Source organism: Odocoileus virginianus, chromosome 31 (genome assembly GCF_023699985.2).
Source record: "Odocoileus virginianus isolate 20LAN1187 ecotype Illinois chromosome 31, Ovbor_1.2, whole genome shotgun sequence".
NCBI lineage: Eukaryota > Metazoa > Chordata > Mammalia > Artiodactyla > Cervidae > Odocoileus > Odocoileus virginianus.
This window is the reverse complement of record NC_069704.1, coordinates 28,973,302-30,007,220: the sequence shown is the minus strand read 5'-3', so window position 1 is coordinate 30,007,220 and position 1,033,919 is coordinate 28,973,302. Positions and strand designations below refer to the sequence as shown.

Here is a 1,033,919-nt window from a genome sequence, read left to right as displayed (position 1 = left end):
CTTATTTAGTAACTTATTTTATATGTTCATTTAACTGTACACAGTCACCAACCAGTCACAGTGGATGTCCTTCTCCATCTGATTGAGTGTGCTGAGTTTCTGTGCAGACTTCCCTCACTGGGGAGGCAGCCTTCCTGGTAGTGTGGTCTCTTCTACCTATGTGGTTCCCCAGCCATCCTGCCCAAGAGTCCCAGTTCTCCAGTAGACACACATTGCTGACCCTGGGAGCCAGCTGTACCATTGGGTCCCTATCCAGCATACTGGGAACCTACAGGATGAACATCTCAGTCAAAACAAGCTGTAGGTAGTGAAGATCCCCACTCAAGACTACATAGAGGGCACTCCACCCCAGTGCAAAAATGTGAAGCTGGTTATTTTGTAGAAGGTTCTAATTTGTGGATTTAGCTGACTACTTCCTCCTCATGACGTTTGACTTATCTCTCCATGACAAAGGAAGACTAAAGCTTAGATTTGACTCTCATCCATCATTTAGCAAGAATGTGCATCCTGAAAATAAAAAATAAAAGTGAATTCTGCTTCTCTCTGGTCCCAAAAGCTATAGCCTGAAGCTTTTCCCCCAAAAAGTAGTTTTTTGTTTTGCCTGCTCTTGAACTCTGAGACATACTACTGTGTCAGTGGCTCCATGCTTTGGGAAATGCATGGACTACTAAAATGTCATAAAGGACATGGGCACCGGACACTTTGTTTTGCAAAGTAAGACCACTTAGGTACAATGACTACCAAATATTGTCACCAGTCTTTGACAAAAAATAAAAAATTTAATGTTATAATGTAAAAAAAAAAAATAGGTAAGTTAGAGTCTTAGAATAAGGGACATTTCTTTCCGTTGAATTTCCATTGAATCTAAGTGTAAGGGAAAAAACCATCCAGTGGTCCTCATTTTCTTCATGTCATGAGACTAGTGACCAGTTAGTCATGGGCAGTGTGGCTTTAAAATTCATTGTTTTGTTGGTCCAGAAGGCTTTGCTCTTTGCTACATAGAGAAGTACATCTAGAGCCCCACAGACTCCTCCCATGAAGTATTTTATAGCCATGTTGATTTTATCCCCTGAAAACTATAAAACTCACCTACTGTTCTCTAGGCAAGGCCAGGTTTTAGGAGACACAGAAATTCTGGCTGCTCTGGAAAGAAGGTCACAGGATCTCAGCGTTGGGGGAAACCTGGAAGTCAGGAGGTTTGGCTAGGACATGAGGCTGCCAGGAATGGCAAAGGTCAGTCAGTTTCTGCTCCAACAAGCCCCCGGGCTGAGGAGCTGCGAAAGCTGGTGTTAATTCCTAAGTGTGCTAATACTTGTCATTTTTGTTCTCTTTTGCTGATGTATACAAATCTTGATTCATTGACCAAAATAGCCATTTAAACATATTTTTTTTTAAGTTATCACGCTGCTTGCTGACTTTCTATGTATCACGGGAGACCAGAGGACTGGAGCCAGGTCATCCTACATGCCTACCTCACTTCTCAGGAGCCTTTGGGGTTTGGAAGGACATTTTGTCTCTCTCTATAATAAAAAACCTCTAGATTTCTACTGAATGTCATGAGCTTAAAATCCTAATTTGGAAGTTAGAGCCTGAACAGTTGACTTTTCCCTTACATTTCTCTTTTTTAAAAAAAATTATTATTTTTATTGAAGGATAATTGCTTTACAGAATTTTACTGTTTTCTGCCACACCTCAACATGAATCAGCTATAGGTATACATCTATCCCCTCCCTTTAGAACCTCCCTCCCATCCCCTCCCCATCCCACCACTCTAGGTTGATACAGAGCCCCTGTTTGAGTTTCCTGAGCCACACAGCAAATTCCCACTGGCGCTCTATTTTACACATGGTGATGTAAGTTTCCATGTTACCCTTTTCCATACATCTCACCCTCTCCTCCCCTCTCCCCGTGTCCTTAAGTCTATTCTCTATGTCTGTTTCTCCACTGCTGCCCTGTAAATAAATTCTTCAGTACCATTTTTCTAGATTCTGTATATGTACATTAGAATACAGTATTTATCTTTCCTTTTCTGACATATTTCACTCTGTATAATAGGCTCTAGGTTCATCCACCTCATCAGAACTAACTCAAATGTGTTCCTTTTTATGGCTGAGTCTCATTCCATCGTGTGTATGTATCACAAGTTCTTTATCCATTCATCTGTCAATGGATATGGTTGCTTCCATGTTCTAGCTATTGTAAATAGTGCTGCAATGAACAATGGGATACATGTGTCTTTTTCAATTTTGGTTTCTTCAGGGTATATGCCTAGGAGTGGAATTGCTGGGTCATATGGTGATTTTATTCCTAGTTTTTTAAGGAATCTCTATACCATCTTCCATAGTGACTGTATCAATTTACATTCCCACCAACAGTGCAAGAGTGTTCCCTTTTCTCCACACCCTCTCCAGCATTTATTGCTTGTAGAATTTTTGATGATAGCCATTCTGACTGGTGTGAGGTGATATCTCATTGTGGTTTTGATTTGCATTTCTCTAATAATGAGGAATGTTGAGCATCTTTTCATGTGTTTGTTAGCCATCTGTATGTCTTTTTGGAGAAATGTCTGTTTAGGTCTTTTTCCCACTTTCTGATTGGGTTGTTTGTTTTCCTGGCATTGAGTTGAACGAGCTGCTTGTATATTTTGGAAATTAATCTTTTGTCAGTTGTTTCATTTGCTATTATTTTCTCCCATTCTGAGGGTTGTCTTTTCCCCTGCTTATAGTTTCCTTTGCTGTACAAAAGCTTTAAGTTTAATCAGATCCCACTTGTTTACTTTTGTTTTTATTTCCATTACTCTAGGAGGTGGGTCATAGAGGATCTTGATTTGATTTATGTCATCTAGTGTTCTGCCTATGTTTTCCTCTAAGAATTTTAAAGTTTCTGGTCTTACATTTAGGTATTTAATCCATTTTGAATTTATCTTTGTGTATGGTGTTAGGAAGTGTTCTAATCTCATTCTTTTAATTGTAGCTGTCCAGTTTTCCCAGCACCATTTATTGAAGAGGCTCTCTTTGCCCTATTGTATATTCTTGCCTCCATTGTCAAAAATAAGGTACCTGTAGGTGAATGGGTTTGTTTCTGGGCTTTCTATCTTGTTCCATCTGTCTATATATCTGTTTTTGTGTCTTGATGACTGGAGCTTTGTAGTATAATCTGAAGTCAGGAAGGCTGATCCCTCCAGCTCCTTTCTTCTTTCTCAAGACTGCTTTGGGAGGAACAAGATGGCAGAAGAGTAGGTGGACATGGGGATACATCAGGAATACACTTTCAGACACAGAAATGCATGCAGAACAGCAGATGAAATCAGGCAAGAGTACCTGACCAGCAGAAAAGAATATATAGTCCCATGCAAAACTCGGTAGGATGAAGGAACTAGTTATTCCTAGATATTTAATTCTTTTTGTTCCAATGGTGAATAGGATTGATTCCTTAATTTCTCTTTCTAATTTTTCATTGTTAGTATATAGAAATGCAAGTGATTTCTGTGTATTGATTTTGTATCCTGCAACTTTGCTAAATTCACTGGTTAGTTCTAATAATTTTCTGATATTGTCTTTAGGGTTTTCTATGCACAGTATCATGTCATCTGCAAACAGTGAGAGATTTACTTCTTCTTTTCCAGTCTGGATTCCTTTTATTTCTTTTTCTTCTCTGATTGCTATAGCTAAGACTGCCAGAACTATGTTGAATAATAGTGGTGAAAGTGGACACCCCTGTCTTGCTCCTGATCTTAGAGCGAATGCTTTCAGTTTCTCATCATTGAGAATAATGTTTGCTGTAGGCTTATCAGATCTGGCCTTTACTATGTTGAGGTAGATTCCTTCTATGCCCACTTTTTGAAGAGTTTTAATCATAAATGGGTGCTGAATTTTGTCAAAGGCTTTTTCTGCATCTATTGAGATTATCATATGGTTTTATCTTTCAATTTGTTAATGTGGTATATCACATTGATTGATTTGCATACATTGAAGAATCCTTGCATTCCTGGAATAAACCCAACTTGATCATGGTGTATGAGCTTTTTGATGTGTTGCTGAATTCTGTTTGTTAAAATTTTGTTGAGGATTTTTGCATCTGTGTTCATCAGTGATATTAGCTCATAGTTTTCTTTTTTTGTGCTCTCTTTGGTTTTGGTATCAGGCTGATGGTGGCCTCATAGAATGAGTTTGGAAGTGTTCCTTCCTCTGCAATTTCTTGAGAGTTTTAAAAGGATAGACATTAGCTCTTCTCTAAATGTTTGATAGAATTCTCCTGCAAAGCCATCTAGTCCTGGGTTTTTGTTTTTTGGGAGATTTTTCATCACAGCTTCAATTTCAGCGCTTGTAATTGGGTTGCTCATAATTTCTATTTCTTCCTGGTTCAGTCTTGGAAGATTGAACTTTTCTAAGAATCTGTCCATTTCTCCCAGATTATCCATTTTATTGCCATATAGTTGTTCGTAGTAGTCTCTTATGATCCTTTGTATTTCTGCATTGTCTGCTGTAACCTCTCCTTTTTCATTTCTAATTTTGCTGATTTGATTCTTCTCTCTTTTTTTCTTGATGAGTCTGGCTAAAGGCTTGTCAATTTTGTTTATCTTCTGAAAGAATCAGCTTTTAGTTTTATTAATCTCTACTATTATTTCTTTCATTTCTTTTTCATTTATTTCTGCTTGGATCTTTATGATTTCTTCCCTTCTACTAATTTTGGGATGTTTTTGTTCTTCTTTTTCCAGTTATCTTAGGTGTCTATTTAATGTTTTTCTTGTTTCTTGAGATAGGATTGTATTGCTATAAGCTTCCCTCTTAGGACTGCTTTTGCTGCATCCCATAGGTTTTGAGTTGTGTTTTCATTGTCTGTTTTTTTATTTCCCTTTTGATTTCTTCAGTAACCTGTCAGTTATTTAGAAGACTATTGTTTAATCTCCATAAGTTTGTAGTTTTTACATTTTTTTCTTGTAACTGATATCTAGTCTCATAGTGTTGTGGTCAGAGAAGATGCTTGATATGATTTTAATTTTCTTAAATTTACTTAGGTTTGATTTGTGACCCAAGATGTGGTCTATCCTGGAGAATGTTCCATGTGCACTTAAGAAGAAAGTGTATTCTTCTGCATTTGGATGGAATATCCTGAAGATATCAGTGAGATCCATCTCATCTAATGTATCATTTAAGACATGTTTCCTTATTAATTTTCTGTTTTGATGATCTGCCCATTGGTGTGAGCAGGGTGTTAAAGTCTCCCACTATTATTGTGTTACTGTCAATTTCTCCTTTTATGTCTGTTAGTGTTTGTCCTATGTATTGAGGTGCTTCTATGTTGGGTGCATAGATATTTACAATTGTTATATCTTCCTCTTGGATTGATCCCTTGATCATTATGTAATGTCCATCCTTATCTCTCGTAACCTTCTTTATTTTAAGGTCTATTTTGTCTGATATGGGGATTGTTACTCCAGCTTTCTTTTGCTTCCCATTTGCATGGAATATATTTTTCCATCCTCTCACTTTCAGTCTATATGTGTCTTTAGGTCTGAAGTGGGTTTCTTGTAGACAGCATACATCTAGGTCTTGTTTTTGTATCCATTCAGCCAGTCTCTGTCTTTTGGCTGGAGCATTTAATTCATTTACATTTAAAATAATTATTGATATATGTGTTCCTATTGCCATTTTATTAATTGTTTGGGTTTGATTTTGTAGATCTTTTTCTTCTCTTGTATTTGTTGACTATATAAGTCCCTTTCACATTTGTTGTAAAGCTGATTTGGTTGTACTGAATTCTCTAACTTTTGCTTGTCTGAAAGCTTTTTATTTCTCCATCAATTTTGAATGAGATCCTTGCTGGGTACAGTAATCTTGGTTGTAGATTTTTCCGTTTCGGTACTTTATATATAGCCTTCCATTCCCTTCTGGACTGCAGAGTTTCTGCTGAAAGATCAGCTGCTAAGCGTATGGGGTTTCCCTAGTATGTTACTTGTCGCTTGTCCCTTGCTGCTTTTAATATTCTTTCTTTGTGTTTAGTCTTTGTTAGTTTGGTTAGCATGTGTCTTGGTGTGTTTCTTCTTGGGTTTATCCTGTATGAGACTCTCTGTGCCTCTTAAACTTGACAGACTATTTCCTTTTCCATGTTGGGGAAATTGTCAACTATAGTCTCTTCAAACATTTTCTCATACCCTTTCTTTTTCTCTTCTTCTTCTGGGACGCATATAATTCTAATGTTGGTGCGCTCAATATTGCCCCAGAAGTCTCTGAGACTATCCTCAATTCTTTTCATTCTTTTTACTTTATTCTGCTCTTCAAAAGTTATTTCCACCATTTTGTCTTCTAGCTCACTGATTCATTCTTCTGCTTCAGATATTCTGCTGTTGATTCCTTCTAGAGTATTTTTAATTTCAGTAATTGTGTTGTTTGTCTCTGCATGTTTATTCTTTAATTCTTCTCGGTCTTTGTTAATTGATTCTTGCATTTTCTTCACTTTGCTTTCAAAGTTTTTGATCATCTTTACTATCATTATTCTGAATTCTTTTTCAGGTAGTTTGCCTATTTCCTCTTCTTTTATTTGGACTTCTGTGTTTCTAGTTTGTCACTTCATTTGTGTAGTATTTCTCTGCCTTTTCATTATTTTTTTTTAACTTATTGTGTTTGAGGTCTCCTTTTCCCAAACTTCAAGGTTGAATTCTTTTTTTTCTTTTGGTTTCTGCCCTCCTAAGGTTGGTCCAGTGATTTGTGTAAGCTTGTATAGGGTGAGATTTGTGCTGAGTTTTTGTTTGTTTGTTTTCCTCTGATGGGCAAGGGTGAGTGAGGTGTAATCCTGTCTGCTGATGATTGGGTTTGTATTTTTGTTTTGTTTGTTGTTTAGATGAGGCGTCCTGCACAGGTGCTACTGGTGGTTGGGTGATGTCTAGTCTTGTATTCAGGTGGTTTCCTTTGTGTGAGTTCTCACTATTTGACACTCCCTAGGGTTAGTTCTCTGGTAGTCTAGGGTCTTGGAGTCACTGCTCCCACTCCAAAGGCTCAGGGCTTGATCTCTGGTCAGGAACAAAGATTTCACAAATGGTTTGTCATGGCATTAAGTGAGATTAAAACAAATATCCAAAAACGAGCAACCAAAAATGAACCCCAGACAAATGACAGTTATAAAATCAGACAAATTAAAAAAAAATCAGATAAATAATAATTAAAATATTGGAAAATATACATATATGTATACACCCATGAGCAAAGTCAAAACAGTTCAACAAAAATAAAGTACAATAGATTGACCTGGCAAACAAAGGAAATAAAAAATTATATTTACCAGTTAAGAGCAAAACTAACTAAAGCACAAACTGAAGAACAAAACAAAAGCAAGGTGCCAAGTGGGGAATAAAGCAATGAAAACAAAACTAACAAATATGTTCAGAGGAAAGGAAAGAAAGAGTAGATGTGCAAAGTTAAATAGGGGTAGATAAAGAAGATTTATATGCATTAAAGATTAACTGCAAGGGGAAAAGAGCAGTAGGAAAGGCAAACAAAGGAATAAATGTGGGAAAATGTAATAGGTTGAAAAAATTAAAAGTTAAAATTATATAAAAGAGAAAAAAGAAACAGAAGAAGAAAGAAAAAAGGAAAAAAAAAAAAAGAGGAGAACTCCACAGAACTGCAAAAGCCCAACATAGAGGCAGAGGTTTATAAAAACAATAAAAAGTGTGACTGAATATACACACATACATAAACACCCAAAAGCAAAATGAAAACAGTCCAACAAAAATAAAGTACAATAGATTGACCCAGCAAAAAAAGGGAACCAAAAATTATGTCTACCAGAACAAAACTAACTAAAGTACAAACTGAAAAACAAAATTAAAACAAGGTGCCAATTGGGGGATAAAGCAAGGAAAATAAAACTAACAAATACGTTGAGAGGAAAGGAAAGAAAGAAAAGAAAGAAAGAATAGATATACAAAGTTAAATAGAGGTAGATAAAGAAGATGTATACATATTAAAGATTAAGTGCAAGGGAGAAAGAGCAGTAAGAAAAGCAAACTAAGAAATAAATGTAGAAAAAGTAATAATAGGTTTAAATTTTTTTAAAGGGAAAAAAAAAAGAAAGGAGGAAAACTCCCCGCAACAGCAAAAGCCCAATGTAGAGGCAGAGGTTTATAACAATAGTAAAAAAATGTGACTGAGAAAAAAAAGAAAAAAAGTTTAATTAGATTTCATAGTGCCAATAAAATTGACAACTATAACAGAGAGTGGAAAAAAGAAAAAAAAATCAAAAATAAGCTACAGAACAAGTCAAAACATAAGAATAATAAATGTTTTTCTTGAGTCCCTGCTGTCAGAGTCTTTTCCCTCTCTGGGAGGCAGAGTCCACCTCACCTCCCTAAGTGAATGTCAAGTCCCTCAGTTGTGTCTGACTGTTTGCGACCCCTTAGACTGTAGCCCACCAGGCTCCTCCATCCATGGGATTCTCCAGGCAAGAATACTGGAGTGGGTTGCCATTTCCTTCTCCAGGGGATCTTCCCGACCCAGGGATCAAACCCGGGTCTTGGGCACTGCAGGCAGACACTTTACCCTCTGAGCCACCAGGGAAGCCCTCATCTCCCTCGGATGCCTTCTAATACTGTGCTGATCTCTGGGCCTGCTATAGGGGCAGCTGAGATTCTAATCTGGCCCTGCTCCTCTGTTTTCTTGCCTCCAGTGTCCACAGCTATGAGGACTAGTGTGTTTTCTTTTGCGGGAGCTCTCAATGGCCTTTTATATATTCCATAGACACAGAGTCTGCCTATTGGATTGTGTGGATTTAATCTGCAGCTTGTACAGGTGGTGGGAAGGTTTTGGGTCTTCTTCCTTAGCCACACTGCCCCTGGGTTTCAATTGTGGTTTTACTTCCACCTCGGCATGTGGGTGGTTCACCAGGGTTTGCTCCTGAGGCTGCCCTGGAGGACTTGGATCTGCCCCAGTGAGGGCCAGGTGTGGAGGTGGCGCTGCTGCTTAGGTCACAAGGGTTCTGGCAGCACCAGGTACTCGGGGGAGTTGGCGGCTAGGACAGCGGGAAATACAGTGCTCTAGCCGGGTTGATGCTGGGAGGGATTGGGGGCAGGAGGAGAAGGGGACGACAGAGAATGAGATGGCTGGATGGCATCACCGACTCGATGGGCATGAGTTTGAGTAAACTCTGGGAGTTGGTGATGGACAGGGAGGCCTGGCGTGCTGTGATTCATGGGGTCGCAAGGAGTCGGACACGACTGAGCGACTGAACTGAACTGAACTGAGCCGAGTATAGCAACCAGTATTGGCCAATACACTCCAGTATTCTTGCCTGGAGAAGCCCCCTCCCTGACAGAGAAGCCTGACAGGCTGCAGTCTACAGGGTCGCAAAGAGTTGGACACAACCGAAGTGACCCTGCATGCATAGGTGCAAGACTTTTTTTGACTCGGCAGCTCTGCCCCAGTGAGAGTTGGGCATGAAGGTGGTGCAGCTGCTTGGCTTTCAGGGACCCTGGCGGCGCCAAGTGTGCGGGGACACAGATTGCCTCCACCACAGGGGTTATGGCCCTAGCAGAGTCTTTTTTCAAGCCTCTTATAGCTAGCAATCAGAAGGCCTGTTTGGCCAGACTTTCTCCATAGCTCCGCCTGTTCCAGCACTTAGAGGGCTTCCTTGCCGCGGGTCCTTCCTTCTCTGCTGTTCGGTGCATCAGACACATAGAGGGGCCCCCTTGTCTGGGGTCCTACTCTGTAGATTGGCGCGTCAGGCATTTAATGGGCCAGCCTCTTTATTGTTCAGCTGCCAATGCTGGCTGGAGAGAGGGGAGAGGGGCTATGGTGGTGGCTCCACCCCCGCTATGTGTGACTCAGCACTATTGCCTTGCTTCCACGGCTGCCGGTTTACCCCCAAAGGCATTTCCCACCACAGTCTCCTTCCTCACATCCCCTCGAGCCATCTCTTCGCAGTCAACATCAGCCCTCGCCCTGAGATTGCTCCACAATCTAAACTCCAGCTCCCAGCCACTGTGTCATCTGGGGTATGGATGGCTGCGGCAAGGACCGTCTGATTCTCATTCCATTTAGGCTGCCTCAGATCAGCTGTTTCACTCTAGCTGTAAATGTTTCTCCTCTGACTCAGACAATTGCCCTGATGTGGGGATCGAACCCCTGCTTCAGTTAACCCACCCGCCGAGGCCAGGTCCAATCCTACTAACACTCCTGTTTTTCCCCTTAGTTCCTTCACCCTACCGAGTTTTGCATGGTTCTCAATATTCTTTTCCTCTGGTCAGGCACTCCTGTCTGCCCTCAGCTGGTGTTCAGCATGCACTTCTGTGTCTGAAGGTGTATTCCTGATGTATCCGTGGAGAGAGAAGCACTCCACGTCCACCTACCCCTCTGCCATCTTGTTCTCTCCTCATTTCTTCTTTAATAATCCTAACACTTTCCAATGAATGGCAACCTCTGGCTGAATCAAGGGAGGGTTGCATATAAGAAAGTCAGTAAGAAATGAGCTTTATCATTTCAAAATACTATTCTCATCACAGCTGAAATTAAGGGACCAAGAGGAAAGAGGAATGAGAAGTTAGTGTTTAATGAGCACAGAGATTCAGTTTGAGACGATGAAAAAGTTCCGGTAATGAATGTTAGTGATGGTTACACAATGAGGTGAATGTACTAAACCAAAACTGGTTCATATGGTAAATTTCATTAGGTACGTTTTACCACAATAAAAAATACAAAAAGGTTGCTTCCCAGTGAGCAGGTGAGTAAAGGAAGCTCTCTTGCTCCATATCTCCAGGAGGACAAGAAAGAAGTTGGAAACAATGGTGGTGGGTGCTCTTAGGAGGGCATTGGGGACCCCCTGGGAGAGAGGAGGAAGCGACAAGACTCATCTACTGGTGCTATAGTTTGTGTGACAGACCAGCCTTGACTTTCTGCCTGCCAGATTATCCTCGATTGTGAGTTCTTAGCAAGCAGGGGTAGAGCATTCTGTGTATTTTACACACAGCAGCCTACTTCCCATCCAACTTGTGCAAACAGTAATGCACTTTGGGAACTGCTCAAAGGTGCCTGTAAGAGGGGGCTGTGGGGGGGGGGGGGCACATTTCACTACATTCAACTCAAGCTATGTGCTCACAGCCCGTGGTTCCCATGTGTATAGGTAATCGTTGGCACCAAGCCCTGACCATTCTAAAGATAGTATTTGGCATAGCCTGGACTGGATTTGTGCCTAGACTATTTAGATCCCTCTGAATTCAGTGACTATTCCACAATACAAATTGTGGGGCATCCACCAAGAACAGCTCCATTTTGCAACAGAAATGTACAAAATTCAGGGTGGAAGAGAGTGGGGCGTGGGAAGGGAGTTCACCATCCAGGAAGCACAAACCCAAAGCAGAACACACGTGCCTGATATACATCAAGTGTCCTAACTCACTAGAGAGACTGGCATGCTCTTCTTTATATTTGTCAGTTCACCTTGTTAGTGTCTGAGTATTTGCTGGAATCATAAGACTAGCTTTAGAAGAAATTGAAAACTTGAACTCTCCAGATTTCATGCACCCTCTACACTTCCTTCCTTTTTCTAGGAACTACTTACCCCCTTTCAGATTCATCCATGACTGTGACCCTGCCATTGGAGCTAGTTATTCTCCCACACTGTTGAGAACCATCATATTCCTTAATTCTTAAAATATATCTTATTTGGACCCCCCACTCATGCAAAACCTAGCCTCTTTCATTTTTCATGAAACCACTCTTCCCTGAGGTTGTGCAAAGGGCCTGGGGTCTCATGGGAAGTCTGTTTTGCCACCCTTGGTCATCCCAACATGCAGGACCTGCCCCCTCCAAGCCAAGTCAGTGCATGGGAATCTTCTAGAGTCCACCATCTCTAAGATCAGCCTCGGTAGGATTTCCCCTTAAGTCAGAGGAGAATCACAGTACAGGAAGCCCCTTCAGGAAATGTTTCGGTGGGGACAGTGACAGAGGGTTGGGGTCTCTAAGTACCTAGAATGACCTTGTATAGGGCACTGAGAAGGATGTCGGCTCTTGGTTGTTGTTCCACTGCACTGTGAGAAAGGTCCTATTAGCATAATTGTCTTGAATGATTTTTAACAACCACCAACCTTCAATCCAAGACTGAGACAGCCCTGTGGCGCTGCATGCTGACTTGTCTGGAGTTACACTGACTGTCAGCTGAGGAAGTCCCCAGACTTCTCCAAGCCTCAGTTTATTCTTCTGTAAAATGGAGACAAGAGTTATTATGGTGAGCAAATGCCATAACTGAAAGCAGCGTGTGCATGACTGAGCGATATATTTTGAGTTGTCTACCGATGTCAAGAGGTCAGTGGGATTTTGTGTACTTTTCTTCCCCACTTTGCTTATCTGTATTTTCTAAGTTTTTCATAATGATTACTTGTGTTTTAACCAAAAAAAAAAAAAAAAAAGAAGAAGAAGGAAAGGAAGAAACTGCTGGGAGGATAATGGCCAATGTCCCTCTGAAAACCCTTGTAAGTAGTCACTACCAGCTTCCTAATGAAAGGATTCATGGGAGGAAAGCAAGCTATGCCAGGCTCACTGTCCCTCCGCCAGGACGCACTCTAGGGAAATCATGACATTACTGCTCCTAAGCCAGACAACTGGTTTGGTTCATTGATCCACTTGGTAGTGAAACATTCACATACTTCATATTTTTACAACAAACCAATGCTTTTTTATTGGATTATGAGTAGGTCAGGACCTAGAGGCTAAAACTTTAATGCAGTGATTTGCTCATGTCAGCTCATAGGTCCAGTTTACCAGGATAATTTGGATCAGCCCACTAGAAGTCAAGAAAGTCATTTTGGACTTTATCTTTCTCAGGCTGTGCAAAAGAGGGGGAAGAACAGTAGCTTCCCCCATGGAGCACAAGTCAGCCAGTTTCACGAGGCAAGGGCTGGATTCAACGCTGCGTTTTGCCAGAGATCTGCCCACAATTGGCCTATGTCAGTGCTTCCTGCGTATATGGGGATCAACAACCAAAGAAAAGCTGGGGGGAAGGCAGTGATGATGGAAGTGGCTTTGACTGAGAAACCCCAGGGGCATAGTAGTTCTTTAGTTCCAAATTGAACCACGAGAACAGAGCACATCTGAATCAATGTCTGGAGATGGCGCCAGGAGAGAATTTGTGGCTCCGGGTGAATGTTTGTGTATCCCTAATCTTCTGTTCATCTCTGCTATGTCCTAAGGCCTCAGGTATGTGGCAGGCCTCAAGGGCTTGTCACATGTCCGATTATTTTTCTGTATTGTCTGGGAACTCACAAATCTTCAGTGATATATCTTGAGGTATGTCCCCCACAAGGGCATTTTGATGGTATGAGGGCACTCTTAAATTCCAAAACATCATTAAGAATAGCAGTAGCTATATGCTAAGCACTATGTCAATTATCCTCTATAGTCCTTACAATACCCCCAGAGATGGGCATGTTTCATCTTCCCCCTTTGGCAGATGAGAAAATGGAGGTTCTACAAAGTGAAGTGTGTTGCCCAAAGTTATAGAACTGTTAAGTGACAGAACCAAGACCTGAACCCAGACCTATTTGATTCCAAAATCTGGGGCCTTAATTACTGCATTATTTGTTTATTTGATGATCATCTCTCTTTGCCCACCAAGTATTGTGTTCAACCATCACCTGATATATGTGTCTGTGTCTGTTAGTTGTTCAGTCATGTCTGACTCTTTGTGACCCCATGGACTATAGCCTGCCAGGCTCCTCCGTCCATGGGATTTTCCAGGCAAGAAAACTGGAGTTGGTTGCCATTTCCTTCTCCAGGGGATCTGATATGTAATAGAGCCTAAATAAATACTTGTTGAATGAGATAATGCTGTGCACGTGTGCATGCGTACTCAAGTCACTTCAGTTGTGTCAAACTCTTTGCAACTCTATGGACTGTAGCCCACCAGGCTCTCTGTCTATGGGTTTCTTGAGGCATAAATACCAGAGTGGGTTGCCGTTTGCTACTTTAGGGAATCTTTCTGACCTGAGGACTGAACCCACATCTCCTGCATTGCAGGTGAGTTCTTTACCACTGAGTCACTGGGGAAGTGAGAGAACTCTGTCTCCCCTCAAAATCACAGGAGCAGAGATAAAATGGTGGTATGGCAGGTCACTGGTTATTCAGAGTTCATGAAACTCTCAGGGCCAGTTGCTATGGCTCCTAAGAAGTCCCGTCAACCCTGGGGTTCCCTGACACAGAAGCAAGAATATTTTGTTGCATTGCAAAAACACTTCATGTCAAGACTTTTGTAGAATTTCTTTCCTTTTTTTAATATTCTACATGCTAGATCAATCAGCTCAGGCTGTTAGAAAGCTGGAAAATCTGAATTAAGTAGCAGACATGAACAAAACATTTTCCAGGAAGGGAAAACTAAATCTAGCCTCAAATGGGAAATTCTTTGCCCTAAACATTAAAGTCTCTAAAAAACATGGCTAGCATTTTCCCCCCACCAAAAACTAATGTCAGTTCTGCAGACTCATTTTCAATGAGATAAAATGCCTTTTTTCTGATACACCTCACTAACCAGTCTTACCTCCCCTCTTTCTCTTTAGTCTGGAAAGGTGATCGAACACTGTGCTTTCCATCTGCACTCCTTCCTTTTCCACCCACCCACTTGCCTTTGCTCCTCTGGCCATCCAGTCTCTTTTCCCCTGGACACTCTGGCCCACACTCAGCAAATGTCTCTACCTCTGCCCCTCTCTTTCTCCCGAATGCCTTCCTTGTGTTTCTTGAAACTATAGACTTCTTTTTTTGTTTTTAATTTTTTAAAAATTGGGGTATAATTGCTTTACAATGTTGTGTTGGTTTCTGCACAACAACATGAATCAGCCATATGTGTGCATATATCCCCCTCCTCTTGAGCCCCGCTCCAACCCCTCCACCATCCCACCCCTCTAGGTCTTCAGAGAGCACTGAGGTGAGCTCTTTTTGTTATAGAGCAGTTTCCCATTAGCTGTCTATTTTACACACGGTAGTGTATATGTATAAAATAGATTCGTCAGTGTTACTCTCTCAGTTCATATGGACTTCTTTTGAATGCTACCAATAAATATTAAGCTTCTTCTCAAGACTCAGGTTTCCAGGGAAGGCAAGTTGCTTCCCACCTCCCAGGAACACTGTGCTATGGAAGATGATGTTTATGGTGCATAAGGCCACTAGGGGTCTTTTAAGAACAATTAGGAGGAGGAGTTATTAAGTCTGACTTTAAAGGATTCCATGCTATCCACCGATTGTTGATGAATATTTAGAAAGCCTTCTGAAGGTTTCTTTTCGGTCGCTCAGGATGAAACAGCTGAATCCCTCGGAGGCATAGATGAGAGGAGCCAGGCAAGAACGCGGCTGGAAGTGGGAGACCCTGCAGCGGCCCTGCACATGCTCGAGGAGGCCCAGCTTAATGAGTGAGGCAGCACGAGCAGCAGCGGCTGGCCCCACGGACCTCTGTCAGAAGAAAAAGAACCTGATCATCCTCCGCAGGTCAGTGTTGTTGCTGATCTTAAGTTAGAATTACAAGGTAGGGACTTCCTTGGTGGTCTAGTAGCTAAGGCTCAGCACGCCAAATGCAGGGGTACTGGGTTCCATCCTTGGTCCAGGAACTAGATCCAACATGTCACAGCTAAGACCCAGTGCAGCCAAATAAATAAAAATAAATATTTTTTAAAAATTGCAAGATGCATTCCTACTCCTTACTCCAATCAATTGCCCACAAATAGAAACTTTGAGTGGTGTTAGCTTGTCCTGAAGCATGTCAAATGGGTTCTCTGATTTCAAAGTTTGTTGAAAATGCTACCACATTCCCCCAACTAATGAGTTATTCAATTCACTCTAGGGCATCAGTACTGCTTCCTCCATAAGAGAGAGCAGATCCTCTGTCAATGAGACCACATTCAAAGGTAACTAAAAGGATGATGTGGTGAGTGTCCCAGTGATTGTTGCTGTTCAGTCACTTGTTATTATTATTATCTTTTTATTATTAACCATAGCAATATAATAATAACCATAATAATATCTAACGTTTGTTGCTGTTATTCAGTCACTCAGTCGTGTCCAACTCTGCAACCCCACGGACTGCAGCATGCCAGGCTTCCCTGTCCTTCACCATCCCCCAGAGTTTGCTCAAACTAATGTTCATTTAGTTGGTGATGATGCCATCCAACCATCTCATCCTCTGTCATCCCCTTCTCCTCCTGCCTTCAATCTTTCCCAGCATCAGGGTCTTTTCCAATGAGTCGGCTCTTTGCATCAGGTGGCCAAAGTATTGGAGCTTCAGCTTCAGCATCAGTCCTTCCAATGAATATTCAGGGTTGATCTTTAGGATTGACTAGTTTGATCTCCTTGCAGTCCAAGGGACTCTCAAAAGTCTTCTCCATCACCACAATTCAAAAGCATCAGTTCTTTGGTACTCAGCCTTCTTTATTGGTCCCAGTGATAATTTTAGGCAAATTGGGACTAGCCATGTGGGTTTCAGTTTCTCTGTCTAAACAAGAAGTGTCCTGACAAAATTGGGAAGGGGTACTCCTCCTGGGCCTCCTGGCAAGGCTCTCCTGTGAGTAGGATGGTTCGAGGTGAAGGTGTTGTCATTAACTGGCATCCCAGTGAAGAGGAGTTTGCTGCTGCTGCACTGTGTTCTTGCTGGCAGTCCCTGTTACAGCAACCCCTCCACATGCCAGACATTGCATCCAAAGCTAACAAAAGTTATGGTTATAAGAAATGAAGAATGCCACTTTTATTTCATAAGAGCACAAATCCACATATCATAGTTAAACTGTATTCTATGTTCTGACTGGTTCTCCAGGATAGGAACTCATAAAAATCAGCTATTTTAGATTTCAAAAACTACTCTCTGATAAACTAGTGTTTTCCTACTCATTGCTCATATCTCAAAGAGATGTAGATACACATTATCCAGTCCATTTTTTCCCCAACACGTGTGAAAGAGAGAGGGGGACTGTCAATTGATCTTTTTTTTTTTTTTTTGGTATTTTTAAAATTAATTTATTTATTTTAATTGGAGGCTAATTACTTGACAATGTTGTGGTGGTTTTTGCCATACATTGACATGATCAGCCATGGGTGTACATGTGTTCCCCATCCTGAACCCCCCTCCCACTCGCCTCCTCATCCCATCCCTCAGGGTCATCCCAGTGCACCAGCCCTGAGCACCCTGTCTCATGCATTGAACTTGGACTGGCGATCTGTTTCACACTTGATAATATACATGTTTTGATGCTGTTCTCTCATATCATCCCACCCTCGTCTTCTCCCACAGAGTCCAAAAGTTTGTTCTTTATATATGTGTCTCTTTTGCTATCTTGCATAAAGGGTCATCATTGCCATCTTTCTAAAGTCCATATATATGTGTTAATATACTGTATTGGTGTTTTTCTTTCTGACTTACTTCACTCTGTACTCAATTGCATCTTAAAGAGCAAAAAATTGAGGCATGAAAATGGTTCCCATGTATTTCCTATGTGGGAGAATCCAGTTCTCATTTTCTTTTAATTAAGGTATACTTTTAATTGAGGTAAAATGTCTTCACCTCACAGATAGATGAGATTTGATAAATGTATTCACTTGTGTGAACAACAGCAAACTCAAGATATGGAACATTTCAATCCACCAATCAAGGTCCACTGTGCTCCTGTTCTAGTCAGTACCCTACCCTCTATACCATCTGAGGCAATCTCTATTCTGATTTCTTTCACCAGATTGTTGTGGTTTAGTTGACAAGTCACATCTGACTCTTTTTCGACCCCATGGACTATATCCCTCCAGCCTCCTCTGTCCATGGGATTTCCAAGGCAAGACCACTGGAGTGGATTGCCATTTCCTTCTCCAGGATATCTTCCCAACCCAGGCATTGAATCCATGGCTCCTTCATTGGAAGGTGGATTCTTTAAAACTGAGTCACCAGGGAAGCCCTTCACCAGATTAGTTTGCAGTTTTTGAATTAAATAAATGCAACTACACAGAATGCATTCCTGTATGTCTTGCTTTCTTTCACTCAGCATAACGTCTGTGACATTCAGGTGTGACCACTAGACCACTCAGGTATGACCTAAATCAAATCCCTTATGATTATACAGTGCAAGTGACAAATAGATTCAAGGGATTATATCTGATAGACAGAGGCCTGAAGAACTGTGGACAGAGGTTCATGACTTTGTACAGAAGGCAGTGATGAAGACCATCCCCAAAGGAAAGAAATGCAAAAAGACAATATGGTTGCCTGAGGAGGCCTTACAAATAGCTGAGAAAAGAAGAGAAGCTAAAGGCAAAGGAGAAAAGGAAAGATATACTCATTTGAATGCAGAGTTCCAAAAAATAGCAAGGAGAGATAAGAAAGCCTTCCTCAGTGATCAGTGCAAAGAAATAAAGGAAAACAATAGAATGGGAAGACTAGAGATCTCTTCAAGAAAATTAGAGATACTAAGGGAAAATTTCAGGCAAAGATGGGCTCAATAAAAGACAGAAACAGCATGGACCTAACAGAAGCAGAAGATATTAAGAAGAGGTGGCAAGAATACACAGAAAAAATATACAAAAAAGAACTTCACGACCCAGATAACCACAAAGGTGTGATCACTCACCTCGAGCCAGACATCCTGGAATGTGAATTCAAGTGGGCCTTAGAAGGCATCACTACGAGCAAAGCTAGTGGAGGTGATGGAATTCCATTTGAGGCATTTCAAATCCGAAAAGATGATGCTGTGAAAGTGCTGCACTCAATATGCCAGCAAACTTGGAAAACTCAGCAATGGCCATAGGACTAGAAAAGGTCCGTTTTCATTTCGATCCCAAAGAAAGGCAATACCAAAGAGTGTTCAAACTACTGCACAATTGCACTCATCTCACACACTAGCAAAGTAATGCTCAAAATATTTCAAGCAAGGCTTCAACAGTACTTAAACCTTGAACTTCCAGATGTTCAAGCTGGATTTAGAAAAGGCAGAGGAACCAGAGATCAAATTGCCAGCATCTGTTGGATCGTAAAAAGCAAGAGAGTTCCAGAGAAACATCTACTTCTGCTTTATTGACTACACCAAAGCCTTTGACTGTGTGAATCACAATTGTGGAAAATTCTGAGAGATGGGAATACCAGACCACCTTACCTTCCTGCTGAGAAATCTGTATGCAGGTCAGGAAGCAACAGTTAGAACTGCACATAAAACAGCAGACTGGTTCCAAACCGGGAAATAAGTACATCAAGGCTGTATATTGTCACCCTGCTTATTTAACTTTTATGCAGAGTACATCATGAGAAATGCCAGACTGGAGGAAGAACAGTTTCAGTTTCAGTTCAGTCGCTCATATCATGTCCGACTCTTTGCAACCCCATGAACAGCAAAACGCCAGGCCTCCCTGTCCATCACCAACTCCCAGAGTCCACCCAAACCCATGTCCATTGAGTCGGTGATGCCATCCAACCATCTCATCCTCTGTCGTCCCCTTCTCCTCCTGCCCTCAATCTTTCCTAGCATCAGGGTCTTTTCAAATGAGTCAGCTCTTCACATCAGGTGGCCAAAGTATTGGAGTTTCAGCTTCAACATCAGTCCTTCCAACTGAACACCCAGGACTGATCTCCTTTAGGATGAACTGGTTGGATCTCCTTGCAGTCTAAGGGACTCTCAAGAGTCTTCTCCAACACCACAGTTCAAAGCATTAATTCTTTGGCACTCAGCTTTCTTTATAGTCCAACTCTCACATCCATACATGACCACTGAAAAAACCATAGCCTTGACTAGACAGACCTTTGTTGACAAAGTAATGTCTCTGCTTTTTAACATGCTGTCTAGGTTGGTCATAACTTTCCTTCCAAGGAGTAAGTGTCTTTTAATTTCATAGCTGCAATCACCATCTGCAGTGATTTTGGAGCCCAAAAAAATAAAGTCTGACACTGTTTCTACAGTCTCCCCATCTATTTCCCATGAGGTGATGGGACCAGATGCCATGATCTTAGTTTTCTGAATGTTAGGCTTTAAGTCAACTTTTTCACTCTCTTCTTTCACTTTCATCAAGAGGCTTTTCAGTTCCTCTTCACTTTCTGCCATAAGGGTTGTGTCATCTGTATATCTGAGGTTATTGCTATTTTTCCTGGCAATCTTGATTCCAGCTTATGCTTCTTCCAGCCCAGCGTTTCTCATGATGTACTCTGCATATAAGTTAAATAAGCAGGGTGACAATATACAGCCTTGACATATCCCTTTTCCTATATGGAACCAGTCTGTTGTTCCATGTCCAGTTCTGTTACTTCCTGACCTGCATACAGGTTTCTCAAGAAGCAGGTCAGGTGGTATGGTATTCCCATCTCTTTCAGAATTTTCCACAGTTTATTGTGATCCACACAAAGTCTTTGGCATAGTCAATAAAGCAGAAATAGATATTTTTCTGTAACTCTCTTGCTTTTTACGATCCAACAGATGCTGGCAATTTGATCTCTGGTTCCTCTGCCTTTTCTAAAACCAGCTTGAATATTTGGAAGGTCATGGTTCACGTATTGCTGAAGTCTGGCTTGGAGAATTTTGAGCATTACTTTACTAGCATGTGAGATAAGTGGAAGTGTGCGGTAGTTTGAGCATTCTTTGGGATTGCCTTTCTTTGGGATTGGAATGAAAACTGACCTTTTCCAGTCAGACAGAGGGTGAGATGGTTGGATGGTATCACCAACTTGATGAACATGAGTTTGAGTAAGCTCCAGGAGTTGGTGATGGACATGGAAGCCTGGCGTGCTGCAGTCCTTGGGCTCACAAAGAGTCAGACATGACTGAGAAACTGAACTGAACTGAAATGAATGTCTGCGAGAGTCATCCATGTTGTTGCCTATATCAGAAGTTCACTTCTCTTCATTGCTGAATACTATTCCACTGTATGGATACGACACAACCATTTATCCATTCTCCTGTTGATAGCCATTTGGACTGTTTTTACCTTTTGGTTATTATAAATTCAGCTATTGTTAACATTTTGGTAGTTGTTAGGTGTCACAGGCTTTCGTTTCTTACAGGTGAATACCTGAGAAGAATTGCCAGGTCTGGAGGAAAATGTATAATTGGATTTTATAAGAAAATGCCTATTTTCCAAAGTAGATATACCAATTTTTAATCCTACTAGCAATGCAAAATAGTTCCTGTTTCTTTGTATCCTCACCAACATTTGGCAATTTTGGTGATTTTAATTTTAGCTATCTTAGTGGGTTTAAACTTGTATCTCTCTGTGGTTTTAATTTTTATTTCCCTCATGACTAATGATTTTGGATAACTTTGCATGCGCTTATTAGTCACTTTTTAATCTTCTGAAAGTGTTCAGAAGGGGAAAAAGTTTAACCTTTAATAAACAACCCAGAAAGTAATCACTTATCTATTGTAGAGCAAGCTTCTGCTAATGTTAGACAAGGGCAAGAGAATACCATGAGTGATTTCATGAGAAAAAGTAAGTTGATAATAATTCTATCTGCAACCTGGTCATTTTTACCCTTTAGTCAAGACTTCAATACTCCTTGATATAGTACCAGAGTTCCTGACTATGATTCTGATGTACCGGCAGTGCAAGCACAACGCTCCGCAAGGTTTGTATTGGGAGGCCTTGGTCACTTAACTCCTTTCTTGCCAATGGGACCTTATGGTTTAAATATTAGCTCGACTTTTCACACTTCACTTCTAAGGCATCCCTGGTGGTCCTGACAGTTTTTACCCAGTGGAGCACACCCACAGTTCAACAGATTTCCTTACAGTAGGAGCTTTCAGCCTGACCTCTTGCAATCTAGTAATACCTCTGGGTCCTGTCTCAAAATAATGCTTTCAAATGTCTGCAATAAAATTACAAGGTGATTGGATATTGTAATATACCTATCAAAATATAAAAATAGAAGTGGTAATAGGATCATATTCATACCTCCAGTGGGGTATCTCTTAAATGCTGTAATTTTGAAATCAGTTCAGTTCAGTCACTCACTCATGTCTGACTCTTTGCAATCCCATGAACTGCAGCATGCCAGGCCTCCCTGTCCATCACCAACTCCCGGAATCCACCCAAACCCATGTCCATTGAGTCAGTGATGCCATCCAACCATCTCATCCTCTGTCGTCCCCTTCTCCTCCTGCCCTCAATCTTTCCCAGCATCAGGGTCTTTTCAAATGAGTCAGCTCTTCACATCAGGCGGCCAAAATATTGGAGTTTCAGCTTCAACATCTGTCCTTCCAATCAACACCCAGGACTGATCTCCTTTAGAATGGACTGGTTGGATCTCCTTTCAGTGTAAGGGACTCTCAAGAGTCTTCTCCAACACCACAGTTTAAAAGCATCAATTCTTCAGTGCTCAGCATTCTTTATAGCCCAACTCTCACATCCATACGTGACCAATGGAAAAACCATAGCCTTGATTAGACACACCTTTGTTGACAAAGTAATGTCTCTGCTTTTTAACATGCTGTCTAGGTTGGTCATAACTTTCCTTCCAAGGAGTAAGCGTCTTTTAATTTCATGGCTGCAATCACCATCTGCAGTGATTTTGGAGCCCAAAAAAATAAAGTCAGCCACTGTTTCCTCTGTTTCCCCATATTTCACTATTTTGAAATAGTGACAGGCATAAACAACTTTATAAGATATCTAGACCAACTGTACTGTAATGTGAAATATCTGATGTCTCAAGATGAACCAGTCATGAGTATGGTGACATACAGAGTTGAAAGGGAGATAACCTTTTGGTCAAATGTTAGTGAAAATACAGATGAACTCTCTTTCCCCCTATAAATTCATGGCATCTGCTTTGAATTGTGTCCCACCCAAATTCTGTTTAAGGTCTAACCCTTAACATGGCTATTTGGATAAATGACTTTTAAGAGGTGATGGCATGCTAAGTCACTTCAGTTGTGTCCGACTCTTTAAATAAGTTCCTAAATTCTAATCCAATAGAATTAGTGACCTTTTAAGAAGAAGAGAAACAGACCTTTCTCTCTCTCTCTCTCTCCCCATGCACCCAAATCAAGGAAGGGCCATGTGAGGACACAACAAGAAGGCAGTCATCCACAAGCCAGGAAGAACACTCACGCCAGAAATCTAATCAACAAGCGCTTTGAATTTGGACTTTCCAGCCCTCCCAAACTGTGAGAAATGAACTTCTGTTGTTTCAGCCCCCAGACTATGGTGTTTTACTATGGCATCCTCAGCAGATTAGGATGGATAAGATGACTAAGGCAGTTTAAGGCAACCCCATCCCACCAGCACTTTGTCTCTAGGTCTATAACTAGACTCAATTGCCAGCACACTTCTAATGGTGAGGTACAGAGCACAACCCATGAGACAGTCTGCTACGCTCCAGGAGAGTCACTTGATCTTTCTAACTGATGCACACAGAAATCTGGGGAACACGTGTGGAAATGGAGACTAAAACTGGGGGTAATGGTGGAAGGAACACAGAGTTGGATCAGGATGAGTTTATTGACATGGACTCACTAAGCAGAGATCCTGCATTTAATGTTGCAGCTCAGGAATATAACAATTTAATTACTTGCTTGACTGAATCATCAACCAAAAAGTGGCCTATTATGAAACTTGGAAATGCCAGACCTGCCTTGGTTTAATGTAGGTGGAGGGATTCAGAGGCTTAGGGAGACTGGAAGATTACCTACAAACACTGGGAAGGGTCTGGAAGACACACTTTTACCAAAACTATGAGAAATAAATTTGTGAGAGGCCAAGTGACAGCACTCAACCACCAAAGGCAAGGTAGGCGTGGTTACCATAATGGACCTCCAAGTCAAAGCAGTAATCAAAATAGACAGACTCATGCAAGCCTATGTCATTGACTGGTTGATCATGGTGTTCCTAGAAGGGAAATAAATAGGAAGCCTACCAAGTTCTTACTAAGCAGACAATTTCCATGTCAAGTGAACAAAAGTTTAATTGGAATCATTAAGCAGATTTAACCAATCAATCAGTCCCCAGACTGGAGCCAGTTTGTAGACCCAGCACTCCTTGAATGAAGAGGAAGCCAGGTTCCCTTGAAGAAGGACCCTCGTACACTATCAGAAATTTATACTGTTAACCTCTCCCAGCATTCTCCAAAGCAACTGATGGCCTTTGACCAATGGAACTATATATTGGAAATAATCAGATCTCTCAGGGGCTACTGGATACTTGCTCTGAACTGACACTAATTCCAGGAGAGCTAAAACGTCACTATGGAGCACCAGTCTGAGTATAGGCTTATGGAAGACAGGTGTTCAGTGGAGATTAACTCAGGTGCCTCTCACAGAGGTCCTGGCGGTTCCCTAAACCCATTCTGTGGCTATTTCCCCAGCTCTGGAATACATAACTGGAATAGATATGGTCAGCCATATATCTCCTGGAGGAAGGCATGGCAATCCACTCCAGTGTTCTTCCTGGAGAACCCCCTTGGACAGAGGAGCCTGGTGGGCTACAGTCCATGGGGTCACAAAGAGTCGGACACGACTAAGCAACACAGCACAGCCGTATATCTGGCAGAATTCGCATATTGATTCCCTACCTCTATGATGTGAGAAAGCCAAATGGAAGCCACAAGAGTTGACTCTACCTAGGAAAATAGAAGACCAAAAGCAGTACTGTCTCTCTAGAGACACTGTAGAAGTTAGGGCCACCATCAAGATCTTGAAAAATGCAAGGGTGATTATTCTCACCACACTCCCATTCAGCTCTCCTATTTGACCCATGCAGAAGACAGATGGATCCTGGAGAATGAATGGGGATTATCACACGCTTAAACCAGGTGGTGACTTCAACTGCAGTGCTGGAGCAGATGAGATTTTATTGCTTGAGTACATTAACTCATTCCCTGGTACTGGTATGCAGCTATTGATCTAGTCAAATGTGCTTTTCTCCATCTCTGTCAGTAAGACCAACCAGAAGCATTCTGCTTTCAGCTAGCAAGGCCAGCAACATTCCTTCACTGTCTGTCTCAGGGGTATATCAAATCTCTAATTCTATATCATAATTCAGTCTGCATGGATTATTATTACCGTTCCCTTCCACAGTATATCATAGTGGTCCACTGCATTGCTGTCATTATGCTAATTGGACCTAATGAGTGAGAAGTAGCAACCATTCTAGGACTTATTGGTAAGACATTTATACGTTCAGTCAGTCAGTTCAGTCACTCAGTCATGTCCGACTCTTTTCGACCCCATGAATCGTGGCATGCCAGGCCTCCCTGTCCATCACCAACTCCCCAAGTATACCCAAACCCATGCCCATTGAGTCAGTGATGCCATCCAGCCATCTCATCCTCTGTCGTCCCCTTCTCCTCCTGCCCCCAATCCCTCCCAGCATCAGGGTCTTTTCCAGTGAGTCAACTCTTCTCATGAGGTGGCCAAAGTACTGGAGTTTCAGCTTCAGCATCAGTCCTTCCAATGAACACCCAGGACTGATCTCCTTTATGATGGACTGGTTGGATCTCCTTGCAGTCCAAGGGACTCTCAAGAGTCTTCTCCAACACCATAGTTCAAAAGCATCAATTTTTTGGCACTCAGCTTTCTTCACAGTCCAACTCTCACATCCATACATGGCCACTGGAAAAACCATAGCCTTAACCAGACGTTAGAGGGTGGGAAATAAATCAGACCAAAATTCACTGAGGCCTTCACCCTCAGTGACCTTTCTAGGGACCCAATATGGGGCAGGTCGAGATATCCCCTCTAAGGTCAAGAATAATTTGTTGCATCTACCCCTTCCTATATCCAAAAAAGAGATAAAATGCTTCTTGAGTATCTTTTAATTTAGGAGGCAACCTATTCCTCACTTGGATGTGTTACTCCAGTCTATTTGCTGAGTGATCCAAAACACTTCTAGCTTTTTTTTAAAATTAATATATTGATTTATTTACTAATTTTTGGTTGCGCTGGGTCTTTGTTGCTGTGCAAAGGTTTTTTCTGGTTGTAACGACTGGGAGCTACTCTTCATTGTGACACACAGTCTTCTAACTGTTGTCGCTTCTTTGTTGTGGAGCACAGGTTCAAGGCACCTGTGCGTCAGTAGTTGCAGTGCAAGGGCTTAGTAGCTGTGATGCACAGGCTTAGTTGCTCCCACGACATGTGGGATCTTCTCCAACCAAGGATCGAACCCATGTCCCCTACATTGGGAAGTGGATTCTTATCCACTGTACCCCCAGGGAAGTTGAGAGGGTAACAGGCAGGAAGCTAGAGGCCCCCAAATGGAGGAAATAGGCTACAAGTGTCAGATGTTTTTTATCTCTCTCTTAAACAGCAGGAGGAAACAAACTACAGGTGTCAGATTTTTTTTCCCTTCTCTATACAAAATTAAAAGCAGGTTTCTTTTAAAATTTGGTGTTGCCAAGACAACACCTGGGTCCACCTGAACTTAACTTTACTCAAGCCTTGAGCTAATCAATGCATTTTTCTTATGGGACTATTTTTCTTAAGCTATGGTAGTTCAGTTCAGTCACTCAGTCATGACCGAGTCTTTGTGACCCCCATGGACTGCAACATGCCAGGCTTCCCTATCTATCACCAACTCCTGGAGCTTGGTCAAACTCATGTCCATCAAGTTAGTGATGCCATCCAACCATCTCATCCTCTGTCATCCCCTTATCCTCCTGCCTTCAATCTTTCCCAGCATTAGGGTCTTCTCTAATGTGTAAGTTATTTGCATAGGTGGCCAAAGTACTGGAGTTTCAGCTTCAACATCAGATCTTCCAATGAATATTCAGGACTGATATCCTTTAGGATGATCTGGTTGGATCTCCTTGCAGTCCAAGGGAATCTCAAGAGTCTTCTTCAACAACACAGTTCAAAAGCATCAATTCTTTGGTGCTCAGCTTTCTTCACAGTCCAACTCTCACATCCATACATGACCACTGGAAAAATCATAGCTCTGACTAGATGGATCTCTGGCAGCAAAGTAATGTCTCTGCTTTTTAATATGCTGTCTAGGTTGGTCATAGCTTTTCTTTCAAGGAGCAAGCGTCTTTTAATTTCATGGCTGCAGTGATTTTGGAGCCCAAAAATACAAAGTCTCTCACTGCTTCCATTGTTTCCCCATCTATTTGCCATGAAGTGATGGGACTGGATACCATGATCTTAGTTTTCTGAATGTTGAACTTTAAGCCAACTTTTTCACTCTGCTCTTTCACTTTCATCAAGAGGTTCTTTAGTTCTTCTTTACTTTCTGACATATGGGTGGTGTCATCTGCATTTCTGAGGTTATTGCTATTTCCCCTAGCAATCCTGATTCCAGCTTGTGTTTCATCCAGCCTGGCATTTCACATGATGTACTCTGCATATAAGTTAAATAAGCAGGGTGACAATATACAGCCTTGACATATTCCTTTTCCTATTTGGAACCAGTCTGTTGTTCCATGTCCAGTTCTAACTATTGCTTCTTGACCTGTATACAGATTTCTCAGGAGGCAGGTAAGCAGGTCTGGTATTCCCATCTCTTTCAGAATTTTCCACAATTTGTTGTGATCCACAGAGTCAAAGGCTTTGGCGTAGTCAATAAAGCAGAAGTAGATATTTTTCTGGAACTCTCTTGCTTTTTTGACAATCCAATGGATGTTGGCAATTTGATCTCTGGTTCCTCTGCCTTTTCTAAATCCAGCTTGACCATCTGGAATTTCACGGTTCAAGTACTATTGAAGACTTACTTGAAGAATTTTGAGCATTACTTTGCTAGTGTGTGAGATGAGTGCAATTTTGTGGTAGCTTGAATACTCTTTGGCATTGCCTTTCTTTGGGATTGAAATGAAAACTGACCTTTTCCAGTCCTGTGGCCACTGCTGAGTTTTCCAAATTTGTTGGCATGTAGAGTGCAGCACTTTCACAGCGTCATCTTTTAGGATTTGAAATAGCTCAAATAGTAGGAAGTAGTAGGAAGTCAAGAGACACCTGGAGTAGCAGGCAAATTTGGTCTTGGAGTACAGAATGAAGCAGGGCAAAGGCTAACAGAGCTTTGCCAAGAGAACACACTGGTCATAGCAAACACCCTCTTCCAACAACACAAGAGAAGACTCTACACATGGACATCACCAGATGGTCAATACCAAAATCAGATTGACTATATTCTTTGCAGCCAAAGATGGAGAAGCTCTATACAGCCATCAAAAACAAGACTGGGAACTGACTATGGCTCAAATCATGAACTCCTTATTGCAAAATTCAACTTAAATTGAAGAAAGTAGGGAAAAGCACTAGACCATTCAGGTATAACCTAAATCAAATCCCTTATAAGTTTACAAGATTAGATTCAAGGGATTAGATCTGATAGAGAGAGTGCCTCAAGAACTTTGGACAGAGTTTCGTGACATTGTACAGGAGGCAGTGATTAAGACCATCCCCAAGGAAAAGACACGCAAAAAGGCAAAATGGTTGTCTGATGAGGCCTTACAAATAGCTGAGAAAAGAAGAGAAGCTAAAGGCAAAGGAGGAAAGGAAAAATATACCCATTTGAATGCAAAGTTCCAAAGAATAGCACAGAGAGATAAGAAAGCCTTCCTCAGTGATCAATGCAAGGGAATAGAGGAAAACAGTAGAATGGGAAAGACTAGAGATCTCTTCATGAAAATTAGAGATACCAATGGAATATTTCATGCAAATATGGGCACAATAAAGGACAGAAATGGTATGGACCTAAGAGAAGCAAAAGATATTAAAAAGAGGTGGCAAGAATACACAGAAGAACTATACAAAAAAGATCTTCATGACCCAGATAATCATGATGGCGTGGTCACTCACCTAGAGCCAGACATCCTGGAATGTGAAGTCAAGTGGACCTTAGGAAGCATCACTAAGAACAAAGCTAGTGGAGGTGATGGAATACCAGCTGAGCTATTTCAAATCTTAAAAGATGAAGCTATGTTAGTAAACTGTGTATTTACCTTAGACTCTGTCTTTCTTTAAGTCAGTTCTGCCTAAGACTCAGAAGGGATAATGGCTCAACAAACCAGTATGATTTACTCTTATAATTGTTCTCCTAATTTATATTAATGAGACTATGTATTTTCTTGGAAACCTGCCTTTCTCAAGATTCATGTCAATCATTTTATGGCCCAGGATGACTCACCTTGTGCCAATGCTATTTCAAAATGCATGTTGTGTATGAGGGGCCTGGTGTCACTCTCTGAGTTTTGAGACATTTCCTTCCTGTACTTAGCAGCCTGCTAGTACGTATATAACTTCCTGTTAAAGACTAGTAGGAGGGCACTCTTTCTGCCCCCTTCTGATGTCTATGTCAGAAGCTTTCTTGGTCTCTTTTATACTTTAATAAAACTTTATCACACAAAAGCTCTGAGCAATCAAGCCTCGTCACTGTCCCTGGATTGAATTCCTCTCCTCCAGAGGCCAAGAATCCTGGTGTCTTTCATAGCTCAGCAACATTTCAAAGTCCACACTGTTAATTTAAAGTGAAGCTCAGAATAAAGTGCTCTCCCACCCGGGTCATATATAGTGGTGCTTGATGTGGAAGCAGCAAGTCAGGATGCTGTTTGAAGGCTTTGTCAGGCTCCTGGAGGTGAATCACAGCACAGACCCTAAGGATTTAGGAGTAAAGCCCTTCTCTCCTTTTGGAAAACAGATCCTGGCCTACTACTGAGCCTTCGTAGAGACTGAAGGTCTAACCATGGGTCATCAACGAGACCTGAGCTGCCCATTGTGTACAGATGTTATCTGACACGCTAAACCATAAAATTGGACATGCACAGCAATCCTCCACCATCAAATGGAAGTGGTCTGTACGTGATCTGGGCCCTTAAGGCACAAGTCAGTTACATTAGGAAGTGGCTCCAAAACTCCTGCTTTCTCTCCCCTGGTCTACACCCATGGCCTCATGGGGAATTCCCTACAACCAATCAACAGAGAAAGAGAAGACTTGGTCCTGGTTTACTGATGAGTCTGTACACTATGTGAGCACTATTTGAAAGAGGCCAGCTGTAGCACTGAAGCCCCTTTCTGGAACATGCCTGAAGTAGAGTGGTAAGGGGGAATTCTGGGGGGCAGACCTTAGCCTCTAGTTTGTTCACTTTTCTTGGAAGGAGAAATGGCTAGACAGGTAATTATAGTTTGATTCATGAGCTGTGGCCCAAGGCCAACCTGCCTGTATGCCTAATATGCCAGCAGCAGACACCACCACTAAAGTCCCTGATGTGACACCATTCTCCAGGGTGATCAGCCAGCTACCTGGTGGTACTCAGATGGTGCTTCCATCCCCCAGGGGCAGAATTTTCTTCCCACTGGAATAGACACTTACTATGGATAAGATTTGCCTTCCCTGCATGCAATGTTTCTGCCAAAACTACCATCCATGGAGCTACAGAATTCCTGTCCACCACTGTAATATTCCACACAACATTGCCTCTGTTCAAGGACCTCAGCTGTCAGCCAATGAAGTGCATCACTGGGCCCATCCTCATAGAATTCACTGGTCTTACCATGTTCCCTACCATGAACAGTGGAATGGACTTTTGAAGACTCAGTTTCAGCACCAGCTAGGTAATGATCCATATATAGTCTGAATCAGTATCCAGTATATGATGCTGTTTCTCCAATAGCCAAGATTCAAGGATCCAAGAATCAAGGGATGGAAATGGGAGCAGAACCACCCAGTATTATCCCTCATGACCCACTAGTAAAACTTGCTTCCTTTTACCACAACATTGTGTTTTGCCAGCCTCGTAGTCATTGTTCCAGAGGAGGAATTCTTCCAGCAGGAGATACCATGATTCCAGTGGACTGGAAGTTAAGAATGCTGCCAGTCTCTTTGGGTTACTCACACCTGAGCTAACAGACAAAGAAGGGAATTACGGTGCCAGCTGGGGTGACTGATCCTCACTGCCAAGGAGAAATTGGACTGCTACTCCACAGTGGAGGGAAGGAAGAGCATGTCTGCAGTACCAATGAGATCTTAGGGTGTCCTGTGGTTAAGGTCAATAGAGAATTAGCAACCCAATCCAGGCAGGACTAGTAAGAGCCTAGATCTTTCAGGAATGAAGATTTGGGTCACCACACAAGACAAAAAAACCTGCTGATGTCTTGCTGAAGACAAAGGGAATATGAATGGATATTAGAAGAAAGGAGTTACAAATACCAGCCATGGGTGAACATGTGAGCAGTTATAGAAATGAAAATTGTAATTATTGTGAGCATTTTGTCCCTTTTGTTATGTATATGTATGTGTACCTGAAACATCTTTAATTTTTTCCTTCTCTTTTCTCTTGTGCAACATAAGACAATTGACTTTATATTTTAGTATTTAAGTTGCAGGATATCAAGAAGAGTAGCACTAAGGAACCTTATCTCCTCTTCTGGGGAAGGAATTTAGTGCATTTTTGGTTGTATCACCATAGTTGCATCATATTGGACAGAACTATGATCTTGTTATGTCTATATTTGGAGATGAAGTGTGGTTTGAGGAGATATATGTGGATGCCCAAGTTAACAAGGGATGGACTTGTGATGGCTAATTATATGTGTCAACTTAACGAGGCTACAGAGTACCAAGACATTTAGTCAAACTCAGGTATATCTGTGGTGAAGGTGCTTTGGGATGAAATGAACATGTGAATTGGTGCATGGAATAAAGTAGATTAGCCTCCCTAATATGGGCAGCATGCATTCAATCAGTTGAAGGCCTGAAGAGAATAAAAAGGCTAACCTAACCACTCAAGAATAGGAACTTTACCTGCCTGAACACCTTCCATCAGGCACATTGGCCTTTTCCTGTGTTTGGTCTCCAACTGAAACACTGGTTCCTCTTGAGCCCGGAACCTGCAGGCTTTTGCACTGGTTCCCAGTCCTATTTTTCTGGCCTTCTGAGTTGGACTGAACTTTCCTGGGTTACTGACTGCAGATCTTGGGATTTCTATGCTATGCTGTGCTTAATTTCTCAGTCATTCCAACTCTTTGGGACCCCATGGACTGTAGCCTGCTAGGCTCTGTCCATGGGGATTCTCCAGGCAAGAATACTGGAGTGGATTTTCATGCCCTCCTCCAGAGGGTCTTCCCAACTCAGGGATCAAGCCCAGGTCTCCCACATTGCAGGCAAATTCTTTGCCATCTGAGCCACAAGGGAAGCCCAAGAATAATGGAGCGGTAGCCTATCCCTTCTCCAGTGGATCTTTCTGACCCAGGAATCAAACCAGGGTCTCCTGCATTGCAGCCAGATTCTTTACCAGCTGAGTTAACAAGGAAGCCCTTTGGGACATCTAAGTCTCCATGATCACATGAGTCAATTCCTTATAAATCTTTTTCTATATATATACATCCTGTTGCTTCTGTTTCTCTGGAGAACTCTAATAAAGGCTTCCTGAAATTTATCCATGAACCCAAGAGGTCTGTGGAATTCACATATAGAAGCTCTACCCTAGAGGGGTTTTTGTGCTCCACCCAAGAGGCACAGAATTTTCATAATAAGTCAGGACCCAATACCATTTGTAGTTGTCTTATTCAACTACATAGCACTCATAAACTTTTCTCTCTTGCCTCATTTTCCAGAGAACACTCCTGCCTCAGTACACATTTTTGGGGTCAGGATTCATGATCTCATTTTCTTCATGGTCACCTGTGGTAGACAGATGCTTATCTGCAAATCTGCAAGAGAGACTGGTCTTAGGGACTATTAGTCCCTGGGCTGCTGCCACTGAAGCCCTCTGCTTGACCTGCTGAGTGCCTTCCAGGCCCCTCTGTTCACTGCAGCCTCTGGGGAGAGGGAATGGTGTCTTGTGTAACAGGTATTTGGCTATAATGCATTTTCCTCATAACTCTACTTTCTACCCATAATCTGATCCCTGGATTGCAACACTAGTATCTTTAAAAGAAATCATGTGATTGGGATGTGAGGGAAGATGATGCCTGTTAACATTTTCTTGAGACTTCAAAGAATTGTTCTTCACTGAATCTGTACACATAGTAAAATAGAAATAAGGCAAGAGAGGTGGCTGAAAGTTTGCTTTCTATTTACTTAACTGACTTGTACTTGACCACCCATGGGAAAAAGAGAACTGCCACATCATTCTATCTGTGTGAATTCAGTACCCACTACAGATCATTATAGATGGTGCTCAACTATTTTTTAATATTAAAGACAAAAGCAACAACTCTCATTACAAATTCACTTCTATCATAGAGAATTCCCCAAAACAACTGGATCTATAAATTCTCAACCAATAGATTCATTGTTGGCTAAGATGGGTAAGGAAGGGAGGACCCACACAGTCTGTGAGAGTATCAACTGGCTCCATTTTCAGAGGGCAATTTGTAAATATCCACTAAATTTTTAATGATCCACTGATAGATGTAATAAATTCCCCAAGAATCTCAGGAAATAACCACACAAATATACAAGAATATTTGTACAACATTGTCCCAATGTATAACAGGAAAAAGAAACAGCCCAAAGACAGTCCAAATGTCTACCAAGAGAGATGTCCATATGTAGAATTCCATGTTACCTTTAAAAAGAATGACATAGATCTGTATATACTGACATAAAAAGATGAAATATTATTTCCTGAAATATTATTGAGTGAAAATAAGTGGCATATAAGTTTTTATTTGAGATGCATTAAAAAAGAAAATTACAGTTTAATTTATCTTTTCCTTAGGCAATTAAATTTCATAGAAAATAAGTTGAGCAACTCACACTTCCAGTTCAGGGGGTTCAGGTTCCATTCCTGGTTGAGTAACTATTAAGAAGATTCCACATGCCACACAGTGTGGCTGAATTTTAAAAATAAAAAAGGAGAAAGAAGGTTGATAAGCACTGTATAGAGTATTCATTTTTTATTTCTAACAAGTCCTCTGCTACTCCAAAATCTGGTGTCCAAAGTCACTTAAACTTCAACTTCTCTCCTGGTGGGTAGAGGAGAAGAGTCATCCTCACCCCTCAAACAAAATAATTCCTCTCTTTGGTTCTTACTTTAAAAAGAAAATCCAAAACAGAAGTGCTGTTTGCCCACCCAGACTTACAGACATTTGCAACCATGTGGAAAAATTGGGACCCTGTTAGCCATATGTCAACACTATCCATTCTGCTATAGACAGAAATTTATTTCTCACAGTTCTGGAGGCTGGAAGTCCAAGATCAAGGTGCCAGTCAATTCAGAGTCTGATGAGGGCCCACTTCCTGGTTCACAGATGACCATATTTTCGATGTGTCCTCAAATAGCAGAAGAAGCAAGGGAACTGTCTGTGATCTCTTTTATAAGGGCACTAATCTATTCATTAGGGGCCCACTCTTATGACCTAATTGCCTCCCAAAGATCCACTTCTGAATACCATCACCTGGGGGTTAAGGCTTCAACAGTTGGTTTGGTGGAGACACATTCAATCTGCAGCAAACACCCAGTGTTCTTCAGCTCCTTTTCCTTCCCAGTGTAGCATCAGTCACCACCATCTTTATACTGGTGTGTATTTTTTGAGAACTTCCCAAGTGCCAGTGCTAATGTTTTATATGCACAGTCATATCTTACCACTCAGAACAAATTTCTTCTCATTTTTATTTTTTAGAATGAAAACACTGGAGCTCAGAGAGGCTAAGTGGCATGCCCAAGGTTCATAGACTGGAAAGGAAGCAGTGTGCCCCTAGATCTGCACACTCGTGTCCACTTGGCCTCTCTCACCTACCTGGGAAAACCCAGAGGTATAAGTTGATCTTGTGATGATCTCTGAGAGGCCCTGCATTATACATGTTAGTCAGCTAGTCAGAAGCTCCCAGAAAGAAATTTAGTAACTTAAAGCCACTATAGACCCCAGTGTCCAGGGGGAAACCTACAATCTGGAAGACTGGTGCTCATTTCTTTTCTGAGGAAATAATTTCTTCAGGATACCAAATGGTACCCCATCCACTGTCCAGGATTCTAAGATTGTGTTTCAGCTCCCAACACCCTGACTACTAAGAAGCTTGTGCCTTGGAAATACTATTGTATTGCTCCCATGGCAGATTGCATTTTCCAGAGATCTGTATCAATATCTCCAACTCTATGTGGTTTTTTTACAAAATGATCTTGGCAGTCCTTCCATTTAACTATGAGATCTGTGTCCTCCTGTCTTGAACCTTGGAGAATCTGGTGACTGCCCCACATGGCAAGGAAAATGCCATGAGATGTGACTTCTGAGGCTGGAGCATAAAAATGCCACATGTTTCCATCTGGCTGTGTGGGGACACATGCTCTTGGAACCCAGCTGCTAGATGGATTTTATTCAGAAACATTCATTGTCTCCACCTTCCTTGCATGTGTAGAGTATTCTTTTCTGCTCAGTTGGTGTTGAGCCTGACTGTGTCACTTGCTTTGACCAGTGGAATCGTGTAGAAGGGACAGTGTATCAGTTCTGAGCCTGGGCGATAGGAAGCCATGTGTGTTTTTGCTCACCCTCTTCTATCTCTGTCTTGCCACAGGAATAGGACTAGCCCAGGGAGGATGAGAGATGTTTGGAGCTGAGCCTGCTGAACCAGCCTAGACCAGAACCTCCAGCTGAATCACAGACCTGAGAGAAACAGTGAATAACTGTCATTTTGAGGCAGAGTTTTGTATGTTGTATTATACCACCATAATTAACAAAAACGGGGACTTGAGATGCTCTAGTCCTGCTGTCATGACAAGCCCAAGAAAAAGGCACTGGTCTCATAGCTAGAACTTGTCTGAACTCTGTCTGTGGCCTTCCTTTAGAATTGAGGCGGAAACCTGAAAGATCTCACTTTACACCTCACTATATTAAGTTATAATTGTATATTTAAATAGTGAAAAGGGCTCAGGTATTTTTATAGGATGTGAACTTACATGTACAGAGATAACCCAGTAAGTCTGTGAGGTTAGTGACTTTGTATGAGAAGCCAAAAATAAATGAATAAAGTATAAACGAAACACTTGACAAGGAAACCTGAAAATGGGACTTTATTGGAACAGTAGTCCACAGGCTCCAATAGCCTCACAGCTTCTATTAGAAAATTTTGTTAAAAGTTGGTACAAAGCCCTTCAAATAAAGCAAAGTGACTTGCTAGTGTCAACTAAAAGAAAAAGGCACAACATACGAGCTGTGAGTTAAGTTTTATTCCAGAAACATTACTGAGGACTATAGCCCTAGAAATAATCTCACAGTAACTCTAAGAGGACAGCTCCATGAGATAAGAGAGAAGCCAGTAATACATTTTTTGGCTAAGAAATACATGTAGTCACCAGGCATCTTGGCAGAAGATTACTACTAATCACAAAGAACAGATACCTCAAGTTAATGATTTTAGTGCTTTTCTATGTATGGGAAGTAAGAATAGGGGGTCATTGCAATTTTTTCTGAGATATGCATCTTAACTATCTAGGGACCCACCTATCCAAAGCACAGAATGCCTCATCCTGTATTTTTCCTCCTGGATTCCCTTCAGGATGCACTGTGAGTGGGAGATGGAGGAATTGGATTATGCCATCCATTGCTAGTGGGAATGTAAAATGGTACAGCTGCTTGGGAACATAGATCAACAGCTTCTTTTTTCAGTCATGATTGACACTCTATGCTTTTTATTGTTCACAGTGGTAAAGCTGCAGGGTATACATATTAAAACAACTCCTAATGCATTGCCATGCAACCCTAGTCCTATCACTAAACACGAAGAGCCTAAAACTGCAGAGTGACAGAGACAGCCTCCCTACAGCAGAAACAGCTATATTCTGAGAAGTTCTTCTATGAAGCCACAACTCTGATGCTAAGAGAGAAAGAAAATGCTCTGCTACATTTCTCTATTGGATGGCATTGCTGAGCATCAAGTATCCATTGGAATATACTATAATGAGCCATTTTCCACATGAGTTCCTATGGGTAAGCACTCCACAGAACATGTGCAACCACAGCAGATATCTTGTTTGACACTGAGTTAGCTCCTGATGTCTATGCGTTATGTTTGAAGGAGGAGCACTTCTTATCTTCACCAAGGAAGATATGCAGACGGCAAATAAGCACATGAAAAGATGCTCAACACCATTAGCCATTAGGGACATGCAAACTAAAGACACAATAATACATCAGTACACACCTATTAGATTGGTTGAAATAAAAAGTAGTGGCAACCCCAAATGCCAGTAAGGATATGGAGGAACTGAATCATTTACCCATTGCTGGCAGGAATGTGAGATGGTACAGTTGTTCTGGAATATAGTTTAGCAGTTTCTTTTTTCCCCAGTTTTACTGATATAATTGACATATGACATTGTATTGTTTAAGGTGTACAACATATTGACTTGATAGGAGTGTTTATTGCAAAATGATTGCCACAGTAAATTCAGTTAACATCCATCACCTCTTACAGGTAAAGTTTTCTTTCCTTATGATGAGAACTTAAGGTTTACTCTCTTAGCAAATTTTAAATATAGAGTACAGTAAAAAAAACTTGTGTTCACACAGTATGTGCACAGATGTTCATAGCATCTTTATCCAAATAGTCAAGAACTGGAAGCAATCCAACTGTTTTTTAACAGGTGAATGGTTAAGCAAACTATGGTATATCCATACCAAAGAATGCTACTCAGTAATAAATAAAAGCTATTAATACACTTAACAATTTGGATAGGTTGCAAGAGAATTTTGATAAATGGGAAAAACGCAAATCCCAAAAGGATACATACTGCATGGTTTCATTTCTATAACATTCTTGAAGTGATAAAGCTATAGAAATGCAGGACAAAATGAGTGGTGTCTGGAGACTAAAAGGGGCAAGGAGGGAGGGGAAGAGACGTGGGAGGGATGTGGTGTGGTTACAAAAAGGAAGTGTGAAGGCTCTTCGTGGTGACAAAACTGTTCTGTATCTTGACTGTGGGCATTATTAGATGAACATACCCATGTGATAAAACTGTGTAGAACTAAATACACACACACATACAATTGAATGCATGTAGCAAATATGAATAAGGTCAGTGGTTTGTCAGTGTCCTGGTAGCAATATTGTACTATGGTTATACAAGATGTCACCACCGAGGAAATTTGAGTAAAAGGTACGTGGAATTTCTCTGTACTATTTCTTATAACCTCATGTGAATCTATAATCGTCTCAAAATGAAAATTTCAATTAAGAAGAAAGCTCATCTGAGGACTTCTCTGGTGGTTCACTGGCTAAAACTCTGCTCTCAATGCAGGGGGCCCAGGTTCAATTCCTGATCAAGGAACTAGATCCCACATGCTACAACTAAGTTTGGCACAGCCAAATAAATAAATTAATTTGAAAAAAAGAAAAAGCCCATCTGTATGTTGGGAAGCTAAAGAGCAGCTGCCATGGTTTATAGTGGTTTATTTCTTATCCACCAGCACCCATTTCTTCTTATCTTGGTAGGAGCAATCTGATTTCTTCTTCCCTACTGTGTGCAGTCATGGTGGGGGCTATAATCATGGTCTCTTGCCCTCCTCTAGACAAGGGATGAGATATTGTCTTCCAGAATTTTGAATCTTCAGCAGAGGGATGCTAGAAACAATTTGAATCTATTCATTCTGGCAGCTGAGCCCTGACAATACCGCTGAGTAGTTCCTGCTACTTTGATGCCAGAACTGCCCTGAATTCTGGTTGTTTCAATCCTGATATTTGTTTCTCCAGCCTTGCCATCAACTCTGTGAACACCCCAATTTCTTGCCCCAAATTCACTTTTAAAAAACTAATTCAATAGATTCTGTTGCCAAAATCTTGGCTCCCTATCCACTGATGCCAAATAGAAATATGGAGACAGGGTTTAGAGGAAATAGAAAAGAGTAGCTTTATTATTTTTGCCAGGCCAAAGGGAAACACAGCTGGCTAGCGCCTCAAGAATTGTGTCCCCCTCCTTTGGGAATAGAGAGAGCTTTTATATCCTCATGAAGATCTTGCTTTTTTAAAATTTTTCTTGTGCAAAGTTTCAAAATGACCACAGCTGGCACAGGCAAATCAGCAACCAGGTCTGGTGTCCCTGAAGTTATTGGCCTGTGACCTTCTTTCTGAAATGCAGAATGCTACATGAGAGTGTAGGGGGAGAAGACAGCCAGGTGCAAAGTATAATCTATATGGAATCAAAGAGTAATTAGCCTTGTGAAGCTTTGTGAAGGACAAGTCCAGCTACAAGTGTTTGTCAGCCATAACAGCTAAAGAATAACCAAGATCGGTTAACTCTTGCGGGCCTGTTTGGCTGGTTTATGCCAAAGGCCATTCACTCATTTCTGTTTTCACTGCAACAATCTGGGTAATCTGTCATTTGCTACTCAGAGATCTTACAACCACTTGAGCTACCATTACTCAGGTTTCTAGTCTGTTTCTTATTCTTTATATAGACTAAATTAGAATCCCTCAACTCTGATTTTAGATCATTGGGAAGGGCAGTAAGTACCCAGAGACTCTCTCAAGTAGTGGTTACTATCAAAAGTAAGTGTAGTGAATCTTATAATAACCTATAATGGAAAAGAATCAGAAAAAAATACGTATACAGACATACGTACAACTGAATCATTTTGCTGTACACTTGAAGCTAATAGAACATTATAAACGAACTATCCTAGTTTTTAAAAATTAAGAGAGAAAAAAAGTAAATGCAATGGTATGTCTAAATGATTAACAATATCTAACAAGTACTTAAGTTGTTGGTACCAAGGTAATGATGGTGATGATAGTTTTCTGAATTGTATACTATCTGAATTGACAGTTTTGTAAACAAAAAGAACAGACTGTTACTCATCACTCAGCTATACTCAGTTTTTGTTTGGTTTTGTTTATTTGTTTGTTTTTGGCCGTGCTGGGTTTTTGCTGCTGAGGGCTTTCCTCTAGTTGCAGCAAGCAAGGGCTACCCTCTAGTTGCGGTGCAAGGCCTTCTCATTGCAGTGGCCTCTCTTGTTACAGAGCACGGGCTCTAAGGTGTGCGGGTTTCAGTAGTTGCGGCTCCCAGGTTCTAGAGCACAGGCTCAATAGCTGTGCAGGGGCTTAGTTGCTCCAGAGCATGTGGGATCTTCCCAGGTCAGGGATCAAAACTGTGTCTCCTGCATTAGCAGGCAGACTTTTCATCACTGAACCACAAGAGAAAGTGTTGTCTTAAATCGCAGCAGTTACCTAGTTACGGTGCGCTCTCTGAAGGAAAATCAGGATGGAAAAACAAGATGAAGCAGTCTGCATATTGCATATCTGGCCTCTAAATAGATAAGACGTATACCTAGGGAAGAATTTCATAGATCTCAGATTCTTTCCATACACAGAAAAAGCACTAAGATCATTAACTTGAGGCATCTATTCTGGTAAAAGCAGTAACATGTTATCAAGATGGATGCTAGACAGCCTGACTTTCCCAGTCAAAAAGGTTATCTGAGAGACTGTCTTCTGGGCTAGAGTCTTCAGTGGATTTGTGTATTCATGCTCAGTCGTATCTGACTCTCCGTAACCCCATGGACTGTATCTCGCCAGGCTCCTCTATCCATGGAATTTTCCAGGCAAGATTCTGGAGCGGGTTGCCATGCCCTCCTCCAGGGGATCTTCCCAACCCAGGGCTTGGGAATCTTGGCATCTCCTGCATTGGCAGGAGGATTCTTTACCTCTAGTCTTCAGTAAGGTCCCTGAATAAAACTGAAACTCACTGCTCTTACACCGTTTTTTTCAGTTGACAGTTTGAAGTAACTTGTTCTTGCTCTTCTCATTGCTGATAAAGAGAAATCAAATAGGGGGATTAATTACTAGATGATATACTTGTAATTTTCTGGTCATTTGAATGCAGATAATAATAATGCTAACATAAGTGTTATTGCTTCTCAAGAATTCAAAGGTATTTCCTGCAACTATTTGACTATTAATTTGTGAAGTTCTTTTGTCATATATAGTATAGAAAAAAACTTCACCTGCCCTGGTTGAATTATCACAGATTATTAGTTGGAGGGGAAAGAAAAAAAAACAAAAACAGAGAAAAGTAAATATAAATGTGAATATTTCAACCTCATTTTCTCATTTTTAAAATGACCAGAATGACAGCAGCTTATGAATGGATGTACTTTTCAAATCAGGAAAGCATTAACATCTAAGGCAATTGGAAGTCACAATTTAGTTCTTTTCCCCTTCATGGATCACAGCCTTATAGTGGCAAAGGTGCTCAATGAAGCTATGAGCCATGACGTGTAAGGCCACCCAAGGTAGAAGGGTCATGATGGAGACTTCTGACAAAACATGGTCCACTGGAGAAGGAAATGGCAAACCACTGATAGCTTAGTTGATAAACAACCCGCCTGCAATGCAGGAAACCCTAGTTCGATTCCTGGGTTGGGAAGATTCGCTGGAGAAGGGATAGACTACTCACTCCAATATTCTTGGGCTTCCCTTGTGGCTCAGCTGGTGAAGACTGCCTGCAATGCAGGAGACCTGGATTTGATCCCTAGGTTGGGAAGATCCCTTGGAGAAGGGAACGGCTACCCACTCCAGTATTCTGGCCTGGAAAATTCCAAGGACTGTATAGTCCATGGGGTCACAAAGAGTTGGACATGACTGAGCGACTTTCACTTTCACCAGTATTCTTGCCTTGAGAACCCCATGAACAGTATGGAAAGGCAAAAAGATAAGGCACCGAAGGATGAGCCCCTCAAGTTGGAAGGTGTCTAATATGCTACTGGGAAAGAGCAGAAAATTAGCTCCAGAAAGAATGAAGGGGCTGTGGTCACTCACCTAGAGCCAGACATCCTGGAGTGTGAAGTCAAGTGGGCCTTAGGAAGCATTACTATAAACAAAGCTAATGGAGGTGATGGATTTCTAGCTTAGCTATTTAAAATCCTAAAAGATGATGCTGTCAAAGTGCTGCAGTCAATATGTCAACAAATTTGGAAAACTCAGCAGTGATCTCAAGACTGGAAAATGTCAATTTTCATTCCAATTCCAAAGAAGAGCAATGCCAAACAATGTTCAAACTACCAAACAATTACACTCGTGGATGAATCACAAGCTAGAATCAAAATTGGGAGAAATATAAACAACCTCAGATGCACAGAGGATAACACTCTAATGGCAGAAAGTGAACAGGAACTAAACAGCCTCTTGATGATGGTGAAAGAGGAGAGTGAAAAAGCTGACGTAAAATTCAACATTCAAAAAACTAAAATCACGGCAACTGGTCCCATCATTTCATGGCAAATAGATGGGGAAAAGTGGAAACAGTGACAGATATTATTTTCTTGGACTCCAAAATTGCTGCAGATGGTGACTGCAGCCATGAAATTAAAAGACACTTGCTCCCTAGAAGAAAAGCCATGACAAACCTAGACAGCATATTAAAAAGCAGAGACAACAGTTTGCCAACAGAAGTCTATATAGTCAAATGGTTTTCCAGTATTCATGTACTGGAAAACCATGTCATGTACTGGTTTTCCAGTCAAATGGTTTTTCCAGTAGTCATGTACTGATGTGAGAATTTGACCATAAAGAATTGATGCCAAAGAATTGATGCTTTTGAACTGTAGTGTTGGAGAAGACTCTTGAGTGTCCCTTGGACAGCAAGGAGATCAAACCAGTCAATCCTAAAGGAAATCAGTCCTCTATATTCATTGGAAGGACTGATGCTGAAGCTGGAGCTTCAGTACTTTGGTCACCTGATACAGAACTGACTCATTGGAAAAGACCCTGATGCTGGGAAGATTGAAGGCAGGAGGAGAAGGGGATGGCAGAGGATGAGATGGTTGGATGGCATCACCAACTCAATGGACATGAGTTTGAGCTTTGAGAGTTGGTGATGAACAGAGAAGCGTGGCATGCTACGTCCATGGAGTGGCAAAAAGTCAACACAACTGAGCAACTGAACTGGACTGATGTTTATATAGATACATTCTAAGTAAAAGAATTCAATTTTTAAAAATATAATTTGAATATTATTTTGCACATTGTTTTTATCTATATTTAATAGATTATTCATACAGTTATAAAAATTAATCCATTTACTTTATAACTTCATAATGTAAGTAATAGACACAAAGAAAATATCAATAATATGTGTGATAAGTGCATGTAGTAGAAGCTTGTATTATGACCTATGGGAAAGAAAAAAAAAACCTGCCCTCTAAGAGTGGTAACATATCAGCTGGGTATTAAAGAATAAATACAAGTGTATTAGCTAGAGAAAAGGGGGAAAGAGAGACATCACATAGAAGGAAAAAACATTTTAAAAGTCTTAGAGTTTTAAATCAAGAATTCTTATATAGTTGAAACACTTGAAACTGCTATTTTGAAAGTCAAAAATCATCAAATATCAGCAATCTCATATAGATAAATTAAAAGCCTTTCTGTATATTTGTCTATAGTACAGCCAATTTGTTTTAAAAGGTCTAGATCTTTCGACAGGGGGTTAGGAACAATACCACTGAAGTGTTAATACTTACATGAATTAGTTTATTTGTTTTTATTAGTTGAATCAAACTTCTTGCTTCATCTTTTTGTTTATTCAATTCCCAATTCATGAGGGAGCCAGGTTTTGATAGTAACCTGAACCAAAGGAAACAGCTATATCTCTTACATGAAGAGTCTCCCTTTAGGATCAATATGTTTGAAAGTTTTACTCTACAAAGAAGCCCTTTTGGCTTTGACTGGAAATAGTGAGCAGGCACTGACAGGCAAAATGCTCTGTGTTGCTCTGAGGTATGAAACATTTCTTTTTGGGTGAAGCAATGTTACAGAACTGCTGTACTTGGCTTCTTCCACCAGATGATTCATCAATTTCATGGAGTCATTGGTCAATATCATTATCCTGATCATCACTAATTAATGTTTGCAGAGCACCCACACAGAGATAGATGGGCTCTGTACCTGATGCTTCATAGAATGCAAGGTAGACAAAGAGTACAACTTATAAACTGTTGGAACTGCGCACTTGAATATAAAACACAGCACAAACATACCTGGAAATCCAAGGCTACGCGGTAAGATAAATTCAGTGAAGCTAACCATTGAGCTTCATGGTGGTTGCTTGTATTGCAGCAGAGGATGGAGCAGGTGGTCTTTCCACGGAAAGATGCTGAGAAGGGCTTCCAGTCTCTTTGTGGACTGCAGAGTCAGAAAAATGTTTGGGAGGGCCTTTGTTGACTACTGAGTCAAAATCTTCAGAATCCAGTGGTTAGGACTCCAGGTCAGAGAACTAAGATCCCACAAGCTTCATAGCCAAAACCAGAAGAAAAATTAAAAAAAAAAAAAAGAAATCTCCAGAAACCTTTTACAAGGACCTTCAAATCTAAAGATGGGGAATTTGAAGATATAGGGAAGATTCAGTTGGTTAAGAGCTGGGAATTTCAGAGAGTAACATAAAGAAATTCTGGAACAAAAACACACAAAATCATCATAGGAGGACAGTTATGCACATATTTGCCAGTTAATAGTTTTTAATAAAAGAACTTTCAGGTGTGCATTGGAATTGAACCAAGATTATTTGTTCACCATCATCACCATTCTCATTTTGAATTACTCCATGCTGCTATGTGTCCTCTTCAATGCAATCTTGAACTAGGTAGACACAGAATAAAAAGGAAAACTGAGCAAAATCCACCTGTACCTGACTGAGAAGCACTCCTAAGCTTTCTATGAATTTTAAACAGAGTAACCCAAGTTTATAAGCAGCGTGTGTGCACTTAATGTATGCCTGGTGGGCTGATTGGAAAACAAGATGTATTTTCTCGCAGGTGCCAAGTGCTTGGTGGTTAGGCACTGAGGCTGGTACAGGATAGCTGACTAACGGGGTGCACCTGAGGTGGGGCCCTGCTGATGGCACCCAACAGAGCCTCACCTCTGTGGGCAGTAAGATCTCCCAGGAAGCCAGGCACACACCAGTCCCAGCTCAAGGGATCCAGGCCTTTGGAGCCGAAGAGATGGCAGGCTCTTCCAGCATCACGACATGACAGAGCAGCCTGGGAGAGAGGAGGCATGGGGGTGGCACCCAGGCAGCCTCGGGCTGTAGGGGGGCCGATGGGACCCTGTCTGTCCCAGGAGGTTTCCCACCACCCTTTGTTCCCCAGCCCCGTACACCTGCCCAGACTTCCCTTTTCGCTAAAAGGAAGTGGCCGCTGCAAAGACTACCCATCCCTATGGAGGTTTTCTGAGTCTTTATGGGGGAAACAAGGCAGAACGAGGGCGACAGTCCCTCTTCCACCCCTTGGTTCGTCCCATCGCACAGGACGAAAAGGAGGCTTGCTGCAGGTCAGAGCAAATCCGGGTTTTGGCCAAGCAGGATCTCTGGTCCCAGGACCAGGCGCACAGGCTCAGGAACGGCAAGCAGGGTCTGGAGACAGAAGCGTGCATCAGGGACATCACCCTAGATGGGCGCCAAGGAGCAGGGCAGGAGCAGCGGCTCTGTCCTCCGCTGTCCCCTTCCAGGGCCCCTCAGCCCCGCCCGGGCGGTGTGAGCAGCGGGCCAGCGTGTGCTCCTCTGCGGCGAGCTGGGAAGTGGGAGGGAAGAAGCACCTCCAAGGTGACAGAAGAGAGGATGAAGGTGACATCTATGGCTATCGCTGCTCAAGGAGGCCCTTGGGTGGAAAAAGAAACTCAGGAAGCTTTAGAAAAATAAAGTCAACTTCCATGCTATTCACTGACTTTTAAAAAACGTGCTTCTATAAATTTACAATGAAAGGAGCAAGAAACCAACAGAAAATGGGGAAACTACATCAACAGTCTATTGTAGAACAAAGAACCAATATGAAATGATAATAAAATGCACTAAGAATCAAAGATATGAATCGCAAAAGCATAGTGCTAAGTGAAAGAAGCGAGACATGAGAGAAAGCTTACTGTATGAGTCCATTTATGTGGACTTTAAAAAAGGACAATTTTATTTATTTGTGGCTGTGCTGGGTCTCTTTTGCTGTTTGGACTTTTCTCTAGTTGTGGCAAGTGGGGGCTGCTTTCTAGTTGCGGCGCGACTCACTGCAGTGGCTTCTCTTGCTGCAGAGCAGGGACTCTAGGGCGTGAGGGCCTCAGTAGGTGTGACTGCCCGGCTCTAGGGCACAGGCTCAGTATTTGTGACACAGGGGCTCAATTCCGAACCAGGGATTGAATCCACGTTTCCTGCATTGGCAGGTAGATTCTTTACCACTGAGCCACCAGGGAAGCCCTATATAAACTTCTAATAAAGGCATCCAGGTGGTGCTAGTGGTAAAGAACCTGCCTGCCAATGCAGGAGTTAAGAGACATGGGCTCAATCTCTGCATCAGGAAGATCCCTGGAGGAGGAAATGGCAACGCACTCCAGTATTTTTGCCTGGGAAATCTCAAGGGCAGAGGACCCTGGCAGGCTACAATCCATAACATCGCAGAGTCGGACACAACTGAAGTGACTTAGCATGCACACAAAGGCAAAGTTACAGCGACAGAAAGCAGATCAGTGATTGCCAGGGGCTGGGCTTGGGGGAGAGGCTGTTGTTATCTTTTTGGATTCTTTTCCCTTTTAGGTCATTACAAAATATTGAGTAGAGTTCCGTGTGCTCTACAGTGAGTCCTTGTTGGTTATCTATTTTATATACAGTAGTGCATATATCGGAGAAGGCAATGGCACCCCACTCCAGTACTCTTGCCTGGAAAATCCCATGGATGGAGGAGCCTGGTAGCTGCGGTCCACGGGGTCACAAAGAGTCAGACATGATTAAGTGACTAACTTTCTTTTCTTTTTCTTTCCAAGAAGATATGCAAATTAGGTCACATCCTGCCTATTAAAAGAGCTAGTGTATGAGTTGTGAGGAAATTCACTACAGATGGTATTACACACCGAAATAACTTTTTTTAAGTAAGTAGTGCCATTTCCAGGAATTAATTTTTTAATGTATTTATTTTTTATTGAAGGATGAAATATAGACCAATGGAACAACATAGAAAGCCCAGAAATAAACCCATGCACCTATGAGTACTTTATGTTTGACAAAGGAGGCAAGAATATACAATGGAGCAAAGATAGCCTCTTCAATAAATGCTGCTGAGAAAACTGGACAGCTATATGTAAAAGAATGAAATTAGAACACTTCCTAACACCATACACAAAGATAAACTCAAAATGGAGAGAGAACAGGGAATAATTTTATAATACTATTTATACATATATGCAAAGATATATGTGCAAAGATACTCGGTGCTATGTTACAAAGGAAAAAATTAAAGCCTAATCTGAATGATCATCAGTACATGAAAAGGAGATTAAGGGAATGACAACTGAACAATGCAAGCCTACATGTATTGTCAAGGAAAAATATCCATGGTATAGTATTAGATCTAAAACAGAAGAATTTGTGTTATTGGTGCCATTTATGATCCTAGACGTTTTGGTAATACCTTTGGTGGTAGACAGCGGATGGATTCTGTACCCATTCTGTTAAAATAAACATTTTGCCCTCTGATAAAGAACTTCAAGGTGGTGATGAAACTGTTTTCGTTAAAACCTCAACGGCTGCACCATTCCTCCACTACCTGTCCTCTCTGATTGGAATACTGGCCCTTGTTTGCTCTGTTAATACAGGGGGACCTCCAGAAGGTAATGGTGAGGTCACCAAGGGACATGATAAGGACAGCCTTGGGGCCAATGGTGCAGTCAGACTCCCTGAAGACAGAGACCAGACATCAGGCCACAGTCAGGTGAGCTGGGGCAGAGCCACGAGGGCCCTGTGATTACGGCTGAAACGTCTGAATCAACCAGGCACATCTGAGCTGTAACGAAGAGCACTAGGTCAGAAGGCCTTTTATTTGATGCAGTTCAGGACTTCTCTCTTTCCTGATGAAATCCAGAGAAGAGGAAGTGGCCACACTTTCTAAGCCTCCCTCTACCAGGGGCATGGGGTGGCTACATGAAAACTGCATTACCTGTGGACCCACAAAATGAGAAAGTGCCAAGATTGTTAGGTGAACAGGAGAAGAAAGCAAGCGCAAGTCTATATATTATCCAAAGGGAATATTTGATTCATGTTTACTGCTCCTCCAGCACAGCAAGTTTCGGTGTTTGTTCATCACTGATTCCTCAGCACAGGGCTTAACATAAAAGCGACTTACCTTCTGCAGGTCCCTCTGTGTTAACAGAGGAAATAAGGGCCAATATTCCAATCAGAGAGGACAGGTAGGGGTAGAATGGTGCAGCCTTCGAGGTTTTAAACAAAACACTAGAATGAATTGCAAAACATCACCTCCTGAATCCAGTCACTGTGCAGAAGGTAATGGTGATTTATAATCACTTATAAGTAAATAGTCACTTATCCCAAGGCTCCATCCTTTCATTCCAACCTTTTCATACAGTATCCCCTGGAGGTAGAGAGTGGAGAAGAGATGGATGTAACACCCAGGCCTACAGATCTGGCTAAAGAGCTGGCAGTAAAGGCAAGGCATAGTCATTCATGTCACTCTGGATGCAGCCCTGGCCCCTGAGGCCAAAATGCCTCAAGATCCTTTGTCTCCTGCCTACCACTCAAAATCCTTAAATGAAATTGGAAGCATATTTTAGAATTCCATCACCCTCTTAGAGGATTTAAAATCCTCTCATAGGTTCACGTGAATTCCTGGAGGGGAGACCTTCCTAGGACAAAAATGTGAAAAAAGGGAAGAAATTTGGCAGAGGATCATCCTGAATGGGAAGGATGCCAGCTCCCATGGTTTTGTGGTTATTGAGGGTTGTTTCCCTGAATTAAGTTACAACTCTCTCTACTGCCTTACAGTAGGATTCTAAGTGAATGCTAAAAGCAATAACATGACCAACAGATCATATCTCAGCAGCAACAGAGGTCACTGTAATGTTAGTATGCCTTTGGAATGAATGTCATTCAAGGATATGTCCATTTTAGAGAGAGAAATTCTTAATGTGGCTGCTTGTATCAGTATTCATGTTATCTCATTTAATTTTTTATACCATCTTATGAGGTCATTAGCATAGTCCACATCTTAGATTGGATGAAACCGAAGCTTGAAGAGGATAAGCTATTTGTGCAAAGTTTATGATTGCCGAGGATGAGACAGGAATTATCTACATTTCAAAGCCAGTGCAATTGGGTGGTAAAACCATGAAGTCAAGGAATATAAAAATTGTTGTTTCTGTTGGTTTGTCTTTTTTCCATGACTGTTTTAATGCAGACATGGCAGTAACAGAAAAGTTTTTAAACAGAAACCTTGGGATGTTCTGTAATTTTGGTTATCGAAGTTTACTATTTCCAGTCAAACATGATTATTTATCAGTGCTTTCTTCCACCTCAATCAAAATGATAAACAACAAGAAGAGAAAGTATAAGTGATTTTCACTGCTTCTTCAATCCAAAAGGGAAACCAAAAAATAGAACAGAAATAACAGTTCAAGCAAGTCCCGACATTGGCCTTTTCATCTACTGGGCAAATGATCAAACTATACATTCTGAGGTGACAACTCCCCATTGTGTTTGCAGGAAGTTTCACTGACTGGGGAATTCAGTGCCTAGATCTGCAGAATGCTCAATAAGGGTCAAAGCCAAATGATTTTACTGTGCTGGTACACTTGTAAGTCACTAGATGAACCATTTGGTTAAAATGAGTCTTACCTCCATGCTCATCTTTACCATTTTCCCATGAACTGTTTCCTTCTCCTGGGTACCACTGAAGGGCTCTATCGGGAGAAGGGCAGACAATTCAAGTCAATCCCAGTAGATGACAGCAACATTAAGAGACACCATAAAATGTCCAATGATTTCAATCAATTCCTCTCTCTTGCTTTTTTAAAAATTGAGATATAATTCACATATCAGAAAATTCATGATATGAAAGTGGACAATTCAGTAGCTTTTAGTATTTTCACAGCAAGTACAATGGTGGCTGCTGGTGGTTGGGGGAATAGAGGAATGGGGAGTTATTATTTAGTGGGACAAAGATTCAATTTTATAAGTGGAAAAGAATTCCAGAGATAGATGGTGGCCATGGGTACACAAAACGTGAATGTACTTATTATCACTGAACTGTATACTTAAAATGGTTAAAGTGGTAAATTTTATGTTATGGCTATTTTAACCACAATTTTTAAAAACAACACTATCAAGAGAGTGAAAATCCAAACAACAGAATGGGAAAAATATTTGCAAACCACATAGCTCATAAATGTATAATATCCAAAGTATATAAAGAACACTTACAACTCAACAACAAAAGGATAAATAACCCAATTTAAAAATGGGTAAATGATTTGAATAGACCTTTCTCCAAAGAATATATAAACACAGCCAACAAGCACATGAAAAGATATTCAACACCATCATTCATTAGGGAAATGCAAATCAAAACCACAAGCTAGCACGTCTACCTACAAGCCTGGATATCATTTCAAAATGGACAAATGAGATGTCTTGGGGTGTGGAGAAATCAAAACCTTCATATGATGCAGGTAGGAAAATAAGATGATGTAGCCACTGTGAAAAATAGTCTGGAATTTCCTCAGAAAGTTACACATGCCAGTTCCTATGCATATACCCAAGAGAAATAGAAACACATCTTCATGAAAAAACCTGTACACAAATGTTTTTAGCGACATTACTCATAATAGCTAAAAAAGTGAAAAAAACACAAACGCCATCAACTGATGAATACATTTTTAAAATATGGTATATTCATACATTAAACTATTACTCAGCCACAAAGAGGAGTGAAATACTGATATGTGCTATAGTATGCAAAAAACCTGAAGACCTTATGCTAAATGAAAGAAGCCAGGTACAAAAGGTAACATATTTCATGATTCCATTTCCGTGACATGTCTGAAACAGACAAATCTCCATAATATGGAGATTATGGGAACTGGGGTTGGAGGGAATTGGGACTAACTGAGAAGGACTGATGCTGAAGCTGAACCTCCAATACTTTGGCCACCTGATGTGAAGAACTGACTCACTGGAAAAGACCCTGAGGCTGGGAAAGATTGAAAGCAGGAGGAGAAGGGAACGACAGAGGATGAGATGGTTGGGTGGTATCACTGACTCGATGGACATGAGTTTGAGCAAGCTTCAGGAACTGGTGATGGACAGGGAAGCCAAGGCATGCTATACTTAAACTAACAAGTACATGGCTTCTTTTTGGAGTACTGTGAATGTTCTGGGCTTTTCAGGTGGTGCTAGTGGTAAAGAACCCACCTGCCAACGCAGGTTAGATGTAAGAGATGCAGGTTCAAACCCTGGGTTGGGAAGATCCCTTGGAGGAGGCCATGGCAACCCACTCCAGTATTCTTGCCTGGAGAATCCCATGGACAGTGGAGCCTGGCAGGCTGCAGTCCATAGGGTGGCACAGAGTCGGACACAATTAAAGCGACTTAGCACAGCACAGCAATGGTTGCATAACACAGTGAATATACTAAAACCCACATAATATTCACTTTAAAATGGTGGGTTATATGTTAAAAGAATGCTATATATTAAAAAAGAAATGAAACATAAGTAAAGATCAATTTCTGTATCATTAAGGTAAGTAGTTGAGACAGAGAAAAATCTTTGTGCTGTTGAGAGAGCTTGCCTATATACGTGCCTTTGGCTTTGTTCCACAGGAAGAGCATCTCCACCTGTGAATACTACTCCTAGAAATGAAAATATGATTAGAAAAGATTCCTGCCATGATAATGATGATTCTGTTAGGTAGTTATAAGAAGGAAAAAGAGTCCAAAATGGCGGTGGCTAAAAGACTTGGAAGGGGAAAGCCTGCGAAAATAGAACAAAGGAAGGTCCTAGGACTGGAGTGAGAACCTCAGGTAAAACAAACAATGCTCCTGCCTAGGCCCAATTTACATAAGACAGGCCCAGGGACAGAGATACACATAAAAAGAGACGCCAAAGCCCTCTTCCCTCTTCTGTCTCTCTCTCTCCCACACGATGGGGCGATCTTCTCTTCGCGTCTTTGGATCGACATGCCCTCAAGCCTCAAAGATGGATTTTCCTGCTATTATCTAAATAAATAAGAGCTGTAACACTGAGCTGTAACACTGGTTTATTTAAGAGCTATAACATGGTCTGTTCTCCGAGAGCTGTGACCCGCCAAGGGGCTTTAATGTCCGTCACTCCAAATTTTTGTTGTGACAAGACAAAGAACCGAGGAGCATACACTCGCGTGACAATTCTAATAGCCAAACAACACAAGAACCAGGCAATGTTCTGAGCTTCTGACAAATGCTCCTTCATTGACTTCCCAACAACCCTGTGACTGTGATTCTCCAAACTGAAGGTGCATCAGAACCACCTGGGGTCAGACTGCAGACCTCTATCCGCTAGTGTCTGAGTCACTGGATCTAGCATGGGGTTCCAGAATTTGCTCTTCTAGTAAGTTCCCAAGTAATGTAGATATTTCGGGTAAGGGGACCCATGTGGCGAATGACTGCCCCAAGGGATGGGTGCTACTGCATGCCCCATTTTACAGACGGAGATGGTCACGGCAGTGGGGTATACAAAATCAAGGATGGTGCCAGATTCCTCTCTAGAGTGAGGAAATAAATGTGCTTCAGGCGGGCAGAGCTTAAAAAAGGAAGCTGAACTTCAGAGACTTTGCTTTTGTCCCGCACCCGCAGCCCCCATCAGTCACTCGGTAAATTGGACTCTGGTTGCCAGAGAGCATGAGGAAAATGTGAGATAAGGATCCACAGCTCCCCAGGGCCAGGCTCTGGAATTTAGCGCTGATGCTGGCTTACCTGGTGTCATGTGAAAGGAGGAAAAGACAGGTAAGCCACACAGAAGGCATGCTGCCTGAAATGGGCTGGACCTCTTCCCACCCCAGTCAGCTTCCAGGAGGGTGTTTTGCCTTGAACAGGCTACACCTGAGAAAACTGTTACAATTTTATGCTCAAGCTACACCAAGCAAAGGACAGTGAGCACAAGGGCAGAGCTTAACTAATTCTTGTTGACTGATTTAATGAATTGGCTCACTGTTTAATCCTACAGGAAAAGCAATGTTAGAGTAGTTCAGAAAAGTAACTTGTTTCATAAATGGCTTCATACGAATATCAACAGCCTGTGATTATAAACAGTTCTTGTCCATAAAATTATAAGTGATAATAAATTGTTGTTGTTGCTGTTGTTTAGTCGCTAAGTCACATCCGACTCTTTTGCGACCCCATGGACTATAGCCCGCCAGGCTCCTCTGTCCATGGGATTTCCCAGGCAAGTATACTGGATGGGTTGCCATTTCCTTCTCCAGGGGATCTTTCCAGCTCAGGCACTGAACCTGCATCTCCTGTATCGGCAGGTGGATTCTTTACCACTGAGCCACCAGGGAAACCCAAGTGATAATAAACTACTTTACAAATGGACAGTTGCCTGGATAATGTTTCTTAAGAGTAATTCTTGGCTCATTAAATTTAATCAACTTGGAGTGGGTTGTTATATTGGGGATAGTTGTTAAGTGGCCTCAGGGTTTTGAACACTACCATACAAGATTTTTTCATCGCCCTAGGATTTAAAACTTTCAGACACAGGGTAAAGAATCATATCCTGTTTCCCCAGCAAGCAAAAGAAATCTAGACAGATGCACACAAAAATATGTTCTCAGAGATACTGCATTTTAAGTAGGAATCTACCAACTGCATTTTATCAAAGGCAGAGCAAAGGATTGATCACTTAGCTAAAATATGACTATTTTAATAATTAGCACTTCTCTAAGTCCATCTAGTTAAGGCTATGGTTTTTCCAGTAGTTATGTATGGATGTGAGAGTTGGACTATAAAGAGGGCTGAGTGCAAAAGAATTGATGCTTTTGAACTGTGGTGTTGGAGAAGACTCTTGAGAGTCCCTTGGACAGCAAGAAGATCCAACAAGTCCATCCTAAAGGAGATCAGTCCTGGGTGTTCATTGGAAGGACTGATGCTGAAGCTGAAACTCCAATACTTTGGGCCACCTGATGTGAAGAACTGACTCATTTGAAAAGACCCTGATGCTGGGAAAGATTGAAGGCGGGAGGAGAAGGGGACGACAGAGGATGAGATGGTCAGATGGCATCACCGACTCAATGGACATGAGTTTGGGTAAACTCCGGGAGTTGGTGTTGGACAGGGAGGCCTGGCATGCTGCAGCTCATGGAGTCGCAAAGAGTTGGACACGACTGAGCGACTGAACTGAACTGAAGTTATTTGGCAAAGAAATGGCAGAGAAGAGCAGGAATAAGAACAAAATGGCTAGCACCTTTCTGTAAAACATTACTTAACAGATTTTGTATAAATAGATGTTACAGTTTCTTGCTTAAATGACCTTCTCCCATATTTCTCTGGCATTTAGATATTTCTTAGCCTAATTTTAGATTTGGGGCACATTTGGAATTTTTAAAGTCCAGCTTTCTCCAGGGCATTTATATCACATTCCAAGAAACAAAGGAGCTGCCATTCCTTGGAGCAGCCTCCAGGCAGGCTAGGCAGGCAGTCTTTAGGCTGCCCCAGGTATAGGCATCATGCAGTGGTAGGGTTTTTCCACTCTGTGACCCAAGGGCAAATGTAAAACCCATATATTAGAAGATGCACTTAGATTTCTTAAATGAATGACTGTTGAACTCCATGGTATATTTTTAAAAAATTTTAACCTCCGGTCATTTCCAATACTTTGTAACCACCTTTGGCCTCTAGCTATGTCTGAGAGAGGAAAGCTTCTATTTCCTCAAAGATCTTAAAACTTTAAAAGAATTGATTTTTCTAAATTGTATGGGGTTGCCAGGACCATTCAATAGGGAGAGGATAGTCTTAAACAAATAATGCTGAGAAAGTCAGGTATCCACATGCAAAAGAATGAAATTGGATCCTTAACTATACCATATGCAAAAGTTAACACAAAATGGATAAAGACCCAAACATAAGAACTAAAACTACAAAACTTTAGACGAAAACACAAGTAAACAGTCTCACGATACTGGGCTTAGTAATAATTTTTTTTGATATGATACCAAAGGAATAAGCAACCAAAGAAAAAATAGGTAAACTGGATTTCATAAAAATTTAAAACTTTGGTGCACCAAAGGACAGTACTGATTTTATGAAAAGGCAACTCACAGAATTTAAGAAAATATTTGCAAATCACAATCAGATTGGAACCTGTGCAACGCTGGTAAAATGATGCAGACACAGTGGAAAACAGAGAAAAAAATTAAACATAGAATTACCATATCCAGCAATTCCACTTCTGGGTAGATCCCCTAAAAAACTGAAAACAGAAACATGAACATTTGTACAACAACATTGACAGTAGCATCATTTAACATAGTCAAATCTGGAAATAACCCATATAGTCATCTGGGGATGCCTGGAGAAACAAAACATTTGTCCAAGGGTATTTTAGTCACCTTCAGAAAAAAGAGAAATTCTGACACACACTACAACATGAATAAACCTCTAAGACATTATTTTAAGTGAAATAAGCGTAAGATGACAAATATTACATGATTCCATAGTGGTTGCCAAAGGCTTCTGGGGTGAGGGCTGGGCAGCAGGCAGGGAGAAATGCAGTGTTATTGTTTCATGGTACAGAGTTTCTGTTTCGGAAGATGAAAATGTTCCAAAGATGGGTGATGGTTATGGTTGCACAACAATGTGAATGTACTTAATGCCACAGAACTGTACACTTAAATAAACATTTTTATGTTATGTACATATCAATGTATTAAAATTACATGTCTGATTGTGCTTCTAAAATGCTTATCAATTTAATCTTAAGTACAAATTAGTTTAGAAGTCCAGTGAAGAAGTCCAGAAAAAAAGTAATGTGGGACCGGACGTGAGGTTAATGATCATTTGTTTCTAAAAGGGATTTTCTATAATGAATATGTTTTTATGTAGTAAAGGACAAACATGCAAAAAGTTTGACTTGTGTTCCCTAAGTTCTTAGTTATGTAAATTTGTATTTAACATATAAACCTATTTTCCTCCATTTAAAACGTTTCGCTGTCACTTAAATCCTGACAGTCAATGTAAATTAAAGTAGAAATCACTGAAGTAAAAGTCACAGTTCTTAAATCTCCAGAAAAGTACCTTTTCTTAAATCTTAAATTTCTTTCCTTAAATCTTAAATTTCTTAAATCTCGAGAAAAGGACCTAGATACTAAGGAAGAAGAGCGGGAAAGTAAAACCAGTTTTTACCTGCCATTTTTCCTTTTTTCTTAATTAAACTAAAATTTTCTGTAAACAACTCGTTTCTGTTGGTTTTGAGGAAAACTTGAGAGACAAGAAGAACCCCTAAATGGGGAAGACAGGAGAAGGGTATTACAAAATACCACCTCTTCTCTGGAAGAGAGAAGTGGGGTCCACTGAGGCTGGCATCTGGACAATTTGGGACCACCCTTGTCACGCGCCGGGAGTCCCAGCACAGGCCCCGCCTATATGAAGCTCAGCCAATCGCGGGGCGTGCTAGCGGGGGCGGGGCCTGCCGAGCGCGGTCTCGGAGCCTTAAATAGGAGGTCTTGGTGCCCACAACCCGACTTCAGACGCCCCAGGATCTGGAGTCACCGGCTGAGTCTGTGCGGCAGACCTCGCCACAGGTGAGAGCCACGGGCTGGGACATGGCGCGGTGGGGTCACCCCGGCTAGCAGCGCGACTGCAGCCTTGGGAGTTGAGGGCTTGAGGAGGGCTTCCAGGAGGCGCCGGTCTGACACGGCAGCATGACCCCCGCTAGCTGGACTGCAGAACGTTTGTCGGCACCGCGTCTACATACTCTGTCAGCGGAGGGATTTCGCTGGGTCCGCCCCGGGCTGGGCCCGCCTGCAGCGCGGAGGATGGCTCGTCCTGGCCGCTGTTTGAGTCCAGAAGAGCCTGACCCTGTCCCGCGCGGAAACTGGGTCTCAGAGCTCTTTTTCTCCACCCACATCCATAGACTTCCCCTACTGTCCTTGTATAAATATTTGGGGATATAAGTGTTTTTACTCCAGCATAGTGGCTCCGAAAAAAAAGATGGACTTTTAGAAAGATTGGTTTAATCAGATACTCATTTCTTCTCCCTTCCTAGGTTTTTGAACATGAATCCTTCACTCTTCCTGACAGCCCTTTGCTTGGGAATAGCTTCAGCTGCTCCAGAATTTGACCACAGTATAAATACACAATGGAAATTGTGGAAGGCAGAACACAGTAGACTGTATGACTTGGTTGGTAACATCTGAAACTGTCCATCTGAAACTCTGCAGAGAATGGTCCATGCTGTTGGGAGTTTATAGCAGATAGTAGTCTCTTGAGGCTGGCTCCTATCAGGGCAGTAACTTCATGGCACCTGTCACTGAATACACTATGGGCATCTGCCCTGTCATGTGTCAAGAGTATAGAGCCATCTCTGGCCATGGTCTCCCTTCCTCTTTATATACAATCCACTTGGTGACGGTGTGTGCTGTTGCTTCTGTCGTGTCCAACTCTGTGACCAGGCTTCTCTGTCCATGGGATTCTCCAGGCAAGAACACTGGAGTGGGGTGCCATACCCTCCTCCAGGGGACCTTCCCAATGCAGGGATTGAATCTGTGTTTCTTGCATCTCCTGCCTTAGCACGGGAGTTCTTTACCACTTAACACCACCTGGTGAAGCCCTTGGTGAGTTGGTTTTAAATAGAAAAAAGGAGTATAGGTTACCTGTTTGCCTCTAGAATGAAGAAGGATGGAGAAAAACGGTGTGGAAGAAGAATATGAAAATGATTGAACTGCATAATCAGGAATACAGCCAAGGGAAATATAGCTTCAGCATGGCGATGAATGCCTTTGGTGACATGGTGAGTGTGGCATGAATTTTTTGTGCCTTCTCCTTAACAGTTTAGCAAAATAACCTTTTGCTTTTCAACATTCTATTTCCTTTTCCTTGAAGACCAGTGAAGAATTCAGGCAGATGATGAATGGCTTTCAAAGGCAGAAGAACAAGAAGGGGAAAGTGTTGCAAGAAACTATCTTTGCTTCGATTCCCCCGTCCGTGGATTGGAGAGAGAAAGGCTATGTAACTCCTGTGAAGAATCAGGTATGATGGTATTCAGCAGATCTCTCTCCAAGAGTAAAGCCGAATAGGAGTTGCCATCCTTGCTCTGATACACTGTGCAACAACATGCAATTCACTAGGTTTTAAAAGCATTTCCAAATATATGGGCTACTGTCAAAGTCTTGTTATTTGTTTTGTAAATTATGCTTTTAAATTTTGTTTTCAGGGTAAGTGTGGTTCTTGTTGGGCTTTTAGTGCCACGGGTGCCCTTGAAGGACAGATGTTCCGAAAAACTGGCAAACTTGTTTCACTGAGTGAGCAGAACCTGGTGGACTGCTCTCAGCCTGAAGGTAATCACGGTTGTCAAGGGGGCCTCACAGATAATGCCTTCCAGTATGTTTTGGACGTTGGAGGCCTGGACTCAGAGGAATCCTACCCATACACTGGATTGGTAAGAGGAGCTCCTTGTTATCAAAGTTGAACAAAGGGGAAAACAGATATCATGTTTAGAATCCACATTTTAGATTGTAGAATCTTTATCTGCAGACTGTCAGAACTGTCATTAAAATAGTTAGCTTTGCACAGTTCTCTGTTTAGCTACTTACCATGTGTTCATGCTGTCGCTTCAATCATATCCAACTCTGTGCAACCTTCTGGACTGTAGCCCACCAGGCTTCTCTGTCCATGGAATTCTCCAGGCAAGATTACTGAAGTGGGTTGCCATGTCCTCCTCCAGAGGATCTTCCTGACCCAGGGATCAAACCCGCATCTTTTATGTCACCTGTATTGGCAGTCAGGTTCTTTACCACTAGTGCCACTTGGGAACCTTAGAGAGTTACCATAAAGCTGTTAATATTTCTATGGTATGTGGAAATAATACATTTGTGTTGTTGTTTAGTCACTCAGTTGTATCTGACTCTTTTGCAACCCCATATACTGTAGCCTGCCGGGCTCCTTTGTCTGTGGGATTTACTGGGCAAGATTACTGGAGTGGGTTGCCATTTCCTCCTCCAGGGGATCTTCCCGACCCAGGGATCAAACCCCCGTCTCCATGTCTCCTGCCTTGTAGGAGTAAAGGTGGATTATTTACTGCTGAGGCACCGGGGAAATATACATGTCATCCTCTATAAGTACAAATTTCTCCTGAGTAAAAGTTTCTTATGGGCATGTAGATTGAGAGAGTCTGATTGAATAGACACAAGCTAATTTTTCCATTTCAAAACAGCCAATAGCATTTCATTTCCTGGGATGCTGTGTAACAAACTTGACTTGGAAATCATTAAGCTGCAGATTGTCTTGAACTCATGTACCCCAGGAGGAGGATGGTATTAATCAAGTCTCTTCCCCATTACCTTTGAAAGGTTGGCACCTGCCATTACAATCCCAACAATTCTGCTGCTAATGAAACTGGTTTCGTGGACCTCCCTAAGCAGGAGAAGGCTCTTATGAAGGCAGTGGCAACTTTGGGCCCCATCTCTGCTGCTATAGATGCAGGCAATCCATCTTTCCAGTTCTATAAATCAGGTAAGTATTTGTCTATGTTGAAATTTAGGCAGAAAAATTGGAAAATCACCATGACAGACAGCAAAACTGACTCTTTGGTATGTAGAATTCAATGTAAAATTTGAAGGTGTATAGATTTAATATAGTTGTTAATATTAGTATTTGTGCCTGATGTGTCCATCTGACACTACTTGAACCATATCCCCATGATTTTAAGCATATATTCATATATATATATAATGTATTCATAAATATATTTAAATGGCTACTTAATTTGATTAATATAGCTTAGTTCACTTTTTTCCACTTGTGTGTGCTCAGTTGTGTCCATAACTCTTTGTAGCCCCATGGACTGCAGTCCACCAGGCTTCTTTGCCTGTAGAATTTTCCAGGCAAGAATGCTGGAGTGGGTTGCCATTTCCTCCTCAAGGGGATCTTCCCAAGCCAGGGATTGAACCCAGGTCTCGTGAGTCTCCTGCATTGGCAGGCGGATTCTTTACCACTAGCACCACCTGGAAAGCCCTATTTATGACTGTAGCCACCCAGGGTTTCAACTGTTAGACCTTTGAAATTTTCCAAAGAATTTTGCTACTATAATTAAAACTAGAAAGAATTTGGCTGAGGTAATTTTGTGTTGTGTGCTATTTCCCTAGACTGAATGTCCTGAAAGTAAAATGATAAGATTTTAGGGAGTGTTCTTTTATGTCTCTTGACATGCTGTTTACAAAAGAGAGTATGCTGTTTGTATATCTGCTAGTGTTAGATGAGGGCCTGGATCCCTGGCCTAGAATGAAAAAAAAAATCTTGTTTTTAAATCTTATCTAGATTTATATCATTTAGCTAAATTTTGAGATGTCTCCTTACCCTAATTAATAGAGTAGGTCACTTGGAGGTCTTCACCCCAACATTGTATTTTATTTTCCCAGGCATTTATTATGAGCCAAAATGCAGCAGTGAATCCGTGGATCATGCTGTTCTGGTAGTTGGCTATGGCTTTGAAGGAGCACACTCAGATGACAATAAATATTGGCTTGTCAAAAACAGGTATAACATGTCCCAAATACTTATATTTGAGGATGAAAGGGGGAGTCCTTTTTGGAATCAGCATTTGAATTCAGGTCCTCCAATCCTTAAGTACACTTCTGAAGTCTTATGCCACTTAGGGTGATCACAGACATATTAATGTTTGATTATAACATTAAGATACTGTCTGAAGTTGCCTAAGGTATGATGTAGTTTTGGTATCATCTCATTTCTAAATCCAAACATTTTTTTAATTCTAAAACACATCTGGCCCCAAGAGTTTCTTTTTCACATCTCTAATTTCATAGTTCTGTGAAAGGTTTGGGGATAGAAGTTATTTGTACATTTAGAACTCAACCATGAACAGGAACAACTGCATTTCTTGCTTCTTTCTGAATCTGTCTTGACTTCTGGTGCACTGTTTAAGTATTAATAAATATAAATGTGTTTGATTCTTTGTATAAAATGAAAACCTTCTCTTCTTTCAGCTGGGGTGAACATTGGGGCATGAATGGCTACATAATGATGGCCAAAGACCGGGACAACCACTGTGGAATCGCCACCATGGCCAGTTATCCTTCTGTCTAAATCTCAAAGGCTGGATTAAGAACAATATCCAGAGGAAGGATATTCTCTTAAAACAGACCAGACTTTATTGTGTGGGAATGAAAGAATTGAATCATTGAAAATCCAAGTTGTGATCTGAATTTTATCACCTCTTTACTCTGGTGAAATGTTACCACTTCTTTCACTACTGTTGTAAATATGTTTGTATGATCAACTTGCCGAATGAATTTTGAACTTTCATGTTTTAAAAGGATGTATAAAGTTTTACCTTTTAAAATAAAACTTTATTTCAGAATAGAGGTGGTGCTTCTTTCTGTTTTTAATACATTAAATTTTTGTAGAGTAAAAAACATAATTGGGCTCTTAAGACATAACTGATTATTTGTTGTTGTTTTAGTTGCTAAGCCATGTCTGACTCTCTTGTGACCCCCGTGGACTATAGCCCACAAGGCTCCACTGTCCATGGAATTCCCCAGGCAAGAATACCAGAGTGGGTTGCTATTTCCTTTTCCAGGGGATCTTCCCAACCCAGGGATCAAACCCACGTCTTCTGCATTGCAGGTGGGTTCTTTACCTCTGAGCCACCAGGGAAGCCCCTAACTGAATGTGCCAGTGGTCTATTAGGAGAATGGCTGTGTGGCCTTCTGGTTCTTATAGTTACAAATATGCAGATCTTATGTTAGTTGCCCATTGACTGTGTCTGACATCCCTTGAATAGAGCAAAATTTGACAATCTAAAGGACAAGGGTAAGTTGTCTTGCACAAGAGTTGTTAAAAAATCAAAACAAAGCTAGCTTGGATTCTCTTTTGAGCCTCCTAGGTTACTGAATGTGTCTCACACTCCGGCCACCTATTTATCCCCCAGACACTGTTGTGGCTCTCCTAGGAGCCTCGAGGCTCACTTGCTGTGACCACCACCAGCTGGGACCACGGGCTCATCACTTCCAGGAAGGAAGCCACATGGGGCCTCTTACCTACAAAATCCCGAGGGGATGTTTGTCTATTACCACCTCCAGAATGAAGTCAGGAGGTGTTCCAGGTGGACCATGGGCCTCAGGACCCCACCAAAGGGTGAATGAGTAACACCAGGATCTTCCCCTTCACCTGGCTTGGCCGATTCTGGGACACATGACCACCGGATCCTTGGGGCGGGGAACGCGGTAATGGGGTAGGGTGGGGGCGGGGAGGGGGGGAGGGGGTGGAGTCCCAAGTGGCGCAAGAGGATGCAGAGGGGGCATGGAAGGGGCGGCTCAGAAAGACACCCACGACGAGTCATCTTTCTGATGACTCAGAAAGCCCAGCAGAACAGGGAGCTGGGGGACAGATGTGGGCAGCCCACTGGGGCCCACGTGAGCTGGGAGTGGTACCGACGGCTTTGCGAAGGTTGCCAGCAGGGCGGAGACAAGTGGTGCTACAGTGGGGTCCTCTGAGACCAGGCGGGAAGGGGATGAAGAACTGAGGAACTAGGGAGAAGGGAGGGAGGAATAAGGAAGGGGGAGGGGCAGGGGGAAGCAGGGCATGGTCTGCTGCGCAGGCGTGCTAGGGCACTGCCCTGGGGAAAGATGGTAAATTGTTTTCATAAGGAAATAATTCACATTTTAGAAAAGTGAACGCACACGCATATGATTTCCAATCGAGAAAAGGGCCTTAGAGATCATGATCGTTTGACCCACGATGTTATAGGATATAACTCTGAAAATCAATGTCCCAGAGTCTGTTTCTGGTGCAACTTGCTGGACTTCTAGTGAAGACAACGTGGCTACTTTGCAACAGACCCAAAGCGTTGCCAAGAATGTTTGTCTTCACATCCATTAGCAATGAAGGACAAGCACCCACTTTTGAGACTGGGCTTCAAAAGTAGTCTGGTGGCCTCAGAGGTGGACAATAGGCGAATATCAGAAGTGATTGTCTGAAGCCTAATTTACACCTAGGTCCCTAATTCCTGAATTTGATTTTAAAAAGAAAAACTCCCTACATTCTGCAGGCTAAGGAAACACATAGTACTTACTGTCTTTGGGTTTAAAATTCTCATATTCCTACTCAGGGAAATAAAAAGCACGTGGAAGCATTCAGTTAATAGAATGCTGTAATTCCTTATGACGACATGAAGTGGAGCACAATTAGGGTCAGCCCACAAAACTTCCAGCAGCCTCTGGTCAAGTCTGTCTGCAATGGACTGTGTGTCATGCTGGAGCCTCAGTGCGGCCACAGCTGCTTATATTTCCAACTTCCTGACCCAAGATGACAGATGTGTTTGGAGTAAAAGTCTGTGTGTTTTGAGATAGCACAACCCAGTGTAGCCACGGGAAAATTTGGGAGGTTCCCAATCAGCCCCTTTCACTGGTTGGGACCAGATTGAGACACCAGATGGTAGCATCTTCAGTGTCCTGGTGATGCTGTGGAAGAGATATTCCCAACCCTGAGGAGGAGATGGTGCTATTCGAGGGAGCTGGTTGAAACATCAGAAGGGAGAGAAACCTGATGTGGACCCAGAGGATCCAGTCAATGTTATTGTTGTTGTGTTGTTTAGAGACTAAGTCATGTCCAACTCTTGCAACCCCCTGGACTTTAGCCCACCAGCCTGTTCTGTTCATGGAATTCTCCAGACAAGAATACTGGAGTGGGTTGCCATTTCCTTCTCCAGGGGATCTTCCCAACCCAGGGATCAAACCTGGGTCTCCTGCAATTCAGGCAGATTCTTGGTACACCAGGGATGCCTCGGTCAATCAATAATAATACAGGATAAAAGGGTGGGTGTTTGAGCATAGAATTCCCAGGTCAGAATCCTTAGAAAAGAGAAATGACATTTAGAGAAAGTGGGAAGTGATCAGATTAAGCTGCGGGAGATGGGGCTTTTTACGTTTTTAGGACACACACAGGTTTTTAGGACACAGGGGAACCAGTGGGGCATGCAGTGAAAAGACTATTCTGATTATTTGTTACTGTAAAAACAAACTATAAGGAAACATAGCAGTTTGGAAAAAAAAAACCCTATCTTTCCAATTTCCTGACTGAGCTTAACTACACCGTTTTCCATTGGAAATCTTTCATGCATGCGGGGATCACTAGCAGTTCTGGCAGGCTGACATCCAAGCAGGCTCACTCACATGGCCGTCCTAGATGCCGTTGCAGTCTGGGCATTCAGCCCTGGCTGCCAACCTGAGTACCTACATGGACCTCCCCATGACTTGAACTCCCATGGCATGAAGGCTGGCTCGGAGAGGAACATCCCGAGAGAACAGGCCTGAATGCCTAACGAAGAACTGCAAGGCTTCTCTCGACCTGATCTTAGTCCCAAGTGCTACCTCTGCTGCTTTACTGTATTCAGAACATATTGCCCAGGTTCCAGGGGAAGGGGTTGGCAGTCCGCCTCCTGGTGGGGCAAGGCAAGGTCACTTAGTAGAAGAGCATGTGGGATGGAAGATGTGGTTGTGGCCATCTTTGGAAAATGCAATCTGCCACCTTCAGTCTCTGAAAGTCCACTGGAGAGGACTCCTTAGTATCTGTCACCTTGCTTCACTATGACAGGCTAGTTCATACTGCTTTCATGTAATCTTGGAAGTACAGCCCAAGACTCTAAGAAAATGCCTAGCTGCTGATATGAATGAAAATGTGAAGACCTCTCAGATGTCAAATGATTAAACAGATATTAGAATCTTCTGGAACTTTCAAAGACATTTATATTTATGTAAACTGTGAAAAGTTTGGAAAAGTATCTGTCGTAAAAGCTTTTGAAAATAAGCCAATTGACATAAATCAAATAAAGCTGAAAACAAATTTTGATTTTAGACAAATGTTGCCATATCAGTAAACCAAGGATGTTGCAGCCATCAACCCCTCAGCCACTAAAAGCTGCCACCAACTGTCAACCTGAGGGGATTTAGGATGGAGAAAAACAGGATACCAGACCTAGATAATTAAGGTGCAAATCAAAGAAATGATTACAGTGAATCCAGATTCTGGCATCTCCCTAAACATAGAAAAGCACTAAAGTAATTAACTGACTTCCCTCATGACTCAGAGGGTAAAGAATCTGCCCAAAATTTGAGAGACCTTGGTTCGATCCTCAGGTTGGGAAGATCCCCTGGAGGAGGGGCACGGCAACCCACTCCAGTATTCTTGCCTGGAGAATTCCCATGGTCAGAGGAGCCTGGTAGGTTATAGTCCATGGGGTCTCAAAGAATGAGGTACAACTGATTTGACTAAGCACACAAAGTAATTAACAGTTATCTTTTGATGTTCTGACTGTAGGTTAGTCACTCAGTCGTGTCCAACTCTTTGCGACCCCATGGACTATAGCCCGCTAGGCTCCTCTGTCCATGGAATTTTCCAGGCAAGGATACTGGAGTGGGTTGCTATTTCCTTCTCCAGGGGATCTTCCTGACCCAAGGATCAAACCTGGGTCTCCTGCCTTGCAGGCAGTTGCTTTACTGTTTGATCTACTAGGAAAGCTACCTGGGGTATTTTTTTATTTGTTTTGTTTTGCTTTGTTGCAAAAACTCCTATATATCCTGGCTTCTCCCTTACCTCCTCAGAACAGTCCTTCAGAGTTATCCGAGAGGCTGTCTCTCCTGCTTAAATCTGTGGATGAAAGTGAAAGTGAAGTCGCCCAGTCGTGTCCAACTCTTTGGAACCCCTTGGACTGTAGCCTACCAGGCTCCTCAGTCCATGGAATTTTCCAGGCAAGAGTACTGGAGTGGGTTGTCATTTCCTTCTCCAGGGGATCTTCCCAACCCAGGGATCGAACCCGGGTCTCCCGCACTGCAGACAGATGCTTTATCCTCTGAGCCACCAGGGAAGCCCCTAAGTAAAGCATAATTCCCAACTTTTAGGTTGTGCTTTTTTCTTTTCTTCTTCAGTTGACACAATAAACTGGTCTGAAAAATAAACTTACCATCAGAAGCTGAAAAGTCAACAGAGGGTTCCTCCCTAGAGCCCTCATGGGGATATAGCCCTGCAGACACTTTGGTTTGGAATTCTGGCCTCCGGGAGTGAGAGAATAAATTCCTATGACTTTAAGCCATAGTGTGTGGTGTATGTCAGCCCCAGGAAACGACTGCCCTGGCCTGCAGCTCGCCTGTTCTCTCCTCCGCAGCCCAGACAGCCCAAGAGGACTCATTGGCTCAGGACCACCCAAGATGAGCCAGACCTGCTGAACACAGAGGGATAACATCAGGAATCCCTCAGCTCATAGTGGTTCTCAGCCTTTCCTCACAATTCTTCAAATGGTACCGTCCATAACGCAATAGTTGGCTAAGACAGGAGAAGCTGAAGAAACCCTACATGACTCCGCAGTGGATTTAAAGATCAGCAAGTGGAAAAAACGGCACAAGAAGTTTGGGTATCTTTTCCCTTCTTCACAAGTCCTCTCTCATCTAAATCAAGCACTGGTCAGTGTTTCAAACTAGAGATAGTCGATACCTCATAGGCATTCTCACACATTAAAATGCACTGAAAACAAGCTTTGCTTCCTTCTCTTTGTATTTAACTTGAGAATTAAAGTTATTAACTTAACTTGAAAATTAATGTCTTCTTTACTCACTGGCACCACTTTTACCTGATGACATGAAATGTTTCCTGTTTTTCTCTGTGAGGGAGGAAAGATGATAAGATATGAAGGAAACATGGGGGTTGATGCAACAGGACAATATTAACAATATAAATGCTGCTAAAAAAAAAGTAGTCGTGACACAAAATGGCCTAACTCATGCTGGGGAATACTTTTATGGTCTTTTTTGACACTGAATTCCTGCCCTCTAGTAATAGGAGTCTTTCTCTGACTCCTGGGTTGACTTCTGTTTTCCTTTGGTAGGAGGTAGTCCCGGCCTGCACTTACTGGCCCACCACCCTCATTCTCCCTGGATGTCTTGGGAGCCTTTTGTCACATGGCTTTTGTCACAGACTGTCATACTGTCCTGAGTGTCATTCTAACTTCCAAGAAGAGAGCTCCCTGGACATGAGCTGCGTTTCCAAACAAAAAACACTTGTGTGCCTGAGAAACTCTTTTGTTAATGAACAGGCTAGAGAATATAGTCTCAGGTGGAGTTAACTATTCACCTGGTGAGAACCAGAACTTACCTCTTACCTACTCACTTTTCCAGCTATCAAATGTGCACCAGTAAATCAAAACGACAGCGAGGTATCACCTCACACCAGTCAGAATGGTCATCATTAAAAGTCCACAAATAACAATTGCTAGAGAGGGTGTGGCGAAAAAAGAACCCTTCTACACTGTTGGTGGTAATGAATTTGGTATAGCTACTATGAGAACAGTATGGAGGTTCCTCAAAAAAATAGAGTTACCACATGATCCAAAAATCCCATTCCTAGGCATATATACAGGCAAAAGTATAATTCTGTCCTTACCCAGAACTAAAATTAAAATAACTCCTGGTAGTTCTGTTCTCCCCTCCCCTGATTTATTTTTCCCATAGCATTTACCACCGTCTATGATGCTATTCAGGTGTGACCTAAATCAAATCCCTTATGACTATACAGTGGAAGTGAGAAATAGATTTAAGGGACTAGATCTGATTGAGAGAGAGCCTGATGAACTATGGACAGAGGTTCATTGTACATTGTTCCTGTAACATTGTACAGGAGACAGGGATCAAGACTATCCCCATGGAAAAGAAATGCAAAAAAGTGAAATAGTTGTCTGAGGAGGTCTTACAAATAGCTGTGAAACGAAGAGAAGCTAAAAGCAAAGGAGAAAAGGAAAGACATTCCCATTTGAATGCAGAGTTCCAAAGAATAGCCAGGAGAGATAAGAAAACCTTCCTCAGTGATCAATGCAAAGAAATAGAGGAAAATAAGAGAATGGGAAAGACTAGAGATCTCTTCAAGAAAATCAGAGATACCCAGGGAACATTTCATGCAAAAATGGGCTCAATAAAGGACAGAAATGGTATGAACCTAATAGAAGCAGAAGATATTAAGAAGAGGTGGCAAGAATACACAGAAAAACTGTACAAAAAAGATCTTCATGACCCAGATGATCATGATGGTATGATCACTCAGCTAGAGCCAGACATTCTGGAATGTGAAGTCAAGTGGGCCTTAGAAATCATCACTACGAACAAAGCTAGTGGATGTGATGGAATTCCAGTTGAGCTATTTCAAATCCTACAAGATGATGCTGTGAAAGTGCTGCACTTAATATGCCAGCAAATTTGGAAAACTCAGCAGTGGCCACAGGACTGGAAAAGGTCAGTTTTCATTCCATCCCTAAGAAAAGCAATCCCAAAGAATGCTCAAACTACCGCACAATTGCACTCATCTCACACACTAGTAAAGTAATGCTCAAAATTCTCCAAGCCAGGCTTCAGCAATACATGAACCGTGAACTTCCAGATGTTCAAGCTGGTTTTAGAAAAGGCAGAGGAACCAGAGATCAAATTGCCAATATCCGCTGGATCATTGAAAAAGCAAGAGAGTTCCAGAAAAACATCTATTTTTGCTTTATTGACTATGCCAAAGCCTTCGACTGTGTGGATCACAACAAACTGTGGAAAATCCTGAAGGAGATGGGAATACCAGACCACCTGACCTACCTCTTGAGAAACCTGTATGTAGGTCAGGAAGCAACAGTTAGAACTGGACATGGAACAACAGACTGTTCCAAATAGGAAAAGGAGTACATCAAGGCTGTACATTGTCACCCTGCTTATTTAACTTATATGCAGAGTACATCATGAGAAACGCTGGGCTGGATGAAGCACAAGCTGGAATCAAGATTGCCGGGAGAAATATCAATAACCTCAGATATGCAGATGACACCACCCTTATGGCAGAAAGTGAAGAGTGTCGGGAGCCATTATGGGAGGTCCCGCCTGTGACGAGGTCATGAAGAAAATACCGGGCAGGCAAGGCCGTCCGGGACCCCATCCATGACGAGGTCATGAGGAAAATACCTAACCGGCAAGGCCGTCTAGGATAAGGGACCCTCCAGGTTGGCCTCGGCCTCTACCCCATCCTGTATCCTCCCCCCTTTCCTGCTGTTGTTCTTGTTCGCCCTGCTGCGGATTCTTGTGTTGCCTGCCGAGAGCTACCCTGCTCTGCTTTCACTGAATAAAGACCAACTTAAAAGCTAATTAATAAATCTCCTGGATGCTGGTACCCTATGAAGGGGCCAGGGATGAAGGAAATGCTTCAGTTCAAACCCTTTAGCTGGCATTCTGGCTTGTTTGATAAATGCGTGCTCTCATTGCACAAAATGCTCATGATTGTTCTAAACATCCTAAGTACAGTACGCTAACAAAATAAACTATTAAGCATAGGCCCCTTCGCGGGGTGAGAAAAGCTCCACAAATATTATAGCCACAAATGTGCCTAATAGAAAATAGTTTAGATAGAGATTAGCTGGCGACTTCTTGCAGGTAATTAACTTTAAGACTAAGAGCCTGTTTTGTGCCATATCTGGTGTTTTTGCAATCCTTTGCATTTCTGTTCTGTAAAAAATGTAATCCTATCTAGTTCCCTTGGAGATGACACCTAATAGAAAGAAAATAGATTAACCACAAATAAGACAGGGTGGGCTACTGAAGTGGCTTAAAGTTGCACCAGGTGCAAGCCATAAATTGTCAACAGGCCTAAAAGCCAAAAGATATTATACATAGAGATTAACCATAAAAAAGGCCCTAATAGGCAGAGAGCCCTTTTTGGAGTGAGGAAGCCCTATTAGAGAATACAAAAAATATTGTTTTAAAAGTTGTTATTAGATCAACGTTTGATTGATGTTAATGTGCTGAGGTTGTGCAGTGGAAACTATTGTTAATATAGTTAAAGATATAGTAAAATAAAGAGTTTAGCCCTAGTGTAAAAACAATAAGATAATTGTTAATTTTAACCAAGAGTGCTAAACAGGGGCTGCCTCACCAGAGCCACAGAGTCTTTGTGTGTTAAACTTTTTAGATAAATTTAGCTGAGAATTTCTGCATAAAGACTGACTTTACGTTAACAGGATTGTATTTCTATTATGTTGCAACTTGCTGTACCATGAGACTGCCAATTTTCTGTTTTCTGCCAACCTCAAGGCCAGAAGATAATGTACAAAAAATCTATAGGAAAAGACTCTCGTAAACAAAAAATATACAGAGCACACCTGGTTTTGTGAAGGACAAGCTAATGTAATGTTAAACTAAGTCTGTGTGCTTATCTGCCCCTTAGAAATGTACCAACTTAGGGTATAAAGGCTACGGTCAAAAATAAAGCAACTGCCAGACTCTGCTGCATATTCCTGGTCTGGTCTCTTTCTTTCTCTCTCTCTCTCTCCCTAGCAGACTTGGCCCTATCAAGGCCAGTCCTACATGTCTCTCTCTTGCCGACGCCGTTTATCCTGAGGGTTCCCCCTGATCCTGCCGGGGCTGGACCCCGGCAGAAGAGGAACTAAAAAGCCTCTTGATGAAAGTGAAAGAGGAGAGTGAAAAAGTTGGTTTAAAGCTCAACATTCAGAAAACTAAGATCATGGCATCTGGTCCCATCACCTCATGAGAAATAGATGGAGAGACAGTGGAAACAGTGTCAGACTTTATTTTTTGGGGCTCCAAAATCACTGCAGATGGTGACTGCACCCATGGAATTAAAAGACACCTGCTCCTTGGAAGGAAAGTTATGACCAACCTAGATAGCATGTTAAAAAGCAGAGACATTACTTTGCCAACAAAGGTCCATCTGTTCAAGGCTGTAGTTTTTCCAGTGGTCATGTATGGATGTGAGAGTTGGAGTGTGAAGAAAACTGAGTGCCGAAAAATTGATGCTTTTGAACTGTGGCGTTGGAGAAGACTCTTGAGAGTCCCTTGGACTGCAAGGAGATCCAACCAGTCCATCCTGAGGGAGATAAGTCCTGGGTGTTCATTGGAAGGACTGATGCTGAAGCTGAAACTCCAATACTTTGGCCACCTCATGCAAAGAGTTCACTCACTGGAAAAAGACCCTGATGCTGGGAGGGATTGGGGGCAGGAGGAGAAGGGGATGACAGAGGATGAGATGGCTGGATGGCATCACCGACTCGATGGGCATGAGTTTGAGTAAACTCCGGGAGTTTGTGATGGACAGGGAGGCCTGGCGTGCTGCGATTCACGGTGTCGCAAAGAGTCATACAGGACTGAGCGACTGGACTGAACTGAACTGATGATGCTATTACATTTTATTTATTAGTGTTGTTTACTGTGTCTCTTCCACACATCAGCATTTATTCTATACAGAGATCCACACAGAGACAAGGGGTTCTGTTTTGTTCACCTCTCTATCCTCAGCACTGAAGACAAGACCTGGCACAGAGTAGGCACACAATATGATCTGCTATCTGGACAAATGAATAACCGATGTACTCACATTATATGAATACCTTTTCAGAGTTTCCAAAGTCTAGCAGTGAAGATAATGCAAAAGCCCCTTTTGAAACTATACCCCTTTAAATATTCCCCTTCCTCGGGGGAACAACCACAATTATTAATTCAGGGATGTGAATAGTCCTTTTGCTTTGTCTTCACCCAAACACATGTGGAGTTTTGTTTTTCACTGTTTTTGTTTCTTCTTCTTCTTTTTTTATTTAAAGGTGTAAATGTGTCTTGTCCATCATAAAACAAGCAAGCAAACCTCCTCTTAGCCCCAGGTTACTACTGTAGTTACTACCTTATATTCTTCTCCCTGTTTCCAGCTGAATCTCTTGAACAGCTTGTTTAAACTTGCTATACTCCACTTCCTCACCTTCTATTAACTTGAGTCCATCCCTAAAGTCCAGACCCTCCCAAATGACCTCGTTTATTCTAGTTACTACAGGTACCACCTGAAATTTCTGATGACTTTCAGTCCCTCTCCTGAGCTCGACACCCCCCATGTACCCAACTGCCTGTAAGATGTCCTAACCCAGCTAACCCACAGAAAAGTCAAACTCCAATGTACAGAGCTGAATTTTCCCTAGGACAGGTCATCTGCAAGTGTTCCCTGGCTTTGCAATGGCACAAACATCCATTTCATTCATTCCCTCCCTCTCCTTTTCTCTGACATACATAATCAACCCCTGATACCTCAACCCTCATGACCTATGCTTTCTCCATACTTACGGCTTTTTTGCTTGTCACAGTCACATTACCATCAACTTTCATGGAGATGATGACATTAACTTTCTTAATGGTGGTGACCTAACAAACCTCTCATTTGACTACACTGAATCCGTTTTCTATAGTATAAGTTGTTGTTCATTTGCCCAGTCACGTCTGATTCTTTGCTACCAAATGGGCTGTAGCATGCCAGGCCTCCCTGTGCCTCACCATCCCCCAAAGTTTGCCCAAGTTCATGTCTGTTACATCAGTGATGCCATCCAGTCATCTCATCCTCTGATGCCCTTTTCTCCTTCTGCCCTCAATCTTTCCCAGCATCAGGGAATTTTCCAATGAGTCAGCTGTTCACATCAGATGACCAAAATACTGGAGCTTCAGCTTCAGCATCAGTCCTTCTAGTGAGTATTCAGGGTTGATTTTCCTTAAGATTGACTAGTTTGATCTCCTTGCTGTCCAAGGGACTCTCAGGAGTCTTCACTAGCATCACAGTTCAAAGGCATCAATTCTTTGGTGTCTTTGCCTTCTTTATGATCCAGCTCTCACAACCATATGTGGCCACTGGGAAGACTATAGCCTTGACTATATGGACCTTTGTTAACAGAGTAATGTCTCTGCTTTTCAACATACCATCTAAGTTTGTCATCACTTTCTTTCCAGGAAACAATCATCCTCTGATTTCATGGCAGCAGTCACTGTCCACAGTGATTTTAGAGCCCAAGAAGAGGAAATCTGTTGCTAATTCCACCTTTTCCTCTTATATTTGCCATAAAATAACAGGACTGGATGCCATGGTCTTAGGTTTAAATATTTTAGTTTTAAGCCAGCTCTTTCACTCTCCTCCTTCACCCTCATCAAGAGGCTCTTTAGTTCCTCTTCACTTTCTGCCATTAGAGTGGTATCATCCACATATCTGAGGTGGTTGATGTTTTTCCCATCTATCTTGATAGTATAAGTAATATTTGCTAAAATGCATATTGATTATGTTCCTCCATTGCTTAAAACTCATCAGTGGCTCCCCATTGCCCTCAGGACAAATTCCAAACTCCTTAACCAACTCAGAACACCCTGTATGAGTTAGGCCTTGCTTACCCCTGCAGCCTCACCTCTCACTCCCCCTCCTCACATTCTACTCCCAACTGAATTACCAGCTGTGCCCCCAGTAAATCATACTCTGAGTGAGTGAGTGAGTGACATCGCTCAGTTGTTTCCGACTCTTTGTGACCCCATGGACTGTACCCTACCAGGCTTCTCCGTCCATGGGATTTTCCAGGCAAGAATACTGGAGTGGGTTGCTATTTCCTTCTCCAGGAGATCTTCCCGACCCAGGGATTGAACCCAGGTCTCCTGCATTGCAAGAAGATGCTTAACAATTCATACTCTACCTATTCTCAAATCTTTGCCCATAGGTTCTGTCACCTGCTCGTGCATATCCCTCTCACTCGCCTTCTCCACTAACTTTCTCCTGACTAGTTTCTGGCCTCACTTTCAAGTCTCAGTTTAAATGTCATTTCCGCTGGAAAGCCTTGCCTGACTCCTCACTTTCAGAACGGCAGCTCCTTTAAATGGCTCCAGAGCAAACATACGGTACTTTACTCCTAGAGCCCTCATCACAGTGAGTGGCAATTAAACACGTGTCTCTCCCACCAGGCCTGAGCTCTTTGAGGGCAGGGAGTTTGTCTACTGCACAGATAAATCACTAGCATGGGTTCATGGTGTGTGTGTGTGTGTGTCCATTTCCCCGATCAGTTGTGTTTCTCTGGAGAACCCTGACTGAAATACAGACCCACCTTATAGACCCACCCTCCCTCTCCCACCTTCCCTCCATATCTTTCTCATTTGTATTCTCTTCCTTACCCCCAAAAAAAGTGAACAGCTTTCATTTTACAAATGTGAAGCCAGAGAGTAAAGAACATGTTAATTCTATTCAGGTTAAAAGGAAACAAAAGGCCAAAGCGTGCTAGCAGACATATTTTCTTTCTGCACTTATCTATTTTAATGTTAAGAATGCCTTTGTATAAATCTATTTAATATATTTATTTCTAGTGTGTTTGTAAGTCCCAACTTATGTAAACTACTACATAGCAAATCTGTTATCTCCCTGCATGTGGACATTTAAATTGTTCTCATCCTGGGTATTTTGTTTGTTTTGTTTTATTGCTTGTCCATTTTTTCTGGTCAACTAGGTATATATGAAGTTCACAAAGCCTAAATATACTAGCAACTATAGTTTGGAATAAATCTACAAGAATCAAAAGTCAACACATAGCTCAGATTGCTAAACAGAGGAAGCAATTGTAATTCAGTATTCCATATTAACCTAGAAAAAAATAGAGTATGAATTTCTGTGAATAAGGTAAAAAAAATTATTCTCATCCTTTTGCTATCACAAATAATACTTAATTTTTAAAAGACTAATATAGGCTTTTGTAGATACCAAAACGGGACTATTGGGCCAGGGGGGCTTTCCAATTAGAAAGAACTTTCAGGGCTTTCCTGGTGGCTCAATGCTAAAGAATCTGCTTTGCCATGCAGGAGACATAGATTTGATTCCAGATTTGGGAAGATTCCACCTGCTGCGGGGCTACTAAGCCTGTGCACCACAACTACTGAGCCTGTTGCTCTAGAGCCCAGGAGCTGCAGCTATGGAGGCCATGAGCTACAACTGCTGAAGCCTGAGTGCCCTAGCCCTGTGCTCCACAACACGAGAAGCTACTGCAGTGAGAAGCCAGTGCACTGCAAGGAAGAGTAGCGCCACCCCCACCCCGACTCCCACTCACAACTAGAGACAGCCCGCACAACAGCAAAGACCCAGCACAGTCAAAATTACAGTCAATAAACAAACATTAAAGAAAAAAGAACTGTCAAATTGCCCTCCCAGAAGAACGTGCCCACTGTCTGTCTCACCAGCGGGGATAAGGGGATCATTTCCCAGCCTTGTTAGCAATGTAATGTTTGCAGACTTCATTGTTCCTTGTTAATCAAAATCACTGCAGATGGTGATTGCAGCCATGAAATTAAAAGACGCTTACTCCTTGGAAGGAAAGTTATGACCAACCTAGACAGCATGTTAAAAAGCAGAGACATTACTTTGTCAACAAAGGTCCGTCTAGTCAAGGCTATGGTTTTTCCAGTAGTCATGTATGGATGTGAGAGTTGGACTATAAAGAAGCTGAGTGCAGAAGAATTGATACTTTTAAACTGTGGTGTTGAAGAAGACTCTTGAGAGTCCCTTGGACTGCAAGGAGATCCAACCAGTCCATCCTAAGGGAGATCAGTCCTGGGTGTTCATTGGAAGGACTGATGTTGAAGCTGAAACTCCAATCACTTTAGCCACCTGATGTGAAGAGCTGACTCATTTGAAAAGACCCTGATGCTGGGAAAGATTGAGGGCAGGAAGAGAAGGGGACGACAGAGGATGAGATGGTTGGATGGCATCACCGACTCAATGGACATGGGTTTGGGTGAACTCTGGGAGTTGGTGATGGACAGGGAGGCCTGGCGTGCTGTGGTTCATGGGGTCACAAAGTATTGGACACAACTGAGCGACTGAACTGAACTGAACTGAATCTGATGTTATTTTACTTATATTTCCCTGATCATCAGGGAGTCTAACCACCTTTTCACATGTGTATTGACTATTTGTGTTTTCTCTTCTGCAAATTGCAGTTTTTTATCGTTAATTTATTTCTCTAGGATAGCTTCTTTTTTCTCTCAATATGTATGATTCTTGGTGTTAATTTTTTGTTATATATTATAAATATTTTCTCCTAAGCTATCAATTGTCTTTTTAAATTAGTGGTGTATTGTTTTTATTTCGATGTAATCACATCGGTCTTTCCTTTATATCTTGGGCTTTGTGTCTTTTCGTCCTGTTTAAGGTCATAAATATATGCTTTATTTTTTGGAATGCCTTTACAGATGCCTTTTTATGTTTAATTTTTGAATCCATCTGCAACACGTTTGCGGATCCAGGTTTTGGGTTTTTCCCCCCTTAAATGACGAGCTAATTATTCAAACACCAGTCATTTCTTTACCCACTGATTTGAAACAGTATGTTTTCTTTTTATTTTTAAAGAGCACCTATTAAAATGTCTTTTCTCTTTTTGATGTGTTAATGGGTCTGCTCCTGCGAAATTCATTTGTATAAATTACAAAGGAAACCAGTGAATGGTCCCACTTTCCTCAAGTAGGGCCACACCTGGAGAGTGTATTTTGGAGGCTGCTAGAAAATGGAAAGAACAACTGGGCTTCTCCTGAATTGGACACAAGCATCTAAACTGTGAAGGTATTCAGGAGGGAATGAGAAACCAAGAGAAAAGGGATTCTCAGATCACTTAGGCCAGAAGGCACAACCTCTTTCTGATGGTCTTTCCAGACCCTGCTTATGAAAGCACTGGCTACCCAGGCACCGTTGACTGATACCCTCAAATCTTTGATATGTAGCCACTAAGAATTGAATGAGAGTCCCATGCTCTTTGCTAGATTCCTGTTTTTAGATTTGATGTGCAGGGACAAACAGTCTCAGCTTAAAGAAGGATAGTGAATGAATCTTTCCCTGAGCACCTACCATATTCATCAGAGCAATAGGAATCATGATTGAAGGTGCTATCATTCAGCTTTGCTTCCAGAAAAACTTTCCTCCTGGCTGGGAGGTTTTGAAATCATGTGTTATAAATGCACCATATCAATTTATTCCTAAGAAGTGAAGACTTCAGTTTGAATCGTTCAGATATAAGTTTCAGATGAACTGTATAATAAAGCATTAATAGCCCATTGCTTATCATCAGAATTTTTCCTAGAGAAAGAAAATTTCTGTGTTTTGTGGGGGGAGATGAAAACTTTTTGATTATGCTTAAATTTTACTGCTTCTCTTACTGCTGCCAAGCAGAGGTGGACTGAGGAACACTGTTGAGTCCTGAATTATATCCAAATTGAAATCCACCTCTAGGCTGTATGAACCACCTTGTCCAAAGCGAAGTGAAGGAATTTTCCTCTCATGGTTTCTCCAAGCCCCCACTTCCCCACTATTGCCTTTTGCCTTAATCTAATGCATTCTTTAATGGGTTTTCTAATATTGAATCATTCTTGAATTTTGGAGTTAAGCTTGACTTTGTCCTGATGTATCTTTGATTTATATTTCTGGATTTGTTTGTGAATATTTCACTAGGCATTTTTGGCCTCCAGGTCTATATACATATATAGCAACTCTTGGAAAAGTAAACAGATTTCTGATGCATTCCACCCATTCCAATCATAACACAGTTTGGACAAATGAAGTCATTAACCAATGTACTCTGGTTAGGATCTAGAATGGATTATTTTCCCAAAAAATTAAAAAGGAAAAGTCACAAGGCTGAGAAAACTAGGTATTAATTTTTAAATATTAACTCCAGTTAGTATGTGACTTTGTCAACAGGTGACCACATTTTTCCATTCAAGTAGTTATTGGTCATCCAAATCTTCGCTCCTAAAAATAAGTTGAATTTTTCCTGATGTATCTTTGTTTGCTTGATCCAAAATTTTACAATTTAATAGCCATGAGATTTATAATTCAAAGCCTATCCACAATAAGACAAAAACTTTTAAGAAATTAAGTCAGCCATTTAAATATCTATAATGGATACACTTATATACATTAAATATAAGTATATATAAAATGAGTATATATAGTAAATATATGTATCTACTTTATAAGAAAGGAAATTAATCACTATAGGATTAAGACATTAGGTTCAGATTTTCAGCCAAGACAAATTCTTAATTCACCTCTGTACTTTCTGCCCACAAGGGATAGCTGCTGATTACTTGGGCAGATAAATAACAACCCTATTTACCACTGTTCATGACAGAAGACAAATCACAGTTGCTGTTTTCACGTGTGAGTTTTATTTTCAGCCCTTTACACTGGGCACAGACTCGCCTCTGGCTTCTAGATCTGTCGTGAGCAGTGGGCTGCTACCCTTCTGCACATGATTCGGCGGATTTACCTTCTGTTTCTCATCACCGGCATTCACTTCATCTAGGGTCCCTAACAAAGCACATACAAAGAGAAGAGGGCTTGTGGGTCAGACCCACTACCTGCCTGCCTGATTTTTCTGTACACAGGTGAGATATTCCTGTACATCTTCCGGGGACCCTAGAATGAGGGGGACTCGTTGGTGAATGGCTTCAGGCTTCACGTCCAGCACGGGTTGGGTGCCGGTGGTCGCCAGGCCTCCTGCCTGCTCGATGATGTAGGCCACGGGATTGCACTCATACAGAAGCCGGAGCTGCAGAGAAACAGAGTCAGGTGGACAAGTGTTCCAAGTTGCCAAGATCCCCAAACCATGCGCCTGAAGCTCCAGGAGGAATTCCAACTGCTGAACCTCTGTCTCAATAGTGCGAGTACATTTGCACAACTCAGGGGAGCCGGCTGCCAGAGACCCACACTCTCCACAAGGCTGGGTGCCCCAGCTGATGCTGATCACATATGCCTCTGGGGACACCTCTGATCGATAGCTACCTGTCTCCTAACCTTTGTGCTTATGAGAGACTTGGGAGTATGAGATCTTAATATTCACTTCTCACTGGTTCGTCAATGAGGCAAAGTGATTCTGAGTCCAGGTTAGGAGCCTCTACATTAAGGAGACCTTAAGGCCAATAGAGTCAAGCTTGGATGGGGTCGGAGGGTCACCTAGAGAGTGCTGGGTGGTCTCTCAGGACAACCACAGTGTCTGGGATCATGGGAAGGAACAGCTCAAGTGTCAACTTGGCTGAAGAGTTTGCTGGTGTTTAGATGACCTTTTCTTTTGACCCCTTAGACTGAGTTGCCTAGTCTCTTGTTGCTTGCTCTCCCACAGCATCCTGTACTTTCCCTTTCGTGATAATCCTGACTCTGAGCTTTGTTTACCATCTGCCTTACTCCTTGGACGCCCTCCCTTGAGGGCAGGGGAGGCATCTCTTAAGGTTGGTCTTTGTGGCATCTTCATTCCTAGTACTGCCTGACATGTAGGCAGTGTCCAACAAGGCTACGGTGTACGCCGCACAAGGGCTCCCAGGGGAGGGCAGAAATGGGGGGAAATCAGCTGTATCATTTTTTGCCAAGCTGAGCACATGGATCCAGTGCCTGTTCTGAGAAAGAAATGTCCTTCTAAAAGGCACTATGGGGCGACTAGGTGTCAATCCTGTGTCCAGTTAGTATATGGTGAGTTGCATTGAAATGGGCTGATTGAATGTCCTTTCTGGGTCTTTTTCTGTCATTCTGTTTTGACTTCTTCCTAATCCTCTGACCCACAGCAGACACACACACACACACACACACACACACACACACACACACACACGTCACTTAGATTCAGGTGACACTCTTGCTGCATGCTCTGACTCTGTATCACACTATCCTCTCCTTCCTTCCCTCGTAGGTATGAAATCTGTAACTTAAACTTCCTTTTCTATAATCAGCTTTCAGTGTGATTGATCCAGCTCTGCACAACTTCTTCCCATTCTTTTCTTCATAGTTACATCTTGTGCTGATTTTTAGATTACTGTTATTTCAAAGAGAGGAACAAACTATTTCCAATCTGAATTGGAGAGCTAGGCACTGGCAGAAAGTAAGTTAAAACTGTAGGGGATATTTATTTCCATTTTGGGGAAACAGAATAGGATGCTTTTATTTGTACCATGTTAATTCAGATACTATAAACAAAAACTTAGATAGATAGATAAGGACATGGATACCTACATAAAACTTACCTTGGAACCAAGTTTTGTTCTGACCTTAAGATATTGTTGTAGTAAACTGATTTTAATAAACTTATTTTAACACACAGTGTCCAGATCTTCATGGTGCCTTTACCTACAGGCTATGTGATCTACTTTCTTCCCCACAATTAAAATCTACATTGCTCTACAGAGACAATAGGAGGAGAAGCAGTCACACCCCACCACCCACCCACTCACAGAAACATGGTCACAGAGACCATGAGAGCTAAAACATGGACATCAGAAATCAGTGGTACCTGGAGCTTGTTATAGAGACTGAAGTAAGTCAGAAAGAGAAAAACAAATATCATATATTAGCACATATATATGGAACCTAGAAAACTGGTACTGATGAACCTATTTGCAGGGCAGGAATAGAGACACAGACACAGAAAACAGACTTGTGGACACGGCAGGGGAAGGAGAGGGTGGGATAAATTGAGAAAGTAGCATTGAAACATATATATCACCATATGTAAAATAGATAATGCTAAGTTTCTCTGTAACACAGAGAGCTCAAACTGGTGCTATGTTGGGATGGGATGAGGTGGGGAGTGGGAGGGAGATCCAAGAGAGAGGGGATATATGTATACTTAAGACTGATTCACGTTGTCATATGGCAGAAACCAACACAACACTGTAAAGCAATTATCCTCGAAATAAAATTTTAAAAAAGAAATCAATGGTACTTTGAATATGATACTGTGAATGTAGATCTATATATGCAATTATATATCTTATGGAAATATTTTTGTAATTATATGTAGATATTTTCTGACTAATTTTAAATCATCTTAATATTAATGCTAAGTCACTTCAGATAGCTAGTAGTAATTAGTCTTAATGTTCTCCTTGTTAGAACTGAGTAGATGGCAAATGTGGTTCTATTTAAGAATTTCCACATCTTCTACTTGATTGCATGTAATACTTCTTAACACTGTTCTGCTCCCTAGATTTATCTGTCCAACAAGCTAATATACAAGAGCTAAACTGTCACAGGAAGAGAAATGCTTGATACACCAACCAGCATGTTAAAAATCTTCTCTCTGGTTTCACTTGCTGTGTTAGACTTTATCATGGCTTTGAATCTGGCATTCCAATAATTCAGATTGGATCACCCACACTGAGAGATGCATATACGTGTGGCTAATTGTTAGCGTGTCAGAGAATATGCAGACATTTATTTGAATTTGTCTTCTTACCTATGATTCTGTGACTGGCTAAAAATCAGACATCTTTCCATAGCAGGGTCTATTCAAGATAGACGCATTGGATCATAGGACTCCCACTTGATAACACAAGTATTTTAGGTTTGGTTTCACAAAGTTGCAGTGAGATCTTCCCAGAGCTACCTTTACAGGTAGTTCAGAAAATCTTAGCCTGAACTTCTGGGAACTCTCTAGGAAATTCTTGGGTCGACCTCAAGTTATTGTGAACCCCTTGACAACATATGTAATGTGTATGTTTACATGTAATAAGTTTCATGTAAGTTTCATAAGTTTCATTAAGTTGTCAAAAGGATCTATGATCCAAAATCAGCTGGTAATGAAGCAAAAAGACAGACACAGCATGTGGAAAGTGGGGGATGAACACAGCTGATTCACAGCGAATTGAGAAGCGTGAGATCCGCAGAAGTGAAGGCCAGTGACAGTCACCAACAACTTCAGCCTCCTTCTCCAGACCTTCTACCACAACCTTAGAACTCTATTAATGGGACATATACTTCGTTTCTCCTCCACCTGCCCGCTCACAGACAGATGGTAGCCAAAAGCAGGCATGACGAGAAAGGGAATTGTGACCGGCTTCCCTGAGCAGATTCAGCCAGTGGACAGAGGAGAGTTACCTTGCCCTTTGGACTTTTCTGGTTCGCTGGGTACAGAAAGATCCCTCCATAGACAAGGGTGCGGTGCACATCAGCCACCATGGAGCCCACGTACCTGGCCCCATAGGGAGCGCTGCCGTCCTGGAGGATGGAGAGGGGAGAGGCAAGATGCAATGGGTTTAGCAATCAGTCAGCACTTGCTTCAGGTGACACACCCAGTGGGTGTGAGCTCTGCATTCCAGGTCCTCTTTCCTCTACCCACTAGCTTAGGAATTGAAATTATTATGTAGCTGACCACTCCATTCATTAGGAGTCCCCAAACTTCAACTAGTAATTGGACTCATTAAATGTTGGACTGCTTAAAGTGAGAGACAATATGTGTCCTAAGACAGAAGCTAATGAGAAAAAAAAAAAAAAACAACACTGAAAAAAGAAGTATAGACAAACACCAACTGTTGGGCTCCTCTTTGAATCTTCTCCTTGGCCCCCACAGTTCAGAACACTTTTTAGCTTCTTGAAAACCAGATCCCCTTGAAGCATGACAACTTTTACACTTAGTGTAAGCAGTGCTTACCCACTGGTAAAATTATTTTAAATACCTTTAGAAATTATTCAAAGAAATAAAACAGCTTCCATGTAAATGTCAATTTCATTAGTCTTGTAATGAAAAGAAGATCTGCTCTGAAAGAAATAAATCGAAGTTCATGAGTTCCCTTAAGTAAGGGCATATCAGTAAGGCATGACTATCTGATGAAAGGGCTCCTTCAAGCAGGTTTGCTTTTCCCTTATTCAGTGACCCATGTGAGATTTCTGTGTCTAATCTAATAATTCTCTAACAGTACAAGGAAACACTAAAAATTTTCAGAGCAAATATCCAATGCTTTGTGTGGCATCGGCCACTATAAAATGCATTGATTTTATAAGCATTTATATGCCAAACCCCTCCATCAGTGTGTGACACCCTTGGGGAAAACACACTCTGCTTGATCTTGGCATCATTCCCTGAGTTCAGCCTGGTGTGGGGCAAAAAGTAGCTGCTGGGGAAATACTTTCTGAAGTGCATACACATGAGATGTCTTGAAAGCACTATTCAGGTTGTATGTTAAAAGTTACATGGAAGATTTTGCCTCCTCCATTTTATTTACATAATGATATTAAGTATACAAAACATCTTCAGATGCCAATTAAGAGACTTCTCAATAGGTAAAAGAATGCAGCTCTGAAATGGAGATGAAGAAAATGGACTAACTTGAGTAGCTCAGAGGTTAAAGAATCTGCCTGCAATTCAGGAGACCCAGGTTCAATCCCTGGGTTGGAAAGATCCCCTGGAGAAGGAAATGGAAACTCACTCCAGTATTCTTGCCTGGAGATCCCCATAGACAGCAGCTACAGTCCATGGGGTCGCAAAGAGTCAGACACAACTGAGTGACTTCTTTCACTTTTTGAGGAATATTTAGGAAATAGAGTTGGTAACGCCCAGTAAATGATTAGTCATGGGCACGAGGAAGAGGTAATTCTCTGGATTCCCCAAAATTTGTTGGGAATGAATATGATGGTAGAGGCAGTATAGGTCCAGAGAAGAAAACCAGAGAGTAGTAAACTTGGAAGATGGGGTGTGTGTGTGTGTGTGAGTGTGTGTGTGTGTGTGTGTGTGTGTGTGTGTGTGTGTAGAGTGGTGGGGGCTAGGGAATAGGAGGGTCAGAGTTGGATATGTGGAGTTCTCAGTGTCTGGAGGAGCAAGCAGATCTGAATCCTATCAGAAGAGACTGGATGAGATCACCCTGGGGGGACAAGTGTGAGCCAAAAGGTTTGTTGGGAATAGAGTCCTATATGTACCAAGACCAAAGCATAGGCAGAGGTATGGGAACTAATAAAATAAGAAGATGGTTAGGAAGATGGATGGAAAACCAGACACAGGCTAAAGAAGACGAGTTTCATGAAGGATGGGGTTGCTGTTGTTGTTGTTTAGCCACCAAATTGTGTCCAACTCTTTTGCAATCCCATGGACTATAGCCTGCCAGGCTCCTCTGTCCACGGGATTTCCCAGGCAAGAATACTGGAGTGGGTTGCCATTTCTTTCTCTTGGGGATCTTCCAGACCCAGGGATTGAACCTGTTTCTCCTGCATTAACAGATAGATTCTTTACCACTGAGCCACCAGAGAAGCTGAAAGGGAAAAGTAAACAACCCTAAATGCCACAGAGAAGTCAAGTAACATAAGGTGGAAACATGATGCTGGATTTTGTAAAAGAGGATTACAAAGGGCTGATATTGGAGCAAAGAGGGTTAAAGAGGGAATGAAAGGAAAGAAAAACTTTCAAAAAATGAAAACTTTCTTTCCACTTCTGGGTATTTATCCAAAAGAATTGGAAATAGAATCTCAAAGAGATATCTGCAAATCCATGTTCACTGAAGCATTATTCACAATAGCCAAGAAGTGGAAGCAGCCTAAGTGTCCATTGATGGATGGATGGATAAGGAAAATGTAGTGTATACACACAGTAGGATATTATTTGGACTTTGAAAAAAAAAAAATCTTGTCACTTGCTCAACTGATATCAAGCAGGGCCCTTTGGGGTACCTGGGCACAAAGACTTTCTGTGTCCCCCATTTCTTTGATTATAGGAAGCAGCTTTCATTCAGCCTTCATAACCTTCCCTGAGTTACAAGGGGCAGATTCAAGCAGCTGTTAATCAGAAAAGGGATGGGAGATTAAGGAGAAACAGTCAAGAGCAGCCTTGGGACAAGGTCCTGTTTTCCCCATCAAAGGATACACACAACAATATCTGTGAACTATTTTGCAGATACTGAAACCCCCTCCAGGTGGGAGAAGATAACAATTAATGACGGTATGCCGCCCACAAGCACATAGACCCCAGACCAGTTGGACCTGAAGGTTGATGATGCTGATTCCAGCTCAGCTCACCAGCAACCCATCAGAAGAAAGTCCGCATGCTGATCACGTCCTCTTTGGACAATTGCTAAAAAACTTCTCACTATCTTTCCCAAGAGGGGACACATGATTTTGAGGGTATAAGCCTTCTGTGTCCCCCTTTGCTGGAAAGGCAATAAAACTATTCTTTTCTACTTCACCCCAAATTCTGTCTCCAAGGTTCAAGTCGGCACTAGTGTACAGAGAAGCTGAGCTTTAAGCATCACAACATGGGTGAAACTTGAGGACATTGTGCTAAGTGAAATAAGCCAGTCAAAAAAAGGCAAATACATTATTTCCCTTATATGAGGTATCTAAAGTAGTCAAATATATAGAAACACAAAGTAGAATATGGTTCCTAGGGATGGGGGCGGGGGGAAGGAGAAAATGGTGAATTGTTGTTCAATGGCTATAGAATTTCAGTTTTGCAAGATGAAAACTATTCTAAAGCTCTGTTGCACAACAGAAGGCCTAGATTTTAATCTTGGCCTTCTCAGTTAAAGGTTACCTTAGACAAGTTACTGAATAGGGAAGAACAACTCTGATTCCATACTGCCTCTGTTTTTTGTTGTTGTTGTTTGTTTTTACTTCAACTTTTGTATTCTATTGCTTTTAACACAAGAATGCTGCATCTTGGGGATTTCCCTGGTGGTCCAGTGGTTAAAAATTTGCCTTGCAATGCAGAGGACACGGGTTCAATCCCTGGTCAGGAAACTAAGATCCCACATGCAGAGGTACAATCAAGCCTGCACACCACAACTAGAGAGTCCATGCACCACAACTAAAGATCTCATTTAATGCAATGAAGACCCTGAGTGCTGCAACTAATACCCAATGCAGCTAAGTGAATAATTAACAAAGAATGTATTTGTGATTGATGGACATTAAAAAAAAATGTTGCCTCTAACTTGAAATATACAGGATAGCCCATTCTCATGGCTCTTAGCTTTAGAAGTAATCCTTGGGTCGGGAAGATTCCCTGGAGAATGGAATGGCAACCTACTTGAGTATTCTTGCCTGGAGAACTCCATGAACAGAGGAGTTTGGGGGGGCTATAGCTCATGGGGTTGCAGAGTCAGACACGACTGAGCAACTAACACACAGAGAGAGAAATAAAAAGTTACAGAACAGAGAATAACATTTGTCTTGTTGGAGGTTTACAGGAGCATCACATCCTGACCTACCTGGGCAACTGCAAGGACAAAGGATTCTGACACCAAAAAGTTTGCAACAACCAACCACATCCTCTCCCTTTTTAGTATAAAAGAGGCCTGAATTCTAACTCAGGCAAGATGGTTCTTTGGGACACTAGTCCGCTATCTTCTTGATCTGCTGACTTTCCTAATAAAGTTCCTATTCTTTGCCCCAACAACTCATCTCTTGATTTATTGGCTTGTCATGTGGCAAGCAGTAAGAGCTCGCACTCCTTAACATTACTTGACTGTTCTGGGCCTCAGTTCCCTTATTTGTAAAATGAAGGTTGTGGTATTAATACTTATCTTGTAATCTGTTGGAGAATTGAATGCGTTAGTACATGATAAGCCCTTGGAACAGACACAGTACACACTAGCTATGATTATCATGGCTAATAGGAGAAACTGCCACTGGTAAGAGACAGAAATAGCAAAGAAGGACTGCTCTTTCCACAATGGTGGATGGTGTAGAAAAGTGCTGGTCCACTTCCCACCTCCTTGGGGTGCAGCATGTGGAAGTGGAGCAGCCAGAACACAAAGACCCTGCCAGAAAGCACTGGCCTCTGGAAGAATGAGGAGTGGAAGGGACACTGCCTGCACACCCTGGAGATGGGCTTCCCGGGGCAAAACCACAGGACAGCAAAGGGACTTCTTTTCAAAACAGAATAGTCTATTTTCTTTCCTTTTTTAAGTGTAAGAGTAAACACTTATTATTTAAAATAAGGAAGAAGAAATCACAACATATTACACATCTTTAAAAGCTGACTCTTACTATACTAAACACCATAAAATCCAGAAAAAGAATATAGTATTTTTATTAATTAACTACTTGATATGCTTTTTCCCCTTCAATTTTCTTGGTTGTATACTCTTTGATTGCCTCTGCAAATGACAATGGTTTTTGTAATAATTTCTAGAAAGAGTTACAATGATCTCTTTTCAGTGACATGTTGCACATATTCCTACATTAGAGAAAGTCATGAACTCCATAATATTAACTTCTAGAAACCACTATTAACAAGATGGCACATTTTGAAGACATTTTATGCATACACACATCCTATATATACATATGTGTGTGCAGAAATATATTCACATGTATTTAATGGTGTAATCCATTTTGTTGACTGCGTATCTTGTGGACATGTCTCACTACCAATATATAAAGCAGGACTTAAATTTCTAATAGATGAATAGCTGTGTGGCACAACACTTTACTAGAATATTGTGAATGCCACAACCAACCATTCCTATTGGATACTTCAGTTGTTCCTTCGTTGTTGTTACAAAACAATGCTGCAGTGACATATCCTTGTTTATTTATCTCTGTTTTTATTTGATCAATTGTTTTTTTAGGATCAGTTTCTGGGGAAAATTTAGGATTAACTGAGTCCAAAGATATGAATATTTAATATTGGAAATCATACTGTCAGATTGCCCCACCCAGAAAGGTTGGGAGGTGAGGGGGGACATTTAAGTTTCCTTTAATATTTATAAGAGTACTTATTTTCCCACACCACTGAGCACTATACATCTGTTGAATCTGTGCAAATCTCAAATGTGAAAATGATGTTGTATTTTAATTTGCATTTCTTTTTTATTAGCATCTTCCAATTTGTTAACTGGACATGCCTGTTTCTCTCATGACTTGCATGAGTGTGCCCTTTGACTGGTTTTCTGTTTGGGTGTTCATCCTTGGATTTGGGTCCTCGTGTAGTCAGACTCTTCACCTGTGGTTGGTCAAACATGGATGACTCCTTTGGTTCTCAGTTTGAAACTTCTCCTTCAAACGGATTTGTGGTTTTGTTTTTTGTTTTGTGTGTGTGTGTGTGCCTAAGAGTTTGGTTTTCCAGTGGTAAAATAAGTATCTTCCTTTATGGGTTCTAGAAGAGGTACGTTTTACCTTAGAATGGGAACCATTGTGAAATTATCGCCAAGACTGGGAAGTTGTAAATAAATAATTTTGACTTTATCAACCTCACAATCCATATCCTATTACTTCTGCCCTTAAGACACCTAAGGGGCTTTCCTGGTGGTTCAGACGATAAAGCGGATGGGTTTGTGTGTGATGACAAAGGAGAGATACTGGAAACCGCACTTCTAGGATTTTTGCTCCAAGAACAAACAAGAGAGAAAGAAGAAAACTCTCTACAGCTTCAGTCTGAGGCAGCAGAGTTATGTCCAGCACCCTGCTGACCGAGTGCTCTGGACTCCATGGAATCCTGAGCACTTTCTGCCTAGAGCTTGTGAAGCGCTTCCAGGGACAGCCAGGCTAGCACCTCACACCACTGTCCTTCCAGTCCCTTCCAGTGTGGGTCAGACTTCACACTCTTGACCTGGAAACACTGTGACTCCCTCCCACATTTGTCTTAATAGGGCTTTTTGTATGGCAGGCATACTTATTGGATTGTTTGGGCTGTATTAATAGCCACATGAAGTCCAGGACTCGGTGTTCACCCTTAGAGCCAAAGACCTTTCTAAAACTTGGAGTAAACACCATGTCCTGATGTTAGACCACATGAAAGGGACCTTCACTTAAATATAACCGAGTGACCAGAATCTATAAACATGGTAGCTCAGCAAAAGATGAGAGATGCTCTGACCTAAAACTCTGGATTTTGAAAAATTGGTCTCTGCCTTCTTCATAGACAATTTCTCCTGATAAACTAATCTAGAGAGTAATACCTTTAGTAGGTAAATCTTAGCTGTCAAAGAAAGATACTGATTGCTAATGAAGAAAGTCAGAGTCCGCCATGCTCACACTGGCCAAAGCCACAAACAGGGGCAACAACCTCTTTCAGCCAGCCCCCCACAGCCATTTCCCAAACAGGAACCCACTGAGACAGTCTTCTCCCTGCTTCCGCTTCCGGCTTTCTTCACTCACCTCAGGAAACTTCTTTTTCTGCACATACTCTGTGGTGGCAGCATCAAAATACTTGGCATAGCCCTCGTTGAGGCTATAAATCTTTCCTTTCTTTTTAATCTTGACATCTTTTTCCACCAAGACAAATTCACCAAGAGCCTAGAAAGGTGAAGGGAAATACCAGGAAGAAGAGAGATATCAGGAAACAGAAGTCAATAGCACACACTCCAATAACCAGAGAATAACTGAGGTGGACCTGCTGGAAAGACCCAGGGGGTAGCGAGGTCCTCTTGTAGCCTGTCCAGCGATGTTTTTATGAGACTTACAAAGAACAGGGACAATGTGGAGCCTGCACAGGTAGCACAAGCTGTAATATAACAAAAAATAAAATAATTCAAAGGAATAAGAAGGAAAATTTCCCTTGTAACTCTCACTGTAGCTAGACTACTCATTTGTAAAGAACCTAGCTGTATTTATCCCCTCAAGTTCTCATCCTCAGTTAATCCTTAACGTTTTCAGGAAGATTTGGGCCATCAACAATAAGAGGAAGAAGTTACACAGATGGGATTTGTCATGAAAGTGGGGATGTAATTAGACCACTAGTTTGTGGTCCAGTTATTTTATCTTAATGATCAATCTTGGAAGCCATTCAAATTTCCTTGCATCCCTAGGGACTTCCCTAGTGGTCCAGTGGTTAAGACTCCATGTTTCCAATGCAGGGGGCATGGGTTTGATCCCTGGTGGGGATCCTGAAAGCTGCACTTCACAGCAAAAAAAAAGAACAAAAAAGAGCAAAGTTCCTTGTACCACAAGTATTCTTATACAGGGTAAAGAGGAAATCCCTTCAATCAGAAACTGTATTCACTTGGCATGAAGAATCATTGATAAAATTTATTTTCATCCTCAGAATTACTAAGGAAAGTGCCCAGTCTCCCTATAGCCACCTGGTCCCTTTCTGCAGGGCATCCCTCTGGTATCTCTTTACCTGAGAACTGGTGGTCTCATCTCTAGGATGGCAATTAGCTAGCTGCAAATTCACTTTGAAAGGCTCGATGTCTCACTAAATCACTAGGAAGGAAATCAAGACCTGAAAATCTAATCAGTTCTGATTAAACCTTGAAGACTGAGAAAGGAAAAATCCCCTAAGATGACAGCTCACAGCTAGAAGATTCCTAATGAACATTGACAACACTCTGAGAGAGAGACAAGGCTACGCTGACCGTGTCTGAATTAAGACAATGACAAGGATACTCAACCGCAAAAATAACCAAACACGCTTCTCTTCCGTGAAATGTGAGTACTGACTACTTTTTTACCAATGAATCTTCACCCTCACTTTAACCTTCTCACCTCCTAGATAAAAACTGAGATACAAAATCATTAATTGCACCTACATCTAGACAATACCCAATCCAGAATTGACCCTCTCTTTTTCAAACCTTCCTTAGAATCATCAAGCAAAAGCCCATGTTCTATATATAATAAGACCATGCCAACCTCCTCTCTCAGCTGAATGAGACAGTTGAATGGCATCACCAACTCAATGGACATGAGTTTGAGCAAGCTCTTGGAGTTGGTGATGGACAGGAGGCTTGGCATGCTGCAGTCCATGGGGTCACAAAGAGCTGGACACAATTGAGCAACTGAACTGAACAACACCCTCTCAACACAAGGCCTCACGATTCTTCTAGAATGCCTTCTCCCAAGCTTAGTAAACCCAGCTTCTTAGGGAAGTTCTTGACAGTCTCTGGATCATGAATTTTAATAACCTGCTCTAAACATTTGTTGCTTTGGAGTAGCCCAGCGTGGAGTTTCACTTTTTAAAAGCACCTGAACTTCCTTTGAATAATTAACTCTTCCTAATGGACGCCAGTCTAGAAAGACTCTAAGCTGGACCTCCCCTAGCCCAAGGTCAAGTATCTGACTTAGCTTGGCAAAATAATTACTCCTCCCTGGCATTTGAAACCTGAGTGAGAGATACAGCATCATGGGTGGTGTCCAGACCAGGGGCAGTGCTGTGGGACTGGTCCTGGGAATCCTGTCTCCTAGACCTGCCTATCTCTAACCTGGGGCCTCAGCTTTCCCGGTAATGCAATAACACCCTTTACTTAGTTAAGCCAAGATCCTTGACTCTTTTAGTTCAGTCACTCAGTCGTGTTTGACGCTTTGCGACCCCATGGACTGCAGCACACCAGGTTTCCCTGTCCATCACCATCTCCCGGAGCCTGCTTAAACTCATGTCCATTGAGTCGTTGATGCCATCCAACCATCTCATCCTCTGTCATCCCCTTCTCTTCCTGCCATCTGTCTTTCTCAGCATCAGGGTCTTTTTCAATGAGTCAGCTCTTCGCATCAGGGGGCCAAAGTATTGAAGCTTCAGCTTCAGCATCAGTCCTTCCAATGAATATTTATAGTTGATTTCTTTAGGATTGACTGGTTTGGTCTCTTTGCTGTCCAAGGGACTCTCAACGGTATTCTCGAGCACCACAAAGATCAAGACAGATACATAACTGTTGTCTAAATAATGTCTTCACTTGTTTATCCACCCCAGGGCTGGGAATGTGGACACTCAGGCCCCTGGCGAGTTGTTCTCTATTGTGGGATGAAGATGGTTGTGGAGTCTTACTCCAACCTGGAAAATATATACCTTTGTTCTGACTGTGATCACTAGCACCCACCATGCATACAAATAGCCTTCCACAACTTGGACAAGAGGGCACCTGATGATCAGGCACCATATCCCTGCCATTCGGAAATTATATCTGTCATATGTAAACAAATACCTCTCATTGTGGCTTAGACCACAGTTGAGGGTTTGGTTAAGTGAGGTAATCCCTCTGTACATGAACAAAATTTGTGCTCTGACAAAATCAAATTACCAGCCCTGCAAACTCACAGATTAGGGAGGCTCTGGTTGCCCCATCAAGGAACTCTGTCTTGTGAGGCCCTGCCTGAATAACGTGCAGGCCACCCTCCACGGTTTTCTACCTGTAACAAGTGCCATATGCTGTTTCAACCTCTCAGACAGGTCCTAAGCTTCATACAGAGGGTCCTTGTTCAAGTATCCTTTGTAGGTTTTCAGGCTAATAAACAGAGCTCAGCAGGGAGCATGTGACAATTGATACAGTAGGTAAGTGGACAGGGCACAGTCTTTAAAAGAATGACATAATACGAGGACACAGAATAAACTGACTAGAACCAAATAGGTCCAAGATGGCAGACAGAGTTGACATTCACTAGACCTTGAGCCTCAGTGCACATTAGCGAACTATGTGATACACCCACAGGCACCATCACCAGAGCTGTGTGCTCTCGCATGCATCAGCATGTAAACTCCTGACAGACAATTTCTGTTTGACCAGTGTGTTATCTCCCTCCACTGCCTAGAATGGTATCTGAGGACTCACTGGATGCTCAATCAGTTCAGTTGCTCAGTCATGTCCAACTCTTTGTGACCCCACAGACTGCAGCATGTCAGGCCTCCCTGTCCATCATCAACTCCTGGGATCCACTCAAACTCATGTCCATTGAGTCAGTGATGCCATCCAACCATCTCATCCTCTGTTGTCCCCTTCTCCTCTTGCTTTCAATCTTTCCCAACATCAGGGTCTCTTCCAATGACTTAGCTCTTCACATGAGGTGGCCAAAGTATTGGAGTTTCAGCTTCAACATCAGTCCTTCCAATGAACACTCAGGACTGATCTCCTTTAGGATGGACTGGTTGGATCTCCTTACAGTCCAAGTGACTCTCAAGAGTCTTCTCCAACACCACAGTTCAAAAGCATCAATTCTTCAGTGCTCAGCTTTCTTTATAGTCCAACTCTCACATCCATACGTGACTACTGGAAGAACCATAGGCTTGACTAGATGGACCTTTTGTTGGCAAAGTAATGGCTCTACTTTTTAACATGCTGTCTAGGTTGGTCATAACTTTTCTTCCAAGGAGTAAGCGTCTTTTAATTTCATGGCTGCAGTCAACATCTGCAATGATTTTGGAGCCCCCAAAAATAAAGTTAGCCACTGTTTCCACTGTTTCCCCATCTATTTGCCATGAAGTGATGGGACCAGATGCCATGATCTTAGTTTTTTAAGCCACCTTTTTCACTCTCCTCTTTCACTTTCATCAAGAAGCTCTTTAGTTCCCCTTGGCTTTCTGCCATGAGGGTGGTGTCTTCTGCATATCTGAGGTTATTGATATTTCTCCCAACAACCTTGATTCCAGCTTGTGCTTCATCCAGCCCCACATTTTGCATGATGTACTTGCATATAAGTTAAATAAGCAGGGTGACAATATACAGTCTTGATGTACTCCTTTTCCTATTTGGTACCAGTCTGTTGTTCCATGTCCAGTTCTAACTGTTCCTTCCTAACCTACATACAGATTTCTCAAGAGGCAGGTCAGGTGGTCTGGTCTTTCCATCTCTTTCAGAATTCTCCACAGTTTATTGTGATCTACACAGTCAAAGGCTTTGACATAGTCAATAAAGCAAAAATAGATGTTTTTCTGGAACTCTCTTGCTTTTTCGATGATCCAGCAGGGTGTTGGCAATTTGATCTCTGGTTCCTCTACCTTTCCTAAAACCAGCTTGAACATCTGGAAGTTCTCAATAAACATCTGTAATTTCAAATTAAATTGAAATACTGAACACCTGCTTTTGATTCATGGAATACTGGAAACTTTGAAATGGGCTTTGACAAAAATTATCTGAGTTTTCACAAGACCTGATTATATTTGTCAAAGGAGTTCACAAGTGATAGGCAAAGTCTCCAGCATTTAAAAGAGAAATTCTTTAAGTTACACGTATTGTCAAAAATTTCTCCTGAACATGTTTTTTTTTTTAGATTTTACACGTTTATTAAAATTAATCTTTCATTCTTTCATCAAGAGGCTCTTTAGTTCTTCTTCACTTTCTGCCATAAGGATGGTGTCATCTTCATATCTGAGGTTATTGATATTTCTCCCAGCAATCTTGATTCCAGCTTGTGCTTCATCCAGCCAAGCATTTCTCATGCTGTACTCTGCATATAAGTTAAATAAGCAGTGTGAACTAAAGAGCCTCTTAATGAAAGTGAAAGAGGAGAGTGAAACAGTTGGCTTAAAACTCAACATTCAGAAAACTAAGATCATGGCATCTGGTCCCATCACTTCATGGCAAATAGATGGGGAAACAATGGAATCAGTGAGATTTTACTTTGGGGGGGCTCCAAAATCACTGCAGATGCTGACTGCAGCCATGAAATTAAAAGATGCTTGCTCATTGGATGAAAAGCTATGACCAACCTAGACAGCATATTACAAAGCAGAGACATTACTTTGCCAACAAAGGTCCATCTAGTCAAAACTATGGTTTTTCCAGTAGTCACGTATGGATATGAGAGTTGGACTATAAAGAAAGCTGAGCACCTAAGAATTGATGCTTTTGAACTGTGGTGTTGGAGAAGACTCTTGAGAGTCCCTTGGACTGCAAGGAGATCCAACCAGTCCATCCTAAAGGAGATCAGTCCTAGGTGTTCATTGGAGGGACTGATGCTGAAGCTGTACTCCAATACTTTGGCCAGCTGATGTGAAGACCTGACTCTTTGGAAAAGACCCTGATGCTGGGAAAGATTGAGGGCGGGAGAGAAGGGGACAACAGAGAATGAGGTAGTTGGATAGCATCACCAACTATCACCAACTATATGGACATGAGCTTGAGTAAGCTCCAGGAGTTGTTGATGGACAGGGAGGCCTGGCATGCTGCAGTTCATGGGTCGCAAAGAGTCAGACACGACTGAGAGACTGAACTGAACTGAAATGAATCTTTCATTCTAGCTGCTGCTGCTGCTGCTGCTAAGTCGCTTCAGTCGTGTCCGACTCTGTGTGACCCCATAGACGGCAGACCACCAGGCTCCCCCGTCTCTGGGATTTTCCAGGCAAGAATACTGGAGTGGGTTGCCATTTCATTCTAGAGGCCCCCCAAAATCATTTATTTTCAGAATAGACACCTCGCTTCTGTGAAATGATGAATTAGCTTGATCATAGCATTACAAAAGAGTTTCATAGTTAGCAAGTAAACGTATATGTAGTAAATTTATTTATTGTTTTTAGTATTTTCCATTGACATGAAAAATTTTAAGAACAGTTGATCCCCTAAACATTTTTAGTGTACATTTGCCATGAAGGCTCAATCTTTGTTTTTGAACTCTGTGTCTTTATTCAATTACTTCTTCCAATCAGCACTGTGTTATATTTTTCATCTACCCAGAGGTTGTGCTTCTTCCTCTTCTGCTACTGCTATTTTATCATTGTGGAAAGTGTGGAGAATAACACAGTTTCTGATAAAACAGCTTTCTACCAGTGACGACTCCTTTCGGGAAGAACATGTATATTAGAGGACATCCTCCAAACTGGTGTCCAATGGGGTACCAGTAGTCCAGTAGTCACGTGTAGCTATTTTTTTTTTCTTTCTATTTTTTTTTTATTTTTTATTTTTTTCTTTTTTTTCCATTTATTTTTATTAGTTGGAGGCTAATTACTTTACATCATTGCAGTGGTTTTGTCATACACTGAAATGAATTAGCCATGGAGTTACATGTATTCCCCATCCCGGTCCCCCCTCCCACCTCCCTCTCCACCCGATCCCTCTGGGTCTTCCCAGTGCACCAGGCCCGAGCACTTGTCTCATGCACCCAACCTGGGCTGGTGATCTGTTTCACCCTAGATAATATACATGTTTCGATGCTGTTCTCTTGAAACATCCCACCCTCGCCTTCTCCCAGAGTCCACAAGTCTATTCTATACATCTATACGTATACATATATGTGTAGCTATTTAAATTAATTAAAATTAAATAAAATGTAAAAACCCAGTTTCTCAGTCACACTAACTCACTGCAAATGTTCAGTGGTCACAAAAGGCTAGTGGCCACCATACCAGACAGCACAGATTACAGAGCATAACCATTATCACAGAAAACCCTACCAGATGGTCCTACTGTAAAGAATCCATGTTTGGGACTTCCTTGGTGGTTCAGAGGTTAAGATTCTACCTTTCCAATGTAGGGTCACCATTTGGATCCCTGGTCAGGGAACTAAGACCCTGCATGTTGCACAAAGCGGCCAAAAACAAACAAACAAATAAAAAGAAGCTGTTTCTGTCTGGAAATTGGCAGCATTGAGATTCTTAAGTCACTGTAGTTCCACAAACCACAGAAGCTGAATATATTTTTTTGATAATAAATTCTTTACAAACAGGTCCTAAGTGATACATTTGACCACGTAGAACCCCTCAAGTACCCTCCCATGAACAGAGATCTTAATGTTTTTAGATGATGCTGTTGGTCCCCCAAACTAGACTCTCTGGCCCCCAAAGCAAGTATTAGGAATAACCAGTAAATTATCCCAGGGGACAGGAATGAAAGCACAAAGACTCATTTCATCACCAGGTACCTACTGGGTCCAGCATGAAGAGGTCCACTCCTTGCCCCGTGGACAGAGCCACTAAAGTTGCACTTCCGTAGAGCGCATAGCCAGCGGCCACAATGTTGCGGCCTGGCTGCAGGGCATCCTTTTCAGAAGGCTCATCCTCTGAGGTCTGCAAAAAAGAGGAGAAACATTACTGTCTCTGGAGAGAGCCCTTTGCCAGAGGCGGCATAACCGACTCGATGGACATGAGTCTGAGCAAGCTCTGGGAGTTGGTGATGGACAGGGGTGCTTGGTGTGCTGCAGTCCATGGGGCTGCGAAGAGTCAGGCACAACTGAGCGACTGAACTGAACCGAACTGCACATCAGATCTACTTGAACCATGGAAGGAAGTGCGGTTCCCAGATTTCCAAGCTGCAGTAGAGGGAGCTGGAGAAAACGAGTTGGCATGTTATTGCCTGGGTCTAGCTGAGCCATTGCAAAGGCCATTCTTGGACTTCTCCATTTCCTGAACGTAGTTGTCTCTATCCTGCCAAGAACAGCATGCCAAGGTGCTAAAATCACAGCCTCTCTTAAAAATCATCAGCCATGCTCCTTAACGATCATAATGACCAAGGTCATTGAGCTCTGATTTTGTGCAATATCTCATTTTACATACACAACAGCACTCCGAGATAGGTATCTTTATGGTCTCCATCATCCAGATGAAAAACTTCAGAGCTTGAGTGATTAGATAATTCACCCAACATCAAGCAGAACTGGAATCAACCCAGGCAGCTGCCCCTTCAAGGCCCTGCCCCTCCCTGTTCACACCCCCAGGGCCCAAGTCTACAAATCTGGACATTTTCATGAGGAAGCCTCTCTTGTTAGCTAACAGTGATAACAGTGTGCATGGAAGTGGGAATTCAGTGAGACAAGATGAGGCAGGCATCCAAGAAAGAAGCAGCAAATGTTCTTGATGGAAGGGGAGAGCTGCAGATGAGACTGGATTTCACAACCTGCTTTTCCAAGGATCCCTTGAAGGGCTTGTCCTCCCCTACTTTCTTATGCTCAAAAAAGCAAGGAATCAAATCTTATGAATTTGGAAAAAAGGAGAGTGAACTTCCTGCCCTCACTGTAAGGAGCTGATTCGATGGCGGAAGGAGAGGCGGGCACATGGCCCCTGGGCTTGCTCAGTTCTTTTTCCACTGTTGTCTAAGATTCTGACCATACTGCATACACTTTAGAAGCAGTGGGAAGGGGGGAATGTTTGCAGCAACACTAGGGCTCTGGTTCTACACCTTAGCATCATTATGGATGGCAAATGTGAAAGGAGCTTTGAAGGAAAAGTGAGTGGGCAGATCTGAATGAACTATTTTCAGAGCAACAGATCCAGCTAGCTTCAGTTTCACACACTGAGCAAATAAGTATGACATATGTGACAAGCTGAGGCTCCAAACTTGCTTCCCAAAGATCACCATACCCAGAGACTGTGGTGCTTCCTATGCAAGGATCAAATGAAAAATTGTTGGCCTTACTGCTTCTGTCATTCGATTTTCTCCCATCTGTTTACCAGAGTAGCTGCCACAGATATTCAGCTAGAGGCTGTGCTCTCTCTAGACACCACTGAGTTTTGGCTAAAATGTTAGGGGAAACACTGACTGAAACCACCCAGGTTGGTCAGGCACGATAGTAACCTCTTCATGAGTTACTTAAGCCAGGAAGTTAGGAACACAGAACTAACAAGCCACCACCAACTGGAAGAGTTGGGAAAAGGTCAAAAGGAGATACCACATGTCCGTCACCCTCTCAAAATCTTCCTTGATGGAATACATCTTGACTGAGCCATGTGTGCACCAGTAGGAAGGACCCAAAGTCAGAATGATCGGCCAGAGACGACCAGGAAATTAATCCCATCCCCATAAAACCCAAGACTGAGACTGGGAGCCATGTGGCAGAGCCGTCCTGGGTTCCCTCACTCTCTTGCTCATCACCGGGGCAGCCCTTCCCATAAAGTCTCTTGCTCTGTCAGCATTTGTGTCTCCTCAGACAATTCACTTCTGAGTGTTAGACAAGAACCCACTCTTGGACCATGCAAGGGATCTCCCTTCCTGCAACAAAAAGACAGGTCCAGAAATACTACATAGAGATTTCCTCCTGAGCAGAAAATTCCAGAGAACTGGAAATTGATGGAAGTGAAAGATAACACATTTAAAGTTAGGAAGACCGATTTGCTGATTATGTTCATAGGAAAGAGAATGATATTGAGCTTGAATATTATACACACATTGGAAGCATGTCCATTATGATGAGTAACTCTTGAAAAAAAAAAGGAGGGGGCCAAGCCATATGCCAGCAAATCTGGAAAACTCAGCAGTGGCCACAGGACTGGAAAAGGTCAGTTTTCATTCCAATCCCTAAGAAAGGCAATCCCAAAGAATGCTCAAACTACCGCACAATTGCACTCATCTCACACACTAGTAAAGTAATGCTCAAAATTCTCCAAGCCAGGCTTCAGCAATACGTGAACTGAGAAGTTCCAGATGTTCAAGCTGGTTTTAGAAAAGGCAGAGGAACCAGAGATCAAATTGCCAATATCCGCTGGATGATCGAAAAAGCAAGAGAGTTCCAGAAAAACATCTATTTCTGCTTTATTGACTATGCCAAAGCCTTTGACTGTGTGGATCACAATAAACTGTGGGAAATTCTGAAAGAGATGGGAATACCAGACCACCTGACCTGCTTCTTGAGAAACCTGTATGCAGGTCAGGAAGCAACAGTTAGAACTGGACATGGAACAACAGGCTGGATCCAAATAGGAAAAGGAGTACGTTAAGGCTGTATATTGTCACCCTGCTTATTTAACTGATATGCAGAGTACATCATGAGAAACGCTGGGCTGGAAGAAGAACAAGCTGGAATCAAGATTGCCGGGAGAAATATCAATAACCTCAGAAATGCAGATGACAGAACCCTTATGGCAGAAAGTGAAGAGGAACTGAAAAGCCTCTTGATGAAAGTGAAAGAGGAGAGTGAAAAAGTTGACTTAAAGCTCAACATTCAGAAAACGAAGATCATGGCATCTGGTCCCATCACCTCATGAGAAATAGATGGGGAGACAGTAGAAACAGTGTTAGACTTTATTTTGGGGGGCTCAAAAATCACTGCAGATGTTGACTGCAGCCATGAAATTAAAAGACGCTTACTCCTTGGAAGGAAAGTTATGACCAACCTAGATAGCATATTAAAAAGCAGAGACATTACTTTGCCAACAAAGGTCCATCTGTTCAAGGCTATAGTTTTTCCAGTGGTCATGTATGGATGTGAGAGTTGGACTGTGACGAAAGCTGAGCGCCGAAGAATTGATCCTTTTGAACTGTGTTGGAGAAGACTCTTAAGAGTCCCTTGGACTGCAAGGAGGTCCAACCAGTTCATCCTAAAGGAGATCAGTCCTGGGTGTTCATTGGAAGGACTGATGCTGAAGCTGAAACTCCAGTACTTTGGCCACCTCATGCGAAGAGTTGACTCATTGGAAAAGACCCTGATGCTGGGAGGGATTGGGGGCAGGAGAAGGGGACGACACTGGAGGAGATGGCTGGATGGCATCACCGACTCGATGGGCATGAGTTTGAGTAAACTTCAGGAGTTTGTGATGGACAGGGAGGCCTGGCGTGCTGCAATTCATGGGGTTGCAAAGAATCGGACACGACTGAGCAACTGAACTGAACTGAAATGAACTGAAGCCATGTGGCTTGTAGGATCTTAGTTCACCAACCAGGGATTTTAACCTGGGTCTCCAGGAATGAAATCATGGAGCCCTAACTACTGGACCATCAAGAAGTTCCTGAAAAAAAAAAAATTTTCAAGGTAAAAAATAAGTTGTAATTATATGAGATTTTATATCTTTTAAAGTACTGTCAGGGAGAAAGAAATTTTCCTCTACCCTTTTAAGTTCTTCAGGCTCTTCTAATAATTAGATTGATATGAGACAAATTAACAGGATTAAAAAAAAAAAGGTTTAGTAATATGTTTACATGGGAGAGACCCAGGAAAATTGTAACTTGCCAAAATGTCTAAAGCCCTCATCATCAGCTAAAGACAAAAGAGGATGTTGGACTTGGCTTGGGACTGACTTCAAAGGTGAGGAAGGCAATTCACATGGAGATGGAAAAGCAAATGTTTGGTAAATAAATGTTCCCTGGACCCTGTGGATATAGAGTGCAATTCTAACAGACTCTGCTAAGTTCCTGCCAGTCTACAAGCCTAGTTTCATACTATAATATTGATAGTAATAGCTCCCTTCTGGAAACAAGGTCTCACTATCCACATTGTTTTAGGCAACTGGGGGGTAGATTAAAGGTTCTTCCTGAGTCTTTTGAGCCTTAAAAATAATCAGCCTAAATGAATTTTCATGCCATGGAGACACTTTTGGGGGTGGAAAATTTTGCTTCCTTATGGCACAGCACTTTCACATTATGTTTTATGAAACAATGAAGAGGCTCTATAAAATTTTTTTGAAAGAGAATTTTTCTTTTTTTTTTTTTTTGCAGATTCTTTTTTTTTTTTTTAGTTTTTTATTTATTTTTTTTTTTATTTTTATTAGTTGGAGGCTAATTACTTTACATCATTACAGTAGTTTTTGTTATACATTGAAATGAATTAGCCATGGATTTACATGTATTCCCCATCCCAGTCCCCCCTCCCACCTCCCTCTCCACCCCATCCCTCTGGGTCTTCTCAGTGCACCAGGCCCGAGCACTTGTCTCATGTACCCAACCTGAGCTGGTTATCTGTTTCACCCTAGATAATATACATGTTTCAATGCTGTTCTTTTGAAACATCCCACCCTCGCCTTCTCCCAGAGTCCACAAGTCTGTTCTATACATCTGAGTCTCTTTTTCTGTTTTGCATATAGGGTTATCATTATCATCTTTCTAAAGTCCATATATATGTGTTAGTATACTGTAATGGTCTTTATCTTTCTGGCTTACTTCGCTCTGTATAATGGGCTCCAGTTTCATCCATCTCATTAGAACTGATTCAAATGAATTCTTTTTAATGGCTGAGTAATATTCCATGGTGTATATGTACCACAGCTTCCTCATCCATTCGTCTGCTGATGGGCATCTGGGTTGCTTCCATGTCCTGGCTATTATAAACAGTGCTGCGATGAACATTGGGGTGCACGTGTCTCTTTCAGATCTGGTTTCCTTGGTGTGTATGCCTAGAAGTGGGATTGCTGGGTCATATGGCAGTTCTATTTCCAGCTTTTTAAGAAATCTCCACACTGTTTTCCATAGTGGCTGTACTAGTTTGCATTCCCACCAACAGTGTAAGAGGGTTCCCTTTTCTCCACACCCTCTCCAGCATTTATTGCTTGTAGACTTTTGGATAGCAGCCATCCTGACTGGCGTATAATGGTACCTCATTGTGGTTTTGATTTGCATTTCTCTGATAATGAGTGATGTTGAGCATCTTTTCATGTGTTTGTTAGCCATCTGTATGTCTTCCTTGGAGAAATGTCTGTTGAGTTCTTTGGCCCATTTTTTGATTGGGTCATTTATTTTTCTGGAGTTGAGCTGGAGGAGTTGCTTGTATATTTTTGAGATTAATCCTTTGTCTGTTGCTTCGTTTGCTATTATTTTCTCCCAATCTGAGGGCTGTCTTTTCACCTTGCTTATAGTTTCCTTTGTTGTGCAAAAGCTTTTAAGTTTCATTAGGTCCCATTTGTTTATTTTTGCTTTTATTTCTGAAATTCTGGGATGTGGGTCATAGAGGATCCTGCTGTGATTTATGTCGGAGAGTGTTTTGCCTATGTTCTCCTCTAGGAGTTTGATAGTTTCTGGTCTTACATTTAGATCTTTAATCCATTTTGAGTTTATTTTTGTGTATGGTGTTAGAAAGTGTTCTAGTTTCATTCTTTTACAGGTGGTTGACCAGTTTTCCCAGCACCACTTGTTAAAGAGGTTATCTTTTTTCCATTGTATATCCTTGCCTCCTTTGTCGAAGATAAGGTGACCATAGGTTCGTGGATTTATCTCTGGGCTTTCTATTCTGTTCCATTGATCTATATTTCTGTCTTTGTGCCAGTACCATACTGTCTTGATGACTGTGGCTTTGTAGTAGAGTCTGAAGTCAGGCAGATTGATTCCTCCAGTTCCATTCTTCTTTCTCAGGATTACTTTGGCTATTCGAGGTTTTTTGTATTTCCATACAAATTGTGAAATTATTTGTTCTAGTTCTGTGAAAAATACTGTTGGTAGTTTGATAGGGATTGCATTGAATCTATAGATTACTTTGGGTATTATAGCCATTTTGACGATATTGATTCTTCCAATCCATGAACACGGTATATTTCTCCATCTGCTTGTGTCCTCTTTGATTTCTTTCATCAGTGTTTTATAGTTTTCTATGTATAGGTCTTTTGTTTCTTTAGGTAGATATACTCCTAAGTATTTTATTCTTTTTGTTGCAATGGTGAATGGTATTGTTTCCTTAATTTCTCTTTCTGTTTTCTCATTGTGAAAGAGAATTTTTCAAAGAGAACTTTTATCTTCTTCTGAAAGAGGAGAGATGGAGGTCAGAAAGGTACACAGCATCTTGAAACCAGCCAGTGATAAAGCTGGGGCTTGACCCAAGTCTCTTGGTGGTAAGCCAGCATTCTTTTCAACACCACATGGAATATGGGGCCAAGTTTGCTGTCTACTAGTAATATCACAGTGACTTTTCTTTTTTTGGCCATGCTGTGCAGCTTCTGATTGAACCCCCACGCTTGGCAGTGAAAGCATAGAGTCCTAACCACTGGACTGTCAGGGATTCCCCTAAGGCCTTTATCTTTACACCAAATTTTATCCTTCTTTAAAGATGCCACATTCCTTTTAATATTTTTGTTATTTTCATATTTCCTCAGGACTACAAAAACCATTAATTAAAAAATTAAAACAGTATATTCCCTTTAATATTTTTCCTTACTTTCACAATCCTGTATTCTTAATACTCTTTTTTTCTTGCAGCTAGATACATTTCATCCAACTTGCACATGTACTCAATAAATTCACTTTACTTCCAGATTCCTAGGCCACATACAGATTCTGAGAACCAGGCTCTAGAGAAATGATTCTCAATGTGGCCAGGCAGCAGCATTATCACCTGGGATCTTTGAAATGCAAATTCTTCAACCTCACCCCACGCCTACAGAATCAGAAACCCGGGGCCCCCAGAATCAACCTTCCACACTAAAGTGTGAGGCTACTGCTCTACAGCATGATCTCCTAAGGACTTTCAGCAAAGTGGAAGTCAAATGCAGAACTGGATTTTTTATTAAAAATCTTCAGTCTTCCCCATTGGAGTTTCTGAAATATCTTCATTTAGTCATCAGAAGGATTACATTTTCTGTGTATGAAACCAAACTTTTATTCTCTGATTTCTCCCAAACTAGAGCCTATTCTTTCTCGGAGCTGTGATCCTACAGCCTCCACTTGGCAGCACACCTTGTCCTTGGTCCTCTAGACTCTGCACTGGGGCTTGAAAAGAACCACTCCTCCCCCTTTGGCTCCTCTGGCTTTGAATTACAAATAGACCTCACTGGCCTTCAGTTCAGTTCAGTCTCTCAGTCATGTCCAACTCTTTGTGACCCCATGGACTGCAGCACACCAGGCCTCCGCAGGCCTCCGTGTCCATCACCAACTCCCAGAGCTTGCTCAAACTCATGTCCATCGAGTCAGTGATGCCATCCAACCATCTCATCCTCTGTCGTCCTCTTCTCCTACTGCCTTCAGTCTTTCCCAGCATCAGAGTCTTTTCCAATGAATCAGTTCTTCACATCAGGTGGCCAAAGTATTTGAGTACAGCTTCAGCATCAGTCCTTCCAATGAATATTCAGGACTGATCTCCTTTAGGATCGACTGGTTGGATCTCCTTGCTGTCCAAGGGACTCTCAAGAGTCTTCTCCAACACCGCAGTTCAAAAGCATCGATTCTTTGTTGCTCAGCTTTCTTTATAGTCCAACTCTCACATCCATACATGACTACTGGAAAAACCATAGCTTTGACTAGATGGACCTTTGTTGGCAATGTAATATCTCTGCTTTTTAATATGCTGTCTAGGTTGGTCATAGCTTTTCTTCCAGTGAGAAAGTATCTTTTAATTTCATGGCTGTAGTCACCATCCTCAGTGATTTTGGAGCCCCCCAAAGTAAAATCTCATACTGTTTCCATTGTTTCCTCATCTATTTGCCATGAAGGGATGGGACCTGATGCCAGGATCTTAGTTTTCTGAAAGTTGAGTTTTAAGTCAACTTTTTCACTCTCCTCTTTCATTTTCATCAAGGGCTCTTTAGTTCACTGGCCTTAGAAAAATTTAAATACCTTCTAGACCCAGGGCTTCCCTTCAGCTATTGCCCCATCTCTGTCTTCATCTAGGTTCTGGAATGGAGAACATCTGCCTACACTGGTTATCTCCCTTCTCCTGTCCTCACTGCAGGCTGCAACTAAATTGGGCATACCTCTTCCTCTTACCAGTCTTCCTCTTACCCTGCCTCTTGGTAGCACTGGATCCAGTAATTGCTGTCTCATTCATGAGATGTGTCTCTCCTGAGCTTCTGTCCACTTCCCTCTTTTCTGAATTTCTTTCTAAGACTCTCCATATGCCTTCTCTTTGCTTTTGCCAACTCCCCTTTATCTGACCTTTTAAACATCAGTGCTGCTCCTGGTTCTTCCCAGAACTCAGAATATCCAACCAGAACATCTAAAAACTTTCTTCATTGCCACCTTGTGGAATGTGGTGACTCCAACTGGCCCACTCTATGCTCCAAAAGTCTGTTTGGGGCTACAGCATTCTGATGAATATCCACATAGAAGTTATGGGGTGACCATCTTTCCTCTGCCACTGGCTAAAGAACAAGAGAAAACTGGGAAGGTGAGATGAGAGACTTCAAGGGAAAAAGCTCTCCTGGCCTGACCTTCTCTGGTCCAGTCCCTCTCTGAAGCTTTGGGGTTTCTTGACTCATCCCTGACATCTATAACAGAGTCCTAACTAATAAAACTCTCTTCTCTTTATATTCTACACAATTTTTGGCTATCTCACCTGCAGTCAAAATTCTAAGCCCCACACAGATGCTGCCTCCCAGACCTACAGTTCCATCTCCCCTGAGAGTCCAGCCTTGGAGCCACCTGCCCACCAGACATTCTTGCTCAGGTATTCCACAGATGCCTCAAACTTAACACGCCTGAGATGGACTTATCTGCCCCTTCTCACTCACTCTTCCCCAAATCCCTGATCTTCTCCCACTGCTGCCCATCTTGACAAATGGCTCCTGGAGCAACTTGAGTGTCACCCACCCCACCATCTCCTGACCATCCTCCTCACCCTCATCCATAGCCTTTCAATCATTCAGTCCAGTCAGTCCTGCTAGCTCTCTCCCTAGGACCATGCCTTCTTCTCTATCCACCCCCACCACTACTTGGTCTGAACAAACCTCCACCTTCTGCCTGGTCCCCTGACTTCATCCTCACCCTGCCCTCACCTATGGCCCTTTTCTTCTCGAAACAGTTCACTGACTTCCCACTGCCTTGGGGTCCAATATTCCTAACTCCTTTAACCAGGTCTTCCAAGACCTGGCCCCTGCTGGCTGACCAGCCTTGTGCAACACCATCCTCTCCCCCTCTAAACCCAGGCCCTGGCTCACCAAGCCTATTTTCTCTTCTTGAACATTCCATCCTGCATGTGAGCTCCAGGACTCTGCCTGTGCATTTGTTTCTAGTCAGAATGGCTCTCTCCTTTCTCCCTTACCCTTTGCCTGAGGAACTCATAGTCAGCCTTCAAGTCTCAGGTAAAACATCAGCTTCCCCATAGAAGCCTTCCCAGACTTCAAGGTTTGGTCTTCTGGGTACTCAATGCTTTTCCTCTGACGCTCCCAATATAACTCATTAGCGTGATTGATGTCCGGCTTCCTAAATAGACTGTAAGCTCCATGCTGGCAGTGCTGACTGTCTTGTTTACATCTGCTTTCCTACGTCAATGCAATCAGGCCTGTGGTTGTTGCATTCAGTTCATACACACAGAAACATATGCAAATTTATTCACACTCATATATACTTTTTCACCAGTATGCTGAATAGTCTATTGTATGGACACCCCAAATTTAACCAATCTCTGGCACTTAAAGTTTAGGTTTTTCCTAAATTTAAAAAACATTTTTGGACTTTCTGGTGATCCAGTGGTTAAGTCTGCCTGCCAATCCTGGGGACACAGGCTGCACGGGAAGATTCCACATGCCACCAGGCAACTAAACCCATGCATCACAACTACTGAGCCCACATTTTAGAGCTGGCAAGCCGCAACTACTGAAGCCTGCATACCCTAGGCCCTGTGCGCTGCAACACGAGAAGCCACAACAAGAAGCCTGCACACTGCAACTGGTGAGTAGCTCCCTCTTGCAGCAACTAGACAAAGCCTTCACACAACAATGAAGACCCAGCACAACCAAAAATAAAATAAATTTTTAAAAAAAATTTCTTTTAAGTTTTTACTTAAAAATAATTATAGATCCACAGGATGTTGCACAGGTAATACAGAGAGATCTTGTGTACCTTTCACCCAATTTCCTCAAATAGTTACATTTTATATATTTTATGACAGTACAATATTAAAACCAGGAACTGACATTGATATTAAGTGCATGTATAGCTCTATGGCATTTTAACATGAGTAGATTATGTGCACACCACCACATAAAGATACAGCACTTAATTTGCATTTTCTAATTTGCATTTTCTTAACAACCAGTCCATCCTGAAGGAGATAAGTCCTGGGTGTTCATTGGAAGGACTGATGCTGAAGCTGAAACTCCAATACTTTGGCCACCTCATGAGAAGAGCTGACTCATTGGAAAAGACCCTGATGCTGGGAGGGATTGGGGGCAGGAGGAGAAGGGGATGACAGAGGATGAGATGGCTGGATGGCATCACCGACTCGATGGGCATGAGTTGAGTAAACTCCAGGAGTTTCTGATCAACAGGGAGGCCTGGCATGCTGCGATTCATGGGGTCACAAAGAGTCGGACACGACTGAGCGACTGAACTGAACTGAGCTGAATGACTTGTGATGTTGGACATTTTTCACGTGCTTATTTGCCAAAAAACTTACCTTACCTGTTCTGTGACATGTCTCTTCACATTCCATGTTCTAAGTGACTTGTCTGGCATTTTTACAGTTGAGTTTTGAAAGTTCTTTTATATTCTAGGTATGAGTCCTTGTCAGTTTTTATACTCATCCCCTTAAAAGAGCTCTTTGCAAAGCAAAAGTTTTTAATTTTAATGAAATCCAACTATCATTTTTAAAAGTTTTATGGATGATTTTGGAATTAGGTCTAAGAACTTAAGCCCTAATTCCTAGAGATTTTTGTCTTATGTTTTATTATAATTTTTTTTAAAGTTTTATGTTTAGGGAGTTCCCTGGTGGCTTAGTGGTTAGGATTCCAGGCTTTCACTGTAACGGCCCAGGTTCACTCTCTGGTCAGGGAACTGCGATTCCACAAGTGGTGTGGCGGGGCCAAAAAAAAACAATAAAAGATAAAGTTTTAGGACTTCCCTGGTAGTGTAAATGCAAATCTGCCTGTCAGTGCAGAGGACACCAGTTCGATCCCTGTTCCAAAAAGATCCCACATGCCTCGGTAGAACTAAGCCCATGTGCCACAAGCACTAGACCCGTGTTCTATAGCTCAGGGCTGCAACTACTGAGCCACTCGTCTAGACACCACGCTGCACAACAGGAGAAACCACTACTTTGTAAATAAATTTATTTGTGCTCTTTTTTTTAATGTGTGTTAGTCGCTCAGTCATGTCCAAATTGTTGCGACCCCATGGATGGTAGCCTGCCAGGCTCCTCTGTCCATGGGATTTTCCAGGCAAGAATACTGTAGTGGGTGGCCATTTCCTTCTCCAAGGCAAATTCCTGACCCAGGGATTGAACCCAGGTCTCCTGAATTGCAGGCAGATTCTTTACCATCTGAGCCACCAGGGAAGCCCATTCTTTTTTTTTCTTTCTTTTTTTTGGGGGGGGAGATTTCACATATAAGCAGAAATAGAGTTACAGACATGAAAAATAAACTTATGGTTTGTTGGTGGTGGTGGTCAGTCACTAAGTCGTATCCCACTCTTTGAGACTCCACGGCCTGCAGCATGCCAGGCCCCTCCATCCTCCACTATCTCCCCGAGTTTGCTTATATTCATGTCCATTGAGTTGGTGATGCTTTCTTACCATCTCATCCTTTGCCACCCTCTTCTCCTTTTGCCCTCAATCTTTCTCAATCATCAGGGTCTTTTCCAATGAGTCTGCTCTTACCATCAGGTGGCCAAAGTATTAGAGTTTCAGCTTCAGCATCAGTCCTCCCAACGAATATTCAGGGTTGATTTCCTTTAGAATTGACTGATTTGATCTCCTTGTAGTCCAAGGAACTCTCAAGAGTCTCTTTCAGGACAATGCAAAAGCATCAATTATTCAGCACTCAACATCCTTTAGGGTCCAACTCTCACATCCATACATGACTACTGGAAAAATCATAGCTTTGACTATACAGACCTTTGTTGGCAAAGTGATGTCTGTGCTTTGTAATATGCTGTGTAAGTTTGTCATAACTTTCCTTCCAAGGAGCAAGTGTCTTTTAATTTCATGGCTGTAGTCACCATCCTCAGTGATTCTGGAGCCCAAGAAAATAAAATCTGCCACTGCTTCCACTTTTTCCCCTTCTACTTGCATGAAGTGATGGTATTGAATACCAAGATCTTAGTTTTTTGAATGTTGATTTTCAAGCCAGCTTTTTCACTCTCTTCTTTCACCTTCATCAAGAAGCTCTTTAGTTCCTCTTCACTTTCTGTAATGAATGATATCATCTGAATATCTGAGGTGGTTGTTGTTTCTCCTGGCAATCTCGATTCCAGCTTGTGATTCATCCAGCCTGGCATTTTGCATGATGTACTCTGCATATAAGTTAAACAAGCAGGGTGACAATATACAGCCTTGTCATACTCCTTTTCCAATTTGGAAACAGTCAGTTGTTCCACTTCCAGTTCTAACTGTTACTTCTTTACCCACATACAGGTTTCTCAGGAGACAGATAAGGTGGTCTAGTACTCCTATCTCTTAAATAATTTCCCACAGTTTATTGTGATTCACACAGTCTAAGTTTTCAGCATAGTCAATGAAGCAAAAGTAAGATTTTTCTGGTACTCCATTGCTTTCTCCATGATCCAACAAGGGTTGGCAATTTCATCTCTAATTACTCTGCCTTTTCTTTTTTTTTTTTTTACTCTGCCTTTTCTAAATCCAACTTGTACATGTGGAAGTTCTTGGTTCACATACTGTTGAAGCCAAGCTTGAAGGATTTTGAGCATTACCTTGCTAGCATGTGAAATGAGTGCAATTGTATGGCAATTTGAACATTTTCTGCCATTATCCTTCTTTGGGATTGGAATGAAAACTGACCAGCAGTCCTGTGGCCACTGCTGAGTCTTTCAAATTTGCTGATATATTGAGTGCAGCAGTTTAATAGCATCATCATTTAGGGTTTTAAATAGCTCAGCTGGAATTCCATCACCTCCACTAGGTTTGTTCATAGTAATACTTCCTTAAGCCCACTTGACTTCACATTCCAGGATGTCTGGCTCTAGGTGAGTGACCACACTATTGTGGTTATCTGCATTATTAAGGCCTTTTCTAATATAGTTCTATGTATTCTGGCCAACTCTTCTTAATCTCTTCTGCTTCTGTTAGGTCCTTATCTTCTCTGTGCTTTATCATGCCTATCCTTGCATGAAATGTTTCCTTGATATCTCCAATTTTCTTGAAGAAATCTCTAGTTTTTCCCATTCTATCATTTTTCTCCTTCTCTTTGCATTGTTCATTTAAGAAGGCCTTCTTATCTCTCTTTTTTCTATGAACTCTGAATTCAGTTGGATATATCTTTCTCTTTCTCCCTTGCCTTTTGCTTCTCTCCTTTCCTCAGTTAAAGCTACCCCAGACAACCACTGTGCCTTGTTGCATTTCTTTTTCTTTGGGATAGTTTTGGTCATAGCCTCCTGTACAGTGTTACAAACCTCCATCTATAGTTCTTCAGGCACTCTGTCTACCAGACTTAATACCTTTAATCCATTTGTCACATCCACTGTATAATCATAAAGGATCTGATTTAGGTCATACCTGAACGGCAGACTGGTTCCAAATCAGGAAAGGAGTGTATCAAGGCTGTATATTGTCACCCTGCTTATTTAACTTATATGCAGAGTACATCATGAGAAATGCTGGACTGGATGAAGCACAAGCTGGCATCAAGATTGCCGGGAGAAATATCAGTAACCTCAGATATGCAGATGACACCACCCTTATGGCAGAAAGTGAAGAAGAACTAAAGAGCCTCTTGATGAAAGTGAAAGAAGAGAGCGAAAAAAAAGCTCAACATTCAGAAAACTAAGATCATGGCATCCGGTCCTATCACTTCATGGCAGATAGATGGGGAAACAGTGGCAGACTTTATTTCTTTGGGGCTCCAAAATCACTGCAGATGCTGACTGCAGCCATGCAATAAAAAGATGCTTGCTCCTTGCAAGAAAAACTATGACCAACCTAGACAGCATATTAAAAAGCAGAGACATTACTTTGCCAACAAATGTCTGTCTAGTTAAAGATATGGTTTTTCCAGTAGTCATGTATGGATGCGAGAGTTGGAATATAAAGAGAGCTGAGCATAGAAGAATTGATGCTTTTGAACTGTGGTGTTGGAGAAGACTCTTGAGAGTCCCTTGAACTGCAAGGAGGTCCAACCAGTCCATCCTAAAGAAAATCAGTTCAGTTCAGTTCAGTCACTCAGTCGTGTCCGACTCCCTGCGATACCATGAACCACAGCAGGCCAGGCCTCCGTGTCCATAACCAACTCCCGGAGTTTACTCAAACTCATGTCCATTGAGTCGGTGATGCCACCTAACCATCTCATCCTCTGTCATCCCCTTCTCCTCCTGCTTTCAATCTTTCCCAACATCAGGGTATTTTCCAATAAATCAGTTCTTCCCATCAGGTGACCAAAATATTGGAGTTTTAGCTTCAACATCAGTCCTTCCAATGAACACCCAGGACTGATTTCTTCACTTTCTGAAGAAAGTTCTTCTTCACTTTCTGCCATAAGGGTGGTGTCATCTGCATTTCTGAGGTTATTGATATTTCTCCAGGCAATCATGATTCCAGCCTGTGCTTCATCCAGCCCAGCATTTCTCATGATGTACTCTGCATATAAGTTAAATAAGCAGGGTGACAATATACAGCCTTGATGTACTCCTTTTCCTATTTGGAACCAGTCTGTTGCTCCATGTCCAGTTCTAACTACTGCTTCCTGACCTGCTTACAGGTTCTCAAGAAGCAGGTCAGGTGGACTGGTATTCCCATCTCTTTCAGAATTTTTCACAGTTTATTTTGATCCACACAATCAAAGGCTTTGGCATAGTCAATAAAGCAAAAATAGATGTTTTTCTGGAATTCTCTTGCTTTTTCGATGATCTAGTGGATGTTGGCAATTTGATCTCTGGTTCCTCTGCCTTTTCTAAATCCAGCTTGAATATCTGGAAGTTCACGGTTCACGTATTGCTGAAGCCTGGCTTGGAGAATTTTTGCATTACTTTGCTAGCGTGTGAGATGAGTGCAATTGTGTGGTAGTTTGAGCACTCTTTAACATTGCCTTTCTTTGGGATTGGAATGAAAACTGACCTTTTCCAGTCCTGTGGCCACTGCTGAATTTTCCAAATTTGCTGACATATTGAGTGCAGCACTTTCACAGCATCATCTTTTAGGATTTGAAATAGCTCAACTGGAATTTCGTCACCTCCACTAGTTTTGTTCGTAGTGATACTTCCTAAGGCCCACTTGACTTCACATTCCAGAATGTCTGGCTCTAGGTGAGTGATCATACCATCATACTTATCTGGGTCATGGAGATCTTTTTTGTATAGTTCTTCTGTGTAGTCTTGCCACCTCTTCTTAATCTCTTCTACTTCTGTTAGGTCCATACCATTTCTGTCCTTTATTGAGCCCATCTTTGCATGAAATGTTCCCTTGGTATCTCTAATTTTCTTGAAGAGATCTCTAGTCTTTCCTTTTCTGTTGTTTCCTCTATTTCTTTGCATTGGTTGCTGAGGAAGACTTTCTTATCTCTCCTTGCTATTCTTTGGAAATCAGTCAGTCCTGAATGTTCATTGGAAGGACTGACGTTAAAGTTGAAATTCCAATATTTTGGCCACCTGATGTGAAGAACTGACTCATTTGAAAAGACTCTAATGCTGGGAAAGATTGGAGGCAGGAGGAGAAGGACACGACTGAGCGACTGAACTGAAGTTATTTGGCAAAGAAATGGATATGTGTTTGAGGAAGCTCCGGGAGTTGGTGATGGACAGGGAGGCCTGGAGTGCTGCAGTCCCTGGGGTTGCAAAGAGTTGGACATGAGTGGTTGGGGCATAGACTTAGATTACTGTCATGCTGAATGGTTTGCCTTGGAAATGAACTAAGATCATTCTGCCAGTTTTGAGGTTGCTCCAAAGTATTGCCTTTCAGACACTTTTGTTGACTATGAGGGCTACTCCATTTCTTCTAATGGATTCTTACTCATAGTAGTAGATACAATGATCACCTGAATTAAATTCACCGATTCCCATCCATTTTAGTTCACTAATTCCTAACAGGTAATGTTCACTAACATCTACTAAAAAGCAGATGTTCAGTCTTCCCATCTCCTCCTTGATCAGCGGCTTCATTCTTTCTGAACCTGTTAGTAACTGCCCTTCATCCTTCCCCAGTATCATATTGTACACCTTCCAACCTGGGGAACTCATCCTTTAATGTCATATGCTCTTGTCTTTTTGTACCATTCATGGAGTTCTCCCGGCAAAAATACTGGAGTGTGCTGCCATTGCTTCCCCCAGTGGACCACATTTTGCCGCAACTCTTCACTATGACTCATCTGTCCTGAGTGGCCCTGCACAGTATGGCTCATAACTTCACAGAGTTATGCAAGTCCATTCGCCATGAGAAGGCTGGTACCACTGACAAGAGCATTCATTTTAATTTAATCTAATAAACATAAGATAGTGTTGTTTTTTTCAACTTGGTCAACTTGATGGGTGAAAAAAAAAGAAACTTGCTTTAGTTTCCATTTTGTATAATTAATAAAGTAAATTTTTATATATTAATTGACCATTTTATTTATTTTGTAAGTTGCCTGTTTCATGTCACTGGTTACTTTTCTATCTGGATATTCATCTTCTTATTATTGATTTTGGGCTTCCCAGGTGATGCTAGTGGTAAAGAACCTGCCTGCCAATTCAGGAGACATAAGAGACTTAGGTTCAATCCCTGGATCAGGAAGATCCCCTGAAGGAGGGCTCGGCAACCTCCAATATTCTTGCCTGGAGAATCCCACAGACAGAGGAGCCTGGTGGGCTACAGTCCATAGGGTAGCAGAGTCGGACATGACTGGGGCAACTTGGCATGCAGGCAGTGTTGATTTGCTTTTTATATGTGAAAAATATAAATTCCTTATATGTTGCAAACATTTTCCTTAGTTGTCATCTGCCTGTTCATTTTATTTACAGTGTCTTTTCTTTTGCAGTTTTTTTGGTAATTAGAGCTCTGAAGTGACCTGCTCTCTCACTAGACCATTAAGCAACATTGTCCCCCTTCTTTAGCAACACAATCAGAGAGGATCTATGGTTATTTGGACTAGCCTTCAAAGCCTGTGCTTTACTTAAATTTTAAGACAAAAATCTCTGTGTTTGAAAATCACCAAAATCCATATGTGAATAGCCCATATTATATATAATAATATCCCTCTGTTTTTTGTTTTGGACTCCATTTTTTTTTAGGACAGTTTTAGAATCACAGAAAAATTGTGGGAAAGAAATAGAGATTTCCAACATATCCCCTGTCTGCACACATGCACAGCCTCCTTCATTATTCCTTTTCATTTTTAAATCAGTTGGTTTTAAGACGCTATTAAGACCATCGTAAAAAAGGAAAAGGCAAAAACGTTTGCAGATTATACATAGAATAAGGGATGAATATCCAGAATATATAAAGAACTCACACAGCTTAATGGCAAAAAACACAAACAATCTGACCAAATAGACATTTTTCCAAAGAAGACATACAAAGGGTCAACAGGTACATGAAAAGGTGTCCAACATCACTAACCATCAGGGAAAGGCAGATCAAAACCACAATGAGATATCACCTCACACCCGCCAGGACTAAATAAAAAGATGAGAGAGGACACATGTTGGTGAGGATGTGGAGAAAACGGAACCCTTATGCACTGCCCATAGGAATGTAAACTGATACCACCACTACAGAAAACAGTGTGGTGGTTCTTCAGAAAACTAAAAATAGAGCTATATAATTTCCAGGAATTATATTTTTTGGTATACACATGAAGGAAATTAAATTACTATTTCAAATATGCACATATATATATGTATACATATGTATACATATTTCCAGGCAAGAATGCTGGAGTGGGTTGCCATTTCCTTCTCTAGGAGATCTTCCCAACCCAGGGATAGAACCTGGGTCTCCTGCATTGTAGGCAGATGCTTTACCATCTGAGCCACCAGGGAAGTCATATATATATATATATATATATATGCACATTTATATATATACACATATAAAATTCAGCCATGAAAAAGAGGGAAATCCTGCAATTTGTGATGATATGAATGAACTTTGACAGTGTTATGCTAAATGAAATAAGTCAGAGAAAGATAAGTACTATATGATCTCATCTATATGTGGACTCAAAGAAAAAAAAACAGCTCATAGAACAGATTGGTGGTTGTCAGAATCAGGGGATGGAGGAGGTAGGTGAAGTGAGCGAAGGTGGTCAAAGGTACAAACGTCCAGTTATAAAATAAATAAGTCCTTGGGATGTAATGGATGACATGGTGACTACAGTTAACAATACCACACTGTATATTTGAAAGCTGCTATGAAATTTCCCTGGTGACTCAGATGATAAAGAATCTGCCTGCAATGCGGGAGACCCAGGTTCGATTCCTGGGTCGGGAAGATCTGAAGAAGAGGATAGCAACCCTCTCCAGTATTCTTGCCTAGAGAACTCCATGGACAGAGGAGCCTGGTGGGCTACACTCTATGGGGTGGCAAAGAGTCAGACATGACTGAGCAACTAATGTGAGAGTAGATCTTGAAAGTTCTCATCATAAGAACAAAAATCTGTAACTATTGAGGGGATGGATATTGACTATTTCATTGAATTTTGCCAACAACCTCAATGAGCCTAGAAGCGAGCTCTTCTCAATAGGAGACCAGGCCAGCTGACACACAGATTTGGGCCTTATCACATAGAGCTGCCATGCCATCAGACTTCTGACCCAAGAACTGGGACACAATAAATGGGTGTTGTTTTAAACCTCTAAATGCGTGTGAATTGTCACAGCAGCAACAGAAAATGAATGCATTAAGATTTGAGATACATAAGGAAGGAACACAGGGGCCTTCAGATGTCACTTGGAACCTAACTCCATGTCTGGCATTTGTATCTCATCCAGATTTTCAAAACAAGGTCCCATGTATCCTCTCACCCTATCTCCCCATGAACACTGAGAAGAAGGCTGAGGGAAAAGACCAACTCAGGTCTTCAGTGAGGATCCTGAGGCAGAGGGAGGTCTGTAGCTTGCCTGCCATGGTATGTCTGCTGAGTGGGAGGACAAAGGTTAGAACTCCAGACTCGTGGCTCTGAGCCCAGGAACCTTCGTGAAACCACCAGAGGAAGGAGGTGTTAAAGAGCAGACTGTTTGCTCACCTTTCTGTAGATGGCAAATATGGTTCCAATGGAAGCCAGGCAGTCGATGTTGGAAGATCCGTCCAGTGGGTCAAAGCAGACCACGTATTTCCCCTACATGCACAGAGGGCAGAACACCTGATCAACAGAGGTCAACACACTCTGTGGAAGTCAACACCCTGTTCCAGTCAACACAGTCTGTAAGTGGATGAGTCTGGCAGGGAACACCCCATCAAAAGCGATTTAGAGCAAAGGGATATCCTTATCAAAAACTACAATTACTTAAGGAATGCATAGCATATCCACATATATTAATTGTGCAGCTCAGAGCTCATTTGCCCATAAATAGATTAGCTGACGCTAATGGAGGTCCCACCTACCCCCAAATATCTTTGCTCCCACCTACCCTGGCTTCATCCTCCCCTCCTACCTGGGACCACTGGGAACTTGGAATTGCTGAAGGTGCGAGAGGAAACCAGGTCTGAACTGGGCACCATGCTGGAAGGAGTTGGAGAAGCTGAAGATAAACTTGGGCAAGTTCTACCTAAGTTCATAGTGAGGTCGTTATTGAGTTGTTGATACATCCAGCTTCTCAGGAGACAGGCTTTCTTCATTTTGGCACATTGTTACCAATAGAAAACTTCAGAACAAGGTCCCTGGGCCTCTGGGCCTCTCTTATTAAGATAGTAGCTGTATGTAAGTACATCAGCAGAATAAAAGTATTCCTTTGGGTTTTGCTGCATCCACCTTTCCTTTCTGATGTGAAGACCAGAAGACAGACCAGGTGGGGTCCTGAGATACCAGGTCCCTCGTGTCTACACACACTGCTGTCACAGACAACTCGTTAGAAAGAAGTCACCAGATACTTCTTATGGACCTCCTAGGTACAAGGTTCTGTGAGAGCCTTAATGATGGGGACTGGGGTCTCCTGGCTGGTTAAATACTGCCAGTACAACATCAAGTAAAGTGGGAATCATTTCTCCCACTGCTTAGCTACTTTACCCCTGACTTTCCAGTGAGTATTGCCCTAGCTTAGTTTGGCTTTCCTTTCTTTCCTTCCTTTCTTTCTCAATAGGAGGTAGGGGAGGGGGAGTGGAATCCGTAAACTTGGAAATCTTTCATTCTCCCTGTAGATAATCCAAATCAGCCCATTCATTCATGCATGCATTCAGCAGTTATTTGTTCAACGTCAAGCACACACTGGAGAATGTTCAGGAGCTGCTGTGACAGTTGAGTTGAAAATAACAGGTGTAACTTAGCCTGAATTAGGTGAAACAACAAATACAAAGGGCTTTTGCACAGTCCCCAGTATACAGTAAGTGTTTAATAAATTTGGCTTTACTTTTTCCATCCTTTCAGCTAATCATAAAGAAATGGCATCTTGTCCCCAAGACCCAGTGCATAAAACAAGAGCCAAAAGTGCTGACATTTATTTGGTATTACTGTATCGCAACTGAACATGGGTTGAATTTTTGGCCACGAATTTTTAAAAAAGTAAACTGTGGAACCATACTGATTATAGACCCTCCTCAGGCATGCCATCAACTAAACAAGTTTACCATTGTATTAAGGCAAGAGTAACAATCTTTACAATTTCTTTTCTGTTTTAGTCTAACAGATTGTCAGAAAGAAGAAATTGTCAGATTGAAGAAATCTCTGCTAGAACCAAGCCCCCTTGGGGAAGGGGCAAGGATTGTGGGGATGAGAAGAGTAAAAGACCAAAAATATCGCTCTTCCCAGGAACTCTGCTTTTTACTGGACCTGATTATCAAGCTCCAAAACTTTGGGATTTGTTACTAGTACATTAGGTGAAAACCCAAGATGAACCCTGTCCACTGATAAGTTTCGGTAAAGCACTGATTTATTTCCTGAATGAATCATTTGCTTATTATGGAGTCTTTTTGACCAGACAACATAAAACTTCAAAGTGAAGAAATATGCAAGCCATCGTTTCTGGAAAACAAAAATTAAGCAATAGAAGAAAATCCCAGAAACTAAAATAAAGCAAGGCAAGCAAAGATTCTTTCCAGTTCGGTTGCGCCCTCTAATGGTGACTAGAAGAACCTCAGCCCGGCGGCCACACGTACCCTCTTCTCCTTGGAGGTGATAATGGCCTCTTTATTCTCTTCCGACACCAGGACGCAGGTGCTGTAGGAGGACTGAAGCATGTTGATCACCAGGGCGTTGGATAACACGTCCAGTTTCTTCACCTCATCCCCCGTCACGTTCACGCTTCCCGCGATTCCGTACCTAAGACGGCAAAAAGCTGGAGGAAATCAGGAAGGGAGCCCAGACTCCAGCGAAGATGTCAGGACGCCAAGACACCTCCCCTGTATCCCTCTTTTCCCTTCATGGCTCCAGGGTCTCCAGATTATAAATATGACCGAGTGCGTCCTGTCTCACAGCGCTGGTTCTTACCCTGACTCGGAGCCGCTATTGCAAGTCCCTAGTCACCCCAGTAACACTACAGAATTCAATCTTACTAATGTACAACTCTGCCCCACCCCCGCCTCCCTCGGGGCCCTGGAAGATGGAGGGGTAGTTCATAAAGGCAGACACATCGCCATAATTAAAAACTTCAAAAAGTAAAGGACTGTGGGTTTCCAGCTTTGGAATTTCTAGTATTTGATTATCCTCAAATAGTGGCCTGTTGGGCTGAATTAAAAACTGTGCTGCTGGTAGCCTGCCATTACTTGAATAAAGAAGGAAATTAGGGATAAAATTTAATTTGGTTCTTTATTACCATTACCAAGCAATATAAGAAACAGTGCCAGTGTAAAAATTCTATTTGGGTGCTTTGGGTTATAGGATTGCTATCTAAAGTCTCCAGCTCCCGTCCTCGTGGGTAGGAACCTTCTAACAAGCCAGTGAGATCACCCCCATCTCTCCCAGAGTCCCCAAGTTCCCCATACTTGGCTTCAGACCCCATCAAGGAAGCCCTGGCCCCACCCTTGGCCTGGCCTCTTAACCTTTCTCCCTCGGCCTCTGGAAGCCTGCGTGGGCACGCGCCTGCCTTCCACGGACTCCTGGTTCACTGTCCCCGGGCTGCATGCTCGTCTCTCACTCCCCTCCAGCCTTCCACATTCCAACAGCTGCAAAGGTCCTGAGGCCACCGGCACCCCGCAAGCTGCTACTCTCCTTCCCACCTTCAGTCATGGGGTGTCCCCCCACCCCATGGGACTGCTTTCTGCCCACCGACAGCTTAGCCCTCCTAACCCCTTCTAGAAGCTTCCATGGTCCCACCACATACCAGGCCTTCCACAGCAGCTCACAGTCTGTTCACGGGAATGCCCTCCCTGCTGGACTGTCTGCTCACTGCAGACAAGGGCTATGACTCACTGTGCCTATTTCCACAGTGCTCAGAGGCTCAGTACACCTTCTCTAAATTACAAAGAATGGATGGCAGGAAAGTAATTCCTACCTCTCCTTTTTGTTAACACCGTTTATTTATTGAAAGATTCTTTAAGTGTTTCCAACAAGTAGCCAGGGTTGAGAGCCACTGATTTACCCTGAACCTGGAGACAACTCATTTCCCACCCCTTTATCCAGCTGACAACATCTCCCCTCTCCCCAACAGGTGTCCCCCATCACTTGATGTCTGATGTGATGAGCTCTGTCTTGGAAAATGATACTGGTAGACTGATCTCAAAGACTGTACCTCCTGCTTCAAAATAAAAGCAAACAAGCACACAACAGTGACAAAACTAGACTGTTCTGCGTCAGCGTTCACAGAGTTCACAAACCCTGGGAACTCAGTTTTCCTGTTTAATGCAGCTTCTACTGGAGAATGAAAAGCTGGGGTGCCTGGGGCCTGTGGGTGGTGGGGAAGAGAAACAGGCTCTCTGTTCTGTGTTTTGCAAACACCTCTCCCCACCACCACACTAACCCTGCCCTTACTTTACCCCTCAGGCCACCCTGTGCACCCTCTGTGCAGGAACTGGGCATATTGCTCTATCTCCCTCCCTCCCCACAATCCCTCCATCAACACCTCTCCTTTCAGAAAGAATGGAAGCTCATTCACAAGAGATCTAATTGCCTGACAACTGCTCCAAGTTAGATCATGGACAGGAAAATGCTTTATAACCCACAGTATCTTCTTAACTGCTTTTACCAACATTAAAATTTTACTGACAAATTTTAAATGAATTTTTCTGCATTTTGACATTAGGAAACTGTGGAGAGGATTCTGGGGTCAGCATTCCCTTCTTCCTACAGCAGGAAGCAGAGAAAAAAAGAAAAATATGAGACTTTCTGATTAGTTTTGCATTTATGGAGCATGTGCCTAGAAATATCTTCCAAAAAAGAGTAAGCAGAGGAATGAGGGGCTTGAAGCCCCCTAAATGGGAAAGCGACAGAAATATCTGAATTCGCAGAACACATGGTCTCTGCCTAACTGAAGAATCCTGCCTCTACCCTCTGATCAAGTGTGAAATTCTGACATTTTGTTTCCACGGGCTGAGCCCGCCACCTAGCGGTCAGTTGGCAATATCAACCTGTTAGCCCGCAAATTTCCCCAGGTTTGGACCTGAGTTTGAGCAATCTCCAGGAGTTGGTGATGGACAGGGAAGTCTGGCATGCTGCAGTCCATGGGGTCGCAAAGAGCCAGATACGACTGAGCGACTGAACTGAACTGGACTTGGAACCCAACAACCTCAGATATGCAGGTGATACCATTCTAATGGCAGAAAGGGAAGCAGAACTAAAGAGCCTCTTGGTGAGGATGAAAGTCGCTCATCCCCCTCCTTTCAGAATATGGAAGCTCATCACAAGAGACTAATTGCCTCGACAATGTCCAATTGATCAGGCAGGAAAAAGCTTTATAACAAGTATCTCTACTGCTTTTACCACATTAAAAATCTGACAAATTTTAAATGAATTTCTGCTTTACATTGAATGTGAAACTGGAGCTCACATTTTACAGCAGGAAGAAAGAGAAAAAAAGAAAAATATAACTCTATTATTTTGATTTAGAAGATGGTAAGAAATCTTCAAAAACAGAAAAGAGACTCAGATGAATGAGGACTTGTGGCCCTACATGGGAAAGCGACGAAGTATTATTGCAGAACATGGCATGCTCGAAGAACTGCTTACTTGATCAGGTGAAATATCTAACATTTGTTTCCACGGGACTAGCCCCCCACTAGCGGTCGTTGGCAATATCAACCTGTTAGCCCGCAAATTTCAGGGTTTGGACTGAGTTGAGCAATCTCCAGGAGTTGGATGGACGGGAGAGTGAAAAGCTGGCTTGAAACTCAACATCCAAAAAACTAAGATTATGCATTCTGTCCCATCACTTCATGGCAAAGAGTTGAGGAAAAAAGTGGAAACAGTAGCAGAATTTATTTTCCTGGGCTCCAGAATCACTGCAGCCACAAAATCAAAAGACACTTGCTCCTTGGAAGAAAAGTTATGGCAAATCTAAACAGCATATTCAAAAGCAGAGACATCACTTTGCCAACCACGATCTGTATATTCAAAGCTATGGTTTTTCCAGTAGTCATGTATCGATGTGAGAGTTGGACTATAGAGAAAGCTGAGCGCTGAAGAATTGATGCTTTTGAACTGTGGTGTTGGAGAAAACTCGAGAGTCCCTTGGACAGAAAGGAAATCAAACCAGTCAATAAGGAAATCAATCAATCTTAAGGAAATCAATACTGAATATTCATTGGAAGGACTGATGCTGAAGCTGAAGCTCCAGTACTTTGGCCATCTGATGTGAAAAGCCGACTTATTGGAAAAGACCCTGATGCTGGGAAAGATTGAGGGCAGGGGGAGAAAGGGATGACAGAGGATAAGATGGTCAGATGGCATCATCAGCTCAAGGGACAAGACTTTGAGCAAACTCCAGGAGATGGTGAAGGACAGGGAAGCCTAGCATGCTGCAGTCCATGGAGTCTAAGAGTCGGACATGACTGAGCGACTGAACAACAACAAATAATGAGCACTTACTGAGCATTTATTATGGGGCTGGCAATGTCAAAATCATCATCACAGGGACTTACTAAGCCTTATAACAGCCCCACAGGTTAGTTAGAGGATATTAGTATCCAAGCCATTTTACATTTTTACAGGCCCTAGCAAGAGTGGGCCATTGATTTTAATCAGATGGCATGAAAAACCAAGTCAGAGGAACACGTGAATTATCCAGTCCCTAAATCCACTTCCTCTGGACACTACATGACCACGAAGTCAGAGTTCTGCAGCAATTAGCCACAACCCCTGCCCTGGCCAGCCCCCTGCACAGGGGAGCCCATTCAGGTGAGTAACCCTCAGCAGGCAGCCCAGGGAACTGCTCTACACACAGCCTGGCTCACCATCAGGCAGGCGCAGAACAGAGGCAAGTGGCTGTGGCTCACACTCACGAAGGTCCTTAAAGGTGGAGTCGGTCATTACCGCCAAGCGAGGTACTAAGACAGTTAAAGCAATACACAGAGAGGGGGGAAGCCAGTCACAACCTCCTCTGACTTGGAGCTCATTGCTGGGTTACTGGGTTATGAAAGTTCACATTAATATAAATAAATTCTGTAATTATCACATTGTTTTTGGTGTTAAAAGTGCTAGGTTGTTAAGAATAAATATTTTTTACTTTTTTTTTTGGTCCCTTGGCTGCCAGGATCTTAATTCCCTGACCAGGGATTGAACCCATGCACCCTGCAATGGGAGCACAGAGTCTTAATCACTGAACCATCAGGGAATGCCCAAGAATAAATATTTTAAATTATTGGACTGATTATTTCTTCATTTTGGAATAATAATAATAATGAATAATGGGGTCTCTTCATCTTCTGAGAGGACCTCCATTGGAATTGCTACCAGGAAAGTGGAAACCCGAAGACTGCTCCTTTTCACCACAGACTGGAACCGGACCCTTGGCTGTGAGGATCAGCAGCACAGCCTGAACTTGGCCTCCTGGGCTTGGGTGAAGCTCCAAGAAAGCAAAGTGGAAGAAGGCCCTTCATTTCCCACTCCCAGGCCAGCACCTCCCAGCATCCTGCATACCAAGTGGACAGAAGCTTGAGTCATACAGAAGAAATAACAACTGGTTTTAAAAGCAAGACGCTTCTTTCAATGATGAACAGGAGATGGACGACGGGCCTTAAGATTTGGTAAATGAGAGAAAGAAAGATTCGGTAAATGATTTCTAGCTCCTGACAGCTATGGGCAAAGGCCGTGACAATAAAACCGCTCCTATCTGCCCAGGGCGTCAGGAGTCATCTCAAGTCTCCAGGTGGTTGCTTTGTACCAGTGAGAATGCAAATAAGAGTCACCTTGTCAGAGGTGGGCTTCCCTGTTGGCTCAGAGGGTGAAGAATCTGCCTGCCGTGCAGGACACCCAGGTTCAATCCCTGGGTCGGGAAGATCTCCTGGTGAAAGAAAGGGCAACCCACTCCAGTATTCTTGCCTAGAAAATTCTGTGGACAGTGGAGACTGGTGGGCTACAGTCAGTGGGGTTGCAAAGAGTCGGACATGACCAAACAACTAACAGATTTCAGATTTAATATGTTTTCATGGAACAAGCCCCTGAGCTTGTTGTCATTAGAATACACAGCGATTGGGAAAATGATGCTTTTCTTCTCCATAGAATGTCTCCAAGAATTTTGTGCCTTTCCTGCAACAAGTCAAAGGCCCTCTTATCAAAGCACACCTGGCAGAAACTTGAAAGACCATTTCCCTGTAGGGCGCACGGGTTAATACTTTTGACCCAGTTTCCGGCCCAGACTCCTGCAGCTCTACCCACCCGCACCGGGCCGGGGTCGCAACGTGTCGTCGGGGATCTCACTCACAGGTTGGCCAGGCCCGCCTTGCGCACGGCTGAGGAAATGGCTTTGATGGCCGTCAGCATGGAGTTGAGCAGCTGCGTGAGCTCCCCGGTGCCTTTGGCCTGACGCCCCTTTTCCATAACGTAGCGGGTCAGGGTAAGCATGTCCGTCTCGAAGGGGCTTCTATCCCCCATGGCGGCGGGTAAATTTTCAGATTCTTTTCTCACGGCAGAAGAAAGCCTTATCTTTAAAGGCTGATCAGTGCCTCTGCAGTTTCAGAGCTGATTAGAAATCTGTACGGTGGTGCCAGGACCTTTAAGGGAAACTGCCTCAGACCACGTGGTTGAGATAACTGGGCGAGCCCTCAAGGAAATCTCTCTGGCTGGCTGACCTGAAGGCTGCCAAGGCCCATAAGTCAGCTGTAAATAGAACCTGGAACACAGACCTGCTTTTTCTTGATGAACTTTTTTTCTTTAAAGACCCTAAGAAGCAATCATTTGGTAACAGGTAGGAGATGAGAAATCCAGCAACTAGAAAAATGATTCGTAAAAGTCTTATTCAAAGACTCAAAAGCATTCTTCACATGTATTTCCTGCAGGGTTTCATTCCTTCATGGGGCAGGAGTCAGACTGGCAGATAACTTATCTGGGGTATAGGTCACATAACAAAATATTGGCAATCCACTTAGCCAGGTTCCTTTCATATGTTTGAAAAGGATGCTTTTTAATTCCAAAAGGCCTATATGACTGAATGGATATTTATAGTTGATATTCAAATCTGGAAGAAAAAAATATTCCCAGCACAGTGCCTAACACCAGAGCTACTTTATTAATTCTTTATTTTTTCAATTTTTCTACATTTGTATTTTCAAAACAAAAATAATACTTGCTTATTGGAAAGGAAACACTATGGAAACGGACCATCCCCTAAACCACCCCCTAGAAATAGCTGCATTAGAGCTGGTGGGGTCTGTACTGGTAATGGGCTTCCTTGTGGCTCAGAAAGTAAAAAACTCACCTGCAGTGAGGGAGACCTGGGTTCAGTCCCTGGTCTGGGAAGATCCCCTGGAGGAGAGCATGGTAGCCCACTCCAGTATTCTGGCCTGGAGAATCCCCATGGACAGAGGAGCCCGGAAGGCTACAGTCCATGGGGTGGCAAAGAGTCAGACACGGCTGAGCGACTAAACACACACAGTAGTAGTAATAGGCACCTCGGGCAGGGGTGTGGGTGGGGTCTGCATGGAGTGGTCCAAGCACTGTCTCTAGGAGCAGAGAGAACCTGGCGCCAGGTTCCAGGCTGACCATCTGCTAGTTGTACAATTTGGAAAAGCTCCTGAAGCCTCAGTTTCCTCACTTATAAGTGGTGAAAACAATAAAACATCTACCTTTACAGATTGTGAGGCTTAACAGTGATAAGGTATGCTTGTCACACAGTAGGTGCCCAATACTGGTTAATTACTATTACCCTTCCAATTTTTTGATGTCTGTATCACTATTATGTATACATATACAATTTCATTTTACAAAATAGGACACTATGCACATTGCTGGGTGGGCAATTTGATTTTTTCCTTTGACAGTTACTTCAATTGGAATGTGTTTAGATGCAAGTAATAGAAAATGTAGAGTGGTTTAAATATGTGGGAAGTCTCACATATTTCTCTCATATTTTCTCCGAGGCAGCAGCTGGCACTCATATACCTGGTCAAAAGTTCCATTAAGAACCTCTCTGTCTCCTCTCTGTAATCCTCGGCCAGTGGGCTTTTGCCTCCATGCTTACCATCTCATGGGCACAAAATGGGTACTGCAGCTCCAAACATCTAGCACACATTGAAGATTCAGAAAGGAGAAGGCAGCTTCAACCATATTAGTTCTCTTTTATTAGGAAATAAGTAATTCCCCAGAAACATCCATTACCACCCCTCACCGCTGTCCCGAATAACCTTCCACTTATGTAGCATTGGCCAGATGGATGATGCTTTGCTGCAAGAGTTGGACACTGGTATTGAATCAACCAGTCTTAAGTGTCTACCACAGCAAAACATCTTTGTGTCAATGCACAGAGACATACCACATTCCCATGTGTGGACAGTTGCATTTTTTTTAAATGTTTGTTCTTCCAACAGTGCTGCACCAAGCTTCCTTACCTATGTGCCAGTACTTCAGTAAGATACAGCTGGAGAAAACGAACTGCTGTGTCAGAGCATTTTAATTTTGACATCACCAGGATCTAAATTTCTTTAAGAACATAAGAAAACTTTCTTTTACTTCCCCAACAGTTTCTGGGAATTGTGAGGACTGTAGAATGGAACTTTCTTTGGTCCTCATGTATCATGTTGCCATCCATAAGTAATTCAGTTTTGTCCTTCACACGGGAGATCAACCATAACTCTTCAGACATAATTATAGAAAGGGCAGTGGCTGGATATTAGGCTATCTGGGTCAGTAATTGGCTGTAACTGAAGAGACTGGCCTGGTTGCTTGGTTTCCAGGTTTCCTTTGAAGTTGAATGTTATCATCTGATTAAGAGTGTTTCCCCCACGGTTGTACAAAACAATTCCACTCAGAGTGGACCGTCACATCTCTTCTAGAGAAATGAATGCGTATGTTCATGCCAAAACCCATTCATAAATATTTATGACAGCTCTATTTATAATTGTCAGAAACTGCTAACACCCAAATGCTCCTCAATAGTGGTAAAGAAACTGTGGTATTAATAGATGCACAAAATAGAACAATATTCAGCAATGAAAAGGAACAAACTACTGGTACAAACTGCATGTGGCACTGGGATGAACCTCAGAGACATTATGCAGGTGAAGGAAGCAAGCTTAAATGACTATATGCTGTATGATTCCATTTATATGATATTCTCAAAAAAACAAAACTATAGTCAGAAACCAACTTCATTGTTGCCAGGTTAGTTGGTGTGGGCAGGGAGGATGGAACAGGGAATTCTTTGCTGATGAAACTGTTTTATATCCTGATTATGGTGATGGCAACTTGAACCTATACATGTGTTAAAATTCATAAAACTATTCATTTAAAAAACATTATTTTATTGTCAAGTGAAACTCTATGCCTGTTAAACAATAATTCTCTCTTCCCCACAATCCCTAGTCCCTGGCAACCAGTATTCTACTTTCGGTCTCTATAGATTTGATTATTCTAGGTGCTTTATATAAGTGGAGTCATATAATATTTCTCATTTTGTGACTGATTTATTACACTCAGCATCATATTTTCAAGGTTCATCCATGTTGTAGCATGTGTATGAATCTTCCTTTTTAAGGCTGAATGATATTCCACTGGTGGATATATCACATTTTGTTTACCCATTAATCCATTGAGGGGCAGTTTGATTGTTTCCACCTTTTCCTATGAATAATGCTACCATGTCCATTGTAGGACAAATGCATGTTCAAGTCCCTGCTTTCAGTTTTTTGAGAGTACATACTCAGAAGTAGAATTGCTGGGTCATATGATAACTCAGTATTTAACTTCTTGAAGAATCACTGTACCATTTTCCACAGAAGCTGCACCTTCCCACCAGAGGTGCACAAGAGTTCCAGTGTGTAGACATCTTTGCCAAGAATTTTTTTTTTAACTTCTTTGTTTTTATTTTTGGCTGTGCTGGGTCTTTGTGCTGCAAGCAGGCTTTCTCTGGTCGTGGTGAGTGGGGACCACTCTCTAGTTGCGATGTGCAGCCTTCTTATTGCAGAGGGTTCTCTTTTTGCAGAGCACGGCTCTGTAGCACGTGGGCTTTAGTAGTCTTGCTGCGTGGGCTTTGTTGCCCTATGGCATGTGAAATCTTCCCAGACCAGGGGTTGAACCTGTGTCCTGCATCAGCAGATGGATTCTTAACCACTGGACCACCAGGGATGTCCATGTGTGTTTGTTGGTTTATTTTTAACTAACAGCCATCCTCATGGGTATGAAATGGTATCTTATTGTGTCTTTAACTGGCATTTCCCTAATGATTTGTGATGCTCAGCATCTTTTCATGTACTTATTAGCCTTTCTAGTTTCATTTTATTGTGTTTTCTGAAAGTATTTGTTCACAAGAGATTGGAAATGAAAGTGACAAACAGACTAGTGCTTTATCACAGGCACCCAAGGTAGATAATTTGAGGATAGGAGGGAGAGTATTGGCTGGTGTCACCTCTAAGCAGTCAACCACTCACTTATAAAGGGATCCAATGACAAAAACCACTACAATATTGTAAAGTAATTAGCCTCCAACTAATAAAAATAAATGGGAAAAAAATAAATAAACTTAACAAAGAAAAATAATAATAAAGGGATCCAAGACAGGGGCTGCCAACTTCCAGCCTGGGCCAGGCTGGAGCAGCAATCCCACCCCTTTGCAGCTGCATTTAAATGTCAGAAGTCTGAGTTACCCAGTGGTCTAAGATTGCAGCTGATGACCTTTCAGCAAATGCCAAAGTTCTTTCAGGGCACATGGCAGGGTGGAAACACATTAGGAGCTATGGTGAAAGCCTGGAGGAAGGGAGAAGAGCATCAAGATCACATTTATTTCAGTGCTAAGGATACACTGGTGACCACAAAGCTATCTCTGGCCTTGCTCTGTTTAGTGAAAAATGCTCACAGACCTAAGTCTAATAAAGACAAGCAGACCCTTCTAATAGCTGGGATGATCTCATTTCTGCCTCAGGGCCCTTCACCCAAAGGCAGGGATCCAGAATGTGACTCTAGACTGTCAACTGAGGGACTATTCTTTGTTAGCAAAACTCTGCTAAGATGCTTTATGTATACTGTCTCATGTAATCCCAACATAGTTTCTTATTTTACTTTGTTTTTGAAATTTTCAATCAGAGAAGATTTTATTATAACAAAACATGTGTTTAATTGCTCAGTTGGGTCTGACTCTTTGCAACCCCATGGACTACATACCAGGCTCCTTTGTCCATGGAATTTTTCAGGCAAGAATATGAGAGTGGATTGCCATTTCCTGCTGGAGGGAATCTTCCTGACCCAGGGGTTGAGCCCACGTCCCATCGCCTGCATTGGCAGGTGGATTCTTTACCACTGTGCCGCCTGGGAAGCCCTATCACAATGCCATCAGGTAAAAATGGAAAAAAAAATTGTAATGCAAAAAATTATGCAATTATGGCAAAATGTGTCAGAATATCTACACACTTGTCCCCATAGGACTCTAGTACTTACTATATACCTGAGCACTGACCGTTGAATGCTGTGCTAAACTGCTTCACATAGGGACTGTTTCTTTGCGAGATCACATCTTCCTTTTCTCATGCCTCAGTGAAATCAGCTTGATGCTTAAGCATCAGCTTTGTAGGTTAACAGAAAACAAAGATAAAAAGTAAAGAATACAATTTGTACTTTACTATAACATAGTAATATCAAGTCTAGCTTTCAATGTATAAAAATATGAAGAAAGTGCTGTATACATTCTTCACATGCAAAAATGAAGTTAAAGTGGGACTGGCATATGTTGGACCTATATTTTCTTTTCTTTTTTAAAATATTTACTTATATATCTGTATCAGGTCTTAGTTGCAGTTTGCAGATTTTTCTAGTTGCAGCACACCGGCTTTACAGCGTGTGTGAACTCCCTGGCCAGGGATCAAACCAGAGTCCCCTGCATTGGAAGGCAGATTCTTAACCACTGACATGCATGTATGCTAAGTCGCTTCAGTCATTTCCAACTCTCTGTGACCCTGTGGACTGTAGCCCTCCAGGCTCCTCTGTCCATGGGATTTTTCAGGCCAGAATACAGAGTGGGTTGCCATGCCCTTCTCCAGGGGATCCTCCCAACACAGGGATGGAATCCACATCTCTTACATCTCCTGCATTGGCAAGTGGATTCTTTACCTCTGGCGCCACCTGGGAAGCCCCCTTAATCACTGGAACACCAGAGAAATCCCTGGACTTATATTTTAATTCTTTGGTACCCACTGCACCATTTACCTATATTCTCATGATACTATGCTTTTTAAAAAAAAAATTCTAAGACTTTACTTTTTAGGGTAGCTTAGGTTAACAGCAAAATTGAGAGGCAGCACTCAGATTCCTCATTTCCCACTGTAACCACACATGCATAGTCTCCTATGTTATCAACATCACTTATCAGAATAGTATGATATTTTGTTCACTTTTTTTCTTTATATACAAAGAATGAACCTACATTAGCACAGCGTTATCACTCAAAGACCATAATCTACCTTAAGGTTCACTCTTGGCGTAGATTCTGTGAGTCTGAACAAATGTATAATGACATATGCCTATTATTATAATATATGTGATATATTATAGTATGTGATATATGTCACACAGAATAGTTTCACTGCCCTAAAAACCCTATGTGCTCTCCCTTTCATCTCTCCTTGCCACCTTACCCTTAGCAACCACTGATATTCTTATTGCCTCCATAGTTTTGCTTTCTCCAGAATGTCAAATAATTAGAAGCATACAGAAGGTAGCCTTTTCAGATTGGCTGCTTTCATTTGGAAATCAGCGTTTAAGATCCCTTCCTGTCTTTTCATTGCTTGAGAATTCATTTCTTTCAGCAATGAATAATTTCTTATTTTCTAGATGTACCACAGTTTAGTTATTCACTCACCTACAGAAGGACATCCTGGTTGCTATTGCCTGTTCACCTTTATCACAGATCAGTTGACTGTGTTGATGGGGTTCTATTTCTGATCTCTCTGTTCTGTTTCATTGTCTACTCTTTTGCCAATACCACATTGTCTTAATTACTATAGTTTTATCTTAAGTCTTCAAGTCAGGTAGCATCAGTCCTCCAGCTTTTTCTTCTCACTTAATATTGTGTCTCTTCATATAAATTTTAGAACCAATTTGACAATATTTATAAAATAACTTGTTTGGATTTTGATTGGAATTGCATTGAATGTATGGAATAAGTTGGAAAGACATGACATCTTGATAATATTGAGGCTTTCTATCCATTGATTTAGTTCTTTGATATCATTCATCAGAGTTTTAAGGTTTTGTTTGTTAGACTTACACTATTTCATTTTTCAAGGTGTCAATATCAATAGAAATATTTCTGATTTCAAATTCTACCTGTTCAAAAAAAAAATTCTACCTGTTCATTATTGGTATGTAGGAAAATGGTTTACCTTTGTATAATATCCTTGAAGCCTGCAACCTTGCTATAATTGTTCAATAGTCCCAAGAGGGGGTTTGTGTGTCTGTGTGTGTGTGTGTGTGTGTGTGTGTGTGTGTGTGTGTGTATCAATTCTTTTGGATTTTCTACATAGACTACCATGTCATCTGTGAACAAAAGCACTTTTCTATCTTCCTTCCCAATCTGTGTATCTTTTATTTTCTTGCCATATTGCATTATCAAGAAATTCCAGTATGACACTGAAAAAGAGAGATGAGAGGGAACATCCTTGCCTTGTACCTGATCTTAACAGGAAAGCTTTGAGCTTCTCATCATTAAATATGATATTATCTGTAGGGTTTTTGTAGATAATCTCTATCAATTGAGAAAATTCCCTTCTATCCCTGGTTTACTGAGAATTTCTATCTTAAATGGGTTTTGTCAAGTGCTTTTTGTGCATCTATTGATATGATTATGTGACTTTTCTTTCTTAGTCTGTTATGTGATGGATTACATTACTTAATTTTCAAATGTTGAGCCAGGCTTGTGTACCTGTGTAAGTCCCATTTGGTCATGGTGTATAATTATTTTTACAGTTTTTTAATTTGATTTGCCAATATTTTGTTAAGAATTTTTGCATTGGGGTGGCCCTAAGATGGCAGAGGAATAGGACAGGGAGACCACTTTCTCCCTGACAAATTCATTGAAAGAACATTTGAACGCTGAGCAAATTCCACAAAACAACTTCTGAATGCTGGCAGAGGACATTAGGCACCCAGAAAGGCAGCCCATTGTCTTCGAAGGGAGGTAGGACAAAATATAAAAGATAAAAAGAGAGACAAAAGAGTTAGGTATGGAGACCTGTCCCAGGAAGGGAATCTTAAAAGAGGAGAAGTTTCCAAACACCAGGAAACCCTCTCACTGGCAGGTCTGTGGGGAGTTTTGGAAACTCAGAGGGCAACATAACTGGGAGGAAAAATAAATAAATGAAACCCACAGATTACATGCCTACAACAACTCCCAGCAGAGAAGTAGCCCAGATGCTCACATCCGCCACCAGCAAGCGGGGGCTGAACAGGGAGGCATGGGCTGCATTGCTCAGGGTAAGGACCGGGCCTGAATGCCCTGAAGGCAATCTGAGGGAGCTAATGTGAGATAGAAACCCAAACTGTGGGATAGCCAGAGAGAGGGGGAAAAAAGAGAGAGAGAGAGAACTATCCTGCAAAAAGCCCTAACCTAAGGCACTGCCGGGCCTGCTCACAGAACAAAGGACTGAGCGAATACCAGAAGAGAGCTAGCTGGATGCAGACTGGCCCATCCCCTGCCAGAGGCAGGGAGGCAGGTGGGCGGCAGCCAGAGCCGGAAAGGGGCAATCTTGGCCTCAGAGACAGCATCCTCTACCAAATCGCAAGCAGGCTCCCAGTTGCTAACCAAGACTTCCTGGGATTCTGGACCGTTGACATCAGCCAGGAGGGTCACAGCCAGAGATCAGCTGCCCAGAAGAGACACAAGGCACACCCGAGATGACACACCCGCTGCACAGCCAGGAAACTTAGCAGCTGGGACAGGGGAGGTGATAAGACCCACCGCCCACCTGGGGAGAGTGCGCTCACCAAGCACCTGGTCACCTGAGCTGCTCGGACCTGGGAAGGGCACAAAACGCAGGCCCAACTGAGTCTGTGCCTTTGTGGAGTACCCGAGAACCTGAACCTGAGCGGCTTAGACCTGGGAAGTGCATGCAACTCAGACCCACCTTAGACAGTTCCCCTTCAGAGCAACCTGGAGCCTGAGCAGTCTAGAGTGGGAAAGCACACGCACTGTGAGCAGGGCAAACCCAATGTGGCCCAGACACTGCGAGCGCTCCCCACACACGCCAGTGATATTTGCTTGCAGTGTTCCCCCCTCCCACTGCACTGAACAAGTGAGCCTAAATAAGTGACCGCCTTCGCCCCCTTGTGTCAGGGCAGAAATTAGACACTGAAGAGACCTGCGAACAGAAGAAGCCAAAATAAACAGAGGGAACTGCTTTGGAAGTGACAGGTGCAACAGATTAAAACCCTGTAGTTAGCACCGACTACATTGGAAGGGGCCTATAGATCTTGAGAAGTATAAGCTGGAACAAGGAACTATCTGAAACTGAACTGACCCCACACTGCCCACAACAGCTCCAGAGAAATTCCTAGATATAGTTTTTACTATTATCATTTTTAAATTTTTTTAGTTTTAAGTCCTCTATTACTCCTTTAATTTTCATTTTTATAACCTACTATTACCTTGCAAAAAAAGACCCTATTTTTAAAGCAAACTTCATATATATTTTTATAATTTTCATGATTTTGTTTTTTTAATATTGTATTTTTGAGAGTTTAACCTCTACTCTAGATTTTTAATCTTTCCTTTCTGGTATTTGTTATCAATTTTGTACCTTTTAGAATCCAATCTTCAGGGGGAGGAGCCAAGATGGCGGAGGAATAGGACGGGGAGACCACTTTCTCTCTTACAAATTCATCAAAAGAACATTTGAACGCTGAGCAAATTTCACAAAACAACTTCTGATCGCTAGCAGAGGACATCAGGCACCCAGAAAAGCAGCCCATTGTCTCTGAAGGGAGGTAGGACAAAATATAAAAGATAAAAAGGGAGTCAAAAGAGCTACGGACGGAGACCCGTCCCGGGAAGGGAGTCTTAATAGAGGAAGTTTCCAATCACCAGGAAACCCTCGCACTGGCGGGACTAGGAGAAGTTTTCGGCAATCTAACTGGGAGGAAAAATTAAACAAGGCCCACAGATTACGTGCCTAAAAGCAACTCCCAGCGGAAAAGTACCCGAGACGCCCGTACCTGCCAGCAACAAGCAGGGGCGGAACGGAGAGGAGTGGGCGGCATTGCTTAGGGTAAGGACCGGCCCGAAGACCCTGAGAGCAATCGGAGGGAGCTTTTTTTAAACGGTGGGACAAAATTAACCGGCCGAAACACACTGCCTGCGGTTCGCAAAACAAAGGGACTGAGAAAGTCCAGAGAAGAGCCGGCCCATCCCCGCTGGAGGTAGGAGGCAGAGGGGAGGGGAAAAGGGCAAACTCAGCCCCTGAGAAGCCACCCCCTCCCACACTGCAAACAGGCCCCCGGTTCCCATCTAAAGACTTCCTGAGACCCGACTGGCGGCGCGCGCTGGGGCCGCGGAGGGAAAAAGTGCACCGTACCCGGGGAGATTGCGCCCAAGCCTCTGGCTGCCTGGGCCGCTCTCCGCGGAGGGAAAAGGCGTGCTGCATCCGGGAGAGTACGCCCAAGCCCCTGGCTGCTTAAACCGCTCAGGCCGGGGAAGGCACAAAACGCAGGCGCAACCAAATCCGCGCCTTTGTGGAATACCCGAAAACAGGAACCGCACTCAACGCAGGGCCCGCTCCATATAGAGCAGCCGGGAGCCTGAACGGTGTAGACGGGGAAAGCACTGACACCCGTGAGCAGGGCAAACCCAGTGTGGCCGGAACACGGTGAGTGCTAGTCACACAGAGCGGTGTCTGTCTGCAGCGCCCGCCCTCCCCGTAGCAGGACTGAACTGAAGAGATCACCTCCGCCCACCTGTGTCAGGGCAGAAATTAGACACCGAAGAGACGGCAAACAGAAGCCAAATAAACAAAGGGAACCGCTTCAGAAAGGACCGGTGCAACAGATTAAAATCCCTGAAGGTAACACCGACTACACCGGAAGGGGCCTATAGATATCGAGAAGTGTAAGGTGGAAAGAGGAACTATCTGAAATTGAACTGAACCTACGCTGACCGCAACAACTCCAGAGAAATTCCTAGATATATATGTATATATATTTTTTAATTAAAAATTTTTTTTTCTTTTTCTTTTTTCTTTTTTCTTTTCTTTTCTTTTAAAAACCCCTATTACTCCCCCATTACTCCTCAACTTTCATTTTCATATATTTTTACGATTTTTTTAATTAGGGGAAAAAAATTTTTTTTTCTTTTTCTTGTTTTTCTCTCCTATTTACTTTTAAAGTCCTCTAATACTCCTCTATTATTCCTTAATTTTAATTTTCATTTCACTATAACCTTGCCAAAAAAAAAAGAGAGAGAGAGAGAGAAACCCTATTTTTAAACCGAACTTCATATACATTTCTAAATTTTTTTTGTGTTTTTGTTTTTGTTTTTAAATATTGTATTTCAAAGAGTCTAACCTCTACACTAGATTTTTAATCTGTTTTTCAGTATGTGATATAAATTTTGGACATTTAAGAATCCAATATTCAGTTCCCATTTCTATTTAGGAGTGTGGTGATTACTCTCCCACTTTTGACTCTCTGTTTTCTACCTCAGAACACCTCTATTTCCTCCATTCCCCTTCTCTTCCTAATCCAACTCTGTGAATCTTTGTGGGTGTCTGGGCTACGGAGAACACTTTGGGAACAGATAACTGTGTAGATCTGTCTCTCTCCTCTTGAGTCCCCTTTTTCTCCTCCTGCTCATCTCTATCTCCTTCCTCCCTCTCCTATTCTTCATGTAACTCTGTGAACCTCTCTGGTTGTCTCTCACGGTGGAGAATCTTTCCACCATTAACCTAGAAGTTTTATTATCAGTGCTGTATAGTTGGAGAAGTCTTGAGACTATTGGAAGAATAAAACTGAAATCCAGAAGCAGGAGACTTAAGCCCAAAACCTGAGAAAACCAGAAAACTGACTACACGGAACATTAAGGAATAAGAGACCATCCAAAAGCCTCCATATCTACACCAAAACCAACCACCACCCAAGAGCCAATAAGCTCCAGTACAAGACATACCACCCAAATTCTTTAGCAACGCAGGAACATCGACCTGAGTGTGAACATACAGGCTGTCCAAAGTCACACCTAACACATAGACCCATCACAAAACTCATTACTGGACACTCCATTGCACTCCAGAGAGAAGAAATCCAATTCCACGCACCAGAATGCTGACACAAGCTTCCCTAACCAGGAAACCTTGACAAACCAATCGTCCAACCCCACCCACTGGATGAAACCTCCACAATAAAAAGGAACGACAGACCACAAGAATACAGAAAGCCCACTCCAGACACAGCAATCTAAACACAATGAAAAGGCAGAGAAATACCCAACAGGTAAACGAACATGAAAAAAGCCCACCAAGTCAAACAAAAGAGGAGGAAATAGAGAATCTACCTGAAAAAGAATTTAGAATAATGATAATAAAAATGATCCAAAATCTTGAAAACAAAATGGAGTTACAAATAAATAGCCTGGAGACAAAGATTGAGAAGATGCAAGAAATGTTTAACAAGGACCTAGAAGAAATAAAAAAAAAGTCAATTAAAAATTAATAATGAAATAAATGAGGTCAAAAACACTCTGGAGGGAACCATGAGTAGAATAACAGAGACAGAAGATACGATAAGTGAGTTAGAAGATAAAATGGTGGAAATAAATGAAGCAGAGAGGAAAAAAGAAAAAAGAATCAAAAGAAATGAGGACAACCTCAGGGACCTCTGGGACAATGTGAAACACCCCAACATTCGAATCATAGGAGTCCCAGAAGAAGAAGACAAAAAGAAAGGCCATGAGAAGTTACTTGAGGAGATAATAGCTGAAAACTTCCCTAAAATGGGGAAGGAAATAGCCACCCAAGTCCAAGAAACCCAGAGAGTCCCAAACAGGATAAACCCAAGGCGAAACACCCCAAGACACATATTAATCAAATTAACAAAGATCAAACACAAAGAACAAATATTAAAAGCAGCAAGGGAGAAACAACAACAAAAAAAGGGATTCCCATAAGGATAACAGCTGATCTATCAATAGAAACCCTTCAGGCCAGAAGGGAATGGCAGGACATACTAAGTAATGAAAGAGAATAACCTACAACCCAGATTACTCTACCCAGCAAGGATCTCATTCAGATATGAAGGAGAACTCAAAAGCTTTACAGACAAGCAAAAGCTGAGAGAATTCAGCACCACCAAACCAGCTCTTCAACAAATACTAAAGGATCTTCTCTAGACAGGAAACATAAAAGGTGGTATAAACGTGAACCCTAAACAACAAAATAAATGGCAGCGGGACCATACCTATCAATAATTACCTTAAATGTAAATGGGTTGAATGCCCCAACCAAAAGACAAAGGCTGGCTGAATGGATACAAAAGCAAGACCCCTATATATGCTGCCTACAAGAGACCCACCTCAAAACAAGGGACACATACAGACTAAAAGTGAAGGGCTGGAAAACAATATTCCATGCAAACGGAGACCAAAAGAAAGCAGGAGTCGCAATACTCATATCAGATAAAATAGACTTTCAAATAAAGGCTGTGAAAAGAGACAAAGATGGACACTACATAATGATCAAAGGATCAATCCAAGAAGAAGATATAACAATTATAAATATATATATCCACCCAACATAGGAACACCGCAATATGTAAGGCAAACGCTAACGAGTATGAAAGAGGAAATTAATAGTAACACAATAATAGTGGGAGACTTTAATACCCCACTCACAACTATGGATAGATCAACTAAACAGAAAATGAACAAGGAAACACAAACTTTAAAGGACACAATGGACCAGCTAGACCTAATTGACATCTATAGGACATTTCACCCCAAATCAACTTCACCTTTTTCTCAAGTGCACACGGAACCTTCTCCAGAATAGATCACATCCTGGGCCATAAATCTAGTCTTGGTAAATTCAAAAAAATTGAAATCATTCCAGTCATCTTTTCTGACCACAGTGCAGTAAGATTAGATCTCAATTACAGGAAAAAAAATTATTAAAAATTCAAACAGATGGAGGCTAAATAACACACTTCTGAATAACCAACAAATCATAGAAGAAATCAGAAAAGAAATCAAAATATGCATAGAAATGAATGAAAATGAAAACACAACAACCCAAAACCTATGGGACACTGTAAAAGCAGTGCTAAGGGGAAGATTCATAGCATTACAGGCCTACCTCAAGAAACAATAAAAAAGTCAAATAAATAACCTAACTCTACACCTAAAGCAACTAGAGAAGGAAGAAATGAAGAACCCTAGGGTTAGTAGAAGGAAAGAAATCTTAAAAATTAGGGCAGAAATAAATGCAAAAGAAACTGAAGAGACCATAGCAAAAATCAACAAAGCTAAAAGCTGGTTTTTTAAAAAAATAAACAAAATTGATAAACCATTAGCAAGACTCATTAAGAAACAAAGGGAGAAGAACCAAATTAACAAAATTAGAAATGAAAATGGAGAGATCACAACAGACAACACTGAAATACAAAGGATCATAAGAGACTACTACCAGCAGCTCTATGCCAATAAAATGGACAACTTGGAAGAAATGGACAAGTTCTTAGAGAAGTATAACTTTCCAAAACTGAATCAGGAAGAAATAGAAGATCTTAACAAACCCATCACAAGCAAGGAAATCGAAACTGTAATCAGAAATCTTCCAGCAAACAAAAGCCCAGGACCAGATGGCTTCACAGCTGAATTCTACCAAAAATTTAGAGAAGAGCTAACACCTATCTTACTCAAACTCTTCCAGAAAATTGCAGAAGGTAAACTTCCAAACTCATTCTATGAGGCCACCATCACCCTAATTCCAAAACCAGACAAAGATGCCACAAAAAAAGAAAACTACAGGCCAATATCACTGATGAACATAGATGCAAAAATCCTTAACAAAATTCTAGCAAACAGAATCCAACAACATTTAAAAAAATCATACACCATGACCAAGTGGGCTTTATCCCAGGAATGCAAGAATTCTTTAATATCTGCAAATCAATCAATGTAATACACAACATTAACAAATTGAAAGATAAAAACCATATGATTATCTCAATAGATGCAGAAAAAGCTTTTGACAAAATTCAACATCCATTTATGATTAAAACTCTCTAGAAAGCAGGAATAGAAGGAACATACCTCAACATAATAAAAGCTGTATATGACAAACCCACAGCAAGAATCACCCTCAATGGTGAAAAATTGAAAGCATTTCCCCTGAAATCAGGAACAAGACAAGGGTGCCCACTCTCACCACTACTATTCAGCATAGTTTTGGAAGTTTTGGCCACAGCAATCAGGGCAGAAAAAGAAGTAAAAGGAATCCAGATAGGAAAAGAAGAAGTGAAACTCTCTCTGTTTGCAGATGACATGATCCTCTACATAGAAAACCCTAAAGACTCTACCAGAAAATCACTAGAGCTAATCAACGAATATAGTAAAGTTGCAGGATATAAAATTAACACACAGAAATCTCTTGCATTCCCATACACTAACAATGAGAAAACAGAAAGAGAAATTAAGGAAACAATACCATTCACCATTGCAACAAAAAGAATAAAATACTTAGGAGTATATCTACCTAAAGAAACAAAACACCTATACATAGAAAACTATAAAACACTGATGAAAGAAATCAAAGAGGACACAAACAGATGGAGAAATATACCGTGTTCATGGATTGGAAGAATCAATATTGTTAAAATGGCTATACTACCCAAAGCAATCTATAGATTCAATGCAATCCCCATCAAACTACCAACGGTATTTTTCACAGAACTAGAACAAATAGTTTCACAATTTTATGGAAATACAAAAAACCTCGAATAGCCAAAGTAACCTTGAGAAAGAAGAATGGAACTGGAGGAATCAACCTGCCTGACTTCAGACTATACTACAAAGCCACAGTCATCAAGACAGTATGGTACTGGCATGAAGACAGAAATAAAGATCAATGGAACAGAATAGAAAGCCCAGAGATAAATCCACGAACCTATGGTCACCTTATCTTCGACAAAGGAGGCAAGGATATACAATGGAAAAAAGACAACCTCTTTAACAAGTGGTGCTGGGAAAAGTAGTCAACCACCTGTAAAAGAATGAAACTAGAACACTTTCTAACACCATACACAAAAATAAACTCAAAATGGATTAAAGATCTAAATGTAAGACCAGAAACTATCAAACTCCTAGAGGAGAACATAGGCAAAACACTCTCTGGCATAAATCACAGCAGGATCCTCTATGACCCACATCCCAGAATTTTAGAAACAAAAGCAAAAATAAACAAATGGGACCTAATGAAACTTAAAAGCTTTTGCACAACAAAGGAAACTATAAGCAAGGTGAAAAGACAGCCCTCAGATTGGGAGAAAGTAATAGCAAATGAAGCAACAGACAAAGGATTAATCTCAAAAATATACAAGCAACTCCAGAAAAATAAATGACCCAATCAAAAAATGGGCCAAAGAACTAAACAGACATTTCTCCAAGGAAGACATACAGATGGCAAAAAAACACATGAAAAGACGCTCAACATCACTCATTATCAGAGAAATGCAAATCAAAACCACAATGAGGTACCATTACACGCCAGTCAGGATGGCTGCTATCCAAAAGTCTACAAGCAATAAATGCTGGAGAGGGTGTGGAGAAAAGGGAACCCTCTTACACTGTTGGTGGGAATGCAAACTAGTACAGCCACTATGGAAAACAGTGTGGAGATTTCTTAAAAAGCTGGAAATAGAACTGCCATATGACCCAGCAATACCACTTCTGGGCATACACACCAAGGAAACCAGATCTGAAAGAGACACATGCACCCCAATGTTCATCGCAGCACTGTTTATAATAGCCAGGACATGGAAGCAACCTAGATGCCCATCAGCAGATGAATGGATAAGGAAGCTGTGGTACATATACACCATGTAATATTACTCAACCATTAAAAAGAATTCATTTGAATCAGTTCTAATGAGATGGATGAAACTGGAGCCCATTATACAGAGCGAAGTAAGCCAGAAAGATAAAGAACATTACAGTATACTAATACATATATATGGAATTTAGAAAGATGGTAACGAGAACCCTATATGCAAAACAGAAAAAGAGACTCAGATGTATAGAACAGACTTGTGGACTCTGTGGGAGAAGGCGAGGGTGGGATGTTTCAAGAGAACAGCATCGAAACATGTATATTATCTAGGGTGAAACAGATCACCAGCCCAGGTTGGATGCATGAGACAAGTGCTCGGGCCTGGTGCACTGGGAAGACCCAGAGGGATCGGGTGGAGAGGGAGGTGGGAGGGGTGTTTGGGATGGGGAATATATGTAACTCCACGGCTAATTCATTTCAATGTATGACAAAAACCAAACAACAACAACAAAAAAAAGTAAAAAAAAAAAATAGAATCCGATCTTCAGTACCCATTTTTACTTAGGAGTGTGATTACTGGCTTGATTACTCTCTCCCCCTTCTGACTGTCCTTTTTCTCCCCCAGGTCACCTCTATCTCCTCCCTCCCCCTTCTCTTCTCTACCCAACTCTGTGAATCTCATTGTGTGTTCTGGGCTGTGGAGAACACTTAGGGAACTGATTACTGGCTAGATCTGTCTCTCTCCTTTTGATTCCCCCTTTTCTCCTCCTGGTCACCTCTATCTCCTTCCTCCCTCTTCTCTTCTCTATGTAACTCTGTGAACCTCTCTGAGAGTTCCAGACTGTGTAGAGCACATAGGGAAGTGATTACTGGCTAGATTGCTCTCTCCCCTTTTGATTCCCCCTCTTCTCCTCCTGGTTACCTCTATCTCCCTCCTCCCTCTTCTCTTCTCCATGTAACTCTGTGAACCTCTCTGGGTGACCCTCACTGTGGAGAATCTTTTCACCATTAACCTAGATGTTTTATCATTGGTGCTGTATGGATGGAGAAGTCTTGAGGCTACTGTAAAATAAGACTGAAAACCAAAGGCAGGAGGCTTAAGTTCAAAGCCTGAGAATGCCAGAGAACTCCTGACTTCAGGGAACATTAATCAATAAGAGCTCATCTAAAAGCCTCCATACCTACACTGAAACCAACCACCACCCAAGAGCCAATAAGTTCCACAGCAAGACATACCATGCAAATTCTCCAGCAACACAGGAACATAGCCCTGAGCTTCAATATACAGGCTGCCCAAAATCACACCAAACCCACAGATATCTCAAAACTCACTACTGGATGCTTCATTGCACTCCAGAGAGAAGAAATCCAGCTCCACCCACCAGAACACCAACACAAGCTTCCCTATCCAGGAAACCTTGACAAGCCACTCATCCAACCCCACCCACAGGGAGGAACCTCCATAATAATGCGTAACCACAAACTGCCAGAATACAGAAAGGCCATCCCAAACACAGCAATCTAAACAAGATGAAAAGGCAGAGAAATACTCAGCAGGTAAAGGAACATGATCAATGCCCACCAAACCAAACAAAAGAGGGGGAAATAGGGAATCTACCTGGGAAAGAATTAAGAATAATGATAATAAAAATGATCCAAAACCTTGAAAACAAAATGGAGTTACAGATAAATAGCCTGGACACAATGATTGAGAAAATGCAAGAAATGTTTAACAAGGACGTAGAAGAAATAAAAAAGAGTCAAACAATAATGAATAATGCAATAAATGAGATCAAAAACATTCTGGAGGGAACCAACAGTAAAATAATGGAAGCAGAAAATAGGATAAGTGAGGTAGAAGATAGAATGGTAGAAATAAATGAAGCAGAGAGGAAAAAAGAAAAGAAACGAGGACAACCTCAGAGACCTCTGGGACAATGTTAAAGAACCCAACATTCGAATCATAGGAGTCCCAGAAGAAGACAAAAAGAAAGGCCATGAGAAAATACTTGAGGCGATAATAGTTGAAAACTTACCTAAAATGGGGAAGGAAATAGTCACCCAAGTCCAAGAAACCCAGAGAGTCCCAAACAGGATAAACCCAAGGAGAAACACCCCCAAGACACATATTAATCAAATAACAAAGATCAAACACAAAGAACAAATATTAAAAGCAGCAAGGGAAAAACAATAAATAACACACAAGGGGATTCCCATGAGGATAACAGCTGATCTTTCAATAGAAACTCTTCAGGCCAGAAGGGAATGGCAAGACATACTTAAAGTAATGAAAGAGAATAACCTACAACTCAGATTACTGTACCCAGCAAGGATCTCATTCAAATATGAAGGAGAAATCAAAAGTTTTACAGACAAGCAAAAGCTGAGAGAATTCAGCACCACCAAACCAGCTCTCCAACAAATGCTAAAGGATCTTCTCTAGACAGGAAACACAGAAAGGGTGTATAAACTCGAACCCCAAACAACAAAGTAAATGGCAATGGGATCATACTTATCAATAATTACCTTAAATGTAATGCCCCAACCAAAAGAAAAAGGCTGGCTTAATGGATACAAAAACAGGACCCCTATATAGGCTGTTTACAAGAGACCCACCTCAAAACAAGGGACACATACAGACTGAAAGTGAAGGGCTAGAAAAAGATATTTCACGCAAATGGAGACCAAAAGAAAGGAGGAGTAGCAATACTCATATCAGGTAAAATAGACTTTAAAATAAAGGCTCTGAAAAGAGACAAAGAAGGACACTATATAATGATCAAAGGATCAATCCAAGAAGAAGATATAGCAATTATAAATATATATGCACCCAACATAGGAGCACTGCAACATGCAAGGCAAATGCTAACAAGTATGAAAGGGGAAATTAACAATGGGAGTTAATAATAATGGGAGTCTTTAATACCCCCACTCACACCTATTGATATATCAACTAAACAGAAAATTAAAAGCAACACAACCTTTAAATGATACAATGGACCAGTTAGACCTAATTTATATCTATAGGACATTTCACCCCAAAACAATGAATTTCACATTTTTCTCAAGTGCACCTGGAAACTTCTCCAGGATAGATCACATCCTGAGCCATAAATCTAGCCTTGGTAAATTAAAAAAAAAAAATTGAAATCATTTCAAGCATCTTTTCTGACCACAATACAGTAAAATTAGATGTCAATTACAGGGGAAAAAATATTAAAAATTCCAACATATGGAGGGTAAACAATACACTTCTGAATAACCAGCAAATCACAGAAGAAATCAAAAAAGAAATCAAAATATCCATAGAAATGAATGAAAATTAAGACACACCGACCCAAAACCTATGGAACACTATAAAAGCAGTGCTAAGGGGAAGATTCATAGCAATACAGGCTTACCTCAAGAAACAAGAAAAAGGTCAAATAAATAACCTAACTCTACACCTAAAGCAACTAGAAAAGGAAGAAATGAAGAACCCCAGGGTTAGTAGAAGGAAAGAAATCTTAAAAATTAGGGCAGAAATAAATGTAAAAGAAACAAAAGAGACCATACCAAAAATCAATAAAGCTAAAAGCTGGTTCTTCAAGAAGATAAATAAAATAGACAAACCATTAGCCAGACTCATCAAGAAACAAAGGGAGAAGAATCAAATCAATGAAATTAGAAATGAAAATGGAGAAATCACAATAGACAACACAGAAATACAAAGGATCATAAGAGACTATCAGCAACTATATGCCAATAAAATGGACAACTTGGAGGAAATGGACAAATTCTTAGAAAAGTATAACTTTCCAAAACTGAACCAGGAGGAAATAGAAAATCTTAACAGACCCATCACAATCACAGACATCGAAACTGTAATCAGAAATTTTCCAGCAAACAAAAGCCCAGGACCAGACGGCTTCACAGCTGAATTCTACCAAAAATTTAGAGAAGAGCTAACACCTATCCTACTCAAACTCTACCAGAAAATTGAAGAAGGTAAACTTCCAAACTCATTCTATGAGACCACCATCACCCTAACACCAAAACCAGACAAAGATGCCACACACAAAAAAAGAAAAATACAGGCCAATATCACTGATGAACATAGATGCAAATATCCTTAACAAAATTCTAACAAACAGAATCCAACAACATATTAAAAAGATCATACATCATGACCAAGTGGGCTTTATCCCAGGAATGCAAGGATTCTTTAATATCCACGAATCAATCAATGTAATACACCACATTAACAAATTGAAAGATAAAAACCATATGATTATCTCAATAGATGCAGAAAAAGCCTTTGACAAAATTCAACATCCATTTATGATTAAAAAAAAAACTGTCCAGAAAGCAGGAATAGAAGGAACATACCTCAACATAATAAAAGCTATATATGACAAACCCACAGTAAACATTATCATCAATGATGAAAAATTGAAAGCCTTTCCCCTAAAGTCAGGAACAAGACAAGGGTGCCCACTCTCACCACTACTATTCAACACAGTTTTGGAAGTTTTAGCCACAACAATCAGAGAAGAAAAAGAAATAAAAGGAATCCAGATTGGAAACAAAGAAGTAAAACTCTCACTGTTTGCAGATGACATGATCCTCTACATAGAATACCCTAAAGACTCTACCAGAAAATTACTACAGCTAATCAATGAATATAGTAAAGTTGGAGGATATAAAATTAACACAGAGAAATCACTTGCATTCCTATACACTAACAATGAGAAAACAGAAAGAGAAATTAAGGAAACAATTCCATACACCATTGCAGCGAAAAGAATAAGATACTTAGGAATATATCTACCTAAAGAAACAAAAGACTTATATATAGAAAACTATAAAACACTGATGAAAGAAATCAAAGAGGACACAAACAGATGGAGAAATATACCATGTTCATGGATTGGAAGAATCAATATTGTCAAAATGACTATACTACCCAAAGCAATCTATAGATTCAATGCAATCCCTATCAAGCTACCAATGGTATTTTTCACAGAACTAGAACAAATAATTTCACAATTTGTATGGAAATACAAAAAACCTTGAATAGCCAAAGCAATCTTGAGAAAGAAGAATGGAAGTGGAGGAATCAACCTGCCTGACTTCAGGCTACACTACAAAGCTACAGTCAACAAGACAGTGTGGTACTGGCACAAAGACAGAAATATAGATCGATGGAACAAAATAGAGAGCCCAGAGATAAATCCACACACCTATGGACACCTTATCTTCAACAAAGGAGGCAAGAATATACAATGCAGAAAAGACAATCTCTTTAACAAGTGGTGCTGGGAAAACTTGTCAACCACTTGTAAAAATATGAAACTGGAACACTTTCTAACACCATACACAAAAATAAACTCAGGATGGATTAAAGATATAAACGTAAGACCAGAAACTATAAAACTCTTAGAGGAAAACATAGGCAAAACACTCTCCAACATAAATCACAGCAGGATCCTCTATGACTCACCTCCCAGAGTAATGGAAATAAAAGCAAAAATAAACAAATGGGGCCTAATTAAACTTAAAAGCTTTTGCACAATGAAAGAAACTATAAGCAAGGTGAAAAGACAACCTTCAGAATGGGAGAAAATAATGGCAAACGAAGCAACTGACAAAGAATTAATCTCAAAAAATATGCAAGCAACACTTGAAGCTCAATTCCGGAAAAATAAGTGACCCAATTTAAAAATGGGCCAAAGAACTAAGCACATTTCTCCAAAGGAGACATACAGATGGCTAACAAACACATGAAAAGATGCTCAACATCACTCATTATCAGAGAAATGCAAATCAAAACCACAATGAGGTACCATCTCACGCCAGTCAGAATGGCTGCTACTCAAAGGTCTACAAACAATAAATGCTGGAGAGGATGTGGAGAAAAGGGAACCCTCTTACACTGTTTGTGGGAATGCAAAATAGTACTGCCACTATGGAGAACAATGTGGAGATTCCTTAAAAAACTGGAAATAGAACTGCCATATGACCCAGCAGTCCCACTGCTGAGCATACACACTAAGGAAACCAGAATTGAAAGAGACACGTGTACCCCAGTGTTCATCACAGCACTGTTTATAATAGCCAGGACATGGAAGCAGCCTAGATGTCCGTCAGCAGACAGATGGATAAGAAAGCTGTGGTACATATACACAATGGAATAATACTCAGCCATTAAAAAGAATACATTTGAATCAGTTCTAATGAGGTGGATGAAACTGGAGTCTATTGTTCAGTGAAATAAGCAAGAAAAAACCCCAATACAGTATACTAATGCATATATATGGAACTTAAAAAGATGGTAACGATGACCCTATATGCAAGACAGCAAAAGAGACACAGATGTATAGAACAGTCTTGTGGACTCTGTGACAGAAAGCGAGAGTGGGATGATTTGAGAGAATAGCATTGAAACATGTATATTATATGTGAAACAGACCACCACTCCAGGTTCAGTGCATGAGACAGGGTGCTCAGGGCTGGCGCACTGGGATGACTCAGAGGGATGGGATGGGGAGGGAGGTGTGAGAGGGGTTCAGGATGAGGAACACATGTACACCCATGGCTGATTTATGTCAATGTATGGCAAAAACCACTACAATATTGTAAAGTAATTTGCCTCCAATTAAAATAAATAATTTTTTTAAAAAATAAAAAATTAAGAAAAATAAAAATGGGAATTCTGCAAATATAAAACTAAAAAGAATTTTTGCATCTTTATTTACAGGAGGTGTGGGTATATAGTTTTCTTTTCTTGTAATGTCTTTGCCTGATTTTAGTACTAGAGGAATGCTGTCCTCATTGAATGAGTTAGGAAGTGTTTCCTCGTCTTCTATTCTCTGAAAGAGATTGCAAAGACTTGCTACAATTTCTTCCTTAAATGTTTGGTAGAATTTACCAGTAAATTTTACATGCCTCCTGAGAAATCTGTATGCAGGTCAAGAAGCAACAGTTAGAACTTGTTCCAAATTGGGAAAGGGGTACATCAAAACTGTATATTGTCACCTTGCTTATTTAACTTCTATGCAGAGTACATCATGCAAAATGCTGGACTAGATGAAGCACCAGCTGGAATCAAGATTGCCGGGAGAAATATCAATAACCTCTGGTATGCAGATGACACCATCCTTATGGCAGAAAGCAAAGAAGAACTAAAGAGCCTCTTGATGAAAGTGAAAGAGGAGAGTGAAAAAGCTAGCTTAAAACTCAACATTCAAAAAACTAAGATGATGGCATCTGGTCCCATCACTTCATGGCAAATAGAAATGGAAAGTGGCAAACTTTATTTTCTTGAGCTCCAAAATCACTGCAGATGGTGATTGCAGCCATGAAATTAAAAGATGCTTCTCCTTGGAAGAAAAATTATGACCAACCTAGACAGCATATTAAAAAACAGAGACATTACTTTGCCAACAAAGGTTCATCTAGTCAAAGGTTCATCTAGTCAAAGCTATGGTTTTTCCAGGAGTCATGTATGGATGTGAAAGTTGGACTATAAAGAAAGCTGAGCACTGAAGAATTGATGCTTTTGAACTGTGGTGTTGGAGAAGACTCTTGAGAGTCCCTTGGACTGCAAGGAGATCCAACCAGTCAATCCTAAAGGAAATCAGTCCTGAATATCCATTGGAAGGACTGATGCTGAAGCTGAAACTCCAATACTTTGGCCACCTGATGCGAAGAACTGACTCATTTGAAAAGACACTGTTCTGACAGTGGCTCAGGCACTGAGGCTTTTGTCCTGTTGTTGTCATACTGTCATTGAAACACACAACGTTTAATGTATGGAAGGTAAAAGAGTGGATGAAGAACTATTCATTGGATTTTCAAACTAGAATTTATATACATTATTTCCACCTACATTCCATGGCAAAATCTTAATAAATATGGAGCTTAAGAAAGTCCAGATATTTAACATGTGGTATAATGTGCTATAATCTTGGAATTCTAGTCTAGAAAGAACCAGGGTCTGCTAAGGGAGGAACTATTTTTCTGGAAAGCCTAGCAGAAACATACTTGTTTGCAACAAATTGTATTTCTTTAAATCTTTTTATGATGAATCCTTTTGTTTACAGAATTAAACCTTAGGAATTATTGCATATGTTAATTCAATGAAGTGTTATGTTTTTATAGAAAACTTATCACTGAGTAATAACATAAACCTTCATTTGTGACTTGGATGGTTGGTTACACCAGATTCAGGAGGCCAAGAGGCCCTAGATCTCATTAGGTACCACCACTAACTTATCAATTCTCCAGTTCCAAGGAGGGCTTAAACAACCTTACTCAGGTTTGTTCTGCACACCCAGAAAAGAACACATAGGAGAGCTGATGTGGTAACTCCGAGTTCAGTGTCCAGATTCCTTGTTCGTAACCCAGCGCAGTTGCTCATTGGCTAGAGACCTTGGGCAGATGACCTCATCTCTCAGCCCGCTGGGCTTCCCTGATAGCTCAGTTAGTAAAGAATCCACCTGCAATGCAGAAGACACCAGTTTGATTCCTGGGTCGGGAAGATCCACTGGAGAAGGAATGGGCTACCCACTCCAGTATTCTTGGGCTTTCCTTGTGGCTCAGCTCTTAAAGAATCTACCTGCAATCCAGGAGACCTGGGTCGATCCCTTGATTGGGAAGATCCCCTGGAGGTGGGAAAGGCTACCCACTCCAGTATTCTGGCCTGGAGATTTCCATGGACTGTATAGTCCACAGGGTCACAAAGAATCAGACATGACTGAGCAAATTTCACTTCACTTTACTCGGTCCTCTATCTCATAATCTGTGAAATGGGTTATTCATAGTACCTAATTCATAAAGTCATTGTGAAGATTAAATGAGTTATCTAATGTTATAGGCATTAGCTGTTATTATTACTATTATTTAGCACAAAACAAGACTTCTTTTTAAGAAAAAGGAAGAATATCTTTATATCGTCTCTATCCACTCAGAATATATCTTGACCATCTGTAGCATTATTGATTTAGCATTTTGGTTAGGTAGTGCATTACAGAGCATTTGATGGTGAAAACAGCCATACTTTTTACTTCTATGACTAGGAACGTATGGTGAACAGTCGGAATGTGGTAACACTATGTGAGATAAAAGGTCCAGATAAAAGGCAATTCCATTTGGTGTGGGCAAGGCCCGCTCTTCATTTGGCAGCGTGCTTCTTATTTATCTCCAGGAACTCAGTCACATCTTCAGGAGACCCCAAGATGATGGGCGCCCTCTGATGGATGTCAGTGGGAACGATGTCCAGCACAGCTTCCTTCCCGGTGGTAGCCATTCCTCCTGCCTTCTCTATGACATAGGCCATGGGGTTACACTCATACAGTAGTCTCAGCTGGAAAACAAGAGCAGCATCCTCACACCAGAACATATTACACAGAAAAGAAATTTGCTCCTTAGCAAAGTAGTACAGAGGCGATCCAAGGTAACTGATACTTTCCCTTACCTTCCGTGAGGTTGTAAAAGCTCCCCCATGAGGTTGTGTCTAAGACTGAATGGTTAATTTAATCATTTGGTTAAGTTAAGCCATCCATCAAGAGCCAGCAATAGATTGCCTGATGCATGTGAGGCAGACCACCTGGACTCAGGACTGAATGACATTTTGGCAGAAACGATGGTTCCCTTCTCTTTATAGCCCAGAGACTGGACCTAATGAGTGATTCTGTGTGTGTTTTGGATGGACCTTTGCCTATTCTAAAAGCATTTAAAGTCCATGGCAGTGTCTGGCTGCAGACATCTGGAAAGCAGACAGGCTCCTCCAAACAGTATAATATTGTTTGCAACTCTGTACACATTCCTTTTACAATTCTCCTAAGGCTCGAGGGTTGGGATTTAGTATGCTATACATCTTGGCATTTACTTTTAAATATTAACTTTTTTATTGTATGCATTTTCATGCAGTCTGCCTACTGAGTAGACAGCTTTTTGCAGGTGTTTCCTGACTCTATTTCCATACAGGTGTCAGGGTCAGATCTGCAAAACTGAAAATAAAAAGGGGCGGGGGAGGAACCTCAATATTTACATTAAGGAACAATTTTTTGAAGCATTAGAGAAAAGTGCTATAAAGCAGGCTAATCACATAGGTTGGGATTTCAGAGGGGGCTATGACAAGAGTGGTGTTTTAAGTAGATAAGAACATCCTTAGTGAACTGGACGCCACATGCCATAAACAGAGATCTGATCATATCTGAAGTACATCAATTTATAGCTATCTTATGGGGATTGTTGTTCCTTCTTTCATATTAACAAAAGCCCAAGGGTGTGGGTAACAAAAGGACACTACTTGAAAAGCAAACACACTGACCCTCTGTGTAGGAGAAAAGTGGGACATCCTCTCACTAGCATGAGCAAGCACAGCCCATCCCATGGCTTCCAGAAAGCCTGTGGGCATGAGAGTAATGCATCAGTAACAGCTCACCTGAAAGCTCTAGGTGTCCCCAGAGATTCTTTCCTTCTATAGAAAGGTATCATTTTCCAAGCAGCAAATGTCAGCTCACTAAGTTATTTCAATTTTCTGCCTTTTGAAAAAGCAATCAAAGAAAACCTCTGTGTGGGATACATATGTGATTTGCTGCCTTGGTAATGAGGTTGGACTGTTTCATTTCACTTTATGAATGGAATTCATTTTGTCCAAGCCAAACCACACACCCACTGGAAGCACTAACAGCTTCAGTCCCCTCTGACCATAACCTCTTTACTTATCTTTAGCAACAGAAGGGCTCTCGAGAGATCGTTTTTGCCTGATACCACCTGACATTATCCAGGACAGCCTTTAATCTAGAAAAGAATATGCCATAGACATCCTTTGCACCCTACTGCAGAGCATAACAGCTTCCATGACCCTTCTTTCTTCCTCAGTCAAATACCCTAGGCTGCAAATGAAATCTACCGCTGCTCCACCACTCTTAGGGGATTTATTTACCTTTCCATTGGGGCTTTTCTTGTTAGCTGGATACATAAAGATCCCTCCGTAGACTAGGGTGCGGTGTACATCGGCTACCATGGAGCCCACGTACCTGGCGCCATAGGGGGCTGAGTTGTCCTATAAGGTGAAGACCAGCAATAATTAGGGTTATAGAAAAGAGAGTTTTCTTTCTGTCCTCTATGCTTATTCGATTCAGCAATCAAACAGAGCACCTTTTTTGAGGTGTGTATTTAGTGATGAAAATCTGTTCCCAAGAAGCAGAAAATGGGAATAATGGAGACAGCCTCTTACATCTCATAGTAGCTCAGCTTACCCAAGGAGGCCCCAAGGAGAATGGGGCTGATTCGGGTAGCAGGATCTAGCGGGAAGAAGGATTCTGTGGAGCTGAGCAGCAGGGACAAGGGTGAGGTTTGCATCTCACAGGAGCAGGAACTTCTCAGGCAAAGGAGAAGCTGTCTGCCTTGGGCCTGGGGAGGAGCCTGGTGCCACTGGGGCAGAGGGCATCTCTAGGGAGAGGTGGAAGGAGAGAAGATAAAGCAGGAGAGAGAGCCCGGGAGTCAGCTCTGACGGCCCCACGTGCCATACTAATAGCATCTGAGCCTCCTCCTCAGAACACAGCAGCCTCTAGTGGTGTCAAGCTAGAATAGGACAAAATTGGATTTTCCCACATAGGACCAGCCATTTCTTCTCTTTGTTTTCAGTGATTTGTAACCTCTTTAGAGAGCTACCACAATGGATGCTTAATCTAGAGACGACTGACAGAAATCCATCCAGTGCCATGGGGCTGGGGCCTGGGGTGCAAGAATCATGTTTGTACCAACTGACATCACGGACCCCAGAAGTGAACATGTTTTATTGCCATGACATCATTCACCTGGCTGACATGATTGTCCTGATTTTCTTCGGTCAAGAGGAAGTGACAAAGGGGTGATGTCCCAGGATGGGGTTTCCAGTCCCCAGTACCTGAGTAGGAGCTTAACCATAGGGGTCAGTGCACAGTGGAGTTCACTTACTTCTGCCCCATCCCCCACCTTTCCTCTCTAGGGTAAATCATGAATCAACACATTTCTGCAAAGTTCAGGGGCCATCCCCACCACCACCACCCCCAGCCCCCACTTACTGGGGGGAACTTCTTCCTCTGGACATACTCAGTGAGGGCAGGATCGAAGTCCTTTGCATAGCCCTCATTGAGGCTGTAGATGCTCCCTTTCTTTTTGATCTTCACATCCCTGTCCACCAAAATGAACTCTCCAATGGCCTGTGAAACAGAAAGGAAAGTGGAGAGGTGAGGACGTCTCCTCCAGGCCTACAGGAAAGAGTCGCAGATCGGGTTGGGGAGATGGGGCACTCGAGGACTGAGATCACACCTGTGCTTCAGCACATGCTCCAGTACAAAGAGCTTGGATTTTGTTTTTTCAACTGAGGTGTAATTGACATAACATTATGTTAGTCTCAGGTATATGACATAACACTTCCATATTTGTGTATGTTGTGAAATGATTACCAGCAAGGGAAATCCTTGGCCTAGGACAGGTGTGCCTTTGGGGGGATAAAAATGGTGCAGGCTAGAGCTAGGATATCAGGAGAGGAGATGGGCACCCAGTGTTCATGGCTGCTCTTATCTTAGCTTTCTGGTTTTTGTTTCTGTCTTGATGTCATTTTCCCCGAGTACCCTGAGTTCACCGCATGTATAACTTCCGATGCCTTTGCTCACTGATCTGAAGACTGTTTCTCAGAACTCAAGCTTCTGCAAAGTCCCAGCACTAAGCTGATGCCTTTAGGGCTTAGATTTCTCAATGTTAATGTTAAGTCACTTCAGTCATGTCTGACTCTTTGAGACTCTACGGACTGTAGCCTGCCAGGCTCCTCTGTCCATAGGATTCTCCAAGCAAGAATACTGGAGTGGGTTGCCATTTTGGAGATTTGAATTTGGGAAGACAGTGTTACATCACTACTGGAGCTCTGGACTGTTTGGGGCTTCTACATGTCCCTGATAAGAGAGTGATTGAGGCTCTACCCATCTGAGAAGGAAGTTGCTCCAGAGAGAGGAGAATTAAGAAGGGAGGCCCTGCCATGGACACATCTCTCCCCAGCCACTTACTCCCACAGCAAAGCTTGGTTCCTGCCAATATGGAGCACACTGGAACTAGAGATGAAGGGAGGGAGGGAGAGAGGAGTGTAGGGAGAGAAAAGAGATGAGAATTAACAGTGGTCACTGAAAGGTATCGTTGTGAGTGATTCTTCTGTTTTTTCTTTATAAGTTTTTGGTGAAAGTCTAGAAAATGAAGCCACTGCAGAAATGCTTATGAAGCCATGCTTTGCAGACACCTCACCCCGGTACCTGGCCAGAGCATCCTACCCATGGAGGCGGTGAGTCTCTTGTACATGAAAAGAGACTGAAAAGCCTTTCATACTTTAAAGCTTGCTAGAGAGGCACATAAAGCTGTTGCAGTCTTCAGCAGAAACTGTCAGCCAAAATGAAATGAAAGCGCTATGCTGATCAGAGGCTCGCCCCCCCCATCCCCCACTCCTCAGGCATGGGGAGCAGAGGCTTTGTCAGTGATGGGGAGGGCAGCCAGCAGGAAGGAGGGTAGCCAGCCTGCATGGTTCTTCCAAACACTAAGTGGCCATTAGGTGTGAGGACAGCAAGAGACGATGAAACACGCAGAAACTTACTCCCGGACATAACATCTGCAATCTTGAAACAAGAAGAGGTTTAATGTTTCCATCAGTTCAAAGGTAATAGAGAAGTCACCAGAAGAATGTCTGGGGAAGAGGTAAATGCCCAGCAGGAGGACAAATTCACAAACATCGGTGATTTCGGAAACCGATCCCTGGGGTCAATGTGAACTTTGCTCTGGGTCTGCCACTGTTTCCCCCTGAAATAACAGCCTTTGGAGGCTTGAACTAGTGCTGTTTCCCTACCCTTGTTTATTTGTTAAGTACCAGTATGCCAAGGAGCCAAAGTCCAGTTGTGCAGCAACGCAGGGGACAAAGGCAGCCTGCGTGCCAGTTTCTGCGATCTGCCACCCACGAACCCTGAACCCCACCAGCAGCCTGCTCCTCACAGGATTCCAGTGGGCAAAGGTACCTAGTGCTGTTTGTCAGCAAAATGCACCAAATAAATAAAGCGCTTCATTAAATGTTATCTGAGGACATTTCTAAAACTGAAAGGTTTATAAACTCAATTCTTTTTCCCTTGGGACACTGGACCAAAGGCATACCTACTGAAGATGATTCTATAGAGTCCATATAAAAGGTGGGTTTAATTCGGCAAAGTATTTAAAGAGAATTCTATGCCTGGTTTATCTGCTCTGTTAAAACTGTCATCTAACAGAGTAAATAAATAACCCCAATTAACAGACATATGGAAGAAATTATCCTCAAATTAAAATTGCTAATGAATATTTTTCATGGCACCTTGGGCTCCTCTTCATGAGGGAGTTTCCTCTATAAGGTAGACTAAGAAATTATCTTCATTTCCTTATTTTCACTTCCTCGAACTCGTCAGAGTCTTTCAAAACCACAAGGGTTCACTGAGAGTTTGCATGCACTGAAGCTTGCATTTCATTTGATGTTGCCATGCATCAAATGAATCTGGGAGCTAATTTTGAAGAAATGAGGCGGTCTACTGCTTCAGCTGGGACACCCATTCACCACAGGAAAATAAACTGGTAATGGAGAGAGTGGGTGGCAAACAGACCATCTATGGGCCCCATCTGGTCTATAAACATGCTTTAGTTGGCTAGCACAGTGTTTTACACATCCAGAAACCTAACATTTTCTAAAAATCCAGTGTTTCTTGAAACACTGGAAGCCATGGAAGAATGAGCCGCTATTCCCAAGGAGTAACAACCACTGGACCTCCCCAGTTCCCTGCTGCCCCCCACTGCCCGTCACAGCACCCGCCATCCTGCCCCAGCACACTCCACTCATCTGTGTGGCCTGCCCAGCCCAGCAGGCATCTGAGTCAGCTCAGTAATGTCCGCCCTAACGAATTCATTGTGAAACAAAGGCTTCCTCTTGTGCTCTGGACAGACACCATTTGTCACCTCAGTAATCTTCTTATGAGGTACACATATGGTCCATCCATCTCTCTACCCCGCTTCCCCACCCCATCATCTCTGTCCCTCCATGGGCCTCATCTTCCACCTTTAGGAATTGACTCCCACCGCCACACACACAACAGACACTCACAGTCGCCAGCCAAGCACCCAACTCCGCCCCCGACTCCGGGATCTCTCACCGGGTCCAGCATGAAGCAGTTGACTCCATTCGCCATGGCCAGGACCAACATGGTGGCACTGCCATAGAGTGCGTAGCCCGCAGCCACCAGGTTCCGGCCTGGCTGCAGAGCGTCCTTCTCAGAAGGGTCATCTTTCGAAATCTAGGACGAGAAAGAAAGCAAAACACATTTTTGTTTTGTTCTGTTTTGTGGTTCTTTTTGCAGTTCCTCCCTTAGCAAGATGCATTATCAAGGTGCTCTCCTAATGAAATAGGGCATCTTCCTGGATGGGGGGGGGGGGTGGGCACAGGGGCAGGGAGGAGGGCTTCCTCCACACACCAGTCATATCCTGATTATATTACCACAGCGACCTTCCCACCAAAACCCAAATTTCCTGCATCTGGATCCATCTTTCCAATCTGAGTCCTCCTTCAATCTTACTAATTTGATATTCCTTCATTTCTCCATTATCACTCTCAAAAAAAGAGCATGCCTCCATGCCAGCGCCCGCTAATTTAATCTTATTACAGGCATCAATGTCTTTCCCTTGCCTACTCTATCTTTATTTAAGCAAATTAAAACTGGGCTGCACGGCTACCAGTCTGGCGAGGAGATCAATTTCCTGAGCTCCTGCCAGTTGTGGCACATACTCCAGTGAGCAACATGCTCCATAGTCACACAAAGAAATTCTCAGAAATACAGACACTGAGACTCTCTCTCCAGGGTCATTACCATGCAGGACAATGCTCTCCATGTTTTTAACCATGACCCACAGTAAAAAATACATTTTATATCACAAACCAGCACCAATACAACTACAAAAATTTAACAAAACAATACCTACACTTAGAACATGACATCTACTCTAATCTTTGTTTTTCATTAAAAACACAGCCCACTGGGACGGTGCCTCAGTTTGTTACCTAATACTAAGGAAAGGAACAACTTAAGGGAATGGCTCCTAAGCAGTGGTCACTAATAATTATCTTCTTAACAACTGGCTTCTATGGTCCTCAAAGCAGCCTCAAACAAATTCTTTCTGCTTGAAAATTCTCTACTTGAATTTAAACAGAAATGAAAATGAGCAGTTTCTGCAAATTTCATTTATCCCTTCCCCAACCACAGATTCTAGGGCCTGAGAATAAATAAGGGAATTCACATCATGATACTGGAGATGGAGGTCACCTCAGCAAACACATTCCTGGTAATTTTTCCTATAACTTTTGAAAGTGTGGCCCAGAGACCATGTCCCTCAGAATCACTTGAGATGTTTACTTAAAAGGCAATTCTGGGCCTGCAACCTAAACTTACTAAGTCAGATTTTCTAAGGTGGGCCCTGGGAATCCTCATTTTACCATGCACCTTAGGTGACTCTCCCACTGAAGCTTAATATCTACTCATGTAAAAGGAAGAGTCACAAAAAAACCACCTCTTTCATTTTATTCTCGTATCTCCAAGCTTTGTGTTTAATACATCTAGATCGTTGGTTGGTTGCTTGGCTGGCTGGGTTGGGCCAAGTTATTTGATTTAGTTTGGTTTGTATTCACAGGGTAGTACAGTACAGCTAAACACGGACTAAACACAGTATCAAATATTTGAGTTGTTTTCTCAAACTCCAAATTTTGCCAGTGTACAACCCTGAAAGGAGAATCGACTTCCTTCAAAACCGGTGATACAGTGGGAAGAAAACAGGCAGGCTCTAAACATCTCCTCTATCATAACTACTTAGCCCTGCAAGTGTAGCGCAAAGTAGAACAAAGTCAGTATGTAAACAGATAAGCTGACTGGAAGCCCCTAGAGGCTTGGAGTAGTCAGTTCTCTACCAAGAAAAGTCCCTCAGAGAGACACCTCATCCAGAATCATCCATGTCTGCCTGTGGCACAAGGAAGAACAAACCTGGATTTCCCAGATGGTCCATTGGTTAAGAATCTGTCTGCCAATGAAGGGGCTATGTGTTCAATTCCTGGTTCGGGAAGAGTCCATATGCCTCAGAGCAACTAAGCCCATGTGCCACAACAAGAGAAATCACTACAATGAGAAGCAAAAGCACCACAACTAGAGAGTAGCCTCTACTTGTTGCAACTAGAGAAAGCCCTCTTGCAACAATGAAGACCCAGCACAGCCAAAAATTAAAAAAAAAAAAATTTTTTTTAAAGAATGAACCACTTTTCCCTGAAATATTGTCACCAAATAATCTCAACCCTTCAACTTCCTTGTGTGGAATTAGAAATGGTAACATTATTTATGATCCATATATGCAAAAGAAAGACAAAGTAATTCCATCTAGTCATGGAGTTGGAGGAATTCTTTTCTAGCCCAAACCCCCTTCTAATGCCCAACCTCCTCCAAACCCCCACCAATGAATGCCTTTGTTCAAAAAGAACCTATTACAGTCTCATGTGGATGTTCACAGACCAATGTGCATGAAGCTTGGCAAACATTAGAAAGCCTCTGGACCCTACCTTTTTTACTTATCACAGGCCACCACCTGCTGCAGGTATTGCTTTGTTTTAACCCATGCCACTCCATATAAAGCATGACAGACACCATGGATTCTGGAGACTTGAGGTGGTGGAGGAGAAAGTCAGGCGAAGTGCTGTGGGGCTGTCATGTCATCAGACAGCCTTCCCACAGAGGGACAACCCAAACCTCCCTAGAAGTTCTCACAGGGCATTTGGCAGCATCTCCAGTAACTCAGCCAATATTACTCACCACTGTACCAACCTAGTGCACAAAAAATATATATAAAATGAGGTCACTGCTCTTAAGAAGGGGTATAATCTGAGGTGAACATCAGCTGATTTTGCCTGGCCAGAATGCTTCACTCTTCTGCTGACAACTGAACTTTAATCTTCTGTAAGATACTGTCACCCTCACTCTTAGCTCCAATGGTGACATGACCCTGACTTGACCAGTCAGATCACTGCATGCCTTAGGCCACAGTGACTGGTTGAGAGATGGACTCATGACTTAAGTCAAGCCAAGCAGGGCTGATGAGGTGAAATCCCTGTTGAAATTGTTGGAAAAGAGGTTTCCATCTTCTTTTACTTATTTATCTATTTATTTTTGGCTGTGATGGGTCTTCATTGCTGCATGCGGGCTTTCTCTAGTTGAAACAAGTGGAGGCTACTCTTCCTTTGTGGTGCATGGGCTGCTCATTGCAGTGGCTCCTCTCATTGATGAGCACAGGAGGTAGGTGCACAGGCTTCAATAGTTGCAGCACGTGGGCTCTGTGCAGTGGGCTCTAGGGCGTCTGGGCTCTAGGGCATCCGGGCTCTAGGGCATCCGGGCTCTAGGGTATCCAGGCTCTAGGGCATCCAGGCTCTAGGGCGTCCGGGCTCTAGGGCATCTGGGCTCTAGAGTACAGGCTAAGTAGTTGTGATACGTGGGCTTAGTTGCCCTGTGCACGTGGAATCTTCTGGGACCAGGGATAGAACCCATGTCCCCTGTACTGGCAGGTGAATTCTTAACCACTGGACCATCAGGGAAGTCTAAGCTTTGCATCTTCTGTTTGAGACACTGAAAGGATTGAATGTGAACCCAGACCTACTGGGAGCCATTCTTCTACCAGAATGGAGGGAGCTACAGAGATAGAGAGAAAGTGTCCTGTTATATGAGTGTCTGAGTCCTTGAAAACAGTTATACTACCCAGTGGACTTTCTAGTTACATACACCAATCATTTTCCTTTCCCTTCCCTCCTTCCTTTCCTTCCTTAAGTTGGTTTGAGTTGTGAAACTGTGTGTTGAATATTAATAGACAAAACAAGCAATATTAATGGCTACCATTTATTGAGCACTTTTTATGTGTCAGGCACTATTTTCATTGCTATTATGCTTAATTTTCAGTATCTTCCCCTTATAGATAAGGAAACAAGAGATTATATTGCCCAAGGTCCCACAAACCTAGTAAATGTCAATGTCAGGAAGCCATATTCCATATGGCTATGAAGTCTCTCTGTGTCCAGGTAAGGGAAGTGAATTGGATTCTGAAGCTGCTAGAGCACTTTTAAACTCTGCTTTTAGTTGTGGGGACTGGATATTTTTTAACAGATATTGAAAATTAGAATGTATCCAACAGAGGGTAAACGCACAAGAGAGAGGTCAAAAAATCATCCTTCACATGGAAGATATTTAACTTAAGATTTAAAGGAAAGGGCTTTCCAGGTAGTGCTAGTGGTAAAGAACCCTCCTGCCAATACAGGAGACTTAAAGAGACTTGGGTTTGATCCCTGGGTCAGGAAGATCCCCTGGAAAAGGAAATGGCAACCCACTCCAGTATTCTTGCCTGGAGATTCCATGGGCAGAGGAGCCTGATGGGCTACAGTCCACAGGGTCGCAAAGAGTTGAACACAACTAAAGTGACTTCACAAGCTTCAAAAGAAAGAGAGAGGAGGGCAAAAAAGCCATTTCCAAGCATGTAAAAGAGTCTTATTTTCTAATGATACAAAAGGCCATTATGAGCAACAGGGAGGCAGATTTTGATTCAATATTTGGACAAACACTGATTCAACACCTCAGGAAAATTCTACCCCTTCTGGATGTCTCCAGCCAGAGGCAGGGTGACACTTCTGGAGGTGCCATGGCAGGAACTTCATAGAAACACTGGACCACAGGCCCTAGGAGATCCCTTTGGAGCCTGTTTCCAGGCATCTTGTGGGCAAGACCAGCTCACTGTTGCCAGATTCTTGTTACCAACTGATGTTATGCCACTGAGTGGGTGCACCAGGGAACTGAATTCCAGGCCAGAACCAGCTCTGCAGAAAGCAGGAGAGGTCTCCTTTAAAACATCAGACATTTCAGTATTTATGCCCTGTAAACTTTCAAATGGCTTCAAACAATCAATAAGGCTTTTGAAAACTGAAATGACTTAAAGGCAATGTGACACTCATCACCTCTCTCAGTCTTTAAGAGAGTCACTTCGGGTTTATTGAGAAGAGTGTGAGACGCATTGTTGAGTTGTTCTAGCATTTGTAATTCAAGCTGCTGTTGTAGGCTGTTTTTATTTTTTTTAGTTGATAGTGTCAGTTTCCCAATTTTTTTCCCCTTAAAAGGGTCTTTATTGGGGGAGGGGAGTTGAGACAGAAACTGGGGCTGGCAAATGTTAATGCTGCTTTAGCTTTGGTTGAGTCATTAACCAAAAGTCTACCTCTATATGAGGAATTTTGCTACAAAGGTCTCTTGCTGTACTATAATATTTAGATCTGAAACCTTGCAGGTAAAATTATATGCCTGCATATCTATACCAAGAATGGAATATTTCATGGTTTGACTTGAAAGATAGATTAATTCCTGCCTTTGTCTTTCTGGTATGAGTATTAGAACCTTCAATTACTTACACTGCCTCCCAGCTAAGACAAATGCAAAATTTATTTCAGTAACGAAAGAAAACTGTCCCATGGTGGTCCTACTATCCATGTTTGAAAGGAGATTATGTGCAATACTAGACAACAAGTCACTTTGAAAAGTAAAGCACAAATTGCGGTCTCAGTTTTTAAGTTATGGCCTCTATATCCCCGAATGGGGGAGTTGGAGGAACCTTGGAGGTCAGCTGAATTGGCTGCCTCATCCATTAAGATGAAGAAAAGGGCTCAGCCTCAAAGGCATCTGTGAGGTTTTATTTCTAAAATAAACAAGAGGGCTGAAGACAGGATGACACATTTTAGATTTCATTGTGTTTTATGATGAACCATGGGTATTCATCTATTTATCACTTGTCTGTATATTTGAACTCTCTTCCACCAACATCCAACCCCCAGCCCCCCACACACAGACTTAAAATAAAAGAAGGAAAGAGAGGCTTTAGAGGTAGAGTTCCTGCACAGGTCACGTGGGTAGAAGAGACACAGGGCAGAAATCTGGATCCCCATGCTGTACCAGTGTGCTTTCGATAATTTATGGCAAAGGAGTTTAGGGTCAGCAAAATCCTCCCATAAACCAACAAATAGTAAATATTCTAGGCTTTACTGTCACAGTCCTTATCACAACCACTTAACCCTGCCTGTCTAGTGCAAAATCAGCCAAAGGCAACATGTAAACAAGAAAGCTGACCATATGCCATTAAAACTATATTTATGGAGACTGAAAATTAAGTTTCATATAAATGTCATGGGTCATGAAATATTATTCTTTAGATTTTCTTTTTAGCCATTCAAAAATGCCAAAGAGTTATTTTTTGTTCACAGGCCATATCAATCAGGCAATGGGCTGGATTTGGCCAGGGAGACCATAGTTTGCAGACTTGATTTAGAAAATTTAAAGGACAGTTTTGATATAATACCTATTGTTGTCACATTCTCACAATTCTCAATTCACACGGTTATCAGTACTACAGCTATGCACCATCTCTTCCTACCTACCTCTTACTACATTTTCTTCTAACAACTTAATAGGTTTTCACTATGCAGTTAATGCTGGGAAAAATCATAACTTGAGAAATACGGGTTGTTTTTTTTTCCTGGTGGCTCAGGTGCTAAAGAATCTGTCTGTGCTGTGGGAGACCTGTGTTTGATTCCTGGGTTGGGAAGATCCCCTGGAGAAAGAAATGGCTACTTACTCCAGTATTCTTGCCTAGAGAATTCCATGGACAGAGGAGTCTGGCAGGCTGCAGTCCATGGGGTCACAAAGAGTTGGACACAACTGAGTGACTAACACTTTCACTTTGGGGCTTCCCTGGTTACTCAGCTGGTAAAGAATCTGCCTGCAATGCAGGAGACCTCAGTTCGATTCCTGAATCAGAAAGATCCACTGAAAAAGGGATAGGCTACCCCCCAACTTCAAGCCTCATGGGGTTTCATGACGTACAGTCTGGTTGTGCCACCAACAGTGAAACAGGACTGGATGTTCAACCTTAACTCTACTTTTGATCCCAAACCAGGTGCTCGATCCATTACATTTTACCTTTTTGTAGATGCCAAAGATGGTTCCGATGGACACAAGGCAGTCAATGTTGGATGATCCATCAAGGGGATCAAAACAGACCACATATTTACCCTGAACAAAACAGAAAGAAAATATTAATACAACTTTGCTTTAAAAGTGAATACATTGCAACAAAACAGATAATATACACTAAGAGGTTAAAAGAAGGAATCTAAGGGAAAATTCAAGAAATGTGTTTATTTATACTCTGTCAGAGAAAGTATGAGATGGTACACAGAGTGAAAACAATAACAAATATATATCAAAAGATCATTAGGCAGAGAAACACAGAATAGGAGGCCTAGATTAAGGTGAGAAATACAAATATTAAATAATAATTTACTATATCATTGATTTGAATGAATCATCATTTTGGTTAGAGTTTCCTCTAACCAGTCAAGGAAGAAGAGAAACAAGATTAGTCACTTCATTCTCTTTATTCATAAGGGAAATGTTAGTTGCTCAGTCATGTCTGACTCTTTGTGACCCCATGGACTGTAGCTTGCCAGGTTACGCTATTCATCCTTGGAATTCTCCAAGCAAGAATACTGGAGTGGGTACCCATTCCTTTCTCCAAGGGATCTTCCCGACCCAGGGATCAAAACCATGTCTCCGGCACTGCAGGCAGATTTTTTACTGTCTGAGCCACAAATGTAATACTTATGTGAAATAAAGTCAACATTAAGGTCTATAAGAAAATTTTCATGGGGTTACAGTGCACAGAGTTCTCACCCATATTCCTATTATAATTCCCAAAGGAAATAACCCTCAACTGTAGTGGAACTACCAAAGACTTATTCTATGGACAGGATTTTCAGTGGTACTCTGGAGCTGATTGGCATTGGTTCTCAAGAGCCAATTATGCACATCTCTTCCCAACTCTATTTTCAGTGATGTCATGTTGATAACTTAAAATCAATTATGGGACACTATTTCAGTTTCAATTGACAAGTGCTACAAATAAAAGATTTTTTTTTTCTAATAGAGAGCCAGTTTACCAGCATACCACTGGAAATTTTCCCTCTCCAAGTTAGTCACTTTAATATGTGTTTTTAAATTTTTGCATCAAATTAAGGCAATTCTCTGATTCCCTGGCTTCTTGCTCTTAACAAATCCTCCTGGCCAATGCAGGAGAAACTGTCATCAGGAAACCAGGAATACACTTATCACTACAGTACATTGTAATCAGAGAAGTTGGGCTGACAGAGAATATTAAACAGCAAATTCAATTCTAAAATGAACATGCTGAAAACTGACAAGTACCTTTAGAAATGCAGCAGAGAACAATATGAACTTTAGTAGTATTTTAGGAATGGCATAAAGCAATCAAATCGGATGTGACTCTCCACTCTTCTTATAAAGGTCAGATTGGATATCAGGCAGTATCTTTAAATTGACCTCCTGTTGCTTTTTTCTCATCATACTCTTTCATCTCATTCTCATAATAATACTCAAAGGTATTATTAGTATTATATGATTGTTGTTCAATAAAACCTGAATATACCCTTTCATTCACTTTTTCAACAATAATCTATTGTTGATCCCCCACAATGCACCAGGTCTTGTGCCAGATGCTGGGATACACAGAAGAATAGAAACTGCTCTCTGCCCTCAAGAAGCAATCACATTGGAATGGAGTGGGACCCTGTAGGGCTTTCTTAGGAGAGATCCTCTCCCCAACCCCATGTCCTCTGCCTGCCTTTTGTCTGTAGAAAAACACTTTGGCCAAAGAATAAATTTAATCATAGAAGTGAGAAAATGCTAAAACAAAGGAAAGCAATCAAGGAAGACCAACTAAACAAAGTCAAGAACCTTCAGTTCTCTCTTCTGAGCCATATCCTTTGAGCTGTTTTGCAGCTACTGAATCCCCCACCAGGTGGAAGAAGTTAACTACATGAAAACCAGACTCACCATTAAGCTTACACAATTATTTTTAAGAACTAGCTTCAGGGAGATGGGAACAAACTGACCCTGGAGTTGAAGATTAGCTGTACTTAAAACAATCAAGATGACACTGATCAGACCACTACATGACCGATTTCAAGATGACTGTCAAACCCAACTGTGCTGTTCTGCATACAGCCCCTTCCCTCTGCCTATAACCCCCCGAAACTCCCCTCTAAAAACTCTTGCCCCTAGATCAGCAGCAGGGAGTTTGTTCTTTGGGACATGAGTCCACCTTCTCCCCAAGATTACTGGTTTCCTCAATAAAGCTATCTTTCCTTCTAGCCAACACTTGTCTCTCAGTGGGCTTCCCTTGTGGCTCAGCTGGGAAAGAATCTGCCTGCAAGGCAGGAGACCTGGGTTCTATCCCTGGGTTGGGAAGATCTCCTGGAGAAGGGAAGGACTACCCACTCCAGTATTCTAGCCTAGAGAATTCAGGCCTAGTTCTCTGGCCCAGAAGACTACACAGTCCATGGGGTTGCAAAGAGTCAGACACGACTGAGCAACTTTCACTTTCACTTTTTGTCTCTCAGTATTAGATTCTTGAGCAACCTAAGTTCGGTAACAAGATTAATAAGATTCCAATGGATTCCAATGCATGAATCACTGATAGGAACTGCTAGCAGCTTAGATTGGCAGGAAGATTGGTTGTGAGGATTGGAAACTAGGTGAATGGAGATGAAGCAAAGGATGTAGTTAACAGAAGAGAGACTTTGTAGAGCTTTGAACATGACAATTAAAAGAAGTGGAGATAAATATGAGTATATTTGAGTCTCTCCTATGTATGAGCACATAGGAGAGATGATAACAGAATAGACTGATGAAAGTATGGACAGGAGAGGACAGTTTGAGATAACAGCAGTGAGGAGGAATCTGTGAAATGATGACTGGTGGTTCAGGGGGGATCTAGGGTGAGTCTTAAGAATTCAGCTTGGTTGAACAAGTGGAATCATTTATGAAGCCAGAAAGAAAAGTGATTACATTAAAACCCTCAGCAGCATAGGAGCAGACCCACCCTTTTCTCAGGTTCTACTATTATGGCGTGTTTATCTTCTTCTGACACAAGAACACAGGTAGCAAAAGATGATTTTAACACATTAACAACCAGGTCATTGGAGAGGACATCCAGCTTCTTCACTTGATCTCCCGTCACATTGGTAGAGCCAGCAATTCCATAGCTAGAGGGAAAAAAAAGCCATGATATAAGCCATGAACACCAGAATGTTAGTGCATCTATGAAGTCACTAAAAGAGAGCATTTGGTAAGATTTAGAAGAAATGAAAGGAGACACATGGTTTGGGAGAAACAGAATGAGAAGGATGACCATCTATCTGGAGTGGCTTCTGGAAGGAAGGCAATATTGTCATTCACCTGTCCAATGCCTAGCATAATAACCAGCACAGCTTTGTGGCTAAATTCATGTTTCTCAGCCTTTTTCTCATTATAGCCCTAAGGAGGCTTTTTTTTTCTCTAACACACTCCCCCATGAAAATTTAATATTACAGATAGAGTGTATCTGTTTATGCACTATATGTCCATATGTTTCATACCTAAAATGACTGTTTTTTTCACCACCACCAATAACCAATTTCTATCCCTGAATGCATGAGTTAATGTACAATGAGTTAGGTGAGAGACAAAGCCAGCAAAGAAACCTTCTGTGTGGGAGGGAGACTGAGATGGGAACTAAGCCAAGGGATCTATGGTTTTATAGCTGACAAGATCCTAAAAGAAAATAAATATTGACAGATCCCACCACCTCATTTTATAGAGGAAGCTCACTCTAAGACACCCTCTGTAAACTGGAGCAGCAGAGGTGAGCAGCTCACTTTGACTTCCAGCCCAGGCCCCTCCTGGTGGTACCTCACAACCTCCAGCAGGAGTCCTAGGGGCTGGAGCAAGCAGGAATTATGGAGTCCTTACTTTATCTTCAAGGTACCTGCAAATCAGTAATTGTGGAATTCCCAGAAACCAAATAGTTGGTCCAAAGTAGAGCTCAGTTTGTTAGAATGAGGGGAGAAAAGGGTTGTCATAGCCTGGGGTTGAATAGGAACACTGAAAGGACGGGAAATGTTTTTGAGGAAGGATGCACAGAACATGAGAAGAGGCTGGATGTGGAGAGGGAAAGAGTAAGAGCATGAAGATAATGCCAAACAGCTGGGAGTGGGTGTTAATGGGCACGTTGGCTGAGATTGCTGGGAGCACTTGTCTGGGGACTGACTGTCATGGTATTCACTGCTTCAACTCCTGAAGATGCATTTTCTCTACACATAACTTGGAAGTCTCTGGCTGGCCAAAACTGAGCCAGCACCCAAATGGATCATCTGGCCTGACTCTACAGGAAGTAACTCCAGTTATCACTGAGCCCATTCTCCAGTGTTGTCTCTTTCAGCCTCATTCTCCCGCCCACCTGGAAACATCATCTCATCCCTCCAGCCCTCCTCTGAGCCCTTTTCTTTTCATTATGTCACTCCTATTTCATGAATGAAAGACCAAGGGATCTATCAGAGTTGCAGCTGAGGTTTTGCTTCTCCTTCCACACAATCTCTTTCTCACTTCAACTGTGAGGCTGATGTTGATGAAGAAGGAAGGCAGTCAAATTCTGGACTGAACTAGGGCCTGGCTGGACCCAACCACTCAGTGGTCTCCATCTCCCTCAACGGCCCTACCGGCACCAACTGGCTCTCCTTCCTAGCCTGACATTTCCCCCATTAAAATCATCACTAATTCAAAAGGGCAAACAGCATTGATGGAAAAGAATATGGGCTTCCTGACAGAGACCTGGCTCAGCCCTCAGCTCTACAAGCCCCTTGCTTTCTCTGAGCTCTCCTTTTCATTCATGAACATGGACGGCAATGACGCCTCATGGGGCTGTTGGAGAATTACACACATCGCATATACACAAAGGGTTTTAGCACAGCCCTTGACTCTCAATGTTAAATCCCTTGTTTGCCCACTAAAGGCAGCACTCATTAAGAATCTACAGTACTAAGGGAGAGTTCTCAAGATCCCCCTTGCTTCATCCATCATCGTGTTGCCATGATTATTTAACTCTTAATTTCATGAGGATGAGGACAGAGGGGTATGTTTTCCACCACTGTGTCCCAGCTTGCATTACATAGTAGGCCCTCAAGCAATACTTGCTAAAAAGTATCCACTGAAGAGGACAGAAACTCCAGCCTGAAAAATGAGTATAGGAATCAGTAGACTTCAAGGTCACTCCACACCCTGGAGTGTGGAGGAAGCCTCTGGCACAGTCCCCAGAAGGACTAGCCTATGGGGACAGCTCCAGGGAGGCCTGGGGGGGCTGGGACAGGTGGATGAGCCACCGAGGCAAGTGTGGGCAATACCTACTTCCCACGTTCCACCTGCTCAGGCACGTGGCTCAGTGTGATGGGTGAAGAGCAGTCAGGCCTCAGCCCTCTCACCCAAAATCTTCCCAGAGGCCTGGGTGAGTGATTATTTACTCTGCAAATATTTTTTGTCCCCACTGTACTGAGAGGTGGGGTTACAGTGCTAAACAAGGTGCCATTCAGCATCTAACCCTCACGGAGCTTAGTGAGTGAGGAAAACAGGAAATCAATACGTACTTCTGAATGAATAAGATAATGTCAGAAAATGACAGATGCTTTCATTTTAATAAAAGGAAACAAGGTGCTGGGGGACGGCTGGGCAAGGGTCAAGATGGTCAGGGAAGATCTCACTGCAAGGGAGCAATTCCAGCTGAAGGATACTTTGGATGTTTTACAAACAAAAATGAAGCTATGACAAAGCCCTAAGAGTCCAAATAAGCCAGCCAGTAATGATTCCAAAGAACAGCTCTGGGTTAGTAATTTATCCAAAGGGACAAAGACTTTGTTTTTCACATATTTCCAAATGGGAGGGGTTGCTCTGTGCACATTTATACAAGTCATTTTTTAAACCTCAAAGTCTTTCCCATGCTGTGGGTTACAAGAGGCTGTAGTCAGCCTCAGGGCAGCTGGCTCATCTAGCCGGGACCACCAGCCAGGTTCCACATTGCTATTCTAGGGTCATAAGGTGGCTCCTGCCCTGGGGTCACACCTCCTTTCATGGGGAGTCAGGTGGGGCCATATAACAGCTGCAGGATGAACACTGTGGGGGACACTCACCACACCAGAACCAGAACCCAAATGGCCATCTTCATGGCCAAACCATGCAGACCTCTGTGATGGCCCTGCCTCCCTGCCTGGACAGGTGGTCACCTGTCCGTCCTCCTCTTTACCCCTGTGGAGGCTCCCTCCTCTGTTCTAACCAGAAAGATCCTTCCCCATCTTTCCTCCAGTTGCCTGTGAAACATAAAAAAATGAAAAGAGATTATTCTGGGCCCCTTAAAGTCAAGATTCAGGCACTTTCTAGGACATCTTGTAGGAGGGTTTCCCTTAGTGAGACCTTGTGTTAGAAAGGTCTTCAAGAAGCATCAGGAAAGTGACTCTAAGGTAGAAACAAGCTTCAGAATGAAGAATTCCAATGAATGAAGAATTTCTGCCATCTCAGTAGTGACAATATCTGAGTCAATACCCCCATCACCTTAGTTTCTGTATGGTGCACCTTAGCGCGTGAAGTTAGGAGAAGGCAATGGCAACCCACTCCAGTACTCTTGCCTGGAAAATCCCATGGGCAGAGGAGACTGGTGGGCTGCAGTCCATGGGGTCGTGAAGAGTTGGACACGACTGAGTGACTTAACTTTCACTTTTCACTTTCATGCATTGGATAAGGAAATGGCAACCCACTCCAGTGTTCTTGCGTGGAGAATCCCAGGAACAGCAGAGCCTGGTAGGCTGCCGTCTATGGGGTCACACAGAGTCGGACACAACTGAAGTGACTTAGCAGCAGCAGCAGCAGCAGCAAGTGAAGTTAGCTTTATCTCACACGGCCCTGCATCATCCTGCCCAGGAATGACGAGCCAGGACTAAGCAAATGCTCAGTCAGGCTTCCCCCAAGACACCTCACAAGGGTTCCCCAGAAGGGAAGCAAGATCTGGACAGTACATATTCTATGGATCAATGAAAAGTCAGAAGCAGGAAAGGCTTCTGCAACTTTTTTTTTCTTTTTTTACTTTTTGGCCACACCCCCCTGGCATATGGGATCTTAGTTCCCCAACAGGCATGGAACTCAAATCCCTTGCATTAGAAGTGCAGAGTCTTCCCTGGACCGCCAGGGAAGTCCCAAGGCTTCTGCAACTTTGACAGAAGAAAAAGGCCCTAAGAAAATCCTCAAGGAACTAATAAGCTGAAGAACAGAGTTTATTTTCTTCATAAGTTTTCAGAAAATCCTTTAGAAACATGCTGCTGCTGTTTAGTTGCTAAGTGGTGTCTTTGCGACCCCATGGACTATAGCCCACCAGGCTCCTCTGTCCATGGGGCTTCTCCAAGCAAGGATACTAGAGTGGGTTGCCATTTCCTTCTCCAAGGGGATCTTCCCTATCTAGGGATCAAACCTGGGTCTCCTGCTTGGCAGGTGGATTCTTTACCACTGAGCCACCTGGGAAGCTCCTTAAAAGCAATACTCTTCTGCATTTTGATCAGTCATCATTCCATCAAAGGTCCCAAAGGATAGAGCCTTCACTATATAACCTGATGGCCACAGGCAGCAGCAGCAGGGAAAAGCAGCAGCATCATGGACTTTCCTCCACGAGCTGGGACTCTAGACCATGAGGGTTCAAATTCCAGCTCTGCCACATGCTGAACAATTCTGTGTCAATCTCTTAGCATCTCTGATCTTTGGTAAAATCGGAATTTAGTCTATCTATGGCACAGTATGTGGAGAAGGAGTGTAAATGGGTTGACCTCAGTAAAGGACTTAGAACAGAGACTGGCACCGAGGAAGTCAGCAGAAAACAGAATCCCACCCGTAATACCTCTCAGCAGGAATACAACCCTGCTGAGAAGCACCAGAGGGACCTGGGCTCAAATTCTGCCTTTTCCTCTTGCTGCTCACATGACTTCCATCAGGTTGTCTCAGCTCCCTGATTGTTCATTTCTAGGTTTTGTCAGGATGAGGACTAACCCACGTGATGCACCTGGTTCATAGAGGCCAATGGCAGCCATCACCATTCTTAATGGAGCCCCATGTGTGGTGCTGTGTATGCCTGTTCCACAGGAATCAACTAAAGTACCCGTTGGCTGATGAGGGGGAGGGGAAACTACTTCTGAACCAGTTTTGCAGGCAGCTTCTGGGAAGACAGCCAATGCAGAACAGTGTCACAGATAACTAAGCAAAAGAAAGTGCTCAAAGTTCACATTTGACTAACCGGGAATATTATTTCATTTGAGACGCTGATGACATGTCACCTCAATTTTATTCATATTAGTTGGCCCTGCAGCCCAAGTTGTTCAGGGCGGCACAGCATTCTGTCAAGGTTTATGTCCCTGTGACTGTTCATTTTTAAATCCCTGGAGACACAAAAGTTCTCTGAGTTTGAGAAGAAAAAACTCTCTGGAGTTTGGGAAGAAAAATCTAACTTGAGAAGCTGCTGTCTGTAATATCTCTCTCTTTTTTTTGGCTACACCATGCAGCAGGTAATATCTCTTCCTTTACGCTTACTATATAAACCTCACTGAAAATGTGAAACAGCTATAAGTCACTTTAATTCACATGGTTCTTTAGAAGGATAGGATCATTTGACCAGTGTTTTTAAATCCTTAGAAATTTGCACTAAGTATTAGTATGTTTTTCTTTTTTCAAATTTGCAGACAAGTTTCTAGAGCTGTTTTGCAGCCATAAAGTCTATGATTACTGATGGTCTGGGAAAGTCTCCTTTAACATTCCTGAAGCACCTCCCTAGATACAAGGACCAGAGTCAGGGCCACACTTACAGAACTTGCGATGAGTTCCTTGATTTGCTAACTAACTAGACCTTTGCCTTCTGAGGTCAGCATGACCATGTAAAGTTCTTGAGTTAACATGCACCAGAACCAAGAGGGAAGAGCTCATCTTCACAAGAAAAAGGGAGGCAGATTATTATTTAATCCTTATCGCTAAAGCTGAAGGTAACCAGACTTGTTGATTGATTCTGAAGTAAATGACCAACCATTCATCCAATCCAGAACGTCCAAAGGTCAGATCAGAAATACAGTCCACCCTGGGTATCCTGGGGTTTGCATCCATGAATTTCCACCTGTGGTTAATTGAACCCAAGATTACCTAGGGCAGACTGTACTCAGACATTTTATCTAAGGGACTTGAGCATCCGTGGATTTTGGTAGCTGTGGGGTGTCATGGAACCAATCCCCCGTGGACAGCTAGGGACAACTGTACTTTGAAGAAGAGGTGCAAACCAGAGCAGCTTCAAAGGCTGCAAACCCCAGTGTTGGCTTAAGTTCATGCCAGCCCAAAATGTGCTCATAGGATGGCATCAAATCCTCACAGAAATTAAACAGCAGAGCCACCAATCTGAGCCCAGCTCCATCTATCTCCAAAATATGCTCTTAAAGCCCCCCATGTTTCTGTTCTGCTAAATCAGGTCCTGGTTTTCTTCTCTGCCTATCTCAGGGTGAATGTGTCAAAACCCAGAGGCCTAATCTTAAGTCACTTCTTCATACCCAAATTCCAGACTGTCGCCACTAACTGCAGGCTGGACATCTCCAATAGGATGCCCCTCTCACACCTCAAGTTCAGCATCTCCATAATGTTGGAATCATCTTCCTAGCCTTCTCTAGCCTCTAAAACTCAGCCCCTCCCTTGGAATTCTGGTTTTATTTTCGCTGTTTTGTTTTTTAACATCACAGCCCTGATCTCAGTTACTGGGATCTGCTCTTTGAGAACCTCCTTCGTTGTCCTTCTCCTCCAGTCCCCACCCAGACTTCTCCCAGGTCCCCCCATCTCCTCTGATCCTCTAGCTCTGAATCCTGCTGGTTTCCCATATCTTTACTTTCTCTCTTCTAACTCTGTACTTCCACTCATAGCTGCCCCAGATGAATCTCCAGTCGTGTCACTGCCCCACTCAAAAACCTATACCTCTCCCCTTTGGTCACCCCCTCAAAAATAAAGTATTCACCCTTGCCACATAATGTTCCCCCAACGCACCCACAATTTAACATCCACAAATGCTCCATTACGTGAAGGGCTCCAGGTTTCAGTCAAACCAAATAAGCACCTTTTCCAGAAATATCTTCCTAGCTTGTCCCTCTCCTCACATGGCAGCCCAGCCATCAGGCCCTATGACAGCTTTGCCTGCCCACTACAAATGCCCATCTTGATAGGCCACCATTTTTCGCATCCACATATTTTTGCCAACTATATAAAATTTATCTTTCAGAATCTCTATTGCTGGGACTTTCCTGGTGGTTCAGGGGTTAAGACTCCGTGCTCCCAATGCAAAGGGCCCAGGTTGGACCCCTGGTCAGGGAACTAGATCCCTCATTCTGAAAAGAGCCCCGCAGGTAGGAACCAAGATCCCAGTGCTGCAGCTAAGCCTGGAATCATCTTCCTACCTTTCTCCAGCCTCTAAAACTCAGCTTATGTGGCCAAATAAATCTCTTTTGAAAAGATTCTCTATTGTATTATAACTGTATACATGTAATATTTTCCCTAAAGCATAAGCTCTGTATCTTTCTCATCTCTCAGTAACTTCTAGAATTTAAGAGAGAGAGAGAGAGAGAGCTCCAGGCTCTATGTTTAAACTCCTGATCTGTTCCTGATGAGGAGTCAGGGCTGACCTCCATTAACTGGTCCCACAAGGTTCCTGCAAGTCTGCAATCATCTTGTCCCTCTGGCTAGATGCCCTACTAGGGCAAGTCGGCAGCACTAACAAGTTATTTGCAGGTACGCTAGCCTTTTCATCCAGGATATCAAAGCCTATAATAAGCATAATTGGGAGCCCAAATTGAGGTCTTATCTTATTGCCCCCTCCCCAACTACATATGATACAGAGACAGTCAAACTTACTTTCCCACGGGAGTATTGAATGTTCAGGTTCTACTCTTTCTCTGTCAGCCATCCACATGACCATGTGAAATGCCCATTTCATGGGTACAATGCTCTCTGAAATAGTGAAAGACCAGTGACATGTCCAAATGTATGGGAAATGTCAAATAGCTCATGATATGGCTGTATAGAGGAACACTGTGTGTTCTAAGTCACTTCAGTTGTGTCCAGCTCTTTTCAAACTTATGAACTATAGCCTGCTGGGCTCCTCTGTCCATGGGATCCTTCAGGCAAAAATACTGAAGTGGGTTGCCATGCCCTCCTCCAGGAGGTCTTCCTGACCGAGGGATTGAACTTGGTTTTCTAAAGTCTCCTGCACTGACAGGCAAGTTCTTTACCACTAGTGCCACCTGGGAAGCCCTAGTGAACACTATGCAGCAGTTAAAAGGGAGGAGGCGAATTTACATGTCCTGACATTGGAGGATGCTCATTATATAGAGTTGAATAAAGAAAGCAAACTGCAGAAAGGCATGTCAAGTGTGATCCCATTTTGTTTGCTGTTTAAAAATAGTCACATGGAAATGCTTATCCATGTATAAATTTATATGAATATAGAGAAGTAGCTAGTTAAAAAAAAAAGGAACCCCGTAAATTATGAATAGTGGATACCCCAGGGAATGGATAAAGGTGGGTCTCACTTTTCCCTTTGTGTTCTTCTGAGTGGTTTGAATTTTTGTTGAGTAACATATAAAGGGTTTCCCTGGTGACTCAGATGGAAAGGATCTGCCTGCAATGCAAGAGACCCAAGTTCAATATCTGGGTCAGGAAGATCCCCTGTAGGAAGGCACAGCAACCCACTCCAGTATTCTTGCCTTGGAAATTTCATGGACAGTACAGTCCATGGGGTTGCAAAGAGCTGGACACAACTGAATGACTAACACACACACACATACACACACACACAACATATAAAGGAATTTTAACTATAGCAAAAACTATTTTTTAACTAGTGCTTACAGGTGTCTAGTTTTAAAAATATACACAATTCATACAGCCAAAATTGGCACCTTTTGCCCAGGTTCTACTAATATCCCACTACCTATGGTCCCACTATCTGAGGTTACTTATAAGGTGGGAAAAAAAGAAGTGAAGTCACTTGGTTGTGTCCGACCCTTTGCGACCCCATGGACTGTAGCCTGCCAGGCTCCTCCATCCATGGAATTTCCCAGGCAAGAGTACTGGAGTGGGTTGCCAATTCCTTCTCCAGAGGATCTTCCTGACCCAGGGATCGATCCCAGGTCTCCCTCATTACAGGCAGACGCTTTACCATCTGAGCCACCAGGGAAGCCCTAAGGGGGGAAAGATGCACCCCAGAGCAGATCTTGTGTTTCTGAGTCTCTTTGGGGAAAGAATGCTGACACATTTTAAAATAATACAAAAGTGACAAGCACTCTTTTTTAAAAGAGTAGGAAGTCCTATGGATAGAGGAGCCTGGTGGGCTACAGTGCATGGGGTTGCAAAGAATCGGACATGACTGAGTTACTTTCATTTCCCTTTACTTTTTAAATAAGCCCCCCTGGTTTTCAAAGTCAGATAAAGCTGTGAGGACACTTTTACTTATTGTACGTTATGTTTAAAGTAAGAATTTAATTGAATGTGTTTCCTAAAGCAAAGTGTCCTTAGACATGTATTAAGAAGGTCCATAGGTGAAATAGTAATGGAGACACCACCTTCCTAACATACTTCCCAATCCCTTTCCCATCAGGGCCCAACTTTGCTTGACATCTGCAAATAAATGATGATAATCTCTTTCCTTAAGAGTCAGCTTGGATAGATTGGGAGATTGGGATTGACATGTACACACTGTTATATTTAAAACAGATAACCAATAAGGACCTACTGTATAGCACAGGGGACTCTGCCAATACTCTGTAATAACCTAAATGGGAAAATTTTTTGAAAAAGATACATGTATATATACAACTGAATCACTTTACTGTACAACTGAAACTAGCAGAACATTGTTAACCAACTATACTTCAATATAAGATAAAAAAAAAAACTTTTAAAAGTTAGCTCTATCAAGCCATACCATAAAACCAAAGGTGAAGAACTGACAAGAGAAGGAATCCAGGTTTCAGGGGTTGGGCTTTTTCAGATCAGCAATGAGCACTGTGTACAATGCTTATGAAGTGCTCCTAAGTATAAGAAATACTAGGAAGGAATATGAGCAATCTGAAAACCCAAGTATCCTTCAGCTAAAGTGAGGACCAGTCTACACATAAGATACTTGTGCACACCAGAATAAACCAAAGGGTATTTGTCTTAGTAACATAAAAGCCTCACAAGAAGGCACCCTCTGAATCCCTGTGTCCTGTCATTCCTTTGCTACGTACAATGTGATCTGCAGACCAGCAGCCCTGCCACCACAGAACTTAGAAATCCAGCATCTCAAGCCCCACCCCAGACCTTCTGCAGCCCCATGTACACCGGCACTGAAGCTCTGAAGACACTAAATCCTGCAGGCTTCCTCCCAGCCTCCTCCCAACCCGGCTTCCCTGCTGCTGCTTAACAAGACTTGTTCAGCGTCAAGGACATACTCAATTAGAAACCTGACTTGGGACCCCAATTTCAAAGGGAGTGAAAGCAAAAGGTTAGAAAAATGGACAGGGAGGCGTGGGGACCAGGACTTTCCCATTTGAGGCTAGGGTTGGGTATGGTGGGCAGGCCAGGTGCCCATGGGGCCAGTCAGTTTCACCAGGAGGCCGAGAGAGGTGCCAAGGCTGCTCAGCCCAGGGGCGCCGGTTGCAGGGTGGAGGCAAGTGTGGACTGTGCGACAGATCCCCCAGGTGGGCGCCCACAAGCTTAAGGGAGGGGGGAACCAGGGCTTGAGTGTGGTTTGAGCTTCTGCAGAGGAGCTACCAGAGAGACAGTGTGGGTATCCCAGCTATCAGAGAGAAGACTGACCGCAGGGGCAGAGGACCAGACACCATACTGCCTGGTAGATCCCCAGCCAGAGAGAAAGGGAACTCGGCCAGGGTGGTGGCTGGGGGGTACAGAGGCCTGACTCACAGGTGCGCGATGCCCGCCTTGCGCACGGCCGTGGAGATGGCTTTGACCGCGGTGCACAGCGAGTTGAGCAGTTGGGTCATCTCGCCCGTGCCGCGGGCCTTCCTGCCCTCTTCCATGACGAAGCGGGTCAGGGTGACGATATTGGTGTCGAAAGCCGCCTGGTCCGTCATGCTGGGGCCCGGTTGCGGCTCGCTGGGCGACAGGTGCGGGCGGCGGGACGCGGTGGGACGCGAGCACTGCAGAGTCTCAGCGCGGCGGCTCCGGAGCGGGCCGGGTTCCAGTCCCGGGGGCCGGGTAGGCTTTAGGCGCGGGTCACCGCCCTCCGCCCCCGGGAACACCTCCGCGCCCCGGGCCCCGCCCCTCCGGCTGCGGCCCCGCCCTCTCCGACCCCCCGTGACGTCCGGGATCCTCGTTCCTTCTCCGCTCCCCAACCCAGGGGGTGTCCCCCCGCCTCGTGCCCCGCCCCCACCGCACCTCCGCTCCCTCGCCGTCGCCGCGCCACGCCTCTGCCCAGCTGCCTCCAGCGTGGTAGAGCGCTGCTCTGGGCCATGGTCGTTTTCAGTCCGCACAACGCCCTTGCCACGGAGGTGCAATCCTGGTTCCCGCCCTCCCTCGCTAAGATAGAAGGTTGGGGAAGTCAAGCGCGGATCTCAGTGCAGCGTGGCTAGTGAGTGAGAAGCCCGCGCTGCAGCCCAGCTGCTCCGGGGTTCAGGCTCTAACCGCTGTGCTTCCCACCCCCACCGTCGTCATCTGCCATCTGCTCCCTGACCTCTGTCCACCCCTGCTTGTCCTGTCGTCTGATTCTTCTGACCAACTTCAAGAGACTGGATTCCTCTGTTCCTCGCTGTCCGATGGCTTGGTTTCCGACCCTTAATTCAGATCTGTTCTCAAGATTCCTGTAGTCTGAGAGCTATTAAAGGGACCTGATTCATGTCAATGTATGACAAAAACCACTACAATATTGTAAAGTAATTAGCCTCCAACTAATAAAAAAAAAATGAAGAAAAAAAAAAATAAATAAAGGGACCTGTTAATGCGAGTTTCTGTGCCAAACCCACAGTAAGGCCAAACAGTGAAACAGTCTGAGTTTGGAGCAGAGAAAGGTTTGTTGCAAGGCCATGCAAGGAAACAAGTTGGCTCATACCCTGAAAAGTCTCCAGCCCCTCAAAGGATTTTGGCAAAGCATTTTTAAAGGGCAGATTTGGGGGTGAGGGGTGGGCGCAGGGGGCAGAAGGCAGTTTCTTCATTTGGTGGAGGGGTGGAGGGAGCCGGGTTCATGTCTACAAAACAACTCAGGAAACTTGCATCAAATACTGTTATCTATATTATCTAGGTACTTCAAAGAGGAGCTGATATGGGGGAGGGCCTCAGAAAGTCCTGCTGGTGCTGGAGACCTTCCTTTCTAATAACTGCACTTTGCAGAGAAAATGTTCACAGACCCGGAAAGGGTGTCCTGGATACCACACTGAGGTCAGAGGTTCTGAGGCCACATCCTGAGGGTTTTGTAGGCACATTGCTCCTCTCCTAAGGCACTTATTCATTGAACAACATTTACTGAGCATCTGCTATTAGTGAGACCGTGCTTTGAGAGCCAGCCCTTGTCTCCTTACAAGCATCCCAAACGATCGACCCGTTGAGTTCTGTACAATTTCTGGCAATTCTGGTCGGACATGTGCCCCGGCCAGGGACAAGGAGAGCTGGCCACACTGGAGTGAAGTGGACTAATTTGCTTCTGGTTTTGGTCAGATTGTCCAGGTCCTCTTGGTCAGACATTGTTCTGTTGGGTGTCTACTGGTTCAGACTGCTCCCTGGCTCATTCTCTGTGAGCCAAGTGGCCACCTGCACAGCTCTGTTCAATGCCAGTAGACTTCAGAGGGTGAGTAGAATTCAGAATCAGTGCTACAGTGGGTGGGGATGTCAGGATAGCCTCACTTTTTAGAGCAGAATATGAGAAGAACTCAGTTGGGCTTGGGTTTCTGATTTCACCCTGGGTTCCAGACCAGGTTCTGATTTCTATCACTGGGAGGTTGCATTCCTGCCACTAAGGGACCGGAGGTCTCTGTGAATGAGAACTCCCTTCCTACTACTGTAGGAGGTTGCATTCCTTCCAGGGGGAAACTGCAGACCTCTGGTTTAGAAGCCACCTTTTCTGTGATGGGGGTGGGGGGCAATTTGAGTCCCTTTTTAATAAGAAACAAGAGACTTTTGGGTGCAGGGAACACATAGGTGGATAGGGTTCTTGAGCTCACCCTTCCAGGTGGCAGAAGCTGACTACTAAACTAAGGTTTGACTTCTGGGGCTTTGGCTGTTGGTCTAGGTTCACCCTGGTTTTGAGTCATAGGGTTCTAGTTTATGTTTTTGCCTTGTTTGTCTCATCTTCAATATCTGACTGTCTTATCTGTTAATAAATTAATTGAAATTGAGTTCCTTAGCAACCATAGGAAAAGCTACCTTCGGGCCCAGGACAAGCAAACTCTGGTATCTATAATTCACATTAGTCAGCCCTTGAGAATGGCTGCCTCCCTGTGGTACATCAGAATGGAAAACAACTTTTCTGTTCCCAACTGTTGCTCATTGGAATGTATTGTAAATTGGAAATCTTTTGGGTATTGACCCATGCAAAATACCAGATGGCGTTTCTTAGGAATGTTGCCTGGCCCCAATACTCAATAGAAAATCAAGAAAAGTAGCCAGAAGATAGGTCTCTAAATTGTAACACTATCCTGCAGTTGGATCTTTATTGCAAAAGGTTCGAAAAGTGGATACAAGAGCCCATTAGTACAGTACCTTATGGGGCTACAGCAACACCAAACTCAGCCCAATCACCAGATCTGGAGACCAGCTACAGGAGTGGTGCCCACCACTGACCCACATGGGATCCCATAGAGTCTGGGCAGGGCCCAACTTGAGCATTATCGAAGTCTCCTACTTAAAGGGACGAAGGCTGCTGGCTGGAGACCTATAAATGGGAAAAGTCAGAAACACTCAACAGGAGGCAATGAAAATCCGTCAACATTCTTAGAGAAGGTAGAGAATGCCTCTGACAGTATACATCTCTTAATAGAGATGCCCCTGAGAGTGACCCAGCAGTTATACTTTATACCTCAGAGTGGCCCCCAACATCTAAGGAAAGTTGCAGAAAGTAGCAGTGGGTCCAAATGCCCCCAAACTCTCACTTGGTGAGTATTTCTGTTGGGAGTGTTCAATAACCCAGATATTGGCTGAGGAAGAAAAGGAGGACAAGTCACTAAAGAGACAAGCCACTCTCCTGGCTGTTGCCCCCTAGGCCACACTGAGTAACCCATGGCACGGATGGATGAGTGCAGGTGAAGATGCTGAGGGACCAAGGTGCAGGCCCAGTCAATGTGCTTCAGCAAGAAGGAAGACAGTAAGTAGAAGGGAGTGCCCCGATCGTCCTCTGTGAAGGAGGGCCATGGAGAGTGCAAGGGGCCACAAGCAGAGGAGCACTGACAGGGCCCAGGGGCTCCCTAGTTGGCTCCTTGGGATATAATCCCGATCTCCCCAGAGGAGCCCTGGGTTGTCTAAGAAGTGGAAGAAGAAAAAGTAGAATTTTTAATAGTTCTTGAAGCCATTTCTGTTCAGTCTTGACCACCTTGGAAGAATGTTCCAACAGGGGTGTGCTGTTAAAGGGGCATCAGGCAGATCTAACAGGAAAACCATTGGTATGTGAAATGGGACCCTTCAAGTAAAAGTTTCTATAAGTTCTGACCTAACTGAAACCATGCAACATTGATTGGGACTTGAACCCATGTGCCAGGACTCAAACCCAGCTGGAAGCCAGATTGGGACTTCAACCTGCGGGTTGAGACTCGAACCTGGCTTCTTTTAAATTGCTATCACACACTTGATCTCAGGACTTAATGAAGCTCAGGTTCTTGATGTCTACTGCAGAAAGAATTCAGTAAGAGACAAAGTGAGAAGTAAGAAGTGGATTTATTTAGAGAAGAAAAACACTCCACAGACAGGGTGTGGGCCATCTCAGAAGGCAAAACATGCCAGAATATGGCATGGTTAATTTTTATGGGCTGGGTAATTTCAAAGGCTAATGAGTGGGAGAATTATTCTAACTAATTCTGGGGAAGGAGTTGGGGATTTCCAGGAATTGGGCCACTATACACTTTTTGGTCTTTTGTGCTTAGCCTCTGAACAGTCATGGCACTGGTTAGTATGTCATTTAGCATGCTAATGTATTACAATAAGCATATAATGAGTCGCAAGCTCTACTGGAAGTCAAATCTTCCACCATCTTGGACCTGGTTGGTTATAACTAGTTTTGTTTTGTTTTGTTTTGTTTTGTTTCATGTCCTGTGGCTATGTCAGGCTTTTAAAAGATGTGCCTTGCCCCCTTCCCTCTTGTTTCATTATGAATGGGCATATATCTCAGGAAGGAGGAACACAGCTTTCACCAGCCCTGGAAGAGCATATAATAGAACCTGAAAACTTGGTGGCCCATATCTTGAGAGTCCTTTGGACAGCAAGGAGATCAAACCAGTCATTCCTAAAGGAAATCAACCCTGAATATTCACTGGAAGGACTGATGCTAAAGTTGAAGCCCCAATACTTTGGCCACCTGATGTGAAGAGCCGACTCATTGGAAAAGATCCTGATATTGGGAAAGATTGAGGGCAAGAGGAGAAGGGTGCAACAGAGGATGAGATGGTTGGGTGGCATCACTGACTAATGGACATGAATCTGAACAAACTCCAGGAGATAGTGAAGGACAGGGAAGCAAGTGTGCTGTGCTGCAGTTCATGGGGTCACAAAGCATCAGGCATGATTTAGTGATGGAACAACAAAAATCTTAGAGAAAGTAAACCCAGCTCTATGGGCTCTAGGTCCAGTAGAAAGAGCTTTAAAAAAAAATGGCTTTAGGAGTCCTACTTAAGACTGTGGGGCCCCTTAAGAGACTATTCAACTATTTCCAAACAATTGGATTCTGAGGGGGGGAAAAAATGGCCTCCATGTCTTAGAGCTGAGGTTAAGGAATTTCTTAAACCTAAGGAGGATGCTTAAAAGTTTTTGTAGATAGATTATCAAGATGGGAGGCCACCTCCCTGTTGCACTAGCTGCCTTGAGGTGTGGGGGAACAAGCAGAAGTACCTTCATTTCAGCGGGTGGGTGGCAGGGGTGGTGAGTGATCCCTCAGATTGTTACTTCTCAACTTCCTACCTCTGACACAAAGCTGAGTGAGGAGATCGGTGATCACTACTTGTTCACAGGACAAAAAACTGTAACAAAGTTGGTAATGCCACACACATGCCATTTACATCCAGTGTTGTGTGAGGTCAGTGTGTTTTGTGATGATCGAGGAGGAGAAAGCATTGCAGCCAGCAAGGAGCAGCTCTGCCGGGCACAGATGGAGGCAGGAGGGAGGAATCCTGTTTGTGGAGGTGCCTACTGTCCTCCGGTCATGCACCTTCCTGACTCTGGCTGACACCCAGGTGATGAGTTTTATGTGCCCTGACTCAGAAAAGAACTAGTCACAGTCAGTAACATGATGGATGGGACATAACTGTGCAACAGGCAAATACAGTCTGAATCTCCATTTCCATGTCCTTTTAGCCCCTTACTGATAACAAGGGAAATTTCTTCTGCTTTTGTATAAAAGCAACAGCTGTTGAAACAGAACAGGGCCCTGTAGGGCCCTTCTGGGTACACGTCCTTTCCATGTCCTCCATTTCTTGTTGGTAGGAAGAAAGCTTCAGTCAGTCTCCTTGACCTTCCTTGAATTCCAAAGGGCAGATTCAAATAGTTGTTAATCAAATAAGGGAGGGAATGCAGAAACAAAGGAGGAGCAGTCAAGAAACAATAGCTTTGACAAACCTAGACAGTGTATTAAAAAGCAGAGGCACTATTTTGCTGACAAAGGTCTGTACAGTCAAAGTTATGTTTTTTCCAGAAGTCATGGATGTGAGAGTTGGACTATAAAGAAGGCTGAGCACTGAAGAATTGATGCTTTTGAACTGTGGGGCTAGAGAAGACTCTTGAGAGTCCCTTGGACAGCAAGGAGATCAAACCAGTCAATCCAAGAGGAAATTAACCCTGGATAGTAATTGAGAGGACTGATGCTGAAGTTGAAGCTCCAGTACTTTGGCCACCTGATGTAAAGTGCCAACTCATTGGAAAAGCCCCTGGTGCTAGGAAAGATTGAGGGCAAGAGGAGAAGGGGGCGACAGAGGATGAGATGGTTGAACAGCATCACAGATTCAGTGGACATGAATCTGGGCAAACTCCAGGAGATAGTGAAGGATAGAGAAGCCTGACGTGCTGCAGTTCATGGGGTCGCAAAGAGTTGGACACAACTGAGTGACTGAACAACAACAAAGGGAGGGAACACAGAAACGAAGGAGGAGCAGTCAAGAAACAATAGTGCAGCCATGGGGTAAGTTTCTGGATCCTCCTCAAGTAAAATACACAAGAATATCTTGGTGTTCTTCTGTAGGAATTAAGACCCCTACCTAGGTGGAGGATGGTAACCGGCTAAGTCCAAGATTCCGGAAATACCACCCTGTTAGCTCACCACCAACCAACCAGAAGGGAGCCTGCACACAGTGGAGGATAATGAAGGCTCTGGTCACCTCCCTAAATGATTCTTCCTTTAAAAACTTTCATGGTAGAGCAGAATCTTTGGAGTTGTTCCTTGGATATGAGTTTGCCTTTTCCCCAGGTTGCTGGCCCCCTGAATAAATCAAACTCTCCTTTCCAACCAACACTGTCTTGAGTATTGTCTTCCTCAGGTCAGCAGTGCTATGACTATTCACGTAACAAAGCTTACATAGCACGTATTGATACTTACTGTAGGGTGAACATGGTGGCTCTTAAACACTGCACCAGCATCACTGTACAATCTTATAAGGTGGCTACAATCATTAGCCCCAATTAACAGATGAACAAAATATTGCTCAGTGAGGTAAGTAACCTATATAGGCCTCTAGACCCAGGCCATCTAGCTCCAGAGTCTGTGTACCTGACCACCATGCAAAGTGGCCTATATCTAAGGTGATGGTTACCTTTGTCAGGGGTGGGCTTCCCTTCACCGTGGGTGACAGGAAGCAACAGATGAGCTTTCATGTACTTGGTGTATCCTCTCTGCCCAGCTGGGAGTTGAGCACTCTGCCATCATGACACCCCTCTGAACTGAAACAACCATCCTACTTTACAGGCAAATAATATGTGTTTAGTGAGATAGGGTAACTGGTTAAGGTCTCCAGGCTGGGGAGAGCTGGCACTCAGAATCCAGCAGGCCTGCCCCATCCCAGTCCTGAGCATTTCACCTCTTATTAGAGACGGTTTCCAAGGGAATAAACCTCAGGAGGGCTGGGCTGAGCTGGACTAGATGCCTTTTACGTCCCAGCAAATCTGAGATCCCAAGGGACTAAATGTCTGGCACATAAGGGGACAAACACTTAAATAGAGCTGCTATTACCCATTGCTAGGCCCAAAATATTAGTCTTTATACTTCAAGTTTTATATTTAAGGAAATATTTCTTTTCCAAGGCCCTTCCCCCTGCTTTTAGCATTCTGCAGTATTTCTCCTGAAAAGTTGCCCAAGGAGCAAAGAGTTAACTGGTGTTTGTCCTTTTATATGAAATGCTCTTCTCCAGACTTGCTGACTATTCTCCTATCAAAACCCTCCACCTTCGGGACTTTCCTGGTGGTCCAGTGGTTAAGAATCTGCCTTGTGATGCAAGGGACACAGGTTCAATCCCTGGTGTAGGAGCTAAGATCCCACATACTGCAGAGCAACTAAGCCCACATACCACAGCTAGAAAAGCCTGTATGCCACAACTAAGACCTGATGCAGCCAAATGAACAAATATTATTTTTTTAAAAATCATCCACCTTGGGAACGTGATTGACTCACTGCCCCTCAAATTCAACTCAGCTTTCTTATGCTATTTCTTGTTCCTTTTGGCTCCAGAATGTTCAATCCTGGATACCAACCCTTGATAACTATCTAAATCCTAACAATAGCAGTAGATTGACCATCTATTAATGTTCATGTGCTTTGCTTTTATTGCTGTATTTCGTTCGACCTGTAAACAGGCAAAGTGCTAATGTTCATAATTATTTGCATTTTCAAAATAAATTAGAGGGCTTCCCAGATGGCCCAGTGGTTCAGAATCTGCCTGCCAATGAAGGAGACATGGATTTGATCCCTGGTCTGGGAAGAGTCCACAGGCCACACAGCAACTAAGCCGGTGTGCCACAACTAGTGACCCTGTTCTCTAGGTCTCAGAAGCTGTAACTACTGAGCCCGTGCACCCTAGAACCTGTGCTCTGCAACGAGAGAAGCCACGACCATGAGAAGCCTGTGTACCACAATGAGGAGTAGTCCCCGCTCACAACTAGGGAAAGCCCACACGCAGCAATGAAGACCCAGCACAATCAAAGATAAAAAATAAATAGAAGTATTAAAGTAAATAAATAAATTAGAGCAGATCCAGTGTTATCCCTGTAATGACGATCATTGGCTGAGGAGTGATCACTTATCTGGACCAGTAAGAGTTAAACATTGGATTTTTGTTGGAACCAGTGGGTAAATCTAAGCTGATAGAACATAAGTCTGGAAATACCGTTGGTCATACACTTTCCTCCAAGGGAAGAGAGGGTCTGCGTGATGATACAGAGAGGAAAGGGAAGCTGAGAGATACAGAGAGACCCTTGCCTCACCTCAGTTCCTAGTCTTCTTGGTTAGGATAGTGGATGCTACAGTATGTCACCAGTTCCTCACCAAGGATAAAGAACTTGTTCTCCAGCTCCTGGAACTACTTCCTGGACACAAGAGAGCCACTTCTCCTGTGCCATGACCTTTCCCATAGCAGCCTAGAGCCAATGACAGGTTGACAGGGGGATAGAAGTTCTGGCCCCCCTGCCCCACCTTCAGACTACTCTGATGGGTCAACCCAGCTTCAGAGGTCCCCACAGGGCTGGCTGAGCCGTCTCCTCCACTTTGAGCTCCATCCTGCTGTTGCAATCATTAACCTATTTACTATCAGCGGGGGTAAGAAAAGTAGGCTAATTTCTAAGTAGGAGAATGGATCCCTAGGGCATCGGATGAACAGGAGAGGAGAAGCAATTGTAGAATGGAGCATGGTATAGGACGAGTTTCATGGAGCCAGAAGGTCAGAGAAGGACATAAAGAGCTATAGGGCCTTGCCATATAGGAGCCGTTGGAGGAACTGAAAACATAATATGAGGAACAATAGAAGGAGCTAAAAATATGTGGTGGAAAAGTAAAGATTTCTGAGGAATATGATAGAATCTTCACACGTTTGACAGGCAATCAAGCAGAGGTTGAATCAACCTCCTTCAGCTTTCGACTTGACCCTCTACAGTTTACTCTCAGGCCTTTCATCATCTGGCTGTTGCTTCTCTTTCTAACCTTCCCATCCCTCCCCCCCCCACCCCTTCTAGCCACCCTGGCCTTCTTACTGTTCCCTGAATGTGTGAGTGTATCTGCTCTGTCGCTTCAGTTGTGTCTGACTCCTTGAGATCCTATGGACTGTAGCCTGCCAGGCTCCTCTGTCTTTGGAATTCTCCAAGCAAGAATACTGGAGTGGGTTGCCATGCTTTCCTCCAGGGGACCTTCTCTACCCAGGGATTGAACTCATTTCTCCTACATCTCCTGCATTGGCAGGTGGGTTCTTTACGACTATTGCCATCTAGGAAGTCCTGTTGCTTGAATACTCCAGCCCATTTCTACCTTGACCTTTACACCTGCTACCCTCTTTGCTTATTCTTCTATACATTCTTCTATAAGCTCTTCATTTGCCCCATTCCTTTTGTTGTTCAGTCTTGAATTAAAGGGGCTTCCCTGGTGGCTCAATGGCAAAAAAATCCACCTGCCAAAGCAGAAAACATACATTCAACCCCTGGATCAGAAAGATCCCCTGGAGAAGGAAATGGCAACCCACTCCAGTATTCTTGCTTGGAAAAACCCATCTACAGAGGAGCTTGGCAGGCTACAGTCCATGGGATCACAAAAAGTCAGACATAGCTGAGTGCACACAGCCCAGCAGTTGAATCAAAGGTCATTTCCTAAGAAATCTTCCTATGATCAGTTTGTACCTCCTTGCCCTGTTTCATGCACTTCCTGGCATTCTTTGCTCCCTGAGATGGTTTTGTATCATTTATTCTGTAATTTTGTTTCCTGAGAATGCAAGCCCCTTCTACTCCCAGGGTCTTGACAGCATAAAGGCTTCCAAGGGGAAATATAATGAATTAGGTATGTAGGTACTGAGCTACGCAGAGGCCCCCACACTTCAGACACCATGTGGAATAAATCCAGGACCCTGAGCACTATTTAAGCAAGATGGCACCACCAGCTCTCTGACCATGCAAGCCTGTAATCTCAGGGTGACTGTGGCCCAGGAATCCAAACTCCTGGGGCTAATCTTGGCACTTCTGGGCCCTCACACCCAATCATTCTGCTTCTGAAACAGCTCTCCCGTCTCCCCGCTTCTTGCCAGTTCCTAGCCTCTCATCCTCTACCCTTAATGCTTTAATGCTCTTGAAGATACTCAGATCTTGTCACTCCTTCACTCTAGAATCTCTCAAGGCTCCCTATTGGCAGGGGAAAAATGTCAGCTCTTGAGCAGGACATTTAAGACCACCACTGCACATTATTAAACCCCACACCTCAACTCCCCCCTTCACCCTCTCCCACACTCCAGCTGCCTCACTCCCCAAGACAGTCTCCTACACTTCTGCGTGCATTTGGTCCTGGAGCTCCCTCTGTGACAATGAATTTGCACCTACTAAACCTGACAAGCTCTTCAAGGCCACTGTCCTGGACCAAAGACTGCACAGGGAGGTCTTGACCATTTCCCCATCCAGCTGGGCACTCATCTATGCCCCAGGTAGTGATACTGTCATCATTTTAACAAAATAGCAGAAAGGTCAGAACGGGGGCACAATGAAACATCCATGGGCTGGGTTTCTTGAATGTGCCCCTACAACCTGTCTCTGATTAATCCCTATGACAATCTCCTGAGATTCTTAACTCATGTACGTAAAGCTTAGACAGATTTTACTCTTCTGTCTAATGCCATACAGTAATAAGTAGCAGAGTTGGAATTTGAACCCTAGCACTAAACATGATTCTATTTCATGGGATGAGACTATGAAAGAGAACACTCAGATTCCAGGACCAACTCTGCTAAAAACCAGCTCATCTTAATTATGAATGTCACTTAGTCTCTTCGGACGGAGCTTCCTTATTTCTAAAATAAGGAGGTGAAACTAAAAGTTTTCGCAAAATTTCTTCCTTCTCTTACATTCTTTGACTCAGAGTAGTAATAATAGCTAATGTTTGTTGAGTGCTCATTCTATCCCTAGCATTGTGGCAAAGTATTGTTTTAAAGAGATTGTTTCACTTGATCCCACACACCCTTGTGAATAAATGCAACTATGATTTCACTCATTCCACTTAATGAGGAAACTGTGGTTTAGAGACGTTAAGTAGTTCCCCCAGGTCAAACAGCGAAGCAGCAGGGGAAGTGCCTTAGGAGTCTACTGTATACTGTCTGGCTTCCAGGATCTGTGGAGTTCAGGTCTTGCCTGAGGCCTGTCTCTTTCCAGTCTCAATGCTGAGCCATCTGCTGTTTTCCTGCCTGAAACAGTTTACCCCTCTCACTTGCCCTGGTAATCCTTGGCCACCAGAGAGGTCTCTGAGGCCCAGCTTGCTAGGGGCTGGGCCAGCTACCCTCCTGGGGCCCACACTGCCCTTTGGACCTCCTCCATCATCCACTTATTACCATGTTCTGTTCCTTTTCTTCCCTCCACACTGGGCTCCAAGCTCCAAGCTCCAAGGGAGCCAGGAACTGCCCTTGCTGACCCAGGACACAGAACCACATCATGCTGTAAAAGAATAATGTTTTCACTTAGAGCAGCACTTGCTGAGGAGAGATGACAATGGAATGCTGCTTCATTTCAACCAGTTCTAACTGACTCAGGACGCTAGACCTGTAGTAGAACTCATTGGAGACTCATTTGGGACCAATGCACAGGGGATTGTATTGTATTTTTTTGTATTGTATTGATTGAATTTTGTATTATTGTATTGTATTGTATTGATTGTATTGAACTGTATTTTTCTAAGATGTCCTATCTGGGGTACATGCATCCATCCTTATTTAGCATAACCACCACAAAACCTATTTTTCCTCATTCCTGAGGTGAAAAGTCTGAATTTTCTCCTCCCAGAAAACATGTCAGTGAATTTCTTCACTTCCCTTGCAAGAAAAAAAAAAAACCTCAGCATTATTTTCTTGTTGTTGTTATTTGTGTATGGTTCTGATGGTCTTTGCATTATTCTTTGACAGCAGATAGTAGGTGCAATAAATGTTTGTTGAGTGTCATTAATACAAATAACTATTATATCAGGTGAGGGACGATACACCCATCGATGCCTCAGGAACCAGGAGGAAGCCAGACTCATTTCTCCATGAGGTAACTGGGGAAGCATTCACAGAGGAAGGGAGGGGTGAACTTGGGTTTGGTCATCATCCTCTACTTTTCCCTACTCCACCAGCATTTTTGTTCCAGCCTTCCTTTTCCAGCGTTGATCCTGCAAGGCATCATTTCAATGGCATTCTTGGCAATACTCATATCTCCTTGCCTTCCAGTCTTTTCACCACCTTTGCCAGGATAAACCCAGCTACTTGCTCTCTCTCCCCTCTGGGCACTCCGCTGGAGAGAGCCATGCCAACTGTCACACCATAGGTTCATAAACCCACACACAGTTGGACATTTCTCCAATCAATTCACTCACCTTTTCTCAAATGTCCAGCCCCTCACCTCGAACTTTGATGATTAAATAAAAGCTTCAGTTAGGAGCTTTTCAACTTCTCCTGCCCAAATGAGAAATCTAACTACATCTGCCTCTGATCTGACCCTATTTCCTTCCTCCTAAAGCCCAATCCTGCCTCTGAGCCTTGAAACCTAGCTGCCTCCCTTCTCATCAAGCCCTGTCCCACTGTGGAGTGTCTCCTTCTTGCTATTCAGCTACCTCCTCACAAAACGATCTGTCTCATTATCCATGAACATATACAAACCCTACATCTTAAAAGAAAAACAAGCAAAAATCCTTCCCTTAACCCCCTTACTTCTCTCCATCTACCATTTCACAGTTAAGTCTCAAGAAAATGTGAAAAAAGGTTAATGAGTATAAAAACTTGCTTCATTTTCACACCCTACTGTGGGTTAACTTTGACGCCTACTTGTTCACATTTGCTCATTGAATGAACTCTTGCCAGGTTCACTGATAACTTTCCATGTTACTGAACTCGGAGTACATTTTCAGTTCTCCTTTTGACTTCTCAGGAATATTAGACATTGTCGACTGCACCCTTTTTCTTGCAACACTCACTTGGCTCCTTGGTTCCACACCCTTCTGCTTTATCTTCTGCCCCTCTGGAGCTCTTCATGGACCTTCTCAGGTATCTCCCATGGCCAGTCCATGGCTTTAATTACCATCTATTTTCTAATAGCTTCTAACTCCAATCTCAGTCCCAGATCACCCCTTGAAGCTCCAGATTCCTGTGCCTAATCACTTCATATATTCAAGAAGACTCTATTTGGAGGGACTTCCCTGATGGTCCAGGGTCTAAAACTCTGTGCTCCCAACCCCTGGTCAGGGAACTTCACCCCACATGGCACAACTAAAGGTCCCACATAGCACAACGAAGATCAAAGATCTCATGCTGCAACTAAGACCCAGTGTAGCCAAATAAAAAATGTTAAAAAAAATTTTTTTTTTAGACAGAAGTTTTAAGTTTACAACAAAATTGAGAGGAAGGTATAGAGATTTTTCCAAATACCTTCTGTCCCACACATACATAGCCTCACTTACTAGAATGGTGCTTCTGTTTCCCAAAATGAAGCGACACTGACACATCATCATTCAAAATCCATAGTTCACATTAGGGTTCACACTGAGTGTTGTACATTCAATGGGTTTGGACAAATGTATAATGACATGTACTCATCATTATAATGTCATGCAGAATATTTTCATTGCCCTAAAAATCCTCTCTGTTCTTCTGATTTATTTCTCCCCACAACCTTGTCACTGGCAACCACTGATCTCTTGTCTACATAGTCTTACCCTTTCCCAAATGTCATAATTGGAATCAAACACAGTGTGGCTTTCTCAGATTAGCTTTTTTCACTTAATAATATTCATTCAAGCTTTTTCCATGTCTTTTCGTGGCTTGATAGCTCTTTCCTTTTTAGTGCTGAATAATATCCCATTATCTGGAAGAACCACAGTTTATTTAACCATTCTTGGTTGCTTCCAAGTTTTGGTGATAATGACTGAAGTGGCTCTAAACATCATTCTGCAGGTTTTTGTGTGGACATAACTTTTCAGCTCCTTTAAGTAAATACCAAAGACCATGATTGCTGGTTTGTATGACAAGAGTATGTTAGTTTTGTAAGAAACCTACAGACTGCATTCCAGAGAGGCTGTACCATTTTGCATTCCTGCCAGCAATATATGAGAGTTCCTGTCACTTCCCATTCTGAAGACAGAGGCAGAGGCTAGAGTGATTTAGCCAGAAGCCAAGGAGCACTTGGGACCCCCCACAAGTGCTAAGTGTCAAAGAGGGTTTCTCCCCTAGAGCCATCAAAGGAAATACAGCCCTGCCAACACCCTGATTTCAGATTTAACCTCTAGAAATGTGTGGGAATACATTTCTGTATTTTTAAGTCACCCAATTTATGGTACTTTGTTATGGCGGACACAGGGAATTAATACTGGGACTTCAAATCCTCTGATTAAATTCCTTCATTTTACAGATGACAAAAAGAACATTTTTAGCAAGTACGAAATGTTTTCACATAGCTGATCATGTTCAGTAATGATAGCAACTCTCTGAAGTAGCAGTTACTGCTCAAGAGGAGGGAATGAAAGCAGTACAAAGATTTGCCTGCTAATGAGCCACTGAGCATTGGAGCAGCAGGTGAATAGTTTTTCTACCAGTTCTCTCTGCCTGTGTCTCAGAGGGGTCCAATCACATGTCCACATACACAGCTGATGAGAAATGGTCTAAAATAGAAATCTTCTTTTCCACTCATTTCTGCTCCAGCAGCCTCCCCAGGTATAACTGGCTACACCTCAAAACTATTGGACAAGCGAGATACTGATTCCATGGGACAACCTCAGAGCTCATAACCTAGATCCCCGGGCTAAGTAAAGATTGATATTTCCAAACATACTGATAGTAGGTTGGAGGTTATTTGAGTGAATGGCACAGGCTGTTCATTTCTTCAGCAAATGGGGTTTGTTGTTGTTATTTAGTCGCTAAGTCATGTCTGATTCCTTTTGTGACCCCATGGACTGTAGCCCATCAGGCTCCTCTTTCCTTGAGATTTCTCAGGCATGAATATGGAGTGGGTTGCAATTTCCTCCTCCAGGGGATCTTCCCAACCCAGGGATTGAACCCCTGTCACCTGCATTGCAGGTAGATTCTTTACCACTGAGCTACCAGGGAAGCCTGAAATAGGCTTTAAGATTTTCCAAATATTCAGAAAATCAAGGTAAATCAAGATAACTCAGAAAATCAACTGTTTCGGGCCAATCTGCTGTGGCGAACTCTCCATTCCAGTCGGTCCTGTAAAATATCTCATGTGCTATAAGGGCCGCTACCTCAGAGTCCCAGGGGGTCTAATGGTAATGAGCTAACAATCCAATTGTGCAAGTAATCAAGGAACAATAACAGTTGTTCTTGTGATGAAGCCGCCCAGTTTGCAATTACTTAGCAGTTTAAAGTCACTTCATTTGGAAAATTTTGCCTCTGAGAAAGGCTGAAGCTCTCATCCAGAGACCAATTAGATTAAATTAGAAGTGACACATTCGCTGGGAAGTCTTTATTAATTTTGGGTTATTTGCAACTTTAATTATAATTCAGATACAGTCAGAGCCATCCTTTGGAGCATTTTCTTGCCTTAGCAGGCACTGGAGGGTCCTGGGTCCCTGGGAGGTGCTCCCGGGGGTGTGTGTGCCACCAGCCAAATGACCAAGGGCTGCTTTGTCACCAGATTCTGCTCTAGACCTCTTCTTCCAGCTGCTATTGGAGAACCTCAGGAAGTAAGGACCCTATCAAGATCCTCCTTTCATAAAAAGTTTGTTGAGGTATATTTAATAAACAATAAATTGCATACATTTAAAACACACAATTTGATAAACTTTGACATGTGTAGAAATAACTTCACAATCAAAATAATAAACATATCATTGCTCCCCCAATTTCCTCATGACCTTTACAATCTATGCAAGAGAAGACACACATATTCAGGCAACCACTTTGCTTTTCATTGTTCTAGACTAATTAGTTTGCATTTTCTAGGATTTCATGTGAATGGGATCATACAGTATGCACCCTTCTTCTATTCTGTTACATGTAATAATTATTTTGAGATTCATCTACATTGTTGCTAGTATCAATAGTCTCTTTTTATTGCTAAGTAGCATTCCATTGTACTGATATACCATAATCAAACTATTTAGCTGTTGAGAAATATGGGCTGTTCCTAGTTTGAGTCTGTTACAGATAAAAGTGCTATGAACATTTGTGAGCACAAATGTTTTCATTTATTTTGGGAAAATATCTAGGGGTGGAATGGCTGGACCATATGGTAGATGTATATTTAATTTTTCAGAAATTGCCAAACTGTTTTCCAAAACTATTGTACCATTTTGTCCCCACTAGAAATGTATGAAAGTTGCATTCATCTACTTCCTCACCAACATTTGGTATGGTTGGTTAATAATTTTAATTTCAGCCATTCTAACTGGTTACATTAAATATATTGTAATTTTAACTAGCATTTCTGTAATGACAATGACATTGAGCATCTTTTTATGTGTTTACTTGCCAACTGTATGCCTTTCTCAGTTAAGTGTCCATTCACATTTTTGCCCATTTTTTTAAATTGGGTTGACTGTCATTCACTGATGAACATTCTTTGAATATTCCACATACAAGCCTTTTATCAAATATATGATTTGCAAATACTTTATCCCAGGTTGTGGTTTCTCTTTTCATTCTCTTGACAGTGTCTTTACTGCAGGAAGGGGTACCCCTTACAAGACCTGAGAGTGGGCTCTTGTCTAACACTCAGCAATGAATTGCCTGAAGAGAGGTTGCTGAGAGAGCAAGAGACTTCATTGGGAAGGGGTGCCTGGGTTGTGTTTTGTCGCCTGCTGGTGCAGTTGCATTGTTGAGCCCATTACCTTCTGGCCACGTTGTGGGTGGGGAGGAGGTCTCTCCTGAAGACAAGTCTGTATCTACTGAATATGGGTAGAGAGGCAATCCTGAGACAGGAAGCAGAAAGGCAAATGGAAGACTCCAGGGAAACTGGAGAGGGAATCCAATCTTCCATTGGTCTTGCAGCCTCTGGTTTTATGGTGATGGTGATGGGATTAGTTTCCAAGTTGTCTCTGGCCAATCACTGTGACTCAGGGGCCTTCCTGGTGGCACTCATATCACTCGGCCAAGATGGATTCCAGCAAGGGTTCCAGGAGGTTGGTAGGATGTGTGGCATCTTCTTTTGACCTTTCCCAAATTCCTCCAGTTGCTGTTGGCTTGTTAGTTGCATGCTCCTTACCAGGACCTCTGGTCATAAAATAACTCATACAGATGGTTACTATGGTATCTGGCCAGGGTGGGCGGTTTCAGTCAGTGTTTCCTGTAACATTTTGAAGAGCTGAAGTTTTTAGTTTTGATAAAGTCCTATTATCAATTTTATGTGTTAGGGACTATATTTTACTGTTATATCTAAATCAAATCTTTTACTAGCCCAATAACACAAGATTATCTTCTGTTTTCTTCCAGGTATTTTATACTTTTTGGTTTATCTTTAGGTCTAAGATACATTTTGAATTAATTCTTATATGTGGTGCAAAGCATGGATTCAAATTCAATTGGTTGTCTATGGATACTCAATTGTTCAGCATCATCTTTTCTCCACTAAATTGCCTTTGAACCTTTGAAAAGTCTGTTGTCTATGTATGTGTACATCTAATTTCTGGACTCCCTATTCTGCCCCATTGATCGATTTGTCTATCTTACATCAATACCCTATATTTTCATTTTTGTAGCTTTAAAATAAGTCCTCAAATCAATTAGTGTTAGTAGATCAACTTTGTTCTTTTTAAAGTTGTTTTGGAGGGGAGGAGCCAAGATGGCGGAGGAATAGGACAGGGAGACCACTTTCTCCTCTACAAATTCATTGAAGAAATATTTGAACGCTGAGCAAACTTCACAAAACAACTTCTGACCGCTAGCAGAAGACATCAGGTGCCCAGAAAAGCAGCCCATCGTCTTCGAAAGGAGGTAGGACAAAATATAAAAGATAAAAAGAGAGACAAAAGAGCTAGGGACGGAGACCCGTCCCGGGAAGGGAGTCGTAACAGAGGAAGTTTCCAAACACCAGGAAACCCTCGCACTGGCGGGTCTGGGGGAAGTTTTAGAATCTCGGAGGGCAACCTAACTGGGAGGAAGAATAAATAAAACCCACAGATTACGTGCCTAAAAGCAACTCCCAGCAGAAAAGTACCCCAGACGCTCGCATCCGCCACCAGCAAGTGGGGGCGGGACGGAGAGGAGCGGGCCCGAATGCCCTGAGGGCAATCGGAGGGTGCTGACAGGAGATAGCAACTTAAACTGTGGGATAGCAAGAGAGAGAGAGAGAATTAACCAGCCGGAACATGGCCGTTCTCAGAATAAAGGGACTGAGCAATTCCAGAGAAGAGCTAACCGGCTGTGGACCGGCCCATCCCCCGCCAGAGGCAGGGGGTAGAGGAAAGGGGCAAACTCGGCCCCAGAGATGGCACCCCCTACCAAACTGCAAACAGGCCTCCAGTTTCTAACCAAAGACTTCCTGAGACTCTGGATGGTCGACATTGGCTGGGAGGGTCGCAGCTAGAGGCCAGCTCCCGAGAACAGACACAAGGCGCACACACCCGACTGGCATGCTCGGAAACTGAGGCTGGGACCGCGGAGGGGATAAGGTGCACCACACCCGGGGAGAGTGCACCCGTCAAGCTCCTGGCTGCCTGAGCTGCTCCGGTGGGGAAGGCACAAAACGCAGGCCCAACCGAGTCCGCGCTTTTGTGTAGTACCCGAAAACTGGAACCGCACGCAACGCAGGGCCCACTCCCTATAGAGCAGCCGGGAGCCTGAGCAGCGTAGACGGGGAAAACACACACCCGTGAGCGGGGGCAAACCCAGTGTGGCTGGAGCACTGCGAGTGCTCCCCACACACGCCAGTGACATTTGTCTGCAGCGCCCTTCCCTCCCCGCAGCACAACTGAACAAGCGAACCTGAACAAGAGACCACCTCCGCCCGCCTGTGTCAGGGTGGAAATTAGACACTGAAGAGACCAGCAAACAGAAGCCAAATAAACAAAGGGAACCACTTCAGAAGTGACCAGTGCAACAGATTAAAATCCCTGTAGGTAACACCGACTACACCGGAAGGGGCTTATAGATATAGAAAAGTGTAAGCTGGAATGAGGAGCTATGTGAAACTGAACCAAACCCACGCTGACCACAACAGCTCCAGAGAAATTCCTAGATATATTTTTACTTTTTCTTTCTTTTTTTATTTTTTCTCTTTTATTTTGTTTTAAAATTCCCTATTACTCCTCCATTACTCCTTAATTTTCATTTTCCTTTTCATATATTTTTACTTTTTTTTAATTAGGAAAAAAAATTTTTTTCTTGTTTTATTTTTTTGTCTTATTTTCTTTTAAAGTCCTCTATTACTCCTTAATTTTCATTTTCATTTCACTATAACCTTGCCAAAATAAAAAAAAGGAGAAGCCCTATTTTTAAACTGAACTTCATATATATTTCTAAAATTTTTTGTGTTTTTGTTTTTAATATTGTATTTTTAAGAGTCTAACCTCTACTCTAGATTTTTAATCTTTGTTTTTCAGTATTTGATATCCATTTTGGACATTTAAGAATCCAATATTCAGTACCCATTTTTACTCAGGAGTGTGTTGATTACTCTCTCCCACTTTTGACTCTCTTTTCTACCTCAGAACACCTCTATTTCCTCCCTCACCCTTCTCTTCCCAATCCAATTCTGTGAATCTCTTTGGGTGTCTGGGCTATGGAGAACACTTTGGAAACAGAGAACTGTGTAGATCTGTCTCTTGCCTCTTGAGTCCCCCTTTATCGCCTCCTGCTCATCTCTATCTCCCTCCTCCCTCTCCTCTTCTTCATGTAACTCTGTGAACCTCTCTGGGTGTCCCTCACAGTGGAGAATCTTTTCACCATTAACCTAGAAGTTTTATTATCAGTGCTGTATAGTTGGAGAAGTCTTGAGGCTACTGGAAGAAGAAAACTGAAATCCAGACGCAGGAGACTTAAGCCCAAAACCTGAGAACACCAGAAAACTCCTGACTACAGGGAACATTAAGTAATAAGAGACCATCCAAAAGCCTCCATACCTACACTGAAACCAACCACCACCCAAGAGCCAATAAGTTCCAGAGCAAGACATACCACGCAAATTCTCCAGCAACGCAGGAACATAGCCCTGAGCGTCAACATACAGGCTGCCCAAAGTCACACCTAACACATAGACCCATCTCAAAACTCATTACTGGGCACTCCATTGCACTCCAGAGAGAAGAAATCCAGTTCCACATACCAGAACACCGATGCAAGCTTCCCTAACCAGGAAACCTTGACAAGCCAATCATCCAATCCCACCCACTGGGTGAAACCTCCACAATAAAAAGGAACCACAGATCTCCGGAATAGAGAAAGCCCACTCCAGACACAGCAATCTAAACACAATGAAAAGGCAGAGAAATACCCAACAGGTAAAGGAACATGAAAAATGCCCACCAAGTCAAACAAAAGAGGAGGAAATAGGGAATCTACCTGAAAAAGAATTTAGAATAATGATAATAAAAATGATCCAAAATCTTGAAAACAAAATGGAGTTACAGATAAATAGCCTGGAGACAAAGATTGAGAAGATGCAATAAATCTTTAATAAGGACCTAGAAGAAATAAAAAAGAGTCAATTAAAAATGAATAATGCAATAAATGAGATCAAAAATACTCTGGAGGGAACCAACAGTAGAATAATGGAGACAGAAGATAGGATAAGTGAGGTAGAAGATAAAATGGTGGAAATAAATGAAGCAGAGAGGAAAAAAGAAAAAAGAATCAAAAGAATAAGGACAATCTCAGGGACCTCTGGGACAATGTGAAATGCCCCAACATTTGAATCATAGGAGTCCCAGAAGACGAAGACAAAAAGAAAGTCCATGAGAAAATACTCGAGGAGATAATAGCTGAAAACTTCCCTAAAATGGGGAAGGAAATAGTTACACAGATCCAAGAAACCCAGAGAGTCACAAACAGGATAAACCCAAGGTGAAACATCCCAAGACACATATTAATCAAATTAACAAAGATCAAACACAAAGAATATTAAAAGCAGCAAGAGAGAAATAACAAATAACACACAAAGGGATTCCCATAAGGATAACAGCTGATCTATCAATAGAAACTCCTCAGGCCAGAAGGGAATGGCAGGACATACTTAAAGTAATGAAAGAGAATAACCTGTAACCCAGATTACTCTACCCAGCAAGGATCTCATTTATATATGAAGGAGAATACAAAAGCTTTACAGACAAGCAAAAGCTGAGAGAATTCAGCACCACCAAACCAGCTCTTCAACAAATGCTAAAGGATCTTCTCTAGACAGGAAACACAGAAAGGTTGTATAAACGTGAACCCAAAACAACAAAGTAAATGGCAATGGGACCATACCTAACAATAATTACATTAAATATAAATGGGTTGAATGCCCCAACCAAAAGACAAAGACTAGCTGAATGGATACAAAAACAAGACCCCTATATATGCTGTCTGCAAGAGACCCACCTCAAAACAAGGGACACATACAGACTAAAAGTGAAGGGCTGGAAAAAAATATTTCATGCAAACGGAGACCAAAAGAAAGCAGGAGTTGCAATACTCATATCAGATAAAATAGACTTTAAAATAAAGGCTGTGAAAAGAGACAAAGAAGGACACTACATAATGATCAAAGGATCAATCCAAGAAGAAGATATAACAATTATAAATATATGCACCCAACATAGGAGCACCACAATATGTAAGGCAAACGCTAACGAGTATGAAAGAGGAAATTAATAGTAACACAATAATAGTGGGAGACTTTAATACCCCACTCACACCTATGGATAGATCAACTAAACAAAATTAACAAGGAAACACAAACTTTAAATGACACAATGGACCAGCTAGACCTAATTGATATCTATAGGACATTTCACCCCAAAACAATCAACTTCACCTTTTTCTCAAGTGCACACGGAACCTTCTCTAGATTAGGTCACATCCTGGGCCATAAATCTAGCCTTGGTAAATTCAAAAAAACTGAAATCATTCCAGTCATCTTTTCTGACCACAGTGCAGTAAGATTAGATTTCAATTACAGGAAAAAAATTATTAAAAATTCAAACATATGGAGGCTAAATAACACACTTCTGAATAACCAACAAATCATAGAAGAAATCAAGAAAGAAATCAAAATATGCATAGAAATGAATGAAAATCAACACACAACAACCCAAAACCTATGGGACACTGTAAAAGCAGTGCTAAGGTGAAGGTTCATAGCATTACAGGCTTACCTCAAGAAACAATAAAAAAAAGTCAAATAAATAACCTAACTCTACACCTAAAGCAACTAGAGAAGAAAGAAATGAAGAACCCCAGGGATAGTAGAAGGAAAGAAATCTTAAAAATTAGGGCAGAAATAAATGCAAAAGAAACTAAAGAGACCATAGCAAAAATCAACAAAGCTAAAAGCTGGTTTTTTGAAAAAATAAACAAAACTGACAAACCATTAGCAAGACTCATTAAGAAACAAAGGGAGAAGAACCAAATTAACAAAATTAGAAATGAAAATGGAGAGATCACGACAGACAACACTGAAATACAAAGGATCATAAGAGACTACTACCAGCAGCATTATGCCAATAAAATGGACAACTTGGAAGAAATGGACAAGTTCTTGGAAAAGTATAACTTTCCAAAACTGAACCAGGAAGAAATACAAGATCTTAACAAACCCATCACAAGCAAGGAAATCAAAACTGTAATCAGAAATCTTCCAGCAAACAAAAGCCCAGGACCAGATGGCTTCACAGCTGAATTCTACCAAAAATTTAGAGAAGAGCTAACACCTATCTTACGCAAACTCTTCCAGAAAATTGCAGAAGAAGGTAAACTTCCAAACTCATTCTATGAGGCCACCATCACCCTAACACCAAAACCAGACAAAGATGCCACAAAAAAAGAAAACTACAGGCCAATATCACTGATGAACATAGATGCAAAAATCCTTAACAAAATTCTAGCAATCAGAATCAAACAACATATTAAAAAGATCATACATCATGACCAAGTGGACTTTATCCCAGGAATGCAAGGATTCTTTAATATCCACAAATCAATCAATGTAATACACCACATTAACAAATTGAAAGATAAAAACCATATGATTATCTCAGTAGATGCAGAGAAAGCCTTTGACAAAATTCAACACCCATTTATGATTAAAACTCTCCAGAAAGCAGGAATAGAAGGAACATACCTCAACATAATAAAAGCTATATATGACAAACCCACAGCAAGCATCACCGTCAATGGTGAAAAATTGAAAGCATTTCCCCTGAAATCAGGAACAAGACAAGGGTGCCCACTCTCACCACTACTATTCAACATAGTTTTGGAAGTTTTGGCCGCAGCAATCAGGGCAGAAAAAGAAGTAAAAGGAATCCAGATAGGAAAAGAAGAAGTGAAACTCTCTCTGCTTGCAGATGACATGATCCTCTACATAGAAAACCCTAAAGACTCTACCAGAAAATTACTAGAGCTAATCAACAAATATAGTAAAGTTGCAGGATATAAAATTAACACAGAGAAGTCACTTGCATTCCTATACACTAACAATGAGAAAACAGAAAGAGAAATTAAGGAAACAATACCATTCACCATTGCAACAAAAAGAATAAAATACTTAGGAGTATATCTACCTAAAGAAACAAAACACCTATACATAGAAAACTATAAAACACTCATGAAAGAAATCAAAGAGGACACAAACAGATGGAGAAGTATACCGTGTTCATGGATTGGAAGAATCAATATTGTTAAAATGACTATACTACCCAAAGCAATCTATAGATTCAATGCAATCCCTATCAAGCTACCAATGGTATTTTTCACAGAACTAGAACAAATAATTTCACAATTTGTATGGAAATACAAAAAACCTCAAATAGCCAAAGTAATCTTGAGAAATAAGAATGGAACTGGAGGAATCAACCTGCCTGACTTCAGACTATACTACAAAGCCACAGACATCAAGACAGTATGGTACTGGCACAAAGACAGAAATATAGATCAATGGAACAGAATAGAAAGCCCAGAGATAAATCCACGCACCTATGGACACCTTATCTTTGACAAAGGAGGCAAGAATATACAATGGAAAAAAGACAACCTCTTTAACAAGTGGTGCTGGGAAAACTGGTCAACCACTTGTAAAAGAATGAAACTAGAACACTTTCTAACACCATACACAAAAATAAACTCAAAATGACCCACCTCCCAGAATATTGGAAATAAAAGCAAAAATAAACAAATGGGACCTAATGAAACTTAAAAGCTTTTGCACAACAAAGGAAACTATAAGCAAGGTGAAAAGACAGCCCTCAGATTGGGAAAAAATAATAGAAAATGAAGCAACAGACAAAGGATTAATCTCAAAAATATACAAGCAACTCCTCCAGCTCAACTCCAGAAAAATAAATCACCCAATCAAAAAATGGGCCAAAGAACTAAACAGACATTTCTCCAAGGAAGACATACAGATGGCTAACAAACACATGAAAAGATGCTCAACATCACTCATTATCAGAGAAATGCAAATCAAAACCACAATGAGGTACCATTACACACCAGTCAGGATGGCTGCTATCCAAAAGTCTACAAGCAATAAATGCTGGAGAGGGTGTGGAGAAAAGGGAACCCTCTTACACTGTTGGTGGGAATGCAAATTAGTACAGCCGCTATGGAGAACAGTGTGGAGATTTCTTAAAAAACTGGAAATAGAACTGCCATATGACCCAGCAATCCCACTTCTGGGCATACACACCAAGGAAACCAGATCTGAAAGAGACACATGCACCCCAATGTTCATCGCAGCACTGTTTATAATAGCTGGGACATGGAAGCAACCTAGATGCCCATCAGCAGACGAATGGATAAGGAAGCTGTGGTACATATACACCATGGAATATTACTCAGCCATTAAAAAGAATTCATTTGAATCAGTTCTAATGAGATGGATGAAATTGGAGCCCATTATACAGAGTGAAGTAAGCCAGAAAGATAAAGACCAATACAGTATACTAACACATATATATGGAATTTAGAAAGATGATAACGATAACCCTATATGCAAAGCAGAAAAAGAGACACAGATGTACAGAACAGACTTTTAGACTCTGTGGGAGAAGGCGAGGGTGGGATGTTTCGAGAGAACAGCATCGAAACATGTATATTATCTAGGGTGAACAGATCACCAGCTCAGGTTGAATACGTGAGACAAGTGCTCGGGCCTGGTGTACTGGGAAGACCCAGAGGGATTGGGTGGAGAGGGAGGTGGGAGGGGGGATTGGGATGGGGAATGCATGTAAATCCATGGCTGATTCATGTCAATGTATGACAAAAAACACTACAATATTGTAAAGTAGTTAGCCTCCAACTAATAAAAATAAATGGAAAAAAAAGATAAATAAATAAAAACAAGACCTATCTATAAAAAAAAATAAGTAAATAAAGTTGTTTTGGAAACCAACACAATATGGTAAGCAATTTTCCTCCAATTAAAAAATAAATTTAAAAAAGAAAGTTGTTTTGGCTAGGCTAAGTTCCTGTAATTCTATATGAAATTTCAATTCAGTTTGCCAGTTCCTACCAATCCTGCAAGAATTTGATAGCCTTTTTGACCTACAATTACAGTATAACTCTCAATTTAGTAGAGATTGTTTAATTTCTCTCAGCAATGTTTTATATTTTTTGAATGTACCTATTTTGCTTATCCTTTGTCAGATTTTATCCTCAGTACTTCATAATTTTTGACACTATAGTAAATATCATTGTTTTGTTTTGTTTTAATTTCAACCTCTGATTGTTTGTAGTTAGTAAAAACAAAAGACTGGGAGTTTATATTAATCTTGTTATTGATCAATGTATGTGATTGATCTCACCACCTTGTTATTTTGTCCAGATTTTCCCCATGTGTTTCAGGTGTAAGGATACACCTAGTCCCTGTGACTTCCTGTTGGCTTGGAAGTCCCAACATTCTGTGAAAATTCCTGATTAAAATTCAGATTCCTTTCTTCTCCTACATAATTGTATCCTTTTCTGTCATAGCACCTGACTGCCTCTTTAGTATATTATTATTATTATTATTATTACAATTATCATTATTAAACTTTAAAATGCATTCTAATTTCTCATTTGCTGTAATTACACCCTAGAGCCATGGCAGATGGCAGGCTGCTTAGAAGGAATTTTCAGACCAAGAATAAGGCTTGATTTTCTATTGTTTTAATTCTCCTCTTACTAAAAGTTCCCATAGGGTAGTTTTTCCTCAAATTCTGGGTACATCAGGATCATCAGAGGAGTATATTTTTAAAATATAGATTCTCAACACCATTTTCTTCCCACCCAATGAATCAGAACCCAGGAAATCTGCAGAGTGTTTCAAGCCTCTATACAGGAGATTCTGATGTGTACCAAAATTTAGAAGTCTCCACTGTAGAGAATTCTTGTGGACCACCCAGCTCAGCACTTGAAAAATTATGAAGTTGTAAAACTTCTCCCTTCAGTATTCCTGTTCTTTGTGTTTTCTCTACTCAGGCTCTTAGGTTTCTCAGTTCTTTCCCCAGCAAAGCAGACTTTTGCAAATTATGTTCAAGTGTTGTTTTAGGGATGTCACCTTGGCATGCTTTCTTACCCTTACTTCCAAAAGAAACACAGTCAACAGCCCCTCCTGCCTAGGAGGCCCGGTGGCCCTGCCTCCCACCCACCCAGCCACAGTTTATTGGTTCAGGGTGCACATAACTAAAAGTCAACCTCAGACTGATTCAAGTAAACTTAGCAAGTTATGGTCTCCTACAAAAGCAGTGTCGAAGCTGGGCCAGTGCAATTCCTGTGCTCTTGTGAAAAGTCCAGAGGAGGGTAACCCATAGAGGCAGAAATCAGATTGGTGGTTGCCAGGGGCTGTGGGGAGCAGGGAGCGGGAGTGACTGCTTAGGGTTACAGGATCTCTTGTGAGTGATAAAAATGCTTTGGAACTAGATAGAAGAGATTGCACAACAATGAATGAGCTAAATTCTACTGAATTGTTTACTTTAAAATTTCCACTAAAAGGCAGGGAAGGCCGGTGCTAGAGTGATTGTGAGGCCCTGAGAGCCCCGAGCAGCAGGTCCTGGGGGGCACACCCTTCAGAGCAGGAAGGGGCTAGGGAGGGGACTCCAGCATCACTAAGTCGTTAGATGCAGTCACCTTTGCAAGGCAGGGTGGAGGGTAGGAGAGGAAGTCACAGAATCCGGCTGGATGAGCACAGTGGGGATGACAGGGTCTTGAAATAAAAGAGACCAGGTGTTGGCACTTAACTGCCAGACTTGAGTGAGGGGAGAGATTCCATAATTACTGTGAAAACCGGCCACGCCCAAGGGGCACCTGAAGGGCTTGGTTCGAAGGGAGCCGTGCAGATAGGGATACTTAATATGTATAACAAAAGAGGCAGTAAAACACCAAAAACCAACAGGTTCTGTAGAAATTTGGAATAAGCCTCAGGTACTCAGACCTTGTTGGGGGGAGCTGAGTGCACTGGGTTGTGTTTATCACCTAGTAGCCACGTTGTGGGTGGGGAGGAGATCTCTCCTGAAGATGAGTCTGTATCTACTGAATGTTGGGTAGAGAGGCAATCCTGAGACAGGTAGCAGAAAGTCAAATGGCAGACTCCAGGGAGACTGGAGAGGGAATCCGATCTTCCATCAGTCTGGATTTTCCTTGGTCTGAACTTTAAGGAGTCAGCCCAGTTGTCAGCATTCCTGGATGATGGGAGGATGGCAGGATGGTGAGGGGATGATGGGGGGATGCCATGTTGTGGCAGGCCAGCAGCTAGGACTTCCCTATGAGGCAGAAGTCCTAAATATGGGTGTGTATCAGAATCCCAGGAAAGTTTCAAAATATTATACCTGCTCTGGGATCCTACCCCCACAGAAGTTCTTTTTCAGAAGGTAGAGGAGTGGAAGGGCAGGGAGGAATCAGATTTTCAAACACGAGTCCAGGTGATTTTAAGGCACGATCCTAAAGAGCAACTGCTTTAGGAAATCCTATGATGCCGCTGAAGGTGAGATAGATGTAGACCAGGGTGAACAGAATCCTGGGTGGTGAAGAAGTGCAAATGTAGAGCCACAATAAGGGTTTGGATGGAAAAGGAGATTTGCAAGCTAAAGGCTCTGGAGCATTATAAATGGGGAGTAACAGGATCTGATTCACACTTCAAAAATTATGACCTCAGAGCTGTTAAAATAACATGATACTCAAGGGGTAGTCTTATCCACTTGTGAAAGAAAGTCTGATTGTAAGCACTTAGGGTCACAGGGTAACTTCCTTTCATATCTCCATCGTTCGCTGACTTTATTTTAAGGTAAGTGTGAATTAGTCATTCTAACATTTTACCATGAATTATAAAACCATATGGTTGGCAAAGCCCTCAAGAGAGCATTTAGTCCAACCTGCAGCTTCCTGTCAAGTCTATACCTAAATCATTTCAGAGAGAAAAAATCTAAATTATATGTCAGTGCTGACCCAAAGGATCGGTTTCCCTTCCATCTACCCTGATGTGATGAGAACACTCACCACCACTCTGATGGGAGGTTTGAAAATAATTCTGGTTAACAGGAAGAATGAGACTCTGAAAAAACCTTGCGAACCTTTGGATGCTTAGAATCTAGTCTTTTTAAACCCCGCCTCTGACTACTCAAATCTATTATTTACCTTTCTGCATAAAATGCATCAGCTCAAGTCCAGTCCATAGATAGTTATGGAGCACCTAACCACTACAGAAGGGGAGTTACTGATACTCAAGATAGGATCCTAAAATGGGAAATTAGGAACATCAGGTTAAAGGAGACATTTTTAAGCAAGAAAACAGGATTGCTATATATTGCTGAGGGAAAATGCTAATGCACTATCTGATATTATTTTTTTGCAAAGCAAAAGAACAGGGGAAGGATTGGAATAATCTTCAAGCTAAAGGTGTAAGTGAAAAAAGAAAGACGTACAACAGTATGTACAGCATTCTTCAATTTGTGTTTAAAAACCAGTATGTATGAGTGATTGGAAAATCCTATTACAGAGCCTCTAGTTTAAATCACTTGCTACTATAAGAAAAGACAATATAATAAGCACAGAGAGCAGAAAGTAAATAAAAAGTAAAATAAGGAAATCTGTTTGGGGGTATGGCAGGAGGGCAAAGAAACACTGGGAAAAAAATCTGCCAAGATTCATATCAACCTGGTCTTTTCTCCCATTTTCAAATATCCTCCCCATAGCTTTGCTGTCTCAGTCCCATATTGATAAATGCCAGTAATGGAAATGTATTAGAGCAATAGAACTCTGAGGAAGCTGTCCGGCTTTTAAGTGTGGTTCCATTATGGGATTACCCGGCGCCTCCAAGTCCAATACCTGCATCCCAAGGACGGGGGATATAGCCCAGGGGGCATAGGCAAAAAGACAAAGGAGCCAGCAGTTAGGCTCTATGGCAGCAGATGACATTCTCTTCCTCCAAAGAACCACAAAGCCTTTTAAAAAAGCAAATGGAATAAAGATGTGAGTGAGAAGTCCTCCCCCTCCCCGAGATAAATAGATCTGAGAGAGAGAAAGTAGAAAGCAGGTGAATTGCCAACGAGAAGGCAGTGAGTAATGTGAAAACCCTCAAAATTTCAGAGTTAATTACATACCACTCTTCAAGACATGAGAGATAAGAAGCCTGAAAAATACTAATTTAGTGAAGGCTGAACAAACAATTCTTTTCCCAGTGGCAAAGAAAGGGAGAAGCGAGCTTCTTTAAACAGTGGCAATTATGCAGATGGCAGAGAGAATAAAGACTAAATTTCATAGGCGCCGCAAGCCCACATAATAAGGGAGAGCATTAGGGAGACAAAAAGCAGTCTGAAGTGTTTACAGTTTCCAGTGCACCAACAGCTCAGCGAGCATTTAGAACACATTATCTCAGTTGTGAAAAACTGCCCTTAGAAATCAAGGAAATTAATCAAGAAGTTAAACATTGATTAAAAACAAGCTTAGTGATTATAGGAGAAAGGTCGAGACTGAAGAGTCACCGAGAGCTGAATCAGCTCTTTCTTGCTGTGGTGTGGGCGGTATTTGATTTGGAGCACAAGGTCCAGATATAAGGGGAGCTTCTGGAGGCACTGTGGGCTTTGGGGGCCTTGAGCCTGCGCTTGGGGAGATAGCTGTTAGTGTCAGCTATTCTTGAGAAAAGCCAATGATGCAATCATTGAACCATTGGGACCTGACCCCGCTTGACGTCTGTGCTCAGGGAAGGGCAGCCAGCATTTGTTTGCAGCCACGTAACTGCTGGATCTTCCAGCACCCAGTGGCCAAAATCTGCACTCCAGTGTCCAGGTGAATAAAGTGCTTTGTTGTGGGTGGCAGTTTTGTTTCCCCACGCTCCTGTTGTCATAAATGTTGAGCAAACAGGAATGGTCATTTCTCTACAGATAAGGGCTTGCTTCTTAGCACAGCACCGAGAATAAGGGATGTTGCAGGCATATGCTCAGAGCTACTTTGGGGAGTGGCGGTGAGGAGGAGGGCTTTCCCTGATGACTAATGAATTTGCACCATACACCTCTGTGTGTGTCCTTTTCACACCAGGAGGGAAATCCAGCCAGCATCAGATCCTTACAAACCTTTGCCAAAATGTAGATGGCACAGAACCCTCAAGTAGTAAAAGGGGAGAAACAAAAAGGAGAATTTCCTGCCCTCCCACCTGATCTAGTTTACCTCTCGTGACTACACACCACTAATCCCTTTCCCTAGAACTCCATGAATTAAGACACATATAAATTTTTTCATGACCAAAATTTTCACCAGGAAAGAGAATAAGTTTTTTTTAAGTCATTCCCTTAGCATCCTTTAGTTACATTAGAACTTACAGCAGACATCCTGAACTTCTTAAAGCTGTATGAAATGTTACATGTCCTATTCTCTCAGGCAGGTACTATTTGGGGAGATGATGGTAGAATGGTTATGAGCTTTTGAGTCAAAAAAGGACTAGGTTCAAATGCCAGGTGTGTCAATTACAAGTTGTGTATCCTTGAGCAAGATGCTTCATCTCACTGAATCTCAGTTTCATCATCTGTAAAGTGGAAATAATAACATCTACTTTATGGGAGGACTTCTCTGGTGGCTCAGAGGTGAAGAAGCCACCTGCCAATGTAGGAGACCAAAGCTTGATCCCTGGGTTGGGAAGATTCCCTGGAGAAGGAAATGGCAACGCACTCTAGTATCCTTGCCTGGGAAATCTTATGGACTGGTGGGTTAGAGTCCATAGGATGGCGAAAGAGTCAGACATGACTTAGTGACTAAATGACAAACAGCAACTTTATGGGACCATTCAGTGCAATAATGCCCACAAGATAGAAGGCCCATAGCACAGTGACTAGAGCATAGAAAGATCTCAGAAATTAACAGTTATTATTATTATTATTAAAATAAGATAGAATTTTGAAATGAATGTTTTCTCTAAATGATTCATTTCAAACTTTGTATGGTCTTGACTGTGGACCACCTTCTGGGCCAAATGTGTGCTCTATGAATGAATGCAAGCTGCACAGTGACAAAATAAGAACATCTCAGCATTGGTAATGTTGCATACGAATGTTCAGAACAAAAATTAAAATTTTCCTATCCTCCAGTAACTCTTTTTTTAATTCTGTTTTTGTTTGTGTTGTGTCTTCATTGTTGTGCCAGGAGTTGCTCTAGCTGCTGTGAGCAGGGGCTACTCTATAAATCGTGGTGCCCAGGTTCTCACTGCGGTGGCTTCACTTGTTGCCGAGCATAGGCTCTGGGTGCACGGGCTTCAGTAGTTGCAGCTCATGGACTCAGTAGTTGTGACTCATGGGCTTAGTTGCTCTGTGGCATGCGGAATCTTCCCCCATCGGGGATCGAACCTGTGTCCTCTGCATCGGCAGGCAGATTCTTATCCACTGTAGCGCCAGGGAAGTTCTCCAGTAACTCTTGTTAAGTTTGTTTGTTCTGTCAGCAAGCACTACCATTGCAAATTAAATGATACCTCTGACATTTTTCCTGACATCTAGAGTTTTGATGTATGACAAAGTTTATATTTCAATATCCTAACATTCTAGGAAGTTTGGGTGATGACATAATATAAATTCCAAAAAGAGTGCCTTGTGAAAGACATTTGTGTTTCAAATACTGTGCGTTAGTAATCAGAGAGAGAAGGAAAAAATAGGTCTTTGCAGAGCTCCTTACTAATATAATTTACTGTGAATTTATGCCTCACACTTAAGAGAGTACATACTTCAGTCAGGATTCAGCAGCAGAAAATAGCAAAGCCCTAGGCACTTAAAGCAAAAGGGGATTTAATACTGTGCTTATGAAACCATTGGAGGGGTTGGAGGAACACCCCTCCAGGAGCCAATGCCTGACCATTGTCAGAAAGATGGGGAATCAAGAAGTTACCTGGGACTACTGTCTTGGGAGTACTTTTGATGCAAGTCAGGGATCAGAAAGCCTTGTGGTCTCAGTTGTTCCCTCAGAGTCACATCTCTTGTCCTAGATCTACACTGGCTAAAGCAAGTATCCTTCCATGTCTTCTGACCCCCAGGCAGCTGTGCTGCAAATAATCCACCTCCATTGCTGAGTGTGCTGGCAGAAAGAACAGAAAGATGTGTTGTGCTAATTCACCTTCAGACGTCTTGGGAGTGCATGGAATCCAAGGAACCCAAATCATATCCACAATCCAACCATAGGAGAGTCTAGAAAGGAGGTTTCTTACTTCTGAAAGGAGGTATGCTAGAAGGTGCTGGAAATGGAGGCTAAGTACCAACCCATTCTAGCACCACCCATGCTGTGGGGCAAGACTGGGCTTGGAAGCCCAGGAACCAAAGGGGAACACCAACTCTGCCCCTTGCTAGCAGCTATGTGATCACAGTAAAAGCTCTTGGTTCTTTCACGTGTAAAACAAAAAGGTTGGAAGACGCCATCTCTAAGCACCTTGTCAATTCTTTTCACTTCTGTAAAAAGCATAAGGAGAGATCATTCCACCACCCCTTACCTCCCAGAAGTAGCATTGTTTTGTCTTTGTGGTGATTGCCCTTCCTGAGAAGCTTATCCTAGTAGCAGCTGAGTCTCAGCTGTTTTCTGTTTGTAGGACTGTCCCAGATGCCCTCTAGCCCATTCCACCTTGGGGCTTTAGTGCACAATGCAATTAGTTGCAGTTAGAAGTAGGAAGAGGGCAGAAGACAGTTGGCAGAGCTGAAGTTCTGTGATCCCACATCTGCATTTCCAAGAGTCCCTAGACAGCCTCTGATGTCGGTCAGCATTCCTTGAGCCACTTGGTGAACATACCGAGAAAACGCGTTTCATGGCTTGTAGGGGCTACATTGGGCTCAAAGACACCTGAAGAAAATCCGTCTTAATAAACTCTTAAAGCAGTGCCTCTCAGACTTAGATGCACACACAGATCTTGTTAAAATGCAGATCCTGAGTCAATGCGTCTGCAGTGGGTTCTGAGATTCCATGTGTCTGACAAACTCAGGTGCGAGGTTTCCATGTACCACACTCCCACCCCAGACTAATTAGATTGAATTAAGGCAAATATTTGTGTTAGAATGTCCTAAATTGAAGATTCCAAACCTTTTGTTTGGATTTGTGTGTATGTGTGTGTTTTCCTGTAAATATTCAATGCTAATCTGGCCTAAGTGCTCAGAGACACGTATCCCAAAGGGGTCTGGTCTGCAGTTTCTCCTCCTCCTATATCATTTATATTTCCATGCCCACTCCTTCTGAAACTAGCTCTCTGGGTTTGGGCCTGAGTTTCCCCATCTGTAAAGTGGGGATAGCAACGTGTCACTATGGTACTGGTTAGGGGAGTGAGAGACACGGCATACCAAGAGAGCACTTGCTACATCACCAGAAGCTCTGAGCTGTTACATGTATCCTCATCCTTAGTTACCGCCATCCTTGCCTCCATCTCATTTCACTTTGGAACCTTCCTTCTATCAGGTGTGAAGAGAGACATTACTCACCTCATTTCTGAAGCATGGATAATCTGCCATTCACTCTTGAATGGCAAGGGGGGATACTGAATGGTATAAGAGAGAATTTTTAAAACTTGTAAATATTTATATTACTACTAAAATGGTATACTGTGCATTTATATGTATAAATATTTATACATATATTTATATGTATAAATATATTATATTTATATGTATAGTAAGTTATGGTCAGAAAAGCAGAGAAAAAAAGTTAAGTGACAAAAAGGTAGAAATTAAACAAATAGAAAGGAAACATGAATTAAGAATGAGGATATTCATGGCAGCTTTATATATAATAGCAAAGAAATTGGAAACATCTAAACATACAGCATTCTAGATACAGGTATGCAAAGCGTAGCAACTCCATACACAAAATATCATGTAGCCTTTAATGCTTTGTTTAGATTTTTAGTGGCATGAAAAATGCTTATGACATGATGTTTAGAGTCAAAAGAAAATCTGGCTACAAATTCATGTCTACCAAATTAAAACACACAGAGGAAAAAAAGGCTGGAAGGGAACATGCTGCAATAAAAAATAGTAGTTGCATCTGACTGACTTTTTGTTTCTGTTCCTTCATACTTTTCTGTACTTCCCAAACTCCCAGTAATGACAACATATTATGAGCACAGACCGTGGAGCCAGACTGTTGCCACTCCCCGCCACCTGACAGCTAGGCTAGTCATCACACCCAGGTCTCTTGTGTCTCAATTTCACCAGCAGTAAAATGGGGATAGTAATCACCTCTAACCCTTGGAATTCTGTTAGGATGCAATGAGTGCATATTTATTAAGCACTTAGAGCAGTGCCTTGCACAAAATAAGTGCTTTGCAAGTATTATCTGTGGTTATTTCCATAGATGTTGCCCATATTACCAAAAAAGAAAAAAACAAGTAAAAATTTAGAAAAAAGATGAAAGATTAGAGAAAACATTTATAAATGTTAGGATGATATTTGTCTTAAGTGAATGTTTTGTTTTGAACTCATTTCACACTTACAGAAAAATTACAAAGTTCAGAGAGACCCCATGTATCCCTCACCCAGTTTCCTTGATTGTTAACAGCTTCTATATCTTAGAACATGCATCAAAACTATGAGATTAACATTGGTACATTACCAACCACACCTCAGATATTATTTGAAATTCACCTATTTTTTTCTATTTATGTACTTTATTTGTTTCAAGAGGGTAAGATTTTTGAATTTTGACTAATGTGTTTTTTTAACTTTCTTATTATGAAGCATATAAAGACGTTTATAAAACATAAATGTACTGGTTAAAGGAAACAAGAAGTAGAACACCACCAGGACCTTGGAAGGTAATCTTGTGTCCTTTTCTCATCATAATTTCGTTCCACCTGCCTATTCCAGAGGTAATGGAGTAAAAGAAAATGACTGTTATGGCAATTACATCCTTGCTTTTCTTTATAGTGTTACCATCCAGTCCAGCTGTGGATATCTCAGTATAGTAGCTTTGCCTGTTTTGGGACTTTATATACATGGAACCACAGTGTATATATATATTTGACCATGCCGAGGCTTGTGGGATCTTAGTTCCCCAACCAGAGATTGAACGAGTACCCCTGTAGTGGAAGTATGGAGTCTGAACCACTGGACTGCCAGAGAGGTCCCTGTATATATTCTTTTATTCAACATTATTTTGTTGTGTTTCCTGTGTGTCTACGGCTCATTCATTTTCATTGCTCTATGATATCCAGCTAACATTTCGTTATTGCTGTTACTTCCTCCTGCTCCCTATCTTTCCTGATCAAATAGACCTTCTGTCTCCAATGCCCCAGGGATGGCAATGCAGCAGCAGAAAATCAGATTAAAATGCTTTACTATTATTATTTCAAAGCCCAGATCCTCAAGGATGAGGATGAACAATAGATTCATCACAAGATGTCTCTGCCTTGACCCTGTTGACCTTTTGGTCCAGATAATTCTTTGATGTGAGAACTATCCTGTGCATTGTAAGATGTTTCACAGCATCAGTGGCCTCTATCTGCGGGATGCCAGTAGCACCCACTCTGTTCCTTGTTGTAACAATCCAGGATGCTATTGAAACTCTATCACAGGCTTCATAGAAGACACCTAGTCCGTGATCAAACCCTGGGATTCAGAGTCAAATGAGCAAAGCTCCATGCTGGGTGAGTATTCCAAGCAGAAGAAACCCATGTTCCCTGTGCATGGGGAGATCCCCAAGTACATGAATTCCTGCCCATCAGGCCAGGAGAATGATGCTATATTCAGGCAGACAGATCCAAGACAGCCCCAACAGAGTTTCCTGCAACCCAGAGAAAGCTGGGAGCTACTAAATGTTTTGTGAGCACCCGAGGGCTGTGACAACACAGCACAGAGAACTAGAGATCTGAGGGGTCCATCAGCTTGGGGCTAAAAGGACATAGCAGTAGTCTGCATGCATAAGTGGCTGAAATAGATGAAAACAAGAATGATGACGGACCAAGGACCAGACGGTGCCCCCTCCCACTGATGACTTGGTTCTGTATGAACCCCCTAGGAAATTACATAGGAGCCCAGAAAATGAAGGGCAGATCTGAATTGACTGATAATTATGATTCCAAGCCTTGGCGGAGCAAGAACTTAAGGGGAAATTATTTCAAAACAAAGTGAATCCAGGACAATTAGACAAGTAAAAGAAATAAAAGGCATCCAGATCAGAAAGGAAGAACTTAAACTATCTATATTCTCAGATGATATGATTTTGTATGTAAAAAAATGCTAAGGAACACACATACTAAAAAAAAAAAAAGGAAAAACAAAACTTATTAGAACTAATAAACGAGTACAGCAAGTTTGCAGGAATAGGATCAATGAACAAAAATCAAACACTATTTTTAGTGTATTTGTAAACATTGGTAATGAACAATCCAAAAATGAAATTAAGAAAATGATTCAATTTATACCAACCTCACAAAGAATAAAATATTTGGGAATAAATTTAACAAAACAAGTGCAAAATTTATGTACTGAAAACTATAAAATACTATTGAAAAAAATTAAAGAAGACCTAAATAAATAGGACACCCTGCATTCGTGAATTAAAAGACTTAATATTGTTAAGAAGTCAATTCTCCTCAAATTATTCTACGCTTGCAATACAGTTCCTTTCAAAACCTCAGTTACCTTTTTGCAGAAATTGAGAAGTTGAACCTAAAAGTCATATAAAAATTCAAGAGATCTAGAATAGCCAAAACAAGCCTGAAAAAAAAGTAGAGGAACTCACACTTCCACTATGAAGCTATAGTAGTCAAGGCAGTATGGTAATGGTATAAGGAGAGCCTTATAGATCAATGGAATAAAATTGAGAGTCCAGAAATAAACCACTGTATTTATGGCCAATTGATTTTTGACAAGAGACAATCAAATAAGTTAAGAAAGAATGGTCTTTTCAACAAGCAATGTTGGAGTAACCAGAGATCTGCATGGAAAAGAATGAAGTTGAACTCCTACTTCACAGCACATATGACAACTAATTCAAAACGAATCAAAGGTCTGAATGCAAGAGCTAAAGCTATAAAGCCCTTAGAAAATATAGGTGTAAATTTTCATGATTTTAAATTGGGCAGTGATTTCTTAGCTATTCACCAAAGCACAAGAAATTTTTAAAGAAAAGATAAATTGTTTTTTGTTGCTCAGTCGCTAAGTTGTATCCAGCTCTTTGCAACCCCATGAACTGCAGCAGATAAGATAAATTAGACTTCATCAAAAATTTTAAACTTTTCTGCTGTAATGACATTATTTAAAAGTGAAAAACAATGCACAAAATGGGAGAAAATATTTGCAAGTCATATATTGAATATGGGACTTGTCTCAGAGTATATAAAAAATTCTTAAAATGCAGTAGAAAAAGTGAATAACCCAAATTTAAAATAGACAAAGGATTTGAAAGACACTTTACCAAAGAAGATATACAAATGACCAATATGCACAAGAGAAAATTCTCAACATCATTCCTTGCTAGGGAAATGGCAAATTGTAATCACAGTGAGATACCATGTCATTTGTATTAGAATAAATATAATTTTTAAAGGACTGACAACAAGTGTTGACAAGGATGTTGAGAATTTGGAGTCCTCATACACTTCTGATGAGTATGTAAGATGGTGTGAGCAAAAGCCCCGTAGGGCTCCTGGACACAGAAGCCTTTCTGTCCCCCACTTAGGGTTCATAGGGAGCAGACTCCAAGAAGAGTCAGAGGAGCAGCTAAGAAACTACCTGAGACAAGATTAAAGAAGTACAAGCCCTACTCACACCCTAATCCTTATCAGCAATCCTGCCCTTGAACCATTGCTATAAAACTCCCCACTAAATCCTCCCAGGTTGGAAAATACAGTTTTGAGGGGCACAAACCTACTGTGTTCCCCTTTACCTGGCAAAGCAATTAAGCTATTCTTTTCTGCTTCACACAAAACTGTGTCTCTGAGATTCAGTTCAGCACTGGTATACAGAGACCCAGTTTTCAGCATCAGAGTTAGCTATCTTTATCACTCATACTGCCTTATGACATCCTTTTCACTACTGTTTTAGTTAATTGTCACATATTTTCAACTAAATTGTAGAGAGCTCATATAAAATGCAATGTTTGCTTGTTAATGGGGGTTTCCCATGTGGTGCTAGTGGTAAAGAACCCGCCTGCCAATGCAAGAGACATAAAAGACTTGGGTTCAATCCCTGGGTCCGGAAGATCCCCTGGAGGAGGGCATGGCAACCCACTCCAGTATTCTTGACTGGAGAATCCCATGGGCAGAAGAGCCTGGTGGGCTACAGCCCAAGGGCTTACAAAGACACAGACACAATTGAAGTAACTTACCATGCATGCACACTTGGTAAAGTCCACAGCCCTACACCGAATCTCAAGGAGTATTTGCTGAATGAAAAGTCACGTCCTTAACAAAACTCAACAGAAAATTAAGGTATTCAGTTGTATGCCATGTAAAGAAGTAACAAGCAACATGAGAATACTGATTTTAAATGTCTTGACTTCAGTGTTTAATCTGGCTGTGTTAGCACTGGATCTGTTTTCAGCAGAGCTTGGAATATTTTTTCTAAGCATGAGTTTCTTGGCTGAAATGCAGTGGGGTTGCCACTCTGTAGTGAAACCTGTAACTATGCCATTCAAAACAAATGAATTCTGTGTGGTGAATAGAGCCAACGCTGGGAACTTTGATTTCTTACCTCCCAGATTTAAAGGAACAACTCTGACCCAGTGAGATAACAGATGGAGATGTAAACTTTTGCTCTTGGTCTACATGATATTTACAAAAAAAGATAAAAAAAAAAAAAAGGCAGAAGGTAGAAACAGGGCAAAATAAATGATTTCCAGCATTCTCTGAATTCTTGGAACAGTGTTGAAATAGACATTTTTCTTAGGAAGCCATTATAAGGTATTGTGTTTGGACACTACAGAGCAAGTCTTTTCCTTCCAAAGTTATATAATTTTTGCTTATTATTATTCTTGCTGAAACATTTCTGGAACCCATCCTTTCCCTCTACTCTCATGAATTTGGTCAAAACAGCTGCACATCCCTGTTGGACCAAGTTTCAAGTCTGTCGCCACACCCAGCCGTCTCCACTGTTCCTTTATGTCTGGCCGATTGCAAGTTCCTCTTCATTTAACAGATGAATAGGAACTCTGATCAACGGCTGAGCACCTAGGAGTTCCTGTCATCTTTTCCTTAGCAGTCATTTGTTTGAATGCCTGCAGTTGTTAAGGTTTTAAATTCTTTGCCCTGTTTAATCCTCAAAACATCTCATAAGGAGGTGATATAATTGTCTTCATTTGACAGAGGACAGAAATGAGACTTAGAAGCTGCCAATGGGCTGGATGGCACAAGGCAGAAGAGACAGGCATTAAGCCATCTGGAGGTATACACTGACCACTGGGATAGGAAGGAGTTGGGCAAATAGATTCCCTCTCCTCCTTTGAGCTGGAACACTTCCAGAGAAGCCCTAGGGAGGTGGGCGTGCCTGCGGTACAGTCTGGCATCTCTGTTTGTGGCTCATTGTGCTGCCAGGACCAATGCAGTCATGTGTTACATCACATTCATTCACATCTTCCTTTGCTTCACAGACCCCCTTTTCCCTCACCCTGACTGCCCTAAGTCTGCACATTCCAAATAAATTATCAGCACTCTAATCTGTGTCTCAGGCTCTGCTTTCCTGAGAACCTTGGTTAAGCAATTATTCTAAATTCCCAATTTACAAAATTGGGTTACTGGTTTTAAAATGGTTCACTGAGGCATGACAAGAGTAATGAGCATAGTAACATAAACTACAATTCAGAAAAGCATCCCAAATGTAACAGTGGATTGGAATTTCTTATACATAAGGAATATGAGTTCATGTAGATCAAACAAGCGATTATTTCACATGAGAAACAGAAAAATCAAATTGAGGATACACTTTCTTTGAAATGTCAAACTCTTGCTTTCTTTTCTTTTTTTTTTCGCACAAAATGTCCTGAATTGTCTTTTAGAAGAGTTAAGTTTTTCTAAGACAAACAAAAAGTAATATTTTAAGGTATTCAATTTTGTTGCTAAGGTCAAAGAAGAGACCCAAAACATAAAGACATCATTCAACTTCTACTTCTTTTAGTAAGAACAAGTAGTTTACTTTGCTGCTAAGAATCTTATAAAATCAGTCCCAAATTTGTAAATGTTGTGCCCAGAGAAGAAGCAGAGTAATTTATTCACAAAATTCTTGTATAAAATATCTCTGTAGATGTCACATAAAATTCAATGGCATAAAAATGTGGGAAAGTCATTGCTATCATATGTGTAGAGCAGATAGTTTACTTTACAGCTGGATAAATACGTTCACATCCAAAGAATGAATCAACTGTTGGCCTATGTAAAGTTAAGTCAGGCTGGATGACATGGAACAACAAATAAACCCTGAAACTGTGCCTCTCTAAAGTCTGATGCAGCTGGGACCCTCCTTGTATATTGTAGGTGGGCCATGTAGGGTCTTCCAAGATCGCTGTGGCAGAAGATGGAGGTGGCACATCAGCTCTTAAATACCACGGCCTGGAAATGCTACACCGGGAAAAGCAAGGAGGAAGCAGCACAGAGACAAAAAACCCATGGTCCCTGTCATAGTGTTTGCATGAGGGAGAAGAATAAATGAAGAATTTGTCACTGCTGATAACCAATGAGAACCCAAGCTATGGGGAAATGATGCATAGGGCCACTTGGTTAAATAAGCTGGGAGCTGTTATGTGACCTGGAAAAGCTGCCATGAGCTTGCTGCTGAGGGGTATCAGCCTTTGTTCAGGAGAAGGGGCATTGCCAGGTAAAGAGGTTACATCTGAATGTGGATCCACACTCAGAGTTATCCCCAGAGAATAGCCAATGGTCAATATCATGCTTCTGATCCTGAGTTAGTATTTAAGAAAATGGAGAAAATCGCACCTGTAATCCAAATGCAGGTACTGGGGGAAAAAAAAAAGGTTGTGGCAAGAAATGACAGTAAAACATGAGACATTGCTTTTCTGAAGTGAAATAACAGCCATCAAAGTAAAGATTGCTCACATGAGGTTTTGAAGTGAAGCATGATAATTTTAGTTAAAGATTGTTTCTGTGATTTCAGAAAGTTTGTTCAAGTGACACCTGGCAATGAAATTTTCAGTATCTTGAAATACCTGAGTCAGTCACTTCAAGCCCAAATTATAGAAGTTCTTAGATTTTAGAACAGGCTAGCCAGACTCCATTAGCTGTATTGCAAGCGTCTCAGTCCCTGAGAGCTGGACTCTTCCTTACTGTAGGTGATTTCCTTCACTCCTTGGTGAAATAGACAGATGGCATAAGTTTGGATGTGCTTAAAAACTCAAATGTTGCAACAGAATATGACAGAATTATTTCCCGAGATCTCTGCAACGAAGAATAGATTTGACACCAACAATTCATCACTGTCTCCCAAGCAGAAACATTCTTTCAGCTTTTAGGCAGGACAACCTGTCTACATCACAACTGCCCGGCACAAAGAGGCATCCTACAGAAAAACCACTCCCTAGTTTCTGAATGTGTTTGACAAAGACAACAAAGACGTGCCATTTGCAATGACCTATGCCTTTGAAGTAGCAAGCTCTAATTCTTTGTGGGGATTAAGTGGGGAACTTCACCTATATGTGCGTGCTAAGTAGCTTCAGTCATATCTAATTCTTTGTGACCCCATGGACTGCAGCCTTCCAGAATCTTCTGTCCATGGGATTCTCCAGGCAAGAATTCTGGAGGGGGTTGCCATGCCACATCAATCCATTTACTTTCTAGCCAGGTAAATATATATATATATTTTTGGTGGAATATTATCCCTATCTATAATATGAAATATATTATTTAAAAGGTTAACACGTATTTTTATTTAAAATTGTGATGAACCTTTTAAGTTTTCCTGAAATTGCCTAAGTGTGAACCACACATCACAAATTGGCTTATAAATGGAAAAAAGAAAAAAAAAGTTCCAGGAACTCCCTTAGCTGCTCTTTTGAACTGTCTTCCAGAGTCTATAGTTTTGAGGAGCTTATCTTTTGGCCTCTGTTATCTTCTAGGCCCTAAGGAAGGCTGGGCTGGGGCAAGGGGTGTTGGGGTGGTGAGGGAAGCCTGGAACTTGCATGGTCCTTGAGCCCCTATAGTCAATTACCTGTCTCTGATTCACTTGTCTCCGGTCTACAGGTCTGAGCAAAAATATCCAAACACTTAAGGTCCAGATGGTGGATTTCCATCCAAATGTGAAGCAGCAGCTATCAGCCAACAGAAAAGGTCACTGTGATCTCAGCAGGCAAGAAGCTTTTGCTTCTGATGCAAGCTGTCTAATATCACAGCATTTCTCAATATTTTTTTCTTGTTCACAACTCTCCATAAGATCTGTATTTTCTAACATAGCACAATACATACTTATATACATGTAAAAGAAGCAACAGGTTCCCAAATCAATGCTTGCCCCTCCCCTTTGAAATGCCCTCCGCTATTTTCTCTTCTCTTATTTTCCATCCTCTTCTGTTATTTTCCATTTGTTCTATTCTATTTTATTTTTTAAAATATTGCTCAAATGGAGAACAGATCAGTGTTTTCCAGGGATTATGGCTAGGAGATAGGGTGACTATAAAGGGGTCATGTCAACTTTCAAATGAGAGAGAGTTCTGTATCTTGATTACAGTAGTGGTGGTTATACAAATCAATACGTGAGACACAAAGGTGTACATGTAAAAAATGGTGAAATCTGAGTGAGGTCAGTGATCTGTAATAGTGAATGTATTATGCCAATGTTGATTTCCTGCTTTTGATGAGGTGCTATGGATGATAAGACATTGCCTCTACAGAGGCTGAATGATGGGCACATGGGACCTCTCTAAACTATTTTGTCAACTTCTTGTGTTTCTCTAATTATTTCAAAATAAAAGTTTCTAAAATATTGCTTAAGATCTACAACATTGATGTCATGAGATCACAACCCATATAAGCCCTGTTTCTCCAAGGGTAGACATTGGATTAGCAAACAGTGTGGTCCACTGGAGAAGGGAATGGCAAACCACTTCAGTATTCTTGCCTTGAGAACCCCATGAACAGTATGAAAAGGCAAAATGATAGGACACTGAAAGATGAACTCCCCAGGTTGGTAGGTGCCCTATATGCTACTGGAGATCAGTGGAGAAATAACTTCAGAAAGAATGAAGGGATGGAGCCAAAGCAAAAACAACACCCAGTTGTGGATGGGACTGGTGATGGAAGTAAAGTCCAATGCTATAAAGAGCAATGTTGCATAGGAACCTGGAATGTTAGGTCCATGAATCAAGGCAAATTGGAAGTGGTCAAACAGGAGATGGCAAGAGTGAATGTCAACATTCTAGGAATCAGCGAACTAAAATGGACTGGAATGGGTGAATTTAACTCAGATGACCATTATAGCTAGTACTGTGGGCTGGAATCCCTTAGAAGAAATGGAGTAGCCATCATGGTCAACAAAAGAGTCCAAAATGCAGTACTTGGATGCAATCTCAAGAACGACAGAATGATCTCTGTTCATTTCCAAGGCAAGCCATTCAGTATCACAGTAATCCAAGTCTATGCCCCGACCAGTAATGCTGAAGAAGCTGAAGTTGAACAGTTCTATGATGACCTACAAGACCTTCTAGAACTAACACCCCAAGAAGACATCCTTTTCATTATAGGGGACTGGAATGCGGTACTTGGATGCAATCTCAAAAACGACAGAATGATCTCTGTTCGTGAAAAGAAGAGAAGCGAAAAGCAAAGGAAAAAAAGATATTCCCATTTGAATGCAGAGTTCCAAAGAACAGCAAGGAGAGATAAGAAAGCCTTCCTCAGTGATCAATGCAAAGAAATGGAGGAAAACAACAGAATGGGAAAGACTAGAGATCTCTTCAAAAAAATCAGTGATACCAAGGGAAGATTTCATGCAAAGATGGGTTCAATAAAGGACAGAAATGGTATAGACCTAACAGAAGCAGAAGATATTAAGAAGAGATGGCAAGAAAACACAGAAGAACTATACAAAAAAGATCTTCATGACCCAGATAATCACGATGGTGTGATCACTCGCCTAGAGCCAGACATCCTGGAATGTGAAATCAAGTGGGCCTTAGAAAGCATCACTATGAACAAAGCTAATGGAGGTGATGGAATTCCAATTGAGCTATTTCAAATCCTGAAAGATGATGCTGTGAAAGTGCTGCACTCAATATGTCAGCAAATTTGGAAAACTCAACAGTGGCCACAGGACTAGAAAGGTCAGTTTTCATTCCAATCCCAAAGAAAAGCAATGCCAAAGAATGCTCAAACTACCACATAATTGCACTCATCGCATACGCTAGTAAAGCAATGTTCAAAATTCTCCAAGCCAGGCTTCAGCAATACATGAACTGAGAACTTACAGATGTTCAAGCTGGTTTTAGAAAAGGCAGAGGAACCAGAGATCAAATTGCCAACATCCGCTGGATCATTGAAAAATCAAGGGAGTTCCAGAAAAAGATCTATTTCTGCTTTATTGACTATGCCAAAGCCTTTGACTGTGTGAATCACAGTAAACTGTGGAAAATTCTGAAAGAGATGGGAATACCAGACCACCTGACCTGCCTCTTGAGAAACCTGTATGCAGGTCAGGAAGCAACAGTTAGAACTGGACATGGAACAACAGACTGGTTCCAAATAGGAAAAGGAGTACATCAAGGCTGTATACTGTCACCCTGCTTATTTAACTTCTATGCAGAGTACATCATGAGAAACGCTGGGCTGGAAGAAGCACAAGCTGGAATCAAGATTGCCGGGAGAAATATCAGTAACCTCAGATATGCAGGTGACACCACGCTTATGGCAGAAAGTGAAGAGGAACTAAAAAGCCTCTTGATAAAAGTGAAAGAGGAGAGTGAAAAAGTTGGCTTAAAGCTCAACATTCAGAAAATGAAGATAATGGCATCTGGTCCCATCACTTCATGGCAAATAGATGGGGAAACAGTGGAAACAGTGTCAGACTTTATTTTGGGGGGCTCCAAAATCACTGCAGATGGTGATTGCAGCCATGAAATTGAAAGACGCTTACTCCTTGGAAGGAAAGTTATGACCAACCTAGACAGCATATTACGAAGCAGAGACATTACTTTGCCAACAAAGGTCCATCTAGTCAAGGCTATCATTTTTCCAGTGGTCATGTATGGATGTGAGAGTTGGACTGTGAAGAAAGCTGAGCGCTGAAAAATTGATGCTTTTGAACTATGGTGTTGGAGAAGACTCTTGAGAGTCCCTTGGACTTCAAGGAGATCCAACCAGTCCATCAAAGGAGGTCAGTCCTGGGTGTTCATTGGAAGAACTGATGCTGAAGCTGAAACTCCAATACTTTGGCCACCTCATGCGAAGACTTGACTCATTGGAAAAGACCCCGATGTGGGGAGGGATTGGGGGCAGGAGGAGAAGGGGACGACAGAGGATGAGATGGCTGGATGGCATCACCAACTCGATGGACATGAGTTTGGGTAAACTCCGGGAGTTGGTGTTGGACAGGGAGGCCTGGTGTATGCTGCGATTCTTGGGGTCGCAAAGAGTCGGACACAACTGAGCAACTGAACTGAACTGAACTGAAAGCTACATTAGCTGATTTTTCTGAAGAGGGGAATCAGCCTGTGCAGACTTGGGTTTGAGCAGCTGGAAACCTACAACTTTAACTCATATTAACCACCCAGTGGAGTTGGTTTCAGTGTTTCATTGAGTCGACAGGCTTTTGTTCCATTTATTTATTTATTTATTTGAGCATCATCTTCTAAATAAATGCTCCTACCTACCCACCTCCTATTACGAAAAAAGAATTGTTCATCATTCCACCACTCAGAAATTAGAGCCATGTTTCTGAAAGCATGGTCACCAGTCCACTGCCTCATATGCTCAGAATGCAGAGTCCTGGTACCGTGTGTGTGTGTGTGCTCAGTCGTTTAATCGTGTCTGACTCTTTGTGACCCTTTGGACTCTAGCCCGCCAGGCTCCTTTGTCCATGAGATTTTCCAGGGAAGAATACTGGAGTGGGTTGCCATTTCCTTCTCCAGGGGATCTTCCTGGATCAGGGATCGAACCCAAGTCCTGTGTCTCCTGCACTGTAGACAGTTTCTTTACCGCTGAATCATTGGGGAAACTCCCTGTTACTACTGAGGCTTAATTAGATTTTTTGGAAGTATGGTTCAGAAATATGCATTTTATTTTTCTTAATAAATTAATGTCATTTTCCTTCTAGTTTTATTAAGATATAATTGACCTCCAGCACAGTATGATTTTAAGGTGCACATCATAATTATTTGACTTACATACATCATGAAATGGTTATCCCAATACTTTTAGTGAATATCCAACATCTCATGTAGCTACAAAATAAAACAAAAAGAAAAAAAATTTTTTTCCTTGTGATGAAAACTCTTAGGATTTACTCTGTTAACAACTTTCATATATAATATGCGTGGTGGTGGTTTAGTTGCTAAATCATGTTTGACTCTTGGGACTCCATGGACTGTATCCTGTCAGGCTCTTCTGTCCACGGGATTTCACAGGCAAGAATACTAAAGTGGGTTTCCATTTCCTTCTCCAGGGGATCTTCCCAATCCAAGGACTGAATCTGAGTCTCCTGCATTTCAGGTAGTCTCCTGCATTGTAGGTGGATTCTTCACTGACTGAGCCACCAAGGAAGTCCCATATATAATATACGGCAATGTGGATTATATATTGGATATGTCCAGTATATAAAGTGGATTAAGATAGTCAAAATGTACATACTTTCAGTTATAAGATAAATAAATACTACGAACATAATCTACTACATGATTAATACAACTGACAAAAACGCGCGTTTTAAACAAAGTCCTCAGAGATTTTTATGCACATCGCATTGTTGGGATGCCTGGAGAAGTCTGCTAAAAGTGGATATACGACTACACGGGATGCTTACTGTAATAAATTTGAGTTGAAATTTCCTCTGTTATGAAAATAGGATTTCTGAGAATAGCTTTCTTTCCAACTTTACTTGCTCTTTAAACATTAAAGTTTTCAATGTTGACATAAGCCACATTTCCTACCTTTCATGACAAAAACATTACAATAGTGACTCAGTTTCCAAATGTGAGGATAAAAATTCCAGGAAACTCTCTAATTCCTAGTTCTTACGCAGACAATGACCATTTATCTTCAGATGGAAGTAATTTCATTAGCATAAGTGGATGCGTATTTTATAAACACAAGCACATGTGTTTCATATTCTACTCATATTTATTTACACATTCTGTAAACATATGTAGACAGAGAGCCACATGGGCATTTTTAGAGGAGCCATGAAACATTTTGCACATGTAAATAACACAGTTAATGCCTCAGGTCTTTTTTCTCAGTTACTACCTTTCCTCAGGTAAACAAGGACCCTTGCCACAAGTCAGTCTCTGGAATTTGTTCAAATTTCTTATTCTCTGAGAATGTCCGAGTCTCTTGAGCTTCTAATTTATTGGAAAACAATTGCATCCTAAAGTAGTAATAATTTCTAGTAAGTCAATATCATGGTCTTTCCAGATAATTTCTAGTAAGTCAATATCATGGTCTTTCCATATAACCTATCTCTAAATCCCCAATCCCTGACTTTAATGAAGAGACTTTTAATCAGATTGACGAGAGGCTACTTTCCACCAAGTGGACCTTACAGCTCCCTTCTATTGATAGAAGTTATAAGATAAATAAATACTATGAACATAATCTACTACATGATTAATACAACTGACATTCCTGGAGCTAAACTGGAATGAGCCTAGGTCTGGAGAGTCAGGCATGGACAGAATCAGAGGGCTGGGGTGGGGATGGGAACAGGAGAGGGAGAAGCAGGTACACAGATTTTATACAGTGTCTCCCTTCTGGGGCTTCCCAGCTGGCTTAGATAGTAAAGAATCTGCTTGCCATGCAGGAAACCAGGGTTTGATCCCTGGGTATGGGAAGATTCGGTAGAGGAGGAAATGGCAACCCAATCCAGTATTCTTGCCTGGAGAATCCCATGGACAGAGGAGCCTGGAGGGCTGCAATCCATGGGGTCATCTCACACGAGACTGAAATAGACCTCAATGTTACCCTACAACCCAGTATCTCCTGAGCTAAATTCAATATTTTGCTTTTTTTTAGTAAGTACCAAACATAATGTGAGAGAAAGGCAGAAGCTGTTTTCTCCAAAGATCTCTTGATTTAAATGGCGTGTTTTGGTCCAGAGATTGTCCCCCTCCCCCCATCTCTTTAAATTTGTTATGTTGTTGTTTTTTTGTTTTTTGTTTTGAGTGAAATAGCTGTCTCCTGCTGAGAACTTACTCTGCTCCAGGCATATGCTAAATCCTTTACATTGATTCTTTCAAAGGGCCTGTGGGGTTGGTATTCTTGGCTTCACTTTATAGGTGAGAAAACGGATGCTCAGAAAGTCAGCAGCTTCTCAAGGTGAAACAGCTCATTAGTAGCCGAGCTGTTGTCTGAACCCAATGACCATGTGCTGGGTTGGATAGCGTCCCCACAATTCCTGCACTTTCCAGGACCTCAGAATGTGACTTTGGAACTAGGGTTACTGCAAACGTAATTAGTTAAAATGAGCTCATAGAGGAGTAAGGTGGGCCCTAATCCAATATGACTGGTGTCCTAATAGGAGGAGAAAAGACTCAGGGAGAACAAACGCCACGTGAGGGCAGAAGAGGCAGAGTTTGGGGTGATGAGGACAGCCAGTGACACCAGAAACTGAGAGAAGGACATGGAACAGGTTCTCCCCTGGACACCCGCCCCCGCCCCCCTCGCCCCCACGTCTTCTGGTCTCCAGAATGTGAGAGAATACATTTCTGTTGTTTTCAGGCATCCACTGTGTGCTGTTTTGTTACGGCAGCCCTAGCAAACTAACAGAGCCCACGATACACCCTACAAACTATTTACTGCAAACATTTTGGAAAACAAAGAAAATTTACAAAGTGTTCATAATCCCACGTTCCAAAGCCTATCATTGTGGATCATATGTCTTCAAGCTTTCTTCACTTTTTCCCCATGGCTGTTCCATCCACTTCTGCCTCTTAAAAATAGTAGTACAACCCTCATATGTATTGTATTTTCTTCTCTCTTCTTGTTTGATCAGCTGTTGTCTTTGTTCTTTACGGGATGCACTTTTAGAACAGCGAGAACTTGAGAAAACTGCCACATCCTCTGTATTTTATTGGCATCATTATTGCTGTCTTTTCAGCTCATTGAAATAAGTCCAGTGGAGATAAGTGGACTCACCTTTGATTCAGGACATCAGCTCTCAGTGGAACAGCTGGCTATGGGTGAGATCCCCAGCAGGTGGCAGTGTGAATCACAAAACCACACCATCCACAGGGACAGGTCCCTACCAGCCTGTGGATCCTGCTGGTACAATGGCAAGTCTGGGGCTTAGAGACCTTTGTGAAAGATTCTGGGAACAGCAGTCAGACCACTAACTAGCCTGAGAGGCTACTTGGAGTCAATATTTTCCAACTTTGCAAGACCTAGTCTTCTTGTTAGAGAAATACTGAACTACAACGCTAAGTCCCTCCCCTGAAGTAACTTACAGTTCAGACCCTGGAGATTTTTGTCAACAGCATTTTGCCAATTAACTATAATTTCTATTTTCTGTCCCCTGCTGATCTGAGGGTATAAGGTAGGCATCTCAGTTCCAGTGTACATAAATTGCAGATAAAAAGGGAGAGCTGAGAAAGAATGAAATGAGAGAGCTCAGAGGAGCAAGAAAACAGAACACCAGAACACTACTTCTTCAGTGCTTGCTAGCTGTGTGATCCTGGGGTACTCACTTAACCTCTCTGTGTCTAAGTAGCCTCATTAGTTTTATTTTTATTTTTTTCATGTGCGTGTCTGCTATGCTGATTCTGCTCTGTTGTAGCATAGTTCAAGTTAGAAAATGACTTTTAAAAATATAAAACATTATTTTTATTATCAATTATTTTTATAAGTATGGTCTAGCAGTGATTCTCAGACACAATCTTGGATCAGAATCACATGAAGGGTTTATTAAACCACAGATTCCTGGGCCCTATCCCAGAGTTTCTGGTTCAGTAAGCCTGGTGTGATCCAGAGAATTTGCAGCCCAAACAAATTCGCAGGTGATACTGATGCTACTTGCTAGGAGGACGCTTGGAGAGCCACTGGCTATAGCAAGGGTAAGAGTATTTGGTACTTCTGAGGGCTCCTACATTTGTTGGAATTTCTGAGGCTACTTTTTAACATAAAATTAAGGAAATTGTTTCCAAAAAGTTAGGAAATGCTTTCCTAGTGTTTATCCTGTCTGTGTGTGTGCTCAATGCCTAGATGTAGCCAAATATGTAAGTTAAGGATCCTGTCATTTCCAGTGGGTGTAAGTTTGCAGGAGTAACTGCTTTCTGCCTTATGGGGCCTGAGATAGTACACTCGCCATGGCAACCGTCAGGAACTGGTGGCTGGTGAACACGCAGTGGAATCAGGAGTGCCCTGCAGGGTTTCCCCAAAGGCCAGAAGGGAAGCCCAGAGAGGACCAACATGTGTCTTGGGAACTACAAGAAGTGGTCAGAGGAGTCTGGATTACAACGGGCTTTCTAGCATCTTACCCTGATTTATTTTCACCACTCTACCAATACCTTCTAATATATTTCCCGCTTGTTATTAGGTTTATTAGGTTTATTTCTTACTGTCTATCTTTCTCTCTATCCCACCAAAATGGAAAGATCAGGGAGTTTTGTTCACGTTCATGTGTCCACAAAACAGTGACTGGCAAATAACAGGTACATAGACGTTCCGTTGAATGAATGGGTAAATGCTGACAGCGCCCTGCCTTTCCCGACCACTTATGAGTCCACAAAGTCCTGTGAGGACTGCTGCACTGTACCTCGGCGTTTAAGAAGAGACCCCCAATACTTGCTCATATCTTAATCAAAACTAGAAGAATTCAATCAGGAGTTAACCAATGCTAATGAGCTTAAAATTATAGAACCAAAGAAGTTAACAACAAGAAGGGCTAAGAGATGCCCCAACTCCCAGTACCTTACAGATGTGGAATTCAAGGTCCCCTCCCTCGGCTGGGTGAGTAACAGGTGACCACTGGGGGCCCAGGTCTCTGCTCCTGGGCCAGAATCCCTGCCTGGGGTTTCTCCAGGACACTGGGAAGTGAGCCCCATGCTGACACTGCACCCAGACAGAATGAACGGGAGGATGAGTTAGGACTGGTAAGCGGCCCCCATCTTGCACAGAAGACTCTCTCACTTTGCTAATGGCCTGCAATCTACACAATTAAATGTTTCAATTCCCATGCAGAGCAGGTGGTGGGATTTGCTCTGTTTAGATTTCGCCAGTGTTTCTATAGCTTCTAGGATGCTTTACACACTCTGAGGTCACGACTGTGTAGCTACTCTCTCCAGTTGGACATTCTGTTTTTATCTGATTCTATAACTTGTAATTTGGGTTTGGGGATGAAATGATCATAAGTTTAGAAAAGGTGGTTCATGATGATGATTAAAAGTTTAAAGAGGATTAAAGTTCTGCATCAAAAACCTAATAGACAAGGAAGACGGCAAAGCAAGGCTCAGAGAAGCCAGAAGCTCATCGAAGGAAAAGTAAAGAAAACAGATGTGGACACCCAAATAAATGCTCCCCAATCCCAAAGAAAGGCAATGCTAAAGAATCCTCAAACTACCACATAACTGCACTCATCTCACACACTAGTAAAGTGATACTTAAAATTCTCCAAGCCAGGCTTCAGCAATATGTGAACTGTGAACTTCCAAATGTTCAAGCTGGTTTAGAAAAGGCAGAGGAACCAGAGATCAAATTGCCAACATCCGCTGGATCATCGAAAAAGCAAGAGAGTTCCAGAAAAACATCTATTTCTGCTTTATTGACTATGCCAAAGCCTTTGACTGTGTGGATCACAATAACCTGTGGAAAATTCTGAAAGAGTTGGGCATACCAGACCATCTGACTTGCCTCCTGAGAAACATATATGCAGGTCAGGAAGCAACAGTTAGAACTGGACATGGAACAACAGACTGGTTCCAAATAGGAAAAGGAGTACATCAAGGCTGTATACTGTCACCCTGCTTATTTAACTTATATGCAGAGTACATCATGAGAAATGCTGGGCTGGAAGAAGCACAAGCTGGAATCAAGATTGCCGGGAGAAATATCAGTAACCTCAGATATGCAGGTGACACCACGCTTATGGCAGAAAGTGAGGAGGAACTAAAGAGCCTCTTGATGAAAGTGAAAGAGGAGAGTGAAAAAGTTGGCTTAAAGCTCAACATTCAGAAAACGAAGATCATGGCATCTGGTCCCATCACTTCATGGCAAATAGATGGGGAAACAGTGGAAACAGTGGCTGACTTCATTTTTCTGGGCTCCAAAATCACCCGAGATGATGATTGCAGACATGAAATTAAAAAACACTTACTCCTTGGAAGGAAAGTTATGACCAACTTAGACAGCATATTAAAAAGCAGAGACATTACTTTGCCAACAAAGGTCCATCTAGTCAAGGCTACGGTTTTCCAGTGGTCATGTATGGATGTGAGTGTTGGACTGTGAAGAAAGCTGAGCGCCGAAAAATTGATGCTTTTGAACTATGGTGTTGGAGAAGACTCTTGAGAGTCCCTTGGACTGCAAGGAGACCCAACCAGTCCATCCTAAAGGAGATTGGTCCTGAGTGTTCATTGGAAGAACTGATGCTGAAGCTGAAACTCCAATACTTTGGCCACCTCATATGAAGAGCTGACTCATTTGAAAAGACCCTGATGCTGGGAAAGAGTGAGGGTGGGAGAAGAAAGGGACGACAGAGGATAAGATTGTTGGATGGCATCACTGACTCAGTGGACATGGGTTTGGGTGGACTCCGAGAGTTGGTGATGGACAGGGAGGTCTGGCGTGCTGCAATTCATGGGGTCGCAAAGAATCGGACACGACTGAGCAACTGAACTGAACTGAACTGAAATCCACCCAGTTAAAAAGCAGCACTAATAGAATTAGCATCCATTGAACTCTGACAGTGTTGTTGGTGGTGAGCTAAGTGCTTCATCTTTAAGAATATTTAATTCCCCACTGACATGTAATAAATATTCTAGGCTGAACCACATTGAATTGTCATTTTTATAAGTCAGAAATGGTTGAGTAGCAGCAATATCATTTGGCTCAAACTAAAAATTATTATCCCTGTATTATAGAGAATCTGAGTCTCAGAGTGGAGAAATAACCTGCGATCAGTCATTGGTTAAAAAAATACCATACAGTCAGAATATTTTGGACCCAGATCTTGTGGACTCCAATGCTCATTCTCCTTTCACCATATTATGGGGCTAAAAAAAGTGTTAAGCTTAGGAGAAGCCATAAGCAATCACACTATCTTTATTGTACTGGTCAACATTTCTCTTAATAACTTATAATTCTTTACTCTTCCTTTAGAGTCATAAATAATGCACTTTAAAAGAATAGCAAGTACTATCTTGAAGGAACCCTAAGTACTAAAAGAACCACAAATGGCTGTTTTCAGGTAATCAAATTTTAATAACATTATTTTTTTGCAATCCTGCATCTGTCCTTTTAAAGAGAGTGTTCCAAGAACTCATTATGTAATTATAAAATAAGACTCTTTATAGAGCAATGAACAAAAGTCAATCCTTTCTTGTGGAAGCACATAGATTCCCTAAATTTTTAAAAAATCCTAAGCATGCAGCAATACTTCCTATACATGAGTAGATAAAGCACAAAGTAAGGATAAATGGGAAACTGAACATACATGATCCAACTTAATCTGGTACATATTATTTACACTCCCAATCATATCATAAGTGATATAGTCTTGAAGATTGGTTATTCTCAAGTGACAGTGATGAGAATGACTTTTACATACAATCAAGTTGAATATTTGGGGTTTTCTCTTTTATGCTCTGGTATTGTTAAAAGCTTTTCCTTATCATGAGTTGCTGAATCTTAAACACACAGACTTGCATGGAAACTCAGTTCAGTTCAGTTCAGTCACTCAGTCGTGTCCGACTCTTTGCAACCCCATGAACCGCCAGGCCGCCCTGTCCATCACCAACTCCCGGAGTCCACCCAAACCCATGCCCACTGAGTCGGTGATGCCATCCAACCATCTCATCCTCTGTCGTCCCCTTCTCCTCCTGCCCTCAATTTTTCCCAGCATCAGGATCTTTTCTAGTAAACGCTTAATAAACATGGGGAAAAATAAGTGATATTGAAAGTCTTTGTATCATTTTATCAGACAGTTGGGTAACCACTGTGCTAAACACTAGAATGAAAGTAAAGCAATATTTAGACATTTTTCTGGCTGCTCATGCTGTACATCTTACAAGGAAATTTCTGTGATCTGACACTGATTAGTAGATGATGTATGAACAGCGCAGAAACAGCTCTATGGTTCATAAGATCTTGACTCTGTAACATTAAGATGGTAAAAACATGAGTATGTCAGTTTAGATTTTCCTCATCTACACACAATGCATGGAAAGTACTGCTATTTCCACCATCCAAACAGCCACTCTCCAGTAACTAGCTCCTTCTAGTTGTGACAAGTAGTGACATGATGGATGTGCACAGGAGGCTGTGCCAGAGGTCTAAATTTATAAAGAATGGGGTAAACTGATTATATATTGGATTTCTTATGCTCAACTTCATTTAATTAAGGACCTTGCTCAGAATCAAATACATATGATGCTTCATGGTATCTCTGATTTTGAGTGTCAACTTGGTTAAGGTGGAAACTTGTTTCCCAGAATCTCCTCCCTGGGTGATTCTCCCAGGTTAGAGTTCTCCAGAGAGGGATTTATATGAGGAAGTGAAGTAATAAATAGCCTTGACTTGAATGGTCATCATAGACACCATGACAGGCGTTCCTGGAGGTTTCCAGCTTGTTCTCTCCGTATCTGCCTTCTGACTTCTGACCCATCACCAGTTGCCTGGCTGTGGAACCACAAAGACAACCTGTTCTTCCTCCCAGCCTCTTCTTGGTGATCCCACCTCGGGGATGGGATGTGCTTGGTTTCTAGGGTTGAGCGGACGCTAAGTCTTCCAAGCCCTGGTCCTCCTTTCAACTCTTTCCTTGCCCAGCACCTCCCGCCATGGTGTAATGTCTGCTTTTTGTAATCGATCCTGAGTCCCGTAACTCATAGTGATTCTGCCTTCCCGGTTGCACCTGATGAAATGGTAACAATTTAATTTGTAATAGCTTTGTTGTTCTGAAATTTAATACTACACACTTAAAATTTTAAAAATCAAGCAATAAAGTACAAGGAGGAAAGCGAGGAATTGCTTACTCAGCCTCACTAACCAGAAATAGATTTAGTGCTAATTTTCTACAAATGTACCCCTTGGGGTTCAGGGCACATTAATGCCATTCACAGAAAGGAGGAGAAAACAGTTGTAACTGATCTGAGTAAAAAATTTTATTCCACTGCCATCCTGGGTTCTATTTGGGGACTTTTTTTTTTTTAATTAAAAAGTAGGTGTGCTTATTCCCTGTCCCACAAACCTGCTTCATAAGCATTTATGTTAAAGAAAATTTGTAAGTGGCATTTCTCCCTCATTTTAGCCAGTGTTCATATAAAATATTTTTGCTCCAGTTTTAATCAGAACTACAAATGCCTCCCTTCCTCCACCAAAAGAAGCAGCATTAAGAGTAATTTGTGGCAGGCTCCATTTTTAACTTATCATTGCATTTTTTCCCAGAAGAGCAATCTCTTGGGAAAAGAGTCAGGATACTTCGGGTAAGATAGCATAGCAACAGCTTAAACTGAGAAAGGATTGTGAAAATATATCTTTTAAATTTTTCAAACCCAGACTTATGCTCCATTCATGCTTTTAACCATGGAAGACCCAAATACTTAAAAAATTGAAAATAAGAAAATGTAACTTTTTTTTAAGCACCTTCTAAGTTCCTCTCCTGAAAACATGTTGGGTGAGAAAAGTTTCAGCCCTCTGTCCCTTGCAACAGATAGCTCCCAAGAGCTTCCAGCCCTACAGACCGTCCACCAGGTACCATAGGCTAGAGCCACAGAACCGAGGTGGGCCAGAGTTACTGGACAAGTGACCAGACTCACTCCCTAGCTCAGGCCTCCCTCCTACAGACGTGAGCTTCCCAGAACAGAGGATTCGAGCTGTGCCACAGAAAAAGTATCAAGATACTGCATCATCTGAACTCAACTAGCTGAACGCTCAAATATTGAGTCTGCAAAAGCTAGGAGTGATATAGCCGTGCATTTGACTTCCAGTACAAAGATGTGAAGTTCAGCTCCAGCTCTGACACTCAGGCGGACTTGGGCAAATTACTGAAACTCTCTGTTGTGCAGGGTGAAAATAAAAATGACATAATGGCTACAAAAACGTTTCGTGGATTATAAAGTACCATATGAACGGACGTTACCGTGGCAGTCCAAGTGATTGCTCTGATTAGTGATTGTCTTCACTTCAAAGCGTTTCCCAAATTTTCCACAAATTCTCAGAGCCCCAGCTCTCAAGGTCATGCCTGGCTCCAAACTTTTGCCCCCTCTGAATCCCATTTCTGTATCTTCTCAGGATCTCTACTTGCTGTCATGCTCTGTAATGTATCAACCCAGAGATGAAATTTGGGCCCAGTCCTTGTTTGCCCCCGAATCTTCACACAAGGCCTGTGTCTGTAATGGACTTTACTGGTGTTTTGGAGGAGACAGAGTGGGTTTACAGGGCAGAAGCTTCAAACACCATAAAACGGAGTCCAAGACTCACCTGCTCTGAAAACCTCCAGCCATTCTACCAACTGAGGTCCCCTGGCTGCTCTCTTTAGTCTGTTTCCTCCTCGGAACCAACAATGCCTACAGTCTTTCTCTTCTTATGCTACACCCCCAGCCAACAACAGGCCTCCTCTTGTATATTTAAAAGTGCTCCCTACGCTTTGCGCAGACAAGGTGCCACTTCCAAGGCATCTCCCCTTCATCTTCTCGTCTTTGCAGAGGAAGGGGAGGGATACAGAAATCCTATTTCTCCTGTACTGTAAATTGTATTACCATCACTCCCCTCCTCCTTAGAAGATAGGAGGAGCTACTGTTTGTTTGTGTTCAGCATCATTTTAAATGTTGTCATTCAACAAGTGTCGACATCCCTCAGTGGGCCAGGTCCTATTCTAGATGCTGCTGCACAGCCACAAGAGACAAAAACCCCACCTTTCTGGAGCCCATATTGCAGTGGGAAGAAACAGGCAGTAAGCAAATGCAGAATTAAAATGAAAGGATGTCAGAATGTGACAAGTGGAGAAAGATAAATCAGGATAGGGCAATAGGGAGAAACGACAAGGGGGAGGTAGCTTGCACTGTTAATTACGGAGTCAGGGAAGGCCTCTTTGAAAAGGGGCCATAGTAGCAAAGATCTGTAATATGGCTAAGAGTGGGTCCTGTGACTGTGGGGGAAGATGTTGCAGGCAGAGGAAACGGCTTGTGCAAAGGCCCTAAAGCAGGATGCGGTGACATCTGTATCCTGTCTGAATGAAAGATGAGATTCCACTTTTAGCTCAATGTGAAGAGTTCTTTGTTGTTGTTTAGTCACTAAGCCATGTCCGACTCTCTTGAGATCCCATGGACTGTAGCCCACCAGGTTCCTCTGTCCCTGGCATTCCCCAGACAAGAATACTGGAGTGAATTACTATTTCCCTCTCCAAGGAATCTTCTCGGCCCAGGGATCAAAACTGTGTCTCCTGCTTGGCAGGCAGACTCTCCTCTAGGGTTCTCTAGGGTCTCCCTCTAGGGTCTCCTCTAGGGTCTCGAAATTCCTTCCTTTTGTATTGCCTGTTGGTTCTAGCTCCCTAATGTATATTGAATTGGTCCTTCCTCTTCATCTGACCTATCATCGCATTCTCTGTGTATTTGTGATTTTCCCCCTGGATTACGGACACAGCTTCCTAACTGGAGAGTCCAGCCCCCTTCAGCTCCCATTAGAGTGATTTATAATTCAAATCTGAACACTTCACTCTGCTTCACTAAATAGTTCAACTTCCTATTTTCTCCAGCTTCCATAACCTATAGAATGGAATTCCTTGGCATGGCTGTAGCAAAGGTTGTCCATGCCCCACTCACATCCCCTAGCACTTGCTATTCCAGGAAGTGCCCATAGCATTCTATGATAAGTGCCTGCTTCTCTTCACTTCAGGGATTTCTCTTAGTTGTGAGCAATAAGTGTCAGGAAATTGATGCTCCCAAGGAGCAGCCCTCAGCCAGTGATGGATGGGAATTGAAGGATAAATTCTCCATCTTCCTGGTCCCTGGGGCAGGGGGGTGGAGAGGAAGAAAGAGGGTAACTTTGAAGTCTTTTCCATGCTATCTCCCAGATGTTCCCAGAGGAATTGACTCCAATTGCCCACAGCAGCAACCTCTCTGTAATGCACACTATTTTGGCTTCCTTTCCTTCTCTGTCTTACTTTCCCAGTTCTCCACCAATGCTTCCTAGAATTGTCCCCCAGATAAATGACTTGTACTCACATCTTTGTGTTTTGGTTATCACTGTGGTTGAACTGTGTCCCAGCCAAAGTTATGTTGAATTCCTAACCCTCGGTTACCTGTTCACATGACCTTATTTAGAAAGATTTTGCAGATGTAATTAAGTTGAGATGAGGTCAGACTCTATGGGAGTGAGCCCTAATCAATAAGATTTGTGTCTTATAGGGAATTCCCTGGTAAGCCAGTAGTTAGGACTTGGTGCTTCCACTGCAGGGTACACAGGTCTGGTCCCTGGTTGGGAACTAATATCCCACAAGCCTTGCCATGAAGCCAAAATTTTTAAAAAAGACTTTTCCCTAGTAAGAGGAGGAGAGAGACACGTGGGGAGGGGAATGTCATGTGCAGAGACACATGGCAGAACATCATATAACGGCAGAGGCAGAGACTGGAGTGATGCGTGTACAAGCCAAGGAATTCCAAGGTTCGCCAGCAACACCACAAGCTAAGGAAAAGCATGGAACAGATTCTTCCCTAGGACCTTCAGAAAGGGCCTGACCCTACCAACACCTTGGTTTTGAACTTCTGACCTCTAGAACTGTGAAGCAGTAAAGGTCTACTGTTTTAAGTCACCCAGTGTTTGGTGCTTTGTTACGGGAACCCTGAGAAATGAATGCAGTTCTCTATTGCTATGCGTAATAACTGCCTCAAAACAGTGATAAACATGACAACCCTTTTCTTTTCTCTCACAACTTTCTGGGTCAGGAATTTGGGCAGGCCTCAAGGGGGCCTGTCCTCTGTTCCATTTGGTGTCGGTTGAGGTTACTCATTGGTATTCAATGAAAAATTGGGAAAATCCAGAGTGTCCGGGACAGCTTTGTTCACCTGCTGGGCTCTGGCAGGGATTTCAGGACTGCTGAAAAGCTAGACTCAGCCAGGACAGACTACCATGGTCTTGCCAACACAGTAGTGTTAGGGTTCACGGAGCTCCCAGAGAGGGCGCTCCAAGAGACCCAGGCAGAAGCCGCAAGGCCTCTTGTGATTTAGTCTCAGAAGTCCCAGAATGTCACTTCTGCTGCCTTCTATTGGTCAGCAGGTCACGCAGTTCAGCCCAGATTCAAGGGGTCAGGAACAAGACTCCACTTCTCAGTGGGAGCCCTAGCAAGGAGGTGTGGCTGTCCCTAGTCCACTCACCTTGTCTCGGGGGGCTGACTGTAGGGGAGCCCACCTGAGACAAAGGCCTACAGGAACCTTCAGGGCCTGGCCCTGCCGCGGAAGGGGCCGCTCTTGTCCTTCCATTCACTTTGGGTGCCTGCTATGTCAGGTTCCTTACTGTTTTCTAACACTAGGCCTTTATTTCCTTTATGTTATATATATATGCACTGTAAAAGTGTACACAATAGGTATCCACCCTCTTCTCTGCCTAGAATGCCATTGTCCGTTATTTTTGCTCACCTGGCAGGTGAACTCACCTGGGCTTCACATTCTCCATTCCAGCAAGGACATAGGCCTCGCCTCTTATTCTCGCCTCCACTACATGGTAGACATCTGTGTGCTAGTCAGGAAGTTCCTTGGAGAGGAGACCTTTCTCTCCTCTTCTCTATCCTCATGTCTGTTGATGGATGAATGTTCTGTGGTCCTAAGATCCCCAAGGCAAAAATCCAATAAATTAAGCAGATTACTAACATTTTACATTGGGGTTCTTCTGCCATTTCTTGAGTGATTTTTTTTTTTTTTAACATCAACCAGCTCACTGTGGGAGCTGGTCATCAAGCCGTCTTGGGAAGAGGGGCAGGACACAGCTGAGAAGATCAAATGAGACTACTTGATTTAAAATGATGGGACAGTGTACATGACTGATTGTCCCTAAACCAGTTAACATCTAGCTCTTGTTCCCTAAAGGGGAATGCGTGTGTGCTGTGCTAAATTGCTTCAGCTGTGTCTGACTCTTTGTGACCCCATGGACCAAAGCCCCCCCAGTCTCCTCTGTCCATGGAATTCTCCAGGCAAGAATACCGGAATGGGTTGCCATGCACTTCTCCAGGGGATCTTCTTGAACCCAGGTATCCCACATCGCAGGCAGATCTTTTACCATATGAGCCACCAGGTAAGCCCCCTAATAGGCTTGGTTGGTGACTAATAAAATTGATCTCTTTCTTGCCCCTTGTCCTGTTCTGGCAGTATTAGAGCAGTCATGATTACCCCCTAAAGAGGTACTTTTGTTCATAAACCCTGTCAGAGTCCTGCTGGATATACACTGGAAGAAAGCATCATGACAGTGCAAGGGTCAGGAAAATTTTTCTATAAAGAGACAGATAGTAAATATTTTAGAATTTGTGAGCCAAGAGGCAAAATTGAGGACAGTCAGTGTAAACACTTACATAATATAATTTTCTTTTTTTGGTTACACCATTCAGCTTGCAGGATCTTAGTTCCTGGACCAAGGATTGAACCCCTGCTTCCTGCAGTACAAGCACAGAGTCTTAACCACTGGACTACCAGGGAAGTTCCTATATAACCATTTTAAATGTAGCCCCATTGAAGCATCTAAAATAGAACATCCTTGAACTGGCAGGCAGGGGAGCCAGATTTGGACCATGGGACATAGTTTGCCAACCAGGGGTATAGCTGATTGAAAGCAAGGTTTGAGGTAAAGAGAGCTGGGCTCAAGCCCTCACTGGGTCACTTATTTTCATGTGACCTTAACCAATCTCTTTGCACAAGGCCCTGCTGGAGATTCTACCAACAACAGAGGCTTCATTTCTGAGAGGGTGGGTCAGGGTTAGGGATCCTAGCTAACCTCCTATGGTCCAGGCTGAAGGGAGTTCCAGATACATGATTCTAATGGAGCAGCAGAAGAAAAGAACATGGCCACAGGACAGGCCTTCCTCTAGGGTACAGACTGTGAGCCTGAGTCTCATCCCAGCAGCACATTTATGGATGTGTGCTGTTGGGCCCATGATAAAGTGAAGGGACCCATGTGACAGGCCTAAAGCCAATGTAGAAACAGCAGCTCATGCAGAGGACGCAGCCAGCATCCCATTTTCCATCATTGCCAAACAAAAGCCCTCTCACGATCAGGGTTCCAGTTCTTCTATGACTTAATTAACTGGTACTCAATCCCCATTATCCACGGGTGCAGTGAGCATGGTGGTTCTCAACCAGGATTCATAGTGTGCTTCTGGGAGCATCTGAAAACACACAGAGGTATTTTGGTCATCCCATTGGCCTTTAGGGAAGGGTTTCTACCAGAGATGGTACATGTTACGCAATCTGTGGAACAGACACACCCAGTCAAGACAGGTCCTAACCCAAAAACCATCAGCGCCCCATTGAGATGCACTGTGACTAAGGCACGCTGGTGTCTCTGGGACATCCTTGTTAGTTTTAACTCTGATGCACCTCACCTTCCTCATCTAATCTCAAAGATGCTCGTAAGAATCAAGAGATTTAGAAAGACAACGACAAGCCTACCTGCGGGGCAGCAAAAGAGACAGAGATGTGAAAACCAGACTTTTGATCTCTGGGAAAAGGTGAGGGTGGCATGATTTGAGAGAATAGCATTGAAACATGTATATTAACATATGTAAAAGAGATGACCAGTGCGAGTTCGATGCATGAAGCAGGGTACCCAAAGTTGGTGCTCTGGGACAACCCAGAGGGGTAGGGTGGGGAGGGAGGTGGCAAGGGGAGTTCAGGATGGGGGGACACATGTATACCCATGACTGATTCATTGCTGATGTATGGTAGAAAACAATCACAATATTGTAAAGTAATTATACTCCAATTAAATAAAATTTTTTTTAAAGAATCAAGAGAAATGATGGATATGAAAGTCTTTTGTCGACTGGCAAATGTTATAAATGTATCATGGTCCTCCTGTGATTTTTTTTTTTAATGAGATATAGCTTACCTGCAGTGAAGTGCCCAAGATCTTAAGGGTACACATCTCTCTAACTACCACCCAAATGAAGATATAGGCTGTTCCCATCACCCTCAGAAAGTTCTCTCATACCCCCTTTCCAGTCAATAACCGCCTCTCAGAGGCAGTCACTGTTCTGAACTCTTCATAAATTAGTTTTGCCTCTTGAACTTCATGTGAATGGAATCATACAGTATATGCTCTTTTGTGTCTTTTGATATGTAGCCTTGTTGTTGCTTGTATCTGCAGGTCATCTCACACTTTAGCAGAAGCAACATAGAACTATTTCATCTCCAGCCTCGGTTCCATTCTGGGCTTTCCCAACCTCACTCTGGTGCTTGGGGAATTATTGTCAATTAGCTTCCAGCTGCCTTGGGTTAGAACCAGACTGTCATCCCTATAAGGACAAGGTCTTCGAGGGGAAAAGGGTTCTGCTAGCTTAATATGTATTAATCTACTTATCTGTTCTTCAAATCAAGATTCTGCTTGTTCCACATTTAACTGTCTTATTTACATAGGAACAAGAAAGACTACCTCACTCAACTTGGGAGCAGGGTGCTTTAAGACAAAAAAATACACACTCTGCAAACAAGATGTGAGGAGTGGAATGGAAAGCTCCACTGAGTGCTTTCCTGGCTTCTTGCCATTCTGTGAATACTTAACGATATATATTTTTTAAAGCCAACTGTTCTCACATTTAGGCCAGTTTTTCTTTTGCTAATATGGTCTTTTCTTGACCTCAATCCAAAACAGATTGAAAATGAAGAAAGATATATTCTATCCACAGTTTTATATCACCAATAGTCTATTCAATTTCTACTAAGAGCATTCATTTATATATCTTTAAATATTAATGTTGACACTAAAGAACAGGAGACAATGCAGCATTCAGAGCCCAAATCGAGTCAGAATTCCCGTGGAGGAGCCAGCAAGGGGGGTTTCTTCAGACTGGTCAGTTTGGTTTGATGATGCTCGTTGTTGGAGGTGACATGCCCTACAAGAAAGTGAACAAACCCAGAGGGAACGGTGTCTGTCACCAATCTGTGTGTTTAGATATACGGTTAGGCAAGCGCATGGCACATTTTCTGGAACTGTCATTGGTGCCCTGTTAGGTTGAAAATGGACCCCCTTAGATGCTACAGAGAAACCTGGAGAGAAATGGCCTCCTGCTTCTCCTCTTCATTTCTTATCACAGTGACATCACTGCACCTTAGTCAGCATCCCAGGATCAGCCTATGTATTTCTTAGTGCTGTGTCCCAGAGCTCACCCCAATTTGGTTCTTAGATTAACACAGCAGGTGGCTGGGGAGGGCATTATTACCACATTGAAGTATTGAAGAGATTAAGTCAATCTTGCAAGTCATGCAGTGAGTAAGTGCAGGAGGCCCTGCCTCTCTGCCGTTGCTCCCTCCAGTTCGTGTTGAATGCTGTCCCAAGCAAAGCTGTAGAAGCAGCCCTTCAGAAGATGTTATAAAGATTAATTAAAAGGTAGAGTCTCTATTTTAAAGTAATTAAATATAAAGTCTTATCCATAGAATCGGAATAAAATTGTTTCATTTACCCCAGTGAACTGACCATAAACAATCAGGTGTTTCGGCTTTCTGACTGCATTCTGTTGCCCTCCCACAACCCCCATCAAAATATAAGCTCTGTGAGGGCAGTGACTTTGTTAATTTCACCATTATGTCCCCGCTACCTACAGTGCCTGACACACAGTAAATAAACAGAAATGTTGAATAAATGAGGGGATGGAGGAATAAGAAAGAGAAGGAAAGCATAAGGCTTAGAGAGATCATAGTGCCTTGCCCAAGACCACACAATCACAGTGACCTCGATATTCAAGAGGGATTATTCAAGAGGGATTGATCACTTTGTTAAACCTCTCACTTCCTCTTCATTTCCATTGGCAGCATTCACTGTCTTTTTGGGAGCCAGGGGGTGAGAGAGGACAGAAGTTGCCGTTTTTCTCGATAAAACACTTGTAACAAGTCATCAGAGTTACCACGTATCCTACCTGAGGAAGAGGGCAATAAATTGGCTTTGAGAGTAGATGCTGGTGACTGGAGGGACTCACCAACCAGCAAGTAACATTCTGACTTTCGGGGTATGATTCAAATTCTCAATCATAATGTATTAGAGACTCTAGCAAGGCTGTGACTTTGCTAATTTCACAGATTTGGATAGTTAGTCACCCTGAGGACCTTTTAATTTGCTTTTATTTTTTTAATACCGTATCATCTAAGATTTTTGTGTATCATATGACATGTCCATCGAAAAAATAGAGTTGATTGTTTGTGCTCTTTTCCCTCAGACTTAGAGTGTACTAAAGAAATATATCTGCTCACGAATGTGCAAATAATTGATTAAAGTCTGGCTTGTGAGAAAATTCTCGAATCACCTCTTGGTGTTCTAAGAATTCAATATTTCTCAGTGCAAATATCAAATGCCTACTTGGATACACCAAATGGAGACTTGGCTGTTTTGAAGTATCTGTTTACTCAGGAGAAGAGAAAGCCCACACTTAGAAGAAAATATTCCTTATTCTGTCTCATATTCCAAATGCTTTTTTGCTTAAAGATTACTCCAAAGGGATGCCAACAGAGACCATGCAGCTTTATAGTGAAAGGGGGATCCAATCCAGCTCAATATTACATATTTATATTGCACAGAATTATAAGGCTAACAGCAGTAGGGAGGAACCAATACAGAGAGAAAGTGCTTAAGCTTTCTGGGAAGAATAAAATGCCAAGATGGTGATGGTAGCAGATAGCATAGCTAATGTCTTTTTAAAAATTTATATATGTACCTTTCTTTCTCCTTTTAGTCTGTATTCTCAAGATAGAGAGCAAATCTCTGACCTAACAATGTTTTCTACCAGCAGAAAAATTACAGTAATCAAGCACACCTGAAAGCTCATAATTTTCCTAGCCGGCCATCTTTAGGCTTATTCCTTTTATTGCATTAAAAATGGAGGCTAATTAAGCCAACTGTGGCTAGAACAGGCCAAATTGGATTTTCCTTATAGCTTTTCCTTCACCTCTGAGAGTGATGTCATTAAACGGTCAGGCTATGAAATGCTAAGGACAGCCTGTTTCCACTGTACTATGGGTCATACTGGAATGCCAGGGAAATACACCCCAGAATGTCATAAAGCTTTAAAGACATACAATAAAACCAGCATGGAGGCCAAACAGAATATGGGCCTTTTCTTTATAAACAGACTCCAGGAAGCCAAAGGGAGCGTCAGTGGGGAGCTATGTAGGAAATGATGAAATGAACAGCATCACACAGCCATTCTGCAGACTTTTGGGTCTGGGGCCTCTTGAATGGCTGGTCACCATGCAGAGGTTTTACATAGAACTGGGAATTGGGACCACCAAATTGCACACCTTCTTGGCAGATATATTTAACCACAGGCAGCTCTTGAGTTATAGGACTATATTATAGGGCCATTTGATACCTGCTTATAATTGAGCAAGCTCCAGTGGGTTTTCATAACAAAGATGTATTAGTCAAATCAGTTTACCTCATTTGTTTCTGTGAGTCCTGTGATTTGAAGAATTGAGAGTTAGGTTATAGTCCACCAATCAAGTTCGTTTCATCTAAATGATTTTCTTAAAATGAAGTAGCCCCATTTTATTCTCAAGTGAATATTTAACCAAACTCTTCTGGTTTTCTTGTTCTTATGTATCTAAGCAGTATTTGAGTCCTTCATCTAACTCAGACATAATCATCTGGGTTGATGCTGATCAAAAAATATGACTATTACTAACTATCCAGCATGTAACTAGTACCTAGGACCTAATATGTGTAGCACACGGTTCTAGGTACTAGGAGATAGACATTTATCTGAAAAGCTATAATATCTGCTCTCAAGAAGATACACTAAACACACATTAAAATGGTTAACATAAGAGAGCCTACACAAAGGGTGACGAAAACAAGGCAGTTTAAGTAGTGATTGGAAGAATGTGATGGGAAACATAGATCAAGAGAGACAGTATGGTTTGGGGAGATCAGGGAAGATATAAAAATGCAAGGGTAGTGACTTTTAAGGAGGGATAAGCCCCCAGGGTTTCCCTTGTGGCTCAGATGGTAAAGAATCTGCCTACAATGTGGGAGACCTGCATTTGATCCCTGGGTTGGAAAGATCCCCTGAAAGAGAACATGGCAACCCACTCCAGTATATTCTTGCCTAGAGAATCCTCAGGGACAGAGGAGCCTGGTGAGCAACAGTCCACAGGGTCACAAAGAGTCAGACATGACTGAGCAGCTAAGCCCAAGCAGAGAAAAGGAATACAGTGGGAACTGTTATAAAACCAATTTGACCGGAACAGAAAAGTTGGTTCTGTTCCACTTATGGACTATCTCAAATGCTGAACTAAGAAGTTTAAGCTCATTTTTATACCCGATAGGGAGATACAGAGATCTTTGAGACCTCTGAGAGAAACAAGAGTCCTCTTTATTCCACAGATGCTACAGGTAGATAAGTTCCTTAACAAGGGACTTACATCATTTGGAACTATTTTATCGTGAGCAATGAGCTTCCCTGGGGGCTCAGGTGGTAAAGACTCAGCCTGCAATGCAGGAGAGCAGGTTCGATCCCTGGGTCAGGAAGATCCCCTGGAGAAGGAAATGGCTAACCACTCCAGTATTCTTGCCTGGAGAATTCCATGGACAGACTAACATGTTCACTTATCATGAGCAACAGAGAAGCCAACTTGACCTAGTTTAAATAATAAAATGAGCTTCTTGGCTTATACCATGGAAATGTCCACAGGGGACACTGGCCTTAGGGAAGGCTGGCTTGGTCTAGCAGTTCCAATAAGGACACCAGGGGCTGATTCTCTTCCATGTCAGCTTCATCCTCAGACACCATATTGACCATCTTTCCCATCCCCTCCTCCTAAAAGGCAGCTTCAGACTCTCCAGTTGTGGCAGCAGAAATGCTGCAGCCACTCCAGACCTCAGATCCCCTTCCATACCTTCTAGAGGAAGAATGAGCATCTCTTCTGGTAGCATCTGTGGAAGACAGGGGGCACTTGCTTTTCTCAGAGGTCTCAAATGTCTCTTTGTGTCTCGATAGACCTGATGCTTAGCTTTATCTGGGAACCAGTGGAGAAGTTGAGTAAGTAAATGGGAAATGTTGACTGGTTTAAGCCGAGCAGAGTTAAGACTAGAGTGCAAAATGGGGGTCAATGCCTCCCCAGACACACCGCTGAGAAGGAAAAGAGATTTTCTGAAGGGATCACCAAGTAATGCTGAGAAGGGATAATGGCCACTGGGTGGCCAAAAAGTGACAAGTGTCCCCCAGAAGGAAAAACACGATAAAAGAAAGGTTATATGCTAGTCAAGACGAATGTGATTGAAGAGGCATGAGCTAAGTATCCAGGTATCTGCCTCACCTCCACCTGGCCCTGTGTGCACATACCTTCCTCCTTTTACTTCACTAAGTCTTAGAAAGGTGCCAGTCTTGCTCCACAGAGACCCAGGGGTGATTTCTCAAATGCAAAGAATTCTTAAATTTTTATTTGGAAATAAAGGGATTATGTTTTTAGAGATGCCAGCATTTTTCAGAAATCTCATCTGTTAGCACAATGACCAGCCAAGAGAAGGCAGTAGGCATTCAGAATTCATGAGAAAAGTGTGGTCAGCCCTGAAAACTGCCTTTGTGTGTGTGTGTGTCACTTTTTAAAAACTGTTGGGCTCAACCCTTTGGCCTTCACAAAAGCAAATTCTGACATTGACTTCAATGGGGAGGAGGAAGCCACATTTTCAATAGAAGGGCACTTTTTTGTCTGGCTCCAGTCACTGAGGGCCGGAACCCATTGTGAACTACAACAAAGCTATCTGTGCACACATGAGAAGCACACCCACCAGGCCTCACCAGCTGTTTTGTTTTCTTCAATGAAGTCACAACTGTCATTGCCACCACAGTTCAATGCCACAGCAACAATTGTGAGGGCTTCGTGTCTGTACTTCTCAAAGTTTCTAGAGCCTGAAGAGAGAGACAGGTGTCTCCCACCTAGCTTCCTACATTGAAGGCACATATTCTCCCCCAACCCCGACCCTTACTACTCTGTCCCTGGGCCAGAGCCTTTATAAATGAATGTAAGCTGGGATGGTGTGAAACCAAGCAAAGATGGGAGGAAACCCTTGAATAAGAATAGCTGGCTGGAAGAAGGACAGAGAATTCAAAAGGAGACGATTTGACAGTGATTGGAAATGTGACCCTTGTAAAGTGCATCTGAGCTTGACATGATTCTCTAACCCTAAGAAGGATTCCTTTATGCTTGGAAGGCTTTTAATTCACACAAGCGGGTTGGGCCATAAGAACCCTTGATTGGGAAAGAAAATGCAAGTTCAAGTCAGAAAGGAAAACAAAGAGCAAGGCAGAAGCCTTCCACTCCCAGTTTGTGTTTATTTGTGGTCCATGAAGAGCTGGATTGACAGGGATTTACTCTTATCCTCTCTGGCAGCGAACTTGCTTGATATGAGTAATGTTGATTTGCTGCTAAGACTGAAGGCTCTGGGTTTAAAAAAAAAAATCACCTGCCTCACGCAAATGGCACACCCTTTATAAATACAGCAGCCGACAAATGAAGATAATATTACAGGTCTGAAAAAATTTAAAACAAGCGGAGAGTGAAGAGAAGTGAAAAATTATAATTGCTTAGTGTCAAAGGTAGAGAGAGGCAGAGAACCAGAGGAAGCCAGGGGGACAGGGATGGTTGTGAGAGGTGATGGGATATTTTTCTCCACACATAATTAGTACTTAGGGCAGAATGGAGCACTGACTCTCTGTGCAGTTGAAATTTGCATATCATTTATAGTCAATCCTCCTTATACTGTACACACAGTTTCTCAGTAGTATTCACATTCCACACCCCCAGATTGAACCAAACTTGAATTGCATTAAAAAAAAAAAAAAGAATTGCATTGTAGTGTAAAAACAAATAATAATCTGTATATAAGTGAACCTATACAATTCAAACCTGTGTTGTCCAAGTTTCAACAGTATTATGGTTCTTCACATTCAAAGCTGGTGAGTGCTATGTCTGCTACTGATGGCATAAAGGAAGTGGTCTTTGACTTCTTTTCCTTTCTTCTCACTCTTCCTCTCATTCCCTCTTCTGAAATGTTTCTTTGGTAAGTAGTTTTGTTAGGAGAAGCACACTGAAACTGCCCACCCTGGTCAGGCACCATATTAACCATTTGCATGAGTTGTTTTACAACAGGAGGTTCTGGTAAGGAACACAGAACTAATAAGCCTCCATCAACCGGAAGAGTTTGGGAAAGGTCAAAAGGAAACACCACATGTCCGACCACCTCCCAAAATCCTTCTGTCTGGCATCCATCTTGGCTGAACAAGGCATGCGCCACCGGGAAGAACCCTGAGTCAGAATGACTGGCTAAAGACAACCCAGAAACTAATCCCATCACCATAAAACCGAGACTGCAAGCCACAGAGCTGTTCTCCTGGGTTCCCTTACCCCCCTGCTCTCCACCCGGGCGCCCTTTCCCAATAAAATCTCTTGCTTTGTCAGCACATGTGTCTCCTCAGACAATTCATTTCCAAGTGTTAGACAAGAGCCCAGCCCTGGAAGAGGTCCCCCTTCCTGCCACAAATGGCAACTCTGGTGGGGACTCTTCTTCACTGCAACTGATATCCTGACCACTCGGGGTACTCAGGGGCCCGCTTGCCTGCCAATGGACCAGACCCAGTGGCTGCAACTGGGACCCTTTTGTCCCTGGTTTCCTCCTGATGTGGACAACTGGCCAGAGTGCCCCAACTGGTAAGGAACCAGTGACTCTATTGACCTCTCTCCTCTTCCCTCTCTCTTTCCTCTCCTTAACCCTTCCTATCCTTCCCCCTTTTTCTTGTCCCCCAGTCCTGGACACAGGAATCTGGCCGAAGGGCCTCAGCCTGAGCTGAGGATTGGTGACTGATCACCTCCTCTTAGCAAAGAGCTAGAATTCTGGTTCTGTGTTGGTCTGATTTCTGGTAGGGCCGAGTTCCAGTCCTCCCTTTTCTGGAGGTCCAGGGTAAAGTCCCATAATGCCTGGGTATCTGCAGGTGGCAGGAGAGGTCTGTAAGGCCACCCATTTTGCCCCCCTTTCCCGCCTCCTCCCCCTTATTTCAACCTGGCTTCCTTTCCTCCCTTTGAAATCTTTGAAGATCTGAGATATTTTCCTTTACTCTGTTAGTACTTGGATCTGAAGTTGGTTCTCACAGAACTTCTGAGAGACTGTATTCTTGTATTTAAGGGAGTGTCTGATGAGGACTTCCAGGTTTATATGCGTGTTTTAGCTCTGTGTTCTGTGTTGTGATTTTTGATGGCCATTTTGCTTTGTCTGGCCACCATTTGGTTTGGACCTGCCGCCATTTTGTTAGAACTTGATTTTCTTTCCCTGTGCCTTGAGACCAGGGCTCTGGTTCTGTTCTCAGGAACAATTATCTAGACAATCTCTAACTCCTGAGACTGAGGAAAAATGGGGGAAAAGCCTTTCAAAGTTTTATTTATTCCAACTGTTTTTTATAGACTAGTAAATTTTATGCTGTAATATCTAATTCATGACTAAGTTTAGAAAATGAAGCTAGATCTTGCGCTGTGTCTGTCTAAATATGTCTTGGTATATCTTTGTCTCTGGACAATATTTTTGAGGTTAGTTTGTAAATGAGTTCTATTTAATTGGCTTAAAGAAAAGTAAGTGCTTACAAATCAAATAATTCTAAATTAAACAATGAATTCCAGGTTCATGTGAACTGGGAAATATTCAGTATTAAATACTTGATATTAATGTTTGTTTGTTGACCTATAGACATGTCTTAGAGTAATTAACATTAAGTAGAATATTTTCATTGTACCTAGGTTTAATATAAGTTAAATATTATCATATCTGTTACAAATTTGTCAACAAGGAAATTGCCTCCAGTGAAGAAACTTCTAAAAAAAATGTAAATGAGATATGAGCTTTTGGATAAACTCTATAAAGAAGAATTATTCTTTAGAAATATCTGTCTAAAATAGTCCCTCCAGATTGGCGTAACTTGAGTTTCTAAGGGTTGTGCTAAACGAAGTGTTGGAAGTCTATTGAATAGTTAGGTAATTTCCAAATAAAATAAGATTTTGAAACATTTACTACTAAACGCTAATTTCCTTTTACAGAGAAACAAAGAGATTTGGGTTTATAAATGAATAATGTTTGGTGCCATCCTAAAATGTCCCAAGAAAGCAAGGATTTTAGAAATTATCACTTGTATTTATGCTCACCAATCTATAAAATGCTAATATAAAACTTAGTTCTTGCTTCCTAAAGAAAGGTAGGAAGTGTGTTTTCAGTAAAAAAAAAGAAAAGGTATGAAAAAATACTACAAACAGTTATGCATGATCAGGATTTTCTAAAATTGGATTACAATTAGTTAGATATATGGATTTTGTTAGGAATGACACAGCCGTAGGAAAACTGGTTAGAGCCAACTATGTCCAAGATGGCTGAGTCGACTTTCACTAGAACTTGAGCCTCAGTATTTACGCCTATTGTGACATATCAACAAGCTAAATGATACACCCATCAACATTGACTAAATCTGCCCAAATGTTCTAAACTCTTTTAAATATTTTTTGAAAGAACTTCCTAAGTTGAATTCTTTTGAAGGTCCTTTAACTTCTAGCTAACTTTGGGGTGCTTCAGAGGGCCCCTGAAATATCCCAAAGAGAGATATTAAACTAATTGTCTTTATTTGGTTGGTTAAATTACATGAAAATAGTATCAGATGAGTAATAAATTCTCTCATGTTATATTGTATGGTAAAATTACTAATATGGATATGCTAGAAATTATATGGAGTTCTTGACATTCTGATATGTCCTGGTATTCTAATGGAAAACCTGATGACTTCACAAAAGTTAACAAAAGGATTGAATGAACCAGCGAATATGTTTATAACTTTTACGGTTTCTATCTGGAAAATTATGGGTTTCTATCTGAAAAATTTCTGGGAGTAGGGAAAACCTTCCTCTCAAATTAATTATGACAATACTTTGGTAAAATTATACATTATAAACAAAACAATTATATTTTCTCTCTATCTGACTCCTCAAGAAACTGGAAACTCTTAGGTTTCCAGTAAGTTTATCAAAGGAGTTACGAATGTTATCTCACTAACAGGTACAAAATTCTCAAGGAATTTTTGAGACCTTAAAAAGGGAAGAATTCATTTAGGCTTGTTAGGCTAAATCTGTGATAAGCCTTTGGTGTGAGTTTTCCAGCCCTGTTTTATTTTAAAAGTTCAGTCTGAGACTCTATAAATGTTTCCGCAAAATAAAAAGTCTATGATCAATTATGGTTATATAAATCATCAGACCAAAATTAGTGAGAACAGACCTATTTTGCAAACAAACTAGCCTTAATTTGGTTACATTTGATAAAAATGAGGGTAATTCTAGGGAGAAAAAGATGTTTCAATAAATGTTAAATCCCAGTTTCTTAATGGAGGTCATTAAGACTAGTAATGACTCATTTCTTGGATAGTTCTTTGCTGTTATGTGATATTTTTAATGTAAAATTTAGTTGAATTCTTAAAGAACACCCTAAGTTTGTTTCTAAAGCTTATCTCAGTAATCTATCTTTGGATGAAGATCAGATGCCTCATGACCTGCAACCAGGACTGGAAAAAGACATAATTTAAGGGATTGTCTCCAACCTGGGTGGAAGGACTTTTTTTTAAATCAGGTACTCTTAACTAGCTCATGCACAATGAAGCTGAAGGGAAATTAACTCTTAGATTAATACCCACTTCCAAAGGCCCCTACGCTGGATTGGTCTATAGAGAAGACAACTGACCTGATCTCACCTTAAAATGATGCTCAAACAGAGGAGAAGCTACACTACACCAGGATGAGAAGATGACGACATCAGAGGTAGACAGTTTGCCCAAGATGCTGGACCTGATTCATATGATCATTTATCATGTTTTCTTGACTTCTTAGACCTTTGCATATAAATCAAATGCTTTTCTATCATAGACCCGATCCTATGCTAGTTTTAGAAATCAATCCAATTGTTCGGTTTGTGGCCAATTACCTGTGTCTAGTTCTGTGTTACCTTGGTAAATTTCTCTACTGCTCTAAGGCTCTAACTGGTTGGCCCTGAGAAAATTTACTTTAAAAAAAATTATAGTCATATTCAGGTCACTGTGATATTACTATGTGGGATCCCCTCACCAGGCCAGTTAATAATGCCTGCTGTGACTCTGGCCATAAATTTGAGCTTTCTTCTGTTACTCAAGCTCAATCGGAGCAACAGGCAAAGTTTCAGCAAAGGAGGAAAAAAATCTCCCACAATTTTGGGATGGATTTATATAGATAACACCAGGCTATGGTAATTTAGGTTTAAAGTCTCCTCTGTGTTGGAAACGATTAAATTATACTGAGGATAATCAGTCTGGTAACACAGAAAACTGGGCTATGTGCCTTATAGACAGTGCCAATATATAATTTCCCTGGAAGATAAAGATTCTACAAAGTAGATTAAGTCAGATGACCTGGGATATACTGGGCTACATCTAATGGAAGCTCTTAACTTAAGTCTTACTTGTGACTTACTAATACTTCTGGCTTTGTTATTTGTATTTCACCTGTTTTACAAAATTGCTGTTTCTTACACTGCCAAATGTGTGTCTGAGGCCTCTGATAGAATAATACATAGTTCCATATGAGATCGATGATGGTAACAGTATAACTCTAGATATGGGAAGAGGCAACAAGAGGGAATTTTTTTTTTTTTTTTTTTTTTTTGGACCAAAAGGCTAGTAAGACAGGTGGTCGAGAGAATTTTGGACACTGTTTTATGGCCTAGTCCAGTAACAGAACATTGAGTGGCCTGTCAACAAAATCTTTGCCAAACCTGAGAATGGACATTCTCGGCACCATGGGATAAAATGGTCATGAAACACTCCCCTCAAAATCACGGTCAAGTTTATGAGCAAAAAGAGGCTCTGCCAAATGAAAACTGACACTTGCCATCTACATCTACAAAGATTAAATCATGGCCACTGCAACTGCTGACTTTCAACACCCCTGAAAGGAGTTCAGGGTGAAAATCAGGAATGAGGCACTCTGTGCTCTGGGAAAAACTGGCAGAACAGGCCTTCAGATAGTTAGATCTTTTCAGGAGAAGATTTTATGAGTTCCAATTCTTGCATCTTCTCATACCTAGAGAAACACTGACATCATTAATGGTGACATCTGCTTTGGCTATTAAGGAAAATTTTACAATTAAATGTCAAAATAGAGTAGCTATGGTTTAGACATCCTGGGAAATAACTAGGTGATACTATGGGTGTAATTTCAGACAGACCTTGTATTGCTAAACACTTGAGGCAAGTGTTTAGCCTTGCTGACAAGGCTTGTTGAACACATGAGTCAGAGTTTTCTGAGTCATGTCAGATTTGGATGCCACCATTCTCAAAACAATGTCTGCTGGAAGCCAGTAACTGCAACCTTACTTTTTATAAAACTAGGCAACTGGCTATCTGGCTACAAGTCTCCCCAAAGTGCAAGGTCCAGACTGAGTTTCATGCCTATTCTTCTAAAAAGAAATGAGATTTATTCTGTCTATTAAATTTCCAGTTATCACTACTCCAACCTCTTCTAATTGGGTCTGTTACACCAAAATGGCAGACCAAGGGATTGAGATTTTAACCATACAAGACTCAGATCTAGGACTTGGAACTCAGGAATACTTCCAATTCAGTGTCTATTCTCCAAGCTGAGGCAGTCCTATGCCCCATTTTGATAGGAAGTTATCACAGTCATAGTTGCCTAGCTCCCTAAATTAAAACTGAGCAGGACTCTGTAGGGCTCTGGAATACAGATCCGTTCTGTGTTCTCCATTTCTTGTCTGTAGAATATAAGCTTCATTCAGCCTCCTTGACCTTCCCTGAGTTCCAGAGTAGATTCAAACAATTGCTAATCAGGGAAGGGAGGGGATACAGAAAGAGGAGAAACAATCAAATGGTGGTACAGCCTCCAGACAGGGTCCTGGTTCCTACTCAAAGAAATATGCATAACAGTGTCTTTGAGTTCATCTAAAGAACTGGAGCCCCAACCCAGGTGGAAGATGGTAACTTCAGACTAAACACAAAATTTCTGGAGGACAGCTCTGCTGCCTCACCACCAACCAATCAAAACAAAAAAGTCACAAACCCTGCAGCACTCACCCAAAATGTTACCTCCTGTTGCTGGGGACCAGTGATGACCATCCTGTTAGGTGTCCTATTTGGCCCCTGTCTATTTCACCTCTGAGAGGAGCCAACAGTTTTGAAGTAAATTGCTGTAAACAAATTCACAAGAGTGAATGCTGGTTTCAGGCAAAAAATACCTTGACTTAGATCAGGTAGAAGGAGACTTCTGCTCTGCTAGGCAGGCCTATGCCCATGCACAGCAGGAAGAAGTTACAGAAGGAAGAGACTTCCACCCCAATTCCCAAGAACTATCTTGAGTATGAAGTCCTCCGGGGGAGTTGTTAGGGGAAGCACACTGATTGAAACCTCCCACCCTGGCCAGGCACCACAGTAACCATTTGCATGAGTTGTTTTACAACAGGAGGTTCTGGTAAGGAACACAGAATAAGCTTCCACCGACTGGAAGAGTTTGGGAAAGGTCAAAAGGAAACACCACATGTCCGACCACCTCCCAGAATCCTTCTGTCTGGCATCCATCTTGGCTGAACAAAGCGTGCATCACCGGGAAGGACTCTGGTCAGAATGATTGGCCAAAGACAACCTGGAAACTAATCCCATCACCATAAAACCCCGAGACTGCAAGGCACGTGACAGAGCAGTTCTCCTGGGTTCCCTTACCCTCCTGCTCTCCGCCCGGGTGCCCTTTCCCAATAAAATCTCTTGCTTTGTCAGCACATGTGTCTCCTCAAACAATTCACTTCCAAGTGTTAGACAAGAGCCCCGTTTTAGGCCCTGGAAGGGGTCCCCTTCCTGCAACAGTTTCTAAGGCCCCTGAGGCACTAAGTAAGTGTAAACAACTCCAACTCAAGTATTCAAAAGCTCACCAAACAAACAATACTGAGAATACTGCATATTTTTGCCAAAAGAGAACAGTATGAACATAACTTTGTACCGCAATAGTACCATCTTATATTGATTTTTTCTTATCAAGGTGCTCTGTGCACGTGATAGTAAGTCAAGCAGGGCAGCTCCCAATGAAATCAGTTGTCTTCATCCGTCTTCAGCTCTCCTGACTCATTCTATCATTAAAAACAATAAAATTTCTCTGTTTAGTTCTTCTAGTGGTTTCTACCTCATTGCTATCTTTTATTCCTGTTTCTCAATTTCTTGACTCAACTCTGGTCTATTTACCACATCTGTTAGGAAAGATGATGTCTTAGCTTGCTTTTGTTTATCCCATCTCTTCCACTTCTTTTAGTGCTTGAGTGTTAGATGATAATTATTAGTTCTTCTATCGGTAATCTTTATTATTATAAATAATATAATCAAATATTACTATAAAATGAATCATATGCTTGAATCTCTAGTTTCTCTTCCAGCAACTCCCCCCACTAGAAGATGAGGAGGTTGCTTATTTGGGATTTGTCTCTTCCTTTCTCCCCTTCTTCCTGCTCCCCACCTTCTGTTGATAAAACCCTTACCACTACATCATTAAGGTAATGTCTAATCCTTCAGTTCAGTTGCTCAGTCATGTCCAACTCTTTACAACCCCATTAACTGCAGCATGCCAGCCTTCCCTGACCATCACCAACTCCCTGAGCCTGCTCAAACTCATGTCCATTGAGTCAGTGTGATGCCATCCAACCATCTCTTCCTCTGTCATCCCCTTCTCCTCCTGCCTTCAATCTTTCCCAGCATCAGGGTTTTTTCCAATGAGTCAATTTTTTCACATCAGATGGCCAAAGTGTTGAAGCTTCAGCTTGAGCATCAGTCCTTCCAATGAGTATTCAGGACTGATTTGCTGTAGGATTGACTGTTTTGATCTCCTTGCAGTCCAAAGGACTCTCAAGAGTCTTCTCCAACACCACAGTTCAAAAACATCAATTCTTAGGTGCTCAACTTTCTTTATGGTCCAACTCTCACATCCATACATGACTACTGGAAAAATCATACCTTTGACTAGACAAACCTTTGTTGACAAAGTAATGTCCTTGTTTTTTAATATGCTGTCTAGATTGGTCAAGAAAAGCTGTCTAGCTTTTCTTCCAAGGAGTGTCTTTTAACTTCATGGACACAGTCACCATTTGCAGTGATTTTGAAGCAAAAAAAAAAAAAAAAAAAAAGTCTGTCACTATTTCCATTGTTTCTCCATCTATTTGCCATGAAGTGATGAGATGAAATACCATGATCTTAGTTTTTTGAATGCTGAGTTTTAAGCCAGATTTTTTCACTCTCCTCTCACTTTCATCAAGAGGCTCTTTAGTTTCTCTTCTCTTTATGCCATAAGGGTGGTGTCATCTGCATATCTGAGGTTATCGATATTTCTCCTGGCAATCTTGATTCCAGCTTGACCTTCATCCACTCTGGCATTTTGCAAGATGGACTCTGCATATAAATTAAATAAGCAAGGTGACAATATATAGCCTGATGTACTCCTTTCCCAGTTTTGAACCAGTTATAACTGTTGCTTCTTGACCTGCATACAGGTTTCTCAAGAGACAGGTCAGGTGGTCCCATCTCTTGAAGAATTTTCCACAGTTTGTTGTGATTCACACAGTCAAAGGCTTTGGCATAGTCAAAGCAGAAATAGATGTTTTTCTGGAACTCTCTTGCCTTTTCTATGATCCAACAGATGCTGGCAATTTGATCTCTGCTTCCTCAGCTTTTTAAATCCAGCTTTTACACTTGGAAGTTCTTGGTTCACGTACTGTTGAAGCCTTACTTGGAGAATTTTGAGCACAACTTTGCTAGCGTGTGAGATGAGTGTAATTGTACGGTAGTTTGAGCATTCTTTGGCATTGCCTTTCTTTGGGACTGGAATGAAAACTTTCCTGTGGCTACTGCAAAGTTTTCCAAATTTTCTGGCATATTGAGTGCAGCACTTTTGCAGCAGCATCTTTCAGGATTTGAAATAGCTCAACTGGAATTCCATCACCATCCACTAGCTTTGTACATAGTGATGCTTCCTAAGGCACACTTGACTTCACATTCCAGGATGTCTGGCTCTAGGTGAATGATCACACCATCACGGTTATCCGAGTCATTAAGATCCTTTTTGTATAGTTCTGTGTATTCTTGCCACCTCTTCTTAGTATCTTCTGCTTCTGTTAGGTCCATGATGTTTCTGTCCTTTATTGTGTCCATCTTTGCATGAAATGTTCCCTTGGTATCTCTAAATTTCTTGAAGAGATCTCTAGTCTTTCCCATTCTATTGTTTTCCTTTATTTCTTTGCATTGATCAGTGAGGAAGGCTTTCTTATCTCTCCTTGCTATTTTTTTGGAACTCTGCATTCAAATGGATATATCTTTCCTTTTCTTCTTTGCCTTTAGCTTCTTTTCTTTTCTCAGCTATTTGTAAGGCCTCCTGAGACAATCATTTTGCCATTTTTGCATTTCTTTTTCTTGGAGATGTCTAATCCTTAACCAAGTCTTTTGTGCTTTGTCTAATAAAACTCACTTTAAAGGAGGAAATTCAATACATACTGTTACTCTTGGTCACTGTCAAGGGGAGGCACTCCTCTCCTAATTCAACTGTATTATCAAGTAACAGCTCACAGAAAGCACCTGTTTGAGAGACTGAACCATTGCAGAGGGGTTTTGGTGGTGGTGATGGTGGTGCTGTTTAGTCACTAAGTCGTGTCCAACTCTTTCGTGACCCCATGGACAGGCTGTAGTCCTTGGGGTCGCAAAAGAGAATACTGGAGGCAAGAATACTGGAGTGGGCTGCCGTTTCCTTCTCCAGGGTGTCTCCCTGACCCAGGGACCAAACCCACATCTCTTGCATTGGCAGGTGGGTTCTTTACCACTGAGCCACCTGGGAAGCCCACAGAGAGTTTTAGATCGCATCCTTGTCACTGCCCTTGCCTAAGAGGTTTAAGATATAACCTTTTTGAACTTTGTTGCTTCAATTTTTGTATTGAACATTTGCATAAATTGGCACCATCTCATCTGTGAAATAAGTTGTTTCTTAACAGCCTTTTTTTGATGCAGAGTACAGACTGAACTATAAATGCACACAACTGTTTGGCAGTCAAAGGTCCCATTTTGATTGTTAATGTTTTAAAAGTGTGTTAATCAATCTTTAACAGTGCCACTTAAGTGGTTTTCTAAATATACACAACTCAAACACACCTCTTTCCAGTAATGGGGATCTAAATGTGTCTAGAATAAAAGAACAAATTTGCTTTTTGGAATAGAACCTTAAAAATTTTCCATTGCAACCAGACCTTTTTTGTTAATGGATAGAAACTAATCCTTGTGTATTACTTAAAGCTTAACGTAAGAGCACTAGTATAGCTGTACTCAAGTTTTTCTAAGTAGCTACCAAGATGACCAACTTTCCCACTTTGCTTGGAACTTTTCAAGTTTTGTCACTGAGAGTCCTACAGCTGGGGAAAGCCCTCAGCCCTGGATAAATCTCAGATAATTGATGTCTTTACATATGATAACAATGATGATAGTAATATCATTTGTGATCATAGTAGGCCAGTTGCTAAACTAAGTGATTTAGATAGCTTTAAAATTTAATCTTCAAATAATCACATAAAATAAATATTATTATCACCATTTTAGATATGGAAAAGCTACAGCTTGACAAATTTAAATAACCTTTCCAAATTCACATAGTGCTTCCCAGGTGGCCAGTAGTAAAGAATCCACCTGCCAACACAGGAGCCGCAGGAGATGTGGATTTGACCTCTGGGTCGGGAAGATCCCCTGGAGGAGGAAATGGCAACCTGCTCCAGTACTCTTGCCGGGGAAAATCCCATGGACAGAGGAGCCTGGCAGGCTACAGTCCACAGGTTGCAAAGAGTCTGACATGACGGAAACGACTGAGCAACAACACAAGCTCACATACTCAATGAGTGGCTGAGCTCTGATTCAAAACCAGGTCATCGGACTTCATACTTGCTCCTGTATTAAAACAAATTCCACTGCAGTTTGGATTTAGGTTGTCAGATAAAATACAGGATGCGCTTCCCTGGTAGCTCAAATGGTAAAGAATCTGCCACCGTCAATGGGGTTGCAGAGTCGGACACCACTGAGCAACTAGCACTTTCACTTTCATAAACTATGGGGCACCCAGTCAGATTAAAATTTCTGATAAGCAAACAAGTAATTTTTTAGTGTATGTCCCAATTGCATGGGACATACTGATACTAAAAAATTATTTGTTGTTTTTCTGAAATTCAAATTTAACTTGACAGCTTATATTTTTAGTTGCTAAATCAGACAGCCCTAACTTGGAGCAGTCACATTTTCCAATAAAAATAAATCTTATTGATGTTTTATGTCATCCAATACTTTCTGAGCTGATGAGAAACTCAGGTTTCAAATTAAAGGAAGTCAAATAAAAGAGACCAAAAATGCATATATGTGTTGCTTTATTTGAGAAATCTGAGTGATCTCAATAGGCTTTTTCTGTGATAGCTTCATAATTGTGATACATTTGATAATGAGAATAAAATGAAAGTAAGGGATATTTACTCATTCATTCATTCATTCATTCACTGTATATTGAGTACATGTTATGTTCCAGGCACTATTCCAGACATTGGATTATACTCAAACCAAACAAAATCCCACCCCTAATATTTTGTTTTCTATAAGAACTTGGGCACTGGATAAATAAACAAAAGCAAGTAATTTGGTTTCTGGTAGTGGCAAAAGCTATGAAAGAGAATATAGCAGGGTAAGGAGACAAAATGAAGGGAGGTGTTATTTGAGATACATATAGTAAAGGAAAGGTATTCCATGAGGAATAAAATCCTGAATGAAGGGAGCAAAGCCATGTGTATTTCTGGGAGGAAGGATGCTAGACAGAGGGAGAAGGAAGGGCACGGGCCCAGAGGTGAGACCGAGCTGGGCATGTCAGAGACACAGTACAAGGCTGGGAAGTAAATCATACAATGGGAGACAAGGAGGCTGGGAAGGAAGAGGCAGGGGCTAGTCACTTAGGGCTGACTGGCCATAGTCAGAACCTTGGATTTTATTCTAAGCATTAAGGATTTCCAGCAGGATGATAAATGATAAAATTTAAGCTCCAGAAGCTCACTCTAGGTGCCATGGAAACAGAGATATTGTTGCAAAAGTAGAAGATGGAGATGCTAGTGGCATGAATTAAGATAGAAGCAGTAGAGAAGAACAAAGTTACATTTAGAATATATTTAGATTATGTAACCTAGGCAAATGTGAGACTTAAAATCACCACAGGTGACTCAAGTGCATCTCCAAGATAAAGGAGCACCACTACTTTAAATTATGATCAGCCATTTAGAATATTAGTTCAGTGACTCTCTGCGTGGGTACACTCAAGGGACTTAAAAAATACTGATGTGTCTGTTCCACCCTCAGAGATCCTAGGAGTGCAAGCCTGGAGAGCAGGATTCTAAAAAATCTCTTTAGATGATTCTTATGGGCTTCCGGGGTGGCTTAGCTTATCAAGAATCCTTCTGCAATGCAGGGGACCCAGGTTCTATCGCTGGATTGGAAAGATCCCCTGGAAAAAGGAAATGTCTATCCACTCCAGTATTCTTGCCTGGAGAATTCCATGAACAGAGGAGCCTGATGGGCTACAGTCCATGGAGTCACAAAGAGTCAGTTTGTGCACACAGTTGAGCAACTAACACTTTCTTTTCACTTTAATGTGCAGCTGAGTTGAACATTTCTGATCTAGAGAATAGTGGGAACCCTGGGTTGTGAGATAAACAACGTTTCAGGACATGCAACAAGCAAGGAACAAGGGTAGATAAAATGAGGTCGAAAAAGTCACTGACAATGCTTTGCTTTTAAAGCAAGTTCTATTAAAAACACCCAAAGATACCAAACATCAACCATAAACATATTTGGTTCCAAACACCTCTGATACTACAGCGGTTGGAACAAGTGTCCTACATGATTACCTACTCTGGGGTTGGCATGGTCTTCTCCTCTTTACGCCTCCCTCTCCATTGCCCTTAGAGAAGGAAGCACCTCCACTACCCCAATAGATGAAAGGTTATAAATCTAAGCCAGTTGTGGAATCCCATTCCTTTCTACCCCTCATTCATGGGAGGCAGAAAGGAATGGAAGGGCAGACGTATTGCCGAGTCTGGCAGTGAGATGGATGGGTAGCTGCTTATTGTTCCTGGGACAGATTTTGCCTCCTTATAAAAAGATAGAGCTTCCCAGATGGTGCAGTGGTAAAAAAAAAATCTGCCCAACACAGGAGATGCAAGGGACACAGGTTCGATCCCTGGGTCAGGAATATGCCCTGGAGGAGGGCATGGCAACCTACTCCAGTATTCTTGTCTGGAAAATCCCAAGGTCAGAGGATCCTGGTGGGTTACAGTCCGTAGGGTCACAAAGAGTTGGACACGACTGAAGTGACTTAGCACGCACGCTCTGCTGCCTATCTCCAAAGCCTGCCATGGCCGCGGAAGTGATCTAACTTGAGAACCTCATCTCTTTCACCAATTTTTACTTAGGCTGACTTACTTTCCAAGGGGACATAGAACTCCTGGAGGTTGCAGGATATTAGGAGGTGACCAGACAGCAATTCTCTTGAGTCCCTTCCAGGGAAGTCATATGGTGAACATTCTCCTATGCTCTCAGGAGAAGCCCTGAAATCCCTTTGCCATTGTTGGGAAAACTCAAACAAAAATCAAAGCAATAATCAATGTCACTTAGTGAATTAGTGATGGAGACAGGAACAGAATCCAGACTTTCTAACTTGGGGATCCCCTGCTTTTAAGTCTAAATGGTGCTTTTTATTTTAATCCAGCTGTGCTGAGTTAATAAGACTTTGACGAGATCCAGCCCTGTGTTTTGTAGAGTTAACATATTTGATATTTACCTCGACTATTTGTTGTCTGTTTAATAAGTTTTGTTTGCCTTCCCAGATGCACATTATTTGGCAGTGTATAATCACATACAATTGTTTACACCATTTACAGTTTGCTTTCAAGTCTTGCCAAGAAAGGCTTGGTGTAAGCTAGCTGTCTGCAGCAGCCACACTAAGTTAAGCCTTTGAAAGGGTCTAATCGGGTCTATATAAATAAACAAAGTGATATGGAAAATAACTCAGTATAAATTTACTGCACTGCTGGCCAGCTGGTAAATATGAAGACCTTCTCTCCTATGGAATAGATAGGATTAAATTTTACTCAGGATACTACAGTCCTTGTAATGATTACAGAGAGCTCTTTAAGTTTTAATTTAGAGCCCAATCCAAACCCCCTCCTCCCCGCCTACACACAATCCTTTCAGTGGCAATAAATTTCAATCATGTGGTTAGCAAAGCTTCACTCTGGCTTTTATTTTCAGAGAAAATGGTCAGTAAAGCAAATTTCATATCTGCTCATTAGAAGGCTAATGGGCAGGTCACAATAACAGGGTGGGAGGAGGGGGAGACCCACAGATGGTTCAATCATCTTTTAAACTAATAAAGGAGATCAGCAAGAATTCACCCATGATATGCTTGGGCACATGAAAGAAACTAGCACGTAAAGGGAGGCAGCATCTTTCTGAAAACATTTAGGGCAATTAAACGTTTGCCTTCATAAAATAATGCAAAGCTTACCTCTTCCTCTTGGGGGTGGAAGAGGTTCTGTAGCACGGTCTTCTGTATAGCACAGTATAACACAGGCATTTTAGGACCGACTGAGAATTAATATTATTAATCACTAGGGTAAAAAGTGAATTTTACATTCATCTGTTTAATAAATGTCCATGCATGTCGGGCACTGTGCTAGGTGTCACAGGCCAGGGCAGGAGATTTGCAAAAATGAGTAAGACCCAGTCTTTGTTCTTAAAGAATGAATAATTTAGGAGATTTTGTCTTCTTTATGCCTTTCTTCCTGCTGATTCCTCCAGTGAAAAGCCGGCCTCTGAAAAGCCTCATTCCTACTTTGGAATAAGCACACACATCCTTTAGAACCCTTTTCAACAGCTAATTCTGCCTTGTACCTTTATTTGTCGCTAATTCCTTCTGCTTTGTATCACACGTGCTTGTATATAAACTTGCATGTTCCACAATGCCTCAAGGCAAACGTGTTGATTTTGTGTCCTGTGTTTAGCGCAATAGGTATTCAATGGATATCTGTTGGATCAAGAAGTGATTGAACAATAGTATATTTCTTTGAATATTAAAAAGACAAGCTACTTTAATACCTGATTGGAGTGTTTGAATTTACCTCCTCTGAAGTGGTACCTGAACGGTTTAAACTTGTCCACATTGTTTAATTAATACCAGAAAGGTGTCTGTTGGCTAAAATCCTGTGAGATCATTTCTGTTTCCTATAGCAAATATTATTTAAAATGTCTTTTTCAGAATTTTCATTGATTTACGAGTGTGTGTGAGATGAGGGTATTGTGGTTATGTTTGTAAGGGAGAGTCCTTGTATGTCAGAAATATGTCCTGAAATATTTAGAGATGGAATTAGATGATGCCTGGAGTTTGCTTCACAATAACTAGAGAGGGATAAAGAATAGGAATTGAGACAAACGAAGGTCAGCCATGAGTTATCATTGTTGGGGTGATGGAATGCCTGGAGGTTCATTTTCTTCATTTCTGTATATATTTAAAATTTCTCGCAATAACATCTAATTTTTTTACATTTACAGAAGAGGAGAATCCAGCACAACATCATGACTAGATATTAAAAGTGAAACCATAGACCTAAGTTTCTCCTGCTTTGAATGCCCATAACACTGCACATTTCAGATGAAGTAAAAAGTCAGAGAAACGTACACTTGCTTCATTTCTAACCACCTTCTTTCTTAGCCGTCAGAAACTGTTATCTTTCCAGGGGCCAACATTCATTTTTAAGGACTTTGACTCAACCATTTCCTGTTACAAGTGCATGTGCTGTCTAAGTTTTGCATTTGCATAGGGCTTCCCAGGTGGCTCAGTAGGAAAGAATCTACCTGCCAGTGCAGGAGACACAGGTTTGATCCCTGAGTTGGGAAGATTCCCCTGGAGGAGGAAATGGACACTCCAGTATTCTTGCCTGGAGAATCCCATGGACAGAGGAGCCTGGCAGGCTACAGTCCATGGGGTTGCAAAGAGTCAGACCTGACTGAGCACACGCAAGTGCTATAACTGGCTATGCAGACTCAGAGGATTTGAGTGGATTAAAAAAAAAAAAAAGTAGTGCAATAACAGGCTCTCACCCCAGAAATATGCTGGAATCAACACTGGGCTGCCCCAGTGCAGGGTGAGTAAATGAAAAATCTCCCATCTCCCACCCCCAGTGTGCTCCATTCTAGCAATTTTTATGAATCATGTGTCTCTTGGATAGAGTTGTTAGATAAAATGTAAGAAGCCAAGGGAAATTTGAATTTCAGATAAACAAGTAATACTTTAGGATAAGTATGTCTCAAACACTGCATGGGACATTTATTGCTGTTCAGTCGCTCAGTGGTGTCTGATTCTTTGCAACCCCATAGACTGAAGCACGCCAGGCTTCCCTTGTCCTCCACCATCTTCTGGAGTTTGCTCAAACTCATGTCCATTGAGTCGGTGATGCCATCCAACCATCTCGTACTCTGTCGTCCCCTTATCTTGCCTTCAATATTTCCCAGCATCAGAATCTTTTCTAATGAGTCTTTGTATCAGGTGACCTAAGTATTGGAGCTTCAGCTTCAGCATCAGTCCTTCCAACGAATATTCAGGATTGATTTCCTTTAGAACTGACTGGTTAGATCTCCTTGCAGTCCAAGGACCTCTCAAGAGTCTTCTCCAACACAACAGTTCAAAAGCATCAATTATCATACTTATTTTTATTTGCTAAACCTGGCAGCCTTATTCTTGGGTCTATGAGGTGCTTATAATTCCAATAGTTAGATTAGTTAATAATTAATTAAAGGCCTATTTTCCTTATTTAGTTGGTTTAAGTATCCTGAAAAGCCTTATTCAACTCTACTCTTCACTAGAACATTAAACTAAAAAAGGTCTAAGTTTATTCAAAAACATTAAACTCTGTAAAGAATACTTGTATTTTTAAATCTAATTAATTTTTACTTTAAGCAAAATAACACATATTTTATTTTATTTTATTTTAAAATTATACTAAAAAGCTAATGATGAAAAATGGCTGGCTTCTGCCACACCCTCTCCTGAACCATAGATCTACTCACTCTTTAAAACCAACAGTAGTTAAAGGGTAGCTAAGCTTCATATCATTAAAATAGCCTTATACTGTTATTTTTTGAGTTATCGATTTTTGGCATTATGTATTGAGCTTCTATTGATACATATTTATTTTTCCCCACTATTTTCATTCTCTCTTTCTACTTTTATTAGTACTTTTAGAGAAATCAATAATCGAATGTGTCCATCATTATGAAGTGAAGTGAAGTGAAGTCACTCAGTCGTGTCTGACTCTTTGCGACCCCATGGACTGTAGCCTACCAGGCTCCTCCCTCCATGGGATTCTCCAGGCAAGAATACTGAAGTGGGTTGCTATTTCCTTCTCCAGGGGATCTTCCTGACCCAGGGATCGAACCCAGGTCTCCTGAACTGCAGGCAGATGCTTTAACCTCTGAGCCACCACGGAAGTCGTTCATCATTATGACCCACTGCCAAGGACTGAATTGAGTCTCCCTCCTACTCCACAAACTGATATGTTAAAACCTTAATCCTCAGTGATAATATCACTGAGGGAAATGGGACTTTGGGGGAAGTAATTAGTTTTAGCTGAAGCCAAGAGGGTGAGGTTCTCATAATGAGATTAATGCCCTTATAAGAGGAGAAAGAGAAACCACAGTTCTTTCTATCTTCCCTGGTTCTTGGATTTGTCAGCCTGCAGAACTGTTGCTTAAAACCACCCAGTAACACCTGAGTAGCTTAATATTAATACAATTGTGTGTATACTCACTGCAGAGTCAAGTAATGTATTATGATTGGAATTTCTTTCTTTTAATTTTTTTTTTTTTTAAGAATTAAGAATTTTAGGACTTCCCTTGGTGGTGCGATGGCCAAGACTCCGAGCTCCTGATGCAAGCCATCTAAGGTTCAATCTCTGATTGGGGAACTAGATACCACATGCTGCAACTAAAAATCCCACGTGCAGCTACTAAAACCTGGAAGAGCCAGATAAATAAATAAATAAATATGTTTAAAAGAATTTCCTCTTTTTTCACTTGCATATTCAAAGTGCAATTCAAAGTATGGCCCCACAGATCAACAGAACCAAGATCACTCAGGAACTTATTTAAAATGCTGGAACAATTGACTATCCAAATGAGAAAAAAAGAAAAAGAATTTCAATTCAAATCTCACACTCTTAACAAAAATTAACTTCCCAGGTATCATAGACCTAAATGTAAAACCTGAAATTATAAAGTTCCCAGAAGAAGACATATTGAAAAAAATCTTTGTGACCATGGGCTAAACAAAGATTTCTTAGATACAACCTCAAAAGAATGATCCATAAAGGAAAACTTTGACAAATTAGCCTTTACTACAATTAAGAAGTTATGCTGTAAGAAAAATAGTTTAAAATAAAGGAAAAACAAGTCATATACTAGAGAAATATTTTAATGCATATATACGATAAAGACTTACACACAGAATATATAAAGAATTCTGAAAACTGAGTAATAAGAAAACAACCAAATAGAAAATGGGCAAAAGATTTGAACAGATACTTCACCAGTGAACATACACAGAGAGAAAATAAGCACACGAAAAGGTGTTCAATGTCATGAGGGACATGTAAATTAAAATCACAACATGATACCACTACTAATTTACTGAAATGGCTAAAATTAGAAAGACTGACCATACCAAGTGTTGACAAGGGTGTGGAGGAACTAGAATTCTTATACACATGCACTTTCGGTGGCATTTAATATGGTATAAACCACTTTAGAAAACAACTGAACAATTCTGTAAAAAGTTAAAATATGATGCTGGCATTCCATTCCTAGGTATTTACCCAAGAGAAATAAAAAGCTTATGTCCACACAAAGACTTCCACATAAATATTTGTAACAACTTCATCTTTAGTAACCAAAACTAGAAACAATCTAAATGTCTATCAACAGGTGAATAGATAAGCAGATTATGGTATATCCATGCAGTGGGATTTTACTAAGCAGTTAAAATGGAAAGAACTACTGATACACACTACAACATGGATGAATCTCAAAATAATTATGTGGTCAAAGAAGCCAAGCCAAGTGCATATTGCAGGATTCCACTTAATGACATTCTAGAAAATGTACACTAAAACCTATAGTGACAGAAAAAGATCAGTGGTTGCCTAGGTAGAGTGAGGAGTATGATAAAAGAATTACAGAGGACAAGAAAAAAATTTTCAGGGAAATAATATGATGTCACAGGTGGACACAAGGTCAAAAATGTCAAAGTTTCCACTTTAAATATGTGCAGTTTATTATATGCCACTTGATAAAGCTGTTAAAAAATTAGCAAACCACAATTGTGACATCATGTAGGTTGAGAGGAAAGGTGGGGGGGGTTTGCTTCTCAGGCAGCTTCACAAAGGAGGGGAGATTATTTTTGTGACTATTGGAAGCTTGAGGATATTGTCAAGAAAATATCAAAAGAAGTTCATGGTAAGGGTAATGTAAGTTGAGATATGTTACTTGCTAATCTTGGGGGTCTGCAACAATGAAAAAATTATAAGTTTTTCATCAAGATAGAGCTATTTGTGTGTTCAGTTAGAGGTGACAGTCCTACTGCCTATCCAAGCCCTATTCCACTCCTCCTTTTCCTCTCTCTCTCTTTTTTTTTGGCCACACCCTGAGGCATGTGGGATCTTAGTTCCCAACCAGGGATTGAACCCATACCCTCTGCCTTGGGAGGGCAAAGTCTGAACCACCAGACTACCAGGGGAGGCCCCACTCCTTTCATATTGATTTGCTGGTGCATATTGTCACCTACTTGGTTTTTCATCACCCAGGACAGCTTTATATTCTTCAGTTGTTTTGAAATTTGAGCCATGATCAGTTGTAGTTTCTTTCTTGGAAATGTCAATCAGTTGAAAACGATATCAACAGATAGTTTTTCCTTTCAATCCATCTATAGCTCAAGCATCCCCATGAATTGTCTCTGTCCCTCTTCTTTCCATCACGACTTCTTGCCTCAAATGTTTAGGCATATTTAGGAGAGGTTAGATAGACTGATAGGCTTCCCAGGTGGCTGAGTGGTAAGCATCTGCCTGCCAGTGCAGGAGACACAGAAAGATCCCCTGGAGAAGGAAATGGCAACCCACCTCAGTATTCTTGCCTGGAGAATTCCATGGACAGAGGAGCCTACAGTTCCTGAGGTCACAAAGATTTGGACACGAGTGAACATGCACACACAGCACAGACTTAATTCCCAACCACTGAATCTGTGACTTGGTGCCCTTGTCTTACCCCGCCTTTCATGCAATGACTTTGTCATGACTTCGAGCCGGCTAGAGTAACATGATCACAGAAGTCTCCCCATTATGCTTGCAAGTAATCCAAGTGTGCACAGAACACTACATATTTCAGCGACTCTCTTACCATTGCTATTTAGGAGCAGTTTGAGTTCACAACCATTTTCTTCCACTTCCAGTTGCCTCCAAAAACCTGTCCCCATGTCCGGAGAACTCTAGTGAGTTGAACTCCTTGGCTTGCATGAGAACCTTTCAGAACCCTAGGACCTCAGCACATGAGGAATGGTGGCAATATGCTGGGACATTCTAGAGCTCTGTGTTCTGTGTTCTGTGTTCATCACAGAATTACACAAATTCTATTCTAATTAAAGCCATGGGCCTTGTTTCAACAAAGGTCAGAAACCAGTGGAAATCCAGGACTGGAATAGTCAGTGTCTTCAATCAACTGTGAAGTAAACTCTACTCCTTTCTGAAAACTGGCATGGCTAATGCCAAGCCATCTGGCATTTTCTCTTAGGATGGTTAGAAAAGAAAAAGAGATTTGCAAATCTTATGAAAGATTCATGTAGGATTCTATATCATGTCATTGGACTTATACTTCTAGAAAAGCCATGAAATGTATGCTACTTTTAAAGATTAGAGTCTGTGCCTTAAATAGAATTTGAGGCATAAAGTCCATCCATGACTAGTTTGCCAATATATGGCCTTTTAAACAGAAAATGTGAACTAAAAGATGGTGCAATTATTTATGACTGTAGCTAGAGATTTGGCAAGCTTTACTTCATATCTTGATAAATCATCCAAACACTGAACAGCATTTGTGTTCAACCGAGATAGAATCAGAATTAATAGGGTAATGTCGCCCAAGAGTGTATATTATTAATTCTTAATGGCATGACATTACTTTCCCTGATGGAGACATTTAATATCCTGGAACCAGAGTGTAGAGCAATATATTAGAAAGCAAGTGCTATTGCTCTATCACACCCCCGTATAGAGCCACCCACAAACAAAACTGTCATCTTTCTCTTTGCATCATTTACTCATTCCCTCTTTAGAGTTGTCACCTTCTGCCCAAAGCAATGAACAAAATAGTTGTCATAATGGTTCCTTTGTACCCTTTGGTACAGGGCCATGTACCCATTAAATGCTCATTAAATTGATCTCATAATAAGGAAATTGGGGAAAAATCCTCCAAACAAGATTAAGAGATGCAGTAGACTACATTGGTTAAAAGCTGTCTTGGTTTGGGTTTCCCCCAAAGCAGACCCTGAGACAAGGAGTTAGGTGCAAGTAACTTATATAGAAGTTGATTCCAGCGGGCACTGAGGGAGAGTTAGGGAAGGGAGGGATGCCAACAAAGGGTAAATTAAAGCTCCAGTTACCTCTGTGAGCTGCTGGGGACCCTCTGTGATACTTGTGAAGCAGACCTCAGAAGGATTTGAGGGAGGATAAGGAAGCTGGGCATGTTTCTCCCCAGCTCTTGTCCTCACTTCTAGGTGAGGTTAAATTTCTGAGGTGACAGTCACTTCTAGGAGGTTAAATTTCTGTGCACAGGTCAACTGAATTTCCTGGCCAGAGAAGGCCCTCATGCAGAGATATGCAAGATGTCTTTGGACATCTGAAGAAACTGTCTGCGGGGGACCATCCAAATGGGCATGTGGGGGGCTATCTGCAGGTGTTCTCCCAGGTGGGCCGAGGGGATACAGGGGGAGCATGAACCACAATTGCTGCAAAAGCTCTGGTCAGATTTGATTCCCATCCTCACTCTGAAACTGGCTAGCTGTTTGGTCTCGGACAAGGTAGCTAATCTGTCTAATCTTTGATCTCTTCATCTTGGAGAATGATAATAACAGCACACATGTAGTAGCAGTTCCAGGTCTAGGGGTGCTAGGAAGGAGTGCTTAAGGGCTGTCTAGAAGTTGCATTTCCACAGTAAGCATGCTGTTTTGTTTGTTTTGTTTTTGTCTAATAAGAATGCATGTTTGTGTGGGGTGGTTGATGGAGAATTCAGGGTTGCTAAACTTCCCCCAAGCTAGCTCCATGAGGCTACCATTGTGCTTACCTTTTAGCACAGGTGTAAGCATAAAATGCCTGTAAGGCAAATGTGATTGCATTCAGTTCAGTTCAGTTACTCAGTCATGTTCGACTCTTTGCGACCCCATGGACTGCAGCACGCCAGGCTTCCCTATCCATCACCAACTCAAATTCATGGAGCCTACTCAAATTCATGTCCTTCACATAGGTGATGTCATCTAACCATCTCATCCTCTGTCGTCCCCTTCTCCTCCCGCTTTCAATCTTTCCCAGCATCAGGGTCTTTTCCAGTGAGCTGGTTCTTCGCATCAGGTGACCAAAGTATTGGAGTTTCAGCTTCAGCATCAGTCCTTCCAATGAATATTCAGGACTGATTTCCTTTAGGATTGACAGGTTGGATTTCCTTGCAGTCCAAGGGACTCTCGAGACTTCTCCAACACCACAATTCAAAAGCATCAATTCTTTGGTGCTCAGCTTTCTTTATACTCCAATGCTCACATCAATACATGACTACTAGAAAAACCATAGCTTTGACTAGATGGACCTTTGTTGGTAGAGTAATGTCTCTGCTTGTTAATATAATATCTAGGTTGGTCATACTACCAAGGTAATCGCATTACTCGCCTGCTTAAAACTCTTCAATGGTTTTCCATTGCTCTCAGGAAAAAGACCAAAATCTCCTAACACGAGGTACAAGACCCTGGCCCCTCCCTGTCACTCAGAGCTGCCTTCCCACTTTGCTCCTCCTCTCTTCTCTAGGTTCCTTGGATGTACTATGTATCTGTCTGCCACAGGATCTTTGCATATGCTGTTCCTTCTGGAATATTCCTCAGCCCTCATATCCACAGGCTAACCTGACCTTCTGTCCCTGAGATCCCCACCTTTAGGGTAAGACTCCCATGCTTCTTATTGCTTGGGCCAGTTCTGCCTCCACGTCACTGCTACATCTATTCTCCCATCACCCATTATCCTCCCTAGCTGTCAGGGAGCTGATTTCCAGTTGCCTTAAACTTCAGTTTCCCAACACAAAAGGCATTCTTAGGTCAGGGAGGTAAAAAAAAATGAACATAAAGACTTCTTGAGACGGGAAAAGACAACTTCTCCTTATTCACTCCTACAGCACTAAGAACAAACCACAAATTAATATTTTGCCATAAGTATCTCATCAAAAGCCAGTTTTGACAGGCCACTCAAAGCCAGTGCACTGGGATGACCCTGAGCGATGGGATGGGGAGGGACATGGGAGGGGGGGTTCAGGATGGGGACACATGTACACCCATGGCTGATTCATGTCAATGTATGGCAGAAACCACTACAATATTGTAAAGTAATTAGCCTCCAATTAAAATAAATTAATTAATTGAAATTTTAAAGAAGCCAGTTTTATTTCTATTCATTCGTTATTAATGTAGGGAAAAAATTGTGTAGTGCTTGGAATTCCTCCTATATATGTTTTATCTTTGCAAAATATTCCTATACTTACCTTCAGTGAAAAATTCCACAGTTCATTGATCATGAGCTTTTTCTGAGTACATTTCAATCAGTAAAACTATTTGCTAATATCTGTTCCTTTTTAAATTCACCCAGGAAAATATATTGATCTGTCAGTTTCTCTGCATAATGGAAACAAATACTGATGGGGAACAGGAGACATATTATGGCTGACACGTTAACTTTTTTCCTGTGGTCAAAAGAATCTCCCAAGAGCCTCTGCAGTGTGGCTTCACTGCCAGCTGCCTGCTGAAACTCAGTGGGCAATAAGGAACTACATGATTTTTAAAAATACACGCGTAGGATTTCCCTGATGGTCCAGTGGTTAAGAATCCACCTGCCAATGCAGGGAACACAGGTTTGATCCCTGGTCTGGAAAGATTCCACATGCCACAGAGAAACTCAGCCCCTGCACCACAATACTGAGCCAGCGCTCTAGAGCCCATAGGCTGCAACTACTGAAGCCTGAATGCCCTAGAGCTCATGTTTTGCATCAAGAGAAACCCCCTCAACAAGAAGACTACACACTACAATGAAAAGTAGCCCCCATTCACCACATCTAGAGAAATCCCATGCAGCAACAAAGACCCAGCACAGTCAAATAAATAAATTAATTTAAGAGACATATATAAACACCAGTGATAAAAAAAAATGTTGAGAAATGTGCTGTCCCACATGCAACTTTATCATAGCACTCTTTCTTTTGAAAAGGCTAAAGGTAGATTTAGAAAGAGAAAGAATTGCTTTGATTCTTTTTAACTGTATCTATCTTTTCAGTTCTTAAGGATGAAAAAAAATGCTTTCCCTCAAATTGTGTCTTACTAGCTTAAAGGAGATTGAAGTTCATGAGAAAGAACATCAAAATAGCCCTGGCTGTATAATCTCCATGGATCTTCATGAAGTAATTAATCACATCGGTTTTCTGGCAACAGTAGTAAAATAGTGCTCAGTGCAAGAAACCTTACTGAAACATTTTTGCTATAGTCATTCTTACTTAAAACAAACATCACATCCAAGGAGTATGCAGGCATTTAACTTTAGGATCTCATCCAGTAATCTGCAGATTTTAATTTTTTCCAAGGATATAGAGGAAGGTAGGATGCAGCAATATCATTAAGCTGCCAAGAGTTATCTTTATCCTCTCTGTCAGCCAGCATATGATAGGACAACAATTACCCAGAGCCAGGTGTCTGGAAATTTTTGCATGATTAGCATAGGAATTTGCTTCATTTGCTGGGTCTGGCAATAAAATATCAGACTTGGGAATCATGCTTTCCCTACCCCCTTCCACAGAAGGATATTCAGCAGCCATGTTTATGTCATGTAACTTGCCCCCTGGCTGGAGTGACTGGATTAGAGGAGCACAGTTCACCTTAAAATGGTTTTAATCACATTCTTTCTCTCAGTAATTTGAAATTGGAATGAACAGATCAGGTATCTCTTAGGAAGAGGAGAAATAAACAAAGATGTTGTGGGATGACCATCTTTGCCCTTGGTCTGGCTAGAGATTCAGAGAAAGTAGATCTAGGAAGAGAGAAAAAGTGAAGAAGTGCTTGAGAACAAAAGAGAGAAGGGAGAAGAGAGAGTTCTGCAAGCTTCTCATGCTTCCTCTGACCCAGTTGCAATCCTGTCCTTAAGTTCTGTGAGTCACTACCATATTTTTATTAAATAAATTCCTTACATGATACCTAAAATGAGAGACCCAAGCATTAGGTTGACCCAACCAGAATACAAGCATTCAGCCAGTGGTAACCTTTTGTTAGGAGATAAGAGATTAGTGTTTATCAATCCTTTTATGGAAGTGTTTGTGTTTTAAGTGGGTTCTAAAATCAGAATCTTCAAGACATTGTTATTACTGGCAGGGATGAAATGAGAGACATACAGTGACTTTTGAAAAACCTCCAGTTAAGTTGAATCCCACAGATTCTTAGGAGTCCATCTCTCCAGATTGGGAAAAACAGCAATTTTTGCTACTGCTTTTAAAATCATTGTTTGTTTGTTTTTTTGTAGGCAAATGGACTGCCATTCTGGTTGTTTCCAACACTGCCATTGGTGATCAGAGCAACTTGCTTCCATCTGCCTAAGCAGGACTGGTGGGAGGAGCCCTCCTATGTGGTGACTGCCTGGGTTGCCAGGACCCAGTCCCTGTTAGGGGCTCAGCAGAGAGCTTTGCTGGCGTCTTTCCAAAGTTATGCCATTGAGTTTGTACGAAGGTGAAGTATTGCTTGTGCTGTGTTGGCCCAGTGTCTGGCTGTAGACAGAATATGCTTACCTCCAATCCCATCCATAAAAAATGTTTATCTTTTCATGTGTCTGTTTTCTGGCCTCCCAAACACATGGGCACAAAAATCATAAAAGAGTATTACTTTTCATTCAGCTATTCTTTCAATAAATAAATATGTGCTAAGTACCTTCCTGAGGCCAGTATTACTAGGTGTTGAGACCCGCTGCCCACATGAGCCTGGGGTTGGCAATCCACTTAGCCGTCCCTCATTCTGTCAACTATATGACCATCCTAGGGATACCCCAAACCAGCTCTTTTTGACTTCTTCTGTTCTACTTTGTCTTCAGCTTTCTTCATTTTTCAATATCTTGCTCCCATACCCAATTCCATACCCATTTCTTGGTCTGTCTTTTCTTGCCATAACCGGCTTTGCTATTTGGAATCCATCTAGGACACATGTCCAGGGCTCTGGCCTCTAATGTAATAAACCATTTTTTTCCTCCAGTAACATGGGCTTGATGGCAGGGATTTATTTTTTCCTCTTTGTATCCTCAGAGCTGAAAAATGTACATGGCACCACTCAGGATATATTACTGAAAGGAAAAAATGAATGTGGCTATGACACTATCAATTAGCAGGAATATATCAATGCCAAGTCTCACACACTGCTTTTCCCTTGAATGTGCTCCAACATTAGAGGAGAAAAGAAACCAGAGAGGGGGTAGAGGGATTTAGAAGTCAGAGGCTCTGTGTCACCCATGCTGAACCACTTTCGTGTTTACTTTCACTGGAATTCTTTGTAAACTGTTGTCTCCTTCTCCAGCAAAAATGAAATTGCATCATGAATGCCACTCTCTCTCTTTCTAGGAGTCACCATATTTCATCCTTTTTGGCAACATTACCTTGATTCCTCCCTGAGCCTCTTATTTTTCTTTTTTTTTTTTTTTTTAGTAAAAAGAGTTTTATTTTCAGACTCAGTGTCTCCGAAGTACATTGTCCCTTCAAGTCACAGACTCTTCTCTTTGTTTACTTCTGGCTTCAGCCACTAATGCTCTCTGTAAGTTTATGGTCCAAACTTCTCTCTATATAAAACCTATAGTAATCTCTTTGACTCATATTGACCAAGTTACTGAGACGACTTGCAGCTCATGGCTGTCAGACCACTCATTATATTCAACTTTCATTTACCAACCATCCCACTCTAATATGATTTTTCTCCTGGAAACTTACAAATATTTCAAATCCTGCATTTATATTTTGACACATTCATTCCACCTGTCTCTCATCAACCCACAGTGAATGTTAGAATTATTTTTTCTCACAGTTCCTGCCTTAGGAGATGGTGACATGCAAACCCAAACTGAGTCTATCACACGCATTCCCTTTGGTGTGATGTGTGGGTGGATTATGGTGACAATAAACGGGCCAGAGACATGGAAGACAGGCTTTATGCCAATTTTCTTATTCTTTTTATTCTTTTAATGTTTTTTTAATTTATTATTTTATTGAAGGATAATTGCTTTACAGATTTTTTTTGTTCTCTGTCAAACCTCAACATGAATTAGCCATAGGTATACATATATCTCCTCCTCCCTTTTGAACCTCCCTCCCATTTCCCTCCCCTTCCCACCCCTCTAGGTTGATACAGAGCCCCTGCTTGAGTTGCCTGAGCCATACAGCAAACTCCCATTGGCTATCTCTTTTACACATGGTAATGGAAGTTTCCATGTTACTCTTTCCATACATCTCACCCTCTCCTCCCCTCTCCCCATGTCCATAAGTCTATTCTCTATGTCTGTTTCTCCATTGCTGCCCTGTAAATAAATTCTTCAGTACCATTCTTCTAGATTCCGTATATATGTGTTAGAATATGATATTTATCTTTCTCTTTCTGACTCACTTCACTCTGTATAATAGGTTCTAGGTTCATCTGCCTCAACAGAACTGACTCAAATGTGTTCCTTTTTGTGGCTGAGTAATATTCCATTGTGTATATGTACCACAAGTTCTTTATCCATTCATCTGTCAATGAACACCTAGGTTGCTTCCATGCTCTAGCTATTGCAAATAGTGCTTCAGTGAACAATGAGATACATGTGCCTTTTTCCATTTTGGTTTCCTCAAGGTACATGCCTGGAATGGGATTGCTGGGTCATACGGTGATGTATATTGTCATCCTGCTTGTTTAACTTATATGAAGAGTACATCATGAGAAACGCTGGGCTGGAAGAAGCACAAGCTGGAATCAAGATTGCTGGGAGAAATATCAATAACCTCAGATATGCAGATGACACCACCCTTATGGCAGAAAGTGAAGAACTAAAGAGCCTCTTGATGAAAGTGAAAGAGGAGAGTGAAAAAGTTGGCTTAAAACTCAACATTCAGAAAACTAAGGACTAAGATCATGGCATCCAGTCCCATCACTTCATGGCAAATAGAAGGGGAAACAGTGGAAAACTTTATTTTGGGGGGGTTCCAAAATCACTGCAGATGGTGATTTCAGCCATGAAATTAAAAGACGTTTACTCCTTGGAAGGAAAGTTATGACCAACCTAGACAGCATATTAAAAAGCAGAGACATTACTTTGTCAACAAAGGTCCATCTAGTCAAGGCTATGGTTTTTCCAGTAGTCATGTATGGATGTGAGAGTTGGACTATAAAGAAAGCTGAGCGCCGGAGAATTAATGTTTTTGAACTGTGGTGTTGGAGAAGACTCTTGAGAGTCCCTTGGACTGCAAGGAGATCCAACCAGTCCATCCTAAAGGAAATCAGTTCTGGGTGTTCATTGGAAGGGCTGATGTTGAAGCTGAAACTCCAATATTTTGGCCACCTGATGCAAAAAGCTGACTCATTGGAAAAGACTCTGATGTTGGGAAAGATTGAAGGCAGGAGGAGAAGGGAACGACAGAGAATGAGATGGTTAGATAGCATCACTGACTAGATGGACATGAGATTGGGTAAACTCTGGGAGCTGGTGATGGACAGGGAGGCCTAGCGAGCTGTAATTCATGGGATCTCAAAGAGTAGGACACAACTGAGTGACTGGACTGAACTGAATGGTGGTTTTATTCCTAGTTTTTTAAGGAATTTCTATACCATCTTCCATAGTGGCTGTATCCATTTACATTCCCACCAACAGTACAAGAGCATTCCCTTTTCTCCATACCCTCTCCTGCATTTACTGCTTGTAGACTTTTTGATGAGGGCCATTCTGACTGGTGTGAGGTGATATCTCATTGTAGTTTTGATTTGCATTTGTCTAATAATGAGTGATGTTGAGCATCGTTTCATGTGTTTGTTAGCCATCTGTATGTCTTCTTTGGAGAAAAAACGATTTAGGTCTTTTTCCCACTTTTAGACTGGGTTGTTTGTTTTTCTGGTATTGAGTTGTATGAGCTGCTTGTATATTTTGGAAGTTAATCTTCTGTCGGTTGTTTCATTTGCTATTATTTTCTCCCACTCTGAGGGTTGTCTTTTCACCTTGCTTATAGTTTCCTTTGCTGTGCAAAAACTTGTAAGTTTGATCAGGTCCCACTTGTTTACTTTTGTTTTTATATCCATTACTCTAGGAGGTGGGTCATAGAGGATCTTGCTTTGATTTATGTCATTGAGTGTTCTGCCTATGTTTTCCTCTAAGAGTTTTACAGTTTCTGGTCTTACACTTAGGTCTTTAATCCATTTTGAGTTTATCTTTGTGTATGGTATTAGGAAGTGTTCTAATTTCATCCTTTTACATGTAGCTGTCCAGTTTTCCCAGCACCATTTATTGATGAGGCTGTCCTTGCCCCATTGTACGGTCTTGCCTCCTTTGTTAAAAGTAAGGTACTCATAGGTGCATGGATTTATTTCTGGGCTTTCTATCTTGTTCCATTGGGCTATATTTCTGTTTCTGTGCCAGTGCCATACTGTCTTGATGACTGTAGCTTTGTAATATAATTTAAAGTCAGGAAGGTTGATTCCTCCAGCTCCATTCTTCTTTCTTAAGACTGCTTTGGCTATTCGAGGTCTTTTGTGTTTCCATATGAACCGTGAAATTTTTTGTTCTAGTTCTGTGAAAAATGCCAGTGGTAATTTGATAGGGATCACATTGAATCTGTAGATTGCATTTGGTAGTATCATCATTTTCAAAATATTGATTCTTCCTACTCAGGAACATGGATTATCTCTCCATCTATTTATGTCATCTTTGATTTCTTTCATTAGTGTCTTATGATTTTCTGTGTACAGTTCTTTTGTCTCCTTAAGTAAGTTTATTCCTAGATATTTAATTCTTTTCATTGCAATGGTGAATGGGATTGATTCTTTAATTTCTCTTTCAGATTTTTCATTGTTAATATATAGAAATGCAAGTGATGTCTGTGTACTGATTTTGTATCCTGCAACTTTGATTAGCTCTAGTAATTTTCTGATACTATCTTTAGGGTTTTCTATGTACAGTATCATGTCATCTGCAAACAGTGAGAGCTTTACTTCTTTTCCAATCTGGATTCCTTTTATCTCTTTTTCTTCTCTGATTGCTGTAGCTAGGACTTCAGAACTATGTTGAATAATAGTGGTTAAAGTGGACACTCTTGTCTTGTTCCTGATCCTAGAGGGAATGCTTTCATTTTTCACCATTGAGAATAATGTTTGCTGTAGGCTTATCATATATGGCCTTTACTATGTTGAGATAGGTTCCTTCTATGCCCATTTTTTGAAGAGTTTTAATCATAAATGGATGCTGAATTCAATTTCCTTATTCTTAAGGAAATCCTATTAAGAACTTGCATGCTATGTAACTATATTTTGTATCTAGGTGAAGTTGGAAAAGAAGAAATTTGAAATAAAAAAAGCAAAATTATTTAGTGACACTCTCTAACATACAGATGAGAACAAAGCAAGCTCAGAGAAGTTGAATGAGTAGACAGTGACAGAGTCAGGGATAATATGGATTCTCCTTTAGTGAGTGGGGATTTAGTGGACTGATAATGCCCAGAAATCCTAGGGTCTCTTGTAAAAAGGCACAACTTTTATCTTCTATTGAACAAAAGGACCCTTTTCCTTCCTGAACCCTTTACAGTTCAACCTGAAACAGTGAGAATCGAACACCAAAAACTGGTGTTCAATTGGTATTAGAGCTACAAAAAGATAATTTAAATCCAGTGTACAGTGGAACAAATCATGTAAAAGGGTTTCTTTAGCAGATTCAAAAGGGAAAGATGATAGCAAGAACAACAGGAGTAACAGTGGAAGCATCAGCACTGAGTACCGCATAAGCACAAACACAGGCTTTATGGAAAGAGTCAAGAGAGAAACCTGTAACACAAAAAATGCTGATATTCTTTTTCTTTTAAGAATTGCAAACAATAAAAATTAATTGCAAGCAGCAACAATAACAAAAACAACAAAACTCACACTAGAGACTAAAACCAGATGCAGAATTTTTTCTTAAGACACCAGAGGAAGCTATTGAGGCCTGGTCAGCAGCTCAGCAGTGTCAGCAATGACTCAAGCTCTCACACACTTTCTCCTTCTCCTTCCTCAGTATGTCGACATTCCATCCTTATGTTTACCACCTATGGTCAAGATGACTGCTGGGAACACTAAGCATTTCTTCCATTACGTGGGCACCACTAGTAATGAAGACAATTTGAAAAAATGCAGTTAGCTCTCCTTTTACGGCTATCTTTGTGTGTGTGTGTGTGTGTGTGTGTGTGTGTGTGTGTGCGTGCACACACGCACACATATGCACATATGTATGTGTTCTCAATCATGTCTGACTCTTTATGACTCCATGGACTGTAGCCCACCAGGCTCCTCTGTCCATGGAATTTTCCAGGCAGGGATACTAGAGTGGATTGCCATTTCCTACTCCGGGGGATCTTCCTGACTCTGGGATTGAAACTGTGTCCCTTGCATCTCCTGCATTGGTGAGAAGATTCTTTATCACTGCACCACCTGGGAAGCCCTATCTTTTTACAAGGAGGTAAAATCTGTCCCAGGTGCTCTTAGCAGCTACCTGTTCATCTCACTGGCCAGACTCAGCAAATATGCCCACTCTTAGCTGTAAGGAAAGTTGGGCCCATGAATGAGGGGCAGAAAGGAATGGGATTCCACATTAGATTTATAATGTGGCTTAGATTTATAACTTTTCATCTGTTGGGGCGGTGGAGGGGCCTATCTTCTCTGAGGTCAATGGATTTTCTTCCACAGTATTAGGGTTCTGATAGTAAGGGAAAGGCAGGATATTAGGTAGAATACAAGTAAAGTTATAAACATGAAGTACTTGCTTTAAGGAGGAACTGAATTTAGGAGTACTGTCTTTAAACAGTGCCTCTTACAGGCCTTTTTTTCCCCCCTGATCTCCATGGTTTGGAGTTACTAAAGTAAGACTGCACTTCCTCTGAGAGACTTTCTGTTTTTGCTATTTGGGTCTGCATGAAGTTCGAAAATGCCTTAACTGTGTATTTTTCTTTTGAATCCTAGTCCTTACATCAGTTAGGTAAGATGGGAGAAATAGGCCCCAAATAAAGTGACTTTATAAAGACAGTGGGGACTTCCCTGGCAGTCCAGCAGTTAAGAGTCTGTGCTTCCACTGCAGGGAACATGGGTTTGAGCCTTGGTTGGGGAACTAAGATCTTGCACATTGTGTGGTGGGGCCAAAAATAAACAAATGATCCAACAATCCCGTTCCTGGGCATATACCCAAACAAAACTGTAATATGTAAAGATACATATGTGCACTCCTATATACACAGCTGTGCTATTTGCAACAGCCAGGATGTAGAAGCAAACTAAATGTCCATTGACAGATGAATAGATAAAGAAGATGTGGTATATTATGGAGTATTACTCAGCCATAAAAAGGAATGAAATAATGCCGTTTGCAGCAACCTGGATGGACCCAGAGATTATCATACTAAGTGAAGTCAAAAAGAGAAAGACAAATACCATGTGATATCACTTATATGTGAAATATAAAATATGACACAAATGAACGTATCTGTGAAACAGAAACTGATTCACAAACATAGAGAACATGGGGAAGTGGGTGGGTGAGGTGGGGGGTGGTGGGTGAACGTGGGTCGGGGAAGGGAAGGATTAGGAGTTTGGTATTAGCAGATGCAAACTAGTATATATAGGATGGATAAACCATACGGTCAGACTGTATGGCACAGGGAACTATATTCAATACTCTGTGATAAACCATAATGGAAAAGAATATGAAAAAAGAATATGTATGGAATATATATATTCTACATATAGAATATATATATATATAGGTCAACATGTGTGTGCATGTTCAGTTGCTTTGGTCGTGTCTGACTCTTTGCAATGCTATGGACTCTCATCATGCTCTTTTGTCCATGGGATTCTCCAGGCAAGAATACTGGAGTGGGTTGCCATGCCCTCTTCCAGGGGATCTTTCAGACCCAGGGATTGAACCAGTGTCTCCTGTGTGTTCTACATTGCAGGCAGATTCTTTACCACTGAGCCCCTGGGGAAGCCATATATATGTCAATATATATCTTAATCACTTTGTACAGCAGAAATTAACACAACTTTGTAAATCAACTATACTCAATAAAATTTAAAAGAGAGAGATAGTGGGTTATTTCTCTTGGTACAAGTGCCGCGACAGGTAGTTCAGAGCTGGTACAATAGTTCTGGCCCAAAGCCTTCAGGGATACAGACTCTTTCTGTCTTGCTTCCCCACAGGGCTCTGAAGGTTAAATTTATAGCCCAAAATGGCTACTCTAGGAGTTGCCAACCCCTCTGTATTCCAGTCAACAGAAAGGACAATGGGAAGAAGACAGACTTCCGTTCTCTCTGTTTTATAGGGAGTGCTGCATTATACTTACTCTTATTGTCAATTAACTGGCCTTCACTCACAAGGCCAGTCTAGCTGTGAGGGAGGCTGGACAACACTGTCTTCATTCTGAATGGTCATGTGTCCAGTAAGACAGGATATTCTCCTGTCTAAAATGTAAGAAATTCTATTTCTGTGAGGAAAAGAGACTGGATATTAAGGAACAGCCCGCAGTCTCTGTCTTCCCTTCCTCTATTGTATTTAGTTCATGTGAGGCAAGCCAGAAATTCTTTTAAAATTAAATCCAATTCACTTAACCTCAGTGGAAATATGAGCTGACAGCATAAGAGGGAAAAATAGTCATTAATGACAAACGTATCTGAAACTAGGCTATATGCGCTTCAATTATGCAGACCTTACAAAAATATAACTGCTTGTGGCATGAATGAATACTCATAGATATGAGTTTTAGAACTGAAAGACCAATTAGTAACCATTGGATGAATGCAAGATGTTAACTCTGTCACCTTGATTCTGTGAAGCATTGATTTTCATCAAAAATATTTTCTAGAAAACTATTTTTTAAATGAATCATGGCAGCATTATAAATAAAAGTTCCTGAACACTCTTGGACCCAATCAAACTACTTTTGTGACAATTTATGAGAAAATTTTTGATAGATTTTTGAGTTTTAGCTTTAAGAAGTAATATGAAAGTAAGGTAAGCCAAAGTGGGGCTAGCCAAAGTGGGGCTGAGGTGGACTTTCCCTTCAGTTTGCTGGGCTGAATATTTTACCTCTACTATTTGATGGGGTCTTTTCTATCTAAATATAAATACTATATTTAAAAATGTATGAAGACTGAAAATACAAAAGCAGAACTAGAGACAGAGTAAAATAAAAACAATGAGGTTTTTAAAGAAACAATGAGTTTCTTAAAGAAGATTCTTTAAATCTTCATCTTAACTTATTTTTATGTAAAGAGTGAAAGTTTGCTGACTTTAACCAACTCACGTTTAAAAATGAAACATTTATCGCTGTGCTTATGTATCAAGAATATAAAATGACTTATATTTACCTTTTTCTTTGTATTTTGGTACATAAGAAACTGACATTAAAGAATCAAGATTTTGTTTTTAAATCTTTCAGATTAAAACCAAAGTATCTCCTCTGTAGGAAAAATGTCACTTATTATAATTTTAACTGTGATACAAAAAACCTTCACAGGACATACACCATATTTTACATAAACCACAAACCAGGTTTTAGAAGTTGATTTCTCTTAAAGAAAAGATTACATTTTTTCATAATAATTTTCTTTGTAAAAATCTAACTTTTCTTACATAATCATGAGAAACAGGAAGGAAAAAAGTTAAAGGAAGCAAATCTTTACTCTTGTAAATATAAACATAATACATAAATTGTCATTTGAAGCATGATCATGAGTAGTGCTATATGAATGACTCAGAAAAAAGAAACATAGCTCTTATCAAGTGGTTTGTTGGTTTGTTTCTTCTAACTGCCACATAGAGAGCTTTAAGTGCACAGTTTTCTGTGTTCTTTTTACCCTGAATCATCAAAATGAGAAAACTTCTGCATCTAAACAAACTTTTTATCACTTGTTAACATCATGACCAAGCTCTTGACTTCAATACAAGTTTTAAAATTCTATTTGAAATCTTTAACGTAAAACAGAGTATTTTCTGGAGTAATTTCATTATGCCAATGTAATGCCATGATAAATTTTATATTACAGTTAAACTGCCTTGGTTTTCCATTTTTATTAAAATCATTCTAGCTAGAATCAATCCCAGTACTTTTATGTGAAAATTTTAAAATTATAATTTACCATTATTTTTTCTCTTCATGAATATAACAGTCATTGGAGCTTATGACATTATGAACTTTCATTTGTGGTTAATTAACAAAGGTTAATTTTTCTCTACACAAACTTTGTATCTAAATTTTGACAAGAATAGTTTATATTTACATCAGTTCAGTTCAGTTCACTCATTCAGTCGTGTCTGACTCTTTGCGACCCCATGGACTGCAGCACTCCAGGCCTACCTGTCCATCACCAACTCCCAGAGTTTACTCAAACTCATGTCCATTGAGTCGGTGATGCCATCCAACCATCTCATCCTCTGTCACCCCCTTCTCCTCCCACCTTCAATCTTTCCCAACATCAGGGTCTTTTCCAATAAGTCAGCTCTTCACATCAGGTGGCCAAAGCATTGGAGTTTCAGCTTCAACATCAGTCCTTCCAATGAATATTCAAGACTGATTTCCTTTAGGATGGACTGGTTGGATCTCCTTGCAGCCCAAGGGACTCTCAAGAGTCTTCTCCAACACCATAGTTCAAAAGCATCAGTTCTTCAGTGCTCAAGTTTCTTTATAGTCCAACTCTCACACCCACACATGACTACTGGGAAAACCATAGCCTTGACTAGATGGACCTTTGTGGAAAAAGTAATGTCTCTGCTTTTTAATATGCTATCTAGGTTGGTCATAACTTTCCTTCCAAGGAGCAAGTGTCTTTTAATTCCATGTCTGCAATCACCATCTGCAGTGATTTTGGAGCGCCCCCAATAAAGTTTGCCACTGTTTCCACTGTTTTTCCATCTATTTGCCATGAAGCGATGGGACTGGCTGCCATGATCTTCATTTTCTGAATGTTGAGCTTTAAGCCAACTTTTTTTCACTCTCCTCTTTCACTTTCATCAAGAGGCTCTTTAGTTCTTCTTCACTTTCTGCCATAAGGGTGGTATCATTTGCATATCTGAGGTTATTGATATTTCTCCCAGCAATCTTGATTCCAACTTGTGCTTCATCCAGCCTGGCATTTCGCATGATGTACTCTGCATGGAAGTTAATAAGCAAGGTGACAACATACAGCCTTGACACACTCCTTTTCCTATTTAGAAACAGTCTGTTGTTCCATGTCCAGTTCTAACTGTTACTTCCTGACCTGCATACAATTTCTCAAGAGGTAGGACAGGTGGTCTGGTATTCCCATCTCTTTCAGAATTTTCCATAGTTTATTGTGATCCCCACAGTCAAAGGCTTTGGCATAGTCAATAAAGCAGAAATAGATATTTTTCTGGAACTCCCTTGCCTTTTCAATGGTCCAGCAGATGTTAGCAATTTGATCTCTGGTTCCTCTGCCTTTTCTCCAGGCAAGAATACTGGAGTGAGTTGCCATTGCCTGGAGAATCCCATGGACGGAAGAGCCTGGTGGGCTACAGTCCATGGGGATCACAAAAGAGTCGGACACAACTGAGCAAGTTCACTTTCACTTACCTCTGCCTTTTCTAAATCCAGTTTGAACATCTGAAAGTTCACAGTTCACATATTGTTGAAGCCTGGCTTGGAGAATTTTGAGCTTTACTAGCGTGTGAGATGAATGCAATTGTGCGGTAGTTTGAATATTCTTTGGCAATACCTTTCTTTGGGACTGGAATGAAAACTGACCTTTTCCAGTCCTGTGGCCACTGCTGAGTTTTCCAAAGTTGCTGGCATATTGAGTGCAGCACTTTCACAGCATCATCTTCCAGGATTTGAAATAGCTCAACTGGAATTCCATCACCATCCACTAGCTTTGCTCGTAGTGATGCTTCCTAAGGCTCACTTTACTTTATTTTCCAGGATGTCTGTTTCTAGGTGAGTGATCACACCATTGTGATTATCTGGGTCATGAAGATCTTTTTTGTATGGTTCTCCTGTGTATTCTTGTCACCTCTTCTTAATATCTTCTGCTTCTGTTAGGTCCGTGCCATTTCTGTCCTTTATCGAGCACATCTATGCATGAAATGTTCCCTTGATATCTCTAACTTTCTTAAATCAAGCTCTAGTCTTTCCCATTCTATTGTTTTCCTCTATTTCTTTGCATTGATCGCTGAGGAAGCCTTTGTTATCTCTCCTGGCTATTCTTTGGAACTCTGCATTCAAATGGGAATATCTTTCCTTTTCTCCTTTGCTTTCTTCTTCTCTTCTTTTCATGGCTATTTGTAAGAACTGTGTTTGACCATTTCCTATGGAGCTATGAGTCGGCGGTGGTTTGCTGCAGGGACAGGGGCTCTGGGTGCAGCAGACTTGGGTATGGCATAAGACCTCTTGGAGGAGGTCGCCATTAATCCCATCATAGAGCTGCCAGAACTTACACAGGACTGGCAAATAGACTCTCGGGGGGCACAATAGAACCTGGTGCACCAGGACCCAGAAAAAGGAGCAGTGACCCCACAGGAGACTGCCCCAGACTTGCCTGTGGGTGTCCGGCAGTTTCCAGCAGAGGTGTGGGTCGGGGGTGGCCTGCTTCAGGGTTGGGGGCACTGAGTGTAGCAGTATATGCATGGGATCTTTTGAGGGAGGTCACCATTATCTTCATTACCTCCACCATAGTTTGGCCCCAGATAAATAGCAGAAAGGGAACACAGCTCCACCCATCAAAAGAAAATTGGATTAACGATTTACTGAGCGTGGCCCCGCCCATCAGAACAAGACCCAGTTTCCCCCTCAGTCAGTCTCTCCCAGGAATTTTCCATAAGCCTCTTATCATTCTCTATCAGAGGGCAGACAGACTGAAAATCACAATCACAGAAAGCTAACCAGTCTCATTACATGGACCACAGCCTTGTCTAACTCAATGAAACTTTGAGCCATGCCATGTAGGGCCACCCAAGACAGATGAGTCATGGTGGAGAGTTCTGACAAAATGTGGTCCACTGGAGAAGGGAATGGCAAACCACTTCAGTATTCTTGCCTTGAGAACCCCATGAACAGTATGAAAAGATAAAAAGATAAGACTCTGAAAGATGAACTCCCCAGGTCAGTAGGTGCCCATCATGCTACTGGAGATCAGTGGAGAAATAACTCTAGAAAGAATAAAGAGATGGAGCCAAAGCAAAACAACACCCACTTGTGGATGTGAGTGGTGATGGAAGCAAGGTCCAATGCTGTAAAGAGCAATATTGCATAGGAACCTGGAATGTTAAGTCCATGAAACAAGGCAAATTGGAGGTGCTCAAATAGGAGATGGCAAGAGTGAATGTCGACATTTTAGGAATCAGCAAATTGAAATGAACTGGAATGAGTGAATTTAACTCAGATGGCCATTATGTCTACTACTGTGGACAAGAATCCCTGAGAAGAAATGGAGTAGCCATCATAGTCAACAAAAGAGTCTGAAATGCAGTACTTGGATGCAATCTCAAAAATGACAGAATGATTTCTGTCAGTTTCCAAGGCAAACCATTCAATATCACTGTAATCCAAATCTATGCCCTGACCAGTAACACTGAAGAAGCTGAAGTTGAACGGTTCTATGAAGACCTACAAGACTTTCTAGAACTAACACTCAAAAAAGATGTCCTTTACGTTATAGGGGACTGGAACGCAAAAGTAGGAAGTCAAGAAACACCTGGAGTAACAGGCAAATTTGGCTTGGAGTATAGAATGAGGCAGGGCAACAGTGAATAGAGTTTTGTCAAGAGAATGCACTGGTCATAGCAAACACCCTCTTCCAACAACACAAGGGAAGACTCTACACATGGACATCACCAGATGGTCAATACCGAAATCAGATTGATTACATTCTTTGCAGCCAAAGATGGAGAAGCTCTATACAGTCAGAAAAAGCAAGACTGGGAGCTGACTGTGGCTCAGATCATGAACTCCTTATTGTGAAATTCAGACTTAAATTGAAGAAAGCAAGGAAAACCACTAGACCATTCAAGATATTCACATCAACTTTTAATAAACAACAAATTTCACCTTGCCTGTTTTTTTTCCAGCTTTCCAGTTTTCAACATCACCAATCAGTAGTTCTGTTCCAGCCAGTGTTTATTCTATAATAAAATTGTGTCCAGTTTTGGTCATTGTTAATTTTCACTTTGTATTGATTATTTTTATCAACTCCAGTTTCTCCTGTCAACTTCATCACAATATACTTGGTGTAAAATAGCCAGACTGGAGAATTTCCTCGTAGTCTAGTGGTTAGGAGTCTGTGCTTTAACAGCCAAGGTCAGTTCAGTTCAGTCGCTCAGTCATGTCTGGCTCTTTGTGACCCCATGAACTGCAGCACACCAGGCTTCCCTGTCCATCACCAACTCCTGGAGTTTACTCAAACTCATGTCCATTGAGTCGGTGATGCCATCCAACCATCTCATCCTCTGTCATCCCCTTCTCCCAACTTCAATATTTCCCAGCATCAAGGTCTTTTCAATGAGTTGGTTCTTTGCATCAGGCAGCCAGAGTATTGGATTTCCTGCTTCAGCATCAGTCCTTGCAATGAATATTCAAGACTGATTTCCTTTAGGATGGACTGGTTGGATCTCTTTGCTGTCCAAAGGACTCTCAAGAGTCTTCTCCAACACCACAGTTCAAAAGTATCAGTCTTCGGTGCTCAGGTTTCTTTATAGTCCAACTCTCACATCCATACATGACCACTGGAAAAACCACAGCTAGCTTTGACTAGATGGACCTATGTGGGCAAAGTAATGTCTCTGCTTTTTCATATGCTGTCTAGGTTTATTTGGGGGGGGGGGCTTCAAAATCACTGCAGATGGTGACTGCAGCCAAATCACCTTACCTGTCTCCTGAGAAATCTGTATGTTGGTCAAGAAGCAAGAGCTAAAAACTTACACTGAACAACTGACTGGTTCAAAATTGGAAAAGGAGTATGTCAAGGTTGTATATTGTCACATTGCTTATTTGCCTTATATACAGAATACATCATGCAAAATGCCAGATGGATGAAGCACAAGCTGGAATCAAGATTGTTGGGAGAAATATCAATAACCTCAGATATGCAGATGACACCAGCCTTATGGCAGAAAGTGAAGAGGAACTAAAGAGCCTCTTGATGAAAGTGAAAGAGGAGAGTGAAAAAGCTGGCTTAAAACTCAGCATTCAAAAAAAACTAAGATCATGGCATCCGGTCCCATCACTTCATGGCAAATAGATGGGGAAACAACAGAAACAGTGACAGACTCTATTTTCTTGGGCTCCAAAATCACTGCAGATGGTAACTAAAGCCATGAAATTAAAAGACACTTGTTCCTTGGAAGGAAAGCTATGACAAACCTAGACAGCATATTAAAATGCAAAGACATCACTTTTCCGACAGAGGTCCACATAGTCAAAGCTGTGGTTTTAGCAGTAGTCATGTATGGATGTGAGAGTTGGATCATAAAGAAGGCTGAGAATGGAGAAATTGATATTTTTGAGTTGTGGTACTGGAACAGACTTTTTAGAGTCCCTTGGATAGTAAGGAATCAAGCCAGTCAATCCTAAAAAAAATCAAGCCTGACTATTCAATGGAAGGACTGTTTCTGAGGCTGAAGTTCGAATACTTTGGCCACCTCTTGGGAACAGCCAGCACCCTGGAAAAGACCCTGATGCTGAGAAAGATTGAAGGCAAAAGAATAAGGGGGCAGCAGAGGATGAGATGTTTGGAAATCATCACTGACTCAATAGACATGAATTTGAGCAAACTCTGGGAGATAGTGAAGGACAGGGAAACCTGGAGTGCTGCAATCCACAGGGTCACAAAGAGTCAGACACGACTTGGTACTGAACAACAACATTAGAAATTGTCTTACCTGTATTTTTCAACTATCTGAACAAGTCAAAAATATAGGAGTCATTTTTGACCTTTCTTTTCCATATAGCCTTATATAATCCATCTTCAAGTCATCAAATCTACCTCCAAATTATCCCTTAAATTTTTCCATTTCTTTCCATCATTTCTCATCCGATTATTGCAAAATCAACTGTTCTCTCTGCATCCTTTCTTGCCTCCAAACCGTTTATTGTTAAACACAGGTAGGATGATCTTATAAAACCAGATCCTGTCACTTGCATGTTTAAAACTCTTCACTGACTTCCCACTATATTTAAAATAAAATCCACATCTCCTAAAAAACAAGGCTCTGCAAGATCAGAACACTCCTTGCCTTGATAATCTCATCTTCCATTCTTCCCCTGGGCTTCCCGGGTGGCTCAGATGGTAAAGAATCCGCCGGCAATGCGGAATACCTGGCTCGATCCCTGGGTTAGGACGATCCCCTGGAGGAGGGCATGGCAATCTATTCCAGTACCCTTGCCTGTAGAATCCCCATGGGCTGGAGCCTGCCAGGCTCCTCTGTCCACGGGGGTCACAAAGGGTCAGACATGACTGAGCAACTAAACACAGCACAGCACACCATATTCTTCCCCTGGCCTATTTTCTCACTTAAGGACAGCACTACATTCTGTCCTCTACCCATAGTTTTCCATCCTTTTCTTGTTTGTTCTTACTCCAGATCTTCACTGAGCTGGTTTTTTCCCTTCTCGGTTTAAACAGCCTCTTTATTGGGTCCTTCTTTACATCCCTCCTATAGATTTTGGGTAATTCACATAAATTTTTTGGGTTTCAGTCAAAATAAACATTACATTTACACTATGTTATAGTCTATTAAATGTGCAATAGTATTATGTCAAAAATACAAATCTTAATCAAAATAATTAATGCTAAAAAATGTTAACCATTATCTGACAGTGGTAGAGTTGCCCAGTGACCTAAAGTGAAGTGCAATAAAATGACGTATGCCTAAAAGATCTTTGCGGAGTTATTCAATGTTCACTTTCTTAATTAGAAAGTAATCTCCACGAGGTTAGGCATTCTGTCTGTTTTGTCGATGCCGTATCCCCGATTCTGTAGCAGTGCTTGCCTGGAACATGGTATGGTATGGGAAGTCACTTCAGTCGTGTCCGACTCTGTGAGACCAGATAGACAGCAGCCCACCAGGTTCCGCCGTCGCTGGGATTCTCCAGGCAAGAACACTGGAGTGGGTTGCCATTTCCTTCTCCAATGCATGAAAGTGAAAAGTGAAAGTGAAGTAGCTCAGTCGTGTCCGACTCCTAGCGACCCCATGGACTGCAGCCCACCAGGCTCCTCTATCCATAGGATTTTCCAGGCAAGAGTACCGGAGTGGGTTGCCATTGCCTTCTCCGTGCCTGGAACATAGGTGGACTTTAATTAATTGCGGTTGAATGAGTGAGTTTTCAAACAAGGGTTATACACAGAAGAGTTGACTCATTGGAAAAGACCCTGATGCTGGGAGGGATTGGGGGCAGGAGGAGAAGGGGACGACAGAGGATGAGATGGCTGGATGGCATCGCCGACTCGATGGACTTCAGTTTGAGTAAACTCAGGGAGTTGGTGATGGACAGGGAGCCCTGGCGTGCTGTGATTCATAGGGTCGCAAAGAGTCGGACACCACAGAGCGACTAAACTGAACTGAACTGACTGATATACAGAAGAGGAAGAGCAAAATAAGGAATAAAAAGTCCATGTCTGTATTTAAATAACTTTTTTTTTTTAAGTGCCTATAAGATTTTGCATGAGTAGTTGGGTGAGGGCAACCGCACACAACCCAAACCAAGCCTTTTTCTCGCCTTTCCATGCCCAAGGCAGCATCGCGCCTGCGCAGACTCTACTGCCCCACCCCTCTAATCAAGGGGGACGGGGCTAGCCGGACTTCTGCTTGGGCGCGCGAAGATGACATCACTCGGCGTGTGCCCGGGTAGCCCGTGGTAGCACCCAGTCTGAGGAAGTGGAGACCCGCGGGCAGGCGGCTGAGACAGGTAACCTGTTCGCTCCCTGTTGGGTCCCTGCCTTCATCTCCAACGGCACCGGGATGGCGGCGGGGCCGGCAGCGTCCCGTTTTGAAGGCGGCTGGGAGCCCGCCTCTGCTCTCATTTTTCTTAATCAGTGGGGTGCCCATTCCGTCTGTCCTCCCAGAATCCGGAGGCTGAACCCGTTCTGGGGACTGGCCTGAGCTTGCCACTTCTCTCCGCCTCCGCTCTCGGCGTGGCGATGGGCTCCGACGATCCTCTCTCCGGTGGCACAGACGTTTCCTCAGACTGCAGCTGCCACCGCCTTCCTCAGCTGTCTCCAGGCCCACCTCACCCGCTTCTCTCCGCTCCTACCCCCTATATAGGGCTTATCTCCAGTCTTGTTTACGGAGACAGAACGGCTTCCGATTCTGTTCATTTCCTCTTGCAGCGACACCCAGCCATCTCCCCTCGGATCCTTACTGAGAGCACCAAGTTTTGAGTTTTTGTGTCCCTATAGAGCATTCGTTCCCTGTCAGTAAGGAGTTCTGTTCATTAAAGCATGTATAATATTTGTTGGGTAAGGGGGTGGCGCAGTAATGTGAAAATTTATTGCAGCAATAAATGATCTACATGGCATCCAATCAGCTGTCAAGATAGATGAAACAGCATTTCACTAAAATGCTCCTATCCCTGGTTTTGTTTTTGTTTTTTTTGGTTTTCAAGCAAAGATGACAGTTACCCTCACAAAAGTAGCTGTCAAAATAAATAAGCAACAGTACCTAACTGGAAATGTTTAGACTGCCCCCAATATAATAGAATTTCGTATTTTTGATACGGGAATACAGGTTATTACAAAAGCAACCAGAGTTGACATAGAGGAGAAACAGGAGTCCGACTTTTTTTGTGTCTCATTGATGGTTTTTTTTTTGTATTTTCTTGTACTTTTAGTATGTCAAGTTTTTGAATAGGGCATATGGTACTTACTGTCTTTCTGAGATGCCTATGATGACTTGATAATTGGTAAGGATTAGTTTCTTATATTTGGGGAACAGGTAGAAAAAGGTTAGAGAATAATAGTAGTCGCTCATGTTGACCATCTGCTATATCACAGCGACTGTGTTCAGCACTTTGCATGTGTTTTTTCCTGAGCTCACACAAGAACCTTGTGAGTTAGGAATTAGTATCCTCAACTTATACAAATGAAAAGTTTGGCCCAGTTATGTGAAAATAACTTGCCAAAAATTAACAGTAACTATACTGGTGGAGACAAGCTTGAAGTTCAGGTCTATGTATGACTTGAAAGCCTGTACTTTAAAAAAAATTATAATTGTACTATGATAAAGTTCTAGGCTTTTTACAATAATAATGCATAATTCTGTGAGCTTATTCACTCATCTATCCAAATGATTTGACATTTTCTAATATCTTTAGTATTAAGTTCTCATATACCTAGAATCAAAACCCCTGAAAAGTTTAGTTTATTTATGATCCCCATACACACACACACACACTTTTCTTTAAGAATGGGGTAATTGGCAAATAAGATTGCTGAGGACCTTTCTGTTTGGAACTCTTGCAGAATAAGTAATTTTGGACAGTTGAAATTTTTACCTCTTTAGAAATAAAAATCGTACTGACTGTTTTCGATGGAAAATTTTTGAATGCACTAAATAATTCTTTGCCTTCTTAAACAGTAAGTATGCTGAACATATTTTAACTTTGCCTTATGTCTCAGAGCAGTCATTATGAATTTCATTTATTGTTATGTTGTGATTTGGTGATTTTTGTTATATTTGACCACTCAAACTGCTTTGCATTTTGAGTTTTCCTGTACTTTTTGTAGTCCATTCCTTAGGATCAGCAAGAAATTGTAAACCATAGCAATTAAAAATAAGGCCCCAGAAACCATACTTCCAGTATTCCAGTTCTTGCTGTGTCACTTACTAGTAGGACAGTGAGCCCAGACAAGATAGTTGACCTCCTCACTTGTAAAATGGGAATAATAAGAATACTTGTTGTCTGAGATTGTTGTTAGGGTAATATGAGTTAGTAGTACATATAAAGAGGTTATAGGACACCAGGCATACTGTAAGAGCCATATAAATGTTTGCTAATATTAGTTGGATTTTGGCCTTTGATTCCTTGAGTATTTTATTATAGTTCTCTGAAAAACATTTTTTTTTTTAGTTTAGGTATAGTAGATTTACAGTGTTGTGTTAGTTTTGAGTGTACAGCGAATGGATTCAGTTATATATATATATATACATATATATATATTCTTTTTCAGATTATTTTTCTGTTATAGATTATTACAGAACATTGAATATAGTTCCTTGTCCTTGTTTATTTGTTTTATATGTAGTAGTGTGTATTTGTTAATCTCAAACTCCTAATTTGTCCATCCCCCCACTTTCCTCTTTGGTAACCATAAATTTGTTTTCTGTGTCTGTGAGCCTATATCTGTTTTGTGAATAAGTTTATTTGTATTGTATTTTTAGTTTCCACAAATGATATTATATGGCATTTGTCTTTCTCTGTCTGACCTCTTTCACCTAGTATGGTAATTCCTAGGACCATCCATATTGCTGCAAATGGCATGATTTCATTCTTTTGTATGACTGAGTAATATTCCATTGTATGAATATATGTATATATACATATGTATACATATATACACATATACATACATGTATGTATACATATATACACATACATATATATACACACACATATACATATGTGTATACATATATATATACACACACCATATCTTCTTTATCAATTCATCTGTTGATGAACCATTAGGTTGCTTTCATATCTTGGGTATTGTAAGTGATGCTGCTGTGAACATTGGGGTTCTGTATGTATCTTTTTAAATTAGAGTTTTTGCCCAGGAGTGGGATTGCAGGATCACATGGTAATTCTATTTTTAAGTTTTTAAGGGACCTCCATACTGTTCTCCATAGTGGCTGCACCAGTTTATATTCCTAGAACAATGTAGGAGGGTTCCTTTTTCTCTGTACCCTTTCCAGCATTTATTATTTGTAGATATCTTAAAGATGGCCATTTTGACTGGCGTGAGGTGATACCTTATTGTAGTTTTGATTTGCATTTCTCTATGGAACTTGTTCAAACTCATGTCCATTGAGTCGATGATGCCATCCAACCATTTCATCCTGTTTCCACCTTATCCTTCTGCCTTCCATCTTTCCCAGCATCAGGGTCTTTTCCAATGAGAAATACTATTCTTTGAATAGTATTTTTTATTTTTTCAAACTTTAAACTTTTTCTTTTGTATTGGTGTATAGCCAGTTAACAATGTTGTGGTAGTTTCAGGTGAGCAGTGAAGGGACTCAACCATACATATACATGTATCCATTCTCCCCCAAACCTCCCTCCCATCCAGGCTGGTACATAACATTCCATGTGCTATGTAATATGTCCTTGTTGATTATCCATTTTGAATATAGTAGTGTGTATATGACCTACCCAAACTTCCTAACTATCTCTTCCCCATGACAACCATAAGTTCGTTTTCTAAGTCTGTGAGTCTTTTTCTGTTTTGTAAGTTCATTTGTATTATTTCTATTTAAATTCCATATGTAAGGGATGTCATACCATATTTCTCCTTCTCTGTCTGGCTTACTTCACTCAGTCTGACACTCCCTAGGTCCATCAATGTTGCTGCAAATAGCATTATTTCATTCTTTTGAATGGCTGAGTAATATTCAATTGTATATATGTACCACATCTTCTTTATCTGTTCTGTCAATGGACATTTAGTCTGCTTTCATGTCTTGACTGTTGTAAACAGTGCTGCAGTGAAGATTGGGGTGCATGTATCCTTTAAAATAATGGAGCTTTAATTTCTGTTTGAAATTAAAGTATTTGGGAAACATTTCACGGACGGAGGGACCTTGTATTCTATAGTCTGTGGGGTCACAAAGAGTCGGACACGAATGAGTGACTTCGCTTTCGCTTTTAGTGTTTTGAAGTATGGTTTAATTTAAATAGTTTCTACTCTTCAATTGAATATCAGTTGATTTACACTTCCATTTATGGTGCCCTACACAGGTATACTATTGCACTCATGTTATCATGCTTCTTTTTGAATAAGTACATCCTTATAAAACCACCATTATGTATTGGTCTCATATAAGGTATCTCCTCAGTATAGTTCTTCTTGCACCTTTCAAGGAGCTATAAAAAAAACTGACTGTATCAACACGGTGAAATAATGTTCCTTAAAAACTTTGCAAGGTATGTACCCATTTTCAGATGTGTGCTTTAAACCAAGACCAGCTAAGAGTTGATATTGCCTTCTTTGATGTCCATAGTTAGGAACTTGAACATAAATTATCTGTCCTTTATTTTAATACTATTAAGGCTGCTAATCATCTTAAAACTTCTTTTTGAAAATACAGGCTATATTTTTTAAAGTTTTCTTAAAGATGGTTAAATGTACATAGCATGAAATTTTTTAGTGTACAGTTGATTGGCATTAAGCACATACAGAGTGTTGTTTAATTATCATTGCTATCTATTTTCAGAAATTTTTATCTTTCCAAACAGAAATTCTATACCAGTTAAACAACAGCTCCTCATCCCCCTCACTTCCTACACCATCCTGCTTAGCTCCTGTTATTCTACTTTCTGTCTCTATGAATTTGCCTATTCTAGGTTCCTTGCACAGGTGGAACCATACACCATTTTTTCTTTTGTGTCTGGATTGGTTCATTTGGCATATTTGTAAGGTTTATCCAAGTTATAGCGTATATCAGAATTTCATTCCTTTTATAGCTGAATAATATTCCATTGTATTACCTACCACATGCTGTACTTTTGATGCATATTGAATTTCGTTTCTTTAAAAGTTTTAAAAATTTTCAATCTTTTAATTTATTTTATTTTTAACTTATTTAAACTGAAAAAAACAAAAGCAAAAATAGGTCACCCGTTTCTCTCATCTCCCACCTTGGTTACTGATTGATTCCACATGTAAGAGATCAGACAGTATTTTTTTCTGTCTGACTTATTTCACCTAGCATAATGCCCTCATGGGTCATCCACACTGTCACAAAGGGCAGGATTTTGTTCTTTCTTGTGACTGAATATTATTCCATTGTGTGTATATGCCATAATTTCTTTATCTGTTTACCCACTGATGGAAACTTAGGTTGCTTCCTTATTTTGGTTATTTTAAATAATGCTGCAGTGAACATGAGGGTGCTTATTCCCAGGTGGCATTAGTGGTAAAGAACCCATCTCCCAATACAGGAGACATAAGAGACTTGGGTTCAGTCCCTGGGTCGGGAAGATCCTCTGCAGGAGGGCTTGGCAACTCATTCCAATATTCTTGCCTGGAGAATCCCATGGACAGAGGAGCCTGACAGGCTACAGTCCATAGGGTCACAAAGAGTTGGACATGACTGAAGCAACTTAGCACGTATCTTTTTGAGTTGTGTTTTTATTTGTTTGGATAAATACCCATAAGTGGAATAGCTGGATCTTATGATAGTCTTATTATTTTTAATTTTTTGAGTAATCTCTATCCTATTTCCCATAGTGGCTGGACCAGTTCTCACTAATAGTGCACAGGGGTTCCCTTTTCTCTACATCCTTGCCCACATTTGCTTTTTTTAGCCTTTTTGAAAATAGGCCTTCTGATAGGTGTGAGATGATATCTCAGTGTGGTTTTGATTGGCATTTCCCTGATAATTAGTGATATCAAACACCTGATAATTAGTGATATCAAGTACCTGTTGGCCATCTGTATATCTTCTTTAGACAAATGGCTATTCAGATGCTCTATCCATTTTTCAATTGGATTTTGTTGTTACTGAGCTGTATGAATCCTTTATATATTTTGGATATCAGCCTTTTATCAGCTATATGATTTGCAATTATCTTCTCCCATTCAGTAGGTTGCCTTTTCATTTTGTTGATGGTTTCTTCACTTTGCAGAAATTTCTTAGTTTCACGTGCTCCAAATTGTTTATTTTTGCTTCTGTTGCTTTTGCTTTTGGTGTCAGATGCAAAAACTTATGACAAAGATTGATGTCAAGGAGCTTTGTTCATTCATTCATTCATTTATGTTAGTTGCTCAGTTGTGTCTGACTCTTTGTGACCCCATAGACTGTAGCCCGCCAGGCTCTTCTGTCCATGGGATTCTCCAAGCAAGAATACTGGAGTGGGTTGCCATGCCCTTCTGCAGGGGATCTTCCCAACCCAGGAATTGAACTCATGTCTCCTGCATTGCATGCAGATTCTTTACCATCTGAGCCACTAGGGAAGCCCCTGTCAAGGAGCTTATCACTTATATATTCTTTAGGAGTTTTATGACTTCAGATCTTACATTCAAGTCTCTAATCTGTCTTGAGTTGATTTTGTAGGTGTAAAATAGTGGTCAAGTTTCATTCTTTTGTATGTGGTTGTCCAATTTTCCCAACACCATTTGTTGAAGAAATTTTCTTTTCCTCATTGTATATTCTTGGCTCCTCTGTCTCCCATCCAAGTACTAACCAGGCCTGACCCTACTTAGCTTCTGAGATCAGATGAGATCTGGTGCATTCAGGGTGGTATGGCCGTAGACGCCTTTGTCATAAATTAATTAACCATACATGCATGGGTTTATTTTTAAGTTCTCTATTCTGTTCAGTTGATTATGTGTCTGTTTTGTGTGTGTGTGTGTGTGTGTGTGTGTGTGAATTATGCCTCTCATTTCCTGTGGTATGAACTTAACACTTGATGATTTGATTTAATTATGAGTTCATTGAGGATCAGGATTGGCGATACCAACTGAAATAACATTGTTATTGAACTTTGAACAAAATACTTTGTGACAGTGTTAAACTGGAGCTTGAGTATACATTATGTTGTTGTTGTTCAGTCGGTTCAGTCGCCAAGTCGCGTCCTACTCCTTGTGACCCCATGAAGTGCAGTACTCCAGGCTTCCCTATCCTTCTCTTTCTCCCAGTGTTTGCTCAAACTCATATGAGTTGGTGATGCCATCCAATCATCTCACCCTCTGTCTCCCCTCTCTCCTCCTGCCTTCAGTCTTCCCCAGCATCAGGGTCTTTTCCAATGAGTTGGTTCTTTCTATCAGGTGACCAAAGTATCGGAGCTTCAACTTCAGCATCAGTCCTTCCAGTGAATATTCAGGGTTGATTTTCTTTAGGATTGACTGGTTTGATCTCCTTGCAGTCCAAAGGACTCTCAAGAGCCTTCTATAAGAGTATACATTATAGTGTTGTTTTTCTTCTCACCTAATATTTAGTCAAAAATAGTAAGGAAAATATTAATCATAACTTGCTTAGTATTTCTATAGTGTCTATAGTATGCCAGGCATTGTTTCAAGCACTTTACCTATGAAGTAGGTACTATCATTGTTCTGTTTTGCTAAAGAAGAAACTGAGGCACAGAGAAATTAAATGAATTGTTAAAATTACAAGGCTGTTAGGTGGTGAAGTTTGCTCTCGAGTTGCTCTATCCTAAATTTTGAGCTGATCAACCATTAAGTCATTATCAACTTTGCAGTGTAAATTGTTTTGCCTACCACTCTTTCTCTATCCTCATCTTTTATATAATCTTTAAAACAGAACATTACTTTTGAGCTTAGTAGGAAATGGAAGAGCAACTGAATCCAAACTGTCAACTGTCAAAAGGATAACAGGTGCTTCTCATTTGAATGGGGTGATAGCATTTTAATGAAATTTAGACTGCATTTTCACAGCTTAGTTCATATTATCTTTTTCTAAGAGCCTTGTCTTTGAAAAGCAGATCCTAAAACTTTTTATGATCTCATATTGCATATATATTGTGTTGGTGTTTGACTTTAGATATTATACAATTCCCACACTGCTGTACTATGGGTAGAGAGCTTTTTATTCATAATGTTGTTATTGACTGTCACAGTGGTTTATAGTGCATTCATTTTATTGCTAACTCATTACTCTGTGTTGCTTGATTCCTGAAGAAATTGTTTTGAGATAGCATTTTTCTGTATATAATCAGTTACATTATACTTTTTTTCTTGGCTTTTGCTTACATTTTATTTCTTTGACACTTGGAATTGAAGGTTTTGGTTTTCTTTTTATCCTTTAATTTAGTCAGGATATGCTTGATATATTTTGGCATCAAAGAGGACAAATTAGCCTGTTTCTTTTGGCACCAATAATATCTTGCATATGTAACAAGTATGGTGCATATCTGGAGGTAGGAAGTGTCTGAGTACTGTCTGGTAGAAATAGAATTGTAGAATGAATGCTCAGGGCACAAAGGTCCTTAGATATATCTTTTTTACCTCTTTATTCAGCAGTTGGGAATCTGAAGCCTGAGATGATTGAATGATTTGCCTGTATTTATACAGTAATAGGGTTTTCCCAGTGCCTCAGTGATAAAGAAGCTACCTGCAATGCAGGAGACGCAGTTTTGATCCTTGGGATGGGAAGATCCCCTGGAGGAGGGCATGGCAGCCCACTCTAGTATTCTTGCCTAGAGAATTTACATGGACAGAGGAGCCTGGTAGCCACAGTCCATAGGGATGCAAAGAATCAGGCATGACTGAAGCTACTTAGCCACACACACATGCATACAGTATTAGAATCCATTTTTTAAACTGGTTTTTTTTTCCTAACTTAACAACTGATACATGTTCTGTGTTCTTTTGAATCATACCTCATTGTATTTGTGTAATATTCTTACTTGTAAAAGAAAGAAAAGTGAAAGAAAGTGAAAGTTGCTCAGTCGTGTTCGACTGTTTGCGACCCCATTGACTATACAGTCCATGGAATTCTGCAGGCCAGAATACTGGAGTAGGTTCCCTTCTCCAGGGGGCCTTCCTAACCCAGAGATCGAACCCAGGTCTCCGGTACTGCAGGTGGATTCTTTACCAGCTGAGCCAGGCACTCCCCAGTGTTTTACTCGTATACCCTTAATTTTGACTTTTCTTTTAATAATGTGTCTGGGTGAGAGATAATGACCTGAATTGGACAGGCTGTAGAGAATGAACTAACATGATGGATCCAAGAGATACTTAGATTAAATTGATAGAACTTGGCAATTGTTTATGTGTAGGTGAGAGTAAGAAATGTAGGGTGATCTCTAGGATTCTAGGGTGGGTAACCGAGTAGATGGTGATGTCATTCACTAAGAAAACAGAGAAGAAATCAGGGCTGGATGTATGACTTGAAGTTACTAGAGCATGCATTGCACAAAGGAGAAAGGTGGAAGCCAGAACTACAGGAGACACCAACTTCTAGGAGGTGGGAAAAGGAAAGACCACAGAGGAGAGAATGGTATTGCAAACACTAAAACAGGAGGACATTTTAAGGAGGGTGCGGTAATTTGTGTTAATGCTCCAAAATTAAGGGCTGAAAGAACCCACTGAAATTGATACAGGAAGTCATTTGTCTCCACTGTGGAGTTTGGTGGCATGGTAGGAATGTGAGCAGGGAGTAGTAGACTGAAAGGGAGATAGAATAATAGGGACAGGACTGAAGCCAGTTCTTTTAAGGAATTTGGCTGTGAGAAGAGAGAGATATGGAAGGAAAAGTGTTTGTTTATTTGTACATTTTCCCCCTAAGAAAGGATAGAAATAATCACTTATTTCTCAAGTGAAAGGGCTGGGAAAGAGGATGGAGTTGAGGTAGATGATTTAGGGAGTTAGGTAATTGTTGTAGTAGGGTCAAGGAGGAGACCAGCATGATATGGTATCCAGTGTTTGCTGGAACAGGATGGACACTTCTTCCATTTTCCTAAGAGGATGGGGAGAAGGACAGGGATAGATGTAAATAATTCCCCCATAGGATAGGGAAGAAATATGTGGAAATTCTTGTCTGTTGTTGTTCAGTTGCTCAGTCATGTACACTGTTTGTGACCTGATGGACTGCAGCATGCAAGGTTTCCCCGTCCTTCACTGTCTCCCAGAGTTTCCTCAAACTAGTGTCTGTTGAGTCAATGATGCCATTCAGCCATCGCATCCTTTGTCACCCCCTTCTCTTCCTGCCCTCAATCTTTCCCAGCATCAGGGTCTTTTCCAGTGAGTCAGCTCTTCACATCAGGTGGCCAAAGTATCAGAGCTTCAGCATCAGTGCTTCCAACAAATATTCAGGGTTGATTTCCTTTAGGGTTGAGTGGTTTGTTCGAGAGTTTCAAGAGTCTTGAGGGTTTCTCAAGAGTCTTCTCTAGCACCACAGTTCGAAAGCCTCAGTTCTTCAGTGCTCAGCCTTCTTTAGTGTCCAACTCTCACATCCATACATGCCTACTGGAAAAACAATAGCTCTGACCATATGGAACTTTGTTGACAAAGTGATGTCTCCATTTTTTAGTACTCTGTCTAGGTTTGTCATAGCCTTTCTTCCAAGGAGCAAGCATCTTTTGATTTTGTGGTGGTAGTCACCATCTGCAGTGATTTTGGAGCCCAAGAAAATAGAGTCTGTCACTATTTCCATTGTTTCCCCATCTATTTGCCATGAAGTGATGCGACCAGATGCCATGATCTTAGTTTTTTGAGTGTTGAGTTTTAAGCCAGCTTTTCACTCTCCTCTTTCACTTTCAGTGAGAGGCTCTTTAGTTCCTCTTCACTTCCTGCTATAAGGGTGGTATCATCTGCATATCTGAGGCTATTAATATTTTTCCTGGCAATCTTGATTCCAGCTTGAGCTTCATCTAGCCCGGCATATCGCATGATGTACTCTGCATAGAAATTAAATAAGCAGGGTGACAGTATACAGCCTTGACATACTCCTTTCCCAATTTGGAATCAGTCCATTGTTCCATGTCCAGTTCTAACTGTTGCTTCTTGACCAGTGTACACGTTCCTTAGGAAGCAGGTAAGGTGATCTGGTATTCCTATTTCTTTAAGAATATTCCACAGGTTGGTGATCCATGCAAAGGCTTTAGCGTAGTCAACGAAGCCAAGTAGATGTTTTTTTCTGAAATTCCCATGCTTTTTCTATGATTCAGTGGTTGTTGGCAATTTGATCTCTGGTTTCTCTGCCTTTTCTAAATCCAGTCTGTACATCTGGAAGTTCTTGGTTCAGGTACTGTTGAAGCCTAGCTTGAAGCCTAGCCTTTGAGCATTACCTTGCTACCATGTGAAATGAGTGCAATTGTGTGGTAGTTTGACCATTCTTTGGCACTTCCTCTTTGGGATTGGAATGAAAACTGACTTTTTGCAATTCTGTGGCCACTGATGAGTTTTCCAAATTCGCTGACATATTGAGTGCAGCACTTTAGCAGCATCATCTTTTAGGATTTGTAATAGCTTAGCTGGAATTCCATCACCTCTACTAACTCTGTTACTAGGAATGCTTCCTAAGGCTCACTTGACTTCACACTCCAGGATGTCTGGCTCTAGGTGGGTGATCACACCATTTTGATTATCTGGGTCATTAAGATATTCTTTGTATATTTCTGTGTATTCTTGCCACCTCTTCTTAATATCTTCTGCTTCTGTTAGATCCATACTGTTTCTGTCCTTTATTGTGCCCATCTTTGCATGACATGTTCCCTTGGTATCTCTAATTTTCTTGCAAAGATCTCTTGTCTTCCCCATTCTATTGTTTTCCTCTATTTCTTTCACTGAGGAAGGCTTTCTTATCTCTCCTTGCTATTCTTTGGAACTCTGCATTCAGATGAGTGTATCTTTCCTTTCCTCCTCCATTTTTCGTTTTCCTTAGTGAAACAGCTGAAGTTGTTGATATTGAGTGTTTGATTTGGAGGAGAATGAGGGATTGATGGGACAGATAGAGTTTAAAATAGTCATAGAAGGAAAAAAGTGAGTGAAGAGGTAACTAGAGAGAGATAAGAAGGACTGCCTGCCTGCTAATGCTGAGCATTTTGCTGTGGTTGAATCTCAGTACATAGTGTCAGCTACTTTTATGATTATGTAACATGTTTGTTTTGCTTTTGTTGAGCTCAGTGCACCAAGTTTAGAAGTAGAAAATTTTGAGGATTTAATTGGTTGAGGGTTATGTTTTTATAAAACAAGTGTGTCAGAAGAATGAAAAGGCAAGAGAATTGGGGTTAAAATGTTCTAAGAATGATTGAGGAAATGGACCAGTTATCTAAAGAGGACCACAGAGCAGGGATTCTCAACTTTAGAAACATAATTTTCCGTTGTAGGGGCTGTCTTGTGCGTTGTGGGGTGGTCAGCATCCCTGACATCTACTTACTAGATGCCAGTAACAGCCCCCTCCAGTTGTGACAACTAAGTGTCTCCAAACATTGTCAGTTGCCCTCTGAGGGGCAAAATCACCTCCAATTGGAACCACTACCTTACAGTCAGAGGAGCAGATGGATTGGAAATACTCAGACGGCTGAGGGACTGACTTTGCTGACAAAGGTCTGTCTAGTCAAAGCTATGGTTTTTTCCAGTAGTTATGTATGGATGTGAGAGTTGGACCATAAAAAAAGCTGTGCACTGAAGATTTGATGCTTTTGAACTATGGTGTTGGAGAAGACTCTTGAGAGTCCCTTGGACTGCAAGGAGATCCAACCAGTCCATCCTAAAGGAAATCAGTCCTGGGTATTCATTGGAAGGATTGAAGTTGAAGCTGAAATGCCAATACTTTGGCCACCTGATGTGAAGAACTGACTCATTTGAAAAGACCCTGATGTTGGGAAAAATTGAAGACAGCAGGAAAAGGGGATGACAGAGCATGAGATGGTTGGATGGCATCACTGACTTGATGGACATGAGTTTGAGCAGGCTTAGGGAGTTAGTGATGGACAGGGAGGCCTGGTGTGCTGCAGTCCATGGCGTCACAGAGAGTTGAACATGACTGAGTGACTGAACTGAACTTAACTGAGGGACTGAGGTCTCAATGTAATAAGTAAAAGAATTGGCAAGTAAGCTAGAGAAGCAGTAGGGAGAATAGGAGGTCGTGTTTTGAGATAAAATTATGGAAATTATGTATTTCAGAGATAGAGCTATTCCAAATAATAAAAATTTCAAGAATGGACTATTGGTTTGCTGAGTGCAGTGAAGGTGAAGATTGTTGGCACTGAGTAGGTAATTTTGGGAGAGAGAATGTAGTCAGAGCAGGTTGGAAAAGCAGCCATAAGACAGCCTGAGAGTTTCTGAAATAAGATCAGAATTAAGATTTTCTAGATGTTTGTTTTCTTACTCTATCCAATAAGTGTTACTCAGGTCTTTTTCTAACATTGTCAGTTTCCTAACCTTGTACCTCCGTGCTGCAGTGCTTTAAAAAGTCACTGAGGGGGACACTTCCGTGCTGGCCCAGTGGTTTAGAATCCACCTGCCAATGTGGGGGCCCCAGATTCTATCCCTCGTTTGGGAACTAAGATCCCACATGCCAAGGGGCAACTAAGCCCGTGTGCCACAACTACTGAAGCTCACGTGCCCTAGAGCCTGCGCTCTGAAACAGGAGAAGCCACTGCAGTGAGAGGCCTGCGTACCACAAGCTAGAGAGTAGCTCCCAGTCTCCACGAGTAGAAAAAGCTCATAGGCAGCGTTGAAGTCCCTGTGTGGTGCAACCAAGATCCAGCACAGCCATAATAAATGAGTAAATGAGTCATGGCCACCTGATGTAAAGAGCTGACTCATTTGAAAAGACCCTGATGCTGGGAAAGATTGAGGGCAGGAGGAGAAGAGGATGATGGAGGATGAGATGGTTGGATGGCATCACTGACTGTATGGACATGAGTTTGAGTAAACTCCGGGAGTTGGTGATGGACAGGGAGGCCTGGTGTGCTGTGGTTCATGGTGTTGCAAAGAGTCGGACACGACTGAGCGACTGAACTGAACTGAACTGAACTTATGGTGTACTTCCCTGACAGTCCAGTGGTTAAGACATCACTTCCAATGCAAGGGGTGTGGGTTCAATTCCTGGCCAGGGAGCTAAGATCCCCACATGGCTTGTGGTAAAAAAAAAAAAAAACAGAAAACAGAAACAATATTTTAACAAATTCAATAAAGACTTTAAAAATGATCCACATAAAAATAATCTTTAAAAATAAGTAAATAAAATAAAAAGTCATGGAATTCATCCAGCTTATTTATTTTTGCAGTGTTTTTTAGATGAGTAGTTCCTTTTTGTTTGTTTTTCAGTATTTCCTGATCTGATTTTGTGATCATTTACCTCTAAGTATACCACTTTTCAAACAGCTCTTGGTTCTGTGCTATGTGACTGAATTTCAGGACATTTCTTTTGTGTTTGAACATCTCAGTCTTTGTCTGAAGTAATGTCAACTTATCCTTAAATCTTGCAGCCTCTTAGAAGTGTCCTTTCCCCCTTTCTTCTCCCACTTGCTCTTTATTGTTTCATGTTTATTTAGAGCATATAATTATGTATGTATAATGTTGATTGAGAGATAATTACAGTGGTCTCAGTAAGCAAAATAAAAATTCTAATAGAATATGCCTTTAAATATGCTTTTTTCTGTTTGATAAATCCAGACCTCAGTGGAATTTGTATTTTTGCCTTATCTTAATGAATTTATCCTACATTATTCATCAAGAATGACTACTAACACCTGTTTTACAAAGTATTAAAAAAATATATATTATCAATGGATATAAGTAGACAGGCTTTCTTATTGTAAGTGTTGTCATTGCAAAATAAGAAGTAAGTAGGTGACATTAAAAGCCTTGACCTTTTGATTGGAATATTTAGTCCATTTACATTTCAAGTATTTTTTAATTAAAGTATAGTTAATTTGTAATGCTATGTTTATTTCAAGTATACAGCAAAGTGATTCTTTTTATGACTAGTATTATACACACACACACATACACACACACCTACATATACCACATCTTCTTTATCTATTTATCTATCAATGGACATTTATGCTACTTCCATATCTTGACTGTTGTAAATAGTGCTACTATTAGTAGCACTATTAGTCTTTGGGTGCACATATCTTTTCAGTTGAGAGTTTTCTTGAAATATATGCCCAGGAATGGTATTGCTATATATGGTAAGTCTATTTTTAATTTTTAAGGAACCTCCATACTCTCCATAGTGGCTGTACATTTTACATTTCCTCTAGCAGTGTAGGAGTGTTCTCTTTTCTCCACACACTCTGTAGCATTTATTATTTTTAGACTTTTTAAAATGATGGCCATTCTGACTAATGTGAGATGATACCTCATTGTAGTTTTGATTTGCATTTTTCTAATAATGAGCATCTTTTCACATGCCTGTTGGCCATCTGTATGTCTTCTTTGGAGAAATGTCTATTTAGGTTTTCTGCTCATTGTGTGATTGGGTGTTTGATATTACACTGTATGGGCTGTTCATATATTTTGAAAATTAATCCCTTATTGGGATTCCCTGGTGGCTCAGATGGTAAAGAGTCTGCCTGCAATGCGGGAGACCCAGGTTCAGTCCCTGAGTTGGGAAGATCCCCTGGAAAAGGAAATAGCAGCCCACTCCAGTATTCTTGCCTGGAAAATCTCATGGATGGAGGAGCCTGGTGGGCTACAGTCCATAGGGTTGCAAAGAGTCGGACATGACTTCACTTCAGTCCCTTTTTGGTAGCATTATTTGCAAATATTTCCCCCCAATTTGTAAGTTATCTTTTTGGTATGTTTATGGTTTCCTTTGCAGTGCAAAAGCTTTTTAGTTTAATTAGGCCCCATTTGTTTAATTTTGTTTTTTATTTCCATTATGCTAGGAGATGGACCCAAAAATTATGTCTGGAATTTGTCAAAAAATGTTCTACCTGTGTTTTCCTCTAGGATTTTATAATATCTGGTTTTACATTTTGGTCTTTAATCCATTTTGAGTTTATTTTTGTGTATGGTGCTGAAGAATGTTCTAATTTCATTCTTTTTTCATGTAGCTGCCCTGTTTCCTCAGCATCACTTATTGAAGAGACTATCTTTTCTCCATTTATGTTCTTGTCTCCTTTGGTGTAGATTAATTGACCATAAGTGTGTGGGTTTATTTCTGGGATTTCTGTCCTGTTCCATTGGTGTATGTGTTTGTTTTTGTGCCAGTATCATTCTGTTTTGATTACTGTAGCTTTGTATTATAATCTGAAGTGTGATTCCTCCGGCTCCGTTCTCTTTTCTCAAGATTGTTTTGGCTATTTAGGGTCTTTTGTATTTTCATATAAGTGTAAAAATTTTTTGTTCTCGTTCTGTGAAAAATGCCATTCGTAATTTAACAAGGATTGCATTAAACCTGTAAATTGCCTTGGCTAGTATGGTCATTTTAACAGTATTGATTCTTCCAATCCAAGAACATGGTATATCTTTCCATGTTTGTGTCATCTTCAGTTTCTTTCCTCACCATCTAAAGTTTTCAGAGTACAAGTTTTTTGCCTCCCTAGGTAGATTTATTTCTAGGTATCTTATTCCTTTTGATGCAATAGTAAATAGGATTGTTTACTTAGTTTCTCCTTCTGATAGTTGTTAGTATACAGAAATGTAACAGATTTCTGTATGTTAATTTTATATCCTGCAACTTTACCAAATTCATAGATGAGCTCTAGTAGTTTTCTGGTGCTATCTTTAGGATTTTCTGTGAATAGTATCATGTCATCTGCAAGCAGTGACAATTTTACTTCTTCTTTTTCAATTTGGATTCCTTTTGTTTCTTTTCCTTTTCCAATTGCTGTGGCTAGGACTTTTAATACTATGTTGAATAAAAGTGGGGTGAGTGGGCATCCTTGTTTTGTTCCTGATCTTAGAGGAAATGCTTTCAGCTTTTCACTGTTGAGTATCATGTTATCTGTGGGTTTGTCATATATGTCGTTTATTATGTTGAAGTATGTTCCCTCTGTGCCCAACTTTCTGAAGTTTTTATTATAAATGATATTTGATCTTATCAAAAGCTTTTTCTGCATCTATTGAGATGATCATATGGTTTTTACTTTTCAATTTGTTAAACTGGTACTATGTTGATTAATTTGCAAATATTAAAAAAAATCCTTGCATCTGAGATAAATCCCACTTGGTCATAGTGTATGATCCTTTTAATGTATTTATTGTTGGAGTCAGTTTGCTAGTATTTTGTTGAGGGTTTTTGATAATTTGAACAGTTATCAACAGATATGTACTTTTAGTATTTTGTTAATTATTTTCTTTTTGCTTTTGTAGTTTTGTTGTTATTGTTCATTTCTTCTGTTGTTTTTTTGTGATTTTATGACTATTATTAGTGTTATATTTGGATTCTTGTTCCTTTTTTGTGTATATATTCATTAGAGGTTTTTGGTTTGTGATTAACATGAGGTTCATATATAACAACACATATATCTATGTCTATATCTTTATCTATCTATATATATATATATATATTTGTTGATGATCTCTTAAATTTAAGTGCATTTTAACCATCCTACATTTTTGCTCATTCCCCTGACCAAGTTTAATGTTTTTGATGTTACATTTTTATATTTTTTGTTTCACATATTTCTTAACTACTTGTTGTGAATATAGGTGATTTTACTACTTTTGTCTTTTAACCTTCCTACTAGCTTTATATGTAGTCTGTTTACTACTTTTGCTGTATGTTTCCCTTTACTCATGAGATTTCCCCTTTTATAATTTGTGATCATATTTCTAGTTGTGGTCTTTTCTTTTCCACTTAGAAAAGACCCTATAACTTTTCTTGTAAATCTGCTTTAGTGGTACTGAACTCTTCCAGCTTTTTTGTATCTGTAAAACTCTCTCCTTCAAATCTGAATGATTACCTTGCTGGGTAGAGTATTCTTGGTTTTAGTTTTTTCCCCTTTCATCACTTTGAATGTACCTTGCCACTCTCTTCTGGCCTAGAAAAGTTTCTTCTGAAAAGTCAGCTGATAGTCTTGTAGGAGCTTCCTTGTACATAAGTAGTTGCTTTTTTTATTGCTGCTTTTAAAATTCTCTAATTTTTGCCATTGTATGTATAATGGACCTCTTTGGGTTTATCTGGTTTAAGTTGCTTGTCTGTTTCTTTCCGTAGGTTAAGGAAGTTTTCAGCTATTACTTCTTCAAATAAGTTCTCTGCTGATTTCTCTCTTTTTCTTCTGGAACCCTTACAATATGAATGTTAGTATGCTTGACATTTTCCCAATGGTCAGTTAAACTGTCCTCATTTTTAAAGTTCTTTTTTTTGTTCAACATGGTTCATTTTCACTACTCTGTCTTCTAGATTGCTAATCCATTTCTCGGTATCATCGAATCTGTTGTTGATTGCTAATGTATTTTTTATTTCAGTTGTTGTATTCTTCAGCTTTGTTTGGTTCTTCCTTATATTTTCTAACTCTGTTGAAGTTCTCACAGTGTTCATCCATTCTTCTCCTGACCTCATTGAGCACCTTTACGATCATTACCTTGAACTCATTTTGGGTAGATTGCTTATCTCCACTTTTTTCCCTCAGGTTATGTCTTCTTTCTTTACTTGGAACACATATTTGTCACCTTGTTTTGCCCAGCTCTGTTGTTTATGTCTATGTGTTAGATAGTTCAGTTATGCCTCCTGATCTTGGGGAAGTGGCCTCAGTGTGGGAGACACCCTATGGGATCCAGAAGTGCACTCCCCTCTGGTCACCAGAGCTGTGTGCTCTTGGAGTGCCCCTGTGTGAGCTGGGCATGCCCTTCTGCTGTGGTGAGGCAGACTGCTGTGAGCAGCCTGGTAGGCACATCCACCTCCTGTGGTGGCTGCAGGTCTGCTGGAGGCTGGGTAGGCTTCTGATGTGGTTGGCTGCTCAGAGGTTGGAGGGGGAGGGTGGTGTGAGTCTGTTGCTGACCTGCTAGAGAGCAGGACCAGGTCACCATGTGGCTATCCACATGGCAGAGGGATGTGATACAAATTATTTTTCATGGAAGCTGATCTATTTGATATATTTGGTTGCCCAAGAAGTTCATTCAAGTTTACCTGTAAGCACTTACAGAAAACCCTGAATGAACTTTTTGGCCAACCCAAAGCATAAAAATCACTTTCTAGCAAGGAATAGCCTATAATAGTTAAATCCTCTGCTGGTCATTAACAATATTTTATGACCTTGTTTCCATACTTAAGTATGGGAATTTCTAAGATTAATTACTTCAATAATAATCATTGACTTTCTTGGTGGTCCAGTGATTAAGAATCTGCCTGCCAATGCATGGGACATGGGTTCAATCCCTGCTCTGGGAAGATCCTGCATGCCCATTTGCCACAGCTATTGAAGCCTGCATGTGCTAGGGCCCTTTGAGCCACAGCTGCTGAGGCTGTGGGCCGCAACTACTGAGGCTGTGTGCCTAGAGCCTGTGCTCCGCAACAGAAGCCAGCATGATGAGAAGTCTGCGTACCACAGTGAAGCGTTGCCCCTGCTCACTGCAACGAGAGAAAAGCCTGCACACAGCAACAAAGACCCAGCATAGCCAAAAAACAAAGGAAAAGAATGGTAACCAGTTGTTCTTCATATCATATGGATCTGATTTGTTTTGGTGTTTAGGATCTAGTACCTCAAAGGAAAAATGGGTTGCTTTCTCCAAGCCATGAAAATGGATGTTATGCTAAATACAATAGCATGCCAGAAGACAACAGTTTGTCAAAGAAGTTGGTGGTAAAAGCAGCAACATCACATCCATCAGTTACTCTCTAGTGGCAGATTACATTAAACCATTTGTGTGCTCAGTTTGCACCCATATTCAGTACTTGGAAAAACCTGATACTTCATTGGTTACACTGGAGCAACTAGATCTCCGAGGATTTAGACTCTTATTTATAGGAAATCTCTTTGATTCAGAGCATTGGCTTAACCTCTTTTCTTAGTAAAGCGAGTATTCTGGGTTTTGGAAATGCCATGGTTATAGTATATGTTGTATTTAGTCATTTTCTTATAGTGATTAAGGAAATTGTATATTTTTATCATACATAGTAAATTATTAATGTTGTACAGTATTTGCAATATTTAGCTTATGGCCAGCACTTTAAAAGTATCTTTCCCTATTGGTATATTTGTTCTCCACGTTTACTTTTTTAAGCATGTATCTTCAGCATCTCAAAGAAAAATAAACTGTTTAGCCTTACCTGTAAAACTTCCTAATTAATTTTAACATGGTCCCCAAGCTGTTCAAATTGAAAAAATAAATGAGCTCCTGAAGACCTTCTAAAGATATTTAAGCTGTATCAGTGCTTACCTTGCTCCCAAATGCTTTTCATTTTCTAGGAGGTTATCAAAATATCTTTTCTTGGGAAAGATATACATTTGTAATTCACCACTTAGATTTAATGCTGGGAATACATTTTAAATCTTGATGAGATGAATTTGAAAGCTTTAGAGAGAATGGGGCACCCCACCCACTTGTACTGTATAAATTCTGGACCTGTGTCTGAATGGAGAAATCTGTGTTATGTATTTATTCTTAAGAAGGACCAGCATGTAAATAATTGAGATTTGAATGTTCATATTTCTAGACAATTTTTTGAGTTTATACTTGATTGATTGTGCCTCCGGATGCTGTACTTTTTCCTGAGTTTGTACAGTTGTAGTCCTGTGACAGTCATCAGATAAATCACTTAATGGGGGAGCCTGTCTTGATTTCCAGCTAAAGGAAGTGTAGTTCCCCTCAGACAGGAACAGACGCACCTCTTGTCCTTTCTACAGCTTTCCTGCGTAAGAAGCGCAGTTTTAGGGTAGGAAGTAGGGTCAGACAGGCCAGGGATTGGGGGAGGCATGGGAAGGGTGTTTATTGCTGGAGCTGCCAAGAAAGGACACGCTTATTGCCCATACTACAAATTTTGAATGATGGGAACTTCCTGAAGATACTGAGCAGCAAGCCCTACACAAGAAGGCCTGTGATTGGTGTTTAGAGCATATGCCAGATGGAGTGATTTTTTTTTTTTTTTTTTTTTAGTATCATTGAACTCAATGGAGGAGACCAGAGTTAGGTTAAGCCAGTGATTCTGCAATCTGGTCTTTGGACCAGCGGTATCAGTATTACCTGGAACTTGTAAATACAAATGGTAGTCTGTGTTTTAACAAGATCTTCAGATGATTTTAAATGTATGTCAAGTTTGAAAACCACTGGCCCAGGAAATTCTAAGTGGTTGAGAACCATTTTGCCTAACTGTGGTGGCCAAGTCACAATGTTGAAAAAGAATGAGTGAAGGTGTAACTGAGTGTTGGAGCATCCTTTAATCATTATGTAAGTATGGCATTTATTTCAGACAGAGAAACAGAAGAGATACTAATATCTTCACTATAGATAATGAAATAACAAGTAACACTTGTTTTATAGGTAGAAAATACTTCCGGTTCACTTTGCCTTCTTTTCCATTTTAATATTTATTCTGAGTCTTTTTAAATATATACTTTATATATGCAATGACTTGTGAGAATCCTGTTTTTGTGGTTTCATGATGGCAAGAGTTGGTCCAAATAGCTTAAGTATTTCAGAAGCATTAGGGTACATGAGAATTACCTGGTCATCTTGTTTAAAATGTGGATTACTGGCCACTATCCCTGGAGATTTTGATTTAATAAGTCTGACATAGTGTCTAGGAATCTGGTTTTTTTAAGTTGAAGCAATAGTTGATTTACAATGTTGTGTTAGTTTCTGGTATATAGGAAAGTGACTCAGTTCATATATATATAGATATAAATTTTCATATTCTTTTCCATTATGGTTTATTACAGGATATTGAATATAGTTCCCTGTGCTATACAGTAGGACCTTGTTGTTTATCTGCTTTATGCATAGTGGTTTGTAGCTGCTAACACCAGACTCCTGACTTATCCTCCCTCACTCTCCTTCCCCTCTGGTAACCATGAGTTTGTGTTCTATGCCTGTGAGTCTGTCTCTGTTTCATAAATAAGATCCTTTGTGTCATACTTTGGAAGAATGTGTATTTTTAACAAGCACTCCCACCAGCCTGTGCCTCCCCGTTTGACTCTAGCGCATGTGATTCTCAGATCACACTTTGAGAAACACTGTGATAGATCTGAGAAGAGCTGCAGTTCATCTGGCTGTAAAACAAGTGTCCTCATGAGTTTCTGAGGATATTTACAGATGTGAGTCAGGATTGCTAGTAATGAAGCTACCTGAATGTATAATGCTCACTGGAATTTGATGCTTGGGATGCAATTCTTTGAGAAATCGTAAGTAGTCTTCCTCAGTCAAAATGCTCCCAAAGACCACTTTGACAGTGTAATACTATAACACAAAACCAATCAGACTTAAATGTTTTTTACTCTTATATATTCTCTGAATGATCTTTAGAAAGCGTGTCTTTACAGGTATGGGGCTACATATCAAAGCTTCACACAGTCAAAGAATGTATTAGCTTGAGAAAATATGAGGCAAGTATATCTTTCCAGTCTCTAAGCCATGTGCTCAAAGCCTAAATGGCATCAAGAGTGTTAAGAAATAATATGTCAGTGAGTCTACTGGCCAGAACCCTAAGGTCACTGTCAGGGTCAGGAGTAAATAGATTTATATTTTTCTGGCATTGAATTATTTTTAAAAGTTGTTATATCTAGCTTTCAGGAAAATGATCAATGAATAAAAAATGGAGCAGGAAGCTTTTTTTTTTTTTTCTGTTCTCTTTGGAGAGAGCCTTCGGTTACTATCTTTCTGTATACCTCACTATTCCAGGGGCTTCCCCTGTGATTCAGCTGGTAACAAATCCACCTGCAATGTGGGAGACATGGGTTTGATCCCTTAGTTGGGAAGATCCCCTGGAGAAGGGAAAGGCTACCCACTCCAGTATTCTGGCCTGGAGAATTCCATGAACTGTATAGTCCATGGAGTTGCAAAGAGTTGGACACGACTGAGCGATTTCACTTCACTTCACTTCACTATTCCACAGTTCAGTTAGGGCTTCTTCAGTGAATGAGAGTAAAAAAAGTGGCATGTTCTTGATTCACCTACTTAGGATGGATAACTGTCAACAGAGTTCCTCCCTCTGCAGTGGGTAAAGGGAATAAAAAGAAAATGATCAAAAATTCTAGTGTCTTCAATGTGAGTGTTTTTGAGGAGAGGTGGTATGATGACATCCCCCCATCAGGAATGCGAATAAGCTCCTCTTTGGAATCTGTTTCAAGCCACCAGTGGTACTAACATTTCAAAATGAAATGTTACTTATTTTCTTTAGGCAAGAGGAACAGGTGTAGCAGAGCCCAGCCTCCTCTCTGCCCTGGAGTCACTACTTTAATTGTGGGCCCCTCTGTAACCTCTTGAGGGGATAAGGAAATGGCAGCCCACTCCGGTATTCTTACCTGGAGAATCCCAGGGACAGAGGAGCCTGGTGGGCTGCCGTCTGTGGGGTCGCACAGAGTCGGACACGACTGAGCGACTTAGCAGCTGCAGCAGCTGTAACCTCTAGGACTGGTGTCGACAGGAAAGAAGCAGGTTCAGGAAGAATCCGGATCTGATCATCAGACAGTCGTCCTTCTGCCAAATTCAGCTCTGCTTGGCAAGCCGAATGTGGCAGTAGCACTAATATCACAGTGTGTCTAAGAACTTGTAGAGAAGGCCTGGCATCCCTGTGCTTTCAGCTGCTTCCCTCGTGGAGGCCTGCTGCCCACCATTTTCCTGTACTTTCCCCACCCCCACCCCACCCCTGCCACACCCCATACTGTTCTCAGAGACTTTCTCTTGGCTCAGAGCCAGCCCTGTTGCTCCTGACCATGTGCCTTGCTTTATAAAAAAGAAACATCCTAAAAGTGGTTCTCTGAACATCTAGTTTCCCTGTCACTTTTTAAAGTATAGGTATGTTACCAGGCAAAGCTGTTTGTTTTTTTTCCCCAACCAGTGTTTTCTTCAATTGTATCCAAGATGATTTAAAATGGTACAAGGATAGGCATAGTTCGAATTTTAGCATATGGTGGAAAACCCATGATTTCGAGGTTATTAGAGAAGGTGAATCAATGGTGAAGTGGACTGAAGGAAAATAGTAAATACAGTTGGAGTGGTGGTGGTGTTCAGTCACTCAGTCGTGTCTGACTCTTTGCGACCCCATGGACCGCAACGTGCCAGGCTTCCCTGCCCTTTGCTGTCTCCTGGAGCTTGCTCAAACTCATGCTCATTGTCAGTGATGCCATCCAACCATCTCATCCTCTGTCATCCCCTTCTCCTCCTGCCTTCGATCTTTCCCAGCATCAGGGTCTGTGTGGGTTGGTATGAGGATGGCAAAAATACTCAAGATGACTAGGTGACTAAAGCCACATAGATAGGTGACTAAAGCTTGGGAATTACTGTTTTAAACAAATACTCAGGGCTAATATTTTTTGAAATTGTCTTCAAAATAAGTTCCAAGATTGAAATGCTATGCCATGTTGAAAGCAGACATGTACTCAGCATGGCATAATTCTTTAGTTGTAAATTCCTGTTGAAATCAATGTGTATCTTTTAAAAATAGTCCCTTTAGGGCTTCCCTGCTGGCTCAGTCGTAAAGAATCTGCCTTCCAGTGTCGGAGAAACAGGTTCGATCCAGGAGGATCCCACATGCAGCGGAACAGCTAAGCCTGTGTACCACAGCTATTGAGCCTGTGGTCTAGAGCCCAGGTGCTAAAACTACCGAAGCCCATGAGCCCTAGAGCCCTTGCTCCACAACAGGAGAAGCCACTGCGATGAGAAGCCTGCACACCACAGCTAGAGAGTAGCCCCCGCTTGCCACAGCCAGAGAGAAGCCTGCACAGCAGTGAAGACCCAGCACAGCCGAAAATGAATAGGTTAAATTATTAAAATAAATAAAAAATAGTCCCTGTAAAATATCAAGCTTATAATAATCCTTGCTATTATCATTTATATGTATTTATTGAGCCTTTTAATCTAGGTTATATAAGATTTTTTATCTTCTGTAGGACACTTAAGAGAAAACCACTGTAAAGCTTTGTTAAAATAGTTTGCTTTTCTTTTCCTCCCACGTTTTAAATGATAGCTTTATTTAGATGTAACTCACATACCGTAAAATTTACCCTTAAAAGTGTACAATTCAGTGGTTTTTAGTATATTCACAGAGTTCTGTAGCCCTCACCACCATTTAGAAAACTAAAATATCCTAAAAAGGGTTTTGTCATCACTCCAAAAAGGACCTCTTTATCCATTAGTAATCTGTCCCCGTTTTGCCTTTACCCAGCCCCTGGCAACCACTAATCTACTTTCTGTCTCAGTGGTTATGCCTATTCTGGACAGTTCATATAAATGGAATCATAATATATGGCCTTTTGTGTCTTCCTTTCACTTAGCATAGTTTTTTCAAGCTTCATCTTTTTTTGGTTTGTGTCAGTGTGTTATTCCTTTTTATGGCTGAAATATTCCATTGTATGGCTGCACCACATTTTGTTTTCCATTCATCACTTGATTAGCATTTGGATTGTTTTGCTGCTTTTCTTTCAACTGTATTAAAAATACCTGGGGTTTTTGAGATAGTTACTGGATGACTGCAGGCGTATTCTAGAGGGGTTTCATGCTGTGAGTGGGATATCTTACTCCTGTGATCATGAATTCAAGCAGTCTGTATCTGTAATCTCTTTATGCTAATAAATAGATTCTTCCATGAGCTCAAGCAGTGAATTTCCCTCCATAGCAGAACTGCTGCTGCTGCTAAGTCGCTTCAGTCGTGTCCGACTCTGTGCGACCCCATAGGTGGCAGCCCACCAGGCTCCCCCGTCCCTGGGATTCTCCAGACAAGAACACTGCAGTGGGTTGCCATTTCCTTCTCCACCGTAGCAGAACATTCGTTATTAAAAAACTACTTTCACATTGCTTAGGGCTTCCCTGGTGGCTCAGATGGTAAAGTGTCTGCCTGCAATGCAGGAGGCCTGGGTTTTATCCCTGGGTTGGGAAGATCCCCTGGAGAAGGAAATGGTAACCCACTCCAGTATCCTTGCCTGGAAAATCCAATGGAGAGGAGCCCTGTAGGCTATAACCCATGGGGTCTCAGACAGTCGGACAGGACTGAGTGACTTAAAAAAAATTCACATTCTTTCTTTAAGGCCAAAATTTCAGAAATAGCTTCAATTAAAAACAGTGCTTTTCAACATTTCTGGAAGAGGAAATCTTACTTTAAAAGCTATTTTTCTCTGTATTTTCTTATCCAATTTCTTTATTTTTACCCTACTGAACCCTGTAACCCAGTTCTATTAATCTAGGTCCTATTTCCAGTACATGAATATTTATGGACATAATAAATTATATTACTTCTCCTAATAGAGTTTTAAAAGTTTTGTTAATTTTTATCATAGCATAACAAAAATTCCTGGGTGGTCTGATAATGCTTTCATCATTAAATGTTAGACATTGAGCCAGTTCTTTTTATTTTTAAAGGGTATGTTGTTGAATTATATCCACAAAAGTGTTCAATAGTTATTTATCTTGGGCCTGTGGTATGCAAAACTCTTGGTGGAATAATACCCCTTACTTTTGCATCTGCTTTAATTATACATTGGGGCTTCCCTGATGTCTCAGCAGGTAAAAATCTGTCTGCAAGGCAGGAGACACAGGTGATAAGGGTTCAATCCCAGGGTCAGGAAGATACGCTGGAGGAGGAAAATGACAACCTACTCCAATATTCTTGCCTGAAAAATACCAAGGACAGAGAAACGTGGTGGGCTACAGTCCAAAGGGTTGCTAAATCAGACACAGCTGAGTAGTAAGGATGCATTCTTGCACAGTCATACCTTATTTCTACTGTTGTCCTCAATACTCAATGCATTGAAGACAGTGAGTGGCCTCCAGTGTGACCTGAGATGATTATGAGGGTTTTAGAAACTGTCATGTGAGAATCAGGTGAAAGAATTGATGTCCCATTTTTGAAGAGAGTATTCAGGCAGTGATGTGACAGTCCTCCGGTCATTCAGAGCTTGTCTGTAGAAGTCTTGTTCTTTTGGAGAGTGTCGGGGAGAAATTTGATTGAAAGAAGCATATGTCAATAAGGCTGGAACTCCTCGCAGCCTAAAAGTAGACCTAAATCATGAGTTTATGTTCTAATTTTCCATCCTTATTCACATTTCCGCTGTCTTCTAATCCCTAGATTGTCTAGTCCAGTGTCTCGTGTTAAGAATGGTTTTTGGATAGTATGTTGCTTATTCAGGGATATATAGAATGTTATATTATTAATCATCATTAATACATTATTTTAGCTTTAATAAATAAAATATAAGTGTGTAAAGTATTACTTGGTATTATGCAATTTTATATAGTTAACTTTTTTTAGGTCAGGATTAAAATATACCTTTCAGTCAGTGTGTATGTTTAAGATTTTATCACTCCTTAAAATATGGAGCCTGTAACATAATATAAATTGCAGGACCTGCGACACAGTATAAATTGCCTTGCCAGTAAGCAATAGAGAATAGAGTGTGGTGGTGTTCGTGAGTGGTAGGGAGACTGTTGATGGTGAACAGCCATAGGAATATAAGAATAGCTTTTGACCTGTTGCAGTGTTGCCTTCCTCTTTCATCTTAAGGGTTTAGGTTCTGATTCACTTCCTGTACTTTAACTGGGCATTTTTTATCTAGAGTTGGACTGTGCTTTTGGGCATAGTGTAGTTTTAAGGGTCTGTGATCTGAAGTCAGACCATATAAATCTAAATTTCAACTCGGCCATCTAATAACTGTGAACTTAGGGAAGTATCTTCAGCTCTTTGAGCCTTAATTACTCATCTTTAGAATGGAGATGAAAAACTTCATCACATAGGGAGAAATAAATGCAATCATGTACTTAATGCGTCTGGACTTCTCATAGCAAGCAGTTGTTAGATGCAGTTACTAATTGTTAATACTACTTTGCAGAGGTCACGTGCCTTCTCAAAGATTTCTGAGAGGCAGTAGTCCAGAGGAGTTGTGAACTGACTCACTTTCGAAAGGTGAAAGACTCTGGTCTGCCTGATTTCTCTAAGTCACTCTAGATTCATTTGGCTAGCTTGGGACCAATACATTCTAGGGAAGTTTTTGGGTGAATGGGATTCTCCTGGCCTGCCATAGTCTAAATCTGTTCCTGCCTTGTAGGAGAAAAGAAGTACCTTTGTCTCAGGAGAGATACAGAAAAGAGCAAGAAATTTTTTAAAAATTAAAAAGATTTTTAATTGATGGGGATGGGGGCAAAGTGGACTACATCTAAATCTTCATGAGTACTTAGCATGCCAAGCCTCTTCAGTCATGTCTGACTCTTTGCAACCCTATGACCATAGCCTGCCAGGCTCCTCTGTCCGTGGGATTCTCCAGGCATGAATACTGGAGTGGGTTACCACGTCCTCCTCCAGGGAATCTTCCCAACCCAGGGATCGAACCACATCTCCTGTGTCTCCTACATTGGCAGGTGAGTTCTTTACCACTAGTGCCACCTGGGAAGCCCCCATGAGTATCATAAAACTATTCAAAGTTGTATGATTGAGACATCCATTCAACAAGTGTCTATTAAGCATTTATGCATACCTCTTAGTCTTGTCTAGGAGAGAGTATGTTAGAAAATGTTGGGTTTCATCACTAAGACTGCTTTTCAGATCCATACTGGGATCTCTTTATTATGCGCTTTTTCTGTGGCAGGTTGCAGGGGTGCATCCTGGTTTTCTCTCTTCCCAGAACCGCCTCTACCCACTCTTCAACCTTTCTTTGTTGTCCCTATGGTTGTCTTCAGACTCTTTTAACATTAGGGATTTTCTTGCTAATCCTGATGGAAAAAATAGAAAAAGACTAACATGTAGGATTGTTTAAAGATTTGGAGGTTTTTACAATTGAAATTACCAATGTAGTGCTAAGATAGTAACTGCTAAAATTGGAATTGGAAGATAAGATGGGCTTCTTTCCTCTTGCTAAGCAGGAAGCCCCCCAAACCAATTCTGTTCCATGTACCACACCTCTCTCCTCTGTGCCCACTGAGAATCCATCTTTCCAGCACCAGAGGAGATAAAATCCCCCCAGTTTGTATTTCCAAGGTGATATGATGATACTCGGTTTTAAAAAATACCTGGGACTTTGTTTTAACCAAGTATTATAAGATGACAGACATGTAGACAAACTGCCTTTAAAACAAGAGTTTATTATTTACAGTTCCAAGAGAAGGGAGTCGGCCATGCAGGGCCACAGCTGGAGGTACAGAGGTGGATCAGGAGGCAGGAGGAGTGAGAGGAAAGCATGAGCATGAGCCTTTATTACGGTTTCTGGGGAAAGGCAAGGCCGGGCAGGGTCCTCAGACTTAGGATCGGCTAGTTTAAATTATTTCAGAGGGTTCTGAGCTGCAAGGGTGTTCCCTAGTTGTCTGGTATCTTACCTTAAGTGAGTTAGACTGGGAAGAATATTGATTTGATGTGTGAGTTAGATAAAGGAGGTGGTTGAGGGTATGGACTCTGGATTGGTCGGTTTGCATATTAGCTAGCCCTGGAAGGGGCTGTCTCTCTAGGATCAGTAAGCCCTCAGGACCTCAAAGTATTATAAAATACAGGAAAAAAAAAATGACTAGCACATACTCTTTCCAGTAGAACTGTGCTTATCATAGAGTGATTCTTTTGGGGACTTTTTCATATTGAATGATAACAAAGAATGGTAAAGTGGCTCCCTGTATCCCCAGGGTTTACAGTCTACCTTAGTGGATAAAGCCTGCACACATGAAACTGTAACTAGTCATGCAAGGCACAACTTTCTGTGCTAGAAAGATCTGCACAGTGTAATGGAAGTTCAGTGAAAGGGGAGATCAGAATGTCCTAAAACAATATAGGGAAGTGGTTAAGAGGACAGTCTTTGGAGTCAGAATGCATCTGGCTTCATTATTTATTAATCATACACTCTTGAAAGTGAAAGTGAAGCCGCTCAGTCGTGTCCGACTCTTTGAGACCCCATGGACTGTAGCTTACCAGGCTCCTCTGTCCATGGGATTTTCCTTAGGCATGTTGTTTAATCCCTGTATTTTAGTTTCCTCATCTATAAAATGATTAATGATACCTGCTTCATAGAGTCATTGTGAGACATTGAAAGTACTAACTTTAGAACAAGACCTAGCACTTAGTAAGTATTCGGTTAATGTTGGCTGATATTAGGGCTGTGGAGGAAGTTTAGTGGAGTGGATAGAATTGATCTTTAAGCAGAAGAGAGAGAGGAATTATTCCTTTGTTTGGGTAGGAGAGGGTACGGGGTGGTGGCTGGAACTGAGTCTGGAAGATTCAGGTAAAAGAGGTTGGTTTGGTAGGATAAGTTTGAAAAAATGGGTTGATGAAAGCTTTGATCCTAAGGAGTCTGTGTCTTTGTTTTTTTTCCTTTACACCGTAGAAATTCATTTGAGGCATGCTGTTTTACTTTATTTTTTTAAAAGCAGGGACATGACATTAAATTAGTGCTTCAGGGACTTTCATCTTGTTGGTATGGTTTTGGAGAGTTAGCAAGAGAAACTATGAGTTAGCAATAGAAGCAAACAACTTTAAAATCTTTGTGCTTTGAAAATATAAAGACATGTTTCTAGCTCATGCTGATATCCATCACAGCTCAACTCAAGGCTCTTAGCACAGTCATTCAGAGATAGAACAGCTAATATCTCATATTTTGTTTGCCTTAAGAGAGGGAAAAGAACATTCTGGAGGGTCACATCCCAGCAATTAAATACTAGGCCTGGAAACGATACTCACACTTCTGTTTACAGCCATCAGGTACAACTAGTCATATGGTAGTAACCAACCACAAGGGTTCCAGAAGTTGTAGTATTTAAAATATTTGTATATAGCAGTAATGACCCTTCACCATACATGACTCGTCATTTAGAAGGTTGTAATATGATCATTCAAGTAAGTGGTCTTAGCTTTTGAATTACGGTTGTTGCAGTCAATGTGGAGAAGTCATATTGGAGAAAGAATTAAAATTTAAAAATTGGTAATTGATTTTATAGAATTCCAAAGGAAAGAGGAGTCAGGAAGAGGCAAAACGTTTAGATGCAGTGGAAGGTGATGCTGCCATGACAGACAGAAACATGGAAGGTGGTATATGTGAAGTGAGTTGCAGGGTGATCGGTGGTTGTCCTACAGGCCTCTAGAGCTGTGCTCCTTGAAGTATACTCCACCAACCAGTGCCTACCCTCAAACTCTAGTTGGTCTGCAAACAGATAAGTACAGAAACAAAGAGTAATCATGATAGTAATTCTTGGACTTCGTCAGTGGCTCAGTGATAAAGAATCTGTCTGCAATGCAGGAGACGCAGGAGACTTGGGTTCAGTCCCTGGGTTGGGAAGATCCCCTGTAAGAGGCCTTGGCAACCCACTCCAGTATTCTTGCCTGGAGAATCCCATGGATAGAGAAGCCTGGTGGGCTGCAGTCCGGAAGTTCACAGAGTCAGATAGAACTGAAGCCACTGGGTGCACACACGCGGTAATTCTTGCAGTGCTGGGGTTTGCTCTGATTATGTTTATGTTAAAGCTAATACTTTTAAATCAGGGGCTTGTGTTTTGTATGTCTTTTTAATTTTTTTGTGATTTGATTTTATTGTGTTTACAGAAGTATTGACCTGTAATGGGGGAAAATGCATAGCCCTACACTCCAGATAGTTTGGGAAACATTGCTTTGGAGTTAGGTGATAGGAAATTGAAGATCAGAGCTGTTGATAAGGTACTGAGTCCTTTCCATAGAATGATTAGTTGAGTATCTGAGATGTGAGCAAAAGGAAGACTCCAGAATGGGAGAGGGCCCCAGGACTGAGCCTTGGGGAACACCCAGTGTTCTGTGGGCAGAGTTATAAGAGGAAATGTAGACAGTACAAAGTCTTAAGAATCATTGGAGGGTGTTAATATCAAATGCCATGGAGAGTCAAGGAAAATCAGAACTGAGATCAAGCTAGATTTGTTAAGATGAAAGTCATTGGAGGGCTTCCCTGGTAGCTCAGCAGTAAGGAATCTGCCTACAATGCAGTAGCCGCAGGAGACATGGGTTCAGTCCCTGAGTCAGGAAGATCTTCTGGAGGAGGGCACAGCAATCCAGTCCAGTATTCTTACCTGGAGAATCCCATGGATAGAGGAGCCTGGCAGGCTACAGGCCATAGGGTTGCAAAGAGTCAGACACGACTGAAGCATCTTAGCCTGGCACAGCACAAGTCATTGTGAATGTTTAAAAGTAAACTTTAGTGAAGTGGTTTGGTCAGATGCCAGATTTCAACAGTAATAAGAAATGTGTGATCATACAGTGGAAGAGGTATAAACTATCAGTTGCAAAAGCTTGATGCCAAAACAGAAGTAAAGACTAGAATGGTAGTTACTGGGCAAAAAAGGGAAAGCACATTTTTGTTATTCTTTTTTTTTTTTTCCCCAGCAGGAAAACATGAGCAACTTTAAAGGCTCCTGTCAGCCAGAGGTGTGAAAGTTGATGTGGGAAGGAGGAAGGAGGTGGCAGTGGTCTGTGGCCAGGAGTAGGAGTGGAGAACAGAGGCCATGGGAGTGAACCTGGGAGTAGAGATGAGAGTGGGGTGAAGAGGAATGGTGCAGAACCTAGATAGCTACTGGTAGGTAGCAAACTGAGGGTGGTTAAGGAGCAAGCATGAGAATGGAATTTGCAAATCTCAGCAGACTAAAACAGAGGAAAATACAAGGTGGGGCATTACTGTGGTCAAGCAGTGATAGAGTGGAGGTGGTCACAGTTAAGAAAGCAGGGACTCAGAAGCTCTTGTGAGAGTATTCATGAAAAGGCTCAAAATTGTGACTGGGTTCAGCCTAGGAAATTCAACTTCTTACTGTCATCAATGCCTGTTGACTCAGTAAATAGGAGTATTAAATAATGTAATGGGGGGAAGAATAAATTTGGGTTACTTAATCCCCAGTAATGATTAAAAGCAAAATAAAAAAATGTTACAAAATTGATTTAGGATAAAATCATTTAATTAAACTTATAGCTAATATTTAGAATTGGAAAAGACCCTGATGTTGGGAGGGATTGGGGGCAGGAGGAGAAGGGGACGACAGAGGATGAGATGGCTGGATGGCGTCACCGACTCTATGGACGTGAGTTTGAGTTAACTCCAGGAGTTGGTGTTGGACAGGGAGGCCTGGCATGCTGCGATTGATGGGGTCACAAAAAGTCAGACACGACTGAGCGACTGAACTGAACTGAACTGAATATTTAGAAACAGTCATTATTTGTCTGAAGTGTGAAAAAATGTGAAGTGCATTAAACATTGTAAAATTTGAAAAGTCCTAAAAATTTCTGCCTGACAGAACTAATCTATTATCTCTCATTTTCATTGAATTCTCTCTTCTTTTAAGTGTTAGAGTGGGACAGAAGCTGGGCAAAGATGTAATGTCTGTTGTTTGTACCCACTTCTCCCTTCCCTGACCAGATCATTCTCCCTTCAAGCCTTGAATGCAGCCCTCAGGAAGCCTCCCACCGTGGCTGTTTTCTGTGATGGGCCTCTGTCTTGTTTTCCAAATGGCCTGGTTAGTCCGGAGGATTGCTCAGCAGTAGAGACCATGTATACAGTGATTAGGGACACTCAAGTCCAGCTGCATGAGTTCATATGTTGGTAATCTTGGACACTTAACCTGTCTGAGGATAATTTCCTCATCTTCAAAAGGAGATATTAAGAGTGAAAAGGATTGCCAAAAGAGTAGGAGTGGCAGATATGTAGTAAGAATTCAATAAATATTAATCATTTCTTCTAAACAGATACTCTCTAATAGATGTTTTCACTCCTTTCACTAGTTTCAAGTTTTTCATAAGTGCACTTTAAAAAAAAAAACTGACAAATCCAGATTATTTGCCCCTGGATAGTGGAAAGTTGCCTGGATATCTAGAGTCTTGTTCCCTGAGCAAGATGACAAAGGCCAAGGGAAGATGGAAGAATAAAGGAATATAGGAGGACATGGACAACTTAATAAGAGGTGTACCTACAACAGACTATGCTCTGATTGATTCGTTCTTTTTTGTGTTCCATTGACTTGTCTTTAATACTTTTGACACAGAAAGGTTATTTTATAATTTTAAGATTTGTTTGTTTCATTTTAAATCTTAAATTGTTGGTAGTCCCAAAACAGATGCCAGTGTTGATGAAGACATATCTCCTAAGGAAGAATCAGATATGAAGTTCAGAAGTTAAGTAACCTTTCTACCACATTCACTGGCCAGCCTCCATGGGCAAGTATGACTTTTTTGTAAAAGGAGTAGAAGAGTGAAATCTTCCTTTCTCTATAACTGTAATGAGTTCTCCTAGGAATCCTTTTCCAATCACTCTGCTATAATTTAGTTTAAGTGGCACTTTTTTAGAAAACTGAAAGAAGCTGTACTTTGCAAGCAAGTAGCATTCAAAGGGATAAATACTTTCCTCTTTGAAAATGGAGTGAAGTCACTTCCAATATGATCTTTGCAACCCAGTGCCTGCTGATAATGTGAGCATAAACACATTAGGCACCAAAGAGGAATGGCATCTGGATGCTAAGATGTGATCAGAACAGCCAGAATAAACATAAGCTGCCAGGAGGGAAGCTGAACTCCATCATACCACATCATGTTGAAGCGTAATTCAGTGTAGTCATATACCAATGTGAGTAAAGTCAGTTTTTGTTTTCAGTGTTCACATTTTAGACCTCTGTCTCCCTCGCCCCTTGACTGGTTTGTTATAATATATAAATCAAGCCACTACTGACAGTGATTTGCTTTCTGTATCCAGGAAAAGGTCTTTTCCTCTGATTCTGACTTGGCTTCACTGCATTGATTTCATCACAAACTTTTTATAATTCCCGCAACAACCTTGACTCTAGTTTTTGAGGTTTTGTGTTTGTTTGTTTTTTTTTTGACGTATGCTTATCACAATAGGGTCTTTCATTACATGATCACAGATTATATGCAGTCACTCTTGTATGCTTCATAAAAGCATTGAGTTTAAAGAAAAGATACTATTAAAACTTGAGACCAGAGAGCACAATTTATCTTATTTATAGTTTGGCTTAAAGATTGGTATTTAAGTTAATATCATACCACATGTGGTAATCCTGCAAAGTGCTGCATATTTTTATTTATAGTTAAGGGAATAAAGCAAAATCCCCATTTCATTATGTTATCTTTCATTATTTACTCAGTGATAAATGACTTTGCAATGAAATGAGTTTTGCAGTGAAAGACCCCATTGTAGCATGTATTTATATGGGGTGGGGGGTGGGCAGGTTGTTAAGAGTTATGGTTTCAGAGGGAATTTAAACTCTGAATATCCTGGTACTTGTTCAGTTAAAACATACAGGTTAATGTTGTTTTTAACACTGCATTTTTACTTTAAGTTAAAAAAAAAAGGAATGAACAAAGAGGCAAAACTTAAAATTAAAATGCTGGAAACCAGATAAAATGACTGAAGGCATGTCAGCATATCCAAACGCAAAGATTAAAATTGTACCTGGGAGGAGAACAAGATGGTGGAGGAGTAGGTGGACGTGGTACATCTCTCTCCACGGATGCATCAGGAACACACCTTCAGACACAGAAGTGCATGCAGAACACCAGCTGAGAGCGCACAGGAGTACCTGACCAGTGGAAAACAATATATAGAACCACGCAAAACTTGGTAGGACGAAGGAACTAGGGGGGAAAACAGGAGCGTTAGTAGGACTGGACCTGCACCAGCTACAAGAGGCTCGAAAAAAAGCCTCTGATAGGGCCATAACTCCTGTGGCAGAGGCAGTTCGTGTCTCTGCGCACTTGGCGCCGCCAGGGTCCCTGCAACCCAAGCAGCTGTGCCACATTCACGCTCAACCCTCACTGGGGCAGAGCTGCCTCAGGCAAAAAAAACATTCTTGCATCTATGCATGCAGAGTTTCTTCGATCATGTCCAACTCTTTGTGACCCTGTGGACTGTGTCCTGCAAAGCTTCTCTGTCAGGGGGCTTCTCCAGGCAAGAATACTGGAGCGTATTGGCCAATACTGGTTGCTGTGCCCTTCTAGAGCACTATATTTCCTGCTCCCCTAGCCACCAACTCCCCTGAGTACCTGGTGCTGCCAGAACCCTGAGACCCAAGCAGCTGCCCCACCTCCACACCTGGCCCTCACTGGGGAAGACCCAAGTCCTTCAGGTCAGCCTCAGGAGCAAACCCCAGTGCAGAGATGGAAATAAAACCACAATTAAAACCCAGGGGAAATGTGGCTAAGGAAGAAGACCCAAAACCTTCCCACCACATGTACAAGCTGCAGATTAAATCCACACAATCCAATAGGCAGACTCTGTGTCTATGGACTATATAAAGGACATTGAGAGCTCCCAGAAAAGACAATGCATTAGTTGTGATAGCTGTGGACATTGGAGGCAAGAACACACAGGAGTAGGGCCAGATTAGAATCTGAGCTGCCCCCACTGCAGGTCCAGAGACCAGCACAGTGTCAGAGGGCATCCTAGGCAGGTGAGGTGGACTGTGACTCCCAGCGAGGAAAAGGACTCTGACAGCAGTGACTCAAGAAAAATATTTATTATTGTTTTGACTTGTTTCTTAGATTCTTTTGAATTTTTTTTTTTTTTTTTTTTTCGCTTTTTTTCTCCTTCTGTTGTAGTTGTTAATTTTATTAGCACTATGAAATCTAAGCTTTTGAGCTTTTTTTTTCATTCACACTTTTCATTGTTGTTATAAACTTCTGCCTCTATGTTGAACTTTTGCAGTTCTTTTTTCTCTTTTTTTAATTTTAATTTTTAATTTTTTTAAATCTATTATTATTTTTTCTACATTTATTCCTTTGTTTACTTTTCCCACTGTTCTTTTCCCCTTACAGTTAATCTTTAATGTATATAAATCTTCCTTATCTACCTCTATTTAACTTTGCATATTTATTTTTCCTTTTTTTTCTTCCTTTCCTCTCAACATATTTGTTAGTTTTGGTTTCATTGCTTTCTTCCCCACTTGGCACCTTGCTTTACTTTTGTTTTCCAGTTTGTGCTTTTCTTAGTTGTGTTCTTCACTGGTAGATATAATTTTTGGTTTCCTTTGTTTGCTGAGTCAATCTATTGTACTTTATTTTTGTTGGACTGTTTTGATTTTGCTTATGGATTTATATGTATATGTGTATATTCCATTATTTTAATTATTATTTGCTTGATTTTATAACTGCCATTTGTGTGGGGTTCATCTTTGGTTTCTCGTTTTGGGGTATTTGTTTTAATCTCACTTAATGCCATAAGAAACCACGTATGGAATCTTCGTTCCTGACCAGAGATTAAGCTCTGAGCCTTTGGAGTGGAGCACTGACTCCAAGACCCTAGACTACCAGAGAACTAACCCTAGGGTGTATCAAACAGTGAGAACTCACACAAAGGAAACCACTTGAATAGAAGACCCAGCATCACCCAACCACCAGAAGCACCCTGTGCAGGATGCCTCATCTAAACAACAAACAAAACAAAAATACAAACACAAGCATCAGCAGACAGGATTACACCTCACTCAGCCTTGCCCACAGAGGAAAACAAGCATACAAACAAAAGCTCAGCACAAATCTCACACTATATGAAGCTTACACAAACCAAGGGACCAACCTTAGGGCAGAAACCAAAAGGAAGAAAGAATTCAACCTTGAAGCCTGGGAAAAGGAGTTCTCAAATACAAAAAGTTAAAAAAAATAATAATGAAAGAGAAATACTACACAAATGAAGAAACAAGCTTAGAAACATAGAAGTTCAAATAAATGAAGAGGAAATAGGCAAACTACCTGAAAAAGAATTCAGAATAATGATATGATAAAAATGAGATGATCAAAAACTTTGAAAACAGAATGGAGAAAATGCAAGAATCAATTAACAAAGACCTAGAAGAATTAAAGAATAAATTTAGAGACAAACAATCCAATTACTGAAATTAAAAATACTCTGGAAGGAATCAATAGCAGAATATCTGAAGCAGAAGATTGGATCAGTGAGCTGGAAGATAAAATGGTGGGAATAACGTCTGAAGAGCAAAATAAAGTAAAAAGAATGAAAAGACCTGAGGATAGTCTCAGAGACCTCTGGTATAATATCAAATGCACCAACATTTGAATTATAGGGGTCCCAGAAGAAGACATAAAGAAAGGGTATGAGAAAATTTTTGAAGAGAGTATAGTTGAAAATTTCCCCAACATGGAAAAGGAAATAGTCAATCGAGTTCAAAAGGCACAAAGAGTCCCATACAGGATAAACACAAGGAGAAACACGCCAAGACACATGCTAATCAAACTAACAAAGACTAAGCACAAATAAAAAGAATATTAAAAGCAGCAAGGGAGAAGCAACAAGTAACATACAAGGGAAACCTCATATATTTAACAGCTGACCTTTCAGCAGAAACTGCAGGCCAGAAGGGAATGGCAGGATGTATTTAAAGTACTGAGAGGTGTTTTGCCTGTGTTCTCCTCTAGGAGTTTTATAGTTTCTGGTCTTATATTTAGATCTTTAATCCATTTTGAGTTTATTTTTGTGTATGGTGTTAGAAAGTGTTCTAGTTTTATTCTTTTACAAGTGGTTGACCAGTTTTCCCAGCACCACTTGTTAAAGAGGTTGTCTTTTTTCCATTGTATATCCTTGTCTCCTTTGTCGAAGATAAGGTGTCCGTAGGTTCGTGGATTTATCTCTGGGCTTTCTGTTCTGTTCCATTGATCTATATTTCTGTCCTTGTGCCAGTACCATACTGTCTTGATGACTGTGGCTTTGTAGTAGAGTCTGAAGTCAGGCAGGTTGATTCCTCCAGTTCCACTCTTCTTTCTCAAGATTACTTTGGCTATTCGAGGTTTTTTGTATTTCCATACAAATTGTGAAATTATTTGTTCTAGTTCTGTGAAAAATACCGTTGGTAGCTTGATAGGGATTGCATTGAATCTACAGATTGCTTTGGGTAGTATAGACATTTTGACAATATTGATTCTTCCAATCCATGAACATGGTATATTTCTCCATCTGTGTGTCCTCTTTGATTTCTTTCATGAGTGTTTTATAGTTTTCTATGTATAGGTGTTTTGTTTCTTTAGGTAGATATACTCCTAAGTATTTTATTCTTTTTGTTGCAATGGTGAATGGTATTGTTTCCTTAATTTCTCTTTCTGTTTTCTCATTGTTAGTGTATAGGAATGCAAGATATTTCTGTGTGTTAATTTTATATCCTGCAACTTTACTATATTCATTGATTAGCTGTAGTAATTTTATGGTGGAGTCTTTAGGGTTTTCTCTGTAGAGGATACAGGCAAAACACTCTCCGACATGTATCACAGCAGGATCCTCCATGACCCACATCCCAGAATATTGGAAATAAAAGCAAAAATAAACAAATGGGACCTAATGAAACTTAAAAGCTTTTGCACAACAAAGGAAACTATAAGCAAGGTGAAAAGACAACCCTCAGATTGGGAGAAAATAATAGCAAACGAAGCAACAGACAAAGGATTAATCTCAAAAATATACAAGCAACTCCTCCAGCTCAACTCCAGAAAAATAAATGACCCAATCAAAAAAATGGGCCAAAGAACTCAACAGACATTTCTCCAAAGAAGACATACAGATGACTAACAAACACATGAAAAGATGCTCAACATCACTCACTATCAGAGAAATGCAAATCAAAACCACAATGAGGTACCATTACACACCAGTCAGGATGGCTGCTATCCAAAAGTCTACAAGCAATAAATGCTGGAGAGGGTGTGGAGAAATGGGAACCCTCTTACACTGTTGGTGGGAATGCAAACTAGTACAGCCACTATGGAGAACAGTGTGGAGATTTCTTAAAAAACTGGAAATAGAACTGCCATATGACCCAGCAATCCCACTCCTGAGCATACACACTGAGGAAACCAGATCTGAAAGAGACACGTGCACCCCAATGTTCATCGCAGCACTGTTTATAATAGCCAGGACATGAAAGCAACCTAGATGTCCATCAGCAGACGAATGGATAAGGAAGCAGTGGTACATATACACAATGGAATATTACTCAGCCATTAAAAAGAATTCATTTGAATCAGTTCTAATGAGATGGATGAAACTGGAGCCCATTATACAGAGTGAAGTAAGCCAGAAAGAGAAAGAACATTACAGCATACTAACACATATATATGGAATTTAGAAAGATGGTAACGATAACCCTATATGCAAAACAGAAAAAGAGACTCAGATGTATAGAACAGACTTGTGGACTCTGTGGGAGAAGGCGAGGGTGGGATGTTTCGAGAGAACAGCATGTATATTATCTATAGTGAAACAGATCACCAGCCCAGGTGGGATGAATGAGACAAGTGCTTGGGCCTGGTGCACTGGGAAGACCCAGAGGAATCGGGTGGAGAGGGAGGTGGGAGGGGGGATCGGGATGGGGAATACATGTAACTCCATGGCTGATTCATATCAATGTATGACAAAACCCACTACAATACTGTAAAGTAATTAGCCTCCAACTAATAAAAATAAATGGGAAAAAAAAAATAAAGTACTGAAAGGGAAAAATCTACAATCAAGATTACTGTACCCAGCAAGAATCTCATTCAAAACTGGTGGAGAAATAAAAAGCTTTTCAGACAAGCAAAAGTTAAAAAATAGTACTAGAGAGAATAGTGATCTTTTAATTGGCTGGTTCAGCTCCTTAAAAATTGCTTCTACTTTAAAAGTTTATTAACTGTTTAAGAACAAGTGATTTCTATTAAATTGAGGAGACATGACCATAAGGAGCTGAAATAAAAGTTCTGAGGGAGTGGATAGTTTAATAGCTGCTCAAACCTTTGAGTAGAAAACCAGTTCCATGCTATGCCCATTTGTCCAGTATTCATAAGAATTTATACTTGATGAAGTAAAGAGCTGGATATTTTGGAGGAAAGGTTATTCTTTTAGAATATATTTGTTTTGAAATAGAATTTTTAAAAAGACAAATGAGGGGAAATACCAATTTTGAATAAAATAGAAATTAACTTAAGTCCCACTCATTCAGAATTTTAGATAATTTAACCAGAAATGGGCTGCCATTTTGTAAAGTATAAAAATAAGGACTTCCTAACAAATTATAAGATTTTTAGGACTAATGTTGAGGCAAATGTGCTTTGCCTTCAATTCATGGAGCACTTAAAAGGTGTAATTCTGTTGTTTTCTGGGCCTCCATTGTTTCTGATAAGTCAAGTGACATTCTGATGGGAGGCCAGCTATCATTTGTGTTATTGTCCCCCTGGATGTCATATTATTTTGGTCTGGCCTCTTTCAGTTTTTTAATTTTTTGGTTCTCAGCAGTTCAACTATGCTTACGTGTGGTTTTCTTTGCATTTATCCTGTTTTAGATATATATAACTCACATCCTCTTTATCTGTTTATCCATCACTGGGCATGTAGGTTGTTTTTATATCTTGGCTAACATATATAATGGTGCAGTGAATGTGGGGGGTTGCATATATCTTTTCAAATTAGTGTTTTTGTTTTCTTTGCATAAGTACCCAGAACTGGAATACCTGGATCATATGGTAATTCTAAATTTTTTGAGGAACTCCATACTGTTTTTCATAGTGCTAGTACTGATTTACATTCCCACTAACAGTGTAGGAAAGATCCCACTTCTCCAAAACCTCCTCAGAAACACTTGTTATTCCTTGTTATTTTGATAATAGTCATTCTGACAGGTGTAAGACCATACTTCACTGTGGTTTTGATTTGGATTTGCTTGAACTGGTGATGTTGAACATGTTTCCATCTGCTTTTCGACCATCTACCTGTCTTTTTTTGATAAATGTCTACAGATGCCCTGTCCAATTTTTGATCACCAGTTTGGTGTTATTGAGTTAGATGAGTTCTCTATATATTTTGAATATTAGCCCTTTGTTGGGTGTATGATTTACAAATACGTTCTCCCATACAGGATGCCTTTTTGTTTTACTGGTGATTTCCTTTGGTCTGCAGAAATTTTTAGTTTCCTGTAGTCCCATTTGTTTATTTTTGCTTTGGAGTCAAATTTTTTAAAATATTTCAAAGAATGATGCCAAGGAGCTTACCACCTGTGTTTTCTTTTCAGACTTCTGTGCTTTCTCAACTTACATTTAAGTCTTTAATCTGTTTTGAGTTAATTTTTTTGTATATGGTGTAAGGTAGTGGTCCAGTTTCTTTCTTTGGCATGTGACTGTCCAGTTTTCCTAATACCATTTATGGAAAAGTATTTTCAGTGCTTTTGTATTATATGTATGTTGTATACTCCTAGCTCCTTTGTCATAAATTACCATATGTGTGGGCTTTTTTCTGGACTATTTAATCTCTTCCATTGATCTGTGTTTCTGTTCCTATGCCTGTATTATACTGTTTTGATTATTATAGCTTTGTAGTATAGTTTGAAATCAGGAAGCATGGTACTTTCACTTTTGTTATTTTTTCTCAAGATTGCTTTAGCTATTCAGGGTCTTTTGTAGTTCCATAAATTTTAGAATTATATGTTCTAAGTTCAGTTCAGTCACTCAGTCATGTCCAACTCTTTGTGACCCCATGGACTGCAGTACACCAGGCCTCCCTGTCCATCACCAACTCCTGGAGCTTACTCAAACTCATGTCCATTGAGTCAGTGATGCCATCCAACCATCTCATCCTCTGTCGTCCCCTTCTCCTCCTGCCTTCAATCCTTCCCAGCATCAGGGTCTTTTCAAATGAGTCAGTTCTTTGCATCACGTGGCCAAAGTATTGGAGTTTCTGCTTCAGCATCAGTCCTTCCAATGAACATTCAGGACTGATTTCCTTTAGGATGGACTGGTTGGATCTCCTTGCAGTCCAAGGGACTCTCAAGAGTCTTCTGTAACACCACAGTTCAAAAGCATCAATTCTTTGGTGCTCAGCTTTCTTCACAGTCTAACTCTCACATTCATACATGACTACTGGAAAAACTATAGCCTTGACTAGATGGACCTTTGCTGGCAAAGTAACATCTCTGTTTTTTAATATGCTGTCTAGGTTGGTGATAACCTTTCTTCCAAGGAGTAAGCATCTTTTAATTTCATGGCTGCAATCACCATCTGCAGTGATTTTGGAGCCCCCCAAAATAAAGTTTTCCACTGTTTCCATTGTTTCCCCATGTATTTGCCATGAAGTGATGGAACCAGATGCCGTGATCTTTGTTTTCTGAATGTTGAGCTTTAAGCCAACTTTTTCACTCTCCTCTTTCACTTTCATCAAGAGGCTCTTTAGTTCTTCTTCACTTTCTGCCATAAGGGTGGTGTCATCTGCATATCTGAGGTTATTGATATTTCTCCCAGCAATCTTGATTCCAGCTTGTGCTTCCTCCAGCCCAGTGTTTCTCATAATGTACTCTGCATATAAGTTAAATAAGCAGGGTGACAATATACAGCCTTGATGTACTCCTTTCCCTATTTGGAACCAGTCTGTTGTTCCATGTCCAGTCTAACTGTTGCTTCTTGACCTACATACAGATTTCTCAAGAGGCAGATCAGGTGGTCTGGTCTTTCCATCTCTTTCAGAATTTCCCACAGTTTATTGTGATCCACACAAAGGCTTTGGCATAGTCAATAAAGCAGAAATAGATGTTTTTCTGGAACTCTCCTGCTCTTTTAATGATCCAGCGGATGTGGACAATTTGATCTATGGTTCCTCTGCCTTTTCTAAAACCAAAAAGCGCAATTTTGATAGGGGTTGCATTGAATTCTTAGATTGTTTTGGGTGGTATAGGTACTTTAGAAAAATTATTTTAATCCTTGAGTATGGAATATCTTTCCATTTGTTTATGACTTCTGTTTCTTTAATCAGAGTCTTCTGGTTCATAGTGTTTAGGTTTTTCACCTCCTTGGTCAAATTTATTCCATTTTTTTTTCTTTTTGATGCAGTTATGCAGTGATGCAGTTATGCAGTGATGCAGAACATGGAATTGTGTTCTTCTTTTTCTGATAGTTTGTTATTACTGTATAGAAAGGCCACACATTTCTGTATATTAATTTTGTATCTTGCAACTTTATTGAGTTCATTTGTACTTCTGAAAGTCTTTTGGTGGAGTCTTTTGGATTTTTTCTATATGGAATATGTCATCTGCAAATAGTGACAGTTTTACATCTTATTTGGATGTCTTTCTTTTTTTTCCTTCCTAATTGCTAGGACTAATACTAAGTTGAATAAAAGTTGCAAAAGTAGGCATCCTTTTGTTGTTCCTGATCTTAGAGGAACAGGTTTCAGGTTTTCATTGTTAAGTATGATATTAACTGTGCATTTGTCCTATATGACCTTTATTATGTTGAGTTGTGTATCTTCTATCCCCATTTTGTTGAGAGTTTTTTAATCCTAAACGGATGCTTAATTTTGTCAGATGATTTTCTGCATTTATTAGGATGAGTGTATGATTTTTATATTTAATTTTGTTAATTGATATATTCTTTGGATTTGCTATGTTGAATCATCCTTGGCTCTCCGGAATAAATCCCACTTGATGATAGTGTAATGTCTTTTTGAAGTATTGTTAGACTTAGGTTGTTGATATTTTGTTGAGGATTTTTACGTCTATGTTCACTGGGGATATTAGCCTATAATTTTCTTTTCTTTTCCTTGTGTCCTTGTCTGGTTTTGGTATCAGGGTAATGCTGGCCTCATAAAATGAATTTGGAAGTGTTCCTTCCTCTTGAGTTTTCTGGAACAACTTTGAGAAAGATATGATTAAATCTTCTTTGAATGTTTGGTAGATTTCACCATTGATTCCATCTGGTTCTGGACTGTTCGTTGGGAGATTTTTGTTTACTGCTTCAGTTGCCTCAATAGTAATTGGTCTATTCAGATTTTTTATTTCTTCATGATTCAGTGTTGGAAGATTGTATGTTTCTAGGAATTTATATATTTTTTTATGTTCTCCAGTTTGTTGGTATATAATTGTTTATATCAAGTCTCTTACGATCCTTTGTATTTCTGTGGTATCAGTTGTAACTTCTCCTCTTTCATTTTTTATTTTATTTATATGAACTTTCTTTTTTTCTTGGTGAATCTAGCTGAAGTTTGTAAATTTTGTTTATCTTTGCTGAGTTTTCCTTTTAGTTTAGTTATTACAATATTTATGTCCTAATTATAATTCTAATAGCTGCTTTCAGGCCCTTGTCTGCTAATTCTAATATTTTGGTCCACTCAAGTCAGTTTTCCTTGATTGCTTTTTCTTTGAATTTGGGTCATATTTTCTTGTTTCTTTGTCTTTATATACCTGATAATATTGGATTTCAACTTGGACATTGTGTTGATATTTCATAGAAACTCTGGATTTCTAATGTTCCTCTAAGCAGTATTAAATGTTTTATTTTAGCACAGTTAACTTGGCTGAACTCAGACTTCTGACCTTATTTTCTCTGCAATAGGCGGCAGTAGAAATCTGTTTAGTTCAGTTCATTTAGCATAAGGGGAATGTTTGGTTTGCCCCAAATATAGGGTCATTTAGAAAATTGGGCAGTTTATATGTAGACTATAAGGCTTTCGTCTTTCCTGAAGTTTTCCTTCTTTATTTTCAAGCTGCTGAGTCATTTCTGAATTCTGTCCTCTGATTCTTAAACCAGTCAGACTGTGGAGTTCAGTTTGAGTTTTAGTTGCTCTGCCTAGCACCAAGTAGGGCCTACTGCCTGATAAAAATCTGTGAAACAGGAAACTCAGTGCCATTCTCTTCTCCCAGGTGTATTCCCTACAGCTCCTGTCAGCTTTTTTGCTTATTCCTGTGTTGTTGTGTTGTTCAGTTGCTCAGTCATGTACAACTGTTTGCAGCACACACCAGGCTTTCCTGCCCTTTACTGTCTCCTGGAGGTTGCTCAAACTCATGTCCGTTGAGTTGGTGCTGCCATCCAACCATCTCATCCTCTGTCATCCTCTTCTCCTACTGCCCTCCATCTTTCCCAGCATCAAGGTCTTTTCCAATGAGTCGACTCGTCACATCAGGTGGCCAAGCTATTGGAGCTTCAGCTTCAGCATCAGTCCTTCCAGTGAATATTCAGGACTCATTTCCTTTAGGATTGGCTGGTTTGATCTCCTCGTTGTCCAAGGGACTCTCAAGAGTCTTCTCCAGCACCATCAATTTTTCAGCACTCTACCTTCTTTATGGTTCAACACTCACATCCATACGTGAATATTGGAAAAACCATAGCTCTGACTGTACGGACCTTTGTCCATAAAGTGATGTCTTTACTTTTTAGTACTTTCTACATTTGTCATAGCTTTCCTTCCAAGGAGCAAGTGTCTTTTGATTTCCTGGCTGCAGTCTCCATCCACAGTTATTTTAGAGCCCAAGAAAACAAAGTCTGTCACTATTTCCATTTTTTCTCCCATCTATTTGCCATAAAGTGATGGAACTAGATGCCATGATCTTAGTTTTTTGAATGTTGAGTTTTAAGCCAGCCTTTTCACTCTCCTCTTTCACCCTCATCAAGAGGCTCTTTATTTCCTCTTTGCTTTCTACCATTAGAGTGCTGTCATTTACATATCTGAGGTTGTTGATATTTATTCTGGCAATCTTAATTCCAGCTAGTGCTATATCCAGTCCAGCATTTCTCATGATGTACTCTGCATATAAGTTAAATAAGCAGGATGACAACATACAGCCTTGACCTACCTCTTTCCCAATTTTGAACCAGTCCATTGTTTTCTATCCAATTCTAACTGTTGCTTCTTGACCTGCATACAGGTTTCTCAGGAGGCAGCTAAGGTGGTCTGGTACTCCCATCTCTTTAAGAATTTTCCACAGTTCATTGTGATCCACATAGTCAAAGGCTTTAGCATAGCCAATGAAGCAGAAGTAGATGTTTTTCTGGACTTCTGTTGCATTTTCTGTGATCCAATGGATTTCTCTGCCTTTTCTAAATCCAGCTTGTACATCTGGAAGTTCTCAGTTCACATACTATTGAAGCCTACCTTGAAGGATTTTGAGCATTACTTTGCTGGCATGTGAAATGAGTGTAATTGTTCAGTAGTTTGAACATTCTTGGACATTGCCCTTCTTTGGGATTGGAATGAAAACTGATGTTTTTCAGTCTTGTGGCCAGTGCTGAGTTTTCCAAATTTGCTGACATATTGAGTGCAACACTTTAACAGCATCATTATTTAGGATTGTAAATAGCTCAGCTGGAATTCCGACATCTCTACTATCTTTGTAGGAATGCTTCCTAAGGCCCACTTGACTCCCCACTCCAGAATGTCTGGCTCTAGGTGAGTGACCACACCATCGTGGTTATTTTGGTTATTAAGACCTTTTTTTGTATAGTTCTTCTGTGTATTCTTGCCACCACTTCTTAATTGCTTCTGCTTCTGTTAGGTCCATGCTGTTTCTATCCTTTATTGTGTCCGTCTTTGCATGAAGTGTTCCCTTGGTATTTCTAGTTTTCTTGAAGAAATCTCTAGTCTTTCCTATTCTATTGTTTTCCTCTGTTTCTTTGCATTGTTCACTTAAGAAGGCTTTCTTATCTCTCCTTGTGATTCTTTGGAACTTTGCATTCAGGTGGATATATCTTTCCTTTTCTTCTTTGCCTTTCACTTCTCTTCTTCTCTCAGCTATTTGTAAGGCCTCCTCAGACAGCCATTTTGCCTTGTTGCATTTCTTTTTCTTAGGAATGGTTTTGGTCACTACTTCCTTCACAGTGTTACAAACCTCTATCCATATTTCTTCAGTCACTCTCTATCAGATCTAATCCCTTGAATCTGTTTGTCACTTCCACTGTATAATCATATGGGATTTGATTTAGATCATACCTGAATGGCCTAGTGGTTTTCTCTACTTCAATTTAAGTCTGAATTTTGCAATAATGAACTCCTGGTCTGAGCTACAGTCAGCTCCCAGTCTTGTTTTTGCTGACTGTGTAGAGCATTGCCATCTCTGGCTGCAAAGAATATAATCAGTCTGATTTTGGTATTGACCATCTGGTGATGTCCATGTGTAGAGTCATCTCTTGTGATGTTGGAAGAGAGTGTTTGATATGAATAGTGCATTCTCTTGGCAAAACTCTGTTAGCCTTTGCTCTGCTTCATTTTGTACTCCAAGGCCAAACTTGCCTGTTATTCCAGGTATCTCTTGACTTTCTGCTTTTGCATTCCAGTCCTCTATGATGAAAAGGACGTCTTTTTTTGGTGTTATTTCTAGAAGGTCCTATGTGTTTTCACAGAACCATTCAACTTTATCTTCTCTGGCATTAGTGGTTGGGACATAGACTTGGATTACTGTGATGTTGAATGGTTTACCTTGGAAATGAACCAAAATCGTTCTGTCGTTTTTGAGATTGCACCCAAGTACTGCATTTTGGATTGTTTTGTTGACTATGAGGGCTACTCCATTTCTTCGAAGAGATTTCTTGCACACTGTAGCAGATGTAATGGTCCCCTGAATTAAATTCACCCATTCCCATCCATTTTAATTCACTGATTCCAAAAATGTCAATGTTCATTATTGCCACTCCTGTTTGACCACTGCCACTTTACCTTGATTCATGGATCTAACATTCCAGGTTCCTATGCAACATTGTTCTTTATTGCATTGGACTTTACTTTCACCTCCATACACATTCAGAACTGGGTATTGTTTCCACTTTGGCTCAGCCTTTTCATTCTTTCTGGAGCTATTTCTCCAGTATTCTCCAGTAGCATATTGGACATCTACTGACCTGGGAGGTTCATCTTTCAGTGTCATATCTTTTTACCTTTTCATACTGCTTATGGGGTTCTCAATGCAAGAGCGCTGAAGTAGTTTGCTGTTCCCTTCTCCAGTGGACGACGTTTTGTCAGAACTCTCCCTCATGACTCATCCGTCTTGGGTGGCCCCCATGGCGTGGCTTATAGTTTCATTGAGTTGCACAAGTCTATGATCCTGTAATCAGTTTGGTTAGCTTTCTGTGTGGTTTTCATTCTGTCTGCCCTATAATGGATGTGGATAAGAGGCTTGTGCAAGTTTCCTAAAGGCAGGGACTGGCTGTGTGGAAAGCGGGGTCTTGCTCTGGTGGGCAGGGCCGTGCTCAGTAAATCTTGTATCCAGTTACCTGCTGATGGGTGGGCCTGCGCTCCCTCCATGTAGTTTGGCCTGAGACGGCCCATCCTGGAGTCTGCAGTCTCTGTGTTTGGCCTAGTGGTGACCTCCTCCAGGAGGACTTATTTCAACATGTTGCACCTCCTAGGAATGCTACTTCCAGTGCCCTGACCCCATGGCAGGCCACTGTTGACCCACGCCTCCACCAGAGACCCCCAAACACTCTCAGCCAAAGTCTGGCTCAGTCTCTTATGGGGTCACTGATCCTTTCTCCTGGGTCCTGGTGCACACAAGATTTTGTTTGTGCCCTCCCAGAGTCTCTGTTTCCCCAGTCCTGTGGAAATTCTGTAATCAAATCCCACTGACCTTCAAAGTCAGATTCCCTGGGGATTCCCAGTCACAGGTGCCTTTAGATTTTTTGTTGTTGTCTATGGGAGGATTGTCTGATATAAGCTACTCCACTTTTATCAGAAGTGGTATTCCCCTTCATTTAGGAGGAAGAATAATTAAATAATCACACAAACAGATATAAAGCTAGAACTTCTTTTGTGCTGTGAAGAAGTGCACAGTGCCACTAATAATAGGGGAATTTGACTTAATCAGTGAGATAAGGAAAGATGTAGGAAAAATGAGAGAGTTACTTACACAAAGAAAATATTGAAGATGATTCCATATATTTGTTGAATGAATATATTTGTAACCCAGCTTTCTCTGCATCTTGGCTTCTTTCTTTGCACATATTCTTTTTAAAAAATTTTTATTGGAATATAGTTGATTTACAATGTTGTGTTATTTTCATATGTACAGCAAAGGAAATCAGTTATGTTTATATATATATATATATCCACTCTTCTTTAATTTTTAAAAGTTTTATTTCTTAAAGTCTTTATTGAATTCATTGCAATATTGCTTCTGTTTTATGTTTTGGCTTTTGACCCCAAGGCTTGAGGGGATCTTAACTCCCCGGTCAGGGATCCAACTTGTATCCTCTGCATTGAAAAGTGAAGTCTTAACTGCTAGATCGCCAGGAAAGTGCCTATCCACTGTTTTTTAAGATTTTTTCTTTTTCCCATATAGACCATCACAGAGTATTGAGTAGAGTTCCCTGTCTTTGCACATATTTTTATCCTCTCAATCTTTAATCATCTCTCCAGGCTTCTGTGATGATTAATGGGTATCTGTAATTTAGTACTTTTAGTATTATTCCGTGAACCATGTCCTTCATGGAAACTTCTTGAGACAAAGGACTTGTGGGTATGGACAATTTAAGTGGTATAGCTGGGTCCATGGCCTTCTGGTTCATATGATTCACTGAGTTAAAAGGAAATCTCCCTCCCAATATCAGGTGTTTAGATATTCTGGGTAAAAATAATAACATACACATGTGTACACAGAGACACACACAAATGAAAATTCAAAACCAAGAAAGTTATCTTAGTTGACCAAAATGAAGAGAAAATGTAAAGTCAGCATGATGAATAGATGAATAGGAGCCTAACCTAAGATACTCTCACAGGAGAATAGATATAGGCCTTAATAGCTAGCTGGATGTGTGGAGGGAGGGTGTAAGCAGTGGGGGAGCCTGATCTCCACTAAGGAAGGGATACCCAGCCATGGACTCAGTATATGCGGAGAATTAAAACTGAATTATTTGCCTAAAGCCAGAAGCTATGATAGGGAGATCCTTATATTTGGTGGAGAAAGAAAGTTCTGTTACACTGTTCCAAAAGAGGCAAGGAAATCTGCTGTCTACTTCCCATATATGGGAAGAATTCCTGAGTCCTCCAACTAAAGGAGCACACTGTATCTATCTTGTGCAAGCCAAGTAAAAATAAATCCACATTTAGATACATTGAAGGAAACTGTAGAAACCCAAAGATAATTAAAGGATATAAAAGCTTCTAGCGGGGAAAAACAGACACATATCAAGAAATGCAGATTAATTACAAACTTCTTATCAGAAAAAAGATGTCAGAATATAGTAGAGTAATATAGTTAAAGTGCTAAGTGAAAATAACTGTCAACCTGAAAGTCTACACTTAAATGATCATATAATAGTGAGGATATATTAAAGGCATTTTCAAACATACAAGTGTTGAAAGACTTTACTACTCCCAGACTTGTCCTGAAAGAATTACTAAAGGTATACTTAAGTAAAAAGGAAATTATGGCAGATTGTATTTTCTAAAAGGGGTCATAACAGGATCTTCCATTTTACATGCTCTTCTCCAGTGTGACTTAACCACTCCCCACATCAAGAGATGGAGCTGAATTCCCACTTCTTGACTGTGGACTGGCCATATGACACTTTTTTAAAACTGATAGCAAATAGCCTCCAACTAATAAAAATAAATGGAAAAAAAAAAACCCGATAACATGTGGTGGAAATAATACTACACTGACTTTTGAGGCTAGATCAGAAAATACATCCAGCTTTCAGCTAGTTCTTTGGGACATTGGCTCTGGAGGCTGCCAGCTGCCATGTAAGTTTTCTGACTATTCTGAGATTTTCATGATAGGGAGATATTTTGTAACCACACTGATCATTAGACCTCCCAGACAAGTCTATTCTCCACTGAGTGCCATAGTCAAATTCATAAGATTCAGAAAAATGGCCTGAGTAATATATATGGTGTAAGTAAATAATATTTTATATTTATAAAGAATAATAATAAAATGGTTGCTATTTGAAGCATAAAATTTTGGGTTAATTTGTCATGTAGCAGTAGTAACTGGAGTTAAATTGAACCCTGAAAGAGGGGTGAAATGTAGGAATCCATCATGGCTAGGAAGCTTATGAACAAAGAAGTATTGACTTTTTCCTAAGTTGGATGAGGGTTAAAAACAATGTCATAGTAAGATATTAGGAACAATAATACGGAAGCTGAAATAGAGTAGGGAAGAGGAAGGACTCGGGATAAGACTTTCTAGGGTCCTTTTATTTTTCAGAGATTGACTTCATGTAGTCATATTCAAGAAGAGAAACTGTTAGTCACTCAGTAGTGTCTGACTGTTTGCCACCCTATGGACTGTAGCCCACCAGGATCCTCTGTCCATGGGATTCTCCAGGCAAGAATACTGGAGTGGGTTGCCATTCCCTTCTCCAGGGGATCTTCCCAACCCAGGGAACAAACCTGGGTCTCCTGCATTGCATGTGGATTCTTTACATATTCAAGAAGAGAAATCGATTGTATAAGCTATGAAAACAGTAGAGGGAAAAAGAGAATTCAGAAAAATTCAACAAATAGAAAAGTAAAAGCTAAGAAATAAAGTCATGTTAAATAGAAAACACAAAATAAGTTGGTTGCGATTACTGCTGTTATAATCATGATAAATGTAAAGTTAATTTCAGTTGTCAAAAATGACTGTGTATTTTTAAAAATACAGCCCAACATTGCTTAAAAAAGATACTCACGGCAGAACAACTCAGAGAAGTTAAAAGTATGGAAAAAAAAAAGTATGGAGAAGATATATCAGTGTGTCGGGGAAAAAAATATTTTGTTTAAATGCAGGTACAACAGTATTGATATTAGGCAAAATGAAATTTTTGGTGCTTTGCCCAGGAAACACTTGCATGTGTGTACCAGGAGTCATGTACAAGGATGTTCAATGCAACACTGTGATAATAAAAAATTTAAGAGAACTTATCTATCCGTATGGAAATGTATGGATAAATTGTGGAGTATTCATAATAGGAACGGCAAACAGCAATTAACTAAGCTAGATTTATTTCCATTTGCATGGCTATATTTCACAACTATTGAGTGAAAGAAATAAGTTGCAAAATAATATCTTAGCATGACGTTTCAAACATAATACATTTGTACTTTTAGTTCAGTTCAGTTGCTCAGTCATGTCCGACTCTTTGCAACCTCACAAACTGCATCACACCACGCTTCCCTGTCCATCACCAACTCCTGGAACTTACTCAAACTCATGTCCATCAAGCTGGTGATGCCATCCGACCATCTCATCCTCTGTCATCCCCTTCTCCTCCCGCCCTTAATCTTTCCCAGCATCAGGGTCTTTTCGGATGAGTCAGTTCTTCCCATCAGGTGGCCAAAGTATTGGAATTTCTGCTATAGCATAGTCCTTCCAAAGAATATTCAGGACTGATTTCCTTTAGGATGGACTGGTTGGATCTCCTTGCAGTCTGAGGGACTCTCAAGAGTCTTCTCCAACACCACAGTTCAAAAGCATTGATTCTTCGGCACTCAGCTTTCTTTTTAGTCCAACTCTCACATCCATACATGACTACTGGAAAAACCATAGCTTTGACTAGATGGACCTTTATTAGCAAACTAATGTCTCTGCTGTCTAGGTTGGCCATAACTTTTCTTCCAAGGAGCAAGTGTCTTTTTTAATTTCAGGGCTGCAGTCACCATCTGAAGTGATTTAGGAGCCCCCCAAAAATAAAATCTGTCACTGTTTCCACATCTATTTGCCATGAAGTGATGGGGCCAGATGCCATGATCTTAGTTTTCTGAATGTTGAGTTTTAAGCCAACTTTTTCACTGTCTTTCACTTTCATCAAGAGGTTCTTTAGTTCTTCTTCACTTTCTGCCATAAGGGTAGTGTCATCTGCATATCTGAGGTTATTGATATTTCTCCCAGCAATCTTGATTTCAGCTTGTGCTTCCTCCAGACCAGCATTTCTCACGATGTACTCTGCATGTAAGTTAAATAAGCAGGGTGACAATATATAGCCTTGATGTACTCCTTTCCCTATTTGGAACCAGTCTGTTGTTCCATGTCTAGTTTTACTGTTGCTTCTTGACCTGCATACAGATTCTCAGGAAGCAGGTCGGTGGTCTGGTATTCCCATCTCTTGAAGAATTTTCCAGTTTGTTGCACGATCCACACAGTCAAAGGCTTTGAGGTAGGCAATAAAGCAAAAGTAGGTGTTTCTCTGGAACTCTCTTGCTTTTTTGATGATCCAGTGGGTGTTGGCAATTTGATCTATGGTTCCTCTGCCTTTTCTAAATCCAGCTTGAACATCTGGAAATTCACAAACATGTACTGTTGAAGCCTGGCTTAGAGAATTTTCAGCATTACTTTGCTAGCGTGTGAGATGAGTGCAATTGTGTGGTAAATTTGAGCATTCTTTGGCATTGCCTTTCTTTGGGATTGGAATGAAAACTGACCTTTTCCAGTCCTGTGGCCACTGCTGAGTTTTCTAAATTTGCTGGCATATTGACTGCAGCACTTTCACAGCATTAATCTTTCAGGATTTGAAATAGCTCAACTGGAATTCCATCACCTCCACTAGCTTTGTTCATAGTGATGCTTCCTAAGGCCACCTTGGCTTTGCATTCCAGGATGTCTGGCTCTAGATGAGTGATCACACCATCATGATTATCTGGGTTGTGAAGATCTTTTTTAATTCTGTGTGTTCTTGACACCTCTTCTTAATATCTTCTGCTTCCATTAGGTCCCTACCATTTGTCCTTTATTGTGCCCATCTTTGCATGAAATGTTCCCTTGGTATCTCTAGTTTTCTTGAAGAACTCTCTAGTCTTTCCCATTCTATTGTTTTCCTCTATTTTTTTGCATTGATTGCTGAGAAAGGCTTTCTTATCTCTCCTTGCTATTCTTTGGAACGCTGCATTCAAATGGGTATATCTTTCGCTTTCTCCTTTGCCTTTTGCTTCTCTTCTTTTCATAGCTATTTGTAAGGCCTCCAAAGACAACCATTTTGCCTTTTTTCATTTCTTCTTTTTGAGGATGGTCTTGATCACTGCCTCCTGTACAATGTCACGAACCTCCATCGATAATTCTTCAGGCACTCTGTCTATCAGATCTAATCCCTTGAATCTATTTCTCACTTCCACTGTATAATCATAAGGGATTTGATGTAGGTCATACCTGAATGGTCTAGTGGTTTCCCCTACTTTCTTCATTCTAAGTCTGAATTTGGCAATAAGGATTTCATGATCTGAGCCACAGTCAGCTCCTGGTCTTGTTTTTGCTGACTGTATAGAGCTTCTCCATCTTTGGCTGCAAAGAATATAATCAATCTGATTTTGGTATTGACCATCTGGTGATGTCTGTGTGTAGAGTCTTCTGTTGTGGTGAGGAAGAGGGTGTTTGCTATGACCAGTGCATTCTCTTGGCAAAACTCTGTTAGCCTTTGACCTGCTTCATTTTGTATGCCAAGGCCAAATTTGCCTATTATTCCAGGTATCTCTTGACTTCCTACTTTTGCATTCCAGTCCCCTATAATGTACCTCTGTACTTCATAAGTAATGAATTGTACTTCATATAATGTACTTCATAAATAATGAATCTTGTACTTCTAAGATTCCTTCTATTTCTAAAATTAGCAAATTTCACATCAATAAGCTGTGTTCCTATTACTATATGCATTTGACTGTCTGAGGAACCATCCCCAGAAACAGTATACTTCAGTAACTTAATTCCTGACTGTCATTAAGAATAATCACTGTATCCTAAAGAATGAACACACTGGCAGTAGAAGAAAACTGTCTTCCTCTGAACAAGTAGTCTGTAGAGTTAAGTACTTTGTAACCATTCCCAGTATGCCCAATGCTACATAGTAAGCACATATGTAAAAATCTCTCTTTTTCCCCTGAGTTGCCTAGAAGAAAAGAGATGTGGCAGAAAGAAGTACAGATATATCCTGAGAAGAGATGAGAGCTATCTGGAAGATGATGTTTGAGTAATAACTTTCTTCTAGAATGTATGCAAACCAGAATTCATGTTCTGTAAATAACTAGACCTTGAATGCCCTCAGATGTCAAATTCCACAGATATTTGTTGAGAACCTACTATATCTAGGGTATTTTACTTAACATGGTCATGAACACGGAGATCAGGAGTCCCAAATTCTTTATAGACCTTTGGAGGATGGCTGGAGGATAGGGGTAAGTATAAAACGAGGCATGATAAGTTAAGGGCCATGAGAGTGGTACAGAGGGCTTTGTAGCTTGAAAGGAGAATGGGGCTTTGGAGGGTTCCAGAATGGAATCTGTTTCATACATCTGTAAATGTGCTCATTTCTGTTTTGGTGATTAAGGGTGATAAGACAGTTTCTTTGCTGTGCCATAGCTCTATTTATTAGTATTTAATCCTCTCCTATTTACTCCCCACCACCCACCTTTCTTAAGAAAAATATTGCTGTACATTAAATCTTTCAAAGCCTCTAATGGTGTTGCTGAGACAATCATTTAAGCATTTAAAACACAAACCACATAGTACATTCATTTTAGAGGCAGCAGTGGTTAGCCACTGGAAACTAACCTTTGGGTTTGATAAAGGGGGGAATTTTATGTTATGGCTTATGACAGAGAATGGAAAAATGCTTTAGTGAGATGGACTGGCATTTAAAATTGAAACACAATAATAGCAAAAAGTGCTGAAGTCAACAAACTGCTTAGAAATATGGTTACTATTTGCTGAGAGAGGCCTTTCGAGGTGGCCAGATATATGTGTGTGCAACCACAGTCAGTTCAGTTCTTCCCTAAATGTGGAACTGTGACCCTGATTGATGCCAGTGAGAGTTATTTACTTGCAGAGGAATATTTAGATGATTCATAAATCCAAGGCAAGTAGGAAATAAGTATAATAAGCAACAGGGTTTTAGTAGACTTATACATTATACGTAACTTAGGCTGGAAACCATGCAAAGGTAATGGTGATCTTTTGAATCTTCTGGGTTTGCTTAAAAATTCTCCTTTCCCTCCCAAAGCTATTATATTCTGTATTGATTCTATTCCACAAACCTGAAAGAAAATAATTTTTTAAAAAAGATAGAGTGGGAGTATGGAAGAGAGTCTTAGCATTTGATTTATGACTTGTACAGTGTAAAGGAAATGGTCATGAGAGCTGGAGGATGAGAATTTCAAGAAAAAGTATAAGCAAGTGAAAAAGCATCAGAAATTGACCTTGGGCAAATTGCTTTACTCTCTGGATGTTATTGTCTTCATTTGTAAAACTAGAGTGTTAGAAGAGAACCTTAAGGAATTTTTCAGCTTGAGAATCCCATGAAGTAGACTAGTTAAAATGGACAGCACAGCAGACCAGATGTGGTTTTTGCTTGCATATTTTCTTTCCAGTTTCATTGAGATTTAATTGACACATAACATTGTATTACTTGAAGGTGTATAAGGTGTATAATGCTTTGATATCTGTGTATGTTGCAATGCTCTGTTTTAAAAAGTGGTGGCCTTGGAGGTGTTTGAAACCTTGGTAATAGGATGGAGGCATGGGGAGGGACATATGTTGGCAACAGAAAATGTCGAATGAAACAACATTCCAAGTTAGTGAAAAGGGACGGTGCTGGGAAAAATACTTCTCCATTTCTGAGGTTTCTTTTCTTGTGGAGGGAGCTTAATCACTGTAACATTCCTGGTCATTTTACTTCTCCTTTAAGGTAGGTGGAGTGACTTATTCTGGTAAATTTTGAAAGAAGCAACTAGGTGTGCTCTGCTCAGCTCAGTTCCTCTCTTTTGCTTTTGGGCAGCAGCCCTGACCACAAAGGACTGTTTTTCTTATGTCTCCAGGCCCTGAGTCTTACCTGTTGAGGATACCTGCTCTCTTGGGAGCTTTGACCTGATCCATCATTGCCTGTGACCAATCTAACTTGAGGATTTGGTTTTTAGGTACCTTTGACTTCCACACCAAGTCATATCGTTCAGTTTAGTTTTCATCAATAATGTGATACTTTGGCCTCCCTTTGCCATACCCTATCTTGTTTCTCAGTATGTTCAGAATTTGGATTCGCAAGAAGAGTTCTGTTTATTTCTCTCTCTCAGACTCCAAAAGCTAGAATGCAGGGGGAAAGAACTGGCTTTGGTGAGAAGGGATTATTATGTTTTCTCTGAATCTGGAGAAGGCGATATATTTCCACTGAATCAGGAAGAGGGCACTAATTATAGAGAACTGGAAATCCTTGAGGTATAATGGAGTTTCAGGGATTCAAAATCATCACAGTTAGGTAGGAGAACAAATTAATCAACTGAGGATGAGTCATCAGGCATGGATTTGGAAACTTAAAAGAAGAAAAGGTTTAGAATTGCCTGTCTATGGAGTATACTCAAGAATCCAGTGAAAGATGTTTACAGATGGGGGCCAAGATGGAGGAGTAGAAAGACCCTGAGCTCACCTCCTCTCATGACCACACCAAAATTACAACTATTTTCAGAACAATCATCAGTGGAAAAGATCAGACCCTATCAGAGAAGATCTTCTATAACTTAAGATCTAAAGAAGGACCCACAATGAGATGCATAGGGAGGGGCAGATAGTGTAATCAACTCTTATAACCACAGACTGGAGAATAATTGTAGTGCAGAGGATCTTCCACAGGAGTGAGTGTTCTGAGACCCATGTTGGGCTCTCCAGCTTGGGGTTCCTGCACCAGGAAGGCAAACCTTCAGAGCGTTTGGCATTGAGGACCAGTGGGACTTAATTTCAGGAGTCCCAAAGGACTAGTGGGAAACAGACTTCACTCTTAAAGTATTTACTACACAAAATCTCATATGCTCTGGGACCCAGCAGAAAAGCAGTAATTTGATAGAAGCGTGGACCAGATGTACCCATGGTTTTGGAGGTCTCTCAGAGAAGCAGGGGTAGCTGCAGCTGACCCTGGGGACATAGACACCGGTGGCAGTCATACTGGGGAGCTGCTATTGTGTGGATACTGGTGCTGGTAGGCAACATTGTGGAACCCTTCCTCTAGCTCATTAGCTGCAAGGCCTGACTCCACCCAACAGTTTGTAGGCACCTGTGCTGGAACATCTCAGGCGACGCAATGAACTGGTTTAGAATACAGGCCTACTTCTCAGTAGATGGACTGCCTGAAGACCTCCTGAGCCCACAGCCACCTCTGGACGTGCCTCTAGGCATTGTCCTGCCCACCAGAGGCCAGGACCCAGCTCCACCCACCAGATACAAGAAAGCTATGATCTCACAGCCTTTGGACCCAGCCTGCCTAGAGCAGGCCAGACTCTGCCCTGAAACCTTCTGGGTCCTGTCCCTGCTTATTGGCATATAAACCCAAGCTTTGAAACATCCCATACACCATATGCACTGTGTTAAGAACCAGCCATTCCCCACCAGTGATCTGACACCAGCTCTGGGATCCCTGGGCCATGTAGGCAAACTCCAGGACCCAGCTCTGAGAGCCAGTAGTCCAACACTAATCCCAGAACCTGGCTGTATCCATCAGTAGGGAATCAACAGCCCTGGAATCTTCTGAACCCTGACTCTGCACTATCCCCAGAGTCCCCTGGGGTTCTGCAGTCAGTCATTTTGTGACCATGCCCAGCCAACCATCTGCCAGAAGCCTCCACACAAGCACAGGGCCTGGCAACCAAGTGGATTAGGGCCAACCAAGACTGCCAGACCACCCACATAGCCTACCACAACAGAAGGACCCACACAGCCCTCATGGGGCAACCCCTAGAACACACAGCTTGGATGATGAGAGGAGGATGCACCACTGGGACACAGGACTGCTCCTACAGAAGGCCACTTTTTTGGGGGTCAAGAAACATAATTAACCTTACAAGTAAAAATATAGACAGCAACTTAGGCAAAATGAGGTATCTGAGAAACATATTCCAGACAAAGGAATAAGATAAAACTCAAGAAAAACTCAGTGAAGTCTCCAGATTGGTAATCTAACCAAGCAAGAGTTCAGTGTAATCATCACAAATATGATCAAAGAACTTGAAAGAAGAATGGATTTACAAAGTGAGAAGTTAGACGTGTTTAACAAAGAGAAATATAAAGAACAACCAAACAAGGATGAAGAATACAATAAGTGAAATGAAAAATATACTAGAAGGAGTCAACAATAGACTAAATGATACAGAGGATGGGATCAGCAAGATGGAAGACAGCATAGAGGAAATCACTGACATTGAGCAGATAAAAGAAAAAATGAAGACAGTTAAAGAGACCTCTGAGATCAAGTGCACTAATATTTGTATTATAGGGGTCTCAGAAGGAAAAGAGAAAGAGGCTGAAAACATATTTGAATACATAATAGCTGAAGACTAACCTGAGAAAGGGAACAGTCATCAGGAAGCCAAGAGAGTTCCATATAGGAGTAACCCAAAGGGAAACACACTAAGACACATTGTAACTAAAATGATAAAATTTAAGAGTAGAGAATATTAAAAGTAGTAAGTGAAAAGAAGCAAATAATATACAAGGGAACTTACATAAGACTATCATCTGACTTTTCAGCAGAAACTCTGCAGGCCAGAAGAGAGTGGCACGATATATTTAAAGTGATGAAAGGGAAAAACCTACAACCAAGAATACTCTACCCAGCAAGACTCTCATTCAGATTTTATGGAGAAATCAAAACATTTACAGGCAAGCATACTCTAAAAAGATTCAGCACCACCAAATCAGCTTTATAACAAATGTTAAAGGAACTTCTCTAAATGAGAAAGAAAAGGCCACAACTAGAAACAAGTAAAATTACAAAATGAAAAACTCATCATAAAGGCAAACATACTATAAAGGTAGGAAATCATCCATGCACAAAGCTACTAGGAAAGTTAAAAGACAAAACTAGTAAAATCATCTATGTCTACAATAAGCAGTTAAGGAAACACAAAACAATTAGATTTAAAACATGATATTAAAAAAATGGGCTTATCCTGGTGGCTTAAATGGTAAAGAATCTGCCTGCAATGCAGGTGACCTGGGTTTGATCCCTGGGTTGGGAAGATCCACTGGAGAAGGGAATGGCTATTCATTCCAGTGTTTTTGTCTTGAGAATTCCCTGGACAGAGGAGCCTGGTGGGCTACAGTTCATGTGGTCATAAAGAGTCAGACATGACTGAGCAACTAAGCACAATGATAATCAAAAATAGTAATCATGAGGGGAGAAGAATACAAATGTTGGGTTATTAAAATACATTTGAAATTAAGAGATCAGCACCTTAAAACAATTTTATATATATGTTGCTGAACAACCAGTGGCTCACTGAAGAAATAAAAGAGGAAATTAAAAAAAGAAAAACCTAGAGACAAATGAGAATGAAGACATGGCTATCCAAAACCTATAGGACATAACAAAAGCAGTTCTCAGAGGGCACTGTATAATGATACACGCTTACTTTAGGAAATAGTAAAATCTCAAATAAACAACCTATCCCTATGACAGATGTAAACTTTTATATATAGAATGGATGAACAACGAAGACCTACTGTATAGCACTATATTCAATATAGTTCAGAAGAAGTATGTTCAATATCCTATGGTAAACCATAAAGAAAAGAATATAAAAGTGTGTGTGTATATGTATGTGTGTGTGTGTATATATATATATATATATATAAAGAAAAGAATATAAAAGTGTGTGTGTATATGTGTGTGTGTGTGTATATATATAAATATATACACACACAGTGAATCACTTTGCTGTGTTGTAGGAAGTAACATGACATTGTAGATCAATTATACTTTGGGAAAGAAAAAAGAAAGGAAAAAATAAAATGTAGATGAATTATATCTCAATGAACCTGGTGAAAATTATATCATAACTTATAGGAAAAATAAAACAAAACCCTAACCCTACACCTAAAGGAATTAGGGAAAGAAGAACAAATAAAACCCAAAGATAGTGAAGGAAAGAAATGAAGATGAGAGCAGAAATAAATGAAATAGAAGCTAAAACAATTGAAAAGATCAATGAAACTAGAAGCTCGTTCTGTGAAAAGATAAACAAAATTGATAAACTAGACCTATCGAAAAAGAGAGGGCCCAAATTAATAAAACCAGAAATGCAAAAGAACTTACAATTGACACCAGAGAAAAGATCATGAGACTACTGTGACCATCTCTATGCCAATAACCTGGATAAACTAGAAGAAATGGACAAATTCTTAGAAATATAATCTCCTCAGACTGAACCAGAAGAAACGAAAATATGAATCAACCAATTCCTAGCAATGAAATTGAATAAGTAATTTTAAAACTTCTGGCAAAGAAAGTCTAGGACCAAATGGCTTCACAGGTGAATTCTACCAAATATTTAGAGAGGAGTTAACACCTATACTTCTCAAAATATTGTGGAGGAAAGAACACGTCCAAATTCATCCTATGAAAGCAGCATTGCCTTGATACCAGATAAAGATATCACACACCCAAATACTTAACAGGTAAGGAAAAGTGAAAGTTTCTCAGTCATGTCTGACTCTTGTGACTCCATGGACTATAGCCTACCAGGCTGCTCTGTCCATGGAATTCTCCAGGCTAGAATACTGGAGTGGGTTGCCATTCCCTTCTCCAGGGTATCTTCTCAACCCAGGGATTGAACCTAGGTCTCCTGCATTGCAGGTGGATTCTTTACCATCTGAGCCACCAGGGAAGCCCAAGAATACTGGAGTGGGTAGCCTATCCCTTCTCCAGCAGATCTTCCCAACCCAGGAATCGAATCAAATTCTCCTGCATTGCAGGTGGATTCTTTACCAGCTGAGTTTCCAGGTAAGGAATCCACCTGCAGTGCAGGAGTCACAGAAGACATGGTTTCAATCCCTGGGTCAGGAAGATCCCTTGGAGGAGGAGATGGCAACCCGTTCCAATATTCTCTTGCCTGGGGAATCCCTTGGAGAGAGGAGCCTGGCAGGTCCACGGGATCTCAAAAGAGTCACATAGGACTGAGTGACTAAGCATGCACACACACAGAAAGAAAATTACATACTGATATCACTGAGAAACATAGGTGCAGAAATCCTCAGCAAAATATTTGCAAACCAAATCCAGCAATACTTTAAAAGGACCATACACCCTGATCAAGTGGGATTTACCCCCAAGGATGCAAGGATTTTTCAATATCCACAAATCAATCAGTGTAATACATTACATCAACAAATTGAAAAAATGTAAACTGTCACTGTTTTCAGGTTACATGATACTATTCATAGAAAATCCTATGCTGAAAGAAATTGAAGATGACACAAGCAGATGTTTGTGGATTGGAAAAATCAATATTATTAAAATGACATACTATCCAAGGCAATCTACAGGTTTAATGCAATCCTTATCAAAATATCAATGGTATTTTTCACAAAATCAGAACAAAAAATTTTTACATTTGTATGGGAACACAAAAGATCACAAATAGCCAAAGCAATCTTGAGAAAGAAGAACAGAGATGGAGGAACCACACTCTGACTTCAGACTATACTACAAAGCTACCGTAATTAAAACAGTGGTATTGGCCCAAAAGCAAAATATAGACCAATGAAACAGGATAGAAGGCCCAGAACTAAAGTAATGCACTTATATTCAATTAGTCAATGACAAAAGAGGCAAGAATATACAAGGGAGAAAAGAGTCTCTTCAATAAATTGTGCTGGGAAAACTGGACATTCACATGTTAAAGAATGAAATTAGAACCTTCTCTAACACTATTCAAAAAAATAAAATGGATTAAAGGCCTAAATGTAAGACCTAAACTCATGAAACTTCTAGAAGAAATAACATGGCAAAACACCCTTTGACATAAATCATAGCAATATTTATTTTTTGGCTCTATCTCCCAAATGAAGTAAAGGCAAAAATAAATATATGGGACCTAATTTAACTTAAAAGCTTTTAAATAGAAAAGTAAGCCATCAACAAAATGAAAAGACAACCTACTGAATGGGAGAAAATGTTTGCAAATGATGTGACCAATAAAGCATTAATATTCAAACTATATAAACAGTTCATATGGTTCAACATAAAAAACAAGCAACATGATTACAAGAGAAGATGCTTAATATCACTCATCATCATCAGGGAAATGCAAATCAAAACCACAATGAAATACCACCTCACACCTAACAGAATGGCTGTCATCAGAAAGAACACAAATAGCATTGGTTAGAAGGTGAAGAAAAGGAAACTCTTGCACAGTGTTGGTGGGAGTGTAAATTGTTGTAGCCACTGTGGAAAACTGTATGTAAGTTTCTCAAAATTCTGAAAATAGGACAACCATAGCAATTCCACTCCTGGGTATATATCCAAACGGCAATTCTTACTTGAAAAGATATTTGCACTTCAGTGTTCTTATTAACATTGCTTACGCTTGCCAAGATATGGAAGCCACGTAAATGTCCATCAACAGATGAATAGATGTGGTGTCTGTGTCTGTCTGTCTATCTATCTATCTATCTATCTATCTATCTATCTATCTATCTATATGAAAAGCCAGTCTACTGAATGGGAGAAAATGTGGTGTGTGTATATATATGTATATATGTATATATATATTTGTGTGTATATATATATATATGTACACAATGGAGTACTATGCAGCAATAGAAAAGAATAAAAATTTTGTCATTTGTAGCAACATGGATGAACTTTGAGAGTATAATTCCAGGTGAAATGTCAGACAGAGAAAGACAAATACCGTGAGAGATCACTTATATATAGAATCTGAAGAAAATCAACAAGCTAGTAAATATAACAGAAAAAAAGCAAACTCATGGATATAGAGAACAAATTGGTGATTGTGGGTGGGGAGAGGGAAGGGGAAGGGGCACATAAGGGTAAAGGAGTAAGGTACAAACTATTTTGTATAAAATAATCTGCAAGGATATATTATACAATATAAGGAATATAGCCTATATTTTATAATAACTGTAAATGGAGCATAACCTCTAGAAATTGTGAATAACTGTGTTATACACCTATAGCTTATATATAATACTTTTAGTCAAATACACTTCAATTTTTAAAAAATCTCATAAAGAGGACTAAAAGATTTCCAGTTAGGTTGACAGACAAAGTGACATTAACAGACTTGGATGGGCAGGGCTCTAAGGTAGCCTGGGGATAGCCACCAGGGACAAAAGTGGTAAAAACCACTCTACACAACATATTTTATTGTTAAATTATATTAACTTTCACATTAGGAATCTATTAAGTTTAGATAATAAATGGTTTTATCTATATTATTACAAATGCTAATGTGTTCTTTTTCAAATTTCATAGTTTAGACAGCTACCAAGTTAACCCTTTTCTTAGTTGATTCAGAGGTTTCTTTGTGTGTGTCCAGGTATTTTTTAATTAAACAAAAACCAGTGTTTTAATAGCCCAATCAACAAAATAGTATGTTATAGCAACTCCGAAATCCAGCAGGGTCAAGCTTTAACAATCTGTTGTTTCTGATTACATAAGTATTGACAGTAGCTTTACTGAAGTTTATTATAAATAATATGACAATTTCAGTTCTCACGCCAAAAGGCAAATACCCTAGCTTATTTCCTTTGCCCATTGACTTTTCTAGGACTAAAGTGTGTGCCATGAATGGGTGCTAAGTCGCTTCAGTCATGTCTGATTCTCTGTGACCCTATGGACTGTAGCCTGCAAGGCTCTTCTGTCCATGGGATTCTCCAAGCAAGAATACTGGAGTGGGTTGCCATTCCCTCCTCCAGGGGATTTCCAAACCCAGGGATCAAACTGTTTCTTCTGCATCTCCTGCATTGCAGACGGGTTCTTTACCACTAGCAGCACCTGTGAAGCCCAAAGTGTGTGCCAGCTTCTCCATAAAGTGATTTCAGACTATTCTTTTACATCCCTGATTACTCTTAGTTCTTATCATTCTAAAAGTCAAAGTGTATATTAACACGCAGAGTTTAGTGGGGGGATGGGGAGGGAGGAAGAGAGGGAGCAGGAAGGGTTTCAGGAGTCAATTGCACTTAAACTATGTGGAGGGAGAATAGAATTTGGCAGGTAGATATGGAAGGTGGGAGCCAGGAGCACTGCAGGTATGACACAGTAGTCCAAAAAGCATGGAGGTAAGGTGTCAGGTCATCTTTGGGGAGCAGTCTATTGAGCAGGCCTTTGTGTTTTTTGGCCACACCGTGAGTCCTGTGGAATCTTAGTTACCTGACCAAGGACCGAACCGGAGGCCCCTGCAGTGGAAGCTTGGAATCGTAACCACTGGACCACCAGAGAAGTCCTGAGTGTGCCCTTTGACTAGAGAGCAAGGATCTGGAGGGACTGTGGTCTCCATGACAAGGAAAATAGCTTGAAACCAGACTGTACAAGTCTGCTGGAAGCCAGCTCCTTTTAAGGCTAGGTGAGATTTTGATGAGGAAATAGCCTGTGGGGAGGTAGAAAATGAAAATTCAATAGCTTTAATTGTTGGAATAAGATTCTAGAAGGAAAGGAAATAAGAATCTAGGAGATTGGCAGATAAAGTTAGACAGAAAGTGAGGAGGACTTAATAAAAAGGGAGGGCTCAATTTTACTTGAAAAGTCAAACAAGTAATATTTTGTAGTTGATGAAAGAATACGTCTTGATATTTAGAAATACAAAAGTGATTTTTTAAAAACTCTGCTTTGTCAGAGTTTTCATTTCTTTTCCTCTGCCATTTTTTTTTTTTTTTCACTTTTTGGTTAAAAAAAATATTGAAAGAAATTAGGTACACAACAGGGATTGAAATAATTTCAAATAATTTTTCTTTTAGTTAGATTGCTGTTTTAAAATAAGACTACATTTTGATTCAGAACTTTTACGAAGAACTTGGGTATTTTATTACAACATCTGTTTCTACATTTTAATTTCTCTCCTTCCTTTTATAGGTATTTGCATACTTTTTTTTTTTTTCAAATGAGAAGACCTTTTTGTTTGCCACAAGAAGGCTATTATCCAGAATGTTAATGGGTTTTCAGCTATTAAGATGTAATGATATACCTTGAGTATTTAACTATAAATTTGAAAAATCTCTGTGAACAATCTCAAAGGAATACTTCGAATGCACTCCTGGTAAATTGGCTCATTTTCCTGTAATTTACTGGAAGTGCTGATGTGAGAATAGTCCTAATGTGAAAAGTACATTAATCCCTGGAGTTACATTGTATATATTAAATTATTATTCTCAAAGAATAAAACGTATGAGGCCATTTAGCCTTCATTCACATCTGTTACTTAGAATCACAGTAGAAAAACAATCACTTTTCTTATGATGCACAAAATTAGAAATGATACATTTAATATCTTTTAAAACAAGAGGTACAGTGATGCTCAGTTACATTTTTGCCCAACAATCGTTCTTTTCCAAGACAAGGACTGTTCTACTATAATAGTTAGGAACATGATTCTTCTGATTTTGCGGAGGCGTCTTTTATTCCATTGACAACTGAAATATTTTTAGAAACCCATAATGTAGTTTTGTTTGATGTCAGTCAAAAAGATTAGTCTGCCTTGTAGCCATGAGCTCCTACTACACTGTGGAATTATTTAAGGAGGTAATCAACCTGCAGAAGCAGCAGTTGCAGGAGCAAAGGATCTTGTTTGGGAATTTGTCTCATTGTGTTTTTCTTCTTTACCAGGGGCCTGAAAGTTGTGGAATCCCAATTTGTGACATCAGGTGTTTTTTGGAAAGCAGCCATTTATGACTCTAGAAGATTGGGACTGATAGGAAGCCCCTTCTGAGATTTTACCAAAGTTCTTGAACAGTACTACCATGGACATAAAGCTGGATCCCTCTCGAGATGACCTGCCTCTCATGGCCAACACCAGCCACATACTTGTGAAACACTATGTACTGGATTTAGATGTGGATTTCGAAAGTCAAATCATTGAAGGCACCATAGTGCTTTTCTTCGAGACTGGAAACAGATTCAAGAAATGGAGTAGTTCCACCGAGGTAGCCTGCCGATCAGAGTCAAACGAAGCCTGCAGATTTAGGATGCCTGAACCCTGCCAGATTCCTGTGACAAGTACAAAGACCTTCTCATCTAAAATAGGATATGATGATTTTGTAATCTGTGGTAAAGGTGGAAAAGATACTTCTGGTAAAGATGGTAACCATGACAACCAGGAACAGGCTTCTGGGATTTCTAGCTCAAAGTACTGCTGTGACACAGGGAATCATGGGAGTGAGGAATTTTTGCTAGTGTTGGACTGCTGTGATTTATCTGTGTTAAAGGTTGAGGAGGTGGATGTTGCTGCTGTGCCAGGTATTGAAAAATTTACAAGGTCTCCCAAGCTCAGGAATCAGATTGTACATGAACTCGCGGCTCTGCCTGCAGATCGCTGGAGGGAGCAGTTCGACTCTTACGCTCGCTGCAGCCAGGCCCCTGGCTGCGGGGAACTCCTGTTTGACACTGACCCTTGGAGCTTACAGATCAGGAAGACAGGGGCTCAGACAGCTGCTGACTTTCCTCATGCCATAAGGATACGGTACAGAACCAAACCCCAGGGGCGATCAGTCACATGGACCTCAGACCAGAGTGGCAGGTAGGTTATCTGGGTACTCCGCAGTTCCCTGGTCATTAATCTTACACACTGGGAGATGAACCTTTGCAAAGATGCTCCTCTTTATTCTGTGGCATTACCCATCTAACCCTTAAATCCTTCGACCCTCAGGGAAGCAGGTAAACTCCCAGGCATGCTGAACTCTTAATAGGATTACTTTCCTGAAAATGAAAAAGATTACTTTATTAAGCCCCTGTATTTGAGTTAGGAGACTGAAAGTCAGATTTAATGGTTAAATCTCAAGCTTAGCTCTCTGTTGAGATCTCTGCTAGCAACTTCAGTACTGTAGATGGAAACGATAAGTGTCTTTGAGCAAATACTTTCCCAAAGTTCCTTCATATCCCCCCGAGGGAATAAATAGCTGCTGTGTTGGGTTGGTGTGAATCCTGGCAAAGTGCTTCCAAATAAAGCCAACTCTGCTTTGTGACTTTCTTACTGTATCCATCTCTTGGCAGCTATGCCTCCGTGGACTTTGTCAGTTATTATATAATGTGAACCCTCAAAGCACTGGGAAGATCTGTTTCTGAGGAGTGTGACAGTCAGTCCTGCTGAGTTGACACTTGCTTCTTTGGCTGTGATTCTGGGTATTTGACACCAAGGGGGCTCCTGATTTTTTGTGTGGAGAGGAAGAATTGATGAAACATCAGTGTTCGGGGGAGTACATAGGTAGTTCTTTTCTTCTCCTCCTCCAGCAGTTTAGGGTTTTTAGAATTTGAGAATTTTCAAATCAAACTTTATTGATTCCTCATTATTTTACCTATTTATTTGTGCTAATGTACTGTGTGAGTCAATACAGTAATTATTGCTTGGTTGGAAGGACTTGGTTGGAAGAAAGTTCCTCTCTGTGAGCTTGTTTTTAGCGCCTTCTTTTATAGCAGAGGACTCCCTTAATGAAGGCAGTGGTATAGATAAATTCCTTACATCTCTCCCCTAACTCACCCCCCTCAAGAAAACCTTTTAGATTATGTTTTTTAAAGCATCACCTTGAGTTTGAGCTCTCATTATCCCGCTCCTTGCCTCCAGTCTTACCTCCTCCTCTGGTCTCCCTCCCTGCTCAGAATGAGTTCCCTTCCTGTCTTATTTCTGCTAGTCTGAGGCAGCCTTTGGGATAGTGCAGGGTAGTGAAAATTTACATCACTAGAAAAGCATAGTGATTTGTTTATAGAATAACTTACTGAATATTCTTGGGAGTCTGTGAAGGAAAAAAATAGATGTTCTTATTGTATCTTTAAATTTTTTTGAAATGATTAAGGATGAGCTTTTGATAAGATTTAACAATATGCTATCTCTGAATATTTAACTAGGAAATTCTAGTTTTCATACTTCCAGATATTTCATTTTTGAATTAGAGTAAGGGGGAAGAAGAAACTATTGACAGTATTTGGAAGAAATACACATTCATGGTCTCAAACATAGCTTTCTCTCAGTGTTTACTACAGAGGCTAGACTTGTGAATTACATTACATATGAAGTGTCGAGTAGGAATGAGTTGCTGATAAATGCTGGTTTCCTTAAAGAAACTCTCAAAGGTCCTTGGGCACAGTTTGCTCCTGAGGGTTGACTTGCATTTACTTTTGATGTCTCCTTTTCTGATATTCAATAAATACATGATCCAGCAAGAGTTTAAGCTGTATCCTTGGAAGTCTGTAATTATATGTTAGTAAGTAAATGACATTTATGGAGTCTTACAGAGATAATAAATTTGTTTTTAAACCTTAAAGATTTTTCCTCCCTTCTTTTTTCTTTTTTGGGGGGAGTTTTATTACAGTCACGATGAATCTTCCATGAACGGTCACTAAATTCTCCCACGTGTTTAAGAATAAATCTAGGTATATACTGGTAACTGTTTGGATACTGTAAGGACCTTAAATGCCCAAGGATTCCAGGTTGCTAGGCAGAATAGTAATCACCAGGGTTTCAAATGAAAGTAGTGGTTAAATTTTTACCATTGAATGGCAGAATACTATCAACATTCCTACTATAAATTTTTAGTCTGGATGAGAAACTTTTTATTCCCATTTTACAAGTAGGAATATTCTATAAAGTTACTGAAAGCTCCTGGAAAAATCCATGTCTTAATTGTGAAAAGGAGCTATGTTTCTTACTTTTGATCTTTACCATGTCCCTTACTGTAAGCAAAGATTTCAATACATTTTTAAAAATGAATTATATTAGCTTTCAAAAATTTTCCATTTTTAAGCAGATATTAGACAGAAATTTAAGAAAAACTCTAACCTTGTACCTGTCCTTTCAAGTTCCAACAGTGGCTTCTCCCCTTCCCACTTTCATTCTACACCTTGTAGAGAATTTTCAGTTGCTTAGTCATTTTGGACTCTGTGACCCCATGGACTGAAGCATACCAGGCTTCCCTGTCCTTCACTATCTCCTGGAGTTTGTTCAAACTCATGTCCTTTGAATTGGTAATGCCATCTAACCACCTCATCCTCTGTTGTCCCCTTTTTCTCCTGCCTTCAATCTTTCAGAGCATCAGGGTCTTTTCCAAGGAGTCAACTCCTTGCATCAGGTGGCCAAAGTATTGGAGCTTCAGCATCAGTTCTTCCAATGCATATTCAGGGTTGATTTCCTTTAGGTTTGACTGGTTTGTTGAGAATAAAATTTGTTATTTTGTTTGATAATATGTAAATAAATAATCACTTAGGAGGTCAGAGGATCCCAGGAGGAAATTATAAAATGTGATGGAACAATCTAGCTATATTAAAAATGTATGAAACAATCTCATTGAAGAGAGTAGAGGGGAAAATGTGCTGACCTAAGTAACTTTAAAAATGAGCTGAATCTGTAAGGCTGAAAGCAAAAGGAACTGTACATAATTACTGCACTATAGTTGATAGAGTTGTTTCCCATGGGAATACAGGTTAACAATTCTGGTACCACTCTACATGTATACTGGAATTGAGTAATTTAGTAAATGGATGCAGATGATGGGAGCCAGGCTTCTCACTGTTGAAGTGGGAGATTACAGATGAGCAAGGGGAAGAGGATAGAATGATTCATGTGGAAATGGATTAGAATGGGAGACATCACTATGAACTCACGTTTAGCATAATACAGATACAGATGGTTGCATATAGAAATAATTATAGATATGGGGTGTTTGCAAGAGTTAGCATACACACATGTATTTCCTTGTTTCTCAGCTGAGTGGGTTTAGAAGCAGTGAGTACTCCCTAGTGCCCAGATCTTCGTTTCTAATATCATGCTCCAGTGAAGGAACCAAGTTCTTGGAGAAATGACTGGGGCCAGAGCAGGAAACATACAAGATGAAGCTATAGCATCTATTGTGCCAGAAGACAAGGAAGTGCTCTAACAACAGCAATAAGAACCCGGAATTGCATGAGTGTATTAAAGTCCAAGGACTCATCTGTAAGAACTCCTAGTGACCAAAACTGAGCAACAAAGTAAAATAGGTTTAGATGATAACCCAAAGTTTAAAATAAATATTCATGAGTCCACACTAATATAAAAAAGTTATTGACTTAAATAAGCGAATGGGGAGAATGGCCAAATCCATGGTGCAGAAGTCCAAGTTACATAGAAACTCTGCCCTCAGGAGGTAGAGCGTAATTCCTCGCTCCTTGAGTAAGGACTGTTTACTCATAATGACTTCCTTCCAAAGAGGACAGTATGGAAAGGAGGAGAAAGTACATTTTCATCTGAGAAACCTATCAAACATGACCTCAGCAAGGAGATCACAGCTGACGTCAACACCGATGCATCACGTTGATAGTATGTGATAAAAATGGCATCTTTGATCTTCCTCCTCAAAACCCACAGCCCCAATCTAACCAAGAGAAAATATCAGATAAATCAGACTTTTAACAAAATACCTGACCAGTACTCCTGAAAACTCTCAAGGCCAATATAAAGTCTTCAGAAACTGTCACAATCAAGATAAGCCTAAAGAGACATGATAATTAAAATTAATGTAGTATTCTAGAATAGAAAAGGGGTATAGAGGATTTTTTTTTAAGAGAGAACTAAGGAAATCTGAGTAAAATCTGAGCTTTAGTTAATAATAATATGTCAACCGTGACAAATATACTAATGTAAGTTGTAGGGAAAACTGGGTATGGGATATATGGGAAGTCTATGTTTTATCTTTGTACTTTTAAAAACAAATCTAGGGACTTCCTGATGGTCCAGTGGTTTAGAGTCTGCCTTTCAATGCAGAAGATGTGGTTTGATCCCTGCTCAGGGAACTAAGATCCCACATGCCATGGGGCAACTAAACCAGCACACCCCCAACAAAACATCTCAGATGCTGCAACTGAGATCTGAAGCAGCCAAAAATAAACAAATATTTTAAAAGAAATCTAAAACTGATTAAAAAAAGTCATCAAAAAATTTCAAATTTGAAAAAAATAATCCTCTTTACACCCTGAAATTTCCCTTTTCTAAGAGCTGTCACCCCATTTTTTATCCATCAAGTTCTAGATGGGAACTGAAAATATATTTGCCGCTGTAAAAGAGTATTTCTTTTCAGTCATTGTCAACAACTTACTCTCCTTCATTGTTATTCTAGTTCTAAGATGAAATAGCTGGAAATATAAAAACTACATTTTCCTACTTTCTTTCAACCGTTGTGGAGTTCTGGCTTCTCTTGAATCTACTTGCTCTTTCTTGCCTCCATCATTCAGATACTAGATTTTAAATGACCTTTAAAAATGACTGATAAACAAACACATACATAACAATATGATACATGCTTCTTGGAAAAAGTGCTTACTTTTGTGTGAGTATGTGTATGAGTATGTGTGCCCTTTAAAAATATTTAGATGAGAACTGGGGCCATTATTCTTGCTAAGCCAGATAAGAAGAAGACAATATCTTTTGATTCTAGAGCATCAGCATACTTTAGAAAAAAAAAAAACTTTAAAAAATGGAAATCTTTATTCAAAGTTTATGTGTTTCCTGCATTTTTTCCATTTCAGTGAATAAAATATTATCTAAAAATCAAAACATTCTTTCTGGTAACTCATTCCTTTTCCCCTTTGGATCACTGTGATAGTTGTGGAACCAGCGAAGTGGTCTAGGAGATCTTGCTTAAGCTGATGACATCACTGAATGGGTTGAATGGAGGGGAAATTCAGTTAAATATAGGAAATTTATTATAGAAGCTACAATTATTTGGCCTTTGTTAAAAATATCTGACTAGGAAAATGCATTATAACTTAAAGTGATATTAAAATTAAAAATTTCCTAATCACTATGATGTTGCTTTGTTTTAATAAAGCCAGAATGATGTTGGCAAAATACTAAGGAGAGAACGATTTTTTTTAAATTATATTTGTTGTTCAGGTATTGGACCAAAGAAGATATAGACCTTTGGAATATTTTTAGTTTAACATCAAAATCAGATGTTAATACATGCCCTCCTCACACACACATACAATAAAATAGTTTCTTTTTTTTTTTGTATCTCACTATGAAGTTTAAAAATTAAAAGAATGAACAGAAGATATTTTAGAAGAGATTTCAGGTCTAAAATGAACATTTCTGTAATTAATACCTTTTTTCTCCCCTATTTGCTTCAAGAAACCAATATAAAATTCCGGAAAACTAAAGGGGAAATACACATTAATTCTATAATATCATTGTATAACTACAGAGGAGGAATTGATAATTCCAAATTTGAAAATGTTTGAAAGTGTTCTTTCTTGGGCTCTTTATCCCCTTGCTGCACCATCTAGATCTGTATTTCTCAGAAACCCAGTTGAGTTTTGGGAGAAAAGACAAAGATGGAAATTAATGTCTTAATGGAAATTAAACAAGTAACGAACAAAAATCAACCAAACAACAGCAACAAGACATGAATAACCAAACATCAACAGAAAATAACAAATAAAAATGACCTATAACCAAAAGTGTGGAGAGTTGAAAAGAATCTAGAAAGTGAGAGCCAAGAGACCTGAGTACTCAAAACGTGGGCTGCCAACTAGCTGTGTGATTCAGAAAAGTCATTTCACATCTCTGGAGCTTAATTTCTCATGTGTAAAATGAGAAAACTCCATGAGAGGATCTCCAAATGTTTTCCATACATAAAATCCTATCTTCATAAGGGGCTTCCAGATGAGAAGCAGTGTCTTTGCCTTTACAAACAGCTTGCTAGTTTTGCACCCAAAACATCTCTGTTGAAGAGGTGAGTTTCTGACTCAAAGCCACTTTCAGTCCAGTCCATTTTGACTATACCAGAATCTATCCAAGTCAAAGCAGTATTCTCATTGGACTCGTCATGTATATTCATTGTGATTGGTGAGTCCTGGTTTTGGTGATCACTCCGTGAAGAAGAATGATAATAGAGAAGGGATGTGTGTATGTGTGTGTGAAAGAGAGTGTGTGGGGTGTGTGTGTGTGTGTGTGTGTAGGGATGAGAGAGAGAGTGAGGGGGCAGTTCTGGTGGATACTTCCTGTTTTAGTATTCTGGCTCTTGGTTTTTATGTCACAGAAAGCAAGACGGTTGCTTACCTACAACGGAAACTGTAACTTAGGTTTAATAAGAACATAGAGCCATAAAAAAAGGTCAGGTGCAGGAAGGAGAACAGATAAAAAGAAATCAGAGGAGTCCTGAAGACTTTGTAACTGGGAAGTTACAAAGAATCTGAAATATTTGAAAATCTAAAATATGAAAGAATCTGAACCACCAACCTGTCATATCTGGGGCCTTCTGGCCTCCAGTGACCAGATCAGTGCCTCAGTGTGGAAAAACATCGTATCAAGCTACATCCACATTGACAGCGGGCTCATCACCTCCTACTGTCTATTGAAGCCACCCTCTCCCCAGTTGTTGATCTGTGATAATCAAGTCTCTGAAAATGGGTGATTTTTACGGAAAGTAGTATTTTTAAACTAAAAATAACTCCCTTTCACTCTAACTGCAAAAAGAAAAATTCACATAGTAGTCAACTGAAAATAAAGAAAATGTATGGGTTGAGCCTATTCCCTACAAGTTGTAAAGATGGCTTCCCCTCAAAAAAGGTAAGCAAACATATCTAGTTGACATCATAGTCCATTTCCATTTGGGCTGCTATAACAAAATACTGCAGAGAGAATGGTCTATAAGCAACAGAACTTAATTTATCATGGTTTGGGAGGCTAAAATTCTGAGATTAGGGTGCCAACATGGTCAGGTCCTGGTAAAGGCCCTCTTGTGTGTTGCAGACTGCCAGCTTCTGGCTGCGGCCTTACCTGGTGGAAGGGGCCAGGAAGCTCTGTCTGGCCTCTTTTATAAAGGCATCAATCTCATCCATGAGGGCTCTGCCCTCATGTCCTGAGCACCTCCCAATGACCTCACCTCCTAATTACCACACCTCCTAATTACCAACACTTTGGACATTAAGATTTCAACACATGAATTTGGACAGACACAGTCAGACCAGCAGCATAGTGTATCTCCATTTGACTGCTCTGAGAATACACAAACATATGACAAGAAGCTGAAATAATTGTTATTCTGACAGGTTCTTAGTTTAGTTCTTTAATGACAACCAGCCATGGCCTGGCTGTCACCCGCTATCTTACTCTGTTTTCTTTCTCATTTTCAGTTGCTTTCTCCCATTCCTGCAACTCCTATGCAGTTAATCTGGGCTCCAAGGGGTCTCCCTTGCGGGTGGGTATCCCAGGGCATGTGGGATGAACCCTGGTAGGAGAGTTTTGCTTTTCATGTTGGAAGGAATTGTTCATTTGGGAAATAATGATGTATAAACATCAGAGAATTGCAGGCTTGTGCCTAAACATCTATCCCATAGGCATTTTAGCAACATGGCCAAGGTGCAAGGCTGTGCATGTTGAATAAACACAGCTGCATATATTTCAATGATCACACATCCAGATAACTGCAGAGCATGTTTATAAATGCACATAGATTTTCATCCCCTCCTGGGACACAATGGGTAGGGAAGAGGAAGGGTGGGGAACATGTGCGTGTGACAAGAGTCATCACAGAGTATGATTTTCAGACTCCATGAAGACCTCCTGTCCACCCATCCTCTACTTTCTGTCAGATGCCCAAAATTCCACCACTCGGCTTTTACCTGGGGGTTAAAGCTTTCATCCCTCTTAAAATGTATTTACTTGACTTTAGATTGCTTTGGACATTTGCACTGTGATGTGTGACATGCATAGGCATATCATTGTGAAAGCTCAAAAAGCCCTCAGTTATAAGGTCACTGGCTCTTGGTTTGGATGTGTTGGGGAGGGAGGAGTGAGCTGAGAAAAAGAAGAAAAGACCAAGAAGGAAGCAGACTGGGAGCATGAAGAGAATGTACATTTTCAAGAAATTTGGCCTAGGATTGTTTTCCTGTTTGTTTTTAAAATTTATTTATGTTTCTTTTGGCTGCACTAGGTCTTTGTTGCTGCATGCCGGCTTTCTCTAGTTGGGGTGTGCGGGCTTTTCGTTGTAGTGATTTGGGTCACAGAGGACACCCCAATGCAGTGTGGGAGGGGACTACACAGGGGTGTGGATACCTGGGGCGGGAGTCACTGGGGCCATCTTGGGAGCTGGCTACCTCAGGGAGGGCTTCCCTTCCTTCTCCTTCTTCAGTGAATCGCTGAGTCTTTCTGATTCGTCCTCTGCCCTGTCTTCTCACGTGTGTGTGTGTGTGCTAAGCCGCTTCAATCGTGTCCGACTCTTTGTGACACTATGGACTGTAGCCCCCCAGGCTCCACTGTCCGTGGGATTCTTCAGGCAAGAATACTGGAGTGAGTTGCCATGTCCCCCTCCACGGGATCTTCCCAACCTAGGGATCAAACCTGTGTCTCTTATGTCTCCTGCATTGGCAGGCATACTCTTTACCACTGGCGCCACCTGGAAAGCCCTTTCTCACATGTGACCTCATCTCAAATCTGATAGTTTCTTCTGGAAAGAGGTATGGAGGCTGTGGAGGAAGGCTTGGGGACCTCATACCTAAGGGCACTGGTGGAATGCATGATAATATGCCAACAGGGCCTCCAACCCAAACTTACAGGGAGAAGAAAGGCAAACGTCCTGGCAAGCCAGTCTTTTGGGGAGAATTTGCTCCATGTGCAGACAAGGGAAGACCTGTAACACTAGAGTCACCCTAGGGAAGTGAGGTGCTGAGTATAAGAACAAGAGAGCACAGATAAAGCACAGATACTTCCCCAAAGTACCCTAAGACTTAAAACCATAATATGGGGTCAGCTCCCACTTCCTGTCCCCAGAGAAAGTCTTAGGCGATCTCTTGACAGGGTCTCCCACTTCCCTGTGAGCATCACAAATAAGCTTATCTCCACAAGTCTGCTTCGATTGGAAGTGGATTCCAAGAGCTCATGAGCTGACAGACACTGTGGGGTCTGTTCTGCTTTAGTAAGAAAGGAAGCCTTGATTCTCAGTGGCTGTCACTGTCAGAGGAAGAGTCATGCCTGCCATTCGGCCAGCGACAACATACTCCGTTTCACTGATGATGCTTTTTTTCTTGGGATCCTTCTCTATGATGGACTTTTTGGGAAAAAAAAACAGGTGGAATTTTCAGAACTAGGCATGCCTTGATGCTACCTACCTGAGCTATTTGAGCTGCTACAGCATCCCCCACCAGGCACCCACAACCAGCAGACCCAGCTAGGAGGAGGTAGTTTTAGGGGGACTTCATTAGGTCCTCAACTGCCTGAAGTTAACTCAGGCTCAGTCAATTAACCAGGGATCCAAGAGCACCGGGGTGGGAGCTCAGTACTCTGTGAAATCAATGGGAGACTCTGGGCCTTCCATGAAAATTTGCCTTCGTTCTTGGATCTGTGATTCTGGGACATAACCGTGGGTTTATGGACCAGAACAGACAGACAACTGAAGTCACATACCTGCCCGTTTATCCCCATTTTGCATGTGACTCAGAGAGGTCAGGGATTTTTCCATAGCCATTTAATGAGCTGGTAACCCAGCCAGGACTAGTCTTCTGAATGTCTAGTCTTCTTTCTCTGCCTCATGTCAAATCTGTGAGTAATCATGGCATATACAATTCTAGAAGGCAGACTACCTGTTTGCTCTAAGGTCCATCTTCTGCTCTTATTATCTTCTCCTAATGACAAGGAACCTCATTTCCCAGGCTCCCTTGTCTTCTGACTTCCTGTCAGGTTTGGCCAATGCGGGGCATTGATGGAACACTTGAGAGCAGGAGTTAGCAAGCAATAAACAATTTCCTGGGCTTCTCTGTGACTTAGATGGTAAAGAATCTGCCTGCAAAGCAGGAGACCTGGGTTTGATCCCTGGGTCGGGAAGACCCCCTGGAGAAGGGAATAGCTATCCACTCTAGTGTTCTTGCTTAGATACTGAGAGACTCACACACACACACACACAAACTACTTCCTCTCCTCTTTCTGCTTATTTTGGTGCCTCTAGCAATGACTGAGTCTCCCTGGTCCCTGCACCCATTGGACATTCTCCACTGTGATTCTGGCTTCTGTCAAATGACTCCTGTTGCTGTAAGCCCAGAACACTCAGTAACAGCAGCCCCTCCAACCCATGGAGTCACAGCTCCTTGCTGCTGTGGCTAATCTCTGGGTAGCATCACTGTCTGCTTGTTTGGCTTCTCAGTCCTTCTGTTACTTCTAGGACCAATCCCCTAAATTAAATTACCTCTGTTTATTAAGACCTACACTGGTTTATGTTTTCCCTCCTGGACCCTGACTGACGGAGTGGGGTCATCATTCTATGTGTTCTTGCTCACTGTAAGAACACAATAAATCTTCAGTCATAATAGTGTTAACTCTTCTAAAAAGGAAAACCAGTTTATGCAAGAGAGGTAGCACTCCACTCTTATCATTTACTCCATCAATCACGCTGATTAAAACTATATCATATTTGCCATAACTCTTGAAAAACAAAAAGTGAAAACATTTTCCTAAGACATCTTCCCAAGGGTCAGTCTGTGCCTTCTACTCAGTGGTGTTAAAAGAATAGATTTCTTTGATCTCAGAGATTTTTCCATTTCTCTTTGTGACTTATCATGGAAGGGATTGTTCTTGGTGTGTGTAGGTTTGTATTTTTTAATTGTAGCAGAATGGGCCCCAATGTCATGCCACTGGTTTCTTATACTTCCTTTGGTAATAACTCTGCCCTTGGCCTTCCCATCACAAGCCTCCTGGTTGTTGTGACCCACAGTCCTGTTTATATGCCAACCCCTGTTCTTGGCCTCCGCACAAGGATTCCCACAAGGGTTCCATTTGAGATGGTGGTTTCCAAGATTGGGGGTATCTGCCCGCCAGCACGGCATTTGAGACCACCAGCTTGTTTTTCCAAGTATTAATATCTCAGTATCACTAAACATATTTTCTTTTCCAGAATATTTTCCAAAAGTTTTATAAGAATGTCTCTAAAACTTTCTTGTTTTGAAGGCCTAAGAACCTAAGGGGAAGGGCAAGGTAATATAAATTTTAACTTGGCAGACTAGTATTTAAAACTTTATCCAAAAAATATTTTTCCCCTTAGGGGGGAAAAAAAAAAAGCTCTCTTTACATATTTAAGTAATTCATTTGGGAGAAATAACCACTCGGCTATTCACATAACCCTTGGCAGATGTCAGTTCGATATTTTCTCTTTGAAAGTTCAACTTAACATTTGCTACCATGGTGGTAAGGAAAGTGACAACTCATTTTAAAGATTCTCTGCCTTTGTTTCTTTGTCTTTCTTCTGCAGGCCATGTGTTTATACTGTGGGATCTCCCATAAACAACAGGGCCCTTTTTCCATGCCAGGAGCCACCCGTTGCCATGTCAACATGGCAGGCTACAGTTCGAGCAGCTGCATCCTTTGTTGTTTTAATGAGCGGGGAGAATTCTGCGAAGCCAACACAGCTTCGGGAAGGTACTGTACATGTGTTCCGTGCTTCTTTATTTATTGCACACATGTTGGACCCAGGAACCCAATACACAGGGTTTTTCTCAGCTTTAAAAGAGCTCCTTTATTAGCTGGGTTGGACTGAACATGATATAAAACATCCTGCCAGAGAAAACACCAGGGGATGGGGAAGGGCCCTTGGGAGCCTGAGCATGGCATGTAGGGCTCTTCATGCCAGAATTATCAATTCTTAGATTATTAAGGCAGTTCCTTTCACCTGGTGGTTTGTGGACCATAAGTGGTGGTCTTGGCTGAAGACTTTCTGGGCAGGCAAGTGTGTTGTGGAAACACCATTACAGTTGAGTTGTTTGTGTTTAGGCCATGGAGCCTGTGCAAGGTTATTTGTTATGCTGAGCGATAGTTCTCCTGTTGGCTGCCCACTGGAGTTGTCCTGGTATTGCTCTGTCCTTACTCTATTGGGCCATGAAGTTTTGAGTCAAAGGTGTGTAAGAAAGATGAAAGGCAGGTACTCATGCATCATCAAGGTTTTCTCTGTGAGTTTCCTGCTTGTTGTAGTAATTGACACTTTCAGTTGAGATCTGGAGCTTGTTGATGCCAGGTGAAGTTTGTGTAATTGTAATATTTCTTCATCTAAATATGGTGTCTCCTTCCACCATGTATTATAGAAACTTTAAAATTTACAAAAAGTAAAAGTAATAAAATTAATTTTAAAGAAAATTATTGTTAACATTTTGTTGCATTTCCCTCTGCTATTTAAAATCTGTGTATATAGTATATATTGTCATTTCAAAATTGCCAGGAGAGCATATTCATTTTCACTTACAGTATATCTTCTATGTCTTTCCAGATGTTAAGTATTTTTAAAATTAATGATTTTAATGTCTGCATAATATTTTATGAGAGCATCAGATTTTATTACATTTCCATATTACAAACAATTGTATTGTTTCCAAGGTTTTTTCTTATTATAAATAATGTCACATTATATTTCTGAGGAGATAGTTTGTAGGAACTTAGAATTATTGAGTCAGAAGTTTTGAACCTGTTGAAGGCTGTTGGTACTCATCTCAAGTTGTTTTTCAGAAAGGTTGTGATACTTTAGATATCCATCAGTAGTTATGAAGGTCCCCTCATCCTTGGAGTTTCACGCATCTGACAGGCGAGAGAAGGTTTCTTTTTAATTTGGGTTATTTTTATGATCAATGAGCTTTCATATGTCCTTAGCCGTTTTCATTTCCTATCTGTTAATTTCCTCCGCCCATTTTTATATTGAGATGTTAGTGAGGTTTCCAAAAGTTTGCTTTGTCTTCTAGTTTGATTGAATCTTTAAAAAGTAGTTGTTGGGGCTTCCTGGTTAGTGACCATGTGAAGACGTGGGGAGAACGGTACCCCTGGAGAGGGCATGGACATTCCATGCTCTTTCTCACATACCTTGCCCTGGGCAGTTTTCCATCTGGCTGGTCCTGAGTTGACTGTCCACTGGTCATCAAACCCAGCAGACCAGTGCATAGGTCTGTTTCTTCAGGTCTTCATTTCATTATGGAGGCTCTTGTGTTACATAAAACTTCTATTACATAAATCTGTAATCTGTGCTCCCATTTAAAAAATAAATAAAGTGAAATAGAGATATAATCTCTTATATTTGTGTAGTTTTCTCTATTTTTAGTATACTTTTTAATTTTATAGAGTATTTCTGATCTATAGGAAATTTTAATTTTTACATAGTCAGATATGTCAGGTTTCTCTTGGGAAGTTTTTCTTTGCGCTAAGACTCACCTGTTTTATTCTAATATTTTTATCTAATTTTAATTTATTTTTAGTAACTTCACTCTATAATTTGTAGTTTAATCTGGTCAGTGTTGTGAAATAAGGACTGTTGTTTAGGCACTAACTTATGTCTGAGTCTTTGCTATGCCAGGGACTATAGCCCTTTCTGTCCCTTATTATGCCCACCTTTGCTTGAAATGTTCCCTTGGTATCTCTAATTTTCATGACGAGATCTCTAGTGTTTCCCTATCAATTGTTTTCCTTTATTTCTTGTCATTGAATGCTGAGGAAGGCTTATCTCTCCTTGCTATTCTTTGGAACTCTGCATTCAAATGGGTATATCTTTCATTTTCTCCTTTGTCTTTCACTTTTCTTCTTCTCACAGCTATTTGTTAGGCTTCCTCAGGCAACCATTTGCCTTTTTGCATTTCTTTTTCTTGGAGATGGCCTTGATGACTGCCTTCTGTACAATGTCATGAACCTCTGTCTATAGTTCTTCAGTCACTCTTTCTATCAGATCTAATCCCTTGAATCTATTTGTCACTTCTACTGTATAATCGTAAGGGATTTGATTTAGGTCGTACCTGAATGGTCTCAACAGATAACAATTTTCCACAAACTGTGGAAAATTAATATTAAAGAGATGGGAATACCAGACCACCTGACCTGCCTCTTGAGAAACCTGTATGCAGGTCAGGAAGCAACAGTTAGAACTGGACAAGGAACAACAGACTGGTTCCAAATAGGAAAAGGAGTACATCAAGGCTGTATATTGTCACCCTGCTTATTTAACTTGTGTGCAGAGTACATCATGAGAAACACTGGACTGGATGAAGCACAAGCTGGGATCAAGATTGCGGGGAGAAATATCAATAACTTCAGATATGCAGATGACACCACCCTTATGGAGGAAAGCAAAGAAGAACTAAAGAACCTCTTGATGAAAGTGAAAGAAGAGAGTGAAAAAGTTGACTTAAAACTCAACATTCAGAAAACTAAGATCATGGCATCTGGTCCCATCACTTCATGGCAAATAGATGGGGAAACGATGGAAACAGTGACAGACTTTATTTTGGGGGGCTCCAAAATCACTGCAGATGGTGATTGCAGCCATGAAATTAAAAGACACTTGCTCCTTGGAAGGAAAGTTATGGCAAACCTGGCATATTAAAAAGCAGAGACATTACTTTGCCAACAAAGGTCTGTCTAGTCAAGGCTATGGTTTTTCCAGTAGTCATGTATGGACATGAGAGTTGGACTATAAGGAAAGCTGAGTGCCGAAGAACTGATGCTTTTGAACTGTGGTGTTGGAGAAGATTCTTGAGACTCCCTTGGACTGCAAGGAGATCCAACCAGTCCATCCTAAAGGAAATCAGTACTGAATATTCATTGGAAGGACTGATGCTGAAGCAGAAACTCCAATACTTTGGCCACATGATGCAAAGAACTGACTGATTTGAAAAGACCCTGATGCTGGGAAAGATTGGAGGTCGGGAAAGAAGGGGATGACAGAGGATGAGATGGTTGGATGGCATCACTGACTCAATGGACATGAGTTTGAGTAAACTCCGGGAGTTGGTGGTGGACTGGGAAGCCTGGAGTGCTGCAGTCCATGGGATTGCAAAGAGTTGGACATGAATAAGTGACTGAACTGAACTGAACTGGACTGGACTGTAGCCTGCCAGGCTCCTCTGTCCATGGAATTCTCCAGGCAAGAATCCTGGAGTGGGTTGCTATTTCCTTCTCCAGAAATAAGGACTAAATATTTTTATTTTCAAATATAAAACCAATTATCCAAGATCATTTAATGAATCTTTTCTGGTTTGTGGTGTCTTCATCATAAGTTAGATTTACACATGTAACAAAGTTTTCAATGAATGTTTACTTTATTCTCAAAGTCAAAACAAAACAAATTATACATTTAAAAATTTAATTTAAAAAATAAGGCATATTTACATGGTTCATTTACAAATAAGCAAAGGATTAAAAAAATGTTATGATGTCTTCTTTTTACATCTAATTCCCAACTATCCAGTAACCCTTCCCCAAGGCAACCAAGTTTTTTCCTCTTTTGTTACACAAAACATAACATGCTGTACACATTTTTGTATTATGATCCCCCCTTTAGAATAACCTGTTCTTATAGACAATTTCATATCTGACCATAAAGAGCTTCCTCATTATTTTTAGTACTATAAGTAAAGTCGCTTAGTCGTGTCTGACTCTTTGCGACCCCATGGACTGTAGCCTACCAGGCTCCTCTATCCATGGGATTTTCCAGGCAAGAGTACTGGAGTGGGTTGCCATTTCCTTCTCCAGGGGATCTTCCTGGCCCAGGGAGTGTTCCATAAATGAATGTTCACAATTTAGTTAAGCAAAAACTCTTGACTTTATTCTATATTACATAAGGAATTTAATGGTCATTCCTGGGTTGGGAAGATCCCCTGGAGAAGAGATTGGCTACCCATTCTGATATTTTTACCTGGAGATGTCCATGGACAGAGGAGCCAGGGGGGCTACAGGCCATGGGTTCTCAGAGGTGGACATGACTGAGCGACTAACACTTTTTACTTACTTCTATCAATTTCCCTCACCCACATTCTCCAGTTTTAATTAATATAATTTGGAATTTGATACTTACATTATCTATGTATTTTGTTCTTATTTTATATCTTCTCAAGGAATTATAATCACTGTTGTACATTTTTATCCAGTTTCAAATTATGTTTATAGTAAGTATTCAGACTTTCTTTACTCTTGATCTCTTAAGTTTGACTCGTCTCTTAGTCAACTGGGAAATGGCTGTAGTTTTTGTTTTTTTTTTTTTCTGCAGAATGGTGGCTATTGCTATATTTTCTGATCAAGACAATTGTACTCATTTTGCATGCTAGTAAGGTTATGCTCAAAATCCTTCATGTTTGGCTTCAACAATACATGAACTGAGAACTTCCAGATGTACAAGCTAGATTTAGAAAATGCAGAGGAACCAGAGATCAAATTGCCAACATTTGTTGTCTCATAGAGACAGCAAGTGAATTCCAAAAAAACATCTACTTCTGTTTCATTAACTATGCTAAAACCTTTGACTATCTGGGTCACAACAAACTGTCAAAAATTCTTAAAGAGATGAGAATGCCAGACCACCTTACCTGTCTCCGAGAAACATGCATGAATGTCAAGAAGCAATAGTTCGAACCAGACATGGAGCAATGGACTGGTTCCAAACTGGGAAAGGAGTATGTCAAGGCTATATATTGTCACCCTGCTTATCTAATTTATATGCAGAGTACATCATGTGAAATGCCAGGGTGGATGAATCACAAGCTGGAATCAAGATTGTAGGGAGAAATATCAAGAACCTCAGATATACAAATGATACCACTGTAATGGCAGAAAGTGAAAGGAAACTGAAGAGCCTCTTGATGAGGGTGCAAGAAGAGAGTGGAAAACCTGGCTTAAAACTCAGCATTCAAAAAACTAAGATCATGACATCTGATCCCATCACTTCATGGCAAATAGAAGGGGAAAAAGTGGAAGCAGTAACAGATTTTTTTATCTTGGATTCCAAGAACACAAAATCAGTCACTGTGGATGGTGAATGCAACTATGAAGTTAAAGATGTTTGCTCTTTGGAAGGAAAGCTATGACAAACCTAGATAGTGTATTAAAAAGCAAAGACATCATTTTACTGGCAAAGGTACATATAGTCAAAGCTATGGTTTTTCCAGGAGTCGTGTATGGATGTGAGAACTGGACCATAAAGAAGGCTGAGCACTGAAGAATTCATGCTCTTGAATTGTGCTGGAGAAGACTCTTGAGATTCCCTTGGACAGCAAGAAGATCAAACCAGTCAATCTTAAAGGAAATAAACCCAGAATATTCATTGGAAGAACTGAAGCTGAAGCTGAATCTTCAATACTTTGGCCACCTGATGGGAAGAGCCAACTCATCAGAAAAGACCCTCATGCTGGGAAAGACTGAAGGCAGAGGGTGAAGAGGGTGGCAGAGGATGAGGTAGTTAGATAGTATCACCAATTCAATGGATGTGAATTTGAGCAAACTCCGTGAGATAGTGAAGGACAGGGAAGACTGGCATGCTGCAGTCCATGAGGTCGCAAAGAGTTGGACACAACTTAGGACTGACCAACAACAAATGTATCTAATCAGCACCCCTATGAAGATAATGGAACATTTCCATTACCTAGAAATCCCCTTGTGGCTTTGCCATCCCTACTTGAGTGATTCCTCCCTAACCCCACTCCAGTCAACCACTGATCTTATCTCCACGTCTATAAATTAGTTTTACCTCTCCCAAACATTCTTGTAAATTGAGTCATTCATGTGTACTCTTTTGTGTCTGGCTTCTTTCACTTGACATGATTGTGAGACAGACCCACATTGTGTGGGTGTCAATAGTTATTCTTTTTAAAAAGTTGATGAGTAATAATCCATTGTATGGTAAACTAGTTTGTTTATCCACTCACCAGTTAATGGACATTTGAATTTGTCATGTACATTATGAAACGTATTCTGTGAATATTTCTGTGTAAGTCTTTTTGTGGACAAAGGTTTTAATTTCTCCTGGGTAAATAACTAAGAGTGGAATTGCTGGATCATAAAGAAATATATTTTAACTTTGTATCTGGCAAACTGTTTCCAAGTGATTCAGTTATTTTGTATACCGCCAGCAGTTTATGAGAGTCCAGTAGCTGTGCATCTTTGCATACACTGGATGTTGTCAGTTCCTTTAATTTTAGCTCTAAACTGGGGTGAAATACTATCGTGTCATTTTAGTTTGCATTACTCTGATAACTAATAATGGTGAACAACTTTTGTGCGATTATTGTATATGCCTTTAAAAAGTGTCTCTTCCAAGTCATTTTGTTGTTTTTCTGTTAAATTATGAGAATTTATAACTTTATATATTTTATATTCCTTATATATTTGATATTCTGGCCTTCAGTCAGATATGTGTCACAAATATATTCTCCTAGACTGTATGGTTTGCCTTTCATTTTTTATTTACACTTTATACCACTGATTTTCCAGAGAGACATTGTATTCTTTAGTAATTCCATTGTAGGTTGTTACTGTAATAATCTTTGCAGTTCTTCCTTAAACTTATTTTGGTTACTTTGCTCTCTTTTGATCTCACTCTGTTGTACTACTTTAGCCAGTTGTCTTCTCACGGCTCTATTTTTTTCAGTTCTACCATTTATTGCTACCAGCCCATCTCCCTCCACCCTCATGCACACGTGCTCAATCATGTAACCCCATGGACTGCAGCCCACCAGGCTCCTCTGTCCATGGACTTTTCCAGGCAAGAATACTGGAGTGGAATGCCAGTTCCTTCTCCAGGCTTCTCATGGCTTTTTACCTTTTTTCATAGAAGTTACATCTTCATGTATCATAATGGGATGCCAGTTTTCCAAACTTGTTTTCCTTCCTGTAGTAAATTCATTTCTGAGGCTTGTTCTTCTGAGTCCTTAGAACAATATTTACTTTTACTTTTATTCTGCAGTATTTTTGCCCCATTATGCTCTTTGTTTTCCTCTCTAAGCTGTTTCAACAGATGGGATAAAGTCTGTGAATTTCCCTTAGCTCCATTCCCTGTCCACTTCTGTGCTACCTGAAATCCCCTCGCTGTTCAACAGATGACAGGTTAGTTATGCACACAGCCCCTCTTGTGAATTGTCTAGTGAAATTCTTTGGGACTTACACAGCATCTATTTTTACCCTCCCTGCTGTTTCCCTGACTTGCTAAACTGATTGAGTAAATGCACCACTGTACGGAAGTCTCAAGCAGGCATCCATACCTGGACTCCTCCAGCCTCCATTTCTGGCTTAGTTGTGATGATAACTAACTGCACTTCCCAAATGCAATGTTGGGAGTTCCATCTCCCAACTCCCACCTCAACAAGCCTACATACTTTCTCATTCATGATTTGGCCCTTGTAGTTCAGATGTGAAAGCTGTGTTTGGCAGTGTTTCTCAAATTTGAGCATTATTTTACTTTTCAGAGGGAAAAAATTCTCCTGATTCACCAGAGTTGACTTAAGTTATTTGTATTAGAATAATATTTTAAAAACTATAAATGTAAGCTTGTAACTCTTATAAGTCTATAATGTCAAAATAAAATATAAATTAAATGCAGACCTAACTATTAAATCAGTAAAATTCAAATAAACAACTTCAATTTAATGTAAGGATTATTATTTTGCTGAAATGAAAATGCTCCTTACAGTATGTATGTGATGCTGGCAGCTCCGTGAAGGTTCTTTTGAGGTCGTTGTTCCTGCTCTACCCTGAGTCACATGATGATCTTATTCTTCACCACTTTTCTTCCATATGCTATAAAGTTTTTGCTTACACAGCATGCTCTGATGTCATTTAACCTTTACCCACCAAAAGCATCATTCTTGTGTTCTTTTCTCATAATCACTCAGGATTTAAAGCAGTGCTACAAGTCTGTGTGAAATCATATACACTACTGCAGATGTGAACTCTGAAATTGTTTGGCAGGACTCCTTTGTATCTGAATAATCCAGCCCACTGGCCAAACCCAGCCTACTGCCTGTTTTTGTGAATAAAGTTTTATTGGAATACGGCCATTGTCTATGGCTGCTTTGATGCTTCAGTCAGTATCAGTATCTGTTCAGTCGCTCAGTCATGTCCGACTCTTGGTGACCCCATGAACCGCAGCAAGCCAGGCCTCCCTGTCCATCACCAACTCCTGGAGTTTACTCAAACTCATGTCCATTGAGTCAGTGATGCCATCCAACCATCTCATCCTCTGTCGTCCCCTTCTCCTCCTGCCTTCAATCTTTCCCAACATCAGGGTCTTTTCAAATCAGTCTGCTCCTCACATTAGGTGGCCAAAATACTGGAGTTTGAGTTTCAACATCAGTCTTTCCAATGAACACCCAGAACTGATTTCCTTTAGGATGGACTGGTTGGATCTCCTTGCAGTCCAAGGGACTCTCAAGAGTCTTCTCCAACACCACAGTTCAAAAGCATCAATTCTTCGGCACTCAGCTTTCTTTATAGTCCAACTCTCACATACATACATGACTACTGGAAAAACCATAGCCTTGACTAGACAGACCTTTGTTGGCAAAGTAACGTCTCTGCTTTTTAGTATGCTAGGTTGGCCATAACTTTCCTTCCAAGGAGCAAGTGTCTTTTAATTTCATGGCTGCAATCACCATCTGCAGTGATTTTGGAGCCCCCAAAAATAAAGTCTGACACTGTTTCCACTGTTTCCCCATTTCTTTGCCATTAAAGTGATGGGACCAGATGCCATGACCTTTGTTTTCTGAATGTTGAGCTTTAAGCACATTTCTTCACTCTCCTCTTTCACTTTCATCAAGAGGCTCTTCAGTACTTCTTCACTTTCTGCCACAAGGGTGGTGTTATCTGCACATCTGAGGTTATTGATATTTCTCCCGGCAATCTTGATTCCAGCTTGTGCTTCATCCAGCCGAGCATTTCACATGATGTACACTGCATATAAGTTAAATAAGCAGGGTGACAATATACAGCCTTGATGTACTCCTTTTCCTATTTGGAACCAGCCTGTTGTTCTATGTCCAGTTCTAACTGTTGCTTCCTGACCTGCATCAGGTTTCTCAAGAGGCAGGTCAGGTGGTCTGGTAGTCCCATCTCTTTCAGAATTTCCCACAGTTTATTGTGATACACACGGTCAAAGGCTTTGGCATAGTCAATAAAGCAGAAATAGATGTTTTTCTGGGACTCTCTTTTTCAATGATCCAGCAGATGTTAGCAGGTTGATCTCTGGTTCCTCTGCCTTTCCTAAAACCAGCTTGAATATCTGGAAGTTCACGGTTCACATATTGCTGAAGCCTGGCTTGGAGAATTTTGAGCATTACAGGGCCTACAAAGCCTAAAATATTTACTAACTAGCCCTTTACAGAAAAAAGTGTTCTGACTCTTTCAATATCTATTTGAAGGTTATCATCAAAAATTAAAACAAGAATTGACTTTTAACATTTTCATAGAAAATGTTCATACCACCAAGAATATATCTTTGGATTTCTTTCTTTTTTTTTTCAGAATTACTAATCAGGGCATAGTTATAATAACGTAGATGCTAACTGGGATTTGCTTATATACAAGCAAGGTATTACACCTTACGTAATACCTCAGAGTAGACTTTACCAGTTCAAACTGAGGGAGGATTGAGCTAGACCAGGAGAAAGAATGCCTCCTGCAGCCTAGCAGCTGGGGTTTATCAGAGGACAACCAGGCAAGTGTGGTCACAACACCCTCTGCCCCAAATGGCTGTTCTGAGGATGGAATAATATCTTCAAATGTGTCTGTACTCCTTAGAGATAGAGGATATGTGGACACAAGATGCTATTACTTCCTTTCCAAGTCATGTTTTCTAGATTGGTGGATTGGTCTCATAGGACCTCCACTCTGTAGTGCACAATGCCCTTTAAAACAATGAGCTATCCTTGAAAACATGAGCAGCAAAACCCAACCCGCAAGTCACAGTTTCCATCACAGCAGCACGTCAACCTGATTAGTACATTTGCCAGGCATCAGCTGATTTCCCGAAAGAAGCAAGCACCTGGGAGCAGCATGGTGTAATGAGGCAGATAACAGAGGCCTGAAATGCTAACAACCCCTTGGGCAGGGGACGGAAATCAGATGATGGCCTCTGAGTTCTTACTACATGGGGGAAATCGTTCCTCCTGGCTGTTTTAAAGAAGGTTAATGCTTTAGATGGTAGTGTGATGACTGTCATAAGAATTTTAGTAGCTGAGAAGTCACTATCCTTTTTCTCAACAAGTCTAAGTCAAAACCATAGATTTAGTTTGACTCCTTTGGCTCCTTTATTATATAACTTGCTCAGCATAATGTCATTTGGGCAGACAGAAATGTTAGCCTATGTATTATTGTCAGCCTGCATTCCCTGCCAAAATGTAGCTAAAGAACTAAGCTCAGAGACCCAATGCCCAGTGCAGTGTTTTGTATATAATAGGTACTCAATACCTATTTGTTGAATAAATGTGTTCTCTGTAATCAGACAGATGTAATAGGTTCATGGAAGAAGCATTCAAAATGACTATTGATAGTAACAAAAATGATTTCAGGGCCATTCCTTTAGTTTTGCTTCTGATTGAAGTTTATACCTTTTCCCCAGGTTCAGTATATTTTAAAAGGAAAAAAAAAATAGTGTAGTACATTCTAATTTCCTCCTGCTTGGTAATTTTGTTGTTGTTATTTAATTTTGTTTTATTTTTGCAGGGTCTACTTCCTAGGAAATTAAAAAAGAAAAAAGCACTCCAGTGATATTTTTCATGGGAAGCCACAAGCAAATGAATAAGACTGACTAACTGAAGCTTCCTCCAATTGTAGGAGAAAAAGCATATGAACAAGTGAAAGATGTTTAAAAAAGAAAAACTATATGTGCCCTCGCTTAAGATCTGATTTCATTTTCCTGTGCAAAAGTAGGAGACTGTAGACATTACTTCATCCTGGGCAAAATGCTGCTCTCTGGTGTGCCCAATAGACCAGCTCCCTGACATTCTCTCTCTTGATTTTGGGTGGGAAATTCCAGGGAAAAGCCAAAATTTCAGGGTCCGGACCCCCCGTGTGCCATTGAAAACCAACTTTTCTTTCCTTTTGCTGGGTCAAAGTGAGCAATACTACTATTTAGACTGCTCCCACAGTATGAGACCAAGAATTACGTATGAGGAAATGGTGAATTAAAAGACATTTAGAAATGGTTATTATTAAGTGTTTTCACAAAGAGAGAATGCAAAGTAGAGAGAGCTCCTTGTTTCTCGAACTGAGGAAACTTTATTCTGGGCTAGTATGCATACGTGTGTTTCGAGGGGTGGGAGTACAGAATGAACACATCTTTTCTCTTTAGAAAGCTGCTGCTGATTGAAGACTGTGTTCTGCTCTGTTCCGTCCCCTGTAAGGTCCCACATAATGCCCTGCACTTTCTAAACATCAGTTCATTCTTTTGTTTGTGACTTGCTTTTTGACTAGTTCTTGCTTGCCCTCCTAGTGTTGCACTTACCACATTTGACACACAGGGAACTCATCGTGATTTCTTGTGAATAATCATGATTCCAGCGGGCCTGTGTCTACCAGTTCTTGTTGCTATGAATTTTTGTCTTAGGCTTGACATTCATGAATTTTCTCACGTGAGTAAAGCACACTCGTGACCTCTGGCACGGAATGATTTGGTGACCAGTTTGCTCCTCCACCTTGTATTTAAGTTTAAGGACAACTAGGTTATCCACACGGGTCAGAGCGCGGGTGAGACTTGGCTTAACAAGCCTGGTCAACGTATTCCTTTAGGTATTCCATCAGCCACGAGGGAAAACCTCAGCCCCGGTGGAGGCGCTTGTGTTCTGGGTTCAGCAGGTGGCGCTCTTCTACCTGCTTCACGGGAATGATCTCGAAGGTCATTCTCTCCTGGGTCTCCTGTGCCGTAGGCGGTACCATGGTGCCAGGAAAGGAAACCCGAAGCCTTGCCGGGTGGCATCAGTGCCCGAGAAGCGGGTGGCATGATCTGGCGCATGGCCCTGGTCAGGCAGTGCTCGTTGCATACCAGCCCAGGGCGTCTTACAGTCTCCTTTGTTCTGATGCCAGTTCCCGCCCTTGAGCAACAGCGGAAAAGAACTAACGAAAGACAGTCACGCCATGGGTATTCAGAACGGTGGCACTGGCTCATAAAACCAGGACGTGTGGACTCAGCATCTCAGTAGTGAAAGGAAAAAAAGCTGGGGTTTGCCGACAGCCTCCAGAGAAAAAAGCCGCAAGAAACTGGGAGCTTTACCTACTTTGTTATGTATCTATTATATTTATTATAGTAAATATATAAAAATATGTAACAGAAACTTTAAATATAGTGTATCTATGTATACTTATAAGTTCATACTCGTATATTATGTGTTCCTATTCATACCATCGCATTTTAAATTTGTAATACAAAGATGTGACACTTGGACTAGTTCCGGCAGGAAGTTCTGACATTAAGAATGGTGGGTAGAGAAAGAAACAAGCTTGAGGTAGGAAAGAAGCAGGCGCCACAGAAGAATTGAGTAAAGAAATATGATATGTAAATAAAAGCATGTATCAATTTGATGTTTCCAAATGCCTCATGCTGTTTGTCTAACTTAAAGTGGAAAAGTTTAAAAGATAAAGGAAAAGCTTAATAGGGAGAATTTAAGTGCCTGTTTTAATTTTCAGTGATACAATAGTTCTTTAAGAACAAGTAATTTGGTGAATGCATAACTCTGCAAACATAAATCATCAGCTTTTGCCTCTGTGGAAGCAGAGTGTTTGTCTGTGGTGTGGCTGTGGCTTTGGTGTGTGTTGAGTGAGTATATCCAGGACTCCTAATAGTACTCTGATGTTCCATAGATTTTGTATTTAATTTACTATTAGTAGGCATGATTGATGTGTAGAAATCACTACAGTATCTTGATTTTTTTTTCCTGAATCTTTTTTCATTTTGTAAGGACACTTTCTTCAAATAATTAGTAAAGTATTTCACAGGTTTAACGTAAAAAAGTTCTCTCTCCTCCTGTGAACGAAATACTCCATCATGTTCTTCCTTTTTTCCTCCCCACTTTTCTTACCCTAAAAGAATCTTCAAAACCATTCATAGGACAGTTTTTTAGAATAGTATATGAAGGAAATAATTGAGGTAATTTTTTTACACTCTCTAGTTATAATTTTCAATGCTTACAACTTGAAAAATTACCCATCTCAAATTCCTATCATAAGAAAGTCATCTTTAAGGAATATTTCAGTCCTGAATTGAAGATGAAAATGTTTACTTGTATCTTGTAGCTGCTGTTAGCACAATTCTAAGAACAGTATCTGATATATCTGGCATACTAGTGAGACAATTAAAGTATAAGGATTTTCGATGGCATAGCAGCTTGCAGGAAGTTTTCAGGGAGGCCCAGGAAGGAGGTGAGCTGGGTGACCGCTCAAGCCTGCACAGCTAGGGTGCACCACTTCCTCTGGGCCCCTTCCTTTGGGCCCCCTCCCTGGGCGTCTTACTGATGAATCCCGTCCTGGCCGTGAAATCATCCAGCGGTGTGATGGGCTTCTGGCCTCTGCAGAGGAAAAACTCTGGGTGAATTCAAGTACAGCATGTTCTCTGTTTTGCAGCTGGTGTAGTGAGGGAGTCTAGGGCAAGTGGATTGGATCAAAAAGGAAAATGAAGGCATTCACTGTCTGTTTCATCGAGGATGGCTCATTTCAAGTAAACACCATTTAAATAGTCTCCAAATGGCCCGTTCTATATGAAGTCATACAGGATGCCCCCTTTGGGCTGTCATTCTCCTTTAAATGGATCGCTTTGTGTGCACAGTGTTTTAATGCCATTCAACCTTAAACCCCATCTGTGGGCCTCATCAGGCCACAGGCTTCAGTGCACATGTGGCAGCCATACCTTCAACATTCTTAATCTCTGCCGCCAGAAAGTCAGCCCAAGCAACAGGGGGAGGCAGCTGTAAAGACGACAGCAGTTAACATTTCTTCAGCACTTACTATGCGCCAGTTACTATGCCTAGAGATTTCTGTATGTGTTACCTACGTTAATCCTTACGTAATGCTGTGAGGTACAGACTATGATTATTCCTTTGTTACAGATGAGGAAACTATTGCATGCAGAGATTAAGTAATGTGCCCAAACTGGTAAGTGTGAATCAGAGAATTGAACTTTTGCAATCAGATTCCAGAGCTAGAACTCAGTCTGTGGACATATTTAAGAGAAATAAACTCTTGTCAATTCTCTTTCCAAGGTAGGCTTATTCCTAAACAACAGATAATCCAGAAATTATTTCTCTTTGTCTTTGGAATGCATGCTCTGCTTTCTGGGGCAGTATTCCCCTTGTTATTTGCTTTTTTTTTTTTTTTTTCTTTGCAGTATGGTTTGAAAGTGAGGTCAGGTATTTCCCGAGCAGCTACCTCCCCGTGGCAGTGGGTGGTCTTCATGCAAGACTGGGCTCAGTGGAATAATCCATGAGCAGACAACCCAGAAGAGAGTTTTCTACCAAATGAGGTTACTAGACCTGCCCTCATAGTAATGAACTAGTGAGAGCCTCCCTGTGAACCCTGCTAAGGCATTCTGTTGTCGTAGCACCAGCTCCAGATTTACTCAGGGTTGTGCAAGAAGCCCATAATTGGACCTTTGGGAAGCTTCTGAGAAGAGTCCAGCTAGGGTCTTTTTGAGAAGTTGGTTCCTGGCCAGTTCTTATGTGGCCCAGACTAGTTATCTGCCCCTGTTTGATGGTCGCTTGGTAGCCTAGAAAACTCTTTTGCTTTAAAAAGCCTGATATGTAAAACAGTTTCTTCCATATGAGCTCCACTAAGTAGAGGAATCTAAAAAATAATAATAATAACAATAATAACAAGTTTTGAGGTCTGATTAGGAGACAATCATCTTGAACATTTAAAATATGGGTTTGGGGGATGTTTCCAACACATTTCCCCCTCGAGTCCTTTTCTTTCTGTTATTTAACTTCACAGAAGACTGTGGAGAGATCATGCTAGACCGAAAACTTTCACTGGACTTGACTCAGTTTCTGTTATCACTTTCGCTACCTCACTCCCAAACTCTAGGTCAGCTTAAGGTTTCTGACTCTTTAAAACTGCTAATCTCTTTCCAGCCCTCTGCCACAGCCCTCTGTGGCTTCCCGTGCCCTCCCAACATCACCCTGAAGGTACAGACATCCTCATGAAGATGCTGGGACGTGATGAGATTGGTGGATTCTCCATGACCCTCTGCGGGCATCTGACAGATACTCTTTCTCCATTAGCAGTGTTCTCTCTGCAAGCAGTTTCAGTTTCTGCTATTTCCATGGCTCGTCTTGTCCATGTACTAAATGAATGGTACAGGAGCCAGAAGGACAACAGAAAACCAGTTGAAAAGTTCCATGCAGACATAGGGAGAAAGCCTATTGTGTATAGTATTTCATTCTTTCACCTCCAGGCTTCATTGAGATATGATTGACATGTAACATTATGTAAGTTTAAGATGGTCAATGTGATGGTTCGATATATGTATATATTGTGAAATGATGATTAAGTAAGGTCATATGGTTATATAGTTTTATATATAGAACACTATATAACCATATGTGTGGTGAGGACTTTTAAGATCTACTCTCTTAATCAATTTTCAGATGTACAATATTGTTAACTATAGTCACCATGCTGTACCTTACATCCTCAGAACTTATGTATAACTAGAGGCTTGCACCCTTTGAGCACCTTCACCCATTCTTCCTCCCAACTGTCCTCTACCCACCACCATTAGCAGCCACCAATCTACTTTCTACTTCTATTAATTTTTTTTTCTGTTAGATTCCACATGTAAGTGAGATCATACAGTATTTGTCTTTTCCTGTCTGACTTATTTCACTTAGCATAATGCCATCAAAGTATATCCATGTTGTTGCAAATGGCAGGGTTTTTTTCTTATGAATGAATAATATTCTGTGTGTGTGTGTGTGTGTGTGTGTGTGTGTATCACATTTTCTCTATCCATGTATCTACCATTTGGGGCTTAGGTTGTTTCCCTACGTTGGCTATTGGCTATTCTGAATAATTCTGTAATGAACATGGGGTGCAGATATCTTTGAGAGAGTGATTTCATCCTTCAGGTATATACCCAGAGGTGACATTGCTGCATCATGAGGAACTCTATTTTTTAAAAAATTTTTAGGAACCTCCATAATGTTTTCCATAGTGGCCACAGCAGTTTATATTCCCATCAACATGCACAAGTGTTCCTTTTTCTCCACATCTTTGGCAGCACTTATCCCTTGGCTTTTTGGAAACAGTTATTCTAATAGGTGAGGTGATACCTCACTGTGGTTTTGATTTGCATTTACCTGATGATTGGTGATGTTGAACACCTTTTTGTCTACTTCTTGGCCATTTGAGTTACTTCTTTGAAAAAATGTCTATTTAGGTCTTTTACCCATTTTAAAAGTAGGGTTAGATGTCTTCTTGCTATTGTGTTGCATGAGTTCCTTGCATATTTTAGATACTAACTCCTTATCAGATGTGTGGTTTGCAAATACTTTCATTCAGTAGATTTCCCTTTCATTCCACTGATGATTTCTTTTGCTATGTAGAACATTTTTAGCTTGATGTTGTTCCTCCTATTTCTTTTTGCTTTTGGTCTTCTATCAAAATATCATTACTGATGTTTTATCCTTAAAGGATTTCTTAGTAGAATAGTGCCTACTCCTTATTGCTAAACTGCCTCTTCTGAGTTATATTTTATCATTTTAATAGTATCTCAGAACCAAAAATGTTGTTCTTTTTCTGATAAGATTCTCTTTCAATTGACTGATTATGTTATTTTAAAATTTTTTTAAAAAAATACACATATTTAAAGAATCAAGTAGTTCAATTGTGCTTATTATACTCCTTTCCCAAAATAGCAGTCCTCAGTACTTCCAGCATATTTTTCTTACTTCAGAAGTTATCTTCTTTTTATTTATTTGATACTTATGTTCATAATATTCAATAAGATGCTTGATTGTTCGGCATTGGTTTTCACACTATGGCAGATAAGGATTTGGCAATCTTCCTCTCCCTCTACCTGCTCCATCACACACATGCTCCCTTCCCAAAACTTCATCTTCACAATGTAATTAATATCATAACTTTGATTAGGTCAATATTCATCACATATTATTATATCTATGTTTGTTTGTGCAACTTTGATTATATTATTATTTCTATATTACATGCTAGTTTTTCATGGAATTAATAATAACCTTATTGTCTGTTCTCTTTTGCTTGGTTTTCTACGTATTTGCCAACCCCAAGATTCTTTGAAAGTTGTTTAAATCTTCACAGATGCTCAGACACATCAGATTTTCCTTCCGTTTCATCCTCCTGAAGCAGTCTCTCCTGGGGCCACACACTCTGCCCTGCAGGGCACGTTACACTCCCTACTGGGTGCACCGCTGGCTCCTGGGCATGCCCTTCTCCATCATTCTACAGGTTCCCTTTGTGTCTCTTATGTTGGATCATCTGTGTTCCTCTTACTGGTTTACTCCCTCCTTCTGAAGCATAATTTACATATTCTAGTAGCTTCCAGAAAACAGAATGTGTGGGAGGCAATTTTTTAAAAAAATTTTGCATGCCTGAAAATGTCCTTATTGTAAGTGACTTGTTTTTTCTCTCTTTTGGGAAGCTTGTAAGATCTTGCCTTTATCCTCAGGGTTCTAAGTTTCATAATGATGTATCATAATGTAGGTGGACTTGTACCTGGTGTTCTGGATATTGTGTGTCCTTTTAGTCTGAAAACTTATGGTCCCTTAAATTTGGGGAAATTTTCTCAAGTTTTTTAACCAGCAGTTTTCTTCCTTCTGTTTTCTCTGATATCTTTTCCTGGAGCTTCTGTTAGTTGGATATTAAGTTGTCTTCTTTTATTTCTGGGGAGATTTCAGCTTTATATTCCATCTCACTCCTGTTATTGGGTTTTTCTTTCCTTCTCATGTTTTTTTAATTCTCTACTGTCCTCTTTTATTCATGTTGTACTGTTCTTGTTTCAGCACTGCAATAAGTTCTCTGAACTTTCAGTATGTATCTGTTTGGTGTTTTTTGAAGTTTTCTTCTCCTAGCATGGTCACTGTCCTCCAAGTTGCTTGCTGCTTTTTGGTTTTGTCTCTCTGTTTTGCATTAGGGGCTTTCTAAAGATGCTTGAAGTTCCTTGATTTGTCTGTAGGCCTTTGGGGTTGGGGGACTACAATGTAATTGGAGCACTGAGTGAATGCATAGGCCTTGTCCTCTGTAAGTTTCATCATCGACAAATCATAGGAAACCTCCAATTTCAGTATCCTTGGTTGTCTTTCTTGGGCTTGTCAGGTTTTTTCATTTTTCTGCCTGGGGGTAAAAACTTGGTTGTCAAATAAGGGGAAATGACTGGTGGTAGTGGTTAAGAATCTGCTTGCCAAAGCAGGAGATGCAAGAGACACGGGTTCGATCCCTGAGTCAGGAAGATCCCCTGGAGTAGGAGATTGCAACGCACTCCAGTATTCTTGCCTGGAAACTTCCATGGACAGAGGAGCCTGGTGCGCTACAGTCCGTGGGGCTGCAGAGAGTCAGACGCGATTGAGCCTCTGAGCACAGCACACACCTAAGGCTGGTGGTCTCAGCATCTGATGTGTGTTCGTTCACTTAATCCCATTCATTTGCCTTCAGCTTTACTATTCTACCCTCAGAGACCCTCTCTTTTACTCTCTGGAAGATAAACCTCCAGCTGTTTGCTATCATGTGTAAGGGGGGGTGGACAGGTAGCCCAGATGTGAGGAGCAGGGGTGGCCACCCAGGGATCTGAGCCCCTCTGAGTCATCCGGCCCACCCTGCTTAGTTTAGCCTCTACTCACAGCTCTTTGGGAGGATCTGGGGGATAAAATGAGGTGAATCTTGTCTTTCTCCCAGCTGACTTAGGATTCAGGGCTGCCATGTCATTTTCCACTTTTCCTACCTGCGTTCTGGCTTCAAGTACTTTGTGGGTAATTGTCTTCTGTTTTATACTCCTTGTTCTTTTTGGTTTATGCCTTTTAAGAAAATCCTTTTACTGTCCTTTAATTGGATTTTAGGAGAAAGCAACCTAGTTCCACTACCCAGTTTTTAAATAAGGATTATATATTTTTTTGCTGTTGAGTTGTGTGAGTTCCTTATATATTTTGAATATTAACTCTTTATCAGATATGTATTCAATCTTCCATTTTTACCTGCAAGCCTCACTGTTGCTGTTTATTTACTGAACCTCTCCCCCCACCAAGGAGCTGAAGTTTTGGAAAGAAAGGTTCAACAGCCCATGTTCAACAACACCCCAAAATAGGTTTCAGAGATAGAATGACCAGACCACAGCCCTGTGATCCAGAGAGTCTTGTCCTTTGAAATTTCTCTCTTTAAACCTAGGATATTCAAAACCTAGGATATTTCACTGTTTTCCCATACCCTCTTTCCTCTTCTCATATCTCCTCCTCCCCACCCCCCAACTTATGCCAGCTCTCATTGTGTTGTCCAGTCCAAATTGAAGTTCTTCATTGGAGCAAACTATAGGGGAGGCTTGAGGTTGCAGAGAATGAGGCAGTCATGGGAAAGTAGAAAAATTAGGGAGGCAGACTCAGTACAGCATGTCACGTCGGATCCATGTCAGGCTTTTGTCAAGACTGCTGGGATTGTCTCTACCTTCGTACTGGCCTGATATCACAGCAGCCTTTTTTTTTTTTTTTAAGTTGTGGTTTTTCTTCAAGCCCAGGAGAAGCTATGCATATCATCAGATTGTCTCCAGCATCACTGGATTTGGTTCTCTTTATTTTATTTTTTTTTTTGCAAGCAAATTTTTTTTTTCCATTTATTTTTATTAGTTGGAGGCTAATTACTTTACATCATTGCAGTAGTTTTTGTCATACATTGAAATGAATTAGCCATGGATTTACATGTATTCCCCATCCTGGTCCCCCCTCCCACCTCCCTCTCCACCCTATCGCTCTGGGTCTTCCCAGTGCACCAGGCCCGAGCACTTGTCTCATGCACCCAACCTGGGCTGGTGATCTGTTTCACCCTAGATAATATACATGTTTCAATGCTGTTCTCTTGAAACATCCCACCCTCGCCTTCTCCCAGAGTCCACAAGTCTGTTCTATACATCTGAGTCTCTTTTTCTGTTTTGCATATAGGGTTATTGTTACCATCTTTCTAAATTCCATGTATATGTGTTAGTATACTGTAATGGTCTTTATCTTTCTGGCTTACTTCGCTCTGTATAATGGGCTCCAGTTTCATCCATCTCATTAGAACTGATTCAAATGAATTCTTTTTAATGGCTGAGTAATATTCCATGGTGTATATGTACCACAGCTTCCTCATCCATTCGTCTGCTGATGGGCATCTAGGTTGCTTCCATGTCCTGGCTATTATAAACAGTGCTGCGATGAACATTGTGGTGCACGTGTCTCTTTTAGATCTGGTTTCCTTGGTGTGTATGCCCAGAAGTGGCATATGACCCAGCAATACCACTTCTGGGCATACACACCAAGGAAACCAGATCTGAAAGAGACACGTGCACCACAATGTTCATCGCAGCACTGTTTATAACAGCCAGGACATGGTTCTCTTTAAAGAGGAGCCTGCCTTCAGCTTCTTAGGCAGCTGAGGAGAAAGTGATCTCAAGAGTGGCCACTCTTTTTGCAGAACCAGTATCAAACTTACAAGCAAGTTTGAGACAATGGCTGCCTCTGTAAAGGGTTTCCAGCAGCATGCCCTTCTGTATTCCGTCTTCAGGTATCTCCTCTATTGACTTCCAAACTTGATAGCATATTCTGTTTATTCAAACTTGAGATATGTTCATTTTGTCCTAAGTTTAAGTTTTTGTTTCCTATTTAAAATTTTGATTTTTATCAGAGAAGTTCTGTAATGTATTTCTATCTAAATTGTTAGTTTCAGAGGATAATAAATAACGACCCCTCCAATCTTTGAAAATTCAGATTAGTTGAGATTAAAAAAATCCAAGTATTTGGAGAGCAAAATCCAACCTATTACTGATTTTTACTGGTAAGGCATTTTGAAAAAATATCATTAAAAGTCTGCTGGTCAATGTAGGCCTGTTAATATCTCCACTCTGAATTTGACTTTATCCACTCATTGACCAAATTGGACGACAACAGGCCATTCTATGAGTATTTAACCCTCAGCAACTTAGAATAAGAAAGAGAAGACTAGCTCCTCGAAAGGAGTTAGTAAAGGGCCGAAAGAGAGGCTGGGAGTGTTACTCCAGCGGTAGCTCCCGCTATGGGAACATGAAGAGTGACACACATTACGTGTTCCATAATGTGAGGTGATACTAGATTCCCTGAAGAAAACACCACTAATTTATAACACATGCTCAGAAAAAAATATTACATTAAGGCAGGTTGACTGATACATGGAGATTTCAGTAACATTAAAAGCATTTCCTCATCTTACAAGAGAAGAAGCATAATTTTATGTTATCAATCATTTGCCCCTTTGGTAAGAACCTTCTCTGTGGTTTGGACTGAGTGGAGGGGGTATACACATGGCCGTGGTAGGGAGCTCCAATTGCAAATTCCAGCCCTGTTACAACTAACTGGGAGTCCTTGGCTCCCCTGAACCTCTCAAGCTCTGGTTTTCATCTGCTTGATGAGGAAAGGGGACTACCCCAATATATTAACAGATAAAAAGGATGAGCGATAAGCCCTGAACTTCCATAAATAAGTAGTTTCAGGGTTGGTGCTAAAACCCATATACTTTCATTCCTAGTCTCATTTTCTTTCTTTCTTTTTTTTTTTGCTATATCCATTTTAGAGTGACCTGAATTGAATTTAGGTAAAGTAGTTAGGCAGCACAGAAATGGTCATTTATTCATTCATTCAACATAGCATCTTCTTTTTTATGCCAAGTACTGTGCTGGCAATATGGATAAGATATGTTCTTGACTCCATAGTAGCATACAACCTCTGTCCTTATGTGTTCTTAGCTATTAGTGACTGCCTCAACCCTTTGTTTATAGCATCACTTGAAGGGCTTCAAACTGATCCCTGGAAGAGATCCAGATCTTCTTGGCTATCCTGAATCCATCATCTCTCTTTTGCTGAGACCTAGAATAATGCTCCACCTCCAAGAATTAGCTCATCTCAACTTAGCACACAAGCTCCTCAAGTGCCTAAAGAGAAAAAATGCAGAGTAAAGTCCAGGACCATGCATTGGCCGCATTATGTTTTTCTCTTTCTGTTTGTAGGCTACTCAAGTTGGCATTACTATGTCACCATGCCAATGCCAGCCTCCACCTTTACAATTGCAGTGGGATCCTGGACAGAAATGAAGCCGGAGATCTGCTCACCAAGTGATCTGGCAATAGAGAGATCCTCCTCACCTTCTGAAGCTGACTTCAGGTTTGTACTTGGGAACTTGCTGAAAAACAAACACTTGAGGGAGCAGTATGATGCATTTATTCCAAGCACTGGGAATGTGAGTCATTCCTGCTGAGAAACTAAACCAAAATATGATTAATCAAAGCAGGAAAAACCCTACTGGGAGTGAAAGAGAGTTGAGAGGCAGAAATGTGGGCATATTGTTTATGCAGAAAGAAAAAGAAATATATATGAGATCCTCTGTGTAGTCAGGTGAAATATTTTTATGTGTTTCATTAAGTCAACAGAATCATCAGATTCAATACTTTATCTCCTTCTACACCTTTTAACTTTGGTTTTCAGTACTTATTTTTTCAAAAGCACAACTGAATGGAAAGAAGGTGCTTGTCTGATGGATTACTTTGTGGGCCACTTTGCTGTTTTGATTCCTTGCCTGTTATCAGCCCTGCGCTTGTGGGGGCTGCCCTCCCTCAGTGGGGAGAGTCAGCCTCCTTGGAGCTCAGGACACGAGGAAGCTGTCAGAAGGCCATTAGGTTATGAGAATCTTGCTGAGTCAGGGCTCTGTTAACTTCAGTAGCAATTTCTTCTTTTTCAGGATGGATCAGAGAAATTCAAAGCTTTTAAAAATTAGTGTGGGCCTTTGGATATTTGCTTATAGCCTCCTCCCTGGGCATTCAGCTATATCTAGTTTTCAGAGCCAAAAGGAAGGAGAATGCATGTAAGAGGCACAGAAGTGTGCTTGCTCCTCTTACATCGTTGCATCATGCTTTGTTCCAGGGTGACCTTGACACCCACCTCAGTTTAATCTTTTTGTCCTATTGACACAAAGTCACTAAGTCAGTACCTTTCAGTGACAAGCAATGATACAGATGCTCATTTCATCCTTGAAAACCAACTAAGATATGCTCTTAGTGAAATTCCTCTTGTTTTGGTTTTATTTTGCTATGTTGCTTTCATTCTTACCACAGTGTCAGTAGGAGTCGGTACCCTTAGGAGATGAAGCCACTGAGGCCTCTATTAACATAGGCATGTCTTATTGCCCGCGTTTGCTTTTTGGAGGAAGGGAAGAAATTTCTACTTCCTGCTCAATAACTTGTCTGTCAGGACTGCGTGTCCTGAGCTCTGTAGAGGATCCTAGGTTGTTTATTGGGTTTTATTTATGTACTCTTGAGGGAAGAACACTGTGGATGGAAATGACATATCTTACTTTCACATGGGAACATTTAATTGCCTGTTCTACCCTCTGGCCCTCTCTTCCTCTGTTACTGAGATCACGGAGTAGGCCTCACTCTGCAGTTTCATGAAGCCCAGATTTCTGAGCCAGGAGGACAGGTGCCCGGGAGAGTTATGTGGATTTACAGCACACTTGGTATGACTGACAAATAACTTTTTTTCCCATTAAGCACTGAAACACCGGGTTTATTTGTTACTGCAGCATATCTCAGCCTATCCTGAGCTGATAGAGAAGCCACTGGGTGTTGCAGTCAGAGTGGGTCTTGATCTAAATGTCATCTCAGTTAGTCCTGAGGATAAGCCTATTAGGTTGATAGGCTTTATTATCTCCTTTTTTCACAGAAAGATACAGAAGCTTCAGACAGCAACTTGTTCATGTCCATATCCCTATTGAGTTACATACAACACATGGATTCACATCTCAGCTTGACCCCCTAGAGAGGTGATTCAGAACCTTGCCTGGGGACTTTGAAAGGCTACATGTAACATCCACACCTCACCTGGAGTCTGATCTACCTTCCCACTGTTGTTGATTGGAATCTGTCATGTTAGAACAGAAAACAGAAGTTGAAAGCATTGCCTTTAAGGGTTGAAAGAGCCATTTCTATTGATTATGTCTCTTTGGGCAGGCCATACTTCCCTTCTCTGTAGAAGAAAGTCTTTGTTCAGGGTTCTCAGATTCTTTGTGGTGAAGAAGCACTGAGCTCTTCACCTACGCCCACAGGGCTCATTGACTCTTAGGGGAGGTGTACGTCGGGAAATGTGTGCCTTAGGAAACGAGGAGAAAGCAAAGGTAGAACTTTGCTATTTTGTCCTTCTAGCCATATTCCCAGAGACACACCGGAGGGGAGTGGGCAGCGGTCATTGCTCTCTGCTGCCCAGAAGTAACTGCAAGGGCTTTTTACTCTTCTTGCATCTATAGTTGTGATGGAAGCAGGATATGGACAGATCAAGTGGAGATTCTGGAAAGAGATTATATCTGAAATTCCTCTTGGGGTTTAGGGGAAAGGGTAATTTTGATTCCTCTTTTGTCCTCCTGAGTTTAGAACTAATTGAGAAACAGACAGAAGAAAAGCAAAATAAAGCTTTTATTGTTGACCGAAGCTGGACTGAGGGAGTGCTCAGGTGCATACTCTCAGTGGACATTCTAATACTTAATTTCCAAATTAGACAAACTTACTCACCCACCCAGTTACCCACCCAGGTGGACCTCTGCCAGTCTCCACAACACAGATGCACACAGATTGCCTAACAGCCAAAAAGTAACCCCTCTGTGGGCAAGCAGATTGAAAAAGAGAAAGCCCAAAGTGGCAAGCCAACCCCATCAGCTGTGGAGAGAGGTCAGGGTTGCCACTCTGGGGAAGCATGTCCTTGTATGGAGACACAGGCCTGTGGAATGGCGTCCCTCCCACGCCCTCTGTGTCCAACATGCTATGACTAAGTTTTCCCCCCATTTATCACCGTGCTTGTCCATCAGAAATGTACTGCTGATAAAATAATAGCTTACATTTGCTTAATCCTTCCCTGGCTGCATGCTCCATGTGTGCTGTCTTTAGTCATCAAAGGGTGGCTTTGTGTTTTTATCCATTCAATCTTTGGCTCCATGCTAAGTTTGCCAGCAAAGGTGCTCTCAAGTGCCAACTGCGGTGGTGTTTTTGGTTATATTCACATCTGGTCCCCTTGCCTCCCTCAGCATCTCCGCCCCCCACCCTACCCTTTCTATTTCAAACCTTCCCAAGACCACCAGTTCAACTCATGTAAATGTAACTTTTACAGGGCCTTTATACACCACAGGCTTGCATTTGCCTGAAAGTTTCATCTGTGTCTCAGAGACTTAGCCAAAGTTTTGGTCACTGAACTTTTGATCACTGTTCATGTGGCCTAAATTATGTGAGGAATGTTCCCTCTTCCAGCTCCAGCTCCACGCATGCTCTAGCCCATTCTAGGTGAGCAAATACGTTAGTTAAAAAGCACTTAGGTGAACTTCTGAAAGTTTATCAATTTTATTTGGCTGCAGCATAACCTTCTTGAGCCACAGGGGAATTTTTGTGTTATGTTTAACCTCTCAAGGCCTTTGTTAGAATATTTTCTTCACTTGGGGGCCATTCAGTTTAAGCACAACATGGAAACTTGGATAAAGTCCAGAGGACTCAACAAAAATGATTAAACTCAAGGAAGCCAGGCAACACGAAGAAGAAAAGGCATTGAAGTTGTTCATCTGAGAGAAGGGACGACTTGGTGCAGGAAGAGGTCTTCTTTAGAGCTGCAAAGGTGATGAAAATTCCCTTGTGGACCTTGGAGGATAAACCCTGTTTATCCCTTGGAGAGTCTGGAAAAGAGGGAATTACATATATATATGGGTCTCCCTAGTAGCTCAGACTGTAAAGAATCTGCCTGCAATGCAGGAGATCTGGGTTTGATCCCTGGGTCAGGAAGATCCCCTGGAGAAGGAAATGGCAACCCCTCCAGTATCCTTGCCTGAAAAATTCAATGGACAGAGGAGCCTGGTGGGCTACAGTCCAAGGGGTCGCAAAAGAGTCGGACACGACTAAGCAGCTCACATACATACACACACACACACACACACACATATAATATATTGATAATATGTACATTATAAATATATATAAATCATAGGAAAAATGCTAATTTCTATTACATCCTTCACTATGAGCAAAACTTTTCATATCTTCCTGGCTTGGTTTGATTTCTCCAGCCCTTGCTCTCTCAAGACAGCTTTCTGTCTCTTACTGTACACATCTCAGTTTCCTCTGCAGTGCACTAAATGCCCTGAGAAAATGCATCCAGCTTCTAGACACTCCCACATCGCAGTTTATATTAACATCTTTGTCGACAATTCACTGGGGGCTGGTGGTGGCATTTTGAACACTTGTGATTTTTATGGTAAGCAAGCATCTAAGCTGCTTGCTAAAATATGTTAATAAATTGTGTAACCTATGTCACTGTACCTTTCAGAATTAAAAAAAAAAATTTCTCCCAAGAAAACTGTAAGCTCCTCAAAGATAGGGTTGGAAATTTATTCATACGTGTGTACACGGCAGCATCCTTTGAGGTGTCTTGAATAGAGCAAAGATGCTGGAAATATTTACTAAGTTGTCAGGTTGAACTGAGGAAGGGGTTTGTGAGCAGTAAAAGATATGCTTTCCAAGGGAGACTTTTCTAGCAATTCCTTTGAACCTGTGGTAGGAAAACATTTGTGTCAAGTGGTTCTAGTACAGCACCTTCTTGAAACAAGAGATTGGGCTGAAGAAGAGCTTCTTGACAGTTTTCACCCTTTCGATTATGAGTAAAACATGGTCATTCTTACTCTCTGAAAAGACCTCTTATAAAATAATTTTAGCCTAGCAATTGTGTGAGAGGGAACCAGTGATGAGCTTCCCATCATTTACCAGTCTCACATATATTTCACCAGTTCTTCCCACTCCTGGCAACATTAATGGGCACTAATACTATCAATACAAGGAGGAGCAGGAAGCCAGAGAACCACAGACCAACTGGGCTCAGCTTTGAGAAAAATCCAGGATCCTAATTTACTCAAGAAGAATCATGAAGTATGTGGAGCAGGAGGGTCAGCAGAGAGGAGCTTATGATGACTCAGTGTGATGAAAAGAATAGTTCTTACGCTTCAGGATGTTGTGTGCATTAGTTGGGATAATGCATATAAAGTGTTCAGAACAGTGCTAGGCACCTAGTGAATGTTTAATAGCAGTTGCGGTAGGACTTATTATTGCTTATTATTCTTACTTAGTATTACAGATTATTTATTAGCTATCAGGCATTATTAATAATATGTACTATTAAAATATTTACTCTGATTCAAGTCTGGACGCAAGAAACTGGTATTTACAACTGCTTGAATTGTTGGTGATATTGAGAATGTATTGGAGCAGGCACATACACAGAAATTAATAACTGAAGGTTAGTGTGAAAGGAAGGTATGGCATCTTTGGGTTAATATTGCTTCTGTGGGAGACTATTCATGACCTTATAAAAGTACCGTGTTACCACTTCAGGAACATGGCTGTTGCGTGAAAGGGGCTCCTGTGGTGGGTTGTCAGGGAATCTAAGTGCCAGGAGAAATCTTAGAAACTGTTTTAGATTCTCTGTTTGTTTTTAATTAAAGCATAATTAACGTACAACAAAGTGTGCAGATTCTAAGTGTTTGGCCTGATGAGCTTTTGATGATTGTATGTGCCCTAAACCAGACAGAGAACTTCTGTCAACCCCCTGAGTTCCCTCACATCCCCTTCCAATCAACTCCTCCCCTGCCCCAGCCGCCACTCGGGTGAGAGAATGTTAGAGATTACGAAGAAGGGGCCCCAGATACTGAGTTGCCTGACTCAGGTCAGTTAGCCAGCCTGAGACCAGCCTCTGAAGCCTAGGTTTCCGGATGTGCCCCCGCCCCCCAATAGGAACACATGTGTGGCTTCCCTGATGCCGTTTCCATTTTTATTGGGAGTCTTATCATCTCACTTAGTTTGATTATAGCTAGATTGCCTTAAAGTCCTGCACATTCTCTCAGGCTTTGATTATGAAAAACAGTGGTAATTCACACAACTGGAATGACCCTCATTACCTTGGCTAGTGTCATTCCTGTCCAGAGAAAATTTAACTCCCCCCCTCCTTTTTTTTAACAGAGTAGCTTTTTGGTGTGTACCTTTGTCTACCCCAAACTTCTCTAACTTTTGATTGAATTGATGTACTGACACAGTATTTGTCAGGTAGACAATTGCAGCCTTTTCAGTTAGATGTTTACCAGAAGGCATTTCTACTCACTCTCTCTGTAAAGCAGGGTTATTAATCCAGAGACTTTGACTAATGTTCAATGACAATAATGATGTTCTTCCTGTCACTTTATCCTGTCAGAAGTTTTTATGGGTCTCCACCCACTTCTCTTACCCTAACCTGTGGTAAAATGTCATTGGCGCACAAAGCTGTGTTCTGTGTCCCAGGCTGGCGGAGGGTGAGGCTTATCTCCATGGCGGTTTGGATCTTCTTGGGCAGGGCTGGCCTTGGATGGGTGAACGGCACGTTAAGCACGTGGAAACGAGTTATTGGTGTAGTCTGCCCGTATTGGAATGTGCCAGCATTTTAAAGTGTTTCAGTATTCATTGTGAAGAAGTATGTACAGTTAGAATTATAATTTGCAGTTTCAAATTAGAGGGACTTCCCTTTCTGTTTGAATAAAGGCTGTCTTAGCAGGTAAAAAAAATAGTTTCCTTTGATGTTGGTTTCTTTGGGTAGATACATTCTCTTGAGGCCTCTGAGTCAGGTTCTAGGAATTCTTTTCCGGCTCCACCTTTGCCAGAATAACTGGCAGTGGTCAGATGGTGTGGGCCGGGCTCTCATCTGTTTCCTTAAACGGTTGATTCAGTTAAATTTGTATTGAAAGTGGATTGGGGAAAGTGTTGTGTCAAAGTGCTCCTGTAATCCTCAACAGCAAAACTTTTGAGGGCCTTCATAAAGAACAGTTATTGTAGGTTACTTTTCAGTAAAATGGATTATATTCTTTTGAAAAGCTTGAAATGGCATTGTGATTTGTTTCACAGGATACATCACTGAGTCTACATCTTTTATTCTATGGCATTTCAGAGTGGGATCTTTAACTTGGTTGCTCTGTTCCTTCCTTTCTAAGTTGCAAATTATTCTGAACTGGAGAAGATTTTTCCCATAGTGACATTTGAAAAACACATTTCTAAGGATAGGAATTGCTTTTTATTTTACTAGGGGATTGCTTTGTTGTTTTGAATCTTAGAGATTCTCCCTGTTTATTCTAAAACAAGATTTTACTGCTTCCACTTAGCTTAGATTGAAGATAATCAATTCAGCACTTTGATAAGTGTTTTGACCTGTAATATTTTCACCACTCTATAGAAATAAACAAGACAAGAACTCAAATGAACTGTTTTGCTTATCAGTCCATTAGAACCACTGTCTCCTGGAAGTTGTCTATGTCTGTGTCAGTACCTCATCTCCATGGAAAGGGGAATAAACCATATTTACCATAAAATGCATCTGTTTCTTTCGTATTGCTCCCAGGTATGTTGGCTTTTGTGGTCACATGGAATACCCCTGCCGCTTCCAGAATGCTTCTGCCACCGCCCAGAAGATCATTCCTCATCGGGTCTTTGCTCCAGTGTGCCTGGAGCGTGCCTGCCAGGAGACCCTGCTGCCGCTCATCCCTCCTTGCCTCTCCGCAGCACACTCTGTCCTGGGAACACACCCATTCTCCAGGCTGGATATACTCATTGTCCCTGCCAACTTTTCAAGTCTGGGGATGGCCAGGTATGTTATTCTGTTTTGGTGCCTGGAGAACGTGCTTTGGAATTTTTTTTTTCTTCTAAATTTTGGCATGTGTGGCGTGTAGGATCTTAGTTCTCAGACCAGGGATTGAACCCACACCCCCTGCAGTGGAAGCACAGAGTCTTAACCGCTGGACCACCAGGGAGATTCCTGGAAATTCTTTGACTATTTCTTGCTTTCTCTGAACTGTCAGAGCAGTCATTTGATAGAGAAGGGCCATCTCATTGCTACCTTGAGGGACAGTGTGTGTACACTCCACCATGCATGAGCCTTTGCATGTCATGGGCTCAATTCAGTTGCCTTGAAAATAACAACTCACATTGTTGCTGTGATTGAGAACACATTGTGCTCCCAGAGTGGCGTATGCTGGATCGTGGCTAATCAGTGGCCAGTTAGCTTAGGCGGTAAGAGCATAATGCTAATGAGCCCAAGGTCATAGCTCTGGGCAGAGTCAACACAACTTGGTTCTAGGGCACAGGCTGCCGCATAATCCTGTCCAGCTGTCTCATCCATTCTCACCACTGGTCACAAGGGCAACGACTTGAGAGCCCCTGTGTCAGAGAGACTGTGGATGGATCAGTGTAAATCTATCACCGCTGCTAGAAAAACAGCTCAGAGCAGATGGCTTACTAGGGGAGGTTCAGGGGGGTCACTTGTTTTGCTACTATTTTTTAATATAATAAATATATTGTATTATTCTTACTGTCATCCCAATTTAGTTCATATGGAAAATCAAGACCTGCAAGTTGAATCTTTCCCTGTGTGTAATTTATGCCTAAAATCCATTCATTAATGCTGTTGCTCATTCAGTAATAGGGAGCTGTGTTTCACTCAGCATTTTACTTGGTTATGTACTCAGGCTTTTCTTGGTTATATTTCTGTTTGAAAATCTTAATCATTAACAGTGAATACGCTTGACTAAGGATGGGAAAAATAAGCTCATCAAAACATGTGACTTTAAGTTTTTCCCTATTAGTCAAGGAAATTCCTGCTGCCAATTAATTTCCATGCTTTTGAACAGCTGTCATTTGTGGTGTTTTCCCTGAAAGCTGCACACATTCTTAGTAAAACCCATGAGTAGAAAAGAACTGACCAGAACACTTGCCTTTGATCTGTACTATACACGTATACTTTTTAAAAGCTAACTGGCTAGTCTTAATCCTTGAGGAGGTCTGAGAAGGTCATTTAGACTGATTTTTACCCTATATTCATGAAGATAATGGGAATGTAAAAACTAGGATAATTATATATATTTGGTTATGTGCCTCATGTAATTGTCTCGGCTGTCTATATATAGAATTTGTCTTAACAAGGGGGCTTCCTTGGTCCCTTTGAAGATTCTGCTGGACTTAATTTGAGTGGAATTATTGGCAAAGGAAGGGTTGTTCATTAAATGTTTCTTATTTGTACACAGTTTTGAGGCACTGCATTTATTTGGAAGTTTTTAGCACTTTATGAGAGTTGCAGTTTTTCAGGGCATGTTTGCCAACAGTTCCAAGTTCTGACCTGAGGGAACCAGAGGCCAAGTAGTTTTCATACAGAGAAACTTATTTTCTACAACTCCTTCCTGACATCAGTCTGCCAAAACCAGAATTTGTTGACCTGTAGGCCAATCTATAAAGCTTTTCTTTTTAAGTTTGCCTGCCCAGGCAGGTAGGCTGTGTGTTTGCTGCTTTTTGCAATATTAAATTGATTTAAACATGCTTAAATCTGTTTCTTTAAAGTAATAAGCCTAAGTATCCTATGGCCAAATGGTACTGGGCACAAATGTCAAAAGCTGTGATGGTGATAATAACTGAGCAGGAACAAGACTGCTTTTATGCTCAAAAACAGGAGAACCGTACATTTAAAAATTTGTGGTTGGTTGTCAAATATCATTTTTTTCCTTCTTTTTAGACTGTGGAAATAGTCTGCCCTGGTCTAGATGTTTTCCTGGGCTTAGTTACCACTCCCTGTATTTGAACAGTGGAGGGGGGGATTGTGGTGTCTTGCCCTGCCAGTTGGGGGTGGGGAGACACTCTGTTTTTCCTAACTCTGACCTAAATTGATTCCACTTGCTTGGCTTGACTCTCTCGGGATCCCAACACCTTGAGCCACATGCGACTGAGTAGGGTTTATGACTCAGCTGGCTCCTGGGGCCCCGTTGCCTTATTTACGGTCAAGGCTTTGCTTGGGGCTGTGTAAAACAAACTGGAACAAAAATGACAGTCTTGCAGGTCAATTCTGTACCCTAAATAGAAGTAGAGAAATCTCAAGTCTAGTAGGAGCCGTTCAAAAAGACGTCTCCGCTGAAATTTGCCATTGTTCTATTAGTTGTAATGCACTGGAGATCAAAGGATTTCTTGGTAAATTAAATGGTTCTTCCCTGAGTCCACATTTTATAAACATGTATGCAAGATCATAAATTCCATACCTCTGGACTTCTTTAATGACTCGGTCTTAATTTTAATGAATAACATTTTATACTAATTTAGTTTCTTTTTTGCTAGATGACTTTAAACAGTCCCACATGAACTAAAATGAATAAATTATTAATAACCATTTTAAAGAGTGTTTAAAACTTTTGGATGATATCCATAATGATTTCACTGTATTTTATATATTGCATATCATAATTTGTATGAATAAAATTTTCCTAAGTCTGTTTTTGAGCCTGATTTTGATATTTCAGTATGGATTTTTAAAAAAACACATTTGTATAATTTAAATGTATGATAATGACAAATCAATTTATATGGAAGTAAAAAATGCACAACATTTTAGAATTTGGAGTGCTTTTCAAACATAGCAGTAAAACTAGAACATTTATCAGTACTGCACTTCATGATTTTTATTACTGTTTAATATAATAGGACCTGTAACATATTAACTCCTCCCCCTTTTCTGAATCACTGTTCCAGAGGAGAGATACTTTCATGTTATTCCGGTTTTGAGAAAAATGACTAGTATGCCTTTAAGACACTATTGACAGTCAGATTCCCATTCTTTTCTCATTTAGAAAGTGTGGGCTTGCTGTTTTGTTTCATTTTACTTTTGCTTTCCTATGAAGGCTGAATCTGCCATGTAAGGAGCCCTGGAGTGTACCTTTCTTGGGTTGAGTAATATGGTGTCTAAATGAAGATAAGAATGCATTTTAAATGAGTCTCTAATGTATAGAACAACTCTCTTCTTGTTGGTATAATTAGCATTCTGCCATTTTCATTGGACCTCTTGTTTTCTCAAATGTCTCAGCTGGGTATTGACTCGTAAGCCTAATTTCCTCGGTATTGAGAAATACATGAAAGGAACTCGTCATCCTGCTTATACTCTTTGTTATAATAATAATAATGTTAATGGAATAATATCCTGGAATCAGATTTATGACAGTTGCCTCAAAATTAACACCTCTGTCTTACCTCTGTGTATGTTTATAATAAATGCTTAGCTTCACCATTTGTCTTTCAGCAGTTCACAATTACATGTCACAGGTTGTAATTAGGTTGGCAGAACTACCTTGCTGACATCCAAATACGTTCTTTTTTCTCCCCTCCTCTGTTTGATTTTAAAGGATCTTCTGCTTATCATTGCAGAGTGGTTTTATGTTTAGAGCATCAAATGAAAAAGCATCTCCTGGAGGCTGTACTTCCCTACTCTACCACTCACATGTAGACCATTCACCCCTAGTCTGTCTTGAAATATTGAAAAAGAAAAAAAAAAAAATGGAAGCAGAGTGGTTGATGATAGGTGACAAATTCTGCTTTGACCTTTTCCCCACTGGTTTTGTACCAGATAGTCTTGTTCATGAGTTCATTTGCTTCTTTATTCATTTATTCATTCTTAAAGTTCTATGAAGCACATACTGTGTGCCAGGGTAGGATTTAAGATGCTGAGTCTACCGGCATGAAAAAGGTTGATGAGATCTCCATCATCATGGGAGTTACATTCTAGTCAGGGGAGAAAATAGTATGCATAAAAACAAATAATTAAGATGTGTACTGTGCAAGAGGAAGGGAACATATGTATACCTATGGCTGATTCATGTTGATGTTCGGCAGAAACAAACACAATTCTGTAAAAATCCTTGTATTAAAAAATAAATACATTAAAAAGATTTTTTTAAGTTGAAAGAAATTGAAGACAATACAAATAAATGAAAGCACTTTTTTTTTTTAAGTTGTGTATTATGAAGAAATACAGCCAAATGAGTGAAAGAATAACTGGGGACCAGAAGCATTGTTAGGGTGAGGAGGCAAAAGCTTCTTTAAAAAGTGAAATTGAAGAATGGTAAGGAGCCAGCCATGTGATAATCTGGTGGAAAAGCAACTCAGACTGAGGAATGTTCAAGTCCGAAGGGCCCGAGCTGGGAACCGTTGTAATGGGCTGGAGGAGCAGAAAGGAGGCCAGTGTGGCTAGCATGGCTTCCCTTGGACATACTTTGGGCACCGGGAAATGCCGGGTCCTGCAGGGCTTCAGTCACCTGAGCCGTCTGCACACCCATGTGAGGAACGTGAGGAAGAGCCACTCAGAAAGGGCAGAGGTTGAGCAGAGATGGGTGGTTCCAGGCAGTCCTGTGCATAGGGAGAGGGTTGCCAGGGAGGTCACATCTTTTCTGGGGACCAGTGGTGCTATGGCGGCTCATGGCCAACTGCTTGGAACCTGACTTGGTTTAGTACCTGCTGTTCTTGAGCAGAATTCTCCACAGAGAAGGCGTCAGAGCACTCAGCGCCCAGACTGGCAACTCGCCCCAGCGGCTGCTTGCTGATTCCTTGCAAGCTCTTTTTTGACGAAACAGGTCACAGGGAGGGAGGTATTATTTATGTTTCCTCAGCCTAATTTTTAAGGTTTTCAAAGACTGGACAAAAATAGGACTGATAGGTAAAATGCACAGAGAAATAACTATCAATTACTGAAATATCTTCAGTGCACTTCACAGGAGAGAAAAATGATAAAGCTCCTTAGTACATGTGGCTTGTTCTTAAAAGATTTGATTGTGCAATAAAAGGCTTCTGAATGCTTGTACTAGTTCCTGACTCTTGCATACCCAATTTTCTTAAGTACCTCAATTTGCGAATAAATGGTGTGCACATACATGCCCAAGAATGAATGTAACTGGCTCTCCCTCCACCCGCTCCTCCTGGGGTTAGACAGGGTGTTGTCCTGTTTATTCTTATCTCTCAGCGAATGTGTAATAGAAGAAGCAAACATAACATGCTGGTACAAAGGACCTGTTGTTTTCAGCCTTCTAATTGTGCTCCTTTCTATTGGGGAAGGAAGCAGTCATAAATTTTTGTCATTATCTTAAGTAGCAAGGTTTCACAGTTTGGGGAATTTTTCTTTACTTGTTCTTTGTTAGCTTCCAGTTGAATTTTTGAATCTCCTAAACTAAAAACTGCCATACTTTTAAACAACCCTCCGATAAATTTCAGGGACCCGTGACCCTTGATTTCAAGGCAGGATGCAACCATAGTGATTCTTTCCTTGGGGGATTGAATTGCAAGCCCTAAATTAGTGCACCTTTTGGTTCACCAAGGTTTCCAGCTCATCTGCTCTCTCTGATGTGCTGTGGATTTGGGGGCCTATGTGTGGATTTTATTTCTTTGTTATTGTCGTCATTTGTTTCCCAGACTTTAATAAATTCTTAAACTTCCTTCTGCATGGATTGTTTTAAAAAATATTTTGAAGGAGCACTTCTTTCCCCCGTTTTCCTGTATAACTCTTCTGCTTTTACAAACAAGTGGGTGTGAATGATAGAAAGCAGCTCATACCTTCCTTTCTTCCCATAAAATTTTAATCCTTTGTTTACTGGCACCCCTGCCATTCGCTGGAGCAATGAACAGAGTATATCGTGGGTAGCAAGGTCCACGGGTCTACACAAGGGGGCTCAATCCCCCTCAAATGCTTTCCCTTTGTTGCTTTCTTCATTTCTCCACTTTGTGTTCTATTTCTACTTTTCTTCTTCCTTTTTTCTATTTTTAATTAATTTATTTTTAAGTGGAGGATAATTGCCTCACATCGTTGTGTTGTTTTCTGCTGAACAACAACATGAATCAGCCATACGTGTATATGCATGTCCCCTGGGAGGTGGGATGGAGATTCTATTTTTCTTCTTGAGAAAATTGTTTGACTTTATTTTACTCCTACCTTATGGAGAAGGGCTTTCCCCTTCTAATGTGTTCTGTTTCTTTCATTTTTCTTTCTTGAAATAGAAATGGGTATTCTTAAGACAGTGTTCTTCTGGGACTCTGAAAGCCCTTGACTGTGATTATCTGGTTAGTTTTGACATAATCAGTTTGTAGTGAAAAAGCCAGGAGGGAGAAGGTGTGCATATGCTCCATTCTTTACAGTGCAGGTACAGGACCATATATGATGCCCCCTAATCACTTAGAGCTGCAAAATCAGAGACTGAGGTAACAGGGCCTTACCCTGGGATGTCTCTCAAAGCCTGGGGTTCAGACTGAGGCAAGACTCATCGGTAACCCTCTCTCTCTCTCTCTCTCTCTCTCTCTCTCTGTGTGTGTGTGTGTATATACACACACACACATATATATGTATTTGCTTCAAGGTCCTCCTATAGAATCACAGTGTCTTGTAGTCTACTTGAAAATCAGCATTCACTGTGGGCTTGTTTTGAGGCAACCTTAGAATCTGGGTACCAGGCAAATTCCTGGATCACGTGCATATGTTGGGGCCAGATTCTCTCTAGAGAGGAATAACAGGCAGAGCGAGCTCACAGCTTTTGGCTTAGCCAGAATCTTCTTCTTGCCATCAAACAGCTGTGCAGCTTGTCAGATCCAGAAGTAGCATTTTATCATCATTATGCCATGATTCCTCACCCTCTGAAAGATTATGCTTAAGTGTTTTGTTTTCTTTGAACTGTCCTCCACACGCACAGACTGACAGTCTTACCTCTGAGAGCACCACTGGGGTCATCCTTCAAGAGAAGTTGTCAGGCCTTTGAAAGGCCTTCCTGAAACAATCACCCTCTACCTACATGTGTAATCTTCCCTCTCTATTGATGTCATCATAGGCCCCTAATCTCTTCCAGCCCTTGAGCCTGAAATGGCCAGTCAAGCCTGGCTTTTCCATTTTTCCTTGGCAAAGAAAAGGCTCATACTGTTTTTTCCCTCCCCTTGGCTATTTCTCTACAGAAGCATCATTACTGAACAGAACATACACTCCTTGGGTGAAAAAGAAGCATGGGATTGAATGTGCAAAGTTGTGTGTGTTGGAATATTCCCAGTCTTGTGCATACTCACTCCTGAAACCACTCCGCAGAGTGAGCACATGCTCCCGGCCTCTGGACTGTGTTGTGCATGTGCTTTGGCATGGAGCGGCGTCTGTGTTTCTCTTAAGGTTAGACTCCCCTGGGGGAAAGCACCAACTCGGGAAACAGTTCTCAAGTAAAGCACAATATATGAATAATCCTGCTCAAGGGAACACTGCCTATGTCATACTACAGCCATTGTGCAGATGAAACCCACCGTGCCCAAGCCCTGTAGGCCTGTTTGCATAAAGCGGGTGAGAGATGTCCTTGTCACTTTACTCCCTGCTAAAATGTAATTGGAAGAATATCCCAGCTACTTTTTCTTCAAAAGAAGCGGTACCTTTAAAAGGCCAAAGATGTGAGGAAGCTCTCCTTTAAAAATGTATTATTTAAAATAAAAAAAAAAAAAAGATTACTTTGTGGGATTTGTGGGTACATTGCAAAAATTCACCCTGATTTAACCCCAGAGTGGAGCTCGAAGTAGCTTGAAGTAGAAATGTTTTATTTCTTGGTTAACTAACTGTGCTATTTATAGAGGTGACTCCTCAGATAGTCTAGACGTTGTTCCGGAAAGACAGAATGCCAAATCTGCCCTCATGTTCCCAGCCAGCGTGCTGAAAATGACCACCTCCCCTCTTTACCATCAACTGGAAATCTTGGAATTCCATTTCATGATAGTGTGAGTGATACTTGGGCTCCCCGGCCAAAACTTAGGTTGGCCAAGGAGCTGGGGGTGCCCTTGTGAGCCTGGAGATGACCCACCACCAGGCCTTTGTTTCTTAGAGGCCAGCCTGCTGAGATATGGGGACTGTGGTTGGCAGAACACCCTAGTGTTCGAGTGGGGCTTCCCTGGTAGCTCAGCTGATAAAGAATCCGCCTGCGATGCAGGAGACCCCGGTTCAATTCCTGAGTCAGGAAGATCCCCTGGAGAAGGGATAGGCTACCCACTCCAGTATTCTTGGGTTTCCCTGGTGGCTCAGATGGTAAAGAATCGGTCTGTAGTGTGGGAGACAAGAGTTCGATTGCTGGGTTAAGAAGATCCCCTGGAGGAGGGCCTGGCAAACTGTTCCAGTGTTCTTGCCTGGAGAATCCCCATGGACAGAGGAGCCTGGAGGGCTATAGTCCATGGGGTCTCAAAGAGTAGGACACCACTGGGCGACTAAGCATGGCACAGCACAGTTTTCAAGTTAGCCTCTTCTGAGAGCCCGAGCACCTACTCTCAGAATGAGTCAGCTGTGGTTTCTGGCTTTTATCAGCCATGTGCGATTTCTGAACATCTTACTGAAAGCGGGCAGTTGGAAAAGGATGGATGGGCAAAGCTAAGGATTCATTCAGCAGACTTATGTCAATGGACAGGTGTGGTGAATGCTGACGATTCTCTGGCTCCAGGAAATATGAAATCTTTAGCCTAAATCAGGATTTTCTACCTAGGTTCCAAGAAGACTAGTTTTGTGGAATGTTAATAATGTGGGAATAGGAACTGTGGGTTAATTAATTTAGGAAATGAGTGGATTAAACTAAGTAAAAAGGGAGTCTTTACTGGAGGGCTTCTGAGAAAGCCTTTAATATCTTTATTATCCTGATTTAATATCCTGGCATGTATATGCCTCTCAAAGACCAGGCCAGAATATGCAATATTCCTCCAAAACCTCGCTCAGGGATCCCCCTATACAGTGCACATTTCATCAGGCTGTTTCGGGTCTCAGGGAAACCACCTTCTCAAAACACACTTTAGAAAGGGCTTCCTGGGGAAGAAATGTCTTGGAGCCCATGACATGAGTGGTGTAGAGCCCAGCCTTCATGTGGTCAGTGGCAGCTGAGGCCTTGCTTTAGGGCAGTGAAGAAGACGGGCTCACCACTTAATGCCAGGGGTCCCACACCTTTCTGATTATGCATTGATTTTTGAACAATCACCCCTTCCATATATTCATAAGTCATATACATTTAGTACAGTGTTACTATATTAGGTTGAAGAAGGAGATGGCAACCCACTCCAGTACTCTTGCCTGGAAAATCCCATGGACGGAGGAACCTGGTAGGCTGCAGTCCATGGGGTTGCAAAGAGTCAGATACAACTGAGCAGCTTCACACACACACACACTATATTAGGTATACTATAAAATATATATATATTATATATATATATATATATATATATAGGATATACTATAAAACATAACAGTGACAGGACAGCAACTATAAAATACATACAAAAATGGAAGTTTTAGAGGATGAGGAAAACACATTGATGAAAGGACGTTCTAACATTTCTTCCTGCACACCATGGGGTTGGCTAGTACCCTAGAATCTCTGCAGCTGCCTGGGCCCCACCACGGAAACTTTGAGTCAGTGGGTTTGGGGTGCTATCTTGGTATCTGGAATGTTAACATGTCTGCCCAGGTGATTCGGCTGCAGGTGTTATTTTTGAGGAACTCTGGACAGGTAAGTATCTCTTGGGAATCTTTCACAGACTCTCCACCCTGCTGTCGTCCCTCAGGCGAGCATGTTAGACTGAGGAAAGAGGATGGTGGGGACATTCCTTGGTGATGCCCCCTGCTTACTCATAAGGAAGGTGTGTTCCCCAGGAGTTGGGCCCAGTGACAGGCTGGAATCCCTGGCAAGTGACTGGGCCTCCCTAGCCTAGTTCTCTTCTCTGGAAAAGTAAGATTTTTAGAATTGCCTGCAGAGGGGCTTAGAGCCTTAACATTCTTTGATTTGATTAGGTTTGAGTTTTATTTTGAACAGGAGTCGGGGTGACTCAATTTCATTCAGTAATTTACATACATGTATATTTTCTTTTTGATGTAAGGGCTAGTTAGATCATAAGCCTGCAATTTTCTTGTACTTGGGCACCTGGGCAGCAGTAGGCGTTTAAATGTTAGGCTTGCAAGCAGGAGGTTCAGAAGGGGCCTCGCTTACCTCTAGTTAATTGCAAAATAAACAGATCTCAAGGGCAGGGGCCTCTTCCTTTCATAATAGCCGCCCCTGCTCTGTGCACCATCAATGCAAAACAGCATTTCCAAACACTGCATCAGGAGTGTGCTCCATGGAAAAAGGCCTGCTGCCTTCAGCCTGGAAATTCACCGCTCAGGCCCCTCAAAGTTAGCAGCTAACTTGTCCCCTCCCACCCACCCAGCCTTGTTTTTAGCCTCCAGATATCTCCATTTGCAAGCTAATAAGTTGCACATACATATGTTTGAACAGTTGTCAGGCTTGTCTGCTGCTCAAACTGTGCTTTGGTTTAAAACAAACAACAACAGAGAACCCAGAGGTGGGGGATGGATGAAGACGTTTCAGTTTAACCTGCAGGTGGTGTTGTTTTGACCTTGACAGTCAGCTTTAAACGACCTGTCAAGCACCTTTGTGTGCTTCTGGGCACACCCACCTGGAAGATATTATATCCCCTCAGCTTTATGTGCCCCAGCAGGCAGGCACCAGGTCCCTGGATTTTGTTTTCATCGGTGGAAGGTTAATGCATGCATGGCAGGACTTTACTGAGAGGGGCCCAGCTACAAATGCTGTTTTCGTTTAATTCTAATTTCTCTTCTTCCTTGGCCTCACCCTCCCCACCCCGGGCTCTCCCCCTAAACCCCTCCAGATTCCCTCCACCCCCAGTCTGTCTTCCCTGTTCTTCCAACCCTCTGCTTGGCTTCAAACCATTTCTTCTTGGCTTTGATATCTCCTTGCAGAGCTGCAAGCAATCAGGAGATTATGGACCCCAGAGCTCAGCAAGGCACATTGCCTGGTAGGGGGGCTCAGGCCCCGGTCCCCAGGCCACCACAGGAAATGGGACCCAGAAAACCTGCCAGTCTCCAGACCCTGTACCCCTGTGCCTGTTCTGGTAACCAGATCCCCAGGGTTGGAGGTTGGGGGGGCGGGTGGTGCGGGCAAAGTACTTTCTCAGATCAAGTGGTATCTGGGGAGACAGACCTCTTTGGGAACAACTCTGACCTTTCCTGTGTGGTCAAGGGTCATCTCTGCGGCATCTGTTTGAATTTTGTCTTTTTTAAACTTTGAGTTTTTCCTGGGCCTTCTGAGGCCCTACATAATGAGGAGAGTGAATGGACAGATGAAGGAATCCAATTGGATTCAGCTTCATGCCTACCAGTGCTTGGATAGTTTCAGGCAATTTGAGGATACAGATGCTGGCTCTTTATGCAGGGAATCCCTCTTCCTTGGCTTCCATGTCTAAGGTCCAATATTGTTGAAGGTAGCCAGTACTATATTTCTAAAGGGAGAGATGAGAGGGAGGGTGTTTGTTCTCAGGAACAAATGTACATCTTATTATCCTGTAACACTTCCTCCAGCATCTGAAAGGAAACAGGCCCACAGCTAGATATTTACCTTTCCAATGCTGCATGCACCAGCCATGTGTTCTGCTCACTGAGCTCCCAGAGGTGCCTCTGCTGGTCCTCTAGATAGGCCCCTGAGATGAGGCTCTAGATCTGAGAGGAAGATCAGTGCTAGTCAACCCGTCGTCCTCAGACCTCAGGAACCCTCCTAGGCCGAGGCAGTACCTCACACTGTCTCCCTCCAGGGATGCACACCTGTGCCCCTCACAGTCCCTGCCCTAGGGGCCCTCTGTGTTGGGATCTTGTTATTTAACTTTTGGCACAAGTCCTTCCCTGGGATTTCCCAGTTGGAATGAACAGTAGAGTAGGGTGAGAAGCGTCTGGTGTGAGGACAATTGGACTAAGCTTCTAACCACCAGGGGAACCGGGTCTCAAAGAAAGTAAGAGAAGCAGAAATAGAAGAGATAACTGGTGTTCACTTGTGTGCCCTGCCCTTCCCATGGGTCTGTGATCGTTTTTGGCCTAAGGTTGTTGAGCTGTGTTTCTGACATTTACAACCCAGAACCCAGACTGATTTACAAGGGCTACTTCTTTTTTGCCTCTACAAACAAAAGCCTCTTTAGACCTTAGGATTAGAAGGAGTCAATGGCTTTGAGCAGCTCTGGATCCTGTCCCCTCACGCCTTCATTCTTTAATGATTCACGACTCTATAGGTTGTAGCGTCTTCATATGTGTGTGCTTGTGAGGATCAAATGAGAGACTATATATACCGGTATGGGCTTCCCAGGTGGCACTAGTAGTAAAGAACCCACCTGCTAAGGCAGGAGATATAAGAAACTTGGGTTCAGTCCTTGTGTTGGGAAGATCTGCTGGAGGAGGAGGGCATGGCAACCCACTCCAGAATTCTTGCCTGGAGAGTCCCATGGACAGAGGAACCTGGTGGTCCATAGAGTCACAAAGAGTTGCAACTGAAGCCACTTAGCATGCATACACATATTAGGTATGTGTATATACATACAGCATCTATTAATATGTATATATATACACACAGTCTCTCATTTGATCCTCCCAGCCAAGCTCTCAGTCCCCTTCCATGGCCAGCTGTCGCAAGTTCCCCACAGCTTACTTTTGTGGCAGCTCTGCCCAGGTTGTCTAAGACCTGGGAGCCCTGTTACTGATGAGGCCTCTCTGCCCAACCCCTCCCGTGATTCACCTGCTTTCTGCTCAGCTGAGTAGTTTATCTTGTGGGGTGATGAGTCCCAGCAGGTGCTGACAGCCAGGATCAGAACCTGGACTTCTGTGTCTCTCTGAGGCGCAGGACGAGTGGAGCCTCAGGATGGGTCGTATGCTTGAGCTGAGTGACAAACACCCGCTGGCCCACGCAGGGGCTGTGAGCTAAGCCAGGGCAAGTCCCAGGTGACTGAGTGCACCTACTGCTGCGCTGCTGTTACTGCCTGCTTCTCCAGAGTCCACGCTTGTCCCCGCAACCCTCAGGACGCCGTTTGAGATGATGGAAAGAGAGCTCTGACCTTGCAGTCAGAAGACCAGGTGCCGGTTTAACTGTGCTGTGGACTGCTGCGAAACCCGGCCCAGGGATTTGTTTGTGAACTCTCTACTCACCTCCAGGACTCTTGGGCACATTAGATAAGATCATGTGTCAGATGCCCTCGGCCCTTGTTTCAGTCAGCTTGGAGAAACTCGGTAGTTTTCTAGGTCAAGAAACATCCAAGACATTGCTTATTAGTGTGAATCACAAGCTTTAAGGTCCCTCCCAACTCAGAATGTCCAAGATTCTCTGCAATAATAGCTGCAGGGAGAAGAAAAAAGAGGTGTGATACGTTGCCATGGTAGAATGAAAACATGAAAAGTTTGTTTCAAAGGGTTCCTGAGTCCAGATTACTCAGACTGCACCACAAGTGGGATTTCTCATTTCACTGAAGGAGGATTCTAGCGTAGCTCCTTGTTAGGTCTTCCTTTCCAGATTAGGGATCTTTGAGCTTTTTCCCAGTATTTTGCTGTTGTAAAATAATGCTGCATGGAGCATTTGGTGCATTTTGAAGTCAGTAAATTGTACAGATTCTGTTATTCTGCTGCTATTCCTGCCATCTTGTGGGAAGTAGAGATGGGCCTGCATCTTATTTATCCCCCACTAATGCTATAACTGTAGGTTAAAACATGTGACATTTTTGTTTGATTTCCTGAGCAATGGAATATCAGCACTTTTGTGTGGCTCGCTAAAGCAGGGATGGAAATAAGATTAATAAACCTAATGTGTCATTGTGAAGCTCTTGCTTATTTAGGCCCAAGTCCTCATCTAATAGTGGAGAAGGAAATGTCAACCCACTCCAGTATTCTTGTCTGAGAAACCCCATGGACAGAGGAGCCTGGTGGGCTACAGGCCATGGGGTCACAAAAGAGTGGGACACGACTTAGCAATAAACAACAACAACCTCATCTAATAAACCAAGTGGAAGCACTGATGATCCCCTTTTCAGTAGTTTTGTAATGGTCTTTTTCCTCAGATTTCATTAATTTTAATGACTGTAAAGTTGTGTTCCTCCTATTCTCAGTAACTTTAGAAGTTTCAGGAACTTTTTTTTAAGAAAATGAATCCACATATTTAGGAACCTTTTTTTCTAAAGATAATGAACCCACATATTTTATATTTTTAAATAGCATTAAGAAGGGCCATTTATTTTTCTAGGTTAGAGAACTGGATATTATTTATATAATTTGAGCCACTGGTGCTTTTTTATTTGGGCTGTGCCCTGGCGTTGAGTGAGCCACACTAGCTGGTGTGGGGACCTGCTGCTGGGCTTCTAAGAGCAGAGTCTTGACTCCAGAGTTAGGCCAGTGAGAGGCTGCACCGAGCTCAGACCAGCAACCAGCCTAATGAAATCATGCCTTTGTGTAGGTTTCAAGTCAGAACATTCAAAGGAGGAAAAGGGAAAATATTCTTTAACCACATAGAAAAAAATGAAGTGGAAGACGGATGCTATCTCTTTTTTAAATAGGAGGATGTCGAGGAGACAGAGATTTTTAATGGGTTTAATCTTCAGCCTTAGGCGGAAGGCCAAGCATGATCTGAATACAGAAAACACAGAATGAAATGCCAGGAAGGGAAGTGGAAAGTAGTGGGTTATGGAAACAACCAAATGTGTCCGAATTTCCAGGCTCTTCAAGGAATTGTTTGAATTGTGGCAGCGTTGCTGAAACAGTTTTTAAGCTTAGTTGAACATCCATACACCACCCCCCACATAATTCTAGAGCATATCACTCAAAACTCAATTTGAAATAGTAGGCAGGGCCTCGCCTGCTACTCTATTATGGTTTGATGTTGGCCAGAATAATCTGCTTTCTTCGGTAACATCAATGGGAGGCAAGCAGTGGACATGATTTATCTCAGCCTTAATAAGGCATGACACTAGAGAACAAATTTGGAAAATGTTTTACCAGCACGGCAGATTATTTTTTTTAAATCTCTAAAGGGCAGCCACTTTAGCGGATACCAAATTAATATAAGCTGTAGGCCTCTACACTGTGTGTAGCACAAGCACACACCACAGGCACTAGGCCTGTTGACCTCTCTGGGGGTTGTTTCCTGTAGACACGCACGCAGAATATAGTGATCACCACACTGGTTTGGCAGGACAGTCATTACTTAGGGGGAATAGACAAAGAGAACCGTTACAGAATGGCTCCGAGGTTCAGAAAGCGTAGAGATTGGAGCTGCTGGTCATTTGTGTCACTTCCCCCACCTGCAGGACCCTGAGCCCCTTCACAGGTTTGGTCATCTTGTTAGAAGCGAAAAAGCAGCAACCAGAGGGTCATCTTTCTTATATTTTGAAATGGATGCCTCGTCTGATGAGTAGACTTGTGCTTGTCTGGCCTCTAAGGCCAAAGGAAATGACTCTTCATAAAAAGAAAATTGTGGGGGAAGTTCTTTTTTATAGCTCACCCTTGCTCCTCTTGCTGCAATAGCACCCTTCTCCCACAGGCTAAATCCAGCAGCAGAAGAGCTGGTCACCCCCTCCTGAATCAGGGGGTGCTTTATTGCTTATTTGCTTTGCTCCTAAACCTTCCAGCCTTTGCTTTTCTGAGCTAGATAATCCCAACAGTTTTGAGTTCCTTTTTATCTTTCTATTTTCCTTTTCTTTAAGCGTCTCGGTTGCTTTCTTCTGGATCACTTTCTAGTTCTCTTTATTACTCAGAAGTTGATGAGTCCAAAACCAGACACAGGAAGCTGCAACAGTGTCTCCACGGTGAACACAGGGTCCATTTATGGAGCTCTTAACCCTAGGTCCAGCATTGTCCTGAGGACATTTCATGTGTTGTCCTGTTGAAGACTTTACAGCCTCTACAGGGTAGAGGTTATTATTACTGGCATTTTGTAGATGAAGAAAGTGAGAAACAAGTAGTTCTCTGACTTTCCCATCACCCAGGTGACAGCCGAAATTCCGCCCCAGCCTCTGCATGTGGAGCCGTAGCCTGAACCGCTTTTCCCTGGTCGCCATGATTTCACTCACCAGCCCCAGAATCTTATATTTAACTCTAACAACTGTGCTAGGCAGCTGACCCTCTTTCCATTTATATCGTTATAGCTCCCTTTACTACTTTATTAACACATGGTTAGTCATTCCTTACTTCAGACTGGTCAGCATGTATTCCTGGAAATCCATTTTCTTTAACCACTTTTCCAAGTTCTTTGATTCGCTTTGGATTCCAATTCAGTCCTTCAAGAGGCTGTTAACTCCTCTAAACTTGATTCCCTGAAAGACCTAATGAGGTCTCGTAACTGGCACGCCTTTTAGCGAGTCTTGAGTGTCCCGTCTCCTTCCTGATGTCATTCCCCACACTACGCTGGCTGTCCTCTGGGTTTCCATGGCAGACTGCATGGAATGATGTGTGGAGCGAGTGACAGTGTTGGCTTCCTATTCAAAGTTGTAGGACCCACCAGAATTTCACAGTAACTTCAGAACTAGGGAAAGCTAACCTGGATTTTGTTTCAAGGACAGGGTTATCAAATACTCATTGCTCTTACTGAGAATCTGGGGCACTGCCAACATGCCAGTTTGTGGAAGCCATGCCTTCAGAATGAAGAAACACTGTCTATGAAAAATATTCACCCGACGCTGAAATTTTATCACAATCAGCAATACCAGGCATGTAGATGACATTCAGTTACTATGTATAAAGTGAGGGAAAGAATGCATATTATAGGGGTAGCAGTGATGACAAAATAAACTTCACTTTTTCCCAAAGATGTCTGGTGTGGTTTTCCCAGTGTATGGACATCAGCTTAAACAGGGGAGAGTAAGACAGGAATTACCATTAGAATAATACCTAAAATGAAAATTAAAATGGAAAGTATTCTCTCATAACACATTTTTTTAGGAATAACAACAACAACAATAAAAATCAGTGTTTCAGAATCTTCTCAAGCCCCTTCAAAGAGGATCTCAGGAGTCTCTGGTCTTTAGCATTTCTTTTCTTCTGTCCTTTTCTGGTTTCTTTCCCAAAGATGTTAAAATCAGCCAAGGATGATCTCCTGTGAATCCCTTGCAGTCATACCCATCATCACAAATGTAGCTTGCTCTCTGCTATATTTACGAGCTCAGAGGCACTTGGAAACACTGTTGGGAATAGTTCCTAAGTTTCAGGTAGAACCAGAAAATAAACAATTTCATTTCTACCTCTGTGATTTTGCTCAAAACAGGATCTTGAGTACAGAAGGTTTTTTTTTTCTCCTTTTCTGATGACTGCATAGCGCACAGTTAGTCTGTAAACCGTGGGAATGTGTTCCTGAGAGAATTTGCAGAAAGCTGTGGAACCAAGAGCTGAAGGTTCAGCAAGAAAATGGTTCCTTATTTACAACACAAGGGAGTGAAACTCCTGAGGCTCGAATTCCGTGTCTTCTCCAGGGAATTATGGATGCATTCATTTACCTTGGTGGAGGAAAATGATGACTGAAAATTAAATAGAGAAAACAGCTTTTCTTTTCATTTCTTTTTCCTCTTTCAGTTTTGCTCTCTAGTTTTTGTAATACTGTTCTCAAGTCTTGAAAATACAACTGCTTCCCATTTGGTAAGCAATTTTTTTTCCCTTTCCATTTGGCAACAGCATTTTCCTGTGTTTTCAATGGCACCAAAATTAACATGGCTGTTTTTATTTAACAGGAACAACTTCAAGTTTTATATTACACGCCCAGCCAAAGAATCTTTGATTTTGCCCTGGTGTTTCCCAATATGTTAGCATGGCTTTGAAAACAGGGCTCTTTAACTGCTGTTACAAAGACAGCAGGGAGAGCATGGCAGATTGGGGAGGGAGAAGTGAGAGAATGGAGGAGATGAGGGAAACTGGCCTCCCCCAAGTTACTATTTTTAAAGTTTGCTTGCCTACTGAATAGCTCAATTTACAAATCCTACTGGATATCATTTTGACCTTCCCCACTTTTCTTTCCTGTTGAAAGCGTGATGGATGCGTTGGTGGGAGACAAACCATTTGTTCTATAGTTTTTTCCATGTGCTTGCTCCCTTATGAACACCAGATCCTCCACTCCCCTCGGTATGGGATGCCCACACTGTCAGATGCGTCCTGCAGGAGCTATCCAAGCCCAGATTTCTTAGGAGGTGGGGTCTGGATCCCAATTAGAACACTCCAGGAAACACACATCTTTATTTGTTAAACAAATAGTCTTATGTGAGCCTTGGCGAGGACACTCACTCATTTTAAATAAGTGAAGTAAACATTAACGTGCAGGGGAGCACTTTCTTATGTATCCTGTAACTTTGAAGCCCAGTTTTAAGGCTTTAAGTTAGAACATGCAGAGCTCTTTTTCCCTTGGCTTGGGCTCCAGAGAATGTTGTTTCCTCATTTAGTAATTGGAGAGTTAATGGGGTTCTTTGTGATGCTCCTGTAGGAGAGAGACTGTGTTTTATTCAATTCTGGGACTGTAATTAAAGTGGCGCCCATCGGCATAGTTAGAGTTAAGATCGCTTCAGTTTTTCCAATATAAACTCATATTCAGGGGTTTAATAACCAGCTATAAAAATTTGCTTCTAGCTACAGACCTGGCATATTCAGTGTCAGCCTAGGAATAACCTTTACTTTAAAAAAAAAAAGTATTTTAAAAGTATAATTAAAAAATCAGTTTAGTTGTTTATAATATTAAGTTATAAGGATGCAAGGAAATAAAAATAGCTTCTTTTTTTAGCAAAAACTTGCGACCTATTTTTAAAATATGGACAGAGTTGTAATGTATTTTTTTATACCTTCAAAGGAAAATACAGCAAAATCTCTGTAAAATTTGTTTTAAAAGGATATTGTTTCAGTTTTCCTTATGATGACAGGCAGGGCGTTTTTATTTTCCCAAGACATGAGCCTCCCATAGGACTACTGGCAAAGCTGTTCAAAACTCCTGTCGCGCTCTTCCTGGCAAATGGGAATATGGCCAGCCCTTCCAGCTAGGAGACCATGGCTACTCACTCACTCCACTCCACCCTAACCTTCTGGGCTCTGCGTGTTGGAGCACAGTGAGTAGCCCAGGCACAGAGCCAAGTTAGGACCCCCTTGGAGGCCTGGGGAGCCCTCCCCCAGTCCTTGCTCTGTGTCACACAAGGTGGGGAAGGGGAGGAAGGAGTCTGCCTCTGCAGGAGTCTCTCTTCAATTCAGTGGCATTTGTTGTAGCACGTGACTTTAGGTGGGGCCATTTGTGTACATGCTGAGAGTTGGATGTAGCACAGTTTGTCCAGGTGATTCAAAGCTTCTCTCAATAGAACCACCTTTAAAGCATCCTGCTTGACAGGTGGACTTTTACCCATTCTTTTTCTGGTCGCCAGGGTCTTGACTGATGACATGTGATGATAGTGATGGTAGTAGTAGTTGTGGTGGGGGGAAGAAGGAAAGGTGGGATTGGTCATGGTGATGGTGCTGATAATGCTACTAGTGGATGTGAGATGGTCATGATGGTAGTCAATGGCAACGACAACAGTGGAAACGCAGAAGTAACAATGGTGACGGGACGCAGATGGAGGTAGCGGCCGCACAGGGGGTACAGACTTCTGCCTGCAGAAGCCGCTCTTCATCTTACAGACGCAGTGGCTTAGGGAATCTGCCTGTCGTCCCTTCTCCACACACAGCATGCCCAGTGGAGCTAACAACTAGCTTTTGGTAGATCTTGCCTTCCACTGAACAATGATATTGGTTTGTGGGAGAGACGAATATATGCCTTTTCTCAGAGGCAGGTCTCCATTTTCCGGTCAGAGAACGGAGCATCTTCTTTGTATGGTTTCCAGGTTAGGGTCAAGGAACACAGTGACCTGAAGCCCAGGAATCAGTCATTAGAAGAGAATGGGACATACCTAGTATGTCTACCAAAACTGAATCGCTGCTGTGTCCTAGGAACCATGCTCTGTGTTTATATACATAATCAACTATAAATTCTTTCAACTACTCTGTAGAGTAGGTTTTTATTATTTTGGTTTTACATATTTAGGAAAGTGAGGCTTGGCTCATAGGTAGAAAAACTGAGATTTGAAAACCACGATCTGTGTGACTCCTACTTCTTCCTTCTTTGCAGCCACCAGAAAGCTATTTCAGCCCTCATAAGGCTTTCTAGAATGTTTCTTGTCTTTGCTTAGGTAAAGGTATGAGAAGAAATTCATAAGATAATAGTCTATATTTGGTTTTCTTCTCTAACTTAGCGTGAGGGCAAAGAATGCTTTTTCTCCCTACATATTTCCTTACACTCATAGTGTACTCAGATGACCCTTTTACAATTCATATGGGAACGGTTTGGAGGCTCTTCCCACATGTTTTCAAGACTGGAACTGTGGCGTGATCTTTTCCTGACCTGGCTGGTCTTTGGCCAAATAGGACATTGAGCAAGCCAGAAACCAGGCCCCAACAGAAAAAAGCAAATAGAGATAAATATTTATCCTCATCCCAGTGGGATCCCTAGGTTTTCAGGATCAAAGGCCTACTTTGTGTGTGTCTGTTCGTGAGCCTTGGATAAGTATACAGAAGTAGGCAACTGGCAGGGTAGTAAAGACTCTGTGGTACCCAGGCTCTTTAACCCTCAAATAAATTCCCTGGGGACTTTAGCGGGGGAAAAGCGAAACAAAACAAAAAGCCAGAATCTCATTTATAAAAAGAAAAATTTAAATTGGATTCCCTAGGCACAGAATAAGAAAAAGATGGAGAAACACAGTGGGAACAAAAATAAAAGAAAAAAAGATGAGAAGTGAAAAAGAAAAGACCAGAGACAGATCGCAAAAAAAGAGAGAGGGATGCAGAGCAAAAGTTCTAGAGTTGGTACAGGGGAATATTTCTATAGGAAGCATGGAGTCAGATGCTATAATAGATGTTTTTCCTTCCAATTCTGTGAGTTGTCTCCTCAATTTCTTGGTAGTGTCCTTTGAAGCATGAAAGTTTTTCTTTTTGATAAAAATTCAGTTTATCTTTTTCTTGGTGCTTTTGGTCATATCTAAGAATCCATTAAGATTTATACCTATGTTTTCTTAGAAGAGTTTTATAATTTTAGCTCTTTCCTTTAGGTCTTTAATCTGTTTTGAGTGGTATGATCTGAAAACGTCATCCTTTTGCATATTTTGTGAATATCTATTTGTCCCAGATTTTTATTCCTTAATTCAACAAATATGTATGGTGTACACATGTGTGCTAGGTGTTGTGTTGGATGCCAGGGATAGAAATATCAACAAAACAGTGGTATCAGAATGTCTCAGAACGTGGGTATTAAAAAAAGCAATTCAAGAAACTTGGGAAGTAAGGTAGACTTTTAGAGGATTTAGAGGATTTCAACTCTTGAGCAGAGATTTTTACAGTATAATACAAGGAAACCTGCATTAAAATTATCTGGACTGCTTGTTAAGAAAACAAACAGATTGACTGTATATATGTATATATATAAATCATTCTTACATAACTCAAGTATAAGAATCACTGCTTTATATACTGAAAGCTAGCTAGGCCTGGTTATTATTTCCTTTTAGATTATTGTAAAAAATCTGAATATCATTGATTTATATTTTTCAACATGAAAGAAGTCAGACTTTTCTGTGGCCTTATTTTAAGAGCCAAAGTAGTGAGGCCATTGTCTAACCCACATACCAGACTGCAGTTGTGGAAGTCATTCTTCCAAGAGCCTATTGGTGAAGAAATATTTTAGATGGGAAATCTGATATATCTCTGGAAAGAAAAGTAAAAAATGATTCCCCATTCCTGAATTGGATGCACTTCATGAAACAAGCCATATCCACAATGCCAGGGCATTTGGCAGAGTGTCCCTGAGCAGCTGGCTGCAGCCGCTCTTTATACCAGATTCTTCTCTCTTCCTAAGCACACATACAAAACATCTGTGTGAATACCCCATACTCGCCCCGGCTGCTTGGCAAGTGCTGGTTGGCCCCAGGGAGAATCTTCTCCTCTCATACCTAGATTTCCTTTGCTGTTCATTCCCTGCATGGAGAAAGAACAAAATGCCTTGATGCTAGCTCTCTCTTGGTGTTTGGGGCCTTTGGTGGTTTGGATACTACCTGACTTCAGGACTGCAGGTGGCACAAGGGGGCTCTGTAAAGCAGACACACAGTGACACGTGCACGGGTGTCTTCACTTTGTCTGCACAATCGTAAGGGTTCGTGTGTGTGAAAGAGCAGTGTTAGGAAAATGACATCATGAGCCACATCAAGTGTTTGACTTTTAAAATAGGAAGTGAACTACTTCCAGCATATGAACTGACTGACTATAAGACTGCTTTTGTACATTCTCTAAGGAACAGAAAGGGGAAAGATGATGATCATTTGAAATGTTACACTGAGTCCTAGAAGAAAATTATGAATGAATTTCTTTTTTAATGTGAAAGTTGAAAAAAAAAAAATCCTGGCTTCAAAATCCAGAACCAATAAAATGGAAGATTAACAAATTAGACATGAAAACAAAATATATTTGCATGTAAAGAAAAAAATAAAGGCCAATAATTCATTGGGAAAAAAATCTGCAGTTTAAGCCACAGACAAATAAATAATGAGCTTCTAAAAACAGAATAGAAAAACACCCCACAACCATATAGAAAAGTGAGCTAGAGATGTAAACAAAGAGTTCACAGAAATGTAAATATCTCTGAAACCTAGAAAAAGATGCCGAACTTTGCTCACATAGGAGAAATGCAAACTAAAACTTCTGAGTTATCTTACCTATCAGACTCGCAAAGCTCCAAGAATTTGACAACATACTCTGTTGGTGGAGCACAGGGAAACAGGCCATCTAGTTTGCTGGTAGAAATACAAAACAGTTTAACTTCCATAGAGGGGAATTTACAGTTATCTAGCAAAATTAGATAGGTGTTTGATTCAGCAGTCCAGTTTCCAGGAAATTATATGAAAGATGCACTGGCAAGAAAATATGAAAATACCTATGTATGTGGTTATTTGTTGGCACAGCAAAAGACTGAAAACAACCCAAATGCCCATCAGTTTGGGCCTACTTAAAGAAACTGTGGTACATACACACAATGGAGCATTATATAGCTGTATAAAGAAATGAAGGTTATTTCTAATGCCATCTTTAGGTGTATTGTTGGGTGGAAAGAACAAGATGTAAGACTGTATGCATGGTATGTTAAACATCAGCCGCACTGCCTGCTGCATGCTCAGTTGCTTCAGTCACGTCTGACTCTCTGCAACCCCATGGGCTGTAGCCCGCCAGGCTCCTCTGTCCAGGGGATTCTCCAGGCAAGAATACTGGAGTGGGTTGCCACGTGCTCCTCCAGGGGATCTTCCTGGCCAGGGCGTGAACCCGCATCTTTTATGCCTCCTGCATTGGCAGGCGGGTTCTTTACCACTCGTGCCACCTAGGAAGCCCAATCAATTCCGTTGGTATTTAACAATAACAATGGAAATATAAATGATTCTTTGGTGGCTCAGTTGGTAAAGAATCGCCTGCAACATAGGAGATCACCTGCAGTGCAGGAGATGTGGGTTCAGTCCCTGAGTCAGGAAGATTCCCTGGAAAGGAAATGGCAACCTACTCCAGTATTGCCTGAAAAATCCCACGGACAGAGGAGCCTGGCAGGCAACAGTCCATGGTGTTGCAAGAGTTGGACATAACCTAGCGACTAAACTACACCAAGGTAGAAGAAAGGGAACAGGGTGGCAAGGACAAGGATAGATGGACTTCTGCTGACTATACTTGCTTTGTGCATTTCACTTTGAAACTAAGTAAATATTATATGTAATTATAAAATGATTAAAAGCAAATGAAACAAATAACTTGTCTGTATTTACAGAATAACTATTCCAAGTGACTTTAAAGTATGGTGATTTGATCTGTACCAGTAATACTCCTAGTGGGATGACTCTGGTCTATCTAGCATGATTTTTAGTCATGATATTGTTATTTTGAAAGTGTTTTCTATTGTAGGGTAAAAGAAATGAATAATTATGTTGGTGTCTTTGATAACTGAGATTTAAGGCATGGGAGAAAGAAGATCCAGGTGTAAAAATTGATGAGGTGAAGTGAAAACTTAATAGTCATGAATGTGAATTGGAAGTATGTGTATGAACTCATTATGAGGAGAAAAAAAAATTTCCCATCTCTGTCAGCTGAAAGGCTGAGGAATAGTATCTAGTTCAGTAGCAGTGAACATCCCAAGAACATAGTGTGTGGAGTCTAAGTCCCTTTTCTTGCTAAAAGGAATTAAGGCTCTTTATAGACATGGTTATTTCCAAATCTGGGGCAGTGTATAACTTGGAACAGCAGTGTGTAACTGGAGTTTCTTGTCTTACCACAAAGCAAAGAAACTATAGAGACAACTGGAGCCACTGCCAAAAGACTTAGGAACCAAATTGAAGAAGTTCTTACTGGGACAGTTTGAGCATCAATAGAGTAGTAAACTGCAGTGGTTTAAAACACAGCAAACACGTTTAATCCATGAGTTCATAATAAAAAAATAAATTCACATAATTGGTTGCCTTTTAAGGATGCTGGAGAATTAACTCACTATTTTTAAAAGAAAGAAATAAAGGAAAAGAATCAGGCATTTATCCTGTCTTTCTTGCAAACACTGCATCTCAGCATAATCAAATTGTTGAGAAAGTGAGTTTCTCTTTATAGAAGAATTTCAGCTAATAAATTAAGAAGTAATGGCTTCCTTTGCTGTGCAAAAGCTTTTAAGTTTAATTAGGTCCCATTTGTTTATTTTTACTTTTATTGCTTTTGCCTCAGGAAACAGATCCAAAAAAAAATATTGCTACAATTTATGTCAAAGAGTGTTCTATGTTCTCTTCTAGGAGTTTTATGGTTTCAGGTCTTACATTTAGGTCTTTAATCTATTTTCAGTTTATTTTTGTATATGGTGTGAGGAAATGTTCTAATCTCATTGTCTACTTCAACAAAACAACAGAGCAACTGACAGAATGGGAGATGATATCTGTAAATGATATCTCCGACAAGGGGTTAATATCCAAAATATATAAACAGCTCATACAACTCAATATAAAAACCAAACCACCCAGTCAAAAAATAGGCAGAAGACCTGAACAGACATTTTTCCAAAGAGTATATATAGATGGCTAAAAGACACATGAAAAGATATTCAACATCGCTAATCATTAGAAAAATGCAAATCAAAACCACAATGAGATATCACTTCACAGCTGTCAGAATGGCTATCATCAAAAAGTCTACAAATAACAAGTGTTAGCAAGGTTTTGGAGAAGAGGGAACTCCTGTGTATACTGTTGGTGGGAATGTAAATTGGTGCAACCACTGTGGAAAACAGTATGGAGGTTCCTCAAAAAACTAAGGCTAGAACTACTATATGATCCAGCACTTCTGCTCCTGGATATATATCTGGAAAAAGTGAAAATACTAATTCAAAAAGGTACACTTGCTATTCTAAGCAACAGTGTTTACAATAGCTATTCTAAGCAACATTGTTTACAATATAATCTATTCATCAGTAGACGAATGGATAAAAAAGATGCAATGTGGCCTGATGTGGATGGACCTAGAGAATATTATGCTTAGTGAAATAAGTCAGACAGAGAAAGACAAATACTGTACATATCACCTATATGTAGAATCTGAAAAATAATACAAATGAATGTGTATAGCAAAACAAACTGTGTAGTGGTTACCAGTGGGGAGAGGGAAGGGGGAGAGGCATATTAAAGGTACGGGATTAAGAGACAAGCTGCCATATATAAAATAGGGAAGCATCCAAGATGTATTGTGTAGCACAAGGGGATTATAGGCATTATCTTGTAATAACTTTTAATGGAGTGTACTGTATCACTGTGCTGACTACCTGAAACTCATATGATACTGTAAATCAACTATGCTTCAATAAAAAACTAAGATTGTTTAAAAAAAAATAAAATTATAATAATAAACTAAAATAATAAAACAGTAAACACATACACAAAAAAATACATCAAGCCAGAGGTGTTATGACAGTATTTGGTAAGCTTTAAAATGTTTGTCACCTGATTTATGCAAAAGCAGGCTTCCCTGGTGGCTCAGGCAGTAAAGAATCTGCCTGCAATGCAGGAGACCCAGGCTCGATCCCTGGGTCAGGAAGATCCTTAGAGAAGGGAATGGGTGCCCATTCTAGTATTCTTGCCTGGAGAATCCCAGGGATGGGGGAGCCCGGTGGGCTGCCGTCCATGGGGGTCACAAAGAGCCAGACACGACTGAGCAGCTAACACTTTTATGCAAAAGCATAAAATATACTCTTCAGTATTTTAGTCAACAAACAACAGTAATAGAATGTGATATTACTGTTTTTGAAGCACCTAGTTAATTATGGATCTAGGTACTGATTGTTTGTGCCTTTTCATAGTAATATTTAACACACTTCCATTGAAATATTCTTCCCCAGCTAAAACCAGTCTGACTTTGATCCAGCCTCTAAATCTGATCACCAATTTACAGGAAATATGGATGACAGAGTAACAAATTAAATGATACTATGGGAGTACAGTGAGCAAAATCTAGGCAATCTTAAGCTCCAGACAAACAGCCTGGTTTATTCAAGAACTAAATTGCAAGGAGAGAGAGAGAAAGAAAGACAGAAGAGGAACCTGAAAGAAATTTAGAGAAACACCAACCAATTCCACTACATGGGCCTTATTTGGATCACAATTTGGACAAGCCAGCTATAAACAGACATTTATGAGATTATCATGGAAATTTGACAACTGACTGGATTGTTAATATTAAGGAATTATTACAGCATTGAAGGCATAATATTGGTATTATTGTTTTGTTTAAGAGTCCTTTAGGGTTACATACTGAAATATTTGAGGGATACAAGGTGTACATTCATGAAACAGTGATAGCATGATATAGTGAACAGTATAAGAAAGTATATTGAATTATTTTTGTGTTTACTTGATTCTTTCCTCACTGATCTCTGAGTCTCTGGGCAATGATCCTTTGTTTTCACTTCTGTATCCCCAGTGCCTACCTATTGAATCACATTTAAGAATGAAAGTGTCTGATATTTGTATGTATTGTAAATATCATATGAACTGTAGGCAGTGAGAGAAGACATCTTTGTTGCATACAGTTATCAAGAATGCAGAAGGATAGGAAATGTTTTGAGCGTAGTAGAGAGAGCATCCAAGGCTGATAAGGAAAAATGAATGGGGTGATAGAGCAGCAGTGATAATGGTGTATTCAGGAAATGGGAGTGGATGTTGAAGGAGGTCTAGCTGAACCAGAAAATTGTTGGATTTAAACACTTTGCTGTCAGAATGGGAAATTTATACTTGATAAGATGGGCAGTGTGGAGTCATTATAGATTCTTGAGAAAGGAAGAGGCACAATAAAGTCTGGAATTTAGAATCTGACCCATGTGGCCAATTCACTTTCAACAACAATGCCTAATTAGTTCATGGATGAAAAGACAGTCTTTTCAACAAACAGTTCTAAAATAGTTAAATAGCTATATTAGAAATGAATATTAATCCTTACTTTATGCAGCACACAAAAACTTACTCAAAATGGATCATAAACCTAAAGTAAAAGGTAACATAAACCTCCCATAAAAAAGTGCAAGAGAAAATCTTCTTGATCTTAGGGTAGGAAAAGATTTCTTAGGATACAATATACATGAATCATAGAAGAAAAACATTGATAAATTGGACTTAATCAAAATTTTAAATTTCTGCAATTTGGAAGACATAGTTAAGAAATTGAAAAGCCAAGCAGACAGACTGGGAAAAAATATTCACAATAAATGTATCTGACAAGGTACTTTTATCCATAATAAATAACTTACAATTTAATAATAGGAAGAAAATCTAATACATGATTGGTGGGAGATTTTTTAGAATTACTGTGTTGTATACCTAAAACTAATATAATATTGTAAATCAACTATACTTTAATTTTAAAACATATTTTTAACAGATACTTTAGAAAAGTAGGTATATAAATGGTTAACAAATTCTTGAAATGGTGCCCCACATCATTTGTCATCAAAGAAATACAAAATGAGCCTCACTGATACCTAAATTGACCTCTACACATGAAAATGGCTAAAATTAAAAAGACTGATAGTAGCAAGTGTTAACAAGGATGTGGAGCAACTAAACAACTCATACATTTCTAGTGAGAATGTAAAATGGTACAAACGCTTTGGAAAAGTTTTTCAGCTTATAAGTTAAACGTTAACTTACCAAATGACTTAACAATTCCACTTTTAGATAGTTTCCCAAAAGAAATGAAAACTAAATTAAAGTTGTATGTATGTCCACACAAAAACTTATACACCAATGTTCAGCCTCTTAAACTAGAAGCAACCAAATGTCCACCATTAGGTTAATGCATAAACAATTGTCACGTATCCATACTATCCATATAATTGAATTCTACTCAACATTGCAGGCAACTTTGAAGATATTGTGGGTTTGGTTCCAGACCACTGCAATAAAAGCAAATACCACAATAAAGCAAGTCACACTAATTTTTTGGTGTCTGAGTACATATAAAAGTTATGTTTAGGAGAAGGAAATGGCAACCCACTCCAGTGTTCTTGCCTGGAGAATCCCAGGGATGGAGGAGCCTGGTGGGCTTCTGTCTGTGGGGTCACACAGAGTCAGACACGACTTAGCAGCAGCAGCAGTTCACTGTTGGCGGGAATGTAAACTGGTGCAGTCACTGGAAAACTGTAGAGGTTCCTCAAAAAACTAAAAACTGAACTACATTCCTGGGTATATATCCAAAGAAAACAAAAACTCTAATTTGAAAAGGTACATGCACCCCAATGTTCACAGCAGCCCTGCTTACAACAGCAAAGACATTGGAAGCAATCTAAATATCCATCAACAGATGACTGGATAAAGATGTGATGTGTATATACACAATGGAATATTACTCGGCCATAAAGAATGAAATTCCGCCATGCGCAACAGCATGGAAGAACCTAGAGAGCATTATGCACAGCCAAATAAGTCAGAGAAAGACAAATACTGATTATCATTATATGCAGAATACAAAAAATGGAATTAATGAATACAACAAAACAGACTTACAGAGCACACATACTAGTGGTTATCAGTGGAGACTGGGAATTGGGGAGGGGAAGGGGTTGAGAGGTACAAACCATGTATTAAACAAGATATAGATACATAGTACAGCACAGGGAATGTTTTCAATATTTTATAACAACTTTAAATAGAATATAATCTATTAAAATACTGAAGCACTACATTGTACCCCTGAGACTGATGCGGTAAATCAACTGTACTTCGACTTTTTGAAAAAGCGATTTTCCCTTAATACAGCTCCTAAATTCAAACGAGCCTGAATTGGAATAGTGGAACTTGAGTATATGTCCAAGATTGAAGGAAATATAGATGTTTTTGGACTCAATGGGAGAAACACTAGCCTAACAGATTTTCAAGGGTTGTTTTGACTACAGCAAACTTCTGCCCCATTCACAGCCTTTATAACCTAATACACATTAAAGATCTTGCTTCCCTAAGATCAAAAAAAAAAAAAAAGTTATGTTTAAACTATACTGTACTCTATTAAGTGTACAAGATCATTATATCTTAAAAACAATGTATATACCTTAATTAAAAATTCTTTATTGCTAAAAAAAAAGTGCTATATGCGGAGTTGCCACAAACTTTCAATTTATCAAAAATATAATACCTGTAAAATGCAATAAGTGAAAGTGAAGTTGCTCTGTTTTGTCCGACTCTTTGCGACCCCACAGACTGACTGTAGCCTACCAGGCTCCTCCGTCCACGGGATTTTCCAGGCAATAAAGTGAAGTGCAATTAAATGAGACATGCCTGTTAAAAGAAGTGATACAGCCAGCAACATGGTTGAATCCCAAAAGCATTATGCTAAAAGAAGCCAGATATGAAAGAGTGAGTGGTATAACTCCATTCATATGAAACTATAGAAAAGATAAATCTTTATTGACAGCAGATTAGATTAGCTGAGATGGGACATAAGTGGCAACATGGAAACTATTCTACATCTTGCCTTCATCACTGTTGTAGTGATTATTTGGGTATATACATTTGTTAAAACTCATCAAAATATACTCTTTACGCTAGTGCATTTTATTATATGTAAGTAAAAGTGAGCAAAGTAGATTGGATGGACAAGTGTCCAACTAGGGGAGTGCCACCACAGGATATACAGGAGAGGTTTTCTTCCCCTACAGTATATACTTTAGGACCTTCCCTGGTGGCTCAGATGGTAAAGAACCTGCCTGTCAATGCCCGAGATGCAAGAGAAGGTGGGTTTGATCCCTGGGTCAGGAAGATTCCCTTGAGTAGAAAATGGCAACCCACTCTGGTATTCTTACCTGGAGAATTCTATGGACAGAGGGGTCTGACAGGCTATAGTTCATGGGAAAGCGAAGAGTTGGACCCCCTTGATCTGTTCCTTCCTATACTAGATCAGTGTTTTCCTTCGTTATGTGCGTTACTAGGAACAACTGTGGCACTGGGGAGAATTTGGAGAATGATGGAAGAGGGTCTGGAAAATCTCCTGTCATCAAATAAGACTTCTTTTTCTCCTTTAAAGTAAGTCTAACTTACTGTCGTGTCTCTAACTTGGCTTCCTGCATTTCCCAGTGACTTGAATTAGAGATGCAAGACCTCTCTGAGAAATATATTGAGACTCCTGTTCATATTAAAATTTTGTTCTATTTCTTTCTCTTTAACTCAGACAAGAGAAAAGACTTTAACACAGAGTTTATAGGCAACTGCTTGGACTTATTTTCTTTTTGCTTCAGTCAGAATAGTATCTGTAAAATTCCAAAGAGTAGATGACTGGAGAGAGTAGAGGGCCAAAGCAATTCTTTATTTATGGTTAGTCCCAGTGTCTCTTCCAGGCAATGAGTTCAAAGACTCCTTTGATCACTTGATTGATGTTTCAGTAGGCTTTTTCTGGATTCTTCTACCATTCTTTGTCTATCTCTTTTCCCCTAGAAAATCAGTCAGTCCCAGACCAAGGGATCTTGAGGTCAGAGATGTAGCGGTGCACAGAGTGGGTGTGGACCTGCGTATATTTATTGGAGAAAGAGGCTTGATGAGACTATTTGCATTTGGTTAACTCTTTTTTCTGCTAGCTTGTGTGTGTGTGCGCATGCGTCTGCATGTGCACGTAGTCACACACACCTTTTTCAGGAAAATGTAATTGTCACATAACTTAAAACATGCACAGAACTTCTATAAACACGTACTGGTCTTTGTGTGAACATAAGTTTTCATTTCTCTATGGTAAACATCTAAGAGACGATTGCTGGATCATATGCTTAGTGTATGTTTAACTTTATAGGAAAACATCCTGTTTTGCAAAGTAGCTTTCCACAATTACATTTTAATCAGTGATGAACAAGACACCCCTTGCTCTTTACACTGGTCAACATTTGTATTGTCTATTATTAACATTTTAATCATTCTGTTGACGTGTTATGGTTTCTCATTGCAATTCCCTATAGTTCATTACCCCTTTTCATATGCTTATTTTCTTTGGTGTGGTGTCTGTTCAGATATTTTGTGTATTATTAATTGGGTTGTTTGTTTTCTTATGATGAGTTTTGAAAGTTTATTATTTATTTTGGATACCAGTCCTTTGTCAGATAATGTGATTTGCAAATATTTTCTCCCAGTCTGTACTTTGTGTTTTTATTCCCTTAACAGTGTCTTTCATAGAACAAGTGATTTTAATTTTGATGGAGTCCAGTTTATCAGTCTTTTCTCTTATGGATTTTATTTTTGGTATCATGTATAAGAGTTGTTTGTCTAATTGCAGGTCATAAAGATTGTCTATGTTTTTCTAAAATTGTAACTGTATGTTTTTGTTGTTGTTGTTGTTCAATTGCTCAGTTGTGTCTGACTCTTTGTGACCCTGTGGACTGCAACATGCCAGGCTTCCCTGTCCTTCACTATCTCTCAGAGTTTGCTCAAGCTCATGTCCATTGTGGAGAAGGCAATGGCAACCCATTCCAGGACTCTCACCTGGAAAATCCCATGGACGGAAGAGCCTGGTAGGCTGCAGTCGATGGGGTCACTAAGAGTCGGACACGACTGAGCGACTTTACTTTCACTTTTCACTTTCATGCATTGGAGAAGGAAATGGCAACCCACTCCAGTGTTCTTGCCTGGAGAATCCCAGGGACGGGGGAGCCTGGTGGGCTGCCATCTGTGGGGTCGCACAATCGGACACGACTGAAGCGACTTAGCAGCAGCAGCAGCATGTTCATTGAGTTGATGATGCCATCCAACCATCTTATCCTGTCACCCACTTCTCCTACCCTCCATCTTTACCAGCCCAGGGTCTGTTCCACTGAGTCAGCTCTTCACATCAGGTGGCCAAAGTACTGGAGCTTCAGCTTTGGTCTACAATTAATTTGAGATAATTTTTTTATAAGGTGTGTAGTTAGATCAATGTTCATTTTTTTGTCTATCCAATGTTCATGTTTGTATATCCAGTGATGTTTTAACCTCACTTGTTGAAATATTACTCTTTCTCCATTGAATTGCCTTTGTAAAAAAATTTGTGACCATTTTTGTATGGGTTTATTTCTGGACTTTCTAATCTTTTCCATTGATCTCTCTGTCTCACTCTTCTCCAATAGTGGACCTATCTTGATTACTGAAGATTTATAATAATTATTAAAATTAGGCAGTCTAATTTCTCCAGCCTTCCTCTTTTAAAAAAGTGTTTTAGATCTTCTAGTTCTTTTGTCTTTTCATATAAATTTTAGCATTAACTGGTCTATATCTAGTAAAAAAAAATTTTCTGGGATTTTCATTATAGTAATATTTCATTACTTAATATTTTAATTAAGTCTAGAGATAAATTTGGAAAGAGTTGCTCTTTACTGAATCCTTACTTTGAGTCTTCCAATCGTGAATATAGTATGTTTCTTCATTTGTTTAGGCCTTGGATTTCTTTCATCAGTGCTTTGTAGTTTACAGTATAAAGACGCTATGCATGTCTTATTAGATCAAAATATAAGCATTTAACCTTTTTGAAATTACTATAACTGGTATTGTTTTTAAATTTCAGTTTCCACTTTTCATAGCTAGTATGTAGCCATATGATTCATTTTTGTGGGTTGACTTTTCATGTTGTAATCTTATTTCTCACTTCTTAGTTCCAGAAGTCAACAAATGGAATATCTTATTTCCTCTTTTCTAAACTGTATGACTTTTCTTTCTTTTTCCTGCCTTGTTGCATTCTTAGGACTTCCAATATGATGTTGAATGGAGGTGGATAAAGTACATGTCCTTGCCTTGTTCCTAATCTTGAGGAAGAGCATTCAGTCTTTCACTATTAAATATTATGTTGTGCTCAGTTGCTTCAGTCATGTCTGACTCATTGCAAGCCCAAGGACCATAGCACGCCAGTCTCCTTTGTTCTTGGGATTCTCCAGGCAAGAATACTAGAGTGGATTACCATGCTCTCCTTCAGGGAATCATTCCTACCCAGGGGTCGAACCAGAGTCTCCTGCATTGCAGATTCGTCACTGCTGAGCCACCGGGAAAGTCCTAAATGCAATGCTACCTGTGATGTGCTGGGCCTACCTGCTCAGTTGTGTCTGAGTCTTTGTGACTCCATGGGATGAAACCCACCACGCGCCTCTGCCCATGAGGATTCTCCAGGCAAGAATACTGAAGTGAATTGCCATGCCCTCCTCCAGGGGATCTCCCCAATCCAAGGATCAAACCTGCATCTCGGGTTCTTTACCACTAGTGCCACCTGGGAAGCCCTAATATAAGCATTTAATAGTATAAATATCCCTCTAGCACTGTTTTAACTGTATTCCACACATCTTGATATATTATTTTTTCATTTTTGCTTACTTTAATATTTTCTGATTTCCTTTGAGACTCTCTTTGACCAGTGGGTTATTTAGAATTGTGTTGTTTAATTTCCAGTTGTTTACAGGTTCTCCTATTAGCTTTCTATTATTGATTTCCAGTTAATTCTACTATTGTCAGAGATCACATCTTTTGTGACATCAATTCTTTTTTTTAAGGTTTTTACTTTCATCAGATAATGTTATATTTACTTTCAATTGTTAAGCATATTTTAAAGAATTCAATAAGAGCAAATTAGCCTATTATATCTACATAGACATTTACCCTTTCTCTTGCTTTTCCTTCATTTCTGATGTTCCAAGGTTTTTTTTTTTTTTTTTTTTTTCTGATTTTGTTTTCTTTGTGTTTGAAGAACTTCCTTTAACAATTATATGCTGACAAATTATCTTACTTTACCTTCATTTGAGAATGTCATATCACTTTCATTATTAAAGCATATTTTGAAACAGAATTCTGGGTAGATCTTTTCTTTTGACACTTTACAAATGTCACTTTCTTCTGGCCTCCATAGTTTCTGATGAGAATAACATAGTCACTCAAATCATTGTCCTGTTATAAGTGATTTCCCTGGCTGCTTTCAAGAGTTTTTCTTTGTCTTTAGTTATCAGCAGTTTGATAATTATTTGTCTCAGAATTGATTTCTGTTTTGTTTAAGCTTTACTCTTCTTTTTGAGTCTATAGCTGTATGTCTTCTGCTAAATTTGTTGAGTTGTCAGACATTATATCTTCAAATATTTTTTCTGTACCACCGTTTGTCTCTTCTGTACTTTTTTAAAAATTTGAAGTATAGTTGATTTGCCTTTTCATACTGTTCATGGGGTTCTCAAGATGTGAAATGCTGGGCAGGATGAATCATAAGCTGGAATCAAGACTGTTGGGAGAAATATCAACAACCTCAGATATGCAGATGATACCACCCTAATGGCAGAAATTGAACAGGAACAAAAGAGCCTCTTGAGGAAGGTGAAAGGGGAAAGTGAAAAAGCTGGCTTAAAACTCAACATTCAAAAACTAAGATCATAGCTTCAGGTTCCATCATTTCATGGCAAACAGAAGGGGAGGAAAATGGAAACAATGGCAGATTTTATTTTCTTGGGCTTCAAAATCACTGCAGATGGTGAGTGCAGCCATGAAATTAAAAGACACTTGCTCCTTGGAAGAAAAGCTATGACAAACATAGACAGCATATTAAAAATCAGAGATATCACTTTGCTGGCAAAGGTCTATATAGTCAAAGCTATAGTTTTTCCAGTAGTCATGTACAGATGTGAGAGTTGGACCTTAAAGAAGGCTGAGCACTGAAAAACTGATGCTTTTGAGCTTTGGTGCTAGGGAAGACTCTTGAGAGTCCCTTGGACAGCAAGATCAAACCAATCAATCCTAAAGGAAATCAACTCTGAATATCCATTGGAAGGACTGATGCTGAAGCCGAAACTCCAATACTTTGGCCACCTGATGCAAAGAGCTGACTCATTGGAAAAGACCCTGATGCTGGGAGGCATTGGGGACAGGAGGAGAAGGGGACGACAGAGAATGAGATGGCTGAATGGCATCACCGACTCGATGGACATGAGTTTGAGTAAACTCCAGGAGTTGGTGATAGACAGGGAGGCCTGGCGTGCTGCGATTCCTGGGGTCGCAAAGAGTTGGACACGACTGAGCGACTGAACTGAACTGAACTGAATATTCCTCTCTGGAACTTTAATAAAAGCAAATATTAGTCCTTTTAGTAGGTGCAGGTCCCTGAGGCTTTAAGTGTTAAAAGAAATTTTTCTATCTGTTATTCAGCTTCTGAATAATATTCAGAATAGTATAGTATTCTATCACTATATCTTCAAGTTTACTATTTCCTGTGTCACTTCTAATCTACTATGGAGCCTATTCAGTGAAGTGAATTTTAAAAATGTTATTATATTTTTCAGTTTTACAACTTTCATTTGGTTCTGCTATACCTTCTATTTCTTTCTTTTTTAAAATTGGGATATAGTTGACATGTAACATTGTATTAGTTTCAGATAGACAACATAATGATTAGATATTTGTATATATTATGAAATGATCACCGTGATAAGTCCTGTTAACATCCATCATCACACATAATTAAAATTTTTTTCTTGTGATGAAAACTTTTAAGATCTCTCTTAGCAACTTTCAAATGTACAATACAGTATTTTTAACTATAGTGACCATGCTGAATGTTATATCCTGCTAATGTAGTGTTAGTTGCTGAGTCGTGTCTGATTCTTTGCAACCCCATGGACTGTAGCCCACCAGGCTCCTCTGTCCATGGAATTCTTCAGGCAATAATACAGGAGTGGGTTGCCATTCCTTTTCTGTAAGGGATCTTCCCAAACCAGGGGTTGAACCTGGGTCTCCCACATTGCAGGCAGATTCTTTACCATCTGAGCTGCCAGGAAAGCCCAGAACATTACATTACATCCTAGGATTTATATATTTTATAACTGGAAGTTTGTACCTTTTGACCTTAACTCCTCACCTCTGGAAACTTCCAATCTATTCTCTTTATGAGGTTTTTTTTTTTTTTTAAAGATTCCATATATAAGTGAGATCATAAGTTGCTTGTCATTTTGTCTTTGTCTGTCTGACCTTAGCATAAAGGATTTCTTTCTTTTATGGCTGAATAATATTCCATCATGGTGTATGTGAGTGTGTGTATCACATTTTCTTTGTCCATTCATTCATTGATTGACACTTAGATTGTTTACATAATTTAGCTGTGCTAAATAATGCTACACATGACTTCTGTCCCTTTGCTGAGACTTTCCTTTTTTCTGTTCAAGTGTGTTCATCCTTACTTCACCAAACATTTTTACAATAACTACTTTAAAGATTTTGTCAGGTGGTTTCAGCGTCTGTCATCACCCCATTGTCATCTGTTGACTTCTTCCCACGTGACTGAGATTTTCTTGATTCTTCATATACAAAGTAATTTTAGATTGTATCCTGGACATTCTGAATATTACGAGATTTGGGGTCTTTTTAAAATTTTGGATTAGGTTAATTTCTTTTTTTAGAGCAGGTACAATTGGGTTTAGGCAGGAAGTCCTGACCAGCCTTCTGTAGGTTATGGTTTCAATGTCTGCTGTGTTGTAGAAGTCTTTGCAGTGTTGCTTGGAGCTGTCCCTCATGTACTAGTGGGTGCTGGGAGATGGTCTTTCCCTTAGTGCAGCTCTCCATGTGTTTGGTATGCCTTTTAAGATCAGATCCCTACGTGCACAGCTTGGGAGTAAGCTCAGGAGTTTATAAACAAAGTTGTTGATCCCTGACCCCTCCTCTGTCTGTATTCTCCTTGGTATTTTCGATACCCGGTCCTACTTTTTTTGGTGCTTTGGCCAGAAATCTGGGGCTTTGGTTGCCCCACTTTGACATGCTGCCCACAACTCTGCCCCTGTCCAGGGCCAAGCAGCAAGAGTATTGACATAGAAAAAAAAAGCAATGGGTGTTTTCGCCTAGCCTCTCAGGACCACAGTTCTCCAAAAGTAAAGGGAGGTTCCCACCCTCAGCTTTAGGTGCTTTCCGCCCCAAAGTCTCTGCTTCCCATCACCAGTCACTCAGGATTGCCTCGGGGTAGAATGTGAGCAAAGAAAGAAAAGAAGAGGAAGGAGGGGATTTCTTTCCGTGTCTCTCCCCTTCTTGCCTCTCTTAGCTTTAGGTGTTCTTCCTCTGTATCCTGTCCCTCCTTTGAATTAGCAGGTTTGTCCCGGAGCTCTACCTGCCCTTGCCTTGGTGGTTTTCAGGTTGCTTTGAGTTTCATCTGAGGAATGCTGCAGAAAAAGCAGGAATTTCACCACTGGTTCAATAGTATTTTAAATTCTGGTCTTCATGTACAAATCTCCTGCTACAATTTATTTTTCAGAGTCTTCTGGTAGTTGCTCTATACATTCTGTCAGTGTTTAAGATTTGCATTCATTGGGAGGGAGAGGGTGAAGTGGGCTTATTTCATCCTACTTGAACATAGAACTCCCCTGGACCTTTATTCTTTTAATTAACATTTGTTTACCCTTCATGAACCAAGAATTTTCCTTCAAGGACTTTATGGTAGTCTTCATTTTCTCTTATAGTCTGCATTATAATGATACTAATAAGAGTTGATTGAAATTGATTGTCATAGTGGTAGTTTAGAAAATAAAAACTTAATACATTTTTACTTATGAAAACTAAATAAAATTCAAAATATTTTCATACTATAACTGGAATGTTTATCTTAAATGGAAGTAATAATACTTAAGAAGAAACAAACATAGAAGAAAATGTTGAAGTCTTCAAAAATTCCATGCTTACCCTCCAAAGCCTTATTCATGTGCCAATAAACTTACTGCATTGTTTGAAGGCTGTGTGATGCCAAGTCTGGTGGTTTTTCGGTTTCTGTCAGCAGATGGGTTGACTGTGTCACCTCTGCTTTATTTAATGTGGCCTTTGTATGGTGCAACAAGTGTGGGGGCACGTGCCAGGGAAGCAGTGTCCCCAACCCTGTGACATCATGTCTCTTCCGAGAGGCCAGAGGCCAGGGCACTCATACATATTTATTTCCTCCTCAGGCCAGCTCTGGAAGCCCCGGAGAATAACCTGAGTGTAGTGGAGGCCCCACCGCCACACCCGGCGGAGTGAACAAGCACAAACAGCCATCTCTTTAACAGCTTTAACCTCCTCCCTCTTCTCTCCTGGTTAGTGGGACATCCATTCAGTGACTTAAGACACAAACCTTCAAGTCAGCCTGAACTCTTACTGACCTCCTGTCCGCTGCATCTATCAGTCACCAAGCGCTGCCTGCTTTTCCTCCAAAGTATCTTCGGAATGGGCCCTCTCCTCTCCCTTCTGCAGGTGCTTCCTGATGAGAGCCCCTGACATCTCACTGGAGCTTTGGAGGAAGCCTCCTCTCGGGCACTCATGCCTCTGGCCTGTCTCGTCTCAAGCCCTTTCTCTATGCCACTGTAAGAATCATCCAGCCTGCCTGAAAAGCAACTAGAATTGGCTGCTTATCCCCTTAGCATCTTACGCGAGGCCCTTTGCTGCCTGCCTCTGCCCATGTCTCAACACAGCACTCAACAGAAACAATGATCTCTCCTGTCCAGATTCCTTCACACTCCAAGGGTTTTGTGCCTCTGCACACTTTTGCATCTTGTTCCTTAGCCTAACTTGCCCTCCCTGTTTCCCCACTTCCCTCCCTTGCGCCTGATGAGCTTCTGCTTATCCCAGAAAACCCATTTCAGGACTTTCATCCTCAGGGATCCGTCTTTGATCCCCTAGAGTGAGTTCATTCTGGCTTTCTTCTTTCTCATTATGTACCCACGTGTTTTTCTTATTACACGTTTTGTACTCTGTTGTGATGGTGTGTGTCCATGCCTCCTTCTCTTAGCCACAGTGTTCGAGGAGCTCATGGTCTCCTGTGTCTTATTCTCATTTGTGTCCTCAGAGCCTAGCACAGTCTGGCATTTAGAAGAAACTCAAGCAGTGAATGAATATCTAGTTTGTATCATCATCATTCTTGCTCTCTCAGCCTACTGGATAGGTTGGGCAGCAGGCAGAGAATGCCTATGAGCCTTTGAAACCAAGCTTTTTATGGAAATTAAAGACAAAATCCATTCAATTTGACCAGGACTCTCTTTTTGTCTTGTCTAGTATTACTGCAGTAATTATGGTTCTTGAACACTGTATTACTCTTCAGAAAGGAGGTGATTATATTGTCTCATAGTTTTTTCTCTTATAACCTGAACTATACTATTTGCACTTGGCTTTTTGTTTCCCTCCAATATACCTTCCTGTCTTTTTATATATGTCTCAGTGTTATTTTCTTTCAATTACTGCTGTCTGATTGTTGAGCCCTACACTATGGAAAAGATTTATGCTGTGAAGATAATTTTTCAGTAGACCTTAGGTACAGTTAATGCTTCAACTCACTATATCTGGGCTATTTATTTTCCTCCATGACGTTGCTCAGTCATACCTAGCATATTATTTAAATCTGAAAACACTCAATAGACAATTTGTGCCAGAAACCCTCAGCATGAGGGATGAAAGATAAATCCACAGGCTGTGCCCTGGAAGAACTCAGGGTCTCAGGAGGCAGATGGACTTACTCTGAGGGCTGTCTCTGGAGCCAGAGCAAGCCCTGAAGGGGTTACCTATGGGAGTGGAGTTCAGTTTGAAGCCTTTTAGGCCAGGGTGTACATTACCTGAGCCAGTCAATATAGCAATAAAAAGGTGTCCCGTTCAGGGGAAAAAAAAAAAAGCCCAAGAATTTAATCACTCACTCAGTCTGTCAATTAACAACTATTTATTGAACACTTACTATATGCCAAGTACTGTTCCAGGGACTTGGAACAGACAAGGTCCATTCCATCACAGAGCTGCAGTTCTGTTGCGGAAGACAAACAAACAAACAAATAAAGATGTACTGTGTAGTCAGGTATTGAAAGTGCTCTGTAGGATAAAGCAGAGTGAAGGGACTGAGAGTGAGGAAATTTGCTATTTTTTATGGCAAATTCAAAATCTCAAAAATGGCAGAATTATCTCTGTTCTGTTCTGGTTTCCAAGGCAAACCATTCAAAATCACAGTAATCCAGGTCTATGCCCTGACCAGTGATGCTGAAGAAGCTGAAGTTGAACTGTTCTATGAAGAACTACAAGACCTTTTAGAACTAACACCCAAAAGAGATGTCCTTTTCATTATAGGGGACTGGAATGCAAAAGTAGGAAGTCAAGAAACCCCTGGAGTAACAGGCAAATTTGGCCTTGGAGTACAGAATGAAGCAGGGCAAAGGCTAATAGAGTTTTACCAAGAGAACGCACTGGTCATAGCAAACACCTTCTTCCAACAATACAAGAGAAGACTCTACACATGGACATCACCAGATGGTCAACACCGAAATCAGACTGATTATATTCTTTGCAGCCAAGGATGGTGAAACTCTATACAGTCAGCAAAAACAAGATGGGAGCTGACTGTGGCTCAAATCATAAACTCCTTATTGAGAAATTCAGACTTAAATTGAAGAAAGTAGGGAAAACCACTAAACCATTCAGGTATCACCTAGATCAAATCCCTTATGATTATACAGTGAAAGTGAAAAATAGATTTAAGGGACTAGATCTGATAGAGTGCCTGATGAACTATGGGCAGAGGTTCATGACATTGTACAGGAGACATAGATCAAGACCATCCCCAAGAAAAAGAAGTGCAAAAAAGCAAAGTGGCTGTCTGAGGAGGCCTTACAAATAGCTGTGAAAAGAAGAGAAGTGAAAAGCAAAGGAGAAAAGGAAAGATGTACCCATTTGAATGCAGAGTTCCAAAGAACAGCAAGGAGAGATAAGAAAGTCTTCCTCGGTGATCAGTGCAAAGAAATAAAGGAAAAGAATAGGATGAGAAAGACTAGAGATCTCTTCAAGAAAATTAGAGCAAGGGAACATTTCATGCAAAGATGGGCTCAATAAAGGACAGAAATGGTATGGACCTAACAGAAGCAGAAGATATTAAGCAGAGGTGGCAAAAATACACAGAAGAACTGTACAAACAAGATCTTCATGATCCAGATATTCACGATGGTGTCATCACTCAGCTAGAGCCAGACATCCTGGAATGTGAAGTCCAATGGCCTTAGGAAGCATCACTACGAATGAAGCTAGTGGACGTGATGGAATTCCAGTTGAGCTATTTTGAATCCTAAAAGATGATGCTGTGAAAGTGCTGCACTCAATATGTCAGCAAATTTGGAAAACTCAGCAGTGGCCACGGGACTGGAAAAGATCAGTTTTCATTCCACTCCCAAAGAAAGGCAATGCCAAAGAATGCTCAAACTACTGCACAATTGCACTCATCTCACACACTAGCAAAGTAATGCTCAAAATTCTCCAAGCCAGGCTTCATTAATACATGAACCATGAACTTCCAGATGTTCAAGCTGGTTTTAGAAAAGGCAGAGGAACCAGAGATCAAATTGCCAACATTCGCTGAATCATCAAAAAAGCAAGAGAGTTCCAGAAAAACATCTATTTCTGCTTTATTGACTATGCCAAAGCCTTTGACTGTGTGGATCACAATAAACTGTGGGAAATTCTGAAAGAGTTGGGCATACCAGACCACCTGACCTGCCTCTTGAGAAACCTGTATGCAGGTCAGGAAGCAACAGTTAGAACTGGACATGGAACAACAGACTGGATCCAAATAGGAAAAGGAGTACATCAAGGCTGTATATTGTCACCCTGCTTATTTAACTTATATGCAGGGTACATCATGAGAAACTGGGCTGAATGAAGCACAAGCTGGAATCAAGATTGCTTGGAGAAATATCAATAACCTCAGATATGCAGATGGCACCACCCTATGGCAGAAAGCAAAGAAGAACTAAAGAGCCTCTTGATGAAAGTGAAAGAGGAGAGTGAAAAAGTTGGCTTAAATCTCATCATTCAGAAAACTAAGATCATCCAGACCTATCACTTCATGGCAAATAGATAGGGAAATAGTGGAAACAGTAGCAGACTTTATTTTTTAGGCTCCAAAATCACTGCAGATGATGACTGCAGCCATGAAATTAAAAGATGCTTGCTCCTTGGAAGGAAAGTTACGACCAACCTAGATAGCATATTAAAAAGCAGAGACATTACTTTGCCAATAAAGATGTGTCTAGTCAAGGCTATGGTTTTCCCAGTAGTCATATATGGATGTGAGAGTTGGACTATAAGGAAAGCCAAGCGCCCAAGAACTGATGCTTTTGAACTGTAGTGTTGCAGAAGACTCTTGAGAGTCCCTTGGACTGCAAGGAGATCCATCCAGTCCATCCTAAAGGAGATCAGTCCTGAGTGTTTATTGGAAGGACTGATGTTGAAGCTGAAACTTCAGTACTTTGTCCACCTGATGCGAAAAACTAAATCATTTGAAAAGACCCTGATGCTGGGAAAGATTGAAGGTGGGAGGAGAATGGAGATGACAGAAGATGAGATGGTTGGGTGGCATCTCATCAAACATGAGTTTGGGTAAACTCCAGGAGTTGGTGATGGATAGGGAGGCCTGGCATGCTGCAGTCCATGGGGTTGCAAAGAGTTGGACACAACTGAGCGACTGAACTGAACTGATGGCAGATTCAGATCAAACTTTCTGATAATGTGATATTTGAGCACAGACCTGAGTGAAGCAAGGCAGAAGGCCAGATGAGACAGAGTCCCTGAGGTAAGAATATGCTTAGCATGTTGAAAGACAGCCAGGCAGCTGGTGTTGAATGAACAAGGGAAAGAGTGATGGTGCATTGGAGAAGTTACAGAGGACACAGCTTTGTAGGGCCTTCTCGGTCTTTTGTCCTGAGTGACAGGGGGGACCATCTTTAGGTTTTATGTAGTAAGTTAACACGATTTGATTTATACCTTGAAAATGTGACTCTGGGTAGATGCTTGTTATTTGTGTTTGGAAGATAGGGAAGGGTAAGAGCAGAAGCAGGTATCCAAATTAGAAAGCTAATAGAGAAATCTGTGAGAAATAATGGTAGTTTGGACTAGAATGGTAACAGTAGATGAGGTGAGAAGTGTTCAAATTTGGGATATTTTGAAGATCAAGTTAGTGAAATTTTAGAGTGAATTGTATGTAAGATGTAAGAGAAAGAGGAATCAGGGACAACTTCAAGTTTTAGGGTCTGAGAAAAAAAAGTGGTGTTATTTTTATTGATATGGAAATATCAGGGAAAGAATAAGGTTGTTAGAGAAAATCAGGATTGATTTTAAATTTGTTGAGTTTGAAATGTCTAAGTGGAAATGTAGCTGGAATTCAAACGGAAGCTCATAGCTGGAGATATTAATTTGGAGGGGTTCTTCAGGATTCAGGTGGTATTTAAAGTCATGGAACTGAAAAGCACATTGTGGAAGGAGATAGAAAAAGAAGATAAGAGGGATGAGAACTGAGACATGATAACCAAGTGCATCAGCCACTGGACATGAAATATACACGCCCTGAGAACTGACTATGGGATTTGGTCCAGTGGAGGTCACTAGTAACCTTAAAGAGAACAATGGTGATAACATTGTGAGAAGGAAAGTCTAATTGGCAGGAGTTAGGGAGAGAATTGGGAGGGAGTTAGAAAGTAAGTTGAGATATCTAGTGAGGAGGCTCTTTGAAGGAGTCCTGTAAAGAGAGCAGAGGAATAGGGACGTTTATGGTTAAGGATGTGAAGTCAAGAGGGGATGTTTTAAGGACAGACTTTATCAGAGCATGTTGGTAGATTGACGAGGTCTGAGTAAAGAGGAAGAAATTGATGAGAAAGGAGAGAATGAGAAGACAGGTGATGTTGGCAGCAACTATATGCATCATTGTGGTGAGAAGGAAGGGGGCTCTATAATAAGAGTAGTGAGCTCTTCGCCCGACTGCCGCCGCGCCTCCATCATGGACATGAGCCGTGTGCAGCGCATCAAGCTTGCCAGCGTCACCAAGGTGTTGGGCAGGACCGGTTCGCAGGGACAGTGCACACGGGTGCGCGTAGAATTCATGGACGACACGAGCCGCTCCATCATCCGAAACGTGAAAGGCCCCGTGCGCGAGGGCGATGCGCTCACCCCATTGGAGTCAGAGCGAGAGGCTCGGAGGCTGCGGCGAACTTGTGGCTGGGTGCTGGCTGTCTGGGTTGACGCCGTGGCCCACCAGGATGATCTGTTAATAAAGCGTTTATATCGTATGTAAACTTCAGAAAAAAAAAAAAAAAGAGTAGTGAATCTTTGATGGGCACAGAAAAGGTTCCCTCACTGTCACAGAAGAGAAGGCATGTGTGGAGTGGGTACAGGTAGGATGGTAGAAGAGCTCCATGTTGATGCTTCTGTTTCCCACAAAAGCCACGGTCAGAGGCCATTGCCATCCACCAGGTGACATCTCTCTTTTATTCTTTGTGCTGTCGATTTCTTGTTAATACCTACCTTTTTGAAATTGAATAGAGTCTTATAGAAGATTGAAGAAAATGAAATTCATTCAAGAAGTAATGAAGCAGAACTATGTTATTAGCTGCAGGCGAGCAGCTGATTTCCTTAATAGGTTGAATCATTCACGGAGTGGGACATTGGGGCCTTCGTGTGTGGTAAAAGAGGAAACAGATATGAGTGGGAGAAAATTTGAGTTATGTTGGAACCAAAACAATCTCATTAGTTACTCTTAATATCCTTAGACGTTCTGTAGGGACAGTTGATATCCTTTAACAGATGAAGAATGAGAGCCCAGGGCATTTCTGTAACTGCCCGTAGCACCCAGCAAATTAATGATAGATCCAGAATTTAAATGGTGTCCTTGAATTCTCACTGCTTTACTTGGTTCCTGAACTGAAGCAAAGTGGTAAATCTTGACCATGAACCACCTGCAGGATTGGGGACATATGACTTAGTCTTTAATGTTCAAGCCCTAACTGCTTCACATAATTTCTACCACTTAAAGTGGAAATTATTTGGCTACTGGCTCCAGGGGGAATGTAATACTGTAATTAGTCACTGAGTTCCCCTTTTAAGGCCCTTTGTGGAAGAAAGCATCTAAGCAGCATATATTTGGTTAATGAGGGTTAATGAGTAAAACGTGGAGCCTGACTCCCTGATGGCTGAACTGCTGTGCTTCCTCCCTTTTATCAATGTGTCACCAAGTAAATAATAGTGGGACACACACACGTTATTGTGGTAAGCATAAGCACAGAATGGAAGATGCATCCTGATTTCAGCAATGTTAAAATCGGGGTAGAGATCATAGGAAGGAGAAAAAAACATATCTTAGAACTAGAAATTAGGCCTCTCAAATTTTCATTTGACATTATGCTGTGTAAACACTTATACTTTAAAGATAAAGCTATATTTAGCTTGAGGTTAGCTTTAATAATGTTTTACTGATAAGCCTGACTCCATAAATTAGTTTTAGGTTTAAATGAGATAATGCATGTAAGACATTTACAGCAGTCTCCAGCACACAGTAAGTAAAGGCTCAATAAATATTCATTATAAATAATAATAATTATTATTATATTTCTCTAATATATTTTCCAGGGAGCAATGGCTTATTGAAGTATTTCCAACTGTACTTACTTTTAGTCAGTAACAACTTTATACTAGTAATAAGAAGAAAGTGAAAGTTGATCAGTCTTGTCCGACTCTTTGTGACCCCATGGACTGTAGCCTGTCAAACTCCTCTGTCCATGGAATTCTCCAGGCAAGGATACTGGAGTGGGTAGCCATTTCTTTCTCCAGGGGATCTTCCCTAGCCAGGATCTCCTGCATTGCAGGCAGATTCTTTACCGTCTAAGCCACCAGGGAAGCCCAATAAGAAGAAATGGCCCTTTTAATTAAGCTATTAATATGCGAAAAAAAAATGAACTTATTGAATGCCTAATTGGGCATGTCCCTGCTTGTTAGCTATTATAGCCTATTACAGAGGCTGTGGAGATGGCCAGTAACAGGTATTAAGCCTTAATGTGTGCTAGAGTATTGTAAGCACTATAGATTTAATCCTCCCAGCAATCCTCTGAGTTAGGAACTCTAATTATTCCTTTTTTCAGAAAGAAGAAAACTGAAGCCCAGAGAGCTAGATAGCGATTGGTTCAGTGGAATATAAGCTCACTGCCTGTGACTCCAGAGTGTATGTCCTTGACCACTACACTCTACAGCCTGTTCCTAATATGATGCAAACCTGAACCAACCTATTGGTTGCCTGCCTAAAACCTTGTCCCACTTTCTTCCTTGCTAGAAAATCTTTGATTTTGTTTGGTTGTTTACATCTTCCCATGTGTCTCAGAGAAGGTGAATCCTGTCCACATTTCCATGAGTCAGTCCTGGCTCATCTAAATCAAACTTGGTGTCCCTTTCCCCCTTCCCAAGAATCTGGCTAAGCAAGACAATGTTTGACGATTCTGGTCAAGGAAATCTGAGGATTTCCAAGGGCTTCTGAGAAAGGTTTCTTCACTGAGAGAAACAGACACACAGGAAAAGTCACCTCTCTTCTTTCCCTGATCTTATCACGTCTGGATGTGATGTTTAGCGTTGTGACAGCCAGTTTTCCACTAGCCTACAGAGGAAGCTGATACACATCCTAGGCGGAGCATAGAGGATCTTAGGGCGGTGAAACTATCACTACTCTGTACGATACTATGCTGGTGGATACATATCACTATGTCTAAACTCATAGGATGTACAACTTTACTGAGCATTCTGTGAGTTTGGACAAAGTATAGTGAGTGAACTTTGATGTAAACTATGGACTTTGGGAGGTAAGGATGTAAGGAACTTAGGTAGTTTCATCAGTTGGAACAAATGTATCCCTGTGGTGTGGGGGGTGCTGATAGTGGGGAAGGCTATGTGTGGGGGCAGGGCATATATGGGAAATCTACTTTCTGCTTAGTGTTGCTCTGAACCTAAAATTGCTTAAAAATTATTTTCTTTTAAAAAATAGAAAAAAATTTCTATTAAAAAAGCAAAGTAAACTCACAGAAAAATACAAGATAAAAATGTACCTCTGGTTGTGACAATTAAGAATATTAATGAAAAAAACAGATTGAAACTGTACTAACTGATCAAAATCACCTAAGAGAAAAATTATGTATCAGAGTGTGTCAATAATAAAAGTTTTAATTAAAATATTTGAAAGGGTAAATGTATGTTTCTGAGAAAACATCTGTTGCCCCATTCTCTTTGAGCCTGATGACCCTTAAGATCCCGTTCAAGTATAATTTCCTCTGAGGAGGCTTCCCTAGTATTGTAGACTGTTTACTCACTGCTCCCTCCTTTATGTCCTGTAGAGGACTTAATATTTCTGTTACAGCACTTAATGTCACTGTGATTTAAAGATTAGTTTTTCAAGTTTGTCTCTGCCAGTGGAGCATGAGCTCTTGAGTAGAAAAAAAATTCCTTGTTGAGAATGGCTGTCAGGAAGCCCAGAACCAAGCTCAATCATGGTACCTAGATTAACCTAGTTGTGGTGGTCATCAAAAGATACTGCAGTCCTAGAGTACTGATTCTCTGTCTTGGCTGATTTTTAACATTCCTGGTTCCCATTCCCAGAGGTGATGATTTATTTAATGTGGGGTGCAGCCTGGCTGTTGGTGTTTTAAAGGCCTCAGTGGATTCCAGAGTTTAGTCAAGTTGAGACCATTGTCCTGAAGGACATAGCCAGAGGAAAAGATATTGAAGGCTATTTTAAGAACCGTGATAACAATGGATGTAAAGGGGATCCAGAATTGGATCCAGGGAATTCAGCAGGGAACCTATCACAGTAGCCCTGATAAGAGAGAATGATCTCAACAGGTGGGTAGGATCAGTGGGCACAATAATTGAAGTTCTACTGTGGGAGATGGCTTATGGAAGTGATTCTCATCTGGATTACCTGTTAGCATCACTGGGGAGGCTTTTTAAAAACATAAGTATTTGAACCCCATCCAGAGATTCTGATTAAATTGATCTGCTGTGGCGTGTAGGCAATGGTTCATTTTAATTTTGTTAAAGTTGTCCAAGTGATTCTAAGGAGATTGAGAACTACTGTCTTTATAAGAATAGCAGTAGAATTTGACCCTACTTTAATATTAGAAATTCAGAGATTATCCCAAGCTTCCTGACTTGTGACGCTGAGGAGAAATTTGCATAGACCAACTGTAATGGGAGGGCTGGCTAGAAGGTGGACATAGGGTAAGGAATGAGAGGAGAAGATAAGTACTTCTTCATGAGATTAAGTTTGAGTTGACAATGAGTCTGAAATCCATGACAGGTATTTGACTGAGTGTTACACAAACCTAAGTCAAGCTGGAAAACTGAGAGCAATTACTCAGTGTGACCCAAATGGATTCCCTCCTATCCCAGCCCATTCTGACAAGTGGTCTATGGGTGCTTTGACAGTTTCAGATAATAGATCAATAAGGTCATTTTGTTCACACATGTTTCATAAATGAGAAATAATATTATCATTTTCACAGTATTCTTGTTCTTAATAATCTTTATACTCTTAAAGATTGTGTATGTTAGAAAAGACTATCAATCACCTTGTCTTGGCTATTTCTTGGTCAGCTAACTGAAGTTCATCTCAGTTGACATATTTTTACATCATCTGCCATTTTTGTTCACATAAATTTTCATTTTTTACATTCATTATATACCAATTTTTAAAAAGGCTCAGTGGTAAAGAACAAAAGTAGAATGGAATGAGTCAGGTAAATACTAGTGCTCATAATAATGTTAACAGTAAATATTGAACAGGATACCAGTATAGAGATAGAATATGCCTTTGTAAGCTGATGTGACAAATGACTACTTGAGTAGCATGATTTAATATAAGCATCCAGAAAAGGAAGAAAAAATAATGGTGAATATCTGAAATTACATTTTATTGAACTGGTAGTCTATTCAACACCATTTCACAGTGCCCTTTTTTCGAATAGTGCCATGATGTCATTGAAGCTTTTCTGTCATTTTTAACAAGACAGAGGTAAATCTATTAAGTTTTTCCAAAACATATTCAAAATCATGATTTTCAAAATTAAATTTATGAATTTTATAATGAAATCAGAGAAGTCAAAATGACTAGGATAACACTAGTCCTATACTCCACATAGAGAAAACCAGGCACAAATTGCACTGTGTTGGAAATCTCATTAAGATTGTCTCCAAAGTTAATGACAAGTGTGATTCTCAGAGAGAGCAGAATAGGGTACTTGGCAAAATGCTTTTATCTAGGGATATTGCATAATATTCATGATACAAGTATGGAAAAGCAGTTACTCTTATACAATAGTACATGCTACCAGATCTTTTACTTTACATTTGAGGAAAACCAATGATGTGCAGATTATGAATCAACTCTTTATCCATGTGCAGTACTCATATGGAAGAGAATTGCTTGATAAGTTTCTGTTCAGTGAAAACCCTTGTCATAGGGAAGAGTGTTTTGTTTGTTTTGGTCAGTGATTATATTGTGAGCCATGAAAGAGAATGAAAAGGTATGTTGGAATCAATAGTGACAGGTAAGGAAGGAGAAGGGACATTGCTACATGAATAAAAGAAATTGTAGTAGAATGTGAATAACAACATTATTTCATTCTCAGAGAACAGTGGGTGATCTGCACGGTGACTTAATCCTGACTGTAGTTGAAAGGAGTAGTGAAAAGTGTGTCAATTTATTGCAATATGAAGAAAATGAGCAGCAAATAGCTTAGTGGAGGTGAAGGTGCCTCACAAAAGATTTTAGAATGTGGAATGAGTTAAAAACTTATCTTTGTGATGCTGTTTAGTGTCTGTAAAAGCCATTTCTATTATTTAGATTGCTTTTTCAAGTGAAATGCTATTTTGGACCTGAACATGAAGATATTTAATGTTTATGAGCAATCCTGTTATCTTGTGAGTCTGTGAAGACAGAGATCCAGTCTTGTCTCTCACTGTATCCCTATGCCTAGCTATGTCTGCAGTAGCTCAGTAGATATTTGCTGAATGTACGGATCTTCAGTCATTAGTGAAAGAACTGAGGCTATAGCATGAAAAAGTGAAAGTGAAAGTCTCTCAGTCATGTCTGACTCTTTGTGACCCCCATGGACTGTAGTCCGCGGCATTCTCCAGGCCAGAATACTGGAGTGGGTAGCCTTTCCCTTCTCCAGGGGATCTTCCCAACCCAGGGATCAAACCCATGTCTACCATATTGCGGGTGGATTCTTTACCAGCTGAGCCAAAACCACACACAAATGCTGCAACATACTTGCCAAATGCAACTGAAAGGTAGATTAGGCATCTGTTGCTTTAATCCTGATGGAATATTCAGTCCAGTCTTCTACCTCTTGAATATAATGTCAATGTTTACTAGCACTGAAAGAAGTCCTTGGTGAGAAATCATCCCAGAATTTCTAGGACTACACTGAATGTGAACATCCAAATATATATGACAGAGCCTCCAAACACTTGTGGCCCTTTCAGACAATCTCTCCATGTGAGCATTTTAATTTAGTAGAAACAAAATGTAAGAAAAGAAACTACATAGAAGACAGCTCAAACTATTTGTCATTATATATGTAATAACAAAATAACTTATCATTATAGACATAATGTCAGACATACATTAACTAAGACTATAAACTACATCATCCCTTTCACGGATATGAACATATTTTAAATAATGATTTTTAAACTTTTTGTTTGTTTATTTTTACTGCGCTGGGGGCTGTGTGTTCAGTTCAGTTCAGTTGAGTTGCATCCTACTCTTTGTGACCCCATGATCTGCAGCATACCAGGCCTCCCTGTCCATCACCAGCTCTCGGAGTTTACTTAAACTCATGTCCATTGAGTCGGTGATGCCATCCAACCATCTCATCCTCTGTTGTCCCCTTCTCCTCCTGCCTTCAATCTTTTGTAGCATCAGGGTCTTTTCAAATGAGTTAGTTCTTCACATCAGGTGGCCAAAGTATTGGAGTTTCAGCTTCAGCATCAGTCCTTCCAATGAATATTCAGGACTGGTTTCCTTTAGGATGGACTGGTTGGATCTCCTTGCAGTCCAAGGGACTCTCAAGAGTCTTCCCAACACCACAGTTCAAAAGCATCAATTCTTTGGCTCTGGGGGCCGTGTGTGGGCTTCCTCTAGTTGCAACAAGTGGGGGCTACTCTTCACTGTATTGTGCTGGCTCCTCGTTGTGGTGGTTTCTCTTGCTATGGAGCACAGGCCCCAGAGCGCACAGGTTTCTGGAGTCGCAGCCTGTGGTCTCTCGGGTGTAGGCTCAGTAGTTGTGGCGCAGGGGCTTAGCTGCTCAGAGGCACGTGGAACCTTCCTGGACCAGGGACTGAACCTGTGTCCCCTGCTTTGACAGGTAAACTCTTAACCACTGGATCACTAGGGAAGTCCCAAATAATGATTTTTTTAGTATCATGTTTTACTTTATCCTTCATTGTGAGGAATCTTATTTTTAATTTGCCTAAAACTGGTGGTTGGTGTGTGGATTAGATTCCCACTGGGCTTGATAAATGATGGCCTAGAGATAGACAAAATATATTTGCAAATTATTCTTATAAAAACTCCATTACGCAAAGTCACAGGTGTCCTCTTCTTGGAGTCTGGAGTGAGACTGAAAGAATATATGGTGAAGGAGAGGTGCACAGCTGTCATCAGATGGCCATGACTCACCACTGAGGAAGCATGAGTAGAAGAACTCAGAAAAGGGACATCTACAGGGTTCATGGCTTCAGGTCACTCACATCCTAAGTTGTGTCTATCACAGGTCAAGAAGCCAGCCCTCGCTGGGAAGGCCAGCACCTCTGGGCTGGGGGCACAGCAGCAGAGAGGTTAGAGCTCCTGAGTGTGATGGCTGGGCACATGCCTCATCTGGTGTGTGTGCCTGAGGCCCCATGCCCACGGGCCAGCGTGCACTTGCCCTCACTCAGCAAAGGTGCAGCCACATGGCAGGCTGCAGTCTTCAGTGTGGCCAGTGATGACTCGGCTGTGAAACCAGTATAGTCTCAACGGAAACAGATCATTTGATCAACTAGCTATCTACCACCAAGGAGACTGAGGGGAGGCAAAGGGTAAAGGAGGAGCAGGAAGATGATAGGGGTGCTATGTCTGTTTGAAGTTCCTATTAAAAAGAACTGGTAAAAAGCAATCAGCTTGAAATAGCTCATTATATCAATAGAATAGGCTGACAGTACTTAACACTTAATGTGCCTCTAAGAAATAGTAGGCAATTTGTCATTATTTAAGCTAGTAGACACATCTCTAATGTCTGAAGTAAGTGAGAGGCAGAGCACACAGAGTGCTGAACCTGAATATGCACACCTATCTGACCCAGGCTGCACACCCATCTGACCCAGTCTGCACACCCGTCTGACCTGAGTCTGCATCCCCATCTGACCCAGGCTGCACACCCATCTGACCCAGGCTGCACACCCATCTGACCTGAGTCTGCATCCCCATCTGACCCAGGCTGCACACCCATCTGACCCAGGCTGCACACCCATTTGACCTGAGTCTGCATCCCCATCTGACCCAGTCTGCACACCCATCTGACCTGAGTCTGCATCCCCATCTGACCCAGTCTGCACACCCATCTGACCTGAGTCTGCATCCCCATCTGACCCAGTCTGCACACCCGTCTGACCTGAGTCTGCATCCCCATCTGACCCAGTCTGCACACCCGTCTGACCTGAGTCTGCATCCCCATCTGACCTGAGTCTGCATCCCCATCTGACTCAGGCTGCACATCCATCTGACCTGAGTCTGCATCCCCATCTGACCCAGTCTGCACACCCGTCTGACCTGAGTCTGCATCCCCATCTGACCCAGTCTGCACACCCGTCTGACCTGAGTCTGCATCCCCATCTGACCCAGTCTGCACACCCGTCTGACCTGAGTCTGCATCCCCATCTGACCTGAGTCTGCATCCCCATCTGACTCAGGCTGCACATCCATCTGACCTGAGTCTGCATCCCCATCTGACCCAGTCTGCACACCCATCTGACCTGAGTCTGCATCCCTATCTGACCCAGTCTGCACACCCATCTGACCTGAGTCTGCATCCCCATCTGACCCAGTCTGCATACCCATCTGACCTGAGTATACATCCCAGCTTGGCCACCTGACAGCTACTTGTCCCTGGGAGAGTGACCTAGCCCATGTTTGCTTCAGTTTCTCATCTGTAAAATGGGGCAGCTGAGCTAAGTGATCTCCAAAATTATTTTCTACTCTCTAAATATTATGATAAGTGAAATATTTTTAATAGTTTTAATTGATTCCCAGTTATGTCCTGCACTGTCTGAGAAGCACCTTTGCTCAGGAAATTTCCTTACATTAAAATATCCTCACCTTCCTGCCTTGCCTCTGTCAAAATTGGGCAGCATTGAGTTACCTCACTGAATTCCCTCAACCACATTGTCTCTCTCCCCCTCATCATCTAGAGTTCTCTTTATGCTCTCTTACACAGCTCTTATGATAGTCATTTCTTCAAGCAGATTTTTAACTGCTATGAAATTCACCTCACGTATGTTCATCTTAAACTGCAGAGCCATATTGACAACAGCTTTGAAAATTTCTGATTTCCTTTAGCAGGATTAATTTCCAATGACTTAATATCCTTTTCCCATCTGGAGGCACTGAATGAAATAATAGCAAGATGGCTGCTCTAGCAAGCGAGCTATTATCCCTGTCCTCCGAGTGGAAATAGTCAGTTCCGTTCAGTTGCTCAGTCGTGTCTGACTCTTTGCAACCCCATGGACTGCAGTATGCCAGGCCTCCCTGTCCAGCACCCACTCCCAGAGCCTACTCAAACTCATGTCCATCACATCAGTGACACCATCCAACCATCTCATCCTCTGTCGTCCCCTTCTCCTTCCGCCTTCAATCTTTCCCATATCAGGGTCTTTTCAATGAGTCGGTTCTTTGCATCAGGTGGCCAAAGTATTGGAGTTTCTGCTTCAGCATCAGTCCTTCCAAGAATATTCAGTACTGGTTTCCTTTAAGATGGACTGGTTGGCTCTCCTTGCAGTCCAAGGGAATCTCAAGAGTCTTCTCCAACACCACAGTTCAAAAGCATGAATTCTTCAGCACTTAGCTTTCATTATAGTCCAACTCTCACATCCATACATGACTACTGAAAAACCACAGTTTTGACTAGACAGACCTTTGCTGGCAAAGTAATGTTTCTGCTTTTTAATATGCTGTCTAGGTTCATCGCTTTTCTTCCAAGGAGCAAGCATCTTTTAATTTCATGACTGCAATCACCACCTGCAGTGATTTTCTAGTCCCCAAAAATAAAGTTTGTCACTGTTTCCACTGTTTCCCCATCTATTTGCCATGAAGTGATGGGACTGGATGCCATGATCTTAGTTTTCTGAATGTTGAGTTTTAAGCCAACCTTTTCACTCTTCTCTTTCACTTTCATCAAGAGGCTTCTTTTTAGTTCTTCTTAGTTCTTCTTCCCTTTCTGCCATAAGGGTGGTGTCTGTGTATCCGAGGTTATTGATATTTTTCCTCACAGTCTTGTTTCCAGCTTGTGCTTCATTCAGCCCGGCATTTGGCATGATGTACTCTGCATATAAGTGGGAATATTACAAGTATGTTAAAATGTATTTCTTCACAGTACACATCACCTCATCAGTAGTGTTTGACTTCTAATGAGCTAAAATATGTCATTGAAAATGTATATTTCTCAACATCTTGTCTTACAAAATTATAGATTGTCTTGAACCAGGGCATATATGCTATCACTTTGCCAAATCCATACCTTTAATATATGGGGCAAAAACCATGACCCCAGATAGGCTGAAAGATAGATTTGAAAGTACAAGGCCTTCAAATGTCATGGAATATGATCCTTTAGGTATTTGAAGGTAGTTGTTTATCTATTATAGATAAATTTAGTGTATTGTATAAGTGAAAACAGAAGAATCACTGTGGATCTGAAAACATTTTGGAGGCAGTATTAAGACATTGTTTACTTTGGGTTGGACATAAGTCCTGAGCTTTGTAGCATTTTTATCCTTGGTGGTCCATTGTTTGGTTTTCTCTTTCCTTATCGCTAATTCTTGACTTTGGGAATATGGAGTAGAGATGGTGCTGAGAATGGAGGTGCCATGTTTTATCCGTGGCTGAATAGTCTATGGCGTGATTCAGATGGGGAACATAGGGAGAGAGTAGAACTTCCTCCAGTATAACCACTGTGTTGTAGCGGAATAATGTGATGGACTCTGTATTAGGTTCCTATAGCTGCTATAACAAATTAACACAAAGTTGTTGGTTTAAAACAATGGAAATTGATCCTCTCACAGTTCTGGAGGCCAAAAGTCTGAAACCAGAGTGACTGGGCTGAAATCAAGGTGTTGGCAGAGCCACATTGCCTCCTCAGGCTGTACAAGACAATCTGTTCCTTGCCTCTTTTACTTTCTGTTGGTGGCCAACTTTTTTTGACTTGTGGCTGTGTCACTCAAGACCAGCGTCTTCAAATACCTTTCTTTTCTGTTATCATATCCCCTGTTTCTTCTGTGTGTTAAATCTCCTTCAGCCTTTCTCTTTTTGAACACTTGTGATTGCATGTAGGGCTGGCCTGGATAATCCAGGATAATAATCTCCCCACCTCAAGATTCTAACTTAATCCTCTCTAAAGACCCGCTCCCTTTTTTCCTTATTTATTGATTGCTATATGAAGTGACATTCACAGGTTTCAGGAATTAGGATATAGATATCTTTTGTGTGCTCAGATGTGTCTGACTCTTTGTGACCCCGTGGACCGTAGACTGCCAGACTCCTCTGTCCATGGGATTTTCCAGGGAAGAATAGTAGAGTGGGTTGCCATGTCCTTCTCCAGGGAATCTTTCCGACCCAGGGATTAAACCAGGGTCTCCTGTGTCTCTTGCATTGGCAGACGGATTCTTTACTCCTGAACCACCTGGGAAGCCATAACTATATTTTGGGGGGACATTTTTCAGCACATTATCACAGTTTCCATTTGCTCCAAATGAATTCACTAAATATTATGGCTCCTATATTTTCCATATCTCCTATATCTTCTCCTTGTCCTGATATAATCTAATAAGTGTTAAGAGCATAAATATATTAATTCAAACTAATTAATTTATTTAGGACCTGCTATGTGGCTGCCACTAAATTCTGTGACTACAATAGTGAACAAACAGATACGGTCCCTGTCCTCATGGGGTTTATAGTCTTGTTGGGAAATTGCATATTAAACAAATTCTCTGAAAAATATAGTATTACAAACTGGTAAATGCTACTCAGAAGAAGTGGCTCCTGACAAGCTCTTAGGGGAAGTTCCTCTGAGGAAGGCGTGTTTCAGCTGAGATCTGAAAGATGGTATGAAGTAAGCCAGGCTAGGAGAAGAAGGAAGAGCATTTCATGCAAAGGACAGCCTGTAATTGGAAGGAATGTGGAACTCTGGAGGACCTGTAAGAATTGTTGGTAGGACTTAGGGAGTTGTGGAGGATTGGAGTGAGATGAGATTGGAGATGTTACAGACTAGGCAGGGCCTTCTAGATATCTGAGCTTCATCTTAAGTGTATAGGGAAGACTGTGAGTTTAACACAGTGACAGTGGGAAGGGGGTGGGCATGGCATGATCTGGTTTGTGTTTTCACAGAATTACCCTGGATTCTGGTTGGAGAATGAATTGACAGTGATGGGAACGGTGGCAGTGGAATATGAGAGCAGAGGTTTGAGTGTAGTCCAGGTAAGAGGCAAAGGTAGCTTGGACCAGTGTGGAGATAGTGATTGTGGGGGAAGTTGGAGAGATTCAAGATGTGCTTTAGAGAAATGGCAGAACTTGCAAGTTTTATGTGGGGGAGTTGTGAGAAGAGGGAGGTGTCAAGGACTCGAGTCCCAAGTTCCTGGCAGAAGCAGCGAAATGGGTGGGGGTGCCGCTGAAGGTGGGAGGACAGGAAGAGCACTTTTGGAGAAAAGATCCTGAGTTCAAGTTTGTATGTGTTAACTTTTCAGATGTCACTTGGCACCGTGTCTGGCATGGAGCACACCACACATAGTTGCTTCTATTTCAGTCAGTCATTTCAAAATCACAACTGGCCTTTGAGTCAATAGACTTTGGTTCTAGCTGTGACTAGGCCACTTCACATACATAAACCTATCTGGGCTTCAGCGTCCTCATCTGTAAGTGGGAGTCTATCGACCTCGATGCGTTTTGTGCTCCCTTTCAGCTTTAATATGCCTGCATTGCCATGAAATTCTTTGCTCTTGACCACCTGGAACGCTGCTCTGGCCAGCTGGATCCTCTTCAGAGAGGCTGATGCACTAGAACTCTGCGTATGGGTGGCAGTTTCTGGTGGAAGCTGACGCAGAGGGAGCTCCAGCCAAGGCAAACTGTGGCTAGTGAGGAGGCCTCGTGACGAAGGGGAAGGATGTGGTTTGAGGAGAGCGGCAGCTGCTGCTGTCACCAAATGAGCCTGAAATTCACCACACTTTGGAGGATACTGCAACCCGGGATAGTTGTCGATAAACTGGTGAATTAATCTGATGTGGGGCATAAGGAGAAATGGTGATGGGCAGAAAAGAAGATGAGAAGAGAAAATCATACTTGCTGTGCACGCCTCTGTTGTGAGTTAGAGTCGTTGTTGGAGCCAGAGTGGGTGTCAGGGATAGATCATCTCCAGTCCAACTGCCTTCACTTCAGAGAAAGAAACCAAGGTCACCAGTAGTTTCCACTGTGGCAGAGCCGAACGAACACTCAAGCCTCCTCACAACTGGTCTGTGCTTTCTTGCTCTACTAGGCTGCCAGGAGTGATTCTTGGGAGCAATTTCAGGCTGAATTTTGGGAAAGGGTCAGGTTTGGTTTCATTTGCCTTAGACTAGATCCCAGAAAGGTTACTTACTCCTCCTAAAACTCCAGGTAGAAAAACACCTGGTGTGACTTGTTGCACTTTGGGCCCTCTCCCCAGTCGGCACTTTGTTTAGTCACTAGTAAACCCAGCTGGGCCCTGAGTCCACAGGGGTCCTCCATTCTACTCACCTCATCTGGGCTCCCCACTGGTCACAAGTACTGACTCTTCCGAAGCACATTCTGCAACTGAAGGCTGTGCCCAGGTCTTTCATTAGATTGGACAATGCCCTTTCCCCCAAAGGTATTAGTTGATTTTTAAAAAAAAAAGAAGCTGAACTGTGGCTTTGTTTATGAGGAGTAGCTGAAAGGGAACTTTATTAGGAAAGTTGCTGCTTCATCCTGTGATTGTGGTTAGCTTGTGAGTAATTGAATTCCCTGGCCTCTTCTTTGGAAGTGATGACTGGTCAGCCTGTGGCTTTATTGTTATTTCACCAACATAGGAGGCAGATCATGCTACCACTACTTAACAGTTTAATTTAAAACGCCCCATTAGAGGTTGTAGGCAGGATTTCGTATGTGCCTGCTGCGTAGCGGGAAGCACATTGCTCTAGAAGTCACCACTGGGCTGAGGTCTGATCAGGATCTCTACAGAAAAGCAAGGGCCTAGGGCTGAGGCACTACGGCGTCAGTCTTGGGGAGTCATAAGCAAGGGTGTGTTATATGCAAGGCAGGGAGAATCTGTAGCACAGATTCATCTCCTAAATATGGGGTGAATGGTGAGGTAAGCCATCCTTTATGAGGGTTCTCTTCAAGGCTGAGAGACCACATTCTGAGAAAAGGGAGGGCCCTCTTTCCAGAGGCCACACATCTGGTTGACCTTCTTCCAGTGTCCTTGAACATGCTGTGCTCATTACTGAAACAGTGGTTTCCCTGCTATTGGTCCCCACCCTGGGGACACCCAGCCCATTACCAATGCCTCTCCAGGTTCTGCCCCTCCTTCAAGGATCACCTCAAAGTCTAGTCCTGCCTGGAACCTTCCCCAAGAACCCCAGTCCTCATGGCCCTTTGGCTTCTGAAATCCTTCCATGATGGCCATCTTACTTCACCGTTTCACTCTTTGTTCTTCGCCTCTGCGTGCTGTTTCCTCTAGGCGGTGTGTTGGGAATGGGAGTTCATGCATGTTCCTTTCCATTGGCTAAATCACTAACTTCTTAAGGATGAAAACCTGGGCTTGAATTTCTTTATATTCTCTTATAGTTCCGTTCAGTTCAGTCACTCAGTCATGTCCAACTCTTTGCAACCTCATGAACCGCAGCATGCCAGTCCTCCCTGTCTGTCACCAACTCCCAGAGTCCACCCAAACCCATGTCCATTGAGTCAGTGATGCCATCCAACCATCTCATTCTCTGTCGTCCCCTTCTCCTCCTGCCCTCAATCTTTCCCAGCATCAGGGTCTTTTCAAATGAGTCAGCTCTTCACATCAGGTGACCAAAGTATTGGAGTTTCAGCTTCAAAATCAGTCCTACCAATGAACACCCAGGACTGATCCCCTTTAGGATGGACTGGTTTGATCTCCTAGCAGTCCAAGGGACTCTCAAGAGTCTTCTCTAACACTTCTCCAACAGTTCAAAAGCATCTCTTATAGTGTCAGGTTTAATTCTGAAGACAATATGTGCTCACAAATACAGTCAGCCATTCTTATCTGTGGATGAGGAGGGCCAAGTGTACTATACCACTTTATGTGAGGAGCTTGAACACCCATGCATTTTGGAATTGGCAAGTATCCTGGAACTAGTGGTCCCTGGGTACTGAGGAGTGACTGTACTTATCTACTCACTGGAAACAGTTCTCAGTATGTTTACAAAATGATAGATTTCAAAAAGGCACATGTAAAGCCTACCTATGCCTGTTTTTTGAATTAGTTTCAAAATCATATCACTATCCAGTTTGGCTACATGTAACAGAAAGCTCACAATAATAATGACTTAATTAAGGTAGAAGAAGAGTTGGACCACAAAGAATGCTGAGCTGAAGAATTGATGCTTTTGAATTGTGGTGCTGGAGAAGACTCTTGAGAGTCCCTTGGCCTGCAGGGAAATCAAATCAGTCAATCCTAAAGGAGATCAGTCCTGAGTGTTCATTGGAAGGACTGATGTTGAAGCTGAAACTCCAATATTTTGGCCACCTGATTCCAAGAACCAACTCATTTGAAAAGATCCTGATGCTGGGAAAGATTGAAGGTGGGAGGAGAAGGGGATGACAGAGGATGAAATGGTTGCATGGCATCACTAACTCAATGGACATCAGTTTGAGCAAATTCTGGGAGATAATGGAGAACAGAGAAGCCTGGCATGCTACAGTCCATGGGGTCACAAAGAGTTGGACACAACTTAGCAACTGAACAACTACAGTTAAGGTAGACATTTATTTCTTTCTCTATGTTAAAAAAAAAAAATGCAGAAGTAGGGCCAGGGTGGAGTGGGACTCCACAGGACAAGAACCCAGCATTCTCTCTTGCTGCTGTACTTTCCTAACATGATTTTCATTCTCAAGGTCAACTCATAGTCCATAATGGTTGTTTGAGTTCCAGCCATTACATGCACATCTTAGGCAGCAGGAAGAAGACAGGGGGGAAGAAGAGGAGGCAAAGGAACCCCTTACACAGGCTCTTTCAAGGAGCTTTCCAAGAAGCTGTTGTTGAATGTTTTTGTTTACATTTTATTAGTTCACATCTAGTGCACCTATCTGAGTTGGACCATAAAAAAGCCTGAAAGATTGAAGGCAGGAGGAGAAGGGAATGACAGAGGATGAGATGGTTGGATGGCATCACCAACTCAATGGACATGAGTTTGAGCAAACTCTGGGAGATGGTGAAGGACAGGGAAGCCTGGCGTGCTGCAGTCCATGGGCTCACAAAGAGTCAGGCATGACTGAGTGACTGAACAACACCACTACCTAGCTGCAAGGGAGGCTGGAAAATGTAATCTTTGTTCATGGATGGAGGGCATATATTCAGTGGAAACTTTGGGATACTAAGAAAGAAGAGGGAAAACAGAGACTCTAACACATAGGATCAATTGGATAAAGTGAGGTACACTGAAATAGCTGAGTCTTTTTAGCTTTATCTCATCAAACCATTCATGAATTTTTCAGTGAGCCATGCTTGCCTCTATTATATGCATGACACTAAGTGATAGAGAGAACAGGACAGATGTCTTTACTCTCAGAAACCTTACATTTCACGTGAGGGAGACAATAAGCAGGAGAATGAATATGTGAACAAGATACCGTGAGATAATAGTGAGCACTAAAACAAAAATAAAATCACTTGCCTTGGTTGGTTTCAAAAACTATCTATCTATTGGGTATGCTTCGAATTGTTTATTACATGAATGAAACATTCAGTCTTCTTCAAATCTATTTTGATTTCTCTTTTGGATTGTGCCTGTAAATCTCTATAAGCTTTTTAGGGGGGGAAATGCATTAAAAATTGCTTTGTTGGACCACTTATAAGAGGATTTATTTAGACTGGAAAGTTTTAAGCTGACATTTCTAAAAAGTTTATATCTGGAGTATGTTTATATTAATTAAGGTTTTATTTATATAATATAAATGCACATTTTCAGGAGCCATTTATTTAAACATGTAAAGGCCATTAAGAAAAGTGTTGTCAGTAAAGAAGAGATTTCTAATGATATGTGTTTAATAAAGCTGCATAATTTATAAAATACTTAGAAAAATGTTAATGTTTTATACTCTTTTTCCTCAGGGAGGAATTTTTATTTCCCTACATTTCACTCACAATGGTATGATTCTCTTTTTTCAATTTTATAATATGTTGCCATTAGGGTCAGATATGTCTTTGCATAGGGTTTGTTTTGTTTTGTTTTTTGACAGCAAAACAAAGAGCCATCAGCGACTCTTGTGTTGCTTTGATTTGATGTCTCTATAGCAGAGTCCAAGTTGGTTTCTGGGATCCTGTAGTAAAATCACCTAGGGATAAAGAGACATTTTATGAAATTTTCATTTTATGACTCTTTCATTAACCCGTGTTTGACTTTCTAGTTTACAATATTAATTTTCAGCTATTTTGATCCACGGCCTATCATTTCTTAGGGTAAAGATCACAATCTGGACAAGAAAGAGAAAATCCATATTGTTTAGACTATTTTTAAATAAGAAGCCCTGGAGAACAGTTCTTGATTTTACACATAGAAACGTTAATCAATGGTAATAAACTGTGCACTGACGACATGTTTAAAACAAACCAGAACTTAGGAAAAAACAGGAAATTTGACCAAACAACTCTTCCTAGTAACAGGTTTTATGTGTCTTTGTTAAAATCATCACAGCTTGTTTTAATTTTTTTTTCAACTTCCTTTCCAAAATTTGATGTTATATTTCTTTGCTGTTTTATATACAGCTTTCATTTAATAAGCACTGTTCATGTCAAACTGGATTTTTGTAATAGAGGAATTGCAAATAAAAGGAACCTATAATGAAATTATAATGCTACATATTAGTCCATAGACAAATTGGTGTTACAGTCTACTAATTATTGAGTCTTTTGGGGCTTCCCCCTTAACTCAGTTGGTAAAGAATCCACCTGCAATGCAGGAGACCCCGGTTTGATTCCTGGGTCGGGAAGATCCACTGGAGAAGGAATGGACTATCCACTCCAGTATTCTTGGGCTTCCCTTGTGGCTCAGCTGTTAAAGAATCCACGTGCAATGTGGGAGACCTGGGTTCGATTTCTGGGTTGGGAAGATCCCCTGGAGAAGGGAAAGGCTACCCACTCCAGTATTCTGGCCTGGAGAATTCCAAGGACTGTGTAGTCCATGGGGTCACAAAGAGTCGGACATGACTGAGAGACTTTCACCTCACTTCACTTCACTTGCCAGAATAGTTCTTGAATTATCTTTAAGCCCATCTCTTAATTGGTAACATTATCTGGCATTTTGTAGACAGTGAAGACCTTTTGCTTACCATTCTTATGTAGGCTTATTCTTATATTCTTAATTTTAAACTTGACCCTTTGTTGCCATCATCATGCTAGAAACCATTCCCATTTAATCTGGGACAGCTGCATTTGTTTAGATACTATATGCTTAAGTTCTCACAGAAATCTGACCTAAAACGGACAGATGTTTGAACTCCTATGTAAAAATCTATTCTAAACATTCTGGGCTACTGCTAGACAGGAATGCCAAACATTTCCAACCACAAATTATACTTGATAATAACCACCTTGATAGCAGAAAGCAGCAGATCCCCAGTTCCATTACATGATCTGGAGGAAGATAACGGGTCTTTGGCATTTTAACTTAGATTTGCTATATTTACAGATGATTAAGGCCAGTGCAAATTGCATCATTGTGAAAATCAGAAAGTATTAAGTCATATCCAGAAATTCTCTGAGCACAGAAATCTGTCCTCTCTTCTCCATGTAACTGGACTGTAGCAGAAAATTGTTAACTGTGAAGCAGGAGCAAGCCAAAAACCAGGCAGACTGAATACACAAAAAGCCATATGGTTCAAGGAAATGGACACGCGTTTCCTTTTAAAGTTTCTGAAATCAACATATTCCTGAAGAACCGTTTAAATGAGCTCGCCAGCATGTTTTATTTTCTGCAATGTGGGGCATGCTGGTTATGAAATGGGAACCCTGAAATGTGATACATCCATCTTAACCAGCTCAGGGTTTTATTCAATTCTTCAAGCCTTAATCCTATTAACTTTCTTGCACAAAGGAAATGCAGAGCTCCTCTCTGATGATTCTGCTTAGGCCTCATGGCGTTTGTAAACCAAGTCTTGAATTTTACAAATGAAGCTTATTGGTGGATGAAAAATGTAACAAGCATCAGTGAAGCCACTTTTCAAAAAGAATATTTCAGATTGTTGACTTTTTAAAAAGTCCTTAGAAGAGATTAATGATGACAATCAGTTTTTAGAATTTGAGGATTTTTTAAAAGCAGCTCACTTGAATATGCAGATTTTTGGTGTGAAGCACATCAAATAAATATCTGGCATTTTAAAACCAAATCTTTGATTTTACAAATAAAGTTCATTGGTTATTTAAAAATATAAGCAACATAAATGTAACCACTGTTCAAAAAAGATTTTGTAAGACTGTTTATGTAAGGGCTTTTGAAGGGTTTGATGATTCATAATCAGTTTATACAATGTGAAGATTTTTTAAAAACAGCTTAAATAAGTCAAAATTTTAATATGAAATGCATTAAGCTTATTTCTGGCTATATGTCCTTTGGACATAGATCTAAGCCAGCAAAATACCAAGACCTAATTATGCTGCTGATGGAAGTTAATCTCATTGTAGTGAACATGAGCTAATAGCGCATTAGTCCATATTATATTATATACTTTTCAGTCTGTGGTCTGCTGTTTTGATTAAATTTAGTATCTACCATTTAGATTTGAAACAGCAAAATCTTCCTATTACTACCTATCAAGTTTATAAAGCCTTTCCTTTCTCGAAGATTTTGAACTAGATCACCATTACTTACACTTTATCCAATGTAAGATTTTATCTGTAATGTGAAATCAGAGAGGATGTATGCATCCATCCATTTCTATTCAATAATACTTGCTACTTCCAGGTGGTGAACTGTCATTAGCACAGCCTGCCTATGCTGCGGTGGGCCTGGAATGTCCAGTCATTCCAGTTTACATAACAGTTTCACTGGGGTGTTTGCTTTCAGAGGTCATTTCAGTGTCAACCTCAGCAGTCCGCACACAAGTCTGCCTGTTCCACGCCACTGGCAAAGTAAAGGAAAATATTTTATCTAAGGCATCCTCCCTACTTTCTTTTCTTAGTCTAAATTCTTTGACTTTACATTAAAGGAGTAATGAAATTCACCTCATATTCTGAAGAATGGGTTTATTCTTCTGTCCAGTTTCCTATTTTGACTCTTCTCCTGCCTTGGAAGGCATCTGGTCTTTTAGCCAGGACAACTGACTGCTCCTCTCCCCATCATCTTGTCCTAAAGTAAAGAATAGCACTAGGTCAGCACCCCTTATTGTCCTTACCAGAGTTGTCTCAACTCTGATAGGATCTGTTCAGACTCAAAGCATCAAGGAACATTCTCTTGACGAATGAACCTTGCTTCTTATGTACTAGTACATTGACTTCCCTGTAGCCAGGTAATTTAAGCCAGTTACCTTTCATTTCAACCATGTTGAAGTATCAAATAAAGCTATAACATCAGACAGCCAGGAAAATGAGAGGGTGGACAGTAACATGTTTATAATATAAATCCTTCCTGTTTTCTCAACCCTTGCCCCATGGCTGTTTTACATTTTGACAGTCTGAATACTCTAGAGATTTGCCTAAAGACAATGGCCACCAAACTAAAGATTTGTTGGTTATTTATTAAGGATAATTGCAAAGCTCAAATACATGAGGCCACTTCTGGGTAAAACAGTGGGTCCAAACCAGTCATTCCCAAGATCCATTGGCATTAATTATTACAGTAACCGGGGTAGGCAGGCCTTGGGTCACTCATTCCCCAGGAAAGCAGTTTGGAGGGTGCAGATGACTACTGCTTCTGTCCAGATCCAGGTACCCCAGGTGTACCCTGGCCACCAGTGCAGGGAGGGCACTTCGCCAGGGCTAAGAGTACCTGTGGGTCCCTTTGACCTTGAGGATCAGTTTTCTGACCTTGGAGAAAATCTGTTTCAAAACATAGATTTTTTTTTTTAGGTGTTATAGCTATATATCACATGTCTCTGAAGCTTTTGAGCCATTTGAGCAATGTTTGTGAAATGCTTTAAGTATGATAAGTAAAGGTAAAATCAGTTCCTAACTGGAATTTGAAGAGGAGCCCCAGGGAGTTACTGACAGCCCAGAACTGTGTTGAGTATCCACTGCTGAGCATACCTACACACACACAGACACACACACAGACTGCCTGTCTCTCTTTTTCTCTCTTTCTCACGAAAGTGTTCAAGATATTTCACTAAAAAGTATAACCATATCTACTTATTGATATTTGGGGAAAAGGTGGTTTCAGAAGAGACTGTGATAAGCATTGCTAAATAACATTAGGAAGTATATATTCCACTTAGAGTTCCTCTTTCTTGTCAAAATGGAAGACTTAATTTTTCTTTCTTTCAAAGCATGGGTTCAAAACCTGTGCTTCCTAAAATGCTGTTCAGGAGATGCAGCTCAGTAAGATACTATCAATTAATTGAACTCTCATTTCAGACAGTTAGAAGCCATGCTTCTTTTGGGAGAGAACTTGGTAGTTAAGTATTCTCTGGACTGGCTATGTTATTGGTGGGGCTTTGTGCAAAATGAAATGTGGAACCCCTTACTCAAAGGCAGAGAAAAAGGTAGTAATATAGAGAGTTTTTTCCTTTTTTCCTCAACCTCTCTCTCAACTTCTCATAGTGTGTTATATTTGCTTTCCTGGTGGCTCAGATGCTAAAGAATTTGCTTGCAGTGCAGGAGACTTGGGTTCAATCCCTGGGTCGGGAAGATTCCCTAGAGAAAGGATGGCTACCCATTCTAGTATTCTTGCCTGGAGAATTCGTTGGACAGAGGAGCCTGGCAGGCTACAGTCCATGGGGTCACAAAGAGTCAGATTTGTCATTTGTTATTCTTAAGTAAAGAAAAAATTTAAAAATTTAATTATTAGCATGAATTTTACAACTCATCTCTATATTATCAGTCAATTTTAAATGCAAATGTTAGAATATTTAACTCATAAGCAGAGTCGTTGAAATGAGACAGTTCTTCATATCTTGTACTCACATGTTTTCTTTTTTCCTTACCATCACATTGGAAAGACTGCACAAAACTAACTCTCAGTTTTTGTTTCACTTCTTGATATATGTACTGTCTACTTTTATCTTACTGATGAGTAAAGAAAAACTAAAAAGAAATGGACTGTAGGTTGCCCTATCTTTCCTTTCCCTCCACGCCTTTTTGCAATATAAGTGGTTGGCTAATACAGAGAAATAGCAGAATAAGAAATGATGTGATAGGGTTTTTTGGTTGTTAGTGTTTCTTAGAACAGTATTACTTTCTTTCTGCATTTGAAGAGAATTCTGGTTCAAATGGAAAGCAGAGCCTCTCAGGCTGTCAGCAGTCCCACTTACTCAACCTTAGACATAACACAGCTCCCTTCCACTCACTTTGAGTCTCACTGGACCTCCCACACATTGTGGGTCCACCAGAAGTCTTTGTTCACCGGCACTGCGACTGCTCTATGTGGGTGGGGTGGCAAGGAGCGGTAGCAGATACACATAATGCTCGTAGCTTCTCTGCTTATGCATGCACCCCATTATTCCATTGGTCTTCACTTATATGACACAGTTTCAAAGACAACATTATTGAGAATTTCAAGAATTTTAAACCAAGCACAAGAAACACTTGTGTGACTACACAGGTCACATGCTCATGAAGTACCCCTGAGTACTCCTGTACCTTAGCTGACCTCCTATGTAGACTAAGATGCTAAAAGGTGCAGGGTTTCAAGCTTCCCCTGCCTCATCCAATTTTTCTTGCTGGGAAGGTCTTGAGAGCAGGAATGAGCCAGAGGCTGAGGCTTCTCCCCCAGTCCAGACTGCCCCTGCTCTGTCCTCCAGCCCCTATCAAAGAGTTGTGAAAAGGGGGGCCTTATCCCTTTTAATTCAGCTCCCTCTTACCTAGCCCTCCTCTAATCTTTCCCCACTCAGCCCAGTGAACTGGAAATAAGGGTTGCTAGGATCCATTTTGAGACTTACCTCGTAGCTCAGCTGGTAAAGAATCCACCTGCAATGCAGGAGACCCCCAGTTCTGGAAGATCCCCTGGAGAAGGGATAGACTACCCACTCTAGTATTCATGGGCTTTCCTAGTAGCTCAGATGGTATAGAATCTGCCTGCAATGCAGGAGGCCTGGGTTTGATTCCTGGGTTGGGAAGATCCCCCTGGAGAAGAGCATGGCAACCCACTCCAGTATTCTTGCCTGGAGAATCCCCCTGGACCGAGAAACTTGGCGGGCCATAGTCCATGGGGTCACAAAGAGTCGGACATGACTGAGCAACGAAGCACAGCACAGGATCCATTTTCTTATTACTAACAGCTCACCAATATTATCAAACAGACTTGATTTCTCTCTCATAGGTCAACAATTTTGAGCCATAGGACGGTTTTTATTTTTAATATAAAATATCACAGAAAAATAAAGAGATTTAGAAAATTACATTTATCTGAGTACCCATCATCCAAATCAGACCTAAAGTGTTACACACACAATGAAAGTTCCCTGTGTTACCTTTCCCAAGTTCATTCCTCTTCCTACCCCTCCTTCTAGCAACTACTATTGTTTTTTATTCTCCTGCATATCTTTATTTTTTTACTTCGTATGTATGTATTCCTAAAACATGCATTTAGTATTACTTGTTCTTTTTTAAAGCCTGCTGTGAACAGTATCATTTAGTACCCGTTCAGCAACTTGTTTTTCACTCTCAACTATTTGTTTTTGACATTTGTCCATGTTGTTATGGCAGTAGCCTTGGTGTCCAGTTTAATTTTATGTTTCCAAAGTTCCAAGTTTGTAATCTTGTAGAGAGTTGTTTGTTGTTAATGAATGCCCTATTTCTAGCTTGGGTTGGTTTTATCTAGTGATTAGCCTTTGAAGCTTTATTTAACTAAAAACTTGTTTGGAGACTTGAGTCATCAACCCTTATCTGTTACATTGGGTTTCCATTCAGCCATTGTCTGGACAAAATATGTGTTGGAAAAGTTTACTAGTGTCTCTTGGCAGTCATTTGCTATGGGATGGCATAGCCATGTAGAATGAAGTGGGTAATGTTTAGTTTTTTGTTTTTTTTTTTCTTTTGGTTACACTCTTTGCCTTCAAATTAGGTTGAATTAGAATAAAGGGAAGCGTGTAGAGATGTAGATTCCAAGCCAGATAAGGCTTATCTTACCCAGAAGCAGAATGAATGATTACGCATCTACAGAAATGTCATTTGAAGACAGCCTATCTCCTGTGAATATCTCTCCACAAATTACTGTTTTATATAATCATTGCCCAATCCCATTATATGCATTATATGCATTGCTTTTTAGAGTCACCCTTTGATATGAGTGACATAATCAAATTTATTTCTCTAAAAGAAAAGATGGGGCAATGTAAGGGTACTTGGCACTTGGGCAGGGGAAGGGATTAAGGCCATGACTTTTTTTTTTATTTTTAAAGGGAGAAGGCATGGCCAAAGCATGATTTTTTTTCTTTTTAAGGGTAAGAGTACAGAGAATTAATAAGAATCACTTCCATTTCTAGAATACCAACCACATGCTGAACAAGTGCCAAGTGCTTTACACATATTCAAATACTATTCAGTCCTCACAACAACCCTGAAAAATAGACGTTGCTCTTATCACTTTGTAGATGAGAAAAATTCAAAGACATTAAGACAGTTCCCCCAAGGTCCCACAGTTGGTAATGGGAGGGCTGGAATTGGACCCCGACCTGGCCACAGAGGCAGGGTTCTTTACATGATCCAGCAAACCACGCTTGCTGGTGCCACAGTTTAGCAGCAGCCCAGCCTTGCCTGAGACAAGAATCGTCCCTGATGCTGGGCACAGGGTGATGACTGGCTGTGTGCTGTGACTTTTGTGAATAGCGAATACATAAATTGGATGTGGGTCAGCTCAGTGGGAAAAGAAGTAGAATGTTAGTGGTTATGTGGTTTCTAAGGAAGAGCCAACAAAACTAAAAAGTCGCCGTGATTTGGGTTTTTACAGACCCGCCTTTGGCCTCAGAGGATCACTACCCTGCTTGAGGTTTGTCTGTGGCTGGCTGGCTTTCGGAAGGGTGGTCGCCTCTCTGCTCTGCTGGGCTCGGCCAGAGTCCATTCCTTCTGCAGTTGAGTAGTGTCCTTTCTCAGTGCACAAAGTTGGTCATTCCCCTTTCTCTCCATCTGTTGCTCAACCTTCTGCCTCTACCCTCTGAAACATGGGTGTAACTCCCAATTCCATTCTCCACAAAGGTCGGTACCCTGGAGTGCATTCTGATGCCCCACCCTGACACCATATTTTTGAGCCTGTGTCAGCAACCTTTCTCCTCACTCTCATTATAGTTGTTTCATGTGACCTTGATTCATCTTGCTATCTTTAGCTTTGCTCTCTTAACCATAGGCACAGGTAATGCCACGACTCAAGTGATTACTTTATCTTCAGGCCTTGGCTGCTTTTCAACCTTTCTGTTTTAAGCGTGTCCTTTATTTATCATCAACCGAGGAACCTCTTGGGGTTAATGGCATAATTTTCAGACTTCCTGACATCTGAATGCAGCACATACACACCCTTCTTAATGCTGGCTGATTTTAATCTGCTCAGCCACGATAAATCTGACACATACCTCAAGCCAGTGGCATGCTTGCCTTGATATTTTGATCCATTTTCCTTTACCACAGAGATTGCTTGATTTAAGAAAATAGCTCTGGCATGTGCTGTTTTTACTAACATTCGAGTGTCAAATTGGCATTCCAGCACATTTGGATTTCTGAAACCTTTTATTAACCTTATCATACCAGACTTAAAAGTCTTTTACCTATCTGATATTTGCTGGCACTAAAGATCAGTTAAGTTTCTTCCTTGCCTTGTATCTTATAGAGTAATAAGAAATATGACAAGTTGAAGATTTTTCATACTAAGTTTTTTATTGTCCAACAAAATATCTATAGGAAGTAAATGGTTCTGGTGACGATAAAAGTAGTACTTAGAATTCCCATTTTTCTTTTTTTCTTCTCTGGGTCTCATCTGAATGACATTCTCCAGGTAATCTCATGTTTAAAATAGATTTATGGCAGGGTAAATAATCACACTTCCTGATAAAAATCTAAATGAGGGTACTAATAATTCTTTAGTCTTATTTTTGTTTTGCTTATTTGGTTTTTAAAAGTTATCTATCCAACTCCTTATTTGTCTGAGGAGGAAGCTAAAGCTAAGAAATGTTGACCTATTCATGATAATTTATGGCAGAAGTAGTCTCAAACCCATGGCTCATACTCAGAATCTCTAGGAGGAATTTTGAAAACTTACTTGCACATACTATTGAGTCACTAAATGATGAAGGGGCTTCCCTGGTGGCTCAGATGGTAAAGAATCTGCCTGCAGTGCAGGAGACCCAGGTTCGATCCCTGGGTCAGGAAGATCCCCTGGAGAAAGGCATGGCAACCCACTCCAGTGTTCTTGCCTGAAGAATCCCATGGACAGAGGAACCTGGTGGGCTACAGTCCATAGGGTAGCAAAGAGTTGGACTCAACTGAGCAAGTAACACTTTGACTTCCAACTGATGAATAAATAGAAATGCCTCTTAAAGGGGAAAGTTTTGTATTCCATTAGGTTAGCTTTTTATAACCCATGTATCTCTGTATTCTTGAGTAAATGAGCTTAAATAACTAAAACTCATTTATACTCAAATCCTGTTATCCCCAAATGAAACTCTAGCTTATCTCCATGAGATATGCCCACCATTCTATTCAATCAATAACTATTTGTTCAGTTTATATGGTGTGCTTTTCAAGACTTAGATACAATATTCCGTGTCCTTGAGTAGGTGTCTACTAATTGGAAAGAAAAAACATGAGAGATCAACAAACAACAATAAAGTACTGATTGTGAGGTACCAATCATTGGTGCCACAGAACTTTAAGGAAAATAAAAACCACTGGCAGTTGGAGCAGTTCAGAGAGCCTTCCAGAGAGGTTTCTCACTTACAACAGGGTTAAGGTTTTTTAGAGGGAGGTTAAGTATTACGACAGGAGGATCTGTCAAAGAAGTACCCAGAGGCTGTGAGAGGCAATAAGAATAGGAACTATACCCAGAGGCAGTGAGTTATAACACAGATACAGAGTAGGAAAGCAGACGTATTAGATGATGCAAAGAAAAACAAGAACAGGGTGGGAAAAAGAAACTGGGGGAAAAATTGGGGAGGGAAAAAAGATGAAAATGAATCACCTAATTAATGGGTGGGAATGCTGGCTGATGGTTTCCAAGGACACTATTTCTTGTCCAATTATCTGTCAAAAAATGCTTTGGCTTAGTGGCCAAAGGATACTAAGGAGAAAACTCCCTGCTAAAATACTTGAATACTTTCCCCAAACCTCTACTTTATTTCTTAATTTGAAAGAATATGAAAGAAGGTGGTATACCTTTGACCAAGAATATAATTTTAAAGTTCTGATTCTAATTTTTTGGAATTAACATATGTGAGGTGTGGTCTTTAGCTCATCACTTTGGGAAACACCTGACATCTTTGGAGCCAGAGTACAACTTAATAAATTACAGTTGCCTGGGTGGTTAGGAGATAGCTCTGAAAAGGAACTCAGACTTGGACCAAGCTGGAAGAAGGAACAAAAAAACTGCAGTGCATTTCACTTTCTCTCCCTCTCTATCTGATTTGTACACAAGAATTCATCAACCTAGAGAATCCTAGCTGTTACCTGTGGACCATAAAGAAAAAAATCCATCTTCTCTATTTATTATACTCACATATTTCATACACATTTATTGACTTAATAAAAAGGAGAAAATGCTTAGTATTTTTTTCAAACAGCTTCTTTAAAACTGTAATGTCTTATTCTCTGTTTCATCAGCATGCTATAAAAAGATTTAGGTAGTACATGATGTATTCCCAACATAATTCAGTCTAATCACAGCCACTGTGCTCTGTGAAGTGAGAAGGTTATAAGTCCTGCTCTCCGTGGAGGATGAGGAAACTATGAGTAGTTGATTGAGTACAGTCCTTCTTGTGTACAGCCTGGATGTGGAATGCTGCTTCTCTTCAAGAAAAAAAAGAAGGAATGGGTATGTGTATGTAAAGAATACAAGAGAATTATATTTTATTTTGTGATCCTGGAGAAGTATGGTTTCTCTTTAAACCTGAATAGAAAAAAAAAAAGTGAAAAATAGTTATTAGAAATTTTTCTGCTCTAGTTAATTAAAGATAATTATAAAAAGTTTTAAACCTTATTAATGCAGTTCTCCAATATTACCATCCAGGCAGCACCTTAAGCATCCTCAAAGGCATTGCTCTTTTTGAATCCTGAAAAGTCTTGATGATTTAATATTCTTCTGCAAAAATATCCTACTTTTGGTGGTTTTAATTTTTTTTAATTGATTGCAAACAGCAAACAAAAGAACATTCTTTTTGGGAAAAAAAAATAACCACAAGAAAACTGAGTTATTTTTATAATAATAATACTTCATACAGATCTGTGGTCTTTCATCTAAGAACTTTCAAGGACTTTTCAAATGTTGACTCATCAATCCATGACACATAGAAGAGGGGCAGTAATTCTCCCTCTGTTTGGTTTCAAAGAAATCCCTGTATCCTAAGGTCCAAAGACATGTGGACTCTCTTTTTCTTCTTTTTTTACTTCTTCCTCCTTCTTTTCTTTTTCTTTGTTAAAGGCCAGAAGAAATATGGCTTGATCCCAACCCACTAGAAACTCAGTTTGATGAGGAAGGAGTTATGGAAAAGCTCTTCAAATTCCCAATAACACATGCTACAACTTAAAAACCAGAGACGGAAATCCCTACATATTTTGAAGGGTCCAGAAAGACATGCAGAAAACTCTGAGCCCTAAGTTATTCCAAGATATAGACGCAGACTTGCTTTGCCGAATTGACGTTTTAATCAGTATTTTTAAAAAAAACTTTAACAGGACAACTATGTTATTTATAGTATTTCTGCCAATGGTAGATTTATGCCTTTTACCCAGGTAGGGAAAGAGAATCAAGGTGGATTCTTGGCTGAAGAATTAAATAATTGTTTAAAGAATTAAATAAATATTTCCCAGGCCCAAGATAGAAAAATAGGCTGCCAGTAATTAGAAGTTTTATGAAGTATCCATTAAGATTTTATTGATTAATAGTCTCAAGTTTTAGTCTTTATTAGACAATAAATAGATTTATTTCCTTTGATAGGTACAATTCGTGGCCTATCTAGATACCCTTCAAGTGGTTAAAGTGGAGAGCTATGTTGGAGGATATTATTCAACTCGGAAATCATATTTTTTCACTTACATGTTTTTAATTACTCCATTTCCAGTTCAAGAATGGTGTGAGAATACTGTTTACGAGTATGGATCATTACATATGAGAATAAGAAAGTTATAGGAGTAAAATACTTCTAAGTATCAGAAAAGTGTATTTCTTTCATCTATCTAAAATAGTTTGAGTTGATAGCAGTAGATATTAGTTAAAATGTTTAATATGAGTTAAGGATTGAAGCAGAGATCAGAGAAATTTTATGTGACATACTAAAGACCGTTGCTGGAGAAGACTCTTGAGAGTCTCTTGGACTGCAAAGAGATCAAGCCAATCAATACTAAAGGAAATCAACCCTGAATATTCACTGGGAGGACTGATGCTGAAGCTACAATACTTTGGCCACTGGTGCGAAGAGCTGACTCAGAAAAAGCACTGATGCTGGGAAAGATTGAAGGCAAAGGAGAAGGAGATGGCAGAGCAAAAGATGGTTAGATAGCATGACTGACTCAATGGACGTGGATCTGAAGGGATAGTGAAGGACAGGGAAGCCTGGCGTGCTGTTGTCCATGCAGTTGCAAAGAATTGGACGCGATTTAGCAACTGAAAAACAACAGAAGACCATATCCCCTTTAAGGATCACAGCCTTGTCATGGTGAAGGGGCTTGCATAACTCAATGAAGCTATGAGTCATGCCATGCAGGGCCACCCAAGATGGCTTGGTCATAGTCAAGAATTCTGACGAATCGTCATCCACTGGAGAAGGAAATGGCAACCCACTCCATGGACAGTATGAAAAGGTGAAAAGATATGATACTGGAAGATGAGCTCCTAGGTTGGAAAATGTCCAATACGCTACTAGAGAAGAGTAAAGAGCAATTACTAAAAGTTCCAGTAAGAATGAAGCGGCTGGGTCAAAGCAGAACCCAGCTCAGCTGTGGATGTGTCTGATGGTGAAAGTAAAGTCTGATGCTGTAAAGAACAATACTGCATAGGAATGTGGAAAGTTAGGTCCATGAATCAAGGTAACATGGATGTGTTTAAGCAGGAAATGAGAAGACTGAACATTGACATCTTAGGAATTAGTAAATTCAAAGGGACAGGAATGGGAGAATTTAATTCAGATGACCATTGTATCTACTACTATGGACAAGAATCCCTTAGAAAAAAATGGAGTAGCTCTCATAGTCAACAGGAGTCCAAAATGCAGTTCTTGGGTGTAATCTCAAAAATGACAGAAAGGTCTTGGTTCATTTCCAAGACAAACCATTTAACATCATAGTAATCCAAGTCTATGTCCTAACCACTGATGCCAAAGAAGCTGAAGTTGACCACTTCTGTGAAGACCTATAACACCTTCTAGAAATAACATTTTTTTTTAAGTATCCTTTTAAACATAGGAACTCAAGAGATACATGAAGTAACAGGCAAGTTTGGCCTTGGAGTACAAAATGAGCAGGGCAAAGGCTAACAGACTTTTGTCCAGAGAACACACTGGTCATAGCAAACACTCTCTTCCAACAACACCAGAGACAACTCTACACATGGACATCACCAGATGGTCAATACTGAAATCAGATTCACCATGTTCTTTGCATTTGAAGATGGAGAAACTCTATACAGTCACCAAAAACAAAACCTGAAGCTGACTCAGATCATCATCTCCTTATTGCAAAATTCAGCCTTAAATTGAAGAAAGTAGGGAAAACCACTAGGCCATTCAGGTATGACATAAATCAATTTCCTTATGATTTATATAGTAGAAATGACAAATAGATTCAAGATTTAAATCTGTAGACAGAGTGCCTGAAGAACTAAGGACAGAGGTTCATAACATTGTACAAGAAGCAGTGATCAAAACCATCCCAAAGAAAAAGAAATGCAAGAAGGCAAAGTGGTTGTCTGAAGAGGCTTTCCCAATAGCAAAAGAAAGAAGAGAGCAAAAGGCAAGGGATAAAGAAAAAGATAAACTCAGTGGAATGCAGAGTTCCAGAGAATAGCAAGGAGAGATGAGAACGCTTTCTTAAATGAACAGTGCAAAGAAATAGAGGACAATAATAGAATGGAAAGGACTAGAGATCTCTTCGAAAACTGGATACTTCAAGGGAATAATTCATGCAAGGATAAGCAAGATACAGGACAAAAACAATAAGGACCTAACAAAAGCAGAAGAGATTAAGAAAAGGTAGCCAGAACACACAGAAGAACTATATTAAAAAGTTTCTTAATGACTGAGATAACCATGATGGTGTGGTCACTTACCTAGAGCTGAACATTCTGGAGTGTGAAGTCAAGTGGGTCTTAGAAAGCATCACTATGAACAAAGCTAATGGAGGTGATAGAATTCCAGCTGAGTTATTTCAAATCCTAAAATTGTTGTTAAAGTGCTGCACTCAATATGTCAGCAAATTTGAAAAATTCAGCAGTGGCCACAGGACTGGAAAAGGTCAGTTTTCATTCCAATTCCAAAGAAAGGCAATGCCAAAGAATGTTCAAGCTACCATATTGTCGCACTTATTTCACATGCTAGTGAGGTCATGTACAAAATCCTTCAAACTAGGCTTCGACATAAATGAGGTGAGAACTTCCAGGTGTACAAGTATTATGTAGAAAAGGCAGTGAACCAGAGATCAAATTGCCAACAGCCACTGGATCATGGAGAAAGCAAGGGAGTTCCAGAAAAACATCTATTTCTGCTTCATTGACTATGCTAAAGTCTTTGACTATGTGGATCACGACAAGCTGTGGAAAATTCTTAGAGATGGGAGAACCAGACCATCTTACCTGTCTCCTGAGAAACCTCTGTGCAGGTCAATAAGCAACAGTTAGAACAGGACATGGCACCACAGACTGGTTCCAAGCTGGGAAAATAGTGCAATGAGCCTGTATATTGTCACCCTGCTTATTTAACTTCCATGCAGAGTACATCATGGGAAATGCTGGACTAGATCAATCACAAGCTGAAATTAAGATTACTGGAAGGAATATTAACACCCTCAGATATGCAGGTGATATCTAATGGCCAAAAGCAAAGAGGAAGTAAAGAGCCTCTTGATGTGGATTAAAGAGGAGAGTAAAAAAGCTGGCTTGAAATTCAACATTAGAAAAACTATCATGACATCCAGTCCCATCACTCCATGGCAAATAGAAGGGGAAAAAGGGAAAGCAGTGACAGATTTTATTTTCTTGGGCCCCAAGATCACTGCAGAAAATGACTGCAGCCATGAAACTAAAAGATACTTGCTCCTTGGAAGGAAAGCTATGACAAACCTAGACAATGTACTAAAAAGCAGAGACATCACTTTTCTCTTAAAGGTCCGTATAGTCAAAGCTATGTTTTTTCCCGTAGTAATGTACAGAGGTGAGAGTTGGTCCATAAAGAAAGCTGAGTGCCAAAGAACTGATGCTTTTTAAACTCTGGTGTTGGAGAAGACTCTTGAGAGTCCCTTGGACTGCAAGATCAAACAAGTCAATCCTAAAGAAAATCAGCCCTGAATATTCATTGGAAGGACTGATGTTGAAGCTAAAATTCCATTACTTTGGTCACCTGATGCAAAGAGATGACTCCTTGGAAAAGACCTTGATGCTGGGAAAGATTGAAGGCAAAAGGAGGTGGTGACAGATGATGAGATGGTTAGATAGCATCACCGACTCAAGGGACATGAAATTAAGCAAATTCCTGGAGATAGTGGGGGACAGAGGAACCTGACATGCCACTGTCCATGGGGTCACAAAGAGCCAGACACGACTTACCAACTGGACAACAACAAAAGACCATATGCAGAGGGTGAAGGAAGAGTCCCCATAGAATGATGGTATTGTGGGGCCTGTATCCCAAACAGAATTTCTGAAAGCTAGAGCTTGGGGCTGACTTCTGTCCACTTCATCCCTCAGGACTATACCCCAAGATAGTCACTTCATGGAGTGGCCCCCACCTGGACTTCCATGAGGTTCATCCCTAGCTCATGCTCATCTGCTTTGGAAGGTGAGGAGTTGCCTGGATCTTCCCTGTGAGCCTCTGTCTTCATCAGCACCAAGTGAGCCAGAAGCCTAAGCAGTCTTTCTCTTCTGGTTACAGAGAGAGATGCAGAGAGGAAGAAACCATGAAATACCTTTTAATGATGATGTTCACTTCTTCCTTTGTCTCGAATTGCCTCCAAGTATTAGTAGGTGAAATTGTTAATGAAAGACAACTAAGGATGACTAAATGAGGTTTTGCAATCCAAACGCAAGAAGCTGTTCTACTAGCTGAAAAATGAACTTATAAGGAATTGGGCTTGGCAGCTCAAGCTGAAGAAGACAAAATTCTGTGAACTACTAAGGACTTTCTGACTGAACCTGTTGTTGTTCAGTCATTGAGCTGTGTCTGACTGTTTGTATAAACCTTTATCGGCAAAGTGATGTCTCTGGTTTTTAGTACTCTAAGTTTGTCTTAGCTTTCCTTCCAAGGAGCAAGCATCTTCTAATTTCGTGGCTGCAGTCACTGTCTGCAGTGATTTTGGAACCTTAGAAAATAAAGTCTGCCGCTGCTTTCACTTTTTCCCCTTCTATTTGCCGTGAAATGATAGGACCAGATGCCATGATCCTAAGCTGTAAAGAATTAGAGTAATGGAAGAAGTATAGCACAGAGCATAGATACTGGTATTGGGACTGCAGGGTGCTAACCCCAACCCTGCCACTTGTTTGCTATGTGATCTTGGGGGAGTTGCTTGACATAGTTCCACTTCAGTTTCCTCAGCTGAAAAGTGGAAACAATATTACTATGTCACCTATCTCACAGGATTTTTCAGATGAAATGATTTAATGCATGGATAGCTCTTAAATCAGAGACCAGAACCAAGGGGATGTTATATTAATAATTGCTGTGATGATGATTTTTTTATTATGATTGTGTACTAAAAAATGTAAAAATATTTTGTATTAGTTTCCTGCTAACATCCAAATGATTAAAGGGGAAAAAACATGATGGAGTACTCATAGGAAGTTTTAATGAGCTGGGCCTGGCCCTGCTCACTCCTACCCATATTCCGTTGGCTAAAACTCAGTCACACGGCCACACCTAACAGCAAAGGAAGCTAGAAAATACACCCTAACACCAGGAGGCCAGGAGCAAGAGGGGAATGTAGATTTTGCTAAGCAAAAGTCTCTGTCGCAATCCTAAAACCACAGAGAATCTCCTACATGTTCTCTCTTTTAGGAGATCAAGTGAGTAAACTATTAGTACATGTGCAGTGATCCTATTTTTTGTTAACTGAACATTTTATATGTGGCCTGAAAAACTTTTTTTTTGTGAAAGACTTTTATATCAAAAATCTTACAAAATCATATATATTGAATTAATGTGGTTGTATGTTTAAAGACTTCTGTTTAACAGAGTATCATTGTGTGAAATCAGGACAGTGCCTAGAGATGTGAAACACATTCTCTGTTCAGTAATAAACAACTGAACACAGTAAATGATTTTTACATCATTGTAAAAATCCACATTCACTCTGTTGACTCAATAGCCAGGGTCAGTGTCAAGGCAACTGAGGTTAGTACACTTGAAACCCCGAAGTGCTAGTGAAAATTAAAACAACAAAGCTTTGGGGGAAATTGAGAGATCTGAATGGAACACAAGGGTCAGAGCAGTGGAAAATTCTCTGATGAAAAAACCCCCCAAGGAAGAGGTAGAAGTAGCCTGCATCTGACAGGTGGTGGACAATGGACTTTCCTTGGCACTTTTTAAAGTACACAAATAAAATAGAGGCAAGGGCCGGATGTGCTTTTCTTGATGTGTAAACACTTCTGAGAAGATGGCCACAAACTAAATTTGTAAAACGCCAATTGTAATGCTTTGGAAAAGATACCTATATATCTGAGCCATACAGAAAAGGTTTTTTTCTTTTCAAATTGTAATAAATATATTACTTTTAGAGTTAAGAAAAGTAAAAAGAAGAGTGTATCATGCGAGATTTTTCTTAGCGTAGGAGTTTAGGCTGATTGTTCTTTGTTCTTTAATACTGTTGAATTGTTATGGGACAGTGGAGACAGTTTTACACAGGGTTTATGTAACATTTTAAATTAAGTTCATAAGTCTAAAATCCCAATAGCTGCAGTTATCTTTAAAACCTCTTAAGTACCCACAAATATACTGTATGTGAATTTGTTTATATAAATCTATTATGTAATATGAATATGTAATTGAATGAATATGACTAGCATACAATCAATGATGAAATGCACATGCAAGTGTTGTCTCATAGCACTACTTAAATTATTTAATCTGCTTTTTTATTATGAGTTGAACTTCAGCCCCTACAGAGAGAAGCTATGCTGTGCATGTTTAAGTGAAATAAGCCCATTGAGAAATCCAATGTAAACATTGAAAGTTCCACTCAGTAGGCATTGAGGGAGTATTGTTGGCAACAGATTTGTCGTGCTGTAAGTTTTCTAATTGTAAGGCCGTTGTTTGCTTCAACGGACTATTGAAAATACGTCTGTTCACCAAATTTTCATCTTCTTCCTAATAGTACATCTTAGAGACAGCATTATGTAAATTACATTAGTACACAGATAATTTAATGACAGGGAAAGAAGAATGAAAATGAGCAAGAAAATCTATCATAACAGTTGAAGTGATGTGTCAACCAATTAGGATTTTATTCCCTTCTTCATAAAATGAGACTTCAAACATTTTTGGCCATAGTGCTCATATAATGTTAATCTATCATAGAATAAATTGAGACCATGCATGTGTTATATGTGCCTGTTTACTTTTTATGTCAAAGCAATCACAAAGTCCAGGAAGTTGCAAAGAAATGTACAGGGAGGTCTCATTTACCCATCACCCAGCCTCCCCCAGTGTTAATATCTTGCTTAACTATAGTATAATGTTAAAACCAGGAAATTGACATTGATAAAATCCACAGGGTTTATTCACATTTCATCAGTTATACATGCATACATTTTTTTCTCTCTCTCTCTGTATGTATGTGAATAGCTATATACAATTTTATCATGTATTTATCACAGTAAACCACATGTAACCACCACCACAATCAAGACACTTAAGTATAATATCAGCACAAGTCTCTCCCATACTACACCTTTCCAACTATATCTACCCTTTCCCCCATCCTTAACCTCCGGCAACCATTAATCTGTTCTCTTTTTCTATATTTATGTAATTTCACAAAACTATATAAATTGTATTATACAATATGTATCATTTTACAATTAGCTTTTTATTCTCAGTATAATTTCCTTTGGTTTTATCCAAGTTGTTGTGTGTATCATTAATTTATTCCTTTTTATGACTGAGTAGAATTCCATAGTTTGGATGTATCACAGTTTATTTAAACAGTCCCCACTGAAGGACATTTGGATAGGGTCTACTATTTGGCTGTTACCAATAAAGCTTTTGTGAACATTCATGTCAAGTTTCTGTATGAAAATAAATTTTCATTTCTCTGGATAAATGTATAAGGCTATGGCTGAACCAAATGGTAAGTCCATTCTTAGTTTTAAAAGGAACTGCCGAACCATAAGGTTGGCCAAAAAGTTTGTTTGGATTTTTCCATACAGTGTTATGGCAAAACCCAAACGTGTGAACTTCTTGGCCAACCCAATATTTCCCAGAGAGGCTGTACCATTTTACAGTCTTGCCAGCAACATGTAAGTGGTCCCGGTTTCCCACACTGCTTCCAGTATTTAGTGTCGTCATTTTTCTATTTTAGCCAATCAGATAGGTATGTAGTGATATTGCATTGTGATTTTAATTTGCATCCCTCCAGTGCTTAATGATATTGTTTCATGTGCTTATTTGCCATCTGCATATCCTCTCCAATGAAATGTCTGTGCATGTCTTTTTTCCATTTTGTTCAGTTCAGTTGAGTCGGTAAGTCGTGTCCAACTATTTGCAACCCTATGGACTGCAACATGCCAGGCTTCCCTGTCCATCACCAGCTCCTGGAGCTTACCCAAATTCATGTCCCTTGAGTCGGTGATGCCATTCAGCCATCTCATCCTCTGTTGTCCCCTTCAATCTTCAATCTCCCACCTTCAGTCTTTCTCAGCATCAGGGTCTTTTTAAAAGAGTCATTTCTTCGCATCAGGTGGTCAAAGTATTGGAATTTCAGCTTCAATGTCAGTCCTTCCAAAGAATGTTCAGGACTGATTTCCTTTAGGATTGACTGGTTGGATCTCCTTGCAGTCCAAGGGGCTCCCAAGAGTCTTCTCCAATACCACAGTTCAAAAGCGTCAATTCTTCAGCACTCAGCTTTCGTTATAGTCCAACTCTCACATTCATACATGACTACTGGAAAAACCATATCTTTGACTACATGAACCTTTGTTGGCAAAGTAATGTCTCTGCTTTTTAATATGCTCTCTAGTTTGGTCACAGCTTTTCTTCCAAAGAGCAAGCATCTTTTAATTCATGGCTACAGCCACCATCTGCAGTGATTTTGGAGCCCCCCAAAATAAAGTCTCTCACTGTTTCCATTGTTTCCCCATCTATTTGCCATGAAGGGATGGGTCTGGATGCCATGATTTTAGTTTTCTGAATGTTGAGTTTTAAGCCAACTTTTTTACTCTCTTCTTTCATCAAGAAGCTCTTTAGTTCTTCTTTGCTTTCTGTCACAGGGTGTGTCATCTGCATATCTAAGATTATTGATATTTCCCCTGGCAATCTTGATTCCAGCTTGTGCTTCATCCAGCCTGGCATTTTACATGATGTACTCTGCATATAAGTTAAATAAGCAGGGTGACAATATACAGCCTTGACATACTCCTTTCCCGATCTGGAACCAGTCCTTTGTTCCATGTCCGATTCTAACTGTTGCTTCTTGACCTGCATACAGATTTCTCAGGAGGCAGGTAAGGTGGTCTGGTATTCCCATCTCTTTCAGAATTTTCCACAGTTTGTTGTGATCCACACAAAGGTTTTGGCATAGTCAATAAAGAAGAAGTAGGTGTTTTTCTGGAACTCTCTTGCTTTTTCAATGATCCGATGGATGTTGGCAATTTGATCTCTGGTTCCTCTGCCTTTTCTAAATCCAGCTTGAACATCTGAAAGTTCACCGTTCATATACTATTGAAGCCTTTCTTGGAGAATTTTCAGCATTACTTTGCTAGCATTAGATGAGATGAGTGCAATTGTGCAGTAGTTTGAACATTCTTTGGCATTGCCTTTCTTGGATTGGAATGAAAACTGAACTTTTCCAGTCCTGTGGCCAAATTTGCTGGCATATTGAGCACAGCACTTTCACAACATCATCTTTTAGGATCTGAAATAGCTCAACTGGAATTCCATCACCTCCATTAGCTTTGTTCATAGTGATGCTTCCTAAGGTCTACTTGACTTCACATTCCAGGATGTCTGGCTCTAGGTGAGTGATCACACCACTGTGGTTATCTGGGTCGTGAAGATCTTTTGTGTATAGTTCTTCTGAGAGTCAGACATGACTGAGCAATTAGGCACACACACAGTACTTTTAATTTTAAGCTGTGTTGTTTGGTACATACACATAGGATGGCTATATCATCTTAGTAAATTAATACTCTTTGTCTCTTGTGCTTTGCTCTGAAGTCTACTTTATTTGATGTTAATATGATCACCTCTGCTCTTTGAATTCATGTTTGCATGATATATCTTTTTTTTTTTTACTATTTTATTAATACTTTCAACCTACCAATGCTATGCTTGAAGTGAGTTTTTATAGACAGTTGCTTTTGTAGTCGAGTTGGATTTTGTCTTTTAATTGGCTTATTTAGACCATTTGTAGCTAATGTCTAAGTACTGACATATCAGGGCTTAAATCTAACATTTTATTGTTTTAGGTTTATTCTTCTGTGTTTGTCATTTTTCTGTCCCTTCCTTCCATTTTGATTATTTACATTTTTGAGTATATCATTTTTTATAGTTTTCATAGTAGTTTCTCTAGGTGATACCATTTACATATGTAAGTTATTACAGCCTATTGTTGTTGACATTTTACTCTTTCTGAAGTGTAGCAATCTTACATTTAGATCGCTTTACTCTTCCCAGTTTTAAAATATTTTAAGTGTACCATCTTTATACATTGAGTACCACATTACATAGTGATATAACTTTTGTTGCAATCATAAAATATGTTTAAAGAAACCTGTGAGGTGAAGAATAGTCCATTATATTTGCTTTTGTTTTTATCCATTTTGTTCTTCTTATCTTTGGGAATGTCCCAATCTTCTCTTAAAATTTCTTTTTGTTACAGGAACTTCTTTTAGCCATCCTTTAAGAGTAGATCTGCTAGTAATAAATTCTCTTAATTTTCCTTCATCTGAGAATATATTCTTTACTTCTGAAAGAGAGTTTCATTATATATCACATTTAGAGTTGATATCTCTTTCAATACTTGAAAAATATTGTTCCACATTTGGCCTCCATATTTTCAGATGAAAAACCACTGTCATTTGAATGGATATTCCTTTATGGATAATGTAACATTTCTTTCTGATAGTTTTCAAATTTTTTTGTTTTTCTCTGCTTTTCAGAGGTTTAACTGTGCTGGGTCTTGGTGTAGATTTCTTTGGGTTTTTCCTATATGGGATTTGCTCAACTTGTTGAAACTATAGGTTTCAAATTTGCCAAATTTGGGGAGTTTTCAGTCATTATTTCTTTGAATACCTTTTCAGTTCCAGATTCTCCCTCTTCTCCTTTGAAGATTTTGATGATACAAATGTCAGACCTTCTGTTATTTTCTCACAGAACCCTGAAGCTCTGCTTATTTTTTCCAATCTATTTTCTTGCTGTTGTTCAAACTGAGTCAAGTTTATTGGTCTGCCATCAAGTTGACTTATTCTCTTCTCCATTATCTCTACTCTACTTACCAAGTCCATCCAGTGAGTTTCTACTTTAATGATTGTATTTTTCAGCTTTATAATTTCCATTTGGTTCCTTTTTATAACTTCTTTTTCTTTACTCAATTTTTCTATTTTCTTATTTCTTTCAATTTTTAATTGCTTGTTTAAGCATTTTTTAGAGAACCTTTAAAAACCTTGTGAAATAATTCCTGTATCTGGTTCTTCCTGGAATTGGCTATTCTGAAGGAAAACTAATGATCCCAACCTCAAAACTTTTTGAAGCCAGTGGTTAACTGATTGAACCAAAACTGCAATAAGAACAAGCCAGTGTTTGCCTAGAGGTATACTGACTTGGCCTGACAAAGGAAAGAGCATACCTTTTCATGGGCGGAAAGTGAAAGTGACCTGGGTGCCCTGTAGTTTATGAAAGTGAAAGTGTTAGTCGCTCAGTCGTATCTGACTCTTTGACTCTGCAACCCCATGTACTGTAGCCTACCAGGCTCATCTGTCCATGGATTTCTCCAGGCAAGAATACTGGAGTTGGTTGCCATTTCCTTCTCCAGGGGATCTTCCTGAGCTAGGAGTTGAACGTGGGTCTCCCACATTGCAGGCAGATTCGTTATCATCTGAGCCACTAAGGAAGCCCTTTCATGGAGTAAGTATTATCTACTTTAGTCTTTTCTTTTACCCACAGCTGAGTATACAGTAAAATGAAAATGAAAGAAAGAAAGGTGAAGAAATAGGAACATGTGACCTAAAATCAAGAAAAGAATTAATAATTAAGGAACAGACTACTGAAAACCCAGATGTTGGAATTAGCAGACAAGAACTTTAAACTAGCTATGATAAATATGTTAATGTTAAAGGATCTAACAGAAATGGTAGACAATAGATGGGGAATTTCGGGAGGAAAAAAGAAACTCAGAAAGAATTGCATGGAAAGTCAAAAAAAGAAAAACTATTAAATGACATATTTACATAATGGGGTAAAGAACAGAGTAGATGCAGAGAAGAAGGGATCAGTGAACTTAAAGACAAATCAATTGAATTTATCTGAAATAAAGTGAAGCACATTTATCTGAAATAAAAATAAAATGAAGAGAAAAAAAAAGTTGAAAAAATTGAGCAGAGCATCTTAGAACTATAACATGTTATCAAATTTTCTGACACACATGTAGTTGTGGTCCCAGAAAACGATGAGAGAGAATGCAGAAACAAAATTTTTGAAGAGATAATGACCAAGAATTTTACAAAGTTTATCAAAGAAATCAACCCACAAATCTAACATGTTCAACAAACCCCAAGCAGGATGACAAATTTAAAACAAAATGGTACCTAAGAATATCATGTCAAATGCTAAATATCAGTGATAAATAGAAAATTTTAAAGTGCAGCCAAATTAAAAGCTCACATTACATCCTGAGGAACAAAATTAGAAATGATGGCAGGCGACCTCAGAAATAATGGAAGCTGAATGCAGGGTGGAAAAGACCACTACAGCAGAATATGGTATCTAGAAATTGACCCATACACTCATGGTCAATTGGTTTTTCACAAGGATGTCAAGGGAAATCAGAGGAAGGAGTGGAGCTGATAAACCTGTGTATCACTATGAAAGCAAGTGAACCTCAACCCCACCTTACTTCATAAGCAAAATTTAATTTGAGATGAATCATAGACATAGATGTGAAAACTAGAACTGTAGCTCTTCTAATTCTTTTTTTTTTTTTTTTTTTGGTTATGCCATGCAGCTTGTGGGATCTTAGATCCCTGACCAGCTATTGAACCTGTGCCTTGGCAGGGAAAGCACTGAATCCTAACTGTTGAACCACCAGGGAATTCCCTGTAACTCTTCTAGAAGAAAATATTAAAATATTTTCAAGACTTTGGAGTACGCTTGGACTTCTTAGCACATAAAAAGCAGTAACCATAAATTATTAAATTAATAAATTTTAAAGTTTTGATTATAAAGTTTTGAAAATTAAGTTAACCATAGGCGGAGACAAAATATTCATATTTAAAGGGCTTATGTTTCAAATATACAAAGAAGACAAATAAACCAACCTAAAATATGGTAAAAGTCATGAGTAGTCACCTCATACACATACCAAGTAGATTTACAAATGGTCAATAGCACAAGAAAGAGTATACAAAATCACCAGTCATCAGGAGAAAGCAAATATTCAAACCATCTGAGATATCACTTATATATGTACAAGAATGTCTGATAGGTAAGATTGGCTAAAATAAAACATTTTGTTTTACCAAATATTAACAAGTGTATGGAGCATCTGGAGCTGTCCTCTGTCGCTGGTATAAGTGTAAAATGGTACAGCCACTTTGAAAAATTTTTTGTAGTTTCTTATAAGGTTAAAAATACACCCATCATGTGACCTAGCAATCTCACTCTGAAGAATTTATCTGAAAGAAATTATCCACAAAAGGTCTTGTGCAAAAATATTTAGAGCAGTCTGATTCTTAATAGTCTCAAATTGGAAGCAACCCAAATGCCTACTAACAGGAGAATAAATGAATTGTAGCATATTAGTATAATGAAATACTACCCAGCAATAAAAAGGGATAAAATACTTTATGACACAGCAACACAGATGTCAAAAGCATTGTGTTCAGTAAAAGAAGCCAGGTACAAAAGAGTACATACTAATGCTTCCATTCAGAGGAAACTCAAAGAATATGCGAAAGTAATATGTGTTTTAGAACTCCAAAAAGTAGTTGTCTTTGGGGTGAGGATGGGAATCGATGAAAATAAGGCATGAAGGAACTTCCTGGGTAATGAAAATGTTCTATCTCTTGATATCAGTGGTGACTATTTGTGTTTATTCAGCTGTCAAAACCCCTAAAGATCTGTTTATTCTGTTGCATGTAAAGAAAAGAAAGAAAGTGAAGTCACTCAGTTGTGTCCGACTCTTTGTGACCCCATGGAATGTAGCCCACCAGGCTCCTCCATCCATAGGATTTTCCAGGCAAGAATACTGGAGTGGGTTGCCATTTTCTTCTCCAGGGCATCTTCCCGACCCAGGGATCGAACCCAGGTCTCCTGCACTGTAGGCAGACACTTTACAGTCTGAGCCACCAGGGAAGTCTTGTTGCATGTAAATTTTAAAAAGTGTTTTTCTTTTTAATTGAATTAAAATTTACATGCAACTTTTTAAAAATTCAATTAAAAAAAAAAAAAAAAAACCCCTCACCAAGTATCTCCAGTGTCAGAGACACCTGGGTTCTAGGCCTCAGCTACACTATTTACTGGCAGTGTTACCTATGAGCAAGATATTTAACCTCTCTGAGCCTTAGTTTTCTCATCTCAAAAGTAAGGATCAAGGTAATATCTACCCAAGAGAAATGGCTGAAGATCAGCATGGCTTAATACATATAAATCACTGAGCACAGTACCTGGCATATAGTAAATATTCATTAAATGTTAGCCATTATTATTCTTGTCCTTTTTTCCCCTCCCCTCTTTTTTCCACTTGAAGAAACTGAGAATGGTTAACTAATTTGCCCGAGGATACTGGTAGTATATTTCAGAGGTGGAAAATGAATCCATTTTCACTCCAGAGCAGCTCTGAAGGCAATTCTGCTGCTGTTTCTAATGAATAAGTCCTGTATCAAGCTGTTTGGTAAGGACATGGAGAAACATGATTGATTGGTTGTTGATTGGTTAGTTAATCCACCATAGAGACATGATAGGCAGTTAATCAATCTTGTAATACCAAACTGGACTGTAAGAAGAGAAATCTGACTGTATTGTATAGGATGAGCTTACCTGGTGGCTCAGTGGTAAAGAATCCGCCTGCCAATTTAGGAGACCTGGGTTTAATCTCTGTGCTGAGAAGATACCCTGGAGAAGGAAAAGGCAACCCACTCCAGTATTCTTTCCTGGGAAATCCCATGGGCAGAGAAGCCTCGCGGGCTACAGTCCATGGGGTATCAAAAGAGTCGGACACGACTGAGTGACTAAACAAACAACCTTGTATAGTATAGACTGGATCATACAAAAACTAGTTAGTTATGAGGCAGTTAGAATGGTCCTGAGAGTGTGGAACAAGCCTCAGCAAGGGTAACAATAGGAACAGAAAAGAAAGAATGGATTCCAGATGATGGATAGGTAGATTTTAGATGATTTGACAACTGATTGAATGTTGGAGTTCAGGAGAGGATGGGACCAAAAATGACTCTGAGGGTGATAGCAGGGCCATTGGTAGGAATGTCAGGGGAAGGAGTTAGTTGTGGGTTTGGGGGGCAGAAGAGCCAAGATAAAAGTTTCAGTAAATTGAATGTTAACAGCCAGTACTATACACCTAGAAGTACAGGGTCTGACAGATAGTTGGTTGTGAATAGCTGCTTGAGAGAGGTAGGCTTAAGGTGGGCAGATTTGAGAGACACATGTTAGTTAATGTTTTCCGAGTAAGTAGAATGTTAACAGCCAGTACTATACACCTAGAAGTACAGGGTCTGACAGATAGTTGGTTGTGAATAGCTGCTTGAGAGAGGTAGGCTTAAGGTGGGCAGATTTGAGAGACACATGTTAGTTAATGTTTTCCGAGTAAGTAGAGCAAGAAAGAGGAATGAGAGCTGATAGTGGCCACATTTAAAGCACGGAGGAAAAAGAAGGCATGGAGCAGGGCAGCTGCTACTTCTGTGTAGGCCAGCAGTTCTATTGTCACTTGGCCAACTGGACATATATTTTATGCCATTTTCTTAATGCGGTTGCCTCTCTTTCTTTGTAGAATCAAATGTATGACAAAGCCTATTGCATTTCTTAAGCTCCGGGTGAGCTTAGTATGCCCTTATAGAAAACTGTGGCTCAGAAGTGAAATGACATAGCTAGGGTCACAAGACCTTCATGTAGTAGAATATCAAGCAAGGTATTCATTTCTTTTTTATTATTGTTGTTGTTGATGCAATGGCATTTATTTGGGCACTCTTCTGAGTATATTGTAGGATAGAAAGGAATAATATTCTCAAGGAGTTTATAGTTTTACCAAGAAAACAGAAGATGCATAAAACAGCAGGATAAGCGTGCAAGGCTGTTTAGATCACATGCTAAAATGAGTCTAGTCAATGACGGTCACAATAGTAGAGTAAGGAGAAAGTCAATGACCTCAGCCTGATTGCATGGATGAGTAGGATCTTCAACCTTTAAAAGAAAATGAGTATAAAATGAGCATATGAGAGTATAAATCAGGATTTTAACAACCTACATATCAAATCCTGTTTTAACTTTTTCATTGATCATTTTACCATAGAGCCTATGAAATGAATGGCTTAGTAGCCAATCAGTCTTGTGCTGGTGGGAGGAGAGTCTGTCCAGAGGCGGTTATCCTCAGAAAAATAAACTCACTGAATAGGCAGCATTCGTTCATTCATTCATCAGCCATTTACTGAATAGTAATTATGTACCAAGCACAGTACCAGCTATTAGAGATACAAACATGAGTAGCATAGATCTGTTGCTCTTAAGAAAACAGCAATGCAGAAACAACTTTGTATGGTTCTTGGAAAGAAAAACGTGAAGTGGGTAATTGCTTTTAAAAATACAGTTCATAGAACATTTATAGAAATTAATCATGTCTGAGGACTTACTAAAATGTCATTCTGTTCCTCAAAAGTGGAAAAAAGACTGTCTGATCCCAATGCAATAAAATAATAAAGTTAAGAAATAATGAAAGAGAAATACCCCCTAAAATAAAGCTCTTCTCTCTTAACCTTTGCATCAAAGAAGAAATTAAACCTAAACTGCAACATATCTAGAAAAAACATAAATGAAAGCACCACATAATTCAATCTATATGGTGACATAGAATTGTTTTTAATGAAAAATTCATAGACCAACATCACTTTTTAAGAGGTTAGAAAACAACAATGAAATCAACCTAAGGAACACAGAAGAAATAGAGATCAAAGCAAACATGAGGTAATTAGAAAACATGAAAAAGAAAGCCAGAATTCATAATCTAAGAGTTGATGTTTTGCCAAAGCCAGTAGAACAGAGATAACTATGGGCTAGCTTAATTAAGAGGGGAGAGGGAAGAACTTGCTAATACAGAAGATTAGAAACGAAAAGTGGCAAACAACAACAGATGCAGAGGAAATTAAAAGAATCATAAATAGTCCTTTGTGAACTTTTCAGCAAATAGTTTTGACAAGCTGGGTGAAATAAATGAATTTCTAAGAACATGTGAATCACTGAAAATTAATACCAGAAGAACTATTATTAAACAACCAAATAAATAATACCCATGGAAGAAATTGAAAAAGTTATTGAAGAGTTTTCCCTGGAAAAACACCAGGCCCAGGAGGTTTTTATAGGTCAATTTGTTCAACACTTCAATAAACAGGCAAATCCTAACCATAAAAATAGTTTCATAGAAGGTAAGGTTTTCAGGTTATATTTATGAAGCCAACAAACTACTTATCCACAACCTGATGAATTAGAGTAATAACATACTACAAACTACTCTTATTTGTGATATCAATGTAAAAATCATACAAAGATTATTAAAAATAATTCAGTAATATATAATACATCAAAAGCATGATAAACCCAAACAAAGTGAATTTTATATCAAAAGTATAAGAATGGTTCCATCTTTAAAAATGTATTAACATAGCTTAATATAGGTCAAAGATGTCAAAGCTCAATATTTGTAAAAAAAAAAAAAAAAGAAAGAAAGACAGTTAACATAATTTAACAATATTCCTAACAAATACTTTTAGAGAAAATAGAAAAAGATGAATATTTCTTTAACATTGTTTAAACTGGGTGTATGTATGTATATTTGTAATTGAAAGCTGGTATTATACTTAATAGTGAAACACAAGAACATTCTGTTTAAAGTGAAGATTAAAACAAGATAAGGTACTCACCATCACCATTCTTAGGTAACATAATTTGGATTCTAGGCCAGTGGTCAGTAAACTGCTGTGGGCCAAATGCCTGTTTTTGTAAATAAAGTTGTATGGAACACAGAATTGCCCATTTACTTACATACTGTCTATGTCTGCTTTAATGCTGCAGTTGCAGAATTGAGTAGTTTTGGCAGAGGCTGTTTGTGATAAAGTTCATAATATTTACTGTTTGGCCCTTTATAGAAAAAGTTTACCCACCTCTGTTCTAATCAGTACAAATAAAGAAGGCAAAGAATAAAAGATACAATTATTAAAAAGAGGAAGCAAAATTATCATTAGGGACAGAAGATACATCAGAAACCCAAGACAATCAATTGTATAGAAAACAGAAACAATAGGAGAATTCAACAAGATGGATAGTTGCAAAATAAAGTTCTTTAAAAATTATAAGTTTTCTATTTTAGAGCCTCTTGGTGAAGGTGAAAAAGAGAGTGAAAAAGCTGGCTTAAAGCTCAACATTTAAAAAACTAACATCATGCCATCTAGTCCCATCACTTCATGGCAAATAGATGGGGAAATGATGGAAACAGTGACAGACTTTATTTTGGGGGGGCTCCAAAATCACTGCAGATGGTGACTGCAGCCATGAAATTAAAAGATGCTTGCTCCTTGGAAGAAAAGCTATGACAAATATAGACAGCATATTAAAAAGCAGAGATTACTTTGCCAGCAAAGGTCTGTATAGTCCAAGCTATGGTTTTTCCAGTAGTCATTTATGGATGTGCGATTTGGACCATAAAGAAGGCTGAGCACCAAAGAATTGATGCTTTTGAACTGTGGTGTTGGCGAAGACTTTTGAGAGTCCCCTGGACTGCAAGGAGATCCAACCAGTCAATCCTAAAGGAAATCAAACCTGAATATCCATTGAAAGGACTCTTGCTAAAGCTGAAACTCCAATACTTTGGCCATCTGATGCGAAGAGCCGACTCATTAGAAAAGACCTTGATGCTGGGAAAGATTGAAGGCAGGAGAAGGGGATGACAGAGGATTAAACGGTTGGATGGCATCACTAACTCAATGGACATGGGTTTGAGTAAGCTCCAGGATATGGTGAAGGATAGGGAAGCCGGATGTGCTGCAGTCCATGGAGTTGCAAAGAGTCAGACATGACTGAGCAACTGAACAATGATGATGGTTTTATGAATAGTATAAAAGGATAGTAGAAGAAGAGCTCCCATTTAGAAAAACACAGAAAAAAATATTTCTTGGGTTATACCTAATAAATATATGTAGAAACAGGAAGAAAAACCTACACTTTCTTGAGAATTATAATGGAAGAAAGATGATAGGCTTATAAAAATATGTCTATTACTTTTTTTACATTAAGCTCTTACAAAAATGAAAAACCTCAAATACTCCATGAATTCAATGTGATGCCAATTAAAATATCAGTAAGAAATAGGTAGAATTAATGGGAGAGGGGTGACTTAAAATGATACTAAATAATACAGATACAGATAGATGCATATAAAAATATGTATAGAGACAGTGATTGAAGAACAGCGTAAAGATGTGTGTGTATGAGGGGCTTCCCTCATAGCTCAGTTGGTAAAGACTCTATCTGCAATGCAGGAGACCCCGGTTCAATTCCTGGGTTGGGAAGATCCCCTGGAGAAGGGATAGGCTATCCACTCCAGTATTCTTGGGCTTCCCTTGTGGCTCAGCTGGTAAAGACTCTCCCTGCAGGAGACCTGGGTTCAATCCCTAGGTTGGGAAGATCCCCTGGAGAAGGGAAAGGCTACCCACTCCAGTATTGTGGCCTGGAGAATTCCATGGACTGTATAGTCCATGGGGTTGCAAAGAGTCAGACATAACCGAGCATCTTTCACTTCACTTCATACAAGGGTTAGTATATATATTAGCACCTATGTTCTGTCCACTCAGAGGACCTGAAAGCGAAGAAACCCCAGCAGCAAAGATAACACCTGGTATCAAGATCTTAGTTTCTAATGCATGTGTGTGCTCAGTTGCTGAGTTGCTGAGTTGTGTGGCTCTTTGCAGCCCCGTGAACTTTGCAGCCCACCAGACCCTTCTGTTCATAGGGTTTTTCAGGCAAGAATTCTGGAGTGGGCTGCCGTTTCCTCCTGCAGGGAATCTTCCCAAGCCAGGGTTTCCTGCATCTCCTGTATTGGCAGGCCGATTCTTTACCACTGAGCTACATAGGAAACCCTCTGTTTTCCAATAAAAGGAATCTGAATTCCTAGGGGAAATGGCTGATTCTAGGACTAGGGCAGGAATATACAATGTAAGCATAAGATAACCACATTGTCAGAAAGTTAAGTCCTAAAAACAACAAAGCCCCCTGACAGTGATGTGGATACGTCAAAGGGATGCACAAGCCAAATGAAAGAGTTCCCAATGACCAAACCTGGAACCATTTGAGCAATAAACTAATGCCATGTTAGGTTAGAGTTTATACTGATATCAGTAAGTAATTGAATAAGTAAATAAATGGGCAAGAATAGACAACTCTGCTGCGCAGAATTCCAAATCCTCTATGTGGAGACCCTCTCTTAAGGAGATGGATCATAATGCCACACACCTTAAGTGTGGTCTGGGTGTGGTGACTTCCTTCTAAAGGGTTCAACATGGAAAGGGAGTAGAAGTAACTTTACTGTGGAGACATGGCAAACTCTGCTCGACTGCAGCCCCGTGGTCAAGGTCAGCATCAACAGTAGTAAGTCATGTGCATAGCATGTCCTTTGATGTTATATGATGAGACTAGCCTTTTATGTCTATGGTCTTTCTCCCCCACACCTGTAACCCTTGTCTAACTATGAGAAAAGTGTAATACAAGCCCAAGTTGAAAGATGTTCTGTAAAATACCTGACTTAGTGAAAGTCCTCAAAACTTTCAAGGTCATCAAAAACAAGGCATGTCTTGAGAAACTGTTGCAACGAAGAGGAAGCTAAGATGTGAAGACTAAATGTAATGTGGTTCTGGAAAAGATCTTGGGTCAGGAAAGGGACAGTAGGTCGAAACTAAGGAAATCTGAATAAACTGTGGACTTTATAATGCTGTGATTAATACTGGTTCATGATGTTACTAGTATGGTACCTTTTGACAAATGTATCACGTTAACATAAGACAACAATAGTGGAAAGTAGATGTGAGGTATACTATCTTAACAACTCTTCCCTAAATCCAAAACTATTCTTAAGTAAAAAATTTATTTAAACAAAGTATCAAAAGGTGAATGTAAAGTATGTTTTATAGACTGACCTCAATAAATTTCCCAGATCACAAACATATAAACACATATTTTAGAAAAGTGAAAGAAAAGAAACAAAGATACCAAAGGTCATCCAAAAAATAAATGTGAGGATGAATGGGAAAAAATTAAGATCAATAAAGGGTTCTAGTTATATCAGTTATAAATGTTACAAAATATATTAGAATTATTTTTTACTGAGAAGGAACTAAACACTTGAAATGTGACAGAATGGAACACAGAAATAGACAAATGCATTTAAGATTTTTTTATATGATAAAGGTAGTATTTCACATCAATGAGTAAAAGATGGATTGATTAATAAATGTTATTGAAATAGCTGATAAGCAATTTGGAAATTTAGCTGTGTATCATATTTCTTTCACAGAAATCCAGATCAAACATTGAATATTTAAAAAATCAAACCATAGTGGTAAGCAAACATGGATAAATTTATTTATGGTTTTAAAATGTGGGAAGCCTTTTACAGTCAGATAATAAAACCCGAAGCCATTAAGAGAAATAGCAATAAACATGTTCACATCAAAATTTTAAACTTCTTTATTGAAGAAATTCCACAAACAAGACCAAAAAATAAAACAAATGGAAGAGGGAAAATATTTATAACATGTGACAAATAAGGAGCTAAAATCGTTATTTTATAAAGTATTTTAACAATTAAAACAAACCCCCCCCCAAAATGAAAATATAATATAACCCAAAAGTGGGCAAATGAACTTGGCATTCTCATTTATTCTTTTGTTGGGGGAGAACTTTTTTGAGGGCAACTTGGCAATATTTACCAAAGTTTGAAAAGCATATTCTCTTTAACTCAGCACTTGCACCACTGGGAATTTCACTAAAGCATAGGTGTGTAAATGGGCAAGAATGTTCACTTCAGCACTGTTGGTAAAAACAAAACTCTAGATTATCATACTAAGTGTCAAGAAAATCAGACTAAGACAAATGTCATATGGTACCACTTATATGTGGAATCTAAAAATAGCATAAATGAAATTATTTACAAAACAAACAGACTCACAGACATAGAAAACAATTTATAGTTACCAAAGTGAAATAGTGGGGAGGAGGGATAAATTAGGAATTTGAGAATAAAATGTATACATTATTGTATATAAAATACAACAAGGACCTACTGTATAGCACAGGGAACTATACTCAATATCTTATAGTAACTTATATGGGAAAATAATCTGGAAAAAAAAACATATTAACTGAATCACTTTGCTGTACATGTAAAACCCAGGCCAGGATACTAGAGTGAGTAGCCGTTCCCTTTTTGAGAGGATCTTCCCAACCCAGGGATCAAACCCAGGTCTCCCACATTGCAGGCGGATTCTTTACCAGGGAAGCCCCCTAGAACTAGCACAGCTTTGTAAATCAAACATGTGTCCATCGTTCCAAGTCTCTTCAGCCGTGTCTGACTCTGTGTGACTCACCAGGTTCCTGTCCATGGGATTCTCTAAGCAAGAATACTGGAGTGGGTTGCCATGCCCTTTTCCAGATGACCTTCCCGACCCAGGGATTGAACCCGAGTCTCTTACGTCTCCTGCATTGGCAGGCAGGTTCTTTACCACTAGTGCCACCTGGGAAGCTCAAATCAAATATACTTCAATAAAAAAACAATAATTTTTTTTTTAAACTCTAGATATCACCTATGTCCATTAGCAGGGCCAGGATAGATGCACTCTGCCACACCATTCAGTGAATATTTTTATAAAGAATGAGATGGAACTTCATGTGGGACAAGCTCCAAGATGTAGGTATCAAGTTAAGAAACAAGATGCAGTGTCCATCTCGCATTTCCCTTATATACCTGGAAATATTTTCTGAAAGAATTCATAATAAACATTGAACAGTGATGCTGTTAATCTGTGTTGCCTTTTATTCCCCAGCAAATGCATAGATCCAGTTGAACTTTTTGAAATACTGAATATAATTCATGTATTCCCATGAATTTAGAGAATGTGAAGGGATCATGGAGACCTGGGTTAGGAACCACTAATATAATATGAAGAGCACTGGATGGGGAGTTAGGACATGAATGACAACGCTAGCTGTGGGACTTTAGCAAGTTCCTTACTCTTTTTGAGCCGAGTTTTCTTCTGTGTAAAATGAAATGATTGCTGGTGGCAAAAGACCCTTCTAGCTATCAAATTCTGTTTTTTAACATTACACTCTGTAAACTTTCAATGCCACCAAAGCGATTGTGACGACCACCTCAGACACCTAACGTAAACATTGTTCTTCAAATTGCATTCCCATGGTCCAAAACAAAATTATCCCCAGGTCCTAATGATGTGATATTGAGAGCCAGTGTTTCTTCACCCCTCAGGGTGGTGAGTGCAGACCCACTTTTTCTAACCTTTTCTGACCCTTTCCTGTGCTTCCTGTCTCCCAGGAGATTCACTTGCATTTTCATCCTCTTCTTCCTTATTGCTCCTGCCTCACATTGTGTTAGGAACATGTTCTATGGTACTCATATAAAAGATATTATGCGAAACAAGTTATCATCTCTGGAATAGCAGTTAGTACTAATAACTCTTTGAAACAGTTTTCTCTGCATATCTGTATCTTAGTCAACTTTCAGGTTTCCCCTGATTGAGGAGAGGGGGGGAGTGTAGATAATTCAAATGTCATCTATATTTGTCTTTAGACGTGTTTTTTCTTCTTAGCTTTGAATTCTGGTTATGTCTGAGGTTCCAGGAACTGACTTGAAACAAAATCACGACTCTTTGCAGTGAGGATACATCTGACTCATGAGTGAAGTGGGACATTTTCCAGATGCTCCATTTTTTAGACCTTGTTCAAGTCTTTCCTCTAATAACTTCATGCTTTGATTAACCCACTTTCTCTCAGATTTTGGCAAAACTGACCTTTCCTGTATTTCCTTATATCAGAAGATAGCTACCATTCTATTTCTAATGGATGCACAGTTGATAAATAACATGAAACATCACTTCAGTCAGTGATTAGATGAGAGTCATTATCAAAACAATTAAGTATTAATGGAATGTGGTACTCAGTGTCAATAGACAGAAAGTCAAAATTTCATAATCTTCCCTGACTTTTGTGGAGTTGATATATTTGTGGCACCTTCCATCTTTTACTGGGGAAGACAAAGAACAGAGTTCAGATTTGCTCAGATTACAAAAGAATTGATTGCCTCCTCCTCTGTGCCCCATGCCCCTCAATACATTCTTTCATTGTAGCAATTTTAATAATCTAACCTAGTGTTAGGCAGTAGACTATAGCACTGTGTGCTGTGCTTAGTCACTCGGTTGTGTCTGACTCTTTGCGACCCCATGGACTACCAGGCTCCTACCAGGCTCCTCTGTCCATGGGGATTCTCCAGGCAAGAATACTGGAGTGGGTTGCCATGCTCTCCTCCAGGGGATTTTCCCAACCCAGGGATCAAACCCAGGTCTCCTGCATTGCAGGAAGATTCTTTACCTCCTAAGCCACCAGAGAAGCCCTACTATAGTGCAGTCAATGTTTGTCTTTAAAAATGAGATGTAACTGACATGCAACATTATATTAGTTTCAGGTGTACAACATAGTGAACCTATATGTGTATTTAGTAAATTGTGAAATGATCAATGTAGTAAGTCTAATTAACATCTATCATCATACATAGTCATGCATTTTTTTCCTGTGTGGATAACTTTTAAGATTTACTTTCACAGCAACTTTCAAGTAGACAACACAGTATTATTAACTTTAGTCACCATGTTCTATATTTCATTCCCAGGACTTATGTATTTTATAACTGGAAGTGTGTACCTTCTGATCCCCTTCACCCATTTTTGCCTACCCACTACCCCCTGCCTCTGGCAGTGACCAATTTGTTCTCTGTATCTATGAGTTTGGGGGTTTTTTAGAGACTGTATATAAGTGAGATCATAAAATATTTATCTTTGTCTGACCTAATTTCACTTAGCATGATGGCCTGAAGCTCCATTCATGTTGTTGTAAATGACAGGATTTCTGTCTTTTTAAGGCTGACTAATATTCCATTGTGTGCATATATATGTGTGTGTGTGTATATGTACAAAGAACAGATATACATATATATGTACATATATACAAATGTACATATATATGTACATATATATGCCACATTTTCTTCATCCATCACTTAAGTTATTTCTGTGTCTTGGCTATTATAAATAATGCTGTAAGTAAACATGGGAATACAGATATCTTTTTGAGTTAGTGTTTTCATTTCCTTAGGATAAATACCTAGAAGTGGAATTGCTAGAATTTTTGAGGAACCTGCATGTTTTTCATAGTGGATACACCAATTTACATAATTTATGTACATTACAAATTTACATTCCCTCTAACAGTGCACACTGTTTTCTTTTTTTTTTTTTTTGCTACATTCTCACCAACACTTGTTATTTCTTGTCTTCTTTATAACAGCCATACTGACAGGTGTGAGGTGATACCTTGTGGTTTTGATTTGCATTTCCCTGATGATTAGTGATGTTGAGCACCTTTTCATATACCTGTTGGCCATCTGTATGTCTTCCTTGGAAGAATGTCTAATCAGATACTCTACCCATTTTCAATCAGATTTTTTAAATCCTCTGGGTTTTATTTGTTTTTTGGATTTTTTTGCTATTGGGTTGTATGAGCATGTCATGTATTTTAGATATTAACCCCTTATAAGAAATAAGATTTGTAAATGTGCTTTCTTACTCAGTAGGTTTCCTTTCATTTTGTGAATGATTCCTCTGTTGTGCAGAAGCTTTTAGTTTGATGCAGTTCCACTTGTTTATTTTTCCTTTTGCTGTGTTTGCTCTTGGTGTCGAATCCAGAAAATCATCGCTGAGACTGATGTCAAAGAGCTTACTGCTGTGTTTTCTTCCAGGAGTTTTATGCTTTCAGATCTTACATTCAAGTCTCTAATCCATTTTGAGTTAACTTTTGTGTACAATGTAAGATAGTGGCCCAATTTTATTCTTTCGGAGGTAGCCGTTCAGTTTCCTTAACAACATTTATTGAAGAGACCATCATTTCCCCATTGTATATTCTTGGTTCCTTTGTTGTGAATTAATTAGCCATACATGCCAGGCTTTCTATTCTGTTTCCATTGGTGTATGTGTTTGTTTTTATGTCGGTACCATACCATACTGTTCTGATTACTATAGCTTTGTGGCACAGGTTGAAATTAGGACGCATTATACCTCCAGCTTTGTTCTTCCTCTCAAAATTGCTTTGGCTATTCAGTGTCCTTTGTGTTTTCATACAGATTTTAAGATTGTTTGTTATTTTTGTGGAAAATGCCATTGGAACTTTGGTAGGGATTACATTGAATCTGTAGATCACTTTGGGTAATGTGAATCTTTTAACGGTATTAATTCTTCCAATCCATGAGCATGAAATATCTTTCCATTTATTCGTGTCTTTTTCAATATCAGTGTCTTATAGTTTTCCATGTAGAGATCTTTCATTTCCGTGATTAAATTTATTCCTATATGTTTTTTATGCAGTCGTAAATTCTGCATTTCTTAATTTTTCTTCCTGATAAGTCATTATTAGTATATAGAAATGCAGTGCTTTTTTGTATATTGATTTTGTATCCTGAAAATTTACTGATTCATTTATTATTTCTAACTCTTATTTGTCAGAGTCTTTAGGGCTTTTGGGGGGGCTTCCCTGGTGGCTCAGATGGTAAAGCATCTGCCTACAATGCAGAAGACCCTGGTTTGATCCCTGGGTTGGGAGGATCCCCTGGAGAAGGAAATGGCAACTCATTCCAGTATTCTTGCCTGGAAAATCCTGTGGACCGAGGAGTCTGGTAGGCTACAGTCTTTTTAACATATAATATCATGTCATCTGCAAATAGTGACAGTTTTACTCCTTCCTTTCTAATTAGATCACTTTTCATTCTTTTTCTTGCCTAATTGCTTCAGCTAGGAACTCCGATTCTGTGTAAATAAAAGTGGTAATAATGGGTATCCTTGTCTTTTTCCTAATCTTAGAGGAAAAGTTTTCAGTAAAGTATGATGTTAGCTCTGGGCTTGTCATATATGTACTTTATTATGTTGAGGGAATAGTGAATGTTTCAAATGCCAAGACAGGCCCTGAATTTATTCATCCTTAGTCCCCATCCATTTGGCCCAGTGTTCTACCTATGGTTGATGTTCACCTGATGTTCAGTGTGGGGTTTGTCTCCTGAATGTGGGATTAAACTTGAGTTCTTAGGACTCTCCACTGCTGCTCAGTGTCCTGCATATCTTTTGCCATCCACAAGAGGAAAAAAACAAAAGAAAAACTCGATTCTTCAGTTACTTTTACTTACAGTGCATACACTTCTGAAACTTTAACATGCATTTGAATCAACTGAGGATCTTGTTAAAATGCAAATTCTGATTTGGCAGTTCTGAAGTGGGGCCAAGAGTCTTAATTTCTAATAAGTTAGCTCCCAGGAGATGCCCATGGCCCTGGTCCTAGACCACACTTTGAGTATCAAGAACTCAGAGTTGACTTATGTGTGCTATTAACTGAGTGTTTATGAAGGAGAGACATATTTTAGTTTCCCAGGGAATATGTGGCTTAATATTTCTCACACACATATATAGAGAAAGAGGTGAAGAAGAATTAATAGGGTTCAGTATGAATGATGTTCAGAAGGTGAGAAAGGAAAATAATGGAGCGGGCTGGATCTTGCTTTGTGTGCTGTGTGGATCAGCAAACAGATCCAGAGCATGGGCAGAGTGAGTAGGGTCCACTACTAAAATATGGGTTACTGTGAGGGTGAAACCCAGCATCTGCTTCATGTTTCCCCTAATAGCACACCTCCACTTAGGGCTAGAAATGTAGGAATATATTGTATCTAAAGGAAATGACAAGGAATGGCATTTTAGACAGGCAGGTAGCAATATCCCAGTGGGGAATTTACCAAGATATCAGCAGTGTGATTTAAATGCCTTATCTTCTACAAAGGTATGTTTATATACCTCTTCTACCACAGTTTTGGTACATTTTCTGGCCCTTAGTTTCCTAGAGTTTTCTTAGATAGGAATATGTTTTGTGTGTATGGCATTTAAAGAAGAAAATTGGAAGCTCATTTTCTATATTTCTTTGCATTTCAGTTTCCTTGAAGTAGCTCTGCTTGTTGTTTCTGTTTTAAAGGTTTCAACAAGGCAGCAGCAGCTGTCTCTCCCCCAGCCCACTCCCCTCCATACAAGGGGAAATAGAAGCACATGAATGTGCAGTGGTACACAGCAGATATCCTCTTCACTCTCTCTTTATGTCAACTGAAAGTTGGAGATACATGGAAATCCACGCTAGATACATGTTTAAAAATGTCGTAAAACACTTCTGATTGCCATATGACCCATTTGACTACACACCATAGCTACTCAACTTAACCTTCTTTTTGTCCAAAATGCTGAACCTTCAGTTGAACTACCAGCACATCTAGCTGAATTAATGTCTCCAAAAGTAAAGGAAGTGAGACCAAATGACCTGAGGAAAGCGTGGCCAAGACATTCACGTATCAGAAATGTACGTGGCATTGGAAATCCTGATAGCTTCCCTGCACAGCGTTTGCGATGCTCATTTTAGAGACAGGACTGGGACCCAGAGAGGTGGGGCGCTTGGCCTGAAGCCACACTCAAGCCAGGATTTGAACTCAAGTACGTCTGGCCTCAAAGCCTGTGCCAGACCCACTAGGTCTCCGACAGTGTACTGTGAATCCTCTAGGGCAGGGGCCCCAGACCCCGGACCATGGAGTGGTACTCGTCCAAGGCCTGTTAGGGACTGGGCTGCACCACAGGGGGTCAGCAGCCCATGAGTGAGTGAGCGTCACCTGCCACTCCCCATCACTCACATTACTGCCTGAACCAACCCTACCCCCCAATCTGTGAAAAACTGTCTTCCGTGAAACCGGTCCTTGGTGCCAAAAATGTTGGGGACCACTGCTCTAGGGCATTCGGTTCCATTGGAAGCTTTGTTTTTAATCACAGTGAATCATTATTCACAGGCTTCTCTCTCTGACACTCAGGTAGAGACTGTGCCTTAGCATCACCCACCCTCTTGTTTCCTTCAGGCTTTTTAAAAGTCTACAGTAATGTAGAATGTGATAATCTCATTCCACATTAAAATATCCTTTTTATCATGAGCAACAGCAAAAATCAGGAAGATCTTCTCATTATACATTTCCTGGTAAATGTATACCTTTAAGAATTTCATTTTGTGTGAGAAAGTCAGAATCTGATTAACACAGCAGTTTACAAATGTTACATTTGGAGGCCACAGAAAAAATATTTCATTTTGTTCTGATTGGTATTGTTGGACTGAGTTTTATTTTCTTTTCTCAGCTACCTGAAATCCATATATTTGGGTTATACCATCACCATTTGTTAGAGATAGGTGTCTTCATAGAATTTCTAGTAGTTTGGGAGAAGTTGAATGTTCTAGAATCATAGCATGTATTTCTGCCGCGCTATTAGCATTCCAGCTAAGGGGAGTTTATTGTTCCAGTTTTTGTCATTATAATACAGTCCTGTTTAATGTTGCATGATCCGTGGGTTGCCATAAACTTGGTACAAATTGGAGTGCTGATATAACATGAAATGAAGAGCCTTGTCTGAATGTTGCTTTTGTTTTGCATTTAACAAATTAGTATGTTGACATTTGTCACTGATGGATTTCATTATTTGCTGAAAGGGTTTTAGGGGGTTTGACAGCATGAATGGTTTGTCCTACAGACTTTTGAGAATTGATAAAAGCATCTTTGTTCTTTGTACAAAAGCACAACAGATATCTTATTGATGGACACACAAAAAGGGATGGCTTGTGTAGCTGCAACATAAAATAAACCAAGAAAATAATTTTTGAGTTGCTACTTATGCTTTTATGTGACTTCTTCCTCTCTTTCTTTTTTTCCTGATCAAAGAATGTGTTTCATTCATCTCAATAACATGCTCAAGAGCAATCAGTGATCTTTTAAGAAACTTAAAATATTGGTTCCTTTATACTCCATTTGCATATTGTTTAAGAAAGGTAGTTTTAAACATTATAAAAGCAGTTATTGTGTAAGGATTGCATTAAATAACTCTTCTGAATCCCCAGATAACAAAGGGGTAACATGGAGGAGTCAGAAATGACGAGTTGCATATAGAAAAGGAAAAAAGATAAAATTTTATTTAAAATTCTGGTTTAATTAAAACAGTAAAAATACATGTTGTTCTGTCACTTCTTTTCTGTAGTATTTAGGAGAACAGCCTTGTCTTCCAAACATACTATCCCTGTACATACCATTGAGCCTGTTGGAAAGCTGTTCACCTCACACTTTTGCCTCAAATGCTATTAAAACCTATTGTAAAACATGCCCCCCCCCCCCCACACTCTCTCTCTCTCTCTCTCTCTCTCTCTCTCTCTCTCTCTTTGTGTAAAAGCCATGATAGAAAGCTACAAACAATGAATGAAATTTATCAATGATCAGATAATAACACCCATCACTAACAACTGCCAACACTCAGACTAAAGCAGTCAGTGTGTGGAACCATCCATCACCCCTGTCATATCAGCCGGCAGTGGAGAGCACAGCCTTGTATGTGGGGGCAGGGGGCTACAAAGGCCGTTAGTGAGCAAAAGATAAACCAGGGTGGTAGGATCCAAATACAACCCAAAGTTTCTAGGTGAAAACACAGAAACTAAGAGAGGAAGAGAAGTGCATGACTCAATAAAGTAGTAAGGAATCTCATTTTCTGCATGTCCCCCCGCCCATAGTTAGACTGTGATCTCCATGAGACCCCATCCTGTCCCTTCTGTTCATGGATGTATCCCAAGCACCCAGCACAGGGCCTGGCAGCTAGTAGGCTCTCAGTAAATATTTGCTGAATGAATGACTGGTTCAGCATCACTGTCTGCCTTCTGACTGTCTTCTCTGTCCCGTTTGTCCCATCTAGTCTTGGACCAAGAGCTTCTGTTCTTGGAATGAAATTACTTTGTAAATCAGGAGCCAAAGCTGGTCCCACTGCGCCTGTGTTCACAGTGGTGTTAGAAGAGCCAGGCTTGAGTTCCTGCTCTGCCACATACAGTCTTGCTGTTTGAGGGCAGTCTTTTCCACATTCTGAGCTTCTATTGCCTCACCCGAAGGGGAAAAAATCCACAAGCATCACAAAGCTGTCAAGATTCAATTAAAAAAAGAAAGAAAAGGTGGAAGTGAAAGGTTTTTAAAAACTGTAAGTGTATTATTATTCACTATATTAATTGAGGGATTTTTCTTCTAAGAGGTCACCAATGGAAGAGTTAATTTACAAAGGACAATAATAATAAATAATATAATCAATGATATATGCATAACAAATAATAAGCAACTTAATGGTATTTTAATGCTTTGGCCACCTGATGCGAAGAGCTAACTCATTGGAAAAAACCTTGATGCTGGGAAAGATTGAGGGCAGTAGGAGAAGGGGAGGACAGAGGATGAGATGGTTGGATGACATCACCGACTCAATGGACATGGGTTTGGGTGGACTCCGAGAGTTGGTGATGGACAGGGAGGCCTGGCGTGCTGCGGTTCATGGGGTCGTGAAGAGTCAGACACGACTGAGCGACTGGACTGAACTGAACTGAGTATCAGTGTTTATCGGTCTCCCAAGGCACAGGGCAGACGGAAGCCCGCAGCCGCGCGTGCAGCACGTGGACAGCCCTGCTCTCTGACTTCCGCGCGCCGCGGCTCAGCCCCCCCGGCAGTCACCTTGGGGCCCTTCCTGTGAGGGGGAAGCTGAAGAACCGAGAGACCCAGGGGTTGGTCCCAGGCCCTGTGCAGTGGGGCTCTCCACAGTTGCAGGGTGCGGGGTCACCTGCAAAGTGAGCTCAACTCCGCACATCAGGTTGTTTTCTGGAAAGAAAAGCCTAAGAGGGAGGGGTCTGCCTGGGTGTGTGACCCTTACTCATACACACATCCCCTCCAGAGGCCCTAGGGGCTCCGTGGGTCAGGACGAGTCTCCCTCAACCACCCGTGAACTTGTACCGAAGCCGCCCCTCTGTAAACCAAAGACAAGGCAGTTTCTCCCCCGAGCAGATGGGAGTGCGGACTGCTGGCTTTGTGATGGCAGCGTGGTATAGACATCCCGGGGTCGAGGCTCAGGCTGCAGTCTGCCCCGAGCCTCAGTTTCCCTGTCTGCTGTCGGAAAGTAGAGGTTGTGTCAAATGACCATTGAGTGCCTAAGACTCTTTGAACCCCAGGCTTCTTCCCTTCCAACTTATGGAAATTATTTTCCCCACTTTTCCTGAGAGGGGAAGTGTAAGACCCCGGGCTGTCTGTGACAACTGCCAAAGCGGCTGTTTTTTTAATGGAAAGTCAGCTTCCTTCTGAGGTTGCTTAACATAGCAGAAGGTTCTGGAGAACAGAGAAGCCCAATGTTTTCCTTTAGCTTCTTGACGTCATTTGCCTGTGGGTGGGTTCCTGTCCGCCGCCTCTCCAACCACACCAAATTTTATTGCACAGATTTAAAAAACACACCTCGGCGTGGCAGGCCACCTAAAGAAGCAACGGGGTCCAGAAGCCCCGCCGCTAAGCTGCGGCTGAGAGAGGTAGTTTCGGGCCAGCCTCGGACTATGCCAGGATCCCATCTTGAGGAGTAAATTAGCCATCCTCCCCCTCCCGGCCTCCAGCCAATAAAAGCGGCATGTTCACTTTACACTATCTCATGGGGGATTTGAAGAATCAATTCTAAACACAGACTTGAAAGCACTTAGCAAGAGTATGTTGCAGGGGAGGGGAGACACTTCCATTTGTGGCGTGTTTATTGTCTGCCGGGTACTAGGGGTGGGCACTTGACTTTCATTCTTTAACTGAGCTGTATAATGATCAGACACAAAACTGTCAAACAGTTGGTTTTCAGGTCACTAAGAACCCAAAGCTTATCAAGAGGATGGTGGACAAGCAGAGGGAGAGAAGGGTAAACCAGACCTACTGTAGGCCCCTAGGGAGCAGAATGTCTCTAACATTCTTAACACCATCCACGCACAGTTTAAAAATCCAGCTATGTCCATTTGAAGTGCACAGATAGGACGCATTAGAAAGATATCTATTCACACAAATATTTTGCCCTCTTGGTGTTTGCAAATGTCAGAGAGTTCAGCTGAGTGATTGCAAATCTAGCTGCTGATAAATAACACAGATGTTCATCTTACTCCAATATTTTCCTAAGTTAAAAATTATTTTGCAACCCTCCTAGTATGTGTTTAGATGATTGGTCTTCTAATGTGTGCTAGGTGGGGAATTCAGGAGACCTGAACTTGGTCGCCAAAATAAGCAACACTGCCCATGACATTATGGAATAAAAACACGCTCTCGTCTTGGTCAGGCCTGCTCTGAGGCTTCCATCACTTGGTACTGTGAGCAGTGTTCACGGTGAGGTGCATGTGTGGAAACCATGCCACACAAAAACTGTGACTCAGGTCTGTTCTCAGAAGCACTGAGGTAATGGCTATTAATATTTTATTTCATACATTATAGTGTTTGCAGGAGCAAACACTGTAGTTAAGGTTACATGCATTGACGCTCCAGCATAGCCTGGTTTTTCTTTAGGCCAGGCTTTCATTTCACAGATGGGTTCAACCCAAGGGTGAATTTTCAGAGCCTTAAAAAAAGAAAAAGAAAGAAAAATTGAACACAATTAGGTAAATCATTATAGTTACACAACTGTAAGAAATATGTCCCTGGTTAGACTTAGAAAATAGCGGGAAATGTATTCTTTCTCTTGTTTGTTGTTATTCTCCTCTCAAGTGAAAGAGATGGACAACAAACTCACATGGTACCCTGTGTGGTTGAAACTTTCCTTAAAGGTCGTCCTTTGTCAGCAGAAGAAAAGGCCAAACGTTGTCTGAGAAAGCATTCAGGAAGTTGCCGCCAGTTCACGGTGTCACACCGTCTCAGAAGCCTGTTGTGAATGTGGCTGTCGAGGGTGGCATGCTCACTTCTGTGCTCCGTCGCCATGAGCTTCTAACCCTGAGTGCCTCACCAGTTTCAGGCAAAGGATCTCCTTTGGTTCCGCTCTGACTGGGATTTTGTGAAACAGTTTTGAATAAACTGCCTGTCAGATTCAGGTCTGATGTGACTCAGCTGTGGCACACAGGCAGCCCCCACCGTGTGGCTCTCTGGGTCTCTGTTCTCCCCTGTGTCGGATGGGAGGCGCCTTTTGCACTGAGCATGCAGACGTTCCCGAGCACGGCTCACACCCTCTCCACCTTCTTTGCTGTGTGCTCATCTCACCCCCGGTGAGCCTGATTCTGCCTCGGCCTTTGAGTCTGTGTGTCCCTGTCCCAGGAGCGCTGTTCCTCCCACCCCACCCCTAATTCCTTCTAGACTAATTCCTTCCCCTTGCTGGAACTCCCTATATGCCCACCTTTTCTCCTCATCTCCAGCGCTCTGTCAAAATGAACTCACTCTGTCTCCTGGAGCCTTCCCGGCAGTTGGAACTGAGCATGGTACACATGGTCACCTTAGGGCTGGCGGCTCTGAAGCGGTGTTCTTTCTCCTGTGGGCCCAGATTAAGGGCAGTACTTAATCCTCTGGGGCTGACTGAGGCACCTGTGGAAGGCTGGCCGAATGATATCACACTGTCTAATCGGAACTCCAGCTTCGCTGCCGTGACGTCCCAGCCTGTTCGCCCTGGGGTGCAGATGCAGAAGTGGGTCTTGAGTGACCCCGTAGCACACGGCATATCAGCTGCAGATCCACGCAGATCCACTCAGCCTCCCTCAAGTCTTGCGGGCCACCGCTGCTCCAGTTTCCTCTTCTCCTGTGGACTTAAAGATGTACTTCTACCCTAAGGCACCTGGCTTCACACTGAGCAGGCAAAGGAATGAGGTGGCAGTGATCTGGGGCAGTGACCAGGGGCCCGCTGTTTCTGAGGACAGCACAGTGTCACTACCTGGGACCTGTCATCTATACTTTTCCACAGGGTGATGCAGTAATGTTTCTAATTCTTTTGTTTGAAAAGTATGGGAATTTCCTTAGGTCTTACCATTTCTGCAGAAAAGGGTCTTGAGTGATGGAAGGGCAGTCTGTAGGATGAGCCATGTGAAACTGCTCATTTGGGGAGGCTGAAATGTCAAGTATCAGCAATTTCATACAGTTCATCCTAGAAGCTGAAAAGATGAAGGAGGGTCAAGGTCTTGTCCTGATGTTATATTTGCCTAGAATATTATAGAAGAACATCAGTCTTGTATATCAAAGAATATTATTGTAGATACTGTTGTTGCTGCTACTACTTGAAGTCACTTTAGCAACAATTGTTAGAGACAGAGGGAACACTCAGTCATCCTCTGGGAGCCATGAGCCTTGGCCCTGGCCCCTGGTCTCCTGCCTTTGAACTAGTTATTTTAAAATTGCTCTCTTGTCACTCCCATGGTTGTCTCATTTGAGCCAATGTGGTTAGTTTCAGAGATAAGGGATGTTGGGTGATCAGTGGCCTCCGATGATATAGCTGCTGCAGTTTCATTTTCACAGTGCCATGGCAATGAAAGAGCCATTTGCTAATATGAGGGGTGGGATCCATTGCTGAGTGGTGTTCACGTCCACGCTGTCACTGCCTCACCCTGATTTCTCAGAGCAGCCGCTGGCTCGGTGTCGTAGCTGAATGATGTCATTTCAGTATAACGTAATTTTCCAGCTGGCCAGGATGGAAAAGGGGTTTATTATTGTGTCGTGTTTTCCACCATGTCTGAAAGAAAATGAAGCAGACGCGGATATATGACAGTATCAGTTCTGTTTTCACAGGTGTGTCTGAAGGATACAATGTACCTTTTACTTGCAATAGAAATGTGACTCTATGGCGAAAGCAAATTTAAAAAAAAAATACCCTTTTCCTCAAAAGATTTAAAATATATGTATAATTAGTTTTGGGAACTGGCCTGGAATACATTCATCTGGAAAGATGAGGGGCAGGAGACCTAGTCTCCATCTCATTTCTGCCCCTACTGACAAGACTCTGGCTTAATCTTTGCCTTGATTCTCCAAGGAGAAAATGGAGACCTCCCAAGATATTTGTTTGTGTGTGTGTGTTTAACTTTTCACTGAAGTACAATACATGCAGAAAAGTATACATTTTAAGTGTACCGCTCATTGAAAGTTCACAAACTGAACACACCTCTGTAACAAGCACTCTGATCAAGAAACAGAATTTGACCAGTGCCCCAGAAGACCTCTATGTCTTCCCCCTTCCAGTCACCTCCCACCTGACACACACCAGGACCAGTGTCCTGACTTCTAACAGCATAGATTTTTGCCAGTGAGACCCAGTCAGACTTCTGACTCAGAGGACTGTAAAATGATAAATTTGTGCTCTTTTAAGCCCCTAAGTTTGTGTTTATTTGTTACAGCAGCCATAGAAAGCTGATACGGTGATGGTAGATGGGAGAGTCCCAAGTTAAAGCCAGGGCTCTGTCTCCAAACCCTAAGTTCTTAAAAACCACCACCAGGTATAGTATTGCCTTTAGCTTTAGTAGAGTTTTGTCCCTCTGTGGAGGATCAGAAGGTAAATAAAAGTCAAATTTTTGCCAGCATCAAGTGAAGTTGGGAAATAGGTGGAATGTGTCTTTGAAGTATGCAACTTGCCCACTCCACTATCCACATGTGCAGAATGCCTCCTGTCTAGAAAAATGTGATATGGTATGTTACTAACACTTCAGTGTGGATTAATTTATTATATTATCTTTTCCCAAAGTATTTGCTAGAGAAGGAAATGGCAACCCACTCCAGTATTCTTGCCTGAAAAATTCCATGGACAGAGGAGCCTGGCGAGCTACAGTCCATAGGGTCAGCAAAGAATCAGACATGACTTAGTGACTAAACAACAACAAAAGTATTTGCATTCTAGAAGACCCAAGGAATGACTCTCTAATACTGATGAGAAAGAGGGCTCCACTGGGGTACTGCAGCTGGTGAACCCAACACCCCCTAAGCAGTCCCCTTCCTCCTGTCTACCTCTACCAGAGAATCAGAAAAAAACAAAGATCTGCTTACCCATGCTGCCCTGTAACTTGGGTTACCAATGAGTGGAAATATGCTGTGGGCTTTCTAGGAAAGATTCTGATGGAAGGAATAGATGTCGCTGGCACAGCTGCCCTCCTCTGCACCTCCCCGTCCCCTTTTCCTTCTTGTGAACATGCAAGTGATGCCTGTAGCTGTGGTGGCCACCTTGTGACCATGAGGGGGCAAGCATGAAGATAAAAGTGAACATGGTAAGGGTGGCAGAGTGTGGTTGTTGTTTTTCAGTTGCTCAGTTACATCCGATTCTTTGTGACCCCATGAATGGCAGCACGCCAGTCTTCCCTGTCCTTCACTATCTCCCTGAGTTTGCTCAAAATCATGTCCATTGAGTCTGTGATGCCATTCAACCATCTCATCTTCTGCTGCCCCCCTTCTCCTTTGCCTTCAGTCTTTCCCAGCATCAGGATCTTTTCCAATGAGTCAGCTTTCTGTACCAGGTGGCCAAAGTATTGGAGCTTCAGCTCTAGCAGCAGTCCTTTCAATGAATATTCAGGGTTGATTTCGTTTAGGAGTAATTGGTTTGATCTCCTTGCTGTCCAAGGGACTCTCAAGAGTCTTCTCTAGCACCAGAGTTTGAAAGCATCAATTCTTTGATGCTCAGCCTTCTTTATAGTCCAATTATCACATCCATATGTGACCACTGGCAAAAAACATAACTTTGACTATACAGACCTTTGTCAGCAAAGTGATGTCTCTGCTTTTTAATAAGATGTCTAGGTTCGCCATAGCTTTTCTTCCAAGGAGCAAGCGTCTTTTAACTTCATGGCTACAGTCACCATCTGCAGTGATTTTGGAGCCCAAAAAAATAAAATCTGTCATCGTTGCCATTTTTTTCCCCTTCTATTTACCATGAAGTAATGGAGAAGGAAATGGTAGCCCACTCCAGTGTTCTTGCCTGGAGAATCCCATGGACGGAAGAGCCTGGTGGGCTACAGTCCACGGGATCGCAAAGAGTCTGACACGACTGAGCAACTTCACTTTCACTAATGGGATCAGATGCCATGATCTTAGTTTTTTGAATGTTGAGCTTTAAGCCAGATTTTTCACTCTCCTCATCAAGAGTCTCTCTCTGACCACATTACTGAGTCATGGAACCAACCCAGCAACCATCCTCCTCAAGGGTTCTTGTTATAGGGAAGGAGAAAACCTCTCCTTGTGTGTGCCAGCTCTAGTTGTCTTTTCTGTTACTTTCAATTGAATGCATCCCAAATGGGGACTTGGGCACTAAGAATTATTTCAATGGTGAAGAATTCCTATGACCCCCCCTCCCCCCATACACATACTATCAGTAAAGTGAGCACCTCTAGGGGAACCATCCCAGGAAAATGGGACTTAACTCTAGATAGCCAGGAAACCTGATACGTTTGGAGAAGAAATGCAGTGCTCGTAATTTTAAATGAAAAGGTTAGCAAAACCTTTTACTTGTTTATTTTTGTTTCTCGTAAGGTTTATTACCTTTTTAAGGGAAATGCTGTTAAGTTCAGTACCTCTGAGCATGACCATCTGTTTCATACTTTCTAGGACCACCCTGGAAAATATGAGGCATATTGTCCCTTTATGTCCATGCGTATGCTGCATTGATCTATTTGTGGAGTCACAAAGTGAGATTCGGAAATATGGCTATTGTTCTTAAAAGCTCAGTTATTTATGAACCCCCAAGAATCAGATGATCCCCTATCCTTAATGGCACTTATTGCTGTGGATGAGTACTTTCAAAAATTCAGAGAGACATTTACTTTGTAAGCAACCACTAAGAAGATCTCTGGCTGGATAAAGATAACTGAGCAGGCTAATCCTTTTAACAAAGGTGGTGATATATATTATGGCAGCTGAATGCTCCTTTACAGCCCTGGGAGAACAATCAGTGAATTCATTCATTTAATTCATGAATTTTCCTTCTATTTACACTTTAAACAAACATGCCAGTTGTTTGCTTAGCTAACAAGCTCTGCCTTCATTATAAGCCATTAGTGGCTAGCAATAATTGAAACTGTGTTTGGGTTTAAAAAGTACAATAAACCCAATTAATCCCACTCTTAGTAATATGGAATTTGTAGTGACTGACTTGAACTAGGCTGAAGTTTATGTCTTTGCTCTCTTCACAAAGCCAGAGTTGCTGAACTGTTTTATAGCCATAAGCAAGTTTGATAGTAGATTTTTTTCATAAGAAAAACTAAACAAGAGGTTAAATCCACATGTCCATAGGAGTCAGGCAGTAAATGCATGGGCAGAGCATCCTTTAAGAAATACTTGATCTTCTCTACCTGCTTTTGATGGAAACATGGGTAGAAGGAATATTTCACTTTTTTCTTAATCTTGTTATAAGAAAGAGGTGGAGGGAAGCACATATAATCACCTATGATTATAAATGATGAGTGGAGTCAGCCAGTGGTGAGGAGACGGGGCAGTGGTGGGGAGCTGGCAAGCCCACGTCCCCTTGGAAAGGGTCAGCTGCAGTTACTACATAGGAACGTGAGTCTAGTGTAGTCACATCTTTCAAATTTTAAATAAAATTAGGAAATTTGGATTTCTAGTGAAATCTTCCCATTTATAAATTTTGGCAATTGATTTTTTTTTTTAATTCAAAAAGCAGCTACCACAGTGTAGATTAGTGACTCTCAAAGTGTGGTCCCTGGATCAGCAACATCAGTATCACTGGAAACTTCATAGAAAATGCAGATCTCAGGCCCCACCCAGGCCTGTAAATCAGATTCTTTGAAGGTGTGGGTCCACGATGTTTTAACAAGCCCTTCAGATGGACTGCCAGGTTCAGAAATATTGCATGCGACACACATTAAAAAGTTATCAGTAATTTATATGAAATTCAGATTTAACTGTGTGTCTGGTATTTATCTAGCAACTATATCTTTAGGTGATTCTGAAACACATCTCACGTGGATCAAGTGAAACATGCAAAAGAGAGCCAAGCTGCCTATATCTGGATCAGCTTTGATACATACTAACTATGGGATCTTAGCAGAGCAGTGGTGTAACTGCTCTATGACTCAGTTTACTTGCATGTGAAATGGGGATAATAATATCTCCCTCACAGGGTTATTGTTAGAATTGAATGAGTTAGTGAATGGGAAGTCCTTAGAACGGTGCCTGAGAAAGGGTAAGCAACATCTAAGAGTTTACCATCATCAGTGCTTTATTTTTCCTTTCCTTTTTCTCCACCACCATCATTCCAACTGTCAGGGAATACTTGAATACAGCTTCCTTCAGTTCTCTTATCCTAGAACAAACTTTGATTTCATGATAGAACTGATTCTACACTCTAGGCCCTAAGGTAGCCCTGGTGCTTGTTCTTACACAAAGTAACCTCTTGCTTTGAAAGCTAGCTGAAAAATGGTGTGGCTGTCTGTGTACCAGTGACTGCTTCCAGGGCTCACCTCTCAGCCTGCATGCCATTCTGTACTGAGGCCTGTGTCTGTAACCATCAGCCTTTTTACTTCACCAGCCCCCAGGACGCCACTGAATCACCTTTCTGACCACATCTTGAAGTTTCAGATCCCCAGATTGCCTGCCTGGGCCGTGGATACTTGTTCGCAGTTGTGAAAGCAAACTGGTGGCCCCCTCCCGATTAAATTTCTGAGTACTCTTTGGGAAATCCCCACCATTTCTTTCTCTAGACTTGATTTGCAAACCCAGAGTGCTTGCACTGTATTTCAAAGGAAACTCATAACCACGCTGCTCTTACTGAGGGTGGTGCAAGCTGCCTAAATGTGCCCCTTCATGAAGCAGCTTTCCACGCTTCCACAGGGTCACAAATGACAGACTTGTACATGCAGAGAAAACCAACTGGATGAGCTATTCAGGTTCTCAGCTGCGCCATGTTATTGCTGTTCTGGGAATGAAGCACAATGCATTATTTTATTAAATAAAGATTTTCCCTATATCACGGTAGAGGCTAATTTTATTAGCTCTCTTTATGGGAACAAACGTCATCACCCTGGCTGGGGAGGCCGGGAGTAAGGGGTAAGGGAGCGGAGAGAATCACATTTGGTCATCCACGTGCTCCAGTGGAGGCTGCCAACATGTTTTAATTGGTAATTACTTACCAGAAGAGTTCTCCAGATCCTGCAGAAAACACACAGCTCTCAGTTCATAACTCACTTAGAGATGATTCAGAAGACATCTTCAACTACAATAAATATTGTTGATATAGTTTGGGTATGGCTATGCCCCTGGTGTCCAAAACACCAGAGTGTTCAATAACTTCAAGAAGTGAATCCTTTGTTCTCCTCTATGAGAATCCAGAGCCTCCTTAGGTTGAACATGTACCTTAAGATTCAGAAACAGAGGAATTGTAAAATTCTGTCATATACTGGTTTTTGTCTCTTGATTCTTTAGCTTTCAAACCTGAAATAGTCACTTACAGCTTTATTTAGCTTTTTAGGTGAGCATGACCACAAGATGCCAACCCCACCACCTTCTCAAGACAGAGTAGCCCAAGTTAGGTGCAGTCAACTCCTAACACCGATACTAAGGATGCCTCCACTCAGCATGCAGGGCTGAGGTCCAGAAAACCAGCACTAGGGACGATGTCCGCCCACAGAAGGGAAGTGTCCACCACTCTGCTATGACTCTGCGGCCTTTGGCCAGAGCCGATCTCTGTTTTCAAGAGTCAGAGGTGGTCTCCATGTTTTGTCATTATCGTGCTATTATTTTCTCTTAGCAGTTGGCCAAGGCCAACCCTATCCCCAGAAGCACCCCTTTCCCCCTCCTTGTGCCTCAGTAAGAGCCCCCTCTCCTCCCAGCTTTTATCAGCTTTCAGGCCTTACCCTGTCTTCCATGAGCAGCCATGTCAAACATGGTGGGATCCAGGAGTTAACACCTCCACGAGCAATGAAACCCTGCACTTCTCCTGAGATAACCGCTGTAAAACAGAGATGATAAACTTGTAGCTCCTGTCCATAGGTTGGTTTGCTGTGGCACAGTGTTATTTTTAAAATTTTGTCTTACTTCTTCCTGTTGTTTTCTACTTTCCTCCTGTAGTTACCTGTTTCCCTATATTATTATCACTCCCCTAATCTCGTTATCTGGTTCCAAATAGAAGAAGGAGTATGTCAAGGCTGTACGTCAAGGCTGGCCTGCCTCTTGAGAAACCTGTATGCAGGTCAGGAAGCAACAGTTAGAACTGGACATGGAACAACAGACTGGTTCCAAACAGGACAAGGAGTACGTCAAGGCTGTATATTGTCACCCTGCTTATTTAACTTATGTGCAGAGTATATCTTGAGAAACGCTGGGCTGGAGGAAGCACAAGCTGAAATCAAAACTGCAGGAAGAAATATCAATAACCTCAGATATGCAGATGACACCACCCTTATGGCAGAAAGTGAAGAACTAAGAGCCTCTTGATGAAAGTGAAAGAGGAGAGTGAAAAAGTTGGCTTGAAGCTCAAATTCAGAAAACTAAGATCATGGCATCCGGTCCCATCACTTCATGGCAAATAGATAGGGAAACAGAGGAAACAGTGGCTGAGTATTTTTTTGGGCTCCAAAATCACTGCAGATGGTGACTGCAGCCATGAAGTTAAAAGACACTTGCTCCTTGGAAGGAAAGTTATGACCAACCTAAGTAAGTAAGTGTTAGTCACCCAGTCATGCCCAACTCTTTGCAACCCCATGGACTGCGGCCCATCAGGCTCTTCTGTCCATGAGATTTCTCAGGCAAGAATACTGGAGTGGGTTGCCGTTTCCTTCTCCAGAGGATCTTCCCGACCCAGGGATCGAACCCAGGTTTCCTGCACTGCAGGCAGATTCTTTACTGACTGAACTACAAGGGAAGCCCCTAGACAGCGTATTAAAAAGCAGAGACATTACTTTATCAGCAAAGGTCCGTCTAGTCAAGGCTATGGTTTTTCCAGTAGTCATGTGAGAATTGGACTATAAAGAAAACTGAGCACAGAAGAATTGATGCTTTTGAACTGTGGTGTTGGAGAAGACTCTTGAGAGTCCCTTGGAATGCAAGGAGATCCAAGCAGTCCATCCTAAAGGAAATCAGTCCTGGGTGTTCATTGCAAGGACTGATGTTGAAGCTGAAACTCCAATATTTTGGCCACCTGATGTGGAGAACTGACTCATTTGAAAAGACCCTGATGTTGGGAAAGATTGAGGGCAGGAGGAGAAGGGGACGACAGAAGTTGAGATGGTTAGATGGCATCACCGACTCAATGGACATGAGTTTGGGTAAACTCTGGGAGTTGGTGATGGACAGGGAGGCCTGGCGTCCTGTGGTTCATGAGGTTGCAAAGAGTTGGACATGAATGAGCGACTGAACTGAACTGAACTGAATCTCATTATCTACTTCCTTCATCTTGTTCTCCACTTCCCATCTTGTTGTCTACTCCCTACCTTTTGTTATCTGCTTTCCTCATTTTATCTGTTTCCCACCTCTCATTATCTACTTCCCCATCTCCTTATCCACTTCCCTCTATTGTTGTCTGCTTCCTTACTTTTGTTATCAGCTTCCCGCATCTCATCTACTTCCCCATCTCTCTCTCTACTCTCTCATCTCCTTGTCTGCTTCCTCCATATCATTGTCTACTTTCCCACTGTTATCCTACTCCCTCCATTGCATTGTCCACCTTCCTCTTTTTGTCATCTTCTTGGCTCCTGCAGTCCTTTGAGTTTGTGACCTGCTTTAAACCATCTCTTCTTGAAAAAAAGAAAAATCAGATTTTCTTGGCAGTGAAACTATTCTGTACGATACCATAATGGTGGATACATGTCATGATATGTTTGTTCAAAATTCACAGAATGCACCACACCAAGAGTGGGCCCTGATGTAAACTACGGACGCTGGGTGGTGATGCATCAAGAGAGCTGTCATTTCTAATAACAAAAGCACCTTCTGATGGGGGATGTTGATAGTGGGGGAGGCTGTGTGTGAATGTGGAGGCAGGGGCATATGGGAAATTTTTGTACTTTCTGTTCAGTTTCTCTGTGAACCTAAAACTTCTCTAAAAAATAAATAAATAAATAAATAACATCTATTTAGGAAAAAGAAGTCAGGCCTAAACAAAAGTGGGTGGGAGGCAGAGGCTGGGGAGGAGCTGTAGGCAGAATGGCATGTTGTCCTGCCTGGGATCCTAAAATCATACCCTAAGCACTGACCCACGCACCCTCACACTTGCTTGTCTAAGCATCTCCTTGCAGTGGCCCACCAGGACCTGGCATGGGACAAGGTTAGGGAGAAGGGTGTTGCACTCGGGAATTTAGCCCTTGTGGGGTGGGGGGAGGGTGTGGAGGGGGCAGGCATCAGCTGTGTTACTGATCCTTCCCTCTCTTTTCCCCTGTCCTTTCCTTCCCTACCTTCCTTCTCACCAGGAAGAGGCTGAAACTCTGCTGATCACAAGGTCTGGTAACCTCCGGTCAGTTCTAACTGTGATATGAATTTAAGGAACAGAGAGAGGTGCGGGGCATGGCTGGTGGCTCCTCTTGGGTGAACACGGAAAATGGAGTTCCAGGGATAGTAGTGATCGTTGCGCCACTAGGCTTGAGATGGCAGAGAGGAAGTGGAATCCTGAAGTCACAGGTCTAAACCCAGTGACCCTGGGCAGAGTAAGTCAAGAGTCGGGCTTCAGGGTCAAGAATGTGTGAGTAGGAATACCAGCTCCATGACTTACCAGGCGTGTGAACTTGAGTCACACTTTACCTCTCTGTGCCTCATTTTCATCATTTTTAAAAATGGGGATGATGATAAAAATCTGTCTCTTGAGGTCATGAGGTAGATTAAATGAGATGATGTATATAAAATACAGTGCCTAGCACACTGCACATACTCAAGCACTTGAGTCTTTAGAAGGATGTTTCTGGTAGAAGTCTCTGGCCCTGGGGATTCCACTCAGTCACTCTCTGCTACAGTCATGTTAGCAGTTTGAGCCAAAATTCATTTAGATAAGTGACTAGATATTTTTGCCTCTTTGCTATTTAGCATTTTTAAAGGAAAACACATACTAATTTAGCCTTTTCTCTCAAACCTAAATCCTTGTATTGGTCAGATGCTGTAAGTTTTCTTACAGTTTTTAGATCTGGTTTCCACTTCCAGCTACTGAAAGGGCCACATCCTCATGTCTCATAAGGCTCCAGTCTTAGACTATACTATGTGGCCACGGTGGAATGCCTGATGGAGCAGAAGGAAGCAGTCCCAGAGCCAGAGGGAAGCAAGGGCCCTCCAGACCCATCTGGGCCACCTCTTTCCTTTGGGGCAACAGATATGTCCCGTACCTTAGACTGCATCTGGGAGTGGGACTGAGGGATTTCACTGTAGAGATGAAGGGGCCGGAAATGAGCATTTGGTTTGTAAATGTACCAGGTGAGATGCTGGCACATAACCACATCACACCTGACAGAGGAAGAGGAAGCACGTTCTGAGCTTGTTGTTCAGTCACTAAGTTGTGTCCGACTCTTTGCGACCCATGGACTGAGGTATGTCAGGCTCCTATATCCTCCACTACTTCGCAGAGTTTGTTCAAATTCATGTCCATTGAGTTGGTAATGCTACCTACTCATCTCATCCTCTGCTGCCCCCTTCTCCTTTGCCTTCAGTCTTTCCTGGCATCTTTTACAGTGAGTCAGCTCTCTGCATGGGTGGCCAAAGTATTAGACCTTCAGCTTTCAGCAGCAGTCCTTCCAGTGAATATTCAAGGTTGATTTCCTTTAGGATTGAATGGTTTGATCTCCTAGCTGTCCAAGGGACTCTCAAGATCTTCTCCAGCACCAAGGAATTCAGTTCAGTTCAGTAGCTCAATCATGTCTGACTCATTGTGACCCCGTGGACTGCAGCATGCCAGGCTTTCCTGTCTGTCACCAACTCCCGGAGCTTGCTCAGACTCACTTCCATCGAGTCAGTGATGCCATTCAAGTGTATTATCCTCTGTTGTCCCCTTCTCCTCTTGCCTTCGATCTTTCCCAGCATTAGGGTCTTTTCTAATGGGTCAGTTCTTTGCATCAGATGGCCAAAGTGTTGGAGTTTCATCTTCAACATCAGTCCTTCCAATGAGCACCCAGGACTAATCTTTAGGATGGACTGGTTGGATCTCCTTGCAGTTCAAGGGACTCTCAAGAGTCTTCAACACCACAGTTCAAAAAACCATCAATTCTTAGGTGCTCAGCTTTCTTTATAGTTCAACTCTCACATCCACACATGACTACTGGAAAAACCATAGCTTTGACTAGATGGACCTTTGTTGGCAAAGTAATGTCTCTGCTTTTTAATATGCTCTCTAGGTTGTTCATAGGTTTTCTTCCAAGGAGCAAGCATCTTTTAACTTCATGGCTACAGTCACCATCTGCAGTGATTTTGGGGCCCCAAAAAATAAAGTCTCTTACTGTTTCCACTGTTTCCCCATCTATTTGCCATGAAGTGATGGGTCTGGATGCCATGATCGTAGTTTTTTGAATGCTGTTTTAAGCCAACATTTTTATTCTCCTCTTTCACTTTCATCAAGGGGCTCTTTAGTTCATCTTCGCTCTCTGCCATAAGGGTGGTGTCATGTGCATATCTGAGGCTATTGATATTTCTCCTGGCAATCTTGATTCCAGCTTGTGCTTCATCCAGCCTGGCATTTCACATGATATACTCTGCATATAAATTAAATAAGCAGGGTGACAATATATAGCCTTGACATACTCCTTTCCCAATTTGGAACCAGTCCATTGTTTCATGTCTGGTTCTAACTGTTGCTTCTTGACCTGCATACAGATTTCTCAGGAGGCAAGTAAGGTGGTTTGGTGTTTCCACCTTTTGAAGAATTTTCCACAGTTTGTTGTGATCCACACAGTCAAAGGCTTTGGCATAGTCAATAAAGAAGTAGGTGTTTTTTTTTTGAACTCTCTAGCTTTTTTGATGATCCAAGGGATGTTGGCAACTTGATCTCTGGTTCCTCTGCCCTTTCTAACTCTAGCTTGAACATCTGGAAGTTCACGGTTCATGTACTGTTGAAGCCTTTCTTGGAGAATTTTGAGCATTACTTTGCTAGCGTGTGAGATGAGTGCAATTGTGCAGTAGTTTGAACATTCTTTGGCATTGCCTTTCTTTGGGATTGGAATGAAAACTGACCTTTTCTAGTCCTGTGGCCACTGCTGAGTTTTCCAAATTTGCTGGCATATTGAGTGCAGCACTTTCACAGCATCATCTTTTAGGATTTGAAATAGCTCAACTGGAATTTCATCACCTCCACTAGTTTTGTCCGTAGTGATGCTTCCTAAGGCCCACTTGACTTCACATTCCAGGATGTGTGGCTCTAGGTGAGTGATCACACCATTGTGTTACCTGGGTCATGAAGATCTTTTTTGTACAGTTCTGTGTATTCTTGCCACCTCTTCTTAATATCTCCTGCTTCTGTTAGGTCCATACCATTCTGTCCTTTATTGTGCCCATCTTTGCATGAAATGTTACCAAGGGATGGGTAACTCCTATTTGTCCTCCCTTTCACATTGCCCCAGGCTACTTACCCTGAGTCTGTATGCATGCTCAACCATATCCAACTCTTTGTGACCCCATGGACTGTAGCCTACCAGGCTCCTCTGTCCATCAAGTTTCCCAGGCAAGAATACTCCAGGGGAATCTTCCGAACCCAGGGCTAGAACCCACATCTCCCGTGTCTCCTGCACTGGCAGTCAGATTCTTTACCACTGAGCCACGTGGGAAGCCTTCCGAATCTTTAACCTTTCAGTTATCCAGATTATATTTGCAATTTATTAAGTCATGCAAGCAAAAGTTGCTTTCATATCATCATGAGGTCCTTTTAGAACTATCCAGGTTAACTCTGGAAGTACTCAGGGTTCCCTTTCTTGATTTTTTCTTTTCTCTCTGGAATGGAATGTTGGGCTCCACATGTTGTTGAGACTGTGAAAAACTTTGAACCCATAAGTTCAAGCTTGGTGAGTATGTGTCTGTTTCCTGGACGCACTTCCCAAGGACCTGTATAAAAAGTGAATCTGCTCCCCCTAAGGGGTGTTGGATCTGCTCCAGGATAATGGTGGGGTGCCCTAGGGTTCTTCTTGTCCCTAAGCAAAAGCAATTTCCTGTCCTCTGGGTCGGCCTGCAGCCTGCTCTGACCTGCTGGGGCCGCGGTGCTGGGCTGGAGCCCGCAGAGCTATACCTCTCCCTGAGCCGCAGGGTGGGCCACGCTGGTCACGTCTCCCTGAACAAAGCAGAAATAAATCACACACCAGCCCCTGCTTAAGATCTGATGAAATTCTCCATTTCCTCTCCAAATTGAATTCCTCCCGAAGGACTGGAGCGGCTCCTGAGAGTAATGAAGGCACTCCTTCCTCCTCTGCTAGAAGCATGTTTTAAATTAACGGACACAGCCTTCTAATCTGGGTGGGGAGGGAGCCTTTAGGAACAGTCTCGAGAAACTGTTTTCAGACCAGAAATGATATTTTTAAACTTGAGGGGGGAGGCAGCAGACAGACAATACCACGTGGCCTTTGTCGGGAGGCAGCCCCGCCGGTGGTCTCCCGGGAAGGAAGGAGCACACGTGTCCCGCTGGGGCCCCGCCCCGCCCCCTGCCCCGCCCCGCCCCCTGCCCTGCCCCGCTGGCCCCGAGATCACTTGCAGTGAGAATTTATGACGGAGAATACAAAGAAGAGGCACTGTGCTTTTTGAGAGTTGAAAGTATTACTTTCCCACCCGTTTCTTATTTGGGAAAAGTGATCAACTCTGTGATTTTGAAAAAAACATTTTTTTAAATAAACTTTTTAGGATGAAGATGTCATTGAAGTGATTATCTTCCACCCTCTGTAATGATGATGAATCAACAATTTGGCGTTTGTAGAGGCCGTTGACACAGGCCCTTTCAAGGGAAAAAAGAAAAAAAGAAAACCCGTTTTCAAATGGAGCTTGTCAGAGGGAAGACTGATGCCCGGCTGACTGACTGGGACCATGAGTACGCGTCTGACAACTTGGAAAAATGTGGAGAGCCCAGGGGTGAAACTTATAAATCAAGTGAAAGGTTTGAGTAGAGAACTCTAAACATTCATTCTGTTTTGAAGAAGGGTGTGAAAGAAATTATCTGTTGGTAGAGGAATATTTAATATATACTCCTTGAAGTGAGTTTGAGCATTATACTGTTCTTCATTCATTGTTGAAAAAAAAGCAGTTTAAAAATTCTAGTTACCATGAAAAATCCTGACATTTAAGTTCAAAAGGAGAGTAGTAAATTCTCCTTAACTTGAAAAAAAATTCTATTTGTCCTTTTATGTCCAGGATTTTGTTAACAACCCTTGAGAAAGATTATCAAAACCTCACTCTGTGTTTTTAATTTAGTTTAAGAAAGAAGCCATCTTTATAGGGAGGTATGATCCATAGGTAAAACCCAACCTTAGACAGAAAACTCTGCTGCAGGAGAATTTGGGGTCTGGTTCTCAACTGGAAAATTGCTTTTCAGGGAGAAGATCATGTTTTCCACTGATAATAGGGTCATTTGTATCAAGCAAAACGCACATCCTTCCAATCTAGAAGAAAGTTTAAGTTTCGGTTTTCTGAGAAGACAGTAGGAAACACATTTCTCCCTGGCTAGGAAGAGAGTTTTGAGGACAGGGAATGGGAATTTAGGCACCATTCCAGCAATGTCTGGGTCTGTCCTGAGCCCAACCAAGGCCAGGGTGGTATCTCCAAAATACCGGGTCTGGTGGAGACAACGAAGACTATTGAAGGGGAAAAATTACAGGACAGGAAAATGAAATGCCACCCCCACACAGCTGTTTTGTGCATTCCTTTAGCGCTCTCAGACTTTGATATTTGCATAAAAGGGCCTGGATCAACTTCCACCCTGGGACAAAGCAGCCAGCAGGTCACCGTGGACAGGGCAGGCTTTTTCCTCATGAACAGTCTGCAATTTCACAGTCATCAGCGTGTGTACCCCTCCTGGGCCGAGGGGTCGGCTCAGCCACACCATGTCTGTAACTCTGCGTGCACCGTCTGGGTCTCTGGCCAGCAGACCTTTCCAATGCAGGCTTGTCTTTGAGCCTGTTTACAAAGCCTGAAGTTACTTCTGTTTTGTTTTAGCCAAAAGGGTGAAGTGCTGCCAGCAGTATGTCTGGAATGTTATTTACTTGGTACATTTCTGTGGCTTTTCTTTGTAGCGCTGCACATGCCAGAGCAAAGGGTCATTTACTTGAAAATGCCAGGTTTCGCAGTTTGTCTTCTCCATGGGCGACTTTCTCAGGAAGAGGAAGTTTAGCTCCTGTGCCTCTTGGTTCCCTCCCACCCTCCTCCATCCCTCTCACCCTTCTCTACGTCCCTCCTGCGTTCCTTCCTGGCTTCCTTTTTTTTTCTTTCTCTGAGTTAGTGCTCTGAAATACTGTTGGCGCCTGCTGCATTGCACCCTTGTATCCTAAGTGTCCCAGCTACACTTTTATTTCCTGGAGTTTCTGGTGGACTCTGCTGAAATCCTGGCAGACACTTTCTCATTTGCGTGCCTGCCCTGTTATTATTGCACATGAAAGCTGTCTGTTTTGGCACACACGACTGCCGCGATTTCAGTTGAGCTCCCTGAGCTGAATGGGTGAGGTTGTGCAAGGGAAATACAGGTGGGGTTTTCTCTACTGGTGGCCGTGGGGGCGGAGGACGAATCTGCAAGCAGTTCTGGCTTGTGCAGAGCCCACATGATGGCAAATGCGTGGCTTTTAAAGGAAGGAACCAGTGTGTACAGTTTCTTAATTTGGAAGGTTTCACAACTACTTGTGTTCAATTGATGGAGGAGAGGTTTTTTTTTCAAAGCAAATTCTTCATTCATAAGACTGTAAACAAGTCCTGGATAAATGAGAAATACCAAAGCACAGGAGGTATATTCCCTTTACCACTTCTCTCTTCAGCCTCCCTTCCTCCCGTTTCATCAATGCAGCTCTAATCATGGTGTTTGGGGTTTTAAAACAAAGTATGGGAAATGAGATTAGATATTAATAAATCTCCCTGGCTGGTGCCAGCTCTGGGGCCATTTGCACAACTGAGTGAGTGAACTTCCTTCTCTCTTTCTGCCTGTCATTGTGTCATGTGAATTATAAGCGTCTGTAGATAGGAAAAGATGCCTTTGAAAATCTCAGCCTTACAGAGATTCAGCCTTTATCAGAGTCTCTTGAAACCTCACCCATCCAGGGAACCTGTGAGTTTGTTACCTCTGTAACCAGCCCTGGCCTGAAATAGAAAATGTTTGGTTCCATTCTTCTCGGCTTTTCCTGTCCTTCTGCGTGACTTCTCACTTTGTCTGTAAGCTACTCAGATTTTTGGCTGAAGGGTCTTCTTTGATCACTGTCTTGACAGCATGGGCTTCGCGTTCCCACACCTGCTCTTCTTTTACAGTCCAGATTTCAGAGTAAACGCTTCCATCGCCTTGTAATTTCTTCAGTGTAAACCTCGATGCAGGTTACTTATTACAGGTAATAGCCTTTTGATGACGGAGACAACTGCTTGGCAGAAACGGCAGCCTGAACCGCTGCCAGGAACACAAACTGCCACTTTATTTATTTCTAAAAGCATCTAAGTTGCGAGCCTATCAGTCGTGATCTAGCATGCACATGATAATAACAGGCTGGCAGGGCTGAGAAAGCTCCCCCAGGGGGGCGGTCATGAGGACAGGCCCTGACAAGACTCTTGTGTGTTTTCTCCCCCATTATCCACAGCCCACACATCATCTTCCTCTCTCAGAGCACCTTGACTGGAATGAGCCAGCTCTGTGGGACCCGTCTCTGCCATGAAATTGCTCATTCCTGGTTTGGCCTGGCGATTGGGGCTCGAGACTGGACAGAGGAGTGGCTGAGTGAAGGGTTTGCCACTCACTTGGAAGATGTGTTCTGGGCCAAGGCACAGCAGGTAAATTTCAAGTGCACTAAGCATTTCAGTACCCAGAGTCAAGTTCTCATTCAACAGATAGGTATTGAGTGCTCATTATGCACCTAGGTACTTGTTCTGTTTGCTTTGTAAATGAGAGGAGAGACCTTGCTCCCTGTGGGGTTCACTGGGGTTCGCGATCTAGTGATGACAGGAGACCAGGTAGGTAAACAACAGCATCTGCAACTTGTAGGGATGAGTACTGTCAAGAAAATGAAGCCAGATAGAGAGGGGTGGAGGAAGTGCTGTTTTAGAAGGTGCTTATCAGAGAAGGTCTCTGATGAGGAGACGTTTGAGCAGAGACTTGCAGAACAGGTGGTGCTGTGGCGTACGCAAGCACTCCTTTATGCCTGTGGTTGTGTTGACATCGACCATGTTCTGCTTTGTTAAGTGATGAGGTGAAATTTTAAATCCAGAGTGATGATCTCAGATGTCTGCTGCAAGTAATGAGGAATGAAGCAGCTGGTGTTGCAGATTAGGGAACGGGGAGGACTGTGGTACACCGGCCGCTTCCCCTCAGTCCTGGCCAATTGCTGTCATGTTGAAAGGAGGGCCCAGTAAAGCCTGGACTTCTAGTGTTTTAAAAGAAACTATGACTCTGGATTTTTATGTGACATTTATCAGTGTGAAAAATATGCAGACTAAATACACACCGAGGCCAGACCTGGTTAACACAGTCCTAGTTTACAACCTCAACTTTAAAGAATTAGGCACCAGCAATAAGGGAGATATGGCAGCTAACCTGCTTCCTGCTTGTTTTCCAATTCCTAGTATCTGGGTCACGTCTTTTCCCCTACCGTCTCTGCGTACTGGACTATTTGAATTCTTCTGAAATTTGCAAGTTTGTACATATCTGCATGATTTTGTTCAAGTTCCTTCTGCCTGTTGAAATCCTTTCACTAGCCAGCTTAAGGTCACCTTCCTTTGATAGCCCAGGCTCTTCGTCTCATTCACAGTTCAGTAGTGCTCTTCTAGAAACTTTGAGTTTCCACTGCAGTTGTGCTTACCTCTTTTTTCTCACTTGCTTCTTCTTCCTCCTGTCCCCATGAGTAGGCGATGACCTCTTTCGCAGTGGCACAGTGGCCTGCTCATCCTCCCACCCCCCTTTCCCACCTTGGCTGCTGAGCTAGCAGTGTGCAGAGCTGTGTCCCCCTCCACGCAGAATCCTGTGAAGAGAGGTCACATGGCAGATTCTTGAGCAGAAAGGCTGGGTTTGAAGTAGGACCCAGGTTGGAATCCCAGCTGTGCTGTTTACCAGCTTTGTGAGTGTCAGGAGGTTAAGTCACCTGCCTGAGGCTCAGTTTCCTCATTTTTAAAATGCTTAACCTTGCAGAGTGCAAGGGGTGGTGTGTGAATGAGCTTATTAGCACCATGCCTAACGCATGGAGTGCGTGCAAGAAATACCCGTTGTCCCTCCTGTTCTCTTCATCCTTGTTTTTGCCCCCACCTTGCGTGGAGTAGGCATTCAGCAAGGAGTGAATAGGTTTAGTGTAAATGTGCCTCTCTCACCATCTCTCCCCTGAGGTGCTTCCGTTGGAGACGATCAGATTTGTGCTATTCTGGTGATCAGGAGTGTATGTCAGGTGTCTGATGGCCATCTCTCTGCCCTTTATGTCCTGAATCCCCAAAGAGCACTCCCCCTTTATCCTTCCTCTTGCCTCTGCCTCCTGGAATCTCTTTGCTTGGGTCCTGCCTCTAGCTGTTCTGCCCTGCATCTATCAGTACTGATAGAGGCACAAGACTGGCCTGGCTGCATCTCACAGCTATAAACCTTCCATGTGTCCATTCTCTGCTAGATTCATAGAGATAAAAGGCTAAGTCCACCGCGCTGCTTTGAGAAAGGTCAGAGTCTAGTTTTGAAGATATGGAAAGCATATAGTGGAAGGAAGAAGAAAATAAGTTAGAAAAGAGAGGTAAACACTAAGTAGTATGGGAGTTCAAAGATGAAAGAGGCTGGATATGAGAAAATCCAGAAAGCCTTCTTGGAGGAGATGACTTCTTATGAGCCTCAAAGGGAAATAGGGGTTAAAGTTTCACTGTCCCTATTTTACCCTTAACCTGGAGTAGGGGGCAGTCCACCTCATCATCCTTCAAGGTGCATGCAGTAAATCTTCAGTGTGTGAAAACACAGACACCCCCTGAAGTGAAGTGTCCATTCTGGAATCAGCACAAAGTTTGGAAACATTTCCAGGGTTCATCGCTTGCTCTGATCCCTTCCTTGAAGGTATAAGACTGAGCTGCTGGTGGTCCCTGCCAAGCCTCCTCAGCCAGAGAAAAGTGCTCCTCAGGGCAGAAAAGGGTGGGTGGCCTCAGGGGACTCTCCCGCTTAACAGGTTGCTTCATCACTGAACAAGGCATGAGAGTGCAATGTTGCTTTTCTGCCCAGGAGACTGTACTTTGCAGCGCCACACATTATCAAGTACAGCAAAGGGGAGTGGGGGATCTCTGAACAAGGAGATAGAAACCTCCACTCCTCTCAGCGGCGTTCCACACAGAGAAGTGAATTGAATTAGTGGCAAGTTGAGTCATACAACTTGTCATCACCTTTACAGGTGTCTTAGTCGGCTCAGGCTGCCATGACAAAGTACCACAGACCAGGAGGCTTAAACAGGCAAAGTTCAAGATGGAGGTGCTGACAGGCTTGGTTTCTGGTGGGGCCTCTCTTCCCTGGCTTGATGAGGGCCATCCTCTCACTATGTCGTCAGATGGCGCAGAGAGAGAGTTTCAGTGTCTCTTCCTCTCCTTACAAAGACACCAACCCTATTGGATTAGGGCCTCATCCTTTTGAACTTGTTTAACCTTAATTACCTCCTTAGAGGCGCCTATCTCCAAACACAGTCACACCAGTGACTAGGTCTTCAACATAGGATTTCTGCTGGGGGAACACAATTCAGTCCATAACAACAGGACACACAAGTTTTGTTGATCATATCACCACTGCTAGCTACTTGGCACTTCTGTCCCTCCCTGAATGGCAGCCTGCTCCCTGGCCAACCCTAACCTTCCCCATTTTTAAAACATTTCACACTCTTTCCAGGCCCCACGAGCTTTGTACATGCTTCCCCTCTTCCTGAAATTCCTCCTCTCCTGGCTGACTCCTGCTTTCCTTGAGGACCAGTTCAAACCCCATCCCCTCCACAGGAAAACCTTCTGAACACCCTGGTTGTCTGGGGGGCTCTGGAGTCCTTCCTAAACCCCTACCATCACTGGACTCCAGTGGTTAGTATTCTCATCTGTCTCCCTGGACTCCTCAAGTTCATAGCTGTGTCCATTATGTCCCCAGGGCCTAGCAGAAAATCAGTAAATATCTGTCAGTTTCCAGGAATGCCTATAGGCACTGACAGTTCCCTCCCCAGTGGATGTCCTGCTGCCCACCCCACCCACCCCCCACTGTGGCATTTAAAGCCGAGGGGCCTTGTGAGCACACGGGTGACAGCAGCCAGTTCTGACCAGTAGGGCAGGGGTGATGGCCTTCCTGCCAGAGAGGGAGTCCAGGCATTGCGCTCTTCCTGGTTATATGCAAACAGAGTCATCTGGGTTACATTAGCAGGCTCCACTGTAAACAGCCCTTAACAAAACTGGGGGCTGGGAAAAAATAGGAGGTAAATGGAGGGGACCTTTCCCACCCTGTGTGAAAAGACAAGGCAAGACAGGGCTGGAAGGAATCAGAGTGGAAACTGGCCCCTAGGGAGGTCTGCTCTCTCCAGGGCGGGGCGGACAGGGGGAGGCGGGGAGGCTGTCAGACCAGGGGGCACCTCCCAAGCAGGCAGCGCGGGAGGGAGGGCCGGTTCTTCGTTTGAGGACCTGAAAGGCCTCTTTGGCCCTCGGACTTTCCCTGTGGGGCACAAGGCACAGTGGGGGCTGTCTGTGCCATCCCCCCCGAAACAAAGCCCGCTGCTCCATTGGCGGCTGACCCTGCAGAGGACAGCAGTGACTGTGTTTTGTGCATGTGTGTCTGTGTGTCTGTGCTCCAAGCAGCTGGCCCCGCACGAGGCCCAGGAGCAGCAGGAGCTGAGGGCTTGCCTGCGCTGGCATCGCCTCCAGGACGAGGTGCAGAACTCCCCGGAGGAAATGCAGGTGTTGAGGTAAAGTCCCCCTGATCCTGTCACCTTCCCGTCCTCCCCATCTCGCTCCTCCTTCCCTTCAAGGCACACCCAGGCCATCTCTTAAATCTGCTGGGTTTCCTTTTTAAATTAAATTGGGCTAGATTACTCATCCTCCCAGGGATGTGATTGTTAACATTTTAAGTCTTTCAGGGCGTGGGTTTGGATTTGCCTTCTGACATTTTCCCCGTGTCTGTGTTCAGGAAAACAACTAGCACAGGGCCATTTCCAGGATCAAATTCTTCGTTTGAAGTTCTAATAGTCACTTTACATGGTTGACCGTGGACTTTGGAGAAGGTGAGGATCTGGTAGCCTGGCAGACAGTAACCCTTTAAAGCCAAAAGGAGAAAAGAGAAAAAAAAGCCTTTAGGAAAATATTGATTCCTAAGTGTTTAGTAGTAACAGATGTTTGTGTCAATGGGGCCTTTTGTTCCGGCTGGGTCCCCAGCAGGAGGCCACTCCCGTGCCGGTGGGAGGATTCTACTCTTGGCTCCCTGGTTTTCTTTTCAGAGCGTGTCTTGCAGCACTTGTTGGATTACTTCTCTCGCCATTTCACCATTTGGGGGGGGGGGGGGGGCACGGTTTCTCTCCTTTCCTTTTCTTCACTTCTCTAAATAGTTGTTTATCTGAAACCTTGAGCCTAGGCCCCAGGAGCACTGTGGTTACTATGGCAACAGAAGCTTTCCTCCTGCCCCCCTGTCGACTGGAGCCAAGCCTTTGGAATCTGTAGTCAGACAGGTGGGAAGGCGGCCATCCAGGAATCGCCCCTTAGTTTAGATGGCAGCCCCCAGGGCCAGTCTACTGCCTGGGTAGGAGCCTGCCTGGACCGGTTCTGTTGCTCCTTGTTTTTAAATAAACACCCCCCTCTGCAGTGACTGCACACTAAGGCCAAAGTCTGAAGGAAATGCCGAGTCCAGCCTGACCCCGGTGAGGCTGGCCAGTGCTTTTGTGCAGCAGCGCTGGGTGTGGCCGCTCTTCCCAGGGAGATGTCTTCCCTTGCACACTAACCGCAGGCGTCAGCTGACTCATCCATTGTTTAGGAGCCAGGAGCCTGCCCTCCCCACCCAGCGCCACTGTGAGCATCCTTTCCCTCAGCTGCCGGGTTGGCGACACACGTGGCCACCGTGGATAGGGCCCCGGCTCTCTTGGGACTTACACTTAGTGGGGACCCTCTTGTGTGCACAGCTAGTTACAGGCAGTGAGAAGTCGATGCGAAGGGAACCCAGAGATTTATAGTAGGGAGGCTGGGCAGTGCCTCTTGGAGGAGCACCAAGGCCTGGAGGCAGGAAAGGGCCTGGCATGCTGGGGTTGAGGAAGAAAGGATGGTGGTGCGGTTGGAAGGGCGGGAGAGGCGGGTGGGAGCTGGATCATCCCGAGTTGCTCCAGGGCCTTAAGGACAGAGGATCCGATCTGTCTGTTGTTTTTACGCTGCTTCCCTGGCCGCTGTATGGCATGACTGCAGGCAGCAGACGAAAGCAGCAAGAAGGGTTAGCAGACTGCAGTAGTCCACACTAGGGGTCCTGGTGGCGGCGGGGTAGACCCAGGAAGAGACCTGTTTAAGACGTGCTTTGGCAGTGGACCTGGCAGGTCTTTGGTCTGTTGAATATGGAGAAAAGGAAAATGAAAGTGTCCAGAATGACTTCTAGGCTTTTGACTTGAGCAGCTGGGTAGACAGATGGTGATGCCATTTGGTGAGATGGTAAAGACTTTGGGAGGAGCAGGCTTTGGAGGGAAGAATAAAGATTTCGGTCTTGCATGTTGTTAAGTTTGATATGCCAAATAGATGTTCAATGTGGAGAACGCAGTGGGATTTACAAGTCAGGAGCTCAGTGGAGAGACTGAAACATTCACCCTATGGATACTTACAATTCTGAGCCCGTTGAAATCACCAGGTAGAAAAAAAAGTGAGAGAAGAGGTTGGGAGGAAGATGAGGAGTCAGCAGAGAACCTGGGGAAATCAATGTAGAGAAAACCCAGAGGCCAGGAGTCATGGAAGCCAGGAAAGAAAATGAGTCAAGAAGCCGAAGTGGGGTGTCAGATGTTGCTGAGGGGTGTTGTAAAAGGGATGGAGAAAAGTGACCTTTGTTTGGATCACTTGAAAGATGTTGGTGACCTTGACATGCATGCATTTATTCACGAGCTGTGGAGAAGGGAGTCAGATTGAAGTGGGTAGAGAGTGAATGGGAGGTCAGGTAGCAGAGACACTGAATCTGGACTTCGTGAGAGCAGTTGTGCTGGGAGGGGAGCAAGGTGAGCGTCTGGGAGGTTTGTTTTAAGGCGGCTGATGCAGGAACAGACTGGTGCGTGAGCTGTGTGATTTCACCAATCCCGCCAAGACTCAGGACTCTCAAGACTCAGTGTCCCCAACTTTCCAAGTCTCTAAGTCCCTTTGATGCTTCCAGTTCCAAATGACCACAGACCATCCGAGTAGGTAAGGATATTATAACTAAAGTTAGTTGATGAAATGTGTTCCCAATATATAAACAGCCAGATGTCCACTGGGAAGTCAGCACACATGCAGAGAGCCTTGTCTCGGGGGTTCATGGAACTTCTGACGTCCAAGAGCTTTTCCTTTGTGTGTGGGGCTGGAAGAAGGAATACACTATTTTTAGACCCTTGTGCTAGAAGGCTTATTATGGCATTTGTTTTTCTTAGTATTCAGAAATTGTGTTTGCCTAAATTTAGGCTAACCATGAAATGAGTGCTTTTGAAAGATTTGTTGCACATCAGTATGGAAAATATTGTTATCAGATGCACTTACAATGAAGAGGAAATGTTTCTGAACCTGCCCTGAATTATATAGTCTCAGTTTAGTTTACTCCCATCCCTTAGAATTCTCCCTTAAATGGGCACAGAGAACCTAGAAATGACAGAAAGTGAAAGGAAAAACCAGGGTTGTAAAAATTTATTCTCAGATTTTTGTTTTAATACACAAATAAGACCTTGGGAAAGAAGTCTCATAAAATGATAATCAAAGATGCTATCTTTTTTCCTTTTCTTTTAAGATTCCCCATGGCCTTGAAATAATGGACCAAGAAAAATTTAGAAGTCTTAGTTTCACGTTGCCAGATGCAATGGAAACTTCAACTTACCTTTGCAACAACTTTCAACATGGTTGACCACTCTTTCTAAAAACACTTTCTTCTCTTGGCTTCTATGTCACACTCTCCTTGATTACCTTCTGCTTCACTGCTGGTCCTTCCTCACCTCTCCTGCTGGCTATTTAACATCATCCCTTAGGTGACTCATGGTTCCGAAAGACTGGTTAAGGTGACCAACATCATATAGCTGATTAAGAGCAGAGTGGGGATTGAAATAATCCTCTTTTCCCTACTCTATCTCCCTGCCTCTGTAGAACTCAATATAGCATTTAGTTGCGGTAAAAAAAAAAAAAAAGAAAACTCCAGGCATCCTTAACTGTGGAAGGACCTGAAGGTTATGTTGAAAAAAGAATTCTTAGACCAAAGCATCTTTGTGTTTTCATACATAAGAGTGTGTCTGACTATTTCAGTCAATATAGGGAAACAGCAAATTCAATATTGTGTTGATGATATTAAAGGAGTATTAACAAAGTAAGAAGAGAAAAATTAAAATTATACTTGTCTCTAACTTGCTAATTTCAGTAATTTATAAGACCTGTTCCACGTGTTCCTTCCATATACCCGGTGTTGAATTATGGCTCTCATCAAATGTGTCTTTAATTGACCTAGTGGTAAGTTTTATTTGATTACAGCAGTTCCTTGTGTTTTCCTAGCTTTCTCAGCCTTACTGGCTGGGGAGCCTGTAACGTGCCTGCAGGCTCCTAAGGCATAGTTTCAAAAGCCTAGGGTCACATTACTACTGGCTCCATGACTTTTCTCATTTGTTAATTATTAAAATGCCTTTCCCATAAACGAGACCCCAGTGGCTGTCTCCAGACCCTCCCTCACCTCTCCACCACTCCGGGCAGAACCATTCACCCTGCAAAGCCTGATCTTATTGCTGTTCCACTCTCCCCGGCCTGGCGGCCACCGCTTTACTCTCTCCTATTCCTTTCCCCAACCCCTGGCCTTAAAGCCCCTCCCTTGTCCAGTGCAGCAGCCCTGACTCTTGACAAGCAAGGTGCCTTCTGAAAGGCTCCCGTGCCTCTGGTCTCCAGGGTATAGCTGCATCCGGCCTCTTCTAAGTGCTTTCAGTCAGCGCATCACGACTGGTCAGTGGGATGGAAGAGCTACGGTGGCAGGGTCAGAAGAAATCTCTGTTGGTTTTTATTGTTTGTAATTTATTATCAGTTCCCCCCTTTTCTGGATTCATTGTTAAAAGTCAAACTCGTGCTGAGAAAACCTTAAAATATATCACGCTGAAGAGGTGCTGACAAGCCCAGAGTCTGACGTGGCTCTTTCTAGCTACTGCCTCCACAGTTGATACGGTTCTAGGGAAATATGAGCTCTTTTCCTATCTTTCTCATGAATTCCTCGCTGCTCCCCGCCATTACAAAGACATCCCATAATAAGAGGAAACCCTTCAAGTCTGTAACTCTTATCTATGGCCAAAATGGAATGTTCCTGCCATGAGTCCTGTGAATTTGCACAGTACCTAAGCACTATTTTCCATTTTTCCCTTAAAAGCCTATGTGTAAACCTTCTCTAGTATGCATAAAGTCTTCACCTTTAAAGTTTTTTCAAAATTCTTATTTCTAATCCTTCAAGAACACAGCAGTCTTTTCACACCCACGTGTGGGAACGTGTCCATCCATAGCCACACAAGCCTTTCTCATGGAAAAACTCCAGCCCAGAATGTCAGTCTTCACCACTGCTTCTCCACCCTGAGCCTGAACACTCCCCGAAATTCTTCTTTCAGTCTCCCCTGGCCCTGCGGGCACAAATAAATCCCTTCACTTCTGGGCAGCTCCCTTCTGTGTTGCCTTTGGTATCTATTCCAGACCTTCCCCACCCTCCCTCCCTTCTCTCGCTCCTGCCCCAAAGGGAAGACTGCAGCCACCAGCCTTTGATTCTGTAAGCACAGCAGCATCCATGTCTCGCCTGACCTCTCAGATGTCTGAGTGCCAACCTGACAGTCTCAGTATCTGGTTCCAGAAACAGAACTAGAAATGAGTATGCCTTGATGCATATCACAGAGCTACATATATGAGTGAGCTTTAGACCCCTCTGCCTATAAGGGAGACGCGAAGGAAGATTAGCATACCAAGGGAGGAAGAAGCTCCCATCACTTTGGACGTGAACCAAAGTCACAAGTCTAGGGAAAATTGTTCCTAAGGGCCCTGTGCCCTTATGATCACCAGATTCTGTAAACATAGTTTACCTTATTAGGCTTAACTCATTAGGCTCCTCTCCTCTTAATCTTACCGTATTAGGCTCCTCTGCTTTGTTTGGTACTGTTAACAACTCTTTCCTTCTGGAAACTTCTATCACCTGACTTTCACGGCTGCCCCTCTTCTGGTTCTCCTTGGTCCCCTCTGCTGTCCCCCCTTCCATCACCTTCACAGTCTTCATCTTCCTGTACTTAGTGTTGACCTTCCCTAGGGGACCCCTCCTGACTGCTCATCCTCCTGGAGTGGTTTCATTTAAACACTTTCTCTTAGTGGGGGTTCCTCGGAAGCAGATGAAATTCTTGTTAAAGAGATTTGTTAGGAAGAAGTCTCAGAAGGGGGAAATGGAAGGGAGAATGGACAGCCAAGCTGGGTGCCATGATATCAAGTCAGGTTATACAGGAGTGCTCTGGAGGCAGTGTGGGTCAGCTTCAGAGTGGTCCCCATCAGGGGCAAGGAGCCCAGAGCATGAATGTCCCAGCACCTGTCATCATTGCTGGGAGAGAAATGCATTCCAGGTGCTTCTGGTTCTTGTGTTCACAGGCAAAGTAGGCTCAGGCAACCTGAGGGCCACATCTGACAAAGAGTCACAGAGAACATGCCAAGAGCTTATGTGAACACAAATGATGGAAGGGTCCCATGGGATATGAGTGGGGCATGGGCACAGCTGGCCACACCTCTTATCTGTGCTGCAGGCTCCCAAACCCCCAGCTCTCTCTCAAAGATCAGATGTGAATGCTGAGCTGTCCATTTGACACCATCTCTCCCTGGTGGCTCAGATGGTAAGAAATCCGCCTGCAGTGCTGGAGACCCAGGCTCAGTCCCTGGGTTGGGAAGATCCCCTGGCGAAAGGAATGCTTACCTACTCTAGTATTCTTGCCTGGAGAATCCCCATGGACAGAGGAGCTTGGGCTACAGTCCATGAGATTGCAAAGAGTCAGACACAACTGAGCAACTAACATCTTCATTTTTCTTTTTTCTTTCTCCCTGTAGTCCGCCACGCTCCTCTGTCCATAGGGGTTCTCCAGGCAAGAATACTAAATGCCGGGTGCTTGATAATTGCTGAAGAAGTGAATGTTGTAGACAACATGATCTCTGTCTGAGTTTCTTTGTATATTATTCAGAGAGTTGAAATATTGTTCACAAGAGAGTAGATAGACAAATTCTAGGCTGTATCCTCAGAATTCAAAGAGCTAAGAGTTTAATATTTGTAAGCTTAGTTAGAAAGGGCCATTCAGAAGATGTGAGGCTTGAGCTTGGAGGGTAAGAGAGAATTGTATTGGCGCTAGTAAAGCAGTGAAGGGAAAGGAACTCAATGAGCAAAGCCTGGCAGGCATAAACAGTGAATTGATTGTGGACATAGCCATTAAGTGAGAAATGGGTTTCCTGACTAGGAGAACTGTTAAGAACCTATGAGACTGAAGGTGGACCAGGCTGAGTAATGGAGTTCCTTTGATGCCAGATTCAAGAGTTTGCATGTGACCGTCTAGGCAGTGGGAAGCTCTTTTCAGTTCCAAGAATGACATAGTGAAAATGGAATTCTGGGAAGATTACCCAGCCTTTGGGATAATGTACAATCAGAGAGACAGTGTAGAGAGGCCAGATAGAATTAGATGGCTATTTCAGGAGGCCAGACCTGAGATTTCAAGAGCTTGGGACCCTCTTCTTAAATGGTCTAAGGCTTTGAATGAGTCGCTCATTTGGGGTTTTTCAAAACTGATTGACATGTCCATACAGCTTCAAGACAGCTTCTAATAAGAGGATGTAAAGCTGTCTCTGATCCCAGATAAGGACCGACCCAGTAAAGGAACTGGTTGAATACATGAGCTTTGTGAAGTTTGTTACGACTTGAACAGAGTGAAGGGCAACAGTCCCAGTGCCTTCTTGGCCGAGACCTAATCTACCCTGCCTCTTTTTAGAAAAAAGTTGTCTGAGGATGCAGACCTAAACTCTCTCCAGAGCTCGTTAGTGTTCAGTTCTCAACCCAGGAAAAGTAGCATAGGGTTAAGTCAGCCTCGCAGCCAAACACCTGGATTTGAGTCCAGTGCTGACCCTACTACTTGCTATGTGACCTTGAGCGAGATACACAACCATACTGAGCTTAGCTCCTCACGGTAGAATGGGAATAGTAACACAACAGTTTCCATTTTATAGGTGAATGTGAGCAATAAATGTGATGAGTACACGCAAATCATTTAGAACACACATGTTAGATTAAATCACAGGAAATTGCCATTTCGATGCATCTAAAATGACTTGAGTATTGTGAAATTTTCTGTGGTTCAACCTATAGTAAATACTCAATACATGTTAGATACTGTCATCTAGACCCTCTGGCACCAGGTAAATGTTTGCTCAACAAGTGACAGGAGGCGCAAGGACGCAGCCCTCTCGGCCAGCCTCACTCTCTCCTGGTTTATTCTGGTTTCCGTCTCTTCTTTCATGATTGCCACCCTCCAGCTGGCGACCACAGAGGCACCCTGCTCCTATCTCTTTACCAAGCAGGGCCTAGAAACACTTACCTTTCCTCCTCACAAACTTCCAGTTGGCTAGAATGTTCCAAAGCTCATTTTGCTAAGAAGTTAAGAGAATTTTTTTTTTAAGTTAGTTAGTTATTGACCACACCCCACGCAGCATGTGGGTTCTTAGTTCCCCAACCAGGGATTCAACCTGAACCCCCTGTAGTGGAAGCTCAGAGCTTCAACCACTGGACTGCCAGGGAATTCCCCAGAAAGCATTTTTTTAAAAGTAGAAGAATGCCTGGTTACAAACAGAAAGGGTAAGATTAAAAGCAAGCACACCGCGCCACCCCCCACCCCCACCGCCAAACTCTGAACATTAAACAAAGATGCTCAAATGAACAGCCTGAGGAAAGAATTAACTTGGCAATGCTTCTAAGACTCTTGGGAACCTATTCTGGTCTAATCTCTACATAAGGGCCACCCTGGTGTCCCCTCTGGACCTGCTCTGTACAGCTTCCCTGGCCTCTGTGCAGAATCTGACTGCAGCCCTGAGAAGAACATTCTTTGGCCTAGGGCCTTCAAGAGTTCCAGCCCGGGCTCAGACCGCTAGCACTGGCCTGTGCGGTTCTCGACGTCTGTGCCTTGGAACTCCTGCCTGCCACCCGCCGTCACTCAGGCTCAAGGCCCCCTCCACCCCGTTACCCCTGGCTGCTTTATTGTTTCTGGTTCTTTGTTGTCGTTTCTGGTTTGAATCACATGCTGGGCAGCTAGCTGTATAGACTGCTTCTCCCCTTCCGTGACAGGAGGCAGCTGTCCCTGTGCCAGCATTTTCTGAAAAACTCGAGGGGCTCCCAGCCAGCCAGAAACACACCCTGCCCTTTCCTGTCTCAGAGGCCAGCTCCACCCCCGTGAGCTGCCCACTCAGTTCCTGAGGGTGGAGAGACACCCTCAGCTCACACTTCTTTTACCCAGCAAAGATGACAGACACATCCTGAATAGTTGACTCAAATAACCCTTCCTTCTTCATTTTTCAGACCATTCTCTGGTTACTCATCACTCAAGTATTTCTAAGGGAGGGGTAGAATTCTCTTTGATAGGGCCATAATTACATGTGTAATGTACCTGGTGTTTCTTTTTTGCCATAGCATTTAGTAGACTACATTCTTTTTAAATATAGAAAAACATAAAGAAGAAATAAAGTAGTTCATAAGCACTACTTAGTTAACCATGTTTAAAAAAAAAAAAAAACTCAGTTTCAGTTTTAGTTCCGTCACTCAGTCGTGTCAGACTCTGCGACCCCATGAACCGCGCAGCACACCAAGCCTCCCTGTCCATCACCAACTCCCGGAGTTTACTCAAACCCACGTCCATTGAGTCGGTGATGCTATCCTACCATCTCATCCTCTGTTGTCCCCTTCTCCTGCCCTCAATCTTTCCCAACATCAGGGTCTTTTCAAATGAGTCAGCTCTTCGCATCAGGTGGCCAAAGTATTGGAGGCTCAGCTTTAGCATCAGTCCTTCCAGTGAATATTCAGGACTGATTTCCTTTAGGATGGACTGGTTAGATCTCCTTGCAGTCCAAGGGACTCTCAAGAATCTTCTCCAACACCACAGTTCGAAAGCATCAATTCTTTGGCACTCAGCTTTCTTTATAGTCCAACTCTCACATCCATACATGACCACCGGAAAAACCGTAGCCTTGACTAGACGAACCTTTGTTAGAAAAGTATAAAATTCCATCCCTACCACTGTAGTCCTCACCCTAAGATAATCACATTGTCTTGTGAATCCTTTGGAAAGTAAGCCTTTTAAGCATAAATGCATAATTTTTCTGTATTACAACGCTGTGGGGGTGCTGATTATTATAGCACTCTTTGCTTATGAAATATTTTCCTAAAAAATAATTCCTATATTACATAAACCACTCTATAATAGTTCACTCCTATTTTGCTCATCCTCTGAGGACATCTTATGCCCTCAGCCAATTCTAGCACTATCTACATTACATTCTTGGCTAATGAGTATTAATTTGCCATTCAGAAAAACTCTGAACCTCTACTTTTGCCTGTAATCTCATGTAATCCTAGATTGACTGTCTTCTACAGATTATTTGTTTACTCCTCGTTTGTCTCCCTCGTGCTCTGCATTTAGTTTGTGTTTTGGCCAATTGTTTTGACCAAGAATGACTGACAAAAGCTGTACAACTATTTGAACCTGCTGCAGAGACACAAGAGAAAAATATCTTGCTGGTGGTTTAGTCACTAAGTCAGGTCCGACTCTTGCGACACCGTGGACTGTAGGCTGCCAGACTCCTCTCTCCATGGAATTCTTTAGGCAAGAGTACTGGAGTGGGTTGCCATTTCCTTCTCCAGGGGATCTTCCTGACCCAGGGATCAAATCTGGGTCTCCCACATTGCAGGCAGAGTCTTTACTGACTGAGCTATGAGGGTAGCCCAAAATATTAACAAATAGTAAAAAAAAAAAATCTTACTACATATTAAAACCCAATTTCATAGGGGCTCCTCACCTTTTCAAGTCAATGGTTGAGAGCAAAGGGATAAAAAAGAGGGATTGTATTTCTGTTAAACATTGTACTATAGGGTCTAGTCAAAATAATTAGCTAAGAAAGTAAAATAGAAGACATTCTCATTGGAAAGGAAGAAGTAAAACTCTTTTTGTGGATGGCATAATCTATATGGAAAATTCTAAGGAATCTACCTCCAAACACTGTTAAAACTAATAAACAAGTTCATTAAGATTGCAAGATACAAGAGCAGTATACAAAACACAGTTGTGCTTCTTTCTGTTTTAATTGAATATTGTGTTAGTTTCAGAAGTACAGCAAAGTGATTCAGTGATTTTATATATATATATATATATATATATGGAGAGAGAGAGAGAGAGAGATGCTATGCTCACGTGTGTGCTCAATCACATCCAACTCTTTGCAACGCCATGGACTCTAGCCCACCAGGCTCCTCTGTCCATGGGATTTTCCAGGCAGGAATACTGGAGTTGGTTGCCATTTCCTTTGCCAGGAGATCTTCCTGACCCAGGGACTGAACTGGCATCTCTTGCATCTCCTGCACTGGCAGGCAGCTTCTTTACCACTAAGCCCAAGAAAGATAGATATCGTTTTCGCATTATTTTCCGTTTAGGTGGATTTACAAGATATTGACGATAATTCCCTGTGCTATACAATAAATCCTATTGTTTATCTTCTTTATATGTGGTAATGTGTATCTGTTAAGCCCAAATTCCCAATTTATCTCTCTCCTTGACTTCCCCTCTGATAACCATAAGTTTGTTTTATATGTCTATGAGTCTGTTTCTATTTTATAAATAAGTTAATTTGTACTACTTTTTAGATTCCACGTTGTAAGTGATATCATATAATATTAGTCCTTCTCTGCCTGATTTACTTCACTTAGTATGTTAATTTCTAGGCCCATCCATGTAGCTGCAAAACAACAATCTTTCTTTCTTTTTTAGGGCTGAGTAATGTTCCATTGTATATATGTACCACATCTTCTTTACCTATTCATTAAGACAGTTGTGTTTCTTTACACTAGCTATAATAATCTGAAAAGGAAATTAAAAGACAAATTCATTTATAACATCAAAAATGATAAAATACTTAGAAATAAGTTTAATAAAAGAAGTGCAAAACATACTAAAAACTATAAAAACTTGTTGAAGGAAATTGAAGAACTGAATAAATGGAAAATCATCTTGTGTTCATGAATTGAAAGACAGGATTGTTAAGATGCAATCCTCCCCACACTGATCTACAGATTAAGTATAATTCCTGCTAAAATTTCAGCAGTCTTTCTTTTCTTTTTTTGCAAAAATGGACAAGCTGATCCTAAAGTTCATATGGAAATTCAAGAGACCCAGAACAGCCAAAATAGTCTTGAAGAATGAAAGCAGAGTACTCATACTTCTCAGTTTTAATACTTATTACAAAGTTACAATGCGCTTCCAAGGTGGCTTGGTGGTAAAGAACCTGCCTGCCAAGCAGGAGATTCTGGTTCGATCTCTGGGTCAGGAAGATCCCCTGGAGAAAGAAATGGCAACCCACCCCAGTATTCTTGCCTGGAAAATCCCATGGACAGAGGAGCCTGGAGGGCTATAGCTCATGATGTCACAAGAGTTGGACGTGACAACAAACAACAAATTTATAGGAATCAAGACAGCATGGTACTGGCATACGGGCAGACAATGGATCAATGTAGATCAAAGTAGATCAATGGAATAAAATTGAGAATCTAGAAACAAACACTGTCATTCATGGTCAGTTAGTTTTTTGGGTTTTTTTTTTTTTTTTTTGGTTGCACTGGGTCTTTGTTGTTGCGCCAGTGCTTTCGCTGGGGGCTACTCTTTGTTGCGGTGCCCAGGCTTCACAATGCAGTGTTTCCCCTTGTGGAGCACAGGTTCTAGGCACATGGGCTTCACTGCTTACAACATACAGGCTCAGTAGTTGAGCTTAACTGCTTCATGGCATGTGGAATCTTCTTGGAACAGGGATCGAACTCATGTCTCCTGCATTGGCAGGTGGGTTCTTATCCACTGTACCACTAGGGAAGTCCAGTCAGTTGGTTTCTGACAAGGGTGCCAGAACTATTAATTGGGGGAAAGAATATTCTTTTCAACAAATGTGCATGGGATAGCTGGATATCCCCATGCAGAAGAATGAAATCAGACTGTCTGCTTCATGTCACATATAAAAACAGACTCAACATAGATCAAAGACCTAAATGTAAGTTAAAGCTATTAAACTATTAGGGGGAAAAGCCATAGGTATAAGTCTTCATGAGCTTGGATTAAGTAACAGTTTCTTAGATATGACACCTAAGGAGGGTCAAAAATCAAAGAAAGTATCAATAAATTGGACTTTATAAATTTCAAACTTTTGTATTTCAAAGAATTCCATCAAGAAAGTGAAAAGACAACCTACAGAATGAGAGAAAGTATATTATAATATACTTTATTATATATATAATATAAGAGAAAGCAACTTATAATTCTGAGGGACTTGTATCTAGGATGTATAAAGAACTCTTACAACTCAATAAAAAGACAAATAACTCAACTTAAAAATAATGAAAGGATCTGAATAGACATTTCTCCAAAGGAGATATACAATGGCCAAAAAGCACATACAATGCTTGACATTATTAGTCATCAGGGAAATGCAAATCAAAGCCTCAGTGAAATATTACTTTGTACTTACTAGAATGTGCTGAATCGCTTCAATTGTGTCCAACTCTTTGTAACCCCAGGCTCCTCTGTCCCTGGGATTCTCTATGCAAGAATACTGAGTGGGCTGCCATGTCCTCCACGGGATCTTCCTGACCCAGGGATCGAACCCAAGTGTCTCACGTCTTTTGCATTGGCAGGAGGGTTCTTTACCACTAGGCCACCTGGAAAGATAATCAAAAAGGACAATGAGGGTTTGGAAAAGTTAGAACCCTCATACACTGTTGGCGGGAATGTGAAACAATGCAGTTCCTTTGGAAAGCAGTCCAGCAGATCCTCAGAAGTTTAAACATAGAGTTACCATACAAACCAGAGATTTCACTTTGAAGTTTATATGAGAAACAAAAACATAAGTTCCTACAAAAACACATACAGGAATGTTCATAGTAGCATTATTCTTAATAACCAAAAAGTGGAAGCAACCCCTGTCCATCAACAGATGAATTGGTAAATGTGTTATATTCATACAATGGAATATTCATTAGCCATAAGGAACTGGAGCACTGGCACCTGCTGCATGAGTGGATGAATCTTGAAAACACTATGCTAACTGCAAGAAGCTAGACATAAAAGGAAATGTATGATTCCATTTATCGGAAACATCCATAATAGGCAAATCTATAGAGATAAGAGAGCTTCCCCGATGGCTCAGCAGCAAAGAAACTGCCTGCAATGCAGGAAGCTCAGGAGACATGGGCTCGATTCCTGGGTTGGGAAGATCCCTTGGAGGAGGGCATGGCAACCCACTCCAGTATTCTTGCCTGGAGAATCCCTGGTCAGAGGAGCCTGGCAAGCTACAGTCCATAGGATCACAAAAAGTCAAACCTGGCTAAAGCGACTGAGCATGCGTGCACATTGACACAAGAAGTAGACTAATGGTTATCAGGGTCTGAGGGAGAAGAAGAAAGTGGAAAGTGACTGCTTATGGGGTTTCTTTGGGGGGTCATGCAAATGTTCTGGAATTCGATACTGGTGGTGTTTTCACAACGTTGTGAGTATACTAAAAACCACCGAATTATACATTTTTTAAAAGGTGAATTTTATGATATACAAGTTACATCCTTTCTCAATTGTTTAAAAAAGATAGAGATTGATAGAAATCACTGGATGTTGTATAACATCCACTGTAACCAGGGTTGACCAGCAGTTTTCCAAAAGAGAGCTAGAAGGAGAACTTAAGGCAGGAGGCAGCTGCTGTCCTCAAGGCTGTGGATGCGACCGAAGGAGCCGCTCCCAGTGCTAGATGCCAGGAAGATGTCGCCATGGTGTCTGTGGTACAACACCCCACGCAGAGATGATTCACTTCCAAGGAAGCATCCATCAAGTACAAGTATATACACACCAGTGCGCGTGTTAATTTTTTCCACCCTGGGTAATCCTGATGATTGTGCTGTTATTAACACACAAAAGTCTTCTTTTTTTTTTTTAACTGCTCCAAAATATTCCAGGTTATGAATATCCCATGACTGACTAACCATTTGTTAACCTTTGGACATGTTGATAACTCCTAGATTTTTGCTTTCACAAACCATACCGTGTGGACTAGTCTTACCTTACACTTAGCATTAGTGTGCAGCATATTCAATGTAAGGCCTCCATAGAATACACAGAGCTGCTCTCCCAACTACTCGTCCTGTTTTACGTCCAGGTGTGTGCTGGGCTGCAAACTCAGACGAGCCCTCCATCCCCTGCCAGCTCCAGTCCTCAGCATGGTGCCATTCTCCACCCAGGAGGGAAAAGTCCTTCTCTGCTCCCACAGACCATCTGCTCCTGTCTGAGTCATAAGAGGAGACGATCCTGCCCATTATTTCAGCATACGGTTCCACACATGCTGTCAGTGTTCAAAGCGTGCTTCTAACCTCCCCTCGTCAAATGAAGTCATATGTGTTTCATTTGCCTCTTTCTGAGATAAAGTCATGGAGTTTTTGTTTTGTTCTGACATTACCAAAAGAAAAAAGTTTTCTGTTTTTTACCGTTTCTACTTTTGCTTCCTGGAACTTTCAGGTTCTCTGCTTTTCTGTGTTCTGAATGGGTATAGCAGGCTGACAGCCTGTGTTCTGTTATGATCACCTTAGCCCTGAACAGTGAGAGGCCCCTTTTATCCTGGCTTGTGAGGATACTAGTTCAGGTATGTTGCATTCACCTCTCGAAGACAACACTACAAAAAGTAACGAGAACCTTGTGCTGCTTGGATACTATGCTCTTTAGCTAAGCCTAGCCCGGAATATATGTGGTTGAATAAAATTCACTTATGGTTCCTTTAATTCATTTAGGGGTTTTTTGTTTGCTTTACATCAAAATCACCCTTCGTGGATTTAGTGAAGCTAAGACTGCATAGCGATTGATCTTCCCTCATAGCTCAGTGGGTAAAGAATATGCCTAAAAGGCAGGAGACCAGGGTTCTATTCCTGAGTTGTGAAGATTCCCTGGAGAAGAAAATGGCAACCCACTCCAGTATTCTTGCCTGGAGAATCCCATGGACAGAGGAGCCTGGCGGGATACAGTCCATGGGGTCACAAGAGTTGGACATGAGTTAGTGACTAAACCACCACCACCACCAGGGCTGCCTAGCAAACCTACTAACTCCATTGTACTGGAGGAATAATGTTTTACCTCTCAATGCTGCAGCTTAAATATACTCTGGGCTCTCATACCTCATAAAATCATAGACTGTTAGGACCTTAAAAGTGCTTTTGCCTAACCTTCTATCTCCCTGACAGCCACCCAGCTTCTACCTGAGTATTCCGAGGATTCTGTCCTCACTGCTCCTGTGGGAACTGCTTGTGTTGGAACAGCCTTCCTTAGCTTAAGCTGGAGCCTGCCTCCATATATAGTCTGTCCTCTTAGCCCTCATCTCCAGAGTTGCACGGGATTTGCCCCTTGTCCCCCAAACAATCCATGTATCTGAAGACTGTGGTCTTTCCTTTTCTCGTCACTAGGTCACAGGGTTGGGAGAACACTTCCCTCCTTGAGTGTGGTTCTTAGCTGTTCTCTTTGTTGACAATGGCCTTCTCCAATGGACACCTGAGCTGAATACTGCACTCTATTTGAGGTTACGCCTGTGAAGAGTGCACTGGAACTATTATTGCTTCCCTTCATCTGGATAACTCAGAAAAGAAAGGACAGGTATTAACAGAGTTAGTTGAAGGCACTCACATGTAGACCATTTTTGTTGTTGTTCAGTCACCAAACTGTGTCCGACTCTTCATGACCCCATGGGCTACAGCATGCCAGGCTTCCCTGTCCCTCACCATCTCCTTGGGGTTTGCCCAAGTTCATGTCCATTGAATCAGTGATGCCATCTAACCATCTCATCCTCTGTCGCCCTCTTCTCCTGCCTTCAATCTTTCCCAGCATTAGGGTCTTTTCCAATGAGTTAGCTCTTCCCATCAGGTGGCCAATTCCATTTTTAAACCTGGTATTATACACCTTCTCAGGGCAGTCTTACCATTCAAATTACTATGCTGGTTTTTTTTTTTTTCCTTAGTTACATTCATTGAGTGCTTCTGATGTGCTAAACACTATTCTAAGCACTCTACATACACTTACTGAGTCCTCAAAATGGCTCTAGGCACCAGTACCATCTTCCTCCCCATTTGATGAGTGAGGACACAGTATGAGTATAGCAACTGACTACCTTTCTACCTCTAGGAAGTGGCAAAGCCAGGATGAAAGCAGAGGCGAGTCTGGCTCCAGAGTCCTCTCTCCCTGCTGTCTGCCCCTATCCCCAGCAGGACTCCCTGTTAATTCTCATTTCTCCTATTGATCTCATCTACTATTTGTTTATTGTTTTGGAAAGTCACATCATCACCTCTTGCTGCCTGTTGAGTTTATAGACAATTTAATATACCAAATCTTCTTCATAGTCAAATACTTTTAAAAGCTTTGTCCTTCTTGACTGGTGTTTTTATTAATTTTGGATCTTCATTCCAGTCTGTGGTTTCTGTTCTTTACTGTAGATGCTATCAGTCAACCAGTTAGACTTCCATACAACTCATTTGCAAATTTATTAAGCAAGTAAGTCATCATTCCTTGGAAGGACTCCCTCCCGGTTATAGCAAGTAATTAATCAGCAGCCTTGAGGTTCTGTTTTTTAACCTCTGCAAAGCTCTGAAACAGCCACCATGTGCTCACCACTACCTCCATCCTGCCAGCTGCCTTAGAGAAGTCAGGATGCTGATACCCACAGTGAATTTCTGGAAGTCGCCCTCAAGATCCCATGCTACCTCCTTGCAGCCCATCATTTTCTAACTGCTCACAAGCTATCTGTTCGATACACAGTCACAGACTTTGCTTCCCCTCCTCTTATTCCATCTTCCTTTGCAAAATCAGAATGACGTTTGTCTATCTCCATCAGTCCCCTTCCCATTGTCTCCATGATTTGATGCTTTCAGAGGCCTGTGATTGCAGGTGGAAAGCTTTCTGAGCTGTGGCATGCCTCTCACCTGGCCTGGAGTCAGAACTTCTGTAAATGGTGAAGTCACCCTGTCCACTGACACCAAGAATCAGTTCTCAAATATGAAACATTAGTTCCCACATAACAATGCTTGTTCTACCATGTATAGCTTGAAAATTATTCTCCTGGGCAGAAAGGTTGAAGCAAAGTGGGAGTCAAGTAGTTCTGTTCATCCTGTCACCTCTTAACACTTGGTTTTCTTTAGGCTCTAAACATTGCTGCAAAAGCCCTTTTTATTGTCCTGGGCATTCTTCCTTAGCACAAACTCATTTGGAATGTCTGCCTTTCTGGCAACAAATTTCCAGCTTCCCAGCTCTTGTAGATAGCATCCTCCAGCATCCCCCCTTTCCTCTTTTGTACATGCCCTCTTACAACACCCCCTTATCCTGGGCACACTTTGCTCATTTGCTTCTTTGTCTCCTTTGAAAACAGTGCAAATTACCTCTTGGTGTGCTGAATATGATGATATACTGCGCAGACTAATTGTATTAATCCGTTCGGGGGATTTCATTCTTAGAAAGGAATTTCTGATTTATGGCCATTCAAAACTCAAGGACTATTTTGGTTTTTTTATTAATGCTCATTACTTCCTGCTTTTCTAAATTTTTTTCTTTCATTTCCCTGCCCTGCTTATCAAAATGTGTGGAGTTTTTTGTGTTTTCCACAGTTCTGCTAACTACAGAGTCTTTTCTCATCGCCCTCATCAGCAGCTGACCTCTCCTGCTCTATGTACCAACCACTGGCTTCTTTCACCCTCAGGGGACAGAATATACCTTCTTCACTTTCCTGTGGCTCCCTGGAGAGGTGCCTCTTTCTGTCTTAAATCATTTTATCAATTGCCTTTTTCAACACTGGCGTGATAGCCTGCTGTGTCTGCTATAGGATAATGGTCCCTGATGGGAAAAAACCTTCATGCTGGGTAGCTGTTAAATCCACTGTGAAAAACACACAGATAATCAAACTTGCCAAACACCAGTAGCTTCAACACGGTACAACTTCATTAATTAAAGTTGTGCACAAACTTTTGTCCTATCCTCTTTGGTAACACTGTCCAAAGGCAAGGCAGTAGTGAGTGTTCATTATGCAGCACATTTTATAGATGGAAAAATTGTTGTAAAAACGAATGAGAGGACCATGCAATTCCTATACTTTCGATCATTCTGCTACCATTTTTCACCCAAAGTTTTACTAATCTCTTCACAGAGCGGTATAGACTGTACGGGGTTGTGGGGGCGGGTGGGGGGGCGCAGAGAGTGTCAGGAATATGCCCAGACCTAGCTTACTAGAATTTTAAACAATACCTGAATTTTTTTTTTTCAGTTTGTTTTCTGATGATGATACAGCAAGGAGCAGGCTTACAGATCAGCCACAGGAGGGTTTACACTCCAAATCAGGGGTGTCTGTGCAGGTGGCACTAGTGGTAAAGAACCTGCCCGCCAATGCAGGAGATGTAAGAAATGCAAGTTCAATCCTTGGATTGGGAAGATCCCCTGGAGAAAGAAATGGCACCCCGCTCCGGTATTCTTGCCTGAAGAATCCCATGGACAGATGAGCCTGGTGGGCTACAGTCCACAGGGTTGCAAAAAGTCAGACACAACTGAGCAACTAAGACTAACTAACACGAAGAGATGGCGTGGGACTGCGTTTATGTGCCTCGTCATAAATTTTTTTTAATTTTTATTTTCAAATAATTTTAGATGTGCAAATAACTACTAAAATAATAGAGTTCCTGTGTTTCCTTTCCCCCTGCTTCCCCCAATAATAGCGTTGTACACATGTGACTATAGGGTGATGTCTTTCTAATATCTTTGCCTGTCAGAGGAAGGCTTAGCTGGCACAATCAGTATTCACTATGATGAGACTGTGCACGCGTGCTAAGTCACTTCAGTCGTGTCAACTCTTTGTAACCCCGTGGACTGTAGCCCTCCAGGCTCCTCTGTCCTTGGGGTTCTGCAGGCAAGAATACTGGAGAGGGTTGCTGTGCCCTCCTTCAAGGGATCTTCCCGACCCAGAGGCAAGGGATCTTTCCAAATGCCTCCTACAGCTCCTGCATTGCAGGCAGATTCTTTACCACTGAGCCACCTTAGCTTTATTTATATTGTGCTTGGGCTTCCCAGTTGATGATTGTGGTAAAGAACCCACGTGCCAGTGCAGGAGACATAAGAGGCATGAGTTCCATCCCTAGGTTGGAAAGATCCCCTGGAGGAGGTCATGGCAACCCACTCCAGTATTCTTGCCTGGAGAATCCAATGGACAGAGAAGCCTGGCCGGCTACAGTCCATAGGGTCGCAAAGAGTTGGACACAACTGAAGCGACAGCATGCACGCATGCATACTGGGCTTACAAAATGCCAACAGGCACTCTGGCTAAGTGCTTTTAGACACTGCAACAGCCACAGTCACTATCACTGCCCCCTTTTTACAGATGAAAACTGGGCTTAAATGAGTCGTGGTGTTGCCTGACTCACTCAAGATTACATGGCATGTAAGTGGCAGAGTCAAGATTCTTAACCAGTGTATTAGCTGCTTCCCTGGGAGACGTCACATGTGTATTTGGGGCTCAGAATTCTCCAGGGGTCTTCACAAAGGTGGTATTTAACTTCGTCCACTACGTCAGGGTGAGTGATGCCCTGCCAGCGGACCATCAGGCACCTGTGGGGCAGCTGCCACTGATAGAGCAGGGATGTCGGGATGCTGATCAACCCCTTTCTGTCTCATTTCTGGGATGCTTCGTCCCTGGCTGAAGCACTGCAGTAGCAGGTTTACAGATGAAGCTGTGTTGTGGCTGTCACTTTCATCTTTCATGCCAAGAAGTACAAGGCAGAGAGTGCTGGCAGACGGCCCGTCTGGGCTGTGGCAGAGCAGTAGGTGTTGAGACCCAAGCTGACATGCTTGAGCACCTTTCAGAGGGCTTTTGTCAAATCCCACCATTTGCAGTCATCCTGCAGAATTGGTTCTTTCTTCAGGAGATTTGATTCCCAATCCAATCATGTGTCAAATATCACCGTCATCTGACAGCTTTTTAAATGTCCATATTGCTTCTGAGAGTGAGTGGAAAAGGAAGGAGGTGGACAGGGGAAGGTCATGCCATTCTCAGTTGTTACATTCGGTGTCAGGTACAACAGAAACCAAGGGCATTTAAGCCCAAACGACCTTGGTAACTTGATCTCTCACATTCCATGTGTTCCAGCCAAGGAAATAAACACTGGTGTAAAATGTTGAAGAGATGCTTAACACTTTTATGTTACAAAGTGCTTTTACATTATCTGAGCCTCATCACACTCTTTACAGGTGAGAAAATTGAGCTTCAGGGAGAGGAAACATGTTGTCAAAGATTCTCCACTTAGTAGTTGGCACAGTCGAGGTGGGGGCCTCAGAAAGCAGCAAGGACTTCCGTGTACAATGGACATGGGTTCCAGCCTCACTTCTGCCACTACTGGCTTTGGTTGTCTCCAGGCCTCGCTTTCCTCCGCTTTTAAATGGGCATCATCACAGTACCTACCCCATTATGTTCTTGTGAGGGTACAAGTACATGATACATAAAAAGCTTGGCAGAGTACCTAGCACAAAGAGATAAATAGGAATGGTAGCTATTAGTATTAGTTCAATTCTCCATCCATTAGGAATGAATCTGGCTTCAACTAATAGAATAGTCAAGCAATGTTGACTTAAAAACAAATAGGAGTTCCTTTCTCTTACAGTAAGTGTGAAGGCAGGTAGTCTTGGGCTGGCTAGCAACTGAATGATACTATCAAAGACTGTTTACCTTCTTTCATTCCATCCTAGTCTCCACTGCATGTTGATTTGCTGCCTCATGGTTGCAAAGTGGCAGCTGCAGTTCCATCCACCATGTTTGGGGGATATTTCCCCTTTAGTAAGGAAAGCAAAAGCTTTCCCAAAACTAACTACCAACCACAGCAGACATCTGTTTTTTTCTCATTGTCCTGAACTATGTCTTCTGATTCTCAGTAACTGCAAGAACACTTGGAAAGTGAGTGTTTAACTTTTCAGACTTAATTGTACAAGTGGCAATGAAGAAGATAGATGAGAATAGGAGTAGATTAGGCCAACTGTATTTGCCACAGTTCTTAATGCCTCTTACAATGTCATTAAAATTTTTTTGTTTAACTAGTCCTTAGGTGTAGAGAGCTTAGTTAACCCTAATCATGTGTTCATGGCACATGAACAGCAAAGTCTCTTTTCTGGACTAAGTCCATTTAATTTTCACAAAATGTGTACTATTTCATGTGCATCTATTTTTTTCTTAACTTTTTTATTGAAATACATATACACTAGAGTGCACAGATGTTCCTAGATGGCTCAATAGATTTTTGCTATTTATCTTCAATTAAAGTACCACTCAGATTAACATAGAATATTCCCACATTCCCAGAAACTTTTCTCTATTTTCCCTACTCTGTTAATACTCCCTCCCGAAGGTAACCATTATTCTGATCTGTATCCTTATAGGTCTGTTTTACATGTTCTTTGACTTCATTTAACTGGAGTTGTACATTCGTATGTAGCCTGTAGAATCTCATGGACAGAGGAGCCTGGCAGGCTACAGTCCATAGTCTTTTTGGGTGTGATGGTTCATTCATCTGTGAGACTCATCTGTTACTGTAGGTAGTGGTAGTTCATTTGTTTCCTGCTCTCTCTGTATGCTTTGTCTCCCTGCACAGACTTGGAGTAAGTGGTATTATGAGAACCAGAATAGCACAGACATGGAAGTCACCCCTTTTCCACTCGTGGTGGAAGATACTTGTGGAGTATCTTTCCTCATAAATCCACCCACTTTGATTTCTCACAAAGCTCACCTGGGCATGGCTCCCTCCAGCACCATGTCTACTTTAAAAGGAATCTCTTGGGGACTTGTACGTTTGCCTTGGATGCTCTCAGCATAAAAGCATTTTCTTGGAACACTTGAAGAGGGTGGAAGAGGAGAGTAAGAGAGCAGTGCTTCCTGAAAGGACGTTTTTAGTCAAAGGAAAAAAGTGCCAACTAAAGTCATCATTTGAAACTTAAGTCTGGAAGCCAGCCTTTGGAGTAGAGATTTAGGTTGGTCTTCCAGTGTTCTCCCCTACTAACAGTCTCCATTCAGGGCTCAAGGGCAAAAGAAACAACTCTGTCTGTCTCGGGGCTGGGAAAGCTGGTTTGAATTCAGGCTGACTCTGAAAAGTCTTCCTTCCCCCCAAGGCTCTGACTGGTGAGCTTTCCTAGCAAAGCCAGCATGACTATCTTTACAAAATAAACATTCAACTCCAGGACAAACTTGAGAGCAGGAATAAAGCTAATGCTTTTCAGTGGAGTCTTAAATGAAGATGAAAGGGACTAAATAGTTATTCCTGCAAGTATGGTCATGTCTAGGAATCAAGTAGAAAAATTCAAACTATGCACATTAGCTCTAGTGGCTGGTCATCATCGTCTCTCTTTAGGTATCTGCTGGTTCTGAGCCTTGTGTCTGCTGGGATAATGAATTAGAATATTCAGCAGAGACTTAATCACGGGTTCTTTACTTGGCAGCTAGAGCACACTGCGAAGGGACTAGTTTGGCAAGTTGGGTCATCTTCAGGCACTGCGGTTCAGGTCCAACATCCCTCCGTGTTTGTGTCGGTGGGCACAGAGGATTAAGGGGATGAACCATTGAAATCTACTGCCTCTAACGTCCGATGACCAGCCTTGAATTCAGCAAGATTTACTGCTAATGACTTTAGAAAGTTTTAATAAGTTATTGAGTAATTTCTGTATCTCTTGCCCTCATGAAGGGCTTTTCATATGTTATTTCAATTATTCCCCACATAGGACCTTGTTGTTTATCCATTCTATAGATAATAGTTTGCACCTACTGATCCCAAACTGGGGAGATAGGTAAAGTTGTTCCCATTTTTGCAAATCAATAAATTGAGGATTAGAGAATTTAAGTTACCTGCTAGTAAGTAACAGGTAGTAAGTAGTAGGTTTGAGAGTCAACACTAAGTCTTTCAGATTCCAAAGACTGTACACTTTGTAAGATCAACTAGCTTTTAAAAATAACCCCTCTGTATATATACAGTGAAATACTACTCAGCCATAAAAGATGAAATAATAATGCCATTTGCAGCAACATGGATGCAGCTAGAGATTATTATACTAAGTGAGGTAAGTCAGAAAGAAAGACAAATAGCATATAATATAACTTACATGCAGAATCTCAAGTGTGACACAAGTGAACTTATCTATGAAACAGAAACAGACTCACAGATACAGAGAACAGACTTGTGATTGCCAAGGAGAGTAGGGAGGGAAGAACTGGGAGTTTGGAATCAGTAGGTGCAAACTATTATCTATAGAATGGATAAACAACAAGGTCCTACTGTATAGCATAGGGAACTATATTCAATATCCTGTAATAAACCATAGTGGAAAAGAATATGAAAAATATATATATATCTGTATAACTGAATCACTTTGCTGTATAACAGACATTAACACACATTGTAAGTCAACTCTATGTCGATAAAATAAATTTTAAAACAACAAAAAGTAAATATATAACTAAAAGTAAAAATAACCTCTTGCCTTTCTGATGAGCCAGCCCTCTTGTCAGCCCTTGCCTTCCCCTCATCCCAGCACATGCTCTTCAGAGTTTGTCCGATAAGAGACTGGTTGTCGAACAGCTAAAAGCTGTAAATGCTTTGTCACTTACTTTGAATTTATTGTTGAATTGTCACTGTAACACAATTATATTTTATTAAGGAAATTTTTTAGAATATTTAAAACCATAGAGCTTAATGGGAAACACTCTGATGGATAATAAGAAGACTGGTTTCAATCCTTAATGTCACCTTGAATCAAAACAAGCTGTGAGACTTTGGATACGGACTTAATTTCTGTGTGCCCATTTCCGTCCTTTGTGAAATGAGGAGGTTAAAGTATGTGATTACTAATGTCTCTCTCTGTTTGAAAAACCTGGGCCTCTGTGCCTCTTCTTGTTTTGTTCTTGTGATTCTAAAATGGCTTCAGAGTACAAATATTTCTGAAAGGAGCCTTAATTACTAAATGCAAATCAAGAGAAGTGGATAACATTGGGGCTTTCAGAATTTTTTGGAATATATAAGTTCTTTACTCTTCCAAGCAAAGCTACATTTTCCACTGCATTTCTCAGTCCAACATTCCCACCAAAAGAAAAGTGTATAGTTTCTTAAATGATTCATATTGGAACTTAGATTCCTTGAGGGTCTGGCAAGCTTTAATCTTGGATAAGGTGATGTAAAATATTGCCAATAGCCAACCTCAGGTTGCCAACCCAAAATATAAGTCCCTCCTTGTTCAGTATATGAATTTATAACATAAACCATTTAAAATTCTACCTGGCACTGTTGAATAGAATTGACACTGTTGGGCAACTCTGTAAAGAAGAAATAAGGCAATATTGTGGTCCAAGTAGTTAAGAATATGCTACACTTAAAGAAAATTTTACTGCATCATTTCAGACCCAATAAAGAAAAAACTGGCCATGTGAGTGACTCAGGATCATCTGTCATCAGACATGGGCTTAATCCGGAGAAGGTCTTCATGCAGGTTCATTACTTAAAGGTAAGCGTCTCTGAGTGACAGAAGCCAGTTATTATGGTGCAGGACTTTTTAGATTTTACATGTGAACAGTGAAGGTTAGTAACATGGTTGGGGCAAAACAAACATATCGTCAACATTGTAAATGACATTTGATTGAGCAGATTCTGATCGTCCACCAGTTAAAGCATTTCACACCCAGCATGAAGCCTGAATCAAAGGAAGATGAACTGTTCCCTTCCCTGGATCTCCCTTCTTCCTGCTTCACGTCAGCCTTGAAGAGCAGAATCTTACAATTGCTGTCAGGTTCCCACTAGAAGACTGGAGTGATTTTTTTTTTTTTTTTAGTATTTAAATTTGTAAAATCCTTTTCTGATAGCTAAAGGAGAGAGGAGCTGGGCCCCTTTTCCCTATTGGTCCGTAGTGGACATCCAGGTCTCATGTAAGCTGAAGGTAAATGAGAAAGTGACAACTGAGTTGAAACAGAGTAGTTGATCCTTAAATTCCAAACCCAGCGCTACTAGTAACAATGCAAAGGGCTGCCGGAGACAGGTCAGTCCAAACGTTCTAGGTGAACATAGTGTGCTGGTGGGTAAGTTAGAGTTGATTTTGTAAGTATTTTTCTGATGAACCATGATGGGCATCTTTTTTTCTCCTTCCTTTCTTCTAGGGCTATTTCCTTCTCCGGTTCCTTGCCAAAAGACTTGGAGAGGACACCTATTTTTCATTTTTAAGGAAGTTTGTGCACTCTTTTCATGGGCAGCTGATTCTTTCTCAGGTAATTATTGAGTCCTTTTGAGTCCATGATATACAGCTGGAGAGGGTGTGGCATGTGGTAACTAGATTGTGTATTAAAAAGTAGGGAAAAGATTTACGTTTCCATGCAATAGGAAAAATAGGAAGTTAATGAAGTGAACACAGAAGTGTTTCTGGGAGTGTCATCACCTGGTCTTTTAGGACATACTGTAACCCAGAACTGTCCTATGTGCACAGTGCTGTGGGTAGTTGCACCTGAAGTGAACTTGAAAACCAAAAACAAAGCGATTCCCACTGTCTCCTCCACCTGGAATGAGTTTTGCCAGGTTGGTGCCTTCTCGTCCTCTGTCTTAGCTTCAACACCACATCCCAGAGTCCCTCTTGCTGAACAGAAATGCGTCCACCCTGTTCTTCTCTACCCTCTGCCCTTTTCGTTGTCTGCATTGCCATCACCATTCTTCAAAATTATATTTTCCTTTCCGGGTTCATTTGTTTCTTTTCTCTCCCTTCCATTCTGTGTGTGAGCTCAACAAGGCCAGACTGTGCTCTTCATTTCACTGGTCCTTAGTATATGATTCACACACAGTATGTGCACCATATGTATTATAAATAGATTAAAAACAAGATACACTGAAATATTCAGACAACCTGAGCTGTCAGAGAGAGACTCTGTCAGTTTAGCCAGGTGTTAGGCCGAGCTGCACAAAGCGAGAAAGTTAACAGAGGCAGAGGTGCTGAAAACAGCACTCGTCGCTGATGGAGAATCAAGGATGCAGTCTCAGCACAGATTAGACGGTTGTGTTTGTGTGTGTGTGTGTGTATGACAGTTGTGCTCATATACAGTTTTGAAGTCAAATTGTGCACAATGTTAGATGCAAAGGGTGTGCATGTATAAGCCAAACACACATGCAAGGAATAGCGTGAGTGTAACACGACTAGATAGCTATTCTGTGTCTCCACACTATTTTCTTTGGTTGAGATAATGGGGGCATATTTCTAAACATGTGTTAGGAAAGGGAGCTTGAAAACTGGCTCAGGAGTCTTATATGGTTGGGGGACTGACCAACCCAAACTTCTTCTCACCAAGATACTACAGATTTGAAGGAGTGCGTTAGGTTTACCACGACCATTCTCACAACAGCTTTCCATGGAACACTTGGTGCTCCCTCTGCCAAACTTTCCATTTTACTTCTGTTTAACTCTTTTGAATTATAGCTTTATCGTTTTTTCATAACAGTGTTATTGAGATACAATTCACATACCATAAAATTCACCCTTTTAAAGTGTACCAGTCAGTGGTTTTTAGCATATTCATAACATCACTGCTATCTAATTCCAGAACATTTTTATCACCCCAAAAGAAATCCCACAACTATTAGCAGTCACTTCCCAATTTCCACCTCCCCTCTAGTTGTACACAACCACTCACCCATTTTCTGTCTCTACGGATTTGCCTGCTCTGGACATTCTGTATAAATGGAGTCATGTAATAATGTGGCCTTGTGTGACTGGCTTCTTTCATTTAACATATTTTCAAGGTTCATGTTGTAGCATGTATTAGTACTTCATTTCTCTTTTTTAATTTTACTTTCTAACCTCTTAAATTGTGATGAAATATACATAAGAAAATTATCATTTAAACCATTTTAAAATGTATACTTAATGCATTAAGTACGTTCACATTGTTGTCAACTATCACCATCATGTATCTCCAGAACATTTTAATCTTCCCCAAATGAAACTTGTATCCATTAAACAATAACTCCGCATTCTTCCCTCCCCCCAGCCCCTAGCAACCACCATTCTATTTTCTGTCTCTGAGTTTGACTATTATAGACACCTCATGCAAATGGAATAATATATTTGTCCTTTTATATCTGGATTATTTGAGTTAACAAAATGCCTTCCGGTTTCATCCCTGTTGTATAGCATGTGTTGGAATTTTCTTCCTATTTGTTTTTATTTATTTAGATCATATCACATAGCTTGTGGGATCTTAGCTCTCCAACCACAGACTGAACCTGAACCCTTGGCAGTGAAAGCACAGAGTCCTCGCCATTGGATTGCCAGGGAATTAATTCCCTTAATTCCTTTTTAAGAATCAATATTTCTGTAGTATACATGTACTACATTTGGTTTATCCTCTCATCCAATAATTACCCCCTTGGCTCTTGTGAATAATGTTGCTATGAACATTAGTGTACAAATATCTGTGAGAGTCTCTGCTTTCAATTCTTTTGAATATATACCTAGAAGTGGAATTGCTACATTATATACTGATTTAACTTTTTTAGTAACTGCCATACTGTTTTTCCACAAGGGCTACATTATTTTGCATTCTCACCAGCAATGCACAAGGGTTCCAATTTCTCCACATCCTTACCAACACTTGTCATTTTATTTTTTGATAATAGCCATCATAGTGGATGTGAATTTCACTGTGGTTTTAATTTGCATTTTTCTGGTAGCTATGCTGAGGATTTTTTCATGGACTTATGGGACATTTGTATATCTTTTTTGGAGAAATGTCTGCATATATGCTAAATTGCTTCAGTCGTGTCCAACTCTTTGCAACCCTATGTACTGTAGCCCACCAGGCTCTTCTATCTATGGGATTCTCCAGGCAAGAATAATGCAGTGGATTGCGATGCCCTCCTCCAGGGGATCTTCCCCACCCAGGGACTGAACCTGTGGCTCTTATATCTCCTGCATTTGCAGGCAGGTTCTTTACCCACTAGCACCACCTGGGAAGCCCTAGGAGAAATATCTATTGAGATCCTTTTCTGATTTTTTATTTGGGTTGTCTTTTATTATTGAGTTATAAGTATATATTCTAGATTCAAGTTCCTTATCAGATATATGACTTAAAAATACTTCTTGCCTAATTAAAAAGTTACTCCTATGTTTGTTCTAAGAGCTTAGTCATTCTATTTCTTATAGTTAGGTCTCCTACCTATTTTGAGTTAATTTTTGTATATGGTATAAGGTGGATGGCTCAGCTTCATTGTTTTTTGTGTGACTATCCAGCTGTCTCCCTTCCATTTTTGTTAAAAAGACTAGTCCTTCCCTCCATTGAATTGTCTTGGCATCCTTGTTGAAAATCAGTAAACGTAAGAGTTTATTTCTGGTCTCTCAATTCTAAATTCTGTTGATCTCTATTTCTGTCCTTCTGCCAGTCCCACAGTAAGTTTGGAAATTATTGCTCTTTCAACTGACACATACTCATTATAAAAAGCTTAATAAGCAACACAGAAAAGTACAATGAATGTAGATATCATTCAAAATCTCACCGTCCATAAATACTTAAAATTAAGAGTAGGTGAACATCATTCTAGAAGTTGCATTTCTTTTCTCCATTTCTATCTTTCTATATATGTTGTGTGTGTGTCTGTGTCTGGGTGTGTTCAGTTGCTCAGTAGTGCCCGATTCTTTGCAACCCCGTGGACTAAGCCCACCAGTCTCCTCTGTCCATGGGGTTTTTCCAGGCAAGAATACTGGAGTGGGTTGCCATTTCCTACGTGCCTGATCGTACACACATTGATAGATAGATGTATTTAGAAATAGTTTTATAAAAATAAACTATGTGCTTTTAATGAAAATATGTTTTAAATTTTATTTACTTGAATTTAACACATGAAAAAGAAACTAAATTGAATATAAAAGACTTTCTTGAGCTTAAGATAAATATAAGAGATCATTTCCTAAGAGATTCTTCTACAGTTAAGAAACACAATTACAAAAAATCTTTTAGAGGTTGAAATTGTTAGTTTTTTCCTCTTTAGATATATATCTTAATTTTGGAAAGTATCAATTTATTCTCATATATTAACATTAATATAAAAGATGAGGAAATCAGTAGTTATGTTTCAACTACTTTTTCCCTGGTTCTAGATTTTTCTTAATTAATATTTTTACATAGTTCATGTTTATATCATTTATAGTATGTGATGTTACTGTAATTTTCACAGTTGTATAGTCCTAGTTCTGTATTTAAAGGATTTCATTATTCACTAACAGTCATTTTACCCTGCTTCTATATTTATGAATCCTTTCTTTTGATTCAACACTTTGTTGGCTAAATTTTGTTGTTAAATCGAAGTTCAAGTTGCTTGAGAATGTTTGCCTGTTGCCTTTATATTTGAATTACAAACTGGCTGGGTATAATATTCTTGGGTCATATTTTTATCTCCTCAGAACATTGTGGCTACGCTCAACTGCCTTCTGGCATTAAATCCTGCTGTTGAAACTTTTAAAATCAGTCTGTTTTATCCTCTTTATACCACTCAGATGACAGAAGAATTCTTTACCTTTGATGTTTATTAATTTAATCCAAAATGACTTGGTGTTCATGAGTCTGCATCAGGTTTGTTTTGCTTTTTTCCTGGAAAACACTACATCTTTAGACTCAACATCTATTCTTCCTTGTTTCAGTAAATTGTCTTAATTGTATCTTTGAACACATTCATTTTTTTCCCCCTTACAGTATTCTGAATTTCAAGGTTACTGGTTATCTTTGTCATATCATCATTGTCCTCCATACATGTTATTTTCTAGTTATTTGCTTTTGTCTTTTTGTTCTTCACAGAATATGTTTATCTCAAGCAGTATTATTTTATTATTAATGTTATTATTATAACAGTATTATTATTTTTCTTTAATGGCTATTCTTTTTCTTGATGTTTCCATTTTATTAATGCTCCTATGGTGGTATTATTTTGGTCCTTAATTTATTCCCTTTGCTTTGAAATCTCTTCCTCTTGTTTTATCATTTTGTCATCTTGTCTTTGAGTTTTCATTTTATTGAATTTATGTTCTTATTCAGTTCAGTTGCTCAGTCGTGTCCAACTCTTTGCGACCCCATGGACTGCAGCACACCAGGCTTCCCTGTCCATCACCAACTCCCAGAGTTTACCCAAACTCATGTCCACTGAATCAGTGATGCCATCCAACCATCTCATTCTCTGTCATCCTCTTCTCCTCCCGCCTTCAATCTTTCCCAGCATCAGGGTCTTTCACCTAACATTCCAGGTTCCTATGCAATATTGCTCATTGTAGCATCGGACCTTGCTTCCATCAGCAGTCATATCCACAACTGGGTGTTGTTTTTGCTTTGGCTCCATCTCTTCATTCTTTCTGTAGTTATTTCTCCACTGATCTTCAGTAGCATATTAGGTACCTACCGATCTGGGGAGTTCATCTTTCAGCATCCTACCTTTTTGCCTTTTCATGCTGTTCATGGGGTTCTCAAGGCAAGAATACTGAAGTGGTTTGCCATTCCCTTCTCCAGTGGACCACGGTTTGTGAGACCTCTCCACCATGACCCGGCTGTCTTGGGTGGCCCTACACGGCCTGGCTTACAGTTTCATTGAGTGAGACAAGGCTGTGGTCCATATGATTAGATTGGTTAGTTTTCTGTGATTGTGGTTTCTGTCTGTCTGTCCTTTGATGCCCTCTCTCAGCACCTGCTGTCTTACTGGGGTTTCTCTGACCTTGGCCCTGGGGTATCTCCTCACGGCTGGTCCACCGAAACGCAGATGCCGCTCCTGACCTTGAATGTGGGGTAGCTCCTCTTGGCCACTCTAGTGCCGCGCCACATTATTATTTTCTTTTAATTTATATTTCAGTGTAAAGCATTTGTGGAGAACTTTCTTCTGTGCCTTGGGTTATGTTTTCTTCATGACTGGATTTTTTGTCTTTTACATTATGCTTCTTATTTCTAGCTCTCTCTTTATGTGGGTTTTTGCTGTATTGGTTTGCATAGTTGCCATACTTTTTTCTTGCTCATTCTCAGCATGAATTGCATGGTCCTGACCCTGTATTTATTCTCATATATATTGGAACATTATCTTTGATTTCTTTTGCAATTTGTCTAGACATGTTTTTCTTCCCCTCTGAGCTCTAGTTTGAAGCTTAGATATTATGCATGGAGAAGTGGAGGAGGAGAGCTCCACTGGAGCTGTGTATAGCATTTGTTGTAAGAATTTGGCTCCACCAACTCTTGGAATTTTGTTAAAGTTTCTTTCCCCAGCCAAGATTCTCATCACCTAATTCGGGTGCTGCTTCTTTCATTGCAGGTACTCTCCCAATTAATATCATTCTTCCAATTCAGCTTGGAGCCCTAGAACCTATACAGTTCATAAGAGTATCATCCTCAGTTGTTTATTTCTCAGGTTTTGCTCATCTCAATTGAGCAAACATTTTCAGTCCCTCCACAGACAAAAAGAGAGGAAAAATAAAGATATTCCTGTTTTTTGTTTTTTTTTTTCCCAAGCATGTGGGTATTTGTGAGAACTTGTGGGGTTTGGGCACTTCACCAGTACCACTACAGCTAAGCATGATGGAGGGGGTGGTGCAGAGGGAGGATTGGAAGCTGTCTTGGAATGTTATGTTTCTTTCTTTAGTTTTTTCTTTGAAGTTTATGCCACAGGCTGTATTCTTTCCTTGTTTGGTTGCTGCTAGTGACATTTTTGCTAACTTTTTGAAAATGGATTGTGTTTTGTTTATATTGCTAGTTAGTTTTTGATGAGGAAGGCCATGATTCAGTTTCTATACAAAGAAGATCTTCAAATTCTTCTTTTTCCAATTGACTCTTGAATCCTTTCATTTCTGAACACTTCATCTACCCAGTATTTCAGAATTATCATCTTTCTACCTCTCAACTAAAATTGCTCTCCTGACCGTTTCATTTCTTTTCAGCATTTATTCTGCCAGCACTGTCCTTATATCAATATTTTGATTATTTGTATTGTCCCTCCTGCTGTCCCCTCCCTATGATCATAGTAATTATTCATAAAACCTCTGACAGAAATTCCTACTTCTGTGTAAATATCAAGCCAGAGTCCATTTGTCCAGGAGAAGCTACATGCATCTGCTTTTTGTTGAAAACTTTCACTAGTACTATAAAATAATTACCAAATTAACCATGTGCCAAAATTGGTGTCATTTAAAAAAAATTTTTAATGCTTAATTTAGTGTTTTTAGGTGATAATCAAAATAAGCTATCTAGCTACCTGATTAGTATATAGATTATTAGGAGAAAAAGAAATTTAAAAAACAAACTTCCCAAGGAATACATTTTTTGACTAGAGTATTGGCTTGCAACAGTTGTCAAGGATCTAGATAAAATTTCACCCCAACTCACTGTGCAAGTGGCAGGAATGTTGATATTTTTGTGTCTTTGGCTTTAATATTTTCAGGCATACTCTAGTGGTAAGAAACTAGGGCCCTAGTATTTGTTGCTAACTGACTTTGTCAGTGATCCTAGATCAAGTCAGTGCCTTAAGTCCTGTTCATGATCCTAGAATCAGTCTTGAAGGAAAACCCTCCTTGTCCAATTGATATTTGTAAGTTGCTTTTTATAAAAATGCCAACTTGCTGAAGTAAAGAGTGAAGACAGATGAAAGAATTGAAAAGAAGTGGTAAGGGAAGGAATACTCAAAAGAGACATCTTTTTTTTTTTTAAACATTCTGTTGTGGAAAATGGGGAAAGGCTTCTATGATGAGTCCACTCCAGGTGTGTATGCCAATTTCTGAATGGAACCAGGAAAACGAGTATTTTGTAGTTAAGATTATGTGTCAATTCAGTGGCTCAGCCAGGCCCAGCTCTTGGCAACCACATGAGCTGCAGCACACCAGGCTTCTCTGTCCATCACCAACTCCCGGAGCCTACTCACACTCATGTCCATGAGATTATGTGTATGAACGGAGTAAGAAGGGCCAGTTGAGTTGATTCCACTGGTGGTACAGAGATGACCCTGGTGAGACCAAGTGTCTTCTTGGGTTGGATGGAGCACAGGATGGGAGAATGTCTAGCACTGCAGACAAACATTCCCATAATCTGTGGAGATACAGGCTTCGTGTCTTAGGGATGCTTGAGGTATTGAGTTTTTGTGATCCAGTGTGATCCAGACATTACTTTGCCAACAAAGGTCCATCCAGTCAAGGCTGTGGTTTTTCCAGTGGTCATGTATGGATGTGAGAGTTGGACTGTAAAGAAAGCTGAGCGCCGAAGAATTGATGCTTTTGAACTGTGGTGTTGGAGAAGACTCTTGAGAGTCCCTTGGACTGCAAGGAGATCCAACCAGTCCATCCTAAAGGAAATCAGTCCTGAATATTCATTAGAAGGACTGATGTTGAAGCTGAAACTCCAATATTTTGGTCACCTGATGCGAAGAGCTGACTCATTGGAAAAGACCCTGATACTGGGAAGGATTGAGGGAAGGAGGAGAAGGGGATGACAGAGGATGAGATGGTTGGATGGCATCACTGACTCAATGGACACGGGTTTGGGTGGACTCCGTCAGTTGGTGATGGACAGGGAGGCCTGGCATGCTGCAATCCATGGGGTCGCAAAGAGTCAGACACGACTGAGTAACTGAACTGAACTCTGATCCCTTAGACCTGTCCTCCTCAGGACTGATTGGCAGCCTTCAGCTAGCTGTGTGGCCTGCAGTTCTCAGCTCTGAGCAGGAAGAGGCAGATGACCACCTGCTAAGAAGTGGGACAGTTACCTTTTTAAAAAAATAAAGCAGGGCTTCTTGGGGACCTCCTACACTTTTATTGTATTCACAGAAAATCTGAAACATTGTGTTCTGTAATTTCGTAAGGGAAGATCTAATTGTAATTGGAAAATGCAAAAGGGCAGAATTAAGGTTAACTCTGGATTTCCTGCTTCTCATGCAATTAAATTCTCCCCCTTGCCATTGAGTTAATGTAATTTCCCCCCCACTTAATTGAGCATAAATTGCTGGACAAATATGGGATAAGTTGATATGGACTATAAGGAGATAATGCAGTAAAATTAGTAAGAAATTATAATTACACTACTTGCATTTTAAAGAAGCAAGAATTCTGTCATTAGGCCAATGAAATATCTGCAAAGTAATCTAATAATATGTCAGATTATGAAAAATTAATTTCTGATTCAACTTTTTTACAAAATAGTTATTAATATAATAAAATCATGACTTTAAGAACCTCAATCAAAAATACTTCTTTGCTTTCTAAATATTGCTTTTGTTTCCTTTGATTTTTTTTTTCTCAATATACCCACTGCAGTATATACTATACTGCATTCTATTTGGGGTTGTCTCCTTCCATTTTTACTGGTAAATTTTTTTTCATTGAAGTATAGTTGATGTACAACATTGTGTAAGTTTCTTGTGTACTGCAGAGTGTTTCATACATTCTTTTTCAGACTATCTTCCATTATCATTTACTACAAGATATTGAATAGAGTTCCCTGCACTGTATCGTAGGACCTTGTTGTTTATTTTATATGTAGTGTTGTATAGTATAATAGTGTGTATCTGCTAATCCTAAACTCCTAATTTATTCCTCCCCGCTCCCCCTTTGGTAACCATAAATTTGTTTTCTATGTCTGTGAGTCTCTTTCAGTTTTGTAAATAAGTCCATTTGTATCATTTTTTAAGATTCCATATATAAGTGATATCATATGATATTTGTCTTTGTCTGACTTACTTCACTTAGTATGACAATCTCTAGGTTCATTCAATGTTGCTGAAAATGGCATTATTTCATTCTTTGTTTCTGGCTGAGTAATATTCTATTGTGTGCATATATGTGTGTGTCTGTGTCTGTGTATCTATCATATCTTTTTCATCCATTCATCTGTTGATGCTCACTTAGGTTGCTTCCATATCTTGATTACTGTCAATAGTGCTACTATGAACATTAGGGTACTTAGACTGATACATGTTAATATTAGGTTTGTTGTATCTGTGTTATGTATTTTGGATGAAGCAGCAATAGGCAAGTAGAGTCTTAGAAGGAGGACAGAGGTTGCAAGAAAGAAATCTTTCACCAGTGCTCTTAATAGGGAAATTCTGTCTCTGGAAGAAATGGACCTAACCACCCACAAACACATAGGAAGGGGACAGCTGACTCCGCCAGTGTAGTGATGGCTATGCTTAATGCCATGATAGAAAAAGAACACCTTGTCATACAAATTGTTTGCAGATTTCTAGTCCCGTGTCATTCCATCTGTTTGTAATACAGTGGTGTGCACTGCCACTTGCATCTCACACTCTGAGTTACATGGATCTCATCAGAGCCCTGTGCTGACCCTGGGTCTGCAGGCTAGGTTGTGGTAGGGTCGTCCATCTGAAGGGATGCTCATTTATTAATGGCAGTGTCATATTTTGTCATCTGGGCTTACACATGTGCCCTCTTTAAGGACCAGTTTAAAAGGTGATTTCCAATTTATTAAAAGAAAACCTTTAAGTTCAGGTCTTACTTATCACTCAATATTAAGTCCCTAGAAAGTTAAATATTGTTTTCTTGTTTGTTTCCTGTTCTGTATTTACCCAAATGTATCTTATCAAACCTTCAGGTGAGGTAGGGTTGACACTAGGCTTACCCATTTAGCAAATAAAAATGTACAACCCCCATGTAAATTAAAATTTCAGATTAAGAACAAAGAACTTATTCATGTAAGTATGCCCTCAGTTTACCTGGGTATCCTATGTTTTATCTCACAGACCTAGTTTAGACCAAGTCAAGATTCCAGAATAAGATGGACTGAAAAGATTGGTCATAATACACAAGATGCAAATCAAATATAAATGTGATTTTGAATATTCATGTGAATATTATTTAGGTCTTCTGATATTATGGGTATGTTTTAAAATAATCCTTAGCTTTTGGAGGTATTTACTGAAACATAGATTGGTGAAATTATGTTAACGTTTGGGATTTACTTCTAAATAATGCAGGAGGCAAGTGAGTGGATGGCACAGATTGGCTATGGGACACTGGGTATGTGAAAGTTAATTACACTTTGCTACTTTTGAATGTGTCTGAAATTTTCCATTTTCCATAGTAGAGGATAAAATGGGTATGTGTGTAAGTCATGCCCTTAGATTAAAGAAAAAAAAAACCTATTCTTGAAACATCTTAAATCAAACAATTGAGGATTTGCGCCGTGGCATCAGAAGCGGCTGCAGATGGAGGCAGGAGCCCGTGAGCTATTTTTGGGATTGTGACATCTTTGTTCCTCCACTAGGGTATTAATTGTCTTGATTTTTGTCTTTATTATCCATATAACAATGCAGAAAAGCCGTTAGTTACTAACCTCTCAGAGTTGTGATTATTCAGTATGTAACATGATCTCTGGTGGCTCAGTGGTAAAGAACCTGCCTACCGGTGCAGGAGACCCAGGAGGCATGGGTTCAATCCATGGGTCGGGAAGATTCCCTCTAGGAGGAAATGGCAACCCACTCCAGTACTCTTGCCTGGAGAATCCCATGGACAGAGGAGCCTGGTGGGCTACAGTCTGTGGGTGTGCAAAAGAGTCGGAGATGGCAGAGAAACTGAGCACAAACAAGCAGGATCTCTAGGGAAAGCTGGTGAAGAGGAGGACATGGTTAAGTCAGAGGGACAGTGCCGTGTGCTCGGGCTAGCCTTTTGAAAATAGTTAAACATGGAATGAAATAAAGTGTTGGGTTAGGTCAGAATAGCAAACATTACTTTTTTCAATTTGTTTGTGGTTTTTACAAAAATAAATCTCTCTAACTGATTGGACTGAAGCCCTAGTAAATTAATAAATTGAGTATATAGCCTAATATTTCAGTGTCAGCCTACCTTCCCTAGCAGGTGAGTTGTCAGCAGCTGGGAACACTCAGTCTCTGGCATGACTCCAGGCAAGGTTATTTATTGATGGACATCTTTAATGATTTGCTTTTTTCTTCTTCCAGGATTTCCTTCAAATGCTGTTGGAGAACATCCCAGAAGAAAAAAGGTGAGGACCAATTTAGGAATTAAGGGCCCAGTTTTATTTTGAATGTTAAAAATGACTCTGCCATTGTTTGGCAAATTGCAGCCTAGAAGTTTAATCTTCCTCTGTCAATAGAGGAGGGACCTAATCCAGCCAGCAGGAGTCCTGGGATGATCAATTGGACCTAGAAATATCAGGAGTGTGTATTCTAGGAGCCAGCACAAACAGCTGGAGACACTATGGCCTCAGCTGCCCTGAAAAAGAATGGAGGAGAGACAAGTTCTAAAAGTTAGGGTGACTTGTTTTGGAATGTCTGAAATGTTTCAGATTTGCCATCCTTTTATTTATTTATTTTCATCCTTTTATTTTTAAAGTGAACATGCAAGGTTTGCTTCATGTAAAAATCACATCAGATATGTCCATTATTGCTAAGGTCAAGAACAACAGGTTACCTGTAAGAATTTTTCTTTTCTTCTATACTTGCCCTGAAATAACCTTTCAGGTCCTCTAATAGAATGGAGCAATTTCCTTAGGAACTAATTTAGAAAAAAGAAAAAGAAAGTTAATAGACATGGTTTATTACCTCCTTAGGCTGTTACCCAGGTCTGTTTCTGAGTAATGAACTTCTCAGGGCACAAATATAGCAATTTTCATGGAGGCAACAAGGTGCATTTTTCATTTTGGAGGTCTTCTTTCTTAACATCCCCTTCCTAATAAGGTTATGGAGTTCATTTGGATGGCCCAAGCCCTTTAGCTCTGGGGGCACCTAGATTTTATCATTGTGAATATTTTTTATGATCCCACAAAGTAACTTTTGTTGTGACTGTGGATGTTAAGAGCAGCATCTCCATTGAAAGGTGCCCACTGACCACCAACCTTCGCCCTTCGAGAAGATGCCTTACCCAGTTAGCATCACATTTTGACTAGCAGGCTTAAGCTTTTTAAAAAAATTTTCCTTAAGATTTGAGACTTCATTGCTACAATTAATGTATTTCAGCAAGTATACTAGAATATATTTTGAAACTCAAACATTGTCTTTCCCGCTCACTAATCTCAGAATCTAATCCAGCTTTTAAAGCAGACTGTTCATTCTTTTACCTGTGCAGCACATTGTACCAATTTTATCCAGCTCTCCGAAGGCCCCACACCTACCCGTGGAGCCTCTAATCTTTGACTCCATCGCAAGCTGATCCTCAGACACATCTGTTAGGCACGTGAGCTGTGCTGAACAAGACAAAATTTTTTAGGTTAGACCAGCCAGTTAAAGCCCTAGGGCCAGCCTACGTCATACTGCCTTTCTCTTATTCTCTTGCTTCGATTAATTTTAACATTCTCTATTGAGTACCTCCTTCACCAGGTTTTAGGCTGGACATTAGGAAATAAAAAATTAAGTCTATTCTTAGCCCTCAGGGAGCTCCTAGTCAGCTGCTAAAGATGTCCATGAAACAGGTCATGACTCAGGGTAGGAAGTTCTTTGGTAAACTTCAGCACAGAGGTAGGGCTCAGCAGTCCTATGCTCAAGCCTTCAGGCCAGAGGTACTACTGAAGGCTTCAGGTAGGGGAGTGCCATCCGCAGGTTAGAAAGGTATCTGGGGAGTGGTCAGCGTGGGAGATAGATAGGATGGAGGGAACTAGCTATCAGGAGACCAACCAGAGATAGAAACAGCAGTTCACTCAAGATCCAGAGCTGGGACCATGGGTGGATGGTGGCAGCGGGATTTGAACAGATCTCGGGAATACCCCAGGAGTGCCACAGTTAAGTTGGTTGATTGGTTGAGCTGAAAGGAGGAGTCCCTGCATGATCTGACCTTTCTGTCTCCCTGCCACTCAGTTACATGCGCAGTATAGAAGTCCTGGCAATCCAGGCAGCAGGTGTTTGGTCTCAGGAATCAGTATGGGGCAAAGGGAGGGAAGGCTGAGTGTTTGAAGGTGGAAGAGGGGAGATGAGAAACCATGTTTTAGACATCTTCAGTGAGTGGTTTCTGTCCAAAAGCTGATGAGACCAAGAGAAGAAGCAGCTAGGAGTGCCTGTCCGGCGTGCCTTCCCCACCCGGTAGTCCAACAGTATCAACAGCTGCCCGCTCTTTCTTTGCTCATCAGTTATTATGTTTGTGTGCGCACATTCACGTATTTGTTTTAATTCAGTACTCTTCCTCCCCCTTGAAGCTAGGGAGTATTTGTTTGTAAATGTTACCTCAGCAATCTTCATTATCTACCCAAGCGCAGATGACTTGCTCTGATCAAGAAAAGAAGTAACCATGCATAAGGCATTGAGGCATACACTGTTTGTATCCCCAGGTAGGAAGGGAACTCAAAAACATAAATTACTGACATTTAAAAACCCATACAGACTGTAAATTGCATTTCAGAACAAGATCATTTTCCGCTTCAGACCCTGAACGTGGAAGCCCCCAAAGCCTGATTCCAGGGAGAACTGCACTGCCCGTGTTCTCTGTGCCTTCACTCTGTTCCCGAAGCACGGGCCTGGTGCTTTCCTGTAGGCGCGCAGATAGGAGGTGATCTTTAGAATCTCAAGGGGCCGAAGACAGAGCCAAGAGTGATAAAGACCTTTCTCCTGATCAGCACTGAGTTGATAGGCACAAGCAGCAGATATGGCTAATAGTCAGCACCCTATCCTTGTCATGCCACCCCCAGAAGTCAACTGACCGAGCAATGTCGTACACACAGCATATAAATGCTCTTTTCATCCCACGCCTAGGTCTTGTTTCTGTGTACTATAACATTAAGAAGAGAAGAGCTACTGGTCACTTTCCTGACCTTAAACACAACTTATTTTTCTAACTAGCACCATGCAGGATGGCCAGCCCTTTCCCCCCGTTGTGGCATTAGTTACATGTGACTACATTCAGAGCTCACAGGGTCTGGAGACCCATTCCTAAAAGTCAGAGCTGCCTTTCAGGACACGGGTGTACAGCACGGGAGCCCTCCGGCCAGAGGCTGAGACAGCCGGCTGTTCCGGGTACCCGGGAGGCCTCAATAATGAGCCAGGAGCACCGCTCACTAGTACAGAGACGGAGGGCATGCAGGCGTGGGTCTGTGCACTTTTAGTTATCTGTATAAAATCAATTTTCATAGTGAGCAGACATGCAGAAGAGTAATTTCCTGTAAGTCCTAGGTCCCAGAGAAGTGGAAATGCTTCTGCTTGTCTGTTGTGATTATTTAAGCTCCATGATCTCAGAGGGGAAAAACTCACCACTGGCCTTGACTCTGAGTGTCTTGATTTGAAAAAGTCAGCTTTCAGCTTCACCACTGCTACGTATCCAAGTCCAGAACTGAACTTCACCTGTACTATCATCTCAGTAATTATGATCAAAACAGGAAAAACTATGTACATTTAAAAAAATAAAACATAGAGCCCCTTTAATTCCTGAAAATTCAGCATTTTCAGACCATCTCCCATCATTTCCTTGGAGGTAAGGCTACTTCTGCTACTTCTATAATGTTCACATTTGTTTTTAGTGGATGGAGTTAATGCTTTGATCTTCCTCTCAGAATTTAGCATCTTATTACACATAAGAAATCTGTAAGTGGGCATCCGTGCAGTTTGATGTCTGCACTGAGACTGGGAGTCTAGAAACCTAGGTCTTTTCTCTAGCCCTTTCCTTTAGCCTGGGTGACTTTTGGAGAAGGCAATGGCAACCCACTCCAGTGTTCTTGCCTGGAAAATCCCATCGACGGAGGAGCCTGGTGGGCTGCCGTTTATGGAGTAGCACAGAGTCGGACACGACTGCAGCGACTTAGCAGCCGCAGCAGGGCTGACTTTGAACAGTTTTCTTATGCTGCACTTTCTCCATCTGTTAAAAAGCCACACGACAATTGACACCCACTTCACGAGGATATTATGAGGAATGAAGTGATAATGGTTATAAGGTGTTTTGAACCTTTCCAGGGGTAAGTGATCTGGAAACACAGGTTCTCTTCATTCACAGGAGAGTGTCTTTTGCTCCTGGATGCAGCTGAACAATGAACTCTCCTGTCCTCACACTCCTGCCCCTCCCAAGGGTCCCCCTATCTCTTCTGAACTGTAATTGGGGGCAGACAAACAGTGCAGCCACGGCAGCAGCCAGGTCACCTTCAGCAGGAGAGATAGGACCAAGAAGTCAGCATTGGCAGAAGCCAGCACAGGCCTTCTCCTCTTGCAGGCTTGTCTGCACCGTAAATCATGAACAATGTATTGTGAATTCCACACAGGAAGAAAAGTGAGAGCTTTGCAGCCAGACAACAGAAGGCTGAGTCCCAGCTCTGTGAACACTGTCTAGGAGGCACTGAGCAAGACCTTCAGCCTCTTGGACCTTTATTTGCTCATCTCTAAGATGGGGATAATAGTATTAGTCTTGTACAGAACCCTATCCGAACCCTGTACCTGATAGGCATCCATTGATTGTTTGCCACTTATTTGCTCATCCCTAAGATGGGGATAATAGTTTTAGTCTTGTACAGAACCCTATCCGAACCCTATACCTGATAGGCACCCATTGATTGTTTGCCACATAGATAAGCTTTAGCCTGTTCTCAGTCTTCATTGGTGAAGATGTGGTCCTCAGTCAGTAACACTCCAGGACTCAACTCCCAGCCCCTGCCCTCCACCATGCCATCCCCTGACCGTGCCACCCCTAAAGAATCGTCTTTCAGCTATAAGTCTCCAAAAGAAATTTATGTCCCTGTCCTCTTACTCACTCCTCCATGGGGATGCACAACAGCTGTTCACCATCTTTTGTAAAACCGCTTGCAAATTGCTCTGTAGTCACTCCCAGACTTCTCTTCTTCAGGTTATTTAATCCCAGTTCCCTTGACCTCCCTTGTGGATCTAATGTGCTTACCCCTTTGATCATCACTACTGCTGTCTTCTAAATACTTTCTAAATTCTTCATCTTAAGTTGTGGCAGGTTTAAGAATGCTCATTTTCCTAGACTCCACAACACAGTGCAGCTCAGTTCTGAGTGCTGCCGCCTTCCTGGGTATCTCCTGAAGGATGGGTAACTAGACCTTTTGTCCCTCCTTGGCTGGAAAGGAAGAAGATGAATGGGCTACTTAGAGAGAAGCACCAATGAAGGATAGACGGGGATAAAAATGGACCCTTGCTTCTAAACTGGGACAAACAGTTGAGAGCACCAGCAGGGTCTCCAGAGCTGCTCAAGCCCCAGGCAGGAGCTCTACACACCAGATGAACTGCCCCCTGGTGCCAGACCAGGTGGGAACTGTTTGCATTCATTCCAAACAAGAATGAACCTTCTTCTGAACACCATCCTTAATGGAAGTTACCAAATCTGTCTTACCTTCCAGCCTGGCACATGCCACTAGAAAGTAAAACAACCTTAAGTCCTCTTGGGCGCTTCTCTAAGTGGCCCTTTGACACCACTTTCCTCCTCCTGGCATATCAATTATGCCAGGTGAGGGCATTTCCAGAGCCTCTTTCTACGGCCAAACAAATAAATCAAATCCAAGATATCATAATGACCTTAATATGCTGAGAGATGCCTCCTCTCTTCTGGTCATCCCACCCCCACTCCAAGTGCACTCATGTGTGCACATGCGTGCATGTGCATGTACACACACACACACACAGGCATCTGAGAGCACGTGTGCATGCACGCACATGAGCACACACTTCCACGCTCTCAACAGCCTACAGAGGAGACTTGGCCATGGGCACCGAGATGATGACAAAGAAACAGTGGGAAAGAGCCCAGGAATGGTGGCTCCTGGCCTTTCATACAAGGCACAGCCAGTAATTTCACTGACCTGAGAACTGAACAAACAGCCTGGGAGGGTGGTCACCTTCCCCTTATTCACTTCTGGCCTCTTCCCTGTCTGGTCATCCCACAGATGAGCATCATCTCGAAAATGAATCCAGACTAGTTTTTCTCCCCTCTGTGTATTTTCTCTTTGCTGAAAGCAACAGTTGCCCCCTTCAACCACCTTTGCTTTTCCCCGGGTAGGGAAGACCTCCCCAGGTCCTATTACTTCATGGCAAATGGATGGGAAATGTGGAAACAGTGTCAGATTTCATTTTCTTGGGCTCCAAAATCAGTGAGGATGGTGACTACAGTTATAAAATTAAAAGACACTTGCTCCCTAGAATAGCTATGACAAACCTAGACATTGTATTAAGAAGCACAGACATTACTTTGCCAACAAAGGTCCATCTAGTCAAGGCTATGTCTTTTCCAGTAGTCATGTACGGATGTGAGAGTTGGACCATAAAGAAAGTTGAGTGCTGAAGAATTGATGCTTTCAAACTGTGGTGCTGGAGAAGACTCCTGAGAGTCCCTTAGACTGCAAGGAGATCAAACCAGTCAATCCTAAAGGAAATCAACCCTGAATATTCATTGGAAGGACTGATGCTGAAGTTGAAGCTCCAACTGCCACCTGATGAAAAGACCCTGATGCTGGGAAAGGTTAAGGTCAAGAGAAGAAGGGAGTGACAGAGGATGAGATGGTTGGATGACATCACTGACTCAGTGGACATGAGTTTGAGCAGACTGTGGGAGACAGTGAAGGACAGGGAAGCCTGGCATGCTGCAGTTCATGGGGTCACAAAGAGTCAAACACAATTTGGCAACTGAACAACAACAAGGGAAGACCACGACACACTAGAGACTTGCTTCTCAGTGAAGAAGAAAAGGAAGGACAAGATCAGTCAACCCTGTCTTCCCTAAGCCACCTAGGCCCGCTCTTCCCTCCCTTCTCACTGCGTCCAGCCTGCAGCCGAACAGTACAGGCGTGAGGGGAGCTCTTGGCCTTCAGCATCTTAACTGATGCAGATGGCACTGTATCTTTCCACAACCTCTTTACAATTCCAAAGGGAGGGAGGAGGGAATATTTCATACATGTGATGGAGTATTTATAATACATAAAATTTAAAACGATACAGACCTTATTGACTTGGGGGTATCTTAGTGGGCAAGGTGATCATTAACTTAAAAAGGAATAGTTTTTATTGAGTCAACAATGAAATCTGTTTTCATTCATTCAAATAAAAAGTATCTATGGGGATACTTACACCACAACGGTTTTAAGTGCAGGGTTAAGAGAAGTGAGTAAAACAGACACCGACCCTGGTCTCAGAGAGCTTTGATCTAGTGAGGAGACATTTACAAGTCAAGGAACAAAACAAATTGCAGTCTCAGACTGTGACAGGATACTGTGCCACAGAAGACAGGGCCGTGTGGGTGTGACGTACGCAACCTGAAAGAGGATTCCAGGAAGGCCTCTGTGGCTGGAGAAGACTGGGCGTGAGCAGCAATTATCTCGAAGCCAGGGAGGAATTGCTTAAACTTCAGTAAGACAGGAAGACATGACCTAAAGCTTGTGGACCCTAAACATATTGGCCACTGGGTACATTTAAAGGAGTATTTAAATCAGCAGGCATGAAACCAAAAGATTTTAGCTGACTTTGGAACAAACAGGCAATCATAACATTCTGAATAAAGCGGAATGAAGACCTGCTTGAAAACAGGCAGCAGAAGCCACGTGTGCTCCACGCTCTGCGCCTCCCAGGGTTCCGATGATGAATTGTATCATTCTTGCTTGCTGTCACCCATCGTCACCGTGAAGTTGGCATTTCATTTTGACGCACTCAGTGCTGTGAGGTTCAGATTTCATGTTACTCCACCTCTCTTCAGGAAGCAGTCACGCCTGACATGTCCCATGAACATGCCCCCTCCTCCCTGCATAGGCACGCCCAGCGAAGACTTCCTCTCATGGCATCAAGGACCTCCTGTGGGGCCCCTTTGATTGCTTAGATCTCATCATGTGCACTCCTGTGGACTAGAGAGACACTCTACTGAATGTGACCGTGCCCCCTCCTCACTTTAACCTGAGACGGCACTGCACTTTCTCCAGATTTCTCTGGAAGAACAATGCTGTGATGTGCCCTGAGAGTTAGAACCATTCTGTGTTATTAATAATAAGTGCGCTGTAACTTTTTAAAATGCATTTATTTATTTATTTTTGGCTGTGCTGGGTCTTCATTGCTGGGCTCAGGCTTTCTCTATACTTGCGATGAGGGGGACTACTCTTTGTGTTGGAGCACGGGCTTCAGTTGTTGCAGCCTCAGTAGTTGCGCTGCGCCGGCTTAGTGGCTCCGCAGCATGTGGAATCTTCCCAGACCAGGGATTGAACCCGTGTCCCCTGCTTCGGCAGATGGATTTCTACCCACTGTGCCGCCAGGGAAGTCCATTCCGTAACTTCTTAATCCTTTACTTTTTTGTTGTTTTATTTTTAAAGGCCTGAGCTATCTGTTGGAAACATCTTCCGAGACTGGCTGGAGAGTTCTGGAATTCCACAGGTGAGCTTCAGATAACTGCCTCACCAGACTCTGTGGAGAACAGTAAGGCTTATCACTTAGTGTATCAATCATGACAGTGGTTTCTTTATATATATATATATATCCTTATACAAGTAAGCGGGTTTCCCTGATAGCTCAGTTGGTAAAGAATCTGCCTGCAATGCAAGAGACCTGGGTTTGATCCCTGGGTTGGGAAGAACCCCTGGAGGAGGGCCTGGCAACCCACTCCTGTGTTCTTGCCTGGAGAATCCCCATGGACTGAGGAGCCGGGTGGGCTCCAGTCCCTGGGGTCGCAAAGAGTCTGACCTGACTGGGGGCCTAAACACACATAACAGTAACCAGCTCGCTGAGCTGCAGTGTCCCTGAGTCAGGAAGATGATGTCTCCCACGCTATTTGGCCGGCCGTGGTAGAGTGTGCCTCGGGCCTCTGCCCCTAGTGACTGTGGTGTGAGAGGTGGACATTCTGGTTGACTCTGAGCTGAGTGTTCAGTGAGGTCTTCCAAAGCGTGATGCACACTTTGGGCAGCCTCACCAGGCAGCAGTCCAGCACTGCCGGCGTCCCGAGCTCTGCTCTGTGGATGCGGCCCGACGAGTGAACTGGCCTGCCTGTCACTCTCCTCTGACCTAGCATGCCCATAGCTTCCCCCTCATTGGCCCATGCAGCTGCCCTCAGCTTTCTCCTCTGCTTCTGCATCTCTGCCTCCGGCTGCTCTTCTCATCTGAAGGAGCAGTTCAGACTCATTTCTCTGTCTGGGGGACCGGGACCTCCCTCTCCTTCAGGTTTATTTCTCTGCTCCCCCTTTCAGCCCATGGTGATTCTGAGGGGGACATTCCCTGGCGGCCCTCACTGTGTGGATATCACCTGGCCTGAAGCCTCCTCCCCCCTGCCTTCTCCCTGCTGCCCTCTCCCCGGGTCTTGTGCTTCCAAGAGCCTCGAGGGCCGCCCCGAGCTAGAGCCTGGGCCCTGCCTGGAAGCGGCTGGTCAGAGGACCCGGTGGGCCTGGAACTCTTCCAACCCCCAGAGCAGCTGCAGACCCGTCTCGGTGGGCCCGAGTGTCTGGGAGTGGACCCCACGGTGGGGAGAAAGTCTGCCCGGGGCGCAGGCAAGCGGCCTGTTAGCCTACTCGTTTCTGGTTTCATGACTGGTTATACGAGCTTCCCCTTGGGAGTGTCTGAATGTCAATGAATGTCTGTGAACCATGAAATTAAGGAACAGGAGGGGCTGTTCTCCATTACCTTTTCATCCCTCTCCTCTTGTCTTTGTCCTGTTCTGCCACACATGGGGCAACGTCAGCCACCAGCCACCAGGAGCTCATTCCCGAGGAAGGACGCACAGCCTTCGGTTCAGGAATGCGTGTCACCTGTTAAAACTTATTTGTTTGGCCCAGTCCTTCTGGGAGCAAAAAAGAATAAAATGCTGTATCCTAAACACGCAGAACAAAGTGAGTCGTTCGGGAGCACCTGGTCCTGGGAGGCTGTGCTTTCAACTTGTGTATGTTACGTGTGAGTTCCTGTGATTTCTAAGACGGCGGCTTCCAAATCAGGTCACTAGCTGAGTACAAAAATCCAGGGGAACAAAGTTAAGGTTTGCCTGATCTCAAATAGCCACACCCTGCTCTTGTTGTTTTCTTCAGGGGTGAGGGGTGGGTATCCCCTGAAGCCTGCTGCCTGGAGTTCTCAGGCCAGGCTGTTGCAAGGCTCCCAGACATTCTTAGGGGGGCCTGGAAGCTGGGAAAAGTTGGGAGCTCAAAGAGCAAAATCCTGCATTTCCTGGCCCAGAACAAGGCAGCTGTGTTCAGCAGTTAGCCCCGAGGGAAGAGAAAAGAAAGAGTCCTTAATCGAGTGCCCAGAAGCAGGCGCACCCGACTAGCGCCATCACACTGGGGCTGACCTGCTCGCTCCCAGGAGGTTCTGTAATTTCCCTTGAAGAAGAAGAGGCTTTTGCCACCAGCTTTTGCTTTTCATTAAAAGGGGGAGGGGTCCATGGCAGGGAAAGATTTGCCTCTGAGTGGTACATTTTTTTCCAAAGGTCTAGTTGCATTAGTGACAGCTTATAGCATAGACAAGAATCTCCGCTGTAAACTGACGAAACCTGCTGTCAAAACACAGCCAGGTGCAATGAGGCCAACCCGGCTATAAATTGTCTTTAAGACCCAACTGGTATTTCCTTGGGTGCTTAACTGTTCAGTAAAAACAACAGCATCAGACAGAAAAGACCCTGATTTAGTGCACATCTTTACATTGGTGAATGATCAGACGGCATCTTTTCATCTCTTCACCCATTTCCGGCCATTATTTATGTGGCTAATGGTGATTTACCTGCTCGCAGCCATTCCCGCGCTCCTTGAAAGTTCCCTCTCGTTTCCACTTCAGGGAGAGAGACTCTGCGCCTCTTGTTGCAGGAGCCTCACAGTGAATGGGACACCTTGTTCTTTGTCTCTATCATTATAATATAAAGTTACTGGTGTGTTTGGCCTGGAATGACAGCCAGAGCATTGAAATCATTCCAGTGCTCTTTGTTCTCATTAAAAATTTCTGTCCACCAGCAGTTGAAGTCATTCATGACAAAAGAGTCACATTCTACTGGTGAAGTTTTCATTCCACAGGTTACAGAGGCTTTTTGTCTTCTCTAAGGAATGTTTGCCTTGGGGTTGGCCTCCATTCTCCTTTTTGGCCACATTGAATGGAAATCATTTTTTTTTTAATGTGTGGAAATAGCTTCAGCAGCTATAAAAGTAATCATGAGCCCCCAAAAAGTAAAGGAAATTGGATACAAATCTGTTTAAAGAAACACCGAACCCTAACCTATGGCTTTGCTAACAGACTTAAAATTGATTTTACCATTGATATTACAGATTATTTCCTTTATGATATTTTTCTGACTATAAAAGTATTACATACTGAAATATAAAAAAGTTTGTAATAAGAAAATTAAAATGGCCCAGAGATAATTCTGTAAGTCATTTATTGATTTCAATTATTTTTTATTGCACCATGTGGTGTGTGGGATCTTAGTTCCCTGACCAGGGACTGAACCCCCTACAGTTGAAATGTAGCATCTTAACTACTGGCCCACCAGGGAAGTCCCCGGAGTTAATTTTTTGACAGAAAACCCGTTTAGTCATTTATCTGGTCTCCCTTTTCAAAAATAAAAATAATATGTTCTCTGAAGCAAGTTCAAGCAAAACCAAAGTAAAAAAACATAAAGCCCTTGCCCCTTTCAATCTTACTCTGCAGAGATAATATATGCCTGGTATGTGTCCTTCTATACATTTTCTGTGCTATATGTTATGTAAGTGCATATGCTTTCTTAAAAAATTGGACTTTTATTAGCTAAACTTAAAAGTTTTCATTTAAAAATACATCTTAAGCAATTTCCCACATCCCTTGAAATAATTCAACAGCAGTAATTTTTAACAGCTGCATAAATTTCTAAAGAGTGGTACCATAATTTAATTTATCAGACACTCCCAACTGTTGGAATAGTATACAGTACTTCTAAGAAAGTTGCCCATTCTGCTAATTTGACAATTCTATAAATAGATTTTTATTTCTTTTTATGTCTGCCCAAAGGTCTCCTCCCACCCACCAGAACATATGTACATATTCCAATCTTTTTTAAAATATTTATATCAAATGTAATAGAAATAACTTTTCTCCCTCCAGCCCTTCTTCTGTACTTCTTTATTTTAGTTGTCATAGAACTCTCTGACCCCTCCTTTTCTTTGATTTCCTGCCCACATTTCCTGATATCTTTATATATATACTTATTAAATTTATAATTTTATTTCCTTTCCTAGCATCTTCCTCACTTTTTCATTATATTTTGCTTGGACTAGTGCAGTAACTAATTGTTCTTTTAGCCTCCAACTTGTCCCCCTTTCCATCCACCATCCACATCAATGCTATGTGAATCTTCCCCCAAACACAGTTTACATCTCTCCTCACGAGAAACTTTTTCCCCATTTAGAAAAAACTCTTTGGCCTGCCATTTGAAGCTGTAAACTGCCCCAAGCTACCATTTTAAACTTTATTTTCTACCACTCCTAGGCATATACTGGATCATAATTATTAGTCTCCAAATAGTTATATGCTGAATTTTAATGTAATCTAAATTTAAATTGAAAATCTAATAATACAGTCATGGTTTGGACCAATTTAGGTTTGTAAATGAATCCACTTGGACCAGTTTAGGTTTGTAAATGAATCCACTTTTTCAACTGTCAATTCTATGAACTCTACTTCAGACCAAGCATTTCTGATTAAAACTTAGCATCCAATTGAGATAGACTGTGAAAACACATCAGATGTAGAAGACCTAGTACAAAAAAGTGAAGGTAAAATATCTCATTAAAGGTTTTAAATACTTTTTAGGTATTGAAATAATTGTATTTTGGATACTTTGTAAAATAAAATATATTATTAAAATTAATTTTAGCTGCTACAACTTACTTTTTATTTGTGGCAAATAGAACATTTTAAAATATATTTTTTTGTTTATTTATGGCTGCATTGGGTCTTAGTTGCAGTGCATAGGCTTCTCTCTAGTTTTGGGCTTTTGAGCTCAGTTGCCCAGATGCATGTGGGATCTTAGTTTCCCAACCAGTAATCGAACCCATGTCCCCTGCATTGAAAGGCAGATTCTTAACCACTGACCATCAGAGAAATCCCCAACAATGAGAACATTTTAAATGACAAATGTGGCTTGCACATATTCATACCGAATAGTGATGCTTTAAAGCTGTTAACTGAATTAAAATCTGAGTGCATAATACCTTAAAATCCACCACTGATGTACTTGAAATCATCTGTAGTTTTGTCAGATGTATGGCTAAAGCTGGAGCTAGTCAGTCCATAGACGCCCTTCAGTCTGGTCTGAAACCACGAATGATTATCATCCACTGCTGAGTGCTGCTTTCACCGCAGTTGTTCATAAGGGTATGAACGAATTACCATCCTCTCTTCAGTGCTTAATTTCAACTCCCGGGTGACCCATTTTCCAAGGCACCAACAAGTAACACAATAACGCCAGTGAACCCCACAGCCCTTCTATGGCTCAGGCTATTCTTTAGGGAAAAGTGCTTAGCAGCCTTAAATGGCCAAGTCACAGGCAGCAGTGGCAATGATGGGGAGAGAGAAGATGGCTAATGGCCAATCATATAGTCGCCTAGAAACAGAAACAGGCAGGAATCAAGCTCCCAGGATTTAGAACATCAGCTTGTTGTGTCATCTTGGAAAATGCCTCTCCTTTCCAAACAAACACCTGCAAGTTGCCAGAGGCCACACAAGCAAATGATGGAAAACATAAGTCTTATAGGAGAAAATCCTGCATTCACAAAATTGGGGAAACTTGATAAGACATGATGCAAGAGACTCCATGTCATTGGAGCCATGATGTGCTTTTATTTATTATTATTATTTTTTCATGATGTGCTTTTAACACAGAGCAAGCCAGGTGGTTTATTAGGGGAATAACATGTAGGCTTCTTTTAGCACAGATTATGTACTATTATCAACATAATTTAAAGGCCTATTATGATACTTAATCTTAGTGGTATCTATAAAAAATTCTACATGTAATGGTCATTCACAAAAACCAAGATTGGTTATTTTGCAAATTCCAGAGAAATTATATTTTTCAAATTATATGTGCTTTGCATGTGCAAATGTTGGTTCTTTTGTGCAACCATGTGCACATTATGGTTTCTTTATATCAATAATAGCAGTTGCCATAATGTGGTGTGTGTTTTGAGCTCCTAGTAATTTTGCTGTCATTCTTGTCCAGCGGTTAGATTCACAATTTCTAAGTGACTAAATGCAGATGGTGATTGCAGCCATGAAATTAAAAGACGCTTACTCCTTGGAAGGAAAGTTATGACCAACCTAGACAGCATATTAAAAAGCAGAGACATTACTTTGTCAACAAAGACCTGTCTAGTCAAGGCTATGGTTTTTCCAGTAGTCATGTATGGATGTGAGAGTTGTAGTATAAAGAAAGCTGAGTGCCGAAGAATTGATGCTTTTGAACTGTGGTGTTGGAAACTCTTGAGAGTCCCTTGGACTGCAAGGAGATCCAGCCAGTCCATCCTAAAGGAAATCAGTCCTGGGTGTCCATTGGAAGGACTGATGTTGAAGCTGAAACTCCAATATTTTGGCCACCTGATACGAAGAGCTGACTCATTTGAAGAGACCCTGATGTTGGGAAAGATTGAAGGCAGGAGAAGTGGACGACAGGGAATGAGATGGTTGGATGGCATCACCGACTCAATGGACGTGAGTTTGGGTAAACTCCGGGAGTTGGTGACGGACAGGGAGACCTGGTGTGCTGCGGTTCCTGGGGTCGCAAAGAGTCGGACACTACTGAGGGACTGAACTGAACTGAAATGTTTTGTCAGGGATCCTTGGAGATACTTCCTCTGGCCTCACCGGGGCAAGGCCTGCATTGTTGATGTGTCACCACTGTTTCACTTACTGTTCATCAAAGCTATGGCCCTTCTTCCCACAACTCCTGTATGATGCTTGGCAGTCACAGGAGATGAGAGATTTTATTAAAATGTGTCCACTTTTAGCTTATTTTCTTTATTTCTGGCATCTGTGGCATCATGCTCATATTAATTAGTTCAGGCTGCCATAACAAAATACCAGATGAGGTGGCTTAAGCAGCAGACATTTGGAGGCTGAAAGTCCAAGATCAAGGTGTGGGCAAGTTTGGTTTCTCCCAAGGCCTTTCTCCTTGGTTTGCCCACGGCCACCTTCTTGCTATGTCCTCAGTGGTCTTTCTTCTGTGTGTGTAGAGATCTCTGTCTTAATCTCCTGTTCTTATAAGGACATCAGTCAGATTGGATGAGGTCCCACCCATGCAATTTCATTTTACCTTAATCACCTCTTTTTGGCTCTATCTCCAACATAGTCACATTCTGTGGAACTGGGGGCTAGGACATCAATATGTGAGTTGGGAGGGGAGGTACAAATTTAGCCTATAATATTGCTGTTTCCCAATATTTCTCTGATTAGTTCCACATTTCTTGTGAATCCCTTCAAAGTGGCTGATAAAAATCACTCAAGTCAAACTTAACGTATTTTATTCCGTTATAAGTGAATATGCTTTGGGCATAGTTATTTGGTCCCAAATGATTTTAGTATCCCGTCCACAAAACTTTCAAGTCTCTGATGAAACAAGAGAGTAGGAAGGAAAGATCTGTCCTCCCAGAGAGAAGTAGGAAACTAAAGGTCTGTCCCAGGCATTGTGTATTACTGCAGGCATCTGATTTGACACTGTCCAAATGACTCATTTGAAAAGACCCTGATGCTGGGAAAGATTGAAGGCGGGAGGAGAAGGAGACAACAGAGGATAAGATGGTTGGATGGCATCGTGAACTCAATGGACATGAGTTTCAGTAAGCTCTGGGAGTTGGTGATGGACAGGGAAGCCTGGCATGCTGCAATCCATGGGGTCGCAAAGAGTCGGACACAGCTGAGCAACTGAACTGAACTGAAAATGTATTGACCTCTTCACGGCGTAGGGCACTGGGAAGAAACAGGAGACATTTTCCTTTGGTGCCCCAAATGAAAGCTCCCCAGCCTTCCTTCTTTTCACTCCCTTTCAAAACCTGATTTCCAGAAAGAATTTAAATCTCATTCACAGTAATCTAAGACTAGACACCGAGTGAATAATAGGGATTAAAAGTGTTTCCTTTCCCTTGAAAATTTCCTTTGTAACTGTATCAGACCTTAGGCTTTGACAGAGCTGTCAAGCATCCCAGACCAGATGCGTGTGATTTGCCAGAAGAAGCTTCTTCCAGGATCTGAAATCACCCCTCCAGCTAAGTGCCTTCCTTCCCTCCCCTTCCCCTCTTTCTAGGAATATAGTCTGTATATCTGTCCTTCACAAGGGACTGTGCATGACTCAAAGATGAGAGAAACACAGGCTTTACCCTCAGAATGCTTAATAATTCAGTAGGAAAAATAGATACACAAATAACTGATCTATAGGAAACAGCAATAAGTGGTGTAAAACTAGCTCACTTTTAGTTAGTTAGTCTTTGAAATTTATTGATTTAGGTAGTTTTGGCTATGCTGGGTCTTCTTTGCTGTACATGGACTTTCTCTAGTTGCAGCGAGAGGGGACTACCCTTCATTGTGGTATTTGGGCCTCTTATTGCCGTGGCTTCTCTTCTTACAGAACACAGGCTCTAGCGGCATGGGCTCAGTGGTTGAAGCTTGCAGGATCTAGAGCTCCGGCTCAGTAGTTGTGGCCCACGGCTTAGCTGCTCTGCACGCTGTGGAATCTTCCTGGACCGGGGATCTGACCAATGTCCCCTGCATTGGCAGGTGGATTCTTATCCACTGCAGCACCAGTGAGTGAGTGATAGTTGCTCAGTCATGTCCGATTCTTTGGTCTATAGCCTGCCAGGCTCCTCTGTGCACAGAATTCTCCAGGCAAGAATACTGGAGTGAGTTGTCATTTCCTTTTCCAGGGGATCTTCCTGACCCAGGGATCGAGCACAGGTCTCCAGCATTGCAGACAAATCCTTTACCATCTGAGTCACTGGAGAAGCCTACTATTAAGAGACATTTCTAAGTATAAACACAGGTCAACTTAAAAAGCATCAGCAGATATATACCTCGGCACCAGGGAAGTCCCTACCTCACTTTTAGAGTTGGGAAGAAAGAGGTCATTTTGCATTTGTGGAAGCAGAAAGGACTGAGTTACCATTTGAAGTCAACCTTGAAGGATAGGAAAGGGAGAAGTCATTTTAGGCAAGGGGTGTGACATGTTCAATGTCTGGTGGTGAAAACTTAGTCTGCATGTATGAGCAGCATGAGGCAGAGTCAGATCTCAGTGACGGGGCGGGGGCAGTGTGGAGTGACTAGCTTTTCACAGCAGAGTGAGGCTCAGTGGGTAATGCCCCAGGACAAGGGGAATGGAGGCAACTTCCCCAGTGTGAGGGGTGGAGGAAAGGCCCCCTGTCCCCCCGACCCCCGCCTCAGGCCAGCCTCACTCTCAGCTCCCTTGCCCTGGCCTCAGCCTCTGCCACACTCTAATCAAGGCCATAGGCATGTCCAGCTCTTTGCAACCCTCTGGACTATAGCCCACCAGGCTCCTCTGTCCATAGGCTTCTCCAGGCAAGAATACTGGAGGGGGTTGCCACCATTCCACCCCCCAAAATAGATAGGTGAATGCAATTTATGATGATAAAATATATCTGGTGAATGCATATTGACCACCATTTGAAGCAGTGATCTTTCCTGCTCCGTTTTCCTTGTTAGGAAGGAGTTTATTGTTGCCTGCTTTGCTTGGAGAACAGGATCTGGGAAGCAGATTGATTGTAAGGCGGGACACAGCTAGACTGCACAGGGTTGAATGTGAGAAGGAAAAGTTTACCCAAGATTCACCAGAGGGTTGTAGACAATGCTAGTGACTGAGTGGCAGTAAGCTATCTGGGCCGGTGGGCCAGCAGCCTTGCTAGAAAGAAAATTCCCTGGATGAAAAGCCAAGCCCTTCCCCTCCGCGCAGGTACTAGGGACTCTCGTGGAGTGAAAGGAACAGTTAGAGACACTTTTGCTCCTCGGTTTTCAACTTTTGAACTTTCATGTCTAGAAGCTATTCACTTACATGGTGTGATCGCTCACCTAGAACCAGACATCCTAGAATGTGAAGTCAAGTGGACCTTAGGAAGCATCACTATGAACAAAGCTAGTGGAGGTGATAGAATTCCAGTTGAGCTATTTCAAATCCTAAAAGAGGATGCTGTGAAAGTGCTGCACTCAATATGCCAGCAAATTTGGAAAACTCAGCATTGGCTACAGGACTGGATAAGGTCGGTTTTCATTCCAATCCCAAGGAAAGGCAATACCAAAGAATGTTCAAACTACCACACAATTGCATTCATCTCACACACTAGCAAAGTAATGCTCAAAATTCTCCAAGCCAGGCTTCAGCAATACGTGAACCGTGAACTTCCAGATGTTCAAGCTGGATTTCGAAAAGGCAGAAGAACCAGAGATCAAATTGCCAACATCCGTTGGATCATAGAAAAAGCAAGAGAGTTCCAGAAAAACATCTATTTCTGCTTTATTGACTATGCCAAAGCCTTTGACTGTGTGGATCACAATAAACTGGAAAATTCTTCAAGAGATGGGAATACCAGACAATCTGACCAGCCTCCTGAGAAATCTGTATGCAGGTCAAGAAGCAACAGAACTGGACATGGAACAATAGACTGTTTCCAAATCGGGAAAGGAATACGTCAAGGCTGTATATTGTCAGCCTGCTTATTTAACTTATATGCAGAGTTCAGTTCAGTTCAGTCACTCAGTCGTATCTGACTCTTTGTGACCCCATAAACTGCAGCATGCCAGGCCTCCCTGTCCATCACCAACTCCTGGAGTTTACCCAGACTCCTGTCCTTTGAGTCTGTGATGCCATCTAACCATCTCATCCTCTGTTGTCCCCTTCTCCTCCTGCCTTCAATCTTTCCCAACATCAGGGTCTCTTCAAATGAGTCTGCTCTTCGCATCAGGTGGCCAAAATATTGGAGTTTCAGCTTCAACATCAGTCCCTCCAATGAACACCCAGGATTGATCTCCTTCAGGATGGACTGGTTGGATCTCCTTGCAGTCCAAGGGACTCTCAAGAGTCTTCTCCAACACCACAGCATCAATTCTTTGGTGCTCAGCTTTCTTTATAGTCCAACTCTCACATCCATACATGACTACTGGAAAAACCATAGCCTTGACTAGACAGACCTTTGTCAGCAAAGTAATGTCTCTGCTTTTTAATATGCTGTCTAGGTTGGTCATAACTTTCCTTCCAAGGAGTAAGCGTCTTTTAATTTCATGGCTGCAATTACCATCTGCAGTGATTTTGAAGCCCAAAAAATAAAGTCAGCCACTGTTTCCCCATCTATTTGCCATGAAGTGATGGGACCAGATGCCATGATCTTAGTTTTCTGAATGTTGAACTTTAAGCCAACTTTTTCACTCTCCTCTTTCACTTTCATCAAGGGGTTCTTTAGTTCTTCTTCACTTTCTGCCATTAGGGTGGTGTCATCTGCATATCTGAGGTTATTGATATTTCTCCTGGCAATCTTGATTCCAGCTTGTGCTTCTTCCAGCCCAGCATTTCTCATGATGTACTCTGCATATAAGTTAAATAAGCAGGGTGACAATATACAGCCTTGATGTACTCTTTTCCTGATTTGGAACCAGTCTGTTGTTCGATGTCCAGTTCTAACTTGTTTCCTGACCTGCATACAGGTTTCTCAAGAGGCAGGTCAGGTTGGTCTGGTATTCCCATCTCTTTCAGAATTTCCCACAGTTTATTGTGATCCACATAGTCAGAGGCTTTGGCATAGTCAATAAAGCAGAAATAGATGTTTTTCTGGAACTCTCTTGCTTTTTCAATGATCCAGCGAATGTTGGCAATTTGATCTCTGGTTCCTCTGCCTTTTCTAAAACCAGGTTGAACATCTGGAAGTTCATATTTCACGTATTGCTGAAGCCTGGCTTGGAGAATTTTGAGCATTACTTTGCTAGTGTGTGAGATGAGTGCAATTGTGCAGTAGTTTGAGCATTCTTTGGCTCAAACTTTGGCTTTCTTTGGGATTGGAATGAGTACATCATGAGAAATAGTGGACTGGATGAAGCACAAGCTGGAATCAAGATTGCCGGGAGAAATATCAATAACCTCAGATACGCAGATGACACCACCCTTATGGCAGAAAGCAAAGAACTAAAGAGCCCCTTGATGAAAGTGAAAGAGGAGAGTGAAAAAGTTGGCTTAAAATTCAACATTCAGAAAACCAAGGTCATGGCATCTGGTCCCATTCCTTCATGGCAAATAGGTGGAGAAACAGTAACAGACTTTATTTTTGGGGGCTTCAAAATCACTGCAGATGGTAATTGCAGCCATGAAATTAAAAGACACTTATTCCTTGGAAGGAAAGTTATGACCAACCTAGCATCATATTAAAAAGCAAAGATATTACTTTGCAACAAAGGTCCATCTAGTCAAAGTTATGGTTTTTCCAGTAGTCATGTATGGATGTGTGTGTTGATCTATAAAGAAAGCTGAGCGCCGAAGAATTGATGCTTTTGAACTGTGGTGTTGGAGAGGACTCTTGAGAGTCCCTTGGACAGCAAGGAGATCCAATCAGTCCACCTTAAGGAAATCAGTCCGGAATATTCATTGGAAGGACTGATGCTGAAGCTGAAACACCAATACATTGGCCACCAGATGTGAAGAACTGACTCATTGGAAAAGACCCTGATGCTGGGTAAGATTGAAGGCGGGAGGAGAAGGGGACGATGGAAGATGAGATGGTTAGCATCACCAACTCAATGGGCATGAGTTTAAGTAAACTCCAGAAGTTGGTGATGGACAGGGAGTCCTGGCATGCTGCAGTCAATGGGCTCACAAAGAGTTGGACATGACTGAGCAACTGAACTCAACTGGTCTGAACTGGGGAACTGGAGAGGTTGACTTCTGTACTTGCCAATTTCAGCCAGGATGCCAAGTCCTTTAGAAGACAACATGCTTGGAGACTAGAGACTCGGCTGTACTGCCCCCATCCCCCACCCCCTCTTAGTCACAAGTTGTCCAGCTTATTGTGTAGGAGAGTCCACGTGATTGTCCTCAAGGTGCAGTTTCCAGTGGGTCATGAACATACAGCCATTACCTGTCCTTCATGTTCATACATATTGCGCACCCATAGAGAGATTCACTTAAGTAAGGACATTGTGGCTCTTGTAAAGAGTGATTCTGTTTAACAGAATTTCTTTGAGCAGTGCTTTATCTGTTTCATATAGAGAGATCTTAAAGAAGGAACAGGTAAACTCAAAGAATTATGACAAAGATACCAGCTTTGGATTACAAACCTCTGTCAATAGAAAAACATCCAATTCAAACTTTTAAGAGGAACTGCTCCCATTCTCTCTTCTATTAGGCTGAAGACATACTCTGGTCGGTTCTCATCAAAGGCACATTATTCTATATTTGCATCGTGCCCTTCCCACGCCCAGGGAAAGCCCTGAGACCTAACCTTGCAGTGGGTTGTGTACATGAGTGCACACACATGCAGGCCTCTTTGACTCTTTGACATCACAAAGCATCATCGCATAAGCGGATGCTCAGATCTGCATCCCAGGCCTGTAGGCGGCAGCTCCTACTGTGGCCATTCACAGCGCTCACTGGACTTCCACCCTTGTTTGCTGCCTGCCGGAATATCTGCTGACAAGAAAAGCTATTAGGAACACTTGGCTGCTTTTTAGAACAGGGGGCTTTTTTCTTCTCTTTTGTGGAGAACCATTATGTTGTTTAAAATGGATGTGTATTTAATATCTCTATGGTATATATCTTTTGGGTATTGCCTCTATTGCTTCATGGCTAAATTTTAAGCTTTTCTGGCATTGCACAAATTTCAGTCTGCTTTAGAATCCTAGGTAGAAGTGAGTCTTGGAGAAGAGCTCATCTTTTCACCCATGGGGTAGCTGTACCCCAGGGGATGCATACTGATGTGCCCAAGCTCCAAACCCTAGTTAATGGCAGAGCCAGGGCTCCAATCTAGGACCTTCAGTCCTCAGTCTACCCAATTAAGGCATTTTGCATTTTTAGCAGGACTGCTTTTAATCCAAATTAACTTAGTCCCATTCTTGCCTTAGACCTATAAAGAGATAATAAATGAATACAGCAGAAAGCCTAAGGAAGGATGATTTTTAATTTAATTAATGACCGCTCTTTTCCCTGAATATGTTTATTTCTATTGTTTAGAGGGCCAAAAAAAATGTACTTTGTGTGTGCAGGAATGTGAATCTCACAATCCAGAGCTTTTCATAAATATTGTTACAGGCATACACAACCCTCTTCCATTTAGATGTTTCTAAATGGGAGCCCTGTGTGTCTGATGGAATAGTTTGCATAGAAAGTATGAGGATGGAACTTCTCTGGTGATCCAGTGATTAAGAATCCACCTTGCAATGCAGGGGCTGTGGGTTCAGTTCTTGGTCAGGGAACTAAGATCCCACATGCTGCAGGGCAAATAAGCCCGCACACTGTAATTTGAGCCCGTGTGCTGCAACTAAGACCCAACTCAGCCAAATAAATATTTTTAAAAGGAAGAAAGAAAGTATTGGCTTTATTGCACTGAAAAGTTGTTAACTTTGTGTGTGTAAATGAATGTGAGTGTTGTAGAGATTAGTTTAGGTCTTTGTCTTTTGAGAGATGCAACTATTCCTCTCATGAGATAGAAACTAAATTAGATTATAAATACCAGGTCATCAAAACAACAAATGAGAAAAAGCAATGGGCTGAACCAAAAAGTGTCCTTAGGTATCTTCCAAAGCATTTAAAGGACGAGTCCTGTGTCCAGTTATTTCCATTCACAAGCCAACACCAACCAGAGTCCCTGGCTCTTGCCCTCCTCTGTCCCCTCTGCTGAGCCAGAGGAGGAGAATGCCAGGGGCACAGCCCTGTGGCGGCCGACCAGCAAGTGTATCACAGGTCAGGGTAACAGTCAGTGGTTGTCAAATTGTCCAAATTCAAATGTGTTTTTAAAGAAGGGCAGCGTTCACGTCACACATATCTCTGAATGGCAGTTGTCCACAATTTATTGGTGTTCGGTAATGAGTGTGTTCAGTTCATTCAGCCAAAGGCCCTATCCTTCCAGGTTAATCCTCCACCTCCAGCCTTTACAAGCTCAGTATTTTCTGCTTCTGATCCTGTCTAGTTATAACTGCTACCATCACACTCTGAGGGGGATTCAGACAATTTGATGCATAAAATGCCAGGCTGCATTATTGTGAGGTTAGTGAGCAAGAGTGGAGGCTGGATAGAGGAGGAGAGTCAATTGTGTTATAGGCAATGTGCTGTTTCGACAGAGTATGCAGCAGTGAAGTTTTGCTCTGCTATGTCCTATGTTGGATGGAGGAGGCATGTAAGTTCAGCTTCGGAGAGAGCCCTGTCCCACCAAGCTGTGTGGCTGTACGCAAACCACTTGCTTTCTCTGAGTCCTCACTGCTTCTTTGAGGAAAGAGGGGAACAGCCCTAGGTGAAGGTCAGAGCCATTTTGAGCCTCATGTCACTATACCTTGCTGAGGCTTCAGCTCTTGTCAACTCTGAAAGGAGGAAGTTGGAATTGACTTTTCCTCCAAGTGTCTTCCTTTCCTCTCCAGCAATCTGTTGAACTGTCCTCAGACTGAAAACTTGCTCTTAGTTTGGAGTGATATCAGGAAAGTTTTCATATGTTTCGTCCTGAGTGGTATTTTACAAATGTACACGAAATTAAGTAATAGTCAGTCTGCCAGAACATTTATGCTGGTTAATCATTGAAGGATAGGCATTTGCTTCTATTAATAATTAAAATCAAGTATTCACAGGTATTAACCTATTTGACCCTCAGGAGATGAAAACAATTTTGGTAGGGTTGTTAATGTCTTAAAATTCCTGCATATCAATAAAAACTGTTACCTTGGACCATGGCAACTATTTCTAGGATACATTTTGAGATATAAATTCTGGTTCATTGTCCAAATATATGTTCTTTGTCCAACTGATCTTGGGAAAAATCATCCAGTGAGTTCTCAGTTGCTTTTTGAAGGAGGGAAAAACACTGGGGCAAATGCTCCAGAAGGCACACCTCATTTTTGTGCTGCTTTTATAGTTAAACCATTAGAGTATTTGCCACTTTAAAAATAAAAACAGAGCCAGTAATGAAATATTTATGAGAAATTGCTACAGTGATTGCTACATAGTTTCTAGCGGAATGTTGCCGTGTTTCTTATATTGAGAAAATAGAACCTATTCAGTGTTGAGGTAAAACAAGAAATGATCAAACCCAGATGCTTTCCTAAAATTATATTTTCAGTGCATTTATATGTCTGTTTCAAACTGTGCTACATGCTAAAAATATTTTCCTTTGTAGGCCGAGGGAAATTTCAAACCACGTCGAGGGCATCATAGATCAGATGGTTTTTCTTAAAAGCGTTAAGGGCATCCTGGTTGTTATTAGCCCCAGCTTTATAAGATGACATTATTTATGCCGCAAAGAGTCACCATTCAGTTCTTAATTTCAGCAACTTTATTGGCGTGAAAATGCATGGGAGGTAGTTCAGAATCAAGACATCAGAATGGGGGACAGAGACTTCAGGGCAGCAAGTGACAATGAGGCCAGCCTGGAGAGAGTCCCTTCAACCCTGCTGCCCACTGCCCTGCAGGGAAGTCGCTCCCCAGGTCCAGGGCTCCTTCCGCCTCTGTTCCAAGGACTCCATCTCCTCTTGCCTCTCTGCTTGCTCCCTCTCCCCTCAGCTGTGCATGCTGAAGGTTCATATCCCATGTGGCCAACCATAGACACATTCTCTTTAAGACTCTTCTTGGTTGTATTTATTACAAAGTTGACTTCTCCTGAGTTCTTACTGGTTCTCTCCTCCCCAAATTGTATTTCTGTTACTGCATTGATTTTGTGATTGAGAGATGTCTTCCTGGTTTTGGCGTAAATACTTTTAGTGAATTAAACTGTAGTGGGTAAATCAAAGAATGTATAGGTTGTATAACTCCCTGTGAGAGTGAAAGTCACTTAGTCATATCCAACTCTTTGTGACCCCATGGACTGTAGCCCGCCAGGTTCCTCTGTCCATGGAATTCTCCAGGCCAGAGTACTGACGTGGGTAGCCATTCCCTTCTCCAGGGAATCTTCCCAACCCAAGGATCGAACCCAGGTCTCCCGCATTGCAGGCAGATTCTTTACCGTCTGAGCTCCCTGTAGAAGAGTATTTTTTATTTAATCCTTCTCCCCTCCCCCCAGAACACTGGGGTATATTATTTTATGTATTAGAATATCCAGAATGAAAAAAGGGCTATCATTTTATTGAGTCCGTGCATTTTATTGAGTACGATGCTCAGTTTCTTATACATAGTATATACAATTGCTGTATGCTTCTAGTCATAGCTCTCTCACCGGATGTCAACCTTGTTGACATCATTATTACACGCACGTTATGGGTAAGGAAAAGGAAATCTGTCTAACTTAAAAGCCCAAGTTCTTAATTATCATATTATTGTTGGTTTTAAATGTATGTCGCTGCTATTAGGATTTAAAGATGTTTTCGCATCTAGCACCTGGTCAGGCTGGTATCTTCAGAGAAGAATGTAGAAACATCAAATTGCACTTTACAGTCTTCCTATAACAACAGCAGGCTTATTGTTTTAAGTGAGGCGGGGTCAGAAACAGAATGATCTGGAGAATCAGGCATACGAGAGAGAGAACTTGCTCCATCGCCTCCACCAGTCCTTTGGGAAGGGACAGGCCCTAGTCTGCGGTGGCTGAGATGGGTCCCATCTCTCAGGCTTGTCCAGCGGTATCGTGTCTGTGTGGTGGTCGAAGGAGCCTTTTTACTAGGCTGTCAGAACTCGGTTATTTTGAGATCTCTGAAAGGTTGTGTGCTGTGCTGTGCTTAGTCGCTAGTCATGTCCGATTCTTTGTGACCCCATAGACTGCAGTCCCCAGGCTCCTCTGTCCATGGGGATTCTCCAGGCAAGAATAGTGGAGTGGGTAGCCTTTCCCTCCTCCAGGGGATCTTCCCAACCCAGGGATCAAACCCAGGTCTCCCGCACTGCAGGTGGATTCTTGATTGTCTGAGCCACCACTTAGGTTCAAAATACCAGACGGGTTTTCATTTCTGAGGGGAAAGAGGGAAGGAATTAGTGTTAACTGGTCTATTTGTTGACTTCACCATCTCATTGCGTTCTCAACACAGCTCTGCAAGGCAGATGGCATCATCTCTGTTTTATAGGGGTTGTATGCCATAGAGATGGCAGGAATGGATGCACCCATTGGAGGAGTCTAAATTCTCAACAGTGTACTTCCCGTTACACATGGCTTTGTACAGAAATACTTAGGCCACATTCACAAGCCAGCACCAAAAAATAGCAATAGCATATTTGGTTGTATATTTGCATGATCCAGTGCCCTTGAACCTGAGAGCAAGGCAGTAAAATAAGAAGTGCTCAAATAGAAGGCAAAGCTAAAATAGACCATAGTATTTAAACTGTAAACTGGAAAAAAAAATAAAGTGTAAATTGAAATCCATTATAAAAACAATCAAATGACCACAAGGTTGTTAGGTTTAAGAGATTCTAACATACCCACTATTAATATGAATATAAATGAGCTGGGTGGATTTTTTTAATTCTGTGTATTAGGAGATGTTTATGATGAGTCTAATAACGCTCCAATGTTCTTTGTGGTTCTTTTCCATCTCATACTACTGGGCACAAAAGCTGTGTTGTGTGCAGAATAGCTGGGTTTATCCCTACTAGAAAGAATTTATGTTTGGTATCTAAAGAACAATGCGAGTTTGCTGCTTGGCTGATCAATGCTGGATCAAGTTCACATTCCCCGGCTCCTACTCTCCCACCTACACATGCAGGGGGTGGAAGCAGGGCCCAGGGAGGGAGGGCGAGAGAAAGACAGAGAGCTGTGAGCTGGGGCTTTCCTAATATGGACACAGCTGGGCCTGTGTAGCATTAAATATTGATTTAATCCACCGCTGGAGGAAACATCCTATAAAAAGTAAAGAGATTAGCAGCCAATTAATTCTGGCCCCTCCCATTATTTTTCCAGAACATCTCTTAGATGGATCTAAATGTTTGGTGAACAAACATTGTGGAAAATAGCTTTTTCTCATGTATTATTTACATTTGGGACAGGCACCCCACCTCCCAAATTGTGATGGATTTTACTCTCCCGTGTGTGTGTGTGTGTGTGTGTGTGTGTGTGTGTGTGTGTGTGTTTCCTACTTCTTAATAAAGGTAGGATGATTTAGGCCCATTCCTGTCATTTGCAAATTGTGACTTCATTGGGTTCCTTTGGGAGGCCAGATGATAGGCAACCCAGTCTGAGTGCCAAGATTTTTTTTTTTTCTTTCTTTCTTTTTTTTTTTTTTCATTTTTATTAGTTAGTTGGGCAAGATTTTTAAAAATAGAAATATTGGCAAAAGAAAAACAGACATGCCAAGGGCCACAGAGTCTAAGAAGCATGGCACTCCATGCGCCCGCACTTAGAGATACCACGCCCATTCCATTTAAGGGAGTAGCCAAAGGGACCTAGACATGAGTGTTTGCTTTTCAAACTAGTGAAGTATTAACATATATGTTTGTGTTTTAAATGAGTAGCTGGTATCATGGGAATTCCCTGGCCCTCCCAATGGTTAGGACTTGGCACTTGGACTGCTGGAGCCTGGGTTCAGTCCGTGGTTGAGGAGCTGTAAGATCTGTAAGATCCCGTAAGCCACGTGGCAGAGCCTAAATAAATAATAACCGATAAAGCATTTTTCCAGAATAGTTTTCCTGTAATATCAATGTAGTGTGTCTTTCCTAAACAAGGAAGTCCATTTGGTTAAAGCATGGTGCCTGAGGCTCAAGGAAGGCTACCTGGGTTTCCTCCTGTGTGAAATAGTTTTTGCACACAGCAAAAAGGTCTCTTCCACTGGTCTTTTCCACTATCCTCAAATCCTATGCAACAATATTCCAAATACTTACACATTTCAAGGGAATGGGTGGCAGCCATCAACATGATCAGAACATTGTTCACAGGGGATGCGTGGGAAACATACCACCTCATATGTACAGAATTCCAGGTCAGCCCTGAAATCAGGGTCCCTGAAGATGAGGACCTATGCTGTTTTCAGTCAGGATCCAGAATCGTATTAATGAGGAACCTGGAAAAAATTAAAATGTCAAATATCCATCCATTTTTGCATTTCTTTGGGGTACTGTTGAGATCTTCTTTTTAATGCTTGTGTGTACTGTGTGTGTGTGTGTGTGTGTGTGTGTTTGTGTGCGCGCACATGCACGCACACATGTGCTTAACTAATCTTGCCCCGAAGTTTACTCCTAAGAGTAAGCTACAGGAAATGTTACCCTGGGTCAGCCAGACAGCCCATCCTGTCCAGCTATGTGTTTGCCATCTGCCCAAAGGGACTCATTGTAATAGAACACAATAGGTGGCTATCCTCTGTGGCATTGACCTTGAAATTTAGATGTCTCCCAAACACCTGGAATTTCTTCATGGTAACTTATTAGAGATGGGTCATCATTAAAATGATCCAAACCAGTGGTTCTCAGCATAGGTTACACATTGGAATCCCGGTGAGGGAGGGGGCTTGTGTGCCGGGGGGGCCCACTTTCACAGTGATCTGGAGTGCCTCCTGGGCATTAGGCTTTGTAAACTGTCCTGGTGATTCTAATGAGCAGTCAGGAGTTGGTAAACATTGATCTGATACCACCCCTACATAATTTTATATTTCACCTGTGAAACTCTTTAAGATTATTGTGTGCAAGAATGTCCAGTTTAGTTCAGTTCAGTCGCTCAGTCGTGTCCGACTCTTTGCGACCCTATGGACTACAGCATGCCAGGCCTCCCTGTCCATCACCAACTGCCAGAGTTTACTCAAACTCATGTCCATTGAGTCGGCAGTGCCATCCAACCATCTCATCCTCTGTTGTCCCCTTCTCCTCCCACCTTCAATCTTTTCCAGCATCAGGGTCTTTGCAAATGAGCCAGGTCTTTCAATCAGGTGGCCAAAGTACTGGAGTTTCAGCTTCAGCATCCAATGAACACTCAGGGCTGATTTCCTTTAGGATGAACTGATTGGATCTCCTTGCAGTCCAAGGAACTCTCAAGAGTCTTCTCCAACACCACAGTCCAAAATCATCAATTCTTTAGTACTCAGCTTTCATTATAGTCCAACTCTCACATCCATACATGACTACTGGAAAAACCATAGCCTTGACTAGATGGACCTTTGTCACAAAGTAATGTCTTTGCTTTTTAATATGCTGTCTAGGTTGGTCATAACTTTCCTTCCAAGGAGTAAGCGTCTTTTAATTTCATGGCTATAGTCACCATCTGCAGTGAGTTTGGAGCCCCAAAAAATAAAGTCTGCTACTGTTTCCACTGTTTCCCCATCTATTTGCCATGAAGTGATGGGACTGGATGCCATGATCTTAGTTTTCTGAATGTTAAGTTTTAAGCCAACTTTTTCACTCTCCTCTTTCACTTTCATCAAGAGGCTGTTTAGTTCTTCACTTTCTGCCATTAGGGTGGTGTCATCTGCATATCTAAGGTTATTGATATCTCTCCTGGCAATCTTGATTCCAGCTTGTGCTTCATCCAGCCCAGCGTTTCTCATGATGCACTCTGCATAGAAGTTAAATAAGCAGGGTGATAATATACAGCCTTGATGTACTCCTTTTCCTATTTGGAACCAGTCTGTTGTTCCATGTCCAGTTCTGTTGCTTCTTGACCTGCATACGTATTTCTCAGGAGGCAGGTCAGGTGGTCTGGTATTCCCATGTCTTGAAGAGTTGTCCACAGTTTATTGTGATCCTCACAGCCATGAAGGTTAAGCACCTGTAAAGAATTGCAGTCATACATGTATACTGAGGGCAATATACTATCTGTTTTCTATAATGTCTGTTCCAAGAGACCTTTATGGAATAGGATTATATTTTACAGGCTGTGTTTTAATCTATATGTTTTATTTGTGGTTTATTCTCTAATAAGCAGAGAATTCTTCCCTTGTGGCTCAGCTGGTAAAGAATCTGCCTGCAATGTGGGAGACCTGAGTTCGATCCCTGGGTTGGGAAGATCCCGGGGAGGAAGGCATGGCAAACCCACTCCAGTATTTTTGCCTGGAGAATCCCCATGGACAGAGGAAACTGGAGGGCTGCAGTCCATGGGGTTGCAAAGAGTCAGGCACAACTGAACAACTAATCACACATACATAAGCACATAAAGTCAGGCAAGATGTTCCCTGAGGTCTCCTGCTGGCATAGAAAGAACACTACATTTCCATGCAGGAGATCTAAGGCCACACAATGTCAGATACTAAAGGCCTTACACTTCCTGAAGACTCGTTCTCTTCATCCTGAAGATGGGCCAGTGTGAGAAACAGAACAGTCTGTGTGTGGAAGCGCTTTGCAAACTTAATCCTGTACAAACTTGACTGCGATGGTTCTTTCTACCACATCTGAGGTTCTGTGGTCTCTGGTACATGTAATACTTCAGCACTGTTTTTTTTTTGTCTTCAGGTCACTTTCCCCCAGCTTTTAGTGATGTTGTGTTGCTTCTTACTTCCAGTAGTCTAGACTTTGATAAGTAACAACTGCCTCCTCTGGTAAGCACATTGCATGTCATTTGATCTTCTCAACTCTATGAGAAAGAGGCTTAAAGAGGTCATACAGCTAATATGTGGCAGAGTCTGGATTCAAACCCAGACAGGCTGTCTGGGCGCTTATACCATGTCGCCTTACTGCCTGGTCACACTAGTCTCCTGAGAACAGGGTGGAGTCTTATTCATCTTTGTATTCACAAAGTCCAGTGTTATGTTTTGCAGTAGGCAAACTCCATACGTTTGTTAAATGACTAACTGGTCTCTATGTTCCTCTGGTCTTGATATCTGTCAAAAGTGATAAAATACTTGGTTGGTTAACATTTTTTATATCAGTCCTCTGTGATGTTTGTATAGTATATTTATTTTTGGCTTTATTTTTTTAACAGTTCTTTCCCTCAATTTTTATAAGTAGGGTTAATCATATGTCCTTACGTTCTATACTTAATTCACTGCTAAATGTTGTTAATGGAGCAAAATATTAGAACCATAAAATTTTTTTCAGACCCCCCCCTTTCTCCCTCCAGAAAAGAAAAAGAAAGTTAAAGAAATAAAAATAACCCCCCAATATTTTATTTATTTATATTCCTTCTTGTCCAGAACAGAAGTAAGCAAACTCTTGGAAAGCAAAATATAAAATGATAAAAATAAGTTAAAGTAAGAAAACTGAAGCAAGATGAAAATAATGTTAGGAAAATAATACGGGGGCCAGAACTTTTATTAGCATACAATATGTATCCCCTGAAGTTCCTATGTCTACCTTAAAGTTGGGTCACAGAGCTTTCTAGAAGAAGGGAAAGGGATAAATTTGTAGTATTCATGAGGTAAACCAAACCAGTTGCCTAAGTCCAACTATTCCTGTTGTTGATACTATGGAGAAGTTTTTCCTGTGGGTCCTCACAGAAAATTACCATTTAATGTAATAAACAACCCTTTAAAACCATCCTTACAATAAACACTATGATGGATTTTATGGGCTTTATTTTATAATGCACCTCAATAAAGGTTGATGGCTTCTTCCCAGAACACAATGCAGTAAGAGGAATTTCACACAGCACCAGGATGATGCATCCCATGCCAACAGTGTGGTGGTCTGCCTTCACCTAAGAAAATCTCAGACCATCCTGGGTCAGAGTTTGGGTTTCAGCCAACTCTGTGAACCTCCTGACCATTGGTTTGGGAGGGGGCTGTGCACCGTGGTATATTTTTCTTTGGGGAGCCAATAGTTGATAGCTAATGCTTCATTTAGAGAGGATCAAGAAATGGAAGAACTGAGTATGCTTCCTCAGACAAGCTTGTAGAAGCTTCTGAGCAACAGTGAATTCAGGAATATGGTTACTAAGAGGAAGAGATTCTGTTAGCCAGGTTACTGCAAAGCACTTTTGGGATAGCTTTCCTCTTTTGAAAACTATGCTTTATAAGGACTTCCACTGAGAAGTTCATTTGGCAGTCCTCTTCAGAAAGAAATTAGGCATTCGTTCTAACACAGGGACAAAACAGGCAATAATACAGATTATAATTTTTCTAAAGTCAAGCAGTCAAATTTAAAAAAAGGTATCATAAAGGAATGTTACATTTTAAAATGACAGAGCAAAATTTAAAGACATAAACATTGGATAACTTAGCCCCTAATCCTTGCTTGTCATTATTTGCAACTTAAACTAACCTTGATTTTATTTCCAAACATGTGTAGTCTCTTACCTTTTAATTTACCCTGAGTATATGTTGACCTGTAGGGTCCTTCTGTAGCCAGCAAAAGCTTCTGGACCTTTCTCCCTTGTTTGGTGCTAAAAGGCCCTTTGACTTCTAGTGGATGGGAGTGTGGGGTAGTGCCCATGGGAGTGTAATCTGCAGTCTGAAGCTATTTGGTTTAATTAAAGGGCTCCCCTGGTTTGCCCTCTCCGCCTTCTGCTTGCCTAGGAGGGCATGCTGCTCCTCATTCATCTGGACTGCACCTCACAAGGCAGAAGCACATGTCCATATTAACGACATGAAACGTTATCACTGTCATTTTCCATTGAAAGGAATCGTTTCCTCTCAACTAAAAAAAAAGGAGAAAACAAAAAAAGGGTTTCCTTCCGAAAGTAATCCCCAGCCATTAGGTTAACTAATGCTTTTATTTTAAAGCAATGGCATTTTTCTCAGCTCCTGAAATTGTCTTCAGCTATTATAAACTGCTTTGACAAGAGAGTTTCAGAAAACAAGTTTTTTCAAAACTTGCATCTCTACTAGACAAATAATCTTTAAAAATGTAATTCAAACAGAAAACATTCATTTTTAAAAGATAGCTTTAAAGTACTTTCACCACATTTTCAAAGATAATTATTAGAGCATTCATCCTCAACTACAAGAATTTAAATTTTTAAAAACAGTCTTCAAGTTTCTCCACATCCTACCTTCCCTAGGACCTGCTCATGAAGCAAGGTAGGTTTAGGTGGACAAAAGAAGAAATGTGTTGAGGTTATATTAAACATGATCAAAAAGAATTAATATTTTTCCACTGTCATGAAATATGTTAATATTTCATTCAAGATTAAATTCAGTTCCTACCTCCATTTTGGGATACAACTTTAGTGATTAATATATGAGGGAACTCAAAACTTTTATTTCCCATTTGTATTTTTTTAAAGCATCATTTTAGAAATACCCTGGCAATGTAATTGATGTCCCATGGTGTCTCCTTTTTAAAAATGCATGATTCTGTGCTCTTTACAAAATAAGATATTTTAGTAGAGAAACAAAAAGGACTTAATTAGAAAGATCTTTATCTTAACATTCTCCCCCATGAAATTTCATATGCCATTTATTCAGTCATTTATTCCTACACTGGACATTGAAATCCAATCAGGGAAACAGACGTTTGATAAATTAGTAAAAATTGTTATAGTAGAACTGTAGTAGAACTTCCTTGATAGCTCAGTTGGTAAAGAATTCGCCTGCAATTTGGGAGACCTGGGTTTGATCCCTGGGTTGAGAAGATCCCCTGGAGGAGGGAAAGGCTACCCACTCCAGTATTCTGGCCTGGAGAATTTCCATTCACTTAATACATTTATTGAGCATTTTTCTACTATGTGCCAGGCAGTATTTTTAGTGACTAGATAAAGATCAGTAATAGAAGAGACAGATCTCTTTCTTCCTGGACATTGAAATCCAATCAGGGAAACAGACATTCAATAAATTAATAAAAATTGTTATAATAGAACTGTACTGTACAGGAGTGAATTCTAATGTAAACTATAGTAGTGTTAGTTGTTCAGTCGTGTCCGACTCTTTGTGACCCCATGAACTGTAGCCTGCCAGGCTCCTCTGTCCATGGGATTCTCCAGGCAAGAATACTGGAGTGGATTGCCATTCCCTAGACTTTACTTAATAATGTATCAAAAATTGGTTCATTAACTGTAACAAATTCTCTCACTGATGTCAGATACTAATAATAAAGGAAATTGTGAGTTATGTTTGCATACAGGAACTTTGTGATATCTGCACAAATCTTTCTGATTTTCCTAAAAAATAAAGTCTCTTAATAAAAAATTGTAAATATCCATAAAAGATAATTACTTTAAAGGAAATAAATAGGATCTAATAGAAAAATAGCAGGATGACATAATTTGGATTGGGGAGTAAGGAAAGACCTTTCTGGAGAAGTGTTGCTTAAGCCTAGAACTGGAGAATAAGTAGGAGCCAGACAGGCAAAGAAGATACCATTTGAACTACCTTTGTAAGTATCATTCTGGTTTCTTTGCTGAGGATGGATTGGGTTTGGGGGGCAAGAGGACAAAGAAGGAGTCAAGCGAGTAGGCACTTAGAATGCATCACAGGTGTTGCTACCCACTCAAAGTCCTAGGAGAGCAGGGTAACAGTAGGATGTTTGTTTTTGCTCAGCTTGTGCAAGAAACTGTTAGGTTCTCTGTGAACTGGGTGCTAGGAAGTTTAAAGGAGACTGTCAATGGCAGCAAGCCGGTGTTCCCAGGTCTCAGTTCCTAAGATCTTTCCAGTGGCTCAGTGGGATTTTTAGAATGAGGAATGATCATGTGTGTGTGTATTTGAGACCACAACCAGATGAAAATTATAAGGGGAGAAGGCTTTTAAGTACTAACTACCCAGCTGTAACAGCAAATTTTTATACAAGTATGTATGAGGTTTAATTTGCAATAGTTACCTTTCTTCCTGCTGCTGAATTGTTGGAATTTACTTTGGCTTTGTTTCTTCTAAGACTGCATATTTTTTAATTGTTGCTAAATCAACCAAGAGGACACTTAAGAAAGGTTCATTTAAGCATGGCACTGTACATCAATATTGAACTGCTTGTATCAGGGTTTTTAGGGACAGTGAATTCCCAAGGAAAAAACTTCTACTGGGTAGAGGGAAATGTCGGTCGGTGATAGATTTCTATTGATTCTGGAACTGTTTTTAGTAGCATGAAAGCTTACATAGTTCAAAGTTTTATTTCCATTTAAAATTAAGCAGCTCTACAATTACATAATCCACTTTATCACTTGTAATTTTTACCTGCCTATGTATGTGCATTTGAGACTTGCAAGCTGTTATTTTTGTGCATTTCTTTTACAGTACAAAAATTGTATGTGATGGTTGTACATCATGTATAAAAAGATTCGATAACACTTTGAAAAATCTTTAGCAAATGAGCATGCATTTCATAGCACTTAGCCAATAATGGTTAATATATCGATTTAACGCTCTATAGGCTTTTCTTTTCTCTTTTTTTTTAATTCCGGGAAACACATACACAAGTCAAGAATCTCCCATTTGAGCAGAACTGCTGTTTGTTTTAGGAAACAGAAATGCATCATCAGTGTAATTTTAAGTAGTTCAGTTATGAATATGGGATGAAGGGATAAAATGAAGTTTTCTACTCTGATGTCTCCATTAAGTAGCTCCCCTTTGTGTAAAATACTCCATGGCAAAGTTGCTTCTATTTAAAGTAGTGAGTTTGATCTTGGCTTTGATCTAAAGCTTTTGATCTTGAAAGAAGGATGGCGTAGCAATAAAGAGAGGGCAAGAGAGATTTTCTTTAGAGAAATGCGATAAAGTTAAAGGAATGGCCAAGATCAGCAAACGCGGGTGCGACCCGACTGTTCTCCCCAAGCACTGAACCCCCCAGGCTGGCTCAGCTGCTGAGGATGGAAAGAAAGCCTTTTGGGGGGTCGGCGGAAAAAAATGAGGGTATCGTACACTTTTATAAACCAAGTGGAAACTTTACCCCTTTTTTGAAAAGGTATTGTCCCCTTCTTAAATTCTACTAGTCGCTTTGTGGGGGAGGGGGGGAGTCCAAAGGCCGGGCGAGTGCCCCGCCGGCCGCGCTCAACGAGAGCGCATTAGCTCCCGCGACGCGCGGGCAGAGCTCGGAGTTTGCCTTTCACGCGCTCGCGGCTTCTCCCCCAGGAGGTCACCTGCCTGCTTCCCGGAGTCCGGAGGGGGCACTGAAAAACGTCAACTTAATGGCGTCTAATTCATTCCCAGAGGAAACTCCATTAGGAAAGTTCCTCTCCCTCCGTGAAGGCCATCTGAAGACTTGGGTTTCTGACCCGCAGAGCGAATTCAGGCTGACCGCGGCGGTGAGGGCGCTTCTCCAGCTAAGCCCTTTCGCCGGCCGGCGGCGGGTAGCACTTCTGCTCCCACCGCGGCCGAGAAGCCTTCTTGCGGGTACCCCAGGTCCCGCATGGGTGGGGACTGGAAAGGTAAGCGCGCACGCCGGGGTCGACCAGCGCCAGGGAGGGCGCGGGCCCGCGCGCGGAGAAGAAAGATGTTTGCGGAGAGAACAATAAAATAGCCGGCACGCCGGCGGGGGTGGGGGCGGAGGCGACCTGCGGGGAGGGTGGCGCGGCCGCCTATACCTTTAAGGCAGGCCCCGCCCCCGCCCAGCGCCCGCCCGCCGCCCGCGCCGCCGCCCGGGCCCCGCGCCGCCCGCCGCCCGCCCTGCGCCTTAGGTGTTGCGGGCCTCTAGCGCCCGCCGCTTTCCGCCGGGCCGGCGGGGCGGACGGCTCTGAGCGCGGGCTCCGCCGCCCGGCTCTCACCTTCACCTACTGCGGGCGAGGTAGGGGGTCAGCGCGCCGAGTTGGTGGGGCGCGGGGGAGGGAGGCTGGGGCGGCTCCCGAGATAAACTTGACTCTGTCCCCTTCCCCCGCAGCCGCTGCAGAGGGAGCGCCAGGCCCGGGCGGAGTGCGGGCTCGCGCAGCAAGTGAGCGCCGAGGTGAGTGCTGGCGACGCGGTCCACGCGCTCCCTTCCCTGCCTCCCCGGGCCGTGGGTCCCGCGTTGCATCTCTGGCGCGGAGCCCGGGATCGGCGGCGGCGGCGGCGGCGCGCGACAACGGTGGGTAAGATGGCCCTCGTCAGGGGGTTCTTGCGCCCACCGGTGCGGGGGCGACCAGGCGGGCTAGTGACGGAGGGAGCTGCCGGGGCGAAGGTCACGGCCTCGGCTCGCCGCAGACCCGAGGGCCCGCAGCGTTGAGGCGGCCTCTGGATGCCCTAAAGGTGCCGGTGGCTCCCCCAGGTGAAGCCGAGGAAGGCTGCGCCGTGAGGCCGTCGATCGTTTCTTCTCTCACGCTGAGGGGCGGCCCTGGGGACCTGTCGTCCTATGTTTAAAAATGCCTTGTGGTGTTTGAACTTCAGGTCGCGAAATGGGTCCGAGTGAACCGGAGACCCCGAAAACGGAAACGAAAGGACAGAGAAGTGTTTGAGAAGGTAGGGTTCCCCGAAAGAGAGCACTGGATGGAGTTCTTGATCAGTCTCCCCATCTGCCACCCGAATACTTGGTCACAACAATGGGGTAGCATCTTTTTTTTTTTTTTAAGTTAATTAAATTTGCAGTAAACCTTAGATTTACCCAGGTATAGTTCTATAGAAATACTGATTGATAATCCTAGTGATTATAAACGTACTTTGTTCTCAGGAAGTGAAAACGACCCAGGATGCAGATTTCTTTCATGCTCTTTAAATAGAGCGTCAAGACAAAAAGCCAGTTCCATTACATTATTACATTACACCAGTAACATTTATTATGGTATACGGTATTATATTATTATGATATAATATCTCTAAAAACCAGGGAGTGCTGTGAATAAATGACCCACAGTATAAGATTTCTCTGTTTGATCCTGAGAGAGACCACTCACACTCATTAATTTAGACTATAGAGTACTCTCAAAAATGGAGAGAGAAGATGAAAGAAGTGTATTATTTTTGAAATAGTGGAGGGATTTTGTTTACTTAAAGCAAATGAGAAATTTGTTTTTCTATATTTAGAATTTCAGTATGCTACTTTGCAGAAGTTTGGACTACCTGTTTTCTCCTGAAATTGTATTAAGTTAGAACTTGATTTGTCATTGTAGTTAATATTATGAAATAAGGTAAGTAGTCTGTTATTTCCTGAGTGCTTTTGTTGAAAACTCTTAAAAGTGAATGTTTTTACAAACATTGCAGCAGATAGGATTTTTGTTGCTTTGCTTTAATTATTTTACTGTTTTTTGATTCTTGAAAGCACCAAGGGATTAAAATAGCAGTGTGTTGTTTTTCTGCTGCTAGAATGTATGATGAATCATTTCTGACTCTGAAGCCAAATTCTTGCTGATAGCATTGCTGCCAACTTCTGTGATGTGTTGCCTTAGTATGGGCATTGTAGCGTCCGAGAATGTGCACAAAGCAGATCATAATGAAGGTGATACCAAAGTTTCAGAGTGCATTTAAGGATACCGAGGGCAGCTTCTGCGGGAATTACAAAAAGAACTGGCCTAGGAGTGTGGTCATTTGTAAGGAGACATTCAGTGTGTGAAAAGCCCTTCCCTTTTTAAACAAAGAGTCATACATGTCACTTCAGTTAAACAGTAATAGAAAAAGTGGTTGTTTTGAACTGGCTTGAGTTTTCTGACTGTACCTTAGCATGCTATGGTAGGTTGTGTTGGTTTAACTTTTCATGGTCTAGGTGTTTTTAAAAATGTTTGTGAGGTGATGGATGAATGAGATCATAAAATGTCCAAAGAAGGAAAAAGAACTACAAATTGGCTCGTTTAGTGGTTAAAAAAATATTTTTTAGCTATTATTTTTTTAAACCCAAAGTAAGATTATCCAAGCACACAATGTTTCATGCATAAAAGGAAGGGAAACCCTTTGTGGATTACCAGGTACCATCACTACCGAAATCTGAATTGAACTAACCATATCTGTGACACCCACTGTCACCCGTCTGTGACCTGACCACTGCCCTCTGAGTATGCGAAGGCTAGGGACTGAGGAGTTTGCCTTCCAAGAAAATTGGAGTTCTTCACTGAGCGTTTCTCCTTGAGAGAGGCTATTGTGTTGGAGCTTATGGGGAGGACGTGCTTCTGACTTTTCTTAGAAATTGTGGGCAGTAGTTTTGAGGAGGACATGAAAATGAAGTGGGTTGAGACTGTCATGCCGAGCTTCCTTTCAAGGAATGAAGCTTAAAGCTGACTAGCTTTGAGGGTGGAGGTGGGGGGAGGGGGGTCAGGAGTGGGGGAGTTTAAGAATTGTGCAAGAGAGTATTAATTATCAATGTCTCCAGCTTTTCCTTCTGGTTGTGCACAGCAACTCAGCCCTTTGCCCACTGTTAGGCCTCTGCTCTATCTTGGAGAGAGTTTGGAGCTCACTGAGGCAAAGCATGTGATATTTTCAAGGACAGGGAGAAAGGGGGTGTGACTAGCCACCAAGGGCGTTAGAAGGAGTTCTGAAAGGCGCAGAAGCTGTCCAGCAGCTGGTAGCCGAGGTGTGTCCTCTGATCGCCTGAGTGTCTATTCCAAAATACAGATCAAATTCTGTGGTATTGAATATTCAAACCTAGGTCTTATGTTAACCTTTTGCTGGGATTTGAACCTGTTATTCATTGGAATCTAGGTGGTTAATTTAGCATGGAGTTGAATTATGTTTTTACAATGTTCACCATGCCACAGGTAGAAGCAATATTAGTCAATTTTTTTCATGCATTTACTGTTTTTCTATAACATTAGAATTTTTCTCCTTTTATTTTACGTGACCATAAAATGAGAAAGAGTTTTAGTTGTTTCTGTAGGTTGGACATTTAATATCTAGCTATCGCTTTTATTTGCCCACTTGGTCTTGGCCCCTTTCTCTCCCCCCCTGCTGCCCTTTTCCTCCAACCGCTAAGTCTCTCTTTGCATCTTCAGGCCTCAGGCAGGATTCAGCCCCAGGAATGAACGTGGGGGATGACTGGTCTGTATTTAACTATGCTAGGTCAGAGCATTTTTCCTGACTGGAGGAAAGCAGTCTTCTGGCCTGCCTGGGGAAGGGAAACAAAAAGCAGTGCAAGGCCAGAGTCTTAAAAATGGGCATTTGGCTGGAGTTAAACATTAAAGGATGTAATTTTATAGTAATAATTATTTTCCCTCCTTAAAATCTTGAAAGTGCTAAGTGGTGGGCATAACCTGGTATAGCTTGAAATATTAATTGAGGTTTGCAGTGAACTCAGAAGGAGAGGCAAAACAAACTTATCCCGTGCTCAACTGTGGGTTAAAATAACGAATAATGAAATAAAGTAAGCTGCTTGCGTGAGAGGTACCACTGCAGAAGTGATTTCAGATGCTCTCTTGGCCTGTACTGCTGTGTCGCGTCCTTCCCACCCACCCACCAGGTAGCTCTGCTGTGTTTCTGTGCCAGCTAACAGGTTTTCACTTCTTGTCTTTCTGAAAATGAGGCTTTTTTTGTCTGCATTTTCTCCTATGTTCTCTGACATTTGTTTCCGTTTTATTTTATCTTTATGTTTTAGCTCTTTTGTCCACTGGTGTAACTTAATTTCTTTACATTTTTGTTTGTTTATTTGTTTTCTTAATTTTCAGTTTAAAAACTCACCTCTCTTTTGCTTTTAGTCCTCAGGTATTTTTCTCCTTAACATTCTGATATTCTTCCTTTTTCACTATTTCAAGTTCCTTTTATTTAATTTGAATGGTTTATGCAACAGAAAGGCAAGGGGACGTGAACAGCTATACAAAGAACAGTTAGGATGAATGGATAAGCCTGCTCTGCAAAGGACTGGTTAAACAGTGGTGATACCAACAGTGAATTGTACAGTGCATATTTTTTAAAATAATGTTAATATATTTTATTCAGTTGACTATTGGTTTTGAAAGAACACACATTTTTTTCCTGCTTTTATCTTTAATTCAAAGATAAATGCCAATTATCCATTGTACTCAAAGATTGACGACTAATATAAAGTTCTTATAAATATATATGTGTAAAATAATACAATGTTTTTGATACTTCTTTTATCAGTATTTCAAGGATTAGGATATACTGTAGAATAATAATTTATGAAATCATATATTCATAGAAAATACCTGAATGATGTTAATGATTTTTCTTTTAGAGAAGGAAAATTCCAGTTTTCATATTTGAAGGAAGCATGCTTCCTACTTTATGCACATCTGATAACAGAGGGAACAAATTTTAAGATACTCGTTTCTGGTCATGATGTCAGAAGTATTCACTGGCATACTTTCAAAACATTGGAAATTCAACAATACTAAGCTTTGCTGTTATTATTAACAAGCACTCCTTCCTGTGAGTTTGTTTCCAAATAAGAGTCTTGGCGAGGGTGAGATTGGTCTCTGTTATGAGTAGTCATAGGAAGCACTAGGTACAAATGGTTTCCAACTAAAGTACCCTGTAAGGTTACCTTAATTCTTTTCTGCTAGAACCTGAAAAATAATAACCCTTGTGCATAATGTTGTTTAAATTTTAGTGAAATTTTCCTTGAAATATCAAGTGAAACATGAAAGTCTAGGAAGATGGTTATGAAAATGGGTTTATAATATTCAGTGGCCATTTTAGTGGGAGCCAAAAGTGATAAATTCAATTTTCTGAGTCTTTCAGAGAAAAATACTGGAACTATTTTGTTTGTGATACTAAATTCTGGACCATTTTCACTCTGCTTTTGTTTCACTTGTTCTTTCCACACACTTGATTCTGAAGTCCTTGATAGACTTGATAATAATTCACAGAACATTTTTTAAATCCAACTTAGTTTAGGCATTTTGCCACTTTTATTGGTCCTTTTAAAATTTTACACATTCTAGGAGAATGTTTTTATTACAATTCTGATACTGAAATATTCAACATGATAAAGGTACATACAAATTTTAAACTAATAAAGTCCTTTACTGCTGTTTGTCTTTTGTGACCAAGATCTGTTTTCTATTTGGTTTATGATTTCTGGAAAACAGTATTTAAGACTAATAAAAATTATCTGGTTCTTTCTTGGATCTGTAACAGCAGATGGCAACTGTGTTAGGCTTGACTCTGGAGCTCTTAGGATACAAAGCTTGGCAGAATGGTGGCAGATGAATTTAGGGAGTGCCGAACCAAAGGGTCTTCTTTTCTTTATAGGAACTACTCACATTTAGCAAAATGGTAGGTGCGGCAGCCAGTCTTATGTAATTGAGACAGCCTTCATGCTGAGTGGTTTCCCAGGCATTGGTGCCCTTTCCTTTTTTCAAAAAAGCTCTTGCCCTGTGAGAATTCATAACCAGTCTACATATATATAGCTGTAATCTCTTACAATAGCTTCATTGATACTTGATCTCGTAGAAAAGCTTTAAGGATTCGAGTGAGTCACAGCTCTGGAGGCACCAGCCGCCCCTCCCTGACGCCCTCCCTATCAGTGAGTGCCTTTGTGCCCTGCGTGGCTCTGATTGTGCCTTTGGATGACAACTTACTTGAGTGATGGGGGAAGGCAGAATAATTTATTAAAAATAATTAAAAAGAAACCAAACAAAAGGGTAATTACAGCACTGTTAATATGCAGTTTGTTATATTGCTGAAATATTTGAAACTCAGTCTTTTTCGTGGGTCTCCCTTTTTTCTCTGTAAATCCCTAGAAATCCCTACATAGTTTACGAAATATTCTGTACCCAGGTCTCAGATTAGACCTAGTTTCACAGGATCTTAGTTGTTTTTCTTTTTACCCCTTGGCTGGATCAAGATAGAATTGCTGATAAAATGTGTTTTTGATAGCCTCACGAAGGAATTCTGACCTGTATAATTTTGTATCGTTACATTTTCATCTATTTCATAGATTTTTTTTTTTAAGACTCTGCAGTTCTTTTTAAAAAAAAAAAGTGAGAATTCCGAGTGTACTGAAATTCCTTCCCATTTTCAGCTGACATGATAGGAAAAATTTAAAGTATTGTTATCCATTTACCCTCACGCACTTATTCACATATTTTAAAAAGAACCTTTGAATGGAACTATTAATATAATAATAGCTGACACTTGTCATGTGTCAAGCACTCTTTTAAGTGCTTTGCATGTATCAGTTCATGTAAATGTACCATTAAAGTAGTTCACAAAATAGCAATATGATATGAGGATGTTGTAGACTACGTCAAGCGCTTTGTGAAGGTAGATGAATTATAAACAAGTCGAATAATTGCTGTAGAAGAGAATGCTTTGGGCAAGATTTTAAAATTCTTTTTAACCCAGGCTATTGACAGTCCTAGACCACCAACATTTAAAGCATACATTTCAAAGTTAGGAAAATCTCAACCAGCATGTATTTTGAAAACACTTGAAAGTGTGCAGATAATTACACTGGTGTTGATTTTAGCAGATTTGATGCCAGCAGCCATCAACTCTTATATGCCATGAGAGATGAAAGCCATTTTAATATAAAACATAAGAGTTTGGCTAGAGAAGGAAGGCGGGCAGGGAAAAATTTCATGACTTTTAGTTTTATAGGAAGCATTAGTTACATTCCTGTGACAGAATGCTTTACTTGGCAATCGTTCCTCATATTAGGCATTTTAGTGAACTGCTGTTTGTGCCTGGTATCATATGGCACTAATAAGATGCATTGTTTTAGTAGCACCTACTGGTGTCAGTGTAGTTTAGGGCCTGTCACTGTTTCCATTAATCTTTAGGAGGTCGACGCTAGCATGTGTTTTTAAGTCTAGCCAGCATATATTTCATTTATATTTTGGGTCTCTGCATAAAGGAAAAATGAGACTCAAGCCTTGTGTTTTCAGTGCTTAGAAAAGGACCTAATTATGTACACCCCCAGCAAATATTTGTTGAATCAACTAGATGCATGAATCTCACTAATGGTACCTTTATATAAAGTCTTACCTGGCTTCTGCATTAAGAAATTTTAATGACAGGGTTTTTCATTAAAGCACATTCGGTAGAGCTTTACTATCAGTTGTGGGTCATCTTTTTCGTCTTTTCTATAAAAATCTCAAAGCCAGGAAGACGGACACTGACTCCAACTCTGCCTCCTACTTATGTGCTCCTTAAGTTTGTCACTTGAGTTTTGCTTTTATCTGAAAATCCTTGATTTTTGTCCAGTTAAGCCAATTTGTATTGATTATAAAACTAATATTCACCATTTTATGATACATTTTTTTCTTTTGTCCTTTTTTCGGTATTTAGGAAGGCTTGTGTTTTTGTTCTAATGGTTACTTTCACATGATAACAGATTTTTGCCTCTTGTTCACTTTTGTTTGCTTGTGTTTATTGATTTCTCTGCAATATTTCCTGCAATATTTAATATCTAAAATTAGATATTAACCTTTTCTCACCCCCTCCTCTTTATCTTCCATCCTGTGACTTGAAGTGTTTTATCTTTCAGTTTCCAGATAAATACCTGTAACACAGTCAACAAACTAATGTATTTTTCATGTAATTTTCCCATCCCCTTTACCCTTTGTGATAGCTGTATTATATCTACAATGTCAGAGCATGTAGCCATTACATATTATACTGTATCCTTTATAAAATCACTTAGCTTTAATTCTGCAAATAAGTCTGTTTAATGCTTATCATCTACTCTTATATTGATCTTTAGTCATTTTGGTTTTTTGAAGCTAGTTCTGTAGTGGATTTCTCAGGAAGAGCTTGGGGCAGCAGTATTTCCTGAGCTCTTATATGTTTATAAGTTTATACTCTTTGTACATGAAGGTCAGTTCAACTAAACATAAAATCCTTGGCTCATATTTTAAGTATCTTGAATATGTCCCTCCATTGTCTTGCATAAAGTCTGACACTAGCCTCATTTCTTTTCATCAGAGTGACCTGCTTTTTCTCCTGGATGCCCAGACATTTTTTTTTTAATTCCAAAAAGTTTTATTTAATATATCTCATTGTGAGTCCATTTTCCCAACTGTCACTCACTTTTGAGCTTTATTTTCTTCTTCTGTAAAATGAGAATAATGACAACTGTTTTTGCTTGCTCAGAGAGTGGATTTGAAGACTAAATGAGATACTGTATGTAAAGTGCTTTAAATTTATTTTACTTCTTACTCTTTAAAGCCCCTTGTTGTCAGGAACTTTAAAATTTTAGAGTATTTCATTTTATAGTCAGTTGGATTTGAGTTGGCTTCATATTTGTGAGAAATCTAAGTGGATACTCGGAAGTCTACTTTCTGTATGTGGCGATAAATAAGCTCACTCTGATCCACTCGGGCAGAACTACTGGCCTAAAAGCACTGTTACTTTTTGCAAACACCTCTTCAGAAATTCCATCCCCATCATATTCCTCTCATATGTTAGTTTCCCACAAAAAACTCTGGATTCATGTAATTTTCATTTGTACGTGCATAAAACAACACAGAGGGAAAAATGGACTCTATTCTTCAGAGAGCTGAAAACCTTAAATGAATCTAATCAGTCAGCATATTTTCTTAGATTTGTTGTATATAAGGCCTTGTGTAAGAAGCTGCTGGAAAATACCAAAGAAACAGGAGATGTCATTTCTGGCCATGGGAGATAAAACACACAACATATCAAAGATCATTTACAAAATAGCATGTGAGAAATCCAAACCAGTGTAGCACAAACCAAGGACATGAGTATGTATATGTTGCATTTTACTTGAGGCTGTCCTGGACTAAGGGTTTCCATTCCTGGGCCTTGTTTTGATAAAGCAACCCTTTACACATGCAGGCTGGAAGTTATGGTGGGAAATGGGGTAATTGAATTACCTGAATCCATTTTAATGCTTTTACCTGATTTGTAAGCACAGATAACGGTTTGATTGACATACATGTAAATAGTGTTAGTGTCTTTATTTGAATATGTGATTTTAAAAAATAAATGCATCCATGTTCTGGAAGTAAGGCTGGAACCCATCATAGAAATTCTGCTGACACTTATGAATCAGAATGATTTGGAAACTCAAGGCTAGAAATGCAATACTGTCTCCGATTCTGTGTAATGCATTCCTTATTAAATTTTATATTTACTTAATTTATTTACTAATTTCATTGCATATCCACAACATGCAAAACCCTTAGTAAGGAGTAGGGAGCACAGGGGAATGGAAAACAGTCCTTAGAGATTTTACTGTTGAGATGTAAAAAACTGGAAGAAAGCAGAATTGAATCAAACTCATTTCAGAGGTAACATCAGGTATATATACAGAGTGATTTGGATCTCACAAGGAAAGGAAGTTGTATCACTTTGGGTTATTTGCATTATCCACAAGCCTTGTCCAGGCTAATGAAGCGATACAAATATTGGTTCCAGTTCATTCAACTCTGGATGCATTGTAGAGTTGAGGATGTCATAATTTCTGTACCCCAAATTCAGGTTGTTTTCATGAGAACCTACTGAAACTGTGAAGTCAGTAGCGTTGACCCTTGAACAGCTTGGAGGGAAATCCAGGAAAAACGTGCCGTGAGTGCCCGTATCTGAGGTTCCTCCGCACCCCTGGATTCAGCTGCTTATGGATCATGTAGTCCTGTGGTATTCATTAATGAGAATATCCACATGTAAGTGGGCCACGTGCAGTTGAAACTCATATTGTTCAAGGGGAAGCTGTACTTCTCTTTGACTCGCTGATGTCAAGTCAAAGTGCTGCAGCAAACTTAGGCTACCTCTGAACTTGACTTGTGTCTTTCAGTTTTGAATTTTTTTCGTTCCTGTGTGGTTTCAAGGCAAAATGAGAATATTACAGGTGGGGACTGCCAGAGGTCTTCAGAGTTTCCCCCTCTTGTTGGTTTTTGGATGTTATTTTACTCAGAAAGTATCCCATGTGTTTTCAGCACCGCAGATGACCTTTTTTTTTTTTAACATTATTTCTAAAGACAGTTATATACTCCTTTTATTTATTTACTTTTCCCCTTTTATTTTTTGATGATGAGAGCAAACGAACTTGTCAGGTGGGCCACAAAAATGGCATGAAGTATATATCCAAATCATTGATCATTTTATGTATCCTTCTATAAATCAAATACGCATTGGTTTTTTTGAGTATTAAAATCTAAATCATACATCTGTGGAGATTCAGATTTTATGTATATGAAAGCAATTAAACTTTTCCTAATTAATGCCAATGAAACCATGTAAAATGGGGGAAATGGTCTCATGTATAGGTCTTGATTTTTCTGACATATCCACTGAAAAGGCAACAGTAGTTATTTTATGTGGTTTCATGTATAACTGAAAGTACTAACACTCATTCTGTTAATTTTCTGGGGCAATTTTTGTTTGGTGTCCAAGAAAAATTCGTGATATTCATGAATAGCGTGAGATGTTCAAGTAGAACAACAGAGAGAATCCAGAAGAGAAACAGAACATACTGCTGGACTGTATTCATATACGGATTGGTTTCTGATGTTTTCTCCTTAACTCTCGCACTTAGAAGCTTTAGTTTTAAGTGTTGAAAGATGCACTTTTACATTTATTCCTGACATTAAAGGTAAAAGATGCTGAGTGCTCTCATAGACAACAGAAGATAGTGATTCTGATTCTCTCTCTTAACAACTCTATTGAATTACATGTTGTATATATTTTATATGCCAGGAAACTCACTCATACACAGTTGTACAGCCACCACCACCTTAAGTGTTAAAACAGGTTTCTGTCCCCCGAAAGTTCCCCCGTGTCCATTCATTGTCAGCCGCTATCAGTAACCCTGTGCAGCTACTAGTCTGCTTTCTGTCTGAATACCTTTGCCTTTTTTAAAAATGTCATATAAATGGAATCATGTGCACTTGAGTCTTTTGGATCTGGCTTCTTTTATGTATCATAATGTCTTGAGGACCAGTAATGGTCCTCAGGAGCCAGTTTCTCTGCCTGCTCATCAGCAGTTGATACCATCAGATTTTTTTATGTTAGCCATTCTTACGGGTGTTAAGCCATGTGTTCTTTTTTTTAATACTTTAAGGCTTTTGTTTCTGGTGAGGATCTGTACGTGTCCAAATAATCCTAATAAGGTTTTGTCCTCCATTTTGCAGATCTGAAGGCAGTAGTGCATTCAGTGGAAAATCTGAGTGTCTCACCCAGGCTCCCCGAATGAGTCACTGAACCTAGAGTCCTCATGTGTCAGTTGTAGTGACCTACTTTTGTTCCCACTCTGTCTCCCTGTGACTCTGGTCCTCTTTGTCCGCGTAGCCTTGTTAGCTGTTGCTTTCTTTTGATTCTTGTGGAATAATCCGTTCTTGTGTCTCTGGGATTTTGACTGATAAAATCCAGTTGTTTTCTGCAGAGGGGTGCTGGTGTCTTGGAGAGGTAACTCTCCTCCCTGCAGTGTGCAGACCTTGGGTGGCCTTAGACCTTGAGTGGCTCGGGCCTGACTCCCATGGTGGCCCCCTTTGACTGCACCACCACCTCTCATCCTGTCAAAGGGAGATAGGTGTCTTGCCAGAGTCTTTTGGGAGTTAAGTGAGGTGTCTTATCTAAAACAGCTGGCGTTTACTAAGTACTTAATATGTTTTAGAGCGCCTTGTCAAATAAGATGGTGAAAGACTGCTACCTAATGGTATGTGGATAGACACCATTCATTTGGGTTTTTTCCCTTCTCTACAATAACGAGACAGGAAAACATTCTTAAATTTATTTACAGACCAAAAAAAAAAAAAAAAAGCCATACACCCGTAAACAGCCTTGATTTCTTCCTGTAATTGTTCTTCGGTTTGCAGCAAATATAGGCATAATAGGCATACAAGTCTGTTACGTTTTGTCTTTATCTTTTGACTTTGTTCAAGAAGACCAATCCTGTTTCTCAGCACTCATCTACTGTTTCATTTGCATCTCTCTTCAGTTTGTCCACTATAGTAGAATAAATTGTCATTGTTCTTGTTCCAAACAGGAAGCTCTCAAAAGTGCTCTTCAGGCTGTTGATAAGATTTCTGTTCTAGCAAAGCTCCGCTTTAAATGAGTGTATAATCATTTTTTGTGCTCAAGTCATCGCTTTTGTTTCTTCTCAAACTGTTTTGATTTGAAGTTCCTTTGAAGGCTGGTGGAGCTTGTACAAATACCAGCTAATGAATGACACTTAGTATTGGGCGCACCTCCTCCTCTGTTGTCGTTTGCAGTCATTTCTGGTCTAAGGAGAGAACTGTTACCTTTCCCCAGGCAGGGTTGCAGTGTTTAATTTATTTCATGACAAAAAGTGAATTTTGGTACAGGTGGTAGTCTTGAAATGCTTATATTCTTTAAAATGGTTCTTGGCCATGTTGAGTTTCTAACACAGTTCCGAACATTGTTGTTGTAACTGGAAATCTCATCTTTGTGTGGCACAGCAGCACAGGATATCAGGAAGAACTGAGAAGTCGAGGTAACTTCAGAAACGAAAATCACCACCACCAAGCAGCTGTCGTAGATAACTGGAAAAATTACAAATGGAGCACCTGGAGAAGTGCGCTAGTGACTAGAGCGTTATGAAAGCTACTTGAAGTCCTTGACACTTGAGTGTGCCGGGCCACAGGAGTGCACGGAGGTTGGGGGCGCGTCCGGTGGAGAGCTCGACAGCTCGCGCTTCACTTCAGCACTTTCCGTGGGATGCCGTACGGGACTGGAGCTGTTAGGCTGGGGGGGGCCTTCGGGCCTCTCTGACTCCAGCCCTTGTTTTACACGTGAGAACTTGGAGGTCCGCAGCACTGGCCTGGGAGCAGCCCAGCTCTGCCCCGCTGTGCTCTTTTCAGCCTTCTGCTGGAACAGCTCCTGAAGGGGGCTTGTGGAGGGGGGGAGCAGCTTTGGGTTCTGGCCAAGGAGAAACCCGCGCAGCTGGTCTCTTGTGTCATGGAGCAGGGACACCTGAGGGTGGAAAGGACTCCATGGGAGACTCAGGCTGCCCCCTCCAAGGCCACCCCCTGTGGCCTGGAAACTCGTCCAGAATGGGGTCGTTGCATGGAGCACCCTCGAGTGCTGGCTTGGCTAGGTGTGGACTGGGTCAGATTTTGAAAACTCAGGCCTTCCAAAGAGTGGGCAAGACTCCGGTGAGACAGTTCAGTGTCTGCAAGGGTTGGTGTGAAACTTCGCTTTTCATATTAAGTTCATAAACTTTACAAGATATAGATCGTTTGAGGTTTTTGTGATATTTGTCGTGGACCAAGCAACTATGACATGAAAATCACAGTTTTTGCTGTGTGTAATCAAACAACAAATCAAAAATGTTGTTGCTGTTTTTAATCCAACAACAGTGTGGCCCAATAACAAGGTGTTATATTTCAGAATGCAGGAAAGGTACTCTCACAAATGCCTTTTCTTCAGCCTCTGCACATATCTTTTAATGTATACATTATAATTTTTTCTAAATGCAAGACTGCTTTCCATGTTTAAATATATTCATCCCTTGATGCTTTACAGATTTAAAGTGAAGTTTTTCTGTAGTTTTCTGACTTGGCTATTTGCTTATGGGCCAGATGACACCAGCTCTGCCCCCAAAACAGTATCCATAAATGCTGGACTTGGGTTGTGAAAGGTTTAGCTCCCCAGCACTCTCTCTGCTACTGGCAGGACAAAGTGAATGGGAATATTGTGGTTTAGGGAAGGAGCTCACTTTGTCCTCTGCAACACAGCTGGCAGATAGGTTCCCAGCCGGACAGGTGAACAGAGAAGGCAGGTGCTGAGCCGTTCCATTCGTGTTGAAGGCACCCTTCCCAGCAAAATGAAGGGTGCCGGAGAGAATGCTCTGGATGATACTCCTGTATTGCTAACACGTGGTGTACTTTGAGTCCTTATTAAACGTTAAGTCACTGACATGGTTAACAGTAGCATTACCTAATCTTAGAGCACTGGGTTATCATAAGACAAATCTAAATGATGCTGAACTGTCTTTCGCCAGAGGATCACTGATGTACCACTGTGCACATATGGCTTGGGTGCCTGTCCGTGGGAACACACGCAGTTTACCCGTTTCACCGGCCCTTGACCTCTGAGCAGGGGAGGTTTGGGCCGAGGCCTGCTCTGTGACCACTATCTCCCATCTTGGAGGAAGGCTGCAGCCGCTATTTCCAGAGCTGGCGCTGTTTGCGTCTGCGTCTGACTCTGACTCATGCTTCCCTAGAACTGCCCTGTGCATAATGCAGAGTCACTGTCATCATGAGCCATCCTAGGGAGAGGCTCAGTGGAAAAAGCGAAGGTGGAACAAACCTGGCTCCAGAACAGAAGGTGAAAAATACTTTTCTGCTTGGTTTTGCTCAACTTTGCATTGGGTTTTGGGGGAACTGCTGTAATCCTGTGGAGTTCAAGATAAAAGAAGAGAGGAAATCCGACTTGTTGCTATGAGACTCCTTGCTCTGGTGTTCAAATTCTTGACAGGAGGAGGAGAAGCGAGTAAAACACCGGAAGTGATTATTATAGTTCATGAACATGTATTCATCGTTTCTCGATTTCTAATTTTTTATATCAGACCTGTTTTGCAATAATACACTGTTACAGAGAAGAGAGAGGGATGTATTATAAATATATGTGACCTTCAATATTCTTACTGTCTTTCAAATGATGTTCCAATAATCTTGGAGAGTGAGACACATTATTTAAATAAAGGTTAAAAAGAAAAGTATTTGTGTTACTCGTGGTGGGAATTTTTCTGTGAAAAACTGTTAACAGCATATTTAAAAGTTACTTCCTTTTTTAAAAAGACAACTCATAATAGTAAATCTTAGTATCAGAAATAATTCAAAATTAAAATCAGTAAACAATAAAATACTGTTTGACAATAGTTCCGTTTTAACAATAGCTCAGTAGAGAAGAGTTCAGTTGTCAAGAACATTTACTTCCCAGGCAGTTTCCCGGCTCTAGTTTTCTTGGCAAGAGAAATGTTAATCTGTTGTGAACAGACACTTTTTTTCTTCTTTTCCCGGAACATGTGTGGTTTCCATTAACTTCTCTCTCCACAGAACTTTGGAGATGGCCACAGCTAATGCCTTGTGGGTCATCTGCACTCTTAGAAGTAAATTGAAATCATAAAGTACATTTCCTTCCCACTAGAGTCCTTCGTGGTATTGAAATCCCGTATTCACCTCTTACTAGCTTTTTTATCTTGAATAAACTAGCCTGTGTAAGCCTCAGTTTTCTCATCTGTAAAATAGTTACTGCAAAGCACTTGGCAAAGAGCTGGCACTGTGTCATTGCTCACCAACAGTAGTTACTAATGTTATTGGTGATGGGCTTTTTCAGGGCATAAAGGGCTTTTTCTTACCAGGGCATAAAGTCATTTGTCTCATTAATGAGAACAGAAGGAACCGTGAGAACCAGTAAGCTAGACCAAGGAATGTAATCATAGGAGAAATGGCCATAAGGGTGTGAGTTTTGAGCATTAGGCTGGTGTCTGTAGGACCAGCTGAAGTGTCCCCAGATTTAAGACCGAGGAGGCAGCTCGTCACTGCCCTGACAGGTCCCAGCCATACCTTGAGGTGCACCTTCTCCCACGCTGACCCAGGAATCTGCTGTTTGGGGCCACTGCCTCAGGGAAACACTGCCTTGCATTCTGTTGGAAGTTTCCACTGGGATCCTCCAAAGAGAATTATAGTTGACATCATCAGGGCTGTGTTGTTGATTTGGCTTCAGCTCTTAATTAAAGTGATTTTAATTTCCAAAAAGTGTGGCCATCAAGAAATACAGTGCTTGTTGGTGTCCTGAGCTTCCAAGAAGCTTTTAAAAACAAGGGTTGAGATAACCCCATACACATATCCTATAGCTACAGAGGTCTGAGTTTGCAGTAATACGATTCTTATGTAGACCTGGCTTGGAGTAGTAAGTTTCTCCAGGTACTGACTTACTAATAGAAACCCACCCAGACACAGAAGATATGGGCCCAGTGTTTGTCTCAACTATGAGTAGTGGGTTTTGCCTGATTTTAAAAAGGCTTATCAGAATGTCCTTGCTCATGTAAACCCAGGATCAGTATTTTGGGGGAAGAAATCTTTATAGATAAGCCATAACAGTACTTGATAATAAGATCTCATTTTCAAGTAGTTAAAAGGGTCATTGGACAAAACTCTATGGACTGACTTTGGCTTTTTAATTGCTAACGATTTAAACTCCACATGCCCTCTAAATTATGAGCATGCTTAAATTTTTTATGGGAAGGAAAGTACTTTTTTTTTAATGTAGGGTAATTTTCATGTCAGATGTTATACTAGCTAGCTTGCTCCATCAGATTATGAAGGTAGCCACTTTTATTCACCTAATCCCTCCTTTTCCCTTGTGAAGTATATTTTAAATAGAGATTAAGGAATGAGAGAGAAAGTGGGATGGGATGAGGGGAATGAGTCATGAGAAAACACTGTGGTCATTTTTGTTAGTCCTCCTTGACATTCTTGGAATATTCTTACCTCTATGGACAGAGAGCAGTCAGGGTGCTGTTCAGCTGCAGGCTCAGAAGCAGTCATGGTGGTGTGGGTCCCTAAGGAGGCCGCTGGAATGTTCTCCCCATTTCCTCCCAGGCAGAGCAGTGAGAGCCACTGGAGGGATTTCATAGGCCAAGGGGGCACCTCTGAGCCGAGAGCCACAGCAGTGTGAGGCTGTGTTTTTCTGTACTCCAGGCCCAAGCGCGGGTCTGCCAGTAGGTCTGTTGGTCACTGTGTCTCTGAGCAGAGGGAGGACAGTTTTGTTGCTTTCTTCCCAGAGTAGAGGAAATGCTCAAGAGCGGTGGGAGAGCAGGGGACAAATACAGTATTTCCCTCTTCCTGCCTGAATACTCTTCCACAGCATTTCATTTTCATAAGATGCTATCCACTTCAACTAAAAATAATTCCACACCATTTCTATCAGATTGGCCCTCTTAACCACTTATGTACTTTTTTTTCCTCCCCCCATTCAGAAACTTTTATACAGGGATGTATATGATGGTCCTAAAATACATGTCTTCTGGACATGGTACGTGCTCTGCGGCTGCCGGCTGGGGCCTTCTGTGAGTAGATGGCAGGGGCAGTCTTGTTGGCCTGGCTATGGGTGGTCAGGAAACTCCAGAGACTCTGATTAGCTTATCCATCCTCACACTTATTTCTTTCATGACCCTTTTTCCAGCAGGGGCTGTTCCGTACGCTCATCACCCTGGCCCTTCCAACCTTCCGTCTGTGAGCCGTGTCAGCCCATGGCACTCAGACTTAGCCCCAGAGCCCGTTCTGGTTCGGTAGTAACAGTGCCAGATGCCATCTAGTCCCTTGTCCTGTTGCAAAGACTGTCCGTCATGAGTCTGCAAAGCAGAGCTAGCGAGTTTATTTAGTAGCTGCTTGGCGAAAGTTGCCTCTTTTAAGAGAGGGGAGTGCAGGCGTCGTAGGTTGACTTAGGGTGTTGTGCATAGTATGCATGATTTACCAGATTACGTTTTTCTGATTATGTAAAACTACTAAGTTGATACCGATTTTAACAAAACCTAAGTTTGAGGTAAGTGGCTTGTGTTAGATTTTAATACATGAACATAAGATTTTAATATATAAGAATTTCTGTAGTTTCTCATTTCCTAATTGCTTTGGATGTCTATTATCGTGCATAGCCTAGTGCCTGGCCTGGCTTTGCCCATTACAAAGGTCTTGCTTGTGTTTGTAGGGGGCTGGACTCTGTTCCCAGGCCCTAGCACTGCCCCCGCCGGCAGCGCCCAGTAATAAGTAAGCTACTCGTGGTTACTGGCTAATAGGGCCATGACCCGGTTTGAACTACATAATGAGGAAAGAGCAGATTTATTTGCTCCCCTTGCATGACTCCCTCCCCTCATGCTCCTTTATTATCTTTAAGAGGAAATTGAATAGCAAAATTCTGCATTCTGATAATGTTAATAGCCTGATGTCATCTTTTCCACTGTGGAGTCAAGAAAATAAGAGAGACAACCAAAACACAGATTTAACACTTTGTAGCTGTCCAGGGCTTCGACTGTAGACTCTCTGTGTGTATATATGTGTTGTTAACTGCTTGTGTAAGGTGTAATGTACATACCATATAATTCAGTGTACAATTCACTGGTCTTTAGAAAATTTGCCAAGTTGTGCAGTCAGCACCAGAATCTAGTTTTAGAAATTTTCCATCATCTCCGGAAGATCCCTGGTGGCAATTAGCAGTCACTCCTTATTCCCCCCCGCCCCCCATCTCCCAAGCACCGGGCAAACAGTAATCTACTTCCTGTTTTTATACTATAAGTTTGCCTTTTCTGGATTTCATGTCAGTGGAATAACACACTATATGGTTTTATGTATTTGCCCCCTTTCACGTGATGTTTTTGAAGGTGCATCCACATTGTAGCATGTGTCGTTAGTGTGTCCCTTTTTATTCCTAAGTAGTATTCTGTTATGTGGATGTACCACATTTTTGTATGTCTATTCACAGGCGATGGACTTTGGGGTTGTTTCTGGTCTGGGGCTATTTTTATCTCTAGTTGCTCAGTGGTAAAAGAATCTGCCTGCACCACTGAAGACTTGGGTTCGATCCCAAGGTCGGGAAGATACCCTGGAAAAGGAAATTGCAACCCACTCCAGTACTCTTGCCTGAAGAGTCCTCCATGGACAGAGGAGCCTGGCAGGCTACAGTCCATGGGATCACAAAGAGTCAGACTCAACTGTGCAACTGACTTTCAAACTTTCAACTTAAAGACTCACATAAGTTTTTGTGTGGATATGTGTGAAGTTTTTTATTATGTTTTGGGTGGGGGTTTTTTTTTTGGTGGCTATATGCTTTTAGTCCTCTTGGGTAGTTACCCAGAAGTCATACAGTAAATTTACGTTTAACGTTTCATGAACCCGCCAGATTGTTTTCCAAAATGGTTACACCCTATTACATTCCTACCAGTGATGTATGAGGCTTCTGTTTTTTCCACATCCTTAATCACAGACCATATTTAAGAAATAACCTTAATCTTTGACCATTTTTAAAATATTCTTCTGCACAGAAGAAAGCTAGGAACAATTTTCAGGTTTTGCAATTTTTCAAACATCTTTAATAAATGTTAACTAAAATTACAGTCCTTGGTACTCAATTCTCTCTAATGTCTAGATTCTCCCATCAGGCTTGGTTGTAATAGTTTGACAACTTTCCATTTTGTTTTTTTTTTCTTATAAACTTGATATAAAATTAGTTTACTTTTAGAAGGGATTTTATATTTGTACTTTTCTATTTTTAGTTTCTCTTATTATTCAAACCAAAGGTTATAAGTTTATATTTCTGATTACATACATTGTTTTAATATAGAGTAGACACATGTTTATATAGAATCATGTTTTATGGTGCTTTAAATAATTAAATGGTAAAGTTTCTAGCTTACAGAATTAGGTAGCTTTTAAGGTTTCTTTATTTAAAATGCAACTAAAGGATGTTTGTATAAATCTGGGCTATTTCCAGAGACCTCACAAAAGTTGTCAGGAAGAATCTGTCATATCACTTGACATAGCAGGGATTACTGTACACTTTCAAAACCAAGTGTTGAAAGTTGCTCCTTATTTTGTTCACCCTAGGTTTTGCAGGTATGTTGTATTCTGGCAGTGAGCTTATCAAATAAACTTATTTTTTTAAATAAGTCATATCATCAGTCATGACTGAGCATTCTGGTAAAACAGCCCTTGCATCATGAGTGAGGTTCATGACCACTGTTGCGTGTGAGCAGAAGCAGGAGCCTCAGAGTGCTTGTTACAGGCCCATCTGTCCTTTGAGTTTGTGATGATCCAGAGTGGCTTTTAGCAACGACCAGGTTAAAGGTAGTACTCTTCAGGGAGGGCAGGCACCTTACCTCACAAGAGGAAAAGACGAGAGGCCCCCAAGTGACAGAAGTCTGTGGGAGGGAGATAGTGGCAGAGATGCTTTTCTTATGATCTGGGAGCTGAAGAGACAACCTCAACTGAATACAATTTGCATGAATTAGTCTGGCTTCCGTTGGTGCTTCATCACTGTGGGGGCAGTTTGGTGAAAGGGGGTGGTTCTCACAGGGCAGAATCACTCCCATGGGGATGATGTGGGGGTTACAGGGATTGGGGGGCTCCTCGCCTTCAGTGGGTTCAGTCCAGGAACGTTGCATGTACAATGCCAGCAGTTTCCAGCATGGCAGGGAGTTACCCTGCCTCCCACAGTCTCCAGGTGTCTGCTGGAGAGTCACCAGGTGAGAAGTCTGTGTCTGAGCTTTAAGCTCTCTCATATACACAGCTTTAATATTTACTGAATTACCTAGGAATGTAAGTGCCAGGTAAATCTGGAAAGATTGTGTTTTGTTGAATTTTCCTAAGAGTTGTTTGCCATTTCCGAAAATCTTGCCTTCAGTGGGAATGCTTTTGTATCTGAGTAACTACACCGCACACCTGCTTAGTTTGTGTTAATAGCGCTGTGTTTATGGGGATTCCTCAGGCCTCTCATTGCTTCACTATGTCTTACAGGGTACTGAGGCTTGAAAATACTGAAATCTGAATTAATGCATTCTGACAGACTTTCCTTTTGATTCTCCTTTGTGTCAGAGATGAGGCATTCTGTTAAGGTCTCCCCATATGTGTTACGTGACTTACGGTATCGCAGAATTTCATTTCAGGATAGTTTTAAAAGTGAGGCATTGTTTCTGATACCATGAGAGCCGTGGGCTCCAAGTTGTGATAGGTTTTTGGTCCACATTACCAAAATGTTAAATGTTTGTGTGTGTGTGGAGGGAAGGGGCCGAGGTGACGGGGCAGCAGCCGCTCTCAGACAATGCACATGGAGCAAAGCGTCCTGATAAGAGGGAGGTGCTTGCCTGTCTTTGGTCTGTGCTCGTTTCTGTAAACTGATTCTCTAATGGGCCTGTGGTATTCCCTAGGATGCAGCCTTCTGTACTTGCTGCCTTCCCCGATGCAGAATCATCCCTGTCACTGTGTCCTCCAAGTGGGGAAGCGGTGATGTCAAGAAGCCGACCACATACTTCTGGGAAGAGAGGTGGTTGGGAGGTGTCGAGCAGAGAGGAGAGTGAAGAATGAGGCTGTCAGGCCTCATGATAACATGACTGAATTCCTTAGGGGTGTTGCACGGACTCAGACCTCAGACCGTTTTACCAGTCTCACTTTTCCTGGCCTTTGCCTTTTAGTAGGTGTGTATGCCTGACAGGCCGAGCCCCATCGCCACCCCCGACCCCAGAGCCACAGCTTCCACAGGCTGTGTTTTCTCAGCGCCGTAGTCGGTCGTCACGCTCAGGGGTGAGCGCCCTCCTCCCTGCGCTCTGCATTTCTCCCGCCTGAGCTCCCGGTGCCCTCCCGAGCTCGTGGACACCTGCCCACCCTCCGATCGCTGCTCCAGGCAGCTTGGGCTCAAGCCATCCACTCCTTCACCACAGGGTTTGAGAGACCTAGCATTTTACTGGCTGTTTGGGCACTGATCAGTTTGTAAATTTTTATAAGAATGCTCTCCTCCATGTATCTGTTATTGATATTTTGGATGTTTCAGTGATTATAAACACCTTCTCCAGGAGCTTATCAGGAACATGGTAAAGAGGGAAAAAGTGAATTCAGCCATATCACGGGAGCTATTGAGAAAGGTTTACTCAGGGAGTAAAGGGGCAGGAGGTTGGAATGAACTTTAATTTGGTTTTATTTGTGATAACCAAGCCTCTGTTAACATAAAAAGCTGAGTTTCCACTAGACCTCAGCGTGTGCCTCGGAGAGCCCCTTGCTAAAGTCTGGGCGACACCTCAGGCTGGCATGGACTACAGCATGCCCAACAGGGAGGATGCGGTGGCCTCCATGTTCCACCAGGTCCTGTTGCTCAGGTTGTGGGATCTGGTTTGAATGCCAAGTTGACTGTTGCAGCCATGGTGTGTTCCAGTTTCTGCCCAGGATAACTCAGTTTTGTTTTCTGGTGTGGCACCTTTCCTGTTTTTCTATTTCAGCTAGGTGTATTCAGGCCTGGCCCTCCAGTTTCAAACAAACCATGAGTCAAGGAAATTAACAATTTTTTTTCTCATAATAAAAGTGATACTATTAGAGAAAATATAGGAAATCTAAGAAGGTGTAAAGAAGAAAATTGAAAACTACTGGTAATCCAGTTATCCGGAGAGCTACTTACTCTTAATATTTTGGTATTTGTCCTTTAAATCTTTTGGTGGAAATAATTATTGAAAAAGAATGAGAGCATGTTTTTTATTTGTCACTTCTACTTTGTGACTTCCAAGGTGGTTCATTCAAATTACTGTTTTGTTTTTTTAATTCAGTGATTTTTTGAAATGCTGTGTCTTTGGAAAGATCTTTACTTGTCATAAAAGATGGCTTGATTGATGAGTATTGGAATCAGCATTTAACTGCAGCCATAGTCCTGGCTTTCTCTAGGACTTGTATACCTTAATTAAATCCATTTGAAAACAATCCTCAGTGTACTGGAGTAAACTTTTGTAAATGCAGACTGTAATCTGATACGACTATCTCCCGAATGGATGGTTGGACTGGGTGATGAGGGCCTGTGGATGCCTCCTTTTACCTTTGACTTTCTGTGTGTGACAGTCGATGTTAAAAGTGCCAGCAGAGTGCTGTTTTTCCTCTTCTTCTCTCAGTGTGAATCAAAATGACATCCGTTTCAAGATCTGAGGGTATGCTGCCAGCTCGCCTCGTGACGTGTGTGTAGTCACAATATGGAAATTATGGAAGATGAGCCTCTCTGTTCAGCAATTAACTGTGAGGCTATTTCTGTTCTACTTTAAGAGTTATGGTGAAATTGATACTCTCGACTTATTTCTAAGGAATATGCAGTTACACAATGGTCTCCTTCTTTCTGGCTTTTATTAAAATGCAAATAGTCTTTTTTTTTTTTTAATGCAAATAGTCTTAACTTCAAAGTAGCATAATTGAATCCTGAAAGGGGTTATTACTCTGATGTTTTGCTACTTCTTTGGTATTTTTGTTTTATCTTCTGGCCAGGTTGGCTTTTCTGGCCCATCTTGCTCTCTACATTGGTGAAGACCTCTCCTGGTGAGGTGTGGTTCCAGGCCGGTGGGGAGTGTGGTGTTTGCAGTGCCCAGTTCATCTCTGCAGTGTGCAGGCACGCACAAGCGAAGCAGTGTTAGCACACACAAGTACATGGCAGATGCACATTTGTATGGGTGAGGAGCAGTCATTGTTTTGGCAATACATTTCTCTTCATTTACCTGTATTTACTTGAATGAAATGGAGTCAGTGCTTCTCTCTGTATTTGTTCTTCATGCATCTGTTCTTCTTAGTTTAAGAAGAACATTGTGAAGCCTAAGTAGGCTGCTTTCCCTCACAACACCCAGTAACAGAACATGTTGGCCCTGCTCCACATGTTCCCAGAGAACCAGAACGTGGTGTCAGGTAGGTCTCCATCTGAATGTGAGGAGGAAATACGTTCCTCAGAGCAGCTTTCTGTAGAAGCATATACCTGACTGACACCTCACCATCCATCAGAGGCCGGGAACACAGCCTGTGCTGATGCCCTGATGGCGGCCCACCGGCGGAGCTTGAGGTCTGAACTGCGTGCTCCTGAAGATGAAAAGAGACCTTTTGGGCTTACTCCCATAAGGCACCAAAGAGCTGCTGAACCTCAACTCTGCATCCTCTTTCAGTGCAAATTCCAGAGGGTGGGAGAATTATTACACTAATTCCCTCCACTCTCATTGGATCATGTCTAGGTTTGCTTTTCAAAATGTGCCTCAGTTCAGGCAGGTGAACGCGCTCTGCTCCCGTCTTTCAGCCTGTTCCCATGTACCTGGAAGGCTCTCCCATTTGTCAGCTGTGTGCCACAGCCGAGGGGCTTTGATGTTCCAGACCCCACCCCTTCTTTTGATTACATGTGTTTGTGCTGAAGACCTCTTCTTCCAGTGTTTACAGGGGGACGTGAGGGAGTTGCTGAGTCCCCTGTAGTTTGCTGCACTTTGCGGTTCCTCTCATCCTGCTGTATTAAGCATAGCGTGGAAAGAGGCGTGATCAGAAGGCACACATTCCAGCATCTCATACTAATGTGAGGGGGCCAGGAAACCTCTGTTGTGACTCGAAGCAGGCCTGAAGACGCCCTTTGTCTCATGTGTCCAGGAGGACACCGCTGGCCCTGACTCGCCGAGGCCAGCTGGTGGTGGTGTGCTGTCCTTTTCGGCCGCGCCTCCTGGAGCGGTGCTTACACCTCCTGGCCCTCTCGGAGTACTGGGGCTGGCCAGTGCCGCACCGGGGGCTGGCGGGTGCAAGGGAGCCATTCTGGGCCTAGCGGTCTGTTTGACCTCATGTGGCCAGTCAGGAGGCCTGTCCCTTCAGGACCAGAGAGGACTTTGCTTCTGGGGAGATGAGGCAGGCTTTACGACACTCTTTAAAACGTGCCTCTCAGATTTGTTTGATATAAGTAAGTTTTGTTCAAAGGTGCTTCCATTGACACAGAAGCTGCAGGGTGAAATTGAGAAGTGTTTTTCTGTGTCTTTGGGGGAGCGGTGAAAGGCAGCAAGGTTCACCTTCACCTTAGGTGTCCAGTGGGACCGGTCAGAGGTGCACTGGGTAGGGTATGTGTGTGCTCCTGTGTGTAATGGGGAGAAGGGTTTTCTAACATTGGGCCAAGTGCTCGAACACTAGAGTTCATTTTAGAATGGTTATTTTTGCTATTTTGGGGATACCCATATAACTTCCCAGCAGATTGGAAACTGCAGCTGGAGGCACACCTGACTTGGTTGCCTTCAGCCAACTCAGATAGCTAAGAATAGCCCCACGCCTGGGTGCTGTTAATCTCTGAGGGAGTTCTCTATGCCCGGGTCGTGGACACTGGCAGCTGGCACAGTTGAGGTGCCAGCTCGGCGTGTCCTCATTTCACCTCTTCTTCTGATACCTTTGTTCTTCATCCTGGTCCTAGTCTCTCCTCCTGGTGCCGAGTGCCCAGCCTGTGTCGCCATTCCCGCCTTTGGCCCCTGCAGCAGCTCACACGGTGACTCCTTCCCTCTGTCAGAACCTCTTTGTCCAGTTTTCCTCTCCTTCCGACCTGGTTACTTTGGCACGTCCTTCTTCCATAGGTGCTGTGGTGAGCCGTGAGGATCGATGGTTTACATGTGTGGTCCTCTCCCCGTTTGCCAGTGACTCTTCATGTTAAATGAGATTCACTGAAGGTACAGTTCTGTGACTCAGAGTGCCCTTCTTCTTGAAAATAAAATGTTAGGTTAATTATATGATAATATAGTTAATAATAAATTAAATCTAGTTAATATGCCTTTCACCAAAAATACCACATCGGGAATTTTTGACATTTAGAAACATGAGCTTTGCATTGAGTCTTTGGTGAGAGTCAGCAAATCACAATACTGTTTTTTTGTTTTTATTTTGTGACATTTCAGAAACAATATCATGTAGGCAGAAGTTAAATGCCAGAAATCTCATGTGTGAGCAATTAAATGTTGTATACTGTAAATAGAAATTTATCACATCAAATTACATTCTGTGCTTAATCAAATGGAGGCTTTAGAATTTGTGTATGTTGTTCTCTGCCCCTGTTTTGCTGTCAGCCGTGTCAGTGTAGTGAAACTATCAAAAGTGAGAGAATTGCTTTCTAAATGACATGTTGAGGCCGTGTCCCCACTTTGTCCTCTATTAGAAGTTTGGTCTGGAGTCCTGCAGGGTACGTATTTGAAAGCTTATTTTTCAGATACATGTCAAAAGTAATCAATATTCTTATTTCATGCTGGAAGCCAAGATGTATGCAGCAATTATTTTAACTTTATTCTTAACTATACTTTTGAATAGCAGCTTAGGTATCTTCATAAGGGCAATCTTTGACAAATAAAAGTATGTCCAGATACCCACTAAAAACACACTTTATTCCCCCATTTTTCTCCTTTCTTACTATATAGGTGTATTTGATGGAATAACCTCAGGATGTCCAAGAAAAAAGTTGGTAAATGCAAATTAAGTACTCTGACACAGACATAAGAAATTTGAGGCCGTGTTCCTTGTGACTTGGAAATTCTAAATGGGGCATACATGGCATAAGGATTGAGGTTGAAACACTTTGAAAGTAAAGAGCTAGTCTTGAAAGTCTCTTGCTGTTGTTTAGTTGCTAAGTCGTGTCTGGTTTCTGACTCTGCGACCCCATGGACCACAGCCCACCAGGAACCTTCCGTCCATGGGATTTCCCAGTCAGGAATACTGGAGTGGATTGCCATTTCCTTTTTTCCAGGGGATCTTCCCCACCCAGGGATCAAACCCAGGTCTCTGGCTTGACAGGCAGATTCTTTGCCGCTAAACTACCGGGGAAGGCCACTTGAAAGTCTTTGTTTTTTGTTTGTTTAGTTGCTCAGTTATGTCCCACTTTTTTGCAACCCCGTGAACTGTAGCCCACCGTCCATGGGATTTCCTATGTGGATATTAATAATTTTTTCCTTAAGCCACACACTGAATCAGTTTTTATGAGCCAAAAGTTAAAGGTGCTTATTTGGAAGATGTAAATATCATTGTGTTTTTAATGGAGAAAGGTTGGAACAATAATGCTTTCAGTTCTGATCAGCTGACCATCTTTGACTTGACATGAACCACACTGGGATAAAGAATATACTGTTTCAGTGATGTAATATGAACCTCTAGAAAGAGGAGCTTGACAGGCAGGCTTTGCTGCCATTCTCTTTCATGACTGGGTTGGATTGAGTGGTACTATTTGGTTTTATTGTTATCAACCTGGGATTGAAGTGGAAAGGCATCCTATACACATAGCATTTCATTTAATAGTTTGGAAGGAAAACATTTTTAACAATAATCACATAGCACTTTTCTCCTGAAACTGTGGACATCAACTGTTGGCATATTTGAAAAGTCTGCTCCAGCTCTGCATCTCCTAGGAGCAGTCAGGGCCCAGAGTCAGCCGTGTGACTGAAGTTGAGAAACAGTCGGAACATCTTGAATTATCTAAGCGATAGTAAAACTCTAAGGAATCTCCTTTATATTGGTGATTTGCTCTTCTCTGTACAAATTCCTTTGACAGCAGATTCAGAGAATGTTTTTTAAAGAAATTGCTCGTGGTACAGCTTGTCTGTCAATAAAAGCAGGTACCCACCCCTCTTAATTTGTGCTGTCAGCGTGCCTCCTCCTTTCTGCTTTCATATGCTTCACCTCGGACAGGAGCGCGAGACTCCTGACTGTAGACCTCTAGGAGAAGCTCTTGTGGTAACTCTGGTCGCATTGAGTTTTCTTGAATACGAAGGATTATACAAATACTTGTGTTTTAAATCTCCCTAGATTTTTGCCACCTGGTGACTGAGATGTCTTTATGAATTCCTGCTGTGTTTAAGAGTTCTTTTATGAGGATGTATGCATATATGATCCTGTGTGAGCACCTCTTGAAACCTAAGGTTGAGCCCAGTTGCCGTCTCCCAGTGACCTTGCTTGCTTTTTCAAGATCTTACCACTGATTTCTCAGCTTTTTGTTGTTTAGTCACTAAGTTGTGTCGACTGGTGGACTTTAGCGACCTGGTGGACTGTATCCTCTCAGGCAACTCTGTCCATGGGGTTTCCCAGGCAAGAATACTGGACTAGATTACCATTTCCTTCTCCAGGGGATCTTTCTGACTCAGAGATCAAACCCAAGTCTCCTGCATTGGCAGGTGGATTCCTTACCTCTGAGCCACCCAGGGACACTTAAAAAATTTAGCTATTTGAAAATATGAAAATAAAATATTTTTATTTTTGAAGTTATAATTTATAAAGATAGAATTTATCTGGTAGGTCCTACTTTCTTTTAATCTTTGCCTATGGAAAAAAATTCTAAATTTTAAATAAATTCCTAAGAGTAGCACTCTTAAAATGACAAGAATCATAATGGAAGGTGGGGGAAGGTCTTTCATCCTTTATAAAGGTATTTAATCTTTTTTTGAAAAGCTTTCCTTACTCCTTAATTATCTTAAATATTGGCCATAAAACAAAACATGTATTTTCTTGCTCTTAAAAAAGAAAAGTGTGGCATTGCATTCTTTTCAGCAGATGTCAGAATGGTAGGGAATTTTTTTTCAGTGTGGGGAAAACATCGCAGTCGGTTCCAAGTGTCACCAGGCATGATAGAACTCAGATGGAAGAAAGCTGTCTCCACGAGTCCCACGTCTGACCTCGAGATTCTAGGCTTGCAGTCAGCCGAGTGGGGGCTGTGGGTTTTGGAGCCCTGTGATCTTGTTCTTCCAGCCTGACCACAAGCTTGTCCTTGCATACGTGCCCTGAGAGTCTTCTCTTGCCTGTTCAACTATTAGGGGATCAGATGCTAACTGGATTTGGCAAGATGAACCTTCTCAATGTGCCACTTGCAGAGAGTGGTAGCACCTGTTAGACGTTTCACTTGCAGCAGATAACGCTTCTTTTTAGTTTGAACATCACAGAAGTAAGAGGTGTCTTGAGTGGGCATGAAAACTGTAGGGGAACCCATAGAGGCTTTTGAAGTGTTTTACCAAAAAGACCTCAGAGCACTGATGGTAGTTTAGTTTGGGTAGAGGTAACTGTTTCATGACGTTTTAGAAATAACATTTTTTGTCCACCTTTTAGCCTTTATCGTGACTTTTAGAAGAGAGGGAAATTTTCTTTAACAACCTCTAACCTCTTGAAGAATTGTTTATTTTAACCAGAAATCTTCCTTTGTTATTTTACCCAGAAAGCTGATTAGAGTTCACTAATAGAAAATGATTGTACAAATAACCATGAAAAATATTTTTGTCCTTGGCACCTGAAGTCATTGTCAAAGTATTGCCTCGTTTGGTTATAAAGTGTTTGCAGGGTTTTATTGTTTGAGATGATTTTTTTTTTTTTCATTTATTTTTATTAGTTGGAGGCTAATTACTTTACAATATTGTAGTGGGTTTTGTCGTACATTGACATGAATCAGCCATGGAGTTACATGTATTCCCCATCCCCATCCCCCCTCCCACCTCCCTCTCCACCCGATTCCTCTGGGTCTTCCCAGTGCACCAGGCCCGAGCACTTGTCTCATTCATCCAACCTGGGCTGGTGATCTGTTTCACTATAGATAATATACATGTTTTGATGCTGTTCTTTCGAAACATCCCACCCTCGCCTTCTCCCACAGAGTCCAAAAGTCTGTTCTGTATTGTTTGAGATGATATTAAAAAACAAAACACAGTGTCTCAGCACCAAAACCTGATGAACTCACGTTTTTCCAAGGAATTTAGCTTGCATTTTCCCCTTGAGGTAGCCACATTTCTCTTCCACCCCTAATTTTGTGGAGTAAGTAAAGTGTAACCTTTGTTCTGGGCATAGCTTCTTCTAGGAGATTGCTGGAGAACTGAATAAGAATGTTTTAGGAGTAATTAACTGTCCAGTTTACTAAACTAAACAGGAAACTCCATGAGCTCTGTTCATTCCTCTCCACCTGCTCTCTGTAGGCTTTCAGACACTCCTGGAGAAGGGAAGCGATTAGTCCTGAAAACTACGGCAACATCATAAGTGAGTTATTTAAATTATGTGGCCTATTACCTGGCAGGTCAAGCTAAGAAATTCCTAAGGGTCAGTGTCTGGTCCACTCTCAGATAAAGTGATCCTGACTAACTTTCTGACTGGGCCCCCATTTACACAATGTGACCATGATGTGTGTTGACATGGTGGGAAGGTTGGCATGTCAGACGTGTACCAAATGCATGGTGCTCCTTGGATGGAAGTTTCTCAGGGCGGGAGATGCCTCTCGAGTGAGAAACCTTCCATCTATTTATCCATCCATTTGTCCATCCATGCTCCATGCAAAGCAAGTTCTATACTACTTAGACCTCATTCTCCCAAATCTGAAGCTACACACATTGTCCTGATCGTGGGGGTGTATAGGAGGAAGGATGCTCATTTCTTGAAGATGAAGTGCCTTCAAGCAGAACAGAAAGACATACTGATTTCTCTCCAGTTTTATGCAAAGCAATGGTGTAACTAAACCAAACTCTCTGAAAAACTAGATATCATTAACCTTGAATGACAGGCTAGATGGGAATGAACCTAACCTAGAGTGTAGTTGGGGAAACATACCATTTCCAGCAGCTTCATTTAGTGTGCATCAGGTTGTGAATTCTGTGCTTTGGTTTCTAGGCAACTTACACAAATTTTAAATCTGAATATAAAACACATATACTCTTCCCCCAGAAAACAAATAAAATTATAGACAGCTTAATGATATAACCTCTGTTGGCCACAGCTCTCTGTAACTACAGCAGATAAATCCAGGCAACTGACAATTTAAGAGATTCTGGTAGTTAAACCTAGGAAATGAAGAGAAAGCAGCTGTAAATAACTCCGTTTGTTGTGAAATGCTCTTTCTTCAGTTCGAGCAAATCATGGGTATTCTACTTTTGAGATCCCCTGAAAGAGAATTTCTTTTCCTGTACTTTTTAATTAGTCCTGTATTAAAATTCTTAGAAGTTATAGATCTTGTTATAGCCAGCAGAGTGCTCAGTGCTTAAAGGGGTACTGGGTGAATATTGACTTCATTGCTGTTCCACAGTCATTTTTTCCTGTAGAAACTCTTTGGACTCAAACATTTTAAGTGTCCAGTTCTGAGTGGACAGGCGCTCGCCAGTGCCTCTCCTGCCACGAGAGGGGAGATGATAGGAGCGGTCCCGCTGTCCAGGTGGTTTAATGCTGCTGTGGGATATTTAACCTTGAAGATAACCTTGGTTAGCTTATAGAAGAGGTGGATTTAATATGGTTGCCTGTAAATTTAGCAGTCTAAGTGATCTTGTTAAATTAGGCACTGTTTAGATTCACATGGAGAAGTTATTGTGGAACTCACTGGGTGGACGGAAGTCAGTCAAATGGAACACCTGTGGGTATGTGTTCAGTGCCTTTAAACATTTAATAGGTGGTGGCAGGGAGGGATAGGAGGGGATCAGGCAGGCCACTTTATATGCTTCTGGAGTCTGCATTTTGAACGTTGCGGATCAGTTGAGACAGGTCCAAATAAAAATAATACTGTGGGGATAAAAAAAATAAACCCTTTGAGATAACATTTTAAAAATTGGATTTGTTCCGTTTAGTAATAGCAGTGTTCAGAGCTCTGGGGACGAGCCGGCACCGGAGTTCTAACCTCTGTACCTGGAGGCAAGTGATTCAGTGCCTCTGGGCTTGAAACTCTCCTGTAATGGGGAAGCCAGACATCCTGCCTTCTTTACCTTTATTCCTGTGCTCAAAGGAGGTGGTCACAAGTTGTTCTTCTCTTTCATAGCACAAAAATTAAGTGACTGTAATTACCTTGGCAGGTTTAAGAATGATACTTTTATGAATAACAAGTCAATATACTGTGCTGCTAATAGAAACAAGTCCATGTACTTTTACATGGTTATCTTCAATGCTAATTTTTCATGGCTTCACCAAAAATGAGACCACAGTTTTAAGCAAGTCCTCTCTTACCAGCAAAACACAGCATTTTACATAAGAAATACTTCTCTCAAAAGCTTCAGGGCAAGCTGTACAAATAGAAACAACTTATGAGTTTGCTAATTTGTTTGTCCCTGCTATGGGCATCATGCTTGTTTATATATATATAAACATTTATATACTCATTCATTTCTTGTGTTACTGGTTTTAAGAAATCTTTTAAATAGCCACAGACGTTATTTATTGTCAAGAGCAATGATTTGTGATGGCAGATTAAATAAGATTGTTGACATTTTTTAATTCAGATTTTGTAAAAACAGTTTTCAGGATGTTAATTTTTTTATAGTTACTGCATGATTGATAATTTCCTTTTCCCACAGAACTAAAGCATGTTAAAGATGCTATTTTAATTTAATTCTGAGATTATAATAAGAATAGCATTAGGGGCATGTAAGAGGAACTAGAAGGAGAGTATGGGACTTCAGTAGGGGATCGAGGAGCACAGTGTCAGGTGACTGAACGGAGAGCTTCAGCAGCAGGCTCTGCTTCCCCAAGCCTCTTCCTACAGGCTTGCATCTACATTGATAGGAGTGTATGAAATCAAACGGCCATTACTTTCTTGTCCTTTGTAAAAATTTAATGCCCAGCCTCTTTAGTCTGCATTTTATTTCGCCCCCTTTAGAATATAGCTGCCAGAAATAGTTTTCCGAGAACTAGAGACCAAACAGGGCTGTATATCATGATGTGCAATTCTGCCACTAAAATTGGCAATCAAATACAAAGTCAAGTTTAGCTTCTAGCCTTAGACCATTGTAAGCCACATGATAAGCACCTTTTTGTAAAGGAGAAAAAGGTCAGAAGCGCAGGCCCAGCAGTGTTTCATCTGGGGTTACTTCCCATTGCCTGAAGCACCACATTTTCCAGTCCTGCCCCAGATCCCATCTCCATTCCTGAGATTAAAGGGGAGAGCAGAGGTGTATTCCTCCCACCCGTCTCCTTCACTGGTCTCTGACCACATGCTCCAAGAGACGCCTGTTGGTGCTGCAGACTTTCTTGTCCTCTGCCGCTTGCATGTTGGTGGAGGTGGGGCCGTCTGTGCACCACAGAACCACCCTCAGCTCAGCCTCCTCTTGAAAGGGTGTGGTAACTTAATTTTGAATGATCCCATCTTCTCTCATGCCATTTCATTTCCATAGGCAGTAATGCCAGGTGAGAGTGAAAGATACAAAACACATCCGGGTGAGGAATGATTGGGGAAAATGGCTCTTCTAATGTAAGACATAGTAAGGAATTGTACTTAATTGCTCAGTGAATTTACCTGGAAAGATAAGGCTGTTTAATGGTTTTCCTTTGGAAAAGGTAACAGTGTGAACTTTGGAAAACATCCTAATCAGGCTGTTCCCTGACAGTTTCTACACAATGGAAAAAATACCGGTGTTGATCTTGAGAATGTGTGGGTTGTTCCAGCCTCTTTCCCTTTCCTTTTGCTACTTACACACTTTGTCAAGCTCCTCAAACCAAAAGGTCCTCTGCCATTCAGGACCTTAACCAGGTTTAACCTATGTGAAGGAAACACTTAAGGGCAAAGGAAGACCCTGTTAGCAACAGTAACATGCCCCCTAAACAGTGTAGGAAATGGCCTCGTGAAAAGATTCTTTCATTCTACAGAAACAGAAAATAAGGGAAAACTATTCATAAATAAGACTGACTTTTAAACCAGTTATGTAATAATGTAAAATCTGATATAGCCAGATTGTAAATGCTGTTCGGTGTATTCAGAGTCCATGTGTATAGTGTTTGTGTGTCTGTGTTTGGGGGAAGGGGGAATGACACTTTAAAAATTAGAGTAAACTGGCCTGTGATCTCACCATATGTGTTGAATTGAATACAACTCTTCTGCATTTAATGAAGACTTTAGCCTTTAGGGGTAAATAAAACATCTCTAAACAGAGATGGCCTGAATATTTTTTACTGGCTATAATAATTAAAGCCATGAAAAAGGTGGTGGGGTTATGTTACTTATTAACTTGAATCGCTCCTAGATTTGATCAAGACGTGGTTGCTTATGGCGCTTTGTTTCATGTTTATCCTTTGTTTCATTGACATGCTCTGCCCTGGCCTCCGTGGCACTATAAAAGCAGCCAGGCAGTTAGGAACCAGGCCCAAAAGGGCTTTCAGGCATCCTATCCAGCTTTCTTCTTTCTCATCCCACCCCAGTGGCCCCACAAACTTTACAGCCACTAAAAATGAGCCTGAAATCCCCCCATAAAGATGTGTACTTGCGCAGAGGTGAGAGGAGGAACTTGGAAGAAATCTTCTCCTTTAGAAGATTAGAGTTCAGGTATAGCTGAGAGATTTTAAAGATTGCTTTCATTTTCTTCACATGTTGAGCCAAACATTAAAAAGCAGTGAGGTTGATTATGAGAAGAACTTGGAACCCAGATGTATTAGTTTTCTATTTCTGCTATAACAAATTACCACAAATCCAGTGACTTAGAACAACACAGATTTATTGTCTTACAGTATCTGGAGGTCAGACATCCAAATCAGTTTCACTCGGTTAGCATCAGGCTGTTATCAGGCCTTTGTTTCTTTCTGGAGGCGCTAGGAAAAAATTCATTTCCTTGACTTTTCAGCGTTTTGAGGTGCCTGCATTCCTCCACATTCAAAACTAGCAAGGTTAGGCTGAGTCCTTTTCATGCTGCCATCTCTCTTATTGTCTCTTTCCTCCCTCCCTTCCTCACATACAGGGACCTTGTGATAGTATTGGGCCCTCCTGGACCATCCAGGATCATTCTCTATCTGTAGGTCAATTGATTAACAATGTTAATTTCCCTTTGCCATGTAACCTAATACAGTCACGGGTCCTAGGGATTCGGACATGGCTGCTATCCTGATTGGCTTCCCAGGTGGCTTAGTGGTAAAGACTCCGCCTGCCAACACGGAAGACGTGAATTCGATCCCTGGGTCAGGAAGGGATATCCCCTGGAGAAGGAAATGGCAGCCTGCTCCAGTGTTCTTGCCTGGAGAAACGCATTGACAGAGGAGCCTGGCTGACCATAGTCCATAGGATCACAGAAGAGTAGGACACAGCTGAGCGTGTGTACACACACACGTGCACCCACAGTGTCCTGCTTCCTAAACCAGAGAATGTTGATAATGTAAAGGGTAAGTGAACTGGGGGCTCAGAAGGTTGCATAGAAGACACACAGGGTGTGATAGAAATGGCTTAAAGCTTCTTTTACAGTTTTGTATAACTGCTATCCGGAAAAATACACATACAGAGACACACACATGCTTCTCACACACACAGACACACACACACGCTTCTCACACACAGACACACACACACGCTTCTCACACACACACACACGCTTCTCACACACACAGACACACACACACGCTTCTCACACACACGGACACACACACGCTTCTCACACACACACGCTTCTCACACAAAGACACGCACACACATGCTTCTCACACACAGACACACACACACGCTTCTCACACACACACACGCTTCTCACACAGACACGCACACACATGCTTCTCACACACACAGACACGCACACACACGCTTCTCACACACAGACACACACACACTTCTCACAGACACACACACACACACTTCTCACACACACACGCACACACACACACTTCTCACAGACACACACACGTTTCTCACACACACAGACACACACACGCTTCTCACACAGACACACACACGCTTCACACACAGAGACACGCGCACACACACTTCTCACACACAGACACGCACACACATGCTTCTCACACAGACACACACACACGCTTCTCACACACAGACACGCACACACACGCTTCTCACACAGACACACGCACACGCTTCTCACACACACACACGCTTCTCACACAGACACACACACGCTTCTCACACACAGACACGCACACACACGCTTCTCACACACACAGACACGCACACACACACTTCCCTGGTGGCTCAGACGATAAAGAATCTGCCTGCCAGTGCAGGAGACCTGGGCTTGATCCCAGGGTCAGGAAGATCTCCTAGGAGAGGGAATGGCTACCCCCTCCGGTATTCTTGCAGGTGAATTCTCATGGACAGAGGGGCCTGGCAGGCTACAGTCCTGGGGGTTGCAAAGAGTCAGACTGAATGACTAACACTTTCATATGCTTGTACACACACATATATGCTATAACACAATGGAAAAAATTATGTATTTTGCTTAAGTCGGGTTTTATTTTACTATAATATCCAATATCACTGCTGAATATAAAAAGAAATTTTAAGTGTGACATCCAAATAATTTATAATTTTAGATTGGGGGAAATTGGCATTTCTCTATTCAAAAGAATGATCCAAGTATTATAGTTTCATTAACTTAATGATTTGTGAACGTTTTTGTGCTATAATTTGTTTTTATTAACATAGCTTCTAAGGAAAATCTCCAATAAAAATGATACTCTATTTTTAACACTATAAACATCCTGTTTAGTGTGCACATCTGTTAAAATTTTATGTAGTTTTAACCACTTCGTTTAGTGGCTAGGGCCCCCTTGGTGGCTCAAAGGTAAAGAATGTGCCTGTGATGCAGGAGACCTTTTCCATCATCTCTTCTAAAATTTTGGGAAGTGCGTTCTTTCTCCCCCTCACTCCCACCCCAAGGCCAAGGCAAAGTCAACTGAGATAATGTGTGAAGTTCCCTGGGAGAAAAGCGCCATCTGCATTTGCATGAAGCAAGAGCTGCTCTGGTTAATCTATCAACAGCTTCCTAGTAGCAAATGTCCCTGAAAATAGATATGTCATTTACCTGTAAAGGCTTTCTTTTCCTGTGAAATTAATGGCGTAAGATTTTTTTTTTAAGTTATTATCTTAAAGTTTTTCTTCTAAGGTTGAACTGATGCTAACAAATTTTCTTCATTTAGTTGCTAAAAATTGGTGTTAATGGGCTCAAGATTGAAACTTTGATCTTGCTACAAGACAGATCATATTAATTCAGAATTGACTGTGGTGGGTCCTGGAGGGGTGGGGAGATTGGAAGAAGACACCCCAGGCCTGCAAGGAGCTCAGAAATGTGAGCATCTGTGCAGCAGCACTCTAATGATTGTGTTACGTGGCCTAATAGAACTGCCTACATGGGAATGAATCAGGACAAAACCCAAAAAGCACAAATTGTTTCTGGGAGGGTTCTTGAAAAAGGTAGCCCTTGAAAAGTGATTCACATAGTGAGGGAGTGCGAGAGAATTCCAGGCAGGGGGGATATCGGTTCGTATTGGGATTGGAACTGGAAATGAGCATATTGAACAAGACACATTCTGTCACACATGTCATTGTTTAAGTCAGAGGACAGAGGGATGGGAAGTCGGGGCTCAGAGTTGTGCAAATTAGTGAAACTCCTCCAGCCTGGCTGTGGTGGGCAAAGTGGGTGTAATAATCCAAGTTCTTACAGCAGTGCAGGTCTGATGAAGGGGTTGGGGGAGACCCTGGAAATCTCCGGGGAGGAGAGAGGAGCTTCTTGGGCAACTGGTTTACGTTGGCTGGTTAATTTGGTAGGGTCACTGGCTGCATTCTTCACCGTTTGCTACTTGTCTGCACAGTTGGTCTTTTAAGGAGCTTTGGGGAGGACGATGGGCCCTTGTAGATTAACGCCCCGGAGCCAGTGGAGAGGGTCTTTATAAAGACGGGGAGAGGGCGCCAGGGGTGTAGTTTCCTGATTTCCTGACCCTTTCCTGACACCCTTGAGAGCGGGGTGGAGTTTTCAATGGATGAGAGAAGAAAAGTCGCAGAACTTGCACCCAAGGTCACTTGTAGCCCGGCGGGCTTAGACCGGGTTGTAGGTGACTCGCGGAGAGGTGCTCCCAGTGCCCGCTGCTCAGGCGTTCGGAGGAAAGGACGGTTAATCAGGGACTGTTGCATTGCCTGCGTCAGGCAGGGCCGGCACACGGGCCGCAGCTCTGGGGGCGGGGGGCGGGATAGGGCCAGGATGCCCCTCCGCGGTTGCCCCGCCCCCTCCCCTGCCACGCCCCCGCCTCGCCCCCTGCCCCGCCCCGCCCCTGTCTCGCCCTGGCAGTTCCTTCCGCGCGCGGTGGGGTGATGCTCAGGCCACGAGGCCGCCCTGGACAGTGTCACGGGGGGCGGGCTTCAGCCGGGTCCCCGCAGCCAGTGTCGGGTGAGTGCCCAGAGTGGGAAGGAAGAACCCCTTGCGTGGTTAAACCGTTCCTGGAGCCGGGCTTTGGGGCTGGAGTCACAAGAGTTCCCTGAACCGCCCTCCCCCGCCCCCAAACATACACCGTTTCTTCCCTGCGGAGGATGCTGCTCCTTCCAGGTGGTCGCTGGTGGTTCTGTCCTCTGGCGGAGAACTCAGGGCTTGTGTCTCTAGTGAGGGATCCCGCGCACTCACCGGGACCTCGGCTCTTGAACCGAGAGACTTCCACGGTTGCTGCACCACAGCCGCAGCTCCATTGAGACCAGAATACTTCGATTTTAGTTTCTTTCATTAATAATCCATTGTCCTCATGCTTGTAATTTGTGTCATTCCCTGCTTTGCGAGAGGAACATGCTCTGAGGACAGATGTCAGTCCCTGTAATTAAAGTTAGTTGAGAGCAGCGGGGAGCTGGCAGTGCAGGGATTTAGGGCAAGTCCAGCCGGTCAGCCGGCCATGCCGAGTCGGTAGTGGCATTTGGGGACTTGCTTGGAAAAGAGTCACCCACCTCCGAGGTGAAGGGCATTGGGAGGCGGGTGCGAGGCACAGGTGACCCCAGCAGTGTTGGCCGGCAAACGACTGTGCTTTGCTTAGGAAGCGGGGGGGGGACACACGTTTCCCAGATAGGGTTTCTTTCAAAAAATAATTTCATGGATAGGGCTATTGATTTGCCTTGCAAAGGGGGAAATGGTATTTATTAAAAGAACTTGAACAAATAGTATTGAAATCAGTGAGAAATGAAATCTGATGATGGTGAGAACTCAGGTGGAGATACGCTGAGGACAGTATGTGGTATGTGATTTTTATCTTATCTCTTGCTCTCTACCTTTTGAACTTAAAGCAGAATTCAGACCAGCTTAATCAGCTACTGCTTTTTCCTTTTAAAGGTAAATTCTGAAAAAAAAAAATGCATCATGGTGCTTGCCTGTTAGATGTTTACTTTTGCAAGAACATTTTGGTATATTTTGTAACTTTTTTTTATTCTTGTTTTACTGAAGAATATTTGTTAATTATCTGAAGGTGGCTATCGTGCATTTTCCAAACTGAAAAAAATTCATTTAAAAAAATTGACAAATTTTAATATTGTGATACATTTGAAAATATCCCTCAAACTTACTAATGTTCCTAACATTTAAAAAGCGGTGTCCTGCGTTGCACACAAGATGCAGACTTAGCTAAGAAAACTTTTAAAGCATATAAAGATTTAGATCTTGACTTGGTGGGGAATTTTGGAAAAGATAAATTTGGGAGAATATAAGCTCTTTCCTGAAGGAGCTTTCTCCTTGTGTCCTCAGTTGCTGTTGTGTTTATATCATTTGCACAAGTATTTGGTAATCCTTTTTAAAGTTTTTACTTGCCAGGCACCTGGTTTTCTTGGTTTTAAGTATTTAGGAATGTCCTGTTACTTTCAGGGCTTTAAAATTTTAGGTGAGATAGACACATTAGCATTTGAAAGTGTTTGCATTTGGTCTTGTTTCTTTGTTTGCATTTGGTTTTTAATTTTCTGCTTGTTTTAACTTGAAATTAGTTGCTTTTGTTATTAAAAGAAATTAACTTTCAAGGTGGTTACTGCAGTGAAACTTTACAGGGTTGTGTTCACATACCTGCCATTAATATTTAGAGATGCAAATTTAGCTGCTAAACAAACACAGCATTTTGTAACAAAATAAAGTACTAAATTAATTTTCCATAGTGTGGCAATTAAGATTTCTTCATTTAAAAATGGAGAGATTTTAGAACATATCTAGTAAATGCATGGAGTGAGACTGAAAACCATAGCTACCTGAAATTTTGAAAAAATGAAAATGTTTTTTGAAATATATGTATTTAAAGGGGAAGACATGGGTCATACAACCTATTTTATGCAATGTTTTGAGGCAGTTTTTATTATTTTTCTGTAATCTTTCACATTAACTTAATTTCTAGATTATTCAGTAATTCTAAAATGGATGCAGATTGCTTTAAAGATTAGAACTGGAAAAGGAAGTAGAGAAAGGCTTTTCTGGGGTGTTTTTGTTTATTTTTAATTTTTCTAAGCACATGTTTTATGGTTATAATTTTCCTGATCCTGAAATATCCCCTGTACATCTCAAACTGGACTGAAGAGATTAATACTAAGAACTGTGAATGGACTATCAATTTCTGGGGAAGATAGGCCTAATCAGTTCCACCAGGATTAATTAAGAGTTATGCAGATTGTTTACTCGAAAGATGCCCTGGGTAGTTTTCCCTTTTATTCACATAATCTGTGAACTGGAAAGAAAACAGCCTTCCCGTATCTTTGTACATCTTTCACGTGTCCACCAGGTGATCCAGGAAATTTGTGAATGTTCTTCTGCAGGAGGGACTAAACTCACAAGTTCAATATTCATTTTTTGGAAATGGTATTTTTTTTCTTTTTTTTTTTGTCTTTGTTGTAACGGGAGGGCATGGTCTGGTGTTTTTCCATAGACACGCTAATATCCTTGTGAAGTGGCATGTACACTAGAGGCTAAGCTTTTTTTTTTTTTTTTTAAGTACAGTGAGCAATGAGAGAAAGTCTTCACATTCTATAAATTAGAAGAAAAATTGCCACAGCTATGATTGCCTTTGTTCTCAAAGCCATTTGAATTGCAGGCTGTGTTGGGACTGGTTCGTACATTGTTTGACTGCTGAGACTAAAACTTCTAATTAGAGTAATTACTGGGTGGGAGCTGACTGGCGGGGCGGGGTGGGGGCCAGGGGTGTGGCTGGGAAGGGGCGCCGCGTGGTGGGAACCCGGCTCGGCTGGCCCGCGGGGCGGGGCGGGCGCGGCGGCGGCCTCTCCGGGGATTGGCCCGGGAGGAGGAGGCGGCGCGCGGCGGCCGCTGCCGATATCAGCCGGCGCCCGAGACGGATCCGGGCGGACTCTGGGCTCCGGCCTGCGCCCCGACGGGAGCCTCAGTAAGTAAGACGTTTTCCTCCTTCCAGGTTGGGCCCGGGGCCGGCAGCTGTTGTTCGTTAGGAGAATTAAGGTGGTTTCTTCCCCGTCTACCAAATCTCTTCTCTTTCCTCCTCTTAACCTCAGTCTTTCCACCAAATAAGTTTTAGCAAGAAAGAAAGCCAAGTTTGGTTCACTCGTGATCGTTCTGCTTCATAAATCTGTCCTTATTTGCTCACAGCTAACAGCCCATTCTGTGGAGGTTGCATTCCCACTACCACGGGGGTATCATTTGACGTGAATGGGAGTTGTAGTTGCCTTCAAAAATACTATATGGTGCTTCTGACGGGCTCTTGCCTTTGTTTTCACACCGTTGTGCTTGTAAACATGTTGAACTTTGAGTGCATTCAAGGACATGGGCGTTGATATTGTAATTTTTTGTGTGTATTTTATTTACGAAGCCTTCAAGGAAGACAGATCGGTTAAACACATTCTGAAGCGCTGCTTACTTAAAGGAAAAGTGTAGCAAATTACTGCTCAGACGAACCTTTAGAAGTGTCTACAGGTTAACTTGAGTCTCTAGAGCACTGTCCTCTTTGCTGTTTGTTAAGGGGTGTGTGCCAGCATAGTAAAGGTTCGGGTCTTTACTCTCAATTCCTAGAAAACACTCTTAGCTGGAAACGTAGCCCAAGTTTTAAACTTTGACTCTTTAGAAAACTTTGTTAGAATTGTCCTAGAGGGAGCGGCCTGTTCATGTTTTGTCTCAAAGGTAACTACTACTTGTAAAGTTCTGAGATGAGATCCTGCATTGTAAAATCGGCAGGAAGATAATTTTCAATCTGTGAAGTTTCATTTAGTAAATTTAAAAATCTGTGTTCCCTTTTTGTTTTGGTGGAGGTCTGTGATCCCTGGTTTTTCAAGTTGATTTGTTATAAGTCAGCCAGCTTCACTCTGGAATACAGTGTGTAGATTATGATTGGTATGTCGTAACTTCCATAAAAGCACAGTTTCAGAAATTCTTTTAAAATGTAGAGAGTAAAACATTTTTTGAAGTTTCTCCTTTTAGTTTTAACTATATAAGAAAAAATCTCTTAAAAACTACACAAAATAGTTTCATTTCCTCTGTTTTTTTTTTAACATAAATTCTGAAATTAATAAAGCAGATGAGCTTGGATACTCAGAAGAGGGAAGGTTTGTCTTTTTTGCAGATTTGACTGTTTTTCATTAAAATTGAATAAACAACTCAAAAACTTAGAAATGTCTTAACATTTCTTGTAATTTCCAAAAGTTCTGTGCTATTAAAATGTATTATGCTGATAAAATACTACTAAATTTTTCTTCTATGAGCATGTTACACATACATAAAGGCAGATATAAAAAGAATGCCAAAACTTTAGTACAGTTTGTATGAAGTTGCTTCAGGAGTCTGAAGAATAACTTGCAATACTTTAGGTTTTAGTAGTTTACTTGCTACTAGTAAACGTACATTATGTTTACTCATCTTCATGCCAACCAGGAAATATGAAAAGGTGTTGGTAGGTCTCAGACCTGCTAGGATTTTAGGTCCGTGGTTAATAAGTATGTGTCCGTTTTTGCATCTTTGAAGACTTACTTCTGTTGATTGCCTTTGACGTATTTGAGTTCCTGTGAGAGCATTTTTCTGTGGCAGCAAACAAGGCCGAATTTCAGATTTCCTGTTCCTGTAACCAGCTTCAGTCTGGTCTGGACCACGAGTCCAAGTCGGAGCTCACAGTAGACGTAAGATTATCTGAATGATATTATATATATATATAAATATATATATGTGTGTGTATGTATATAATGTCTGAATTCTGATAAAAGTAAGAACATTTTTATAATACTGCTTCAGTCTGCTTGTTGGGAATAGTACTTATGGGAAGTACATTAATTTATGAATTATTCAGTCCTTTGTACATAGCGTGCAACTTCGGGTAAACAAAGCTGGCGTCATTCATGTGCATTCAGTTTATGGTTCTGGTTCCCATTCACCTGTTTTTTCACTGTCTCACATGATGTGCACGTAAGACAGCCATTTCTGTCTCACACAAAATGCTGACCCATTAAGAGCTTTTATTCCCTTCACATGCATTGAGGTTGAGGTGGAAGGGAGAGAAGGAAGCGTTAAAAATGAAGGAAGCATTTCTTGAAAAGTGTGTGAAACTTGTTCTCTTCCTTTCTTTTTCCTGAAGCTCTTTTAAGTCCATTGTTTTTTTCAGTAATGTGAATTTCTGTGTCTAAGTGACCCTTAAGAAGTTAATTCTTTGCTCTATTCCTCAATAAAACTTTTCAAAGTTAATCCAGGATATAAAATGTCTGGACTAGAATCCGAAAGTGTATGGAATTGGAGTGAAAGCTGACTCCTGGGGTTTATATACGTTAAATCATTCTGTGAGAGAAAACAGAGACATTGGATAGTACATTGTACAGTCCTCTCACCACATTTTCATGAAGTAAAAACAACTTGATTCCTTTATTTTGACAGCAGTAATTTTTGTATTTGAACTCCTCACCCTCTTCCACCTCACACCCCCATTTCTTTTTAGTTGTGGTTGGTTGTACGTATCTTTAAGAATATGTTTCTTTGTCGACTTTATGACAGAAACCACAACATCGTGTGACTAATATTTATGTTTAGTTTGAGTTTGGTGGAAAGTATAAGAAGAATATTAGAAATTAAAATCTTAACGAAAGTGATAACTTATGTTGTTTTGACTGTGCATCTATGAAGAAGAAAGGACAGGAACTAGGAGTAATAGAATGTTAGTATTTTCCACCAGAATAAATACCCACGAGTGAAATTTGTTTGTGAATTATGTTCTCTGCTTAAAAATTTGCGTGTATGTGTGTGTCTGTTCTTCAGTCGTTCGTCTTAAGCCGAGCACCCGAGTATGAGTTGGTTTCTCCCTCCTCTTTTTCTGGCTTTTCCTCACCTTGCAACTTTGGTTAGTGTTTTTGTGGCTTGCTTTTTTGTAGGTGTTAACTTTGATAATTTTTTAAAACATAATCTGTAATAACAAGTTTTAACAAGACTGGAAAGCAAAGGGACAGTCTTTGTGAGAGATTCTGCTGTTGAATCCTTGCGCTTCATGCGAGATGGGTTGTTACACTCAGTGCAGTCTAGCTTATTCATTAGTTGTTTAAATACACTGCAGAACCATCATTTTGTTGATTGCTTCCAACTACAGTTGAGGAGGCATTTCGATTATTTTACCGGTAACTTTTAAAGTAAAAATCTGTTATTAATACAGGTTTCCAAAACTTTTTTAAAGTTTTGATATATTTAAGTTGTGTATTTTGGGGACTTGTTTTCGTTTAGAAGTGAGCATCACTTGTGGCTTGAATTTTCACCTGTAGCTGTGTAAATTTTCTGTCAGTAGAGTTTTAACCTAAATCAGTGAACTGTTGCTTGACAGCTGTTCTTGGAGTCATTTTTTTGTATTACTCCATCTTTCCATGTTGGACGTTAAGTCCTTTATTTAAATTTGATAAGAGTATCTGGCATGAAGTAGGTGACACATGAAATGAGCAAGATAGGGTTCCACCCCTTAAGGAGTTGCCTTTAAAAGGTACATTCTTTTTATAGAGGTTAAAATATGGTTTTGTTTGAACTCAGCTTTACTTGTATAAACTAAAAAGAGGATTCTATTTTTATCCATAAAATTTTAAAGAACTTAATTTCAGTAAATTCTGTCCGTCCCCCCCCCTTGCTAATCACCTGTAATTAATGGAGGAAGCCACTGTTTTCAGACTGAATATCCCTAATCCTTAGAAATATTGTTTAGTCTCTTAAGTCATGTCCGACTCTTTGAGACTCCACGGACTGTAGCCTGCCAGGCTCCTCTGTCATGGCGTTTCCCAGGCAAGAATACCGGAGTGGGTTGCCATTTCCTTCTCCAGAGGATCTTCCTGACTTGGGGATCGAATCTAGGTCTCCTGCATTGGCAGAAGGATGGATTTTTTGGTTTTTTTTTTTTTGGTTTTTTTTTTACCCCTGAGCCACCTGGGAAAGCCTCTATTTGTGCATATGAGCACCTTAATTTTGTGCACATTATAAACCACTTTTTACCAGGAACATAGGGCTATACAAAATAAACTCAACTGAATGTTAAAAGAATCTAATGTTGATGCAATTGTTTTCTAGAAGTACTAAATTCATAACAGATTATCCCTCACAGGTTATCTGATTTTGACATATTGGGAGTAATAGCGGAAGTTAAAGAAAGGAAGAAATTCTGGGTTTGAGTGAAATTACAGTTACTGATTTTCCCTTGGAAAAAAACTCTGAGAATATTTGATGGTTCATTTGTATTATAAATGACAACATAAAAATCTGAGCACGTGACTGATGCAGTGCTTTATGTATATTTTCAAATCATTTGGAAAATTTTAAATTCTTTCTATATTTCTTTGTTTTTTCCCTTTTTATTCTTAATACCTTATAAACCCTTGTGTTGAGGACTGACTTTGAATAAATTGCAGCAAGGGAAGCGCTCTATAATTCTTTCAATATTTGAGCATTGCTTGCACACAACTTACGTTTTAGATTTAATGGTGTTATTCATCTCTGCTTAGAGAAGTAGTGACATCAAAACTTTTGAGATCTATGTTGCTTTTAGATACTGTTGTTATGACTAAGAATAAAGAGACTGTGATAGATTTCTTGGTGCACGCTCCTGCTAGGGGATCTGCTTTAACTATCTCCTTTACAGAAGACCCTGGTTTCCAGGTTTCTAGCTCAGTACTTTGCTGGAGCATATGTTTTAATCATTTACGCATTTCAGTGCTGAAATTGCAATATTAAATTCCTTTATAAAGTGGATCTTCTCTCCTTTAAGTGAATTACTGGGAAATTTTTAACATGATTTAAGAAAAATAGTTCAGCTTGATCTAGAGGCAGAAAAAAAAGACCAGGCAGCTCATGTAGGTTACTAGGGAAGAAGTTGATGTAAAGAGTTTATTTCTTTTTGTCTATCTTTAGAAGGTTGTTCCAGAAATCAGCCATAATCTACATTATCTTCCTAACTTATCACCCACTTAATAACATTTCTTTCTATTTTAGCATTCTACAGAAACAGTTACATCTCATTCTTTTCAGTAGCTGCTTAATATTCTGTTGCATGGAAAAAAAAGAAAAATTCTGTTGCATGATGGTTATATACCATAGCCACAATTTTGACACACAGATTTTGACCGTCAGTTTTCACAATAAAGGTCTTTTCATATGGTGGGCTTTTGAAAGCCATAAATTAGTTGGTATGCAAACAATTTTGAATTAAAAAATAGCACTTTATAACTTAGGAATTCAGATTCAAAATATCTATACTCTTATTTAAGATAAATGTGTATACTCTTTTGGAAGATAAATTATTGAATACAGTATTAACTTAGATAAGAGCGTTAATTCTAAAGAAAGGAAGCAGGTTTCTATTAAAAAAAACAAACCAGAAACCTGTGAATACAAGAAGTTAGAAGTATCTGAGTGTTTCAAGTGTTCCAAATTCTTAAGAAAGCCTTAAACAAGCCCTACATGGAGCATGAGTATTGTCCTGACAGGATGAATGGACTGAATCATTTAGGAATTTATAGTTTCTTCTTCATGAGCAGTAGTTTTCTTAAGAAGCATAAAATTCAGATCAGGAATGGTATCCCTTTGGCCCCTTTGGTTATTGGTCTGGCAAGTTCCTAAATAGGGAAAGCAGGCGCAAAGATACCAGGCATCTCTTATAAAATATTTTTGAATTTTCAGTTTGAATGTTTACAAAGATTTATTTTCCAAACTCTTATGACATAAACCATTAGTGTACATGATTATAAGAGCTGACAAGAGGATTGCATTTTGTGTAGTTTAAGTAATATGCTTTGTATCAAATTGCATACAGTTTGGCTAATATTTTTACAAAAGTTAGGAAAGTGTTAGCGCATGAAAATTTGACCTTTGTAATCTGACATGAGTGAGATTTGAGAATGGTTTATGCCAGTGAATTATTTCAGATACTCTTTGCTAATAATGGTGTTTATTTTGGTCACTGTGGTGTCACTTTTGGAAGCACCATAACAAAACCATGGCTCAAAAACTTGATAATTTTTTTCAGCTGCAGCTGTTAGACTTGTTTTTCCCAAAATACAGTATATACTTTATTTGTGTGTGAAATGGGTTATATAAATATGCTTGAGTTTTCCTAAAATTTGTCTGTAGACATACTGTCTATAAAAATGTTTGATGATCAGAAATACTGATTATGCTGGATAAATATGTCTCTTCATTGATTCCTTTATTTTGAATAAAATTTTCATTTTTAACTATTTTATTTGGTGACTTTCCTTGGTGGGCAAATCAAATTTCTGTCCCCAAAGTAATATGAACCAGAGACTTCTATTCTTAAATTTGGCAGTTCTTTAAAATGTATTCTTTTTCTTCAATATGGAGAGGATGGTTTTTCTTTTGTAAGTTTTGTTTTCAGGAGCAGTTTAGATCAATTGGGTTTTTCTGCTATACAAGTTGTAATTTTAGACTAAAAACATTTTATCATGATATTCTCATTGACAACAGATCTTGGCCAGACACTTGTCTATGTATATATTACTAAATAGTTCATTTTTCTCGCTTAAAAATGTTTATCATTAAGAAAATGACAGATGAAAGATCAGTGATGTGAGGGCCACGGCCCTGGCCAGTGTTTGGAGCAGGCAGAGTCAGCTTCAACAGAGTTCTGATACTCTGGATTTTGTTTCTTTTTGGATCGTGAGGAAGAACTCTTGTTTGAGGAACTTCGTAGATTTATCTTCATTGTACACCATTTTCAAAACTCATTGTATGAAAATTTATACAGTTTAGAGATTTTCACATACGTTAGTTTAAAACGGCATCTGAAAGATGATTTATTTAAGTTCTGTCTTGTGTCCTTTAGGCAGTTCCTTGTTCCTTGGGGAGAGTGTATGAATGGAAACAGTTTGCTCTCACACCTGTGGACTTTGGGGGCCCCTGAGAGTGTGTAGTACGGCGGGTATGTTTTCTGAGAAGAGTAAAAAGAAGTTTGTAAGACTTTGGGGGACATCTTCTTTAAAAGACCTTTTACATTTGCGGGATTACCTTTTCAGTCCAAGGGGCAAAGGACAACTGCTGTCTCTTGTGCCTCTCTGCCAGAAAACGTGTGACTTTCAAAGGTCAGCCGCCCTGATTCTGGTTTGGACCATGCTTGTGTTGAATTTCAGCCAGCCTACCGGAGAATTTGAGATTTTTTCCTCCCTCCCCCATTTCTTCTGTTTTTGTTCAGTGTAAACAGTTCCTGCCGTAGTAACATAGACAAATATAGCAGAGAATGCTTTTCTGGAAGAAGAATGCTCCCTAAGCATTTTTTAACCATTTTTGGGAAGAATTGATCTTTCTGTGTATTTCAGAGAAACTGAAAGAGAGGGAGGCCGTTGCTGTAAAGTGAAGTGACATCATATGTATTGCCCCCATTGATCCGCTTTTAGTCTCCAGCCAGGATAAAAGGAAATGGCATCAGGGAGGAAGCATGCTTCATTTAGGCACAGATCCCAGAGTGATAATGGGGTAATAATAGAACTCACGCCACTGTCATTGGGAGGCCGCATTAGTCCCAGGCTCACTCCCCGTCTGGAGGCCTCTCTGAGACTTCCTTCGTGTGCGACTGCAGCTTGCCAGCTGGGCTGCGAGGGGAGGTGCCCGCCTTCGCTTTTGGAGGGGTGCAGCCGTTGACATGGACATTTCTGTGCCCCGGGTTCTTGTGTTGGTCCCGCCTGTGGAAGGTCAGTAGTGAGATGCGTTTGGGAACAGTATCTGATTGAGGCTAGCTGGCCTTTTCAGAGTCCTACTTGTGGAAGAAGTGGTGGAGGGGCCTCGGTTGTGTGGGTGGTCTTCAGGGAGCCAGGAGTGAGTGATGCTCCCGTGACAGCAGCAGAGGCTTCGAGGCTTCGGAAAGAGTCAGGGTTTCTTTTCTTTGTGCTCCTTGTAGACTTGGAGGGTGGATTTGGAAAATCCATGTTTTCTTTCCAAGAGCCTGCGTAGAAACCCTTTAGAACTGTTCAGGCTTGTGCGGCTTGCCTCAACCCTTAGGTTGACTGGGAAAAATTACAAGGTAGACTTTTCTTCTGTCTTTGTGCATTTCTGGGTAATTAGCAGTCATGGAATCCTCCATGTTTAGAGCAAGAATACAGACTTCTAAAATTCTTAACAAATCTCATTGTATTGATTTGACCTTCTTTGGTGTTTTATTTTCTGTGTTCGAGTTAAGTTTGCTAATGATGTAAAGTTCTCTATTTCAAGTACCCACATGACTTTGGCACCCCATACCTATTTTGACTGAATTTCTGAGGCAGATGCATTTTAAAAATACCAAGCTGGTTTCCATATGGAAAAAATAATAACCTCGTCATGAGCTCCTTGTTTGTGCAAATTCCTATCACTGTTGAACTGTGGGTGTGAGCACTCCTAGACCCTCAGAAATAAAGGCAGGTTCTTTCTGTCGTGTTAGAAGGGGCTGCTTTCTCAGGAGATAATGCGCTAAAGCGAGCACTTTATTTTTCTTAATCACTCCATGGTGTGACTAGAGCCATGTCTGTCTCCACCCCGCTCCGTACTGCTGTATTAAACACAGTCGGCCTAGAAGTCATGTGAAATTTAATTTGATTTCTACGTGGGTGGGAATGGAGTGACCCACACAGCCTTTCCGAGTGCTGCTGTGCCAGCCGCCGGGGCGGGTGGCACCCTGCCCTGCGTCTGAGCGCGACTGCTCGTGGGTAATATCTCTCAGTTGCTTTGCAAACATTTTAGTTTATTACTTAGTTCTTCTTTTTCATTATAGGGTGGCTTTATAGGGAGTAAATGTTTATTTTATAAAGAGAAATGTGCTGTATTAAAGTGAGCAACTTACCACATTTTTGCTTTAATATCCTCTTTTCCATCTTTAATCTTACGTGAAAATTATATAATATTTACTCATTTGTGAGTGAAGGATACTGAATTAGTTTTGTTTTCTGTGTACTGAAATAGCATTTGATCACTGATTTGAAATACACCCCCCCTCCCATTAGAAGAGTTACAGTTGAAAGCCAGATGGCTACAGGTTGTTTGCTGAAAGTCATTTGCACAAGTCCTTTCTGAAGAATTCTGCACATTATGGAGGAATGTTCTCATTCTCTGTAGGTCCTTGGTGCCTCTGCCTGTCTCTGAACAAGCCGGTTCTTGCATCAGTCATGGGATGCCTTCGTGAAGGAGGAGGGAGAGCTGGTGGGGTGTGTGCATGCCTGCTCCTTACCTTTCTCCAATTAAAGTAAATTAAACTTAACAAATAACCGCCAAGGTTTGACTCCCCCCCCTTCCATCTTGGCTGCCCATCTTAAGGCAGGGGGCTTGGTCTTAAGTATTTTTCCATTGTGTAAAATTAGGAGAGGACAAAAACTTGCAGTGATCCTCTTGGTTCTGTTTCTCTGTGCAGGTATGTATGAACTTTTGTTTAGAAGGAAACTGTAAGAGAGGTATAAGTGTGAATCCAGATATTTTGATAGGCTCACATATTAGTAACTCTGACTTTGAACTGGAGTTGATTGGTTAAATCCAGTTAGGGTAAGTTGAAGACCAAACTGGTCATCTTACCCAGGGTTTCTTTCCTCCCTGGGTCTTTGTAGTCTAAACCAAATCCTCAACTGACAATAGGCCTCTTTGTAAGCTCAGGCATATAATAGGGAGATGCTTTTCTTTCTACTCCTTCCTTCTCTGTAATTCCGCAAATTGGCTGGGCTTGTTCCTGCTGTGTTTAGTTAGTGACTGGGGCCCCCACCCCCAGGTGATGGGTGTTCTGTGCTGTATCAGGCTGGGCCTTTCCCTGGAAGCTGTCTTCTTGCGTAGCTGTGGCTACCCTGAATTGGCTGCCTGTGGAAGCACTGCTGATCAGTTTCGAGAGTGCCCATGGGGATGCAGAACTGGCCAGCGTTCTGACCCGATCTGGGGACGCCCCCACCGTGCCCCTGTACAGGCAGGTGGGCTGCTGCTGCCCAGGCACCAGCCAGGCCACTGCAGGTGGGGGTGGAGGTCGTGGAGCCCGCTTTGGAAAGGGATGTAGCCGTGGGGTGGGGACAGACCATTTTGAGGAGAAAGAACAGACTCCGTGAGAAGGGTTCAAGTGCAGGAGTGCCGTCAGGGAGTGGCCTTAGGGGGAATGAGGGTTATACTCAGGGCTGGGGCTGACGGATTAGCCTCCACCAGAGGATAGCCCCTCTTGGAAGGTCCAGAGAGGGAGACTGCAGGGAGATGGATGGGAAAGGGTGAGGGAACCTGGGTGCCGGGCTCTCTGCTTCCTGGTCAGGAATGCCAGAGGCTGGGCGAGACGCCTCCCTCTGCCCAGGGCCGTGAGGGCCCGATTGCCGAGTGCTCACGGTGTAAATGGTATGGATGCTCCCAGAAGCTGTGGTTCTGTACTTGGTCTGTTTTATAAAACAGCAGATTTAATAACAAGATAGTAAAAGTAGCCTCGTGTCTGAAACTAGAAAATGGAAAACTGGCTCTTTGGTACTCGTCATTATGTTGTAAATTGATATCTTTAAAGCATCTTACAAACACAATAGTTTCAATGGAAGGAAATTAGTGTTCTTATGTATAACCTTACAGGGTCAGTGCTGAGTTGTAACCCTGTTTTTGCTAAAGTACCTTTCTTCTGTCAGGCTGAGAGAGGATCCACCCTTGACTCTTCAGCGGATGGAGTGATGTTATGAAATGAAAATACCCAAGAATCAAGTGTTGTGCCTTTGTGTCCCTCTGTCTAGAGGGAAGTGGGGGTTTTATTAGACCTTAGAAAAGTGAGGTGAGAAAATAATAGGAAATGCTTTCTTTGTGGAATTACGTGGTAAATGTCATATATGCGGTCTCTACTGGGTTTTCCTACAAGCACGTTTTGGAAAAGTGCGTGTGTGAATGGAGGTGGGAGGCAGAGGCGGAGTGCACACTTGGGGGCTGAAAGGTAAAGAGAGGATGGGGCAGAAACCAATAATTTTTAAAATTTCTTCTAGAAAACAAAATAGAGATTAAAATCCAGGTGTTCTTGTGAATATTCTGTTGCTATAGTATTGACTTTCAGAACTGTAAATTTGGGTTAGTTGACAGGGATTGTCTGGGCATAGGTGGGAATGGAGAAAAGCTAAATGTCGAGAATAGTGGAATTCATGGTAATTCTTTTAAAACCTTGATTTTAGAATAAGTATTTTTTGGTTCCTACAACATGCATCTTAAATTGATTTTTTTTTTCTTTTGTCAATAGTTTGAGTTCTGCTGTGTGCTAGAGGCTGGTCTAGGAACTGTGGTAGAGTCAATAAGACAGATATGTTCTTAGATTTCACAAGTATTGTTTCTTCACAGATTAGTTTGTGTTATTTTTGAACTATTAATATATAAAAACATCTTCCTCTTTTTGTCTTTAAATGGCAATGCCATTTTTACTTACCCTGTATGAAAACTGAGGAATTGGGGTGGGTGGGTGTATGTATGTATATAATCATACATAACAACCTTTTTTTTTTTAATGGAATAGTAAACTTACAGTTTTTATAATGGATTATGAGACATGGCTCTAGTTTCATTGCATGCTCTTTATTTCTTGGTGTACATTTGCAAGATTTATGTGCTAAAGAAGGAAATAGAAAAGTTGCTTCTTATTTCTGTTAAACTTTCATGTGCTTACCTATGATCAGATGGTTTCTTGAGTATTTGTCTAGGATAAATGGCATTTTTTGGCATATGCATCCTATAAAGAAAAAGATCTATAAAACCATGGTAATGTTTTAAGATAAGCATAGTTTTTATCATTCATGGTGTGTATGTACATTGTCATCACATTGTACATCTTAAAAAAATTCATGGTGTACAACCTAAAAAAAAGATAAACACAGTTTTGATCTGCCCTTAAATAGAGAACTAACATGAAAACCCATGGAAAGTAGGACTTGATCAGGCGCCAGAATGCAGTGTCTTTGGGGAAGCAGAGTAAACTTTGAGGTTTTACCAGAGTCAGGTCTCCAGTCTTCCCATGTTTCAGACAGCCACTGCGAGTGCCCAGGTTACCCTGGTTTGGCTGGCTTTGGTCTAAACATTTGGGTTTAATTTCTTGTAAGCCGAATGGCATCTTCACAGGCTGTGTGGTTTTGTCCTCAGCTTCTTCCAGACCAGCTGGTCTTGCTTCTGGAGCATCTCTTGGAGCAGAAGACTGTGACTCCGCGAACTCTGCAAAGCCTTGAGAGGACGTACCACCTCTCGGAGCAGGATGCCGAGGTAACTCCGGAACACCCTCAGAGTTTAAACCATGGGCCTCACTGCTGGTGAAGTTTAAACCCTCACTGCTGGTGAAGATTGGTGGTCCCAGTGTGTCCCAGACTATGGGAACTGCTTCCCTGGTTATGTGTGCTCCAGTAGGGGCCTCTGATCCTGGTCATTACCACCGTATTTTTAAGTCCTGAGTGTTGCCCCTTTCCTCTTAAATTGTTAAGACAGACATAAGTCTCCTAAAGGAATGAGCAGACGGATGGAAGCTTTCTGAATTTTGAACTCGGGTGCATCATCGTGTGCATGATGGTGGCGCCATCCTGTTGCACATTAAGGAAACTTGGCTCAGACGTGCCAGAGCTTCTTGGTTGCATTCAGTTAGGACAGGAAGGGAGCCATGTGTAAAGGAAATGAAAACTAAATCTTAACAGCCGTGGTTTGAAAAGCAAAATTGGATGCTTGTGGGAAAGCAATATGCTGTGGTCCTTAATATCTTTTAGCTTATTATGAAGAATGCAATGTGAATCCTAAGATGAGTTCCAGGGTTTTTTTTTTTAATATATAAAATAACAACGTATTTAGTCATCTTAAGTTAAAAAAAAAACACACACAGAAAAAAATTCTCTTATATAAAACTCTTAAAAAAACAAACAGATTTGATTTGTGTTCATTTGAGAATAAATGAACATTTGAAAGCTGTGCAGTCCAATATAGTAGCCATTAGCCCATGTAGCTGTTGAGCAAGCACTTGATATGTGGCTTTTGGGCTGTAAGTGTGAAATATGTGGGTACTGGAGACATAGTATCAAGAGAAGCAGAATGTCCCAGTAATTTCTTCTCATTGATTACCATGTCAGAATGATATTTTGGACATGTTGGATTAAATAAAATATTATTAAAATTATTTTCACAATTCTTAAGATGGAGTAAGTCAAGAAAAGCCTTCTCGTTATTAGATTAAAAGGTAAGATCAGCATTTGTTATACATTTTAAAACCCTCACATAAATTCAGGAGTTAATTGAAAAACTCCAGAGGAACATATGTAGCTTTTTATCCATCTCAGCATAGATCAAACATGCAACTGTTGCTGTTTATTTCAGCTCTTATATTTTTGTTTATAGGAGATTCCAAATGCCAGCCTGTTATTTTTAATTAGTGTTTAAAAGAGGTTTCTATTTATAGGCATGAGGTTATGCTTTAATCAGGACTGAATACCACTGAAATGCCAGGCCCCAGTGACGGGCAGTGGGCAGACGAAGGCGGGAAGATCAAAGCAGGTGCTGGGCACCTGTCACTCCTCACCAGAAGCTGGGAGGTGGGAGGCCCTGTTTTCCCCAATTCATGTTGGCATAAACATAAAGCACATTGTGTTCTTAACTTACGGATCAACTTTGTTGTTATATGTAACTTCTTAAACCTTTGAGAAGTATAGCCGGTTTTATTTTGGCTGCTTATTTTGTGTCTCAGACTGAAGTGTGATGTCCAAAGCCAAAGCAGTGTCTTCAGGCTTGACTCTTTGGTGTTGAGAGACTGGAGCCTGGGGGAGGCTTTGATTGGTTTAAGTAACTGGTGTGGTCCATGCAATTCACAGATCCTCACTCTGCCAGGCACAAGGGATATAGCAATGGCAAGGGTCACCCTCAACAGGTTGGGATTCTTTGGAAAAACAGCTCATGAGTAAATGAACAGGATAGCTTGATATAGAGCTACAAAGGAGGTTACCGGTGAAAGTGAGCTCAGTGTCTCTGGATAGAGTTCAGGAAAGGCCACAAGAAAAGGTGACAGTCAAGCCAAGACCTAGGGGCAAGAAGGAGTTAGCCATACAAAGCCAAGGGGTCCAGGAGTGATTTCCACACAGAGCTGACAGCATGCGAAGGCGTGAACATGACATTTGCTAGGATAGGGGTCAGCAAACTTTTTCTGTAAAGGAGCAGATTTTGGTATTTCAGGCCATACGGTTTCTGTCACAACTATTGAGCTTTGCTGTTAACAGCTGCCATAGTATGTCAGCAAACAGAAATGCTGTGTTTCAGTAAAGTTGTTTATGGACCCTGAAACGTGAATTTCATATAATTACCACATCTCAAGATAATTCTTTTTGTTACTGTTCCTTTTCAAAGCTATTCTAAAACATCCACAGCACTCTTAGCTGTGGGCTAGTTTGGCCTGCCCCATCCTGAAATTTGTTGACCCCTGCCCTGGGGCCAGTAGGACTGAGGTCAGGGGTAGATAGGGCCCGGATTAGGGCTGTAGGGCCCTGAGGCCTAACATACCACTGCCTTGCCCCCTTCCCAGGCCCTCTGGGGCCCTGGCATCTAGTCAGTTACACTGACAGCGTGTCTCACTGTGAGGTTTCCTTGAAATGTCACTCAGAACCAGGAAAGCAATAGGATATTGGCCAACCAGGGTGTTTTCTAGAAACTTCATCAGTTGCGTGTGATTTATGGTGACACTGGTTAGCAGGAATTTTGTTGACTAACCATCTGCCTTTACTTTAAGTGACAGGACATTTCATGGGAGAAGGAATTATTTGCTGGAAGAATGAGGATTCTGACTTTATTCTTGGTGCTTGTTCTTGACCAAACATGTAGCTCCTTTCAGTCATTATCAGGGCTTTTAAATGTGTAATACACAGCAGTCACTCAAAATGTGGCTGAAGATGCTGGAGTGTGGTAGGTTGTGTGCGGAGCATCCCTATGGGAAATGGCTCCAAAGGTAATTTCCTGGCAAGGAAGCATGTGAGTTATGGAGCTGACACTCTTTGTTCAGGGCGCTGCCACAGGCCCTGGGACCATGATGCTGAATTAGGTGTCTGTGCAGAAGACTTCAGCCCAGGATGGCCGGGGTGGGGTTGGGGAATGTCTAGCGCAGAATCAGGGCGTGCTCATGACAGCAGCGGTTTTGCTCACATTTCCAGGAGGTACATAAAGCGCACCACCTCTCCTGCCACTCCTCCTTGGATTAGCATTTCTCCTGAAAGCATAGATGTGAGGTCACTTTTTGAGAAGGTGAGCCTGCTCTCTCCATAGCGCATTTAATCCCCTACTTGCCCAACGCTGCGAAACTCTCCCCTTGGTGGAGCAGCGCATTCTTGACGGACCAGATGTCTCTTGTGTGAGAAGCTGCCGTGCACCAGTCCCTCTGTTCAGTAGCTGCTTTCTCTCCTTTGCTGTCACGCCCACTTGTCCCTTCCCTCCCCCCTTCTTTGTGTGGGTGGGCTGGTGCTGTCTCCCTGGGAAGTTTATTTTAATGACGATCCTTGTGTCGCTCAGTATCTGTATTGGTTGTGTTGCTTCTGTGTTTCGGTTGTATTCACAGAATGTCCAGTCTGTTGGTCAGGATTTCTGAGTGTGGCAGCCAGGTTGATGCTCTTTGCCAGCTGTTGGCTTGTCAGGGGCACACTTATCCATGTTACGTGCCTCCTGTCCGCCGTGTGCTGTGTCACGTAGTGTGAGTACACGGGTCTGCCCTGCGGGGAGGGACACGTGTGTTCAGAATCTTAAAAGGAGACGTGCATGAGGGCACGTGTAATAAGCCGGGTACGGTGACGTGTGCCTTGCCTTGACACTCTTGTTGCCGCCCTCTGAAAAGTGGGGCATTCGTGGGGGGACGTTTGCATTCCTTAGCCTAGAAAGTAGTACTGGCTACAGGAGTAGTTACTGTATTTTACCTCCTCAATCAAAGAAACCTCTAGCCATATGCTGGGCTGCTTTAAACTAGGTCAGAAAATGAACTGAAAGGGAAACTTAGTTCATAGAAATGCATTGTCTATAGTTCCTGAGCATATTGGTTCAAACAAAGAACCCATAAAGGTTTTTTTTTTTTTTTAAACAACAATCAGGTTTTTGTGTTTTTAGATAATGTTATTTATTTCTGGCTGTGCCGGGTCTTCGTTGCTGCGGGGGCTTTCTCTAGTTGCAGCGAGCGGGGGCTGCTCTCCAGCTGTGGTGCGTGGGCTTCTCTTTGCGGCGGCTTCTCACTGTGGAGCACGGACTCCAGGGTGCGCGGGCTTCAGGAGCTGCAGCTCCCAGGCTCTAGAGCACAGGCTCAGCAGTTTGTGGCGCACAGACTTAGTTATGGTTCTGTGGGATCCCAGATCCGGGATCAAACCCATGTCTCCTGCATTGGCAGGTGGATTCTTTACCACTGAGCCACCAGGGAAGCCCCATAAAGCTTTTAAAATACACAACTGATTCTTGAAACAAAAGGTATTTTCTAAGATCCCTTTTAAAATAATTTCCTGCTTGCTTTAGCAGGTCTCCTCAGCTGTTAAAAATAGCCTTTCCATGTTAACAAGGTGAGGCTCCATGCACCTCGGTTCTGTGTGACCTTTATCCCCAAGAGCCCCACAGCTGACCTTGAAGCAACTTTATTTCCATAGTCTACAGTTCAACACTTCAAAACTGGGGCACCCCTCGGATGAGTTTTCAGAAAATTCAGAGACAGCCATTCACTATTTCATCTGGCTTAGATGGGAGTGGTGGGGTGTTAGAAAGTTCCCCCACAGTACCATGCTCAGCTCTGATGTATCATTTGTAGGCTGAGCTAGAAAATTAATTTTCTGGGAGAGGTCATTATCAGCACCAGGTCTTCCCCTTTGTATTTGGGGAAACACTGTTGAAAGGAAAAGGCCCCCTGAGTTAGGTTGGGGTGGGAAGGAATGAGCACCGTATCTCCATCTGCCCCTGGCCCCAACCTGTGTTCAGGGGTACCACTCTCCCAGATCTGTACCTGCTACTGGCAGAGACATCTTAGCAACAAGCTGGATGTGGCCACAGGTCCCCGAATGGCTGGTGGCCACCTGCAAATCACCCATCCTCCTGGGCCCCTTTTTCCTAATCTGCACAGCAGTACCCGGACTAGTCTGCTGGCTGTCAGCCTTTTTGACCACAACTAACTGGCAAAAAAGGGCTTCACAGAACTACTTTTATGTTTGCTATTATTTCTTGTTTCATTTTCTTTAAACATGTGCATTGTGATGCACAAATTGATTCTGTGACCCACTAATGCCAATACTTTGGCCTCCTAATGCAAAGAGCCAACTCTTTTCCAAAGACTCTGATGCTGGGAAGTCAGAAGAAGAGGGCAGCGGGGGATGAGATGGTCAGATTGCATCGCTGATTCAGTGGGCATGAGTTTGAGCAAACTCTGGGAAATAGTGGAGGACAGGGTTGCCTGGTGTGCTGCAGTCTGTGGGATCGCAAAGAGTCAGACACGACTGAGCAACTGAACAGCAACAAATGAGTTGCTGCCCACAGTTAAGAAAACAAGAGACAAGACGGTCTCACAGTCTTCACCAGCTTTCCTGCCTCCTCCCTGCAGACTTGTGGCCAAGGTTCCTGAGCTTCCGCCTCCTCAGGATTAATATGGAGCCACAAACCCCCTCTTCATGGGATTGTTAACAACATGAGAGGTTTTGAAGTCATGTAAGATTCACATTCTCTTGTGAAATGGTCAAGTTTCATTGTTGAGCTCAAACCACCTGTATATTGTCTCTCATTTGTCAGGACTGGACGTGAGAAAGAGAGGAGAAGTAGAATCTACCCCCGTTAGGGGCCCCTGAGCAGCAGCTGGTCACAGAATACTTAACCTGGGGGCTTGTTAGCTTTTTCTGTGGTGGAGGTGCTTAGTCAGTCATGTCTGACACTCTTTGCAGCCCCATAGATTAGAGCCCGCCAGCCTCCTCTGTCCATGGAGGAGGCAGGAATTCTCCAGGCAGGAACATAGGAGTGGGTTGCCATGCCCTCCTCCAGGGATCTTCCCAACCCAGGGATCGAACCCAGGTCTCTCAATTGCAGATGGATTCTTTACTGTCTCAGCCACCAGGGAAGCCTAAGAATACTGGAGTGGGTAGCCTATCCCCTTTCCAGGGGAACTTCCCAACCCAGGAATCGAACCGGGATCTCCTGCATTGCAGGTGGATTCTTTACCAGCTGAGCTATCCGGGAATGGTGGAGGGCGTTACTCTAAACCAGTTTCTCAGCCTTAGCATTACAGATACTTTGGAGTGGATAGTTCTCTGTTGGGGGGTGTCCTGTGCATTATAAAATGTGTCACATCCCCAGCCCTTTTTCCTGAGATGCCAGTGGCAGTTCTCTTCCTTTCCTGTCCCACCCCTGTTTTGGAAATCAGAAATGTCACCAGAAGTTGCCAAATATCATCTGGCAGATACAGTCATCCTGGTTAAAGAACCATTGCTCTAAAGCAACTGACCACAAAAGGCAGTTTTTTCATCTCATCTAACGAAGTGCCTGACAATTACAACACAGAGTGGAATAGCTTGAAGTTGGTTAACCACGTTTAGGGGCTGCCTTGAGCCAACTGTATTCTCTCAAGACTCCAAAGAATGTAACCTTGGGGGAGGTGAAAGCAGAGATGTCTCACATGGAAGAAAAAGAAGGAATTGCAAACTAGTGTAGTAGCAAGTAAATCTGAAGAACCAGGTTAGTGAGGGAGGACAAACCTGTTTGACCACTAGTGCCCAGAAGAAGCCAAGCCAGCATCTATCTGTCTACATTTTGCTCTTGAAAAGGACACTTTCAAGGTGGATTGCAAACAGAAAAACATCCAACCTTGTAGGCCCTTCCACCACCACTGCCTTTCCTCTGGGGAAAGAGCCCTTGAAAACCATGTGAACTGGCCACCTCCCTTTACAGGGAGGGCGTGGATGTTAATACTTCATCAGTAGGAGAACTCATTGTTTATTTTAAAATACTACATCCTTTCTTTGAAGTCTACAGGTGGAAGGTATGATTGAAGGCCCACAAAAGTTTGACAGCTCTGATGCCCATTTCTGAATTTCATTTGGACCAAAAGCATACTTTCTATGAACTGAAAACATTCCATGATCAACACAACTCTGGAGATGCATACTAAAAGGGCAGAGAATAAACCCCAGTCCAAGTTCGATGCCTGAAACAGGGCACTCAGAGTGGGTGCACTGGGATGACGCTGAGGGGTGGGATGGTGAGGGAGGCGGGAGGAAGGTTCAGGATGGGGGACACGTGTACACCCGTGACTGATTGAATGAATGCAAAAACCACCACAGTACTGGAAAGTAATTAGCCTCCAATTAAAATAAATACTTTTTTTAAAAAAAGGTTAGGTAGGTATCATGTGTTTGAAATCTAAGCCTGATGAGTAGCTATGACTCTGCCCATTCCCTTTATACTAAAATTCCTTCTGGTCACGGTGACTGGCTTCTGCAGAGTGTTTGGGGTCCATTCCCAACCATGCAGCTCAGCACTCCCCTTCTCCCCTGGTGGTTTTTCCATAGTATTCTGGCTCCAAAATAAAGAGAACATTGCTATTTTGTTCTGACAGGAAGTTTAGAGGAGAGATTCGATGTGAACTTGGTGGGCTCAGCAGTTTATAGTGAGTAAACTGCCGTGTGTCGGGCTTGCTGCCTCCTTCCCCTTGGTCCGCCTCGATGCGGAATCTAGTAGCACAGAAGCAGAACCCGGCCTTGCTGACGTCAGCCCTGTGATCACGGCGGCATATGAGGGCAGCCTGCCGGGCTGGCGCCACGGCCCTGGTAGGACCCCTGGGCTCTGCAGGGTCGCGGAGGCCCCGGGGCTGTTCTGGGAGTCGTGCCAGAGTGCTGGCCCCAGACCCTCGGTGGCTGCCCCTTCCTTCCGCCTGCCCTTTAGGAGTCTGTGCTGGGGGCCTCCCCAGGTCACCGCCCAGCAGTGTCAGGAGGCAACCATCACGGAACAGATCCCCAGGAGGCAGGTTCTCAGAGTGAACATGTAAAAAGGAGACCGTTGTGTTGGGGCCGAATGCTGTGGTGCAGTCAGCCAAGTGGTTTTCCGGGGTCAGATACAGGGGGCAGGTGGAATGAGCTTCCGGAAAGGCGGGTTGACACCTGCCATAGCCAGCATCTGGCCGTTTGTCACAGTTTCTTCCCAGGGACAAGGGGTCTGGCTCCTCGGCTCTTTGACACATCAGAGAGTCAAACACTGATGGATCTGAACTTTAAGATGTGAGCTAGAAGTACTGTGGCTTAATATTTTTTAAAATGCTAGAGCAGTGCTGGTGAGCGGCACAGCTGTCCTTCTGACACAGCATTGTAATTTGTGGGTTTGGCGAGCTGGGCAGGATATGGGTGATAAAAGGGACTGGGGTGATTTTCCTTAGTTACTTTAGACATAGCGAGATTTATAAACCATGTGCCTTTTATAATGTGAGAATAAACAAAGCTCTTATGTAATTCTTTAGTTATGTTTGTGTATTTTTTTCTTTGTTGTATTTGGTTTATGAGACTTTTAATGTTTTAGAACATGTCTTCAAAGTCAGGAAGATATCGCTAGATATTTCTTCCTTGGAATTTACTTTCTTATTCAATTTAGTGCCCCTAGAATTTTTCCATGGAAACCTTGTAACCAATCAGGTCTCAATTGCTATATACAGTGATGAAAGGATTTTTGAAAACTGATCTCACATGACAAAGAAGCTTGATTTTTTTTTTTTTTTTAAGATTAGCATTCCTCTCCTATTCCTGAGGCCAGAGCCTGCATCTTATTTACCTTGAGTTGTACTGTACTTTGTGGCTAATGAGATGTTATTTAAAGAAAAAATGAGCCACTGGCATAATCTGCCTAATTTTTCTTTCAGTTCAGTTCACTCAGTCGTGTCCGACTCTTTGTGACCCCATGGACTGCAACACGCCAGGCTTCCCTGTCCATCACCAACTCCCAAAGCTTACTCAGTCTCATGTCCATTGAGTTGGTGATGCCATCCAACCGTCTCATCCTCTGTCGTCCCCTTCTCCTCCGCTTTCAGTCTTTCCCAGCATCAAGGTCTTTTCAAATGAGTCACTTCATCACATCAAGTAGCCCAAGTATTGGAGCTTCAGCTTCAGCATCAGTCCTTCCAATGAATATTCAGGACTGATTTCCTTTAGGCTTGACTGGTTGGATCTCCTTGCAGTCCAAGGGACTCCCAAGAGTCTTCTCCAGCACCACAGTTCAAAAGCATCAATTCTTTGGTGCTCCGCTTTCTTTATAGTCCCTCCCATCCATACATGACTACTGGAAAAACCATAGCTTTGACTAGATGAATCTTTGTTAAATAAACAGTTATAATCGGTCATAACATTTAGAATTTATCTGTACATAAAAGAGGAAAAGGACATTTAAAGGAGGATATTTAGCTGTAAGTTTAGCCAGACTATTATTTAAAAAGTTCTGATCATTTAATTTGTTGCCATTGCTTCTTCCACTGTACTTAGCAACAGGTCCTGTTGTATAGATATTTGAAGGTTTAGGAGGCATTATCTACTTTTACTGTCTGTGTATGTTACCCACTCCCCCCCCACCACCCAGTCTGTCCAGATGATCTCAGAGGCACACATTTTCTGGGTTATAAATAGCATTGCCCTGATGCTCTTCTTTCCATAGCGCCGCAAACCCAGCTCCTGTTCCTGTTAACGGTGTTGAGTAAAATCAATGTGTGGGGTTTTATTGGTTTCCCTAGGTTCTTCATACCTGTGTCAGTGGTTTGTGTACTTTTGCGTTAGATTTCTGTAGTGAAATCCACACCTCCGAAAAGCACACAGCTGTATGAGCACTGCCGTTTTCTTCCACAGTTACGCGCGGAGCTGTCGGCCCATGTAGCGCGCCTTAAAAGCCCCCGAACAGAGGGCTCACTGCTGCCACAGTGGCTTCCCAGACTGCTCTTCTTCCCTCTGGGGCCTTTCCCAAGCACCTCCCTTCGCTCTCAGTTCCGTGGTACACCAGGATTTGAAAGTTGGATTTCTCTGGCCTTCAAACTGTGGAGCCTTCAGGTTGCAGATAGAATGCACCCTTCCTCAAGCTTGTGGGAGCCTCCTAAGCGTGGTCTCCAAGCCTGCCCTGCAGGGAGGTGGCGCTGCATAGATCCTACAGGATTCCCTGGCAACTTATGCCTCTTAGAGGTGAATGTTTGTGCTGATAACTGATAGCAGAGAGAAAACAATTGTATTGAGTTCACGTTGTTTTTAAAAAGTGAAAGCACCTCCATGGATGTGGTATGAAGGCATTTTTGGTTTGTCAGGGTATGAAATTTTAAAAATCAACTTTATGGGGTGGCACTGAACATGACTGTTTAAGCTACTTGGTCTGCGTGTTGCTGTGCCGCTTTGAACCACATGGAATTGTGTTCGATCGACCAACTGATGGTGCCCGCCAGTGGGCAGAAGCAGATGCCCAGGCTGAGAGTGTCGGAAGTCCACAGGCAGCGGGGAGAGCAGCCTGGAGCCAGGCCTGCCCCCGGGCTCCTCTGTCAGAGAGCAGCTAGTTTCCTCGGGTACCGTTACCTGAGCAAGCCTTCCCCAGCTTGGCTCTGGGGTTGTTGTTAATAGCAAATATTTTGAAAAATAATTCACTTAACATATGATTCACCTGTTTAAAAAAACACAGTTCAGTAGTTTTTAGTATATTCGCAGAGCTATACAAACATCACTGCAGTGAGTTGTAGAATATGTCTGTCATCCCCCAAAGAAACCCTGCAGCCTTTAGCTGTCATTCCCATCTCTCCCCCCACTCCAGGCGTTGGCAGCCAGACTCGTCTCTCTGTGTCTGCAGATTTGCTTACTGGGGACTTCCGTGTAAATGGGATCACATACATCTTTTGTAAATGGCCTCTTTTCACTTAGCGTACTATCTTCAGGAATCACCCGTGTTTTGCGTGTATTGATACTTCATTTCTTTCTATCACCAAGTATTTTTTGATGGTATGGATAAGCCACGTCTGTTTAACCATTAATCAATTGATAGACATTTGGGTTTTTTTGGCTGTTATATGTAATGCTGCTATGAACATTTGGGTGCAGTGTTGTGTGTAGACATAAGTTGTCACTTTTGGGTCTTATGCCTAAGAAGTGGAATTGCTGCTTTATAAGTCCATTTCTCTAACTTCCATTAGGAAGCTACTGGAAGAAATAGCCACTAAGAAGAAGCGGGCAAAGGAGCGTTGAATTTTTTCATGGAGTATGTGGTAGGGCTAGAAACCCACTGAGCTTAGGCTGTCCCGTTCAGCAACTAGTGTCTTTTCCTCCTTTGCCTCTCCGTCTGAGTGGCCTCTTCTCGGGGGTCTCCTGTCTATACCCCTGGGCCACCCCACTGCCCTCATTTCACCCTGTTATGTCCTGTTGTGACATTTGTCACTAACATGAGTTTACTGAATTTTTCTTAGACTTTATACTGAACCGTAAGCTCTAAGAGGGCAGGAGCTTGTCTCTTTTATTCACCAAAGCATCCTTAATACCTAAAACCTAGCTTTTGGAGAATGATGTTTCCTAGATCTCCAAGTGTTCTGGAATAGAGTGACTAGTATATGACACGATAAGGTGATTGGATAACTAAGGCTATAGGGAAACCCCTTCAATAGAGAGCAAACCTTTTTGGTAGACTTGATGTGGCCCTTTGGAGTCAGTCACGTCAGCCCCTGAGGAAACAGAGAGAAGGTAAAAGTGTCCCTTCAGAGCTTCTCAGAGGCAGTAACCCATGGTCACTGTTCTGCCAACAGTAAAAGTCTTTTTTTCTTTTTTTTAGCAAAGGCCATTTGTCAGATACTAATGAGGAAAGGAGGTGCAATGTGTGATTTCCTGACAAATTCCACATTGGAATGTTGCCATTTAGTGTCCCGTTTTGATAGGGAGGAAGCTCAGTGAGGGAAGGCTCTGAGCTTTCCTGATAGCTCAGCTGGTAAAGAATCCGCCTGCAATGCAGGAGACCGAGGTTCGATTCCTGGGTCAGGACAATCCACTGGAGAAGGGATAGGCTACCCACTCCAGTATTCTTGGGCTTCCCTTGTGACTCAGCTGGGAAAGAATCTGCTTGCAATGCAGGAGACCTGGGTTCAATCCCTGGGTTGGGAAGATCCCCTGGAGAAGGGAAAGGCTACCCACTCTAGTATTCTGGCCTGGAAAATCCCATGGACTGTATAGTCCATGGGGTTGAAAGAGTCGGACATGACTGAGTGACTTTCACTTTCACTTTGATAGGGTGGGAAGGCTCACTGTACCATGCTTCAGGATGGACTCATCATGGGCTCCTGAGTTCTACTTTTTGGAGCCAGCTTTCTTGAATAGTATTGATGACATTAAATGAAACAGTATATATACAGGAGAAGGAAGAAAGGTTGGAACTTGCCTGAGAGACCATGTAAAACTTGATATTTGGCATCACCTTTGGCCCTCACTGTCACACTCCATTTGCATGTCAAGTGTGATGATGCCTGTAGCAGGTTTGGATGATTCCTGTTTTGCACGTTGCCATAGCCCTGGTCATAACTGGTAAAATCTGGTATACTGGCTGTAACCAGTTACCATAGAACTGAGAGCTTTGGGGACTGATTCAGCAAGGTTAGGAAAAAGAGCTGAGAGCCTGTTATCTTAACTCAGGGCCTGGCCTCCTGGCAGCACACAGGGCAGCTTTGCATTCCCTTTAGTTAAAACAGTGTGAAGATCGCAGCCCTTTGAAAGGAAGGAGCTGTAAGGTGAGAGAGAGGAGAAGGAAGTGTTGGAAATCTCGTGTGACAGGCATACCCCCCGACTGTGCCGCATGAGAGAGACATCCCAGACCATCCAGATGCACCAGAACGGAATGCTGGAAAGGCTGTCTGTCCTGGAGCCACTCTGGAAAGGTCTCCCCACGCCCCCCAGCTGCCAGTCATGCTTCCCTCAGCAGCAGTCAACCCACTTTAAAGCAGCGATAAATCTAATTTAAGGACACAAATTGAAAAAGTAGATTTGTTTATTGCAGTGTTAGACTTATTAACTCACAAAAGCCATGAGCCTTGGTCTTTCTGTTTATAGATATAAAATGGAACTCAAAATGAAGTTTAATGTGCTGCCCAGATCATGTTCCCTGGATAGATTTTTTTTCCCCCTTCAACAGTAAATTTTAGAATCAAAAGGACTGAAAAAGAGGAATGTTTCCTGTCATAAATAGGTTGGGTGGCATTCTTCAAAGCATTTTACAGCTTCCAACCGTGCATTGTAATTTCAAAGTAGCTGAAAAGCAGTCTTGAGTTTTTAAAATGGTACATTCATTCAGAAACATTTATTAACAGATACTTATGTGCCAGGCATTGAGACGGACCTGGAGATGGCCCGGGGCCACTCAGGCCCCAGCTGTCACCAATGTATTTTATTGTTGGTAAAGACAGAAACTACTGAGTAAGGAAACAGCAATTTCAAAGAGCTGGAGAAGCTGTAAGACCCAGCTCTGGGAGAGTGACCCATGCATGGGGAAGCAGGTGGGGTTTATGAATTCCGGGCCCAAGAGGTGAGTTAAGGTGTGCGGCCATATCAGTTTCAGGTCACTGACTGACTAGGGTGTGCTAAGTGAGGTGGACCCCAGCACCGTGGCCCAGTGTCACAGCAGGTGTCCTTGTTCTGGACCTGTGTCAACTCGTAGACCCTTGTAGCTTCTTGGTAAACAGCTAGTGACACACTTTGGGACTTTCTAGAACACTAGAAATGGACTTCTGGCATCGTCGGGTGATTGAAAGACTAATGGAGCTGTGGTCTATCAATAGGAGGAAACATCCTCCACTTGTTACATCAGAGTATATGGACCACACTAAGCTAGTGAATCTGGCAGTGACACCTGGAAAATAAGGAAAAACATAAAATAATATATCTATGTTGTTTATATGTGTTGAGTTACCGGTTTACAATTTTTAATACTCAATAATAAAGCAAGGGAAGCAGCCAGGTACAGGAGCCACAGGTGCTTTTTCAAGTGTGGCTGTGAGAAGCGCCAAAACAAGCTGTAGCCCTGGGCTTGTGGTGACAGAAGATAGGCCGATTTTCTGCTTCTGACCTGGGCCGTGTAGTCAGCGGCCGCGTGGCTTCCAGAACCAAGCTGAGAGGTGTTGGCCAAGCTGTTGGAACTGACCTGTTGTCTCACCCCTTCAGCATGTCTGCTCAGCCTCTGAGTCCATTGACTCTTCGGTCACAGTAATTCTTCTGTGTGAGGCAGGTTTTCAGACTCCATTCCAAGGAACCCAGCCTCCCACCCCCAACCAAAGGAGTTGAATATTTAAGATGTTTTCTACCTGACTGATTTAAACCACTTGAAGAACTCACTTATATTTTTCCTCCTTGATCTGTCTATATGTATATATACTGGAGTTCCAAGTTACATTATTATAAGAATTATGTTTAAGGAATGTCTGAAAACTATTTTGGGAAATTAGTCCATTAGATAGTAAGTAGCCTGTAGGGGAGCATTCTCATAAGAATTTTTATTTCTTTGAAATGGCTTGTTAAAATTGAAGACCAAATAAAAATAAGATAAAAGGTATAAAAGAGCATTGAGAATTGTAAAGTGTTAATGAACACAGGGTCTAGGTTATGTTGTTGCAGACAAAAGCATCTGGTCAGTGTGGGGGACTGGGAGTGAGCTGGTTCAGGGGATTATTCTTCCTAAAATTGGCATTTTCTCAGTGTCCAATCCCCCACACACCCACGCCTGGCGCCTTGCGTTCACACTTGGCTGTAGGCTGAGAGGTGCTCTGTTTCCCAGGGAAGCCAGAGCAGGTTTCTCGTGCAAAGCAGTTCGGCCCACAGAGGAAAGAAAAGCCCCACAGTCAAGAACACCCTAGATTTCCTGGCAGGACGGGCTGACACTGGCCGGAGCCAGCTCACAAAGGCCTCCTGGCTCTGTGTTCTGTGGCGACATGCTGGTGGATTGGGGGCGGGGGGGGTGGGGGGGGGTGTTAAACATTCACCAGCATGGGCTTCCTTTGCAGATCAGGGGTCAGCAGCCTTGAGACTGCAGGTCCAGCCCACTGCTTGTTTTTGAAAATTAAAGTTTATCTGAAGATAGCCATGCCCTCTCATTCACATACTGCCTATGGCTGCTCCTGCGATACAGGGCAAATGGACGGAGAAGCTATAGACGCTCACTGTGACTCATGACAGGAAAAATTGGCAACCCCTGTTCTAGAGTTTAATAGCAGTTAGTTCTGGATGCATTAAAATTTTCAGATTGAAAAGAGTTTGGGGAGAGGTGGGCAGGTGGGGAGTTACCTTTCAGTAGTTTTTCTTTCCTTTTCCAGGAGGGAGCCCCAGCATGTCCTAATCAAGGCCGTGGTTGTATCACAGAGGTGCCCATTGGGTCATGGGACTTGTCCCTGAATCTGAGCCATGGTTTGACCGTACAAGGCAGGTGCCGGATATCAGGGGAGCCAGCCAGAAGGCATTCAGCTCGCCTCTTGGGAGCGATAACGTCCTTGAAATGGTAGAAAGGCCATGCAACTCAGGCTGGTGCTGGGCCAGGCTGTCTTTGCAAACAGTTTGCAAAGTCCCCAGGCATCTGGCCCCTGGGTATACTTTCCAGGGGTGGCTTTTGAAGTGCCCGCTGCCCCAGGCTTGAGGACCCTCCCTGCAGGCTTCCTCCCCCCACCGGCCGATCGGCTGCTGTCTCACTGTCCTGAGTCCAGGCTCGTCTTCCTGGCGTGGTCCCACCCCACCCCCAACCCCATCCCAGTCCGTCCTTCCTCACTGCCCACGTGACAGGCAACTTGCTCTTCTGGTTTTCAGCAGTTAACAGACTTTTCCTTGGAGTTGATACTCTCACGTTTTTATAAATTCAATAAATAGAACTTTTGAAGTAGACAAGCAATGACTATGAGGGTCGCTGTCCTAATGCTTTGGCTGCGGCAACCTGGGTGGGCGCCCACAGCAGCCCACGAGCAGAGGCTGTTCTCTCCCCCAGCTTGGGAGGCAGCTCTGTGGGTCAGGACCCAGGGGTTGTGAGATCACTTCAGTAGATCCTCAAACAGAAAAGAGTAACAGAAACTTACCAGTAGTTGCCGTAGTGAGGGAAGCTGTTAAAAAAGAAACGTTTGTTTCTGTGTGTGTGTATGCACGTGTATACATAGCCTGTGCAGAAAAGGGTTTGGATCTCTGGCCCACGTCTGCTCACATCTCTCAGGTGGCTCGGGCCTGTTAGCACAGACACGCTTCATTGTGTTACGGGACCGGCAGCATGGCCCTGGGCAGTGGGCGCACTCCTGCCCTGGCACTCGCTAGCAGGATTTGGGCTGAACCAGCCACTGTCTGCACTGAAGACTCAGGAAAAGGTGGGCTTCTAGGGCCCTGTGAGACCACACGCTCTAGAGCTCCTGGAACAGGGGTCCCCCAGCCCTGCTCTTCACCACCACGGGCAGCTCCACCTCTTCCCACTCCTGAACTATCCCTTTTCTGATTTTCTCAGCTTTCTTCTTCTTTTCCTGACCCGTTTCCCCCCTCCCTCACCCTTGCCTCTTGCCTTTGGTAGCCTGACAGCGTTGCTGGAATTCAGGCTAAGATGTTGGCTGGCTCAAGGCTTTCAGGTGATTCCTAGCGTGGGTTTGGAGTGACTTTATGAATCTGAATCACAGTTGAATAAGTCATTAAAAGTTTTTTCTCTCTCTTGAGACATTGTGGTATAATGTGAATATTTAAAGTGTAAGTATTGATCGGTTTTGGTGTATGTATCTACCCGTTGAATGCCAATGCTGAATGAACAGAGTCAAGAAGCCACAGATACTGTGGCTGGGCCAGACCTTCCCGTAAGTGTTCACTTTTCATCTCACCTAGGAAGTTGAAAGACGAGGTGACCACTGCCCCCATTGATGATAAATTAATTAAAAAATAACGAAGAGCAGGTCTACAGAGTGGATAGTTTTGTTTGTAGAGCCCTGCCTCCACTTCTGAATTCTCTACTGCTCCCCAGCACTGAGAACTTCATTTTCCTCCATTATCAACAGGGGAAGAAGCTGGGTATGAGTATGTGAGGACCTCTGTCAGGGATTTCTTTGAGCTTCTCAGTGGTCTGGAGAAAGGAAGATAGTCCATGAGTGCCCACTGTGGAAATACTGCTGGGAGAAATTGAGACAAATGTCACCCTGCTGCCACATTTTCAGGAAAACCTCCGTTCCAAGTGGTGACCAGTTTCCTTGCAAATTTTGGGTCCTTGGCTAAAAGATAGAGATTTACTTTGTTTCTTAAAGAAATACAAAGAGGAATGAAAACCCTGTCCACAAGCGAGAAATATTTGGTGGACCCTCAACCTCACACAGCATCTCTGTGATGTCTTTTAAACATCCTATCATTGAAATTTTGCAATATATTTAATTCTGTTGTAATGAAAAGGCCTGTTGTTTTTCCTGCTCTTTGTAGGGTGGGGAAAGGGGTTGGTCTGTACTTCCTGGATGCCATGTTAGCTTTCAGGGGTCGGAAGACTAGATCTCTTATTAATTGTGACAATACACTGATTTTTAACAGGAAGAGAAGTGGCAATGCTGACTTCATATTGACTGTGAAGGCCTCTCTCACTCAGCCCAGCTCCTGGATCCTCTTCCAATCATAGTGGACTTACCCTACTAAGAAACAAACCCTAATTTGCATTTTGTTGTTTCTGTATGTGTAAATAAGATAAAGGAGAGCAGTGGTGGGGGGGGGGGGGAATGGGAGGCCAATAATAAATACCTCCATTCTCAGAATGAGGTCTAAGAAAATACAACGTCCCCAAGTTTTGGAATGATCAGCAGCTGTCCTTGTCCAAGGCTTGGTGCACAAGCCTGTCCTTAGCTCACAGTGGAGCTGACAGACTTCTCTTATACTTGACCCTGCTAAGAGCTGGGACGGCTGTCCCCAAGTGCAATCACGAGAAGTAAGGCTCTCTTGCAAGGCCCCAGAGCAGGTGGCCCAGTGCCCTGGCTCTCAGGCTGCACAGTGGCCCTCCCACCAGGCCTTCTCCTTTCCCAGAGCTTATGAACAAAGAACATGGCATTTCCGCTGCTGCATGGATGTACCTGAGGCATCTAGATTTCATTGAGTTGGGAAAGAAACCAGAGAAATGGACCAAGGGACCCTTTTGATTCTGTCGTGTACTTGAACCAAAACACAAGAATGGGATCTGGTTGTTCTGGGAGCTTCCTCTGATTGGTGCAGTCTGGGCTCTGTTCAGTGGTTATTCTGCCTAGAATATCTTGGTCACTACCCTTTCCCCTTTATGCTGTCCCTTTCTGTTGGCCATATAGGAAAGAACAGTTTGTTGAAGGTGGAAAGATTTCCAAGACCTGTGCAGCCCAACCAGCTTCCCTTTTGTTGTGATGATCCTAGGCTATTAGCTCATTTCCGTGCACCTCCGAAATTCCTTTGTGGATGTAAAAAGTTCGTTGGCATCCTGTTCTTAGAAGTTCAAAGGGCCTGGCTGCCTGTAAGCAAAGGGCACCAGCGTGTGTCTCAGAGTGTGCTGTGGCCTGGAGGAAGGAGTCTTTCCAAAGAATGTTTCTTTACTTCGTTCCTAATTGTTTGTGTGTGAAATCTATTTATAGTAGATTAAAGGAGAGATCCGGCCATCAGTACATAAATGATATAATTTACAGGGGCCCCAGCCAAAGCGTTGAAGTTGCTTACGTTTTACTATTGCCACAAATGGATTGCTGTAAAGGGTCTTGCTCTTTCAAAGGCAGTAAAAACAAAGAGTGATGGAAGGAGGCTTTTTTATTTTTTAAATGCATGTAATCACTTCCATGTATAGCTAATGTTGAACCAATAATGGAATGTAAAATGGTGGACTGCTCACTGGGCATGATTGAGAGGGCTTTAATGCAGTAGACAATGGCCCAGGACTGGATCTAGGTAGAATCTCGATGTAAAGAGCGTGTCTGAAGTGGCCTAGAGATGAAGAGGTGGTGGGGGAGTGGCGAGACTGCCTCTTATCAGCAGAGGCAGCCAGTGCTGGAATCAGACTCCCATATTGTCTGTAGGGTTTGGGGGAGGACTTCCTGACAAATTCCTGCTGGTGAATCTTTCATCACCCATCTTCACTAAAAGGGACACACATGTAACTTGTCTGTTTTCCGTAGGTTGTGCAGCAAAACATGCAGCCAGGCAGCAAAACATGCAGCCAGAGCTGCCTGCATCAGGGTGGTCTGCTCTTCTCTCCCCTCCAGCAGATACCCCAAGCTCCTCAGAAGGCTCTCTCTGCCTCTTAGGAATGTGGAGAGCAGTGTCTTCTGCCTTTTACTGTGTGTATTGTTACAGTCAGCAGCATTGGACCAAATCACTTATTGCAGGAAATTAAGTAGTTGTGGTTTATGAAGGAAACCTTCATGGACAGCATCCTGCAGGGCAGAGCACCAGCCTGCCTGGCTGGGGCCGTGCGTTTAATTTCCCAATTACGTTCTGCATTTATGTATTGTATGGCAAAATTGTATTTTAAAACATCAGAACACCTAAGTGAAACATGCACTTTCTTCCCCTAAAGTTGACTGGCAGCGCTCTTAACGAAGAGCATGATTCCTTTCTTTGTAAAAGACGTTAAAATGAAATTTTAAAGTCTCAACAGTGTTAACAGAGTAATTTCTAACAGGAAAAGTTCTCCATCATTAAACTTGTTAGGCCACGGAAACCTACCTGTTTGTTGCTTATGGGATTTTCTCTCTTTTCTTAAGGTTCGCCATCGCTGGTGTGAACTCATTGTTAAGCACAAATACACAAAAGCATACAGAGACGTGGAGAGGTTCCTTCAGGAGGATCAGGTAAGTTTCATTTTTCAGCAGATGGGGATTCTTTAAATGCTGTCCCTGACTGTGCAGTATGCTTAACATGGGGGCCCAGTTTGTTGCCCTCTCTACTTAAATAACAAATACTTCAACACTTGGCAATGATTTTGAAGAGTTGGTAGGAGCGTACCTACCCAACTTTTGAGCTTTTTTCTGTTATCTCTTTAGAAGCTCCCCTGGTGTGATGGAGCTGTGGCCCACTGCCGTTACCATATAAAGCATGGGCAGACCTCACTACATCTTTGAACCCCAGGTTCGTTAGGTGGGGATTGTGGCCCAGTGATGCGATGGTGTGTGTCTGTGCCTGTGTGTGTCTGGGGCTGAGACTGGGCCCGCCCCGGCTGGCTGGGACAGTCTGGTCTGTGTCTGCAGCTGCCACGCCAGGCGGACCCCTGTGCTGAGCTGCCTTCCTGTGAGGACTTTCCTCACTGTTCACCGAGGAAAGCGGTCACCTTGCAAAGAGCCCGTGAACCTGTTTGAAGATGTCGTCTTTGCCACCTCTGCTGGGCCGCAGCGTGGGGGTCAGCCCCTGCCCCATCCCCCGCCTGGTGGGCAATGGTGCTGCGCGTGCCATGTCTCCTTGGCTGTGGCTCGTTCCCTCGGCATGGCCAGCGCATGCCTCTGAGTGAGCTTTCTGCAGAGCGCTGCGGGCTGATAGAATGGAGCCATGTTTCTGTTGGGGTGGAGAGTTGGGGCAACGCAAACAAAGGCTCTTTTGAGAGGACGGAGTACAGGAGGCAGCCAGCAAGTAAGGGCTCGTTATTCCCACAAAGAAAAAGACATGACTTTGTACCAGAAGAAATGTCACATTTGCACAGTGAAGCAAGAGGTGTTTGGAAACATGGAGGGACAAAATTTAAGAGCGACTTAAAGTCTGTTCTGAAAACCAAAACTGACTGCACTGTATTTGGAACCATGATCTCTGCCAGATAAGGGTTGCCATCAGCTTTTTCAGAAAGAAATTTTTGAGCTCCTCACCACCAAGTTTTCATTTCTCCACTGTCGTTGTAAGTTCTTGCTCCAGCAGAACATAGCATAGCATAGCTAAGCTTAGAACAAGAGAGAAGGCGGAACCAAAGGGATCTTTTTGGTCTTTCCGAACATAACCATTTTTAAAACTGTAGGAAAAACACAGATGTGATTTTCGCAGCATTGTTTTCAAGACAGAAGAGCCAGTGTGTGCCCGTGGAAGGAGAGCAGGCGGGCTGGGCTGGGGCAGCAGGAGTCTTCCAGGGCGGCCTGAGGTCCCCCCTACCCGTGTGACAGGTGGTTTTCATTTCCCAGCTGTGCTTGGAAGGAGGCAGATCCATGTCTGTGTCACACACACAGCACTCAGGTCTCCTCCCAACTGCAGGGGTTCCCATAGGGTCAGTCGTCATGGGAGCCTCCCTGTCCCTGTCCCCGTCACTAGAGAAGTGTTCCCTCTGTCCTCAGTTCAGCCACCAGGGTTGATGGAATTGATAGCCGAGAATTCCTTGGGTGAGTTTCAGTGAGGAGAAGGGGACCAGAAACTGCAGGTTCCTGAAGCACCACTCTTCAGCTGTCTGCCTTTTCTAGGGCCTTTGTAACTTCCAGCCCAGCAAGTTTGTGTGAAGCTAACACAGACTGTGCACTCGAGTGCGTGGGGACATGTGATTCCTTTTCCTTATGCTCTCTGGCCTCTCTGCCTCCCACAGGCCATGGGCATCTACCTCTACGGGGAGCTGATGCTGAGTGAGGATCCGCGGCAGCAGCATCTCGCCCGCAGGTGCTTTGAGCTGAGCAGGGAGCAGATGGACAGATCCTCAGCCGAGGTGGTGGCTGAGATGTTATTTTAATGAGGTGATTCTCTCTCTCTCTCCCTTTTCCATTCTTCGGCTCTAGCTGAGATTCCTCCTAGGAGCCAAGTAAGTCAGTAAGCCAAACGGTGAGCCGAGAGCCCTGGTGGCTTCAGTCCTGGGCTCCCGCTCTGAGTGAGGGGTAGGTGGCATCTCATCTGGCCGAGCGGCCACAAAACCCTGTGCCGTCCACCCTCGCAGAACAGCCCCCTCCCCAGCGCTGTTTTGACCGCTTCAGGTTTTGTTATTTGGGGGAGCAGGACTCACAGGAGAACATCTTGGGTAGGTTAGAAGGTGAGCATGACCTCCCCACCCTGCCCCCCAGTCTTCAGGGTGAAGGCTAATGTGGGGGTGTGTTGCCGGGCTGTCCGGCACCCTGAGCTGTGAGGAGGTGTGTGGGAACCTGAGGTCCCTCGGGTGGTCCCCCCCGGCAGGAGAGGCTGGCAGGGTGGCTCTGCCGGGCGCCTCTCCACACAGCGTGTCCACAGCAGGCTGCCTCATGTTGGAGCAGTGGGAGTCCTAAATGATTTAAACTGCTTCCTCTGTTAATTGTGCTTGAAATTGACCTGTTAGATCTACATTTGAGCAGTTTTAACCGAATTCATGCTTCTAAATGTAATTTAGCAATGATTTGTAGGTTTTATAAGTAAAACTGTGGAATTAAAAGTATTTTTTTCTTTACCATTATCATTTCTGTGACTCTCCAGGTTTCTTCAAGGTTTACATGATAACAGGGCATGTCTGATTTTGTGTCTTTTTTTTTTTTTTAACTTCAGATTTCATTCTTCATGTTGTATAGATTTTCTATAATTTTAATGGATGTTTAATATTTTATGTTGATATTGTTGGACATTTAATTTGCTTCTAATGTTTTGCTCTTATAAAAAACCATTTCTGTCTAATATGTTTAACTGCCTTATTTATCTGAGAGAATTCTTACTACTGAGGAGGTTTTTCCAAGAGGGTTGAAGAGCTGTGTTGGCCAGGAAGGGAAGTAGTGGGAATAGTTGCCCCGACTGTGTGTCTCGTAGCGAAGCAACTGTGTGCAGGCTTCCCCAGCACTCCCGTCGGGCAGCTTGCGAGCCTGTTCAGAGACAGCCCAGTTTAAAAGCCAGAGCAGTTACACAGTTACATGTTGCCAGCCTCATACAGTGATCAGTACAAATCGTATTTCTCTTTAGATTTGTCACTTCACAGTTTGTGTTTCTGGAAGCGTGTGAAGCTGCAGTGGCGCAGACTGTGCCTTTGATGTTCCCTGGCTCCAAGTGGTGGAAGGCCACCGCGGGCTCCACAGCTGTGGTCATTGTTCATTGTGCGTTTTTGCCCTAAGCAGGCAGAGGAATAGTCTGGTCAGAAGCCCCCCACCCCTCCGCACTCCTGGATGGACGTAGGGGCCAGTCACATGCCCTATGCCCGCTCCCTGCTTGCTCGGGGAAGGACCGTGGCGGGGCTGCACCCTCCAGCAGTCGGGAATCCATCCCACCCCTTGAGGGTCCCCACAGACATCCCCGACACTTAGAACCTGCGCCCTGAGGGGCAATGGGCTGAGAGATTGAGCACGGCAACCCCCGACCAGCTGTGCATTTTTCATCTCCCAAAGCTGTGCTGGCATTTGTGTGGTCATCTGTGAGTCCTTTGATTTTTAAAAATGATACCCCTAAGGTGCCGAGTAAATGAACACCAAGCAGAAGTAAAGCCCAGGCGGTAGTGTAGCAGGCCTGGAGGTGGTGTCGTCGCCTTGTGTCTGAGGAAGCTGGTGCGTACGATGTGGGCGGCACCGCCGCCCGGAGTGCTCTGGCTGCTTGGGTTCCTGGCATGCTGATTTGTGACTTAAGATTAAAATCACATTGCCAGGGATTACCACGCAACCACGACCCTGACTGCTGCTCCAGAAGCCGTAGTTGCGCTCTCTGCAGTTCGGGGAACAGACGCATCTCGTAGCTCCTCTCTGCAAGCAGAAGAAGCTGACAGCCTCGGAAGATGCTCGCCGGCCCTTTCCTTATGCCCAGCGACGACCTCTCTGACGAGGTGCAGAGCTTAGCTGATTGGTGAACAGTGACTGGTTTCCGCTTTGTTCACAGTGGCTAAGTTCTGCACCTGAAGAGAAGGTGAGATGGGGCCAGTTAAGGTGGAGCTGCTGAGGCAGAGGCCGCTGCTGAGCGGTCAGCTTGGGGCCGAGCAGGATTCTGGAGGATAAGGGCCCGCCTGGCCCCAAGGATGCACTTTGTCCTGTTACGAATGCAGACATTTTGGTCCCAAAGTCTACAGAAATAAAAATCCACTAAGTAAACATCTGTCTGAAAGTTCAAATGTATTGAAAGCTGCAAAATTATTCTTTTAAAAATCTAAAAGCAAATGAATCATAGACGTCCAGTAAGACCGTCAGCGGTAGATGGCATGTGAGTAGAGCTGGGTACTTTGAAAGGAGACTTACTCTTGTGATTTCCGAGCGCGGTGAACTCTCTCTTGTGTTTGCAGTCCAGGTCTGCGTCTCTCCTGCAGCGCCCGTGGGACGAGGCTGCGCGAGCTCCCAGCCGAGGCACTGCTTCTCCGGGCAGTTGGACCCGCCCTCCGGTGCCTACTGAGCTGATATCAGTTCTCATTTTACACACTGGCTCAGTTCAGCAGGAACAGGAGTCGAGCCCTAGAGCAAAGCCTTCCTGTTTGTAAGTGCCCAGAGGCTTGGGAGCTGGGACTGCAGCTGCGTGAAGACCGGCCCGAGCGTCCGCAGCAGAGCTGACCGGCAGCGGCGGTGGCCCCTCTGTATGTGTCCTGTGTGTGGGGGTCGGTAGAGTCAGAGTTGTGTTGACACAAGAGAAATGAGCTTCCACCCGAAAAGGTAGAATGCCATTAGTGCCATGCGTGTGACGTGGGCAGCGCCCACCTCTGTCATGGTGTACCATGGCCAGAAAGCAGGCGGAGTGGCTGCGGGTCTGAAACAGGCCGCCTCTCTAGGATCTGTCCTGTGACTGAAGCCCAGGTTACAGCCACCGGCTTTCACAGCCGTGTGTGAGCGAAGCAGATGGCTCGCGGTGCCGCTGTAAAGCCCATTCTCGGGCTGTGAGATGCACCCTGGTCTCTCCCTGTTCTCTGCTCATGGTCCTCTCTCCAAAGCTGAGAGCAAAGGTTACTTGTTTACAAGAATTCCTCCGTTGTGACCCGGCAGTAAACTTTATTGCTGTTTCCTTTGCAGGAAAGATCACAGCGAGAATCTTTTTCGTGCATCTGCTCGTAGCCCCGGTGGGCCCAGGCTTGCATGGACCCTGGACATGAAAGGAAGAGCCGTGGGGCTGCTGAAGCCGGCAGTCAGTGGCCGCCTGCGCCTTGTGGGGTGACCTCCCCAAAGGTCCTCACCGCAGAGCTTGTGTCAAGAGGCGCACCCTCATCAGCAAGTCTCCGTGGGCCCGTGTGATGCCTTCATGCCCATCCTGGATGAACCACCTCAAGATCCTGAATGTTAATTGAGTTTCCCCTTTGAGTTAAGTCTGTTCTTCCACCCAAACACGGAAGGTCCCTGAGGCACATGGGAAAACCCACTGCACCTTCTCCACCCATCCCTCAGCGTGTGGATCTGCATTTCCACACTCTGAGAAAGCCAGAGCTTGTCTACTAGGCCCAAGGAGCTGCTGCCCACCTACTCAGAATTAACATTGATATGTCCATTATTTAGATTTCCCGAAGTTTTAGTAACTTTTGATAGAAGTGCAGGATAAGATTCTTTAAGATTTGTTGATAATATGATGGATTCATGGTTTTTTTTTTCCTTCTTCCTGTTTACTTCTGAATTTAATACTTAAAAAAGAGAAAAGGGTGTAGTGTCCACATTCTTGTCTCCTCCTTTTCTCACCTCCCTGGTTCCTCTAGTGTTCAACGTGGTGGTGATACTCGGGGGTGGGGGGCCGTGTGCCTCCTGCACCTGATAAAGGCACCGTCAGGCTTCGTCGTACGCCGCGGGAACCTGTGCTAATGGTGCTTCTCTTTCCCACAAATGTTTGAAGTTAAGAATAGAAACTAAGCTTCCTGGGATTGCCCAAAGGGAAGGGTGGCCTTAAAATACCCCAGAAGCCACAGTGCAGGCACGTGATGGATGGCGTGAGGCTCAGCTGAGCGGGAGTGGACCGTGGGCCCGCCCCCCCACCGCCTGTGCCATTGGTGCCTCGAGCCAGCCTGGGGGCGATGGGCAGCTCAGCACAGCCCTTCATTAGAAGCTCCTGACCTTCAGAATTATGTAACAGTGACTGTCATTTTAGAAAGTTGCCTGAGGGTTGATTCTTTGCTCTTACGTGTACTTTGCATATGTTGCTTCTGTGTGCTTTGTTTACTGTGTTGGTATAATAAACGTCTGATTTTTAAATAGGAATAAGTGTCAAAATGCTGTTATCTGTGAAAACGTGAAATAAATGACTCTCCCCCTGGTTGGTATGTGTTGGCCCTCTGAGAGGCAGAGCAGCAAGCCTGGGGCACAGCCGGTGTCTGGCTGCAGCCAACCAGTCAGCCTGCTGATTTGGTCTTGTTTGACCACGTTTTTGTTTTCTTTAGAAACCACTGAGGCACAGCTGAGCTGCCCCGCAGTAGTTTTGCCCCAGACAGCGGGTCCCCTTGCCCCTATGGTCCGCTGCCCTGTGCTGGTTCTGAGCAGGTGCGGCAGCAGGAGGGGCCCTCAGACCCATGCCGAGTGACAGCCTCGCCGGCCATGGCTGTGGGTAGTTTGCCTTTGCATCTATGGGCACGGGCCTTTGGGGGGCGGGGGGGTGGCCAATCCGGCCGCACTGGTGTTCCCGTCTTCTGAGCTCCTGGGATGGTTGTCCAAGTTCCCCCCACACCTCCTGAGAGGCCAGAGCCTGGCTGACGTCAGCGAGGACACAGGCTATGGAACTAACACTGCATTCTTACGTGGCTCATGCTGTGAAAATAGTTCCTGTGGTAAGGGGCAGGTCCTAGGACTGAGGCTGTTTTATCAGCAGGACCTGAGCACCTTGGGAGGGATGCCTCAGTCCAGGCGTGAGTGTTCGCAGAGGGCCCAGGAGCCCCAGGCACAGAAGGTGGTGGTCTCAGGGAGACAAGGGTATGGGAGCCTGCCCTTTCCAAATCCTCCTGTGGGTCAGGCCTGCACAGTGGGATCCCCAAGATCGCATAGTGACTGGTGGGACTTGAGTGTGTGTCCACCTGTTTTCACCCAGAAGCTGAAGCTCCAATACTTTGGCCCCCTGATGTGAAAAGCCAACTCATTAGAAAGACCCTGATGCTAGGAAATATAGAGGGCAGGAGGAGAAGGGGACGACAGAGGATGAGATGGATGGCATGATTGACTCAATGGACATGAGTCAGAAAACTCTGGGAGATAGTGAAGGACAGGGAAGCCTGGTGTGCTGCAGTCCATGGGGTTGCAAAGAGTCGGACACGACTGAGCGACTAAACAACGATCAGCACCCCCTGGCCTGGGGCTCTCCCCACAGTTCATCTCAGGATGTAGATCGTCCCTTTGGTAATAAATGCTCAGGGACACCCGGTTTTGTCATTTAGTCAACAGAAGACATGAGAGCTCTGCCTTAACCGAGTTTGCTGTCGGGATGGGCCTGGGTGGGGCCAAGTGAGCACTAAGCTGGAATCTGCTAGTTATGTTCCTGTGGGCAAGTCCCCAGGACTCGCCTGCCTGGGAGTCACTTATTTAGCGGCAGTTTCTGATCTTTGCTACCCCAGGAACGGTATGTTTCCAGCATCAGCGTTTCCAATCACGTTCCCAGGGTGAGCAGACAGGATGGAATGAGCTCTGCCCTCCAGCTGAGATGAGGAAATGAGCCGCTAGGAAGCTGCGTGGTCACCGACCAGGCGACACCTCCACCCAGAGGGGAACACCCAGCAGGAGCCTCCGTCAGCGCCCTGGTCCAGGGAAGCAAGAAAACCCTGGCCCCTTCTGCAGTAGCTGTACGTCGGTGCTGGACTTCTCAGCTGTGGAGTCTGGACTGGGCTGCTCGCCCCGTTAGCATTGCCCTCGGTCCAGAACCATGCCGAGGTGACAGCTGGTTCGAGACCTGGTTAAACCAGTGAGGAGAGGTGGTCTTGTTCTCTGAGCAAGTGAAGTGGTTAATTGCCAAGTGACTGTCCTGAAGTGGAGGTGCTCCCCCACCCAGCACAGGATCCAAGCCCTTGCCTCAGTTTCCCACGTGTTGACCTGGTCCTCGGGGCCCCACAGAGGGGACTGCACCCTGGCCCAGGCCTGGCCGTCACCCCCTGGCTGGCCTGGAGAGCCCCTTGCCCTCCCTAGCCACCCACTTGGCCTCTCCACCACCCCTGGGCCTGGACTCAGGGCTGGGGGCTCCGGTGGGACCCATGCAGGACCCAGAGGTGGGAGAGGAGACAGGGAAGAAGTCAAGAGATTCAGGTCTCCCTTTTGGGCTCTATTTCAGTAAAGAGTTTCAAAGCACTTATTTTGATTGGAATTCCACATCAAAACATGGCAATAATAGTCTCCACCCTAAACAAGATACAGAAATGTCACATTAGGCAGAACCTGGTGCTCCAAGGGCAGTGACGAAATAGCAAACCTCGTCCCTAACCTTAACCCACCGCTTTCAGTGGAGAGAAGACCTCAAAAGAAAGGTTTCTGCAACTGGCCTGACCCCACAGGCACTCGGCAAAGGCCTGGGCAGTGCCGTCGAGGCGGCTGGGCCACTCTGCAGGGTGGTCTGCCCGCACCGGGTTGCCCCGGCTACAGCCGGCCTCAACGAGGGCAGCGGTAACCCTCCTGACAGCTGGAAGGCAGAAGATGAGTGGCTCCTCACGAAGAGCTGGTTTTTCTTAGAGCCTTACGCTCCAGGCTAGCCACCTCATTCTATAGATGCAGCCAGCTGGGGGGAGGATGAGGCATTTGAAAAGGAATCTGCCCAGAACTTCAGCAAGGCCAACCCGCCCTGCAAGGAGCATGGTGTCCCAGCAGCTCCTGCCAAACAGAACCCTGGGTGTCCCAAGCCTGTGCCTTCCCTCTGGTGGAAAGCTCACCACACCCCATTCTCAAGAAGTTGGGGGTGGGGGGGAGGAATGCTTCCTCTGGCACTTTGCCAGCAGGTAACACGTGTCAGATGGTACCTTGCAGCATCCTCTCCCCAGGGCACCTTGGACTGGACCATCTTGGGGTGCAGAGAGGGGGGGGGGTGCCCTCTGTGCAGGGCCCAGCCGTGGCAAAGATGCCATACAAGGTGCCAGGACAGTAGTGAGCCCAAGCCTGACCACCTGGAACCTCCGTGGCCCAAGGTTGGGGCTGGAGACGCCTGGGGGTTTAAAGGGCTGCCTGGACCTCCCAGGGCAGTGCCCAGAGGCCAAGCTCAATGAGAAGAACACTCAAGCCCCGAGGCCACTGTCGCGGGGACAGTGACCTCGCCCTCCCTGGCTGGGCCCTGGGAGTTTACAAGGTGGAAGGGAGGAAAAGCTGGCTGGGGCTATTCATGGGTGAGGTTTTATAGATCTTTTCCCACTCTTTGGTGCTGTCTGGGAGACTGATCGGCTAATGAGGTATTTCTGTTCCAGTCCAATGACTGGGGGGTGTGAGAAAAAGAGGGAGGAGGCTATCAGCTAAGCCTGGGGCGGAAGGAAGTTACCATAAAACTACAGATGTTCCCAGTGGTTCCCAGGACTAGCGTTCTGCCTGGATGATGGGTGGGCATCCAGGCACCCTGGCGTTGGAGCATCGGAGCAGAACAGGCCCGGCCCTGGTGCAAGGACCAGCCAAAAAGCATGCTCGTGAGGGTTGGGCCTGAGAAGGGCGGCTGGTGGTGGTACCGGAACCCCATGCCTGCCTATCTGTCTGCGTATGCGTGTTTGGGAATACGAGTCAGAGTGCAAAAATGCAGATAAAGACCTCTCTGACTGCATGTTTTCCTCTTCTCCAGACCGCTCCCATAAAACTAATCTGGTCCCTTCAAAGTGTTGTTTGAGATAAAGTAAGTTCAGGGGTTTGCTTTCTCAGCCCCAAGGACTGAATTGGGCCGAACTGCTCCAGGGACTGTCCTCAGCCTCCAGTAGCACTGCCTAGGCCCCCGGCCTTTTCTGGGCAGCTGATGGGGTGGCCAGGGCTCCCTCGTGGGATGCCCACCTTGGAGGGCAAAGCTCCGCCCTGCAGGGCAGCCTCGCACCACTTTCCAAACAGTTCCTCTGTGGCTCTGTCTGGGAAGCAGAAGGGATCGGGTCCACATGGAGGTTTCTGTTTTCTTAAGCCTTCTTTGTACCCCTTCTGCCTATACCTTCCTCCAGCCCGAGCCTTTGGCGATGGTTCCACCACTGCAGGCCCAGCACAGAAGGTGTTCTTGACTGTGGGGTGGAGTGGGAGGTACCTAATAGGCCACCCTTGTCACATGAGGTCTGGCAGGACAAACCTTGGAAGTGGAGTGTGTTTCTTAAGACCAGCGAGAACACTCTTGGTTAGATTGGAAAGGCAGGAGTGATACCTCAGGTTTTCATGTTCTCACGGCAAAATTTACGTCTCCTGGGACTTGGACATCAGTCCCGCCTAAGGAGGGAGGCTCAAGAAAATGTGAATTAGGGGGATAAATCAGCAATTTAGATAGGAGCCAATTTTAGTGTTTGCCCATGGGATGGTACAGGCACAAGGGTGTATATATGTTGAGTTATAAAGCAAAGACATAACGTAAAGGAAAGGAATTGTAGCTTTATGATTTTTAGCTGCTTGAATAAATTGATTATGTCAAGGAAGAGAACTGCAGAAATTGTGGTTTCATCGCAGCTGGGGGCTGAGGAGGCATTTTGTAGAGCAAGAGAGTGGTTATTAGTAATCACAGGAGCTGGGCAGATGGACAGATTGACATCAAGGAAGTTGATGTCATGGCCCACAAACTGCCCCAACTGGGGGGAACCAAGGCCCTGGTCCTCAGGCCACCTTCCCTCTAGGTCAGGGTACCTCTTTCTAGAAAACTCTTTATTTGTAAATAAGCTGTGACGATGACGCCGAGCTGGTGGCTGAGCAGGGGCGCTAGAGCAGGGGTCTCCTCTCTGGGTTACAGGTGGGCATGGAGGCCTGCTTTCCTTTGCAGCATCATTTTAACAGTGAGCCTTTCTTAGAACGAACGTTCCTTTACATACTGATGACTGTATATTCTTTTTGCATACATCGTCTGTGCAAATAGATATAAACAGCATGTAAACGAAGAGCAAGCGCTGTTCCACCTCTTGACCGGCTCCTCCTCCAGGGCCATCACTGTGAGCAGAATGAGGGCAGAGATGGAGCAGGCACTCCGCGGCACATGTGCAGACCCCAGCTTACGCATGTGTGGGGCAGAGTGCACACGGGTCTTTCCACGGCTGCGACATCTGAATGTCCCATGGCTGAGTCGTCTCCTTAGGTCCGTTTATTCAGATCCCAGCCCTGCTCGATGTGACCTGTGTAATCTTCTGGACTTCGGTTGCCTTACCTATAGGCCATGGACAATATCATTAGGTGGTCGTGAGAATTACATAAATCAATTTACGTAAAGCCCTGATAACAGGGCCTGGCATCAACTGTAAAGTCATCTGCTACGCTTTGATGGTTGGTTTATTTAACCGGCCCTCTACCGAGGAAGCTGTGAGTTGTTTCCAGTGCCCTGGGCATTCTGCTATATACACAGGCAGCAGCATCTATGGGATAATTTCTCGACTTGCTCATGGTAGATCCATGAGTGGGGGGAGGCAGCTCTGAAGAACTAACTGCCTTTTTGTTACTAGATAAAAGGATATATAATTAAACTTTTTAATTTAATGTTTTACTGCAGTAACATATATGTGAAATTTATCATTTTAACCATTTTCAAATGTACATTTCAGCGGTGTTAGGGACAGTCATGCCATTGTGTGCCCATCACCACCTATCCACCTCCAGGACTTTGTTATCACCCCAAAGTGAGACTCACCCATGAAACAGTAACCTTCCATTCTGTCCCCACAGCCCATGGCACCCACTGTCCTATTTCTCTCCAAATTTGACTATTCTAGGTACCTCATATGAGCAGAATAACTTTCCTTCCAGGAAGCAAGCATCTTTTAAGTTCATGGCTGCAGTCACCACCTGCAGTGATTTTAGAGCCCAAAGAGATAAAGTCTGCCACTGTTTCCATTGCTTTCCCTTCTGTTTGCCATAAAGTCATTGGACGGGATGCCGTGATCTTAGTTTTTTTATTGCTGAGTTTTAAGCCAGCTTTTTCACTCTCCTCTTTCACCCTTGTCAAGAGGCTCTTGAGTTCCTCTTTGCTTTCTGCCATTTGGATGGTGTCATCTGCATATCTGAGGTTGTTGATATTTCTCCTGGCAATCTTGATTCTAACTTGTGAGTCATCCAGCCCAGCATTTCACATGATGGACTCTGCATAGAAGTTAAATAAGCAGGGTGACAGTATACAGCTGTGACGTACTCCTTTCCCAATTTTGAAGCAGTCCGTTGTTTCATGTCTGGTTCCAACTCTTGCTTCCTGTCCTGCATACAGGTTTCTCAGGAGACAGGTCAGGTGGTCTAGTACTCCCATCTCTCTAAGAATTTTCCACACTTGGTTGTGATCCACCCAGTCAAAGGCCTTGGCACAGTCAATGAAGCAGAAGTAGATGTTTTTGGAATTCTCTTGTTTTTCTTTGATCCAGCAGATCATAAATCCTTAGACTAATTCAACAAATACTTGTCAGGTACCCATGGTATACCTGCAACTATTCCAGGCACTTGTATTGGAGACAGTCAAGTATATAAGTAGATTGCCTGGGGTCCAACCTATGTAGGGCCTTGAACACTGTTTTAAGAATGTTGGGTTTCACCATGCTCTGAACAGGGGTGTGATGTGACGGCAGTTGGAAACGATTGCAGAAACTCTGCAGGTGGGTGAGGGTGGGAGCAGGGAGAGTAGGCGATGTTGGTGTCCCAGAGGAGGGCCAGGAGCAAGGAGCAGTCAGAGATAGGGACGACCTTGTGACGGAGACATGGGGGTGAGAGGAGAGCAGGGCAGAATGCTTGCAGAATTGGGACTGAGTCCCTGGATAGTTGGAGCCACCATCGACTGACTTGAGGAGACTGTGGTTTTGGTGCGGGGTGGGTGGGCTGGTGGAATCATCCCATGTTAGTTTGACATTGTTGCTGACCACCCAGTGGAAATAGCTGGTGGGCCGCGGGTATTCAGGTGTGTGGTCTGGGGAGAAGGTAGCCCCTCTGCACGGAGGTGGCTTGTGAAAGGCCAGCAGAGTGAGGCGCCACGGGGTGGAGACCTAAGGACGGAGCCCAGGGTGCCTGCTAAGTGGAGGTCAGGGGTTGGGCAGGGCCCAGCCCCCTCAGACAGAGGAAGGCCCTGGAATGTTCCACCAGCCAAGGGAAGCTGTCAGGGAGGAGAGAGACTCAGTGGGTCAGGTGCCGCCCAGACTGGTGTAGGAGGCCCGAGAACGGCTGGCTGGGGCCCCGGGGAGGGCGCCCTGATACGGACAGTCCCCAGGGGTCCCTCTTTCAGGTTCCACCAACCTGTTGAAGTGACTTGGCTTTAAGAACATGTGCCAAGATGCGTGCTTGTCATTATACTGCATATAACACCTCACTTTCAGGATTCTCTTGACTGTACCTTTTGTTTTGGTTTTTTGGCCGAGAGGCATGTGGGATCCTAGCTCCCCAGCCAGGGATTGAACCCACTCCCCCTGCATTGGAAGGTGAAGTCTTAACCACTGGACCACCAGGGAAGTCCCGTTTCTTGGCTTTTCTTAAAAATGTTTATTTTTAAAAATAGACTCCAAAATTCTTGTGGAGTCAGGATACCTAGTTCTCCTATTAGGAGTCTAAGTCTAATTTACTCTCTGAGGTAGTTACTGTGTTTCTATTCAGGAGGTCTTTCTGGGAGGAAAGAACTACCAGTCAGAGCAGTGGTTCTCCATCTGGCAACGTGTGGACCAAGCTTCCGCTGTCGTCTCTGGGCTGGCACCTAGTTCAGAGAGGGTGGGATGAAGCCCCCACTGCAGAGACTTGCTGGGTCCCCAGGGTTAATGGTGCCACACTGATGACCCCCGCCTCAGATGCCTGCAAACCGGCTTTCTGCCAAGGGTCCTCCTCCATCTTCTGCTAGTATTAGGCTGTTTCATGGCGCTCATCCTTCCACGATGCCCTAGAAGAGTCTTAAAGAGTAGACAGTGTGTGTGGACATTCGTCATTCTCTTTAGCCGCCCAGGTTCTGACCCCCCAGCCCCCATCTATGGGGGATGCAGTCAGTGGCATCCAATAATGTCACAGAAGTGAAACCAGCTGGACACCTTCCCCAGCTCTTCTTACAGCCTAAGAGATGTGGGGGACAGGGCCTGAATCCCTACTGAAGGCAGCGGAGCTTGCAGGACAAACTGTTAATACAGGGTCCTGAATCACAGAACTCAGTGTCAACAGCAGGAATTTCCTCACCTGGCCACTCTGAACCTGGGTTTTGGGCACTGCCGCTGGCTGACCAGAGCTAAGCCTTCTCTGCTCCACAGTTCTGTGGGCTTTTTTTTTTAAGTATTTTTTGGCTGGGTCGTGGTTGCTGGGCGTGTGTTTCTCGTTATGGATAGGAGGGCCTGCTCTCTAGCGTTGCTGCGCGGGCTTCTCATTGCAGTGGCTTCTCTTGCTGCCAAGCTCAGGCTCTAGGGCATTTGGGCCTCAGCAGCTGTGGGCCGTGAGCTCAGTAGTTTTAGCTTGTGGGCTCCGTTGCCCTGAAGCATGTGGAATCCTCCCAGGGATGGAACTCATGTCCCCTGCATTGGCAGGTGGGCTCAACCACTGGACCACCAGGGAAGTCCTCTGTGGGCTTTTAAGTACTCTTTGACTCACTTCCCTCTTGCTTCAACATTGTGTCTGCTTCTGTTGCTTGCAACAAGAATCCTAACTTGATGCACATGGATTCACCACATTGTGAGAAAAACTAGAGGTTGAGATTTTCAACAGTGATTTAAGAGAATTTCTGCTTCTACAGAAGATCTAAGTATGAAACTCAGTATCCAAGCATGCAGGTTTCCTACCCCAAACACCAAGTATGGTTCGCTAGCACAATTATATCAAGGATTGGTGGAAAAGGAAGTCCTACACTACAACCGTCCTTTGTTATTATCAGTCTGTGTATGAGGGATATGATCTGGACCCATGCTATAAACGAACTGTGGTTCTGGATCTTAGAAGAAGGCTTTAAGACACACGTATTTATTTTGCCTTAAATTTGGTTCTTTAGGAATGAGAAGGTTTGGTGATGATTAATAACAGGATTGTTTGACAAAATGCATGAAATCCATGTCAAACCCAGTGTCAGGCAGAGGAAGGAAATCATCCCCAGCACCACGGGCTGTGGGTGGGGTGGTGATGGGCTGGCAGAGGAAGAGAAAGGCAGGGACCGTGGCACAGTCAAGTCCATTATCTTCCTCCCTGGAGAGCAGAGTTCGGATTCCTTGTTGAATAAGATAGAACATTCCTCAGGTTTGTTCTCACTGTGCAAACACTAGGCCCCTCTGGATAACAGGGACAGGCTCGGTATCAATTTGCCTTGAATTTCTGCCCACTGCCCAGGTCCGGATCCTCTTCCAATCCCTGTTCTTCACTCCTCCGCTTCGACGGAAGATGTGGCTTTCTGCTGTCCCCTCTCATCCTGTCTGGTACCTTTGTCCCAGCAGGAGAACGGGGCCGGGTATATATGGCACCCAGGGCTGCCCGGGCAGGGGCTTGTCCCCACATGCTCTCTGTGGTTCAGTGCCTCCTGGACATGCCAGGAGTCCCCCGGTACCCCACGTCAGGAAGCAGAGTGATTGTCCAGAGAGCCCAATGCAAGCTGTTTGAGGTAAAACTGGGGGCGGCCAGATCCTGAGAGAGCCATGGGGATGTGATCGGGGGATGTGCTCGGAGGATGTGTGGAGCTGCGGGTGGGGTCCCTCCTTCCCAATGCCCAGGAGGCCGGAGCGAGAGGGCTGTGAGTCTGAAACACCAGCGTGAGCAGGAGGGCGGGCTGTGCTCTGTCAGATGCGTTCTCGCTTCAGAAACTGAGGCGGGGACACAATGTGTACATCAATTCAGATTACACTCAGTGGTAATATTTAAGTATGGCTTAAAGGGAAAAAAAGTGTCTATATTATGACGCATCTCGTTTTGTTTTAGCAGCTGCTGCTGACTTGCCTACCCTACACCCACTCTCCTCAGCAGTTTTTAGATATCCAGTGGCAAGTTTCCCAGGCCTAGAGATAAATCAAAATTGGTCTTTTCTAGGGGCAGACCTATCTAGGTTTTGAGAAACCGGAAGCTCCCATAATTGGGAAGTAGAGAGAATTTTTTTTTCTGAGAAAAACTCTAATACTTAATACAAAATTAGGTGCCATGTGACTTTTATTTAGACTGACAAACTATAAAGCAAATTACAGATTTTAAAATGCTAGCAAATTCTACAAACATCATGAAGTCCTGATGAATAACATAAGGGTGTTATGGGTGTATTAAGGGTGGCCATTTAATACATTTTCTCCCTAGTTTTGGGCTCTTTCCTCTTTGATCTAAGTCCAAAGCTTAGGGGAACTTAGAGGCTTTGTAAAGGAATTAGGAAATACTACACACAGACTGAGGTAAGGTCAGGAAGGAAATTTCCAGAAATGCAGATTAAACAATCTGAGATAGATAACTGTCCTGTTTTTATTATTTGCTGTGAAATACAGTGTGAATGGGTGTCCATGTGGAAGCATACCCCCCCCAAGGAGGTCTGGATCCCAGGGGCCACTCAGTTTAGGGGGGACTGGCTACCACTGAACTGAGCCTTTTTTTTCATGTCCACTGAAGTCGGTCACAGCTTCCCTGGCAAGAATCAACATAGGAGAGGCATCCTCAACTCTAAGGGAAGCACATGATGATGGCACTTGTGATAAAAGTACTTTAACAGCATACCTTTCATACTGTAGCATTTCTCAAATGGAAGGCTCAGGTCAAAAGGTCTTGGAATTTTCCAAGATCCATATATCAAAACAGGTAATAACTCTAAAAGCTTAATGTCTAATACAGCAAAACTTTACTCATCCTCAAACAGAAGCCAAGAATAAGGCAGATTCAGAGATGACTAATACATAAATTCAAGTGGACACAAAGTCTTGACTCACTCAGCAAACAGATAATACACAAAAAAGCAAAAGCATAAACCTAAAAGGGAAAAATGTCTTTAATTGAAGTGAAATAAATACTGTTGAGGTGCCAATTCTTTATTAGAAGTTTCCAACTCCCATTTTAGTTAACAAGACAGCTGACATATAATCTCTTCCCATGTTTCCAGCACTCATCCTGAACCCTACCCTATCAGCCACCTTTGAGGTAACGTGAGCGCTTGCAGTAACAGCCAGTGCTTAGCGAATGTAAAGCAAAGGCCCAGAGCAGGCTTCATTTCATTGCTAAGACATGCTGTTCCCCGGTCACCACTACCACCCCTGGGCTTGGTGGGATCTGCTTAGGGGCCATGGGAGGGAAACTCGAGGGGTCCACACTATCCTGGATGAAGAACGTCTTAGGAAAGCAAGAGAGCTTCCTGGTGGATAAGATGAGATACTGGTAACAATTACCGGACTTCTTAAAAAAGTGGAAGAAGGCTAAGGTGTTTTCTAAAATGATCAATGGTGCATGGCCAACTTCTTGTTCCAAAGTGTTTGAAACATCCAAATAATAGTCGTGTGCCTTGGTTTGATAAGGGGAGGAAAGGAAACAGAAATCTCTTCTCCCATCCAGGCTTTCTTTTAGGGGTTCTCTAATCGACGTTCAGGCTGAGCAGGCACAGGGGCTGCTGAAGCCACAGTCTTGTCATTAGTGAGTAAACCTCACTGAATCTAGGCTGAAGTACCTGACATTTTTTGCAGAACAAGTACTACCAGATCTTGCCAAGATGTTTATGGCTCATTCTTACAACGCGAAGAGGGAACACATTCTACAGACTTGTGGCTGTGAAGAAGCGGCCCCATCATCTCATCACGTGGAGTCACTGGTTAACCTGCTGGGGCGAGGCTTGCTCTCGCAGCTCAGTGAGGAGCTCTCTGGCCAGTTTTCTCGACCTATGGGCTTCCACGCAAAGATGGTCCCATCTGTACAAAGTACAGTCCAGGAAGCCAATAATCTCTTTCATTATCGCATCCGTCTGAGCCATCTGGAATGAGGACAGAAAAGAAGACAAATTAAAACACTTTGCAGACAGACTCAGCTCTTCACCCAGTGCACCAACCGTAACCACCCTGTCTCCCAGAGGCAGCTGCATTCCTATCAGATCCAAAGGGCTCTTGTTTGTTTTCCAGGTGATGAGCAAAGCAAGACCATTCTCAAACCTTGGCCATCTTGTGAGCAGAATCATTTCCTAAAGCTCACCCCCTCAGACACACAATAGCTACAGACAAATGCACAAATGCTTTATTTCTTGGAACACCTGTCACACGCTTTGGGGGTTATTTGCTGTGAGAAACAGAGGCAAATGAGCATACTACGCTTGACTTTCTACGGAAGGCTCACTCTAATGTGAGAACTGGAAAATGCTGAAAAGAGAGTGCCACCTGTTCTCACACAAACAGCTTTACAAATGGCATTCTTGGGCTCGCGGCTGGCCCACTTGTTTGTTAATAGGCACCTAAGATTTTAACTCCCTTCATGGATCACAGCCTTGTTGAAGCTCAACAGTTAAGAAGCTAAGATCATGGCATCTGATCCCATCACTTCATAGCAAATAATAGGGGGAAAAGTGGAAGCAGTAACAGATTTTATTTTCTTGGGCTCCAAAATAACTGCAGACGGTGACTGCAACCATGAAATTAAAAGATGCTTGTTCCTTCGAAGGAAAGTTATGACAAGCTGAGCATATTCAAAAGCAGAGATATCATTTGGCCGGCAGAAAGTCTATATAATCAAAGCTATGTCCTTACAGTAGACATGTATGGATGTATGAGTTGGATCATAAAGAAGGCTGAGCACTGAAGAATTGATGCTTTTGAATTATGGTGCTGGAGGAGACTCTTGGGAGTTCCTTAGACTGCAAGGAGAGTAAACCAGTCAATATTAAAGGAAATCAACCCAGAATATTCACTGGAATGACTGATGCTGAAGCTGTAATATTTTGGTCACCTGATGCAAAGAGCAGACTCACTGGAAAAGACCTTGATGCTGGGAGGCTATTGAAGGCAGGAGGAGAAGGGGTGGTAGAGGAAAAGATGGTTAGATAGCATCACAGACTCAGTGGACATGAATCTGAGCAAACTCCGAGAGAGAGTGGACAGAGAAGCCTGGCATGCTGAATGTGACCATGGGGTTGCGAAGAGTCAGACACGACTTAGCAACTAAGCAATAACAACAAAGTTTTTAACACCTGACTCTTACGGGAAGCAGGAAACACAGGAACTGTCATTTCTGCTAAATACAGCCTTAGTTGTGGTACCCTTAAGTGCCATTTTCTAAGAGTTCGGTTCAACAAAAAGGGTGAGAATCTCACTATCTGTGAAGAATTTACTATGCTTTTTTAGACACAAGTATATAAGAACCTCTATTTTTGAGAGTAATCTATGCTTTTTTTTTTCTTTTAAATATAGAACGCTTCACAAATCTACATGTCATCCTTGCATAGGGGCCATGTTAATCATCTGTCTCCTTTAAATTTTAGGCTACGCACTGCCAAAGCAAGCACCACGTATTTGTTTTCTATGTGTGAGTCAAATGTTTAAGTCGCCTGCGCAGCCCAAGGTCAGGCTTCTTCCCTGTGTGCAGCCGGGCCCTTCTGGTAGGATGACCAGGATGGTCCACCTGGGATTCTCCAGGGCCCAGGGCAGCCTTAAGTCCCACGCCACCGCTGTCTGTCAGTCAAGGCAGATCTCTCGGCAGCAGGGGTATTGAGTGAGTGAGAGCGGGGGACACCCGGGCCCCCTGGGCAACGCTGGTGCTCCTCGGCCATCTCCTGGCAGCCGCCCAAGCCGAGAGGGTCTCTGCAGGGGTTGGGGGCGGGGGCGGGCTGCCGGCCTGGGCGGGTTCCATGTGGCTCTTGGTGTCAGATCCTCCTCTCTTGGCTTTTATTCAGCAGTCACAGATGCTGTAGGTGACCTCCATGGATGAAACAACGTGAGCTTTCCTGGGATGCCTTAAAAGACTTAATTGACTTCCCCAAACCTGGGGAGGGGAGAGGGAGACTGCGTTCCGCTCCGGTCTCCGGTCACCCCGCCCCACTGCCGCTGAGGGAGGGATGCTCCGGAAGGGCATCTGTATGGGGCTTCAATTCATCGTGAGCTCGGCAACGACAGAACTGAAGTCTGTACTTCAGATTCGGGCTGCCTTTCGGCTGACAGCGCTGTGGTCCAGCAACAGAAGACAGAAGGAGGCCGAGAGAGAAATGGGAAGTCGGGGCAGGTCATGGGGCAGGAGAGGATGGGCCTCAGGGGCCGCGGGATCCTGGGCCCCAGCCGGGCTCCTTGTGCCTCATTCTCATCACAGAGGCTCGGAAGGAGCAGAGAGTGGAGACGTAAGCCAGGAGCAGGGAGCAGAGAAGCCGAAGAAGAAGGGGCAGGGGAGGGCAGGGGTTCTGGCCCAGGGATTCAGTGGGGACTCAGAAGCTGAGCCCTGGGGCCTGTGCCTGAGCCCGGGGAAGCAGTCAGTGGGGAGCAGCCTGCGGCAGAGCCTGGGGTGTGGGGCCACGAGAGGAGGAAGGTGAGCGGACGGCACACGCGCCACTCGGGTACGGATGGAACACGGTGCAGAGAACACGGGGCTCAGAGCCCAGGGCTCACACGACAGCAAGACCAGGACCCGGCCGGGGGCTGGCTCTGCTCCCTACTCTCTTTCTCATCAAAGCCAGGCCAGGGCTGGGGTTCTGGGGATGGTGATGCCAAAGCCCCTGGGAAAGAACAGCTGTCCCACTGAGCCCAGGCTTTCCCAGCTGGCCACCACCTGTTCCCAGTCAAGCAGACCTGGCCCGGAACTCTTCCCAGGGTGCTCAAAGAGGGCCTGGGAGGAGCCAGTGCTGGGGGGACTCCTAGCGCCAGTCCTGCTCGTAGCAGTGCTTGCCGGGCTGCCTTCAACAGACCATGTGGCACTACAGGAAGCCTTCGAGTAGGAAGGCCGATATGTTAGTAAAGACAGTTCCAGAACATCTCTAAGGACAGAGCCCAGGAGGCATTCTGAGCTACGACAGGTTCTGAGGTGCCGGGAGGCCAGTGCCCACCCGCCAAGGAACCAGTGCAGGAAAGCAAACACCTCGTTTCATCCTCTAATGATTTTTGTTTTTTTTGCAGCTGAGCCGACTTATGAAAGTGAAGATGTGCGGGGATTTTCCAAGCTCCCCCAGGCTCAGGTGTAGATCAGCAGCGTTGACTGGGGTTGAGCTATTTTGTGGGAATTGGCCTCTGGCATCGGTGACAAGCCTGAGCTTGGTGACATGACCAGTTCCTGAGTCACAGCAGCCGTTCTGTGGGTGAGACCTGAGAGGGTGGTCCGTGTGAATGTGGACTGTTCCCGGAATGGAGGGAAATACGGTTGGAATACAGAAGCAGAGAACTGGGTGTCTCTGAGGAGCTTTCTCTAGGCTGTATTCTCTCACACCCTATGGGCTGGGACTCCGTGATCTCCCTGGCCTGCTTTCCACCCCCAGGGGGACAGGATGTGGGAGGACTAGGAGTGCACAGACTCAGAGAGGAAGGGCGGCCAGGCCTGAGCAGGCTCCAGGGCCTGGGCAGGAGGTCAGAGGTCAGGCAACAAAAATACCACCAACGCCTGCATGATTCAGAAGTCCCTGGCTTTGATTTTTTGTTTTTTAAAACAGGTTTCCTTTTATATATGCGTGCTAAGTTGCTTCAGTTGTGTCCAACTCCTTGCAACCCTATGGACTGCAGTCTGCCAGGCTCCTCTGTCCATGGGATTCTCCAGGCATTTCCTCCTCCAGGACATCTTCCCAACCCAGGGATCAAACCCGTGTCTTTTAGTTCTCCTGCGTTAGCAGGCGGGTTCTTTACCACTAGTGCCCCCCCGGGAAGCCACTTCTCATATATATGTTTTTTTAAATTTCTGCACTGGGTCTTAGTTGTGGCATGTGGGATACAGTTCCCACCAGAGATTGAACCTGGGACCCCTGCATTGGAAATTCGGAGTCTTACCCAGTGGAGCACCAGGGAAGTCCCCTTAACTTTTAAAATAACTTTCAATTTTAGAACAGTTTTAGATTTATAGTTTGACCAAAAGGATAATACAGAGAAATCCCATATCTCCCCACACTCAGTTTTCCTGTTAACATCTTACATTAGTTTAGTACATTTGTCAGAATTAATGAGCCAGTATCTATTCACTTTATTAACCCGACTTTTAGGTCAGACTTTATTCTGACCTCAGTTTCTCCCTAATGTCCTTCTCTGGTCCAGGATTCCATCTAAGGCACCATATTACATTTAACCATTGACCCTCCTTAGGCTCTTGTTGGCTGTGACGACAGACAAGAAGTCTGTTCCTCAGACTTCCCTGTTTTTGATGACCTTGACAGTCTTAAGGAGTACTGGTCAGGTATTTTTGTCAAATGTCCTTCAACTGGAGTTTGTCAATTGTTTTTTTCATAATTAGACTGGGGTTATAGATTTGGGGTAGGAAGTGCCATTTTCATCACTTCCTATCAACATGACTTAGTACTGCCGATGTTGACCTTCATCACATGGCTGAGGCAGTGGCTGACAAGTGACTATTATAATTTATTCCTGGCCAGAGAGGAAAATTGGTTGATACCCAGTTCTACAGCTATGAGGACATTCTTTAGCTCTCACCTATGGAGTTCTCCCACCCCAAATGGATTTGGAGGTGAGATGTGCCTTTTATAAAAGCACATGACAGATGGCTGTGCTGGGGCGTGCCCCGAGGAGATGGCACCCCGCATGTGACAGGCAAGCCCTCTTCTGCTCTCGGCCACACCCAGGCTCCGGGAGGTCTTCTGTCTGAGCCCTAGAGGACGGCCTGACAGGCTGGCTGTGTGGCCTGCCTGCCCCACATACCTTGTTCTCCCGGGACCAAGGAGAACCTCTGAGCACCAGTGACTGAGTTTTTGGCAATCCCACTGGTCACTGGGACTTGCTTCCCGTTCACATTCAAACAGAGCAGGAGAGGGCAGGAGGGGGCCTCTGAGTACTGGGAACATTCCTTTCTTGATTTGGTTGCTGGTTGCATGGATGTTTTTGGTTTGTGAAAATTCATCAAGTTATACTTTAATGTATGTGTATTATAAAAATGTATATGTATATGTAATGTATATGTATTATAAAAACAGGAAAAAAAAGCGTTTTTTTTTGAGATGAGCTTATAACATAAAATTTGCTATTCTAACCATTTTTAAATGTACAATTCAGTGGCATGAATTATATTCACAATGTTGTACAACCACCGCTACTGTCCATTTCCATAACTTGCTCATTATCCCAAACAGGAACTCTGCACCACTCCCCACTCAATTCTACTATCTGTCTCTATGAATTTACCTATTCTAGGTATCTCATATGAATACAGTCATATAGTATTTGTCCTTTTTTTGTGTCTGGCTTATTTTACTTAGCTCTCAAGGTTCATCCATGTCGTAGCATGTGTCATTCATTCATTGTAAGGCTGAATAATATTCTACTGTACGTACAAAGCATATTTGGTTTATCCATTCATCTGCTGATGGGCATTTGAGCTGTTTCTGTCTTTTGGCTCTTAGGCATAACACTGCTATAAGCAGGATGAACAAGTATCTGTTTGAGTCCTTGCTTTCAGTTGCTTTGGGTACACACTCAGAAGCAGAACAGCTGGATTATATGGTGATTCTATCTTTAAATTTTTGAGGAAGCGTCAAACTCTTTTCCACAGTGGCTGCATCATTTTAACATTCCCAGCTGGAAAGGTGAGTGCTCAATTTCTCCACGTCCTTACCAAGACATGTCTTTCATTTTGTTTGACTTGGTTTATAGTATATGTCCTAGTCCCTGGGTCAGGAAGATCCCCTGGAGGAGGGCATGGCAACCCACTCCAGTGTTCAATCCCATGGAAAGAGGAGACTGGCAGGCTACAGTCCATAGGGTCACAAAGAGTCAGACACAACTGAAGCGACTGAGCACACACATATATGTCCTAGTGGGTATGGAGCAGTACTTCATTGTGGCTTTGATTTGCATTTCTCTAAGAGCTAATGACCAACTTAGACAGCATATTAAAAAGCAGAGACATTACTTTGCCAACAAAGGTCCGTCTGGTCAAAGCAGAGGTTTTTCCAGTGGTCATGTATGGATGTGAGAGTTGGACTATAAAGGAAGCTGAGTGCTAAAAAATTGATGCTTTTGAACTGTGGTGTTGGAAAAGACTGTTGAGAGTCCCTTGGACTGCAAAATCAAACCAGTCCATCCTAAAGGGAATCAGTCCTGAATATTCTTTGGAAGGACTGATGCTGAAGCTGAAACTCCAATACCTTGGCTACCTGATGCGAAGAACTGACTAATTTGAAAAGACCCTGATGCTGGGAAAGATTGAAGGCAGGAGGAGAAGGGGACAACAGAGGATGAGATGGCTGGATGGCATCACCGACTCAATGGACATGAGTTTAAGTAAACTCTGGGAGTTGGTGATGGACAGGGAAGCCTGGCGTGCTGCAGTCCATGGGATCGCAAAGAATCATACATGACTGAGCGACTGGACTGAACTGAGGAAGGATTTCTTTGTAATTAGCAAATGTTTTTTAAATTAAAAAATTAAATTCTTTGAGCCACTGCAGTGAGCACACTTGAGTGAAGTCTTGTTTTTCTTCACAAGGAGGAAGAGTCACGCACTGTAACAAAAAGATGGCCTGAGGAGACAGGAGACTAGCTTTCAGCCTGGACCCTGGCCACGAGCTGTGTGACCTGGGAGCAGGCTCCTTCCTCACCGGCCGCCCTCTCCCCTCCTCTCTGCCATGCAGGTGCTGCACACGCTCCCATCCGGCCTGCCTGTCTCTTCCCTTCCTGTCCATCCATGTTTGGACAGCATCCTGGGACACAGGCTCTTCAAAGGCCAGGCCCTGCTGTCTCCTCCCTTCCTGTCCATCCCTGTTTGGACAGCATCCTGGGACACAGGCTCTTCAAAGGCCAGGCCCTTGAGTGATAAGCCACGCTTCCCCTGGGTTGTGGATGAGAAGCAAGATGCCAGAAAAGGGGAGACTTACGAGGGTGATGACTTCCCGGGCAATCGCGTGTCCTCCAGGAGCCCAGAGCAGGAAGTGCAGGAGGAGGCGTCTGACCAGCTGCTGACAAGCAGGCGGTCTGGGGTCTCCACCTCGGTTCTCTCCAGCTGCTGCCTGCAAATCCCTGGCCGAGAGGGCTGGACTCCTGAAGAGCTTCGAGAGGCGGCCAAGCACTGTCTTCACCTCCACCTGGGAATATAATTTCAAAGGAAGAGATCAGGGGAGGGTTGGGACACGTGTGGGGCTAGGATGATTCAGTTCTCTGAAGCAGCCCCAGAATCAGGAGAGGTCTGGCGCCCGAGGGAGGGCAGAGAGGGTGGACCATGTCTGAGTTTACACGCTGCTCCACACAAACCCGAATGGGTGTAATGGAAATTTCTTGACTTTCGTCTTGCTCACTAAGCAGCCAGGGCACCATGCCAGGAATTGACCTTTTTTTGTTGTTGTTGTACAAAAGGAAATGGAGAAAAGTCCTCAGCAGAATGTAGTCATATTTTTATATTGTGGGAAAAAGAACAAAAGGCTCCTTGAAGACTTGCTCACTATCACAGCCACAGATCAATTAAAGCCCCGTGCTTGGACCTCCACTGAGTCAATGTGCTGATAAGAATGAGGCTTGCCTTTTGCCATCTTTGGTGGGGAGGAAATGCCGGCTCACACACACACACACACACACACACACACACACACACACCACATTTGTTTTGTTTTAGACACTGGGACACTGTTCATACATATTTAAAGCTCAAGCGGAGGTCACAAGTCTGTGGAATCCATATAATAATAGTGATTGTTGCAGGTCTATGGGTTGTTTCTGCATAAAAAATATTTATTTCATGCTGAGACTTCTGTTTGGTATAAGAATGGTACATCAAGTTGTGACTTGGAAAACAAAGCAAAAACTGAAAGTCATAGATCCAAAATGCCACATGGAACTCACAAACAGCTATGTTCCCTCATTTTCAAAAGAACACTTAGGCCCACTCTAAAAATTCCCATGACCAATTTTATGGATTTTGTGTGAGTTCTTTTTTTCTCTGAAAGTTAAGGCTTCATTCAATGAAGTCTGTCATAAATTCCAACATACTAGCAGTGTTGTGTGAGCAACTCTGACCACAATGCAAGACCGTGAGAAACTGCACTCTGGGCCCTTCCATGGTGGAGGGCCACGTCCTAACAGGAGAGGGCCACTCCCTCACCACCTCTTGTCTGGGCCCACCCTGATGGCATCTACAGGAGCCCACAGCCATCCTGCATCTAGGCTGGTCTGCAAAAATGTCAGGGCTTAGGAAGCGCTGCCTCCATAATCATGTTCTTGTTCATCTTCTCCGCTCACCCAGTATTCCCTGAGGCTTGTCTTTTCTCTTTCTCTTTCACACCAGGCCACCTTTCCCTTCAGATACCTTCCTCACATGCCAAAAACACTAATGCTTTCTGATCTTTTAAGGAGAAAAATATAAGCTTTCTTTTCTAAGTATTAATTTTTACCCTGCAGTATGAAAATTTACATATGCTTACTGTAAAACATTTGAACAAAAAAGTAAAAAGAAGAAAATAAAAATGATGGTAACCACTATTCAAAGAGACTTATTAAAATTGACGTTTATATCTTTGTCATCTTTTTCTATTCACTGTGAACATAGCACTCACTATATACAAGGAACTGTATTCTAGGGTTTTCACAGTGCACTATAAACAATTTACCATTATCTACATAGCACATGTTCTTTGATAATACGATCTTTCACGGCAGAATGCTATTCTGTGCCTGTGAAGTGAAAGTCGCTCAGCTGTGTCTGACTCTTTGCAACCCCATAAACTATACAGTCCATGGAATTCTCCAGGCCAGGATACTGGAGTGGGTTACCTTTTTCCTTCTCCAGGGGAATCTTCCCAACGCAGGTATTGAACCCAGGTCTCCTACATTGCAGGTGGATTCTTTACCAGCTGAGCCACAGGGGAACCCAAGAATACTGGAGTGGGTAGCCTATCCTTTCTCCAGTGGATCTTCCTGACCCAGGAATCGAACTGGGGTCTCCTGCATTGCAGGCAGACTCTTTACCAACAAAGCTATCAGGGAAGCCCATTCTGAGGCTGTAACATACCACAACTTATTTAGCCAATATCCTTAGTACTGGAACTGTAGGCCATTTCCAGTTATTGCAGTTACAAACAACACTGCAATGATCCTGCATGCAAATCTTTACACAGCTCTCTAATTACTTCCTTAGGAGAATTCCTAGAAGAACGACAGGGTTGAAGTGTATGAACCCTCACTTAATTCTTAAAAGTATACAAACATAGGAAGTTTTTGCTTTTTATCATGATTCAGTTCGAAGTTAACAAAAGGAAGTGAACACTGGCTGGCAGAGAACGCAGTCTGCAGAGACAGGAGTGGGTATTCGCACAGGCCGCATGCATCCCAGGCGGGAATGGCTGCTCTTTGCTGCTCCCCACCTCAAGCTCCCATCACCACCTGCCCCAATCTTAAATCTTAAGGATGCCCAGCAGAGGTGACATTTCCAGCCACAGGACACTATCACATCCAGTTCAGTGTTGTGATTTAACTATGCCTTTTAAGGCAAAAGCACAGGTATTCTCATAGAGAATTCCATGGACAGCGGAGCCTGGTGAGCTACACAGTTCATGGGGTCACAAAGAATCGGACACGACTGAGCGACTAACACTTTTAGTTTCACTTTAAGGCAAAAGCACAAGCAATGTCAAGCTCAGTCAAATCGTACAATAATCATGTTTTTAAAGGTAGTTCACAGTCTGTCAGGTCACCCAACAGATCCATCAAAGGGATTAAGGTCACAAAACCCAGGGGAGTGAGAACTATGTATTAATGCTACTAGTTAAACTAGGAGAGCAGCCCCGCTGCTCCCCAGGATACCACCCACACCAGGGCCTCAAGTCCCAGGCAGACAGCCGCCTCGGACGGAACAGCTAGGAAGGAAACTGACGTCCTGGTGCTAAGCTCCTCTGAGTGATCTAATCTGTTTTGATCCAGGCTGTCAAAGCACCCCCTGAGTGAGAACTATGTGGAAGTTTTATTAAAAAACAAACCAAAAAAGGACTAACTGAGCCAGCAGACAGATATGCCAACGCAGAGCTCTCTAGAAAATAAATCTCACGGGACTATTCACTTCTCTACACTTCAAAAGTAACCTGTCAGTTCCTACGATCCATGTGGAATTTAACATAAAACCTACCAGTTTAGCTAATACAGAATCAAATATGAAATGTATATAAGAACGCTTCAGAAAGCGTTAGTGTTCATCTGTGCTGTGTGCTCAGTCGTGTCCGACTCTTTGCAGCCCCATGGACTGTAGCCCGGCCAGGCTCCTCTGTCCACGGGATTCTCCACACAAGAACACTGGATTGGGCTGCTGTCTCCTCCTCCATGGGGTCCTCCCAACCCAGGGGTCAAATCCACATCTCCTCTGTCTCTTGCACTGCAGACAAATTCTTTACCCACGAAGCCATCGGGGGAGCCCGAAAACAAATCAGGATTCTCTTTAATGTGATATTTTAAAAGGGAAAAAAATAGTAAGCTCTCTTTAATCTCTTTTTAATCAGATAGCAATCTTGAAATAAATGTTAATTTCTATTAAAAAAAAATGTGCTATTTGGGATCCAGAATGATTACCAAATTGCAACTTTTTGAAATCACAAACTTTTATTGCCTCTGCCATGTAACATGCTTTTAAACAAGTAAAATATACAGCCATACTGAACTAGTCTCTGTTTTTTTCAAACAACAGAAAACATCAACCAAATGGGAGCACTGCTCTCTACATAAAGAAACCCACTCCCTTTAATTATTAAAATCAGGAAAAAGCGGTGGCAGTTGAACTTTTAAAAACCAGCAAATAAATGTTTGTAAGGAAGGCGCAAATGCCTTTAATCAATACATGGCTCCTGTAATTATCGTATTCCACACAAAATAACAACTGTCTTTGCCATGGACACTTAGCCACTCCTGTACTTTGCTGCTCTGTTATTTAGGAAACGACCAAGTCCTTTTTTCAGAAGCTAAGTGGTTAATATCATGTGATTACTTTAGTAAGAGTTCTAAACAAAGCCGGTACTGTGAGGACCTACTGACTGATCCAAGAAAGGAGTCAAGTCCAGAGGGAAGCAGACGGGGCCAGGCCGCAGACGAGAAAGAGGCCGGGGCTCCTCAGAAGAGGGTCAGACCCTGGATGACAGCCCCTGGAGGGTGCAGCCCCTGGCCGGCGCGCCTGGGATTCAGGACAGAGCAGCAGTGAGTAAGGAGAAAGGATGGCCCAGGGCCAGAAGGGCCGCACTTGTTTCCTCGAGGCCTCCAGGGAGACCTGGCCTCCTGGTCCACTCCTGAGGGCAAGAAAATATCTCGAGTGCATGCCCAGGGCCCACTCACTCTTCCAGGTCCATGTCTTCCTGTACCTGCTGAGGTGCCTGGAGGTCAGTGAAAGCCAAACCCACCACCGCAGGGTCCCTTCCTGCACCCGAGAGACCGTCCCCGAGGCCGCATGCCTTGGACCCTGCCACCTACCATGGTCTGCACTCTCTGCTGATGCCCGGCGCCTGGGCTGCAGCTGAAAGCCAGGAGCCACAGCAGGGCCTCTGGGGGTTCAGCCTCAGCTTCCGACATCAGTAACTGCTCAGCCATATCAGCCCATCCTCCAAAGTGAACAAACAAAAACCAGCTCTCAAAGGGGCCTCCATAGGACCTGGAACAGAAACAAAACACAGGGCAGTTAGGCAACTTGATTTCTTTTCCCTTCAGGTTCTTAAAGTGACTGTAATGTCTGTGAATGCTTGGTTTCAATTGTTCTTATCCACTGAAGTACAGCTTGTAAGGAATACAACTCAGGCTCAGAGAAAGAGCTCAAAACGCCACCCTGAACCCATCACAGGATGTTCAAAGGCAGGCTTCCCCAAACCATCCGTACCCCGAGGACCTCAGACTTCTAAATCTTGACACCCCGGACCCCTGAGTGAGCAGAGACATTGAAGAAAGGAAGGTTTTGGCCCATGACCAGCAAGAATGATGCGAGATGAGAACCTGCGGGGGCACCACTGGGCCTTCTGCCTGGCCTGCACAGCTGGGCTGCTGTGGGGACGGGGCCCCCCAGCCACAGGGCAGCCACCCAGGTAGCCCAGAGCAGAAATGAGGGGACCCCGTGGGGCCCAGACAAGGAATGCAGGTGGAAACACGTGCTCTTCCTTTTCCCACAAAACAAAAGGTTCTTGTCAATTTTGGCAATTATGAGTTTTTCAGTTCAGTTTAGTTTAGTTCACTCACTCAGTTGTGTCTGACTCTTTGTGACCCCATGGACTGCAGCATGCCAGGCCTCCCTGTCCTTCACCTACTCCCAGAGCTTACTCAAACTCAGGTCCATTGAGTCAGTGATGCCATCCAACCATTTCATCCACTGCCGTCCCCTTCTCCTTCTGCCTTCAATCTTTCCCAGAGTCAGGGTCTTTTCCAGTGAGTCATTTCTTTGCATCAGGTGGCCAAAGTATTGGAATTTAAGTTTCAGCATCAGTCCTTCCAATGAATATTCAGGACTGATTTCCTTTATGATGGACTGGTTGGATCTCCTTGCAGTCCAAGGGACTCTCAAGAGTCTTCTCCAACACCACAGTTCAAAAGCATCAGTTCTTCGGCACTCAGCTTTCTTTATAGTCCAACTTTCACATCCATAAATGACCATGGCTTTGACTAGACATACCTTTGTTGGCAAAGTAACATCTCTACTTTTTAATATGCTGTCTAGGTTTGTCATAGCTTTTCTTCCAAGGAGCAAGTGTCTTTTAATTTCATGGCTGCAATCACCATCTGCAGTGATTTTGAAGCCCAACAAAATAAAGTCTCTCACTGTTTCCATTGTTTTCCCATCTATTTGCCATGAAGTGATGGAACTGGATGCCATGATCCTAGTTTTCTAAATGTTGAGTTTTAAGCCAACTTTTTCACTCTCCTCTTTCACTTTCATCAAGAGGCTCTTTAGTTCTTTGCTTTCTGCCATAAGGGTGGTATCATCCTCATATCTGAGGTTATTGATATTTCTGCCAACAATCTTAATTCCAGCTTGTGCTTCAATCAGCCCGGCATTTCTCATGATGTACTCTCAGTGCAGTTCAGTTCAGTTCAGTCACTCAGTGGTATCCAACTCTTTGCAACCCCATGAATCGCAGCACACCAGGCCTCCCTGTCCATCACCAACTCCCAGAGTTTACTAAAACTCATGCCCATAGAGTCGGTGATGCCATCCAGCCATCTCATCCTCTGTCATCCCCTTCTCCTCCTGCCTTCAATCTTTCCCAGCATCAGGGTCTTTTCAAATTAGTCAGTTCTTCGCATCAGGTGGCCAAGGTATTGGAGTTTCAGCTTCAGCATCAGTCCTTCCAATGAACACCCAGGACTTATCTCCTACATATAAGTTAAATAAGCAGGGTGACAGTGTACAGCCTTGACGTACTCCTTTCCCAGTTTGGAAACAGTCTGTTGTTCCATGTCTAGTTCTAACTGTTGCTTCTTGACCTGCATACAGACTTCTCAGGAAGCAGGTCAGGTGGTCTGGTATTCCCATCTCTTTCAGAATTTTCCACACTTTATTGTGATCCACACAGTCAAAGCTTTGGTGTAGTCTATAAAGCAGAAGTAGGTGTTTTTCTGGAACTCTCTTGCTTTTTTGATGATCCAATGGATGTTAGCAATTTGATCTCTGGTTCCTTTGTCTTCTCTAAATCCAACTTGAACATCTGGAAGTTCACAGTTCACATACTGTTGAAGCCTGGCTGGAGAATTTGAGCATTACTTTGCCAGCATGTGATGAGATGAGTCTAGTTGTGCGGTAGTTTGAGCATTCTTTGGCGTTGCCTTTCTTTGGGATTGGGAATGAAAACTGACCTTTTCCAGTCCTGTGGCCACTGCTGAGTTTTCCAAATTTGCTGGCACATTGAGTGCAGCACTTTCACAGCACCATCTTTCAGGATTTGAAATAGCTCAACTGGAATTCCATCACCTCCACTGGATTTGTTCATAGTGATGCTTCCTAAGGCCCACTTGACTTCGCATTCCAGGATGTCTGGCTCTAGGTGAATGACCACACCATTGTGGTTATCTGGCTCATGAAGATCTTTTTTGTATAGTTCTCCTGTGTATTCTTGCCACCTCTTCTTAGTATCTTCTGCTTCTGTTAGATCCATACCATTTCTGTCCTTTATTTGTGCCCATCTTTGCGTGAAATGTTCCCTTGGTATCTCTAATTTTCTTGAAGAGATCTCTAGTCTTTCCCATTCTATTGTTTTCCTCTGTTTCTTTGCACTGATCACTGAGGAAGGCTTTCTTATCTCTCCTTGCTATTCTTTAGAACTCTGCATTCAAATGGGTATTTCTTCCTTTTCTTCTTTGCTTTTAGCTTCTCTTCTTTTCTCAGCTATTTGTAAGGCCTCCTCAGACAACCATTTTGCCTTTTTGCATTTCTTTTTCTAGAGGATGGTCTTGATCACTGCCTCTTATACAATGTTAGGAACCTCCATCCATAGTTCTTCAGGAACTGTGCCTATCAGATCTAGTCCCTTGAATTTATTTGTCACTTCCACTGTATAATTGATAAGGAATTTGATTTAGGTCATATCTGAATGTCTAGTGGTTTTCCCTACTTTCTTCAATGTAAGTCTGAATTTGGCAGTAAGGAGCTTATGATCTGAACCACAGTCAGCTCCTGGTCTTGTTTTTGCTGACTGTATAGAGCTTCTCCATCTTTAGCTTTAAAGAATATAATCAATCTGATCTCAGTATTGACCAGCTGGTGATGTCCATGTGTAGAGTCTTCTCTTATGTTGTTGGAAGAGGGTGTTTGCTATGACCAGTGTGTTCTCTTGGCAAAACTCTGTTAGCCTTTGACCTGCTTCGTTTGTACTCCAAGGCCAAATTTGCCTGTTATTCCAGGTATCTCTTGACTTCCTACTTTTGCATTCCAGTCTCCTTATAATGAAAAGGACATCTTTTTTGGGTGTTAGTTCTAGAAGGTCTTGTAGGTCTTCATAGAACCGTTCAATGAGCTGTATAACAAATTCTTTCCTCTCATCATGTATTCATCAGTGCTGAAAAGTTAAAGTTTTTGTGAAGGTGTCCTTTTGTCACATAGGAAACCGGGAGTTGGAATAAAGGATAGACTCTGCTTCAGGTAAAGACCCACTAATTTTGCTCAGAGACAGTCCTAGCTGCTTAACATCTCCCGTGGGAGAAATGGAGGAGGACTGGCCTGAGATCGGGGGGCAGAATCTTCCTTCTGAAGTGGGGAAGTGCCTAGAACAGGACAGCACTAGGCCCCTTTTGCAGTGCTCCATCATTGTTGGATCTGGGTTCGTAGTCCTCTGCTTGGCTCATGGACTCCTGGAGCCAGCACTGTCCCCACCCCTCTAGCCACTGCTTTCCTCCTGTCCCCAAAGAACAAGTGGGTAAACTCTGAAATCGAGTCTGCCAAACAGTGACAGAAAAGGAACAAAGAGGAGCATTCTCTTACTCTCTTGTCCCCACAAGAGAGCGAGCTGATGCTCCAGGGGCCACCTGAGTGGTGGGCTGGGTTATGGCCCAAAAGCAAGGAAAAGGCTCCACGGGGTCTCCTTCCTGCAGGCCTCACGGACGAGTAAGCTGAGCAGGGTCTCCCCCATGCCCCCTGCTCCCATGTGGGCCTCCCTCGTGGAGCACGGTTCAAGGCTTGGGAATCTGCCCTCCTTTCCTCTAGCAGTTGACTGTGCAAGGCAGTCCCACGGGGCTGGCTGAGAAGGTGCCTAAAGCTGCTCCCAGACCCCTCCCAGCAGGTGGCCTGAAGCCTAGTAGAGGCAGATGTGGTTTAGGCGGGACCCCTAAGAAGTTTGTGGCTTCAGTCCTGCTCTTCAACACAGATATCCAGACGGTGCATCAGGGGCTGCCAGGGCATGGCAGGTCATTAATACAGCCAGTCCTCTGATGCCCACTTGGCTGTCTGTCTCTCCTGCTGGTAAGAGTCTTGGGGTGGGGTGAGTAATTGGCACCCAAACCTGCATTAGTGATGATAAGCAGAAGAGCACCAGTCACAACTTGTGAAGGCCAGTAATGAGATTATAGAGAATTTCAAGTAGGAAAAGTGGCAAAGGGAACAAATAAAGAGTCTTAGTAGACTAGTGTGCGTGCATGCATGCTAAGTCGCTTCGTGTCCGACTCTGTGTGACGCTATGGACTGCAGCCCGCCAGGCTCTTCTGTCCATGGGATTCTCTAGGCAAGAACATTGGAGTGAGTGGCCATTTCCTTCTCCAAGGGACCTTCCCAACCCAGGGATCGAACTGGGTCTCTTACATCTACCTGCATAGACTAGTATAGACAATGAATAAAATACTCTAAAAGCAAGGAAGTTAAGAGGAAGCCGGAGGGCACTGTGTTGCAGAGAACTTAGCAAAGTCTAAATGTGAGTGGTTCTAGGGAAATAATGTGTGTTATTTCCCTAATGTTATATTTATCTAATATAATAATATTAGAAATTATGTTAGAACGGATTTTCTAATTTCAGACAAAAATTTATTACTAAAGAGGAGGAAAAGAAACACTTCATCCTACCATGCAGGAGAAGTTTAGAATTTCCTTCCCTAAAGAGGCAGAGAAGACAGAAGGGCCTAGAGAGATGCCATTCTTGTTCTGCAAGCCAGGGGAGGGGCGTGGGTGCGGGATGCAGCATTTGAGCAGTGCATGTTTCCTAAAGTCTATTCTATGTATTGTTATACCTATACATTTCAAAATCTAACACCAGCCATTACTCACAACAGCTTCTAGGCCAGGTATTTACACATGCAGCCTATTTATTCTGAGCTGCTTGCAGTGCTTCCTCCACTCAGCAATGTGTTTGCCTATTTGGGGATGGTAACAGACCAATGCAGCCATACCTCATTTTACTGCGCTCCACAGAAAACGGTGATTTTTTTTTTTTTTTTAAATAGATTGAAGGTTGTGGCAACCTGGCATCAAGCAAGTCTACTGACTTCATTTTTCCAACAGCATTTGCTCACTTCCTGTTTCTGTGTACATTTTGGTGATTCTCATAATATTTCAAACTTTTCCATTGTATTGATCATGGTGATCTGTGATCTTTGATGCTGCTACTGTAATCGTTTTGGGGTACCATGAACTGTGCCCATATAAGCTGATGAACTTAAAATGATAAATCTGTGTGTTCTGACTGCTCTACCAGTTGGTTGTCTTATCTCCTTCTCTTTGGGTCTCCCTATTCCCTGAGACACAACAATATTGAAATTACTCCAACTAACGTCCTTTTCTTCAATTGGAAAAGACCCTGATGCTGGGAAAGATTGAAGGCAAGAAGAGAAGGGGATGACAGAGAACGAGATGGTTGGGTGGCATCACTGACTCAATGGACAAGAGTTTGAGCAAGTTCCAGGAGATGATGAAGGACAGGGAAGCCTGGTATGCTGCAGTCCATGGGGTTGCAAAAAGTCAGACACGACTGAGCAACTGAGCAACATGATGAGTCAGACACATTGAGCAACAGCCACAATGCCCTACAATGGCCTCTGAGTGTACAAGTGAAAGGAACAGCTGCACATTTCTTACTTCAAAAGGTTGGAATCATGAAGCTCATTGAGGAAAGCACGTTTAAAGCTGAGGTAGGCTGAAAGCTATAGGCCTCTTGCCCCAAACAGCCTAGTTGTGGATGCAAAAGAAAAGTTCTTGAAGGAAATTAAAAGTGCTACTCTCATGAACACATGAAGGATAAGAAAGCAAAACAGTCTTATTGCTGATATGAAGAAAGCTGTAGTGGTATAGATAGAAGATCAAAACCAGCTACCACATTCCCTTAAACCAAAGCCGAATCAGAGAAAGGCCCTGACTCTTCAATTATGTGAGGACTGAGAGAGGTGAGGAAGCTGCAGAAGAACAGTCTGCAGCTAGCATGGGTTGGTTCATGAGGTTTAAGGAAAGAAGCCATCTCCACAACATAAAAGTGAAGGGTGAAGCAGCAGGTGCTGGTGTAGAAGCGGCAGCAAGTTATTCACGATGTGGCTACACTAAACAACACATTTTCAATATAGATGAAATAGCTTTATATTAGAAGAAGATGCTATCTAGGACTTTTATAGCTGGAGAGGAAAAATCAATGCCTGGCTTCAAAGCTTCAACAGACAGACTAACTCTCTTGCTAGGGACTAATGTAGTTGGTGACTTCAAGTTAAAGTCAATGCTTATTTACCATTCTGGATATCCTAGGGCCTTGAAGAATGATGCTAAATCTACTCTGCCTATGCTCAGTCAGTGGAACAATGAAGCCTGGATGACAGCATGTCTATTTACAATGTTTTACTGAATATTTTCCCTGGAGGAGGAAATGGCAAGCCATTCCAGTATTCTTGCCTGGAGAATCCCATGGACAGAGGAAGTCCATGAGGTCACAAAAAGTTGGACATGACTGAGTGACTGAACATACTGAATATTTTAAGCCCACTGTTGAGATCTACTGCTCAGAAAAAAAAAGATTCCTTTCAAAATAATACTGCCCATTGACATTGCACCTGGACACCCAAGAGCTCTGATGGAGATGTACAAAGAGATGAATGTTGTTTACATGCCTGTTAACACAACATCCACTCTGCAGTCCATGAATCAAAGAGTCATTTTGACTTTCAACTCTTACTATTTAAGAAGAACATTTCATAGGGCTGTAGCTGCCATGGGCTTCCCTGGTGACTTGGGGTAAAGAATCCTCCTGCCAATGCAGGAGATGCAGGTTCAATCCTTGGGCCGGGAAGATTCCCTGGAGGAATATTCTTGCCTGGGAAGTCCCATGGACAGAGAAGCCTAGTGGGCTATAGTCCATAGGGTCACAAAGAGCCAGATATGACTTAATGACTTAAAAAACAAACAAAACAAAACAAAACAAATAGCTGGTATAGAGGGTGATTCCTCCACGGGATCTGGGCAAAAGTAAGCAAAAAACCTTCTGGGAAGGATTCATCACTGTGGATGCCATCAAGAACACTTGTGACTCATGGGAAGAGGTCAAAATATCAACATTAACAGGAGTTTGGAAGAAGTTGATTCCAACCCTCATGGATGCCTATGAGGGGTTTATGACATTAGTGGAGGAAATGACTGCAGATATGGTGGAAATAGCAAGAGAACTAGAACTAGAAGTGGAGACTGAAGACAGAATGGCTGCAGTCTCACGATAAAACTCTAACAGATGAGGATGTGCCTCTTACAGATGAGCAAAGAAAGTGGTTTCTTGAGGTGGAATCTATTCCTGGTGAAGTTGCTGCGAACACTGCTGAAATGGTAACGCAGCATTTAGAATATCACATACACTTAGATGATAAAGCAGTGACAGGGTTTGAAAGGAATGACTCTAATTTTGAAAGCAGCTCTGCTGTGGGTAAAATGCTATCAAAAGGCACTGCATGTTACAGAGAAATCAGTTGTGGAGAGAAGAGTCAACTGGTGTGGCAAACTCCATGCTGTCTTAAGAAACCTGCACAGCCACTCTAACCTTGAGCATCTACCACCCTGGTCACGCAACAGCAGCAAGGCAAATCCTCCACCAGCAAAAAGAACATGAGTCACTGCCACTGCTTAGCGATAAAGTATTTTTAAATTAAGGTATGTATACGTCTTTTAAAGATATAACGCCACTGAACAGTAAATAGACTATAGGACAGTGTGAACCTAACTCTCATATGCACGGGGAAACCAAAAAGGTCATGTGATTCACTTTATTGCCGTGGTCTGGAGCCGAGCCTGCAATATCTCCGAGGTATGCTTGCAATGCCTTCCCCTGTCAGGCTTGCTCACAGGAACGATAAGGATACCAGAGAAACCACGTGCAAAAGAGATCTCGGAGTCATCGGTCTTTGCTTACCCGTGGTCTTCAACTATTTCTTTGAGCATTTCAGAGATATGTTTCAGTGACTGGTGCCACAGTCTCTGCGGAATATCTGTGGGTGGAGAGAGCCATCAGAAGGAGCTGGAGAAAAGTCAAGCCTCTTAGGAATCAACTGCAGTGGAGACCAGAAGGGGCCCGTTTAGGGGAAAGGCCTACTTTTCCTGGTCCATGGAATCCATACCACCACCCTCAAGCTGATCCCTGCCAGAACCATCTCTCAGGCCTGGGAATAAAGACCTGTTAGTGTTACACAGAGCTAAACTTCAAAGGCTCTTTAATTCAGGTACATGAGACTGCACAGGCAGCCCGCTGTAGGATTAGGAAGGCTCTGTTGGAGATGCCCAGCTTTTTTTCTTTTCTACTCACCCACCCCCTTCACCTATCACTAATAATTTGTGGTTTCAAAATATATTTTTTTAAAAGAAAATAGTCAATAAGGAATTAGGAATGTGTTTCCCAACAATTTAGAATACAACTTCAGGTTCACAATTTTTTTAAAGGCCAGAAAAAAAATATGGATATTATACAGACAAAGACAAATGTCTTTTCTCAAGTTAGTTTTTCTGGTTTCACATTTTTCCCATGGTCTTAAACACTTCTGAGCACGTATGTTTCTGTAGTTTGAAACAACAGCTGAAAAAGGTTATCACATTTCCATGTAGTGATAGATTCTGTAATTAAATACACCAGAAAGATAATGTAAGTGATACAGGAACCACTACTCCCCCACAAATGCTACAGATTAAAGAATCATAAATTATCTCTCTCCCTCTTCTGAGTTCTCGTAACTCTTGATTTGCAGCCTTTCAAGGCATTTTCCTTTTCTCCTTTTATTAGTTTTTTAGATAGTTATTTTATGTCTCTTTTACTTGTAGTTCCTGGATAGCCAGGGTTCATAAGTGACTCATCTTTTATACCTCATAGGACTTTACAGTGGGCATAAAATCAATTTTTGATGAATAAAAGACTCTAAAGAAACCCTTCAATCTGTGGATATAACATTATTTCTTCCAAAAGTAATATGCAGAAAATTGTTCTAGGAACCAGCACAAATAGTCTTTAGTTTATAGATGTCCAAACTTAAAAAATAACAACCCTGATATTTTTTGTGGAGCTCATTTAGCTGCTTATTACATAGGCTGACCTTGGACTTTGCTGATCTGACTTGGGCTGTGAGACGTGCCCCTGGAAAGTGAATCACTGATACTCCTGTCTTATTAAAGTTTTCCCATTGTGTTCCCACAGGTTAAGTTCCACAAAACTGCTGACCAGAGATCCCACCAGGCCTGTGTCCACATCTACCTCTAGCATCTGAGAGGACAGTGTCAAGTGGGTCACTTTGGGTGAGGATTTAGTCTTTTAGAAAAAGGAAGAGTATTTTTGATTTTGTAAAATGCTCTGAAACCTCAAATCATACTTTCTCAAGTGAATCTACTTACTCAAGTCTCAGGGAAAAAAAGATAGGGGAAAATGGCACAAAAAGGACGTACTATGGGTTCTTCCTATTGTTCCATGGTCAAATGAAACGCCTTTTTCTACAGCATAGGGTCTGTCTTGTTTCAGCGTCACCTCTCTTTAGATTTCAGGCATTAGTGGGAAAGGATGTCTGTATTCTCTATTTCTGAAACGCTTCATAAACAGGAGCTCACAGGCATGTTAACAGATCAACATCAGTTGAATGAGGACGGAATCATCACTTCCCCAAATGAATATGGCCTCTGGAAGGCTGGCAAATGAAATCACAGAAGGCTGTGGTCTAACACACTTACTGAATTCTTTCAAAAGACTTCCTTTGGCTAGGTTAGGAGAAATTTCCCCTAAATTTCTTTAGCTTCATTCATCATTTTATCTTTTCATTTGCAGCAGGGGACACAGAGAAGAAAGAATGAAATACAGATAAATGTACTGTTTTATTCCAAATCAGCCAAGTCTTAGCCTGTTCCTGGCATCCAGGTGGACCTTCCTGGCACCAGCAGAGGCTTTGTGTTAACCAGAACAGACTGTCAAAACGCAACTAGAGGCCATTGTTTTCCTTTCTTTTACTAAATGATCGTAACTGGGAAGCCAAGCAAATTCTCATATCAAAATTCACAGAATGTGACGCTGAAGAGTTTAGAGGAACATTTATCCATCTCCCTGGTTTTACAGATAAGGAACTGGGAGGAAAGGGTTATGATTTTATCACTGTACTTTCCCATAGATTATTCTAATATGGGCAGAATCAACCTTCACATACCTTTCGGGTGTTGGAGGAGCACCATGACAAGCGATGGAGAAGCATAAGGAAAGTAGGTCTTGAGTGCAAACTTCAACTAAAATAGAACAGAAAATTTAAAGCCGTTTGAACATTAGCATTGGAAAAGGTATTAAGGAAATATAAAATCTTGCATCCTCTGCCCCAAAAAGAAATTCTAGTACTTTATGTGGTCATGATGTCTTACACACTGATCAAAAATAAAAGATGCTTCTCATAATCTTATAAATATGTTCCAAAAAATTAAGCCTTTTTAAAGATGCCTTCCAGGACTTAAGAAAAATAAAGTTATGCTCTTGATGTCTTTATATCAGTTCTTTACCTCACATGAACCCAATTATATACATAGCTCTATTTATGTGAGAGTTATCAAAAAACAACAGTTTTTTAGCCCTCACAACGTACTCTGAGGGCCAGAGTGCTGTACCGTCTACGCCCTCGGAAGGCACAGCAGCTTTGAAGTACTTTTGTTAAAAGTTGAGGTAAAATCTGTCTACAGTGAATTGTAAGGGCTTCAAGTGTACAATTTGATGACTTTTGGTAAATGTGTAAATCCAACATGACCATCATTCCAATCAAGACACAGAACATTTTGATCACCTTATAAAGTTCCCTTGTAGCTGTTCCAGTCAATCCCTCCACCCCACCCCGGCATCTGATGTTTTTATTTTGATGAGAGAGATTAGTTTTGTATATTCTTGAATTTCACACAAATGGAATCATAAGAGTGTGTGTTTTTTTCTGTCTGACTTCCTTGGCTCAACATGTTCTTTTGAGACTCATCTTTGTTACTGTGGATTAAATACTTCATTTTTAAAAAAAAAGTTGTTCTAAAGTAGTCATTGTATGAATATACCATAATCTGTTTATTTATTCTCCCATTGATGGACATTTGGATTGTTTCCAGTTTGGGTTTTATTATGAATAAAGATGCAATTAACATTCATATTTCTGTCTTTTTTTGTGGACATGTGCTGTTATTTCTCTTGGGTAAATACCATAGGAATGGAATTACTAGGTCGTAGAGTAGATGCTTGTTTAACTTTGTAAGAAACTGCCATATAACTTTTCGAAGCCACTCCACACTTTGGTCAGCAATTTATGAGAATTCCAGTTGCTTCACATACTTGTCGGGTTTCCCTTGTAGTTCAGTTGGTAAAGAATCTGCCTGCAATGCAGGAGACTCGGGTTCAATTCCTGGGTCAGGAAAATCCCCTGGAGAAGGAAATGACAACCCACTCCAGTATTCTTGCCTGGAGAATCCTATGGACAGAGGAACCTGGCAGGCTATAGGCCGTGGGGTTGCAAGAGTCAGACACAACTGAGAGACTTTACTTTTTACTTTATACATATTTTTTGAAGTGTGTATTCAAGTCTTTTGTCCAGTTTTAAAACTGAGATTTTTCTTATGTTCTTGAGTCGTAAAAGATCTTTATATATTCTGGACACAAATCCCCTATTCGATATATGTATGGAGAATATTTTTTTACCTGCTGGGTGGATTGCTTTCTCATTTTCTTAAGGATGTCTACAAAGACCAGACATTTTAAATTCTGATGAAGTCTAATTTATACATTTTTCTCATACTGCTTAGTGCTTTTCTGCATTCCTTCTAAGAAATATTAGATTATCCTAATGTCAAAAAAGATACTCTCCTCATTTTCTCCTAGGAGCTTTATGGTCTCGGCACTTATTTTGAGGGCTATGGCCCATCTCAAATGAGGTTTCCTGTTTGTGACATGGAGCTCCATGTTTTCTCATCTGGGCATCCAGTCATTTCAGTGCCACTTGTTGAAAACTTTCCACACTGAACTTCCTTGGCATCTCTGTCAAAAATCAGTTGATTGCATGAAAATACCTAGACACTATTCTGTTCCACTGATCTATCCTTTTGCCGGTACCTCACTGTCTTGAATGTGATTCCTGCAGCTTAAAGTCTTGAAATCAATCAGTGTGAATCCTCTGATTTGGGGGGGAGGGTTTTTTCTTTTTTTTCTTTTCAAAATTATCCTGGCTACTATAGGTTCTTTGCATTAGATTCAGCCCATAAATTTCTGTTTTAAAAACTACATTGGGATTTTAACTAGGATCACATTGAACCAGGGATTTCAATGATTCATGATTATGGTTTCTCTTCATATGGTTAAGTTTTCTTATTTTGTGGTTTTCCACGTAGAGATTTTATACACCTTTTGTTAAATTTTCTCCCAAGTATTTTATGTGTTACTGTGGAGTTGCCTGTTTCTCTTTTTACTTCTCTCAGTTTTTACTTTGTGTATCTCAGACCTCTGTTATTAGGCATGTATCCATTTGTAACTGGTTTTTCTCCTGATTAACTATATAAACTGTCCCTCTTTTTTGTCTGTCCATACTCCTTACCTTAAAACCTCATCTGTCTGCTGCTTGTAGAGCCAGACCAGCTTTCTTGTGTTTATTATTTACATAACATGTCTCTTTCCTTCCTTTCAGTCTGTGTCTTTATAATTAGAATAGATTTCTTGAAAACAACGTATAGTGGGTCTTAGCTTTTCATTCAGTCTATTTCCTTTTTACCTAGTATATTTAGTTGATTTTCACTTAGTTTTTGTAATTAATGTACTTGTAGGTATATTTGAACTGCTCTTTTAAAAATTTTTATTTATTTATTTACTTATTTGTCAGTTGCCCTGTGTCTCTGTTGATGTGTGTGGGCTTTCTCTAGTTGCAGTGAGTGGGGGCTACTCTTCATCGGGGGGCCCAGGCCTCTCATTGCGGTGGTTCCCTTGTTGTGGAGCACGGGCTCCAGAGCATGCAGGCTCAGAAGTTGTGGTGTATGGGCTTAGTTGCTCTGTAGCATGTGAGAGCTTTCGAAACCAAGGGTTGAACCCATGTCCCCTGCATTGGCAAGCGAATTCTTAATCACTGAACTACCAGGTAAGTCCCTAGGTTTACCTTTTGATATGTTTCTTTTGCCTCATCTGTTTTTTGTTCTGGCAGCCCACAACTCTGTCTTTTGACACCTCAAGCCAATCAGATTATGCCCTGGGTTCGGGCCACCCCAGCCTCTTTTAATCTCCTTCCCACCCCTCACATGACAGCCCTCTGGGAAAAGTTAGAAGATTACCCAATGTGGTTTACGTTTTCAAGAGTTGAAACCCCTCCAGTTTTTATCTGCTTTTTGGGTTGCTTTCCAGTACCTTCAAATCATTTTTTAAAAATATTTTCTCCAGAGTTTATAATTTTTATCTGCAGGAGATTTAGTCCAATGCATTATTAGGCTCTGTCACTACTAGAACCAGAACCTGAACTGATTGGCTGCTTGTCCTGGAGCTATTAGGCAAGTTCAGGAAAGAGGCCTGTCATGACAGCCTTAAGTTTTTGGCTACTAGTCTGACTGGGCACATTGATGGGGCTGCAACTATGCTCTCCAAATAAAACAAGGATGAGAGGAAAGGATAAAAAAGAAAATGAGAAGCACTGAAGATAAACATTTTTGACAATGGGAAAGAATGTGGATTGATGGGATTTCTCATAACTGCTGGGGGGAATGTAAATTGGCACAACCATGTATGAAAACAATGTAGCAGTATCCACCAAAGCTGCCTTTGCACACCTAATAACCAGCACTAGCACGCTTAAGTATGTCTTGAATGTTCAGAGAAACTCTATTTATGAAAAAAAAAATCTGGAACTAATCCAAAGGCTCACCACCAGGAAGACAGCTGCACTGTATACACTCTCCCCACAGAGCACTACATGCAATCCCCACCACCACCCACAGCATAGAGCAAGCCTGGCGACACACTGCTGGGAAGAACAAGACTCGGAAGACTGCACACGCAGTACCACTTTCATCTGTCATTTGCTTTATGAAGCGCAAAAACAATCACAAATAAAGAAAACATGGTCTAACAATCATATATACATGATCAGGTTGGCTCAGTGGTAAAGAATCTGCCTACCAACTCAGGAGGTGTGGTTCCAATCCTTGGGTTGGGAAGACAGACCTTCTCCAGAAGGAAATGGCAACCCACTCCAGTATTCTTTCCTGGAGAATCCCATGCACAGAGGAGCCTGGCGGGCTATAGCCCAGGAGGTCACAAAGAATTGGACATGACTTGGCTACTAAACAACAACAACATATACATGATCAAACTGTTTTCAGAAAAAATAAAGGACAGCAGTTACCTGAAGGGAGAAAGTCAGGATGATAGGACAGAGGAGCAGGGGAGTAACCTGAAGTTTCTACTAGGGGACCAGGTCTTGTTAGATGTCAGGTTGGTAGATATTCATTTATTCATAATGAATATGTGGATGAATGAATAAAACACAGAAAGAAAGAGGGTTCATGTGGATCACTTAAGACAGAGGGTGTCATGCGTCAGGGATTATGATTCATCTAAGAAGGGGCACTCAGGAAGGCAGGGGGCAGGCAGTAGGAACAGCCCCCGGAAGAGACACGACACGACACACGGGGATGAAGGCATCTACAAAGCTAAGAGGCTATTGCTCTTGCATCCCGAGCCCAAGGGAAGGACAGTGAACTTCTGGCTTTTTTTTTTTGGATCCCTGCTCTGCCTTCCACCAGGACCCATTCTGTGTCCCTTACACCACCAGATACGTGTAGCCTGGGTAGGGTGTATGTTCAATCACTCAGTCGTGTCCAACTCTTTGTGGCCCCATGTACTATAACCCACCAGGCTCCTCTGCCCATGGAATTTTCCAGGCAAGAATACGGGAATGGGGTGCCATTTCCTATTTCAAGGGATCTAAACTGCATCTCTTGCATTTCCCCAACTGGCAGGCAGATTCTTTACCACTAGCGGCACGTGGGCAGGGTACTATTCTAAATTAAAAATGACTATAAGTCTAAACCTAAAGTGTTAAGGCCCACCTGCAACTCAAGGACAAAGTTGATAAGAAAGACAAACTCAAGCTAATGGTACAGAGCAACACTTCTTTTACCAATGCCCTCCACCCCAACCTCAGTCTGCTCCAAGAGTTCAAGGTGCAGGTTTTTTAGAGGTTGGTTCCTAACTGGAAAAACAAAGAATGTTCAGGGAGGATAAAAGATATTTATAGTTTGCCTCAAAATAAGCATGAGGGCCAACCAGCGCCTTTCAGCAGAGCTCTCCTCCAGAATTCCAGGCTGGGCACCATTGATAATGCTGTTTGCTACAGTCTAGCTCACTTCCCTAGGGAAGGAGAAGATAGGGAAAAAACATCATAAATATTTATCACTGCCTTAAAAACAGAAACATCTGCTAAAACCTGAGAGGTTTCTTGGCATAGAGGTGTACGGGATTTTAGTAGAGCAGGCATCATAGCACTGCTCCCCTAAGGCAAACTGCAGAAAGTATCCCAAGGGATCATGACCTCACAAGAAACTGCAGAGGGTTCGGGCACTTCAACGGACAAAATACCACACAGACATCAGGTCTGTGGCCATGAGATGTGCAGGCCCATCAAAATGCCCAAAAGTGAAAACTCTGGTAGAAAAGGTTCCAGTTTCACAGGTCACCCTAACTGGTCAGCTGCCTCTGCCGACCGCCCTCCCAGTGCAAGTCTTCCTGCAGGTCCCTAGGGCCGGCTTCTCGCTTACTGACTGAGTCCAATTCACACATTTTGGTCATGGCCATTCCTAGCTCCTCCTCTATAGTTATTCAAATTATAACTGAATAGTGTCACACTCACTACCTCCTATCTCTCCTGGAATCCAGTTCACATTTAGGCCTCTGATATGAATGGAAACTAATAATTAAGAATGTCCAGCATTGCTTTATAATAAGCGCCATTTCCTTCTTAGCACATGCCACAGAGACTCTAGAACACCTCTCTCTGGCCTGGGAGGGGCAGAGTTCTACTCAACAAACAGTGTACAACACAGGGCCCAGAAAGTTCACCCTCTGGGGTGGCACCTGATCATCTGGTAGAGTTCTCTGCACAGCAATAGATAAATGCTTCTGGGTATCAGGACGCGGGACAGATAGGAACCATCTTGATTTACTTTCAATTAGAACGATTTTCCCTGGAGGAGGAAATGGCAACCCACTCCAGTACTCTTGCCTGGGAAATCCCACGGACACAGGAACCTGGCGGGTACAGCCCACGGGGTTGCAGAGTTGGACACGACTGAGGACACACACAAAATGATTTTGCCTTTGCTGGTGTATTTGTTTGGAAACTTTCTCCATGAACAAAACAGTCTATCAAAATCACTGAAAGTAAAGTGCTCTTTTCTGGTGATTAATCAAATACTCTTAACAGCCTCTTTTTCCTTGGGGGAATGAATAATATCTGCAATATAACGAACCTGCTTGTTTTCTTTTTCCAGAGCTTCTACAAAGCATCGTGTAAACACCTGAATGCAGGCTAGTACTTCTGCGGCTCCATCGGTTTCCAGGAGTGCGGACCTAAACAACGCAAGGCCAGATCACAACACATTCAGTGATTAATCTGGAAAATATGTGAACCAAAATATGTAAAAGGGAAACACGGAAACATTCTTTTTGTGCCATAAGCTTCAACAGCAATGTCAGCTCATCAGATTTCAGTTCTTGCGTGAAAGCAGGAGAAATCTGTCACTCCCTTTTCTAAAGACTTCCTTTAAAATTGCAATGTGCAGAGCTCCCTTTCTTGGTTTTTAAATTATTAAGCACTTCATATCTCTTCCACATGGGCCTGGGATGCTCTTTACAAATATTTGCACACTCTATGCCCACAAATGGAAAATCCATAGACCTTTTGCTTTTGAAAGTAGAGAAAGGGGTGCCCCAGGGTTATAATGGCTCAGTTAAATCCATCCAGCAAAGGGGTGGAAGAATCTGCATGTTCCTGGTTTGGTTTCTATGCATTTTCATACAACTAATTTTTCTTTATGTTTGTTTAAACAACACACACACACACAAATCAACTGAAACTTTGCTAGCTTTAAACTAAAAACAGCATTCTGACTTATTTCTACACTCATTTAGCTTAAAGCTTATATGTTTTAAGACCAACTTAAGTGCTGGATTACTTGCTATTGTAAAAATTCCTTTTCCCAATGTCTGCTGTCTGCCGTGGGGCCTCTATTTGCTGAGTTTGAGGGGGACCTGATAAAGAGGGTAGATACCCTGGCCCTGGCTGCACCAGCACCCAGGAAAGAGGCTGGCCACCCCCCTGTCCACTGGGGGTAAGCTCCCTGCGAGGGGTCTGGCCCCTCACTAACTGTCACTCATAACCAACCTGGGGTGCAGTGAGCTCATCTTTCATCGTTGTAAATCCATTGCACTTACCAAGAAGTTCTCGTATTTGCAGAATAAAAATTAGCATGCTGTTAGATAACATGCATAGTTGATTCTGCCTTTCAGAAGTGCTCCGTTAAGAATGCATTATTTATTTATTATTTTTGGTGTTCCTTAGCTTTAAAAAGATTGGTCAGCCCTCATGTGGTGAAGGGAGAACACTACTACCCTTTATTTTTAATTGAGAAAAATTCTACATGAATAATGCGTGATGCAAAATCTAATTCTGATTTTCAACCATTATTATTAGATTTTTAAAAGGTTTAAAAAAAGAGTTATCTTAATTCTCAGGCATTGGCTTTTAAATACACATTGACATTTGTGTTTTACCAAAAAGCTCAGCAGGATGGGATGGAATTAGAATCTAATTTCCCCATGGTAGAGCCAGAGACTACCACAGGATTTTTTATTCATATTTTTTATTCATATTTGGAAGCTGAACATATTTAGACCAATTATGAGCAGACACAGCACAATATTTACCTGAATATTTCATCAACAACTCTGAATATGGCGGGGTGGCAGGCAGCAGCTTCAGGCTGTAAAGGAAAAGACCATGAGAAAGTAAAATATCAGAAGCATTTCATCAATAATGACTCGCTCTTATCAGGGAAATGAGTTGTCCACAACTGCTGGTGTCTAGAAAATGGATCTATACCTTTGAGTTAGGAAGAAAAACAACTAGTTCATGGCAAAAGACCTCCATACAAATACAAACAGAAGTTCTCTTGGGGTAAGGGGATTATGGACAGCATTTCTTCTTCTTCTTTATTCAACTTATACTCTGTAAATTCCACATTTTCAACAATAAGCCCACATGATACACAAAAAAGAGTCAATAAGTATCATGGGAAATTAGAAAATACCATCTGCTAGCAGGCCATGATAAAGACACACAGCCCACCCGTGTTGCTGGGCTGTGCTGTGCCGAGTCGCTCAGTCGTGTCCGACTCTTTGAGACCCCTTGGACTGTAGCCCACCAGGCTCCTCTGTCCACGGGGATTCTCCAGGCAAGAATACTGGAGTGGGTTGCCATGCTCTCCTCCAGGAGATCTTGCCAACCCAGGGATCAAACCCAGGTCTCTTGAAACCAGTTCTCTTGAACACAGGGAAGCCCTGTGTTGCTAGCTTTAGGTAATGTTCCCTATGTGTCTGATCTCCTCACATGACTTAAAAGTGCCTCAAGGTCGAAGTTATCCTGTTATCTTTTCATTCCTACTGATTAGGAAATGAGTACATAGTAATTTCAAATTATTATTAAGGAAAGCAGTGACCACCACCATGCCAGACTAAATAATATTACATCTTAGAGCACTATGAATTTAGCAGCTTAAATTACTTAGGATGAAGAAAAAATAAAGATACTATCATATTGAATAAGGAAAGCCATCCAATTTAATCCATTAATATTTTTATGACAGTTTTGATGATTTAAATCTGCAGAAGCCAACTTACTGTGGCCTGGGTGGGGCTTCAGAGGGCCTAACCCAGATTCCATATCTTTTTGTTTGCTTTTTTCTTTTTCTTTTTGGCCGCGTGGCTTGTGGAATCTTAATTCACCAACCAGGGATCGAACCTGGGCCCTTGGTGGTGGAAGAGCAGAGCCCTAACCACTAGACCATCGGCAAATTTCCATGATCCCATATCATCCTGGCTGGTGCTCATACCATGAGATTAAGCTAGAGGAAGATGCCATGGGTGTTTGAAAACAGATATAATACAGTAGCATCCACAGGTTAGTAAATTAGGCTTTGTATGGAATTTCTTTGAGTCACATTGAGCTTTGGGGAACAGTTTTTCATACCCCTTCAACAAGAAAAACAGAAAAAAGGATATATATCTTCCCTTAACTTTTCTAGGCCAGGCTAAAGAATGGTGCCTATCTCCAGCAGCTTCCACACTTCTGTGCTGGCATTTCTCGATGTACAATAACATTGAACGTGTGCCATCTAGTGTTCACACCCCGCCATTACAGCTGTCACAGAAGGCTCCAGGAAAGAGCATTACCACTTGTTAAAATGATGGGATAACTCCTTTTATTTGAAGAGATTTATGATTTGTAGGATGCAAATCTCTGCTTTCTAGGTAGAGTAATCTATACTCCCTAATGGACTTCATTGATGTCCACTTTTATCTAAAAGAAATCAACTAAAATTTTTCATAGATTAAATTCATTACACACTCAAGAGAATAATTTGGCTGATTGATGGTTCAACAGAAGAGACGCAGAGTATTTTTTGACTTTGATCTCAAACAAGTCAGTTATCTCCCTGCTTCTCAGCCTCACTGTAAATACTAACAGCTATTAAAAGGTCACTGGATATATGCCCAGAAAATATCACAGAAGTTTCTATGTATTCATAATGGAAATTATCAAACAAGAAGAGAAAAGCAAACTGCCTATCTTGAAGAAATGTGACTCATCAAATGTGCCAGAACAGTTTTTCCAAGTTTTATATATAGACAATATGGCTCTTGAATAAGAGTGTTTAAGAACCAAACAACACCGTCATGTGACACATAGAGGCTAAAAACGCACTGACAGAAAATAAGACTAAAATTGAAAATGGTAAAATAGAACCATTCCCTTTGTTCTAAATGGTCTAACTACTCCAGAACCACTGCATAAATCTGATGCTAGTAGAAAATCAATCTATACTAATGACAGAGAAAAGGCTGATCAATGCATAGAACAAGGCTACCTTGAAAAGCAAGCGGGAAAGCAGGAAAGCCCTAACTCTGTTGAAAAGAGGACCAGAGCTTGGACTTGCTCTTCTTTCCTGCAGTGTTATCTAGTGAAACAGCTCAGCCACATGTTTAAATATACAGACTGTGTGGAATCTGCCTGGTCTCTCCATGCCGATCAACTCTCCTCTTAGACTTCCTTCTGTCCAAACAGCTCAGACTGTGGTTGCCCTTAACCTGCTTCTACAACCTGTTTTCGATGCCAGGAGAGAGGGGGACCCTACTGAAACAGCAATGGCAGAGATTTTGATTTAAAAACCAGTCTCCCTTGCCACTCCAGAATTGTGAACAGCTCCTTCTCATCTGCAGTCTTTACTGATGGTTTTAAAAATGAGACTCTTCACACTTTCCGAGCACATAATTTCAGGGTCAGTGAGTCCCCTCATGAAGCCCAGAGTGCTCACAGGCCAGGCATGTGTCCCAAGGACACCAAATCACAAAAGCAAACTTAAGCCTCTTTTCTTATCAAGGGAATCCTCCAAATAGAATTAAAGTCTTAATTTATGCTTCTTTGGAAGCCATAAATTACCACCACCCCCCACCCCGCCCCAAATCTTTACACATCCCTGAGGGAAGAGGCAAACATGTAACCCCTCTGTGTCCTGTTTTATTTGTAAAGTGGGTCCCCAAAGTAACACAACAGGTCACTCTGCAACTCAAACTTCTGGGCCTAGCTCTGAACCCCACAAACCAAGCAATTATCTTTCCTGCTAGAATGAGGACAGAAAAGAAAAGCTTTCTTGGGTTCCATCTGTTTGTCTGTTTTTCCCCATCCTGCTAAAATCTGTTCCTTCTCAAGTTCTTCTCTTCTCCATCTGGTCTAACGATTTCCATGTACAGATTATTTCAAGTCCAGGGAAACTTCATTAGCAGGAGGCCGTCAATGACAGCGGTTGCGCTCTTCTTCCCTTCTCTCACACTGCCCCCAGTTCTCTCACTGAATGTCAGAGGATGAACAGGAGAAGAGGGAAAGCTCTGGACACTGGTTTCCTTTTCTTACGGGCCAGGTTGCGCTGGGGGGCACATTCCCTTACCTCTTCTACAGCTACCCAGGACTGCACTGCTTGTTTCTTCTCTGGCCAGACAGCCAGCCCATGCTCATCCCTCAGAAGAAAAACAAAAAAACAAGGGAAGACTAAGCAACACAGGGAAGCGTGCAGCAGCTGCGTTTTCTAGGCTGCTTTGGAGGCAGAGGTGAGGGAGAGGCCGGCTTGTCACACTGTGCCATGGACTGCACAAATAACATCCATGCTCACTCTGTCCTTGCTGTCTACGCATGCATGCTAAGTCACTTCAGTTGTGACCCAACTCTTTGTGACCCTGTGGACCGCAGCCCCAGGCTCCTCTCTGTCCACGGGATTCTCCAGGCAAGAATACTGGAGTGAGTTGCCATGCCATCCTCCAGGGGATCTTCCTGACTCAGGGATTGAACCCATGTCACCTGCGGCTCCTGCATTGCAGGTGAATTCTTTACTGCTGAGCTACCAGAGAAGACCTCCTTGGTGCCTAACCTGTTATTTTCATCCCAGTTCATCAACGATTATTACTAGCTGCCTGAGAATTCTCAGGAAGAAATCTTTCCTATTTTCCTATCATTTTATGAATCTGTGTGAGATGGAGAGAGTATGGGGAGAGGGGAGAGAGAGAATACAAGCCAGAAAGGGAAGTTAAACTATGATTTGAGGTAATTCACTAAGAAAAGTTAATCCCTCTTGTAAAAAACAAAAAGGCAGTGAAGACATGGAAACAATATTCTCAAGCCTCCTTCATTTATCACCTTTTACACATATTTTTCCTAAAAAATAGAGAAGTTTCAGGTGAGAAATAAACTGAAGTTCAGTAAGTCTGGGGGAGATTCTTTTTCATGGTCCATTTTTATGGCCAGCAACACATCCCACTGTGTATCTGACTCATCCAAACCCTTGACAGGCAGGAGCCCTTGTGTTAATCCATGTATGTAAATTAAAAGGTGACTTTCATAAAAAAATAACACTCCTCTTTAAAAAAAAATTCTTTGTAAGTTTCATTTCAATAGACTCTTTTGAGTTAAAAAAACAATTTGGTCTAAACAAAAAACTACCTATATAAAAAAAACTTCATATCTGTCATATAAAATAAGGCACCTTTATAAACATGTATTTTTTATTATGCCATTTTCTTCTTTTCTACTTTCAAAATACCAAACTTAAGACTGTAAATATCCCTTTTGCATTTTAAGATCTATTTTGTTTCAAAACATTTGTGTTTCTTTCATCAAATTTGAGCTTGGAAAAATTATTCTTTCTTTTTAATCTTTACCAGATGTTGTTTATACTACCAGCAATTTTTTTCAGTACTCTATAATGAAATTATTGTTTAATTAGTGATAAATCTGTCATTTCTGGGCTTAAGAAAAAAAGAAGAAAAACACTTAACAAGTACCAAATGTACTTTTGTGTTTTAAATTTACCCGCGCTGTCTGAGAATGTTAAGACACAGGGACGCGAGCAAAGGCCCCCAAACCTCAAGTTCCTCCTCTCGCCCGGCCCAGCGGCCTCTCTCCCCGGCCTGTGTAGCCGGGGTGGGAAGAGGCTCCTCGGCCCCCTGCTCTTCTTGGCTCGGCCTCTGAGTGGCAGTGACCTTCTAGGGCAACTACTGCCCCGTTTTGTTTTTTTGTTTGTTTCTCTCTCTTCATCTCTGACTGGCTGCCAAGGCCTGCATCCCAACAGTGAAAACACAATCTGCCATCTAGGTCTCTTTTCTTCCCAGTGCTGGGTGATCTGGTGCCCCCCTGAGGTCGATGCAGGAAAGTGCAACTATTGTTTCTTTTTACCTTTTAGCCACAAGCATAAGCCACCTCCACACTTGCCCTCTATTCGATCACTGCTAAATTATCTACTTTAGCTTTTGTTAAATTACATGTATCACATTAAAGAACTAAAAAAAAAAAATGTTTAAAAGACTGCTAATGAGAAAGCAGGAAAAGAAAAAACCCTAGAACATTAGTAAGAAGTTATTCAAGCAGAGAGAACTGACATCACCCAGGATGTAGAGTTAATTCTTCAGTACAATATTTTATTAAAGGGGAACTGTGTTTGGAGTTCAGCGTAAAATGAGTCTCTTTTTCTATGTGAAGTGGCTATGATTACTATCTGGAGAATGGAAACAAGAATGCATCTTATCTCATAAGAGGGAGGTCAAGTAGGACACTGAGTTATCTGCAGGTTTGTTATTCTTAAGTTCTTATTAGATCAAGAACTACCTTTTAACCCTATCTTTATTGAGGTACACTTGACAAGATAAAGAACTAATTTTGGTGGAGTTATGAAGAGAAACACCAGGAATGTTTCCTGATTTAAAATCTGAATAAACAAAACCAATCCCCCTTCCTCCCCCTCCCCCTGCACTCTTTCGTGGGCAAATCTCTGGACCCAGCTAGAGGGGCAGGCGGCATGTGAGGCCAGCCAACGAAGGATCGAACAGGAGGGCATGGGAACCAGGGTATATCCCAGCCTGGGCATGCAGCAGGGCAGCCAAGCACAGTGCCACCCAGCCAGCACTTTTCATTCAAATGCAGAATGTAAACAATAGCTTTCTGGGCTCCGCAAACAGAATTGTAACTGGAAAACATAACATCCTTCTGATTCGGGGCCAGCCTTGGGAAACCAAACAGTGCCAAGAAAGCTGCATAATTAGCAAGTGGCTTTCACTGCTTTTGGTGACATGAGTTTTTAAGGTCAGGTCTGAAGCTATGGATTATAGTCTTCCATTGCCTGTTCTGTCAAGGGAAACACAGGACCATCTGCTTTTGCAAAGTGTCAGTCTGCTCAGTAGATGACAAACTGAGGCTAAGACCTCGATTTATTTAGGAGCATCAAATGTGGCAGGTGGCCATGGACTTGGGGGAGGTCCAGCCTAAGAGAGTCAAACAGCGAGCCTCAAAAGGAAACAGGTTTTGAAAACGTACTTTTACTTTAGAAGTCAAAAAACATATGCACGCACTTAGAATTCAGGTGACTATTAGGTCAACACCTTATTATTCATGGTCTTAAAGGAAAATACCCAGCCTCGAGGCCCTGAGAGGCCCCAGAACATTTGGAGAGATCATTTCACTCTGTACAACCTGTACAACACGTTTATCTTTTGTTTTTGCAACATCTTGGTAACTATAGAACTTTGAGGCTAATTCTGAATAGTCCTGAGAGATGGAAACATAATTAACAGTGCTCCATGTAAAACACAAGTTACTAGACCATCACACTTTAATTACTCTCAGAATCCAACTCTAATGTAATAGGCATCAAGTTACTTCTAGAGGAAAGCACAGCAGTCCTGTCCTATCCAAGTCTTCCAAATCTTTCTGATACTTCCGCGGGGTCCCGTCACAGCCCTGAGATACCGTGCTCTGATAAGTGAAGCAGCTGATGCAATCAGGAAGCACGTTCTTCAGGTTACCTTTCCAATCACTCGGTCACGTCACAGGCTTATTCCAGCCTGCTTGGTTGTGTGGCACTGGGGGCCCAGGATCCTGAGGACAGCAGCCCACGCCAATCAAGGACTTGCAGCTCTGAATTGTAATTACCCCCTTGAACCATAAGGCAACAGAGGGGTTACATCCTGCCAATGCCACAATAAATTAAACACAATAACACCCTCTGAAATCCCCCTCTAACCATAATGGAAGCTCTGAATCTCTACACACATGATCCTGATAAATGCTTTTGTAAATCAACTGACTTCAAAACTGTTTGGGGGGAAATGATTTTAAACCATAAACTGGAGACTGAAGGTTATAAATGCAATGTTTAACCGGAATGCCTGCTTTCTCTCTCTCTCTCTCTCTCTCTCATCCTGGGTTTACTGACAGGCTCAGGCCTGAGGGCCACAGGTAAAAAGGGCACAAAGAAGATTTAGAGAAGAATCACAAGGTTGCAGAATCAAATCAATTTAGGGTGATGAAACTGGAATTTTTCCATGGAGAGAAGACTTAAAGAAACTTAATAAGGACCTTGAAAGCAAGGAAATAGCTCAGTTACTATATTTTGCCACTGAAAAAGGACCAGAGAAAATGAAATTATAGCATGTATCTTTCAGTCAGAAATAGATTTACCTGACAATAAAGGTAATGTTTTGAATGGGCTGCCAGGACTTCTAAAAGCCTTTGTTTATTTTGAATATTATAGTTATTTTTACATAAGGTACATTCTTATTTCTCACATTCATATGCAACTTTTTTTTTTTTAATGCAACTGTTTTGAAAGATGAGTTCAAGCAAAATTTCCCTAAAAGTAACTCTTTCTCTTTGGGCTATCTCGATCTTTGTATCTATTTTCTTTTTTCTATCAAACATTGCAAACGTCTAAATTAGTAGGGTTCAATTTGGGCCAGCTAACTCACAGATGAACGCAGCATGGCTGCTGGCCACTGTGACCCTATCCATGGTCCCCTTGGAGGCCCCAAGATGGGAAGGCAAAGAGGAGCCTGGGAGACAGGGAGAAGGTAAGCAGGGCCATGGTCACACTCGTGACCTGGTAGGGACTGATCAGGACCCGAAAAGAGAGCTGGGCTGTAGGAAGAAGGCAGCAGATTCAATCATGGTTCTCTCACACAGCCTCCAATTTGAAAGAGAGCGAAAGCGTCAAGTTCTAACTGGATTAACCAGACAGAAGGTGTCCCGGAGGAGGCTGGGTAGACTCAGCCAACCTCAGTGCGCTGTGTGCAGAGACAGACACCCTGCCCCAGCACAAGTCTCAGCTCAGGGGGTGGCGGACACTCTCCAGCCCAGGTTCCCGGCCACCAGCTTAAGATCGGACTGTTCACCATCTCTCTTTTACTAGCTTTCTCCATCTGTACAAGAGGAAACACATCTCTGCACCGTAACTCCCCTCAGTGACAAAAGCGAGTAAGAAAGCCGGTTGGAGCCTGCGAGGTTCCTGTAAGATGGAGGCCCGGAAGCATGACACCTCCCGGAGAGCTTTAATTGTTTATTCAGAGTGCACTGGTCTTTACTCTGACTCTAAAAAAATGCACATAAATTCCAGAGCTGCCTCCCACAGAGGGAAAACACCGGATTGGTCACCCTGCCACTGGATTAGGCAATGGGGCCCATCTGGTCCGCTGAGCACCGCACCGCCCAGGCCTGAGAAGTTCTGACTAGAGGGGAGACTGGGCAGCCCCTGCGGAGAGGCAGGGGTTTGAGGATGGCAGCCTGACACCAAAATGAGGGACAGAATTCTTAGTAGTTACTTTGTTGTTTTAACCATTTTTCTGGGGGTGTCATTTTGTATATTTTAAGTATTTGAGTTTTCCTCCAGTGAAGGATTAGAAGTTTATTTTTTGAATGATTTTCTTTGCTAATCAATTCTTCCTGTTGTTCATAGGGGCTTCCATGGCGGCTCAGCTGGTAAAGAATCTACCTGCAATGCGGGAGATCTGGGTTCAATCCCTGGGTTTGGAAGATCCCCTGGATGAGGGCACTGCAGCCCACTCCAGCATTCTTGCTTGGAGAATGAACAGCATATTGTTCATGGGGTATGTGCTGTGTGCTCAGTCCTGTCAGAGTCTTTTGTTACCCCAGGGACTGCACCTGCCAGTCTCCTCTATCCAAGAACTGGAGTGGGTTGCCATTCCCTTCTCCCGGGGATCTTCCCAACTCAGGGACTGAACCCAGGTCTCCTGCATTGCAGGCAGATGCTTTACCATATGAGTCATCAAGGAAGCTGGAAATGAGGAATTTGTTGGCCAAATGTCAGTTCTTGTGAATGTGCAATATAAGGTGCAGTGATAAACTGTTTTTTTTTTTTTCCTGGCTGTGCCACTCAGCTTATATTACCTTAGTTCCCCATCCAGGGGCTGAATCCAGGTCTGAGGCAGTGAAAGTACCGAGTCCTAACCACTGCACTGCTAGGGAATTCCCTTGCTCTATTTTTAACACAAGGAGAAAAGCCCCAGACATTATGTATTTCAAAAATAAAATGTAGATAGATGATGATTTTAAAAGGTGCCAACTGCTCATTTATTAACATTTTCCCCTTTCGCTGATTAAAACATAGAATATGCAGCACCTTCTTTAAGGATTTTTCTCCTCATCAGAACCCGGCACATACCAGCAATGAATCTTTCATAAAGCATTCAATCCTTCTCAGAGAATTTCTCTCACTGGAGATGAGCTTTTCAAAAAGGTGCAGCATTGTATTTTCAAGACTGGGAAGGTGCCGAAGCCAGAGGCAGAGTATAGCTGACTTGGGGAGAGAAATCTTCTTCCTTTCAGTAAGAAATAAACAAAACTTTAAATGTAGATGAGTCTCTGAAAAAAAGATTAAGATTTCAAAATGCAACAAAAAATCCAAATCTGACTTCTTTTTTTTTCATCATGGTCACAATAGCAGTTAATATTTATAATATCAAATGAATATATTTACCAAGTAACTTATTTTGACCCAAGGGGGGAAAAATGTTTTCAAAAAGGACAAACAAATACATAGTGATGACATAAAGAGAATGATTTAAAAAAAATGTTGATGGTAAGGGGCTTTGAGATATTCAGGCAAACGTAGTTCCTAATTTAAGAAATAGCTATGTCTGAAATTTCATCACAGTGGTTTAACATGTGAAATCAAACTTGGGTTTGAGTCCTAGAGCCACCACCTACTCACTGTATGATCTTGGGAAAGTTACTTAACCTCTAAAACCTCAGTTTACTCACCTGTAAAATGGGCCTACTTACCTCCTAATGTTGTCAGAAGAATCAAGTGCAATAATAACACATGTACAGTGATGAGCACGGTTCTTGGCACAGTCAATATTTAACCACTGTATAAATCTCTTGAAATTTTTCTTTAGTAATAAGATCGTAAAAGGTGATTATGGCCTGGCTGATCCATAGTTGATCGTCAGCATGATACTCTACTGACTTACCACCGACTGTAGCTACGTTTCTATAGGAAAATGTATTTGGAGGTTCCTCCTACGTCAGGTCAGTGGATCAGGGGCTCTGCTTCTCCTGGGAGGGAGCACAAGGGGGCATCCCTACTCTGAGCCACAGTCGGGGGTGGAGGTGGGGCTCCTCCCTGTCAACACTGGGCCTATTTGGGCCTGGTGAGACTTGTTCTTCTTCTCTTGGCCCTGCTTTTCCAAGGCCTCCTGCCCTTTTACCTGCAGCACCTTCCAGGTTCTGCTAAAGATGTTTACTGCTTTTAATAAGACAAACAAAAGTGGGGCATAAATGTTTCCTGTTACCCAACAACCCCTTCAGGGTCTTCCTTTCACCGTCACGTCTGGGTCCTTTCTCTGCAGGAGCTGGCATGAAGCCCAGGAATCAGGGTATAGGGGCGAGAAGTGAATAGGCAAAGACACAGGGTTGGAATTACTAGTAGCTTCTTTTTCTCTTCTCCTTCAGCATAGCTCTTGTAGACCTTGTCCAAGATCAACTCTGAGGCAAGACCAGAAGCAGCTGGGGAGTTTCAGGGCCTGTCCACCGGAGCAGGCCGTAGGGCAGGAGAAAGGGAGGGAGGCTTGGCCCTCATCTGACCTCATTTCTGACCCCCCCTCACCCTGACACACACACATATCAAACTGTGATAAAGACAGTGAAGGAAAGGACAGGCCGAGGAAGGCCAGACTATCAGGAGGGGCCCAGGTGAGACCAGGTGGTCAGGGGCAGCCTCTCCAGGTGAGTTTAGCTGGACATCATCCCGGTGGGAGGGATTCCCTGGTGGCTCAGAGGTAAAGAATCTGCCTGCGATGCAGGAGCTGCAGGAGACATGGGTTCGATCCCTGGGTTGGGAAGATCCCCTGGGGGAGGGCATGACAACACACTCCGGTATTCTTGCCTGGAGAATCCCCGGGACAGAGGAGCCTGGTGGGCTACCGTCCACTGGCTCTCACAGAGTCGGACCCGGCTGAGGAGACAGCTGTTCGCAGCACGCACAGCGCGGTGGGACAGGCACCCTGAAGGGCGGCGGGAGGAGCCCTCCGACAGGGGGCGCTGCAGCCGTGTCAGGTGAAGAGAGCGAAGGCGAGGCGGCCGGTGATGAGGCGGTGCAGGACCAACGGCAAGGCCAGCATCTGCTGTTCTATTCTGGCCCAGAAGGTTTGAAACAGAGGCGTGCCAGGACCCAATTTACATTTCAAAGATCACTCTGACCGCTGCCTGGAGACCTGAGTGCTGAGTGCGTACAAAATTCCAGGGGGAGCTTGGACCTGGGTGACATGTGGGAAGGAGTGAGGTGTATTTTAGCAATAATATCAAGAGACACTGGTGCTGAATTTGATGAAAGGGGGTGAACATGAGGTGGGAATCAAAACTGTCCCAAGTTTCTTGAGCTACAAGAAGGACAGACATACCATTTACTCAATGGAAAGAATGGAAGAAAAGATTGGTGAAGGGCTTCCTAAGAGCTCAGTTTGGGGTGTGTGAGTTTAGAATGTCTGGGGCACATTCCAACAGAGGTATGAAACAGGTCCTTGAATATCCAAGTTGGAAGTGTTCTGGGGGGAGGTCTGGGCTGAAGATCCATATTCAGGAGCTGTCAGTGGGCATGGAGCAGCGTGAGAATGGCGGAGAACTCCAAAGGACAGAGGTCTGAGCTGGGTGAAAAGAGGGCCCAGGTCTGTGCCTCAGGAGTTTCAGCAGGTTGAGGGTTGGATGGGGTGATGGAAGCTGGCAGCAAAGTCAGTGAAGAGGAGTGGAAGTCCTCTCTTGAGAGGTACACCTATTTAGCACTGCAGACTGGTCTTCAGAGGGATGATGATGCTGGGAGTGACTGACAGTAGGAAGCCACATAAGGGTGGTGGCCTGTGTGTTCCTGAGAGGTGGTGCTTTAGGCTGAATACTGATGGGCCAGATGCAGAGTGGGAGAGGTTGAAGGGCCAGCATGTGTGAATGCGCCATGTGCTCAGTTGGGTCTGACTCTCTGCAACTTCACGGACTGCAGCCTGCCAGGCTTCTCTGTCCATGGGGTTTCCCAGGCAAGAATACTGGAGAGGGTTGCCATTTCCACCTTCAAAGGATCTTCTCAACTCAGGGATCGAACCTGCATCTCCCGTGTCTCCTGTATTGCAGGTGGAGTCTACCCACTGAGTCACCTGTAAGGCCAGTTCCTGCCGTTTACTAAGCGCTCACCTGGAGAAGAGAGTGGCCACCCACTCCAGTATTCTTGCCTGGAGAATTTCATGGACAGAGAAGCCTGGCAGGCTACAGTCCATGGGGTCACAGAGAGCTGGACATGACTGAGCCACTAACACTGTTTTGTCACCTGGAACAATGCTAAGCGTTTTACTTGTGTTTTCATTCCTATAACAATCCTAGAAAACAGTTAGTATTAACACCCTTATCTTTTGAGGCCGCAGAGGAACCAAGGTCTCAGCCCTGACTGAAGCCAGGAGGTCTGACGCTGGAGCTGGTCCTCTGCCTCAGGTTATCCCCAAGTCTCCCTACTCTGCAGGCAGGAGAGTGGAGGGTGTTGCTTCAGTTTGGAGCCTGACATGGGGTGAGAGCAGACAGTTTTCCTGGGTGAGCTAGATGCCTAGAGCCTGTTTTCACTCCCTTCAGTGTCTAAGGAAGTTTTTCCAAAGTCCAGGCCATCAGCCAATTTTAGCCACATTAATAGACTCCTGGGAAGGGATTTCTGTTCAGCTTTCTTGAGGAAGAAGAACATCCCTTGGGAGCAGGGGGAGGGTGTGGACTGCCTCTGTCTTAGAGCCAGAAAGCCCCTGGGAGGCGGGAGGTTCCGGGGTGCAGAAGGAAGAATTCCTCCTCCCTTCCCAAGTAACAGGGACCTCCCTGGACCTGCTCTAATCACACCTTGTTTTTTTTAAAGGATCTACTGAAATGTATATGTACATCATTAGAAAAGTGTCTCACTTCAGTGAGAGTTCATCAGAGACAGCCCCACTGCTAAGCGCTCCAAGCAGCAACATGCACAAATGTGATTTCTATTAATACCACGAGGTCGAAATGGCCGGGCGGTGCCCAGGGCAGAGAGGCAGGAAATGTTGAGAATGATGAACAGTAGATAGATATGAACAAATGTAAAAGGCAGCTGAGTGGTAGTTCCAGTGAATATATGAACTAAAAAATGCTGCTTAGTTACAAATTTACATAAGAGTTGCGTAAGTTGTATACCAAGTCACCAAGTACAAAACTTTTGTTCTATTCTCAGATACAGTTTGAAAAATGTTAACAAATGTTAACAAATTTTTTTTATTACTCTTGATTCAGAGCACATTCTACAAACTGCTGTACAGTGATTAAATTCATGGATCCATGTTCAATATCTGAATCATCTATTTTTTATTTTTTAATTTTTACAATGTTGTTTGGCTTCTGCTGCACAACAACACGTATCAGCCACAACTACCACTTATCCTCTCCTGCTTGAGCTCCGCCCCACTCCCCCCTCTTCTGCCCAATTCCCATCCCACCCATCTAGGTCATCACAGAGCGTCAGACTGGGCTCCCTGTGTTAAACAGTAACTTCTCATCAGCTATCCATTCGTCACATGATAGTGTATGTATGCTGACGCTGCTTTCTCCATTTGTCCCATTTCTCTCACCCCCACTGGGTCCACAAGTCCATTCTCTACACTTGTGCCTCTATTCCTTCCCTGCAAATAGGTTCATCAGCACCATTTCTCTAGATTCCATATCTATGCATTAATATATGACATTTGTTTTTCTCCTTCTGACTTACTTCACTTGGTATAATAGATTCTAGGTTCATTCACCTCACTAGAACTGACTCAGATTTGTTCTTTTTTATGGCTGAGTAATATTCTATTAAACACGATGGTGTGATCACTCACCTAGAGCCAGATATCCTGGAATGTGAAGTCAAGTGGTCCTTAGGTAACACCCCTATGAACAAAGCTAGTGGAGGTAATGGAATTCCAGTTGAGCTATTTCAAATTCTAAAAGATGATGCTGTTAAGGTGCTACATGCAATATGCCAGCAAATTTGGAAAACTCAGCAGTGGCCACAGGACTGGAAAAGGTCAATTTTCATTCCAATCCCAAAGAAAGGCAATGCCAAAGAATGCTCAAACTACTGCACAATTGCACTCATCTCATCACATGCTAGCAAAGTAATGCTCAAAATTCTTCAAGCCAGGTTTCAACAATATGTGAACCGTGAACTTCCAGATGATTAAGCTGGAGTTAGAAAAGGCAGAGGAACCATAGATCAAATTGCCAACATTCGTTGGATCATAGAAAAAGCAAGAGAGTTCCAGAAAAACATCTACTTCTGCTTTATTGACTATGCCAAAGTCTTTGACTGTGTGGATCACAAAAAACTGTGGAAAATTCTTCAACAGACGGGAGTATCAGACCACCTGACCTGCCTTCTGAGAAATCTGTATGCAGGTCAAGAAGCAACAGTTAGAACTAGACACGGAACAACAGACTGGTTCCAAATAGGGAAAGGAGTACATCAAGGTTATATATTGTCACCCTGCTTATTTAACTTATATTCAGAGAATATAATGTGAAATGTTGGGCTGGATGAAGCACAAGCTATAATCAAGAATGATGGGAGAAATATCAATAACCTCAGATATGCAGATGATACCACCCTTATGGCAGAAAGCGAAGAAGAACTAAAGAGCCTCTTGATGAAAGTGAAAGAGGAGAGTGAAAAAGTTTGCTTAATACTCAACATTCAGAAAACTAAGATCATGGCTTCGGGTCCCATCACTTCATGGCAAATAGTAAGAGACTTTATTTTGGGGGGCTCCAAAATCACTGCAGATGGTGACCTCAGCCATGAAATTAAAAGACGCTTGCTCCTTGGAAGAAAAGCTATGACCAACCTAGTTCAGTTCAGTTGCTCAGTCATGACCGACTCTTTGCAACCCCATGGACTGCAGCACGCCAGGCTTCCCTGTCTATCACCAATTCCTGGAGCTTATTCAAACTTGTGTCCATCAAGTCGGTGATGCCATCCAACCATCTCATCCTCTGCTGTCCCCTTCTCCTCCTGCCTTCAATCTTTCCCAGTATCAGGGTCTTTTCCAATGAGTCATCTCTTCCAATCAGGTGGCCAAAGTACTGGAGTTTCAGCTTCAGCATCAGTCCTTCCAATAAATATTCAGGACTGATTTCCTTTAGGATGGACTGGTTGGATCTCCTTGCAATCCAAGGACTCTTAAGAGTCTTCTCCAACACCACAGTTCGAAAGCATCAATTCTTTGGCTCTCAGCTTTCTTTATAGTCCAACTCTCACATCCACATATGACTACTGGAAAACCCATATCTTTGACTAGATGGACCTTTGTTGGCAAAGTAAGGTCTCTGCTTTTTATGCTGTGTAGGTTGGTCATCGGAGAAGGAAATGGCAACCCACTCCAGTATTCTTGCCGACAGAATCCTGTAGACAGAGGAGTCTGGTGGGCTGCCATCAATGGGGTCGCACAGAGTTGGACACGACTGAAGTGACTTAGCATGCATGCATGCATTAGAGAAGGAAATGGCAACCCACTCCAGAATTCTTGTCTGGAGAATCCGAGGGACAGAGGAGCCTGGTGGGCTGCCGTCTATGGGGTTTCACAGAGTCGGACATGACTGAAGCGACTTAGCAGTAGCAGGATGGTCATAACTTTTCTTCCAAAGAGCAAGCGTCTTTTAATTTCATGGCTGCAGTCACCAGCTGCAGTGATTTTGAAGCCCCCCAAAATAAACCTAGACAGCATATTAAAAAGCAGAGACATTACTTTGCCAACAAAGGTCCTTCTAGTCAATGCTATGGTTTTCCAGTAGTCATGTACAGATGTGAGAGTTCTACTATAAAAAAAAGCTGAGTGCCAAAGAATTGATGCTTTTGAATTGTGGTATTGGAGAAGACTCTTGAGACTGCAAGGAGGTCAAACCAGTCAATCTGAAAGGAAATCAGGCCTGAATATTCATTGGAAGGATTGATGCTGAAGATGAAACTCTAATACTTTGGCCACCTGATGTGAAGAGCTGACTCGTTTGAAAAGACCCTGATGCTGGGAAAGATTGAAGGCAGGAGGAGAAGGGGACAACAGAGGATGAGATGGTTGGATGGCATCACTGACTCAACAGACATGAGTTTGAGCAAGCTTCGGGAGTTGGTGATGGACAGGGAAGCCTGGCGTGCCGCAGTCCATGGGGTCACAAAGAGTCAGGCACAACTGAGCAACCAAACTGAATTGAACTGACTATTCCAGTTATTTATTACATAAATACTATTCCAGTATTTATGTACCACATCTTCTTTTTTTTTTATTTTTTTTATTTTTTAATTTTTATTAGTTGGAGGCTAATTACTTTACATCATTACAGTAGTTTTTGTTATACATTGATATGAATTAGCCATGGATTTACATGTATTCCCCATCCCAGTCCCCCCTCCCACCTCCCTCTCCACCTGATCCCTCTGGGTCTTCCCAGTGCACCAGGCCCGAGCACTTGTCTCATGTACCCAACCTGAGCTGGTTATCTGTTTCACCCTAGATAATATACATGTTTCAATGCTGTTCTCCTGAAACATCCCACCCTCTCCTTCTCCCAGAGTCCACAAGTCTGTTCCATACATCTGAGTCTCTTTTTCTGTTTTGCATATAGGGTTCTCGTTACCATCTTTCTGAAGTCCATATATATGTGTTAGTATACTGTAATGGTCTTTATCTTTCTGGCTTACTTTGCTCTGTATAATGGGCTCCAGTTTCATCCATCTCATTAGAACTGATTCAAATGAATTCTTTTTAATGGCTGAGTAGTATTCCATGGTGTATATGTACCACAGCTTCCTCATCCATTCGTCTGCTGATGGGCATCTGGGTTGCTTCCATGTCCTGGCTATTATAAACAGTGCTGCGATGAACATTGGGGTGCATGTGGCTCTTTCAGATCTGGTTTCCTTGGTGTGTATGCCCAGAAGTGGGATTGCTGGGTCATATGGCAGTTCTATTTTCAGCTTTTTAAGAAATCTCCACACTGTTTTCCATAGTGGCTGTACTAATTTGCATTCCCACCAACAGTGTAAGAGGGTTCCCTTTTCTCCACACCCTCTCCAGCATTTATTGCTTGTAGACTTTTGGATAGCAGCCATCCTGACTGGCGTGTAATGTGTACCACATCTTCTTTATTAATTCATCTGTCAATGGACATCTAGGTTGCTTCCATGCCCTAAGTGTTATAAATAGTGCTTCAATGAATACTGAAGTACATGATCACCTATTAACAACAAAAAAATCTATTTTTCTCTAAAACATCAAAGATTTAACTCTTAATAATTCATCTTGGATGAAGAAATCACCAAAGTGATATGATCTTAAAATACTGTGTAATAGAATTTGGTTGGACCAACACATTGGCATTACATACAATATTCTAACTTTGTACTAAGTTGGTTCTTAAATTGAAAGTTATATTATACATAAATTATACCTCAATGAAACCAGGAAAAAAGGCGGCAAATTATAAAAGAAGAAATTCAAGTGCCAAAAAAATACGTAGATTTTCAACCTTATTAATAGTAAAGAAAGGTAAACTAACATATCAAGGAGGTATCAGTTTTTGTGTTCACATCAGCTAATGCTTAGATGAATGACAACATCCAGTGTAAAAGTAGGTATACGTGACTGGTGTTCTTAGATGTAGGACAGGGAATAGGTTCATCCTTTTGGTTAAGTCATGTGATACTTCCTAATAAACTGTAAAATACACATATCCCTGGCTGTTATAACCATACTTATATGAATCTTCCTAGCAGAAACAAAAGCACTAGATAGATGGTATTTACGTAGCAATATTGTAGACAGAAAATTAGAAACCATTTGAATGCATCCACTGGAAAATAGGGCTTCCCAGGTGGCACAGCGGTAAAGAATCCACCTGCCAGTGCAGCAGACACAAGAGACGCAGGTTGCTCCCGGGTCAGGAGGAGCCCATGGAGCAGGAAATGGCAACGCATTCCAGTATTCTTGCCTGGAAAATTCCATGGGTAGAGAAGCCTGGCCGGTCCATGGGGTCACAAAGAGTTGGACATGACTGAGCGACTGAACACACACACACACAGGCAAAACAGTTAGACAGATCAAGATCCATTCATATCAGGATATATGTTTCCATTTTGTAATGAGTTAATCTATACCCTTTGAGGGATACACAAGATATGTTGGTTAAAAAACCTGGTTCCAGGATCATGTGTATGATGTGATGCTGTTTTTTCTTTTTCATTTTTTAAAAAGAAGCTAATATGAAAAGAAAAGAAAATTGTTTCATGTAGATTTCTAATGTTTATAAGAGTATAAGGTAAGCTTACCAGAAGGACTGGAGGCGGTAAGGAGGAGGGTAATTGACATTTTTTGTGTATACTTCTACACTGTTTGACCTGACCTGATAAATGTATGTATTTCTGTGGAAATTTTAAAGAGCCAATAAAGGTAAAAAAAGAAAAAACAGTTTTAGGGAGATAGAAAAATTTCATTCTACTCGCCATGTGTTAGTTACAGAAACTCTAAGGCTGTCCTTTTCCTACTTTCTATACTTGTTTTAACTATCTAACTTGGATACTGATCAAATGACAAATTCAAGAAAAATAGGTTATGATTAAAAACTTGGCTCTCCAAAATTCCTACCTAATAATCACAGGAAGTTTTCAGCATTATAGCTATGGTTTAGGAATATGATAGGGACTTACATGGAACACATTATAATTTTCTCCTGCAACATACCAAGGAATAGGCTCCCACTCTGCACTTTCATGTAGAATATTTAACTCTAAATAACAATTTCTGACACTGAGCAGGAGAGGCCTGGACAAGAACACTCTGCCCTGCCCAACATCTCACACAATATATTAAGACTCTTCTGACAACTGCCTCCTGGACATTTAAAAACTGAAATTTGTTTCCCCAAATATTCAATTTAGTGAGTTAGTTGTGTGTCCCATCCTCTCCAAAAAGGGGGAAGTAGGTAAAGAAACTGGTCTAGCCGCTTATTAAATAATTTTGGCTCCAAATGTGTTTTTATTAATTAACTACTTAATTAAGTTTTGGTTGCCCCGGGTCTTCATTGCTGTGCTGGGCCTTCCTCTAGTTGCGGCAAGCGGGGCTACCCTTCATCGTGGTGCACAGGCTTCTCACTGCAGGGGCTTCTCTGTGGCAGAGCAGAGGCCCTAGAGCGGGCAGGCTCCAGCAGTTGTGGCCGGCAGGCTTAGTTGCCCCGTGGCATGTGGAATCTTCCCTGACCAGGGATCGAGCCCATGTCTCCTGCATTGGAGGCAAATTCTTATCTACCAGGAAAGTCCTAAATGTTTCTGTACAGCTTCAATACAAAAACCAGAATGTGGAACTTGATTCTTTGCAAGAAAGGCCCTTGAGAGGTGAAGAACGTTCTAATGCCGTCTGAGAGGCAGAGGAGGGGAGGGAGCCTCCCCACTTGAGACAAATGCAGGCAGTGCTCCCCTTTCCAAACCAGAAAGAGATCAAGGGCTGCGTGGGCTGCCGGAGGAGCCCACAAAAATCAGGACCAACTTTTCTGGAGAACTACTTAATCCCAAGGAACTGGAAAGAATATTCTCTATTACATTTCAAAGATACATTTCCATGACAACCTGATCAGAGAAGTACATCAAATTTGAAGAAGCTGTGCCATCATTATCACTTAAATGTGCAGAGAAGTCACTCCTCAAAGCGAAGGGCAGCAACACCAATCAAAGGAAATGTCCAAATCCAAACACACTGGCATGTCTATTACAAATCAATATCAGCAGGTTTTTACTTGAAAAGTAAACTTTTTCAACGAATAATTTTGTGATCCTATCTTAGTAAGGTAAAAAATTTAAAGAAGAGGATATGAGGATAGGTAGACATGGGAGTATTAGTTACTACTACTGCTTTGCTAACTTTTTGTCCTTGGTATTACACTAGCTTTTCTTTGTTTAGACACTCACCTATATTGACAATATTTAAAGCCTGATTTTTCTTTCTTTCCTTTTTTTGGCTGTGCTGTACATCTTGCAGGATCTTAGTTCCTTGACCAGGATTGAACCCAAGCCCCAACAAGGAAAGTGCCAAGTCCTAACCACTGAGCTGCCAGAGAATTCTGGCAATTCTTAAAGCCTGGTTTTTCTTATCTGAGCTGAAAAAAAAGAAAAACCCACAAAACTAGAAACTTGGCTGAAGTTGGCCTCTTCTTGTAATTTATTTTTTTCTTATTAATAAGCACCATAGAAGGCTGTATTAGTTTTTTCAGCATTGGAAATTATTTACAACTGGCCTTACTTCAGTGATAATTTGATTAGAAGGAAAACATATAAGCTTGAAAAAACCTAATAAAACATTATAAAAAATATAACTATTATTTAAAGTCAACAACAACAATGATAACAGCAACAAGCTAACAGTTACAGAGTATTTTGAGTACCAGGCATCATGCTAAACATTCTATAGGTACTGAAAGTGAAAGTGTTAGTCACTCAGTTGTGTCCAACTCTTTGCGACCCCATGGACTATAGACCACCAGGCTCCTCTGTCCATGGAATTCTCCAGGCTAGAATACTGGAGTGGGTAGCCATTCCCTTCTCCAGATCTTCCCGATCCAGGGATTGAACATGGTCTTCTGCATTGTAGGCAGATTCTTTACTGTCTGCGCCACCTGGGCAGTCGCCTATAGGCACCGGAGTCATTTAAACATGTTCCAGTGTTCCTGGGACAGGTCATCCTACCGTGACTGTAACAGGCACCTCTTTTAACTCTCAAAAGTGTTCCAGACTACAGTTTATAATTCTATGGTTACCTTCTTAAACTTTCACAGCTACCCCATGAGGTTAGTTGTTTGGCCAGTCATACACTCACTCTTTCATTTGTTCACTGGCTCATTCATTCTGGTATGTAGACAACATATTCCATCTAGTCATCAAACTTCTCAACATTATTGAAGCAGTGGATTTAGGCTTATCTTAAAGGACATGTCATGCAGAATTACTTGTACTCCACAGATTTATGAGAGGACTGCAGTAGCCCTGCCATAAAGGTTTTATGCAATGTGCACCCTGCAGGTGGCTATTATGGCAACCCCAGGGACAGATTTAAGAAGTCAAGCTTGGCTTTTAGGCCAAGAAATTATGAATTTCCTCTAGGCTATCTAAACGACAGAGAGAAGAAGTTTAAAAGAAGACGGGCTGTCCATTTCTGGAAATACATGACTGTATTTGGAGGCCAAGGCCAAAGACACCCAGCCAATTGTAAACCAGATGAAATTCCACTGGTGATTGTGGTAAGTAAATAGTTGGAAGGCTAAAAACAGGGCAGGGCACCTTGGTCAAAGAAAGTACGTTGTTTCTAAATGACTATGCAGCCCATGTGGGGAACTCTTCAAGGGGCTGAAGGAAAGGGGGTATGAGTGCAGGGGTGGTAATTTGAATCAGCCTCCCTGTGTCAACATGTGGCTGGGATGCTGCGTCTATGGGAAAGTGTCCATGGAAAGGCTCCAGGCCTGACACCACTGTTTGGGGAACTTGCTGAGCTGAGGCCGTAAGAACTGGACAAGCTGAAGACCACCCAGCATTTCTGGATGGTCTGTCCCCTATGGACTAGCAGACATACTTTTCCAAACTAAATAAATTTTATTAGTTGCTGAGGGAGAACATGCTATCACAAGTAAAATAAACAGCAAGGAGTTCAGGCCTACTCATGGAGCTGCTGCCCTCAGCTTTCCATCTGAGCACTGTGGGTTGGAGGAAGAGTGGCTAGTCTCTAAGCGGGTCACCTCCCCGCCAGTAAGTTCTGGAGCAGCTTCACACAGTTTTGCAGAGGATGCCAAGGAGCATTCTCCTTCTTGTTCCCTTTAATTTAGCTCTTGTTGAAAAAGTAACACTGGAAATACAGGTTGTTAAGACCGTATGTGTCAATAAAATGCATTACTAAACAAATCAGAAATAGAGCTACCAAGGTGAAAGGCAAAGAGCATTTTGCTTAAAAGTAAATACTTTAAAAAATTGCTTTGGAGGGTGAAAAGTGCCATTTGGTGGGGTGAGCCACTGGAACCTACATTGTATGCTCAGGTAAATGATGTGAAGGGCACCTGCATGTGGAGAACACGTACTACATTATACAGACTTCCGGGTCGATTATTATCCAAGATCTTACAGATATAACATAGATAAATGATCAGACTCCTCAGAAAGTTTAGACTCTTGGCTAAATTTTGAAAGAATCTTAGAGTAGACAAAAAAAAGACTCCATGGTTTTAACCATGAAAATTATGTTCTGACCCTTTTTTCAAGCATCAAACGATTTAACTTTCTCTTTTTCTTTCTAAATCTTACCTTAACAAATTCCTGGGTTATAACATTTCATAAAAAAAAAAGAAATGACAGGCTTCCCCAGTGGCTCAGTGGTAAAGCATCCACCTTCCAATGCAGGAGACAGGGTTCAATCCCTGATCTGGGCGGATCCCACGTGGAGCAGAGCAACCAAGTCCCTGTGCCACAACTACTGAGCCTGTGCTCTAGGGTCCAGGAGCTGCAGCTCCTGCATCCCACATACTCTAGAGCCTGTGCTCAGCAACAAGAGAAGCCATCGAAACGAGAAGCCCATGGAGTAGGAAATGGCAACCCACTCCAGTATTCTTGCCTGGAAATTCCCATGGACAGAGGAACCTGGTGGGCTGCAGTCCCTGGGGTTGCAAAGAGTTGGACACAACTGAGCATGCACATACAAAACAGACTCACAGACGCAGAGAACAGACTTGGGATTGCCAAGGAGAAGAGGGAAAGAGGAGGGATGGACTGGGAGTTTGGAGTTAGTAGATGCAAACTATTACATTTAGCATGGATAAACAAGGTCCAACTTTATAGCACAGGGAACTATATTCAATATCCTGTAATAAACCACGACTGAAAAGAATATGAAAAAGAATATATACATGTATGTATAACTGAATCACTTAACTATGCAGAAATTAACACAATATTGTAAATCAATTATACTTCAATAAAATTTAAAAAAAAAGAAAAGAAATGAGAAGTCCAGAACCACAACTAGAGAGTAGTCCCTATACACCACAACTGGAGAAAAAAGCCTGCACAGCGTCAAAGACCCAGCACAGCCAAATAAATAAATAATTTTTAAAAATGAAATTAAAATATAGACTATAAATTTTTAAGAATTATACATGAAAAACAATAAATAGTCTATTGGTAATTACTTCCTTTGAAAGAATGATGGCAGCTTTGAGGTTATTCATTTTCCAAATGCAATAAATCCATTTGAAAATGGGAAGAAGATTCACTTACTACAGCCTAAAAAATAAATTAGTAAATAAATAAGCAAAGAAAACAAGAATTCCCAGAAAAACAAGAGAAATGAGTAGGAAATAGCCCTACTTCATATTAAACATAATAGAAAGATTCTGTTATTAAAACAAAATGGTACTGAAGCATGAATATACTATAGGCCCAAGAAACAGAACATAAAATAATAAATCGGACTTATATGCATACAGAAATTAAGTACAATTCAATCCGTGGATAAGAAGGGCTAACGCTACTGCCAACTGTACTCTGCACTTATATAAGAGACTTGAGCATCTCATAGAGTCCTGAAGTTAATCCCACATGTGTACTGAGAGATGATTGATTGAGAAAAGGCTGTATTTGATCAAGGGAGCATCTTAAGTCAGTGGAGGGTTGAGGGGGTAACTGCACCCTTTATCACATTCAAGATGGTAGAATGCTCTGTAACCTAAGAGTGGGGAAAATCAACAAAATTACTTCAACAAATAATCTGCAAAACAAAAAGAACCTACAGGTCGAAAGAGATTTGTGAACCTATCAAGCAAGTGCAATGTATGGACTTTAGATTCTTAATTCCAAAAAACCTAACTGGAGAATTTGTTCTGTGCCTAAATATGTGGTGATGATCAGGAATCAGTATCAATTTTAAGATATAATAATAGCATTGTAGCTAATGTTTTAAAAAAATGCACCATATAGAGACTTCCAGTTTCCCATTCTGCATTTAAGGAGCTTGGAAGTCATCACTTTGTCTTAACAAAAGTAAAAAAGCAGAACAGACTGGAAAATCAACATCTCTTCTTGCATCCTTAAGAGGAGGGAGGACACAGGGTAAACCTTGGTCCCCAAGATTGGAGATAACAGATAAGTTAATACAGGGAATCATGGCTGACTGGAGCAGAGAACCACAAGCAGAAACAACTGCAGGCACCAGCGCTGGCAGGAAAACCTGAAATGGAATTAGTGAGTGGCTGGAGGGTCAGTGTGAACGGTGATAGTTAAAAACTCCAGGGGGACTCAGGCATAAAGGATCCCCACGATACTGTGAGGTTTACCTCTAGGAGTTCCCACCATGTTCACATGGTAAATATCAGTGACGAAGCCACCCCTGCTTTAGGCAGGAAGAGGGGAAAGGGAATCATTTTTAACTTCAACAAAGCTCTGTTTTCATAACAAGGCCTGACCTCACTGGAAACTAGTTAACCAGAGTCTAATCTGCTGGGAGAAGATATATCAATAACCTCAGATATGCAGATGACACCACCCTTATTTCAGAAAGCGAACAAGAACTAAAGAGCCTCTTGATGAAAAGTGAAAGAGAAGAGTGAAAAAGTTGGTTTAAAACTCAACATTTAGAAAACTAAGATCGTGGCATCCCGTACCATCACTTCATGGCAAATAGATGGGGAAACAGTGGAAACAGTGACAGACTTTATTTTCTTGGGCTTCAAAATCACTGCAGATGGTAACTGCAGTCATGAAATTAAAAGACACTTGCTTCTTGGAACAAAAGTTATGACCAACCTAGACAGCATATTAAAAAGCAGAGACATTACTTTGTCAACAAAGATCCACCTAGTCAAAGCTATGGTTTTGCCAGTAGTCATGTATGGATGTGAGAGTTGGACTATAAAGAAAGCTGAGCACTGAAGAATAGCTGCTTTTGAACTGTGGTATTAGAGAAGACTCTTTCGAGAGTTCCTTGGACTGTAAGGAGATTCAACCAGTCCATCCTAAAGGAAATCAGTCCTGAATATCCATTGGAAGGACTGATGCTGAAACTGAAATTCCAATACTTTGGCCACCTGATGCGAAGAACTGACTCATTGGAAAAGACCCTGATGCTGGGAAAGATTGAGGGCAGGAGGAGAAGGGGACAACAGAGAATGAGATGGTTGGATGGCATCACTGACTCAATGGACATAAGTCTGAGTAAACTCCGGGAGTTGGTGATGGACAGGGAGCCCTGGCCTGCTGCAGTCCATGAGGTCGCCAAGAAGTGGACAAAACTGAGCAACTGAACTGAACTAAACTGAGCCTGCTGGGATATTTTAAGAGCCTAACTGATCAGGGAGAAAGGAAATAATTACTTTTAGTCAGCTCTAAGCATCTTATCTCACTTAAGAGGAAGAAAAAACTGAGAGAAACATAAAGTTCACAGTGCGGAAGCACAGGCTCACTGAAGACTGAGTTCTAATCATTAGACTACAGAACACTTCCCCTCCCTTCACCTCTCACTGTTACATTACAAATAGCTAATTTACAGCAGTTCCTTTTACTTAGTACACATCTTGTGCAGCTATTAAGAAAAAAGTTACTAAACATAAAGAAAAGAGAAAAAAAAAATTGAAGAGACAGAATCAGAACCAGACATGGCAGAGATGTTGAAATTATCTAGCTGGAAATTAAAAACAATAATAATTAATATGCTAAGTGTCTAATGCTGGGGTCCCTAACCCCCAGGATCTAATGCCTGATGATCTGAGGTAGAGATGATATAATAATAGTAGAAATAAAGTGTACAATAAATGTAATGGGCTCGAAACATCCCAAAACCACCACCCCATGCCCAAGTCCATGGAAAAACTGTCTTCCATGAAACCTGTCCCTGGTGCCAAAGAGGCTGGGGACCACTGTTCTAATGGGTTAAGCAGACAGCAAGAACAGATGGGTAATGTGATCAGAGAGATGGAAATCCTAAGGAAGAACCAAAAAGAAATACTAGAGATAAAAAACACTGTATGGAAACGAAGAGTGCCTTTGATAAGCTTATTAATAGATTTGGTGAGAAAATAATCTCTGATCTAGAGGATATATGAGTGGACACCTTGAAAACTGAAAAGCAAGGATGACAAAACTGAAAAAAAAAATTTCCAAGGGCTGTAACACAGTTACAAATGGTGTAACCTATGTATCATGGGTCTAATAGAAGAAGAAAGAGAGAAAGGTACAGAAGAAACATTTGAAACAATAATGAGAATGTTCCCAAATTAATGTCAGATACCAAATCACAATTCCCAGAAGCTCAAAGAACACATGCAGGATTAATATCAGAACCCTACATACAGGCATATCATTTTCAAACTACCCCACCTAAAAATTAAAGAAAAATTCTGAAAGAAGCCAGAGGGGAGAAAATATCTTACCTATAAAGGAATAAAGATAACATTATATCCAAATTCTCAGAAAACATGCCAGCAAGAAGAGAATAAAATAAAATATTCAAATGTTAAGATAAAAAACCGACCATCTAGAATTCTATATTCTGAAATTATCCTTAAGAAGTGGAAAAGAAATAAAGGCTTTTTTAGACAATGAAAATTAAGATGATTTGTTGCCAACAGAGCTGCTTTGTAAGAAATGTTAAAAGAAGATCTTTAGAGAGAAAGAAAATGATAAAGGTAAGAAACTCAGAACTACATGAAGAGAACTGAAGAAGGTATAACTGAAACCAAAATAAAAGCTTTTATTTTTCCTGTTCCTAATTGATGTAACAGATGACACTTTGTTCAATAATAATAATATGAACACTGTATTCAATTATGTATGTTTATGTGTGTATGTATATGCTGATGCTTATTCATATACATGTGATATGAATGATAGCAATGATATAACGGACAAGAGGGAGGAATTAGGATTACTTTGTTATAAGGTACTTAGTGAGCTTGTGCCTCTGCACTGTAAACTTCAAAAAGTAAACTGATGAAAGCAGATTTGAATTAACTGTTGATGCATATTACAAACTCTAGGGAAATCACTAAAACAGGTAAGAAAAGAAGTGTAACAACTATGCTAAGAAAGGAGATAAAATGAGATACAATGCTCAGTTAGAGCCACCAAAGGCAGAAAAAGGTGAAAGACAAAAGAGGAAAAAAATCACGAGGACAACAAATATACAGCAGTAATACATATAATAGATACTAGTCCCACTATAACAATAATCACTTTGAACCTCAATGGTCTAAATGCACCAAATAAAGATTGACATTGACAGACTCTATCAAAACAAGACCAATTATACCTTGTCTACAAGAAATCCATGTTAGAGAAGGAGAAAAAGATGTCAGAGGAGTAAGTGAATGTGGAGTAAAGTACATCTCCCTCTACAGATACATCAGGAATACACCTTCAGACACAGAAGTGCATGTAGAACATCAGCTGAGAGACAGACAGGAATACCTGACCAGCAGAAAAGAATATATAGAACCACGCAAAACTCGGTAGAATGAAGGAACTAGGGGGAAAAATAGGAGTGTTAGTAGGACTGGATCTGGCCTTGGCAGGTGGGGGAACTGAAGCAGGGGTCCGATCCCCACATTAGGGCAACTGTCTGAGTCAGAAGAGAAACATTTAAGGCTGAAAGTGAAACAGCTGATTGGTGGCAGCCTAAATGGAATGAGAATCACAATCCTTGCTGCAGCCCCAGACATACCCAGGATAGGGACGCAGGTCCCCTAGAAGTTGCAGCAGCTGGAAGCTGGAGTTTAGGGATTATGGAGCAATCCTAGAGCGAGGGCCACTGTTGACTGCAGAGACACGGATCGAGGACCTGTGAGAGAGGAGACTGTGGTAGGAAATGCCTGTGGAGGAAAGCCTGGCAGCCATGGAAGCGACAGTACCGCTGAGTCACACATAGGGGGTGGAACCATCACCATAGCTTCTCTCTTCCCACACTCCAGCATCAGCAACTGAACAATAGAGAGGCTGGCCCATCAAACACTTGACACCTGACGCACCGATCTACAGAGTAGGACCCCAGCCAGGGGGGCCCGTCTATGTGCCTGATGCCCTGAACGACAGAGAAGGGCCCCAGGCAAGGGAGCCCTCTAAGTGCCTGAACGGGTGGAGCTACGGAGAAAGACTGGCCAAAGAGGCCTTCTGATCGCCAGCTACGAGAGGCTGGAAAAAAGCCTCTGATAGGGCCATAACCCCTGCAGCGGAGGCAGTTCGTGCCTCTGCACACTTGACGCCGCCAGGGTCCCTGCAACCCAAGCAGCTGTGCCACATTCGTGCTCAACCCTCACTGGGGCAGAGCTGCCTCAGGCCAAAAAAAGTATTGCATCTATGCATGCAGGGTCACTTCGGTCATGTCCAACTCTTTGCGACACTGTGGACTGTGGCCTGTCAGGCTTCTCTGTCAGGTGGGCTTCTCCAGGCAAGAATACTGGAGTGTATTGGCCAATGCTGGTTGCCATGCCCTTCTAGAGCACTATATTTCCTGCTGCCCTAGCCGCCAACTCCCCTGAGTACCTGGTGCTGCCAGAACCCTGAGACCCAAGCAGCTGCACCACCTCCATACCTGACCCTCACTGGGGAAGACCCAAGTCCTCCAGGGCAGCCTCAGGAGCAAACCCCAGTGGATGACCCACATGCAGAGATGGAAATAAAACCACAATTGAAACCCAGGGGCAGTGTGGCTAAGGAAGAAGATCCAAAACCTTCCCACCAGCTGTACAAGCTGCAGATTAAATCCACACAATCCAATAGGCAGACTCTGTCTATGGAATATATAAAAGGACATTGAGAGCTCCCGCAAAAGAAAATGCACTAGATCTGATAGCTGTGGACATTGGAGGCAAGAACACACAGGAGAAGTAGGACCAGATTAGAATCTGAGCTGCCTCCACAGTAGGTCCAGAGGCCAGCACAGTGTCAGAGGGCATCCTAGAGAGGTGAGGTGGACTGTGACTCCCAGCAAGGAAAAGGACTCTGACAGCAGTGACTCAAGAAAAACATCTATTATTCTTGTGTTTTGACTTGTTCTGTACAATCTTTTGGATTTTTTTCTTTTTTTTCTCCCTCTGTTGTAGTTGTTGATTTTATTAGCACTATGAAATCTAATTAAACTTTTGAGTTTTTTTTTCATTCACACTTTTCATTGTTGTTATAAACTTCTGCCTCTATGTTGGGCTTCTGCAGTTCTGTGGAGCTCTTTTTCTTTTTTTCTCTATGGAGTTCTTTTTCTTTTTTTTCTGTCTTTCTTTCTTCTTCCTTTTTTAAAATTTTAATTATCAATTTTTTTAAACCTATTACTATTTTTCTACACTTATTCCTTTGTTTATTTTCCCACTGTTCTTTTCGCTTTACAGATAACCTTTAATGTACATAAACCTTCTTTATCTACCTCTATTTAACTTTGCATATCTATTTTTGCTTTCTTTTCTTTTTTTCTTCTCAACATTTGTTAATTTTGGTTTCATTGCTTTATTCCCCACTTGGCATCTTGCTTTAATTTTGTTTCCTAGTTTGTGATTTAGTTAATTTTGTTCTTAACTGGTAGATATAATTTTTGGTTTCCTTTGTTTGCTGGGTCAATCTATTGTACTTTATTTTTGTTGGACTGTTTTGATTTTACTTATGGGTGTGTATATATATATATGTGTGTGTATATTCCACTATTTTAATTATTATTTGCTTGATTTTGTAATGGCCATTTATATGTTGTTCATCTTTGGTTTCTCGTTTTGGGGTATTTGTTTCAATCTCACTTTATGCCACAACAAATCACTTATGGAACCTTTGTTCCTGACTAGAGACTAAACTCTGAGCCTTTGGAGTGGAGCAGTGACTCTAAGACCCTAGACTACCAAAGAACTAACCCTAGGGAGTATCAAATAATGAGAACTCACACAAAGGAAACCACCTGAATACAAGACCCGGCATCACCTAACCACCAGAAGCACCTTGTGCAGGATGCCTCATCTAAACAACAAACAAAACAAAAGTACAAACCCAAGCATCAGCAGACAGGATTACACCTCACTCAGCCTTGCCCATCACAAACAAACAAACAAAAAAACTCAGTACAAATCTCACCCTATATGAAGCTTACACAAACCAAGGGACCAACATTAGGAGGGCAGAAACCAAAAGGAAGAAAGAATTCAACCTTGAAGCCTGGGAAAAGGAGATCTCAAACACAGTAAGTTAAAAAAGATAACGAAAAGGCAGAGAAATAGTACACAAATAAAGGAACAAACTAGAAACACAGAAGTCCAAATAAATGAAGAGGAAATAGGCAAACTACCTGAAAAAGAATTCAGAATAATGATAGTAAGGGTGATCAAAAACCCTGAAAATAGAATGGAGAATATGCAAGAAGCAATTAATAAAGACCTAGAAGAATTAAAGAATAAACAAAGAGAGACAAACAACACAAATACTGAAATTAAAAATACTCTGGAAGGAATCAATAGCAGAATATCTGAAGCAGAAGAATGAATCAGTGAGCTGGAAGGTAAAATGGTGGAAATAACTTCCAAAGAGCAAAATATAGTAAAAAGAATGAGAAGAACTGAGGACAGTCTCAGAGACCTCTGGGACAATATCAAATGCACAAACATTTGAATTATAGGGGTCCCAGAAGAAGAAGAGAAAAAGAAAGGGAATGAGAAAATTTTTGAAGAGATTATAGTTGAAAATTTCCCTAACATGGAAAAGGAAATAGTCAATCAAGTTCAAGAGGCACAGCGAGTCCCATACAGGATAAACCGAAGGAGAAACACGCCATGACACATGCTAATCAAACTACAAAGACTAAAGACAAAGAAAGAATATCAAAAGCAGCAGGGAGAAGCAACAAGTAACATACAAGGGAAACCCCATACGCTTAACAGCTGATCTTTTAGCAGAAACTCTGCAGGCCAGAAGGGAATGGCAGGATATATTTAAAGGGAAAAACCTACAACTAAGACTACTGTACCCAGCAAGGATCTCATTCAAAATTGATGGAGAAATAAAAAGCTTTTCAGGCAAGCAAAAGTTAACAGAATTCAGTACCACCAAACCAGCTTTACAACAAATGTTAAAGTGACTTATATAGTCAAGAAATACAAAAGAAGAAAAAGATCTACAAAATCAAACCCAAACAATTAACAAAATGGCAATAGAAACATATAAATAAATAATTACTTTAAATGTAAACAGATTAAATGCTCCAACCAAAAGACACAGACAGGCTGAATGGATACAAAAACAAGATCCGTATATATGCTGTCTACAAGAAACCCACTTCAGACCTAAAGACACATATAGACTGAAAGTGAGAGGATGGAAAAATATATTCCATGCAAATGGGAAGCAAAATAAAGCTGGAGTAGCAATCCTCATATCAGACAAAATAGACCTTAAAATAAAGAATATTACAAGAGATAAGGAAGGACACTGCATAATGATCAACGGATCAATCCAAGAGGAAGACACAACAATTGTAATATCTATGCACCCAACAAAGGAACACCTCAATACATAAGACAAACACTAAAGGAGAAATTGACAGTAACACAATAATAGTAGAATTTAACACCTCACTCACATCAATGGACAGATCATGAAAACAGGAAACTAATAAGGAAATACAAGTCTTACAAGTGCTCGGACCTGGTGCACTGGGAAGACCCAGAGGGATCGGGTGGAGAGGGAGGTGGGAGGGGGGACCGGGATGGGGAATACATGCAAATCCATGGCTAATTCATTTCAGTGTATGACAAAAACCACTGCAATGATGTAAAGTAATTAGCCTCCAACTAATAAAAATAAATGGAAAAAAAAATTTCCTTAAAAAAAAAAAAAAAAAGAAATACAAGTCTTAAACGATACATTAGATGAGATGGATCTCATTGATATCTCCCAGACATTCCTTCCAAATGCAGAAGAATACACCTTCTTCTCAAGTGCACATGGAACATTCTCTAGGATAGACAACATCTTGGGTCACAAATCAAACCTGAGTAAATTTAAGAAAATGGAAATCGTATCCAAGCATCTTCTCTGATCACGTTATGAGACTAGATATCATTACAAGGAAAAAAAACTAAAAAACACACACACATGGAGATTAAACAATGTGTTTCTAAATAACCAACAGGTTACTGAATAAATCAAAAGGTAAATCAAAAAATTTCTAGAAACAAATGACAATGAAAACACAACTCAAAACCTATGGGATGCAGCAAAAAGTTCTAAGAGGAAAGTTTATAGCAATACAATCCTACCTCAACAAACAAGAAAAATGTCAGACAACCTAACTTTACACCTAAAACAACTGGAAAAAGAACCCCAAAAAAACCCCCAAAATTAGTAGAAAGAAATGAAATAAACAATAATAAAGATTAATAAAACTAAAAGCTGGTTCTTCAAGAAGATAAAATTGACAAACCTTTGGCCAGATTCGTCAAGAAAAAAAGAGAGAAGAATTAAATCAACAAAATTAGAAATGAAAAAGGAGAGGTTACAAAAGACAATGCAGAAATACAAAGGATTGTAAGAGACTATTATAAACAACTATATGGCAATAAAATGGATAACCTGGAAGAAATGGACAAATTCTTAGAAATGTACAATCTTCCAAGACTGAACCAGGAAGAAATGAAAATTATGAACAACCCAATTACAAGCATTGAAATTGAACTTGTGATCAAAAATCTCCCCAAAAGCAAAAGCCCAGAACCAGATGGCTTCACAGGAGAATCCTATCAAAGACTCAGAGAAAAGCTAATGCCTATCCTTCTAAAACTTTTTCAAAAAATTGCAGAGGAAGGAACACTTCCAAACTCATTCTACAAGGCTACCATCACCCTGATACGTGAACCAGACAAAGACAACACTAAAAAGAATACTACAGGCCAATAGCACTGATGAACATAGATGCAAAAATTCTCAACAAAATTTTAGCAAACAGAATTAGCAACACATCAAAAAGCTCATACAATATGATCAGTTCAGTTCAGTTCAGTGGCTCAGTCGTGTCCGACTCGCGACACCATGAATCGCAGCACACCAGGCCTCCCTGTCCATCACCAACTCCTGAAGTCTACCCAAACCCATGTCCATCGAGTCAGTGATGCCATCCAGCCATCTCATCATCTGTCATCCCCTTCTCCTGCCCCCAATCCCTCCCAGCATCAGGGTCTTTTCTAATGAGTCAACTCTTCGCATCAGGTGGCCAAGGATTGGGGTTTCAGCTTCAACATCAATCCCTCCAGTGAACATCCAGGACTGATCTCCTTTAGGATGGACTGGTTGGATCTCCTTGCAGTCCAAGGGACTCTCAAGAGTCTTCTCCAACACCACAGTTTAAAAGCATCAATTCTTTGGCACTCAGCTTTCTTCACCGTCCAACTCTCACATCCATACATGACCACTGGAAAAACCATAGCCTTGACCAGACAGACCTTTGTTGGCAAAGTAATGTCTGCTTTTTAATATGCTGTCTAGGTTGGCCATAAGTTTCCTTCCAAGCGGTAAGCGTCGTTTAATTTCATGGTTGCAATCACCATCTGCAGTGATTTTGGAGCCTCAAAAAATAAAGTCTGACACTGTTTCCCCAACTATTTGCCATGAAGTGATGGAACAGGATGCCATGATCTTAGTTTCCTGAATGTTGAACTTTAAGCCAACTTTTTCACTCCCCTCGTTCACTTTCATCAAGAGGCTTTTTAGTTCCTCTTCACTTTCTGCCATGAGGGTGGTGTTGTCTGCATATCTGAGGTTATTGATATTTCTCCTGGCAATCTTGATTCCAGTGTGTGGTTCTTCCAGCCCAGCGTTCCTCATGATGTACTCTGATATAAGTTAAATAAGCAGGGCGACAATATACAGCCTTGATGTACTCCTTTTCCTATTTGGAACCAGTCTGTTGGTCCATGTCCAGTTCTAACTGTTGCTTCCTGATCTGCAAACAGGTTTTTCAAGAGGCAGGTCAGATGGTCTGCTATTCCTATCTCTTTAAGAATTTTCCACAGTTTATTGTGATCCACACAGTCAAAGGCTTTGGCAATATGATCAAGCTAGGTTTATTCCAGGGATGCAAGGATTCTTCAATATACATAAATCAATCAATGTGATATATCATATTAACAAATTGAAAGATAAAAATCATATGATAATCTCAATAGATGCAGAAAAAGCCTTTGACAAAATTCAACACTCACTTATGATTAAAACTCTTCAAAAAATGGGCATAGAAGGAAACTACCCCAACATATTAAAGGCCAGATCTGATAAGTCTACAGAAAACATTATTCTCAATGGTGAAAAACTGAAAGCATTCCCCCTAAGATCAGGAAGAAGAAAAGGGTATCCACTTTCACCACTATTATTCAACATAGTTCTGGAAGTCCTAGCTACAGCAATCAGAGAAGAAAAAGAAATAAAAGGAATCCAGATTGGAAAAGAAGAAGTAAAGCTCTTACCGTTTGCAGATGACATGATACTGTACATAGAAAATCCTAAAGATAGTATCAGAATACTACTAGAGCTAATCAGTGAATTTAGCAAAGTTTCAGGAAACAAAATCAATACACAGAAATCACTTGTATTTCTACATACTAATAGTGAAAAATCAGAAAGAGAAATTAAGGAATTAATCCCTCTCACCACTGAAAAAAAAAAGAATAAAATATCTAGGAATAGACTTACCTAAGGAGACAAAAGAACTATACACAGAAAACTGTAAGACACAAATGAAAGAAATCAAAGACACCATAGACAGATGGAGAAATATTCCATGTTCATGGGTAGGAAGAATTAATACTGTGAAAAAAACTATACTACCAAACATAATCTACAGATTCAATGTGATCCCTATCAAATTACCAATGGCATTTTTCACAGAACTAGAACAAAAAATTTCACAATTCATATGGAAACACAAAAGACCCCACATAGCCAAAGCAGTCTTGAGAAAGAAGAATGGAGCTGGAGGGATCAACCTTCCTGACTTCAGGTTTTCCTACAAAGCTACAGTCATTAAGACAGTATGGTACTGGCACAAAGACGGAAATATAGACCAATGGAGCAAGATAGAAAGCCCAGAAATAAACCCATGCACCTATGGATACCTTATTTTTGACAAAGGCAAGAATGTACAATGGGGCAAAGATAGCCTCTTCAATAAATGGTGCTGGGAAAACTGGACAGCTACATGTAAAAGAATGAAATTAGAACACTTCCTAACACCATACACAAAGATAAAGTCAAAATAGATTAAAGACCTAAATGTAAGACCAGAGACTATAAAACTCTTAGAGGAAAACATAGACACAAAACTCGTTGACATAAATCAAAGCAAGATCCTCTATGACCCACCTCCTAGAATAATGGAAATAAAAACAAAAGTAAACAAGTGGGACCTGATTAAACTTAAAAAAGGTTTTGCACAGCAAAGGAAACTATAAGCAAGGTGAAAAGACAACCCTCAGAATAGGAGAAAATAATAGCAAATGAAACAACTGACAAAGGATTAATTTCCAAAATATATAAGCAGCTCATACAACTCAATACCAGAAAAACACACAACCCAATCAAAAAGTGGGGAAAAGACCTAAACAGACATTTCTCCAAAGAAGACATATGGATGGCTAACAAATACATGAAAAGATGCTCAAAACTGCTCATTATTAGAGAAACGGAAATCAAAACTACAATGAGATATCACCTCACACCAGTCAGAATGGCCCTCAGCAAAAAGTCTACAAACAATAAATGCTGGGAAGGGTGTGGAGAAAAGGGAACATTCTTGTACTGTTGGTACGAATGTAAACTGATATAGCCACTATGGGAGATGGTATGGAGACTCCTTAAAAAATAGGAATAAAACCACCATATGACCCAGCAATCTTGCTACTATGCATATGCCCTGAGGAAACCAAAATTGAAAAAGACACATGTATCCTATTTTTCACTGCAGCACTATTTATAATAGCTAGAACATGGAAGCAACCTAGATGTCCATTGACCAATGAATGGATAAAGAAGTTGTGGTACATATACACAATGGAATATTACTCAGCCATAAAAAGGAATACATATGAGTCGGTTCTAATGAGGTGGATGAACCTATAACCTATTATACACAGAGAAGTAAGTCAGAAAGAGAAAGATAAATACTGTATTCTAATGCATATTTATGGAATCTAGAAAAATAGTACTCAAGAATTTATTTGCCGGGCAGCAGTGGAGAAACAGATATAGAGAATAGACTTATGGACATGGGGAGAGGGGAGGAGAGGGTGAGATGTATGGAAAGAGTAACATGGAAACTTACATTACCGTATGTAAAATAGAGAGCCAGTGGGAATTTGCTGTGTGGCTCAGGAAACTCAAACAGGGGCTCTGTATCAACCTAGAGGGTGGGATGGGGAGGGAGATGGGAGGGAGGTTCAAAAGGGAGGGGACATATGTATACCTATGAGGGATTCTTGTTGAGGTTTGACAGAAAACAAAAAAATTCTGTAAAGCAATTATCCTTCAACAAAAAAATAATTAAAAAAGAAAAAAAGAAATCCATGTTAAATGTAAAAATACATATAATGAAAACTAAATGGGGAGCTTCCTTAGTGACTCAGTGGTAAAGAATCCACCTGCTAATGCAGGAGACACAGATTTGATCCCTGATCCGGGAAGATCCACATGCCTCAGAGTAATGAAGCCCGTGTACTCTCTCCCGTGCCAGAAAGCCACAATTACTGCACTCATGTGCTGCAACTACTGAAGGCTGAGCACCTAGAGCCCGTGATCTGAAACAAGAGAAGCCAGCACAGTGAGAAGGCTATGCACTGAAACAAAAGAGTAGCCCCTGCTCACAACTAGAGAAAGCCCATGTGCATCAACAAAGATTCAGCACAACCAAAGTAAAAAATGTAAATATATATATGTTTTTAAAATCCTACATGGATGGATAAAAATATGCCATGCTAACACTAAAAGAAAGCAGGAGTAGTTATGTTCATTTCAAATACAACAGATGTTAAGGCAAGGGAAATTATCAGGAATACAGAAGCTGATTACATAAGGATAAAGGGCTCAATTTTCCAAGAAGATATAACAGTCCTTAGCTTGCATATGCCACAACAGAGTGGAATAGCTTTTGTCTTTTCATAACTGTTCATGGGGTTCTCAAGGCAAGAATGCTGAAGTGGTTTGCTATTACCTTCTCCAGTGGACCAAGTTTTGTCAGAACTCTCCACCATGACCCACCCATCTGTCTTGGGTGGCCCTACATGGCATGGCTCATAGTTTCAGTGAAAAAGCTGACTTAAAACTCAAAATTCAAAAACTAAGATCATGGCATCTTGTTCCATCACTTCATGGAAAATAGATGGGGAAACAATGGAAACAGTGACAGACTTTATTTTCTTGGGCTCCAAAATCACTGCAGATGGTGACTGTAGCCATGAAATTAAAATACACTTGCTGCTTGGAAGAAAAGCTATGACAAATCTAGATAGCATGTTAAAAAGCAGAGACATTCCGTTGCCAACAAAGGTCCGTCTAGTCAAAGCTATGGGTTTTTCAGTAGTCATGTATGGATGTGAGAGTTGGACCATAAATAAAGCTGAGCACTGAAGAATTAATGCTTTTGAACTGTGGTGTTGGAGAAGACTCTTGAGAGTCCCTTAGACTGCAAGGAGATCAAACTAGTCAATCCTAAGGGAAATCAGGCTTGAGTATACACATTGGAAGGATTGATGCTGAAACTGAAACTCCAATACTTTGGCCACCTGATGTGAAGAACTGACTCCTTGGAAAAGACCCTGATGTTGGGAAAGATGGAAGGTGGGAGGAGAAGGGGATGACAGAGGATGAGGTGGTTGGATGGCATCACCGACTCGATGGACATGAGTTTGCACAAACTTTGGGAGTTGGATAATGGACAGGGAAGCCTGGCGTGCTGAAGTCCATGGGGTCACAAAGAGTTGGACATGATGGAGCAACTAAAATGAACTGAATAACAGAGTGTCAAATTATACAAGGGAAAAATCTAATAGAACTGTAAAAAGAGAAATAGATGAATTCACTATCATACCTGGAGATTTTAACATCCCTCAATAAAATGCACTGATCCAGCAGGCAGAAGATCTAATAAGAACATGGCTGAATTTTAAAAAAGCCATAAGGAGTGAATATAAGGAGTCTATAGACTACTTTCGGAGAAGGCAAAGGCACCCCATTCCAGTACTGTTGCCTAGAAAATCCCATGGATGGAGGAGCCTGGTGGGCTGCCGTCTATGGGGTCACACAGAGTCGGACACGACTGAAGCGACTTAGCAGCAGCAGCATAGATTACTTTATTCAACTACAGCAGAAAACACCTTCTCCTTAAGCTTACATGGAACATTCACCAAGACAGACCATACTCTGGGCTATAAAACATACCTTAACAAAATTATGAAAGAATAGAAATCATATAATGCCTACCCTCAGAGCACAATGGAATTAAATCAGAAATCAATAACAGAAAGCTTACTTGAAAATCTCAAATTGTGGGGAGATTTACAAGCTTATTTCTAAGTAACACATGAATCAAAGAAGAAATCTCCAAAGAAATTTAAAATTATTTTGAATTAAATGAAAATGAAAACACAAATTGTCAAAAATTTGTGGAGTACAGTGAATCAGTGCTTAGAGGGAAATCTGTAGCACTAAATATATTATAAAAATGTATATTTAGAAAAAAGAAATATCTAAGACAAATAATCCAAGTTTCCAACTCAGGCAACTAGAAAAAGAAGAGAAAATTCAATCCAAAGTAAGTAGAAGAGAAAATAAGGATTAGAGTTGAAATCAAATGAAAATGCAAATAGAAAACCAATAAGAGAAAATGAAACCAGAAGATGGTTATGGAAAAAGATCAATAAAATCAACTAGCTAGGCTAACTAAGAAAGAGAGGAAACAAATTACTGTCAGCAGAAATGAAAGAGGAGACATCACTCCACATCCTACAGGCATAAAAGGATAATAAAGGAGTAGTCTGAACAAGTTTTTTTTTTTTTTTTTTTTAAGATCATGACATCTGGTCCCATCACTTCATGGCAAATAGATGGGGGAAAAAATGGGAACAGTGACAGACTTTATTTTCCCGGGCTCCAAAATCACTGCAGATGGTGACTACAGTCATGAAATTAAAAGACAATTGTTCCTTGGAAGAAAAGCCATGACAAACCTAGACAGTGTGGTGAAAAGTAGAGACATCACTTTACCAACACAGGTCCACATAGTCAAAACTATGGTTTTTCCAGTAGTCACGGATGGATGTGAGCGTTGGACCATAAAGAAAGCTGAGTGCTGAAGAATTCATGCTTTTAAAATTGTGGTGCTGGAGGAGACTCTACAGAGTCCCTTGGATAGCAAGATCAAATCAGTCCATCCTAGAGGAAATCAACCCTGAATATTCATTGGAAGGACTGATGCTGAAGCTACAGCTCCAATACTTTGGCCACCTGATGCATAGAGCTGATTCATTGGGAAAGACCCTGATTCTGGGAAAGACTGAGTGCAGGAGGAGAAGGGGATGACACAGGATGAGATGGTTGGATGGCATCACCGACTCAATGGACATGGGTTTGAACAAACTCCAGGAGATGGTGAAGGACAGGGAAGCCTGGCGTGCTGTGGTCCATGGGGTCACAGAGTTGGACACAACTGAGTGACTGAACAACAACAACTGAACAAGTTTATGCCAACAAATTTGATAATCTACATGAAATAGATACTTGAAAGATACAATCTGCCAAAACTCACACAAGTAAACTAAATGAGTAGGCGTATATATATTTTACAAGAAATTGAAAGTACCAGGCTTGGATGAATTCACTGGTGAATTCTGCTATATATTTAAGGACAAAATTATACCAATTTTTTATAATCTCTTTTGGAGGACAGATGCCAAAGCAATACTTATTAACTCATACTATGAGGCTAAAATTACACTAATACTAAAAGCAGATAAGACATTACAAGCATAGAAACCTTAAAGACCAATATGATCATAGACGATAAAGAATATTTACAAAACTTCTACTACTAATAATCATACTAATGGGAAGAAACTTGAAGCTTGCCCACTAAGATTAGGTACAAATCAAAGATGTCCCCTTGCACCATATTTTTTCAGACTTCATACTAGAAAGTCGAGTTAATTCAGTAAGAACAGAAAAGGAAATAAAAGCTATACAGAGTGGGAAGAAAAAATAAAACTGTTTTTGTTCAAAGATTAAATTACTTTCTGTATAGAAAATCTAAAATAATTGACAAAAAACTGAAACTAATCAACAATTATAGCAAAGTTGCAGGATATAAGTTAAAATAACAAAGCTAATCATTTTCTTACATACCAGCAGTGAACAAGTAGACTCTGAAATTAAAAAGAAGATACCATTTATCAAATTAAATAATTATGTATAAATCTTACAAAATATGTACAAGATACAGATTAGAAAAATCTTAAAACTCTGATAAACAAAATCAAAGAAGAACTAAATTAATGGAGGATAGTCATTGATAGGAAGACTCAATATTGTTAAGATGTCAGTTCTTCCCAATTTGACTTATAGATTCAATGAAATCCCAATCAAAATCCCAAGTTATTTTGTGGATATCAAGAAACTGGTTTAAAAGTTTATATGGAGAAGGCAAAGACCCATAATACCCAATACAATATTAAAGGAGAAGAACAAAGCTGGAGGACTGAAACTACCTGACTTCAAGATTTACTACAAAGCAACAGTAATCAAGACAGTGTGATACTGATAAATAGATCAATGTGCAATAGATAAGAGAGACCAGAAAGAGACCAGCATGCATGCTAAGTCGCTTCAATCATGTCCAGCTCTTTGCAACACTATGGACTGTAGCCTGCCAGGCTCCTCTGTCCATTGGATTCTCCAGGCAAGAATATTGGAATGGGTTGCCACGCTCTCCTCCAGGATATCTTCCCAACCCAGGGATTGAAGCCTCACCTCTTATGTCTCCTGCATTGGCAGGTGGATTCTTTACCACTAGTGCCACCTGGGAAGCACCGGGAAATAGACTTAAATACAGTCAATTGACTTTTGACAAAGGAGCAAAGATAATGCAGTAAAGATTGTCTTTTCTACATATGGTGCTGGAATAACTGGACATCCACAGGCAAAAAATCCAATTCTAGACATAGACCATACATCCCTCATAAAACTTAACTGAAAATGTATTCTAAGTCTAAATTTAAACTACAAAACTATATAACACCCAGAAGATAACCCAGATGATTGAGTCTGGCAATGGTGATGACCTTAACAGATTGAAAAAAAACAAAGATACAATCCATGAAAGAAAGAACTGATAAACTAAACTAACGAGAGAGAGAGAGAGAAAAAAAAAGGAGGAGGCTCAAATCTCCAATAAATAAAATTATAAATTAAAGAGGAAATATATTAAAAATGATACCACACAAATACAAATGATTGAAAGAGACTACTATGAAAATTATATATTAACAAATTGGACAACCCAGAAGAAATGGATAAATTCCTATAAACATACAACCTACCAATACTGAATCATGAAGAAGTAGAAAATCTGAACAGACCAATTACTAGCAAAGAGATTGAGACAGTAATCATAAATTGCTAACAAAGAAAAATCCAGCTGTTAGGGAAAACACATTGACTGAAACTGCCCACTCTGGCCAGGCACCACAGTAAACATCTGCATGAGTTATTTTACAACAGGAAGTCCTAGTAAGGAACATGGAACTAACAAGGCACCACCAACCAGAAGAATTCGGGAAGTCAAAAGGAGACGCCACATGTCCTACTGACTTCCCAGAATCCTCACTGGAATCCATTTTGGCTGAACAATGTGTGTGCCACCAGGAAGGACCCTGAGTCAGAATGATTTGCCAGAGACAATTCGGAAACTAATCCCATCACCATAAAACTCAGGACTGTGAGCTATCTGACAGAGCAGTCCTCCTGGGTTTCCTTATCTTCCTGGTCTCTGCCTGGGTGCCCCCTCCCAATAAAATCTCTTGCTTCATCAGCATGTGTGTCTCCTTGGACAATTCATTTCCGAGTGTTAGACAAGAGCACACTCTCAGACCCTGAAAGGGGTCTCTCTTTCTGCAACACAGCCAAACGGTTTCACAGGTAAATTCTACTACTTAGAGGACTAATATAAATCCTCCTCAAAGTCTTCCAAAAAAAAAAAAATCAACAATAATAATGATAACACTTCCAAACTCATTTTACGATGGCCACACTACTCAGATACCAAAACCAGACAAGAATACCACAAGAAAAGATAATTAGGCCAATATCCCTGATGAATATTGATGTAAAAGTCCTCAATAAAATATTAGCAAACCAAATTCAACAATACATTAAAAAGATTACACACTATGACTGATATGGTGATTTATAATAAGAAATACATATTTGGCCTTCAACCCCATTCCTGACACAGAGCTCCTGAGAAGCTTGGAATTTCTTAAGTGAAAACAGTTATTAAGGTATCTCTTGTTATATTAATGAAGTGGCTTTTAGACTTCACTTAAGGGTGGGGGCTGGTTGCCAAGAGAACCAACCATGTTACTAGAGGGTTGGAATTTTCAGTCCTACCTCCCTGACCTCCAGGGAGGGAAGAAGGGTCTGCAGGTTGAACACTTGCCAATAGCCAACGGTTTAATCAATCATGCCTATTAATTAACAAAGCCTCCCTCAAAACCCCAGAAGATGGTATATGGAGAGGGGAACATGTGGAGACCAGGGGAAAGTGGCACATCTTGAAAGGGCAAAGAAGCTCTATGCCCTTTCGCCCATATCTTGCTGTACAAATTTCTTCCATCTGGATGTTTCTGAGTTATATCCTTTTATAATAAACCAGTAATCTATAAAGTAAAATGTTTCTTTGAGTTCTGTGAGTCATTCTAGCAAATTAATCAAACCCAAGGAGGGAGCTGTGGGAACCTCCAATTTGTAACAAGTCAGGAAGAAGCATAGGCGACAACCTGGGCTCATAATTGCATCTGAAGTGCAAGGCAGTTTTGTGCAACTGGGCCCTTTACCTGTGCAATCAGATGCTATCTCTGATAATATCAGAATTGGGCTTAATTCTCAAATAACCTGCTAGTGAACAGAACTACTTATTGCTGTGGGGAAGCCTACACAGACACAGACAGACATACATACACACAGTGGAATTAGGTTGAGGGGCCTAATTTAATGACCAAGTGGAATTTATTCCTAGAATACAAAGGTAGTTCAATAGCCAGCAATCAATCAATGTAATATACCACATTAACAAAATGAAGGATAAAAAAAAACTTAAAAAGCATCTCAACAGATGCAGAAAAAACATTCAATTTCAACATTCCTTTAAAATAAAAATTCTCAACAAAATAGGTACAGAAGGCAAATAGCTCAGTATAGTAAAGGACATATATGACAAACACATAACTGACATCTCATTCAATGATGAAAAAGTGAAAACTTTTCCTCTAAGAATGTCCACTCTTCCATTTTTATTCAACATAATACTGTAAGACCTAGTCAGAGCAATTAGGCAAGAAAGAGAAATAGAAGGCATGCACGTCTAAAAAGGAGAAGTAAAACTGTCTCTATTTGCACATGACAGGAGATACATACACATACATACACAAACACACCATAAAGACTTCACACACACAAAAACAAAATTACAACTAACCAATAAACTCAGTAAAGTTGCAGGATATAAAATTAATACAAAAATCAACTGCATTTTTAAATACTAACAATGAATTATCTATTATAAAAAAAGAAATTAAGAAAACAATCACATTTACAACTGCATCCAAAAGACTAAAACACCTAGGAATAAATTTAACTAAAGAGGCTAATGATCTGTTTACTGACAACGATTAAGATTTTGAGGAAAGAAAGTGAAGAAGATACAATTAAGTGGAAATACACTTTTCCATGGATCAGAAGAATTAATATTGTTAAAATGTCTATACTACTACCCAAAGTGACCTATAGAGTCAATGCAATCCCTATCAAAATTCTAATGCTATTTTTCACAGAAACAGAAAAAACAATCCTAACATTTATATGAAATCATAACCCTGAACAGTCAAAGCAGTCTTGAGAAAGAAGAGGGGGAGATATCGTAATTCCTGATTTCAAACTATTATCAGTTCAGTTCAGTCACTCAGTTGTGTCTGACTCTTTGTGACGCCATGGACTGCAGCACACTAGGCTTCCCTGTCCATCACCAACTCCCAGAGCTTACTCAAACTCATGTCCATCAAGTTGGTGATGCTATCCAGCCATCTCATCCTCTGTTGTCCCCTTCTCCTCCCACCTTCAATCTTTCCTAGCATCAGGGTCTTTTCCAATGAGTCAGTTCTTCACATCAGGTAGCCAAAGTATTGGAGTTTCAGCTTCAGCATCAGTCCTTCCAATGAATATTCAGGACTGATTTCCTTTAGGATGGACTGGTTGGCTCTCCCTGCAGTCCAAGAGACTCTCAAGAGTCTTCTCCAACACCACAGTTAAAAAGCATCAAAAGCACAATTCTTCTGCACTCAGCTTTCTTTATAGTCCAACTCTCACAGCTTTACATGTAAACTATATTACAAAACTATAATAATCAAAACAGTATGGCATTGGTATACACACATCAGTCAGAAAAGACAGCCTAGAAACAAACTCATAAATATATAAATCAACTAAATTATGACAGAAAGGCCAGGAATATATAGTAGGGGGAAAATAGTTGCTTCAATAAATGATACTGGGAAAATGGATAAACCACATGCAAAAAAAAAAAAAAAAAAAAAAAAGACACTGGACCCCTATCTTATACTAAACACAAAAATCAACTCAAAATGGATTAAAGAATTGAATGTTAAGACCTAAAACTGTAAAACTCCCAGAAGAAAATATAATAGAGGACAAGAATGACATTAGTCTTAGCAATGACTTTTTTGATTTGACAATGAAAGCAAAGGCAACAAAAGCAAAAATAGATTAAGTGGAACTACATCAAACTAAGAAGTTTCTATATTGCAAAAACATTCTACACTATCAACAAAATAAAAAGGCAACCTAAAGAAGGAAAGAAAATATTTGCACAGTATATGTCTGATAATGAGTAAACATCCAATATATATAAAGAACTCATATAACTCAACAGGAAAAAAAATGAAACAATCTGATTAAAAAGCGGGCAGAATATATGCATAAACATTTTTCCAAAGAAGATATGCAAATGCCCAACAGGTAAATGAAAAGGTACTCAATATCACTAATCATTAGGGAAATGCAAATCAAAATCACAGTGAAATATCACTCCACACCTACTAGGATGGCTATCATCAAAAAGACAAAAGATAACAAGTGTTGGTGAGAATGTGAAGAAAAGGAAACCCTTGGTGTAACAGTGGTGGGAACACAAATTGGTGCAGCTACTATGGAAAACAGTATAGAGGCTTTTTAAAAAATTAAAACTAAAACTATCAAACGATCTAGCAATCCCACTTCTGGGTATATATCCAAAGGGAATAAAAACAAGGTATCAAAAAGATATTTGTTCTCCCATGTTTATTATGTATATTCAAAATAGTTAAGATATGAAAACAAGCTAAGTGTCCAACAATAGAAGAATGAATAAAGATGTGGTATTTATATTTATATCTGTACACACACACATACACACAATCAGGTATTATTCAGGCATGAGAAGGGAAGGAAATCCTTGGCTGTGACAACATGGAGGGCATGACCTTGAGGGCATTACGCTAAATGAAGTAAGTTAAAGAAACAAATATGGTATCACTTTATGTGGAATCTAAAAAAATATAAACTCATAGAAACAGAGACTAGAACGATGGCTACTAGGGACTGGGGGTGTGGGAGAAATGGGAAGATGTTGATCAAAAAGTACTTAAAACTTCCAGTTATAAGATGAATAAGTTCTGGGGATCTAAAAATACATCATGCTGATTGTAGTTAATAATGGGCTTCCCTGGTGGCTCAGATGGTAAAGAATCTGCATGCAATGCAGGAAGCCTGCGTTTGATCCCTGGGTTGGGAAGATCCCCTGGACGAGGGCATGGCAACCCACTCCAGGATTCTCACCTGAAGAAGCCCCATGGACAGGGGAGCTTGGTGGGCTACAGTCCATGGGTTTGCAGAGACAGACATGACTGAGCGACTAAGTACAGCACAGCATGGCACATAGTTAATAATACTGAATTGCATATTTGAAAGTTGCTAAAAGTAGATCTGAAATATTCTCACAACAAAAAAAAAGAAATGCCAATCCTGTGATGTGAGGGAGGTATTAATTAACACTATGGCGGTAGTCATTTGCAACTAAATTAATTCATACATCTTAAAAAATACACCACGTTATATATCACTTATATCTCACTAAAGGTGGGGGAAAATAAAATGTAATAAATAAATAAAAACTCTGATATTTTCTCTTGTGCTTACATGGAAACATAACAGAAGCCAAGTGCATTTTTGTCTTATTTTATAATAAACCCAAACATCTTTTAAAAAATTTCCTAAATTGCATCCAAATTATTTTAGATATATACTTTACATATTTAAATATTTTATATAAATAAAACATTTTTATTTATTTTAAACTTTAATAATATTTTATTAAAAAATAAATTTTATTTAAATTTTCTTATATTAAAACTGGATTATTTGCTTTGCAAAAGAGAATTAAAGTATTTCTCCTTTCATTTCACAGCTGTTTCATGGGGAAAAGATAAAATCAAAACACCAGATATTTCTCTGACTCATGAGAGTAGGACAACTAGTTCAAAGAATTGTGCTAAGTTGTAAATGTATCTTCCTGTATCCTGTCTAACAGGATATTCTCAAACTCTATCATAGTGCTAGTTAATTGCAGCACTAACTTAAGACCAATCATTCAGAATCTTTAAAAAAAGGAGTTAAATAATTCAAATGTGTATTTGATTTAGTATTTCAGAACTGTACTTCTGCCTTAAAACTGAATCTCTAGATATGACTGAACTAGCTGTGTTGCTTCTATTCACCTGGTATTAGCGTTAACTAAGAATAGGAGTTTTTTTTAGATGAACTTATCAATACACACATATGGTACAGAAATACTTGAAGTGTTGAATAACTATTTTGTATCTCGTGGTTTTCCTAGAACAACTGAGTTGACATTTGCATTCATAGTACAAAAAGCAAGTAATTTGTACCTAACACAAATCCGAGCAGTGACAGTGGTCACTGTACACTCTGATACTACATACAGTAAAAACACTGCCAGTTTCACATAAAAATGCATTTCACAGTAAGTATTAATATAAAATATTAATTTTCTTAATTTTACCCTTGAGGACACTTTGAACTTAAAAAAAATTCTGTGTGGTGAAAAGTATGCATAAAGCATTTCTGCCATATACCAAAAAATGATGACTGTCTAAAGGAAAAGCACTTGTGTAACTTGCTGAGCTGCAAGATCAACTAGCCACTTTTTTCATAAACTTACTTGAGAAAAATGACTGGTGAACAAACAAAGGTTATCCAGACGTGAATATTTAGCACATACTTTTTCAAAATTACAGAAGTGACCTTAGCATACTAAGGAAAACAACTGACAGCATTGTAACCAATGATAAATTTGAGTTTTTAAGCAGGAATTAGAATCTTGGAAAATTTGCTTTCACCAATGTGAGCTTTATAGCTTCCCAACACTTAAAAGACATTCCTGATAAGACTAGTTGTGAATGAATGTAATTTTGATAGTATAAAATGAAAATATGTCAATGTTTGGAAGATCTGCATAACTTAATGAACCAATATTTTCCAAACAAACCATGCATGAAACTACAAAATCCATTAAAAGTACAAGACAGACCAATGGGTTTTAATGTAATAGTATGAAAAGCTCATTTACATAATTTCAGAATCCACATTGCAACTAACCTTTAAAAAAACCCCACCATTTTCAACTTTTGGTGAGGTATTCACCTCAAATATCCACAATCTGAGATGGCTATTAAAATATACTAGTCCTTTTTCCAAGTGCATGTCTATGTGAAGCTGGATTTTCTTATACTTCAATCCAAAAAAATACTGCATCAGACTGAATACAGAAATACTGTGAGAACCTAGCTGTCATCTTTTAAGTCAAAAAATAAAGAAGTCTGCAAAAATGTAAAAACAATGTCATTCTTGGTGGACAATTTTTTTTTCTTGGAAAAGGTCAGTTTTTTGTTAAAAAATATGCTATTTGTATTAATATTTAATCAATTATTGTTATTTTAAAAGGAAATGATAAATATTTAAAAATTTTTTGTTTTAATTTCAAGTATGGTAAATATTGACAGATAGAACCCACATTTTTTAAAAAGTTCATTGAGATCCTCAGTAATTTTTAGGAATATACAGCATACTGAGACCAAAACATTTGAAAATTACATTTCCAACATACTGAAGTATTCTATAAAAACGAAAACAGAATTGGATGATGAAGTAAAGGGTCATCACTTACAGCAAAAAAGCCTCATTCACAGCATCAAAGAACTCAGGCCAGAGAACTTCCTGAGGTTCATGTCCATGGTAGGTGAGCAGAGCCTCTACCAGTGGTTCAAAATCTGGCAAAGTAACAAGTGGGACACAGATTCGCGACAGGGACCTTACTCGTTCAGGAGACATCCTATGGAATAAATAAAATGAGAAATAAGCACCCAAATCTTAGGGCCACACATAGTTAAAGGCATATAAAATCTTCATGCCGAAAGAATTTAATTATTTCTTTGAATTATTTTTTTGATTTGAATTTCTTCGAATTATTTCTTTCATTTCTGAGGTTACAACTACTGATATTCATAACATTTGCAATTAAAACAAAGACAACTAAAATATTTATTAACTAGCTAAAAGTATCAAAAACGAATCCATTTGACTTTAACATGAATAACATTTTTTGTTAAACAATATTTTACAAAACAAAATAATATTTAGTGAGAAGAGTGGCACTCTTTTATATGTTCACAAATCTCTTTCCTATACAGTTTGAAAGAAGACAGTGGATTCTTATATTTAGTTGTACATATTTATTGCAATACATTATTTTGGTTGAATTACATGGAGTCTAGTCCCACACAGATATGTAGCTTTAAAAGGCAGGAGTGTTATAATAGACTCTTCACACAATTACACATATTCTCCTTTGATACTACACTAAAATTCATCAAGTGCTGCTCACACTCATTCCTGCAAATCTGTCTAGGAACACAAGTAGAGCTGCCTGCCAGAGGTCTAGAGGGTTGGTGATGGGTTATCTCTACCATGAGAAAGGCTGACATTATCCACAAATTACTGGTCAAGCATTACCCTGAAAGCTGAATCAAACTGATATCAAATTTGATACACAGATCAGCATTACCCTGATCTCTGTATCAAAAAGTTAAAAACAAAAAATAAGCTTTTCTTACTTTTGATTTCTTTGTCCTTTTGTATTATATCCTAGCAGAACTACTCAGCTCAGTCTTTGGAGTCACTGCTTGTTATTTAGCTTTATCTCCTATTCAGCTTATTTACTGACTCCCGCCACTCCCTCCCCACCCCCAAATGTCTCCTCTTTAGGGAAAAAAAAAATTCCTATTTCAAGGATTTAATAGTTTCTCTTCTTAAGATAACTAATTATTGTTTTTCAGTTGCTCAGTCAAGTCCACCTCTTTGCAATCCCATGGACTACAGCATGCTAGGCTTCCCTGTCCTTCACTATCTCCCAGAGTTTGCTCAAACTCACATCCATTGAGTTGGTGATGCCATCCAACCATCTCATTCTCTATTGCACCCTTCTTCTCCTGCCCTCAATCTTTCCCAGCATCAGGGTCTTTTCCAATTAGTTGGCTTTTCGCATAAGGAGACCAAAGTTTTGGAGCTTCAGCATCAGTCTTTCCAATGAATATTCAGAGTTGATTTCCTTTAGGCTAATTAAGGAATAATAAGATAATTATTTCTTTTTTATTAAAATATCCAATAACTTAGTCTTGTAAATGTATATACTGGTATATTTGCATTTTCTGTTTGTTACATTTGGCTCATTTTTCATTATGGTGTCAATTTTTCATGAATATCTGGTGATTTTCGCTTGTTCTTTCTGGAATTTGGGATTCCACATTAGCCTCTCCATGAATGCTCTGTTCAGGGTAGTTCACCTCCAGTGCTAGGGAGCAGGGTCAGGGATGTGGTGCTGGCTGGGGTTGCCAATAAATTGCATTCTGAGCATTAGAGCACCCCCCAAACTGCTGGGAGTTGATAGCCATTTGATACTTATTCTCCTTCAAAGGCTCATCTCCCTCCTATTTGTTGGAAACATGACACCTTTGTCTCTATTCTGAGGCTAGTGGGTGAGGAGGAGTGGATGAGGAACTAGCCAGCTGGCTGCTATTACTGCAGTACTAACAAGTACTCTGCTGGGAGGGATTGGGGGCAGGAGGAGAAAGGGACGACAGAGGATGAGATGGCTGGATGGCATCACCGACTTGATGGGCATGAGTTTGAGTAAACTCCAGGAGTTGGTGATGGACAGGGAGGCCTGGCGTGCTGCGATTCATGGGGTCGCAAAGAGTCGGACATGAGCGACTGGACTGAACTGAACTGAACAAGTACTACTATCTGGTTGGCTGCCATCTACCCTCCTATTTCTTGAATCCACCCTAAAAAAAATGCTCTTACAAGCTTTTCGGGATGTGACATTTACCTTAAAAATATGCCACTATCTACCATTTTAAGCCTTTCTCATAATTTGTGGGTCATCAGAAGCCCCCTCTTGTTCTCATGGTATTATGTATTTAATTGTTAAAATTACAGAAGTTGGGAGTATAAAGTAAATGCTAGGGCATTCAGGTGCTTAGTTCATCACTTGATTTCATTTTTTTTTTCCATTTATTTTTATTAGTTGGAGGCTAATTACTTTACATCATTACAGTAGTTTTTGTTATACATTGAAATGAATTAGCCATGGATTTACATGTATTCCCCATCCCAGTCCCCCCTCCCACCTCCCTCTCCACCCGATCCTTCTGGGTCTTCCCAGTGCACCAGGCCCTAGCACTTGTCTCATGTACCCAACCTGGGCTGGTTATCTGTTTCACCCTAGATAATATACATGTTTCAATGCTGTTCTCTTGAAACATCCCACCCTCGCCTTCTCCCAGAGTCCACAAGTCTGTTCTATACATCTGAGATTTTCATGTTAATCTTCTGGCTAAACTGTGAGAGTTCCTACTCGTCATAGGTTATGCACATTAATCTTCAGGATTTTTCCAAGTTTTCTATATTAGAGGTACTCAAAGTACAGGTCTAGAAATCATCAGCAGCAGCATCCCTAGAAGTGAGGCCAAGGAATCTGTTTACATTTTTCCAGGGTAATCTTCTGCACACTAAAGTTTGAGAAATACTGCTCTACTCTTTAATAGAAGTCCCTAGAATTAGATATCAATCTCTAGCAATAATCTGAATACTTTAAGGAAATATGATATAATTGCATGTAAGGTTTACATTATTAATTTATTATAAATTATTAGTTTAGCTGTATTATTTACTTGAAAACAGCAAAATTCTCATAGAGACAATTTTTTGTCTAACTACACAATGATGAAAAAAAAAGTCAACAAAAGAGTCTGAAATGCAGTACTTGGGTGCAATCTCAAAAATGACAGAAGGATCTCAGTTTGTTTCCAAGGCAAACAATTCAACATCATAGTAGTCCAATTCTATGCCCCGACCACTGATACTGAAGAAGCTGAAGTTCACTGGTTCTGTAAACCTAAAAGGTCTGGCTCTAACACCAAAAAAAGATGCCCTTTTCATCATAGGGGATTGGAATGCAAAAGTCAAGAGATACTGGGAATAACAGACAAGTTTGACCTTGGAGTACAAAATGAAGCAGGGCAAAGGCTAACAGTTTTATCAAGAGAACACGCTGGTCATAGTAAGCACCCTTTTCCAACAACCCAAGAGATGACTCCACACCCGGATGTCACTAGATGGTCAATACTGAAATCAGATTGATTATGTCCTTTGCAGCCAAAGATGAAGAAGCTCTATACAGTCAGCAAAAACAAGACCTGGAGCTCACTGTGGCTCAGATCATGAGCTCCTTATTGTAAGATTCAGACTGAAATTGAAAAAAGTAGGGAAAACCACTAGGCCATTCATGTATGACCTAAAATCAAATCCATTATGATTAACAGTGGAGGTGATGCACAGATTCGAGAGATTAGACTCGGTAGACAGAGTGCCTGAAGAACTTTTGATGGAGGTTTGTAACACTGTGCAAGGGGTGGTGACCAAAATATCCCAAAGATAAAGAAATGTAAGAAGACAAAATGGTTGTCTTAGGAGACTTTGCAAACAGCTGAGGAAAGAATAGAAGTGAAAGGCAAGGGAAAAGGGGAAAGATATATCCGACTGAATGCAGAGGTCTAAAGAACAGCAAGGGGAGATAAGAAGGCCTTCTTAAATAAACAATGCAAAGAAATAGAGGGAAACAATAGAATGAGAATGATTAGACATCTCTTCAAGAATACTGGGAGATATCAAAGGAATATTTCATGCAAGGATGGGTTCAATAAAGGACAGAAACAGTAAGGACCTAATAGATGCAAAATTGATGAAGAAGAGGTGGTAAGAATATACAGAAGAACTGTGCAAAATGATCTTAATGACCTAGATAACCACAATGGTGTGGTCACTCACCTATAGCCAGACATCCTGGTGTGTGAAGTCAAGAGGGTCTTAAGAAGCATTACCACAAACAAAGCTAGTGGAAGCGATGGAATTCCAGCTGAGCTACTTAAAATCATAAAAGATGATGCTGTTAATGTGCTGAACTAGATAATGTCAGCAAATTTGGAAAACTCAGGAATGGCAACAGGACTGGAAAAGGCCAATATTCACTCCAATCCCAAAAAGGCAATGCCAAAGAATGTTCAAACTACTGTACAATTTTGCTCATTTCACAACACAGAGTACTAACCATTATACAATCATGGCCAATTGCTCATTTCACATGCAAACAAGGTTATGCTCAAAATCCTTCAAGCCAGGCTTCAGCAGTACATGATCAAAAACTTCCAGATATACAAGCTTGGTTTCAAAGAGGCAGAAGAACAAGAGATCAAATTGTCAACATTTGCTGGATCATGGAGAAAGCAAGGGAGTTCCAGAAAAACACCCACTTCTGCTTCATTGACTACACTAAAGCCTTTAACTGTGTGAATCACAACAAACTGTGGAAAATCCTTAAAGAAATGGAAATACCAGACCACCCTACTTTACCTCCTGAGAAACCTATATGCAAGTCAAGAAGCAACATTTAGAACTAGACATGGAAAAACAGACTAGTTCAAAATTGGAAAGTATGAGAAGATTACATACTGTCACCTTGCTTATTTAACTTCTATGCAGAATACGTCATGCAAAATACCAGGCTGGATGAATCACAAACTGGAATCAAGATTGCCAAGAGAATTATCAACAACCTCAGATATGCAGATGACACTACGCTAATGGCAGAAAGTAAAGAGGAACTAAAGAGCCTCTTGATGAGGGTGAAAGAGGAGAGTGAAAAAGCTGGCTTAAAACTCAACATTCAAAAAACTAAGATCATGGCATCCACTCCCATCACTTCATGGCAAATGGACTGGGGAAAAGTGGAAACAATGACAGATTTTCTTGGGCTCTAAAATCACTGCAGATGGTGACTGTAGCCATGAAATTAAAAGGCACTTGTTCCTTGGAAGAAAAACTATGATTAACCTAGACAGTGTATTAAAAAGCAGAGACATCACATTGCCAACAAAGGTCCATTTAGTCAAAGCTATGGTTTTTCCAGGAGTCATATACAGATGTGAGAGTTAGATTATAAAGAAGGCTGAGCACTGAAGAATCGATGCTTTCAAACTGTGCTGGAGAAGACTCTTGAGATTGCAAGGAGATCAAACCAGTTAAATCCTTAAGGAAATCAATCCTGAATATTCATTGGAAGGACTGATGCTAAAGCTGAAGCTCCAATACTTTGGTCACCTGATTCAAAGTGCTGACTCACTGGAAAAGACCCCAATGCTGTGAAAAATTGAAGAGAATAGGAGAAAGGGGCAGCAGATGATGAGATAGCATCACTGACTCAATGGAAATGAATTTGAGCAAACTCCAGGAGATAGCAGAGGATAGAGGAGTCTGGCATGCTGCAGTCCATGGAGTTGCCAACAGTCAGAGATGATTTTCCAACTGAACAATAATAACACAATGATATCGTCTCATTGTGAACAGTTTCTCTTTTCCCCTTAAATATTCACCCATTCTAAAACTCACTTCTTGTTCTTTACCATTTTTCTAAATGGCTGAGGTCTCTTAACAGCATTTATCTTCCACAGAACTCTATCATCTTTCTCTAACTCACCATCCAGGTTGTTTTAGACCTAAAATTAATTCGTGTGTTTTTGAGTCTATAATCTAAGTTGTTAACAAAAAGACATATTTACCTTGAGTTGTAAATACCTTAAATTCTTGGAATATATGAGCTTACTGAGTGAGATAAGAGAAGAGAAAGCTGTTGTGTTTGTGTGTGATGTAGGCTGCTTTTTTTGTGTGTATATTTTGCACAGCATCTAGCAGAATATTTTTCACAGAATAAAGGCTCTATGAAAGTTTGAGAAATTGCAAAATATGCCTGAGCATTACATGCACTCATAATAAATCCAGAATTCTGAAATGCAGGAGTAGTACATGATGATCTTGTCTCTATAGCCCTGACCAATCAGTTCTCTTCTCTGAAAGACCTATAAGTACAACTTTTCTCTCATTATCTTAAAAAAAAAAAAAAAAAAAAAGGAGAGTCAGAGACTATGACTGGTCACTGAGTGGGTAAAAAAGATGACCTCAGCATCAAGGGCATTTATCAAGAACTGACACTTACAGGCTGCAGATTATATCTCTTAATTAGGCTGGAAAAAGTCCAAGATAATTTTCCTGAAAAATTCTAACATCTCAGATAAACTGAGGTAGCTCTTGATTCTACCAAAATGCAGACAGACCAAATGATAATCTTCCAAAGTGCTCACAGCCTTCTTTTACTGGAGTGTGGAGATTTAACTTCAACCAGACTTATGCAGTATTTTCCAGGCTGGATTATATTAAGCATTAGGTCTTGACTGATTGCCAGAGCAGCACTTCCAAATGATTTTTGCACAAGAATTCAACTGCAGAAGAGTCAATGGTAACCATACACTGCTAGAGATATCCTTCCCATGTGGCTGTACTGTACTTTCCAAACCATCTGCAGCAGACCACAGAAATACAAGCTAAACTGATGATGCTCAGAAAGTCCAGAATGTTGCTCCTTCTAGACAGTTTATAGCAAAGAACAAGAGAGATTTTAAACATTCTGTCATTAGATTGTTGACTTTAGTTGGTGGCAAGTGAAACTCTATTTAAAGCACTATGACAAGATCGTTTATCAGACCTCTAAAAATAATGCAAAAGGAAATTCCAAATAGGTTTTCCTATTTTTTTCCTTTTGTTCCACTGACAATTTATGCACTGAAGTTATTAATTTCTATATTTTCTATAGTCTTTAGAATTGTTTTGAAATGAACTTTAAACATTCAAGTGGCAAGAAGAAAGTATAGAAACCCTCTATAAAAAAACAAACCCCAGAAAAAAGCAGTATAGCACTGTTTATAAGGGATATAAGTCTTTTGGTTGCTTTAACATTTGGAGCCATATTAGCAGAAGGAAAGTAATGATAAAACTCAAGTTTCATAAATAATAAGAGTGAATATCTGGATTCAAATGTACCAGAAAGTAGTTTGCCCACAATGCTGTATTCAAATTCAAATTTTTTTATTTTTAAATCTTAAAAATACACAGATAACTTCAGACATATAGTAGTAAAAACTTACATATTATTATGATACATATTTTAATTGCTATAAATAACTTATGACAGTAACAACTATAATGGCTCCAGCATGTTTGGTAGCTCTCTCAAATATCATGATGCCATTCCACGACCTGATTTCACAAAATCAGTTTCTACTTAAGACAAGAGAACATACTGGCTGAATTCACTACAGAATTGTAGACTTAAGAGTTCTGAGTCTCACACAAGCTTTCAGGGACCCAGGTTCTTTTCTGGTGGTAGAACCAAACTTCCTAGTTTTAGGTCTTAAAAGCAGGATTTTCAAAACTCATAAAGAGACTCAAAAAGTGTGTTGGGTATAAAATTCCTTTTTAAATTCAGCTTTCTGGTAAGAATAACTGAACCTAACCCAAGAGACAGAATCTCTCTAAAATTTCAATACTTTCAGAAAAATATCCACAAGAAATTTCTGTTCAAGTCTAGAATTCTTTCTAAAAAGGAAAAAAAAAACCCTCATAGAAAATATCATTCTAGACAGCAAATAAGGAATGTATCAGATGTGTCAGTGTCTAGGGGACATTCTGTTAGCACAGGCAGTGTCTCTTTAATTTTTTTAAAGAGTTTGAGAAAGATTAGTATTAATTCTTTTAAAAATATTTAGTAGCATTCTCCAGTGAAGTTATCTGGTCCAAGACTTCTCTTTTTTGGGGAGGATTTTGATTACTGATTCTATCTCCTTACTAGTATAGATTTATCCAGATTTTTAAATTTATAATTCAGTATGTCAATAAAAAATTATCTATTTCCTTTAGGTTATTCAATTTGTTGGTATATGATCCTTACAATTTTTATGGCATAAGTTGTAACATCTCCTCTTTCATTTCTGGTATTTATTATTTGAATATTCTGTTTTTGTCAGTCTAGCTAAGGGGTTGTCAATTTTGTTGATCTTTGAAAAAACCAAACCTTTTTACTGTTGCTTTTCTATTCTCTAGTTTATCTCTATTATAATCTTTATTTTTTTCATTCTTTCTGAATCCTTGGGTTTAGTACATTCTTTTACTAGGTCCTTGAGGTATAAAGTTAGATTACTGATTTGAGGTATCTCTTCTTTTTCAACAAAGGCATTTATCAGTATATACATCCCTCTTAGTACTGCTTTTCCTGCATCTTATAATTTTTGGTATACTGTGTTTTTGTTTTCATTTGTTTCAAGATATTCTCCAATTTCCCTTGTGATGTCTTCTCTGATATATTAATTGTTCAACAGTATATTGTTTAATTTGCACATATTTGTGAATTTCCCAATTTTCCTATTATTGATTTTTAGTTTTATACTGTCATGGTTAGAAAAGATATTTGGTATGATTTCAATCTTAAATTAGTTAGAACTTGTTTTGTGGCCTGATAAATGATCTATCCTGGAGAATTTCTGTGTGTGCTTGAGAAGAATGTACATTCTGCTATTATAAAATGTTCTAACTATAACTATGAGGTCCTATTCATCTTTGATGTTTTTCAAATCCTCTGTTTCTTTATTGACCTTTGGTCTGGTTGATCTATACATTACTGAAAATGGGGCATTGAAATTTCCTATTATTATTCCTGTGCTACTTTCCAGTTTTCCCTTCAATCAATATTTGCTTCATATATTTTGGTGCTCTACTGTTAGGTGCATATATATTTAAAAATGCTTTATCTTCTGAGAGAACTGATCCCCTCTACCATTATATAATGTCCTTTGTTTCTTGAAACAGTTTTTGACTTTGTCTAATAAAAGTATGGCCACCCCTGCCCTCTTGTGGCTACCATTTGCATGGAATATCTTTTCTCACCCTTTCACTTTCAGCTTTTATATATATCCTTACATCTAAAATGAGTTTCCTATAGACAGCATATAGTTGGCCTTATTTTTTTAGCCAGTTAAGTCACTCTATGTTTTTTGATTGGAGAATTTAATGCATTTAGATTTAAAGTAATTACAGTAAGTCCCCCTACATATGAACTTTCAAGTTGTGAATATTTGAAGATATGAATGTGCGTTCACATATTTAATCATGTTAGTTCACATGTCTGGCATAAAGTGTCACGTTCATGCATCCTTTACAAGGGGTTGTGCTTGCGTACTTTGCTTAGAGTGCCATTGCTGTGCAACACGAGGAGCTTACTAACGAAGACCAGATGGAACTGGAGGACCGGAGAAAGGATGAAGAAAGACAAAATGAAGAAATAACTGAAGAACCAAAGAGATTCATGACACAAAATGGCAAGGGGATCTTCTTTATCTGAGGAGGCACTGTTAGCTTTTAAGGCACAGGACCCAGATGTACAATGGAACATGATGGCTACAGCAGTCGACCAGAATGCAGCCCAGTGTATTCTATGTTATTCTGTGTCATCTGGGATGAGAAAAAAAGAGCTGCTACCTAGACATCATTGGATCATTTTTTCAACAGGGTAGATAGAATTGAATCCAGCAAGGAACCAGAAGCTGTGCCATCAGTGTCTGGCATGCGTGAAATGGCAGCTTGCCCTCCATCTCCTACTGCTGATGATCTTTTACCTCTAGCATCTCCCAGCCTCCTCTCCCTCATCCAGTCAGTAACTTCTCGCCTGTTTACTCAATGCCAACCCCTGGACACCAGCTGTGGTACTGTACTACTGTACTTTTCAAGGTACTCTAAGATTAAAAATGTTTCCTTTATATTTTGTGTTTGTTTTTTATGTATTACTTGTATGAAACATATTATAAACCTATTATAGTGTTAGTTGGCTAACTAAGCTAACTCTCTTGGCCTTAGGAACAAACTGGATTTATGAACACACTCTCAGAACAGAACTCGTTCACAAGTAGGGGGCTTACTGTAGAGAAGGACTTACTAGGTCGTTTCACCATTTTCTGTCTGTCTTGTGGTTATTCTGTCCCTCTTCTTCCCACTTGCTGCCTTCCTTTGTATAGTTGAAAAAAAAATTTTTGGTAGGGATATGCTTTGATTCCCTTCTCATTTTCCCTTATGCAACTTCTATAGGTGTTCTCTGTGTTGTTACCATGGGGATAACATTAACTATCTTATGGTTAGAGCAATTTATTTTATTTTTTTATCATTTTAACTTTTCTTAAATTGGGATATAGCTGATGTATAGTATCATATAAGTTTCAGGTGAACACGATTTTTAAAAGTTATACTCCATTTATAGTTATTGTAAAATATTGGCTATATTCCCTGTGTTGAATAATATATCCTTACAGCTTTTTAAACTTTTATTTTTAAATAGAGGATAACTGCTTTACAATGTTGGGTTGGTTTCTGTCATACAACAGTGTGAATCAGCCATAAGTATACACATATCCTCTAGCTCCCACCCCCATCCTACCCCTCTACGTTGTAGCTCATTTATTTTACACATAATAGCTGCTGCTGCTGCTAAGTCGCTTCAGTCGTGTCCGACTCTGTGCGACCCCATAGACGGCAGCCCACCAGGCTCCCCTGTCCTTGGGATTCTCCAGGCAAGGACACTGGAGTGGGTTGCCATTTCCTTCTCCAATGCAGGAAAGTGAAAAGTGAAACTGAAGTCGCTCAGTCGTGTCCGACTCTTGCGACCTCATGGACTGCAGCCCACCAGGCTCCTCTGTCCATGGGATTTTCCAGGCAAGAGAACTGGAGTGGGGTGTCATTGCCTTCTCCGATACATAACAGCTAGTACCTCTTAATCCCTACCCTTAGCTTGTCTCTCCCCGTCTTCCTTCTCCTCACTAGTAACTACTAGTTTGTTCTCTACATCTGTGAGTCTGTTTCCTTTTTGTTATACCTACTAGTTTGTCTTATTATTTAGATTCCACATATAAGTGACATCATACAAGTATTTGTATTTCTCTGTCTGACTTATTTCACTTAGCACAATACCCTCCAGGTCCATTCATATTGTTGTAAGTGGCAAAACTTTGCTTTTTTTTTGTGGCTGAGTAGTATTCCAGTGTGCGTGTGTGTGTGTGTGTGTGTGCATACTATTTTAAACTGAAAACTTCAGTTGTAGGAAAAAAAATGTTTACTTCTTTGTATCTCCTCACTGTGCTTTATGTTTTTGATGTCATAAGTTACATCTTGCAATATTTTTATCCATTAACATGGTTTTACAGTTACCATTTTTTAATGATTTTTATATTTTAAGTTTAATTATGTGCTACCATTACAGTATTACATGATTTTGTATTTGTTTATATATTTACTTTACCAGAGAATTTTATATGTTGGGATGCTCTGTATTGCTGTCTAGAGTTCTTTTGTTTTCAACTTGAAAAACTCCCTTTAACAATTCTTATAGGAAGTTTGGTGGTGATGAACTCCTTCAGCTTCTGTTCATCTGGGAAGGTCTTAATTTCTCCTTCATGCCAAGGACAGTTGGCAGAATTTAATCATCTCAGTTGGTAGGTTTTTACTTTTAGCACTTTGAATATATCTTCCCACTCCCTTCTGGACTTAATGTTTCTACAGAATAATGTACTAATAAACCCTATGTGAGTTTCCTTGAATGTGATGAGTTGTTTTTTCTTGCTGTTGTCAATATTCTCTTTCTTCGGCTTTTTTGCCCCTCCAACCTCCTGTCTTTGACTTTTGACAGTTTGATTATAACATTTCTCGGATGGGCCTTTTCAGTTCATCCTAGGTCAAGGTCTTTAATTTGGATGTCCAATTCCTTCCTCAGATTTGATAAGTTCTTTGCTTTTTTCTTTCTTCTTCTGGCACTCTCACAATGTGTATAACTGGTTCACTTCATGGAGTCCCATTATTTCTTAGGCTTAACTTTTCTGTATTCATTTTTCTTTACATTTTCCTAATTTAATAATTTCAAAAAACATGTCTTCCAGTAGCTTGATCAAGTCTAACTGTTGAACCATTTTAGTGAATTTCTCAATTCAATCACTGTATTCTTCAGCTGCAGAATATCTGGTTGTTCTTCAATAACTTCTGTTCTCTTTGCTGACAGTCCCATTTTGTTCATGCATCATTTTTTGGATTTTGTTTAGTTGTTTATCTGTATTCTATTGCAGTGTGTTGAAGATTTTTTAGAATGATCATTTTGAATAATCAGCTAATTTGTAGACTTCCATTTCTTTAAGGTAGGTTTGTAGAGATTCCTTTTATTCCTTTGATTGGGCCATGTTTTCCTGTATCTTCGTGTCCCTTATTATTTTTTTGTTGTGCTTTTTGAATTTGAAGAGTCTCCTCTCCTGGTCTTTATGGACTGGTTCTGTACAGGGGAAGATTTTTAATCAATCTGTCTAGGGAACCTGGGGGGGCCTTCAAGCATTTTCTGGGGATGCATCTTCTCTCTGTGCACGTAATTTCCCAATTAGAGAGCGCTGACAGTTTCTTTTTCAAGGGTTTCTTATCTCTTTCTCCCTCTAGTGTTCATCTGTGGTACCACAGGCTCTCTGATAGGACAAGCCACGAAACTCTTGCTCTCCGCAGCCCCTCAGGCATCCAAAGGATGCTCCTTCACTTCCTGCCTCAAGTCAGGGGACACAGAAACTCATCTCTAAGGTAGCCCCTTTAAAAGCTGAAACATTGTATGTACGTTCTACTCTTCTCCCTAGCCCCCACCCTAAAAGAGAAGTTGTGAGCGGGGTGCTTCGTCCTCATCACGCTAACCTGAGCCAGCCTCTGTCTGTGCACGGCCAGTTCTCTGTTGGTACAAGAAGCAGCGGAGCACTCTTAACTCTCCCCGGTCTCCAGCCATTAAAAGTACGCTGATTCCCTGTCAGTGGTCAGAGTTAGGAAAGGCAGATGGCAGGTCCTCAGGCAGTCCCCCGAAGTTAGAATACTGGACACATGCCATTCTTGCTTTCCCAAGAGAGAAGCTTCAAGCTAGATTTTTCCTTCCAATGCCCCCAAGCCTGAAAAGCTTAGCAGAGGGGCTACTGTGGTTGATACGAAATGGCTTTCTTACATGTTTCAATATGGCTAGGCTTGGTTTTGAGCTTGCCAGGGGTACTTCATAAGTGATTTCTGAATTTCTTATAAAGGCTCTTTGGATCATACACTACTATTAAGTTAGTGCTTCTGTGGGGGAACAAGACTAGTGCTTCCTATCCTGCTATCTTGCTGACATCACTCCTTAAGAATTTTTTAAATGTTTATTATTTATTCAGTTTTCTTCCTTCAGTAATGACCCGTTTATATAGCTTGTCCATTTCCATACGGGAGTGGTTGTCTTATGATTGATTTGCAGGAAGCATTTCTATAGTTTGCACACTAATCCTTTGTTTTATAAACTGCAAATATCTTCTAAATCTGGCTGTTCTTTTCTATTCATTTAATAGTTCTTGTTATTGCTTTTATTTATTCTTACTGAATTTTAAGAAATCATCAACTTAACTATGATGGGAGTTTGGTGCAGGGTGTAAATACACATTGCATCCTACTGACTTTTTAAATCCCCTTCAGTAATTTTTAATTCTATTACTTCAAAGATCCATTATTCAACATTCACCTGAAGGCTAAATCAAAGTCTTTACCTGATGTATAAATGATGGTAAGTGCTTTCCACACACCCTATGGGCACTTCATCTTATTTTTTAAGGTGTACTTTACCACAAAAGTACCTGTTTGAAATGTAGAATTCAAAAGATTTTTAACAAATTATTGACTTGGATAACCCCACCATCATCATCCACTTTTAGGACATTTCCATCACCTCAAGATCTTTTGTGCTCATCTGCAGGAAATCCCTCTACCTACCTCTGGTACCAGGCAACAAATAATCTATTTTCTGTCTCTGTAGTATGATTTATCTATTCTAGACATTCTACAAATATGGAACCATACAGTATGTAGCCTTTCATGACTGGCTTAAGCATAATGCCTTGTTTTTAATAATTTAAATTATTTATTTATGGCTGCACTGGGTTTTCATTGATGCACGCGGGCTTTCTCTAGTTGCGGATAGTGGGGGCTACTCTTCATTGTGGGCCCCAGGGCACACAGATTTCAGCAGTTGTGGCACACAGGCTTAGTTCCTCCAAAGCATGTGGAATCTTCCTGGACCAGGGGTCGAACCCATGTCCTCTGCATTGGCAGGCGGATTCTTATCCACTGCACCACCTGGGAAGTCCAAGCATGTTTTTAATGTTAACACATACTGTAACATGAATCAGAAGACTGTTCCTTTTTCACAGAGGAATAGCATTCTATTGTATGGACAAAGCATATTTTATCCATCCATTAATTGATAGATATTTGGGTTGCTCCTGCTTTTGGTCTATTATGAATAATGCCAGTATGAACATTCACATACAAGCATTTGTGTGCTTATTAGTCATTTGTATATGTATATATATTTTCAGTGACATACATTCCCATCTTTTACCAATTTTTTTTCCATTTATTTTTATTAGTTGGAGACTAATTACTTTACAGTATTGTAGTGGTTTTTGTCATACATTGACATGAATCAGCCATGAATTTACATGTATTCCCCATCCCGATCCCCCCTCCCACCTCCCTCTCCACCCAATTCCTCTGGGTCTTCCCAGTGCACCAGGTCTGAGCACTTGTCTCATGCATCCAGCCTGGGCTGGTGATCTGTTTCACCCTAGATAATATACATGTTTCGATGCTGTTCTCTTGAAACATCCCACCCTCGCCTTCTCCCACGGAGTCCACAAGTCTGTTCTATACATCTGTGTCTCTTTTTCTGTTTTGCATATAGGGTTATCGTTACCATCTTTCTAAATTCCATATATATGCGTTAGTATACTGTATTGGTCTTTATCTTTCTGGCTTACTTCACTCTATATGATGGGCTCCAGTTTCATCCATCTCATTAGAACTGATTCAAATGAATTCTTTTTAATGGCTGAGTAATATTCCATGGTGTATATGTACCACAGCTTCCTTATTCATTCGTCTGCTGATGGGCATCTAGGTTGCTTCCATGTCCTGGCTATTATAAACAGTGCTGCGATGAACATTGGGGTGCACATGTCTCTTTCAGATCTGGTTTCCTCGGTGTGTATGCCCAGAAGTGGGATTGCTGGGTCATATGGCAGTTCTATTTCCAGTTTTTTAAGGAATCTCCACACTGTTCTCCATAGCAGCTGTACTAGTTTGCATTCCCACCAACAGTGTAAGAGGGTTCCCTTTTCTCCACACCCTCTCCAGCATTTATTGCTTGTAGACTTTTGGATAGCAGCCATCCTGACTGGCGCTTTTACCAATTTTTTAACTGAGTTATCTGTCTTCCTATTACTGACTTCTTCGTATATTCTGAGCTCTTTATCAGACGTATGATTTGAAAATACTTTCTCAGAATCTATGGCTTGTCTTTGCATTTTTTTCAACAATGGTAACAGATAATTTTTACTTTGTTTGTGTATTCACTTGAAGGTGGTACTCTGGATTGTTTCTGTTTTTGAACCACTACAAATAAAGCAGCCATGAATATTGATATAGAGATATTTGTGAATACCTACATTTTTCTTTGTCATTACTTAATACTTGAGTGGAACTGTTGGGTTCAATGGTAAGTGTATGTTTAACTTTATACTAAACCACCACACTGGTTACCAAAGTAGTTATAGTAATTGCTAGGCCTTTATGGAAATTCTATGCTTAACCTTCCGAGGAGCTGCCATACTGTTTTCCTCTAGGGCTTTACCACTTATGTTCTCATCGGCATTGTGTAAGGGTTCTGCTTTCTCCACATCCTTGCCAAAATGTCGTTTTCCATTCTGTTTGTTGTTTTTTAAATTATAGCCATTCTACTTAGGTGTGTTGAAGTATCCCACTGTGACTTTAATTTGCATTTACATAATAATTAGTAATTTTAAGCCTCATTTTATATGCTTATTGGACAGTTATACATCTTTGGAGAAATACCTAATAAAGTCTCTTACCCATTTTTGAATTGAGTTTTTGTTGTTGATTTTAGAAGTTTTTTTTCTACAGTCAGGATATTAATCCTTTATCAGATATACTATTCCCAACTGAATGATATATCTCACTTACCAGGTGTTGTATTAATTGTAATGAAATCCAGTTTATCTACTTCTGCTTCACTTCTTATGGCTTCAGTGTCATATTCAAAAAAATCCCTGACAAATCTAATGTCATGAAGATTTTCTCCAGTGTTTTCATCTAAGACTTTTATATTTTACTTTAAGGGGTTAAATACAAAGGGTTCCTAAAGGTTGAGGGCAAACACCATTTCAGACAGAGCTTTAACTGTCAACAGCTTTATAAAAAAAAAAAGTCACAAATTTCTTTAGTCCCAGATTATCCTAATGATTTGTTAAAAATAAAAATGCTCACCAATAAAAACAACTTTGAATTCTTACATTTAGTGAAGAAATATTTTGTAATATGATTAATTGTATTTTAATTTGTCTGAATCGATTTGATTTGTTTAGTCTAGATTTTGGTATATTATGTTTCTTAAAATAGGTTATTTGTGCCCACCAAATATCTGCTGCCTTGTAAATAATTTTGCTTCTGTAACTGTGTGTGTGAATGATACAGCCTCACACTAGCCATGCATTCTTTCTTTTGTGTTGTATACTGCATATGTGGGTATCAGTTTTACTCAATTGGTACCCAAAAGACATTGTTTGATCTACTTAACGACCTGAGAGTTGAGAGAATAGTGATTAAAAAAAGAAAATTTGTAAAAATTGCCAATTTGCCATGTATCCCCCTGAAAATAATCTCTCTACATAGAATATAACCATAATTATGAACATGCATTTCCTAAGAATTATAAAACTTTTCTTTCATAACCAAACTGATACATTTTGAAACTTGAGAAGGGGGATGTTTAGTTTAACACCTACCGTCTTTGACTGTTAAATCCATTAAGATGATTCTCCCGGAGTTCAGACACTAATGATAAAACCATCTGTAAAACAAATCAGTTGCAGGTTAACTCATGCTGCAAACAGGATTACATCAGTTCTCTGTTTCCTGGTGTGAGTGATATTTCCGTTGAGATTCCCCACTCTCTTCCCCCAACAATCCTCCCCTTGCTTTACTTTTTCAAAATAAAAAGAAAGCAGTGCCAAATCACATTTACTAATAATCTGGATTTTATGTTTAATGTCTGTTACTCTGTATTCCTAAATATTTAAGCAAATGAATACTAGACAAGTCATTAATTTCCCCCAAATTAAAACCAAACCTATTAAAAACCATGTTAGAATTAGTTTACTTTTTTCTTTCTTAACTTGTTAATTTTTAAAAATGCTGTTCATGTATACAGCTTCCAAAAGACTAGAACAATATTCAAACATTAAAAATCTCAAACATTTTTTAGAAGAGCTATGCTAAGACCATAAATTGTTCCTTGAATTTAGCTAAAATTTAAGGCAGAAGAAATCACAGCTTTAATACTAAGATGTAAATATATAGAAGGTTGTTATTTATTGAATATTTTGCCTTAACATAAAATTCCCATCAGGTTATTTTTAAATATGAAATTTGTCCAACAGTAAAAGACTATGTTTATAGTGGTTAAGGAAGTCTCTTCTCCCAGAAATCTTTGAGAGAATAAATGAGATGTGTTAAGGGACAGAGAGGTTGGTTGATTTAGAATAACCTCTCCTGGTTTCCTTCTTCTTCTCATAATCTCTCATCTCACATTTTTTCCTTACATGGCCATAAGTCCACCCAAGGTAAGAAGAGATAAACACAGAAAAGTTAAACATCTCTCCTGGAGGAGTGAAATATTTCCATTTACCTTTTTTGCAGATGGTACATTAAGCAATGAAAATTTCAATAGTAATAAATTAAAAATACTCACATTTTTAAGTAAACCAGGATAGTAGTCTGTGGGTGCATACCCAAGAACTTGATTAAAAAGATCAACTTCTTTTATATCAAATCTGAATGTGGAAACTATATGAGATAACAACCTCTAAAAAACATAAACAGAAAGAGATAAAGGTTTTAAAAGTGAAATAAGTGCCTATTATATATAATGCCAAGAAGCTGGGTCATTTGTAAATGGGGTGGTCTCAATGAAATGAATAATCTTAATTTTTCCAAATACCCAGTTCACTTTGATTCAGATATAAAGAGGAAATGAGTTAGTGATAAAATTATTACATTAAGTAAATTAAAAAAACATTAATAGTGAAATATGTATAACTAATGAACAAGGCTTTAACTACACTAAAAATGTGATCTTTACTGTTTTTAAACTCAGTAAAACATTCTTATCAGAGTAGAGATGATTACTTAATACCTGACAAGGACCACATCACAAATCACTAGGGAAAGGAAAGATTATGCAATAAATGGTACTAGGAAAACTACTTGAAAAAAATTATATTCTCACTTTATGTTACTTATCAAAATATACTTGAATTTACTGTAAATTAAAGAGATCAATGTAAAACTGAAATAAAATAATAAGCAAGAAGAAAATACAAGTACTTTTCACATGTCTGAATGGGGAAGAACTTTATAAACTCAAAGTCAAGGGAGCAAATCAACAGTTGTTCTAAACTACAACAAAACAGCTCCCCCTCAAAAAAAACCACCCTGCGTGTTTCCCAGTGAACATGCACAAACTAAGAACATTAACAACAAATGATACTGCGTATGTAATCAAATTTGGACTTCCCAGGTGGCACTAGTGGTAAAGAACCCACCTGCCAACACAGGAGATGTGACAGACATGGGTTCAATCCCTGGGTGAGGAAGATTCCCTGGAGGAGAGCATGTCAACCCACTCCAGTATTCTTGCCTGGAGAATCCCATGGACAGAGTAGCCTAGAAGGCTACAGCGTCGGACATGACTGAAGCAACTATACACACTAAAACAGAATCAAATTTAGTGTTCAGTTCAGTTCAGTTCAGTCACTCAGTCGTGTCTGACTCTTTGCAACCCCATGAACCACAGCACGCCAGGCCTCCCTGTCCATCACCAACTGACGGAGTCCACCCACACCCATGTCCATTGAGTCGGTGATGCCATCCAACCATCTCATCCTCTGTCGTCCCCTTCTCCTCCTGCCCTCAATCTTTCCCAGCATCAGGGTCTTTTCCAGTGAGTCAGCTCTTTGCATCAGGTGGCCAAAGTATTGGAGTTTCAGCTTCAACATCAGTCCTTTCAATGAATATTCAGGACTGATCTCCTTTAGGATGGACTGGTTGGATCTCTTTGCAGTCCAAGGGACTCTCAAGAGTCTTCCCCAACACCACAGTTCAAAAGCATCAATTATTCAGTGCTCAGCTTTCTTTATATAGTCCAACTCTCACATCCATACTTGACTATGGAAAAACCATAGCCTTGGCTAGATGGACCTTACAAAATACCATATGAAAATATTAAGAGCATAAAAAAGGCATAGGAACAGATAATTCCTAAGACAAAACACTAATACCCAAGAAACACATGGATAAATGTTTAGCCTCATAATCAAAAAGGGGAAATTTATACATCAACAAACCATTTTCCACTAAATGAATTAAAGTTTTTACAGACATGGATACCTAAGGCTAATCTGGGTTCTCTGAAACAGGTGTTTGGTGTGAGCTATTGGTAAAATTCAAATGGAATCACACATCAGTGCTACTGTAAATCAGACAAAGGCACCCACAGAGGGTGAGTGACTATAACACAGCCCATAACCCACCCCTAAGCTTCGACTGACAGGGCTATGTTTGCCTAGACATCTGTAACATGTAGACATGTTATAAGTGGTAACATTCAACACCTTATAGGTTGGTTACTTTATAGAAAACAACTTGAGAATGTATATTAAAAATTTTAAAAGCATTCATGGCTTTTAATGTATCTGGCATACATTTAAGGAAATAAATCCAAATATGACAATGTGGATTATGTGCAAAGATGTTCACCACAGTGTTATTTCTTATAGCAAAAAAATGTCTAACAGGAGGGAATTATTAATCTGTGATACCCTCAATACTGTGGCTCATTGTAAGCCATTAAATGCTTATAAAGAACTTATGACAGCATTTTAAATGGTTATAATATTAAATGAAGAAAGGAAGATGCAAAATTGTATATATAGAAATGAACTCATCAATATAAAAGCAATCCAGACATAGGAATAAAAAAAATAATGAAAGAAAATATCACCAAACGTTAAGTCTCTGGGATGGCACTATTATGGGTTTATTATTTTTCTTCTTTCTGCTTCACCAGTTAACACAAGGGCACGTATCACTAACTCATCATGTCAATTCTATCACAAACTATTTTACATATTCAAAAAGATACAAAATAACACAACAACTCCTCCACCATGGAACTTAATAAAGCATCAGAAACACCAAGGAAGGCCTCTGTGCCACCTCTCTTCCCCATCCCAGTTCCTCCCTGGAACTCAACCCTAGGCTGGAGCGCACCCTTTTATGTGGATCATGGTACTTTCTTCCTGTGAGCTCTGACTTGCTCCGTTTCCTCAAAACAGAACTCCAGGCAGTAAGTTCATCTGTATCATTTCTTTTTAGATTACATATAAGGGATATCAAACAGTATTTCTCCTTCTATGACTTACTTCACTCAGTTTGACACTCTCTGGGTCTGTCCATGTTGCTGCAAATGAACTTACTTACAAAACGGAAACAGACTCACAGACTTAGGAGAGTGAATTTATAGTTCTTCGGGGAAAGGGATAGTCTGGGAGTCTGGGATGAACATGTACATACTGCATGTATGGATACAATGGATAACCAACAAGGACCTACTGTATAGCACAGGGAACTCTGCTCCATGTTATGTGGCAGCCTGGATGGGAGGGGGGTTTGGGGGAGAATGGATACATGAATATGTATACCTGAAATTATTACAGCATTGTTAATTGGCTATACCCCAATACAAAATAAAAAGTTCAAAGAAGAAAAAAAGAACTCCAGACAACACTACTAAGTAAATATAGGTTGAAACCTGCTCAAAGAGCTCAGCTGGTAAAGAACCCGCCTGTAACACGGGAGCCCTGGGTTCGATCCCGGGGTTGGGAAGATCCCCTGGAGAAGGGAAAGGCTACCCACTCCAGTATTCTGGCCTGGAGAATTCCGTGGACTGTATAGGTTATGGGGTCACAAAGAGTCGGACATGACTGAGCGACTTTCTCTCTCTGCTGTTCCTATCTGAAAGCCAACCTATTGTTTTCAAATTAGAAGAGTTCATAGCAAGCTAACAAAGTAACTTTGAAATACTACTACTTAGTAGAAGATATTAATGATTAAAAAAAAAGATTCAGCCACATGCATAATGTGACACACAAAAAAATGAAACCACTGCGGAGGGAGAAAAACAGGAAATTTACAGAGTTAAAGTGAACTTTTTAATAAGGCATAAGACAATGAAAAGGTTCCTTCTAGAGTGAAGAAAAGTCTGGATGGAAGCTACTTGCCAAGTATTGGCCTTTTTTTCCTTTCAGTTCAAAGCTATCCTTTATAAACATAGCAAGCAAACAGGAGCTGACAACAGCCCTAGGAGAATTCACCTCTCAGTTATTTTCAAACACTAAGTGCATTCTGGGTGAGATCAAGCAGTTGTGGTTAGGTTGGCAGAGCCAGGGGAGGTAAATTACAGTCAGTGTCCCGTTCTTCGAAGGGAGGTGTTTACCGGTGGAGTCTCAGTTAACCACAGCAGGGGGCACACACGGTGCCTTCAGCAGGTGGGGCCTGACTCCCTGTGGGGAGTGCAGTGTAGGTGCTCTGGCGAAGGAAAAGTCCAGCCAGGCTTGCCCCTAACCACATGCTGCACCCATGTGGAGGTGCCCACAGCAGACCAGGCAGGGGGAGAGGGAAACTCGGTTTCCTTATTAGGAAACTCGGCTGCAAAAGGCTCGGAATCAGGAGCAGGCTGTGTTTCTCACACAGGAGATCAGTTTGATGCTAGATGGACGGAGAACAGCACTGGAAGTGCTTAACTTTCTGTTACCAGACTGCGGCATTCTATTTAGCAAACATTTAAAGCATTTATATGCTGCAAGCTGTCCCAACAATTTAGAGAGCAACTCATTTAATCCCCACAGCCTATGGAGTAAGTGTTATTACTGAAAGTGTTACCGATGAGGAAACTGAGACACACTGAAAGAAACATGCCCAAGACTGGTTATCTACTTTAAGGTAAAACCTTATAAGGAATCTCCCTCTATGGGTTCTCCTTGAAGCAGCTGGAATAGTTAAACAATGCAAATCTGATTGGATTCCCTGGTGGCTCAGTGGTAAAGAATCCACCTGCCAATGCAGGAGAGATGCAGGAGATGTGGATTTGATCCCTGGGTCCGGAAGATCCCCTGGAGGAGGAAATGACAACATACTCCAGTATTCTTGCCTGGAAAAATCCCATGGACAGAGGAACCTGGAGGGTTACAGTCCATGGGGTTGCAAAAGAGTCAGACATGACTTAGTGAACTAAACAACAACACTCAGCTTGGTGGTAGTTTAGTCCCTTAGTGGGGTCCGACTCTCTGCAACACCATGAACTGTAGCCTGCCAGGCTCCTCTGTCCATGCAATTTCCCAGGCAAGAATACTGGAGTGGGTTGCCATTTCCCAGGAATCGAACTTGAGTCTCCAGCATTCCAGGTAGATTCTTTACCGACTGAATCACCAGGGAAGTCAACATTCAGCTTAAGGCTCCCAATAACTCTTAGGGTGAAGATCAAACCTCTCCCTAAAAGATGAAACATTGCCCACTGGTTTTGCAGCCCCCATCTGGGACTGATTTTGCCTCCTTAGCTTGTCTGGGAACCTGAAGGCTCTTTAGTCCCTTAAGGCTTTGGTATGTTCTAGTCCCTCTGACAGGAGGGCTCTTCTAGCCCAATTACCTGCTTAAGTGTTTCTTCTTGAGGGTTTCTAGCAATAATAACAAACAAAGTTTTTTTGAGTGCTTACAATATATAAAGCGCTGGGCTATGCTCTCTAAGTATGGCATCTCACTTAAAATCCCATAAATTCAGTTTTTAACAAAACTCAAATAAGCAAAATTTCAATTAAGCCTAAGGTCATGGCACCCTGTCCTATCACTTCATGGCAAATAGACAGGGAAACAATGGAAACAGTGACAGACCTTATTTTCCTGGGCTCCAAAATCACTGCAGACAGTGACTGCAGCCATGAAATGAAAAGACGCTTACTCCTTGGAAGAAAAGCTGTGACCAACCTAGACAGCATATTAAAAAGCAGAGACATCACTTTGCTGACAAAGGTCCATATAGTCAAAACTATGGTTTTTCCAGTAGTCATGTACGGATGTGAAAGTTGGACCATAAAGAAAGCTGAGCACCAAAGAATTGATGCTTCTGAACTGTGGGGTTGGAGAAGACTCTTGAGAGTCCCTTGGACTGCAAGGAGTTCCAATCAGTCCGTCCTAAAGGAAATCAGTCCTGAATATTCATTGGAAGGACTGATGTTGAAGCTGAAAAACTCCAATATTTTGGCCACCTGATGGGAACAGTGACTCATTTAAAAACACTCTGATGCTGGGAAAGATTGAAGGCAGTAGGAGAAGGGAATGACAGAGGATGAGACGGTTGGATGCCATCACTGACTCAATGCACATGAGTTTGAGTAAGGTCTGGGAGATGGTGAAGGACAAAGAAGCCTGGTGTGCTTCAGGGTCCCTAAGAATTGGACAGGACTGAGCGACTGAACAAGAAACTGGTGGCTACCATCATAATTCACATGGCTGACTCTTAAAAAGTAAAGCATGAAGTACTACAGACCCAGTTGGGATAGAAAGTAACATAGTGCATATACAATGGAAGAAAACCAGTTTCAAGGCAGCAACAGTTACGGGTCAGCTAAGACTGCGGGTCTTAAGGAAAACTATGTAAAGGCTTTCCCCTTTAATCCCAGCTGCCCAGAGGGACTTACATGCTGGCTGTTGGACCAGTGCATGGAGGCTAGCTCCCCAAAACTGCACGAGTTTACTCTGGTGACTGAGCCAATGAAAGTTAAAAAAAAATCTAGGACATTCAATATTCAGAGGGTGCAATCAGGTACTGTAAATAATTACCAAGCAGTGTTTAAAACAGCCATAAATAGTTTCCTAGATAGTACTCACAACAACTGCATTATACAAGCTGACTGTAACACGGTCTTGGAAACACAAAAATAACTTAATTGGCAGATCTGTCCTGGCCTAAATTCCCAAAATGATATGGTTAGAAACTGATCTTTTAAAAATTAATTGTTATAAAGATTAGCTTCCCCCACTACCTCCTGCTTTTTTTTTTTTTTTTTAAATAATAAGAAAAACAACCCTATACTCAGTGTTGGCAAGGATATGGTGAGAGGGGGCACTCCACTGCTGTTGGGAGCAGAAATTTGTAAAGCTTTCCTGGGAAGTCACTTGATGATATGTAACCAAAGCATTAAAATTCATATCCCTCTACCCTCTATCCCTCTATATTCTTGATTTCCAAGAATATATCCTAAGGAAAAGTTCAGGTTCATGGCAGTATTACTTTTTACAGTGAAAAGCTAGAAGCGACCAAAGTACCCAACAGCACTGTACTGGTTGAAATGCATCATGGTTTATCCAACAGCACGAATCACGCTGTAAAAAAAGACATTTAACGACATAGAAAAGACACCGTGACATTAATTTTTAAAGCAAGATGTAAAAACTATATATTAAATGTGGTGCTAATTTTATATGCAAAAAATACTAGGAAGAAACATGACAGTTATTACCATAACATTATTTCAGGGAGTGATTTAAAATTTCTTCTTTATACTACCTGTATTTGCAAAGTTTCTACACTTACCATATCATACTTTTTATCATTAACTTATGTCTGTTTTTTGTCTTTTTCTTTTTCATAATTCCCTAATGCAAATTGTTATGAAGGGACACAAGAGTTTTATTCTTGGATGAAACAAGCCTAAGTCCCAGAAACAACATACTGCGGCCTGACTGTGTTTCCATAACTTATAAAAAGACACCTGAAAGTTTGGACTTCCAAATTTCTCTTTTAAAGTAAACTTAAAAAATTGATGAACCACTGCTCTTCCTTTTCCGGTAAGCGGCCTGAGCTGACCTTTAAAAATGGTGCGCTATTCACTCGACCCAGAAAACCCCACAAAATCATGCAAATCAAGAGGTTCAAATCTTCGTGTTCACTTTAAGAACACTCGTGAGACTGCCCAGGCCATAAAGGGCATGCATATCCGAAAAGCCACCAAGTATCTGAAGGATGTCACTTTAAAGAAGCAACGTGTGCCATTCCGTCGTTACAACGGTGGATTCGGGAGGTGTGCACAGCCAAACAGTGGGGCTGGACGCAGGGTTGGTGGCCCAAAAAGAGTGCTGAATTTTTACTACACATGCTCAAAAATGCAGAGAGTAATGCTGAACTTAAGGGCTTAGATCTAGATTCTCTGGCCATTGAGCACATCCAAGTGAACAAAGCCCCCAAGATGCGGCGCAGGACTTACAGAGCTCACGGTCGGATCAACCCCTACATGAGCTGTCCCTGCCACATTGAGATGATCCCTACTGAAAAAGAACAGATTGTTCCTAAACCAGAAGAGGAGGTTGCACAGAAGAAAAAGATATTCCAGAAGAAACTGAAGAAACAAAAACTTATGGCCCGGGAATAAATGCTGCAGAAAATAAATGCAAATAAAAGTAAAAAAAAAATAATAAAGTAAACTTAAAAAAATGATAAGCACTTCTCATTGCTAAGAACAATTTTTCTTACTGCCACCTAGTGGTAAGTATTCTAAAGCCAAAACCATATGATTCCATAGGCATTGGCCCTTGGACAAAAATTAATTCCTATAGTCATACAAGTAATTGACTCATTTTAAAATGCTGAAAAAACTCAGAAATCTTCTACTCCAACTGCTTATTTTACTGATAGGAACTGGGCTCCTAAATACATAAATCATTATCAATAAAAACATGTGCATGTAGATTGAATATTTTTTTTGGAAAAAAATGCCAATTTGAAAGGCACAAAGAAAAAGTGCAAATACATCATCCTGACTAGTGATCTAAAATCCTTCATAGGTGGAAAGTATAGGAACCAACACAACTGTGCATAAAACATTTTAAGTCCACTTTTGATCCATGTAGGAGTTTGAAGGACTCTGCTAATGTTTGAAAAGCCATTTAAAAATACTCATAACCATGAAAGTGAACTTTCAAGGAGAAAAGTAAATAAATCAGAGGGAAAATCCATTTCCCTTGTTTTCAGGTGTTCTTTCTTGTTCTAGCCTCATTGTATCTGTTCCATCTTGTAACAGGCAGCACATTCACAGGCGGGTTAGGAAAGTTGGAGCAGTGAGGCTATGGTTTGGCGCAGGGTATGGGTGTGGAAGAAGGGCTGTGGTTTTTGCTCAGGCAAAGGGTTAGCAGAGCCAAATTGTGGTCAATATTCTTGAACTGAGACAGAGCACATATTTTATACTTCTCCAAACAATTTCTTCATCTGATCATTTAAGTCTTTTAGAATTTCCACCACTTTGGTCTTTACCACACCTATCCCTTTATACATAATAAAGATAAAAACTTTTGTAAACAAGGATGCCTTATTCATTCATTCATTCTACAAACATATATTCAAGCCACTCTACTGGGTCTATTGTGATAGGAAGCCCACTACAGTCTGATGAAGGGAGACGGAGATGGAAATATCCATAATACAAGACAGAATGCAGTAAGTGCTATAATGAGGAGGTAAGACAATCACTGTGGGAACAGAGGAAGTGATGATTAATTCCAACTGCAGGGTTTCAGAGTGCTCCCTGAGATGATGACTTTTGAGCTGATTCTGACAGCTGGGGAAGGAGGTATAGGAAAGAAAGAAAGAGACGGTGTATAATGTTGGCTGGGATAGACAGAGAAAAATGGCTAGAGGGATTAGAAACGGTAGTGGAAAGGGGGCCATGGTGTGTGGGCAAAGACATGGGAAATGCTTCTGTCACCTCGACTGCTTTAATACTTCACTGGACTCCTAAGCACAGCGTCCCCTATGGGGCCTCAGAATATCAGGTCAAATTTTCTTCTCCTAATCTTTCCCTTTGATCCCTGTGATTTGGTAACATCAGACTCTCTGGTGGTCATCAAACTCACCCAGCCTTTTCCCACTGCCATATCATTCCTTTCCCCTGAGAAATCCAACAGCCCTCACCCACCTCTAGCTGCCAAAATTATACCTATCTTTCAAAATCTATCTTTCCCCAAGATTCTTGTTCTAGTTTGCAGTAGTATGAGATAGTATTCCCCTGAAATCTCCATGGTATCCTATTTGTATTTTTCTCACAATGCCTTCCAAGTTCTGCCTTGCACTGTAGTTATATTTCCTCATTCTACTCATTAGTAAGACAGTGAAAAGGACTGTCTTAACTAATCTTTATATTCTTTAGAGCAACTGTGAACTTGCCCTTGGCATTTCACATACTAGGTGTGCAATAAACCCTCGGTGAATTAAAACTCAACAGAATGAACTGCTTATTTACATTCAGTGAAAAATAAAATTACTACAGGATTCCTTTGTGACCTCATTACATTACAAAATGAGCAATTTTCCTTTTCACAATTTCCCAAGTTTCAGTCCATGAAATACCCACAGATTACTGGAACAAAACATGACATTGCCATGTACTTTTACTTCAAAAAATTTTACTTAATTTGGTAACACTGGAATCTGGCACACTAATGTGGATATAATTTCACTGCTCTGGGACTTCCCTGGTGGTCCAGTGGTTAAGTCTCTGTGCTTCTGCTGCAGGGAGTACAGGTTCAATTCCTGGTCAGGGAACCAGGATCATGCATACTGCATGGCATGGGTCAAAAGAAAAAAAAGACTACTGATTTGGGACCTTAAATATTTTCACAATATCCAACTGCTTTAAAAAAACACACTGCTTTGTTGCTACTCAGCCTGTGGCAGCCTGTAAGAACGCCACAGTACTAACAGCACCCAGAAGGAACAGAAGCAGTGACTAGCAAGGACCATCTTTTCTGAAAGAAGCCCTGGAAAATTACAAAACAGCCTCAAATATACTTAAATAAAAATTGTACATTAAAAAATCTTTTCCCCCTGCAAGCTCAAATAAGAAAACAAAGCTTTTGTTAGTTTGATCCAATTTATTCAATTACTTTTGGCTCCAAAATTTAATCTTCAAGGTACAAGATAACAAGAAGACTCTTGAGAGTCCCTTGGACTGCAAGGATATCAAACCAGTCCATCCTAAAGGAAATCAGTCCTGAATATTCATTGGAGCGACTGATGCTGAAGCTGAGACTCCAATACTTTGGCCACCTGATGTGAAGAACTGACTCATTTGAAAAGACCCTGATGCTGGGTAAGATTGAAGGCAGGAGAAGGGGATGACAGAGGATGAGATGGTTGGATGGTATCACCGACTCAAAGAACATGAGTTTGAGCAAGCTCCGGGATTTAGTGATACACAAGGAAGGCTGGTGTGCTGCAGTCCATGGGGTCAGACATGACTGAGAGACTGAACTCAACAAGATAACATCCTTAATCTTCTCTTTTCTCAAGTTTTCACAGAAGCATCTGTTGTATTCTAGCCAGCAGAAACAGGGCCATTTTGAATAGTTGGCAGGTCCTTTCACCATATAAAATACCTGTGTCCAAACACTGAATTAGTCACTTCCTTTTTTATGTTCCCATGACATTTTATGTAAACATCTAATAAAACATTTATATTATTATCCTGAAATTGTTTGTTTACATAAGCGATGTTAAAATTCCCAATAAATCACTGGTAAGTGATCTATATTTTTCTAAATTAGATAGCATAGTGAAAATCATCTACTTTTCTTAATAATACAATCTTAAATTATCATTTCTCCCTGCCAACAAAGACATTCTAGAAACTAAACCAACATGTAAGCATCAACTAAATATATTACTTCACTAAAAAAAAAAAGTTGCCCTCTATAAAGTACTAAAATGGCAAGGAATGTTCTGTACAGAGCACTGCATGACAAAACAACAAAGATAAGTGTTATAAAACTTAAAAAAAAAATGTACTAAAGACCGACATAAATGGAGAGATATTTGGGTTGTAGCAAGAAAAATTCAGTGTCATGAAGATGTCAATTCTCTGTCTTGCAGACTCAATATAGTACCATTAACAACCCTAAATATGATTTTCGTGGTAGAACTTCAGAAGCTTTTCTAAAATTTACATAGAAAAGCAAGTAGCCAGGCACAGCACATAAGAGAAAGAAGAAAATTACAGAAGTAACCATATAACGTGATTCCATTTCTATGAGGTTTAAAAACACACACACTAAGCAAGCTGTTGATCAGGGGTACATAGACAAGCGGCAGAGCTACATATTCTTCAAACTTTCGGACTCAGGTTCTGAGACAAAGTGGAATAAATCAAATGAAATATTTCACCACCATCACAATAGTTATTCTGTGACTGTTAGAATGAAGCACCCATAATTCTGAGACTTCTCAAGAAGGAAATATTATTATGATGTAGTTTGACTTCTAACTCTTCTAAAATCTGAAATCCTTCTTAATATCTGAGATAATAAGGAAGATTGTTATATTCATTATAAGAGATATAATGCAAATCCATTGCTGATGATAAAACTAAAAAAAATCAAGATGAAAATTGCTTGGAAACTTCTTTAGGATTCTGTTAAACATTTTAAGCTTCCATGTATTGATTATTTCTATAATATAAATTACAGATTAAAAGACTGTTCAATATGCAACTGGTACAACTAATAATAGAATTATCTATAACTAAAATGGAGAAGAAATGAGTCCTCAATTAAGGTATAGGTTTATTTCTAATGCATTCTTTCTAAAAATCAGACATGACTAAATTAGTTTAAAATTATTTTGAGGAAAAAAACCCTCACTGTTTTCATTACAAATATTTGTGATAATGTATTCTTCAGCAAAGGCATAGTAATGGATGGTTAAACTTTTTATGGAATTAAAATAGCTTAGGACTTACACATTATTACCTTCAAATACAAAATGGCAGTCCAAATAAATTAACTGAAACAATGCCAAAGAAAACAATGACTAATTTCCAACCTAGAATGTAACAGCTTATTTCTAACAGGTAATGGTCTTGCTTATTAGTCTTATTAGAGCATCACAGGTTCAAACTAATAGATCTGCAATTATAAGAGTTACTTTCATTTTAATTAAATGACTGTTAAATAACTTCCAATTTTACAAAGTCTATATCTACTTAAGTATAACTGGACAAAGTTTAATTGAGTGAACAACTTACTACTGAAGAAAAACTAACCATACATGAAGAACTAACTACATGAAGAAAACGTGTTGAGAAACACTTTTCTCTATTACATGGCTGGGAAGCAAAATTCAATAAGTAGTTAGTCACTGATTATTTTGCCTCCTTCATAAACCACACTCTCTGATCTCTAAAAGTTCAAACACGATTTCAAACCAGGGAAGAAGCCAGAGTTTAACAGAGTCATTAACATAAATTTCGGAAACTAATCCCTTATTGGTCACATCATTTGCAAATGTTTTCTCCCAGCCTATAGGTTGTATTAGACTATATTAATGAATTTTTTGTATGATTTAAGAAATATTGAAAAAGAAAGAAAAAAGATCATGGGGCTTTCAAGTTAAACAGACTTTGATTTGAGTCCTAGGTACATGACCTTAGGGTAATTTGTTTTTTAATTTGACCATGTTTAGGTCTGCTCAGCTCCTTCTTCTATAAAATGTAGACTATAAAATTGACACTATAGATTTGCTATAAAATTGTTAGGCATACACATGGGAAGTGGCTAGCATGATATGTCAGTTCACAGCATATCCTTCATCATCAATGGCTGCTGTTATATTTTGTCTCATATGGGTAAAAACGGAACGTTTTCCTGGGTTCTGAGTACATTTAACCTTCTCTCTCTTCACTATTACAGTCAAGTTTGGCCTCCTGCTCTCTGTCTCATCATAAATGCCTGCTCTTGCATACACTTACCTAACAGTGAGGGTAGCATTTCAAGGTTTGCCACAATCAAATAAGAAAAGTATGAAGAGGACCAGGAAGAGCCATACATGAAAACTGGTTGCCTCCCTCAGTGTTTCTCCTGGTGTGATGTGTAAATGCCTTGATCTGAATCATCTTTTTTTTCTCACTGCCATGCAGACAGTCCACTAAACCAAAACCTCAGGCTGAAGACCCCCAGGATCTGCTCTTCCATCAGGACCAACACCCATCACACTGCGCTGTGACCTGAGCGCCTGACCAGCCCAGACACTGGCTATTTGAACACTATGTATACTCGTCTCCCGTGACTGCAGAGAAAATCAAGAGAACAGAGAGAGGCCCAGGTCACCCCACCACCTCCCTACCTCTGCTGGAGCTACTCCTTCCTCCGTCGCAAAAATCTACTATGACAGCAGTCCAGAGAAGCCTTAGACTACCCTGTGGAGCAAGATGGCTTGAGGAGAAGGAACTTGTGGTACCCGAGTGTAAGAATCGGGGGAGCGATAGAACGGGAGTTTGGGACTGACACGTACACACTGCTGTATTTAAAATAGATAACCAAAAAGCATATTGTTAAATAATAATAAATTTTCAGATAAAGAGAAAAAAAAACCAAACAAGTATTTTTAATTTCCCCAAATTAGAGACCCAAGCTCTTCTTTCTCTCCCTAAGGTCCACTTTTCAGGGATCCCAGAAAGGCAGCTATGTGTTACTGAGGCCATGGCTTCTGAAAGTGTAAAAGGTGTATTTTCCATGCAGTCTTTTCCATAAAAAACTAACGTTGGCTCTTGTCCCTGCCTCCTACCAAACCCCCCACCTCTTCCCATGCTGTTTTCGCTTTTGGGCAGAGGACACAGTTAGGAGGAACCACAGGCCTAGAACTCTACTGTTCAGTCCCATGAAGAAGGTGCTGAGTTCCTGGGAAGGCAGAAATTCTTGCCCAGTGAAAGGCAAAAAACATTATTTTTCCCTTGTACTTATTTGTGTCTGTACTTTTAAGGCTTTACAATCAGTAACACTTATAGCCCTAAAATTGTTGTTACCATGTAGTTTTAAACAACTGTTTGAGCCTGTTTTCTCTAAAGATTAATTATTTCCTACTAATTTCTACTCCCAGCAGTTTCTGTACTGTCATTGTATAAGGCATACCTCACACCTCCCCAAAAACAATCCTTCCCTGCATGATCTGTGGGACCCTGTCTCTTCTCTTAATGTTTTTCTCATTTCACTCTGGATACTCAAAATTATGGTATGATACTCCTCTATAATTTTAAAAATAATATTATAAATATAAAGTTATAATGATATTTAAAATAAAATTCAAAAATAATTTCTTTTAACTTAAAACTTTGTATATGTAATATTTTCACAATGGCATACTGTGCATTCAGCTATGCTATTATTTGAATCCTTTGAACATCAACTGTAACAAAGTTATTCCCATTCTTATTGTACTTTTACAACCACAGCCAAAACAAATTACTACAGACAGATTTCTGTAGCTATTCCTTCAAAATTCTGTTTTCAATGTTTTTCTTTTTTTCATTTTAAAATTTATATGTCCATTGAAGAAGGAATGACAACCCACTTCAGTATTCTTGCTTGAAAAACCCCACGGACAGAGGAGCCTGGTGAGCTATAGTCTATGGGGTCGCAAAGAGTTGGATATGGCTGAGTGACTAAAGCATACTGCAGTTTAAATGGAGTGATCTACAATAAAAACTTAACTGGCCAGGTGTTTTTAGAGTCTTTTTTTTTTTAACTATGAAATAAACACTCAGAAATCTGGAGAATCACAGTGGTTAAGTTTGTAAAGTGTGAAGGAAGGCTGCTCATTCAATGAACCGCCCAACACCCACAGTTTACATAGCCTACTCCACGAGCAGGATGCTGACATGACACAATTCACAGAATTTCTAAACATAGCACCAATCATAACAAAGTCTGCACTTTTTACTTTTGCTTACAGAACCTCTTGCACGCTCACTCATTAGTTCTGGGGGGCAGAGGAGAGAGGATAGAGTTGACTTTCCAAAAACCAAAATCAAAAGGCTTCAGAAAATAAGCCTGAACTTTAGTTCATAACAATCTGAATGATTCAAACAATGGCATTAAAACATATCAATAATCATGTAATGTAGAAAGACTCTAAGTAGATAGACCTGGAAGTGTATACTTTACTAAATATACTTACTATAAGCAGGTCACGTGTTTGATACTTTGCCAAGCTTAAATAATCACATCCTCAACTCCCTGGCCCCTCCCCCTTTCTACAGTATTGTGATACATGCCCTGTAAAACCTTTGTGAATTCAATTCTGTATTTCTCTTCACCAGTTGCCTGCAAAGCTGAACTGCTAAGAACATCAGACACCTGAGCCAATGACTCTGATTTCATTACCACATTCCTTGACGGGCTCAGTGTGGCCTTCCAACACGCCTATGCTTCTCTAGTCAGTTTGTGTGGCAACTTCCTGAGCAATTATTAATATTTCATGCTTTCTCTCTCATCACACCACGCCCCCCCTTCCCTGATAAAAACCTTTCCTCATCTACAGTTGAAGAAAAAACTGCAATTAGCAAGAATCTCTCATCTCATCACCGAGTGGTTGGCAAACTCATTTACTGAGCACTCATCTTGTACCTTACTTGAAAGACACAGCCGTGAACAAGACTGTTTACTTGCTGCACATACGGAGCTTTCACTCTAGTAGGGGGAGGGGGGAGAGGAAATGAATAAACAAAGAGGTAAACAATAAAGTGACATGGTATTATAGAGGAAGTAATCAGGATGCTGTGATTAGGAAAAAAAAGTAGAGGGGAGCGGCGGGGGGAGAGTGGATTTACTTCAGATAAGTAAGGAAAGGCAACTCTGAAGACTCATCTTGTAGAAAGGAGAGCATTCCCGGTCAAGCAATCAGCAAACTTATGGCAAATGCAAGAAAGAACGTGCTACAGAAAAAAACCCAAGAAGGCCAGTGGGCCTGGTCCGTGGTGAGCAGAGGGAAGAATGGTACATTCAGTGTTTTATAGGTTGTGGTAACAGGGACTGTGGATGTTATTTCCGGTGCATCGGAATAACACTGAAGGGTGCTTTGTTGTGACTGTTAAGTCGCTCGGTCGTGTCTGACTCTGCAGCTGTATGGACTACAGCATGCCAGGCCTCCTTGTCCTTCACCACCTCCTGGAGTCTGCTCAAAGTCACATCCATTGAACTGGTGATGCCATCCAAACATCTCATCCTCTGTCGCCCCCTTCTTCTCCTTTTCTCAGTCTTTCCCAGCATCAGGGATTTTTCCAATGAGTCAGCTCTTCACATTAGGTGGCGAAAGTACTGGAGCTTTAGTTTCAGCATCTCTCCTTCCAATGAATGATTCAAACAATGGCATTAAAACATATAAATATTCAATAATCTTTCTTAGAAGAAAGATTCTAAGTAGATAGACCTGGAAGTGTATACTTTACTAAATATACCTACTATAAGCAGGTAATTTCCTTTAGAGTTGATTGCCTTTAGGAATGACTGATCTGATCTCCTTGCTGTCCAAGGAACCCTCAAGAATCATCTCCAGCACCACAGTTCAAAGGCATCAATTCTTGGACACTTAGCCTTCTTTATGGTCCAACTCTCACATTCATACATCATTACTGGAAAAACCATAGCTTTGACTACATGGACATTTGTCAGCAATGTGATGTCTCTGCTTTTTAATATGCTTTCTAGGTTTTTCATAGCTTTCCTTCCAAGAAGCAAGTGTCCTTTAATTTCATGGATGCAGTCACCATTTGCAGTAGTCAATAAAGATGAACAGAATAAGTAGTCAATAAAGCAGATGTTTTTCTGGAACTCTCTTACTTTTTCGATGATCCAATGGATGTTGGCAATTTGATCTATGGTTCCTCTGCCCTATCTAAATCCAGCTTGAACATCTGGAAGTTCTTGGTTCATGAACTGTTGAAGCCTGGCTTGGAGAATTTTGAGCATTACTTTGCTAGCGTGTGAGATGAGTGCAACTGTGTGGTAGTTTGAGCAATCTTTGGCATTGCCTTTCTTTGGGATTGGAATGAAAACTGAACTTTTCCAGTCTTGTGGCCGCTAATGAGTTTTCCAAATTTGCTGGCATATTGAGTGCAGCACTTTCACAGCATCATCTTTTAGGATTTGAAATAGCTCAACTGGAATTCCATCACCTCTACTAGCTTTGATCATAGTGATGCTCCCTAAGGCCCACTTGACTTCACATTCTAGGATGTCTGGCTCTAGGTGAGAGATCACACCATGGTGATTATCTGGGTCATGAAGATCTTTTTTGTATAGTTCTGTGTATTCTTGCCACCTCTTCTTAATATCTTCTGCTTCTGTTAGGTCCATACCGTTTCCATACTTTATTGTGCCCGTCGTTGCATGAAATGTTCCCTTGTTATCTCTAATTTTCTTGAAGAGATCTCTAGTCTTTCCCATTCTGTTGTTTTCCTCTATTGCTTTGCATTGATCACTGAGGAAGGCTTTCTTATCTCTCCTTGCTATTCTTTGAAACTCTGCATTCAGATGGATATATCTTTCCTTTTCTCCTTTCTCAGCTATTTGTAAGGCCTCCTCAGTCAACCATTTTGCCTTTTTGCATTACTTTCTCATGGTGATGGTTTTAGTCATCACCTCCTGTACAATGTCAGGAACCACATTCTTCAGGCACTCTGTCTGTCAGATATAACCCCTTGACTCTATTTCTCACTTCCACTGTGTGATCATGAGGGATGTGATTTGGTCACACCTGGATGGTCCAGCAGTTTTCCCTACTTTCTTCAAGTCTGTGTTTGGCAATAAGGAGTTCATGATCTGAGCCACAGTCAGCTCCTGGTCTTGTTTTTGCTGACTGATAGAGCTTCTCCATCTTTGGCTACAAAGAATATAATCAATCCGATTTCAGTATTGACCATTTGGTGATGTCCATGTGTAGAGTCGTCTCTTGTGTTGTCGGAAGAGGCTGTTGCTATGACCAGTGCGTTCTCTTGGCAAAAGTGTTAGCCTTTGCCCTGCTTCATTTCGTACTCCAAGGCCAAACTTGCCTATTATTCCAGGAACCTTTTGACTTCCTACTTTTGCTTTCCAGTCCCTTATCAAAAGGACAACTGGAACCTACCAAAAAGGATATTCTATGTCCAAAGATACACAAGGGAAAAAAAAAACCATCACAAGGTGCTGGGAGGGGGGTACTTGTGATATAATCCCATCCCCCGCAAGTAGGGGGCCCAGAAACTGAAGAACAATTATACTGCAGAGGCTCCCCCACAGGAGTGGAAGCTCTGAGCCCCATGTCAGGCTCCCCATCCTAGGGTCCTGGCACTGGGAAGATGAGCCCCCAGAGCATTTGGCTTTGAAGGCCAGTAGGGTTTGCCTGCAGGAGCTCCACAGGACTGGGGGCAACAGAGACTCCACTCGAGAAGGGCACTTTCAGGTTCCCTAGTGTACCAAGATTCAGGGAAAAAGCAGTGACTTCACAGGAACCTGGGGCTGACCAACCTGCTGGTCCTGAAGGGTTTCCTGGGGAGGTGGGGAGAGGGTAGCAGCGGCTCCTTCTGGGATAAAAGCTGGTGGCGCACATACGGGGGACTATTCATCTATGGGAACTCTTCCTGGAGGCAAACACCAAGACCCTTGCTTGGGTCATTAATGCCAAAACCTGGGCTCACCCAACAGCCTATAGGCTCCAGTGTTATGATGCCTCAGGCCAAACCACCGATATGGCAGTAACACAGCACCATTCACCAGCAGACAGGCTGCCTGAAGACTTCCTGAGCACATGGCCACCTCTAGAAAAGTCCCTTAACACAGCCCTGCCTACCAGATGGCCAAGGCCCAGCTCCAACCACCAGGGGCCAAGCACTGGCTCTTCCCACCAGGAAGCCTACATAAGCCTCTAGACAAACTTCACTCATCAGGAGGCAGCTACCAGAAGCAAGGAAACTACCATCCCACAGCCTGTAGAATTAAGTCTGTGAACACAGATTAAAAACTATCCTGGGACCAGTTGGTCCCTGGCTCTTGGGTGACAAGAGGAGAGTGTATTGCTGGGACACAGAGAACATCCCCTATAGAGGGCTATCTCCAAGGTCAAGAAATACAACTAACCTAACACATATAAAAATACACATAGAAATTTAAACAAAATGAGATCGCAAAGGAATATGTTCCAGATGAACGAACCCCGGAACACCAACTAAGTGAAGTGGAAACAGTCTCTCTGAGAAAGAGATCAGAGTAACAATTGAAAGATGATATAAGATCTCGAGAAAAGAATGGGTGCACAGAGCAAGAAGTTTTTAACAAATAGAAAATATAAAGAACAACCAAACAGTGGAAGGATACAACGACTAAAATGAAAAATACACTAGAAGGAATCAGTGGCATAACAAATGAGACAGAAGAATGGATCAGTGAGCTGGAAGACAGAGTGGTGGAAATCACTGCCACGGAACAGAAGAAAGAATGAGAAGAAATAAGGACAGTTTAAGTGACTTTTGGGACAGTGCCAAACACAGGAATATCCATATTATAAAGGTTCCAGAAGGAAAAGAGGGAGAGAGAAGACCTGAGAAAATACTTGCAGAGGTAATAGCTGAGAACTTCCTAACATAAGAAAGAAACAGTCACCCAAGTCCAGGAAGCACAGAGAGCCACATACACGATAAACCTAAGAAGGGAAACATTGAGACACATAATAATCACATTGATTAAAAATTAAAGAGAAAGAGAAAATATTAAAAGCAACATGGGAAAAATCAACAAATAGCATACAAGGAAATCCCCATAAGGTTATAGCTGATTTTTTAGCAGAAACTCTGCAGGCCAGAGAGAGTGGCAAGATATATTTGAAGTGGGAGAGGGAAAAACTGATCAGGAATATTTTACCCACCAAGGCTCTCATTCAGATTTGATGGAAAAATCAAAAAATTCACAGATAAGCAAAGGCTAAGAGAATTTGTCACCATCAGATAAACTTTGCAATAAATGCAAAAGAAATTTCTCTGAGCAGAAAAGGTCACAATTAGAAATAAGAAAACTACAAAATGGTAAATCTCATCAGTAAAAGCAAATATATAGTAAAGGAAGGAGATCATCTACACACCAACATGATATCAAAACCAGTTAATTTGAGAGGAGGAGAGTACAAATGCAGGATGTTTAAAATGTATTTCAAATTAAGATACCAATTGGTATCGGTATTGGTATTGCTATACCAATACCTCATAACTGCAAAACAAAAATCTAAATAGATACAACACAGAAAAAGAAAAAGGAATACAAACACAACACTAAAGGTATTCATCAAATCACAAGAGAACAAAGGAGGAAAGGGGAAAGAAAAAGATGTACAAAAGCAAGTCTAAAACAATTAACAAAATGGCAGGAAGAACATGTGCATGCCTGCCTGCTCAGTCGCTCAGTCGTATCTGACTCTTTACCACCCTATGGACTATAGCCCACGAGACTCCTCTGTCTATGGGATTCTCCAGGCAGGAAATACTGAAGGGGGTGGGGTTTCCATTTCCTCCTCCAGGGGATCTTTGCAACCCAAGGATCAAACCTCCATCTCCTGCGTTGGCAGGCAGACTCCTCGCCACAGAGCCACTTAAGAAGCCCCAAAAGAACATACATATCAATAATTACATTAAGTGTAAACAGATTAAGTGCCCCAACCAAAAGACACAGAATGGTTAAATGTATACAAAAACAAAACCCACATTTATGCTCTCTACAAGAGATCCACTTCAGATCTACAGACATACAGAGTGAAAGTGAAGGGATAAAAAAAGATATTCATGGAAATGGAATTCAAAATAAAGCTGGAGTAGCTATGTTTATATCAGAGAAAATAGATTTTAAAATAGAGAATGTATTTATGAATTTCACTTCAGGACAGCCACGGTGGCATTATAAAATATCTTTTCTAAGAAACTGGTACCCAAAAATATCACCCTATTTACCATCTCCTTAAAACAATCTGCACTCAGGTCACACTTTCAAAGTTCCCACACCCCTTAAAATCCCATGCACGCCCTCCTATTGTTGCTCAGATACAAACAAGCCTTCCCAGGGTCGACCCTGCAGCCCTACCTTGTATCCTGCAGTTTTCACTGCTTCCTTCAGCCCTTTATATTCACCATGCTCCTTCTCATTACATGTTGCCTGTTTCCTGTATCCCCTTCCTTCTGCTCTTAACCTCCGAAACTGCTAATCCTTCTTTAGGTGTCAGCTCCAGCCGATAGCACTTAATGTCCTTTTGCCGTGATGTTACTGGCCCACCCCTTTTCACAGGCACGGTCCCTTGGTCTAAGTGAGCAATCACTGATGGCAGTCTGTCCCCTGGAAATGTGCTCCACAGGGCAGGACCTGGGTCAGTTTGAGCACCACGGTATGTTCAGCCCAGAATAGGTAGAGCCTGGTACACACAGGCATTCCATCTGGCAAATGACTGAGTGGAAGAACAGAGAGAAAAACACCATTAGAGGCCCCAGGTTTCCATTTCAAGAATGAGTGTTTACAGCTGTGAATCCTTCCCGCGTTTTGAAATGTGCATATTCACCTTGGAACACTGACTCTCTTGCTTGGAAGAGACTCTTCCATACTTTACTTCCCCCTCAAAGTCTTACATTATTAAGAACCTTCTATATAAGAGAAAGGACACATATCAGGTAAAATTTCTCACAGCTCATGAGTCTTCTTTTTCAGCAAACATTGGTCGTGCTCTTATACTAGTTAGCATATCTACTGAGAGTAATAGATATTTAACATTTACAAATGTTTTCTCTGTCTTTTGGTGTAAATCTACAGAATAAAACCTCTCATTTCTTAATTTTCATTGTCAAATCTCTAAGATTACAGGCAAACGCAAAAAGACGCTATTAGAACAACTAGTGAATACTTGGAGTTTGAAAACTGGTGCAGATGAATCACTATTGCAAGCTAATGTAGGATAGCACTTAGGAAACCTGAAACTCCTGGGGTTCAAATTGGCGCCCACCACTCAATGGCTTTACAGCCTTAGGAAAGATACTTAATTTCCCTTTACCTTAGTTTTCTCAAATACAAAACAGGGAGGTTGTTGAAGGATTAAATGAGATAAGACATTATTTCAAAGTAGGTGGCATTTTGTATGTGGTCAGGCGGTGTGCATTACAAACAGTACTACTACTGCTTTTCACCCACACGTAAAATACAAAGGAGGTCTAATCCTAGCCAGTGTGGCTGTTTCACTTCCACAGGAGAGCAGCAAGATGTTCACTGAAGTAGTTTATTTGCCAAATGGGAAGTTTCAGGCAAATGTTTTATGGGTCTCATCTCATCTATGACAGAGATAACTATCTGCTCTGTGACATCACAAGGTTGTTGTGAGAATTAAGTGAGCTACATGTGGATTTGACTTGAAATCTACTAAACAGAATGAAATCCGAAGTATTAATATACTTTTATTAATTATTAATTAGTTAGTTATTAGTTAATTATTAATTAATTAGTATTAATATAGTTTTATTTTCCTTAGAAATTCACTCTTCCTCAAATAACTTACATGTGTAAAAAGCAGATCACATATAAATGGTAGATCATTTTTTTCTTAAAAACATAATATACATAATAAAAAGCACCTATTTTAATTTCATGATATTTATTTGAACTAAGAATAAGACTTTCTCAATCACTGACACAGTCATATGGTCTTTTAGATTTAAACAATCAAAATATATTCTCTAGAACAAGTTGATTAAAATTATACTTTGCTGGAAATTGAAGTACATCTAACAAGAAAGCAAATCCACACAATGCAATCTGGTACTAAGCAATATAAAAATACAATTAGTAAGAGATCATTTTAAAAGCTTTAAATAATGTAACATTAACCATTTTATAATCATTTTATTTGCTTCCTTTTTAAGCAAAAGGCAAATGTTAATTCTGCTAAAGCATTTTTTATTACACTTAACACACACAAACACATACCCTTGCACTGCTAGTCTCTCATCAATTCCAGCTCAGTTAACCTCTGTGAAACTAGTAAAGGAAAAATAAACTATGCTGCTACTGTGGCTAAGACCACACAACTTTTCATGGAACTGATCCAAGATCTGAAGTTCCATTTGAAAGTCACTAACAAAACCCTTGGAAATGTTAAGAAAAAAAAAAGCCAAAGACTAAAGTTCTGGTGAGCCCTGAAGTCTATGCTTATCCACACTCATGAAAAGTAATCACAGGTCCAATCTAGTTCCCTCCTTCTCTCTGCATTTTCTTCAAAGCAACCCACTAATAAAATTGCTATTTCTTTTTTCAGGAAAAAAAAAAAAAAAGAAAAGATGAAGGAATGCAGACCGATTCTACGTAAATGAAATTGTGGAAAAAACCCATTTATTCCACTATGTAACAAAAACTACAATAGTTCTTAAATAATCCACAATGAAATCTGTTGGTTTAGCACCTAGTGATTAAAATTTTTTTCTTTATGCATAAGAAACACCACACTGTCATCCTAGCCAAGACACAGAAGGCCACCTACTTAGCAGCAGATATAATTTTAATCTGCTGATTGGCAGATCTGTGATAGGTAATAGCAGGTTTAAAAGGTTTCAAAGTTTAAAAATATTTCCAGAACCAAAGTCCGAAGTCCTTTAAATACTCCAAACCTCAGATTATGACATTGCATTACTTTCTATAATAAGATACACACCTTTTGCTTTTCTATAATAAACACCTTTTCTATAATAAGATACACACGTTTTGCTTACTTAAAGAAAGCATTTACAGCTGTACCCATGTAATACAGAAGAGAGATGCTTCTTTAGTACTATAATCTCAAGAAGAAAACTGAAAAAAAATCAATTACTATGTATTTGGCAGGACTCAAGATATAATAAGATTTGCAATATCATGCAAATCACTTACAATGCCAAATACATAAAATTGCTGCATTAACCTCAGAAGAGGAAAACTTCCTCCCTAATCCATGTGACTAGAGACTAAGTGGAAGACTTCAGAGGTGTTGCTGGCTGTGAGGAGGGCTAGGGAAACTCCCCCAGCAGAAGTAGAGAGGACAAGGTGTAAAGGGAGAGAGTCCAGTTTCAAGAGAGAGCCAGCTCTCCCAGCAGAGGTCAGAAGTTAGACAACTTCCTACACTGATCTGTGAATCAACTCAGCCAAAAACTGCCAAGGAATACTCCATGCTTCTGGAGATACATAGAAGATAAGCAATAACTTGTTCCAAAGATTTAAGATAATTCTAAGTAGAGACAAAGGAATTGGATCAAATCTTATATGAATCCATTTTCAATACAGGAATTTACTCCATAGTAAAATACCACATAGAAACACCACATTCTAAGAGATTAGTTACAAAGCAAGATAAATTAAAAATAGAAGATTTAAGGTAAGACAGACAAATGAAAATGAAAATGTGACAATCTAAAACCAATGGGACACAGCAAAAGTGGTTCTAAGATGGAACTTTATAGTTATACAAGTTCACCTCAGGAAACAAGAATAATCTCAAGTAAACAACCTAACCTTATATCTAAAGGAAGTAGAGATTATCATACTGAGTGAAGTAAGTCAAACAGAGTAACACAAATATATGGTTTCAGCTTTTTATCATGAAGAATGATGTTTGCTGTGGGTTTCTTATATATGGCCCTTATTATGTCCAGGTAGGTTCACTTTATGTCCACTTTCCAGAGAGTAAATATATGATATTACTTATATGTGAAATCTAAAAAAAAAAAAGAGGACAAATGAACTTATTTACAAAACAGAAGTAGAGTCAAACTTATGGTTACTAGGAGGTAAGCGGGGGAGGGATCAATTGGGAGAGTGGGATTAACATATACACATATACATATACATATAAAATAGATAGCTAATAAGGACCTACTATATGGCATAGGGAATTCTACTCAATACACTGTAATGGCCTATATGAAAAAAGAATCTAAAGACTAGATATATGTATGTGTGTTAACTGACTCACCATGTTGTACACCTGAATCAAATACAACATTGTAAATCAACTATACTCCAATAAAATTTTTTTTAAATATAAAAAAATAGAGGAACTAGAGAAATAAGAACATACAAAACCCAAAGTTAGTAGAAGGAAAGAAATGATACAGATCAGAGCAGAAACAAATAAATAAAATAGAGACTAAGAAAACAAGAGAAAAGATTGGTGAAACTAAAAGCTGGTTCACTGAAAAGATAAACAAAATCAATAGCCAGACTCATCAAGAAAAAGAGGGTAGGGGCCCAAACCAATAAAATCAGAAACAAAAAAGGAGAACTTAAAACCAACACCACAGAAATACAAAGAATCATAAGAGATGACTATGTGCAACAATATGCCAATAAAAAGGACAACCAAAAGGAAAGGACAAATTCTTAAAAAGGCACAATCTCCCAAGCCTGAACCAGGAAGAAATAGAAAATATGAACAGACCAATTACTAGTAATGAAATTGAATCAGTAATTTAAAAACTTCTAACAAACAAAAGTCCAGGACCAGATGGTTTCACAGGTGAATTCTACCATACATTTACCATACATATATCCTTCTTAAACTCTTTCCAAATAATTTCAGAGGAAGTAACTCTTCCAAACTCAATTAATACCTTCATCACCCTGATACCAAACCAGACAAAGATATGACAAAAATAGAAAATTACATCTATGGCTAATTATGTTGACACATGGCAGGAACCAACACAATATTATAAAGCAATTATCCTCCAAGTAAAAGTAAATAAATTCCAAAAAAATTTAAAAAAGAAAATTAAAGACCAATATCACTGTTGAACATAGATGCAAAAATGCTAAACAAAATATTAGCAAACTGAATCCAATAATACATTAAAAGGACCATATACCATGATCAAGTGGGATATATCCCAAGGATTCAAGGATTTTTCAGTATCACAAAACAATCAATGTGATGCACTATATTAATATATTGAAGAATAAAACCCATATGATTATCTCAATAGACACAAAAAAGCTTTTGATAAAATTCAGCACCCATTTATGATAAAAATTCTCCGCACAGTGGACATAGAAGGAACATACCTCAATATAATAAAGGCCACATATGACAAGCCCACAACTAACATTACACTCAATGGTGAAAAGCTGAAATTATGTCCTCTAAGATCAGGAACAAGACAAAGATTCCCACTCTTGCCACTTTTATTCAACACAGTTTTGGAAGTCCTAGTCTTAAGAAGAAATGAAAGAGTTCCAAATTGGAAAGGAAGAAATAAAACTGGCAATTTGCAGATAACATGATACTGTACACAGAAAATCCTAAAGATGCTACCAGAAAACTATTAGATCTCAGCAATCAAATCTGTAAAGTTGTAGGATACAAAATTAATAAACAGAAATCTGTTGCATCTCTATACACAAACAATGAACTATCAAAGAAATTGAGGAAATAATCCCATTTACCACTGCATCAAAAATAAAATACCAGAAATAAACCTACCTAAGGAGACAAAAGACCCATACTCAGAAAACCGTAAGAAACTGATGAAAGAAATTAAAGGCAACAAAAATAGATGGAAAGATATACCATGCTCTTCAACTGGAAGAATTAGTGTCATTAAAATGACTGTACTACCCAAGGCAATCTACAGAGTCATTGCAATTCCTAACAAAACACCAGACATTTTTCACAGAATAAGAACAAGTAATTTTAAAATTTGTATGGAAACACAAAAGACTCTGAATAATCAAAATAGTCTTGAGAAAGAAAAACAAAGGTAGAGGAATCAAGCTTCCTGACTTCAGACTATACTTAAAAACTACAGTAATCAAAACATAATGGTACTAGCACAAAAACTCACACACAGATCAACAGAACAGGACGGAGAGCCCACACACTCATGGTCATTTAATCTACAACAAAGCAGGCAAGAAAACACAAAGGAGAAAAGACAGCCTATTCAACAAGTGGTGCTTTGAAAACTGCATAGGTACACATAAAATAATGAAATTAGAGCATTCTCTAATACCGTATGGGGTTCCCTGGTGGCTTAGATGGTAAAAAATCTGTCTGCAATGCGGGAGACCTGGGTTTGATCCTTGGGTTGGGAAGATCTCCTGGAGAAAGGAAAGGGCACCCACCCCAGTATTCTGGCCTAGAGAATTCCATGGACTATAGCCATGGGGTTGCAGAGTTGGACACAACTGAGTGACTGTCATTTCACTAATACCATATATAAAAATCAACTCAAAATGGATTAAAGACCTAAATGTAAGACCAGATACTATAAAATTCTTAGACAAAAACATAGGCAGAACATTCTTTAACATAAACTGTAGCAATATTTCTCTGGATCCATCTCTTAAAGGAAATAAAAGCAAAAATAAACAAATGGGACCTACTTAAACTTAAAAGCTTTTGTAAAGCAAAAGAAACCACTGACAAAATGAAAAGACAATTTACTGAATGTGAGAAAAATTTGTAAATGATCAATAAGAGATTACTATTCAACATAGATACATAGCTTGTAAAATTCAACATTAAACAAGGAAACAACCAGATTAAAAAATGGGCAAAAGAATCGAATACACATTTTTCCAAAGAGGAAATGAACAGATAGCCAACAGGCACATGAAAAAAATGATCAATATCACTAGTCATCAGGGAAATGCAAACCAAAACCATAATGAAATATCACCTCACACCTGTCAGAATAGCTATCATCACAAAGAACACAAATAAAACATGTTGGCAAGGATATGGAAGAAAGGGAACCCTCATACACTGTTGGCAGGAATGTAAATTGTTGTGGCCACTCTGGAGAAAGTATGGCGGTTTCTCAGAAAACTTCAGAGCTACCATATGACCCAGTAATTCCATTTCTGAGTATATACTTGAAAAAAAAAAACACAAACCACTAATGCAAAAAGTTGCATGCACCCCAGTGTTTACAAGCAGCAGTGCTTGAAACTGCAAAGACATGGAAGCAACCCAAGTGTCAATCAACAGAAAAATGGATAAAGAAGATGGGGTGTGCAATGGAATACTACTCAGCCAAAAAAAGAACAAAATTTTGCAATTTGCAGCAACATGGATGAACTTGGAGGGCATTATGCTAAGTGAAATAAGTCAGACAGAGAAAGACAAATATTGTATGATATCATTTATACATGGAATCTAAAAAATAATGCAAATTCATGAATATAACAAAAAAGAAGCAAACTCAACAGATACAGAGAACCAACTTTGATTACCAGAGGGGAGAAGGAACATAGGGATAGGGGAGAAAGAGGTGAAAACTATTAGGTATAAAATAAGCTACAGTGGTATATTGTATAGTATAAGATGGGGAATATAGCCAATATTTCATCATAACCATAAATGGAGTATAACCTTTAAACTTATATTGGAGTGGGTTGCCATGCCCTCCTCCAGGGAATCTTCCCAACCCAGGGATCAAACCCAAGTCTCCTGCAATGAAGGTGGATTCTTTACTGTCTGAGCCACCATGAAAGCCCAATAAGATGGGGAATATAGCCAATATTTTATAATACCTATAAAAGGAGTATAATCTTTAAAAGTTGTGAATCACTACATTGTACACCTGTAACTTATATAATATTGTACAGCTACTATACTTCAATTCAAAGAAAGATTTAAGATAAGAATAAAGGCAAAGTAATGGTTATTTTGCCAATTACTTTTTCTTCTTCATTCCCAAACTGGAAATCAATTGAAAAACAAGAAAAGTTAGGTAACGGATGCAAATGTGGTTAGAAACATCCTAACTACACTTAAGATCAAGGCATTCTATGCTTATTAAAATTGCTGTGGATGCTATGATTACCATAAGTGTCATATATGAACGATGGCAATCTACAATGTTTGTTATAAGTCATGTATTAAGATGCAGATGGGAGATTAGGCCAAACTTCAAAGCATATCAATTAAATAAGTAAAAGTGATCATAACTCTACAGGCTCCTTAAATTTATAAGAGGGCACTGTCAGTTTGCTTGATAGATACTTCATTTGTAAAAAGACAAATTATGAAAACATCCTGAAAATGTAAAGGAGACATTTCATTAAAACCTCACACCTGTGGGCTATTTTTAAATATTTTATAGGCTCAATTGGATCAGATTCTCAGAGAAGGCAATGGAAGACTGATTTGAGAACCACTGAAACAGTTTCAATATCTATAATAACAATTATTAAATTTTCTCATCTTAGGATCCCAAAGAAATTTTGTTTATATAGATTTTATATACACTATTTACTATATTAGTAATTAAATTTCAGAAAAATTTACAGTATTATCTATTAATTCACTAGAGATAATAAACCATTTACATGTTAGTATAATTTATGAAAAAAACCGTACTTCTCAAAATAAAAAAGTTTTTAGTTAGAGTGCGTGGTTTTACATTTTGGGGGCAAATTTCTTTAATGTCTGACAATAGAAGACAACTGTGTTCTCATGTCTCTTGCTGCATTCAGTCTGTTGTGACATGTTGTTTTGGTTCTATTTATAAAGGAAATCCAGCATCACAAAGATATATAATTAGAAAAGGAAGGATACGGCAGGCTTCCTGGAAGGATCTTAGAGATCCCAATTTCCTTGAACCATACTGCTAATGAGAGCTGCTAACCAATGACACAAAACACAAAGGTGAATATTTACACTTTGGGTGAGGTGAGGGGGATACAGGACTTAAGTACCACTAGGTGCATATAAATACCACATAGGTATATGCTAATATGCTCTTTATAGGCCAGGAAAGGAAATGAGTTTTAAGAAAAGTAATTTAAATTAATGTAATGTAGTTATGCCTTAATTTCACTCAAGAAACAAAAAAAAATAAATAACATACAGAACAATATCTTTCAGTCTTCTTATTACTTTTCTGTATCATATTGTTAGATATCTTTTCTGTGAAAGAAATTCAAGGGGCTACATCCACATAAACCCATGAATCTCTGTCATGAGGATATCAGCATAATCGTAACTGGGGAAATGCTCTGAAAACAGGTCTGCGGAACCTCTTCTGGATTCAGGCAGTGAGGAACCACACAAGAGCCTGAAATGAGACATTTATGACTCTAAGGCACATGTTCTGTGAAGGAGGGTTTACCCTGGTGTCTTAAGGCAAATTTTGAGAACTATCAGGAAGCTCAGGAAAAGGAAGATGGAATACTCAGTCATAAGTGTATCTTAGCCAGTATTATTAACTGAAAAAATGTCAACATCCCTGCTTTTGATATTGTTACTAAACTCTAAATGGTAGTTTCTAAAACCAAAACCAACCTGCCTTACCCCTACTCCATTTAAAATTAAAGTAATCCTTCAATTTATAGATGAAAGACAAATCCAAAAGAAAGTTAAATTCAGCATCCTTAACTTGTCCCAGTTGCACCCAGACTCTCAAGTTCCAATCCTCTCTGCCAGAGGGTCCCACATCAAACACCCGATGGCTCCCCATAAACAGACCGTAATGTACCATAGAACAAAGGGTGCCCAAAATAGCTTCAAAATACCAAAGGGGATTAGCCAGCAATTTTTTTTTCTTAAATTAAGCCGTTGTGATCTAAAGCTTGGCAAGTAGCATTAGAACAGAGAATTAGATTTGCTTTATCATAAATAAAAATGACTAAAGTATTTTTTAAATGCTTTCATGAACAATAAAATTCTCCAAAGATCTATGTAGAGTATTGGTTTTTTTTTTTTACAGGTATGATTTAAAAGAAACTCATTTCTTTCAAAACATACAATCACTCTATTTTCTCTTTAAGCTGGTTTTGACAATGTCATTATAAATTATAATCACAGGCAACTTATTTATAATCAGTTTATGGAAAAGAAATATAATGTGACTTTATTAGGGACTATGTCTTATGAAATATGACTGAAAATTATTTTCTTTTACATACTTTCTTTATATTAGTTAATCATGTATGCTAATATATCAACTGAAATGGTATGATTTTATTTAAAAAATTAACAACTAGAAACAGTTTGCCTATAATTTTGTATTTGAAGACTAGGAACAGGCTGCCTATAATTTTATATATGAAGACTAGGAACAGACTGTCCATAATTTTAAGACAAGAGAGGTGAGAGGACATAAGGGTACACATCTGTAACATTAACTTCTCTTTTAGTAACATATCTATATTTATATTTTTCCAAGTCTTTTAAAAATCACCCTCTCAGAGAGAAAATGTTAAAGCTTCAGATAATAAATAACCATTTGTACACACTTATTACTTAGCTCCTCCCTAGAGAAACTGACTAAGAGTTTCAGTAAATTCCATTAATTCTCATGAATGGACAAAAACTAGCAACTTTGCCTTTCCATCACTTGCTTCTTTCATCGATATTCATAAACATTAAGGACCAGGACAATACAAGCTTATAAAAAGGGAAAACAGATTACTAAAGAACAAAATAGGGTAGCAAGCACAATGTTTTTGAATGAGGAAGAAAATCTTTGCAAACAATTCAAATTTCCTTTCAGTCAAACAAACATCAAAGGAAAAAAGGGACAAAAGTTAGATGTTTTCAAAAATGAAATTAGAAAATAAATTGATTAAATCCAACTTTACAGGGCTTACTGTGAGAAACTGCTAGCTTGTAATGATCACAACATCCTACTAGTCATTTTCAGCTTTTGGACTGACATAGAACTTTAAAGTGTTAAAACTATACTTTATTATGTTGCCAAAAAAAAAAAAAAAAACTGAACAAAGAAAGCAAAAGCATATGCAATAAGGTTTCATCTGAGAAAAGTGAACAGTCTAAGCAACAGAAAGGAGCAGATTTGAGGAGAAAAAGTGGAAAAGCAACCTAAAAGAAATGAAAAGCCTGAAAAGCTGTGAAGCACCGTTTACTTGTGCCGTGCTTCCCGTCCTCTCCTAAGGGGTCTGGACGGCTGAGATGTCCGTGGACCGTGACCACCCACACTATGGGAAGCACTGTGATTAAAGAGGGTGCTGTACGCCAGTATCTGCCAGCATGGTTTGTGCCATGCTGTAATTATTAAATTTGCAGTCTTCTTATAATCTTTTGCATGTGTTGTGGCAAGTCCCCTACACTGTCTAATAGGAAAACCACTGAACATGAATAGCAAGTTATTTTTAATGTGCACAAATGGCTAGAAAACTGGATACTTTTAATATTACACTTTCAACTTTCACAAAAACGGTTTAACTTACCATACATCTAAAGCTACAATGAAAACAGATATGCCACTCCAAATTCCCTTCAATCCTCTTAAAGAAGATATATAGCCCAAGTTAAACCCCTTAATAAGTAGCTAAAATGTAGGTTAAACATATACCAGGGAACAATTCACCCTCACATCTCTCCAGGGATTACACACAAGAGAGAACACCAAGGAATACAACAGTTGTAAAATTCTGCAAGTCTATTTACCCCTAAACTTGTTGTCTATAAAATATGTGCTTTCCATTCTAATTTTTCCCCCAAGGGTAATGTGGCTTTAAAGACATACTTTTCAAGGAATATTATCTCAGGTAGTATGAAAAAGTCAGTCAGAACACCCAGAACAGGCATTCAGAAAAAGAATGTGAACTAAATGAATGGGAATGCTACAAATCCTGGCTGTTGAACCAACTTCCCCCAATCCTACCCTCCCACCTTGCTGAAGAAGCTGTCATTCAGGCATAGCAGGCCTTTTTTGTAGAAGCCAGGATAATATGAAGTTGGGTTTTTCTTTAAGGTCTTTTTAAAAAAGATCAGCTCAACCAGAAATTGGCAGGCAGGACTGGCCCAAAGACAAGTAAGAAAGACCTCCAAATCTCCACCTAAACCTGTCTACTTCACAGTCCCTGCCCTGGAAGGAATGCATGAACGAGCTCACACAGACAGCTGGCCATGGCTTTTATCACTAAATAGGAGGGAAACTGAAAGAATAAAAGAAAACAAAATAACCATCAGAATTTTTTAAAAGATCCTTTATAGAGGTATAAAATCAAAACAACCAAAAAATCGTGACCCATCTCTATAACGCTCCTGCCAAAATGAGCCTTTCATCTGGAGGACAGATGACAGTCTCATTTTTTTCTTCCCAGTGATCAAAGTCCTTGAAAATTATTTGCATAGGTTAAGCAAGGAATGAGGATCCTTCTCTACCAAACATACCTCAAAGAGCCATAAAACCCCCCCAACCACAAGACTAAGACAGAGAAAACCAATTTTGAACTGTACTGGCCTCCAGGAGACATCATTTCCCATCGCTACCCTGGATGTATGTTCCCATGAATGGCAGACGGCTCCGCTACTCAGTGATGGGGCAGAGAGAAGGAACAATGCTAAGTGTCTCTCTCACAACCTTCCTGAGACCCACTCCAACCTCCCTCATTATGTAGCAAAATGCTACAAAGATAAAAATGACACAAAGCTGTGTAAGCCATGAATTAACCTTACAATCAGAAAGTAGTTTATGTTTAGAGGTTTAATTTAACTTAAATTTTACTTAGTTCCAAGGAAAGGGAAAACAAAAATATATATTTAAGTTTATAAAGTTATGTATTTGAGTTAAAGACCTCAGATTGTTTAAGAGGTCCTCTCTGGTGTTTATTTTAGAATTTTACTAATACCGATTAGACTATATTTATGAATATGACACGAATGGCTCTGGGTGTCTAGCATTTTGGTCTGGCTCTTAATCTCCATCTTCTAGTAAACTCCTTAAGAAGAAGGCAAGAGATTCAGGGAGGAGGCAAAGGACAGGAAAGTAGTAGACTCTTTAAATGACTTCTGCTAATCCATAGGCCTTTTAAGAGAAAAGTCAGCCATATATATTCTTTACTACTTTACTGCTATTTTATATGAAGGCAGTTTTCTTCTTTTTTTAACCTGATACAATTTCAAGTTTAAGGCGTTTTCAATTTTAGAGCCAGAGGTTTTGGGCCCATAAAGTTATTTGTCCCTGGCCTGGTTAGAAAATAGGGATTAGAATCCGTGTAACACATATTTTTCAAAAAATATTTATTTGGCTGCACCAGATCTTAGTTGTGGTACACTGGATCTTCAATCTTTGTAGCATGCAGGTTCTAAAAAGAATGGGAACGCAGAATGCAGGATCTTTAGTTGTGGCATGCGAATTCTCAGTTGTGGCATATCCCCTAGCTCCCTGAGCAGGGATCAAGTCCAGGCCCCCTGCATTGGGAGAACAGGGTCTAAGCCACTGGACCACCAGGGAAGTACCATACATATGTTAAATATTTCACTTATACACATTATACAGAATACACAAAAATTCATACAAATCTCCTTAAAAGTGCCTGATTTATGGACACACAAACACAAGATTAAAGTGGATTATGAGCCTTTAAGGGTCTTTTTGTATTATATACTGGTCTCAGTACAAGTTGTAACAAAAATTACATTTGCAACATTTGCAAATTGCTTATTCTTTAAAGTCCTCCAAACCCCCCTACAACTGTGTGTCCAAATCACACAGGTGGGTGGTGGCATTATTATCATTATTAGTTTCATAGATCAAAAAGCTGCTCAAATTGCCCATGTGACTGGCCTGTGGACACTAAATTTGTGGTAGGTATGCATATGCACACACAAACATGTCCTTGTCCCTGGAAATTGTAAGCATGTTATTTTACAGAGCAAAAGAGAATTAAGGTGGCAGATGGAATTTAAATTGCTAATCAGCTGATTTTAAAATACGGAGATTATCCTGGATAATCTACTCAGGCTCAGTTTAATCATAAGCATCCTTAAAGGTAGAAGGAGGAGGTCACAAAGGAAGAACCAGAGACATGGAGTCTGAGAAGGACTTGCTGGTTCTGAAGAAGGAGGAAGGGACCACAAGTCAAGGAATATGGGTAGCATCTAGAAGCTGGAAGAGACAAAGAGATGGATCCTCTCCTAGAATCTCTAAAAGTAATGCAGCTCTATTGACACCTGATTTTATTTTATTTTATTTTATTTTTAGAGGTGTGAAGATTTTTATTTTATTTTATTTATTTTTTCCATTTATTTTTATTAGTTGGAGGCTAATTACTTTACAACATTGCAGTGGTTTTTGTCATACATTGAAATGAATTAGCCATGGATTTACATGTATTCCCCATCCCGGTCCCCCCTCCCACCTCCCTCTTCACCCAATTCCTCTGGGTCTTCCCAGTGCACCAGGCCTGAGCACTTGTCTCATGCATCCAACCTGGGCTGGTGATCTGTTTCACCCTAGATAATATACATGTTTCGATGCTGTTCTCTTGAAACATCCCACCCTCGCCTTCTCCCTCAGAGTCCACAAGTCTGTTCTATACATCTGAGTCTCTTTTTCTGTTTTGCATATAGGGTTATCGTTACCATCTTTCTAAATTCCATATATATGTGTTAGTATACTGTAATGGTCTTTATCTTTCTGGCTTACTTCACTCTGTATAATGGGCTCCAGTTTCACCCATCTCATTAGAACTAATTCAAATGAATTCTTTTTAATAGCTGAGTAATATTCCATGGACACCTGATTTTAAACCAGTGAGATGTTGAAGCTGAAACTCCAATACTTTGGCCACCTGATGCGAAGAGCTGACTCATTTGAAAAGACCCTAATGCTGGGAAAGATTGAGGGCAGGAGAAGAAGGGGATGACAGAGGATGAGATGGTTGGATGGCATCACCGACTTGATGGACATGAGTTTGGGTAGGCTCTGGGAGTTGGTGATGAACAGGGAGGCCTGGTGTGCTGCAGCTCATGGGGTCGCAAAGAGTCGGACACAACTGAGCGACTGAACTAAGCTGAACTGAACTGAGACCCATTTGGACTTCTGACTTCCCAGTAAGATAAAAACATATTCTTTAAGCCACCAAATCTTTGGTAATTTGTTAAAAAAGCAATAGGAAATTAATACACAGGTCATCAGCAGTAGGGCCTAGATTCCAACACAGAGCTTCAGACTTGATCTCATTTAGCAAGGCCCTTATTTCCCACTTTTCTTTAACAGATAAGCCATAACTTTTTACCTCCAAATGTCACTGCATTTAAGTTACTTAAATATGGACAAAAGACCTTAACAGGATCATACCTCACATATATGAAACTTATCCAACTAACAACGTCCACCAACACAACTCAGAACTGGGTGTACACAAGAGATATCAAGTCCAAATCTCAGAATATTCCTAAGAGACCCTCCTTTATCCTTATTCAGTGTCATCACATATAATTCCAAACCATTTAGTTCTTATTGTTGCTTAAAGCAAATCCAAAGCAGCATATGGGAAACATAACAGTACAGTCTTCAGGCAAGCACAATGACATTTAGTGATAGTGGCTAATGAGATATTAAAACTTAAAAAAGAAATATCCATGGATGAAATGAAAATAAAACTAAATTTAAAAATCTTCTCTATTGGGAGAAGTCTCCATTTTAGTAAACAGCACCACCATTTAAAATCTTAGGAGTCATCTTTGTTTTCTTTTCCATTTAGAGAAGACCCTTTAACACTTCTTGTAAGGTCAGTTGACAACTGATGAACTCTCAGTTTTTGCTTATTTGAGAAGCTCTTTCTCTCTCCCTGCAGTATACCGCAAGATAACCTTGCTGGGTAAAATGTCTTAGGTTGTAGGTTTTTGCCTTTCAGCACTCAAAATGTATCACTGTCACTCCTTTCAGGCCTGCAATTTCTGCTGAAAAATCAGCTAACAACCTTACAGGGGGTTTCCTTATATGTGGCTCTCTTTTCTTCTTGCTGCTTTTAAATTTCTCTTTTTATCTTTAACTTCGCCATTTTATTATTAAATATGGTATGTCTTATTTTGGGTCTTTTTGGGTTCATCTTGTTTGAGACTCTCTTCGTGCTTCCTCTTCTTGGATATCTGTCTCTTTCTTCAGGTTCAAGAAGTTTTCAGCCATAATTTCATCAGATACACTTTTTTCCCTCTCTCGCTCCTCCTTCTGGGATCCCTATAATGCAAATGTTCATACACTTAACATTGTCTCAAAGGTCCCTTAAACTATCCTTTCTTAAAAAAAAAAAAAATTACTTTTCTTTTTGCTGTTCTGATTGAGTGATTCCCATGATCTTAGTTTCCAAATAGCTTATGAGTTTTTCTTTAACACCTAATATGCTGCTAATTCTCTCCAGTATATTCTCCCTCTCAGTATTATATTCTTCAGCTATGACTTTATTTATTTATTTTTTCCCAATTATTTTTATTAGTTGGAGACTAATTACTTTACAATATTGTAGTGGTTTTTGCCATACCTTGACATGAATCCACCATGAATTTACATATGCTCCCCCCCCCTCCCCGAATCCCATTCCTCTGGGTAATCCCGGTGCACCAGCCCCAAGCACTCATCTCATGCATCACAACTGGACTGGCGATCTGTTTCACACTTGATAATAAACATGTTTCGATGTTGTTCTCTCAGATCATCCCACCCTCGCCTTGACCCAATCAAAAAATGGGGCAAAGAACTAAACAGACATTTCTCCAAAGAAGACATACAGATGGCTAACAAACACATGAAAAGATGCTCAACATCACTCATTATCAGAGAAATGCAAATCAAAACCTCAATGAGGTACCATTACATGCCAGTCAGAATGGCTGCTATCCAAAAGTCTACAAGCAATAAATGCTGGAGAGGGTATGGAGAAAAGGGAACCCTCTTACACTGTTGGTGGGAATGCAAACTAGTACAGCCACTATGGAGAACAGTGTGGAGATTCCTTAAAAAAACTGGAATTAGAACTGCCATATGACCCAGCAATCCCACTGCTGGACACACACACCGAGGAAACCAGACCTGAAAGAGACACGTGCACCCCAGTGTTCATCACAGCACTGTTTATAATAGCCAGGACATGGAAGCAACCTAGATGCCCATCAGCAGACAAATGGATAAGAAAGCTGTGGTACATATACACAATGGAATATTACTCAGTCATTAAAAAGAATTCATTTGAATCAGTTCTAATGAGGTGGATGAAACTAGAGCCCATTATACAGAGTGAAGCAAGCCAGAGAGAAAAACACCAATAAAGTATACTAACGCATATATATGTAATTTATATTTTGTTTTTACTTTTTTTGAAATTTGTCTATTTTTTTTTTCTGTTCCTTTTTTTAAAAAAACTATTTCTGGTTTTGTTTGTTTTACTATTTATCAAGTAAATTATCTGTTTCATTAGCATTTTTTCTTTTGTTCTTTCTTTTAAAGTATGATTCTCTTCTCTCCAGTCTGTATGCGCCCAGTGGCTTTGGTGGGAGGTCTGTATTTGATCTGAGCATGAGCCACATGTCCCTTCAGGCTGGAGTTGCAGGGGTGACAGCCAGAGTAGGTGCAGACAGGGGCTTTTCCTATTCGCAGTAGTTGTCACTGCCCTACCAGGGTCGGAGAGGGACTTGAGAGGCTGGAGCAGGAGCCTGGGGCAGCTGGGCTTCTCCTGCGTGTGATGGCAGTGTCTTTGTTAGGGCCTGAAAGTCATCCTTGATGGTCCCCCATTTTATGAAACACAATATCAACACCTGTTAATTCTGAAACCAAATCTGAAGTACCTCTGCTTCCTTTAACCACCTGGTAACCATTCTGGTTCAAGTCCCAAAAATCCTTTGCCTGGCCTATTGTAACAATGCACTTCCATGCTGGACTGCTTTCTGCCAGCAGACAGATGAAAATTAGAACCTGAAATGTCTGTTTCTAGACATATACTCAGAGAAACTCTAGCACATGTACACCAGGAGGTATGTATAGAAATATTCAGAGCCACACTGTTTGTAACAGCAAAAACCTAGAGTAAGGAAAACACTATACAGTAGTGAAGATGAACGTTCTACAGCTATATATATGAACCTCAAAATATATATAACATTGAGCAAGTAGCAGAATAACACATCATCATATTTATATGAAATTCAAACATAAAAATTACATTATGTATTATTTATAACTAAATCAGTATGTTCAGTTCAGTTGCTCAGTTGTGTCTGACTCTGTGACCCCCTGGACTACGCCAGGCCTCCCTGTCCATCACAAACTCCTGGAGTTTGCTCAAATTCATGTCCATTGAGTCGGTGATGCCATCCAACCATCTCATCCTCTGCTGTCTCCCTTTCCTCCCGTCTTCCATCTTTCCCAGCATCAGGGTCTTTTCAAATGAGCCAGTTCTTTGCATCAGGTGGCCAAAGTATTGGAGTTTCAGCTTTAGCATCAGTCCTTCCAATGAATATTCAGGGCTGATTTCCTTTAGGATGGACTGGCTGGATCTCCTTGCAGTCCAAGGGACTCTCAAGAGTCTTCCCCAACACCACAGTTCAAAAGCATCAATTCTTCAGCACTCAGTTTTCTTTATAGTCCACCTCTCACATCCATACCTGACTACTGGAAAAACCATAGCTTTGACTAGACGGACCTTTGTCAGCAAAGTAATGTCTCTGCTTTTTAATATGCTGTCTGGGTTGGTCATAACTTTTCTTCCAAGGAGCAAGCATCTTTAATTTCATGGCTGCAGCCATCATCTGCAATGATTTTGGAGCCCCAAAAAATAAGTTATGTAGTCAAACTATTTTTTAAAAAGCAAGGTAATAATAAATAGAAAATTCAAGATAAGAGAGAGAATGAACTATGTGAGGGGGAAAAGTAATATGGCTGACTCTAATAACAGTCAATTCCTAATGCTGAATGGTACATATGTTATTTATTATTCTTTAAATTCTATAAGGATACACATAGTTTTTTTTTCAAAAAAGGGATGCTTCAATTTAAAAAGTAAAAAATTATTGAGATTTAGAGGAATAAATGTTCATCTAATCAGAAACTAATTCCCCTGATATGACACTCACAATGACAATAATAATGAACATTTATCATTACTTAATGTCAAGCATTGCTATAGAAACTTTACATACACACAACACACCTGTACGCCCACATTCACATATATCATATGTGAATCATTTAATCATCCTAACAACACTATAAGGTGGTAAAATTATTTTCCCTTTGCGAAGAAAACTGTAATTCTGAGAAGTTATGTGACTTGCCTAAATTAACATCAAGTTAATGTTTCCCTGGTGGTCAGACGGTAAAGTGTCTGCCCGCAATGTGGGAGACCTGGGATAGATCCCTCGGTCAGGGAGATCCCTCAGAGGAGGAAATGGCTGTCCACTCCAGTACTCTTGCCTGGAAAACCCCATGGACGGAGGACAGTCCATGGGGTCACAGAGAGTCGGACACGACTGAGCGACTTCACTTTCACTGAAGAAGTGGCAGACCCAGAATTTGAATCCAGTCAGTTATGGTGCACAGTGCCTTCATTACAAAACAGTCTCAGATTGGAATAATCACTACTAGATCTGACATAAATGCTCAAAATTTAACAATCTTAACAAATGACAATTATCTGACAACAAAGATTCTTAAAACATTTCATGTACATTCTACAAACTTTTACAATGTATATGCTTATAGGATAGGTTATAATAGAACTTTGTTATCTGAAAATGTTAATTATACAGAGGACAAGTAGCATCCTCTATACACACTAATATATAAAACTGATTTGGAAATTTCTTAAAGCCTTATTAATTTGTTCAGATATTTTTAAAGCACCCCAGGTGTCTTTAGAACTTCTAATCGTAACATATGTTCTGAGTTTCTAACTGAGAGAATCCAAAAGGGTATTAAAATGATCATTATTTTATGCCACTGATTCTGGAACAGCTTGCTACTTCAGAAGAGCAACTGGTACAAAAGATTTAAACCCAGCACATCAAGAATTACACTAAGTAGAGATATTTAAATACTTTAAACATGAAGGGACAGCAGTTGTCTGACCAAAAACCAGAAACCAACTACATGCTACCTATATGAAACCCACCTTAGATATAAAGATACAAATAGTTTAAAAGTAAAAGGATCGAAAAGGATGTATCATGTAAACACTAATTAATAGAAAGCTAGAGTTTTTTTTTAATATCAGACAAAGGAAACTTCAGAATAAAAAGTATTACTCAGAACGAAAACATACATTTCATTAATAACAAAACAGCTGATTCAACAAGAGGACACAGCAATTCTAAATGTGCTTGTACCCAATAACAAAGCTTCAAAATAAATGAAACCAAAAAAATGACAGAACTGAAAACAGAAGTGGATAACTCCCACTTGTAATAAAAGACTCTAACATTATCCCTCATTAACTGATAGAAAATTAGTAAGGCTACAGAAGACTTAAATGACACTATTATTGAGACAATTCTCCATGAGTCTCTCGTAATTCTGAATGTTCTGTGAACAGAGGCACTGACTGCCTTTCTGCCAGACTATCTTTTCAAGGATGCTTCTATGCAAACAGCTTTGGAGGAGGGAAATAGGGTCTTAGTCAGAAGCTAAAGGCAAGTTTGTTTACTATCCAATATATTATGAATCCCTCCAGGGTAAAATGAAATTTATCTTTAGCCTGTTATAAGAGATTTGAGGACTCCAAGATGAAAGTTCCTCAGCTGTGACTGAAACACATGTATTGACAGTATTTACCTGGGATTCTGTGAATCTCCCCTATAAGATATGGGGGACACAGGAAACAGACACAAACATCAAACTCATACTGTTCGTTGTGCTATGAGTGATAAAGTCCTTTGTTTCTGACTCAGGAGATCTGTCTCCTGACAGCAGGCATTAAACAGTGGCAGACTAACCTGTCAACTTGCAAGCAGGGAAAATCCCAGACCCTTTACAGTTTTTCCAACATTCAACCACTTGATTCAACTGTCATCTGTAGAATACTCCATCTAGTGTTATTTTCTTTTTTTTTGCATGTGATTATTTTGCATGTAATTACTGCATGTAAGTTTACATGCAATACTCACCAAGACAGTTTCTGAGAACCAAAGATGACTGAAATAATAAAAATATTTTTTAGTCACAATCGAATTAAACTATTTATCACCAACAGATATACATATATATACACTAATGTGTGTGTGTATATATACATATATATATATATACACACACCTGGAAAACCCTCACATACTTGGATATTAAACAACATGTTTCTAAATAATCAATGAGTCAAAGAAAAAACCTATAAGCAACTAATGCAGGGATTTGAAGGAAATTTATAGCTTTCACTTTTGTCATTACAAATGAAGAAAGGGCTCAGATAAAGTATTTAAATTCCAGCTTAATAATTAGAGGGAAAAAAAGATGCAAACAAATCCAAAGTAAGTAGAAAAAAGGAAATAAATATAATAGGAGAAATAAAAGAAACAGAAATGTACAAATGACATAAAAATTGATGAGGGTCAAATTGGGTTCTTTAAAAGAAAATTTAGTAAATTTGTTAAAAACCGAGCTCCTTTCATGGGAAAAAAGGAGAGAAGACATAAGTTCTAATGTCAGATATAAAAGTAAGGACATTGCTACAACCTTTAGAAATTAAAGTACTTAAAAATAATGTTAGGTCAATTAGGATGAGATGAAGAAATTATGTAGAAGTGAAAAATTACTAAAGCTGATTGAAAAGAAAATTAAGAACTTAAATAGAGCTACCTAGTAAAGAAAATAAACCCATAATTTAAAAACACTCCCACTGAGAAAATATCAGAACCAGATAGTTTCATTAGTCATATTAATTAAACATTTAAGATATAAAAAAATATTGCTACTATATACACTTAGAAAATACAGGTGAATAACATGAACCGTACACTTCCAGATACTCAAGCTGAATTTACTGCCAACATCTGTTGGATCATAGAAAAAGCAATAGAGTTCCAGAAAAACATCTACTTCTGCTTTATTGACTATGCCAAAGCCTTTGACTGTGTGGATCACAAGAAACTGTGGAAAATTCTGAAAGAGATGGGAATACCAGACCACCTGACCTGCCTCCTAAGAAAACTGTATGCAGGTCAAGAAGCAAGGGTTAGAACCAGACATGGAACAACAGACTGGTTCTAAACTGGGAAAGGAGTATGTCAAGGTTGTATATTGTCACCCTGCTTATTTAACTTTCATGCAGAGTACATCATGCAAAATGCCAGGCTGGATGAAACACAAGCTGGAATTAAGATTTCCAGAAGAAATATAAATAAACTCAGATATGCAGATGACACTACCCTTATGGCACAAAGTGAAAAAGAACCAAAGAGCCTCTTGATGAAAGCTAAAGAGGACAGTGCAAATGTTGGCTTAAAACTGAACATTTGAAAAACTAAGATCATGGCATCTGATTCCATTACTTCATGGCAAACAGATAGGGAAACAAGGGAAACAGTGACAGACTTTATTTTCTTGGGCTCCAAAATCACTGCAGATGGTGACTACAGCCGTGAAATTAAAACATGCTTGCTCCTTGGAAAAAAAGCTATGACCAACCTAGAGAGCATATTAAAAAGCAGAGACATTACTTTGCCAACAAAGGTTCGTCTAGTCAAAGCTATGGTTTTTCCAGTAGTCACATAAAGAAAGCTGAGCACTGAAGAAATGATGCTTTTGATCTGTGTTGTTGGGGGACTCTTGAGAGTTCCTTTGACTGGAAGGAGATCCAACCAGTCCATCCTAAAGGAAATCAGTCCTGAATATTCACTGGAAGGACTGATGCTGAAGCTGAAACTCCAATACTTTGGCCACCGGATGCTGGGAAAGATTGAAGGCAGGAGGAGAAGGGGATAACAGAGGATGAGATGGTTGGATGGCATCACCGACTCAATGGACATGAGTTTGAGCAAACTCCGGGAGCTGGTGATGGACAGGAAAGCCTGGTGTGCTCCAGGGTCCATGGGGTCGCAGAGTCAGACACAACTGAGCAACTGAACTGAACTGAATGCTGATATCAAAACCTCCTAGACAAAAGAAAACTGGAGACCAATATTCTTCATGAACATAAATATAAAAATCTTTGAATAAAATTTTAGCATATAAAAAGTAGCAATATATAAAAAAGGATTATGGTACACCACTAAATAGGGTTAATCCCAGAATGAGAGGTGTGGCTAACAATCTAAAATAAATAAATGCAATTTGTGATACTAATAATAGTATAAAGGAAAAACATCATTCCAATACATGAATAAGAACCCATTTTTTTTTATTTTTTATTTTTTTCATTTATTTTTATTAGTTGGAGGCTAATTACTTTACAACATTGCAGTGGTTTCTGTCATACATTGAAATGAATTAGCCATGGATTTACATGTATTCCCCATCCTGGTCCCCCCTCCCACCTCCCTCTCCACCCGGTCCCTCTGGGTCTTCCCATTTTATTTTTTAAAGAGAAAGATTTTATGATAGGTTTTTAAATTAAAATATAGTTGACATACGATATTATGTTAGTTTCAGGTGTACTACATAATGAGTTTATATATGCATACATTATGAAATCATAACAATGATAAGTCTAATAACAATGTGCCCTCATATAAAATTACTACAATATTACTTACTGATCATATTCCTTAGACTGTATATTACATCCCTTTGATTTATTTATTATATAACTGGAGGTTTATACTACTTAATCTCAATCAGCTATTTCACCCACTTACTCCAACCCCTTCTCTTCTGGCAATCACCTATTTGTTCTCTGTATCTATGAATCTGTTTCTTGTTTTGCTTTTTAGATTCTACCTATAAGTGCATTATTTAACTTTCACTATCTGACTTGTTTCACTTAGCAAAATACCCTCTAGATCCATTCATGTTGTCCTTAATGGCAAGATTTCATATTTTGTATGGTTGACTGAATTTCCATTATACATACCTATAACATACTCTTTATCTATTTTTTGATGGACATTTAGATTGCTTCCTTATCTTGGCTATTGTAAATAATGCTACATTGAACACTGTACTTCATATATCTTTTTGAACTAGTGATTTTGTTTTTTTATTTTTTTCAGGGGGAGGAGAGGGTAAATTTACAAAAGTGAAATATGGTAGCTCTAGTTTAATTTTTTGAGGAAACTAAAACTGTTTTCCATCTGGCTGCAACAATTTATAATCTCACCAACAGTACATGAGGGTTCCTTTGTCACATCCTCATCAACACTTGTAATTTCAATGCTTTTTGATGGAAACCATTTAGACAGGTGTGAGGTGGTAGCTCATTCTGGTTTAATTTGCATTTTCCTAATGGTTAGTGGTGTTGAGCATCTTCTCATGTGTCTGTTGGCCATCTATACATTTTCCTTGAAAAATGTCTATTCAGGTCCTCTGTCCATTTTTCTTTTTGTCTTTACTGCAGTACATTTGCTTTACGTGGTGTGTCAGTTTCAGCTGTACCACAAAGTGTATCAGCCGTATGTATATATGTATCCTCTCTTTTTTGGATTTCCTTCCCAATTTGGTCACCAGAGAGCACTGAGTAGACTTCCCAGTGCTATACAGTAAGTTCTTTCCAGTTATCTATTTCATACATAGTGGTGTATATGTGTGTAGAGTAGGGAAAGTCACTCAGTCGTGTCCGACTCTTTGCGAGCCCATGAACTATACAGTCTCTGAAATTCTCCAGGCCAGAATACTGGAGCAGATAGCCTTTTCCTTCTCCAGGGGATCTTTCCAACCCAGGGATTGAACCTAGGTCTCCCGCATTGCATGAGGATTCTTTATCGGTTGAGCCACAAAGGAAGCTTAAGAATACTGGAGTGGGTAGTTTATCCCTTCTCCAGTGGATCTTCCTGACCCAGGAATTGAACTGGGGTCTCCTGCATTGCAGGCAAATTTTTCACTAACTGAGCTATCAGGGATACCAGTCTCAATCTCCCACCCACTCTTTTCCCTTGGTATCCATACATTTGTTGTCATCATACATGTCTCTCTCTATGTCTGCTTTGTTAATAAGATCATCTAATCATTTTTCTAGATTCCACATATAAGGTTCAATATATAATATTTGTTTTCCTCTTTCTAAGTTACTTCATGCTGTATGACAGTTCTAGGTTCATCCACATCACTACAACTGACTCAATTTTATTCCCTTTTATGACTGAGTAATATTCATTGGATATATGTACCACAACTTCTTTATCCATTCATTTGTCAATGGACATTTAGGTTGTTTCAGTGTTCTGGTTAGTATAATAGTAAATATTATTTACAACAGTATATAGTGCTGCAATGAATATTGGGGTGCATGTACCTTTTTGAATTACGTTCTTCTCTGGGTATATGCACAGCAGTGGGATTGAGAGTTCATTTTACTTTTTAAGAAACCTCTTGGGTTTCCTTGGTAGCTCAGTGGTTAAGAATCCACCTGCCAAGGCAGGAGACAGGGGTTTAATCCCTGGTCTGGGAAGATCCCACATGCCATGGAGCAACCAAACCCAAGAACTACAACTATTGAGCCTGTGCTCCAGAGTCTGGGAGCTGCAAATACACAGCCAACATGCCACAACTACTGAAGCCCGTGCACCCTAGAGCTCATGTTCCTCAATAAGAGAAGCCAATACAATGAGAAGCCCATGCACTGCAACTTCAGAGTAATCCCTGCTTGCTGCAACTTGAGAAAAGTTCACGTAGCAACAAATACAGAACACAGGCAAAAAAAAAAAAAATTTCATACTCTTCTCCATAGTGACTGTATCTACATTCTCACCAATAGTGTAAGAGGCTTCTCTTTTCTCCACACCATCTACAGCACTTACTGTCTGTAGATTTTTCTCATGATGGCTATTCTGACGTGGGAGGTGACATCTCATTGTACTTTTGATTTGTATTTCTCTTATAATCAGTTATGTTGAGCATCTTTTCCTGTGTTTGTTAGCCATCTGTATATCTTCTTTGGAGAAATGCCTATTTAGATCTTCCATCCATTTTTTTGATTGGGCATAAACTATTTGTGTATTTTGGAGATTAATCTCTTCTAAGTTGCTTCAATGGAAAATATTTTCTCCTATGCTGAAGGCTGTTTGTTTTCATCTTTTTAATGGCATTCTTTGCTGTGCAAAAGCTTTTAAGTTTAATTAGGTCCCATTTGTTTGGTTTTATTTTCATTATGCTAGGAGGTGCATTAAAAAAGATCTTGCTGCAATTTATGTCAAAGAGTTTTCTGCCTATGTCTTCCTCTAAGAGTTTTTATAATGTGTGCCCATATATTTAGGTCTTTAATCCATTTTGAATTTATTTTTGCATATGGTGTTAGGGAGTGTTCTAATTTCATTCTTTAGATGATGCTTTCCAGTTTTCCCACTATCACTTTTGAAAGAGACTGTCTTTTCTCCATTGTATATTTTTTTATTTGAATAATGCATATTTTATTTTATTTTTTGAGATTTATCCCTGTTTATTTTTATTTATTTTTCCAACCATTGTATATTCTTTATCCAGTGTCATAGATTAGGTGACGTAGGTGCACGGGTTTGTCTCTGGGCTTTCTATCCTATTCCACTGATTTATATTTTTGTTTTTCTGCCAGTACCATACTGGCTTGATTATTGTAGCTTTGTAGTATAATCTGAAGTCAGAGAGCCTGATTCCACCAGCTTCATCTTTCGTTCTCAAAGTTCATTTAGTTATTTGGGGCCTTTTGAGTTTCCATACAAACTGTAAAAACTTTTTGTTCTGATTTCATGAGAAGTGCCACTACTAAATTTGATAAGGATTGCACTGAATCTATAGATTGCTTTGGTTAGTATAGTCATTTTCACAATGTTGCTCCTTCCAATCCAAGAACATGGTATATCATCCTATCTCCAAGTGTTGTCTTTGGTTTGTCTCCTTAGGTAGTTTTATTCCTAGGTATTTCATTTCTCTTGTTACAATGCTAAGTGGGATTGTTTCCCCAGTTTCTCTTTCTGTTATTTCATTGTTAGTGTATAGGAAGGCAAGAGATTTCTGCATACTAATTTTGTATCCTGCAAATTTTCTAAACTCACTGATTAACTCTAGTAGGTTTCTGGTGGAATCTGAAGCATTTTCTATGTATAGTATCATGTCATCTGCAAGTAGTGAAAATTTTACTTCTTTTTCAATTTGGATTCCTTTTGTTTCTTTTTCTTCTGTAACTGCTGTGGCTAGGCTTTCCAAAACTATGTTGAATAAAAGTGGTGAGAGAGGACACTGTCTTATTTCTGATCTTAGAGGAAATGCTTTTGGTTTTTCACCATTGATAATGATGTCTGTTGTGGGTTTGTCACATGTGGACTTTATTATGTCAAGGTACTTTCCCTCTATATCCACTTTCTGGAGAGTTTTAATCATAAATGGGAGCTGAATTTTGTTAAAAATCTTTTTCTGTGCCTACTGAGATGATCATATGGTTTTCTTTAGGTAAAGCTGGTTTGGTGGTGCTGAATTTGTTGCTTTTCTCTTGGTGCTTTTAATATTTTTCCTTTGTAGTGGATTGGCCAAGAGGCTCGTTTGGTTTTTTCTATAAGATAGCTCTAGCAGCACTTAGTTGTCTTTAACTTCATTCAGAAGAATTTTGTCAGACTGTATTGTGACAGCAGTAATATTAGCATGTGTTCACCATAAAAATGTATCAAAACTAGTGAATTTTTGTTTTGTCACTTCAATACTGAGAATAAAAGAAAAAAGGCAATATTTTCAGCATATTATGCTTTATTACTTCAAGAAATGTAAAAATGCCACTCAGATGCAAAAAAGATTTGTGCACTGTATGGATGCAGAAAGTGCTGTGATTGATCAAACATGTCAAAAGTGGTTTGCAAAGTTTCATGCGTAATAATACACAACTTAAAGCTGATAGTGATCAAACGAGACATTAATTCGGAATAATCAATGCTATACCATGTGGGAGATAGTTGACATAGTCAAAATACCCAAATCAAACACTGAAAATCATTTATACCCACTTAGTTATGTTAATAACTTTGATGTTTGGGTTCTACAGAAGCTAAGAGAAAAAAATCTCCTTGATTATATTTCTGCATGCAATTATCTACTTAGATGTAATGAAATTGTTCCATTTTTAAAACAAATTGTGATGAACAATGAAAAGTGGATATTGTACAATAACGTGGAATGGAAAAGATTGTGGAGCAAGCAAAATGAACCACCACCAACTACACCAAAAGCCTGTCTTCACCCAAAGAAGGTGATGTTGTGTATATTGTATATGGTGGGACTAGAACAGTATCCTCTATTGTGAGTTCCTTTTAGGAAACCAAACAATTAATTCCAACAAGTACTGCTCCCAATTCGACCAACTTAAAGCAGCATATGATGAAAAGCATTCAGAATTAGTCAACAGAAAATGTATAATCTTCCATCAGGATAACACAAGACCACATGTTTCTCTGACGACCAGGCAAAAGCTGTTACAGCTTGGCTGGGAAGTTCTGATTCACTGGCTATATTCACCAGATATTTCAGCTTTGGATGTCCACTTACTTTGGTTTTTCCAAAATTCTCTTAGTGAAAAATATTTCAATCCCCTGAAGACTGCAAAAGGCATCTGGAAGAGTTCTTTGCTCAGTAAGATAAAAATTTTGGGAAGATGGCATTACGGAGTTGCCTGAAAAATGGCAGAAGCTAGTGGAACAAAATGGTGGATATGTCATTCAATAATGTTCTAGCTGAAAATGAAAAATGTCTTTTATTTTACTCAAAAACCAAAGGATCTTTTTGGCCAATCCAATATGTAGTTTCTGTTAGTTTGATTCATATGTGTCTTGGCATGTTTCTCCTTGGGTTTGACTTTATGGGACTTTCTGCACTTCCTGAATGCTGGTGACTGTTTCCTTTTCCATGTTAGGGAAGTTTTTGATGATAATCACTTGAAATATTTTCTCAGACCCATTCTCTTTCTCTTCTTCTGGAATCCCTATAATTCAACATTCTGGGGCTCAAATGTTGGTATGTTTAATGTCCCAGAGGTCTCTAAGAACTTTTCATTTCTTTTCATTCTTTTTTCTTTACTCTGCTCCATCGTAGTTATTTCTACCATCTTATCTTCCAGCTCACTCATCCATCCTTCTGCCTCAGTTAGTCTACTACTGATTCCTTCTAGTGTATTTTTTATTTCTGTTACTCTTTTGTTCATCACTGATTGTTCTTTAGTCCTTCTAGTTCTTCTAGGTTCTTGTTAAATATTTCCTGTATCTGTGCCTCCACTTTATTTCTGATATTGGATCTTCTTTACTATCATTAATCTGAATTTTTTTTTTCAGGTAGATTGCCTATTTTCTCTTCACTTATTTGGTCTTGTGCTTTCTACCATGCACCTTCATCTGCAACATATTTCTCTGTGTATCATTTTGTCTAACTTATTGTGTTTGTGGTCTCCTTCCCACAAGCTGCAGGTTGTAGTTTCTTTTGTTCTGTTGCCCCCTTGTTGGTGAGACTGGCCCAGGGGCTTGTGTAGGCTTCCTGGTGGGAGGGACTAGTGCCTGCACTCAGGTAGAGCTTTCTTTTACCTCTGATGGGCAGGGCTGCATCAGGTGGTGTATTTTGGGGTGTCAGTGAACTTAGTACTTTAGGCAGACAGTCTGCTGATGGGTGGTGCTATGTTTTGCTGGGTGTTTGGTGTGAGGTGTCCAGCACTGGAAACTGAAGGCTGCTGGGTAGAGCTGGGTCTTAAGTGTCAACACAGATACCACCAGGAGAGCACAAGCTAATTCAATAATCTCTGGGCTCAGGAATTTTCTAGCAACCCAGAGTCCTGGGCTCAGCGCTCCCACCCTGGAGGTCCACGCCTGACACCTGGCAGGGGATCCAAGAGCCTATAAGCCACACAGCACAGCCAAAGGAAAAAGAACAAAAAAAAGAGGAAAAGAAAAGTCAAAACCCAAGATAAATAGCAAAAACAAGAACAAACAGCAATAACACACAAAAAGAAAACAAACAGATAAACCAAGCCCAAGACATGATAAAAACAAAAGCAAACAGAAAAAATAAAAAAATTAAAAAAAAAACAGAAAACAAAAGAACAATAAACAGAACTCAGAAATGAAAAGAATCAATGAAGAGTAAGCTAAGAAAACTAAAAAATGGCAAACAAAAACAAAAACTGAAAGCAAACTGAAAAAAAAAGAAGAAAAAATAGAGCAAACACATAAAATGATCGAAAGAAAAAAAGAAGGAAAACAAGGGAAAAAAATGCAAAACAACAAAAAAAGTAAAAGATAAATTAAAAAATAAATAGTGACAAACAAAACTGAATGAAACAAACAAAAAAGAAACACAGTGATAAAAATACTATCTTGAGGCCTCCTCTATCAGTGTCCCTGCTACCACAGTGACCCAGAACCTTCCCAGGAGGCCATCCAATACCTGGAGGTGGGTCCCTCGATCCACTGTGGGCACTCTGGGGCCAGCTCAGACTATGACCTGGCTGGTCCATCTTCCACATGTACTTGCTGCCAAAGTCCACTGCTGCTAAAACTAAACTGCTCTCACTTGTAGCAACACTCATCATCTAATCAGATATTCTACACGTGTAGGATTTACCAAGCCAGTCCTGGCTTGTGCAGCTGCATATAGAGATTCCTCTTCCTTATTCACATAGCCCCTGGGGCTCAGACTTGATTTAGGTCCCACTTCTGCATGTGCGCCACCCTCAGACATCTGTTCCCTGTGTCCCTGAGAGGGGGTGAAAGCTGCTGCTGATTGGGGCACACTTTCTCACTCCAGGCGGGGAGGTTGAAGGTGGTCAGACTGGAGTACCAAGTGCCTGTGACAGTGAACACCAGCAGGCAGTTGCAAAAGCCTGGGGCACCCTTGCTGTGTTGCAAGTCCCTCCAAGTGCTAGCAGAGGCAGGGGCTGGTGTGTGGGGGTGGTGGTGGCCCCACCCCCTGCATGCCATTCAACAATGGCACCTCCTTTCCTCGGCAGACCAGGCTTCCTCTAGGAGCATTCATGGCTCTGGAGCCCCTCACTCCCATCCCACCTGTTATATTCATGCAGCCAACAGTGGTCCTTTCCCTGGATCTTCTTTTTATCCCCAGGCTTTAGCACTGGAAACAATAGCAGATTCCTATCTCTGAGGCACCATGGCTGATTCCTGACAAGGGTTTGGCATGGGTGGTGCTTAAGACCCCAGAGTCTACGTGGGTGGAGGAAGCCATGGTTGGAGGGGTGGGCCAGCCTGCTCAGATGGGTGCCCTTTCTTGTGCTCACAGGAGCAGAAGGCTGCAGGTGGGCCCCATCCTTTGCATGCTACTCAACAACAATGCCTCGCTTCTGTGGTGTCCCAGGCTACGTCAAATTCCCAGTTGTGGATCTCCTTACTCCTGCCTGTTTGGGCTGTCTTTTCACAGCCACCAGCTGTCTCCTCCCTGGGTCCATGCTCCAAATCCAACTTTCCAGCACACAGGTCCCCTCCACAACAGGAGACACACAATTCAGACTGCGGTGCACAGGACTGAGGCACAGACCACAGGTGCAGTCCTTACACTGTCGGGCCTTCCACAGACCATCTGCTGCGTTCCTCTTCAATACCCTGAAAGTCCCTTTCTGTCCCAGCTGATCTCTCCCACTGTGGGAATCTCACCTTCAACTTCTTGCCAGGATTACTAATCCCCTTTTCAACTCCTTTTTTCTTTCTTTTCTTCTACCTGGTCATGAGGAAACTTTTATTGTTTTCTTAGTTGTCTGAAGTATTCTGCTAATATTCATCAGGCGCTCTGTGATAATTGTTCCATTTGTAGATATATACTTGATGTACTTGTAAGGCAAGACAAGTTCCATTTCCTCCTACTCTGCCATCTCGACTTTAAAATCCTCTGCATGTGTGTGTGTGTGTGTGTGTGTGTGAATGAGAGCTTTTTAATGTTTTGCTGAATTGTCTGCTACGATTTTTTAATTTATTTATTTTTATTGAAGGATAATTGCTTTACAGAATTTTGTTGTTTCCTGTCAAACCTCAACATGAATCATCCAAAGGTATACACACATCCCCTCCCTTTTGAACCTCCCTCCCATCTCCCTCCCCATCCCTTCCCTCTAGGTTGATACGAAGCCCTTGCTTGAGTTTCCTGAGCTATACAGCAAATTTCTGTTGGCTATCTATTTTACATACGGTAATGTTAAGATTCCATGTTACTCTTTCCATACATCTCACCCTCTCCTCCCCTCTCCCTGTGTCCATAAGTCTATTCTCTATGTCTGTTTCTTCATCCTGTAAATAGATTCTTCAGTACCATTTTTCTGGATTCTGTATATATGTGTTGGAATATGATATTTATATTTCTCTTTCTGACCTACTTCACTCTGTATAATAGGTTCTAGGCTCATTCACTCCATTAGAACTGACTCAAAGGTCTTCCCTTTTATGGCTGAGTAATATTCCATTGTGTATATGTACCATAACTTCTTTATCCATTCATCTGTCAATGGACATCTAGGTTGCTTCCATGTTCTAGCTATTGTAAATAGTGCTGCAATGAAAAATGGGATGCATGTGTCTTTTTCAATTTTTGTTTCCTCAGGGTGCTGAAGCTGAAACTCCAGTACTTTGGCCACCTCATGAGAAGAGTTGACTCATTGGAAAAGACCCTGATGCTGGGAGGGATTGGGGGCAGCAGGAGAAGGGGACGACAGAGGATGAGATGGTTGGATGGCATCACCACCTCGATGGACATGGGTCTGAGTAAACTCCGGGAGTTGGTGATGGACAGGGAGGCCTGGCGTGCTGCCATTCATGGGGTAACAAAGAGTCGGACACGACTGAGCAACTGAACTGAGCTGAACTGAACAGGGTATATGCCTAGGAGCGGGACTGCTCGGTCATATGGTGGTTTTAATCCTAGTTTTTGAAGGAATCTCTATACTGTCTTCCATAGTGGCTGTATCAGTTTACATTCCCACCAATGCAAGAGCGTTCCCTTTTCTCCACATCCTCTCCAGCATTTACTGTTTGTAGACTTTTTGATGATGGCCATTCTGACTGGTGTGAGGTGATATCTCATTGTAGTTTTGATTTCCTTTTCTCTAATAAGGAACAATGTTGAGCATATTTTCACATGTTTGTTATCCATCTGTATATCTTCTTTGGAGAAATGTCTGTTTAGGTCTTTTCCCCACTTTTTGATTGGGTTGTTTGTTTTTCTGGTATTGAGTTGAATGAGTTACTTGTATTATTTTGGAAATTAATCCTTTGTCAGTTGTTTCATTTGCTATTATTTTCTCCCATTCTGAGGGTTGTCTTTCCACCTTGCTTATAGTTTCCTTTGCTGTGCAAAAGCTTTTAAGTTTAATCAGGTCCCACTTGTTTACTTTTGTTTTTATTTCCATCATTCTAGGAGGTGGGTCATAGAAGATCTAGCTTTGATTTACATCATCAAGTGTTGTGCCTACGTTTTCCTCTAAGAGTTTTATAGTATCTGGTCTTACATTTAGGTCTCTAAACACATTTTGAGTTTATGTTTGTGCACGGTGTTAGGAAGTGCTCTAATTTCACTCTTTTACGTGCAGCTGTAAAACAGTCTCTAGGGTGAGCTCTCTGGTCGTCTGGGGTCTTGGGGTCAGTGCTCCCACTCCAAAGGCTCAGAGCTTGGTCTCTGGTCAGGAACAAAGATTCCATAAGTGGTTTGTTAGGGCATTACGTGAGATTAAAACAAATACCCCAAAACGAGAAATCAAAGATGAACAGCAGACAAATGGCAGCTACAAAATCAGGCAAATGATGATTAAAAGAGTGGAATATATACATAAACACCCATAAGCAAAAACAAAACAGTCCAACAAAAATAAAGCACAAAGACTGACCTGGAAAGCAAAGGAAACCAAAAATCGTACCTACCAGTGAAGAGCAAAACGAAAGCACAAACTGGAAAACACGAGCAAAGCAAAGTACCAACTGTGGAACAAAGCGATGAAAATGAAACTAACAAATATGTTGAGAGGAAAGGAAAGAAAAGGAAGAATAGATACACAAAGTTAAACAGAGGTAGATAAAGAAGATTTACATACATTAAAGATTAACTGCAAGGGGGAAAGAATAGTAGGAAAAGCAAACAAAGGAAAACAAGTAGAAAAAATAATAATAAGTTAAAAAAAGAGAAAAGGAAAAAAAAAAAGGAAAACTCACAGAACTGCAAAAGTCTAATGTAGAGGGAGAGGTTTATAACAACAATAAAAATGTGTCTGAGGGGAAAAAAAAAAAGCTCAAAAGCTTAATTAGATTTCATAGTGCCAATAAAATCAACAACAGAGGGGGGGGAAAAGGAAAAAAAATTTTTTTAAATCCAAAAGAATCTATAGAACAAGTCAAAACATAAGAATAATAAATGTTTTTCTTGAGTCACTGCTGTCAGTCCTTTGGCTCACTGGGAATCACAGTCCACCTCACCTCTCTAGGATGCCCTCTGACACTGTGCTGATCTCTGGCCCTGCTGTGGGGGCAGCTCAGATTCTAATCTTGCCCTGCTCCTATGTGTTCTTGCCTCCAATGTCCACAGCTATCAGAACCAGTGCGTTTTCTTTTGCGGGAGCTCTCAGTGTCCTTTTATATATTCCATAGACACAGAGTCTGCCTAGTTGATCATGTGGATTTAATCTGCAGCTTGTACAGCTGGTGGGAAGGTTTTGGGTCTTCTTCCTTAGCCACACTGCCCCTGGGTTTCAACTGTGGTTTTATTTCCACCTCTGCATGTGGGTCGTCCACTGGGGTTTGCTCCTGAGGCTGCCTTGGAGGACTTGGGTCTGCCCCAGTGAGGGCCAGGGGTGGAGGTGGTGCAGCTGCTTAGGTCTCATTCTGGCAGCACCAGGTACTCAGGGGAGTTGGCGGCTAGGGCAGCAGGAAATATAGTGCTTTAGAAGGGTATGGCAACCAGCATTGGCCAATACACTCCAGTATTCTTGCCTGGAGAAGCCCCCTGACATAGAAGCGTGGCAGGCCACACTCTACAGGGTCAGAAAGAGTTGGACATGACTGAAGCAACCCTGCGTGCATAGACGCAAGATTTTTTTTTTTTTTTTTTTGCCTGTGGCAGCTCTGTCCCAGTGAGAGTTGAGTGTGAAGGTGGTGCAGCTGCTTGGCTCTTGGGGACCCTGGTGGTGCAAAGTGTGCAGGTACACGGTCTGCCTCTGCTGCAGGAGTTATGGCCCTATCAGAGTCTTTTTTTGAGCCTCTTGTAGCTGGCAATCTGAAGGCCTCTTTGGCCATTCTTTCTCCATAGCTCCACCCATCCAGGCATTTAGAAGGCTCCCTTGCTGGAGGTCTTCCTCTGTTGTTTGGTGCATCAGGCACATAGAGGGGCCGCCCTGGCTGGGGTCCTACTCTGCAGATTGGTGTGTCAGGCACTTAAAGGGGCACCTGGGTGGGGTCCTACTCTGTAGATCAGCATTTCAGGCACTTAAGGGGGCACCTGGGTGGGGTCCTACTCTGTAGATTGGTGTGTCAGGCACTTAAAGGGGCACCCTGGCTGGGGTCCTACTCTGTAGATTGGTGTGTCAGGCCTTTGATGGGCCAGTCTCTCTATTGTTCACCTGCTGACGCTGGCGTGTGGCGAGAGAGAGGCTATGGTGATGGCTCCACCCCCTGCATGTGACTCAGCAGTATCAACTTGCTTCCATGGTTGCCAGGCTTTTCTCCACAGGCATTTCCCTCCAAATCTCCTCCCTCACATACCTCTATCCGTCTCTCCACAGTCAACAGCAGCCCTCACCTTGGGAGTGTTCCCTAATACCTAAATTCCAGCTCCCAGCCACTGCACCTTCTGGGGACCTGAGTCCCTGTCTGGGGTATGTATGGCTGCAGCAAGGACTGTCTGATTCTCATTCCATTTAGGCTGCCACAGATCAGCTGTTTTACTCCCAGCCTTAAATGTTTCTCCTCTGACTCAGACAATTACCCCAACGTGGGGATCGGATGCCTGCTTCAGTTCCCCCACCTGCAGAGGGCAGGTTCAGTCCTACTAACTCTGCTGTTTTTCCCCCTAATTCCTTCGTCCTGCAGAGTTTTGCATGGTTCTATATATTCTGTTCCACTTGTTGGGTACTCCTGTCTGCTCTCAGCGGTGTTCTGCATGCAGTTCTGTGTCTGAAGGTGTATTCCTGATGTATCCATGGAGAGAGACGTACTCCACATCCATCTACTTCTCCACCATCTTGTTCTCTCCTCAATTCTCTGCCTATTTTTTATTTTTCTTTTATGTTGAGTTATATGAGTTCCTACATATTTTGGATATTAACTCCACATATATATACAGTTTATATATAGAAATATATATATATATATATAGTTTATATATATAAATATATATATAGTTTATATATATAAATATATATATATATTTAGTTTATATATAAAGTTTTCTAATCTGATACAGTCCCATTTGTTTAGTTTTCCATTTTTTCCTTGCCTTAGGAGACAGATTCAAAGAACTATTGTGAAAATTGATGTCAAAGAGCATTATGCCTGATTTCTTCTAGGCTTTTCATGGTTTTAGATCTTTCATTTAAGTTTTTAATTCATTTAATTATTATACTTGCTATGAAAAACTAATCTAGTTTGATTCTTTGCATGCAGCTGTCCAGTTTTCCCATGTATATTGAGTGAAGAAGCTGACTTTTCCCCATTGTATATTATTGTGTCCTTTGTCATAGATTAACTGACCATGTAAGTGTGGTTTTATGTCTGGGTTTTATCCTGTTCCATTGATCTACAACAGGACCATACTGTTTTGATTACTGTAGATAAGTAATACATTGTGAAATCAGGGAGCATAATAACTCCAGCTTTATTCGTGCTTCCCAAGATTGTTTTGGCTACTCAGGGTGATTTGTGTATCCATATATATTTTAGCATTATTTTTTCTAGTACTGTCAAAAATGTCATGAGGATTTTTACAGGGAACGCATTGAATTTGTAGATTGCCTTGGGTAGTTTGGCCATTTTAGCAATCAATACAAACTCTTCTAGTCTGTGTATACAATATATCTTTTCATTTCTTTGTACTGTCTTCCATTTCATTCATGAATGTTTTCTGGTTTTCTCAGTATATCTTTCACCTCCTTATATAATTTATTCATATTTATGTTATTTTTTTAAAAGCAATTATAAATGGGATTGTTTTCTTTATTTCTCTTTCTGATAGTTTAGTAGTAGTGGACAGAAACACAACAGATTTCAGTATATTAATTTTGTATCCTGCAAGCTTATTGATTTCACTTATTACTTCCAATAAATTTTTTGTTGCATCTTTAGGATTTTCTACACATAGTTCATGTCTTCAGCAAACAGTGACCATATTGTCCTTTCCTAATTGGAGTGCCTTTTCTTTGTCTTGTTTAGGACTTCCAATACTATGTTGAATAAAGTGATGTCATGTTTCGTGTCTTGTTCCTGATTCCAGAGAAAAAGCTTTCAGCTTTTCACTGCTAGATAAAATGTTGGCTATGGTTTGTCATATACAGATTTTGAGATATACTCCTTCTATAATCACTTTGTTCAGAGTTTTTATCATAAATGGATCTTGAATTTTGTTGAAAGTTTTTCTGCATCTTTTGAAAAAATTATGATTTTTAGTCTTCAATTTATCAGTGTGGATTGATTTGCAGATATTGAACCATCCTTGCATTCCCAGAATAAATTTCAGTTGATCACAGTATATGATCCTTTTAATGTATTGTTGAATTTGATTTGCTACTATTCTGTTGAGGATTTTTGCATCTATGTCTATCATCAATAATGGCCTGTAATTTCCTTTTATTGTTATGTTGTTTCTGTCTGATTTTAGATTCAGGATGATGTTGCCCCTATAGAATAAACTCTGAAGCATTCCTTCTTGCAGTTTTTGGGAATAGTTTTAGGAAGAAAAAGGTATTAATTCTTCTTTAAATGTTTGGTAGAATACACCTGTGAGGTCATCTGATCCTAGATTTAAGTTTCTGGAGGTGTTTTTTGGTTACTAATTCAATTTCATCACTGGTGACCAGTCTTTTCATACTTTTTTATCTCTTCCTAATTCAACCTTAGGAGATTGTATGTTTCTAGGAATTTGTTCATTTCTTCCACATTGTCTATTTTATTGGCATATAATTATTGATAGTAACCTCTTATGATCATTTTCATCTATGTGCTGTCAGTTTTAACTTCTTTTTCATTTCTGATTTTCTTTATTTGGGCCTCCCCCCACCCTTTTTTTCTTGATGAGTATGTTGTTGTTGCTGTTCAACTGTTAAGTCCTGTCCAATTTTTTGTGACTCCTTGGACTGAAGCATCCCATGCTCCCCTGTTCTTCACTGTCTCCTGGAGTTTGCTCAGACTCATGTTCATTGAGTTCGTGGTACTATCTAAACATCTAATCCTCTGTGCGTCTTTCTCCTTTTGCCTTCAATCTTTGCAAGGATGAGCATCTTTTCCAATGAGTCAGCTCTTCACATCAGGTGGACAAAATATTGGAGCTTCAGTTTCAACATCAGTCCATCCAATGAATATTCAGGGTTTATTTCCTTTAGGAATGACCAGTTTTATCTCCCTACAGTCCAAGGGACTCTCAAGAGTCTTCTTCAGCACAATTCAAAAGCATCAATTCTTTGATGGTCAGCATTCTTTATGGTCCAACTCTCACATCCATATGTATGATGATTATGGCTAATGGTTTACCATTTTACTTTTTCAAAGACAGTTCTTAGTTTCATCAATCTTTTCTACTGATAGTTTCCATTTCATTTACTTCTGCTCTAATCTTTATGATCTCTTCCCTTTTACTCACTTTTGGGTGTTTCTCCTTCTTTTTCTAGTTGCTTTAGGTACAGGTTAGGTTGTTTGTTTGAGATTTTTCTTGTTTCCTGAAGTAGGCTTGTATCACTAAGAATCTCCCTTATAGAACTGCTTTTGCTTCATTCCATAGGTTTCGGAGTGTGGTGTTTTTGTTTTCATTTTCATGTTTCATTGTCTCTAGGTATTTTTAAATTTCCTCTTTGACTTATTTATTTATTTTGCAGTTTTTTTCCTAGTCTCATACCATTGTGGTTGGAAAAGATGCTTGATAGGATTTCAATCTTCTTAAGTTTATGGAGACTTGTTTTGTAACCTAGTGAAGTGAAGGGAAGTGAAGAGAAAGTTGCTCAGTCGTGTCCAACTCTTTGTGACCCATGTATAGTCCATAGACTTCTCTAGGCCAGAATACTAGAGTGGGTAGCCTTTCCCTTCTCCATGGGATCTTCCCAACCCAGGGATCGAACCCAGGTCTCCCGCATTACAGGCAGATTCTTTACCAGCTGAGCAATCTGGAGAACACTCAATATGCACTTGAAAAAAATATACATTGTGTTGCTTTTGAATGGAATGTTATACATAATATATCTGGTCTAATGTGTTATGGTTTGTGTTACCTTACTGATCTTCTATCTAGATGATCTCTTCATCCATGTCCGTGGAGTGTTAAAGTCCCCTACTATTACCATGTTACTGTCACTCTCTGTCTTTATGTCTGTTTATATTTGATTTATGTATTTAGGTCCTCCTATGTTAAGCATATAATATATATATATATATATATTTACAATTGTTGTATCTTCTTGTTGGTTCAATTTTTATATCATTATATAATGTCCTTAATTGTCTCTTCTTATAGTCTACTTTAAGTACTATTTTGTCTCATAAAAGTATTGCTACTCCAGCTTTCTTTTCATTTCCTTTACATAGAATACCTTTTCCATTACTTCTCACTATAATTCTGAGTGTGTCCAGATCTGAAGTGTCTCTTATATACAGCATATACAGGAATTGTTTTTGCATCCATTCAGCCACTCTCTTTTTTATTGGAGCATCTAATCACTCATGTTTAAATAATTATTAATAAGTTTGTACTTACTAGGGCTTCCCTCTTAGCTCAAGTGGTAGAGAATCTGCCAGTAATGCAGGAGACCCTGGTTTGATTCCTCGGCCGGGAAGATCTGCTGGAGAAGGGATAGGCTATCCACTCCAGTATTCTTGGGCTTCCCTTGTGGCTCAGCTGGTAAAGAGTCCACCTGCAATGCAGGAGACCTGGGTTTGATCCCTGGGTTGGGAAGATCCCATAGAGAAAGGAAAGGCTACCCATTTCAGTATTCTGGCCTGGAAAATTCCATAGACTGTAGTCCATGGGGTCACAAAAAGTTGGACATGACTGAGAGACTTTCACTTAATGCTTCCCTTGTGCCTCAGCTGGTAAAGAATCTGCCTATATGTGGGAGACCTGGGTTCGATCCCTGGATTGGGAAGATCCCCTGGAGAAGGGAAAGGCTACCCACTCCAGTATTCTGGCCTAGAGAATTCCATGGACTGTATAGAGATGACTACAAAGAGTAGGACATGATTGAGCAACTTTCACTTGTACTTACTGCCATTTTCTTAATCATTTTAGGTTGTTTTAGTAGCTCTGTTTTATTCCTTTCTTCTTCGTTTGCTCTTTTCCCTTGTGGTGTGATAGCTATCTTTAGTGTTAAGTTTGGATTCCTTTCTCTTATATTTGTATATCTATTATAGACTTGTGGTTGTGTTTATGATGATGTTCTCCAAGCCAGGCTTCAGCAATACATGAACCATGAACTTCCAGATGTTCAAGCTGGGTTTAGAAAAGGCAGAGGAACCAGAGATCAAAGTGCCAACATCCGCAGGATCATTGAAAAAGCAAGAGAATACCAGAAAAACATCTATTTCTGCTTTATTGACTATGCCAAAGCCTTTGACTGTGTGGATCACAATAAACTGTGGAAAATTCTGAAAGAGATGGGAATACCAGACCACCTGACCTGCCTCTTGAGAAACCTGTATGCAGGTCAGGAAGCAACAGTTAGAACTGGACATGGAACAACAGACTGGTTCCAAACAGGAAAAGGAGTACATCAAGGCTATATATTGTCACCCTGTTTATATGCAGGGTACTTTAACTTATATGCAGAGTACATCATGAGAAACGTGGGCTGGAAGAAGCACAAGCTGGAATCAAGATTGCCAGGAGAAATATCAATAACCTCAGATATGCAGATGACACCACCCTTATGGCAGAAAGTGAAGAGGAACTAAAAAGCCTCTTGATAAAAGGGAAAGAGGAGAGTGAAAAAGTTGGCTTAAAGCTCAACATTCAGAAAACTAAGATCATGACATCCAGTCCCATCACTTCATGGGAAATAGATGGGGAAATAGTGGAAATAGTGTCAGACTTTCTTTTTTTGGGCTTCAAAATCACAGCAGATGGTGATTGCAGCCATGAAATTAAAAAACGCTTACTCCTTGGAAGGAAAGTTATAACCAACCTAGATATTAACCTAGATATAACCAACGGAGACATTACTTTGCCAACAAAGGTCTGTCTGGTCAAGGCTATGGTTTTTCCAGGGTTATGCATGGATGTGAGAGTTGGACTGTGAAGAAAGCTGAGCGCCGAAGAATTGATGCTTTTGAACTGTGATGTTGGAGAAGACTCTTGAGAGTCCCTTGGACTGCAAGGAGATCCAACCAGTCCATCCTAAAGGAGACCAGTCCTGGGTGTTCATTGGAAGGACTGATGCTGAAGCTGAAACTCCAATACTTTGGCCACCTCATGCGAAGAGCTGACTCATTGGAAAAGACCCTGATGCTAGGAGGGATTGGGGGCAGGAGGAGAAGGGGACGACAGAGGATGAGATCGTTGGATGGCATCACCAACTTGATGGACATGACTTTGGGTAAACTCCGGGAGTTGGTGATGGACAGGGAGGCCTGGCATTCTGCGATTCACGGGGTTGCAAAGAGTCGGACACGACTGAGTGACTGAACTGAATTGACTGATGATGAAGTTTACATATGTGTGTGTGTGTGTGTGTACACATATATACACATATAGATGTATCTGTTCATATATATACATATGATTATTTTAAGTTGATAGTCTCCTAAATTTGAACACATTTTAACAACCCTGCATTTTTACTCTTTTACCTCCATTTAATGTTTTGACATTATATTTTGCACCTTTTGGTTTTATGTATTTCTTAACTATTTATTCTAGATGTCGATAATTTACTATTTTGTCTTTTAATCTTCCTATCAGCTTTATAATTGGTTGATCTACAACCTTTACTACGTATGTCCTTAATGATAGGATTTTTCCTTTTATGCAGAATATTCCATCCAATAATCTCGGAATACACATTTTTCTCAAATGCATACAGAACTTTCTCTGAAACAAACCACACCTTAGGCTACAAAACAAGACTTAATAAATTCAAAAAGCCAGAAATCATGCAAAGTTTTCTTTTTCAATCACAATGGAATGAAACTAGAAAACAGTAGTAGAATAAAATATAGAAATGTCACATGTATGTGGAAATTAAACAGCATACTCTTAAACAACCAATAGTTTAAAGAAGAAAACACAAGCATTACCTAGGGCTTCAGGATGTGGAGTTCTTGTTCAGTGGGTACAGGATTTCAATTTTGTAAGATGAAAAAATACTGAAGATGAATGGTGATGGTGGTTACATAACAGTGCAAATTATTATGCAACTGAACTGTACTCTTAAATAGTTAAAATGATAAATTTATATTTTACCACTATTTAAAAAATAAAAATTCAACATTCATGTATTGTAAAACTTTCAATGAACTATAAATAGAAGGGAATTTCCTCAACTTTATAAAGGATACCTATGGAAACCAAAGTTATGCTTAATGCTGAAAGGCTGAATGCTTTAAGATCAGTAAAGAGGCTAGATGTCCACTCTCACAGCATGTATTCAACACTGTAATGCAGTTTCAGCCATTCCAATTAAGCAAGGAAAAGGCTAACGGCACACAGATGGGGATGTAAATATTGAAACGTGACTATGTACAAAATCTTAAAGAATCTATGTAGAACTAGTAAGTGTAGCAAGATCCCAGGATACTAGGTCAATTTTAAAAAGTTAATTTACATAAACTTGCCATACAAGACTGGAAAATGAAATAAATAATAAGCATCCCAAAACATGAAATACTCAGATATAAATTTAACAAGATATAAGCAAGAAATATATACTATAAACGGAAAAATACTGATGAGAGATGTTAAAGACTTAGACATGGACAGCTACACTGTGCTTACAAATTAGGACACTCAACAGTGAACACTCAGTTGTCCCCAAATTGATCTATAGATTCCAATCAAAATCATTTCAAACAATTTTTAAGAAACTGCTAATAAATATGGTTGGAATAACTGGATATCAACTTAGAAGAAAACAAATCTCTACCCTTTTGTCACATCTACATAAAATAGTTAACACAAAATAGATGGTATCTAAATGCAAAGGCTAATATTATAAAACTTTTGGAAGAAAACATATAGAGAAGAAGAGAAGAGAAGGCCTATATAAACTTGGTATAGGCAAAATTTTCACACAACTCTGAATCATAAGAGAAAACTGACAAACATAAATTTCAACAGAACTTAAAACTTATGCACTTTGAGGTACTATTAAGAAAATGAAAGGGCAAACCACAAATGGAGTGAATACTTGCTCTAAGGAAAGATAAAGGAACACTATCTAGAGTATTTTTAAAAGGCACTCTTACACTTTAGTAAGAAGGCAATATTTTTTTAATGAGGAAAATACTTGAGTAGACACTTTACAAATGAAAATATAAGCACAGGAAAAGCTTTAATATAAAATTATCAAGGAAATTAATATTAAAGCAACAAAGACTACTATACAGCCATGAGAATGGCTAAAACAAAAACAGACTAAAAATATGAGTTGCTGGTGACTCTGTGGAGCTAGTAGAATTTTCATACATCGCTGCAAAGAATATATACCACTTGACAGTTTCTTCTGGGTGGTGGTGGTTGAGTCGCTAAGTTGTATCCAGCTCTTGCAACTTCATGGACTATAGCCTGCCAGGCTCCTCTGTCCATGGGGTTTCCCAAGCAAGAATACTGGAGTAGGTTGGCACTTCCTCCTCCAGGGGATCTTCTCAACCCAGGGATCAAACCCAGGTGCATTCTTTACTGACTGAGGCAGTTTCTTATAATGTTAAGCATGTACTTATTACACAATCCAACAATTCTAATCCGAAGCATTTATCCAAGCTAAATAAAAACATACAACTACTCAAAACTTGTACAAGTACGTTCACAGCAACTTATTCCTAATAGTAAAAAATCAGGATCAACCTAAATCAATACCAACAAATAAATGGGTAAACAAATTAGTATAGCTAATAAGGAACATACTCTTTAATAATAAAAAGAAATCCACTCAGATAAACTTGTGTTTAGTCACGAAGTCATTTCTGACTCTTTTATGATCCCATGGACTGTGGCCCACCAGGCTTCCCTGTCCATGCGATTTTCCAGGCAAGAATACTGGAGTGGGTTGCTATTTCCTTTTCCAGGGGATGATCTTGACCCAGTAATCGAACCCATGCCTCCTGCATTGGCAGGCAGATTCTCTACCACTGAGCCACTAGGGAAGTCCTCAGATAAGCTACAACGTGGATAAAGCTCACCAAAATTATGCCAAATGAAAGCAAGCAGACAGAAGTGTATATACTCTATTACTCTGTTTAAAGGAAATTATAGGAAAGAAAAAGCTAATCTGTGGTGACAGAAAACAGATCAGAGTTGACTAAGCCCAGGACTGAGAGACTGACTGACTGTAAAAGGGCAACAGAGAACATTCTATGATGAAAGAAACACTTTATTTCTTGATTGCTATGATGGTTATAAGGATGTATACATTAAAACTATCCAACTTTACACTTTAAAAGGGCAAATTTTATTCTATGTATAATCTGCCTCAATAAGGCTGATTCTTAAAAAATAATATGATAACCACAATAATACATTATCATAATTATATGTAATAAAAGTAACAAATTTAGAAAAACATAAAAAGGAAAAATCTACCCAGATCCCACTATTCTAACAAAGTATTTTCATTTCTGTGTTCCCTTCTGATCTTAGTGACTGCACATATACTTTGCACAACTGTTATCATTTTATATAAACAATTTTACATCTAACTTTTTAAATATATTTACATTATACACATTCTTCACATTATCTCTTAGGCTACATAAAATGACAACAGAATATTTCATCAAATAGATATGCTATAACTTGGTTATTCACTAATGCCTAGATATTTGGGTTACTTCTCATTCTTGCCAATCATGAAAATTATTATAATGAACATCATGTATGCCAATCCTTTTTTAATTTGAATATTGCTTGGGATAAACTCCCAGTAACTATGACTAACTTTTTTTTCTCCATTTTTTTCCTTTTTCACTTTAGAAATTATAATAAGATGTGAAGGCTACTGTAAAAAAATACCACAAACTGAGTAGCTTAAAATCACAAAAATTTATTGTCTCACAGTTCTGGATGCTAGAGGTCTGAGATCAAGGTGTCAAAGTTTGTTCCTTCTGTAAGGAAGAATGTGATTAGCCTCTGCCCTGGTTTCTGCTGATTTTCTGACAGTCTTCAGCATTCCTTGGCTCATAGAGGGATCATTGCAATCTCTAACTTCACCTTCACATGACATTCTCCCTGTGTGCCTCTGTGTCCAAATTTTCCCTTTTTATAAGGTCATGAGTCACACTGGATTAGCAGCCCAAACTATTCCAGCAGACCTCTTCTTAACTAATTACATGTACAATGATCCTGTTTACAAATAGGATCACATTTCAAGGTACAGGCATTTAAGACTTCAACACATGAATTTGGCGAGGAACACAATACAACAAAACTTTTATGTTATTAAAAATTCAAAAAGCAGAAATATATATAATGAAAAGGAAATCTTTCTCAGTCTCTAAGAACCAAGCCTTTCTAGAGAAGTACTCACTATTAGCATCTTAATTTTTCCAAAATTTGAATAACATCTTCAGTTCAGTTCAGTTCAGGTGCTCAGTCGTGTCCGACTCTTTGTGACCCCATGAACCACAGCAAGCCAACTTTTTTACTTTCCTCTTTCATTTTCATCACGAGGCTCTTTTAGTTCATCTTCACTTTCTGCCATAAGGGTGGTGTCATCTGCATATCTGAGGTTATTGATATTTCTCCCAGCAATCTTGATTCCATTTGTGCTTTCTCCAGCCCAGCGTTTCTCATGATGTACTCTGCACATAAGTTAAATAAGCAGGGTGACAATATATAGACTTGACGTACTCCTTTTCCTGTTTGGAACCAGTCTGTTGTTCCATGTCCATTTCTAACTGTTGCTTCCTGACCTGCATACAGGCTTCTCAAGAGGCAGGTCAGGTGGTCTGGTATTCCCATCTCTTTCAGAATTTTCCACAGTTTATTGTGGTCCACACAGTCAAAGGCTTTGGCATAGTCAATAAAGCAGAAATAGATGTTTTTCTGGAACTCAATTGCTTTTTCAATGGTCCAGCAGATGTTGGCACTTTGATCTCTGGTTCCTCTGCCTTTTCTAAAACCAGCTTGAACATCTGGAAGTTCATGGTTCACATATTGCTGAAGCCTGGCTTGGAGAATTTTGAGCATTACTTTACCAGCATATGAGATGAGTGCAATTGTGCAACAGTTTGAGCATTCTTTGGCATTGCCTTTCTTTGGGATTGGAATGAAAACTGACCTTTTCCAGTCCTGTGGCCACTGCTGAATTTTCCAAATTTGCTGACACATTGAGTGCCGCACTTTCACAGCATCATCTTTTAGGATCTGAAATAGCTCAATGGAATTCCAATTCCATCACCTCCACTAGCTTTGTTCATAGTGATGCTTCCTAGGGCCCACTTGACTTCACATTCTAGGGTGTCTGGCTCTAGGTGAGTGATCACACCATCATGATTATCTGGGTCGTGAAGATCTTTGTTGTATAGTTCTTCTGTGTATTCTTGCCACTTCTTCTTACCATCTTCTGCTTCCATTAGGTCCATACCATTGCTGTCCTTTATCAAACCCATCTTTGCATGAAATGTTCCCTTGGTATCTCTAATTTTCTTGAAGAGATCTTGTCTTTCCCATTCTGTTGTTTTCCTCTATTTCTCTGCATTGATCGCTGAGGAGGGTTTTCTTATCTCTCCTTGTTATTCTTTGGAATTCTGTATTCAAATGGGTATATCTTTCCTTTTCTCCTTTGCTTTTCGCTTCTCTTCTTTTCACAGCTATTTATAAGGGCTCCTCAGACAGCCATTTTGCTTTTAGGCATTTCTTTTTCTTGGGGATGGTCTTGATCCCTTTCTCCTGTACAATGTCACAAACCTCTATCCATAGTTCATCGGGCACTCTATCAGATCTAGTCCCTTAAATCTATTTCTCACTTCCACTGTATATTCATAAGGGATTTGATTTAGGTCATACTTGAATGGTCTAGTGGTTTTCCCCACTTTCTTCAATTTAAGTCAGAATTTGGCAATAAGGAGTTCATGATCTGAGCCACAGTCTGTTCCCAGTCTTGTTTTTGCTGACTGTATAGAGCTTTGGTTGTAGCCATCTTTGGCTACAAAGAATATAAGCAATCTGATTTTGGTGTTGTCCATCTGGTGATGTCCATGTGTAGACATGGAAATCTCTTGTGTTGTTGGAAGAGGGTGTTTGCTATGACCAGTGCCTTCTCTTGACAAAACTCTGTTAACCTTCGCCTTGCTTCATTTTGTACTTCAAGGCCAAATTTGCCTGTTGCTTCAGGTATTTCTTGACTTCCTACTTTTGCATTCCAGTCTCCTATAATGAAAAGACATCTTTTTGCGGTGTTAGTTCTAGAAGATATTGTAGGTCTTCATAGAACCGTTCAACTTCAGCTTCTTCAGCATTACTAGTTGGGACATAGACTTGGATTACCATGATATTGAATGGCTTGCCTTGCAAACGAACAGAGACCATTCTGTCATTTTTGAGATTGCATCCAAGTACTGCATTTCAGACTCTTTTGTTGACTGTGATGGCTACTCGATTTCTTTTAAGGAATTCCTACCCACAGTAGTAGATATAATGGTCATCTGAGTTAAATTCACCCATTCCAGTCCATCTTAGTTTGCTGATTCTTAGAATGTCAATGTTCACTCTTGCCATCTCCTGTTTGACCACTTCCTATTTGCCTTGATTCATGGACCTAACAATCCAGGTTCCTATGCAATATTGCTCCTTACATCCTGGCCTACCATAAACAGCACTTGGAGCTGCTGATGTACCAGAAACTAAATCTAGTATGGCAATTTTTATTCACTATAAATGATAGAGGAGTAGTCTTTGAACACCCCAACACTGAAACTTTTTTTTTTCTCTCACTTGTAAGGTTTCTGCAGGGTCACCAGGGCAACTAAGAATCATAAAATTATAGATTCCCTGGTGGCTTAGATGGTCAAGAATCTGCTCACAATGTGGGATACCTGGGTTTGATCCTCCCTCAGTTGGGAAGATCACCTGAAGAAGGGAATGGCAATCTACTCCACTATCCTTATCTGGAGAGTTCCATGGACGGAGGAGCCTGGTGTGCTACAGTCCATGGGGTTGCAAAGAGTCAGACACGACTGAGTGCCTAACACACACACACACACACACACACACACACACACACACACACACAGTCTGGTTTATGTTTAGGAGTAGCACTATATTTTTTGAATGGCTTTAGAGTCACACTTAGATCCAGAATGGTCTGCCACTTATTAGCCAGTAGATTACTAAGTATGAGTTTTCTCATTTATAAAACAGGGTAATAATACCCATCTTAATGGAGCTGTGAATATTTATTGAGATAATGCTTCTAAGGCACAGACTAGGCACTCAATTAACAGGAACACTAATAATTTAAAAAATAAATACATTTAAAAATTGTGATAAAAATAACATAAAATTCACCATCTTAACCATTCAATAGTATTGCGTGTACTGTACAGTAGTATTAAGTATATTTATACTGTTGTATAATAGATCTACAGAACTTTCCTTCTTGCAGAACTAAAACTCTATGCCCTGTAAATAAATCCTCTATCTTTCTCTCCCCCCTGCTTCCATATTTTGTTTCCATGAATTTGACTACCTTAGATACTTCATGTAAGTGGAATCATACAGTATTTGTTATTCTTTTTTTTTAAAAAACAAAGAAGTGATAGCATGTGATCCATAAAAGGTCTCACTAGCAGGGCCAGAACAGATTTGGATTTTCTGATTCTTAAAAATATGACCTCATTTGAGGTCATTTTTTAGCTCCTGTTGAACTATGAAAGCCTTCTGGTAGCCAGAATTTTGGTAAGTACTGCTATGTCTACCATAGAGTAAAGGACTATTTAAACCACAAAGCTTTTAAAAGATCTGAAAATCAAGATTTATGGGTTTAAATATGCTTGGTTCTTTTGTCATGCTGCTAATTTATGGAAACTCCAATGTTGTCCATATTGTTAAACAGATCCAGATCTGATAGGAACAATAGTCAAACTAAGACAAAGTATACAATGTCTAGGTCAAAAAGAATAAGTCACTTATAGTTACCAGCTTATAATGTCTGTTCCTGAGAGGGAGGTTAGTCTCCTAAAGAAATACACATGTAGTCTGGGAAATAACTGAACTTTAAACCAGATGTAGAGCTCACGCTGCCACATGCAGTACAGGCAGCCACAGAGCCCCTCACCAGTGGCTGTTCACTAAGAAATGCCCTTCGCTACAGACATTACTGTTTAAATTTGCTCTTCACAGGGACTTATCCCTAAACAGCCCAAGAAGAACTATCCAGGCAATTTAGATTGAAATATGGTGAGCCTATATCTTAGAAACATATATTTTATATGCAATGCACAGATCTAAAAATTCCACTCACTTCAGACTAAGGTTGGGGCACAATAAGAGAACTGAGAGTCGGGGGAGTGGAATGAGGAGAGATCTGAGAAGGGGATCTGGTCAATGTTCTATTTACTAAGCCAACTCAATTAAAGTTATAGTTTAATGGAAAAGCCAACATGATCATAAAACAAAAGTAAAACAAAATAAACAGAAAACATAAAACAGGTCATCCGGAGAACATCACTAAACATCTCAAACATCCTGCTCCTAATTGGCAATAAATGTCTTGATCTGGCCTATTTGAGCAGTGGCAACTTACTAAAAAACAATCTGATACAATTTAGAGTTATAATAAGCAGAACTCCATCTAAATGAAATGAAAAACAGAAAAACCTAGCCAAGAACACAAATGGTATCTCATTTTGTCCCTTCAGAGGAAGCAAACTTTCAATCTGGGAAGTTAAATAACTAGTTCAGTGTATTTCAACTTCCTCAAAAATATGGACATATAAAGGCAAAAAAAAATTCACAATTAGACATTATATATGCAATGAACTGCTGATCACATAAAATGAACTTAAAATACTTGGGAATGAGAATAGCAGTGATTTTCACATTTTCCAGAGCCCTGAAAAATCCTAAACATTGTATTTACACTGCAAAACTATGAAATGTTGAGAAAACTTTATCAGACTGAAAACACTATATTTAGTAAGGCAGATGCCGTTTTGTGGATTTACAAGTATCTGCTGAACCTAGCCTACTACCAGGCTCCACTGCCCAAACACAGCATGGCAGACAGCTTTGGAGGTTTCCAAGGGAGCATACATGAAGAAAAGTATACAGTTTTTCACACTTTGCCTGTTCCCAGTCAGTTCTATGCAGTAACAGACAGGAAGATAAATGGAAAAGGTCTCAGTTTGTATTACATTCCCTGCACTATGGTTCCAAGCCTCTACTGGGACAACAAAGGAGACCAGGGGAGAAGACGGGGTCTCTACACGACCAAGTGCTCGAACATGGCATGCAAGAGGGACAGGCAACAGCAGGGGTGACCTGCTCTCCTCTTTCTCTCTCCTGTACACCCTTTCTTGGCTTATTTCAAGGATCCTGCCTTCTCCGCCTCTTACATTTCTCAGTGAATTCCTACCATCCACCACAATGCCCAAGTCAGACACCCAGGAGTTCTCTCTTAGAGGGAAATAAATTGTTCAGTCCTCATGTTTTCAGAGAAAATAAAATGTCCTCCCCACGCCCTAGGAGGGAAAAGCAGAGAAGGAAGACTTTTGGTATCTGTGAAGAATGTTGTGATGTCACATCATTCTCAGCTGTCTCTGCCTTACCCAAGATCATGTCCCTTTCCCAGAGGTGGCCATATCTCAATGACTGATGGACACAGAGGCCTAAAGGCCCAGTCCTCCTTCCCCAAACAGGAGTGCTATGAAGGCTCTCCCATCTCTGCTCCTGTAGGCAGAGCAGAGGCTTCTGTTGAGACTACGTTGCAGTTAATCTTTTCTCTCTGTAGTCCTGCTTCCTTCCTTTCCCTTCTACAACTGTCACTCCCAAGATGCTCCCAGCACACTAATCTCCATCTCAAAGTCAGATTCCCAGAGAGCCCAAACTATGACATTATCTTTCAATCCCCTCACTCTCTCCTCTCCAGGAAAAGAACTGGGCAGTCTGGGAGAAGAAACTAAAAATGCTCAGTACCACACATTCCTCTCCCTGTGTCTTTCTGACTTACCACCTGCAAAATGGGAGTGATCTGATTTACTGGTGAACCATGCTTAGCCAGGAAGGCTTATTCCTTGGCAGGCAGTCATAGCTATGGTAGTTCATCTTAGCAGTGATGAGGAGCCCAAATCTAGAGAAGTCCAACTGAACCATAAGCTACATTCTTGAAACAGTTAAGGGACTGGTGTTTTGACTTCCAACTGCCTACCTCTGATATTTTACATCTTAACTAGTTCTTATCTCAGGAGAAGACAGAGGTGTTGTTTATTAGTTCTCCCAAACCTCAACATTACTCTTAACTATTTCTCTCTCCTTTCCCTAACAATTTATCAGTATCAAGTTCTGCCCTAATATACTCTCAAATGTATTTTCAACAGTAAAGCCACTAGTGCATTCATGTTTACTGAGGGAATTTGTTGCTGTTCAGTCGTCAAGTCATGTCCAACTCTTCGCGACCCCATGGACTGCAGCATGCCAGGCTTCTCTGTCCCTCACCATCTCCTGGAGTTTACTCAAGTTCATGTCCATTGCATCGGTGATGCTATTCAACCATCCATCCATATATTAAGGAAATACATATATTTAATTAGGAAAAAATACATTTATTTAGGAAATATTCACTTCTAGGAGTATCTGTATTTTCTTGGCCATGCCCAACCTTCTCTCTGTTCATTCTCTTCTTTCCAAGTGGAAACCCCTTCTACCTACCACCAGTACCATATTTTACCATCTAAAATCATACTCATTTATTTACTAACTCAGCAAATAACAAGTAAATGCTTACTATGTACTAGGTTTTAGAATAAAGTTTCTGCTCTTATGAAACATCTAACCTAGCTGTGAGATAACAGAGAGACAGAAAAAAAAAATTAGTATGTTAGGGGATGATCAGCATTAAGAAGAAAAACAGTTCAAAATAAGGAGAGCAAGTGCTTGAGACAGGATGAGAAGGAGGGCCTCTCAGATAAGGTGGTATTTGAGCTGTGGCCTGAATTAGGTGCAGAAGAACCATGTGGCTCCCTGGGAAAGAGTTGTGGAAACACTTGTATAAGCTCCAGGGAGGGGGTTGCTTGGTATACATGAAGAATAGCAAGGCCAGTATGGCTGAAGTAAAGTGGGAAAATGGGAGAGAAGATCAGAAAGAGCACATGGGGCCAGGTCATAAAGGGCCTTGTAAGCAAAACATACATTGCATTGCACTCTGAATAATATGTGAAACTATCAAAAAGTTTTGAGCAGAGGCACTTTTATTTTTTATACAGTCATTATCATTATTATTATTAACAAGTAGTTACAGCATATTACATATTCAATGACAAAAGTATATATATATGAGATACAGACTTAGCAGAGAGAACAGAGCAAGCAATACAGTAGTGGTGATGAAAACGGTTTACTAACAAATTTTTCACAGCTCAGAAACTACATATATACCGGGGACGAAGAGAGTCCAGAAACAGACCCCGCAACACACACACACACACACACACACACACACACACATTCAACTGATTTTCAACAAATGTGCCAAGGAAATTTAATGAGAAAAGGATAGTCTCTAAAAAACTTTGCTGGAATAATTAGATACTAACATGGAAAAAATTAATCTCAAACTTTACATTATACTATATGCAAAAATGAACTTGAAGTGATTAGCAGACCTAAGTACAAATGCTAAAATTACAACACTTGTAGAAGAACACACAGGAGAAAGTCTTTGTGGCCCTGGGACAGACAAGGGTTCTGAGGGCGCAAAAAAATACGAACTATGAGAGAAAGTACACTGATAAAATGTACTGCATCAAAACAAAGTTTTTAGTCTATTAGGAAATGAAAAGTCATTAGAAAATGAAAACTCAAGCCACACTGGAAGAAAATAATTGATATGTATATATTGTCGATAAAGAATTCTTACAAGCAGAGACATCTTTAAAAAGATCATTTGGGCTGAATCCATAGGAAAGCAGGGTGAAAGCAGGAAGACAGACAGACTACACCGCAATAGTGCTGATGAGAAGTGACGGCAGGTTGAACGGAGGCAGACGCACTCAAGCTGGTGAGACGTAGTCAGATTGTGGATACAGTTCATTCATAGAATCAACACATTTGTTGACAAACTGAACTGTAAGAGAAAAAGCATAGCCACAGATGATTCCAGAGTTTTTGATTTGAGAAATAAGGAGGATGAAGGTTGATTTTAACTGGGTTAGGGAGGTCTGTAGGGAAAACAAATTTGGGGAAAAAGACAGGAATTCATTTTGGACATATTCAGTTTAGGATGCTCATGGACCTCTGAGTGCAGATATCATAGAAGCAGTTATGAGTCTGGAGCTCAGAGGAGAGGCCTGGCCTAAAGATGCAAGCTTAGGGCGACTTGGAGCACTCGCACACACACACATCTTCCTGAGCCCTCCCCCAGCACAACACTCTGTCCCTCTGTCATGGCTCTTTCTCTGTGTGATCCTGAAACAGATTCATCTCAAAATAAAACAAAACAGGTGACTGCAGCCATGAAATTAAAAGATGCTTGCACCTTGGAACAAAAGTAATGACCAACATAGACAGCATATTAAAAAGCAGAGACATTCCTTTGCCAACAAAGGTCCATCTAGTCAAAGCTATGGTTTTTCTAGTAGTCATGTATGGAGGTGAGAGTTGGACTCTAAAGAAAGCTGAGCACTGAAGAATTGATGCTTTTGAACTGTGGTGTTGGAGAAGGCTCTTCAGAGTCCCTTGGACAGCAAGGACATCCAACCAGTCCATCCTAAAGGAGACCAGTCCTGGGTGTTCATTGGAAGGACTGATGCTGAAGCTGAAACTCCAATACTTTGGCCACTGGATGTGAAGAACTGACTCATTTGAAAAGACCCTGATGCTGGGAAAGATTGAAGGCAGGAGGAGAAGGTTGAAGGCGGGAGGAGAAGGGGACAACGGAGGATGAGATGGTTGGATAGCATCACTGACTCAATGGACATGGGTTTGGGTAAACTCTGGGAGTTGGTGATGTACAGGGATGTCTGATATGCTTCAGTTCATGGGGTCACAATGAGTCGGACACAACTGAACTGAACTGAAGGTGACCAATGGCTTCCCTGGTGTCTCAGATAGTAAAGAATCTACCTGCGATGCAGGAGATCTGGATTGAGAAGCTCCCCTGAAGGAGGGCATGGCAACCCACTCCTGGATTCTTGCCTGGAGAATCCCATAGACAGAGGAGCCTGGTGGGCCACAGTCCATGAGGTCACAAAGAGCTGGACATGAGTGAGTGACTAAGCACAGCACACAAAGTGACAAGTGCTGCTTAGACAGTGCTTCCTTAAATTTTTTAAGTAATAAACAAATTTTAAAATATTCAATTAAGAAAAAGTGGAAATATTTTCTCCAAGGCTACATGAAGAAAATTTTGCCTTCTGATGCCCCCAGTAGCTTGGAGGACAGTGAATGACCTTTCTGTCACTGGTCACTACCTGTGTTCTACTGCAGAAAGTATAGACACAGTGCAATCACACATACTATATGAACCGCGGGCCAAGTCTAAATGCTTTTCACACGAGTGAGTGATTTTACCAGGTCAAGGCTGTTTTCATGGGAAAGAAGTCTGGAGAAGCACATATCTTGCTTTCTACATTGCATCTGGCCTATGGAAGAATAAAGGACCATCATCTTCACTGCAAAACTGTCTAACCTCAGTAGGAAAGTTTTGTTGTTTTTTTTTTTTTTTACTGTAACTCCACTCCATTCTAACAATTTGACTTTCTATTACAGTATTCAGGTTTAAGCCTGAACCTTTGAATCTGCAAGTCTTAATAAACAGTAGTTTCAGAACACTAGTTTATCCTTGTACATCATTTTTCTGAAATGGCCTACATTGCAGTATTTGCAGAAAGTGAAAACCAAGTCCATAAAATATCTAAGTTATGTCACTTTTCCAAAGAACGTTGCAAAGAAGCTTTTTAAAAAAGGATTCACCAAATCAAGGTTATACTATATTTGAAAGCTTCAAATGTGAAGAAAATAAGAACTATACCACTCATAACTGACTTGAAGAAGAGTTTTTGTGGGGATGCACATCAGAGAAAGGGATATTTAACAAAGAAATTTATATTGGCCAGTCTTTTGCTGTATGGCAAATCATAATATGGGATAAAGGTGTCATTTGCAGGTCAGTCTGTCTTTTGGCAAGGTCTTGTGGTGACACTCATTATTTTGGTTTAAGCCATTTCAGCCTCCTACTATGAGAATGAGTGTGAGGTGACAAATATGTTATGATCTCATGTCAGAAGTGTGCAAAACAGTGAAAATGTACAGAGGCTAGGAAGGATGCCTTCTTCCGTCCTTCCTCCCTCCCTCTTTCTCTTTTTCTTCCTTTCTCTTTTAAGGGCTTTACATAGATTATTTCATTTAATTTTCAAAAAAGTTAATCAGGTAGAAACTGCTATAATTTCCATTTCTAGGTGAAGTCAGTAAGGCTCAAATAAATAACCCGAAAAAGACAATGAAAAATAATATGGTCTCTTTCCCTCTCAATTCCCTAGATACTATACTTAGTGGCATGCAAAAATATATATGATATAGAGTATATTCTAATTTACTTATAAATAAGAATGCTCAAGGTTTCCTACCTTGTAAGAAAAATAATTTATATTCAATGAGAACTACATGATCTATTATGCTTTAACATTTTGGTCCAATTCTCTTCCTAGAGGTTCCGCAGGCCTAGTCTTACCACTCATGCTAAAGTAACCAGCTGAAAATCCGGGCACATGTCCTCTGACTCTAAATCTCTAATGTCTGAAATCATAGTCCATATCAAGATGAAATCAGAGATCATTGTAGTGACTGGGGTTGCTTCATTTGCCTTAGAGTTCTATTTTCACCTTGTTCTTTCTCACAGAGGCCCCACTCCACTGTGTTCAAACTTATTTTTTCTCCAACAGAGTAGTGGAATTTCTCCTCTAGAAGCTTAGGTTTCCATGAGGCTCCTGAATTCAGCAGTATCTGCCCAAGTTAGTGTTTTCCAGGTGCCCTGGAAATGGAGCAGATTCAAGGGCTCCTGCTGTTCCCCATCCAAAACCAGAGTTTTCCTGCCTATTACCCTATTTCTACACAGGTGACCAAGTATATTGCTGTTAGCATAACTGATGCTATTTTGGGCCCTTACAGTTTCTCCTGTCCTTTCACTGACCCTTACCCAGAACTGTACTGTGCAGTGAATCACTTCTCTGTTGTCAAGGGCTTTGTACTTAAGGGATATTGTTTAATAATCATTAGGACTAAGTGGATTCTACTTCCCAAACAATGATGAAAACCTTTCCCGACACATTGGTGGAGGTCACAAGACTAGTTACCTATTCATAAATCTTCACTTAGGACTGCACATCCTATTTTCTAGCACCCGTCCCCATACCTTAGGTTAGTTGTAACTATAACCTAAGTTATAGGTCCCTATGGCCCCTGAGCAATGCAGAGTGGATCTGTGAATGCTTCTGTATCATTATCCACCCAATCCAGACTCCATCTGTGAGTAACTTACCCTATAATAAACTGCTGCATTGATTACATGGAGCTGCCTGACTCACTTTTCGATCTTAAGATGCCTTCTTATTTCAATGGGCACTTTCATCCCCTCCATCCTCCAACAGTAAGATTCCTCCTGGGTCACCCAGTATATGGTGCTAGATACCACAGCTCCCACAGAGGCACTTTTGTTCACAGACACTTGTCAAATTATCGACATCATGGGGAGACTGAACTGAGGGAAGTCTGATGTCACCATGATGTTGACAATGGTCTTTTAAAGGACACCTTCTTCAAACACATCTTTCAAAACACAAGTTGCACAGTGAGTGGAAAAAACAACTATGTTTACAATAAAGTATGAATTAAAGCAATTTTTGCTCATCCTGGGCTCCAAAATCACTGTGGAAGGTGACTGCAGTCATGAAATTAAAAGATACTTGCTTCTCTGAAGAAAAGCTATGACAAACCTAGACAGTGTGTGAAGAAGCAGAGACATCACTTTGTCAATAAAGGTCCATATAGTCAAAGGCATGGTTTTCCCAGTAGTCAAGTACTATACGTGAGAGTTGGATCATAAAGAAGGCTGAGTGCCAAAGAATTGATGCTTTTGAATTGTGATGTTGGATAAGACTCTTGAGACTCATTTGGACTGCAAGGAAATCAAACCATCAATCCAAAAGAAAATCAACCCTGAATATTCATTGGAAGGACTGATGCTGAAGCTGAAGCTCCAGTACTTTGGCTATCTGACGCAAACAGCCGACTCAATAGAAAAGACCCAGATGCTGGGAGGACTGAAGGGTGTAACGGAGGATGAGATGGTTGGATGGCGTCACTGACTCAATGGACATGAGTTTGAGCAAACTCCAGGAGACAGAGAAGGACAGGGAAGTCTGGTGTGCTGCAGTCCATGGGGTCACAAAGAGTCGGACACGACTAAGGGACTGAACAATAACAATAAAAGTGACTTAAGAAACTAAAAGTATTTTGTTGAATTCATTATTTATTCATTGCATATTTTGAACAAATAAGGTTTCATTCTAGTCTTTTCCCAGAATTTCACCTTGCCTCTCCTGTTTTACTAATCACCCCCAGAAAAATGCTGTTTTCTCTTTTAAAATACCATTCAAATGTGGACAATAATTCTTTCCTTAAATTTTGATATCCTAGTTGCACCAGGCTAGCATTTTCAAATCCAAAACAGAACAAAAACAAATAACAGTAGAAATCACCAATAACACAGGCATAATCATGTTCCCCTGGGCTGACCAATACCTAGTGCAGCGTGCTGCACCAAACCCACTGTCTGCTTCTTCTGAGCCCCCTGCCTCTCTTAAACCTTGAGGTGCCTAACTCCATTGTGTCTAAAAGCACTGATTTCTTAAAAAAGCAGAATGCTCTCTGTAGAAATGCCCTGAGGCTGATGTGTTACACTAAAAATAACAAAACACGCAATTCGGGGTTCACTCAAGAATCACTTTTTTCCCCTCTGAGTGCACAACATAATGATCCTGTGTTTCTGTACACTGTGAAATGATCACTGCATTAAGTCTAGTTACCGTCCACCACTATACTTTTTTTCCCTTGTGATAAGGACTTTCACGATTTACTCTATTAGCAACTTTCAAGTATGCAGTACGGTGTCATAACAAACATCCTCTTCCAACAACACAAGAGAAGACTACACATGGACATCACCAGATGGCCAACACCAAAATCAGATTGATTATATTGTTCTTTGCAGCCAAAGATGGAGAAGCTCTATACAGTCAGCAAAAACAAGACCAGGAGCAGACTGTGGCTCAGATTGTGAACTCTTTATTGCCAAATTCAGACTTAAATGGAACAAAGTGGGGAAAACCACTAGACCATTCAGGTATGACCTAAATCAAATCCCTTATGACTATACAGTGGAAGTGAGAAATAGATTTAAGGGACTAGATCTGACAGACAGAGTGCCTGATGAACTATGGATGGAGGTTCGTGACACTGTACAGGAGACAGGGATCAAGAAGAACCCAAGAAAAAGAAATGCCTAAAAGCAAAATGGCTGTCTGAGGAGGCCTTACAAATAGCTGTGAAAAGAAGAGAAGTGAAAAGCAAAGGAGAAAAGGAAAGATGGACCCATTTGAATGCAGAGTTCCAAAGAATAGCAAGGAGAGATAAGAAAGCTTTCTTCAGCGATCAATGCAAAGAAAAAGAGGAAAACAACAGAATGGGAAAAACTAGAGATCTCTTTAAGAAAATTAGAGATACCAAGGGAACATTTCATGCAAAGATGGGCTCAGTAAAGGACCGAAATGGTATGGACCTAACAGAAGCAGAAGAGATTAAGAAGAGGTGGCAACAATACACAGAAGAACTATACAGAAAAGATCTTCATGACCCAGATAATCACGATGGTGTGATCACTCACCTACAGCCAGACATCCTGGAATGTGAGGTCAAGTGGGCCTTAGGAAGCATCACTACAACAAAGTTAGTGGAGGTGATAGAATGCCCTCTAAGCTGTTTCATATCCTAAAAGATGCTGCTGCTGGAGTGCTATACTCAATATGCCAGCAAATTTGGAAAACCCAGCAGTAGCCACAGGACTGAAAAAGGTCAGTTTTCATTCCAGTCCCAAAGAAGGGCAATGCCAAAGAATGTTCCAACTACCGCACAATTGCATTCATTTCATGTGCTAGCAAGTTAATGCTCAAAATCCTTCAAACTAGGCCTAGGAGTATATGAATCAATAAATTCCAGATGTACAGCCTAGATTTAGAAAAGGCAGAGGAACCAGAAATCTAATTACCAACATCTGTTGGATCATAGAAAAAGCAAAGAATTCCAGAAAAACATCTACTTCTGATTCACTGACTACACTAAAGCCTTTGACTATGTGGATCACAACAAACTGTGATTTACTGAAAAGGAAAAACAGACTTTTCAATGTTGGTACTGGGACAATGAGGTATCTATGTGGAAACAAAGTGAAAATAGATCCCTACCTTATAGGTCACACAATGAAACAGTTACAGGTAGGTCACAGACATAAATGGGAAACACAAATAAATATTCTTTTAGAAGATAATGTAGGTTTTCGTGACCCAAGATACAAATTTACTCATCACAGAGGAAAAAATTAATAAATCTTACAACAGTAAAATTTTAAATGTCATCCTTAAAAAGGTATGACAGGTACTTTAGAGGCCATTCCCTCATAGCTCAGTTGGTAAAGAATCTGCCTGCAAAGCAGAAGACCCTGGTTCAATTCCTGGGTCAGGAAGATCTGCTGGAGAAGGGATAGGCTACCCATTCTAGTACTCTTGGGCTTCCCTTGTGGCTCAGCTGGTAAAGAATCCGCCTGCAATGTGGGAGACCTGGGTTCGATCCCTGGGTTGGAAAGATGCCCTGGAAAAGGGAAAGCCTACCCACTCCAGTATTCCGGCCTGGAGAATTCCATGGACTATAGTCCATGGGGTCTCAAAGAGTCGGACACGACAGAGCGACTTTCATCATCATCATCAAAGCCTATGCTGTTGCCTGTGCTTCTGACAGACTGGCTACATGGCTACAAACTGAAAATCCAAATGATCTCCTCCAACTCAGGATGCTAATCCCAAAACTAGATTATTACCTGTACTTCTGAACAACTGGCTAAATCAGAGGTCCCCGCGTCCCCTTGCTGAGTTCAATTAATTTATTAGAGTGGTTCACAGAACTCAAGAAACCCATTTACACACTAGGTGATCAACTTATTATAAAATGACATTAAAGGATACAAACCAACAGCCAAATAAAGAGATGCACAAGGAAATGTCTCAAACAAAGGAGCTTCTGTCCTTGTAGAAATTGAGGCCTGTCAAGATGGCATGCAGAAACATTCTTGTTCTATGTAGAAGCTCTCTGAAAGGGGGCAAAAAGCTGTCCTTCAGGTTTTTAGGGAGGCTTCATTATATAGTCATGATTGACTAAATCATTGGCCAAAGGCAACTGGTTCAACCTCAAGTACCCTTCCCTCCCAGGAAGTCAGAGTGCAACTGAAAGCGCCAACCCTCTGCTCACAAAGTTGATTCTCTTGGGAACCAGCTCTCAACACAATATTAACAAAAGTGAACATAAGACCCTCTAAAAGTCACCTTATTAACATAACACAAAACACCTTTTATCACTCTCAACACCTAGATGATGCCAAGGGTTTTGGGAGCTGTGATCCAGGAAGTGAAGATGAAGGCCAAAACATAAAAATATATATATATATTTTGATCATCTGAATGACCAAATAGATATTTCTTATAAGTCACAATAGTGCAAACACATACTGCATTATTTTGTTTTCACCAAATTAAAATAGCAGGCCAAACAGCAAAGTTGAGTGGTAAAAGCTAAAGCAATGTAAATAAAAGTCAGGTTAGTAGTTACTGTTAACCATGCACTAAAGGCATAAATGGGAAAGGGCCGTCAAGGGACAGGGAGCTTCTAGGAGGCAGGCAATATTCTGTTCTATCACCTGACCTGGGTGGGAACTGCACGGATATTAATATGCAACAATTTGTTAAGCTTGGCACTTATGTTTCATGCAGTTTTTTTTATATTGGTTAGATTTTGTAATTTTAAAGTTTTTTTTCATTATTATTCTAAAGCATAACGAAGAGGACTGAGGGAGTACAGGAACATCTGAATATTACCATTGCGTTTTGAAACGGTATAAAGATTTAATAAAAGCATTTTAACTGATCTCCACTTCTGGTATTCTGCCATTTCCAACTCATCAGATTAAAAAATTAGTGGCATGGTCTTATTCTCAGAAGACAGGTTATTTCCTATATTTAGCAGACCTAGATTTGGCTTATAAACTCTGAGAAAAGACTGTTTTCACATCTATGATGGGATCCTTGGGCTCTTTAATAGTGCCTGGCAAACAGTAAGTTCTCAAAAAGCATCAGTTCAGTGGATTCACTGGTAAAACTAAGATTTTCAAAAACCAAACATTCCAAAGAGATGTGAAAAAAGTCCTATGACTTCAATCAGTCTCTAAACAGTAAGAATAGCTATTGAGGTGGTATTATTTGATGGTATATTTGTGGTTACTAGTAAAACTCCAAAGAAATTAATGTATTTCCAAAACAACATGTTAACAAAGTCTAACATTATGGTAAGCATCAGGCAGAATTTCTAGGACAAGTACAGAATTTGCCTCTGCACTATCTTCCATTGGATGCTATCAGTGCCATCACTGGAGGGCTGGCAAGATGGAGTAGAAGGATATGAGCTCACTGCTTCTTAAAAAAAAAAACACCAAAATCACCAATAACTGATAAAAAAACTATTGCCAAAACAAACAAACAATGCTGAAACCTAAGAAAAAAAGATACCCTACATTCAAAGACAAAGCAGAAGCTACAAGATGGTAGGAAGGGCACAATCAAGATAAAATCAAATTCTATACTCGCCTGGTGGGCGACCCACAAATTGGGAAATAATTATACCACAGAAATTCTCCTATACGAGTGACCGACATCAGGCTTCCCAGCCTGAGGGTCTAGCAACAGGAAGGAAGCCCCCAGAGAATCTGGCTTTGAAGGCCAGTGGGGTTTGATCAGAGGAATTCCACAAAACTGGGGGCAACTGAAACTGCACGGTTGGTGGGGGTGGTGCACACAAGATCCCATACATACCAGGACCCAAGGGAAAAAGCAGTAACCTCACAGGAGACTGGGCCAGACCTGCGTGTGAGTGTCCGACAGTCTCCTGCAGAGGTGTGGAACAGACAGTAGCAGTGGCAGTTCTGGCAAGCTTTCACTGGCACAAGCGCTCCTGGAGGCCACCATTTGCTCCTCAAGATCTAGCCCAACCTATCAGACTGTAGGCTCCAGTGCTGGGACACCTCAGGCCAAGCAACAAACAGAATAGGAAGATAGCTCCAACTGTCAGCAGTCAGGCTGCTTAAAGTCTTCTCAAGCGTAGCCCTGTCCACCAGAGGGACAAGACCCAGATCCACCCACCAGTGAGCAGGATCCAGACCCTCCCACCATCACAAGTCTCTCAGACAGCCAACAGAAGCAAGAAGAACTACAACCCTGCAGAACAGAAAATGCAATCACAGATAGTCGGACAAAAATGATACAACAGAGGAATATGTCCCAGATGAAGGAACAAGATAGAATCCCTGAAGAACAACCAAGTGAAGTGGAGACAGGCAACCTATCAGAAAAAGAATTCAGAGTGAATTGAGAGTGAAAATGATCTAAGATCTTGGAAAAAGAATGTAGGCACAGTTTGAGAATATGCAAGAAATGTTTGATGAAGACATAGAAAAACTTAAAAAAACAGAGATGAACAATATAATAATTGAATTGAAAAATAAACTAGAAGAAACAATAACAGACTAACTTAGGCAGAAGAATGGATAAGTGAGCTGGAAGACAGGAAGGTGAAAATCACTGTCATGGAACAGAATAAAGGAAGAAAAGAATTAAAAGAAATGAAAACAGCCTAAAAAAACCTCTGGGACAATATTAAATGCAATAACATTTGCATTATAGGGATTCCAGAAGAAGAGAGAGAGAAAAGACCTGAGAAAATATTTGAAGAGATAATAGCAGAAAACTTCTCTTTCATGGGAAAGGAAATAGTCACTCAAGTCCAGGAAGTGCAGAGTTCTAGGCAGAATAAACCCAAGGAGTAAAATGCTGAGACACATACTAAACATACTGACAAAAATTAAAGAGAGAAAACACTAAAAGCAACAAATAGCATACAAGGGAATGCCGTAAGGTTATCAACTGATACCTTAGCAGAAACTGTGTAGACAGAGGGAGTGCCTTGTAGCTAGCCAGGTTCCTCTGTCAATGGGATTTTTCTGCAGGCAAGCATACTGGAGTGGGTTGCCATTGCCTGCTCCAGGGGATCTTCACGACCCAGGGATAGAACTTATGTCTCCTGCATTGTATGTGGATTATTCACCATTGAGCCACCAGGGAAGTTCAGGAGTGGCACAATATATTTAAAAGGGAAGGGAAGAGCCTACAACCAAGAATATGCTATCCAGCAAAGTTCTCATTCGATTTGACAGAGAAATCAAAAGCTTTACAGGTCAGCAAAAGCTAAGAGAATTCAGCACCATAAGAACAACTTTGTAATAAATGCTAAAGGAACTTCTTTTAGCAGAAAAGGCCACAACTAGGAAGCAGAAAATTATGAACAGAAAAGTTCATCAGTAAGGCAAACATAAATGTAGTAAATCATCTGCACACCAATATGGTACCAAAATCAGCAACTGTGAGAAGAGCGCACAAATGTAGGATATTGGCAATGCATTTGAAATTAGAAGACCAGAAATTTAAAACAATCTTGTTTATATAAAAACTGCTATATCAAAACCTCATGGTAACTGCAAACTGAGAATCTACAATAGATACACACACAAAAAAGAAAAAAGAATCTAAACACAATGCCAAAGTTAGTCATCAGATCACAAGAGAAGCGAACAAAAGAGGAAGGGAGAAAAAAGATCTACAAAGACAAATCCAAAACAGTGAAGAAAATGGCAACAGGAGCATGTGCTGTGCTGCACTTAGTGTGCTTAGATGCTCAGTCCTGTCTGACTCTTTGCAACCCCAGGGACTGCAGCCAGGCTCCCCTGTCCATGGGGATTCTCCAGGCAAGAATACTGGAGTGGGTTGCCATGCCTTCCTCCAGGGGATCCTCAACCCAGGGATCGAACCCAGGTCTCCCACATTGCAGGTGGATTCTTTGCCATCTGAGCCACCACGGAAGCCCAAGAATACTGAAGTGGGTAGCCTATCCCTTCTCCAAGGGATCTTCCCAACCCAGGAAAGGAACCAGGGTCTCCTGCATTGCAGATGGGTTCTTTTATCAGCTGAGCTACCAGGGAAGCCCCAATAGGAACATATGTATCAATAATTACCTTAAACATAAATGGATTGCTTCCCTGGTGGCTCAGCTGGTAAAGAATCCACCTACAATCCGAGAGACCTGGGTTCGATCCCTGGGTTGGGAAGATCCCCTGGAGAAGGCAAAGGCTACCCACTCCAGTATTCTGGCCTGGAGAATTCCATGGATTGCCCATGGGGACACAGAGTCAGACATGACTGAGCAACTTTCACTTTTCACTAAATGGATTAAATGCTCCAACCAATGGACATAGACTGGCTGAATAGATACAAAAACAAGACCTGTATATGTGTTGTCTACGAGAGACCGGCTTCAGATCAAACAGCCCACATCGACTGAAAGCAAGGGAACGGAAAAAGATTTTCCAGCAAAGGGAAATCAAAAGGGAGCAATACTGATAAGACAGACTTTAAAATAAAGATCGTTATAGGAGACAAAGAAAGACACTACATAATGGTCAAAGAATCAATTCAAGAAAAAGATACAACAGTTATAAAAATATATATATACTCAACATAGGAACACTCCAATATAATTAAGGCAAATACTAACAGCCATAAAGAACTTCAGTCGCTCAGCTGTGCCCAGCTCTTTGTGACCCACTCAGCTATTGAGCAGTTTCAAATGTAACAGGTATAATGAAGAAAAATGAGCTTTTAATTAAATTTAAATTTGAAAACAGATAGTTGATTCTGAAAGTTTCTCTGAAACAATTTGGATATGTGAATCTACTTTTTCAAATCTATGTTTTATAAAACAGATCAAGAATGTCAAATGAAAACTTAGCTTCTGGATTAAGATGCAACATATACACTGAATTAAGTATATACATTGGATCTCCAAGATTCAATATAAAAATATTATAAAATAATCACATTAATAATTTTATATAGATTACATACTTAAATAATAGTATTTTAGATATTTGGAGTTAAATAAAATAATTATTGAAATTAGTCTCAACTTTTTCTTTTTACATTTCTTAAAGCAGCTAATAAAAAATCAAAAACAGCTATTGGAATGTACTTTGTTTCTGTTGGACAGTGCCATACTATAGGATTAGATATAATTGACCACTTATTCCTTCCTGAAATGCTGCTGCTTTCCTCCTTCTACTTCTTGGACTCCCCCTTTCTAGTGTGCTGTGTAACTTTCTCTTCCACTCACTCCTTAAACGCCAGAGTCTCCCAAGGTTGTCCCGAGGCCCGTTCCCCTCCTCAGGTACTAGGTACTCTTCCTGGGTAATCTCATCCCCACCCAGGGCTTTCACTGTTCCCATATCCTGAGGATTGTCAGCCCCTATGTGCAAATCAGCCACTCTCCTGAAAACACTAGGTTCAACTCCACCTACACCTAAGTACAGTTGCACCTAATCTGTCATTAGATATTTACATATTTACCTTATTAATATCATAAATCTGGCCCCTCTTCTCCATTTCATTCAAGTTTTCACAATTTCTCACTTTTATCACTACAATAGCTTTGAAAGTGCTATCCCTGATGCCTTCCAAATAAACTTCCTTTTGCTATTTAGTTTCTAAAACTCACACCTGGCCATATGATTTTTCTATTGAAAATACTCTGGCAGTTTCCCCACTGCTTTCAAGGCAAAATAAAAACTTCTTATAACCATACATAAGGCTTTATGCTTCATTATCAGCCTTATAAAATCCCAAACTCAGGCATATCTAAGCACCTGAAGTTCCCTTAATACAGCAAGTGTTGTGATCAGTTGTGCCTGATGCTTTGTGTCCCTATGGACTGTGACCTGCCAGGTTCCTCTGCCGTGGAATTTTTCAGGCAAAAATACTGGAGTGGGGTGCCACTTCACACTCCAGGAGATCTTCCCAAACCAGGGATTGAACCCGAGTCTCTTGTGTCTCTTGCACTGGCAGGCAGACTCTATCACTAGCAGCACCTCTCCTAGTCATCCTTCAAAAATTCATCTGATGTATAATTCCCCCAGGAAAGGTCTCCATTCCTCTAGGAAAGGTCTCCAAATGCCCAAGTTTGAACAAGGGTCCATCCACTGTGTCACCATCACCCCTATACACAGCTCTACCAATAACCCAATGGCACTGCCCTAGAATGACCTGGTAAAGTCTGTAAATTTTCTGAAGGTAGGAATTAAGTGGGGCTTCCTTGGTGGCTCAGGCGATAAAGAATCTGCCTGCAAAGCAGAAGGCCCAGTTTCGATCCTTGGGTTGGGAAGATGCCCTGAAGAAGGGAATGGCTACTCACTCCAGTATTTTGCCTGGAGAATTCCATGGACAGAGGAGTGTGGTGGGCTATAGTCCACAGGGTCACAAAGAGTTGAATAATCAGACACAACTGAGAGACTAACACACACAGGAATTAAGTGTTTTAATTTTACCTACTTGTGCTGTTCTTAATGAGTATAGGTATTTATTAAATGTACATAAAATTAAATAAGGGAAACCTACAGAATAAACTGCAAGGCTAAAAATTCAAAACTAGGCTAATATAATCACTAGTTAAATGAAGAAAGTTAACCTGATCACTCTAAAAATACTTTATTAGATGGCCTATTCCAGGACTGAATGAGCTAGCCAATAAAAATATATATCCTAAATAATCATTAAGAGAGCAAATATTCAACAAAAGCAATGATTAAAAAATTTAAAAACTAAACATGTTATGCTACTTCTATAGCCTGTTTTTCGGATCTGTTCTTCCCTAATTCCACTTATCAGTTCCTTTCTTTAGCTCTTAACATGAACTTTCTTTCCAATTAAAAGGTGCATTTTTTTCCCTTCCCTCACTCAATCTTTTTCACTTATCCTTCTTCCAATTCTTCTTTTAATCTAACAAAAAATACACTGTTTTGTCATCTCTGCCAGCCACTTTGTATAAAACAAAGGAATGGTAAAAAGCAGTGAATGGAATTATATCACCAGCCAGACAAAACCATGTGCGTTAATCTGGGTGGGTGATTTCATAATACCAAGCAGCTAACCTGGACCATATGCATAGTTAAGTGGAGTCTGACATACATGTAAGTCTTTGGGGTTACTGCAGCAGGACAGCAAGAGGTAAGAGAGAACAGCCAAGTTCCTGGTGGTGAGGGCAGCTAAGCACAGCCTCACAACATTCTCCTATTTGCGCCCATCATTCAAAAGAAAGCAGAAACCGTCAGCGGGAATTCAGGAGGCTGTCAGCTACCTGAACTAGCATGGCTGGGTAACTGATTTGACGGTGTTCGCAGCAATAGCCAATAAGTACCAGATGCCAGTCTGAGCACGCTGAGCAAGGTACCAACTTCAGGACACAAAATAAAGACTGCTGCTCCCAGGTCACTTACGAAATTCAGTTTTAGGACAGAATGGATTCTGAGAGAGGCAGAGAAGTATCTGAAGAGGAACTATATAAGTATTTAATGTAGGTTGGTAGGAAGAAACAATTGCTATAATAGAAGGGAAGAGAGTACATTCTTTCAATTACCTGAGAGTAATTTTCTAAAACCACTCAATATTAGCTTTTGTAGGCATAGGGAAGTTCACCCTGAGGATCTATCTCATACGGAAGTCACAATCAAACAAAAATGAAATCTCTTGAAAAACTTTATAACCAGCAAGATAATGTAACAGTGAAGGATGTGTTTGAAAGTTTCTGGACTATTACAGCAGCACTTTTAAATAATCAATTGAATTTAAAGCAGTACAGGGCTTTTGTACACTTACCCGTGTCCAGGAATTAAGTTTTGATTCTCTAGAATTCTGTGGATCTTTCTTAATTAGACAACACAAGCACCATATTAGAATTTTGGGGCTTTCATCTGCAGAAATGAAGGTTAAAATAAGTAGGCTTGATAAAATAGAAAAGACAATCAGTATAAAATCTGTAAACATATTTAAAGGAAACACATTTATTATAAATGTTTTAGAAAAATCACAAACTACAAAGTTCACTGAACAAGCATCCGGGCTCATGTGTGAAACTTAACTTTGTGGGGTTTTTTTTCCTTCTGTGGGTTCAGGATTACTTATGCTTAGCCCTTGTGTGGTCAATTCTTTTTCTGTCACAGAAGCAATTTTTAAGGCCAAAAGAGAAATATGGAAAGAACTAAGAAAAACAGTCTTTTTTATTTTCAAGATTTGTTCCTTATCTTATTTTCAAACCATTAGTAATTTCAACCTTTTAAAGGCAACATCACTGCTATGAGCGGTAGTAAATATTTCTGATTTAATCTAATTGGCCAAAATACCTCATCTCACATGCTAGTGAAGTAATGCTCAAAATTCTCCAAGCCAGGCTTCAGCAATACGTGAACCATGAACTTCCAGATGTTCAAGCTGGTTTAGAAAAGGCAGAGGAACCAGAGATCAAATTGCCAATATCTGCTGGATCATCGAAAAAGCAAGAGAGTTCCAGAAAAACATCTATTTCTGCTTTATTGACTATGCCAAAGCCTTTGATTGTGTGGATCACAATAAACTGTGGAAAATTCTGAAAGAGATGGGAATACCAGACCACCTGACCTGCCTCTTGAGAAACCTGTATGCAGGTCAGGAAGCAACAGTTAGAACTGGACATGGAACAACAGACTGGTTCCAAACAGGAAAAGGAGTACGTCAAGGCTGTATATATTGTCACCCTGCTTATTTAACTTATATGCAGAGTACATCATGAGAAACACCAGGCTGGATGAAGCACAAGCTGGAATCAAGACTGCCAGGAGAAATATCAATAATGTCATATATGCAGATGACACCATCTTTATGGCAGAAAGTGAAGAAGAACTAAAGAGCCTCTTGATGAAAGTGAAAGAGGAGAGTGAAAAAGTTGGCTTAAAGCTCAACATTCAGAAAACTAAGATCATGGCATCTGGTCCCATCACTTCATGGCAGATAGATGGGGAAACAGTGGAAACAGTGGCTGACTTTATTTTTCTGGGTTCCAAAATCACTGCAGAGAGTGACTGCAGCCATGAAATGAAAAGACGCTTACTCCTTGGAAGAAAAGTTATGACCAACCTAGACAGCATATTAAAAAGCAGAGACATTACTTTGCCAACAAAAGTCCATCGAGTCAAGGCTATGGTTTTTCCAGTGGTCATGTATGAATGTGAGAGTTGGACTGTGAAGAAAGCTGAGCGCCAAAGAATTGCTGCTTTTGAACTGTGGTATTGGAGAAGACTCTTGAAAGTCCATTGGACTGCAAGGAGATCCAACCAGTCCATCCTAAAGGAGATCAGTCCTGGGTGTTCACTGGAAGGACTGATATTGAAGATGAAACTCCAATACTTTGGCCACCTGATGCAAAGAGCTGACTCACTGGAAAAGACCCTGATGCTGGGAAAGATTGAGGGCAGGAGGAGAAGGGTGCGACAGAGGATGAGATGGTTGGATGGCATCATCGACTTGATGGACATGGTTTTGGGTGGACTCTGGGAGTTGGTGATGGACAGGGAGGCCTGGCGTGCTACAGTTCATGGGGTCGCAAAGAGTTGGACACGACTGAGCAACTGAACTGAACTGAACCTTCACTTGTTAGAAATAAATTTAACAAAAAGAATTATTTTTAAAAACATTCTTTTCAGTACCAGATGGTTTGGACAAAACAGAAGCCTTTCACATGCTCCTCATGAGGCAGGAGGTAGATGGGCTCCTTCTGAGAGTAAAGTAACTGGAGGTTCATTGTTTGTGGATATCAGGACAATTAAGGGAAAAGGCTAGGCCCTACGCAGTCCACATATTTCTTATTCTCAAAGTCTGGAGACCTCCCCAACCACACACATGAAGAAAAGGCTCCTCAGAGGTCAAAGAAGAGTTATGTTAAAGGATATTCCCTAACCAGACACCTTTTCAGTAAAATCCATCTTGGCTAAGACATGTGTGCATACACAAGAGGATCCTGAGATGCGGACCAAATATGGACCGTGAACCAGGTAAATCAAAATGACTGGCCAAAGGAAAAATGGAAGAAATGCCCCCATAAAAGTAATTCAAAGTGCCACAGGGATGCAACTCAGGGATTCTCCCTGAATCTGCCTGTGTGTCTATCCACACGACTGTACTTTTTTCCCCCTCTTAGTAAATACTTTATTTGTTTCACCACTTACTGTCTTTGAGGGAATCCTTTTCTGCCAAGCTGAAGGGCCGGGGCCCTTGTCACTGACCACTGGTCTAGCGGCTAGGAATCTGGGGCTTTTACCGCCACAACCCAGCCTCAGTCTCTGGCTGGAAACCCAAGACCCCCTCCAAGCCTCTGCAAGCTGAGGCCACCCGAGATTACTAATTCTTTACTCTAAAGGGTAAAACTTTACTAAATGTGATAACAATGTCGACCTTCAAAATCTTCTACGTGGTTAGCACATCTATTTGGTAAGCTATTTTCTCTTTTCTCCTTTGGCAACTAAGTCCATTCTAGTTGGAGATTTTAGAACACAACTGAGAAGCAAAAATGAAGCCTAAAAACTGAAGATGTCAGTATCTGAACTAGAACCAAGCTACTGTGGACTCTACTACAAGGCCATGGGGCTGAGGCTGAGGAAACCCAGCACCTGTAATCACACCTCTGCAGATCACCTGATGCTCTTTACTTTGTTATCAACTGCAATTTCATAAACAGAGCATTTCTGAGGGCTTCTTAACAAGAAATAAGAAGAACACAAACTATAGTAAGCTACCTCTGCATTTTCTACCACACATCAAAGGACTCTGATATTAATTTTAAATCCATCTGGCCCCTCCCCCCAAAAAACATCCATAAGCCTATGCTCTTCTAATAACTAACATTTCTAAACAAACTTTATCAGGAGTTATCCTGAGACATATTCATATTTTTCCTAGTTTTTATGAGCTCAAATACCATCACTGGCTTGCCTGAAAGTTTATTTCAAGAATCATACAATTTAACCTCTGAAGATTCTAGAGTTCTTCAGGTTGAATCAATGCCACTGATTAAAAATCTGTTGTATTTTTGCTTTTATTTCTGAAATTCTGGGATGTGGGTCATAGAGGATCCTGCTGTGATTTATGTCGGAGAGTGTTTTGCCTATGTTCTCCTCTACGACCTAATGAAACTTAAAAGCTTTTGCACAACAAAGGAAACTATAAGCAAGGTGAAAAGACAGCCCTCAGATTGGGAGAAAATAATAGCAAACGAAGCAACAGACAAAGGATTAATCTCAAAAATATACAAGCAACTCCTCCAGCTCAACTCCAGAAAAATAAATGACCCAATCTAAAAATAGGCCAAAGAACTCAACAGACATTTCTCCAAGGAAGACATACAGATGGCTAACAAACACATGAAAAGATGTTCAACATCACTCATTATCAGAGAAATGCAAATCAAAACCACAATGAGGTACCATTATACGCCAGTCAGGATGGCTGCTATCCAAAAGTCTACAAGCAATAAATGCTGGAGAGGGTGTGGAGAAAAGGGAACCCTCTTACACTGTTGGTGGGAATGCAAATTAGTACAGCCACTATGGAAAACAGTGTGGAGATTTCTTAAAAAGCTGGAAATAGAACTGCTATATGACCCAGCAATCCCACTTCTGGGCATACACACCAAGGAAACCAGATCTGAAAGAGACACGTGCACCCCAATGTTCATCGCAGCACTGTTTATAATAGCCAGGACATGGAAGCAACCCAGATGCCCATCAGCAACCCAGATGCCCATCAGCAGACGAATGGATGAGGAAGCTGTGGTACATATACACCATGGAATATTACTCAGCCATTAAAAAGAATTCATTTGAATCAGTTCTAATGAGATGGATGAAACTGGAGCCCATTATACAGAGTGAAGTAAGCCAGAAAGATAAAGACCATTATAGTATACTAACACATATATATGGACTTTAGAAAGATGGTAACGATAACCCTATATGCAAAACAGAAAAAGAGACTCAGATGTATAGAACAGACTTGTGGACTCTAGGAGAAGGCGAGGGTGGGATGTTTCGAGAGAACAGCATGGAAACATGTATCTTATCTAGGGTGAAACAGATAACCAGCCCAGGTTGGGTACATGAGACAAGTGCTCAGGCCTGGTGCACTGGGAAGACCCAGAGGGATCGGGTGGAGAGGGAGGTGGGAGGGGGGACTAGGATGGGGAATACATGTAAATCCATGGCTAATTCATTTCAATGTATAACAAAAACTACTGTAATGATGTAAAGTAATTAGCCTCCAACTAATAAAAAAAAAATTAAAAAAAAAAAAAGAAAAGAAAAAGAAAAAAAAAAAATCTGTTGTACTGTTTTAGATATCAGAAGAAATTAGAACTATCTGCATGTCACAAGTGTGAAAATACATCTATTGATATGCTTATGCAAGCAACTTCCCATGTTAAAGAGAATGCAACCCAATGGGAAGCAGTTCCAAAAAAATCAGACTTCACCAATAAAAAGAAAAAAGAGGAAGAATGAAAATGTTAGTGATAAAGTGGAAAATCTAAAAAAATCAAAAAAATGAGATTTTTCCCGAGGTGTTAAGTGATTCTGCATGTTTATTTCAACAAGTGTATTATTTTTTACTTTCCTCTCAAAAAGAAAAAGAAGCCAGAGTAACTTTCACCCAGCCTTAAGGAGGTGCCTTTCTTTGACCAGAATCAATGCACTGAAATGTACTATTAATGAGCTTACTTTGCTTTAGAGACTTAAACATGAAAGCCACCACTTGTTACTCAAGAATGCCATCAGCACTGTCTACAGGGGATGGCATCTGTCAGGTTCCTCCCTGGAGGCGCAGATACCAGGGCTGGGGCACTGGGGATAGAAAACTGCCTGGGATTCATCATGTGGGCAGTCATCAGTGCAAATCTGCATTTTTAGAAATTAGTGCAGGGGAAAGGAATATACTAACATATATTTGCCACCCAATTATTTTATTTTTTCATATCTTGAACTGAAAGCCTAAATGAAAGCTAAATTAATTCTGTAGTTTAAAAGTGATAGCAGCATATTTTTAGACAATAAATATTTATTGTTTTCAGTTGCCACGTTTGAAGGCAAACTCTCAAGCGGCAATAAAAAGCATGAGAGAGGCTACAGCTATGATATTAATATGTGATTCATGAGGGCAGAGTTAGAACCCACCAGCCAGAACTCCAAGGTGAAGGCAGTAATTTTACACAGAGAACACCACTGAATAAAAGGCATCTCCCTTTCTATTATCTATTTTTTCTCTTCTCTTTGTGTCTTTTAATTTTCAAATCCCTCCTCCTTCTTTATTATCCTTATTTTTGATCTTATTCTCACTTACCATTAAGGGAAACTTACTTCTTTCCTTGATGGAAATTGTTTATTTTTTGTTGTATTTCAAAGGTAATTTTGATATTATGAAATCATAAAAAAAAGATACTTTCCTGGAAGAAAGCGCCCAGCTAGTCAAACAATAGTGGCAACATAGCCAAGATTTGATTACTCATGGAGTTCTCTGCCTGTCAGTCTCCTCCAGGAGCTTGACACCAAATGGGTACTTCAAACAGAAAACTGAAATCTAACGGGCAATTCAAGAAATTGAAATTTAATGGGCAATTTAAAAGGTAACATAAGCATTTAAACAGAGATGGAGAATTTGTTTCTGGTTGTCAGAGGGGCCAAAGTAATGGATATTAGGTGCTAAGGAGAGATCACAGACAGATACAAGTTTAAGGCGACAGGGATAAGTCAGTACAGCTTCTCACTTTCACATATAAAGAATCTGAGATCCAGTGAGCTGGGTGGCTTGCCTTAGAAAACCCCATCTCATCTACTGTCCTTCAAGAGTCAGCCCCCACAAAATCTCCCCTGTGAAACTCTCCTTCCCCTCAGCAACTCATTCAAAGCTCCACAGCACCAACCATCATCCTGAGTCTGGCTGACCTACTTAGGTCTCCTTTTTCCCTAACTAGAAGCTCCTTGGGTGCAGAAATTGTGAGCCATGTTTTCCTAAGGCTTGCTGTTTTTTTAAAAGAATAGTGAATATATACATTCACATGAGGCTGGCTGGTGGTAAAGCCAGGACTGGAACATTTCAACCACAGTGGTATGATCCGCGGGGACAGATCATTACAAAAATGCAGGCTTTAGAGGAGTAGGATCTTGAATTTTATTAGTTCTGTATTCTAAGAAAAGTGACATATCTATACTAATCCATAAATACCTATCCTGCAAACTTATCATGAGTTCAATCAGACCCACAATGCAACCCATAGAACACAGTGCTCAATATCAAGTGAGAAATGCTGCTCATTTTATTTCAATTCAACAACCCAAACTTTTTTAACATATTAGCATTTCTGAATTAAGGATATGCCCTATATCCACTGTCGCTGTTGTTCAGTTGCTAAGTCGTGTCCAAATCTTTGCAAACCCATGGATAGCAGCTAGCCAGGCTCTGCTGTCCTTCACTATCTCCTAGAGCTTCCTCAAATCCATGTTCATTGAGTCAGGATACTATCCAACCATCTCATCCTCTGTCGTCCCCTTCTCCTCCTGCCCTCAATCTTTCCCAGCATCAAGATCTTTTTCCAGAGTCAGCTTTTCGCATCAGGTGGCCAAAGTATTGGAGCTTCAGTTTCAGCATCAGACCTTCCAATGAATATTCAGGGTTGACTTCCTTTTGACTGGTTTGATCTCTTTGCAGTCCAAGGGACTCTGAAGAGTCTTCTCCAGCACAACAGTTCAAAAGCATCAAATCTTTGGTGCTCAGCCTTCTTTATGGTCCAACTCTCACATTCATAGATGATTACTAGAAAAACCACAGCTTTGACGATATGGGCCTTGTCAGCAAAGTGAGGTCTCTGCTTTATACTATGCAGTCGAGGTTTGTCAAAGCTTTTCTTCTAAGGTCTTTTAATTTAAAACCGTCTGCAGTGATTTTGGAGCCCAAGAAAATAAAGTCTGTCAGTGTTTCAATTTTTTTCCCCTTCTATTTGTCATTAAGCAGTGGGACCAGATGCCATGATCTTAGTTTTCTAAGTTTTAAACCAACTTTTTCATTCTCCTTTTCGCCTTCATTAAGAGGCTTTTAGTTCCTCACCACTAGGTACACTTAAAGGACATATTATTTCCTTTTGCTAAAAAGTGGTTATTCAATCCATGAAATATCTGATGATGAATTATGCCTTTAAATGGAGGAAATTCAAGTGTGTCTTTTCCTTTCTCCTGCCACCATTGACCTAGCTCAATGATTTTCAAACTTTTGGTCATGATCCATTGATGGATTGTAAAATCAGTTTGGGGTCATGAAAACCATTAAAATGGGATAGTGAATATGAATTGCAGGTGATAAAAGTAAGCATATTTTAATGAAATGTGTGTGTGTATGTGTGTAACTGTATCGACACACATATACACGTGTACAGAAAGTGTATTTCTGGTCAAAAGTTTTTAGGAAACACTAGCTGAGTTGAAATATATAAATTTAGGACAGGCATGGCCCTGGTAGGCAAATACAGTGATGCCTTTGCCATTTTAGATCAAATTTGAAAAAGCTAAGAGTCAACTCAAGGGAGGAAGAGTCAACCCAAGGGAGAAGGGGAAGCAAGAAGTGCATAAGTGAAGAGGAAAAACAACAGATGAAGACGGTGGTAAAGTGAATGAGTGTGAGTATATATAGTGTACCAACACATGTACGTTCATGGAAGTAAATGCAAATGCTGTCCCTTCCCCATCAAGTTCAATCTTCTTATAATTACTTATAACAGGCAAGGACAGAGACATTATATAATTCTCTAAAACATGAAAGGGGAATATTCATTTTATTTTTGATTCTATTATCATTATGGGGGCTTCCCAGGTAGCTCAGTGGTAAAGATTCCACCTGCCAATTCAAAAGACGTACCAGTTCTGTTCAGTTCAGTCGCTCAGTCATGTCCGACTCTTTGTGACCCCAAGGACTGCAACACGCCAGACTTCCCTGTCCATCACCAACTCCCAGAGCTTGCTCAAACTCATGTCCATTGAGTCAGTGATGCCATCCAACTATCTCATCCTCTCTCATCCCCTTCTCCTTCTGCCTTCAATCTTTCCCAGCATCAGGGTCTTTTCAAATGAGTCAGTTCTTCACATCAGGTGGCCAAAGTATTGGAGTTTCAGTTTCAGCATCAGTCCTTCCAATGAACATTCATGACAGATTTCCTTCAGGATAGACTGGTTAGATCTGTTGGCAGTCCAAGGGATTCTCAAGAGTCATCTCCAACAGCACAGTTCAAAAGCATCAATTCTTCGGTGCTCAGTTTTCTTTATAGTCCAACTCTCACATCTATAGGTGAGTGACTACTGGAAAAACCATAGCTTTGACTAGACGGACCTTTGTTAGCAAAGTAATGTCTCTGCTTTTTAATATGCTATGTAGGTTGGTCATAGCTTTTCTTCCAAGGAGCAAGTGTCTTTTAATTTCATGGCTACAGTCACAATCTGCAGTGATTTTGGAGCCCAACAAAGTAAAGTAGGGCACTATTTCCATTGTTTCCTCATCTATTTGCCATGAAGTGATGGGACCAGATGCCATGATTTTAGTTTTTTGAGTGTTGAGTTTTAAGCCAGTTTTTTCACTCTCTTCTTTTACTTTCATCAAGAGGCTCTTTAGTTCTTCTTTGCTTTCTGCCATAAGTGTGGTATCATCTGTGTACCTGAAGTTATTGATACTTCTGGAAATCTTGATTCCAGCTTGTGCTTCATACAGCCTGGCATTTGGCATGATGTACTCTGCATATAAGTTAAATAAGCAAGGTGACAATATACAACCTTAACATACTCCTTTCCCAATTTGGAACCAGTCTGTTGTTCCATGTCTGGTTCTAACTGTTACTTCTTGACTAGCATACAGATTTCTCAGGAGACAGGTAAGGCGGTCTGGTAATCCCATCTCTTGAAGAATTTTCCAGTTTGTTGTGGTCCACAGTCAAAGGCTTTGGCATAGTCAATAAAGCAGAAATAGATGTTTTTCTGGAACTCTTTTGCTTTTTCGATGATCCAATGGATGTTGGCAATTTGATCTCTGGTTCCTCTGCTTTTTCTAAATCCAGCTTGAACATCTGGAAGTTCAAGGTTCATGTACTGTTGAAGCCTTGGAGAATTTTGAGCATTCTCAAAATTACTAGCATGTGAGATGAATGCAATTGTGCAGTAGTTTGAGCATTCTTTGGCATTGCCTTTCTTTGGGACTGGAATGAAAACTGACCTTTTTCAGTCCTGTGACCACTGCTGAGTTTTCCAAATTTGCTGGCATACTGAGTGCAGCACTTTAATAGCATCATCTTTTAGGATCTGAAACAGCTCAACTGGAATTCCATCGCCTCCACTAGCTTTGTTCGTAATGATGCTTCCAAGGCCCACTTGACTTCACATTCCAGGATATCTGGCTCTAGGTGAGTGATCACACCATCGTGGTTATCTGGGTCATGAAGATCTTTTTGTATAGTTCTTCTGTATATTCTTGCCACCTCTTCTTAATCTCTTCTGCTTCTCTTAGGTCCATACCTTTTCTGTCCTTTATTGTGCCCATCTTTGCATGAAATGTTCCCTTGGTATCTCTAATTTTCTTGAAGAGATCTCTAGTCTTTCCCATTCTATTGTTTGCCTCTATTTTTTTGCACTGATCACTGAGGAAAGCTTTCTTATCTCTGCTTGCTATTCTTTGGAACCCTGCATTCAGATGGGTATATCTTACCCATAGATGTAGGAGACGTGGGTTCAATCCCTGGGTTGGGAAGATCCTCCAGAGGAGGAAATGGCAACACACTTCAGTATTTTCAGTGGGAAAATTCCATGTACAGGGGAGTCTGGCAGGCTATAGTCCATGGGGTCAGAAAGAGTTGGACACAACTGACCACACATCATTGTTATGTTATGCAACTAGTTTCTTACTTTAAAAAGCATGAAAAGAAAAAAATAAATAAAATAAAAAGCATGAAAAGTAAAGATTCTATTAGCTAACAACATAGTCAAATCAAGACATTAAACTTCTACGTACACTTTCAGATATGCCTACTCCACCCTATGCAAAGCTCTGCGACAACCAAGAGAACGAAAACCACATTTCCTGCGACATTCAGTCTTCCAGGACATTAGACAGGCAAGCCAATAATTATAAAGCAGTATAGTAAGGGTTATAATTAAGGGAGATGCTGGCAACTATGGACACACTAAGGAAGGTTCCTAACTGAGTCCTAGCAAAGCTATTTCAAAGAAGGTTTGAGGATTTGAGATGAGAACAAAGTTCCAGGCAAAAAGAACTGCATGTCACAAACATCAAACACAGACATCAAACACTGTTACTAATTTAACCTAGCTACAATGCACATGATATTGATATTAAACAGGAAATGTGGCTAGACAGGTAGGTAGGAGGTCAGTGAAGGGACAACTTCCTCAAAGTGTCTCCAAATTCCTCCTAACCTTGGATAAAACCAAAATGTGTTCCCTAAATAATGGCAGAGTCAAGGCAGGATTCAGACACTAAAGAATTTTATGCATGAAAACAGCACATGAGTTAATATGAAATTGTGAAACAAAGAAATTTTTTCACAATAATCATTCTATACTGAATTAAAAAATGAGGCTGCAACAATCATCTGGGAGCATCTACCCTCTAATTCAAGACTTTCTATTCTCCTACACATCTGTGTGTGTGTGTATCCATACACATGTACACAAACACATATGGACAACAATAAAGGATGCCATCTTTGTAAAGAACAAGGAATACATTTGATAAGTTGTTTCATGAAAAGTAAGAGAAAGGCTTATCATTTAAAGCTCTGAATGCTGTTAAACAATGCAAAGATTAAAATTATCATTAAAAGATTGGATTTTGAGAGGACATGCTTTGGATTCTTACCGTAAGCTAAGATAAAAGGACTCCAGCAAGATTTTGCCAACAGCTGGCAAATTGTGGGGAATCTTTCAATGATTGTATTTGAATCCTGTAAAAGAAAATTATATTTGGTCAGTAGAAGGACACTACACAACTCAGAAAATACTGAAGTATCATTACAGGTTGAGAGAGCTTGAATGCTTCTTATTTCGTGTGTATTTTACAAAAATAGGTGAAAAACAGATTAGAGAAGATCTTTAAGTAAATAATTTTAATAAAGTTTAACAAGCAATTACCATACTTTATCCTTAAACCAGCTCACTAAAACTAGGAATTACAGCAAGTTTAGGAAAATCAATTTTGTTGCAGAATTAACTTTATTTTGGGCTTCCCTGAGAGCTAAGTTGGTAAAGAATCCACCTGCAATGCAGGAGATGCCAATTCGATTCCTGGGTTGGGAAAAGCCGCTGGAGAAGGGATAGGCTTCAGTATTCTTGGTCTTTCCTTGTGGCTCAGCTGGTAAAGAATCTGCCTGCAATGTGGGAGACCTGGGTTTGATCCCTGGGTTGGGAAGACCCCCTGGAGAAGGGAACAGCTCATGAAATGAAAAGATGCTTACTCCTTGGAAGAAAAGTTATGACCAACCTAGACAGCATATTAAAAAGCAGAGACATTACTTTGCCAACAAAGGTCCATCTAGTCAAGGCTGTGGTTTTTCCAGTGGTCATGTATGGATGTGAGAGTTGGACTGTGAAGAAAGCTGAATGTCAAAAAATTGATGCTTTTGAACTGTGGTATTGGAGAAGACTCTTGAGAGTCCCTTGGACTGCAAGGAGATCCAACCAGTCCATCCTAAAGGAGATCAGTCTCCCGAGTGTTCGCTGGAAGGACTGATGTTAAAGCTGAAACTCCAATGCTTTGGCTACCTGATGCGAAGAGCTGACTCATGAAAAGACCCTGATGCTGGGAAAGACTGAAGGCAGGAGGAGAAGGGGACGACAGAGGATGAGATGGTTGGATGGTATCACCGACTCAATGGACATGAGTTTGGGTAAACTCTAGGAGTTGGTGACGGACAGGGAAGCCTGGCGGGCTGTGGTCCATGGGGTCGCAAAGAATCGGACACAACTGAGCAACTGAACCGAACTGAACTGAATCCATTCCAGTATTCAGGCCTGGAGAATTTACCTTTAAATTTATATACTTTATCCTTAAACCAGCTCACTAAACTAAGAATTATAGCAAGTTTAGGTAAAATCAATTTTGTTGCAGAATTAACTTTATTTTACTCATATTTAAGTCAAGAAAGAACACTTAATTCAAAAATAACAAAGACTGCTTAATAGTGAAAAAATTATGGGTGATTAATATCTATATAACACCATATCTTCATCCTGATTTTTTTAAATTCTAAAATAATAAGAGAACTTCCTGAGTCAGCTCCAGTAGCACTATCTCAAGTAAGGTTTAGAAGGACAAGAACTCTGGAACTTGTAATAAGAAATAGGAGAAAAAAGAAAAAGAAATAAGAGCAGCCAAAACATACAGATATATATCTCTGTTTATTACTATTGTGATTACTATATGCTAAATGACATCATACTTGTCTACAACAACCTAAAACCTAACACACAAAAAAATATCAACCAAACAGAAAACAGCCTAAGGTTCAAACATACACATGGCCCTTTTCCCACTTCTTTACTTTTCAAGAAAGTTCAAAAATGAAATAAGACCAAATTGGGATAATGTACACATAAACTGAAATGATAAGCATTTCCTACTGCTGAAACAATAAATTCCTCACATATGTTTAGCATCAGTGTCAGCCTTGGACTTTCCAGAATCACTTTAAGGTCAAGTTACAAAAGTCTTCTTAAAAAAGTTAGCATTAGTTGTTCATATACACTGTAACTTTTCTTCTACTTTCTAGAGACATGAGAACTCACATCATCACTATGAATTATTTTTCAAATTTCCTACTTGCTCCTTTCATTAAGGAAAGAAAATTTTAACACAAGAATACCTACATTAAATGATAATTTTGCTTCTCATTTTGAAATTAGAAAATAAGTATAATGTTTTCATAATATGAAAATGCACTAATTCACAAAAATACCTATTGCAATAAAACCACAAAATTTTATGTCAAAACAAAAACATCAAATTTTGAACACAATAACTTACATAACAATAGTGAAGACACTCATAATCTTAATAGTCACAAGAAAAGTCCACTTAAAATATCTGGAAGAAGAGATCTTAAATTTTATCATCTCTTAGTTGAGCCCATTTTAGAATAGAGTTGAGAAAAGAGTAAGCATTTCATCAAACTCTTCAATATTTAAGAGATACAAAGACCTTTAAAAGAACCCCAATTATGACCTGACAACAAATGTCAAAGTCTTGTTTATTTAAAAACAACTTGATTGGTCAGGAAATCTCATGTGACAATATAACTCATCAAGAAAGAAAAGACTGAAGTCATAATAAATCAGACACTAGCAAACCACTTCCTGTCTCCATTACTTACAGGTAATTTGTCTGTCTAATCCTTCAATATGTTAGGTCAAGACCACAAGTCCCTGACTGCATTCAGGCTTAGTGAAATCTGGTGAAGAGTTCCTGATGTCACAAAATAACATTATTACTTTACTTTGGTCCACTACTCACCATCTCTTTCAAGGTTTCATACATCTGCCTCAGGAACTCCTGGAACTGTGGCAGGTGAAGGCAGATGTCTCGCTGGGTTTCCAAAGTGGAGGCCTGAGTCCAGACAGAAAGCTTCTGCATCCAAAACTGATAATCAGAAGGAAGGCCTGCTGAGTCTTCAGCCATCTCAGAAAAAGGGACGAAATAATGTGCCTTCACAGTGGTTGGCTACACACTGAAGAAGACAGCGAACATACATCAACTCTGTAAGAAAGAGGGGGAGATAAAACATTTAAGAAAGAATCTTCTATCAGGGTCTTCACAATCACGGATGAGTTTTTACAGTGGATTACAAGGAGGATGACAAGGGACCAAAATAGCATGCCTTCCGTGAAGTCATCTTTGAGTTATTTTAAAATGTGTCACCCAGCTGTATCTCCAATTTTTACCATCTGAACTTTTTACCATGAGTAATATCACTACACTAAAAGTCAATATACCTCCATAGGCACATCGCTAATTATGTACAAAAAGCACAGCTGATAATACTTTATATCTTCTTTTTAAGATTGAGCTATTTTTAAATGATCTGAATATGAAGTACATCTGAGTATTTTAATGTAACGGGAAATCAAAAACATCCACGGAAGTTTCATAATAGTCTGTCTAAGAAATGTTTTTGAAGTTCTTATGTTTTATATGCATTTCTGGCTTCTCATTTAGGTGTAAAAAAAAAATCTCTGGGCATTATTGTCTAATGAACTTTCTCCCTGGCTTCTCAATTCTTCGAAAAAAGTAAAATAATTCATTCCACATGCACGGATTTGAACAATCTGCTTAATTTATTTAAAGACTGCTGTATATGCTTGATCTCCATTCACAAGAATAAATCATATTTTGGTAAAGTAAGATAAACTCTAATTATTGGGAAGGTATGGACAGGGAGGCCTGGCATGCTGCAATTCATGGAGTCGCAAAGAGTCAGATACGACTGAGTGACTGAACTGAACTGACATATGTCCTAAGTGACAGAAAATAAAAACTCATAAACCTGACTACACATCTGAAGAACATGTTAAAAAGAATGGCAGAGTTACATACACAGACAGCATGTGCCTCAGGCAGAGTCGGGTCAATAAACTCCAGGTGCCTCCCCACCACCCCAAGTCCTCGCCATCCACACCCCTGGGAAGCATATGGGGGAGAGAATGGAAGTCTGCCTTCAGCAGGTGCAGGCTTTTACAGACGCCTACTTTCCTGGGGCAGGGATGATAGTCAGCTATCTAATTTCAAAAGACTACTCTGCAAGGGGTGAGTGAGTGTAAATCTTCAAAAGCAATAATTAACAGATAAAATACTCCCAATGAAATGCCAAAAACATCAACAAAGAAGGTTTTCATTACCAAACAAGAAAGTAAGAAAAAAATAAGAAGGGTGTACAATTCAGTGCAAAAGAAAAAAATCTAGACCAGGAAGATGAAAATTTTAAAACATACTAAAAATTTAAGTTTGAAAAGCACCATAAAGTTTTTTTTTAAAGTTTAATAATAGAATATATGCATACTATCAAATGGGACCTAATAGTCAAAAATCCAGAAATCTGATTATTCTCTCCTATTATCTTCATCCAAGCCATCACCAATACCTGTTCATTCTACTCCTAAAATAAATATTCGTGCTTTCATTTGACCTCATTCATTTCTTTCCATTTCCACTGCTGCCATCCCACCCCAATCCTGTCTATTTCTTCCCTAGAGTCTTTTATCTGGTACCACCTGTTCCTCTCCAATTCATTTTCTACACTGTCGACAAAAACAACTTTCCTAAATGTAAATCAGACCCACTCCTGCTTAAAATCTCTTCAATACTTTCCTTGGAAAGAAATCTCAACTCCTTGCGGAAATTATCCCAGCTCCTTACCAGAGTCTCTAATAAGACCTTGATAAGCAGAGCTCCAGCAAACACGCCCACCTCCTATGTTGCCTCTGCCCAGCTGACCAGAGTCCAGTCAAGGCCTGGCATCTATTTACCAACATACGAAACCCTGCTTCCAGGTCTTTCTGCTGATTCCTCCACAGCTCTCAGCAAATCAGTTAATTACTCTGGGCGTTTATTTGTTCACTCACTTACTGTCTCGTCTACTGGTAAATACATCCTCTGTCGTCCTTGAATTTAGCCCTTGCATGGCCAATAATAAGTGTTGAATGAGGGAATATTTTTCAAAGTATAGTTCTAAGCTAAGTGTTATAACAAAATGCTTTTTCCAGATAGAGCAATTTTCAAAAGGTATATCCCCAAAAAAGAAAATTTGAAAGTATTTTAAAATTATTTATGTAAAACTAAATTATTAATATCCCATTTTATAACTACAGTAATAATAGTTTAAATATATAATTACTATGCTTTTGGTAATACATTAAATACTTTTTGCAAACTAGCTAACTTAATCCTCACAACAACCCTGTGAAATGGGTACTACTATCTTCATTTTACAGAGACGCAGGGAGATTATATAATTGCCCAAAGAAAGAGTATGTAAAAGCCAAAGGAAGTAACTGTTAGTAAAGAGCAAAGCTATGGTTGTAGAATTTGAATTTAAGGAGTTCAGCTCTAAAGTCTATGCCCTTAAACAAAGAAATAAACTGAAGAAACAAATCGATGAATTTCTGACATGTTTCACATGGCTGTAGATGTGAGTCAGTTTAGATATTTGAGGACATCAAACTGAAAGACTTTTTGATAGAAGAGACAAGAAAATATTTAACAAAATTACAAACAACCTTCAGTTAGCAATGGGAATGGATCTGATTTCATTGGAAAAAGCTTCAGAGATCATGCAGCACAGTGGTCTGGATGCTCTGTGTCACCGCCTACCTGGGGAGGGGCGGCAGTGGGAGCAGCGTGACGGCAGTGATTGTGAAATGGGTGGTGCTCTGCCGTGATGGTAACAGTAAGGGTGCTCCTGACATTTCGTATCCGAGTCAAGGACACTGAACACACTGCAATGCACTGGAACAGCGGCTCAAAAAGGAAAATGGTCTTCCCCCAAAGGCCAGTGACGCCCCAATTGAGAAACGCTGACCTAATTTGAACATTCTGGAAAGGACATCTGTCGGTTTTGTCTGTTTACTGTTCCTCCTCCATTTTCAGTTGTAACATCTTACTCTTCCTTTAGGAAAGTCTCTCTCTTACATTCCCCAAGTATTGGCAGATCCTTTAATCATTTTATGGTACCTATGCCATCAAGCCAAGGAGAGGATGATTCAAATTTAACAAAGTAGACTCTGCTGGGAATCTGAATCTTCAGTAGATTGTGATAAGGATAGAATTAAGTCATCCCAAAGAATCTCTTGATCTAGATCTCTATGCATGTCCTTAACAAACTATGAGTTTTCAGCCTTCTCTTTGATTCTACCAGTTACCCAGGAGCCTTCCAATAATAATAGCTTTGCTTAAATTAACCACTGTTGGTTTCTGTGATTTTTAACACAAGAACACAAACTGATATCTCTGATGTTATACAATATCTGATACAAACTGATAACAGATAGTGGGCTGCAGACAACACACCTTTGCAGAAAGGAGAGGAATTTAGAACTGCTACTAGGCCAAGCCAGGTAAAATGGCAGTGAAACTCTTGTGCGTATTATGGAATTGAAAACCAGAAGTCCATGGAAGAAGGTAATACAGATCAATGAGGCATCTCACCTTCACACAAGGGCCCTAAATCATTAAGATATTCTAGTAGGAATGGCTAAGTGAAACCACTGGACTATCAAAACAGACAAACATCTGGTGATTTGCAGAAAACCCCACTTCCCAGATGAGGGGTCAATGGATCTTAGTCAGTGATATTAGGTTGTCATAAACATAATCAAGTGGTTATTCCAACTCAAGGTGCACTTTTAGACGTGAGTCCTGACTGGGGCAAATTAATACCCTTGGCACCTAGAATTCAGTTATGAAGCTGGTATCTCCATTTCTCCATGGGGATAAACTGAGGATATGAGAAAGCAGTTGCCTGCCTCAGAGCTATCAACTCCAGATACAGCACATTACACTGGTCTACCACAGTGAAGATACAAAGCTGACAGAACCTGGAAAGTACAAAGATGCAGGTGCTTTGTCTGTATTCCATATGGTGGGATACAAATTCCACGAACATACAGGGTCTGCCACTTCAGAAGTTTCTTATAATCCAATGATCTGTGTCAGATGAGAATGTGTCCTTTAAAATGAGGATACACAAGAATCTAGTACCAGAGGTTGCCTCCATTGTGGAGACTGAGGTAGTTGGATGGTAAGTGCAAGAAAGGAAATCTCCTTTTCTGTAATTTTACTGTACACTTTTTTGCACTTTTTCAATTTAATGCCATATGTACTAGTTACTGACTCAAAATAATAAGCAAACAAAAATAAGGTGAATGGTAACTGCTGTACCTACCTTACACCCGCTAAGAGGCAAAATGCTTGGCTGATGCCTCTGGGATTCTGAAGGTAACATGTACTACATGGGTTTCAGACCACTCATTGGCTTATCCATTTGCCGGAAAAAGAGAAGATATGGGTAGGAACCAGAGCAAAAATCACTGTACACCTTACCTGTCCATACTGAAGTGCTCTGCCACTCAGCTGCGACCCAGCTCTGGTCAGCTATGACACCCTCTGCTCTTGAAAGCAAATGTGGAACATCTGGATTATGGAAAAAGCTTATAGCAGCCCTCAGTGACTGGACTGATCTCCAAGCCACAAAACTGGGTGTACCCAGCAGCACTCTATCATCATGTGCAAATTATGCCTGCTTGGTCAAAATGCATGAATGAGGTTTCTGGAGGCTATCTGTATACATCTTGCTTGCTATGTCATATAACTTTAAAAAATTCCTTTCTCTTTCATTTCCCCTTCTACTACTGCATATATAAAGTATATTATTAGCGGGTAGATTTGCTAAAAATCTATAATTTACAGAAAATAACAAAGATGTGAAGAGGAACTGACATTATCCAGAACTCCTGGACTTGAAGCTAAATGCATTAACCAGGCATTACTTTGAATTATCTCCCTTTTTGGAAGGAAGAGAGAGCTAAATTATGTTAGTGGAAAGTGTTTTTAAAATTCTGTGTATGGAAAGCAATAGGTTTGAATGTCCTGAGTAACCAGTATGAGACAGTGGATGTATCTGTTGTTTTTGCCCCCCAAACACCCTATCCTGTTCTTTTAATGTATAGTCAGCCCTCCTTATCTGCAGGTTCTGCATTCATATGGACAGAAAAAAATTTTAATTTCAGAAGTTTCCAAAAAACAAAACTTGAATTTCCATGCACCCACTACTATATACATAACTTTTATCTTATATTTACAACTATTTATATAGCATTGACATTGTATTGTAAAGTAATCTAGAAATGATTTAAAGTATATGGAAGAACATGTATAGGTTATATGCAAGTATTGTGCCACTTTATATAAGGGAATTGAGCATTTGCGGAGTTGGGTATCTGTGACGGTCCTGGAATAAACCCCTTGCAGATATAGAGGGACAGCACATGTGCACCTCACTTTCGCTCTGAAGAACTGCCCTTCTCTTCTGCATAGTTTTAATGAGACTAAGGTTTGCCTCCTCAGAACTGGAAGAGTTACGTGGGTCTAACAGATACAACTAACAACTAGGAAATACACTATACAGATAAAACAAGTTTATGCACTTTTTATCTGACATAAACCATATACTTTTACCCAATAAGGAGAGTAATTTATAATGATCTCACTTAAAACATAAATTATGGGGCACAAGTGAAATTTGTGTATGATGTTTATTTCTTCTTTTTTTTTTTGTTCAGTGAGTATGTTTTAGTATACAAAAAAGTATAGAAAACAGCCAAATGTACCCTATGTACCCTTCAACCAGTTCAAACAATTATCAAGATTTTCCATTTTTAAAGCAAAGCACAAATACCATATCACTTTACTCAAAATACCTTGATTTATATCTTTTTTTAAAAGACTTTAAAAAAGAGAAACATAACTACATCTCTTTCATATCCAATAAAGCTACCAATAATATCTAATAGCCCTTCTATGTTCAGATTTCTTAAAAATTTCCCTTTATATTTGGATTGTTTATATTACAATCCAAACAACATCAACACATTGTATGCAGTCAATACTGATACCTTTCCTTTCACCTGTAACAAAACAATGTAAACCTCTAACCTGTAACAAGTACCCCGCTTTTATTTGTTCTAACCTTTTCATTTAGCCCCTGGAGAAACCAATACATATGACCTACAGAATTTCTCACACTTGTACATTTAGCATTCCTGTGGTATTGTGTAATGTATTTTGTTCTCTTCTTTATTGCTTATAAACTGATAGCTAGATCTAGAGGGTTCATTAGATTCAGAGTCAGTTCCTTTGCAAGAATATTTCACTTGTGGATTTGTGTACTTCGAATTAATTGAGAAGCTATACATAATATTTGGTAGTTTCACATATCATAATGTTGAAACTGATGAGTGGTTTCAGGTATTATCAGCCAAGTGCATCCATTATAAAGTTCACCACCACTTTTTGCCTAATGGCTTTAGAATCCACTGATGATATTTTAGGTCCATTAGAGGATGATAAATACTGATTTTTCTAATTTTATTCATTCTCCTGTGTTTATATTTCTTGATGTTTAGAAAATGTTTTCCTTGAAACTCCAATGTACGTCTCTGCAATCCTGTGAAACTGACAAAAGTACTGCTAACTTCTCACTTTTAGTAGCACAGGTCCTCTTCTAGGTTCTAGCTTCTCAAGAAATGGCAATGCCCTGGGTTGAAAAACTGCAGCAAAATGTCTGCTCAGAACTTAGGACTTGACTTCATCCCAAGATCTTAAACGCTTGAGTTGTGAGTACATTCACAGTTATCCAACACCTTCCAAATATGTTTTATCAGGTTCTTCTCAGTTCAGTTCAGTCCTCAGTCGTGTCTGACTCTTTGTGACCCCATGAATCACAGCACGCCAGGCCTCCCTGTCCATCATCAACTCCTGGAGCCTACCCAAACCCATGTCGATCGAGTCAGTGATGCCATCCAGCCATCTCATCCTGTTGTCCCCTTCTCTTCCTGCCCCCAATCCTTCCCAGCATTAGGGTCTTTTCCAATGAGTCAACTCTTTGCATGAGGTGGCCAAAGTACTGGAGTTTCAGCTTCAACATCAGTCCTTCCAATGAACACCCAGGACTGATCTCCTTTAGGATGGACTGATTGGATCTCCTCACAGTCCAAGAGACTCTCAAGAGTCTTCTCCAACACCACAGTTCAAAAGCATCAGTTCTTCAGCACTCAGCTTTCTTTATAGTCCAACTCTCACATCCACACATGACTACTGGAAAATCCACAGCTTTTACTGGACGAACCTTTGTTGGCAAAGTAATGTCTCTGCTTTTTAATATGCTATGTAGGTTGGTCACAGATTTTCTTCCAAGGAAGAAGCGTCTTGTTAATTTCATAGCTACAGTCACCATATGTAGTGATTTTGGAGCCCAAAAAAATAAAGTCTCTGACTGATTTCACTGTTTCCCCAACTATTTGCCATGAAGTGATGGAACAGGATGCCATGATCTTAGTTTCCTGAATGCTGAACTTTAATCCAACTTTTTCACTCTCCTCGTTCACTTTCATCAAGAGGCTCTTTAGTTCTTCTTCACTTTCTGCCAAAAGGGTGGTATCATCTGCATATCTGAGGTTACTGGTATTTCTCCTGACAATCTTGATTCCAGCTTGTGTTTCATCTAAACCAGCGTTTCTCATGACATATTCTGCATATAAGGTAAATAAGCAGGGTGACAATATACAGCCGATTTGGAACCAGTCTGTTGTTCCATGTTCAGTTTTAACTGTTGCTTCTTGACCTGCATACAGATTTCTCAGGAGGCAGGTCAGGTAGTCTGGTATTCCCATGTATCGAAGAATTTTCCACAGACTGTTGTGATCCACATAGTCAAAGGCTTTGGCATAGTCAATAAAGCAGAAATAGATGTTTTTCTGGTATTCTTTTGCTTTTTCTATGATCCAGTGGATGCTGGCAATTTGATCTCTGATTCCTCTGCCTTTTCTAAATCCAGCTTGAATATCTGGAAGTTCAAGGTTCATGTACTGTTGAAGCCTGGCTTGGAGAATTTTGAGCATTACTTTACTAGCGTGTAAGATGAGTGCAATTGTGCGGTAGTTTGAACATTCTTTGGCATTGCCTTTCTTTGGGACTGGAATGAAAACTGACATTTTCCAGTCCTGTGGCCATTGCTGAATTTTCCAAATTTGCTGGCATACTGAATGCAGTACTTTAATAGCATCATCTTTTAGGATTTGAAACAGCTCAACTGGAATTTCATCACCTCCACTGGCTTTATTTGTAGTGATGTTTCCTAAGGACCACTTGACTTTGCATTCCAAGATGTCTGGCTCTAGGTGAGTGATCACACCATCATGGTTATCTGGGCCATGAAGATCTTTTTTGTACAGTTCTTCTGTGTATTCTTGCCACCTCTTCTTAATATCTTCTGATTCTGTTAGGTCCATACCGTTTCAGTCCTTTATTCTGCCTAACTCTGCATGAAAAGTTCCCTTGGTATCTCTGATTTTCTTAAAGAGATCTATCTCTAGTCTTTCCCTTTCTATTGTTTTCCTCTATTTCTTTGCACTGATCACTGAGGAAGGCTTTCTTATCTCTCCTTGCTATTCTTTGGAATTCTGCATTCAAATGGGTATGTCTTTCCTTTTCTCCTTTGCCTTTAGCTTCTCTTCTTTTCTCTGCTATTTGTAAGGCCTCCTCAGACAATCATTTTCCCTTTTTGCATTTCTTTTTTGGGGGTATGGTCTTGATCACTGCCTCCTGTACAACATCATAAACCTACATCCACAGCTCTTCAGGCACTCTGTCTATCAGATCTAATCCCTTGAATCTATTTGTCACTTCTATTGTATAGTCTTAAGGGTCATTTAGGTCATACCTGAATGGTCTAGTGGTTTTCCCTACTTTCTTCAATTTAAGTCTGAATTTGGCAATAAGGAGTTCATGATCTGAGCTACAGTCAGCTCCCAGTCTTGTTTTTGCTGACTGTATAGAGCTTCTCCATCTTTGGCTGCAAAGAACATAATCAATCTGATTTCAATATTGACCATCTGATGATGTCCATGTTTAGAGTCTTCTCATGTTGTTGGAAGAGGGTGTGTGCTATGACCAGTGTGTTCTTTTGGCAAAACTCTGTTAGTCTTTGACTTGCTTCGTTTTGTACTCCAAGGACCAATTTGCCTGTTACTTCAGGTATCTCTTGACTTCCTACCTTTATATTTCAGTCACCTATAATGAAAATGACAGCTTTTGGGGTGTTAGTTCTAGAAGGTCTTGTAGGTCTTCATAGAACCATTCAGCTTCTTCAGCATTACTGGTTGGGGCATAGACTTGGACTACTTAGATACTGAATGGTTTGCCTTGGAAACAGAGATGATTCTGTCATTTTTGAGACTGCATCCAAGTACTGCATTTCAGACTCTTGTTGACTATGATGGCTACTCCATTTCTTCTAAGGGATTCGTGCATTCCCAGTAAATCTTTAATGCAATTTTAGTTGATGAGTGGGAGTGTATTCCCTCCCTGTTGTTTGATCTGAGGCCAAACTATGGTGGAGGTAATGAAGATAATGGCGACCTCCTTCAAAAGGTTTCATACACTACTGCCCTCAGTGACCCCAACACTGCAGCAAACCACCACCAACCCACACCTCTGCCGGAGACTCCTGGACACTCATGCAAGTCTGGGTCAGTCTCTTGTTGGGTCATTGCTCCTTTCTTTATTTTGGGGGGCTCCAAAATCACTGCAGATGGTGACTGCAGCCATGAAATTAAAAGATGCTTGTTCCTTGGAAGAAAATCTATGACCAACCTAAATAGTATATTAAAAAGCAGAGACATTACTTTGCCAACAAAGGTCCGTCTAATCATAGCTATGGTTTTTCCAGTAGTCATGTATGGATATAAGAATTGGACTATAAAGAAAGCTGAGCATCAAAGAATTGATGCTTTTGAACTGTGGTATTGGAGAAGACTCTTGAGAGTCCCTTGGACTGCAAGGAGATCCAATCAGTCCATCCTAAAGGAGATCAGTCCTGAATATTCATTGGAAGGACTGATGCTGAAGTTGAAATTCCAATACTTGGGCCACCTGATGCAAATAACTGACTCATTGGAAAAGACCCTGATGCTGGAAATGATTGAAGGCGGGTGGCTAAGGGGATGACAGAGGATGAGATGGTTGGATGGTAACACCGACTCAATGAACGTGAGTTTGAGCAAGCTCCATAAGTTGGTGATGGACAGGGAAGCCTGGGGTGCTGCTGTCCATGGGATCGCAAAGAGTCAGACAAGGCTTAGCGACTGAACTGAACTGAATATATACACTAATTAGAGAACTGAAAACTATACTTTTGATTGATATCAAATCCTTGATATTGCCCCCAATGTAAATCCTTGGCTTTCTTACAATCCTGCTGAGTATATATGCCCTCACATGGATATCTCTGCCTATTTTAATTTCATACAAACAACTAATGAAATATTGTTTAGTATCTTTTATTTAAGAGCATAAAGGAAAGGTGGATGTTCAATGACATTTCTTCAAAACTCAGGATTTTATCAAGCATTTTCCACACACACAAACCCCCCAATGTATACTAATGTAGCAAAAGCAAAAGGCATAGAAAGTTAGAAGGAAATCTCCCTTTTCATTTCTTAAATACACAGAATCAAATCATTTTCACCTTCTCCACATACGGAGAGTAAAATTAACAGTAACTGTTAGTCTCAGTTTATGTTTCCCAAAGAAAAATAAAATCAGCTGCAGAAATTCTCATGTACATTGAACTAAAGTAACAGTCCTATGAGCAGAGAGACCCGGACATCTGAACAGAAGTGACTAACCTATGAAAGACTCCCATGTGCTTGTTCATGTCCCTGTTTCCTGCTAATCAGAGGAAAGCAGGAGGTGGGCGGGGAAGGAACAAAGTGGCAAGGGAAACCAGCCTTGGGGTCCTTCAAACATCTAAGATACTGAAGATTGACAGTCCAAATGTCTCAGGTTTGGATCAAGGGCATTTGTCCTTTCCCTCTCATTTATAAACTGGTCAAAACTTACTTTGTTGCTTGCTAAAGAACTTTTTTATGAACTCAAATCACCATGGCACAAAGATACTCTGTAGCCCAACCACTGTCTATAACCTTTCATACTGAAAGTTGCCAAATTGACGGGGCTCAGACTCAAAGTATAGCAGGTGAAAGAGGTAATACTTTAGGGCTATAAGTTCCCCACTTGGGTTGGCTTCTTTAGAAAAGCTTCCCATGTAGCTCAGTCGGTAAAGCATCTCCCCGCAATGCAGGAGACCTGGGTTCAATTCCTGGGTCAGGAAGTTCCTCTGGAGATGGAAATGGCAATCCACTTCAGTATTCTTGCCTGAAGAATCCCATCGACATAGGAAACTAGCAGCCTGCAGTTCATGGGATCGCAACAGTCTGACATGACTTAGTGCTATCTTTCTTTCTTCTTTGGAAAAAAGGATATAACCAAAAATTTCATAGAAATGTTTACACAAGGTATGAGGAATTCACCAAGCATAACTCATTAGATTGGAAGAAGGAAATAAAAGCATCAAAACACTTGAGCACTGTTGGAAGAAAGGTAAAAAATGAAGAAACAAATGTGATAGACTGGAGCAAAGTGCCTAATTCATTAAAAATAAAAACATTTCCCTTAATGTAGTAATCAAGAAGTGTTAAGAACCTGGGAAGAGACTGCCCTAAAACAGTGGTTTCAAATTATCTTTCAGAAAGCAACGTAGGCTCCTAAAGTTGCATGTTAACACCTGAGTATTTATGCAGCCCCAAAGTCAAGGAGCCACAGGCAGGGATGTACTGGATGTTGAGTCTACCACATTGCTAGGACCAGTGATCACTAGCGACGTGAGCAACTTCAGCCTCTTGTTTAATATTATGTGACATTATTTTCTTCTCCTAAGTTATTAAGTTTCAGGGTGAAAAAATACACAATCTATAATCTAACCTGTGATATTCTGGCCCTCAGTTAGCATTGCTACTGAATGACATTTTCACATCTCATATGGCAGTTCCATCTAGAGACATCCTAGAGCTTAGGCGGAGAGGAAGTGGAGAAGGGGTGTATTGGGAGTTAAGGATTAACAGATGTAAACTGTTACATACAGAATGTATAAACAACAAGATCCTACCATATAGGGCAGGTAACTATATTCAGTATACTGTGATAAACCACAGTGGAATAGAATATGAAAAAATATATATATATATGTATGTGTATGTGTGTGTGCGTGTATAACTGAATCGTGTTGCTGTATCGCAGAAATTAACACGACATTGTAAATCAACTATACTGAATAAAATTGAAAAAAAAACTTTTTTAAAAGCTCAACATCACTAATCATTAGGTAAAGGCAAATAAAAACCACCATGAGATATTACTTTATACCCCTTAGGCTGGCTATCACTAAAAAAACAAAAAATAGCAAGTGCTGGTGAGAATGGGGAGAAACTGGAACCTCAACTGCTAGTGGAAATGCAAAATAGTATTGCTGTGTAAAAATGGTATGGTGGTTCCTTTTAAAAAATCAGACACTGAATTACCATCTGATCCACTTCTATATACATACCCAAAATAACAGAAAGTAGAGACTCAAACAGATAATTTTTTCCTCATACTCACAGCAGCATACCCAATAGCCAAAAGGTATAAACCACCCAAATATTCACCAAAGTTGGATGGATAAACTAAATATATAAATATATACAGTGAAATATCATTCAATCATAAAAAGGAAGGAGTTTCTGATACATATATGGATGAACCCTGAATCCATATCGTGTTAACATTATGTTAGGAGGAATAAGCCAGACACAAAAGGACAAGTACTATATGATCTCACAATTAGGAGATACTTACAGAACTGTCAAACTCATAGAGGCAGAAAATAGAATGGTGGTTGTCGGGGGCTGAGAGAAATGGAGAAGGCAGGGATTTACTGTTTAATGGGTAAACAGTTTCAGATGGGAAGATGAAATATTCTAGAGATGAATGGTGGTGATGGCTGCCCAACAATAAGAATGAAATTCAGGGCTGCTGAACTGTACACTTTTCAAAAATGGCTAAAATGATAAATTTTATGGTTTGTATATTTTACCACAATTAAAAAATAAAAAAGAATAGACCAGCAGTGACTCCAGTCAAAGCTGAGGTAGGACCTGGAGCACATCCTGCGTCCCAGTCATGCCCTCCCACCAAAGCCCCCTCCCTCAGAATAATTCCATAAACACCGCTGGTTGCCCATCCAGTAGCCCTAACCGCTCTACCACTTCTTTGCTAAGAGAATCAGTTTTGTCCAGAAATCTCATAGCTAATGAGTCTTGGGGAAGGCTGGGATCTTCCCAAACACCAGGGGAGAATCTTTCATTTTGTTAATTGATGGATAATTGCTTTACAGAATTGTGTTGGTTTCTGCCAAACATCAACATGAGTCAGCCATAGGTATACACAGGTCCCTCCCACGTGAACTCCCTCCCACCTCCCACCCCATCCCACTTCCTCCAGGAGGGTCCCTCCAGTCCGAGCTCCCTGAGTCACACAGCAGATTCCCACTGGCTGTCTATTTTGCATACGGTATTGTAAGTTCCCATGTTACTCTCTCCACACATCCCACCCTCTCCTTCCTTCCCCAACCCTCCTCCCCCACATCCCTAGGTCTATTCTCTGTGTGTGTCTCCACTACTGCCCTGAAAATAATTTCATCAGTCCCATCTTTCTAGATTCCATATATATGTGTCAGTATATGATATTTGTTTTTCTTTTTTAGACATACTTGACTCTGTATTATAGGCTCTAGGTTCATCCACCTCATTAGAACTAACTCAAATGCACTCCTTCTTATGATTGAGTAATATTCCATTGTATATATGTACCATAGCTTCTTTATCCATTCATTAGTCAATGGACATCTAGATTGCTTCCATGTCCTAGTTATTGCAATTAGAGCTGTGATGAACAGTGGGATACATGTGTCTTCTTCAATTTTGATCCTCAGGGTATATGCCTAATAGCGGGATTGCTGGGTCATATGGTGGTTTTATTCCTAATTTTTAAAGGAGTCTCCATACTGTCTTCTGGGCTTTCTTATTAGCTCAGCTGGCAAAGAAGCCACCTGCAATGCAGGAGACCCCAGTTCGATTCCTAGATCAGGAAGTTCCCATGAGAAGGGATAGGCTACCCATTCCAATATTCTTGGGCTTCTCTGGTGACCTAGATGGGTAAAGAATGTGCCTACAATACAGGAGACCTGGGTTTGATCCCTGAGTTGGGAAGATCCCCTGGAGGAGGGCATAGCAACCCACTCCACTATGCTTGCCTGGAGAATCCCCATGGAGAGGAGCCTGGTGGGCTGCAGTGTGGGGGGTCACAGAGTCAAACATGCCTGAGCAACTAAGCACAGCGTATACCGTCCTCCACAGCGGCCGTGTCAATTCACGTGGCCAATCCACCAGCAGTGCAAGAGCCTTCCATTTCCTCTACACCTTCTCAATAGCATTTGCTGTTTGTAGACATTTTGATGATGGCCATTCTGACCAGTGTGAGGTGATATCTCATTGTAGTTTTGATTTGTATTTCAATAATAATGAGCAATGCTTGAGCATCTTTTCATGTGTCTATTAGCCATCTGTATGTCTTCTTTGGAGAAATGTCTGTTTAGGTCTTTTTCTCACTTTTTGAGTGGGCTGTCTGTTTTTCCAGTATTTACTTATCTATCTGAGCTGCTTGCAAATTTAGGAAATTAATCCTTTGTCAGTTGTTTCATTTGTTAATTATCTTCTCGCCAGGGGTGAATCTTGATTAATGAGACCAGTGGATCTCAACATTTTGTTCTCAGACTCCCCTTTATAGTCATACACATCACTGAGGGCATTACTGACAACAACTTTTATTTATGTGAGATACATATCAATATTTACCACATTAGAAATTAAAACTAAGAAAAATTTAAAACCCAAGAATATATTCCACGAGCTGCCAGAGCAATGACATCACCATAAATCAACAACTCTTAACAACTCTACTGTAGACTAGTGAGAAAATTGGAGTAAGAAACACAAATGATGTTTTAGCACTACTATGAAAAACAGTTTTGCCCTCATCAGTCTTCTGAAAGTTCTCAGAGATACCCAACATCACATTTTTAAGAATGGTTGGTATATTCCAGTTATGGTATTTCCATTTGCCTTCCAACTAACTATAGGAATGGGCAATGTTATACAACTCCGGACAATAAGAACTGAGCTTCCACTGGAGAATATCAGTGGATAAATTCACTTTTTTCCCCCATATTATACACTGCAATCTTCATGTGACACAACAGCAGTAGTTACCTAGGGATTCAAGGAGTAAGTAACCTAACATGCTGCAAACAGTAAAGCAGAAAGATGGACCTGGGTCCCCTCATTAGCACAGCTAAGTGAGTGAAGTAGCCAACCTTGGAATTTTCCTTAGGGTTTAAGCCACTTTCATTGGGTTTTCTTACAGTCAAATGTGTCCTCACTGGCACATCTCCTCGGAACCTAGTTTGTTGAACACATTCTGAAAACCAAGGCTATGTACGTAACTGGCACACAGTAAAAGTTCTACAAATATTTGTTGAACTAATGTGTGAATAAATAACTACATAAACAAATCCACTAAGGCTGCCATAGAGGAGAGACTCAGATAAAATGCTGGCTTTGGGGCTGGCAGAAAGACATGCAGTTCCCATACTGTCAACTTTTAAAACGAAGCTCGCTATAAATCTCACAGTATCAAAAATGGCTGCGTATTATAGACCTGTCAGGGTGGCCAAAAGGTTTTGAAATTATGAAATTACATTTATCTGGTCTGTACAATCTCCAAGTATGAGAGGTAAGTCCACATTTGCCAAACACAGACCATAAACTACTCAGTGGCAACCCGATAAAAAGCACTGCTTTTTTTTTTCCCCCATTTTCCCTGAGTATGAATGAACTGAAGTCACCTCTCCCATGAAATAAGCACTGCACAGAGATTTACAGACAGAAGGCTAGAAAACAATGTTTATGGAAGGAGGAAAAGAGACAAGTATCTAGCCTCCAGTCAATGTCACTAACTAGGGGTACAATGGCCTTATCTAACTCCTTAAAACCTTCATTAAATATAATCAAATATAAAGTTAAGAAATTTATGCTCAACTATGCTTAAACTTGTCAATATTCTTCCTCTTCCTTACTAAAACCCTGATACCAATAGTCTCAATTTACTTTTTAATGTTTCTTTGCTTCATTACTTTAAGCAGCATTGATAAATTTGTCCATGTATTTGTAGCTTTCTTTAAAAAATTTCACAATAAAATATTCTTGCTCCCATAAAGTGCTTATGAAAGAAACAAATGATACACTTTTTCCTGTTAAAACAATGAGGTTTTAAGAAAAATTCCACTAGGAGGAGCTGGCTTTTTCTCTGTTGAGTCAGGAGTGTTTTGTCTCTGAGACACTCTAATCAAAAACACAGACCTGAAATTTGCAGATAATTTCAAACAAACCCCAATCATAAACAAAACCTGGACCAAAGAAATCAGAGGAGGCAGCTGCAATCCGGTGCAGAGTGTACATACTCTTCACTCAGCAGATAACTTTCTGGGGGGTTACTGAGCTCCGTTCTCCCATCCATGCCCCAAGCCACGTGGGAAAATGAGCTGCTCTCTGGATCTGGCCTCCAAATAGAAACATCCCTTTAGGACTGCTTGCCTTTGAAGCTGCTCAGATAGAAACCCCGACCTTGTTTTCCATCAGAGCAGCAAGGACCTATCACTGGGACTTGAGAAATATCAGTCTTCCCACATACATTCTGTTAGAAATAGTGGTGACTTAACTTTCATTGCATTCTTGTCCTCAATTCACTTAACTGACAGAGAGTAAGACTGTGAGCTTTCAGTGAGACAGGAAGAAAAACGGGCTGAGGAGCACATTAGATGTTAAAATATTAAAATCTTCTTGCCTTTGTCATTAGTAACTTGGCTCCAAGTTATTTCTGCCTCTTTCCATCCTTGGTTCTACTCATAATTTATTACTAAACAAACAAAAACAAATAAAAAATTCCACATATTTATTGGAAAACTACCATATGACAGGAACTCTAAAAACACTGCAAATAAAAAGATGGCAGCATTCCCATTTCCTCTCAAGCAACCCATGGCTAATGAGGAAATCATGAACTGCAAACAGATAAAACATAATCCTTTCTGGGAAGGGCTGGGAGAGAAGAAAACATGGAATGCTGCAGACAGCATCAAAAAGGGGCACCCCAGCCAGCAAAACAGCAATCACTCACTCTCTTATTCACACATATTATTTACATTTTCACCTCTGTTTGGTTTTCAGCATCTAAAAGCAGTGCTACTTGACACCAAGACAAACACAACAGCAGGCTCTGACGTCTTAAGACACTAGTTAGAACTGTGGGCATTCAGGTATTTGGAAACAACTGAATTCTTAAAATTACCATCAAAATAAAAAATAAAACGTGAAAACCTTGTAGAGAACCATGGCATGCTAATAAATCCCACCTGCTTAATCCCACTCATCTTTTTGGGGCTGCAAGCCTCTGAAGGAAGAGTTTAAATGATTGTATGCTGTGGGTCACTGAACTCAAACAGAAAAGCATTTTTGTGGTTAGCTTTTAATACTATGTAAAACCAATATCTCACTTTGTTTCCTTTAAACCTTCAGCCCATGTGACCTCCAGTTAAGATGGCAGGTAAATTCACTCTTGGATAGATCCCCTCTACTCCAAACACAGCAAAGAGAGAGGAAACAAGAAAAGAAAACCAAGAGGATGCAAGCAAGTTCAAAAACAATATAAAAATTTCTGTCTAATAGCTATGAGGTAGAAACAGAGTGGAGTAAATCCTCAGAGTTAAAGCCTTTAGCCTCCTAAGCTCAGGATCCAAAAACAAGCACTGTAACTGGAAGCATGAAACCTACAAAATTTGGTGGTGGTTGTTCAGTTGCTCAGTTGAGTCCAACTCTGTGATCCCATGGACAGCAGCATGCCAGGCTTCCTTGTCCTTCACTATCTCCCAGAGTTTGCTCAAACTAACCATAACCCACAAAGGACAGAGTCAGACCTAGCATCCTACCTGAGGCAGGGTTGGAGATGAAACTGGAGGAAGGCTCCTCCATTCCTGAAAGAAGACTGGTTATCTCACATGGAGCTGTGGCCTAGGGAGGAGGGAGAACACAGAGCAGAGAGATGAGGAACTCAATGAAGCAGCCTGTGATTGTCCAAGTAACTGAAACACCACGGCAATTCTGGACTAGGGCTTCATGAAAGCCCCAGAGACAACTATAAATTGCTTTAAACAAGGAAGACTAAGCAGAGAGGGAGAAAGAGAGGCAGAAAATGAATGAATGAAAGCAATTAAAAAATACGCTGCATTCAAAACATGCCATTCAACCAAAGTTCTAAAGTACATGAGGAAATCTAATCCCAATAAAGGCAACTAACAAAATCAGCCATCAAACCACTAATTCATTTCAGATGAAATGAATATTATAAAATAGTCCAACAAAATAAGTATATTTAGCTGAATTAAAGACTTAAATTTAAGACCTGAAACCATAAAACTCTTAGAAGAAAGCAAGCAGTAAGCTCTTTGACATCGGTTTCTAGGAATTTTTTTTTTTTTGATCTGTCTCCTCAGGCAAGGGCAACAAAAAGCAAAAATAAATAAATGAGACCACATCAAACTAAAAAGCTTTTACACAGCAAAGGAAACTATCAACAAAACAAAAAGGCAACCAACTGAATGGAGAAGACATTTGCAAATGATATATCCAGTAAGGGGTTAATAAACAAAATATATAAGAAACTCATACAGCTCAATATTTTTTTAAAAATCCAATTAAAAAAATAAAAGAACACAAAGACCTTTTTCCAGAGAAAACATAGAGACAGTCAATAGGCACATGAAAATATACTCAATATCATTAATCATCAGAGAAATGCATGATTATCATTAAAAAGATAACAAAGAATAAATATTAGTGAGGATGTGGAGAAAAAGGAACCCTAGTATATAGTTGGTGGGAATGTAAATTGGTACAGCCACTATGGAAAACAGTATGGAAGTTTCTCAGAAAATTAAAAATAAAACTACCATATGGCCTAGCAATAACCCTTCTGGGTATTTATCCAAAAAAACCCCCACTAATTCAACAAGATATATGCAAACCAGAGTTCACTGCAGCACTGTTTATAATAGTCAAATATGGAAGCAACCCAGAAGTCCATTAATACATAAATGAGTAAAGATGTGAGACACATACATACAGACACATGCACACAATGGACAAGCACAGATGTAGACACACACACAATGTAATATTACTCAGCCATAAAAAAGTATGAAACCTTGCCATTTGAAACAACATGGGTGGATCTATTAATAGAAGATATTATGCTAAATGAAATCAGCTAGATAGAAAAAGACAAATACCATAAAATTTCATTTACATGTGGAGTCTTAAAAGGTCCGTATAGCCAAAGTTATGGTTTTTCCAATAGTCATGTACAGATGTGAGCTGGACCATAAAGAAGGCTGAGCACTGAAGAATTTATGCTTTTGAACTGTAGTGCTAGAAAAAACTCTTGAGAGTCCCTTGGACTGCAAGATCAAACCAGTCAATCCTAAAGGAAATCAATCCTGAATATTCATTGGAAGGACTGACGCTGAAGCTGAAGCTCCAATACTTCGGCCACCTGATATGAAGTGTGGACTCATTGAAAAAGATCCTGATGCTGGGAAAGGTTGAGGCAAGAGGAGAAGGGGGCGACAGAGGTTGAGATGGTTGGAAGAGGAGAAGGGGGCGACAGAGGTTGAGATGGTTGGAAGAGGAGAAGGGGGCGAAGAGGTTGAGATGGTTGGATGGCATCACCGACTCAATGGACACGAGTCTGAGCAGGCTCAGAGAGACAGTGAGGAACAGGGAAGGCTGGCATGCTGCTGTTGAGGGGCTGCAAAGAGTCAGACACGACTGAGCGACTGAGCAACAGCAGCAAAACCACCGCAAATGAGCAAACATAACAAAGCAGAAAAGGACTCATAGAAACAGAAAAAACCAGTAGTTGCCAGAGGAGAGGTGAGTAAATAGAAAGGGCAAAATAGGTGAACGGGATTAAGAGGAACTACCAACTTCCATTTATAAAATAAATAAGTCATGGGAATATAATATACAGCATAGTGAATATAGTCAGTAATACTGTAATAATTCTGTATGGTAACAAATGGTAACCAGACTTACTGTGGTGTTTATTTTGTAATGTAAAAAAATATCAAATCACTATGTTACACACCTGAAACTAATACAACATTGTAAGTAAATTATACTTCAATTAAAAATCAAAATTGTATTTAAGGTGTTAAAAAGCTAATTAAAAATAAATTATAAAGCACACACTCTGAGTTAAAACAATAGATGATTAAAAGAGAATCAATTGAAAATTACATAAGTGAGGAATACAGTCATTAAAATTAAAAACGCAGTACACAAGATATTTTAGGCAAAACTAAAGAGCTAGAAAATTTGAAGACAATACTATGAAATTCACTCAGAATGTAGCCCAGAAAGAAAATCAAAAATTTTGAGAAAGAAGTTAAGAAACATAAAGGTTAGTTCCACAAACATCTAGACGGTGTCACAGCAAAAAAGAAAAAAAGAAAAAGTGAAGAGAATGGAAGAGAAGCAATATTTAAAGAGATAAAAGCAAGAAATATTCAAGAAATACATGAGTTCTTAGATTAACAGTACATTCTAAATACTGAAAAACACAATTTAAATAATTATAGATATATAAGGAGCTCAGCTCTGTCCTCTGTGATGACCTAGAAGGGTGGGATGGAGGGAGGCCTATGGAGGAGGGGATATATGCATGCTAATAGTTGATTCACGATGTGGTACAGCAGAAACTAACATGACATTGTAAAACAATTATACTCCAACTTAAATAATAATGACAATCAGGTAAATAAATCAATTTTTAAAACCCACACAGACTAAAATATTAATTGTAAAAAGAAAATCTCAAAAGCTACCAGAAAGCACCCTGAACACCACTGGATCTGCTGGATCACAAGGCTCAAGAGGCAAGCTGCGAGAGCAGCAGCTGAGTCCACCGAGGCCTGACAGCCTGCAGAGACCATGCGGAATGAAGCAGCTCAGATCAGCACACTCATGCTGATGCGAAAGTCCCATGAGCATTTTGCCTCTTTCTTAACAGTTGGTGGATACAAAGTGAGGTGACTGTCTTTCATTTTAGAGACAAAAAACGTCCTGAAAAAGCAGAACCTTAAATGCTTCTAAAAACTTCTAGCAACCAGAGATTTGTCCACCCTGGAATGATATGTAGTCTGGATTTAAATTTCTCTTCCTTGCCCACCATGTTTCTGCCAGCAGCACCTAATATGGACTTCTTTGGATGTCTTGTTCATCATGGTATCACAACCAACTTCAGACCAATGGACTCATTATACATACAGCCAAAGAACTGAGACAAGGAGCTGATGCCAACAGGGTTCAATGTCAGCTCTAGTTATTATCAGCTGCTATCTGAACTTGATGTTTTTCATCTTTGTTCCTTCACCACTTACAAATTTCTTTACAACACACTATTTCATTCCATTGCATCTTATCTGAAAGCATAAAGAAACAAGAATGAAAGTCTGAGTTATCTGGAAAGGATAACAGATGTTATCTGGAGGATAACATCTTCAGATAATAGATGTTATCTGAAGTCATCTGGAGGATCGCAGATGATTTCCAATAGAACAAATGGTCTCAGAAAACTGGTAATACATAACACATATCATAATTGTTTAGATAAAGACTAGACTAATCACTTTGCCTACAAAGGTTAGTATAGTCAAAGTTATGGTTTTTCCAGTAGTCCTGCATGAATGTGACAGCAGGACAATAAAAAAGGCTAAGCGCAAAGAACCAATGCCTTCAAACTGTGGTGCTGGAGAAGACTCTTGAATGTCCGCTGGACTGCAAGGAGATCCAACTAGTCAATCCTAAAGGAAATCAACGCTGAATTTTCACTGGAAGGACTGATGCTGAAGCTAAAGCTCCAGTACTTTGGCCAACTGATGCAAAGAGCTGACTCATTGGAAAAAGACCCTGATGCTAAGGAACACTGAAGGCAAGAGGAGACGAGGACAACAGAGGATGAGATGGTGGGATGGCATCACCAACTCAATGGACATGAGTTTGAGCAAACTCCAGGAGACTGTGAAGGACAGAGAAGCCTGGCATGCTGCAGCCCATGGGGTCACAAAGAGCCAGACACGACTGAGTGACTGAACAAGAGTCATCAATTTTTCATAAAGGTTAGCAAACCTCTCAGTTAGGTTCCCCTGGAAAGCAGAGCTCAAGCAAGCTAAAGAAGGTAAGAGACCTGAATTTGCCTTATTTCCAGATATAAAATCTCTCACTAAAATCACCCACATCATGCTATCCAAATGGTATACCTGGTAGTCACTCAAGGGGATCAAGAGGGACAAAGGCTCTAGAACTAGCCACAGGGTCTCAGAAATGTTCTAAAAATTTGTTTTATTATGGCACAAGAGCACCACCTACTGAAATAGTTCCAAGGGATAATTTATCCATTTATCGAAAAATGGCTAGCTCTATACCCACCTCTAACCAACTGTTTACCTTGGCTTCAGAAGAACATGACTGTGGAGGGATGGACTTCAAATCATTTCAATATAACTGGCTGTGTCTCTTTCTTGTTTAAAACTAGGGTCCTTGCCAAGACCTCCTGAAAAAGGAATCGTTCCCCTCATTTTTGCTTTAATAACCATAGTAAAATGAGTCTTGCTACCATCAGTATCCTCTTTCCCTCCTATTCAGCTTCAGTTATCTCAGTGAATACTCTATTTCTTAATCTCTCCCCCCATCTGTTTTCCAAGAAGCAGAAAAAACTCAAGGGGGCAACCTATAGGTTCTAATGAGTCTAGAAAGGATATATATGTCAAGTCATTCAGTCAAATTTTAAAACACACAAGGCACAATACTAAGATTGGGGAATTGTGCTTTTTTTCAAACTCATTTGAAGATGATTACAGTAGCCCCCCCTTTCCTCAAGGAGCTTAAAATGAACACAGAAGTTCTAGACCAGCAAAGCTGGAGGCCAAATGAGCTGCCAGTAAAATAAAGAAGAAAATACACAGGGAAGGACAGTTTGGGGGGTTGTGTAACTAATATCATAGGAGGGCAGATTGTTTCTGCTATGCTGCATGCATACAGAATAAAGCAAAAGCCATGGCAAAAACAGTGTTCTTTCTGTAGCCCCCAGGTTTTCATGAAGCTCTTAGTTACTGCCAATTACAAAACCCTTGACCCAGACTCGCTTGAACAACTCACATAAATTCTAGCTTATATGTCATGTAGTCTTGTTACTTTTTATTGGTCCAATGGGGATACCCTGTTTATGAGCCATTGTATGCATAACCTCTACCATGCCTTAATTGTGATGAAAAAGCAGCAACTCATGTTTACTCCCAATCATGTCGTGCATTCTGTCATCAGTTACTAGTCAGGGTTTTCATCATAGCCAGAGTACTCACATGAAAATAGAAGGGATCCTCTACATGGCACAATCACAGAAGAAATAACACATAGCCCCAAAATGCCGGTCATCTGATGCCTGTAAAAGTACAAATTTGTTAATTTGGAAATCATTGAAAATTTCAAAGCAATAAATATGTCTTTATTCTATTTCAATTGCTTCGTAGAATAAAAGAGGACACTTTAGAAAAATTCCGATCATAGTTCTCTAGTGTTTATACATGGCTATTCTAAGTTCAGTTTGCACTGTATGGTGTGCTTGTTAAAGCCCTGTACCAACGGGAAACCAGGGCAGTGTCATAGGAAAGGTAAATCCAACTGAATGTGAAAACCTCAGGAGAGAGACTTGCTGGAAAAGAAGGAAGTTATACAAGAAAGAGGCAAATTCTAAGATAAAGAGCAAACAACTAGTTGACAGAAATAAAGCAGAAAAAAAAAAAACCAACGTGTGATTCACAGGCCCATAGAATTGAGGGAAAAAAAGACATAATATTGGGTTTTATTTGTCCAATATAAAATAGATATTATTAAAAAATAATGTTAGACAACAGAGGGGCTTCCCAGGTGGCTCAGGGGTAAAGAATCCACCTGCCAATGCTGGAGATGCAGGTTCAATCCCTGGGTTGGGAAGATTCCCTGGAGAAGGGAATGGGAACTCACTCCAATATCCCACGGACAGAGGAGGCTGGTGGGCTACACTCCATAGGGTTGCAAAGAGTCGGACACAACAAAGAGCTGGACAACAATATACCAACAGGGGCCAAGAAAAAGTTTAGTAGGTCTGCTAGATTTGACCCAGTTTTGGCCCTCATTAGAATTTCGGATGTAGAGAACATTTGCAGTTACCTCTCCAACACTTATTTTCTACATTCCTCCTTCTTAACAGGAACCTAAAATTTCTTAGCCAGCAGATTTCGGTGAGACAAGAATGAGCTCTGAAGGTGTTATGCAGTGGTTCTTGACCAGGGGCAACCATGACCCACAGGGGACCTCTGACGTTTGCAGGCATTCTTGGTTGTCACAACTAGAGGAGCATGCTGCTGACAAACAGTGGAGAGAGGCCACGGATGCTACTAAACTTACACAGGACAGTCCCCCAAGAGCAGCGATTGTCTGGTCCAAAATGTCACTCCCTCACCCATGCTAGAACACTCAATCACTCACCCAGGAGTTTCTGAGAACAGACTCTCTCCTTGTCAGATGTGAAGAAGGAAGTAAGAGTTCCAGCTGCTGCTCGGAGCTATCTCACTATGACATAGAAGCCAGCCTTAGGATTAAGTGTGGTAGGCAAACACAGGTTTCAGGTGATGGCTCCTTGCCATGAGGGCTCTTAAAAATACAGACCACTTTTTGGAAAATTACTCCATTTTAGCGCCTCATTACATGATCTTTTCACTTCATACCATACTACATAAATCACCAAAGGCAATATATCGACATTATAATTTCAGATAAAGAATACTCATTAATTCACTCAACACAGCAGTTTCTTGTCAAGAATATGACAGAATGAAAAGATTTTTAAAATTATTCAAACATGCCACCATATACATGGTAGGCTAAATGATGGCCCCCACAAATGTATGGTCTCCTTGGGACCTGCAATTAATACTTTGAAGGAGTGAATTCATATACACTTTGTATGGCAAATAATATGATTAAGAATCTTGAAAAGAAGTACTTATAATGGATCACCAAGGTAAGCCATAAAAGAAATCAGATGTATCCTTATGAGAAAGGGGGAGTATGAGGCAGACGCACAGAGGAGGAGACAGGCAGGCAGAGATCGAAGCAATGTGGCCACAAGCTCAGAAGTGCTTTCGCCGGCAGTCACCAGAAGCCAGGACCAGATTCTCCTCTAGCGTCCCCAGAGGGAAAGCAGTCCTGCCAGATTTCAGACTTCTGGCTTCCAGAACCATAAAACAATACCTTTCTTCTGTTTTCAGTCTCTAAATTGGTAATTGTTTGTTACAGCAGCCTCAGACAATTAATGCAGCATCTTTCAAGGAGGTATACGAATTGTAAAATTATATCTTGCTATTTTTTTGAACCAAAAAATACTTCTTTAATGTCAAAGGTGTCCACAATCAGAAGTTTCTTCTGTCAAAGTTCCAAAGGGAAAAAAAAAATTATCACTAAGCACTACTGATATTGAATACATGTCTAAAAATTCATCACCTGACTCTCTCCCATCTTGCAAAGAATGGCTCCTTCCCTCTTCCATCAATTCCCACAGCCTATCAAGCCACCTCTTTCTTATTTATTGAGACAACAAAGCATCATTATATTTTATGTATAAACTGTAGTTATTTTCAAAATTTTATTTACTTCTTATATACAAATGCTTTCATTGCTCAATGTTATATTTGTCTATTTGTGGAAAATGTTTGGGTATCTTAGGTTAGGTTGAAACACATCATAAATTTTCCCATTAAAGTTAAGAGAGGTAGCTTTTTCTTCACTGGCTTTTCATTTAGTGACTGCATTTATAGAAATGAATTATATTTCTATAAATATAGAATAAGATATATTTAAGATATATTTATTTAATATATCTTATATTTAATATATCTTATATAAGATACATTAAGATATATTTATTTCATCTATAGTATGATAAATGCCACCTGGTAGGGAGATTGATTTCTTGGCCCTCTTCACCAATGTCTTATCAAGAATATGGAACAAAAAGTTTAAAAAAATGGTTCAAACATGCCATCTCATCTACAGTAAGCTAGATGCTACTCCCCCATCTAAAATACATGTCTACATTCTAATCTCTGGAACCTGTTACTATTATTTTCATGGAAAGCAAGAGTTATAGGTTGGAAATCAGTGACTTGGCCCAGTCCTTTCACGTCATTGAAGCAGTAACAGGGGGCATGAGGAATGAAGTACCTTCCTTAGACCATCCATCTGGTTGGAGTCCCAGCAAGAACAGAATCCAGGTCTCCTACACCAACTCCCTAGTATTCTACCCAAGGTTTTAAGAAAGGACTGAAGAAAAATGTGATGAATAAAGAGTCAGAAAACAACAAAACTTTTTTTTCCTCTTTTGAGAAAAGACAAAAATTGTATAGACATTCTTTAGCCTAGAAAAGGGAAGAGAAGGTCTTTCTCATGACTCAGACGGTAAAGAATCTGCCTGCAATACAGGAGACCAGGTTTGATTTCTGGGTTAGGAAGATTCCCTGGAGAAGGGAATGGCTACCCACTCCAGTATTCTTGCCTAGAGAACTCCACGGACAGAGGAGCTACAGTCTGCGGGGCCACAAAGAATTAGACACAACTGAGCAACTGAGCACACACACAGTAAATGAGTTAACAAATGCCTAGAGGTGAAGAAAACATTAACTGGCTAAAGGCTACCTGACGTACACTTATTCTCACTAATAATAAGACCTTTCTTAAGATCTTATAATAAGACCTTAGAAGACTCAACTCAAGGGGTCTTAAAGACTCTCTTACATGAGATTCTACTAGCAGTATCTCAGTTGTAGAATAAAAATTCACACAACTAGTTCAAGTCAAATGGGTAGGAGGGAAAACATTACAGAAAAGCTACAAAAGATCTCATGGATATCCAAGAAAAGAAAATGGAGTTTAGATGAACCAAATGGGAAATGAAACTAGAAGCTCCCCCCACCATCTCTCATGGGTCTCCATTTGTCTGGTCCACTCTACAGCTTCTCACTATAGACTATCTTCCCCTGCTCTCTTGTTGCCTCCGACTTGCATATGGCTTTTACGGTGTCAGTTCAGTTCAGTTCAGTCACTCAGTCATGTCTGACTGTTTGCGACCCCATGAACTGCAGCACATCAGGCCTCCCTGTCCATCACCAACTCCCGGAGTTCACTCAAACTCATGTCCATTGAGTCGGTGATGCCATCCAACCATCTCATCCTCTGTCGTCCCCTTCTCCTCCTGCCCTCAATCTTTCCCAGCATCAGGGTCTTTTCAAAGGAGTCAGCTCTTCGCATCAGGTGGCCAAAGTATTGGAGTTTCATCTTCAATATCAGTCCTTCCAATGAACACCCAGGACTGATCTCCTCTAGGATGGACTGGTTGGATCTTTTTGCAGGCAGTTCAAGGGACTCTCAAGAGTCTTCTCCAATACCACAGTTCAAAAGCATCAATTCTTCCGTGTTCAGCTTTCTTTATAGTCCAACTCTCACATCCATACATGACTACTGGAAAAACCATAGTCTTGACTAGACAGACCATTGTTGGCAAAGTAATGTCTCTGCTTTTTAATATGCTATCTAGGTTGGTCATAACTTTCCTTCCAAGGAGTAAGCATCTTTTAATTTCATGGCTGCAGTCACCATCTGCAGTGATTTTGGAACCCAGAAAAATAAAGTCAGCCACTGTTTCCACTGTTTCCCCCTATATTTGCCATGAAGAGATGGGACCAGATGCCATGATCTTAGTTTTCTGAATGTTGACCTTTAAGCCAACTTTTTTCACTCTCCTCTTTCACTTTCATCAAGAGGCTTTTTAGTTTCTCTTCACTTTCTGCCATAAGGGTGGTATCATCTGCATATCTGAGGTTATTGATATTTCTCCCCGCAATCTTGATTCCAGCTTGTGCTTCTTCCGGCCCAGCATTTCTCATGATGTACTCTGCATATAATTTAAATAGGCAGGGTGACAATATACAGCCTTGACATACTCCTTTTCCTATTTAGAACCAGTCTGTTGGTCCATGTCCAGTTCTAACTGTTGTTTCCTAACCTGCATACAGGTTTCTCAAGAGGCAGGTCAGGTGGTCTCGTATTCCCATCTCTTCAGAATTTTCCAGTTTATTGTGATCCACACAGTCAAAGGCTTTGGCATAGTCAATAAAGCAGAAATAGATGTTTTTCTGGAACTCTCTTGCTTTTTCGATGATCCAGTGGATGTTGGCAATTTGATCTCTGGTTCCTCTGCCTTTTCTAAAACCAGCTTGAACATCTGGAAGTTCTCAGTTCACGTATTGCTGAAGCCTGGCTTGGAGAATTTTGAGCATTACTTTACTAGTGTGTGAGATGAGTGTAGTTCAGAACCAAGTCACAAGTCCATATGATCCTTCAGTCAAAGGATTCATCATCATCTAATTAACTCAGAACCTCAGGGTCCATATTCTCAAGAAGAAAATTTAGTTGGCTCAAAGCATTCAACAAAGTCTCTAAATTGTTTTCTACTGAGTCAGCTGCTCATCCCACAAAGACTGGTGTTTGACAGGTACTAAAGTCTGTGCAGATTCTTCAAAGGCACATAGAGCAAAGAGGAAATGATCAGCATGTGCATTATGGTAATCAAGAGTTATATAGCTCTTTTAGTTAAGGATACTCAGTAGAATTGCGTCATTTCTGTATTTGAGCTTTTGGAAGAGATGACCACAACCTGGAATCAGAGAGAAGGAGCCTAAAATTTCCTTCTAGCTCTATGAGTTTACAGCAAAACTTTACTACTTAGGGTTGTATTATCAGGTTTTATCAATTAATATCCAGAAGTATCTTCAATTAGCAGACTATCAGGGAAATCTCAGGAAACGAAAAACCTCAGTTATACAACCTGGTCACTAACCTGCCATTACTTCAAGGAAAGGAATAAAAAGAAGATATTAGCAGTACTTACAGAAGAAAAAAATCCTCCGAACTAACTGTGATCAAAGTACAGTGCAACAGTTTTACAGAGCAGTAGATTATAACAGAACTGGCTCCTTGGGTAATTAAAAAAAAAAAAAGGCTGACAGGGGTTGAGAAGAGGGGAGGATGAATAGGTAGGATATAGAGAATTTTTAGGACAGTGAAACCACTCTGCATGATACTCTAATGGTGGATATATGTCACTATACATTTTTCTAACCCCATAGAATGTACCATACCAAGAGTGAACCCTAAAGTAAATGATGGACTTTGGATGATTATGATGTGTCAATGAAGGTTCATTAACTATAACAAATGTACAGTTAATGTGGCAAGGATGTTGATAATGGAGGAGGTTGTACATATGTAGGGGAACAAAATATATGGTAAGTCTGTACTTTCCACTCAATTTTTCTAAAAACCTAAAACTCCTCTCTAATAAAATAAAAGAGTCTTTTTTAAAGGCCATGGTGACAGGAGCAATTTTGGCTCAACAAAACTCAGATCTACTCTAGACACTCAAAGAATAAGGCTCAGAAATAGCAGGAGCAAAGTGAAAAAGGCAAAAAAAAAGGATCTCAACTATTATCTGGCAGCAGCTGCAGACCTCACACCCTATATAGTAAAATTAATCAGTTCCCTGAGTTACAATTTCATAAATTCAGACAGCCAGATGCTTGCTTCCTCCAGACATAGAGGATAATTTGTGCTGGTTATACTATGAGGCATTATCTGCTTCAAAGTCTACCATGTGACTCCTCAACCACCAGGAAATTAAAACACAAAAGCTTTTTATTGTGTCTCCCCTTCAGTCTACCCTCAAGATACTATGTATTTCCAATGTCAACCAAGAATTTCATAAGGGAGAGCGCCTCTCACATGTAAAATATGAAGGTTTTTTTGGCTGCTTCGTTTGTTTATTCATCCAACTTAGACTACAGGATATTCTACAGCAGCACATGCCCTCCAGCATTAACTCCATGGCCCAGCTTTTCCTTAAACCCTTCCTCTAACATGATGCTCCTCTCTGTCACAAGAAGTCTGATCTTTTTACCTTCCTATAACTCATCTTCAAGACCACTCGTTTAAAGGCAAGGTGCTCTCAAGTAACAGGTTAATTATGTAGGTATGTATGTGCCCAGCCTAAGGGCTAATAATGTGCTACTGATCTACTGATCCTTCCCTGTCACACCAAAAGAATTGTATTTGGTCTGACAGTGCTCAAAAAGTTTAACCATATCTATCTGGTTAAAATAAAAAATTAAAAAAAAATCAAAGAAAAAGTATGAGTCTATTTGTTTAATAACTATGGATAAAATCTTGAAAATTTTCACTAGTTTAAGAAGCATTATTGTAACCTTTGGCCTTAGGAAGCATTACCATGAACAAAGCTAGTAGAGGTGATGGAGTCCCAGCTAAGCTATTTCAAATCCTAAAAGATGCTGCTGCTAAGTGCTGCAGTCAATGTGCCAGCAAATTTGGAAAACTCAGCAGTGGCCACAGGACTCAAAAAGGTCAATTTTCATTCCAATCCCAAAGAAAGGCAACGCCAAAGAATGTTCCATATACCACACAATTGCACTTATTTCACATGCTAGCAAGGTAATGGTCAAAATCCTTCAGCTCGGCTTCAACAGTACATGAAGCAAGAACTTCCAGATGTACAAGCTGGATTTAGAAAAGGCAGAGGAACCAGAGATCAAATTGCCAACATCCGTTGGATCATTAAAAATAACAAAGGAATTCCAAAGAAACATCTACTTCTGCTCCATTGACTATGCTAAAGCTTTTGACTGTGTAGACCACAAAAAACTGGAAAGTTCTTAAAAAGATGGGAATGAATATCAGACCACCTTACCTGCCTCCTGAGAAACCTGTATGCAGGGAAAGAAGCAACAGTTAGAACCAGGCATGGAACAACGGACTGGTTCAAAGCTGGGAAGGGAGTACGTCAAGGCTGTCTATTGCCACCCTGCTTATTTAACTTCTATGCAGAGTATGTCAAGCTAAAAGCCAAGCTGGATGACTCACAAACTTGAATCAACACTGCTGAGAGAAATATCAACAACCTCAGAAATGCAGATGATACCACTCTAATGGCAGAAAGCAAAGAGGAACCTAAAAAGACTCTTGATGAGGGTGAAAGAGAGTGAAAAAGCATGAATGGCCTGGCTGATGCTCTCAAGAGTATCAACAATGCTGAAAAGAGAGGCAAATGCCAGGTGCTTATTAGGCTGTGCTCCAAAGTCATCACCAGGTTTCTAACTATGATGGTAAAGCATGGTTACATTGGTTAATTTGAAATCATAGATTATCACAGAGTTGGGAAAATTGTTGCAAGCCTCACAGGCAGGCTAAATAAGTGTGGTGTGATCAGCCCCAGATTAATATCTAGAAAAATGGCAGAATAACCTGCTCCCATCGCATCAGTTTGGTTTCTTTGTACTGACAACTTCAGCTGGCATCATGAACCATGAAAAAGCAAAATGCAAACACACAAGAAGGAAAATCCTTGAATTTTTTTTTCTTGAGGGATGTAATACCTACAAATAAAATGTCTGGCAGTGGTGGGGGTGGGGGCAGGGAGGGGAAGAAGAGGGAACAATCCCACTTACAATTGCATCAAAAAGAATAAAATACCTAGGATTAAATCTAACCAAGAAGTAAAAGACCTGTGTGAAAAATTATAAGACACTGTTGAAAGAAATTGAAGATGGTACAAAGAAATGGAAAGATATACCATGTTCATGGATTAAAGAATTAATACTGTTAAAATGACCTTACTACAAAAGGAATACAGATTCAATGCAATTCCTTTCAAAACACCAATGGCATCTTAATACTGAAACAAATAATTCCAAATTTTGGGTAGAAACAAAAAGACTTTAAATAGCACAAAACAAATATGAGAAAGAACAATAAAGCTGGAGGAATAACATACTATGATTTCAAACTATATTACAAATCTACATCATCGAAGGAGTATGGTATTGGCACAAAAACAGATACATAGATCAATGGAACAAAAAACAGAGTCCAGAAGTGAACCCATATTTATATGGTCAATTAATCTACAACAAAAGAAGTAAAACAATACAATGGGAAAAAACACCCTCATTAATAAATAATGTTGGGAAAAAATGGGCATCTACATGCAAAAGAATCAAACTAGATTACTCTCACATTATACAAAAATCAACTCAAAATGGATTAAAGCCTTAAATGTAAGATCTGAAATCATAAAACTCCTAGAAGAAAACAGACAGTGGTCTTCAGGAATATATATTTTTTAATATATCTCCTCAGGCAAAGGAAATCAAAGCAAAAATAACTGGGACTCCATCAAATGAAAAAGCTTTGACACAGCAAAACAAAGAGATCATTCAAAAGATGAGCACTGATAACATTTCTGAAGGCACTCACCAAAAATATCACCACCACCTCTTATTCTCCTTAACAGTGGCAATTCACATAAAATTTTACTTTTATATTTAATAATTTCAAAATTTTTATAAAATGTTTACATTGTTTTAATCAATTGTGAACCAGGAATAATTCAATAGATAATTCATAAAAAATTAAATGCATAATATTATATTATATGCATTTTTATTGCAGAATCTTAACTGTCACATGTCTATATTCTTGTTTCACTATATTATACTCAGTCAGGAGAAATTTCTTCATTTTTGAACTATCTGTCCTGAATATCCTCAACTTTCCATACTTGCCTCATTTCCAAATGGAGCATTATTCTTTCCTGCTTCCGTGGGTTCTCTGGAATCCCTTGCTTTTCCCACCCATGATCTACATATATGCCTTCCCATCTCATTTAGGATTTTCTCCATCTACTGTTCTCCCTGTTCATTGCCTCCTTCTTGAGGTCTAGACTTGACAGCAAAATAGACTGCTGGAAGAGAGGTGATGATATGAAGAAATCTCCTGAGCCTCATCAAGGAATGAGGCAAATAGTAGAAGTAATTCTGCAGCATGACCTTTGAGTTTTTATTAAACGCAAATACCCTGAGAAGATGAAACATACTCTTAAACATTAATATCAATGTCTCAGGAGGAACATGCTGTAACAGGGAAAGGAAGAACAGACGAAGGTCCCAATCAACGATGGGTGAGACGAGAAGGTATCAAATACAAATTCTGCCTACAGCCAGCCTGGGCAATTCCAAATTATTTAGTCTACCATTTCTGGAAGATACAGTTGTAAAGCACAGAGTACACAATCAATAAGGTTTTTTCTGCAATATTTATTACAGAGCATTAACAAGATCACTCAGTCATTCTGTGACTGTCACATTGATTCTGAACCCACTCTTTACATTTTGTTTTAAACACTATCTTTCTAGAAAACTATTTACTGAAGTGCAAGTTTATCTAAGTATTTGCTGGGTTCCACAGTAATATTAGGTATAAAACAACTCATTTTTATGAGTTAAGAATTTAATGAATGGCAATAGCTACTCTACCATCTTGTCTTAAATCACTGCAGATGGTGATTACAGCCACGAAATTAAAAGACACTTGTTCCTTGGAAGAAAAGCTATGACAAACCTAGAGAGCATATTAAGAAGCAAAGACATTCCTTTGCCAACAAAGGTCCATCTAGTCAAAGCTATGGTTTTTTCCAGTAGTCATGTATGGATGTGAGAGTTGGACCATAAAGAAAGCTGAGCGCTGAAGAATTGATGCTTTTGAACTGTGGTGTTGGAGACAACTCCTGAGAGTCCCTGGGACTGCAAGAGATCCAACCAGTCCATCCTAAAGGAAATCAGGCCTGAATATTCATTGGAAGGACTGATGCTAAAGCTCCAATACTTTGGCCACCTAATGCGAAGAACAGACTCATTAGAGAAGACCCTGGTGCTGGGAAAGATTGAAGGCAGGCGGAGAAAGGGACGACAGAGGATGAGATGGTTGGATGGCATCACCGACTCAGTGGACATGAATTTGAGCAAGCTCTGGGAGTTGGTGATGGACAGGGAAGCCTGGCGTGTTGCAGTCCACGGGGTCAGAAAGAGTCGGACACAACTGAGTGACTGAACTGAACTGAATAGCTTAATTATTTGGAGCTGCCAGTAGAAATAAGGTTAACCTTTTCCAAAAACATGAATAGCTACTTATGAGTCTACTCTCTTTCTCTTAATCTAATAAATGTCAGTAGAACAGAGTAATTAAGGAGGCTGCCTCTGGAGGTAGACTGCCAAGGTTTGAATTCTCACTTTGCCCTGTGACCTTGGGAAATTATTTTACCTCCTCATGTCTCAGTTTCCGCATCTTTAAATGGGGAAAACCTAGGAATTACTGTGAATAATAAAATGTATTACTATCTAGAAAGCACTTAAGACTTGTGCCTAGCACACTGTAAGCACTAGAAAAATGTTAGCTACTATCATTAGTTACAGCATTTCTAACAAAACAATGATGATATCTTTCTCCAAGATTTCTCCACTAGGTAGAAATAATCTCTCCTGGTGAATTTAAATGCCTGTCAGCAAAAGCACTCCTGAAACTGAGGGAGTCAACAGTAAGAATAAGCATCAGTGCCTTGGACAGGCTGCACCACACAAACCTGAAAGCCAGAGTTGCTTGTTTTACTATACCACAAATATTAGAGTCAGAGATTTCAAAATTTTGCTAAGCCAGCTCCTGCTACATTCAAAATATGGTAATATAAGATGGTTTGGTCTGCTATCAAGTCATGGGTTGTATAAACACTAGTTTACAACAAAAATGACTTGTAAAAGTGCTATGGTTCCTAACGGTTATATTAAATTATATTTGAGGCCTTTTATTTTTCTAGTTGCAAAAAATAGGGAGAAGAGTCTACTTGAGAGTGAGAACCAAATTTAACTAAACTGTAAATTTCTCAAGAAAACTTGAAAACTTCAGTTCAGTCTCTTTTAATGTGTAAGACCAAACACAGTACAGTTTATAACGTGAAATCCAAACACATCACTATGAAACTAGGTTCCAAACTAGCTCTACCATTATTAGCTGTGTGGCTCAAAATACTTCATCTCTTTAAAAGAAAAGGGTAATGATACCAATCGCCTAGAACCAAAAAGTAGATTAAATGAGACAAATGTCAACAATATGTAACTGTTAATAAATAACACAGGAAAATACCATTTACTTGAGCTCTGAGATTACTCCTACAAACATACACAAACACACTCATACATAAAAAGAAGAAAAAGAAAAAGAATCTAATCTAAGTTGTAAGGAGGAAAGCTTAAAAAGACATTTTAAAATTCCTCCTATATAACAAAGGTTTTTTATACCTGAGAGAAAGTGAAGATAAAGAAAATGGCTATATTGTCAAAGCAAAGAACTGTGAGTAAAATCACAGACATCCGAATAATATGAAAGAATTTGAAAAGAAACTATTTTTTAGTCAGTATCAAAGGTGAAATTTATATGTAATTAGGAACTTCAGGAAGGTTACAACTATGATGGAATAATTCACCCAATCAGAATTGGCTCAGAGAAACTATAATTTAAAATTAGTACAATATTATAAATTAAATATTTTAGTAAACATAAAGTAGAATGTTATAAATTCTATGAAATTTTACACTTACCATTAACATTACGTTCTTTTATGTATATCATAATTAAAAAGTAAAAATGATGCCATGTTAAGAAGATCACATCAAGAAACACATATTTATTCTTCCATTAACTGATAACTGGACTGCTGATTAAATGAAAAAGTATTCAATAACAGTGGTAATCCAAAAAACAGAAAAAAATAAAACCAGAGTAAGACAAAAGAATACCAATTTTTGCCTATAAAATTAGCAATTAAAAAGTAATTCCCAGTGCTGGCAAGAATACAGTTAAATAGCCACTCATATACAGGTTTATGGGAGTGTAACTTGTACAAGTTTTTTGGAGGATAATAGGAAAAGTATGCCAAAAGCTTTGAAAGTGTTTACGCCCTTTCACCTATAAACCCACTTCTAGGAACAGAGCCTAAGGAAATAACCGGAGATGTATACAATGAGTGATATATTAGGATGTTCACTGCAAACTGTGGGGCTGCTGGGGCTGGCAGCCCTGGGTTTCGGTTTCCCCTGAAATGGTGGGATTCCCCGCCCCCATCGGGTAACCTGGAGCCAGCCAATCAACATGTGCCTAGCAAGAAAAAGGGAACCTATCAGGGGAAAGCTGTAAAGCCCACGAACGCCCAAGTTTGAAAAAAGCCCGCAAAGGTTTGAGCCAATAAGATTACTTTGCAAACATGTAACCAATCCACTTAAGCCAGCTACCAACTGCTTATGCACACCTTATAAATTGGGTAACAGCTTGAGCTCAGCGCTTTCTGACCCCGTACCACTGCGTTGGACGCGCGGCGGGAGCCCTGACTCGAGTCAGCAATAAACTTCCCCTTTTTTGCGAGTTGCATTGTCTTGGAAGCCTTCTCTCTTCCCGCTCGGGGATTTGGACATCGGGCATAACACAAACAACAGCAAAAAAAACTGTTATCTAAATTTTCAACAAGCAACTAACTAATTTGTAATACAGCCGGATAAAAGTACCAACGAACTCATGTCTCATTTTAGAGGAACATGATTTAGTGACATGGAAAAATGCTTCTGTTAGATGGCTACATTTAAGACTACAAAATACTATACACAGGATGACTGCAATTTTATATACACAAATATATTCATATGCAACAAACAACTGAAAAGCTAAACACTGCAATGTTAACAATAGTCATCTCCGTGTGGTGATTTTATTTGCTCAATTATACTTCTCGTTATTTTCTAAATTTCCTAAGATGAAATGTATTATTTTTATATCCAGTACAGTCATCCTTGTGGTTTACCCAAAACAGCTTGTTACAGCTAAGGCTGTGAGGGTAATCCCACACCTCTTAACTGGAGTAAAGTTACAACCATAACTGTATCCTGGCCAAGGAGATACAAGCAGACATCTGGGACAGAGACCTCCAGGAAAGGTTTTCTTGCTCCTGAGAAGGAAAGGGTGAGAGCTACTGCATTCTTCTGAAAATGGTCACGTCTAGATGTGATTCACTCATTTGTCATTCAAAATACATTTACTGAACACCTACTGTGCAGTTCTTGGCCCATCTCTAAATAGGAAGATTGTCTGCTATTACTTCTACAAGTTCTAAATTAGTAAACTTTAGTAATTAAATACAAAAATCTTAATTATCATCCATCTTTCACTTTATTCTTCACAGGTAAGAGAATTTGTTGGCTCAATGGCAGTTTATTAAACAAGAAAACAAAACAAACTTACCACCACCACCACAACATAAACCTGACCAATTGCACAGGTTAAACAAAACAAAAACAAAGACAGTACTTCAAGCCATCACTGCCCTATTACACATTATGTACTGACAATACTACAAAAGAGGAGTATGAAAATCTGGAACAAAGATTAAGAGCTCTGTTTCTCTCATGCTAACTTCCAGGCTGTGAAAAAAATACACAAACCTTTAATTTCAATGCACATAAGAATACACTAAACCTGACAGAGTTTGCTAAAATCACAGAGGAATTTTAAGTGCCCAGATTTGCCATATGTACTCATGATGGAGATTTTTTTCAAAAACAAATATACAGTTCCATGTCTTTTTGAAAGCACATCCTAAAATCTGGATGACTTGGGGACTACCTATCATTAAGAACTGCTGTATAGATTTGTAATATAATAATGCCCTTAGGGACCACTGGGGTGTGTACAGTTCTTTGCCCCAACATTAAATGGCCCCACATGGCTGTATTTTTTTTTTTTAATGTGACATTTATTGGCTCATGTTTTAATTAGAAAAAAAGTTAAGAAAATATGTATATCTTTCAAAAGTTAATTTTTAAAAGGTAACTTGAACACATTATAAAATATTTTAACACTGAATAATTCATTCTTGATTCATTTCTATAAAAATAGATCAAATATACTGAGGTTATTAAAGGAAGACATAACTTCATCCTGAACAGACTTTCTCAATCTCTTGATATAAAAATGATGATGATGATGATTATAGCAGCTAACACTTACACAGTGCTTACTCTATGCCAACAACGACCATATTTGATGTCTCAATATCCACAATACTGTTTTATAGATGAGGAAACAGAGGCAAAGAGAGATTCAATTTCTTGCCCAAGTTTACGTATCTTATTCACTGAGGAACAGATCAAGCACTTATCTACATCACAAATCACTGATGACATGTCACAAAAGGAAGTGAAAGCTGAATATGAAAATTTTGTTTTTATCTGTTAACAAAAGCAAAATTTTTCAGGGACTCAACCTAAAAATTTTGGCTTATTTTCTTAAGGATAAATTATCATTTTATTCTGAGTATTTGCATTCCTCATTTACATTCAAATTGCTTAATTCTTCTCTCAAATCTCTCTAACAACCCCATCCCATACCACATCATCAGGGTCAACAGGCTCATTCTAAAATTCTCAGTGGGTCCTTCCAACTGTCAGAGGCAATCTCTCTGTCTGCTGTTTCTATTTACACACCCCAAGTCTACCCACCCAAACTTCTGTGGGGAAACCAAAGACAATGTCTGCCTCTGCTAAAGGATAAAGGGAGAAAAATGTTTTCCACACAGTTAAAAGAATCCCTTTTGTCAAATCAATCTGATGATGCTGAATGAACTGAATACTTCCCTGAGACCATCTCACCACTGGCTATTTAATATAAAACTGCATAATTTTCAAGATGGAAACTATTCAAATTGCTCTCAAAAAATTAAACTAGAAAATCTGCTTTTTTATCTCTAAAAAAAAAGGCAGGAATTTTAGAGAGAAGCTGTACACCTGCAGTATGCTTTTTCCTGAATAAAAATATATTTCTATTTTCTAAAGTAAAAATTCAAGACACATACCCAACATAAGGGATTTTACCATTGCTATACAGTAAAATCCATTTTTTCAGCTGATAAGATTTCCCTATCCTCCAAACCCCAAGTCACAATTTCTCTCAAGAACTCTGAAATTTAATTCGTAAGTTGTACAAATTCATGTCCTGAGCTCCTGACAATCTATGTTTTAAGAACAGGGGATCTGACATGAAAGTAAAATGTCTGACACTTAACTCTAATGAATGAGATTTTAAAAACTGGTTGTTTATCTAAAAACATTCATGCTTTCTCTAAAACAAAGCCTAATGTTTCAGCAAGGAAGAATAATTTTTAAAGTAGGGTTTATTTACAATTTCATTGCTTCTTCCAGTGGTCATGTATGGATGTGAGAGTTGGACTATAAAGAAAGCTGAGCGCTGAATAATTAATGCTTTTGAACTGTGGTGTTGCAGAAGACTCTTGAGAGTCCCTTGGACTGCCAGGAGATCCAACCAGTCCATCCTAAAGGAGATCAGTCCTGAGTGTTCACTGGAAGGACTGATATTGAAGCTGAAACTCCAATACTTTGGCCACCTGATTTGAAGAGCTGACTCATTGGAAAAGACCCTGCTGCTGGGAAAGATTGAGGGCAGGAGGTGAAGGGGACGACAGAGGATGAGATGGTTGGATGGCACCACCGACTCAATGGACATGGGTTTGGGTGGACTCAGGGAATTGGTGATGGATAGGGAGGCCTGGCGTGCTGCAGTTCATGGGGTCGCAAAGAGTGGGACACGACTGAGTGACTGAACAGAACTGAACTGTCCAAGTGATTGTGTCTTTTTTATGTAAGATGATCTCTCTCTTACCATAATAAGAGATAATTAAACTTGCTATGGAACTATTTGCTCCAACAGATCTTAACAGTTATAAGTTAGACACTGATGTATTTTATTTATCTGCCTATGTATTATTAATACTTGAAAACCACTGGACCATTTCAAGATTATTCCTTAATCTTAGCATGCCATGATACAAATTCTCCTGGCAAGTTGTACTCTCATACAGGTGTCTGTGCTTTTATGTTTTCTGTAAATTTCCTTGTACGCATTCTCATAATAGGTAACAGTTATATCACCTAGCACCTGGATTCAGTATTTAACACTGGTGCTAACATCTTGCATTATTAAGCCAAGACATGTATTTCTTATGCTCTTCCATCTTGATTCATTTGTTAATTATTCACATTCAGTGCTTCTATCTGATTAGCACTATAGCACTTCATTCTTTTTCTTATTTCTAATCATATTTCTCTTTCATTTTTCTGCTCCTCTAAGAATTTCATTTCAATCTATAGCTTCTCCATTTATATTTCATTAATGTGAAATCAGCAGGTAAAACTCAAAATCCTTCAAGCTAGGCTTCAACACCACATGAACTGAGAACTTCCAGATGTACAGCTGGATTTAGAAAGGCAGAGGAACCAGAGATCAAATTGCCAACATCCGCTAGATTACAGTAAAAGTAAGAGAATTCCAGAAAAACACCTACTTCTGCTTCATTGACTATGGTAAAGCCTTTACTGTGTGGATCACAACAAACTGTAGAAAATTCTTAACGAGATGTGAATACCAGACCACCTTACCTGTCTACTGAGAAACCTATAGGCAGGTCAAGAAGTAACAGAACCAGACATGAAACAACAGACTGGTTCAAAAGTGGGAAAGGAGTTCATCAAGGCTATATGTTGTCACCCTGTTTATTTAACTATATGAAGAGTATATACAACATGCAAAATGCTGGGCTGGATGACTCACAAGCTGGAATCAAGACTGCCAGGAGAAATACCAACAACCTCAGATATGCATATGATACCACTCTAATGGCAGAAAGTGAAGAAGAATTAAAGAGTGTCTTGAAGAAGGTGAAAGAAGAAGAGTGGGAAAAAGCTGGTTTAAAACTCAACATTCAAAAAACTAAGATCATGGCATCCGGTCCCATCACTTCATGGCAATAGATGGAAAATAATGGAAATAGTGATGGATTTTCTTTTCTTGGACTCCAAATCACTGCAGATGGTGACTGCAGCCACAAAATTAAAGATGCTTTCTCCTTGGAAGAAAAGCTCAGACAAACCTAAACAGATTATTAAAAACCAGAGACATCATTTTGGCGACAAAGGTTCATATAGTCAAAGCTATGGTTTTTCCAGTAGTTTTGTACAGTTGTGAGAGTTGGACCATAAAGAAGGCTGAGTGCTGAAGAATTGATGCTTTCAAACTGTGGTACTGGAGAAGACTCTTGAGAGTCCCTTGGACTGCAAGACCAAACCAGTCCGTCCTAAAGGAAATCAATCCTGAATATTCATTGGAAGGACCTGATGCTGAAGCTAAAGCGTCAATACTTTGGCCATCTGATGCGAAAAGCCAACTCATTGATAAAGACCCAGATGCTGGAAAAGATTGAGGACATGAGGAGAAGGGGATGACAGAGGATGAGATGGTTGAATGGCATCAGTGACTCAATAAACATGAGTTTGAGCAAACTGCAGGAGATGGCAAAGGACAGGGAAGCTGGTGTGCTGTAGTCTGTGGGGGTCGCAGAGTCGGATCAATTCAATAACTGAACAACAACAATGCATCTTTTACAGTTTGTCAAAGGTACTACATGGAATTCAGTCTTTGTTTTTTAAATTTTCTGAACCTTTAAAAACTCTGAAGAGCTAAATGCTCAGAAGCATAGATTTCCTACATACAGCACTATCTCCTTCCACTGAAGTATATATAAATTAACAGGTACAGTTCTCACACAATCACTGAGTGTTTGCATTTCAACTGGTTATAGTCAGTCAGTCAGTTCAGTCACTCAGTCGTCTCCGACTCTTTGCGACCCCATGAATCGCAGCATGCCAGGCCTCCCTGTCCATCACCAACTCCTGGAGTTTACTCAAACTCACGTCCATCGAGTCGGTGATGCCATCCAGCCATCTCATCCTCTGTCATCCCCTTCTCCTCCTGCCCCCAATCCCTCCCAGCATCAGGGTCTTTTCCAATGAGTCAACTCTTCGCATGAGGTGGCCAAATTATTGGAGTTTCAGCTTCAGCATCAGTCCTCCCAATGAACACCCAGGACTGATCTCCTTTAGGATGGACTGGTTGGATCTCCTTGCAATCCAAGAGACTCTCAAGAGTCTTCTGCAACACAACAGTTCAAAAGCATCAATTTTTCGGCGCTCAGCTTTCTTCACAGTCCAACTCTCACATCCATACATGACCACTGGAAAAACCATAGCCTTGACTAGACGGACCTTTGTTGGCAAAGTAATGTCTCTGCTTTTTAATATGCTATCTAGGTTGGTCATAACTTGCCTTCCAAGGAGTAAGTGTCTTTTAATTTTATGGCTGCAGTCACCATCTGCAGTGATTTTGGAACCCAGAAAAATAAAGTCAGCCACTGTTTCCACTGTTTCCCCCTATATTTGCCATGAAGAGATGGGACCAGATGCCATGATCTTAGTTTTCTGAATTTGAGTATTAAGCCAACTTTTTCACTCTTCTCTTTCACTTTCATCAAGAGGCTTTTTAGTTCCTCTTCACTCTCTGCCATAATGGTGGTGTCATCTGCATATCTAAGGTTATTGATATTTCTCCTGGCAGTCTTGATTCCAGCTTGCGCTTCGTCCAGCCCAGCGTTTCTCTTGATGTACTCTGCATATAAGTTAAATAAGCAGGGTGACAATATACAGCCTTGATGTACTCCTTTTCCTATTTGGAACCAGTCTGTTGGTCCATGTCCAGTTCTAACTGTTGCTTCCTGACCTGCATACAGGTTTCTCAAGAGGCAGGTCAGGTGGTCTCGTATGCCCATCTCTTTCAGAATTTTCCACAGTTTATTGTGACCCACACAGTCAAAGGCTTTGGCATAGTCAATAAAGCAGAAATAGATGTTTTTCTGGAACTCTCTTAAAAACTACACAATTGAACCTTGAATAAATAAACATGATTATATTATAAAAAGAGCACACCATAAAAGGGTCTGTCCTTAGTCGCTCAGTCCTATCCAACTCTTTGTGACCCCATGGACTGTAGCCCACCAGACTCCTCTGTCCATGGGGATTTTCCAGGCAAGAATACTGGAGTGGTTTGCCATGCTCTCCTCCAGGGAATCTTCCCAACTCAAGGATCAAACCCAGGTCTCCCACACTGCAGGTGGATTCTTTACCATCTGAGCCGCCAGGGTAGCCCTCCAAAAAGGATAGTTGTCTTTTGCATTTGTACTCCACAGGGTATTATCAGGTTGGTGCAAAAGTAATTGTGGTTGCACTATTGAACTTTGGTGTTTGATACTGGAATACATTCTTAAATAAATGTGGTTATGTTATACATCATTTTAAAGCGCATTTCTCACTTTGTGTTTCATTGCTACTGACTTATTACTTGATATTTATTTTATATTTATTGTAGACTAGGGAAATGATGTTAGACAAAAAGCAAACTCTGGCAACTTTCTTATTTGAGTTCAAAATGGGTCGTAAAGCAGCAGAGAAAACTCACATCAACAACGCATTTGACCCAGGAACTGCTAACAAATATAGTTCAAGAAGTTTTGCAAAGGAGACAAAAGCTTTGAAGATAAAGAGCGTGTAGTAGCTGGCCATCAGAAGTTGACAACAACCAATTGAGAGGATCATCAAAGCAGATCCTCTTACAACCACATGAGAAGTTGCTGAAGAACTCAACATTGACCACTGCTTTGGCATTTGAAGCAAACTGGAAAGGTGAAAAAGTTAGGTAAGTAGGTACCTCATGAGCTGACCGAAAATCAAAATATGTCATTTTGAAGTGTCATCTTCTCTTATTCTAGGCAACAACGACAAACCATTTCTCAATTGGATTGTGATGTGCAACGAAAAGTGGATTTTATACAACCAGCAATGGCCAGCTCAGTGGTTGGACTGAGAAGCTCCAAAGAACTTCCCAAAGTCAAACTTGCACCAAAAAAAAGGTCATGGTCACTGTTTGGTGGTCTGCTGCCTGCCTGGTCCACTACAGCTTTCTGAATTCCAGCAAAACCATTATATCTGAGAAGTATGCTCAGCAAATCGATGAGATGCACCAAAATTTGCAATGCTTGCAACTGGCACTGGTCAACAGAAAGGACCCTTCTTCTTTACAGCAACACACAACCACATGTTACACAAGCAATGCTTCAAAAGTTGAACACACTGGGCTAAGAAGTTTTGCCTCGTCCTCCATATTCGCCTGACCTCTCACTGACTGACTACCACTCCTTCAAGCATCTTGACAACTTTTTGCAGGGAAAATGCTTCTACAACCATCAGGATGCAGAAAATGCTTTCCAAGAGCTTTTCAAATCCCTAAGCACAGATTTTTATGCTACAGGAATAAATTTATTTCTCATTGGCAAAAATGTGTTGATTGTAATCATTACTATTTTGCTTAATAAAAGTGTTTGAGCCTAGTTATAATGATTTAAAATTCATGGTGTGAAACCACAATTACATTTGTACCAACAGAATAATAATTTTATGTGTTAATATCAATAGCTAAGTCTTCTGATCATGCTAAAATTCATAAATCACTCTTATCCATAGAATTCATATAAATTCCAACATTCATAAATCCTCTGTTGTTCTCAAACTTTTTAAAAATTTTAATTTTAACCTTAACTGTAGCATACAAATTTCAGAACGATGCTTAGACATGCCTTAAGTTTAAGCCTGCTAAGAGAATGTTCCCAGAAAACTGGTCTTCATGTCCATCCAATCTTGCAGTAAACTTTGAAGAATGTATAAGGATTTCTGTGTGTATCAATTACTTCTCCCTGCTGAGTGGGTAAGGATGTCACTGGGTTCCAAACAATAACACTCAAGCATGAGGAGTGGTAAATGACCAAAAATGTATAAATACCTCTTAAGAACCAAGGGGACTTGATCCACAGATTTCCATATCTACTACCATTAAAGAAACTGAACATCTTCCAATTATATTTTCCCATCAACAATATGCATGTTAATCCACAGATCTTAGAACTCTAAATCCCAAGAACAACAAATGCCTTATTTGAGGCTCCCCAGAAGTAGTTTATTTGGAAAGTAAACTGTTAGGGAAGTGGAGAAAGAATACAGAGAGGAGAACTTCTAGGATAACCATTAAAAGAACAGATATAGATTAGGTAATTTAGAAAATAACATGAATAAACTATGAACTGATTTTTTTAAATTATCAATCAAAAAGAATGCAAGAAAGGAGAGAAAAATGGAATGCAGAATAGTTCAGTACAAAGAAGGAAGGAAATAAAAAGCTGATTTATCACTGATCACATCAAATGTAAATGGACTAAAATGATCTAGTTTAAAAAAGATGATCAAAATGAATTTTTAAAATCCAAACATACAGTGTTTATCAGGGTGACAATTAAAACTTTAAGAAAAGCTGAGTATAGATATAAACACTGACAAAAATAGGGTCAATGTACCTATTTCTATTAAACAAAATAGGCTTTAGAACAGACATCTTTACCAGATAAAGCAGTTCACTTCATCATGACAAAAATTCAACTCACGAGAACGCTATAATAATTCTAAATTTGAATACATCAAATGATACAGTATCAACCTACATAAAGCAAAAATTGACGAAACTCCCAAGAAGAAAATGGAATAATTCCATAATCAAAATAAGTGGGACATAATTAAAGCATCTGTAGCTATAACTGTGTATATTTTTCAAATATTTAAAAATTAATGTACTCACGGCTCAGATGGTAAAGAATCAGTCTGCAATGCAGGACACCCTGGTTCGATCCTTGAGTCGGGAAGATCCCCTGGAGAAGAGAAATAGCTACCCACTCTAGTATTCTTGCCTGGAAAATTCCATGTATAGAGGAACCTGACGGCCTACAGTCCATGGGATGCAAACAGTTGGACATGATTAAGCAACTAACACTTTCACTTCAACCTTATCTCGTACACAAAATTTCTCAAAATGGATCAGACTTTAATATGAGCTAAAATTATAAAACTTAAAAGAAAACATAGGAGAAAAGCTTCATAACACTGACCTCAGTAATGCTGTCTTAGATATGACATCAAAAGTACAGGTATAAAAAGAAATTGAACTTCATAAAAATCTAAAACTTTCGGGCATCAAAGAATACGATCAAGAGAGTGAAAAGACAACATAAAGAATCAAAAAATATTTGGAAATCATATTTCTAATGAGTTAAAATGGAGAATATATAAACAAGTCCTATGACTCAATAACCACAACAACAAAATTAACTTGATTAAAAAATGAGCAATGGTCTTAAATAGACATTATCCCAACAAGATATATAAATGGCTAATAAGCGCATGAAAAGAGTGGAACCACTAATCATTAGGGAACTGTAAATTAAAAACCACCAAAAGATATCACTTCACATACATTAGGATGGCTGTCATCAAAATAAACAATAGAAAATAAGTGCCAGTGAAACTGTAGAGAAATTGGAACCCTTGAGCATTGCTGGAATGAATATAATATGATGCAACCACTATGGAAAAGAGCATATGACGGTTCCTTTAAAAATTAACCTGAATTACCATATGACCCAGCAATTCCAGCTCTGGGTATATATCCAAAAGAACTGAAAGCAGTGAGCAGAACATGTACACCAGTGTTCACAGCAGCGCTGCTCATAACAGCCAAAAGGTAGAAACAACAGATGAACAGACACATAAACTGTGGGATATACATACAATGAAACTTTAATGTTATGTATACTTTTATATGTTATCTAGTTTTTATGTTAGGTATATTTTACCACAATGAAAAAAATGTTAATTAATGTTAGGTATCTCAAGAAGTTAGAAGGAAAAAAAAAAGAATCCAAATAATAGCAAAAGGGAGGAAATATTAGATCACTACTCAGAAGAAACTGTTTAAAGAAAAGTTCAAAACCTAGTTATGAATCTGTTATAAATTAAATTTCCTAAATATAAAACCTTTATAGAAGAAATATGTCCTTGAGACCTTTGTCAATACTACTAAAGTAATGTAAAAGTAAAGTAAAAATTAACGAAAAGTTTTAAATGGCTCTTTCAGACTTTCATTGTTGTACCAATCAAAATCATCTGTAGTCAGGTAGAGAGAGACAAATATTATATGGTATCACTTACGTGTGGGATCTAAAAGAATAATACAAGTCAAATTATTTACAAAACAGAAACAGACTCACAGACATAGAAAACAAACCTAAAGTTACCAAAGGGGGAAGAGGGGGAGGAGGGATAAAAGCAGAATGTGAAGAGGAACTAACAGCCTCTTGGTGAGGGTGAAAGAGAAGAGTGAAAAGGCTGGCTTAAAATTCAACATTCAAAAAACTAAGATCATGGCATCCAGTTCCATCACTTCGTGGCAAACAGATGGGAAAAAATGAGGAAACAGTGACAGACTTTATTTTCTTAGACTCCAAAATCACTGTGGACAATGACTGCTGCCACAAACTTAAAAGATGCTTGCTCCTTGGAAGGAAAACTATGACAAAGACCTAGACAGAGAATTAAAAAGTAAAGATATTACAACCTTGCTGACAAAGATCCATCTAGTCAAAGCTATGGTTTTTCCAGCAGTCATGTACGGATATGAGAGTTGGACCATAAAGAAGGCTGAGCACTAAAGAACTGGTGTTTCCAAATTGTGGTGCTGGAGAAAACTCTTGAGAGCCCCTTGGACAGCAAGGATATCAAAGAGTTAATCCAACAGGAAATTAACCCTGAAGATTCATTGGAAAGACCCTGGTTCGATTCCTGGGTCAGGAAGATCCGCTGGAGAAGGGACAGGTTACCCACTCCAGTACTCTTGGGCTTCCCTTGTGGCTCAGCTGGTAAAGAATCCGCCTGCAGTGCAGGAGACCTGAGTTTGATCCCTGGGTTGGGAAGATCCCCTGGAGAAGGGAAAGGTTACCTACTCCAGTATTCTGGCCTGGAGAATTCCATGGACTGTACAGTCCATGGGGTCGCAAAGAGTCAGACACAACTGAGCGACTTTCAGTTCACTAGTCACTGGAAGGACTGATGCTGAAATTAAAGCTCATCACTCTAGCCACCTGATGCAAAGAGCTGACTCACTGGAAAAGACCCTGATGCTGAGAAAGACTGAAGGCAAAATGAGAAGAGGGCAGCAGAAGATGAGATGGTTAGATGGTATCACGGACTCAAAAGGCATGAATTTCAGCAAACTTCAGGAAACAGCGAAGGACAGAGAAGCTTATCAAACTGCAGTCCACAGGGTCGCCAAGAGTGGGACAGACTTAGTGACTGAAGAGAAACAACAAAATGGAATTAATAGGTGTGCATCACTATATGTAAAATAGATAAATAACAAGGACTTACTGTATAGCACATGTATCCTGCGATAACCCAAAATGAAAAAGAATTTGAACCTGTACACTGAAAACACAATGTTGCAAATCAACTATAATTTTAAAAAATCATTTGTAAAGCTAATTTGTAAAACACAAAAGATAATAACAAGTGCTAATGAGTTGTGGAGAAATTGGAACCCTCATATGTTGCTGGTGAGAATGTAAAGTGGTGCAGCAAGCTGTGGAAAACAGTCTGGCAGCTTCTCAAAAAGTTAAACATAGACATACCATATGACCTAGAAGTTCTAGTCCTGGGGATAGGCCCAAAAAAATAAAAAACAGGTATTCGAAGAAAAATTTGTATACATATGTTCAAATAAGCAAAAGTGGAAGCAACCCAAATATCCATCAACTGATGAATGGGATAAAATGGGATAAAAATATGGAATTATTTAACCATAAAATGGAATGAAATATTGATACATACAATTATCAACCCTGAAAACATTATAGTAACTGAAAGAAGAAAGACACAAAAAGCCACATATTGTAAGATTCCATATACAAATGCCCATCACTACTTGTGCCATCCAGTTACCTCCTAGATGAAAGGTACAAAAGAGCAGGTAATAAACTTTCAGCAAGGTCCTTCTGACCTTGTGATGGCCATGAGCAGTTGTATCAGGGAAAGAAACAAGTGGTGGGAAAAAACATAGGGGGGCAGTTCTAATCCATAATGCGAAAAATTCAAAGGAGAAAAACAAAGAAAGTGGTAGATGCTTTCCTTCTTTTTTAGAAAAAAATTAAGGTATAATTAATTTATAAAATGATAAAAATTTCAGGTGTACAACATAGTGATTCAACAATTTTTAAAGGCTATAGTCCATTTATAGAAATTATAAAATGTTGGCTATATTTCCTTGCTGTATATCTCTTCTGGTTAATTTATTTTACACAGTAGTTTTACCTCTTAATCCCCTGCCCCTTAAAGAAAACTTATTAACTATTTTTTCCCTTTCTACATTTTTATAAATTTATTTTACATGGAGCTAATGAGAAATTTACTGCTCAGGCATTCTTCAATTCAATAATGCATCACAAGTGACTGAATATGGCAGTTAGCAACTTCTATATTAGACTACTTCCCTGGAGTTCTGAAAATCATACACAACTGATTCATAATCTCCTTACTACTTGTTTTTGTCTCTGTCATCTTGTGGAGCACATTTCTAGTCTATAACATCTTCACCTTCTAGAACTCAAGAGGAAACTTGTCCCTAGCACTAGGACCTGTTTATGCTTCACATTAACTTTATGTTACACAAAGAAAATCAGATCTTAAAATTGCGGACCTTTAAAAGGAAAAAAGGATCTTCTAATCACCTTCTGCATGTTAATTATAAATAGTTTAGTGACTATTCATTTAGCCTTTGTTTTCTATATGTGCTGTTTTTCAGTCGCCCAGTCCAAGTCTTTGTGACCCCATGGATTGCAGCATGCCAAGGCCTCCCGGTCCCTCACTATCTCCTGAAGTTTACCCAAGTTCATGTCCATTGCATCAGTGATGCCATCCAGTCATCTCATCCTCTGATACTCTCCTCTTCTGCCGTCAATCTATCCCAGCATCAGAGATTTTTCCAGTGAGTTGGCTGTTCACATCAGATGACCAAAATATTGGAGCTTCAGTTTCAGCATCAGTCCTTCCAATGAATATTCAGGGTTGATTTCCCTTGAGATTGATTGCTTTAGTCTCCTTGCTGTCCAAGGACTCTCAGGAGTCTTCTCCAGCACCACAGTTTGAAGGCATTAATTCTTCGGTGCTCTGCCTTCTTTACTGCTCTCAGAACTGTATGTAACCACTGGGAAGACCAGTAACCTTGACTATATGGACCTTTGTCAGCAGTGTAATGGCTTTGCTTTTCAACACACTCTCTAGGTTCGTCACAGTTTTCCTGCCAAGAAGCAACTGTCTTCTGATTTCAAGGCTGCAGTCACCATTCACAGTGATTTTGGAGCCCAAGAAGAGGAAGTCTGTCACTAGTTCCACTTTTTTCCCTTCTATTTGCCATGAAGTAATAGGACCAGATGCCATGATCTTCACATTTTGAACTTTGAGTTTTAAGCCAGTTTTTTCACTCTCCTCTTTCACCTTCATCAAGAGGCTCTTTAGTTCCTCTTCCCTTTCTGCCATTAGAGTGGTATCATCTGCATATTTGAGGATGTTGATGTTTCTCCTGCGTATCTTGGTTCACGTAATGCTGACGTAATGTCCACGTAATGCAAGATCTCAAGCATGCCCTCACTAGCATGGGAGAGGAGTGCAACTGTCCAATGCTTTGGACATCCCTTAGTGCCACCCTTCTTGGGAAATGGGATGAGGATTGAACTTTTCCAGTCCTGTGGCCACTGCTGGGTCTTCCAGACTTGCTGATATACTGAGTGCAACATGTTGATAGCATCATCACCCTTGGAATAGTAGAGCTATTCCAATAGCTCTACTGGAATTCCATCAGATGGACTAGAAGACCCACTTAACTTTACACTCCAGAATGTCTGGCTCTGGGTGATTGACCACATGCTTGTACTTATCCAGTTCATCAAAATCTTTTTTGTGCAGTTCTTTCATGTATTCTTCCCATCTCTTCTTGATCTCTCCAGTGTCTACTAAGTTTCTATCATTTCTATCCTTTAATGTGCCCATCTTTGGGTGAAATGTTCCCTTGATATTTCCATATGTTTCTATATGTAGTATAACAAAAGTATAATTTTTTATCCCCCCTCCAAAATTATGGACCTTTACTCACACTAAAGGTTATTTTATTAATAGAAATTGACTAGTGCCTTCAATGCTTGATGTTTCATATTTTATATCCATGACCCTGGTTTTCTACAAAAAATTTTCCATAAAGAATAACAGACTTCTCCTTCCTATCTTCAGAGCACACAATTACCTATTCAACTTCTACAATTTCTCATTCACCTGAGCAAATTTCACACTGGCTGGAGTATTCAATGAAATAGGTTCACTAACTTGATGACTACCATGGACTCATTCACATTTTAGTTCATAATCACAATTTAATTAGATATCCTAATCTTTAATTTATTCAAAACTTCACTATTCACACCAAAAATCAACATGTTCTTAGCTCTTAATATTTTCTCTTCTCTTTCTTCAACAGAACTAGTAGTTCATTTTATTTATAATGCATTTTAAAATGTTTTATTACTTCATAAAAACTGTTGTGTAAGCTCTGATGCCGAGCAGACAGTAAACTCACTCTGAGGCAGACTCTGAGGCATGAGTTAAGCTTACTCACTAGATCAATGCTTCAGGCTCACAAACTTGCCTCATAGTATCTATTACTCAAATATGAATCTCAACAAAACTACAACTTACAGCATGTCATAGATTTTTGAAATCAACTGCAAATATTCAGAACTGTACATGTTAAATCTGAAAATATCAAGTCTACTGCATGTTATATTGAAAATCCGCTATATCACATTCCAATGAAAAATGATGTAAAGATCATGATATAGACACACTGATCTAATGTAACAGAAGGATTCATTGCCTGGAAAACAGAAAAGAGACAGAGGGTCCAAGAGTCATGTCTTTTGAATGACAAAGAAGACTGTGATAAAGTGAAGAAACATATTTGAAAAGAAATGTTCGCTTTTTATCACTGCTCCTTCAGATTCCACATCAGATTCCTATATCTTTAAGTATTTTTTCTTAACAAATTCAAAGGTAACTTGTTTGGATTGTCCAATAGGGTTCCAGTAAAGTATAAGTTAGGAATATATATACATCCTTATTGGATTATGGTATATCAAGTATACTCAACTCCTCTGAGCATAGAAATAAAAGTGCTCTCAAAACAACAGTTCTAGATAATACCACCTGAGGAAAAACATCCAGTTAATGAAAGCAAATATCCATACTAACAGGAGGGGATCTAGGGGCTAAGTGCTAAAGAGTGCAAAGAGAACTTATAGGATGAAAATAGAGAAAATGCAGGTAGGGTGTATTGAATTAGCCAAGTAAGCACAAGTCACGTGTTGGGACAAGACTGGACTGGCTTTTCAACCGGAGTACACACCAAAAAAAGAACACCAGCATTCACATTTAAGACACTTGCAGCTAGGCTGGGGTAGGCTCTCTCATCCAAAGAATACCTTATGGTAGGTTACACCCAAATTTTTCAAAGTTGTAATTAGGTACAAAGGCAACTCATAGCTTTACTGGTTTCAGGAATGGAGAGATGGCTCATAACTGTAGTCAATTCTCTTTAAAAGCAAAACTTCTAAAGCCCCCTTCATTTTAAATGGTAAAATCAGTCACAGTCACTGAACTTAAAACTAAAGCTGCAGTGTGATAAATGTTCCCATAGTAAGAGAGACTCAGCAGAGCACTTAACCCAGACACAGGGTGTCAAGAAAGAGCCCTGAGCAGCATGTGGGGGTTCATCAAGTGAATAGGAGGCAGGATGTTACAGGTAACGGGAACAGCATGTGCAAAGACTGAGGCAAGAGGATCTGTCAGTAGACAAAGCATAGACTAACAAGATAAAATGCAGCTGTTTTAGGATCTAGCCAAATCAGGATTTACTCCCTTCTCTGGGCAAGCCCTACAGTGAGTTCTTTTTTAATCATGAAAACAAACATCTTGTGGCATCTAGAGATAGAGACCAGCCAAAGGATTACTCTATTGGTGCTTTGTATTTTGACCTCACCATTTATATCCCTCCACTAGAGACATTCCTTTCTTTGTTCCTTCCTTCCTTCCTAAGATCTTCAGGAACACCCCTCTCTTAGGGGAGACTTACCTACAACCAACCTCTGTTGGCATGTTTGAGCAACTGCTTCAACAGAAACTGATGTTTACTCTCTTATCACCTTGTCTAGAGAAAAATGACAGACTACGATGACATCTAATCACCTGTATTACTTTATCAGGCTCAATAAAGTACATAGCTTCTTTATGGTCAGTAATAAAAACATTTAAATAATATCAAGCATAACTTCTAGGTAGAGATTTCTCAAAGGAATTTGCCAGCTAGTACAACTATCTGCTACAATATGTATTAAGTGTCTTTAGGAGGAAAAACACACAATTCTGACTGGGGTTTACTAATGGACGGTAGACCACAATAAAACTTCTGGCTTCTCACAAGAAAAACGTCATGAATGATAAGTGTCAGGAGGACTGCAGGTTAAAAAAATAAATTTGACCAAGGCTGTCACCTTGCTTAGGCAAGCAGTAGATGGAGCTGAAAGAACCTTATAAGATTGATAAGGATATTGGACATTATTCTGAGTAATAGGAAGCCACTGGAGAATTCTAGCACAAAAGTGATGTAATTAGGTTTGTATTTCAGAAAGATTACATAGAAGCAGTACGTAAAATGAGTAGAAAACAGGAAGATCATACTGTAAGATAGATGATCATCTTTTAGAAATTGAGGCCTAGTCTAATTCATGAAAGAATGAAGAAAAGTGCCTAGATATGAGAGATACTAAAGACATAGAGTATGTTATATTTAGTGTCTGAATGAACATGAAGAGGGAGGAATTAAAGATGATACTCAGGTTCCCTGGTAAGATGGCGTTGTGCATCCCTGGTAGCTCAGCTGATAAAGAATCCACCTGCGATGCAGGAGACCCTGATTTGACTCCTGAGTCAGGGGAGCCACTGGAGAAGGGATGGGACACCAACTCCTGGGGTTGGCATTCTGGGGCTTCCCTTGTGGCTCAGACAGTAAAGAATCCACCTGCAATGTGGGACACCTGGGTTCAATCCCTGGGTTGGAAAGATCCCTGCAGAAGGGAACAGCTACCCACTCCAGTACTCTTGCCCGGAGAATCCCATGGACAGAGAAGCCTAGACAACTACAGTCCTTGGGGTCCATGGGGTCACAGAGTCGGACATGACTGAGTGACTTTCACTTTCAGGTTTCTGATTAGGGAACTAGATGCATGGCACCACTGTGTACTAAAAGAAGGAACAGAACAATAAGGACATACCTAGATTGAAAGATGAATTAGTTTAGGGTATGTTGAGTAAAAGATACTTGAGGCACACAAATGAAAATGTCCAGTGAGTATGTAGGCTAGGAGACAGATCTGAGCTAAGGACATAGATGTGGGAACCATCAACAGATAGAAGGTATTTGTAGCCATGGAAAGGGATGAGCTAATCTAGGGAGAATGAAAAAAAATGAGGAAAAAAAAAAAAAAGGATTGGGCCAAGGACATAGGGATGTGAGAGCTACAGAGTACTTACCTGACCCGTGGATATTTAAACAAGGAGCAGAGGGAAGTTAATCAAGACAATAGTTTTGTTAAGGAAGTAAAGTCTTGCATTCAGGGAGAATTTGCACTGATTCTCTTGGGAAAAATGAGCAGACATGTAGTAGGGAATAGGAGGAGTGCCCACCCATTCGGTTCTTGGCTCTAGTTTCTAGGTTAAGTCTGCTACTTTCACAAGGACTACAATCATCCAAAATAAATAATCAGTAAGAAAGGACTGGCAAAATCATTGTTGTTCTAGTTTTCTTTTACTAAGTACTGTAATTCAAAACTGATACCATCTGTGCAGTGAAGCAGTGTATCTTACTTAAATATAAGAATCATTCTCATACCACTAATGTAATCCAAAAGCTCTAATGGAGTAGCAGAGAAATACAAGTAATATCAGATGTAGTTTAACTGCTATAAAACACAATGATTCTACATTTTGGTTCCAGGTTTTAAAAATACTATAGTATATGTGGTTTTGAATAAGACTGTACACTGTAGCACGATTCTTAGATGACTTTTTTCTATTCAAGTGTCGACAGGAAAAAAACACAGTTTTAGTCTGATTTATAGGCATAAACCATCTACCCTAATTTTAACTTGACTTGAGCCTTAAGAGTACTCTTACAAAGTAACAAAAATGTACAAAACTAAGGTCAACTAATAGCTAGTTTCTAAAATGTACTGAATTTTTGAATGAACAATATTGAAGTCCCTATAATATGCAATGAGCTAGAATAAAATTTAAAATTTTCCAGTTTCAACTAGAACTTCCCCAAAGATGATAAACAGGTTCTTTCAAAAAACTCAATCTGACTCACCCAGAGGTTGTTCAGTCGCTCAGTTGTGTCTTTGTGACCCCATGAACTGCAGCACATCAGGGTTCCCTGTCCATCACCAACTCTCAGAGCTTGCTCAAACTCATGTCTATCCAGTCAGTGTTGCCATCCAACCATCTCATCTGTTGTCCCCTTCTCCTCCTGCCTTCAATCTTTCCCAGCATCAGGGTCTTTTCCAATGAGTAGGTTCTTCTCACCAGGTGGCCCAAGGTATTGCAGCTTCAGTCTCAGCATCAGTCCTTCCAATGAATATTCAGGACTGATTTCCTTTAGGACTGACTGGTTTGATCTCCCTGCAGTCCAAGGACTCTCAAGAGTCTTCTCCAACATCACAGTTCAAAAGCATCAATTTTTCAGTGCTCAACTTTCTGTATGGTCCAACTCTCACATCCATACATGACCAGTGGAAAAACCATGGCTTTGACTAGACAGACCTTTGTCGGCAATATCTATGCTTTTTAATATGCTGTCTAGGTTGGTTGTAGCTTTACTTCCAAGTAGCAAGTATCTTTAAATTTCATGGCTGCATTCACCATCTGCAGTGATTTTTGAAGCCCAAGAAAATAAAGTCTGTCACTGTTTCCATTGTTCCCGCATCTATTTGCCATGAAGTGATAGGACTAGATGCCATGATCTTCATTTTCTGAATGCTGAGTTTTAAGCCAGTTTTTTCACTCTCCTCTTTTACTTTCCTAGTGGCTTTCCTGGTTCCCAAGTGGCTCAGATGGTAAAGAATCCGCCCGCAATGCGGGAGACCCGGGTTTGATCCCTGGGTTGGGAAGATCCCTTGGAGAAGGGAATGGCGACCCACTCCAGTATTCTTTCCAGGAAAATCCCATGGACAGAGGGAGCCTGGCAGACTACAGTTCCTGAAGTTGCAAAGAGTCAAACATGACTGAGCGACCTTCACTTCACTTCACTTCTTTCACTTTCATCAAGAGGCTCTTTAGTTCCTCTTTGCTTTCTGCCAAAGGGTAGTATCATGTGCATATCCAAGGTTACTGATATTCCTCCTGGCAATCTTGATTGTTAACTGTTGTTAACTGCTTCATTAACAATTATTCTATTGCTACATACAAGTTTAGATATAATCAACAACCAGTGTCCAAGGTGGCACTAGCAGTAAAGAGCCCAACTGCCAGTGCAGGAGACATGAGATACAAGTTCACTCCCTGGGTCGGGAAGATCCCCCGAAGGAGCACAGCAACCCACTCCAGTATTCTTGCCTGGAGAATCCCATGGACAGAGAAGGCTGGCGGGTTACGGTCCAGAGGGTCACAAAAAGTTGGACATGACTAAAGTGACTTAGCACGCATGCACATATTCAATAACGAGACTCAGAACACATTTTAGTAAAAACTTGTCCAACTGCATACTGAAATTATTATTCAAAATCTTTTTTTCTGAGTCCCAGAACTAGTTCTATGCCTTAGTCAATACTTCACTTTTCTTCAAATAAGTATAGTACACTTTATATACTAACAATATAGCTCTGTTTATTACCAACATAAAATCTGTACATACTTAAAATGCAGTTCCTTCTAAAAGTCTTTCCATTTTTATCATCCATCCACAATGTATGTGTCACTGATATCACAGTTTCTCACTGTCATGTTTGTTTTCCTTTGCTGGTATATTTTTCCTGCACCTTCTACACAGGCAAGTACCTCTTCCCACAGCACACCATGAACTCATGGGAAATGGGGACTTTGTGGGAGGGATGTGGATAACTGGGAAATTTTTAATATGGAGCATACTTTAGATGCTATATTTCTGGTGTGTGATAACTGTACTGTGGTCATTTAGGATGTCCTTATTCTTAGGCAATGAATACTGAAGTAGTGGGCAGGGTGGGGTGATATGCCACCATATCCACACTTATCAAATGTTAGCAAAATGAAAATGAAAAGTGTATGTGTGTGTGTGTGTGTGTGTGTGTGTGTGTACAGGTGGTCATCTACTGTCTTTCAATTTTTTTTAAAGAAAATTTGGAGGGGAAACATCTGTGGTAAAAGAGTGGTGCCATTCCTACTATCTGGGAGAAAGAAGAGGGGAAATGCTGCAGGGGATTCTGATGGGGTTGTCGCTGTTATTCTGTCACTCAGCCATGTCTGACTCTTTGCAATCCCATGGACTGCAGCACACTAGGCTTTCCCTGTCCTTCTACATCTCCCAGAGTTTGCTCAAACTCATGTCCATTGAGTCACTGATGCCATCCAACCATCTCATCCTCTGTCATCCCCTTTCCCTCCTGCCTTCAGTCTTTCCCAGCATCAGGGAATGAGTCAGCTCTTTGCATCAGGTAGCCAAAGTACTGGAGATTCAACCTCAGCATCAGTCCTTCCAGTGAAAATTCAGGGTTGATTTTCTTCAGGATAGACTAGTTTGGTCTCCTTGGAGTCCAAGGACCTCCAAGAGTTTCCTACAGCAACACAATTTGAAAACATCAGTTCTTCAGTGCTCAGCCTTTTTTATGGTCCAACTCTCACATCCGTAAATGACTGCTGGAAAAACCATAGCTTTGACTATATGGAACTTGTCAGCAAAGTAACGTCTTTGTTTTTTAATATGCTGTCTAGGTTTGTCATAACTTTTCTTCCAAGGGACAAGTGTCTTTTAATTTCATGGCTGCAGTCACCATCCGCAGTGATTTTGGAGCCTAAGAAAATAGTCTGTTACTGTTTCCACTGTTACCCCATCTATTTGCCATGAAGTGATGGGACCAGATAGCATTATCTTAGTTTTCTTAATGTTGAGTTTTAAGCAAAGTTCTTCACTCTCCTCTTTCACCTTCATCAAGAGGCTCTTTAGTTACTCTTTGCTTTTGGCCATTAGGGTGGTGTTACCTGCATAGGTGAGGTTGTTGCTGTTTCTTCCGGAAATCTTGATTCCAGCTTGTGCTTCATCCAGCCCAGCATTTCGCATGCTGTACTCTTTTATCCGTATGGGCACTTCCTTACAGGCGTGAAAGATTCCTGACCCACATTTAGAGGGGCTCCAGAACCCTTCGGCCTGAGCGCTGTGGCCAGCCTCCTCTCCAGTGCTGGATGCACGAGTTGTTTCCCGAGTTCTGGACTGACCTGTCCAGGTAGCTCACATCTCCTGGTGAGGGGTGACGGCCACAGTACCTGTCATTATTATCTCTTTGTAAGGCTTTGCACACACAAATCACTTGACATTAGGGTCCAACTGACTCTATATTCTCCCAAGCACAAGGAATCAAAAAGAAACTAGGTTCCTTAATATCCTGTTTAACATTATATTAAACAATTATCAGGTGGCATATTTATCCCCACCACCTTCCTATCTCACCCTCCTGTCCCCACTCACTTGAAAAACTAGATCATTAGATTCAAGCAGAAGAAAAATCTGATTAGTGTGAGGAATCAGACATAGGGAGAAGAAAAGAAAAAGAGATCAAAGTAAAAGGAAAATTTAAGTAAAAGGAAAATTTAAGCCAAAAAAATTAAAAAGGAATATGAAAGATAATATAAAGCAATATTGTTGGATGTATGACCAAGAAGAAGCCTGCAGGAAATAAATTTAATCTCTTGCTTAAATTGATCACTAAACCACAGCTCTCAGTACAGCTAACAACTTTAAAATCCCAGTCCGCAGACATGTGGTCATCCCACCCTGGTACTTGTTATGCCAAATATTACTGCTGACTTGGGGTGCTCCTGAGTCAGCTGAGAGGACCACCTTCATTTCCATTCCCTGCCAAGAGACACATCAGTGACTGGGGGCTGGAACGAGAGCCAGTGGCAAATATACCACAGCAGCAGGCCAAGGACTACACAAAAGAAGTCTGGTGTTGAGGTTAAAATTAAATGAAATGAAGAGAAATAAAGACAAAGGAGGATGAAAAGAACAAACACAGCATCAGTGTGGGTTCTCTCTACACACAGGGAAAGCAAACATCTGGAATTATTTGGTGCTGAGTGCCACCAAATGTAAGGTTTTGTTCCCCTCTTATGATTACTTCTTAGTAACACCATACAAAGAAAAAAATAAGACCCACAGGCTAAAATGAAGGAGAGTGGTTAAAGTGGGTAACAATAACCATTATATACACACACACACACACACACACACACACACACACATTTTTAAAGTAACAGAGCAGTTAACCTCACAGAGAATATTCCTGGCTGACTTGGAGAGACGTTCATCCTAAATTCTGAAGTCAGTGAAGAAGTTGCAGAAGATATGTATAATCACATGCTAACATTTTTGCACAATTACGCCTCTACAAGCACAGGAAAAGTTTTTAAATGATTCCAAAAGAAATGCTCATATTATGAGTGATTTTTACCTCTTTTACATTTTTCACACATTTTTTAATGTAATTAAAACAAAAATAACAAAAAAAATCCCTTAAAATTCCTTAAAGAAAAAGAAAAATCATCCCCTTCCAGGTCGCTCACTCTTCGTGTGTGTGTGTGTGCACGCACACGCACGCGTGCACACTCAGTCGTGTCCAACTCTTTAAGCCATGGACTGTAGCACACCAGGCTCCTCTGTCCATAGAATTTTCCAGGCAAGAATGCTGGAGTGGGTTGCCATTTCCTACTCCAAGAAATCTTCCTGACCCAGGGAATGAACTGATGTCTCTTGTTTCTCCTGCATCGGCAGGTGGATTCTTTACCACTAAGCCACCTGGGAAGCTAAATGCGTATTCAATCTACAAACAACTCCTTTCACATAGAATACAGCTCTGAGTCAGCTGTCCCACTCAGGGGAGGAAGTGCCATAGGGACAACCAGCTGCATTATGGTGCAAAAAACACATGTGAAGATCAACTGAAAGAACTTGAATCTAGCATCTCTGTTCACTAGTTCAGTGGCCCAGGAAAAACTACATGAAAATTTCTGAGTGTTACCTTCAGTTGGCTTTGGAAGTGGAATAATAAATACCACACAGGGTTGTTTTGAGGACTCTGAAGACCAGGTCCCACATATGACAAAATGGACTGGTGGGCTAGTTACCATGGAGACTATGACCCTTCTGAACAATTCTGTACAGTTTATTCTCTCATGAAACATTTGTTCCTAATAATGCCAGACTGCCATTTCTACTGACCTCCCCTCAGTCTATAATTCCACAGACTAATTAGTGCTCAGTAGAACAACCTGGATACTGATGCTTCCTTCTAAAGCATCTGCATCTACTACCTCCAGGAGCGAGCAGAGCAAACATCCAGAAGAGTAAAATAGGGAAGAGTGTGTCAGGGTATAAAGGCATGTTTATCCAAGTTCTTCGTCCTATGAACACATAGCAAGCCCAGTAAGAGTAGAAAACATTTTCTAGGGGCACACACTGCAGAAGCATGATCAAGCTTGAATACAGTTACAGACTCAGCTTGACATATTATACTTCAACAGAGTTTGCACTGTAATTGGTGTTCATTTCTTAGTTTCAAAAACTTTAAGGATATCCACCAACAACTTTAATATTCATAAGTATGCCTTGAATCTATAGAAGTCTGGAACCACTGAAACAGAAAATAGTGAGACGTCTGAAGCAACTAGTTAGAAAAATGCTGCTAAGAAAGGCTTTCTACAATGATGAAAATTTTTGCTCTATATTTACGCCATCTAATTCTTTGCAAACAAATATGGAAAAGCTCTATACAGTCAGCAAAAACAAGACCCGGAGCTGACTGTGGCTCAGATCATGAACTCCTTATTGCCAAATTCAGACTTAAATTGAAGAAAGTAGGGAAAACCACTAAGCCATTCAGGTACAACTTAAATCAAAACCCTCACAATTATACAGTGGAAGTGACAAATAGATTCAAGCGATTAGATCTGATAGACAGAGTACCTGAACTATGGAAGGAGGGTCATAACACTGGACAGGAGGCAGAGATTAAGACCATCCTCAAAAAAAAGAAAATGCAAAAAGGCAAAATGGTTGACTGAGGAGGCCTTAGAAATAGCTGAGAAAAAAAGAGAAGCAAAAGGAGAAAAGGAAAGATATTCCCATCTCAATGCAGAGATCTAAGAATTCCATTTTAAGTCTGAAGAGGGTGTTTGCTATGACCAGTGCATTCTCTTGACAAAATTCTGTTAACCTTTGCCCTGCTTCATTTTGTACTCCAAGGCTAAATTTATCTGTTACTTCAGGTATTTCTTGACTTCCTACTTTTGCATTCCAGTCTCCTACAGTGAAAAAGACATCTTTTTGGGGTGTTAGTTCTAGAAGGTCTTGTAGGTCTTCATAGAACCGTTCAACTTCAGCTTCTTCAGCATTACTAGTTGGGGCATAGACTTGGATTACTGTGATACTGAATGGTTTGCCTTGGAAATAAACAGAGATTATTCTGTCGTTTTTGAGATTGTATCCAACTACTGCATTTCGGACCCTTTCGTTGACTATGATGGCCACTCCATTTCTTCTTAGTACTACTTCTAAGTATTCTAAATATTCTAAGTATTCTAAGTACTTCTAAGTATTCTAAGAAGTTCATACTTCTACCACAGTAATAGATATAATGGTCAACTGAGTTAAATTCACCCATTCCAGGCCACTTCAGTTCACTGATTTCTAAAAGGTCGATGTTCACTCTTGCCATCTCCTGTTTGACCACTTCCAATTTGCCTTGATTCATGGACCTAACATTCCAGGTTCCTATGCAATATTGCTCTTTACAGCACTGGACTTTACTTCCATCACCAGTCATATCCACAACTGGGTGTTGTTTTTGCTTTGGCTCCGTCTCTTCATTCTTTCTGGAGTTATTTCTCCGCTGATCTAAAGTAGCATACTAGGAACCTAACAACCTGGGGAGTTTATCTTTCAGTGTCCTATCTTTCTGCCTTTTCATACTGTTCATGGGGTTCTCAAGGCAAGAATAATGAAGTGGTTTGACATTCCCTTCTCCAGTGGACCACATTTTGTCAGAACTCTCCACCATGACCCGTCCATCTTCAGTGGCCCTACACAGCATGGCTCATAGTTTCATTGAGTTAGACAAGGCTGTGGTCCATGTGATCAGACTGGTTAGTTTTCAGTGATTGCGGTTTTCAATCTTTCTGCCCTCTGATGGAAAAGGATAAGAGGCTAATGGGAGCTTCCTGATGGAAGAGACTGACTGAGGGGGAAACTGGAGTCTTATTCTGATGGGCAGGGTCATGCTCAGTAAATCTTTAATCCATTCTGTCCTTCTTGCCTAATTCAGACTCAAACTGAATAAAGTAGGGAAAACCACTACACCCTTCAGGTATGACATAAAGCAAATCCCTACAATTATACAGTTGAAGTGACAAATAGATTCAAGGGATTCGATCTGATAGGGTGCCTGAAGAACTATGGATGGACGTTCATGACATTGTACAGGAGGCAGGGATCAACACCATCCCCAAGAAAAAGAAATGCAAAAAGGCAAAATGGTTGTCTGAGGAGGCCTTACAAATAGCTATGAAATGAAGACAACTGAAAGACAAAGGAGAAAAGGAAAGACATGCCAATTTGAATGCAGAATTCCAAAGAATAGCAAGGAGAGATATAAAGACTTCCTCAGTGATCAATGCAAAGAAAGACAGGAAAACAATAGAATGGGGAAAACTAGAGGTCTCTTCAAGAAAATTAGAGATACCAAGGGAACATTTCATGCAAAGATGGGCACAATAAAGGACAGAAATGGTATGGCCCTAACAGAAGCAGAAGATATTAAGAAAAGATGGCAAGAATACACAGAAGAACTATACAAAAAATATCTTCATGACCCAGATAATCACCATGGTGTGACCTCTCACCTAGAGCCAGACATTCTGGAATGCGAAGTGGGCCTTAGGAAGCATCACTAAAAACAAAGCTAGTGGAGGTGATGGATTCCAGTTGAGCTATTTCAAATCCTAAAAGGTGATGGTGTGAAAGTGCTACACTCAAAATGACACCAAATTTGGAAAACTCAGCAGTGGCCATGCAACTGGAAACCACATTTTCATTTCAAGCTCAAAGAAAGGCAATGCAAAACAATGCGCAAACTACTGCACAACTGCACTCATCTCACACATTAACAAAGAAATGCTCAAAATTCTCCAAGCCAGGCTTCAACAGTATGTGCACCGTGAACTTCCAGGTGTTCAAGCTGGCTTTAGAAAAGGCAGAGGAATCAGAGATCAAATTGCCAACATTCATCGGATCATCAAAAAAGCAAGAGAGTTCCAGAAAAACATCTACTTCAGCTTTATTGACTATGCCAAAGCCTTTGACTGTGTGGATCACAACAAACTGTGGAAAATTCTTCAAGAGATGGGAATACCAGACCACCTGACCTGCCTCCTGAGAAATTTGTATGCAGGTCAGGAAGCAACAGTTAGAACTGTACATGGAACAATGGACTGGTTCCAAATCGGGAAAGGAGTACATCAAGGCTGTATATTGTCACCCTGATTATTTAACTTATATGCAGACTACATCATGAGAAATGCTGGACTAGATGAAGCACAAGCTAGAATCAAGACTGCTGGGAGAAATATCAATAGCATCAGATATGCCAATGACACCACCCTTATGGCAGAAAATGAAGAACTAAAGAGCCTCCTGATAAAAGTAAAAGAGGAGAGTGAAAAAGTTGGCTTAAAGTTCAACATTCAGAAAACTAAGATATGGCATCTGGTCCCATCACTTCATGACAAATAGATGGGGAAACAGTGGAAACAGTGACAGACTTTATTTTATGGGGCTCCAAATCAATGCAGATGGTGACTGCAGCCATGAGATTAAAAGATGCCTGCTCCTTGGAAGAAAAGCTATGATCAACCTAGAAAGCATATTAAAGAGCAGAGACATTACTTTGCCAACAAAGGTTCGTCTAGTAAAAGCTATGGATTTTCCAGTAGTCATGTATGGATGTGAGAGTTGGACTATAAAGAAAGCTGAGTGCTAAAGAATTGATGCTTTTGAACTGTGGTGTTGGAGAAGACTCTTGAGAATTCCCTGGACAGCAAGATCCTACCAGTCCACCCTAAAGGAAATCGGTCATGAACAGTCATTGGATGGACTGATGCTGAAGATGAAACTCCAATATATTGGCCACCTGATGCGAAGAATTGACTCAGTGGAGACCTTGATGCTGGGAAATATTGAAGGCGGGAGGAGAGGGGACAACAGAGGATCAGATGGTTCGATGGCATCACCAACTCAATGGACATGAGTTTGAGTAAATTCCGTGAGTTGGTGATGTACAGGAGGCCTGGCATGCTACAGTCCATGGGGTCGCAAAGAGTCAGACACAACTGAGCAACTGAACTGAAGTGAACTGAACTGAACTGAAGAACAGCAAGGAGAGATAAGAAAGCCTTTTTAAGTGAACAGTGCAAAGAAACAGAGGAAAACAACAGAATGGGGCAGGCTAGAGATCTCTGCAAGAAAATCAGAGATACCAAGGGAACATTTCATGCAAAGATGGGCACAATAAAGGACAGAAATGGTATGGACCTAACAGAAGCAGAATATATTAAGATGTGGCAAGAATTCACAGAAGAACTATACAAAAAAGATCTTCATGACCCAGATAAGCACAGTGGTGTGATCAGTGACCTAGAGCCAGACATCCTGGAATGTGAAGTCAAGTGGGCCTTAGGGTGCATCACTTTGAACAAAGTTAGTTGAAGTGATGGAATTCTAGCTGAGCTATTACAAATCCTAAAAGATGATGCTGTGAAAGTGCTGTACTCAAAATGACAGTAAATTTGGAAAACTCAGCAGTGGCCACAGAACTGGAAAAGGTCAGTTTTCATTCCAATCCCAAAGAAGGGCAATGCCAAAGAATGTTCAAAGTGAAACTGAAAGTCACTCAGTCATGTCCGACTCCTTGCAACCCCATGGACTATTCAGTCCATGGAGTTCTCCAGGCCAGAATACTGGTGTGGGTAGTCATTCCCTTCTCCAGGGGATTTTCCCAACCCAGGTATCAAAGTGAGGTCTCCCACATTGCATGCAGATTCTTTATCACTTGAAAAAAGAAAAGCCCAAAAAATGTTCAAACTACTGCACAACTGCACTCCTGAGAAACCTGTATGCAGGTCAAAAAACAAGTTATAACTGGCCATGGAACAACAGAGTAGTTCCAAATTGGGAAAGCAGTAAGTCAAGGTTGTATATTGTCACCTGCTTCTTTAACTTACATGCAGAGTTCAGTTCAGTTCAATTGTTCCAAATGTCTGTGATCCCATGGACTGCAGCACTCCAGGCCTCCCTGTCCATTATCAACTCCCAGAGTTTACTCAAACCCATGTCCACTGAGTCGGTGATGCCAACCAACCATGTCATTCTCGGTCATCTCCTTCTTCTCTCGCCTTCAATCCTTCCCAGCATCAGGGTCTTCTCCAGTGAGCCACTTCTTTGCATGAGGTGGCCAAAGTATTGGAGCTTCAGCTGCAGCATCAGTCCTTCCAATGAATATTCAAGACCGATTTCCTTTACAATCTCCTTGCTGTCCAAGGAATGGACAAAAGTCTTCTCCAACAGCACAGTTCAAAAGCATCAATTCTTCAGTGCTCAGCTTTCTTTACAGTCCAACTCTCACATCCATACATGACTACTGGAAAAACCAGTTTTGACTAGACAGACATTTGTTGGCAAAGTAATTTCTCTGGCTTTTAACAAGCTGTCTAGGTTGGTCATAACTTTTCTTCCAAACAGCAAGCAGCTTTTAATTTCATGGCAGTACTCACCACCTGCAGTGATTTTGGAGACCCCCAAAATAAATTCTGGCACTGTATCCACTGTTTCCCCATCTATTTGCCATGAAGTGATGGGACCAGATGCCATGATCTTAATTTTCTGAATGTTGAGTTTTAAGCCATCTTTTTCACTCTCTTCTTTCACTTTCATCAAGAGGCTCTTTAGTTCTTCTTTACTTCCACCATAAGGGTGGTGTCATCTATTGATATTTCTCCCAGCAATCTTGATTCCAGCTTGTGCCTCATCCAGTCCAGTATTTCTCATGATGTACTCTGAAAATAAGTTAAATAAGCAAGGTGACAATACACAGCCTTTTAATACTCCTTTCCTGATTTGCAACCACTCCATTGTTCCATGTACAGTTCTAACTGTTGCTTCTTGACGTGCACACAGATTTCTCAGGAGGCAGGTCAGGTGATCTGGTATTCCCATCTCTTGAAGAATTTTCCACAGTTTGTTGTGATCCACACAGTCAAAGGTTTTGGCATAGTTAATTAAGCAGAAGTAGATGTTTTTCTGGAGCTCTCTTGCTTTTTCGATGATCCAACAGATGTTGGCACAGTACATCATGTGAAATGCTGGGCTGGATGAAGCATAAGCTGAAATCAAGATTGCTGGGAGAAATATCAAAAACCTCATATATGCAGATGGCACCACTCTTTTGGCAGAAAGCGAAGAGGAACTGAAGGTGAAAGAGGAGAGTGAAAAAGCTGGCTTAAAACTCAACATTCATGTCAATGCTGATTCATGTCAATGCATGGCAAAAGTCACTACAATATTGTAAAGTAATTAGCCTCCAGTTAAAATAAATAAATTAAAAAACTCAACATTCAAAAACTAATAACATAGCATCCAGTCCTATCACTTCATGGCAAATAAGATGGGGAAACAATGGAAACAGTGACTTTATTTTCTTGGGCTCCAAAATCACTGCAGATGGTGACTGCACCCATGAAATTAAAAGATTCTTGCTCCTGGGAAGAAAAGCTATGACAAATCTAGACAGAGTATTAAAAAGCAGAGTCATTACTTTGGGGACAAAGGTCCACAAAGTCAAAGCTATGGTTTTTCCAGTAGTTATATATGGATGTGAGAGTTGTGCCATAAGGATGTTGAGCGCCAAGGAACTGAGGAATTAATGGTTTTGAACAGTGGTGTTGGACAAGACTCTTGAGAGTCCCTTGGACTGCAAGGAGATCAAACAAGTCTATCCTAAAGAAATTAACCCTAAATATTCATTGGAAGGACTGATGCTGAAGCTGAAACTCCAGTACTTTGGCCACCTGATGTGAAGAACCGACTCACTGAAAAAGACTCTGTTTTGGGGAAAGATTGAAGGCAGGAGGAGAAGGGGACGACAGAGGATGAGACGGTTGGATGGCATCACGACTCAATGGACATGAGTATGAGCAAGCTCCGGGAGATGGTGAAGGACAGGGAAGCCTGGCATGGTGCAGTCCATGAGGTCAGAACAAGTTAGACATGACTAGTGACTAAACAACAACCACCACATCCCTAAACACATGAGAGGTGACTAGTGCCGGTGAGGAACTTAATTTTGATTTATATTCAATTTTAACTAATTTAAATTAATTTGTATCATGACGTGTGGCTATTGACTATGGTATTGGATGGCACTGATCTAGAACACTGGGTTAATGATTTCTGCTAACTCAGAAGAGATGGTATGTGGATAAGTTAGCAAAGTTTGAAAGCTAACAGACAAGAAGAGAAACAAAACACACAAAACACAACAACAAAAAGTCCAGCACCATGTTATTGATAATATTCTCCCAGTTCACATAGGATTCACCTTGATAAAGCTGCGGTCCTACTCTGATCTCAAGCTGTTGTAACTCAGGGCGAAATAACAAAAAACCATAGAGTGGGTGGCTTAAACAACACAAGTTTATTTTCTAATAGTTTTAGAAGCTAAAAAGCCAAAAGTTTCTGGACAAATTGGTTCCTGGTGAGATCCTCTTCCCTGCCATCTCTGTGTACTCACATGACCTCTTCTTTGATGTGTGCAGGAAAAGAGATCTCTTCCCTCTTTTTATAAAGCCACATAGATTAGACATATCAGATTAGATTCCACTCTGGCTTCCCTAGTGTCTCAGAAGGTTAAGAATCTGTCTGTAATGCAGGAGACCTGGGTTGAATGCCTGTGCTGGGAAGATCCCCTGGAGAAGGGAATGGCAGCCCACTCCAGTCTTCTTGCCTGGAGAATCCCGTGGGCAGAGGAGCCTGGAGGACTACAGTCCAAGGGGTCACAGGATTCAGGCATGACTGAGCAACTAACACATCAGTTCAGTCATGTCCGACTCTGCGACTCCATGGACTGCAGCACGCCAGGCCTCCTGTCCATCACCAACTCACGGAATTTACTCACACTCATGTCCACTGAGTCAGTAATGCCATCCAACCATGTCATCCTCTGTTGTCCCCTTCTCCTCCTGCTTTCAATCTTTCTTAGCATCAGGGTCTTTTCAAATAAGTCAGCTCTTCGCATCAGGTGGCCAAAGTATTGGAGTTTCAGCTTCAGCATCAGTCCTCCCAATGAACACCCAGGACTGATCTCCTTTAGGATGGACTGGTTTGATCTCCTTGCAGTCCAAGGGACTCTCAAGAGTCTTCTCCAACACCACAGTTCAAAAGCATCAATTATTTGGCATTCAGCTTTCTTTATAGTCCAACTCTCACATCCATACATGACCACTGGAAAAACCATAGCGTTGACTAGATGGTCCTTTATTGGCAAAGTAATGTCTCTGCTTTTTAATATGCTATCTAGTTTGGTCATAACTTTCCTTCCAAGGAGTAAGCATCTTTTAATTTCAAGGTTGCAATCACCATCTGCCATGATTTTGGAGCCCAAAAACATAAAGTCTGACACTGTTTCCACTGTGTCCCCATCTATTTCCCATGAAGTGATGGGAAAAGATGCCATGATCTTAGTTTTCTGAATGTTGAGCTTTAAGGCAACTTTTTCACTCTCCTCTTTCACTTTCATCAAGAGGCTTTTTAGTTCTTCTTCACTTTCCACCATAAAGGTGGTGTCATCTACATATCTGAGGTTATTAATATTTCTCCAGCAATCTTGATTCCAGCTTGTGCTTCTTCCAGCACAGCATTTCTCTTGATATACTCTGCATATAAGTTAAACAAGCAGCGTGACAATATATAGCCTTGATGTACTCCTTTTCCTATTTGGAAACAGTCTGTTGTTCTATGTCCAGTTCTAACTGTTGCTTCCTGACCTGCATATAGGTTTCTCAAGAGGCAGGTCAGGTGGTCTAGAATTCCCATCTCTTTCAGAATTTTTCACAGTTTATTGTGATCCACAGAGTCTAGTTAAGGCTATGAATTTTTTCAGTAGTCATGTATGGGATTGGGGGCAGGAGGATAAGGGGACAACAGAGGATGAGATGGTTGGATGGTATCACCAACACAATGGACATGGGTTTGGGTGGACTCTGGGAGTTGGTGATGGACAGGGAGGCCTGGCGTGCTGCGGTTCATGGGGTCGCAAAGAGTCGGACACAACTGAGTAACTGAACTGAACTGAACTGAACTTGATGTACCTTTGTTGGCAAAGTAATGTCTCTGCTTTTTAATATGCTGTCTAGGTTGATCTTAACTTCTCTTCCAAGGAGTAAGTGGCTTTTTATTTCATGGCTGCAGTCACCATCTGCAGTGATTTTGGAGCCCAAAAAAATAAAGTCTGCCACAGTTTCCACTGTTTCTCAATTCGTTTGCCACAAAGTGATGGGACCAGATGACATTATCTTTGTTTTCTGAATGTTGAGCTTTAAGTCAACTTTTTCACAAACATATCATTTAATCTTAATTATCTCTCTAAAGGGCCTATCTCCAAATACAGTCACACTAGGGGTTACGGTTTCAGCATATGAATTTGCGGGGGCGGGGGGCAGTGACAAAATTCAGTCTCTGCTCAACCTTCCATTCTCCCTTAACTAGCTTTTTTATCATAAGTTCTAACATGTCATGAGCCATATTTCCTGCCCTTAATTCATAATCTTCTAGAGGCTTAGTATTCTGCCTTCTCTTACCACAAGACCAGTTTACACCTGAGTAAGGTTTTAACCTTGCCATCAGACAACTCTGAAATTCACTGAAAGTAAAACTTATCTTTGGTCCTCAAAAATGACTTCTTTCCTCTTTTAACTATGCAGAAAGGCGTTAGCACAGCAGGTCCAAAACCACTCTCCTTAGAAAGAACCTCTTGCAAAGGATAGTTTGGGAGTTTGGGATGGGCATGTACACACTGCTATATTTAAAATGGATAACCAACAAGGACCTACTATATGGCACATAAAACTCTGTTCACTGTTATGTGGCAGCCCAGATGGAAGGTGAGTTTGGGGGAGAATTGATACATGTGTATGTATGGTTGAGTCCCTTTCCTGTTCACCTGGAACTATCATAACATTGTTAATCAGCTATACCCCAATAAAAATAAAAAGTTTTTTTAAAAAAAGAATGAAAAACTTGCAAGGGTGGCCCTTGGCTAGGGTCTAAGAACTTGGATACTGTAATAGTTCCTACCAACCTAACTGCAAAGATGGACTCTCTTCCGGGCGGGTGACATTCAGCTGGCCAGTGGGGGCGACAGGATCTCCGTCCTAGTACCATGGCCCAATTTGTCCAAAACATCACGGAGAAGGCCCCGGCGCTGGTCAATGCTGCTGTGACTTACTCGAAGCCTCGACTGGCCATGTTTTGGTACTATGCCAAGGTTGAGCTGGTTCCTCCAACCCCTGCTGAGATCCCTACAGCAATTCAGAGCTTGAAAAAAAATTATCAACAGTGCTAAAACCGGTAGCTTCAAACAGCTCACTGTTAAGGAAGCTCTAGTGAATGGTTTGGTGGCCACTGAGGTGAGGATATGATTTTATGTTGGCGAGATCATAGGCAAGCGTGGCATCATTGGCTATGATGTTTGAAGACCAATTTTTAACATGTGAGTAGTATATTTGCTTTATTATTCAAATGTTCTTGGACCATGTGTGAGCAGACTGCTATTTGAATAAAATAAGACAATGTGTCAAAAAAAAAAAGATGGACTCTTTCTGCACAAACTGTACAAACAATGTCACTGATTGTGAACATCTGCTTTCCTTCCAAGGGTTTGAAATTTTGATACTTGCTAGACAGTTGATGCGGAGAAGGCAATGGCAACCCACTCCAGTACTCTTGCCTGGAACATCCCATGGACGGAGGAGCCTGGTAGGTTGCAGTCCACGGGGTCGTGAAGAGTCGGACACGACTCGTGACTTCACTTTCACTTTTCACTTTCACACATTGGAGAAGGAAATGACAACCCACTCCAGTGTTCTTGCCTAGAGGATCCCAGGGATGGCGCAGCCTGGTGGGCTGCCATCTATGGGGTCGCACAGAGTCAGATACAACTGAAGCAACTTAGTAGCAGCAGCAGACAGTGGATGACTATGTGACCAGCCCCCAAAATAAACCTTAGGCATTGAATCTCTAATGAGCTTCCCTGATGAATGACATTTCGCATGTGTTGTCATAATTCTGCTGATGAAATTATATGTGTTTTGTGTGACTCCTCAAGGAAAAGACTCTTAGAGGCTTGAGTCTGGTTTCCTCCAGACTTCATCCCATGCACCTCCCTTTGTTGATTTTGCTTTGTGTTCTTTCCCTGAAATAAATCATAGGCATGGGGACAACTATATGCTGAATTCTGAGTTTTCCTAGTTAATTATCAAACCTGGAGGATGTCTTGAGCACCCCCAACTTATCAAACAACAAACATTTTTATACTAAAAAAAAAACCTGCTTCCTATCTCTTAGAGAACATTCACTCCAGTTATAGAAGCATTAGTCCTGGAGGTCAAACTCCAAATATTTGGAGGTCAAGCACCAAAGAAAATGAAGGGAGGATATAATCAACAAAACATTTTTTTAAAAAACTAGAAGACAGGCACTTCCAGATCAGAAGAGCTAGCCAAGTGCCCATCACAACGGATGAAAGTTTCACACAATAAGCACATCATCATATGATTTTATTATAAAAGCATTGGAAGACAGAGGGAAATGGAACAATGCCTTCACAATTCTGAAAGAAAATTATTTCCAACCTGGAATTCTATATCCAGACAAACTATCAATCAAGTGTAACTAGTACACTGGCCAGAAATAATTTACCTCCCACACACTATTTAAAAAAGGTACTAGAGGATATGCTCCCTCAAAAGCAAGAAAGAGGACATAGTAAAGAGAAGATATATATAATACCAGAGAAAGAATAGAAGAACGGATGATAAGGAAGGAAAATCCTCAGATGGTTGCAAAGAAGCTTTTAAATAAGAAAAGAAAAGGTTATTTATATCTGCCCAGATTTCCATCTCATGTAAATACCAAAAGAGTTAAAAGAAACCTCCACAAACTCTTAAAAAGAAAGGGAAAAAAGAGAAAGAAGAGGAAGGCAAAAGCAACAGCAGGAGTCATTGTGGTATACCAATTTTCTTTGTTGACAGAAATATCCAAAGCTCTTCTGAATAAGGGATAACAAGATCAGCTATGTACTTTCACAACTACCAACATTAGGTTACAACATGGTACTTGACAATGGCTGGCAATTCTCCTGATCAAAAAAATTTGTTCGACAGAAGTTAGAGAACAAACGTAAACAAGAGATTCCACTGGCTTCCTTTGATAAATGCCTCTTTTTATTCAAGGACTAGGGATAGTTTATCAACAGTCACATAAGTGCTCCATTACCCAATTTAAAGGCTCCCACAAAACTCTGGATAAGAAATTCAGGAGGGAGGAGCCAAGATGGTGGAGGAATAGGACGGGGAGACCACTTTCTCCCCTACAAATTCATCGAAAGAACTGAACGCAGAGCAAACTTCACAAAACAACTTCTGATCGCTAGCTGAGGTCATCAGGTGCCCAGAAAAGCAGCCCGTTGTCTTCGAAAGGAGGTAGGACAAAATATAAAAGATAAAAAGAGAGACTAAAGAGCTTGGGATGAAGATCTATCCTAGGAAGGGAGTCTTAATAGAGGAAGTTTTCAAACACCAGGAAACCCTCGCACTGGCGGGACTGGGGGAAGTTTTAGAATCTCGGAGGGCAACCTGACTGGGAGGGGAAAAATAAATAAAACCCACAGTTTACGTGCCTAAAAGCACTCCCAGCAGAAAAGTACCCCAGACGCCCACGTCCGCCACTAGCAAGTGGGGGCTGAACGGAGAGGAGCAGATGGCATTGCTTAGGGTAAGGACCAGGCCTGAGTGCCCTGAGGGCAATCGGAGGAAGCTTTTGTGAGTTACCAACTTAAACTGTGGGACAGCAAAAGAGAGAGAGAAAATTAACCAGCCCAGACACACTGCCAGCCGTTCACAGAACAAAGGGACCAAGCAAGTCCAGGGAAGAGCTAGCCGGCTGCAGACCGGCCCAGCCCCGCCAAAGGCAGGAGGCAGTGGGAAGGGGAAAGGGGCTAATTCCAAAACCAGACGAAGATGCCACAAAAATAGAAAACTACAGGCCAATATCACTGATGAACATAGATGCAAAAATCCTTAACAAAATTCTAGCAAACAGAATCCAACAACAAATTTAAAAAATCATACACCATGACCTAGTGGGCTTTATCCCAGGAATGCAAGGATTCTTTAATATCCGCAAATCAATCAATGTAATACACCACATTAACAAATTGAAAGATAAAAACCATATGATTATCTCAATAGATGCAGAGAAAACCTTTGACAAAATTCAACACCCATTTATGATTAAAACTCTCCAGAAAGCAGGAATAGAAGGAACATACCTCAACATAATAAAAGCTTTATATGACAAACCCACAGCAAGCATTACCCTCAATGGTGAAAAATTGAAAGCATTTCCCTGAAATCAGGAACAAGACAAGGGTGCCCACTCTCACCACTACTATTCAACATAGTGTTGGAAGTTTTGGCCACAGCAATCAGAGCAGAAAAAGAAGTAAAAGGAATCCAGATAGGAAAAGAAGAAGTGAAACTCTCGCTGTTTGCAGATGACATGATCCTCTACATAGAAAACCCTAAACACTCTACCAGAAAATTACTAGAGCTAATCAATGAATATAGTAAAGTTGCAGGATATAAAATTAACACACAGAAATCCCTTGCACTCCTATACACTAACAATGAGAAAACAGAAAGAGAAATTAAGGAAACAATACCATTCACATTGCAACAAAAAGAATAAAATACTTAGGAGTATATCTACCTAAAGAAACAAAAGACTTATACACAGAAAACTATAAAACACTGATGAAAGAAATCAAAGAGGACACAAACAGATGGAGAAACATACCATGTTCATGGATTGGAAGAATCAATATTGTCAAAATGGCTATACTACCCAAAGCAATCTATAGATTCAATGCAATCCCTATCAATCTGCCAACAGTATTTTTCACAGAACTAGAACAAATAACTTCACAATTTGTATGGAAATACAAAAAACCTCGAATAGCCAAAGTAATCTTGAGAAAGAAGAATGGAACTGGAGGAATCAACCTGCCTGACTTCAGCCTCTACCACAAAGCCACAGTCATCAAGACAGTATGGTACTGACACAAAGACAGAAATATAGATCAATGGAACAGAATAGAAAGCCCAGAGATAAATCCACAAACCTATGGACACCTTATCTTCAACAAAGGAGGCAAGGATATACAATGGAAAAAAGACAACCTCTTTAACAAGTGGTGCTGGGAAAACTGGTCAACCACTTGTAAAAGAATGAAACTAGAACACTTTCTAACACCATACACAAAAATGAACTCAAAATGGATTAAAGATCTAAATGTAAGACCAGAAACTATAAAACTCCTAGAGGAGAACATAGGCAAAACACTCTCTGACATGAATCACAGCAGGATCCTCTATGACCCACATCCCAGAATTTCAGAAATAAAAATAAAAATAAACAAATGGGACCTAATCAAACTCAAAATCTTTTGCACAACAAAGGAAACTATAAGCAAGGTGAAAAGACAGCCCTCAGATTGGGAGAAAATAATAGCAAACGAAGCAACAGACAAAGGATTAATCTCAAAAATATACAAGCAACACCTCCAGCTCAATTCCAGAAAAATAAATGACCCAATCAAAAAATGGGCCAAAGAACTCAACAGACATTTCTCCAAAGAAGACATACAGATGGCTAACAAACACATGAAAAGATGCTCAACATCACTCATTATCAGAGAAATGCAAATCAAAACCACAATGAGGTACCATTATACGCCAGTCAGGATGGCTGCTATCCAAAAGTCTACAAGCAATAAATGCTGGAGAGGGTGTGGAGAAAAGGGAACCCTCTTACACTGTTGGTGGGAATGCAAACTAGTACAGCCACTATGGAGAACAGTGTGGAGATTTCTTAAAAAACTGGAATTAGAACTGCCATATGACCCAGCAATCCCACTTCTGGGCATACACACCGAGCAAACCAGATCTGAAAGAGACACGTGCACCCCAATGTTCATCGCAGCACTGTTTATAGTAGCCAGGACATGGAAGCAACCTAGATGCCCATCAGCAGACGAATGGATGAGGAAGCTGTGGTACATATACACCATGGAATATTACTCAGCCATTAAAAAGAATTCATTTGAATCAGTTCTAGTGAGACGGATGAAACTGGAGCCCATTATACAGAGTGAAGTAAGCCAGAAAGATAAAGAACATTACAGCATACTAACACATATATATGGAATTTAGAAAGATGGTAGTGATAACCCTATATGCAAAACAGAAAAAGAGACATAGATGTACAGAACAGACCTTTGGACTCTGTGGGAGAAGGCAAGGGTGGGATGTTTCAAAAGAACAGCATCGAAACATGTATATTATCTACTGTCTATAGTGAAACAGATCACAAGCCCAGGCTGGATGCATGAGACAAGTGCTCGGGTCTGGTGCACTGGGAAGACCCAGAGGGATCGGGTGGAGAGGGAGGTGGGAGGGGGGATCGGGATGGGGAATACACGTAACTCCATGGCTGATTCATGTCAATGTATGACAAAACCCACTACAATAATGTGAAGTAATTAGCCTCCAACTAATAAAAATAAATGAAAAAAAAAAAGAAATTCAGAAAAGATAAATGAATTTTAAAATCTAGTCAACAATAAACAATGAAACAAAACCAAAACAACCACCTGTCTCCTCCTCCCCACCCCCTACCACCAAGAACTACTAGCCCAGTTTATTCAAAGAGCTTAAATTTGATCATTATATACTCAAAATTCATACAAGATGTCATAGGATATCAGAGCACAGAATGTAATTCTAGAAAATATTATAATGCTGAATTGATATTCAACCAGTTGTACCACTAAGTGAAAAATAAGGAGGAAAGCAAATTAGAGTGGTGCAGATTTTGAATGCTTGTCCCACCCTGGTCTAGCTGAAAGGCAAAACCACAAGAAACATGCTCAGAATCATTTAAATAAAATTCCTTAAATACAGGATTCTAAAATGTCAAATTAATACAATCTTAAAATAGCAACTATTTTTAGTGTCTTTTTATTTTTTTTAATTGACCAAAGCAATTGTATTCCACTAGCAGCTAATTTTTGCCAAATTTAATTCTAACAAACTCATTTAAGTTAAAAGGCCATAAATAAAGAATAAAATATTTATACCATATTTTTGCATTCTTACAATTCAAAAACAACAGGATCAAATTTTTTTTCAGGCCGTGAATAAACATGCCATACTTTAGGCCAAAAGCATATTTTATTCCAAAATTAGGAGTGAAAATGAAGCTCAGAAGAAATAACCTCCCAGTCTTGAATTCAGTGGCATTAATATTAATGATAATCCCACTCATTTCAAAGGCATGTCCCAGAGTGTTTATATTATGAAAAATGGGTCTGGAATGTCATCTTCAGTAAATTTTAAATTGTTTAATCTGAGGTTTTGCTAAATTTGTAACAGCTGCACTTGTGTTTACAACTATAATTTACAGCGTGGCACTCTTTTACACATTTTTTTGGATATAGTTGGTACAAACATGTTGTACTGATCAATGGAAATGAGTTTGGTATCTCTCTATAGCTAAAAGTTTAGTCAGAATAAAGTTTTGTTTTGGATTAACATTGTAAAACAAATGCATCATAGACCTTCAGAAGTTTTATGGTATTTGTTAGAGAAGGATAGGACAAAAACTTTCATTCATATACAAACATTTGGAAAATGACTCAATTTGTGTTTATAGAATTCAAATTTTGTTTGGGGAAAAGATATACATATCAAATACACTGTGGGTTTAATTTGTTTGCTGGCATTCATTGAGGGTCTTGGGGCACATTACCAAGCAGAAACTGGTTAAGCAGTATTCAAAAATTACATTTCTTCTAATGCCTCTATTTACACAGTAGAAAGATGCAACAAAAAAGTCTGCCAAAAACTTGCTTAAGAATGCTTCAATAGGAAGCATCAGAAATTGATATGGAGCTGCTGGTGCAATGAAAAGAGCACCAGACAAGAGTTAGTTTCCTGGGAAAACACTCAACAGCTTTGCCACTAAGCAACCTCATTTTCCTTCTCTGTAAATATTTCGAAGAGAAATTATTATTGAAGGTGAATGTTTTCTGCTAAAATCAGTTGACTCTTCTAGTAACTGAAAACATTATCATGTTTAAGACATATTTAAAAGATGCACAACAGAAGTCACCCTAGCAGTTCTTCAGCAGCTATCTTCTTTTGGCCAGTCTCTCAGGAACCCCTAATCTTGGTCCAAATAAATTTTTTTTTGAAAAGGCTCCACTCTATTTTTCTTTTCGTTTGAAAACCTGTCCTACTTTGGTATGTATGGTTTCATAGAAGTATGAAACACATTTAGTAGGGTTTATGACCAAGGTAATATTAGAAATGAACCAAGACCCAAAAACAGTGAAAAAAAAAAGCTTATAAAATCAATACACTTAAAAAAAAAATCATTAGAACAAAAGCTCTGATTTCTAACGGGTGTATGGTATATTATTGCTCAGGATAATAACAATAAGCTTTTTTCCCTACAACTATGAAACTTTGAACTCATAAGAGAACATAGATTACTAACTATAGCAATTTCCCCAGTAAGTATGATACATTTGTTCTTCTGAACTACCCATTTCTTTTTCCAAGTGTCATTTCAAGATAAACCAAAACTTAGTAAATCACTTCATACAAAAGTCATAAATTCAGATGCCCAACAGGTCAGTAAAATGAGTAAAGCAATCAGATGGGCTTGAGGCAAACCAGAAGACTAAAGACTATCCAAAGAAGATGGCCAGAACTTAGCTCCTGCCAGCTGCTGCCAAAAAAAGAAGTCAGATTTAGCATTGCCAAACTGCTTTTCAGCTAAAAGGTAAGCTGGAAATAACTTTCTTCTTAAAGATAAGTAAAATAATTTAGTGTTTAAATGTAAGTAAATTGAGGCAGGAGATAGATGAGCCCCAGGTTGCAGAGTTTCTCCCCACCTCAATCTCTGGCCAGGAACCGATATCCAGCTTGAAGCCGCTATAGGTCAAGGCCACCCAAGATCACACTGACTCAAAAAAATTTTCAGACATCATGCAAACATATACATTTACCATATTTGTTCTTTACAGATCTAGTTAAAATACTACTTACAAGACTAATAAGAAGTTTAGTGACATTTTTAATGCTTATATTATAATTTATGTTAATGTATTCAAGTTTACTTTTTCCTATGAAAATTATTACCTTAACTTCATCAAGCAAGAGAAGTCATCTGGAAGACAGTAAATGATTCCTCCTTTATCAAATACCCAAGTATGCAACAACACACTCTACTCCCAACCCATCCTGGAAGGTAACCTCAGCAAGAATCAAGTCCACTATTACATCCCCAGCACCTAGCACAGTGCCTAACTCATAAGAGTTGTATGTGACAGAGTTTACTAGCATTCCCCACATCTGTGGCAAATGAATACTTCCCAGCAGCTTGGAAGTTAGGCTGGCTGTATGATTAAGTTCTGGCCAAAGAAATGAGAGCATAAATGATGTACACACCTTTCAAGCCTGGACTCTAAAACATCCTGTGCAGTCTTCTAACTTCTCCCCCAATACACAAGGCTGGAAGTAAAGGACTGAATCAGTGCAGCTAGAAAATGGAAGGACCCCAGAGAAACTGGGAAACCTGCAGGAAATCTGTACATAAAAATATGCACAAGAGAGACAACTGACATACAGCGGGCTGTCACACTTGTCACGTCAAGGCGGTATGTCACTCTGCTTGTTTAGCTTCTATGCAGAGTACATCATGCAAAATGCCAGGCTGGATGAAGCACAAGCTAGAATCAATATTTCCAGGAGAAATATCAATAATCTCAGATACTCAGATGACACCACCCTTATGGCAGAAAGCAAAGAGGAACTAAAGAGCCTCTTGATGAAAGTGAAAGAGGAGAGTGAAAAAGTTGGCTTAAAACTCAACGTTCAAAAGACTAAGATCATGGCATCCGGTCTCATCACTTCATGGCAAATAGATAGGGAAACAATGGAAACAGTGAGAGACTTTATTTGGGGGGCTCCAAAATCACTACAGATGGTGACTGCAGCCATGAAATTAAGACACTTGCTCCTTGGAAGAAAAGCTATGACTAACCTAGATAGCATATTAAAAAGCAGAGACATTATTTTGCCAACAAAGGTCCATCTGGTCAAGGTTATGGTTTTTCCAGTGGTCATGTATGGATATGAGAATCTATCTATGAAGAAAGCTGAGCACTGAAGAATTGATGCTTTTGAACTGTGCTGTTGGTGAAGACTCTTGAGAGTCCCTTGGACTGCAAGGAGATCAAACCAGTCAATCCCAAAGAAAATCAATCCTGAATATTCATTGGAAGGACTGATGCTGAAGCTGAAGCTCCAATACTTCGGCCACCTGATGTGCAACTGACTCATTGGGAAAGACCCTGATGCTGGGAAAGACTGAAGGCAGGAGGAGAAGAGGACGACAGAGGATGAGATGGTTGGATGGCATCACCGACTCAATGGACATGAGTTTGAGCAAGCTCCAGGAGATGGTGAAGGACAAGGAAGCCTGGCATGGTGCAGTCCATAGAGTTGCAAAGAGTCAGACATGACTGCGCAACTGAACTGTCACACTAGCAAAACTTAACACTTGTATTATGTTAAGCCACTGAGATTTAGGATTTTATTACCACAACTAGTATTTACTTTGACTAATACTGTGTTCAATATTTGTGAAATGAATGCTTAAGCAAATACTTAAGTGCCTCAACCAAGTAAAAATCTAGGCATCAAAAGTGCAAAGATTCCTGTCCCTCTGAGTTGGTTGACAAATGCTTACATAATGATCTTCAACCCCATTACAGACACCATGGCTTGAATTTCAAAACATATGGGACTGTGGAAAACAACCACACAATTAGCACAAAGGCAGTCAAAACAGTTATATGAGAATACAATCTTCAAGAACTTATGTATACTTCAATGGAGGCAGAAAGTTCAGTTCAGTTCAGTCGCTCAGTCGTGTCCGACTCTGTAACCCCATGAATCGCAGCACGCCAGGCCTCCCTGTCCATCACCAACTCCCGGAGCTTACTCAAACTCATGCCCATCGAGTCGGTGATGCCATCCAGCCATCTCATCCTCTGTGTCCCCTTCTCCTCCTGTCCTCAATCCGTCCCAGCATCATGGTCTTTTCCAATGAGTCAACTCTTTGCATGAGGTGGCCAAAGTATTGGAATTTCAGCTTCAGCATCAGTCCTTCCAATGAACACCTAGGACTGATCTCCTTTAGGATGGACTGGTTGGATCTCCTTGCAGTCCAGGGGACTCGCAAGAGTCTTCTCCAACACCACAGTTCAAAAGCATCAATTTTTAGTGCTAAAAGTATCACAGTATCACACTTAGTATAAAGGAATCTTATCCTCCCCTCATGTAGTTACCATGCCAAACGATTTTAAATGTTAACAAAAATAAAGAAATACTTGAAAACATATTAGAGGGAATGGAGACAGAGTGCTGAACACACAGCAAAGTGATGCTCAGGTAGCGCTTAGTCTATTTCTTCCATGCGGGACGTGTCATCATCTCCTTCCAGGGGAGGCATTTCCTCAGTGACAGCAGCACTGCTTTATACTAAGTGTGATACTGTGATACTTGTAGCACTAAAGCAGAGCTAGTTGTTTTTTCCTAGTTTCATGTTGGCTTATTTTAACAGATGGAAGTAGTTACGTTTGTTGTAAGGTGTGTATGTAACCTGTGTTAACTTTGTGGTCTGAAGTGTTTAGCTAGCAAGCGGATTCTTTAGTAGACCACAATTTTCTGTCACTGAAGTGTTCTGAAGTATATACCGTGATGTTTAAAAGGAACACTTGTTAAAGCAAGTTTTCATCTTCTGGGATATACTTTTTAAAACTTCCATCCCCTGTAGTTATGACTGCATGTGCCAGGCCTCTAGAAGTTAGTGTGTTAAGCTGAACCAACTTGGTTGGAGTCGCTGTCCATACATAGGGCTTGTTTTCCAAAGAAAAATATTGTTTAGAGTAGCAAACTTATAAGCCTGCTCAGGCATGTTGTAAAGCCGCTGGAAAAGTAACTTGGAGCAAGTTTTGTGAATGGAAATGTAGTGCTCAAGTCACATTCTGCTTTAAAAAGTTGTAACAAATACAGATGACTTAAAAAAAAAAAAAAAAAAAGCATCAATTTTTCGGCGCTCAGCTTTCTTCACAGTCCAACTCTCACATCCATACATGACTACTGGAAAAATCATAACCTTGACCAGATGGACCTTTGTTGGCAAAGTAATGTCTCTGCTTTTTAATATGCTATCTAGGTTGGTCATAACTTTCCTTCCAGGGAGTAAGCGTCTTTTAATTTCATGGCTGCAATCGCCATCTGCAGGCAGAAAAACACCTAACAAAAATAACCATTCAAAATTTTTTAAATCTCATCAGACTTGGAATAGAGGAAAACTTAAACAACCTGATAAAGGGCATATATGTAAGTAACCTAGAACAGCCAAACAACTTTGAAAAAAACAAATTTGGAGGACTTACATTACTTGATTTCAAGACTCATCAAAAGGCTATAGTAATCAAGGCATAGAGACATGTATACAGATAAATGGAACAGAAAAAAAAAGAGTTGAGAAATAGTCATACATATATTGTGTGATTTTTGACAAGCTCCAAAATAATTCAATAGGTAAAGAATAATCTTTGCAAGTATAGAAAAACTGTAAAGGTACATACAAAAATGAATCTGAACTCTTTGCTCATACAATATACAAAAGTGAACTCAAAATGGATCATAGACCTAAAGTGTAAGATCTAAAACTATAAAATCTCTGAAAGCAAGCACAGGGAAAAAAATCTCAGCAAACTTAGGTTAGGAAAAGATTTCCTATGTAGGACATAAAAGGCACAAACTTTAAAGTAAAATAATCAATAAACTGGACTCCAACAAAATCAACTTCTTACTCTTCAAAAGATACCATTATGAAAATAAAAAAGGAAGTCATAAACTGGGAGGAAAACATTTGCAAATCATGTATCTGACAAAGGACTTGTATTAGAAAAATACAATTTAAAATGATTGTACAATATTACTACAAACACATTAGAAGGGCTAAAATTAAAAAGACTGACCATCCTAAGTATTGGTGAGGATGTGGAACTGGAAACTCTCATATACTGCAAGTGGGAATACAGAATGGTATAACCCCTTTTGAAAATAACTCAACAATTTTTTTATTCAGGTAAGCTAGCTGATTTACAATAATGTATTAGTTACAGGTGTACAGAGTAACTTTTTTGTCTGTTTCTTTTTATTTTTTAAATTATGAAAATATGATAACACACTTACAGGAGACTTAGAAAATACAGAACAAAGTTACATATAGTTCTACTATATAATTATTTTTAAGTAGATAAATTAAGATTTTTAGTTAGAGTTTCAATATCAAACTCTCAAAAGTTAATAGAATGAATATACAGAGTAGAAGGATATAGTAGACCTGAAAAGCACTATGAACCAATTCAACATAATTAAGATTTATATAATTTTCACAAAACAGCAGAATACAAATTTTATTGAAGTTCCCACAGATTATAAACTAGGAGACACTAGAACATACTCAGGGACATAAGACCAGGTTCAAAAATTTGATAGTCTAAAGGTACGGAAATCATACAGAGTCTGTTCTCTTATCACTGTGGAATTATATTAGAGATCAATATCAAAAGATATTTGAAAATAACTCACATATTTTCAAGTGTAATGTGACATTTACCAAGAGAGATCTTGACTTAGCCACTGAAAGCTTCAATAAAGTCAGAAGACTGAAAAAACACAGACAGTAATTACAGAGAAGCATTTTAATAAGAAATTAACACCAAAATGAGAAATTAATATCAAAGATACTTTTAAAATTCCATGCATTTGGAAATTAAATGTCTACTTTCAAATGATGGGTGTTATCTAAGAAGTCATAACAAGGAAATAGAAAGAATTTGTAACAGAAAAAATTTGTTGCATACAGTTGAAACTGCTCAGTGCAATTAAATACAATGCGGAGTCTTGAAAAAGGTATGTATATATCCATATATATATATATATACACACACATATACACATACACACACAAAAGCATTTCTACTATGCTTGATTGCTACTATGCTTGATAAAGACTTGAGAAAGAACATCAAATAAAAATTAAAAGAAGAGACAGAAAAATTGAAAAACATAAATGAGCAGTGAAAATGAAATAGAAAAAGTGAAACTACATAAAACAAAAATATCATCATAGTTATTTTTAAACATGGCTGCTTATTAAATATGTTTATCTAAAGCTTTGGAGACAAAAAAGAAATATCTGAGCATTTGTTTCAAAAATTTTCTAAGTTTTCCAAAATTTTCAAAAATTTCTAGTTTTCAAAAATTTCTAAGCAGTTTCAAAATTTCTAAGACGATTCTGACATGCATCTGGATTTTAAAAAGTGGTTACAGGTTTTTCTATTAAATGGTAGTTTTAGTGACATAAAATTCTATTATTTTCTGTTGATCAATCATGATACAATGGTACTAAGTTAATAACAGTTATATAATCACAATAGTAAAAAGATGTTTTCACAATCAATAGCCAGATAAAATAAATGATAACTACAATTGCAAGCTGTAATGGAAACATGATTAACCTAACAATATAAAATACATACATACAATTTGGAGGGGTTAAGTAGAGTGGTATGGTAAGCAGAAGCGCATATATGCACTTGCTTTCATCTACCCAGCCAGTCTATATCTTTTGGTTGGTGCATTTAATCCACTTACATTTAAGGTAATTAGCAATATAATTACCATTTTCTTAATTTTGGGGGGTTTATTTTGTGTAAATCTTTTCCTTCTCTTGTGTTTCCTGCCTAAAGAAGTTACTTTAGCGTTGTAAATCTAGTTTGATGGTGCTGAATTCTCTTAACTTTTGCCTGTCTGGAAAGCTTTTGATTTCTCTATCAAATATGAATCACAGTCTTGCTGGGTAGAGTATTCTTGGTTGTAGGTTCTTCCCTTTCATCACTTTACATAAATCATACCATTCCCTTCTGGCCTGTAGAGTTTCTGTTGTAAAATCATTTGATAACCTTATGGGAGTTCCCTTGTATGTTATTCATTGTTTTTCCTTTGTCATTTTTAATATTTTATCTTTGTCTTTAATTTTAATCAGTTTGATTACTATGTGTCTCAGTGTGTTCCCCCTTGCATTTACCCTGCTTGGAATGCTCTGCACTTCCTGGACTTGGTTGACTGTTTCCTTTCCCATGTTAGGGAAATTTTCGGCTATTATTTCCTCAAATATTTTCTAAAGTCCTTTCTCTCTGTATTCTTCTTCTGGGACCCCTATAATGTGAATATTGGTGCATTTAATGTTGTCCCAGAGGTCTCTGACACTGTCTTCATTTTTTTTCATTCTTGTTTCTATATTCTGTTCTGTTGCAGTGACTTCCACCATTCTGTCCTCCAGGTCATTTATCTGTAATTCTACCTCAGTTCTTCTACTATTGATTCCTTCCAGTATATTGTTCATCTCTGTTTATTCTTTAGTTCTTCTAGGTCTTTGGCAAACATTTCTTGCATTTTCTCCATTCTGTTTCTGAGATCCTGGATCATCATTATCATTATACTGAATTCTTTTTCTGGAAGGTTGCCTAGATCCACTTCATTTAGTTGTCTTTGGTGTTTTATCTTCTCCCTTCATCTGGGACATAACTCTCCGCTTTCTTATCATGATCAACTTTCTGTAATGTGGTTTTCATTCTAGCCACTGTGAATTGTGGTTCTTCTTGCTTCTTCTGTCTGCCTTCTAGTGCATGAGGCAAAGAGCCTTGCGTAAGCTTCCTGACGGGAGGGCTCGGGTGGGAAAAACTGGGTCTTGCTCTGTGGGCAGGGCCTTGCTCAGTAAGGCATTGATCCAGTTATCTGCTGATGAATGGGATTGTGCTCCCTGTTTGCTTTTCGTCCTGAGGTGATGCAGCCCTGGGGTCTATAGGGTCATGGTAGGGTTAATGGTGACCTCCAAGAGTACCTAAGCCAAGGGACAGCTTCCAGGACTGCTGCTGACAGTGCTCCCATTCCTGCAGTAAGCCCCCGCCAACCCACGCCTCCACAGGAGACCCTCGAGCACCAGCAGGTAGGTCTGGTTCAGTCTCCTGTACGGTCACTGCTCCTTTCCCTTGGATCTTGGTGCATATCAATTTTGTTTGTGCCCTCCAAGAGCTGAGTCTCTATTTCCCCCAGTCCTGTAGAAGTCATGTAATCAAATTGTGCTGGCCTTCAAGGTCTTCCCAATCCCTTTGCTGGATCCCCAGGCTGGAAGCCTGACATGGGGCTCAGACCCCTCATAACAGTGGGAGAACTTCTTGGGTATTATTGTTCTCCAGTTTGTGGGTAGCCCACCTGGAGGGTACTGGATTTGATTTTATAGTGACTGCATCCCTCCTACTGTCTTATTGGAGCTTCTTCTTTGTCTTTGGATATAGAGTACCTCTTTTTGTTGGGTTCCAGCATCCCCCATTGTTCAACCACTGTTCAATAGCTAATTGTGATTTTATTGCTCTGGCAGGAGATAGGCACATGTCCTACTCCACCATCTTGAACTGGAAACTGCAATTTCTTAAGAAGCTAAACTTTTACCTACCCTACAATTTAGCCCTTCCACACCTAGACTTTTACCCAAGAGAAATAAAAGCTATGTTCATCCAAACACCTGAACATTAGTATTCATAACAGTTTTATTTGCATAGACAAAAAATTGAAGACTACCTAAATGTCCATGAAAAGGAGACAAAAAACTGCTATATCCAAACAATGAAATACCACTCACCAATAAAAATGAACTAGTAATACAAGCTACATAACACAGTTACCAAATCAATTATACTAAGTGAAAAAGACCCCTCGAAAAGAGTATGTATTACCTGAATCAATTTGTATAAAATTTTACAAAATGTAAATTAGTTTATAGTGACAGAAAGCAGATTAGTGACTGCCTGGGAATGGGAGGAGGGGGCAGTGGAACAGGTAGAGGAAAAAGTTGACAAAGGAGCACTAGGAAAGTAGAGGGTATGATGTACATGCTCATTATCTTAACTGTGCTGATGGTTTCAAGGATGTATTCACATTTAAAGAACACATTTTGACATATGTATGGAGAAAAGGAATTTATACCCAATTGAATGCAGAGTTCCAAAGAACAGTAAGGAGAGATAAGAAAGCCGTCTTCGGTGATCAATGCAAAGAAATAGAGGAAAACAACAGAATGGGAAAGAGTAGAGATCTCTTCAAGAAAATTAGAGATACCAAGGGAACATTTCATGCAAAGCTGGGCACAGTAAAGGACAGGAATGGTATGGACCTAACAGAAGATATGAAGAAGTGTCAAAAATACACAGAGCTATTCAAAAAAGACCTTAACCACCCAGATAAGCACGATGGTATGATCACTCACCTAGAGCCACACATCCTGGAATGTGAAGTCAAGTGGGCCTTAGGAAGGATCACTACGAACAAAGCTAGTGGAGGTGATGAAATTCCAGCTGAGCTATTTCAAACCCTCAAAGATGACATTGTGAAAGTGCTGCATTCAATATGCCAGCAAATTTGGAAAGCTCAGCAGTGGCCATAGGACTGGAAAAGGTCAGTTTTAATTCCAATCCCAAAGAAAGACAATGCCAAACAATGCGCAAACTACTGCACAAATGCACTCATCTCACACACTAGCAAAAGAATGCTCAAAATTCTCCAAGCCAGGCTTCAACAGTACGTGTACCATGAACTTCCAGATGTTCAAGCTAGATTTAGAAAAGGCAGAGGAACCAGAGATCAAATTGCCAACATTTACTGGATCATCGAAAAAGCAAGAGAATTCCAGAGAAACATCTACTTCAGCTTTATTGACTATGCCAAAGCCTTTGACTATGTGTATCACAACAAACTGTGGAAAATTCTCAAAGAGATGGGAATACCAAACCACCTGACCTGCCTCCTGAGATCTGTATGCAGGTCAAGAAGCAACAGTTAGAACTGGACATGGAACAACAGACTGGTTCCAAATTGGGAAAGGAGTATGTCAAGGCTGTATATAATCACCCTGCTTATTTAATTTGTATGCAGAGTATATCATGAGCACAAGCTGGAATTAAAATTGCTGGAAGAAATATCAATAACCTCAGATATGCAGATGACACCACCCTTATGGCAGAAAGCAAAAAAGAACTAAAGAGCCTCTTGATGAAAGTGAAAGAGGAGAGTGAAAAAGTTGGATTAAAACTCAACATTCAGAAAACTAAAATCATGGCATCTGGTCCCATCACTTCATGGCAAATAGATGGGGAAACAGTGGAAACAGTGACAAACTTTATTTGGGGGGGCTCCAAAATCACTACAGATGGTGACTGCAGCCATGAAATTAAAAGCTACTTGCTCCTTGGAAGAAAAGTTAAGATCAACCTAGACAGCATATTAAAAAGCAGAGACATTATTTTGCCAACAAAGGTCTGTCTAGTCAAGGCTGTAGTTTTTCCAGTAGTCATGTAGAGATGTGAGAGTTGAACTCTAAAGAAAGCTGAGCACCAAAGAATTGATGCTTTTGAACTGTGGCATTGGAGAAGACTCTTGAGAGTCCCTTTGACAGCAGGGAAATCCAAACAGTCCATCCTAAAGGAAACCAGTGCTAAATATTCATTGGAAGGACTGATGCTGAAGCTAAAACCCTAATACTTTGGCCACCTGATTCGAAGAAATGACTCACTGGAAAAGACCCTGATGCTGGTAAAGGTTGAAGGTGGGAGAAGACAGGATGAAATCGTTGGATGGCATCGCCGACTCAATGGACATGAGTTTGAGTAAGCTACGGGAGTTGGTGATGGACAGGGAGGCCTGGCGTGCTGCAGTCCATGAGGTCGCAGAGTAGGACATGACTAAGCGGCTGATCTGAACTGAACTGACCTATTATAGCTCACTGTCTATCAGTAAAACCTCAAAATAAAATGTTTTAAAAATAATGTATAGTCAGATACTCATAGCCACTGTGGCCACAAAACAACACAACCAGAGATTATTCTAATCAAGTATAAGAATATTTTCAAACACTTGTCTTATTTTAACCATTCTGTCTCAAGAAGAGATAATTCTTTAATAATTCAAATAATTTCAAAATTAAATTAGACAAATTATTTTAAAACAAAAAGAACTTAGTGCAGTATTAGCCATATATTAAATATATACTGTACACACTTGCAGAACTAAATGGAGATACAGAATCTTTCATATAATGAAATAAATTTCAAGCTTTTAGTAGAGCTCCATACTATACTAAATGCTGATGTTCCTAAATGTGATGTTAGGAACATCACTAACAAAATTCAAGATGTTTCTCATTGTACTTACCTTAATTTATACCACTCAACTGAAAAAGAAAATCATTCTTATTACAGTGCTTCATATAAAAATATTTTCACATCTGAGTCTCTTTTTCTGTTTTGCATATAGGGTTATCGTTACCATCTTTCTAAAGTCTATATATATGTGTTAGTATACTGTAATGGTCTTTATCTTTCTGGCTTACTTCGCTCTGTATAATGGGCTCCAGTTTCATCCATCTCATTAGAACTGATTCAAATGAATTCTTTTTAATGGCTGAGTAATATTCCATGGTGTATATGTACCACAGCTTCCTCATCCATTCGTCTGCTGATGGGCATCTGGGTTGCTTCCATGTCCTGGCTATTATAAACAGTGCTGCGATGAACATTGGGGTGCATGTGTCTCTTTCAGATCTGGTTTCCTTGGTGTGTATGCCCAGAAGTGGGATTGCTGGGTCATATGTGGACTCTGGGAGAAGGCGAGGGTGGGATGTTTCAGGAGAACAGCATTGAAACATGTATATTATCTAGGGTGAAATGGATAACCAGCTCAGGTTGGGTACATGAGACAAGTGCTCGGGCCTGGTGCACTGGAAAGACCCAGAGGGATCGGGTGGAGAGGGAGGTGGGTGGGGGGACTGGGATGGGGAGTACATGTAAATCCATGGCTAATTCATATCAATGTATAACAAAAACTACTGTAATGATGTAAAGTAATTAGCCTCCAACTAATAAAAATTAAAAAAAATATATTTTTATGTGTGTTACTTCTAAAACTGGATGCAGTCTCAAAAAAATACCAATTCATCCAAATACTTCTCAGCAAAAAAAATGTGCACTAGCTTTGCCAATATTTTTAGCATAATGACTAAGTCTAATGGTTCTGATCAGAATCAGAAGCAGGATATTTTTCTCTGCCAAATACAGTAGAAAATACCACTTGGTATATAAAGTATCACACTATTATGGCACTAATACAAGTTTACTCACTCTCAAGGCCTAAGATTACAGACACATAGATAACAGCTTCAAATAAATGCAGAAATGAGTCTGACTAGAACGTACAAACATCTAAACATACATTCTATATAGCCTTCTGTTATAAACATTGATTTGCAAGGTTAGGATAAAGAATCATCATAATCCATGTTTTACAAGGTTATGTTTGAGTACCCCAAATTCAACAATGTAAGGTTAAGCACAAATGATTTCTTCAAACAAGTGTAAGTTGTGCAGATCATTTTGAATGTATAACCTGCATATACTGTGTATATCACATGTACAAGGAATTATAAACTATATCACTTAGGATGCTTTTAGTTGCTAGCAAGAGAAACCTAACTTTATGAATCAAAATAAGATAAATTATGTTAAGATAAGTTTTTGTTCATGCTGTACATTCAATGCATATATGGGAGGTGAAGGGAATGAGAATGGTCTGCTTACTCACTTGTGGATCCAAGACAATAGAAGCTCTGACATTTTTGCACCTTGCATCCATAATCACTCCTTCAGGAAGAGAAACAGGCAGAAGGTCATTCATCTACAGCTAATTGTTTCTACCTGGAAGTAACCTGCTTAAAACCTATTGATTAAGAGAATCACATGGTTGGGCTTAGCTGCAAGTGAGGCTAAGAATTCATACTGTTGAAATGTCCATTCTACCTAAAGCAATATACAGATTCAGTGTAATCCCAATCAAAATTCCAATGGCATATTCACAGAACTAAGACAAATAATTCTAAAATTTGTTGTTATCCAGTCATTAAGTTGTGTCTGACTCTCTGCAACCCCATGAAGCACACCAGCCTTCCCTGTCCTTTGCTATCTCCCAGAGTTTCTTCAAACTCATGTCCACCACTAAAGGTCCTCACTAGCCAAAACAATCTTGAGGAGGAAAAACAAAGCTGGAGGTATCAAAAGCCCTGGTTTACAACTAAACTACAAAGCTAATAAAATCAAAACAGTATGGTACTGGTACAAAAACAAACACAAAGATCAATGGAACTGAGAGTCTAGAAACAAACCCACATATACCTGAAAAATTAATTTCTGACAAAGGAGGAAGCAACATACAATGGATGAAGGATAGTCTCTTTAACAAACAGGAAAATTGGAGAGTCACATGCAAAAGAATGGAACTAGACCACCATCTTACACCATATAAAAAATTAACACAGATTAAAGATTTGAATGAGAGGTGAGTGGCGAAGATGAAAGAGTAAGAAGACCCCAAGCTCACCCCCTCCAATGGGCAACTACTGCTGAGAAAAACCTTCTGATGAGAAGATTAGCAGAAAAGACCTTCTAAAACGAAAGATACAAAGAAGGAACCACAAAGGGAAGGAGAAATGGAGATGCAAGATAGTCAAGACCCATACCAGGTAGTCAACTCACAAATGTGAGAATAATTACAGTTGCACAAAGGTTCTCTCCAAGGAGCAGGGAGTCCAAGACACTCATCAGACTCCCCAGATCAGGGGTCCTACACTGAGAAGATGAGCCTCCAGAACATTTGACTTTGAAAGTCAGAGTGGATTACTTTCAGGAGAGCCAGAGGGCTGTGTAAAATAGAGACTCCACTCCTAAAGAGCACACACAAAATCTCACACACTCTAGGACCGAGAGAAAAAGCAATCATTTGAAAGGAGCCTGGGTCAGACTCAGCTGCTGATCTTGGAGAGTTTCCCAGAGAGGCGGGAGGCAACTGGAACTCACCCTGGAAGAACAGACACTGGTGGTAGCCATTTTTGGAAGCTCATTCTACCTGGTGGACACTGGTGCTGATAAGCACCATTTTGGAGTCACTCCTCTAGCTTATAAGTGCTGAGACTCAGGCATGTCCAGCAACCTGTAGGCAGCAGTACTGAGATACCTCTGGCCAAACAACTAGCAGGGCTGAGACACAACCCTCAACAGCAGACCTGCTGCCTTAAGACCATCTAGGCCCACAGAACCCTGGGACTGGCCCTGATCATCAGAGGGCACAGGGTCCAGCCCAGCACACCAATGCCCTGGCACTAGCCCTGGGACCCCCAGGGCTCTGGGGCTCCACCCCCAGGGGTCCCACCAGTGCTGGGACCAGCCAGGACCGATGGAGAGACAGCAATCCTGGGATCCCTGGGACCACTGCTCCACCTAAGCAGGCTGACACTAGCTCCTGGATACCAGGGGTTCTACAGTCAAATACTTTACAACCCAGCCCCAGCTACCAGTACACCAACATCAGGACTGGGATTCCTCTGGCCATGCAGCCAGCCATACTAGGACCCAGTGCCATCCACCAGTGGCTGGCAGCCTGCACACAAGGTCAGACCTGGCAATCAACTAGACCAGGGCCAGCTACTCCTACCAGCATGCCCACAGTAATCAGTAAGCCACAACAGAAGAACCCACACAGCCTATACAGAGGGCATCCCTAGAGTACACAGTTCTGGTGACAAGAAGGGAATGCACTGCTGGGAGACATAGGATATTTCCAACAAAAGGTCCTTTTCCAAAGTTTGTAAATATAACCAACCTACCAGATATATAGAAATAAAAACAGCAAATTAGGCAAAATGAGGCAACAAAGGAATATGTTCAAAACAAAAGAACAAAATGAGACCCCAGAAGAAAAATTAAGTTAAGACATTCCACTCAACAGCAGTTAAGGCAATCTACTCAATAGAAAGTTCAAGGTAATGATTATAAAGATGTCCAAACAACTCAGGAGAAAATTGGATGAAAAGATTGAGAAATCAGAAGTTTTTAACAAAGAGTTGGAAAATATAAAGAAGAACTAGACAGAGATGAAGAATACATGAAAAATACATTAGAAGGAATCAAAAATAAATTAGAAAAGATACAAAGATATGGACCAGCAAGCTGAAAGACAGTAGTGAAAATCACTGAAGCAGAATAGAAAAAAGAATAAAGAGACCTCTGGGAAAACATCAAACATACTAACATTCACATTATAGGAATCACAGGAGGAGAGCAAGAAAGGACAGAGAACATATTTCAAGACACAATAGGTGAAAACTTCCCTAACCTAGGAAAGGAAACAGATATTCAGCCAGGTTCAGGAGGTACTGAGTACCAAACAGGGTCAACCCAACAATGCCTTGTAATTAAAATGACAAAAAGTAAAGATAAAGAGAGACTAACAAAGTCAGAAAGGAAAAAGCAACAAGTTAACAACAAGTGAACTCCAATAAGGCTATCAGCTAACTTCAACAGAAACTCTACATGCCAGCAGGGAGTGGCACAATATATTTAAGTGATGAAAGTGAAAAACCTACAACCAAGAATAATACTCTGACAAGGCTTTCATTCAGATTTAAAGGAGAGATCAAAAGTTTTACAGCCAAGCAGCTGAGTTCAGCACCACCACACCAGCTTTACAACAAATACTAAAGGGACTTCTCTATGCAAAAAAGGCCACAATTAGAAACATGAAAATCACAAAAGCAAAAGTCTCATTGATAAGGTCAAATACACAGTAAAGGTAGTAAATCAGCCACGTATAAAGATAATAGGAAGGTTAAAGACAAAAACAATAAAACATCTATATCCACAATAAGTAATTTAAGAGATACAAAACACAAAAATATGTAAAATATGTCAAAAACAGTAAAAAATGAAGGATTGTTAAAATGTGTTAGAACTTAAGAGATCAGCAATTTAAAATAATCATAGATAGATTAGATGGATGATGATGTACAGTGTGGGGAATAGAGTCATTAACTGTGTAATATCTTTGTAATATTACAAATATTTTTGTAATATCTTTGTATGATAACAATAACTAGACTTATTATGATGATCATTTTGAAAAGTACAGAAATACCAAAACTTTATTTTGTGTAACAGGAACTAACGGGGTGTTGTAAGTCAGTTATTCTTAAAAAACAAAGAAACTCACAGAAAAAGAGATCAGGTTTGTGGTTACCAGAGGCAGAAGGTGGGGGGAAAAGGGGAACTGGATAAAAGCAATCAAAAGGTACAACTTCCAGTTATAGGATAAATAAGTACTAGAAAACACAGGGAATATATCCAATAGTTTATAATTATAAACAGAGTATAACTTTCAAAATTTGCAAATCACTATGTTGTACACCTGAAACTTATAGAATATTGTATATCAACTATACTTCAAAAAAAGTTAGAAAAAAGGTAAATGAGTCTTAGGAATGTAATGTACAACATGATAACATAATTAACACTGTTCTATGGTATGCAAGAAAAGTGTTATGAGAGTAAGTCCTATGATTTCTCATCACAAGGAAGAAATTATTTTATATATTTTAATATTTTGTATGCATATGAGATGATGGATGTTCACTAAACTTATTGTGATAATCATTTCATGATGCATATAAGTCAAATCATTATGGTATACACTTTAAACTTACAGAGTGCAAGAGGTCAATTATATCTCAATAAACTGGAAAGGGAAAAAATTTAACACTTGAAATCATAAAGTTCCTAGAGAAAAATGTAGGCAGTAACTTCACTGACACTGGTGACTTTTTTTTTTTTTTTTTGTGGAGTGGACTCCTAAAACAAGGGAACCAAAAGCAAAAATAAGCAATGGGGCTATACCAAACTAAAATTTTTCCCACCCTGAAGCTTCCCCATCATCAAAACAAAAAGGTAACCTACTGATTGGAAGAAGATATCTGCAAATCCTATATCCAATAAGGAGTTAATATACAAAATATACAAACTCAAATTCAACATCAAAAAAACCCAAACAACCCAACCAAAAAATAGGCAGAGGACCTGCCTATTTTTCCAAAGAAGACATACAGATGGCTAAGCGTCCATGAACTGCTCAATATAACTAGTCATCAGGGCAAATCACATCCCAATTACAGCCAAATCATAGCAAATCACAACCATAATGATGTACCATCTCACACGCAGAATGGCTATTATTAAAAAAATAATAATAACAAGTGTTGATGAGAATGTAGAGAAAAGAAAACTCTTGTGTACTGTTAGTGGGAATGTAAATTGGTACAACCATTATGACAAACACTATGGAGATTCCTCAAAAAATAACAAGTAGAACTACCATATGATCCAGCAGTTCCACAGGGGGCTGTTTAAAATGTCCCCTAAGCATAGCACTCAAGTGCTAACTAGTATTACTAAACACAGGAAAGCTTTGATACAACTTATAGAGAAAATATATGCTTTAAGGTTACAATGATAAGCTCTATGGAAGGCAACTAGGTAACTGTTCAAGATTTAGGTTTTTGTACTATGGGGAATTTTATATCGCTTGTATGTATTAGTAAATCAAAAGATAAATAATTTTATAAAAGAAAGAAAATAAAAAAGAAACTGGCAAATCTGGAGATAGGGCAGACCTCATGATTGATCCACCTCCATCCTATTCCCCTAATGACAGCAAAATAGTTCAAGTCATTACAGGTGTCCCACTATACAACATACTACCTAAAAAGAGTACACACTTCTGCTCTAATAGCCCAAGTAAAAGACCTCAGATGTTTTTCAGACTGCATTTGCTTAAACTTATGCCCATCCCTAACCAAGGACTGTGATCATGCAAATTTTACTAATTTAAGGCAGACTGTTTAAGACAACCAGAGTCTACCAGAGAAGCTAGTAGTGAGACTGGTATTCCCCGGAGTCTATGTAACAGTGACTTCTGAAAGAAACTCCAGGCACTGTTAGGAAGGAGAGAAGCAAGAAAAGATGCTGGGTAGGCACCCAACGAGGTCAGCAATCGTAGCAGGCGAAGAGTTGTGGAAATACAGCACACACACATAAGACAATAGTATGAACAACAGTGCACAAGGACCAGAAATGATCATCAAGCAATCAGGGCTTGGTGAGGAAATCTACAGGTACAGCACGTAAATGTACAAACAGAATTAGAGAAATGGGATCAGGGTTAAGTACAAGGAGGACATACAATGTGATTACTCTGAATAAAAACCAACAACAAAGGAACGAGCTCCACGAGGGTGTTGGCAGTCATTAAGCTAAAGAGCCCCTCCAAATTCCCATGAAAGAAGTCAATCTGTTTAGCGATTCTGCACCTTCAAACCTGACTAGGCAAGGGATCACAGAGCCAAACCCAAATGTTTAAATAATGCCTGCCCTGTATAATTGCATGTGTATGTAAAAAACAGCAGCCTCTACTGTCTTATGGGTAGTTAGCAGAATATCTGACTCCAGATCTCAGATTATACAAAAACAGATTAAACATTAAAAATGTTACATATAACATATATTCTGTATTACAAAATCAGCATTGGGCTTCTAAAAGAAAATGAAAAAACTACAGTCTTAAAAATCTGAAAAATGAAAACCATGGGATAAAAGATAATAAGAAGTATAGCCAGACAGATGTAAAGTCATGCCATCCAGGGTCCTACCCACTGGATGCCATAACACTGACCACAGCACCAATTCCTTTCCTCTTCCCCTTCACTCTTATTCCCTAACCCCACTTCCCTTGATACCTATACTCTATTTTTCAAAGGCCTGGAAGAAGCAAAGAACTATAAAGCCCATTCATCACTATGCAAAAGCATGACATAATCTGATCAAAACCTACCTTTTGTGACTTGGAAGTGATAATAATTCTAAAGTTTTACTTTCACAGTTCAAGAAAGTGAATAAGCTAATTACTCTCACCATTTACTATCTCTTATGAAGTTAGAAGCAAAGATAATAGATCAACCTGGGTCCAATCAGAAGGAAAAAAAACACACAGCAATTTGAATAAGGGAAATCAAATATAAAGAATTATTCCCTATAACTGAGTTAACCAGGAGACTGGCTAGTCAAAAGTAAAAAGAAATCTAAAGAATGTAGGAATAGCAGATATAAAGAGCATCCCACTACTTTCTAGTGCTGGAATCCAGCACCGAAGAACAACACCCCCTTTGACGCTACCCACCAGGCACCCAGTAAGACCTAGATCTTATTGGAGAGGACACAGCCATGGCTCACCAAACAACAGTGAAGTCTCTACGGATGCTGCGCCAGCAGAACTTGATGGAAATCTACCTTTTGTAACTTGCCAGATACCTACCCTACATGGTGCCTGGAAAACCTGGATGCAAGGAAGTGTCTCAATAGAGGCACTCTATTAAAAAAAAAATCACCCAAGGGGAATGATGGGGCAAGCTGCAGGCAACTAAGTGCTACTGGCCCCACTGCACCACGGGACTGGGCACCAGAGGAGCAGCGCATGCCCAGGAGCCTGCTAGAGGAACTGCAGGTCCCAGGAGCCAGGCAGTGGGGGGCTGAGCTCTGAGGAATCACTCAAGCTACAGGAGCTGGACACTGAGGAAGTCACGTGGGCTGCAGGAGCGAGAGGCACTTGTCCTGACACTAAATAAAATATCACACTGGAATGGTCTTTATCTTTCTGGCTTACTCCACTCTGTATAATGAGCTTCAGTTTCATCCATCTCATTAGAACTGATTCAAATGAATTCTTTTTAATGGCTGAGTAATATTCCACCCACTACAATACTGTAAAGTAATTAGCCTCCAACTAATAAAAATAAATAAATCAATTAATTAAAAACAAAATATCACACTGGTCTACTACTTGAACACAACCATGCTGACTGGATCTGATAAACAGGAAATGACAAAGTACTTTAGATGCCTTATTAACACACATGCCAATAAACCCCAGAGAAACTCATGGGTCCCCCACCTCAGTGAAGTAAATGGGATTTAATAGCTTGAAGCAGAAGTTAGCAAACTTCTTCTATAAAGGTCCACACAGTAAATATTTTAGGCTTTAGGGATTCTGTCATATATTCTTTCTTTTTTTTCCAAACACTTAAAAATATTTTTTAAAATTCTTAGCTTACAAGTCACACAAAAACAGGTAACAGGCCAAATCAGACCCACAGGCTATAGTTTGCTGATTCTTGATCTGGAGCATGCAAGATATATAATCTGCAAGGTGAAATACAAGCTGCTCTAAAATGCACCACCTATCATGAAAAGAGGCACAGTTGTGCAGTAATTTCTTTGAATTTTGAATGCAACACATATCACATTTGCATGCACTATTGTGACCATCTACAGAGTCATGGGTAAAGCTGCCTGCTTTGAGTAGAATCAGAGCAAGAGAAGGCTCTGAAGCTCAGATCCTTCAGGGATAAAGGTTTGCTCATTTACCAGGCAAAGAAAATCTAACCATCTAAGGCTCTGGCTGAGGGCCAAGGAAATACAGAATAAGTTGTACCAAGAAGTCATGGATATCAATTATGGCCTTGTGGTCAACTAGAGGAACAAGGATTGTAATAGTTTTACATATTTTCTATTTGCTCATTATATGTGTATGTGTATATATATGTATTAATATACATTATTTTATATATATGTATATACACACACACACATACATACATGTATGTTAGCAAATTTCCTTCTCTTTCCTTACCATTTTCATTTTATGGACAAGTTGTTAGAAGATGGCTTTACAATTTTGTCTTTACACAACAGAGCGTTCAGTGGGACTATGGCTGATTTTAGAAAGCATTTAGAGACTCCTTTTAATTTTGGCATGCATCATAGACCACCAGCCTACCCCGCTGGGGGTTACTGTCTCCTGTGCAGAAGAGGAGCATGGAAGGACTCTTCGTTCTTGGAGAGTGGAGTGAAGAGCGCAAGCAAACTGGCCCTGTCCATGGTGCCCAAGGGCAACAGCGTGCTACACCTGCCGCAGCAGGTGTGCCCAGACTGCCAGCGCTCGGTGGAGGAGGAGCACCACAGTGGCCTCGACCAGCCTGCGATTTACTGTTTCGAATGACGCTCCTGGAGCACAGGTTTACACATCCTGGTGTATATACATGTAGCAAAGGAATTGTTGAGTCATAGAGTTAGCTCAGCTTGTAAAGAACCCGCTTGCAATGCAGGAGACCCGGTTGGATTCCTGGGTCAGGAAGGTGTCCCCTGGAGAAGGAATAGGCTGCCCACTCCAGTATTCTTGGGCTTCCCTGGTGGCTCAGATGGTAAAGAATCTGCCTGCAATGCGGAAGACCTGGGTTCAATCCCTGGGTTGGGAAGATCCCCCAGAGGAGGACATGGCAACCCACTTCCAGTATTCTTGCCTGGAGAATCCCCATGGACAGTGGAGCCTGGTGGGCTACAGTCCTGGGGTCACAGAGAGTCAGACACGACTGAGCGACTAAGCCATGGCTGATTTTGAAATGTGATGGAGTAAGTAATTAATATTACGACTCTTGGAATTGTGCATTTGCTCATTTGGAGAAAGAAAAAAAATTCTTCACTTATAAGAATAGCTTTATCTTGTAGGGCAGAAATACAGTTGATAGTTGTTATACACTCAAACAACAGGCCTTAATAAATTTTAAAAGCACATGTTCTGACCATAATGGACTTAAATTTGGAAATCAGTAATAAATACACATGAAATCCTAAAATATCTGGAAATTAAACCTACACTTCTAAATAACCAATGGGTCAAAAAAGAGATCACATAGTAAACTGAAAATATCTTGAACTGATGACAAAAACATAAACATATCAAAATTTGGGGGATGCAGCCTAAGCAGTGCTTAAAAAGAAATTTGTAACTGAACAGTTGCATTAGAAAAGAATAAAGGTCTCAAATCAATAACTTAAGCTTCTACCTTAAGAAACTAGAAAAAGAACAACAAACTAAACCTAACGCAAGCAGAAGGCAAGCTATAACAAAGATTACAGTGGAAATCAATGAAAGCAGAAAAACAACAGGTAAAATCAATGAAACAATATCAAAACCAATAAACTTTTAGTTACACTGAGCAAGAAGAGAAAAAGATAGTAACTACCCCAATCAGAAATTAAACAGGAGGCATCATCATTGACTCTATAGGATCACTTTTATGCCAACAAATAACACAACTTAGATAATAGGGGGGAAAAAAATCCTAGAGAGAAGCAATTTACCAAAACTTACTCAAGAAGAAAGAGAAAATCAAAATTGACCTGTAACATGTAAAGACATTGAAGTTGTCATTTAAATTTTTCCGATAAAGAAAAATTCATGAACAGATAACTTCATGGATGAATTCCACCAAATATTAAATATTATTTAAAGAAGAAATAATACTAATCCTTTACAAACTCTTTCAAAAAATGTAAAGAGGAGAGCAACACTTCCCAACTCATATTAAAATGCCAGAATTACCATAAGATCAGTCAAAGACAACACAAGAAAATTACCTGCCAATATTCCTCAAAAACACAGACACAAAATCCTAAACAAAACATTACTAAACCAAATCCAGTAACACATAAAAAGGATTATATACCACGGCCAAATGGGATTTATCCTAGGAATGCAAAGCCCATATAGCATTAAAAAGTCAATTAATGTAACGAGATATATTAATAGAATAAAGTAACTAACCACATGGTTATCTCAATACATGCAGAAAAGCATCTAACAAAAGCCAACATTTATTCATGATAGGAACGCTCAACAATCTAGGAACAGAGGGAAAGTTCCCCAACTTTCTGAAAGGGCATTTCTGAAAAGATCACAGTGCTACTGTCACTCCTATTGGTAAAAGAGTAATACGGAAGAACAAATCTGACTCCACACTAGACCTATTTCTTTTGCTTTAGTTAACAATGATTGCGGATAGCCTGAAATATATAGGATAGCCTATTTGCAAGGCTGATCTTTAAAAGTCCATTCATATACAGATAAAAAGTTGCAGAAGCGGGAATAACCTTTGTTGGAGGTTTACACCAACATCATGACCCACGTGGACAGCTGCAGGAGCAGAGAACGCCTGCACCAGCGTCTGCAACAACCACCCAAGGGCAAGAGTCAGCTCCTGGGTGGGTTGACAAGAAGTCCGGGGGTCCCCAAGGAGAGGGGGGTCTGGAATTCTCAAGGAGGAGGAAAGGACAAACTTCTTTCCCCTCTACATTCCTTAGGATTATGTAACAATAATGTATCCTGCTTGAGGACAGTCTCTGAAAAAAAACCTTCTGGCTAATCCTGTTATCTTAAAGTGTAAATTATGGGAATAGGTCTAATAAGGTCTTTACAACCACCAGACATTCTTTTGATTACCTGTAATAACTAATTAAAAGTATATAACTCCATTGCTAACACTATCAAGGGGCACTCTTTCTGCCCCCTTCTGATGTCTATGTCAGAAGCTTTCTCTATCTCTTTTATACTTTAATAAAACATTACTACACAAAAGCTCTGAGTGATCAAGCCTCGTCTCTAGCCCCGGACTGAATTCTTCTCCGGAGGCTAAGAATCCCAGCGTCTTTCATGGTTCAGCAACATTTCACAAGGGCATCATTTCCTCACTTTGCCCTTAAAAATGCTTTGCTGTAGCCCTTTAGGGAGTTTAGGACTTGGGGGGTTGGGGGGAGAAATAAGCCACCTGTCTCCTTGCATGGTCCTGCAATAAACCTTTCTCTGCTCCAAACACCAACCTTTCAATTTTGTTTGGCCTCACTGTGCATGGGGCACACAAGATTAAATGCTTTCCCCCTAAGATCAGGAACAAGTCAATAAGATCCACACTCCTTACTTCTGTTCACAACGTATTGGAGGTTCTAGACAAGACAAAAAAAAAAAAAATTAAAGATATCTAGATACAAAGATGTATCTAGTCAATCCTAAAAGAAACCAGTCCTGAATATTAACTGAAAGAACTGATGCTGAAGCTCCAATACTTTGGCCACCTGATGCGAAGAACTGACTCATTGGAAAAGACCCTGACGCTGGGAAAGATTGACGGCAGGAGGAGAAGGGGACGACAGAGGATGAGATGGCTGGATGGCATCACCAACTCGATGGACATGAGTTTGACAAGCTCCAGGAGTTGGTGATGGACAAGAAGCCTGGCATGCTGCAGTCCATGGGGTCACAAAGAGTCGGACATGACTGAGCGACTGAACTGAACTGAGATACAATAAGTAAAACTGTCTATATTCACAAATGACATGATATTGGATGTAGAAAATTCTAAGGAATTCACACACACACACACAAAAACCCCTGCTTAATGGTAAAGTAAGGTTGCAGGACACAAGATAAATAAATAAAAATCATTATATTTTTACATGTTAGCAATGAACAATCCAAAAACAAAATCTGAATAATTCTACTCACAAAAGCACAAAAAAGTTAAACACTTCAAAATAAAGTTAACAAAAGAAAGGCAAGACTTGTGCACTAAAAATTACAAAACATTGCTAAGAGAAATGAAATGTCATACAAAACAGAATGACAGTCCATGTTCATGTTAAGATGGCAACAGCAATTCTCCCCCAAACAAATTTACAGATATATATGCAATTTCTATAAAAATCCATCACAGTAGGCTTTTTAGGAAAAAATGACAAACTGATAAAAAAATTTATATGGAAATCTAAGGAAACCAGCATAGCCGAAACAAATTTGAAAAAGAAAAAAATATCAGAAGACTTATACTACCCAATTTCAAAATTAACTACAAAGATACCATATAATCAAGACATTGTGGTGCTGGTATGAGAAGAGGCATAATAATGACTCAAACAGAAATAAGAGTCTAAAAATAATTTATAGTCACTTAATTTTTGACAAAGGTGCAGAGGCAATTAAATGGGGAAAGGATCTTTTTAATTTTCCTCAACAAATAATGCTAAAACAACTGTAATACTAAAACAACTGGATATCCATATACACAAAAAAGATGAATTTGGACCCATACTGCATACCATACAAGAAAGTTAACAGAAATTGAACATAAACCTAAAGCATTGTTTAAAAAAAAAAAAAAAAAAAAACCACTGATAAACTGGACTTCCTCAAAATAAAAACTTGGATTTCAAAAGATACCACGGAGAAAATGAAAAGACAAGCAACAGACTGGGTACTAAATTATTTCCTGAAATAATTTATAAAACATATATTGGGCTTGTTCCCAGAACACACAAAGAATGTGTACAGCCCAATGAGAAGGCAAACCAATCCTAAAAATGGACAAAAGATTTCAGTAGGTATTTCAAAGACAACATAGAAACAGTATATAAGTACATGAAAATATGTTCAACATCATTAGTCAATAGGGAAATGCAAATTAAAACTAATATGAGATACTACTTCACACTAAGATGGCTATGAAAAAAGACGCAATAACAAGTGAAGATACTGAAAAACTGAAACTCTCACACAACGCTTGTGGGAACATGATATGGTACAGCCATATTGGAAAACAGTCTAGCTGTTTCTTAAAAAATTAAACCTTGAACCTACTACACAACCCAGTAATACCCTCATGGGTATTTATCCAAGAAAAATGAGAATGTATGTCCACACAAAGACTTGTACATGAATGCTCATAGCAACATTATTCATAATAGTCAAAAAGTAAAAACAACTGATGTCCATCAACTGATGAATGGATAAAGAAAATGGAGTATAGTCATACAATGGTTATTTACCAATAAACAGGAACAAACTACGGATACATGCTACAACATGGATGAATCTCAAAACCATTATGCTAAATGAAGCCAGGCATAAGATGGCACTTATTTCATAAATCCATCTCTCTGAAATGTCCATAAAAGTCTAATTGATAGTAATAGAAAGCAAATCAATGGTTGCCTGAGGCTAAAAGCCAGCACCAGATCTGAGTACAAAATCTGCAGAGGCAAACTTATTAAGGTGAGGTAAAATTTCTAAAACTGAATTGCTGTGATCACAGCACAATCTCAAAAATCTTCTAAATTTACTAAAAATCACTTAATTATTTAGAAAAGAGGATACAGTTTCCAAAAGGTGATTTTTATATGAACTCTGCTTTCCTGTTATTAGAGATATGTAACAGGAAGATTATGGATGTTCCTATCTTAACAGGGAAATATTTTCTACACATTCAGCAGAGTTTATTGAAGAGCCTAAGAAAATGAATGGACCAGGTAACTCTACAAAGTCTCTTCAAAAATCAGTCCAAAAATGTCTCTTTTTTTTAGATGTGTTTCATGGGGTAGTGATAGGCTTGGTACCATTATTACACAGGTTTGGGCTATCTTTTTAAGGTAAATGTTTTTCCCGTTACAGCTACAAACAAAGTAAAATAAAGATATGTAAAAATAGAGATGTATTTTTCATGTTCTTAAAAAAGAAAGTCCAAAAAAAAGTGTGATATTTAGTAGAAATTTTAAAATGCTCAAGATTTGCCTTTTTATCTATTTTATCTATTTTCTGATTAACTTTTAAAGTTTTCCCTTCTTACTTCCACTGCATTTTTATTAAAACATTGCAAAGTCAATGCACTTCTTTTATAGATGTTCTTTCATACTAAAAGGTCAGTCATTCAAGCTCTATGAACAAAAAACAGAAAATGTACATACCCCAGCCTAAAATAAAATTGAATAAATCCATTGGGCGGGGTGGGATCAAGATGGCAGAATAAAAGGACATGCCGGTCACCTTCCCCCATAAATACAGCAAAAATACATCTCTATGTGGAACAATTCTCAAGGAAAACTAACTGGAAACTGGCAGAAGAACTCCTATAAAATCAAAACTATAATAAAGATACACACATAATCAGGCAGGACAGAAAGAAGAGTGATGGGTTGGATCTATGCCCCTGGGAGGGGACTAAAAGGAAAAGGGAGATCACACAAGCAGACACTTATCCTGTGGAAATGAGTGGGTCAAGCCCCAGAATGGGTGTCCCAGTCCTAGGGACCTATATGGATGGGACAAGCCCCCCTGGCTACTACCAGGACAGAGAGAAAGACTGAAGAAGTCAAGACTCCACTAGTAAGAGGTGCATAGGTATTGTCTCACCACTAGACAGGGAGGAGGGAGGTCTGTCTCAGAGGCTGCTCCCTTGCCACATTCCCCAGTCCACTCTGAGAAAAATTCCTGCCCCTTCTCTGTCCATGTCACAGCTTGGCCCTGGCTCTAGAGTAGCCAAGACCTGGGGAAAGACTCGATCTGTGGACACAGAGGTGACAAGAGGGTCTAGGGTGTGGGCCTGGTAAGGCAGCAGTGCCACCGCTGATGCTTATTTATAGTACCACAGCGCCACTGGGGAATTCCAATTATCTCAATAGATGCAGAAAAACCATTCGACAAATTTCAACATTCATTCATGATGAAAACTGGATATGGTGGGAATATATCTCAACCTAACAAGAGACATTTACAACAAATCCACAGCCAACACAATTAAGACCCAACTATTAAATGAAATTAAAAGTTTTGACCATTTCAGTTGAAAGCCTTTCAGCTAAATTAAAAATCCAGACAAAGATGCTCTCTCCTGTCATTTCCATTGGCAGTCCTAGCCACAGCAATGACAAGAAAAATAAATAAAAGGTATCCAAATTGGAAGGAAACAAGTAAAACTGTCACTATTTGCAGATGACATGATACTCTACATAGAACCTTAGAGTTTCCACCCAAAACTATAATAAATGAAATCAGCAAGACTGCAGGATACAAGATTAATATATAGAAATATGTTGTATTAATAATCTGTTACACTAATAATGAAACATCAGAAAAAGTAAAACAAGCATATTTAAAATTGCACCACCAAAAATAAACATAAGATTAAACTTACAAAGGAAGTAAAAGATTTATACTCTGAAAATTATAAAGCAACGATGAAGGAAACTGAAATGATTCAAAAGAAAAGGGGGAATAAAATAGAAATGGAAAGATAACTCATGTGCTTGGAGTACATGAATTAAAATTATTAAAGTGCCCATACTATCCAAAGCAATCTACAGATTTAATGTAATCCCTATCAAAACACCCTTAATGTTTTTCACAGGATGAAAACTAAACCTAAAATTATATGGAACCACAAAAAAACCCTGAATTGCCAAAGCATCCTGAGGAAAAAAAAGCAAAGCTGGAGGCACAACCCTCCCTGACTTCAGACTATAATGCAAAGCCACAGTAATCAAAACAGCATGGTATTGTCAGAAAAACAGACACATAGATCAATGAAACAGAATACAGAGCCCCAAGCAAATCCATGCACCAATGGTCAATTACTCTATGACAAAGTAGGCAAGAATATACAATAGAGAAATGATAGTCTCTTGAATAACTGGTGTTAGGAAAACTGTACAACCATATGTAAAACAATGAGATTAGGATATTTCCTCACATCACATACAAAAATAAACTCAAAATGGTTTAAAGACCTAAATGTTTACAACCTGAAACCATAAAACTCCCAAAACAGAACAGAGATAGAACAGTTTTACACAAATGCAGCAGTATTTTCTTAGATCAGTCTTCTAAGGCAAAATAAATATAAGCAAAAACAAACAAATGGGCCTCCATCACCTCCACTAGCTTTGTTGGTAGCAATGCTTCCTAAGGCCCACTTGATACCATACTCCAGATGTCTGGCTCTAGGTTAGTGACCACACACCATCATGGTTATCCAGGTCACTAAGACCTTTCTTGTATATCTCTTCTGTATATTCTTGTGACTTCTTCTTAATCTCTTTTGCTTCTGTGAGCTCCTTGCCATTGCTGTCTCTTCTCATGCCCATTTTTGTATGAAATGTTCCCTTAATATCTCAAATTTTCTTGAAGAGATCTCTAGTCTTTCCTATGCTGTTGTTTTCCTCTACTTCTTTGCATTGTTCAATTAAGAAGGCTTTCTTATTTCTCGCTGCTCTTCTTTGGAACTCTAGATTCAGTTTGGTATATCTTTCCCTTTCTCCTTAGCTTTTTTGCTTCTCTTATTTTCTCAGCTATTTGTAAAGCCTCGTCAGACAACCACTTTGCCTTCCCGCATTCCTTTTCTTTGCAATGGTCTTCATCACCACCTCTTGTACAATGTTATGAAGACAGTTCTTCAGGCACTCATCTACCAGAACTAATCTCTTGAATTTATTTATCACCTCCACTGTATAATCGTAAGGGATTTGATTTAGGTCATGCCTGAATGACCTAGTGGTTTTCCCTACCTTCTTCAATTTAAGCCTGAATTTTGCAATAGAGTTCACAATCTGAGCCAGTCAGCTCCAGTCTTTTTGCTGACTGTATAGAGCTTCTCTATCTTCGGAGGCAAAGAATATAATCAATCTATGATTTTGATATTGACCATCTGGTGATGTCCATGTGTAGAGTCATCTCTTGTGTTGCTGGCAAGGGTTTTTGCGATCACTAGTATGTTCTCTTGACAAAACTCCGTTAGCCTTTGCCCTGCTTCATGTTGTACTCCAAGGCCAATTCTGCCTGTTACTCCAGGTATCTCTTGACTTCCTAGTTTTGCATTCCAACCTTCTAAGATGAAAAGGACATCCTTTTTTTTTTTTCCTGGTGTAAGTTCTAGAAGTCTTTAAGTCTTCATAGAAGCATTCAACTTCAGCTTCTTTGGCATTAGTAGCTGGGGCATAGACTTGGATTACTGTGATGTTGAATGGCTTGCTCTGGAAATGAAGTGAGATTGCTCTGTCATTTTTAAGACTGCACCCAAGTATTGCATTTCAGACTCTTTTGTAGACTATGAGGGCTACTCTGTATCTTTTAAGGGATTATTTCCCACAGTAGTAGATATATGGCCATCTGAATTAAATTTGCCCATTCCCATCCATTTTAGTTCACCGATATCTAAAATGTCAATTTTCACTCTTGCCATCTCCTGCTTGACCACAACCAATTTACCTTGATTCATGGACCTAACATTCCGGGTTCCTATGCAGTACTGTTCTCTACAGCATCAGATTTTACTTTTACCACCAGACACATCCACAACTGAGTGTCATTTCCACTCTGACCCAGCTCTCTTTCTAGAGCTATCTCTCCACTCCTCCCCAGTAGCATATTGGACACCTACAAACCTAGAGTGTCATTAAAGGACTGAAACAGTATGGACCAACAGAAGCAGAAGATACTAAGAAGAGGTGGCAAGAATACACAGAAGAACTATACAGAAAAGATCTTCATGACCCAGATAACCACAATGGTGTGATTACTCACCTAGAGCCAGATATCCTAGAGTACAAAGTCAAGTGAGCCTTAGGAAGCATCATTATGAACAAAGCTAGTGGAGGTGATGGAATTCCAGTTGAGGTATTTCAAATTCTAAAAGATGATGCTGTTAAAATGCTGCACTCAATATGCCAGCAAATTTGGAAAACTCAGCGGTGGCCACAGGACTGGAAAAGGTCAGTTTTCATTCCAGTCCCAAAGAAAGGCAATGCCAAAGAACGTTTAAATTACTGCACAATTGCACTCATCTCACACACTAGCAAAGTAGTGCTCAAAATTCTCCAAGTCAGGCTTCAACAATACATGAGCTGAGAACTTCCAGATGTTCAAGCTGGATTTAGAAAAGGGAGAAGGAACCAGAGATCAAATTGCCAACATACACTGGATCACTGAAAAAGCAAGAGAATTCCAGAAAAGCATCTACTTCTGCTTCACTGAGTATGCTAAAGCCTTTGACTGTGTGGATCACAACAAACTGTGGAAAATTCTTCAAGAGATGGGACTACCAGATCACCTTACCTACCTCTTGAGAAATGTGTATGCAGGTCAAGAAGCCACAGTTATAACTGGACATGTAACAATGGATTAGTTCCAAATTGGGAAAGGAGTATGTCAAGGCTGTATACTGTCACCTTGCTTACTTAACTTATATGCACAGCACATCATGCAAAGTGCTGGACTGGATGAAGCACAAGCTGGAATCAAGATGCTGGGAGAAATATCAACAACCTCAGATATGTAGATGACACCACCCTTATGGCAGAAAGTGAAAAGGAACTAAAGAGCCTCCTTATGAAACTGAAACAGGAGAGAGACAAAGCTGGCTGAAAACTCAATATTCAAAAAACAAAGATCATGGCATCCAGTCTCATCGTTTCATGGCAAATATGTGAGGAAACAATGGAAACAATGACAGGCTTTATTTTGGGGGGCTCCAAAATCACTGCAGATGGTGTCTGTAGCCATGAAATTAAAAGACACTTTTCCTTGGAAGAAAAGCTATGACAAACCTACGCGACATATTAAAAAGCAAAGACATTACTTTGCCGACAAAGGTTCATTTAGTCAAAGCCATGGTTTTTCCTGTAGTCATGTATGGATGTGAGAGTTGGACCATTAGGAAAGCTAAGGACAGAAGAATTGATGCTTCTGAACTGTGGTGTTGGAGAAGACTCTTGAGAGTCCCTTGGACTGCAAGGAGATCAAACCAGTCCGTCCTAAAGGAAATCAGTCCTGAATGTTCACTGGGAGAACTGATGCTAATGCTGAAAATCCAATACTTTGGCCATCTGATGTGAAGAACTGGCTCACTGGAAAAGACCCTGGGTGCTGGGAAACAATGAAGGAAGGAGGAGAAGGGGATGACAGAGGATGAGATGGTTGGATAGCATCCATCACTGATGGATATGAGTTTGAGCAAGCTCCAGGAGTTGCTCATGGATAGGGAAGCCTGGCATGCTGCAGTCCATGAAGTTGCAAAGAGTCAGACACAACTGACCAACTGAACTGAATCAACCTGGGGGGGTTCATCTTTCAGTGTCACGTCTTATTCCTTTCATACTGTTCGTGGGGTTCTCAAGGCAAGAATATTGGAGTGGTTTATCATTCTCTTCTCCAAAACGGAGCCCAATTAAACTTTAACACTGTTGCACAGCAAAGGAAACCATCAAGATAACAAAACCACAACTTACAGAATGTGAGAAAATATTTGCAAATTATGCAAATGACAATAGGTAAATGTACAGAGCTCATACCACTGAACATCAAAAACTAAACAACCCAATCAAAATATGGGCAGAAGACCTAAATAAACATCTTTCCAAAGAAGACATACAGATGACTAACAGGCACATGAAAAGATGCTCAACAACATTAATTACAAAAAATGCAAATCAAAACCTCAAGAGGTATCACCTCATACCTATCAGAAAGGCTATTATCAAAAAGTCTACAAATAACAAATGTTGTCAGGGATGTAAAGAAAAGGAAAACCTCCTACACTGTTAGTAGAAATATAAATTGGTGCCAACCACTATGAAAAACAATATGGAGGCTCCTTAAAAAACTAAGAATAGAACTACCATATCATCCACTCTGTGTATGTTTCTGGAAAAGACAAAAACACTCATTTGAAAAGGTACATGCACCCCAATGTTTATAGCAGCACTATTTACAATAGCTGAGATATAAAAACAACCCAAGTACCCAATCAAGAGATGACTGGATTAAGATGTGGATTATATAAAAACAATGTACTATTACTGAGCCATAAAAAATAACAAAATTTGTAGCAACATGGATGAACCTGGAAGATACTGTGCTTAGTGAAATAGATAAGACAGAGGAAAACAAATACTGTATAGTATCACTTATATGTGGAATCTAAAAGAATAATAAAAATGAAGGTATAGGCAATACAGAAAAAGACTCATAGATAAAGAAACAGACTCACAGATATAGAAAACAAATTTGTGGTTACCAAAGCAGAGAAGGAAAGGGGGGTGGGGCAAACTAGAAGTATGGGATTAACAGATACAAACTACTATATATAGATAAGCAACTATACGGTATAGTACATGAAATTATTCCCACCATCTTGTAATGCCTATAATGGTGTATAATCTGCAAAAACACTGTAACTTGAAACTAACACAATATTGCAAATTGGCTATACTTCAATTTTAAAATAATAATAATACATTTGATGCTGATTTCCAGACTGACTCGAGGCTCCACCACTACCAACCTGAAACTGCCACTGATGTGAGGTTTCCTAGGCTGTCTCTGTGGCCTGGACAATCAATCTAACTTTTTACTGGCCAGGCTGGCCTAACTTTAACTGGTTTTCATAAACACAAAATTTGTATAATTGTTACTGGAACTACTTGCTGAAATATGGAACTAGTTAAAAGTACAATTTATTTTAAAATGTACACGCACAGTTTCACATACAAGCAGCACCACATCTTTCACATTCAGCCAATCAATCAAGTTAATGTTTTTTATTACAGAATAGAAAAGTCAGATCTTCCAAAACCATGTTTGCTTAGTGTTTTTCAAGAAATCAAGAGGTACATGACTAAATAATGAAAAAAACGAATTAAAATATATAATATACCAAGGTATAATTAGCTCAATTTTAAAGAAGCAAGATCTAACTTTTACTCTGCTGGAAAGAGGGCTTTGATATAACTAGGAAAAGCAAATTCTTTTCTGATGCAGTCTTTCTTGTACACATATGAATAACAAATATGAGGGCTTACTTCCCTGCGAACCTAGGGCAGTATATTAGATTGAAACAGCATTTTAAGTTTAATGGATAAACTCACAATGATTATGTTTTCTATCAAAGTTTTTGTATACGTGATCCCAACACATGGTATGAATTCTACCATTTGTAACAATCTTTCCTCTCCTCCTGAGGGAAGTAATGAAAAAACGTTTTGAGCTACACATCACTAAAGGTGAGTGACATCCGGAAAGAACTGAATTTTGGTGGCCCAATAGTGCCCTGCTCGTGTGATAAATAAGTCAACCACATTTCAGTTATGATGCATTAAATGGGAAAAGGGTTAGAATGAAACCAGGAGCCCGAGAGCTTTCCAACAATTTCAGATTACGACAAACATAGCAGCACATACAGGTCTTTGCTGGAAAATTCCTCAGCCTTTCCTTGACATTCTGGTCCCAAATCTCCTATGTTTTTAAAACTCCAAATCTTTTTTCCCCTCTCCGGACTTTTCCAGCCCATGCAACATGACCATAGAGGGTTCATGTTGTAAACGCGTCCACGTAAAAAGTTACCGAAAAAGCAAGCTAAATAAACGTCCCCACCTCTCCGCAAAAAAAAAAAAAAAAAAAAAAAAACCACCTTCCAAAGACTCTGGACGCTATTTGGCCTGCCATTCCAAAAAAGTGAGTTTCTGGGAAATGATCGCCCATCAGAACCCTCCTCTCCTAAGATGAAAAGCTGGGAAAGCAGGAAGGGTAACAAACCGCCCCGGACTCCTCTAACTGGGCCCCCACCACCCAGCACCCGGGGGGCGGGGGGCGGTGCGGAGAGCAGGCGGCTAGCTTTAAAGGGTGATGAATTTTAAATGGTGAGCTTTTCACAGCGCCCAAGGATCCAGGGCAAAGTCACCTTTGCTCTTGTCCTTTTAAGACGACATCGCTGCCTCCGCTCAATGAACAGAAAGAAGCAAAACGGCAATCCCCAGTTCCCACAGCTCTGGGGAGGGGGGTGGGCTCCCTTCCGCTCGACCCCTCGATCGGCTCCACCCCCTGAGCCTGCCCCGCCCTCTGGCCACGCCCCTCGCCTACGGCCCCGCCCCCCAGGGCTGGCCCCACCTCAAACCCCTACCCACTTAGCAGCCCCAACTCACCGCCCGAGCCCTACTCACTCACCTAGATGCGGTGAGCGCAGCGGACGTTCTCGCGAGTCTTTCCCCCTACCCCAACCCACACCGCCAAGCTGACGTGTAGGCCAGACCCCCGAGGGAGGCAGACGCCTTCACTCGCGCTCTGCGGCCTCTCTCTTACCGGGTGGTCCGCGCCAGAGCAACTTCAGCAGTTTGGGCAGTGGTGGAAAGGCTGCCAACCGCCCGGGTTCTGCGGCTTGAAAATTTGACTTTGCCTCGTACTGGTTTTTGTGTTTTGTTTTGACTTTTTTGGAATTTTCCCGCGGCTGCTCGGCAGCTGAGCCGCGCGCGCACGTATTCGCAGTGCACTCTGGGGCTTGGCCACCGACCCTGCACCCCAGCGGCCTCGCGGGAAAATTCCGACGAATCTCGTGCTGGTGGGGCGGGACGCGGGCCCAGGCTCGGCCGGAAGTCGGTCCGTTGGGGCGGGCGTAGGCGAGGGGTCTTACTGAGGCTGCCTTAAGCTCGTGTCGCGGGCTTCACGTAGACCGCAGGAAGGACCTGGAGGGGAAAAACCCTGGGTTTTTTAATAGGTCGTTGCTCAATTATTTCAAGATTCTGTTGAAAATGCAGAGAATTTTTAAAAGAAAAATTGAGTCTTTGTCAGGAATGTAAAACCACTAAACAAAGCCTAGAATATTATTTTCTAGGTGTAGTCACATAAAAAAGGAATCTTTCTTTGGATCCCTCACTACCAGCAAAATCAGTTCCATACAGTGTTTGGTTGGGTTCAAATCAGTTATACGCTGCATTTAAACCACTTAAATGGAAGGCATCTTTTTTTTTTTTTTTTAACAAGCTTCCATTTTTGTCGTTAGTATTAGCGTGTCTTGGTGGATGTTAAACTCTTGAATTTAGGAATGCATGAAGTTTTTTCATAGATGTTTAAGGTGTTGCAAAATATTTTTCTAAGGAAACATTTTTAAGGTTTAACTTTTTAAAAAATCTGAGTTACAATTGTAAAATTACAATTTTACAGGTGCTTTCAAAAAACAAGGCAAGGTACGCACATAATAAAAATAACCAAGAACCTTCAGCCTTTTTAATTAAGGAATACTCACTTTACCAAATACATTGGATTCAGGGGTTAGATAATATATTAAGTTTGTAAGTAGGGAAGTTGGTGTGTTGGATAATGGTAACAACAAAAATAATTTTTTATTTTTATTTTTTTTATTAAAAGGATCTACAAAAGGAACCCTATCTAGAATTTGGAACAGAATTAGCAAGATCTGTAACTGTATCAAGGAATGAGATGTTAAACATGTTCTTGAAAATATTCTCTGCAAGCTAAAGAGGTCTATGCTTGTTTGAAGTGTGCCTAGTTCAGTGTAGGTAGATCCACAGCAAAGCTTATGTGGAGAGCTATGTACTTGAGTGACATTCATCATGGCACCTTGGCTTTAGGAAGAAAGTCATTTTTGTGGTGACAAATGTGAGCAAGTTTAAGTTTGTTTACCAGCAAAGGAAGCAACTAAACTTTGTATTTCTTTAGAGAAAATATGTTCTGCTACTCAGGTCTTTTTAAGTATTTGCTGAAAAATCAGTTTAGTAGTGTTAACTGAGGTCCTGCTGTATTATAGTTTTGTGCTGTACTGTGCTAGTTGCTTCAGTTGTATACAACTGTTGACCCTATGGGCCATATCCCAGCAGTCTCCTCTGTCTATAGGAGTCTGTAGGAAAGAACACTGGAGTGGGTTGCCATCCTCTTCTTCAGGGGATCTTCCTGAGCCAGGGACAGAACTAGCATCTCTGCAGTTCCGTTCAGTTGCTCAGTTGTGTCCAACTCTTTGTAACCCCATGAACCACAGCACGCCAGGCCTCCCTGTCCATCACCAACTCCCTGAGTGCACCCAAACCTGTGTCCATTGAGTTGGTGATGCCATCCAACCATCTCGTCATCTGTTGTCCCCTTCTCCTCCTGCCCTCAATCTTTCCCAGCATCAGGTCTTTTCAAATGAGTCAGGTCTTCGCATAGGGTGGCCAAAGTATTGGAGTTTCAGCTTCAACATCCATCCTTCCAATGAACACCCAGGACTGATTTCCTTTAGGATAGACTGGTTGGATCTCCTTGCAGTCCAAGGGACTCTCAAGAGTCTTCTTCAACAGCACAGTTCAAAAGCATCAATTCTTCCACGCTCAGCTTTTTTTATAGTCCAACTCTCACATCCATACATGACCACTGGAAAAACCATAGCTTTGACTAGATGGACCTTTGTTGGCAAAGTAATGTCTCTGCTTTTTAATATGCTATCTAGGTTGGTCATAACTTTCCTTCCAAGGAGTAAGCATCTTTTAATTTCATGGCTGCAATCACCATCTGCAGTGATTTTGGAGCCCAGAAAAATAAAGTCAGCCACTGTTTCCACTGTTTCCCCATCTATTTCCCATGAAGTGATGGGACCAGACGTCATGATTTTAGTTTTCTGAATGTTGAGCTTTAAGCCAAATTTTTCGCTCTCCTCTTTCACTTTCATCAAGAGGCTCTTTAGTTCTTCTTCAATTTCTGCCATAAGGGTGGTGTTATCTGCATATCTGACGTTATTGATATTTCTCCCAGCAAACTTGATTCCAGCTTGTGCTTCTTCCAGCCCAGCATTTCTCATGATGTACTCTGCATATAAGTTAAATAAGCAGTGTGACAATATACAGCCTTGAAGTACTCCTTTTCCTGTTTGGAACCAATCTGTTGGTATGTCCAGTTCTAACTGTTGCTTCCTGACCTGTATACAGATTTTTCAAGAGGCAAGTCAGGTGGTCTGGTATTCCTATCTCTTTCAGAATTTTCCACAGTTTATTGTGATCCACACAGTCAAAGGCTTTAGCATAGTCAATAAAGCAGAAATAGATGTTTTCCTGGAACTCTTGCTTTTTCGATGATCCAGCAGATGTTGGCAATTTGATCTGTGGTTCCTATGCCTTTTCTAAAGCCGAACATCTGGAAGTTCATGGTTCATGTATTGCTGAAGCCTGGCTTGGAGAACTTTAAGCATCACTTTACTAGCATCTCTTACCTCTTCTTTATTGGCAGGTGGGTTCTTTACCACTAGCACCACCTAGGAGTACCCATGGTAGTTTTATGTCTTTTCAATTCAGTAGTGAATAAAGAGTTGCATGACTCATAACAGTATATGAAAGAACATCATATTAAGCCTAATTTAGACTTAAATGGGTAACATGTTTAAGTTTCTGAGTCAGACACGACTGAGTAACTTGCACTTTCACTCTCACTATAGACATTCATTTTATCTGGCATCCATCTGCATGGAGCTATCCTAATACTTTAAGCACTAAGGAGATGAGCACTCTGTAAAGTGCCTGAAAAGCTTCCTGAGAAAAATACTTAGGTATGAATCCCATTTTTAACTCAATATAAAATTAAGTATGTGTGCTTCTAGAAACAATTTTGATTACAGTATAGAGTCAAATCACATTTAAGTAGTAGAGCAAAAATGAAAAATGGCACGCATAGGTGAAAACTGTTTCATCCTTAGAATTAGAATCCATTCTAATGGAATCCACCCTTTAGAATCTTTACATTCTATTAGGAATAAACATCACAGCTGAGTGCTGCAACCGATATTACCGAATCCTCCTTCAGCATTCAATAAAGTATGAGTGAAAGTCACTCAGACATGTCCGACTCTGTGACCCCATGGACTATACAGTCCATGGAATTCTCTAAGCCAGAATACTGGAGTGGGTAGCCGTTCCCTTCTCCAGGGGACCTTACCAACCCAGGGATTGAACCAGGTCTCCTGAATTGCAGGCAGATTCTTTACCAGCTTAGACACAAAGGAGGCATTCAGGAAACAAATAGAATCAACTGTCTTGGATTCTGGCCATTGTTCAGTTCAGTTCAGTTCAATCACTCAGTTGTGTCTGACTCTTTGCGACCCCAAGGACTGCAGTAGGCCAGGCCTCCCTGTCCATCACCAACTCCCAGAGTTTACTCAAACTCACGTCCATTGAGTCAGTGATGCCATCCAACCATCCTCATCCTCTGTTGTCCCCTTCTCTTCCTGCCCCCAACCCCTCCCAGCATCAGGATCTTTTCAAATGAGTCAACACTTTGCATCAGGTGGCCAAAATATTGGAGTTTCAGCTTCAACATCAGTCCTTCCAGTGAACATTCAGGACTGATTTCCTTTAGGATGGACTGGTTTGATCTCCTTACAGTCCAAGGGATTCTCAACAGTCTTCTCCAACATCAGTGTTCAAAAGTATCAATTCTTCATTGCTCAGCTTTCTTTATAGTCCAACTCACATCTGTATGTGACTACTGGAAAAACCATAGCCTTGACTAGATGGACCTTTGTTGGCAAAGTAATGTCTCTGCTTTTTAATATGCTGTCTAGGTTGGTCACAACTTTTCTTCCAAGGAGTAAGCATCTTTTAATTTCATGGCTGCAATCACCATCTGCAGTGATTTTGGAGCCCAGAAAAATAAAGTCAGCCATTCTTTCCACTGTTCCCCCATCTATTTGCCATGAAGTGATGGGACCGGAAGCCTTGATCATTGTTTTCTGAATATTGAGCTTTAAGCCAACTTTTTCACTCTCCTCTTTCACTTTTATCAAGAGACTATTTAGTTCTTCTTCACTTTCTGCCATAAGGATGGTGTCATCTACATATCTGAGGTTACTGATATTTCTCCTGGCAATCTTGATTCCAGCTTGTGCTTCTTGCAGCCCAGTGTTTCTCATGATGTACTCTGCATATAAGTTAAATAAGCAGGGTGACAATATACAGCCTTGACGTACTCCTTTTCCTATTTGGAACCAGTCTGTTGTTCCATGTGCAGTTCTGACTGTTGCTTCCTGACCTGTATACAGATTTCTCAAGAGGCAAGTCAGGTGGTCTGGTATTCCCATCTCGTTCTGAATTTTCCACAGTTTATTGTGATCCACACAGTCAAAGGCTTTGGCATAGTCAATAAAGCAGAAATAGATGTTTTTTCTGGAACTCTCTTGCTTTTTCAACGATCCAGCAGATGTTGACAATTTGATCTGTGGTTCCTCTGCCTTTTCTAAAACCAGCTTGAACATCTGGTAGTTCATGGTTCACATATTGCTGAAGCCTGACTTGGAGAATTTTGAGCATTATTTTACTAGTGTGTGAGATGAGTGCAATTGTGTGGTAGTTTGAGCATTCTTTGGCATTGCCTTTCTTAGGGATTAGAATGAAAACTGACCTTTTCCAGTCCTGTGGCCACTGCTGAGTTTTCCAAATTTGCTGGCATTTGTAGCCATTGTAGTAAGACTCATATTTCCAGAATTAGTCCAGACACCACCTAATTTCCAGCTCTCACAACACCTAACACTTTCTTGTCTTTGACTCTGATATTTGCTGCTGGCACCTTATCTACTACTACTTAATAATTGTTTAAGTCCCTGGCCCTAGGTTGATTATTTTTACTTCTTACAGTGACCTTATGTGGTAGATAATATTGCAGTTTCACAGACAAAGAAGCTGATGCACAGAGCAATCTCTACTATTAGATATTGTATGTTTAAATACAAGTAGGTTGACTCTGGTGCTTCTTATTACTTCCCGTTCTCTTGCTTATGCCCCTATCTGGGTACCAAACCACTTCTCAAGGTTTTAATGTGCAGAGGTGGGGGAGGGTTGATGTGACCCCAAAGGCTATGCATGGTCATCACTGCACTGCTTTCCTTATAAAACATTCTGAATGAGGAAATGAATGCTGAATTGAAATGAAAACAGTAGTAATAATGTTTGTGAATAAAATGCATCGAGAAATGGTCCAAGTAGGGACTTCCCAGGTGGTCCAGTGGTTAAGAATCTGCCTTGCAATTCAGGGAACATGGGTCCCATCCCTGGTCAGGGAACTAAGATCCCACACCCCGCGGAGCGACTAAGCCATGTGCCACAGCGCTCTGAAGTTCGTTAGCCACAACTTCTGAGCCCATAGGCCATGACTAGAGAGAGCTGCTGTGCCAAAATAAAAGATGCTGCGTGATGTGATGAAGATTCTGTGTGTGACACCAGAGACCTGACACAGCCAAATAAAAAACTTTTTAAAATGAAATGGTCCAAGTGATAGTGAAGGTCTTTGATCTGCCACCCTGATAGGAGGGAAAGGATCTGAGGTCAGGAAACAGAGGGCTGCCAGAGGTGGAAATTAATGGGAAAAGGGAAATGTATTATAACCGTTGCATAGTCCTGCCACTTCCCTCAACATGCTCATACCCTAGGTCGTGTTGAAAAGAATGAACCTAAGAAAGACATATTTGTACTAATTGCCCAATTCCTTGCCACAACTACTTGAACCAGAAGTAGTAATCTGATACTTGCTGAACCAATCAAACTTTTGCTGGGGAATTTGCAATTTGAGATCGATTGTACCACCCCTACATCACAGAAGCCAAACCTCATGCCAACCATAGTTACTGAAGGAAGAAAAAATTTAAGTAGCAAACAAAAAGTTGGTTGGCAGAAAAAAAAAAAAAACAGAAAAGTTTGAAAGATCATGTTATTCCATGAGAGATAGAGGGTAGTTTCCATTTCCAACTTTCCATGTTTAAGCCCAGTTGCAAACTGAACACGCTTATTTTTCTGTTTTAGTTGTCCATCAGATTCCCCTGTATCCTTGCAACAATCACTTCTTCACTTATTATGACTTGTGTGAATTTCTCTTCGTTATTGCAAAGCAAGCCCTGATCAAGGACCTGGAGGTGGCAGCTCTTCTTTGTGTCACTGGGCGTTAGCACTTTGGGTCAAACTACTTGATAAATCAGTGGATACCTCATGAGCACCTCCCACGCAGAAGGCATGAAGCACATGGGGTGCAGCGAAGACACAGAACCATCGGATTATCTTGGAGTTGAGAGAAATCTCACAGCTCACCTCTATAGTCCAGGAGTTCCCTAGATGTGGGCCAGTAAAATGTTAATAATATTAGAGGACTAGAAGAGTTAACTTTTTATTCGGTCAAATAAAAACTTTGGAGAGTAAGGGGGAATCTACCATTATTTCAATTTTTTATAAATATTTTTGACTTAGGGAAAAAAAAGGATGGGAAGGAATCTCAAAGACCTTATAAATGTTATAAATTGAATAAATTTCACTTAATGAAAAACGGATTAGATTGTCCTTATTCATCTCATTTTACCACTTCCTCTCTCCTTATTAGTATGAGAACACTGCTTTTATTAATACTTAAATGGCAACCCACTCCAGTATTCTTTCCTGGAGAATTCCACAGACAGAGGAACCTGGCAGGCTACAGTCCGTGGGGTCACAAAGAGTCCAACATGACTGAGTGACTTTCACTTTCACTTTCAGCATAGCAGTGTGCCCAGTGAAAAAGACTACATTTCCCAGACTCCCTTGCTATTAGGGGGTGGCCATGTTACAAAGTTGTAGCCAGTGAGAGAAAAGTGGAAGCTGTTGCATGGGACTTTCAGAAAGGCTTCTCTAAAGATAGACAGAAGGTAAGGAGCTTTAGCCCTTTCCCCCTTTCTCTTGCCCTCTACTGGAGGTCCAATCATATTAGACCATAAAGTACCTGAAGGGCTGTGGTCTTGGAAGAGGATGGCAGAACAAAGGAAATAAAAGGACCCTCAGTTCATTTCAGTACAGCCTCAGTCATGTCCAACTCTTCACAACCCCATGGACTGCAGCACACCAGGCCTCCCTGTCCATCACCAACTCCTGGAGTTTATTCAAGTTCATATCCATTGAGTCGGTGATGCCATCCAACCGTCTCATCCTCTGTTGTCCCCTTCTCCTGCCTCCTTCAATCTTTCCCAGCATCAGGGTCTTTTCAAATGAGTCAATTCTTCACATCAGGTGACCAAAGTATTGGAGCTTCAGCTTCAGCATCAGTCCTTCCAATGAATATTCAGGACACTGGGTCCCCAATAATCATGAGAGTCATCTGGTTTGCCTAGCTCTGAACTTCTTTTAGAAAAAAGAAAATCAAATCTGTTTTGTTTTGATTACTGTTATTTTTGATCGCTCTTCCTAGCAGCTGAACTCAGCTGAAGTTAGACTATACATAGGATCTGAGGTTACTGTGATGAAAAAAATAAAAGAGAAAAGAATACATATTCTCTGCCCTTGTGAAGCTTAGCCTGGTGAAGGGGATCTTCTTTTAACTAATCAACATCTTCTCTTCTAGTATCATAAATGTCAAAACAAGATAAACTCAAAATACTTTTATGTTTCATTCAAAAAAACCAGGGGAGGGAGTCCTAAACCACCTCAAGAAACAGGAAGGAAGGAGACTCTTACTAAAAGCCTATAAAAGTAGAATGGAGAAATAACTATCATTATGCAATCTCTGACACAGCATTCCCAGAGAACAACAACAACAACAAAGTTTAAATGTGTGTGTGTGTGTGTGTGTGTGTGTGTGTGTGTGTGTGTGTATGCTTTTCCTTGTGGCTCAAATGGTAAAGAATCTGCCTGCAATTAGGGAGACCCAGGTTCAATCCCTGGGTCAGGAAGATCCTCTGGAGAAGAGAAAGGCAACCCACTCCAGCATTCTTCCCAGGAAAATTCCTCAAACAGAGGATCCTGGTGGGTTACAGTCCATGGTTCACAAAGGGTCGGACATGACTGAGTGACTAACACATACCTATCATCAATACATATGCATATATCTAAAGGCAGTTTTTGTTTGGTAGTTTTTAGTTCAGTAAAAAATGCATTCCTATTTAGGGCATGCATTCCCACCAATCATAGTGTGTTGTAACCAACATAGCACATTTTTATTGCCTGCACAAATAATAAATTATATTTTAAAATAAACACATGGCTTAAAAATAATTTTCCTCATAAGTATTTCATAATGATTCACTTAGAATGAAATTAATAGTAAAGAACTCCTAAGAATAAGCACTTTAAAAATAGAAAATTATGCACATTTATGATTTGATTAATTCTGGCAACCATTAAGACAAAAATAAGTGTTTTCCCTTTCTTGTGTCTGTTTCAGATTGACCCTTTAATTGCCTAGCATTTTCCAGTAAGATTAGTTAACTGCATTTATTCATGTGCTACATTAAGGTTTCAGTACAGTCAGATCATACAATAAAACAACTGCTGCTGAGCGGGCTAAATGGAGAGATGTAAGAGTGTGTGTGTGTTAGTTGTTCAGCTGGATTCAACTCTTTGTGACCTAAGAGAGTCACAACGAGTAAATCTTTGAGTAAACTAAGTAAATCTCTTAGTTCTCATTTTCTAAAAAAGGTAGTATGTGAGGTGATGGAGCTGGTAACTTCATTGGAAGGATGGATGCTGAAGCTGAAACTCCAATACTTTGGCCACCTGATGTGAAGAACTGACTCATTGGGAAAGACCCTGATGCTGGGAAAGATTGAAGGCAGGAGGGAAAGGGGATGACAGAGGATGAGATGGTTGGATGGCATCACTGACTCAATGGACATGAGTTTGAGCAAGCCCCAGGAGTTGGTGATGGACAGGGAGGCCTGGTGTGCTGCAGTCCATGGGGTTGTGAAGAGTCAGACATGACTGAGCAACGGAACTGAACTGAAATGGAGCTGTTAACTAACCTATTTGTGATAATCATTTCATAATATATATGTGTATCAAATCATATTGTACACTTTAACTCATACAATGTTATATGTCAGTTATAACTCAATAAAACCACCAAAAAACCTGCTGCCTCATAAAGGAACAAATCCCCAAGCGACACCAATGTGACATATATATATGTGTGTACATATATATATATACACACATACATATATGCGCTATATTTTTACTCCTCAGGATCCAAGATCTATAAGGGAAATGGGAGAAACTCACATTTAATGAGCATCTATCATGTCATACATTTTGCTAAGTACATTACATTTATTGTCTCATTTGATTAGTTTTTCTGGCATAATCTCATCACATGTAAGTGTAGTTTTTAAAAATGTCACTCCCATGTTGCATATAAGCCAAAAGAGAGAGTGCATCGGAGAAATCATTTTAACTGTAAAAAAGAAAATCAGGACAGCAAGAGACGGAGCATCATCTGCGGTCTCTCTGGGGCTTGATCACAGCTTCCTTAAATGGCTTGGCTCTCATTTCTTTTCACGCTTGCGAATGCCTGTCTTTGTGTTGCTCCCTGGCCTCACGTGTATGTAGCTTAGTTCCCAGCAAGGTCACAGTCACCTGAAGACCTAAAACTGATTGCTGGTGGCCTCGGCCTACAGCAGCTTGAAGCAGGTTTCAGTCAGGCCAGAGATTGAGGCTGGGTCACAGTGGTGAGAGCATCAAATCCTAACCACTAGAGCAACCAATGGTCAGTGACAGGCCCTAGCCCTTAAGCTTTGCCAAAAATAGAATTCTCATAAAGAGGGAAAGTAACGAAGTAAATATTTATTAGGCAGAAAAGGAGGATACTACATGTAGAGAGACACATGGGCAGACTCTGAGAGAGTCCCGCTCTCATGGCAGTTTGAATTACTTTTATGGGACATTTCCCCTGGGTTTCCTTTGGCCAATTATTTTTATTTGCCTGGTTCAAAGTCCATATCTGGTATATCTCAGGATCCTCCCATGTGTGCGCACTCATCTCTTGGCCAAGATGGATTCTACTTAAGAGACCTATGGATAATTAGCACCACTCCCCTTTTGACCGCCAAGGAGCCTTTCTACATTGTGTAGTCGGGGAGGTCTTCTGACTTCAAGAATGAGAAATGTGGGGTCTCGTATATTCTATCTGGCCAGGGCCCAGCCTCCTCTCTCACTTGTCCCACTATTAATATTTTGGAGTTTCGGTCCACAGGGAATGAATCTCCAATCACTTTACCTTGGCGGACCTATCTACCTCCTGCCTCAAAACCAGATCCTATTTTTCTGTATCTCTTGAGGGTCCAGCAAAGCGTTGGGCCAGAAAGAATAAGCCAGCACCCTGAAGGTTGCATATGGCTAACAGACTTGTTTTGTTTAGCTTGAAGACTGCTGGAGAAAAAAAAAATGAGTTGAAAACATTTAGAAATCAGAGGATTTCACAAAATATTCTCTATATCCCTCTTCTCCTTTATAAAATGGAAAACATGGGCATCCTGGGCCAGCATTTCTGCCTGGGAACTGTTATGTGGGAAGTTAGACATGAGCGACAAGAGGAGGCCTGACTGAAAGGGATGCAAGCTGATCTCTAAACTGCATCCCATACACACCCAGGAGAGCTCACAGATAAGCTACAAAGTAACCACAGAGACTTTTCAACTCCTGCACATGTGCCCTAGATGCCCTAGACACACAGTGGATACAAAATAAACACAGGGGATTCTTCAAGTACCCTTAGGCAGTTAAGAGCCCAGTAAGGGCTCATGAATATTCTATATCTAATTATAACAGACTGAATTATAGGAATTGGACTATAAAGAAAGATAAGTGATGAAGAATTGATGCTTTTGAACTGTGGTGTTGGAGAAGACTCTTGAGAGTCCCTTGGACTGCAAGGAGATCCAACCAGTCCATCCTAAAGGAGATCAGTCCTGGGTGTTCATTGGAAGGTCTGATGTTGAAGTTGAAACTCCAATACTTTGGCCACCTGATGTGAAGAGCTGACTCATTTGAAAAGACCCTGATGCTGGGAAAGATTGAAGGCGGGAGGAGAAGGGGGTGACAGAGGATGAGATGGTTGGATGGCATCACTGACTCAATGGACATGAGTTTGAGTAAACTCTGGGAGTTGGTGATGGACAGGGAGGCCTGGTGTGCTGCGATTCACGGGGTCACAAAGAGTCAGACACAACGGAACGATTGAACTGAACTGAACTGAATTATGGGAAAACATAAATAATACAGTCTGCTGTTGTATAACTTACAATTGTCAATTGGCCTTCAGTGTATCCCCATTGCCTTCCCTTTCATTGACTGGTGATGTGTACAAGCTCTACTTTGCACACACCATAACCAAAAGGAGACTGGGATTATGAAAGGAAGAAGCCAAACAGGCTCAATAGGAAAAATGAGAAGGACTTCCTTTGGGATCAGCTTGCTCCTGTGTCTAATAAAATATCTTTCTGCTTGAGCCTAACTGAGCTGTAACTTGTCTATCATCTTACACTCTTTGGTCTATCACTCCTAATATTTGCTGTGACAAGAAAAGAACAGAGAAAGAGAAATAAGCTGACTTGACAGAACCATCAGCTATAGTTCAAGAGAAGTTGTTGTTCAATTACTCAGTCATGTCCAGCTCTTTGTGATTGCATTGGACTGTAGGTCCTTCAGCATCTCCTGGAGCTTGCTCAGCTCACATCCATTGATTCAGTGATGCCATCCAACCATTTTGTCCTCTGTCGTCCCTTTCTTCTCCTGCTTTCTATCTTTCACAGCATCAGGGTCTTTCCCAGTGAGTCAGTTCTTTGCATCAGATGACCAAAACATTGTAGCTTCAGTCCAGCATCAATCCTTCCCATGAATGTTCAGGGGTGATTTCCTTTAGGATTGACTGGTTTGATCTCCTTGCAGTAAAAGGGACTCTTTGGAGAAAGAGTCTTCTCCAACACCACAGTTCAAAAGCATCAGTTCTTTGGCACTCAGCCTTCTTTATGGTCCAACTCTCACATTCATACATGACTACTGGAAAAACCACAGCTTCGACTAGTTGGACCTTTGTTGGTAAAGTAATGTCTCTGCTTTTTAATATGCTGTCTAGGTTTGTCATAGCTTTTCTTCCAAGGAGCAAGCGTCTTTTAATTTCATGGCTGCAGTCACTGTCCACAGTGATTTTGGAGTCCATGAAAATAAAGTCTGTCACTGTTTCCATTGTTTCCCCGTCTTTTGCCATGGGATGATCGGACTGGATGCTATGATCTTTCTTATTTGAATGTTGAGTTTTAAGCCAGCTTTTTCACTCTCCTCTTTCACCTTTGTCAAGAGGCTCTTTAGTTCCTCTTTGCTTTCTGCCATAAGGATAGTGTCATATGCATATCTGAGGTTATTGATATTCAAGAGCAGTACCTCCTATAAACAGGCAGAGGTTCTCCAGCTAGGTAATCTGCATCCCACCCTAGACTGACCCCAATAAGCACTTTACTTTGGGACTTATTTACTAGACATGCTGTAGATATCTTTAGTGATATCCTAATAGTATGCTGTTATTTTTCTTTTTTTCTTTTTCCATTTATTTTTATTAGTTGGAGGCTAATTACTTTACAACATTGCAGTGGTTTTTGTCATACATTGAAATGAATTAGCCATGGATTTACATCTATTCCCCATCCCGGTCCCCCCTCCCACCTCCCTCTCCACCCGATCCCTCTGGGTCTTCCCAGTGCACCAGGCCCAAGCACTTGTCTCATGCATCCCACCTGGGCTGGTGATCTGTTTCACCCTAGATAATATACATGTTTCAATGCTGTTCTCTTGAAACATCCCACCCTCGCCTTCTCCCAGAGTCCACAAGTCTGTTCTATACATCTGAGTCTCTTTTTCTGTTTTGCATATAGGGTTATCGTTACCATCTTTCTAAATTCCATATATATGTTAGTATACTGTAATGGTCTTTATCTTTCTGACTTACTTCGCTCTGTATAATGGGCTCCAGTTTCTTTTTTTTTAAATTTTTTTTATTTTATTTATTTTTTTGGGGGGGCTCCAGTTTCATCCTTCTCATTAGAACTGATTCAAATGAATTCTTTTTAATGGCTGAGTAATATTCCATGGTGTATATGTACCACAGCTTTCTCATCCATTCGTCTGCTGATGGGCATCTAGGTTGCTTCCATGTCCTGGCTATTATAAACAGTGCTGCGATGAACATTGGGGTGCACGTGTCTCTTTCAGATCTGGTTTCCTCAGTGTGTATGCCCAGAAGTGGGATTGCTGGGTCATATGGCAGTTCTATTTCCAGCTTTTTAAGAAAGTGTGGAACCTGCTTGCTAAAGCCATGTTTGGCACAGAAACTATTTGAAAATCTTCACAAAACATTTTTAGTATGTAAATTGTTCTCTAAGGCCTTGCTAATCAAACTGTAAGCAATGAACCTACAGCATTATCATCAACTGGGAGCTTGTTTATTTTTTTAATTTTTATTAGTTGGAGGCTAATTACTTTACAATCTTGTAGTGGTTTTTGCCATACATTGACATGAATCAGCCGTGGATTTACATGTGTTCCCCATCCTGAACCCCCCCTCCCACCTTCCTCCCTATCCCTTCCCTCTGGGTTTTGGGAGCTGGTTCAAAGCTCTACTGAATCTGCACTTCAGCAGCATACCCAGGTGATGTGGATATGAAACAAAATTTAAGAAGTACTGCTCTAGACAAAGGTCATGGCTAACCCTATCACTCATACACACACACGAGGGAAGAATAAAGAGGCCCAAGAGCCTTCAGCCCAGGGGGTGAGCATGTCTTACACGTCCTCCCTTCTCCAGAGAAATATGTAGATTCTGTAAGATCCACTGGAAGGCATAAGGGTTTTTTTGTTCTCACACTTGTCTTAAAATTGGCCTCTGACAAAAGAACAGACAGCACAATGTAAAAGAGGCAAAGGACTTAGACATTTCTTCAAAGATCCACAAATGGCCAATAAGTATATGAAAAGATGTTCAACATCATCAGTCAACAGAGAAATGCAAATCAAAACTATTTCATCCCCAATAGAATAGTTATTGTGATTCCTTGGTGGCTCAGCCAGTAAAGAATCTGCCGGCAATGCAAGAGACCTGGGTTCGATCCCTGGGTTGGGAAGGTCCCTTGGAGAAGGGAATAGCAACCCATTCCAGTATTCTTACCTGGGAAATCCCATGGTCAGAGGAGCTAGCAGGCTATAGTCCATGGGGTCACAAAGAATCAGATGCGACTGAGTGAGTAACAGACACACACACAGAGAATGGTTATTATAAAAATGAAACAAAACAAAACAGAAAACAACCATTGTTAGTGGTGATGTGGAGACATTGGAACTCTCATACATTGTTGCTTAGAATGTAAAATGATTTAGCCTTTACGGAAAACAGTTTGGCAGATCGTCAAAAAGCTAAACATAGAATGATTACATGATCCAGCAATTTCCCTACTAGCTCCCCTCTCCCCCGCCCCCAAATAGAAAACAAACTCAAAAAGATACTTCTGCAACACTGTTCATTGCACCATTAGTCTCAACAGAAGTACTCAAAAAAGAGAAACAGCCCAAGGGTCCACCAACAGATGAACAGATGAACAAAATTAGGTATATGCCTATGATGGAATATAATCCAGCTATTTAAAAAAAAGGATGAAATTCTCATCCTTCCTGCAACATAGATATATCTAGAGGACATTATGACGAGTGAAATTAGCCAAACACACAGAAGGACAAATATTGTATGATTATATGTACATGAAATATTTAGAATAGGTAGATTTATTAGAGACAGAAAGTAGATTAGAGATGACCAGGGCCTGGGAAAAGGGAGTAATGAGAATGTCTTTCAGATGTTGAAAAAGTTTTGGAGATTGTAATGATGGTTGTATAATGTGTGTGTTAGTCACTCAGTCTTGTCTGCCTCTCAGTGACCCCATGAACTGTAGCCTGTGAGGCTTCTCTGTCCATGGAATTCTCCAGGCAAGAATACTGGAGTGGATTGCCATTCCCTTCTTCAGAGGATCTTTCCGACCTAGAGTTTGAACCCTGGTCTCCTGTATCGGAGGCAGATTCTTTACCGTTTGAGCTACAGGGAAGTCCAATAATACTGTGAATCAAATTAATACTGATGATTTGTACACGTAAAAAGGTTAATATGGGAAATTCTGTTATACATTTTTTGCCACAATAAAATTTTTTTTGCCTCTAGGGCTCCCCACATAGTGTGAATGAGTTAAAAGTTGATGGCCAGAGTGAGTGGACACTAAATGGACCTGTGACTGAGTCACAGGTATGACTGAGTGGACACTAAATGGACCTGTGACTGCTGAGCCTGTAGGCTGGAGGGAATGTGTGACATAGACCCAGGGAGAACTACAGTCAGTGAAGGTCAGTGTGATGCCAGGTCGGAGGGGTTACCCCAGATTGTGACTAATATGACAAGACCAAACCAGAGGTGAATGATATCCAGGCAACTTGTAAACAGGACTAGAGCCATGATCACAGAGGCCAGAGAAATCAAAGTACACTTCAAATGGATATCCCAACCCTTCTCTGTCACCACAGGAGTGTATAAGACACTCTACCCCGATCTTAAGATATTGTCTTAAGAGAAGCAAGCGGGGAGGGTTAAGTGAGAAACATTTCTATCTAAGAAGATAGAGCAACAACTAAAGACATGGCTACAATCTTTAAGCCAGGTAGAAGTAACAGTTAATTTAACTGCCTCTCTACTCCCCACCCCCACCATGAACCAAAGGGTGGGTCATGAGTAAGAACACATTAAATAAACATAAAGAAATTCTGAGAACATGGCAATGCATCCCCCAGCTCCTGTTAAAGCCCTTACACTGACCCTAGTGCCCCTCCTTTGGGTTCTACATGCCTGTGTGCTAAGTGTCAGGCCCTGCATGGACTATTTTTGAAAAGCTGGAGTTGGTATTCCGGAACCACCTCACCTGCAGGCGCCAACTGTGAAATTGAACACTTGTTTGGTTTCTCCCTCTTCCCTGTCCTTCTTCCTCCACCCCCTACCCCGTTTCTTCAGACAATCCTTAATAAATCACTTGCTTCTGGGGAACAAGCCTAAGACATGCATTTTCTCTGCATTCCTGCATTATACTATAATTTAACATTTTCAACCTTGCTACATCTGTTACTCAACTGACCTCAAAAGTATTTGAGTTTGTGGTCCCTGTTCTAGGTGTTCTGCATAGTTTGTGGGGAAGCCTGAGCCAGCTCTGAGGTAGGCGTCCCTCACAGAGGGAAATTTTGAGCAAGGTCAGAAGGAATCAAGGTTGTCAGGAGAAATATCAACAATCTCAGATATGCAGGCTTCCCCGGTGGATAAGATGGTAAAGGACCCACCTACCAATGCAGAAGGTATAAGAGACGTGGGTTGGATCCCTGAGTCAATAAGATCCCCTAGAGAAGAAAATGGCAACCCACTCCAGTCTTCTTGCCTGGAGAATTCTATGGACACAGGAGCTGGTGGGCTACAGTCCATAGGGTCACAAAGAGTTGGACATGACTGAAGCGACTTAGCAGTAGCCTCACCAAACCAGCCAATCCTAAAGGAAATCTACCATGAATATTGATTAGAAGGACTGATGCTGAAGCCGAAGCTCCAATACTTTGATCATATGATGTGAAAAGCCTACTCATTGGAAAAGCCCCTAATGCTGGGAGAGATTGATGGCGGGAGAAGGGGACAACAGAGGACAAGATGGTTGGATGGCATCACTGACTCTGGACATGAGTTTGAGCAAAATCCTGGAGATGGTGAAGGACAGGGAGGCCTGGCATGTTGCAGTCCATGGCTTTGCAAAGAGTCAGACTCAATTTAGCAAATGAACAGCAACAACAAAGAAGGACCAGTTAAGGAGCAAGATCACAGAGGCGGGCCCCTACCTTCCTCCTCTTTATTTGGCCACCCATACCCCAAAACCCAACTCTGCTTCTAGATGTTAGACTTCTAGATGTTAGACTTGTGACGCTGTTCCAGGAGCCCAAGGTGAGTTTTCCAAAGTGAGTCACAGGAGGGCTCAACCCTTAGAACAAAAGAAAATTCTTTAAAATTTAAAAAGCAATGCAGGTTTATTTCAGAAACAGTAACTAAGAAATAATAAAAGTAAGAAATCAAGGAATCCATTATTTTGTTTTCTCTTTTCCTATTTTCCACTGGATACTTAGAGGTTTCTTCTGCTAGTCTGTTATACAATATGCTTGTTCAGCAGTGGTTGTATTCGTGTTTATCCCTATTGACATCTTAAACTTTTTTACATCTGCATCTCCCCCTAAAAGAACTGATCCAGGTGTCACCATCTCTCACCTGGATCACTGCCCAGTATTGCTCTTGGATGTCTCTGATTGCACCTTGCAAATATATCAGTTCAGTTCAGTTCAGTTCAGTCACTCAGTCATGTCCGACTCTCTGCAACCCCATGAATAGCAGCACGCCAGGCCCCCCTGTCCTCCACAAACTCCCGGAGTCCACTCAAATTCATGCCCATCAAGTCAGTGATGCCATCCAGCCAACTCATCCTCTGTTGTCCCCTTCTCCTTTTGCCCCCAATTCCTCCCAGCATCAGGGTCTTTTCCAATGAGTCAACTCTTCGGATGACGTGGCCAAAGTGTTAGAGTTTCAGCTTCAGCATCAGTCCTTCCAATGAACACCCAGGACTGATTTCCTTTAGGATGGACTGGTTTGATCTCCTTGCAGTCCAAGGGACTCTCAAGAGTCCTCTCCAACACCATAGTTCAAAAGCGTCACTTTTTCGGCGCTCAGCTTTCTTCACAGTCCAACTCTCACATCCATACATGACCACTGGAAAATCCATAGCCTTGACTAGATGGACCTTTGGTGGCAAAGCAACATCTCTGCTTTTTAATATGCTATCTAGGTTGGTCATAACTTTCCTTCCAAGCATCTTTTAATTTCATGGCTGCAATCACCATCTGCAGTGATTTTGGAGCCCAGAAAAATAAAGTCTGACACTGCTTTCACTGTTTCCCCATCTATTTGCCATGAAGTGATGGGACCAGATGCCATGATCTTAGTTTTCTGAATGTCGAGTATTAAGCAAACTTTTTCACTCTTCTCTTTCACTTTCATCAAGAGACTATTTAGTTCTTCAATTTCTGCCATAAGGGTGGTGTCATCTGCATATCTGAGGTTATTGATATTTCTCCCGGCAATCTTGATTCCAGCTTGTGCTTCATCCAGCCCAGTGTTTCTCATGATGTACTCTGCATATAAGTTAAATAATCAGGGTGACAATATACAGCCTTGTCGTACTCCTTTTCCTATTTGGAACCAGTCTGTTGGTCCATGTCCAGTTCTAACTGTTGCTTCCTGACCTGTTTCTCAAGAGGTGGGTCAGGAGGTCTGGTATTCTCATCTCTTCAGAATTTTCCACAGTTTATTGTGATCCACACAGTCAAAGGCTTTGGCATAGTCAATAAAGCAGAAATAAATGTTTTTCTGGAACTCTCTTGCTTTTTTGATGATCCAGCAGATGTTGGCAATTTGATCCCTGATTCCTCTGCCTTTTCTAAAACCAGCTTGAACATCTGACAGTTCACATATTGCTGAAGCCTAGCTTGGGGAATTTTGAGCATTACTTTATTAGCATGTGAGATGAGTGCAATTGTGTGGTAGTTTGAGCATTCTTTGGGATTGCCTTTCTTTGGGATTGGAATGAAAACTGACCTTTTCCAGTCCTGTGGCCACTGCTGAGTTGTCCAAATTTGCTGGCATATTGAGTGCAGCATTTTCACAGCATCATCTTTCAGGATTTGAAATACTTCAACTGGTATTCCATCGCCTCCACTAGCTTTGTTCGTAGTGATGCTTTCTAAGGCCCACCTGACTTCACATTCCAGGATGTTTGGCTTTAGGTGAGTGATCACACCATTGTGATTACCTGGGTCGTGAAGATCTTTTTTGTACAGTTCTTCTGTGTATTCTTGCCACCTCTTCTTAATATCTTCTTCTTCTGTTAGGTCCATACCATTTCTGTCCTTTATCAAACCCATCTCTGCATGAAATGTTCCATTGGTATCTCTAATTTTCTTGAAGAGATCTCTAGTCTTTCCCCATTCTGTTGTTTTCCTCTATTTCTTTGCATTGATTGCTAAGGAATGCTTTCATATCTCTCCTTGCTATTCTTTGGAAGTCTGCATTCAAATGGCCATATGTTTCCTTTTCTCCCTTGCTTTTCGCTTCTCTTCTTCTCACAGCTATTTGTAAGGCCTCCTCAGACAGCCATTTTGCTTTTTTGCATTTCTTTTCCATGGGGATGGTCTTGATCCCTGTCTCCTGTACAATGTCACAAACCTCTATCCATAGTTCATCGGGCACTCTATCAGATCTAGTCACTTAAATCTATTTCTCACTTCCACTGTATAGTCATAAGGGATTTGATTTAGGTCATACCTGAATGGTCTAGTGGTTTCCCTTACTTTCTTCTCTTTAAGTCTGAATTTGGCAATAAGGGGTTCATGATCTGAGCCACAGTCAGCTCCCGATCTTGTTTTTGCTGTCTCTATAGAGCTTCTCCATCTTTGGCTGCAAAGAATATAATCAATCTGATTTCAATGTTGACCATCTGGTGATGTCCATGTGTAGGGTCTTCTCTTGTGTTGTTGGAAGAGGGTGTTTGCTATGACCAGTGTGTTATCTTGGCAAAACTCTATTAGCCTTTGCCCTGCTTCATCCCATACTCCAAGGCCAAATTTGCCTGTTACTCCAGGTGTTTCTTGACTTCCTACTTTTGCATTCCAGTTCCCTATAATGAAAAGGACGTCTTTTTTGGGTGTTAGTTCTAAAAGGTCTTGTAGGTCTTCATAGAACCATTGAACTTCAGCAGCCGGAGCTTCTTGCAACAATATAGTCCTTTTTAAAAGCCAAATTTGACACTTCACTGAGCATCCTCCAGTTGCACCCTGTATGTCTCAGGGAAAAAAAATAAGTCAAAGTCCATAGCTTGGCTTACAAAGGCCCACCATGTCTGAATTCTCCCTACTGCTGTGACATCATCCCTCTCTGAATCCCCCCTTAGCTCACTTGGCTTCAGAACATTGACCTTTTTGCTCTTCCTAGAGCATGACATGAAAGGTCACATCTTGGGCCCTTTATATTAGCTGTTGCTTCTTCTTTCCCTCATGTTTTTCATGTCTTTGTTCTAGTATTCCTTCTTAATGAAGTATACCCTGATGCTCCTATTTAAAATGGAAACAGGAGGAGCCAAGATGGCGGAGGAATAGGACGGGGAGACCACTTTCTCCCCTACAAATTCATCGAAAGAACATTTGAACGCTGAGCAAATTTCACAAAACAACTTCTGATCGCTAGCAGAGGACATCAGGTGCCCAGAAAAGCAGCCCATTGTCTTCGAAGGGAGGTAGGACAAAATATAAAAGATAAAAAGGGAGTCAAAAGAGCTACGGACGGAGACCCGTCCCGGGAAGGGAGTCTTAATAGAGGAAGCTTCCAATCAGCAGGAAACCCTCATGCTGGTGGGACTGGGGGAAGTTTTCAGCAATCTAACTGGGAGGAAAAATTAAACAAGGCCCACAGATTACGTGCCTAAAAGCAACTCCCAGCAGAAAAGTACCCCAGATGCCCGCACCCACCAGCAACAAGCGGGGGCAGAACGGAGAGGAGCGGGCGGCATTGCTTAGGGTAAGGACCGGCCCGAAGACCCTGAGAGCAATCGGAGGGAGCTTTTTTAAACTGTGGGATAGCAAGGGACAAAATTAACTGGCCCGAACACACTGCCGGCGGTTCGCAAAACAAAGGGACTGAGAAACTCCAGAGAAGAGCCGGCCCATCCCCGCTGGAGGTAGGAGGCAGAGGGGAGGGTAAAAGGGCAAACTCAGCCCCTGAGAAGCCACCCCCTCCCACACTGCAAACAGGCCCCTGGTTCCTATCTAAAGACTTCCTGAGACCCGACCGGCGGCGCGTGCTGGGGCCGCGGAGGGAAAAAGCGCGCTCTACCCGGGGAGAGTGCGCCCAAGCCGCTGGCTGCCTGGGCCGCTCGACTAGGAGGGAAAAGGCGCGCTGCACCCGGGGAGAGTACACCCAAGCCCCTGGCTGCTTAAACCGCTCAGGCCGGGGAAGGCACAAAACGCAGGCGCAACCGAATCCGCGCTTTTGTGGAGTACCCGAAAACTAGAACCGCACTCAACGCAGGGCCCGCTCCATATAGAGCAGCCGGGAGCCTGAGCAGTGTAGAAGGGGAAAGCAATGACACCCGTTAGCAGGGCAAACCCAGTGTGGCCGGAACACGGTGAGTGCTATCCACACAGAGCGGTATCTGTCTGCAGCGCCCCGCCCTCCCCGTAGCAAGACTGAACTGAACTAGGGAACCTAAATAAGAGATCACCTCCGCCCGCCTGTGTCAGGGCGGAAATTAGACACCGAAGAGACGGAAAACAGAAGCCAAATAAACAAAGGGAACCGCTTCAGAAAGGACCGGTGCAACAGATTAAAATCTCTGAAGGTAACACCGACTACACCGGAAGGGGCCTATAGATATCGAGAAGTGTAAGCTGGAAAGAGGAGCTATCTGAAATTGAACTGAACCTACACTGACCGCAACAACTCCAGAGGAATTCCTAGATATATATGTATATATATTTTGTAATTAAAAAAATTTTTTTTTCTTTCCTTTTTTTATTTTTTATTTTTCTCTTTTATTTTCTTTTAAAATTCCCTATTACTCCCCCATTACTCCTCAACTTTCATTTTCATATATTTTTATGATTTTTTTAATTAGGAAAAGAAAAAAAATTTTTTTTCTTTTTTTTTTCTTTTTCTTGTTTTTCTCTCCTATTTCCTTTTAAAGTCCTCTAATACTCCTCTATTATTCCTTAATTTTAATTTTCATTTCACTATAACCTTGCCAAAAAAAAAAAGAGAGAGAGAGAGAGAAACCCTATTTTTAAACCGAACTTCATATACATTTCTAAATTTTTTTGTGTGTTTTTGTTTTTGTCTTTAAATATTGTATTTCGAAGAGTCTAACCTCTACACTAGATTTTTAATCTTTGTTTTTCAGTATGTGATATAAATTTTGGACATTTAAGAATCCAATATTCAGTTCCCATTTCTATTCAGGAGTGTGGTGATTACTCTCCCACTTTTGACTCTCTGTTTTCTACCTCAGAACACCTCTATTGCCTCCTTTCCCCTTCTCTTCCCAATCCAATTCTATGAATTTTTGTGGGTGTCTGGGCTACGGAGAACACTTTGGGAACAGATAACTGCATAGATCTGTCTCTCTCCTCTTGAGTCCCCTTTTTCTCCTCCTGCTCACCTCTATCTCCTTCCTCCCTCTCCTCTTCTTCATGTAACTCTGTGAACCTCTCTGGTTGTCTCTCACGGTGGAGAATCTTTTCACCATTAACCTAGAAGTTTTATTATCAGTGCTGTATAGTTGGAGAAGTCTTGAGACTTTTGGAAGAATAAAACTGAAATCCAGAGGCAGGAGACTTAAGCCCAAAACCTGAGAAAACCAGAAAACTCCTGACTACACAGAACATTAAGGAATAAGAGACCATCCAAAAGCCTCCATACCTACACCAAAACCAACCACCACCCAAGAGCCAATAAGCTCCAGTACAAGACATACCACGCAAATTCTTTAGCAATGCAGGAACATAGACCTGAGTGTCAACATACAGGCTGTCCAAAGTCACACCTAACACATACCCATCGCAAAACTCATTACTGGACACTCCATTGCCCTCCAGAGAGAAGAAATCCAATTCCACGTACCAGAACGCTGACACAAGCTTCCCTAACCAGGAAACCTTGACAAACCAATCGTCCAACCCCACCCACTGGGTGAAACCTCCACAATAAAAAGGAACCACAGACCACAAGAATACAGAAAGCTCACTCCAGACACAGCAATCTAAACAAGATGAAAAGGCAGAAAAATACCCAACAGGTAAAGGAACATGAAAAAAGCCCACCAAGTCACACAAAAGAGGGGGAAATAGGGAATCTACCTGAAAAAGAATTTAGAATAATGATAATAAAAATTATCCAAAATCTTGAAAACAAAATGGAGTTACAAATAAATAGCCTGGAGACAAAGATTGAGAAGATGCAAGAAATGTTTAACAAGGACCTAGAAGAAATAAAAAAAAGTCAATTAAAAATTAATAATGAAATAAATGAGATCAAAAACACTCTGGAGGGAACCATGAGTAGAATAACAGAGACAGAAGATAGGATAAGTGAGTTAGAAGATAAAATGGTGGAAATAAATGAAGCAGAGAGGAATAAAGAAAAAAGAATCAAAAGAAATGAGGACAACCTCAGGGACCTCTGGGACAATGTGAAATGCCCCAACATTCGAATCATAGGAGTCCCAGAAGAAGAAGACAAAAAGAAAGGCCATGAGAAGTTACTCGAGGAGATAATAGCTGAAAACTTCCCTAAAATGAGGAAGGAAATAGCCACCCAAGTCCAAGAAACCCAGAGAGTCCCAAACAGGATAAACACAAGGCGAAACACCCCAAGACACATATTAATCAAATTAACAAAGATCAAACACAAAGAACAAATATTAAAAGCAGCAAGGGAGAAACAACAAATAACACACAAAGGGATTCCCATAAGGATAACAGCTGATCTATCAATAGAAACCCTTCAGGCCAGAATGGAATGGTAGGACATACTTAAAGTAATGAAAGAGAATAACCTACAACCTAGATTACTTTACCCAGCAAGGATCTCATTCAGATATGAAGGAGAACTCAAAAGCTTTACAGACAAGCAAAAGCTGAGAGAATTCAGCACCACCAAACCAGCTCTTCAACAAATGCTAAAGGATCTTCTCTAGACAGGAAACACAGAAAGGTGGTATAAACGTGAACCCCAAACAACAAAATAAATGGCAACGGGACCATACCTATCAATAATTACCTTAAATGTAAATGGGTTGAATGCCCCAACCAAAAGACAAAGGCTGGCTGAATGGATACAAAAGCAAGACCCCTATATATGCTGTCTACAAGAGACCCACCTCAAAACAAGGGATACATACAGACTAAAAGTGAAGGGCTGGAAAAAAATATTCCACCCAAACGGAGACCAAAAGAAAGCAGGAGTCGCAATACTCATATCAGATAAAATAGACTTTCAAATAAAGGCTGTGAAAAGAGACAAAGATGGACACTACATAATGATCAAAGGATCAATCCAAGAAGAAGGTATAACAATTATAAATATATATGCACCCAACATAGGAGCACTGCAATATGTAAGGCAAATGCTAACGAGTATGAAAGAGGAAATTAATAGTAACACAATAATAGTAGGAGACTTTAATACCCCACTCACAACTATGGATAGATCAACTAAACAGAAAATGAACAAGGAAACACAAACTTTAAAGGACACAATGGACCAGCTAGACCTAATTGACATCTATAGGACATTTCACCCCAAAACAATCAACTTCACCTTTTTCTCAAGTGCACACGGAACCTTCTCCAGAATAGATCACATCCTGGGCCATAAATCTAGTCTTGGTAAATTCAAAAAAACTGAAATCATTCCAGTCATCTTTTCTGACCACACTGCAGTAAGATTAGATCTCAATTACAGGAAAAAAATTATTAAAAATTCAAACATATGGAGGCTAAACAACACGCTTCTGAATAGCTAACAAATCATAGAAGAAATCAAAAAAGAAATCAAAATATGCATAGAAATGAATGAAAATGAAAACAGAACAACCTAAAACCTATGGGACACTGTAAAAGCAGTGCTAAGCGGAAGATTCATAGCATTACAGGCCTACCTCAAGAAACAAGAAAAAAGTCAAATAAATAGCCTAACTCTACACCTAAAGCAACTAGAGAAGGAAGAAATGAAAAACCCCAGGGTTAATAGAAGGAAAGAAATCTTACAAATTAGGGCAGAAATAAATGCAAGAGAAACTGAAGAGACCATAGCAAAAATTAACAAAGCTAAAAGCTGGTTTTTTGAAAAAATAAACAAAATTGACAAACCATTAGCAAGACTCATTAAGAAACAAAGGGAGAAGAACCAAATTAACAAAATTAGAAACGAAAATGGAGAGATCACAACAGACAACACTGAAATACAAAGGATCATAAGAGACTACTACCAGCAGCTCTATGCCAATAAAATGGACAACTTGGAAGAAATGGACAAGTTCTTAGAGAAGTATAACTTTCCAAAACTGAACCAGGAAGAAATAGAAGATCTTAACAAACCTATCACAAGCAAGGAAATCGAAACTGTAATCAGAAATCTTCCAGCAAACAAAAGCCCAGGACCAGATGGCTTCACAGCTGAATTCTACCAAAAATTTAGGGAAGAGGTAACACCTATCTTACTCAAACTCTTCCAGAAAATTGCAGAA

The 1,033,919-nt window shown here is 40.9% G+C and overlaps 6 protein-coding genes, 2 long non-coding RNA genes, 1 other non-coding gene and 2 pseudogenes across 24 annotated transcripts; 6 read left to right on the top strand and 5 right to left on the bottom strand.

Annotated features, from left to right (window-relative positions):
• The first annotated feature begins 56,270 nt into the window (after positions 1-56,270).
• On the top strand, positions 56,271-61,164 carry CTSL (cathepsin L). Its single transcript, XM_020904882.2, has 8 exons — positions 56,271-56,371; positions 56,836-56,971; positions 57,457-57,579; positions 57,672-57,818; positions 58,003-58,227; positions 59,138-59,300; positions 60,206-60,323; positions 60,791-61,164. The coding sequence occupies exons 2-8, from the start codon at positions 56,846-56,848 to the stop codon at positions 60,888-60,890; spliced, it is 1,002 nt and encodes a 333-aa protein (XP_020760541.2). The 5' UTR covers positions 56,271-56,371; positions 56,836-56,845; the 3' UTR covers positions 60,891-61,164.
• A 16,631-nt stretch (positions 61,165-77,795) lies between these two features.
• On the bottom strand, positions 77,796-123,750 carry FBP2 (fructose-bisphosphatase 2). The gene is made up of 7 exons (XM_070459523.1): positions 123,476-123,750; positions 117,780-117,942; positions 115,714-115,806; positions 95,914-96,054; positions 88,503-88,640; positions 81,516-81,635; positions 77,796-78,201 (listed from the first exon to the last, which is right to left on the bottom strand). The coding sequence occupies exons 1-7, from the start codon at positions 123,643-123,645 to the stop codon at positions 78,007-78,009; spliced, it is 1,020 nt and encodes a 339-aa protein (XP_070315624.1). The 5' UTR covers positions 123,646-123,750; the 3' UTR covers positions 77,796-78,006.
• Positions 123,751-148,960: 25,210 nt separating this feature from the next.
• Positions 148,961-176,459, bottom strand: FBP1 (fructose-bisphosphatase 1). The gene is made up of 7 exons (XM_020904884.2): positions 176,204-176,459; positions 165,261-165,423; positions 162,281-162,373; positions 155,405-155,545; positions 152,279-152,416; positions 151,156-151,275; positions 148,961-149,568 (listed from the first exon to the last, which is right to left on the bottom strand). The coding sequence occupies exons 1-7, from the start codon at positions 176,371-176,373 to the stop codon at positions 149,377-149,379; spliced, it is 1,017 nt and encodes a 338-aa protein (XP_020760543.1). The 5' UTR covers positions 176,374-176,459; the 3' UTR covers positions 148,961-149,376.
• Positions 176,460-266,232: 89,773 nt separating this feature from the next.
• Positions 266,233-273,012, top strand: LOC139032362 (uncharacterized). Its single transcript, XR_011484871.1, has 3 exons — positions 266,233-266,339; positions 268,706-268,838; positions 272,687-273,012. It is a non-coding gene; the product is annotated as an uncharacterized lncRNA (long non-coding RNA).
• Positions 273,013-290,187: 17,175 nt separating this feature from the next.
• AOPEP (aminopeptidase O (putative)) lies at positions 290,188-683,087 on the top strand. Of its 10 annotated transcripts, none has more exons than XM_070459518.1 (17): positions 290,199-290,312; positions 357,365-358,274; positions 369,958-370,124; positions 392,677-392,830; positions 400,103-400,348; positions 526,184-526,373; positions 530,370-530,476; positions 555,451-555,553; positions 556,200-556,307; positions 568,000-568,043; positions 576,270-576,330; positions 604,646-604,708; positions 605,128-605,199; positions 657,251-657,367; positions 676,797-676,883; positions 677,076-677,160; positions 678,584-678,752. In XM_070459518.1, the coding sequence occupies exons 2-16, from the start codon at positions 357,499-357,501 to the stop codon at positions 677,151-677,153; spliced, it is 2,373 nt and encodes a 790-aa protein (XP_070315619.1). In that variant the 5' UTR covers positions 290,199-290,312; positions 357,365-357,498; the 3' UTR covers positions 677,154-677,160; positions 678,584-678,752. The 10 variants fall into 10 exon arrangements, 8 of the variants coding, with proteins under 8 accessions (XP_070315623.1, XP_070315622.1, XP_070315620.1 ...); XR_011484978.1 differs by lacking the exon at positions 677,076-677,160 and adding an exon at positions 681,918-683,087 and having other exon boundaries at positions 290,203-290,312; positions 678,584-681,487; XM_070459517.1 differs by lacking the exon at positions 677,076-677,160 and adding an exon at positions 681,918-683,087 and having other exon boundaries at positions 290,204-290,312; positions 678,584-678,728.
• Positions 438,648-447,569, top strand: LOC139032440 (small ribosomal subunit protein eS28-like). Its single transcript, XM_070459514.1, has one exon. The coding sequence runs from the start codon at positions 444,581-444,583 to the stop codon at positions 444,953-444,955; it is 375 nt and encodes a 124-aa protein (XP_070315615.1). The 5' UTR covers positions 438,648-444,580; the 3' UTR covers positions 444,956-447,569.
• On the bottom strand, positions 575,964-581,348 carry LOC139032441 (uncharacterized). The gene is made up of 2 exons (XR_011484980.1): positions 581,106-581,348; positions 575,964-576,360 (listed from the first exon to the last, which is right to left on the bottom strand). It is a non-coding gene; the product is annotated as an uncharacterized lncRNA (long non-coding RNA).
• Positions 683,088-693,041: 9,954 nt separating the features above from the next.
• Positions 693,042-1,008,265, bottom strand: FANCC (FA complementation group C). Of its 7 annotated transcripts, XM_070459513.1 has the most exons (18): positions 1,008,068-1,008,265; positions 985,988-986,046; positions 918,908-918,987; positions 913,418-913,499; positions 895,183-895,425; positions 892,534-892,618; positions 881,428-881,522; positions 791,785-791,898; positions 790,820-790,884; positions 773,605-773,769; positions 734,160-734,316; positions 724,813-724,868; positions 723,357-723,456; positions 717,047-717,122; positions 714,787-714,862; positions 706,424-706,601; positions 701,866-702,072; positions 693,042-694,845 (listed from the first exon to the last, which is right to left on the bottom strand). In XM_070459513.1, the coding sequence occupies exons 5-18, from the start codon at positions 895,345-895,347 to the stop codon at positions 694,681-694,683; spliced, it is 1,704 nt and encodes a 567-aa protein (XP_070315614.1). In that variant the 5' UTR covers positions 895,348-895,425; positions 913,418-913,499; positions 918,908-918,987; positions 985,988-986,046; positions 1,008,068-1,008,265; the 3' UTR covers positions 693,042-694,680. The 7 variants fall into 7 exon arrangements, with proteins under 7 accessions (XP_070315614.1, XP_070315608.1, XP_070315610.1 ...); XM_070459507.1 differs by lacking the exon at positions 913,418-913,499; XM_070459509.1 differs by lacking the exons at positions 913,418-913,499; positions 1,008,068-1,008,265 and adding an exon at positions 1,007,933-1,008,060.
• On the bottom strand, positions 696,259-696,361 carry LOC139032519 (U6 spliceosomal RNA). Its single transcript, XR_011485060.1, has one exon. It is a non-coding gene; the product is annotated as a U6 spliceosomal RNA (small nuclear RNA).
• On the top strand, positions 926,699-927,092 carry LOC110150310 (small ribosomal subunit protein uS8-like; annotated as a pseudogene).
• Positions 966,247-966,573, top strand: LOC110150308 (ATP synthase subunit g, mitochondrial pseudogene; annotated as a pseudogene).
• Positions 1,008,266-1,033,919: the final 25,654 nt, after the last annotated feature.

Coding starts and splice junctions, on each gene's coding strand:
- CTSL (XM_020904882.2), top strand. CDS start 56,846: ATGAATCCTTCACTCTTCCTGACAGCCCTTTGCTTGGGAATAGCTTCA. Junction 56,972..57,456: donor ACAGTAGACTGTATGACTTG/GTTGGTAACATC, acceptor GTTTGCCTCTAG/AATGAAGAAGGATGGAGAAA. Junction 57,580..57,671: donor TGAATGCCTTTGGTGACATG/GTGAGTGTGGCA, acceptor TTTTCCTTGAAG/ACCAGTGAAGAATTCAGGCA.
- FANCC (XM_070459513.1), bottom strand. CDS start 895,347: ATGGCTGAAGACTCAGCAGGCCTTCCTTCTGATTATCAGTTTTGGATG. Junction 892,619..895,182: donor ATGAAACCTTGAAAGAGATG/GTGAGTAGTGGA, acceptor TTTCTTTTACAG/GATTCAAATACAATCATTGA. Junction 791,899..881,427: donor AACTTAATTCCTGGACACGG/GTAAGTGTACAA, acceptor TATGTTTTTTAG/AGGTTGTTATCTCATATAGT.
- AOPEP (XM_070459515.1), top strand. CDS start 357,499: ATGGACATAAAGCTGGATCCCTCTCGAGATGACCTGCCTCTCATGGCC. Junction 530,477..555,450: donor GAGGAAATGCAGGTGTTGAG/GTAAAGTCCCCC, acceptor GCATCATTTCAG/ACCCAATAAAGAAAAAACTG. Junction 657,368..676,796: donor TCTCGGAGCAGGATGCCGAG/GTAACTCCGGAA, acceptor TCTTTTCTTAAG/GTTCGCCATCGCTGGTGTGA.
- LOC139032440 (XM_070459514.1), top strand. CDS start 444,581: ATGCATCATTGTGGTGAGAAGGAAGGGGGCTCTATAATAAGAGTAGTG.
- FBP1 (XM_020904884.2), bottom strand. CDS start 176,373: ATGACGGACCAGGCGGCTTTCGACACCAATATCGTCACCCTGACCCGC. Junction 165,424..176,203: donor AAGGCGGGCATCGCGCACCT/GTGAGTCAGGCC, acceptor TTTTCCCTCTAG/CTATGGAATTGCTGGCTCTA. Junction 155,546..162,280: donor TCTTTGGCATCTACAAAAAG/GTAAAATGTAAT, acceptor TTCTCGTCCTAG/ATTTCGAAAGATGACCCTTC.
- FBP2 (XM_070459523.1), bottom strand. CDS start 123,645: ATGGGGGATAGAAGCCCCTTCGAGACGGACATGCTTACCCTGACCCGC. Junction 115,807..117,779: donor TCACCTCCAAGGAGAAGAGG/GTACGTGTGGCC, acceptor CTGTGCATGTAG/GGGAAATACGTGGTCTGCTT. Junction 81,636..88,502: donor AGAAAAAGAAGTTTCCTGAG/GTGAGTGAAGAA, acceptor TCCATCCTCCAG/GACGGCAGCGCTCCCTATGG.